The sequence below is a fragment of the Triturus cristatus genome, chromosome 10 (genome assembly GCF_964204655.1).
Source record: "Triturus cristatus chromosome 10, aTriCri1.1, whole genome shotgun sequence".
NCBI lineage: Eukaryota > Metazoa > Chordata > Amphibia > Caudata > Salamandridae > Triturus > Triturus cristatus.
In genome coordinates this window covers 119,392,979-120,448,136 of record NC_140593.1, presented here as the reverse complement: position 1 = coordinate 120,448,136, position 1,055,158 = coordinate 119,392,979, and the positions used below count along the sequence as shown (strand labels likewise).

Sequence of the window (1,055,158 nt, the reverse complement as noted above, 5' to 3'; positions counted from 1 at the left end):
GAGTTCTTGCCTGACATGGACGAGACTCCTGTTCCTCTGGGCGACTGCTTTGGGAAACATGGTTTAGTTTCCAGGCAAAACACTAATTTTTCAACATTGACTGATCACACCTCCCAGCCCTTTCCAAACAGAGGCACAAACAGGTGCTGGAGCTGTGCTTTTGCAGCCCTGGCTGTGGCTGCAACAGAAGTGCAGGACCTGACTTGGATCAATGCCAAAAGCAGTTATTTAATTTTAAATTAAAAAAAAGTATTTACTTTGTTTAAAACATATCAATTAAGGGGGCACAATTAAACCCTTTGCAAGGTGTTTAAGTACATTTTGTTAAAAAAAATAAAAAAAAGCCAACTGACTTATTAATGGGAATGAGACTAGGCAAATCATTAAAAAGCAGCACTATCAAACATTGAGCTTATGGTATACATGGTATGTCTCCACGCTGAGCAGGACACTACTTCCATAGCGCCTGCGGTGGTGCGCATGCAACAATCTTTTTTAGCGATCCCCAAATGGCCTCCTTCTCCATGGATTCCCTCACTACCACCCTCCAGCAGTGTACTTCATCTCTCAAGTGACCCCTCTCACCCACTATTAATTTGTTGTATAGCACAGCTCATACCAGTGTTGGGTGTCAGAGCACTTTACGTCACACATGTACATTACACACAGACAATGATTCATATGTGTGTAAATCAGTCTATATCAAATGTTACATAAGACAATGAGAATTAAAAAATTTTGTAATCGCATGTCATTGATACTAGTAGGCAGTATATTTTAAGAGTATTTAGTTTGGAGAAGCATAAACTCAGGATTTAAAACATACCCCTGTGGTTGGGATTGGCCCCAGTGGTTGCGGTTAGCATTAATAATAAGACTCTATTTCTTCCCAAACAAACCCCTTTTAGCAACATTAGGATTATGAAAGCCTGGGAAAAGAGCATAAAGTTCTAACCTATGCCATGCAGTTTGCAAGCAGCTCTTTGATAACAATTCATAGGTCACTGTGCTATCTTAGGATTGTAACTTATGAATTGCAAGTAACAAAAGGATCTCTGTGACAAAAGCAGTAACTGCTTGAGCCATCCACATAAATACAGTTCTGTGATTTGCATGGTACACTGTCTTTGCAGCAGGCATATTAACCCTCTACTCTATTTTATGAAAAGTCAAAACTGCCACTGGACAAAGATCCATCTCTCTCTGATAGGAACATTAATCACCGGAGTCATTTTGACATTTTACTGTTGCTTGAAAACTGCTGAACACACAGCACAACCCTAAAACCAGACTTGCTCAACAGGCATACTGATGTCACATATTTGAAGGAGCTCTCGTATGCAATGAGGAATAAACAAGGGGCGTGGTGAAAAAGTATTTGCCAAATCTTTAAACAAAATAATCCAGTTCAAAGCATTCATTTCAAACTGCCCCGATTGGCCTCCTGAAATGCTCCATTCTGAGTTGAAGTAGCAGCCCCTTTGTCTTCAGTGCATGTCCTGGGCCTACCGCGCAAGAAAGAGTTTTCACACCTGCCGAAAGGGACAATAAAAGTACATTTCCTTGATGCCATGCAGCAGGTGTGAAAACACTTGTTGCGTGGCAATCGCAAAATGTCCTTTTATTGTCCCTTTTGCTCCTGGAAGTGGCCAGGGTGCTCCCAGTGACAGTCGGGGTGCAGGAAGAGCCAAGGATGTGCACGCGCACAGCCTAAGGGGAACATAGACAGTAACACAGTGGAAACCCTACAAATGGACACCACACCAGTTTAGAAAAATAAGCAATCTTTATCCTAACCATACAAGACCAAAATGACAAAAATCCAACATACAGAAGTCAAGATATAGCTTTTTAAAGGTTTAAGCATTTCTGTCAATAGAACTCTGTGGATGCAGTGATCTTACACAAAGTAACTGTGATGTGTCAAAATTCAACACGAAAAACAGCCGCAAGGGAGGATGCATCGAAAAAACACAGGTGAGGCGTCGATTTCTTAGTCCCATGGGAGGCGATGCAGCATTTCTGGAAACATAGCAGAAGGGGTGCGTCAAATCCTTACTGCAAGGGGAAGTGATGAGTCGAGTGCACTGTCTTGCTTTGTGGGTGCTGGCTCATTTGATGACAACTTGGCACAAAGATGTGATGCGTGAGAAAATCCAGGCACTACGAGTCGATGCAACAGCGATCCAGGCGCAGCATTTCCACAGGCGCAGACAGGTGATGTGTCGATTTCTTCAGCTGCACAGCAGGGGCTGCGTCAGAGTCGGATGGGGGGTCTCGGACATCGGATACTCAGTGTTCTGGACTCGGACTGCGGTGGTTCTTCGAGCGGCGAACAGGCGCTGTGTCAATTGTTTTGGCTGCACCATGGCAGACAACCTCCATGGGCTCAGAAATGGTGGTGACACCACTTGGCAGGTCAGAGCTCCCAGCAGAGGAGGTCAGGCAAGCTGCAATTAAAGTCTTTGATGGCGCTGAGACCTCCAACAGGAAGCAAGCACACACAATCCCTTGGAGAATCTTGATAAGCAGGATACAAGAAAGCAAAGCCAAGTTCTTTCACTGCCCACAGACAAAAGGAGCAACTGCAGGTCAACCCAGCAGAGTTAGTTAGTTAGTTAGTTAATGACATTTGTTAAGCGCTTGGTTGCACAGAGAACAGTGCGTCCCCGCGCTGACATTCCTACCAACATCTCTTCAGCTTAGCTCACAGAGGGTGAGCACTAGGGCCAGGGACATACTATGCTGAATTTGTCTTGGGGAAAAGATGGGTTTTCAGCCTCTGTCTGAACCTGGTTTCAGACGGCTCCATCCTCAATTCGATGGGTAGGTCATTCCAGTCTTTGCTGGCATGGTGTCTAAAGGAACGTCCTCCCATCCTTGCTCTGTGTATCCGTGGCACCACTAATAGCATGCTGCCCATCGACCTCAGAGGGCGTGAGGGGCGATAGACTGGAAGCAAGTCCTGGAGATATGGAGGTGCTTTTTTGTGAGCTATACGGTGGGTGATGCACATAGTTTTAAATTTGATTCGTTCCTTTATTGGGAGCCAGTGCAGGGAACGTAATGCATGTTTCCCAGAGGCTCTCCTAGGGAGGTTAAGGACCAGCCTGGCAGCTGCATTCTGGACGCGTTGTAGCTGTGTTAGGCCTTTTTTGCTGAGTCCACATAGGAGGGAGTTCCCATAGTCTAAATGGGAGGTGACCAAGGCATGTACCATAGTTTTTCTGGAACTGGGGGGCAATAGGTCCAGGATTTTCCTCAGGACCTTCAAGAGGCCATAGCATTTTCCGGCAACCTTACTAACATGATTGGTAAAGGCTAGATTAGAGTCCAGAAGAAAGCCAAGGTTTTTAACTGTGTCTACCGGGGCCGGGACAGGGCCCAGTTCAATGGGCCACCAGGCAGAAGTCCAGATGGAAGGACAGGGACCTTCGATAAGAACTTCCGTCTTATTACCATTAAGGCGGAGATAGTTCTGTTTCATCCAGCCGTCAAGTGCCACCAAACAGGCCGAGAAAGTCTCAGCATCCACAACTGGATCACGGGACAGATTGATCACCAGTTGTGTATCGTCTGCATAGGAGACTATTGCGGCACCATATGACTCCACCAATTTGGCAAGGGGTTCCATGTACAGGTTAAATAATGTGGGGCTCAAAATCGAGCCCTGTGGAACCCCTTGCCTGAGACATCTTACACTGGATTTACATGGTGGACAATTCACTTGAAATCTCCTGTTCTTAAGGAAGGAAACCAACCACTCATGTGCAGGTCCGGTTATTCCCTTTTCATTCAGGCGGTCCAGTAATACGGGGTGTGATACGGTGTCAAACGCCGCACTTAAGTCCAGTAGGATCAGTGCGGCCGTGTGACCCTCATCCGCCTTACCCCGCAGCAGCAACACACAGCAAAGGGGCAGTACAACTCCCGACAGCTCTCCAGCTCTTCTTCTTGGCAAAGCCCTCGTAGTCCACAAGTGTTCTAAAAATGTGGGGTTACAGGTCCAATACTTATACCTTCTTGGCCTTTGAAGTAGGCATACTTCAAAAGAAAGTCTTTGTTGTCCACAAGATCCTGCCTTGCCCTGCCTTGGCTCCAGACACACTCCAAGGGGGTGGAGACGGCATTGTGAGAGGACAGCCACAGCCCTAGTCAGGTGTCAGTGACAACTTCTCCCACCTCTCTAGCTCAGGAAGGCCCATCAGCCTGTTGATGGGCCATAATAATATACGGAGCACACCTCAGCTCCCTTTGTGTGACTCTCTGGAGTGAATGTACAAACAGTCCCTGTCAGTGTAAACAAGACGTTGGTTCCACAGGCAGGCAGAGACACAGAATGGTAAAGCAAGAAAATGCCCAATTTCTAAAAGTGGCATTTTCAAACACACAATCTAAAAACCAACTTCACTAAGAGATGTATTTTTAAATTCTGAGTTCAAGGAACACAAACTCCAAATCTCAATCTCTTCCCAATTGAAAGTTACACTTGTAAGATGTTACAAGGCAGCTGCAATGATAATCTATGGGAGAGATAGGCCTTGCAATAGTGAAAAACAAAATTAGCAGTATTTCACTATCAGGACATGTAAAACACATCAGTACATGTCCTACATTTCATAAACACTTTACCCTGCACATGGGGCTACATTGGGCCTACCTTAGGGGGTGCCTCATGTGTAGTAAAATAGAAGGTTAGTGCCTGGCAAGTGGGTGCACTTGCTAGGTCAACATGGCAGTTTAAAACTGCATTCACAGACACTGAAGTGTCATGCCTCAGCATGTTTGAAGGGCTACTCATGCGGGTAGCACAATGAGTGCTGCAAGGCCACTAATAGCATTTGGTTTATAGGCCCTGAGGACACTGAGTGCACTTTACTAGGGGCTTACCACTAAATCAAATATGTCAATCATAGAGAACCAATCATAATCAAAATTTACACAGGGAGCACTTGCAGTTCTGCATCAGCAGCGGTAAAGTCAGCAGTTGTAAAGTGCCCAGAGTACCAAAACCAGCAAAACGAAGTCCAGCATACAGTCACAAATACAGGAGGTAGAGGTAAAAAGACATGGGAAACCATGCCAAGGATGCCAGGCCCAACAATCAGAGACTCAAAGCCAGTACTGGATAGCATTAGACAGACTCAAGCCAGCATTAGACATTTTTCCTTCGATACTCCATGTTACTGACAGAGTACAATTAGCCAAGGTCGAGGCTGGTGATGGAGTGGAGACACTTGAACTCTAACCACTAAGAGTGATAAGTAGGTGACACAGAGAGGTCACCACTGAAGGCCTACAAACCCAAGTGATTAAGAAAAGGTATAGGTGAGACTTTACTTCAGTGTTTAGGAGGGTGCCTGATGTAGTGACCTGGGGTCAAGGGCACTAGGACCCTGCACACGGACGACCTAAGGGAGGGGACAGAGACCGGACACCACTTCCGGTCAGGGAATGGGGCGGGACTTCGAGGGGACTAGGGGAAAGGGATAAGACGTGCGTGTGGGCACGGGGCAGAAGAATAAGAAATAAAGAACAAAGAGATCACCTACCAGCCCATGTGTGGTCATTGGCAGAACACGACAACTGGCGACGAGCAGGTGGGATCAGGAGCCACCATCGAAGAGTGTTTTGCCCATCCACCATGACCACGCGGAGCCAGGAGCTCACCCTGGTCCGCTGAGCGAAGGAGACGACGTCGGGAGTACGCCCAACAAAGAGAAGACGGAGCCAGAAGCTCACCCTGGTCCATGTGCAGCATCTACAGCGACATCAGGAGCCCACCCCGGCCGCATCCAGGAATGCGAGGTGAGGGAAATAGCAATAAAGGCACCCAATAGTGGAGAAACTGCCCGCTGACCCAAAGAAAGTCCGAGCCTCCCGCGTTAAGATTTGACCCGAAATCTCGCGAGACCTGGCGGCCATCTTAGAGTCAAGAGGGACAGCCAATGAAGAGCTGAGGAAGGTCCGGCGGACATTTTTAAGTCAGGCAATTCAATATATAGCAAATCTCGCCCACTGAAGTCTCGGCGGCCATCTTAAAGTCAGGCATCAACTAACAGCAATAGGAAAAGGGCAAAATAGAGGTCTAAAGGGACTTTACAACAGAAAAAGGAAATAAGAGCCGAGAAATAACAAAAGAAGACAGAAAAGAACAAAGATACAAGGAAGATGAACGTCGAAAGTGACAAAAACGGCGCACAGGCAATATTTCGCAGACCACTACCATTCAGCCTATCGGAACCACAGACAGGCATCAGGTGGGAATGCTGGATTCGGAAATTTGAACGATACATGCGCGCCACAGATGTCGTAGAGGCGAAACACGTTGACCTCTTCTTAAATCTCGTAGGTGATGACGTGGAAAATCTGCTCGCCACATTCCCCAGCGAAAAAACGGCGACGTACAAGGGACTGATACAGTGCCTCACGGAGAAGTTCGACCCGCAAAGAAACATCAACTTCGAGAGGTACACATTCAACACCGCATTTCAACGAAAGGAGGAGTCCCTTGACGATTTCGCGACAAGGCTACGTGAGCTAGTAACGTATTGCGAGTTAGAAAAGTTCGACAATGAACAAACGATACGACTGTGCATCATTGAAGGCTGCCAGTCCGTGGAGTTCCGCATGCGCATCCTAAAGGAACCTTTGACGCTGGAGAAGATACTGGCACTGGCCCGAGCAGAAGCAAGAGCGACGGCACATGCCAAAGAAATGGAGCTAGGCAAAGACAGAAGGGCGGAACAAGCAAACCGCGTAATGGAAAGCAACAAAAAGACAGGAAAAAACATGCTACCGGTGCGGCTTTGACTTCCCACACGTCGGTGCGTGCCCTGCAATGGGCCAGAAGTGCAGGAAGTGTAACAGGGACAATCATGTTTAGAGCGCTTGCATGAGCAGACAGTTCAAAAGTGAGCGAGGAAGACCGGCAAGAACACGAGCAGCAACGAGCAGGTATGCCAGCCAAATAGAGACGGCAAATCGCAGCTCATCAGATGAATCTGATGGAACAGTCACATCGGAAAAAGCAGAATGACTGTATCTGATGTCAGATGCACCAACAGAAGAACACAGGGCAGAGCACATTAACTGTGTGGAGAAGCATCAGATCAAAAAAACAGCGACAGTAGAGATTGAGGTAGGAAGCCACAGTACACGGTTCGTGATTGATAGTGGGGCTACGTGCAACATCATGTGCACGTCGGAGTACGAGAAGATGAAGATAAGACCGCCACTGTCACCATCTACTGTCGATGTGTTCACCAGGGGATCAAAGAAGCCGGTGGAAAACATGGGGAAATTCATGGAAACACTGACATACAAGGACAGATCCTGCAGAGAAGAGATACATGTGCTACGGGAAGACATCCCAGCACCATGCCTGCTGAGCAATGTCACGGCGCAGATAATGGGCCTACTGGCAATGGCATACCACATACCAGAGAAACGGAACATGCTACAAGAGCATCCAGCCGTACAACAAGGCCTAGGGAAACTAAAAGGGAAACAAATAACATTACACATTAACGAGGCAGTCAAACCGGTGGCGCAGCATCACCGATGAGTGCCTATACATCTGCAGCCTCAGGTCGAAGAAGAGATACAGAGTCTTTTGGCACAAGACGTCATTGAGCCCGCGGAAGGACCGACACCCTGGGTGTCTCCAATAGTGGCAGTTCCGAAAAAGAACATGTCAAAGATCCGCATAAGCGTGGACATGCGGATACCGAACACAGCCATTGAGAGAGAACGACACCCTGGGCCACACCTGAATGACATGATAAGCTGTCTCACTTGGAGCATGCGATTCACGAAGTTGGACCTGTGCAAAGGGTACCACCAACTGGAGCTCGACGAGCAGTCAAGGTACATTACCACGTTCTCCACGCACATGGACCTCTTCCGCTACAAGCGTTTGAGTTTCGGCATCTCATCTGCCACGGAGATATTTCAGGAAACGATAAGACAAGTGATAAGGCCGGTGAAAAACAGTCTAAACTACAGCGGTGATATCCTGGTATTTGGTCGGTCTGATGAAGCACATGACAGTGCCCTACATGAGGTAGGAGCAAGCAGGTCTAACACTGAACGCCGACAAATGCGAGCTAGGAAGCGAGATAGGAAGGAGTGAACTGGTGATACCAAAAGAGCTGCGTCGACGGACTGTTAGCCTAGCACATGAGTCACACAGAGGCATGGTTGCAACAAAGAAGATGCTACGGGAAAAGTTGTGGTTCCCTGGCCTAGACCGAATGGTGGAAGACACCATCCTGAGTTGCCACATCTGTCAAACAACAGGCAAACCAGCAAGACCAGAATCATTGCAAATGTCAGAACTTCCAAACGTGGTATGGACAACGTTAGCGGCAGACTTCTATGGGCCGCTAGACACAGGCAACTATCTGCTCGTGATCATAGATGAATATTCAAGGTTTCCCATCGTACGCCACATCTCCTCCACATCAGCAACTGCGACGCTACCAATATTGGACGACGTATTTGCAGCCTGGGGATCACCAGAGACACTAAAGACAGACAACGGTCCTCCGTTTTCAGGGGAGGAGTTCAAAAAGTTTTTAAAATTAAAAAAAAAAAAGTTTTATTAAACCATATACAGCATACAAAGTTTAACATTCCTGTTTTCCGGTTAATACAATGGATTCATATCAGCAGTTAATAGCATAGTAAACAAAGTACAGCTCATGTGAACATTCTGCTTATTTTCTGGATTAATCCGACACATCTCCTGCACAGCATAATAGTATAGCAATGACAACATATATACATAAATTAAAGATTTGACTTGAATAGGTCAGGATTGTCTTGGAAATAGATAGGGCTTAGCAGTAGTTGGCAATTCCTCAGCGTATATCAGAAAGTTACCTCTACAATAAAGAGTGTCCGTTATCCATCGTTCTACCGTAGGTGTTTGTTTACTATCCCAGTGCATGGCGACTCTTCGCTTTGCCATTAACAGCATTATGCGGATTTCGTAGATAGTTGGTGGCTCAGGAGGCATAGTTGTGGTGTGCAAATTATCGTACATAGCATTATTTTACCCAGTAAACAGACCACTTGTTCCCAGTACAGTCTAACCTTGTCGCAATACCATGCCAAGTGAATGAAGTCAGCCTGATCTAGACCACATCGTTTGCAGTGTTCACTGTCCCTTAATCCATATTTATAGAGCTTAAGTGGGGTATGGTAGGTTTGATGCAGGTATTTAAAATGAATAATTTGGAGATTTCCGTTAGGTGTAAGTAGGTCAGTCAGGGAACAACACATTTTCCGGTCATCGTCAGTTAGTGGAGTCTCCAATAGGGCATTCCACTTATCTCGTGCTTTATGTGTTTGCATTAATTTCCATTTGTATTTGATTGTAAAGCTGCGTCACCATGTGAGTATGGTGTGTGGTTGTGATCAGCTTTTGTAGCGAGTGTAATGTGGGAGGTTCAACCAGGTATGTAGGATATAAGACCTTAATAGCTGCCCGTAATCTGTGATATGTGAATTTGAATAATATTGACTGGTTGGTGATGTATGCAAGGTCATCAGGAGTAATAAATGCACCATTGGGGTAAAGGTCCCCCATTGTTGTTATGCCCACTTGCGTCAGGAGTGCCATGCTGCTTTTTTCTTGCGTGACTGACAAATCTGGGTGTTGTGCGAGAGGCATGCTCGGTGCATAAATGGGGGTTTTCTGAGCAAGTTGACCTATTCGTTGCCGGCCGTAGAGTTTGCCCGTATTGTGTTTATCTCGTTTTTGGATAAATATGGTCGGTGGTGCAATAATATGCTGGTTAGGGCGATAGGGTTGGCATCGCCATCTTCCACGGCAGGATGTGGCATGAACTGTACTGGGTGGTACCAGTAGTATGCATATTGTGCTTGAGCACATAAATATTATAAATACAAATCGGGTAGTGCGAATCCGCCTGACGCATATGGGAGTGTCAGTGTATCAATATTAATCCTTGCCTGTTTTCCCGCCCAGATTAATTTATTGAGATTGTTGCGCAATCTTTTAAAAATCGGGGTTTGGGGGGTGTATTGGAATAATTGTGAACAGATAGAGCAATTTAGGCAGTATCACCATTTTTACTAGGGATATTCTATCTGCCATGGATAAGGGTAGTGTTATCCACCTGGTAATTTGCGTTTCTATCTTATCAATCGCAGTTCCATAGTTACATCTAATAACCAACTCGGTGTCTCGGTGGATCCATATTCCCAGGTATTTTATTGGGTCTGTGTACCAAATTAATGGGAATTCTGTTTGTGGTGATTTGGTGTTTTCTGTTAGTGGTATTATCGCCGATTTCCTCCAGTTTATTTGAAGGCCGGATTGCCGTCCAAACTTTATATATTCTCTCAATAGCGGGGCGAGATTCGTGTCAGGGTCCCTGAGATATAGCACCATATCGTCCGCATACAACGAAATACAAATGGGTCGCAACGGGAAATTTAGTGCTGTGTGATTGTGGTTTTGGCGTATCTCACATGCTAAGGGTTCCAGTGCAATTGAGAATAACAGAGGGGATAGTGGGCATCCCTCTCGAGTACCTCTTTGTATCGATATGGGCTCTGAAATGTGTCTATTAACTGCTGTGGGTGTATTATTAAGTAATTGAATCCAATTAATAAACATGGGTGGTAACCCTATTTTCTGTAGTATTGTGAACATATGTCCATTCCACGGAATCAAACGTGTTTGCAGCGTCAAGTAGCACTGCTACTGCCTGCATGTTCGGATTGAGTTGATGTAATAAAGCAAATATAGTGCGTAGGTTGTGTGCCGTCGAACGGGCAGGGATGAAACCGGATTGGTCTGGTAAAACTATAGTTGACATTAAGGGTTGTAGTCTTGTGACAATGATTTTTGCTAAAATCTTAACATCCGTGTTTATTAAAGATAAGGGTCTATATGATTCAGCTTTTCCGGGATTCTTATCCGGTTTCAGCAAAGCAACTATTAGCGCCTCACGTAGAGTAGGAGGGAGAATGCCATTATTATAGGCTTCGTCATACATTTTGATCAAATAAGGGCTTAGCAATTCAGAGTATGCTTTATAGAATTCCCCCGGGTAGCCATCTGGGCCCGGTGATTTACCGTTAGGACTGAATAGCTAATTGTATTTCTTCAACAGTGACGGGTTGTGCCAGGTATTCGCGCTGTGCATCTGAGAGCCAGACCAATGCTATGCCTTCAAGATAGTGCAAGATTTCAGACGTAAGCGCTGTGTTTTTTGACGTATATAAAGCACCATAAGTGTCCATGAAGGTACGCAATATACCGTCTGTGTCGTAGTGAATTGTTCCATTATCATCCTCCATTTGTAGCACTGTATAATGTTTGTGTTTTGTGCGAACATTTAGGGATAAAGTCCTGCCTGGTCTGCCACCTTCGCCCACCCGTCTCCATGTATGGCGCTTTGAAATGTACTTTATTTCTTCATCCGCCAGAGTGTTATAATTGCTTACTTCCTTCCTAATCTCACTGAGGGCCTCATGTAGGTAAATAAATTTTACCGGTTCTTAAATACCGAGCCGTACCGAATCGGTAAATTAGAATCGGTAAGTTACATGTAGGTAAAAATTCGGTAACAGTTACCGATTCGGTAACAGTCGGTAAATACGAATCGGAATTCACCGATTCGGTAAATACCGAGGTGATAATTACCGAATCGGAAAATACCGAGGTGGTATCTACCGATTCGGAAAATACCGAGGTGGTATCTACCGAATCGGAAAATACCGAATCGGTACGTACGGATTCGGTAAATAACATCACATGACTTGACGAAACAGCTAATCCTGTGCAACGACAGCCCACCCAACCAGGAACTGCCCACACCCAGGCAGGTGTACACAATTAGCCGAAGTGGCCACACCCAGGCAGGTGTACATAATTAGCCGACCCTGGAGAGGCTCGGAGTGCAGAGGAGAGGCAGGGAGCAGTTGCATGTGCGAGCGGGAAACGAACAGCATGTCCAGCCAGAGCACACAGAAAGACGGAGGGGAAAGGAGGAGGAAGCTCAAATTCAGCCCCAAGGAACTCCAGGTGCTGGTGGAGGAGGTGGTGAAGCAGCACCAGAAGCTGTTTGGGAGGCAATCCCTGCAAGTGCCTGAGGCCGAAAAGCGCAACATATGGCTGGCCATCCAGGCGCAGGTCAATGCTGTGGGAGTGACCCACAGGGACATTGAGGTCCTCAAAAAGCGCTGGTATGACCTGAGGATTGTGACCAAGAGGAAGATGGGCGACATCCAGAAGGAGGCCAGCCAGACCGGAGGTGGAACCAACAGGGCACCTGCCCTCACCGAACTGGAGGAGCTGGTGGCGGCCACACTCGAGCAAGAGAGCGTCGTGGGTCTTGGGGACGCCGACAGCTCTGCCAGAGCCGCAACACACCAAGGTAAGACGAAAGCACAGCAATGTAGCCGCCCCTACCCCTATCCCACATCCCCCATTGTGACACGAGAATCACACTGCAGTCCACACGTGTCAGTGCAGACAGGCAATGCATTCCGGGAGATGTAGTCAGGGCAACACTAACCATGACGTAAATGTCACAGGGCAACAAGGCATGTCACGCACTCGAGGCACAAGGAGACAGAGGACAGATTGGAATGTGAAATGATTTATTGTGACGCTTGCAATGCAGCCCTTCGGGGACACTGAGCCAATGTTGTTTTTCTGTCCACAGATGTGACATCATGCAGTACAGGGCATGCTGCAGGGGAGACGGCACACCGGCCACAAAAATCACCTCTAGCCAGCACGAGTGCAGACCAGGGAGCAGGCCCACTTGCAGCCGCACCACCTACGCAGCCAGCCTCGCCGCACACAGAGCCAGCATCACCTCACCGAGAGCCAGCATCACCACCACCAGAGCCAGCATCGCCACTCATGTTCGATTCACCGGCCACATCTCCGCTTGCAGGTGTGAGAATGAGGAGGCGTCCAGCAGCCAGTCTACGAGCCTTAGACACCTCGTCAGACGACAGCATGGGCCCAGAAGACCGCACCGGGCCCCAGGAAGGGAGCCATCCCACTGTGCCCCAAACATCACAGGCAGCACAGACGGGAGCAAGAGGGCGCCGCAGGTCGCGTATCCAGAGTCCACCAGCACCCACTGACGGCCATGGTGTCTTCTTGGGGCTCGAGGGCCAAATGTTGAAGCAACAGCGCCTGCAATCAAAGGCAGTAATGTCAGTCCAGAGGCACATGCGGGTGATGAGGACAAGCTTAGTCAACATGGACACAAACATTGGCGGCATGGCTGCGGGCATTCGGGACATGTCCCAGTCAATCCAGCAGTTGTGCAGCAAATTAGATGCTGACATCGAAGCACGGCGCCGGGAACGCCAGAGAAGGGACACTACCAGCAGGGCACTCAACCGTCTGGCAACTGCGACTTCCCTACTTTGCCGGCGCTCTGTGACGATGCAGGAGGGCCTAACACAGTGCTGCAGCGACCTGTCACGGGGGATGGTGCAGGTGACAAGTGCACTAGGGGTGCTATTGACAAGTCAGGCGTCGACAACTGCTGCAGGGGATGCTGCGGAGAGCATCGACACCAGCAGCAGCATCACACCCCCCGTCCCCGAAGCACGCAGGAGCAGCAGGCGGCTTGGGGTTGGCTCTAGTGAGGATGCACAGGCCGTGCAATCCACCACTGCAGCGCGTATGCGCAAACATTGATGTGGCCCTGCTTATCCACTTGCCATTGGGTGACGTAACCCTGGACATACTCATTGTATAGATGGCATATTGCCAGATTGGCCTGTTCATGTGTTCATGGCGTGGTGCCACATTAAACTACGTCATGACTTCTCACGACTCGCTGTGTCCCCTCACTTACTCAGAAATAGTTGCATGTGATCTCTGCCCGTCTCTCTCTCCCATCGATTGCAGTTGGCACTCTAGCTGCGCTGCCCTCTGGCTGGCCTGACTCATCCTCTTTGTCCTCAAAATATGTTAGTTCCACATCTGTACCTTTTTTCGTGGCAAGGTTGTGCAGCATTGCACAAGTGGCAATTATCTTGCAGCAGGTGATGGGTTTGTACTGGCGTGCGCCTCCGCTCTTGTGGAGGCAGCGGAACCTGCTCTTCAGCAGTCCAAACGTGCGCTCCACCACATTGCGTGTAGATTTGTGGGCCACGTTGTATCGTCTCTCACTCTGGGTTGCTGGGTGTAGGTAGGGAGTGAGGATGAATGAACGGCATGCATATGCACTGTCGCCTGGATGAGTAAAAGGGAACCATCAGTTACATGCCTCTATACACTCTGATTTGCAGGTTTCAAGGGGCGTCACTGTTACTTACCCAGCAGGTATCCCTCTCCGAATTCTCCGGCTCTCAGTCGTGTGTAGATCCCACTATTCTGGAAGATGTAAGAGTCGTGGGTGCTCCCAGGAAACTTTGCAACAATATCTGTGATGATGTTCCCTGCATCACAGATCACCTGCACATTGATGGAGTGGGTGGACTTCCTGTTCCTGTAGATGTGCTCTGTGTCAGCTGGAGGACAGATTGGGATGTGTGTACCATCAATACAGCCGATGACATGGGGGAACTGTGCCATGTGATAAAAGTCTGTTTTTGTTTTCTGCAGTGCAGCCTGTGTGTTTGGGAAGCTGATGTAGTGGTGCATTCTCTGCATCATGGCATCCAGGAACTTCCTGAAGAAACGGGACAGGCAACTCTGGGATACCCCACCCACCGCAGCTATCACCACCTGATAACTGCCGGATGCCAACAGATGTAGGCTGCAGAGCACCTGCACATGTGGGGGTATGGCGTGCGCCCTTCTTATTGGCTGGTCCAGGAGTGGGTGAAGGTCCCTGATTAAGTCCATGATGGTTTCGGGGTGTAGCCTGTACCTCTCATGTATCTCTGCATCAGTCAGCTGGAATAGTGTGATGCGCTGTCTGTAGATTTGTTCCTCCCGTCGCCACACCCTCAGTCCTGCTGCCTGTAGACGTAGGCGCCTTGCAATGACGTACATGGCGGCCATGTTGTCCACGCTGTTGCATTTTGGGATTGCTTATATGCATTGTTGATGGTTACCACCTGCTTTCCATCCGTGTTAATTACCGACTCTTATTTACCGATTTTCCTGGATTTCTTAATTACCGACTGCTCCTACATGTCATTTTCAATTTTTACCACTTCATATTTACCACTTCATATTTACCGATTCGTTAATAATGTATTCGGTAAATATGAATCGGTATTTTAGAATTCGGTAACTATGAATCGGTATTTACCGCCTCATATTTACCGAAAAGTGGTTTTTGGACTCCTACATCTCACTTGTCTGATTACCGGTCGGTAACGGCATATTTACCGAAAATCGGCCGTTACCGACCGGTATTTGGCTACCTACATGAGGCCCTGAGTGTCTGCGCATTATGGTTAGCATCATATTCAGCTTCAAGTTGCGTAATATGTATCTCACTTTGATGTAGTTGTGTACGGAGATCTTTCAGTATACCGGCAGTGGTACTAATGCATATGCCTCTTAATGTCATTTTAAACGCTTCCCATAGGGTTCCTGCGTTGTCCACTGTACCTTTATTCAGGGTGAAGAAGTCTATTATGGCAGAGTGAATTGTGTCTGTATATAGTTGGTCCAACAGGGCCATGGCATTAAAACGCCACACAAATGGGGGAGGGACGTACGTGGGTACCTGCAGTGATAATAGTACGGGCTTGTGGTCTGAAAGAGTCTTGGGCAGATGGTAAATTTTCTGGGCCCAAGTACAAGCTTGTTCAGTAAGAAGCCAATAGTCGAGTCTCGCCCAGCTATGATGCACTGTTGATGAATGAGCGCTTTCTTGTAAAGTGGGATTCCGCACTCTCCAGACATTATACACTCGAAACTCAGACATACAATTCAACATAGCTGCTACAGCTTGGGGGTGATGTTCCACCGTATGTTGAGATCTATCTTGTGTTTTGTCCAGTGCCATATTTAAGTCCCCGCCCTATATTAGATCCATGACGGTGAAGTCCTGGATTTTGGATCTCAAGTGCTCTATACAATCAGGGTCATCTATGTTTGGTGCATAGACATTGATGAGACCTACTTTCGTGCCTCTTAGTATCCCTGTAACAATGACATATCTCCCCTGAGGGTCAGTAAATGTGTGATCCAGTATGAATTGCTTCCCTTTTTTTTATGAGAATCATCACCTCACGGGCATATGATGAATAGGATGATGATACCACCAGTTCGGCCCACCTTGCACCGAATATGTCCGCTTTCTGGTGTAGTAGGTGCGTCTCTTGAAGAAATTTTACATCTGTGTGGTGTCTATCCTGGGATGCGAACACCTGTCTAATTTTCCGGGGATTATTCAATTCCCTCACATTCCAGGTCATTAATGTCAGAGGTGGGACTTTAATTATGGTTGTCAATTACATATCTATAAGTGAACCAGATATAAAACAAGATGTCATAATTGTTCTTAATTGGCAGAGCAACTGCGTGTGCTATAATCCAGAATACATTACACATGCACATACAAGCATAGGAATCCAATTTGCATAAAACAGTCATCTTCCGTTTCTCCCTTCCCCCCACCCACTTCATCATCCTAATAATGGTGAAGACAATCCTCAGTCAACTAAAGTAAAAAAAAGGAAAGAATAGAAAATAAACAAATAAACAATCCTTCTCAAACCCAAAGTATCCCCTAGTAAGGGAGATGAAGTTGTGGTATACACAAAGGTGGCGGAAACTGCCAGACATGAACCCCAATGACAAGCACTGGGTGATCAAGTCTACCGTCATAGGGTATCCTATGTGGTGATTGTGTGAACTATAACCAAATATCTACAACATATCATTCATTTGAGATACAGTCTAGCCAACAGCAGAAATAACAGAATCATCCCTGTCTTATCTTTGTATAACAGTACACTCAAAGATACAAATCATGGTACATTCTTAGCAGTAACTTATCTGCGTTCCTAGGTGAGTTCTGAGAGAGTCTTTAAGTCCGTGGCAGATAAAACAGCACATAACCGTTCATGGCGAAGAAGTCTTATTCCACATCTGAAGTGTTCTCCTGCTCGGCTTGTGTCCCTCTCAGGGATTTCCGTAGAATAGATTGTGGGTGTGTGAGCTGCAGATATTTAATCACTTCCTTGGGTTCATTAAAGATCTTGCTTTTCCCATTGTCTGTGATTCTTAAGCAGGCTGCGTATATCATAGCATATGGAAAATTATGTTCGTGGAGTCTCTTTTTTTGTGACCAGAAATGTCTTCCTTGTTTCTTGGACCTGGGAGGTGAAGTCTGGATAAATAGAGATTGTCATTCCTTCATGGTTCAGCATTCCCAGCTCCCTGGCTTTGCGCAGCGCCGCATCTCTGTCTCTATAGTTGAGTATTTTGGCAATGATAGGGCGTGGCCTTTCTCCCGCCGGCGGCTGCGGCTGCGGCGCCAGAGATCTGTGTGCTCTTTCCACAATAAATATTTCTGAAAAAGTGTCTCTTCCAAGAACAACTGTTAAAAGTGTCTCAACATAGCGTTCCATATTTCCAGTTCGTGTTGACTCCGCTATTCCCATCAGGCGCAAATTATTACGGCACGAGCGCGCCTCCAAATCTTCTGTCTTTGCGGTTAGAGCAGTTATTATTTTGTCCATTTTGGCTTGTTTGAGATCTAATTTATTTTGAGCATCTTCCGCATCTGATATACGGGGTTCTGCCATTTTAATTCGCTCAGTGTGTTTATCCAGTCGTTCTGACATACGATCAACTCGGTATGTCAGTGTGTCTATTTTGCCATCAATATTGGACAATGTTGACTGGATCGCGGTGAACATCGCCTGGAATTCCCCTGGCACATCTGTACCTGATGTAGTGGGATTAGTTTGATTTCTTGGGAGATTATCAGTGCTACTTTCTGGCGTTTTTCTGGAGTTTTCAAATTGTAATTTGGGCTGATTTTTATCAGGTTGCCCCATGGCTGTGGAGAGCAGGGAGGGACTCTTTGGGTCGTTGTGCCTCAGCTGGGGTCTCAGTAGGATGACTGATCGGGTTGCGTGGTCCTTGTTGTCGTAGAAGTACACCGGCATTGCAGTACATTGATGCGGTATCACTTTAAGTAGCTCCAGTCACCTATGGAGGCCTTTTGAGCAATGGAAAGGATCGCAGCAGATGGACACAATCCACGAGAAATTAGAGAGGTAGGACCAGCAGCCGACCCAACACAGTGCACTCTGATGTCACTGCCCTGGCGCACGTGCTTCTACGTTTGGTATGCTCCTCTGTAGTTGTTGCGGCAAGCACGCCACTACCCACACCAGCGAAGCGTAGACTAGGCAATAGCTGTGGTGGGGCGGTTTGTTGTAAGTCGTGTTCCCTTATGTGCTCAACAGATATGAACGCTCGCCACAGCACTTTCTGAAGGAGTTTGTAATTATGGCGCAGTAACGGTTAGCATGCTGTGCCTCTCTGCCTCTGTCACTCTCATCGACCCCTCCCCCAGATCCAGGACCACGCATCGTGCCTCATAAACGGCGTGCAGCTTAATGCCAGATATGGTTCACCGCAATCTCGGGGGTATCGCCTGTCGCTGACGGAGATGGTAGTAATGCGTTAGTTTTAAATATGTCCCATTGTGGTGGGAAATATCCACCTTAGTATACTGTATGTAAGTGAGGCAGACAAGCCGCGCTAGACCAGCGCGGTACCCATGCAATGCAGACAGTGGGCGTCACGTCGCTTTTTAGCTGCAGCCCCGTGCAGTAGAATGCTTCCAGCTGGTGCGGAGCAGATCGTTATCCCGGTTACCGCTATCTGCAGCGGGCGAGGGCCGGCAGAGGGAGAGCAGTACGTGTCAATCTCAGGAGAAGCGCTTTGTAGCACAATACGTGGTATGGGACAGGGACCCGGCAAACAGGTCTAATAAATAAAGCACCGACGGTGCCCCCAGGTGTTTGCGGAGCTATTATTGGAGCGTCGCTCACCTCACAGTGGGGCATTCACAGCAAGCTCCAGTACAGAGGTGCTTGGCTGCGGCAGGGTCGCTCGCTGTGTGTAGGCCTCCCTCTCTGCTGTTACTCCCGGAGCTTGCGTAGATGTTGCGTCCCCCGTGCGTGCTTCTGCAGCTGCAGGGCCGTACCTCGGTCATCCGGTCGTGAGTATTATTGACGATTTTTGGGCTATTTCTGGCCGCAAAGTCACCGTCTGAGGGGGGACGCTATCACCAGCTAAACAGGCGATCCTAGATGTAAATGATTGGTTGGTTATAGTTGCAGGATTAACGCAGGATAGGGACTTGATCGGAGGAGCACGATCACAGCGCAGCCATCTCCTGGCGTGGCTAGCTCCGCCCCCCGAGGAGTTGAAAAAGTTCATGGCGTATCTAGGCATTCATCACAGGAAGATAACGCCTCTGTGGCCACAGGCAAATGGTATGGTGGAACGGTTCATGGGCAACATAAAGAAGGCAGTACAACGAGCAAAGATAATGCAGATTTCCATAGGACAGGTGCTCTGTCAAGTGCTACAGGACTACAGAAACCTCCCCACAGCTCCACAGGATGATCGCTATCAGAGACCATGAGGCCAAGGAGAAGATGAAAGCATACGCGAACGCCAGGCGACATGCCACTCCGGGTCTCCTGAGGCAAGTAGACCAAGTAGTGGTGCGTCAGCGGAGAAAGTCTGACAGCCCATTCTCAAAGGACCAAATGACAATAGCAGAGGTCAAGGGGCCAATGATCATGGCGGAATTGGGCCCCTATCAAATATCACGGAACAGTTCTCACTTCAAAGGAGTGAAGACAATTGATGAAAAAGGAGAGGACACTGCAGCAGAGAACATCGGCGCCCAGGAGAGAAGCAAAGCAGTAGACAATGGAGGAAAAAGCACGGACAACTGCGAAGGACAAGACAAGGAGTCAGAAGAAGGGAAAAGAGTGAAAAAAAGCACAAAAAGACTGATTGAAGAAATGCAATGATGAGGAGGAGGGCATGCCTCTCCACTTTTCCATTTTCTCTCTCTCTCTCTCTCTCTCTCTCTCTCTCTCTCTCTCTCTCTCTCTCTCGCTCCCTTTCTCTTTTTCTCTCCCTCTATCACTAGTTCTTTCTGGACACACAATGGGATCTATCACCATCTCCCTGCATTCTTTTCGTGCCAAATGGGAAGATGTAGTGACCTGGGGTCAGGGGCACTAGGACCCTGCACTCGGACGACCTAAGGGAGGGGACAGAGACCGGACACCACTTACGGTCAGGGAGTGGGGCGGGACTTCGAGGGGACTAGGGGAAAGGGATAAGATGTGTGTGTGGGCACAGGGCAGAAGGATAAGAAATAAAGAACAAAGAGATCACCTACCGGTCCATGCGTGGTCATTGGCAGAACACAACACCTTAGTCCTCAGACACAGCCCAGCAAGGAGTGACAGGTCTGACTGAATGATTACAGGGTCCCCAACCATTTGACGGACCTATGATGGGCACAGGAGGATCATCAGGACCCGATTGATGGGACCACACTATCTTCTCTCTCTTATCTTATAGTCAGGGCAGCCAAGAAAGGTAATACGGTAAGGAGGTAAAATGTGGGTGCTTTTATTGAACAAAAATGCAGCTTTATAAAAATCCATATTTAACAGGTACTGTAACACTTGAACAACGGCATGTAGGGAGATCCTAGCCCATATTTACTAATGGTTTGCTCCAGGTTTGCATCAAAAAAGTGACACAAATCTGGCACAAAGTGCTGGGATGGGATATACTATCCAAAGTAAACAAAGATTTGAATTGGAAAGTTCCTTAAAGTAACGAAAGTTGATCTGTTTTTTTTAATTTTTGTCAAGGGTCATTCAATGGGTAGTACATGGGCATTCCTATGCAACCACCCATGGATTTTAACGCAAACCCTATCTACTGACATTCATAGACCAGGATATGCAGCAAAAAAGTATGCCTTCTCGAGGCAGGTGTAACAATGAGAAATGTATTAATTTCTCCTTATTTTCCCAACTTTACATGTGTGCGGTATTGTACAGCACACATACAAAGAGGGAAAAGTCTTTAAAGGACAGTTTTTGAACTGGAATGATTGCCTTCCAGTAGAGTACCTGTGCTTTAGAGAACACAAACATCCTGGCATTATGACATAATATTGTGTGAGTTAGCATGGGGCAGCCAACAGTGTGCCAGCACTGAGGGAGAGAAAAAAATGCACCGTATTATAGTGGGTATGGCACATTGGTTTCTCTGTCGCTTTGATGCAAGGCAGTGCAGCAACTTTGTTGGACTGTGTGATGTCAAATATTAGTAACTCTGGACCCCGGCATCTGACTCCACAGATCCAGGTACCCATACGCTCACATGCCGACTGCTCTCCATCCTAATACTAACAGTGAGCCAGAACACAGGACTGAATGTGGAAAGCCAAAAAATGTCTTGCTGGAAAATGTGCTTCTCCTAACACTTCAGGTGAAGATAATAACAGATCCTATTCCTTTATGTTGCGAATGGTAAGGGTGCTAGTCTGGTAAATCACAGGTTAGGTAAAAAAGTACGTAGTGATCAGCCACAATCCACATGCTCGCTGTTAACGCTCACACACTGACATACACCCTCACAGACACAAACTCAGACACGTGCCTCGGAGGACCCTCATTTGAGGCTACCCACTACCCACAATCCAACTAATCTAAGTTATACCGATACTCATGTGGAGCTCCTATCATTAGAAATCCCCAAATTCTGCTAATGACCATCCTTGCCACAGCGCCATGGGTTCAGGAATCGATGAACCTGTGATATACTAAAACTATGTAACATAAGGAATGTATCAAGACAGAGAAACATCCTAAGCCAGTTCTTGAGTTACTACCTACTCACAACACAGATTACATCAGTTATGATGTTAGTGCGTGCTTTGCCTTCAGGAAAATGTATTTACCCACCTACAATAAACAAGATAGTATTGCAGTGTAAGGGCCTACGATGTGACCACAGGAAGCAGATCATTTAAAATCCTTTCCTCTGCTATGGGGGAGGAGCGTCGCCCCCCCTGCCAGCAGCCTAGAGAAAAATCAAACGATAATTAACCCGTTTATTTGGGGGGGGGTGGCGGGGCAAGGGGGAAGACAGCCACTGAGGGTTGTGGTTGCACACACTGCCTTCAGTGTGCATGTGGCCAGCTGTCTCAGGACGGCCAAATCAACATGCGCACTGAAGCTGTCTCCAACCGGAGCTGCATTGCCGGGTTGGAGACAGCAGGCACAGGCTCCCAGTCTCACTGTGAGCACAAATTGAGGGCGCTCAGGACAATGTTGCGGCAGCATGAGAGCAGCGTCAGGATTGGCCGCAGGGGAGCCTGGGAGCCTGTGCCTGCAGTGGTCTGGAGCCAGAGACGAGCGAAAGACTGGTGATGCGCCAGATACGTTTTTTACTTGTTTTTGTCTGTCTGTCGTCCCGGGTCCCCGGTACTGATAATAAAAAATTAGCTTTCTACTCTGACAAGTAGTTTCAAAAACCTTCAGAATTAAACCAAGTACAGGCTCACAGATGGCACATGACACAGTTATTCACAGAATAGCTTTTGGAAAATAAAGGTGATTTTCAAAATGGAACACACTAGGCTTCTCTAGGCCCATTTTTCCATCGGCCTGATCCTGAAGTCATCAACTATTTTTCTAGCGCTAAGGTACACAATGGTTTGTGTGCTATAAAAGGCCTCATATATATTAACAAGCATGTGAGGAAGAAGTTAAATTAATAAATGCACTTTAAATTACTGCATTCAGTCACTAATGCCTGACGAATAAAAAACTGTCAAGAGTTTTTTTAAGTAGCCAGTTTAAAAATAGTTTAACAGAATAATTGTCTCTTGGAGGAAGGCAGAAAGGCTCTGTCCACACTGATAAAGGGGCCTTGCAGGCTCTTGAATGAAAACGAAACAAATAAGTTAGTTAGTTTGTTTCTCTTTAGCCTTGGGTCTTTGCAGTACCAGCTTGGGGCATGTTGTGCACTGAACTGCAGCTGCCTGAGAGAGGCACACACATTTACCCGGCAGACTATTTATAGAAGACTGCCCCCCCTGCATCGCTGGGGTTACGGGGTGCTCATTACACCCCTCTCTGTGTGTGTAAGAGAGAACAGGGACAGGCTCATATACAAGATCTCTACACCCCTTATTAGATACATCAGGAAACAGCGTTTACAACGATGTTAACACAACGCGCTTCCATTACAACGCTGTCATTACAACGACAGCGTTGTTTCTACGCGCTCCATTACAACGCAAGTCGTTTCAACGACTTGTTGTAGGGGGCACGCTAACCTAAAGAATAGTATAATTTACTATTCCAACACCTTCCACACAGTTGCACACACTGGAGTTGGAATAGTAAATTATACTATTCCTAAGTCCAGCGCGCCCCCTACAGCAAGTCGTTGAAACGACTTACGATGTAATGGATCGGTTAGAAAAAACACGGTCGTTGCAACAACCGCTTTGTAATGGAATGCGTTGCGAAAGCATTCGTTGTAGAGGGCCATATTCAATACATCACTCTCCAGCTGAAATAAAAAAGTAATTACATAAGTAAAACAGTGTGTATGCCGTGTACTCTGACTCACAGCACTAGTTCAGCATAGCTCATAGCAACTAAGGGCCTGATTACGAGTTCCGCGGTCCATGGGATAACCAAACCGTGGACTGCCAGACTACCAGTCCACCCACCGTATTATGATTACAGCGGTTGGACCTCCACTGGACTACTGCTACAGCCGGGGATTCGTGATCCAGGTGCAGTGGCGCAGCGGTCAGAAGCATCGCCAAGCATATAACGAGTTTCCTCACCACCCTCCTTGAAAAGGGTGGTGGTGAGAAAATTAAGGGGGCCCTACAGGCTGCAGCGGGCACCGGGCATTTCCCCGGTGGGCGGTCAGGGTGGTGGCCGGTTTTGGGCACCTGGGGGCCGGGAATATCGGCCCCCGTTAACAAAATCCACTGAAACCGGCCCTAGAAAACAGCTTGGCCGCACCTTCTCCCACCTGTAGTGGGAGCAGGCTGGGCAGTTTGCCAGGGCCGGTTTCAGTTCCCAGTCTGGCCCTGACAGAGCCTCCTGTTTCCTCTGGGCCTTGGGGTGCAATTAGGGTGGCACATGGTGTGCCTCCCGTAGGTATGCACCCCTTGTTCCTGCATGGCATAGACTACATGGTCAATGCACGTGATTTGGCCCTCTCACAGCTCTGCCTTTTTAAGCTTTACATATGAGCCTTTAAAGGGCACCGCCATGGGACCGCCAAAGCATGACCACCCGACTTGGATTCCAGTCAGTCTGACTATAGGTTTGGTGATGTTGCAGCGCGGTGCTGGCATGGCAGCCCGCTGCAACACAGGCGAACCCATAATCAGGCTCTAAGTCTCTTTGTACCATACCATGTACTTATTCATTTGCTCGCTACTGAATATGCTGTTTATTGAAAAATGGAAAAATAACAAAATGTCAATAAAGATATTTAAAAAAAAAAAAAAAAATCAGGCTCTAAGTCTCTGAGATTGTTGTGGTCGGGGTCTCAGTCTGTATCTGCTATGGTGTCTCTCTGTCTTTAACTCTTCTGCCTCCTGAAGATTGTCCTCCTCAGGATTCACTGCTATTGATGTGTAGAGTATGCAATGGCTGGATCCCCAAGGAGAATTGTCGTTTGATGCTCCTGCAAGTGGTGGTCACCCAATGGTGCAAAAGCTGATCCTTTACATTATTAATGTTTATATCTATTTTCTACGTAGTTAGTTATATACGTTTCTTCAGTTGACACATATAGTTTGACCATATAATTTGACAAATAACCTTATTAAGACCGATCGCAAGTAACCGCTTTAAGATGGCCGCCGTGATTTTTTAACATGCCGCACTCGAACACTATGCACATAGGGCTATATATTGGGTTTCCAATATGACGCATGTGGTCAACGCTACCCGAACACGGGGAGTACTCTCCTTGTTGGCAAGTTCATTCGAATAACTGTAAGTGATGTTGCTCTGATATTTTCATTTCAGCTTGTACAACTAGTATTCCAATTGTTTTACACATGAGGAGTACCCTCCTTGCTGGAACGTGTCCATGAATTACTCTAAGTGATGTTATGTTGATAATATTAGTTCCGTTTATAGAAATGTATTCAATGGACGGTTGTATTTAGATGTCCAGGCATTGCTATATGCATAGTTTCTTTATTTGTTTTAATGACCTGTGATGGTTTTTAGCTATTTTATGGAAACCGGACTCATGGTATACTATTATGCTGTTTGATTCATACTACTTGTTATGGACAATATAGATTCACTATCCAATATTAATAATGATTTATGTTGGGATTAATAATGGATTATTCGGTTTTTTTTGTGTGTTTGTATTTCTCCTGCTTCTTTCCACTTCCTTTATGGCACTTTATATGTTCATTTCTTTGTGCTCTAACTTCTCGTTATTTTTGATCCAGGACTCTGGCGATTTTGATCTCTACTGGACTTTAGCATTATTGTGCTTAATATACTTGATATTAATTATGTGGATGAATTCCCACACACCGATGTACCAGGTTATTATGACTGGGAGATGTGAGTCTCAGCACTTGTGTTCTAAGGTTTCTATGTGCTTTGTGGTGCATGGTTCTATCTTTGGGCTAAATCACAGTGGCTCCAATTTTTAGGCCACACACAATGGTTGTTCTTTTTCTTATGCACCATTGGTATTGGGCTTTTCTTCATAAAATAATGTTATGCTTGGTTCTAATTACATATAACCCAATTTGTAATACTAAGTTTATGCACTTAGATGTGAATGCTACTCTTTCCCTTCCCTTTCTTTTTGACACCAATGGTTGGTGATGGAGAGTGATGGCTTCATGCACCATGAATATACATATCTTTATGATTGATTACTTACTGTCCGCAGCCTTGAAGAAGTCGAGGTGTTACTGACCCATCAACGAAACACGTGTTAGCTGATTGGCTTTAAGCTGAGTGTATCATCTGCCCCTCGCTTTGGAAATTGTATTGGATTGTTTCTCTTTCGGAATAAAAACTGGCAGCGATATATACTATAAGCCTAATGTGAAGACGTGGATTGTACCTCTTGGGCCTGAACTGAAAACTTGGATCAAAGTGGACTATTACTACGAGATTGCATGTTTGTATTTCTTGCTCTTCATTTGGAGTGCATTATAGGGTTGTGGATGGTAACCGACCCTCTTTTCCTAGGAGCACCTCTCATTTATTGCATTTGCTGTTTACTCCCCCTTAAATCAGATTGCAGTGCGCCCTCTTGTGCTTGGTACCTGGTTACCATGTTTTCTTACACAAAAGCTGATCCTCCCCAGCAGGGTCACCACCTGCCTCACCAGACAGTGATTAGAGGTCAAACCGGGTGCAACATCTGACAATGGCACCGCATAGTTGGCCGGTGCTTTGTCATGCTGGTGTGCCACTCCAATGGTAGAGCGGCTAGCACCTCACCTGACACCATCTTCTGCATTGCAATAGCATTTTTCACTCTCAGCTGCTGCACAGGAGGGAGGAGTCCAGTCTTGCACCGTTGCTGCTGTCTCCCACAGGAACCAGCTCAAAAGCATTTATGCTTGAGTGGACCTTGTGGCACAGTACGGTGCTCAGAACTTATATATGGTCCGTTCGACATTAAAGTTGTGGTCCTGACAGATCCTCATCACTTTCTTTCTTTTCTTATAAAGGTGGTTTAAATGTGAAATGCACAACTGTACATATTTTATTGGATTGCCAATTTTATAAAGTAGGAAGGTGTAGAATTTTGAAAGCAATCTGTAGTAGGATGAACAAAATGGGGTTAAACGAAGTAAGCTCATTATAATAATTTATTTAAAGTGACATAAAACACATCCTTCTAGCTCCGCAGTTCCCCAGTCGGTTTTAACTGTCGCCCTCAGGATTCCTGCCATCGCCTTCCACCTCCAAGATTGCATTCAGAGGTCCAGGTTCCATACATATAATACATAAATGCTATCCATATACAACAATTAAAAAATATACTAAACAACAAGGTATAGGATAAAAACACGAACTGTAAATATCAAATAATATGTAAGGGATATCTATAAGAACATAATAAAGTTTCTAAACATATAAGTAATCAGCAATTACAGTAACTATTCCTAAATCCAAAATAGAAATAACATTACGTTACATACTCTCTATATTTTTCAGGCATTTTTCTGTCTCTTACATGTCTATTCTGCCCAACAAAACACATCAGTCTTAAAATCATAACCTTCCCCATTCAGATCTTCCAATCTTCTAGATATTCCAACTCCATTAGTCGTAACGTCACTCTTTAAATCCAAAAACACATTGCTCCCATCTGGTATGGATTTTTCACTACTCTCCTTCTTCCCTTTGAATAGGTTCCAAATTGTACCTCCTTCTGCGCACTCAGTTTGCCTGAAAACCTCAATCACTCTTACAGGATTTGACTACTTGGCAAAAGCCTTACCCACTAACGTAGGAATCTTTATTCTCACCAGATCACTGATTTTCAAATTAGAACATGCTCAACCACCTCTTTTAGAAAAACACATCATGGTCCTTGGGTGCGCCTCCACTCTCTCTTTATCTTGCAAAAGTCGACAGTAAGATCATAACCATTTTTTCCCCTAAACCACTATGAAACAAGCTTAATTCCAGGCTTTCTACCCCTTAACACTTCAAAGGTAGATAACCAGCAAATGAATTAGAAGAAGTTCTGTGGGACAACAATGGGGCTTGCAATGCCAAGGTAATCCACTTTTAGTTGCTAGCTGAATAGACTCCTTAACCACTCTGTTAAACCTTTCCACTTGCCCATTTGCCTGGGGAGGATAGCTGGACACCCTCTTGCGGACCACCTAGCACGTAGCCAAAATACTCTCAGAGTCCTTACTGTTGAAATGGGAACCTTTGTATGAAAACTAATCCTTCAGGCAATCCTTCTCAACAAAAGATTTCATCCAAAAAATTCAATGACACAACTCAAATCCACTTTCTCATACATACTTACCTCTGGCCATTTTGAGAAATAATCTATCAACGAAAGCAGATTTCTTGGGAAATATCGCAAACAGACCAAGAATATCGATTCCCAACTTTCTCCATGGACCAACGGCACACTCCATGGATTCCATTTCAACAACATAAGGTTTAGCTCACTTTTCACTGCCAGCACATGGAACACAATCCCTCACCCAACCATCAAACATTCCATCAATACTTGGCCACCAATAAAACTCACAAACTCTCCTATTACTAACAGACATACCCGGATGACCCTCATGTGCCAAAGAAGATATCTTCCTCCACAAATTCTGAGGAGAGCCTATATTGTCACACATCACCACGATACCATCACAAATTATAAATTCATTTCTTATTTTGTAAAATGAAGCAAAATCCCTGCTTAACTTGTGATCTTTGGACCAAAAAATTCTTGAACCCGTTTCAAATCTTGGTCACTCAAAAAGGACCTTGTCGACTCTTCTTCTGAAATCACATTTTGTACACCCATACTTATACAGCAGCCCTCTCTCACATCGTCAATAGTGTAAGCTACATCACACTCTTGTTCTTCAACAATTATGGATCATTTAAAAGGGGTAACTGGGACATGCAGTCTGCATGAACATTGTCATATCCAGGAATATATTTCACAATACATTGATACTCTTGCAGTTTGGTTGCCAAACGCGCTGTCAAGGTTCTGCCCCCAACTGCAGAACACATGCTCACCAAAGGCTTTCGGTCAGTCCTTAAAACAAATTGCATTCCCCATAGGAAGTGTCTAAAATGTTGTACAGCCGAGGTGCACGCTAATAACTCTTTCTCAATTACTCCATAATTTCTTTCAGGGGGCCTTAGCGTACATGACACATGTGAAACAACCCATTCCTTTCCATTAGCTCTTTGCATCAAAACTGCACCTAATCCCACACTGCTCGCATCCACATCCACCACACATTCCTTTTCTGCCTCATATGGTCTCAAACAGGCTGTTCCCACCATTTCATTTTTTAATAACTCTCTGTTGATTTTCTCCCCATTCAAATTTCACATTATTCCTTAATAAACACCTCAAGGGATCAACTTTTTTGGCATAACATGGTACAAATTAAGCATAGAACTCCGTTAGCCCCATGAATGATAATAATTGGCCCTTTGAAATCGGTGCAGCAGCATATACTGTATTTAGAAACACATACAGGCAATCCCTTCAATGGGATCTTCTTCAGTACCACACACAAATTTATATTGTGTTCGTCATAAATCTTTCCAAACACTAAACTGTCATCTTAAATTAGATCTCTTGACTGGGGAAGAATGTTTGAATCTTTCAGCATTCCATCCATCATTTGTTGCAGTTACACTTTGTGCCCTAAGTGGGACGGGTATGCCCAGACATGGGTCCCTTGCTCACTGTGCCACTGGGTTTAAGCTAGCCTGGCTGATGAAGGGTAACATACCCCGAAACCGGTCCCAGGATTCTTGTTTCCGGTCCAGGGAGGACCTGGCTTGCCAGTTCGGTCTGGACTGTTCCCATGAGGCACAGGGTCAAGAATGATTTGCATATGGCTGGGTCCAAACTGGGGTGGCGTAGTGGGCAAAAAAACAATGGAATTAACCCTGATCGCTTGACTGTTGGCGGTCTGAATGATCTTAAGAAAAGGCAAATGGTTGCGATTGGGTTACAAAACTGGGGAGCTAATGTCGTATGTATGCAGGAGACGCATATTGAAGGGTCTCAGAGCCTGCTGTTAAATACACTAGGGTATAAATTGGTGTGTGCTACCTCACAAGGTGCTAAAAATCGGGGGGTTGCTATCCTGGCTAAAGGGAGAGGATTGATGTTCAAGAATTCCAAAACTGATAAACATGGCCGGTGGGCTATCACCGATTGTTGCCATGAAACTGGACAAAATATAACAATTTGTGCTATTTATGGGAGCAATAAAGATGACCCCGGGGTCTTCGATGAGGTCTCTAACGAATTATCACACTGGCCTCTTCCGGCTTTGATCTGTGGGGACTTCAATATAAACCTTCCGATCAACTGGTCCTTAAAAGATGACTGGGTCTATAAAGGACGTAAGCCTAAAGTATATCGCTCTCTTAAAGATATGTGTCTTGTACATGGACTTGTGGATAGCTGGCAGACTTCTAATATCAACACTGGCGACCTTGGCTATACCTTTTATTCAAACCCACATCGCACGCATACCAGAATCGACTATATCTTACTTTCTAACTCATTAATCAAGAACTCTAAAACTGTTAAATTGCCCCGGGTATTATCTGATCACAACCCTCTTTTCTGTACTATTAGCTTAGCTAAATCAGAGCCTACTTCATGGTCATTCGAAAAAGCATTACTGAATGACCTTCAGTATCGTATTCATATGAAAGATTGGATACCCAAGTTCTTAGCAGAAAACATCAATAGCACATCAATAGAGGTTGTTTGGGATACATTGAAAGCAGGGGTCCGGGGTGAAAGTATCTCTTATTCATTCAGAGTAAACAGACGAGAGAAAGAGGAGCTACGGAGGTTACAGGATGAACTTAAGGTAGCAGAAGTAGGACTGATTAGTGCTACTAGCAACATAGACATATCTGGGGATATTTCTAGTACCTTAGCTCAAGTAGCAGTCGCCAAGGCAGCAATTACTAATATATTTTCAGACAAGGCAATTCGGAAAGCCACGGCCCGAAAAGAATTAATTTATGAAGTTAATGAGCAAGTGGGACATCAATTGGCAATGCGATTACGACAACAGGCCAATGTTAATCTAATAAGGGAGATTGTAGATCCAGTAGAAGGCCAGTTAAAAGACTCAGAACAGATTAAACAAGCATTTTGGCGGTTCTATAAAGAACTATATACTGATAATGGTAATGGAGATATCATAGAAATAGAAAGATACCTAGAGAATTGTGAAACCGTAAAGCTCGAGGTAAATACACAGCTGGCTCTAGAGGAAAATCCAAACATGGAAGAGATTTTGATTGCAGTCAAGAGTCTTCCTAAAGGAAAGGCAACAGGATTAGACTGTATTCCATCAGAATTCTATAGTATTTTTATAGAAGAAATTAAATATATACTCAGGGACTTAATTATACATATCTTCTCTTGGGGAGAACCTCCAGGCTCTTGGTCTAAAGCCAAAATTGTCATCTTTGCCAAAAAGGGGAAACCACCAGAACAGCTAGGATCATACCGTCCAATAACCCTTATAAATGCTGATTCAAAAATATATTCCAAAATCTTGGCAAATCGAATAGCACCTATAATACATAAAGTCATCGCTAAAAGTCAGCATGGTTTTGTTCCTGGAAGATCAACGATAAATCATACTCAGAGGGTCATTACACTTTTTGATAGAACAGAAACTACCGGAGACCCTATGGCCCTGATACTTCTGGATGCAGAGAAGGCCTTTGATAGGGTCTCCTGGCAGTTTCTCTGGAAAGCTATGGCGACGGTGGGATTTCAAACTAAAATCATACAGGCATTACAAAAAATGTATAATAATCCTAGTGCTGTTGTATCTGTAAATGGAAGTTTAACCAAGGAAATTGCAGTTTCCAGGGGAACTCGGCAGGGATGTCCTTGTTCGCCATTGCTTTTTGCAATATATATTGATTCCTTCATTCGTTATTTGCAGAAAAATAATCGTATAACCTCTATTATATCACAGGGATATGCAACAAAAACATTAGCATATGCTGACGATATTGCTATAGTTACTGCCGACCCTGGAGTAGCAATGCTGACCATAGAGGCTGAAGCCAAGAAATTCGGGTTGGTCTCTGGCTATGCATTAAATCAAGGAAAGACACAAATTGTGCTGAATCAAAAAATCTCTTTAGATGATCCTAGGGTGGTGAAGGGAGCGACATATCTGGGTGTTACAATTTCCTCCAATTTAGAGGAAGTTGTGGACTTAAATTTTAGGTTTAAAGCATTTTTATTAAGACAAAACAAAACATGGGGGAGGGGGATAGGAGGTTAGGGTTACATACAATACAGTAAAAGAAAAAGGTGCAACTCAGGAGGGTTGGCGAAGGGTAGTTCGGTGGTCCAGAGGAAAAGCACAGTAAATGAAGGCAAAAAATACAATCTATTGAATCCCCGCGTGCATATCCAACACCCCAAATCTGAGCAATGAAAGCCAATAGCAACTCAACAAAGCACAATCCAACCCCCCCATCCCCCATCCCCCAATAAAGGGAAAAGAAAAGAAACAATACCCCAACTCCCCCGTCCAATGGCTCCGCACTAGGTTTATCCGCCCCAAAAAGCCCGCACCCCCCCCCCGGAGGATCCCGTCTTACATTTAGTCTAGTCCGCCGGGATCACCGGTGGCGTCAGCCTAAGAAGCCTAAGATACCTCGGGCAGGTGAGCTCCCGGAATTCGGTGGACAGCAGCGCTAGGAAGGGTTGCCACAGCTCTTCAAATTGGTCTATCTCCCCCGCCACCGTAAGCGACAACTTCTCCATTCCCAGCACATGCCAGAGCCTATGCAACCAACCCGTAATGGAGGGAACAGTGGTGGTGCGCCAGTGGATAAGGATGTTCTGGACCGCAGACCCCAGCGCAATCGCGATCTGCCTACCCCTGCGGGACTTCAGTGGGTACATTAGGTCATTGGGGAGGCCCAGCAAGACATACGCCGGAAAGCGCGGCAGCTCTATCTCAAAGTGCTTATCCACCTCGTCCAAAACTTCCTTCCAGTAAGCGGTCAGCACGGGGCAATCCCAAAGAATGAGTGAGAGGGTACCCTCCTGCCCGCAGCCCCGCCAGCACCCCTTGTCAGTGTGTCTATGCATTTCATACAGTCTCTCCGGGGTGTAGTACCAATAAGTGGACACCTTAGTAAAGGTCTCCGTAAGGCCCGTATGATAAGCAGAGTGCCGCGCCCGATACGCAATTTTGTCCCATTCCTTGTGGCTGAGTGTCCTACCCAATTCTCTGTGCCAGCGCTCCCTCCCTGGGTTATAATAGTGAAATGGCGGGGGTTGTAGGAACTTGTACAAATCGGTAATTAGCTTAGCATCGGAGGTCCGGGTCACCAACCACCTCTCATACGGTGTAATTTGACGAGCAGCGGTGTCACGCACCTGGGGCTGGAGGGCCCAATGCCGAACCTGCATGTAGCGCAATCTGTCCAGCTCCGTCAGGCCGAATTCCCGCCGAAGTTGCTGAAAAGGAATCGCGCCCTCCGGTCCATAGATCTGGAAGAGCACCCTGCAGCCCGCGTGCACCCAATGGGAAAAAGCTCCCGGCTCCATCCCTGGGGAGAAGTCCGGGTTACCCACTATGGGTGTGAACGGCGAAGGGAAGGTGGTAAGGCCCCGAACCTCGCAGACTGCATTCCACACCCTCAGGGGGACCCGCGTAACAAAAGAGGCGTAAAGGTTAGGGGGGCGATGCGCGCGGCGCAAGAATGGAACCTCTTGTAAGGTGCGGCCCGCCACTGCCTGGTCTTGAAAAAGCCAGTGTTTGTCGGACTCCCACCTGCTCCACTCCACCAGATATCGCAGCTGCGCCGCCTGAAAGTACTTACGGAGGTCCGGGATACCGAGACCCCCCTCCTCCGGGGCAAGCGTGGAGAGGACCCTCTTCATCCGCGGCTTTCGGCCCTGCCAGACAAAGCGGGAGATGTCAGCCTGAGTTTGTCGTATCCAGCCCACCGGGGGCTGGAGAGGTAGGGCCCGAAAAAGATACAGTATCTGGGGCAACACCGTCATCTTAACCGCCGCGATTCGCCCCAACCAGGACAGTAGGCCCTTGCTCCAGCGGCCAAGCTCCTCCTTGATCTTCCTGCTGAGGGAGGTATAATTGGCCGCAACCATCTCCGGTAATGTGGGCGCCAGCAGAATCCCCAGGTATGGCACCGTGGACGAGGACCACTGCATGGGGAAGAGCCGCTGAAGGTCCCTCCTGGTATCCGCAACCAGGGACACATCCAACGCCACCGACTTGCTCATATTCATTTTGAAGCCGGCCACACGTGCAAAGGCGTCCAGTTCCTGGATGCAAGCAGGCAGCGACCTCCTAGGGTCGTCCAAGGTCAACAGGACATCGTCCGCATAGAGGCTAACCGTGTGGACATACTGGCCCATCTGGACCCCAATAGCATCCGGGTTGTTGCGAATCGTCTGAGCAAACGGCTCCATGTAGATGGCAAACAGAAGCGGCGAGAGGGGGCAGCCCTGCCTCGTGCCGCGTTCGATAGCAAATCCACCGGAGCTACACCCATTGACCCGCACCGACGCTGAAGGATGCTTATAACAGTTGAATACCATGGTGCGGAACTTATCACCGATTCCCAGTTTCCTGAGAACCAGCTCGAGATATGGCCAATGAACTCTGTCGAAGGCCTTCTCCGCATCAACGGACAGCAGCATCCGCTCCCCCGGGATCCGCGAGGCCTTCTCCAGAACATGCGTCACCCGCTTGGTATTGTCAACCGTCTGTCTGCCGGGTACAAAGCCAGCCTGGTCCGCCTCCACCAGTCCGGGGAGGTGCGGGCCCAGCCTGGACGCTAGAATCCCCGTATACAACTTGAGGTCGACATTTAAAAGCGAAATGGGTCGATACGAACCGCAGAAGGCCCGGTCTTTCCCAGGTTTCGGGATTACGGAGACCGTCGCATTCAGGAGATCCGGTGGGATGGCTCCCGGTTCGGAGAAGGAATTAAATAGCCGAGCAAGGACAGGGGCCACAGCCGTGCAAAAAACCTTATAAAACAGAGACGTGTACCCGTCTGGACCCGGGGCCTTACCATGCTTCAGCCGCGCTATAGCGGAAATCACTTCCTCAACATGGATATCCCGCTCCAGATGGTCCGCCTGAGCAGGATCCAGCACCGGCAGGGCCACTGACTCCAAATAGTCTTCGGCGTCCCGCGGCGAGGAGGGCTCCTCAGCATACAGCGCCTCGTAGAAGCTGCGGAAAGATTCCGCTACCTCTGCGTCCCCAGAAACGACCACCCCGTCCGTACCCACCAGTTCCTTCACGACGCTACGCTGCCGCGTGACCCGGAGCCGGTGCGCCAGGAGCTTACCACATTTGTCCCCCCCAGTGTAGAAGGCATGCTTCAAGCGCAAGGCGGCATACTCCGCCCTATCAAGATCCAGTGCCGACAGGAGTTTCCTCGCCGCCTTCAACTGCCTCCACACCCTTGGAGCCCCCGTACGACGGTGGACCTGCTCAAGCTCCCGGACCTGAACGGTCAGCTCGTCCCTTTTCCGTTGCCGCTCCCTATTTTCGGCTGAGGAGATGGAAATAAATTCCCCCCGGAGGACTGCCTTCAATGCCGCCCACTGTGTCGCTTGTGAAGTGTCGGTGTTGCTATTGTGAGTTAAGTAATCCTGTATGACCTCCCCAATGCGTTTCACTACAGACTTTTTGTGTAAAAGGGTATCTCGAAGGCGCCACACCCCCCTAGCGGGAGAGGCCGCCGGCCACTTGAAAACGCCGGCGACTGGTGCATGGTCAGACAGGGTCAGGACCCCAATGTCCGCCGCTGTAGCGGCGGCGCACATCGGTCCACTCACCAGAAGATAGTCCAGCCGTGAGTAGGTTCGGTGTGCGTGTGAAAAGTAAGAGTAGTCCCTATCAGTGGGGTGCATGGAGCGCCAAAGGTCGTGTAAGTCCATTTCCGCAATCTGGGCCTTCACAGCCTGGGACAGTTCCCCCGTCTGCGGGGAGCGCTGCGCCGACCTGTCCATCACAGAATCGAAGACAATATTAAGATCTCCCCCCAAGATGACATGGCGGTCGGGAGAAGCAGTGACATCCACCAACACGGAGTCCAAGAAACGCTCTTGGTGGTCATTTGGGCTATAAACGGAGCCGACCGTGAACGTTATGCCTCCTAAGCGCTTGCGATACGCAAGAAGCCTCCCCTTCTGTTCAGCATACTTATACAAAACCTCCCCCCTAAAGGAGCTCGCTAGAAGAATGGCTACCCCCGCAGTCTTGTTCGCTGCCGAGGAGAAGAACTGGGTGGGGAACTTAGTAGAGCGCAGCCTATGGCAATCCCGGGACAGTAAGTGGGTCTCCTGCAAAAGGCAAATGTCCGCCTGCGTCCCCTCCAGCAAAGATAAGATCGCTCTGCGCTTCACAGGGTTATTCAGACCCTTAACATTAAGGGTCACTACCTTTAGGGCCGACATTCCTCCCGGGGATCAGGAACGCTGTGCAATGGGCAAGGGATCAGCGGGTGGGGCACGCGGGGCAGTTGCGCGGGACAAGCCAAAACAGACCAAGCGAGGGCACGGACGACATCGGACGGGACTTCCCCAACCCCAGAACAACCCCTACACCCACCCAAAACACAACCATGGCAACTAGCCAAATGCAAACTTAAACACCCCATTGTCCCAGTCAAGCCCCAAACGGGCAAGTCCGTGGAAAAAAGCAAAGTGGACGTTCAGCCACTCACCTCCATCCGCTCCCTCCCGACCCCCCCGCCCCATACCCAGCATTAAAGAAGCTGAGAGCATCTCCCCCCGGAGTGAGTGTTAGGCCGTCATGGCCACGCCGGTGGAGCCGGCCGAGTCCCTGGCCGCCGCCCTCAAAGCGTCGGCCATGTCCGCCCTGATAGTAGGGGAATCGGGACGCCCTGCGCTGGCCGCCGATTGTCTCTTCGTCGACCTCCGCCGGCTCCGTCTCTCTGAGCGCCTCCACGACGGTGTAGCCCCTTCCTCCTCCGCCGCCGTAAGCCCCAGGACCCCACAAATGTCCTGCAAGGAGCGTAGCTGATGCAGCACCCCATTCCACCGGAAAATCAGGCGGAAGGGATGTCCCCAAGAGTACGGCGTCTCATGTTCGCGCAGAAAGTCAGTGGCAATCCTGAAGGACCTGCGTTTCTGCAGCGTGATGGCGGATAGGTCCTGATAAAGCGCTACAGGCCGCTCCCGGAAAGTCAGGGGCTGTTTCCTGCGGGCCTCAGTCATGATGCGTTCCTTCAGCGGGAAGTCGGGCAGGAAAGCCAAAATGTCCGGTGGGGGTGCCGATGACTGGCGCTGCCGGCCAACCCTGTGTGCCCTATCAATGCGAATAGGGAAGTCTGCAGCTTCCCCCAGGATCTCCCGGAACAGGTCTTACAGATAGCCCTCCAAGTCGGTCCCTTCGTCCGTGGACGGCACACCACGCACTCGGATGTTGTTCCTCCGTGACCTGTTCTCAAGGTCCTCAGAGTGGGCCTGGAGCTCAACACACTGCTCCCGGAGGCGGAGAACGTCCTGTTGAAGATGGACCATCTCCTCGTCCCGACGTTGGGACTCCGTCTCCACCGTCTCAACTCGCTCGCCAAGGCCCTCCACTTCTCTACGCACTTCCCGGACCTCGCTGGCCACTTCCCGCTTCAGCGTCTGGAAGTCCTCTTTGAGGGAGCTAAACAGTTCTTCCATAAAGGACCTCGTGACCGGTGGCTCCCCCCCAGTCACATCCGCCGAGGCCCGGGAAGACCCCGGCGAGGGTTGTGTTCTGTCCCTCAGTTGCTGGGCCCTGCCAAGCATGTCCGGCAGGGTGCGGTCCCCCTTCCTCGAGCCGCCTCTTCCATTCATCGCAAACGCTGCAGTCGATGAGTGGGCACAGGTCCAGCCGCCTCAGGAATGCCCAGCCGCTGGCAAGCGCTCGACGTGGGGATCCCCCTGCAAGCAGAGTCGCTGCGTCGCAGGCGACAAGATGGCGGTGCAGTCCGAGCACCGCCAGCCGCGGGCGCCCATCCGAGACAGCAATGGAAAGCTATAGTAGGGGGCTCCTTATCAGCACGTCCCTCAGAGAGTCAGCCCAGCAGCGGTGGCGGGCACATACATCCGCCAGCAAAGGCTCCGGTGAAGGCCAACAACATCGATCCCTCGGGGACAAAATGGCGGCAGGGCGGGGCAGGGCAGAACGGCCAGGCCCGGCGACACCACCGGGGCCCCCTAGAAACACAGCAATCTGAGAAGTTCCACAGCCGGTTTCACTCTGTCACACACAAGGGCCCAGATGGTCCGACCCCAACAGTGAGTCCGCCGTACTTCGGCCAAGGGGCCGGGGCCCACACAGTGCGGGGCGTCGCCGACACAAGTCTGAGCGCCAAAGCACACGTCCAAAGTCCTCCACGCCGCCGGGTCCCAGCCCGCAAAGCTCCTTTATCCTCCGTCGAGCGACGGGTCAGACTTCCTCCAGATCGTCAGCTTTCAGCACCAGGCCCAGCCGAGGCGCCCGGACAGCACTCCGATGCGTTCCACCACCCAGGCCCTCCGTCGCTCCTCGAACTTTGATCGGACTTTTGGGGCACTTTCCCCGGGGCGATCAGGGCCAAAGCGACATCAACGTGCGCGCCAGGTGCTCCGCCGCACTCCTCTCACACGCTGAGCATCAGCGGGGGGAGAAAAGCGTACGAAAAGGGCTCGAGCTGAGTCGGGCCGGAGGAGCTACGGGAGGAAGCGTCCGCTCACCCCGCCATCTTGGCCACGCCCCCTGGACTTAAATTTTAAGCCATTACTAAATACAATACAAAAAGATTTACGACGGTTAGACAATCTCCACCTGTCTATTATTGGAAGAGCTAATGCAATTAAAATGGTGTACTTTCCAAAGATATTATATTTATTTAGGGCAGTTTGCCTAGAAATCTCTAATCAGTGGTTTACAGTAATGGAACGTACCTTTTCTAGATTTGTATGGTCTTATGCTCAACCCCGACGGGCATATAAATATCTTACTCTTTCTAAAGATAGAGGAGGGCTCGCACTCCCCAACTTAAGGAGATACTATTGGTCATGTGTATTATTATACAGCAAGGAATTATTACAAAGTCCAAATAACACAGAGGAACATACCGTTTCAATTTTTCAGCTATTGGTGGGGAATTCCTGCTATGGCTATTTTTGGAAATACATACATGACAGCTACCATAAAAAAGTCAAATTTAAGACTCTCTACAGTTGTTTTAAGGTATGGCTGTCAAAAAAGTATTAGGAATCGGACGATTTTCATACTACACCCCAGTATTAAATAACCCAATACTTCCAGCAACTATCTTTAAAGATAACTGCATTAATAAATGGTCTAATTTGGGAATAATACAACTAGGTGATTTTTATACTAACCAGGGTATTAAATCTTTTGAAGTTTTGAAGGGAGAATATGGCTTAGATTGGCGGGACTTTTTTAAATATCTTCAGATTAGGGCCTTCCTAACTCATAAATCTGGACTAAAAACATTATGGGAAGAATCTACTGTAGTAGAGACAGTTATACATTCCAGGAAACAGTCGATTGGTGGAGTTTACGAGTTATTGTTGGACAAGCTCCCTGACGATCTAGACAAAACGGCAATAAGGTGGCAAAGTAAACTTGATATATCTAAAGAAGGATTTCTTGGCTCTTACCAATTAGCACAAACGCTTCTTATTTCTACCAAACTTGTGGCACAATTTTATAAAACCTGTTTTTTTCTCTATTATACACCTAACAAGATTTCAAAATGGGGAACTGGTATTGGGACTTGCTGTCCGAGATGCAATCTATTTAAAGCAAATTCTATCCATATCTTCGCCTCTTGCCCAGTGCTAATGCCTCTGGTACAAGATATAGAGAGGTTTTTAACCGCTGTTCTACATAGAAAAGTTGTCTTGTCACCAGAGGTAATGGTACTTGGGGTGGAAGACTTAGATAAACCTGAAAATGGTTATGATTTTATTTTTGTTGCCATGGCCGTCTGGCGTTTATGTCTAGCCTCGGCTTGGCTAGACCCGTTACCACCCACTTTTCAACAGTGGCTAGCTAGACTTTTAGCGGTGCACAACATCGAGATAGCTATATACAAGCGGAAAGGGAAAAGGCGACGTGAAAGGGGCATGAACATCTGGTCTCCTCTCACATCCTGGCGAGAGCAACAAATCTGATTTATTATCAATGTTACAATGTATTTATGTTATTGGTTGGATTGGGGGGTTTTTCTTTCCCTGTGAAGCATTGAATATGTTATGTCTCGCAAAAATTCCTATAATGCTTATTTAAGTTTGACATACATAAAGTATATGATATTAATGTACAGAATGCTTACCTGTCCGGGGGGGGGGGGGGGGGGGGGAATAAATATGTTAAAACCAAAAAAAAAAAAACGAAAAAAGAACTCCGTTAGCCCCATGAATGATAATAATTGGCCCTTTGAAATCGGTGCAGCAGCATATACTGTATTTAGAAACACATACAGGCAATCCCTTCAATGGGAGCTTCTTCAGTACCACACACAAATTTATATTGTGTTCGTCATAAATCTTTCCAAACACTAAACTGTCATCTTAAATTAGATCTCTTGACTGGGGAAGAATGTTTGAATCTTTCAGCATTCCATCCATCATTTGTTGCAGTTACACTTTGTGCCCTAAGTGGGACGGGTATGCCCAGACATGGGTCCCTTGCTCACTGTGCCACTGGGTTTAAGCTAGCCTGGCTGATGAAGGGTAACATACCCCGAAACCGGTCCCAGGATTCTTGTTTCCGGTCCAGGGAGGACCTGGCTTGCCAGTTCGGTCTGGACTGTTCCCATGAGGCACAGGGTCAAGAATGATTTGCATATGGCTGGGTCCAAACTGGGGTGGCGTAGTGGGCAAAAAAACAATGGAATTAACCCTGATCGCTTGACTGTTGGAGAGTGTTTGAATCATTCAGCATTCCGTCCATCATTTGTTTCAGTTACACACTTCACCCTAAGTGGGACGGGTATGCCCAAATGTGGGTCCCCTGCTCACTGTGCCACTGGATTCAAGCTAGCCTGGCGGATGAAGGGTGACATACCCCGAAACCAGTCCCAGGATGCTTGCTTCAGGCATGGCAGTTCGGTCTGGATTGTTCCCATGAGCCACAGGGTCAAGCCTGATTTGCATATGGCTGGGTCCAAACTGGGGTGGCATAGTGGGCAAAAGAACGATGGATTTAACCCAGATCTCTTGACTGGGGGAGAATGTTTTAATCATTCAGCATTCCATTCATCATTTGTTGCAGTTATCTTAAACTACTACAACCTCAATCGTTTGTTTCATTAATAGCTGAAATACTGATGCAGCACTTGCTAATCCAAAAAGGAATTCATTCACAAATACTGAAACATGCCTTCTGGAGTAACAGATGCTGTAAGGTATTTAGATTCCTCATGCAATTCAACCTGGTGGAAAGCATCTTCATGATCAATAGTTGAAAACACAGTTGCACCAGACAGAGTAGACACCATTTCATGCACATTCAGCAAAGGATGTCTAGCAATCCAAATGTAATCATTTAAACTACGTAAATCCACACATAGGCATAACTCCCTGACCCTTTCACTGAAATTACTACTGGAGACACCCATGAGATCCTTTAATCAGTTCAATAATTTGTTTTTACACAAATCATCCAGCATTACTTTCAGTTTCTAAAGGCACTTTTATCACCTTAACCCTTACCGGAACAGCTCCATCTTTGAAGATTATTTTGTGTTTCAACCCTCCTGGTGTAATGACTTTAACCGAGCTGCAAAATTAGGACCGTGCATCTCCAATATTACTACATACACAGGCAGAGATGCATTCGGCTCAAGTTTCATGCCCAATTCCTGCTGATGCCGCCAACTCAAAACAGAATCCCCTTTTTTGCCACATACATATTTGCTGTTGTTCTCCTTCCATTAAACTCCAAACCAGCCCCAAAATATCCTTCTAACTCAATCTTATGTTCTGAGTAACCACCCGGTTGAACATCAAAAGTTAACAATTTTCTCCCATCCCATAATTCATGAAATACAAATTTACCAATAATGCTGTACTATGCATATGAGTCTTCCATCACAGAAATTCTGTTTCCATCCATTTGTAAAATACACTTTGGAAGCCCTCTACCTGCTTTGCTAGTCACACAAAGAATTACATTGATGTTTCCTAATTCTTCCCCACACTTCTCGCTTGTTACACAACTCACTTTATTGGACATACTGGCTTTACATACTCTTCCAAAGTGTTGCTTTTTTTGCATTTCATACATATTTTATCCATTGCTGGACATTTCCTAGATGGAATTAACTTTCACATCTGAAACATACTGGACCAGTTTCTTTTCTTTTTTTTTTTTATTTTAAACTTTTTATTAAAAGAGGGAAAGAAAAGAGAAGAGTAGAGAATTTGATCATTTGCAAACTTTGGAAAACGAATAATAGTTTTGAATAGACATGAATCGAAAAAAGTCAACAATTATTGTTTAAATCGTAGTTTGCAGTACGTTCATGGTTCATCCAATTGCTCCAGCCAGGTTGTAAGAGGGCCCCAGATATCAAGGCCCTTTTTCTTCCCTTTACGTCCCTTTTTGGCATATATGGCTTTTTCTAGATGGTAAGTGGCCATGAGTCTGGCAAACCACTGTGGAAAGGACGGAGATTCGGGATCAAGCCAGAGGGATGCAACACATATCCTCCATACAGTCATGGCAATGAAAATAAGGGCTCCCCCCTTAGCCCTGTTGATCTCCTCTTGAATGCCAAGCATTATAGTGGTGGAATTTAATAATATGTCTAGGGAGATAACCTTGCCTAGAAAGGCCTGATTTTAATAAGCGTAGGGAGGATTTTTGGGCAAGTGGCAAACATATGAATTGAGTCAGCTCCAAAACAATTACATCGAGAACAAAGAGTCCCTTTTACTGACCCCCATTTAGTGATTTTACTAGGCGTAATGTACAAAAAAAAGATAGTTTTAAAATGCTGCGCCTGTAGTTTGGATGAAAGCAGATCGCTGTGAAGCATTTTCAGTGAATTGTAGACTATGTCATTTGGTACCTCTAGTTTTGCATGCCATTTGTCCGCTATCCTTTCTAAGTCATCTGGTGTCTGCAAATTTAATATAGAGTAGATGAACCCTATTGTAGGGGGTTTTGGGAGCCTAAGTTTATTCAATAAGTCTATTTCTATGAACCCTGGAGATCCACCAATCTTACGAGCTATAAAATCATGAACAGCTAGGTATTTAAAAGCCCTTTGTGGTAATAAACCATATCTGACTTGTAAATCGTTGAAAGAGTAAACTCCCTCAGAGCATATAATATCCCCGAGTTTTAAGATGCCTGCCCTATACCAGCCTGAGAGGTAGGAATTTTCAAAGAGGGTGGGTAGATTGCTGTTTGCCTCTAAAGGTGTATAATAGTTGTATCTGCCCAACCCCAACATTCGGCGAATGTAGGTGAAAACTTTGAACGAGTTTATCAGTGTCTTAAATCGTACACGTTTGTAGCAGCCAAATGAGGTCTGTCTGAATAGACAGCCGGTAGCTTCCTTTCCTAGCAGCAACTGAAATGTGGACGGAAGGGTGTGAGAGAGCAGAGGAGAGTTCTCCTTTAAAAGTTCGGTACTATATTGTAGAACCGAGGCCCAATAGTAAAGTGTTATATTAGGGAATGCCAAACCTCCTTTCTCCCTAGATTGGGAAAGTTGTTTCAATGCCCGCCTAGGTTGTAAATATGACCAGATAAAGTGTGAAAAGATTTGTTGAAATGTTTGAACTTGTGTCTTACTAAATTCAAGGGGAATAGACCGGAAAAAGTAGAGTATTTTAGGAAAGTATGTCATTTTAATGACATTGCATCTACCTACTAAGGTTAGGTGTAAATTGTCGATGAGTTTAAGGGCTTTTTTTGTTTCGATGGCCAGAGGATTAAGGTTCAGCTGAACGATTTCTTCCAGTTTAGCAGATATAGTCACCCCTAAGTATTTGGCACAAGAGGTAACTCGACTATCCGTCCAAATAATTCTGCTATTAATTATGATTTGTGTTTTATTTTGATTTAGCGAGTATCCAGAGATTTTTCCGAATTTTTTAGCCTCACTTTCAAAGACCTTAATGGCGTTTTTTGGGTCAGGGGTGGTGATGGCTAAATCATCTGCATATGCCAGGATTTTTGTCGAAATTCCTTGGATGGTCATAGGGATAATTGATAAATTACTGTCGATTTTTTTAATATAGGGATCTATGTATAGGGCAAAAAGTAAAGGCGAGCAAGGGCAGCCCTGCCTAGTACCCCGCATGATATTCAGCCGGTGAGTGAGTCCCCCATTTATTGAAATATAAGCCGTAGGTTTTAAATAAAGGGATTGAACAGCCTGGATTATTCTAGGCCCAAAACCCATAGTTTTCAAGGTGTGCCACAAAAACGGCCAGGAGACCCGATCAAAAGCTTTTTCAGCGTCCAGCAGTATTAAGGACATCGGGTCTCCTGCCACCTGCGCCGCATCGAACAAGGTGATAGTTCTCCTGATATGCTCGGTGGTGTTTTTTTGGGGAATAAAACCATGCTGCCAGGGGGAGACTAGCGGCCCGATAATTGATGAAATCCGAATAGCTAGGATTTTGGAATAAATTTTGGAGTCGCAGTTAATAAGAGTAATAGGTCTGTAAGATCCCATATCTAGGGGAGACTTATCCTTTTTAAGAAAAATCGATGTTTTAGCATTTGACCAAGACGCTGGTGGTGCAGTCCCGTTAAATATAGCAATTATTACAGCTTGAAGGGCGGGTTTTATTTCTGAGGCAAATGTTTTATAGAAATCTAGTGGGATGCCATCTATACCAGCGGCTTTGCCGCTCGGAAGCTTAGTAAGGGCATCTAAGATCTCATCCCAGGTTGGAGAGACTTCCAGCCGTTCGGAGATGCCCCGGTCCAGTGGTCTTATAGGAATATCTTTGTAGTAGTTGTTTATTTCTTGCTGGAGTAATTCAGCCGAGATATTGTTTTCTTCATGATATAGCTGTGAGTAATATTCTTTGAAGGCATTCCTTATTGTACAAGGGTCGTTGGTCTCTGTCCCAGATAGAAGTCGTATTGACAGGATTTCGTTGCTTTTAGCTTTCTGCCTAGTTTTAACTGCAAGATAGTGCCCTATGGTATCACTGCACTCATAGTTAACTTCGCAGGAAGCTGCGCATTTTGCGGCGGTTTTTTCTAGAAGAAAGGTCCCAATTTCAGCTTTAATAAATATAACTGTATTCAGGGTGTTCTCTATGTCCTGGTTTGTTAAAATTTGATGGGTTAACTTAAACTCTGCTGTTTTTAGTTTATCTAAGACAGTGGTCATGATTATTTTTTATTTTTTATTTTTCCTAGCGGAGAAGCTTAAGGTTTCTCCGCGTATGCCCGCCTTTAACGCATCCCAGACCATCATAATTGAGGCAGAGCCTGTGTTATGTTCCAGGAATTTCCGGATCCAGGTTTGCATATGTATCCGATATCCAGTGTCGTGTAAAAGGGCTTTTTCAAAGCTCCACATAGAATTGTTGTTACTATCCCCCAGCCCACCAATAGTTAGTATTAGAGGATTATGATCAGATAAAAAGCGGGGGGCCAAGTCTATGGTACATTTATTAAGTAGGGAAGAGGAAATCAAAAAGTAATCTAACCTAGCAAAAGAGTGATGTGGGGAGAGAAATAAGTATAGCCTGGTTGATGTGGGTTGAGTTTGGACCAAACATCACTCAGCCCGTGTGTAAGCATTAGGTTATATATTGCTTGGAAAACTGCAGGTTTCCTACCTTTATATTTCCATGTACTATCCGATGCCCAATTGCAGGGCAAGTTAACATTTAAATCCCCACATACAATAATCGGGATAGGCCAGTGAGCGAGCTCCCCGAGAGTAGATTGAAGACCGCAGGATCGTCCATATTGCTATCATAAATAGAGCAAAGCGTGAAGGGAGAGCTAGAAGGAAGATGGCACTCTGAAATGACCCATCTACCTAGTACGTCGTTTTTAACTCGCGGAGTTTTTATAGGGAGTCTCCTTTCCACCATGATGCTTACACCTTTAACTTTAGCTCCCTGCGTGGTGGCCCCAATGACTTTAAGCCCCAAAGAATTCAGTAGATTCCTTTGACTATTTTCAATATGTGTCTCTTGGAGGCATATGATATTCCCTTTTAACGAGTGCAGGCCCTGCGTTACTTTTTGCCTTTTAGAGGGTTCATTCAGCCCGCAAATATTGATAGATATAAGTCTAAGGGTTCTTAGGCTTGCCATATATGTTTAATGAAAAGTTTACTATGAGTTTCTAATTTCCTGATTACTATTTTTCCCTTTTTTTGAAAAATTTCACGAGTCTTATCTAAATTTCCTTTGAATCTAAACTGAGTCAGTTCGTCATGTATGTGTGCAAATGTCAATGCTGATGCATCCGATCCCCTTGTGTAGAAGTAGTGTCCTTGAGAGTAGTAAAAGTGTTCTGGTGTGCGGGGTATTTGTACACCGGCTGTAGCTTCCAGGTTTAATATGTAGTCACAGTTGCCTGCTATCGACCTTGTAGCCTCTGGGTTAACCAACTGTACGGCCCGGGGGGTGCCAACTTCCAAACTTGGAGTCTCTGACCTGACTTCTGTTTCTTCCCTGGACTCGAGGTGGTTGTGCGTGATATTCCTACTATTCGTTTTATTCAGGGGGGTAGCTGATGGTTGGGGTGTACCTACTGAGCCTAAGCCCATACCCGCGCTCTGAGAATTTGGAGGCTCTGATAGGTGTAAGTTGACTAACGAGTCTGTAGTAGGGCAAACGACAGGTGGCTGTGTCTCTTGTGGGGATGGGTGTATAGGTGGTGGTTGGCTATCGGCTGTAGCCTGCCCCTTGTTATTTAAAAACATTTTCGCAAGGGGTCCCAGCACGCCTGTGGCAGAGTCTTTGATTACACCCAGGTCAGCCCCCCCGCCTTGGAGTGCAGCTTTTTTCCCGCACTGACCTCTTGTTTTAGTAGATGGCTCCCTCCCGTAGTTGATGAGTCTCGAGGGATGTTTCTGGGCTTGGATAGGGTGACCAGATTCTCAAAACAAAAAACGGGGACAGGTCATAGACATAGTAGTAGGACTATGGTTTGCAATAACAATCGACATAAAATTAGGACTATTTGACAGCTGTCATAGACATAGAAAAAGGACTACAATTACAGCTCCCTCCACAGACCGAGATGAAGCATTACAGACAACAAATCTGCGGTCTTTTATTGGCAACCCTCTCCTTCACACAGCAGCATTAGTACTTTTTATTACATTTACACTTTAAGGACTATAGCATATATGCCAAAAATCAATAAAACATCACAGGCTAGCAAACGCCAGATTTACTAGCTTTATCAATGCTTGTTTCTATAGCTGCACGTCAGCACCACATAAAGTACAACTCACCAATGTTGCTTAGTTGCTCATGACAGAAAAGCATGGGAGGTAAACTGCGGAATGCTAAATTGCCAAATGGCAGCCATGGACCAATGTACACAAAAAAACTTCTCTCCAGGTATTACTGCCTTAGGGTCTTAAGGGTGGCAAAGGTTGGCCGACCACACTGTCCTCCCACATTTGCGTAGTTACTGCTGAGATGTCATGTTACCTTACTGGGGTATGTATAGTGCACTCTAGCCATTGGTATCATCTCATAGTGCAAAAGTGTGAAGACCTGAGCAAAAAGCTCGAGCAGCGCTGCTCGCCTCTCCCACAGGCGTTAACCCTGCTCTTTTAAGTCCTTTCCAGCTAAACAGTTTGCCGTGATCTGAAAGGTCAGTCAAAAGGTCAAGTCATAGCTTTGATATGGAGAACACAAAGCATGCATCAATTGGTTATGAATAAAACGTGCAATGAGCAATGCATTAATCCTTGCACGGTATGCATAAGGGCTACTGAAAAGTTTGTATGACTATGAATACAAGCTACAGGATGAAGAAATATTGTTTTATCCAAAGAAGAAACTTTGGCTGGCACAATGACGTAGGTGGCGCTGCGTGTAAAATGTCTCTCTTCAAAGGATTTCCCTTCTTGCTACAGCGCTCACCTCAGTGACGACACATGCCGTAAACAGTGCAAAGAGAGCATGCGCGCGCATGCTCAACCGGAACAATGAAAAACAGGGACATTTCTGTGTTTAACGGGGACACTGTTTGAAAACAGGGACATTTGAGTCACTTTGAGAAAAGTGTCGGGACACGGGGACACTTCCCCAAAAACGGGGACCGTCCTGGGAAAACGGGGACGTCTGGTCACCCTAGGCTTGGAGCCTCTCTTGGCGCCCTTCTGATTCATCGCAGCAAGTGCTGCAGTTCTCAACAATAACCACAATATCGCCTGGTGATCAGCAGCTGTGAACAACAAAGAAGGAGCCCCAACCGCGCTTAACCTTAAAGTCCAGGTCGATTTTGAAACAGAGTAATATGAGGCCGTAGGAAGAAACCGAAGGTTGGTGTTTCTCTCGGGCTCCAAGGTGAATTTTACGATCCGAGCCTCCCGTGCGAGAGACGACCGTCGGCTCAGCTGCAGCCTCAGTCCTCGTGGTGTAGGTCTGATCGCCGATCTGGACATCGCAGGACGCCTAGCCGATCCTTACGTGGCTAACGTGAGCAGCCGATTAGCGTCCGAGCTCACGCCAATCCCGATTCCATCATCGCTCACCAGTTTCTTTTCAAATGCTCTTTTCCAAATCTTTCCTGTATTTGACATTAGAATTGTTCCTTGTAACATTAATTCTGTTGCTTATGTCATTTGATTTGATAGAATACCAGCTAATCTCAAATCTCTCATATTGTTCTATCCCCTTTGCAATACCAATTACAGCATTTAAAGTAGTTTCAGCACTTGTCCGTAGCCTTTCTTTAATCTTTCTGGTTTTTGTCTTCATCATTATTAGGTCCCTTAGAACCTGATAAAAAGTATTTTTTTCAAATTCACAAAACCTGGCTAATACATGTAAAGCTGAGACGTAATCCTCAATGGATTCATCCTCCTTTTGAGCATGCGAATAAAACTTGAATCTTTCCATCACCGTATTCATTTTCTTTCCAAATCTAATGCTCTATTCCTTTATTGCCTGCTTATAAACATCCAAATCACCCATGACTTCCAAAGAGGGTAGATTGTTGACCTCTTTTAAACCAATACCCCCTAAGCAATGTTTTAGTGATTCAAATTTCCTCTGTGCTGAGCATTCCTCCTCTTCTAAGACATCTATGTATGCTAAAAAATCAGGGTACCAAAGCTCCCATTCCATAGGAGGTTTACCTGTTGTTTGTAAGAAGACAGGAGGAGCCGCAATATTGGGCATAATGAAAGAAATAAAATTGCATGAAGTTAAAAAAATTATAAATACAAGCAGTAAATTTCACCAGGCAAAGTGAAATTATTTAAATATTGTTCAAATCTAGCTGAAGAATCCCGGAAATTTCCTTCAAAATATTTCATTGCTGTATGAATCAAAGTTGCTGATCTGAAGTTTCCCAATTCAAAATGGCCACCATCGATAAGCTAAAAGAAAAAATAGTCTGCATCACAGAAAACAATCAATCAATCAATCAATCACTGCATTTGTAAAGCGCGCTACATACCCGAGAGGGTCTCAAGGGCTGGGGGGGGCGGGGCGGGGGGTGCTACTGGTCGAAGAGCCAGGTCTTGAGGAGTCTTCTGGAGGCCAGCAGGTCCTGGGTCTGTCGTAGGATGGTGGGGAGAGTGTTCCAGGTCTTGGCGGCGAGGTAGGAAAAGGATCAATAGCTGGTCCAGCTGATATTCCAAACCCAAAATGTCCGCCAATAAATGAGTTTAGGGGGTAGGAAAGGACTGCCAAATTTTAAACTAACCCAATTTAAAATGGGTGCCTAGATCCTAAATGTGTGTCGCCGGTTGGCAATCAACAATGGCTGAACTCAATTGAAAAGCTATCCAGAAACTTAAAATGGCCACTCTAATAAGTGCATGCATCGAACGTCACCTGTTTTGTGTAGGCAGTGGGACATGCAATGCTTCCCTTGACTGTGCTTACATCGGTGATACCTCACTGCTCACCAGAGGGCATGACAGTTCTTCAATGCACTGCAACTCTTCAAAAGTACAGTGGCTCAAAGGAAACACTGAATCGGCAGAACGCTGATGTTCCAGCAAAGCACCAGTATTCCATTTAAAAAAAACACTGCAGGTTTGCATCATGCAGTGGGATGAACAAAACTGCATCAAACAAAGTAAGCTGATTAAAATACTTAATTTCCCCGCCTCGAGGTCCGTCCAATACCGCATGGGTCGCTGTGCATCAGCACAGTGTGCTAGGGGATGCAGTGAGACGGGCACATTTTTCAACGTACTGTGGGCTTGCCCCAAGATTCAGAGATTCTGGAAGGGTTTGACTTGGGTGATGACAACGGTGGTAGAGGCGAGATGGCATATCCTCGGGGTGACAGTCGAAATAGTATGGCCCAAATGGGCTACACCATGGCTTGCCCTGGCAGGAGTGGTGGCAAAGCGGAATATCGCCCGATCATGGGGCGCCAGTAAAGCCCCGACAGTGGAGTCCTGGGAAAATGATCTGGACTGGTACGAGCGGGCTGAGCGGGCAGTGTATCAGAGCAGAGGATGCCCACGCAAATGGGAAAAGATATGGGGGGGCTGGGCGAACTACAGAACCAGACAATTCCCAGCATAACAGGGGGCTACAGGCACTTTCGGGAACATGTTAATTGGTTGTACCTTACGTCAGGTTGGTTGGGTAGGCGGGCCACTGGGAGACTTGAAACTGCTGAAACGGATATGTATTTGTATATGTCAATCCACATACTATGTATACTGTAATGTTTTGCTGAAGCATGTGTTTAAGGGTTAATAAAAAGACACTTCTTGAAGGTGTGTTCTTGAACCCATATGCAAGGCATGCTGCAGACACCCGTATGAAAAGTAGCTTCTTTGACAGGGCACAGATCAATTCTTCACAAGGTGGGCATGTTGCTCTGTATTTAAAACCACCCTTTTTATTGTCTTCAAAGATGATGAGTCAAGAATTACAGGAGATATAATTTGCAGAGTTGTTTATCCCTGGCCTGTACTGGAGATCAGAGATCTACCTTTGCACAACCCACTTCTCAATGAGAGGACGTACAGTGGGGCTTTGTGCTGAAACAGCACCAGGAGCTTCCATAGTCAGTTACCACTTGGAAAAGATGCCAAATAAATACAGCTGAAAGTGATGACATCATCACTTAAGGATCATGACTTCACGCTCAACTTGGGAAAAGTTTGACTCAGTGAGTGTGATGGCTTGACTGTTTCTGAAGGAGGACCACATGGACTGCAAAGCTATGAGGACGAACATCTACAATTAATTTGAATTTATTCTTGGAATCTAAGTATTTCATAGTTATGTTCTGAAGTTATGGCATACTTTCTTTCATGGCTTGAAAGGCATGTGTGTTGCACTAAGGCACTAAGGCATGTGTGTTGCACTAAGGCACTAAGGCAATTAAGCCTGGGTCTGCAGGAGTTTTTGGAGGGGTTCTGTGATATTCGTCACGTTGAGAATGAATCGCTCATAGTATGTTACCATACAGAGGAAGGTCATGCATTCTGTGGAGGTGCAGTCATCTTGGAGTTTTGCAAGAGATGATGTACCCAAAAAGTGGAGTCTTCCTGTTCTTGAATCCCGATTTGCTTCAGAGTAGGGTGAGGCTACTCCCGAGATACACTCCAGGGTGGCACGGATACATTGGTAATGCTTAGGGATGGGCATGGCACAAATCAGGATACTTTTGCAGTCATAACCCCGTCCAGACACAAAAGTGTTCCCAGCTGGCACTCAGAAACACTTCACCCACCACCGATGAGAGCCCACATTTGAGACACTTACAGCTGCAAAGTGCCACATGCATTGGGAATGGGAATGTTGTGATGCAGCAGCTGCTCTTAACTAGTTGTAGCTGGTGATAGTATGCAATAAGATCGAGTCTCAATTGCCATTTTGTGTCATTTAACTCAGCCAGTGGGTCAACTATGGAGTGTGTTAGATGATGTTCTATCTGAATGGCTGGGTTGATGAGGCAAATATCAATACATACACAAATGAGCCTGGGTTCTTTTGGTTTGCTGGTCACCACCATCGGGGATAACCATGGAGTGGGACCCATTACTTTCTCAGTGACTCCCAGGTCTTTTTTGTTGCTCTTCTTCCACTTGGGGTCTCACATGGAATGTCACGCTGTGACATCGAAGGGATATTGGCTTCGTATATTGGTCTAAATGTAATTAGATTGGTCTCACTTTTAGACAGCCATGCCCAGTAAATAAGCGCTCTTACCACTAAAGGATATCTAATTATCTTATAGTTCACAAGTACTGACAGTCATAACAAAAGGATGAGTTTGAGAGCTTTGATGGCCTGGCTGCTTAAAAAGGTCCCAGTGACGCATTGTCACAAAGAATTTGATATTGATTGATTTTTATTTATATTGTACTATTGTGGTAAACTGCCCTGCTCGTCCCAGCAGGACAGTCCTTCCAAATGCATTTACTCTGGTGGCTTTGTATATTAGCTTTGGACAGCTGGTTTCAGATGTGCATACTGTGGTTTTTCCATGACAATTACAGATGATCCGATGTTAACGAGAGCTTGCAAATCCAGACCAAGGATGGTTACTAAACACTACGATGGGTGGAGCTCATAGAAGTGTGTTGATCCTCCTCAGAGAACAGGACAATACCTTTTTTCCATTATCTCAACAGCAAAATGTAGCTGTAGTGTTTTTGGTGTTGTCTCTACCATTGTTGATGGCTCACACTGAATTGCAGTATTGAGCAACCTATGAGGATGCCTGTCTGACCGCACTCTTCAACTTAAAATTGAAAAGGGTTTTTGTTTTTTTGCATGCCAAGGCCAATTAGGTCTTGCAAAGGGGGAGGGCACTCATCCCATTGAGGGGTGTGTTTCTACAGAGCCTGCACATTCTGGTCAGCGTTTCTCTCCTATATGGTTCTGGCTCGGCTTCAACCATGCTGCTTGAGAGAGTGTGTCTGGGCACCTAACCTGAGTGGCCACGGTCCATTGTAGGTTGGACCTTGCAAACCTGCGGGCCAAGGCTGATTCTAGTTTTGCGGCACGTGCATTAGAGTGTTCATGTGGCCTCACCCAGTCAAAATCACATTGAGGCTCATGTATGGAGTATTAATCTACTTAAGAAGTAAGACTTGAACCTGCATCTTTGATGGAGTCTTTGCATCTGTCAACGCATGTGCTGGCTGATTCCCTCAACGAGGTTTTGGTGTTGACAATGCCTTAGCACACTCTAGTTTTGTTGTCTTCGTATGGTGTGTAGTGAATGATAGAATTTTCATGGGAAGGATTCATTTGTGAGTTGAAGAGATTCTCTGGCGCTTACACTGCATGCTGTAGATCATTGTGTCACTCCCCACTTCTTCCTGACTCATTTCCCATTCTGGTAGCCTTTCACTTTGTGGGTTTTCTATGTAGATTTTGTATCCCATTGCTTGTCACTAGGTTTTTGCTGTGGTAATGCATCAAGGTGTGCACAAGACTAAACCAGTGTGGGTGGCTAATGCAGCAGAGCTGGTGCACAAAGTTTATACAGTGAATTACTGGCTTCAACCGCAGCTCCAGTTCGTTCAACCCAGTGCTTAATTTGAGCAGGTGGTTTTCTGTGCTCGGCATCATCACTTAATTAGTTTCCGGTGCTCGGCACCAGCACTTAATTGTCATCACCACACTCATGACACTTTGCCACATGGTGGTGCTGCTCATATAATTTAGAGATTAGCAAAACAATAGTTGTTCATGAATACAACATACATTCAAAAATAGTAATACCTGCTCCCCAGCCATTCCTTTAGCTTTGGGGACCTGGAATAATCTGAACTGTCGCACTTGCAGGCGAAAGAGATGGTTAGTAGTTGTTTTGATACCGTCACTGGCAGCGATGACGGGGCAATGCGTGGTGCAAGCTGCAGTGGCCTCCTGGTCAGAGCCCTGGCAGGAATAGCACTCGTTACAATGCATGCCTTTACACATGCAAGTCGTTACAATGACGCGTTGTTACATCGCATGCCATTACAACACAAGTCGTTACAACGACTTGTTGTAGGGGGGGCGCTGGAGTTTGGAATAGTATAATTTACTATTCCAACACCGGTGTGTGCAACAGTAGGGAAGGTGTTGGATTGAAAATCCAACAAATCCAACACCTTCTGCCCCCTACAGCAAGTCGTTGTAACAACTAGCGTTGTAATGGCATGAGATGTAACAGGGCGTCGTTGTTACAACTTGCGTTCTAATGGCATGTGTTGTATACGATGCGTTGTAAACGTTGTTTACCCCAGGCACGTTATATTTGACAAATTAAGCACTGGCTCAGACGTGAGCTGAAACTTGGCTTTTCAGCCAATCAGACTTTTGGCAAGAGACTGGTTCTATTGTCCGATCACTGGTTAGCGCCAGGACACCATTTGGTAACAGTGCGCTTTACAAATCTCATGACGTTGACATTGGCTCAGTCAGTTTATTGGTCCATCACAGGCATGATGGTCACAGACGTGTGTATGAGTACATCTAGAGACTTGGTCTCAGTCCTAAATCAAACCTCAGCATCAGTCACTGGATGCAGCATAATGTTGGGTCTTTAAACGGACCGTGTACAGGAAGCGTAACTACAGTTAATGAGAGCGATGGCTGATGCAAATGAGGACGTGGCCTAAGTCTTGTCACTCGAAACCTGTGCTTGATAAATTCCTTTAAAGAACCATTTACAACAGTAAGATTTACTGACTGTGGGGTTTCATGTCTGTCAACATTTCTGTGAACTGAACAGGTAGATTTATGTTTCAATGAAAAATCTAATTAACAAATTAGGAATGCATATGACATAGTTTTGCAGTTCTTACATAGTAGGCCTTAAGCGTGCTCGACAAATAAATGCGAAGGCCAGGGGCGGCTTCTCCACTAAGGAAAAATAAATTGAAAATAACATTCTTATTATCATTTTATTTTTCGTAGGTTTGGGGCTGAGTCAGGGCAGGGCTGGTGGCACAGGGGGACGAGTGGTTCATGCACTTAAGTGCGCATGACAGTTTGGCCAGCTGTCTCGGGCAAGCCAAACAGCCATGCGCACTTGGCATGTTCCTTACCAGGCTGTAATGCACAGCCTGGTGGGTAACATGAACAGGTTCATAGTCCCCATCTGAGAACCGAACAACAGCGCTCAGACCAATAACAACGCTGCATTGCAGCATTGTGTTTGGCTTAGGGGAGCCTGTGTACTTCCTGCTTCATGGACTCACCGGAGAAGTGGAGAGACGATGATGGAGAGACGGCGGCTGTGAGGAGGTAAGTGGGTTTTTTTTGTATTTTGTTCCCCGCCACCCCCGTTCCCTGCCAGCCGCTACTGGTGAAGGCGTTTCATTGTAGAATAGAAAAATCTAGTGAATTAGTTGAAACTGCCTGGCCCGCTGATCTTTTGTGTCTTTCCACAACTTACAGATGTAACATTACAAGGGCGAAATCTGCAGCGCGCTTTGGCAGCAGTGAAAATGTTCCCACATTGGTATATGTTATGGTGCTCTTCCTTGCAGCCTGAAGTACATGCAAGGAAATGTTGTGCAAAGAAATGAATGCATGACATATATCTCAGAGCTGCTATTTTCCTTCTGGTGGAAAGTTAAGGGTATGTAATGAATCCCGCACAGAAAATCATAGTGTAGTGTATTATTTGTGTTTTAAAGATACAAGTGTGTGGACAGAAGCAATAGAGCATGCTTTTATTATCTTTCATGAAACAATTTGGTTCCTGCGCCTTTTGTTTACAGAATTCTAGGTATTAAATGTTTCAGAATCATTTTTAGCTCTGTATAAATAAATTGCTTGTTTGGTTCGAAACCCTATACGAAGACACAAAGTTATTGGTAAGTGGCTCATTTTACAAACACACTTCAGGGGCACAAGCTCAAGGCATGGGCTAAGTGGGCTGTGGCCCAGGGCCCCAGCCTTTCAGGGGGGCCCTTATAGAGCCAGCTCTGTTCTGCAGTGTCTTGCCCTGGTGACCTTGGATAATTGTTAAACAGATTGTTGCAAATAGCATTTTCCTTTAATTTATTTTTCATGTGATTAATGTGTGAGAGTCTATTACATACACTTTGCAACAAATGTTGTGTTTATGTTTCATGCAACATCCATAAAGAAATTATTTTAGATCCAAACAGGATCTCACATATGAGAAACAGGATGGTATTACAGAGATTATTTGTAGTAATATTAGTGAAAACATATCAGTATTCCTGAATATTAGATGTAGACATATTTAGAATTTGGAGGAGTGTGCCTGTGACCGTCAGTGACCTGACCAAAGAGGGCTTGAAAGAGCAGAAACTGGATCGGAAATGTAAAGCTGATACGAACAGGGCCCCCAAATACGTTTGGCCTAGGGCCCCCAAAATCCTTAAGATGTCCCTGGTCTTATCATGCAGAGCACTCTTTTGTTGGGTCTAGTGATTTGGGTGTTCGCTCTAATGCTATTTTTCTCAGCTAAAACCAGGAAACATTTTCATAAAGTCACTTTTGTTTAATGCAATAATTCTTTAGTATTAAGAGCAAACCAAAGTATGGGAGCAGGGACAAAAAATGCAAGCAAACGTAGCACGTGAGAGAAAACATTGAGCAAAAATGAAGTGAGTGAGTCACAGAATTGCCAGTGAACCTTTAGGGAGACCCTAAAAACTGTTGCATGTGACTGCAGTAAGTCAGACAAAAACTGGACAGGATCAAATCAATATAATCAAAGTTCTCAGATTTACCAGACCTAAGTTCAAGCAGCTCACAGGGCGGGTTTTTCCTTAGCCTTCTAGGACTTGTAGTCCTCTTCCGCCATTATAAAATAAGGACTACAAATCCCAGACTGCAAATCAAAAACCTGGAATAGATTAACCACTCGTGCCTGGTTCTGGGAAGGCAGGTCCGTTTCGTAGGCAGGGCAGATAAAGACAGTTGCAAACTGCAGGGGAGGCCGTACGTACACGTGGCGAGATAACTTCCTCTCCTGTCACCTTCAGACGGACAGGTATTACGTTTCCCGGTTGCATGCGCAAGCAGCTCACCCGCTCCTGGTTTTTATTTGCATTTTTTGAGAAACAGTCCTGAGTTTTCAATCCACCTGAGCTCTGTAAAATAAACAAAGTTCCTTGCCGCTGACAGCCAAGACCCAACATGTGTTTTTTCCTCTTTACACAGATAAAAGCAAAAAAATCCGAACTGTCCCAGATAAACAGGACAGGTGGTGACCTTGGCAAAGCAGCAGGCACGTTCAAGAGTGCAGTGAGGACAAAATAAGGCACAAAGACACAGGGCCGTGTTGTGTCCTGCTGGACACAGTCTAGTGTTTCTGCCAGCCACTCCCCCGAGGGCTGGCCCACACACACACCCCCTCACCCATCCAACACGGACGTCACCAGTCAGGTGACCCCGCTAATAAAAGGGCCCGAGTGCACGTGCTCGTGGCTAGTTCCTAGTACAGCATTCCAGTGTCTGTGTCTTCATCCATACACTATGTGGGCCTAGGGCCCAGTACATAACACTGGCGACGAGCGGGATTTTGCCTGCGTGTGCTGCCGCCTTGTTGAAGGTGGTAGAGGGGAGGAGGCTAGCCCATGGAGAGGGCAACCCCCACCAGTGGCGAGAACGCGGCTGCAGACCGGACATTATCCCCCAGAGTTAAACTGGAACGAGCGAGCTGAGTCCTGCCGGCCGAGAGACCGTCGAGGATAAGGAGAAGTGTAGCCCATGACAAGGGCACCCTGCACCTTCTGCCCGGCAAAGAGCGGTGACAAAAATGGGAAGCGTTGTAGGTAGCGCCACGCTCAGCCTCAAGGCGCCTCACTGCTGCCGACTTTTTTCTGCATGAAGCCTCACCTGCCCCCGCAGTGCCTAAGTGAGCAGAAAAAGGAGGAGAGGATAAACACCCCAAACAGCATCCCCGAGGCAAGTTGCAGCAGCTGCCTAACACCGGTGAGATCGAGAGCCCCCGTTATGCCTGTAACAAGCGTGTGCCGCTGTTAGGCCCAGGCGGTCTCTATCGCAAGCAGAGAGTGCCCGGATGCCCCACACGGAGTGTGCGAGTTAGCCTACAGCCCTGCATCAGTATATACGGAAGCCCTGTGCCGGCGTCCCCTGTGAGCGTAGAAGGTCCACACTTAAAGCCTTTGCCGTGGCCTGTGAGGAGTGGACCCGCATGGCTATAAATAAATGCACCGATCTACGGCCCCGAATGTGACTGTAAAGGAGGGCGGCCAGGCATTTTTGAAGCCAGAATTAGGCGTCCCTCACACCTCTCTATTGATGCCTAATCAGCGCGGGCACAAGGTGAATGCTCCGCAGCATAAAATAAACCTTCCACGACCTTAGTGAAATGCCCCCTGGTAACTGGTGCGAAATTGCTGGACGGAGCCTCGCATATTGGATTTAAAGAAAACTGACTGCCACTGCCCCTGCGATTTTGACCCTACACAGCGGATCAGGTTGAACGCATAACATGATGGTCCTGTCCCTCCCTGAAAGGACTGCCTTAGGAATCAGAACATGAATGGCCGGCCCGCTGTACATAGAAAGACTGCTCTGAGCAAACCACGCTCAGTAAAAAAGAACAGAGGCATCGCAAACAGGAGCTGCTCACTGGACGTGATATGCTGGAAACTGACAAGCGGCGTCCTGATCACCCGCTGGCAGGAGAGAAGGTCGTGGCTGCACCCTAATCTGCACCCATCTTTACAACACGGCCGCCAGCGTTAGAAAAGCTGCCTCGGCACTGGTGAGTGACTGTAGCGCCACCTAGTGGCCATTTAGCGGTATCGCACCCGCGAAAGGAGTAGAATCTCAGTACTTGATTAGTACTTGATTAGGACATTGAAAGCCAAACATGGCAGCAGGCCTGTGGTACACCAGCGCTGCATAGGTGCCTGTAGCGACGCGTCTGCTGCCACGCAAGGAGAGATGAAGAGAGGACTGCCTGAGTCACAAGCTTGCCAGAAGATACTGTCTATGGTAATTGCACCAAGCGCTGCACTGCAACCCTGCCAAGAGCAAAGGCACCATGTAGGAGGAAGATAAAGATTGCAGTTTGTCCCCAAGAGGGGAAGAGCCTGTTTTTGACAAAGAGAGTCCAGACTGTGATAAGAGGCAGTGCAAATGAGCTCACTTATAGTGCCCACAGAGACTGCTAACTCTCACGAAGGACTCCTGAGGCTAAAGCTGCACCAGCCAAGAACTCTATCCTGGCAGTGAAGAGAAAACGTACGAAATTTTCTCCTAAAAGAGGAAAAGAGAGCATTCACGCTCCTGGTAGCAGGACGTCATCCCTACAAGACAGTGCAAACACACAGGGCACAAGCAGACAGCTCCCATGAGGACTAGCTACCAGCCCCATTACTGCTTGAGCTGAGAAACAATAAAGCCCATGAAGACACGGCACACAGGAAAAGACCCCCAGGCCGGTGGAGAGAAGAAGAGACCCCCAGGCCGGTGGAGAGAGAGGGAGACCCTCCCAGGCCGGTGGAGAGAAGAAGAGACCCCCAGGCTGGTGGAGAGAGTGAGAGACCCCCCAGGCTGGTGGAGGGAGAAGAAGAGACCCCCCAGGCCGGTGGAGAGAGTGAGAGACCCCCCAGGCCGGTGGAGAGAGTGAGAGACCCCCCAGGCCAGTGGAGTGAGTGAGAGACCCCCCAGGCCAGTGGAGTGAGTGAGAGACCCCCCAGGCTGGTGGAGAGAGAAGAAGAGACCCCCCAGGCTGGTGGAGAGAGACGAAGAGACCCCCAGGCCGGTGGAGAGAGAAGAGACCCCCAGGCCGGTGGAGAGAGAAGAGTCCCCAGGCCGGTGGAGAGAGAGAGACCCCTGACCAAGAGAGAGAGACACCCTGCTGCCATGCACACAGAGCCACCCTGATGCCACTACCAATGTCTTCAGTCAGAGAATTACCTTCCCTGGAAAGCTGAAAGTGTAGTGAACCGAGAGAAGAAGCCACGCAACAGTGACAAGCTCTAATGAGAAATGCGAGCATTTGCACACCAACTTGCGGTGAATGGTCCCATCGCAGTAAAGAGAACCTGGCTGATATTTCTCAGAAAAAGGGATAGACAAGTATATACACTATTTATGGCAAGTGACCACCACAGCAAGAAAAGCAAGTATACAGCGCCACTGCTGCCAGAGCAGAGGCGAGGAAAAGAGGAGACAGAAGGGCGATTACCCGCCATCTGCAAAGCACCAAGGAAATTCCCAGAAGGGAGAGGGGCCCTGTGTGGCCCGAAAGCAGGAGGAAGAGAGATCGTAATCACCCCACCTGCACCAACGTCGCCCAGCAGTGGGCCAGAGATTATTCAGGGAGTGCCCCCAATACTGCCTTAAGACTGCGGTGTGCAACAGTCCAGTGCAGGCAGGAGGAGAGTCCAGCACTCCGAGTGGTGCGTCACCACTACTGACGCAAGAAAAGGGAGATACTTACCTCCCATAGCAACCCTAAATTGCAGCCATAATATACGGATCCCTCAAAGCACGCCTACTTTCACTACCGTCCCTGAAAGTGGCGGACGCACCTGAGAAGACGCCCCGTCCTCTCTGACAGGACTGGATCGGTGAGAGGTTGGTGGCGGGAGCAAATGCAAAGCTCAGAGAACACGACGGAGTGAACAGGAGATCTGTACAAGTTTGCCTGGACTTCTCGCCACATTTTTCAGAAAAGATACGGAGTGGAGAAATATAGGACGGTAACAGTCCTAGGACAAGAAAGCAGACGACAACTGGTGCGCAGTGGAAGTCAACAAAGGGACGCCGTTCACAAGAGTGCACCTTCTAACACACGCCAGCCACTGGGGTGCGGGGACGTCATTTTTCTCAGTGACCGTCAGCCACCTGTCGCCGGCTGCGTAAAGAAAAGGGCATCCCTGTTCTACTTACACAAATGCCAAATCAGAAGAGCTGCACCAAGTGTCCGACGAGTATCATGACTGCAAAGATTCGCCAGTCATCCCTACTCACTGCCAGCTGTCACCAGATGTGGTGCAAGTAGTCTCATGGCATCCACTCCATCATCTGTCATGTGCATCACTGCCATCCTTGGAGCATCAAGAACAATAACTGGAGTCCCACACCATTTGCCAGAACCAGCGACGATCCGAAAATACAGTGACCATCTGTTGAACCAGCGCATGTCCTGATCCTGGTAGCGAGAGCATGTTTCTGGCCAAGACACATCCACCCCTGAAGTTTGCACGAGTGACGAGGCAGTGGCTCCAGAGTCAGAGCCCATATGCAGTCCCGGGGCAACTCATCCAAGGGGCCTCCCAGAGCATGAGAGATGGCTTGTACTGTGCCCCACCAATGGATTCCAGGAAGTACCCAGGCATCCAACCGAGAATTTCAACAGGTCACAGAAGGCCAAGACTGTTGTCAAAGGATCAAGCGACACAATTGTCTGGTGTGTTACAGTGGACTCATCTATACGCTCCTGATGCACCCATGTTGAACAATAAGACACTGATTGCCTCACAGCAAGAGTACGCTGGACCGATCAACATCACGTAGGTGGACCATCCCTCAACTGAAGCGAAGCTGAAAGGTCCGGATTTCAGCAGCATCGTGTTCATCCCCAGATATACCTGGTTAAAGTATGGACATGTGCAAAGACGTCCGGGTGCTCCCAGCTGCACCTGTCCACCGCTGTCCTGCGAACTACATCTCTGAACTGTGGGACTTCCATTATTTTAGTTGTTTTTCTCATTCCTTCCCGTAGGTTGGACTTTTGTTTGTTGTTTTTCGTTTTATTAAAATTTGGGAGGAATGTTGTGTCCTGCTGGACACAGTCTAGTGTTTCTGCCAGCCACTCCCCCGAGGGCTGGCCCACACACACACCCCCTCACCCATCCAACACGGACGTCACCAGTCAGGTGACCCCGCTAATAAAAGGGCCCGAGTGCACGTGCTCGTGGCTAGTTCCTAGTACAGCATTCCAGTGTCTGTGTCTTCATCCATACACTATGTGGGCCTAGGGCCCAGTACATAACAGGCCGCATCGCTAAGCCCCATTACCCGGGCACACAGCCAGGTGTACCAACTTGCTGCAGCGTCCCCTGGCGCGAGCGGCTCACACATACAGAGGCTGAACTCAAATGGCGGAAGCACGGAATTATGGGTACCATATTTTTATAAGGCAAATATGGGACGCCCTGGGCGGGACTCCAAGTCACAGAGTGTGTGAATGCAGGGTTCTGTGTGAGCCTCCCCCTTTCACGTGGTGAATGCGGACAGGGAAGGGTTCTCCTACGTGAATGCAGGGTTCTGTGTGAGCCTCCCCCTTTCACGTGGTGAATGCGGACAGGGAAGGGTTCTCCTACGTGAATGCAGGGTTCCGTGTGAGCCTCCCCCTTTCACGGGGTGAATGGGGACAGGGAAGGGTTCTCCTACGTGAATGCAGGGTTCTGTGTGAGCCTCCCCCTTTCACGTGGTGAATGCGGACAGGGAAGGGTTCTCCTACGTGAATGCAGGGTTCCGTGTGAGCCTCCCCCTTTCACGGGGTGAATGCGGACAGGGAAGGGTTCTCCTACGTGAATGCAGGGTTCTGTGTGAGCCTCCCCCGTTCAAGGGGTGAATGCGGACAGGGAAGGGTTCTCCTACGTGAATGCAGGGTTCCGTGTGAGCCTCCCCCTTTCACGGGGTGAATGCGGACAGGGAAGGGTTCTCCTACGTGAATGCAGGGTTCCGTGTGAGCCTCCCCCTTTCACGGGGTGAATGCGGACAGGGAAGGGTTCTCCTACGTGAATGCAGGGTTCCGTGTGAGCCTCCCCCGTTCACGGGGTGAATGCGGACAGGGAAGGGTTCTCCTACGTGAATGCAGGGTTCTGTGTGAGCCTCCCCCTTTCACGGGGTGAATGCGGACAGGGAAGGGTTCTCCTACAATAGTCTTTATTTTAAAATAGGGTCAGACTCGAATGGTTCATTCTTAAGCACATTTGACAACTACAATGGTAAATAAAACATAGTTTTTATAATTATTTAGGTGACAAAAAAAGACATTATGTTACTAACGAAAACAATTGGGTTATATATTAAAGAAGCTTTGCAGACATAAACATTGTTGTAAGAAAAACAGTGCCTAGAGATCTGGAAGGTCTAAAGATAATGATGCAAACTTTAGCATCTGGAAATTTGAATACCAGCTTCACCATGTGACTGATTGTGTTATCTGGACGAATCATCCTATCTCCCTTTGCCTTACTTCCCGAACTTAATTGAAAACACTCAAAGGTGGATCAGTTGCTTACTTGAGACTTTTAAGTTCCATATGGCTTCACATGTAATGGGGAGAGAGGGAGAGGTGGAATTATGATATTTTTTTCAGCTTATATGGATGCTAAAATAATACTAGCGATATAATTTTATTACAGCTCTTTAAGACGCAATGTCGATTTATCTCTCCAGGACAAATGTTTCTATTTTTTCTGAGTTTGCAAAGAGAATCCTGTCTTATAAGGTGAAGTGGATAAGTGACTAGCTGACAGTTTTAGGCCACTTAAGTGACCTTTGCTGCCCATATGCAAATTTCACAGTGCAACCTGCTAGTGGCAGGCAGGCTTCCACGGTAGATGTCATCATCTCATGGACTTCATTTGAATTCTATATCAGGGCCGGAGGCTCAGAGTATGCCTCTCTAACTTTCCTGCAAGGTTTTTCAGTAGCCAATTAAAACAGTAAAAACACAAAACTACATTTCCCGTAAACCCATTATCCAATGAGGGCACACTAGTCCATATACCAGAGCCAACCCAGAATGACTCTTCCTCTGTCTTTGCTGCTGCAGCCAAAGCCACGTACCCTTTCTCGATGTTCTGATTTTATGGAGCCATATTAATGTATTTTTTTGCTAGGTTTACATTGCCTAATTGTGTTTACATGTCAATTCTGCCAGTGTTCCTGCTTACAGTACTCTCTCCCCGATCCAACGTGCCTTTGCTCCACGGTCGGCTCTCGAGGCCGCAGTCCGCTCTCTACTCCACCTTCGACAGGCACATCTTGTCCCCCATGCAGCCTTGTAACATTCGGGACAGCAGCGGCTCTTCCGCTAAGGCTTAGGAGCGTCGCCCCACTGCTTTCTGAGCAGTGCGAAGGAAAAATAAAATGATAATAGCAGAACGTTAATATCATTTTATTTTTAGAATGGAGCCAGGTTAGGGCGGGACGGGGCTGGGTTCTCGTCAGAGGGAGGAGGAGTGGTTGGTGCACCATAAGTGTGCATGAAGGTATGGCTGGCCGTCTTGGGCCGACCAAATCGTCATTCGCACTTAGCATGTTCTCCACCCAGCTGTATTGCACAGCCTGGGTGGAGAACATGCACAGTCTCCCACTCCCTGTCTGAGTACCGACCCAGACCACTTGGACCAATTACAACACTGCTGTCATGCTGGTGACAACCGCGTCATGATTGGTTAGGGGAGTCTGTGACCTGGGTACTGCTGGGAGCCAGGCAAACAGGGAGGACGCAGGAGAGGCGGCAGCTGGCGACCAGCAACCAGCGGCCAGCAGGTAAGTCTGTTTTTTTGGGTGTTTTTTTCTAACCCGCCACCGTTCCCTACCAGCCGCCACTGATTCTGGAGCCCCTTAGAAGCCTGTACATGCATCGCTAGACGTTGGACCTCGCGCCCAGCCTCATTGTGTCCTGTTGTCGTCAGTCCTGCAGATGTTAGGCCCCATTTAGGCTGCAGGAATATCAGCCCAATTATTATTATAATAATTGTTCCCTTGGTGTCCATATCACGTGGCCCACTTAATGGACACAGCCATTGTTACTGGCATCATTTTTGGAACCCACAAGATCCTTGTGGTAGAGGAGGTGATGACCTCTAGAGCAATCCATAAACTGCTTAGCCTGGGACCTGTTTCTCTCTCCATCTTGGTTGTACTTTGTACAATCCCCCTCTCCTCTACCCCTTAAATTGCATGGAGTATCTCTGAACACCTACTACAGCTAGGAATCAATCTGGCTCAGCCCAAGACCAATATGAGCCCTATGCTTCAGAGGAGTAGGGAAAGGAATTAGCTGAGGCCCTTGAAACCTCTTTCCAACACTCAGTTAACAGGGCCCTCGCCGAGCACTGGATCCCTTCACCTGCAAATTGCGGCTTATTGCCGAACGAATCTGTTTCTCCTCCACCCATCCCTGTTGATGTCTTTGCCCCATCTTCAGACCCCTCCAAGGAACGCCTCAAACCACAAGAGGGCAAGTGGCCCCAGTCTGACACCTATGCCCACCTCACACATTTATTAACAGTGGACCATATTTACAGCACTCCAACCGGGCCTGAGCTTCCTTCAACCTCTTCAGCCCACGCTCTGACCAGCGGGACGTTGACTCCTCACCCTCTAACTCATCAGTCTCTCCCCTCTCTGGCTCCAGCCCTGGTTCCTTCAAGAGATGACGAGTCACTTTAACCCCCTTCCACCGAATGACAACTCTCAGGCAGACCTACTAGCGTTTGCCTCTGACGAGATCATACATCCCAGATTCAATGACTGGACCCGTCGACCAGAAGTGGCTGAATACATGCAAGCCCGCCTGCATCAAAGGTCTCGACAATGATGCTGGTGAGGCTATGGACAGAATGCTCCCGTCCTACCCCAGAAGGCAAGGTGGGTGACACCTCGGAGGTGGATCCAAACATGACCACTTACCTGAAAAAATTCTCAAAGAACACAAGGAATGGCATTGATAGGGCCTGGTGGTCATGCCAAGACCATTTGGTAGATATTACTGTGCCACTTATAAAAATACTAGAACTCTTGGAATACACCAAAGAACCTGTCCTTCTCATTGACCCAGAGTTCCTTGTGGATTGGCCACAACGTGCCATTGACCAGGTTGGCAATACCAACTGCTCTCTCTCTACTGAATGCAGAAAATCCATTCTGATGCACATTGACTCAAAGTTATCAGAGTTGTCCTCAGCTCAGGCTGGTCCTGTGGCTAATAGATTGCTGTTTGGTGACCCATTTATAAAATACTTGAGTAAATTTATTATAACCTTCATCGTCCTCAAAAAGATCCAGTCATCAATAAAAATCGTATTCCAGATGGGCCTTTTTGTGGGGCCGGGCGATACCAAGGTTGTTCCACTGACCGTGCCTTCCTCCTAGGTCTCCATCGAGGTTTAGATGACTGACTCCAATCCTCCTGGCAAGATGAAAACAGAGGCTCCTCCTTCTGCCCCACGGGCTCTTGCTTGCACAGAGCCAGTCACGGCAGGGCAGGCAACCACACTGGCACCTACAGAGTTCCTACCTGCCCTCAGTTTTTTTCCCTTCCAGATCAAGCAGTGACAGATGGTAAAACTCAGTAACTTCTAAAGACAGGAGCCATAACCCCTTCTCACTTCCATCCGAAAGGTTTTTGCAGTACTATATTTCTGTTCCCCAAATGGGAAGCTGGTCACAGGTTGGTTCTGAACCTAAGGGAATTTATCAGCTGGGTGTGTTACGTTCATTTTAAGATTGATGGTATTTATTTCCTCAGGGACTTGCTCAGAGAAGGCAACTGGATAGTCTGGACTTGAAGGATGCTTACTTAAGGGTGACAATCTATCCCCCTCACCGGTGCTTCCTTCAATTTCAATGGTAGAACCGATATTTCAAATATTCTGTTCTTCCCTTTGGGCTGTCATCTACCCCTTGGTGCATCACCAAGTTGATTAAACCCATTGTAGAATTTCTGAGAGCGCACATGGTTTGCCTCCTTATTCTCTGTAACAGTTCTGTCTGGGTTTCTAAATAGAGTCAACGACGGCGCAATTATTATTGCCGGCACAAAAGATCCTTGAAGCCAAACAAGAGTTGAGGATCTTCTCCAAGAAACATATCTCGCAGCGACAGATTACGCAAAATTGTGGGTCTCCTGACCTTTTCAAGTTAAGCCATCTTTCTGGGTCTTCTTCATTAGAGTGCCTTCCAACGCCTAAAGATTAATCACCTCTGGAATGGTTTGTCCTTCTTTGACCTGGTTCACCTGACCCATGAGACCATGGGTGAGATGGAATGGTGGTTGCATACCATGGAGGCATGGAACGGCAGCGGGATCTTTGGTTCCCAGCCAGACATCATCATTGAATCGGATGCGAGCAGATGGGGCTGGGGAGCCCATTGCAGGTCAATCTTCACAATGGTGCTGTTGGTCAGAGGAGGTTGACTCCACATCAACTGTCTAGAGCTGTTGGCCGTGTCTTTTTTCCATCAGAGTTCTTTCCCTTAAGAAATCTTCATGTTGCATCCTCCTGAGGATGGACAATGTACTGGCCGTTCGTTATGTCAACAAACTGGGGGGCACCAGATCTCACCTGTTGGTGGAGCTCGCCAAGGACTTTTTCTTCTTTTGCTTGCAGCAGATTTCAGTAATCGTGGAACGTCTTCTTGATTGCTCCAAAGCGATCACAGATTGGAACTCTGGGCTCTTGAGAGATGCCAGCGATTGGAAGCTTCATCCTCCTCTGTTTCAGTGGCTTCAAAATCTGTGGGGCCCCTCTCAAATCGATCTTTTCATGTCTTGGCTCAACAGTCAAGGTCCATGGTTTTTTCAGTTGGAGGACGTTTTCCCAGTGACAGATGCTTTCTTACAGTATTGTCGTCAAGCCCTACTGTGCGCCTCCTCTCTCATTTCTGATGATTCCTCGAGTGTTAGCTCAGGTGAAATTTCAGAGCGTGAACATAGTCCTGGTAACCCATCTCTGGAGAGCTCAGACCTGGTTCCCAAATCTGATGGATCTCGTGCAATTTCCCGTCCAACTTCCGTCCTTCCCGGAACTTCTGAAGGACCCGGCAGGAGGCTTTCATTCCTCTAGTTCTGCAGGGTTTATTCCACCTCATGGCGTGGTGTCTATCAGGGGTCGCTGGTGATTGCCTGACCTTTTGCAGCAAGCTGGATTCTTTGTCTCCCATACCTGGTCTTCGAATACCCACAAGCGAAAAGTGTCTGTGTGGCATTGATGGGTCGGTTGGTGTGATTCACGTGTTGATCCCGTGGGTGCAGACTTTCTGCGTGTAGTGAAGTTTCTTTTGGCCTTACCAGCAGATGGGCTGACTTATGGATCGTTTAACAATTTTCGCTCTGCCATCGCTGCCGGCATCTTCCTCTTGAAGGTAAGCCTATTGGTGAGCATCCTTCAGTTTGTGAGGTCATGCGGTGCATTCACATTTCAAATGCCCCTCTTCCTTGCTAATCTCATCTGTAGGATGTGGATGTGGTGCTTAAATTTATCCAGAACTGGCAGGAAAATTCTGTCCTGTCCCATAAACAATTGTCAGCAAAATCGACTCAGCTACTATGCCTCATTTCTTGCTGCAGAGTTTCGGATGTAAAGGTTCTAGATGTTGCAGGTATAGTTTTTTCTCCAGGAGTTTCTTTTCAAATTTCCATGCATACACAAATCTTTTCCAGGTGCATTTCATCTCCGAATTTTCCAGATAACCTTCAGTTGTGTGTTGTTCATTGTCTTAAAGCTTACAAATTGGTTAGTCAACATGTTAGATATGATCCTGCTGGACAGTTTTGATGGCTCAACAAAAGTCCTATGGTCCAATGGCTTCTGCCACCTTAGCACGCTGGGTCAGATAACCATTGATTGGCCGGAGTGGATTTGAGTGTGTTGGGAGCTCACTCTGTCAGGGGGGGCTATGGCTTCAAAATCATTTTCTTTGGGTTCTCATTTAGAGGAAATCATGAGAGCTGCAGACCGGTCATCAGATTCCACAGCAACTGTTGCAGGTGGGTGGCCCATCCTCTCACCTCTGGACAACTGGTCTAGCTGCTCAGTTGACAACGTAGGAGGTTGAGTTTTGTTTCATCTCCCTCTTTGCTCTGCCAAGACTTTAACACTAATTGTACATCTAGCTGGTCCTGAATCCTTAGAATTATTGTGAAACCAACCATAATGCCAGTCCACATTCTGCCTCTTTAATAGGCTACCACCTCAATTGATACTATGGCTACAGGGCAAGGGAAAAGGACCGCATATTAAAAGAAATGTTGATTAAGCCCGGGGGACTTTGAAGTGGTGAACAACACTCACTTAAAGGACAGACTCTACCTCTAATAATGGGGAAGTGGAGATAGACGCTTCAGTGACACGTCATTTTCTAGAAGCACTAATTTCCTCCCTCAGAGAAGATCTTCAAACCCTCTGGAGAGATCTTTCGATACAACTGTAGGACATCTACCAAACAGTGGACAGTTTAGGAGATAGAGTATCATTCTTGGAAGGCCATGAAACTACTTAGGAAGAGGAAATCAAACAGTTGTAACAAGAACTCCTTCGCCTCCAAGACCAAACCCTAGACCTCCAAGCCTACACCGAAAGTCATGAAAACCGATCTAGACATAACAATATACAAATTAAAGGAGTAGCTTCTAGTGCTGAGAGATTGGCTATCATCTTCTTTGTCGCTGACCTTTTCCGCATGATCCTACAGGTCCTCCCTGAGACAGACATTAAGCCAGATTACGTTCATAGAGTAGGACCTCGGAGACCTGCTCCCTCCCAACCTCCAGACATACTGGCAAGTGTCCATGACTATACTTTGAAGGAGAATATACTACGTGCGGCGAGAGAACAACATTCAATACAATTCAAAGAACATCGCCCAACACTATACCAGGATCTGGCAGCTTCCACCCTCCAAAAGCGCAGATTCCTTCACCCAGTCGCAACCCATCTCCGCAACCAAGACATTTCCTATACTTGGGGCCATCCTTTTCGCTTAGTGTTACAAATATAGGGGAAACTACATCAAACCCACTCCCTTGAGGAAGCTTGTAACCTACTTGACATAGAACACACCAATGCAGACAATTCTGGGACCCAGCCCAGAGCAGGGAAACATGCCAGATGTCACCGGAGACAGAATACAGGAACCTAAGTTGAAATGTTTTGCCCAGATTCTGGGACTATAGCAAAGGAGAGATGGGTGGTCTTGGACTCCCTGTCCAGAGACTCAGCAGCTTTAGAACAAACTTGACTCAGACTATCATGTATCCCTTTGCCTAGTGAGGTGGACGGCCTTGCCTGGGGATGGGGATACCATATCCTTAGGCCACAGTGTACATCCCTAACTTCTTTTTCATCCCCCGGTGTTCTAAGGTTGGATCCCTGAAGTGGAAAATTTTGTTCAGTTGCATATTTTATTATAATGTTCTTTCTCTTTATTTGGGTTTATGGAACCAGCAGTTGATGATCTTTTATAGATAATTCTTAAGAGCTTTATAGGACATTTCACAATTTCAATGACAACTTGGTTTCCATGCTTCGACATATCTGGTAAGCGACCAATAGCCTTTTACTCTGTTTTTCCCTCATGACCCAGACCTGACAAGTTCTCTACTTTAACGTTAAGGGGCTAAAAAAAAACCAGTGAAACGAAAGGCCATACTATCATAGTTAGAGCTCTTAGAGACTCACTTATGTTTACTCCAAGAAACACACCTGGTGACGGCAGATCTCCCTCATTTGTACTCCCATGCATTTCCCCTTCAATTTTTCTCTGCGGGCCCTTCCAAAACAGCAGGAGCCGCTTGTCGCCAGGCCTCGGGAGAAGAGGAGGGGTACGAGGCAACCCTCATTGATGACAGCTTTCCACCTCTCCTGCAGGGTGCTGGCGGCCCCTTTAACGCCGGCTGGCTCATCGCGGACGAGGTAACACCCCCTGTGACGTCAGCGGCAGGGAACCAATCAGCCGCGTCCATCCCCCGTAAGACGGAAGCCCGCGAGGAAGCCAGCGCGAAAGCCCATGGAGGAGAGACAGGAGTAGCGGAGAAGGCGAGCGAGGAGAAGAGCGGAGAACGAGAGGCGGTGGTCGGTAGCGGAGCAGAGCGAAGTGCGAGTACGACGGAGGAGGTGGAGCAGTCCGGAAGAGGCGACTCGGAGGTCCATACCAGCCGGGACGGAAGAGGTGCAGAGCCAGGAGGCCAACGTCACGGCATCTCGCCCCGCCACACGCCCGGAGGAGTGTGGCTGGGAAAGGTACGGGGCCGGATCCTGGGACTACTGTCCACAAGGGGAGGGAGTTAAAGAGGGAGGATTTTTGCTTTTGTGTGGGGAGCTCACGGGGTGTCTTGAGGGAGAGGTTTGGGGTTTTTTTTCTTCCTCTCTTTTCTTTTCTCTGTGTGTTCCTAGTACCCGAAACACTCACAGAGCTTCCCCCCTGATCACGTGTGTACAGTACGGTGACGGACCCCCGGTGAACCTCCACTTCCCTTTCCCCCTCAAATCCCTGGCATATCCGGATAATCACCTAACCCCTGGTCTTACCTTCCCTTTCGCTGAGGCAAACCCCCACCAGAAACGGGACCCCGCCGAGGTGAAGAGAACCGAGACGGACAAGACATCATCCTGACCGGGACACCTACTTGGGGGACTGCAACCTCCGCCTTCCACCATCTTGCGAGGGAGAAAGAAAAGAGCATATCCGGACACTGTGTTTCTAATAAAACCTCAACCCTATCAATTCGTCTAGTGGCGTTCTTCTCAGAGACCCGGAGGGGAGAGCGCCTAGGTGACAAGTGGCGAGCCAGATAGGAGCTGTTGGATCGCGAACCACCACCCGATACAGGATGGACGCCTTCATACACCAAATGAAGGAAAGCCAGACGAAGATGGAGTGGGCAATAGAGCGGAGTTCCTCCCAGGCCGAAGCAGATCGGGCTGTGTTCACTTCGGCCATCCAAACACAAGCCGATAACCTGGTGAAACTGGCCGAAGGACAAAACCTTCTCGTGGCCTCCCTGGGTCAGGTCAGAGCGGCCGCGCCTCCGGGAACGGTGGTCCCCCTTCAGAAGCTCACCCCTGGAGAAGATCCGTTGGCCTTCTTTCTAAATTTCGAAAGGGCCGCCCGTGCTAGTGCTTGGGCAGGAGAGAGGTGGCCCTTTTACCTTGCCCCTTTGTTGGTTGGAGAAGCACAAGCGGCCTATCAGGCCATAAATAAAGATGGGACCGCTACCTATGCACTTGTGAAACAATATATCCTGGACCGACGTGGAGTAGACGAAGAGACTCACCGCTTACGGTTCAGGCAGGAACGCGGGGCTCCTGGGGACATCCCCAAGACTCTTTTTTTTAAGTTGAAGGAGGCGGCTGATCTGTGGCTAAAACCCCAAGAGGCCAACATGGAGGACGTGATGAATAAGATTTATCTTGAACAGTTCCTTGAAGCCCTCCCATACTCGAGTCAGCGCTGGTTAAAACAACACGCTGGGTTATCCTTGGAACAGGCCGTAGAGATGGCCACATCGTACGCTAGAGCTCAAGGCCGACCCAACCCCAAAGAACCAGAACGGCCCCTAAAGCATGTGTCCCAAGGAAGGGGTGACCGAAAGCCGGCTAAACCCGTCCCAGAGCCCGTACGGTCCCGAGGAGCCCGGCCAGACCCTATCCCTTTCTCGGGGCCCCAATGTTATGACTGTGGGGAATGGGGACACATAGCTCGCTTTTGCAGAAAGAAGAGGGAGAAAGAGGAGGAACCCATGGATGTGAGCTATGCACCCCACTCCCTCCTGTTTGCTCAAGAAACGGGTCCCGTCTTTTATGTGAGTGTAAAGATACAGGGAAAAGGGGTACGAGCCCTATTGGATTCAGGCTGTAAGCACTCAGTAGCCAGGCAAGAGCTCATTCACCACTCCTGGGTCCTACCGGGTAAAAGGGTGGGTATCAGGTGCGTCCACGGGGAGGTTAGAGACTACCCTCTGGCTACCATCCAGCTCCAAACACCCACAGGGGCCCGCATGGATGCAATAGTAGGGGTCCTTCCACACCTTCCTGAACCTGTCATAATAGGGACCGATAACCCCTGTTTTTCCGCTATGATGCAGGAGGTGCTCAGTTCCCCGGCCTGTCGTCAGGTCTCGGTGTTGACCCCAGAACCGTGGGCGAAGGATACTCACTTCCGTACTGCCCAATTGAACGACGCCAGTCTTGTCAATGCCTGGAACAAAGCCCGGGCAGATCAGGACCAAATGGCTAGAGTCTACCCCACTTTTGTTGAACGTAATGGCCTCCTCTATCGGTTAGCTAAGGAAGACGCCCCTCTTCAGTTAATAGTTCCCTCAGACTTTAGGGATCAAATACTTTTTTTCGCCCATGCCCACCTTTTGGCGGGGCATGTTGGGGCAGAAAAAACAGGACAAGCCATTCTGCAACACTTCTTCTGGCCTGGGATATATGCTCAGATCCAAAGGTATTGTCAGGAATGTCACATCTGCCAACGGCGCAATCCATATGTACCGCCTGCCGTCCCCTTGCAGCCTCTCCCCATCATAGGGAAACCGTTCGACAGGCTAGGAATGGACTTGATAGGTCCCTTGCCCAAATCCAGTAGAGGACATCAATACGCCCTAGTCTTGGTGGACTATGCGACTCGCTATCCCGAGGCCTTCCCCCTTAGAGCAGCTACGTCCACGGCTATAGCTCAACGCCTGGTGGAAGTATTTTCGAGGATGGGTTTCCCAAGGGAGGTAGTCACTGATCAGGGCACCCCGTTTGTCTCCAAACTTATGAAGCAGGTCTGTCTCCAGCTCAACATCCGACACATAAAAACATCGGTGTACCATCCCCAGACAGATGGGTTAGTTGAGCGCTATAATGGAAGCCTTAAACTAACCCTGAAAAAACTTCTGTCTGGGGACGGAAGAAACTGGGACCAACTGTTGCCTTTGGCCCTGTTTGTGTTAAGGAGCCAGACCCAGTCCAGCTTGGGGGCTTCCCCATTCGAGCTCCTCTTTGGTCGGAAACCCCGAACTCTACTGGAGATAACAAAAGACAGCTGGGAGCAAGAAGGGAAACAAGAAGCAGAGGCTCTGCTTGATTACACCCGCCAATTGCAGTCCCGACTCCATAAACTGAGGACCCTTTCCCATGAACACCTAGCCATCGCCCAAACTAAACAAAAGCACTTTTATGATAGGGGAAAAAAATGGAGGACGCTCAATGTAGGGGACTGGGTCCTGGTGTTGTTACCCATTTCTGCTCAGAAAATGAAGAAGGAGTGGCAAGGTCCCTTTCAGGTCATTAAGAAGGTGGGTAGGACCTCTTACGTTCTACAGGTATCGCGCACAAAGACCCAATTGTACCACATAAACATACTAAAAAAATGGTTAGGAAAGCCTCCGAGTACACCCCTAAGTGTCTCCTTTACCGCACCCCTGGCGCATACCGTCAGGGACCTTCCTGTCAATCCCGATTTGCACCCTCATCAAAGGGAGGCTATGGACTCTCTCCTCCTTCGGTTTTCAAGTGTATTCTCCGATCTACCGGGGAGAACCCACTTAGCTGAACACACTATCCCCACCCCCGTAGGAGTTACCGTCAAACAAAAACCCTATCGGATACCAGAGGCACGGCGGGCGGCCTTCGAGACAGAAGTACAACAGATGCTAAAAACCGGAGTGATCATTCCCTCTCATAGCAACTGGTGTTCCCCCGTAGTCTTGGTGCCGAAACCGGACGGAAGTATCCGGTTTTGCATAGACTTCCGTGCCGTCAATAGGGTATCCAAGCAAGATGCTTACCCACTTCCTAGGGTCGACGAACTAGTTGAGCGCCTTGGTGAGGCCAAATACATAACCACTATCGACCTCACCAAGGGGTATTGGCAGATTCCCCTAGCTCCTGCCGACCAAGAGAAAACAGCCTTCTCGACTCCCTCAGGTCACTTCCAGTTTACCGTCCTCCCTTTTGGCCTACATGGGGCTCCGGCCACCTTTCAACGGGCCATGGATACCCTACTAAAACAACATCTTCCTTATGCTTCTGCCTACCTGGACGACATAGTTGTCTTCAGCAAAACGTGGCCAGAGCACCTCCGACATCTGGGCGGTATACTGGAAAGTATAAAAGAAGCAGGCTTCCACATTAACGCAAGGAAATCCCGGGTGGCATTCCAACAAGTGAAATACCTGGGTTTTCTGCTTGGGGACGGTAACATTAAACCTCAGTCAGACAAGGTTGCGGCGGTTCAGGCTTTGCTGTACCCCAGAACCAAAAGGGATCTTAGGGCATTTTTGGGGTTGGTAGGTTATTACAGGAGATTTATTCCCCAATTCGCCAATCTGGCTGGTCCCCTCACTGATCTCCTCCGCAAGACCCAGACTTCTCCCCGTCTACGGGCGCCTACGGCCCTGGAGTCTACTGCTTTCCAGGCTCTCAAAGATGCTCTCACCTCCTCCCCAGTGTTAGTGACCCCTGACTTTCAGAAACCCTTTATCCTGCAGACGGATGCATCTGGGGTTGGGATAGGGGCAGTGCTCTCCCAAGAGGATTCGGAGGGTTGCGAGCGTCCTATTTTATACATTAGTAGGAAGCTTTTCCCCCGAGAGCAGGCTTACTCCACAGTGGAGAAGGAGTGTTTGGCCGTACGTTGGGGGGTGGAGAAATTGCGCTACTACTTGGAAGGCAGATCCTTTATCCTCTTTACGGACCATGCCCCTTTGACCTGGCTTCAGCGTAACAAAGGCCACAACGAGCGCATCCTCCGCTGGTTCTTGGCCTTACAGCCTTATCGCTTTGAGGTGCGACATCGGAAAGGGCTGGATCAGGGGAATGCGGACTTTCTCTCCCGATACCCCATTTCCCCCGATCGGGAAAATCCGGGGTTGGGGATGTGTCGCCAGGCCTCGGGAGAAGAGGAGGGGTACGAGGCAACCCTCATTGATGACAGCTTTCCACCTCTCCTGCAGGGTGCTGGCGGCCCCTTTAACGCCGGCTGGCTCATCGCGGACGAGGTAACACCCCCTGTGACGTCAGCGGCAGGGAACCAATCAGCCGCGTCCATCCCCCGTAAGACGGAAGCCCGCGAGGAAGCCAGCGCGAAAGCCCATGGAGGAGAGACAGGAGTAGCGGAGAAGGCGAGCGAGGAGAAGAGCGGAGAACGAGAGGCGGTGGTCGGTAGCGGAGCAGAGCGAAGTGCGAGTACGACGGAGGAGGTGGAGCAGTCCGGAAGAGGCGACTCGGAGGTCCATACCAGCCGGGACGGAAGAGGTGCAGAGCCAGGAGGCCAACGTCACGGCATCTCGCCCCGCCACACGCCCGGAGGAGTGTGGCTGGGAAAGGTACGGGGCCGGATCCTGGGACTACTGTCCACAAGGGGAGGGAGTTAAAGAGGGAGGATTTTTGCTTTTGTGTGGGGAGCTCACGGGGTGTCTTGAGGGAGAGGTTTGGGTTTTTTTTTCTTCCTCTCTTTTCTTTTCTCTGTGTGTTCCTAGTACCCGAAACACTCACAGAGCTTCCCCCCTGATCACGTGTGTACAGTACGGTGACGGACCCCCGGTGAACCTCCACTTCCCTTTCCCCCTCAAATCCCTGGCATATCCGGATAATCACCTAACCCCTGGTCTTACCTTCCCTTTCGCTGAGGCAAACCCCCACCAGAAACGGGACCCCGCCGAGGTGAAGAGAACCGAGACGGACAAGACATCATCCTGACCGGGACACCTACTTGGGGGACTGCAACCTCCGCCTTCCACCATCTTGCGAGGGAGAAAGAAAAGAGCCTATCCGGACACTGTGTTTCTAATAAAACCTCAACCCTATCAATTCGTCTAGTGGCGTTCTTCTCAGAGACCCGGAGGGGAGAGCGCCTAGGTGACACCGCTATTTTGGTATCGAGCTCTTTCCGAGGTACAATAGGACCTAAGGTAGCTGAGATAAGGGGATGACTCCTAGCTCACTCTGTTACTCTTAGTCCCACACCTTCATCCTGGGAACCATGTACACCCCCAATGAAAGCCAGGAACCATTTTTAACATGTGTAATTGCAGCGGTGCTAGATACGCAAGACCGGCAGGTGCACATAGGAGGCGACTTTAACTTGATATTTAATGATGACCTAGAAAGGTCTGCACATCGCCACGCCCTGTCCGGTGCACTTACCAAAGGATTTGTTTTAGGTACGCCTGCCATACAAACTATGGTGGCAGATGTTGAAATAGAACCTCGCTCACTCTCTCACCATGCAGCGATATCTCCTACTCTAAAATTCCCCCAGACGTCACCCCCCTCACGGCAATAACGGCTATGGGATACACTCCTAACTTGCCCAGAAGTTGTACAACAGATTAGCAAAGCAATAGTTGATTTCCTTGTCATAAATGATACCCACAGATTCTATTTTACCATTATGGGAAACTCTCAAAGTGGTGATTATAGGATAATTCATCACTATTTCAGCAGCAGTTAATAAGGTTTGTTGAGACAAAAGAGAGCAATTGACTCTCCAGGAACTTGAATGCATCCATAAGAGAACTGGCGCACCCCGGGTGTGGCGACAAGTAGAAGCTGTCCGCACATAACTCTCTGGTATTGATAGGGCGTAATATGCTGCACTTCGACTCCAGCATGCTTACTAAGTAGGGGGTGACAGATGTGGCCAATTATTAGCTAACAGATTAAGGGCACAGCGACAATCAAGTTCGATACAGGCCGTTTTGGGGTCAAATGGTACTGAATATACAACTGATGCCCAGACTGCATCTACCTTTTGAGAATTCTATAGTGAACTGTATCAATTCCAAGGTCTGCCCCCTGAAAACCCAGGGCTATACCTTAGTGAAAACTCACACAAGCCCAGGTCGCCGAATTAGACAACCTCATCCGGATTGACGAGGTGATCTCTATCATCGCCTGACAGAAACTGAGTAAGTCACTGTTAGACTTGGGGGTCTCTAGTTGGCACAGGTATGCACTTGTGACAAATAGGGACCCTCGCCTCTAGTCAGGGTAAAGGGGTACACTCCTAAAATAACCCCTGCTCACCCCCTTGGTAGCTTGGCATGAGCAGACGGCTTATCTCAGAGGCAGTGTGTAAAGCATTTGTGAACACATACAGTAATCAAGTGACAACACTACAGATGGACACCACACATGTTTTATATCAAAAATAAGTATTCTTTATATAGATTTACCACAAGACCATAAACGACAAAAATCCACAATACTGTTACTTTAAGATGGTAGAATTTAGCTTAGTTCTCTTTAGTTCTTAAATGCGACACTTTAAGTCAATGTACCTGTAGATGCGACACGCAGGGCAACGAAAGTGTTGCAACGATGTTGAGGCGATGAAAGTTTGGTGCAAAGAAATAAAGACGTGACGATCTTCCAGATGCGGCACGCTTCTCCGATGTTGCGAGAAGACTCGATTCGATACGTCAGCTGCAGTAGTGGCACCACTCTATGCGATGCGACGACAACAGCTCCGATGGCGGCATGCTTCTCCGTGGATGCGAGGCGCTTTTCTTGATGCGGTGCAATGTGTCAGCTACGATGGCTGCGATGGTGACACGCTTCTTCCTCAATGCAAGACTCTTCTCTAGATGCGGTGCAATGCGTCAGCTACCATGGCGACACGCTTCTTCGCCGTTGCGAGACACTTCTTCGATGATGCGAGACGCTTCCGCTCAATGCGACAGCTGCAGCGGCGACACACTTTACGAGATGCGACGACAACAGCTCCGACGGCGGCACGCTTCTCCTTCTTGAGTCGCGCTTCCAGCTCCTTGCGACACGCAGTCCCTCAGAAGGCCCAAAACAGCAGCAGGCACTTCCAAAGAACTCTGGGGAGCTGGGGGGTGAAGTCTGTTGTTCCTGAGACTTCAGCAGGAGGCAATCTCTTTTCCAAGCCCTTGGAGATCCTTCACAAGTTGAGCAAAAGTATACACAAAGTTCCTTTCTCTTCTCTTTGGAAGTAGGCATCCCCTGCAGGCCAATCCCCCAGTTTCAGGGATAGTCTCTCCTCAGTTTCTTTTTAGTTCCTCACCTCAGCAGAGGTTTCTTCTTGTTTTCCCAAATTGATCTAAATTCTTGGGATCAGGGTCCCAACACTTATACCCCCAACTCCTTTGTCCTCAGGGCAGAGGGGCCTTTGCCTTGTTCAAACCAGTTCTGGTCAGTCCTGGAGCACTTTGTTGACATGACTCCTTCTTTCCTTTCACAGTGCAGGGCAGAGACATCAGACACACCACAGGGGGTGGAGCCAGCATTGTGGAGGGAAAGCACAGCCCTATTCAGGTCCCAGGTGAAACTCCTCCCACCCATCTACATGGAGATCTCTCTATTCAGCCCTGTGCTCACTCACCCTGTCTCCGGGAATTCCCCAGCCCCTGTCACTCAAACTCCAGACAAGGAATACACAGCATAGCAGAGGCAGGTTTGAATTGTTAGATAAGAAAATACCTACTTTCTAAAAGTGGTATTTTTAAACACAGAATGTTAAAACCAACTTCACCAAAAGATGTATTTTATCATTCAGGCATACTAAATTCGAATTTCTACCATGTTCCATGAGTCAGTTAGGATTGTAAGATGTAATAATCAAACTGCCCATTCTGGCCTATGGAAAACAGGTAGCCTTGCAATAGTGAAAAACGAAAATGGTTGTAATTCACTATTAGAACATGCTACACACACCAGGGCATGTCCTACCTTATACTTACAATGCACCCTGCCCTTGAGCCTACCATAGGGGTGTCCGATATGAAGAAAAGGGAAGGTTTAGGGACTGGCAAGTGGGTGCACTTGCCCAGTCAGCATGACAGTACCAGACTGCACGCAGGCTCTGCAATGGCAGGCCTTAGATACACTTTTACAGGCTGCTTCTGTGGGTGGCACAACCAGTGCTGCAAGCCCACCAGCAGTATTTTTATTACCAGCCCTGGGCACTCCTGGTGCACTGTACTAGGGTCTGACAGGTAACCCAAACCAACCAATCATGGAATCACTAATTCATACATCAATTTACCATAGGGAGAGCATATGCACTTTAGCACTGATAAGCAGTGGTAAAGTGCCCAGAGTCATAAAACAGCCAACAACAGGTCAGGAAAAATATAGGAGGAAGGCAAAAAGTTCAGGGATGACCCTGCAAAAAGGGCCAAGTCCAACAGTCACCAGGACCAGATGGCTTTTCAGCAGCCTTTTATAAAACATTCTTCTCCTCCCTGGCCCCAATATTAACCTGATTGTTTAACTCGATCCACAGCCCGGACTCAATGCCCACATCTATGCTTCGAGCGTCCATAGTGGTCATACCGAAACTTGGCAAAGATAAACGCCAATGCATTTCATATCGACCAATTTCTCTTCTCTATGTCAATTATAAATTCTTCTCTGGGATTTTAGCAGCCAGATTGAGACCACTTCTTCCTACTACTATTGCCCCAGACCAGGCAGGCTTTCTTCCTCACCATCAATGCAGTGATAACATGGAAAGGATCCTTCATATTATCAATAACGCTCGGTGCTGTGATCAAGAGTGAATGTTATTAGCCGTAGATGCTGAAAAAGCGTTTGATGGTGTACATTGGTCCTACATGAAAGAAAGACTACACCATTTTGTACTTGGTACACGGTTCACCTCTTGGATCCTCAGTAATCACGGCTCCCCCATGGCTACAGTTAAAGTCAACGGTCATACATCTATGCCCTTTTCTATCTCTAGAGGCACCCGCCGAGGCTGCCCACTCTCGCCTCTACTTTTTGCGATGTATATGGAGCACCTAGCCCAGCGGATCAGAGAGCTCTCTTCCCTTTTTTCTTGAGGAGCTGGAGACCTGAGCAAAAGAACGATGGATTAAACCCATATCTTTGTGACTGGGGGTGATTGTTTGCATTGTTTAGCATTCCGTCCATCATTTGTTTCTTTTGACCTTTGGATAGGTGGCAGGCCTCCAGATAAATGTGCATAAATCTCAAGCTCTAGACCTCACACCTGGCTTAGCCACTCAACTGGCCCTTGTGACCAAATACGCTTTACAATGGGCAAACAATTGGCATCCTTGATGCAAGCCACAGCGACCCTTAACTATAATCTTTTACAACAGCAGATTAAGATGGTTCTGATGAGGTGGAGCTCGCTCTGCCTTTCTTGGCTCGAACGCGTAGCAGCGCTCAATCCTGCCCAAAATATTTTTTTTATTTCAAGCTCTTCTAGCAGAACCACCTAAGGGTATGCTTCAGCTTATGCAGCGCACTATAAGTAACTTTGTATGGGCAAATGGCTGACCCCGCATGCAAGAGGAAGTGAAAGAAGGGAGCCTTAGAATACTGTGCCTACTAACTTATTACCAAGCAGCGCAACTCTGGTTAATTCTTGAATGAACCTGAGAAGAATCAGAAAATCATTGGCTTTCCATGGACAGGGCAGTATCAGGACAACACCTCTGGAAGGTCCCCTGTCATCCTAAATATTCCAGAGCCCGCAGCTTTTATGTATCACCCATAACTAAATCCTTTCTGGAGACGTGGGACCGAGTAAGCACGCGTAGGGGCCTGACTTCATTCCTCACCCCCTTAACTCCGATAGTGGGTAACGCAGACTTTACCCCAGGTTTAAATGTGACAGAATTTCACCACTGGCAGCGAAGCAGTTGTCGCTCTATAGGTCATCTACTTCTTTGCTAGCTGTCGCTCCGAACTTGGAATGCCCGAAACGTAACAGCTTCACTACCTTTAAATTCGGCACTGGATAATGCACCCCACAGTATGCCCCAAAGCCCAGCATGCTATCACTGAGTTTGAGAAATGGTTAGTTTCCAAGTACACTGATAAGCGTTTGATCACTGAGCTTTATAAAATCTTACTGCAATCCCTCCCACAGACTAAACATACAAGTCTGAGACGTTGGGAGATAGAGCTAGGCCGCTCCCTAATGCCCAGGGAATAGGAAGACATATACTATGGGGCCCGCCATACTGCTAGCAATGTGGCCGGTATTGAAAAAGCTACTAAAGTTGCCAGGTACTGGTACCTTATCCCTGAATGCCTACACCATGGTAACTCTACATGTACACTGGACTGTTGGCGACAATGCAGTTGCCGAGGAACATTGTTACTCATACTATGGGAATGCCCTACGATAACCACCTACTGGTCCCAGATTGTAGACGACGTTGATTCTCACATACATACTCAACTTCCTCGATTCCTGGCCTACGTAATCTTGGGTCTTCCCAATCCACCCACTTTCCCCCTAAAGTCTTGCAGGGGACGACAGATAGGACTAGCCCTAGGAGCGGCAATACAGAACATTCAGACACATTGGGGTACTGATCGCCTCCCCAGATATCAAGGGTGGCCACACCGTATCTGGATTATACTGGGGATGGGAAGGATCACTCTCACACTTTCATCTCAGGCTACGACCTATGCAGAGCTATGGCACCCCTTTATCAATCAATTGTCGTCAGAATTTCGAGAACTCACCTGCCTTATATATCTACGTCTCCCTTGCCTAACAGTTGTCACGACTATGGCACCTTCAGGAAATTCCCATTAGAGAGCAGCATATATTGCATAAGATCACATCACTCCGAACACGTGTTACAAACTATGTTCATTTAACTGTTGACTTGTCAACAATAAAAATATTAACACCAAATATATATATTGTTTAGCGGTAAATACACAATTTTCCATATACTTTCAAATATGGGTACCTCTGCCACAGTTACTGAGGTTTCCACCAACATGTGAAAAGTTATGACATGCACGTTTACCTCTAGGAGCAACTTTACACTTGGAAATCACATTCTTCTTGGTGAGTCTTGATGATGTAAGATTGAGTAAGATGACAAGCTTGATAGTTATTGTGTGAGATGACCATGTGATAATGAGAGTTCCAAACCTACTACCACAGCCTGAATTACACATTGACTTGCTACCCTTGTGGAGTCAGGTGAACAAAGGGACTAAACTGGTTTTCCAGATGGAGTGCAATAGAGCCCGAGACCCAAGGACATCCTCCACCAAGATACTGCCAGGGACCGCCGACTGCCCCCACAGAAAAGGCCAGCAGTTATCAGTGGATGTTGCTACATTTGGGACCGTCCATACACGGAAGACACCTTTTCTTCAGAAGAGCAGAGATCAGATTTTGTTGATGGAATGCGGCTTCCCTAACTCAATGCTAATGAGACCGTGTATTTAGGACAAACCTTTACAAGGGAATAATTAGAACTTGCCCTTAGATTTTGCTCATGAAGAAAATCTGATGGGATTTTGCTACAGTTGTTTAAGATGTTTGAAGGTTGCTTATTAATACTATTGCTACAAGACTATTTAAACATGTTTAACATGCACAGCATTGTCAGCATCATTGCAGGAGCCTTCTGTGACATTGCAGCAGTGAAGCAATCCTGAGCATTATCAATCATATTGCCTTATTTCTATTATTCATACTGAGGGGAAAGTTTTAGACTCAATGGAGTGATCACCGAAATGCTGAAATAAGAACAGCAATGTTTTATTGTCGACAGGACTTTGCACAATAAGACCTGTGGTTCATCCCACCAGGTGTCTGTGGTTTGGTAGTAAGCAATGTAGTGACGCCTATAAAAAGTGCCATGACATCAGAGCTGTAAGGAGAAGACCCTGTGCAGACTAAAATGAGCACACACCAATAACCTTTAAAAGTTGCATAGTTTGAGATGGCAAAAGAAGATAATGAAAATTATTCAACCAACATCTTCAGTTTGACTAGATGAAAATATGAATCCTGGGAAAGCACAATGTTGCTGAAACCCCTCCTATAGGCAAAAATAAAATTGAAGGAAAGTACAAATAATAATTCTCACGGAGTGTGAGTGGGACCCACGATAAAAAAAGATGATAAATAAATGTAAATAGCCACAGAAACGCACACTTTATTCATAAAAAGAAATAACATAAAAACCTTATATTATACGTGTGTTAGTTCACAATCAAATTTCCACCAACTAAATATGGGGTTTCAGGCTACCCTAATTTCAAATACTCTCTTCGTGAAATCGAACACTGGGAGGGAGATCACAGGAAATAAAAATTGATTTGCTATTCAGAAGTTTGATAGGTAAGAGATCATTGCGAGTACAACACATCAACAATCTAAAGCAGAGGGACACACACTCACCCTTCTGAAATCTATTTCTAACTACAAAGTGCCCCTTTACTATTATTTAATAGTATGTGTGATAATGGGTTCAAATGTGTTCCCTAAAGAGTATCAGAGAACAATTGTTCGCAAAAGCCTCAACAAAGCTATTAAATTGACAAACTTTTTTTTAAATAGTCAAGTTCCTTGCATAAGCATAGTATTAGCTAAAGCATTTGTTCCAATGAACGTATAACTATTATAACTATTCTTCTCACACAGGCTAATGAGTTGGTGTAATTTCCAAAGGATTTTAGAGCCTTTTAAAATGGCTTAGCGGCCGCCCACATCATTCCCCAAAAAGTGATGGTAACCATACCAAAATAGGTGAAGATAAATATTATATTCTCATAAAGTTAAAAGATAGCCCTCGCATTACTGAAATCAAATTAGCTATGAGAAAAGAAAGGCGCTTTATTTGTTAAAGAAAGTTTTTACAGTTACTGAACAATTACACACACCATCAATGTTAGCCACAGTGAGGATAAAACAGCCCTTTTGGATGCACCTGGTTCACAGAATCCAGGGACGGGCCAAGGGTCTTTGCAAATTACCATGGGATACAAAACAATGCACCACAATTTCTGGGACAGAAAATGTAGTGGTATGAGGGCAGAGTTAATAATGTTTGACATCATTTAACTGCAGTAGTGCAGATTAGCAGCAGGAACGCCTGGGTCTGATTAATTGAGGCCTCCATGGATTTCACAGATGCGAAGAAAGTTTTAAAATCCAATAAGATGAGAACATAATTCCAGGGAACATGAGGTAATTTCTGCTTATTCAACTGTTTAGGAGTGGACAAACGTATGAAACCAATGCTTTGGTTTGGCTAGTTGACAAAAATAACAATTGGGGGTATCTGTAACAAAAACACTATTTGAGCAAAGTTAAAACTTCACCTTTGCCAACTCTAGTAAACAACATAAATCTGTATATCTCTTTAGGGTGGGATACATGCATTCAGCGTAACCATTATTAACCAATATTTGACCTCTGACCGGACAAAGCAGACGTCACTGAGGTGCGCTCTAAGCATGAAGGGTTACCTGTAGATGCCCTCTCCAAATCCCCAGATGACGCATTCACCACCCCAGTGTATTGCCCTTTGCGAAGCAAGAAATTCCCTTTGACGTGAACAAAGATGAAATTATATTACAGGCTCATTGAGTCTCTGAATGTGAACCAACCCCACTAAAATCCAGTCACTTTTAGGGCAGTTGCTAAACTCTGGTGTAGGTTGGAACTTCAGACATTTTTAGGCTGTGAAAGATGTGAGAAGGCTCTGAGGAGTGAGAAAATGTATATAGTCTCATAAAAACACCCAGGGCCTCATTTATGAAAAGTGACGCATCGCTGCGAGAAAAAAGTGATGCGTCACTTTCCATTGCACCCTCTTTGTGACACCAATGATGCGTCATATTTACAGTATGACGCATCATGTCTCAAGGAGTTACAGATACGTCAGTATTTCTGACGTATCTGCAGGTGTAAAAATGACGCATTGCTGGAGTGTGTCACAAAAGTGACACAACTCCAGCAATGGGTCATTACACATGGCCAAGTCCCATGTTAAATGATCCTGCATCAGTCTTACGCCTGCCATGAGGCAGGCGTAAGATATTGACGCATTTGCGTCCTAGAAGTGAAGCAGTGAAATCTCATAGATTTCACTGCGTCACTTCTACGAGGATTACTTGCGTCAAAACGCCCACCCTGCATACATTATACCTAGTGCAGGTATAATGTGGACCAGGGGTTTACAAAGTGACGCATCTACCTAGATGCGTCACTTTGTAAATATGACGCAACATGGTGCATTTTTACGCCGCTGGTGAGTCACAAAAAGTGACGCACCTGCGGCGCAAAAGTGACACAAGGGCACATAAATAAGCCCCCCAGATTTCTTTTTTTTTTATATGTGGGACTTTTGACTTGAATTTCTCGTGTGGTTTGAGGGCTGCTAAACAGGCTTGGCTCCTGCGTGCTCTGTGTTACAAACATAACCCCCCATATATAATGCATCTCTTGGTCTGCAGCCCGGCACTGACAGGGGGGTCAGAACACTGGAGTGACACCTATAGGCCTGCCAAAAGTGTGTTTAGTGTGCCCAGTTATGGAACTATGAAACAGAATATGTTACTCTCCTTACTGTTACTTACTTAAATTGTCTCTGTGGTGTACTAGATCACAAACGTAGCAGTCAACATACTGTACTGTGGGTCTCAGCAAATTAAATAAAACTCTAAACTAATTTTTTATTAGTTGTAGCTATTGATTTCTTACTTAAATCCAAAAAGCAGGCTTTTCTGAAATCCTCACATATTCAAAAGTTTTTTTTAAGCATTTTTTTTTTATAAACAATATAAACTTCCTACTTTTCCAATTACTGAATTCAGTGCACTAATTCCTTTCCCAATCTGACAGTAGGGCCCATTAGCAAATGCTGAAATGTCTCAGGCATAATGTTTGTAGGAAATCTGCATTTTGTGTTTGGTCAACCCAAACTTTTAACCTTTTTCCAGACCCTACATTATGGTTGGCTTTAAAACTCTGAGCACTTTACCCCTACTAGCCACTAGTAAAGTGCCTGTTCTTCCCCTTTAACATGCTCATTTAACTTACCTATAAGTCCATAGTATATGTGTACCCAGGGTCAGGACCTGGAAGCTAAATGCCACTAATGGACTGCTAAGTATCCCAAAAGTGTGGATGGAATGCTTGACTATGGCAGTGCTACGCTCTGTGGCTTCCCCAAATATACCTTGGCCCCACTAAGGGCTTCTCTGAATGCGGTGGCCAGATTGGTCACGGGTACCAAAGGAAACAAGCACATCTCCCCAGTCTTAAAATCCCTAAAATGTTTGGCCTATGAAGCAAGAATTCAGCTAAAGATTGCCTGTCTGTCTCACAAAGCCCTTCATTTCAAAACCCCCAGCTATCTAGCGCAAAAGCTAGAATTATCCAGAGGGGGTACACCTTCTAGGAGTGCTAACTCTCTCCTCCTGAAACCACAGATCTTTCGCAAAAAGAGAACGTGTCAACGAGCTTTCTCCGGCTCTACGCCGAAGATCTGGAACTCTCTCCCACCGGAAATACGCAGAATCTCCTCCAAGGTGGCCTTCAAATTGGAAGTAAAAAGATTCCTCATGAACAGGTTCCTACCTTAAAAGGGTCTCGGATTGTCTGCTCTAATGCTCTGGACTTACACCCTAAGTCCTGCCTTTGGTGTTATTCTGCTTTACTAGTCACTTGCTCCCCTCCCAGTTCTCTATGGTCCAATTATTATCTTACCCTTTGTTGTCCCTTTTGTTCGAAACCTTTTGTTTGATATGCATATTTGATTTGTTTGGGTTGGTATTCCTTTTGATGACTGTACTGCAACTATTACCTTCCTCTTCCTCAAATTGTAAAGCGCTCTGATATCTTTTGGGATCATGTTTGCGCTATATAAAACTTTATAAATAAAAATAAAAAAAATCTCAGCCACTGGTAATTACACGGGTCCACATCCAGGTCCATCGTTATTTTGCACACCATGCCATCTCAGTTTGGACCCAGCTATATGCAAATCAGCTTTAACCCTGCTCCAATGGGAAGGTTGTCAGGAGCTCACCTGTATTTCTGCAGAAACGCCCAGGAACTGTAGACAAGATCCGCAACTTCCCTCAATCACCTATTGCGCCTATCAGACTCTACGCCACAATGGTGATTAGGGGAAGAAGGGAGACAAAACAAGGAAAAAAGGGGAAGAATCCCTTGCGTGATTCAGCATCCGGGAGACCCTCTTCAAAAGAAACTAAAAGAAAGAAGGGGTGGGTTAGATGACAGTGTCAGTAATCATTCGTTGCTCGCCACGCAGGGGCTCAGAGGAGCGGTTAGCGCTCTAGTGGACAGACTGCCCGGGCATAAAAGCCCAATCACTTCCGGCCGCGTAGCCGAGTAGAATGCACTCTTGTTTAGACGCTGCAGAAGGGAATTGTATTTTTTTTAAATTTGCGATACAACTGCTCATCCATTGCTAGATTGTTATTGATTTTTATACCCAGATTCTTCGCCCAGCCTGTGGGGGAGGGAGCATCTCCTAATTCAGATGGCCATGGAAATCTCCCCTATGGTCAGGGAGTGACCATCTTGCTAACGCAAGCACCAACCAGCTATTGAACGTCTGCTTTGCCGCCGCCTCCTGCCGGGGCCCGAGCCCAGAGCCCGACAAGACCTGGACCTCCAGACCTCTCACCGCCCGATCCACAGTCCCTGAGAAGAAGGAACCCGTGGAGGCACCGAGACCCGTGGAGCCAGCCATCTTGGAAGACCGACGACAAGCTGCAAGCGCAACAACAGAGGCTCCCTCCGAGTTGTGCTTTGGGTCCTGAGAAGCCCAACCACCGAGCAGCATCTGCACCAAAGGTGAGCCCTCCAGCATCTCCACGATCTGCGTGGGGCCCCTCTGCACTTTGCATCTCGACGCGCCTGCCCGGTCCCTGGCCCGTTGGCTAGTGGCCATTTTGGCGACAAAACTTGAAATCAACGATGCTGGCTGGTTGCTCCAGACTGGCCCTAGCTGCTCTCCAAAAGAGCAGGCCCTCTGACCTTGCTGGTCAGAACAATCAGCTTTCCTCTCTTTCCACGACTCCTGCCTTTGCCAAGGCTTGTTTGCTTCTTTCGAGTCGCACGACACTGCCGACAGCGAGAGCCTGCGTGGGACAGCTCGTGACTCGACTCCTGGACGTCGTCGACCTTCAGGGACCACGTGGCTGCGGAGACAAGCTACACCTCTTTGCCTGTTTGCACCCGACATCGCCTGGTACCTACCTGGTGCCACGCAGGTCACTGGCTAGTGGCTGTGAACACTGTCCCCTCTGCTTTCAGGTCTTCTACAACTCCGATCCACTCTTGGATCCACCGCATCTCTTCTGGACCGACCGCCTGCAGCATCTTTGTCATCAGGCTCCATTGAATCGATAGAAGAAACCCGACGCACTTCGAGACCTATGCACCCGCTTCCTGTGGGTGAGGTAAAGCTGGCACTCCGGTGCCCAAGTGTAGAGAAACATCTCTAGTGTCTGTGTTTTGAATCTAAAGATCGTAGTCCATCCAGAAGACCCTTTCTGCAGTAACTTTTAAACTTTTACGCACCCATTGAAAACCTATGGGAGCCCGCGTGTAACTTTTCTCACTGCACACGCGACCCGAGGACCTCCTGGTCACTAACTGAAGTTAGCTCCTTGTAGGCCCAGCGATTCTAGAGGCCCTAGGCCTTTTCACTTTCCTGTTCGTGGTACTTATACCACTATTTTAGTATATGGTTTGAGTGGCCACAAGGGCCCATCCATATAAAGTGCAACTTCTGTATATTATAACGTTGTCTTGTTTAACGATTTGTGCTCCTGTGCTCATAAAGAGTCTAGGGGATACTTTGAGAAATAAATACATATATATTTTCAATATATATCTGTGTGGTGTCCTTTCATTAGTATAAAGGGGGGTTACATTTGGTAAAACAGCCTGCTTAACACGCTTTAACGAGTTTAGCCTCAAAGACTGCTTAGCCTACACTACCACTAGGGCAGCTAGTCCGAAAAGGTTGACTTACAACCACACCATAAGGGTTGCTTGGCATGGTACAAGGTGGTCACTTTAACTAGTGAACATCATATACCAGGCCAACTTCTCACAAAACCCTTCTTGAAGAAGGCGCTAGCCTATCCTAGCGACCTTCAGAACTTCAGACCTATCTCTTTTCTGCCGTGCTGTGCAAAAATTATGGAGACCTTGGTCAATCAGCACCTCTACCAATATCTAGAGCAGAACAATATACTGGATGCCTCCCAGTCGGGCTTTCATGTCTCACATAGCACCGAGGCGGCACTGTTGGAGGTAACAGACACCATAAGAATGTCCCTGGACAGGGACTTAGCTGTGATACTGATGTTATTGGATCTGTCGGCCGTCTTCAACACCATCTCCCATCGAATCCTCTTAGACCGGCTGCGAGAGATTGGTGTCGGAGGTAGGGCCCTTAAATGGCTCCAGAACTTCTTGGCTGACCGATCTCAATGTGTCCAACTTGGGCCGTTTAGCTCCCGGACCACCACTATCGATAAAGGGGTCCCCCAGGGCTCAGTCCTGAGCCCCACTTTGTTCAACATATACGTGGCCCCTTTGGCCTCCATCATCCGTGAGTGTGGGTTTGAAACCATATCTTATGCAGATGATACCCAGGTGATAGTCCCTATTGAGGAAGTTCCTGCGGTAACTAGGCCCAAATTTCGCCAATGTATGATCAGTATAGCGGAGTGGATGAGGAAGAACTTTCTTCAGGTCAACTCCTCAAAGACTGAGATTATCCTATATGGTAAGGCAAAGGAGATGTGGACTCCGGAATGGTGGCCATCTGAATAAGGAGATGCTCCCTCCCCCACAGGCTGGGTGAAGAATCTGGGTATAAAAATCGATAACAATCTAGCAATGGATGAGCAGGTAAAATCAGTGGCTGGGGCCTGCTTTGGAACCATGCGAATGCTCAGTAGGATCTTTCCATGGATTCCGTTCACGGCTAGACAGACCCTTATCCAGTCACTACTGATTAGTCGACTGGATTATGGTAACTCATTGCTGGTTGGGATGAGGGAGGACCTGGCCGCCAGGTTACAGGTGGTCCAAAACACTGCGGCTCGTCTTATTCTCAACAAGCCGGCCCGGACCCCTCGTTACCCCTCCTGCGTCAACTTCACTGGCTTTCTACAAAAAAGAGGTCCATCTTCAAACTGCTATGCCTTGTTTATAAGTCCCTCCATGGGCGACACACTAAAGTATCCAAAAGAACAGCAGCACCTATTGCGCCATCCACTACAGTAGTGCAATATTGGCTTCAGGCCTACTCTGTGTCGCCTAGCTATAGCTGTGTAAATACTGCCATGCGGCCTGTCAAAATAAACACTATTGACAAGTCTAAACCTCCCTTTTAAATATTAACTCACCGCCATGTAGGCCTTGTGGTCCATCAGGCAGGGTGCATGGTATTTAAAAGTAAGACATGTAGAAGTTGATTGCTAAAATCTCCTTACAGTGATTAGCAACCAAAAGCTATTTTTCACTGAGGCAGGCTTAGTTGTCCTATGTAGGAATTCAGAGTACAGATTAAAATCCTAATACTATATCTCCGGAATGGGACTAGTTAGAAAAGAACAGAGGAGGATTAGACCGGCTGTCTGTGACTTGAAAAACCTGCCTGAGGCACCTGCTCCCTCTGGTGCCCAGGACAAAGAAGTGGACACCAAGGTCAGTTGGCTGACTTCCTGTGTGACTACAGTGAGACAACAAGCTGCAAGAGGCCTTTTCCTTAAAGTACACCGCTGACCAGTGGCAACTGGACCTGGACTGGATCCTGCTGTGGCCTCTATGCGACACCATGTGAGTATCTAAGTGTCTTTCCTGAGGTCCAAGGGGACTTTAGGAGAGTACTCCCATGGTGGATTGAGACTTTAAAAGGTAAGAAGATAAAGGGCCTGATTATTACTACAGCGGTTTGATGGACCGCCATAGCTACGGTAGCGGTGCATAGCTGGTGGTCCGGCCGCCCTATTACGAGTTGGGTAGTCGGATTGCCATGAGACCACTGATGCCTTCAGGGAACCGTGATCCCTGGCGGTCTTGCAGAGGTCTGAGGCCCGTAAAATGCTGGCAGTGCCGCTGCAGCACCACTAAGCATATTACGAGTTTCCTCACTGCCACAGTGTTCATGGCGGTGAGCCCGCCTTGAAAACTATGGCGGTGAGGAAACTAATGTGGCCCCACAGGACCCCCTGGTGCCTCAGGGCCATAGGGATGCATGCAGGGTGGCACATGGTGTGCCCCCCTGTCTGCATGCACGCACAGTTCCTTCCAACATGGACTTAACAGGGAGGACCTGGCTTAGCAGTTTGAGTGGACTGTTCCCAGGAGGAACAGGGTTAAAACTGATTTGCATATGGCTGGGTCTAAACTGGGGTGGCTTGGTGAGCAAAAGAACAATGGATTTAGCCCAGTTTTCTTGACGGGGTGAATGTTTGATTTGTTCCACATTCCGTCCATCATTTGTGTGTCTTTTACTTTGGCGTAACTATAGCATTGCCTTTCTAAGGCTCATCGCATCGGACCGCCAAAGCAGGATGATTAAGATGCATATGCTTTCAGACCAGGAGAAAATCTGGCGGGCGTTGTCAGTACAGCTTTGGCAGTGTGGCAGCGGGGCACTGGCATGGTAGCCTACTGCCACACTGCCAAAGTCTGAATACAGCCCATAATCTTTGACCAGGGTGAACCTGGTTTGTGTATCTAACCCACGCTCCATCCCGATCAGCTTCAAATTGCTCCTAGATCCTGGTCTACTGTCACAATTGACTGTCATTGGTGCTTTGAGCTTTTTGGCGCTATATCTACTTAAAACTTAAAAAAAAAATCATATCTCTGGTCCCCCTAATTGGATTTTTGTAATTTTTGGGTAATGTTGTTTATTATATTGTACTCTGCTTTCCTAATTTGGTTTAGGATTTTTATTATTTTTCATTTGCCTTAATTATTCTTTTGGTACTACAAAAATACACTACTGACTGGCCTAAGTTAAGCCTGCCTGTTCAGTGCTATAGCTGCCAGTGGGTTAGTTCAAAACCCTGCCCTTCATTTTCTGAACTCATTGATTTAGTATCGTTTATTAAACATGAATTATAGGAAGGCTAAAAAGGAAGAAAGAAGTCCCGTAGATTTTCTTAATTTAGTCTATCGGCTGTGCTTCTGGACAAATCTATGCAAGCTGGTGTGGTAAGGATCTCTGCGCCAGATAATGAAAAGCAATGGTGGTTTAAAAGATTGACTGCTCCAACAGCTTTAAGTCTGTCACTTTCTCTCAAGGAAATCCATAGATGGATGACAAATATGAACCCTAAACTAAACCACAAAATACCTCCTGCTTTCCCCCAACAAAGGAGCCAGGAGAAGCTCACTAAATGGACCAACAAACTCAAACATATGAGACACACTCCCAATGTTATCACCTCTGTGAAATCTATTGGTTTCTAACCTGAACAATTTCGCCTCCTTGAAGTTTTGTATGTCAAAATTGATGGTTAGAACTACTTAATTCCAAATTAAACTGCTCTAAAACCACCAGTCCTTCTGCCACAAACAGGACTAGGGCTGTTGAAGCCCAACTCACATCGTGCATCGACTATTGTAATGCACTTTTGACCTGCCTACCCAAATTATGTATTGTATATTTCTCATTAACAAAAAGAGTTTAGGAGTTAAGTGCATAATATCTGCCCCTTTAGCCCCACACCTCCTACAGAATGGCATGCATCACATAAAAAGCATTTCATCTCAACACCCCTGAATATCTCTCCAGGGTCGGACTGGGATAAAAAGAAAGCCCCAGGTGCCAAAAACAAATGTAGTCCCATTAGCAAACTAGATAGCTAAATAAATGGCCCTCATTTTCAAATCAGACCAGTTTTGAACTAGTGAAGTGACTCTGTATGGGTATTTTGCAAGGTTTGGGAAACTATTCATTTGTGTTTGCTGCAGGCAATGTATGTGGTAGTATCAGAGAAATCAACAGTGAAAACCTTTCCCACCTTGCCACAAACTGCTAAACAAACGGCCCACACCTCTGATCCATCTGACCAGCCTATCGGATACTGCCTGATTGCCTATAGGCCAGTCCGACTGTGTATCTCCTAATATGTCCAGACTTCCAGCAGAAGCAGAATCCCCAGAGGCTGTTGATGTGCAAGGATTACACATGCACACTCCTTCTCTAGAATGCTTTTCCTAGGCACATCAGAAGGGCTCCCTTGATTTGGTTTTGTTCAAGGGCTCTCTCAAACAACATTTTCTTAGAACTCTTCTGCAGCCCACCTAAGACCCTCCTCTCAAGCCACTGATTGTCTGCTCTCCTTGTTTTAGTCTTTGGCCACACTTGTTTCTCATTCTAAACTCCTGTGTTTCTCGGTCCAACCTCATGCATTACTTTGTTAAATATCTGTCAGCTTTCATCTGTAATCTGTTGATTGCCAGAAGTCAAGGTTTCCTTGCTCAGTATATATCTAGAAATTGTGCTAAATCTAATTGTGAACATGAAAGATGCTATTATGCGTGTGGCACTCTGCTGCATGTTGTAATATATGCCACACTGAAGAGTTATATATGTTGCTCCTGTTTTCATGTACAAGCAAACCCTTGTACTCTCACCTAGCACAACAGAGGCATGGTTTTGATTGTGCCATAACAGGAAGTACATATATAAAGCATAACATCGATACATACAGTGTGCAATGTTGGCACTCCTGTGTAACGTGAGAGTCTTACACAGATCTACGCCTATCTTGATTTGGCTTCTGATTGCTATTGAATGTCAGTTTTACAATATAATCACAATATTCTTACTTTGACTTTTAGCAAACAACAATATGCATAGACGTGAACTCTTTCCAGAATTGGCTTTGGAAAAGAGTTCAATATCTTCCTTTCCAGAAAGCATGCTAGATTCTGCCGAATTGCGAAATATCGCCTTTTTGGACGATGTGCTGATCAAATCTTGTACGATAGCTGAACACCTTGAGGAGATCCACAGTCGCTCACCCAACTATGCGAAGCATGTGGTTTAGTTGCCTGAAGAAAAAAGCAGAGGCATTGTTTAATTAAAGTAGTACTTCTAGTTAAACAACTAAGGAAAAGATAAAAATTGGACACATGCGTCTATCAGAGGCTCCTCTGTGCTTTTACACAGAGGAGTAAGTATGCTTTCTCACTAACAAGACTGTTGACTCGAAGATTCCTCGGGAGCGGATCGATGCCAAAAGGGGTCCACCTCTCGACAGCCCCAACCCTGATGCTATTAAAGCACAGGTGAGTGGGATGGTCAAGCGGGGGAAGCAAAGGATGGGGACAGCAGGGAGGGAGATCTGAAAAGGAAAAGACACTCAACACATTAGCTCTACCAGAATACTGCAGGGTTAACTCAAGTCTGTGGGGGTATCGAACCTGTCGCACCTGTAAATCAATAAAACTCGTGTTCTCCAGGTGTACTCATCCTGGACTTCACACAAGCAATACTTAGTTCTGATCGCTATTTTTGGCTTCTATGAATAAAAGGAAGGCATCATAAAAAACACGCTCCCTTCCCACAGTAATCATGCGGCAAAACACACTGCCTCACAAACGTAACCATACACACCAGAATTGTAGTCGTGCTTCACTTCACAGGGGAAGAGCAGAATGCCGCCTCTTAAACCCCCTGTTAATATACAAAGGAAAAGGAGTTAAAATGCCTCTTTTAACTCCGTGAAACGTAGTAAATGTCAACAGTTGAATACCACAAGAATTAGGACCCTAAACACCTAATCGCTCATGGCTTGCGTTGTATCTCAGACAGGAATACACAGGAATACACAGTTCAGCATTTGTAAGTATTTACAAGCAGGACATCGCTTGATGCGTATGATTCGTTTTCAGAACAAGCGTGGACTCTGCGTCCACCACAACGGTAGCTGAACGGCACTCTAGGTTCCCAGTGGTGCAAGTGCACCCTTACCCTACACGGGCTGATTGCTGGAATCGGAATCGTCGGTTGCCTCGAAATCCTCGGCTGCCTTGAAGAATAACCAGCAGCGAGTGGGACGCTGAGCGGTGTTTTAACCTGAAGCTGTTTCCGGGTTACCCACGTGATCGGCGTCAGTAGCGGAGGTGCAGGGAAACATGGGAGATGTGGTTTTGGTTCCGAGGCGCCCATCCGCTTCCGTGCTTTCTGCCTCCGTGGTTTCGTTGTTGTGCCCCCACCACCCGATCAACCATTCCCACAGGGCCTGCGCTTTCATTGTCTCTCGAATGCCCCCACCACCGCGAGGTACGTTCATGGGGCTATTTGGTTCGTGCAATGTTTGGAGGGAGAGGAGCGTGACAGCACATCCTCCTTTCGGGGTCCCTTTCTGTGGACCGGGTTTACTTGGGTGGTTTTTATGGAAGAGCGACACCAGACGAGGGCCGTGTACATTAGTTGCTGGCTCCCATGAGTTTTCTTCAGGTCCATAATTCTTCCAAGCCAAAAGATACCATAAGGACTTGCTTCTCCATTTGGAATCAAGTATTTTCCTTACCTCATACTCGGGTTCTCCGTCAAGTAAGATAGGGGATGGCAGTCGTCTTGTTGGTCTAGCAGAGGGTTTCAGAAGGGAAACATGAAAGATGGGTGAACCTTCATGTGCGAGGGCAAGGCAAGTTTGAATGCTACGGGGTTTATCTCTTTCAATATGCGATACGGCCCGATGTATCGCGGATTAAAAATGCTGTACTTGTGAAATCGTTGATTCTTTGTAGACAGCCACACGAAATCACCCCGCCTATAGGTTTGGCCTTGTCTACGCCGCTTGTCAGCTTGTTTCTTGTATTGTTCTTTGGTTTTCTGTAGGTTCTCCCTGGCGGTCTTCAAGTTCTCTTGTATTACCGTGACTCTTTCTTGTACATTAGGTATTTTCTCATCATAGTGAGGTTTTACCATGGGGAGAAAACGAGGATGGAATCCATAGGTACAATAAAAAGGTGTCATTTTACTGGAACTATGCTGGGCGTCGTTGTATGCAACTTCGGCCAACCAGAGTAGATCCACCCATTCGTCCGTTGCTTGATCTACGTAACAGCGTAGGTATTTCTTTAGGGTTTGGTTAAGACGTTCAGTCTGACCGTCGGTTTGAGGGTGGAAGGCTGTGGACGTGTTGTTCGATATACGCAGAGTTGCGCACCAGGTTTTCCAAAACTTGCTGGTGAATTGAGGGCCCCTGTCTGTAATAATGACCTTGGGTAGTCCATGAAAACGAACGATATGCGTGAGTAGTAATGTAGTCAACTGAGATGATGACGGGAGACCGGCACAAGCAATGAAGTGGCCCAACTTTGTGAGGCTATCCACTACCACTAAAATGGCTGTATATCCCTTGTCCTTAGGTAAACTTACAATAAAGTCCATTGACACATTTTCCCATGGTATTTCGGGAGTGGGTAAAGGTTGCAGTAATCCTGCGGGATTCCTATGGTCTGCCTTGGCCTGACAGCACACCACACACTGTCGGATTCTTTTAATGATGTCTTGCCTGATATTGGGCCACCAAAAGTGACGTAGAATTTTTTCCAGAGTTTTTTCTGTTCCTGTGTGTCCAGCACTTGGATCTTCATGGCACCAATTGAAGACAGTTCGTCGTAACCCAGTGGTCGGGATTAACAACTGTTGGTGTCGCACGGGGAGGCCGTCCTTTAAGCGCCATTCGGTATTCTCCTTCATCCAGTTCTTCCACGATGAGCCTTTTATGGCTTGTTTTACTTGGTTCAAGAATTCATCCGTTTGAAGTACACAAACGATTTTCTCGGGGGGTATGATAGCGTGTACTTCTGGCTTGTGCATAGCAAGGGGATTGTCACGGCGAGATAGAGCGTCTGCTTTCCTGTTTTCTGTCCCTGGTCTATATGTGACAATGAAGTCGAACTCGGAAAAGAATAGCATCCACCGCAGTTGGCGTGGTGTAAGCAAGAGAGCAGACTTCATAAACTGCAGGTTTCTATGGTCTGTATATTCCGTTACAGTATGTCTTGCCCCCATTAGATAATGCCTCCATTCCTTAAAGGCATCCTTGATGGCTAGGAGCTCCTTTTCCGCTATCGTGTAGTGGGTTTCTGCCGTGTTTAATTTGCGGGACATGTAGGCCACCGGGTGTAGTTGCCCGGTATCCTTGTTTCTTTGCGATAAGATGGCTCCTATCGCCACATCCGATGCATCCGCCTCAACAATGTAGGGCTCGTCACTGTCAGGGTGAGCCAGAATAGGTGCAGTGGTGAAGGCAGTTTTCAACACATCAAATGCCTTCTGGGCATCTTCCGTCCATGTATAGGAAACATCTTTCTTCAGTAGTTTGGTCAAGGGAGCTGTCACTTGTGAAAATTGCTGAATAAAGCGCCTATAAAAGTTGGCAAATCCCAAGAAGCATTGCAATTCTTTCACAGTAGTGGGAGGTAACCAATCTAACACTGCTTGTATTTTGCGTGCTGCCATTTCTTGACCGTTAGCTGATAGTAGTATTCCCAAGAACTCCACCTTTCTTACATGAAACTCGCATTTGCTTATCTTACAATATAGGCGATGACTTCGAAGGGTAACCAAAACTGCACGAACATGTTCTATGTGATCTTCTTCTCTTTCTGAATATATCAGGATGTCATCGATGTAAATGATGACTGTGATATCAAGGAATTCCCGAAGTACGTCTGTCAAAAAGAACTGAAAGGCGGCTGGGGCGTTGCATAGTCCATATGGCATTACGCAGTACTCAAATAGGCCATATCTGGTACGGAAAGCAGTCTTCCATTCATCGCCTTTGCGCATTCGTACCAAATGGTATGCTCCTTTCAGATCCAAGCGGGTATATATCACTGCTTGACGTACTTGATCCAGTAATACGGGAATGAGTGGCAAGGGGTAATGATTTTTAATGGTGATGCTGTTTAGCGCTCTAAAGTCCACACAGGCTCTAAGTTCACGATTGGCCTTAGGTATAAAGAAGAGTGGCGAAGCTGCAGGTGATTTGGACGGTCTTATGAATCCGTTGTCCAAGTAAGTGTCCAGGTATTGGCGCAGATGCTTGTTTTCCGGCTCGGTGAGGGCGTACACCCTTCCACAGGGTACGACCGCTCCTGGGATCAGGTCTATTTGGCAGTCATAACTGCGATGCGGTGGTAAAATATTAGCTTGGTCCTCGTCGAACACATCCCTGAGATCGTGGTATGGTGCAGGTAAGAGAACTTTCTTTTCTTCAGCTGTGGCTATGACATGTGTCGGGGAGGATTCCTTCACAGGGTTATGGCTTTTAATACTGCAATGTTCCTTACAATAAGGGGAGGTAAATTCAATCACTTCTTTCTCCCAATCAATTGCTGGATTATGTTTTCTAAGCCATGGGAGACCCAAGATAACCCCATACTGGGGTGCATGAATTACATTGAAACTGAGCATTTCCCAGTGTTGTTCTTCCCAAGAGATGTCAAGGTTTTCGGTACAGTACCGAATAGGGCCAGAAATCAATTGCCGCCCATCCACAGTCATCACGATCTCTGGTTCGGTTTTAGGTATTAACGGTATTTGTAGCGCGGTAGCTAGTCCCTTATCCATAAAAAGGCCTGTTGCTCCGGAATCTACCATGGCCTTAAAGGGACGCTTCCGTCCTTCAAGATGTACTTGTAGCATTACATGAAGGTGGGATGTTGGGCCTTCAACGGCGTTTTGAACCGAAGGGATTGTATTCATGCCCAAGAACCTCCCTTCCTGTCTTCTTGAGCCCTGGGGTTTTCCGTCTTCGTGGTGTCCCCACTTATGCGAGATAATACCTCCCTATCCCGTCCCTTAGGCTTGGCTAGGCAATCCTTCACGTAATGCCCCTTCTTACCGCAGTATAAACATAATCCATTCCGGCGTCTTTGTTCCTTTTCTTCTGTGGTAAGAGAGGCCCGAACTGAACCTATTTCCATAGGTTCGGGTGCTGTGTTATAACCTCCTGGAACCGTTCTAACCCGGTCTATTCTGAGAGGTAATTTATCTCCTCGTCGTTTATCCACACGACGTTCTGCTAATCGGTGGTCCAATCTCTGGGTCAGACTAATAAGAGCCTTACAGGAGGTGGGCTGAGGGTCGATAGTCGCTAGAACGTCCTTAAGTTCATCTTTAAGGCCCTGATAAAACAATGCACTTTGTTTACTCTCGGGCCAATCAGTCTCAGTAACTAATCGTTGGAAGGTGTTTACGTATGCTACTAGGTCCCTATTCCCTTGCTTTAATTCCAGTAACTCCCGGTCAGCTGTATAGGTGGCTGCTCTACGATCAAACACACGCTCAAATTCCTCACGGAACGCATCCCAGTCATACAGTAGCGGATCGTCGCGCCTCACTAATGGAACAGCCCACTGGGCGGCGTCACCATTTAAATAAGAAATGGTAAAGGCTACTCGAGACTGGTTAGAAGGAAACGCCTTCGGTTTACATGAAAAGTGTAGGAGTATTTGGGTGATGAACACCTGCACTTCATGAGCTTCCCCTGAAAACCTTTCGCGTGCGGCTAGAGGAATAGGCGTTGGTAATTCTACGCTAAATGGTGTGGCGGAGGATGAAAAACTCCCTGAGGGAATCCTTCCTGTACCCACATCAAAGGGATTGCGCTGCATTCCTTCAATTCTCAGTTTTAAGGCTGCTGTCTCTTCTCGAGAGGTGGCTAACTCTTGCTGCACTAGTGATAAGGCACCTAAGACGTCCTCTAACGTGGCCATGTTTTGTATCGACCCGCCCAGGAGGAAGTCAATTCGTGGGCTGGTTATTCTGTTGACTCGAAGATTCCTCGGGAGCGGATCGATGCCAAAAGGGGTCCACCTCTCGACAGCCCCAACCCTGATGCTATTAAAGCACAGGTGAGTGGGATGGTCAAGCAGGAAGCAAAGGATGGGGATAGGAGGGAGGGAGATCTGAAAAGGAAAAGACACTCAACACATTAGCTCTACCAGAATACTGCGGGGTTAACTCAAGTCTGTGGGGGTATCGAACCTGTCGCACCTGTAAATCAATAAAACTCGTGTTCTCCAGGTGTACTCATCCTGGACTTCACACAAGCAATACTTAGTTCTGAGCGCTATTTTTGGCTTCTATGAATAAAAGGAAGGCATCATAAAAAACACGCTCCCTTCCCACAATAATCATGCGACAAAACACACTGCCTCACAAACGTAACCATACACACCAGAATTGTAGTTGTGCTTCACTTCACAGGGGAAGAGCAGAATGCCGCCTCTTAAACCCCCTGTTAATACACAAAGGAAAAGGAGTTAAAATGCCTCTTTTAACTCCGTGAAACGTAGTAAATGTCAACAGTTGAATACCACAAGAATTAGGACCCTAAACACCTAATCGCTCATGGCTTGCGTTGTATCTCAGACAGGAATACACAGGAATACACAGTTCAGCATTCGTAAGTATTTACAAGCAGGACATCGCTTGATGCGTATGATTCGTTTTCAGAACAAGCGTGGACTCTGCGTCCACCACAACGGTAGCTGAACTGCACTCTAGGTTCCCAGTGGTGCAAGTGCACCCTTACCCTACACGGGCTGATTGCTGGAATCGGAATCGTCGGTTGCCTCGAAATCCTCGGCTGCCTTGAAGAATAACCAGCAGCGAGTGGGACGCTGAGCGGCGTTGTAACCTGAAGCTGTTTCCGGGTTACCCACGTGATCGGCGTCAGTAGCGGAGGTGCAGGGAAACATGGGAGATGTGGTTTTGGTTCCGAGGCGCCCATCCGCTTCCGTGCTTTCTGCCTCCGTGGTTTCGTTGTTGTGCCCCCACCACCCGATCAACCATTCCCACAGGGCCTGAGCTTTCATTGTCTCTCGAATGCCCCCACCACCGCGAGGTACGTTCATGGGGCTATTTGGTTCGTGCAATGTTTGGAGGGGGAGGAGCGTGACAAAGACACACTAATACAGTGGTTCTGTACCACAAACGTGACCACATTAATACAAATATTTCCCAAAATTGCAAGAAACTATTCTATGTTGAAGAGTGTTTAGGTCCATGAGATAATGTCTTGTCGGTTACTCTTGTGGCAATTCTCTGTTTTATACAGGGTGAAATTATTATAGAAACACCTCAAAACCTCTGTCAGTCCTTGGAAAGTTATCATATTATTCATTGTAATCTTTCCAATTCATGTGTTAGCAATTGGCTAATTGCCACATCAACATTTATGCATGGGAAATCCATAAGAAATCTGGATTTTTAGGGATTATCCAACCTTCACTACATGTCAAAATATCGCTAGCAAAATATGGCCTGACACAAATATTATGTTGTAAATATAGTCTACTAAAATTTTGTCCAACTGGTTGTAGAGCGTCTATTACTAACTCCAATGGAACAATATTTTTGTAAAGTGGATTAACAACCTAATATTTCTCTCAGAAGCTATTTTACTAACAATATTCGGGTGCCATACCGCCAACCCCAATGCCACCAATCACTATTTAAAGATGGATCTAGTAGCTGTTGGTAATATTTTGTACACAAAGCAAACATGGTGGGCACTTATAGATAAATGTTCAAAATATCTGGATGGATGCTTTTTTACCTTCTATAAAGACGCTGAGCAGGTAGTATTGAAAATGTGTGGCCAAGTTGCAGAGTTGATGCTACGGAGCAGGATGTTCTTATGGCTGCACGTTATAACTGCAAAAACATAATCACCGTCACCAATTGTAGATCTGTGAACAATGATGTTATCCAGCAAAAGCCCAGAGCTATGAGTTGTAACTGAAAGAGGCTCAGGCACCATGACACTTTGATCCAAATCAGCAACAAGCTGTTGAATCTAGCCATCTCAACATCTACTGGACAAAGGATAGTTACATGTACAGATGACAGATATTATCTCTGCCTTTGCACAAGAAGGCGCTTTATTATTGTTGATGATCTGAAGAGGTTCTTTAAGATAAGAAAATAGATCTTTTCAGTCAATAAATTATGTTATTTAAAATTATAATTTTTAACGTTTTAACAGCTTAAAATATTCTCATCGGGAATCTGAATTACTTTTTTCCTCTAAAATATAAATCACTGGGCACTTTCTTGGAGAAGTATAATTTATGTAGTCCAATATTGTACAAATTAAAGATTAAACATCTCTTTGTTATGGGCAAGTTTTCCTTATTTCCATTCCAAAATTATGCTTCAAGCGCCTTTGATTCCATTCCAATAGTGAACTCATACAGTCAACACGTTTCGTTCAAGCAGACTTCTTCAGGGTTGCAGACAATAGTACAGACATAAAGATGTGTATACATAATTTCATTATTTAAAAAGATAACAGATTAAATGTCAATTCATCATAAGGAAACTCTTCAAGAACACTACAAGTTAAATAGATCCCAATATAAAACGTAATTTAAATAAAATTCCAGAAAGCCAGATTATTACCCAACCCCAAGTGCATAGTAAACTTAAACAGATCTTGCCAAGATGTACACACAAATATCTGAAATATCACCATGGTTAAAGAATACCATAACCGTGATTTATAGATAAAGAAAGGCTCAGAAACCAATACATGAGATAACTAAATTTCTTATAACCCCATACCACTATATATCCAAAAACTGGTGGCAGTATAATCAGCCTCAACCTCATAAGATGGGCACAGTGCATACCAAAGCAATATAGCGTGGGTCAGATCCTACTAAATCTGGCTAATTGCGATTATTAGTACAATTCGCTTCATAGGTCATCCACATCCATGGTAAAATGAACGGTAATCAACATCTAGTGAGAATTAAAATCAACCATGAATTCATAACTCTAAGTACTTCTGGAAAAAACACCATAACATAACCACCCATAAGGAATTTACTCTCTAGCATGGGGTAGACAAGGAGGAGGGTGCATAACAACTCAAGAAGACTTCAATTGTGTAATATTGTGAAGGAACTTTTTACTCAAGCCAACAAAGGTGCTGAGAGGACCATGGGAAGATAAATTGTTCAATTATATTTTCATCTGAAACACAGGATACTGTTTTAGTTTTAGTTTCCAGAAACATAACCACAAAATAAAGTAAGCACCAAATCTGTTCCAATGTATAATCGTATACAAACTGGGGCGCCGTCTTGAATTTCAAGACGTAATAGCATATTGAGGTAATCACCATAAACACCATTTTAAAGTGAGTCAACATGTATAAATAAATACATCAACATCTGTAACACAGGGTGGTGTTTCAGTTTGCAAAACCAAAACCGTATAATAAGGTAAGCACCATATTGGTTTCGATGTACTATCAAGTATGAATCAGACCCGAACCACCAACAAAGTTGTAGGGAGGGAACTTGACCCAGGGATGGAGACGTTGGCCTTCACTAACTTGCTGTACATGGCTAGGACCCTTGCACACATTTTATAGGTTAACCCTGAAATTTAAATTTAAATATAGGTTGTGTGACTAAACAAGTAATGGCAGACACCTTGATAATTGACTGCGTCTCAGTTAATAAACAAATTCCAAGTACTGCCAATGTTTTTGATGGTGATTTGAAGAGGAATCTGGAGAGTTTTCACTGACATACGGCATTTGTTCTTGTGCTGGAAGCCAGACATCACTGCTAGATAGTTTAATAGTAGAGTGTATAAGTGTATACACTTTACACTTGAAGCACTATGAAAAATGTAATAGCATGCTTATACAGACCGGGAAATGTGTAATGTCATAAAGAAGTATCCTTAAGATTAGCATGGCAGCAAAAAGTAGACTATTTAACATCAATAAAATGTCCTGACTACTGGTTAAAGTGGTTCAAAGGATCTCAAGGAAGTGGAGTCAACCACTAACCTGTGATGCTACGTGCCTCTGTGTCAACGAAGAGAGTAACCAACAAAAACGCAGTTGTTCCAAGGGAGAGCTGAATGCTCCAAGCCAAAAAGCCATCTGGACTCCAAGATGTGATCTGTGCTGACAGCATATGTTTCTTAATCATCCTATGATCCGCTCAAATGGTACTGGGGAAATAGGGGCAAGAAAAAACTAGCACCAGTCCTATCAGTATGAAGCTACTTGAACTGATAAATGTAAATGATACGAGGGAGGATATTTTACAAACTGGGAGGAAATACTATATTTGGGCCTTTCTGAAAAGCAGCAGAGGCATTAGTGGAAAAGGACAGCTATGGGGAAAATTAGCAATCTAAAAGAATACGGAAAATACCTCCTGTTTCCATATGACTTCTCTATAAATGAAAACCCCAAATTCAGGTGCATATATCTAGGTATCTAACTTGTGACACATAGCACCAACATGCTGAATATTATGGTTCGGTGTAGTAGGACCCAGTAGACCCCCATATTGGAGTCTACCACATTGGAGTCTACCAATATACTGCTGATAAATTATTAGTGGGGGAAACCGGCTGTAGCCAAGGTGACATGCATAAAGGTATTATTTCCTAATGTATATTTTAACCAATAAGAAATGTTTTTACTAGAGAGTAAATTAAATTGTGTTGTTATCTGATGGGGGTTGCACAAGGCTAAATAAATTGTGTGGAACTCTTGACACCCAGTGACTACGGCACTTGCCCATTCAGTTAAAAACTAGAGGCATTTTTTGTGCAGCACTGAACCTTTCCCATCATCAATTAGCACAGGAAGTGTCTTCACTGAATGTCCCATCATCCACCAACACGATGTGTGACATCACTGCACTTCCCACCATCCATCTGGACAGGAAGTGACATTACTGGTTTTCCCGCCAAAATCATCTTTAAACGAAGAAGCCAAGCAAGATGACTTTATTTTCCATCACCTATCAGCACAGAAAGTGACATCACTGGATCTCCCATCATCCATCTACACAGGAAGTGACATCACTGCAATTCCCGTCACCCATCAGCACACTAAATGACATCAAAGCACCCTGCACTACTCCCCACTCCAAGGACCTACTTAATGGCAGAAGCAACATGGACGTGCAGAGGACAATCCGGTGGCACGCCAAAGCGAAGGCCATCTGTGCCTGTCTGTGCCTGGACTGCACCCAGCACCAGAAACCCTGATTCGATCACCGTCACCAAGGGATACTCTGCAGCACTACTTAGGTCGCTAGACCCTGGGCGCCCTTCCCCCAACTGCTGCTGTGCCATGCCTCAGATCACAGTACAAGCTTTCACGTGCTCCCACTGCCAGTTCTCAAAGCAGCCACACAGCCACACCCTCACGCAAATAATAACAACGCCCTCAACGCCCACTCCCATCACACATGCCACACAAGCACCAACAATGCCTACACCCCCACCCTACACCCATGCCACAGCAAACCCATATGTCAACACCCACTTGCATGCACGCTTCTCAACACACGTTCACTCAGCAAACACACTTACGAAAGATGGGACCTGCTGAGTTGCGAGACTGAAACCTAGCCCAACCCCTCATTATCTCCCAACATCGCCACGGCAATCCCAGTCGTTTGCAAGATTGCTCTACAGGACCACGTTCACAAGCCAGTAGACGGACTCGTTATCATCTACAAGGAATCCATCAAATGCACAACATCCACAGAGAGTGCTGCCCCATTCATGGAACACTTGCACTTGAGACTGCAAATCTCTGAAAACTTCACCCTGAACGGAACCCTTGCCTACCGACCACATGGACCACGAGCCACCTTTACCAACCTCATCACCAACTTTGTTGCTCCGCTTACCATCGACCCCAGAGCCTACATTCTCTTCGTAGACCTCAACTTTCATCTGAAGGACTGAAACAACATTTGCTCCACAGCACTCCTAGAAAGCTTAAGCAACATCTGAATCACCAACACACACCGCAGAACATACACTGGAACCCATCTTCACCACAAGCGCAGCATCAAACACAACTCCACCATATCTCTCACATGGACTGACCACTCCATCATCCACTTCCAAATCAACACAACTCAAGTCAACACCCCTACCAGGTTCAGCATTCCAAGCACAGATCACCCTAGCACCACAGACAACCTTGACAAGGACATCAACAACTTCAACAACTGGATCAAGAACTGCGCAAACTCCCTCGCACCTATCAAACCCAACAAGCATAGTAGATCATACAGGCTATCTAGTACGGAGAAGACCTCTGAGACACCAAACAACACTGTCAACAGCTACAAAGGAAATGGAGAGCCAGCCACAACACTACCGACAGCACTCAGATGCTATCACCAGCAAATAAGAGACACTGAGTAAAAAGTACTAGTGGACTGCATCAAAGGAAGCTCCAACAGCTGCAAGATCTTCTCAATCGTTAAGGATTTCACCTCGTCCTCAGCCACTGTCACCAACATTGCAGCCTCCCAACAGCTTTGCGACAACCTATTCAACATCTTTCACAGCAAAATTGCATACATATACAGCAACTTTGCACACCAACCCAAACCCTGAGAATCCATTGCTAACCTACCCACCACCAACCAAGACCTCCACCTGACCAAATAGACAACCCTCATCAGAAACAAAACAGCGGCAGTCATGCAGACCATCCATCCAGCGGCCTCAACAGACCAATGCCCCCAGCACACCTGCAACCTAAAAACATCACCAATCAGCACCATCCTGACTGCTATGATCAACACCTCAATCATGTCCGCCACTTTCCCAGATGAACGGAAACTTGCAGAAATCAACGCCCTTCTCAAGCAGCCCATAGCGGACCGGAATCAACTGGGCAACTTCTGACCCATCTCCCTGCTTTCCTACCCAGCCAAAGTGATTGAGAAGGCCGTCAACAAGCAACTCACAACCCACCTCGAATCTCACCATCCTCAAGACAACACTCACTCAGGATTCAGAAAGAACCACAACACTGAAACACTCATTGGTGGCACTCATCGTTGCCACCAATGACATTTGTATCATCCTGGACTGAGGAGAAACAGTGGCCATCATCCTGCTTGACCTCTCTGTGGCCTTCAACACTGTCTTCTATAACACCCTAACCAAAAGAATCAACAAGATTGGCATACAAGGATCCACTCTTAAATGGTTGTGTTCCTTCCTCACGGGAAGAACCCAAAGGGCCAGGCTGCCACCCTTCACATTAGAGACCAAGAAATGTATATGCCCCATCCTTTTCAACATATACATGACACGGCTCACCAACATCATCCGATCACAAGACGTCAACATCATCTCCTATCCCAATGACCCCCAACTCATCCTCTCCCTGATGTGCAAAACAACCACCACCAGAACCAACTTCACCAACTGCATGACCATGGCAGCAGACTGGATGCGAACCAGCTGCCTGCAGCTCATCTCCGACAAAGACAGAAGTATGTTATGTTAATAAATTTATAAAGAGCTTGAATACCCAGGGGTGTTTTGGCACTGCCTCAGCATAACATAAGTAGAAAAGGGAAGAAACCTAGTTGTTAAAAAGCCACAAGTACTGGTCTTTAGCAACAAGACTTCCCCATGGGATTTCACCTGGTGGCCGTTGGAGTTAGAACCAACACCACACCCACAGACCACACAATAAATTTAGGGATCATCCTAGATGACAAGCTCAACATGACGAGTTAAGTCAACGTGGTGTGCACCTCCTCCTTTCACATCCTGCATATGCTGTGAAAAATCTTCAAATGGCAGCATCGGAACACTAGACGGACCATCACGCAAGCACTCATCACAAGCAGGCTGGACTACTGCAAAACTCCACTCTGGAATCTCCAAACAACTCCTACACAGACTCAAGACCATCCAGAACACCACTGCAAGACTCATGCTCGACCTCTCATGCCTCACCCACATTACACCACACCTCAGGAAGCTTCACAGGCTCCCCATCTACAAGTGCAGCCAATTCAAACGTCTCACACACACATACAAAGCTCTACACAACACAGGACCACAATACCTGAAAAGCCGCATACACTTTCACAAACCCACCAGCCACCTACGCTCTGCCTCACTCTTACTCGCACATGTTCCCCGCATTCACCAAAGCAAAACTGGAGGTCGTTCATTCTCCTACATGGCACCCAAGACATGGAATGAGCTCCCCTAACACATCAGAGCTGCCTCCTCACTTCTTGAGTTCCGCAAGAAGCTGAAGACCTGGCTCTTCATACAAGCACCTTGGGGACAACACACCTACACACCTTGCCCAAGTGCCTGGATACTCTCTCGGGTGATTAATGCGCTATACAAATCAATATAACATGACATGACATGACATAACATAACAGAACTTCAATACATACAGTTATTGTGGTATAAAAAACATATTTGGGAGAATAGTTTTAGGGCACACTCTAGACCTTCAGGGAGAACATCTCTGAAAATGTTTTACACAAAACAGAAACATTGTATATCTGATAGTTATAGACAGTAATCGCTTACTGAAGGGACATCCGTGGACTTATTCATAGCCTAGGACATGTGATCGACTAGAAAGTAAGAGAACTTACCTCCAGCCCTTAAGGCAAGAGAGTGCACAGAGCCACGTTAGCGAGTAACCAGCTAGTTCTCTGAAAGACTGCCCTCAACTAATAATGCTTCCGGATCATACAGTGAACAAATAAATGATCGTAAGTGTTTCATTTGTAACTTTTAACTTTGAATCGAGCTTTTAAGAACCGTGAATGCTAAGTTTCCATCAATATTTATGAATATATGTGTTGCTTAAGGCATAATATCTTTCTGGGTGAGTTCAGTGGAATAACAGAACAGTTTGAAACAAAACAAACTATTACATCAATTTGTCGCTGTGAAATTCACACAGTTTGCTCATGGAAAGTGCATTGCTTCACATTACAGAAATAATTCCTGTCATCTTCCAAGCCGCGCTCAGGTAGATGTCTTGTATTGCAGAGTTGGCATCTGTTCATTCGAAAGCCCTTTAAGGACTGTGGGAAAACGCCTGATTAGTAGAAAGTGTTTAAAGTGCTCCAGAAGTGATTTTAAAGGTTGGCATCGTAACGCCATATTTCAGACATTAAATGCAGCAGGCTTTCCTTGTGGAGAGGTTCTATTGTGAATAAAGTCAGGGAGCCACAACGAGGCGTAATTTAAAGTGACATTGAATGACTTCCATTCATTAACCCATTAACTCTTGAGGGTCCCGAACTCCCATGTGCTGAGCCTTTTCTTACGTTTCTCTTAAGCCATGATAGCATTTATTTTCCCACAAAAGGCATCCTTTTCCCCCGCGTGTTGACTATTCACAAGGTATCTGGGGTTTCTAAAGTCCCCTGGGGGAAAAGGAGAGCCAGATTATAGTAACATCGTGTTTTTTAAAAGAAAAATTGGAAAAGGGGCTGTGCAATAAAGGGTATGCCTTCTTTTCTAAACATAGCATCAACAAAAGGCTTGTGGGTAGCTGCAGTATTTGTACCCAGGCTTGGTGGCCACCCAGCGAAACCTACCAAACCCAGGCATCTCTGAAAACTAGACACCAGCGGGAGTTCACAGGGGGTGTACCTTGCGTTGATCTGCAGTAAGCCACCCAGTCTGCTCCGGTAGAGGTAGTACTAATGCCCAAAGCCTTGGTGGGCTAGTCCCACACCATACTTTAAATAAAAATCCTGGCACTATGGAACTTTTTTCCGCCACCTTCTCCCCGCAGAGGGCAGATTGGAGTAAGGCCGCCAGTCTGCAACCCAGAGGTGCTGAAAGGCTGTAGGCCCTTTAAGTGGTGTGGCTAAAGCCAGAAGCCCGGATAGGCCACACCCAGCCAATAATTTTTTTTAATTTGTTTTTTTTTTAAACAATCCCTGGTATTTGTTAGCTTACTGTCACACCCAGCTTCCCCTGGAATGGGGCAGATTGTAGGTAACACCCCAAGTATGCCACAAATAGGGCAGTGGTATAACAAAACTTGAGGGTCCCCCTACAAAGTACATGCATGGGGGACCACCATGCTATGGACCCAGTCAGGAGCTCTCAGACCAGGGGCAGCCACCTGTGCACAGTGCCAGTAGGGTTCCCCTGGAGTCCAGGGCCCAACACAGGGGCTATTGGTCTGCCACTGAAATAGGGGTCAGAAATATTGTTGGGGCCCTGTAGAGGTAGGGGTAAGACCTGGGTGGGCCTGCCAACCCATTCTTTGAAAAAAAAAACAATCCCTCATGCTGGTGGGGTATGTGTGCCCTTGGGGTGGGGCAGATTGGAGTTTATTCTCACAATCACCCTCCCCAGCGAGCTGAAAGGCAAACGTTTATTTTGGGGTTGGAGGGGGTGTTGCACTTGCTCATGCCTCCTCTCTCCCTCCTGTGGCCGGGATGCTCTAGGGAGTGCTGCTGTTTGAAAGGGCACATTCCTCCCTTTGAATTGTGCCACTCCTACATTGGTCGGTGCCCAGTGGGCTGAGATATGCCCTCGAGGACTGATCAAACTGAAAGTATTCAGTGGCAAAAGGTGCTGACTGCTTGCAGTTTTATTGTGTGACGTTAGCATGGTGCGCGCGCTGATCTTTACTCAATTAAAAAACAATAATGCCCACAGGCTGCAAGGGAAGCCCTTCCCTCGCGTGCCGGTGTTATGCAACAAAAAGAACATCATTCTGGTGCAAGCAGTAGAGGAGCTGCTGCTCCTGAGTGGGGGGTGAGACGTCCAAGTCCTCTGCTCTGTGCAAGTAAGATGAAGGCTGTGAATATCTCATCTTCCTATGCAAAAGGTTAAAGTGTGTGTATTTATTTATACATTTTGTATAGCGCACACTGCATAATTGAATGGCTTTTAGATGCTGGCGAGAGAGCGAGGGGTAAATTACACCAAAAGAGGTCAGAGAATAAAATACAAAGGTTTTCAGTTGGTTGTTGAAGTTACATAGGCATTGAAGAATTTTGTGGTGTTTCGACAAAATACCGGGAAAAAATATTTTGATACAAAAACTTTGGGGTCTATTATGATGTAGGGTGGATCGCCACTGCCCGCATGGCGGTGGCGATCCGCCCTACATCCTACCCCGCCCGCCACCCATTTACCCCGCCATATTAGTATGGCGGGGGGGACCCCGGCGGACGGAAAGACCGTCCACATCGTTTTCTGCCGGTCAACCAGTCGGAAAAGGGGCTGCATATGGTGGCGGTGTCTGATAGAAACAGCCATCCATATTAGCATGGGCAGCTGTGCAGGGCTTTCTATGGCGGAGACCCCGCCATGGAAAGCCAGGTGGAGTTTGCTTTTGGGGACCCGTTGCGGCCCCCAGGGTATTGGGGGGTTGGGGGTACACATGGGGGGTACCTATGGTATCCCCCTACATTGTCACGGACAAGGTGGCAGGCACCGTGCGGTGCCTGTCACTTTGTGCATGACAATGCACAACGTGCATTCCCAGCTTTGTGGCGGGCGGTGCTGTGAGCACCGCCCGCCACAATGCTGGGAATAGAGGATGCCACAGCCACGGTGGTGGTGGCATCCTAATTACTGGTCCGGGCCCGCCGCACCACTGGCAGCCGGTCCCAGCACCGCTAGGGTGGTGGGCGGACGAAAGTCCACCCGCCATTCTAATACGCCCCCTAGTGTCAGAAATATTGAAATATCAAAAATATTGCCAACAAGAATATCGAAGGCAAAAATACAGGGCCAGCAGTAGTAGTGGTGGCGTTCCGACAACTGCCACACTGTGTGACCACCTGCAGTATTATAAGTGAGGCGGTCAGACCGCCACTGAACTGCTGCTACCACCGCTGATCAAGGATGCCGCAGTAGTCTGGCAGCAGTTTGAGGCCAAAATATGCTGGCGGTGACGCAGCAGCAGTGTATATTTTGAGATGCCTCATCACCAGCCTTTTCATGGCCATTCCACCGCCATGAAAAGGGTGGCAGTGAGGTAACAAAAGGGGCCCATCAAGGCCCACTTGGGCCTCTGTGCCAGGGGGTGTATACAGTGGGGGCATATGCAGTACCCCCCCTGTAAATTTGCACCCCTGCACAGTGTGGCATGTATTCCATTCCGTGCAGGAAGGTGAAGGTAATGCCCTGAGAGCGGCGGTCTTCCTATTTGGCTATTTGATGAGCATGACAGACCACCACTTTCAGACCGCCGCTGGACCACCCGCCAGACCAGGAGAAAACTTCTGATCTGGCATTCGCTCCAACCAAGGGTTGGGCTGTCCCACAGCAGATGATGCATTGCACTGTTCGCTGTGGGACCGTCAAACTCCTAGTAAGGCCCACATTTTTTAGTGTTGATGTACAAAATATCGTTGTATGTAATATTGTTTGTAAGTGTTATTTGATATGTCATTTATTGTAGTGTTTTTATTGTACATGTGTATTAATTTTTTTATTTGTATTTTTAGTTAGATAATTTTTTTAGGTTACATTTTTTATTTTTGTTGTAATAATGTATATATTTGTTGAATACTTTATTTAGTAGCGTGACATTGGATTTTAAGGTAAAATATATGTTTTTAAACTTCAATTTTAAGTAAATAATTTAAGAGATTTGCAAATTAATAAATTAGAATTTTCAATTACATTTTGTTAAATTAATATTTGCAATATATTTTAATTTGATGTTAAATTATATATTAATTGTATTTTTACAAAAGAATATCAAAGATAAAAAATTAAATAATTTAAAATAAAGTAGAATATTTAGACAATATTGTTGTTAACATTTAAAATGTAAACTTTTTTTAATATTTAAAATTGTATACAATTTTATTTAGCTTAGCAGTTTTAATTCTAATTAAAACATTTTTGTGATTTTAATTTACATTAAAAAATGTATTTAATATTTGTTTAATGTATGACTTAGTTTTGAATTTCAGGTTAATCTTTAAAGTTTATGGACGGTAGTAAACATTTTCAACAATATATTATTTTTTAATAGTTATAAAAATATTAATTTTATATATTAAAATGTAAACATGTATATAAAGGTTTGTAGTTTAGATTAGTGTGTTTTAGATAACATTTTAGTTAATTTTATATAAAACAAAATATGTGTGAATATGGAGTATTAATTGTGTATGTAAATAATGTTATCTTTATCTTTATATAAGCTTTATTTCATCAGCTTGTGTCATAAAAGCAAGAGAACAGTCAGGCATATAAAATAGTTAAAAGATATTCAAAAATAATAAACAGTTCATAAACCACATGCCACGGGGTTCACACAAATTCACTCTTATGGTGAAACATGAACTTTACAACATGGGGACTGTTAAATGTTTGTCAGAATTTAGCTTCTTGTGCAGAGTCTGCAAAAGTTGCCTGGTGCCAGTGTTAAAGCTAGTAAAGAATAAAATTGGATCCAAAAAAGCCCACCTGTCCTAGTAAAATTTAAAAACAGTTCATCAAACTAAAGATTGTTGAAGTCGAAAGATTAGTTCATAAGGGTTACTATTATACCAGTAAAAAGGAGATTAAAAAGACAACAATCAAGATATTACAGTGGTTAAAAAAAAGTGTTGCAATAGTAAGGTGCCCAGTGAACATATATCAGGTAATTGCCCTATATACCCTTGTGTTTCGTGGCTGCGAGATAGGTTGGCTTTGCTGCAATGGACAGAAAAGTACTTGTGCATCTGCTCAGCTAGTGGGGATGATTTCATGGGGAGTGATACTTGATGTCTGGGGCCAGTGGCATGCTAGGGGCCGACCCGCTACGTTCTGCATTTCTATTCTCTTGGGCCTTCCTCCTGGTGACCCATATGTGACTTAAAAACATAGCTACTGGACAGACAAAATGGACTCTGATATCCGATTTGAGGGTTAGCTCCGTGTACCCATTTGCTAGCAAATGGATTTTATCCATTTAGATCTTGGACGCGCGTAAGCTGGGTATGCAAACAGCACATGGGCAACAGACTCCACTGGTACCTTGCATCCTCGGCAACTGCTGGGGTTCGCTTCGCTGTTGTGCCACTTAGCTGTTACCTCGTTTACAGGGAGGGTGTTGATCGTAAATTATATATAAAGTTTCCTATGCTGGGGAACCTGGATTAGGTCGAGATAAGGTTCCAAGAGTCTGACATGTTTGTGCGATAGACATTCTGTGGTGAGTTTCCCCTGCTTGGACCTGGTGGAGTCCCGTTGTGCAACTCATTCCCAGTAATATCTCTTTACTGCGTCCTTTGGGAGCAGGGGTGAGTCTGATTTTCCCCACGCTTCTCGGAGCCCTTCGTTGGACACAAGCTTTCTTACGTTTCCTATCCACCCCACCTTGTTACCTGTGTCCAAACGGATTACCTCTGCGAGGGCTTGGGCATAAGGGAGAAGCTCTGGGGTCCTCCAGTTTATGGCCCAAAACAGCAACGGACGGAGCTTGACAATGTCACTTATGGGGCATTGTCCCATGTCTAGCATTAGGGGGGAAAGTGGGGTATTTGTGGCAACATCGCTAAATTCCTTAGGAATTTGTGTTCTGATCTGCTGAGTTCTGATAAGTTCTCAAAACCCCATAGCTTTGCTCCATTCAAGGCAGAGCTGACTGCTTTAAGGTTGTAGACCTGCAGGACAGCAGCAACAGGTCTACTGTGAAAGGAGTGATGTTCCCTCCCTAGTGCCCCTGTGTAACGTCCTGGCTTTCTCGGGGTTGGGACCAACAGACGACGGACCAGAGAAATGGAGTTTAAGGATGATTTAATAAACAGATAAACAACCACAGACAACAAAGAATACCGGTACTGGAATCACCAGTTAAATTACGATACCCATTCACAGCTCTTCTAACCGTCCTCCGCATGCACACCGGACCCGGTATGCTCCAACGGAAGGCACAGTGCTAAGCAGTGGCCGACAATGCCACTCGACCGCTGTGAAGGGTAGTTCCAAGGTTGTGGAATCTTCGGGGGGGGGTGGGGGGCGGGCACGTGGGAGTCACCCGGCCGGGCTCTCTACCACCTGGGAACAGCCGCTCTACCAGAATCCCCCAGAGTACTGCCACAACACAAAGACGCTGGGAACACTTCCTAGTGTGCGTCTCTTGTATCCAGGTTTAAGTGATGATACCCAAGGTGGTGCAGAGAATGGATGGGAGCAGCCGCTCTACCTATCCCAGTTCTCCTACGAGTGTCGATGGCTAAGACGCGGAAACACCTCCTGGATAGCGTCTTAGCTCTAGGCGTGTGTTTACCCAAGTAACGAGGGTGGGGAGCTTCGGCTCGCACCCACCTCATTTTCTCCAATTGTCAGGCCGTTGGGAGCTTCGGCTCTACCAACGGTACCTGTGCCCAATGACGTTGAATACGGCTCTCAGAACGGGACAGGACACGGGCAGGAAGCACACGCAGCACCTCTCCTCCGCTCCTTAGAATGTTCCTTCCGCCGCTCAACTCTCCAACGGGTCCGTTACCTCAACCAGGTACTCCGGTAAAGATCAGAATATCCGACACCGAGTCCCAGTGATCTTCTCCTTAAGTAGTACTCTCGGCGTTGTATAACCATGACTCTTGAGTTGCATAACACGAAAACTAGGCGTTACCCTTGGTGTTATGTAACCAGAACTCTTGAGTTGCATAAGGCACTGTTGCCGGAGGGCATTCTGGGAGTTGTAGTCCGCTCTCCTCCAAGCGCACCAGGTTCACGGCAGTGGCATCGTGGGAGGGAATCCATGTGCGGGAGGGGATTCCTGACACCCTGTGACGCGCTTGTGGTTCAATACCATCTTTGTAAGGATGGGCTTCAGGACATTTTCTCAGACAGTCTAAGTAATCGAAGGTGCTAACTCATTCCAGGGGCACCCCTCCTAAAGATGGTTTACCTTGGTATGACTTGTGGGGGTTAAAAGCCATATATTTGTTTTTTTAGGTGTTTATTGCCAAGCCCCTGGAGTCACAAAAAAGATTGAATCTGTTTAGTAGTAACTAAAGCCCCATCTGAGTTTTGAACTCCAGCAGGGTGTCATCTGCAAATAAAAGGGTTACTACCTTTTCCCCAACTAAGGATGGAGCATCAGCAGGCTCTTGTGATAAGAAGCTTACCACTCCGTTCATGTACAGGGAGAAGAGCATGTCGCAGACTCCCCTGCTGACTGGAATGCGGTCTGTGAGTTGCCCTACAAACCCTCTCTTCTCCGTGTAAAGTTATCTTCATGCAGACGGACGACCAGATTAAGAATAGGTGGTGGAATACCCATAATAGGTGGCGGAATATCCATTTTTATCTGCATTACCTTGCGTAAAATGGTTGATTTTGGAGTGTGTATTGTAAATGACATCTCTTTAGCATCCAACACCTTCTTCAAATAGCCTTAGATTGGAGTGAGAATAGTAGATGTCACCCCGTTAGTTTCCAACACTTTCCACCAGAATGTTTATATTGGAGTGGGAATAGTAAATGTCACATGTTTAGCGTCACCAGTTCAGTGTCCAATACCTTCTTCAAAATTGTTTATAATGGTGTGGGAATAGTAAACATCACCTGTTTAGTGTCCAATGCCTGCCCCAGATGTGTTTATATTAAAGTGGAAATAGAAAATGTCACTTCTTTAGTGTCCAAAACATTCTCCAATTCGGTTTAGATTGGAGTGGGAATAGTAAAGGTCACCTGTTTAGTGTCTAACACCTTCCCCCAGTATGGTTAGATTGGAGTGGGAATAGTATATGTCACCCCTTTAGTGTCCAACACCTCCCCCAAATTGGTTTAGACTGGAATGGGAATAATAAGTTTCTCCCCTTAAGTGTCCAACACCTTCCTCCAATATTGTTAAATTAGAGTATGAATAGTAAATTGTACAGCTTTAGTATCCAATGAATTTTCCCAAATTGGTTTAGATTGGAGTGGGAATAGTAAATGTCACCCATTTAGTGTCCAACGCCTTCCCTAAATTGTTTAAGATTGTAGTTGGATTTATAAATATCATTCTTTTCATGTCCAACACCTTCTCCCAGTATGGTTAGATTGGAGTGGGAATAGTAGATATCACCTGTTTAATGTCCAACATCTTCCACTAATATGGTTAGATTGGTTTTGGAATGGTAAATGTCACCCCTTTAGAGTCTGACAATTTGTTTAAATGATTTATGTTAGAGTGTGATAATCTAATTATACAATTTTATTAAAAAATAAATTATTTTACTTGTATTTATCTGTAGTAGAAATGCTTTGTGTTATTTTATTATTATGGTTGGTGATTAGCAATTTAACCCCTTCGCTGCTAGGCCTTTTCCCCTCCTGTGCTAAGCCTTTTTTGGGCTATTTGGGGTAGAGCGCGCTTAGGCCCCTGTAACTTTTTGACCACATTAGGTATCCACGCCAAATTTGCGTCCTTTTCTTCCAACATCATGGGGATTCTAAAGGTACCCAGGGTTTGTGGATTCTCCTAGAGAGTTCCCAGAAATTAGTCAAAATACAGCAACATTTTGGTTTTTTTGTGAAAAATGGGGAAAAGTGGCTGCAAATGAAAGCATCTGGGTTTTTCTCTGCAAATGATATCAAAAAAGGGTTTGTGGGGCTGAAATCACAATTTCTCCAGCTTTTAGGGAATGACAGATTTTTGTCAGAAATCCAACATTTTTTACACAGTTTTGACATTTTTCTGGGACATACCCTATTTTTGCTATTTTTTGTGCTTTGAACCTCCTTCCAGATAATGGTAAAAATGGGTAGAAAAGCAATAATGGATCCTAGAAAGCTATACATTTTTGAAAAGTAGACAAAATTCTGAATTCAGCAAGGGGTCATTTGTGTAGATCCATTAAGGTTTCTTTATAGAAACTAACAGGTAAATATAGGAAAAATTAAAAATTTGTTGAAAAAAGCAGCCTTTTGAGTCAACATTTTCACCTGTAACTTCTTCGAATTATGATATCTCTTTGAAAGCAATGTACCGTTACATCCGGTGGACCTTCCTGGTTGTGGGGATATATAGGACTTGTAGGTTCACCAAGAGCCCAACGAACCCAGAGTAAAAAACTGAGCAGCATTTTGTAATGTTTTTTTTTTTTGTTCCGGGTATATAGCAATTATTGTGGGAAAATGTATACATGGAAAAATCGATATGAAAGACACCTATGTATTTCTGAAATGGGAACAAATGACAGAGTTTAGAAACAGTGCATATTTGGACATTTTCGAAATTGGGAATACTCATACTTGCATGACAATTATTGGTCATTTTTCAAAAGGACTTTTTTTTTACACAATGTCTTTCATTTGGAAGGGAGAAATGAATCAAACATCAATAGGTAATAACAGTTGCTTTACAAATCTGAACTACCCTAAGTCTCCCGATAAAAATGGTACCTCACTTGTGTGGGTAGGCATAGTGCCCACGACAGGAAGTGGCTCAAAACCTAAGGTGAACACACCACATTTTCACAGTGAAAATTTACACTTTTTTTCCGAAGAGTCTAGCTGTAGTTTTTGAACCCTAGCCCTGCCGGCACCTAGGGAAACCTAGCAAACCTATACATTTTTGAAAACTAGACACCCAGGGAATCCAGGATGGGGTGACTTGAGTGCCTCCCACCATGGTCTGTTACCCAGAATCCCTTGCAAAGGTAAAAAATTGACAAAAAAAACACATTTTCTCCACATTTCTGTGATGGAAAGTTCTGGAATCTGCGTGGATCCACAAATTTCCACCCACCCCGCGTTCCCCAAAGTCCTACGAGAAAAATGGTACCTCACTTGTGCGGGTCGGCATAGTGCCCGCAACAGGAAATGGCGCAAAACGCAACGTGGTCACACCTCAAGTTTGCAGTGAAAAATGACCCCTTTTTGGCAAAGTGACTAGCTGTAGTTTTTGAACCCTAGCCCTGCCGGCACCTAGGGAAACCTAGCAAACCTATACATTTTTGAAAACTAGACACCCAGGGGAATCCAGGATGGGGTGACTTGACTGCCTCCCACCATGGTCTGCTACCCAGAATCCCTTGCAAACGTAAAAAATTGACAAAAATAACACATTTTCCCCATATTTCTGTGATGGAAAGTTCTGGAATCTGCGTGGATCCACAAATTTCCACCCACCCCGCGTTTCCCAAAGTCCTACGAGAAAAATGGTACCTCACTTGTGCGGGTCGGCATAGTGCCCGCAACAGGAAATGGCACAAAACGCAACGTGGTCACACCTCAATTTTGCTGTGAAAAATGACCCTTTTTTGGCAAAGTGACTAGCTGTAGTTTTTGAACCCTAGCCCTGCCGGCACCTAGGGAAACCTAGCAAACCTATACATTTTTGAAAACTAGACACCCAGGGGAATCCAGGATGGGGTGACTTGAGTCCCTCCCACCATGGTCTGTTACCCAGAATCCCTTGCAAACGTAAAAAATTGACAAAAAAAACACATTTTCTCCACATTTCTGTGATGGAAAGTTCTGGAATCTGCGTGGATCCACAAATTTCCACCCACCGGCGTTCCCCAAAGTCCTACGAGAAAAATGGTACCTCACTTGTGCGGGTCGGCATAGTGCCCGCGACAGGAAACGGCGCAAAACGCAACGTGGTCACACCTCAATTTTGCAGTGAAAAATGACCCTTTTTTGGCAAAGTGACAAGCTGTAGTTTTTTAACCCTAGCCCTGCCGGCACCTAGGGAAACCTAGCAAACCTATACATTTTTGAAAACTAGACACCCAGGGGAATCCAGGATGGGGTGACTTGACTGCCTCCCACCATGGTCTGTTACCCAGAATCCCTTGCAAACATAAAAAATTGACAAAAAAACCACATTTTCCCCATATTTCTGTGATGGAAAGTTCTTGAATCTGCGTGTATCCACAAATTTCCACCCACCCCGCATTCCCCAAAGTCCTACGAGAAAAATGGTACCTCACTTGTGCGGGTCGGCATAGTGCCCGCAACAGGAAACGGCGCAAAACGCAACGTGGTCACACCTCAATTTTGCTGTGAAAAATTACCCTTTTTTGGCAAAGTGACTAGCTGTAGTTTTTGAATCCTAGCCCTGCCGGCACCTAGGGAAACCTAGCAAACCTATACATTTTTGAAAACTAGACACCCAGGGGAATCCAGGATGGGGTGACTTGAGTCCCTCCCACCATGGTCTGTTACCCAGAATCCCTTGCAAACGTAAAAAATTGACAAAAAAAACACATTTTCTCCACATTTCTGTGATGGAAAGTTCTGGAATCTGCGTGGATCCACAAATTTCCACCCACCCCGCGTTCCCCAAAGTCCTAAGATAAAAATGGTACCTCACTTGTGCGGGTCGGCATAGTGCCCGCGACAGGAAACGGCGCAAAACGCAACGTGGTCACACCTCAATTTTGCAGTGAAAAATGACCCTTTTTTGGCAAAGTGACAAGCTGTAGTTTTTGAACCCTAGCCCTGCCGGCACCTAGGGAAACCTAGCAAACCTATACATTTTTGAAAACTAGACACCCAGGGGAATCCAGGATGGGGTGACTTGACTGCCTCCCACCATGGTCTGTTACCCAGAATCCCTTGCAAACGTAAAAAATTGACAAAAAAAACACATTTTCACCACATTTCTGTGATGGAAAGTTCTGGAATCTGCGTGGATCCACAAATTTCCACCCACCCAACGTTCCCCAAAGTCTTACGAGAAAAATGGTACCTCACTTGTGCGGGTCGGCATAGTGGCTGCGACAGGAAACGGTGCAAAATGCAACGTGGTCACACCTCAATTTTGCAGTGAAATATGACCCTTTTTTGGCAAAGTGACTAGCTGTAGTTTTTGAACCCTAGCCCTGCCGGCACCTAGGGAAACCTAGCAAACCTATACATTTTTGAAAACTAGACACCCAGGGGAATCCAGGATGGGGTGACTTGAGTCCCTCCCACCATGGTCTGTTACCCAGAATCCCTTGCAAACGTATAAAATTGACAAAAAAAACACATTTTCTCCACATTTCTGTGATGGAAAGTTCTGGAATCTGCGTGGATCCACAAATTTCCACCCACCCCGCGTTCCCCAAAGTCCTACGACAAAAATGGTACCTCACTTGTGCGGGTCGGCATAGTGCCCGTGACAGGAAACGGAGCAAAACGCAACGTGGTCACACCTCAATTTTGCAGTGAAAAATGACCCTTTTTTGGCAAAGTGACTAGCTGTAGTTTTTAAACTCTAGCCCTGCCGGCACCTAGGGAAACCTACCAAACCCATGCATTTCTTAAAACTAGACACCCGGCGGCTTCCAGGGAGGTATGGCTTGCGTGGATCCCCCAACGTTTCCTTACCCAGAATCCCCTGCAAACCTCAATTTTTGCTGAAAAAATCACTTTTTTCACACATTTTGGGGTGGGAAAGTTGTGGCATCACCGGGCTCACACAAATTTACCACCACCCAGCGTTCCCCCAGGTCTCCCGGTAAAAATGGTGCCTCACTTGTGTGGGAGGCCCAAGTACCCGCGGCAGGCAAGGGCCCAAAACGTAGTGAGGCGACATCAAAATGGCCTATCGCAAAACCACCTGGTTTTGCAAGGGGGGTCACTTGGGTTTTTGGCCCGGTGCTCGGCGGCCATCTAGGGAAACCTACCAAACCCAAGCATTTCTGAAAACTAGACACCCGGCGGCTTCCAGGGAGGTATGGCTTGCGTGGATCCCCCAACGTTTCCTTACCCAGAATCCCCTGCAAACCTAAATTTTAGCTGAAAAAAATCACTTTTTTCACACATTTTGGGGTGGGAAAGTTGTGGCATCACCGGGCTCACACAAATTTACCACCACCCGCGCGTACTTGGGCTTCCCACACAAGTGAGGCACCATTTTTACCGGGAACCTGGGGGAACGCTGGGTGGTGGTAAATTTGTGTGAGCCCGGTGATGCCACAACTTTCCAACACCAAAATGTGTGAAAAAAGTGATTTTTTCTGGTAAAATTTAGGTTTGCAGGGGATTCTGGGTAAGGAAACGTTGGGGGATCCACGCAAGCCATACCTCCCTGGAAGCCGCCGGGTGTCTAGTTTTCAGAAATGTGTGGGTTTGGTAGGTTTCCCTAGATGGCCGCCGAGCACCGGGCCAAAAACCAAAGTGACCCACCAGGCAAAACCAGGTGGTTTTGCGATAGGCCATTTTGATGTCGCCTCACTACGTTTTGGGCCCTTGCCTGCCGCGGGTACTTGGGCCTCCCACACAAGTGAGGCACCATTTTTACTGGGAGACCTGGGGGAACGCTGGGTGGTGGTAAATTTGTGTGAGCCCGGTGATGCAACAACTTTCCCACCCCAAAATGTGTGAAAAAGGTGATTTTTTCTGCTAAAATTGAGGTTTGCAGGGGATTCTGGGTAAGGAAACGTTGGGGGATCCACGCAAGCCATACCTCCCTGAAAGCCGCCGGGTGTCTAGTTTTCAGAAATGTGTGGGTTTGGTAGGTTTCCCTAGATGGCCGCCGAGCACCGGGCCAAAAACCAAAGTGACCCACCAGGCAAAACCAGGTGGTTTTGCGCTAGGCCATTTTGATGTTGCCTCACTATGTTTTGGGCCCTTTCCTGCCGCGGGTACTTGGGCCTCCCACACAAGTGAGACACCATTTTTACCGGGAGACCTGGGGAAACGCTGGGTGGTGGTAAATTTGTGTGAGCCCGGTGATGCCACAACTTTCCCACCCCAAAATGTGTGAAAAAAGTGATTTTTTCTGCTAAAATTGAGGTTTGCAGGGGATTCTGGGTAAGGAAACGTTGGGGGATCCACGCAAGCCATACCTCCCTGGAAGCCGCCGGGTGTCTAGTTTTCAGAAATGCGTGGGTTTGGTAGGTTTCCCTAGATGGCCGCCGAGCACCGGGTCAAAAACCAAAGTGACCCCCCTTGCAAAACCAGGTGGTTTTGCGATAGGCCATTTTGACGTCACCTCACTACGTTTTGGGCCCTTGCCTGCCGCGGGCACTTGGGCCTCCCAGACAAGTGAGGCACCATTTTTACCGGGAAACCTGGGGGAATGCTGGGTGGTGGTAAATTTGTGTGAGCCCGGTGATGCCACAACTTTCCCACCCCAAAATGTGTGAAAAAAGTGATTTTTTTCTGCTAAAATTGAGGTTTGCAGGGGATTCTGGGTAAGGAAACGTTGGGGGATCCACGCAAGCCATACCTCCCTGGAAGCCGCCGGGTGTCTAGTTTTCAGAAATGCATGGGTTTGGTAAGTTTCCCTAGATGGCCGCCGAGCACCGGGTCAAAAACCAAAGTGACCCCCCTTGCAAAACCAGGTGGTTTTGCGATAGGCCATTTTGATGTCACCTCACTACGTTTTGGGCCCTAGCCTGCCGCGGGTACTTGGGCCTCCCACACAAGTGAGGCACCATTTTTACCGGGAGACCTGGGGGAACGCTGGGTGGTGGTAAATTTGTGTGAGCCCAGTGATGCCACAACTTTCCCACCCCAAAATGTGTGAAAAAAGTGATTTTTTCAGCTAAAATTTAGGTTTGCAGGGGATTCTGGGTAAGGAAACGTTGGGGGATCCACGCAAGCCATACCTCCCTGGAAGCCGCCGGGTGTCTAGTTTTCAGAAATGTGTGGGTTTAGTAGGTTTCCCTAGATGGCCGCCGAGCACCGGGTCAAAAACCAAAGTGACCCCCCTTGCAAAACCAGATTAACTATTGTTCCTACAGCGTGAGAATTTTGGAGTAAAATTGCAAAGAAAATGTGGCATACATTTTGAGGTTTGCAGGACATTGGGGATAAAAAAAATTTTTTGAATTCACAAGAGAGACATCACCATGAACTCCCATGGGTTTTCAACAATATCTACAGTTGGTTCTTACATGGAAAGTGTACCTTGGCAGAGACCCTAAAGACAAACATTGCTGCACAACCATCTATTACTCAAACACACACACATACTGGTTGGATTTGGCACGAGGGCGAGTCATGGTTCAGTGTATTAAATTTTATTAACTAGAGATTTCACAAAAATGAAATGCACTGTCAATAATTAAATTCACAAAAAACCAAACCAATGACTCGCAGCTCGTGAGCTGTAAAGCCACGTCAAGGCACCAACCACTTTACAGGCCATTCACACACCTTTCATACGTGATACAAACAAGACCATTCGCACCACCAGGTACAAAAGCAACACAGTACAAAATTCACCAAAAAGGGACAAGGTACACCCTGCTTCCGAAAGACAAATATTACTGCACAGCCATCTAATCCGCAAGCACACACACATACTGGTTGGATTTGGCACGAGGGTGAGTGATGGTTCAGTAGATACAATTGTATTAGCAAGTGATTTCACAAAACATGAAATGCACTGGTAATAATTGAAAGGGCGAGAAACTGAACCATTGACTCACAGCTCGTGAGCTGTAAAGCCACGACAAGGCACCAACCTCTTTACAGGCCATTCATACACCTTTCATACGTGTGAGACATACAAAACCATTCACACCGCCAGCCGCGGGCCCATCACATAACAAAACTCACACCAGCACACAGCGCCATTCAAGGGCCCATCACTTTCACACGCCCACAATCCAGACACAGCAACTACACATGCTGATGGATTGCGTGGAGTGGCACTCAGCTAGCAGTGTGTGTAGTGACCAGCAGAAAGTCACTACTCACACACAGCCAGCCGAGCTCCAGTCCACACACACCGCTAGCAGAGCGCCAGTCCACACACACCGCTAGCAGAGCGCCAGTCCACGCACACCGCTAGCCAAGCGCCAGTCCAGGCACACCACCAGCCAAGCGCCAGTCCAGGCACACCGCTAGCCAATCGCCAGTCCAGGCACACCGGCAGCCAATCGCCAATCCACGCACACCGCCAGCCAAGCTCCAGTCCACTGACACCTCCAGCCAAGCACCAGTCCGCACACACCACCAGTCCACGCACACCGCCAGCCAAGTACCAGTCCACGCACACCGCCAGCCAAGCACCATTCCACGCACACCGTCTGCCAAGCTCCAGTCCACGCACACCACCAGCCAAGCTCCAGTCCACGGACACCTCCAGCCAAGCACCAGTCCGCACACACCACCAGTCCACGCACACCGCCAGCCAAGTACCAGTCCACGCACACCGCCAGCCAAGCACCATTCCACGCACACCGCCTGCCAAGCTCCAGTCCACACACACCACCAGCCAAGCTCCAGTCCACGGACACCACCAGTCAAGCACCAGTCCGCACACACCACCAGCCAAAAACCAGTCCGCACACACCACCAGTCCACGCACACCACCAGCCAAGTACCAGTCCACGCACACCGCCAGCCAAGCACCATTCCACGCACACCGCCAGCCTAGCTCCAGTCCACGCACACCACCAGCCACGCACCAGTCCACGCACACCGCCAGTCCATGCACACCGCCAGTCCACGCTCACCGCCAGCCAAGCACCATTCCACGCACACCACCAACCAAGTGCCAGTCCACACACACCAACAGCCAAGCGCAAGCCTACACACACCGCCATCACATTTAGGATTTTTTTAGAAAAAAATAAAAACACAAACAAATCGCAAATAGATACAAATCTTCTAACAGAAAATCAGCAACTAAATACATTGCACTAACACCAACCTTGAAACAGAATCAAATTATCCAAAGAATACAGACCAGGCAGTTCACTTTACCACTCATGAATGCTCCCAATAATTATTTCGCGTGTGGTATGCTCTAAAACAAGCAGGAAGACACAGTGCAGGATGAGAAGGACAGTCGGGCAGTACATACGACTCTCCTTCTGCGTACCTCTTCGCCAACAGACTCTACATCTCCTACTGGGAAAATCTTTTGAGGGTGTGGGAGGAATGTGATCTGGAAAGTGGCGATCTTTCAATCTAGCAACATCCTCCACCACTCCAACTCTAGGAACACTTGCCTGTTCCACTACAACAAGGCTGCCTATTACAGACTCCTGAAACTTAGCAAAAGTCATCTTTGACTCAGGGCAAGAATCCTGGAACACAACAAAAGCATTAAACATTGCCAAGTGGAAAAGATGGATAGCCAACTTCTTGTACCAAATGTAAGCCTTACGAAGAGCAGTGTAAGGTTCCAACCTCTGATCTACTCTGTCAACACCACCCATGTGCCTATTATAGTCTAAAATGCACACAGGTTTGCGCGCTTCAGCGACCTGACCCCAAACAGTCACAGGTGCAGTGCTTTCATCATGGATGGTAGTCAGCATGTAGACATCTCTCCTGTCTGAAAACTTCACAGCAAGAAGCTCCTGGCAACGCAACGCACTGCACTGTCCCCGCACAAGCTTTTGACAAACAAGTTCTTTCGGGAAACCTTTACGGTTAGAGCGGATTGTGCCACAAGCAAAAGTGTCCACTTTGGCCAATTCCCTGAACAACCGCACACCAGTGTAGAAGTTATCTACATATAAATGGTGGCCTTTGTTGAAAAATCCTCTACCAAGTTCCCAAACAAGTTTCTCAGTCACTCCAAAAGTGGACGGACAACCAGGGAGGTCAATCCTAGATTCCTTACCGGTGTACACCCTGAAATTAGACACATATCCAGTCCTACTGTCACACAGCATATACAGCTTTATTCCATAGCGTGCCCTCTTACTAGGAATGTATTGCCTAAAAACCAAGCGGCCCTTGAACAACACCAAAGACTCATCCACTGCAATTTCTTTCCCAGGGGCATAAATCTCAGAAAATCGATCAACAAAGTGATCAAGGACAGGCCTAATCTTAAAAAGACGGTCACAATCAGGGTGATCTCGTGGCAACGCTAAACCATTATCAACAAAATGCATCATCCGAAGCAGAAGCAAATACCTGTCACGACTCATGACTGCCGGAAAAATAGACGTTGCCATCAAGGGACTGCTAGACCAATATGAAGACATTGATGGCTTCCTTAGCAAGCCCATCAAAAAAGTTAAAACCAAGAACTTCTTCATCTCTTCAACATTTGTGGGAGTCCACCGGGTAGCTCTAGAGTAGGGCCTAAGTCTGGCACTGTTGTCCCTCAAAAACTGTTCGGCATACAAATTAGTCTGCTCAACAATCTCTGCCAAAAACACATCGTCCATAAACAACTGAAAAACATTTACCGGCAAAAAGTTTTCAGTATTCACTCTAGACCCTGGAACACCAGTAAACTCTGGCAATGCCGGCTGCACCATGCCAGGGGCAACCCAGAGGTCATCACTTTCAAAGGGAAGCCTTGCAGCCCCAGCCTGCAGCCCAGATGCCTCTTGCCGCACTACACCAACGGGAAGCCTTGCAGCCCCAGGCTGCAGCCCAGATGCCTCTTGCCGCACCATCGGCACATCAGTCTCCTCCTCTAACACAGGCACTTCATCCGCACTAAGAGTATCTTCATCATCCGATGACTCCATACGGAGAGACAACTCACTGCCAGAATCGTCCCCTGCCTCCTCTCCCTCAGATGCAGAGTCAGTCTCTGAACCATGGTCAGAGGAAGACTCAAACAGCAAACCAACAACCTGCTGAGAAGTAATCCTGCGGCTAGCCATTATACTTACTAAGATAGAAGACTGCAAGTCAACAACAACCAACAATGTGCAAACCAAGTAAGTAAAGAAATGTGTACCTTTATCACAAAGATCAATGTACTCAAAAACTATACAATCCAATTACAAGAGACAGCTGCACTCACCAGAAACCAACTCTGCAGTGACACAGCAAAAACCAACGATATCAAACTAGAAAGAAGAAAAAAAAACAAATTACTCACAAGACAACAAAATACACATCGAGCACCAATGCAAAACGTTTTTGACACTCAAAAAACAAACATACTGCTATTATTACACCATTTGCAAAAAAAATTCATGCAGAGAAATCAAACACATTTACATTGTACAAAAAAGAGTCTCTTACCAAACTACACCAACAGCAGAACCACCAGTAACAACACGGCAAACTGAAAAGAGCAAAAGCCTTCACCTAGAACAAAAACGTAAAAAAAAAAACATTACTATTGCAATTCACAAAAAATATAACAATAAACATTATAACATGCTATGTTACTACCCAAATGATCAATCTGGTTATGTGCCAGGTGGGGCAGAAAACAGCAGGAAAAAAAAGGCTACTCTGTCCCGGGGCGGGTGGGCCAAATACATATTATAATAATTGCCCCCTGGAAGCGACACTTGCCAAAGGGGTCACTTCCATTTTTATTTACACTAATTCCCTGGTGTCTAGTGGGCTTTTCTGCCCCCCCCCCCCCCAGGGCCAGAAACGGACCGAAAGTCGACCGATCTGCCCCCAGGGGGGGCAGAAAAGTCTGAGCATAAATGATTCCCCCAGGGAAGCGACCCTTGCCCAAGGGGTCGCTTCCCAAATGAATAAAACGACATCCCTGGTACCTAGTGGGCTTTTCTGCCCCCCCCTGGGGGCAGAAACGGACCGAAAGTGGACCGATCTGCCCCCAGGGGGGGCAGAAAAGTCTGAGCATAAATGATTCCCCCAGGGAAGTGACCCTTGCCCAAGGGGTCGCTTCCCAAATGAATAAAACGACACCCCTGGTGTCTAGTGGGCTTTTCTGCCCCCCCTGGGGGCAGAAACGGACCGAAAGTGGACCGATCTGGCAGAAAAGTCTGAGCATAAATGATTCCCCCAGGGAAGCGACCCTTGCCCAAGGCGGCCGCTTCCCAAATCAATAAAACGACATCCCTGGTGTGTAGTGGGCTTTTAAACTGACCGAAAGTGGACCGATCTGCCCCCAGGGGGGGCAGAAAAGTCTGAGCATAAATGTTTCCCCCTGGGAAGCGACCCTTGCCCAAGGGGTCGCTTCCCATATCAATAAAACGACATCCCTGGTGTCTAGTGGGCTTTTCTGCCCCCCCTGGGGGCAGAAACGGACCGAAAGTGGACTGATCTGCCCCCACGGGGGGCAGAAAAGTCTGTGCAATAATTATTCCCCCTGGGAAGCGACCCTTGCCCAAGGGGTCGCTTCCCATATCAGTAAAACGACATCCCAGGTGTCTAGTGGGCTTTTCTGCCCCCCATGGGGGCAGAAACTGACCGAAAGTGGACCGATCTGCCCCCAGGGGGGGCAGAAAAGTCTGTGCAACAATTATCCGCCCTGGGAAGCGACCCTTGCCCAAGGGGTCACTTCCCAAATGACGAAATGGACATCCCTGGTGTCTAGTGGGGCATCTCTGCTCCACGATCGCGACGCTGTGCGCGATCGTGGGACAGGAATGCCCAGCATTGAGACATCTGATGACGCCAGTGCGCGCTGTGCGCGCTGATGTCATCAGGAAGCGTGGGGGGGCTCGGGGGTGGCAGCAGAAACTCTTCCGCTGCCATCCCCCTCTGTGGGGGCACGATCGATGCCCCAGGGGGGGAGCGCCAGCGCTTCCCCCAGGGGATGTGCTCATGACGGAGCGGTTCCGTCATGAGCACAGCCCAACCGATGCTCATGACGGAACCGCTCCGTCATGAGCATCGAAGGGGTTAAAGAAAATAGCTGTATGTTTGTAAACAATAATAATATTAATGACATTTTGTGTAAAATAAAGATGTTGCACATTTTTCCATTTTTATTTATGTTTTCAATTTTTATTTAGTACATATTTTTACATCTATAATCATATATATACTTCACGTAAAAAGAGAATTATAAAAGTTAAGTAAATAACATATTTTTTCATTATTTCTTAAAAATAAAGACACATGTAAAATATATTTATATACATTAGTATGTTGTACATTTTCAACTTTTATTTTCCATTGTTTAAGTAATATTTTACGTTTCAGAACTATTTTAATATACATGTTTTCAACATTATTTTGGCATATTTTTATAAGTATTTATTAAATAATGGTATATATTAGACATTATTATTTAATTTATACATTACAATTTTTCCATTTTTTTATAACATTGTTTGATATGTTGTACATGTTTATATATTTTTTTACATTTTTTAAACATTTAATCAACATTATTACAATATTTCACTTTCATTTCTAGGGGCAGATATTCAGTTTTTTAAGTCTCATGTAGCGGCCATTTTATTGTACCGCTTCCTTTTACTTTGCAATCTATTTGTGTAATTTTTTATTTATTTTCCTGGAATAAGTTTGCGGTAAGGCACTACTGTTGGTTGGAACAGGTAAGTCCTTTTAAAAGCTGTTTTAAGGGTTTTTAAGGTAGTGTTCAGGAGGGATGGTTAGAAGTTAGTTATAGTATTATTTGTGGGTTTTTCACATATTTAGATGTATTACTGTTAGTGTTTTTCACTAGTTTGTAGTTTTGCATTTTTTAACACTCTTTTACTATGTTATGGTAAATTGTGTGATGTTCGTTATATTTTGATGATTGACTGTTATGTATATGTATTTTTGGGAATGTAATGTGTTTTGCGGTGGGGTTTCTTTATTTACTTTACATGTTTTTGTATACGAATGTGTCCTATGGGCATTTGGGGATTATGTTTTATTTAAAGGAAATCAGTTTTGGTTTATATTAAACCAATGGTTTTTACGTTGATTTCCTTTTTGGGGGGGGTTTCTTGGAGCTTTTCTTTTTTTTTTAACTCTTTTTCAGTTTTTTTATGAATCCTAGATACATTGGATGGCTTTAAGGGATTTCTTTTGGATTTGTTCTACTTTTGCATTTTGGGGGGGGTTGATAATATTTACCTAATTTTTGGTGATATCCTGGTTTTTATTACGTGGATACAAAGAACGATCTTCAGCTGCAGAGCAGTACGTTTTCTTTCTTTCTTGTCCTCTGGGTGAGAAATGTGACATTATGGCCCTGATTACGATGTCGGTCGGAGTTGCCTCTGACCAACATCGCTGCAGATTGGGAACTTCAGATCAGCAGTTCCGACACCGCAATTAGAGTAAGAACACACATTTCAATGGGAGCTTGTGTGGCGGGCCAACCGCCCGCAGAAGAAGCTCCCATTGAAAAATGAAAGATTTTCAACATTCCTGCACCGTGTGGCAGGCACCATGGTGCCTGCCACACGGTGCAGGAATGTGAAGAGCCACATGCGGAGGGCCAGGGGGGAAGGAGGCCCTGCTAGGGGCCCTCAAAGACACTTTTCAACAGCAGTTCCATGTCCGAAATGCTGAATCATAATCCTGATGGCGGTAACGCCATCCTTAAGGGATTATGAGGCCTTTCTGACTGGCCGATGGGCTCCTTGAGCCCACCGGATCTGAGTGGGATTTCTTGGCTGGGTTAAACTCCAACCGCCGTCAACATAATACGGTGGCCTGACTTTAAACTTACTATGTCGGTCAGAAAGCCTCCGACCAGCGGTCAGAGGCTTTCCGACCGACATTGTAATTAGGCCCCATATTGTTTATCTCAAAATTTTGAGATTGTTATGTAGAATTGTTTGGTTTATGTGTTGGAAGTATTTTATTTGATGGGTTGAGTTTGTTTTCAACTATCTGGTTGGTGATGGTTACATGTTTTTTTAAATAATTTATATGGAGTTTTATTATATTAGTCTTTATTAACATTGGAATTTTAAATAATTGTTTGATTTTATAAAAACAAATTTAAAAATAAGGTTGGTATGTTGATTTATAGTTTGTCATAGTTTTTGAGTAGTTTGGTAGGTTACTGTTTTTTTATAATATGATTTTGACTATGAATTCTAATTAATCTATTCCTTTGTTATTTATGAACAGATTGACTTTAAATTGTAGCATGTCGTATATTCTTTTGGTTTGTTTCCTAAGTTTCTGGGCAATTTGGCTAACAGATTGATCCATTTGTAGTTGTTGGTAGCTTTTCTCTTTTGGGGGCTTTTCTGTCCCTGCATCTATTTTGCCCACATTTCCTGCTGTTGCTGAGGCCCTGCTAGGGTGGTACTTGGTACCCCAGCATTCCCCTGGGTAAAGGGGGGAGTCTTACTATCACCGACAGACGCACTTGAAAAGCACTACTCGACTCAACGCGGGTTTCAAACTTTGGCAGTTCTCCTGCCCGCATCCATTTCACCCGCATTAATGCTGCTGGTGAGGCCCTGCTGGAGTGGGACTTTGTCCCCCAACATCCCCCTGAGAGAAGGAGGGGACTCTTACTGTCTCCGACAGAAGCGCTAGAAAAGCGCTGTTCGACTCCTTCAACATGGGATTCAAACTTTGGCTGTTTCCCTGCCCACATCCATGCTGCATGCATTTCCTGCTGCTGGTGAGGCCCTGCTGGGTGAGACTATTTCCCCCAGCATTCCCCTGAGAGAAGGGGAGCCTCTACTGCCACTGGCGGTCACGATTGAAAAGTGATGCTCGACTCCCGCAGCGTCGGACGTACCGGGCAAAGCCAGAGCCTGTTAAAGAAAGATGGACATACTGTGGTGTGTAGAAGGTACATATAAACAATCTCCCCCCTAGAATTTAGGCTAGTATTGACATGATAAAAGAGCTTGGGGGGTGAGAAGCAATAGGTGCAGCCCACTCGATTACCAAGGGCATATTTTCTAAGCCACCATCAAACATTGGGCCCTCACAGATAGTCTCTGAATACAAAAGAGCAATGGACACATACTGTTTGCCCCCTCAATTTGATTTTAAATGTTTATTCTGGAGCGTGGCAGGCCTCACTAACAAGGAGAAAAATGAATATTGGCTTGACCTGGTAAAAGGTTATAATATTGTCTGTCTGCAAGAAACATGTAGATGGGTTTTTTGCTATCCATTCTACAGCAGACCACTCAATGGGGGGGGCACAAAGGTGGTCTGCTAACCCTACTATTCACTACCCTGGATAAAAAGATCAGCAAAACGCATCTTTATACACTACCCTTCCAATTTATTAATATCATGTATGATGGTAATGCTGGTCATTGTCAATTTCTATCATAATATAATTTTACTCCTGGCAATATTGATGTAGCTCCCTCTCTTGGATGGTCCCTTAGCAAACACCTGAGTAAACTTAACCTGGAGTTTATCATACTGTGGGGGGTGATTTCAACTGCAGATTATGCACATTGTCCAATACAGCCGCCTGCAGGCTGACGGGTCATGATACTGAGGAACAATGCTATAGCCCCTGTGGGGACATTTTTAATTCCATACTGAGTAAATTTTCCCTTTTTCTTACCATTGATTTTACATCGCATTCCAGATTAGATCAGGTAACATATAAGGGGAGAAGACAGGGTAGCCTTATTGATTTCATCGCTCTTTCCCAGCACTATCACCAAGGCAGTTGCCTTCTGAATCTTGCAAAACTGTATCAGTGAGCAATTTTTCCTGGCTATTTTTTGAGAAACAAAATTGGAAACAACTGATAACACCCTGTATTTTGCCAGTTGCCTTTAATAAAACAAGGGTATCCTGCAAAATGGGCAACTGTGAACCATTAAAAGTTGTTCTAAGGAACCTAATAAAGAAAAACAGGGGGCACATTATAGTTTGTCTAGAAAACAAACTAAACCCCAAGTGGATGCTGGAGGCATTTGATGAAATAAGCCAGTCAATCAATGGCATATTGTGGTATGACAGAAAAGACAGAGGGCCCGATTTTGATGTTGGGTGGAAAGCATTCTGACAGCTTGTCAGAGGTTTTCTGCCCCGACATCAATGGTCTCCTTCCAACCGCCAAATTACACTGGCGGTAATCAGAGGAAAACCAGCTGAGGGATTCCTCTACGCATCTAACGGGCTCAAGAAGCCTGTTGGAGCGCTGGAAGCCCTCATATTCCCATAATGACGGCCGATCCAGCCTCGGCTCTGCCGTCGGGATTATGATGACTCCTTCCCACCGCCTTTCCATGTTGGCCTTTCCGACATCAAAAGGCTGTCGGAAAAGGGACTTTGTGGGCCAATGGCAGGGGCCATGTCCCTCCACGGCCTCCGCTATGAGGACTGGGGGGCATTGACATTCCTGAACTGTGTGGCAGGCACCTCATGGTGCAGGGATGTGTAAAAACATCAATTTTACAATGGCAGCTTGTGCTGCGGGCCTTTTCCACCCACTGCACAAGCTGCCATTGTAAAATGGATGTTTCCTACCACCCCAAATTGTGCGGTCAGAACTGCTGACCTATGGTCAAGCGGTTCTAGTCCGTAATGATGACCGAAGTGTCTAGGCCTCAAAAATGGTTTCATAGTGACTGCTCCCTAACCCATAAAAACCTCAACCACGCCCTGAAACAGATGCCCAGGATTAAGGAGTTGTTGAGATTATGTAGGCAACAATACAAACAAGCAATTATACATTGAACGGCGTCTATCACGCAAGAAGCATGGGAAAAATTAAATGAAGCCAGTGCAAGGAAGGACTCTTGTCTGTTTTGGAGAACCATTCATGCCCCTTATTTTGTAGATAGCCACAATACATGCATTGATGCCACAGTTCCACCAGATAAATGGTTTGAGCATTTCACAGGGGTATATGGGAGTAATACAGAAAATAACAGCCATTCTGAGATAACAGATAGCTCCCAAGAAGGGGCTAGTTCGGAGCTAGCACTGCCCACTTACCAGGAGGTCAAACGAGCATTACAATAGACTGTTAAGAACAAAGCCCCTAACCCTGACGGAGTTCCTACCGACCTCTTCTTGGAGAACCCCGACCTATGGGCACTATTACTCACAAACATCATGAGGTGTGTGGCTATCGCAGGTCTCCTAAAATCGTGGTCTAACATGATCAAAGTTCCTATCTTTAAAATGGGTGAAAGGACAAATCCTAAATGCTACCACACGATGTCCTTGATTGGCACTACAAGTAAACTCATGGGCAGAATACTACTCGAATGATTGGAGGCATGGGTAGCAGAAAGAGGGAATTTCTCTGATGTACAGTACAGCTTCAGAAGAGGTCCAGCTACAGTCGAACAATGTCTCAACTCCCACTTGGTCATAAGTAAATACACAGTGGCAAAGAATGGAACGTCCAGTTAGGATTTATGGACCTATCATCGGCTTTTGACTGGGTGGATTGAAGGAAATTGTGGCAAAACATGCTGGGAATGGGTACAGATACATCTCCAGCCTATTTTTATGTTTAGATGGATAAAGACGTGACAGGGAGTATAAGATATGGGGCAGACGTAGAACTCAGTGCTCCAATTAAAATGAAGATCGGAGTGAGGCAAGGGTGCGTGTAGGCCCTTTTTTATTCTGCCTATATATATATATAAATGATCTTGAGAGCTACCTCAGTCAGGGGGAGGCAGACACACCAAGGGTGGGTTCAAGGAACATATCAGCTCTGCTTTACGTAGATGACTGTGTTCTGATATCAAGAATCGTGTCAGTCTGCAAAAACTCCTAAGCAGATTTGCCTCTTTCATGAACAATTCAGGTTTAACCTCTTCTGTGCCCATGACGAGATAGTCTCGTCATGGAGCACGGTTGCGCTGTGCCCATGACGAGACTATCTCGTCAGGAACCCCACCCACTAATACAACGCCCGGCACAGGAGGGGGAAAGGGCGTGGCACTGAAGGGGTTAAAAGCAAACACTGCCAAATTGCATGTCATGGTAGTGGGGAAAACCAGCCACCCCTCGAAACCTTGTTACATCAATAGCGATAAGTTGATCCATGTCCCAACCTTCACCTATCTAGGTGTGCCATTTGATCGAAAAGGTACCTGGTTCCACCTCATAAAGGTTAGGAAGCTGCGATTTGGTCAAACAATTGAGGCCCTCTTCAGATTTGCAAGGAACTAGGCTCCAAACCACTTGATGCAATGATTAACATTTATGTTGCATGCTGTTGCTCTGTCATTATATACGGGGCAGGAGTCAGGGGATTTTACGAAGTCTCATCTTTACGAACAGATGAAAACGTATTTCTGAGCAGACTCCTGCTAGTGATTAACAGTCCCCTGATACTTTTATGTCATACAGAATTAGGCTTGGTCACCCTAAAAGATTTTATCAAAAGTGCACCCTTAACGTTATGGCTTGCTATTTGGAATAAGGACGAAATCGCAAAAATTCATGATTGTCTGAGCCTCGACCACGCACATACAATCCCATGGTTAAGATATGTAAGGAAGCAGCTTGAAATTCTATGGAAAGCTGACTGCTTTCATAACCCGCAACTTATTACTGCAATCTCAAAGCATGATCTTTTAACTGCATGTAAAGACCAAAGAAAGTGAAGAGCCGGGCAAGAAGAGAGTTCCAGAATACCTTTCTCGAGTAACTACTAAGTGCATGGAACTATACCTTCTGTTCCCCTTACGCCACTCGCAGAAGGCATAGTAAACCTGATAAGGTTCAGGTTTACTATGGCCCACTTCCTGGTTTCCAATCCCAGTAACATACATCATGACTCCCTTCTTGAACCTTTCCCATGTGACTCAATTTCCACCCAGAATATGGTGCACTTTTTCTTTTTCAGTCGATTATACATCGAACCACAGAAATAATTTATAATACTGTTATTAAAGACGTTAAAACATCAGAAGATGTAGGCCGACATTGCACTAGCTTCAGCTTTTACAATCAGACTACTTTTGTCTAATGATTTGTAAATTTATTTCTGCAGCAGTATGCATAAGAAATCAAGTAGGGAAATGATTATTTCAGTACACTATGGGGTCGATTCCGATCTCGGTCGGACAGCTCACCGAGAGCTGTCCGTAGCCTTACCTTACGACCGAATCGTCCCAGGAGCCGGACCGTCCGTCCGGTCGAAGAAGTACGATACGGAAATGTGCCAAATTCCCAACCGACACGTACGCTCCGACTCCATCCACAATTTCTGTACGGGCCGGATCCATAAAGACCCAATCGAGTTGCACGGAACCATTTTCACTGCATTTACCGGGCGGTCAAGTACGATGTGTACTTCCTACATGCCGAACTGGTCGCCACGTACAGCACGTCACAGCATCCAGGAAAGCAGCATATCAGGTACGATTCGCGCCAGAACACAATCTACCTCACTCATAGGGGGTATATTGCCCATCACTACTGCCACCCCCACTCTTAGGGGGTAGGTTGCCTATCACTACTGCCACCCCCACTCTTAGGGGGTAGGTTGCCTATCACTATTGCCACCCCCACTCATAGGGGGTAGGTTGCCTATCACTACTGTCACCCCCACTCATAGGGGGGAGGTTGCCTATCACTACTGCCACCCCCACTCATAGGGGTATGTTGCCTATCACTAATGCCACCCCCACTCATAGGGGGTATGTTGCTCATCACTACTTCCCCCCCACTCATAGGGAGTATGTTGCCTATCACTACTGTCACCCCCACTCATAGGGGGTAGGTTGCCTATCACTACTGCCACCCCCACTCATAGGGGGTATGTTGCCCATCACTACTGCCACCCCCACTCATAGGGGGTATGTTGCCTATCACTACTGCCACCCCACTCATAGGGGGTATGTTGCCCATCACTACTGCCTCCTCCACTCATAGGGGGTATGTTGTCCATCACTACTGCCACCCCCACTCATAGGGGGGAGGTTGCCCAGCACTACTGCCACCCCCACTCATGGGGGTATGTTGCCCATCACTACTGCCACCCCCACTCATACGGGGTATGTTGCCCATCACTACTGCCACCCCCACTCATAGGGGTATGTTGTCTATCACTACTGCCACCCCCACTCATAGGGGGTATGTTGCTCATCACTACTGCCACCCCCACTCATAGTGGACCTGTTGCCCATCACTACTGCCACCCCCACCCATAGGGCTTATGTTGACCATCACTACTGGCACCCCCACCCATAGGGGACCTGTTGCCCATCACTACTGCCACCCCCACTCATAAGGGGTATGTTGCCCATCACTACTGCCACCCCCACTCATAGGGGGTATGTTGCCCATTGCTTCTGCCACCCCCACTCATAGGGGTATGTTACCTATCACTACTGCCACCCCCACTCATAGGGTGCTGTGTGACTATCAATATCAACACCCACACCCATAGGATGGGTGATGCGCCACACATCCATCATACACCAACATTAGGTATGTCAGCAAAATATATCCCCCCTAACATCATGACAAGAGTGTGTAGTCTGCGACAAATGCCCACAACAGTGAATATGACTTCGAACATACAATGTAACTCCCATCACATGTGTGATCAAAAACTGAGTGTGGCCTACACAAGTCAAGCATCACAATAGCACTGTGTCAATGTGCACTAACCCCCCCTCACTGTGTAGAACAAAAGTTAAGTGTGGGGTTCCAAACTGCAGCAAATGTTGAGCATTGTGGTAATGGGGTCTAAACCCCCCATCATCACAGTGACCAAAAGGTGAGTGTCATCATGGTAAAAGCTGCAAATGCCAAACAGCATGTATGATTCCTGGTCCCAACACATGAAACACTTTTGTGTCAAAGTAGGGGTTGTGTTCCATACCCACAGTGATGTGGTGCGGCTAACAGTGCTGTGAAAATCAAACATACTCTCAGCCATGTGCAGACAAGCACCACCCATGGGGGCTGGCATTGCATACAGTGTACAATGACACAAAAGCAGAAGTGACCATCATAATGAATACACACATCTAGAAAATAGACACACAAATCAATACATCCTGTGTAGACTGTAGGTGTCAGGTCACAAACTCCCATTCCATGGCAGCAATGGGACCTAACAACCAGGATGAATGTGCAGAATGATGAGATATGACTCACAGGGACAGCAGGGAAAATCACCCAAACAACATCCAGCCAATGGCCCACAACAGCAATACCAATGCACTGGTGCAGATGCACAAACACAAACAGGCAACCTCACACTGCACATCTGACAGGGAACACAGCCTGTGTAGAAAAAGGGATGGGGACACACACACATATGCTCACACAACACACACCATGGGCCCAGGCAATGTCACGGAACAGCACACTTACTTGAGGGGACTCAACTCCTGTGGAAGCTCAGCTGTGACAAACATAGTTCCAGCAGGTCTCAGTCATGTCAGCAGAACACTTGGTCAGTCAGCCATCAGTTACCACCCAATGAAGGCTCTGGTCACATCAGCCTGGGTACGGGTGTGTCCCTTAAGTCATCTGCACATACTCAATACATATGTCTAGCAGGTTGCACAGAGGACACAGTTGCTCCTACACCAATGATGCCCACACCTGCATGTCTAGTGGAGATGGGCCCACAGTCAGGGAAATAGACAAATTGGACAATGGGAAGCACATCATATGTGTATGGGTGCAAGCCACAGATGTGACCATGCAAATGAAATGTTGACATCCATGTGCAAAAATTGTTGATCATGACACACCCAGTTTACTGCAAAGGATGACATGGAAACCGACCATAATAGGATACATATCTCATGGACCACATGGAGTACATCACATCAACACCTCAGTATTCAACATTGAAAATCCAGCATTATAACAGCAAGGTCATGGTAAACATTATCAACATAATATACAGCTAAATCAAATTCACAAGGATAACAACAAATGCTTTATTCAGCAAATTGGAAAATCAAATGTAAAGTCCATAAAAACAAAGGCCAATGGCCAGTCCATAGCTAAAGTCCAAATAGGGTGTGAGTGACAACTGTCACACGTTGCTTGCCTGCACTGCTAAGGACAGGGGACATCCACTCGGAGGGGCATACATGGGGGCAGGCCAGGCACCGCTTGGGCAGGATCAGGGCTCTGCAGAAGGAGGCAGTGAAGGGGTGGTGGGTGCAGGAGAGTCACTGGCAATTGCAGTGGAGGTGTCTGACATAGTGGGTGCAGTCACAACTGTGGGGCACAAGTCAGATAGGGTGGGTGCCGGCACAACTGCAGTGGGCAGGTCAGATGGAGTGGACTGGGTCCCCACTAGAGTGCCCAAGTCAGACGGGGTGGTCGTGGACTCCACTGCAGTGCCTAACTCCATGGGAGCGGAATGGGGTTCAGGTGAGTTCGGCAGGACAGAGGGGGTGGAAGAGCAAGTGTTAGGGGGGGAGGGTCTGAGCATTTTGGGGATGGTGTATCTGTGGGTGGGGCAACCTGGGGCAGGGTGTGGTGGGGGAACCTGTGGAGTGGTGGCCTGGGGGATGGAAGACGGAGACTGTGTCGTGGAGCTGCGGTGCGAGGCCTTGCTCTTCCAGGTCCAGGGGGACTTGCTGGTGGGGGCCTCAGTCTGCCTGCGCCTGGGGGAGGGTGTCCGGGTGTGAGGGGCACTCCCCTCTGTGTCTGGGGACTTCCTCTTCCCCATGTACGCTGGATCTGCTGGATCGGTGGGGAAGAGGCCATGGTCACAGAGGAAGAGCTTCTTGGGAGATGAGGTTGCAGGTGAGGCAAGGAAAGGGGTCTTGGAGGGAAAGGTATCGGAGGACTGCGGAGTGGTTGTGGATGCCTGTGTGTGTGTTTGCAAACCATCCCCTGTGAGTGTGGTATCAGTCCCCTGAGGTTGCTTGCGTGTATGTTTAGACATTGGTTTGGGTGTTTGTGTGCTGCTCGTGTCTGTGGGTTTGGGTGAATGTGCTGGTGTGTGTATGCTTGGGACAGGTAGGGTGTTAGGAATTGTGGATGGGGCAGAGGTAGGAGGGGTGAGGGACTGTTGGTGGAGGGACACTGCTGCTGTCAGGGAGGAGGCCATGGACTGATTGGTCCTCTGTAGGGCTGACATGCCGATGACATGCCCTCCATGAACGACACCAGTTGTGTCAACAGACTGGTGTGTGCATGGAGGACACTCAGCATTGATGTCTGCCCTACATGGTTCTGTTGAAGCAAGTCCACATACTCCACACTCAGGGCAGCAGGGGACACAGGGGCAGGGGGAGCGGTGCCTGGCACAAAGGAGACATGCTCCCGAACACAGGGGCCTCCACGGACCTCTGGGATGGGAGCCGATGGGAGGGTGGTGATCGTGGTGGTGTTGGTGGTGGTGGGGACAGCCTCACTAGCTGGGGATGGTGGCTGCTGACACCCGCCTCCACAAGGGAGTCATCCTCCGAGCTGCTGTGGTCCTCAGCTGAGGTGGATGGCGTTGAGGACTCCTCGGTGTGGCTCCATTTGCCCTCCGTGCCACTGGGTCCCTCCAACTCCTCGCTTGCTGTCCCAGTCTGGCTCTGCGGCTCCTCCTGGTCCATGGTGCTGTCCCCTCCTGTGGCCGTGGATCTATCTAGATAGAATTAGGAAATTAGGAATTAGGAAATTAGGAATTAGGAAAACCAGACCAACATTAGTCACCTGCACTGACCGCACACACCACAGTGAGTACAGCACATCACGGGGCAAGCCCTGGCATCATCAGCTGAACACTGCTCAAAGTTCTCACACTGTTTTGAATAAGCCAATTGTCAGTCTGACCATCAACCATGGCACTCATATCCCTCCTGGACTTGCACCCACATGTCTGTTGCATGTTGGATGCTAATACCCCAATGTGCAGACATGCACCACCTACACAGTTGTTGGACATGCAAGTGAACATGTAGAAGTTTGTCACTATACACACATCACATCTCTTGCCACTGACTCAGTACAGGTGTCAGGGAGAAGGGATGGCCAGAGTCTCATTTCACATGCTTGTGATGCATACCAGCACCACACACAATGATCTTCTCATGTCCTGATAGTCAATGCCACAATGGGGTGCATGGAGCACATTTGACTCCACTGCAGGATCAATGCCATGGCACAGGCATGTCTGGAAAGTCAGTCATCACTGTCTCCTGTCACAGGGGCAGGGCATCCAGACAACAACAGTCTGCACTGTGTCACAATCATAGGTCATGGGTAAAGCAAACTCTGCAGCTGACAAGTGCACTTGTCCATCCCCTGCAAACAACATATTCCGGATTCTTATGACCCCACATCACACAAATCAGACATATGAGTGACTGCGAACACAACTCCCTGAACATGAGCACCTCACAGTCTGCTGTGAATGAAACACAGCTGCCTGAACTTCACAATTGCATACACCATTGTGCACTGTCAAGTGATCACACACCTATATGTCACACAGGTCTCGTCTCCTATAGTCACATCTCAGATGTCCTGCTGACCCTCAAAATCATGAACACCCCAGTTGTCCTAAAAAGGAAGCCACACCACAATTACACAGAGGCAGACACCTGAGGGCACATTTCACTAAGCACAATCTGTAAGTTGATACACAGGAGTGGGAGTACAGAGTGTTTTAATGCCCTGGAGTAGGCATGACTGCCCAGGTCGACGTGAAACAGTGTATAGCCCTGGACAGTAGGCAGGTGGCTAAGCAAATGTGACGCACTTGATATACATACTCCTGAGGCCTCCAAATTGGAGTCACCTGCTGCATGGGTGTGTTTTAAATAACCCAGTCACATGTGGCGAGTCAGACCAGCAATTGGAACACATATCAAAGGCACACACAGATCACATGTCAGATCACAGGCATTGTGTAAACAATTGACCCACCCACGGAGCACATAACAGAGTCCCGGTAACAAATGCTGTCCGGAACCTTAAGCATAGCTGACTGCAGGGACACAGTGCCCAAGTGAAACAAGTCACAGACTGTAGGGGCCACACCTGTGGATCAGATGAGGAGGGTGCATTACACAATTGAGGGACATGAGTCCTGGACTACAAGACCGATGTACTGTGGAAGTGTAACCAGGCCAAAAGACTGCAAATAGCATGTCAGACATAGTTCACAGATTAGGCATGGACTTACCCCCTCCTTGCTGCTGTCTGGCCTTCAGCTGCCCATCTAGGTCCGGGAAGACCACCGTCAGAATCCTGAGCATGTGGGGGGTCCGGTGTCTGCCCCTCCTGCGAGGAGGCAACAGCTTCAGCTGGACCCTTGTGATCCTTCGGGTCCAGCCCCGAAGGTCATGCCACCTTTTCTGGCAGTTGCGGATCCGGCGCTTGTAGACTCCCACTGATTTAACTGCCCGGGCGATGGTCAGCCAGATCTTGTGCTTCTGGTGGGCTTCAACATGTAAGGAAGACAAAGTGAAAAGGCCATTACCACACATGCCACATATTTGTGCAGCACACAGTTGGATATACATGTAGTCATCACAAAGGTAAATGAGGTACACAGTTAGTGCACCCATGGAAATGGACAATGGTCCTGCATGTCTGACATGGTAACATTGCCTGGGAAGTTAAAGCTTGCACAAATGCACTTTTGCTGCAGAACACCTGTTCATCACATGTACCTACACACTTTGGGGATTGAAAGTACTCAGTGAGTACGCTTGCCACTGGTGTACACACTGCTAGTACTGCTAGTTAGACAACATGCACAATGAGGAAGGCAGTGGACTGCACACTCACCTGCTCCCCTGGTTTCCCATACAGCTTGCAGTACAGTGGAAGGAACCCGTCCAGCAGGGCCTGGTTCTCCTCCTCAGTGAAGGCTGGGGCTCTCTCCAGAGTACGTGCCATAGCAGTAGCCAGAGGATGCAGATACAGCAGCAGTGGTAGCAGAGATGGGGTCCTATAACATGTAGTGCGGGCAAGTGAGCTCTCTGGGGGCCAACCAGCCTTCTATCTGTGCTGCAGAGGCAGAATCTGTGCCATGTGTCCTAAGTGATAGGTCCAACACGGTTGCATCCTATGAATCTGGCCAATCCATGGGATTGTACGACTCGTACACGTCTTCCGCATTGTTCAAAATTTCACCTTCATGACACCCTAGGAATTGCAACATTGTTGTAGGCAGCCGACTGAATTTCCAGCGCACGACTTGTACAAGTTTTGAATCTGCGTCCGTCTCCAAGACAGTCCATAGCCAAGGAGTGCGCACGGCTCGGTCAACTAACTGTACAACGAGTAGTTTGAAAATCCACACGCACCCGTCTCCATACGATTCAATGGGCTATGCATGCGCATGGCTCGGTCCATGCCTGCACGACGTGTATGCATAAAAGTCACCCGCGTCGGTTGACATTGCAGTCACTGGCCAAAGCGTGCGCACGGCTCGGTCCACAACTGTGCGATGCGTATGCATGAAAGTCACCTGCGTCGGTTAACATTGCAGTCACTGGCCAAGGCGTGCGCACGGCTCGGTCCACAACTGTGCGATGCATCTCTGTAGAAGTCACCCGCGTCAGTTGACATTGGTGTGACTTGTTAACGGATTCCACAAACAATTACTTGCCAGGGACTCAGGTGTACACCTACCACACCACAGCATGTGCCACACTGTATCCCATGGCATGTAAGTCTGCATTACCTGTGTGTGTAGGGGAGGCAACATTTGGTTTGTTGTGTGGCACTTTGGTGCAGCTACTCCCAGGCTGTGCACGGGTTCATGGGGACAGAATTCTTTGTGTGTTGTGCACATTACCACTGTGATGTGCAACTGTACAGTTATGGGCATGAGTCATGGACACAGTTGCAGGTTGGATATGTGTATGACATGTCACATACACCCTGAGACCTGGGTGGGATGGTATGTACGTCACAGCGAGACCCATAGCCACAATTCTGATGTACACCCACTGTCTGTGTGCATGTTGTGTCTCAGATGTGTCTGATTCCATGTGCCCAATGGGAGACAGTCTCCACATCCATGTGGTTTGTGCATCAACATTGATGTTGTGTGTGTCTCTCAGAGACGTCCATGTATGGCCTGCAGAGACAACAGGGGCCACTACCTGTGGGACTCATGGTTGTTTTGTGGCGTGTACATGATACGCCATGTCATGCCAGTGTCCATGTGGCAATACAGGGACCCTGGGTATCTGCCTGTCAAAGAGCTGTGATGCCTGGGAGACATCAGTCCTCACTTGTCACTGTGGTGTATGTTTGGAACGTGACAGCAGTACATAGGACTGTGACACAGCCTAATGATTTGCCATTGTACTACATGGAACTTATGTAGGCATGTTGACTTGAGATGTGAGATGATGGGCATGTAGGTGACATATGTCTCCATACCCAACAGCACACACCTCAGTTCATTGTGTATTGTCATGATGTATCATGTGATATTTTGCTTGGTCATAGCCACATGGGTGGATGAATGGACAATCTTCCTTTGTTCATCTCTGTACTGCAGGGCACCAGCTGTCCATAGACCATTCCCAGACCTTAAAACCATGCTGGAACGCGACTGCATCCGACGGTACCGCTTCACCAGGCCACTGATTGAGGAGTTGGCGGAGCAGTTGGCGCCACATCTGCTACCTGGCCGGACATACCCTAAAGCACTGACCCCAAAGGTGAAGGTGATGGCAGCCCTGCACTTCTTTGCTACCGGCACCTTCCAGTACAATGTGGCTACTGCTGGTGGTATGTCGCAAACTATGTTCAGTCGTGTGCTTCGCAATGTCTTGGAGGGGATGTTGCATTTCCTTGACCTGTACATCAAGTTTCCTAGCCCAGGTCAACTCACTGACATAAAGGCTGCTTTTTATACACTGGGGAGGATGCCAAACGTCATTGAATCTATTGATGGTACACATGTGGCACTGGTACCACCATGGGCACATGAGCAGACATACCGGAACAGGAAACATTTCCACTCCATCAATGCTCTGGTAGTATGTCTAGCGGACATGTGTATCACACATGTGTGTGCACGTTTCCCCCATTCGGGGCACGATGCCTACATCATGAGGAGTTATCGCATTGCATCGATGATGTCACAGATGCCAAACCAGCGTGCCTGGCTTGTCGGTGTGTACTGACTGTTTACCATTGTGTGTGTTTGGCAATGTTGTATTCCACCCTCTTTCAAAACTCAGCTAATGTCCAATTGTTTGTATGTAGGTGACTCCGGATACCCAAACATGCCGTGGTTGCTGACACCCCTCAGGAACCCTGTGACACCAGTCGAGATGCGCTACAATGAGGCACATGGTCGGACCAGGAGGGTGATCGAGCGGACATTTGGTCTCCTGAAAAGTTGTTTCCGTGACTGGACAAGACCGGAGGGGCCCTCCCATATGACCCTTCAAAGGTGTGCAAAATGTTCTTTGTATGCTGCATGCTACACAACATGGCAGTGCGGAAGAAGTTGCCTCTCATCCAGGATGACGATGACCTACATCCGCACACAGCTCATCAACAACTTCTTCACCTGAATGTGAGTTTACAGGGTTGTTATGTCAATGTATTGAGTTAGCCTGAAATGTGTTGGTGCTGCTCTGTTGCCGTTTGAGTGTGTCTGTGTGCTACTTGACTGGATGCATGCAGTGATGTGTCCTTTCAGGTAGTCTGTACTCCGCAATAGTGTCGACATGCTAACTTGTTTCTGTGTAGGTTTCTTGTGACATCTTTTGTGCATGCGTATTGCATTTCTATCCTGTTCTGCTGCGCTTTTGACTGTGTCTTATGTCTGTCCTTCCCAGGGTACTTTGCCTGTTGTTTGGTCAACTCTGACCCCAACACCCAGAATCCAATCCCAGGGTGGAAGTTGTCGATTCCCATCAAGTGATGTACCACACACCCCTGGACTTCAATTCTTTGACACTTGGTGACCGTGTGTCCACTGTCACGTAGAATTACCTTGCAACTGTTGTGGAATAAACATTTTGCTGATGTGTAATGAACCTGTGCTTCACTTTGTTATGTGCGTTGTCTGTCTTCAGACATCTGACTGACATTTGCTTACCTCACCTGTGGGCTTGTTACCACTGACTGTGGATAGGTGTGGTGTCTGTGCATTTCACTGTATTTCTGGTCAACATCATTGTGTGGGATGAGTTACATGGCCATGGTGAGTATGTGTTGTGTGCCCTAGTGGTGTGTCTCCCTCACATGTGTCACATCACCATGACTCACATAACGGTGGTCACATTGTTGTAGTATTTGGCATGCACTGTGTTCTTTAGCAGATCATCATCTCCATGACACATACCAAGTTGGAATCACAACAGAGGCAAGTATAGTGTAATAGTGAGTATATTTACAAACATGTGTGAGGATAGTGCACAGGATGGTGGGTGCTGTACATTGGGTTTGGAATCCAAAGTTCACAGATGAGTTGGAAGTGTTGGTAGCTGAAAGGTCCAGAGTAAAGTTCACAGTCATCTGCTACATTAGACCAACATAAACCCTCCATGTCATGTTGGCGAGTTGGGTTATAGACAACAAGGTGAATGGTTTGCACACAAAGAACATTTTCCAGAACAGGTTTTGTGTCCCTGGGGGATGTGCATGGCCCTCTGCGTCTCACTTGTCCTTCTTCGGACGACCCCTCTTCTTCTTCCGTGGGGGATCCTCAGGTGCAGGCATCTGCGGTGCAGAGGACTCTCCACCAGAATCATCTTCCCTCCTTGTGGCATTTGCAGATCTAGCGGCAACAGATGTTGTGGGCACACAGGAAGGTGTGGACATGTTGGTGCTTATCTGGCGGAGGCATGTCAGTATGTCCCTATGCACCGCAGTAAGTTCATCCCACTTGGACTCCATGCGAGCATGATGGGCAGCCTGCTCCTGTTGAATGTCCTTGAGGATCTCCACTACCTGGCCGAATCCTCCGGTGCTATCCTGGTACGCATCTAAGATGCGTGCCAGTTGGGGGTCATCATGGAGTCCAGACCCCTCTGCAAGCCGTGACCTCTGCCTACCACCCCTCCCACCACCCCTAGCCACACGGGCAGGACCTGCGGTGGCACGCGCAGGTGACCCTGGGCCCCCTTGGGTGTTGTTACTGGTGGTGTTGTCCATACCTTCCTGGGTGGCCTGTGTCCCTGTGCTGGTGGAATTCTGTGTCCTTGGTCTGTTCGTGTTGGCGGGGGTGCTCTGTCTGTTGCCAGATGTTGGAGGCGTGGGTGCAGGGGGTGCAGTTGTTTGTACTGCTGGTGCTGCATGATGACTCACACCAGAGGTGCCAGGTTGTTCTTCGTCATCCGAAGAGGACAGAGACTGATCCACACCAGAGAGCTCAGGGTCCACCGGAGTCTGGGACAGGAACTCCTCTTCGTTTGCTGCTGTGTCCCCAGCACCACCTATGTTTGGAAGAGACACACAATGTAAGTTATGATTCTACAGGCATCAATGGTTCACATACATGACATTTGCAACTGTACGTCAGGATGCGTGCCTGTACTCTGCATTGTCCAAAGTTGTCACGGACAGAGATTGATATTGTTGTAGCACGTTGTCCAGCCAACATGAAGCAATTCAATGTACATGTCGAAGTGTGTGCATGACCAGCTCATGTATAGATTTGACTGTACATGGCCATTGCTACTCAAGGGCCATCACGTGGCTGACACAGGTGTGTCATCCCTGTACACATTTGACCATTAACGAGGACATACGTGCAATTCCACTTAGGATATATTGCAAGATTGGGGCATGTGTGGTAGCAGTTTTTGCTAGTCTTTGTGCGTCACATTGGTGTGTTGGTACAACATGGTCACAGTCCGGTATGCCTGTGATCTCTTGGGATAATCTGTTTTTTTTTCTGTGTTCCTAGTTCCCATCTCATTTCATACAAGTGATGATGTCACCGTAGCTAATGAGGCTGGTGCTGAGTTTTGTACGTGCTGAAGTGATTTATCTTGTCAATGTTCTCCATGGTGATATGGATTGAGCACGGCAGTTCTCTGGCTTTCCATGCTCATGACAGTGATAGCCAGTTTTGTGTGTGTTGGGGTTTTGCTGCTGTGAGTAGCATGTCTCCTCCAATGCAGTCCAGGTTAGACCTTGTGTCTACAGTGTCTATGACAGTGAGTGGTGTGTTGTGTGAAGGATGCATATGTTGCAGAACGACGTAGGAGTGGAATGCAGTTCACAACAGCACCTAGTGTGAATGAGACCATGCTACAGTGTCAGCTATATTGGTGTGTCCATTCCATTTACTGTCAGGTGTACCCTGTCAATGATGTATATGTGAGTTCCTGTGCGTTTTGTGCTATGTACTATATATGGATCTCCACACGTCTGTAAGACACACCTTCACAGCCAGGCCAGGGGGCACCCCTGGACACTGCATCCCCAGACAGTGAGTTTGAACATACGGTTGCAATGGCTGTGAATGCGGACGTGTTTGGGTTGGCCAGTGCATATGTGTGATTTGCAGCCACATCATAATCAGGCCCATGTGTGAGCCATCTTGCCCGGGCATTTACTTTGTGAGTGACTGGTACCATGTGTGCAATGTGTTTTAGCAGAGAAGGTGTGTGTATGGCCAGCATCGGTGGTATTTGTTTTTAAGTCAGGACGTCCTTCTCCCCCAGGCCAGTTATCCCATCATGAAGCGTGCCACCATTGCAGTGGGTGCGGGTTAACTTTCAGGATGTCAGTCAGTGTTGTCCTGGTGTTTGTTGGTGCCCAGTTCCCAGCAGGGCCTTGTGCTCCCCACAACAGAGCCCAGTGTCAGACATATTGTCAGTCCATTTCCACTCCCTGTGAGGTGAGCATGGTTCAGTGTGAGCTTGTTGAGCCATGTAGGTGGGTGAGGTTGTCTGTGACTGCAACTCCCATCATGCTCTTGGCTACAGCCCCCTCCCCAGCATGCCCATAGTTCCTTCCTTTTGACTCTGCTTCCCTGTGAGGGAGTGTGACAGCAATGGCAAGATGGCTGACATTGCAGTCCTGGTGTTTGTTTGGCTACAAGCCTAAAAAGAGCCCCTGTGCTTCACACAGCAGAACCCAGTATGGTGTATCTTTGGGTGATATTTCAATAGAGTGTGAGGCAATGCATTATCCCAGGTGAGTTGTGTGGAGTTTGTGTTGAGGGGTATGTGTGACGAAACATGCTAGTAAGTATGGTCAGAGCTGTCAGTCCTCCTTCCCACCCGACCAGACATCCCACCATGGAATGTGCTTCCGTTGCAGGGCATGCAAGTTGGCTTTCAGGATGTCAGGCAGTGGTGTCCTGCTTCTGATTTGAGCACAACCCTTACCGGGGCCGTGTGCTTCCCACAGCAGAACCCAGTGTCAGCCATCTTGTCAGTTATTTTCCACTCCTGTGATGTGAGCATGGTTCAGAGAGGTCTTGATGGGCCAATTGGGAGGGGGAGCATTATCTGTGACTGCAAACCCCATCATGCTTTTGGATACACTCACTTCACCAGCAAAACCACTATTCCTTCCTGTCAGTCAGCTTCACTGTGAGGTAGTGTGTTTGTGGTGGCAAAATGTCTGACAGTGTTTATTTAGATTTGTGCCACTGCCTTGCTCTATTTGTTGGTAGGTTTGTACATGTCATGACACAGTTACATGTCACTATGAGATGGCAGATATTGTGTTTGTCTGACTAGCATACACATCTTGGGATGATTATCTATTGGTTACTGTGGCTTTGCTAACGGTGCATGCTTTCACTGTCCCCTTGACAGTGATGTGTGTTTATTGCCACACAATATTGAGTATATTGGTTGTGTACTCACCAGGCTCTGGTATGTCTGCTAGACCATGGACACTCTCTAGTGGTAGGATGTCCCGCACCTTCTCCTCCCAGGACCTGAAGTATACTGGTTTGGCAGGAGGGCCACCACCAGTGCGCTGACTCAAGGCGTGATCCTTCTCGAGGAGCTTTTTGACCCTCCTGCGCACATCATACTACCTGTTCTGGATGTTATCCTTTGTGCGCAACATTAGTGCTTGTGCGTTGACCTTGTCCACAATCTTCACCCACATCTTTGTTTTCTGTGACATGGGGATCCTTTGGACCCATGTACCAAACAAATGTGGTTCTACTCTGAGGACTTCATCTACCAGGACTTCTAACTCACTATCTGTGAACTTTGGTTTCTTCTTTGGGGGCATGGTGATGGGTGGTGGTGGGGAGTGATGTGTGTGTGAGTGTGCAAGTGAGGGTGGGTGAGTGTCAGTTTTGCTGGGTATATGTGTGAATGCTTTTGGAGAGGTGCTAATGGTGTGAAGGTTGTGTGATGGGTGAGTTGTGAGTGTGTCTGTGGTTTCTGTCTGATGGTGTTCTCTGCTGGCTGATCTCTTGAATTTGCAAAGGATCATGGTAGTGATTTGTGGCCTTTATCTAGGTGGAGTTGTGGGTGTGTCTTTGTTCCAAGTTTTTTTTTAATTATTATTTATTGACTTTGTCATTGCTTGTTTGGTCCTTTTTTTTGTATCTTTTCGGCATGAAGGAGACGTTCTTCTGACCGAGACAGATGCCGATGTTGGCTCGTGCAGACTTCTCCGAGTCTTTCACGCTGACTTTCTTCTGTGTTTCATACGCATCGGTCGCGGAGATCTCTATTGCTTCAGGTCCCTGTTTTCTGTGCTTGTCGGTCATGTGGCTTGAGCTCCGTGCGAGTCGGTCTGGTTTACATGCATTGCATTGTACTGCGCGGGTCGGACATCGCGGGTACGTGTCGGTCGGGTTCATTCCTGGTGCTTGTCGGTCAGTGCGAATCGCGTCCCGTTTCCGGGCGAATCACTGGTTTCCGTACGGGTCGGTCGTACGGCTTGTATTCCATACGAGTCGGTTGTACGTCATGGGCGTTGCATCGTACTACATGGGTCGTACGGCGCCTGTACGTGTCGGTCGGACTCCGTTCCCGGTCCGTGACAGTCGGTTCGATTTCCAAACGGAATCGGAATCGACCCCAAAGTAGTGTTTTAACATTAAATTGAAATGTTTACATTTACGAATGGCACTTCATGGTTTTAACTAAATCATTGGTTTAATTGCCAGATGTAACATGCACAGTCAGTGGTAATCTTTGAATTTGAAGGGACAGCGAAGTAAAAGACTTTGCCTAAATCACTTTCATATAGCACTCTATAGCATCTGGTTCATCTGATTTTGATCACTTTGTGCGCTTTAGACATGCTTTTCTTTGAGAGTATTATGCGGCTGAAAATGAAGTATTATTTGCCAATTTGAATTGTAAAATGCCAGCACATGTTATCCTACAATGTTATTTTATGATTATAAACTCTGGAAATAGTCATCAAAAGGATCACTGTGAATATCAGCCCATATGTGAAATAACTCCTAAATTCTTAACCTTTTTATGATGTAAATACGCACTTTATATTTTAATATGGAGGCTTGGGGTCTGTGGTTACTGTTAAGCTAAGAAATAATGTGAAATGTGTAACAACGTTATTTGATAATATAACATAGCACAATGTTGTTTTTACTGTTTTTTAACTTTTATATTTTATGACTGTTTTTATAATGTATAAATATATTTTATGGTTGCATAAACCGAAAGAAGAAAGATTTGATGATGCTCATTTTGCAATGCTTCTATAAATGTATACAGTGTAGGGTGAGTTCTGCTTAATGTAGATTGGAAGGTGTTGTGCCATCCTTCCACTGCATTGCTTGTTTTCGCTTCCTGTACCAAGGTGCTATCATAGACATTCCACCTTGGTATTTTGAATTTGGGTTGGAGTCTGTTTCTGGAGCCATGCAGTCTGCCAACCCAAAGGTCTTTGAAATGGTCCATTAGGGGACTAAGTGTGTCTTTATTTTGTTGGTAGAAAGGGCTTTCTATAAGTAAATTGTAATGGCTGACTATTTTTGTGATGGTTCAGTGTGAGCTTGCTGGGCCATGTAGGTGGGTGGTAGCACATTTCGGGGATGTTTGTGCTCTCTTACATGAATTACAACATCATATTTTGTAGCATGCATTAGAATAATATTTAGCAAATTTCCAGTTTATATTTTCTGAGGATGCACGTTCTTGGCTGTAGGTGTAGCCCATGTGATTTGGTAAATGCTTTCCTTTCTGTGAAGTGATAAATTTGGCCGCCTCTGTCATTGTATCTGAAAGTAGTGTAATAGTATAAATATAAATCATATATTAATTTTAGCACATTTGTTATTAACATGTAAAAAAAATGCAACTACTTCTATTCAGTACACTTATGTGTATGTCCTGTTTAGATGTTTTACGCAGTTTTGCAGCTTTTCGGTTGGGGTACTCTAATATAGAGCAGGTGCATTCTTTTCTGTTGGATGAAAATAAATGTAAGTTTCATTTTAAATGTAAATTTGTTGGTAGCTTGTAGATGTTGAGGTTGTTAGATTTATTTTTGATTGTTATTTCGGTGAATTTATACTTTTTTAACATTTCATGTATACTGACTTTTTTATATTTTTTTCTGGTTTGTTATAGTTGTAATATTCTGACAGTTTATCGATTTTCTCACCATAGATTTTTTCTTCTAGGAAGTCTATGTAAAGAGATAGAAGTTGGAGAGTGTTAATATTTTACATTTTAAGATCAATAACAGTTACGTTTTAGTTTAAGTATACGTTTCACCTACGTAATTAGGTAGCTGTTGAGATTATATAATTTTCTTTAATGGTCTGGTGAGAGTAACTGGTAGAGTTTCCTCGTCTTGCAGCATTTGTCATTTTTTAAATATTTTGTTGTTTAAATTAGTGTGACTTTTACATTGTATGTTTGTTTGTTTGATTTTATTGGCTAAAGTTCATCATTTTATTTTATTGGTTTGTTTAGTTTAGTTTAAATGTTGTTTTATTGGTTTAGTCCTTCTATGGTAAATGCTCATTTAGGTTTTATATTTGAAGTATGGTATATAGTTTTATATTTTGGGATATACACATATTTTAATATTTAGGTTGCTGTTGAAATGTTTGTAGTTAATTCCAATTTCTAGGGGTTGTATTGTTTTTTTTTAATATTCTTTTTATTTGCATTTTCAACAACAAAACGAATACAATCCTCTGCAGTATGAATAAAATATTTTAGTGACAACACAGTCCCCCACCAATACAACAATAGCAATAGGAGGACTAAGGGCCAACCCGTCATTGCTCGGTAAGTCCTGCATGGCCCCTCCATCTCTGCCCTCCCACCCCGCAAACCACTCCCACCACATTCAATGACCTCAACACCCCATGATCTACCCGGCTCCCGTCCCTCCCCGGCTATCATCAGTGTACATCACTGTTTTACAATGCTTGAATCGTAGTTTGAGCCAACCAGTGTGTGAATGGTTCCTGTTGGACCCGGCCTCGTAACATGGCTCTACTGGTCCCCACACCCCCTAACCTGGTGCCGGCGGCCCCAATCCCCCGGCCTCACCAAGCCTTTCCCCCAGAACACACACACTCAACCCGGACACCCTCGTCCATGGCCTCTCTCCTTTCGGCCACCCCGGGCCCGCGTGCCCACCTCATGCACCAAGATGGCCGCCCGGCCCCAGCGCGACCCGGGCCTAGAGGCGCCACTCCGGCTGGAGGACATCACGCTTCCAGGGGTTGAGAGAGGGGGGAGCAGTTTCTATCGCACCTCTGAACTCCCCTGGGACGATGGGTTTCGATCGGCCCTCCGGCCTCCCTGAAGGCTGGCTCCACGCCTGCTGGGTGTCTGGGACTCCTCCCGACCCGGCCCTGAAAGGATCAAAAGACAATGGCAGGAAATCCCCGACAAGCGACCCCCAGGTGACAAGACCCCTGCCTGCACAGACCCCGGACATCAAAGAGGGGTCGACCTATAACAAGGGGTGCTCTGGGACTGTCCGGCAGATTCGACGCTGGAACAACGAGAGCCTGCTGACGCGGTCGCAGCTCCTGGAACTTAGAACTACCTGAGCCCTGCTGAGTGACTCGCGGCTCCCTGAAGATCGTAAGGCCTCCGAACTTGTACCTGAGCCCTGCTGAGTGACTCGCGGCTCCCTGAAGATCGTAAGACCTCCGAACTTGTACCTGAGCCCTGCTGAGTGACTCGCGGCTCCCTGAAGATCGTAAGACCTCCGAACTTGTACCTGAGCCCTGCTGAGTGACTCGCGGCTCCCTGAAGATCGTAAGACTTCCGAACTTGTACCTGAGCCCGCTGAGTGACTCGCGGCTTCCACAGACTCCACTGGTCCCGCCGGACCCTACGACAACCAGCCTACCCCCCAGCTCGAGGATTGTGAGCTGTGCGCCGGGTACGTCCATACCTTGAACTTTTGTACCAAAGACTGTCCCGCTACCCCCTATCCCTTCCGAGACTCATTGAGCCCGTGCTCTCCTTGTACATATTTGCAGTGCTAACCTACTTGATAAAGATTGGTTCCTAAGAACGCACGGTGTGTTGTTTCTGTGTCGTGTGGTGCCCGAAGTACGATCCTCGATACGAGACTTCTCCTCCTGAGGAGTCTCCCGCCAGTGCCCGGCTACGATACTAGAGGGGGGGTCTCAGGGTAGTCAGGACTCCCTTCCCGGGCGCCTCTGAGGTCGCCGTCTAACATTGGTGGCAAGCAACGGGATTCGGGCCCATCACCGAGAGATCGTACTGTGAACGACGGACGCACTACCAACAAAGATGGCAGAAGGAAATACCGGGATCCCCGCAGAAATCAACGCCAACAGGGTGTTCCAGGTGGAACAACTAGAAGAATACACACACAAAGAACTAAAGCAATTCTGCAAAGAACTTAGAATCGCTACCACCGGTCTAAACACCAAGGAAGATTTGCAGAAAGCACTGAAAGCCTGGGTGGATACCGGGGCCTCCCGCCCGGAAAACACGGGGGAGCGCCCCGACGAGGCCGAACCTCCCCAAGGCGAAAGCAGCAACAATCAAGTGCGAAACATCGTACCAGACGGGGGCCTATCCCCGGAGGAACGCGCGGACAGAGAGAGAAGCCGCAATCACGAACTCGAGTTAGCTAAGCTCAAAATCGAAGGCGAATTCAAGTTAGCAGAGAAAAAGCTAGCAGTAGAGCAAATGCGCGTGCAAGGCGAGCTAGAAGAGAAGAAGCTCCAACGGGAACACGAAGGAAGGAAGCTCCAACTGGAGCACGAGCGCAGCTTGAAGGAAATCAAACTCAAGGCCAGAAGTGAGGAAGGGAGGCCCCCGGGAAACCGAGAGGCGACCTCCCCAGCGGAGCAGAAGGTCCACATCCCCAAAGATGTGGTCAAGGAATATTATAAAAACGATGACATTCAGCAATGGTTCAGGGCCTACGAGGTCGCCATGACCTCCCATCGGGTCCCGCAGAAGGACTGGGGGGCAGGGTTGTGGGGACGATTTCTGAGCGAAGGAAGAGACACCCTGCTCGACCTACCCCTCTCTCTGCAGACCTCCTACAGCCACATGAAAGAGGCTCTACTCACAAGGTACGGTCTCACCCCCGAGATGTACCATCAACGATTCCGGGACTGCAGGAAAATCCCGGGCACCACCTGGGTAGAATATGTAAACTTTTTTAGTCGGGCCTTCGACGGGTGGGTCAAGGGCAGCAAAGTCACCACTCTTGAGGAGCTCACCGACCTCCTATTGTGGGAACACCTGGCTGCGAACTGCTTTGTGGAACTACGCCAGCATCTGCTCGACAGCAAACTCACCGATCCCAGGAAGCTGGCAGTGGAAGCAGACCGCTGGACCAACACCCGGGTCACCCGGGGCATGATAGGAGAATACCCCCGAGCCAGTCAGGGACCGCCCCGCCAGAGAGGGGGGGGGAACCAGGGAGGCCAGAGAGAGTCCCAGCCTAGTCCTCCGAAGACCCAATCTCCACCTTTCCCAGCGCCCCCCCCACCAGTAACCGGGCCCCCCGGGAGACGGGGACACCGGGTAACCGTCACTTGTTTCCGTTGCCAGAAGCCCGGGCACTACGCCAATGACCCAGAGTGCCCCATGGCCACCCAAAACACCCCTGCAAGACAGATAGCCAACATAGCTCTGGGGGAGGAGGTTGAGGAAGCCGGGGAATGGGAACCCGCAGCCATGGCCCTAGTATCCCTGGGAGATAGGGAGATGGTCCCTGGTAGCCTCCTGGCCTCCAACACGAAGAAATACGGGCAGCTCGTTAAGATCAATGGCCACCAAATAGAGGCCCTGCGGGACACCGGGGCCAGCATCACCGGTGTCCTCAGGCACTTAGTCCCTGAGGAGCAGATCCTCCCCAACGTCTTTTGCCCAGTCATTTCCGCCGATAATAGAGAGAGTATGGGTCAGGTAGCTCTGGTGCCGTTTGAGTGGGGTGGAGTAATAGGTAAACTGAGGGTGGCCGTAAGAACCTCCCAGCCGGTCGACTGCCTCCTAGGGAACGACCTGGAGAGTTCGCCCTGGAAGCACGTCGAACGCAAGGCCCACCTAGGGATGATGGGGCTCCCCGAGTGGGTGTGCGCCACCACCCGATCTATGTCAGCCCGACTCACCCCCCTGGGAGAAGTCGAAGACGCCCCGACCGAAGAAGTCAGAGCAGTAACCCCCGAGGGTCCTCCCGTCCCCCCATCGGAGGGGCCCGTCGCCAGCGACGAGCCCTCCCTGTCCGATACCGCCCCGGTCCCTGAGTTAGGAGATCTACCCGAGTTGGCCCAATGGCGCCACGAGGGTGGACCCACCCGGGAGGAGTTTTGCCGGGAGCAAGCCACCTGTCCTTCCCTGGTCGGACTGCGGCGCCAGGCCGAGGGCCAAGCCGCAGGCGACCAAACTGGCACGCACCGAATTTATTGGGAAAATAGCATTTTGTATAGTGAGCAGAAGTCGGTGGAGCTGGGATCTGGGCGGGTGCTGGTGGTACCCCTCCGCTTCCGAGACTTCCTCCTGGGCTTAGCCCACGACGTCCCCCTTGCCGGCCACCTGGGTCAAGACAAGACCTACAGCCGTCTCGTGACCCATTTTTACTGGCCTAAGATGAGAGCAGCCGTAGAAGCCCACTGCAAGTCCTGTCCCACGTGCCAAGCTAGCGGGAAGAGTGGAGGGAAGCGCAAGGCTCCCCTCCAACCCTTCCCGGTCGTCAGTACCCCCTTTGAACGAGTCGGGATCGACATCGTGGGGCCCCTGGACCCCCCCACCTCCCAAGGTCACCGTTTCATCCTGGTCCTGGTGGATCACGCCACCCGATACCCTGATGCGATCCCCCTATGCACCGTCACGGCCCCCGTAGTGGGCCGGGCCCTGATGGGGATCTTTTCCCGGGTAGGGTTCCCCCGCGAGGTCGTGAGCGATCGCGGAACTAATTTTATCTCGAGGTACATGACGTCCCTGTGGCAACAATGTGGAGTGTCCTACAAATTCACGACCCCGTACCATCCCCAGGGGAACGGCCTAGTAGAGAGGTTTAACCGGACTCTGAAAGGGATGATCACCGGCCTAGAAGAGCCCCTCCGGCGTAAGTGGGACGTCCTGCTCCCCTGCCTCTTGTTCGCTTACCGAGAGGTCCCCCAGAAGTCCCTAGGGTTCAGCCCATTTGAGTTGCTCTATGGACACCCCGTCCGAGGTCCCCTCAGCTTGGATAAGGAAGGGTGGGAGGCGGCACCCCAGACCACCCCACGAGATGTGTTCCACTACGTTCTGACCCTCCGGAACCAGACCAGGAAGTTCCGAGCACTGGCCGAGGCCAACCTAGAGACAAGCCAAGAAGAGATGAAGCGCTGGTACGACCAGAATGCCACTCTGGTCGAGTTCCAGCCGGGCCAACAAGTATGGGTCATGGCTCCCGTGAAGCCAGGCGCCCTCCAGGACAGGTGGACCGGGCCCTACAAAGTGATTGAGCGGAAGAGCCCAGTCACCTACTTGGTGGACGTCCAGTCGCCTCGGGATCCCCTCCGGGTCCTTCACGTGAACCGCCTCAAGCCTCACTTCGTGCGGACAGAACTCAGCCTCCTGCTGGCCACCGATGACGGGGCCGAAGATGAGTCCGATCCCCTCCGGACCTCCTGTGTGTCAAGGAGCAGGATGGCTCCGTGGAGGGAGTGAATCTCTCCCCAGCTCTCACTGCCCAGCAGCAGGAGGACTGCCGCCAGCTACTAGGACAATTTGCCGACCTCTTCTCCCTGATCCCCCGAGTCACCGACTGGTGTGTCCACGACGTGGACACCGGGGACAGCCCGCCGGTGAGACACCGAGCCTACCGGGTCCCCGACCGGGTCCGGTCCTGCATTCAAGCTGAAGTCTCAAAGATGTTGACCATGGGGGTGATCGAGCCATCTGACAGTCCCTGGGCCAGCCCCGTGGTCCTGGTCCCGAAGGCAGCGGCCCCCGGTGTCGCCCCCGAGCTCCGGTTTTGTGTGGACTACCGGGGGCTCAATGACGTCACCCGAGCCGATGCCCACCCCATTCCACGAGCCGACGAGCTCATTGACCGACTCGGGGCAGCACGGTTCCTCAGCACCTTCGACCTCACCTGCGGATACTGGCAGATTGCGCTCACCGAGAGGGCCAAGGAGCGGTCTGCCTTCTCCACCCCAGATGGGCATTACCGCTTCCGCGTAATGCCCTTCGGAATGAAAAATGCCCCGGCCACCTTCCAGCGACTGGTAAATAGAGTCCTGGCCGGGCTAGAACAGTTCAGTGCGGCCTATCTGGACGACATAGCCGTTTTTAGTTCCGGATGGAGTGAGCACCTCCAGCACCTCTGGAGAGTGCTAACCGCCCTGCGCCAGGCAGGCCTGACAGTAAAAGCCAGCAAGTGCCAAATTGGACAAGGATCAGTAGTCTACCTGGGGCACCAGGTCGGGAGTGGCCAGGTCGCCCCTCTACAACCAAAGATCGACGCCATCGTGGCCTGGGATCCCCCCACCACCCAAACGGAGGTCCGAGCCTTTCTGGGCCTCACTGGCTACTACCGCAGATTCATCAAGGGGTATGGCAGCCTTGTCGGCCCCCTCACAGAACTCACATCCAAAAAACAGCCAAAAAAGGTTCAGTGGACACCCGCCTGCCAGGAGGCGTTCGATGCCCTAAAGAAGGCCATGTGCACGGCCCCCGTCCTCCAGGCTCCCGACTACTCCAAGGAGTTTGTAGTCCAGACCGATGCCTCCGAGCATGGCATTGGGGCCGTCCTGTCCCAGATGAATGACCAAGGCCTGGACCAGCCCGTCGCCTTCCTCAGTCGGCGGCTGTTACCCAGAGAACAGCGATGGAGTACCATTGAGCGCGAAGCCTTTGCCGTGGTCTGGGCACTCAAGAAACTACGCCCTTACCTGTTCGGCACCCATTTCAAAGTCCAAACCGATCATCGGCCCTTGCGATGGCTTATGCAGATGCGGGGAGAAAACCCCAAGCTACTGCGGTGGTCAATCTCCCTTCAGGGGATGGATTTCACCGTGGAACACCGTCCTGGGACGGACCACGCCAACGCCGATGGCCTCTCCCGGTTCTTCCGCCTCAGCGAAGAGAACCCCCCAAGATGATGGGCAGTTCTCTCCGGCTTTCAGCTGGGGGGGACGCGTGTTGGACCCGGCCTCGTAACATGGCTCTACTGGTCCCCACACCCCCTAACCTGGTGCCGGCGGCCCCAATCCCCCGGCCTCACCAAGCCTTTCCCCCAGAACACACACACTCAACCCGGACACCCTCGTCCATGGCCTCTCTCCTTTCGGCCACCCCGGGCCCGCGTGCCCACCTCATGCACCAAGATGGCCGCCCGGCCCCAGCGCGACCCGGGCCTAGAGGCGCCACTCCGGCTGGAGGACATCACGCTTCCAGGGGTTGAGAGAGGGGGGAGCAGTTTCTATCGCACCTCTGAACTCCCCTGGGACGATGGGTTTCGATCGGCCCTCCGGCCTCCCTGAAGGCTGGCTCCACGCCTGCTGGGTGTCTGGGACTCCTCCCGATCCGGCCCTGAAAGGATCAAAAGACAATGGCAGGAAATCCCCGACAAGCGACCCCCAGGTGACAAGACCCCTGCCTGCACAGACCCCGGACATCAAAGAGGGGTCGACCTATAACAAGGGGTGCTCTGGGACTGTCCGGCAGATTCGACGCTGGAACAACGAGAGCCTGCTGACGCGGTCGCGGCTCCTGGAACTTAGAACTACCTGAGCCCTGCTGAGTGACTCGCGGCTCCCTGAAGATCGTAAGACCTCCGAACTTGTACCTGAGCCACGCTGAGTGACTCGCGGCTCCCTGAAGATCGTAAGACCTCCGAACTTGTACCTGAGCCCTGCTGAGTGACTCGCGGCTCCCTGAAGATCGTAAGACCTCCGAACTTGTACCTGAGCCCTGCTGAGTGACTCGCGGCTCCCTGAAGATCGTAAGACCTCCGAACTTGTACCTGAGCCCGCTGAGTGACTCGCGGCTTCCACTGACTCCACTGGTCCCGCCGGACCCTACGACAACCAGCCTACCCCCAGCTCGAGGATTGTGAGCTGTGCGCCGGGTACGTCCATACCTTGAACTTTTGTGCCAAAGACTGTCCCGCTACCCCCTATCCCTTCCGAGACTCATTGAGCCCGTGCTCTCCTTGTACATATTTGCAGTGCTAACCTACTTGATAATGATTGGTTCCTAAGAACGCACGGTGTGTTGTTTCTGTGTCGTGTGGTGCCCTAAGTACAATCCTCGATACGAGACTTCTCCTCCTGAGGAGTCTCCCGCCAGTGCCCGGCTACGATACTAGAGGGTGGGTCTCAGGGTAGTCAGGACTCCCTTCCCGGGCGCCTCTGAGGTCGCCGTCTAACAGTTCCCATATGTCCTTTGGCCGTGATCGCATTGGCAAGAGCTCCCAATATAAAGCAAGTTGTGTCTGGCAGTATACCACGCTTTTAATCCATTCCCTAACAGTAGGTGATGTATGCACTCCCCAGTGCATCGCAACCTGCCTTTTGGCATGCAAAATTAGTATGGCCGGCAGTTTACGGTGTTTAGGCTTGACCATGTGCAAGATCCCCAGTAGTGTAGTCTGCGGAGTGCATGGGATCAGTAGGCCAGTGATTGCACACACCAGCTCCATTACCCTGGCCCAGAATGAGGCCAACGTGGGACACTCCCACGCCATATGTAAGAATGCGGTGCCAGGCGCACTACAACGCCAGCAATTGTCTGTGTCCCTCAAGCCCATGCGATGGAGGCGGCTCGGAGTACGGTACACCATATGTATGTATTTAAAATGTATCAGCCGGAGTCTATAGTTAGGGGACAGGGTCTCAAGCAGTCTACAGCACATATCCCAATGATCGTCAGCGAGTTCGGCGCCCAGTTCCGCCCCCCACAGACATCTCGCCGTTGGGACAACTATTGGGTGATTACTCTGCCTGCTACTGTACAATCGGGACACTAGTTTACGCCCCGATTCCACTCGGAGCACATTTTCAAGGGCCAACAGGTCCGGTGGCGGCGCCGGAAAAGTAGGAAACAACTTTTGACATGTGTGGCGAAGCTGATAATAGTGTGTCGAGCATCGTCGGAGCCTCCGCACCACACATCTGTTCCAGCGTGATGAAGGTATCGCCCGGGAAGAGGGCCCCCCCAGTATTAAGGCCGTGTGTCGTTGCGCGTTCCCCGGGTTTCATGGTTTGCAGCGGGGGCCACATGGGATTCCCGCGCAGTGGCACCGACTTGGTATAAAGAAGGTCCAACTTGGCTCGGCGACGCAGCCCGTCCCAGGCCCACTTAATTGCGTGTACAGTGTCAATGTCTTTGCATCTCCTCTTGTGTGGTGCGTACAGGGCCGTGTTTAGCGGTAGCGGGGCAACCCTATCCATCTCTATCGCCACATGCGGCTGAAATGGCGTGGGGTGTACCCAGTAGTGTAAAAACTGCGCCTGTGCGCAGTAGGCATATAGCGTGAAGTCCGGCACCGCCATTCCACCCTGTCGCTGTGGGAGAGTAAGGGTCTCCCAGGCCACCCTCAGCTGCCCCCCGCCCCACGCCAGTTCTATCATCTGCGAGCGCACTTGGTTCAGAAAGTGTGCGGTCAGGGGCAGCAGGATATTGGCAAATAGATACAGTAGCTTGGGCAGTATGACCATTTTGGCCACAGCTATTCGCCCAGCTAGAGAAAGGGGCAATTGCTTCCAGCGGCTCACCTTTTCCTCAACCCATCTCAGCGCTCGCCCATAGTTTTCGGTCCACAATTCCTGCATGTCAGTGCTAACCCATATCCCTAGGTAGCGCACTGGACCGTTCGCCCACTCCAGCGGGCAGTCCGGAGTAAAGCGGTGCGTCCCAGTCGTCAGGGGCAAAATGACCGATTTCTCCCAGTTGATAGTTACCCCCGATAGCAGGCCATAGCGCATCAACTCTCTCGTCATGGGGGAGAGATTTTCATGTGGATCAACCACATAGAGTGTGATGTCATCAGCATACATAGAGACGGTCAGCGCCCGGGACGAGAACCCGATACCCCTGGCCGCGTGGTGCTGTCTGCTCCGTGCCGCCAGTGGCTCAGTGGCGATCGCAAAGAGCAGGGGTGACAGGGGGCAACCCTTCCGCGTGCCTCTGCCAATGGCAAAGGGCTCAGAGATAAGCCTGTTTACCCATACTCGGGCAGAAATTGTGGTGTAGAGTAATCTGATATAGCGAATAAAGGATTCACTTATCCCCATGCGTTGCAGTAGCGGGAACAGGAATCCCCATTCCAGGGAATCGAACGCTTTCATGGCGTCCAGTAGCACCGCAGCGGCTTTTACATGCGGGGCCAAATAGTGCAGTACCCCAAACAGGGTTCGGAGGTTGTGGCACGTGGAGCGGCCCGGCACGAATCCCGACTGATCTGGGCGTATCATGAATGGCAGCACCGGCTGCAACCGCGTGGTGAGCATTTTGGCGAATATTTTCGCATCCGTGTTGATTAGGGACAGTGGCCTATAGGAGTCTCATTTTTGGGCATTCTTGTCTGGCTTTAAAAGAGTAATGGCGATTGCCTCTCTCATTGTCGCTGGGAGCAATCCCGCCTCCACTGCCTCCGCGTACACGGCCAACAGCCTGGGTGCCAGGAGGTCAGCGTATTCCTTATAGAATTGCGCTGGTAGGCCATCTGGTCCTGGCGCTTTTCCGGCTGCCAAGGACCGTATTGCTTGCTTGACATCTTCTACCGTAAAAGGGAGATCGAAATATCCTTTTTGGTGCGCATCAAACCAGATCAATTGTACCGTGTCCAGGTAGTCGGACAGGTCCTCCGATGTAGGAACTCCCTGAGATCTGTACAGGTCTTTATAGAATGTTCGAAACGTTCCCAAAATTTCTGGGGGGGTGTGTGCAAGGCTGCCTTGCGCTGTTTCGACTGAGGAGATATAGGAGGAATTTCTTTGCGATCGTAACAAATTGGCGAGTGTTCTGCCCGGGCGATCTCCCTCACCATACCGGCGGGCCGCCGCAGGTTTATGTAAAAATTTAAGCTCCCTATCCGCCTCTGTTTGGTATTCCGTCAGCTTGGTACGCGTCTCTGCTAGCGTGGCCGCCGAGGGGTCAGAGCAATATTGCACTTCCAGGGTGTGTAGGCGTTTCTCCAGCCCCTGGAGCGTGTTCCTAATATCCTTCAGTACTCGGGCTTGCCCCGCAATACAGTGGCCCCTGATAACCACCTTGAACGCGTCCCACAAGGTGCCCAGCGATGGCACCGAGTTCATGTTAATTTCGAAATAATCAAGGATGTGCTGGTGTATATCCTCGCGAAACACCTGATCTAACAAGGCTTGCGCCGGCAGTCTCCATGTGAAGGGTGGAATGTACGGTTTGGGGACCTGCAGCACCAACTCAACCGGGGAGTGGTCTGAGAGGGTGCGCGCCCGGTGATGAACCTCAGACACCCAGGCATGCACATATGGGGTCAAGAGCCAAAAGTCCAATCTGGACAAGGCTCCTCTGTGCGGTGTGAAACAGGTGCCCTCCCTCACCGCGGGGTGCAATATCCACCACAAATCCAGCAGATTATATTCCTCCATCAGGCCTCGAAGAAGACCTGCCGTTTGTGGGTGGTGTGTGCGGGCAGCCCCCTCCCTGTCTAATTCCAGCGAAAGCACAGCATTGAAATCTCCGCCCCAGATGTATGCCCCCTCGCCCAATGACTGTGCTTTAAGCCAAACACTCCGGGAAAAACCTGGGTCGTCCGTGTTAGGGCCATAAGTGTTGATAATTATCACCTGCGTGTGAAATAAGCGCCCCAACAATAATATAAATCGCCCCTCGGGGTCGTCGTGCACCTTCAATGTTTGCCATGGTAGGCCCTTACGAATCAATATGGCCACTCCCCGGGAATAGCTGGAGTAGCCAGAAGTGTGGATTTCACCCCATCGGGCATGTCTGAGGCTCTCCCCCGCCCTCCGCAGCAGGTGGGTCTCCTGTAAGAGACATATGTCAATGTGGTGTCTGGTCAAGTGTGCGTGGGTCAGCCGGATCTTGCGGTGGTCATTTAAACCGCGAATATTCCATGTCAGGCAGCGCAGCGCGGTCAGAGAGACGTGTGAAGATGTGTCCTACGCGGCTGTATGTCTACCTTTAGCTCAGCAGGTGGGGCATGTGGTGGGAGCCCTATTGCAGCATGGCCCGCCCCCAGCAGCAGCATATAGACGGTCGGGGACAGTGATGTCCTATCAATGAGTTGTGTGATAGAGTGCCGCAGTACATAAATACAAAACAACAAAAAACTTACCCCCCCTCCTCCCACTCCAACCCCCCAATCAGGTTGAGATCCATCACCCCCCCCCAACAAAACAAACAACAATCCTCCTTAAACAATATCGTGGGAATCATCCCTTCGAGGGCGTGGTGTCACCGGCACCCTCCCCTGTCTTAAAGTGACAGGGTGGCCGAACATTACCTGCCTCCTGTAGTTGCAAAATGCCTGAATGCAGCAGGACATGCCCAGCTTGGTATGGGTAGTCAGCAACAAGTCAAAAATAGTCTCTGCCCCGTGGCTAACCTCCTCCATTGGCCCAGCTTTGTGCCCCCTACCCATCTCAGGCCCCAAGACATTATCAAGAATGAGATGGTGTATACTTAACAACAAAGCCGTAGGGCGTCTTTTGGGCGTCGCAGACAGTCATAGCCCTCAGAATGGTTTACTGTTCTACTCATTGTCACTCAGCTGGCTAGCCGGGGGGGTACCTCGGCCATCACGCGGCTCCCGGTGCGACCGCTCTGCCTGTCTTGCGAATTTCAGCGCCTCTTTCGCCTCTGTGAAGATCATCGGCTTCCCCTTAACCTGAATCATCAACTTGGCAGGGTATAACATGGCGTACTTGGTTCCCACTTTTTGAAAGATCTTTTTGGCCGGCATAAATTCACGTCTTGCAGATTGCACAGCTTGTGTAAAGTCAGGGTATAAGGAGATAGCCATGTTTTGGAAGGTGAGTTCGCCTTTTTTGCCCGGATAGCCTCAGTATAGTGTCTCGGTCCCTATAATTTAGAACTCGGGCAAGTATCGGGTGCGGCGACGCCCCCGGCACCGGGCGCGGGCCCAGCGTACGGTGTGCGCGCTCGACCAAAAACATGGCCGGAACATGCCCTCCTCGAACTGCTCCATATTACCAATATTTGTGAACTCCGCAATTCCAATAATACGTATGTTATTTCTGCGGGAGCGGGCTTCCAAATCTTCGTTACGTCCACGTATTACTTCCAGGACCTTATCCATGCGCAACAGTTTTTCCCGGGTGTCACTGTTGCCCTCCTCACACTCAGCAATCCGCGTCTCCGCTGCCGCCAGCCGCTCCTCATGTTGGTCAACTTTGTGGGAGATGCCGTCTATGCGCAGAGCCATGGAATCCAGTTTGTTGTCTATTTCCTTGAGGCAGCCTTTTAGATCGCGAAACATACTCTTTATGTTGTCCTCTTGCGTGGGGTCCATCTGTGTTTCGGGGACCACCGTCTGGGACGTCGTCTCCACCTCCATGTTCCGGGCACTGCGTCACTCGAAATGCAGCTTCGGCTGCTTGGCATCCGGCTTCCCCATTGTTCTATGGGGGAGACACGGCGGGGGCCCCAGGGGGGGCACCGATGAGACAATTTAATATCTGGCCCGCGTTTGGATCCGCAGGACTGGCAGGTTCCTGAGCCCCCCCCCGCTCCGGGCCGCCACCGCAGCCCCCGCCGTGGGTACAGGCCGCTCCGAGACGGCCAGGCCCACCAGGACACCAGCGCGCTCCGCCTGCAGGCAGGGGCCGGCTCCGTCGACCTAGGCAGGTACGCGTTGATTCTGCGGCATCTGGGCACTTTCCACGGGCACGTCTCTCCGACCCCTCGTTGCAGCCACCTCGCCTTCACCGCCTCACTCAGTCCGACACTCCCCAGGAGGGCCACAATCGTTTACTTGCAATCTGGCGCCACACACCATCAGGAGTTGTCCGGCTCTCACCTTAGGGGCTCAGCATGCACCACTCCCCGTGCTGGTCAGCGAGTCAGCCAGTGCAGCAGGTCAGGGCGCGTCTCCGCTCTCCAGGCCTCAACAGCCCGCAGCGCTCTCCGCCACTCTTCTCCGCCACCGGTGCGAGTTGGCCAGTTCACAGTCCGCCACGGGTCCCGCCGCACCACTCCGGCAGTTCACGGCGGCACAGTCCTTCCCCCGCCACGCTCCGCAGCAGCGCCTCCTCGCCAACCCAGATCTGCGGCCCGCGACCGGGGACTCGCGTAGTGTGTGCGGCCGCCCAGCGCGACGTGCGCAGGTCGCCGATACGACGAGGGCCGCAGTCTCGGAACGCCGCCGCCGATTGCGGCCGTGAAAGCTGTCGCCGGGTCCTCAGCACTCAGGCAGTTCCCGCCGCAGCTCTGCCACACAGGAAAGGAAGCAGCAGACGGATGGGTTTACGGATGATTAGTTCGGCCGGCAGAGCCCCGTTACACGGCGGCCATCTTGCGGCTCGGCTCGGCCACCCCCCCCCTAGGGGTTGTATTGTTAATTTTTTAGATATAGAATTTTTTGGGGTGAATGGTAGGTATTTTATTGATGTAAGATATTTTTATTTAATTTAAATATGTGTACAACATGTTTTGGGTTTATTTGAAGTAATTGTTTTATGTTTAAAAAAGTGTTTTTTCTGTATTTATTAATGATTTATTTTGGCAATAATATTGTAGTTGATATTGTTTTAATTAATATTTTTATATAGTATATGTTTATTTAAAGGTAACAATATTTTTTTTATATTTTTGCTTTTAATATAGGAGAAAATTGATATTCTTGACAATGATATTTGTGTTCTTGATATTTGAAACTTAGTTAAGTATAGGAAGTCGACATTTTTGTAATCAATATTTAATTTCCCAGTATCTTTGTGTTTCGATATTATATGCATCAATATTATGTCAGTGCTCCAAATGTTGTAACACATACAAGGTCCAAATACTAGGGAGACCTCTCTGTGCAAATATTGCAGCTCATTTTAGGGATCACACGGAGTTGAGGTTGTTAGAGTGTTGTCTGGGCTGGGTGTATTTCTTAATTTTGGTCTGTAAGCATGTAGGTGCTGAGCCATTGTTTTTGAAGGTGTGTCCTGTACAGCCACTCATTGTAGGTTTCTATGATACTAGGTGATGTTTTGTGATTTGCCCAGGCCATTGATAAAGCATATGGCAGTATTTTGAACCTTTTTAAGTCAGATAATTTGGTGGGAAGGCAGGCTAATGCCAATGAAGAGGGGGTTGCAGTATTCTAAACATCAGTTTACTAGAGCTCCAACTACCAAGGTGTGGTGTTCCTTGTTAGTTGGAGAAATAAGGATTTGACCACTACTCTGATTTGTGAGTTGAGGTTAAGGTCAATGTCCAGTATGATCCATCGATTTTTTTAGCGTTAGTTTTGAGAGGCACAATTTTTATCAAGAGTGCTGGAGGCAGCAGATGGTCTCTTCTCTTTCTGAGGTGTGGAGAAACTAGTGCTAGGATTTTCATTATAGCCCAGTTAAGTTTTAGGTTGTTTTGATTCATCCAGGTTCTAAGTCGCCAGCCCAGTTCGGACATCTCTGAATTGATTCACAGAGTCTCTGACTCACAGTTATATTTTTGTGTCATCAGCGTAGGAGTGGAGTATGTTGTGAGGGCAAAAGAGCTCGATTAGAGGTTTTACACAAATGTTGAAGAATAAACGTGACAGTGGGGAACCATGTGTACTCCGCAGATAACTGGGAGTGCAGGGGAGGTAATCTCCCCAAGTCTGATTTGTTGTGGCCTGAATTTGAGGAACGAATTGAACCATTGAAGTAATCTGTCTACAACATGGTCGTCTAACTGAACTCTTTGCAGAACAGTATGTGACTCAAAAGCAGTAGACAGGCTAAGAAGGATCAGCATGCAAAGTGATCTTTGGTCATTGACTTGTATATTGTTTGTATTTGTATTTTTTGTATTTAATGAGTTTTATATAGCGCTGGCTAGACCCGTAGGTATCAGAGCGCTTTACATTGGGTTACACACTGTTACAGAAAATAATAACAATTACACATTACATCAAAAATAAGCAACACATTGAGAAAGGAAAGAAAGGTGAGACAAATAGAGAGGAAGGGGGAAAGGGGAAGTGTGATGGGGAGGTTGAGGGAAAGGACGGCAGGAGAGACGAAAGGAAGTCTGCCCAAGGACCGACTGGGTAGGTGACGTCCGAGGAGGGAATCCACAGCCCGTCTCCCCTGTAGCTAAACAAGGTAGCTCCATCGGGCATCAGTCAAATAGCTAGGTCTCAACTGACGAGGGAAAGTTCACAGAAGAAAGTCCAGTGGATAAACAGGGTGGGAACTATGAGCAAGGACGGGTGAGGTCAAAGGTCAATTAGTTGGAAAGCGGAGAAGAGTAGAGCAGAAAGAGGTAGGGTGAAGGGGGAGGAGGGAGCTAAGGTCAGGAGAGACGCAGGAGAGTTTGTCCAAAGACCGGCTGGGTAGGTGATGTCCACGGTGGGAATCCATAGTCCATCTCCCCTTTAGCTCGCGAGGTAGCTCCACCAAGCAGCAGTCAAAATGGCTAGGTCTCAACTGTCTAGGGACAGTTGAGACCTTATTGTTGTCCAAGGTATTTAAAAGTCGTGCTTAGGTCTCATTTTTTGGGTGGAAGCCAGATTGGATGGAGTCCAGTATGCTGTTAGTATTGAGGTGAGACTAAAGCTGAGAGGTGACCGCTTACTCCATAGTTTTAAAAATCCATGGGAGGTCTGCAATTGGGTAGTAGTTTTTTCATATCAGCAGGGATTAGACTGTCTTTTAAGAGTGGGGTGACAACAGAGTATATTGAAATGGGGGGAGTTTGTGGCCTTAGAGGCATCTGTTTATGCATGTGGTTATGGTGGGAGCAAATGATTCTGGATGTTTGGAGGCGGTGTCACCAGGGTAAGGGTCACCTGGGTTCTGGCTGGGGGTTGGAGACATTGGAGCAAGGAGGTGTTGTAGGTCTTACATGTTTCTGTGAAGCTGAATCTTTCTGGTGTTGTTTATTTCTTTGCTGTCTGAGAATCTGTGGGTGTCGGTACACTGGAGGCAGAGGTAGACCTAATATGTTGTGCTTTTTCCATGAAGAGTGACATTACAAAGCTTTGGGAAAATCGACTGTGGTGCATTTTGGGACACTTTGAAGAATTCACATTGGCTGTTGCTTGCTTCAAGTACTTACCCTGAGTAATGGTCATTTTTGCCACTAACATTAGCTCTGTGGAAGGTGGGTCTGCCATGTTTAAATGCAGAGATGAAATTTATAAAGGTGGTCTGCGACAGGAAGATTGTAGTTTGTGGCATTGCTATTTCAGTAGTGTAATGGTTTCTGAGAACCAAGGATTGCGTCTGTTCCTGTTTATAACTTTTTGTAGGTGTGCATGCGACCCTGCTAACCAGTAATATAGTGCCCTTGATCCCCCTTTAAACGTGGTTGAATTGCCATACTTCTAGTTCACATATTTAACATGCTTGTAAGTCCCTAATATATGGTACAAGGCATACGTTGGGCCTGTAAGCTGAATGTCACTAGTGGACTGAGGTTCCTATTGTGCCATCCACTAAAGTGGCTGTGCAAACATGGCTTCAGGCCTACCATTGTAGTCGGCTGCAGCAGCGTAAAAACTGCAGTTCGACCTGTCAAACATAACTTTTTTGATTGGTCAAAACCTCCTTTTTAAATATTAATAAATTACCCCTATGTAGGACTTGTTGCCCTTAAAGAAGTGTGCATGGTAATTACAATTAGGAAATTATGAAATTTTATGTAAACATGTCCTTAAAGTGACTAGCACCCCAAAGCTATTTTCACTGTAGGAATGCTGGCTGGCCCATAGAAAAACACTGGAAAGCTATATTAAATTCTAATACTGTTTCTCGAAAATGGGACCAGTTAGAAATATAATTAAACAAATATTTTTAATAGTTATTAAAAATCTAATTCAATTATGGCATCAGATTTTTGATAAATATTATAGAAAAGTAACCTTTAGAAAGTTACCGTTACCCTGTCTGAATTTGCTTGGGGCTAATTTGCATTTGGCTTTCCAGCTTCTCCTGTTGTAAGGTTCATACTTTCTCAGTAAGTCTGTGCGTTTTGAACAACATAAACGTCAAAACTGTGCGAGACTGAGTCCACGCACACCATCAGGATATGTTGGCCTTAGTCCTGGCTAGGTCACAGTTCACCATCTGACCTCTAACCTTGCAAAGTAACAGGTGGTATGTACAACCTCAGAACATGACAACCCTGACTCCCCAAGGTAATCGTGGAAACAGATCTAAACCATTTTGTTAAGTAACTCATACATGCCCAAAGGGAGAGACAAGTTAAAATATGTGTGTTGCAATGATTAATGGAAGGAAACAAAACAGAGTAATCTGCATTATGAGAATGGTAAAGAAAATTACCAGGTCAACCATTGTGCTGTTACTTTGATTACATGCTTGCATATAATTGTAGCTACGCTCCTACCTACCGGTCCCTATCCTAGTATGCTTAGGGTGGGTGAATCTACCAGAGTCCCTTAGGGTGATATAACTCCCCAGTTACCTATGGGTATGTTTCATTTGGGAGCTCGTCTTTGTGTGGAGCTGGGCACCATCCTTCTCAGGAGGTAAACAGGATTCAGCTGGGCTGGAAATCCAGTATGGGGTGACCGCAACAGTGTCAGCAAAATGGTCCTCTGTCTAAACAAAGGAGTGATGTTGTTTATATAATAAACTTCACCCATATTACCATGTCGAAGCTCCAGTCAAAAGCCATTACTGATTTTATCCTTATAGACCTGTCAACGAGCAGACAACAGGCATCAGCATTTTGTGCACTGCACTTGGCCCTCATACAGAATATTCAAGTCTCTGATAATATGCCTACAATGAAATGTAAGTGTAAGCAAATCCATTTCAGAGAAAATTATCCCATACGGGAACGCAAGCAAATGTGTGTCAAGTGTCAACGTTCAAGAAAGATGCCAACTTTAAACGTGTTGCAGCAAACAAATGATGGACGGAATGTGGACAATGCAAACATTATCCCCCAGTCAAAAGATCTGAGTTAAATCCATTGTTCATTTTCCCACTACGCCACCCCAGTTTGGATCCAGCCATATGCAAATCAGTCTTGACCCTGTGCTGGGAACAGTCCAGACCGAACTGCCAGGCCAGGTCCTCCCTGGACCAGAAACAAGCATCCTGGGACCGGTTTCAGGGTATGTCACCCTTCTTCAGCCAGACTAGCTTGAATCCAGTGGCACAGAGAGCAAGAGACCCACGTCTGGGCATACCATTCCCACTTAGGGCGAAAGTGTTACAGCAAACAAATGATGGACGGAATGCTGACAATGCAAACATTCTCCCCCAGTCAAAAGATCTGGGTTAAATCCATTGTTCTTTTGCCCACTACGCCACCCCAGTTTGGATCCAGCCATATGCAAATCAGTCTTGACCCTGTGCCCCATGGGAACAGTCCAGACTGAACTGCCAGGCCAGATCCTCCCTGGACCGGAAACAGGCATCCTGGGACCGGTTTCAGGGTATGTCACCCTTCTTCAGCCAGGCTAGCTTGAATCCAGCGGCACAGTGAGCAAGGGACCCACGTCTGGGCATACCCATCCCACTTAGGGGGAAAAGTGTTACAGCAAACAAATGATGGACGTAATGCTGACAATGCAAACATTCTCCCCCAGTGAAATTGTGTGTCTTTTGCTTTCTCGTCCTAAGTGCGCCAGGTATGCCCAGACGTGGGTCCTGGGCTCACTGTGCCACTGGAATCAAGCTATCCTGGCTGAAGAGGGGTGACACCCCGAAACCAGTCCTTGGATGCTTGTTTCCGGTCCAGGGAGGACCTTGCTTGGCATTTCGGGCTGGACTGTTCCCATGAGGCAGAGAGTCAAGACTGATTTGCATATGGCCAGGTCTATACTTGGGTGGCATGGTGAGCAAAAGAATGATGGATTTAACCCAGGTCTCTTGACTGGGGGGTGAATGTTTAGATTTGTACTGCATTCCGTCCATCAATTGTGTGTCTTTTGCTAACTTTAAACGTGAGCATGAAAAATGGTGGTGTTTTTCCCCGTGCCCTAGGTAACCACATAACACTCCCAGGCACGGATTTCTCTTGAATAGGAGAAAGGTGTGAAATGCTTTCCAGGAGCAAAGAATAGACTGACATGAATGGGCAGAGATGACTCCTTTGAGTTCAGCAGAATATGCAGGGTGGGGGCTGTGGGCTTCTTTTGGCAGCACAGTGTCAAATCCTGCTTGACAGGTCTGCTAAGCCACATGTAACACTGGAAGCGCTCTTGAAAGGGCTAGAAAAGGATGAGAAATCAATGCTTGTGTGTCGCATGTCTGCTTGTTGAAGGACCCTGCTTTTGTCCTGCCAGACTTCTGTGTCTGAATTTGTTGTGGGAACTGTGCCTGTTGCAAACTGGATTTTAGTGTTAGATATTGGAGGACACAAGGATTAACATTCCCGCTCATATCTCCCGGTCCTGAAGGTTCGGACCTGCTCCCTCTTGTATCCTGGACAAAGAAGTGGGCTCCGAGTGTCAGGTGTCTGACCTGCTGTGTGGCAACAGGAATACAGCAAGCAGTAAGAAGCCTTTTCCTGTGAGGAGCCGGCTGACCATTGGCAACTAGACTGAACCTTGCTTTTAGCCCCAGGCTAACAACCTGTGAGTTCCTCTCCTGGAGTTGTGGGGGCTGTAGACGTGTACTCCAGTGCTGGACTGAGATGTAAAACACTAAGCTACTAGGTACAATCTATGACCAGGACGAGCCTGGTTGGTGTATCCGACCTGTGCTCCATCGCGGAAACCCTCTAATTGCACCTATGTTAGGGTCAGACTCAAACCACTGACTATCATTGTCACCCAGTGCTTTTTGGCACTATTTCTGCTTAAAACTTTTAAAATTCATATCTCTGATTCCCCTTATTGAATGTTTCTAATGCTGTTTATAGGGTTTAGTCCGGTGTTCTCATCCAGCTCTGGACTTGTATTGTTCTGCACTTTGGCTTTAATACTGTTCGGGTTCTGCAGAAATACTTTACACATTGCTCTACTGTTAAACCAGCCTGCTGTGCGCCATAGCGGTGTGAGTGGGGGAGACTTGGGGGGGGGGGGATTGAGCTCAGGATAATTTAGTGACTTTGAGGGTTCACCCAGACAAGGGTCCTGATTATTCCTTGAGGTGGGTAGTCCCCCCCCCCCCCAATAATAATCAGGTTCTTACAGAAAATCTTACAGATACAGAATAAAGGGATGAAATAGGGGGAAATCGACCAAGAGGTGATAAACAATGGATCTTGGATAACACCAGGAGGAGAGGAAGCCATGGGAAAGCCTGGGGAAATAGGAGGGGGTGGGAGAGAGGAGGCTAAAGCCCGCCATGATGCCATATAGACATGAAGAGAGGGGTGGGTGATGTGGGACATGTGGGGCGACAAAGGATGAAAGATGGAGGCGCAGGGTAGAGGCAGAGGGCGAGCCGACTGGTGCCACGGGTAGAGGAGGCAACACAGAGGTACATGGGGGGCTTGGATGGGGACAGTGAGGGGTCACGGGGTTGGAGACGGAGGTAGGAAAGCAGGCAGTGATGTTATATTTGTGTGTGTATCGATTGGCGCTGGAGATGGGGAAGCTCACGGTGGCAGGGAGGCGTGAGAGGTGTAGGAGGGGATTGGATGAGGGCGCGCTGTGACTCTCGCCGTGGAGAAGGGGAGGCGGGGCTGCGTGGGTGGTGACGGAGAGGCACCTGATTTTCAGACCAGGGGGAGGAACGGTGCGTGAGTGACAGCACAGAGATTTCCTCCTCACCAGCAGAAGCTCCGCGCCAAGTGGGCTGGGAAGAGGCAGGCATGAGAGAGCGAAAGGGGAGGGCTGCGGAGAGCTCCCTCCCAGGGAGCTTCCAGCAGCATGCCTCGGCGCTCAGCCACTCACAGGCGCCAGAGAGTGAAAGTGCGTCTCGGTGTGAGTGGGTGTGCGTGCTCGGGCGAGGGACGGCCCCAGAAGCGGCCTCCCTCGGCGCTACAGGAAGAGTCATCATACACACAAACACTCCCCCCGCAGGAGAAAGTACAACTGGGCACGCAGCGGAGGCTGGTGAACCACAGCTGGGGAGTGAACCGGGGAGGGAGGCCGGAGCTGGGAGCCGAGTCAGGGACTGGAAAGGACCGGGGGACTAACTAAGCCTGTGAGAGAAGAGGCGCTAGGAGCCAAGCCTGTAAGTGAAGAGGCGCTAGGACAACGCCTGTGAGTGAAGAGGCGCTAGGCGCCAAGCCTGGGACTGAGAGCAACTTGGAGCCTGTGAGTGAAGAGGCATTAGGAGCCAAGCTTGTGAGTGAAGAAGAGGCGCTTGGAGCCAAGCATGTGGGTGAAGAGGCGCTAGGAGGAGCCAACCCTGGACTGAACGGAGCTAGAAGCCAAGTTGCGAGTGTTCGGAATCAGGCTGCAGGGGCAGGTCCTGGGGTGGCCCCAGCACACAGGGACTTTGAGGTATCATCAAAGCGACCCAGGGGTGCACGGAAGGCTCGGGGGTGCCCGCGGCACACGAGAGGGTGTGTAAAGTCACAGGAGTGCCCGCAGGACACCGTAGATGGTGCAGACTCACGGCACCCACGAGGGACAGCGGGGGCTGTCTTTCCTTTGATGGGCTGCACATCCGAGACCCGCAGGAACCGCCTCTGATTAGTCTGGCCGTCCTGGGCGCAGGGGGCTGCAGGGTCTGAAGCTCCAGGGTGCCCGGCGCGGGTCAAGGCGGCAGGAACTGTGCCTGACTTGGCGACTGTCAACTCGGATAAGTTTCAGGGGAGACATTGGGGCTTCCTAGAAGCAGGGAGGTGGCGTTAAGAACCGAGCTTCAGGAACGGATGTCAGTGGCTCGGCAGGGACAGGCGAAAGCAGAGCTACAGGAACTACTGTCCAGCTCACAGATCTGCAGGAGCGAGCCGCGGCGGCGCTGCACGCCTGAACCTGAAAACATCGAGTAGCAGGAACAGCCGCCTGGACTAGGGCTCAGCTGCTGTGACTGCTGCTCAACACGGAGACCTGCCTGAGGGGGCGGGAGCAGACCTGCAGGAACTGGCCAGAGCAGAGCGTCCGCACCTGGCTCTGAATATCTCAAGCAGTTACGGTGGATTGCTGCAGGAGCTGCTGTCGGGGATCGGAGCGCAACGGCAGGAACGGCTGCAGGTGATCCGAGTACAGCCGCAGGAACCGCTGTCAGGGATCCGAGCACAGCTGCAGGAGCTGCTGTCAGGGATCCGAGCACAGCTGCAGGAGCTGCTGTCAGGGATCCGAGTACAGCCGCAGGAACCGCTGTCAGGGATCCGAGTACAACTGCAGGAACCGCTGTCAGGGATCCGAGCACAGCTGCAGGAACCGCTGTCAGGAATCCGAGCACAGCTGCAGGAACTGCTGTCAGGGATCCAAGCACAGCTGCAGGAACCGCTGTCAGTCATCGGAGCACAGCTGCAGGAACTGCTGTCAGGGATCGGAGCACAGCTGCAGGAACCGCTGTCAGGGATCGGAGCACAGCTGCAGGAACCGCTGTCAGGGATCCGAGCACAGCTGCAGGAACCGCTGTCAGGGATCCGAGCACAGCTGCAGGAGCCGCTGTCAGGGATCCAAGCACAGCTGCAGGAACCGCTGTCGGGGAATCCGAGCACAGCTGCAGGAACTGCTGTCCGGGATCGGAGCACAGCTGCAGGAACCGCTTGCAGTGATCGGAGCACAGCTGCAGGAACTGCTGTCAGGGATCGCAGGAACTGCTGCCCGGCTCAAATATCATCAGGAACTGACCAGGGCTGACCTGCGGACCTGACGAATATACCTAAAAGCACGAAGGCCGTGGTGCAGGGACCATCACCCAGCCCTGGCACAGAGGCAGGAAGTGGAGCCCAACAGGGAGGCGATCTGCAGGAAGTGGCCAGGACAGAGCTGCAGGAACCCACTTTGAATGTTTCTTGCAGTGCGAAGGGAGTGCTGCAGGAACGGAAGAGCTGGGAGTTGCATGTGAACCAGGACCTGCTCTGAAGCCTTCTGGGGAGTGGAGAGGGGCGACAGGGGCATTTCTCATTTGAAAGCCCCAGGGCCGGCAGCGACGGAGCCTTGGTCTCCGCGGCCCCCATCTATGCGTTCTTCAGCCACAGAGAGCCCCCTGCAGCTGCCGCCTCCCTAGGAGGAGGCCGGGAGCCCCCCATGGAGAAGCCCCAGTCCAGCCCGGGCAGCGGCAGCAGCAGCCGGAGCAGCAGCAGGGCCACGTCGGCCGGCTCGTCGCCCTCCTCCGGCGGCGGGAGCCGCAGGGTGTCCGGCGCCGGCCGGCTGCAGGCCGTGGTGGGGAGGCTGAACGCAGCCGGGACTGGAGATGGCGCCCCGGGGACCGGAGGTGGCAGCACCGGGGCCAGGGAGAACCAGCAGGCGCTGGAGGGAGTGCTCAGCAAGTACACCAACCTCCTGCAGGGCTGGCAGAACAGGTAAGAGGGGACTCCGCCCTCGACACTTGCAGGGGGGGGGGGGGGGGGAGTGTAAGAGCCTGAGACCCTTGTAATGCAGTGCTGGCCAGGTGACGCAAGAGCCCCCCCCCCCCCCCAACCACACACACTTCACAATCCAGAAACTGGAACATTTCTGTGAATTTTAGAACTTGTGTAGATCTAATAAATCCTGATTCATATATACCGATATATTAAGACTCGCTAAGATGTGTCAGCATTGTAGCAACTGGCAGTCAGTCTGGGCAGCATTACTTCTTTTAACGAAATTAAAAGGATGAAATGCTGAGTTTATCTGCTGGAATGTGTTTGCACGCAGCTCTCTGCAGGAGGCGCATTACCCGTCAGAGTTGTCCATTTCGCTTCCCACCAGCACGTTTGAACTTACAGCAGCGCCAGTCGCCACCATCGGCTGGCTCAAGGCAGGGGACGCGTCAGAGCTCGTAGTGGTGAGGGGGGTGTTTATGAAGCTGGTACCGTCCGGATGCTGCAGCGCGGACATGCACCGCTGCAGCAGGGACCGGGCCTCGGTCACATCTGTAAGGCGCCTCTGGGTGGTCGCTGTCTGTACACACAAATTCAAGGTAATGCCAGGGTCAGAGTCACCTAAATACAGTGATACCCACAGTGCGGGGGTGGGGGTGATGCGCTACACCTGACTTGATCCCCCCCCCCCCCCTCTTCTGCACACAGAGACACACACAGGCCGTCACAGTATTCTGCATTGGGCACTCTGGTTGTGCTGTTTGACTATTCTATGGATTGTAGGCATGTTTGTGTGTATAACCAGCACTCTTGAAACTCCTCACGCACACTTTAAAGCCTGACACAACACTGGCAAAGGCGTGGCTCAACCCCTGTGGTGCAGGTGGGTCCCCTAACCTTTCAGGGCCCCCCCCATTCAGCCCCAACCAATGAATATCTCTAGTCTAAGGTATTCAAGACTCGAGGACCCTCATCCCATTCTGCGGGGGGGGGGGGGGGGCATAATTTTATGTTCAGACATTGAACACTGGCCCCACGTACCTCAAGAACCACATCAGATTCCACAGACCACTCCGCTCCGCTGGACTCTAACTTGAGCAGCGTCGGATTGGTAAGGGCACTCGGGCAATGCGAGGTGCCCGTGTCCTAGTTCCAGCTGTAAACTGCTATTTTTAGCAGTCTAGGGGGTGATTTGGGTGGTTTCTGCATAGTATCGCCATTGGCACCCCTCAGTCCCCCCTCCCCCAGAATACATACCCAAATAACACACACACAGACTGTTAGGTTGGGTAAAATTTTGCTGCAGGTTTATTACATATTCCAATATGTAATGGGTGGGTTATCTTACGGGCGATCCAAGGGCAGGCAACCAACTGGGCCGCCTGCCCGCCTGATGAGCCGGGCAGCACCGGGGCGAACCCCGCCTTTGCTGCCGTCCAGGTGATTCTCTTACAGGATCACATGCCGTTGGTAACTTCTACTCGCGCCCCTTCCGGGGCGGAGCGTCGCATAGCAAACCCCCGGTTGTTCAGGCCCACAACCGCCCGCAGGACTAGCGGGGCGCCGACACAGCTTCCAGGACCCTCCCCTGAGACTCCTCGGATTTGGCTCAGGCACCCCCTATGGTGCCGCGCAGAGGTACCCTTGGTACCGGCCTGCTTCCAGATCGCCCTGTAACTCCGCCTGCAACGAAAAAAGAAACATTACAACGCTCTTACCCCCACCTGACCCTCACGCTGGGTAAGCGGTAGGGAGGGATGCGGCGTGCAAGGCGAACAAAGAGGTCGCCAGCAGGGTGGGGGAAGGCTAAATAGCCTCCCCCTCGCCACGGAGGCCCGTAAGTGACACGCCTTCGCGTCACTTCCTGGTGAGAGAGAGAGGAGGGAGACACTGGCCGGCGTCCCCGCCCCCTGGAGGGGGGGCGGGGAGGGGTGACCGGTGCCCAGGCGACACTAGGGCGCCGACCGCTCTAGTGGCCGGCGGCATTGTCGGATACCGCCGGCGGCCCAGTGGGTGCCTGAGTGGCCTTTTTGGATGTAGATAGGCATCCATTACCTCCCATTTAGGAACTGGCAGAGGTGTCACTCCCTTTCTCTCGCTGGGCGGACCCATTAATATATGCATATTGAGCGGGTGCAGGGGGCCTGAGCAGAAGTGGCCTCACTTGTTTTCAGGTGTGTTTCACCAGTGTAAACTAATAGGTGCATTTTTTTAGTTAAATAACATTTCTCCGAAGCAGTGTTTTGAGGAAAGGCAATATGCAAATGTGGGCCACTTTTTTTTAGCGTGCCCGGGCCGATTTATTAATCCTAATCCAACCCTGAATTTGAGCACATCTCCCGCATACGCAGAATCGGGGGTCGTGCCTTTTCCTACTTCTCTCCTAAAGCCTCCGCGGCCAGCCCATCCGAGCCGCGTTCTCTGTTCCGGAATTCTGGGAAAAGCTGAAGATACAGCTCCTGAGGCAGGCCCGGCACAGGCTTGGCGCTCACTGCTCCTGCACCGGCGCCAGGATACCCTCCCGGGTGATAGCACACTACAAATACATGGCATGTCATGATAACACAATTATAAAGTACACTTTCACCCCTGGGTATCTTGGCACAAAATAACTGATGTCCGCCTGCTCGGTTTTGGCCGTCAAGTACTGGAACGAGCTCCCCCATCCACTCAGATGCCTTCCAGAAAAAAAAACAATTTCGAAAACAACTGAAAACACATTTATTCAAACTGTAGGGTGGTTGATGTTCTGTTTTCGGCAGTTGGCCTAGCGCCTGGCACTCTTGTGGTAGCTGCGCGCTTTATAAATGTACTCATTCATTCACTCATTCATGTTTATCATTGCCCAACCCGATCATACTCATTTTCTTCGCAATGGGAGGATGAAAGTACAAGTAGACCCGGTGGGATCAGAACACTGATACTCAAAGAAGGGTAACTCAGGTTTTCCAGCCATGCCGAGGGGTAACCAGTCTCAGAGTCTACAGATGGGCCGCAGACCTTTACCGTGAGCTACGACCACAGCAGGTTCTTGACACTGCAGGTCCAGTGACCACACAACCTTCAGTGACCACAGGCTGCACAGGGACCAAGGTTCATTCAAAGACTGGCGTCTCTTTGGAGTCTGACTCTTCTGAGTTCACTGCACAACGCCGGCTGTAGGGCAGTGCGACTGGTGCAGCTGCACCGGGCACTGACTTGTGGAAGGGGATGCCGACCTCATGGGGGGGCATTGTGTTTAGCAATAACTTATGATTGAAGAGATGAGGGGTACTTATGCTCGGAGGTAGTGAGAGAATCTGAGGCGGCGGACATGGGGTGTGGGGGCGCCAAAAACGATTGTTGCACCGGGTGCCACCAGCGCTAAAGCCCGCCCTGTCACTGCACTCTCAGTTCCCTGGGGGCCAGAGGTCATCTAATCGGAGTCACGTGCAACAGCCAATGCACCCAGAACATAAGCGGCGCACAAGTAGCTGGAGTAGTCCTTTACAATAGGTGGCTTAATAGAAGACTCCGTGACATACAACAAACACTAGTAACTAACTCTGGGCTACATGGAGTTCCGTGCTTTCCATCTGCAAAGCGCCTCGTCGCCTCATCAGGGTAGTAACGCTAGATAGTCACAATATAACCCACCCATGTAATGTGAAATAGAGATACTTGGATTTGAACATGAACTACTCATCTAGGGTGGGGAATCCATGGGTGCTTGGCATCCACCTGCAGGAGCATCACCCCCCTCCCCCCCCCCCCCAGCTTCCTGTGTAAAGCATGTAGAGGGGGCCAAAATTACCCTCTAGAGCATGGGTACTCACAAAGATTTGCCTTGGGTCCACAAAGTATTGTCTGTGTAGTGTCCGAAGGCCGCACGGATGCCAATGTTAAATAAATGGGCAAGCATTTATTTGCAGGTTAATAAATGCTTGCCTGTTTAGTCAACATTTTTTTCCTGAATATTAGTGCTCAGCAACAAAACAGCTGCTCTTGCTGCTGTTCACCAGGGGTGGGCGCATATAAAGGTGAAGAGGGCCGCAGGCAGCCCCCGGGCCGTACTTTGAGTATCACTGCTCTAGAGAGTTCATCGTCACAAGGTGTTGATGTAGCGTGACCAGACTTCCTGGATTTGCCCGGACAGTCCCAGTTTTTAAGGACTATCCCCGCGCTTTTTGCTAAAATAAAAGATATGTCCCTGCTTTTGAGAGAGGGTTGGGTGAGTGCATGCATTAATCAGTGTGGTGCAGGCTCACATATCCTCCGACCCTCTCTTAACACCAGGAACAGAAGCTGAGCGGTTTAAAGAGCTCTCTTCATGCCACTAAAGAAGTTTAGTTGTTTAAAAAGCCACCTGCTGTGCTGCCTCGCCTCACTCGTGCGGCACAGCAGGATTAAATGATGAGGTGAATAGGTGTTCGATCACCCCAAGCCGGATTATTAGCAGCACCATCCTGGGTCTCATCACAAGAAGAAAAAAAAAATAATAATAAAAAAAAAATCTGGTCACTCTATGTTGATGTCAGAATGTAAGATGACCCCAGATCGGTCTTCATGTCTGTTGCAGCCCCATAGACAGGTCTCCAGCTCTGTCTTTGCTCTTACTCTGTGACGATCCCGCGGTATCCTTCCGGGACTTTGTTTTCTGAATTCTGTGACTGATTTTGCTCCTGTCGCCCATGCACGTATCACCCACTCCGACAGCATCTCTCCACAATTGCGCCTTCTCATGTGGATACAAATGACCTTCTTCTGGAAAGACCCACTTTCCATGATGTTATTTTGCACCTTGAGTATGTGGTGCATGTTTGAGCGGTCATGGTGCATCTTCTAGTAGTTGTGGGGTATGTTTAGTTGTGGGGTGTGTCATCCTAGTCATGGTACATCTTCTAGTAGTTGTGGGGTATGTTTAGTTGTGGGGCGTGTCATCCTAGTCATGATACATCTTCTAGTAGTTGTGGGGTATGTTTAGTTGTGGTGCGTGTCATTCTAGTCATGATGCATCTTCTAGTAGTTGTGGAGTATGTTTAGTTGTGGTGCGTGTCATCCTAGTCATGATACATCTTCTAGTAGTTGTGGAGTATGTTTAGTTGTGGTGCGTGTCATCCTAATCATGGTGCATCTTCTAGTAGTTGTGGGGTATGTTTAGTCGTGGTGCATGTCAGAGCAGGAGTGGTGCATCTTCTAGTAGTTGTGGGGTATGTTTAGTCGTGGTGCATGTCGGAGCAGGAGTGGTGCATCTTCTAGTAGTTATGGGGTATGTTTAGTCGTGGTGCGTGTCGAAGCAGGAGTGGTGCATCTTCTAGTAGGTGTGGGGTATGTTTAGTCATGGTGCATCTTCTTGTAGTTGTGGGGTATGTTTAGTCGTGGTACATCTTATAGTAGTTGTGGGATATGTTTAGTCGTAATGCGTGTCAGAGCGGTTGTGGCACTGTTTTAGTAGTTGTGGGGTATGTTTACTCGTTACGTGTCAGAGCGGTCATGGTGCATCTTCTACTAGTTGTGGGGTATGTTTACTCCTGGTGCATGTCAGAGCACGAGTAGTGCATCTTATACTAGTTGTGGGGCATGTTTACTCGTAAATGTCAGAATGGTCATGGTGCATCTTCTAGTTGTGGGGTATGTTTAGTCGTGGTGCGTGTCAGCGCAGTCATGGTGCATCTTCTAGTAGTTGTGGGGTATGTTTACTCGTGGTGCGTGTCAGAGCGGTCATGGTGCATCCTCTAGTAATTGGGGGGTATGTTTAGTTGTGGTGCGTGTCATCCTAGCCATGGTGCATCTTCTAGTAGTTGTGGGGTAGGTTTACTCGTGGTGCGTGTCAGAGTGTTCATGGTGCATCTTCTAGTAGTTGTGGGGTGTGTTTAGTTGTGGTCCGTCTCTTAGTAGTATGTTCACTTAGGGATGAGGGTCCTCGGAAGGCTTACAGGATTAGAGTCGTGATAATAGAGATAGACTGGTTTAGGGTGATGCAACTGAGATGGGATCTGCCCGAGTGGTTTTGGCGATGACAACACATACTGCCGGGCATGTATGTTTGGTATTGGGGAGATGCCTGGTTTGGCTTCACGAGTGACGTGGGGATACTGGGGCAAGTTGACATGGGTTCTGCCTGGCTGCCCAACATGAATTTCGGGCATTAATAGGTTTGTTTCTGCTTGCTGGGAAAAGGGGTATTTAGTGAAGGTGATGGAGATGTGGATGGCTGATGGGGAGAGAGGGATGTTGAGATGCTGGGGGTAACAAAAATACCTGAGGGAAGGGTTTTTCTGGTGTTTGAAAGACATCTGAAGGTAAGGCAGGGGGAGTCCTGCGAAGGTTAAGAGAAGAGATGTTTGGGAAACTAAATAGACGAGGAGGAAACAGGAGGCAGCCTGGGAATAGCACAGACAGGCTGGAAAGAAGGTGATGGGGAATTCAGAAGTAGGGAACATGAGCTGAGAAGTTAATAAATAAACGTGTTGAAAGGGTTGGACATTAAAAGGGGCTGTGGGTGTTAGAGACTTAATGGGTTGGTAATGTTTAGGGGGGGTTATGGGTTTACATTTATTGTTAGACCTTTGTTTAGTGCTTGTGGCTAAGCTGATGGACTGTCAGTAATTGTGAGCTCTGCTTGCTTCCATTAAAGCCTTTAGCACAAAAGCAGAAATGTCTAGAGTGGTCCAGAGTTGTCCTTCTCCCAAAGAGTTCACAGCACCTCAGTGACCCTGCCATGGGGAATGTTTTTCATAGTATGTGATCCTTTCATGCAGCATAGAACTCTGTGCCTGTCAACATCATTAGCAGCACTTTTATGTTGCACTTCAAAATCAACAGGGCATTAAAGCCCTCACTCAGAAGAACCACCATTAAAAGTAATGGAAAACACGAGCTTTTGCAAGGGACGTCTGACAATGGTGATGCGCAAGAGCTGAATTGGTCCTCCGGTGTACCAACGAAGCATTATCGGCCCTATTGGCTTGTCTCTTGGCACCGTTCCTCTTGAAGGCGGGTGGGTCTTACTTCTCATGGCGGTGGCTGAAGGACTGTTTGAAAATGCAATATCGGGTAGTTTCTGACCTTCTGGTAGTTTATGCCTCAGCGATGATGTATTGTTGTGTCGGAACCATGCACCCGGGTGCTTTTGTTGTCCTGCAGCAGTGGTTCTTGTGTAGAACTGTCATTGTGAGTTCACTGCTGGTCAGTAATATTCCAGTGGCAGCCTGGCAGTCTCCGTGACAGTTGCAAAACTGTGGAACGTCTTGTTTTTTAATCTCAGGAATGTTATATGGCACCCACTCACAGGAGTTCGGCAGAGCACGTAAACCCTGTCTTGTGTAGGATTGGTTTTCTCCCTATCAGCACTGCTAGGATCTGGTTCATGAGCGCTCTGATTGAGGCCGGTCTCTTGTATGCAGTCCTTTACCAAAACTATATCCACCTAACTGCATCTCCCAGTTTTATCTGTAAGCTCAGTATGTCGGACAACTTCCTCCTTGTTTATATGTGATGACTTTCCACTCTTCTTACTGGGCAAATTCATCTGGAGACTTCATACTTACCACACATCCTTCCGCTTACCTTACAGAAACAATGTTCTTGACACACGCAACACCGTTCCTATTTTAATAGGGTACATGCATCCAAAAAACTGGTGTCCGCTGACTTTTACTTTGCACAGGAATACCAAGTAGCTACCCTACAGAAGCCATATTAATGTTCAGCTTGAAGCCTTGTGACATCTTTCTGCGTGTATTTTCTTACTCTTTAAACAGTTCCCCCAGGCACCCTTTTCACATGCAACAATCCCCACAAGATTTGCAAACTGCCCACATAACTAGAAAAAAAAGACCTCAGTTCACTTTTCTCTTTGGAATGGAGAGCTTGTTCTATTGCTTCTACTGAGTCTCTCTTTGGTTTTATAAATTTTTTAGAAAACTCCCACTTCTGAAATACTCCACTTCATCATATGGAAATTAGCATTTTTCTTTCCTCTACATTAAATCCCTCCAAAACACAACACCAATTCCACAATATGATTTAGATTATTCCTTTCTTTCCCATGAATCAAAATGTCATCTTAAAAAAACCCACAGCTTGAGTCCACCTTTTAAACATTACAAAAGGGGGTGGTGATGGACGGAGTATGCTCAGACGTGAGTCCCTTGCTCACTTTGCCACTGGATTCAAGCAAGCCTGGCTGAAGACGGCTGAAATGCCAGAAACCGGTCCTAGGAAGCTTGTTTCCGGTCCAGGGAAGGCATATCTTGGCAATTCGGGCTGGACTGTTCCCATGAGGCACAGGGTCAGACTGATTTGCATATGGCCATGTCTGAACTGGGGTGGCAGAGTGGGCTAAAGAACGGTGATGGATCAAACCCAGATCTGTTGACTGGGTGTGAGTGTTTGATTGGTTCTGATGCTCCGTCCATCACCACCCCCTTTGGTACCGCTTTGTTCGCCATATGTTGGCAGGGTATGCTCAGACGTGAGTCCCTTGCTCACTTTGCCACTGGATTCAAGCAAGCCTGGCTGAAGACGGCTGAAATGCCAGAAACCGGTCCTAGGAAGCTTGTTTCCGGTCCAGGGAAGGCATATCTTGGCAGTTCGGGCTGGACTGTTCCCATGAGGCACAGGGTCAGACTGATTTGCATATGGCCATGTCTGAACTGGGGTGGCAGAGTGGGCTAAAGAATGGTGATGGATCAAACCCAGATCTGTTGACTGGGTGTGAGTGTTTGATTGGTTCTGATGCTCCGTCCATCACCACCCCCTTTGGTACCACCTTTTAAACATGGCATGGATCAACCTTTGAGAGATATACTTGCCGGGGTCAAATCAAAGTCTTAACTCGTGAGCAAAGGCTCCTTCTGGTATAACAAAAACAGTCAGTCAGATGCCTGCAATCAGGATGTAGTCCACCTGATGGCATTCAATGTTAAATTCAACTCAGTGAACCACTTCGCCTTCCTCACTATATGTACAATATCATACATGTTAACAACATAAACAATCAACATTGGTGTTACTGCTTATGTTACACAAATCAACGCGTAATCATATGCCCTTTTGTTTTGCTCAGGACTTTCAGAGACAGCCTCTCCAGGGAATAAATGGATCCAATCATCTTATTCACACTATTTCCTTTTATATCCTCCTCACATTTTCCGGCAGAACTGTTGGCACCTGTCTTACCATTATGCACAACCTGAATGACCTCATTCTTTAGCTTAAAAGCTGGAGGAAGGCCTTCAAATCAACGTAAGGATTCCTTAAAAAAAGCTTGCATTTCTCCAAACCCACGTTCCATCCTTGTTCGCCAACTTTTAAAATGTGCTCTGTTCTTTAGTAATCCGATTAATTGATTCTGCTGTGCATACCCCAAATAAAGCACACACACAATTAACTCTGGCACATAATTTCTTTCAAACTTATCTTTGCATAAAAATAGTCTCTTAGCCATTTTCAATGCTCCATTGGGCTCTCTCACTGGCAAAAGTGCTCTCCAGATTATTATTCTCACCAATTTCAAAGACCCTTCTTCAGACAATCTGGTATAATTGAGTATTGTGACATTTAGCCTTGAGAGATCTTCAAGGCTAGGCCATTTCCTGAAATTTCTCAAACACATTATCCGAACAATACTTCTTCTCTTTATTCATCAAACAACAAAAGCAAATTATAGCCTGCCTCTTATCAGTCTTCACATTATGTGTACTACTGTTCGATGTATCCCTTGCAGCCTTTGACAAATGGGTCTCCGTTTGTCGATTCCATTCTATGTGTTATTATGCATTTTAACCTCTCAGTAAAACATGCACAATAAAACACCATTTCTTTTAGCTAGCACAGTTATGCTATGGAAATATCCAAAGAAGGAGGTCACAATGGCAAGGTCTCTTTGTACCTTACAGGGAGGTAATTGACCAGACAATCCTTTAAAGTTAGGCCTCTTTATCATCGGTTACCATATAGTCTAAGTCCCCCTATATTTGCTGTTTGCCGGACTCGGGTGTCTTAAAGTGTGGAGGATTTACTGCAAAAGGGGTCATGAGTAAGTTTAGCTGAAGTTGTTAACTTGAGAAGTTCTAGTTTCTTCTTGATGTGTGCAGGACCACACCCCCTATCCTGCCAAAATTGATACTTTTGATTGGCATGGACTCCTCCTATCCAGTGAAATGTCTTTTGCTAATTTTGTCCTTTCCTGGTTTGTTACAACTGGGTTCACTGGGTGAGATTTTGCCAGTTTCCACATGATATGCCTACCCTTTCAGCCCCTCCCTAGAGTGTGCGATTCTCTGCTCCGGGCCTTGGTTGAGTTCCTGAATTAGCAATATTTACTCTCTTCCCCCCCCCCCCGCCCCCCCCCCATCGCTTTTTCACCTAATCTCCAATCAATGTCACAAATGTGAACATATTTTAAAATAATGGACACTACTACCGTGGAACTCAACCTTAACTGTAAGGTGTAAGGCAGCAGTACTTATTTTAACGAAATTAAAAGGATGAAATGAAAGGAGTTTCTCCGCTGGAATGTGTTTGCACGCAGCTCTCTGCAGGAGGCGCATTACCCGTCATAGTTGTCCATTTCGCTTCCCAGCAGCACATTTGAACTTACAGCAGCGCCACCATCGGCTGGCTCGAGGCAGGGGACGCGTCAGAGCTCATAGTGGTGAGGGGGGTGTTTATGAAGCTGGTACCGTCCGGATGCTGCAGCGCGGACATGCACCGCTGCAGCAGAGACCGTGCCTCGGTCACATCTGTAAGGCGCCTCTGGGTGGTCGCTGTCTGTACACACAAATTCAAGGTAATGCCAGGCTCAGAGTCACCTAAATACAGTGATACCCACAGTGCGGGGGTGGGGGTGATGCGCTACACCTGACTTGACCCCCCCCCCGCTTCTGCACACAGAGACACACACAGGCCGTCACAGTATTCTGCATTGGGCACTCTGGTTGTGCTGTTTGACTATTCTATGGATTGTAGGCGTGTTTGTGTGTATAACCAGCACTCTTGAAACTCCTCAGGCACACTTTGAAGCCTGACACAACACTGGCAAAGGCGTGGCTCAGCCCCTGTGGTGCAGGTGGATCCCCTAACCTTTCAGGGGCCCTCATTCAGCCCCAACCAATGAATATCTCTAAGGTATTCAAGACTCGAGGACCCTCATCACATTCTGCAGGGGAGGGTGGCATAATTTTGTGTTCAGACATTGAACACTGGCCCCACGTACCTCAAGAACCACATCAGATTCCACAGACCTACCAGACCCCTCCGCTCCGCTGGACTCTAACTTGAGCAGCGTCGGATTGGTAAGGGCACTCGGGCAATGCGAGGTGCCCGTGTCCTAGTTCTAGCTGTAAACTGCTATTTTTAGCAGTCAGAGGGGTGATTTGGGTGGTTTCTGCATTGTCGGATACCGCCAGCGGCCCAGTGGGTGCCTGAGTGGCCTTTTTGGAACTAGATAGGCATCCATTACCTCCCATTTAGGAACTGGCAGAGGTGTCACTCCCTCCCTCTCGCTGGGCGGACCCATTAATGTATGCATATTGAGCGGGGGTGAGGGGCCTGAGCAGAAGTGGCCTCACTTGTTTTCAGGTGTGTTTCACCAGTGTAACCTAATAGGTGCATTTTTTTTTACCCCCCCTCCCCCTCCCCTTTTTTTATGTTGAATAACATTTCCCCGAAACAGTGTTTTGAGGAAAGGCAATATGCAAATGTGGGCCACTATTTTTAGCATGGCGGGGCCGATTATTAATCCCAATCCAACCCTGAATTTGAGCACATCTCCCGCATACGCAGAATCGGCGGTGGTGCCTTTTCCTACTTCTCTCCTAAAGCCTCCGCGGCCAGCCCAGCCCAGCCGCGTTCTCTGTACCGGAATTCTGGGAAAAGCTGAAGATACAGCTCCTGAGGCAGGCCCGGCACAGGCTTGGCGCTCACTGCTCCTGCACCGGCGCCAGGATACCCTCCCGGGTGATAGCACACTACAAATACATGGCATGTCATGATAACACAATTATAAAGTACACTTTCACCCCTGGGTATCTTGGCACAAAATAACTGATGTCCGCCTGCTCGGTTTTGGCCGTCAAGTACTGGAACGAGCTCCCCCATCCACTCAGATGCCTTCCAGAAAAAAAAACAATTTCGAAAACAACTGAAAACACATTTATTCAAACTGTAGGGTGGTTGATGTTTTGTTTTCGGCAGTTGGCCTAGCGCCTGGCACTCTTGTGGTAGCTGCGCACTTTATAAATGTACTCATTCATTCACTCATTTATGTTTATCATTGCCCAACCCGATCATACTCATTTTCTTGACAATGGGAGGATGAAAGTACAAGTAGACCCGGTGGGATCAGAACACTGATACTCAAAGAAGGGTAACTTAGGTTTTCCAGCCTTGCTGAGGGGTAACCAGTCTGAGTCTACAGATGGGCCGCAGACCTTTACCGTGAGCTACGACCACAGCAGGTTCTTGACACTGCAGGTCCAGTGACCACACAACTTTCAGTGACCACAGGCTGCACAGGGACCAAGGTTCATTCAAATACTGGCGTCTCTTTGGAGTCTGACTCTTCTGAGTTCACTGCACAACGCCGGCTTTAGGGCAGTGCGACTGGTGCAGCCGCACCGGGCGCTGACTTGTGGAAGGGGATGCCGACCTCATGGGGGGCATTGTGTTTAGCAATAACTTATGATTGAAGAGATGAGGTGTCAGGTCCCGCGAAGGCCTCTCAGGATCGGTTTGTTGCTCAATGGGGGCCCCCCTATTGACAACCCTAATTCCGAGTTGCCGTAAAGGCACGGAAGCTTAAGGGGGTCAATCGGGGGGAAGGAAAGGAAGGGAACAGCGGGGAGGGAGATCTGTAAATGAAACACAGGGTTTGTTTGCACTATCGCATATACCTTAAACAATAATATCACCCACTTGTCTCTCATAAACGATTAGGTCTACCTGTAAAGGAAAAGAACCAAATCTAGCTTTAGCAGAAGAAGGGCGATTAAGGTTTGTCAAAGCCTCTTCAAGGCCAGCTAGATGCAGGGTGCTCAGGGATGCCTCGGTTCTGTATACGCTACTCAAATGGCATGACTGTTGATAAACAAACAACACATAAACCCCCCCAGTTCACACAGCAGTTGAATATACCTTTTTATAGGACGTAACACATGTACCAACCAGAAAGGGTGTGCTGGTAGGCCTCACTGGGGAAAGAAGGTCTTATGCTGCAGCCTAGCGGCCACTCTATAAACACCCAGCTAGAAGACGAAACAAACACACACACATATCATCGGTACATGGTAGGCATCACGTATAACAGTAGGCGTTGAGCTTTGACATCTGATAAGGCAGAACAAGGTTGGACAATGAAATCCACAGCGTGGTATTATAGTCATACCACCTGGTAATGTCAATCGTTTCCGTGCGCTCCACGCACTCAATCAGGTAGGATAAGTATTTCCCAAATAAGGTCTCACGAATAAGCAGTTTGATTAGCAGTTACCGGTTGAAGAATGCAAGAACGTGTGCACGAAAGGACTCTTGGCGGTGTCACTGACACCCTTACCGCACCCGGGAAACACCACAACAGGATTCTTCACTGCAACAAGGTCAAGGTCAGGCTCCAGGATAATCTGCGAGCGTATCTCCTCGCTCTCCGGGCTAAATGGCTTCCCGGCTCTCGCGCCGCGTCACTTCCTGTGCGCGCGCGTCGCCGGCACACCGGCTGATGGGAGCTGTAGTTCCGTTGCTACTTTGGTGTCCCCCATTTGCCCCGCATCTCGCGGAACTGGTTCGCGGCCCGATCCCAACGGGCTGCGTCTTCCTTGAGGGATGTCAAGGGGGCAGAGGTCCGGTGAGTAATCGTGACATGAGGGGTACTTATGCTCGGAGGTAGTGAGAGAATCTAAGGCGGCGGACATGGGGTGTGGGGGCGCCAGAATCGATTGTTGCACCGGGTGCCACCAGCGCTAAAGCCAGCCCTGTCACTGCACTCTCAGTTCCCTGGGGGCCAGAGGTCATCTAATCGGAGTCACATGCAACAGCCAATGCACCCAGAACATAAGCGGCGCACAAGTAGCTGGGGTATTGATTTACAATAGGTGGCTTAATAGAAGACTCCATGACATACAACAAACACTAGTAACTAACTCTGGGCTACATGGAGTTCCGTGCTTTCCATCTGCCAAGCGCCTCGTCGCCTCATCAGGGTAGTAACGCTAGATAGTCACAATATAACCCACCCATGTAATGTGAAATAGAGATACTTGGATTTGAACATGAAATACTCATCTCTGGAGGGGAATCCATGGGTGCTGGGCATCCACCTGCAGGAGCATCACCCATACCCCCCCCCCCAACTTCCTGTGTAAAGCATGTAGAGGGGGCCAAAATTACCCTTTAGAGCATGGGTACTTACCAAGATTTGTCATGGGGTCACAAAGTATTGTCTGTGTAGTGTCCGAAGGCCGCACGGATGCCAATGTTAAATAAATGGGCAAGCATTTATTTGCAGGTTAATAAATGCTTGCCTGTTTAGTCAACATTTTTTTCCTGAATATTAGTGCTCAGCAACAAAACAGCTGCTCTTGCTGCTGTTCACCAGGGGTGGGCGCATATAAAGGTGAAGAGGGCCGCAGGCAGCCCCCGGGCCGTACTTTGAGTATCACTGCTCTAGAGAGTTCATCGTCACAAGGTGTTGATGTAGCGTGACCAGACTTCCTGGATTTGCCCGGACAGTCCCAGTTTTTAAGGACTATCCCCGCGCTTATTGCTAAAATAAAAGATATGTCCCTGCTTTTGAGAGAGGGTTGGGTGAGTGCATGCATTAATCAGTGTGGTGCAGGCTCACATATCCTCCGACCCTCTCTTAACACCAGGAACAGAAGCTGAGCGGTTTAAAGAGCACTCTTCATGCCACTAAAGAAGTTTAGTTGTTTAAAAAGCCACCTGCTGTGCTGCCTCGCCTCACTCGTGCGGCACAGCAGGATTAAATGATGAGGTGAATAGGTGTTTGATCACCCCAAGCCCGGATTATTAGCAGCACCATCCTGGGTCTCATCACAAGAAGAAAAAAATAAGAATAATAAAAAAAAAAAAATATATATATATATATATATATATATATATATTCACTGAAAAAACCATAGGTTTCACACATGTTATAGTTAGCGGAAATTTTACTGATAAAAAACCAATGAAATTCCCCCGTTATAGTTAGTGCAGGCAACTATAACTCACGCGACCGCAATCCTCTGCTGATGCTAATACTGTATTTAGACACTTATTTGCCCATGTCTTCTTCCATACATTTTTAGCTATACATATATTACAAATATTTTTTTTTCATAAAGACACATATGTCATCAGCAGAAGATTGCGGTCGCGTGAGTTATAGTTGCCTGCACTAACTATAACGGGGGAATTTCATTGGTTTTTTATCAGTAAAATTTCCGCTAACTATAACATGTGTGAAACCTATGGTTTTTTCAGTGAATTTGCAAGGTTTTTTAAATGCTAATTCCTAACTATAACGTGTGTGAAACCTATGGTTTTTTCAGTGAATTTGTACGGTTTTTTAAATGCTAAGTTACTTTACGCCATTCGTGGCGTGCGCGCCCACTTAACGCAGTTCGTTCCGTGCGCGCACAGTGAGCACGCGGAGCGCTTCGCGCACCGCGCGCCCACTTTACGCAGTTAGTGCCGTGCACGCACGGTGGGCACGCGGTGCGATGACAAAGCAAGAAAGCACGTCAACAAATCTGTTTCTGCTTTCCTCCGTGACTATGGTATGGGTGCCATTTACCACAACAACTTGCGTTATGACATGCAAGACATTTATAGAGGAGATGGTGTGCACTTCAATGATGAAGGGAACAGAGTCTTCCTCTTGAACCTTAGACTCTGCATCGGTACTTACTTGTAGGTACCACTAAAAAATCATTTCATAAACACAACGGCTCTTTTTAGAGCCCCCTAATATCTAAACACTTAAATCTGATTTTCATTTTTTTTTTTTTTTTTTCTACCGTACGCTTACCGTAAGCTTACCGTACGCGTACCCCGTGATTTTTTTTAAAATCAATAAATGTTTTTTTTGTACTTTTCTGTCCTTCTTTGACCCCCTTACAAATGTTAGGGGGTCTGTAACTCTCCTCATTGCCCCCTTTCCTTGTTTTCACTCTTTTTTTTCAGAGTGAAATACACAAAATGGCGGCCGCCGCTTCCTGGTTTCGGCCGATTCGAATGTTTACTAAGATCTAAGAGCCAATCAGAATCGCGCACGCCACCGTACGCTTACCGTAAGCGTACGGTAAGCGTACCGTAAGCGGGCTCAGATATATATATTGATTTAAAGGCTATTTTCTCAGAATCTACTGAACAGATTTACACCAAACCTACAAAAGGCACTTCCTTGACCTAGGGACTACCTCTCTGCCAAATTTTGAGTAATTCTGTTCAGCCGTTCGGGCTGTAGCTCGTTCTAAAGGTCCTATGGAAAAATGCATGGGAAAAACGCGTTTTGGGACCCCCCTTTTATCTCAGCCCCCGCTTGACGGATCCCCCCGAGACTTTCAGGGTAAGAGCGGAGCGTAGCGCCCCACCTATTTTGAGAAATTCGCGAGGATTCGTCGACCGGCGCCAAAGTTATTCAAAATAGAATGTTGCGGTTTTCCTATGGAAACGTGGTCCTAACTATAACTACCTACTGGCGACCGCCAGTAGGTAATATATATATATATATATATATATATATATATATTCTATAATTTCCCTCCATCATCATAATCCGGCCGTAGCCAAAACATAGTCCTATTTCTATGGCTGTGTCCCGGTTTTTCATTCTGAAAATCTGGTCACTCTGTTGATGTCAGAATGTAGGATGACCCCAGATCGGTCTTCATGTCTGTTGCAGCCCCATAGACCGGTCTCCAGCTCTGTCTTTGCTCTTACTCTGTGACGATCCCGCGGTGTCCTTTCCGGACCTTGTTTTCTGAATTCTGTGACTGATTTTGCTCCTGTCACCCATGCACGTATCACCCACTCCGACAGCATCTCTCCACAATTGCGCCTTCTCATGTGGATACAAATGACATTCTTCTGGAAAGTCCCACTTTCCATGACGTTATTTTGCACCTCGAGTATGTGGTGCATGTTTGAGCAGCCATGGTGCATATTCTAGTAGTTGTGGGGTATGTTTAGTTGTGGTGCGTGCCATTCTAGTCATGATACATCTTCTAGTAATTGTGGGGTATGTTTTGTTGTGGTGCATGTCAGAGCGGTCGTGGTGAATCCTCTAGTAATTGGTGGAAATGTTTAGTCGTGGTGCGTGTCATCCTAATCATGGTGCATCTTCTAGTAGTTGTGGGGTATGTTTAGTCGTAGTGCATGTCAGAGCAGGAGGGGTGCATGTTCTAGTAGGTGTGGGGTATGTTTAGTCGTGGTGCATGTCAGAGCATGAGTGGTGCATCTTCTAGTAGGTGTGGGGTATGTTTAGTCGTGGTGCATCTTCTTGTAGTTGTAGGGTATATTTAGTCGTAATGCGTGTCAGAGCGGTTGTAGCACTGTTCTAGTAGTTGTGGGGTATGTTTACTCATACATGTCAGAACGGTCATGGTGCTTCTTCTACTAGTTTTGGGGTATGTTTATTCGTGGTGCATGTCAGAGCACGAGTGGTGCATCTTCTAGTAGTTGTGGGGTATGTTTAGTCATGGCGCATGTCAGAGCAGGAGTGGTGCATCCTCTAGGAGGTGTGGGGTATGTTTAGTCGTGGTGCATCTTCTTGTAGTTGTAGGGTATATTTAGTCGTAATGCGTGTCAGAGCGGTTGTAGCACTGTTCTAGTAGTTGTGGGGTAGGATTACTCGTACGTGTCAGAACGGTCATGGTGCATCTTCTACTAGTTGTGGGGTATGTTTACTCGTGGTGCATGTTTGAGCGGTCATGGTGCATCTTCTAGTAGTTATGGGGTATGTTTAGTCGTGGCGCGTGTCAGAGTGGTCATGGTGCATCTTCTAGCAGTTGTGGGGTGTGTTTCGTCGTGGCACGTGTCAGAGTGGTTGTGGTGCATCTCCTAGGAGTTGTGGCGTACGTTTAGTCATAATGCGTGTCAGAGCGGTCATGGCGCTGCTTATAGTAGTTGTGGGGTATGTTTACTCGTGGTATGCTTGTTTCCAGTTCGGGGAAGACCTAGCTTGGCAGTTTGGGCTGGACTATTCCCATGAGGTACAGGGTCAAGACTGATTTGCATATAGTTGGGTCTGAACTGAGGTGGCGAAGTGAACTAAAGAACGATGATGGATTCAACCCAGATCTGTGACTGGGGCTGAGTGTTTGAAAAGTTTCAGCGCTCCCTCCATCATCTCTTTGTGTTTGTGCTATTCATGGTGCGTGTCAGAGCGGTCATGGTGCATCTTTTAGTAGTTGTGTGGTATGTTTACTCGTGGTATGTGTCAGTCGTCACCGTACATCCTCTAGTAATTGTGAGGTATGTTTAGTCGTTGTGCGTGTCAGCTCAGTCATGGTGCATCTTCTAGTACTTGTGGGGTATGTTTAGCCGTGGTGCGTGTCAGAGCATGAGTGGTGCATCTTCTAGTAGGTGTGGGGTATGTTTAGTCGTAATGCGTGTCAGAGAGGTCGAGGTACTGCTTCTGGTAGTTGTGGGGTATGTTTAGTTGTGGGGCATGTCAGAGTAGTCATGGTGCATCTTCTAGTAGTTGTGGGGTATGTTTAGTTGTGTGGTATGTTTAGTTGTGGGGCATGTCAGAGCAGTCATGGTGCATCTTCTAGTACTTGTGGGTTATGTTCACTCGTGGTGCGTGTCAGAGCAGTCATGGTGCATCGTCTAGTAGTTTTGGGGTATGTTTAGTTGTGGTGCATGTCAGAGCAGTTATGGTGCATCTTATAGTAATTGTGGGGTATGTTTAGTCGTGGTGCTGCTACTAGTAGTTATGGGGTATGTTTCATTGTAGTGCATGTCAAAGAGGTCGTGGTGCATATTCTACTAGTTGTGGGTATGTTTACTTGTGGTCCGTGCCAGAGCAGTCGTGGTGCATCTTATAGTAGTTGTGGGGTATGTTTAGTCGTAATGCGTGTCAGAGCGGTCGTAGCAATGTTCTAGTAGTTGTGGGGTATGTTTACTCGTGGTGCGTGGTGCATCTTCTAGTAGTTGTGGGATATGTTTAGTTGTGGTGCGTGTCAGAGCGGTCATGGTGCATCCTCTAGTAATTGGGGGGTATGTTTAGTTATGGTGCCTTTCAGCGCAGCTATGGTGCATCTTCTAGTAGTTGTGGGTATGTTTAGTGGTGGATCTGTCAGAGAGGTCGTGGTGCATCTTCTAGTAGTTGTGGGGTATGTTTACTCGTGGTGTGTGTCAGCGCAGTCATGATGCATCTTCTAGTAGTTGTGGAGTATGTTTTCTAGTGTTGCGTGTCAGAGCGGTCATGGTGCATCTTCTAGTAGTTGTGGGGTATGTTTACTCGTGGTGTGTGTCAGCGCAGTCATGATGCATCTTCTAGTAGTTGTGGAGTATGTTTTCTAGTGTTGCGTGTCAGAGCGGTCATGGTGCATCTTCTAGTAGTTGTGGGGTATGTTTACTCGTGGTGCGTGTCAGAGCGGTCATGGTGCATCCTCTAGTAATTGGGTGGTATGTTTAGTCGTGGTGCGTGTCCTCCTAGTCATGGTGCATCTTCCAGTAGTTATGGGGTATGTTTAGTTGTGGTGCATGTCAGCGCAGTCATGGTGCATCTTCTAGTAGTTATGGGGTATGTTTAGTTGTGGTGCGTGTCAGCGCAGTCGTAGTGCTGCTACTAGTAGTTATGGGGTAGGTTTCGTTGTAGTGCATGTCAAAGCGGTCGAGGTGCATACTCTACTAGTTGTGGGTATGTTTACTTGTGGTCCGTGCCAGAGCAGTCGTGGTGCATCTTATAGTAGTTGTGGGGTATGTTTAGTCGTAATGCGTGTCAGAGCGGACGTAGCAATGTTCTAGTAGTTGTGGGGTATGTTTACTCATGGTGCGTGTCAGCGCAGTAATTGTGCTTCTTCTAGTATTTGTGGGGTATGTTTAGTCGTGGTGCATGTCAGAGCAGGAGTGGTGCATCTTCTAGTAGTTGTGGGGTATGTTTAGTTGTGGTGCGTGTCAGAGCGGTCATGGTGTATCCTCTAGTAATTGGGGGGTATGTTTAGTCATGGTGCCTTTCAGCGCAGCTATGGTGCATCTTCTAGTAGTTGTGGGTATATTTAGTGGTGGATCTGTCAGAGAGGTCGTGGTGCATCTCCTAGTAGTTGTGGGTATGTTTACTTGTGGTGGTTGTCAGCGCAGTCATGGTGCATCTTCAAGTAGTTGTGGGGTATGTTTAGTCATGGTGCCTTTCAGCGCAACTATGGTGCATCTTCTAGTAGTTGTGGGTATGTTTAGTGGTGGATCTGTCAGAGAGGTCGTGGTGCATCTCCTAGTAGTTGTGGGTATGTTTACTTGTGGTGGTTGTCAGAGCAGTCACAGTGCATCTTCTAGTAGTTGTGGGGTATGTTTACTAGTGTTGCGTGTCAGAGCGGTCATGGTGCATCTTCTAGTAGTTGTGGGGTATGTTTAGTTGTGGTGCATGTCAGCGCAGTCATGGTGCTTCTTCTAGTAGTTGTGGGGTATGTTTACTAGTGGTGTGTGTCAGAGCGGTCATGGTGCATCTTCTAGTAGTTGTGGGGTATGTTTACTCATGGTGCGTGTCAGAGCGGTCATGGTGCATCCTCTAGTAATTGGGGGTATGTTTATTCGTGGTGCGTGTCAGCGCAGTCATGGTGCATCTTCTAGTAGTTGTGGGGTATGTTTACTCGTGGTGCGTGTCAGAGCGGTCATGGTGCATCCTCTAGTAATTGGGGGGTATGTTTAGTTGTGATGCGTGTCAGAGCGGTCATGGTGCATCTTCTGGTAGCTGTGGGGTATGTTTACTAGTGGTGCGTGTCAGAGCGGTCATGGTGCATCTTCTAGTAGCTGTGGGGTATGTTTACTAGTGGTGCGTGTCAGAGCGGTCATGGTGCATCTTCTAGTAGTTGTGGGGTATGTTTAGTTGTGGTGCGTGTCAGCGCAGTCATGGTGCATCTTCTAGTAGTTGTGGGGTATGTTTAGTCGTGGTGCGTGTCAGCGCAGTCATGGTGCATCTTCTAGTAGTTGTGGGGTATGTTTAGTCATGGTGCGTGTCAGCGCAGTCATGGTGCATCTTCTAGTAGTTGTGGGGTATGTTTAGTTGTGGTGCATGTCAGCGCAGTCATGGTGCTTCTTCGAGTAGTTGTGGGGTATGTTTACTAGTGGTGTGTGTCAGAGCGGTCATGGTGCATCTTCTAGTAGTCATGGTGCATCTTCTAGTAGTTGTGGGGTATGTTTACTTGTGGTGCGTGTCAGAGCGGTCATGGTGCATCCTCTAGTAATTGGGGGGTATGTTTAGTCGTGATGCATGTCAGAGCGGTCATGGTGCATCTTCTAGTATCTGTGGGGTATGTTTACTAGTGGTGCGTGTCAGAGCAGTCATGGTGCATTGTCTAGTAGCTGTAGAGTATGTTTACTAGTGGTGTGTGTCAGAGCGGTCATGGTGCATCTTCTAGTAGTTGTGGGGTATGTTTACTCGTGGTGCGTGTCAGAGCGGTCATGGTGCATCCTCTAGTAATTGGGGGGGGTATGTTTAGTTGTGGTGCGTGTCAGCGCAGTCATGGTGCATCTTCTAGTAGCTGTGTGGTATGTTTAGTCGTGGTGCGTGTCAGCGCAGTCATGGTGCATCTTCTAGTAGTTGTGGGGTATGTTTACTCGTGGTGCGTGTCAGAGCGGTCATGGTGCATCTTCTAGTAGTTGTGGGGCATGTTTACTCGTGGTGCGTGTCAGAGCAGGAGTGGTGCATCTTCCAGTAGTTGTGGGGTATGTTTAGTCGTGTTGCGTTTCAGCGCAGTCATGGTGCATCTTCTAGTAGTTGTGGGGATGTTTAGTCGTGGTGCGTGTCAGAGCGGTCATGGTGCATCCTCTAGTAATTGTGGGGTATGTTTACTCATGGTGCGTGTCAGAGCGGTCATGGTGCATCCTCTAGTAATTGGGGGGTATGTTTAGTTGTGGTGCGTGTCATCCTAGCCATGGTGCATCTTCTAGTAGTTGTGGGCTATGTTTAGTCGTGGTGCGTGTCAGCGCGGTCATGGTGCATCTTCTAGTAGTTATGGGGTATGTTTAGTTGTTGTCCGTCTCTTAGTAGTATGTTCACTTAGGGATGAGGGTCCTCGAAAGGCTTACAGGATTAGAGTCGTGATAATAGAGATAGACTGGTTTAGGGTGATGCAACTGAGATGGGATCTGCCCGAGTGGTTTTGGCGATGACAACACATACTGCCGGGCATGTATGTTTGGTATTGGGGAGATGCCTGGTTTGGCTTCACGAGTGACGTGGGGATACTGGGGCAAGTTGACATGGGTTCTGCCCGGCTGCCCAACATGAATTTCGGGCATTAATAGGTTTGTTTCTGCTTGCTGGGAAAAGGGGTATTTAGTGAAGGTGATGGAGATGTGGATGACTGATGGGGTGAGAGGGATGTTGAGATGCTGGGGGGTAACAAAAATACCTGAGGGAAGGGTTTTTCTGGTGTTTGAAAGACATCTGAAGGTAAGGTAGGGGGAGTCCTGCGAAGGTTAAGAGAAGAGATGTTTGGGAAACTAAATAGACGAGGAGGAAACAGGAGGCAGCCTGGGAATAGCACAGACAGGCTGGAAAGAAGGTGATGGGGAATTCAGAAGTAGGGAACATGAGCTAAGAAGTTAATAAATAAACGTGTTGAAAGGGTTGGACATTAAAAGGGGCTGTGGGTGTTAGAGACTTAATGGGTTGGTAATGTTTAGGGGGGGTTATGGGTTTACATTTATTGTTAGACCTTTGTTTAGTGCTTGTGGCTAAGCTGATGGACTGTCAGTAATTGTGAGCTCTGCTTGCTTCCATTAAAGCCTTTAGCACAAAAGCAGAAATGTCTAGAGTTGTCCAGAGTTGTCCTTCTCCCAAAGAGTTCACAGCGCCTCAGTGACCCTGCCATGGGGAATGTTTTTCATAGTATGTGATCCTTTCATGCAGCATAGAACTCTGTGCCTGTCAACATCATTAGCAGCACTTTTATGTTGCACTTCAAAATCAACAGGGCATTAAAGTCCTCACTCAGAAGAACCACCATTAAAAGTAATGGAAAACACGAGCTTTTGCAAGGGACGTCTGACAATGGTGATGCGCAAGAGCTGAATTGGTCCTCCGGTGTACCAACGAAGCATTATCGGCCCTATTGGCTTGTCTCTTGGCACCGTTCCTCTTGAAGGCGGGTGGGTCTTACTTCTCATGGCGGTGGCTGAAGGACTGTTTGAAAATGCAATATTGGGTAGTTTCTGACCTTTTGGTAGTTTATGCCTCAGGGATGATGTATTGCTGTGTCGGAACCATGCACCCGGGGGATTTTGTTGTTCTGCAGCAGTGGTTCTTGTGTAGAACTGTCATTGTGAGTTCACTGCTGGTCAGTAATATTCCAGTGGCAGCCTGGCAGTCTCTGTGACAGTTGCAAAACTGTGGAACGTCTTGTTTTTTAATCTCAGGAATGTGATATGGCACCCACTCACAGGAGTTCGGCAGAGCACGTAAACCCGGTCTTGTGTAGGATTGGTTTTCTCCCTACCAGCACTGCTAGGATCTGGTTCATGAGCGCTCTGATTGAGGCCGGTCTCTTGTATGCAGTCCTTTACCAAAACTATATCCACCTAACTGCATCTCCCAGTTTTATCTGTAAACTCAGTATGTAGGACAACTTCCTCCTTGTTGATATGTGATGACTTTCCACTTTCATACTGGGCAAATTCATCTGGAGACTTCATGCTTACCACACATCTGGGGACTTCATGCTTACCACACATCTGGAGACTTAACTTAAGCTTACCACAAATCTAGAGACTTAATGCTTACCACAAATCTAGATACTTCATGCTTACCACAAACCTGTAGACTTCATGCTTACCACAAACCTGGAGACTTTATGCTTACCACAAATCTAGAGACTTCATGCTTACCTTATTTCTGTTTGAATACCAATTAAGGCCAAGTCCAAAGCACTCACAATTTAATACTTGCAAGCTGCAACAGCATACGTGGTTCTCCGTCACCATCCGTCCACCAAAGTCCTTACTAGAGTGCTTTGGACTTGCCCATTATTGGTATTCAAACAGAAATAATAGTTTCTATGATGGGAATTTGTGTCAGGATCCCACAAAGATTTTACTGGATGGGAGAACCCTCTTTATACATATCCCACTAGGCTTTTCAAGAACTGTAACACTCTGCTCACCATCAATAATTAGCGCCCTGAAGAAGTCCTGTATCAGGACGAAACGCGTCGGCTGTTTTGTGGGTTGCTTAACCAGAACCGAAGTTTGTTTTCTCAACATTCTATGAAAATGGAATAAATGAAAATATTCTGAAGAATCTGCATTGTTGGAGACAAAAAATTTCTTTTCATATGTGAACTTTACTCTGCAATCGTGGTGCACCTGTGCTTTGTTGTTAGATTGCTGGATTCCCAAGGGAATAGGCACTGTGACAGTGCGTGCCATTCAGTGTGCACGCGAGTTCCCATTATAATATAAGGGGAGAATATCGAGAGAGTGATATTAGGTTAGGTGCTGGCTATCAGAAGGTTCCACTGTTTATAGCCTTTTTCTCTATATATATTTAGCAACTTTGTGGACAGGGATCATCTAAATGCAAATGATAGCAACAAAAATATCCAGGAGATACTGTGAATAACTCACAGATCACCCATTTCAGAGGATGATGCCTGGGCAATCGGAAGGCGATGAGGGAGGGGGGTGGGAAGCATTATTCTCAAAGCCTCACACTTTTCACACCCGGCTCTCACGCTGCAACATTTATTTATAGATGGTAAATTATGACTGTCCTGTTTAATAATGCCATGGCAGCTAATATCACTAGATGGTACCAAATGATAAGTCAGCTGAGCCTTTCCCTGCAGGGCATGTTTTGTTAAACTTGGAAACACATGCTTGTCCAATCGGAGGCCCTGGTGCAGTTGTGGACTCAGACCCTGCAAAAACTTCTGGCACCCCAGACTATCGCACTATTAAACTTTGAAGAATAGGTGGGCAACAGTCTGGAGCTGATAAAAAAGCATTACTGAGGAGAGTGCACTGGGTATAAAATAAAATGAAAGCAAAGAAATAAAGGGAGGACAATGGGTTTCAAATCAAAACGGGAAGCCTCCCCTCTTATTCTTCCTTACTTTGTAGTTCCCATCTTTTTCCCCTTTTTGTCTCTATCCTTCTTTACTTCCTCTCTTTACTTTCTTCCTTCTAAAGCTTATTCTCATATCCCTCATTTCCTTTTTCCATCCCAAGTATTGTTTGCTAATTATTCATTTATCACAATCAACATTTGTATTTCTAGATGGGTATAAGCTGGACTTGCATGTCATTGTATTTACTGTTATTTCCTAATTTTAGCAATAACATCGTTGATACACAAAGAAAACTGGAAGCAGATGTTAAGGCTGAGTTCCAAGGTAATAGTGTCCATTATTTAATTTTTTTTTAAGGATATCCACATTTGTGGCATTGATTGGAGATTAGGTGAACAAGCAATCTCCCACTTGAGAGATGGCGGGGAGCAAAAATTGCTAATTAAGGAACTCAACCAAGGCCCGGAGCAGAGAATCGCACACTCTAGGGAGGGGCTGAAAGAGTAGGTATATCATGTGAAAACTGGCAAAATCTCACCCAGTGAACCCAATTGTAACAAACCAGGAAAGGACAAAATTAGCAAAAGACATTTCACTGGATAGGAGGAGTCAATGGCAATCAAAAGTATCAATTTTGGTAGGATAGGGGGTGTGGTCCTGCACACATCAAGAAGAAACTAAAACATCTCAAGTTAACAACTTCAGCTAAACTTACTCATGACCCCTTTTGCAGTAAATCCTCCACACTTTAAGACACCCGAGTCAGGCAAACAGCAAATATAGGGGGACTTAGACTATATGGTAACCGATAATAAAGAGGCCTAACTTTAAAGGATTGTCTGGTCAATTACCTCCCTGTAAGGCACAAAGAGACCTTGCCATTGTGACCTCCTTCCTTGGATATTTCCATAGCATAACTGTGCTAGCTAAAAGAAATGGTGTTTTATTGTGCATGTTTTACTGAGAGGTTAAAATGCATAATAACACATAGAATGGAATCGACAAACGGAGACCCATTTGTCAAAGGCTGCAAGGGATACATCGAACAGTAGTACACATAATGTGAAGACTGATAAGAGGCAGGCTATAATTTGCTTTTGTTGTTTGATGAATAAAGAGAAGAAGTATTGTTCGGATAATCTGTTTGAGAAATTTCAGGAAATGGCCTAGCCTTGAAGATCTCTCAAGGCTAAATGTCACAATACTCAATTATACCAGATTGTCTGAAGAAGGGTCTTTGAAATTGGTGAGAATAATAATCTGGAGAGCACTTTTGCTAGTGAGAGAGCCCAACGGAGCATTGAAAATGGCTAAGAGACTATTTTTATGCAAAGATAAGTGTGAAAGAAATTATGTGCCAGAGTTACTTGTGTGTGTGTGCTTTATTTGGGGTAAGCACAGCAGAATCAATGAATCGGATTACTAAAGAACAGAGCACATTTTGAAAGTTGGCGAACAAAGATGGAACGTGGGTTTGGAGAAATGCAAGCTTTTTTTAAGGAATCCTTACGTTAATTTGAAGGCTTACCTCCGGCATTTAAGCTAAAGAATGAGGCCATTCAGGTTGTGCATAATGGTAAGACAGGTGCTAACAGTTCTGCCGGAAAATGGGAGGAGGATATAAAAGGAAATAGTGTGAATAAGATGATTGGATCCATTTAATCCCTGGAGAGGCTGTCTCTGAAAGTCCTGAGCAAAACAAAAGGGCATATGATTACGCGTTGATTTGTGTAACAGAAGCAGTAATAGCAATGTTGATTGTTTATGCTGTTAACATGTATGATATTGTATATATAGTGAGGAAGGCGAAGTGGTTCACTGAGTTGAATTTAACATTGAATGCCACCAGGTTGACTACCTCCTGATTGCAGGCATCTGACTGACTGTTTTGTTATACCAGAAGGAGCCTTTGCTCATAAGGCAAGACTTTGATTTGACCCTGGCAAGTCTATCTCTCAAAGGTTGATCCATGCCATGTTTAAAAGGTGGACTCAAGCTGTGTTTTTTTTTTTAAGATGACATTTTGGTTCATGGGAAAGAAAATGATCTAAATCATATTGTGGAATTGGTGTTGTGTTTTGGAGGGATTTAATGTAGAGGAAAGAAAAATGCAAATTTCCATATGATGAAGTGGAGTATTTCAGATGTAGGAGTTTTCTAAAAAATTATAAAACCAAAGATAGACTCAGTAGAAGCGATAGAACAAGCTCTCCATTCCAAAGAGAAAAGTGAACTGAGGTCTTTTTTTTCTAGTTATGTGGGCAGTTTGTAAATCTTGTGGGAATTCTTGCATGTGAAAAGTGTTCCTGGGGGACTGTTTAAAGAGTAAGAAGATACACTCAGAAAGATGTCACAAGGCTTCAAGCTGAACATTAATATGGCTTCTGTAGGGTAGCTACTTGGTATTCCTGTGCAAAGTAAAAGTCAGCGGACACCAGTTTTTTGGATGTATGTACCCTATTAAAATAGGAACGGTGTTGCGTGTGTCAAGAACATTGTTTCTGTAAGGTGCAAGAGGGACTCGTCTAAATTTGACCAATCTATTGCAGTTAAAGAAGTTGTTTTTTTTATTTTTGGAGACGCATTAGCAGCCAGCACTACAAGAAATGCTGCACACTGTAAATGACCAATACCGATAGACACTATTGGCTGGGAAGGAAATGCTTGTGGTTTGCAGGATTAAATGGCATGACATGCAAATGAGTGGCTTTGTAGCAGAGGAAAGGAGACCTTCGTTAAAGAGGATTGTGGTAGAGCGCTGCCAGGGTGGACGGATGTGAGCTTGGGAGTGAAGTTAGAGCAGAGGGCGACACTAGACTGCTGGAAGAGGCTCAGGAGCCCTCGGAGAAGGAGTTTGGAGAAACATTCAGGAGTAGAACATCCACATTTGATAAATATGGCTTTCAGTGTTTAAACATTAAATATTCTGAAAACAAATCACTAAACAGCTGCACTGCAAGAAATATACTCTGCTGAAAAAGATACTTTGAGAGCTTGGTGAGTGCTGTTTTGGAATGTGTATATTCAAAGAGGAACCCCCCAGTCAGCCAGCACCCTATTCTTTTCTTGAATGCCTTATGTCTTTTAAGGTTATGGATCGTATTGTACATTGCACGTCAAGCCAGACCATGGCATAGGCGTAAACCATTCAAAGTAAAACACTGCAGCTTTTCGGGTAGTAAAATACCATCCAAGCAATCCTAGACGAAGTAAACCAACTCCTGACACGTCGTGATGTCATTAGAGCTCAGCAAATTGACATGACCAATGTATTCATGTTAATGTCAACGTTCATGACACCATGCTTGGTAGACCCACTGCATACAATAGGCAGAACAGAAAGGGGCACCTTAGGAGTTCTGGGGGGGAGGTCTCTTAATGTAGGTGGAGAGCATGTCATTTGGACGGTATTACTTTACAAGGTTCATCCCGGGCAGAGACAAAAAAACAGTTCTCTTTACCCATCCTGCATGGCTAACAATCACCAACAATTGGCATTCTAGAATGTTTCTTTATTTGATGACGCTAGCTTAAGCTTTGTGAACTAGTGTGACATCATTCATCTGGGTGGCCCCTTTAAAACGTCATCCAACATACAGAAAAAAACAGTTTTCTGTACCCAGTCCTGCTTTGCTAACAATCGCCAACTATGGGCGTATTAGAGTATTGCTTTGTTTGATGACGTCGTTGGGGTTGTATGACGTATTATGACATTATTCATAAATAAATTTAGGTAAATGGAGAAGCGTCTTGCTAGCTATACAGAGCAAGCAAATGATATAACCATACAGCAATCCAGGTCAAGTTTGTATAGTACTGGAAGCGTCCACAAGCCTCGGCAAAACCCCAAATTCTGAGGGGGTAAAGTAGGGTGATGCAGGCGGAGTCATTGCAATTGTTTGTTGCAATCGGAACGCTTTATGACAAAAAAACGGAGTCTTTAAGGGCACTTTTTAAATGATAAAATATAGTAGCAATTGAATGTGCAGCCCTTCTGCAAGCTCTCAAAATATGAACTATGGTCATTTAATATACTTTGTTTTTATTGTGTGGGTTTTAGAATCTGCATTGAATAATATACATTTGCTGGAGTAAAGGAAGATGCGTTGTATCTTGGGAACAGAGCGGACTCGGCAGAGGGGGTTGAGGTGGCCAGTGCAGGTGTATCAGTGAAGGGCTGGAGGGGAGACAGCGATATAGGGCCAGGCTGAGAGGGTCTGGAGCTCCATACTAATTAATGATGTGCAAAGTTTTGTTATGTTATTTTGTGTTTCTGCTATGTTATAGTACCATGTGCTGTGTTGCTATGTTGGATTCTGGCATGTTATGTTCGTTTGTTTTATGATGTGTGATCCTGTAATGTTTTTCTGACATGTTACATTATGCTGTTTGGTTTGCTATGCTATGCTGTGCTGTGCTGAATTCCATCATCCTGTAGCCTTCTCCCTAAACCTTTGCATTCTGGATTTACGGGAAAAGGGGTCAAGAAGAGGAAAGTTAACTGAGGTCGTTAGCTTGAGATGTTCCAGTTTCTTCTTGATGTGTGCAGGGTCACTTCCCCTATCCTGCCAAAGTTGAAACTTTTGATTGCCCTTGTCTCCTCCCATCCAGTGAAATCTCTTTGTCATTTTCCCCTTACCTAGTTTGTTACAATTGTGCTCACTGGGTGAGGTTTTCTAAAGCCTGGTGGAGTTGAATGCTTCTGGAATCCGTGACCCAAAGACAGGCCTCGGTCCTGTGCCTTCTGTGAAAAGCATAAGCGGTCCCTTCACTTCTCACCAGGCCTTCAGCCAAGCCACTAAAAACGGACACCGCAGCATCTCAGTTTGCACCTGAGTACAGCATAGGTTGGCTATGGGCTTACAGGAGCCCACAGGGTCACCTATACAGCCCTGTGTTATGCTGAGCAGCACTGGTGAGGACTCTTGCCCCGCTGGCACTCTCTGGGGTCTGTACCACTCTGGAATGGACTTGTTGAAAGTGAATATGTTCCCATGAACTTAGAATAGTATTGCGGAAGAGGTGATTATATCTGCTTTGTGTGGTTGGGCAGATCGAAGCACAAATCATAAACAAGGAACTTTTATTAAAATGGGTAGAAGGAGAGACTGTCAAGAGGCAGGGGCTGTTCTTTTCAGATGCAGCTAGAAAGGTTCTAGGTTGTGTTTCCACCTTTGCACTTGAGAGCAGAAGTTAATTAATGTCTGCAGATGGTTTCCCTCAAAACATTTGCCTTTCCCCCGCTCAAGAGGAAGCCTCCACAATCGGACAAGAGGTGGGTGCAGATGGCCTGGGATTTCCCGAAGTCTTAGGAGTGTCTGCACTTCCAAGCATGTCCTCTGAAAGACCAATGGATGGGACGCGCCGTCTCTGTCCACGGGGGCTGCACCTCAGAATATCCATAACAAATCTGACATCAATATCATGGCCTCCATTGGGTGGAGATTGTCTATTATTAGCTATGGGGGACAGTTTAGAAAACAACTGAATACAGTATTTACTGCTCAGTTAAAAAGCACCATTTCAAAACATCATAAACGCATTCTGTAATTATTAATAAGTGGCTAAAACGACAGTGTAGACAATTTAAATTCTGTAAGTTAAGAATTCTATTATCAAACTTTCGTAATTATTATACTAGTTTAATGTATTTTAAAAATAAAAATATCAAGATATTCATGTTAAAAATAGAGGCCTCATTAAACAAATTCATACCTCTTATGGCGGCATAGATGGTAAAACTCACCGAGGACAGACTAGTGCTGCTGCCCTGTATACAGAATAGAAGAACGTGTTATTCAGGCAAACAACTACTCACACACATTAGATTTATGCTGATGGCTGTCTCATCTGGGACCTCTTTGATACATTTCACAAGGCCGCTCACCAATTGCAAACATGTGCTGCTAAAACTTTGACCCCAAACATTAGCAGACTTTGTAACTCCCAAGGGACGGAATGGTGTTTAGGAGACAGTATTTTTGCCAGATGATATTTGGGCCACTATATTCTGATCCAATACCCACATACCCCAGGACCTGAGGACTTCTGGCATGGAGGTCCCTTTCAGTTGGAGTGGGCCAGGAAGGTGGGGAGTGGAGGTGGCTGGCTCTGCCCTCTAAAGAAGGCCTGCACTGACGCAGAAACACGTCTGGCTGCTCTTCGGGGCTGTGTTTTAGCTGCTCTTCTGGGCTGTGTTTTAGTTGCTGTTCTGGGCTGTGTTTTAGCTGCTCTTCTGGGCTGTGTTTTAGTTGCTCTTCTGGCCTGTGTTTTAGTTGCTCTTCTGGGCTGTGTTTTAGCTGCTCTTCTGGGCTGTGTTTTAGTTGCTCTTCTGGGCTGTGTTTTAGTGGCTGTTCTGGGCTGTGTTTTAGCTGCTCCTCTGGGCTGTGTTTTAGTTGCTCTTCTGGGCTGTGTTTTAGTTGCTGTTCTGGGCTGTGTTTTAGTTGCTGTTCTGGGCTGTGTTTTAGTTGCTGTTCTGGGCAGTGCTTTAGTTGCTCTTCTGGGCAGTGTTTTAGTTGCTGTTCTGGGCTGTGTTTTAGTTGCTGTTCTGGGCTGTGTTTTAGTTGCTCTTCTGGGCTGTGTTTTAGCTGCTCTTCTGGGCTGTGTTTTAGTTGCTCTTCTGGGCTGTGTTTTAGTTGCTGTTCTGGGCTGTGTTTTAGTTGCTGTTCTGGCCTGTGTTTTAGTTGCTCTTCTGGGCTGTGTTTTAGCTGCTCTTCTGGGCTGTGTTTTAGTTGCTCTTCTGGGCTGTGTTTTAGTGGCTGTTCTGGGCTGTGTTTTAGCTGCTCTTCTGGGCTGTGTTTTAGTTGCTCTTCTGGGCTGTGTTTTAGTTGCTGTTCTGGGCTGTGTTTTAGTTGCTGTTCTGGGCTGTGTTTTAGTTGCTGTTCTGGGCTGTGTTTTAGTTGCTGTTCTGGGCAGTGCTTTAGTTGCTCTTCTGTATTAAAGCTTGACAAGGGGAAACCCGTAAGGTAGGAAGGACCCAGGGTGCTTACTATTTTGAAAAACAAGAGGTCCTTCAAAAACGATGCATCATGCGATAAATATAGACCAGAATCGGCTCTATATCACTTATACAATGCCCAGCCGGACATTGAAGTTTTAATGATCAAATAGAATTAATTTCTGACATACAATTAGAATGTAGAGTGGGACACAGTCCTGTGTCCTTACAAACTAAACAGAAAGTGCAGACAATCAAACACAAAAAACAAAAAACATACATCAGGCTGAAGAATGAAGCTTATAGCCAGTACGAAATACAAGGGCAAGCTTTCTTAAAGGTACAGTAACATGCACAATTTTTAACAAATGCGTTTAAAATGCATGTTTGTACATGGGGTCGACGACGTTTCGATCTATTCAACCAATACATAGATCATCATCAGGACTAGAAAGAGTAAAAGCCTGAATTTACAATTCCTGTACGAATAGAAAGGGAAAAAATAAGAGAGAAGGGAGAGGTACATTAAAACCTAACAATACTGTGAGAAAAATATTGTCAGTAACCATGCACGGCATGCCATACGTGAGAAACACACCTGGCGGCTGGTTGTTGATGCGAAGGTATTGGTATGACCGGTGAAGTGAACCGAATGAACGAGGCTAGCACACACGCTCAGAAGCTGAGTTGGCAAAGTGCAAGGGACTAGGATGGTACGTAGTGGAGTGTGTGGTGAAACGCCAGATAGTGTTCGGTGAAGTAGTACATGATCACGCTAGCGAAAAGTAAAGAGGACGTGAGGACTAACGGTGAGCCGGTAGCGTCGTGACTGGGAACGTAATTAAGGCAGGAAACTAACCCAATTCAGAACCGAATCACTCCTAGAGTAGTTTGCACAAGGGTCCAAGTAAGGAGTTGCTTGCGTGGATCAGCCAGGATATTACCAGGGGTTCAGCTGAAAACTAAGGACGGAAACCAATTACAACCAGAAAAACCAGGGAAGGGAAGGGCGGAATGAAGGAATATGGGCTCACCAATAGTTCGCTGCAACAAGTTGCGGGAATTTGAGGGAACGACCAACTTCCCAGCAAGGCGGCCTGAGAATCCAAGGTCCGCCTGTGGAGAACCATAGCGCGGGAGTTAGGGGTGAGGGGAGCAGGGTCGTGGAGAGAGAACACACTAGCGCGCCGATATAGCACTTACCAGCATCAAAGGGAACTGCACGATCGCCAGTTGGTAGTGACTGGCTAAGCTGGAAGGTAAAAGAAGGCCTCCGGAGTCATGTGATAACGGACCAGGGTCATGTGACAGGAAGTACCGGCTGTGCTGGGACGTGATTACGTGAGTGAATGGATGGCGGCCATGTTGGGTCAGTGTTAGGTGAAAAGGTGAATTGGGAACCAGAACGAGGTTGAGTAAAACAATACGAGGATTAGTTAAAACAGTATCGTAATTTCTACAATTGTCACAGGCAGGGAAAAAAGTTACAGAATTTCCAAAAATTGCAGAAGGGTCTAAATAAGAGAAAGCCAATCTTCATTTCTGTTTAGACCATTGCGAATTGTGTCAAGTTGAATGATAAGTTTCAGCTCTTCTTTGTTCAGGATTTGTGCCAGATCACCACCTCTTGGTGGTAGCTTGATGATTCGCAGAACAGTCCATTTGATCTCATTGTCCTGGTGATTAGCCTGTTTAAAATGTTCGACCAGTGGTGCGTTGGGGACATTACAACGAATCCTGCTGCGGTGTTGACCAATCCTTGTTTTAATCTTCTGGGTAGTCTGCCCAATATAGTTTTTCTTGCATGGGCACTGGATCAAATAAATCACATTACATGTGTTGCAATTTGAAAAACCATTAGAATTAATGACAATGTCACCAAACGAAAAGGATTTACCTTCTAACGTCAGATCACATAAATTGCAGTTGCCACATTTTGCATGCCCCACCAGTGGCGTGAGACCCCAATATGAATTAAGAGTTGTGGAAGGTGTTTTTTTGGGGATTACTGCACGCACTAGGTGGTCTTTTAAATTGCGGTTTTTGCGGAAGGCAAATAATGGTCTTTCCAGATTAAGGCTGCCCGCATTCAATATGGGCCAGTGTTTCAGGACAGATTTGCGCACCTGGTTTGAGATGACAGAGAAGGTGGTGACACATACAATTCTTTTGGTTTCTTTTTTGGGGTTGGGTGTGAGCAGTGTTTCCCTAGGGCAATACCAAGCCCGTTTCTGGGCGTTGCGAACAAGACGTTTGGGGTAACCTCGAGCTTTAAGTTTTTCAGAAAGGACTGAGGCCTCGGTGAAATAATTTTCTTTAGTTTTCAGCTGAACCCCTGGTAATATCCTGGCTGATCCACGCAAGCAACTCCTTACTTGGACCCTTGTGCAAACTACTCTAGGAGTGATTCGGTTCTGAATTGGGTTAGTTTCCCGCCTTAATTACGTTCCCAGTCACGACGCTACCGGCTCACCGTTAGTCCTCACGTCCTCTTTACTTTTCGCTAGCGTGATCATGTACTACTTCACCGAACACTATCTGGCGTTTCACCACACACTCCACTACGTACCATCCTAGTCCCTTGCACTTTGCCAACTCAGCTTCTGAGCGTGTGTGCTAGCCTCGTTCATTCGGTTCACTTCACCGGTCATACCAATACCTTCGCATCAACAACCAGCCGCCAGGTGTGTTTCTCACGTATGGCATGCCGTGCATGGTTACTGACAATATTTTTCTCACAGTATTGTTAGGTTTTAATGTACCTCTCCCTTCTCTCTTATTTTTTCCCTTTCTATTCGTACAGGAATTGTAAATTCAGGCTTTTACTCTTTCTAGTCCTGATGATGATCTATGTATTGGTTGAATAGATCGAAACGTCGTCGACCCCATGTACAAACATGCATTTTAAACGCATTTGTTAAAAATTGTGCATGTTACTGTACCTTTAAGAAAGCTTGCCCTTGTATTTCGTACTGGCTATAAGCTTCATTCTTCAGCCTGATGTATGTTTTTTGTTTTTTGTGTTTGATTGTCTGCACTTTCTGTTTAGTTTGTAAGGACACAGGACTGTGTCCCACTCTACATTCTAATTGTATGTCAGAAATTAATTCTATTTGATCATTAAAACTTCAATGTCCGGCTGGGCATTGTATAAGTGATATAGAGCCGATTCTGGTCTATATTTATCGCATGATGCATCGTTTTTGAAGGACCTCTTGTTTTTCAAAATACAAATTAGTTGCTCTTCTGGGCAGTGATTTAGTTGCTGTTCCTGCTGCTTTCCTCTCTCCCTGGACAGTGTTCCCCAGGGGTGGATTTGCCTCCCCACCTTGACACCAGAACTCGTAGGCCTGAAGCCTGGGTGAAAGGGCTGGCTTGTCTGGGGAGATCTCTTCTCAGGGGTTGTTTGTGGTGTGACCCCCCCACCCCTTTCCAAGTGTGAATTCTCTGAAGCACGAGGGATTTGTTTGGCACCAAACTGTCGAAATTTCTTGAAAGTGGGTTACAACATGTTCCTTTCATTTTACAAATTTTCATTTGGGGTTTCCGCCTTAGTAGGGGTACATGGGGGCCCTACTATAAAAACCCTAAGTACATTAAGTGGCCAGAACCAAAGTTACAGAAAAGACCAAGCCAGCAACCCCCTGTCCCCACCCACACGCCAACTGAGAGGATGCCTGCAGCACCCCGATGACTGGCTCTAGCCAGCAGCACCCTTGAAGACCTCGACTGGCCGAGATTCTGCTCTGCATTTTTGTAGTTTTCTTGGACTATAATTTGCTGGCGCCTAGAAAACATTATTCACGTTTTCCAATAGTTTCCAATGGGATTTTTTTTAACCTTTTAACAACTATTTACCCATAAGTCAGATTTTGAAGTTTGTTTGCATTTGTATTACTATATCTTGTCTTAACAGCTCCCTCCTTTAGGACAGTTTGGTTCTTCACCGTCACTCTTACTGCCCTATGTATTGGTTAATCGCTGCACTAGACGAAATTTTGTTGGGGCCCACCCTGACTCATGGTGTCACCAATAGCTTAACCCCAGATAATGCCCCTGCAGAATGTAGTGAAGGGCCCCTGGGAGTCCCATAACTCATGCTACCAGTGGCTGAACTGAGGATGATGCTCCCTCCCACCCCCCGCAGAATGTGGTGAAGGGCCCCTGGGAGTCCTATAACTCATGCTAACGGAGACTTAACTCAGGGTGATGCTCCCTCCCACCCCCCGCAGAATATGAAGAAAGGCCCATAAGAGTCCTTTAACTCATGCTAACGGAGACTTAACTCAGGGTGATGCCCCCCACCCCCCGGAGAATAAAGTGAAGGGCCCCTAAGTGTCCTGTAACTCATGCTAACAGAGACTTAACTCGGGGTGATGCCCCCCACCCCCCACCCCCCACCCCCCGGAGAATAAAGTGAAGGGCCCCTAAGAGTCCTATGACTCATGCTACCAGAGACTTCACTCAGGATGATGCCCCCACCCCCCGGAGAATAAAGTGAAGGGCCCCTAAGAGTCCCATAACTCATGCTAACAGAGACTTAACTCAGGGTGATGGTCCCTCCCACCCCCCGCAGAATGCAGTGAAGGGCCCCTGAGAGTCATATAACTCATGCCACCAGAGACTTCACTCAGGATGATGCCTCCCAAACCCCGCAGAATGTGGTGAAGGGCCCCTGGGAGTCATATAACTCATGCTACCAGAGACTTAACTCAGGGTGATGCCCCCACCCCCGGAGAATAAAGTGAAGGGCCCCTAAGAGTCCCATAACTCATGCTAACAGAGACTTAACTCAGGGTGATGGTCCCTCCCACCCCCGCAGAATAAAGTGAAGGGCCCCTAAGTGTCCTGTAACTCATGCTAACAGAGACTTAACTCAGGGTGATGCCCCCCACCCGATGCCGAATGCAGTGAAGGGCCCCTAAGAGTCCCATAATTCATGCTAACCGAGACTTAACTCAGGGTGAGGCTCCCTCCCACTCCCCGAAGAATGCAGTGAAGGGCCCCTAAGAGTCCCATAACTCATGCTACCAGAGACTTCACTCAGGATGATCCCTCCCAAACCCCGCAGAATGCAGTGAAGGGCCCCTGGGAGTCGTATAACTCATGCTACCAGAGACTTAACTCAGGGTGATGCTCCCTCCCACCCCCCGCAGAATGCAGTGAAGGGCCCATAAGAGTCCTTTAACTCATGCTAACGGAGACTTAACTCAGGGTGATGCCCCCCACCCCCCGGAGAATAAAGTGAAGGGCCCCTAAGTGTCCTGTAACTCATGCTAACAGAGACTTAACTCGGGGTGATGCCCCCCACCCCCCACCCCCCGGAAAATAAAGTGAAGGGCCCCTAAGAGTCCTATGACTCATGCTACCAGAGACTTCACTCAGGATGATGCCCCCACCCCCCGGAGAATAAAGTGAAGGGCCCCTAAGAGTCCCATAACTCATGCTAACAGAGACTTAACTCAGGGTGATGGTCCCTCCCACCCCCCGCAGAATGCAGTGAAGGGCCCCTGAGAGTCATATAACTCATGCTACCAGAGACTTCACTCAGGATGATGCCTCCCAAACCCCGCAGAATGCAGTGAAGCGCCCCTGGGAGTCGTATAACTCATGCTACCAGAGACTTAACTCAGGGTGATGCAACCTCCCACCCCCCGCAGAATGCAGTGAAGGGCCCCTAAGAGTCCCATAACTCATGCTAACAGAGACTTAACTCAGGGTGATGCCCCCCACCCCCCGGAGAATAAAGTGAAGGGCCCCTAAGTGTCCTGTAACTCATGCTAACAGAGACTTAACTCAGGGTGATGCCTCCCACCCGATGCCGAATGCAGTGAAGGGCCCCTAAGAGTCCTGTAACAGAGACTTAACTCAGGATGATGCCCCCGCAGAATATGAAGAAAGGCCCATAAGAGTCCTTTAACTCATGCAAACAGAGACTTAACTCAGGGTGATGCAACCTCCCACCCCCCGCAGAATGCAGTGAAGGGCCCCTAAGAGTCCCATAACTCATGCTAACAGAGACTTAACTCAGGGTGATGCCCCCCACCCCCCGGAGAATAAAGTGAAGGGCCCCTAAGTGTCCTGTAACTCATGCTAACAGAGACTTAACTCAGGGTGATGCCCCCCACCCGATGCCGAATGCAGTGAAGGGCCCCTAAGAGTCCTGTAACAGAGACTTAACTCAGGATGATGCCCCCGCAGAATATGAAGAAAGGCCCATAAGAGTCCTTTAACTCATGCAAACAGAGACTTAACTCAGGGTGATGCCCCCCACCCCCCGGAGAATAAAGTGAAGGGCCCCTAACTGTCCTGTAACTCATGCTAACAGAGACTTAACTCAGGGTGATGCCCCCCACCCCCGGAGAATAAAGTGAAGGGCCCCTAAGAGTCCTGTAACTCATGCTAACAGAGACTTAACTCGGGGTGATGCCCCCCACCCCCCGGAGAATAAAGTGAAGGGCCCCTAAGTGTCCTGTAACTCATGCTAACAGAGACTTAACTCAGGGTGATGCCCCCCACCCCCGGAGAATAAAGTGAAGGGCCCCTAACTGTCCTGTAACTCATGCTAACAGAGACTTAACTCAGGGTGATGCCCCCCACCCCCGGAGAATAAAGTGAAGGGCCCCTAAGAGTCCTGTAACTCATGCTAACAGAGACTTAACTCAGGGTGATGCCCCCCACCCCCCGGAGAATAAAGTGAAGGGCCCCTAAGTGTCCTGTAACTCATGCTACCAGAGACTTAACTCAGGGTGATGCCCCCGCCGAACATGAAGAAGGGTCCCTAAGAGTCCCATGACTCAGATATTTGTTGGCTCTTGGCTGAATGGGGTCCCACCCACCACAGGTGCTGCAGGGCCCTGCATTACGACTCTGCACACCACCAGACCGGGGTGAGAGAGAGCGTGAAACCTTTGTATGGGTGGAAAGTTCTGGACTTACGGCGCTACAGTTGTCAGGGCCCAAATTTACATGTGGCACAATCCTCATGAATGGCTACACCCAAGAGCCATTGAAAGGGTAAGGTTGAGAAATGGTGGAGGGTAGTGCCTTCTTAATTGGTCCACGTCAGTGGAGAATCAACGTCATAAACTTAGTTCAAAATGAAAATGCTTGTGATGTTTTTATTACTAGTGGACAATGCAGATATAAATTGCGAAAGAAAAAGCAAACAAGCCGACACGTGTTTCGTCCTAGTGGCCCATTGGCCTTGGGCTTTTTCAAGGCGGTTTTCAGTAAAGAGCAAGGTCTGCCTGCTAGTGGGTAAAACAGTCTCTGCGGTCTCGGAGAACAAAGCTGTCAGAAGGGGCCCTCCTGTGGGTCATGTCGGCAACCATTCCATTCCCTACACTTGTGTTTTGTTGCACTTTGTTGTGTTATATAGTGCTGTACCATGCTATGGTTTGTTGTATTGTCTTGTATTATGGTACGCAATATATTGCAATATATTGTTTTGTGCATGAATGTGTTAAATTTGTGTTATGATGCACAATGTTGTTCAGTGTTGTGTTCTGTTATGATGCATAATGTTCTGATGCTGCGCTGTGTTCTATTACATTGTGATATGCATGGAAAGTTGTGCATTGTGTCATTTTGTAATGTGATGTGTTGTGCTATGCAGTCATTTTGTGCCTTGGACAGCGTGCTAAATTGTGTTGCCATATTTTATTATGTTGTCATATATTTTTGTTCGTTAAATTCTTTTTTTGTGTTGATCTATGCACCGTGCTTTTTTTGCAACTTTCATCATTGTTTGACGACAGGAATATTGACCTAGGAAACAATGGAGGATTCATAGAGAAATAAAGAAACTGCTTTTAAATTCGCACCTGTGACTGGCCTGGGTGGGCTCCCTGCTTCCGCCAGTGTTGCTCTCGGCGCACACACCCTGAAATGATGGTGTTGTTTCCGCTGGTTATTGTGCGTTTTGTGCAATGCTTTGCAATGGCTGTGCTGTCTTGTGTTGTATTCGTACACCGCGGTGCACGTGGACGATGACCTGCCACGCGCGTCTGTGGAAGCGCAGCAGCCGCGCCGCGCATCACTCCCAGAGAGAGATGTGCAGTCCTGAGTGAAGCAGCGCGTGCACTCGGCAGGCGGCGCGCGCGCCCGCAGCCTCGCTCTGCCCAGCTTGACGGATATTCATGTCGACAATGTTATACACTAATGCAGTTGTTTGTCAGAGGGGATTGTCTCTCAGGAAACCTTTATCCGCGAGTAAAAGCCAGCAAGCAGCCTCCGACATCTTGTTCTGCTTCCACCTCGGCAGAAAAATTGCCATTTTACCCACTTTCACATTAATAGGGTGTTTTAAATCCTGATATTGTTCGCTCGTTGAAGCAATCGGTGCGCACCACAAACTAAATTATGTCGTTGCACCTTAATAGCACTGTTCCACCTGAAAACATCCACAGCTTTTGTAAAAACATAGGGCCCGGTTCACAAACAGCCTTTGTCAGTGCTGCAGTGGTACAGCTTACGAACGACAACAGTGCTTTAAATGGGAAAAAATAAGTGCAGGTACTCATTAAAATGAGCTAAAGGTGTAGTGAGTGAGTGGGGCTAGGGGTGGGGCTAGGGGCGGGGCTAAGGGCAAGACATAATGATACTTAACAACTTCCATAATAGTTGCAGCACACACCAAAACACATGATAAATGTGTTTATATAAACAAAGCAGGTTAACTCATTACACAAAATTCAAGAGAAATGCGATAATATGTTAACATTTCCTTTTTTGCAATAGTTGCACCTTCTTAATGCCATACTGTTAATTGATGTTGTTTGGCACAATACTTTATATTTTTGAGCACGTGAGTAGGAAGAAACTGAAAATACCCGCACTTCAAACCAAAGCTCTTGTGGCACCAAGCAAATGAAGCAAATCATCATTACCCTCCCCTGAAGATATCTCTTCCATCGATCTATCTATTCATGCTTTCATCCTACCATTTACCTGCTGATGTCCACCATTTACCCTTTACATTCTGTCGACTTTTCAGTTTTTCATCCATCATTCAGTTTTTCACTATTCCGTCTGTCCACCCTTCAAACCTGTCCATCCATCTTTGAACCTATCCATTCATCCTTTCACTCATCCATCTCTTTATCCACCCTTTCACTCATCCATCAATCCTTTTGCTCATCTATCCATCAACCCTATCACTCCTTTACACCATCCACCCTTTCATTCCATCCACCCTTTCACTCAGTCCCTCCTTTCACTCATCCATCCTCCCTCCCTTTCATTCATCCATCCAATCTTTCACTTATCCACCCATCATCTGCCCTTTTATCCAATCGTCCACCCTCTTTCACCCATACATCCATTCATTCATCCATCCAGTCACTCATCCATCCATCTATATATCCACCCTTTCTCACTCATCCATCCACTAACTCACCCACCAATCCTCCCTACTACGTTATTCATGAACCTTTGTCGCCGCAGACATGTACACACAAAGTGCCACCCATTTTCTTTAAAATACCTCCTGAGAGTGTCTTGATTCTCTGCCTTGCTTTTTTCTTACAAAAAACAGGCATACAAATGCAGGCAAACACACAAACACAAGCAGACACACAAAAGACTCTGATATGTTAAAAGCCATGTTATAGTCTTCACCATGGCTTTTTTAATTGCCACTGCCAGGGGACTGCCATGATTCCTGTGTTTGCGCAAATGCAGAGGATAGTGTGAATGTGGCTGACAGCAGAGGGCCTGAATGGACCCCAGAACTGCCCAGGTTTCAGATTGCTATGTGTGACATTTTCATGTTTTCATTGTAATTATGAGTGACATTTCAGCGACTATGATTGACACTTTCCTGCGGGCAAAATTAAGCAATGAAGACGAGGGAATCATATAAATATCAGAAATGGCACTCATTTGAGTTTAGCTGCTAATGTTTCAGATTGCTAAAGTGTGACATTTTCATAGATTCAGTGAATTTACGAGAGTCAGGCAACAAGTAGATGTGTAACACTTAGAGTGGCACTTTCTTGCTACCAAAATCATGGAATGAAGTCAATGGAAATAGACAAATATCAGAAATCACACTCATTTGAGCAACAAGGAAGTCAAACTCTGCAGCAGGTGCCTTTGAAGCTATTATTTAATTTTTTGTAAAAATCAGCACCCTCCACCCCAACCTCAGCTTCAGGTGCGGCCAAACCACACGTAACCAAGGGATCTCTGTGACAAAAACAGCAACTCACTGAGCTATCCACATACAATACAGTACAATACAATATGCTTTTTTGAAGGAGGCATATTAACCCACTACCCTACTTAATGATGAGAGTGAAAACTGCCAGGAGAGAAAATTCTGACCTCTCTCCAGCGGGAACAATAATCACATGACTTATCTCTGACTTAGAAAGTCTAACTGTGCTGAGAAAATTAAGGGTGCTGCTTCGTAGTGTCACTGTCGAGCAGGGATGTTAAAGACTTTGCGCTACTAATAAATCAGCAGAACTGCTAGTTTAGACAGAACATAGCGCATTTTCAACACAGACAGACCACTCTAGTGTGCCCATTTGCAAGGCTCTCTGCCGTGCCGGAGCCCCCTAATCAGTTCCGTAACAAACATTTTAAATGTCATTAGCAGGAAATTATTCAATTAATATCTGACTTAGCTGAATCTCTTTACAGCTGTCAGAACGATCCACCGAGGAGCTGCTGGCCGGCACCGCGGGGCTCTGTAGCCTGTCTCTTCTTCAGAGTCAGACAGCGAGCCCTGCTGCAGTGTCTCATCAAGAAAGCCTATGTACAGACAGAGCCATTGAGGCTTTTGGCGTTAGGAAGGTAGGTGCCAGTGCAGAAAGCACTTGGATTAGCGCTCCAGGGGCCTCTTCGATCGCATTGTCTGGGTATTAACCCTCTGATCGAGAGAAAGTACGGGAAGTGTGAGAATCCGCCGCCCTTGCCCCTGATAACATTTCTATGATTAAAGTATTACCCTGCACCGACTTTTCACTACCTGAAGTGCTGCGCTTTGAAAATCACACACGCACACTAGCAGGTAAAATGAATTTCGACCCTGCTCTGTCAAACACAGGGTGACGGTGAGCACCGCACATTATTCAAATGAGCCCTGCTGAATGGCTCAGCAGGGGCTCAGATCGGGGCTATAGAAGAGGCGCCTTGGCTGCCAGACAGTTCCACTCCTGCTCATTAGCACTCTCAGCCAGTGAGCCTACCTCTCATGAGTACCGGTACTCTCCTGGGCAGTAGAGAAGTGCCGGTACTGAGAGTGACAAATCTAAGAAGTGCCGGTACTCAGTACCGGTGAGTACCGGCCCATTTAAAGTACTGAACGACAAAAAGCAATTCACAAACTCTGATGTGTGTGTCTGCACTTCTCCATATCTTTTCTACACATGTAAGTTTAGTACTTAGTGCAAATGTGGGCGTGGCCTGGGAAAATGGGGAAGATCTGTTACAAAATGGGAGGAGTTTAGTAAGGAGTCATGAGGGCTTTAGAGAGGGGTAATAAGGAGTATGGGGGGACATGCTAATACAAACACCTGCCCACAAAAGAGAAAGCTGAATGGATGAATACGTTTTTTAGTGTGATTACTTAACATCATTATAAACAAGCATTTGCAATGCAATAGGTCTCGCATTATTAAAAGTTGGAGTTTCTGGCACTGTAAATGACACTGTTTTTTAATTATATTTATTGTTTGCAGTGGAGTGCTAATTTGACATATATGCAATTACACCACTGCAGGAGACAATCGGAAGAGCACATATGGAAGAACTACCTGAATATTATATGCACGCTAAAGTTGAGAGCATTGTGTTACAAGCAGTTAGCTAGACAGGGTGCTGCGAAAGAGGCTTGATATGCAGCAGTCAGCCAACTGAGAGCTCTTGCACTCAAAACACCAGGCCAACACGTCACCGTGTGAGACGCAGCGGAAGCGGCCTTTCAGCGATGTGAGCATCTGCAGCCATAGACATGAGACTTGTGTGACCCTTAGGAAGGAGGTTTGTCCTGTCGAAGGCTTGCTGTAGTTCAGCTGAACCGAGGCCAACACAAAGAGAAACGCCCAAGCTTAACCCAAGTAGTTGTCTAAAAGTTAGTCACAATAAGGATTCTGCATATAATGCGCACAAAAGGTTAACACACTTATGGGACCGAATGACATGCAGATCACTTTGCTATTAAAGGTTATAATTAGTGCAATATGGGGAAATTCAAAATATACACTTATGCTGCATCTATAAAATAAAGCATTAGCAAAATAAAAAAAAGTCGGTGTGTTGCCTTAATGACTGTATAAACGAGAGAACTGCATAAACATCACAAGACGCAGTTCCTAGAACACTTACAGGGGGAGTGTTGAGTCTGATAAATTCAAGCTGCATAGGTTTTTATACAGCTTGTGATCAGATCAGTGTTTTTTTCCTAGTTGCCCATATCAGTATATCATAGCAGAAGCACTGACTACAATCCACTGTTCATTTGAGTCCATACAGCAACTTAGTACTGTTCGGAAACTGAAAACTACAAATTTTTTTCTCTCTTTGTATGGCACAAAAATGATTGTGGGTGGAAACCCTTGATCCACATTGGGTGGTATTGATATCCTGTGAAGCAGTGAATATTCGTTTTTCTTTTAATGATGCTGTAAAGAGGTGGTATTGCTCTTGCAGGTCCATTGCTTAAAAACATCAGTGGAGACGTTTAGCCCATATAATGTTTTCTTTACAGTACAACATTAGGTGGTGTTGTCCCACTGAACTCCATATTTGGATACATACACCCATTCATGCAGTTCACACATGCACATATAACAACGCCCCACTGGACAGCAGTACATTTAGTCAGCATCTGGACAGGATCGCTTTTTGGACACGCAATGATAAATATTTCATGAGAACCTCGACCCGCCACAGAAGGATGTGGCAAAAAGGGTTGTCTTTTTGAAAGAGTTGCGAAAAATCAAATCTAATGTGCTTTGTATTGAAATCTGTAGAAGCTGCATCTGGGTTGTCATTGCACCCAAACCCTTTTTAAAGATTACTGCCAATTGCCTGTAAAGTATCAAATCCATAAAACGTGTTACTTCCAATCGTATTGGGGCTTTCAAATACAATTAAAATTCACTATTTGACATTACATTTTCTCATACTGACTCTAAATATGGCTCCACCCCACTGCTTGAAGTATTAGCCCCTTCCCACTTTATTAAAGTGATAACCCCCTCCCGAAGTTCAGGTCCAGTTCCCCTGACTGCTGTGAATGGCCGACACAGTTCCCTCCTTTTATTTTCAAGTGCCGCACTACGAATAGCTTTCAAAGATTTAAAAAAGTTACTTTAAGTTGTGAGATGGCAGTTTTTGCCACTGTGCACATCCCTTACAGTGGCAGGTAGGTGATGGTTCGAACTCGCGTTATCAGGGGGCTGCTTCTCACTTCCACACTGCTTGGCACCTATTTCGTTCCAACTATACGATAAACAACACTTTATAGTCGCAGTATTGCCAAGGCCTAATTCGTAAGGCGATGGGATGGCGGGCGGGGGGGATTTACCCCATTACATGGGACGATCATACCCGAATTGTTACAGGCGAACTTTCATATCCACACTACTAGTAATGTGTTCATTTACCAATTATAGCATGGAGCGTCTCTGACCTACATCACGGCGAGGAGCAGCAGAGAGTGTTGTACGTGAGTTACAACGAAACGCTTCGTGACCTGACGTTTTATGTTTACGGATCCCGTTTTCTCCCTCGGTTATCACAGAGGACATTTCATTCCCATACCCAGAGCTTAAAACATAAAAATAGAAGTGCAGGTACTCTGTACCAGAGAACCTGCTTGTTTCTGAGAAGTGCCAGTGCTCTCCAACTAAAAGTATTACGTCTCTCTTGAGTAGTGTCGGTACTCTGTCTCTCAAAATAAAAAAGTACCGATAATCCGCACCGGACAGTACCGGCCCATTTAAAGCACTGCCCATACCCACATCTATATGGGGTGTTCCGTGCCCGCACTGCCAGGGGCGGACTATACAAACGGAGATTCGTTTGCTGCCCACATTGCGACAGGTGATACTTTGTACCCTAATGATCACGGAGGGCGTATCGTACCCACATTAGGATGGACGGTAATTCGTATCTTTATAGTAAGAGTCACAGTTTCGTGCCAGCACTAAAGTTGCTGCGCATATTCAGAGTAGGGACGGGGTTTCTCTGAATAATTCAGCAAACTATGCTGCTCCTGTAAGAGGGGTACAGTCGGCACAGACCCGAGCCTGTTGTATTTCTAATGTACTAAATTCAAGCCCTCTTTACATTACAAGCCATGCCTGGGTGCTGTAGCGATCCTCGCAGCAATAACATTATTTTCAACAATGGAGGAATGTGATATAACATTCTGGCACAGAAAATGGCACAGCACACCGAAAGACAAACATTGGGGACACAGAGGTACAAACAGCCAGCCACCCACGCAAGCAGACACAAACACACATAGACAGAAGTACAGACTCACAGAACCACACACAAGACAAACACACAGAGGGACAAATGTACATACACACAGATAAACACATGGGGCAAACACACACTAGGACAAAAACTTACACAAATAAAGGGTCAAACAAAGACACAGTCACACAGATTTATACACACATGCAGACACATAGACACTCCCAGCGTCATAATGCAAAAAGATGCCTCCCTTGCAGAATGTGATGAGGGGCCACCAAATCTACCATATCTCACAAATATTCATTGGTAGCTGAATTGAGAACTCCTGGAGGTCTTGGGGCCCCAGAGGGGTTGGGGAGGGGACGCAGGGGCCTGCGTTACGTTCCTGCACATTCCCAGAGACACGTATACTGGCGACACGCGTTCACTCACATACACTCAGACACAAAGACGCACACAGGGACAAACGCACAGGGAGGAACACACAGATATGCGCCCAAAAAAAGATACATCCATCAATACGCACTCAGATACACGTGGAGAAAAAGACAGACGCCTAAATAGAGACACAGAAATACATACCACACAAATATAGATACAATCAAGCAAACATGCACGCATATGAAAATACACACATAAAAGCACACACAGAGCATTTTAAAGCCTGTCCTTCCTACTCTTGGGCAAACTCCAGAGTACAGATCGCCAAAATGGCATGTGGTGCAGGCACATACTTCTCTCCCAGGCTCCAGACGGGCTAGCGCTGGGGTGGAAAGGACTCTCGGCAGTCAGGCCTCGCGCGCTGGAGTCGGTGGTGACGGCGGCACAGGAGGAGGAGGAGGAGGGGGGCACATGGCACCCTGGAGGTCTTCCTGCACGCGCTGCTTCGCCGCAGGCCTGAGAGTGGTGCGCGCGCGCCACAGCGAAACATGTGTTTTCAATTATCGCACCCGTGTCTGGGCACGATAATTGAAACCACATGGCCTTTGGTGCGTGTAATAGACACCAATAGGCCATGGGCGGAGCAATGCGTCCGCCTTTGGCCTATTGCGTGCCGTCTTTGAGAAAAACACGCACGCAAAGGCCAATCGCGGAAGCCAAAAGGAAAAGCACTCGCACATGCGTGTGCGATTCCAGGCTCTGTTTTAAAACCCTGTACAAAAGGGCTCTCGCCTGCGCGAGCACTGCTGCGCACTGCAACGCTATGGTGCGAGCCCTAAAAAGCATTAAAAACTGGAAGACAATCCAATTTAAAATCAAGTTTGAATGCGAAAGTTCTTTATAAAATCTTGTCCACCATTTCATGCATGGTACGTTGGTGCTTAGTCAAGTTTCTTGTGATGGAATTGAAATGGAGCAGTGGCTGTTGTCGTTAGCAGGTCTTCGAATAAAGTGCCAGTGCTCTTTGTCTCCAAGTGTCTGGTGTGTATTCCGGCGTGCATTGGTAGTGCGGGAGCTGAAGCGCCCATAGTGGCTTTGGGCCCTGCCGGTGGTGAGCTAATCGTGTAGGACGAGAACCCCCAATGGCTTGCGCCTCATCTGGCTGTTGATCACTCCCTACTACAGCCATTGTGTCTTTCAGAAGGGAGCGTGCGTGTCGAACAAATTTGCCAAGGGTGGCCATGTCTTTGACAGTCTCCAAGGTGTAGAGCTGACAAACATGTTCATTTGCTGTGTGAGTGCCCTGTTTGAGGCGATCCGCCTTCGATGGATTTGGCGGACCTGTTGCAGTGCTGGGCAGCATAAGAGGATGTGAACCAGTTGTTCCCTTTTGAAGTTCAACTGCGTGCAATCTATGAAGCGACCAAGCGGCATTCAAATTGGATACAGTTCTCTTAGGGGAAGCGTGTGCAGCCTTGCTGCTAAGATCCGATTGAGGGCTCGTATCCTCACGGTCTGGTTTGGGTGATGCTTTGTTGTGGAAAAGTTGCGGAAATTTCATGGTTTTATGGAAAATCCTTGCCTGAAGAGATTCAAAATCTAGAGAACGAGACAGAAGGTTCAGTTGTTTTTTTTATTGTTGTTTTGATGATTGTATAATCAGGGATGTTTGGGTCCCAGTACTCTGTGGCCAGTTGTAGGGATTCCTTTGCTGTCGTGAGTTGTGCAGACCAGGGATTATTTGGTCTGTTGAAAATGATTTTTATGAGAGCCTTCATGGAGTTATCTGGGGCCGCGGTTGACCGGTAGGAATATTTGGCCAAACTAGCCAGCCCTTTGTTGGGTGAGGTCCATTTCTAGGCAGATCAGTAAGCCCATTGCTGGTCACACACTCTGCTTCTAAACTTACAACAGCTCAAAAAGCCACAAAACAGTTGTAAATGTACTCCAAGTCAGCCTTGGAGTAAGTCCAGCAACCCACATGGCCATTCACAGATACTACGACACACTCCCTTGGAAAATAATGGAGGCTGGAACTTACAATAAATCCTCAGAAGAAATAATGTTAAAAGAAATTAATTTATTTACACTTTTAAAAATATATATGCATTTAATTTCAACTTTAAAATTAAATAAAAAGTAAATATTTCATTGTAAAATATTTTAGGAACCTTTTTTAGGGTAAAAATGAATGTTACTTTGTTTTAAAAATTAAGTATATTCAAATTAATTCTACACATTATGTTTAGTCATTATTTTTCTACCTAGGATTTTTTTTAAATCCATCTTTAATAAAATTATAATTAATTATATTTAAATTCATAGTGCCTCAGCATTTTTAGGTCGAAGCCTTCCAAACAGCACAGCTGTCTGGTTTTCTAAAGCCATCATGGGGACATTCATTAAGCTTCCCTGCCACTGCATTCTGCCCATTGCGTACCATTGGCTTTGTGGTTTGTAACTCACATTTGCTTGCTTTCTACCTGCTGGTTTTATTTGTTTTAGGCTATCCAGCTTGAGTTTGTCCCTAGCGAAGAGCATTTCTTATTTGCTGGATTCTTCTGAGTGTTCCCTTTTTGAAACCGGGCCTTTAAATCTTGTTCTTATCTTGTTACATTTGCTATACATTCCAAGATAGGGGTCAAATGTCAGGCTCTGCCTTCCGAGGGAGCTTGGTGTTTACTTTTTTTTCTCTGACTTCAAAGTGAGAAGACTTTAGTGAGTCTAACTGTGAAAGGCTATTTTTTTCTAGCACACAGCAAAGTTTAAATGTCTGTAATGAACTGTGCAGACATTTAAGAATATACCAGAATTAGGAAAGCGCAAATAAAGCAAATTTTTTGTAATTCTGAAGTGTGGTGGAAACAGAGGTGCAACTAGATCTGAACTTCCGGGTGGGAGGTTGGGGGGAGGCGGTGGTTGAAGACTCCAGACAGGGCCAGCTCGAGTTCTGGTAGCGGCTGTTCCAGTAGTCTGTTTTGGTGCTTAACTCCCCCAGAAACTCCTTCTCCATGAATTCCCTCAGTACCACTCTCCAACACTGCACCTCATCTCTCCATAGCCTATCTCTGACGTACCTTTCATTTTTTTTTATAGTGCTACTCGTAGTTCACTCACATTCAGTTCTATGATCTGCATGGTACATGTTCTTTGCAGCAGACACATTAACCCTCTGCGCTACTTTACGATGAGCCAAAACTGCCACTAGACAAAATTCCTAACTGTCCACAGTAGGAACATTAATCACCAGAGTTATCTTGACATTTTTACTGTTGCCTGAAAGCTGCCTGATGCACATGGAGGTTCATGTGCTTTTAAACCAAACATTTTTTTTTAAACACAGCGCCCCCCACCAAAGTCACAACCAGGTGCGGTTGCAATGGTCGCACCGCCTTAAAGCCAGTTTTGATCCCAGCAATGGGGCAGGACAATAATTTCCAGGAATGGGGTCAAAGCTAACCTCATAGCCAGTGTGAGAGGAAAAAGATCTATGTGAGTGATGGGGTGTGATACGGCCCACAAATTCCATTAAGCAAAACAAGTTAACAGATTTCTATTAGATGATTTAAGGGAGAGTGGACTTATCTCCTAAACATTTTTTAAACTTTTGGGATCAAATTTGCTAAAACACCACAGACCCTTATAGGGCATTCATGAAATATTCCAGTATTTTCATGGTGCACCAGGGAAGCCTGTCCTTTCCTAGGAGTAGATCTAATATTTTTCAAATGTCTCATGCCAGAAATTACTTCCACTATACCAAGGTCCTAATTTTTTAATGGGTGAGCCCCTTATGCCAAGGAGTACATTCAGTATGACCGTGCCATAAATTTACCATGGATACTTAGCCACGTTCATGGGTGCCTCGAAATATACCTTCCGGTTTTCAAGGGTCAGCATTTTGATATTGACACCCCCTATAAAATGAGTACTGGAACTCTTATGACGAGAGTTACCTTAAATATCAGTTCCAACATTTTGCTATGGATCCACCCAATATGTTAAGAATTAAGTGCATTATGTCAGGGCCTTCGGCCAGGTGTGGTGACGCTTGTTCTGTGTCCCTGCCACTAGGTATGACTGGGCTAGTGGGTTTCTCAGTTAGACAGTTCCAGTTCACACAGACCATTATAGTGTCTTCATAGGAGCATGTCAGGACCTGCAGTTTGCCATAGGTAACACCTCCCATCCATATGCTATTATTGTTCTTGTCCATTAGGCAAGAATAACCTCCAGTATGCCAGACCAGCAGCACATTTGCACGCATAACACATATACACTCACACATACACATTCTCTCAAACACACTATATCTCTTGAACTCTTATGTACATTTGTACTATGTCACACTGACACAGAGACACACTGCCACTCACACTTCCATTAGTCAATCTGCCTTTTTTGTGTTAGAAAAGCTGGCCCCGTTACTTCTGCTGTACATGCCTTGCCTTTTAGTGAAGCTTAATAAAAACATATTCTCTATACGCTATTCAAAAATAATATATCGCCTTGTCAATGTTTGTTACAAGAATGATGAGAATGAAAAGTGCACTTCGTTAAAATATCTGTACGGGGCCTAAATTTGGTTTCACGTGTGGATTAAGCAATTACAGTATTGGATATGAACTAATCCACATTATAACATGTAATATCACAGCATCAAACTGATCTTAAGAAATGCTCGACTTCTTCAGCAACCATGGATTTTATCCAGTAAATCTTTGCATTTTGGGGTTTTTGAGACCCAGTGTGCAATGTAAAAAAAAAACCTTATGTCTCAGAATGAAACATTGTGGTGAGTGGAAAGACCGGAATGGCTGAAGGTGTCACACGATCCTCAGTCCAGCTCCATACCCCAAAGGCTCAGCCCTAGCCTCCCTCCTTGTACCATCCCACATTCTCAGTCCACTCCCCCCTCTAGCCCCAGCCCCAATGTTTCAGATGGAATTAAGTAGGAATATAGTTCTACGAAAAGAGCAAATATTCTGGGGGGGACTTTGTAGAAATATGTGTATATTTATGAGAGTTGTGTAATTTTTATTTGTGCAAGTAAGATGTGTGCTTATGTAAGTGCTGGGTGATGGTGAATAGTCTGAGTGAGTGCAGCATGAGTGGTTCGCATGTAGGGTGAAAAATGTGCCGATGTGAGTATCGGGTGAGCTCAATGAATTCAATTTGAGAGGTGGGCCCATGTGAGTGTCAAGTGAGAGGAGTGTGTGCAGAGTGAGAGGAGACGGTGCAGGGTGGTGTGAGCGGTGTTAATGCAGGGTGAATGATGTGCTTGTGTGTGGTGCAGGGTGAGTGGAAAGAGTGAAGAGTGATCTGTCAGAGTGACTGGTGAGAGCATGGTGAGAGGAGTTAGTGCAGAGTGAGTAGTGTGTCCCTATAAGTTCCGTCAGACCATTGTCTCAGCGTGCAGGCAGGATAAACAGAGTGCCTGTATGAATGCAGACTGAGAGGTTTGTCCGTGTGAGTGCAGGGTGAAAGGAGGAAGTGCACGGTGAGTGGTGTGACTTCTGAGTGAGTGCTGTGCTTGTTTGCGTGGTGTGAGTGCTGTGCCCATGTGAGTGAAAGGTGAGCTGTGTGAGTGAATTGAGTGTCTATGTGAATGCAAAGTGAGTGATGTGAGACTGTGAGAGTAGGGCGATAGGTGTGAGTGATGTGACATGAGTTTGGGTGCAGGTGAAAGAGCAGGCCAGGAGGAATGAATGCATGGTGAGTGATGTGCTTGTTTGAGTGAGATTGCAGAGTGACAAGTGAGAGTGGCAGGTGAGTGAAGTGTCATATGAGTGCAGTGTGAGTACTGTGCTCGTGTAAGTGCAGGGTTAAAAAAAGCGAGAGTCCATGGTGAGTGGTGTGAGTGCAATGTGATCACTGTGAGTACAGGGTGAGCGGTGGTCTCATGTGACCGCAGGGTAAGTGGAGGAAGAACGGCATGAGTTCATGGCAAAGGAGCATGAGTGGAATGCAGTCGCTTTGAGTGCAGGATGATAAGTGTACTCATGTGAGTGCAGGGTAACAGTGTGAATTCCCTGTGATCGCTGTGAGTGTAGGGTGAGTGGTAAAAGTGACAAGTGAGTGGAGTGTAATGGGCATGCAGGGTCAGCAGTGTGCTATGAGTGCAGGGTAGGAGAAGAGCGAATGGCATGAGTGCATGGTGAGCAGCGGGAGTGCAGTGTGATGGCTGTGAGTGCAGGGTGAGTGGTGAAAGTGAGTGGAGTGTAATGGGCATGCAGGGTCAGCGGTGTGCTATGAGTGCAGGGTAGGAGAAGAGCTAATGGCATGAGTGCATGGTGAGCAGCGGGAGTGCAGTGTGATGGCTGTGAGTGTAGGGTGAGTGGTGAAAGTGAGTGGAGTGTAATGGGCATGCAGGGTCAGCGGTGTGCTATGAGTGCAGGGTAGGAGAAGAGCGAAAGGCATAAGTGCATGGTGAGCAGCGGGAGTGCAGTGTGATGGCTGTGAGTGCAGGGTGGAGCGTGAAAGTGAAGGGTGAGCAGTGAGAATGAGGCGTGATTTGTAGGGCTTCAGATATAACCTAAACTTGCTATTACGGCGTCATTCAGGATGGAGGGTGCAGGAAATAAATAATGTGCTTATGCTGCAACAAACTTTCAGTCTCATGACTAAGGTTTCCAGCTGATCAAATTTCTATGAGCACCACTGGTATTTTGATTTCCCAACCAGTATAAAGATAAGCTAAATCACCGTTTTTTTTTAAAGAACTTATCTGTGCATACTTCAAACAGCAAATCTAAATAGAAAGCACTTTTAAATGTGTTCCAGGGCTGCATTAATGATCCGTGACTAATAATTAACTGAAACAAAGACAGAAAAGGCATGTTGCAAATTAATACATACCATTTTATTTACAGCCCAATATAGTATGAGGCAAGGCCTTTGCAGGCTCTTTAAACAACACATTGGTGGTATTTTTCTCTTGGAAAGGTGGCATCCCTACTCCTGAGATGCCTTTTCACTAAATGCATTCTCCCACTGTGGCAGTAAAAATAAAATAGGAATGTAAGGAATAGACAGAGTGGGGATCCAAGGGGTACAGGAAGGAGTGAAACAAACAAAACAAAAGGCATGTAAATGGTCTTTTAAAGACCTGTGAAAAAACTCAGGCTGGCTGAGATAAGACTCCAGACACTGCAAAGCCGATGCCACAGCAGCTCAAGCTGCAGCAACCCGGGCTGAGAGGCACGATGTTGGGCGCCTGGGTAGAAACAAATATTTTAATACGATCGAAACAAATCGATACACTAGCTGAGGACATTTTCACAAATTATCATTTGTGTGCTGCGTACTTTTATTAGTAAAATTGTATGTCTGTGCAAATGTAATGGTCATTCAAATTGAAAAACAGTGTTGTCTCAAATGGCAGTGCACTACCATACCATGCATACTCCACTCTACCCAACTCCAGTCTGCACTACTCTACGCCACTCCACATCACTGCCTTCTACTCTGCACTGCTCCGCTCTATGCCACGTCACTCTACGCCTCTCTACTGTACTGTGCACCACTCTTCTTTATGCCAATGCATTCTACGCCAGTCTAGGCTACTCCATTCTACTGTGAACCACTCCATGCCACGCCACTCTACTCTTTTCCACTGCATGCCACACTGCTCTCACTGCCCGCAACAATGCACTCTATGCCACTGCACCTTACGCCAATAAACTGAGGCAATGCTCTCTATGGCAATACACCCCATGTACCACTCCGCACCACTGCACTCTACACCAGCTCACGCTAATCTGCAGTGGCATAGAGTGCGGTGGTGCAGAGTAGTCTACCCTACACCACTCCACTCTATACCACTTCACTCTTCTCTGAAACAATCAACTCTATGCCACTGCGCTCTGTCACTCTGCTCCACTCCACTGTACGCACTGCTCTCTACTCTGCACTACTTTACTCGATGCCACTGTACTATACGCAACTGTACTCTAAACTACTGCACTTTATGCCAATCTACTCTACGTCACTGCACTCCGTCACTCTGCTCCACTCCACTGTACACACTGCTCTCTACTCTGCACTTCTTTATTCCGTGCCACTGTACTATACACGACTGTACTCTAATCTACTGCACTTTATGCCAGTCTACTCTACGCCACTGCACTCTACACCACTGCACACTACTCTACTCTAATATGCTCTACTGCATTCTACAACCCTACAACACTCCACATACGACACTCCAATATACCACAATACCACACTATATGCCACTCCCTCTATGCCACAAACTTTTAGCCATGCTGAACAGCAACCATGCCAGTGTACAACATGGCTAAAACACATTGGCAAAGCAAAGAGCAACTGCATAGGCGAGACCTATTTGCTTTGACAATGCTTGTTTTTATCGTTTCTACATTTAAAATACACATATAAAATTCATTTACATTAATATTTAACATGAATATTTTTTTTTAATCTAATGAACTTTTAAAAATGTCTCCATACTTTACCATAGGAAGATCTCTGCCTTGGTGGGAGAGACTGGGGCCCACATATGAAAAGTTACTACTAGTAACTCTACACTGGTCATTTCTTCTCCACTCCCTGTTTCATGGGGTGGAGACAGGTAATTTACACTTTGCAATACCTTTACACCCTGAAAAGCTGAATAACCAAAAGTAGTGAATTTACTACAAAGCATCAGAGTTAATTTGCCTTTGTAGATTTACTCGTGTGAATTTACCCTTGTGACTCGATCCCTTGTACGCCAAAATATAGATTGTTAAATCTTGATCTTACATAAATAGGTCCATACAAAGAAACATCAACCTGGGCCTTGTCTGGGTTGGAACATGTAACCCGCTGGCTTTGCACAAATCTCAGCAGCGGGGGCTCAACTCACTGAACTACAGATCACTGGTGCTGCCCTCCGCCTGATCAGCCACACACTCTTTAAGTTGCGACATTTGTGCCACGCCACCTCCTCCCTCTCTTTGTCTCTTGGTTGCAGAGAGATATGATCTGAGTGTTTCCGGGTACAGAGTGCACGTGAGTAATGCAGGTGGGTAAATACACTGCAAGACCTGCTCCAAACACCCTGAAAGATTCTGTTTTTCCGATCCCAGTGCACTATCACCTAACGTTTATTATGTAAATAAAGTATATTCTGCTGCTGTTGAAACTTTCTCTTTTTATACTTCTCATTAGCAGCAGGCGTGTAAAGCAGGAGCTAGACAGATGCAAACAAAATCGCACAAAGCAGCTCAGTCAGTTAAAGCGCCTGCTGCAGAGATCTTTGTGGAACTCGTATGTGGCATGTTCTAATTCTGGAGAGATTGCTCGGTGGGCGAATGCATCTGTTGTAGAGACCAACTTTCAACTTGGATTTTCATCTGAAGGCCCTAAGTGCTTGTCTTGTTTTGGGGCGGGGTAGACAGTGGGAAGAGTAGCACGCACTGAGGAGCAGTCGAGGCGCTTGAACGACAAGACATCAGAACATTAAAAGGAAATCCTGGTCCAGGTGTAACATTGTCATTGCGGAACCGGGTCGCTAGAGTTTGAATCCCGGCGCTACGATATGCTGAAATCGTGTCACCTTGGCCTCGCCAATCCATTACTCTGGAGCTCCTTTGCTGCATTTGGTAATATTTGAAATTGTCTAAAACCTGCCCAATGACAGGATTAAACAACGAGTAAACTCAAATTCCAATTGGCCAGTGCATTATATAGACGTTTAGTATTTAATCATTCATAGAGGCCCGGGGAGGAGAATGAACTGCCGTCTGGATTTAATTATGCCCGGTTATGTGCCAGAGGCGGCAGTTCGTCCAACAGGAAACACAAGCAACAATTTGACCCATCCCAAGTATTTCCGGTGTGACTCCATTCCTGAGTCACCTTATATGTGCCGCCAAACTCCAGCCCGAGGCCTCACAAGAAGCAGGTGACGGTGTACAATATGTAAAGTGTGTGGTTTGTCGTTAAAACATGAGAATTCGGCGCATTCATGTGTCTTTGCACGCACACAGTATTTTTGTGGCTGCATGTTACAATTTCGACCCTCATAATTTCGGATGATCTTTTATCCACTCTTTGCACGCGCACAGTATTTTAGTGGCTGTCTTCTACAATTTCGACCCCCATAATGTCGGACTATCTCTTATCCGAGCTCTAGTTTCGGAATACTTTAATTTTGACCAGGCAAGAACCTATGCAATTATTTCGCCTACATTTATTTAGGTTTCTTTTTTTTTATTTTTTTTACAATTTATAGTTTTTGTTGTTTCTTTTTCTGTTTGTTTTAATAATTAAATATTGAATTGGTTTATTGTTTTAATAATATGCCAAAACCCCTTTTGCCCTTTATATTTTGGGGTGTGGACTTCAAGGAAAAATTTAAAAAACAAAGTCCAGAGCTCTTCACAAATATCCAAATGGTGCAGAAAGGTAGCTTGTGCTTTGCAAAAACTGATAGAAGAAAACAAACTCACTGAGCATGTAGCATGAAATTATTTCGATCAGGTGGGCATTAGGAGCACAAAAGTCCGTAACTTGAGTAAACCTTACTTTTTACAGCTAGTTACCTGAGCGAAAGCCATAAAAGGATGTGGTTAAAAAAAGACACTCCATGGAAGTAAGGATCAAATGTTAACCTCCGGCCTTGGTGTTATGATTGGTGTCTGGAGAGCGCTGTTGCATACCCATCTGAGAGACCGGATGAACTCACATCTTAATATATGTCACTTATTTATCACTGATAAAATGAGATGACACTGGTGCCCTCCAAAGATGGCTTCTACATGTTAGCCGTGGCACTAAATATTGGTCTATTGCTTGACTGACTAGTGCAGCAGTCTTATGCTTTCATAATTGAAAGACAGATTAAAATGGAATCCAGACTGGAATTTCTTTCTTTGTACGTATAGCGTACAAAAACAGGTATGGATTTTAGGGAATCATAGCGCTCCAATGAGGTGTCTAGGCACATTTTTAATTAATATCCAAGGCCAGAATACTCTTGTAAATAAGGCTTTTGAATTGCCTGTTAATGAGCAGTTGACAAGATTCCCTCTAATAGTCCTGCCTACAGCTTTTTCAAGGCTGGTGTGGTTGTGTTGTTTCCACATGGTTGATTGATTCTTGCTATCGCACAAGGCATGACCGCACTTTCTCTACTTTTAGACATCCTCTCCACACTACAACCCTGTGAGAAGTTGGCCTGATATATGATGTCACTAGTTCTAGTGTACACCTTGTATCAGTCCAAACAACCCTTATGGTGATTGGTTGTAAAGTCAACCTTATAGACCAGCTATCCTAGTGGTAGCATGGACAAGAGCAGTCTTAGGCTAAACTCTGAATGGCATGTGAAGCCAGCTGTTATACCATATGTAATCCCTTGAATACCAAATGAAAGGACACCACAACAGATATATATATATATAAAATAAAGTGTATTTATTCTAGTCAAACCCTCAGCACTCTTTATGAGATTCGAGGTAAGTACAACACAGTCTTATTCAAGCATACATTAAGTCACACAGGTAAGTAATACAGTTTGGCCCTAGGGGCCACGCAAACCATATACTAAATAAGTGGTATAAGGACCACTGTCACGGAAATAAGATAGGCCTAGGGAATCGCTGGGGCTACACTATACTACCCAAGGTTAGGAAGTGGGAGGCCCACGGGATTCAGGTGCAGAGTGGAAACACTCACGCGTAATGCGTATAATCGATAGAAATAGTACAGTTCAGAAATAAGCAGTTTTAGGACACTTCTGGTATAGCTAGAAAGTCGAGACTCGGAAACTAGACCCTAGGATAGTCAATACCCTTGTGAGCACCGGAGTACCCAAGTTACCTAGCCCACGGGCTGCGGGTGCATAGGTGTGAACTTGCGTCGGGTTTCGTCGTGGACTTCTATGGATACCTGAAGGAAAGTTGCTGACAGGCAGTCAGTGAAGAGTGTCCGGTGGATCCCAAGGCGAGGATCAAGAAGGAAGGATACCTGCAAGCAGAAGGGATAGAGTCTGGGTCACTAGCCAGTGACCACGTGGAACCAGGAAGGAACCAGGCGATGTCGGGAGATTGCAGGTGAAGAGGTGAAGCTTGTCGCAGCAGCCACGGGTTCCAGGAGACGTCGAGGATGACCAGGGCCAGGAGGCGAGCTGTCCCACGAAGGCTCGTGCTGTCGGCGGTGTCGAACTCGAACTAGGACTCACCAAGCCTTGGCAAGCGGAACCCACAAAGAATGGAGGACTTGCTTCTGGTGCAGACCAGGAAGGTCTGGGGTGCTTCTCTTTTACAGAGGAGCAGGAGCCAGTCTGGAGGAGCCAAACCAGCGGTGGAAAATCGTAGGTGTGTCGTCACAAAGGTTACTAGCCAACGGGCAAGCAACCGGACAAACGCGGCAAGCAGGAAAATGCAGAAGGGCCCCACGCAGGACTCGTGGAGTGTGGGGGGCTGATCTTCGGTGCAGATAGTGCTTGGGGTTGGGGCTTCTCAATCCCCGGTGCACAACTTCGAGGGTGCCTCAAAAGCTGCGCTGGAAGATACTCGCCGTTTTTCCCAGGTAGCCGGTCCCACGTGTCTCGTCGCCTCCACGGATCTCAGCTCGGCTGTGGATATGGATCAGGGTCGGAGAAGTCTGGAAGTCAAGGCTCTGGTCAGGCTCTGCAGTCGGTCCCTCGTAGAACTTCAGCAAAGCAAAGGGTTAGTCTCTTGATGGTGCCTGTTCGCACAGGGTGACCACTCCTTGGCCACAAGGGAGATTCTTCAGTCTTCTTCTTTCGCCGACTGTCGAAGGTCCAGAGTTTCTGTTCAAGTTGCAGGTTCAGGATAATCTACTTTAGCAGGGCCCAACTAGCTACTAATATACTGGGCTAGTGGGCTGGGCTACCTGCAAGGTCCCTCCTATGGGTGGGACCAGGAAGGGGAGTGGCTACACCCCCTTTCCTTTGTCCAGTTTCGCGCCAGAGCTGGGGCTGGAGTGCCCCAGCACCGGTTTGGACTGGACTATGCATGGAGCACCTTGTGTGCCCCAGGCATGTCTCATTCCTTTCAGCCCTCCCTGCCCCAATACACTAACGTCTGTCTGGGGAGGTGCTAGCACCTCCCCAAGCAGGAAACCTATTGTCCAGGCCTCCCTGGCTGGGAGGGCTCCCAGCAGCAGGAGGTCAGACTCGTGTCTGTGGCAGCAGCATCCATTTTGTGATGCTGAGGCTTTGGTGAGAGTTAAACAGCAAAGTAGGATTTTAACATGTCTTTCCCTCTAGAAGGGAGGAATAATATCCTCATCACCAGAAATGGTATGGGGGTATTATTCCAAAGTGTTAGACACCTTACACGACATGTTTTGATAAAGCCAAACCATAGTTACCATAACCGTTTAAGATTATAAGGTACTTTAAGAGTATATGGTAGGCTATATCATAGAACAGCTATAAGGACATGGTTCCAAAAGCTGCAGACAGCTCATGCTAGAGCACCATTTCACATGTTACCAAGCACTCTGCCTCCAGGATTGTTAAGGCCTGCCATAGGAGTGGCTGATAGGTACACATGTGTCTATATTAAGGGTAGATATAGGTATACTATATCTAAGCAAGGGGTGATTACACGACCTTGCCCCAGCTGAGTGATCAGACAGTTGTGTCTGATTGGAAGGCCAGACCAGGGGTGGCATAATACATGCTGCAGCCCCTGGGAGGCCTAGGGTACACCTATGCCCTGGGTACCTGGGGTACACTGTACAGGGTCTAATAAGGTGATCCTTACCAATTGGGTATGTACCTAGGGTACATGGAGTCCATTTTAAAGAGAGAGCAGACCGCCTGAGACCCTGAATGGCAGGAACTCAGGCCAACTAAGTCGAAAAACCAGCTAGACACTAGTCAAAAAGTTCGGGGTAACCATAGTCGGATATCCACCTTCCTACAAACCCCATACTCAAATTCATGTGTGGGACTTCAGTAACGCAATGTCCCCGTCATGTGCAGCCATCCCTCACCCTTCACTCTCATCCAAGGATTTTGCATCATACTTTTCCTCCAAGATCATTACCAGCTGAAAAGTCTCACAACTTTACCTACCGCTCCACCTCCCACCTTCATCTCAACACCCCAACCACAGTTTCCTACTCCATCTGACTTGTGTGTATTTCATTTATGGGGTGTCTCATTAGTCTCAAATTTTCTACTCAGTCATTCCTTGAATAGATTTGCGGACCTCTTCCAGGGGAATACAGACACAATTCTTGAAAGTAGTTAATAAAGGGAAAGATGGGGCCAGATTCTCCAGAGATATACAAATCCTGGCAGGAAGAGGGGGTTCAGGGAGGGTGGGTGGTAATAACGCGCTGACAGAAGTACTGTGGACATTTCACAGCTTCAATAGTACTAGGGGACATGCAGGAAAGGACTGTAAGAGTGTGGGCTCCCAAGCGAGCAGGGACTTGGGCCGCCCTCACACAAAGCCATCACCAATCTGAATAGGAAAATCTGGTGGAGTCAAATTGATGCCACCGTGCGCTCAGCTAGACATGCACAATGGCCTCCCACTCACCCGCCGACAAAAAACGCATCTTCTGACGAATGCTCACTAGAAGGATGAACTTTCCAGTGGATCAGAAATTGAAGATGACATCAAATCCTACATCTCTTGAACCTCCTATTCTGGTTGCTCATTTACTGCAACTGCAAGAGGTTCAGACCTAAGCCGATGATACGATCAGAAACATATGGATTCAGTTTTGATGATTGAAAGACAAAAAATTGTGGTTGAAATGTAACTGGCAGTGTATTAACAGGGAGCGAACAAGAAGACATTTAAACTTTCCCTCTGAGAGCCAAAGGAAAATGACTTCATCTAGACTTATCAGCATATTACTATATTATTACATAAGAACAGTGTACACTTTCAAAACAAGTAGAATATTCTTCTGTAACTGATTCAAATAATCATTAACTGTTGGAGCCGAAGGATCACGGTGAGAAGAAGTACGAAAAACTCTTGGATGAGTTCCTTGCATATATTGAAACATGGTGAAACTTTGCAAGCAGTATGAGTGCATTACCATAAGAAAACTCAGCAGTTGGTTAATAGTAAGCCCACGTTCTTGACTTGCATCACAGCAAGCCATGCTCTCTCTTATGTTCTCTTTAGACTGGGATAAAATAAGACCGCTAGTATTAAAGTCCACAATGCGTGACAGTATAGTCCTAGTCAGCAATATCAAACCAAAGGAGATGGTGATCAATGCTAATCCAATACACAAACCTGTCAATAAAGTGCTAGATATTTATACAAGTTGAACATTGTAACATTTGATTCAAATCCAATGAAATTTTCATTAAAATGTAACTACTGTTATTCAGACGGCTACACCTTCTATCGTAAGTCAATTTACGACTTAGGTTGTCATAAAACTGGTGCGTGAGTAAAAATCTAATTGAGTTTACTCTTTTAGCTTGATCGCCCCATCAAAAGCCTCTTTTTATATTTCATTTTTTCAAAAATGGGTGATGCTACTGGTTATCTCTTCAAAATTTGTGATAATTTGACAGTAAAAATGCGCAAATCCAAGGAAACATTAGTAGGTGACCATCAATCAAAAATAGCTGAAACCTTCTGTGGGTCCATAGTCAGGCCAGAGACCTCTAAATCCAACATACTCCCCTTCTTCCTTCTCAAGCTCACACTTTTGGAGTTGTGAGACAAATGATGTTGCTGAGTCTTGATACCACCACGCCCACATATTATGGATGTTCCACAAGTGTCTTTGAAAATATCTAAATTTCATGTAGAAAGAGCAATGTAAGGTGATTCAAGACCACAGGAAATATTGAATGTATGAAACACTGAAAAATGTCAGGAGCTTTGCACAACTCAAATTACATTTCATGGGGACAAAAAGCTGTTTTACCCTTGCCACCTTCCTATATACATAGCGGATCATAAATAATCTATATATGAAATCTAGTTAAGTAAGACTTGTGCTCCATGGATACACTCCAAGATGTCTTTTATTAGAGGTACACAATCTGTCCTAATCTAAGGTCATGTCTGTCTTTATCGTAATCGGATGTTTAAAAGAAGTAAAATGTCTTGATCTTTCTTTGAAATAAAAATGAAAGGTGCCCCGGCAGATCATCAGGATGGTACAATTAATCAGTTTTGCAAATTGTTCTGAAAGTAAACCTTCACTGTCGCCTTCTCTTTCTCAGTTAAGGATTAAATATGTCCAAAATGAACAATAATGCCAGGTTTGATTGTCAGGGTGCAATCATATTCCCAATGAGGGGGAAGTGAACAGACTTAACTTGAACAAAGCGTAGTACTCCAGCGGCACTGAGGAAGGAGTAACCCACTAATAAGGTGGAGGTGAAGTTCTTTGTCTCGTCAATAGGTAACCAATAATTTCCTGAGGTATAACAGTATCCACAACAAAACTGTGATGTCAAAAATATTCCTTCGAGTAGACCAAATGACATGGATTATGACTCTATACCCAAAGAATTCTAAAAATCACAGCATAATTGCGAGAGGCAGAAATGTAAAAAATAACATTTCAATTTGATGTCCAAGCGAAACTTGCAACTGATATTCTTCTTAGTGGACCAGTCCTGACCAGTGAACGTTCCAGAGGCCTCCCTGTCCAGCAGTGCAGGGATATGAACCGCTTTCTCAGAGCAGTTGGTAGAACCAACACATGAGCTTCTTGAAGTTGCAACTTCAACAAGCAAACATGAGGGACACAACTAGTAGCAAGCGAGTGAAGAATGCTACAAAAAATAAGGGAACAAATGCATTGAGATGCATCCATCACTTCTAAATGCCTTCTTATATATGATTCAGGAACTGACATCACAGCAAAATACTCAAATTCATCTTGAATTTGGAGCCTCAGATCGAATTATCTGGATGGACCACTTCCTTGGAAAAAGCAGTTTATACGGCTTGTGCACTTTCCTTCACAGAAACTCATGGGGTCAGTTTGGCACACGCAGAAGCAGCCCAAGACATTCCTTGCCCAACGCTGAATTCCAGTCTCGATGCCACTTTTCACACCGGACGCTCTGTATGTCTCTCGGAACAGCCCATCGGATGCCCATGAGTGCAGCAATGGTAGTGCAGGCTAAGCCTCAGAGGGCACTGACTCATGCACTGAGGGTGACATCCAGCAGCATGCTGCCTGGTTATGCGTGGAGCACATCGTATTCTCCTGATTTTTCACCCTTTTGGTGAGCTCTCCGCACAGATGTAACACCTCCAAACTATTGATATTAAGGTCTCTCTAATGGTTCTGTAAGACTCTGTAATGCTTCTCTCATGTCCACCTGGCCACTACTTCTCAGGTGCTTGGGATTCTAAAAGATCCACCCTGATCTCTCTACCAGTTGGGGTCTCAAGGGCCAGAAGCGCACTCCCGTTCTCTTTCTGCACTAGCTCGCCTGAGGACATCATCTCCTCTCTTGGTTTCTCCTACCATCTACATTCTAATGAGACACATACCTTCTCCTTTCATACCTTCACTCCTTTGACCACCTTGCTGCTCATTAACATTGCGTGGCTCTCTGGTCTCTTATGTTGTACTGTGTCATAACTCTGTGTTTCCTCCTCTTCTGCATCCATTCTCCCACATAGGTCTACCAGCTTACCACCTCATATTTTGACTTTCACCTTTTTGGCTAGAAAGTGTTGATGTCTTTGGAAATGTTTACTGCTACCACAACCTCTGCAGCATGGAACCAAGTACTAGACGTAAGAAAAAACGACAAATGTTTCCCGTTGCATACCTCTAGTGCCCTATTCACTTCAATATTACTTAATAAATTTGACTGCCCTAACAGCCTGCTCTTATGCCTTCCTCAATTTCCCTTCTCCCCATTGGACAAGGGTTTTAACTTTGCTATAAGAACTATATTCATCATACCTGTGCCCACATCCATCACTTCACTTCTTCAACAAGCTTGTGGGTCTCAGCTAAAATCAGACGCCTGGTTCAGAGTTTGGTGGATGGATAGACCTTCACAAATATGACGGACATTCCACCCACCTAATAAAATCAGTTATATCCCAGTGCACTTGCAATAAGGTGGACGGGGATCTTTTATGTTTGTGACAGAGTATCTGTGCGCCAAACCCTAAATCCGGCCCAGAGTCGTCTACTAGCTGCTGACAATCGTATTCATTGTGATTCACATCATCTCTCTGCTCTACTTTACCAACATTCTGAGCCATTTCACACCTGTGTGGAATTTGCAAGCCACCAACCTTAGCTTGCCAGTCACATTTAAATTAGGCCTGGGCAGAGTTCGCAGAGTTCTGCTACCTGGAACTCCGTGAAGTGCAAAAAAAACTCTCTCACATTACACAGAGCTCAACAAGCGGGGGAGTGCGCTTGAAAAAATCAGTTAGCGGTAATTTTCAGCACTGGGTGTTTGTCCGTGCTGTGAAATTATCACGAATGGCACAATGCACAGTGCAAGCGGGCGCTGCTTCCTTTCTGCTGCTCGAGTAGATTTTCTATTCGAGCAGCAGCTTTCTCAACTCGAACGGATTGTTTCTCAACGCAAGTGGTCACAAGGATACGCGGCCACTCACATTGAGAAATCCGACCACCCACCTTGAGAAATCTCGCCGGGAGGTGGATTTTCCTCGATCGCACTAGCGAACTTGATGTTGCCGAGCGGTAGCGAGGAAAAAACTCATTTTCGGTACTCCGTGAGCTCCGCGTAACGCTGAGTGTAGAAAACTCTGCAAACTCCGCGAGCAGAGTTTACCGCCCAGGCTTAATTTAAATCACCTGTGCCCAGGTTGCAATTTCCCTACTTCTTAGGCCCTCATTACAGGACACACTACTTCTTGACTTGCATGCTTGCCCCTCACTCAGTGGATGTAAGATTACATCAAACAACTATTTTATGAGACCAGAATGTAAAAGAAACTAATGAAGTACTATAAGTTTATTTTGAAACTATCATCTAACTTATCTTAATTGTTTTGGTGTTTCCCTGTGTAGTCATCACAAAATAGTATCTTTGTACAATACCTAAATAAGAAACTGAGGTTTGTGTTACTCACCCCCTCTGCCTCTCATACTATTCATGCTATTGTCATTTTGCAACATTTTGTTTATTAGTTTATACAGCACACTGACACTCTACGGCTTCCAGGCACTAAGGAAAGACGAGTCATTGAAAGACAACTCAGAGATGCCACACAATTTTAAACATGATATAGTCACACCCACCTGTGTATGGTCTTTCTTGTAGAAACAATTAGATGTTAGCCCCCTAAGGGAACAGTAGCTGCTTTTTCTGTGCTCTTAGCCCCAAAGGATGAGTGTTCCAGAGGCTGGGATCCAGAAAGTTGAAAGAGTGGTCTGCTGTGCTTTCCTTCTTGGCACAGTTGACCATCAACAGGGCTATGTGTTTACAATGCAAGTAATGGGTTGGGCTGTAGGGTGTTCATACTTTGTAGATTTCTGCTTGTCGTAAAAGATTGTATGGCTAATGTACAGGGCCCTAAACTATACTCTTTGTGTGATTAGTAATCATTGCAGAGTTAGCCAAGTACCAGAAATGAGATCACATTTTTAAAGATTATTAACTATTCTAACTTGCAGGCTAGCTTTTGTATATGTGTGGAAACCTAAGTAAGGCTGCTAGAATAGTCCAGGCACATTTAATCAGCGCATTCCCCTGGTTGATCACACAGATTGGACTTTCCTAAGTCTACAAGCCTGTGTTCGCTCCCACACTTTGATTATATTACGTAAAGTTAGAGAAACGGTGTTAAAAGGCAATAACGGCAATAACTCAATGAGCGGTTGACTGAAAGGTACAGAGATCTGGGTATTTGTATTTATTTACCATATGGTTTAAAATATTCAAATCATTTGAAAACCTCATACTTGTCATATGACAGAGAGGAATAAATACCCTGAAAGCCTTAGAATGAACATACACATTTTTATAAGCACATCTGTGATGTGGACAAGAGGGTAAAATAACAATTTAATAGATTCAAAATCCATTTTATTCATTATATATTGATCAAAAATAGAATACATTTCACAAATACATTACCTTACCACAAGATCCCACAGCAAAACATAATCTGTCCTGTGTTATTATGGAAATAAGACAAAAGAAAAGAAAGTTACAGTCGCTCTTAGCCTCACCCGCTCATGTGGCAATAAACAGGATTTTGACATCCTATTTCATGGTCCAGTTGGTGACCCCACTTAAAACATACAAAGGTTGTACAATATTTTACGAAAAGGAAAGCTGTTTGAGTATCTCTTTATACCCGCCATCTTTAAGAGGAACCAAGTATCCAAGAACCAGATAGACATGGTCCATCTGATGCTTTTAATAGAGCGGGTTCAATAAAAACATCAGTGCAGGGGCACAAGTTGGTCACCTGCAAATGAAATGGAAGAAACACTCCCATGATGTTACCTCCCAAGGGATCACTGGAAAATGGACAAACCATTCTACACATTGGGCAATCAAAGGTACTGTGACTCATGTTGTCTAACATCACAATTGATTCACAAAAACATCTTTAAAATACAGAAACCAACTTCCTCCATATGGTTGCATAGCAAAAATAACCAATTATCACACTCAGAACAAATATGTTTCTTATTTGCCTCCTTAAATCTTAACACAGCTAAACATCAAACAAGTACATGATCAACTCAAGAGCGCCTGACACTACAAACATCCAGTGTTTGTTCGTTTGGACATTTACATCGCCACTTTCTCACAACAAAGCATCCTCAGTTGTTTGAATTCTCTTACTTTTCGTTTTTCCTGCATCTCTTTCATTTATTTTCCTCCTCTGCTCAGGAGGACCCAGTAAGCTCTGTTGTGTGACCCACTTATTGATATGACGCAACTCCATCGTATTAAACCTCGAATCTAGTGCAACGTAATAAATAATGCAATCCTTAATGTATTCATGGAGAAAGCAAACATTAGCAAACAAACCACTTCCATACAGAAGATAACAGCACTTTCACCTTTTACAGGCAAGGTCCTAGTGCAAAGCCCGAGTTATAAATGTAACAATTGTGCTTCATCACGGTAATGACATCTATAAACGCCAGAATATTTATTATGTCTCAGTCAGTGGTACCTCTCCCTTTGGAAAAAAAAGTGATGCAGAACAGCGGACCTTGGCTCCTGATTCAGAAAGACTTTCTCTGAGGAGTTGTTGCTTACTTGAGTCTTGTATGTGAATTAAACCTAAGAAATCCAAGCCTAATACACAAGGCACTTCTGCGAGAAGTTGTGTCTTACTCCAGACCTGAGGCAAGGTCAGACCTAGAGAACATCTTTGCAAAGTGACAGTGTATTTAACATCAGTCAGAATCTAACTCATTGCATTTTTCAAGTCATCTTGTCCACAGACTTAAAAGCCAATACATTGAGGTAGAAACTTAAACTAAAGCAGAACCTATATTGATTTTATTGATGCATTTTAATTGTGGCTGTTGATTTGTTGATCACATGGGACAAATGTACGGTCACAGCAGTCGGTATACATATGGTTCTCGGGTGAACTCATCATTAAGGGAACTGCATAAGGTTTCTAAGCTGTAGTCATAGCTAACATTTTCTAAGCAATTTAAAAAGGATATGTTTTAAACTGGTACTTTTTGAACAAGAAGAAGGGAACCTTAGACTCGGCTGCAGCCTGTTCTTTTAACCTGCGCAGTGGATGGAATGGTGTCCCTTTACCCACTGCCTTCTTAGCATGTGAAGTGTGAGTGCTGCCGCGAGGTTGACTATAGCCTGTGATTAAAACTACAAATATTTTTTTGCCTAAAAAAAGAGTTCACTAGTAGCGTTTGAAGGATTTTTTGAAAAGTGTGAGCAGAAGCCAGAGAGGCTGTACACCTTATAGATTTTGCTTAATTTGTAGTGGTGTTTGCAGATGGGGGCATTGGTACTCCTTTTTAGGTCTCGCCTGACCCAGCGCATGCGCTGGTCTGGGGAGACTTATTGAGAGGGTTCCAAAAAGTGCTGCCAGGCCAGCCTAGAGCTACAGTGCATGTGTGCGGGCGCACGCGCCGCGCTTTACCGCGATTACTTTCACTTTCGCGGCCGCCATAGCCAATAGGTCTCGCTTTTGGGACCTTATAAGTATTTAGTTATGCAGTTATAAGGTCCCAAAGGCGAGACCTATTGGCTATGCCAATGCTTGTTGGGAAGGGGCTCTAAGTTTTCTTCATCAGACTTAGACCCAGAGTAAGATGGAGAAAGGCAAAAAGGGAAAGGGGAAGAGAAAGGTAGGGAAACAGCGATGCAAGGAAAGCGCGGATGAAAAAGAACCTGCAAGAGTGAGGTAAGCAGACAGGATGCGCGGGGTGGTGACAGAAAGTGGAATGAGATGGAGTCAAGTCAAGACCAGGTACCTTCGGTGCTTGGCAGACCTGGCATTTGGCAGCGCCTGCTGTGGGTTCCTATGAGAAGCGTCGGGCCCATGCAATTAATATTTTTATTTATTTATTTTACACATGAAGTGTCGGTTATTCAGCTTACAAAGTCACACATGTGGTATACACCTTTCAATAGGTATATCTTTGAAATTGTAAGTTATGGTGTTTCACACTGAACTGGAAATCCCAGCAGCAAGATATTATTTTTGCAGGAAGTGAAAGGAGATACAGATGAGCCAGTTCTTTTCTTCAAATCCTATAAGTGGGGATTGGTGTGTGTGTGACCATTGCAGGATTCCAGGCTCTATTATAACTCAGATGTGCTTTTCTGGTGGAATTAGGAGTTTGGAAATGGGTTTAGAAGCTTTGCCATTCCACCATCTCCACTTGTTTGTCACTTCCTGTGATGTCACTGGGAGGTCAGAGGGCATGGGAAGCAATTTCTGCAATCCCTGACAATTTGGTGAATTAATACCCAGATGTAAAAGGTTCAGCTTAGATGTTCAGCTTTGCATGTCTCATTTCATTCTTTGAGCATACTCTCGAAAATGTCTTCCTCAGACTCTGGATTGGAGCTTTCAGCAGGAACCACAATACAAAACTGAATGCATTGGAAGCTTTGTAACAGTGTAATACACGCGTGTCATTATCCAGCAATCTAATTGACTTGCTTGCTGTTAGAACATGAATCTGTTGCATTCTGCCCAGTTCTGAAGACCACTGCTGGAGTAGTTGGCCAGATATAGAGATGATGCAAGGTACTCCACTGGAAATCAAATGAAGAGGGAAGGACTTAATAATGGAAATACAGCGCCAAGAGGCAAACTAATTGTTCAGGCTGCACAATACAACCACACAACGCAGAGCATAGAGTGGAGGAGAGGCAGGATTTCGGTCATATTCAGGAAAAACGTAATTATCTCCGAAGCATGAACATAGCATAGGAGGCAAACAGATTTCTGTACATGTGCCATGGTTAGCGTGGTGCCTCGCGGCAGGAAGTGCTGAAAGGTGATCTTTCAAACACCAGGAAGTCCTTGGATGGAGCACTCCTCCTGGTCTGTTTGTCGCCTGCACCAAGCACATGATATCAATTCTAACTCATTTGCAGATGACCGCACTGAGAATGCCTGGCCATGAGTTTGAAAAATCAACAATACAAGATCTATTGGGAATGTCAATTTCTTTTTGCATCAGTCCTTTTAAATTCGCAGTCTCTTTGGTGTGGAGGAGCAGGCGAATGCTCTGTTTGTAAATGGAGACTCTGCATGATACCTCTGTGGGTTCAGGCGTGGGCGTAAAAGCCAGCCTCACCGCTCACATCCTACAGAAGCCCTGAGGCATTCTGTGCTCTACTAAAGATTCTCCTGAGGCCATTCCTGTGGCACCTGCTGCACTAGAAAAGACTCTCAAACCCGCCTCAGTCATAACTAGTATTCTAACAAAATAATGATAATCTCAGATGCTGTGGCTTATTTGACGGCCAAAAGCAGTGAACGCTTCCTACTGTAATTCCAGGCCTCAAACTTTGCAGAGGCGGCTCACTGGTATGAGAAAGCCTGGCTGCAACTCTAAGACCTTACTGGCTCAATTTGATTCGCAGTGGAGCGAATAAACATAGGCTGTTAGTGATGCGACCGTTAATGGCTCCAGTGTCAATGTTAAGGTGGGATCTCAATGCGCAAAAGAGGTTGAATTGGAGTAACAAAGAGAACAGAAGGATATGAAGACATACTTGTTAGTGGGACTTTTGAATCATCCTCTAACCTTCTCCCTACCACCTACCAGTTCCCACAGCCATTGCTTTCCCATCACCTGCTCGTGGCCCATAACCAACGAAAGCAGGGCTGGTATGTCTGCGTTTCCTAATGGGCATTCCTGATTGTTTAATAGGTACAGAGGTGGGATAAATGAGGGAGGATTAGGAGTTATGTTTGGAGATGAAAGATAGAATGATAACATATGCCTGTGACTGTTGTGTGACCGTCATTTCTTGAGTAAAAAGATCCTATTGCAGTGCGTTAACAAGAAAGTAAGATAATTTAAAAGGAAACTCCATATATATCCTTGCTCTGCCAAATAGCATTTTCTTTGTTGTGCATGAGGATGCACTGTACAATGGCGTCAATATTGTGTTGAGATTGCTTTTTCGATATATAAATTAAATATATTGTTATGTAATTTCTCTACCATAAATAATCTTTCAGGAGCAAAACTGAATGCATGAGGAAAATTAAAATTGGCTTTGTGATATCCCCAGTTCTTTCAGATTAGATAGCAAGCATGAACAATAAAATGATGAGAACAATATTGAACTTATAGTAAAATTTAAGAAAATAATACAAAGACAGGAAATCGCTTGAAACCCCTACAGTAACTACTTTATAAAATAGTAATATTACCTAAATATTCACTCAATATAATCAATTTACTGTAAGAAGTAATTTACGGTTAAAAATATTTATCAAAGATGAATTAACTAAGAATGACAGTGCATTAATAGTCTTATAGATCTAGATAATCACCCTAAATTACATTTGAATAATAGCTACTATCCTTTAAGTTTGAGTTAATCTTTTTCTATTTCTGGTAGGCTTCAAGTTTTACAAAATAACAGTTTTTGCCACCCAGAGCTCCTTGTAGCCGAAGTTGTTTGCTCTTTCCGAGGAACAACCATTTGGTTAAGATCAGAGTTGCATCACTGGCAGAGTTATATCACTTCTTAAAATCAAATTTATTTGAATGCTAATTTCTTTCTAAATAATAGGCAGTAGAGAAACATATGAGTAATAGTTGCTTTAAGGGTTTGCCAACATTTCCTAGAGTTTAGCAAATAAGGTTTTCCTATTTGTCCTTTAATCCACTGTACTTGTACTATTTTGTTTTATTAACACAGCTGTTGGCAAATTAACACTTGAGTTTGAAATGCTATTTGAATATGTTAGCCTGTCTTTCTCCAAGATGTTATAGCTCAATTAAATGTTTCTATCCTGCTTCTTTTTGCAAGCAGCCATATATCTTCCTTTATGAGAAGTTTGAACTCAATGTAGCTTTAATGGCCTCATATTCTTGTAGCGCTAAAGCTGTCCGTGTAGAAGTACCTCTAACATCAAGTTGGTAAACATCCACAGTCCACATCATGAAACATTGCAGACATTCAGAGAGTTCAAAAACTCTTCAAGTAAAAGACTGTGTTTAGATCTCCGTTCTTGGAATCAAATCATTTTTGTTACCTCTGGACAGTATTTGCTGCATTGTGATTGTATGTCCATCTATCTACTGATCCAATAAAGGGGTTTGCCTTCCACAATGGTGTAAGAAAGCCCTAAACTTGTAATCCAGATCTAACAGGAACAATGTATTTTCCAACTCTTCTATGAATTCACTGTTAACCATACATGCAATCTTTGTCAGGAACTATGTCGGGAGACCGGGCTCATAGCCTAAGACTCGGTATGCACATACTCCGGTCCTGAGGAAGGCCAAGATCACATTCGATCATAATGGCTGAAACATGTAGACCTTGATTTGGACTCGTGCAGTTATTATTTTAAACTGCAGTTGCACTGCTTTTAATTTGGTGAACAATAGATAACAAATAAAGGTTTTTTCTATTGTCAACCAATTTTAATTTTGCACATCACTATTTACACTCTTGCACTGCACCCACCACTCTCAGAATTCTTTATTCTTCACATATGTGGGATTGTAGCAAATCCTATATACATTTACTGTATTTGAAAACATCCCTGTGCTCCTCCCTCTCAGTGAGGGAATTGTCGCCCTTGGTTGCGCTAGGCTGCAACTAAGAGGAGATCCCAGATGATGAAGCATGTCACTACGGTGAGTGATGGGATTCCGTACTTTTAAAAGGATTTCCACTCGACTACACCAGCAGGTCTTTTTTTGTGCCATTTGCTTTTAGAGTTCTTCCTTTTGTAGGCTCACAGGCCCATGGATTTCTTGTTGTTTGCTATTTTTAGGAAACGCCTACTTATGGCGCCCACAGCGCGGACACGTGCAGCGGGCGCGCCAAAGGCACACCTAAGGCAAACCTGTCTGCGCCCGTCCGTGTCCGGACACGGCCAAGGGCCAGGAATCCTGCCTGTTCTGCTTCAGAAAATCAGAAAACCATCACATACTCTGTGAAAGAGTTTCTAGCACTGAGGTATACAGGGAGCACCCGATGCGATCACACCCTCCCGCCAGCAAGCCTGATAGGTAAGGAAACTACCTGTCCCCATTGCTTGACCAAGGATAGCACAGGGAACACTGACAAGAACCAACAATCAGATATGACCGCTAAGAAGGCCCAGTGGAAAATGAGACTTATTAACAGCAGATCATTACCAGCACACACTACAGAAATTAGGCTGCTCATTGAGGATGAGGAACTTGACATCCTATTTCTGACAGAGACAGAGACATGGCTGAAAGAATGTTCTACTTTGGATATAGTCCAAGTACTCCCTCCAGGGTTCTCAATTATAAGACAAGATAGAAGGGAGAAAACAGAAGTGGGGGTGGATATCATATACAAAAATGAATATGGATGCATGACAACACCTCTGACTATCACTAACTGTGACACATCACAATTTAGCATTAACCCCCCCCCCCCCCCATACCACCTTCTCAGGCACACTAATCTAGACCCCCTGGCTCCTCTAACTCCTTCCTAGAGGAGTTTCCTGGAACAGTATCAACAATGGTGGCCAGTAAGGGGTTCACCACCCTACTTGGGGATTTCAACTTTCATTTAGATAAACCTGACAGTACCACTTCGATCAGACTGATCCAAGACATGGAAGCCATGCAACTTAAACAAATTGTAAGGGAGGGCACACATGAAAAAGGGCACCTATTAGATGCCATCTTCTCTAATGAACCCAAGCTAGCGGTAGGGAACCCCGTGCCAGTTCCGCGGACTGATCACCATTTTATTCCTTTTACATTAGATAACCCCCAGGCTCTACCTATAGGTGATAAACTCACCAAGACTAGGAATAAATGGCCAAGAACCCTACAGGATAGCATGGTGAATGAACTGGAAGCCCAGGCCCCATGCTTAACAGACAACATAGATGAGGAGGCTGATAAGATGTGGACAGAATGGATCAATAAAGCCGCAGCTCAGTACCCTCAGAAAACCAGACCAAGTAATCAACCATCTAGGAACAAAGCGGCTTGGTTTTACGCAAACCTAATCCTGATGAAAAAGTCCTGTAAAAAAAAATAGAAAGACCATGTAGGAAAAACTATGACCCCGTTATCAAAAGCCAATACAAGATAGCTATCAGAAAATATCATAATGAGATGCTCCGAGCCCAAGCCAAATATTTTGAAGGAAAAATCAACTCAGCAGGTAACTCGTCTAGGGAACTTTTTAAGGTAGTGCGCATCCTTACCTCCACTGATCTGGAAACAATCACGCCTCATCAAAACAGAGAGGTAATAAGATGGCGAACGTTTTCAAATATAAGGTTGAAATAATATATAACTCCTTGAAAGGAAACAGTAGTTCAAATCAAGTTGACGCCCAGCCAAGTAACAATGATAACTTGAGAATTAAAACAGGGGTAAGATTAGACCACTTTACAGACCTAAGTGAAGAAGCCGTGACCTCTATCCTGCTAAAGATTAAATCCGGTTCCCCACAAGACCCGATTCTACCAGACATCTTGATGCAGGGAGGTAAAAAAAACAGGTCTACTGCAGCACTTGTATCACTCTCCCTTACACAAGGGATTTTACCCAAAACCTGGAAACACGCCATAATCCGCTCACTGCTGAAAAAGCCCCAGCTAGATCCGTCAGAACCAGGGAACTACCGACCAATCTCACTTTTGCCACTGTAAGGCAAAATAAGCGAAAAACACGTCAATCGGATCCTGTCCCAATATCTAGAGGCGAATCAGGTACTGCATGCCACTCAAATGGGCTTCCGTTCCCAACACAGCACAGAGTCAGCCCTGTTGGGGGCATACTAGACCAGGGAGGCACAGCAGCTATCCTGCTCCTGAATCTTGGCGCCGCTTTTGATACGGTGGATCATAAGACCATGATCCGTAGGCTAAAGGAAGCCGGTATCACAGGCTCTGCGCTAAAGTGGATAACCTCATTTCTAGAAGACAGATCCTTACAAATAATGGAAGGTGAGCATCTATCTGATACCCTCTAAATCTCATGCGGAGTGCCACAGGGTTCTGCACTAAGCCCGACACTATTTAACTGTACATGCAACCATTGGCAGAAATAGTGCAACAATTTGGACTATCCACGGTGTCATACGCGGACGCTACCCAGTTGATGCTATCAGTGACGGAGGGCCCCCAATCCATGCACAGCAAGATGGCACCATGCATGATGCAAGTAGCAGAATGGATGAATAATGGTTGCCTAAAGCTCAACGGAGGAAAAACAGAGCTCATGTTCCTGGGTAATAAGGTGGTCCCAAGAAACATGATTAGTTGGCCTCCAGAATTGGGAGAACCCCCTGTCCCAAAGACAGAGGTAAACAATCTGGGAATATGGCTAGACGAAAGTCTGTCCATGGAGACCCAAGCTAGAAAAATATCAGGAACATTCTTTGGAGTACTGCGGATGCTACGGAAGATCTTACCTCTCATTCCTGAATACACTCGCAGAACCGTGGTACAGGCCCTAGTATTGTCGCAGCTGGATTACGGCAACTCATTGTATCTTGGCGCTCCCAAATACGTTATAAACAGACTATAAGTGATTCAGAATGCCGCAGCTTGGATACTGCTGCGCATTCCCAGACAACAGTCAGCCAGGGCAACCTAGAAGACACTACACTGGCTCCCTATCCAGGCCAGGATGAAGTTCAAGCCACTATGCTTCGCCCATAGACCTATGAATGATAAAGGCTCAGCCTTAATCAAAAAGCTTGTCACACATTACATCCCAGGCAGACCCCTAAGATCCTCTGCAGCTCTACTTATGAAACAGACCAGGATAAAGAGAACTAGAGGGGGAGGTAGATCCTTTCCGCATCTTCTCCTAGCCTATGGAACTCCCTGCCCAGGTAAATGCGTATGCTGACTGACAAATTGGTATTCAGGAAATAGCTAAAAACTTGGCTCTTCCCTTATTCTCCTATGCACCCTCTGCCATCTTCTCCTAGCGCTGGGAAGCCCTCGGGCAGCTATGCGCTTTATAAACCCATAAACATCAGGTTTGATCTGCTAAAACGTCTTAGGGTAAAACTGCTCCAGTGCAGTGTTAGCCACCAAACTCCTTACTGCGATATGTGTGGTAACCGGAGTTACTGTACATATCAGAATTAATCGGACCACTTGCAAGGAGGGCCTGCATCTCTTTTAAGCCTTGTTGCAGCAGCTAATATCTTAGATCACACTTACTACACCTTCACAAAATCTCTGTTTATGACTCTAACTTTTAAAAACTTCAGAGTTTTCCTAGCGCTGAAACACAAGTATCATCTATGACACTGGTGTCTACAGTATGCAGTACTGTTATGTTTCTATCACTACAGGCAACTACCTTCTGTCTTTTAATTGCACGCTCTCTAATTCAAAATACAATGGGGATGGTTTTATAAACTGCAATTTAATAACACAGTAGACTCATACTGTTCACCTGGTAACAATAAATCAGTTTATCTATCTATAGAAAAAATATATCCAAGTCTTTGAAGGAATGAGGATCATGTTATTATTCATTTATTTAAAAATCACAGACTGACACCCCGAGGATTCCTCCTGCTTAGGAAATAAAACCACGAGCACAAATGGCGCTGGATAGGATTGGCAATTTTCTGAGGCCATATAATACCCTGTGGGTAATGTAGAGGGTCTTAATCTGCATATGGCTCTCTATGGGAGCCAGTTCAGGGAACAGCAAGCCTCTATGATGTGATCAAATTTGCAGAGTTTACAATCCGTACAGTTTTGGATACGCTACAGTTTTGCCAGGTGATACCCCTGGCGACCCAGGTATATCCTTTTACAATAGTCTAAACGTGATAGATAAAGGCAATTGTTGAGTGTTTGTTACCAGGTAAAAAACTGAAAATTCTAAGTATCAGAAAACAGAAATATCTAACCCTATTAATTTGTGCAGAAAGGGAAGAGTCAGAATTGATCGTAACTACAAGGAACTCTGGCTTTCTTCTGATCAGTAGATAGTGTTCGCTGGCTGAGGGCTACAGGATCCAGTCCTATATTAGAGATAGTTTGGTTTTGTTTGCATTTAGTTTAAAAAGTTGATGTCCATCAACTTCTGGAAGCTCAGCAATCCATCCCTTACTCGTAGAATCGAATTGGGGGCCTACTTCATTGAGTCTGATGGCTCACGGTACAAGTGTTGTGTTCAGGGCGACATGGGGAGGAGCGAATTGACAAACCCAATGACATCTAAAGTAAAGAGGGAGCTATCCACGACCTTCGTCCACAGCCACGGGATTTCCAGAAGACGGATTTTCCCCATGGCGAGCTTAGCGAAACCCACGAAATCTGCGCTCTTCCTGTCAGCCTGTACCGGAGTCGGGGTAGTGCTATGGGTGGTTGTGGTGCCAAGCGAGGAGCGCAAGCAGGAACTAAAGAAGAACTATCCAGAAGCAAAACCCTAAGCAGATGTCAGAAATTCTGGGAGCGCAACACCCTGGTGATGCAGGCTCTCAAAGAGGCTGCCGAGACCAACGAGAACGTGGCCAGGAGGACACCGTGGCGAAAGTGAAGTGGAATGGAATACCCTGCTTCCTGTGGACCTGTGTCCGCTTACGATGGAAGTAGCGGGGGTTGGGGAGGTCCTCCAGACCAGGCATTAGACCGCAACATAATACCCTGTGCCCCTTCTTAAAAGACTGGGCCAAGAATAGTCCTTTCAACCAAAGCACTTGATTTACAGCTGGTCTGCCTTACTTGGCACTTCTAGTCAGTATATAGGAGTGCTAGCTTCTCAAGATTTTAGGAGGGCTTGGGTGCTGGGACTACAGCTGGCCTACGTGTTTCTTTCTCTGAACATAATACAGTCTATGCCCCCTCATTGTATTGTTGCCGCGTTATGTCAAACATTTATTGACTCTAGAGTCAATTTTTAACCATATTAATTCAATATATGAATTTCTGCTGGGATTCGTCATACCAAGTTCCGCTTTTCAAGAACCGATCTTTCAAGCTGTTCTTTTTATGAAAGATCTACCAGCAGTTGGGCGAGGACCTGCAATCTCTGCATCATGAACATGAAGCTGTATCACTCTGGCCATAGCCTCCCAAAATACTTATGCATTTACTTTTTTCTGTTTATGAAAATGCATGGCCTGTGTACGTTGATATAGTTTTTTCAGGGTTATTTATGTGTATATATTTCCCGGTGTGTATTTTCATTCTCACCACTTCCAGACCATGTGTATGGAACGCTAATAAAAAACCGGACAGTCACCTTCGAGTCTGATATGTGTATCGTTGACATATGATAGTGACTTCAGCCCGAACTATCTTATATATCCTTCGTAAGGGAGCGCACATAGATGTTTACAAGCAGTGGTGATACCAATGATCCCCGTGAAGCTCAGCAGTTGATAGGTACTCTGAAAAGAAGGCACGTTCAATAACAAGGTGTGCGACAACATGAGTTCCTAATCTTTTATGGATACTTCTTCAAACAATGCTAAGTGATAGCAATGACATCACAAACACAAATGGATTCCTGAGAATACTTCCCAGAATCCTGTTCAAACGTCCATTGAATCTAAGACAATCACACACAGCCTTCAAGGTGTACTTAGCTCTGGTAACAGGGTCCTGGCTGCAGCAACTTTGTATCTTGTTTGCCTTGCAAAGATGGTTTGGACCATGAGGAACAAATTCTCTGTGGCTGCAAAAGGGCTGCTGGCCATTTAAATCTTGTGACAGTCCTCAGAGCTTCATGGGACATATAGTTCTTTTGGCTTCTCGTGCAGTGTGTCCATTGAAGACAGAAAGCTGATCTGCAAGCGGTGCTAACCCTCCATGCGCACAGCCGGCATTATCCATGAGTAAAACTTGATATCTGTCTGGGTTTGTAAAATCTAAATTCCTAACAGAGGTATTTAATAGCCCATTATTCAGTTTGAACGCATTCTGATATATTAAGTTTAAACCAATGTATCGTCTGAAAAAATGAGAAGGTGAAATGGTCCTGTCTTTAATGAGAAAAAACAAAGTATTCTGTTTTTAATGGAATTTCAATCCTGGGTAAAGAAATGGAAGAAAAATGTATTAGACTCCCAATCAAATGAGCCATTAGAAGTTCGACTATAAGGTACAAAGTGGTTTTGCTAATGCAGCAATATTTTGAAATATTACGAGAATCACTGTAACAACATTTATTTAGATAATGTTGATTTTACCAAAAAAACCTAAGTTTGTGTCCTTGTTTGAAAACTGATTTTAAGGCTGGTAATAGTTGTTCAGTGCAGTTTAGATGTGGATTTGTAAAGTACCTCTTAGTGTATAAGCGCACCCTGATATGAGATGACATCACTTGCCCTCATGATGCTTAGGACCAGGGTTTGGTTAATGCCAAATTCAATACTTGCGGTGGTCGTGGGTGGCCGTGTTTGTGTCCTTTGTGTAGTGTTTACCCTGGATAGCGATGGACTTGCTCACAGGTCTTGTCTGTGTCTAAACCCATCCGCATCTGATGGAGGCGTTCACCTGCGTCTGGTACCTGTCCAGTGTTGCTGCAGCCAAAGCCCTTTGTATGAAACCAGCCTCCTCGACGCCACTTAAGTTACTCATTATTTTGTTTAGTTTACTGGCCCAAATCCCGGTTAAAGAGTCGGCCCTAAGGTTTATTCATAACACAGGCTTTTAACTGGCTCAGTTTTCGTTACTCTTTTTTAGTTTTGATTGTTGATGTCATCTAATATTTCTTGCTGATATAAGTCTGGGAACTTGCTGCTTTTTTTTTTTTTTTTTGCAATAACTGGAGAAAACCAATAACGGATCTATTTCTAATTTGCTTTACAATAATTATTTGTCCGTGGAAGAACTTGCGAAGGGGTGAACACCTCACACTGGTCATCTGTGCCAGTTACTCACTGCCTACTAGTACTCAGTTAATTCTTTATTGTATGATTACCTAAACTCATTTACAAATACAGTACATGTTACCTTCATAAATAAAAACGTTTGATTGGTTAAAAAAGTCTAAAATGATTATAAGAACAACTGATGACTTTTACATCCTAGACAGTGCAATGTTATTAGTACATCTAAAAGATAAGACGTAATACAGAGTGATTGATGGGCGAGCTGTACAGTAAAGATAGTAGAGTGATAGTGCACAGCGGTAGGCTGCAGCCACGATTGCTGGCATGTGCCTACCAGTACCTACTGTTCGCTGGCCATCACTACGAGCTCACACTTTGTCCCACCAGTAAAAGCATCTTATAGTCCACAAGGGCCATTTCCTCACTCCACTCCAGTGTCAGCCCATCACACTGCCCATTAGTGACCGCTTTTCACACTACCACCATTGTCAGTTCATCGCACTGTCCATTAGTGGCAGCATCTCACACTACCACCAGTGCCAGCTCCACACACTGTCCATTAGTGACCGCTTCTCACACTACCACCATTGTCAGTTCATAGCACTGTCCATTAGTGACCGCTTTTCACACTACCACCATTGTCAGTTCATAGCACTGTTAATTAGTGGCAGCGTCTCACACTACCACCAGTGCCAGCTCCACACACTGTCCATTAGTGACCACTTTTCACACTACCACCATTGTCAGTTCATAGCACTGTCCATTAGTGGCAGCGTCTCAAACTACCACCATTGTCAGTTCATAGCACTGTCCATTAGTGTCAGCGTCTTACACTACCACCAGTGCCAGCTCCACATACTGTCCATTAGTGACCGCTTCTCACACTACCCCCAGTGCCAGTTCATAGCACTGTCCATTGGTGGCAGCGTCTCACACTACCCCCGGTGCCAGCTCCCAGCACTGTCCATTAGTGACCGCTTTTCACACTACCACCATTGTCAGTTCATAGCACTGTCCACTAGTGGCAGCGTCTCACACTACCACCAGTGCCAGCTCCACACACTGTCCATTAGTGACCGCTTCTCACACTACCCCCAGTGCTAGCTCCACACACTGTCCATTAGTGGCAGCGTCTCACACTACCACCAGTGCCAGCTCCACACACTGTCCATTAGTGGCAGCGTCTCACACTACCACCAGTGCCAGCTCCACACACTGTCCATTAGTGACATCTTTTCACACTACCACCATTGTCACTTCATAGCACTGTCCATTAGTGACTGCTTTTCACACTACCACCATTGTCAGTTTGTAGCACTGTCCATTAGTGGCAGCGTCTCACACTACCACCGGTGCCAGCTCCACACACTGTCCATCAGTGACTGCTTCTCACACTACCCCAGTGCCAGCTCCACACACTGTCCATTAGTGACTGTTTCTCACACTACCCCCGGTGCCAGCTACACACACACAAACACACACACTTGTCAGTAGCTGCCAGTGCCAGCTATTCATGATGCTCTGTGGTGCCTGCCCCATACTGCTCACCTCTGCAGACTGCTCTTTGTCCACCTGTGTCAGTTTCCACACACTGACCACAACAGCCAGCACTCCCACTGCCACCAGAGACACAGCCTTACGGAAGCCATAAGTGCCTGTTTCTCCAACATCGCATCGCACTGCCCAGCACCGGTAGTGTGATTCCTCATACTGCCCACCATTTCCAGCTCATGCTACCCACCAGTGTGCACTAATCACACTGCCCTCATATGTGCACTATATCCACTCTACATGCTGAGCGCAGAGATTAGCTTCCCCGTCCAGGCAGTCCTTGGCCTCTCTGCTGAGGTGGCAGCCATCGTGTTCGCTATAAGTTCCTGCATAAGGTGAATCTTATCTGCATTCCTGCTCCCTCTTTCGCTCTTCCTCCTCCTTTCCTTCGTCCCGCTTTATCCCTTTCACCCCCTCTTTGACAGCAGATAAAGAGGCCGGTAGCTGGCACAGTTCTGTTTAGAATATCTAGGTTACTTTTAGCTTTTGGCTAAATAACTTACTTCCCCCACTGGCATATTTTCATCAGTTGCCTTTTTACTTTCGCATCAGAGAAGCAACAAATACTTGATTAGAATTTCTTTTCGAACACTGCACACCACGAGAACGGATGGCTTTTTTTTAGGTCTCGCCTAGGCAGCGCTTGCGCTGTCTTTTCGTGACATGCTGTATTTAGTTAGGCACTCGAAGGCCCGCCCACTCTCCACCCATATTTTTAGTTGGCTTGTGTCATTGCCCTTTTGTAAATGTTGGCTTCTGATTTGTTAATAGGCTTATTAGTCCCTCCTTAGTACCTCCCTTTACTCTGTTGTTACGTCCCATGAGGATTGGCCTTCTTACATGTGTCTTTACTTGGGAGCTCTCATTAGCAGTTCGGAGAACTATTTACTTAATTAATGTACACAACACCCGCAGGACGCCAGCTTCAGCAATGGCAGGCCACTTCCACCTAACAGACTTGGCATTTGCATTTCTTGGTTTCTACTCATCAGATGGGTTCCAAGGGCGTCTGTTCGTGCACTTCCCCCTACTGTGCTATGTTAACTTCGTGGCCGGCTTGTTTTAGATTCACCACTGTTTTAATTTATTTGTTAGAAGTTTAAATTTATTTATTTGGATTGCTATGTTTTATTGTAGAGCTGACGCCGAGACTTGAAACCTGTTACCCAAGCAGAAGGTCGACCGCTCTGTAAGCTATTCCACATCAGTAGCTTCAAAAGGAAACTTGTTTTAGTACTTATCAGGAGCCCAGCAGCTCACCAGAGGATCCAGTGTGTGCATAAGCCACGCTATTGCGTTATGCAGGCAGGACCTACTTCCCACAGTGGTATCTGGTTTCTGCCTCACTGCGGTGCAGGAGGGGCAGCGCCTGGCCTTCCGCACCTGTCAGATTTACAACAACAGCTCATGTTTTTTTCCCCCACCCTGGAGGAAACCTTCACTTCAGTGGTGGGGGGCAGCTGGCTGCGTGGACTTCTTTTCAGAAGTGTCTGGTAGCTGGATGGCTAGGGCTGCCTCGTCTGGCTCCATAACCCCTGCTGTGTAGCAGCCTCGTTTCTCATCACTCACCCCTCTAAAGTGGTATTTTATACTAAAATAAAGTGTGTGCGTGTTTAAATACATACCACAACAAAAATGTGCATGTTTAAAATACATACGACTATGAAGCAGAGCAACTGCGTTTTTCTTTTAGTTGCTCTGCTTCGTTGTGGTATGTATTTTAAATATGCACACTTTTGTTGCGGTATGTATTTTAAACACGCACACATTTTTTATTTTATTTTGTTGTGTTTACGATGTTTCTAACCGGTCTAAGATGGCGATATATGCATTTTACTTTTCACTTGGGTAGTCCCATTTCTATCGCCACATGATTCCACTGTTTAAAACACATCATGGCGATCTCCCGGCGAAGGTGCTTGGGGTGCAGTTAGTATATATAAACAAAGTCCCTCTGAAACCATAAATCAGACTATTACTTTTGCCTCATTAGTCCTTTTTATTAACTATGGGCCTTGAGTAATTTCTCATATCTTTTTTTTTTTAATGTTTTTCGGTTCCTTAGACCAATATATTTTGAACATACCCTTTGAATAACATTGCAGTTGTATCAATAATTACATTACTTACATATGTACAATACAAACAGTGCAGGAAACAACACAAAACATTTTAACATAAAAAACCATGTAGACTAATTCCCTTTTTGTTTTTTTTCTCGCAAACAATGTATGTCCTACTCATTGTTAATCATTGTTGGAACCTTTCCTGTTAGGTCCTCAACTGAAGCTTAACTCGAGGTCCTCTTGGGGTGCAGTTAGTGGCGTCACACGGCAGCGCTGTTTCTCCCGGATGATACAGCAGGCTCTGCAGGAGGCTGGCAACCAGCTTTGGGTGGGAAGTGGGTGTTATTTGCTCACTGAATGGAGATTTCCCTGAGGGTGCAGTTTTAAATGACAGAAGGAAAGCTGTTGTATTTGAGGGTGAATTGGGCTGCTATTGTGTCACATCCTCCCTCACACTCCACGCACATGTACTCACAGTGGCACTGAGTGCACCAAACATGCTTTTTTTATAGTTCGTTCAAACAGTGCAACCAGGCGCATTCTACGTCTGCTTTATTTAAGACCAAAGGAAATGACGGGTTCCAGCAGTTTTCTTTATTCCTGTTTATAGGCCCAATTCGCATTCAAATGAAAAGAAAAGAAAAGAAAGTATAATGCACAATCTATCCGCCCACTCCCATTATAATTTTCACTGCACACCGAGCTCCAGAAATTTTCCATCAGTAAGAACATAAAACGGATCTTCACTTTTCAGTAGTTTTCGTCCTTCTGAAGGATTGGTTTGGTATGAATAACAATGTAAAAGTAGCTTGTAAGAAATGCCATACGATCCTAAATGCAGCCCCTACAGGTGGGTGCCTACAAGCTTTCCCCTCCGTAATGTGCACCAAAGAATAAATTCCTAACAAGCAATACACATCAACGTATGCTCCACAAAATATGACACAAAAGGAAGAGGCTTTTTAGAACCTACAAGAATAAATATGCACTTTTTCCACACTTTAGATTCTCCGCAAAGAAAGATTTAATACTCCAAAGAAGATTATTTGTCTAAGTTAAATGTACTGGAAAACTACAGTTATGTCAATGAAAACTGACCAATAATTATTAATTTATCTGCACTGGACTAGCTTTTATTAAAGATCAAATTCATAGACAATTTTTAGATCAAGCCTAGGCTGCGTTCATGCGCTGTCTGCAAGACCTGTTATCTCCACTATCGACTTTTGGCATACCCATAAATTGCCATTTGTTCATTGTTGTGCCATTTAGAACTACAGGGTTTTTATTGGTGCATTGATTCTCCGCCTTTGCGTGCTTGGGTCACGCCCAGGCGTTTTCACTCATTGTTTGCTTGCATTGGCCATCCCAATACGTCCACGGTTCCTCCTGATCTGCCTTTTTATTTTGTAGGCTATCGTCATCGTTTTAGGCCATTTCATGGAGCAATGCTCTGTTCGGCACCTGCAAAGTGGCAATTTCTGTCTGGTAGCTGTTGAGCTATGCCAATAGCTCTAACTCAAAAAAATGCAAGACATATTGCATTTCTAATTCTTGTTTTACTGAAGGTTCATACCACTAGTATCCACACTGCTTATATGTACGAAAACCTCCTGCAGAATCTATGTGGAACCAGAGGGTGATTGATGCCTGTGAATTCCAACAGGTCTGACTCAGCATCCTAGGTTTCTATTTGTGAAAAAGAAAGTAACATTGAGTTATAAATACCCTTTTTCTACTGCACTAAGTAAAGGGCAATCACAGACACAGTGACTGTACAAACATAAGGTAAATTGTATATTTGCTCTGTGCAAACAAAATCTTTCTCTCCGTAGCTCATGGGCAGAGTGAACACCAATCACGAGGGCATGTCAACTGTGCACGGTGCCCTGAAAGCAGTGCTGAGTTCCAAGCTGTTACAACACTTTATTGATCTATACTATGCATATTAAGTCCAGTGCTGGCCGTACTTATCTGACCATTACAAGGGTTTCCTGTGTCAAGAAACTCTGCCTTACAGTTTTTTAGAGGCACTGCTCTAAGATGGGATACACCCTCATTGCTTCAGCCTAGTCATATGTTGCATGTAATAGCCTAGGGCGTACTGGACACTTATCTGACCTTTACACAGGTTTCCTGCGTCAAGGCCTCTCAAGCTTACAGATTTTTACATGTCTTGCTCTAAACTGGGTTACACCCTTCTTGCTCCATTCTGGTAATTTGGTGCATGAAACCCCCTCGGGTACGCTGGTCAATTATATATGCCCTTTACAAAAGGTTCCCTCCACAATACCTCTATGACTGAGCCCGTAGTCTAAGGAGGGACACACCCGAGCTGTTCCACGCTGTCGAGGGGCTGCATGAAGATTTCCTTTTTTTTTTTTTAAACCAACATTTCACCAACTCTGCGTGTCAGGCAGCCACAAGTCTGAGGGCTGGGGACTTGGACTGACTGCTCATTCTCAACTCCTCTTGCTGAGACCCCCGTTCTGTCACCTATCTGCAGACAAGTTTTTGAAAATACCAATGCAGGCCCTCTTAGGCTCAGACACTTTTGAGCACACACAGCTAGGGCCACAATTTTACACAACGCTAAACACTTGGTGCTAGGAAAATAATACAGCCCTCTAAATGTGCGCACATGCTCTCACAGCACACATGACATATCCCACACAACCCTCAGTTCCAGGGAGGGCTCTCACACACCCATCTACGACAGTTTTGTCTAATTTCCGGGGCCTGGGACCTGTCACTTTTAAAGTGATGAGTAAAGGTATCCCTTTATACTACTCAAGAGGATGACCGGTAATGTTGGAAGTGCTGTGCAGCAGCTTTGTTTTTAAAGAGATTCTGTCTACACAGCCATGCTGGTTTGTGATATAGTGTAGGGCAGAGGGGAATGGTAGCATTTTCTCACCATAGTAATGCACAGGTTCCCCTACGCTTGTTCTCAAAACAGGGACTTATATTTTATATGCAAAAAAAAGTGTCAGGACCACTTCCAAAAGATAAAATGGCCAAGTAGATTTGGAAATCTACAATCCTAGTACAATTTATCATACAAAAGACGCTGTTACCGATACCCATTATGTTAGGTAGCTGCCGACAAACAACATATGGACCCCAGGTGTACTTAGTATCTGTAATGGGGCAAGAGGTCTCACCACAGCTCAGGGTTGTAAGCACAGTCTCCTGGTGATAGATTTGCCACCTTCCCCAGAATAAAATACCAGACATTTGTACACGGTTTGCTTTTCTGGAAGGTTCAAGAGCTGGTTAGGGGAATGAGCGTTGGAGAAAGCATTCCACATTTAGGTCTGACTTGTTTGTTACCTATTCTTTAAATATTTACATAGAGTGGGCTTTGTCTCTGCCAGAGCAACATCTCTCTCTCACCACCTGCTATTGGCCATTTGATTAGCCTTTTCACCTCCTAGGGAATGCTCGCTTTGTAAAGCCTGGGCACTATTTTACATCCCAAACATACACTGAATGATCACACATTCAGTTCTTCATCTCATAACTGCATTAGTTAAAAACAACTGTTTGCTTTTTGTTTTTTTCCTGCTGCAAGTTTTTTATTGTGTTATTTCTGCAAGCCAGACCGATTGGTCTTGTCATGGTAGTTATCCCTCTGTTTGCTTTTATAATCATTTAGAAATAATTTAGACAACACTCAAATTGTTGCGCTACGGGTATTCTGGCCCATCTATGTCTTGATGATGGCTTTCCTGCCTTGAAGGATCAATGTGTAGATGGTTGCTGGCGGGGGAGACCCCCACGTAGAGCTGCATACCATCTGTGCAGGAGCGGAAGCATAGGTGATGTTGAATAGGGACAGGGTTGGCCAACATTGGGCCAAAATAAACTCGATTTTCATGAGAACACTGTTTATAATGGCCGAGTCCACTCCGGTTCCCTGGTCAGACCACTTTTTACTTTCATTTATCTGGACTCCTCAAGATTCTCCACTGCCTGTCACCAGAACTAATAAATGTAGTCGTATTTGGTCGAAACTCTCTGTTGATAGTTGGGCAACCAAGTTAAAAAACTCTATCCCCTTACCACATTCCAATCCTACAGTCGCTAATGACAATTTTAATAGTTGGCTGGACTCCTCCTTGGATTCAGTCCTCCCGAGGGTTAAATCTTGTCATTGAGGGGGACCTAACAAAAAACCTTGGTATTCCCTGAAACTTAGGCAACTCAAACAAGCGTGAAAACCATATGAAAGGAAATGGAGGAAAGATTTTACAGATAGTAGCAAACTCAATTATAGAGCAGCACTTAAACTTTATAAAAATGAAATAAAAGCCGCTCAAATAAGTTTTTATCATGAAAAGATGGTGGTCTCGTCTAACTCCCCTCGGGAATTTTTTAATATTGCAAAAACTCTTACTACACCTCCAAGCCCCCATGGACCCGGATAGTGCCCAACGGCGATGTGATGAAATAGCGAATTTCTTCTCCATCAAAGTCCATAATATTTACAGGACCTTTTTTGCAAACTAATTCTGTTACTGATCTTCCCCCCTGTAAACAGAAAGCCGTGCTGGAAGAGTTCCCCCCCCTTGACTCTACCCTTTCTGCAGGGACTGCTTGGACAAATAGAATCTGGCTCTCCTGTTGATCCTGCCCCACCGGCTGTCCTAAATCTGTTTTCAGAAATAGTCTCTCCAGTCATTCAGGACATGATAAACGCTTCCCTTATAATGGGGCAGGTTCCCCCTTTATGGAAACAGGCAAGAGTCAAAGCTCTTTTGAAATAGGCTAATCTTGACAATGAGGAATGGGCTAATTACCTGCCCATCTCCTTGCTGCCTGGAATAAGCAAACTTGCTGAAAAGTACGTTAACTCCGTATTGGCAGCTTTTCTGGAGGAAAACAATTGTCTCCATCCCGCTCAGACAGGTTGTAGGTGCCAACAGGGTACAGAGACTGCTCTACTTACTGTGATTGAACAGTCTAGAAAAATCTTGGACAATGGAGGCTGCGCTGCTCTCATCTTGATAGATCTCAGCGCAGCCTTTGATACCGTTAACCGGCAACTTACGGTCCAAAGACTCAGTGAGGTGGGGGTGACAGGAATCGCCCTGAAATGGCTACAGTCATTTCTTGAAGACAGGTTTTTTTCCGTTTACGGGGAAGATGCTTCATCAGAGCAGATCCCTTTGCAGTGTGGCGTCCCCCAGGGATCTTCTTTAAGTCCCACCATGTTTAACATCTACATGAGATCTCTGGCAGATGTGGTGCTTCCTTGGGGGATCCACATTGTCACCTACGCGGACAATACCCAGTTGGTGGTCTCCCTCAGTCAGCAAGATAAATCTGTGCCTGGTTTAACATCATGCCTTGCGAAGGTATCTGAATGGATGGACGAGTCATTCCTAAAGCTGAATGGAGCAAAGACAGAACTTATGCTCCTGGGCCATTCTGCCCCCGTGAACATAGATCTTGTGTGGCCCAGTTGCTTGGGTTCCCCTCCTGTATCTAAGAAACAAATTAAGAGTTTGGGAATTTGGTTTGACTGCAATTTGGATTTTAAAATACAGGCTCGTAAAGTCGCAGCAAATTGCCATGGACTTCTTAGGATGTTACGGAAGATTCTCCCCCTTCTTCCTTTTGATGCCAGACGTATATTGATCCAGGCACTTATATTATCTCGTCTCAACTATGCGAATGCAGTCTATTTGGGTGCTCCATTAGGAACCACTAAGATACTGCAAATTGTTCAGAACTGTGCAGCCCGCCTGCTAATGAATATCCCCAAACGTTTTTCAGCCAGACCTGCCCTTGGTTTGTTACACTGGCTTCCTATCCAGGAAAGAACTAGGTTTAAGGCTATGTGTATTGTTCATAAATCGATTTCCGGAAAGGGTCCTCCGCTGTTTCAGTCAATGCTGCAATTATACTGCCCTAACAGAACTCTGAGCTCCAATAACAAACGACTACTCGCAGTTCCTATGATCAAGCGGTCACTTACTGGAGGTCGGCGGTTTTCTTATAATGCAGCCAAGTTCTGGAACCAGCTTCCAGAATATCTACGACAGGAATCTCGCTACCTTAAATTTAGAAAGCAGCTTAAAACCTTCCTCTTTCCATAATCAGTTTATGTTTACAAGGTGTCCCGATAAGCGCTGGGATGCCCTTTTGTAGCCATGCGCTATACAAGTGTATATTCAATTCAATTCAATTCAATTAAAGGACTCCAATTTACATTAATTGCATGCAGATGTATCTAATTCGAATATCTGGAAATTATGGCATCGATCACCCCCCAAAGACCAAACCTTGGAGAGCAGTCTCTTTGGAGGTTCACAAACGGCCTTATTTAAATATCGAAGAGTGGGGGGAAATAGCCGGGATCTTTGTTGTAGATGCATTAGGAAGAGAGACAGGAAGTAATGTGCATCCTCAACATGAGGTTATCATTACACTACAGGTGTTGTCTGGCAACAAATTCTGCAACTGTGCATCAAAGGACTAAAGAAATTACCTGGATCCAGCACTCTGCTTATGAATATGTGGAATCATTGGACGTTTCTTGTCTCCAATGAGCTTAAAGCGTGGCTTGGTAGGCATGGAAAGAGTGTAGCCATGAGTAAACGAGCATTGGAAAAATCAGAAGGTCGCGCTTTCTGGGTCCATGGAATTTGTCAATGCGTTTTAGCCCCACTGTACAGTATCCCTGATGCTGTGCAACCGACTAAATGAAAAAAATGCCTATTCCATCATTTGGTAGGCACATCCACCATCTTGCATGTGCCTACAAGATGACGCAGCCAAATTCTTTTTTTGTCGCTGATTCAAATTAGAGTAGAAGAAACCTCTGGAAGTGTTTTCTTTTGCAAAGCGGATGGGGGAAAAGCAACAGGGGCATTTAGTGTTGCGCGCTTTAAATAAAGGCGCCGTCACGAGTGGTATTTTACAAGCTGTCTTTATTTTTCCTTACTCGGCTTACAACTGGCGCGCACACTCGCGCCGCCCCTTTTCTCTTGTCGACACAACATCTCCACCCTTTTGTAAATTGTCCTTTACCTTAGATCGTTGTTCTTTAAAATTCTTCAATGAGTCGGACCGGCCTTCGAGTGGTCCTCTGCGGCCGGCGTGGAGGCTGTTGTTCTCCGGGCTCATCCATGTTGATTATGCAAGGGCGTTCTTCGAGACTGTCTGCTCCTGGATCTGAGGTGTCTGTGTCTCTGTCCGCTTCATCTTCTCGGCTGTAGATTGCTGGATTACACTTCTTGAAGTGCGATGCGTTTCTCGTGGTCCTCTTTGTTGTGGAGGCTGCTGTGATCATGGTTCCTTTCTTCTTCACCACTTGTAGCAGGTGAGCATGATATCGGCTGTCGGCTTTAGCTCTCTGTTCCTGTTTCACTAGTACCCAATCTCCTTCTTGGATGCTGGATGTCTTTGCATTGCGCCGATTATCAGCGTAGTTCTTCATCTTCGCTTTCTTGTCTCTATCCAGGTTCGTTAGTGTTTCATGATCTGTGGTCGGGAGTCTGGAGTGAATGACTGCATCCGACGTCGGAATCCTGGTGCGCGGGGTTCTCCCGTGCATCAGGGTAGCAGGGCACCTGTTGATGGTGCTGTGTGGTGTTGTTCTGTAGGCTCTCAGTACTTCATTGAGTGCTGGTTGAATGTCGCGCTGGGACAGTTCAGCTTGTTGTATTGTTTTCTTCAAGGTGGCCATGAAGCGTTTAACCATCCCATTGGCTTGGGGCCATAAGGGGGTGATTTTCCGGTGTCTAAAGTTCAGATGGTCTGCAAATTCTGTGAACTCATGTCCATTGAAAGGTGGTCCATTGTCCGTTTTTATGGTCTGTGGAATCCCCCATGCTGCGAATATTTCGTCAAAGATTGGTATGACTGCAGATGCTATTGTGGATGATAGTTGTTGTGCAATGGGAAAGCGAGAATATTCGTCCATGATGACGATGACATATTTCCCAGATTTTAGTGGGCCGAAGAAATCAACAGCTACTTGTTGCCATACACCATCCGGGAGATCAGACATCTGCAGTGGGGCATGTGGGTCTTCTCACCCCACTAGTTAGCATTGTGGGCAGTCTTGAAGTGTGGCTTCTGCCATCTGGTCAAGAGACGGGAACCAGACCCTCTCACGCAGTGCTTTCTTCGTGGCTACTATGCCCCCGTGGTCTTCATGAGCTAGATTGGTCCCTTGTCATAGTTGTTGAGGAATGACAATTCGCCTGTCACTCAGTAACAACCCATCTGCACGGATTGTGAGGTCATCCTTGACATGTCTGAAAGATGAAAGTTCTTGCATGTTGATGCCAGTTATAGTTTGGGAGGTCTCTAGATGTCTCCATGAGTCCGCTCAGATGTGCTGCATAACGTCTTGGAGTGTGGCATCCTTGGCAGTGACTTCTGTAATGGCGTCTAGTGGGACGGCAGGTGTGCGTGCTTGATCAATCACGAAGTGAAGGTATTCTTCAGCTAGCGAAGTGCGTGTCTGTGTCAATGTTTGAGGATGGCGTGAGATGTAATTCGTCGGGTTTTCAGCCTTTCCCGGTTTGTGAATAATTGTGTAGGTGTAGTCCTGCAGGCGGATCCCCCACCTCTCGATCCTTGGAGGCATCTTCGGTCGTGGATTGCCGAAGATAGTGATTAAGGCCTGATGGTCCGTAATAAGTCTGAAATGCTTCCCATAGACAAATAGGTGGAAGTGCTTGCATGCCCATACGACGGCCAAGCTCTCCTTCTCCGGTTGCGAGTATGTTTTCTCCGTGTCGGTGAGGCTGCGGCTGGCATAGGCTATGATGTGACACTGGTCTCTTTCATCATCATACTGGGCAAGAATGGCACCAAGGCCCACGGGGCTGGCGTCAACGGTGACTTCTGTTTTCCGTTTGGGGTTGAAGTAAGCCAAATGGGCGGCAGAGCTTACAGCATCTTTGATTTTGTTGAAAGCATGTTCACATGCCTTGGACCAGTGAAATGGTTGGCCTTGTCTCGTTAGCTCTCTCAGTGGTTAGCTGATAGTGGCGTAGTCTTTGATGTATCTGGCACAATAGCTGGCCATGCCCAGGAATGACCGAATGTCACTGACATCGCGAGGTTGCGGGGTGTCAGCTAGCGCTGAGACTTTATCGGGATCTGGCCTCATGCCATCTTTGGAGAAAATATAGCCGTAGAATTTGAGGGTTGATTTGTGGAATTCACACTTGTCTCTGTTGAGGGTGAGGTTGGCATTTAGAAGGGCATGGCACACGCGGTCTAAGGCTTTGTCATGTTCTTCACGTGTCGTACCAAATACAAGTATATCGTCACTGTAATTAAATGAGTTGAGAATGTGGTGGATCACCCGCCAAACGGCTTCTTGAAAGATTTCCACTGCTGACGAGATGCCAAAGTTGAGGCGTTTATATCTGAAGAGTCCTTGAAGAGTGGTAAAAGTAGTGATATATCTCGATTTCTGGTGGTACCCTTTGTTGAGATCCAATTTTGAAAAAACCGTCGCTCCATTCAGGTGGGTAATCATGTCACTAATTTGGGGTCCGGGATGTCTGTCTCGTTCTATGGCTGTGTTTGGGGCATGCATGTCCACGCACAGGCGTACTTTATTTTCATGCCCTCGTTTAGGGACGACTACCACCGGTGACACCCAGGGAGTGGGTCCGGATGATCGTTCTATGATATCCGCTCTCAGCAGATCTTGCAGCTCATCATCGACCGCTTGCTGGAGATTAAATGGTACTTTCCTGTGGTGTTGGGCCACTGGCGTGACGTGCTCGTTGATGTGCAGTTTAACTTTAACGTTGGCTAGTTTTCTTAGGCCTGAAAACAGCTTCGGGAATTTGTTGATCATGTCAGGCGAGTCATCTACTTTGAATAGGATCTCTACCAGCCTCAACCGTTCTGCTGTGGGTAGGTTAAGTAGGCAGTCGGCAGCTTCAGGAACTCGCCTCACAGGAGGTCCTTATGTCCGTGTGGGGGCTGCAACATCGAGCCGATCGGCGGCGCTCATCTGCATAGTTAGCGCCGCTTCTCCTCTTATTCTGGACGCTCTCTAGACGCTGTATGGAGGGGGGTGTCCTTGCATCCCACCCTCGTCACCAGATTTAGTGTCGCGCACTTTAAATAAAGGTGCCGACACGAGTGGTATTTTACAAGCCGTCTTTATTTTTCCTTACTCAGGTTACAACTGGCGCGTGCACTCGCGCTGCCCCTTTTCTCCTCATCCGGCCATGCCTGACCCGGAAGTCTGGGACCTATTCAGGCATGGCAACACGACAGGGCAGGGGTCTCGGAAGCAACATGTGGGCAAAGCGGGTGGGGAACAAACCAGGCAAAGTGCATGGGGCATGTATGCATCACGGGTGGAAAGTAGGGGCTGAAGCAACACAGGGGTCCGGAAGTAACAATGGGGGAGTTGGTGGGGGGGGACAATGCAGGCAGGGAGCATGTAAGCTACACGAGGGGCAAGTAGTGGCTATAGTAACACATGAGTCCAGTAGCAACATTGGGGGTGTTGGTGAAGGAGATGTAACATGAAGGGCGTGGAAAGGGGGGGATACAAACAGGCTGTCATGAATATTATGTCTTTTTTCTTCTGTGTATTCCCCTTCTTGGGGTACATGTGCTGATCAATCAATCAGTCAATATGTGTGATTAATGAAATACACATTTATTTGATAATATTATGTTCTGCAACATGATAATCAGTTATTGCTTGAATATATTCTCAGTATTTAATTTGAACGCTGACTTTTCTGTTTTCCATTATTTGGTATTGGTTTCTGAAGACGTTTCTAGAATGTTGATAACTATGTACCTCTTTTATTGTTGTTGTTCAAAGGATACCACCTCGCAAAATGAAAATAAGTGAATGGGCATCAGGCCACTCTCTGCTAATTGTTTATCCTGGGAGTTTCCGCAACAATGAAATTATGTTATAAAAGCTGAGCACAAAGAGTTAGGAGTTTGAGGGGAATCTTCACTCCAGGGGACTTCAGGATAAGCTGCGCAGAGTCATATCATCGATTCTAAAGCCTTCGCTTGCTGAACTCATCAGTGCGGCTGGCCCGCACAACAAGAATCATAGGCCTTGCTATTTTATACAATACAAACTGTATTGCTCAAACAAGTATGCAGGTGTGAACCATCTCTGAAACTTGAAATAGGTTTTAATTTCTGCTGTGCTAGCATTAGCTTAGTGCTTAGAAGAAGCAGAATGAAGGATAGATTTGCTATAAATGTATAGCTGCATTCATGTTGGAGTTCTCCCTTTTATTTACTGTTTAGGTAAACATGCTGCTGACATTTTATTTGTCTTTATTGTGGTTACAATTCAGATGTTATACACTAGATTAGATTATGTGTATATATATATATGTATATAGATAGATAGATAGATAGATAGATAGATAGAGAGGTACCAGAACAAAATATGGTGGTGAGAGCTTCAGAACAAGAATTAGTCTGGAGGCGAGATAGAGAAAGAGAAAAAGTGCAGGAGATAGAGAGGGGCCAACAAGCAATACTGCAGGAGTAAAATGACATCAGATGATAGAGGGTGGACAGAAGAGGAGATGACAAGGACAGAGTGATAGGAATGGGAAGAGGCAGTATAAGAGAGCAGAGAGAAAGTGGAGCACAGAGAAGGGCAAAGTGCGACAGCTAAAAATACAAGAGAGAAGGACAAAACCATAACTAATTTAGGGAAGGGCAGAAACAGAGCAAATAGCAGAATAAATATACTGCTGCTGCTGGTGCTGCTGCTGGGCTGCTCCAGGGGCAGCACCGGTTCCTGGTCTCCCTCTTTTGGCCTTCCCCAGCAGCCCAGAGCAGGGGGAGGGGTGAGGCAGAGAGGCAGGCAGCGAGTGCCGTTCAGTACAACTGAGAGAGGAGTGGGGTGCGCACGCACTCGCATACACACTCACTTACACCCATACATTCACATGCAGACACTCTCACACCCACCTCCCCCTTTCACAACACTCACACACAAATACACATACACTCATACATACAAACCTGCATGAACCAAATAGTCAATAAACAAGCTGGGATTTCTGTGAGAGAAATGGAAACAAGCATTGGCATAGCCAAGAGGTCTCGCCTTTGGGACCTTATGTGTTTAGCCATGCAACAGTTGCATAACTAAATACTTATAAGGTCCCAGAAGTGAGACCTATTGGCTATTCCAATGCTTGTTTCTGTTTATTACTGCTCTGTAGTAATGGCGGCATCCGTGCTTTAGCTTAAACATCTTAAGCTAAAGTTGGGGGCCGAGATTGCTTCAAATGTAAAGAATTGTCTATTTCTTTACTTTCGAAGCAATCTCAGCACCCGGCTTTAGCCTAAGATGTTTAAGCTAAAGCATGGGTGCCACCATTACTACATAGAAGTAATAAACTGAATGGCTCATGGAGAACATCAAAGCGGCCGCACGGCCGCGAAAGTGAAAGTGATCGCGTTCAAACATCAAAGCGTCCGTGCGGCCGTGAAAGTAATAGCGATCAAGCGCGGCACGCGCGCCCAGGCACATGCACTGTAGCTCTAGGCTGGCCATGGTAGCACTTTTTGGAGCCCTCACAAAAAGTCTCGCAAGACCAGCACATGCGCTGGGTCAGGCGAGACCTAAAAAGGACAATGGCCACGGCTGGTCTTTCCGTGCTAAGACGAGAAGGAAATGCAATTTTCCAATTCAGTTAAAGAATAAGCATATGTATATGCTAATATGTTGTGCACACATCGCATGTGTGTGCACATACATGAAGTTAACAAGAAGCATTAGCAAAGTACAATACTCAATGTTTTCTGCTTGGGTCTTTCCATTTTATAAACCTCGTTATTCCATCATGCCTCATCTTGGTGATTGTTTTCATATGGTCACTTTGCACAAAATGAATGTGTGTTTTTAAACTTCAATGTCTTATCAAACACTGCCATAACAAATGTTTGATATCACAGACAAGGGGTTAGAATGTCTGTGCTAAACATATTTACTGAGGTGATGGTCCCAGTTATTCTGCAATAGGCCCTTGTCATACACAAAAAAATGACGAGCAGGAAGCAGTGTTCCGCTTACACTGTAAAGGATGTTTACATTTCGATGGGTACATGAAATCAGAAATATGACTACATTTAAACACTGAAAATGCGATGTTACATATAATACCAAACCCTACGCTGAAAACTACATCGGACGGTGGAGCAAGACCTTTTTAAGGAGCTTAGTCCGTGTCCAGCCTAATTCATGTTGAAACTTTTCGGGCTAGTTAAAAAAAAAATAAGTGTCTGGAAACTAGGCCAGGATACAGCAAGATGCTTCCATCTGCGCGGAGAAACCACCTGTTCTCGGAAGGTCGGTCTATGAGAAAATGTATGGATTGTGGTAGCAGTTTATAAACATAAGTACCCGCTATATTTTAAAAAGATGGGGATGGGGGTGCCACAAGTGATTCCCACGCTTCACAGGGGACAACACTACAGTGGCTGAAGGCCTTTTACAAATCCCACAAGGGTAGCAGTCAGGCAAACTAATATATCGATTCTCACTATTTAGAAGGAATACTCCCTCCTTTGAGTAAGCCATGCTGACAGTTTTAAACTTTCTTCCTCCTTAAACCTCTCTCACTCAAATCAACGTGAAACACAACCTCACCGTTTTACGTTGTAAAACATATTTCAGCCACAACACCCCCGCCCCTCATCTGCGTCCTTGGTCCCTACCGTGTCCTCCGCCGGTGCCGCAGGGGGTCTCATTCCGGGGAGAGGGGGGTCAGAACGTAGGCAGGCCGGGCAGTTCTTTACCCTGGGAGCGGCTATGCCCCCGCCTGCAATGGCGGATCCACATCACATCCCCGTGACGGCCGACGAGAGGCGACTGTAACTCTGACCCGGTCCTGGAGCCGCCCACACTCACAGAAGACTGGAGCCACCCACAGCCTGCGCAGGAGTTCGGTAAACACAGCCACAGTCCAAAGGTGCCCGGACCACTGAGCCAACAGCCAGTGAAGTGAGCTGGAGCAGAGAAGGCGCCAGCAAGCAACACTGCCTAGAGCCAGCGGGAGGAGGGTGCTCGTGGGAGGGGGCACACCAGCAAGTGCAACAAGGGGGTCGGGAGTGGCGACGGCAGCAAGCACGTGAGTGGTGCATGTGCGCCACAGAGAGCCATGTGTTTTACATTATCGTGCACGCGTCTGTGCACGATATTGCAAACCAGATGTTATCCTGTGCGGGTAACAGACACCTATAGGCCATGGGCGGAGCAATGCGTCCGCCTTTGGCCAATTGCGTGCTGTCTTTAATAAAAAGACGCACGCAAAGGCCAATAGCGTGGCCCAAAAGGAAAAGCACACGCACAAGCGTGTGCGATTCCTAGCTCGATTTTGAAACCCTGTACAAGAGGTCTCTCGCTGTGCGAGCAGTGCTGCGCACTGCAACGCTAGGCGTGAGACCTAAAAAAGAAAACAAGTAGCACTGGAAAAACTAAGCAGTGTAAGTACACAGTAATCGTCCATGCGCCAGGGGAGAGGCAAACACAAACAGAAGAAGCAAATACTACAAGCTAACAATTAAGAAGCTAGAAAATAAGAGTTACAAGGAAGCAAACCAACGGCAAGCTCTAAGCTCAAGCTCTAAGCTCAAGGCCTGGCTCTTCGAGCACTGACCCCCCCTCCCAGCGCCTTGAGACCCTTGATGGGTGAGTAGCGCGCTTTATAAATGCGATTGATTGATTGATTGATTGACTGTAAACTAACAATATGTCTTGCACCAGGCACAGCATACACTATCTAGTCGGCGAGATCCAGAAAGGAGGGGTCTTAAAAGTGGTAAGCCCTGTGGATAATTCACAAGGCATTCAGACTGAATCGCTTAGCAGCTGGAGCCAATGGTAGTCCAACATAGCATTATATAGATTCTCTTACTGGCTGACCCTCATTACGATGGGAGCCCTTGGGTTCTGAACTCACTTGTAAATGGCTCATCAGGACTTTGGAGGCACCTGGTAAACAATTCTGTAATCCAGGTTTGCAGGCATGATTCCAGTGAGTATCAGTAAGAGGAAGGTCCCATGAAGGACATTCAGATGGGAAAACTGATCACTGAAATCAACTATGGGTTGAGATTCTTGTTCTATCTTTATGGACACCAAGGCACGGTTCAGCCACTTGTAATACTCCCTGAGCCGCCACCTCAGATCTCTCCCAAACCTCCTCGTCTTTAGGAAGACTCTCAACATGGAGCTGATCAAGGAAGCCTGTGCCCTCCATCCACTTTAGGTGGGAACATTCCCTAAACCTCTGTTAAGGAACCATGGATTATAGAGCAAGGGACCAGGCCCCGGTAAGGAGAGTAGAAGCAGCTGACGCTTCCTTATTCTGTGTCTAGACAACATAGTCATCGACTGACCAACAGACACTTGACATTGGAGCAACATAGTGATCCGCACTGCATCACCGCAATATCTCCTTGAATGACAAGTACACAAGGTAACTTGTGATGCTCAACAAAACACGTAAACATATGGATTCATAACTGGGCTGTGCATCCATGTCGGTTGGCCAGAGCTTAGACATGCACATTTTTTGAAGGTGCCCACCTCTCACTGACTTGCTCTCGTTGATTAATCTAAATCAGCTGCCATTTATCCACGGGTTCACGATGGCTTGGGGACAACTTTCTCTGGATCGGTGCTACCTTCTCAACTAAAGTGGGGAGAGTGGCGGTACGGGTGGCATATATATTCTTATAAGTGGCTAGTTTTAGGCAGAGCCGCCCACCCCAAATATGAAGGCCACACTGGCCCTGCACAGTATAGTTGGCAACCTAGGACCCTTTTCTGAATTGCTGATTGTACTTGTAATCGTAAATTGTATTGACTTAGTGCTTACTATACCCTGATGAGGCATTGAAGCGCTTGTCGCTGGAGAGGTGAAGCTTCAGTCCTTGTGTACCACAGGCAGCATCTTCATGCCTTGAAATATGAATCACCCTTTGATAGACTTGACAAAGAACAGAAGTTGCAGTGAACTTCGTTGAGCCTACAATTGTTATCCTGGCGGCTTATGCAGCTATCAGCTTTGTTCCCTCAGAGAAGCTTTCCATTTCCTTCATCTTATCCATGCCATTGGGTCAACAAAGTGCTTTATCTGCACGCAGTAAAGCGCTGTAAGACTATTCCTTCACGGCTTTGAAATTAATACTTCGCAATTTTAACCTTCTAAGTTTTTTCTTTTCAACAAACTAAATGGATATATTCAACATCCTAAAAATAAAACTGAAAAATACTAGTGGAACGGATCAGGAAAGTAGAAAATAATAGAGATAGAGAAAGAGAGGAGAAGAAAAAGTAGCAAAAACAACCTGAAGAAAACTAGTATAGTTGGTGAAAAAGAAAAGAGAAAAGATAAAAGGGCATTGCGGAGTTTCTTCCCATTAGGGTTAAAAAAAAGGGGGAGTTAGAAGTGGCCAAACCTCCTCCTCGTTGTTGTGGAACTCAAAGCAAGCAGAGGAACACAGTGTCCAGGGGTTGGAGGGGCTGCTCCTTCCAATATCCCCTTTAGGCCGGATCTTGCTCTGGACAACCAGTGCAATAGAGTTATATCGCCACCAGGGCCGGACAGGGAATGCAAACCGGCCCTGGCAATTGAGTCGGAAGGGCTGCAAGAGGGGGAGGTGGGGGATTGGGTGCGCACGTGGTGGAAAAAACTGCAGCTGCTTTTGTTACAGGGGCCGATATTGCAGCTATGCTGCAAAACCGCCCTATGTCACAACAAGCATTTGCATAGCCAATAGGTCTCGCCGTTGGGACCTTATAAGTGTTTAGCCATGCAACAGTTGCATAACTAAATACTTATAAGGTCCCAAAAGCGAGACCTATTGGCTATGCAAAGCGGCCGTGCGACAGTGAATGTGAAAGTAATCGCGGTAAAGCACGGCGCGCGCGCCCCCGCACATGCACTATAGCTCTAGGCTTGCCTGGTAGCACTGTTTGGAGCCCTCTCAATAAGTCTCGCCAGACCAGCGCATGCGCTGGGTCAGGCGAGACCTAAAAAGGGCACCCCAGGGGTTCAAAACTGGCCCCCACCTTGGCGGCCCACTGGGGAAACGCCTGGTGCCTGCTAAGGCCAGTCCGCCACATATGGAGGAGATGTCACCATGAAGCTTTGTAATCCAGTGAGCGTATAATGCGAGTAATAGAGACAAAGGACAGATCCAGGGTCACCCGCACTGATAACAAGGCACCATCTCAGGACCGTACATATTTAAGGGAGCACATATAGGAGCCGATTCACGAAGAAAACTCTAAAACTGAGGGCGGAGTTCTGTGACACCACCTGAATGTACTTTTACAGTCACACTGCCATTCACAAAAACACGTGTAATAATATGCATGAAAAAGTGTACCAGGCGTAGGTTTCCTGACACAGTTGCGTCAGTGAGGTGTCTTTTCTAAGGCCCCTTAAGAGAGCCCTTTCCCCAGACCCCCTTCCCCCAGACCCCCTTCCTCCACATCAGGGAATGATCCATTCACCTTCCCATCCTGGAAGGGGAGTAGAGTTTGAGGGTTAAACCCATGGTTGGGCTGGCGTAAATCTTCAGCTATTTTCAAAGAGGCAAAGGGTGGGATTTCAATGAGTTAATACCCAGAAATGTATGCGTTTTTGGCCATTCACAAACTTTCAAGGCAAACTGCTCTGTGTAAGGCCAATTTCGAGCCCCTTGAGTGGAATTTACTACTAATGCGGTGAAAACAGCAGTAGAGAATCCACTGGCTCCCTCCAGGAATCTGTTTGCGAATCCCTGACCGGTGTAAATAGAGGTAAAAATAAATTACGAATGAAAACCCCTCTTTTGAACCGGACCCACGGTGTTTCCTATAGTTCTCAATGCTGTACTTTCTTCACAGCAGCTCTGATTGTGGTAAAAAGGGAATGATGTTCCGGGAGTTGAATCAACTTTTCGCGACGACCCAATCCGGGCTGACTGCAGAGCTTTGGGTTGGAAGGAGGGCGTGTCTCGAGGGCGTGTCCTGAGGGCGTGTCTCGAGGGCACGGTTTGCTGTTTCACCACAAAAGCCGGTCTCCACCCGGCCCTGTCAATTATTACTTAAGGATGTGAGGTGAAGAGTTTAAGATTTCTATCTTGCCACGCCTTCCAGGATGTGACATCGTTCTGTGCAACTTGGCAACATTCCGTTGTTGGTCTGTGTCACACCATGGCACTGCGCTGTTGATCTGTGTCACACCAATGCACTGCGCTGTTGGTCTCTGCGGCAAGGCGACATTTGATCTGTGCAATAATTCGGTATTGTGTTGTGCGTGCAACAAAGAAACATTATGTTGTTGTTTTGTGCAACACAGTGGCGGTGTGTCATTGGTCCCTGGACCACAGAGGCATTGTGCTGATGGTTTGGGCTACATAGTGACGTTACCCAGGGGCGCGTAACTTGGTCAATAGGATTGGGCGGTGAAAGGGGGGGTGGGGGGTGCTTCAGATTTTCCAACAATCACGCTGAGATATCTTATTAAGACGCATTAGATGAGAATCAAGACATAAAAGGGGGGGGGGGGGCTTAAAGGGATAGAGAGAGGAGGTCTTATTGTGAGGGGCAACACAACATTTTCTAAACGAATTAAAAAAAAATGTAAAGCCTTCAAAACAGAAGCGAGAGAGGTGTGTGTCTGTCTGTCAAAATCCCAGGTGAAATCCGACAGACACTTCACCTGTACCCAAATAAAACCATCTGTACACAACAATTTACAACATAATTTAAAGTTATTTAGGAATGAGGCAGCATTAAACACGTTTGAACTGATTTTTTCTTTTATATACCTTTTTATATTTCAAAGAGGATGAAATGCAGCTTTTCAAATATGTGTACCACATTTGACATAAAACTACTGGACGTATTGGTAAAATATGAACCATGTTGGAATCCTGTTCAGAGAGTGTCCCCTTCTGAATGAGTTATCTCTGTGCCATCTGTGAGTAGTGCCCCTGTGCTGCTCTAGAAGGATGGGGGGGTTCAGCCTGTGGAGCCCACTGTGATTAAGTAATGGTTCGGTCCCTGCATCTCATCCGTTGACATTGCTGCCATTGCTGAATACACTTTTTAGGGGAGTAACACCCCAAAACACCCCCAAGAAGCCACGCTCCTGGAATTACCTCCCTGGTCTGTGCAGCATAGTGACATGTTGCCTTTGATCTGTGGCACGTGGTATTTCTGCATTTGTGGTCTGTGCAGCACAGTGGCGTTGCATTGTTGGTCTGTGCAGCATAGCTCGAGTACTCTGTTTCTGCAGCAGTAACACTTCTTAGACCAGCCAGACCTCAGATCCGCGCTCTTTACCTTTCACACTTCACCCCCCTCCAATAAACGAGCGCCCGGGCACAGACATAGACTCGCCCATCGCCCTGCACGCCTTCCAGTTCCAGACGGTCTCTTTCGGTTCAGGCCTCATTTTCTTTCCGCCTCAAGCGGATCCGCTCAAAGTCAGCCCGCCCTTCCCTGACAGCTCTCTGCCTCTTCACTTTCCTCACTTTAACCCACTGATTTCTCAATTCCCGCTCGGATTCTCTGCCTGTATCTCTGCCTGGCCGGCAGAGAGAACTCCGTGGGAGGCATGATGTACAGAGCTGTGTCTTGTAGCCCACAGCCTTATATTTATTGTGTTCAAGCTGAGAGAACATAGTTTAAAGGGCACCTCCAGCCCTGCATTTATTGTTAAACACCGGGGTATACTACATGAATATCATTTTTCAATTGAGTTTAAGTTCATTAAGACAATAGTCTATTAAACAATTATTTCCTTACATTTATATCGTGCATAATCACAAGCAACGTATACAATCATATAAGAAAACGTTTTTTACAGATGTTAAAGAGCCTGGGCATCCACCCGCCACATCCTTTATAGCATGTCGACTAAAAGTGTAATTTCAGCCGACCGCGACTTCACGCCATGTGCTATTGAGAAGGGTTTTAAAATCAAGAGACGCGATAGGAACATAAAACAATCCAACATAATGTGAGAACCTGTACATGTATAACTTAAAGTACAGAAACATTTGCCACCACAGAGAGAACTGAAAGCAACGGACTCAGACCAAGTCTGAATAAGAAATATTTTAAAAAAACTCATGTTCTCATTCCAAAGTCACACAGCCGAGTGATGTGAGGGGGAACTTTCTCATCACACAATTAGTATGTTTTAAGGGTGATGGAAGGTTTCTTCTCTAATTGCTCCAGATCTCTTTGATTTAAGATCTCTATTACGGATTGTTTCAACATCTGCTTAGATAGAAAAAGGTTCCTTCTCCGACGTCAACCTAGGGAGATGAAGAAAACCTTTACTCTAGTTCATCTGTTTTAAAACTAATCTGCTCTATTTAATTTTGTTATTTGGTATCTCCTTTCAGTGCAACTGAGCTATTTTACTATGATCTCCAGAGGACTAAGAATAGATCAACATTATTATAGAATTTGTCATCACTTAAACTTTGTATTGAGTAAAAGAAATCCTGTCCCACCTTGTCACCATCCCTCACTTCCGCAGCAGACTATTAAGGGGAGATCTGATGAACCTTCCGCTAACTAAGGCAATCCACTCCATGTTGACATCCACTGAGCAATCTTTTGTGTTACTAGTTAATCGACATGTTTGTTTCTCTTTACTTGGCAAGAGTTGACGACATGGAGTATTATATGTCAATATAGATTTATTCTGAAGTAGTGGACACATGAACGTTGTCAGGTTCGTAACTTCTCTTTCTGACTCCAGTGCGCAGAGATGTTTCCCGGTTCCGGGTCTTGAAGGTTCTAGTCTGTTCGAGGTACAGGTAACCCTTTCTGGTAGCCACGGAGCTGCTGACAATGTACCGTTCGGGCAAACGGTGCCTTCCAGAAGGTGTCCCAAAGAGGAAAAACCAAGAAGGGAAAAAACAGGGAGCGGAACCAGGCAAGGAAAAATAACCAACAAGGAGAGGTCAGATCAGGAAACCAAGAAGAGTCCAACAGGAACAAAGGTCCAAAAGGAAATCTAAAATAGGAACAAGAGGAGCCAACAGGAACGGACATACATCAACAGAGTGAGGATAAACAGGCAGGAGCGAGGAGTGTTGCAATGCAAGGAAATGAAAGATTCAGCCCCTTATATACTCATAGACAGGAAGTGATGCGACTGGAAGTGAGCAGTCGCCATCTTGTATGGGGAAGTAGTGTTGAAAAAGATAAGAAAGGCCGTCATCTTAGAATGGTATAAGAAAAACCTTCCCACGGTAAACAAGGCTGCGGAATCATGGGAAGAAGACCTGCAGGAAAATGGCCCTGCGCAGGAGAATGGTGGCTGGAGAGAGGTTATTATATCTGCCCCCCAAGTGAGGTAAGAAGATTGGGGCCCAAACAGAGTTGTGCAGGGAGCTGCGGTTCCAAAACTAGAACCTCCGCGTATCTGAGATGCTACAGAAATAATAGCGTGCCTGAGAGGAGGAGGGAGGTGTCTTGGGTTGAACCGCTGCGGTGTAGAAGTGGCTGTCACAGGGCACACCAGAGATACTTTGAAAACTACAGCTGGCCACCGTGAGGAACCGCGGCATGTCCGAGAGAAGGCAGGCTGTAAGTGTGGACTCAAAAAAACACCCTTGTACAGTGAAGTTGGATAAGAAGCCAGGACTGGCTGAAGGAGTCATGCCGCGGAACAACTTGGCAGCAATGTCAATGGATGAGGTGCAGAGACCTGAAGTACAACCCAAGCCATTACTGAGTCACAGTGGGCTCCACAGGCTGAACCCCCATCCCCTAGAGCAGTACAGGGGCACTAGTCACAGATGGCACAGAGATAACTCATTCAGAAGGGGACACTCTCTGAACAGGATTCCAACATGGTTCATATTTTACCAATACGTCCAGTAGTTTTATGTCAAATGTGGTACAAATATTTGAAAAGCTGTATTTCATCCTCTTTGCAATATAAAACAGTATATAAAATAATAAAATCTGTTCAAACGTTTTTAGAGCGGTCTCATTCCTAAATTATTTTAAAGCAAACAGGCGCAGCATTGCCCTGTTAAAAATAGAATCCAAATGATTTTACAAACATTCTCATTTAAATAGTCTCTTCTGGCCCTTCTAAAATCCCAAAAAATGAAAATATGGCGGCATTTTTACTCTGGCAAAGTAGCAGCCAGGTGTCTGAACGCCAGTGTAACGCAACCAGCAAATGTGTATGACAAGTATATGTGAACCCAGGTGCTGTGCATTTTTATCCAAAAATGGCAATCCCTAAGCAATCGGTCTGCACGTAGTGGCTCCATGTTGTTCAGATGCACAGTCGTGCAGATCTTTGTCACTGACTTGTCAGAGCAATTTGCTGCAGTATAGCACTACAGTGTGTGACATTAGTGAAACCATTCAAAAGTTATTTCCTGTATGATACCAATGTTTCCAACAGCTTCATTTCTTAAAAAAATATTTGATGATAAAAATGAGAAACATACGAAACTGGGTTAATAGCTACATTTGAATATATATACTTTGCTGGGTCATGATCAGAGCCACGCAGTGGTTGATTTGTAAAATAACAAGCATTGAAAATGCAATAGGTCTCGCCTTTAATTAAGTTAAAGCCATTTGCTTTGCTAATGGTATTGTATAGCAAAGCAAATGGCTTTAACTTAATGAAAGGCGAGACCTATTGCATTCTGCTGACAGAATGGGACATGGGTGCTGGTTGACTTACCTGCTGTTGCTTGCTGCAGTGTTCTCTGGATGAAGTCGGGCTACTGGGCTGTCCTCAGCGTCCTGCTGCGCAGTCTCCTGGCCTGCTGGGCTTGCTGGGAGCCGCGTTTGTTGGCAGACGACCCCTTGTGGCTGGGGCACCGGACGTCCCGGCGCATCTTCCTGTGGCTGAGCCGATCAGGAGGACGTGTTATTGATGCTGTGAGGTGACTCGGGCCGGTCTTGGTGGTGCCCCTGGAGTTCCTGGCTGACCAGTGTGGTCTTTCCTGCATTGTGGCCATTCCACCCTGGTGGCACATGCTCTTGTCTGATCTCCAGTGTTAAGCAGGGTCGGGCTTGGTTTCTACCTGGATGTGGGACCGTCTGGGGATGCAATGTGCTGCTGGCTTTTCATGTTTGCCTGGCACTGGTCTAATGGAGGGTCCTTGGCTGTAAGAAGGCACCAAGGGCAGAAGAGGCACAGGGGTGTCAGGACGCAGGGTGTACAGGCATGGGGCACCAAGGGCAGAAGGGAGGCATGGGGTGTCAGGATGCAAAGGGTACAGGCACCAAGGGCAGCAGGGAGGCACAGGGGTGAAGGATGCATGGGGTGCGGGAAGAAGGCCCCAATGGCACCAGGGGTGCACAGGGTAAAAGGATGCACATGGTGTCGGAAGGAGGCCCTAAGGGCAGTAGGCAGGTACAGGGGTGTCGAGATGCAGGGGCTGCAGGAAGGAGTCCCCAAGGGCAGCAGGGAGGTACAGGGGTGTCAGGATGCAGGGGGTACAAGGAGAAGGCAACAAGGGCAGAAGAGAGGCACAGGGAGGCACCACGGGCAGAAGAGAAGCACAGGAGTGCCAGGATGCAGGGGGTACAGGAAGAAGGCACCAAGGGCAGAAGAGAGGCACAGGTGCGTCAGGATGCAGGGATACAGGCATGAAGCACCAAGGGCAGAAAAGAGGCATAGTGGTGTCAGGATGCAGGGGGTACAGGAAGGAGGCACCAAGGGCAGCAGGGGGGCACATGGTGAAGGGATGCACAGGGTGCAGGAAGGGGGCACCAAGGGCAGCAGGGAGGTACCGGGGTTTCAGGATGCAGGAAGTAGGCACCAAGGCCGTAAGGAGTCAGACGGGTGTCAGGATGCAGGGGGTACAGGAAAGCGACATCAAGTGCATCAGGGACAGGGTGAAAGGATGAAAGGGGGACAGGAAGGAGGTGCCAAGGGCAGCAGGGAGGGACAGGCCAGAAAGGGCGCACTTGGTACAGGAAGGAGGCATCAAGGGCAGCATGGAGGCACAAGGGTGAAAGCATGCAGGGGGTACAGTAAGGAGGCATTAAGGGCAGCAGGGAGGCACAGGGGTGAACAAGTGCACTGCGTACAGGAATGAGGAACCAAGGGCAGCAGGGAGAAACTGGGTGAAACGATGCAGGAAGGAGGCATCGAGGGCCGCAGGGATGCATGGAGATGAAGGATGCACCAGGAACAGGAAAGAGGCATCAATGGCAGCAGGGAGGCACAAGGGTGCAAGGATGCACTGGGTACAAGGAAGGACTCATCAAGGGCTGTAGAGGCGCACAGGATGAAAGGATGTAAGTGTTGCAAGGAAGGAGGCTTCAAGAGCAGCAAGGAAGCATTAGAGTACAGGGATGCACGGGGTACAGGAATGAAGAAGGGCAGCAGGGAGGCAAAGGGGTGAAGGATCTACGAGGTATAAGAAGGCGACATCATGGACAGGGAGGAACAGGGGTGAGGGATGCACGGGATTCAGGTAGGAGGCATCAATGGCAGCAGGGAGGCAGGGGAGTGAGGGATGCACAGGGTTCAGGTAGGAGGCATCAATGGCAGCAGGGAGGCAGGGGGTGAGGGATGCACGGGATTCAGGTAGGAGGCATCAATGGCAGCAGGGAGGCAGGGGAGTGAGGGAGGCACAGGGTTCAGGTAGGAGGCATCAATGGCAGCAGGGAGGCAGGGGAGTGAGGGAGGCACAGGGTTCAGGTAGGAGGCATCAATGGCAGCAGGGAGGCAGGGGAGTGAGGGATGCACAGGGTTCAGGTAGGAGGCATCAATGGCAGCAGGGAGGCAGGGGAGTGAGGGATGCACAGGGTTCAGGTAGGAGGCATCAAGGGCAGCAGGGAGGCAGGGGGGTGAGGGATGCACGGGATTCAGGTAGGAGGCATCAATGGCAGCAGGGAGGCAGGGGAGTGAGGGAGGCACAGGGTTCAGGTAGGAGGCATCAATGGCAGCAGGGAGGCAGGGGGGTGAGGGATGCACGGGATTCAGGTAGGAGGCATCAATGGCAGCAGGGAGGCAGGGGAGTGAGGGATGCACAGGGTTCAGGTAGGAGGCATCCATGGCAGCAGGGAGGCAGGGGGGTGAGGGAGGCACAGGGTTCAGGTAGGAGGCATCAATGGAAGCAGGGAGGCAGGGGAGTGAGGGATGCACAGGGTTCAGGTAGGAGGCATCAATGGCAGCAGGGAGGCAGGGGGGTGAGGGATGCACGGGATTCAGGTAGGAGGCATCAATGGCAGCAGGGAGGCAGGGGAGTGAGGGAGGCACAGGGTTCAGGTAGGAGGCATCAATGGCAGCAGGGAGGCAGGGGAGTGAGGGAGGCACAGGGTTCAGGTAGGAGGCATCAATGGCAGCAGGGAGGCAGGGGGTGAGGGATGCACGGGATTCAGGTAGGAGGCATCAATGGCAGCAGGGAGGCAGGGGAGTGAGGGAGGCACAGGGTTCAGGTAGGAGGCATCAATGGCAGCAGGGAGGCAGGGGAGTGAGGGAGGCACAGGGTTCAGGTAGGAGGCATCAATGGCAGCAGGGAGGCAGGGGAGTGAGGGAGGCACAGGGTTCAGGTAGGAGGCATCAATGTCAGCAGGGAGGCAGGGGGGTGAGGGATGCACGGGATTCAGGTAGGAGGCATCAATGGCAGCAGGGAGGCAGGGGAGTGAGGGATGCACGGGATTCAGGTAGGAGGCATCAATGGCAGCAGGGAGGCAGGTGAGTGAGGGATGCACAGGGTTCAGGTAGGTTGCTGACAGCAGCGAGCTGTCTACTGCTATTAGTTACTGTTCTGCTAGTGGCTGGTTGTGCGGCCGGCAGTCTAGAGTGCTGCTAGTTGCTGAAAGCCGTGGTAGGGCTGTTGCTGTTAGTTGAGGCCTTGCTAGTGGCTTTTTTTGTGCAGTGGATGGCTCGGGTGCCACTAAGAGCCCTGACAGCTGCCGTCAGCAAGGTATCCTCACTCTGGGGCCTCCCCCGCTTTTCGCACCTCAGCTCTAGTGAGGAGAAGACGGGAGCGGGTGAACACGCTCTCTTTCTGCCTTGAGAGTGAATAAGTGCCCTCCATGGGATGTGCTACGGGGCTGCTCCCCGGGGTCACATCACTTGTGATGAAGTGGTCTTTTAACTGGCCTGTTACCAGAGGTAATACCCCTTTCAGAGACGCCCCTCCCCCCCTTTTCATCCCACTTAAAGCTCGGACAGCAGAGGCAGCAAGTGAGGCCAGCCTCTGCAATTAACGTGACAGACAGAACCCCTGAGAGGCAATGTCAGCAGTCACGACAGCATAAAGAGGCGCAGGCGTGAGCTGTGACTGGCAGTGGAATATCCGGGGATGGCAGCACAAACTCATCAGCTGCCACTCAGGAGCACTCAGAACTCTGAAGGCGCTAGAACCAGGGGGGGCGGCAGCGTTAAAGTTGCCCCTTAGCTTCACACATCTTACAAGCTATTACTATTGACTGAAATCATATCAGTTTAAATACTCGTATAAAATACTCGGAAAATGAGTCCAGCACCAATGCGTTTGTGGGGGCAGGGGGTGTAGTTATGGCTCACCATAGCACTCAGACGCTAAGAATCAGACAGAATGAGACTTTACGTCAGAGCGTAGGCAACAGGCTTGCCTGCTGCTCACAGCTAATGCCCCTATATTCCACCCCCTCTATCAAGTGGGGACTAATTGAAGAAAAATGTCTCCGCTTGCAAGGGAGGAAACGCAGAACCGCAGCTAAATATAGCGCATTGTGCAAGCCGACTTCCATGCACGTCCCCACCCCTCCCCCGTGCCAGAGTGGAGGGACGTCCTTGGCTCTGTACACGGCATTCCGTTTATAAGCGTAGGGCCCACTAGCTGCAGGGCTGGGGTGGCTGCCCCATCATTGGATGTGGTGCTCGCCATCTGCCCTCTCGGCCCTACTAGTCAGGCATCTTATTAGAACCACAACCAGGATTTGGGCTACAAGGCCCTCCCACCGCATGCCAGGGCAGCGGCCTGTGCAACATGCATCTCAACCATTCCCTAGAATTTTTGTAAAGCGCCCACTCCAGCTTTTCAGGAGCTTCAAGGTCTTACAGAAAACAGATCAAAAAAGTTTTTTTTAAAAAGCGCAAACGACCCGGTGCTTCCAGTGTGATCGGGTCGAGTCTCCGGTCACTAACAGCGCGACTTCATGGCGGGTGATTCTTTGACTTCGAGAGCTTAGCAGGGACTTAACCACAAAATGTACCACTGACTGACATGACAGATGTAATCTCCGCGTGACATGCACCTACCCTGAAACGTCCAAGTCAACAATACTGCTTTAACAACAAGGAAAAAACGCACGCAAAAAAAAGCGCTCGCCAGTCAGCCACTGTTTATTTTTGCATCGCACTGTCACTTTAAGCGCGATGCAAAAATAAACATGCGGCCTGCTTTCCTTCTGCCATGAAAGCTTTCTTGGCTTTATGGGGCCATATGTTTGAAACACATGGCCCCATAAAGATAAGAAAAGCTTTTACCACAGACGTAAAGCAACCGAGCCAGTCCAACTGGGACGGCTCTAAAAGAGAAAAGTGTACATCACTAGACGCTCTTTTCCAATGGCTGGCCACCGTTTAGCATAAACGGTGACGCCAGCCAATGGAAAAGAGGGGCGGGGCTTAAAGCCCACTACAGAAATCTACCCTAACTCATTAAATCTCGCCAGCGAGACTGCGCATGTCTGCGCAGTCTACGCCAGGCGAGACCTAAAAAGTGGCGGGGCTCTCCTCAGGAGGCAGCACTAACAGGAGAAATGTGCTGGTGCAATCTGCCTCCTGACTAGAGCCCCAGCACTTATTATCTTGGAGAGGACTTGGCCTAATGGGTAGAGCTGCCAATTTCAGGGCTGGGGAACCCGGTTCGAGTCTCAGCATGGCTCAACATCCTGTGAGTCTGGGGACAATCATGTCCCTTCTAAAGAAGTGTATCCTTAACTGGTGCTATAAGCACCGGCTCTGAGGATTAGGTCCCGGAGCACCAGAAAGCAAGGCTCAAATTAAGCTCTGGAGTCACGGAATTGTACAATTATACGGCTGCTGTATTTACAGCTTAGTTATGGGTTTCAAACCCTTTCCGCTTAATTTGTAGAGTTCAACAAAACAAATGTTTCTAGCTGAAATGTTATTCAAACAAAAACCCACATGTGGTGCCACTCAGTGGCAGACCCTTTGCGCTGGTGAACCGGTCACTGTCCAGTTGCTGACTGCGGTATTCCAGGGTTCAACTGGTAGTTATGAAATTAAACTTGCACATAGAGTGTTAATGTGTTAAAATGACAAAATAGAAGAATAACACTGCCCCAGAAAAAGCAGCTTTATGCCTCAAAGTTTGCCTTTTTCTGCTGATTTGCACAGTTCAGTTTGTATCAGTGTACTTTCACTCCGCTTATAGGCCTATGGAACTGACTGTAACTGAGTCTTAATAAACCTACACTACGGCTACTGGACTTCCTTCCATTACCACACTAATGCGCTGGCTGGCACTGGGACCCAGGGCATTACTGATGCTCCCCTACTGGGTCTCTGCCAAACATAAGTGCCCGGATGCTCTCTAGAGCTGCACTTTCTCAGAATGCTTATGCAATCAGAGCCAGCCTTTGCAATCAATCAATCTAGTGTTTTAGCGATGACGTTGAGCACCAGTGATTATATTTAGGTCACTGCTCTGTTTTGCTTCTAGACACAACCCTGCAGATGCTGTTGTTGGCCAGAACCACACCTTTTGCCACAGCTTGGTTCTTTTATGGGGAGCATTACTTCAATATTATGTGGAGTTCCTGACAGTGAGACCACTTTGTCCGGTTAAGAAGGGGCAGGACCAGTTTGCAGTGGCCTGGTTAATGGGTGATGCAAGCATAGCTCAATGTAGTTTCTCCCTGCGTCCTCCCCTTTACTCCGCACAAATACCTCATCCAGCTTCCTTGCTCTTTATTCTTCCTTCCTGCAGGGCATTTAATCTAAGTTTAGAAAGATGAATCATTTTTAATTCTGCCACATGTAAATGCTACAAGTATTTACGTGTAATGACTGTGATGTCACTCAGAACCTAGAGGTAAAAAAACATCCCATCTATAATGTGCTATGTATGGCCCCTAAACATCCTCCTTTGCTTGTAACTGCTAGGCTGCGGCGATGGAGTGATGGGGAAGCCATACACAACATGCCCTCTCCTCCCTGTCCCATATGTGAAAAAATACCGTACCTGCCATCCTTAACCCCCCATCACCTTCCCTGCTTCCCTTCCCCTTCCTGTACAAGTGTTTTGTGCTTTCAGTCAATGCAGACAGGCAGAGCTGCACTGACAGGCTCTCGGAGAGCCATGTCAACTGGCCCGGAAGGCATTCATACTGTGGCAACTGTGGGCAACGAGTTTGGCTATCAACTGCTGCGGCGTCATAGCAGTGAATTAGCAGATTTAGAATCTGGTGTAAATGATGGAGGCTTCCTCTGGAAGCCAAGTATAAAAGAATCGATTAACCAAGAGCGAAAGATGGCATTGAGACAATGAAAATTGGAAAAGCCAGGTGTGAAGATGTGGAGAAAGAGGTCAGTAAATGCAACTTCTACGAGAGTAGGAGGAACAGAATGTGAACGGAAGCAATGCTTGAATTAATACCTTGTAGGTAAAAAGCATCAGCAAAGCCAGTAGGTCTGGGTTTAATGTGCTAACACCATCTGTACTAGCATATTAGACTGAGACATACAGAAGAGAGCCACACGAGCTCATATAGAGGGAAATGGTTGAAAAGTAGTTCCTCATGCAGTTGAGTAAAAACACTTGAGTGCAGGCGACAGGATACATCCAAATATCCAGTACCCTTTGGCACCAGATGAATACTCCACTGGGCTGAGCTAAGGCATGATTAACAAAGTCTCAAGCCAATGGATGAAAGAGGTTTGTCAAGGAAAGGCAATGGTTTAACGAGAGGGACCTAGAGCCCACCCACTGTACATTGCTAGCAATAAGTTTGGTTGGCAGCTGTGCTGTCAAAACCTTGTCCTAAAAAAAAGGGATGCTCACCCTGTATTCCTTGGAAGTACTGCTAATGCAGAGGAAGTGGGGGTTCCCTAGGAATTTTTGATCACTTCAACAAAGCACTTGGTTAGCTGTGTATCCAAAAAGTGTGAGCAAAATCAGCAAGATCGGGAAGTGGATGAATTAATTTCCTCTGAGATTCCAATCAATAATATCATTTGATCAAGTTAAATCACTGTTTATTTATTTATTTTGAGGGTTTTATATAGCGCGAACAAGACCCTTGCGAGTATCAGAGCGCTTTACAAGTCAAATGTAGAAAACAAGATGTAGCAAACAAAGATATAGGTGAATCAGCTATACACGGTTTGTTTCTCCAATCTAGTTTCCAACTTCTCATCCAGACCAAATATCAAACTATATAAAAAAAGAGTACTCATCAGTATCGTGATAGGTCAGGCAAGGTATCGTGATAGGTCAGGCAAGGATGCTGGGAGCGGGTGTTGGTGTAAACAGATGCCTCACCTCTCTACAGAGCATAAATGCAACATATGTTCCAGAGGCAATCTTTCAGAGATTGTTTTACACGTTCGCAGGGAAAACAATTCAAATGATCCTGCTATCACATCAAAAAGTATTGAAATTGTTTCTATTTAATGTTAAGATAAATCACATCAGTAAAAAGACAATTCCAGTCAGCGAAAAGGTGCTACATGTGATGGCGCAGGGAAAGTGAAAAGATAAGGTGACAAAGTGAAAAAATGTACAAAGAACAGCATAAATGATCTAGGACACTTGCGTAGCATTCCAGTGTCATATGTATGCCCCTGAAAGTTCAAGCTTAGGCAGCTGTATAAATGAAATGATCACAGTTGCATGGAGGGCAAGCACTTTTTATGGAATTACACAACTTCTGCCCAGACAAAATATGGACCACTGGCTCCCAACGTGTGGGCAGAGCTAATTCTCTTCTCTAGTGATGCCCACATAATTTTCTGGAGACAGCTGTGATGTCAAGCCAGACCATAATTTAAACAAGCATTGGCATAGCCAATAGGTCTCGCTTTTGGGACCTTATAAGTATTTAGTTATGCAGCACAATATCCTTGGTGCAACAACAACTGTTGCATGGCAAAACACTTTTAAGGTCCCAAAGGCGAGACCTATTGGCTATGCCAATGCTTGTTATTAGTGTATCAGTGCCTGGGTGTGTGAGTGACTGTGTGGGTGAGTGAGTGGCTATATCGGTGTGTGAGTGGCTGTGTGCGTGGTTTTGTTAGTGGATGTGTGAGTAGATGTATGGGTTTGTGAGTGGGTGTGAGTGGTTGTGTGGGTGTATAAGTTGGTGTGTGTGTGTGGGTGGGTCTGTGAGTAAGGTGTGTGGTTCTGTGCGTGGGTGTGTGCGCAAGTGTGTGAATGGGTGTGAGTGATTTTGTGGGTCTAGGAGTGGGTGTGAGTGGTTTTGTGGGTCTAGGAGTGGGTGTGAGTGGTTTTGTGGGTGTGAGTGGCTGTGTGGTTACGTGAGTGGTTGGTAAGTAGTTTTCCAGTCAACTATTTTCCTTTCAGGGAGAATTATGCACTGCAAACAGAACATGGGGTTGAAAATATGCTCAGGTTCTGAGGAAACATTTAGTTAGAACTCAAAATTAAGTTCTAGTAAACTCCTGGGCCGTTTAGTGAGATCAGTTTCCTTGTTCTAAGCGAAACTTTGACCCTTTGGTATGGCAGCAAACCATTCTCTTGATTCCATGTAGTCTGTTGCTTTCCACCTTCACAGCCAAGCCTTAAAGACCCAGGAGAGTGAATTGTCAATTCAGACATAATTGCAGTAATGCACTCTTCGCTGTGCTCCAAAGAACACGATGCTGGTGGCCTGTTTTTTCCAACTTTTTGATTAGGGAACAGAATCATCTTCCCCCGATGACTGCCTCGGTGCATGATTAGTTTCAAGGAGGCTTGCAGAGGAATTGAACTAATACCTCCCGTAATACCTGTAAAATCAAGAGGTCAAGTAGAGAGCAATAGGTGGGCAAGCGATCATGCACAATCTCCACTGGAGGACAACTACATTGCAGAAAGCGGATAAACTTGGCCGGGTCGGAGGTGAATGGACTCAGAAGATGGGGAGAACCAATGCCTGTGAGCAGCAGCAAACATGCTTGGACACGTGGGAAGGGGGGAGGTTTAGTTTAAGGAGTGGCCACTGCTAAAAGCAAAAAGATTATACAAATTTACAGGGGTTAAGAAATGAGAGCGGGGAGGGAGCTTAACTGACACACAGACATTTTGTACACCCCTGCTATGTACTTTAGAACAAGTTTGCCCACTACAGAAAGCAAGGCAAAGTATAACATGGTAGTTACATTTGTTCAAAGCATAAAAAACAAGCGGCCAAAAGTGATCGCGATCAAACATCAAAGCGGCCGTGCGGCCGCGAAAGTGAAAGTAATCGCGGTCAAGTGCGGCGCGCGCGCCAGCGCACATGCACTGTAGCTCTAGGCTGGCCTGGTAGCACTTTTTGGGGCAAACAATGTGTCGAAAGTGGTTAATGGGGTACTGTATTTTGGCCATGAGTAGGTAGCCCATGAAGTGTCGTGATTGGACGTGAACGATATGTCTGTCCGAGTAGGTAGCCATGATCTGTATTTAATGAATAGGCCATGAGATACTGTCTGTCGGTCACGTGGTGGCACGCGAATACACTGACGATAAGCATCTAGAATGGAGGTGGAGTCCATAACTTTCAGGGGGTTCTACCTATTTAAAGATGTTTAACCTGATTCAGGAATAATAAAAATACTTGCTTGAAATTTGACATTGTGTAATTTTGATCTCAACAAATGTGCCCTCGCAGACCTACCCAAAGGGACAGCTGTGCCAATGAATGGAAAAAGGCTTTCAGCTTAGTTTTTTCTTAAGGTCTGAAATCTGTTTCTATTGACAGCTTTGCCACGCCAGCTTGGGAAGATATTCTGGGATGATGTATGTATGATCAGGCCTGTTATGAAGACATCTGCTGTGCAGTCACCGCAGGCAGACTCTCCCTGCATGGATGAGTTTTATTTAACTTATCAAAGCACAGGAAGACATAAACAGTACATTTATATAAAATAGTAAAGGTGCTTTATATATATCCAGTGAAAGATGTAGGAAGATAAACTGAACAGGAGATTTTGTTACGGAGCCGACTACTATTGAATGAACAATGACTGATGACGCAAGGATCTGGCTCTTCCAGCTGAGAGGTCCCTTACTGATTTTGAAAATTTGATGTTGAGCGCTCCATTGACGATAGTGGAGTGCTCCTGCCTTCTAATGGCCGATAGAAGCCCGGAGGAGAAACATTCCAATGTTTGTTCACAGCTGTAGCTGTGAACAAAGGCCTCATGGAGCCCGAGGGATTTGAACCCCCTCAGACTCCGTGAGGCCTTTTTTTTGCAGATTAGAACATTATGAACTCTAGGGGAGGAATCTTCTAATCACCTTTGATCCCTCTGTAGTGGGCTCTTCCGGCCATTAAAGGCCCGCTCCCTTGTTAACCCCTTCGATGCTGCGCAGATTCCGCCGCTGTGCTGACGGAATCTTGCGCGGGCGTGGTCATGACGGAATGGTTCCGTCATGAGCACAGCTCAACCGTGGGTCATGACGGAACCATTCCGTCATGAGCACCGAAGGGGTTAAAGTTCCTGTCATTTGGGATGGGCCTTTAATGGCTGTTAGAGCCCGCTATGTTGGGCTCCTAGGCAATAGTAGTGCTTAAGAGGGACTCACAGTCTGAATTCTCTTATTAGGAGGACGTTTTGCTGTGTGTATGTTTGAGTGCTATGTAGGTTTGTTATCTGTGTGCCTCAGTGTTTAGCTGTGATGTTGTACATTCCTTGAAGGATAGAAGGCAGTGCTTAATTTTGGGGGAAAAAGTGTCATTGCCCAAGGTTTTTTGTAGGATCCCCCACTAGGGCTGCCAAAAAATAAGAACGCCTAATCTAGATTCCACCTTTTGTCTCTTTCTTCCTCCACCCTACACATCCAGTCTCTTTATTTCAGTCATGCTGTTCATTTTCATCCCTTTCTCTCTATTCACTGTTTTCTCATCTTTATCCCTTTCTACTCTTGCTCTGGGTCAAAGTCTGATGATGACAAATAAGTCTCAGTCCCCAAAATGAGCGCTGCTGCCAACCATCTGCAACCATCTTCCGTGGGTGGAGGGTTCCAGTGCCGTGCTTAGAAATTGCTACCAGGGACTGAGCACAGGCGACCAACGCTCCTTCTGGGGTTTGTTCTTTGTTCACTGAACCTGCTAAAATGCAACTGAGGTGAATGGTACCCAGAGCTACCAGCAGGGGGCAGTCATCATTGCGCTTCTCGCATTCTTCTGAGATCACAAAGAGTTTTGAGGATATCAATCATAACCTGGGCGAAGTCTTGAAGATCATTATTTATTTATTTGTTTATATTTTGTTTTCTATAGGACAAACTCCAGCCTTTCAGATTTCTACCCTAACTCTTCTTGTATTATATGCAGTAAATTAATAAAAAATGTGTGAAAGCGCAAGAAAGAGAAAGGAGTGGGTAAGTAGGAAATTGCAGCTGCCAGGGCCTCCAAAAGTAGAAAAACATATATATTTTTTAAAAGAATCAAACTAGGAGGGAAAGGTGCACAACAGAGGAGTGGGTGGGGAATGGGCATGAGAAAGTCAACACCACTAAATAGCGGGAACAGGGGGAGGGGCAGAAAAGCAACAGAGAAGGTGGATGTGAAGTGGCGGAGAAAGCAGTGGAACAGTCGTGGGTTAGAGGAGCATGATGGTGAGCAGGAGGGGTTTCATGGAGGAAGCAGCACATGAGGGAGAGAGCAAGAAAACACATGCACTCCCAGGGAGTGATAAAAACAAAAGGAAAAAGTAGAGGACGGAATGCCGTTAAATCAAGCAAATGAGATTGACCTTAAACCCAACAATAAATAAGCAATAGGCTGACACAAACCCCACTTTATGTATATATTTTAACGTACTGGAGACAATAGGTCTTCAACAACAGAGAGCTAGACCTATAGAAGCAAGGGGGAGCAGGGGATATTCCGCCTTTGAAAGAAAAGCCACACAGTTCTAAGAAAACAACATAGAAATTCACCTACAAGTTAAAAATGCTAGAATTTTTTAATAAAAATTAATACTTTTGACGTCATAAAACCACGCAGAAACCCCTAAGAACAGAATAATCAGCAAAGCAGTAACTTAAAGTAATCTTCACTGCTCCTAAAAAGATAAGGAATAAAGTTTGTAACACAAGCTAAAATGATGGGATTGGCATCTAACAGGGAGTTGAGCATTTAGTTCAGTGAACCTTGTATATTGGTGCTGTTGTCTTATAGCACTTGATCTTTGATGTGTTCAGGTGCTCCTCAAAGATCATGTTGTGGTCAAGAAGGTCTTGCCTATTTGTCATCCCTTCTCTCCTTGATATACTTGTGGTACAGGTGCTGTTGTGAAGGTCCTGTATTTATCCACTCCAATCAGCGGCAGCCCTAGGAAAGGCGATATTGAGGACAAGTCCCCTGCCATCTCTTACCTTATCCACACTACTTCTCACTGGAAGAAAAGCTGGTCTCCCAGGCACATATTTCTCTCCATTATAGTGGATATTGCGTCATCCAGAGTGACCTCTCTTTAGCAGTTAGCTGCCCAATTCAACAGCCTACATCTACATCAGATGCTCTCAAAATGGTTCACCCCCTTGTGCTGGAGGTTGTGGGTAGAGGGCACTGGCACCCTGTTGTGCCGTTGGTTGCTGGCAGTGGGCACTGGCCCATCCTTGTGCCATGGTTCCTGGCAGTGGGTGCTGGCACCCCCTTGTGCCAGTGGTTGCTGGTGGTGAGTGATGGTACCTCCTTGTGCTGGTGGTTGCTGGTAGTGGGTGCTGGAACCCCCTTGTGCCAGTGGTTGCTGGCAGTGGGCGCTGGCACCCCCTTGTGGCAGTGGTTGCTGGCAGTGGGCGCTGGTCCACCCTTGTGCCTGAGGTTGTTTGCAGTGGGCACTGGCCCCTCTTGTGCCAGTGGTTGCTGGCAGTGGGCCCTGGCACCCCCTTGAGTGGGAGGTTGAAGGTAGTAGGCAGTGGAACCCCCTTATGCAGGTGGTTGCTGATAGTGGATGCTGGCACCCCTTTGTACCGGAGTTGTTGGCAGTGCACGCTGGCACCTCCTTGTGCAGGTGGTTGCTGGTAGTGGGCACTGGAACCCCCTTGCACCGGTAGTTGCTGGCAGTGGGCGCTTGCCCCACTTGTGCTGGTGGTTGCTGGCAGTGGGCACTGACACCCCCTTGTGCCAGTGGTTGCTGGCAGTGGGCGCTGACACCCCCTTGTACTGGAAGTTGCTGGCAGTGCACGTTGGCACCTCCTTGCACCAGTGGTTGCTGGCATTGGGTGCTGGCCACCACTTCTGCCGGTGGTTGCAGGCAGTGGGAGCTGGCACCCGCTTGTGCCGGTGGTTGCTGGCAGTGGGCACTGCCCCCCCTTGTGCCCGAGGTTGCTGCCAGTGGGTGCTGGCCATTCCTTGTGCCGGAGGTTGCTTGCAGTGGGCACTGGCACCCCCTTGTACCCGAGGTTGCTGGTAGTGGCTCTTTGACCCAGAGCAAGAGAGAGGAAGATGAAAGAGGTAGAAATAGAAAGAGAGAAACAGTGAGAAGGGAGGAAAGCATGGATGAAAAATAATGTGCACTAGTGAGTGTAAGTTGGTGGTTGAAAGAAGCGTGACATGGAATCAAGACTACTTAGTCTCAGTATTCAGCAACCCCGACATATGGTAGCGGCAGTAATGGGATCTTTATAAAGAATTTACCCCCTGCACTTAATTGTTTACAAATTAAGCCCTGCTATTAGGGTGCCGAGTTGGGTAGACGGGAAGGGTAGGAATTGGAACTTCTATAAAGTCTTTGCATTCTTGATGGGCGTGTGATGTAATAACCCATGGGTCTGGCACCTGCCGCGTGCTGGAGCCCTCGTTTCTCACGGTGTCGAAAGCTCCTCCTCCTGTCATCGCCAGGAGCTAGCACTGATGGTTAGTGTGCCCAATATGGGCGCCATTTTGAGCACCATAGCTGTGATCAAAACCTCTCCACTAAATCTGGTAACAATATTTTTTTGTTACCATAGTATGCTATATAAAGATACGTTTTTTAGTGCAAGGAAAAACTGCCCTGAGTCATAACCAATGGCTGAGATTAATTTAAGCACTCCATCCGTCCCTTTCCCCTTGATTGATGAGTTGCAGTCCCAGTAGACATTCGGTGGTTGGGGTGCCAGGCAGTGTGATAATTTCAGTATGCGACCAGCGCAGCTCTCTCAGGTGTCCAGAGACGGAAGATCTGGGCAATTTTAGCAAAAGACTTGCTCTGCATTTTCGACCAGTTGAAGATGGGGTGGTGGAAGCCCTAAGACCAGATGAGAGACAACAACATCATGCAAGATCTTAAAGTGAGAATGCTCCTGAAGAAAAGGAACTACCCTTTTCAGAAAGAAACAAGACAAGGCGAATAGATGTTGCCACTGACAAAGCAAAAGCGCTTAACTTATAAAATGACCAGACCTATTGCCTTTGCCATGGCTTGCCTAGTTGATAAATGAGTCGTGTGTGAACTGCTGGTCAAGTGCTTGACCTTTTATTGGGGGGCGGAGCCTCTGTCACAACAGCCTTGGGGGCAACATTGGATAGAATGGTGAATGCAAGGCCAGCTAAACAGCTTTTCAAAGAGCAACGAACAGACCAACCCTGATGCGAATGTCAGAACAGAGTAAAATGAAAAGTCAAAAACAACCAGGATGTCTGTAAAATACCAACAAAAAGAGCAAGGAAGTGAACACAGACAGCGATTAGTTAAAGAAATAAAAGGCGCACTTTATGATGCTGACAGATTTCACGGACTCAATCATCCAGCTGTTTGCAGCTGTAGCGGGCCCATAGTATCCTAGAAAGGGGCTGTTGTCAGCAGCTGCAGAGGGAACCAAAACCAGCTCTGATAAAAAGAGGAGAGGTTAGGTCATGGCATGCTCTGCTGCTTTGACAGCGGTGCCCCTAGCCCAACAAGCATTGGCAAAGACCATAGCTATTGGCTTTGTTAATGTCTTTTAGGCATGTAGCCCAAAAGCACACAATTTATGCAGGGAAGCTGTGATTTATCCTCGTTTTCTGGGTTTTCCCCTTTATTTTTGCCTATTTACTGTTTTGTACAAACCGCGTTAAGGCAGCTGTAAAGGCACAAGCCGCTGCCCAAATTTCTTTTGATGTTCAAATGTATTGCCCAACTACCCTACAGTGACTCTGTGTAAGGGCTGCTGGTGTGTGAGTGGTGGCCCTACCCTACGCAATCTGTATCCTGGAATCTGGGCAGTGCAACAAATGCTGACGCTCGACTGCTTCGGAGCAACTTTATCTTTGTACCATGAGACGCAACATAGCTCGGTGGGTTGATGCACCTACTGGAGAAAAATATATGCAGCCTGAAGGACGCCATGGGGACGGTTCTGTTACTTGTTCCTGCTGTGCACAGTAACTTTAAGGGCAAATAAAGGTCTGAGTATGTGGGGGTGTGACATAGCTATTTTCATTCCAGCGCCTCCCCTCAAACACATTGATTCGGACCTAATTACATAATCTCAATATCTTCTGTTTCCTGCTTCTTTTAAAAGCTGAGAGCATGAACAGAGACGTTTAATGGAACCAGTTTAGCTGCCTGATTGATTACATCTGAATGTATTTTTGTGTTGATTGTCCCATGGGGTGAGCGCCGGCTGCAGAGACCCGCTTGTAAGAATCATCACCGTCCTGCCTCGGTTGACATTCATACCCTAGTTGTGTTCGACCCTAATAAACCTTGTTGTAAGCTCGGCGTAACTGCATGATATTGCAGATGTTCTTTGTGCGGTGACTGGGAGAGCTGTCTACCTCCCACCTCCGGTCCACCTCCGATCTGTGCAGGGTGTCTTTTTATGGGAGGTCTTCCTCATCTTGAATGGGGTATGGTCTGAAGTGGGGGGAAGGATTTGCTTCTGTTCTGTAATGCCCTAGTCACTAGGCATGGCTAATCAATATGTGTGTATGGAAACAGATCAATAAACCAGGGTGGGTTCTATGTATCCCTTCGGCCACAAAGAGCATGTGTAAGTCTGAAAGTGAGCTGTATGGGCACTTTATAAATATGACTTCCTGCTCTGATACAACAACCGTATGTGTCCTTACGGTCTTGGAAAGGTGCTTCGCAGGTGTGTATCGCACGTGTTGTCAGAGGTTCAAGCCACTTCTAGACAACATAAGGAGAGGATGTGGCACTGCGGCCAGACTATGGAGCTGGGAAACCAGGTTCAAGTCTCAGTGTAAGCTCAACATCCTGTTATTCTCGGCAAATCACTTAATTACCTGTGCCTACAAAAATGAATGTGTCCTTGGGTAAAGCAACTGGAAGCGCTGTAATAATACCTTTTGGGTGATGTTCGTGCTATATAAAACTGCATTTAAAAAAAATAAAAACAAGAGATGGTAGATGGCGTGAGTAAAAACGCAAGCACTCGTGTGGAGTGCTCCAAGACAAACAAAAAGCTAGCTCCCAAAACGGGAGCAGGAATGGACACAAGTACTTGGTCCATGCTCTAGGGGAGGGAAGAGGCATGTCGCATTCATGCCATGGACAAAAGTGGACAAAGAATTTGAGAGCGACAGTGGAACAAGAAAGTGGAAATCGTATGGGCAGGCTGAAGCCCACAGATTGAACACAACATGTCTCTTTGAGACAGCGAATGCGCTGTCTAGCAGAGAACTAAAAAAATGGTATAACATGGCCAGTGCTATTTTCATAGTGCAGTGCAGCAATATTTTTTCATAACTTGTATCCATGCTTTACAGTAGCCATACTACTGTACAAAATTACTAAAATACATTGACAAAGCCAATAGCTCTCCCATAGGTGAGACTATTGACTTTGGCAATGCTTGTTTTAAAGTTTATGGCCAAGTGGGCAAGTTTTTTCTGTTTTCAAAGGACTTTCAGGAATGTATGTCCATGAAGTGCTATGTAAGCTTTATTCACTGATAATCGGTGTGTGTGTTGCACCTATTAAAACGTGAAACCTGCGTACACTTCTTCTCACATTTGTAGCAGTGCTGGACTTCTTGTGCATAGAATTCACTCCAGCTGAATAGCGATACTTTTTATTCTTAATTAAACAGATTTAAAATATGGCAACGAAACTAAAAGTGCTAAAATGTAACGAAGTGCAAAACTTAGGAATTAGGGTTCCGGTGATTCTGTAGCACATTAATCAAGGGAAATAGCCTAGGTGGTGAGAAGTGGCCATGCGGGATGACCTGCATGTGGGCAGACAGTCCACGTTATAACAAGGAGTAGTTGTGACTCCTATTTCTTTGCCCATACTCACACTTCAAGCACATGGTGGCAGAAAGTGGCATGGAAATGCCAAGATATAGAAACATCACAGGTATCACTAACGGGACACACAGAGGCACACTCACTCACAGCTTGTCTCTCGGTTTTGCAGTCACACAGACAGGCGCACTCACTCAGAGGAATTACCACATATATAGAAAGGAAAAGTTGTACATGTGTGCCTGCACACTTAAAAGAATGCTCAAGAAAGTTACTTAGGCAAATGCACTGCCACACACAATACAAAGTAAATACATTTACACACATGCACACAAGAACAAACAAAAACAAATTCATGTGCACATACGTTAACAACCAAAACCAGGCCTATGTGCACAGAGAGAGACTAACACAAACTGAGGCATTATCAAAAAAATAGCCCTAGTCATGTTGACAGTTTTATATCAGAGCAAACAATTCCACTCCGCTTATTAAACAAGCAGCAACTAAGGCGGGCGATACGGGACAAGCAATGATGGAGGGAGAAGGCAAGCAAGGAGGGGAGAAGCAGCGATGAGGGAGGGAGTGGGGGACCGATCAAGCGAAGAAACGGGAGAAGGTTGCTTTCCTTCATTGTTGCTTCCTCCCTCATTGCTTGCCCGGAATGAGTGTGGAAGCAACAATGAAGGGGAAGCAAAATAAAAGGAAGTACCTCAATCTGTGCAGGGTCAGCAGAACCAAACTGAATTAATCAGTACTTGGTCCACGCACCAGAGAAGAGAGAAATGCACTAAGAGGAAGTGAAGCATGAATACACCCACCAATAAGAAGCAAGGAAATGATAGTGGCTATTAATCCAACAAATGGGAAGCAGTGGATGGGCTGCAAGCCCCTTGATTGTATACAATATCACTCCCAAGCGGCAGCGCATGCACTGTCTCAGGCGAGACCTAAAAAACAATGTGGAAAATGCCCAGCTGGTAGAATGGCCAGTCTGGCCCCTGGATGGGAGTCTCAATGTTATAACCAAACTGAGTAAACAAGATAATGAGATTAAAGTACATGCTAAGGCCTCTACTAACATTAAGTCTTGCCATAATAATCTGGAAGGAACCAAGACCTTGAAGTTTGACTAACTGCAAGAAGTCCTGGCTCCCATTAAAACTGAGCCAAAAAAATCTGCGAAAGCTATAGAGAAACTCTGGAAATCATGAACAGACTGCCTGCAGAAATTAAGAACTAAAACTGTGAAGAAAGGAAAGCAAGCACAAAACAACACCAACACAGAAAGAAATCACCCCCAGCATAGGAACTACACACGAAGTTGCGCCTCCTGCGCAAAGGCAAAGGAGCGTCGCCCCACTGCCTTTAAGCATGGCAAAAAAGGAAAAATAAAATAATAATGCGATGTTATTATCATTTTATTTTGCTGTGCTGGGCAGTTTTGTGGGTGGGGCTAGGCCGCGCTGGGGAAAGGAGTGTTGGTACCCTCCTAAGTGCGCATGAATGTTTGACTGGTCCTCTGGGGCCGACCAAATATTAAATTTTGGACTGCAGCCTTCAGTCAGGGAAGGCAGCATTCCCAAGCCTCCTGGAACCTCCGAGGCAGAGCTAGCTGCAGGTAAGTGTTTTTTTTCTTTTAAATTGATGTTTGGTGTGAGCTTGCATGTATGTATGAATATTTGGTAAAGGGTGTTGTAAATGGATGTGTTTGTGTGTGTGTGTGCGCGCCTGTGAATGCATGGCTGTGAGTGTTATGTGTAGGTGTGCGTGTATGTGTTCCGTCCGCCCCTTCCCTCCAAAACTTACCGGCTGCCACTGTTCAATGCTTACATAAACGAGAGTAGACTTTCAATCAGGCCGCTGGTCATGATTGGATGGCTTCGTTGTCTATCTCGGGTGCCTTCTCTTGATTCAAAGGCAGTTCTTCCTAATCTTGTGGTTGTCCCACCCAGAAACTTTTCATGCTCCAAGACTGGATGGCTTTGTTGTCTCTCTCAGGTGCCTGCTCTTGATTAGTTGGCCTTTCACCCTAATCTTGTAGTTGTCCAGCCTAGAAGCGGTTCAGTCTCCAAGTGTTCTGAATGGACGAGTTGGACCCTTCTACTGCTGCTCTGAGGGTACTGCAGTGGTGGCCGCCGCATACAAAAAGTGGTTAGGCGGGGAGGAGGTTGAGCAGGGGAGTGTGGGAGGGGGCTCTTGGGTTGAGGGACTTTAATAATAAATAAAAATATTTTTAAAAAGTTGAACTTACCTGCTGTCAGCAGCCTCCCGCGTCGCAACTCTGTGCTGGGTCTTTCGTGTCCCAGCAGACACTGGGACTACGTCACAGACTCCCTGTCCAATCACTACGCTGCAGAGCAGCACAGAGATTGGCCTGAGCGGGCTGAAAAGACGCTCCGCTCCGCTCAGGTCAGAGAGTCTGTGGGGTTTCTCTAAGCCGACTGTTCAATAAAGTCGGGTTAAAGAAACCTAAGTGCGCATGTGTGTTTTGGTTGACCTGAGACGGCCGGCCAAACACACATTCGCACTTAGAGAGTGCGCATAGCATTCCTCTTCTCCCCCCCCCCCCCCCCCCCTCCCATGCCCCGGCTCCGCCCCTCCCTGTACACACTGGCTGAGCCAGCTGCTTAAAAATAAAACGATAATGAAATATTGTTTGTTTTTTTGGCTGCTGGCTCTGAGCCAGCGGGGCGACGCTCCTCCCCCATCGCGGAGGAGCTGGCGCTGGTTGATTGTCCCATGGGGTGAGCGCCCGCTGCAGAGACCCGCTTGTAAGAATCATCACCGTCCTGCCTCGGTTGACATTCATACCCTGGTTGTGAGTTTTTCTTTACCTAACAGCACTCAGTCACAGTGCATGTGTGTCTTTGCTCTTTTCTCCACGTACTTTCTATAAGCCTTTGCGCGCTTGCTTTTAGGTTACTATTTAAAGTTTTAGATTATTTTTTTTAAACAGGGGTCTGGCACCTGTAAACTGCTACCATACCCAGGTACTTTTTTTTTTACTCACCCATTCCCTGTACAACTTTCAGTTTTTTTATTTATTAATATTATTTTCTAATTATCCTTAGCAGCTGTAACGTGCTACCAAGATTCCCGTTTCTTTTTTTCTACTGGTGTGCACAGTTGTTTGTCTTCACTTTATTTTGCTTTTAATTTACTATTAAAATACGGCAGTATGCCAAGTTTGAGCAGAAAATGAAATACGTTCTCCGTACCCTAAGTTGGACAAGTGCGCACAGTTAATGAGACATGTTTACAAACCTGCGGGACTCTTGGAATGGGATTTCTTTAAGAGAAAAAAACACTCCAAGATTCCCTGCCAATATATGCGCCTGCGTCATGACGCATTTCATAGGTAATTAATCTTTGACAGAGCTAATAACTCAGCCTATTATAGCCGAAACCTAATGCCTTTGTCGTTGCTTGTTAGAATTTACATTTACCCATTTCTCTGGGTCGGCTAGAGTGTGGTGGACACCAATTAAACAAGGACATAATCCTGTTTTTGGTAAAGTGTCTGGAATTAAATCATTTACTTAAATGTTCCCCGCAGCCCGCACCAGTAAACGGCTGAGATTGAAGGCGGAAGGGAGGGCGCTGCCACAGGCCGCAAACACCACTCAATGCGGCTCGTTAAAAGCCTTTTGTGTGGAGCCGTGGGCCAGGCCACGCGGCACGTCCATCGCGTCATGGCGGACAATCGTGAGCAGAGGGGGCAGAATTCTATTCAGTGCGCTTTGAAGCCAGTTTAAGGCTCAAGGCCTGGTTTCCACGCCCCATCCACCTGGGGCAGCATTTATTAGCGCTGATGGGCTCTGAGCGCTCTCGTCCATCTCAGCTCTCAATTAGCCTGATGAGGGAGTGCTGCTCGCGCCCGCTGCTTCATCAAGTGCTAACCCTTCATCATCCATGCAGTGGCCGCAAGCAGCGCTTAACGAACGCGAATGCGCGCCTCTCACTCATCTCGGGGGGGGGGGGGGGAGCACCGCGCGGACACGAGGACTAGGTGAAGGTGCGCAAGTCAGCAACTTCATCGGTGAGCCGAGCCAGAGCCGGGCCTGGCCGGGACCTAAGAGTCCAAGTATCAGCGGAACCAGTGGTCTGACAGAAACCTAAAATTTCAGAGCACGAGCCGAGCCAGATGTCTTGCTTGACTCTAAAGTCTGAGCACATGTCGAGCCAGAATCAGAGCCGAGCCAGATTCAGAGCCGAGCCTGAATCGGAGCCGAGCCAGAAGTCTCTCTAGACCCTAAAAGTCAGAGCACGAGCTGGACCAGCGCTGAGCCTGGGGTCTGGCTTGAATTTAAGAGCCAGAGCTCAGCCAGAGGTTTGGCTTTAACCAAAGAGTCAGAGCCCAGGACGAGCCAGAGCTGAGCCCTAGTCTTGGTTGATCCTTAAAGTCAAAGCACGACGAGCCGCGACAGAGTCGAGACAGGGGTCTTGTTTGACCCTAAGAATCCAAGCACGAGCCGGGTCAGAGCCGAGCTAGGCGTCTTGGTTTCAACCTACGAGTCAGAGCACAAGCCAGAACTGAGTCAGAGTTGAGCCAGGGGTCTGCCTTTGCTTTACAAATCCGAGCACCAGCTGAGCCATCGCAAGATTTGACATTTAAGTAACACAAGAAACACCATGGAAAATATGAGAAAAGCTCTTTAAAATTTAAATATGGAAGTATTCTTTTTAATATTTGTGGTTTGATGTAATACATTAGAGTATATCCGGATACTGAGAGATATATTGAAAATAATAATTTCAAAACATAAACTTGGAAATGCCCAAGGATAACTCTGTGTCCTGGTAAGGTTGCGCCTCGAGGAAGGCATGATAGATATGTTGGCCACGTGCACTGTGCTGTTGCAAACTGCAAAGCAACACTGTGTATTAAACTATGCAGGAGTGACTGTGCAGTGCACACCCTGAACGAGACGACTTCAAGGGGCTCTCGCATTATTCGCCCAGGGGCAACGTGGCGCTCACTCTGAGTTAAAGCGATTTGTAAACATGAGGCAAAAAATGTTAGAGAGGTAATAGTGACTAACTGAAAGAACTAGAAAAGAGCCATTCTGTCCTGTTAGCTAAAAAGTCAGGACTCAATGATGACGACAGACATCCTATAGGGTCACTCGACAACTGTGAATGTGTTGTCCTTGTTCGTTGGTCTACCTGCCACGCTTCTCCACAAGCCTAAATGGCAAGTGGAGGCGGTCCAGAGACCACTACCAGCGCAGGGCTACTAGGCCTACTAGTAAAGTTATCAAATTACTCCAGGTCCTCGTTCCTGGGCGGGCTTTCATTTACCTACTCAATGCAAACAGAGTAGTTGGTGTTACAAAAGGTGACCTCAAATTGAATATTTGGATTAAAATTCAAGATTTGAGTAGGTGGGAAATTTGTTCCGGAATATGGTGTCCAAGATGACCTAGATGGAGCCTGTAAACAAATTCATAAAAAGGGGTCAAAAATTCAAAAAGTGGAGAAATAAGGTGAACTATACCTTCAATTGAAGTTCAAAAATGGGACAAACATGGTTACAAACTAATCCTGAAACTGGAGGTCACGATGTTAAGGTAAGAGGTTCAGGAGTAGCATTTCTAAGTAACTTGTTAACAAATAGTATATCTAGACCATATCTATGAAACAATTTAGATTCTAAGAAATTCGTGTACACTTTTGTAAGTATTGTTTGCTTGCACAAATAATACTGAACAAGTAAAATTTGCGTCCGCCATTAAGTGTTATTTGTGTCTGGCCCGACATGAATAAGGATGTGAAAACGGGGTTTGGCCTTTGTTTTAAAGAGGGTATAAATCTTACCTGCACGTGTTGTACCGTTTAACAAATGCTTTTAAATGGCCTTTTGAGACATATTTGTTTAAATATTTTACAGAATGTATAAAAGACCTGACCAACAGAATGTAAATTGATATTTTGTCCTTTAAAATAGGCAGAACTTATTCTGATGGTGTCGTTTTTTTTTATTTCCTGTCTTATTTTCCCTTTCTCAGTTATCCTTAAGGTGCCCTTTCCATTACTTAATTATCACAGATTCAATTATTAGTCACTGAACGCCATGGATAGAAAAGCCTTCTCTTTGTAGGTTAAATTAGGAATCAATTTATTAAGTGAAGCTGCTTATCAACAAAGAGACCTGTCCCCCTGTGACAGAAAATCAAGATGGTGACGCGAGCACTCGGCAACCAGCCACCTGCATGACAACAGGCGGGATGATTCACACACAGCCCTTTGCTCTTGATGTTATTTGTGGGCTATTCCTTCTTCCTATTTTTATGAACATACGCTTAGTTGTCCAACATCAGATGGTTGTGAGCGTGTGCAGAACGTTCATGAAGGGCTTTCTTTCAGACTAAAACATCTGAAGTTGCTGGTCAATGTCCCGAAGAAGACGTGGAGATGCCACAAAGAAAAATTGAGCCCCAGCGGATAAGAAGCTTTTGGAAAATGAACTTCTGCCTGAGCTGGAGGATATTAGATTGGCGACCGAGGGCAAGCACAAGATGGTCCCGGAGCCTGGAGTTTGTATCATCAAATCTCCCATCCCAGTGGTGGATCATTTTTACAGTGAGTCAAGACACAGACCTGAGGGTCGTTCCGGGGGAGTATTCAGCACCCAGATGGTCTTGATGATGCTCTGTCTGACCTACAATTGTTCAGAAATGTGATCAGTTCCATGTCACGTAATCAATGGTGGGACTTGCTCAGATCAGGGGATTGATCCCTCTTTCTCAGCACAACTGCAGATGTGTAATCAAGGCTTTAAATGACCACTAAAGAGGTTGTTGCAGTGATGCAGACCAGGGTCGAACTGGGATAGAAAATTGGCCTGGGCACCAAAATAAAAGTGCCCCCAATAGTGAATTACCAAACCAAAAACGTGGCCCATCTTTGCAGATTGGAGCTGTTTTGAACGTGTAAAGACGCGCTGTGCCGGTGTTTTGCAAGGTATGGAAGACTTCATAGATTTGAGCTGGCTGCTGGCTATTTATATTTTATTATCAGGGAAATCAACAGTACAAACCAATCCAGCAGACCATACAGCAGGCCCACAAACAGCCAAAAAACTGGCCCACACACTGACCTGTCAGACCAGCCCGTCAGGCACTGCCTGATTTCCCACAGGTCAGTCCGACCCTGATTAAAACGAGAGTTCACAATGGCTTCAAGACTGATTCTTGGAGGTCCTTTGTTTTACTGTGTCTTTGACCTTTTACCTTAATTGAATTCATACATAGAACTGAAAGGAACTGGATTAATATTGCCACCTGACAAACCCTGAGGTACATTTGTGATTTGACTTGTGTTAATCTCACCCAGATTGCACGGTGCACGAAGGTTGACCAACCTTCAGTAGCCTTACAAAAGACTTAGTGGGCTTCAAAATGCCTCCTTCCCTTACGCCGGGATACAAAACCACACACGCTTTTGGGTCCAAATGACCCACTTAGGCCCCAAGAATTGACACAAAGAAGATTTGGGACCTCAAATAGCCATCTATGTAGTGGAAGAAATGAAACTAAAGGTTTCTACAACCCAGATATGAGTTCACACAATGTGCTGTCATAAGAAGATTTAGGTTCAAGAGGAACTTAATGCACGTAACAACAAGGAAGACTCGGGGACTATCAGGACAAGTGATCTTTTAAAAACTCTTTGCAAACTCTCCTAAACAGACTCCAAGTGCAGACTAGCCAGACTAAGAGGAAAGCGCAAGTCAGATGTCAGTCTGCGCTCCACTGTGGCCTTCTTAATGGAGGTAAGTAACTAACAATGCCCATCACATGTGAATTGGAATTACATAGGGATCTGAAGTGGTGGTTCCTCACAGAGACATGGATGCAAGATAACCATGTTTTCCAAATCTCCTGCCAGCTACTGTCAGCAGCCATTAAGGAAGACTGACCAGACCTGCAAAGGGCCTACTTACACTGCCAATCCCGGTCCACCTTAAGAATCACTCGATGACCCAAATGTTCATTTGCTACAGATCCCAAGACGGCGGGCTGATCTCTTTGCTACGTAGGGACTCTGGGCTTCCAATCCCCGTAGCGATACGAGGGTTCGGCTCTGGAACTCTCCTTGGATTATTCTTCCTCAAAAGACTAAAGAGCACTTGTCGCTGACTGGAAACTATATAGAAAAAGGTGAAGCCCACTGAGGATTGATTACATGCTGCCATTATGTCTTTATGCCTAACAAAATATGCACTGCTACTAAGCGATGGTAAATGCAAAAAGAACTATTCATGGACAGAATGCAGAACAATGTCACACATTCACCTCAGTAGAGCGATCAGTGCTTAAATCGTTTTTTTGCTCACCATGCCATTCCAGTTTGGACCCAGCCATATGCAAATCGGTCTTGACCCTGTGCCCAATGGGAACAGTCCAGCCCGAACTGCCAGGCCAGGTCCTCCCCTGGACTGCAAACAAGCACCCTAGAACCGGTTTCGGGGTTTCGCCCCTCTTCAGCCAGGATAGCTTGATTCCAGTGGCATGGAGAGCACGGGACTCACGTCTGAGCATACCCGTCCCACTCGGGGTGACAAATGCAAAAAGAACTTTATCTATATTTATAAGCGGTTTCTACCTCAAAAAAGTATCAGCTACTGATCCTAAAGCCTTCATATATAATATGTGAACCACATAACTACTGCTATGCAAGCACGGTGTAGTGCTTGGAGGCCTTCGGTTCAAGTTCGTGCTAAATAAAACTCTACAAATAAATAAATTGTCCTAGAAATCTTAGAAACACTGTTTTATCCCAAAAAAGGACTCTCTATTTGGTAAAATTTACATGGCATTGAAACAACTAAGATAATTGTTCACTTAATTTGCCCAGTGACCTAAAGTCTGCTTTTTTTACCTGCCAAACTAAACCCTATGCTAGGGCTATATGTTGCATTAACTAATTTGTTTATCAAAAATGATATTCAAATGTGTAGCACAAAGATAATCCCTGATCCAGAGGACGGGGACTTTGTGCAAGAAGTATTCAAGGCTGTAGACAACACTCCTATTTCGTGGTTGTTACAAAGTGTATGCCCCGCTGGCATGCTGGCATATTCTTGCTGTCAACAATGTTAAAAATTGTTGCAATCACCATTGTAGAGGAAAAATCACAGCTTGACACAGAAATCTGGGGTTCGTCCTAGACAAGGGGTCTGAAACCCCTCCAGTGGCCGTGAGAGGATGTCATTGCTGTGACCAGTCATGATCTCCCTGGCTTTATCTGCGGCTGGATCATCTCCTTCTGCTCAACTCTTCTGCAGCGTTGGATGAGGATCTGGAGTGTCCCTGAGGCTGCACCAGTTCATCCAGCCGGAGCGGTAAGGATGTGATCCCCCATGTTGGCCTTTGAAACAGTCAACTATGGTGTCCATCAGGGTACTACATGCTTCAGCTACTGTATAATATATTCCTAAAGCTCCTTATGGACCTACTCTGAACCCAAGCGCTTTGCTTATTTGGATGAAGCCCAGATCTCTCTTTGGGCAGTGATTCATTGAGTGTTTTCCACAGAGTCTGAAACTCCGCCGTCTTTGGCCTGTGGACGGCCTTTAGCAGCTTTCAAATTTGGATTCATTCTAAAGACTTTATTCTTTAATTAAATGTTTGTGATTGTGGACACAGTCCTGTTATAAAAGCATAACAATGATTTGGCCTATGTATATGATGGTGTTTGATAAGTGAAGGAATATCTAGCATGAGATGCAGAGGAACGGGGCGTATTTAGAGAGTAACAGATGTGGCGCGTCCACCAAAAGGCGCCATATGTTCCGTCCACTCTGTTTAAAGTGTATTGATGTCTGTACACTCTAAAGAGGGCAGGCAGGACATCCGCCACTGTTCGAGGACGTCCTGCTTCTGCCAAACTCTAAATCAATGCCAAGTGTGTAAACAGAGGCCTCATTTATTAGGTCTCACCTGAGCTAGCGCATGCGTTGCGCTGCGAGACATTTAGTAAGCGGGTTTTTAATGTGCTACAAAAGGCTTTTGCCGGCCTCCAGTTTGTGGTTACGCACGCGTGCACGCGCGCAGCCGCCATCTGGCATTCCTCTCGCTCTCCCATGCCTCAACGTACGCCCCTCCCCCACCGCAGAGTGCGTCTCACGCACGCTTTTCACCCCTCTCACTCTCACGTGCACAGCCGCCATCTGGCATTGCATGGATTATGCTCCTCAACCCCCTTGCAGTCTGCTCTTCGTAACCCCTCCCTTCTCCCTCTACCTCCTCGTAAGCTTTATGGCTGCGCGTGCTCAACCCCCTTCCTGTCCGCTCTTCGTACCCCCTCCCTTCTCCCTCTCCCTCCTCGTAAGCTTTATGGCTGCGCGTGCTCAACCGCCTTGCTGTCTGCTCTTCGTACCCCCTCTCTTCTCCCTCTCTCTCCTTGTAAGCTTTATGGCTGCACGTGAATGGTGCTTCTCCAGCTCCTTTCTCTCTGCAATCACTACCCCCCTCCTTTGTCCTCTTTATTTCTTGTTAGGAACTGGTGACAGGGCGGGTCAATGTATTGTTGTATATACACCAGGAAAAGGACCGAGCTGTATAACTCAACTCATATTTAAACCAATGTTCTGAATTTCAGGGAACGAAGAGCACAATATACAATTTAATGATATTGTTTACGTGGGACGTGTCTGACCCCCTGCTGCTAGATGCCACAGCTAGGAAGCTGAATAATTATGACGTAGTGCTGCTCCCTGTCATACATCACATGCAGAAACGGGCCAGCAGTGACGTAATAACTCAATCACAACAACCTGTTCCATTCTCTAAACATACAACCAAGTCCCTGCACCAAACTGTAAAAAAGGCCAACGGGACATACCATTTCCTTGGGAGGGCGATCCTGTTTTTTCCCGAACAGCCCCATGGCCGTGACACCAAAGTGTTTAAATCTCCTCCAGTTACAACAAAACAGCTTCCTGGGGCTGAGTGAAACCACCGGTTTGACCCGCAAGTCCTTTGCACTTCTGCTATGGGTACATCAGCTGGTCTGGTCAGACACCTGACAGGCCATGGTGGCAGCCATCATGAAGTGGATTAACTCCCGCGAGGCAGAACAAACACGCAAACAATGGGAAACTGCCATGGCGAATCATTATTAAAAAATACATAACAGCACTTAAGGGTGTTTTGCAAAAACTATGAAAATTCGCGCATTTATATATGCGTGCCAATGTTACGGATTAAGACCTAATTTATGTTCTAATCTAAACAAATCGCGCGTTGCAGATAAAACATAGTTTAATAAACTATTACTAATTCTTCAGTTGTTTAATAATATCAAAGAGATGTGTTAGTAGGCTTTACATTTCAATATGGCTGCCTCTTTTCATTCACTGTTACCTGTGAGCTCATCTTGCTATGGGAGAAGAGGAAGGACTAAGTCCAATATCATGCTCAATGTCCGTGAGGCAGACGGCCCCATAGAAAAAAATGCATTTCCTTCTTAAAAATAAATCTGTTTTAGTTATAGCCATTCTGAAAAACATATTATTTTTATTTAGTTTTTATTGTTCTCGTAAAAATGAGTCACTTTGCACTTTGTTGAAATAAGTGTTTTGCAATATGTGCATCTGCAAGCAGGCTTTTCCTGCTTTACAATAATTTAAGAGAAATGAGACTGCTCATTTACTGCTTGAATGAAACATACATTTTTAAGATGGCCGCCTGATTTACGATTTTGTCCTTCAATATCTTTCTTACAGTTCAGCGTGCACTCGTGGCGTAACAAATACCAAGCTCACTGTATTGTATGGATGATGTGCTGTGTGTTCACCATGGGGGAAGCAGATGCTCATAGCCAGTGGTCCGAAGTGCGTTAAAAAAAGGATGGTAACTGTGAAGTTGCGTGCAATGGGGTCGGGGTGAGTGAGCGTGGGGGCGCGGTGGAAGGCAGGCTAAAACTAAATAAAACAAGCATTGGCATAGCCAATAGGTCTCGCCTTTGGGGCCTTATAAGTGTTTAGCCAAGCAACAGTTGATGCTGTTGTACCAATGATATTGTGCTGCATAACTAAATACTTATAAGGTTCCAAAAGCGAGACCTATTGGCTATGCCAATGCTCAATGTATCACACTGCTTAAAATTCTAGAATACTGTAAAAATGATGTAAATATCAAAGGTGAAAATACATCACCGTTAATGTCAAAGGACCGAGCCTAGAGGACTATGGGGCCAAGAAAGCACACAGCATTTCTGTCCCTCCCATGGTTTGCTCTTCAATCTACTGCCCTTTACTGTTAGTAACCTTGAAACCTGTGAAAACAAGCATTGGCAAAGCCAAATGGTCCAGCCTCTGCAAAACTGCAATTTTTTTAATATATATTTATTCTTTTACAGACATGCAACAGACATTAAAAGTGTATATGTAATAACAAGTGAAAACACTGCCATCTAAAAGTGGCATTCATATATTTTCAAAATAAGTAACAATTGCCATATGAAAAACAGGACAGGAATCAAAAAGCAACAATGTCTAGGCCGTATAAAAAACAGGACAGGAATCAAAAAGCATCAGTGTGTTTGCAAATCCCAGCACATTAGGTTACCCCACGTGCTCTAATATTGCTAATGGTTTGGGTACTTGATGCTTTCTTTCAGGTCTGATCTTGTGGCTGAGAGTTTTGCTCTGCACTATCTTATGTTCCTTGATCCTACCATTTCAATTTTTTACATCACAGCATTGTCTGTTTTGCCCTTTAACCTTGAACATTTTGTGTTTGCCAAGCTGTGCTCTCTGTTGACAAAACTATGGTCTCAAGCTGAACCCCATGAGGAATATGTGGGCTGCCTGGGCACATAGTCTTTGTGGGGGGCTGCCACAGGATAAACATGTCATTCACGACCCCGGCGTAGACTGCAGACCTGGCTCTTCTTATTAAGCAATATGCCTCCATGTGGCCCTTTTAGCCATCTGAAGGAGCTGATGCCTAGAAGCTTTGGCGGTCACCTATTACAAGCCATGTTTGGCATTATGTGGCTATAGGTGCAAACATGGGCATATGTATTGACCTTTGCGATGCACAAACAGTTGGATAAGCTTTCTTCTCTTAAACGTTATTTACCAGAATCCCACCCTCACAGCTCCAGTGTTCCCAGGCCTTCGTGAATGTAAGCCATGTCAATGTGCTTCCCTGTTCAGAGAGTAGAGATAGGGTGTTTAGGTTTCATTTGGGTTCGTACTGGAGAGCCTTCTTGGATGAGGTGCAATAAACATTCAGGGGTGTAACGCAGGCCTCTGCAGCTTATGTGGTGCAGGGGGACCCCTACCCCCCAACCCTCGAAGGCCCCCAAAGCTTCGGGGGGGGGGGGCATTCAGCCAAAGGTCAAAGAATATCTGTGAAATATGGGTAGTTTAGGGGCCCTCTCTTCACATTCTGTTGGGGGGCCCTTTCATTTTGCATTACACCACTGTAAACGTCATGCCTTCTTTAAAGGGGTTAATCAATGAATTAGATATATTCAACTACGTGAGAACATAACCGGATCTTAGTACTAGTGATAGATCGTACTCTACTCTAGAACTAGGTGAAGTTATTGTTCTGCCTGAAGTTCTATGAGGCCATTGCAATGGCAGAATGTTCTCTGCGCTTACCAATGCTGATCACATAAGATAGCACAAAGTAACACAATGAGGGGGTGCCCTTTAAACGTGTTACGCTCACAGGCAGGTGCAGGAATAGCATCACTCCGTCTCTGCCCATTGAGGGTTCGAGCCACGAGGGCAGACAGCACTCACCATCATACAGGTCATAGTTTTGTACGAGCCAGGCCTGTTGCCCCCTGTGGGTCTGTTTCTGATCTCATGGCCACAGGTTTGAATGCTGGTGGGTTCACTCAGCCTTTTAGCCTTTACAAGTCCATAAAACGAGTACCATAGTGCTGGGTAACGACACATTTCTGCTATTCAGTGGTAAAATTCGCTGTGGGTTGAACGTGTGCTTTACAAATACACGTTGTGTTAAGAACTCGTGTTCCCTCTGACCACAGAAGCCTCTTGCTCTGGGACCCCTGTCAGAGCCTATGGCTGGCAGGAAAAGCTTGGGTGAGGTCCCAGCAGAAGAGCACCTGTGTTTGAGATGGCGCGGACCAGCACCGCTTCCAATTTTTAAATGCTGATTCATTTCTCAGATCAAGCAAGACCTGGGAAGAGGAGGCCCAATGTTGGTCCAATGGACTTGAGTGAAAGGGGACTTGAAAGCGGCAACCCCTGCTCGGGAGTCGTCTTGGAATTGATCAATGGGTTGCGTTTGCATTTGTGGTCACAAACCATTGATCAAATAATGACCTCTCTAAAGGAGTGGTATCGGATTCGCAAAGGGGAAGCTGTCTCCATGGAAACCGTTCCTTTCAGGAGATGAATAGGGCAGCTGCACAGACCAGACGATGGTCCAGGAGCCCACTGGCTCCACCCTCACACCCAGTGTGTTCCCAAATGGGAACCATGCTTTTTTAACCCCGTACCTGGAGTTTATAGTTTATTGTGAATTCAAAGGATAATGCTTTGCAGACCTTCATCCCTGCGTTTGCAGCCATTCACAGGGGGCCTCAAACTGTGACCGACCGATTTAATATTCATCAGGCAGGTCCCTTTGCGACTCCTGCGAATGTACAGTGTGTGATGTGAGCTATTAGTATATCGGTTGCATTCATAGGGTGCATTACAAATTGCACACCCATTTGCAAACCAATTGATGTGCGTGCACACTACACATCTTGTATTGCAATCAGGTTTGTTTACATTGGGCCCCCGGGGCTTTAGTGCAGTATCCCCTATGGAAGGATGTGGGTGTTCCTGCACAGGATGGAGCGTGAACACATGGGGGCCGATTCACGAAAGCATTCATGTGTATGGGAACTAGTGCCACTGGAGTACTTTAGTATGTACTCTTGCGTGCCTTCTTGAATCTGTCGGAAACGTTCACCTTCCTATTGGTAAAAGTGCAAAGAAGGCCCCCTCCTATCTGTTTGCACTCATTGTCTATGAATATTCCCTGAGTATATCCATTGTCCATGAATATTCCCTGAGTATATCCATTGTCCATGAATATTCCCTGAGTATATCCATTGTCCATGAATATTCCCTGAGTATATCCATTGTCCATGAATATTCCCTGAGTATATCCATTGTCCATGAATATTCCCTGAGTATATCCATTGTCCATGAATATTCCCTGAGTATATCCATTGTCCATGAATATTCCCTGAGTATATCCATTGCCTATGAATATTCCCTGAGTATATCCATTGTCCATGAATATTCCCTGAGTATATCCATTGTCTAAGAATATTCCACTGAGCATATCCATTGTCTATGAATATTCCCTGAGCATATCCATTGCCTATGAATATTCCCTGAGTATATCCATTGTCCATGAATATTCCCTGAGTATATCCATTGTCCATGAATATTCCCTGAGTATATCCAATGTCTATGAATATTCCCTGAGTATATCCATTGTCCATGAATATTCCCTGAGTATATCCATTGTCCATGAATATTCCCTGAGTATATCCATTGTCCATGAATATTCCCTGAGTATATCCATTGTCCATGAATATTCCCTGAGTATATCCATTGTCCATGAATATTCCCTGAGTATATCCATTGTCCATGAATATTCCCTGAGTATATCCATTGTCCATGAATATTCCCTGAGTATATCCAATGTCTATGAATATTCCCTGAGTATATCCATTGTCCATGAATATTCCCTGAGTATATCCAATGTCTATGAATATTCCCTGAGTATATCCAATGTCTATGAATATTCCCTGAGTATATCCATTGTCTATGAATATTCCCTGAGTATATCCATTGTCTATGAATATTCCCTGAGTATATCCATTGTCTATGAATATTCCCTGAGTATATCCATTGTCTATGAATATTCCCTGAGTATATCCATTGTCTATGAATATTTCCTGAGTATAGCCATTGTCTTTGAATTTTAGATGTTTTGTAGCCAATAGAAGTAGGTAAAAGAATACTACAGGAGTCCTACTTCACGCGCTCCAACATGCCTTTGTGAACAGGCCTCTTGGATTCTACTTCCTGTTTTGACAGCGCAGTTACAGAAACCTCTGCGATCCTGCTACCCTGAAGTGGGAGCCTCCCTGGGAATAGTTTATCATGCAGAGAACCATTGTCACAGGACACTTTCCTGAAACCAGTCTGATAGTAAGTTTATGTTTTTCATTCAACCAATCACTTGTCAGTGTTCTGTGGTAATTCTTTATTATGAGGCCTGGGTGTGAAAATCAGCTCCGCTCGCGGAGTTTGCGGAGTTGATCTCACTCCGTGTAGCGCGTGGAGGTCAGAAAAAAGTTTTTTCCTAGCTCGTGCTCACCAATGTTACGTTGGCGGATACTGCGAGCATCTTACTCCAGACCAACTCCTACCCAGATTTCTCAATGTGGGCGGTCACGGATGGTCGCTACCGCTCGCGTTGAGAAACATTCTGTTCGCGATAAGGAAGCTGCTGCTCGAATAGAACATCTACTTGAACGGCAGAAAGAAACAGCGCCCTCCTGCGCTGCGCATGGGGCTGTTCGTACTGGTTTTCTGTCGCAGCATTAACACCCGGTGCTAAAAATCAGCACAACCGGCGTGATCTAAAGCACTCCGCCACTTGCAGAACTCTGCGTAGCACAGTGGAGGTTTTTGGTCACTCTGCGAACTCCACTCAGGCCTATTTATTATGGACTGAGTGCATTCACTGGAGCCTCTGCACCTAGACTTCAAAAAGAGCAAATATGAAGTTAAAAATAGCTGCTTTTCTCCATTAAAATATTGTACTGCTTCTTTTTCATTTTGTGTTGCATTATTTTATGAAAGTGACACATGGAGTGCTTTGTACACGGAAGAGGCAAGAGCACGGGCCAGGCTCGGGTTCGTTGAGCTGAAAGCCTGCCATGATACCGTGGACTATCTGCGCCTCGGCCTGCCAGGACTTTCCTTGCTCGCGAGTGCAGGTTGTTTGTTCAGTGTCACGCCGTTCGTTTACTTCCGCTAGTGACTGCCGCGTGCACAAACCGGAAGGGGAGCATGGACTTTGTCCGGCACTTCTCGGGTGAGGTTTGTTATGGTCGGCCGATTCCAGCAGAGTAAATGCCGCTGCCCGCGTCCCACGTAGTGGGACATCAGCAGGGCAGCTCTCTAGTGGCCGCCCGTCGCAGCCTTCCCCCTTCTTCTGCCTCGCGCGTGAGGCCGCGCCCAGGGAGGAGTTCTCCCAATGAGTGTGGAGGTGGGCTGTTAGGGGGGCGAGGCTAGCCCCCCCCTACATAGGCGTCCCTCTCGCCCAGTTCCTCCTCTGCTTCCTGCGCGCTGCTCCTGCCCACACACGCGTACACGTGACCCAGTTGATGATCTGAAAATAAATATGTGCCGCACTGCCGGGCATCGACCCACCGTGCGTGCCGGCTCACCAGGCGGGCGGAGCAGCGAGGGGCTGCTTGCCCTGGATCGCCCGTAAAATAACCCATTTATCGTCATACTTATGTTGTATGAAATAAACCTGCAGCAGTTCTTCACCCACAATGAAATTGTCAGTGTAATTCTTGGGTGACGTCTGTGCATGCGTGTTGAATGAAGCGGATGACGGTGTGGTCACTATGGAGACTCACGCGGCAACACAGATTGTCAGCAGTGGAGCCGGGAATAGGGTTCCGGAATCCAATAATCTTGAGACCTTTTCAGCTCCCAGTTACACATCTCTCATCATTATATTCACCACAGGGGTCAATGTCAGCACAGCACGACTCCAGTCCCAGGCTTTCCCTATCGGGTGCATTAGTTCACATGACGCAAGCAAAGACTACAACACCCAGAGCCCCTTGGTGTGTTACATGGACGCCTTGGGCGTGACGTCAAGGTGTGATCTGTCAGCCCTGCAGTGCTCAGGCTGATATCTTGGTTTACATTTTAAAATGGAAGAGTCTGGGGTGTGGGACAAGGGTCTGGTGAGTTAGCTTGGTGGTCTAATGCACCCACTGCGTAAATCTTGCTTCTCCTGAAGGTCGAGGCTGGAATCTCCTGTGGGGTAACTCAGTCTCCAGACACATCTATGTGGCAAAATGAAAACCTTAACATGTGCGGCTCCTGAAGCACCTGCGCAATATCAAATATATGTGTCTTTAGAGTGCAGATGGTTTCAGGCACTGTTACAATACCGAACACATATTAATCAGCAGAGAGGCCAGTGATGGAATGGGCATAGATTGTGCAGTGGCAGTTCTGCCACAATACGGTTAAGGGGATATTGTAGGCAGTGCGAAGGAGCTGACACGACCACACCATGGCGTGAAATGGGGGATAGCAGGTACACAACCTTCGCTTGCTCTAGTGTACTTGTGGCCTCAGGTGTGGTGAAAGCAGTGGCACGAACAGGAAGTAGTTACCATTTCTTATAATTCGCCTGACCTCTCAGCAGCCAATAGGGGAAAAGGGTGGTGCAAGGGGACAACCCTGTTAAGTCATCGGGGTCAAAGGGTGCGTGGCGCCGATTCAGCACACCCTGGCATTTTGATGGGGTAGAGGGGCTTGCTTTTCCAGACTCTCACACGGAGCTTCCCGGTCCCAAATAACACAAAAATAAAACTTGGGCCCTGATCCCAGCAGGTCCCGTCACAGCAGGGAGCACACCGGAACGCACTCCCACAACCAACCGAGATGTAGACTCATAAAGAGCTGCCGTTCTTCCAAGCCTGAAATGAGATAAACAGATTTATCGCCTATCATGATTACAGCAGATTGGAACTGAAATAACAAGATGAGGCCATGTTGTTAAATCGCCGATGCGGCCTCGTCTGCCCACCCGCCGCCTTTCTGGCTGACTGCAGAAAATGGGCGCGCGGCACGTAAACTCAGGAGGCGCGTCTGCTGATTTTACACAAAGCGCTATTCTGATTGCATTTACACAGCACTTACTACTCTCAACAAGGCGTTCAAGCGCTTTACGGCGAGAACCAGGGCCGACGTTTGGCATGGGCGAGCGGGGTCCAGGCCCATGGCGCCAATTTCTAGGGGCGTAAGGCGCTCCCTGTATTAAGGTCATACAGACTGCAGAGTCCATGTCACCGGTCTCCAGTGCTGCAGGTGCAGTTTTTAACTCCCCTTCAGCCTGCTTTCCTGCACTCCCTTCTCCTTTCACCCCTCCTGCCACACACTACTAACCCCACTCTCTCCAACATATAATCTGGCCCAGCGTAAAATGCTAATCTGTACATAATTCAGTAGAGTGGGGGGAGTAGAGATGTGTTCAGAGGCCAGTCACTACTCTTTAAGCAGTCAGCTAAGGGCTGACCTGGGTTCCCCGCGGCATTATCTTATTCACCAGCAGCGAGGGTGCCAAATTTCTTTCCGCCCAGGGCGCTACCCTGGCAAAGGCCGACTCTGCTCAGAACTCAAGGTTAAGGATTATTCCAGTGTTTATTGGTTATTTTTGGTTGCTGGGATTCATCTTGTGCCGTCAAGGTAACCATTCCATGTATTTATACCTGGTCAGCAGGTCTGGTAAATGTTTGCACGTGACCCCAACTTTGGTGCAGATATCCCATCCATTCATGGCAGTCTCGTGCCATATTCTGAAAGGTCTAGTTAAACAATGTCCCTATTGCAGCAGGGCCAATATACCTGTGACCTAGGACCACCTGTAAAGAAGGTATTACTATCTCCTACCCTAGGCTGTGGCCTCTCCACCCTCCCTGTAGGAGTATTTCCGGAAATGTCCCACACCTAGACTGCAGCTGTGTAAGACTAGTGCACATCAATGGATGACGTGACGATGGATGCAGGAGACTGCTGACATCAGCTAGCCCCAATTACCATGCCCATGAACTCCTGGGACTCTACATTACTGACCTGTGGTCCAGTGCTTAATCTGTAAAAAAGAAAATAAGTGTCAGGGCTCTCATCAGGATGCCACTGAACTGCCTGTTGCCCCTGCCAGCGCCGCGATGAATGTACCAATACAGCTTCTAACCATCACACTCCTAGAAGAATGACAATTGGACTATTCCAGGCCCGTAAAGCTATAAGAATAGCTTGGCTGGCAAGCATTAGTCATTTTTTAATGTATATTGAATTAAATAACTACTGTTGTTGTACTCATCTCATGTTGGAAAATGAGGCAGCATCTGTGAGGCCTGCACAAATAGCATGACTACATTTGTCCTTCACTGGGAACCAAACACCCAATTGTAGCGCCTGACTCTCAGAGGGTAGCGTTGCAGAGCAGTCTGAGGCTTACTCAAGGGAGGGGGTGTGGGCTAGTAATCGCTATTTGCAGGTGCGCAAAAATAACACTCAATAATTGATTGTCCAGTCTGTACTTTGCTTTATAAAAGTAAGAGTACATTTATTAAACACACACACTACTCAATACTATGCACCAATTTACAAATATACATAAGCTGTTGGAATTACTTTGTGACATTGCATAACATCTCCACCCCTCCCGCAGGGGGGGTGGGGTCTAGTACCACCACTCCCATGTATGCACATCAACTTGCCCCCAATGCAGTTAGTTGAACATAACCTGGAGCGAGGGCCCTGCGCACTGGCACCATCCCAGTGGCGACCCACCCCATTACCTCAACCAGCATTAAAAAGGGGTAAACCTGCCTTGGTGACACATGACCCTGACTGAGCATCTCCTACTGACCATAAAGTATGCACCTCTATATCTTAAGGGCTAGCAGTCTGGGGTCTTCACCTAAGCGCAGCAGCAATAATCCATGTATACGCACACTTTAGAATGACAGTACTCATCACCTTGGTTGATCATTTGAATGCATTGCAATTACAGCCCCTAAAGGCATCACAGATGAAATCACAGGATTGCGCATATACAGCCAGACACCCTAGCAGGACTGTCTGGCAACATAACCCCACTTGGCTTACAACATCTCCTTACACATGTGACTTACAGTCCCTTCAAAAGAAGTACTCCTGGCAACTACACTTCTCCTGCAGGGCACCTCTTCACTGTAAAAGGAATCACAGGTAAAAGCATGGGATTATGTAAATACAGCCAGACTCCTAGCAGGAAGGTCGAGCAACATAACTCCATTTAGCTTAACATCACCTTAAACAGGTACTTCACTTTACACATGTGACTTTCAGTCCACCTAAAAAGAAATAACCACTAGTAAATGCATTTCGGTGCAATTACACCACTTCATCTCCAGGGGATGCACTTCTTCACACATCCCCAACTCAGCCCGTCACTTCATGATGCACTGCTCCACACACCCTCAGCTGTAGAACAAAAGTTCCAGCCTAGTATGTGTTTAAATGCTAGCTGAACCCTTGAGGGGTAGTTTCCTTTAGGTCCCCATGACACTGAGGGTGGGACTTTTCTTCGTGCTGGGGGGGAAGACTGCGCTTCTCCAGCAGCTCCCCAGCACCTTTTCACAAGTGAGCGTGACCCCCCTCCTCTGGGGGTCACAAAGCACCAAAACAGCAGATTTCCAAATGCCTGGCGAGGCATTATGGGGCGCTTCATGCTCCTCTTTACCAGCCCCAGCCACTGGGAACACTCTCCTCTGCCCTCTGAGTCTCTGAGAGGGTAGATTCAGCAGGGAGCTGTCTTCACTGGCTCCCTGTGCCAGCCTTTCGCCTGGCTCTCCTCCTTGGCCTCTCTTCTCCCTGCGCAGAGGCCACTGCTCCTGCGCACCGGTCCTGGGCTCTTCTTCTGGTGCTGTTAGGGTCCTGGGGGCAATCAGGGGGTCTCTCCTTCCAACTGCCCATTGCGCCAGGCTCCAGCACCTTCAGCCTCAGCAGACCACACCCCAGAGAGAGCTTCTCTTCCTGTGCAAGCACTTTTTAAAAGTTGAGTAGGGGGCTGGCAGGAAGTCCCTGTTGGTCCTATCAAACAGCGACACATCACTTTCCTGCCCCTGCTCCCTCCTTCTTGTCCAGCCTCTGGGTTTGTTCAAAATGGCGGCGTCCAGGGTCTCGGCCACATGTCTCGGAAGCACCTTCCCTCCTTGGTGCAGCCTGGTGCCTGGCACCCAGCGACAGCGTTTGATGGATTGGCCTGTAGCCCCACCCATCTTCTCTTCGTGGAGAGGAGGCCCTCGCTTGTGGAAGAAAGGTTATCAATCCATCCAGCTGAGGTCAGCCATCAGCCTGGGTCTGGTCATGGCTGGCTCAGAGAAATATGACAGTTCTGGATGACCCAAAAGCAGTACAAATATGACTTTGGACTCTGCAGAATACTTATTTTCAAATTCTCTACATTGGACTTAAGTGCGTGTCTGGAATCTGTAGGCCTAATGGAAGTTCATCTAACCATGGGCCCCACTTTCCCATAGGGGAATAATGAAGTGAAAACACAGTAAAACACACTGACTTTCCCTGGCATGTTTCTTTCCAGTGTATAAAGCCTATTCCATGTCACCACCCAATACTGCATAAGTCCTGCCACACCATTAACTTTGTAGCTGCTCCTGGACGGCGCACGCTAGGAATCTCCCCTGCGCAGCCCGTACACGTGTGCACACGCATGTACACATGTGTCTGCATGTAACCAGCCAGGTGTCGCTTACTCCAGCTGCTGTGCAGTGGCCTGGTCAAGCCAGGGTAACACCAGTAAAATCCCCATGCAGTCTCTTACATCCTGAGTTCACTGTGGGTGAGTCCCAACTTATGAGGCTCCCCCACAGTAAAAGCTCAACAATTAGGTGCTCCAAAAGCGAAAAATCCGTGCGGCCCATAGTGTCAGAACCACCTTCTAACATCTCAATAGTAGGCAAACAGTGCCACCATGTGGCAGATTGCCAGAAGTGCTGGTGTTGACAATTAAGTGCCAAGCGCCGGATACCACCGGCTCAAATTAAGCACTGCAGTGGTCACTACAGCTTAGGCATGGCTAGGCTGGAAAAGCGAAAGCAGAATCCACACACAGTCCCCATCCCTGATCGTGAATTGAAGCTGTGGACCTTGTGGTAATTCATTTGCAAGGAGCAAAATGTGCCCCCTAATATATAGGCACAGCTCTGTACATCTAAACCCAGAGCCCTAATTCATCCATGATGTCCTGATTGTAGCTATTAATTATATGCATATCTCGAAGGTTTTCAGGCTGTGTTCGAAGGACAAATCTTAATGTATTTTCAATGATATGTGTCGACTATTCCAGAGGAGAGCAGCCAGCACTGAAACAGCCCTACTCCCAGCTATGCAATGACAGAATCTTGGGACAGAGAGTTGACCCACGTAGACTGATATTGCCTCGTAGGTTGGAAGACCATGAACTGATGGGGCCAAAAAATCAGCCCAAGCGATGGAGGATGCTCACAGCCCATGATTTCTGAGGACCTGATCTTGTTTCTCTTCTTCTGACTGTGGTGCAGCTGAACTCCTGTCAGCATTAATGTTATTATTGGTGACACTGTCAGAGTGTGTGTGAGGATGTTCACTTCTGCAGCACCCTTTACCAGGAGGAGTTGCAATTCAGTTCATTGGCTCTTGTATGGTGCATGGCTATCCAGAGCCCCCCCCCCCCCCCGAGCTCAGTGTATATTCAGTGCTCATTAAGTCCCAATTACACAAACAACCAGCTTTTCAGTAGTTTCCTGAAGCAGCTCTCATCTGCAATGCAGATGCACGGTTGTTGTTGGGATTGAACAGGCCGCGGCAGATGCTGTGAATATTCAGTCTTAGCCATTTTCTTTAACACTTATTCAGTTTTGAGCGGCTTCGTGAAGGTTTGGGGGTTTTTGAAGACAAATTAAGAAAATTAAAAAGAGTTGTTTCTGCTCTTCATGTTTGCAAGCACAGGCGTCCCTGAACGACCCTGTGTTGCAGTCAGACTCAGACTGCAGGCCCCAGTGAACTCACGACGGGTTCATTATTAGGTGTGAGGGAATAGACCAGGCAAATGCAAGACCCTTTGCTTACAATACACAGAGTGGGCTTTGGGCCAGCCCCTTCAATCGTTGGCTTATTTGCATCAGCCTCTTTCAGCCACTGGCTTGAGACATTGTCAATCACGTTAGGACAGCCCATAGGAACACTTGGCTTTCACCGTCATGCGGTTGGCTACTTTGAGTATCATTCCCACGGAGTGGTCTGCATTGCAATGCACAAGCGACCATTCCACATATAACAAGCATTGGCATAGCCAATAGGTCTCGCCTTTGGGACCTTATAAGTGTTTAGCCATGCAACAGTTAATGTTACTTCACCAAGGATATTGTGCTGGATAACTAAACACTTAAACGGTCCCAAAGGCGAGACCTATTGGCTATGCCAATGCTTGTTAGCATTTGAGTGTGATTATAGAGGTATGGGCGAAACCGTTTAGGGCCGTTGCGTCCAGAATTTGATGGCCTGTGGTGTTGAAAGCACTGCTAGATAACAAGGGTATAAGAAGTCGGGAATAGGCACAAGTGAAGGGTATGACATGAAATTCCAAATGTCAAAATCATAAAATGTGTGATTTAGGATATGGATGTCGTTTAAGAACAAATGTGTTATTTTCTTGAAAGTTAAAAACAACCAATAACTGCATTGTAAATAGAGACACAAGTTTTCCATTTTTACTATAAATGCTTCCCTCTCTTTATTTTAAAAATCACAAAGAAGTAGAGGTTAAGGGTCTGATTTGCAAAGGGACTTACGTGTAGTAAAGGTACAAGTGTGGAGTCTCTGCACTCTGGGCAGCCTCTCTGTCCAGCGCACTGCAGTGAGTGCAGTGCGGAGATTCTGCCATGAGTGAAGAGACACGTAACTTTATTGCATATTAGTCCCTTTGTGATTTGAGCCCTAAGCCTTCATTTAAGGGTCTCACCATATGTTCAATCATGTCTGCTAGATCAAACGTTATGCATATAATCAGAAGCCCTAGTATTAAAACATGCCATCTTGTAATGTGCCATACATTGTCATTACCTTTTCTGTTTGCGAAAGGCACCAGTTATCGAAAGTAGTAAAATAAACTTTTACTAAACTCACCTTGGTGAAACTGCAACGATTGCTGCTGCTAATTGAGGAGCATAATGGCTGGTACCCAGCTAATGCCCCGTGCGCTCATTGAGAAAAGTGTGGGGTGACCAGCAATATCTAAGGAGAAGCAGAACGATCTAAGAGTATGAGCATAGACAAGAACAGAGGAGAGGATAGGATAGTGGAATGAAGGGTCCCGAACACAGGAGAGGGTTGAGTAGTCGGTTACAGGACAGGCAGTCAGTGCGAAGGGAAACGCAGGGGAAACTGTTGGATGAAAGAGGCAAAGATTTGATGAAGGGAGGACGAAATGGTTACAGGGGGGCACAGGGTGGATTAGCTACTTTCATAAGAGGAAACGTTTGTTAGGAGGATGTTGTGTTAAATCGTAATAATGTAACTGCGCAGGGTTGAGGCGAGTGAGGACTTGAGCACTGTGGACTAATTATAGTGTTAATCTTGGAGCAGATGTAGCAGGGTGAAGTCATGAGCAGGTAAGGATGAACAATAGAATACTGATAATTGAAGATGATGGAGAGAGTAAAGAGCTGAAGGTTTGCACAGAGCGCTTGTGGATGGTGAGGTAATGAGGTCCTGGAAATAGATAGATTTGACACCTCCTAGATCATTATGCAGTGTATGAAGGGCTTGCTTATTAACCAAGAAAAGAAGTTAGCAGTGAATATGTGCTTTCGCCATTTATGTACTGCTGCCCTCATTTACTGTTATGCACTCTTATTTCAAGTATAATTCATGGCTGAGGCCTATCTTTGGTACAAGGTGGATAATGAAGCAGTTGTATGAGCTGTAGTGCAAGACTGAAGTGAGGTCTTTATGAAGATCACGTGGAAAGCAGTGAGAGCAGTGGGGTCCTGTTTTCTACAGCAAATGGGTACATGAGAGAGCGATCTACAAGGAGGCGAACTGATTTGCATGTGAAATGTGTGATGTCAGATGGAGCGATGATGGGTTTAGATTTGGATAAAGTGTTTGAAATTAGCATAAAATTGAGTGGCTTACCTTGCTTGTGGGTGGGATTAAGGAAGGTGTAATTTGAGGAGTGATCAGACAGAAGTGGAGACACTGCCGAAAGCATCAGTAAAATATTTTGGCAAGTTATGGTCACACCAGTGAAAGCAGAATTGTTTGGTGAAGGCAATTAATAGGTGTGTAGCATAATTTCCGCCAGCTGTAACTGAAAGCCATTACTATATAGTTACAGAGACGAATGCGTTTCCAGATGTCTGGAATGAAAGAGGCTTATGGTGCGAGTCCTAATGAGAAAACATCTTGTCATCCATAATAAAACACTGACCAAGGAGAGTAAGATCACATAGGTATGCTTTACTAAGGTAATACCTAAAACAAAACAAATGTTAGATTGGTTTTGAAATAACAGTAAAATCATGAGTCTGAGTCTTAGGACCTGGAAGGCCAGTGCAATCAGGAGTGAAATACGGACAGTATTGGAGCATGCTAGTATAAACTATGTTCAGGATCCTTTGAGACACCTTTAAAAATACATTTTAATACAAGTAAAAGGGATACCGCCTTTCCGCTCCTAAAGCGTCTTTTTTTTAAACGCAGAACAAAATGCTGTATGGTGCTCTGTAAAACACGTTAGCGCCACCTGGTGTATTTCATGCAATACGGCCCCAGAAATGTTCTGCCAAATGCAATGGATCTCCGTCACATAAACAAAGGCAATAAAAATAAAACATCAAAGCGGCGAAAGTGAAAGTAATCGAGCAGAGCATCAAAGGGCTGGGTGAGAAGGGAGGGGGGAATGCAAGGGTCAAAGCGGCTAAAGTGAAAGAAAGCTATAGAGAAGGGAGGGGGGAGTGGGAGCAGCTGTGCACGTGCATGTGATCGTGCACTCAAGGTTTAGGCCAGCCAAAAGACTGTGGGTAGCACTTTGAAAATCCCACATACAAAATGTCTCTTCGAGCCTTTGGATCAGCGAGACCTAAAAAGTACACTAAGCCATCAGACTTTATCTTACATTCACTTCTTTATCTCGTGCATATATTGTACGCAGCAAGCAATCCGTTGTTCCTGCAGCAGGTATAATATTTTAATGTTTTTGTCAGGACTTCAGTGCGAGCCTGGCCCTAACATGGCCTCCCAATTATCTGTTCTTGTTTATTCCACCATCAATACGACGGCTACCAATACCGCACCACCACCAATATCATGCCACCAGCAATACCAGATAATCACCAATATCAATACTGCACTACTACCAATGCCACCACTGATGCCAACTACAGCAGTTCTACTATGGCCTATACCACCCATCCCCTGTACACATATACGTCCTCATGTTTTTTTTCCCCGGTGCAGTTCAACATCCGCAATTACCGTACTTTTTCTGCCAATGCTGAACAGCAGCAGTAAAAAAACGTTGACAAAGTCAGTAGGTCTCCATTGGTAAAGCCAACAGGCAAGAGCTACTGGCTTAGCAAATGGTTCATAAATATTTCACTGTCTCCAAAACACTTCTAAAATAGTCCTAGGGTAGTTAAATAGAAAATTTGTTTGTGATCTTACACCCAATTAATCAATACTGTGTTTCAGTGCATCAGCGCTTGTTCTCCAATTTTTAAAATGGAGGATTCCATTTTTTCCATTCACTGGTGCTCCATCCTTGGCATGTTCAGAAGGGGAAAAGATTTCCTTGTTTGCAGTCTGCTAATCCATGATGTGAGATATATATATATATATATCTCTCAAATGTGAGGGGGAAAAGGCCTGAACAACGCGGGCAGAGCCAGGCGTGCCTTTCCGACGCAAGCACAACCCCACTTGCCTGAACCACGCATATGCGTTGTTACGGCAGATAGCGCGGTCTAGTGTCCGGATGGGAGAGGAAGAGAAAGCATCGGAACAGGAAGCTCCGGACGCTGACAGGCAAGTGGGACTGGTGCTGGGTTTGGGGGGGGGGCATTTTTAAGGATTTGGGTTCGAATTTAGGGTTCAGGTCAGGGGAGGTTGGGGTAGTCTTAGGAAAAGAGGACAGGGTTTTAGGCCTCAGGTCGGGGGGAGAAAAGGGGTAGTTTTAAGGGCAGGACGTGGTAGGTTTTAGGCCTCAGGACAATGAGCAATGGGGGTGAGTTATGGGGATAGAATTTTGGGGCTTGGGGAAAGGGGTCGGGTAGAGGCAATCTTAACCATGCATACCCCTTGATATCATGCATTTACAATGAAATTGCATGGTAAAGGCATGCGTGATTAAGGCGTGGTTCGGGTTGCCTTAGCAATGCGTGCCTCTGTCATACATCCCGTGTGAGGATTTTAAAACATTTTGCAGTCCTCTATCCGAACAGATGCTCGACATGCTGAGCTCTTGAACGGTTAAAAAGCTTTATGTTCTAATGCAGCTCACAACTATTGTACCTTTTTTGTGTTTGCCATCTATCTACATTTACAACAGTTTCACTGGTTTAAGCTAGATAGCTAGAGAGGAACCAAGGGTGGGATATAATGGGTGACGTCTTTTATGGCCAGAGATTCAAGGAGGGAGGAATGGAGGAGACCGTGTGAGAAGATATGAGCAGTTTAATCAATCAATCAATCAATCATGACATTTGTATAGCGCACTACTCACCCGGGGGGTCTCAAGGCGCTGGGGGAGGGGGGGCCGTCACTGCTCGAAAAGCCAGGTCTTGAGTTGCTTCCTGAAGGAGAGATGGTCCTGGGTTAGCCGGAGGTGGATGGGGAGGGAGTTCCATGTCTTGGCTGCCAGGTAGGAGAAGGATCTTCCACCGGCGGTGGCTCGGCGGATGCGTGGAACGGCGGCGAGGGCGTGGCTGGTCGACCGTAGATGGCGGGTGGGCATGTAGAAGGTCAGGCGGTCGTTGAGGTACTTGGGGCCCAGGTCGTGGAGAGCCTTGTGTGCGTGGGTGAGGAGTCTGAAGGTGATCTTCTTGCTGACGGGGAGCCAGTGCAGGCCTCTCAGGTGGCCGGAGATGTGGCTGTGTCGGGGGATGTCCAGGACGAGTCGTGCGGAGGCGTTCTGGATGCGTTGGAGTCTTTTCTGAAGTTTGGCCGTGGTTCCAGCGTAGAGGGTGTTCCCGTAGTCCAGTCGGCTGGTGACGAGTGCCTGGGTGACCGTCTTCCTGGTTTCATTGGGGATCCAACGGAAGATCTTTCGGAGCATGCGCAGGGTGTTGAAGCATGATGACGATACGGCGTTGACTTGTCTGGTCATCGAGAGGGAGTAGTCCAGGATGAAGCCTAGGTTACGTGCGTGGTCCGTTGGTTTGGGAGTGGAGCCCAGGGCGGCGGTCCACCAGGAGTCGTCCCAGGCGGAGGGAGATGGTCCCAGGATGAGGACTTCCGTCTTGTCTGAGTTCAGTTTCAGGCGGCTGTTCTTCATCCATTCGGCGATGTCTTTCATCCCCTCATGTAGGCTGGTTCTGGGGGAGGCTGGGTCGTTGGTGAGGGAGAAGATCAGCTGGGTGTCGTCTGCGTAGGAGATGATGTTGAGGTTGTGTTGGCGTGCGATGGCTGCGAGGGGGCTCATGTATACGTTGAAGAGGGTGGGGCTGAGTGAAGATCCTTGTGGTACGCCGCAGATGACTTCGGTGGCCTCGGATCTGAACGGGGGGAGGCGGACTCTCTGGGTTCTTCCGGCGAGAAACGAGATGATCCACTCCAGCGCCTTCTCTTGGATACCGGTGTTGCTGAGACGCTGCACTAGGGTGCGGTGGCAGACGGTGTTGAACGCTGCGGAGAGGTCCAGGAGGATGAGGGACGCTGTTTCCCCGTTGTCAAGCAAGGGATCTGATGTCGTCCGTGGCTGCAATGAGGGCGGTCTCAGTGCTGTGGTTGGCTCGGAAGCCGGACTGCGAGTGGTCGAGGGATCCGTTCGTCTCGAGGAAGGCGGCAAGCTGTCTGTTGACACGTGTTCTCGATGACTTTGGCAGGAAAAGGGAGGAGCGAGATGGGTCGGAGGTTCTTGAGCTCGGTGGGGTCGGCTGTTGGTTTCTTCAGGAGGGCGCTGAGCTCGGCGTGCTTCCAGCTTTCCGGGAAGGTGGCGGTGTTGAAGGAGGCACTGATGATGTCTCTGAGTTGGGGTGCGATGATGGAGTCGGCCTTATTGAAGACGTGGTGGGGGCAGGGGTCGGTTGGGGATCCGGAGTGGATGGTGTTCATCGTGCGGATGGTGTCTTCGGTGCTGACCGGGGTCCAGGTTCTGAGGGTGGTGGTGGAGGGCGATGGTTTGGTGGTAGGGTGCGTGGTCGGAGCACCGAAGCTTTTGTGTATTTCGGCGATCTTGCGGTGGAAGAATGAGGTGAGTGAGTCGCAGAGGTCTTGCGAGGGAGTGATGTCATTGTTTCCGGCGTTGGGGTTGGAGAGCTCTTTGACGATGCTGAAGAGTTCCTTGCTGTTGTGGGCGTTGTTGTCCAGTCGTTCTTTGAATGCTGTCTTCTTGGTGGTGCGGATCAGCTGGTGGTGTTTGCGGGTGGCGTGCTTGAGGGCAGTCCAGTTGACTGTGGTCTGGTCGTTGCGCCAGGCTTTCTCGAGGGGGTGGCAGTTCTTCTTGGAGTTCATGAGTTCGTCGGTGAACCAAGAGGCTTTCTTGCTGCCGTGTCTTCTGTGGTGCGAGGACGTCTGCGCAGTTGGTGATCCATTGCGTGAGGTTGTTGGCTGCTTCGGTGGGGTCCGTTGTGCTGGCAGGTGGGTTCTGGCTGAGGGAGGTGGTGAGCTGGTCGGCGGTGATCTTGTTCCAGTTCCTGCGGGGAACCTGTTGCGGGTGGTGGTGGGTCGTGGTTCTTCTGAAGCTGAAGTGGACGCAGCTGTGGTCAGTCCAATGAAGTCCGGTGGAGTGGCTGAAGGAGATGTGCTTGCTGGAGGAGAAGACTGGGTCGAGCGTGTGGCCGGCGTAGTGGGTGGGGGTGTTCACCAGTTGTTTGAGGCCGAGGTTGGCGAGGTTGTCCAGCAGGGTGGTGGTGTTGCTGTCTTTGTTGTTCTCCAGGTGGAAGTTGAGGTCCCCTAGGAGGATGTAGTCAGCGGAGGAGAGGGCGTGCGGGCTGATGAAGTCTGTGATGTCTTCGCTGAAATGTGTGCGTGGTCCTGGGGGTCTGTAGATGAGGGTGCCTCTGAGTGTGGTCTTGGGGTCGGTGTGTATCTGGAAGTGGAGGTGTTCGGCGGCGGTGAAAGTGTCGTCGGAGCTGGTCGTGATGCGGATGGTGTTCTTGTGCATGATGGCGATGCCTCCTCCAGTCTGGTTGACGCGGTCCCTCCGGGTGATCTTGTATCCGTCCGGGATGGCGATGGCGATGTCGGGCGCTGAGGAGGCGTTCATCCAGGTTTCCGTGAGGAAGGCGACGTCTGGTGATGTAGTGTCTAGCAGGTTCCAGAGTTCGATGGCGTGTCTGTGGACGGAGCGTGTGTTGAGCAGGATGCACTTGAGGTGGTTGCTGTTGGTGTTGGGCTTGGCGTGTGCGGTGCAGGTCCGGAGGCAGGTGAATTTGCAGGCTTGGCAGGTGAAGGGTCCGTGGGTGCGTTTCGGGGTGGCTCGGTAGCATGCTGGCGGTCGGCCGGTGTTGAGTGCGTTGAGGGTGGCGGCGTTGTAGGTCCGTTGTGTGGTCTGGCGATGGCAGGGGTCAGGGGTCCTGGCGCTGGGCGCGGGCCAGGCGCGGACGGGCGCAGACGGGCTTGCCTTTGGCGCGCCTTCGGCGCACAATCGGCGCACCTGCTGCGCATGAACGCTGCGCATACGCGCGGACTCTGCCATAAATGGAGAGTGGGCGGGCGGAGCGAGGGAGGAGCAGCTGGGAGGCGGGAGCGGGGTGGCGAGTGGGGAGGGGAGCGGTGCGGTGATGCTGGAGGGAACGGGGGTGGGGCTGCGGGGGAGCAGCGGCAGGGAGCAGGGTGGAGCAGCGGGGGAAAAACGGCGGTATAGGCACAAAAACAATCAGGGGCACAACAGTTGAGAAAGAAAACAATTACTGGCACAACGGCGAGATCAGGGGCACAGCAGTAGAAAGAAAAACAATTACTGGCACAACAGCGAGATCAGGGGCACAACAGTAGAAAAAAAACAATTACTGACACAACAGCGAGATCAGGGGCACAACAGTGGATACAATACGGGCAGCGGTGGCGGCAATGGAGACCGGGCACACGAAGATGGGCCACGCGGCGGGTGGAGCGACCGGCTCTGACACTCCTACAGACCCATATGAAGTTGTAAATGTCCTAAGTGCAAGGATGGAGCATCGATTTCACTGGTGTTTGTACTGTGAATTTCATTAAAATACAAAAACCTACTCATCACAGATAGTGGCGCCTCCACCAATCTAAATTTGAGGGGAGGCGCAGGAGTGGGGGTTTAGGGGAATAATAATAATTTAGGAAATACTTACCTGCCACTGACGCTGCCGGCCGCCTCGGTGCCACTTTCCAGCTCCCCTCTGGACAGATCATGGGTCACAGCACAGGCTCCCCACCCAATCCAGACACTGCTCTCATACTATACATAGCATGAGAGAAGTGCCTGGATTGGCCTGAACGCGCTGGTCTGACACTTGCTCAGGCACAGGGAGCCTGTGGCTTCCCTCCAACCGAGCTGTGCAACACAGCTGGGTTGGAGAAATATAAGTGTGCATGTCAGTTTGGCCTGAGACAGCCGGTCAAACTGACATGCACACATATAAGTGCCTCCCACTCCTCCTCCCCCCTGTCATGGCCCAGCCCCACCTTGCCCAAGACTCAATGGCTTCATCAGGATGCAGTGATAACTAAAATGATAATAAAATTGTTTTATTATCATTTTGATTTTCATCTGCTGGCAATGGGGCAACGCTCCTCTGCTATTCACAGATTCTCTTTTACTCACTTAGCATTTTCTTCTGTATGGCCAGGTATGCTTTAATGGTAATTCCCGATCTGCATGCATGCAAACACCATAGATTCGGAATCATGGTGTAATGGAGGTGGGCGAACAAGACAACCTTGAGGAGGTACAACTCATCATCAACGCTAAATTTAATACTGCCCTACATCATCAGCGCAGTGCTGGAGTCAACCATTGACCTCATGTTACACACTCGATCAACCGCAAAAGAGGTTAGATTACATCTTGTGACCCTATCAATGCTCAGCGTAGAGCTCCTACATACATAGAAAACAAAGCAGGACTACTCATATGATTGGTGATTATTGGCACATCTAAAAATTAAAATGACTGTTTGTTTTTTTCTGAATCCTAATGCTCGCTTTGAAGATAATGGCAATGTCCACTTTTGAGAAACAGACCCATTTTGCATATCCATTAGATCCATGAGGAAGGGAACACAATCAGGAAAAACTTCATTTGTAATTGTATTTATATAGCGCTTACTACCCCTGATGATGTGATTATATGTATCTAGATATGAGTATTTCTTTGTATAAATATATATAATAATTATGTTTTAAAATATAAAGAAGGTAGTATATCAAGATTTAAGTTGTATTTTATAAACTCAGACTTTCAAGTGTTGGTGTACTGTGAGCTAATGTAGTTTTTTATTTATTTTTCGATATTTCAATAGAGTAGCAATTGTAGATAGTTATGATAATATTTACATGTTGTGATAGATAAGTGGAGAACCATAAGCATCTAATCAAATAACGTTTATGAAAACTATGCAGTGACCTATACACCTATATACATGTTAAGCATAGAAATATATATATATATATATATATATATGTATATATATTATATATATATCCATAAATAATATGTACATTTGTTAAGCAGACCTAAAGAATATCTATATATATTAAAACATCATTATTATATATATTTATACAAAGAAATACACATATCTAGATACATATAATCACATTAAATGTTTATCTACACAGGGGTGTGCTGTACATTTGTGTTTGAGTATGGTGGTTATGTAAGGAAGAGCCAACTCTTGAGTAGTCCTCTGAAGATAAGATAGCTCTCTGTGGATCTTCTGTTTGGGCTTAATGAGTTCCATAGTGTGGCTGCTTGAACAGAGAAGGATCGGCCACCTGTGTTTTTTTTCTTGTATGGTAGGATTTTCAGGCGAGGTTCTAATCTGGAGCGGGTGTTCTTTTCTTGAATATATTTGGTGATTTTATTCCTGATGAAAAGCGGTCCTGTTCCAAGTATCGCTCTGTGGATGATACTAACCCACTTGAATGTGGATCTTCTGGCAACCGGTAACCAATGTAGGGCTCTCGAGGCAGGGGTGATGTGGGCTAGTGGCTTTACATGTAGTAGTAATCTGGCAGCAGAGATCTGAAGCTGGTGTAGTTTTTTCATATTTAATAAAGATGATCCATGGCAGAGGCCATTGGCGTGATCAATTTTAGACAGTACAAGAGAGAAAGCAGCCTGGACCTTGTGTGGAAATCCCAGGTGGAGGAAGATGCATCACAGAGTTTTCATAGTAATAAAATGTGATTTTGGTAGTTTGTCCACTTGGGCATTCATTGTTAGCTTAGTGTCCATGGTAATTTCAAAGTTTCGTACTTCCTTAGGTACTTTAGGAGGTGGTCACAGATCATCAGACCAGGAATGGGTCCTAATTTTACCAGTTGCCACATGTGAGTATTTCCCTTTTGGAAGCATTCAATTGGAGATGGCTTCATGATCAACGGCTCTGAAGCAAAGGAAGATTTGTGAATTTCCAATGTCTATGGGGCTTTCCAGTTTAAGGAGTATTTGTGTGCATTCTGCATCTTCATGTAGATGGTGAAAAGCATGGGTGAGATGACAGAGCCTTGAGGGACCTCTGCTTCTGTGAAGTATGGTTTGGACGAGGACGGGGGAGAATGCATGACTTTTGTTCTGTTTTAAAGGTAGGATGTGATCCAGTTGAGAGCAGTCCCCTCTGTCCCGGCTTCGTAGAGTCTTTGTATTCGAGTGTTCTGGTCAACTGTGTGAAAGGCAGCTGAGAGGTCCAAGAGAAGTGGTGCAGCAACCCTGTTCTGGTCTTCGGTGTTTTTAAGGTCATTCCAGATGGCAATGAGGGCAGATTCTGTGCCTCTTCCTGGACGGAATCCTGTTTGGAAGCCGGAAACTATGGAGTTATCTTCATTGAATTTGACATCTGGGTGAATGCTGCTCTTTCTGTCAGTTTGCCCAGGAAAGTTCTATTTGTAATGTGTCTGTAGTTGTCGGGGTCAAGTGGGTCCAGGTTAATGTTCTTTAATAATGGGCGTATGTATGACTTTTTTAGGTCTTCTAAAAAGATTGGCGTACTTAAAAATTCATTGATGATTCTTCCTACTGCTGTGGCAGCAGAGGTAGTTAAAAGAATGTTTTGAAGATTTGTGGTGGACAAGGGTCAGAAGGGCTACCGGCTGGCATTCTTGCTTTGGCCAGATCCATAAATTCACTTTGTGATATTTGTTTGAAGGAATGCAAAGGCTGGGTTAGCCTACTCTTGGAGGGGATGTTTGGAAATGAGTTGGTGCTGGTAGTTTTCCTTTGTTTTAAATAGGAGTCCAACGTGTCTGCATTGGTTGTGTAATGATTTCCAGTTTGTCGTGAATTTTTGAGTAATGGGATGAGTTCTTGCTGTTCATTTAGGTTTACAAAATTCAGTGAGAATTTTATTAAATTCTTCATTGGCACATTTAGTATTTTGAATTCTGTCTAAATAGTACCTTTTTTTTTTTAGCTTTTTTGATTGTTGACAAGTATAATCTGTAAAGTTTATGTAGGTGAAGTTTGCCCTGGTTGCTGTTTTGAGCCATGTGCGTTGCAGCTTTCTAATTTGCTGTTTTATCTCTTTGAGTTATGTATTTCTCCAAGGTGCCTGTTTTTCTTTTGTCCTTTTTTGTTGTTCTGGGTGATATTTGTTCTGTTACGAGCCACCACTGTTGGAGTGTAGGGTTTGAAACTGTGTCCAGAAATGTGTCTGGGACATTTCCTTCCTGAAGGTTCCATCTCCTTTCTCTAGTGTAGGGAAATTTAAGTCTAATGCAGTCAATGGTGACTTGACTTAAGGATTTGGGATTGAAGGATCTCACGTCTGTTTGTACATCTTCTCTTTCCATGAAGGTCATGCCCGAGACCTGAATACTGGTCGCCCATTGTTATTTATCGACCTGCCCAACCCTCTTTCTCATTATGGACTGAGTGGGGCTGTTTTGGAACATAGCGACCTCTCATCGCCTTTTCAGTTTACTGATTATGCCACTTGTCACCTCGTTCTTCTCCTCCAACGTCTTCATCTTTCCCCCACCTCCAAGTTTGTGACCTTTATTCCCCGGCCTCCAGTTTTACTTGCACACAAGCCATCTTGCCCCTCCAGATAATTACTATTTTATTGCGGACTTAATGGTTTTGTCCTGTAGGATGGCTCCTCATTGAAAGTATTTTTAGATCTCTGAGAAGATGCACATGAGCTTGTTTTACGACAAGTGCAGCATGGGTTAAAAAACACATCTGCACCGTTGCTGGGAGAATCAGGATTTTCCCTGCCCATCTTCAAACCGTTGCACAATATTTCACAGTCCCAATCTACTCAAGGGAATTTAATAAGTTTTCCTTATATTATTATTAAGAAGCCTTACATTTTGGTCTTCAGCAATGGTGCCTGTTTAAATGGGCACGTTTTTTAAACCCCGCGGGCAAAACAAAGTCCAGTTGACCTGTTGTAGCCCATAGAAGTGCTGCCTCTTTGGAGCTCCACTTTTATCTCTATCGATCCCCTCTTTGAATGCCCTTCATTGACGGGGCTCACCCTTTTGTTGGTGACGTCACGTTTATCTTCATCTGCCCCTCCAGTAGGGTATACTCACTGGCTTCCTAGGGCTCATTGTGATTGGGGACTCTAGTATAATTGAGGCGAACTTGAACTGCAATTCCCAAAATGCATTGGATTGTTAAATGAATGGAACATGGAGTCTTTGATGACATGTAGTCATCTGGCAACCTTATTCAAACTTACTCGAGCAGCTAACAGTGACCTAAAGATAACTGTACTATATTTTGTAATCGACATTTACAAATATCAACCCTACGTAAATGCCATCTACGTATATACACTTACATCGGTTTCCCAGAAATAAAAAAAATGGTGTTTTTTTTTTTATGAATCAGCAACACAGCTAATATATTGCGAGGTGGGGATATAGGAAGGCGAAAGCAAAGCAATAAATTTGTTAGATCTGTGTCTAGAGGCAATGAATCTGTAATTAATGCACATTTCTCGAGCTTTTTGCTGCTTCAGTCCAGTTGTAGTGCTTGCACATCCACCCACGCTTGGTGTACCCATGTGAAATGCTATATATCTCTTTTTCTTGCTTGGTACTGTTTTCTAGATTTTTTACCGGTGAAATATTTATAAATCTGGAAGTCAGTGGTTCAGACAAGCAAGGCGGGGTTACGCAAAAAGCGCAGGAAAAGAGCGCAAACCTTGGATCTGTTTCTCGCCCAATGATTCCGAAGGTTGCACATGGCGGCCAATCAAGCATCTGTTTTATCAAAAAACTCATACTGTTTCTCTTCAGATATTATGCACTGATTAATACTAAACAGAGCAAGAAATGTACCACAGATGGAGATGGGCGAGCCGACAAATTCCCAGGGAGAGCAGCGCCAGAGCCGAGCCAGCAGTCTGGCTTGACTCTAACATCTGAAGCAAAAGTCAAGCTATTGAAGTAGAAGGCACTAGAGATGTACAAAGAGTTAGTTTGCTAAAAGTGGCTGCAAATTGCACACCAATGTTTTAAAACCGATTCTGAGTTTGCAAAAAGATCTATGTAGTGGTAGGTCGGTTCACCAGATCACCATTTGCAAGGGTTCTCAGGACGACCTGTTTAATGAATATTAATTAGGAAGGGGACTGTTTATGGCCAGCTGGGATTGGCTACAAACACAGGGATGGTGGCCTGGAAGTGACAGCAGATCACTAACCTTTGTTTGCATATCCAAATGGAAAATGCTTTTTTAAAGCCACTGAGGTTGCTTAAAAGGACTGGTGCTTATTTTTTTTTTAAGGGTTTTGTTTGAAAATCAACAGCGGAGTAGGCCCTTTGATGCTGCCAACTCGATCCTGAAAGGGGAAGGGATCCCAGGAGGTCTTGCGTAAACCGAGCAGTGCCAGGGCTAAAGAAAGATTCGTGTCACAGTTTTGGGCTGCCTCATGTCTTAAATGGTTCAAGAGCTGGAGCAGTGTCTCATTTATCGCTTTAGATAATGAGTGGTAAATTGTGGTCACTGGATCTTGAAAGGATTGTGGTGCATTTGACACCAAATGTAGCAGCATTCCCCCCTCCTCCTCTTCTTCGTTCAAGTTGCCACCCTCACGAGGAGGGCCCGCGCCTCAAACAGACAAACTGTTGTCCTACTTACCTTTTTCTGAAAGAAAAATACTCCTCCCCAGCAAACCATAAGTGACCCAAAGAACCACCGAGCTGAAGATATCCAGTACTGTCCCCGAGCTTCCCTCCTCAACATGGCCCACTCTGGCAAAGCTAAAGCGAGAACAGGTGGGTCCTACAAACTGGGACAGGTAAGTGATTAAAACCGTACTTCCGCGTCCACTTCCTCATGCCAGGCATGACTCTCACGAGGAATGCCAATGCAGGACAATCTGTGCCAAATGAATCATAATTTACGCCAAAAAACACACAAATGATGCAACACCTGTGAAAGAGTTGAACCCAGTAATGTGCAAAGACGTGACAGAACTAAAAGTATTCTGCACCTTTATCGTCATAGAATACCATCATGGTTTATCAAAAGTGGGAGAGGATGCCCAAGAGGCGGCCTGACGGATCTCTGCCATAGACGCCACCTCTGGCAAAGAAGCAGACCTGCTCCCAGCCGATGTGCCTGAAGCCCACCAGGGCCGGGAATGTGGTCTCAGCTTAGGCTGTTGAAATAGTGGAAGTATACACAGAGCCACACTGGGGCTGGGAGGCTTACGCATGGTTCTGGCTCGACCAAAGTTTAGAAACAACGAACCCACCTTTCTAAAAAAAACAGGCAATGCAAGAAAACTTGGACAAAGTAGTATCTGTCTGTGGAGGTGACCCCTCCTACTAAGAGTAATGACAGCAACGATGAAGAATGGGCTCTGAGTAATGGAACATTTATTTAATCTCTAAAGTAATTACAGAACAGAACACAGCAAATTAACAACAAAGTATAACATAAAATGGCACAGCACAACCAAACAGTCAGAAGGAAACACAACACAGCAACCACAATACAGCAGAACACGAACACAATAAAGTAATGCAACGACACAGCAGCACAAAAGACAATGCATGACCACCAAACATTAAACATTACATTTGGTGTTTGAGTAATGGTTTGCATGGCTTTTGTGTGAGTTTTGAATTGCGTGGCTAACCGTAACTTGAGAATGTTAGTGTTTTTTCCAGTTTTACTTCGCCCCCGTTGCTTGACCTGTGGCACAGCTAGGGTGCCAAGGGCCCTAGGGCGATCAAGGCTGATAGGAGCCACTGCACACCTTCCTGGTAGTAAAAGACAGACGCACTAGAGTGTGACCCTCAGACCATTGGGCACAGGTGCCACTGTACCTGCTGCACACTTGACATCTACGCCTCTGTGCATGACCTGTGGCACAGCTAGGGTGCCAAGGGCCCTAGTGCGATCAAGGCTGATAGGAGCCCCTGCACACCTTCCTGGTAGTAAAAGACAGACACACTAGAGTGGGACCCTCAGATCATTGGGCAGAGGTGCCACTGTACCTGCTGCACACTTGACATCTACGCCTCTGTGCATGACCTGTGGCACAGCTAGGGTGCCAAGGGCCCTAGTGCGATCAAGGCTGATAGGAGCCCCTGCACACCTTCCTGGTAGTAAAAGACAGACACACTAGAGTGGGACCCTCAGACCATTGGGCACAGGTGCCACTGTACCTGCTGCACATTTGACATCTACACCTCTGTGCATGACCTGTGGCACAGCTAGGGTGTCAAGGTTTCCTAGTGTGATCAAAGGAGTCCCTGTCCACCTACTAGGTAGTAAAAAGACACACTAGGGGTGTACTGGACCCTCAGTGCCACTGCACCTGCTGCACCACTGACAGATACACGCATGTGTGTGAGAGTGAGATTCTAAGTCAGTCACCCTCATTCCTAAAAGCTGAACACTGCACTGCTAGGGTGCAAATATAGTTTATTCACTTGTCCCTTATTTTCACCACAAAGAACTCTATGATCAATAATGACTTAAGGAACCTGGTGGCACGTCATCAAACCTCGCTCTCATCTTCCAAGCAGTAGATCACAGTCCTTAAACAATACTAGAACCACCTGTCGTAGAGCACATCCATCCTTTCAGAGTGTAGATCAACATGCATTGGCAAAGCCAATAGGTCTGGGGTTAGCCACCGGCCTTTAGGCTTTGCCAATGATTGTTTTGTTTAGTCATAGTTTTTGCAAAACGTTATTGTTGGGGACGCTTCTGGGTCCTTCTCGATCTAAAAAAAAAATCATTGGTTAAAAGCAAAAATATTTTTTTTTGTCTCAAAAAGCACACATCGTCATAGTAGTCCCTGGCACTAAAGGGAACTATTTTGTGGATGGATATGCTGATTGTGAAAGGGCAGACTGCCGTCACTCACAGAGAGGTTAGCAAATGGTTACATTGGGCTGACCCACAGCCCCACTGCCACAATGTGAATGACATAATAACAGAACAGATGAAGTGAGCTGCCCAAAAGCCCCTACAAGTATGTACGTTATTCATATACTTTTAGTGAAATCAAAATGTCTTGGCTGACATCATAACTAATAATACGCATTCCCAAAATCTGGATCTACCTCCACATCAGTCCCATGCAACTTTCCAGTTCTAAATCGGGATCCAGGGATCCCTTAATGGCTCAAGATTCCTGCACCTGTTGGCAACATGTAGTCACATGTTTGGGCCTCAGCTTCATGTGTCTGAAGCTGATAAAATGAATACCTTAGAGTTGGGGGTAAGCCTCACCTGTCATTTGCAGCGCTGCTAAACTGCAAACGTTGTATAAAATGTCTGTTTTTGTATTGTTCCTGCATACTCCACCACATTTCTGGTTCCTTGGGAAAGTGTGTCGAACAGCAGAGAATGAAGTTGCCAGGAGCGTCAGTGAATACTACAGCCATCTGTTCAGTTTTGGCATAGTGATGCATAGAGTTACTGTAGCCTTGGCATACAAGGCAACGAGCCCTGAGCAATAAGTGACAGACCACACACATCTCATCCCAAGCAGACACAGACACACACACTTGGCTCTCCTCTGCAAATAGTCTTCCCATTGTTGTGCATTATGCCACAGCATAGGGCTTCTCTGGCTGATGAGCCTCCTTGTTGGAACTGGAGCCAGAGTTCTGCCATTTACTTCTCTTTTAGCATCTGGCTACAGACCGCTTTAGAGGTCTTTTGTGAGCGCTAATGTGATCAACAGAGTGTCCTTGCACTTCGCGAATGGTTACACTCTGCTATTGACTTTACATTATGGCTTTGGTGATGTGAAAAAGTAGTTCCCTGTAGCAAACACAGCCAACGCGTGTCTGTCACCAGCAGGATCACCTTCTCCAGCTCCGACTGCGGCTCCCACCGAATCTCACAGCCCTACTGGCTGCGCTCAACTAGCCCACTCCAGCTGAATGTACTCTTCACACAGGCACAGTCCAAGACAGAAGCCTTGGCTGTGCAAGTGTTTGTTCATAACATTGATACAACTGCACGGAAAAAAGGATCCTTCTGTTAATTAAAGTTTTTGCCCTATAGGATAATAACAGACCTCAAAGCAGATTTAGTTTATGTGCCACCTACTCTGGCAGGTCTGGAGCTTCCTCACAGGGCCAGGTCTCACCTGCACCAGCGTACCTCCACATCCATGTTTACTGGCGTGGTCTCTCAGTCTGTCCATTCAGCAATAAAACCTCAACCCACTTAATCCCCATCCAGACAGGGCTTGCTATTTCAATGCATGTTTAAAACGTTGCCTGCCATCTTCCCTATGCAGTCTAGGCTATACTGCTTCTCTCCCTGGTGCAGCAAAGGTGCTATGGACCCTGATGTGAGCTTTGAAATACGCCTTGTTGAGTAGTAAAAGACAGCCATGTTTGGGGTGCAGTGAGTCCAGGACATCCCTGGGCACTGTATTTTCTGCACATTTTGACTTCTTAAATCCTCTTCTATTTCATAAAAAAATTCTGACATGCAGACTGAAACATGCACTTTGAATACCAGCAGCAGACTTGCCTGGTGAGCAGTAGTTTTACTACAGTGATCTAATGAGCAACTAGGGTGCTAACATTCAGAATTTATGGCAAATGTGTGACACATGTGAATGCCTTCTTGGTGGAACCAAAATAAAAAACAGAAAGTATTCCCACTGAGGAGACTGCAGTAAATGAGGAAATTAGGAAACTTCATAACAAATAAATCTCCCAAGATGGCCACCAGAGACAAAAGAGCCCAAATGTAGCCCAAATATCACCCAGATGTAGCCCAAGTATAGCCCGATGACAGAATGTCCCAGAGTGTTCTTAAGAACAACTAGAGCGCTTACTGTCTTACTTATGACAAAAGTATGGCACACCTGAAGCCATCTTGATTGGAATAAACTGGTAACACTTAAAACATTTAATTTAAAAAGGAAAACAATGAGGGGGTTCATTTTGCCATAGAAATTATGATTAGTGCTGAAGAAAGAAAAATTAGGGTACATTTTAAGTGACTTCTCAAATCCTCTTCTATTTCATTAAAAAATTCTGATATGCAGACTGAAACTTGCACTTTTAATACCAGCAGCAGACTTCCGTGGTGATCAGTAGCTTTACTACAGTGATCTAGTGAGCAACTGGAGTGCTAACATTCAGAATTTATGGCAAATGTGTGACATATCTGAATGCCTTCTTGATGGAATCAAAGTAAAAAACTGAAAGCATTTCCTACTGAGGAGACTGCAGTAAATGAGGAAATTGGGAAACTTCATAACAAATAAATCTCCCAAGATGGCCACCAGAGACAAAAGAGCCCAAATGCAGCACAAATATCACTCAGATGTAACCCACATGTAGCCCAATGACAGAAGTGTGCAAAACACTTAGTTTTTGTGTATTTGCAGTTTTATATAGTGCAGACTTGTCAGGTATTGGAGTGCTTTACATGAGCATTGGTTACATCACACAAGATCAAATTCATTTTGATTGTAGACATGGGGAGATTAAGTGATTTGACCAGAATCACAGAATGTTGACGTGAAGCTGAAACTCCAACCTGGTTCCCCAGTTGCAAAGTCTGCAGCTCTGGAAGTAACACCACATTCTCTCCCCTAGGTGCAACATTTAATCAAGTGGTCAACTGGATAAAAAAACATAAAGATTACAAATAATTTAAAAGTTCTTTGTCGCTAATTGAAAACTCAGAAAATATGTCCTCATTTTAGTTTTTTAGAGCACTAACCATAATTTTGATGCAAATAAGACCCTCTCATTTATGTAATTTCTAAAGGAAATGCTCTAGGTAGTACAGTTTTGATTACATCAAGATGACGTTAGGAGTTCCTCACTTTTGTAATAAATATAGAATGTTAGCAATCTAGTTGTTCATTGGGATACTGTTGAGAGACAGAGGCCAGGGGCACGGACTCTGAAAATTGAAGGCAGGTAGGAGAGTGCAGAGGCAACAATTTGACCACACTGTGCAGGCAGGAAGGGCGGTGGCAGCACAACAGACTATGGAGGGCAGTGGAAAGGGGGGCAGGGGCAACAAACCAACAATACAGGACTGGCAAGAGAGGCTGTGGCAATATAATAGACCATTATGGGCAGAAGGAAGAGGCAGTGGTAGTACAACCATACATGCCAACAGACCTGTTTCAGCCAGGAAACGTCCAATGTTTTTAAGCTCAAATGGGCTTTATTTGATCTGTCTCCTATCTACAATCTCCCCTTTTTCAATGTAACTCAAAGGAGAAAATCAATACCCCAGTTTTTTTTCAAAATCTCCCTCTTACCAAGTTCAAAATGTTCGCAAGTATGGTACATTGGATCATGGTAGGCAGGAAGAATTGGGGTAGGGACATGGACTCGGATAACAGAGGACAGGAGGGACATGGAGAGGTGCACCAAACTGACCCTACAGGGCAGGCATGAGGGTTTGCAGCAGCACAATACACCACACAGCGCATGCGGGACGGGAGTGCAGCACAACAATCCATAGAAAGGAATAGGGAGGGGACACGACCATGCACATGGACAACAGAGAACAGAGGGGAAAGAGGCAATGGTAGCTAGCTGACCATAATGGACAGACAGGAGAGAAAGCTGCAGCATAACAGACCATAAAGGGCAGGAAGGACGGATCAGGGGCATTACAATGGAACAGACAAGCAAGGAGGGAGGGAATAGAGGTCTGCACATGGAAACAGAGGGCTGGGGGCAAGGTGGCAGGGCAGGAGCAGCAAGATGACCATGGAGGTCAGGCAGGATGGGCACTAGAAACAAGACACACCATGGAGAGCAACAATGAGACTATGATGGCATACACACAGACCATGGAGGGGAGGTGGGAGGGGGTCAGGGGCAGCTAGCTGACCACACAGGGAAGGTGGGAGGTGCCATGGCAGCACAGAAGACCATGCATGGCAAGCGGGAGGGTTAGTGGCAGCACAATGGCTATGATGGGCAAGAAGGAGGGTGCAGGGGCATGCACAAAGGACCATGGAGGATAGAAGGGAGGGTCAGGACCTGGGCACAGACAAGAGAGTTCAGGGGAAGGGGCCTCACAACAGACCGCGCGGGGCAGGCAGGAGGAGCAATTGCAGCACAACAGACCAGGGAGGGCAGAAGGGTGTGGCAGTAAAATGGACCATGGAGGACAGGAGGAAGGGGATAGGGGCATGGCATGTGGACAGGCAGGGTGGAGGTGGCAGGGACAGGTTACAGTCATCTGACAATGCTAGGCAGGTGGGAGGGGAGTGGCAACTCAACAGAACACTCAGAGTAGATAGGAGTGGCAGGTCCATGGTACATGGTGGGCAAAAAGGATGGAGCAGGGGCATGCACAAAGACATCGCAGGGCAAGGGGAAGGAGAATAGGGGCAGCAAGCTAAGCACAGAGGCTAAGCAGGAGGTCAATGATGGGCCATAGAATTGGGCAATGGAGGGCAGGAGGAGTAGACTGGTACATCATGCTAAATGGAGGGCAGTGGCAGCACATCAGACCATGCATGGCAGGAGGGAGGAGGCTAGTCCATGGATTCAGACAACAGAGGATAGGGAGGAGGTGGATGGGGCAGCAAGCTAACTGTTCAGAGAAGGTGGGTATTAGGAACTTTATTGTTTTTAAAATCTGTGTCTGTGCGAACTACTTAAAATATGAACAAGTATGCAGCATAATCTCACTTTTATTCTGGAAGAAGAGGACGTTTGTGACTGTGACTCCGGGATCACTTGGCAGAAACACCCCCTGACCCTCCACCCCATCGCAAAATGTAATGCCTGTGAAAAAGGTAGGTGGACGCAGTGTTATATAGAACATAGTCCTGAGAGCACGATTTATAAATGAAAACTAGATCTAGTATATGGTATAAACTATGCACCAAAAAGTGTGATATAAGATGAACCGGGGCGTGAAATATAATATGCAATACATTGTGCGCAATGACAGATTCATTGGAGAGTACGAGATAGCACAGGCACTAGCGCGTGCTATGCGCCTTCGAGTGTAATATGCACAGGGCAGTGTTGGGTAAGCTAACTAGTCTCTAAAGTTGTAATATAAAATATGTGCTGGGGAGTGTAATGTTGCATATGCACTGTGACAAAGATATGGATCCCAGATTGTAATATGTATGGCATAGTGCTGTGCATTATAACATTGGCATCGAGGAAGTCACGTTAGATGGGGCAATATAACCCGTGCGAAGGCAAGTGTGGCATGACATATTCACGGGGTGGTGTTACAGTGCACATGGGCCAGAGAGTGTCATAGCATACGCACTAGCTGGTGGAATACAACAACAGAGGTGTGAGGCACTCGGCGGGCACTGGTGGGTGTAACACAGCATTGGGCTCAGCCAGGAGCACGCTGTAACTCTCAAGTGAGGTTCGTCTCCTTTCCAGAGAGTAAAATAAAAAGTTTTACACATCCGGCGGTGGATGTGTGTTTTATTAACCGTGAGGGGGGTTTCTTGCATAGTCTGGTCGAATTTTTGTCGAATCCCCTTTGAATGGCTTGGTGTGCGTGTATATTAAATGTGCCCGTCAATAGCTACCCATGTTTGTATAAATAAACGACAAGGGTGTCTACTTGGAGAGTACCCACCGGCGGGGGCGCCGGGATTAGGCACGGTAGGGCGTCAGACACGTCAGAGCTTCACTAGTGGTGTAAATACATTCCATGTGGATTCATTCTATGCATAGTCGCCTTTTAATGAATATCACGCAAATCGTCATGGTGATAGGTACCTACGGTTTGTCCAGCATGTCCTAGGTTTTTCTATAAATACATAAATTTTTTAAATAATAAAAAACAAAGGCCGGCCCCGGGGAATGGGGTCCTCGGGGCTTTAAGTGGCCTGAGGAGGGGGGCAACGCAGCCCCCTCCTAAAGAATAATAAAAAAAAAAAGCCATGACCCCGGGTTTGGGGTCCCCGGGGCCGATTAAGGCCTTGGTAGGGCCAAACAGCCCTCCTTCTTAAAAAAATAAAATAAATAAAAGACCGGCATCGCGCCGTTGTAAGTTGGGGAATTAATTCCCCTTCAATACTGAGGGTCCCTGAGGGCCAACTAGCCCAACAGGTATCTCCAGTATGCGCCAGGGAGCTGCGTTGCAGACAGGTGTTCTGAGGCCACGCCCCTTTTTACACCTTTATGCAACGCAGCTCTGTGGCGCTTACTGGAGGTACCTAGTGGGCTAGTTTGACCCTAGGGACCCTTAGGATTCAAGGGGACTTAATCTCTTAACTTAGAACGGCCACACGGCGCGTTTACACAGTGGTGAAGGGAGGGGACGGGGCCTGAGGTAACGTGTGCAAACACGCCCTGTGGCACGTTTTAAGTTGGGGAAATAATTCCCTTTCAATCCTGAAGGACCCTGGGGGCCAACTAGCCCACCAGGTGCTTAACCCCTTCGCTGCTGCGGACATTCCGCTGCAGCGCTGGGGGGGGCAGGGGGGCAGCGCGGCGGGCCTGTGCTCATGACGGAGCCGCTCCGTCATGAGCCACAGTTGAGCTGTGCTCATGACGGAACGGTTCCGTCATGACTCCGCCCATTTGCGTTGTCGCCCCGCACAGGCGGGGAAACAGCGCCGCGCAGGCGGAGCGGCCGCCGGCAGGATTGTCATGACGGAACCGTTCCGTCATGAGCACACGACAACCGTGGCTCATGACGGAACGGTTCCGTCATGAGCAGGGAAGGGGTTAAAGTAAATGCCACTGCTCTGCGTTGCAGAGAGTTGGTGCAGGCCGTGCCCCTTTTTACACCTCTCTGCAATGGCGCTTACTGGACGTACCTAGTGGGCTATTTTGCCCCTAGGGATCCTCAGGATTCAAGGGGACTTAATTTCCCAACTTAAAAAACGGCCACAGGGCGTGTTTACACAGTGGGGAAGGGAGGGGATGGGGCCTGAGGTGACGTGTGCAAACACGCCCTATGGCGCGTTTTAAGTTGGGGAAATAATTCCCCTTCAATCCTGAGGGCCCTTGGGGGCTAACTAGCCCACCAGGTGCTTCCAGTAAGCGCCACTAAGCTGCGTTGCAGAGAGGTGGTCCAGGCCGTGCCACTTTTTACACCTCTCTGCAACGCAGCTCTGTGGCGCTTACTGGAGTTACCTAGTGGGCTAGTTGGACCCTAGGGACCCTCAGGATTCAAGGGGACTTAATCTCCCAACTTAAAACGGCCACAGGGCGTGTTTACACAATGGGGACGTGAGGGGACGGGGCCTGAGGTGACGTGTGCAAACACGCCCTGTGGCGCGTTTTAAGAGGTAGTTTTAATCCCCTGTCCTATTATATACTAGGGGCTTACAGAGGAGGTCATGCTGATCACAGGGGGACCCCAAGGCATAGTGTTCCCTAGTGTATGTAGGTGTTTTCACTGTATTCTGAGTGTCTTTTAACATAGCACTGGCTCTAGGACTGGTTAGTCAGACTCAGTTACCACCAGTATCCGTCTAATAAAGTTGAGGGTACAGGATGATTTTGCAACAAGGATTCTTTCTGCTCTTCTTTTTGTTCTTTCTGCACGTTATCCTTCTTCCTGCACTTTTCTTCGTCTTTGAGGACTTCTGTTGCTTCTTTCTGCATTTCTTTTTTTGCTTTCTGTGCGTTTTTTCTTCTTTCTTCACATGTCCTATCTCTGTAGGCATAGTTAGAAATTAGCATTTAAAAAACCTTTGAAATTCACTGAAAAAACCATAGGTTTCAGGCACGTTATAGTTAGGAATTAGCATTTAAAAAACCTTAGAAATTCACTGAAAAAACCACAGGTTTCAGGGGCGTTATAGTTAGCTGGACTTTTCACTCGTGCAAAACCATTGAAATTCCCCCGTTATAGTTAGTTCAGCTAACTATAACTTGCGCGCCCGCAATGCACTGCTGATGACATCACATATTACATCACTCATGACATGGTCAGTGACATCACTCATGACATCACTGATGACATCTCAAATGACATCACTGATGACATCATCCTTGTGATAGAGTGGCAGACCTCCTCGCCCCCTAATATAACCTTTGATACACACATTCAAAAATAGAAACTAAAATTTTCAAAACAATGGACATACCAATATCAATTACAACAACCTATTCAGTAATTCTAAGATCCACATAGACATCCACTCAATCACCAACAGTCCTATACAGTCACTCATACATGTACTCGCTCATCATATGTACTCATACACCTATACATCCTGTTACACAATGCCACTCATCCATAGAGTTATTCACACACACAGTCACTCATGCTAATAAAGAATCAAACATCCATTTACTTGCCTATACAGTTATACACACACCACCACACTTACTTCTACAGAAACTTACACATACTTAGTCTTTTAAACAATCACTTTTAGAAACACATACTTATTCATACAGGAACTCTTTCAATCTCTCACTCTCACATATACTCACTTATATACACCAATAGTCACATATACTAGTTTAAAACATATGTAGTTACTCATAAAGACACTATTGAGACAGTCATTCACTCACTAACACACCCATGCACAACACTCATCCACCCATACAGTCCTGCACACATGCTGTCTTCAACACATACAAACAGTGAGTCACTCATTCATGCACCTATGCACTACGCAATACCCCCCACTGAACCATACAGACACTCAGACACTCATACTGATACTCAAAAAACCAGCTAATAACCTATATAGACACTCATCTAGCTACTCACCAACCCATGCAGCCACTTATACACAAAGTGAGAGACTGATGCAGATATTTACATATTTAAACATTACTCACTAAGCCATGTATACACTAAGATACACTTAGTCAGTTATACAATCAATTTTTCAAAAACAAATCATCCATTTAGACACTTATATACACATTTATTCTTCCATCGACCTTGAGATATACATATATAAATCATATGTAATTTTCAGAAAAACACACATTCACTGGATTATGTCATCAGTGATGTCATCAGTGATGTCATTTGAGATGTCATCAGTGATGTCATGAGTGATGTCACTGACCATGTCATGAGTGATATAATATGTGACGTCATCAGCAGTGCATTGCGGGAGCGCGAGTTATAGTTAGCTGAACTAACTATAACGGAGGAATTTCATTGGTTTTGCACGAGTGAAAAGTCCAGCTAACTATGACGCCCCTGAAACCTATGGTTTTTTCTGTGAATTTCTAAGGTTTTTAAATGCTAATTCCTAACTATAAAATGCCTGAAACCTATGGTTTTTTCAGTGAATATATATATATATATTTATTTATTTTTTTTTTTTTTTTCTCCAAATGCCCAAAAGCTTTGAACTCGCACTCCCAGCACATGTCACCTTCCGGCATTAATCATGGAAACGAACCTCGGCATGTCAGGAAACATTTATTTCATTTGCCTACGCGTTTCGAGGCAGCAGCCTCTTCTTCCTGGGCACCTGCTGAAAACTGGCTTGTGGATTTTTCCCTCATTGCTTGCATCTTTTCATTCTGCGCAACATTGAACTTTGCCCCGTTGCGATCAGCACAGCAGATGCGGATTCAGTCAACTTACCTGACATCGTGGAGCCCACTAAAGGTGTCTTAAATCAATTTAATGCTGCAGAAATTTAAAACTGGCACGGAACCCACTGTGGGTGTTTTAACTGCATTTCCCAGGACCACAAGTCCCTGCATGCACCAGACAGAGATAGCGTAACGAACGTGACCCACTAAAGGCAACAGGTGCAAGCAATGAGGGAAAAATCCACAAGCCAGTTTTCAGCAGGTGCCCAGGAAGAAGAGGCTGCTGCCTCGAAACGCGTAGGCAAATGAAATAAATGTTTCCTGACATGCCGAGGTTCGTTTCCATGATTAATGCCGGAAGGTGACATGTGCTGGGAGTGCGAGTTCAAAGCTTTTGGGCATTTGGAGAAAAAAAAAAAAAATATATATATATATATATATAAAGTTCCATAAGTTGCCTTTGATTAGAGAGCACTCACGGCAAGTAAAATTACCAGGAACAACCTCGGTGAGATTCAAATATCGGCATGCTATTGCCTGACGCGTTTCAGATTAATTATCTTTCTTCAGAGGCAGCATGCAGAGCACTGTTCTTCCCGTAATGCCTCCAACTTAATAGCCCATTTAAATCACATTCAGCCCAGGTGGGCCTCTCAATGCAAAGCATCTCGGGAGTTGGAGTCCAGTTTGCAACACTGTCTGCTTTCTTTTGGATAGCCCACTAATGGCTGGATTTATGAGAAATATATTTGAGTGACTTTGTTGTTTATCATGAACTACGAGGCTAATCACAGAACTGCTGTACCCAGAATGCTATTCTACTTTGATTGCAAGGCTCCACCTGTGGCTAATAAAAGGTATTTGTTTTACTCAACAGCATTCTGTGCCTTACATGTGAGGTTGCTCTGCCTATGAATAAGGACGATTGATGTCCTAAAAGCGTTGGCAAATGTGAAACTTTATATATGTGTGTGTATATATATATATATATATATATATATATATATATATATATATATATATATATATATATATATATATATATATATATTACCTACTGGCGGTCGCCAGTAGGTAGTTATAGTTAGGACCACGTTTCCATAGGAAATCCGCAACATTCTATTTTGAATAACTTTGGCGCCGGTCGACGAATCCTCGCGAATTTTTCAAAATAGGGGGGGGCGCTACGCTCCGCTCCTACCCTGAAAGTCTCGGGGGGATTCGTCAAGCGGGGGCTGAGATAAAAGGGGGGTCCCAAAACGCGTTTTTCCCATGCATTTTTCCATAGGACCTTTAGACAGGGCTACAGCCCGAACGGCTGAACAGAATTACTAGAAATTTGGCAGAGAGGTAGTCCTCAGGTCAAGGAAGTGCCTTTTGTAGGTTTGGTGTAAATCTGTTCAGTAGATTCTGAGAAAATAGCCTTTAAATCAATATATATATCTGAGCCAGCTTACGGTGCGCTTACGGTACGCTTACCGTACGCGTACGGTGGCGTGCGAGAGCGCGATTCTGATTGGCTCTTAGATCTTAGTAAACATTCGAATCGGCCGAAACCAGGAAGCGGCGGCCGCCATTTTCTCTCTCGCACTGAGAGTGATTTCTAAAATATAAAGCCCAAAAACATGTAAAGGGGCTGTTTAGACAGCTCCCACACACATAGCCATGTTGAGGGAGTCCCCAAAGATCCCCCAAGGCCAAAAACGGAATTTTTATTTTTTCGGTAATTTCGCCGATTACGCTTACCGTACGCGTACGGTAAAAATAAAAAAAAATAAAAAATTATCCACACTCTCTCCACCCCGTGTGCAATTGTGCATGGCTTATTAGAGATGAGATAAACTAAAATATTTTTAAAAAAAATAATAAAAAAAAAAATTATCCACACTCTCACCACCCCGTGTGCAAATGGTGCCCGAAGGGCACCATTTGTGCATGGCTTATAAAATATACGAAAAATTAAAATATTACCTTTCAAAACGAAGTGCATCATATGTCCTCCATGTGCGCACGAAGCGCATCGTGCGTACATGGCCCATCTAGCGTAACGTGGGCACCGTGCGTGCACGGCACTAACTGCGTAAAGTGGGCGCGCGGTGCGCGAAGCGCACCGCGTGCTCACTGTGCGCGCACGGTGCGCGAAGCGCTTCGTGCGCGCACGGAACGAACTGCGTTAAGTGGGCGCGCACGCCACGAATGGCGTAAAGTAACTTAGCATTTAAAAAACCGTACAAATTCACTGAAAAAACCATAGGTTTCACACACGTTATAGTTAGGAATTAGCATTTAAAAAACCTTGCAAATTCACTGAAAAAACCATAGGTTTCACACGTTATAGTTAGCGGAAATTTTACTGATAAAAAACCAATGAAATTCCCCCGTTATAGTTAGTGCAGGCAACTATAACTCACGCGACCGCAATCTTCTGCTGATGACATATGTGTCTTTATGAAAAAAAAAATATTTGTAATATATGTATAGCTAAAAATGTATGGAAGAAGACATGGGCAAATAAGTGTCTAAATACAGTATTAGCATCAGCAGAAGATTGCGGTCGCGTGAGTTATAGTTGCCTGCACTAACTATAACGGGGAATATATATATATATATATATATATATATATATATATATTCACTGAAAAAAACATAGGTTTCACACATGTTATAGTTAGGTGGATATTTCACTCGTAAAAAACCAATGAAATTCCCCCGTTATAGTTAGTTCAGATAACTATAACTCGCGCGCCCGCAATGCACTGCTGATGACGTCACATATTACATCACTCATGACATGGTCAGTGGCATCACTCATGACATCACTGATGACATCATCCTTGTGATAGAGTGGCGGTCGCACGAGTTATAGTAATCTGAACTAACTATAACGGGGGAATTTCATTGGTTTTTTACGAGTGAAATATCCACCTAACTATAACATGTGTGAAACCTATGGTTTTTTTTAAGTGAATTTGCAAGGTTTTTTAAATGCTAATTCGTAACTATAACGTGTATGAAACCTATGGTTTTTTCAGTGAATTTGTACGATTTTTTAAATGCTAAGTTATGTATGTATTATTATTTTTTTTATATATTCATTTTACAATAAACTACGTATTAAATTATTTATTTTTTTTTGTTTTTGGTGCGCGCACCCCCGCGATTTAAAAAAAAAAAATCTGCCTTTTGGGTCCTTCAGGGACCCCTTGACAAAGGCTAGGGGGTCAGGAACTCTCTACCCTGCCCCCTTTTCATGTTCGCCACCTTCCTTTTTCACTCTCGCACTGAAAACAAACAAAATGGTGGCTGACACTTCCTGATTTCGACCGATTCGAACGTTGACTAACATGTAACCACCAATCAGAATTACGCTCGCGCACGTTAGGGTGCTCGCACGCTGCGCGCACGGTACGCGCTTATAGATATTTATATGCTTTTAAATGCTATTTTCTCAGGAACTACTGAACAGATTGACACCAGACCTGCAAAAAGCACTTCCCTGACCTGAGGACTACCTCTCTGCAAGTAATTCTGTTTAGCCGTTCGGGCTGTACCTTCGACTAAAGGTCCTATGGGAAAATGCATGGGGAAATCGCGTTTTGGGACCCCCCTTTTTTCTCAGCCCTCACTTGACGAATCGCCCCGAGACTTTCAGGGTAGGAGCTGAGCGGAGCGCCCCATTCGTTTTGAAAAGTTCGCGAGGATTCGTCAACCGGCGCCAAAGTAATTCAAAATAGAATTTTCAGATTTCCTATGGAAACACGGTCCTAACTATAACTATCTACTGGCGACCGCCAGTAGATAATATATATATATATATATACATATACATATACACAAAACTGCTTTCTGCTATCAGAGCTCTGATATTTTAGCCTTGAAACAAGAGTTCCGCATCTGTTTTTATTCAAACGGGTAGTTCTTGCTCAACAGCCAAAGTACAACGCCACAGATATTTGTCATTCCTTGATGTAAAACATGAGTTTCAAAGTATTGAGTAATAGTTTAACCAGTTAACTTAATGCAATCATGTTTGCGTGTAGCAGTTGATTTTTGTGGCATAAATTGTTTCTGCAGGAAGAGATTGTTTTCATTTGTAGTGCAATACAGACTTACACCAGGTCCAAAAGACATGACTAATAACCACATGTTTCACAGAGAAAAAATGAGAGGGGTTGTTGGCTTAATTTACTCTGAGGCCTCTAGGCTGCTTTCCAGTTCATCTATATTTTCTGCCCCCTGCCCCATTAAAGAGTAGGTCCAAACATATGCAAATCAGCTTTGGCCCTGATCCAATAGGAATAGCTGTGCTCTGCTAGGCAAAACCCTACACAAATACAGAGGAACATAAGTAACCACAGATTGGCCTCGGCTTTGGGTGTAATCGGTGAGGTGTAGCCTGATCATGTGTAGGAACCCACGTATCGGCATACCCTTCAGACATATGTTGTCTCACTTAGGAAAACACAAGGGTGATTGGTGGATTGCTTGAATTAATTTCAGCCACTGGTATTTACTCTGGGCCACAATTCCGTCCATCTATATTTTGCTTGCTGTAGCAATATAGACCAACCATATGCAAATCAGCCTTTTAGTGGAAGTAGTCCATCCGGGATTGCCAGGCCATGTCCCTTCTGGAGATGTTTGCAGCTGCTTTTCTTCACAAACATGGCATGCATGTGTGGCTGACTCAAAAGCAAAAGTAATAGTTGAAGATTGCCATTTGCTGCTAGCTAAAAATATGGCACTGGGTAAATGTGCCACATTTGGCATGGGGACAAGGGACAGCCACATGCCTGTGCTCAAGGGCTGACTTTTCTATTTTCTGATTAAAAGGTCTGCAGTTAAGGATCAATTCTACTAAAAGCCAGCAGAAGCAGAACCTAGTCACAGCTCATTGTGTTTGTTTGGGCACGCCGCATGGATCATCGTAGAGAATTGCCACCTAGAACACTGCCTGTCCATAGTACACGATAAACCCACGGATGCGCTTTGTTGAATGGGACTTTGTGTTGTTTTTAGAGTGTTCCTCCCACAATTGGTCTCATGTGCAACATTTTGTTTTTTACTGCTACTAAAGTTTTCCTTCTAATTAGTGTTGGATTACTCCTGTGCTATTCATGCATGAGAATTACTGCTATTGCAAGTCTGCAAATAGGATTTACATGGTATTCCAAGTCGAACCCTGAATATTGACTGAGAAATTGGAATGACGGTGGGAATTGGTGTTCCGCACCAGTTTTGCCGTGGTGCAGTGCTTAATTTGAGCCGGTGGTTTCCAGTGCTCAGCACCGGCACTTAATTATCAATACTGGGGCATGAACATCAGTTAGGGACACATTCATTTTGGTGGGCACAGGGAGATTAGATGATTCACCCAGAATCACAGGACGTTGATCCAACGTGAGATCCAAACCTGGTTCCCCAGCTTCAAGGTCGGCAGCTTTGGTCATTACTCCACATCCCCTCATCACCTGCAGAGTTTGTTGGTTCTGTGTTAGGTAGTGTTAACAGGAAAAACGGTCTGGTTGAAGCTGCCTCCTGACGAGAGCCCCGGCCCTGTTGTTTTTTTATTTATTAACACTGCCGTGGTGCTTCCTAATTTTGAGTACATCTGAACATTTCAAAAGCATTTTCCTTGGTTGCGTATGGTTGCTATTGGTAGGAGTAACTCCTGAGGTGCTAAGAAGATTGAAAATCTGTAAAAAAAAAAAAAAAAAAAACCTTCAGTCTAATTGTACCCATACCTGTCCACTCACCCACATTCAGCGGGTGTCATTCACTCTTTTACTTTTATTCACCTGCCTGACAAACAAAATACCTTGTGAAAATGAACACCCCTTCAAAATAGGCAAGACCTGGCTTGGCCCATAGGGTCAATATGTAGGGGTCCAGGCCAGCAGAAAGCGAACCCCTGAATTCACCTTAAATGTTTCGATGCCCCCTGCGCTCCAACAACCAGTCCTGGAGGCCCTGGGATGGAGTGATAGGCTGTTATGGACCACCCCCTACTGGATGAAGGACCACTTGGGAAAGGTGAGGAAATTAGCGGGATATACGAAATGAGATCTAATAGGCACACTCAGGCAGTGGCGTAGCTTGACCCGAGACAGCCCGGGGCATTAGATGCGTTTGCCGCCCTGTGGCCGGACTCCTTGAAAGGGGAGGGGGGTGCTGGCGAATCCACAGATTGTCGCCCCGCAACGGTGCCACACTGAAGACGGCAGGTGAGAGCTGGAGGAACGGAATTTTGCCATTTTGTCACCCCCCCCAGGGATGACCCCTGGGGTGGCCCGCACCCACCACACCCCCCTTCCTACGCCACTGCACTAAGGAGTTTCACTTCCTCCAAATATGGTATGCTCTAAGAGCAGAATCCATAGCCTCTGAGACCCTAGAAGACAGTAATCCTGTTGAGAGTAGGATACTAGGGGAAGAGATAGCATAAAAGGTGACCTCGCTCACGTACCGCACACTTATAAACAACAGGCCAGGCAACTTACAGTCCGTGCGCGCATGCTGAGATATAGGGGGCTTGGAGGATATAGATTGGGAGGCCGCTTTGATCCAACATTCGAAGTCGAGATGAAAGCAAGCCTGCAGCTTATCCATCTGAAAATATTGCATAGGGTGTATTATAACAGAAGTATGTTGTACAAAATCGGATGGGCCCCTCCCACAATTAGCTGAGGTGTGTCGGCTGTGAGGGCACGGTATCGAGCATAACTGACATGAGATTATTGCCGAACTGTCAGAAATCCTGGGAGTTCCCATTCTAGTAGCCCCACAATGTGTACTGCTGGGTACCCGCAGTGACGTTGACTCAGGAAGCAATTACTTTCCTGCACACTAGGGTTTGCTGTAGCAAAAAGCGACATAAGCATAGCAAAGTACTGCGGAAAACTCCTGCCCCCCACCAAAAACATGTGGATAAATGGGATGACCCACTATAGGGTAGTCAAAAGGGTGGTGTATGCAGCAAGGGGTTGCCCCAAATTGTTTGAGCAAATATGGGAGGGGGGGGGGGTGGAGGAGGGGAGGGGTTGGAAGGGGGGGAGTGACCTGAAGAGAATACTATGGTGCGGGATGAGAAACCAGTGTGAACTAGAGATTCTCCCCGACAAGCATTGGTGGCAGCTCCTAACCCTGAACATATGGTGTCTGCTGCTGTCCCCCCCGAATCCCACCCCGTTGCGAGTGCGGGCCAACGGTCCTGATACTAATAGAACTATGGTTGGAGGGTAGCAGATGCTTGTAGACCGCCCACACTCCAGTCGGAACCAAATGATGTATTAAATGGCATGTTACTGCACGGTTACTGATGGTGTTTTTAATGTTGTACTATAAAACAATAAAATAAAGTTCTTAAAAAATATATATATGTCACCCTCCCAAAAGGTGTGCATTCCTTATGGACCTTAAAGGGATCACCTTCTTATATGCCTGATTTCATCCACATTTTTAAGGCATGAGGTTGACAGGTATGTGTACCTTATGATTATGTATGAAGATTATTCCTTTTGTATTGCATACTGCATATTGCATACCTTGAAAATAACAAAAAGAGGCAAATAATAATTCATGGATTAAGATCCACATTCATGTCTTGCTGGAAGTGCTGGTGATCACTGATGTGGGTGCTGCCATCTTTGAGTGGTAGGAATTCCTGCAGGATGTGATAGTCAGTGAGATGGCTCGCCTAAGGCCTCTGGTGATGACTGATGTGGGTGCAGTCCTCTTTGAGTGTAGGACTTCCAGCAGGATGTGATAGTGAGGGAGATGGCCTGTCTAAGGCCTCTGGTGATCACTGATGTGGGTGCCGCCATCTTTGAGTGTAGGACTTCCTGCAGGATGTGATAGTGAGTGAGATGGCTCGTCTAAGGCCTCTGGTGATGACTGATGTGGGTGCCGCCATCTTTGAGTGGTAGGACTTCCTGCAGGATATGATAGTGAGTGAGATTTATTATTTATTTATTTAAGAGCTGTATATAGCGCTAGGTAGACCCGGAGGTATCAGCGCGCTTTAAAACATATATAGTGAAGCAAATATTTATATAGTGTTACGATAGACAGCATTGTCTTGTGTCGAATCTTGTTCGGGCGGTCTTGGGAACAGGGCTAAAAGGGTAGGGGAACAAGGGATGGAAAGTCTTCTTGTTGAGGAGTCTAGGTTCTGTGCTTATCAGGATTCATTTGGTGCAGGGGCTCTGTCACAATGCGCGGCATCTCTCCCTTCTGGTGTGATCTGTTGAGGAAGAGGTCTTTGAGCTGGTTTTTGAAGTTTATGAAGGAGGGGTTGGTCCTGATGTGAACTGGTATGGAGTTCCAGATTTTGGGTGCATTTCCTGAGGAGCGAGAAAGGTTTTTTGTTTGTGGCTTTCGGTGGAATAAGAAGAAGGGTATTGGTGCTCCTGAGATTCCTCGTTTGTCCTGCCTTTTTGAGTTTGGAACCCAGGTAGGCCGGTTTTCCGGTGTGAAGAGCTTTGTGTGTGAGGCAGGCAGTTCTGAAGTTGGCACGCATTTCTATTGGTAACCATTTTAGTTCTCTTAGGGAGGGAGACATGTGGTCGTATTTCTTTGCAAAGAAACCGGTTTCCACTAGGAGATCTCCGCTAGTGGGGTCTCCCCAAGGCGGGAGGAAGGAGCAGCCGCAGGTGGACAGATCCCCATCTTGCTGCCGTCTGGTATTAGTGCCTCTGATCCGGCATTGTAGATGGCTCATCTAAGGCCCTGGTGATCACTGATGTGGGTGCCGCCATCTTTGAGTGGTAGGACACCCTGCAGGATCTGATAGTGAAGGAGGTGGCTCGTCTACGGCCTCTGGTGCTACGTCACAATCAGGCTGGAAAGGTTTTGTGTTAGGATCTCGATGTGACAAATATCGAAGTGCTTAACATTAGTGCTGTTATTTTGATTTCAATAAATTTTGTTAATGGAGAGGGAGTATGTGGAATGTTGAGCTTTGTTTTTAATGTTTAAAACAGTCTAACACATCTGACCTCTTTTTGGCTCTACTTTTGTACCATTAGTGCTACATTATCCTGTTGTCTCTATTCTGATGGAGTGTGGTGGGAGCAACGTTGTGTTGTTTTTGTGATTGCCTTAAGCTACAGAACAAAACTGCCTCATTTGTGTCGGTGGTTGCAGGTAGTGCAGCACACAGTACTTATTTTTGGGGTACCTGACTATTTTTTATACTCAGGCTTTTGACTCCGCAAGAGAGAGAAAGTCAGTAAACGGGGTAAAAAAGGTGGAAGAAGATGATAGGAAAACAGTAACAATGGAGAAAGAAGGATTGAAAAGAAACCTATGAGAATGAGATACAGAAACAGGAAGTGTAGGACAGTGAAATAAGGAGGCATGAGGTGGGCCCCTTAATACAATTTTGAGCACCTGCAATTTTTTTTAAACTAAATTAATCCATTGCTGGAGGGCATGGTTTTCTCCACTGAATGTGCATTTGCAGAAAGACAGGCTGAACCACTTTTAGGCGACAGCCTACCAGGCAGCGCAGCTGTCTGGTTTGCTAAAGACATCTTGGGGACATTCAGAAAGTTGACCTGGGAATGAATTCCGCCTGTTGCTTACCATAGGCTTTGTGGTTTGTTACTCATATTTTCTGGCTTTCTATTTATTTGCTTTACGCTCTCCAGCTCGAGTTCATCCCTCCCATTGCCCAAACCTTGTTTACTGTATTCTTCCACAAACTCGCTCTTTTTAAATAGGCCTTTAAATCTTGTTCTTACCCTTTCACATTTGCTGTGCATTCAAAGACAGAGGTCAAATGTCAGGCTGTGTCTTCCAGTGAGCTTGATGATTAATTTTCTTCTTAGTCTGACTTCAAAGTGAGAGGATCTATGTGACAATCATTCTGGCTAGTATGGGCTTGCTTGAGGAAGGCTGTACAAATATTATTTTTTCTAGTTCTCAGTAACATTTGAATGTCTATAAATGGACTGTGCGGACAATCAAATCAATACATTGGGTGAATATTTCCACACATTATCGTTTGCACGCTATATACTTTTATCAGTAAAACTGTATATTTGAGTGCAAATGTAATGGTCATTTCAATTGAAGATGTGTTGCCTGTAATGGTATACGCTACCATACCATGTATACTCCACGTTACCCCGCTTCACTCTACTCAGCACCACTCCACGGCACTCTACTCTGTACCTCTCCACACTGCGCCACTCCATTCCACACTGTTTATGCACCCTTCTCTTCACGACTCCACTCTACACTTCTCTACTCCACACGACTCCACTCTATGCCAATGCACTCTACCCCACACTACTATGCACCACTGCACTCTTCGCCACTGCACTCTACGCTACGCCACTCTACTCTAAAGCACTGCACTCTAAGCCAATTCACTATACACAACTTTACTTAAAACCAATGCACCCTACGTCAGTGTACCTATGGCAATTACTTTGCACCACTGCACTTTACGTCACTATACTCTACACCATTCCACTCTATGCCACTGCACTCTACACCACTGCACGCTATGTCATTCTACACCACTGCACTCTAGATCACTGCTCTCTGTGACACTCTACTCTGTACCACTTTACACTGCAACACTCTACTCTGTAACACTCTACAGCCCTGCACTCAAATACTCTACTCTGCATGACAGCACTCTATCCCACTAGACTCTACTTCGCACCACTGTACTCTACGCCACTGCACTCTAAACCACTCTACTCCTCTGCACTCCATCCTGCAGTACTTTACTCTATGCCACTCTACTCCACTCTGCGCTACTTCACTGTACGACACGGCAATCTACTCTGCAGGGCTCTCTACACAACTCTGTCACTGCATTCTATGCCAATGCACTCTACATTACTTTACTCAAAACCAATGCACTCTGCACCCCTGCACTCTACGCCAATCTACTCTACACCACTGTACTTCCACGATATTCGACTCTATGCTCCTTTAAACTCTGCTCCACTGACACTCTTCTCGACTCAATGCCACTCCACTCTACAGCACTATACTCCACTCTATGCCATTTTACGACACTGCTCCACTCTACGACGCTTTACACAAGTCCCTCTATGCGATTCCATGCCACTTTACTCCACTCTATTCTATGACACACTACTCCACGCCACTCTATGCCACTCCAATCTATGAAAGTGTATGCCGCTGTACATCGCTCCATTCTACAACACTCTACTCCACTCGATGCAACACCCTCTACGCCACTCCACTCTGCTCTACACCACTCCACGACAGTCTATGCGACTCCACTCTGACACTCTACTCAACTCTGACACGGTGCTCCACTTTATGCCACTCAACTCTATGCTCTGACATTCTACTCCCTCCACGACACACCACAACACTGTACGCTACTCCATGACGCTCCACTTTACTCCTCCCCACTCCACTCAACTCTATTATACGCCACTCTGCACCATTCCATAGCACTCCACTCTACTCCACTTTACGACACTCCACGCCACTCTCCTTTACCCTACTAACTTCTAGCCATGCTGAACAGCCGCCACTCTGGTATACAACATTGCTAAAACATATTTGTAAAGCCAATAGCTCTTGCACAGATAAGACCTATTGGCTTTGCCAATGCTTGTTTCGAATTTGTTGTTTCTGCTCTCTAATGACTCTAACATCAAACCATTTGCGAACACCTGGGCTCAACCATGTCAAATACCTTTATGTTTTTTATGAACAACCGAGAAAGGTTCAGATCTGAGACTAGCCCTTTTTGGCAGAGTGACCCTTGACCTCTCTTGTCCATCTCACATCCTCGCTTCCAGGACTGAGATGGGCCAACAGTCAGGCTTACGCCTGGCAATGACTGGACCAGCTGTGTGCAAACATCAGTCCAATTCCTGCAGTAGTGATGTATTCCCCTCCACTACCTTTGCACAGGCATGCACTTGTAACCCTGGAGAACTCATACAGAAAGAGGAGAAGCCCTCATCGGTACTTGTTTAGAGAACCCTACATCTTCTGAGCGCGTGGCCTTCTGCCTTCGATGTACTCTCTGTACCCGCTGAAGGCGTAAATATGGTTTCTTCTGTGTCTGGCCTGAAAAGCAGCATGACTTGGCAGATGTGCTAACAGCTTGTTGGCACATGTCATGAGTGGTGGCGGTTGGTTGTGGTTGGCCACGGATGCCCGTCTTCGCCGTGCTCTTCTGCAGCGTACCAAGGATGAGGTCTGTTGGCGTAAGACTGGGGACAGAAGGAAGGAGACCCTCAGGTCTGATCCTCTAGCGATTCTGAGACTGATCCGGTACAAGTGATCAACATATCACCAGGATTCAGCTTTCCTTCTTGAAAATGCTAAATGCAGCACATTCATGAATGCTCTAATGCAGAGGGTTTTAACCTCTTGACTTCTGTGGAGCTTCACTGAATCTCTATCAGAAGTCGAGGGCCCTGGCCTAAGCAATTTCTGTTAATAGTAACACAAAAAATGCAGATTAAAAGTATACATCAAACAAATACTCATATTATGAAATATTTTAATTCACAAACAAAAAAATATACAAAAAAGAAATCTTTATTTTCATGGGAATGTTGGAGCTTTTCAAAATGTGTTTTATTTCTAAAAGATGAAGTGATATGCTGGACAGTGGTTTATCACTTTGTAATTTTGCTCCTAATGTATTCTATCTTTTCGCCAGTGCCTGCCAGTACTTCAACTGGGGCCACCAATGTTCCATATTGGGTTCTGTTTGTTGTGCTTGCACTGCTCCCAGAAACTAAGCTAATGAGACCAAGTTAATTTTTACACTCCAATTTCAAATTCCTTCGCATTTATACAATGTTTTAAAATGTTCAATTTTGCATTTCATTATCTATCTATCTATCTATCTATCTATCTATCTATCTATCTATCTATCTATCTATCTATCTATCTATCTATCTATCTATCTATCTATCTATCTATCTATCTGAAATCTTTATTAATTTGCCAATATTATTAAAGTTTCTAAGAAGTTTTGGACTCCATGAGCAGGGTTGGATTGGGATTAAAAATCTGCCGGGGCAAGTTTAAAAAAAAGTTGCCCACATATGCATATTGCCTTTCCACAAACACTGCTTTGGTGCAATTTTATTTAAAAAAGGGGTGGGGTGTAAAAAAAAATGCACAGATTATTTTACACTGGTGAAACACACCTGAAAACAAGTGAGGCCACTTCTGCTCAGGCCCTCGCTCAATCTGTATACAGTAATGTGAGTGATACCTCTGCCTGTTAATAAAAGGGAGGTAATGGACGCCCATCTGCCTCCAGAAATGCCACTCGGGCACCCACTAGGCCGCTGGCTGCATCCGAACACAGACACCGCCCAAATCGGCCCCCCAGACTGCTCAAAAAAGCAGCCCACAGCTGGAACTGGACACCGGCCCCTCGGGCATTGCCCGAGTGCCCGCGTTACCTATCCTACCCTGTCCATGTGTAGGTGTTGCGGCCTCCAAAGTCCCTGGAACCCAGGTTAAGAAACAGGAGAGAGGTGAAAGGGGCTCTGTACTTAAGACACTTTAGATTCCCAGAGCACGCATTTCAACCACTGAATCTTGGGCTGGTGGTGACAGTTAAGCCCAGTTATTTTTTCAAACTTTTTTTTCCTAATCCCACTCTCGCCTTCTTAGCAGATAAGGGAACAGAGGTTGGCGATGAGATAGGGACTTGACCAGGATCACACAGTTTTGGGAGCTGGGATTAGTCTTCATGTCTCACACTTTTCTTGAGATCTATATCTGGGAATCTTTTTTCCTGCTCATCCACTTCCTTATTTTTGTGCTTCTTCTATGTTTATTTGAGACGTCTGGACAGAATCTATTTTGGCGCGCCGCAGGCATTCTAGCAGCACAATGTGCAGTGGCCAAACATGTTCAGAAAGTATGAAATATGTGCAGAAAACTCTAGAAGGATTCTTTTTTGGGAAAACCAAGTGCTAAGTGCATTGCAAAGTTATTTGGGAATCATAATGGTTAATCTGAAGTATTTAATGATTTAAAATTTTCCATTGATGAGGAGGATTAATGGTTTCTATTACCATCTAAGCCTTCTCTGAATCACATAGGTTATGGCGCGTGAAAATTAGCAAATGAGCCCTTGTAGAATAAAATTAGCAAATGAGCCCTTGTAGAATATCGGTTCATTTACATTTTTGTGTTAATTAACTTATTGGACATGCTCCTCTTGAGCAGAGCAAATGAAGCAGGGAGGCTAACTTGAGTGTTAATGTACTACGGATATACAGTACTTCTTTTATGGAGATATTTTGCTGCTGTTTTCAGTGTATTAGATATTTCCGGTTCCATGCTTGAGAGATGCCGCTTCTAAGCCTTTTGACTCTCCGGGTAGCCGTAGACGAGCAGTCAAGGCCTCACTCGACTGTGGTGGCATGGGGCAAGTCAAGCTACGGTACAATGCACTCACCACAGTTACTGTAGTGTATGAATGCCCTGCCAAAGATTATCTGTTGTACCAACCTTCGAATAATATCCCCGCTTCATTGGCATGTTCTTGTTTCTGTAGACCGACATGACTAATACGTGATTGATTTATGTAATGTTACATATTTATTGATATATGATCATTTTTCATTATATATCGTTTTTATGACTGAATGGCACAATAATCAATAAATTGAATTGATTTTAATAATATCCTACGCATATCAAAATTATTTACAGCATAAAGTGCAATCCCAAAATAAAAAGTGCACAATATAAAAATGTAACACAATAATCACACAATAAAACCGGTAATCTCATAATGAGACAGATTCCCTCTGAAAGAACCCAGTTTTAGTGTGAAATCAGGCTGCACAGTCATGGAATCAGGGCCCCTGGTTACTGCTGTATGTAATATTTGTAAAGCTCTAATGTTCTCGAAGATCTGAAGTTTGCAGAGCGCGCAACGCATGTGGAATGGGAGATCCCGCAATCCGTGCAATGAAGCAGGGAAGCGGCGTTACAGCGATAACCGCATCGCAAATGGCTACTTCGCGCCAAGCGTGTAAATAGTACTGTCGCTAAAAGAAGGATCCCACTCTTCCCACCAAAGCAATGACCCTATATACTCTCTCCTTTTGATTAAAGGTTGTGATCCTCAAGTTTTATGAGCACCTAAAACAGTGTGGAGCCAAGCTATAGAGATGGAAGTTCAGCCACAGCTTCAGGGGCACCTGCAAAGGAAGGATACGTTGTCTCCGAGTTTGTGGCGGGCGGGCACAAACTGACCCATAGTGACCAGTGTGAGTAACAAGCATATGGGGCTTGCGGTAGACTACGCGGCCCTATACATCTGACTAGGGGGCTGCCCAAACAGGTCCTGGACCAAAGAACAAGGGTGAAGGGTAAGTTCACCAGGGAGAGTCCCCACCGGTCTGACCTGCACTTATGGCCGTTCATCTCTCCGTCAGTCCACCTCTGTCTCCTGCTAAGGAGTTGGAAGGGTTCTCCAGGTGTTCGTGAACATCAGTTGTCTCCCTGCTCATTTCTTGAGGAGTCCTCCTTCAATGTCCTCATGAGATGCTAGCAGGGCAGTCCGCAGAACCTTCAAGCTTGGTTCTAGGCAGGAGGGAGGATGCAGCACACATCCAGGGGGTCCTTGAAGGTCACAGCCCAGAAGATGGTCAGTGAGCTGGAGGGCAGCTCCAGCTTACATTTCTCAATGCAGGCAGCTGGGCAGAGATCCAGCTACTAATCGGTGCGTCTCACAAAATCAGATAATCGGCCTATCAGATTGAGTAATCCTTCCCCTCCCCCAAGAGGACTCTTCAAAGGTCATCTACCCAGAATGCACTGCAGGGACCTTTGCCCACATCCAGAGGCACAGCGGTACAGTATCTCAGCGACTTTTGGCCTTACAGATCTAGATGTGGGCTGGCTGGCACTGATGGGGCACAGCACTGCACCATAAAATAGCATGTGTCATCGCTAAGCGCACCCTCTTTGGTGGTGAATAACTTTATTGGTACTCAACTCAATGGTACTAATATTATTGACCTCGGAAGGGTAAAAGGCTAAACGGACCTGCCAGGAGTAAAACCATTAGGTCAAACAGAAGTCCCTGGAGTAGATGCATTAATCCCCTTACTCATCTGATCGGGTGAATTTAAGTCGCTAAAATTAAAGAATATAAGTACTGGAACGAGGCACTGTATCTTATTACATTTTGTAGCATTTGGCAAAATAAATGAATAAAAAGTAGTGCGTCGGTACTGCTCTTTTTTTTAGTTAGTTTAGCAGGACTAGGTTAAATAACCAAAATGCTACTCCTTTGTGAATCAAATTTACAGGTGATCAATTTTCAATTCATTGAACATTCCTCCTCCATCTTTAACAAGGGTTTTTAGAAAAGTACAGTTTGTGCAACGAACTTCACATGACCCATCTTTTATTGTTAATAGCACAGGATGTGTTATGTTTTGTACAAAGAGTTGGTATAACACCAGCTCTTAGAAGGTTTGTTAGCGTTGCCATAGCTGCCCCTTGGATGGCGGTTGGCGTACCTCCAGGCAGGAGAGCAGCGGTGCCGCGCATTTGTGCACTTGAGCAATAAACCTACATATCGTCTCCTTACCTTCCGTGCACACAACAGGAAGACTGTTGAGATGTATTTTGCTGCTTAGTTGTTGTGTGATTTTCCAATTCTCCGGATCCTTCTTCTAAAATACATCAACAACGCATGCAATGCTACAAGCAAAAGCGTGTTCATGGGTTATTACACACCACACACAACCGTTCTTCCTATGTGGTCCCCCACCAGGCCTATAACTCAGTGTTTGATTAAAAATATTGCTTTAGCATAACTGTATCCATGGCAGTCACCTTAATGCTCAAGGCTACCCAATGCGGCCAAGTTTGTTTCTGTCACTGACATGCAAAGCCTCGCTCCTGTGCCTGGCGGTGTATGTGCGAAATGATGTCATAACTAGCCCGGCGCTGAAAGGGTAAATTCCTCTATAATTTGAAGGATATTCTGTACGCTTTCCCTTGGGTTTCAGATCTTGTAGGTGTGTACCATCTTTGTTTCAGTCTCATCACATGATCTCCATTGCAGCCCTTTTTGTGAACATATACATGTATGTCTTGTCTCATCTTGGATAGCTTTTGTGGTCATGGGGCGCTGTGGAACCCCTTGCTGGCTTACTCTGTGATTCTCAGACTCACTTTTATTCTGTGGATAAACACTCACAGGCTCGGAATTGTCGCGTGCACAGATTTTCTTTGAAAATCACTAGAAGCCAAACCTAACCAACATATATGGGAAACAACCTTTACAACGCAGTCATTACATTGCACTACCTTTACATCGCAAGTCATTACATCTCAACATCCTTTACATCGCATTTCATTACAACGCAGGCATTACATCGCACTACCTTTAAATTGCAGTCATTACATCGCAACATCCTTTACATTGCATGTCATTACACTGCAGCCATCACATTGCATGTCACTACAACTCATGTCATTACAACGCATGTCACTACAACTGCAGGCATTACATCGCACTACCTTTAAATTGCAGTCATTACATCGCAACATCCTTTACATCGCATGTCATTACATCTCAACATCCTTTACATTGCATGTCATTACAACGCAGTCATTACATCGCACTACCTTTACATAGCAGCCATTACATCGCAACATCCTTTACATCGCATGTCACTACAACTCATGTCACTACAACTCATCTCATTACAACGCATGTCACTACAACGCAGGCATTACATCGCAAGTCCTTACAATGCATACCATTACAACGCATAGTACCCTTACACTATCCAACACTTACCCTACTATTGCACTCACTGGAGTTAGAATAGTAATTATTACCCCTGCTTTATCCGACACTTACCCTACTGTTGCACTCACTCGAGTTAGAATAGTAATTATTACCCCTGCACTATCCAACACTTATCCTACTGTTGCACTCACTGGAGTTAGAATAGCAATTATTACCCCTGCACTATCCAACACTTACCCTACTATTGCACTCACTGGAGTTAGAATAGTAATTATTACCCCTGCTTTATCCGACACTTACCCTACTGTTGCACTCACTGGAGTTAGAATAGTAATTATTACCCCTGCACTATCCAACACTTACCTAAAATCCGATGTAATGGTATGCATTGTAATGGTATGCGTTGTAAAGAATGTGTGGTAATGGAATGCGTTGTGAAGGTAGTTTCTGAAAAGACGATGTAATGGCATGCGATGTAAAAGAATGCATTGTAAAGGATGTTGCAATGTAAAAACTGCGTTGTAAAGCCATGCATTGTAAATGTATGCGTTGTAACGTCATTCATTCACCATATATCCTCCACGGTGTTCAAAGGATTACAAATTTATGATATATCATGATAGTTTCTATGCCCTCTTCTGACAATTTCTCCGATGTGACTCGGGGCAATTTTCGTTCCAATTGGTTCACGTTAGATATCACAGCCTGACCTCCGTGGAGTGCTCTGTGTGGAATATTCAAGAATTCTAAATTCTCCTCAATTCAGTAAAGCACCTTTTAACCCTGGCGAGTACATCCTTAGCTGTCCTAATATCATCAGAAACAGTCCAGCACTTGTTCAGGGCTGGTGCCCCATAGAGACCACCGTCTCCACAAATGGCCAGTGTGCTCATCTTACCTAGGCGAGGTTTCCCGGATCCAACATCATGGGGAACCAATCCCCCCACTTCCTTGGCTCTGGTTCTTATTGTTGCAAATTGTATCTTCCACTCTGAGTAGCTATTGACTTTTCTTGATGCCAGGTCCATTAACATCCCGAAGGGTCCTACAATTGTTGGCTGGAAGCCCAACACGCTATTTTGATTGCTCCTGCCCGGTTGAACTGCTTGCACTTTCTTTGACTCGGCATTGGCTTCCGACGATGTGTTCTGGTGAGGTTAATTCCTGGCTGGCATCCTTCTTTATTTTATATATAGACTTAATTGTAAAGTCGGCAGCTATCTTAACCTACACCTCAAAGTGAAATCCCCTACATTCATTTTTAAAAAGGATAAAAGTCCCTACCTATGTGATGCCGTCCTGCGGCTTAAATGAAAAAGAAGCTAATGGAACTAAGAGCCTTATATATTTGTGAGCGGCTACCTTGGAACCTCAGTGACGTGGTCTGCTTACGTTATCTTCGGTATTTATTCCTGGTAAAAGACAAAAGCCCTTTAAAAGTAGGTCCTTTGCCGGAGTGCACTACTGTGGTCATTTGGTAACCTTTAATGCAGCATTTTTGCAGTATGGTCTTTGGTGCTCAGTAAATAAATAAATGAAGACCACATGCATAAGTAGGGATCTCCCTGGCTGTTACGTGTGGGTGGGGGTTGGTGAGGTGGGTTTTTATCAGTGATATCAGAGCACCTTATTTTGTTTACCTGTGTTGCATAAACAATCAGCCCTTGGACACAGTGTTGACTACATGTTTTCCATCCATGTTCAGCATAGTAATAGGATATGCCTATCATTGCCTTCATCTGGCTAGACATGAAAGAGGAGGGCTTCTAGCTCCCGCTTACTTCACATCTTTGGGAGCAGTCAAAGTTTCCCTCCGGATATGAAATGTGCCAACCATCGCACCATGTTTTCCCAGACCCAGCTCTTACCTTCTCATTGACCTGATGGTTCTGGTGACCCATTATACTCATCGGGCCCTTTTCCTCACTCGAGTCTTATCCACACTTTCCAAAGTGGAGAGAAAGATGGAGGAAGCAGTTGGAGAACTTTGTGCTCTTCAGTCAGATCACACGGACTCAGCATCATCTCCTATGCGGATGACACACAGCTCATCCTCTCGCTGTGAGAAGACCCCTCCACCACCAGAGCCCGCTTCCACAGATGTATGATGAATGTCGCTGACTGGATGAAGGACAACTGTCTAAAGCTCAAGCTTCTGCCCTGTTCGTGCTGCCAACTAGCCCCCAAGCAGTAGCCGAGGCTAAAGGTTCCCAGAAGAGAACTGAAGAATATGTAGCAATGGCTGGCAGGTGAATGTAATTTGTAATCAGGGCCGGCTGTAAACAAATACACGCCAACTGACCCAATTCAGGCCGGAGAATCACAATTTTTAAAACCAAAAATTGCTTTATTTTAGCCGTCTCCTGTCTAAAATTGCCTCTGCTTCAATAGAAAATAGATTCCCCCAGATTTTTTTTCTGAAATCTCCCACTTTCCTATGTAAAAATGTTGGTATGTATGTAAACGTAACACAATTTATGAACACAGGCCTGCGTTTCAAATCACTCTTGTATAAAAGGCATGCTCTCTGCCTGCCTCCCTCTCCGCCAAGATGCAGCTAAACTGTAAAAGGCATTATTTATTAACCAACACCACCCGTGGGAATGGCGTGGGCTAATGGAGGCTGCGGCGTAGCCGCCACCACTGAGCTAAAGAGGGGATTGCACCAACAGGCGTGCATTGGTGCCCCTGATAGACTTCTGATGACTCACTCCCCCATCCCTTCACATCAGTAGGAATCGCTGAGCCGGACAAAATCTGTGGCAAGCAAGCGTATACTCCCTGGATCTACTTTAGTCTGACAAATTCCAACAAGCATTGGCAAATACAGCAGGTTTCACCTATGGAACCTATTGGCTATGTCAATGAATTTTAGCCATGCTGTACAGTATTTCTGATGCTGTCCAACATGGTTAAAAAAAAAAAAAAAAATGAAGTGGACGGTCGTGTAATTTTCAGTAACTAAAAAAAAAAAAAAATATGCTGAGGATGAATGCGGAAGCAAAACGGGGTAGATGAGCGAAAACAGCTCTTTACTTGCGCAGACTTTGTATCCTCTACAGAAAGACAAACAACGGAAACAAGCATTGGCATAGTCAATAGGTCTCACCTTTGGGACATTTAGTCATGCAGCACATTATCCTGGATGGAACAGTATCTACTGTTCATTAACGTCAAAACTTTGACACCAGTAGGCACATTATAGCATGGCACTGGTAGTCTGATCTCAAACATCTGGAAGTGCTTTGATATGCGATAATGAAGAAAAAAAAGAGTTTTAGTAAAATAAATAATTTGCCTTAAAACACAATTTAAGCAAGGAAGCCACTGTGCTTCCAGGTTTTCTGGTTTCACTTCGTATGAATCAGCCAATGAATGGGTGTCAATGTGTCTTTCTTTACGCTAAGGTTTTGTTTTTTATCTTGGTGCCCAGAATTACCAGATGTTGAGCCGACGCCGAGACTCCAACCCGGTTCCCAAATTAGCAGTTCTCACTGTATTTTTTTTTATTTTTTTTATAAAACTTTTTATTGGCATTTGTAGTAAACACATAGCAAATATATGCACTTATGGACTTACAGTAAACATATACCCTTGGATCATCGTATACAGATGTGACTAGTATAGTCCGCGGATCGCACAGGCTTAGAGGGTCCAGGGCCCTGCCCTATCCTGTATCCGGGCCCACCCCCGCTGACGCGCACTGTGGATGCCGCATCATATGAGGGCTGCTGTGTGGATCCATCTTCCCTGAGTGAGTTGCCCCTCAGGTCGTTGAAGCGCGGCCAACTAATTACTATTAATGAACTGGGGACATGTAAACTGGGGAGTGCACCATATCTGGGATTATAGATCTTGTGAGACTAACGTCGGAGAGCAATGTCCCAACTTATCGTCGTGCTAAGTTTTCGCTGACGCGGGGAAGAGTAGGGGGAGGAGAGGTGTAGGGGTTGATGGCGGGAGTATAGATCCCTGTTTGTGTAGGGGCCGACCAGGGTACCAATTACAGTTTCAGGGTATCCGAGCCTCCTGGTCACCACCCTCCGGAGTCGCGGAGGCTTCCTGAGAGCCAGCTATGCGCGGGCCCGCCGCCGGTGGTGCTTCTTGTGTGAAGGAGTGCATCAGCATCGCCCAGGATAGGGAAATCGGGTGCTTACGGTGTCCCCGGGCTTCCTCCGTCCGAAGCAGCGTTTCCTCCGCCATCCCCCATTTCTTAACTGCCCCACCCAGGCCGCCAAGGGAGGTCCCTCCGGTGCCTTCCAGTGCATAGTGATGCATCTTTTAGCCAGGATAAGTCCCAAGAAAGCAAAACGCCGCTCCACCTTCTTATTTTTGTGTCGCCCATGTATGCCTAAGGCGCTGGCCTCCCATGTGTATAGGTCCTGCAACCCCGTAACTGCACGAATCGTAGTATGCACTGTTTCCCAATAATTATAAAGTGTCGGACAATCCCATAGCATGTGCATGAAAGAGGCAGCCGGCTCGAGACACCTAGGGCAGGCGAACGGTGTATCAGGAAAGTATTTCTGCAGTTTTTCAGGAGTGAGGTACGCTCTGTGTAGAATATGTAACTGTATGTTCTTGAAGCGGTAATTACGGGACACCTTTTTTGTGTATTCCAGGGCCCTGACCCATTCCCTGTCGTGTAATGGCCTGCGAAAGTCCTGTTCCCATTGTTCCCTGAGGGGTGCAAGTGTGGGCTGCCTTAGGGTTCGTACGGCCTTGTATATCCAAGTAACTAAATGTCGTCCGGGCCCCATCTGCAATATCGCGTGGATGACCGGGTGCATGCGGGGTTCCGTATCAATCACTCGCCACTGTGTGCGACAGTCTGTCAGAAGCTGTCTATGTCTTAGGAACTGACCCCTAGGGAGCTCGAAATCCTCCACCATCTCTTCAAATGTCCGTGGGCGCCCCTCAAAATATAACATCCCCACCTCCGTCACGGCGTGGTCCGTCCAAATTTGCAACATGCTCTCTGTATACTGTGCTCTGCCCCTGGGGAGCCCCACCAACGGCAGAAGCGGAGAGTACGGAAGCACCGCTCGGTCCAGACGGTGGACGCGAGCCAGGCAGGTCCGCGCCGTGCTGACCTGGAGAGGTCCACCCGGAATTGGCGCTGCTCTTGGCAGCAACATACGGTGTATCGTGGAGGTGCAGTTCTCACTGTAATGCCACATCCTGGGTAGAGAAAGGCAGCACTTCAAATTTGGGGTGGGTTCAGACAGCACACATTCCTGCCTCTCTGCAAAGACTACATCTGGGGGTACGGACAGACACCTTTTTAACACGGTAATGCTGATATTCAGCTACTACAAGTCTCAATAGGTATGAAGGCCAAAGCATTAACGTTTGATGTCAGAACGAGATACTCGTCTAGTGGCTGAAATAGATCGTGTAAAATGGAAAATCTGGGAACAATCCTAGCTTCCTTGATTGACCAAATAGTGTGATTCTAGCCAAATACTTTTTTCACCAAGCCTCCAGTTTGCTCATTATCATATACGAGAAAAACCTCAAATATAGAACTTCAGGATGTGCACTGTACAATTATGTCTTTTGTTTGATTTAATAGCCTTTAATGATTTGTTTTTTATTTTGTTAAACTTTATTCAGCTGATACTACAACTATTAAATTATGCATACATACAAGTAAAAGATATAAAATGCAGAGTGATAAGATACGCCTGCAATTTACACTCATTAAAAAATTAAAACACACAATAAAATCCAGATTAAACAATTATCACAATTTAAATAAAGTGCCTAGTGCCAAGTGATCGTACAGTAGCATGAAGAAATCAGTTTACAGCAATATAAGTTTCTTCGTCTGGGAGTCGCTGGAGAAAACGGTAAACTGGAACAAAATGTCTTAAATTCCTTAGTCTCATAAAAGGGACCAGACAACGTTTAGTATACAGTTCATAAAATTTACAGAAGAAAAGAAAATGAAACATTGATTGATTAGCACCATTATAACATGGGCAGGCTCTAATATCTAATTTCGTAGGGTACCCTATAGGAAAACAGAGTAGATATGTTACTGTATGAGCTCTAAAACCGAAACCTAAGAAATCACTGCCACTTCCTTCTTTGTTTCCACAGATGACTGTCTGAGCTACCCCCAGGTTTATCATCAAATAGTTTGCAATGGTTGTTTTCTGTGATTTATCCCTAACACTCTTTTCATGCGATTGGGCTAACAACAATGCAGACACTTGTTTTCTTGTCAACAGCAGTATATGAGGCTGTGTCAGAAAACGTGTGAGAAACACCGACCCCATCGAATGAATCTTTCACATATGTCAAACTTGGAATTGAGCCTTTAATGTTGATCCATCTGTAAGAATCTAGGCTAGATGTATGGCACACATATCAACAGGCTTGCCTTAGTCCACCACTAGAATTGTCATAAGGGTGGGAGTAGGAATGTTTCTCAGTTCATGTTTAAAATCTCTCACTGTTCATAAATACTTCTCAAAGCAGAGATATAATCCCATGTACTAAGGAAAAACCCTTTCACGTGCTAAATACATTTCCTTTTCTAAATTTTGAAGACACCATATTCCAACAGGTTTGTTGCCTAATGTACATGCCAAATAGTTTCACGGCTCAGCTCATGCGCGAGCTTGAAGACCTAGAGCCGACCCTTGGCTCGGCTCTCCGTGTTCATTTGTTGGCTCACCCACCTTAAGGAGAACAAACCACCACTAACTTCACAGTAATATTTTTTTAAGGATTTGAAATAGCACCACATTTTAAATATGGCACCATTTTGACTATATTGTTTAATGTTCGCATCTCGCTGAAAGGCATCCAGTGCCCCAAAGCTCCTGCAGAAATAGCATATTGTGTAAACAGCGAATTACTTCTTTGAAGGCTGTGTAGACATGAATGCTGCAATACGACGTGCGCTCGGCAATCCCTTAGGTGCTTAATAAAAAACAACCATTCACGAAATGAATCTGACATAACTAATTTGTTTAAAGATATTGGGCAACATGGCATAACATATAGGGCTGTCGACTTTGGGACTGGTGAACCAGGTTCGAGTCTTGGCGTTGGCTCTCCCCAGGCCGACAAAAAACATGCTGTTCGGAACAAGTACAATTAAACAATGGTGAAACCAAACAAAATTACAAATGCCATAAAAATGGCGATCATATTAAAGCAATGGTTGAACTCCCTCCCAGTGAAAGTGTGTATAGGAACAAAAGCGGAAGCGAGTGGCCAGCTGAAAGCACGAAGAAGAATAAAGACTTTTGTGTAAATGACATTTGGGGCTGTTAGCCTCCAAATCTTGGTACGTTGGGTGGCCGTTCTTTCCTTTATCCTTTGAACACTGTGGGAACTAGTATTGTGTTCATTTGTAAATGACCCTGCGCAGAGTTGGTCCCTGCCACCTTTACCTTTATTAGCGTGAAGAAGTAGTAGTGCACCAAAACTAAACATATGGCCAATAGTGAAAGAATCCATGTAGCAGGGGCAGTCTCCAGGGCGGAACAAAACAGCCAAAAGGCGGGACAAATGTATACTATTCACCAACGAAAAAAAGGAATTTCTAAAATCAGAGGGAAGAACCAATGGTAAGCGCTGGGCTTCTCATTGGAAGTTGGTGGTTACTTTTTTTCCACTTTTGACAGTATTAGGATTTCACAGTGAGATCTTAGTTCACTTTAGTTTGGAACTGTAACACTTAAACAGCAGTAAAAACAGCTATGTACGTTAATCCTTTGCTGGGGGCATGTGGTGTGATCTGCTGGTCAAGAGTTTTAATCTCAGCCGGACCAACTCACCCTTTCATTCTCTCAGGTCGATATATTGCTTATACTAATTATTTATATTTTTATATAATAACAATTTGTTTATTAGCGGCACCTTTCCTTAAGCAGGGTTGAGTCAGTGTATCTCTACAAAGATGAACATATTCAGAGTCTGGCCTTTCCCTTTTATAGCACACCCACCCCTCAGATGAGATAGCTCGACATTACACACAGACCCAGTACCTGCATTATAGTGTCAAGCAGTACTACAACACAAAGACCACTATATTTTTGGCAGCTTGAAACAACTTCAACCATACATAGTATGTAAGGTAAGGTATACTATAGTTTTCTCTTAATACCCTGTGCGAACCCAAAATGCTTTTCAGCATATATCACCGAGACAAATGGGCGTTTAGATAATGTTAAAAACATATTCTGGGCGACTCCAGAAAAACATTAATTAGAAGATTTGAATGTTTGCTGTACATTAAGTAACCTTAAACGTGAGATACCAGGACATTATTGAAGCGTTTTAGTGCTGCATTTATGGGTATTAATCTGGGCCTTAATTCTGGCAATTTACACCATGACATACATGATCAAGTTACACCTGTTTATTTCTTTATTGCAGTTTTATAGAGCCCAAACTCTACCCCAAGGTATTGGAGCGCTTTACATGAGCCCCAGTTGCATTACACAAGGACATTTTCTGTGCGAGGTTAAGTGATTTGCCCAGAATCACAGTATATTGAGTCAATCCCGAGACTCAAACCTGGTTTGCCAGCACCAAAGTCGGCAGCTCTGGGCGTTACGCCACATCCTCTCCCCAGTTCTCCTCTGTTTATTTTGTACGAATAAGACCTAAGAATAACTGACACATGGTGTAAGTAATAGGGGCACTTGCAGGGTACTTACGAAAAATCTGAATTATATACAAAAGGAGAAATAATACCTCAATCAAAGCGCGAGCAGCGGAGGGACATAAATCAGACTAATTAATCTGTACTTGGTCGTGTGCCACTGTTGGAAATGGAAGTGTCACATGGGTAGCGTTGACTAATGAGAAGGCGGCATAGAAGAGCGACAATAATGCCACTGAATGGTAAGCTTTGGGCGGGTTCCAAGCCCATTATCAGAGACAAGAGTCTCGCAAGCAAGTGTGCATGCTCTTGCAGGCTCGACCTAAAAATGGAGAACATAAGCCCAAGACTTGTAGTCCTGATTTTATAATGGGAAAACAAGACTACAAGTTACAGAATGCAAAATAAAAACCTGGACTGGATGAGCTACTCACGCATGGATGGACCTGGGAAACCGGAGAGCTTGCAATCCTGACAAAACAAGGCTGGTGAATTGCCATTATGCGGGAAAACAATGTACAAAACAAATATGAAGACTTTTTTCTCTCTTCCTCATCCACCCTTCACAGTTTCCTAGCAGGAAGTACTGTGAAGCAGCCTCTCTGCCTGTGAGATCTGCACAGAGTCAGATTTTCACAGGTCCCTTACAGGCCAATCTCCCTTGCTTGCCACTAAAACATCTCAGTGGGTTGAGCGTCCGCCGTGGAGTTATGAGTAAACCCTGCAGCCTACACTTACTTTCAGTCCCAAAATATATGACGCTGCCTTTCAGCCTTTGAAGGTTCTTTAAATGAGTTCCATTGAGCTGCTGTCATTTACATGCCAAGAGAAATAGTTAGTAGTGCGAGGTGTAAATGTTGAGTATATGCACCAAAGTGGATAAAAGTAAAATAAAGGAATTCAAAAAGCTGTCAAAAAACCCATCTATTCAAGTCTGCAAATAATTGTACAATGTTAGAACTCAACCTTTGTGCAGGGTGGCCACCTCCCTCCAGGTCAGAATCAGTAGCGGCCGGCACTGCTCACGGGTAGGGGTTGGGCACGAGGGGTCACGGGGGGAAGATTCGCGGGGGTGTCAAGTGGGGGGTCGGGGAAATTATAAAAATTAAAATAAACGTACCTTTCCGCTGGGTACCTCATCTTCTAGGCTCCTGCTCTCCTGCCTCTGACAGGAACAGGAAGCAGGCAGTCAGGCTTCCTCTCCTAAGCCAATCACAACACTGGTTGTGATTGGACGCCGCCCAGATAGGGGTCAATGCGGTGGCTATGTTCTCCATGCAGGCTGTGCATGACTGGTTTGGGCGGCCAAAGAGGACCGACCAAACAGTCTTTGCACACTCAGGAGTGGGCAAACCACTCCTCCCCTGCCCTGCTCAAAGAGCAGAGCAGCCCCGCCCACCCACCTGCCTGCAATGCGCAAAGCAAACATAAAATGGTAACAACTTTTAGTTCTTTCCATTTTATGTTTTGGCTTTCTAGCACTGCGAGACAAAGCTGTGGTACGACGCTCCTCCACCCTAGTGGGGGAGCCGCCCCTTATCAGAATGGACAGTATTTCCAGTCCTGACTAAAGTTTTGTGTGATAGCCAAATGGATTCTGGGTCTTGTAGTTTTGAATTGCTTCCTTTGAACTATTTAGACTACCACATCCGAAATCAGTGATTTGTAGGTGAACATTTCAGCACTGGAGGTGGTCACCCTAAGCTAGTGGTAAGAGTGGGTGCAAGAAGAGAGCACAGCTTGCCCTCGGCTACTAATCGGTGATACGCCATTGTGCACACAAATAAAATTTAAAAACAGTTGTTCACCGTATAAAGGAATATTAGGACATAATGTGCTCATGTCCCTAGGATTTACTAATACAGTCAGATTCAAAATATGCAAAATAAGGGAGACCAGTAATATATTAATCTGCATTATCGACCAATATAGGAACTGATGAATCATAACCCAAATATGTACTTCAATCCAGCGCCACAGAATTTCAATACTGTTGGGAAAGAACAAACGACAGCAGCACAACATAGTGTGGCCCAGGCTAATGGCATCGTCATCATCAGACCGAAGCACTACCGCTTAATTTATACCAGCGCAACCATACTGTATATGCAGAAGCACTGATCACTGTATGGATTCGCATTTTGTAGAGACTGGAGAAAGAAGGGATACATTTATACTAATTAACATACTGGAAAACGGGAAAAAAGTAATGGGGAATGGATTACTCCATACATTTTATGTGGCGCGACAAGGGAGAATAATGAGTTGGTGTAAAGATGGAGGGAAGAATAGAGAAAGAACATAAAGGCCAACAGAATGCAGAAAAGATTCATAGAGATCAAAAGAGGACAGCAGAGAGCAAAAGAGGACTATAAGGCACATGTCCAAAGGAAGAAAAAGACAATAGAGAGCAAAAGAGGACAATAAACATCGTATAACACAATAGGACAATAGACAGCAAAACCGACCAATAGAAAGCAAGGACGCTAAAGACAAACGCAAACAATGGAAAGCAATAGAGGACAAGACGTAGCAAAAGAGGACAACATGCAGCAAAAGAAAGCAATGTAAAATAAAAGTGCACCTTATAGCAAAAAGGACATTTGAAAGCAAAAGATTGTAGTAGAAAGTGAAAAGGGACAATAACGAATACATGAGGATATTAGATAAATATGAACCGTGCATAACAACACAAGCAAATAAGGACAACAGAGCTGTAACTAACCAGGACAATACTTTCTGAGTGAGGGCAATTAGTAGAAAATGAAACCAATTGATAGCTAAAGAGATAATGGCAGAGCTGGAGAGGGGGCACAACATCCATTTGCTGCTATGTTGTACGTTTCCATGACAGCAGAACATTTAACTTAGAGGCTTTTGAGATGGTTCCTTTGTTTGGGTTTGTCTCCCAATCACCCCCATCAATACAAGCAGTGATATCTCCAGTGCTTTATGCAAGGGCTTCTTTCTACCAACACACAAGTGGTGAGAGGACTCTGTTCAATTAGCAAGTTGTTGGCTACAGGACCAAAAGACCTGACTTCCACTTCTGGATTACCCGCTTGACCTATCCTGGTAAAATAATTTTACCTCCATTTGCCTCCGTTTTCTCACCGACTAAACCAGGAAGTGGTGCTCAGGAGGCTCTAGACAAGAACCTGGCAGGTCTCTCTTGCTGATAAGTTGCATAAAGCACTGTAAAGCGAAATAGGTGATGTTGCGGTCATTGGGACTATTGATCCAACCTGGGGAGCATACGACGAAACTTCCAGAGAGCAGTGGCGGATGGTGACATTTGAAAGTGGTGGGGCGTAAACTTTTCTGTCGGAGTGCACCGTGTCGAGCGAGCGCAGCGAGCGAGCTCGACCACCTTAGAGGGGGTTCGGTGGGGGTTTTTCCCCCCGAGAAAATTTTGAAAAAAAAGTGGGTAAAGGGTGCATTTTCAAGCAAATTTGAGAAGCACAGAGACTAGAGCTGCAAACACACATAGAGCCCACTGCAGAGGGTATGTTCTTAGGTGAAGTCCTGCTGAAACTAAAATGCATTAACATTATAATCTCAGTTTCCCCACTTAACAAAGAGAGTCATCCCCAGAAAATGAGTTCCCCATCCTGTTTCTTTATTACATTTTCAGACAAAATTAGGAACATTCATACCCTTCGGAGTGTACTAATGCCCTAGGCACACACCCATGCACTAATGCACCAATGCTCCTAGAACACACCTGTGCAATAATGCTCCACGCACACACCTGTGCACTAGCGCTCCAGGTAAACACCTGTACACTAATGGTCCAGCCACACCCTATGCGTTAATGCTCTTGGAACACACCTGTGCACTAATGTCCCAAGCACACACCCAAGCACTAATCCTCCAAGTAACACACCCATTCTTTGCTCAAACAAGACAGGCATCAAAGTATGAATGCATGTTAAATAAATGTTAAAAACACAATTTTATGACTTCGTGTGTTTTCCAAACACAAAATAAATATGAATAAATACAGATAAGATGGCAAACATTGAATACGGATAAATACAGACGAAAACATAAATCAATAGCATACAACCGGCCCCCCTAATTATAATCCACCCCTAAACACTACACTGGTCTCCTCCATGCAGCCTGAGCAGCCACTCTCCAAAAGGACTCACCTACAAACAGCACAAAGTACAACTTAATACTGGAGTAACCTGGCTCTGTAAAAGATGCCCAAACCAATCCGCAACTTGTGCCCGGGTTATAGGGCAAGGGGTGAACCCTAACCCCCAAGCCACCACATATTTATTATTATATGATATTTCGTTAAATTATAATCTTATTTATTATAAATCACATTAAAACAGAATCATAACAACATATTTTAGAATGAAAATACTAAGCTTCCATTGAAACGCAATGGAGTGAGAGAACAAGGAGCCGAATTTAAGAGTGTAATTAAATACTGCTTACGGGAGGGGGGGAAGAGGGGAGAGGGAGTACAGCGCCTCGATGGCCTTGTCTGAATGCAGTGCCTGCCATACCAACAGCCAGAACTCTGTGTCCTGACCCTGCCTTGCACACGCCTGCACCCAAACGCAGTTAAACTACCGCCGCGCCGGCTCTCAACAAATTGGCAAGAAACTAAATAAATATACCGAAGGTGATCACAGGACACCACTGCAAGACACGGAGACAGGAACAGGAGGCTAGTTCTAAGACGACCAATTTTTTAGATCTGACAATCATGAATACAGGAAATAATAATCGCAGTGTAATTATTTTCGCAGCCAAAACGTCACCTATAAAAGTACAGGCTGATAGAATACATATTCTAGATATGGGTTCACAGCAGTGGTTTTTGAATAGTCTTTGATGAGGGCACTGTTTATCCCATGCATTCAGTACATAGCATGAGTGTGGAGTCGCAGCCGGCATGACGGGTGGTGGGGGAGGGAGAGTAGCATGGGTTCATGGGGGGGAGCGGCCCGGTAATAAAATAAAATAAAACTTATCTCTAACTTTCCACGTTTTTGTAGAACGTTCTCTATGTGTAGACCGGGTCCATGCTTTTGGTCCATCGTACCGGGTCTGTGATCCAGTAATATGCCAGCTTCAACATACATGGTATTTTTGGCTTCTACAAATAATCTACTTACTCCACGACTTCTACAAATATTCAGCACAAAACACACAAAAAATCAACTCTTTATGCTGCGACTGCGAGGAAATATGCTGACACCCTGATCCAACCTTGCCTCATGTGAATATTGAAAGCAAAATCGCTGGCGTGACTGCTAACGTGCTCTTGATCAACGAGCGTCTGTGTCCCTAAATCTGAATCATGATTCCATCAGAGCAGCCACTCTCATGTCCGACTGCTTCCCTGTTCTGTTATCGACCTGTAAACATTCAATTCAATACACGTAAGGGCCACTGCAGAAACCTACGGAAGAGGCAATTAACACATATCTAAGGCACTGTAGCATATTAGTGTGTTAAAAATGTTAATCATTTGCTTAATTCAGGATTGCATTTCTAGGTGAACTTTTCTCAACTTATTTTCTCAGTTTTGTAAAACACACAAAGGGAGGAAATACCAAATATACAGAATTGTATGCTTTTAGTAGATTTCAGAAGAAAGCATACATTTGTTGTTTTCAATCTTACTCTGCATCTATGGTTGCCTCCTCCCCACCCACCTTCCCACATCAATGAAACCCTCGGTCTAACCCTAAAACGGTACCTGTAATGGACTCTCCGCAGCAGACTATCTGCTGTACACTTACACCACTAATAGCAAAAGTTTAAAACGTTGTATTAAACAATAAATATTTTGGCTCACTCTCAGAGAAAACAAAAAATAGGACAAGATGATGAAGTGCTTCTGTTTTTATGAACTTAGTGGAAGTGGCATAGAGTGGAAGCCAACCTAAATGGAAATAAGTAACTTTGCCTTGGGGAAAGTTTCTGTCAGCAAAAGACTCAATCTGTAAACCAGAGTAGCTTGGAATTTTCAGAAGAGCAATCATTTTGCAATCAAGTTTGAACTGCTCATTTGTGATTAATACACTATTCCTAATGTCTCCAATGAAAAGGGTTATCATTTCCTGAAACACGAGTTTCCAGAGTCCTGGAAGTGCCACCGTAGATATTTTTCTACATGATGTGGTGAAAAAATGCTGAAGATATTGATCATTTAAAAAAAGTTGTTTAGACCACACTTTTGAGTTACATTTTATTTAGAAAGACAATGGGCCACACCTATTCTAGAATCCACGATATACGCAGAAATACTTCCTAATGACAAGTTTTGCATCTACATACACACATTGAAACATAAACCTACCTCGTAAGCTTGACATAACTGAAATGTGTCACTCCCGATTCCACAAGCAGGGCTCTGCAGCAGGGGCCTACCCCCTTGAGCTATCTGCATACACAGGCGCACGTGCGCACTGCTTTTTCACAAACAGACTATCACATGCACACAATAGTAATATGTAATATCACAAACAAGTTAGACACTGAAGCAATTGTATTGTGAGAGGTATCTTTATAACCCCCACCTGCCCTCTCGCAATCAGCAGTTTGTGAGGCATTGCTGGGAAATAGAGGTCGACAGGGGAGGAGGCACGGTGACTTATTGTAATTGGCGTCGCAAATTACAGGCAGCGACACCCAGAGAAAACAGACCGGGCAAGTTCAAGGCCCTGCAGGTTCAGGCAGAGCAGGAGTGAAGACTGTGATCCTCAGAGAGGTCTCCCGCCCCCTAGTGGCGATTCCTACACAGAGAGGCCACGAAGTGAATGGGAGAGAGAGGGGCTCCAATTAATCAAGCCTCCTCTATAGCAGTGAAACCAAGTGTGCATATAGTAAAAAAAAAACAAAAAAAGAGCATTTCCTCCAGACAGAGGTAGACAAAGTATTGAAGGGACAGAGATGAGGTTTTTGAGTGAACGGGTTGTTCTATTAGGTAATTGTAGATTTCGGACCCTTCCTCTGCATAATTCTCATAATTGTGCCACAGACAGTGCTTCCCGCTCCTTGCGATGTTACGCACACTCCAGTAATAAGCATAGAAAATTCAATGTTGTGCTCTATAGCTGCCAAGTTTTCAGTTGACGCATGCATGAGGTTTCCCATTTTCAAATCTGTTTGTGTGACATTTCATTATTTTATGAGTCACATTTTGAATAACATTTTACCACAGGCTGAATAAAGCAGCTATTCCCATGTCATGGGATTAATTTAAGAACTTAGCCCCTTTTGAACAACATAATAGCCTTAGCCTGAAAGGGGTCAAATATAGCTTTCGCACTCCTGAACTGCTTGGTCCAGATCTCTAATCGAATTCACTTTTCTAGTATAGTTGCACTCGAAACGTTTGTCGTGCCACAGAAAATAACAAACATGTCATTTTTAGGCATCGTGGAAAATGTACAGAGGACCCCTTGGAACATCTGCACTGCCCTCTACCACGCAGCAGGGTCTCTTGTGACACAATTTTTTCAACGATCGCCTGAAACTTCCTATGTCCTTTTCACAGAGACTCTCTGCCTGTTCCACACACTTATTTTGGTAGTGCCTGTCGCCCTTCTCATGACATAGAAACATCTACTTTGCAATGTAGACTCCTCTAGACCGAAATCCCTGTCATGGTGTTTGCGTCTTGTCTACCATACTCACAGAGACATGACCCACCTCTTTGGATGCAGACATCCCTGACAAGCCTTCTACCCAAACGCACACCCTTCACACATCTCTATTCTCCATGCATCCGTAGAGACACGCGGCTCGTGTCGTGTGGGGGGGGTCGTGCGGGAGTGTTTTTTTAAAAAATAAAATCCTACCTGTCCTGAGCAGGTCCGGGTCCGCGCTGCCTCGCCTCAGGTCCGTTACTTCTGGCACCGCCGCCTACACACTCACTCACTGGAACAGGCGCAGCCCATCTGACCCCTCTCAGCCAATCCTGGTGCTGGAGCAGCACCAGGATTGGCTTAGAGCAGGCTTACGCTCCGCCCGCCTACCGGTTACGAGACCGAGGTTTGAGCCTTGGCTCAACCTCGCTCTCCTAATGGGCATGCACCAGATTCGGGAAACACTAGTGCGCATGACTGGGCACGGTGCAAAAATCGCCCTCCATCCCCACTCATGCGCACTTGTGTGCTGCTGGCTGCCTGTCAGTCAACATGACGCCAGACCGCCCACCCCCTTCAGACTCTGAAGGGGGTGGGCGGTCCAACGTCATACTGACTGACAGTTCTCCCTCACCGAGGAAGCTGCGGGCGCGAGGCGCGGAGGCGCGGGCGGGGGGGCAACGCCCCAACGCCCCCAATGGACGGACCGCCACTGCTTAATGTTTGGAAGTTTGTCCATGTACATGTCTAAGTAAGGAAGATAATGGGGGAAAAAACTTTTAAATCAATCAGATTTGTAGACCACGAACAGAGTCACCCCTGAGGGTCTAGAGGTGCTGGGAGAATTATCTGCCGGTTCTCCTATTGGTTGAACACCCAGGTCTTGAGGTCCTTCCTGAACTGCTGGTGCAAAGGTGACACTCTGTAGTGCAGGGGAAAGTTGTTCCAGGTCTAAGCCGCCAGGTGGGAGAAGGAGCGGCCTCCACTGTTCGTCCGGTGGATGTGACGTGTGACTGCTAGGAAGAGGGATTCACAGCAGAGTTTCCTAGTAGGTTGGTGGAAGTTCATTTGAGTGTTGAGGTACGCTGGTTCTTTGTTGTGTAGTGCTTTGCAAGCATGGGCAAGCAGCTTGAACTGGCATCTCTTCGTGACCTGTAGCCAGTGAAGTTTCCTGAGGTGGGGGATGATGTGAGTCCGCCTGGGGAGGTTGAGAATGAGTCTGATTGACGTGTTCTGGATTGTCTGTAGTTTTGTTATGAGTTGGGCAGTTGTTCAAATGTAGATGGAGTTGCCGTAGTCTAGTCTACTGGTGACAAGAGCTTGTGTGACTGTTCGCCTTGTGTTGGGTGAGAGCCATCTGAAGACCTTCCTGAGCATTCGGAGGGTGAGGAAGCAAGCGGAGGAGACGGTGCTGACCTGCTTCTTCATGGACAGGTGGCTGTTGAGGATGATGCCTAGGTTGCGGGCGTATTCGGTGGGTTTGGGGGTTGGGCCTAGTTCAGGTGGCCACCACTCATTGTTCCAGAGTGTGTCCTTACCTTTCCCAAAGATTAGTACTTCTGTCTTGTCTGTGTTGAGTTTGGGACAGTTGTTCAGCCAGGCGGCCACATCTTTCAAGCATCTTTGGAACTTGTCCTTGGTGATCGTTGGGTCGTTAGTCTGGGAGAGGATGAGTTGGGTGTCGTCCGCGTAGGAGAGGATGTTGAGTCCGTGGCTCCTGATGATATTTGTTAGGGGTGTCATGTATACTGCTCCTCGGATGCCGATCTGATGGAGTCTTGAACAGTGTGTTGTGGCATACGGTGTCAAAGGCTGCTGAGATGTTGAGTAGGAAAGGGACTGCTGTTTCTCTGTGGTCCAACAGCATTCTGATGTTGTCCGTGGATGCGATTAGAGTTGTTTCTGTGCTGTGGTTAACTCTGAAGCCTGATTGGGAGGGATCCAGAAGGTTATGGTTCTCCACATGTCTGGTGAGATGGTTGTTGTTGGCTTTCTCAATGACCTTAGCAGGAAAAGGGAGCAGGGCGGTAGTTCTTAAGTTCCCCTGGGTCTGCGGATGACTTCTTCAGCAGTGGCATCACATCAGCATTTTTCCATTTCTGGGTGATGTTGTGGGCTGTGGTGATTGAGGAGTTGAGGACCTTGGTGAGTTCTTTGATGGCTTGATTGCCAAGGTTGAAAGTATGATGCGGGTAGGGGTCAGCTGGGGCTCCGGTGTTGGTGAATCTCCTGATGGATGCTCCACGAGGTGAGATGGTGAGGGTGTATGTCGGTCGGTGTGAGGTAGTTGATGCTGTCCTCGGCAGGGGGGTTGGGTTGCGAAGTCTTGGCAGATGGTCTTGATTTTGTTGTGAAAAAGTCAGCATCCCTTTTAGTAGTAGCTGAAAACATTTTCTCACAGACATTAATACATTGCATAGGAATATTTATAAAGTATGTAGCATAATCACCTATGGTGGAATGAATGATGATGGGTAGACAGAGTCTGACTCAAAGCTAAAGGGAGCTGACCAGAAACAACCAATGGCCGAAGGGGACTGAACCCAAACCCCCTGTCTGTCTTCACTTTTATGTTCATAACATGAGCTGTTGCACATGGCTAAACTATATTTACACCAGACCTAGACCCGATCTAAACCCCTGCAGGAAAATTAGCAAGCAAGGGCCTGTAGGAACTGTGAACTATAATCCTGTGCATAACACAACATGTATTTGTAAAGAACACTTTCACTCCAAGGGGTATCTATTTATTGAATAACAGACATTTATCATAATCTAGTTTATTGTTACTTATTTGTATTGCCCTCTGGGGACTGAAAGGCTTCACTGATTCAAGGACAGCCACAGTGCCACCATGTGGCCAAGCCAGGTTCCTGCAGTGGATTCGTTAGTCCGCTGGGCCATCAGATCCTAGACGCCGCCGCGTTCACTGATGCCCACGGCTTCCTTTGCTGGTGTGAGTTCGATTTGGGCATTTCAGACCTGTTCGTGCTGTCACAACCTACAGGTACACATTTCATGGCTGTGTTGTTTCCTGGGAGTCTGGTCATGACGGAGTCAGCACGGTCAGCAAGACGTATAGGGTGCTATGGCCACGTTTATCAGGCGTGAATGAGCTGACAGTCACTACACCTAGTGAGTTCTGTCAGAAACAGACTTTCAGGATAGGGTTTATCCCTGACTTTTGAAACATGTCAAGTAAACTGTTTTCATTAATTACAAGCACCTTTGAGCCATGCATATGAGGAATCTCCCCACAACGTCTGGTGTTGTGAGTTGCAATTTGAAGGTATCAGGGCTTGAATAGTCGATTCTTTATTTATTATTAGATGTGCTGTATGTTTGCTAAGTATTACAGCACTCCTCTCGTATCATTGTCCACCCCATGCTCTGCGCCCTGGGGCCTTTCCCCTTTCAAATGTCACTGTTTGGTAAAACGCGACGCAGGATCTCAGCCTCGCATTATGGCTGAGGCTATGTTGGCCTGAGCCTTTATATACTTGCAAGGAGCTTATAACATGGGTTCTGTATCCTAAGAAGTTATATCGCACATCCCATGCTTTATTTCTTCCCTCAGTGCTTGCAGGTGGCTCGAAAATAAACTTTTACGATGGGAATCATGATACCAAGCGCTGTTTCATTTTCTTAATAATAAAATACTGTCCACATATAATATGCGTGAAAGCCATTTAATTGTTTTATTAACTTCTAAGTCATCATGTTAGGGCAACATAAATTAAAAATCTGCTTGGCCTGGTTTGACAACTTCGGCTTATAAAGCAGATATCTCAGCTCTGGACAAGCCTATGACCCGGGTCTTCGACTTTGACATTACTCTGCTGTTGGCCATTGCTCTACTAGAGAACCGTGCTATTTGAACTTTTAACTGCTATGCAAACAAATGATGGATGGAAGACTGAATAAATCATTCACCCCCAGTCAAGAGATCTGGGTTACATCCGTTGTTCTTTTGCTCACTAAGCTACCCCAGGTTGGACCCGGCCATATGCAAATCAGTCTTGACCCTGTGCCTCATGGGACAGTCCAGCCCGAACTGCTGAGCCAGATCCTCCTTGGACTGGAAACAAGCATCCTAGGACCGGTTTCGGGGTTTCACCCCTCTTCAGCCAGGGTAGCTTGAATCCAATGGCATAGTGAGCAATGGGCATAGCCATCCCACTTAGGAAAAAAGTGGGACATTTTCTGTAATAGGAGCCTCGTATGTTCAATGAAAATCATCTCTTTTAATAGTAAGCACATCCAACAAGATGACATTAGTAGCCGCCGCATACAAGATTGTTAGCATCGTTCACCTCAGTGCATCAGTCAGGACTGCAAGTAAAAATGTAAAAGAAGCATTGGCATAGCCAATAGGTCTCGCCTTTGGGACCTTATAAGTGTTTCGCCATGCAACAGTTGATGCTGTTGCAGTAAGGATATTGTGCTAAATACTTATAAGGTCCCAAAGACGAGACCTATTGGCCATGCCAATGCTTGTTTAAACATACCGACTAGAGGTTAAGTTAAGGGACACCTACTAGCCAGGTATTTTTAACTACACACCATCAATCCCCACTCCCTTTTGAGAACAATTTCTTTATCATTGTATATAACAACAGAAAGTGCTCTGTCGTATGTCGTAGCACGCCCCAATCCGCAGCAGAACGGGATGGACCCGATGATGAAGCATGCCACCAAGGGGTAACCCTGGTGGATGAGGGTTTCAGTAGAAAACATATTGTTTTTCTTCAGTGGAGAGTTACTTGAACATAACTGAACTGGGTTTTTCTTTTTAGAATTAGTTAAGACAAAATATTACATGAGTACTCTTTTAAGACGTCCAACCCCCAATAGACAAAAGTGCTAAGGAGGCCCCGTGTTTTAGGTCAAGCCTTGGCAGCGCGCATGCGCTGTCTGCAAGACCTGCTATTATCGATAAAACCACTATTCCCTGCTTACGATTGGTTCATTCCAGCATCAGTCTTCTTTGCTGGCTCCTATTTTTGTTATCTCCTGTGTGTGAGAACTTTTTTATCTTTATTGATGCCATCGCTGCTTCTGCCAGTTTTGATTCCCCTTCTGCTTCGCTGTTGTATACCCCTCCTCCGAGCACACACAGCCCCTGCAGCAGTCGTCTTTTGGCCAGTCGCTGCTTGTTTTCAGTGTTGCCCTCCCACACAAATACAGGCTTCTGTGGTTGCTTTCCGCCATTGCTCCTTTCGCCCGCCCAAATGCTGTGTTGTAGTCCGCTGAACTCTCAGTGCACAACCATTCCTCCTACACCTACTGATACAAACACTCCCCTCGCCACACTACGCAGAGACTGGAACAGCATCAGCATGGTCCTTGTTTTTTTTGTTCTCCATATTCTCTTAGCATTAGAAAATGGACTACCTTTTGCTCGAAAGTGAATATCTCATTATTCAAGCAGCTATGTAACAAAAACTTGGGATTCTCCAAGATTACCTGCTTTAATATGGAACGGAATAACTTTACCCAATTTAAAAGATCATATTTCTTACAAGAAATGAAAAAATACAAACATTAAATTACATATTTATTTTTGATTATTAGTTATTTTTGCCTGTACCATAAAGGAAAAACTCTACCATGTTGCCCTATATCTTGTGTTATCTATACAAGCTTTCCAGGCTCACCGGGAGCGTGGGGTGGTGTAATGTGTATGAGTCGTGATTGGACTGCTGTTTATGCCTGGCTTCCATTGGTGGCAGCTTCCTGTTGCCCCTTGAGGTAGGCTGCACCGTAAGATCCAGCAGTGGGAGTGGAAGAGACCCGTGTGTGTGTCAGGCTAGGCACTTGCACCCATGGACGACGCTATTCTGAAAAACGCGACACAAGTAGCGGGCCAAGACTCGCAGGTCCTTTTTCAGTAGTAAGTTCATTGTGTAGTCAGTTGATTCATCACAAGTCAGGGTTCGAGATGGATGCTCTCAACGTCCTGGTTGGACCTCATCGGTGGTACAACCTGCCTCAATATGAGCGATCTGTTGGACAGGGCAAGTAAATGATACTTGATGCGTTCTTTGAAAAAGTGAATCTTGCTTTCCTGCTGCCAAGCTGTACATGTTCTGCGAGGAAGCAAAGCTTGCGCTATTGCTGGACAATTTGTGACACGTGACTCTGTGTCGTGTATAACAACTTTGACCAATTCTGACTTTTTATCCAACTGCACTTTGCATGCCTTTTTAGCTTATAATAGCAGCGTTAAAAGCAAAGCCACAAGTCCCATAATGCAACATGCTGCTGGCTGAAATACCAGTATTGGCTGAAGGTATTGTGTCATCGTGCCACTGGCAGACTTGCAAAAATGCAAATTAAAATGAAGCTCTTGACCTTCGGCTTTTTTCCCAGTAGGCACTCAAAAATGAAACAGATCAGTGTGAGAGAGCATAGAGACCGCCTTTCAAATGCAGATGAGAGCATATACTTGCTAATGTGATAACATTAACACTCCTTCAAAAAACAAATCCGAATGCAAAAAAGATATTATTTACCGAATCAATGCAAGCAGCAGCCTCTGGGCTTATATGAAGAATACCGTAAAGGGATGGATTGCTTGAATTGCTTGATGCCGCATCCCAGTCCATCGATATTTTGCACACCGTGCCATCACATTAAAGGCACAGTCATATGCAAATCAGTCTTGCCCTTGCTCCAATGGGAACAGTCCAGCCCCAATTGCAATGTCGGGTCTTCCCTGAACCATAACACAAGCATCCCAGGACCGATTTTGCCCTGTTGATGGGTCCTCAGCCATGTGTCCCTTTGACATGCATGCTGTCCTCCCCAGGCGACTCCTCCAATTGGCCACTGCCTGCGCCATTAAATACTCCTAACTTACATCCTGCTGCAAACACCACCCACAGCACATACCGCAGTGGCTTTTCTGCATTTTCAACACCAAGAGCTCTAAATTTCACAAATGCAAGACCTATTACATTGCAAATGCTTGCTCTATTCGTACTAAGTCTATATGAATATTTCCTCAATATTTCCATTTTAGATGTTTTAGGGCTAATTCACAAAGGCGTGTGAGAGTATTTGAAATAGGGCTACAGGAGTAATACCTTGTACTCCAAAATGCCTTTGTAAATAGGGCCCAATGTGTGAGTGGCTAGAAATGGAGGGATTTATCGGAGCTCCCTGGTATGGGGTGTGGGGCGTGCATTCCTGCTTGACAGTAGTGAGACATGGACAAGTGAGCGCAATCTACACCTTTAAAAAGTTTGACAGACTATATACTCTGCCAGAAACATGGCAGAGTACCCTGTTCTCTAAATTGAAGCTCCCCTCCTTTAGTATTTAGAGTCAGACAGTCTGCCATGTTTTTACTGATAGTGCTCCCATTGGCTCTACTAGTGGAAACCTTACGCCGACGGCCCAACGGACTTTGGGCTCTCAGTGTAGGTACATCAGACTACCTACCATATTTAGAGCGTACGGTCAATGTACCTTTTTTCTCTTCTGGACTGCCTGGAAAACCCTGTCCATCCCAAACAACAACAACAAGAAAAATCACCCAACACTGTGGTTGAGAACTCCTAGGGTGTCAGGTCCATTAGGATTTTATTTTACTAAAACAAACTCCAGCTCTGGGAGTTTGTGTTTGTAGAACAAACATGTTTGCTAAGCAGCTGCCCGAAACATACAAGCTGCTCAGACAAATGTAAGCACTTTCAGATGAGCCGTTGTGGCTGCAACTCCCCTGAAGTTACAGGGATCTTCACCAGGTCAGTGGGGATCTCTAAGGACCACATGTACAAAGGTAAGTGTTTGTGATTACCATGTGATTACCAACAAGCACATTTGTGGGATTCGCTATTTGGTGATCCCAAACAGCAATGTACAAATGCATGTTTGACACATTGCAATTCCCAGTGGGACGGAAATAGACCTACCTCATTCATATTCATCAGGTATGTCTTGGTTTGCGATCCATTGGGAATCGCAAAAATCATAGGGATGGTGGCCTGCTGGGGTCAGCAGACCACCATGTATGTGACAGTTTTCAATAAAGCAACTTTATCTTTTTGAAACTCATCCAGTTTTCCTTAAATTAAAATTGGATGTGTTTCGAAACAAAAATAACAAGTTTTCTTTTCATTTTTTAAGAGTAAGCAGTGGTCCGTGAGACCACTGCCTGCTCTGAAAAAATGTTTTCACAAACATTCACAAAGGGGAAGGGGTCACCTAGGTTCCACTTCCCATTTGCGGATGGGTCCCACCTACTTGAAGTAGGTGGTAAAATGTGAATGTTTTGCTTCTGCATTTCAGTCGAAAAACATTTACACATACCACTGCGATTCGGTTTTAGGAAGGGACGCCCTAAACACGCCTCTTCCTAATACCAAACCCAATTTGTGATTTGGTAATAGGTTACCGAATCGCAAATTGGGCCTTGGTACATTGCAAAATGCCTTTTTTGTCCGCAAACGTCCTAATTCTGCAAATCTGGCCATTTGCGAACAAACAAAAGCTTTGCTCATCTGGCCCTAAATACGGCCTGGGGTAGTCTGCTGGGGTGGTGGGGGTAATGGCCTCCGCCACCCTGGCAGATGCCCATGAGGACCATAGTTTCCATCCTTGTTACCATCTGTTATACAGGACAAACTGCTCTTAGTCTCAGTGGTGGTTGCTCAGGGTCAGTAGTGGTGGGCAGAGGGTTAAAATAAAATATGAAAATATCACTTTCCTGCCTCTCCTCCATCCTCTTCTGTCAACCGGAAGCACACAGGCTCACAGACTCCCCAGCCAATCTTGACGCTGTTGTCACCAGCATGACCGCAGTGTGGTGATTGGTCTGAGCAGTCTCGTTCGGCGCTCAGACTGGGAGTGGGAGCCTGTGAATGTTCTCCACACAGGCTGTGCAATACAGCTAGGTGGAGAACATGCAAAGTGCGATGACTGTTTGGCTGCTCCAACCACTCCTCCCCCTACTTGCCCGGCTCCAAAACTGGCTTCAGCGTCGAAAAATGTATTAATAATATTGTGTTATTATCATTTTATTTTCCTTTATTGCACTGCTAAAAAACACAGTGGGGCACGCTCCTCCGCCTTAGCAGAGGAGCCACTGCTGAATAGTTTGTTTTGCTGCCAATGCCCTTGTGACTGGTGTGCAAATAAATTGCGCTAATAAACACATGCAGATAAATATCAACTGCAATATATGTGGCAGCACAGTAATCCTTGGCTGAAGTCCAACAGTAGAGAAGGACACAGTCTGCTTGCGACACTTCTCTGGCTTTTATGCCACTCTGTTACCGTTTGCGTCTCTGCAGGCTTGGAGCACTTCAAAGCACTCTGAAACAGGCAAATGGCAGCAGGGAAGCATAAATCAATGTATTTAATGAAAAGGAACAAGAAGGTGGGCAGCTCTGCCCACTCATGGACAAAGAGCCAGAGTGTGGGCAGTTGTGACCCCTAATTGTCCCTACAAGGCAGGTTCTAGGCAAGGCAGCGCTGTTGGCTAGGCTGCGCCAGCAGGGGGTGCTAGATTACTGATGCATTAGCGATGCTACACACATCATTCAGAGACTGGCCTGGCTTAAATTATCTGAATGTCCTTTAAAGAGCTGTCTCAGTGCAGGAAATCTACTGGTTACCAAAGGGATAGTCACACACTAAGGCATTCAAATGTGGTCCCGAACACTTATTTCACTAGTATGTGAATGTATTTTTATTCATTGATAAAGTTCTTATTATGGACACTGGTGAAGACAACATACAGTACAGAACCGTGTAGACAGCTTCTGATACTTCTGTACAGTTGTAGAGGTCTGCGTGTTACTTGAAGGTCGCAGGCTAAACGCGTAGAGATAAGTATCAAAATCACCACGGGCAATTGTCAATTTAATGATTATCTAGTCCAGACAGTGCATGCAGATATACTGGCTTGTAAAGTACCTCTTTATTGTGAATCAGGGGCGGGTTTTTAGGTCAAGCCTGCTAAACAGCACATGCACTGCACTGTCTGTTGCAGGGCATATTGTGGCTTACCAAGATCATAGTGGGGCATGGAGTGCCTCCATCGCTTACTATTGGTTGGCTGTCCTTGTCACTCTCATTTGCCTGTTTCTTATTTGTGTACCAGTTTGTCAATCTAGTGTCCATCCCGTGGAGCATTGCCTCTTTACATTCTTTTGATTGGCTGGCATTGCTTCCACATCTTGATTGTCAAGCACTACTTTTTAGGGCTCGCGCCTATCAGCGATGAGAGCCCTTTTGTGGCGGGTTCCAAAACGGACCCTGGAATCGCACACGCTCGTGCGTGTGTGATTCCTTTTAGGCAACGGTATTGGCATTTGCGGTCGTCTTTTTTAGAAAGACAGCACGCAATAGGCCAAAGGCGATCGCGTTGCTCTGCCCATGTCCTATTGGTGTCTGTTACCCGCACGCCGACATCTGTTTTCAATTATCGTGTCCAGACACGGGCGCGATAATTGCTGTGGCGTGCGCGCACCACTCGTTAAATACATAGTGGGCTTTGGGTCCATCTAAAGCAGAATTTCTCGCTCAGCTGCTGGCTGGCTGTGTGGTGCATCTCCACCTTCTCCAGACCCACAAGCACATCATGCAACACAATAAATTGAAGTGCTGTGGCACACTATTGCATTTTGCAACGTGGTGTTTTATTTATATTCATTACTTTTTAGCACCATTAGTTTAGCTCCTTTGCTAGTTTCATTGGTACTGATAAGTCACTCCTTTGCACCTCGTCCGGGCTTGTTGGCCTGGTGGGCACTGGTTAGCGTCTCCCCGGGGGACGCTGGCACTGGCTGACACTAGTGTAGCGCCTGGATGCCTCTAGATGACACACAGTTCAGGTCAGCTGGCTCCTCCCTGCACAGGGGGGAGTTCCCACTCTAACATGCGCCACGAAACCCCAGAATGCATGGGCGGCACCAGGTGAGAGTTCAAAGCAGGCTGGAGGATGGTGCCCTCGGAGGAGACTGTGATGCAATGTGTGATGTAAGGCAGAGGCTGGGCTCCCCGTCCCTCCTGGCCACCTGGTCACCGCATGTTAACATGGGGGCTGCACTGCTGAGGCCCCTCCCCCTGGCCCAGCTGTATGCGCTGCTGGGGCCCCCAGCTCCTCCTCAACCCCCACCCAGAACCTGGCTGTATGCAAGGTGCCCCCCCGCACAGCCCCTCCTCCAGCTAGCTCTCCCAGGAAGCTGCCGGCAGGGCAGGGAGAATGCAGATTAGGCGCTACAAAGGCCAGCCTGTCCACTAGAGCGGGTCACAGCCCCGTGGGGGGGGGGGGGGAGTAGACGGATGCACACGCTCAAGGACCGTGAGTCAATGGTCACACCCACCCACGGCAGTCACCAGACTCTGCATCTTCAGGTGGTGTGGTGTACCACATCTGCCATTGTCATGTGTGTATTTATTTAAGCGTTTTTATATAGTGCGGACATTACCCAGAGGTGTCAGAGCGCTTTACAATAGAGCGAAGAACGTTATATGAGAAATTGAGAACAAGCATTTGCAATGCTATAGGTCCCGCATTTACACGAGTTTGAGCTATTCACATTTCCAATAACAATGCCTTTTATTTTTGCTTTAGTTTTTAAAACTTAATAAAAGGCATTGTCATTTACAATGCCAATATATTATACTCGCGTAAATGCGAGACCTATTGCATTGCAAATGTTTGTTTCATTTGCGTGAAGCATTCCATTAGAGTCTATTCACGCCAACTCCCTCATGTACTTCTCTCCCCCTGCACCTCGTGTTGCCTTCTGTGGCCTGACTGCTTCATCCCACCTCCTTCCCTCTTGCATTTGCTTGTGTGCTTCTCCTCATTGCTTCTCCTATCTGTGCCCTCCTTATTGCTTTCTCCCAACTCCAGTGTTGTTTGCGCCTTCTTCGCCTCCATTGCTTTCGTGTCCACCTCCGCTCTCTACCCCGTGGATTTTGCATATGCTTCCATGTTGCTTCAGTATTACCCCTTCCCCATTTTGTCACTGATGCAACTGCATGGTGCAAGTGCCTAAAAAGTGACGGGGCAGTCACATCAAAGGCTTTTTTGTTTGTTTTACTTTAGGCACGCACAGCATTGCAGATGCTGTCCAGCATAGCTAAAAACATTGGCAAAGTCAATGGGTTGCAAATTCTATACCTACGGGAGGATGTGGCTTAACGACAACAGCAGCCAACTTTGAAGGCTGGCGGGAGGCTCAAACATCCTGTGATTCTGAGCATAGAATATCCCCCTGCCTGAAAATGAATGTGTCCATCCGTAATGCAACTGGTGCTCATGTAAAGTGCGCTGATACTTTCTGGTCGAGTTCATGCTATATAAAACTGCAAGAGAAATATACCTATTGGCTTTGCCAATGCTTGTTCTGAATGCCCCTTAAGTTTATTTGTAAATATCAGTGGCATGAGGCAGATGCAGCTGGGAAGCTGTGGGGGGTAGGGGGTGGGACATGCTTTTGCACAGCTGCCAGCCAGGTGTGCCTCTGTTGCAGCTCTGCTCTCACAGCTTGTTGCTCAGAAAGGCCTATGCAGGCTGGCCCTTCTGTAAGCTGTGCTAATGTGGGGGCTTTTGGTGTCTGGGCCTTCAGAGTACTCTTAAGGATTTTTGGGGACATAAATATTTTGGTTTATGCTGTTTGGAAAACTTTGCATTTATTACCCTTTTTCTGCTAATTCAAGCCCATGTAATGCCAATCAATATTGAATTGTATGTTAAGCTTTCAGAAAAGGGGAGCACAAACTAGCCGAATGTTAGAGGTGCCCAGAGTCCGCCATCAAATAGTTACATAGGATGAATTGACAAGAACGCCTTTATTTTTGCACTTCTGTAAAAATTGCTTTATTTTGCAACCATGTTTTATCAGGAATTCAGTTTCTAACTATTGTGTTCCTCCCATTTTTCAAGGAACACGAGTATGGGTTACTGGGATGATGTTTAATGGACTTGTGCATAATAGCACAAGAGAGCTTGAAATTATCACTTTCATTGACAGATGAACAGTCGCAAATAAATCTCCCTTAACAACTGGCCTTCGGCTGCAACACCAAGTGGGTCATTACGGTGGCGGTCAGAGGAGCGTATGACCGCCATCATTGCAGGATTGGGTCCGTCCGACAGGTAGTCGGCGGTCCCACCCGCCAGATTAGGATGTGACGGTCGTGTAGGCGGTCAGAAACATCACTTTTTCAATTGTGGCTTGTGCTGCAACCCTGAAAAGGGCTGTAGCACAAGCCACAATAGAAAAAGATGTTTTTAAACATCAATGCACCGTGTCCCAGGCACCATGTGGTGCATGGATGTTTAGGGGGGCACCACATGTGCCCGCTCGGTCACTTAGCTGAGGCCGAGGGGTGACGGGGCCCTGCTAGGGACCCCCAAAGTCCCTTCCGGCTGCCTGTTCATGGTGCTAGGACCGCCATGAGCAGGCAGTCAGAAATGGAAATCCTAATCCCTTTAGCAGTGCCTGGCAGAAACTGCCCCTTTTGTAGGGATTAGGAATCCGACCACCATACCGACTAGATTTTTAATCCTGGAGGAGGCGGCGGTTCTACCTTGTTGATGCATTGTAGTGCAGTGGTTGGACCGATGACCTTGATGACGGCCAGAGCGCCACCGACAGCCTGTCGGAGACGGTTTGCCCACCATTATAATGAGGGCCTTAAAGTCAAAGCAACACTCTGGGGGTTTTCAGGACACTTGGATGAAATCGGATTTTTTTTCTTTAATTCTCTTCCTGTCTTGCCCCACCTCTTCTCTTTCTATAGTACACGTTGGTGACTAGACAGGAACTTCTGCTAAGTAAGCGAAATGGGAAGAGGCATGAAAAGGGAGGATAGAAAGACAATGAAAATGACACAGTGAGAGAGGTGAAGGAGAGGTAGAGAGAGAAATGATGAATGGAGAGAGCAAAGATAAAGGGAAAAAGGAGGGGTAGCAAGCATGAAAGACACCGAGAGGTAGGAAAAGCAGGGGATAGATGAAGAGAGTTAGAGAGGAAGGGAAGGTTTTATATTGAGGTAGAGAGTGAGATAGTTTAAGGTAGAGTGAGAGGTTAGTTTGAGAAGCTGGAGACCGAGAGAGGTAGAGATGAGGTAGTGCTGGAAGTGCAGAGAGATGCAAGGTACAGAAAGAGAGGAGAGGTAAGGAGAGAGGTGCAAAATGAAAAGGTATAGAGAGACCTGTCCAGTAAAGAGTCGCAAAGCAGAAGGGTAGAGCGAGAGGGGTAACGTATAAAGGTTGAGGTGAACTATACAAAGAAAACATGTGAAGGAGAGGGCAGAGTTAGATAAGAGAGTGAGGTTGTTAGAGAGGTAGAGTGAAAGAGTGTGCTGTAGAGAAAGAGGTTCAGATGAAAGACGTATAAAAAGAGGTGGTGTGTAGAGGATGACTTGAAATCTAGAAGGAGGTACAGAGAGAGTTAAGAGAGGAGGTAATCGAAAAAGGGAGTAAAGATAGAGAAAATGGTAGCGCAGAAGGAGCAACTTAGTGAACGAGTAAGGTAGAAGCAACGTAGGTAGAAATTGAGGGAAGGTGGGAAGGTTAGGTAGCGAACAACAAATGGTGAGGGCAGTTGAAAGGTTAGGTGGGGAGAAGTAGCACTAGACAGTGGGCTTGTGGGAGAGGTTAGGAAGGGAGAAGTACCTATCGAGTGAGCGTGTCGGAGAGATTAGGTATGGAGAAGTAGCAATAGAGAGTGAGCGTGTGGAAGAGGTTAGGTATGGAGAAGTAGCAATAGAGAGTGAGCGTGTGGAAGAGGCTAGGTATGGAGAAGTAGCAATAGAGAGTGAGCGTGTGGAAGAGGTTATATATGGAGAAGTAGCAATAGAGAGTGAGTGTGTGGAAGAGGTTAGGTATGGAGAAGTAGCAATAGAGAGTGAGCGTGTGGAAGAGGCTAGGTATGGAGAAGTAGTAATAGAGAGTGAGCGTGTGGAAGAGGTTAGGTATGGAGAAGTAGCAATAGAGAGTGAGTGTGTGGAAGAGGTTAGGTATGGAGAAGTAGCATTAGAGAGTGAGCGTGTGGAAGAGGTTGGTTATGGAGAAGTAGCAATAGAGAGTGAGCGTGTGGAAGAGGCTAGGTATGGTGAAGTAGCATTAGAGAGTGAGCGTGTGGAAGAGGTTGGTTATGGAGAAGTAGCAATAGAGAGTGAGCGTGTGGAAGAGGCTAGGTATGGTGAAGTAGCATTAGAGAGTGAGCGTGTGGAAGAGGTTGGTTATGGAGAAGTAGCAATAGAGAGTGAGCGTGTGGAAGAGGCTAGGTATGGTGAAGTAGCATTAGAGAGTGAGCGTGTGGAAGAGGTTGGTTATGGAGAAGTAGCAATAGAGAGTGAGTGTGTGGAAGAGGTTAGGTATAGTGAAGTAGCATTAGAGAGTGAGCGTGTGGAAGAGGCTAGGTATGGAGAAGTAGCAATAGAGAGTGAGCGTGTGGAAGAGGTTGGTTATGGAGAAGTAGCAATAGAGAGTGAGTGTGTGGAAGAGGTTATATATGGAGAAGTAGCAATAGAGAGTGAGCGTGTGGAAGAGGTTAGGTATGGAGAAGTAGCAATAGAGAGTGAGTGTGTGGAAGAGGTTAGGTATGGAGAAGTAGCAATAGAGAGTGAGCGTGTGGAAGAGGCTAGGTATGGAGAAGTAGTAATAGAGAGTGAGTGTGTGGAAGAGGTTATATATGGAGAAGTAGCAATAGAGAGTGAGCGTGTGGAAGAGGTTAGGTATGGAGAAGTAGCAATAGAGAGTGAGCGCGTGGAAGAGGTTAGGTATGGAGAAGTAGCAATAGAGAGTGAGCGCGTGGAAGAGGTTAGGTATGGAGAAGTAGCAATAGAGAGTGAGCGTGTGGAAGAGGTTAGGTATGGAGAAGTAGCAATAGAGAGTGAGCGTGTGGAAGAGGTTAGGTAGGGTGAAGTAGCAATAGAGAGTGAGAGTGTGGAAGAGGTTAGGTATGGAGAAGTAGCAATAGACAGTGAGCGTGTGGAAGAGGCTAGGTATGGAGAAGTAGTAATAGAGAGTGAGTGTGTGGAAGAGGTTATATATGGAGAAGTAGCAATAGAGAGTGAGCGTGTGGAAGAGGTTAGGTATGGAGAAGTAGCAATAGAGAGTGAGCGTGTGGAAGAGGCTAGGTATGGAGAAGTAGTAATAGAGAGTGAGTGTGTGGAAGAGGTTATATATGGAGAAGTAGCAATAGAGAGTGAGCGTGTGGAAGAGGTTAGGTATGGAGAAGTAGCAATAGAGAGTGAGAGTGTGGAAGAGGTTAGGTATGGAGAAGTAGCAATAGAGAGTGAGCGTGTGGAAGAGGTTAGATATGGTGGGAAAATATATGATAAACTAAGAGACAGGTGAGAAATTAAGGTATATAGAAAAGATAGTGCTGATGCCAAGATAGGCTGGTAGAGGAAGAAAGATTGAGATCGGGGTAATATAGAATCAAAAAGTTAACTGGAGGAGTGGTAGGGGTTCAGGGCAAATGTCCATTTTGCCGATGCACTAAAATGGTATTTGCTTCATCATCCTCAATAGGATAAACGGCTAAATCGGTCCTGCCTGTCTGTGGTTTTCAGGCAGATTAATTCAGCAGCTTCGGGGTGCAGAGTGCTGCTCAAAATAGCTATAAGTACATAAAAGTATTTTCTTGCTAGGTTCCTGTCCTCTCCTCGGCGTGTTCCTCTCTCCATCACCGGTGTAGTAGCTCTTCTTTAACTCATCCTGCCTCAATGTGGGTTTCTGATTCTTTAGAGAGAATGGACTGTGGGGTGCAGTGATTAAGGCACTGACATGTACGGCATGGCTAGTAGAGTGAATGCGCTTGGTACATGCCCCTGTTTGTCGCACTGCAATCAAAAACATGCTACAAAAGATGAATTGCAGAAGCAAAGTTTGCGGAAATTTGACATCACGGGGGCAAGGACTTGAGATGCAAGAAAATAAAAGATATCTAATATGTTAGCTTATCATGTTTGTGAAACAATGGTAATTATTGTATTGATGGAATGGACCATTTGAAGAGAGAGTTTAAACACATGAAACCCGTTGCCCTCCTTTAATCCTAACCTCATGTGAAACCCTGATGAAGGCAGAATATTGTTACCGAAACATGTCATGTTGGAATGAGGCTCCAATAGTAAAAGGATGCAGTGTTTGCTGAAAGTAACATTTTCTGGCTCACATAAACAATCGTGAGTATGCAACTTATGCTTGATAAGGCTAGAAGTGGTTATTTATAAAAACTCCTATCTACATACAAAGGTATACTTTTTCAGCTTATGAAGCATGCATGATTGCATGTGATTTGATATGTTTTCGATTTTGTACTTAGGACCAGCATGAATTCTCGTATGTTATCTGAAGCGCGCCTGCTTAAGACTTGCGGCTCTGCAGGGAGGTCGATATATATGACATATTTCAACCTAAGGGCCTGAGGCGCAGTTAAAACTTAAGCTAGATCTATGCTGTTTTAAAACATTCTGATTTTATAATATTATGCTTTTAAAAATTGCAATGGATTTTTATTAACTGTGCAATCCACTATATTCATTCATTCCTTCATTCATTTTCCATTTGGCTAATTGTGCATTTCAATGAAGTGAGTGTAATAGAGACTAACAAAGGGTCGGCAAAGTGAAAAGAATAAATTTTATGTCATATATACATATGTATGTGGTATTCCTATATTGCGAACCTAGCCCAAAGGCCGCAGAGTCGATGCTTAATTTCAGCCGGCTGTTGAAGGTGGGCCCGGAACAAGAGAGAGAACAAGCATTTACAATGCAATGGTCTCGGCAATATTATAGGTAGAGCTATTGGTATTGCTCATTATTTTTTTATCATTTTTGTATCCCTAAATAAATGGCATTGTCATTTCTATTGGCATTAGCTTTTTTTTTTGCATATGTGATACCTATTGCATTAGCAGAGAGAGAGTGAGGTAGTGAGATAGAGAGAGAGAGGGAGGTATTGAAATAGAGAGTGAGGTAGTGAGAGAGAGTGGGGTAGATAGAGAGTGAGGTAGTGAGATAGAGAGAGTGAGGTATTGAGGTAGTGAGGGATGTTGTGAGGTAGTGATATATAAGCATAGAGTGATGTTGTGATGTAGTGAGATAGAGAGAGGGGTAGTGAAAGAGAGAGTGAAAGTGAGTTAGTGAGATAGAAAGGGTGAGGTAGTGAGATAGAGAGTGATTGAGGTAGTGAGTGAGAGTGAAGTTGTGAGTTTGTGAGCTAGAGAGTGAGGTAGTGATGTTTTGAGAGAGAGAAGTTGTGAGATAGTGAGGTAGTGAGATAGTGAGGTAGTGAGATAGAGTGGAGTAGTGAGGTAGAGAGAGTTATGTAGTGAGAGAGAGTGAGGTAGTGAAACAGTAATGTAGTGAGGGAGATGGATGTTGTGAGGTAGTGAGATGTAAGCAGAGTGGTGTTGTGATGTAGTGAGATAGAGAGAGGTAGTGAAAGAGACAGTGAAAGTGAGTTAGTGAGATAAAAAGAGTGAGGTAGAGAGAGAGAGAGAGAGAGAGTGAGTGATGTAGTGAGTTAGAGAGAGAGAGAAGTTGTGATATAGAGAGTGAGGTAGTGATCTTTTTAGAGAGAGAAGTAAGAAGTAGTTGGAAGTGCATTTGCTCTGAGCTCATTCACGAATACAAATAAGTGTTACAGTACTTACATTTACTTTTTAATTGTCTTCTAAAGTGGAGAACGTGCAGTCTGGGTCAAAATAACACGTGGCAGGAAAGTAGCAAGAGGGGTCGAGAGAGGAGCGCAATGTGGAGAAAGAGAAATGGAGAAGTGAGAGAGCAGAGGGGGGAGAATGACTAAAATATTGGAAGAGGAAAGGAAATGAAGGGAGGAAGAAAGGAAAGGAAAGGAAAGGAAATGAAGGGAGGAAGAAAGGAAAGGTGGAGGAGCGAGGAGGGTCGAGGGTGACGCGGAGGATGCGCGTGTCTCTCTGACTCATGCCTGATACAATGCAGGACATACAGGGGTCTGCAGTGGGGGCGGCACAGGCTAAGGGGCCAACAGGTGACTCATACAGTCAGGCACCTGACGTGAGGAAATGTTCAGGCCTAACGAGCTCGGAGATTCATTATCAGAGATTTCTCACACGATGACCCCCGATCCCTAGCAGCGTTTTATGAGGCCCTTATCCGCGAGTGTGGCCCCCTGTTCTTTCAGTGCCCGGGCCTCATGTAGTCTCCAGTCCGGCCCTGCACATATAGGCCTTGGTGCCAAAGTCTTTTTTAATAAAAGTGGAAGTGGTCTGTCAGCCTCTGCGTTCCAAGCCCCGACCCTCGTGACTGCACCCCCTGCCCCCATTGCATGGGTTCGCGGAGTACATGGTTTCCAGTTTCAGCGCTGGATAGAGGTGGGTCGTGGGGGGGGGGGGGGGGGGGAATCAAGTGACCCCCGCCCCTCGTGGCTTCACGCCCTGCCCCCAATGCATAGGTTCCTGGAGTACATGTGTTCCAGTTTCAGCGCTGGATAGAGGTGGTCCGTGGGAAGGGGGGGAGGTGAATCAAGTGACCCCCGCCCCCTCCCTCTCACAGATACGTTGTAAAGTAATTAAGGAGGATGTGCAGTTTTATCACCAGCTCAGCTCAGGGTGTCTGGCGCTGGGTGTGTCTTATCAGCAGTGTCCAGGAAAGGGCGTCCGATGCCAGGTGAGCCGGGCCCATCTCTACCTGGCGGCCGAGGGCAACGGGCGGAGGGTGCTCTAAACACACCTGTGACGTCAGGAGAGAGACGTTTACAGCGGGAAAGATCAGCCGCTTGACTTCTACCAGAGACTGAGAGGATGGAGGGTCCGGGCTGTCAGAAAAAGAGCGCTGTGCAGAAGATTGTGGATGCGATAGAGAACAAAAAAGCCCAGCCCACCCCCGAGACCCCAGGACCGGCTGAGAGTGAGGCAGACTGCGAGACAGGGATCCCCCCCCCCCTCCCTTACAAAGAGGCCAGCCCCAGGAGAGACCGGAGAGACTCCTCACCGTGCACCCCAGCAAGGGTACACCCTCCAATGCCCGACCCCCCCCCCTGTCCCTGCCGGAGCCCAGGGGCCAGGATAGCTCAGGACCGAGGCCAGGGGGTGTGGATGGAGCTGGCTCAGAGGGGCAGAGAGGGGATGGAGACAGGAGGGATTCAGAGCTGGGGCTTCACGAAGACACAGAGCGAGGAGGAGAAGATGCGGAGTGAGGGGGTGAGAAGCTGCTGGGGAGGGTGAGTCCGGAAAGGAGAGACGCTCTGAAGGAGGGGTCTGGGTCAGAGGGACAGGGAGAAGAGGGCCTCATGCAGGGTAAGGGAGACAGGAGGGAGAACGGTGGCTCAGGGCTTCACGAAGACACAGAGAGAGGAAGAGAAGATGCGGAGTCAGGGGGTAAGATTAAGAAGCTGCTGGGGAGGGAGAGCCCGGACAGGAGAGACGCTCTGAAGGAGGGGTCTGGGTCAGAGGGACAGGGAGAAGAGGGGCTCATGCAGGGTAAGGGAGACAGGAGGGAGAACGGTGGCTCAGGGCTTCACGAAGACACAGAGAGAGGAGGAGAAGATGCGGAGTCAGGGGGTGAGAAGCTGCTGGGGAGGGTGAGACCGGAAAGGAGAGACGCTCTGAAGGAGGGGTCTGGGTCAGAGGGACAGGGAGAAGAGGGGCTCATGCAGGGTAAGGGAGACAGGAGGGAGAACGGTGGCTCAGGGCTTCACGAAGACACAGAGAGAGGAGGAGAAGATGCGGAGTCAGGGGGTAAGATTAAGAAGCTGCTGGGGTGGGAGAGCCCGGACAGGAGAGACGCTCTGAAGGAGGGGTCTGGGTCAGAGGGACAGGGAGAAGAGGGGCTCATGCAGGGTAAGGGAGACAGGAGGGAGAAAGGGGGCTCAGGGCTTCACAAAGAGAGGAGGAGAAGATGCGGAGGCAGGGGGATTGAAGCTGCTGGGGAGGGAGAGCCCGGACAGGAGAGAGGCCCTGAAGGAGAGGCCTGGGACAGAGCGGCAGAGCCTGATACAGAGGACAGGAGCTGAGAGGATGGAGGGTCCGGGCTGTCAGGAGGTGAGAGGTGTGAAGGAGCGTGTGAGAGCGATGGGGCAGGGAAAGGCCCACAGCACCCCAGGACCGCCTGCGAGTGATGCAGACTGTGAGACAGGGACCCCCCCACCCCCAAACCGTTTCTTCGACATTTGAAACGGCAGCACTTTTGTGGAGTGGCGAGGGAAGGAGCCCTCTGCGATCAAAGGACAAGAAGAATCACTCGATACAGCAGGCTCTAGCAACATATTATTTTGAACATTTATCGTACGCAAAGTAATTTAGTTTGGCGCTAACTTCGAAAGAAGTCATCTCGCAGAGATTTGTATCGGGAGGAGGCTGTCGGTCTGTGATGCGCACAGGGCAGCTGGCATGGAGCAGGCTGCACCTGGGAGCTGTGCACAGGATTCCCGAGCCCGGCGCCGCCCGCAACGCCCTCGGAGCTTCTTGATTGCTAAAAAAATGGCGGATGGAAGCTTCCAAACTTTTTCGGAATCGAGGGCGTGTTCCTGCTGTTCTAAAAGGGCGTGGCTAAAAAGTGGAAAGAACAGCAAGGAACACGCCCCCGAATCTGAAAAAGACGGAGCCTATTTGGAGGGATGGCTCTCTCCTCCAATGGCTGGCCTCCGTTTAGGAAGCCAGCCAATGGAGGAGAAGCAAAAAGAGAGGCGGGCTAAATAGCCACTCTAGGAAACATTAAATCTTCCGACTTCCGGTTCTGCCTTCGGCAGACCGGTAGTCCTCGACCTAAAAACACAAAACAGGGAAAAGACAGACGGAATCCAGTGACGAACAGCAAAAGAAGGGATGAAAACGAAACAGCAAGAGTGGGAGAAAGGGGCAGGGTGGGTTTAGTGGTAAATTAAACATGCATGAGGTGGTGGTATTTGGCGCCCTCGACACTCTGTAGCACCAACCGTGGGCTTCGAAGCACAATGTTGGGTCCCAGCACTTATGCTTTTACAAATGTATCACTGCGCAGAGGGCAAGAGTGGCGGTGGTTTCTGAGAGTGAAAGTGAACTGTTACTCCGTCGCGATGCAGTGATCCTTGCATTGGAAACTGCCTCGGAATGTGCAAAAAATTCTTACATGGAGATGGGAAATTGGGACGCGTTGGAAATGCTAAAAATGGCAGTGAACAGGAACTTTGAAAATCTTCAATGGTGTAAAGTTGTTTGCATGCCACAACTATTAATAATAAATAATAATAATTCATATTTGTAAAGCACGAACATATGACCCCTCAAGGGTTTCAAAGGCGCTGGGGGCCGTCTGGGAGATTAAACTATTGCCCAGAGTCACATGGTGCTGAGCTGCAGCCGGCGCCGGGGATCGAACCGCGGGCCTGCACTGCAGAGTCATCCGCTCTGGCCGCTGCGGCACACCCATAGTATGCCCTGTCTAAGCATTAGGACCCAAGGGTGAACTTGAGCATAGGACAAGTCCCCACTGGGTCTCAGGTGGGGCCTGGGAGTACGACAGGTGGGCACGAAGGCTAGAGGTGGGCGAGCCAAGATATTAACAGGGCTAGCCAAGCTGGTGCCGCGCCAAGGGTCGGTCGCAACTCTAAGAGCTAGGGTGACCAACCGTCCGTAAATTTCACGGACAGTCCGTAATTTCGGCCGTCTGTCCGTTGTCCGTGAAGGATTCTTTAACGGACGCCATTTGTCCGTAATTTTAACCGGCACCGGTCGCACCACCCTAAAGCCGGCACAGCTTCCACCCACCTCCCTGCTTGACTCCGATGCTGCTGAGGTCGGGTGTAACAGACTCCGATGCAGCACCAAAGCTCAGATACCCAGCAGCACTGGAGAGCCACAGCGGGATGTCAACCCTCACACCTTCCGCCCTTGATGAGCTGTTAAGAGGTGCTTGGAGGTGACTGAGAGGGAGGGGCTGCAGCGTCAGGAGCGGGGCATCTATTCAGATGCAAACAACCCTGAATGCGTCATGTCTGCAATTTAGAGGGGCCTCACACATTCTTTTTCTGCCCAGGGCCCCAAACATCCTAGAACCGGCCCTGATTACCCCGAGGCACCACCTGGTTCTCTTCACAGAGCTTAATTACTGTCACTAAATTTGTAAACAAGCCTTGGTTCTTCAAACATGCAGTCTATAATGTAATAAAATAAAGAAATGGCACAATCGCACCCACGCTGATTAACAAAGTATGGAGGCCAATCAGTTAAATCAGTTCTCTTGGAGAATCTCCTTTAAGTACTGTACATCACAGTGGGGGATGGCAAAACTAACATTTTAGAAAGAGGGCCTGTCCTCTCCTTGTCTTGTCTTGTCCAGGAGGGGGTGAGGAGCCCTACCCCACCCTGGAAGAGACCAAAATGATACTAGAATACTGCATGCCCACCCTGGTGGATCCTGTTCCCCCTCATGTGATGGCTCCTTCCCCCCCCAGCCCCCCCCCGTGATGGCTCCTGTCCCCCCATGTGGTGGCTCCTGTGCCCCCCTTCCCCCCGCCTGTGATGGCTCCTGTCCCCCCCCTATGGTGGATCCTGTCTCCGCCCTGGCTGGCTTCTGTCCCAGTCCTGGCATGGCTCCGGCAGCGAGGGTGAAGTTCTTGATGGGCCTCTTCTCAAAAAGGCTCAGCTCAAAAATAATATGAAAAGGTGAGCGAGTGAGTAAGTGAAGGGATGGCTGGATGAATTAGTGAAAAGGTGAATGGATGAATGAAAGATTGAATAGATGGATAATGAGAGAGGATGGATGGATTGATGAGTGAGTGGAAGGATGGATGAGACAAAAGGTAAATAGCTGGATGTATGGGTGGAAGGGTAGCTGGATGGGTAAAAGGGTGGATGGATGAGTAAAAAGGATGGATGAGTAAAAAGGTGGATGATGAGTGAGTGGGTGGATGGATGGATGAGTGAAATGATGGATGGATTGATAAGTGCAAGGGTAAATGGATGGACGGATGAGTGAAAGGGTGGATGCAAGGATGGATGAGTGAGTGAAAGGGAGGGTAGGTGGACAGAAGGATGAATAGATAAGTGAAGGAGTGAAAGGATAAATGGATGAGAGAAAGGATGAATGAGTGATAGGGTCAATGGATGGATTCATGAGTGGATGAGTAGATGGATGGGTGGGTGGATGGATGGAAGGATGGCTAAGTGAAAGGGTCGATGGAGAGAGACAGGAAGGATGGATGGATGACTGAAAGGGTGGATGGCTGGAAGGATGAGTGACTGGGTTGATGGATGAGTAAGTGAAAGGATGGCTGGATGGGTGAAACGGTAAATGGCTGGATGGATGAGTGAATGGATGGATGGGTGGAAGAGTGGATGGATGAGTGTACAGATGGATAGGGTGAAAGGAAGGATGGATAATAGATGGATGAGTGAAGGGATGGATGAGTGAAATGATAGATGGAAGGATACACGATGGATAGGTTTGCAAATGGTTGAATATGTTTGGATATGGCTGGGCTTACTTATATACTATTGCGCCACCTCCTCTGATGTGTCTGTAAAACTTACCTATTGTCCTGAAGTTTTGTCCTGAATTTTGACCTCCTGTCCTGAATTTGTGTCCTGAATTTTGACCCTTTGTCCTGAATTTTTACACTCACCGTCCTGAATTTGCACCAATGCCAGTTGGTCACCCTACTAAGAGCCCGTGCACGTCCGAACCCTGAAAATGTGGAAGAGCTTTACCTTCGGTCATCAAATGATGTCCCTGCATTGTGAGTGAGTCATTTATTAAAAGTGATTGTTTTCAAATGTGAATCTTCATGCCACCCCCGCCCTATGGACAATGCAGCGAGCGCACTAAGAGGAATGTCAGCTGGCCTGTGCGCCCTTTAAGGAGCCTTGATTCTTACAAAACTTGAATGTATTAAATCAAACACAGGAGCTTTTTGTATACTGTCCATACAGGACTCGTATGGTTGAAAGTGCTCTCATATGTGATATTGAAGAAAAAAGAGGCTCAGTGAAATAACATATTTGTCAAGGATCACACAATTTGGTGAATAGAAGAAGCCGGGATTTATCCTAGGTTTTCTGGTTCAAATGTGTGCAGTTCAGCCTCTACAGGTAGCGCGTTCTCTTGACCGTTTTTCCATCAAAGGTTACTGCTTTGTTTTCCTCGGGCATGAGTTTTGACTGAGGGTGGCAGGCAGAAGCCACATGAAAGCTCGGCTCGTTTTGGGTTTGAGGATCCGAGAGGACCCCGAGCTGAGCCAGAGCCAGGTTTCCAGCTCAAGCTTTCAGTGGTTCACCGATCTCCAATGAGGAACCAGAGGTAAACCAAGGGGATAGGGGGGCACTAGGCCCACTTAACCAGGGGCGGCGACTCCTTAATGGCGGAGGAGCATCGCCCCACTACCCGCAGATGATCAATAAAACGATAATAAAAGATTGTTATTCTTTTATTTTTCTCTGTCTGAGCTGCTTGCGTCCAATGCAGATGGAGTGGGCGGGCCGGGCCACGGCAGGGAGCAGTACTGTGCACTTATAAGTGCGCATATAAGTTTGGTTGGCCCTCTTCGGCCGGCAAAACAGACATGCACACTTATGTTTCTCCAACACAGCTGAGTTACAGAAACACCACAGGCTCCCAGGCACTGTCTGACCTGCAATCCATGCTAGAGAGCAGCGTCTGAATTGGGTGGGGATCCTGTGCCGTCGGGCCCATCCTCTTTCGGGACGAGAGGAACGGGAGCAACGAGGCGGCCGGCAGCGGGAGCGCAGCAGGTTAGCGACTTTTATGCATTGCTTTTATGTCCCGGCCCTGTATGGAATGCAGAGATTGCCTCTGCCAATCTGAGTGCTCCGAATGCTGCACTGACTTCAACTTTGCCTTCTTTTTCATTTGAGGGAGTGTGTGCAGCCGGGGCATAGATCCGTTATGGACTCTTGGTCTATTTGTGAGTGTTTCATGAGAATAGGAAGATATTTCCTATCAGGAAAAAAGCTAAAAATAAGTCTGGGGTTTATTGTGCACATGCTTCTTGACGTTAACAGCTAGAAATTGCCTTTCCCCTCATTATATTCCCTCTACTTTGGCTTGGGTCCATAATTGTAGGGCAAGCAATTAACAGCAGTGAATGCATTGTGGGGCAGTCAATTAACATTGCTGAATGCCCTCCTAAGATGTAGTTGACCACTGGTAATGCCTTGAGCAGAGGGCAATAATGCAGATTTGGCATATTCTATCATTGGAATGCCTCCGACCCCACGTTTATAGCCTTCTTTTAACAGTACGTTTAGGACTCAGCAAAGGATTCAGCCATTTTCTTGCCACAATATCGGTTCTGGGATCCACCCTGAATCCAACATGGCGGTGATTGTGACACTAGCATATGGACCCTTAACGCCAGGAAGTTCATAATGGGACAGATTGGCCTTTTCTCCCTCGGGTGGCTAAGAGAAGCATGCCTATTTCATTAAGGGGCACATGATGTGCCATAAGTGCACCTCACACTCGGCCTGCCTATATTTGCAATGATTTCTGATACACCTCCCAAAATGGCAGAGGAGTTATAGAATGCTTTTCACCAGAAGGCTTCTACCGCCCTTGGGTTCCCACCTCATGTCCTTTGGGCACCTTGTTTCCAGGCATTATCAGGGTCATTTGGTTCAATGGAAGCAAAACCAGACTACAACACCCAGAATGCATTACTGGACAGGAAACAAACTTACTCTTGCTTTTGTCCTGTGTTATGCTGTTGGGAAGCGGGGCTAAAGAGCTATGCTCTTGGGTTGGAAACTGTGCTTGTGCAAGCATTCAAAGTACAACTCCACACTAAACACTCCAAGAAGGGGCAGAGGAGGTGATTTAGTTGTGTGGGGGTGCATACGCTTGCATGTATATTCGTAACAGCGGCTGTATGCTTTTTATTCGGAAGCAAAACTATAGAATTAGGACATATAATTTGTTAAATTATATTTTAACAACATGAATCCAAATTATGAGAATCAGAAATTAATGTGGTACCAAAATTAGGACCAAAAGCAGGATGGAGGACATCTGCTACTAGTAATTACATCAATCAATCAATCAATCAATCAAACTGCATTTGTAAAGCACAACACTCTCACCCCAAAGGGTATCTGGATACTGTGTCTCCCTCAAAGAGCCAGGTCTTGAGTCTCTTTCTGAAGTCTGCCAGCGAGAGGGCTGTACGGAGCCGGAGGGGAAGGTTTTTCCGGGTCTTGGCCGTGATATCGGAGAAGAAGCGGCCGCTGCTGCGACGAATGCGGGGAGTGCGCGCGATGACGAGTGAAGAGGAGTGCAGGTGTCTAGGGGGTGGGTGGAAGTTCAGTCAGTGGTTGAGGTAGGCAGGTCCTAGGTCGTTAAGGGCTTTGTAGGCATGTGTGAGGATCTTAAACTGGCATCTTTTCTGGATGGGGAGCGAGTGTAGGTCTCTCAGGTGGGAGATGATTTGGGTTCTCTCATCCATTTGGCTACGTTGGTCATGACGTTGCAGACGTTGGTGTTGGAGGGTTCCTCTGTGAGTGAGAGGATCATTTGAGTGTCATCTGCGTAGGAGATTATGTTGATCCCGTGGGTTCTGATGACGTCTGCGAGGAGGGTCATGTAGATGTTGAACAGGGTGGGGCTGAGGGATGATCCTTGTGATACGCTGCATATGATGTCTTTGGGTGCAGAGATGAAGGGAGGCAGTCAGAGGCTCTGTGTGCGTCCCGTAAGGAAGGAGGCGATCCATTTGAGGGTGTCTTGCTGTATGCCTATGTTGTGGAATCTGTTGATGAGGGTGTTGTGTGAGACTGTGTCAAATGCCGTGAAGAGGTTGAGGAGGATCAGGGCCACGGTTTCTCCGTGGTCAAGGAGTGTTCTGATGATGTCAGTAACGGTGATCTGCATGGTCTCGGTGCTGTGTTTGGCACGGAATCCTGATTGAGAGGTATCCAGTAAGTGGTTTAGTTCCAGGAATTGGGTGAGCTGCTGGTTGATGGCTTTCTCAAGAACTTTGGCCGGGTAGCAGAGCATGGTTTGGTAAGGCTTGTTCTGCTGATGTAGCTTAATCTATGAACATGCATTTAGCGCCAGAATCTCCAAAGCACATACAGATATCAAATTGCCCATGTCAGGAGCAAGCAGCTCACTGAGACAGGTTCTCCTTTTAATTGGGTTTAGTAGCCCTGTATGTATAATGTGCAAGCAAACTACAAGTTGCAGAATGCTAGAAAACAATCAGGACTGGACCCAGACTTTTCCAAAGTTAGGGTGAGGCCTGGGGTCAGAGCTTAATCTTGGGCCCTTTGGATGCTTCTTTTGCTGTGGCAGGTGAGGTTCAGGGAAGGAGAAACATGTGGTAGTTGGCACCGCCCAGCAGTGTGGCTGCACAAGCTGCCTAATTATTAATGTAGATGGCAGCTTTGATTGTAATAAAATGTACATATATAAATGTTTCTGAAGGAAAGCAGGACTCTGGAAAGCATGAGGCCTGAGCATAATGGCCTCCTCGCCTCCCTGCCCCCTCCCCCCAGAGCCTTGTGACCGCCCTCCAGGAACTTTATGTTTTAATCTTCAATATATGTGGGAACAAGTACCCTCTTCTGTATATTATAAGGATATTGTAAGTCACTGAGGAGCTCTGTGAGGAATGAGGCCAAAGACTGAGTTCCTTTATAAGGTCATGGAACTCCGAGGTGACTTTCTGTATCCTTTTACCAGATGGTACTTTATTCCTTATAATACATGGTCAGACCAGTTATCCCTTCCAACAGCTGCTTCAATCCTTGGTACCTTGCTCTTCATATGAAACAGGCAGTATAACGATATATATGAAGAATGAAAGCAGGATTGTAATGTGAAATTAAACACACTAAAAAACATTTAGTAATTTGTTTAAAAAATATTAGAATCAGTTTACTGTAAACCGGATTAAAAATACTGGTGGTCAGAATTTGTAGAAACATGCAGAGATTCAGCCTTTCCTATCATGACCTATGGTGTGCCAAAAATAAACATGCTGCAATTAATATGTCCTTTCTGCTGATCACTGTTCAGTTTAGAAAACCAGATCAGACGAAGGAAAGAAAAGTCAGTTCTTATTTTCATTGTTAAAACTGCAGCTGAAATTATACTGTGTGACTTGCCTTTCACCTTGGCCTCTGACTCTGGCAGGAGGCATTATAATATTACAAGTCAACTGTAATAATTTATAACAGTTGACTCTGGCAGGAGGCTTTATGATATTACAAGTCACCTGTAATAATTTATAACAGTTGAGCAGCTACATTATTTAATTACAGGCGACAAAAGACATCACTACCGACAGTGATAGAGAATTCAGAGACTGGCTTTTATACAGGGATTGAAGGTATACATCTATTAAAACTAAAAATATTTTTTTTTTAAAAAACGAACTCCTGAGATGAGGCAAAGTGAACATGTCAGTAGTTCTATAAAAAGAGATGGCTGGTCTGCTTACCGCCGTGCTGTTTGTGAAACCGTCTAAGGCAGTCATTAATAATTCATAGAATATAATTATACTTCAAGTACATTTTTTTCGGTGCGTTTGTTTTGACAAATCTCTATACATACACCTGCGCTCTGTACCTGTCTGACAGAAATCGGGCAGCTCGCCAGCTGCTCCCTCGCCAAACTATCCGCTAAGAATACGGATCTATCTGCGTGTATTTCCTGTTTATTTCACTGCCACGTCCTGCTTGTTTTCCTTGTCTTTTCTGGTACAGAAGCGGAACGTGTTGACATTTTCAGCATGAGAAGTTAGTGCCAATATCGGCCACACTCACCAGCCCTCCCGCAGCAACATACAGGTAGCATAAATAAGCAGACAAGACAACTTTTTGGTGGAGAAAATTGCTGCAGGTTTATTAGCATACCAAATATGCCAACATGGTGGGTTATCTTACAGGCGATCCAAAGGCAAGCCGCCCCTCGCGGCCTACCACCTGATGGGCCAACTTGCATCGTGGTCTTAGCCAATCGGTGCTCAGTGGTTGTGGTGAGGGGATAGCCCCTCCCACTTCCGGTGAAACATTGGTCCACCATATAACTCACACCCCCCCCGCCCCCTTACGAGGGGCAGAGCGTTCAAGCGACCTCCGGTTGTACAGGTTTCCAACCGCCCGTAGGACAGATGGGGCGCCGTCGCACCCCAGGGTCCACCGCACAGACTTCCTGGGGATATTCGGCCTCAGCACCCTTTGTGCTCCTGAAGAGGGTACCCCTGAGTACCTTTCCACCTCTGGACCGCCATGTAACTCCGCCTGCAACACAAATAAAAAAATTAGAACATCCTTCCTCCCCTCACCCTGATCGCCGGGTAAGCGGATGGGAGGGAGTCGGCGTCAGGGTGAGGGGACAAAGAGGCCGCCAGGGGGGCGGGGGAGGACTATATACCTCTCCCTGAACACCCCACGGCCGGAAATGACGCGCTGGACCCCAGTAGGGGTCTCTGGCCAAAAGACTAGGCTACCCAGTGTGCCATCTTGTGGCACTAAAGGGGCCGCCCTCTTATGAGGGTCCCCTGCGGGGACTGTGTCGGTTAGCCCGCATACTGCCAATATCGGCCACACTCACCAGCCCTCCCGCAGCAACAAACAGGTAGCATAAATAAGCAGACAAGACAACTTTTTGGTGGAGAAACTTGCTGCAGGTTTATTAGCATACCAAATATGCCTTCATGGTGGGTTATCTTACAGACGATCCAAAGACAAGCCGCCCCTTGTGGCCTACCACCTGATGGGCCAACTTGCATCGTGGTCTTAGCCAATCGGTGCTTAGCGGTTGTGGTGAGGGGATAGCCCCTCCCACTTCCGGTGAAACATTGGTCCACCATATAACTCAGGGCCCCCCCCTACGAGGGGCGGAGCGTTCAAGCGACCCCCGGTTGTACAGGTTTCCAACCGTCCGTAGGACAAATGGGGTGCCGTCGCACCCCAGGGTCCACCGCACAGACTTCCTGGGGATATTCGGCCTCAGCACCCTTTGTGCTCCTGAAGAGGGTACCCCGGAGTACCTTTCTGCCTCTGGATCGCCATGTAACTCCGCCTGCAACACAAATAAAAAGATTAGAACATCCTTCCTCCCCTCACCCTGATCGCCGGGTAAGCGGATGGGAGGGAGTCGGCGTCAGGGCGAGGGGACAAAGAGGCCGCTAGGGGGGCAGGAGAGGACTATATACCTCTCCCTGAACACCCCACGGCCGGAAGTGACGCGCGGGACCCCAGCAGGGGTCTCTGGCCAAAAGACTAGGCTGCCCAGTGTGCCATATTGTGGCACTAAAGGGGCTGCCCTCTTATGAGGGTCCCCTGCGGGGACTGTGTCGGTCAGCCCGCATATGCCCATTTCTATAGCGCTTGGCACAATTATTTTGTCTTCCCAGCGCATTCTCAGTCTGGGTTCACTTTAAAGCCTAAAAATCAATCGTGTCAGTAGTTTGTTGCTGTTTAACCTTTTGAAGTCCGTAGAGAGTTTGTTCAGTTATCAGTTTGGAAGTGGTTTGTGGTTAGTGTAACAGCAGAATGCGCATGCGCAGGTCTTTCGCAGCAGTCCCAAGGTAAACTCAGCCCTCAGGTTTTCAACACTCACCTGTTGCTGAGTCACGTCCGCTGCACCAGACGCAGTGACGTAGTATTATGACGTGGGCCCTGTTATCACTATACCACAATGTGATAAAGAGAATGACAGGGCGCCATTACAGTCCTTACCTGCCGCCAGATCTGTCAGCACAGGACGAATGTTTGCAATTTAAGGGATACAATGATGTCCGCAAAGACGGGAATTGAAGGCGCGAGGCTCGCTTGGGAAATAAATGTGTCTTTTGATGATAAGCTGCCTTATCAGGGATGTCTCCGGCCCGGGTCCATTATGGCTCCATAGTGAGGCATTAATGCCCTGCGCCGCTTTAGCCACGGGAAGCGCTGCATTGTTGACCGCAGCGCGGCACCTTCAGCTCAAAGAACGTCACTTCCTGTTAAAAGTGGAAAATGATCCAAACTGTAGCCAAATACCAGGGGGCATGACGCATGCAACCAGCGAGGGCCTCTTTGTCCCATCTGCTTATGAGCAGAATTTGCCATCACGACCGCCTGAGGGGTTCATTCGTTTTCTCTGCGAGGACACAGCATTGAATTAATTGTCCTTCATGCAGAGGTCTGCTGTAACATCTGTCTCGTGAGGTAACACCTTATCTGGGTCAGAATTATAAAATGTTTCACTGAACCACACACCATGTGCCAATTCAGATGCCCTCGGGGGTCACCTGTTGTAGGGCATCTGATATCCGAGGGAGAAGCGCCGGTCTGAGGAGACGGCGGCAAAGACTGACTGGCGGGAAGCATCAGTTGACCTTGAGAGCAAAGGTCACGAGCTCAGGATCCTGGCTCTACCACAATCTGTGTCACCCAAGACCATTCGCTTTACTGTATCGTACGCAAGTCGTCTCCAAACCCACAAGCTGACGTCATAATCAATTATGTCACAATCTTTCATTATTTCAGATAATTCGTGAGAATTATCTCTTTGGGATTTCAGTCGATGGAAAGGCTAAAATTATTTTCTTCACATCCCAAGTTCAGAATAATTGCAAAAGCAGCGATTGTTCTGTCTCTGCCACATTAGTTAAGGAGTGGTCTGAGCTGTCCGTTACTAGTGGGCTAACCTGTCATTCCGTGTGCAAACTTGCATACCAACAGGCGTTTATCAAAACTCTACAGGAGGCATTTGAAGTCAGCCAGTTGCCACGAAAACCTCTGCAAATCCAACGTATTAGTAGAATGCCAACCCACCTGTTTGAGAAAGGACCAGATTGCCACCCTAGAGGGGGGACAAGAGAAAAGACCACCTACATCTCATGCGAGCAAGAGTATGCGGCCCCCTCCCCCGCCCCCCCCCCCGGCCGGCTATTAGGCGGCCAGCGGAAATGACAATATGTGAATGCTGATCTAGAAATATTCTTCCGTTTCTTCAAGTTGAATGGGCAGAAAGTTGGTCACAAACTAGACAAGCATTGGCATAGCCAATAAGTCTCGCCTTTGGGACCTTATAAGTGTTTAGTTATCCAGCACAATATCCTTGGTGCAACAACATCAACTGTTGCATGGCTAAACACTTATAAGGTCCCAAAGGCGAGACCTATTGGCTATGCCAATGCTTGTTTTCTCCTGCTGTTGACTTCATGTCCCTTACAAAGGAAAGGCAAGGACACCATCTACTTTCCTTGGCTATAACTATTTCACAACTGTGGTTTTAGACAGCTTTGTGCTGGGATGTGCTGAATAGCCAATTTCACATCAAGGCCCAAGAGTGTTTGACATAAATACACCGGTAGTAGTGTTCCCTTGCAGAGAACTGTCCGCACATCCACTAAGCACAAAGTAATCTAGCACTGATTTAGCGTGAAAAAAATGTATAATAGTATTCTACTATATTTCTGTAAGCGTGTCCTAAGTCAGCCCCAAACACCTACTACCTAAAGGTGTTGTTAGCACAAATCAATGTGCAACCAATTTAAACACAAAAACCGAGGCTCTTACAGCACACCATTTATCCTTATCTTGTACTGATTAGGTTTGTCAAACCCTTGGATGTATATAACCCTAAATTCAGAGCGGAGAAGATACAACAGTATTAATCAGAAACAGAAATCCAGAAAGGTCATTCTTCATGCTGTTTAGCAGTCTTTATTCTTGTTGTACAAATATTAAAATTCCCAGCACACGATTAGCCGACACGTGTTTCGTCTTTGCTTAGACTTTTTCAAGGCATAAACGTCGGAATCAACAAGCCACAGTCAGAAATGCGCCGCATCTATACTTGCGTTACTGTATGTACACGCGAGCCCCAGGCCGGATATTTTTGTATGTACAACTCAGCTCAAAGTGTCCCACACAAGACCACGAACACGATCCTGATATCCGTCCCTTGATCAGGAAAATCCAATATATTTCAGAGCTGGATGTTAGCAATCATTTGGCCACTAAAATCGTTCGCATCTGGGCCTCTATAAATTATTTTACAAAGTCCAATCCTGTAACAATCAAACGGCTCCACGTTGGAGAGTCCAAATTACCCGTTGGTTACAAATTGTCAGTGGACCCTCATTTATGTCCCTGTTGCAATACGAGCGGTCACCTCATAGTCAGCCAACCCGTCCTTCTATAGTTTCATGTGAGTCACTGCACCGAGGTTTTTCTCTCGGGACTGTGGGGATATGCGGATCGGCTAAAGACATTGAAGATTCGAAGCTCTGGGTTACAACGTATCATGGTTGTGCCGCATGAGTCGCGATAGGAGTGTTACTTGGTTGGTTATATTTACAAGAGCACTATTACAAGCCTTTTGATTGGACGTCAGTGTAGTGACTCACATGAAACTATAGAAGGACGGGTTGGCTGACTATGAGGTGACAGCTCGTATTGCAACAGTGAAGTACATCTGGTGGTCATCGCGGAGTGCTCGTGCTGACTGGATTCAGGCTCCGCGTGCCTGCTGGAGGTGATGTGCAGCAGTGAACTGCAGTTCGCAGCAGCTCACAAACTGTCGCTGGTCCAGAGAGTCTTGGATTCTCAGGTATAAGGTTCTTCGTGGTTCAAGTCGTCCTATTCTTGGAAATTGTGCTACAATGTTTCTGCTGCCGGGCTAGTTCTACCTATCGGATTTTAGTGTCCAAAGCACATTGCTTCCCAAATGATTGTTCTCTGAAGTCACGTGTTGTCAAAAACAAACTTGTGAATTATTCCTTGTACACTTATTTGGACTTTTAAGAGTGGGTTACAATTACCTGCACTTTTAAGAATGGCATTGTGTGTTCCAACAGTACGGATATTTAAGAGGACAATTACATGTGTCATGTATTCTGGTACACAGCTTAACACACCTAGAGTTGGGGATTGGCCAGCCATTTTTGTACATTCGTTTTGGTGTTAATGCCGGTCTCCTTGTAAGCCACCCACTGGACAGCCAGAGTTTGACTGAAGTTGAGTGATGTCACTTTTCTTGTGCAGTGTATCCCTGTATTGGACTGCACAAGGCTTGTGTTTGAGGGACTATTTTCTGATCCTTTTTTGCAAGACTTCCAGAGGAAGGCTTTCTTTCTGCAGCTGTTCTCATGTAAGGGGTGTATGCACAGTGCTCCATTGAGTACCTCTTGCTGCAGCTGGATGTACAGCTGTGCATTCATGAGCTGGTCCGCTTGCAGTTCCAAGGAGGCCTGCAAAGCTCACGTTTTTAATCTCATTCCAGTCTCTGCGGGAAAGAACTTTGATCATAGTGCTTTATGAGAGATATCAAAACAAGAGGAGACCAGGAGTTTACAATGCACAAGTCTGCATTCAATCCTGTCTCTAATGTAGTTGTAAAAATATACCTTTCTTGGGTTTATTTCTTTGTTGTTAAGCCCTGTGTTGTAAGAGTTATAGGTAGAAATAGAATCGAGGACTTCCTTGGCTTTTCAATGCCCCCCCCCCCCTCCGTCTCCAGGCAATTAAACACAAATAAATGAAGCCTTCACACGGTTGTGAGCATTGGCTAATTGTATGCAACAAACTCTTGGTAGTTTTTGCTATATTGCTGTGCATCGGCCAGGAGGTGAATGCTGTTTGTACTAATGTTCTTGCAGTTGAACATGTGCTTTCCAAAGGACATATTCATATAGCAATGGCTGACACCTCCTTGTATGTCATTAGTACATCTATGTCTGTCCTGGGCAATCTTTGCACTTGGCTTTCATGGATCTCAGCTCAGCCTTCGACTGTGTTAATAGGTCTATGGTTAGGAGCAGGCTACCGAAGCATTGTACCTCCCCCTCTTCTCCCCTCTACCACACGCTCAAGCCCTATGACGGATGACACTGTAAAGGTACCACTCTGGTCATCACACACGGAAACCAGAACCATTCCCGCATCAGCCGGATGACTAACTAAACCCTTCCAGGCAAATTGACCTATGTAGTGCCTTGCTGCCCATCCATCCAAATACTTTGGCACCTCAAGAGAGGTATGAAGCGCTATATAAATGCAACTACAACAAAAAAGTGCAATCCATAGGGTAGAAAGTCCTGGTGGAAGGGGAAAGTAACCAATAGGAAATGTACACCCGAGAAGCTGGAAGTCACTGGCTCAGCAGCACCCCAAATGCTTGCTTTAGGGTGAAAGAACAGAATCGCGTGGCAGCACTCAGTTGTACACGTGACATGAGATCGCTCAAGGACTTTTGTGTTCACCTACAGTTAGTATAAGGGCAGAAACCCACTGAATCCACTTCGTGTTAAGCTAGAGCAGTGGTTAATTTGTGGAATAAAAAAATAAGTGCCGGGGCTCTCGTCAGGAGGCAGCTTACACCACTGCCTAAAATAGAACCAACTACTAACCATGAAAATGGGGAGAGGGTGTGGTATAATTGCCTGAGCTGCAGACTTCAGAGCTGGGGAACCAGGTTTGAGTCTTTGTGGCTCCACATCCTCTGATTCTGGGCAAATCACTTAATCTCCTTGTAAATAAATATTATTAACATTAAACTGTTGTTCACTTGTGGAAATATGGATTTTTATGATCAGTTATGTCCCCTATCTTGGACCCCAACGGTTTCATGTATAAATCACAAGTACATGTATGTTCCCTCCAGTTCCAGTTATGAAGACGCAAGTACATGTGCGTCCACCGTTAACATGTCCTCTTTCAGATCCGCCATGAATGGGCCGGATATTCCATTCCTAAGTACGAAAGGCCACCGGCTTTATATGGTTCACTTATGCTATTTTTCAGTCCAGGCGAGTAGGCCCTGATTCTGTCATCAAGCCTTTTCCTGCCTTCTGCCTCTGAGAGCTCCAGTCTGAGCCTGCATCTGTATCCATGAACTTTGTCCTCATTCTCTGCGCAGCTAACGGTGCCTGACGTCAGCTTGTTGCCTGCCAAAGAACTGTATTTCACCTTGTGATTATCTGCTCCGCTCCCTATCCAATGCATTCCTGTCTAGTAGTTTAAGTAAACATTCTTCCAGCTACCGAGCAAAAGGCCCGGCTTCTCTGTCCTCATGCAAGTAATTCATAGCCCTGTTACCATGGAATATTCCTACCCCCTCGCATTTAGTGTAGACACTTAGACGCTTGTACACGCACTCACAGTCAGTATAGAATAGATTTTGTTCGAGAGACCTTTCTTTTTGGATAACACAGTTCTTTAAACATAGGATATTAGATATGATTTGGGATTAGGTTGACATAACCCCAGACTTTTGTATCCACATGTAGAGCTAAATGTCAAGTCCCTTTCTCCCTCTAGTTGCACGTCTATCACACGTCATGCGACTGCGCACGCATCTCTGCCAAATATTTCTGCTGACATTGCAGGATTCTCCAGGTATCCACCCACACATGACAAATTACCCATTATCATCAAGTGGACGCCCACATGGACGCCCACCTTCACGCCTACTTACACGCCCACATGCTCTTATCTCATTCTCTCTTGCTCTTTTGCTTACGTACAATTGAGAAATGTATATATACTGTACTCTGTGAATAATGTTTGGAGAATATTGAGAATACTTTTGAGCCCCTTTCCAGATCCAATTTTGGTGATGGAAATATTCTCCCTTTGACTCGAGTTATTGGAATAAATCCCTTTTAGAACCTGATACCACAGACTCAGCCTCTTGCTTTATGCATGATCTTATTGATATTCTGAAATTCTGAGAGCGTAATATTTTATTTACCACATAATGGCGCCCGAACAGTTTAATCTCTTTCCCCACACGCCGGAGATGAAGGTCCAGTTTTGCCCCCTTCCACAGCCGTGATGGACTTCAAGCGCGCACGTCGCGGGTCTTCCCGCCAACTCCCTCAGGCCAACGAAGGGGACAGACTGCGACCAGGCATCCATACGAGGCGGTGAGGAACGCAGATTGTCCTACCCAGAGCCCACCTGCGAGAGAGCTGTGTCCGAGGTATACAGAGGCCCACCAGATTCCGAAGTTCCGAAGTATCCAGGTCACGAGTCGAGTCCAGTCCAGTCCAGTCCGGTCCAGTCCAGTCCAGTTCAGTTCCGAGGCCTTCCGTTCCGAGCTACCCGGTGAGTACCATTGCCGGGGAGGCGTTCTGACGTGCACATAGGTTGTGCCGGTCAAGACGGGTTTGGGTACACAAATCCGGTCTGCACTGTTTCAGCAGTGTATCTGTACTGTTTAGCAGTATATCTAGTATGTCTAGTATATAATTCAGAATAATATAATTAGTGTCGAGTATTATGCTAAGTGATTAGTTCACTAATGATCATTGTTGTTCGTTAAATGTTAAATGTTAAATGTTTTAAATACGTTCTGTATATTGTGGTGTGAATGACTGTTCATTATTGTGTTTTATGGTATTAAACGTGTTCAAAATTAGGTATCAGATCAGATCAGTTCTCAATATGCCGCTCTTTTCGAAATTAAGACAGATCACAACTAGAAAAGGGGTACTCGAAGAAGCTGTTCCCATTCCTCCTAGGGACACTCCAGGGTACTTCATGTATCATAAACATGGCCTAGACGCCATATTATTTCTTGATCTATGGGTAGACTACACCAAGGAATTTCCAGAAAGTCAGAGGTGGCCCGCAGCTGGGACCTGGGATGCAGATTGCATTGTGAAAGTAGAAGAAGAATTATGGAAAAAGATAGCCAGACAGTAACATAATGATGCCATTGAATTATGGCGTAAAGAATAGCATAGACGCACAGAGTAAGCGCTCAGAAAAGAAGAGAAAAGTAGGGAGGATTCAGACAAAGCCCGAGAAAACGTGTTAGTTGAGGAAGGTATCCGAGTAAAAGCAGAACAAGTAGATGGACAACGAGACACTCTTATGAAAGAGAAAATGTAGACCAGCTTGGAAGGATGCCATTGAGTTTTGGCGCAAGGAGTCACATAGAAGGTCAGAGTAAGTGTTTCACGAAGCAGAGAGAAGTAGACTGGAGTCTGGAAAAGCCAAGGAACAGATGTTACAGGAGTAATTGGAGTAGGTAAAATGAGCGCAGGCTGACAGAGAAAGAAATACTGACGTTGCTGGTATTTATCCCGTCCTTTCAGAGGACCTAGCAAGAGTGGCCCCAGTAGAAAGACCAGTTACAGTGCCACCGCAAGTACCACGATACATATAATAATGATATAGTAGCCCAAAGGTTCTTGAGCCACCCACCAAATGAACAGCGCATAGCTGATGTTTACTTGGTCCAACATTTGACTACGTTGTCAATAGGAAATTGAGAGGGGTGTAGCTAGAGAAGGAGCAACACCTGTGATTTGATGACACCCCTAATGTACAAAGCGTTAATGAAAAATAATTAGTGAAAAGTTTAGCTTGAGAAAAATTGTGGGTATTTCGAATTTACAAAATTGTTCCAAAATCCAGGTTTGTGTTCTTGGTGGTCCAGTGAGCCAATGTGCTGGGTCAAGTCGGTGAGATTATGACCCCCTGAGTGCAAATTGTATGTAAAAATAATTTTTCAATTGAGCGAATTATTGCAGTTTTTATGGAATTGAGTAGTCTTTTTGTCTTTGACAGCTTCAGAGTGAGGAGAAGGTGGGGGCTGTGTAGAGCAGTATGTGATACAGAAATCGGAGACAGATTCTGACCTTGTAGCCAGTGTAGGTGGGGGCCGGTGAGAGGAGCAGAACAGAGGCACTGCTTAGAAAGCTTCTCTGACATCGCATCTGTGTAATGCCTGCAGCCGGAACAACGAAAAAAAGTTGGCTGGCAGCCCAGGCTCAGGCCGCGCTGAGGGGCTATTTTTAACTTCTCTGATAAGACAGGGCAGCTGAGAAATGTAAGTCGAGAAAGATTCCCTTGTTCTATTCTGTGCAAAACGAGTGCCCCGAGGAAATGTCTATGGAGAAGATTTGTTTTATTTTTTAGAAAATGCTATATTGCTTCTGGCCAGAAAGTAAAATGTTGCTCTTGCTTGGAATTTTAAGGGCTATGTGCCTATATAAAAACGATTTTCAAATTCAGACATTTTTGAATTGTGGCCACAAGCTGCCACCAGTTGCATTGGATAAATGATCCAGTGGTTAAAAGTCTGTGAGGAGAGATGAGAGGTGCGTCTTCGTCTGGGACATTAGGGTACATTGTGTTGACGAAGATGCATAGCTCATTTTTATAAAAGAAAACAAACAGGTTCGTGTGTTCTTCGTTTTTGATTATTATTGCTGATTCTGTGTGTCAGACTTGACACGGTGATTTCAGATGGGGGTGTATAGGGCAGGTAAATGAATTATTGATTATAAGCCTGACAAATTAAGCAGGCCAGAATGTTCGCCTCTGAGCTGTAGGTACTGTAATTGCGCATCGCTGCTCATTTATATATGTTAGTGCAATTGTCTATGCTTTCTGTGCTTGGTATACTGATGGCTTGGCATATGTATTTTATATATGTTTTGTTTTTGTGTTGTATTGACCAGTCTGTTTAGCGTTTAATACCAAGTTCTCCTGTGCAAGTACAGAGATAGTCGTGACGACGGCGATCTTTGCACAGCGCTTGGCTGGAACTTGTTCACAATTACTAAATTTCACAGACGTGATATTACCTTTATCATGCTGTCAAAATAGCAGACAACACGTTATCAGTGTATGTCTAATTGGTGTTGGAGATGAATGAAACAAAAGAAAGAGGCTATGCAAGACTAAAATATTTTTCACATAACTGCCTTTCTCTTATAGACAGGCAGCCTCGGTCATATGTTTCCAGATTGGACATTGAGGAACCATTATGATCTGTGCACTCGCATCTTACCTCTTGAAAGGCCTGTTTTAAATAAGGACTGCCACCACAGAGTGACAAATGAGGCTCGGTATTTAGGGTAATGAGAAAATATCTGACAGGATTTCCTTTTTAAAGTTTGCTTTAGTAAGCTCATTCTTGTAAATGGTGGCCCCAAAAGTTGACTTGTTTTTAAATTAGGCTATTTATTGTATAGGTGGAAATTATTGCAAAATGACTGATTTCTTTAGCAGATAAATTATTAATTATCAACATTAACAACTGTTCTTAAACTTGGTTTTCCGAATATTTAGGTAATTTAGCATTCCTATTAGGGCCTACTAGCATTAATATTGACTTCAGGTTGGTGTAGGTTCATGTAATAGGGACATTTGCATATGAGATGTCATTTGGCTAGCTTATGAGCTAACACAATGAGGTTTGTACATTAATTTGAAGGATTTCTCGCCGTTTCAAATACGCTGTGTATCTCCTATAATTTTGCTTACGCCCAGTAGCTACACACAGGGATTAATAGTGTTGACAAGACACAGGGTTTGATAGTGTTTGACAGCAGTGAAATCTGTTTCAGATTTCCTCCTGTCAAAAAGGGGGGGAAGGAGGAGAATATTGGCTTTCTGCTGGCCCCTGAGGAGGTTCGCTTCCCGCTAGCCCCTTAAGAAATTAAGCCCCTTAGAAATTAGCCCCCTTAGAAATTAAGTCGAGGAAATAGGTATGGTGCTTTCCCCTTTTTCTCATGTTTTATTGTGATCTTTCAGGGGAATTAGTTGTGGGCACCGGAACGTATTCAATTGATTTCTGGTTTTTCCCAGCCCAAGACACAAAAAGACTAAAGTCCTCAAGAACACACTGTGGCATTTGAAGAATTAAAGAGAGCTTTATGTCAAGCACCAGTTTTAGCAAACCCTGATTACAACAAATCGTTTATGCTTTTTGTGACAGAGCGGGATGGAACAGCACTATCTGTCCTAACACAAGATCATGCAGGAAAACACGAGCCCTGTGCTTATTTTTCTAGTACATTAGACCCAGTAGCACAGGCTTTGCCTGCGTGCCTAAAATCAGTTGCAGCAACGGCCTTAGCCATAAGACAAAGTGACTCGATAGTGCTGGGCCACCCTCTGACAGTACAAGTACCACACGCAGTAGAGGTTCTCTTGAACCGGACACAAACACAACACCTGACTGTAGCTAGACTGACAGGCTATGAGCCAACGTTATTTCAACCACACATAGAGATCAGACGATGCAACATACTGAATCCTGCTACCCTTTTGCCCTCCAGTACAGAAAGCGTTTCACCACACGACTGTGTTGAAGTAATACATACCGTGACTAAACCAAGACAAGACTTGACAGACGTTGCACTCCCAGACCCCGACCTAACACTATATGTTGACGGCTCATGCATGAGGACAGGGGCGGGAGAATTAGTGGCAGCATATGCAGTGACTACTGATACTGTAATAATAGAGACTAAAAGAATAGACATATTGTCAGCACAAGCAGCAGAGCTCATCGCCCTGACACAAGCGTGCATAAGAGCTAAGCACCTGAGAGTAAACATTTACACCGATTCTCTGGCGAGAAAGAGGTTTTTTTGACCTCTCATGGAGCCAAGATACAGCATGGCCCCCATATTCAAGCCCTACTGGAAGCAATACATTTACCAACAGCCATAGCTATCCTAAAATGTAAAGCACATACTAGAGCCACAGATACCATTTCCCAAGGCAATGATCTGGCAGACCGAACAGCTAAACAGACAGCTCAGACCCCACTAGACATGACAAAGTTACAGGTTCAATAAGTGTCCAAAGCCATGACAGTTAGGGATCCTTCCAAGGATGTACAAGACATACAGACACATGCTACGATGGACGAATTAAAGAAATGGTCGGAACAAGGAGGGGTACTGACTGATCAGGGTTGGATGACAAGGGCAAATCCACATGGCTTCTTCCTGATTCGATGGTACAAGTGATTATAAATACCGCACATAGTCCTGCACACTTAGGAGAGAAAGCAATGATAGATAGCTTACAGAATATATGGTTCAACAAGCACCTGCGTGCAGCAGCGAAACAAAAGGTCAGAACATGTATGATCTGTTGCCAATTCAATCCAGGTAAAGGCATTCCGATGGAACAAGGTGGATTCCATCCACCTGACCACCCTTTTGAAGTGCTCCAAATGGATTATATCCAAATAAACAGATGTAGAGGTTACAAATATGTCCTGGTACTAATGAAGCAGGTGTCCCTTCTGTTAGGGTATACCTGGAAATTCCATTGTGTGCGACATCCTGAAGCAGCAGGCCTTGTAGAAAGACATAAACAGACATTAAAAATTTGCGCAGACAAAGGTGTAGATTGGATGGTAGCCCTGCCGGTTGCCCTCTTTTACATGCGAATGGTAGCTCATTCTAGAACAGGCTTATCTCCCTATGAAGTGGTCTTTGGTAGACCACTAAATATGTGGGGCACTCCAATGCCTAAAAGATTATTGATGTTGATAATAACATGCTGACAGATTACCTGGCTTCCTTGATGTCTGCACTACTCTCTTGTTGTTCGCAGGTTGCTGCCGCCTTCCCTGACAACACCCAGGTCAAAGAATACTCCATCGCTCCTGGATGGAAGGCGCCAAAGTCAGTGCTCTGGACCACGGGGACGGCCGTTAAAGTCAAAGTGCACCTTCACCACTCTTTTACAAAGGAAAAAGACTTTAAACTTGGATTTTGGATTTTGAACACCATTTTCTAGAGGAGACTCCCCAGAAGTTTCCACAAAGCTAAACTTTGATCTAAGAAGTCAGAACCCGTTTGATCAATTAAGTCCACTAGGTGGTGAAGCGGTTGAACATGTATTCTGGCTCGCATAAGATCTTGGACAATAACATAAAGCAAAAATAAGAGAGCAAGATAAGAAGCAAATAGATGTATAGTGACTGTAATTTTTCAATCTCTTCTGTGCATCACGATAATATGTATCAGCTTAATACTACATGCTATTTTTTCCTCCTATTGCCTCACTCTTATACTCCTCCACTAATGATACCATAAAGCACACATTTAGTGATCTGCCATCCTATGAGCTATCATATCGACTTGCCTTACGCAACAATACCTTTATTCAGATGCTGCACCATTCACATCAGACTAGCAATGCTACAGACTGCTGGGTCTGTGGCCGACTCCCCCCCTATCAGAACTATAAGGGAGTTTTGCCCCTCTTTCTCTATCCGTTCACACACAATGGCTCCTGTGGAGCATGGTTTAGTTTGATTAATTCCCTAGATTCGAATTCCGCAGTTTATCAAGACAACTGAGTATGGGGAAACCTGAACTTAGTTTTGCTTAAAGTCTGCTACCCTAACAAGGAGGGACTTCCCAAAAGAACAGGAACTGATCTAGAAAATGAAGTATATGGATTAGGTAATTTTACACTTAACCTCATGATCCTGAACGTTGAATCTGAAGCTACACCAATCTTGCCCGCCATGTCCGTATTCCCAGTAAAAGGGGAATTATGTATAAGAAAGAATGGCTCCATACACATGGGCCATAGTAAATGCACCACTGTAATAAAATTCAGTGATCAAGGCAAGTCTACATTTAGAGCTTCTCGTCATTCCTACTTTATATGTGGCCAGACCGCATATATACGCCTACCTCTAGATTGGGATGGTACCTGTTACATAGCATTCCTCCTACCACCTGTTTTCCTAGCTCCTCCTGATTATCATAGAAATACTCATTTAGTACACAATAGAGAAAGGAGAGATCTCCCAATAGTCGATTACACTGAAACAGCATGGGAAAAATACACAGATTTCAATAAAGGTTTCTTTCCCTATATAGGTACAGTTACCAATAGTAAGCTGATACGTAGATTAACCAGAACCCTTGAAGCAGTAGTGAATGAAACTATTTCCGCCTTAGGCAATTTAACAGAAGAGCAGTCTGCTATGCGGATTGTTGTGCTTCAAAATCGTCTTGTCCTTGACGTCATCCTGGCCGATAGGGGCGGAGCTTGTAGGGTCATCGGATCAAGCTATTGCATTTTCATACAAGAAAATTCGCCATCTGTATATAAAGCCATAACTCGCCTTCATAAGATTGTAAGCCAGATACACCAGAATCCAGGCACCTGGACTTGGTCCGGTTGGTTTTGGAGTGTATTATCTACCTTTGGACGGAGGGTCCTATCCTTCCTAGGTATTGGCTTTCTCATACTATTCAGTTGCTGCTTATACCTACAATGTGGACCAGCGATTTGTGGTCTGTGTGCCACATCGTGTATTCCACCACCAAGATTTCGTTCGTCCCAGAAGAAAAAAGAAGAACAAATGATGCTATATGAACAGATCAATGGATTGATGAAGATTGATATCTCTTGACGGGCAAGTAGGGGACAAGGAGGGAATGTGGAAATATGGATTTTTATGATCAGTTATGTCCCCTATCTTGGACCCCAACGGTTTCATGTATAAATCACAAGTACATGTATGTTCCCTCCAGTTCCAGTTATGAAGACGCAAATACATGTGCGTCCACCGTTAACATGTCCTCTTTCAGATCCGCCATGAATGGGCCGGATATTCCATTCCTAAGTACGAAAGGCCACCGGCTTTATATGGTTCACTTATGCTATTTTTCAGTCCAGGCGAGTAGGCCCTGATTCTGTCATCAAGCCTTTTCCTGCCTTCTGCCTCTGAGAGCTCCAGTCTGAGCCTGCATCTGTATCCATGAACTTTGTCCTCATTCTCTGCGCAGCTAACGGTGCCTGACGTCAGCTTGTTGCCTGCCAAAGAACTGTATTTCACCTTGTGATTATCTGCTCCGCTCCCTATCCAATGCATTCCTGTCTAGTAGTTTAAGTAAACATTCTTCCAGCTACCGAGCAAAAGGCCCGGCTTCTCTGTCCTCATGCAAGTAATTCATAGCCCTGTTACCATGGAATATTCCTACCCCCTCGCATTTAGTGTAGACACTTAGACGCTTGTACACGCACTCACAGTCAGTATAGAATAGATTTTGTTCGAGAGACCTTTCTTTTTGGATAACACAGTTCTTTAAACATAGGATATTAGATATGATTTGGGATTAGGTTGACATAACCCCAGACTTTTGTCTCCACATGTAGAGCTAAATGTCAAGTCCCTTTCTCCCTCTAGTTGCACGTCTATCACACGTCATGCGACTGCGCACGCATCTCTGCCAAATATTTCTGCTGACATTGCAGGATTCTCCAGGTATCCACCCACACATGACAAATTACCCATTATCATCAAGTGGACGCCCACATGGACGCCCACCTTCACGCCTACTTACACGCCCACATGCTCTTATCTCATTCTCTCTTGCTCTTTTGCTTACGTACAATTGAGAAATGTATATATACTGTACTCTGTGAATAATGTTTGGAGAATATTGAGAATACTTTTGAGCCCCTTTCCAGATCCAATTTTGGTGATGGAAATATTCTCCCTTTGACTCGAGTTATTGGAATAAATCCCTTTTAGAACCTGATACCACAGACTCAGCCTCTTGCTTTATGCATGATCTTATTGATATTCTGAAATTCTGAGAGCGTAATATTTTATTTACCACACACTGGTGATCATGAAAAGCGCTGGTGTTGATGATTAAGTACTCGTGCTGAGCACTGGAAACCACCAGCTCAAATTAAGCACTGAACTAAAGCGACGACAATACTGGAAGCTCTTTGCTTTGTTCTGCCCGCAAAAGACAAAGATGTTAATTATGGCGCAGCGAGCTACACGTTTGGTGCTTTTAACGAGATCTCTAGGGAAATAACGTAGCGGAGTTACCACAAAACAACGCTGATCAATAGCAAATGAATTGTTTTAATATTGATAGTCATTGGAAACGTGGAGAATAATGTTTTAATGTAGAAAGCGGACTATGAAGAAACGATGCACTTTGAAGAAGCATTAGCAGGTGTCTCAAAGATGGCTTCCAAACGAGGGGTGCGGATAAACGAACCAGGGACTGGAGTGCGTCCGCATCCTGACAGGAAGTGAATTCTGTCCTATATTGACAAGTCTTTCTGAGTTTTGTGTTGTTCCACTTTTGAGTTACTATATACCACTGTTAGAATGCCATAGGGTTGAGTTTTAAGACTGTTTGCACCACTGAATATCAACCCCAGAATATTGCGGTGCAGGAAAATTGAGGACAGCAAATCGAGGGAGAAAATATCAAAGGTAGGTGCATATAGGTGTATAGATTTACTATTCTCAACTACACACATACCATGAAGAAATATATGTGGAGTTAGGTATAGAAAATGTGGACTTTACCTACCTGTCAATATTATTTGTCAATATTTTGTCTTTGGAAATGTCTCCCGTCTTTATTTGTGGCCATATTCAAGGTAAACACTTTTAATACTTGGCCTTGATGTTTTAGTTTGTGTTTTGAAACTTGGTTTTATTGCTATTACAGTCTGGGTACTGAACTTTTAATACATTGTGAAATTCACTAGCCAGAAAAAATACCTTCTGCAGGTTTTCCATTTCAGTTGTGCACCTTCCCATCACTTGCAGCCGGGCTGATGCTCCATGCATCAGGCTGTACTATGGAGTATTGATAATGGCCAGTTAGCCACAGGCTGTCAATCTCAGAAAATCTCTCTAGGTTTTAGAAAACAAAATGTAAAATCTTTGACCAAGAGAGAGAAAAACACAAAAGGGGAAAGAAGGAAGAGCAATAATGAAAAACAGTGACGTAGGGTGAAAGCAGGCATGAAAAAGAACCAGCAGGAGCGAGATAAATGGGAAATAAGTGTGTGGAGGTGGATTAAAGAGACATGAGGTGGATAATGGTAGCTGCCAGATTCTGAACATTTTTTTGCATGTTTTCCAATAGGTACTACCAGTGAATCCACCACAATTGGATAACTTGTTTTGTATCTATGACTCTGTTCAAGAAATGTTCTTTACATCTTCTGGTTCACACTTCATTCTCATTTGCAATAGCATTAATTAGATCCCGATGAAGGCCATGACACCAACTGGGTCACAGGCCGAAATATTTTGATCTCTAAGCAACACAAGCGGGTCTACCATTTCCCGCTATGCTTGTCTGCCTTTGTTTTTAATCCTAGCACAGAGTTGCCCTAATAAAGCTATGTGGCGATCCCTGTAGCTAGTTTTATACTCACTCACTTGCTGCACTACACCTCTCACCATGCCCTCAAGCTCACATTGGGTACTTTGCAGATACCCTCCTAGCAATTAAAACATCCCTGAACTCCTCCCTCTCAGTGAGGGGGGGACGCAGCCCGCACCATGACTAAGCTCCATGGTGCGTGGAGGTTCCCCAGTGATGAAGCATGCCACCTTTGGTGGGTGAGGGCTACTGTCCTTAAAAGGGACACCTCTTAAGGTCTTGTTATTGTATCTTGTAGCTTTACCTTTCTATCTAGACCCGAGGGCTCTTGTGTTTTCGATTAATTGAGTAAGGGGAGCATACCCTCGCTGGTCTCTAAACCTCTTCTAGCCCCCATCTTGTGTTTCTATCGCCTTATCATTGTTTACAGTACATGTGTTTTGTATCTCCAAATTGTTTAAATCACACCGGCATGGCTGGGGCTGTAACAGGGATCTTTTGCCCTGAGCTACACATAGGTGTAGAAAAGATGACTGACCAAATCTACCTTCAGTTGATGGGCCCTTAGATCCCACAAGGGGACCCACTGGCAGCTCTTGGGCTAGAGGGTCTGGAATGCCCACAGACCACCTTCTTGGATGGTAGCACAGGCAAAGCCTGTGCGTTGCTCCCTCGAAGGGAAGGAATCAGACTTCCCCAAACCCCGTCGGAGCATGCCTCCTGGTAGTGTCGTCTTGCAGGACTACTAGTGTACTGTACAACTACCCACTTCACAGACAACCATAGGTTGTGGCTGCAGATCAGAGGGGCAGTGTTTCCAGTGCTTCATTCAAGCCTATGATTTATGGTGCTTGGCACCAGCAATTAATTCTCAGCACCGTCTCTGATGACAGTCAGCCACATGGTGGTGCTGTTGTATAATTTTGAGCTGAGCAGTTGTTCAATCATTTAATAGACATTATAAAATAATACCCCCTGCCACCCACACCATTCCTATACCTTTTTGTGGCTGGATTAGTCTGAACTGTCAAATTGGTAGGAGTGCTGTGGCTAGTAGTTCCGTTGGTACTGTCATTGGCAGAGCTGGCTGGGGCATTGGTGGTACAAGATGCAGTGGCCTTCTGAGAAGGGCCCTGATACATCTGTTTGTACAAATTAAGCACTGGATGTATCATTTGGACTGGTGCGCCAACTCAACCCCACATGTGCTCACATTGACGCTGTTGGCCTTAGCTATCTTTATCCTCTACAGAAACAACACCTGCTCAGCTTGACATCCTTCATATATGCTGGTTGGTTGCACCCAACCACTCCTTGCGGGCACAGCCCAACAAGAATTTAAGAACTTTACTGTGATGAGGCACAGCCAGGAAGACTAACACAAGGGCTCAACATGGTATATGACACTGTGGATGGCCTGTTGTGTGGAAGCATCTGGACTGCCTGTTTCTCCATAGGTCGGCCAGGCTTGTGATGTTCTTGCTTAAATATACTTCACAGTCTGTGTGGTCTTTGGCATAGTAGCCCACTTCCACAAGATTTGTCTGTCTCCTTTCGTGGAGTAGAGATTCTGTTGCCCTAGGTAGCAGGTGTACTTCCATGTATACCAGTTATAAATAGGGGTGGGTGAAGAATTCCGCTCCGCAGGCAGAGTTCAAGGAGTTTGGCCCACTCCGCGCCCCGTGCGTAGTTCTGAAAAAACTCTGCAAAGTGATGCGTAGCGGAGTTTTCTTTTTCTTGAGCAGCTCGCCAACAGTACGTTAGTGAGCGTTTGTGATAAATAATAATGTGCTACACCTCCTCCTGGCGAGATTTCTTATGAGGGACGGCCGCGGCAGGTCACGACCATTCGTGTTGAGAAATCTGCCATTCGCGTTGATGAAGCTGCCTCTCGAGTAGAATGTCTACTCAAGCAGCAGAAAGCAGCAGTACCCTCTGGCACAATGCGTAGTGCCGTTCGTGCTGATTCTACAGTGCGGGACAAACTCCTGGTGCTAAAAATCAGTGCGAGCAGCACAACTTAACAGACTCCACTGCTGGCGGATCTCCGCGGAGCGTGGTGGAGTTTTTTCAGCACTTCGCGGAGTTCTGTGGATTAAAACTTTGCAAACTCTGCCCAGGCTGAGTTTTAACATCCTACAAAAGCCTTTTAATTCAGATGTTGCTAAACCCAGTCTAGCAGTGGCAGCCATCTTTTCACTCCATCTGCTCATGGCACGAGTGCCAACCAGAGCATCCATCCTCTGGAGTTACTATCGTAGGTGCCTTGATCTGTATATTTGGTATCTAGGGGACACCAGACAGAAGAAGTGATCTTCAGCATGAACACCCCGCCATGGGAATCCAACTGGTGGCCAGCCGTATTCTGACCTACACTCAGCACCCTCTCCAAGAACCTCTTAATCATCATGGACAGCAAACTGGGCATGACCGCACAAGTCATCATTGTCACTGCATATTACTTCCACACCCTGAAGATGAATACAAAAAAAACTGTCACTCACGCCCTAGTCACGAGCAAGTTGGACTATTTTTTTTTTTTTTTTGGAAAATTCTTTTTATTGGCATTTTGAGGTTTAAACGTACATACAGCGTGTGTCGCAGAGAGAGTTGTGGTACATAGGTATTAGAGTAGACCTCCGTCAACATAAGGAGTACATCAATATCTTGTTCAGTGAGGATGTGGTCTGTGTTGTAGCAGAGCATTGCCATAGAGGGGAACTGGGGAAGAACTGAACTGGGGTATGCCATGGGGTGTGTAGTGTTAGAGTGGGCGTACGCAACGGGTCCATTATTGCCTACTCGACAGTGCAGTTGCTGCTCGCTCAGGGGGAGGCGGGTGTGTAGAGTGATGTGGGGGGCCGTTGAGTGTGATAGAGTGACGAAGACGGACCCGACTGGTCCGGTGATGGCACAGGGGGTAGTGGTGGAAGATCCACTGTCTCAGGGGCCTGTATAGCAGAAGGCTGTACCGTGTTGGGGGTCCGGATGGCAGTGGCTGTGGCTTCCGGGGTCTGGGATTGTCTGAATTGGTACAATAGGAGCGCCCATTCCAGGGAAATAGGGGTTTTGCGGATACCTTTGGCTTCTTCCGCACGGATTACCTCTTCCTCAGCAGCTGCCCATTTAAGAACCGCTCCTGCCCATGCCGCCAGCGGGGGGCCCGATGGATCACGCCAGTGCATGGCTATACAGCGCTTGGCCAGCAAGTGAGCTAGGGATACAAAGCGCATTGGTATTTTGTGTCGTTTCCTCCGTCCCAGTATGCCCAATGCACAGCCCTCCCAGGTGGTCAGGTGGGTCAACCCGGTAAGCTCCTTGAGTGTTGAGTGGATAGATGACCAATAGGTCTGAATGCCCGGACACGTCCAGAACATGTGATAAAAGTCAGCGTCTCCAGCTGGGCAACGAGGGCAGAGGAAGATCGTGTCGGGGTAAAAGCGTTGGAGGCGTGCTGGTGTTAGGTAGGCCCTGTGTAGGATATGGTACTGTATGTTCTTGAACCGGGCATTCCTGGAGACTTTTTTGGGGAATTCTATTGCTCTTTCCCATTCGCTATCGTGGAAAGGTCGACCAATTTCCTCCTCCCAGAGGGTCCGTAGGGGTCCTAGGAGCGGGGGTTGCAGTTCCCTGATCGACTTGTATAACCATGTAGTGTGGTGGCGCCCCGGCCCCATTCGGAGTATGGCGTGGAGAACCGGGTGTGTGGGGGGTTCACCCAGGGTGAGGTCGGCGTATGGCCGGTAGTGGCTGAGGAGTTGGCGATGACGCAAGAATTGGCCGGGGGGCAGGTCACACTCATCTATGAGTTGCCGGTACGACCGCAGCTGTCCGTCGTCGAACAGTACTTCCGCTTCGGTGATGTCCCTTGCCGTCCATTCCCACAGCATGGCGGAAGTAAAGAACCCTCCCTGTCTGGGCCAGCCGACCAGCGGTAGCAATGGTGTGTACGGAGGGCAATCTGGCGCCATGCGGTGTATACGTTGTACGCACTTCCGGGCTATGTCTACTTGTAGGGGGTATGTCCGTGTGGGGCGAGACCCCGGTATAAGTAGGCGGCGTAACTCCGGTATGGGTATGTTACCTGCGGCAGTACATGTTTCGAGTGTGCATCTGTCCGCAGTCCAATAGGAGAGCCACTGGAGCTGTGATGCCAGGAAGTAGGCTTCGAATGATGGTGCGCCGAGCCCCCCTTGTGTCGTGGGTAATTGCAGTTTGGCTAGCGCGATTCTATGCCGTCCCTTGCCCCATATGAGAGATCTGAGGAGCGTGTCTAAGTCCTTGAAGAAGGAGTCGGGCGGGATTACTGGGAGGTTGGTGAAATGGTATAAGAGCCGCGGGACCAGGATCATCTTAGCCAAGGCGACCCGGCCTATCGGGGCCAATGGGAGGTTCCGCCAAAACCCGATGGAGGATCGTATCCCTGCGAGTACCCTGCGGTGGTTGCCCTCATAGAGGTCGGCTGGGGAGTGGTATAACCTGATTCCGAGGAATCGGGGACCCTCTGCCGCCCAGTGTAGTTTCTGGCCACCGATCCGTACATCCTGGGGAAATACGTCTGGGTGGAGGGGGTACACCATCGATTTGTCCCAATTCACTTTCAGGCCCGAGGCCTCTGTGAATTCCGCCAGGGCGGTCTCTAATGTGGTGAGATCCGCTGTCACATCACGTATGTATATGAGGAGGTCGTCGGCGTACATGGACACGCAGTGCGTTGCGTCCGCTAGTGGAATGCCCCAGTCTTGCCCGTCCCGACGAAGTCGGATAGCCAAGGGTTCCACCGCGAGCGCAAATAATAAAGGCGAGAGGGGGCATCCTTGGCGTGTGCCTCGATGTATTTTAAATTCCGGGGAGATGTAGCGACCAAGACGAACCCGAGACGTGAGGTTAGTATATAACAGGCGCGTGTAGGCGAACAAGCAAGTTGGACTATGGGAACACCATGTACGCTGTAATCACCAAGCAACCCACTAGAAGGCTACAACCCATCCAAGACTTGGCACCCAGGCTCACCCTCAACCTCCCACACAGAAATCACATCACACCACACCAATAGCTTCCAATACACAAACTAGCTTATTTCAAATTTCTCACACACACATTCAAGGTACTACCCAACTTGGGTCCCATCTTCTTGAACAGTTACATCTCCTTCCAGCAACCACCCAGATATCTCCGATCCGCAGGACTCCTACTTGCAAAGATCCCATGCACACATAGAACCAGATCAGAGGTAAGGGTGTTCTCTTAGATCACTCGTAAAGCATGGACCAATGTCCTGCTCCACATCAGAGCCTCTTTCTCTCTTCTTGAATTCCACAAGAAGCTGAAGACCTGCCTTTTCAGTTAACCAACCTGTCCTAGGCAGGGCCATGCACACACCTGCTCAGCGACTTGATACCCTCGCGGGTCATAGGGCACGCTATAAATACACAGAACAAATACACATAACATTGCAGTGGGGCTCCATGGGACCTCTTTCTCTGCATTACCATCTTCAAGGAAGCCACTCCATGATGGCTTCAGTAAACGTGGTAAAGCGAGTGGGCATATCCTTAAGGCAGCCAAGGTCCCAGAAGTGTCAGTTTGATCGGAAATGCATTGTTTTAATTAGGGGGTCTAATTTGTCTTCAAGACCTGTTCCTGTCCAGTGGTATTTATCTTTATAACTCGGTTTTTATCCAAGCTCAGTTGTAAGAAGATGTTAATATTTTTGGTTAAGGTTCTAGGTTGCTAATTGTTGAACCTAAGACTATGGTTCTAATCCTAGTTTAGGCACTTGACAAAAAAGGTATGAATCTAGGTAAACCACTTAAACTGCCTGTATTTAAAACTATAAATATGTGTAAAGTAATGTGTTAGTGTAATATAAAAGCAGTGTAATGCAATAAAGTAAAGCTGCACTTGATGACGCAATCTCAAGCCATCTCCCGTGCCCCAGTGGTTGATGTACAGCTCTCCCCTTCTCTCAAGCTAGATTTGCCCTCATACAAATACAAACACATACATTTATACATGGAATGCTATGTGTAGTGTCTCCAATTGAATTCCCATTGAAGTGAAATCCAAGTGTCGATCTCACTAAGGCCCTGATTACGGCTTGTGCAGAGTGGAATTCCCGCGTGTACTTCTGCTCATTTATAAATGGGACCGATGTTTACCGTCCTGAAATTGCAGCCAGTAAAATTGCTTTTGGAAAGGACTGTAGTGCACCCTGCCAGACCCCCCTTTCTGTGTTCATTCTCCCGAACCCTTCCCTTCACCTGACAGACATTACCACCTGCTTATGGAACAGTTGGTAAATGTATGCAGTAAACCCCACGGAATTGGGAATTCCATATGGACATCTGCACAGTATATCTGGGTCTATAGTATTCCCCTCCTTTTTCTTCAGTATCACATATAAGAGCCCCTTGAAATACATAAGCTCAGGATCTGCGCTCCTGTGTTTGATTTTGAAATAAATTATGATTTTGTCTGTGTATAATACCAACCCAGGCCACCCATAGGGGCCTCATGACAACTGGCTTGCCCAGTGGCGTAACGATAATTGAGGGGGCCCCCCTGCAAGGTACGTGGAGGGGACCCCTCAGGACTCTATCAGGAGCTCTCCGGCCGAAGTGCAGTGCCTGTGTTACGCCCCTGGGCTTGCCTCTTAGTGCACTATTGGCATTGTTGTCAGGGTGAGGTGGCGGAGGGGGAGGGGTGGAGGGGCATGAATGTTTCTATCTTCATTTTTTTAAACTATCACTTTAAAAAAAATACTTCTCAATGCACTGATGTCATCTGATGTTCCAAGGTGAAACACTTCTCCAGGTTAAAGAAATGCTCTTTTTTTAATTTTGAAAAGGCTTTATTTTATTTTTACACATTTGCTGCAAGATGCCTTTAAAAATGAAAGTTTTCCTAAAGGTAAGTGGTGCTGCAAGCGGCCCCAGGCTGTACTTTGAGTATCACTACACACGGTGTAACATACTATTTTGTATTCTTACTGAATGTGAGTAGGGGCCATGACTCACCTGCGGTGTAGAGTGAGTCAGGATGCCCCTCCCTGTAACAACGATAAGTGTTAGCTGCAATCAACGGCAATAAAAAGTGTTTTTTAGGTCTCGGCTGAGCCAGCGCTTTAGCGCTGCTCTGGCGAGAGCTACAGAAAACGGGGATCTGGAAGTGCAAACGAGTACTTTTCAGGCCCCCAACTACAGTGCATGTGCGCCGGGCGCGCGCACCATTTGGCAGCCTGTGTGTACATTTCGCGGGCGCTTTGATGTTCTCAGTGAGCCGCGCGGCCACTGCGCACTTCAAAGCGCCCGCAAAATGATTACTTTCACTTTAGTGGTAACGTTCGCACCTACTTGTTTCTGGAGCAAACCATGCGGCAGGCATGAACACTGCCTCGGCTGTGGGAGAGCGCTCACTTTATTGCGCACTTATTATTCACATTGAACACTTTTTACAAATGCCTGCACCGTTAAATCCTGGCTGGAAGCTTTGGTTGTGTGCACGCGCACACGTCGGCTAGAGGTTTGCGGTGGTATGGACAACGTATATTATCGCATTTTCCCAAGGCAGTCCAATCCACCACAGTTTGCTCGTTGTTTACTTCAGTCACTAGTCCCTCTGTCTCTCACGTGCTTTTAACTCCCTCCCTGTCTCCGTTGTGTTGCTGCTCACTAACGTTCCCAACCGCAAATACCCCGCCCATGTTGTTTGATGCACTCCATTTATTCTCAAACAGTACTGAATCCCTGAACACGTCCTAACTTCCTCCATTTACGGCCTCTCTTCTACATTGTATCTGCATGGATTGAAATTAACTTTTGGATCTTGTTTTATTTCCAGTATTCAAAAAAGTAGAAAGGAGAGTGAGGAAACGGTGATGTGGATTTGCGTACGGGTTTGCATCAATGCTCGCCCCAGTGATAAAATTTACTCTGATATTGCTACTTTGCACTGCAGTCTGTGCCCGCTTAGCAACTGATCGTTTATCCCTCGCCTGTTTTCATTCCGTGCCAGTAACTTCCTGATTGTCTTCAGGATATCTACCATCATACCTGCACAGGGTCAGTTTTACAGCCTACGTTTTAATCTGGTTTGTGGTTGCAGTTTCTGCCTGTGCAGAGCTGTTCCCAGAAAGGTCCCTTCCTCAATGAGCATGTATAGAGAGAGCATCCAATAATATTTCCAACACAGTGCTGTGATAGCCTTTATATGTTTTATTTTTTTGTTTCTGACGTGTTTTAAGATTGTCGGCGTCTTTGATGTTTCTCATCCTGTCATGTTCCCTCCTCCTCCCTCCAGCTACAGGGCTATCTATCACTATCAGCTGCTTTCCGCCAGTGTCTTTTTGTTTCTGTGCTCCGCAAGTTTGTTTGTTGTTGGCTGAAGCAATACTCTGTTTTCATTCCACTCCACGTTATGTTTAAAACCAATTGGTGAGTGCACTTTAGTTTTGTTTTGTTCGGCTTTGTCTCTTTTTTTATGTGCAAATTACAGTGTGTGTTAGCCGCGCCATGGAGGCCCACTCGGAGACATTGGCACCCTTTGTTTATCTAACTCGGCCTCAACCCCTCTTCCTCTTTTTCGCTTGTTTAATGGTTGTACTTTTTTATATAGATTGATCTCCCTAGCTGAAGAGTCCACCACTCCCTGTTCCAAAACCCTGCCACACCCTTCCATTCCCCTGCCATGGCAGCTGATGATAATCACCCTTAATGATGGGGAAGCCGAGCCAAGGTGGGAGAAAGGGGACAACTGAAGACAGAAGAAGACCTCTTTAAGTATATAACATGCAGTTATGCACAGTGCTCCACAACAGGCACATTAACCAGAAGTATTATCTTACCGCTTTAGACCAGCTGCATACACACAGATGTCAGCACTCGGCGCCTTAACCCAGTAAGCTACATTACCACCCAATATCCTGCCCACCAGATATTGCCATTAAAATAACTCACAAATTAATGCTGTTACTGAGAAAATCGATGGGCAATTTCAATGTTCCAGTTTGAGCTGTCTAGTGGCCACGTCAGCTTTTTATTCTTCCATTTACAACAAGCATTTGCAATGCAATAGGTCTCGCAGTTACACGAGTTAAAGCTATTGGCATTGTAAATGACAATGCCAATAGGCATTGTTATTTGCAATGTCAATAGCTCAAACTCGCGTAAATGCGAGACCTAATGCATTGCAAATGCTTGTTTTTCGTGTCACTTTTTCTGTACTGTGGCAATAAACTCGAATTTGACCTTTGGCTATAGCAATAAATGCGTGTTTTTAGTATGAATGCACTAAGTTACATGTGTTAGTGGGCCACATTTATTTTCACTGCCATGACATAAACACAATTGCTATATTCAAAGGTTGGCACTTTTAGCACAGTGGTGTCTCCGGAAAGAAGTTAGTGGGACATATAAAATATTTATGTGCGGGCTCAATTCCCACCGCATCTAGCAGCGCGCGCTCATTCTCCGCTGCACGCGCTTCATCCATCTGGAAGTGAATTCATCCCTCCATCGCCATGGCGTGATTTATGCAGCTGCCCAAAGAGCCCGGATGATCCGCGTCCTATGGCGCCGTGACATTTATGCAAAGATGCACGTGCAGGCGGCGCGTGGCACGGCTTTAAATCATTCACGTTGAGCACGAGCTTCATTGCGTCAGCCCGTTTCGGAGAACGATGGCGGCAATTAAGGGGGCTGCCAGCCTGCCGGTAAATCTGTGGAATGTGATGTAATGTGGCAACTGGGTTGGTCTACGGTTACAAATTTGCATCTTCTCGACAAATTAACCATTCGTTTTGGAACCAAGTTCATGAAAAATCACATCTAAAAGACAGGATGACATTTGTATTAAATGGGTCATCCCTTGAAGAGGAAAAAAGCTATTCTCTTTACCCGGCCTTGCGTCACGAGCATTCTCCGACAATGAGTATTCTGGAATGCTGCTTTGTCTGATGACGCACGCTGGGGTTTTGGGACTTCTTGTGACGTCATTGACCGGTTGGTCTCTTTAACATTAATGCCCGTTACTGACAGGCTGTGCCTGAGTGTCCACATGCGAGTCGACAATGGACTCGATTTGTTTTTTCACTTGGCTATGTGTATGTGATGCGTATAATAACCACAGATCCGCCTGCTGCTTTGGGTTTCAGGTCTAATAAAACGGTAAATGGTTTAATTTATTTAGGTGGGTTATGTAGTGCTGGCTTTTGGTGCATTAGGCTGAAGCAGAGCAAAGGAAGCAAATTCGCATGCGAAAATCATGAAACACAGATCCTGGAGTCAGAGGGCACGCGTTACCTATTGTTTTTCAGCAATCTGTTAAATGACTAATACCTTCTTATGATGTGCATGTCAAGCTGCATGTTAAGTAATGTCTGTAGTAAAGATATTAAAATAGCACTGACCCAGCTACAGGAAAAATTAGCAAAACTAATTTACGACAAAAGAGAGTTCTAGTACCAGATGTGGCGAAACACGTGTCAGAAAATGGTGCGAGGCAGTGGCATGGAGAGGCCACTTTTGGGCTGGCTCTAGTATGACCCTCTTATGTTTCTGGGTCAATAAGGCCTTAAAAGCTTCCAGAGTCGGCAGCATTCTTGGCAAATGTTAAATACTCCCTCCTCATCTGCTCATAAAAATTTGCAGTCAATGAGAGTCTGCCACAGCTGCAAACTCAAGCAGCGAGGCTATGCTGGAATCTTTGCAAACATAACCACATTAAATTAGCACTGAAAGCGCCCCACTGGCCCCGGTGGAGCAAGGATTACATTCAAGGGCATCTGTACTGTCCACAAAGCCTCCTCGGGGAAAGTAAGAACCTTCACACCGTACTGCCCAACAATCTTAAAAGGACTCTAAGAGACTGACCCACAGGAGTCCAGGGTCCTACCTAGGCTATGACCACTCTCAACCCAGACCTGAGAGTTGAATCAAATTGCACGCGGTTTAGAAGTCAGCAGAATCCAGAACGCTTCAAACCCAGACCTGAATCAAACTACACGTGGTTCTGAAGTCAGCTGAATCCAGAACTCTCCAAACCCAGACCTAAATCAAACTACACGTGGTTCTGAAGTCAGCTGAATCCAGAACTCTCCAAACCCAGACCTGAATCAAACTACACGTAGTTCTGAAGTCAGCAGAATCCAGAACTCTCCAAACCCAGACCTGAATCAAACTACACGTGGTTCTGAAGTCAGCAGAATCCAGAACTCTCCAAAGCCAGACCTGAATCAAACTACACGTGGTTCTGAAGTCAGCAGAATCCAGAACTCTCCAAACCCAGACCTGAATCAAACTACACATGGTTCTGAAGTCAGCTGAATCCAGAACGCTTCAAACCCAGACCTGAATCAAACTGCATGTGGTTCTGAAGTCAGCTGAATCCAGAACTCTTCAAACCCAGACCTGAATCAAACTACACGTGGTTCTGAAGTCAGCAGAATCCAGAACTCTGCAAAACCAGACCTGAGGACTGAATCGAACTACATGTGGTAGAAAATACAGATGAATCAAAAGTCTTCACAAACTTACCTGCAACTGAACTTTGAGGCAATGGGAGTCACAACAGAATCCCATTGGAAACATCTGACAGATAAAACAGCCATGATCTCACCAAGATCACCTTTTCATTCTCATCTTTATCACTGTGCAGTGACTGAAAGGAGGCACGTGGCCAGATGAGTCCTGTCGACGTAATGCCAGGCTCAAGCTAGACTGGCACTCTCCAAGTGCCAAGGTCAGACTGGAACCAGTGACTTTGGCCACTCAGCTGACACACCGGATTCAATCACTGTGTGATTTATTGTGTCAGCAGAACTGAAAGGCCTTGCTGGTCCCCCCTCAATTCATCATCTCAAGGTCAGTTACCCATATCATTGTTTGCTCTTGGTTGAGATTTGAATTGGTAGTTAGTGGTTCACTTCTTTCAGGGCTTGTCTCATTTAATTGTCCGCTGCGAGTGAGATCTCCTCGAGAACTTGTGCTTAGCCTGCAGCACAAGGACCAATGGGCCCAGCACAGAATAGCATTTGGAACGGTGAAGTAGGATGCAAAGCAGTGGGGGTGAGGAGGATGATGACAACAGGGATGAGGTCTCCAGGCATAGCGCGATTAGTAAGAGCCATGAGCCAAAGTATTGACCAACCCATAACTGTAACCAGTGATAGATTTGTAAAAATAAATTTAAAAAAATAAGTGCCAGGACCCTCTTCAGGAGCCTGCACCACACATTGACCCTGTCAGCGCTGCCAATGATAGTACAAACACAACTACTAATCATCACACTCCCACTAGTGTGATAATTCAGGCTATTCCAGGCGTCCAACACTATAAGAATAGCTTGGGTAGCAGGAATTATTCATTTTTGATGTATATTGAATTAATAAGCAACTGTTGTTGTGCACATTTCTAAATTAGACAAACATCACCACCATGTGGCAGACTGTTATAAGTGCCAGCGTTCACAATTAAGTGGCAGTGCTGAGCACCGGAAACCACCGGCTCAATTTAAGCACTTGCTGTATGCAACAAAAAACAAAACTACATGTCCCAGAATGCACACTGTTATAAGAACAATACCAGACAAGGATAAAGTGTCAGACATGACCTGGGGTTTTCTGTACTTTACATTGAGTCAAGTCAAGAAAGCTTTATTCGACGATTGTCAAAAAAGCATACAAAATTTGTATATATACAGAATAGACAAACCATGTTAAAATAATTTAAAACAATAAATAAGGGTATTTGCAGAAAGATTGACATTTCAGGGTCTAGGAAAATTTACCCAGCCAACATTTTGCTCCTAATCACCCATGCCCTTCCAAGGAACTTAGCAACAGAAATATAAACAAGTGGGATTTCAGCAGAACGCAAAATACGTACTGCCACCTTGGCATTTCTAGTACCCAACTGTCGGCACATTGATTTTAGCCAGGTCCGGCGGGGAATTGCATAGGATGGACATTGAAACAGGAAATGGTTAACAGATCCAATAGGTGCAGTACAACCAGGACAGTTAAGCACGTTAGTCCCGGCCCATCTAGATGAAAACTCTCTTACTGGGAGACTGCCAACTCTGAATTGAAAATAAAACTTCCTGTCCAAAGGATTAGTAATGTCATCCCAAAAGGGTGCCAAAGAAATGGTATCCTTGAAATCAAAAAAAATACCTGACAATGAGAGCGGAGCTGTAGATCTGAAGACTCGGGTAGCTACCATTTCCCAGTACAAAGCCTTCAGTACTTGCTTAGACGGGAAGCTAGCATTTAGTGGATCCTCCCACAGGATTTTTAAGCCCAAATCCTGAAGCGACTCATATAACCTACGGAGCCACTTGACCTTACGAAAGGTATCCAATTTAATAATATCCATGAGGCCAAGAGCAAAGAGCCTAAGTTCAGGAGTGACCCATAAGCGCCGCCAGTATAGTATGGGGCGAAATAAGGCGATTAATGCTATTGGTCTCATACCTAGGTCATAAAACAGGGGGCAAAGGGGAGTACTCTGAGGTAGTTTAGTAAGATTTCGTAAAAATCTATTTTCAGAGGTAGATAATTTGTGTACATTATCAAATCCCCACAACTCAACTCCATAGAGCGCGGCACCAACCACTTTGCCATCATACACCCGAAGTGCAGGGTCAATGGGTTTAGTCAGGGATTTGGTATGTTCTTTGCTTAGCGCGCCAGAGAGTTGAGAGTGTTTAAGGGATGCCAGATCTACTTGCTTTTTCCATCCCAGATCATGTTGAATGCAAATACCTAAGTAAGTAAAATCTTGAACCTGGTCCAATGGCATATTATTCATATATATTTTGCTTTTAAAAGATTTGGACTGGTTGAAAGACATAAATTTAGATTTTAAAACATTGATTTCAAGCCCGCGGGCTAAGCAGAAGTCCTCAAAGATACCTAAGGAGTTCTGTAAACCACTCGGGGGTTTTAGAGATAATAAGACAATCGCCGGCAAACATTAAAATAGGAATTTTTGCACCTGCCAATGAGGGGGCATCAATATTTGCATCTGTTAATAATTTGGCCACGTCATTAATATACAAAGAAAATAAAGTTGGCGCAAGAACGCAGCCTTGCCTGACCCCCTTCTGGATAGGGAACTGCCTAGTCACTTGGCCAACACCACCCCATATAATCTGCGCAAAATTATCAACATGGAGTCTGGCGATTAGGGAAATTAGAACAGCTGGCATCCCCATTTTATCTAAAACAGCCCATAGGGATGCCCGAGGGACAAGATCAAAGGCTGCCCTAAGATCAATGAAGGCAGCATATAGGCTGCCACCCCCCAGGTAAACCACCTTCCAGTAGAGCATAGCAAAATGCAGCACCTGATCAATGGTGCTTATTCTAGCTCTAAAACCAGCTTGTAAGTGGGAGAGAATTGCATTATCTAAAGCCCAATCCAGCACTTTGTTCAGGATCAGCCTGCCTAGAATTTTTTGCGTGGTATCAATCAGGCTGATTGGACGATAATTTGCAGGGAGGGACTTATCCCCTTTCTTGAACACCGGAATGATTTCGGCACCTTTCCAGGAAGTGGGAATCGGGGCACCTCTAGCAATCAAGTTGGCTAAAATTAAAATATAGTTTCCCCAAGATTCGCTGTTACTCAAAAAAATATCAGCAGGGACTCCATCCTTCCCAGGGGCCCTTCCGGGAACCTGCGACTTAAGGGCATTAACAACGTCACCCAGGGTAAAAGCGTCTTCCTTATAAAAGGTAAGTTGGTATTTGCAGGGGGGACACATGTCTTCTTCAACGGCATATAGGGACTCAAAATGCTTGACCCAAGCATCTTGCGAAACCCAATTTTGGGGTTTATCAGGATTACCCCCAGTCCCCCATCTAAAGACAGACCAGAAACGTCTCATATCCTTTTGGGCACCTGCTTCCCTAAGATCCTGCCATCTTTGAAAATCCCACGCTCTCTTGGATTTAAAGATAGCTTGCTTGTAAGCATATCTAGCAGAGCGAACTTTAAGACTATCGCCAGATTTCAGAGCGATGCCCAGGTTCGCGCGAGCATCTCTACACTCAGTAGTATACCATCGTGGTGAAGGGTCATACTTGGGCATAGATGACTTGCAGGGCCTTACGAAAATATCTTAAAGTTCGAAAAAGAAGGAATCATGGATCGACATTCCAGGTATACAATGTGATTCCAAAGGACACTGGTTATACGCAACCCCTAAATCCTGAGTGGCAAGCTCTAAGCTATTAAAAATACGGGTTAAACATTCTTGACTTTGAACAACCTTGGCCCACTTAACATGGTGCAGATCGTTAGCAATGACTACATCTTGGTGGTGCTGTGGAGAAGAATCACTAGGGGCAATGGGGGTCGCCCAAAACAAGGTAGATAGAGAGAGAGGATTATGATCACTCTCCTGTCTGTCTATAACCACCATGCCCCTCAGGGCATCCAATAGATCTAGTGATAGCAGAATGTAATCAATCCTGCTAGTACGGGAACCACTCTTAAAAGTAATGGACCCTAATTTATCTTGTTCAGACCTGCCATTTGTTGCACGAAGCCCCTTGTTCAAACGAAGGGCGTTGATCTGGATTGCCAATTCTGACCAACGAGTGACAGGTTCAAGATCTAATCTTGGAACACCCCATAAGCCATCCTCTACCTCCGAAATGCTCCAATCAACACCAAGAAGGGGTTCAAAGGTTGTATTAAAATCTCCACCTAAAATTACATGGGAGTGCTGGGAGTAAAGAAGCAAAAGTTCATCCAGGCGAGCTATAGTGTCAGACTTCTTTCCACCAGTACTTCTGGCATAGACATTATAGATATCCAGCAATTTTCCATTTTTGAACTTAAGGTTAAGAAGCTGGATATCTGGGTGCGAAGTAGGAAGCTCCTTGACAACAATACCAAGGTCCTGTCTAATCCAAATGGTAAGACCACCGGAGGGGCGCCCCTTTTTGCCCTTAACTGCCAGAACGTTAAAGTTAAAAAATCCCAATAAAAACTGAGCCTCAAGTATCCAGGTCTCCTGGAATAAGCAGATATCATAAGAATTGATAAACAATGCCCAGTTTGGATCTTTCAATTTAGATTTTAATCCTGCAATATTCCAGGACAAGAGCGTCCCATACTCTGGGTGGGTTGCACTATCATCCTGATGGATCTCCGGAATACTACTCAGTTGATTTATCCTTGCCGGATCTACTGAAAGACCTCGCATTTCTGCACTGGCCAGAATACCTACCTCGGCATTAGGAATTTTATTGAACAGGAAAGAACAAACAGGAGAAACAGCTGGACTAGACTCTTTACACAGTCAGTCATTTTGTTCTAAGCATGACTCTCCCAGAGGCAGACTGGAAGAACCATCTGGGCGAGAAGACCAGATAGGAGTGGACCTCATTTGGATTGCAGAATAATCCGGGGCACAGCTTCTGAACTCGAGATTAATTAAGTTCTCTGCTATGATAGGATCGATAAGAGTGACCTCAATATAATCCATCGCACTACCAACCTGAGCAATCCTACATGCTCCAGCTATATCAGCTCTAATTACAGAGCGGCAACCCCTTACGTATCTAATCCAGTAAATAACCTTGTTAATCAGGGATTCACTGGTTTCATGGTCAGACCCAAAGGACAAACTAGGGACATTCACCATATAAATTTTTCGTGAGTGGAGAGTACGAGTGTGTGACCCATAGGTTTGGACTTGATGATAAAGATTACCTCTAGGGTTAATACCAAATCTCTCATTTACAAGAGAAGGGCCTCCAGCACACGTGATAGCCTGACACATAACAGGGGGGGGCTCTAGTAGGACGTCTAACAATAGATGGGGTACAGACAGGGGGACGATCAACCCTTGATGAAGCTAGGAAACGAGACTGATTACTCAGGGAGTGAGAATCTTGGGGCAAAATCTTATCACATACATTAGACGGCACACATAACCTGTCTACCACTTCTAAAGGGGCCTTAGTCGGAACCCCCTAGACGCGGAAGGATTAGGTTTGGAATGGGTGTCAGAGCCCAACTTAGATTCTTCTAGTTGTCTGACAGTAACCGTTAGAATTTCAATCTTAGTTTGCATAGATTCAATCAAGGAGCAAAGATTTTTCACTACCACCAATAGAGATTGCATATCATGATTGCTAGATTCAATCCCAGGAAGACCCTCGGGTAAATTAGTGGTAGAGCTATCCTCAGATGCAGAGGCACCCAAATTAGTGTCCAAAGATACAGTGGAAGGCAGGGCGGGACTACAAGTATCGATGTCAATTTCACTCAATAGAGAAAACCTATTACTACAAACAATGTCCGGTGATTGGTTGAAGGCGGGAAGAGGCTTAAGAGAAAGAGCTTGCCCCTCAGCCAACGATACTATAGGGGTAATAGAAACCGGTGCTTTATCCCTCGCCCCGTTTGTTTGTTCCTCCCCACCCTTTTTCGAGAGAAACATATCCGGAACCGTAACAGCACCTCTAGTGATCTCCGTCCTCCCACCTGTAGCAGACGAAGGGGTGGCATTAAGTAGTTCCCCCCCATTCATCAATAATAACATCGATGCGATCCATTACACAATTACCACCCGCATGCTGGCGACTTTTCTTTGATTTAGTCTTCCTCTGCTTGGATTTAACAGGCAAAGAGCTAAAAGAGTCAGACTCGCCCTCCGGGTTTTTCCTCTTGCCCATGGCTCAAGGAGTTAGTCAACATTAGACAGTACCTTATAGTTCCGGGCGCACGTTGTCAGAGGGTAGGCCGACCCGACCCAGGTCGACCCCGGACGGCCACAGACGGCCCGCCCTCTGCCCGGGCTCAGCCCGGCACCGCCCGCGCGCCTCCCGCGAGGCGGTAGGTCTGGCTTCCTTAAGTACCCCACCTGGCGCGGTCTCGCTGATTGGCTCCTGCCCCAGGGCACCTGGTTGCTGTAGTCCTCGCTGCTCCTGCAGAGATGGAAAACGGCAGGGGCAGCGGACAGATTGCGGGCAGGTCGCAGGTCAGCAGGTAGCAGGATGCAGCAGCGGAAAACTTGCGGGATTGTCGCGGGTCAGCAGGCAGCAGGTACTGATGGCCAAATGTACTTTACATTGAAAAGGAGAGACCGCATTCTTGGAGGTAATGGATGGTGATCTAGAATATCTTGGAAGAAGCAGAAATGGCCTTTCGGGTACAGATGTGGCCATCAAAATGCTAATGGTCAAACATTTACACTCCTCTGGAACAAAGAGGCTCAGCACAATAAGAGCCTCCAAGACTTGGATCCTAGAATAAGAACTCCTTGCAGACCCACCCTCCTGTGAAAAGTCTACAGCAGAAGAAATGTTTTTACGAAAAGGCAGGCTAGGAAGAGTAAAGAATTTCCAGTTCAACACAGCTTCCTGGGTGAGCATCGCTTCCCATGCCATTGCATTGGAACCTGCAGCCATAACCTGTCCATAGCGTTGAAGAAAATGTTGGGAGCGAATAATGAGAAGAGACCACATGAAGTTGGAGGATATATGGCCTATTAGTACATTGGAATGTTGGGAGCTCCATTGAAAACAATGGAGAGCTCCGGGCTTATAATGGCTTTGTTAAAGTCCCTCGCCTTCGGCTCGGGCCTTTAACAGCCGGTATAGCCCGCTGTGGCGGGCTATAAGGCTATATTAGAACATTGGAATGTTGGAAGTTCCATTGAAAACAATGGAGTGCTCCGGGCTTATAATGGCTGGTATAAGCCCGGAGCTCCAACATTTCAATGCTTCTTTGTTCACAGCTCTGGCTGTGAACAAAGGCTTCAGGGAGCCTGTGAGGATTTCAATCCCCTCGCGCTCTCTGAAGGCTTCGTTTTATTTGTTAGAACATTCTGCCCTCTAGTGGCAGAATGTTCTAATAGCCTTATAGCCCTTTGTAGCAGGGCTATACCGGCTTTTAAAGTCCCTTTGCTTTGGTAAAGTCCCTCGCCTTCGGCTCGGGCGTTTAACGCTGCAGCGGGCCTTTAATAGCCTATATAGCCCGCTACGCCGGGCTATAAGGCTATAATAGCCAATTGGATGAACGTCACACTAGAAGACAATTCTAATCCTGGCTTCCCACTGTTCCAGCAGGAGTGATTATCAGGTTCGTTTCCTGAGTTTCCTCTCCTTTATGTGCTTGATTTGGAAAACCTAGAAACAGGCCCACTCTCAGTATCAAGAGCCACATATAAAACTGGCCATCAGTGAGCTTGAATGGCCTGTCTAGAGAATCACTGTTCCTGAAACAGGTGCAAAATTGATGTTAAGTACCCAAGCGCACATAGGAAGCACCTGTTCCATTAACATTGTCTGGCATCTATGTTTTCAAAGCGAGGAGAGTGCATCTATGTATAATGACAGCACTCTGTATCTTTTAATGCACCAGGGATGCAGTGCTTTGTATTTTCTATAATGGATGCTCACAGATGTACCAAAGATTGATCAGCAGTAATAAAGGGAGATACCATGAATAAGTAAAACCTATATATTTCCTGCTGCAGATAGCTTGGTATGCTGTATGTACACAGTTGTGTCTGTGTTTTCCTTAATGGAGATCAATGAGTGATTTATCTATGTGTGGGTGTTTAACTGTCTGCATGCCTACAAACACACATGAATAAATAAACCCTTCAAATAACTAACAGACAACTGTGCTTTGAGGAGGCAGGGAAACGGTGATCGCACCACTGTAATTATGGTCATCTGTGCATTTTACAGAGGCAGCAGTAGCGTCTCTTCAATTATGGCTTGTTATTTATACATATATATGGGATAAAGTACCCCTCTGCTCTACTTTTTAGGGATATTGCAAGTCACCAAGGAGTTCGATAACCATATAAAGGAACACGACCGAAGGCTGAGATTCTTTATATGGTCCTGTAACTCTGAAGTGGCTTGCAATATCCTTTTAATGTACAGCAGAAGCAGAGGGTATTTCATTCCTTTTAATACATGGTCATGCAGCACCCTACCCACAAACCTCTTAAATCTTTGGTGCCTTACTCTTTCATGTTCATCGCAGTCAAGAAGAATAAAAGCAGAATCTGTACTGGGAAATTAAACACACAAAAAAGCAGTTAGTAATTTTTGTCACAACTCAAGTGTAATGACTTGTTACAGTTGAGCAGTTACGCCATTTGACTGTAATAATGAAATTAGAGACAATCTCTTGTATAGACACTGCAAGCTCCCGTGTATGTGTGTGGGTGTGTATATGTGTGTATATGTATGTGTGTATATATATATATACACACACACACATACCCACACACGTGTTTGTGTTTATATATAAATATGAAATCAATGATGTAATTTCAGATCTCCTTAAGGATGTTATCAATGCCATTTTGAACTTATCATGAGTGGTGTAATATGTGAAGGTACAAGCAGTGCATGGTGAGGGTATGAGTTATAGTTACTTTAGAACACACATTGTAGTTAGTTGAGAGAACTATTACTGGTGAATTTCAGTGGTTTTATTAGTTTTAAATGTTCTGTTTTAACTCACCTGTTTCACCTAACTATAACATCCCTTTAAGCTTTTTGCATGAATTTCTAAGATTTCTTTTTTTAATGTAAAGTAAGATATTATTACAATTACTGACAATAACATCACTTTGACCTTTCATTTTTTCAGTTAATTTCTATGTGTTTATTAGCATAAAGTAAGATGTCTATTGCCATGCACAGCTTGGAGTTGGCCGTCCAACCCCTGCAAACACCCAGTCACCTTTTTTTTAAAAATTTTGCACCACGGATTCACAATACCCATTCACAGACCCATACAACTAATGATACACACCCACTCGCTCACCTATACAACCACTTATCTGCCCACACAGCTACTAACGATGCTACTCACCCATACAACCGCTCACACATACATTCACTCTTTCACAAAACCACTTAAAAACCCATTTACATGTCGAAACAAGCACTAACATGCCCAGTCACTCACCTATACAGCCACTCATACAGACACTGACTGTACAGTATAGCTACTCACATACCCACTAACATACCCATACACCCTTTCAATCAGCCACTCACTTAGCCATACACCCACATACACACCCATTGAGCTAGTCAGACAGCCCCTCAGTTACCGATACAGCCACTCACACAGCCACTCACCCAGCCACTCACCCACCCATACAGCCACTCACACATCCACTCTCTCACAAATACAGCCACTCAAACACCCACTCGCTCACCCATACAACAACTCAGACAGACACTCACCACAGATTCAGACAGTCTCACAGCTGCTCAGATGACATATGTTGAAAAAAATATCAACCAGTAGTAGTACAGAAAGAATTGTAAATTAACGTACACATATTATAAGATTATTTCTTATAAAAAAGGGGGGTATGGGAAACAGTTAGAACTAAATCTGTGTATGGTCACTCAGACCCAATATGTGTGGCTAATTTCTCTCCACTGTTCACGCCATTGGGATCCTAGTATTTAGATGAATTATGTGTAGTGATTCGAGAGTGCAAAGTTGTTTCTCTCTTCCTGGTGTTTGCCATAGTTCTATCAATACCCCAAAATTGTATCAGATTGCAATTACTGATGTGTTCGTCGTAAAAGTTTCTGGCCACAGGATAACTAAAATCCTGGTTAGTTATCTCTTGTAGATGTTGAAGCCCCCTTGTTTTGAATTGTAGCTTGGTGCTACCTACATATCTTGGGCTACAAGGACACTCCAATATGTATACGTCAAAATCTTTGGTGCATGTAATGAATTTGCAGATTTGTTTCATCTTGCCATTGTAAGTAACATAGCTATTATGACTTTTGCTGTTTTTTACATGCCTTACAAGAATTGCACTTGAAAAAAGCCAGGATGCAGTAATGGGCTTTTCTTGATAGCTATGGACTAACCTGTCCCTTATTGATCTTGATTTTTGATAAGTAACCAAGGGTGAATTCCCTATGTCTTTGCATTTCACTGGATGAGTTTCTAGAAGGCCCCAATGGTGCTTCAAAATTCTCTTGTAGTTGTTGGATCTCTTAATATATGATGTTATCAGTTTTGGAGTGTTGGCCCCATGTTTGTTTTTTCTAATTTGATTTTTACCAAACAGGCCTTCATTCTGTTTAATGTTTTGGATTTTCTTTGTAGCCTTTGACAATATTTTGGTGTTACAGCCTCGTCGTCTGACTCTATTTTCCATATTACTCTTTTCTTAGGCAAAAATGGAATCGGTACTGCAGTTTTGGCAAGCTCTTAAAAGTTCACCGTAAAGGATGCTGTGGATTAACAGAATAGGATGGTTACTGTGGGCATGTAGATGGTATTACCAGCGGTTTCTTTTCTAAACAGGCTGGTAGTCAATTTGTTGTCATCAATGAAAATTGCCACATCTAGGAATTTGCAGTATGTATTGCTGATTTTATGTGTAAAGCTTAAATTTAGGGCATGGACTCCTAGAATATTGATGAATTCCAATGCCAGACTCACCGTTCCATCCCAAATCAAAAAGAGATCATCAATATCTGATCCAAATTGGTATATGTTCGGTTTACCTGTCATTTTTCTCCACCCATACCACCTCTTCCTCCCACCAGCCTAGAAATAAATTGGCTAGGCTGGAGGTGAAACAGGTGCCCATAGCTGTCCCTGATTTCTGACGGTATAAAGTGTTACCGGAAACAAAGATTTTCTGTTCAAGGCAATATAGCATCATACAATGTAGAATTGTGGTATGATCTAATAGGAATATGTGATAGCCATAGAAAAAGTACATACAGGCCTCCTCTCCCTTCCTCTGATCAATATACGTTTATAAGGAGCAGACATCTGGTACTATCATCATATAATTGTCTTCCCATTTAACATCATGAATTCTCCTCAATAAATGGGCACTCTCTCTACAATAAGATCTCATATTGGTCATAAAGGGTGCTAGAAAAAAAATCAAGAAAAATAGAAGTATTTTCCAAAAGCCCACCATTTGAAGATACGATGGACTGTCCTGGAGTTCTAGTAGAATGCTTATGAATCTTGGGTAATAGATACAGGCATGGTATTCAGTGATTATCCATTTTGAGGAAACAACATTCCTACTGATCCAATAGGCCTAAACACCACTACCCTTTCAGTAGATCATGGTATTTGGTAAATCAAGTTATATAAACTTGCCACCCAATTTCTTCATAACAATAAGAATCTCACAGTTGCCTCAATGCTTCCCTTCTGGAGTTGTCGACATCCATTATAACTATATTTCCTCCTTTATCAGAGGGTTTTATAATGATATTGGGGTCCTTCTCTAGAATGGTAAGCGCCTTCCTTTGTTCCGTTGTCAGATTATCTCTGCCAGTGTTATCATATTGTTTACGCAATTTTACAAGTTGCTGAATCATCACAGTCCTAAAGGCTTCAATGTTGTCATGGGGAACATTAGGATTAAACCTAGAACTTGGTTTGAAACCACTGCAGTTTGATCTGTTTAGAATGAAGCCCAATTGTGCTAAGGTCCCACCTATATTATCATGAGTAGTTAAGTTACTTCCTTATTTTGTTCTAAATCATGCAACATAAGAATAGAATCAATGTCCTCAAGCAAAAAATCAGAGCGATCAGTTGGCAATAGTCTCATAGTTGAATCTTTTCTTTGGCTAATTGTCAATTTATACAGTTTCATAAATTTTAACTTCTTATGTACAAAAAAAGGCTAATTCGCATATCCACATAGTTCATGTCACTCGTGGGACAAAAGGGCAGACCAAGCTTTAGCAGTGATTCCTCATCTGCAGTTAGTGTCCATGATGATAAATTCACAATTGATCTATCCTCAATGATGCTTGTTGTGGATTATGTAGTTGGTTTTGTTCGTCCACCTCTCCTTCTGGTTAATCTGAGTCTTTTTTGTTCCTTTGCCTTTGCCTTTTCCTCTTCCCTTTGCTGGAGCTTTCTCGTGAGGCACCTGCTCCTTCTTTTGTTTTAGAAGCTGGAATTGATGAAGGGAGGTTAAAGGACGTACTCCTAAAGGGACACCAGTATTTAGTTGTTCAGTGTTTGAGCTTAGGTCGGAACTGAAGCCAGTTGACAAGATATCTTGTTGTCTTTGTTTATGAGTGACTTGGAAATCTCTTTGTGCCCAATCAAACCGTTTAGCATATGTTAATATTCGACCTTCAGCATAGTCTTTTTTATTACGCAAAAAAAATTGCGTTGCTTCTTTGCTTTTATTGTGTCCTCATACGTCTTTAGTCGACCTTCCAAAGCTTTCAAAAGATCTGCAACTATGCTGTCACCTTTGAGTTTCTCCAGGTCTTGTCTGACCAGTTGCAAATCAATGTTGGCGTATTTGACTAACATTTCTATTTTCTAGCATACCTTTGCATGTTTTTGCCATGTAAGCTGCCCATTTCTTTAGCAATTTGGGATTGGAGTTTTCATATGTGGGTATGATCGATATTCTTAGGCCTCTAGGGACCCAGCCTACTTCCATATAATTAGTAAGAGAGGTTCCCTCCCACCATTTGTTGAGTTCACGTTTCGCAAATTTTTCCAAGAGTACTGGTTTCTGTCCTCTAGTTTCTTGAGGCAGTAGTGCGCATTGTACCACTTGACAAAGCCTTTCTGCCGAAACGCGTAGTTTGTTTGCACAATAAACTATTGTGCTATCCACTGGTGTGCCGTATCGCTTATTTCATATTTGAAATTGGATTTGTGTTTAATCAGACCTTTACGTTGAGTAGCCCCTACAGTAGCATCAAATATTTTCTGTAAGTAATTTCTATGGAACTGTTCCCTCATGTCTTTCATTACCTTAGTTCAATGGGAACAGAGGGTGCCCCTTAATTTGCTTTCATCCCAAATTGATAGATCATCCCAAAATTTTCCAGGAAGGAGCTGAAGTGTACGAATCTTTTTTTAGAAGGTTTTGTGAAGATCCATCAAATGGTGCCAAAGTTTTTAGCAAAACAACTTTCTTCCTGTCAATCAAATTGCTTGGCCATGCTCATTTTGAACCTTAATTTCTCAAAAACTACTGAATGGATTAATATCAAATCACAAAACACACGCTTTCAAGTATAGATCTAGCTTTCTGCCAAATTCGGTGCAATTTTGGCTGTCGCTGTGTCTAAAGTTCCTATGAAAAATTGCATGGTTAAAACTTGTTTTGGGGCACTCGGCTTTTCTCAGCCCTCACTTGATAAATCACCCCATAACTTTCCAGAAAAGAGTTGAGGTGGATGAGACTTTTTCTAAAAAAAAGTTTCCTGAAGATTCTTCAAACGGCCCCAAAGTTATTAGCAGCCAAAAAAATCAATTTTCTATGGAAATGTGATCCTAACTATAACTACCCAGTATAGTTTATCTACAGTATGTCACATTTCCGTATATACTGCAAAAGAAACCCATGATCAGTTTAATTGGATTTATGTCTAGATGAATATATATAGTGAGCTCTCAAAACACCATAAAATGCCAACAACCTACACATCCCCTAAATCTTGAGTGAGTTAGATCTTAGTACATTTTGGAGTTGAAGCAAGTTATGTGTAATTAAATTAGCTTCACATGGGTGTTCATCAACAGGTTTAACATGTACATGAAGAAAGTCTCTCAATAAACCAATTAACTAGTTAAGGATGCAGTATTTCGAACTATCATCACTCTGAGCTTGGGAGATTGAGCATCATTAAATAGGGTAGTAGTAACACTTGTGATTTACAGCTCTTAGAAACAGCAGAAGTGCAGTGTGTAGTAGTAGTAATTCTATTGGTGCCATTGGCTGTTGACTGATACACACCCACTTGCTCACCCATACAGCCACACATACAACCACTCACTCATCCATACAGCCACTCATCTACCCATACAGTTACTAACAAGGCTACTTACTAACCCATACAGTCACTCACGCATGCATTCAGTCTTTAACAAAACCACTTACAAACCCATTTGTATGTCAAAACAAGCACTAACATGCGGGGCGTGGCTTGACGCGCAACCAAGATGGCCGCGAGCCTGTAAAGCTCCGACCGGCCGGCACCCCCTTTTCCTGAAGTTTATCCTGCAAGGGACCCCTGCTGAGTGCCGCGAACCAGGGGAGGTAAAGCCAGTTCACCCCCCAACACAGCGGTGTAAAACTCAGCGCGCACGATTACTGTGCGGGTAAGCGCTGCCGGCTGGCAGCAGTGACCGGCGGTTGCGGAGCGGAGCTGGAGCTTTGCAGACGGCCGTGCGCCCTGCTGCACGCCGAGGCTCATTGATTGGTCCCAGGGCCTCGGCGGCTGAGGCGCTGAGAGCCGGGATATCACGGTGCGGCCTCCTCGCCGCTGTGTGGAGTGGAGGACGGCGACGAGTGAGCCCCTGAGGAGGTGCCATGGACCCGAGGCGGGCTGAATCCCGTGAGTACGCTGGGACGTGGCTGACTCAGGTTGCATGAGCGAAGCGCGCGGCGACCTGAGCCGTGCGCGCTGGAGGCAGTCGGCCCCGGAGGAAAGGCTCACCGGTGCATAGAGCGCGAGATACGTCTGCTTCTCCCGCCGGAACTACCCAGGGGTGCGGGGGCGGCCGGGCCGCTGTCCCCTGGTGATGGAGGGTAGAGCGTCGCACACCTTGCTGCGACCCCAGATTGACAACGCGACGGAAGGTGTGCCCTCAGGAACTCGACTTGCTAACTGCTGTGCTGAGGAAGAGGCTGGGGGGCCCACGCGCGGTGTGGACTGCGAAGTCTGCACCCGGCGGCCATTTTGCTGGACGTCCTGCTGCAACTGACTCTTACACGGTACTCTGCTGAGGATCGCTGCTGGGGGTCAACTGGCGGCGGGTGGCACGGCTCGGCAGCCCATGAGGTGGTGGCACTGGCTGTGGACCGCAGCATTGTGGGGAGTGAGCAGCGCCTGATTTTGTGGAGGCGCAGGAGCCTGTGCAGAGGCGCGGCATCGTGGCAGGGTGCAGAGGCATGCTGATGGGGTCACTATGAAGCTGCTGTGTCCTATTGACCTGGGAGTGATACAGGGGGTTTTTCCCCAGTGAGGGCCAATCTATCATCCGGGCTGACCCTGGGCGACCGCTTCGAGTACTTCGGACCTGAGGGACTAACTAAGGGCCTGGGGCGACTGCGCGTTGGAGGGCGGAGACCTACTGCTCCGAATTACGATTATCTGCCCGCCGCTCTGCCCACGGGTAAATGCCCACAGCGCAGCAACTAGTCATGGGCCGGCTGCGTAACGCAATGAGAGACGGTCAGGCGCCAGTCGCCAACCCGGGCCACGTGCCAGAGACTAGAGAAACAGGCGTTGAACCGCAAACGTAGTTGTTGGCGGCCAAACTTGATTCGGTGCTAGCCGAGGTGGAGCGGATTGGTTCCACGCTAGAACAGACGAAATCATCATTGGAGGCCCGCATCGATAAGGTCACGGTGGACTTCACCTTGCTGCACGCAGATCACCGCAAGCTGGTGGATAAGGTGGCCCTCCAGGAAGTTCAGCCTGTGGTGAACACCCACACTGCCACCCTACAAGACCTAATAGACCACGTCCATGCCTTAGAAGATCGTGCGGAGGACGCAGAAGGACGATCTCGGCGCAGTAATGTGCGAGCGGTGGGCCTGCCGGAAGGCGAAGAAGGGCGCCAGCCGGAGCAGTATGTAGAGGAGTGGCTGGGAGCCCTACTAGGACCCGAGAAGCTCTCCCCGCAATTTGTAGTGGAACGGGCCCACAGGGTTCCGGCGCAGCGACCCAGCCCGGGGGCTCGACCCCGCCCCTTCCTGTTCAAGCTACTTAACTATCGGGACAGAGACGTGGTGCTTCGTGAGACCAGGAAGATGGGGGACATCGCAGTGGGCAACGGGCAGGTGCCATTTTTCCTGGACTATATCGCACTGGTGCAGAAGCGCCGCAGCAACTATCTAGCGGTAAAACGCCGACTGCGTGAACTGGAGATCCCATATGCGCTATTGTTTCCCTCACGTCTACGTGTGGCTACAAGTGATGGCACTCGCTTCTTTGATGCCCCTTCAGAGGTATGGGACTGGTTGGAAGAGACCGGGCGCAGCAATGGTCAGCGACCACAGGACTCGGAGCCAGCCACACAGCGAAGCAGGAGATCGTGGCGGCGGAGGAGTAGAGGGCCCCGGCGAGAGGAGGGACCGGGGCTGGGGGTGGCTCCCAGCCTGGAGAGGATTAGACAGGAACGCCAGGAAGCGCTGGCGGCGGTGGCCACGCTTGGATCTCCTGAGGGCCGGGGAGGGGAGCTGGCCCAGGATCGGGGCGGCCCGGGGACCAGCGGCTCGTCTTCCCTGTCCACCATGATTTCGGATGATCATCTGATGCCACTGGTGACCCCCCAGACCTCGGAGCATATCATGTAGTGCATGGACAAGAGTGAGACTATGTTCACTGAGGGGCATAACCCCCGGAGGCAGTCCCTGGACACTGAAGGCTGACGCCTAAATGACTCTAGCCGGTGTGGACAGTGGTGTGGTAAGATGAGGAGAGAGGGGGCTTTGCAGGGGGGCCTCTGGGGGGCACGGCTGGGAGGGGCAACTGGGAGGATGGCATGGTGGGATCTGTCTGGGGTGGCACAGGTGTCCTGGCTGGCGTAAGTTCTCACCCACAGGTTAATGTAACGAGGACCGGATGCTCTCCTGGTCTACGCTGGGCTACGGTTAAGGGGTCCCTTACACTGCAGGCGCCTGGTAGGGGAGCACCCACACGCGGCTAATACCACACGCTTACCCATCCAACCGCCATTGGGCTTAGTTGCAGTTTGTGAGCACGGATTCATGGTTTGGACGAATCCCCACAATGGGATTTGCCCTGGTAGTTACTTAGGCCTTGTTGGCTCGTTCATACGCACGGTTTTATGTGTGTGCGCTGTTGTTTTGTTGGTTCATACTGCAGCTCTCTGGATTGACTCGCGAATGCCCTCTGCTCTCCTCCCTAGATGGGTGTCCCTAGGCGCTGCCGCGGATCGACAATATACGATTTTAGCATGGCCACCACAACTGTAATTACGTGGAATGTCCGAGGCATGCACACACCAGCGCGTAGATACTCCGTATTTGCATACTTACAGCGACATGCAGTGGCCGTAGCTCTCTTGCAAGAGACACACATGACGTCACGGGAGCTGGATCGGTTGCGCATGCACTGGAGGGGACAGGTGTATGGCACTACATGTTCGGCACACGCCAGGGGCACATTGATATGGGTAATGGCGGGAACCCCGTTTGTTTGTCTGGAGGCGCTGGTGGACCCGGGCGGGAGATATACTCTGGTGCACGGGCGGATTGATGGACGGCAGGTGTTGTTGGGCTCCCTCTATGCGCCAAATGTTGAGCAATCCTGCTACCTGACTAGCTTGTCTGCGTTGCTGGTGCCGTATGCAGGTCTTCCCTGGCTCTTGGGGGGGGACTTTAACTCAGTCCTAGACGTACACATGGACCGGTCCTTCCCACCGCTACGGGGCACACAAGTGGGATCGAATGCACAAGCTCTGAACACCTGGTTGACGCACTGGGCTCTGATGGACTTGTGGCGTACGGTACACCCCGAAGACCGTGTATATTCATACTATTCGGCAGTACATGGCCTCCATGTCCGGTTGGACAGAGTGGTGGGCACCCGCTCGGTGCTCCCGTGGGTGGTCCGAGCAGAACACATGGGCCGAACACACTCGGACCACAACCCCCTTGTACTGGGGCTCCGGTGGCGGCCTGACAGGCCTCCAGTCCCTACGTGGCGCCTTCAAACGGCGGCCTTGGAAGATGTGGAGTTTCGAGCCTCCTTGGGCACGGCGATAGAACAATACTTCGACCTCAACAAGGGCTCAACAGATAGCGAATTGATAGAATGGGACGCCCATAAGGTGTGCATTAGGGGGCATTGCTTGGGCGCGACATGGAACATTCGAAAACAGCTGGCGAGTGCTCTTGCTGCCCTGGAGTCCCGACTACTCTCTTGTGAATTGCACGGGGAAGGTGGTGGCACCGACTCGGGCCGCCTGCTGGAGCTTCGGGCGCGCAATGCTGACTTGCTGGACCGGTTGCGCTGTCACAATTATGCGGCCCACTCGGCCCGGGTACATGCTGCATCAGATAGGGCTGGGAGATTGCTGGCCTGGCTGATTCGGCGGGAAGCTGCTCATGACCCAATCAGCGCCATACGTGGGCCTGACGGAGTACTGGTGCATACGCAGTGGGAAATCCACCAGGCGTTAACGGCTCACTACACCTCGTTGTACCGGTCAACGGGAAGGAGGCGAGCTTGTGACCTGGACGAGTTCTTAGAAGCCGTGGAGCTCCCCGTGGTCCCGGCGGCGCACCACGCGTCTTTGGAGGGTCCCCCCACTAAGGATGAGATAGGGGATGCGATTTCCTCCCTGGCTACGGGGAAGGCGACGGGCCCGGATGGGCTCCCGGCAGAGTACTATAAATCGTACAGGGAGTCATTGATACTTAAGCTCCATACCCTTTACTTGGCTGCCCTCGAGGAGGGAGCTTTGCCCGGGTCGATGCGTGAGGCCTATCTGATTTCCCTGCTTAAGCCTGGACGGGACGCCACTCAGTTGGGGTCTTATCGACCGCTTGCCCTGCTCAATACGGACTATAAAATTCTGGCGGAGAGGCTGGCGCCAGTGGTGCCAGCGTTGGTGCACAGCGACAAAAACGGCTTCGTGCCTAAGCGCAGTACCTCTCTTAACTTGCGGAGGTTTTTCCGCGTAGCGACTGACGGTGTCCAGGCTTGGCCCAGGGCGGGCTGTCTGGTCTTGGATCTGGAAAAAGCGTTCGACTGTTTGGAATGGGGGTATCTGGTGACGACATTGTCGCACTTTGGACTGGGACTGGGCTTCCTCCAACTTGCGGCACTTCTTTATAAGGGTCCTATGGTGCGGGTGAGAACTGGCCCGTATGTATCTGACCCCATCCCGGTTGGCCGTGGCACCAGGCAGGGATGTCCGCTGTCGCCCTTACTATTTGCGCTCGCGATGGAGCCACTGGCGGCGACACTTCGTAGGGAGCTGGCGGATGGCATCCCGCTGGGAGACGAGACGCACCAGGTGTCTCTCTATGCAGATGACCTTCTGGTGTTTGTCAGGGACGTGACTTGCGTTCCTATAGGGCTGGAACGTATCCTGTCCGACTTCGCAAAGCTCTCAGGGCTTCGGGTAAATGCAGCTAAATCCTGCTTATACGTGTTCGGGGCTGACGCTCGAGACCCCGGCTACCACCTAGGAGGAGTACGAGTACAGTGGCAGCCTGACACCTTTCGCTACTTAGGAATCCAGATTTATCGCCGGCCGGCGGACCTGATAGAGGGTAATCTGGGAAGAGCTGTGGCTGCAATAAGGTCCCAGGTGAAATTTTGGAGTACACTTGCCCTTTCGGTCACTGGCCGAATAGCACTAGTTAAGATGGTAGTATTACCTCGATTGCTGTACTATTTCGCTAACCTACCACTATACGTCCCGGTGCCCTTCTTCACAGGCCTCATGCGCTCTCTCCGAGACTTTATATGGGGAACGGCACAGGGTCGCACTGCCCAAACTCTATCTCCCCGTAGACCAGGGAGGGCTTGCAATGCCATGTTTTGAGCATTACTATTTGGCGGCACAACTGCAGTGGGTAGTACGCTGGCTGGCAGACAGAAGTCGTGATGACACGGCGACGGCAGTGGACCCCCCGCTGTCGTTGGCTGAGCTACTCAGGATCTTTCACCCAACGGTGGGCGCGTTGAAACCCGCGCCGATGCTGCTAGTAGTGGCTTGTAAATGTTATCGTAGAAGTCTCCGGCTTACCAGCTCTAAGATCCCCTACGCACCAGCCATACCCTTGGAGGGTTCTCCCGGTGGGCGGGGTGTACTTGGGGCCGTGGAACTGAGGGAATGGCATAAAGTGGATATTTACACCTTGGAGGATCTTTACCGTGATGGAGCCCTTCTACCATTCGAGACCCTTGCAGAAGAGACGGGACTGCCCGTGGCCAGTTTCTCCGACATCGGGCTCTGGTAGAGACACTGGCAGGCCGCTGGGGAGACTTGCGGGAGGAGCCAGAGCAGCACCTAGTGGTGCAGTATCTACATGTCATGGGACGAGGGAGACGCCTGATTAAATGGTTCGCCGCAGCTTTACGAACGCACACGGCGCTGAATTTAGGGACGCTGCGTGAGAAATGGGAGGTAGATCTTACACGCCCTATGACTGATAAAGAATGGGGGTGGGTGTTACGGGGACCAAGGAGGGTGCCCAGGAACACGAGATTCCGTCAGATACAGTTCTTCATCTTGCACAGGGCTTACCTCACGCCGGCCGCCATTAACAGATATTTCCATCGCGCGGACGCAGGCTGCCCCCGCTGCATGGAAACGGATGCAGACCTAATCCACATGGTGTGGGGTAGCCCGGCATTGGGTGCGATACAGGAGGCACTCCACGGGTGCACGGGTGGGAGCTCCCCTCCGAGTCGGCTGTCTACCTCTTACACCTTTTCCATAGGCATCCCTCAGCTAAGGTTGCTGCTCGTTTTATAGACCTGGGGATTATAGTGGCTAAGCGACTTCTCACTAAGCGTTGGAAGGCAGACACCGCACCGCATGTGCAGGCATGGCGTAGCTCTTTCTCAGTCTGGGCAAAGGCAGAGGAGGTGGCACTTCGGCGTGAGGAAACACTGGGCCTCAGGAAGACGCCCATTGCGTCACAATGGGGAGAGATGCTACAGGCTCTGCTGCAACCAACTGTGGTAAATCCGGCGGCTGATAGGGGAGAATTGCGAGGACTGCATTAGTGGCTGAGGGGCCGACCAGCCTGGTGGGGCATCGCGACGCTGGGCACTGCTGCTCGGACATAAGTGATGAGACGTGGCGGCGCGCAGAGCATGGTGGTCAGGATATTTTTTATTTTATTTTTTCGTGGCGCGGGCTGAAGCGGAGAACCCACTGGGAGGGGGGTTGAGAGGGGAGGGGCACCTGGACGCATGTTGAGAGCTGCTGTTGGTTGTTATTTTGGTTATGGAGCTGTGGAGGAGCAGCTCCCTAGTTGCAAAGTGGGGCTACTGGCCATGTTTGGTTACCTGTTTGATGGAACAAATAGAGAGATCGCATTTAGCAATCAAAATGGCTGACTATAATTACTGCATGTGGCAAGACCTCAAAACACACGCCGCAGAGGTAGTTTAACTTGTCGCCTCAAGCATACCACTTCAAATTACTGCAAGCTGCCTACTTGGTATAAATTGTCATGATTGTCTGTATCTTCTCAAAAGTTCATACCCTGTGATACTTCTAACTATGCGATATGATACTGTATGATATACTATGTGTTAACAGGTGTACCTTCAACAAACAATAAACAGATTTCTAAAAAAAAAAAAAAAAACAAGCACTAACATGCAAAGTCACTCACCTATTCAGCCACTCGTACAGACACTGACTGTACAATACAACTACTCACACACCCACTCAGACACTCACACGCCTACTTACATACCCACTTATGCACCCATAGAGCTACTCACACAGCCCCTCAGTCACCAATACAGTCACTCACAGAGCCACTCACCCACCCATACAGCCACTCACACACCCATATAGCTACTTACACATGCACACATCTACCCGTACATCCACTCACACACCCATAGAGCCACTCACACAACCAACCACTCACTCACCAATACAACAACTCAGACGGGCACTCACACACAGATTCAGTCTTACAGCTGCTCAGATGACATATGTTAGAAATAGTATCACTCAGTAATAGTACAGAAAGAATAGTAATTTAACTTACACAGTATCTTACTATATATCTTTAAGTCTCCGAAACGTTTACGAAACACTTTCACTCACTGGATGATGTCATCAGTGATGTCATGAGTGATGTAATATATGAGGCCATAAGCAGTGCATTGTGGGGGTGTAGTTATATTTAGCTCAGGTAAATATGTACTTTATGAGTAGTGTACAGTTTAAAATACAAAGTATCCAATACAGAGGATGACAGCGGGTTTTCCTTAATTTCTAAGTCCTGATAATTGCCTCCGAGGTGACCAACTTTCTGGGTGGCTTCCGTATTGGAAGGAGACCCTTTCAGAGGTCTGAATGTTAGTAATGTTTGCACATGCCAAGTGGCTTGTAGCACATCCTCTTGTTTGTAGGACTGGAGATTGGTCTGTTTTAGACGATCATGGTCTTTCCTCTAACTGGGGGCAGTAGGTGCAAGAACCTATGTTGTGACTATCTATACGACCATGCAGTCCTAGAAGATACTGAATGCAGAATGATTCTTTAGGTGGGAGGACACATATGTAGGAGCCTCTGCTTAGAAAAGTGGCCTCGGTTGATTCATCTCAGTCATAGGAATCCAGGGGGTGATGGTTGGATTGGGCAGTGGGTTTGTCCTAGCATCGGGGTAAGTTATAGGTAACCGGCCTTCAGTTTACGGCGCATGCCATAGCTGTACAACCCATAATTAAAGTACAATATCAGGAGGCAGAGCAAGGGCGCTGGTGTATTTTTCTGCTGCACCTAAACATATGTCTGTGTTTTAAAGTTCTATCTTCAAATTTAATTTACCTTACGTTCTTTCCTTTGGTTTTATTCACTTACCACTTAAAAGTGTTTAATCACTATTTCCCTTATACACCCTGATAAGAGACAATTAATGTATCTTTCTGGAAGGACATTCGAAGGTACCATAACTCTGACTGGGCAACGAGGCCATGCTAATGTCAATATGGTGCTGCTGAGATCTGGACAATAACATAACACACATTAAGTTGAACATCTGCGCGCATGTCAATATTGTTTTCCTGTTTTTGAAGTGCCGTTTGAAGCTTAGAGTCGGTGCTTAGCTCGCGACACTGAATCACCCATACGCTAAGAAAGCTTTAGATTAGGCGGTACCTGGCGGTGACAGCACTGTTTGTCAACATTGATAGCTAGACGCAGTGATCTCGTCAGCATTTGCGTACCAGGCATATCTTTAATGTTAAGCTAGGAGATTACCAGTGCAAGTGCGTCATTGTGTCAAAATAGGATTTGAAACAGATGCAAAGTCATGCAAAGCAGCATTTAGTGCCAGGAAGTGCAAGGTGAGTATCTCACTTTCCTTTCACGTGTATCGGGTGCACCAGAGAGAAAGACTTGCAAACAAACAGCTGAAGAGGAAACAGACCTCCCTTGTGCAAATGCACCAGAAGCACAGTGAGAGCCTGAGGCCCCACACCCTCGCGAGATTTCAACCCTCACCCCGGCTCCGCAATCTTGGTGGCAGGTGGAGCTATTGAGCAACCAATGATGAACGAGAGAAGGCACCTTGAAGTGGCCAATAGGTGACTGCTATACAGAACCAGCAACAAAAAAATACTAGACAATACTGCAAAATCTGCTGTTAGCTAGAACAGCAAATTCCTGCTGGAACATACATTAAAATAAAATCAATTGGTGGAAGGACCTTCACTGTACAAGGCTCAGCCCTCTGGGAATCACTACCCTTTTCCTAGACCCTAAGGTTAATGCAAATACTTAAAAATCATCACCTTGTAGACTAGCCAGTGGTCCTTCAATACTAAAGATTTGATGGGATATGTCAGGATCATTGATATATGATCATATCATTGTCTCCTGCTCGTTGCAGTCCTCACAGGGAAATTGGTGAGTGAGATGCCTTACGACAGTTTAGTGCCTTCTGAGCCTGCTTCGAAGTTTTCTGTCTCCCTTACAACAGCAGCGTTACATTCTTTGTTGTGGGATTGAAACACAAGGCCTCATGTGACCACAGGCTACGGATTCGCATCAGGAACTATGCAGGCACTGATCCAATCCTTAAACATTGCCTTTGCATTATTTATCAGGGGATTAGTGTTGCATGACATAAAGCCATTGGGAGTTGCAATCACTCTAAACACAAAGTATATTTTGCATTGGAAAGTGGATTGAGGCTGCCAGTTACATAGATTTGCGTTGGACATAGTAAACATGGATTTGTGTCTTTTGAGGCCAACACTGACAGTCCATCTAGTCCAGGTGTCACTGATGTGCTATGTAGGGCTATTAGAAAAACATCCAAAAATATGTCCTATGAATATGGTTTTGAAAGGGTGTTCTGGTCACAAACAGCAGATGGAGGTATGCTTACCGTTTACTTCCCTACTCCATAAGAATCCTACAAAGCAATAGTATGTCCGTACGGTGATGTGTACATAATGTTTAAACAAAATCCTCTGTTACCTGTGTATGTGATTTCGGAAGGGACAGTTCTGTATTGTTGACTTTTCCTCCTCCCAAGAATCGCGTCCTTTAACCCCTTCAGTGCCCATGACGAGCTGGACTCGTCATGGGCTGCGGTGGCGCTGTGCCCATGACGAGTCCAGCTCGTCATGAACTCCGCCCGCTAATGGAAGGCGCGGCACTGGGCGGGGAAAGGGGCGGGCATGCAAGGGGTTAAGATGATAAAATAATTCTCATCAATTTTTAACACCAACAAAAGCCATCATTTTCTTTTTCCAGGGTGGGGGGCTAAAACTAGGCAGCCCTATTGACATTAGTTACAAAACCTATTACCAACCTAAGTTCAGTTTGGTGCGTAATGTACACACTTGAAAATGCAAATGCGCGTTTCCTTCGCATTCACTTATGCAGAATTTTCCTGCTGTTTAAAATCCTGCATTAAGGAGACCAACGGGCATGGGTGAAAATTCAGGACAAAGGGTCAACATTCAGGACAAAAATTTGGGACAAAACATACGTTTGACAGACATATCAGAGGAGATCGCACAAAATATATAAGTAAGTAAATAACAACCTAAATAAGTACAAGTCAAAATAAGTTTATATAAGGTTTAGACAATCGTACACGTCACAGATTTTCAGTATGTGCGCAGCTTTGCAAAGCAACATCAGACCCTTTCTGCCATCAAGATTTGCGCTAATGTAACAATAAACATTAAATAGTATTTTTTTATTTGTATGTTGAAATCTGACTTTTAAATGTACAGTAAAAACGCTGTTAGTTATTTTAATTTTATTTTCTCCAGCATGGTGCCAAGACAAAAGCAGAATGCCTTGCCCTAGTCTGATGCAGAAGGCACACCACATGCTGCCACTACAATAGGGCCCATTGTCATTCTACAAGTGCTAATCAGCTGCAGTCTCCGAATGACAATAGGCCACTCCACAGTCTGCGCGAGGTCCGGGAGGGGCCGCTGCAGGCAGGCAGCCTCAGTCTGCGCGAGGTCCGGGAGGGGCCGCTGCAGGCAGGCAGCCTCAGTCTGCAGTCTGCGCGAGGTCCGGGAGGGGCTGCTGCAGGCAGGCAGCCTCAGTCCGTAGTCTGCGCGAGGTCCGGGAGGGGCCGCTGCAGGCAGGCAGCCTCAGTCCGTAGTCTGCGCGAGGTCCGGGAGGGGCCGCTGCAGGCAGGCAGCCTCAGTCCGTAGTCTGCGCGAGGTCCGGGAGGGGCCGCTGCAGGCAGGCAGCCTCAGTCCGTAGTCTGCGCGAGGTCCGGGAGGGGCCGCTGCAGGCAGGCAGCCTCAGTCTGCGCGAGGTCCGGGAGGGGCTGCTGCAGGCAGCCTCTTCAGTTTAAAAGAGAAGTGAGAAGTGCGAGAGGCCCTGAGTGAAAACTTTTAAACTCATGGGGACTCTCTCAGGCAAACAGCATACCTTACTCAAATTTCCAAATTTGAGTTCACTACGATGTCTGTAAGGCATCTGTAGTTTGGGGACCCCAAATTGTGGACATCATACTAAAATAACGGACGGTCCGTGAAATTTACGGATGGTTGGTCACCCTATCCTGCATGCACAAGTTTGACACTTTAGCGTATTCCACAAAATCTAGTCTGGCCGTGTTAGGAGATACACTCCAAACTTAAAACTTATGTCCCTGTTTTCATTTTAGTGTGGATCCAGTAAGAGCAAATCTCTACCAAAGCCACAATGTGGTTGATCTTAAAGTCACTTATCCTCTCCAACAGCTCCATGTACTCCGAGAATGTTTACGAGCCTCGAAAAAGCACCACCAATTCTTCAGATGGTGTATTTCCTTTTGCGTCATCATGAAGCCAGTCTTCGCTGACTCTCTCCCTCACATGCAAAGGTTGAAGGAAAGGTCCGCGAACCAATTTCCTCCCTTTGCCCCAGGGCCGCGAGCTTTCATACACTTCATATGAGTGTTGTTGTGTTCTGGCATCAAATGATCCTGCACAGAACTTCGAAATAAACAACCTCAACGCAGAAGAAACGCCTGCTGTGGGCAAGGACAGTAATGCAAGTTTGATTAAACTTTGACTTCAGTAGATAAAATAGTGCTTTGGAACAAGAACAACGTGGAGTCATAGGTCATGGAATGTAATAAAAATGTAAATGTGTTTAAAAAATTGGGTTATGTCAGGGACGTACTTTTGTGATATGTCTGTATGTGGAATAGAAGCTGATGATATTCTTGGGGGCATCTGACCATGTTGAAGTCTCGGTGGACAGATGTGCTGCACACGATATGAGCTCAGCATTCAAATCCTAGGGCTGCGTGACACAACTTATCTCTAAAGGAGAAGTCTCTGAGGTTGTTTCAATGGTCAAATTCAATACGATTTGTCCACAAGCCAAAGAGGTGACAGTATACTAAACCCACACCCCCTCCAACCCACGCGGACGGACAAACCTGGGTTGAATTACTTTGGTTGCTTATTTCAGAAAAGCACTTGGTACTAAGTTAGGAATAATTGATGAGCCAAATCACCAAACCAAAGTGTAAAAGAGACCCCAGAAAACCTGGAGTCCATGTGCAGAAGGTAGTAAAATAAGAGAGAGGGTCCCACAACCTGCAGGACAGGGCACCGTTATCAAGCTGCTAAATTAAATCTCTCTGTATCGATTTAGAACTTTGCTAGCAATACATCAGTCACCAATCAATCACTGCCTGTCAAGAACCTTCATCTGAGCAACACCAGGCTTCAGACAACCCGTACCTCAACAAATATGGGAAAACTCTTAGTTTTAAATGAAATATTTTATATACATTGTAGTTTCATAGTTTAAAATCCATACAGAAAATCTGTGAATCATCTATTTATCATCCACATTTATACAATATTCAGCAATAACAAGTTTAAAATAAGGTGCAAAACACATAAATATTACAAAAAAGTCTAAACATAAAGGGAGAAAGATATGTTAGACCACACACTTGTCTATTAGACAATTACCAATCTACTTTAAACATTGAACTCGATATTTGATCTACTGCACAAATACACATCTACTATATGTAGAAATTGTAGCAGCTTTGGTAATTTAGAGGCGTCAATGTGTTTCGGCGGCCTTCCCAAATTCAAGCCACCTTCAGGACAAAAAAAAATTCCCACACATTATAATCACAATTCAAAAGAACGTAGTCTATCAAAAGCAAGTCCTTCCTGGGGCCTAAGTACAATCCAATAAAATCCCCCACTGTTCTTCTTCTGGGGTCGTCTGCTGTTAAGTCGTCAGGTTTGCACTTTTCTCAGAATTAGCCAGCTATTTTTTACTTCAATGGTATAATTAGGGTTTTAATGTGTCCAAAACTGTTTAATAGAAAGCCTGTGGCACTTGATCCGACATGGTTACAGACCACCTTATTAATCCGTTGTGGCTTATGTTTCCACAACCTATGCAGGGCTTATATCTCCTCTGCATTTTTTCTACTTCTGGCTTAATTCTACAGACTTTAAAAAAAAAAAAAAAAAAAAAAACTTCTGAAGGAACCTGTACATCATGGTTCGTCTTCTTGCTTGCAGATATGAGTTTTGTTTAACAAACCCTAATTATACCATTGAAGTAAAAAATATCTGGCTAATTCTGAGGAACGTGCAAACCTGATGACACCTTCTTCTTCAGAAAAAGGAGTACCAATATGTAATTGTTACTGCTTTTTATGAAGAATGTTTGTGGAGAAAAAACTTTGTCCCTGCAGCTTAGTCACTGAGCTTTAGCGAAGTCTTCTCCAGTGGAAAAGAGGATAGAAAAGTTATTCAGAGGTCCTTACATTATTGCAATAATCAAAGGTGCAAACTACCAACAGAATGAGCTCATGGTGGTGCATCTGCTACTGCACTCCAGCTACCAATGAAGCAAGCAGGAGCAGTGACCTTCTTTTCTATTGCACCATAATCTTCCAGGACCCAGGGCCAAGAGATGGGATGGGCCCATCTAGTCAACTAGAGGAAAGCCTACTTCCTCCTCCCCCCAGCATTAGACTAGCCTCAACCAACTTCCTACAGACTTAAATGATGTGCTCCTTCATCCTATGAGTAAATTGAGATGTCATCTTGGAAACACCTGACAAAGTTTTCCACATCTTTAAAAATGTGATGCATCAGGGAGACGCTCGACCATGGGGGAAAGGCTATGCTAGTTATGTTGGACCTATCGGCGGCATTCGACACCGTCCCACACGCAGGTCTCCTCTCAAGACTCAGGGAGATTGGTCTGCGAGGGACGGTGCTGGACTGGTTTCAATCCTTTCTTGCCGACCGCCGACAGGTGATCTGGGCTCCGCCGTTCTCGGCCGAAATGCTTTCGCTGGAGGTGGGGGTGCCTCAGGGTTCTATCCTGAGCCCCACCATCTTCAACATATACATGGCCCCTCTAGCGGAGGTAGCGGAGGCGTTTGGGGCCCGGGTCATCTCATACGCTGATGACACCCAGCTCTTGTTCACCTGCAGGAAGGGAGAGGCCTTTAACGGCGGCAGAATCAAGGACTGTCTGAGCGCAGTCTTTGCGTGGTTTCAGCGGCACAGCCTGAAATGCAACTCAGACAAATCTGAGCTGCTCTTTTTCGGCTGTGCCCCTGATCCGGGCTGGAAGACATGGTGGCCCCAGGACATGTCCCCCCCAGAGAAACCATCTTCTCAGGTAAAAAATCTCGGAGTGGTGTTTGACGATGATCTATCTTTCCGTCCACACATCCTGGGATTAGCAGGGAAATGTTTCAGCATCCTCAAGATGCTCAGGAAATTTCTTCCTCTACTCTAACTGCAGTACCGTAGGAATGTAGTCCAGGCGCTGGTGGGCTCCCGCCTGGACTATGCGAATGCACTCTTTGCAGGCCTACCTAAGTATCTGTTATCCAGACTGCAGATTGTTCAGAATTCGGCGGCCAGAGCTATCTATGGGCTGCCCAGGAGAGCTAGTGCCTCTGCGCTCCTGGCTAGGCTGCACTGGCTCCCAATTTCGGGGAGAATTAGATTTAAGCTCCTCACTCTGGCATTTAAAGTCCTCCATGCGATTGGCCCTAACTATCTGAGGAAGCGTATTGTTCTCTATGTGCCGCGGAGGTTGCTGAGGTCGGCGGACCTGGCTAAAATGGAGGTGCCTGTGGTCAAACGTGTTCGGATGGGAGGTCGTTCCTTCCAATACGTGACAGCCTGCTTGTGGAACGAGCTCCCACTCTCCCTTCGGAAAGCGAACAACCTCCTGGCTTTCAGGAAGGAGTTGAAGACTCTGTTCTTCACCAAGTAACCCGCTGTGACTGTAGTAGGTTTGCCTTTGGTTTCTTGTTTCTCTGGGCCTCTTTGCCAAAGCGCCGGGACACCCTTTTGGGGTAGCCGTGCGCTCAGAAAGTGCGGCTTAACATAACATAACAAGTTGCCAAAGCCAACTCAAAGGCAGCCAGAGGTTTGCAGTCCATCTAAAGCACAATTCGATGAAACCGGGACAACAGACCTAATATAGTAAACACAGTAGCACCCTCCAGAATGGCCACAAGTGCATTAACGTTCTGTAACAGGTGACTATCCACCACTACATTACAACTGAGTTCCCTCAAATCCATACAGAGTCTTTAACTGTTATATTCCTTCCTGGATACAACTAGTGGTGACATATTTTCTGATGACTCCGCTTCTTGATGAAACCCTCTTTAACCAATGTCTCTAGCATTTCCTTCAGCTTTATCTTCACATTTATTGGCCCCACTCTCAATTTGCATCTGACAGGAATGGCTCTATTCCTCAACTTGATCTTATGAGTAAAAACCTTCAGCAATCCTGATTTTCCTGAAAAATCTTCTGAGAATTTACTAACAATCCACTCAACACATACGGACTCTTAAGCCACCAACACTTATCTCTACTAGGAGGGTTTAGTATTGAAGCTAACTTTCACTGATCCTTCCAACCCATGACATTCACTCCTTTGACTGCTATATACAATTTAATGCAGTAATTCCTATGCTTGAATGCAAGGTTCACTATACAAGAACCAATCATGCTGATGCTGCAGCCATCAAAAATGTCAGCATCAATATCTGATTTATTTTAATTCTTCTATTCCTATAAAATTCCCACATTTCTCCTGAAACAATTCATAGTGATGAAAGTCTATATGGACTCAGGGTCAGACATTAATGTTTTGTGCTTACCCAGCACTGATGCTAGACACATAGGTGGTCATTTCACTACTTACTGTCATTCCCTTTAAGGACCCTAATGGGATGACACCCTTAGATTGACGGGACTCAAACTAACACTCACTCTTGTAACATCAATCTACCTCAGCTTCAGACACATGCTAATCTTTCGTTTTCTCATCTCCCTATAAACCATAGTGAAATGTCATTTTTGCTGCTATTTTTGCAATCTTTGCCAATTGCAGGGCATGGCCTAGGCGCTACTAAATGACTATCACTAAAACAGTTTTATCAGCAATCTTGGTACAGGAATTATCTTTATTACTACGATTACTTATCTTTAAGATTTTATTTTCCATTTTTTTTATGTATCCTCAAAAAAATCCCTAGCATCTTTATATTGAAAAGCTAGAAGGCGATGACCGCCGGTGAAGAAGCGATTTTAATGCATATCATAACATTATTAAAGTTGCTGGTGTTAAAATTAATTTTGCAATCCTCAAGAGCAAATTCTGGTCGAAATATTTTTGGACACAGCTTACAAAATTATGTCTCTATAATTCTGACTGCGGGACCCTGCACACAGTATATTTCATGTCAAGGAGAAGAAGGTGGGTCCCATGTAAGACAGTTACTTGCACCCAGCAATGCTGCTTTGTCCAGGAAGAGCTACTGAGTAGTTTAATAAACCTATTCAGACTTTCCCTGGACTTTTGATTTAAAAAACTTAAGGCCCTTGGCCAATCCCAAAGATAAATGCAGCCCTTCCAAACAAGCATTGGCAAAGCCAATAGAGCTGAATTTGTATGCGGTTTTATGAGCACAGTTATGCAGTTAATGCTTAAAATAGCTGAACCCAGATACAGAGTAAACCCAGCACTGTTTGAATCAAAGGTTTTGTGCAAGCAGGCACAGAGATTGAATACTACACTACTTGCAGAATGCATTTAATGTAGGCAATCACACACTGTGAATCAAGCTCCGTCATAGGGTATTTTACCACATTTCTGACATCTTTGAGCAAGGAGTTAATCATTGACACAGCCCTCCCCAGCAGTAGGGTGCCTTAGGTGACCACTTTTGTGTCCTAGACATTCAAATAGCCATGTTTGTATCATGCACATTGTGCTACAGATGTAGGGATGCTAAGATGCACCACATCTGTCGATGTCAAGTTATGTGAAATGATACCACTGTGATCTTTCGCCATGTGTGACTGAATGCCCTCCTGGTCAGTGCCATCTAGTTATCAGCTTCTGTAAAGAAACTAACACTCCTTCTAGCCAGACCCATAAATGAGTGGTGGCATTCCCCTTTAAGGGCATTCTCTTCAGCAATTAAGATGGCAGATCCCTCAACAAATGCACAGACTAGGAGTGTTCTGGCGGTAGAGAATTAACGCTTCTTATGATTCCGGGAAGTGAAATTCACCTCACGTTATAAGAGATAAGTGTCTGCAGAGGGTGAAGCTGAGAGGTTCAATGTCAATAGCACTTAGCAGATATTGGATGCCTGCAGGGGCAGGAAGCTGCTCTTCCTCCTGGAGGTGGGTATGATGAGTCAGTGTGTTTCTGGATATTAAAAATATCCACGGAGCAATACACAATATCTAATCTTCTTTCAAGGTGATGAATGCATTTCAGAAACTCTCCCTGTTTTGGAATTTCCCACCAGTATAACAGCCTATGTGATGGTTTCTCAAAGCCTCATTTGGCTGGCATATTGTCATCTTTTCATTGGAAGCCAGCCTGTTCTGTAGCTGACTTCTATATAGCTAATGCCCTTTATAAGTAGCTTCCTGGGAGGTAACCCTTTGGAGAAGACCAACACATGAACAGCGATCAAGTTATCCAAGAGGCTTGTCCTTTTGCGCACAGGATACCGCCTCTGCGGTCAGAGTTCGCAGTGGTCCTGAAGGCAGCAACAAAAAAGGAAGCAAACAGAGGTCTTGGACCAAAGATACTGTCTATCCATTTCTTGCCCTTCCCCTGGTTCTTCTGCAGTAAATAGCTGAGGCTGATGAGAGATTAGGGGTGGGACATCGTCTCAACCCTGCAGAATCATTGGGGGAAGGAGGGGTCAAACGGTGACTGATGCTCTCACTTCTGTTACTCCTTGGATTTTAGGTGAACTCACATCTATGGGCTAAGTACGGCCTTTCAAAGCCAGGGGGAATTTAGCATGGTTATGGGTCAGCTGGAATAACTTACATTTCTTAGGAATGTTCTCATCAGGACCAGACTGGCCCATTATCTCAAGGGGGGCTGGACCTATGGGTGGCTGGTTCTGAAGGCCCAGCGACGTTCTGGAGCATCTGTCATTCTCTGCAGCTCTCCCGAGTTTATTGTAACTGGCATAGCGAGGGCAGAAGCAAAGAGAGGAGTTAAGTTGAGAGGGAGGATGGTGTGAGAGCAGAGAGAGGGAGAAGAGAGAGTAGAGAAGTAGAGACAGAATGGATAGACAGAGAGAGAGTGAAAGTGTGTGGGGAGGCAAAAAGGACACAAGCTGCATGAACATTTTTGCCTGGGCTGCTTTTGGCACCCAGTCCAGCCCTGGTCTTCAATGTTCCCAGTCCAGCCACGGGTCTCACTATTCCCAGTTCAGCCACGGGTCTCACTATTCCCAGTTCAGCCACGGGTCTCACTATTCCCAGTTCAGCCACGGGCCTCACTATTCCCAGCTCAGCCACGGGTCTCACTATTCCCAGTTCAGCCAAGGGTCTCACTATTCCCTGTCCAGCCACGGGTCTCACTATTCCCAGTCCAGCCACGGGTCTCACTATTCCCAGTCCAGCCACGTTTCTCACTATTCCCAATCCGGCCACGTTTCTCACTATTCCCAATCCGGACACAGTTCTCACTATTCCCAGTCCGGACACGGTTCTCACTATTCCCATTCCGGGCACGTGTCTCACTATTCCCGGTCCGGAAACGGTTCTCAATATTTCCAGTCAGGACACGATTCTCACTATTCCCATTCCGGACACGGCTCTCACTATTCCCATTCTGGACATGGTTCTCACTATTCCCATTCCAGACACCGTTGTCACTATTCCCAGTCCGGACATGGTTCTCACTATTCCCATTCCAGACACGGGTCTCACTATTTGCAGTCCAGACATGGGTCTCACTGTTCGCAGTCCAGACACGGGTCTCACTTTTCCCACTCAGACACGGGTCTCACTTTTCCCACTCAGACACGGGTCTCACTTTTCCCAGTCAGACAGGGGTCTCACTTTTCCCAGTCAGACAGGGGTCTCACTTTTCCCAGTCAGACACGGGTCTCACTTTTCCCAGTCAGACACGTGTCTCACTTATCCCAGTCAGACACGGGTCTCACTTTTCCCAGTCAGACACGGGTCTCACTATTCACAGTCTATACATGGGTCTCACTATTCGCAGTCCAGCCACGGGTCTCACTATTCCCAGTCCAGCCACAGGTCTCACTATTCCCAGTCCAGCCATGCTTCTCACTATTCTCAGTCCAGCCATGGTTCTCACTATTCCCAGACCGCACACAGTTCTCACTATTCCCAGTCTAGACACGGCTCTCACTATTCCTAGCCTGGACACGGTTCTCACTATTCCTAGCCTGGACACGGTTCTCACTATTTCTAGTCTGGACACAGTTCTCACTATTCCCAGTCCAGACACGGTTCTCACTATTCCCAGTCCAGCCACGGGTCTCACTATTCCCAGTCCAGCCACGGGTCTCACTATTCCCAGTCCGGCCACAGTTCTCACAATTCCCAGTTCGGACACGGTTCTCACTATTCCCATTCCGGACACGTGTCTCACTATTTCTGGTCGGACACAGTTCTCAATATTTCCAGTCCAGACACGATTCTCACTATTCCCATTCCGGACACGGTTCTCACTATTCCCATTCTGGATACGGTTCTCACTATTCCCATTCTGGACACAGTTCTCACTATTCGCAGTCCAGACATGGGTCTCACTATTCGCAGTCCAGACACGGGTCTCACTATTCCCTGTCCAGCCACGGGTCTCACTATTCCCTGTCCCGCCACGGGTCTCACTTGTCCCAGTCCAGCCACGGTTCCCACTTGTATCCAGTCCAGCCATGTTTCTCACTATTCCTGATGCAGACATGATTCTTACTATTCCCAGTCCAGCCATGGTTCTCACAATTCCAGATACAGACATGGTTGTCACTTTTCCCAGTCCAGCCAAGGTTCTCACTATTCCCGATCCAGACATCGTTCTCACTTGTCCCAGTCCAGCCATGGTTCTCACTATTCCCGATCCAAGACATGGTTCTCACTATTCCCGATCCAGCCATGGTTGTCACTAGTCCCAGTCCAGCCATGGTTATCACTATTCCCAGTCCAGACACGGGTCTCACTATTCCCAGTCCAGACACGGGTCTCACTATTCCCAGTCCGGACACGGGTCTCCCTATTCTCAGTCCGGCCATGGGTCTCCCTATTCTCAGTCCGGCCATGGGTCTCCCTATTCCCAGTCCAAGCATGGTTCTCACTATTCCCGATCCAGACATGGTTCTCACTATTCCCGATCCAGACATGGTTCTCACTATTCCCAGTCCAAACATGGGTCTCACTATTCTCAGTCCGGACATGGGTCTCACTATTCCCAGTCCAGCCATGGTTCTCACTATTCCCGATCCAGACATGGTTCTCACTATTCCCAGTCCAAGCATGGTTCTCACTATTCCCGATCAGACATGGTTCTCACTATTCCCAGTCCAGTCATGGTTTTCACTATTCTCAGTCCGGACATGGGTCTCACTATTCCCAGTCCAGCCATGGTTCTCACTATTCCCAGTCCAGCCATGGTTCTTACTATTCCCGATCCAGACATGGTTCTCAGTATTCCCAGTCCAGCCATTGTTCTTACTATTCCCAGGCTTATGTGACCTTTTCAAACACTGCCTCTAAAAGGACTGCATCTATTGTTCATAGAGAGCCATCTGTGCAGGTGGCACTTTGAGAGCATTGCCATTCTAGGATTGTTCTTTCTGGACAGTACCTCATTTCTTTTCAAAAAGTGCACGTGCCGAAAGGATTTTTAAAGAGCCACTGCTGGTACTGCTGAAAGCCAGAACTGCTCAATACCAATGCTTCCTTTTTGTTGCAAGTTCTTCCTTTGTTACTGTTTAGCTATATTTACCTCCCTTCCCCTCCTGCCTTTCTCGCTCTTGCTCAGGGTCAAAGTCAGATGATGAAAATAAATAAGTTGTGGTCTCTAAAAAAAAAAAAAATGAGTGCTTCCGCCCACCCTCTGGTACCAGTGGCACGAATGAAGATCTGAGCGAACAAGGGGGTGTCATATCCTACAGCAGCATCACACATGACCCCTCTGGAAGGGATAGTTTTGTAAAGGCGAAATAAATCATTGTACCAGACTTGAATCTCCTGCTGGTTTTCATGTCTGAATTGTGAAGATACTCTACATGGGAAGCGATAGGTCACACATTTTTTCACACTTGTGAGGCTTTGCAAAATTGTATATTTGCAAGAGTTTATAAAGATGTTGCAAACGTTTTGTACGTGTAATTTTTACATGGTGTCCACACATTTTATGGTATGTACATTATGTCTGTAAGAGGTTTGCACCGATCGAAGCTACATCCAAAGCTGGTTTTCATGACATTTTGCAACTTTGTAAATCCCATCAAGACTTAGGCAGGGCTTGAAAAGGCTGCTAAAGTTTTGTAAAGAATAATAACAACGTGCACCGCAGTTTACAAGAGCGTTGCAAACGATTTGCAAACAAGTTGACATTAATTTCAATGCAAAAGGTTGCACACATTAAGCAAAGGTATGGTTTCATTGGTGTGCCCCAGTGGTCCAAGCCTAAAAAAACACAAATACAGAGTCGTGCATTGTTTAAGTGATTAGGTTTGCAACATTGAAATCCTCAAGTTTACAAAAGTTAGCAACTTAAGGTCCAAATAGACTTACATAACTATGATTTATTTTCCATGAAAACCTAATGTAAACTACATGCAGCGTAAGGTGTTTTTAACTCTCTTGTGGCTTTCGCTTTGTTTTCGTGATTTATTAGTTGCTTCAAATTTTAGTATGTAAGCCAGCAGTAACAAAGTTGCTTTTCTGCTCTACATTGTGAAATTCCGTTCAAGATATGGCTCATTGGAGTACATTTTGGGCAGGACAAATGTGTGTGTTACATGCAGTGGTTAATTTGTTAAAAATTAAAAAACAGAAAAGTGCTGGGTCAGTTTTACTTCTGATCCTGCTGTCAGTACCTGAATGCTGAGGGCACTGAATACCAAGGCTGCCTAGTTTTGATTCCACCTCTCGACTCAGTCTTCCACCTTCTTACACTTTCTGTCTCTTCATCTGATGAATACCAAGGCTGCCTAGTTTTGATTCCACCTCTCGACTCAGTCTTCCACCCTCTTACACTTTCTGTCTCTTCATCTGATGAATACCAAGGCTGCCTAGTTTTGATTCCACCTCTCGACTCAGTCTTCCACCCTCTTACACTTTCTGTCTCTTCATCTGATGAATACCAAGGCTGCCTAGTTTTGATTCCACCTCTCGACTCAGTCTTCCACCCTCTTACACTTTCTGTCTCTTCATATGATGAATACCAAGGCTGCCTAGTTTTGATTCCACCTCTTGACTCAGTCTTCCACCCTCCTACTCTTCCTGTCTCTTCATCTCACTGATGCATGCTCGTTTTCAGCCACCCTTACTTGTTTTGCTTCTGTTCTCCTATCTTTCTTTCTCCCTTTACTTCTTTATTGTCTCTCTCAAAGTCTTAGGTCGAAAAATAAGTCCCGGTTCCTAAAAAAGAGTGCCTGATGCTGACCTGCAACTACTGGCACAATGTATGCACTGGACCTGGGATTTAAAACACAGCATCACATGTGCAAGTTCTATATTCACAAAAATAAATTGTCCATTTTGAGAACTTCATGTGGTAGGCCATGAGCTACAGGGCATGCTTAGAAAAACCAGCCGAGAAGCCCATAGGAGGGAATATTCTGCTGCATGGCTTCAGTGGCGTAACAAAACTTGAGGCCCCCCCCTGCAAAGTACAGGGAGGGCCCCCCTCCAGACTCACTCAGGAGGTCTCTGCTCAGATAGGGTGCTTAGGGGGCCCCCTGGAGCTCTGGGACCGACCTGCACTGCGGGGGCTGTGGGGGCCTTTGTCACTGCATAGCTGTTTGTCGTTCTTTGTCTAGGGTTAACTTCTCACTTGTATTTTTGTAAATGTTCCTGTGTAGCAGTGCTTGATTTGTAAAAATATAAGTGCCGGGGCCCTCGTCAGTGGGTCTCTGCCACTTGGACCATCATTTGCACTGCCAATGACAGTACCAACACAAATCCTAACAATCGTTTTACCACTTTCTCAAGGCTTGAACGTCTCAAGAGTCAGTCCGCTCCAATAACGTCTGGTACCAAAAAAGTTGAGAAATCCTCAGAGCCCCAAGGAAGACGGATGAATGGTTCAAGTAATTTTTAATCAAGAAAACCAATTCTAAAGTGCTCTCAATAAAGTAAAACAATTACTTGATCCATTCATCCATCGTGTTTGGGGCTCCAAGGATTTCTTAACTTTTTTGGTACCAGACGTTATTGGAGCCCTGGCGTCAGTGATCTCAGTACCGTCAGGCCTCATCAGTTTGGTCACGTAGGTAGCCTGGTAGGGGTGTCTGAGCAATTGTGCCAATGTTTTGCCAGGACGTTCACCCTCACTGTACTTGCGTGCCTTGGCATATTTCCAAAGGTATTTAACTTCTCGTATTGCGAGTTCGTGGAACTCATGTAGGAGTTTCGACCTGTCTCAAAGATGGCCAGGAAGTGTAGTATTAGTTACAGTAGAATCTAAAGAGCAAACTGCCTTCTCTACCTTAGTGAGGGCCTGTCATATGCTACGGAGAATGCCTGCATGTTTAGAAATGCAAATTCCCCTAAAGTAGGCCTTGAAGGCCTCCCAGAGGACAGAGTGCTTATCAACTGTGCCAGAGCTAGTAGAGAAGTATTCGATGATGGATTTACGCACTTCGGACCGGAAGTCTGTGTCGTTCAGTGTGTCTGTAGGGAGGCACCACTGACAGACTGAAGGTGTGTGTGAAGGTATCGCTAGTGAAAGAACCACTGGAGCATGGTCAGAGAATGTGCGGGGTAAGTGTGTAATCGTGTGCAGCCACAGGAGAGAAGTGTGAGACAATTACCAATGGTTTTTGCGAGTCCAGACATTGTGCGGGGCTGAGTAAAAGGTATATTCACGTTGGCAAGGACACTTATGGCACCAAGCATCACTGAGGTGAAACAAATCAAGCAGGTCCAATAGTGTCTGGTGCGATCCAGGCTTAGTAATGAGTGGAGAGCCAGTAGAGTCAAGGGTAGGGTCACAAGTTAAATTAAAGTCACCGCCCATCAATATGTGATCAGCCCGATAGGAGTTTACCTTGACAGATAGTTCCAAGAAGAGATCAGTGGAGTCAGTGTTTGGGACATAAACATTGATGATTAGGTTTGGCCAGCCCAGTAATTCTCCGAACACAAAAAGATAGCTCCCAGCTAGGTCAGCGTTGTGGTTGAGAAGGCGAAAGGGGACCAATCTATGTATCGGAATGCACACCCCATGTGAATAAGAGCTACAGAACGAGAAATATCGGTGGGGGGCCCAAGTGGCAGCATAAGCACAATCAGACCGTGGGGCCAGGTGTGTCTCCTCGAGGAAGGTGACTTGGATAGCATGACGATGCAGGTAAACTATAACTTGTCTACCCTTTCTCAATATTCCATGACATTCATGAAAGGTGGAACGACAAGGGTCGAATATGTTATAAAAAAAGGAAATCGGCTCTGTCACATCCCCTCCAAATCTCCAACTGTAGCACCATAATACATGAGCAATGCTGATCAAACAAACAAAAAAACCCAATAAACCTTTCCCCCCAGGCACTCCAGCCATATAGAGAACTGAAGAACCCACAAACCCTTGCAAACAACATCAACCCAGATGTGTTGATGTACACCAAGGGAGGGTGACACCGCCATGGAGAGCATGCCCAGTTGTGCCATAAATGATGTAGCGAAATACCAGATACAAATCGGAATGGGCCCATTACAACATAATAGGGCAGCAAATAAACAGAATTAGAGGAGCAGTGCAACCTCTTCAATAAGAGAGAAAAACAAGAGACATTTATGAAAGAATTACATAGAGGCCAAATATGGAAATGTAAAACATTATACACCGCAAAGCACACACAGTGTTTCAGGTTCCTGGCCTCTGGGAGAGGCCGGAGGTGAGTTAGTGGGTGACACAGCACTGGAATTAGCAGCCGTAGAGTACCTTCTGGAGGTATAAGTTTTGCAGAAGCACATAACTTCGTCAGGAGTGTTAAAGATATGATGTCGGTCATTTGCTTCGACACAGACGTGCCGGGTACAGCATACCATATTTTAGGACTAACTTCTGAAGAGCGCGCTTGGCATCCGTAAACTTTTGCCTGGCCTCTTGAACCATAGGTGTGTATTCCGGGTACAGCGATATTGTAGAACCTTGATACTGTAATTGACCTTTGTCTCTTGCCAGCTGCTGTGCGGTGTCATCGTTGTGAAAGTTAAAAAGCTGAGTGATAATCTGCCTTGGGGGCGCACCCAGTTTCGGGCGAGGACCAGGCGTGCGATGAGCTTGTTCTACTACGAAAGTGTCTGTGAATGACTGCTTGTCAAAGAGGTCAGACAGCAAGTGTTCCACAAAAGTGTCCATATGGCCAGTATTTGTGGACTCTGGAATGCCCTCTATGCAAATGTTGTTGTGGCAGGTCCTGGCTTCCAAGTCCTCATTATTTAGCAGCGATGGTTTTCAGGATGCGTTCAACGTGTTCAAGGTGCTTCGTTGTAGTGGCGTGGTCGTCTTCCACCTGTGAGATACTGTGCTCCGTAGCCTCTATTCTGGCACCGTGGCGCTCCAGTCGCTCATTTATGGTAACCATATGATGTGTTAGGGGGTCGTACCTGGAGTCAATAGCCCTGAACCCGGCACTATGTTCAGACATGATGGTCGCTGTACCATCCAGAAGTGGATCAGCAGTTGCCTGGTCAGGGGCATCCTTCGAACCCAAAAGTGAACGCTGGCATTGCCGTGTCTTGGTGGTTTCAAAATTAAGCTGCTTGGGATCATCATCATTAGGGGAGGAGGGTACGGCACAGCCGGACAGTCCAGACAACAGCGGAGAAGAGAGGTTCAGTAAGAGTCAGGATGTGACCTCAGGCAAGAGTTAGGCGCTGTAGCTGGAATCAACTGTCGTAAGGGAGGGATCCATCCGCCACCAAAATGTGACTCAAAACACTGTGCGTATGTCCCAGGCACCAGCTTCCGCAGTCAGCCTCACAGCTCAGAACTGACTGTCAGGTCGTCTCCAGCAGGTAAGTAGTGCCAGAGGATGAAGGGGGAGAAAACCCTGTCAAAGCACCTGTGCAACAGGTATTGGAGAGCAGTGGGTCCGCACTAGGGAGAGGACTGGGCCAGCAGCAACAAAGGGGGAGAGAAGCGAGAAGGCCTGCACCCGTGCAGGCCACTCACAGCAATGCAAGTGGAGGCAGGAGAGGCCCGTGTGCAGACAGCGATTCGATTTCCATTGCGGGTCGTGATGTGCAGTGTTCGCTCCGGACCCAAGCCGCAGATGCGTACTCACCAGGCCGAGGGCCGGAGGGAGCAGGCGCTGCAGCTCCAAAGGTCATTCCTCCCATTCTGACACACCAGCGTGGCATAGAGCATAGGAGCAGTGATCCGGCCTTCAAGTCACTGCTCACGGCGCCGCCCTGCCCTCAGGCTCATCCGCTGGCCATGTCCCTGCAGGACCTCTGAGGACCACATCAGGCTGCACCCGGCAGCGAACTCAGAAAAGGTAGAGAAGGGTCAGCGGGTGGCGATCCTGGAGGCATGCACAATGGGCCTGAAGGTAGTAAAGCCATGGCAGGAGGGTTGGTACAACTGCCTTAGAGAAGGCAGCAGTCTGAAGCCTTGAAGGTCCCAGGAGGGTTGGTCTGCTGTCTTCCCTCACAGGCTCACCTTAGGTCAGCCAATGAGGGAAGGCAGCAGTTCCAATCTCTCACAGAGTGTGATGGGCTCATTGAGACTGCTGACCCCCCGCCCCACTCTATGACGAGGTGTCACTGAATGATACTTAGCCCTGGGCACTTCGAGATTTAAAACTGAAGCGCCCAGGTGCGATTCAATTGGTGATACTTCCGGTCGTCACAAGGTTGGAGGGCTTTATGGCACTTTTGCCAAGCAGAGGAGGTCACGTCCACAGGGCTATGAAATCCTCAGCGTTGCAAAGATAAGCTCAGGCAGCCGGAAGTCTGCTCTTTTAGCGATGTCTTGCTCCTGGCTGCCTGACCTGATTAAGAAAAGTGTCTGTCAGGCTAACCTTTGTTCAGCATGACATACTCTTCTGGCCTGGAAAAAGGTGGGGGTGTGGCCCCCTGAGCCCATACGGATGGGCTGCTGCTAACATGGACCCCAATAGAATCAAGGAAAATGGGTCCACTTAATCCTAAGTAGGTAGTGAAAGATAGAATTGGGGGAAGGAGTCTGATAGCCAGTTGTGTAATGAAAAATGATGGGGCTCCTCTACAGAATGTGAAGAGGGGCCCCTGAGTATCCCATATCTCATAGGTTCTTTAGTGTTGGCAGAATACAGCCCTTCTGAAGGATTTGGGGGCCCCAAAAGTTTTGGGGACCTCCCTGCACTGCAGGGGCCTGTGATACGCCCCTGGCAGTGGGTCACCTACATCAATAGGCCCTCGTTTCCTAGCTGTACTTTTTCGTTAGGTCTAAGCTCTCACTTCCGTCAAGCCATCTTTGTGTCAAGAGCCTGGCAAGGAATGGCTGGGTAGTATTATTAGAACAGCAGCCAGCCCGCTCACATCACTTATTTGTGCTCATTTTTGCTGAGCTCAGCATGGATCATGTCTGCACCAGCAGCAAACAGCCCCATGTTCGCATCTCCAGCACTGACTTAGTTGTTGTTGTGCGGGTCCACTGCTCTTCTTCCCCAGGAAACTAAGCTCTTTATCAGCAAAACTCAAAATGTCTGCCAGCGCGCGAGTCACGCTCCGTACGTCACCTGCGTACGGAATCCTGGCAGCCGCCTTATTTGTATTCCTGATTTCCGGTATCCCGTTATTACTTTAATAAATATACAGCACTAAACCGCAACTGTAAAACAAAGATCGGAATCAGTCACTGAGATAACAAAAAATGAAATGTTATATGTGAGAGGAGCCTCATAAACATAGCCGAGATATGATTGAAGATGAGTCATCTCGGCACAGGGAGAAAAGAGGATTCTATTTCTTTCCGTGTATTTATGTTTGCCTTGCTGTGATGAGCATTTGCGCCTGCATGTCACCTGCCAGCTGCTGGTGAGGTAGCTTCTGCTTTGTACACCCGCTGCACAGAATGAGTGTACTCGGGCCAGCTCAGACGTTCATCCCTGTGAGGTTACAAAACAAGAAGCTAAGTAAGTACTTATTGAAATGACCTCATTTAGAAGACATGGTCCCTTTTGAGTGAGATTCCTCGTAGAAGAGCTTCGGCCAAGGAGATCTGGAGCTTGACTACTTTTTAATTTTTATTTGATACGAAGGCTGTTGCTTAATTTGTAAAACAAATAAGTGCAGGGTTCCAAAGATTAGGAACCTGCAACCCAGGGGTGTAAGGAAACTTGAGTGGGTCCCCTGCAGAGTACATGGAGAGGGCCCCCCATGCACCAGACCCAATCAGACGCTCTCAGCCACTGCCCCTGCAGAGTGCCGAAGAGGGCCCACTGGAGCTCAGGGGGCCCACCGCTGGGGCTAATGTTCAGCCACTGATGCAACCAGATGCCGGGGTTGCAAAGTAAACAAGCATTTGCAATGCAATCAGTCTTGCCTTTGGGACCTTATATGTATTTAGCTATGCAGCACATTAGCCTGGGTGCCGAAACATCTACTGTTCTTTAACATGGAGGGAAAGTAAGCCCCAAACTGCGTGACACGCCAGGTATGGGAACACATGGAGAGAAATATTGCCTTTCAGCGGGAAATGGTATAGTCCAAAGCTCTGTTTTTAATATAAAAGCAGGGACTTCGGTGGTCCTATTTCTGAAAATACAGGATTTGAAAAATATATTATTGTCTACGGGTGCTCGAGGAAGACAATTTCTATGGACTGGAATCCAGAGAATGCTAAAGTGATTCTGGTATTTTACTGTTCTCTGCTGGTCGTTTTCTATCAAGACAGTTAAATAGAGGCAGTGAACAGAAAAAAAGTCCCTAAGCGGAAGCAGACAAGTCCTAGGGCCCACAAACTACATACACATTTAAGTACATACTAAAGTATATATACTAAAGTATATAAAGTATATACAAGAGGTCTCGAATGCTCGACCTAAAAAGCTGCCAAGTCTTGATTCCATTTCATGACTCTCTTCCACCACTAAACAGTTGCTGTCTCTTTCGCACATGCAGGTTCTTTTCCATCCCTATTTTCTCGTTTTGTGTCTGATTTTCTTTTGTTTCCTCCTTTCTCTGATTTCTGTCTTTCTTTCTTTGTATCTGGGCCAGAGACTGATGATGAAAATTAAGGGGGTGATTTAGAGCTTGGCGGACAAGGTACTGCATTGCAAATGCAATTGATTACCCTGTCCATCAAAGTAATGGTCCAGCTGCCCAATTTAGTTTCGTCGGGCCATCAACGTTCTGTTGGTGGAGCCGTCCAGTACACTGGAGATGTCATTGTCACCATCGATGGAAAGTTTCCACTGATGGCGTCAGAGGAACGACATTACACTGGGTGGACTGTGTGATGTCCTGTTTAGGTCAAGCATTCGAGACCTGTTGTAATTTATCATGTTGGCTTAAAGCCATTCCCCTATTTTTGATTTGCTTGTTTCAGTGTCCTTTAGAAATCCTTGCTTGCTAATGGTCAGCCCTGCTTCTTTGTTCCTTCTTTTTCCCTTCTGTTCCTCTCATGCAGCAGGGATTAAGTGCTGTCTCATTCCGCTATGGCTCTTTATCTGTTCTTGGGGGGGGGGGGACTATTTTTTTCTTTGTTTCCTGGTCTGTTACTGTTTGCCTGTGTTCAGCTTTGGAGACAAAGCTGCTTACATGTTAATATATAATTCCTCCCTCCCATCTCCTCTTAATGCCACAATTGTGTCAGTACTGCCTTCCTCTCTGTTCCCCCCGCTCTGTTGATAGTATTAATTCAGCCTTTTTCCACTTTTCAATTTGTTTGGCAGTTGGGCTCGTTTTTGGTAGGATATTTGGTTCATTTTTGGGCTTCCTTTTACGGGGGATTGGGCTTCTTGAACTCTTGATTTATTTGTAATTATTTCCTTAGTGCACTTTTCACGAGTGCTGCTTATGTCGCGCTGCCATATGCACATCCCAGAACGCAATGCTAATCCTCCTTTGTTTTTACCACGGCCGCTTTTGCACACACTGTAACTATTATATAGATTTGAAGAACCTCTCGCGATTTCTTAACAATGCCAAAAAGTTTTATCTACACGCGAACATTCAAGTTTTCAGATTTTAAAAATTAAATAAAACGTCTCCAACCCGCATTTAAACATTAACGATTGAAAAATGCAATGTACAATGTAGTTAAACTTCGTCTTTGCTATTTCAGTATGGCGACTGGAACTTATACTTGCTGCAGCAGAGCCGTTTTCTATGTCCATTATCATCCTCTCCGCTCTACTTTCGATTATCTTTGGTAGTTTAAGTGCGGCATGCCGGATACTGGAGGAAGCGATTAATAGATGCATTTGCTGTTGTCTTGTTGTTTCTAGTTGCTTTCTGATCAGTGTATAGATCAGACACAGCGCCATCATGTCCTCCATTACAAGTTATGTCCCTGACCTTGCCAGCACAGCTGGCGTGATGTCCGAAAATAAAATAGAGAGTTACGTGTGGACCTGGTGCCAGGATTGGTATCACGTGACAAAAGTACCTGTGTGCGTGCCGTTTGGATGTTCGACTCCCAGCGGTGACAAGAGCTCGTAGTAGGTTTTCACTCCTCCCAGTGGCGGATATGATGGAGTTCTATACTGCAAGGAACGAAATGGACTCACTAAGCACAGGTGGGTAGTAAAACGTAGGAACGAGGTGTACCGGGCTACGTATCCCTGCACCTTGGTTGTTTCGCCACTAGTTACTCTTTTAATCAATCACTCTCCCGACCCCTCCTAAATCTGTTCTACATCATTGGCACCACTCTGCGGTATTCAGGAACATAACTTCTGGGTTGAATCTTGCTAAGTGAAGAGTGGTCTCCAAGTGCTAAATTAAGTAAGAGGTGTACTTTGGAACGGGTGGTGCGTCTCGTGTGACAAGAAAATATTTCCACACGAGCAGTTTCCAGCATCAATTTAACCGATTACAAACCCTGCCCTAAACTTGCCTCAAAGACTCTCCCAGTCCAATTTTTAGGTCTCGGCTAGCGAAGGCTGCGCTTGCGCAGTCTCGTTCGCGAGATTTAATGACTTGTGGTAGTGGGGCTTTAACCCGCCCCTCTTCTCTCCTCTTCTCCATTGGCTGGCCTCTGAAATGCTGGTCAGCCATTGGAGAAGAGGATTGTCTCTCCAAACAAGCTCCGTCCTTTTGCGATTCGGGGCGTGTTTTTTCCGATTCTTTCTCTGGGCGTGTTTGAGAAAGAAAAACACCCCCGAATCCCAAAACGCCGCTGCATTTCTCCGAGGCATTTCTGCTTCACCTCGGAGAAAGGCGGTGGTGTGCTCATCCTCTCCCCCTGCTCTCGGGCAATCCATGTGCTGTTTGCCACACGTCGGACCCTGCGTGCAACCCTGCTCACCTCTGGTGCTGATCTTGCTGAAGATGTCCCTATCGAGTGGTAAGACTGTTCTTATCTTCTTCACCCCACCGACATCTTCACTCGGCACTGATCACACCACGCTTCCCGCACCTCTAGCATGCTTTTCAACCCTCAGCATTAGTGCGTGCCTCTACTTTTTGTGAACTCGCTTCCTATGCCTCACGCAGTGCTCTGCCACTGTTTACGACTGTTGTTGTGGTTTCCGCTGACATATACGCTACTTTGAGGCGCTTGTTTTCCACAAACAAAGACGTTTAAAGCTGTCTCGCGCAAGCTCGTGCATGTGCAGCACCAGGCCTCAATCTGCCTAACCTGCCTGACTTAATATGTCACCCCTCGACGTTCTATTCTCTATTGGCGCAGCTAGCTGGCATTTCGAAGCTGCTACTTAGCAACAACACGGCTTTGTGTTCACAACCTGCTTGGTGTCTCGTAGCACCGCCTCGTTTTGCTCCTGCGACCTATCCTTCATTGCTGATCACGCTGCCGATCGCGCTGCCCATATTCAGCTACAGCGTCATTGGGGGTGGGATGAAGCGGGGTTTCCTCCATGTAAAAGTCATTCGAGAGGCAATAACCTACAGTTACCTCTTTAAAAATGTAGTTCATGACTCACGCATGTACGGTCCCCGCATTCGAAGACACGCAGTTGTAAATCTAATCTCACCGAATAATAACTGCTCTGTAATTATGACCACGTGTAAAATCACCACAGTGCAAGTCAGAAACTAAATACCTTTCTTTCCACCCGCCGCGTGAAAGACTGGGATGTCGCATCACCGAGGTGAAGTATCAGAAGGTAACTGCGTCATTGGGTGTGGGTGGGTGGGATGAAGCGGGGTGGGGGTTGGTAGGCTCACGAGCAGGCGCCATGATTTCTCGCAATGTGAAGCGACTCCTTTACCGATTTCTTTTTATTATGTACAACAATTCTAATGAGTTTATTTTAAAGAAGAGCTCGCTTCCATCAACCACCCCTCTTCCGTGCAAAGCAACCGCCTTCCTTCAGATCCCAAGTACCCCATTTTTTAAATTATTATTTTCAAATACCTCGTTACTGGACTTAAAGGAAAATATATGTATCTGCTAGCACCGTTTTACCGGTTGATGCATATTGTTTCATCAGTTATGACTGGCCATTCAATGGAAAATGCAGTATCGAGGGGATACTGTGAATGATCTCTAATATTTTTCTGTTTGTTTTATGTTTTCAGTATGCAGCACACATCATTCTGCCATTCGTTTCTTAGTATTGTCTGGATTACCTATATTGCAGAGTTTTATTTTATATAACGCGAACTTGACCCGAATCCAATCAGGTATCAGAACGCTGTTCAGTGTCATTACCGAGACTCAAACCCAGTTCCCTGGGCTCCTTGATGGTGGAAGGTTTCTCTTAATCTAGAGCCTGTTGAGGGGTTTGTCAGTTGATCCTGCAAAAAGTAAATATGTGGCTCTGTGTGTGTGGCTCTGTGTGTGTGTGTGTGGCTCTGTGTGTGTGGGGGTGGCTCTGTGTGGGGGTGGCTCTGTGTGTGTGGGGGTGGCTCTGTGTGTGTGGGGGTGGCTCTGTGTGTGTGGCTCTGTGTTTGTGGGTGGCTTTTTTGTAGGTGGCTCTATGCGTGGTGGGTCTGTCTGTGTGTGGGTAACTCTGTGTGTGTGTAGGTGGCTCTATTTGTGTGTGGGTTGCTCTATGTGAGTGGCTCTGTGTGGGTGGCTCTGTGTGTGTGGTTGGCTTTGGGTGTGTGGCTCTGTGTGTGGGTGCAAATGCAATAGGTCTCGCATTTGAGAGTGATTAAGCTATTGACATTGTAAATAACAATGCTGTTTCTTTAAATGTTTTAAAAACAAAGACATAAACAAAAATAATGTCATGAGCAATGCCAATAGCTTTAACTTTAACAATGCCGAGACCATTGCATTGTAAATGCTGGTTGGGTTTAGTTTTCATGGCAAGTTCTTTCCCGTGTCTGAGGCGCTGCCCAGAATAGCAAAATAGCGATGGGCCATGGCCTAATGGCTCCCCCCTCCTGGTGCTCCAGACTGCAGGTGCCGCTTCTGTGCAGCACTGGGTATCAGAATGTGAGGCAGAGACTCTGCTCTGCCAAATCCCAGTCCTCGCTCCACCCAGGGAGTAGCTTGCTAAAATAATTATCTCTTAAATCCAGTGCTTTAAATGGGCCGGTACTCGCCGGTACTGAGTACCGGCACTTCCAAATTTTCTAGCCGTTCGTACCGGCACTTTTCTTTTGTCAGGGAGAGTACCGGTACCCTGATTGATGGCACGGCAGGCTCAGGTTCGGTATGTCCTCCAACACAGAGAATCTCGCAATCGCACTGAGGGTCTGAAGTAGACATTTGCAGGGACGCTGCTAAAGTCTAGAGGCGCCCCTTCGAATTTACCCACACTGCAGGGGTTTGAGAGGGCTTGCATCACGCTGTGATTAACAGTGCAGGGTCGACTCTAGGCAGAGCCTGCACTGTTAATTAGGCGTGCAACGAGCATTCAGGTGAAAGTGCTTTAGCCATCCCCGTCAGGTGCGTGAAATGGCCTAGGCTGGGACTGCGGTCAGTAATCCAGTCCCATTAAGAGGTATTGAACTGACCTTACAAAAGCGAGTGGCAGTGCAGCACAATCCTACACCTTCCTCAAAGCCGGTTTTCTTTTCATGTTAGTTTTTTTTCAGCCCAGGAGCTGCTTCCCTTTGTGTGCGCCTCTAACACGAATGGCTGCATTTACATAACAGAGAGAGATCCATGGGTGTAAAGATAGCCCTGCCCAAAGAGCAATGAATAGCAGGGAACGCTGCATCTCCAGGAATGAGCTCACATTACTACTGACAATGGTTCTGGTTGGGGGAAACCGAGAAGAACATACAAAGAAGGGGGAGGGAGGAATGTAAAAAGTGATGTGACAGGTTAGGATTGACACTTTTGCAGATTAAAAATACCAGATATGTGTTCAGTTCTGAAATCGGAGCTTAGAAATGGCATTTTAAAACAAATTTGTGTAAAGTTAAAAATCTGCTGTATTTCTTGTTAACTTTAATAAAAAATAAAATGTGTATATATATATATATATATGTGTAAATGTTAAAATATCATCCTGTTTGGCTTTCATTTTGTGTAATGATTAAGCCTGTTTTGTTTACATAAACACATTTCTTGTGTTTTAATATGTGCTGCAACTTGCATAGAAGTCATTATGTATAATCATGTCTTGCCCTTAGCCCCGCCCCTATCCCCGCCCACTTGCTACACCTCTAGCTCATTTTAATGAGTACCTGCACTTATTTTTACCCATTTAAAGCACTGCTTAAATCCCCCACAAAAAAGAGAAAGTAAACTAAAAACTCTTACACAGGACAATAACTCAGCAAGGGAAACAATGGTTTCATTAATGTGTTGCCATAGCTTTAACATGCACGCTGAATATTTGTTTTTTTTCTGGTCAGTTTCATATTAGACTGTTCTCTGATTGTCCAGGTTACACTCTGTTTATTATCCCATTGGTGGTAATCGTTTCTAGCTTCATCTTTTGGGGTTTTTGCAAACCCAAACTGATCCTGTTTTTGGATCACTAAATTGTGCTAGTATGAGGAGTTGTTGCTCAGAACCTTCTTATATTTCTTTTCAAGGTAGAACTTGCATGTAAAATACTTGCGAGGTACCAGGGCAACGCTGGTGTCACTTTCAGGAAATGTGCGTGTAATGTTGTAGAATATATGCAGGGACATTAGGACCGGCGCACCAAGCAAAGGTGGGAGGGGAGAAAGGAAGCAGAACAGGAGGAGCTAGGAAAGGGAGTTAGAAAGAGGGAAAGGAAGGAGGCAGACACATGTGGAATAAAGCTTCACTAATACTATGTACCTGGAGTAAGTGTCATTTGTTTCAGTGCCACCACAACACTACAGCTGGCGACAAAGGTGGTCGTTGGACCTGGCTGCACACCGTGGTGCCACGTCGAGCGCTCCGTTGCCTTGGAGCTGCCTTGCTGTACCGAGACCCGGGAGCCTACCCCGGTAGCGTGTTCCTCCTGCTGCCATGATTGATTGCTGTGGTGCCGCACTGTCATCCTGTGCATGCGTACTTGTGTGCCGATTGCTGCAATTTCAGAGGCGACCCGGGAGCCCACCCTGGTTACACAGGGTCCCTGCTGCGCTGCTCTCACGTTTACTGTCCTGTCCTCCGGTATCCATCTGGGCGTGCTGGTGTCTGTCCAGGCCCCGGTGGCTGTATCTGCCTACAAGTAGTGCCTGCGTGCCTGTTCTGCCTGCTGTGCGTGCTCACTGGGCTGTTTCCACACTGCTGATGACTTCTGCCTTAGTTTCTGGCCTGAACTCTCGCGAGGAGTGAGACTGGCCTCGTGGCCATCTTGAGGTCAGGCGCCTCATCCAATCATCTGTCATAATTCTTAGGCGGCCATTTTTAAGTCAGGCACCTGCATGGAAGTTCATCCAAACTGCTAATAAACACACAAAAAAGAAAAAGCCCATACAAGAAAGAGTGGAAAACACATTTTCATCCATTGTATCCATGAAGACTATCTCTAATAGTGGTAGTGGGCGTTCGTATACTAGCTGTTGTGCCCGTTGCATTCCTGAGTCCCTCGTTGCTGCTCCTGGACCCTGCCACACGTGCTGTCATTATCTACTTTGCTGCATCTGCGCCAGGTGATAGTCTACCTACCTGCCGCTCATTTGCATAACACTACACCATGTCTTGTTCTCCAACATCAAGACAGCGCCATGCCTCCCTTGGCACCAGCACCAGGCCAGAGTCCCCTGCATCATCGTCCCAGACAGGAGGCCACAGACTTGCCATGTTGGGAGTCCCTTTTCTATGCCCGCCGGAACCCCTGGTTCTCATATCTGGGGGAGGGATGGGCCTTCGCTGGCAGGAATGGATAGAAGACTTTAAGGACTTCATGAAAGGTTCGCATGTGACTGAGGATCAACAACTTATTGCACTACGCAATCTAATTGGGAAAGATGTTGGGCAGATTATAATGGAACTTCTGGCTGATTCTGCATCATCCTATGCGGATGTGCGTGAAGCACTGAACAGAAAATGTCTTCACAAAAGAAATATTGATATTGAACGTTACACCTTCAATCTGTCTTCACAAGAAAAAGATGAGTCTATGGGAGAATTCATCACGAGCCTCAAATGTTTGGCTCGTTACTGCACGTTCGACTCTTTCACGACGGAAGACGCTCTTCGCTTTCGAATCATTGAAGGATGTGAGTCTGAGTCTTTAAGTAGACGCCTTTTAAAGAAAAGTTACTCCCTTGATGACATTGAAAAAATTACGTTAGTCAATGATCAGTCAGAAGAACACGTCAAACGAATGGAAGCAGGAAGAGGTGAAAAACTAGAACAAGCATTCCGGCTCCAATCTCGTAACACAGACAGACATTCTTCTGCAAATCAACGATCATCGAGGTCCAAGGTTCATTCTCACCATCCAAGGCATCGTCGCAATCCCAGTCGGACTGATAAAAGACAGGAGCGCCAACTTAAATGTTATCGCTGTGGATATGATTTCCCTCACACTGAGACATGCCCTGCATTAGGTCAAAGATGTAGGAAGTGTGGAAAGGACAATCACTTTGAGAACGTTTGCAGAGCATCCTGCAACGACACTCACAGACAATCAAGACAACCCAATACTCGTCATCATGCCAAGGCAGTGTGGGACTGCAGAGATCCTTCCACCAGCTCATCACGGTCCAGCCTTCGCTCTCATGTCACGTACAAATTGCGACAATCAGAATCTCGAGAGTCAAGGTCACTTTCACCAGTATCGCAAGACAGTGACGAATATGTCTGCATGGTCGCGGATCCCGACAGGCTGAAGAAATATCCGCGACTCCATCTTCAAATGGGCAAACACATGGCCAAGTTTGTACTGGACAGTGGGGCATCCCTCAACTACATTTCAGTTGCAGAATAGAATAATATGAATCCACAACCGCACCTGCCCAAAGCGGCCGTGCGAGTATATACATGGATGTCGAAGGTACCTCTCCCTTGTCTAGGACAATTTCAGACTGATCTCACATACAAAGGTAGGACCATTCCAGCTCGCATTCATGTTATTGAAGATCCTGAAGCAGATTGTCTTCTTAGCTTGCCCACGGTGGAACGATTTAAACTAGTGGAAATAGCGCGTTGATGACGAACCTGACATTGTTCACAAGTTTTCAAAATTATTCACCGGGCTCAGGAAGATGGTTTATTTTCAAGTTCGACTGCACATAAATAACGTGTGACACCCATAGCACAACATCACAGGAAAATTCCATTTAATCTTCAGCAGTCCGTGGAGGAGAAATTGCTGACATCATTGAGAGAACGTCAGGATACACCCCTTGGGTCTCTTCAGTGGTTGTAGTACTGAAGAAGGGATCACATGGCAAAGTACGTCTCTGTGTTGATATGAGAGCACCCAATACCGCCATTGAAAGGGAGAGACAACCGGAACCTCATATCAGTAATATGATCACGTCGCTAAATGGGGCGCAAATCTTTTCCAAACTAGATCTCAATAAGGGCTATCACCTGCTTGAACTTCATGAAAAATCGAGATATATCACAACGTTCTCAACTCACCAAGGCCTGTTCAGATACAAACAGCTCAGTTTTGGGGTTTCGTCTGCAGCTGAGATCTTTCAAGAAGCAATCAGAAGGGTCATTCACCACATTCCCAACACACTCAACTACAGTGATGACATTCTCGTGTATGGAGCGACGATACAAGAACATAACAAGGCGCTGGACCGGGTATGTCATGCTCTCTTGGACGCCAACCTTACATTAAATAAAGACAAATGCGAATTTCACAAATCCACACTGAAGTTTTTTGGACACGTCTTCTCGGGTGCAGGCATTAGACCTGATCCTGAAAAGATTGCAGCGTTGAACGATACCCCTCGACCCCAAGATGCTGGGGATGTGCGTTCATTTCTAGGCATGGCAAGCTACTGTGCACGTTACATCAAGGATTATGCCACTTCACTTTCAGTTACCCTCTGAGAAAATTGACCAAACAAGGCCACCCATTCCAATGGACTACTAGATGTGATCAAGCCTTTCACTCGATTAAAGCTTCTGTTGAGTCAGCCAATAATCTAGCTTGTTTCAACCCTCAGCAGAAAACTGAATCACTGTGGATGCCAGTCCCGTGGGACTTGGAGCTTTATTGGCTCAGTATGATAAAGATGGTGATCGATATATCGTAGATTATGCCAGTCGGAGCCTAACAGACACAGAGAGAGCATACGCCCAGCCTGAAAAGGAAAGCTTGGCGGTAGTTTGGGCCAGTGAGCATTTCCACATTTTCATCTATGGAAAACACTTTACGCTCATCACGGACCATCAGGCCCTACTAACCATTTTCGGAAACCCCCGAGCCAAAACGCCACCCAGAATAGAGCGCTGGGGTATCCGTCTTCAAGAGTATACTTATACTATTGTCCACAAACCCGGAAAAGCTGTAAATCCAGCTGATTATACGTCGTGACATCCTAAATCAACTTCCAAATCAAATCCGTCATTAGCGGAGGAATACATTCACTTTGTGGTGGCTCAAGCAAAACTACCAACAGTTCCTTTGGAGGCCATCCTTGAAGCCACCATTGAGGATGTCACTGTAGAAAATGTGAAACACTGCATTCAGACAAACAGCTGGAGACCTCTGGAAGAGGCTGGACAGAGTAAACAAGTTGACAGTCATGAACTGATCTCTTTTCGACATGTGAAGGATGAATTGTCCATCACCTCAGATGGTCTTCTGCTAAGAGATAAAAGAATCTTCATTCCAAAACAGCTGCGCCAAGGAGTTATCAACTTAGCACATGAAGGGCATAGAGGTATTGTAGCCACGAAGAGAGCACTGCGCAAGCGGGTCTTGTTCCCCTCCCTTGATCAGATGATTGAACTAACACTGAAAGACTGCCTGCAGTGTCAGCTAGTAAGTTGAGAGTAGCCACCTGCACCCCTACAAATGTCAGACCTGCTGGAAGGCGTTTGGCAACATGTCACAGTAGACTTTTTTGGCCCGTTACAATCTGGCAAATACATTCTGGTCGTAATGGATGAATATTCACGCTTTCCAATTGCGCACCTTATATCATCAACCAAAGCTGCCACCACCATGCCTGTGTTGGATGAAGTCTTTGCAGCGTGGGGTATACCGAAGGTGGTGAAAACAGACAATGGCCCGCCATTCAATGGGCAAGAGTTTGTTGCATTTGCCAATCACCTCAATTTCAGACACAGGAAGATCACTCCCCTGTAGCCACAGGCCAATGGGATGGTAGAAAGATTTATGGCCACTCTGAAAAAGACCATCCAGCAAGCTGAACTTTCAAAGTGTGATGTTCAAGTGGCATTAAATGAGGTGTTACGAGCATATCGAACCACACCGTACAATACCACAGACAGATGTCCAGCAACTTTGATGTTGGGTCGCACGGTGCGCACAAGAATACCGGCCTGGGAAGAAATAACTGTTGGACTCGTCAAGACTCTGATCATGAAGAATTAGCAGTAAGAGACAGACTAATAAAAGGATAAGATGAAAGAATACGCGGACAGTCGGCGTAAAGCTAAACCGTCATCCATTCAGGAAGGAGACTGGGTTCTGGTACGGCAAGAACAACAAAGAAAATCAGACAGTCGATATCATGCTTACCCACCGTTGGTGACAAAGCAAAAGGGGACTATGGCCACGGCTGGATGATTAGAGAATCACAAGGAATGTGGCGCATTTTCAGAGATGCACACCCACCATCAGAGAAGCGTTGGCTGTGCCTGACAGTGCATTGAAGGAGGACGCACCTGTGATGGGAAGTGTGCATCGGACCCTCATCTCTCCTGGCGAGAGAGAGCAGTCGACTCAGGAGGTAGCCCACCGGCCGCAGCGTCTCCATCGAAGACCCATCCGCCTCATTGAAGAACTGTAATTAAGTTGTTTATTTTTTTGTGTTTATCCTGTTATAAAGAAGACATATCTCAGGTAACTCAAGTTGTTTCAGAAGGGGGGAGATGTAATGTTGTAAAATATATGCCGGGACATTAGGACCGGCGCACCAGGCAAAGGTGGGAGGGGAGAAAGGACACGGAACAGGAGGAGCTAGGAAGGGGATTTAGAAAGAGGGAAAGGAAGGAGGCAGACGCATGTGGAATAAAGCTCCACTAATACTACGTACCTGGAGTCAGTGTCGTTTGTGTCAGTGCCTCGACACTACAGTGCGCATCTTTTTTCAGCACTAACTAGCATTACCTGGGATAATGTACCATAGGGTGAAGGGAAAAGCTCACCAATCAACAACTAAGTGAGTGTGCTTGTATCATAAAAACAATGCACACCCCGGATCTCAGTGGGAGGTGGTCATTACCGCCTAGAGAGTGGTTACTGTGTGTGGAAAGGATCCTCCCAGGGAATGTCCGGGGCGTTCTAACTATAGAACATTCATCTACCATCCCTTGGAGCTCAGACATCGATCATGCTGCTTTAAACTTTGCAGTGATTCAGGGTTACAAATGCAAGGCTGTTGTCCTCTTTACATGCATGGCCAAAGGTTGTCTGTGGTCATCTCCTACTTAGTGATAAATGCTGCTACAACAAACTCTTCTGACTTCTTGGTTCTTGATGGCAAGTTTGGTTATATATATATATAAACTCAGGTGTCCCAGGGTCTCAGCTAGTATTGCTCTCCAAGTGGATGATAAACTTGCTGCATTTGTTCATTTGTCACTCGAACTATGGCTCGCTAGATCATCAGGGGTCACTACAGGAGGTGCCACAGGACACAATGATGACAAGAATATGTCATTATTAACATTGGAAATGTAGGACAGGTAAAAGAATGAGCAACAGAAAAAAGTCATAGCGCCTTCTGGTACCGAAGTACCAGCGAAACTATTCATAGCACCAAGCAGTGCATCTCTGCAATCATAGCAAATGCCTTTGTGTAGACAATGTCAACATATTCCAGTTGCTAAGCTGTCCTCTGAAACATTTGGCAGGCATACATGATGGGGACACCTTACTGTGTTCGAATCAAGATAGCTGAGAATCTGCAAAAATGTCACAAAGCATACAAATGCTTGATTCACACCAAAAACACCACCTAAACGTGAATCGGTATTCCCAGCCTCATAATGATGTTGTTTAAGGGGAACACAGAGGCTAGACCAAATTCAGAGCTCTAGCTTCCAGTTAACAGGGCGCCTGAATCTTTGATGAAAGATTGCGAGAAGCCCCTGATATTTTTTTACAGCTGGTGGTCATGGCCTATCTTTGCAGGTCTGGGGTAACGTACTACCATACGTTGATGACTGGCTGTTGAACATGAGCTCGTCACAGTTGGTCAAGGACTGCCTGCAGCTGACCATATTGCTCCTACCTTCCCTGGGGTTCCCCATCAACAAGCTGAAATCCTGCCTTCAGCCTGTGCAGACCTGTGCCTGGGTACACCTTGGCATTCAGTGCTTTTCTACCCCCCACAGAAAACCTGGGACTTCCAGGATATGACCCAATGTTCCGGGCTCGGTCCAGTCTTCCGTCCAGGACATTGTCTGTATGCCTTCTAGGCTGCACAGTTGAGCCCTCTAAGATAACTGACACCATTGACACAAATAAAAGCATATAGATACTTTACATACTTGATAAAGTGAGTTTGTTGTAACCATTGTGGAGACTGCTTGATATTGATGTCAAATGACAATGCCATTTATTTATATGTTCTAAAAACCAAAACATAAATAAAAGGCTTGTCATTCACAATGCAAATAGCTCCAACTCTCGCAAATGCGAGACCTATTGCATTGCAGATGCTTGTTTTCTGTCTGACAACGCCTGGCAATGAGGGACAGGGATGTTGCTAAATATATTAGAATCGGTTTAATCTCAGATTTAAAAAAAAGGCTATAGCTCAGAATGAGTAGATACAGGAAGAGACATTATTTATTTCATAACATCAACTATAGTGATCAACAAATATACTCATGCTGCCATAAATATCTCCTTTCTGCTGATCACTGTTTATTTTAGAAAAAGAGAGCATAAGAATTACAAGCTAGTTCACGTTCTCATTGTTTAAATTGCAGCTGTAATGATGCGCCATGCCCGATCTTGCACCTGGCTGCTGGCTGTGTCAGACGGCATTATTACGTTGCAATTCAACTGTAATAAGTTATTACGGTTGAGCAGCTGCTTCATTCTAGACACGTCACATCTCTAATGGAATAAGGAAATTAAAGACCGGTTTTGATACAGGTATTAAATATTTCTATGTATTATAACATAATTTTCCCAGTGTTAGCAATCTCCTCTGCCCGAGGTACCTATCCATATTACTACTTTTTGAACCACTGGATTTAGAGCTTCGGGAGAGCTCAGTGCCCACCAAGCATGCCTCATATGTGTACAGTGTGAATTGAATGTCCATGTGCAAAGTCACCCTCATGTCCTTATACTGCCTCTGTACATTACTTTTTTCCAGTCATGGTTCTGTGGAGTTCACAGCTGAACGTCTGAAGACATACGCTTACTAAATTCTAATTTTTGAAACAATGCAGCCGCAGACGTCATTGTTGGAGGCAATATTGGTTTGGGATTAAATAAAACACGAACTCCAAATTATAATAATTATATTGGAAATGGAGTTTTAGGAGGCTAAAAGTTTTACACTTAATCCAGTCACAATTGTCAGGTCAGAGTCTGAAAGGAAAATCTAATTATAAAATGCAAATGAATTCCTATGGTTGGTAAGACTTTGCTTCACTGCTCACTAAAGCTTCGCAGCACGCGGGGGAGAGCCTGGGGGGTGGCGTGATTAAGGGAAGTGCGGTCTTGGTAAGCTCGCTGGATATGACAATGTGGGAGACCTATTCTGATAGTGTGTTTCCTTGTGTTTCTGTGGCTCAGCTGAACTCATCATGGTATCAGCCACACTTATATTTTCTAATATTTTTTTGTGGCATCTGATTAATACACTTTTTACTATTTTTATCATAACTTAATTTGTTCCTTTACCTCATTTTTTTGGTCTGACCTTTAAGACAACTTAAGCGGTCCAGCCAGACTCTTTATTTTTTTCCCAAACAAATTCATACATAATATACATACAGAGAGTGGCTTTTGGTCAGCGGAATGCGTCCATTGGTTGGTCGAGCTGTCATTCACATTTTGCGTCTGCCCACGGCAGCGTTCAGCATGTGGCAATGGAGAAGCACACTTCACCCATTGGCTCCCTTCGCTTTGTATAATTGTACAAAGCCTGTCCACGATTGAAGGATGAAAGGAGTATCAAAATTACATATACACAGTTGCCATATTTTAGCATTCAGATCTTAGGTACAGTAATCAAATCGAGCAGGGATAATTTTAGGATATCCAAATTCCCATACAGCTTTTCCCTTTTGGTTCACCAATCTGTCCAGTGGATTCCAGTAGCAGCTCTGTCTCTACCATTTATCCATTCAGCAAAGACAACATTGATGACCTATTGATCGCTCCATTCAGCAAAGACAACATTTCATGGCAATCTCTAAGGTGTTCCTGGAGTCCATCATCTTTTCTCACCTGTTTCCATAGAGTCAAGGAGAAGTACCATACCAGTAACCCCCTAAACGGCAGCAACGAAAGGGCAACAAATTTAAATCGAATATCTTGGGCTCGGAGTGGAGCCCCAAGATTCAATGCTTAAGATCCTGAGTAGCGATGGTTCCTACTGCGCTCCTCAGAGGGTTCAGTACCTGTTTCCAATTTACTGCGAGTGTTGGATGTTCTTATGTCACCTGGGGAGAGTCAGCCCTCTCCCATTGGCATCTGGGGCAGTTCTGCAACCTTGCTGGATAGTATTACCGAGTATTGCTGAGGTAAGGTATGGTCTATTAATTTTCTTGACTTGGGTGAAAGGGAACTTTGCATTATTATAAGTGTGCTTTTCATTAGTTTTACTCCTTGAGTCTTTTTACCATTTCGCAATAGCGATGCCGCTGGCAGGTGGATATCGATGCTGCTGGCAGGTGGATATCGATGCTGCTGGCAGGTGGCTATCGATGCTGCTGGCAGGTGGATATCGATTCCGCTGGCAGGTGGATATCGATTCCGCTGGCAGGTGGATAGCGATTCCGCTGGCAGGTGGATAGCGATTCCGCTGGCAGGTGGATTGCGATCCAGCTGGCAGGTGGATAGCGATGCCGTTGGCAGGTGGATAGCGATGCCGCTGGGAGAGGATAGCGATGCCACTGGCAGGTGGATAGCGATGCTGCTGGCAGGTGGATAGCGATGCCGCTGGCAGGTGGATAGCGATGCTGCTGGCAGGTGGATAGCGATGCCGCTGGCAGGTGGATATCGATGCCGCTGGCAGGTGGATATCGATGCTGTTGGCTGGTGGATAGCGATGCCGTTGGCAGGTGGATAGCGATGCCGTTGGCAGGTGGATAGTGATGCCGCTGGGCAGTCTTGAAAGATTGATTGTTATAGTGTAGATGTAGGTTTATCACCCATTGTAGGTACACTCTTGACTGCCAGTGTGAGCGGCAGGCAGTCTAGACAGTAATCCTTCCCAAGCTAGGTGGCAGCCTCCGTAATTCTGTCAGAGGTCAAGAACTAGCCCTTTTTTTATCCCAAACTGATGTCTAGCTTCCTCAAATGTCGGGATCCTGTTCCCTTTATACAGGTCCCCCGTTACACGACATCCCTTCTATTCATCCAGCTGCACCTGCTTCGTGAGGACATTAAGGTAGTGGTGGAGACCCCGAGCCGTTGCACCTGCCAGGAACAGGCTCTGTATTCAGGACTGGCTTTAATGCCCAATCCTTATTAAGAACATTAAACCTTTCTCTTCCAGGGGTTTGCACAGCTCTGTGCTGGAGCCTTTTAGAAAATAATGGGCATTACGTTGTTCTGGCTAATGTAACTCTTTGGTGTCTATGTGCACCCCACGAATTATTATTTTGACACATTCAGGGTTATCTAATGGTGAAAACCTGCTTCAATATCTCACTGCAGCCTGAAGATATAATGAAAGACGTGGAGATAGTTTCATTAGTTTCATTTTTAAACATATTTTCTTAGTTTTTTTGTTGCATCTCTTAAATGCACAATCCTGAAATGCTGACCAAGGCATGTTGTCGTGGAGTCCGGCAATACCAGATGTGTGTAGGGTTTCCTAGTAAAAGATATCTGTACAATCAATTATGCAGCATTATCACTGATCACAAAATTGAAGCCTCCCCCCCCTGAATTGTTTCACAATTATTCTGCTAAATTGGCAATGTTTAAATATGTCTGAACATATTTAAACATTGCAGTTAAGCTTTGTTAACCCTTTTTAAGGTCTCGCACCTAGCGTTGCAGTGCGTAGCACTGCTCGCGCAGCGAGAGACCTCTTGTAGGGGGTTTCGAAACTTACCTAGAAATCGCACACGCTCGTGCGTGTGCTTTTCCTTTTGTGTTACGCGATTGGCCTTTCCGTTCGTGTTTTTATTTAAGACATCACGCAATTGGCCAAAGGCGGACGCACTGCTCCACCCATGGCCTATTGGTGTCTATTACGTGCACCAAAGGCCTTGTGGTTTCAATTATCGTGCCCAGACACGGGCGCGATAATGGAAACCAGATGGGTAGCTGTGGCTCGTGCGCGCACCACTCGCGGGCGTGTTTTTCTTTTCTACAATAGCGATCGCAAAGCTTTCACTGCCGCTTGTTGTTTATAGTTTAGAATCCCACAACTAAAAGACCCAAGCTGCAATTAGAGAGGCAAGACGCTGTGCAGACAGTTACAGTGGAGCTCCTGGGAGCAGGGCTCCTGCGGAGGGGGAGGCGCTCCTCACCCCTGCTCACTCTGTAGCATGTCTGAGCAGACAGCGCAGGCAGGAGCGCTCTCTCCTGGCGGCTGGGCTTCTGGGAGCAGCAAAAGTACAACCACGTGCGCTCCACGGGCATCTATGACATGGCGGCCTCAATCGGCGCACTCTCTGACTGCACTTGCAGAGCTCGGACCGTCTCACCTACAGCTCGGACAGTCACAACCTCTGCTCAGTGTCATTCTATGCACTCTGTACTCTCGGTGCTCTGACAGCCTTACTGACAGCTCGGACAGTCACACTCTGCACAGTGCCATTCCGTGGACTCTGCCAGTCTCACCCGCAGCTCTAACAGTCACATTAACTGCAGAGCAGCATTCTGTGCACACTCTGCACCCGCATGGATGTGGAGGGCTGAAGCCCGGTGAACATGCACGCAAACATTCAAGGCTCGCTTGTTTTAAAAGGCAGAGCACGGTCACACCGGTGGCTAGTTTAACGATGCCGATAAGCCTCAGGATGCCTCCCCCCCCCCCCCCCCCCCCCAGGGTACCCCCTGCCGAGCAGCGCCCCTGCGGATCCTTGGTTTCGGTGTACCTCTGGTGAGCAGCAGAGTGTGTCCTAAGGCTGGAGCTAAAACCCCTCCACCCACACCTTTACATCTCCAGGCCACATGCTCTGTGATCCGGACAGGGACGCAGATAAGGGAAAAAACATGCTTTGATATCAATAGCGTTTAAATGTATAGTATGCTGTTGCTGAGCCTTGTCACACAAAGTTGAGCTGTGTTAATATGAAAAAAATGGATGTGTCAGTCTGTTATGCAACTGGTGCTCCTGTAAAGCGCTCTGCTACCTTCGGGTCGAGTTCGCTCTATGTAAAACTAATTTATTTTTCATTTTTTACTAGCCTTTAGATAGCACATTGATGGCAATTTTAGGGCTCGAAGCGCCTTGTTATAAAGTTATGGTACCAGAATCCATCTAGTCTGAGTAACAGAGATATGAGAATTATTAGACCCCACAGGGCTGACAGTCTTTCATCCTATCAATGCACATTCAATTCATATCTTTGCGTTTGATAATAGTTGGGTAAAATCGAGCCACTTACAGCAGCAGCACTTGGCGGTCAAAACTTGTCAGTACAATATAAAAAATATTGCCGTTTTGGGAGCTAATATGCCAGTTAAGGTCACACCGAAGTCTTGGGAGTCAGTGAAATCTTCGAAGCGGGAGGGGGGCTCTCTGTGATGCTGGATTTGAACTGCGCCAAAATGGCACGAGGCAACTTCGGACCACTGCAGGGAGTAGAGTTCGGAGTAGCAGCGCTGATGTATTTATTAATAGCGAGTATTAAAATGCACATTTTGGGCGTCTTTGGAGCTCGGGAACCAGGTTCGAGTGTCGGCGTCGGCTTAACATTCAGTAAATATAGGCAAATCCCTTAATCTCCCTGTGCCTACCAAAACATTCATATATCCTTGTGTAATGTAACTGGTGCTTATGTAAAGCGCTCCATACCTTCGGTTCGAGTTCGAGCAATGGGGGGCGCAAAGTCCGCAATCACTTAAATGGACACTATAGGTGGGCGAGCCAAAACATTTACAGGGTGAGCCGAGCCAGATCCAAGCCAAGGGTGTGGCTTGGATCTAACGGCCAGTGCATGAGGTGGCATGTACATTATACAACAAACATTGTATAAAAATATGATAAAGTCAATCCAAAACTCAAACAGCTATATTTCATTAACATGCAGAAGCGTTTCACCTTAGTACATTGGATTATATCAATACATTGACAGGCACTTAATAAAAGTGATAGTTTTCATGTCTCCCCACCCTAACGTCAATGGCACTGGTGCACTAAGAGACAACTCAATTGCCATTTGAACCTTATATGTGGGCTAGATTCTGTTTGTCCTGCACCAACACTATAGTGTATTAAATCAAACACACACAAGAGGTATTTGTAGGCTGCAGAACCCTAACTCATGTATTTGAAGGTGTTCTCATAAGTGACAATGAAGAACAAGCATTTGCAATGCAATAAGTCTCGCACTTACGCGAGTTTGAGCTATTGACATTGCAAATAACAATGCCTTTTATTTTTGTTTTCGTTTTTAAAACATAAATAAAAGGCAGTGTTATTTACGATGGCAATAGCTTACACTTGTTATATATCCATACACGTACCCTTTGAAACTTTTTTTGGGTTCCCATATCATTTTATCGCAATGCCACACAAGAGTGCTTTCCCAACACACACGTTCTGCTCACTTGCCCACTTGCTCCCTCCCTCCCTCTTTTTAACACCCCTTCTACTTTAATTCCATACCACTACTATTTGCTTTTTGCCTTACGTTCTACTAACTCACTGTCTCCATCAAGCCCCTCTTATTCTTTATTATACAACCTCACATTTGCATTATTACATGCCCACACGCATACCCTTTAATATATTTTTCCTTGTGCATACGCGCATTTATCTCTTTTCAATATAACGTCCTGCCTTACTCTCTTACACACTCAAACACATACCCTTTCACACTTTTTTTATTCTTGCTTATATAGTTATAACCCCAATACCACACAATAGCGCCTTACTATACTACACCTACTCTTGCTCGCTTCCTTCCTCCCTGTCTCTAAGGCCCCGTCTGCTTTGCCTACATCACACTATTTGCTTTCCGTCTGGCGTGCTCCTCTCTCCCTGTGTCCTACAAGTTTCTCCTCTTTTTGTAATTCAATACCAGACCATTTGCTTTATAAAATACCCACCCAACTGCCCTTTCGTTTTATTCCCTCTTCCATACACTTATTTTTACTTTTATAACATGCAATACCGCTTTCCTCCACTTTACTCAACTCAACACCACTCCACGCTAAACTACTCAACTCCACTACACTCTATAATAATTTCCTCTACTCTATACTACACCACTTCACTGTACCACACTACACTCTATAGGTCTACATTACCAAAATTCGAGCTAGTAATGTTGCATTAATATTTGCTACGCCAGAAACTCAAACATTTACTAATGCGAGGCCTATTGCATTGCAAATGCTTGTTAAACATACTCCCAGTCAGAATAGAAATGACAAAAGTTGTTAGTGACGGCCCATTACAAAGTGGCTTACTGCTGTTCATATTTTTAACACTGAAAACAAAGCCTGATGCATCTCTTGGCCAGAGAGTGGCACTCCCCTGAGATCATTTAAGGACCCCCTCCCCGCCCCCCCCCCCCCCAGTTTGAAGACATCTGGTTTATGGTGTACTGTTCATTTGATGACAAATATCAAACTAAGAGCTTCCAGGAAAGCATAAAAACTATATATTTTCTAATTCTGTATGCTTAAATGAATATTTAGATACAAGTCAGACCTCCCTTGCCTTGACTGCTGGCCAATAGAGCACTCTGAACATGATATTTGTTAGATTTGTAGCAATTTGTTTTCCAAAACATGATAATTCCCCTCAGTCTTCCTCACACAGGAATATATTCTTGCCAAGACTTGACCGAAAGCTTTGCTTCTGTGGGCCTGCTCAGCAGTAGTACAATATGTGTTTTTGGAGTGTTCAGGGTGCCAACATGCACTCAACTGGAAGGAATATGACGGTTCAGGGCACTTGTCTTTTGGTCACGGATATAACACCTGGCTTCAAATGTGCACTTTTAACATATGTGCATCCTAAGGTTTCAATCGCTGTCCCTCATCTTGATTGGCTGGCCATGCGATCACACTTATTTATAAAACAATAATGTTTCCTCTAGTTTCCCTTGAGGAACATTTTGCTATCAAGACTTGCCCCCAGCCTTCTTTCTCTGAGCCTCCTGAGGGTCCAGGTACCAGGCATGAAGGGGTTTCTATCCGCTCAAGGTGCCCACAGAAGAGAAACTGGGTGCCATTGGCATGCATTTTGGTACTTTATAAAGCATCTGCAGGCAAAATGTCGGTTTAGGGTTCCTATCATTTGGCCACAGGTATCTCCCCTGGGCTGCAAAGAACAAACCACAACCATATATTTTTAACATCGATACTTCTTAATGTTTCTGTTGTTGGGTGCCAGACCACCATTGCCCTAATTAGAGAGCTCTGACAATAAGCTGAACAAGAAGTGTGTTGAATTGTCTACATTTATTACATAAGATTGTTCCCTTTAGTCTTCCGCTCACAGGAACATATCCCTCCCATGGCTTGACCAAATCTGTGTTCAAGCCTAGGACTTCCGAGTGTAGGGGTATCAGATTTAAGCAGGTTTTCCATGGGTTTGAGCAAGGAGAACCACACTAGACACTAGGGAATATTTTTGAAGGGGGAAGAGTCCAGTGGGGATGTCTAAAAATTGGGTGCAGGGTCAATCGCCTCCCGACCCCAGACATTTCTGAAAACTAGAGTCTCAGGAGATTCAATGGTGATGTGGGCTTCATGAATTTCAAGAGGTTTTATTACCCAGACTCCCTTGTAAAAGTATGTAAAAGAATCACAAATTATTTAATTCCTGTGACAGAAATTGCAGATCTTCAGGCAAACAGTAAATATCCTACCATCCAGTATTCCCACACTCCGCCCAGTTTAAATAATGCTCCAGATGTGCGAGAGGTCCTATTGCACGGCACAGGAAGATGTCAAAATTACGACCAAGTGAAGACCATGTTGACACTATATTGGCTTAATGCTGTCCCATATTTGGCCTGTGTTTGTCAGTTACAGGAGGCCCACACACACGTGAGGTACTGTTTTTATTGGCACATGTGTGGGAACACTGAGCGTTGGAAGGTTTTTTGTGACCCACCCATTTTGGACCTTTCCATCATAGAAATTTGAGAAAATCCTATTTGTAACAAAAAGCTAGACCTCTACAGTGAATTCTGGTTATGAAAAAGCAAAGCACACCACCCATGATGTTATGTGAATATGTAGCAACACTAAAAGATGATGGACGGAATGCTGACCATTGTCAAACATTCACCTCCAGTCACACATCTGGGTTAAATCCATCGATCTTTTGCTCACCATGCCATCCCAATTTGGACGCAGCCATATATCAAATCAGTCGTAACCCTGCTCCCCATGAGAACAGTCCAGCCCGAACTGCCAGGCCAGGTCCTACCTTTACCATACAACAAGCATCCTCGGACCGGTTTTGGTGTATCACCCCATATCAGCCAAGCTAGCTTGAATCCAGTGGCATAGAGAGCAAGGGACCCACGTCTGGGCATACCCGTCCCACTAACGGGGACTTATAGCAACACAAAAAGATGATGGATGGAATGCTGAACATTGTCAAGCATTCACCCACAGTCACAGATCTGGGTTTAATCCATTGTTCATTTGCTCGCCACACCACCCCAGTTTTTACTCAGCCATATGCAAATCAGTCTTTACTCTGCTCACCATGGGAACAGTCCAGCCCAAACTGCTAGGCTGACGTATTTAGGGACAGATCTCTGTACTGGGGGTAAATGTTTGACGTTGTCCAGCATTCGGTCCATTAATTGTTCTTTTTCATTTGTCACCAAGAGTGGGATGGGTATGCCTAGATGTGGGTCCCATGCTCACCATGCCACTGGAGTCAAGCTAGCCTGGCTAATGAGGGCTCGTACCCCGAACAGGGCCCAGGATGCTTGTTTCTGGTCCACAGAGGACCTGACCTAAGAGTTTGGGCTGGACTATTCCCACGAGGAGCTAGGTCAAGACTGATTTGAATATGTCCAAACTGGAATGTTTTGATGAGCTAAGAAATGAAGGTTTTAGGCCCAGATCTCTGTAGTAGGGGTGAATGTTTGACACTGTTCCGCATTCCGGCCATCAATTGTTCTTTCTGCATGTGAATTTGTAGAGCGCTGCTAATCACCCGTGAGAATATCCAGGCGCTTAAGATACCTTAAGGTGTCTAGTATTCAGAAATGTCTAGGGTTGATGGGTTCCCTGGGTGCCGGATGACCTCATATGTGTGTTTCTCTGCCCCACGAAGGAGCTGAGTGCTGTTTGGATTTTTTCGCGGTCTAAGGAAATACCCAAACAGCATTTAGGCTCCTCACTGGGACACAGACATGCATGTATCTGCAAACCAGCAAGATGCGGGTAGCTGTTTGGATTTTTTGAGCTTAAGAAAAATGGAAACTACATCTGGGCACTTCACCGGTGCAGAGTGTCTACATTCCAGCAAGGCGCTGTTTGGATTTATTCTGAGGTTAAGGAAAAAACCAAATAGCTACTCGGCTCATCTCTGGGCCACATGTGTGTCTGCACCAGCCTCAATGAGCAAGGCGCTGTTTTCTTTTTCTTAGGATGAGAACATTTCCAAACAGCCTCTGACTCCTTTCTAGGGTGCAAAACTGGATGTCTGTGCCCCATAATGGAGTCAGACCCTGTTTGCATGCTTGGATTTGTATTAGGATAAACAGGATCCAAACAGAGTCTGATTCCTTCTTGGCTCCCAGGCATGCAGCTCATTCCTATCCCAGTGCTGCTCTTGGAGATGAAGGAACTGTCTGGAAGAGAATCAGGGAGTGGGAATTGGAAAGGAAGGAGCGAGGGACAACCCCAGTCCATTCCCTTCTAGACCTCACCTCCTGGTCGTCTGTGGGTGGGGTTGTAGTGGCGGCGGCAGGGAGAGCGGGAGTTGCTGTAATGCTTTTCCACCTGCCTCCCTTTCACGCTCAGGAAAAAGTGACTTGAGCTGGTGGCATGGCTAGGGTACTGAGGGCAGTAATAGCTGCAGTAAAGGGCAGTAATAGCTGCCCTTAGCCCCTCGCATTGGGAGATTACTGGCACCCAGAAAGGATCATACACCAGCAAAGTCCTTTTGCACAAACCTAGGAGCAGGAGGAGTTTGGCCCCCATTGGGTGGTGGGTGGGGGTCAATTTAAAGCACACAAAAAAACAGCTGTTGAGGGTGGGGACTCCTTCTCACTATCCCTGATGTATGCGTCATAAGGGCGTCCTAGGGACACCCTTTCATGATGTGTATTTTCATCAGTGGAGCAGCCAAGGGGTTAATACAATAAAGCAGGCAGACTTTCTTCTGTTCGTTTTAGAAGCATAAAGGAAGGGTCCAAATCAATGTTTGGGTGGCAAACTGCAAATTGTAATTGTGCCCAGTAAAGTATTTCCTATGGCCATCTTGGTATATGCTGCTGCTGGGATGCCAGGTAGTAGCATTTAGATTTTTATAGGGTGAACCCCCTTAGCTCATATGGGAGCTTTCCAGCATTACTTTCGATTCTATGGAGGGTACTGGCCCATCCATGTCAGAGTGCTCATCATACTGTCGAGTTTTTGAAATATTTATTTATGTAATAAGCACATCATTCATGAATGCCGTTCATGCATCTGGAGAGTTCAATCATTTCTAGGCCTCACCCAAGATAGTGCGCGCTCTGTTTGTCAAGAGCTGTATTGTTAGCTTACAGTGGGCTTAGATCCTGCCCATTGCTTACCATTGGTTGGCTTCATTGTCAATCTCATTTGCTTGCTTCTTATTCATTGCTTGTATGGCTTTTCCTCCTTCTTTTGTGTGTCTCCTTCCCCAGGGAGCATGGATGCACCACTGTGCTTCCACTGCTCACTTTTTCAGGTGCTACTTTTTTCTTTTTGTTTAAGCACTCTTCAAGAGTGCATGTGTTTTCCAGCTAGCTACCTTGGGTAGTTCTCTTCCACGCCTTCTGCCACATCCATGTTCTCTCCCGCTTGGTTGCTTTCTTGCCCGTGTATAGTTCCCACCAGCTACACATTGCTCTTTCACCTTTTTGGCCCCCTTCCAGTGCGGCACAGTATCGAGGATGCTATGCATCATGGCTAAAAACAATTGACAGTAGGTCCTAACGGCGAGACCTATTGACTTTGCCAATGCACGTTATAAATGCAGTGGGGCAGACTAAGAAGAAAATTATAGCTAATTAGTGTGATTAAAAACTTTGCAATCCCTAGTATTAGTCACACTAATTATTTAGTGCACCGTAATTATCTTTATTATAGAATGCTAGAAAAAGGCATCCTTGAGAGCACATACATGTTATATTAAGGTATGAAAAGTGACGCGCACTCAGCCAGGGACTGCAGATGCACTTGCCGTGTCCTTTCTCCGGGCTGTGCTTCTGCAGCTACAGAAAGAGCTGATTTGTATTATTAATGAGAGCTCGGGAGAGTTGATCTCTGCAGAATAGCTCGAGTGATTAAAGTGAATCATGCGGTCAGCAGTGGATGAATATAGGGCAGCGCTTAATATGTGCTGGTGTTTGCCTGTGATGGCACCAGCACTTACTTCTAAATACTGGCACTTATTTAAGACATCCTACCACATGATGGTGCTGTTTTTCTATGTTTGAAAAGTGCTCATCCATAAAGATTGTAATGCACTAAAAAAAACTTTGGGTCCAGGCCATCCTTCCAGCTTGTCGTGACCTGGGATAGTCCAAAACAACATAATCTGATCATGTGATATCATGTGGCCTCCTGAGAAATACCTTGGACCCTGGTACTTATATTTTCACAAAACATGCACTGGTATGGGAGCTTCTTTGTCGATGCCTAGTGCTCTGGACAGACCGTAGAATCATGCACACAGCATGCTGCCGAGTTCAGACCTGATGAAGAACACCACTACTTCGAGCTTTTGTTCCCCAAAACTCTCTCTGAATAGCTGGAGTGATCAAAGGCAGATACCGGATCCAAAACCCATCCAACATGCTCATTCCCCTGCTTGATGAAACAATGGACATAACTTAGCCCTGATTTAGATCTTGGTGGTCCCGTGACAGAGTGCGCTTTTTTGGCAGGCTTCCCGCCCGCCTACCTGGCGGTCCACTCACCCGATTTAGATGCTGGAGTGCAATGGGTGAGAAGACCGCCGCGGTCCCGACGAGTCCACGAGGGCTTCGCTCCCCGCCCCTTTGGTGGGGTGGGCTGCAGCAGGCGGCAGCGGGACTCCAGCCAGGATTCCCAACATTGGTATTTGGTTCTGGCTTATTTCAAAGGGAATTCAGATATGAATCCCTCCTACTTTGAGTCGGCGTAAAGAGACAAAAAGGGGTGAATACTCACCTTTTTTATGGAGACAGGCTTCCGTTTCCACCTCATCACCTTCGACCAGGTCCCCCTGTCCCAGGAGCACCATGACCACGATGGACCGGCACTCTGTTTTGATGGACTGGAAGGTGTGTGTACGTGGTGTGTGCAGGTATACAGTGCATGCTGCGTGTATGTTGGCGGGGTGCAGTGTAGAATATACAACATGGGGGTCACTGTGATGTTCTGGAGCTCTGCTGTGCAGCATGGGGGGCATGGGGGTGCGCCACGTGCGTGGGGCCTAGTGCGAGCAGCGCGCAATAAATACAAGGACCCAGAGTGATAGTCGGGCGCGAACTCTCTCCTGTTCGCCCACCCCTTTATTTTATACTCACGCGCTCACGTCCGCCGACGTGAGCGCAAACTACGCTTTCTCACATTGCGCTCTAGCCGAAGGCTGGAGCGCTAACTGTAACATCCCTCTCCAAGTTAGTCCTTGACAACAGTTCAAACTTTAATTCGCGGCGCCACTTACTTGACATGCAAAGTCTCACAATCGGCTGCTGGGCCAGGGGTTTTCTCTTAGCCCATACCTTGCGGTTCCCCGAGGAGTCGGGGCTTGGGTCGTTGGTGTGGCCTCTTGCTCTGGGCCGCTGTCTGGGCGTTCGGCATCGCCTGGACCGGCCCCTGGGTTGCCCTGCGAGATGGGGCTTGGCACACTCGCTGGGAGGACCCCTGGGTCAGGCTCTGCACCAACAACTGTAGCTTCATGGTCGACCGCGGGCCTCGTCACCACTTTGAACCATGATATATTTCGGGTGACCAGCTCGCCTCCCCGGCGTGCTGTCACCATGGCCCTTGCCGGTCGACTACTCTCCAGTAACCCTGTTCATACAGGGTCTTGAACATTCCTCTGGGTCGCCGCTCTCGTAGAACCACCACATCCCCGGCGTGAATCTCCCTGGGCACCGCCATCCGCGCTTTGCTGACTTTGTTGTTGCGCTCCTGGCGCCTCCGGAACGCACTCTCCGCTTCGAACGTCGGGGCTGTCCTGCCTGGGGCGACTGGTAGCCCGTCTCGGCGAGCTCCTTTGAACATCAGGTCCCAAGGTGCTTGACGAGTGGAGCAGTGGGGGGTGCTGCGGTATTCCCCCAGAAACCGCTGCAGTTCTTGTTCTGGGTCTGACTGTTCAGATACGGCGATGCGCAGTATTTTGTTGATGGTGCGCATAAGCCTCTCTACCTCCCCATTGGCTTGTGGCCACTGCGGGGTGATGCGCCGATGGCGGATGCCATGTGACTTCAGGAGCTCTCCGAACTCGTGCCCTTGGAATGGGGGCCCGTTGTCGCTCCGTAGCTCCTCGGGGCACCCAAACATCCCGAATACTTTCTCCAGGGCGGGGCTCACGTGCACGAAGGCTGTGGACGGCAACGCCTTGGCTAGTGGGTACTTCGAGTAACTGTCAATGATTACTAGCGTGACTCGTCCGTCAGGTAAGCTCCCGAAGTCCACACTGATTTTCTCCCATGGGCCTCTCCCATGCTCCTCGGTGATGATGGGAGCTGGCGGTTGAGCTCCGCTGGTCAACTGGCATGACTGGCAGCTGCGAACCGCGTCATCTACGTAGGTGTCCATGCTCGGGAACCATACTTTCTCCCTCATCCGAGCCTTCATTCTCTCGGTTCCCTGGTGTCCTTTGTGCGCTAGTTGCGTGGCTCTGGCAGCCGGGATGACTATTCTGGATCCTCGGATGACAAGCCCACCTCTAGTCACGCTTAGCTCGTGGCGTACTCTCCACATGTGTTGGAGGTCGTCTCTCCCTTCATTAGACCATGAGTTCGCTGCCTGGAGAAAATGCTGCCAGGTTTCCGCGAGTATGGTGTCCTTGACCTTGATTAACACCGGGACTTGTTCGGCCGCCTCCACGATTTCTTCTAGCGTTAAGGCCCGGGGGCACGCCAGGGCAGCTACCATGTCTAGATGACCTTCAGCCTCCTCTTCCCCATCCATCGGTATCGGGTTGCTATGGGTCTCGGGATGTCGGGATAGAAAGTCTGCTAGGTTTTTGGCCCCTGGCCTGTATACCACAGTGAGGTGGTACTGTTGAAGGTTGATAGCCCATCGTTCTATTCGTGGGGGTGGATGTAGCGCCGTTCCTCGGAATAGTGGCACTAGCGGCCGGTGGTCTGTCACCACCGTGAATGGGTGTCCGCACACGTACAGATGAAAGTGACGGCAGCTCCAACCAATCGCTAGGGCCTCGCGCTCGATTTGGGAATAGCGCTTCTCCGTGTCCGTGAGGGCCTTGCTGGCGTAGGCCAGGGCTGCCCACTGCCCCGGTTCCTGCTCTTGCATTAGGACCGCCCCTAGTCCTACCGGACTTGCGTCTACTAGGACTTCAGTCTTCTTGCTCGGGTCAAAATAGACCAGTGTGGTCTGATCCAAGAGGGCTTTCTTGATTGCCTCAAACGCTTCCTCTTCTGTATCTGTCCATCGCCACATTACATCGGTTTTGGTGAGGTGTCTGAGAGGTTCGGCTAGAGTGGCCAAATTCTGGATGAACCGCCCACAGTAAGTGGCCATCCCCAGGAAGCTGCGGACCTCCACCACCGACGCCGGAGCTGCGGCCGCTTTGATAGCATCGGACTTCCGGGGATCCACTTGGATGCCTTCTTTGGTGAAGACGTAGCCGAAAAATTCGATGGTTTGTCGAAATAGTTGGCACTTCTCTCGGTGCAGGGTGACACCATGTTCTTGCAGCCATGATAGTGTTGCTCGGACGTGCCGGTAGTGTTCTTCCACCGTTTTGGAGTAGATGAGGATGTCGTCACTCACGTTTAAAACACCAGGGAGCCCGAGCAGGATATCCTTGATGGTATTTTGGAAGATCTCTGCTGCCGAGGAGATCCCGAAAGTCAGGCGTTTGTACCGCCTCATCCCTAGGTGCGTGCTGAATGTAGTAATGTATCGGCTTTCCTTTGCCAGAGTGAGCTGGTGGTATCCCGCGTTCAAGTCTAGTTTGGAGAACCACCGAGCTCCGTTTAGATCAGACACAATGCCATCCATAGTTGGTGTGATGTGTCTCTCGCGCTTGATAGATTTGTTCGGAAACCGCATGTCTATGCACAAACGGATTTTCCCCGGCTGATGCGGTTTCTCCGCGATCACCATGGGTGATACCCACGGTGTGGGTCCGGTCACCTTCTCGATCACTCCTTGCTCTTCCAACCTTTGGAGTTCTTCCTCCACCAGCGGCCGTAGGTGGAACGGTATCCGCCTGTGCCGGAGGGCTGTCGGTGCCACCGCGGGGTCAATGTGAAGGTGTATCGGTGGCCTCTTAATCTTCCCTAGCCCAGAGAAGAGGCCTTTAAATGTATCCAGCAGATCTTCGGCTTGCTTGTCCTGGATCTTCCTGAGGAATGCGATCAGTCCGAGGTCTTCGGCTGCGTGTCCGCTGAGTAAGGTGTCTACCTCCTGGTCAATGACGTGAATGTCAATGACTATTTCTGACTTTTCTGCACTCACAGCTACCGTCATCTTCCCTTTCAGCGGTAATGGCGTGTCGCTCCCATAGGCGTAGATCTTGGCCTTGGACTGCCGGAGCTCCGGTCTCGGCCTAAGACGGTTGTACTGCTGTACGCCCATTACTGTCACGGACGCACCCGTGTCTATCACAGTGCTGACTTCTGTTCCTGCTATTAGTAGGTCGCATCGCGGCTGCGGTCGCCTGGTACTTTTCAGGGCTTTTGTGAATGATATGAAATACGTTTCGTCTCCATCCCCCGACTCAGTGCTCGAGTCCTTGTGGCGTCTGGCTTTCTCGTACCTGGGCGGCGGTTGGGATGACAGCGACGTGTGCGAGAGCTGTCTTACTAGCTTCCTCTGCGGCTTGTCCCACTTGTTTCCGCCTTTTTGTGTCTTCCTCCGGCAGACCGACGCAAAATGGTTTTCGATTCCACAGTTTGTGCACACTTTCCCTCTGGCTGGGCATGTCTTGAGCGGGTGGTCTTCGTACCCGCAGTATCCACACAGCCGGGCTTGGGCTGGGGGTCGCCGGTCTCGGGGCCTCTGTGGTCTTTCCCGCGCTCGCACCGCATCCGCCTTTTCTGTTTTCACTTGCACCTGTTTGTCTATCCCTTTCACTAGGGCCTGGTCCATTTCCTCTGCTCGCGCCGCTGACAGATCATGCGTCCTGGCCAGGACTAGGATGTCGTTCATCGGGATGTTGGGTCTGCGAAGTATCAGTCCCCGAAGCGTCTTGCTCTGGATCCCTAGTAACAATTGCGCCCTAATTTCATCTTTGGCCCTGTCACCTACGAGGTGCGTGTCCGCGAGGGCTCTTAACCGTGCATGGAAGTTATCCACTGATTCCCCTTCGCGCTGCCTGGCTTGGTGGAGTTTAAAGTGTTCATAGTCCGGATTGACCTGCGGGTCGAAGTGCGCATATAGAGCTGCCACCGCCGCGCGTAGTCATCCTGGTTCCCCGTGTTAGGCAGGTGTTTGAAAAGGAGGTATACTTCTTCCCCTGCGTAGTGGAGTAGGAGGGACCTCTTCACCGCCCCGTCCGTCTCCCTCGAAGCAATGAAATAGTTCTCCAGTCTGCCCAGCTAGGTCTGCCATCGCGGGGCAGCTGTCGTGGGGTCAGCGGCTTCGCTGAATGGGGGCAGGACCCCTGTCGGGGGGTGATGGGGCAGCGCTCTGGCTTGGTCCTGTTGTTCCGTGTCACTCATCACGGCGCAGGAACCACGTGCTCGGTGTACCAGGACAATGGCCACTGACCTCCTCAACAAACTTGTCCACTTTTATGCTGGCGCGCGCCGCGCCGCCTTGCTGGGCGATGCACCTCTCAGGCCTGCAGGCCTTCTGCTGCTCTGTTGGCTGGTGGCGTGGCCTCGTGACCTCCAGGCAGGTCGTGTGTGCGTCTCCGGTGACAGCAGCTGTTCTTTGGAGGAGCTACTTGGCTGCCTGTAGCCTTGGAGATCAGTGCAGGAAGGGGGTGGGGTGGGGGCCCACCTCGTCGCCAGTGTGATGTTCTGGAGTTCTGCTGTGCAGCATGGGCTGGGGCATGAATGAAGCGGATTTGTATAGCGCAGCTAAGCCCAATGGGCGTCAAGGCGCCTAACCACACAGTACTGACTCGCAAATAAGCGGAACTTACTGGTAAGCCTTCATAAAATACCAGGTCTTAAGTGCTTTCCTGAAAAGGACCAAGGAGGGTTGGGACTTAATCTCTAAAGGGAGAGAATTCCAAAGTCGCGGAGCAACGATGGAAAACGCTCTGCTACCCCATCTCACCTTCTTGCTTCGGGGGACTACCAATTGATTAGCCTCTGAAGAGCGGAGACATCTACTGGGAATATAACGTGTCAGAAGAGACCCCAGAGCATCCGAAGGGCCAGCAGAGAGGGCTCTGTATGTGAGACAAAGAAGTTTAAAAGAAATCCTGAAATGGATGGGGAGCCAATGTAGGTGCTTCCTAGCAGCTGTTGCGGAGGAGTCTTTTGGGAGAGCCAGAACGAATTTAGCAGCAGCATTCTGCACCACCTGAAGGCGCTGGATGAGATGTTTATTGGTCTCCGCATAAAGTGCATTACAGTAATCCAACCTCGAGCCAACAAGAGCAGTCACAGTTTGCTTGCGTGCCAGTGGTGAGAGATAATGAAGAATTTTTTTTAGGGTCATAATGACTCCCCAACATGTGGATACCGTCCTGCTGACCTGGAGATTCATAGTCAATGAAGTGTCAAAGATGACTCCAAGGTTCCTAGCAGACTTGACAGGGGAAGGGCAAGTTCCTAAGGATGTAGGCCACCAATCACTAGACCAAATATCCTGGTCTTTACCGAAGACAAGGACCTTAGTTTTGTCGGCATTCAGTTTTAAGGAGTTTAATACCATCCAGTCCGCAACCAACTGCATACAGGACCTAAAACTGGACGCCGAGACACTGACAGGGTGGGCTAGGGACACCATGATTTGTGTGTCGTCGGCATACGAGACTACCTCCATCCCCTGAGATCTTACTAACCTAGCAAGGGGGGCAACATAGAAGTTGAATAAAGTTGGGCTTAAAGCAGACCCTTGAGGCACCCCACATTGCAAAGATTTAACAGGGGAGAGAAAGTCTCCAAGCATGACTCTTTGCTCTCTAAGATGTAAAAAAGAGTCAAGGAGACCTAGAGCCGACCCAGCCACCCCTGCCTCCCTTAACCGAGAGGTTAAGATAGAGGGAGACAGGGTATCAAACGCTGCGGTAAGGTCCAAAAGAACTAAAATAGTTGTCTGACCCCCATCAACCTTGCAGCGAATGTTATTTACCACCATCGTCAGAGCAGATGTTGGGGGCGCGCCACTTGCGTGGGGCCTAGCGCGATAAATACACGGACCCAGAGTGATAGTCGGGCGCGAACTCCCTCCTGTTCTCCCGCCTCTTTATTTTATACTCACGTGCTCACGTCCGCCGACGTGAGCGCAAACTACGCTTTCTCACATTGCGCTCTAGCCAGAGGCTAGAGCGCTAACTGTAACAGTCACTACACATAACCTACATACACATATGGAAACATGCACAACATACAGCGCTGGGATGCCCAAGGGTAGCCATGCGCTATATAAGAAAGTATTCATTCACTCATATGTGTTATAGGTAAAAAATAAAATGTTACGTACCTGTCTCCCCATCACCACGGTTGCCCCGTCGTCACTCCGCCGACAGAACACCGCCAGACCTACGGGAATATCCAAATTGGCTCAGCGGGACCCCACCGTCAGGATGGCGATGGAGGGCAGGTTGCCAGCACAGAAGACCGCCGCAGTGGCAAACTTTTGTGTATTACACATACATCTAAATACGGCTGGTGGGACTCCGTGAACCCAACGGAGTACTGAAGCCCGCCGCCGCGGGCTGGCGCTCGTACCACCAAGATCTAAAGCAGTTCCTTAGTTTCCAGCTCTGTCTTTCCTTCTGCTCTGTCTTCAAACTTCTCTGGCTGTGCCATGCCCTTTTGAAGTCTTTTACTTATTTTGCTTCCTGAGCCTCCCTCTTTTCTCTTGACCTCTTGGTTTAGAGTAACACCTTTATTTCCAGGCTCTGCTCCTTTATATTTGTAATCTTGAGGTATTTAAATGTCCCTCTGGTTCCTCCCATTATCCTCCTCCTAGAATGCTGAAAGCATTTGCAGTAAAGCAGGCAAAATATAATTTTGCCTCTTGGAGCCCTCCCCATATATGAAATAAATGTTGTTTTCGGCCTTATGTACTATAATTTCATACCACCAGTAGGTGGCGCCCCAAGCCTTACCTCACCTTATGAAAGCACTCCTTCATCTACCTCAACACCCGTCAACATGCGGATGTCTGAGTTTTCCTGAACTCGAGGCAGTCTCACAAGTTGATTCCAGTCTCGATGATGGTGCTGCTTCTACAGAGGGCCACGGTGCTTGGCTGCCGCCTATGGTGCACCAGTAGGAAGGCTACAGAAATGTATTTATTTATTGTTGGGCTGTCAAAATTGCTTTTTGAACAGAAACCTATCTGAAAGGACCTATGGATTCCACTGGCTACGTTTTGCTTCAGTGAGTAAGTGTGCCTTACTCCTGGGAATTCAGGTGTAAGTCAGACCCTAGTCAGGTACTCAGAGAATCTACACAAATACTCAGAAAGAAGGTTTGTGACTTGTGCCAAATATTGGCCACTTTCGTGATTGATAGTTGGCATGTGCCGAGCGCACAATCTTTGGTGCGTGAGGTGGATACACTTGTCAAGCATTGAACATTTCTCTCTGCAGACATTTTCTACTTAAACCAGTCTCCCCAGGTACGTTTTTGACTTGTGCGTAGTACCATTTTCCTAATTTCGTGTGGTATAAACAGTGCTTTAAATGGCCAGTACTGTCTGGTACGGCGTACCAGCACTTTTTTCATTTTAGGAGAGTACCGGCACTTCTCAAGGGAAATGCTATACTTTTAATTGGAGAGTACAGGCACTTCTCAGAAACAAGCAGGTACTCTGGTACAGAGTACCTGCACTTACATTTTTCCATTTCAAGCACTGGGTATACATTTGAGGCACTACGAGGGATTATGGCAGTATTGTAACAAAAAGTGTGCAGAAGCCTAGTTATGATATGGCCAGGCATGGAAACAACCTCAGGAAGCTTTAGGGGGCTTCATAGTCAAGGCCACTAGAGTTTTCTGATTCGGCGCGGCCCCTGCAAATTCAGCATAGGTATAGATTTGCCTCATTTGCTACATAATCCATCATCCGATGGATTACCTTCTGCTTTTTACATAAAATGTTGTTTCCAGCTCAAACCGATCAAAAGTTGCTAAACCGCTGCGACACGTGTTGCAGCGCAATGGAAGGCTCTTTGCAAAGGTCACTTATTGCTATATTTGTGTACTGAACTAGAATTAATTAAGTTAAACCTTGGCACAGACGGTGTTAACGTGTCAAAGTGACAAAATAGTGAAGTAATACTATTACAAAATGTGCAGCTTTACGCCACATAATTTTCCTCTTGCCGCATAATTTAATCAACTATGCCGCATAATTTGGCCCAGACCTGCCGCATAATTCCAGTGGCCCTCTTCATGGCGCTGGCACAATACTGCCGCACAGAGGCGGTAAAATAGCTTGTATTCAGTCTACGGGGTGTGCTATTTTGCTTGGAGAGCTGCAAACCCTCACAGTATTTCTGAGTTGCTGGTGGTTTTCAAGGAGAGGGGCAGACAACCAGTAGGGGAGGGACTTTGAGTGCAGCACTGCATGCTGGGAGGGCAGACGTCACTTGCAGCTTGACGGGCGGGAAATACCTGTGTAAGGGACCGGTAGGAGGAAGCCGGTTCGGAGCAGGGTGGTTTAGGGGCTGTGTGTTTGGAGGTGGTCATTTTCTGAGTGCAGTTTCGTACACTTGCATTGGTTAAACAAGTTCGACAATCTGAGGGTGTTGCTGAGGTTCATGGACTGATTACAAGAGAAAGGAGCTCAGTGCTCAGCTAACACTCATCCGGCATGTAGGCGCTTTTGGAATGTGCGATGCAGTGTGCAAGACTGAATATGGTCGGGTTGAAATCGTTATAACTTTGACAACCCACCGTACAACAGCAGGAGCTCAAATGAACTTATGAGAACTTTCGCCTGCCAAAAATAGAACACATTCCAGAAAAGTCCTCAATTCTGGCATCTGTTTCCAAGGCTACAAGAACTGTGAGGATAACATTCAGAAGTGAGAACATCACAGATCGTCCCTCTTTCGCACAAACTTACAAATTAAAAGAAAAAAACAAAAACAAGCATGGGCAGCGAGCACCTCAAATAACCTTTACACCCCTCCCCTTAATTACTTTAAAAAAAGCTAAACAAGCATTAAAAATGCAATAGGTCTCGCCTTTCATTAAGTTTAAGTATTAGCAAAGCAAATGGCTTTAACTTATTCAAAGGCGAGACCTATTGCATTTCCAATGCTTGTTAACTATGCCAGACTTTATTTCTCTCGCAAACTCTTCTTGCTTGCTTTCTTTTCTGAAGATAATGAAGGTTCAACGTTATCTTGAAGGCGATCTGACGTTGTAACTTCAATTCCCTGAACCGGAAATTACCTCACAAATACGTGATAAAGAAAGGAAGCAGTGGAGGAAAATATAAGCTTTGCATATTTTTTAAACGAGCACTAATGCGATTAAAAAACAAAATAAAAGTCAATAAGTAAAGGAACCAAATCAAACGAACTCAGACTACTCTGTAAAAAACTAAAAGACCCAATATACTTCACACAAAAAAACCAGAAATGAAAACCCGAAATTCAACCAGATGTTACCTGGAAAAAAAGTTACGCTCAGAATTTGTGTGTGGTCATTGTGCAAAACGTCTGTTTTGAAGGCATCTGGGGCTGGTTCAAATTTGTGCATTATTTGGCGGCAGACGTGTGCTGTGTCGCCTGCCACTAGAACCAACCGTTTCCTGTTGAACGAACCGCCTGCCTCTACGGCCCTCCCCAGTCACTCCTACCTCACCTTCTGCAGCCAGAGAGCCCCGAAGTGAGCCCAGCAAGCAGCTGACGCAGGGGATCTCTGCACTCTGTCATCCAGCGCAAGTATTTGACATTCACAATTAGCTATAAATATGTCTATGGGTTTTGTATACGAGATACCGGCTCGCCTTTGCCTTAAGCGTAAAATCTGGCAAGTTTCACGCAGCGGGGAACTGTAAACACTATCGAAACCTTATTGTGAGGGATTTTGTTCAAATTAAGTCTGCCGCTCCAAGTGAGTCATTAATAATAACACTGCACGGATAAACAGTGCTCGCAATCATCTCTGCTTCTCGTACTTGAGGCTGACTGAATGGCACAGCTGTTTCTACGCCGGGTCTGTGTTTTGTTTCAACGAGGAGGAAGCAGCAGTGACCAGAAGCACGGTTCGGCTGTTAGAACAAGCGCTCGCTGTGACGTTTTTTTCCCCTTTTTCTGCCGTCCCAGGCCTCGCCTGCTAAAAGGTTTCTTATCTTTATAGGGCCATGTGTTTGGCCCCATAAAGATAAGAAATTTTTTCCACCAGCAGTAAGTCGGGGCAGCCAGTCCAACTGGGACGGCTCTAAAAGAGAAAAGTGTACGTCACTGGAAGCTCTTTTCCAATGGCTGGTCACCGTTTACCATAAACGGTGAAGCCAGCCAATGGAAAAGAGGAGCAAGGCTTAAACCCCGCTAGTGAAAGCTACCCTAAATCATTAAATCTCGCCAGCGAGACTGCGCATGTCTGCGCAGCCTACGCCAGGCGAGACCTAAAAAGTATCCCGTAACTAAAGCCAGACAAACACATGGCCATAACGAAACCTGTTAGAAAGTGGCCCACTTCTATTGCGTCACAACTCACCTTGATTGCTAACCACCACTTGCTTCTGTAGACCCATCACTCACTGCTCACAAGGGCCATCTTGCTGAAACTTGCCCGCAGTGGTGGTCCTGAAGCGGACGTCTGTTGGGATGGGGAAGGTCTGGAGGGGAGATGATGGGACCAGGCAGGGAGGTGTGGGCGTGTGAAGCAGGAAGATGGCTTTTTATGAAGCAGTGACTCATGATGGATCTCAGGGTCATCCAATGTCCAATGACAGCCAAGCAGTCACTGGACAGCCTGGAAATGTGAAGAGAAAGTTGAGAAAGAGAAGACAATGTGGGTCTTGATGATGGAGAGGTGATTGAAAAACCTAGGGAAGAGTGGCTGCTACTGACGGAGATGGTGTGAAGTATGAAAGGGAGGCACCCAAGACTTAGCCTTGGGGAGACCAAAATGTGCCTGGAATGAGGTGTCAAAATGTTATCTTGCCTAGGGTGCTAATAACTTCACACTAGCCCTGTTCCCTTGACGTTCTTCTCCAGTGGTGTGTCCTGATTAAAGAGCCAAGTCTGAACTTCTCCCAGGCTACAGTAGTTCTAAACAGAATTTTTTACATCTTAAGTTAGCAGAAAGAGCCCATGGGTAAAACACAGGTACTGGAGGGCGAGGGTCTGACATACAGCCGCCCCTCCCCTTCTCCACTCCATGAGTCAGTAATAACCAACCCACTGTTAAGGATGGAAGGGACAGGTTAGCTGTTTAGGCTAATTACTACCGGAAGGGACAGACTGGTCAATACTGGCTTTTACACAATGGGGACTTAGGGTTGCGGCCTCCTTGCGGGGTGCTTTTGGGGTGGGGAGGAGCACAAAGTGAGCAGAGAGACAAAGTGAAGGGACAGGGAGGGCTTGTGGGGCAAGGAAAGTGTCACCCAGGCCTCTCATTTTTAGGTCTCGCCTGACCCAGCGCATGCGCTGGTCTGGCGAGACATTTTGTGAGGGCTCCAAAAAGTGGTACCAGGCCAGCCTAGAGCTACAGTGCATGTGCGCGGGCACGCGCGCCGCGCTTGACCGAGCTTACTTTCACTTTCGCGGCCGCTTTGATGTTTGATCATGATCACTTTCATAGCCAATAGGTCTCGCTTTTGGGACCTCATAAGTATTTAGTTATGCAACTGTTGCATGGCTAAACACTTATAAGGTCCCAAAGGCGAGACCATTAGTCGGTAATAAAGCAGTCAATAGCATTACACGGATGATCCTGCACTTACAAGCCACTTCCATCAATTAGCCATTTATATCCATACACAATAAGTCACCCAGGCCTCTCATGTTTCACTTCCCAGACACACCAACACCGGGGCTTATGTGTAGTCGCAAGAGTTGTGGAAGCCACACGTGTTCGACGTTGAAGCAGCTATAAGGGCAAATTGAGACGTCCAAATGTACATGATCTAAATTATTTTGTGAAGTGGAACCAGAACCTCACACAGGCATCTTGCACTGTGCACTGTGCAACCTTCGTATTCACGTTCATCACGGGGAGGCTGGTGAGCCTATGTCCATGTACTGACGTCAGCGCGCAAGTATTCTATGTGGCGTTTTTTGAAATGCTGGAAGCACTGGCGACCTTCTCCAGTGTGGGTCATTATGTGGAGCAGTAGGGTGAAACTATGCCTCAAGGCTGCACGCAATCAGTGATTGAGATGGCTGTGCCTCCTGAACAGGCATTGGCCACTGTATTATAAATGTGCACAGTGATGACATTGAGCCGACAGCATCTTTCACTCCACTGCAGTCTGTGCAATCTCATAAATTGATATCAGAGACCTGATCTCAAATTTGGAGAGGATGATGGGGTTGGAGAGCAGAAATGGCAAAAAGTATGAGTAGTCATGAAATTAAACCTAGCACAATGCCCTCGGGAATTAATTCACAGTATGCTAAAAGTCAGCCAATATATGTTTTTACTCGTGCCATGCCCTGGAAATGAGATTCTGAGATGTATGTGGTGGTGACGAAAAACAATCTAAAAGTAAGGGCTCTAGTTTTATGAACCAAGTGAGCCACTGACCTACAATTTCTGCGCGCACCAATGTGCAAGAATGATCACAACTAAATGTTTGCCAAAATACATTATTCACCAAAGGGAACGTTATGCTGACCATATCAAACTTTTGATGATGCCCTAAAAAATATGAAAAGACAATGTATGTTCTTGAAAGGGACTTTGCGGGAGCCCTAAATTCTAGGTAGAAGTTCTGGTTCATATATATTTTGCTGTGATACTTATAACCCAGGTTATACATTTTAAATTGTTGATTTTTTGATTTGCTGATTTTAACCTCTGGTCTCTCTTGGCAGGTACTTCTTGCTGGATTTCGAATCTGGGGTGCTGCAGTACTTTGTAACGGAAGCAAGTAAAAGCCAGAAGCCACGCGGAAGCCTGCCCCTAGCCGGATCTTTAATCGCCACTGGCGATGAAGTACCAAACATGCTGGTGGTGTCGTCTCCCAATGGAGAGATGTACAAGCTCAGAGGTATGGTCTGCCACCAGATACTTTATTACACTTTTATTGTATTCTGGTTCTAATGTCAGGCAAATGCTATTGAGCTACTTGGGACCAGTGGTGGCTGCTACGGAACGGGGGTGGTGGGGCATGGCGGTTTAAAAAATTAAACAAAATCACTTACCTGTGAACGGCCGCCGCCTCACCTCTGTCCTCTTCTCTTTCTGATTCCCAGCAGCATGTAAGGACACAGGCTCCCAGACTCCCCTAAGCCAATTACGGCGCTGCTGTCACCAGCATGACAGCAGCGTAGTGATTGGTCTGAGCCGCCTGTTTGGCCGCTCAGGCAGTGACTGGGACAGTTCTCCACCCTGCTGTGGAACACAGCCCGGTGGAGAAACGCTAAGTGTGCGTGTCTCTTTGGCTGGCCCAAGATGGCCGGCCGAACTCTCATGCGCACTTATGGTGTACTAACCACTCCTCCTCCCTGCAACCCCAGCCCCGCCCACCCTATCCTGGCTCCGTAACCCTTACTAAACATAAAATGCTAATAACATTGTGTTATCATTTTATTTTTCCTTTTTTATACTGCTCAGAGAGGAGCCGCCACTGCTTTGGACAGCGGAACTGCCCAGTGGTATCGCATGCAGGTTAATTATTATGAAAGACTAGCCAGTAATAACATGCATCAGGCTGCCTCTGACGCCACTGCGCCTCTGACAGCTGCAGAAGTTGTGCTGAGAATTAACACCTCCCTGAAAAACTTTAGTCATAGATATTTTAAAATTTAATAACTCTATTTCCTTCTCGCGTTCCTTTAATGTAAACTTCATCTGACAGGTTGCTTATTAACCGATAATCAGGGCCACTGAAATTATGTGACATGGATGGACCACACTATGTGGCAGAGTTGACTAAATCATGTGGTTAGAAAAGGCAAATTATGCAGCACAATGTGCCACATTTTACGATAGTGTTACTTCATTATTTTGACATTTTTACATATGTTAACACTGTCTGGACAAATGTTTCACCTCTTTGGTTCTAGCTAAACACCGTGATGCAGTAATAAATGACTGGAGGGTGACCAGTCAACCAAGGGCCTTCTACTGCACAGAACACGTCACATGATGTTTAGTAACTTTGGATCCATTTGGGCTATAAACAATTAATTTTAGTAAAATCTGCAAATTAGGCAGCAGATGATGGAGTAGTAGAATTGGTGGCAAATATAGCAAATCCATATTTATGCATAAAACTCTGCAGCCACAGAATCACAAAATTCCAGTGGGCCTGCTTATAAGTAAACATTGCATTAGATAACTGCTTTTTTAAGACACAAGATGGCGGCTAAGGAACGCTCCATGATCCCTCAATATTTTTCAGAGATGTGTCAGCCGACAATTAAATGGGGTCTACATTAGACACGTGCTGCACCCCATCTATGCTTGTTTGTATGTTTTAAGATACTTTGTCAGAAATCTAGTAAGCCACCAGTATAAGTCTTCCATCTTGTCTTAGAACTTTGCTGGTCCTCTGTTTTCTTGGAGTAAGCGTGGAGCCAAAGCTTTTTCCTGGGACTATGTTTGGTCTCATCCGCCTAAAAGCAGATTGGCTCTCCATCACAGAGCGAGCTTGAGACCTGAGGTCTGATTTGAGGATGCAGACTCAGCTTTGTTCGAGCACTGTAATGCCAATGGTGGAGCAGCATCTTAGACCACCAACCCTGGCTACTGGCTGTGTTCGTCTGTGTGTCCACTGGCTCCCAAAACTGCCTCTTTCATGTGATTAAAAAGGTGGATCTTCTGAGTTCACATGAGGTTCTCTTCACCTCATCTTGACATCGGCATTGCAGGACCTGCTCCTGTGCAATCCACCTTTCCGCAGAGGCGATCCAAGAGCTGTTGCAATTCATCCTTCCTGCACGGGCAACGCTCTTCCCCAGGCGATGGAGGAGAAAAGCAAGACATGCTGACCCTGACACACTACTAGGTGCCGGTGAGCTTGAGGTGAACCATGACCAAAACTTCTCCAGTTCCCTTCTAACTTTAGTCAATCCAGGTGACTCTTCAGGCCCCATAAAGTGAGCATCAAATCTCTCTTAGCGGTGACTCAATTTAGTGCAGGTCTTTCCCCTTGTAGTTGACTACAGTGGAATCTGATCTCAGCAAACTTCCTGTATGGGTTAATGATATATTGGATTGGATTGGATTGGATTGGATTGGATTGGATGTGCATTTATAGAGCGCGAATTGCTGCCCGGAGGCGTCCAAGCGCTAAGAATACCGTAAGACCAGACTGAGACACACGTGGGGAGAAGGGGGGGTAGGTTAGATTGGGTGAAATAAAAAGGTTTTCAGCTGTTTACGAAAGGCTAGAAGGTTAGGGTTGGCTCTAAGATGCAGAGGAAGGGCGTTCCAGGCCCTCGCGGCGTTGTGTGAAAAAGACCTGCCTCCGGATCTGGATCTCTTTATCCTGGGAACTATTGCCCGGAAGGTTTGACTCGAGCGTAGACTTCTGTTGGGTGTGTAGTGGGTTATTAGATCTTGAGTGATGCTGGGGCCAGTGTTCCAGAAGGACTGATGAGCTATGCACATGGCCTTGAACATAACTCTCTGGCGCACTGGAAGCCAGTGAAGGGTTATCAGTCCGGCCCTAGCTGACTGTCTGCGAGGAATGTTGAGTAGGATGCGGGCTGCGCAGTTCTGGGCCATCTGAAGCCTGCTCAGAGTGTATTCCGGGGCCCCGAGGTAAAGTACATTATTAAAGTCGAGGCGCGACTGGATTAGACCTTGGACAGCTGTTTGTCTGGCCTCCATAGGAAGGAGAGGGAGGATTCTCCTCAGCATCCTCATGATGCCGAAGCAAGTTGCTGAGAGTTTTGTGGCCTGCGTGCTAAAGGACAGAGATCTGTCAAGCCAGACTCCGAGGCTCTTGATGCTATTTTTTGGGGTAGGTGGAGGGCCCAGACTAGGTGGCCACATGGAGGTGGGGAGACTGAGGTCTGGGGGCCCGAGGAGCATCAGCTCGGTTTTGTCTCCATTTAATTTTAAAGATGAGCGGGACATCCAGGTTTTCACTTCCTCCAGGCACTCTCTAAGCCTGCCCTGTGTTGAAAGATTGGCAACCTGCGTCAGGGAGACCACTAGCTGTGTGTCGTCCGCGTAGGAGATGATCTTAATCCCAAAAGGACGGACGACATCTGCCAGTGGCCTCATGTATATGTTAAAGAGTGCAGGGCTTAGAGAGGAACCCTGGGGGACTCCACATTTCAGGGGCCTGCTGGTGGAGACAGACTCACCGTCAAACACGCGGAAGGACCTATCCTCCAAGAATGACTGGAACCAGGACCAGGCTTTGTCTTTGATGCCGACCTGGGACATACGATACAGCAGGGTGTTGTGGCTGACCGTATCAAAGGCCGCGCTGAGGTCAAGGAGGATCACTGCCACTGATCCTCCCTGATCCAGAATATGTCTAGCTTCTTCGGTGACCATGAGGAGAGCGGTCTCGGTCCCGTGTTTCGGTCTAAAGCCTGTTTGAGTTGGGTCCAGTAGATGATGAACTTCTAGGAAGTTTATTAGTTGTTGGTTTATATGTTTCTCCAGGATCTTGCTTAGCCATGGGAGCAGTGATATGGGGCGATAATTGCTCAGGTCGGCGGAGTCCAGGTTAGGCTTTTTCAGCAGGGCTCTGACCATAGCCCGCTTCCACGCTATTGGGACCGTACCGGAGGAGATGGAGGTATTTAAGACCTCCCTTATGATGGGGAGAGTCGTGTGTGCGGCAGCCATTATTATATCTGGAGGGGCTGGGTCATTCGGGGACCCGGATTTTACTTTCCGTGCTAAGGGCTCGAGAGATGCTAAGTCCAGAAGAGGGAAGTGGTTTAGCATAGGTAGGTGTGGGCTGGGCGGGGAGACTGTGGGGAGAGGGGGAGTGACTGAAAGGGTGGAATTTTCCGGGGAGAAAGCAGAGTAGATGGAGCTGATTTTCAGATGAAAGAATTCAGCAACATTGTTACAATGGGAGGATGTCTTATCCGCCTGCAGACGTGGTGATTGTTTGGATAGTTGTTTAATGATCTGGAAGATTTCTTTTGATCTAGATTTGGCATGCAGGATTTTCTCTGAGAAATATGTGGCCTGTGCTGTTTTTATGAGTGATTTGTATTCACTGATGCTTTTGCGATATAGGGTTCTTTTGACTGCGGAGTAGTCAGAGCGCCAGTGCCTTTCTGATTTCCTGCAGAGACGCTTCTTCTCTCTGAGAACATCTGTATACCATGGAGCTGTTTTATGCGAGCGCTTGAACGTAATTTCCTTTTTAGGGAGAACGACGTCAAGCGAATTAGTAATCCAGTTGGTATATGCTTGGTTTGCTATGCCAGGGTTATCTTCAATCAGGGGTGGATTCTCTGTGAGTATACTAGTCCAGTTGTCGACTGCTAAGCGAGACCAAGCTCTCATGATTCTCGTAGTGGGAAGGGGTTCGGGGGGTTTGGGCGCGGACCAATTAATGGGAATAAGGAAGTGATCCGTCCAGGGCAAGGGAATAGGAGAGCTGGTTAGAAGGTCATGACAGTTGCTGAAGACCGGGTCCAGCAAATGGCCTTTTTCATGAGTGGGAGATGTGACTCGTTGAGTGAGTCGTAGGGCCGCAAGGTCATCTGTTAAGATTGCCGCCGTGGGATCTGCTGTTGACTCGAAATGAAAATTAAAGTCTCCTAGCAGGATGAAGTTGGACGTGGCACATAAGCGCTCGGCCACGCTTGAAAGGAGGCTGACATGAAACTGCTTAGGGGGACCTGGGGGGCGGTAAATAAGGGAGCCAGAAAGGCACTTGTTAGGTGTTAGTTCAATATTAAAAGAGAGACTTTCACAGTCCAGAATGGTTTCAGGAACCATTCGACAGTGGAGTTGCTGTTTGTGGATTATCGCTAGGCCTCCTCCTCTACCTTCTGGGCGGTCTAGCCGTGTAATTAGGAAACCAGGTGGGAGGGCGTCTATAACCGCTGGCTCCGCGCCAGGGGAAAGCCAGGTTTCTGTTAAAAATAGTATATCTGGCGTGTGTTCTTCGAGAAGAAGCGCAATCTCCTCTTTGTGTTTTGGGAGGGAGCGGCAGTTCAGTAGGAACATGCGGAAGTCATATAGCAATTCAGATGACACTTTCGGTTTGAGGCGTGAGTGGCATTTGGGGCAGACAGAAGGTAAATTGTCTGCTTGGTAGCTATGCTGACACAATCTGTTGGTGGTGCCCCTGAGGCTATGGAGGGTGTCTACGCTAAGGAGAGTGGGGGCCGAGAGCCTTGAAGCAGGGGTGCTGGCCCTGGGCACGGACTCGGCGCGGACGAGCGCAGACGAGCTTGCCTTATGCGCGCCTTCGGCGCGCAATCGTCGCGCCCGCTGCGCTCGTCCGCTGCGCTTCCGGTAAATGCACATTGTTATGGGGAGGCAAGGGGGCGTGGCCTTCGCCTCCGCGAGGGTAATGGCGCCTGACAAGCCTCCTGCTCTCTCTCCCTCTCAGCGCTGACCAGCTGCTGGGGACGCTTTCAGGCAGGGGTTAGTCAGGTAGGTGCAAGTGTTATTAAAAACAATTACAACAGTTTTAAAATCAATGTGCAAATGAGCAGACAAAGTCTAAATCTATCTCCCGGCTGAGCCTCAGGAGGGTGGGGGTATTCTAGTGCGCTCGTGAATCAGCGCTCTATTTGTACACCGGGAAGGGGGTGTGGCCTCGGGAGGGGGCGTGGCCTTCGCCTCCGCGAGGGTAATGGCGCCTGACAAGCCTCCTGCTCTCTCTCCCTCTCAGCGCTGACCAGCTGCTGGGGACGCTTTTAGGCAGGGGTTAGTCAGGTAGGTGCAAGTGTTATTAAAGACAATTACAACAGTTTTAAAATCAATGTGCAAATGAGCAGACAAAGTCTAAATCTATCTCCCGGCTGAGCCTCAGGAGGGTGGGGGTATTCTAGTGCGCTCGTGAATCAGCGCTCTATTTGTACACCGGGAAGGGGGCGTGGCCTCGGGAGGGGGCGTGGCCTTCGCCTCCGCGAGGGTAATGGCGCCTGACAAGCCTCCTGCTCTCTCTCCCTCTCAGCGCTGACCAGCTGCTGGGGACGCTTTCAGGCAGGGGTTAGTCAGGTAGGTGCAAGTGTTATTAAAAACAATTACAACAGTTTTAAAATCAATGTGCAAATGAGCAGACAAAGTCTAAATCTATCTCCCGGCTGAGCCTCAGGAGGGTGGGGGTATTCTGATAGTGCCTATCATGAACCAGACAAAGGCTCACGTACTGTCTTTTATGTATGGTTTCTTCTGTGAAATGGCATGCTGAGGCCCCTCGGTGTGTGCAAGAAATGACTGAATATGTGCCTCCTTAGTCTCCCCTTCAGTATCTCTCACTCACACTGAGTCCTCCGCTGGTGATGGATTCTCTATCTTGTCTGCTTCCGTAGGACGTTGGATGGACCAGAAAGGCCCCAGAAATCATAAATTGATGCTACATCAAGAGCACATCAAAATGTATGAAAATAAAAATCAAATAATATCAGGGTTTTCATGGACCCCAAACGTCTGCTAAAGGCCTATCTCCCTTCACTCCATATAATCATTCTTTACACATCTTAGTGCACTCCGTGGAGGTTCTCCTAAAGCCAAGATGGAGGAAGCGATTGCTAGCTCTTTTCACCTTGGGTTGAGGGAACAGCCCTAGAAGGCACGTCTCAGGAATACAGCAGAGATCCCTCTAAAGTACTCCCTTTAGTACATCCACGGTCATTTCCTGAACTCTGATGTAACCCCACAACTCCATACAACATGTGGGGAGAGGAGTAGGCCTAACGGATAGGGTGGTCGATCTCGAATCTGGGGAACTGGGTTCGAGTCTCGGCAATGACGCTGAACATCCTGTGATTCTGGGCAAATCACTTAATTTCCCCGTGCCTATCAAAAATGAATGTGCCCTCATGTAATGCAACTGGTGCTATGTAAGGCGCTCTGATACCTGATTCGGGTCAAGTTTGCGCTATAAAACTCTTAAATAAAAATTTTAAAAAATCAGCGCATGGACACATCATCTCGGACATTGTAAAGTATTCATACCTAGCATACTAAGCAGGCACCTTAGTGTTAAGTACATAGCGTGAAGGTAGATAAATTGAATATATTTCAGTCTCACATTTGTCGAAACAGTCTAAGTGTATTCCTTTGCATCCTCCCTTTCTCTATCCACTAATTTTCTAGAAATGTATCTCTCCCGTGAAGTCTTCACCTCATGCATGCCCTTCTTTGTCATGTAAATTAACGATTTTAAAAACCAAGATATGAGTTTGTTTCCATTCCTCATGGTGAAGAGTAGCTGAAGAGCTTCCGGTGTCTCTGGTTCCTCCAGCCCGCAGTCCCAAGCTTCCTGCACTACACCTTGGAGGTTACCATATGTAAGGAGGTTCACGGCCGCAAACCCAAGCTCTTCCATCATCCCCTAAAGGTTAAGCAATGTACCCTCTTTATAACAATCCCCTATAGTCAAGTAAGCCGCCTCAGCCCTACCACAGAGGCAATCCACCAAAGTTGAGGTTCACTCTCATACAACTTGCAGGCCTCCACTCTTTCGCCTCATAGGGGCCATGGGGCAAGTCTTTGTGAATCCTTGTGCTCGCTATGTGGGTAAAGTTTTATTTGGTCTCCTAAAGTATCCCAGGACATTCATATCTTGACATTAGGAGCATATATGTAGCTCAAACGAAGCAGTACTAAACCTCTGTGATCTCTAAATAGGAAACTTTTCTTGAAATAAAAATCATTTTTGTTTGCACTGGTTGAGGAGAGACTTTTTACACAGCCTGACTCAAGGATTTTGGGCACCATTTTTACTAGTCCGAGATACTTCCCCACAGTTCCAGACAAAAGGCCTCACAGAAATACATCAATAAGATCCCGGAAAAATGCAAAAACAAAGATATCCCAAAATAACCTCATTAATGTTGAAGAAAGGGTAAGTAAAGTTTTTATATTAATAAAAAGAACCTATACTGATATTACAAAATGGTAGGTCTAATTTTGGCACCTTATCTCAAGTACTGCAGACCTGATTCCTGTGCACAGTAGCCACTGCTGTTGCTAATTTCAGCTTATCATATAATACTGTTCAACAACATTAACCCAAACATTTTGCTGGTCAAACCACAATATTCATTTTAATATTCACAATATTTGAAGTTTTCATGTTAAACATCAACGATAAACAATAAATGTCAATACAGTCTTAACATGATGCCCAATGCCTTTCGGGTTTTTCGCCCTTCCTCAGGGGATTTTTTCTGAAATTAATCAAAAGCATAATTTGAAACAGACGTGCAACACTTTATCTACAAGGATACTTAGCATTTACATCATTAATACATGTTCATAGTCAATTGGTCATCGTCTACACGCATCAAAAAGTATGACTCTATCTTAAAACCATGCCATCGGAAAAATCATTAATCAAAAAAAGGAAAAGAAAGAGAAAAGGAGTTTAGTGTCCAGACAGAACCACAAAGCTTCTATAACAGGCGCCCTTGTTAATAAACTGAACCACCGCTCGTGTCAAACGTGCTCACCAATGACCCAACCTCAGAAAACGAACAAACACTTACTTGTGTGTTCAACTCAAATAATGCTAAACAAAGTGAAAAAAACAACAAACTCTGCATTGAGCCATTCAACTTCCACTAGTCGACAACTCCGGTGATGCCACTGAAAAAAATCGCACCTGTAGATACGTGGGACCCCTACGTTTTCTTTTCTTCAGTCACCGCAACCAATAACTCCTTAAGCAAGCCGTTAGACACAGACAGTATTTCAACTCTCTAATGTCTGATATCTACAATCAAAATCTTAAGCCCACGTTTCTCAAGTTCTCCACTTACCGTTAATCAGTTTCAATGGCTCCGATAATCAACCCAGTCTACTGAATGCGTTCAAGCTAGCACACTTCGGGCGAACCGTCTTTCAACGTTCTAAGACGTTAGTATCTGTGTGAACGTGGTGTTCATAGCCATAGAAAGAGGACAGCGTCACTTCCCATTAGGGAGTATCGCGGGTCTACAATTCTTATTGATGAGGTCCACTGTAAACTAATGTGAAATGTTCACCTAAAATCCAATCATCATTAAAATCATCCCTATGAATTACCGAAGTAAGTGAAGGCGCACCTCGGGTGACCTTGATACTATATTCCTCTTCAGAACAACATTACGGTGATGTTGTGTAGTGAAATAGATGTAAATTAAAAAAGAGAGACAAATGAAAATATAGAATAGTGTGAGAAAATGAATAAAAAACAGCTATATCGATAAACCTACTTGGATTATTGACTAGATGGCAGGAGTCATTAAGGCATGGTACTATTGTAAATACAGTCCAATGCTTCGTTGCATGTATTATCATTGTACAGAACATCCTCTACTGATCATAGAACACAACCATAGTCAATTTTTTACTGATCATAGAAAACAACCATAGTCAATTTTTTCATTGAGACCCCTGGGGTCTTGTGTATCCAAATGCCTGATCCAATAAATCTCTCTTTGGAGTAGAACCCTTGTAAGGTCTTTCCCCAACTGAGGCTCTACTTTCTCAATGACCTGAAATTTAAATTGAGCTATGCTATGTCTAGCTTTATCCCAATGGGTGGAAAGACTACTAGTAAGGTTCTGGGTTCAAATCGTGCTCTTATGTTCAGACATTCGAATTTTAGCTTTCCTTTCTGTTTTGCCCACGTACAAAAGTCCACATGGACATTTAATGCAATAAACAATATTCTTAGAATTGCAATCTGTGGTGTGAAATAATTTAATAGACTCACCTGTATGTGGGTGTGGCAACGTATTTCCCAAAATAACGTTGTTACAATGTACACAATTCATGCATCTCTTAGTTCCACGAAATCCCTCGTGATTGCTTGATCTTGGACTTATCATTAGTAACTCTTTTAAATTTCTTGATCTTTGATATGCATGTAATGGTTTGTGAACAAAAATTCCATTGAAATCTGTTTCCTGTTGTAATAACTCCCAGTGACGATTAATGATGGTTTTAATTTTCTTCGAGCTGGTTGAAAATTTAGATACAGATACGTGACGGGTGTCTAAAGTTTTTTCTTTCTTCTGCAGAAGTTTGCTGCGTGTAACTCTAGATGCTTTCTCTGTAGCGCGATCCAAAACATCTTCTGGGTAACCTCTTGCTTTATATTTGTGTCTTTGAATAGTAAGATGTTGTTTTGCAGTTTCGTCATCAGAACAAATCCGTTTGATACACAAAAATTGTGAAACTGGAAGATTTGGTATCAAGTTTTGTGGATGGAAGCTGTGAAACGATAGAGTATTATTCCTATCGGTCTCTTTTCTGAAAATCTCTGTTTGAATTACGCCATCTTTAAATGAAACCTGAACGTCTCAAAATGTAATAGAAGTTCCACTAATGTTGTGGGTAAACTGGATGTGTTCATTATGAGAATTCAGTTCACATAATCTATTTACAAGGTCTTCTTCGCCGCCAGTCCACATTATAAAGATGTCATCGATAAATCTACAATACAATAGAAGAATTTTGGGTCAGCTTTTACATTTTCATGTTATCTGAAAGCTTAATGTTTTTGCGGGGGGGGGTTGTTTTACAGGAGGGTCTCTCCATTACTTTATAGACTACTTCTCTTTTTTATTCTATGAATGGTTGGACCGGGCCATCGCTCCGTATTCTCTCCTATTGTCTGATAACATTATTTCACTACTACTGATGTAATGGGAACGTTGGAACCATTGGTTATTTCAAGTTTCTTTCACAACGTATTAGGTCTTTTTTACTTTTACCTTTTGCATATAAATGTGTTCATTTTCTTATCATTCAAAAGCTATTCCTGTTTCTTTTGTACCTCTTCATATTGCTGGTATAATTTGACATAGAACCACCCTAAGTCCCATTTCTTTGACGCTGTATTAAAGAACATCCTCTGTTCTTCTCCAGGCTCGATTTTGTTAAAGGAATAGTCCAAGCGCATCACCTGGTTGTGGAGGGTGGGAAGGGGGGGTTAGCTTTGCTGTGCTCAGGTCTTGGGTAGCTCCAGCTCATGGGACTGGATTGTATCCCCCAGACTGACTTATGTATCTGTCCCCATCTGAGAAGAGCCCAAATCGAGGAAAACAAGGGGAATTGCAAAATAACCAAGTGCAAACTGCAGGATAAAACTAGAACAACCATCTATCATAGGTGCTGATCAAATGAAGTAAACATACAATGAGGAGTTGATAACCTAGTAATTACCAAATGAAAATAGAGGCCAGTGGTCGGATTTGGAGAAGACAGTCACAAAGTATCTGTCAAAAAATGTCTAACAGCCATATTGTGAGTAGAATTAATTATGTACTTTCACCCAGTGGAGACACCCCTTCCTCTGCCATTGGGTTCCCTGTGGTGCTGCATAGGTCTGTTAAAGATCGTGTGGGAAATTCCACCCCATTTACAGTGTCATGATTCATGTTTTCTATCATTTTTGGCAGAGGTAACTCTGGCCCTATGCACGCTCTTTAAGAGCGCAAATATTAAGAACTAACATTCAGCTCTGCCCACTTTAATGAGAGCTGGCAGCCATGACATGGTACACACACTGGTGCCATGATCTTGCCTCGTGGCACTCAGCACCTATATTCTCTTGAGTCTGATCTCCTGAACTGGAGATATCGAATTCCATCGTCATCAGGGTGTGCATCATGTTGAAATCTGACTTGGAAAGTCCTGCAGTCCACGTTCTCCCAGTGACACTCATCATCACACAGCTTAGACATCACACTAACACCCAAATCTACACTCTTCATGTCACCCTCTACATGAAAGTACTTCTTGAACCTTCTGAGGGTCCATTGATGCCTACTCCCTTTCATCATCAGATGGTGTCTCAATCTTGCCCGAGTCCTCTTGCCATCAGTCCTGAGTGTCTCTGCTACCCAAAAGTGATCTCTTGTTCTGGCGTTTGGAGAGACAGATGGACATTGTCACACAATGGTCAGACAGTGATGAAGACTGACAGGATTTTGTTATTTTGATTTGTATAGCACACTAATCACCCGAGAGGGTATCCAGGCGCTTGGGCAGGAGTGTAGGTTTGTAGTCCCTGAGGTGCTTATACAAAGAGCCAGGCCTTCAGCTTATTGCAGAACTCAAGAAGTGAGGAGGAGGCTCTGATCTGTTGAGGGGAGGTTGTTCCATTTCTTGGGTGCGATGTAGGAGAAAGAGCGACCTCCAGTTTTGCTTTTGTGGATGCGAGTAATGTGTGTGAGTGAGAGTGAGGCAGAGCATAGGTGTCTGGTGGGTTGGTGAAAGTGTATGTTTCTGTTCAGGTATTCTGGTCCTGTGTTGTGTAGGATTTTGTTATGTCTGCATGAGAAGTTTGAATTGGCTGCGCATGTGAATGGGATTAGACTAGGACAGAAAATTGGCCTGGGCACCGAAAAAGTTGTCCGCATTAGTAAATCAGGACAGTTCTGAATTTGTAAAGACACGCTGTTTAGATGTTTTGCAAGGTATGGGAGACTGCATGCATTTGTGTTTGATGCAGGCACTCTTTCTGGTAATATCAAGGAAATTGCGATTCTCATATTAACATGACTAGAGAATCTAGATTTCATTAAAGACACGGAGGCTATCATTATGCATTAATCCTTTAATGCAGATCACAAGCAGCCGCACTACATCATAAAGACAAAACAGTTCTAGAATGCAGTGAGCAGAAGCAATAAAAGGCATGAGAGACAGACAGACTGCCTCTTTTAAATGAAGCGAAGCAACGGGAGTCCAAAGAAGAAATCCACCTTGAACGTGAGACTGAAGATGGAGAGAAGTCTGAAGCTGGATAAGGAATGTAGCAGGACGTCAGGTGGAGCTGCTTGAAAAGAAAGATGAGAATGTAAAATACGCTAAGAGGTAGCTGTAAAATATACAAGCATATGAATATAGTAATAAGGCAAATTCTAGTAAGACAGTTCAAAAGCTACTCCGTCCAAGGGAGGGACGGGTGGGATAATGATAGCCTTCGTGTCTTTAATGAAATCTAGATTCTCTAGTCATGTTAATATGAGAATCGCAATTTCATTACAAGACCGGAGGCTACATTATGCATGTTGGTAGCCCTGAAGGACAACATCAGACATATGCTCGATAAGTTTACAGTAGTGGTTAGCGAAGGTAGAAGCATTTGACCAATCAGCCACTTTAAGGATATCATTCAACTTACCGCCAGATCAGAATGATTTGCTTGCCATAGCACCTCTGAGAGAGTGTGCTTGGAATTTAGAAAGGTCAATACCAGCTAGCTTCATAACTGACTTGACCCATCTAGCAATGGACGAGGAAGTAACTGGTTTAAAAGGCTTAACAAAAGAGATAAGGAGTTGATTAGCATCTAAAGGGCGAAGGTCTTTAAATCTCAAATCATACTTTTTCATACAGTCTACGACACACAGCCTTTTGCAGAGATTGAAACGAGGGTAGAAAATAGAGTCTGACATGGTTTTAGTCCTTCTAAATATATCAAATTTAACTCCAAACATATCATATTGTCTATAAGAAATATCTAGGCATTTGACATCTGAAACTCTACGACAAGAAATCAAACATAAAAGAGTAGCAAGTTTGAGCGAGAGGCATTTCCTGTTAAGATAAGCATTATCAGGCCAAGCAGAGAAAAGGTCAAAGATAGCTTTAACATCCCAAATGGTCTGGTATTTAGGTCTAGGTGGTCTTTTGAGTCTAATGCTTTTCATAACTCTACAAATAATAAAGTTTTTACCTACCGTCTTATTGTTGACAAGGGAATGTCCAGCGGAGATTGCTGATCTGTAGCAATTGATAGATCTATAAGATAACCCTCTGTCGAATTGTTCGACAAGAAAATTAACTATATTGACGATAGGAGCTTCCATGGGATCCAGGTTCCTCTCCAAGCACCAACAAACCCATTTTTTCCAGATGTTATTGTATCTATAGTGCGTTCCGGGTGCCCATGATTCATCGAGGAGAGTGAGAGCTGATGACGAAAGGCCAGACAATTCGTTGGATTGCCTGACACTTTCCAAGCAAGAAGGTTCAAAATCCCTGAAGTGACTAGGTGATGATCTTCTCCGTCTGCGTTGGAAACCAGTCCCTTGCTCGCTGGAATGAGAAAGGGGACGTCGCAGGACAGTTCCGGAGCAGTCGGGAACCATGCTTGAGACGGCCAAAAGGGAGTTATCAGCACCAAAGAACATTGGTCTTTTCTGACCTTCTGTAGGACCCTTTGGATCATAGCAAAGGGAGGGAAGGCATAGCCCTGAAGATTCGTCCAGCATTGGAGGCAGGCGTTCACAGCCAGAGCGCCGGGGTCCGGCATCCAGCTGATATATTGAGGAAGTTGGAAAGTTAGTCTGCTGGCAAACAAGTCCACGTCCAGTGGAACCCAAAAATGAAATAGAAGATTGAAAACATTCAAGTTGAGTTTCCAATCGGTGAGGTCTGAAAGGAATCTTGAGTTCCAATCCGCAGAAAGGTTCAACTTTCCGGAAAGGTACTCTGCCTTCAGAGAGATCTTGTGTTCTAAGCAAAACATCCAGAGTTTCTTGGCTAAACAGGAAAGGTCTGCAGATTTGGTACCTCCAAGGCGGTTGATATAAGAGACTGCGGAGATGTTGTCCATCTTCAGAAGAACAGATCTCCTTTGGAGTGAGTGTTTGAAGCTCAGAAGTGCGTACCTGCTGTCAGTTCTAAGAAATTTATATGATTGGAAGATTCCGCGAGAGACCATGCGCCACCAGTGTTCTGGTCAAGAAGGCGAGCACCCCAACCGTGGAGGCTGGCGTCTGATTCCAGAATAAATTCCGGAGCAGATTCGAAGATGGCTTTCCCATTCCAGGCATCCAAGTTCTCCAGCCACCATGAAAGTTCTGACCTGGCTTCCTGGTCTAAGGTCACCAAATCTCCATACCTGAGACCAGACCTGAGAGCCTTCCCTTTTATTCTTTGAGGTGCACGGTAATTCAGAGCACCGGGAAAGATAGCTTGGATGGAGGAGGAAAGTAGGCCTAGTAGTCTGGCTAATTCTCGGAGGGTTAGAGATTCTTTCCATAACACATACCTGATCTCTTTTAGAATTTTCGCAATTTTGTTGGAAGGAAGAAGGAGAAGGCAGTTCGAGGTATCTACAGTAAAGCCCAGAAATTCTAGAGATTTGGAGGTGGTTAAGATAGATTTTTCCCTGTTTATAATGAAGCCAAGACTCTCGATAAGCTCCATCGTAGAATTGAGGTCCTCCAAAATTTGAGAGTAGAGTTGAGACATGATAAGAATGTCGTCTAGATAAATAATGAGACGAATGCCCCTCTCTCTTAAAAGAGAGACGATAGTTCTCATGATCTTGGTAAAGAACCAAGGGGCAGAGGATAGACCGAAAGGGAGAGCTTTGAATTGGAAAAGACGATTCTTCCAAGTAAACTGGAGAAAGGGTTGGTGTTCTTATGCCATAGGGATGGTAAAGTAAGCGTTATTTAAATCTAATTTCACCAACCAATCTCCTTTCAAAAGAAGGTCCCTGAGAAGGTGAATCCCTTCCATTTTGAAGTGTCTGTAAACTAGGTATTTGTTTACCTCCCGAAGGTTTATGACTGGTCTCCACCCTTTTTCCTTTTTTTGAACTAGGAAAAGGGTGCTGACAAAGGTTTTTAGTGACCATGGGACTTGTACGATAGCTCCTTTTTGAAGCATTGAAGAGATTTCCTCTTCGACAATTTTCTGATGTTCTTCCGAAAGAGTTAGTGGTTCTGGGGTTCGTGATTGAAAAGGAATGTCTATAAACTCTATTTTGAAACCCTGGACGGTTTCTAGAACCCATGGGTCTTGAGTTAGAGATTCCCAGATATGGTAGAAGTATTTTAGTCTGCCCCCTACTTGGGAAGAAGAGGAAGACTTACTTTGAGGGTTGGAGGTGTTGGGATTTCCTCTGGATCTGAAGCCTCTGTTTCGTGGACCTCTGCCTCGTTGAGGATAATATTGCTGGTTGGATGGGTAGAATCCTCTACCGCTCCCTCTGAAGGTTGAGAATGGCCGTTGGCTGCCACGGCCGGAAGAGCGGCCTCTTCTTCCAGCCTGTCCAAAAAGGTTGGAGTTGAAAACTCTTTTCATGTTAGATTGAGCCCTATCCAGGGCAGTAAATGTTGCGACATATTTCCCGATACATTTAATCATGTCTTCACCGAAAAGGAGCCCTTTAGGGTTATCGGAGGGTTCTTTTTCTGCCAAATCACCCAATTTGGGTTTGATCTTAGTGAGAATAGTTCTCCTTCTCTCGATGTTGAGGCTCAAATTGGCATTACCGAGGAGAACTATTGCCCTTTGGCTCCATCCTCGAATGAGGTTAACATCAAGGGGGGTGTTGGAAATGTGGGATTCTTCAGCTAGGTCTAGAATCCTTGTGAGTGGACCAAGGATGTCAAGCAGGCGGTCTTGACAACCTTTGAGAGCTCTTTCTAGCCCTTTTCTAGGGTCCTTACCCAATTTGAATAGGAATTTGATAAGGTCGGGTCAAGGTTGGGGGTTTGCGAAACCTTATCTGGGATGGAGGGTCTTGGACACTCTGATCTCAGGGTGTTTCTGGTCTCTCTCTCGAGATAGTTTCTTAGCCACCTAGTAATAAATTTAGAGACATGATCTTGAGGAAACCATTTTGAGCTATTTGGGTGTGAAAGATTGAGGGGAGAGAACATTTCCTCACCTAGTGGGTTGAGGATAATATGTTTAGAGCAAGAAGGTATTTCGAGGTCAACGGGGTTATTGAACTCGAGGTCTTGGTCGTCTAGGTCCAGTACAGATTCATCGTAAGGGTTATTAAAATTTTCTTCCTCCGTTTCGGAGTCGGAGACTGCATCAAACTGAGTTGAATTTGTGCCGCTGGAGACACCCATCAAATTTGTGCCGCGAGGGTACACATTTGTCATTTGAGGCGCGAAGGCCTCCCATCGTAAGTGAGGTGCTACGACCTCCCAGGTTGCAGTCGTGAGGGTAATCGCAGTTTTTTGATTTTTTGCTTTTTTTATGCTGATTACCGAGTTAATCAGGGAGATCACCATGGGGAATGGAAAGGGATCTCTTAGAAGACATTACTTTAGGAAAAGTTGAAAAGAGTTATCATCATGGATGGGAGAGCTGACAGTAGCTTCGTCGGAATCTACGTCTGACATAATGGAGAAGGGTTCAGAAATGGTTAAAAGGTAAGTAATTATGTTCTCCCCCTTTTTTTTTTTTTTAACAGGTTACTTTCAAATGGGAAGGTAAAAGATAATATTTCTCTATGTATTAACATTTTTTTTTTGGTTAAAGGATAATATAAGGTGGCAAGAAACAAAATTGAGAGCTGAAATAAGCTAAGCAAATTAACCTAAGGGAGTATCCCCTTTGTTTTTATCTCTCTTTGTTGTTTTTTTTTTTTAGGTGCAGCGTTAAGACTTCTCCGGCAGCAGCTGATGAGCGAAGTAACTGAAACCTTCGCTCGAGCTCAGCTGCTGCCGTGGAGAAGATTAGAGGAAGGGCCCTAGGGGAAGGGCTCACGCTACGGCACCGTTGCTAAGGTGCTTTCATCTTCGATCAACTAAGACGTGCTCGCGAGGACGGTGCGAGCGCGTCGGGGAGATCGAGATAAATCATCAAATATCAAGCGAAATTAAAGGCAAATGTCCGGTAGGAGGGCAGAGAGGCGGCGCGAGAAGGGGAAGAGCCCGCATAATAAAGAGAATGAGGTACGGGCGAGGGAAGCGAGCTCACAACATAGTGTGAGTCGAAGCAATTGAGGTAGTACCTCGGGGGTAGGGGAGATTGGGGAGAAAAAGCGACAACCTGAATAGGAGGTCGTGGGAGGGGGTGAGGGGGAAAGAGACCCGGGTTCACCCAGAGACGCGAGGGAACAGGAGAGCAGAGAGCACCTGAAATAGAGTTAGAGTTTTGATAAGGCAAAATCTGTCATAAAATCGAAAAAGCAGTAGAATGGCATAAATAGACGATAACCAAGAGGAGATGTACTATCTGCTTGTGAGCCGCATTTAAAAGAGGCAGTCTGTTTGTCCCTCATGCCTTTTATTGCTTCTGCTCACTGCATTCTAGAACTGTTTTGTCTTTATGATGTAGTGCAGCTGCTTGTGATCTGCATTAAAGGATTAATGGATAATGAAGCCTTCGGTCTTGTAATGAAATCAAAAGTAAAAACCGGCCAAAAAGACCATAAAGTAGGGCCCACAAGCAGAAAATGAAACGACCGTCACACTGACCTGTTAGAGGCCTTACTGGTACTACCTGATTACGCTGTAGACTGGTCCGACCCTGAAAACTGAGTCTTAACATGTCCACTGATGAGAGTATCTATAAAATTCAATCATATGCAGCCTGGATCTGCCTGCCCATGTCATCTATAGTGACACCAGGCATAGTTAGGAGCAGTGGTGGCTCCTCCGATAAGGCGGAGGAGCGTCGCCCCACTGTCTTCAGGCAGGAAAAGAAAGGAAAAAATAAAATGATAATAGTGTAATGTTATAATTTAATTTGTTCCTTCTGCTGCGGCAGCTTGTGTGAGGGGCGGGGCTGAACAGCAGGGAAGGAGGGTACAACTCTCCTAAGCCCGCAATGACTTTGGTCAACCCTCTCGGGCCACCCAAAACAGTCATGCACACTTTCCCTGTTCTCCATGAAGGCTATATTGCAGCCCGCATGGAGAACATGCCCACCCCTACAGCCCCTGGCGCCTTGTCACAGCGCGCAGACCAATCACAATGCTGCATTGCAACGTTGTGATTGGTTAGGGGAGCTTGTGTGCTGGGTGTTTCCTGTTCCTGGAAGAGGAGAGCAGGAGCAGAGACGCTCGGGTCCCGGCAGGAAGGTAAGTTTAAAAAAAAAAAATAGTTGTGTCCCTCAACTCCTACACCCTCCCTCCACCGACCACTTGAGATTCAGGTAAAATTTACGGAACAGTAAAAAGTGCATTGTGCTTTGTTTGCTTTTCCTCACATTAATTGCGTTCAAAATAAAAAGGCAACATTAAAAATCACAGAAGGTTCGCTTAATGTCAAAATAAATGTCATAGTTGCTTTATGTAATGTAATAATCTGAGCAATAAACATAGGTTTAAGATTAAAAAAGAACTGAGATTCTGGTAAAATTTCTAGAACAATAAAAAGTGCAATGTGCTTTGCTTACTTTGGTCATCGCAGAAAACCATGTCTGAAGGGCAAGACTTCCTGTTTAGAAAGGCAACTAGATTATGCACAATGCGACATCTCAGTCTTACCAGCACAAAACGATGCTGCATATTTGTCACATGTAGTAAGTATTTATTCCCCCTCCCTCCAGTTCCAAGGACTTATTAAATACTACGCTTGCTTATCCAGTCTATTCTGTAAAAAGGTGTCCTTAATCCTGCTCTTGGTTAATGATATTACCTGGGTGGGATCTGACCAAATAGATAGATTAAACAGCCTACCAAGGGAAGAATTAACATAAGAAAGCCAAGGAATGCTCAAGACATTATCCAAGGCTAGCCAGTCTGAATTAATAGTTCTTCTTTTGCCCATAAAGAAACCCATAATATCAAAGGTCTAACCAGAAGGAAATCCTCTAGAAACTGCAGGCCAAGCTCATGATGTAAAATCGTATTTGAAACAGAAGAAGGGTAACATAAAAGTCATCTTAAAAAACTATTTTCTTCTATTTGCAGAGCAGTACCATTAGCATAACCCCAAAAGCTTGCCCCATATGAGGCAGTGGTCATTCCTTTTGCTTTGTATATTGCAACCATTTCCTTAATAGGTCGACTACCCAATTTGGAGGAAAACTTAAAAATCCCAGATTAGACCCTACTCATTTTGGCTCTGATATTCAATACGTGTTGTGTCCATGAACCATTACCCGCAAATAAAATACCCAGATAAAAAAGAATTCACCAAAACAATTGGGGTGTTGACAATCAAAAAATTCTGCATGGTTTCCACTTTAGGCCACAGACCATGGTAAATGCTTTAGGTTTATTAATTACCATTTTCTTAGAGGCCATGAATTCTCCAAAGGCACTCATCAATCTCTGCCGGCCCACCGGTGTTCTCAATAGAAGTACAGTATCATCAGCTTACAACAATACTGGTATAAGGCCTCCCGCAGCCTAAGGAACGTCGACCTGCAGAGACTGTAGGTGGCTATCCACTCCATTAATATAAAGAGAAAATAACAATGGGGCTAGCAATCAGCCTTCACGAATTCCATGCCCCACTTTGAATTTGGTTGTACATGTGCCATGGGGGCCAAAGCGAACTTGGCTAGTTAAATTCTCATAGAGGCGGAAAGAAACCCAATAATTGGCCTGGGTTCGCCTAGGGAGATCAATGGTGACCAAAGTAAATTATGGTCAATAAATCCAAGGCGCTACTTAAATTGGCAAAACATAGATATAGGGCGCCCGCCTTAGCACTAGTGTATTTCCAGATGAATAGCTCCAAATGAACACATTGTCTGACAGTTCCAGCTGTTTCCTAAAACCAAACTGTACCGAGGACAGAATAGATTGCTTGAGTGCCCATTCCTCCAACCTTGTCAATAGGACTCTATTCATTAGATTTATTGACGAGTCCAGTAGAGAAATAGGGCAATAGTTTTTAGGATCTGCTTTAGCCCCCTTTTTATATATGGGTATGATAGTAGATGTTCCCCAAGAAGGTGGAATCGTATCTACCGCAGCTGCATTAAAACCCTAGTTAGGATAGGCCCCCAGAGTTCCGAAGCAGATTTAAAAACATCTAGCCGTACCCCATTTGGTCCAAAATTCAAAATTCAAATTCAAATAGACTTTATTCGGATTTCAAAAACCATCCATAAAAGCACAAAATACATTTTAAAATACACATATAATACTACAGTTTTGGGCCACAACTTATCATTTACAAATATAATTTATAAAAACAACAATGAAAACTCAAATGACCTTTATACTATACAGTGCACAAAACCACCTTAGATACAATATATGGAGGTATATAGAAAAAGGATAACTATGCCGTACCCCATTTGGTCCAAGGGCCCGTTCCCTAGCACTGTCCTGTATAGCCAGCATGACTTCTTCATTAGTGATATCCTGTGGAATGGGCCCCCAATCATACAACAACCCCCCAAACCCCCTGTGACATTCCCATTGCTCTGTTTAAAAATTCCAGACAAAATGGGTCACCCATCCGTCTCGGGGAACAAAAGAACAGAGCTCAGGACTATCATCATTTTTTAAAAAGGGTGCATTCACTGTGTCCCTGAACTACTTGGTGCTCTTGTTCTCTGCGGCAAAAGCAAGATTTTCCCATGCTTCTGTCTGGAAAGTTTTTTCCTTGTGGCAGGGCCTGTTTACAATGAATGGGTTGGAACTGAATAACCAAGGTGTCCCATGGGGAACTACACAGAACATACTTAAGGGACCAAAAAGCTTTAGTGCAGACATTATCAAACCCTCCCCTTCTGTTATTCCCTGGTGTAGTTGGGTAATGGGTCAGAAGTGATTTTATGGAACTGATAATGTGATTCAAATTTTGACCAACATATTTGGTACGACAACTTCCTTGAGACAATAATTAATTTCCATGAATTTAGTCGCTACTGTTTTCCATAACATGTCCTAGGATCAATGCCCGCCCACTTAATTCTTACACCATTGGTCCTATCTGGACAACTTTGACTCGTCATCATACTTGTAGGTAATCACCCGCGCCCCATCTCTCAATGATGTCATCTTACACTGTAAGATCCCAGGTGTATGCAGTAAAGCAGGGCCTAGTGTAGAATCATGTTGGAAACCAAGACTATTCAGAATAAGTTGGATAAAAGAGCTCAGTGATTTTACTTTACAAGCAACCTATGTGTGACAAGATAAATGTGTTCTTGAGAAAAATTTGTTGCACACAAATACCCATCAAACTCTCTAAAACAGTATTTGGCAATTAAGATGGGAGCTCATTGTATATAGATCAAATGTATGGGTATTGAAAAGTAGCACCCATTACCCAGTGAGAACTTTTAATTCAAATGATGTGGTGTTTCCAAAGTGAGAGGTCTGACTCTGCATTGCACCTCTAACACTCTGAATGCTAATTTAATCTCAAATGGACATGTCCTCTGCTAAGGTGGACCCCACAGATGGTAAGTCTTGGACTTGACTTAATTGCTGTTAAAATGAGAGCCTACGCATTTGCTCAATTTTGAATTAAATTAAGTGTTACTTATGATGGGGCTGTGTGGGAAATGTCCTATTTGGTACAAATCTTTCTGTGTGATGCAGCATACCTGCCCCCACCTTGAAAGGACCCCTGTGCTAGCAGCTGACCACTGGACCAGTCCCTCTCTCCTCTCTCACGTGTTACAGGTAATGGACAGTCATTAGTCGAGTAAAGTACAGCTCCAGTGTATGGAGACTGGAGAGGCGCATTCTTAAGCTGTCTGCCTCAGCCTAGGTGCTGTCTGGTGATGGATATAGATTGTTACACACATATCCTTAATTTCCCCTCTGACCTTCTAGATGCCTCTCAGGTTCTGTCGAAATGAGGCAAATGAAACTCCTACAGTGTTGTTGGCACTGTCCTCCGCACATGCTCTTTAGAATAGGTTTCTTAGCCCTTTTCGTATGATGGATGGATGTCAGCCAATGATGTAAAATCCTTCTTCCCTGAGGATAAAACCCAACAAAGGCAAGCAGCCGCTTAGGTGCTAAATTCAAAATACATACTCCTTTAATTTTGCTCACCTGATGTCACCTCTCCTAACACTATCTCATGCTTTACCAAATTAAAACAATTCTATCACTTTCAAATCTGGTAATCAGAATTCTAATTTCTTACTGAATAAAACAGTGAGCGCAGAGTTGTGATATGACATTAAGTTCCATGTGTACCGCTAACTCCAAATTGACAATAAGCAAAATGGCAGTGTGGCTCTACACAGCAGACTCTGAGCTCTACCTGCAGTTCCCCTGGCCTAACACTGCTTAGTAGAATTTTTGAAAGACTGAGAAGGGGTCAAACAGTGAAGTGAATGAGTCCGTTTTAAGTGTAAAAACGCCCTGTTTTTATTCTTGACATAATCACATTTTACCATAAATTATACTTGGATAATAATTGCGGGCTTATAAACTTCCAATGATTTCCATATCCAAAATTACTTTGTCAAGAAGAAAGAAGCCGGCGTGATCAAAGGAACAATAACTGATTTAATGAGCCATTTACAGTTTGACTGTACCGGCTGTGTGTACCTGGGTGAGCTTGCCAGGAGCATATGCTTGTTTCAAAGATTAAGCCATGTCATGTAAGTACACTCGGCGAAGTGGTATCAGACTGTAGGCTTGTGGATTGCACTTCGTATTAATTGGGTATTACTGGTGATGTACTAGTTTATATTCTACAAAATGCATATGTACTTTTTTGCATCTACTATAGACTGTTATGTTTGTTGCCTTGTATATTCAATGCAGTTTTTTTGAGGTAAACACCACAATATTTACTCCAGAAATATTAGTGCAAAACAGTGGCGGCTGCTAACAAAAAAAACTGGTGGGGTGATTATTTGACCCACTGACAGGCACTGATGAAAACCAGCAGTGCCATTAGGCTCAACGTCAAGGGCCTCAATTGTGGTTTGTTTTAAACAGTATTTATAACGGGCCACGATGGAGAGCTCTGGCGTTGAGGCTGAAGGCGCTGGGTGAGTTTCTCACAGTGCCTGTCAGTGATATAAATTAACTTTAAATAAAAAAAAAGAGTTTACTTACCAACGGCCGATGGTGCTCCTCTCAGTCTCGACAGTGCATGGCTCCAGCACAGGCCCCCAGAGCCTCAGCCAACTCCACTCTACCAATCCAGACGCTGCTTGCATGCTGCTGACAATGTTAGACAGCATGAGAGAAGGACCAGGATTGGCAGGAGCGGGCTGGCTCGACTCTCACTCAGGCACTGGGGGCCTGTGCCTGCTTTCCTCCGCTATGGCAGAGGAGTGTCGCCCCACAGCTTTTGAGCAGTGTAAAGGTAAGGAAATAGAAAATTATAATAACTTTGTATTATTCTCATTTTATGTTTCCTTTGCATGCGGGTGTGTGGGAAGGGCAGTTGAGTAGTAATTTGCCCACTCCTAGGTGCCCAATAACTGTTTGATCGGCCCTCTCGGCCGGCCCAAATCAGTCATGCGCACTTTCCCCGTTCTCCATGCAGGCTGCATTACAGCCTGCTTGGAGAACAAGCCCAGGCCCCCATTCCCTGGTTGAGCGTTGAACCAGGACGCTCAAAATCAACCACAATGATGCATTGTAGCGTTGTGATTGGTCAGGGGAGCCTGGCCGTTCTTCCTGGCTTCCTGTCCCACAAGAGCAGGAGCAAGGAGCAGAGACAGGGGACCTGGCGGCAAGGTAGGTGTATAGTCTTTGGGTTTTTTTTGCTCTACATTGCACAACCTTGCCCCTCCCCCTGTGCTCCCCTCACCCCCGCTCCACGAGTCATGCCTGCCGCCGATGTGTCTAAGACCGCTCAGGGTATAGAGGTTTCAATGCGCATGCCACTTTGGTCTTCGCAAGACAGACCGCCTAAGAGACATGCACGCTTTAAATTGAAGTGCACACCAATCCTCTCTGCTGCCGATCAGCAGCAATGGCCCCGCATCAGGCTTGACTGCCAGCATGAAAAATAAAATTGTGATAAATGTGTTTTATTACCATTTTATTTTTTATGTTTGCTGCACTCGCAGATGAGGGGCGACGCTCCTCCACCCTAATGGAGGAACCGCCTCTGGTGCAAAATTCAAGTGAAATGTCAATGCAAGACATTTGGAACTCTCAAAATGGATATATGGCTGCTAATGAGCATTGGGCTGAAATATGGTTATCAGATGACTTCTTGTAACCAAGGACGCCAGTCTGGGCTTTTATTTAACCTAATGCATTCTGGTAGTTGTAGTTTTAATTTCAAACAAACCAATTAGACTGAAGAAACAGTAAGTAAGATGCCACATTACACCCAGGTATCAAGGAAACACTTTTTTACCTTCTTGTGTTTAACAACATAATTGTAGTCTTGGGGAATTTGAGATGAAACAATTGTATTAAAACACCCAAAAGCGATGGTTTGTAAAATGTAAGCCCAGGACTAGAACATGGAGTCACTGGTGACATGGAGTCATCGGATAACCTAAAATGGTTTGCGAAAGGAAAGGCCAAGACTGGAAAAGTGCATTGTTGGTGAGATGGAGTCATCTGCTAACCTGTCTCCTAATTCCCTGCTTCTGTATTGTTCCCAAACCTCGAAAAACTCTGAGAACTTCAAAGCTGACTTCCCAGGTACCAAGCAGGGAGCTTTCCCTTTCTATCGCAAGCCTAAACCTCATGTTCAAGGTAGAACTGTTGCTCCAGATTGTTCTCCTTCGGCAGCCACTGAGGCGACAATAACATCGTTATCATAGCTGTTGCCACATCTGGACGCCCCTTTGCCTTCTTGTGCTGTAAGCTTTGTTAATTTTCTTAGCCCGGTGCAATACATTTAATTGAAACATGGCTCTAGAATAATGTTCCTGTTTTTGTGTGCCACCAGCTCTTGGGCAATGGCCTGTTCCAGTAGACAGGGTTGTGCAAAGGTTTGATGTAGCCATATTTAAATATATTCCATGGCAAACTCCAGCCTTGCCAGATCGTTTACTAGATATGTGGTTTGTGTAAACGCTTTGCACTGTAGTCAGTACTTAAATTGAGCCGGTGGGGACTGGTACTTCTTTTTCATTCATCACAGTTTGACCAAGAACAATGGCAAAAAAAGGGTGAAAGGAGGAGGGAGAGAAAGACGGAAAAGCAGTGGGAAAGGGAGAAAGCAGGGATTAAAAAACCTGCAAGAGTTGGATAAATAGGCAGGGGGTGCAGGGGGTGATCGAAAGAGGCACGAGCTAGAAGCGACACCAGACAGAAAACTTTGGGCATTGGAACCTAATATTTCACAAATTAAGCACTGTAATACAGGTTTATTTTGGACCTGACATATTGCCCTTTATATTTAAAAAAAGATGAAAGTAATTGATAGATTGCCACATATTTATCTAACGTCGTCATTCTAGATTTGTAGCCTCTGTCAACCCATCCTCTGTGCCATCTTGTGCTTCAAAGATTTTAACATCTCTTTTTAGGGGTCTTTTTTGGAGTTAAAGGACTGCCTTTTTTAGTTTTATATTTTTTGCATTGCATTTGCAGAGCAATGCTCTGTAAAATAAGGTGACCGCATCACTTGGTTATTCAGTTGTCCAACCCAGGGGCTAAGAAATAGGTGACTGAGAATGAATGAATGAATATTAGACTTCTAAAGCGCAAACTTAGCCCAGGGGTGTCAAGGAGAAGAAAATGTTTCATAACAGATGCTGTTGTTCTTTTCAGGCACATCATTTTCTCTTGAGCGCGCCCGTGATTTGATGCTGTGCAGAAAGAGTGCTCCTAGCTATTGAGGCAGACTCTGATGCATTGCATAATTTCATTTTTCTGTTTTTTTTTTATCCTATCGACCTGTGTCCAAAATCCCATAAACTCAGTGGCGGCATCACCTGGGCTGCAGGAGTGAGGTGTTTCAAAAAAAAAAAAAACACTCGCCGGTCGGCGCTTCTCCTCCGTCCTCTTTCTTCTGGGGGAACGGACGCAGGAAGCACCCAGGCTCCCCTAAGCTAATCATAATGCTGCAAAGCAGTGTTGTGATTGGTCTGAGAGCTGTGGTTTGGTGCTCAGACAGGGAGTGGGAGCCTGGGCATGTTTTCCATTCAGGCTGTACAATATTACCGATGGAGAACATGCAAAGTGCACATGACTGTTTGGTCGGCCCAAGACGGCCGGCCAAACAGTCATGTGCACTTAGAGAGTGCCACCACTACTCCCCCCTGCTCTCCCCAGCCCAGCTCCACCCCGCCCCACAAAACCGCCTCAGCACGGAAAAATAAAATGATAATAACATTGTTTTATTATCATTTTATTTTTTATTTTTTGCAGTGCTGAAAAGCAGTGGGGCGACGCTCCTCCGCCTTATCGGTGGAGCTTCCCCTGCATAAACTTTAAAATGGCTTGTAGGAAAGTACTCCTTTTGGCATGGCTACCCCCACTTTATGCTTGACTCTGAATGCAACTTTGACTGAATGTGCAGTGGATTTCTGCTAATCAGGTGTCTGTGTTATTTCCCAAAACTGCACCTTTGTTTCCACAATTGGCAGACCTCTGGCCCCCATGTAAGTCCCTTGTGAAAGGTACCAGGGGCACCAAGGGCCTTTTGACCAGCGAGAGTCTCTAAGGGCTGCAGCATACTTTATGCCACCTTAAGAGACCTCTTACCAAATACATGCACACTGCCACAGCAGCCTGCGTATTTTGGTGCAGATAAAAGTTAAGAGTCGACCTCACACACATCCCTGTGTGCCAGGCCTACCAGCGCTGCAAGAGGTATAGGTAAGCCGCCCCTAAAGCAGGCCTTATAGCCCTAAGGCAGGGTGCACTATACCTCTTGTAAGGGCATAATTGCCTATATAGTGTCTTAAGTCCATTCTTAGACATAAATGCACAATGAAACTATACTCAGTACATGGGATGGGAGCTTGTCAATAAGAGTTCCACAGCTCCATGATGGCTTCACTGAATTCTAAGATGTTTGGTATCCAACATCTCAGATGAATGAGCCCACACTGTTGCCAGTGTTTGATTAATTAATCCATGTACTCAGAGGGCACCTCAAAGGTGTCCCTTGAAAACCTACCGACCACCTAGTGTGTGCTTGACTGGTTTCACCAGCCTGCCATTTCTAGACATGTTTCCGACCCCCTGTGGAGGGGGCCTTTTCATCTTGTGGGTCAGAAACGAAGCCTGCTCTGGGTGGAGGTGCTTCACACCTGCCCCCAGGCAGGAACAGCATTGAAGGGCAATGAGCCTCAAAGGCTTCCTGCCCTTTGTTATGCTGACCAAGGCCTCTCCAGCTAGTGGAGATACCCGCCCCCGACCAAGCCTCACGTTTTGGCGGCAGGCTCGGCTAGAAAATTTGTAAGCAGGAGAGGTGGTTCCCCTCTCTGCCAGGACCACCTCTAAGTTGTCTTGAGCCAAAGTGACCCCCTCCTTTGAGAATCCTCTATATTGTTTTGGAGCATTCTGCCCAATAGAATTAAGGGTATGCCCACTCCCCAAAGGTAGTGGACATTCAAAGGGTGTAGTCACCCTAAAGGTAAGTAGCCCATTTGCTACTACCTTCCAGTCCCTGTAACACCCCCACATTGAGTATTTCGGGGCACCCCAGAACCCTAATTTTCAGATTCCTGGCAACCTAAAGAAGAAGAAAAACCGAAGATCCATACCACTACTGAAGACACTAGACAACAACTGACTTGGCCCCAGCCCTACCGGCCTGTCTACAGCCCTTGAAGAAACCTGCTCCAAAAAGCACAGTCCCACCTGTGTACCCGATACCTCCGGCGCGAGTTGATGTGGCCCACCGGTCCCAAGAAGGTTCTCCAGCTGTCCCGAGCTCGAGTTCATCCCAGAGTGACCACTCCTGGAGTCCACGACAACGCCTGCAGCCTCAACATGAAGGGTCCCTCAACTGCGCAACCGGCTCCGGTAAGACGTTTCCGATGTCCAAAGATACCCCTGCACCTGCAGCCCCCAGGCTGTGTGGAGCTAAACCGATGCTGTCCCTGAGTCCTTCAGCATGCCAACTTACCCCTAGGGCCACCAGTTCCCTTAGTCCAGCTTCCTGGTCCAAGTCTGCAGCCTTTGTTTGAAACTGTTGTTCTCCATTGATTTGTATTGGGTGCCCAATGCTGTTTTGCCCCTCTGCACCAGACTGCCTCTGTACCCATGTGTGTATGTTTTGGTGCTGTGTCATGGCCCCCCCAGTGCTGATGAAACCACTGGAGGTTGACCACCAACTCTGATTTTACCTACCTCCAACTAGCACCTCTTTGCGTACCCCAGTCCCCATCGATTAACATTGGACCGCCGATATCGAATTTGACTACAGCACCCGAACGCCCCAGTGCCGGTGGTGCAGTCTCTGTCCTTACTTGACCCTTGCCCAGTGTTAATCCTTAAACCCGAAGACTGAAATTGTATGTTGTATACTTACCTGTGAAAATGCAGTTTTCCTTCCATAGGTTAGCATTGAACTTTTTGAAAAATACAGTGTCCACTTTTAGTACTGAAAAATTGTGATATTGCAAAACATATTTTACTGCAACAAAGCATATTTGGTTCTAAGTAATAAACATACAAAAAATAATATTTTTACAAACCATTGGTTTGAGATTTAGTCATTGAGTGTGTGTAATCATTCATTGCCTGTGTGTGTGCAACAAATGCTTAGCTCTGCCCTCTGATAAGCCTAACTGCTGCCCACACTACCACAAACGAGAGCATTAGTATTATCTACTCTAGCCTCTGTAAAGCCTCTGGGGATCCTCTGGACTCTGTTCACACTATACCTTACTTTGGTATAGTAGATACAGAGCCAGCTTCCTACATGGTTTTTTTGGCCAGTAGAAACCTTTTGTAACTGGTCAACTGTTGATCTGTTTTTTTTTAAATCTATAGTCCAGTGTCCAAAATCCCAAACGCCCTAAAATGCTTCATTGACAAGTAGATACTTTTTGTAACTGGTCAACTGGAACTTCCACCGGGGTGACTTGCAATATTGATTATGTTTTTTAATCTCTGCACAACCTGCACTTTGTACTGTCGGCGTTGCCTCCATTTACAGGGCAGAGAGACATTTATCCACAATATTTCCAGAACATGAACTGGCATGCCAGTCCCTCGTGGCTGGCAGCGCTGAGTGATGTGCCTGCTAATATTGCTGTAAATTTCCTGTGTGCTCCATTTCAACCTGATATCAGACTGAGAGCAGGGAAGTGATTCTCTGTCCCCTGGTGACATAAAATGATAGCTTTTTAAATGGGTGCTTATCTCTCTTTCAGCTGCTGATGCCAAGGAGAGGCAGTTCTGGATGACCCAGCTGCAGGCCTGTGCCAAGTTTCACACTGAGAACTCCAAGGTAAGTGCCCTGGGGAAGCCAGGGATGCTGACCTTGGTGGAAGGTAAGGGACACAGGGTGGGGGGTGTACAGTAGTCTATTCATCCAATCACCTTCGAAATATCAAGTGTTTGGTTTGTAGGCATCAGTTAATGTTGATTTCCTATAGGGCACTGCCAACTCTCACAGTTTCACTATGTGTCACACAATATCAGCTCTCTTCACACGGCTACTCTGTGAGGAGGAAATATCACATGGTGGCAGAGAAAACCAGTTGGGACCCACTGTCTAGACTGGATTCCCAGCTCGCCTTTTAAGGCATTGAACAGCTCATGCCAATAGGGGTGGGAAAACACCCCAGCACATTGGCAGCAGCCTCAGCAAGATTTTCTTTTTTGTAGGAGGGGATTTGTTGGGGCGAGGGACCAAAAGTACCTCTTGGGTACTTATCGGCATGAGGCGTCACTATCTCTCTAGACCCTGCCCTCTTCTCACTTCATGAAATTTTGTTTTAGTTCTTAAGGTCTGCTCTGCAGCATGCATCATTGAATAAAAGGCGGACACCTTTTTTCTATAAACTCTTTGTCTCTTTCACACATCTTTGCTTGGCAAACCTAGTTTCCTCCTCACCTCATATGTGTTTATTAATTGAATACAGTGGTGTAACCAGTGTTCAGAACTTGGATGAGACGTTGAGCCAGTATAATATGACCCAGAGACAGGGCCAGACTGGCAATTTACCCCATTGGAGGTAGAACCTTTGAAGGCTTGTTTTGAATATCTATGGCTCCTGCCTCAGTCCCCAGCTTCATGGAGCTTCCTTGAGCTTAAGTAGAGGTATGTGAGTCAGTGAAGGCTCCCGCCAGATGCCTGTTTCTGGCTTAGCGAGAGGTTCTCTGAGACCCCAGAACCCAAAATGAATTGATCTTTGCAGCTGATCCTGCCTGACACCAATGCTCTAACTTTATGCACCAAGAATTGAAGACCAAAGCATTAACCTTTGATGAAAACAAGAGAGTGTGAAAGATCTCATCAGGTGGCAGGATTACACAAAGGGAAACCTGGTAACCTGGCATCAATGCTGGCTTCATCGCTTGTCCAAACTGTTTGATCCTAGGTAAATATTTTATTTCACTGAACTGCCTGTATCTTTATTATTAGAAAATTAAAGTACCTTAAGGCTTCGCTGACCAACATGGTTGGCCACGTAATTATCGAGCTCCGTGCCTGCCCAGTGTGATCCTGTCCATTGCCTACCTAGGGGTGCCATCGGTATCAGAAATTCCTGGGGGAAGATGGCTAACACCCCCTGGGTGCTTCAATTTGGGCCGCTGTGCCCCTGAGGAGTAAACATTGGCGCTCAAGATTGGCCGGAACTGTCAAGTAGCCTGCTGCTGTGCTTCTCTCATGTCCGGTCCTGTGCTGCCTAGGGACCCGGAGGCTCTTGTCGCACGCTCACCCACGCTGCATGGCTGAGACTTGGGCCAGAGGAGGCCCCTGGTGTAGTGGTGCTCTGAGACGTCCCTACTGCAAGCTGAAGTGATTGCGAGCCCCAGCGCCGCTATGCTGCGTGAACAGGGCCAAAACCATTGGCAAACTGCTGGGCCTCGGTGAGAGGCTAGCTCGGCCCCCACTTCTCCTGAGTGCCTGAGACCGAGCTCCAGTAGCCTGCTTTGACTCTGTCACCCTGCTGGCATCTGGGGGCAGCGGCGGGCCCCGGCACCATCTGCATGGGCTCTCCAGAAGGTGCCTGAAGACGCGCCTCCGCTGGGGGCCTTGGACTGCAGACCCGCCGTCGGGTGCTTCCATACTCTGCGTTGCCCACCCAGATGCTCCTGTGACCCTGCCTCCTGGGCCTGAGTTGGAAGGCCTGGCTGTCTCGGCGCACTGCTGGCCCTCGTAGGGACCCTATGGGACTGTAACTCTTGCCTGACACTGCAGGCGAGCATAGCAGCGGTGCTTCAGCTTCACCCATACTCTGGAGCACATTCATTGAGGCCCCCAGTCATGGTTTTCATCAAGGATGGCCTACCGCATAATACCATGACTCACTGTGGACTCTGAGGGCCCTACTTTGCGCAGATGCCCCCTGGAGACATGTGTAGTGCCCCAGGAGAACCTTAACACACTTAACTAAACAATCCTTTTCTCTGGAGGTGGAGGACTGTGCCTATATTCCTTGCAGCAAGGATTCGCAATGATATGGGGGTGTGCGCCAATAAACCCTGATCTAGGCCCCATGGGGTAACACTCCCTCTTGAGTGAACCTTGGAGGGGCTTGCTGGTTGGACCTGGGGACCCTCCTGGGGCGTTCTGCATGAAGCTACTGTTTCTGCTCTTCGACTGCTGCAACAGATGCTCTGCGAGATCCAGCCTCACTCTAGTGCTGCACCTCTCCCCGCTGAGTCGGGGACCCCCAACATGTTTACCTCCGACTCCTTTGCACTCTGAGGGCCAACAGCAGCTTATGTGGGTTATGGGCAGTTGATGCTGCCTGCATGACAGGCTTTGTACAGTAACAGAGTGCGCCTCTGCCTGGTCCGTTGGTGTTTTGCCAACCTCCCTGACTGCGGAGCTGGCGAGCCTAAGTGGGACTTGAATGCTTTGGCTGGTGCCATTTCCCTGGATTGGTGGTGGGCGCGGGGCTTGCCTGGCTGCTGGCCTTGGGACAGGGTGTAAGCCTAGGCTTTGCAATGGGTAAACCCAAGGTCAAGACCACCGGTATTCAACAAGCTATGGCTGAGGAACATCTTGAAATGCAGGACGCAGAGGCTCTTCTTGACCTGTTCCAGCACTTACTGCAACTGACACTCAACAGCATCCTTGGGGCCATCGAGGGCTCCATAACTAACCTCCAAAAGGATATTGGCATTGTGTCAGTGGAGCTTGGCCTACTGCGGGATGATCACCATAAACTGTTAGACATGGTCAAGAAATATGAAGTGGCTATACAGGTCCTGCAACCGGAGCAGCGGGCCCTGACAGTACAAGTGACAGTCTTATCAGACCGCATGAGCAGACGAGAGCGCTGTGTGGAAGATGCAGAGGGGTGCAATCAGCCCAACAATGTCCGGATAGTTTGACTCCCTGAATGTGCTGAGGGACCTGATATGGTAGCCTATCTTGAGAACTGGTTGGGTACTGAGGTGGCCCCCTCCCAGCTCACTTAATTCTTCTTCCTGGAGTGTGCCCATACTCAGCTCCCGGCCCGGGGCGCCAACCCAGATCAGTTGTTGCTAAATTGTTACATTATAAGGACAGAGACACCTTATTGCAATGAGCATGGATGGACGGTCTATTCTGAGTGGCAGCAGTTAAGTGTCACAGCTCCCTGACTTCACCGCTGATGCACAGGCGAAATGGGCCTCCTTCTTGGAGGTAAAAAGGGTTCTCGGGGAAGAAGGGCTCACTCCTTTTATCAGCAAAACTTAAAAACAAGTTGGTTGGAAACTCACACTTCTGCCTTACTCTGGTTGAAGCTTGGACATTCCTGGAACCCTATCGTCGGTCAGTGCCCTGCACCCAGAGCACCAGGCACTGACCGACAAAGGGGACGCAACCGCTGTGCTTGGCACGCCTCCCAACGCAGTTCTTTGCAGAAACCATCCAAGACTCGGGCAGATAGTGACAGGGCAGCGACTCTACAGGCGACGGCGGAGATTAGTTACCCACCCATCTGACTCTGAGTTCAGCTTGGCCTCAGGTCACCACTCAGGGGAATCTGGTGATAACGTCCAGGATCATGAAGGAGACTTCCCCCGAAGAGTGACTCCTCGATCTGCTGATGACCTCCTCGATATGACTCGCGCCTGCTGCTGGGTTGTATTTGATGGAAGCCGCTGGGGGCACTGGACACAGTCCCTTCTTTAACATTTGTAATGGCTTCCCTTGGGCGCGATGACCCTCCACATTGGGGCCGGTGATGTCCGGCGACTTTAGAGCTTGAACTTTTTCCTCATAGCGTACCCCACACCCCCATTCCACTGGTGTGAGACTGACAGAGATGCGTGCTACTTGCTCTTTAGTTTCATTACGTTTTGGTCAGCAGTCATTGCTGCACTGCTCTGGGACTGGGGAGTTGGGTCCACTGTTGAAATGTTATGCTGTCTCTGGCGGTATATGTATGACAAATGATGGTTGTGTGGTTGGAGGCCTTGGATTACGCTGCTCGTGGACGCCTGGTCATGTTACCTGAATTTTCTTGCCTGCTACACAACATAACATCACTTTCATGACATGGAACTTTAGGGGGATGGGGTCAGTGATGAAACGCCACAAGTCCACGCATATCTTAGGAGTTATTTTTTTTTTTACAGAGTTTTATATAGCGCGAACTTGACCCGAGGGTACCGGGTATCAGAGCGCTTTACACAAGCACCAGTTGCGTTACATGAGGTTACATTCATTTTTTTGTTAGGCACGGGGAAATAAAGTGATTTGCCCAGAATCACAGGATGCTGCGCGTCCTTGCCGAGACTCGAACCTGGTTCCCCAGATTTGAGGTCGACCGCCCTAGTCTTTAGGCCAACTCCTCTCCCAGGTATTGGGTGCAAATAGCCATGCTTCAAGAGATGCATCTAACTAGTGCAGAAGCGTACCAGTTGCGGCACCGTTTGCTCGGCCAAGTGCACGCCTTGACATACTCCGCCTTTGCCGGGGCACGCTCATTTGGGTTTGACCAGGGGTTTCATTTGAAGCCACAACTGTTAGAATTGATAAGGAAGGGCAATATGTATTCATGGAGGGGATACTGTGGGGACGTCAGGTGGTCCTGGGTAGCATTTATGCGCCTAATCAAGACTATGCACCTTTCTTGGAGTCGCTTTCGACCCAACAGGGGCAGTTGGCTGGGTGTGCATTGCTGCTTGGGGGAGACATCAACAGTGTGTTGGATGTCACTCTTGACCGTTCTACCCGCCTCCCTGTTGAAGGCCTAAGGGACTGGTTGACACATTGGGAATTGGAGGATGTTTGTCACACCCAACACATGCAGTTAGTGACTACTCCTTCTATTCGAATGTATACATAGTGCATTCTAGGTTTGATCTTTGTCTGCTCCCGAGTATTGTGCCAATATGTCACACATTCATAATATCTTGGACGTACTCTTTCTGACCGTAGCCCACTTTTGCTATTCTTCCACCCGTCTGATGTGCACGCCACGATGTGGTACTTTCACACATCTGCTCTCTCTGAGGTCCCCTTTCGGGAGACCCTGCGGGAAGCACTCTGGCAAAATTGGGTACAGCCTTGTGTCACCGGGAGGACTGGGAGGTGTTGAAGGTTGTGGCCCGGGGGGTACTTTTTAACCCAGACAGTAGGTGTTAGACCTGTCAGCCCTTTGGGTGGTCCCTCCTCATCATTATTTATTTTGTCCCACTTTTGCCTCAAACCCTGTTTGAATTTTTCCTTTTTGGGAACCACCAGATTTTTTTCGTGTTGCTGCAGATTCAGGGAGCCATTTTAGCTACCCCTGAAACTTCTGTCTGAGGGCCTGGAGCACAAAATGGTGGCCACCTGTGACATCACCAGCATCCACTGGAACCTACCAGCACCTTCCAGAACTCTGTGACAGTTGGAGACCGTTTAGAATGTTGGGAGGATAAGAGAGGCAGTTGGCAGTTGGAGCTGGCAGTTGGCACCTGACTGGTGAAGAGAGAGGAGCACAACAGTGAAGGAGGAAGGAGTGAAGCAGCAGGGGTGGAAACTTGTGCCTGGAGTGGGGTCCATAAACCCACCCTTGATACTTGTCCCTACTGATGGATCCCAGCCTATAGCCCTGTGTGGGAAGAAGACAGAAGAAACTTATCCTAAGGACCTGGACAGCAGGAACAGGCCTTAGAACCAAGAAAACAGCAAGATTCTGACCTGAGAACTGGTTTCCCTGGAGTCCGGCGTCGAGTGGCCTGAGACCTGGAGCCCGAGGTGGAGAAGCGGCGCTGACTGAAGTAGCAGACGTCGTACCCGGAGCCGCCTGAGGTCGTGAGAGGGCGCCGACGGAGGTCGTGAGGAATACCAGAGGTCGAGGAGGGAGTGAACCGAGGTCGAGCGAGCGGCGTCATCGGAGGAGTGAAGTCCGCCCTCCGGAGTCGTCGGAGACCGAGGTAGAGGAGCACCGGAGGTCGGGAGTGAGGATCGCACTCCGGAGTCGCCCGGAACCTGTGTGGAGGAGCACCGGAGGTCGGGGGTGAGGATCGCACCCCGGAGTCGCCGGAAGTCGACATCGAGGCCAGGCCGGCCGACGTCATCGGAGCCGAGAGCGCCATCGGACCGGAGCCGCCCGAAGTCGACATCGTGAAGAGACTGCCCGACGCCGTCGAATCGGAGGTCGAGATCGAACCGAGGCCACCGACATCGGACCGGAACCGCCTGCCGGCGTCGTCAAAGAACTGACATTGTGCCGAGGCCGCCGAGACCGAACCGGAACCGCCTCACGGCGTCGACACGACTCCAGCGGCGTCGGAACATCAGAAAAAGGGCAGTAAGTGGAGTAGAGGGCGCCTAAGGCCCTGTGGAGACCTGAGAGACTGCTCTAAGGGGCTAGGGAGGTGCTGAAACCAACCTGACTGTGCAAGGGGTGAACTGGGACTAACCTAGAGAGGTTGCGTGGAGAGAGAAAGCCAGGGCACTGGTATTCCCCCCTTTGATCTACCTCAGATTAGGCCTCAGCCTTGTCCCAGCCAGGGAGTAGCCCCCCTCAAGCCTTCCACAACCCTACAAGCTGTGCCGGGGCCAAATCAGCCCTTAAGAATTGAAGTGTCATCTGATTACATGAGTGTTGCTGTATACTTTTAATTATTTATTGGGGATACTGTATTTATTGAGTTTTTACCTATTTATTGCTGCACTATATTTATAGGTCCACAGGACTTGTTGGTGTACAATATTTATTGGTACAGTATTTATTGCCTCAAAGTATTTAATTGTCTGTATATATTGCACTTGTATTTATGCCCTGTTATTTATGATCACCCCTATTTATTTCATCAAACAGCCAATATTTATTTGACCTGCTCTATTTAAGAATCTGTATATTGTGATTGACCTATTTATTTTTCCAATCAGCAACTAAGAGAAAAAGATAAAGAAAGAATATTTTCATAATTTTTACGGTGTAGAGTCGTTTTTGGAACGGATGCACGCATGGTTATTGTATGGGTATATTGTATGCTTAGCACTGCGCCTGTTTCCTGACCACTCGAGCCAAGCTACCACAGTGTGTTCGGGGAGTCCACCACCACCCTGCGGAGTGGGAGTGGGCTGTTTCCAACATAAATTGGTGTTCAGTGGTGGGATAGAGCTGTGCCTACATATACTCAACAATAACTGTGGGTAGTCCATAGGCCTACACCGGGAGTTTTCTCACAGCGGCCTTCCTAATTGTGGGTTTTTGTTTTTTCCAAATTTACTCTGGTGGTGGGAGGAGGTATTATTAAAGGTACCCCCCTACATTGCTACTGCACAAAACCTGTCCTCTAACCTGAGTGGGCAAGATGGAGTTTGTACTAGAAGATTTAGAAACGTACACTGTGGCCCAACTCAGGGAGTTTTGCCAGCGGGAGGGGGTGTACTGTCCCCCAGGAGCAAAGAAGGGTGCACTCCAAACCAGCTTAAGGGCTTGGGGGGAGGCACGCCGAGAAAGCAAGGCTGAGGAGGAAGACAGGGATGGAGAGCCTGACCCCGAGGGGGCTGAGATGTACCAACCTGAGGTGGGGAACCTGTCAGCAGGGCCCAGGACACTTTCTAGGAAGGGCAGCACTGTCTCTAGCGGGGGCTTATCCAGCGTGGAGTTAGCAGATCGGAGAGAGAAAAGACAGCTCACATGGGATTTAGCAAAGCTGGAGAAGGAGAAGGAGGAACAGAGGTTGGCTCATGAGACGGAGAAAGAGAGGATGGCTCATGAGATAAGACTGAAAGAGATAGAGCTTCAGATCTTAAGAATTGGGGCACCAACTGTTCCTAATGGTGGCAGCAAAGACCAAGAAATCACCAGGGAATCCAAACCTTACCTGCCAAAGGACATAGTAGCTAGCTATGGGGCGGGTGACGACATCGCCAAGTGGCTAGCAGCCTATGAGGTCTCGTTGAGGGCCCATGGGGTTCCAGTGAAGTATTGGGGAGGAGGATTGTATAGGTACATGCCTCCAGCTGGTAGGGATGCTTTATTGGGCCTCGAAGAGGATGAGCAGACCCACTACCCCACCATGAAACTGGCGCTCATCAGAAAGTTTGGACTAACACCTGAAAAGTACAGACAGAAGTTCAGGGGTAGTCACAAACTGGGCACACAGAATTGGGTGGACTTCCTGGACTATGCAAAGAAGGCACTGGAAGGTTGGATTCAGGGCAGTGAAGTAAGGAACTACGAGGAGCTGTTTGACCTAGTACTGAAGGAACACCTACTCGAGAAATGTTTCCCTGAACTGCGGCAACACCTGGTGGATAGCAAGCTGACCAGTCCCCGGAAGCTTGCTGAGGAGGCGGACATTTGGGCTAGTACCCGGGTGTCCACAAGGGGGACTGGAGGGGATACTCAAAAGGCCGGACAGGGCGTCCCCCAGAAGAAAGAAGGAGGGGAAAAGAAAAAGGAGTTCTCCAAAGGCCCCCAAAATAACTTCCAAGGGAAGGGAACAGGATTCACCTCTAAGGCTAACCCACCCAGAAACCCTAATCCTGGCCAGAGTCAGCAGCCAAGGGTTGTCCATTGCTATGAGTGCGGTGGCGTTGGACACTATAAAGGAGATCCGAAGTGTCAGAAACGATCACCCCCTCCCACTGGAGGAAAGACCCCCGGAGTAGCTAGTGTAGTGCTCGGGGAGGAGATGCCCTTAACTAAGGGAAGGGAGTGGGCGGGTGTCACTTTAGTGTCCCTGGGAGAACGGGAGATGGTTCCCAAGATCCAGGTGCCCGCAAATACCGCAAAGTATGGGCAGTGGATCACCATCAACGGCCAAAGAGGGGAGGCTCTGAGAGACACAGGAGCCAGTATGACTATGGTGCGTAGCCAACTGGTGTCTCCAGAGCAGGTAATTCCCGATGTACTCCACCCAGCCGCGATGGCTGACGGCAGAACAGGTCACTATCCAGTGGCCGAGGTTCCCTTTGAATGGGGGGGGGTTGCAGGTTCACTTCGAGTTGCCGTAAGCCCTGCCGTGCCAGTCGATTGTCTGCTGGGCAATGACATGGAGCACAACGCTTGGAAGGAGGTGGAATACCGGACTCACACCGAGATGCTGGGTACACCTGACTGGGCCTGTGTTAGCACAAGGTCCGAGACTACCCGAAGAGGGAGTTCATTCCGGCTGGAGCCTGGAACAAAGGCCCAGCCAGCTGCCAGTCAAGGGAAGAACCGAGGACAGGAGGAGCCTGCCTCGGCGTCTCCACCCCGTAGGACGGATAGGCCACCGGAGGTGGTGGGCCAGGAGTCTGCGGAGGGGGACGTTACCAACCTGGAGGACTTACCCATCCCGGCCGAGTGGCACGTGGAGGGAGGCCCGTCCAGGGAGGAATTCTGCCAGGGCCAGAGGGAGTGCCCTACCCTTGAGGGGCTGAGGCGACAGGCCGAAGCCCAGGCAGCAGGGAACGTTGAAGGGAACTACAGTGTTTACTGGGAGGATGGCCTCCTCTACAGGGAACCCAAGGCACCCCTACATGGATCGTCACGAGCCTTGGTAGTTCCTCAACGTTATCGAGCCTTCCTTTTGGAGTTGGCTCACGAGATACCATTGGCAGGACACCTGAGGCAAGACAAGACCTTCGCCCGTCTTGTCCCACACTTTTATTGGCCTCAGATGAAAGTGTCGTCCGATACCTACTGCCGGACATGTGTGTCTTGCCAAGCCAGTGGGAAAACAGGGGTGAAGCTGAAAGCTCCCCTGGAACCACTTCCTGTCGTTAGCACCCCCTTTGAAAGGGTGGGCATCGACATTGTGGGTCCATTAGATCCACCAACTACAGCTGGTCACAGGTTTATCCTGGTTCTGGTGGATCATGCCACACGGTACCCAGAGGCAATACCTCTGAGGACCATAACAGCACCTGTTGTGGCTAGGGCCCTGATGGGAATCTTTACCCGAGTGGGTTTTCCCAAGGAAGTTGTGTCCGACAGGGGGACCAACTTCATGTCAGCATATATGCGGGCAATGTGGAAGGAGTGTGGAGTGACCTACCGGTTCACAACTCCTTACCACCCCCAGACCAATGGTCTGGTGGAAAGGTTTAACAAAACCTTAAAAGGCATGATCCGAAGTCTGCCTGAAAGCCTGCGGAGGAAATGGGACGTCCTCCTACCCTGTTTACTTTTTTCCTACAGGGAAGTGCCACAGAAGGGAGTGGGCTTCAGCCCCTTCGAGCTTCTGTATGGGCACCCTGTACGTGGACCTCTTAACCTGGTGAGAGACGGATGGGAAAGAACTCCCAGAAAGCTCCCCCAGGATGTGGTGAGCTACATGCTGGCCTTCCGGAGCCAAATGGCTAAGTTGTGGAAGCAAGCTTCTGACAACTTGGAAGCCAGCCAAGCAGTGATGAAGGCGTGGTATGACCACAACGCTCACCCGGTGGAGTTGGAGCCTGGCCAGAAGGTGTGGGTGATCGAACCAGGAGAGCTTAGTGCCCTCCAGGATCGCTGGTCAGGACCCTTTGAGGTGTTGGAGAAGAAGGGTAAGGCTACCTACTTGGTGGACCTGAAGACCCCTCGTCAGCCCCTGCGGGTGCTGCATGCCAACCGCCTCAAACCCCACCACGAGAGGCCCGAAGTCATCTTGATGATGGTGACTGACGGAGGAGAGGACGTGGAAAGCGAGCCTCTCCCTGATCTGTTTGCGTCTCAAGAAAAGGATGGGTCGGTGGAGGGAGTGATTCTCTCCCCATCTCTAACTCCTGAACAGCAGGAGGACTGTCGCCAGGTCCTGGGGCAGTACTCTTCGTTGTTCTCCCTTGACCCGGGTAGGACTCACCTGTGCGTCCATGACGTGGACACAGGAGACAGCCCACCTGTGAAGTCCAGGATCTACCGGATGTCAGACAAGGTGAAGGCCAGCATTCATAGTGAGGTCACTAAGATGCTGGAGCTAGGAGTGATTGAACCTTCTAGCAGCCCCTGGTCCAGTCCGGTGGTGTTAGTACCAAAAGCTGCACCACCGGGTGCCCAACCAGAACTGAGGTTCTGTGTGGACTACCGGGGACTGAATTCAGTGACAAAGACTGATGCACATCCGATCCCTAGGGCGGATGAATTAATTGACCGGCTGGGAGCTGCCCAATATCTAAGTACCTTTGACCTTACTTCGGGGTACTGGCAGATCTCTTTGACTGATGGAGCAAGGGAAAGGTCAGCCTTCTCCACGCCCAATGGCCACTACCAGTTCTGTGTGATGCCCTTTGGGCTCAAGAACGCACCTGCCACGTTTCAGCGCCTGGTAAACCAGATCCTCACCGGAATGGAGAGTTTCTCTGCTGCTTATCTGGATGACATAGCCGTCTTCAGTAACAGCTGGGAGGATCACTTGCGTCACCTGCAAGCTGTTCTCCAGGCCCTGAGACAAGCTGGATTGACGATCAAGGCCAGCAAGTGCCAGATCGGGCAGGGGTCGGTAGTGTACCTTGGACACTTGGTGGGTAGGGGAGCGGTGCAACCCCTCCAGGCGAAGATCGAGGCCATCATGGCCTGGGAACCCCCCAAGACACAGACTGAGGTCCGAGCATTTTTGGGCCTCACGGGATACTACCGCCGCTTCGTGAAGGGGTACGGTACCATCGTAGCCCCTCTCACGGAGCTCACGTCCAAGAAACAACCTCGACGGGTAGTCTGGACGGAGGCTTGTCAGCAAGCCTTTGAGAAATTGAAGAAAGCCATGTGCGAGGCCCCGGTCTTAAGGGCCCCAGACTTTTCCAAGAAGTTCATTGTCCAGACAGATGCATCAGAACATGGCATTGGGGCAGTGTTATCGCAACTCAACGAAGAGGGTCTGGATCAACCCGTGGTCTTCCTATCCAGGAGACTACTTCCCAGGGAACAGAAGTGGAGTGCAATAGAGCGTGAAGCCTTTGCAGTGGTATGGGCTCTGAAGAAGTTGCGGCCATACCTGTTTGGCTCGCACTTCCTAGTTCAGACCGACCACCGACCCCTTCGTTGGCTGATGCAAATGAAGGGGGAGAATCCCAAGTTGTTGAGGTGGTCTATTTCCCTACAGGGGATGGACTTTCAGGTGGAACATCGGCCTGGAGTGGACCACGCCAATGCAGACGGTCTCTCAAGGTATTTCCGCCTTAGTGATGAGAACTCCCAAGGGGTTGGGTAGCTCTCCCCACTTTCAGCTGGGGGGGACGCGTGTTAGACCTGTCAGCCCTTTGGGTGGTCCCTCCTCATCATTATTTATTTTGTCCCACTTTTGCCTCAAACCCTGTTTGAATTTTTCCTTTTTGGGAACCACCAGATTTTTTTCGTGTTGCTGCAGATTCAGGGAGCCATTTTAGCTACCCCTGAAACTTCTGTCTGAGGGCCTGGAGCACAAAATGGTGGCCACCTGTGACATCACCAGCATCCACTGGAACCTACCAGCACCTTCCAGAACTCTGTGACAGTTGGAGACCGTTTAGAATGTTGGGAGGATAAGAGAGGCAGTTGGCAGTTGGAGCTGGCAGTTGGCACCTGACTGGTGAAGAGAGAGGAGCACAACAGTGAAGGAGGAAGGAGTGAAGCAGCAGGGGTGGAAACTTGTGCCTGGAGTGGGGTCCATAAACCCACCCTTGATACTTGTCCCTACTGATGGATCCCAGCCTATAGCCCTGTGTGGGAAGAAGACAGAAGAAACTTATCCTAAGGACCTGGACAGCAGGAACAGGCCTTAGAACCAAGAAAACAGCAAGATTCTGACCTGAGAACTGGTTTCCCTGGAGTCCGGCGTCGAGTGGCCTGAGACCTGGAGCCCGAGGTGGAGAAGCGGCGCTGACTGAAGTAGCAGACGTCGTACCCGGAGCCGCCTGAGGTCGTGAGAGGGCGCCGACGGAGGTCGTGAGGAATACCAGAGGTCGAGGAGGGAGTGAACCGAGGTCGAGCGAGCGGCGTCATCGGAGGAGTGAAGTCCGCCCTCCGGAGTCGTCGGAGACCGAGGTAGAGGAGCACCGGAGGTCGGGAGTGAGGATCGCACTCCGGAGTCGCCCGGAACCTGTGTGGAGGAGCACCGGAGGTCGGGGGTGAGGATCGCACCCCGGAGTCGCCGGAAGTCGACATCGAGGCCAGGCCGGCCGACGTCATCGGAGCCGAGAGCGCCATCGGACCGGAGCCGCCCGAAGTCGACATCGTGAAGAGACTGCCCGACGCCGTCGAATCGGAGGTCGAGATCGAACCGAGGCCACCGACATCGGACCGGAACCGCCTGCCGGCGTCGTCAAAGAACTGACATTGTGCCGAGGCCGCCGAGACTGAACCGGAACCGCCTCACGGCGTCGACACGACTCCAGCGGCGTCGGAACATCAGAAAAAGGGCAGTAAGTGGAGTAGAGGGCGCCTAAGGCCCTGTGGAGACCTGAGAGACTGCTCTAAGGGGCTAGGGAGGTGCTGAAACCAACCTGACTGTGCAAGGGGTGAACTGGGACTAACCTAGAGAGGTTGTGTGGAGAGAGAAAGCCAGGGCACTGGTATTCCCCCCTTTGATCTACCTCAGATTAGGCCTCAGCCTTGTCCCAGCCAGGGAGTAGCCCCCCTCAAGCCTTCCACAACCCTACAAGCTGTGCCGGGGCCAAATCAGCCCTTAAGAATTGAAGTGTCATCTGATTACATGAGTGTTGCTGTATACTTTTAATTATTTATTGGGGATACTGTATTTATTGAGTTTTTACCTATTTATTGCTGCACTATATTTATAGGTCCACAGGACTTGTTGGTGTACAATATTTATTGGTACAGTATTTATTGCCTCAAAGTATTTAATTGTCTGTATATATTGCACTTGTATTTATGCCCTGTTATTTATGATCACCCCTATTTATTTCATCAAACAGCCAATATTTATTTGACCTGCTCTATTTAAGAATCTGTATATTGTGATTGACCTATTTATTTTTCCAATCAGCAACTAAGAGAAAAAGATAAAGAAAGAATATTTTCATAATTTTTACGGTGTAGAGTCGTTTTTGGAACGGATGCACGCATGGTTATTGTATGGGTATATTGTATGCTTAGCACTGCGCCTGTTTCCTGACCACTCGAGCCAAGCTACCACAGTGTGTTCGGGGAGTCCACCACCACCCTGCGGAGTGGGAGTGGGCTGTTTCCAACAGTAGGAATTTGATGTAACCTTGAAGCAAACTCACTCGCCTTGATGGTATTCTCCATGTATTGGATAATGCACTGGGGGCTGATACTACCACTAACCAGAGGTTGCTTGAAGCTCAGGAGCAATATAATGTTGCTCTGGAGTGTCTTCACTGCCATAGATACATCGAGTATGTCAGTCTAGCCCATGAAGAAGAGGGTAGACCGAAGAGATTGTTGGACTATCAAGTCCGACCGAAATGTAGAGGCACTCCCATCACAATACTGATGTCTCATGATGGTACCTCTCTTTTTATGCCTGCGGACATTAAAGCTGCGTTTCAGGACTATTATGTCTCCCTTTATGGCCCCCTGGAGGTGACCCCCTCCTGTACACCTGATGACTTGCTGGATAGCCTTGACCTTCGGCGCCTCCCTTCGGATGCGTTAGAAGAACTGAGAGGACCAATTACAGTGCAGGAAATTGCTAGCGCAATCAAAAGTATGGCCACTGATAAGTCACCAGGACTGGACATGCTCCCAGTAGAGTTCTATGCGATGTACACTGGGATATTAGCACCTTGACTTGAGGCGCTCCTTCGGAGGTGTTGTATGTGGAGTTGCTCTCGGACTCCACCAGGGAAGCTCTGGTTGTCCTGTTACCTAAATTGTCCCCACTAGGTACGTCAACTGCTGCCTTCCGCCCATTGTCAATATGGACTTCAAAATTCTTAGCAAAGCACTGGCTACCAGGCTCCTACCACATATACAGGACTTGATACATACAGCAGGAAATGGATTTATCCCATGGTGGAACACCTCCATGAATCTCCGGCGACTTTATAACATTTACCACAGATGGTCCAGAGCAACCCACGGGCCATGGTCATGTCGATGTACTTTGAAAATGTATGGTGGGACTTCCTGGAAGCACTTATGCTTCATATGGGGTTGGGAGTGGGCTGAGTCCGTTGGGTGAGATTGCTATACATGAGGCCCATGGCTGGCATCTAGACATGCCGCACAATATCAGGCCACTATGACATTTATTGGGGAATGAGACGCGCTCATAGTAAAACTGCAGGCGGAGTGGTTCCCGATGCAGGGCCATGGCAAAGGAATTCTGGTGGAAGAGAGGAAACACATCATATCTCTCTATGCTGACCATCGTTTATATGCATACCAGGGAGGAGGATACTGCTACTATTTTGCGTCTCCTTGAGGATTTTGGGTCATACTCTGGTCTTTGAGTTTATTGTGCCAGAACCTGATTATTCCCTGTGGTCCGAGACACCCCCAGACCAGCTGGGTGCCCGCTAAATATTGCCGGGGCATCGCATACCTTTAAATATCTGGGCATACAGATTTCCCATGACCTGGATAATCTGCGATAAGGCAACCTGGGGGTGGTGATGCGCTCACTCAAGTCCTGTGTCCCCTTTTGGAGATCACTTCAATTACCACTTATGGTGCGTATAGCGCTTTCTAAGATGGTCATGCGCCCTCATTTGCTTTATAATTTTGCAGTCAAGAGGAACTTGGCCCAATTGGTTCTAAACCGAACAAGGGGGTCTTGTTGGCCAAGCTACTTAATTCTAAACTGCGGATTCCTCAGCCGGGGGTTCTCCTCTTAGTGACATTGCATTGCTGGCAAGGCTGTAATAAACGGCTGATGGCCAACTTTCTATATGCCCTGGAACTCCTGTTAGTGGGGTTACCACATGGGGAACAACTGACCGTCTTCTCAGTCGGTCAACTGGCTGTGTGGACTGAGGCGGGGGGAGTTACTACCAGCAACTGCTTCCAGACGGGCGCCCTTATCCCCTTGGCGGATTTGACTGCTCCTCACGGGGACTGCCTCCTGGCCAGTTCCTCACATTTGAGGCGCTCACACTAACATTTCATGACTTATGGGGGACGAACCCCTCGGAATCCACGACTCATTTTATCCTTCATTTATTATTGACAATGGGGTCGGAAAGCCACCTCATCACCTGGTTTTATGAGGCGGTTAATGCACAACATCTGAAAACACTGGCTGCCCTTCGTACACAATGGAATACTGAGTTGGGCCAGGATCTGGCGGACTGTGAATGGGGCCGAGTGTTAGCATATCCACATAAGGTTTCCTGTAGCACACATCTCAAATGCATACAGTTCAATTACACACATAGAACGTACCTAACACCACATAAAATAAGAGTTCTATATGGGGGAGATCCTGGGAAGTGCCTCCTTTGCCAACTCTTAGATGCAGATTTCAGACACATGACTTGGCACTGCCCCTGCTTACAGCCATTCTGGAGACTAGTTTTACTGAAATGTAACTCTACTTGTAAGAGGACACTTGACCATGCCATTGAGGTGTGCTTATTCGGGGGTATTTCCTAGACCAGTGCCCAAGAAAGTTAGGAATAGATTTCTTGACCTCGCCGTTATCCTAAATGGCAGATAGCCATGGCATGTAAAGCAGCTGTGGGGCTCAATGTTGAGATGTGGTTCAGGGATGTTGCACTGTGGGCCAGGGCAGAAGAGAGCTCTGCAAAGGAGTAGCCCCGGGGTATTAGCAGGAGACCCATATCTGACCTCTGGTCTGAAGTGGTTGATGAATGGTGAGCACGCATCGGAATCACTGTCCGCCAATGCAGACTGATTGAGACACGGAGCCAGTTGGGCCTGTGGTGCCATGAGAAGTTGGGTTGACTTGTGCTTGAACATATTATGAATATATGTTAGTGATACATTCCAATAAAACAAAATTAGAAAAAAAAAGAAATGAAAGCACCTTAAAATACCCGAGTTCAGGATGTGCACTGTACAAAAACCTTTTGTGTTTGATTTAATAAACTGTAAGGTTGCACCATCTGTGATAATAACCTAAGCCCCATAAAGGGTACTCTGGACACTCTAACTTGCCTCTTAGTTTGCTACTGACTTTGTCCTCATTGCGGGGGTGGGTGGGGTGAATGTTTCTAAGTTCAAGTTTAAAAACTATCACTTTTAAGAAATGCCTCTCAAAGCAGTAATATAATCTGATGTACGAAGGTGAAACTCTTTTGTGTGTTAAAGAAATACTTTTGTTTTAGTTGATAAGACTTTATGACATTTTTGCATGTTTTTTGCATGATTTACATACCCGATTTTCCCTTGGCTCCGCTCATGCCCAGGCTCTTAGAGCCACGACAGGCCCATTGGCTCGGCTCTGACTCGGTTTTCCCTGTTAATTTCTGGCTCTTCCACCTCTGGAAGCATGGCAGCAGTCACAGTGGGGGTGAATTAATAGAAAGAAAGAAGAGGAGATAGGAGAACAGCTAGTCTAAACGTTTCTGCCACGGCTGCTTGTTGTTCCCAGCCCGGCTCTGGCCAGGAAAGAAGCAGGGACATTGCGGGAGGTGCAGTAGAGGTGAGTAAAGATGGTGTGGCACAAATACACCTCGTTGGAAATGACGTAAAGCACATTGGCTGCGTACGATGCTCCTTTGGGAAAAGATCCCCAAGAAGTACAGTATTATGCATTGGCTTTCCATGGTGTCTCTTGTGAAATACCGCTTTTTCACATGCCCTGTCTCTTCTGGGGAGACGCAGAGACATTCGTTGCTGCCCTTTGCCTCAAGAATGAGGCTGTGCAGCGTCAGCGGCCATCTTGGTTATTTCCATCTCCTCTCTGTGCCTACGGCATTCCTTAGTAACCCTGGTCATGAGCGACTTCTTTATTTTATTTATTTATTTCATGTTTGCAATTTTAAACGGTGCGGAAATGGCCCGAAGGAATAAGCGTGCTTTACAACAGTAGCATGGTACAAGGGTACGCAAGTTACAGTTACAATAATTACGTTCAGACATATTGACTCAGTAGCTGCGACCTGGACAAATGCAGCCGTTGGCCAAGGGACGCAAACGGTTCAAGCATTGATTAAGATGGTGGAGACCCACAATGAAGGCAGTTCGTCTCCTGGATGGAGTACTTGGGTATGAGCCAGGGTGATTAACCCAGGGTCTGTTAAACAGGAGGCGATTGAGGTCCTTTTTGAAGAGGAATATGCAGGTTGTTGGGTGAAGGGAGGGAGGTAAGGAGTTCCAGATTCTTGTGGCACTATCAGAAAAGGACTGGCACATGTACCGTGCTCGACTGAAGGTGGGGGTTCCAGAAGCCGGGACTGGGTATTTCTGGAACCCCTATTTGCTCCAGAGATTTCCAGTTTCTCACTTAGATAGGAAGAGTGCAGCGCTCTGTGGGTAATGCAGGCGGTTTACAATTGTGCCCGAGCTTCAATGGGAAGCCATTGGAGGGTTGGCAGGGCCAGGGAAATGTGGTCACATTTCTTGAGACCTAACGCGAAGTGCGCTGCTGCATGTAGAGTTGCTCTCAGTGGGCCTAGGTGAACTTTGTGAATGCCAGAGAGAAGGGCAGTTCCGTAATCTAGTCTGGAGAGAACGAAAGTCTGCACCACTGTTTTGAGGTCTTGTTCCGGGATCAGTTCTCTGAATCCCCACAGCTGCCTGAGCTGGTATCGTGCACTTTCGGCCGTGGCTGTGATGTGGCTGTGGAGGTTTAGATGAATTTCAAGGGTGATACCAAGGGATCTAGCAATCTGGACAATGCCAGGGCAGCCATCCAGGGCAGGAAGTTGGCCATCCTGGCATGGTATGGGACATGAGCTGCAGAGTTTTTCCTTTCTGGGCAGAGTGTGCTGCTATGGACTTAAACAGGTGCAACAACCATCTGCACTTTTTATTCCCTTTCTTTTTTCCAAAAATCCGTAACACTGGAATAAATACTCACAGGACTTCCTGTGCAGGTGTTAGTGCACCTGTGTATTTTTGGGCAGAATTAGCCAAAGTGCCAAAAGTCTAAATGACCGCACTAATATGGTTATGGTCACCCGATGAATCCGTGCCACCAAGGCCACAATGCGCCTCTGCTTTTTTTTAAAAGCAATTATTTACAGGTGTGTTCGTTGAATTGATCATTTGGTGTAAACCGGGACTACAAGTTCCAAATGCAATGGGTGTTAAACGATAATACACAACTTGAGTTTGACGTCATCTGGTAAAGGGAAAAATAAAACTGCAGGTCCCTGGAGGTATAGTGTGGGAAGCTGAAAAACCGGGATGAACTTAAGGCAGCAGTCTTTAATCTGTGGAGCACAACCCCCAGGGGGGCCGGTGAGCCCTGAGAAGGGGGTGGTGCATTTCCAGGCCTAAATTCTGTCTGGAATGCAAAATGTGCTTTTCCTTTTGGATAAAGGCCAGGACTCTTTATTCCGATCGTTAAATTGCGTTAGCTGAAGTTAATTGAAACAAAGAGGCCTGGTAAAACAATCCTTCAAGTAAGTGTTCATGCCAGGGTGCCTGCTTGCCTGAATGACATGCAAATATGTGCTAGGAGTTAATCTGCAAATGTAAAGGGTGCTTGGGAGTGGTTCTGGCTTTAATTGCTTGAATCACTCCAAGCATTTTGATGGCAAAGATGTTTTTTTTGTTTTTTGCAAGGTGGTGCAAAGAGTTAACAACTGGGCTGTGATGAAGTGCATGCTTTTAACCATACCTGCATTTACACAGTGCTTAGTACCCCTGGGGAGGTGCTGAAGGGACGGGTATGCAAAAAAAAACAAAAAAAACATTACTTATGGTCTTATATTTCTCAAATCTACATTTTGGAAGCTCCATTTTATTTTAAAGCTATTTGCACAGTTTGTAGCAGTCTATATTATAATGTGTGTAATGCAAGTATAAAATAATGACTTACAGCCTGTGACAGAAAGCACAGTGAACGTGTGACTTCATAGCACTAAAAATACACAAGTCACTATTCTCCACTGCGCCAACCAAATTTAATTCTGTGTCTATCTGGTTACACACAGACCTCTGCAGAGTATTAAATAATAAAGGTTTCATAATGCAGTACAGTGCATTTCCCATTGAGTAAATGTAGTTTTCATTTAAGCTGCCCATTGTTTTATATGTAGCTACCTGATGGTGAAAGACCTAAAAACACTAAGAAAATATTTTGGGGCTGATTTATGAGAGGCTTGCACTGCTGGAGCGTCACTTTTTAAAACGTTTTGACGGCACAAGCGTCTCAGTCATATCAATGAGGCGACGCAAAGTCACCCTGCGTGGCGTTGCATGGCCTCACAGATATGGAGTAAGACAAAGCAGCGCAAGTCGCTTCGTTGCCTTACACTATGTCAAGTAGGCGTTCCATGGGCGTTGCAGTGGGTGTTCTCACGCAACACCCATGGATTTCAATGCTGTCCCAGACTTGTAAAACCGTGTAAACCTGGCGCAGCGCCAAAACCTTACGCCACCCCGCAGCAGGCGTAACGAGGAGAAATGTTTTCATTTCCCCTTCTTACTCCTCTTTCTATGTGTGTTCCTCTTTCTATGTGTGCTCCAGCATGTGTGCTCCTCTTTTTATGTGTGCTCCAGCATGTGTGCTCCTCTTTTTATGTGTGCTGCATTCTGCAGCACACATAGAAAGAGGAAAACCCCTCTCAGGATTATTTTTTTGCAGGAAGGCCCTTCCTGCACAAAAACAATCCTGTTGGCGTTAGGCAGTGTTGGAAACAGCCCACTCCCACTCTGAAAGGGTGGTGGTGGACTCCCCGAACACACTGTGGTAGCTTGGCTCGAGTGGTCAGGAAACAGGCGCAGTGCTAAGCATACAATATACCCATACAATAACCATGCGTGCATCCGTTCCAAAAACGACTCTACACCGTAAAAATTATGAAAATATTCTTTCTTTATCTTTTTCTCTTAGTTGCTGATTGGAAAAATAAATAGGTCAATCACAATATACAGATTCTTAAATAGAGCAGGTCAAATAAATATTGGCTGTTTGATGAAATAAATAGGGGTGATCATAAATAACAGGGCATAAATACAAGTGCAATATATACAGACAATTAAATACTTTGAGGCAATAAATACTGTACCAATAAATATTGTACACCATCCAGTCCTGTGGACCTATAAATATAGTGCAGCAATAAATAGGTAAAAACTCAATAAATACAGTACCCCCAATAAATAATTAAAAGTATACAGCAACACTCATGTAATCAGATGACACTTCAATTCTTAAGGGCTGATTTGGCCCAGGCACAGCTTGTAGGGTTGTGGAAGGCTTGAGGGGGGCTACTCCCTGGCTGGGACAAGGCTGAGGCCTAAGCTGAGGTAGATCAAAGGGGGGAATACCAGTGCCCTGGCTTTCTCTCTCCACACAACCTCTCTAGGTTAGTCCCAGTTCACCCCTTGCACAGTCAGGTTGGTTTCAGCACCTCCCTAGCCCCTTAGAGTAGTCTCTCAGGTCTCCACAGGGCCTTAGGCGCCCTCTACTCCACTTACTACCCTTTTTCTGATGTTCCGACGCCGCTGGAGTCGTGTCGACGCCGTGAGGCGGTTCCGGTTCGGTCTCGGCGGCCTCGGCACAATGTCAGTTCTTTGACGACGCCGGAAGGCGGTTCCGGTCCGATGTCGGTGGCCTCGGTTCGATCTCGACCTCCGATTCGACGGCGTCGGGCAGTCTCTTCACGATGTCGACTTCGGGCGGCTCCGGTCCGATGGCGCTCTCGGCTCCGATGACGTCAGCCGGCCTGGCCTCGATGTCGACTTCCGGCGACTCCGGGGTGCGATCCTCACCCCCGACCTCCGGTGCTCCTCCACACAGGTTCCGGGCGACTCCGGAGTGCGATCCTCACTCCCGACCTCCGGTGCTCCTCTACCTCGGTCTCCGACGACTCCGGAGGGCGGACTTCACTCCTCCGATGACGCCGCTCGCTCGACCTCGGTTCACTTCCTCCTCGACCTCTGGTATTCCTCACGACCTCCGTCGGCGCCCTCTCACGACCTCAGGCGGCTCCGGGTACGACGTCTGCTACTTCAGTCAGCGCCGCTTCTCCACCTCGGGCTCCAGGTCTTCAGGCTACTCGACGCCGGACTCCAGGGAAACCAGTCTCCAGGTCAGGATCTTGCTGCTTTCTTGGTTCTAAGGCCTGTTCCTGATGTCCAGGTCCTTAGGATAAGTTTCTTCTGTCTTCTTCCCACACAGGGCTATAGGCTGGGATCCATCAGTAGGGACAAGTATCAAGGGTGGGTTTATGGACCCCACTCCAGGCACAAGTTTCCACCCCTGCTGCTTCACTCCTTCCTCCTTCACTGTTGTGCTGCTCTCCCTTCACCAGTCAGGTGCCAACTGCCAGCTCCAACTGCCAACTGCCTCTCTTATCCTCCCAACATTCTAAACGGTCTCCAACTGTCACAGAGTTCTGGAATCTCCTGGAATGTTCTGGAAGGTGCTGGTAGGTTCCAGTGGATGCTGGTGATGTCACAGGTGGCCACCATCTTGTGCTCCAGGCCCTCAGACAGAAGTTTCAGGGGTAGCTAAAATGGCTCCCTGAATCTGCAGCAACACTAAAAAGTCTGGTGGTTCCCAAAAAGGAAAAATTCAAACAGGGGTTGAGGCAAAAGTGGGACAAAATAAATAATGATGAGGAGGGACCACCCAAAGGGCTGACAGGTCTAACACGCGTCCCCCCCAGCTGAAAGTGGGGAGAGCTACCCAACCCCTTGGGAGTTCTCATCACTAAGGCGGAAATACCTTGAGAGACCGTCTGCATTGGCGTGGTCCACTCCAGGCCGATGTTCCACCTGAAAGTCCATCCCCTGTAGGGAAATAGACCACCTCAACAACTTGGGATTCTCCCCCTTCATTTGCATCAGCCAACGAAGGGGTCTGTGGTCGGTCTGAACTAGGAAGTGCGAGCCAAACAGGTATGGCCGCAACTTCTTCAGAGCCCATACCACTGCAAAGGCTTCACGCTCTATTGCACTCCACTTCTGTTCCCTGGGAAGTAGTCTCCGGGATAGGAAGACCACGGGTTGATCCAGACCCTCTTCGTTGAGTTGCGATAACACTGCCCCAATGCCATGTTCTGATGCATCTGTCTGGACAATGAACTTCTTGGAAAAGTCTGGGGCCCTTAAGACCGGGGCCTCGCACATGGCTTTCTTCAATTTCTCAAAGGCTTGCTGACAAGCCTCCGTCCAGACTACCCGTCGAGGTTGTTTCTTGGACGTGAGCTCCGTGAGGGGGGCTACGATGGTACCGTACCCCTTCACGAAGCGGCGGTAATATCCCGTGAGGCCCAAAAATGCTCGGACCTCAGTCTGTGTCTTGGGGGGTTCCCAGGCCATGATGGCCTCGATCTTCGCCTGGAGGGGTTGCACCGTTCCCCTACCCACCAAGTGTCCAAGGTACACTACCGACCCCTGCCCGATCTGGCACTTGCTGGCCTTGATCGTCAATCCAGCTTGTCTCAGGGCCTGGAGAACAGCTTGCAGGTGACGCAAGTGATCCTCCCAGCTGTTACTGAAGACGGCTATGTCATCCAGGTAAGCAGCAGAGAAACTCTCCATCCCGGTGAGGATCTGGTTTACCAGGCGCTGAAACGTGGCAGGTGCGTTCTTGAGCCCAAAGGGCATCACACAGAACTGGTAGTGGCCATTGGGCGTGGAGAAGGCTGACCTTTCCCTTGCTCCATCAGTCAAAGAGATCTGCCAGTACCCCGAAGTAAGGTCAAAGGTACTTAGATATTGGGCAGCTCCCAGCCGGTCAATTAATTCATCCGCCCTAGGGATCGGATGAGCATCAGTTTTTGTCACTGAATTCAGTCCCCGGTAGTCCACACAGAACCTCAGTTCTGGTTGGGCACCCGGTGGTGCAGCTTTTGGTACTAACACCACCGGACTGGACCAGGGGCTGCTAGAAGGTTCAATCACTCCTAGCTCCAGCATCTTAGTGACCTCACTATGAATGCTGGCCTTCACCTTGTCTGACATCCGGTAGATCTTGGACTTCACAGGTGGGCTGTCTCCTGTGTCCACGTCATGGACGCACAGGTGAGTCCTACCCGGGTCAAGGGAGAACAACGAAGAGTACTGCCCCAGGACCTGGCGACAGTCCTCCTGCTGTTCAGGAGTTAGAGATGGGGAGAGAATCACTCCCTCCACCGACCCATCCTTTTCTTGAGACGCAAACAGATCAGGGAGAGGCTCGCTTTCCACGTCCTCTCCTCCGTCAGTCACCATCATCAAGATGACTTCGGGCCTCTCGTGGTGGGGTTTGAGGCGGTTGGCATGCAGCACCCGCAGGGGCTGACGAGGGGTCTTCAGGTCCACCAAGTAGGTAGCCTTACCCTTCTTCTCCAACACCTCAAAGGGTCCTGACCAGCGATCCTGGAGGGCACTAAGCTCTCCTGGTTCGATCACCCACACCTTCTGGCCAGGCTCCAACTCCACCGGGTGAGCGTTGTGGTCATACCACGCCTTCATCACTGCTTGGCTGGCTTCCAAGTTGTCAGAAGCTTGCTTCCACAACTTAGCCATTTGGCTCCGGAAGGCCAGCATGTAGCTCACCACATCCTGGGGGAGCTTTCTGGGAGTTCTTTCCCATCCGTCTCTCACCAGGTTAAGAGGTCCACGTACAGGGTGCCCATACAGAAGCTCGAAGGGGCTGAAGCCCACTCCCTTCTGTGGCACTTCCCTGTAGGAAAAAAGTAAACAGGGTAGGAGGACGTCCCATTTCCTCCGCAGGCTTTCAGGCAGACTTCGGATCATGCCTTTTAAGGTTTTGTTAAACCTTTCCACCAGACCATTGGTCTGGGGGTGGTAAGGAGTTGTGAACCGGTAGGTCACTCCACACTCCTTCCACATTGCCCGCATATATGCTGACATGAAGTTGGTCCCCCTGTCGGACACAACTTCCTTGGGAAAACCCACTCGGGTAAAGATTCCCATCCGGGCCCTAGCCACAACAGGTGCTGTTATGGTCCTCAGAGGTATTGCCTCTGGGTACCGTGTGGCATGATCCACCAGAACCAGGATAAACCTGTGACCAGCTGTAGTTGGTGGATCTAATGGACCCACAATGTCGATGCCCACCCTTTCAAAGGGGGTGCTAACGACAGGAAGTGGTTCCAGGGGAGCTTTCAGCTTCACCCCTGTTTTCCCACTGGCTTGGCAAGACACACATGTCCGGCAGTAGGTATCGGACGACACTTTCATCTGAGGCCAATAAAAGTGTGGGACAAGACGGGCGAAGGTCTTGTCTTGCCCCAGGTGTCCTGCCAATGGTATCTCGTGAGCCAACTCCAAAAGGAAGGCTCGATAACGTTGAGGAACTACCAAGGCTCGTGACGATCCATGTAGGGGTGCCTTGGGTTCACTGTAGAGGAGGCCATCCTCCCAGTAAACACTGTAGTTCCCTTCAACGTTCCCTGCTGCCTGGGCTTCGGCCTGTCGCCTCAGCCCCTCAAGGGTAGGGCACTCCCTCTGGCCCTGGCAGAATTCCTCCCTGGACGGGCCTCCCTCCACGTGCCACTCGGCCGGGTTGGGTAAGTCCTCCAGGTTGGTAACGTCCCCCTCCGCAGACTCCTGGCCCACCACCTCCGGTGGCCTATCCGTCCTACGGGGTGGAGACGCCGAGGCAGGCTCCTCCTGTCCTCGGTTCTTCCCTTGACTGGCAGCTGGCTGGGCCTTTGTTCCAGGCTCCAGCTGGAATGAACTCCCTCTTCGGGTAGTCTCGGACCTTGTGCTAACACAGGCCCAGTCAGGTGTACCCAGCATCTCGGTGTGAGTCCGGTATTCCACCTCCTTCCAAGCGTTGTGCTCCATGTCATTGCCCAGCAGACAATCGACTGGCACGGCAGGGCTTACGGCAACTCGAAGTGAACCTGCAACCCCCCCCCATTCAAAGGGAACCTCGGCCACGGGATAGTGACCTGTTCTGCCGTCAGCCATCGCGGCTGGGTGGAGTACATCGGGAATTACCTGCTCTGGAGACACCAGCTGGCTACGCACCATAGTCATACTGGCTCCTGTGTCTCTCAGAGCCTCCCCTCTTTGGCCGTTGATGGTGATCCACTGCCCATACTTTGCGGTATTTGCGGGCACCTGGATCTTAGGAACCATCTCCCGTTCTCCCAGGGACACTAAAGTGACACCCGCCCACTCCCTTCCCTTAGTTAAGGGCATCTCCTCCCCGAGCACTACACTAGCTACTCCGGGGGTCTTTCCTCCAGTGGGAGGGGGTGATCGTTTCTGACACTTCGGATCTCCTTTATAGTGTCCAACGCCACCGCACTCATAGCAATGGACAACCCTTGGCTGCTGACTCTGGCCAGGATTAGGGTTTCTGGGTGGGTTAGCCTTAGAGGTGAATCCTGTTCCCTTCCCTTGGAAGTTATTTTGGGGGCCTTTGGAGAACTCCTTTTTCTTTTCCCCTCCCTCTTTCTTCTGGGGGGCGCCCTGTCCGGCCTTTTGAGTATCCCCTCCAGTCCCCCTTGTGGACACCCGGGTACTAGCCCAAATGTCCGCCTCCTCAGCAAGCTTCCGGGGACTGGTCAGCTTGCTATCCACCAGGTGTTGCCGCAGTTCAGGGAAACATTTCTCGAGTAGGTGTTCCTTCAGTACTAGGTCAAACAGCTCCTCGTAGTTCCTTACTTCACTGCCCTGAATCCAACCTTCCAGTGCCTTCTTTGCATAGTCCAGGAAGTCCACCCAATTCTGTGTGCCCAGTTTGTGACTACCCCTGAACTTCTGTCTGTACTTTTCAGGTGTTAGTCCAAACTTTCTGATGAGCGCCAGTTTCATGGTGGGGTAGTGGGTCTGCTCATCCTCTTCGAGGGCCAATAAAGCATCCCTACCAGCTGGAGGCATGTACTTATACAATCCCCCTCCCCAGTACTTCACTGGAACCCCATGGGCCCTCAACGAGACCTCATAGGCTGCTAGCCACTTGGCGATGTCGTCACCCGCCCCATAGCTAGCTACTATGTCCTTTGGCAGGTAAGGTTTGGGTTCCCTGGTGGACTCTTGGATTTGGCTGCCACCATTAGGAACAGTTGGTGCTCCAATTCTTAGGATCTGAAGCTCTATCTCTTTCAGTCTTATCTCATGAGCCATCCTCTCTTTCTCCGTCTCATGAGCCAACCTCTGTTCCTCCTTCTCCTTCTCCAGCTTCGCTAAATCCCATGTGAGCTGTCTTTTCTCTCTCCGATCTGCTAACTCCACGCTGGATAAGCCCCCGCTAGAGACAGTGCTGCCCTTCCTAGAAAGTGTCCTGGGCCCTGCTGACAGGTTCCCCACCTCAGGTTGGTACATCTCAGCCCCCTCGGGGTCAGGCTCTCCATCCCTGTCTTCCTCCTCAGCCTTGCTTTCTCGGCGTGCCTCCCCCCAAGCCCTTAAGCTGGTTTGGAGTGCACCCTTCTTTGCTCCTGGGGGACAGTACACCCCCTCCCGCTGGCAAAACTCCCTGAGTTGGGCCACAGTGTACGTTTCTAGATTCTCTAGTACAAACTCCATCTTGCCCACTCAGGTTAGAGGACAGGTTTTGTGCAGTAGCAATGTAGGGGGGTACCTTTAGTAATACCTCCTCCCACCACCAGAGTAAATTTGGAAAAAACAAAAACCCACAATTAGGAAGGCCGCTGTGAGAAAACTCCCGGTGTAGGCCTATGGACTACCCACAGTTATTGTTGAGTATATGTAGGCACAGCTCTATCCCACCACTGAACACCAATTTATGTTGGAAACAGCCCACTCCCACTCTGAAAGGGTGGTGGTGGACTCCCCGAACACACTGTGGTAGCTTGGCTCGAGTGGTCAGGAAACAGGCGCAGTGCTAAGCATACAATATACCCATACAATAACCATGCGTGCATCCGTTCCAAAAACGACTCTACACCGTAAAAATTATGAAAATATTCTTTCTTTATCTTTTTCTCTTAGTTGCTGATTGGAAAAATAAATAGGTCAATCACAATATACAGATTCTTAAATAGAGCAGGTCAAATAAATATTGGCTGTTTGATGAAATAAATAGGGGTGATCATAAATAACAGGGCATAAATACAAGTGCAATATATACAGACAATTAAATACTTTGAGGCAATAAATACTGTACCAATAAATATTGTACACCATCCAGTCCTGTGGACCTATAAATATAGTGCAGCAATAAATAGGTAAAAACTCAATAAATACAGTACCCCCAATAAATAATTAAAAGTATACAGCAACACTCATGTAATCAGATGACACTTCAATTCTTAAGGGCTGATTTGGCCCAGGCACAGCTTGTAGGGTTGTGGAAGGCTTGAGGGGGGCTACTCCCTGGCTGGGACAAGGCTGAGGCCTAAGCTGAGGTAGATCAAAGGGGGGAATACCAGTGCCCTGGCTTTCTCTCTCCACACAACCTCTCTAGGTTAGTCCCAGTTCACCCCTTGCACAGTCAGGTTGGTTTCAGCACCTCCCTAGCCCCTTAGAGTAGTCTCTCAGGTCTCCACAGGGCCTTAGGCGCCCTCTACTCCACTTACTGCCCTTTTTCTGATGTTCCGACGCCGCTGGAGTCGTGTCGACGCCGTGAGGCGGTTCCGGTTCGGTCTCGGCGGCCTCGGCACAATGTCAGTTCTTTGACGACGCCGGAAGGCGGTTCCGGTCCGATGTCGGTGGCCTCGGTTCGATCTCGACCTCCGATTCGACGGCGTCGGGCAGTCTCTTCACGATGTCGACTTCGGGCGGCTCCGGTCCGATGGCGCTCTCGGCTCCGATGACGTCAGCCGGCCTGGCCTCGATGTCGACTTCCGGCGACTCCGGGGTGCGATCCTCACCCCCGACCTCCGGTGCTCCTCCACACAGGTTCCGGGCGACTCCGGAGTGCGATCCTCACTCCCGACCTCCGGTGCTCCTCTACCTCGGTCTCCGACGACTCCGGAGGGCGGACTTCACTCCTCCGATGACGCCGCTCGCTCGACCTCGGTTCACTTCCTCCTCGACCTCTGGTATTCCTCACGACCTCCGTCGGCGCCCTCTCACGACCTCAGGCGGCTCCGGGTACGACGTCTGCTACTTCAGTCAGCGCCGCTTCTCCACCTCGGGCTCCAGGTCTTCAGGCTACTCGACGCCGGACTCCAGGGAAACCAGTCTCCAGGTCAGGATCTTGCTGCTTTCTTGGTTCTAAGGCCTGTTCCTGCTGTCCAGGTCCTTAGGATAAGTTTCTTCTGTCTTCTTCCCACACAGGGCTATAGGCTGGGATCCATCAGTAGGGACAAGTATCAAGGGTGGGTTTATGGACCCCACTCCAGGCACAAGTTTCCACCCCTGCTGCTTCACTCCTTCCTCCTTCACTGTTGTGCTGCTCTCCCTTCACCAGTCAGGTGCCAACTGCCAGCTCCAACTGCCAACTGCCTCTCTTATCCTCCCAACATTCTAAACGGTCTCCAACTGTCACAGAGTTCTGGAATCTCCTGGAATGTTCTGGAAGGTGCTGGTAGGTTCCAGTGGATGCTGGTGATGTCACAGGTGGCCACCATCTTGTGCTCCAGGCCCTCAGACAGAAGTTTCAGGGGTAGCTAAAATGGCTCCCTGAATCTGCAGCAACACTAAAAAGTCTGGTGGTTCCCAAAAAGGAAAAATTCAAACAGGGGTTGAGGCAAAAGGGGACAAAATAAATAATGATGAGGAGGGACCACCCAAAGGGCTGACAGGTCTAACACGCAGCAATTTGTGCACCAACGCAGGGTGAAAGGACAGGACTGCACCATATTTCATAAATAAGGTGCATTCCTGCCCTGTCACATTGGTGTAGGCCAGCGCAGCAAGAAGACTTGCGGCGCTGCCCTACGCCAATGCCTCATAAATAAGGCTCTTTGTTTTAGCCACACCTTTGACCACGCCCCAAGCTCTCATACTGACCTTTGGTTTGCTAAACACTGTTTAATTTATTTCCCAGATGTAAAAGTGATTTGCTGTGGGAATTGCGGGCGTTTATGGTTGTCGATAGTTGGCAATGATGAGGAGGACCAGGTTCTAGAAATGTTTGTCAGGAGGGGGTCCTTACGCTGAAAATTGTTTGACAGGGGGTCCCCGCATCAAAAAGTTTGAAGACCTCTGACTTAAGGTCATACTCTTGACAGGTAGCCATGTGTCAGGTATGCCACTGCATCAGAGTAACCTGGGGAAGACTGCTGTGGCTGTGATTGGTCGCCAACTAGCCTGTCATATCTGCCACCTTGACCCTGGCATTTTTAGTCAACAGGCCCTTGAATGCTGGGATTTTTGAAGTTATACTTAGAGTTTTAAAATAGGAGCCACTAGAATCAGAATGCAAAATTATGTTTAAAAACCAAGGACTCTCTGACAGGATCTTACGTCATCACATGGAACCCGTTGACCGCTAAGGCCATGTTCTAGCTTTGAGACAGATGATAGGTCACTTGGACGCTACTTTCAGGATGTTGATGCAGTGATTGGGCGTGTTGTGTTTCACTCAGGAAAGCGTTTGTTCAGGGTCACACAACCTCTGATGCCAGGGATCAGAAGGCGGGCCTGAGCGCGACAGCGCGCGCCGGGGGACTTCCTGATCTGTGCGTGAATATTAATGACAAACCAGGACAAGATACAGCACGAAAGCAAACAAACTGAGGAAACACTTGGGGCTGTCCTCGGGGAAGAGATTCGTCTTTCAGGGAGCATGCCACTGACTCGCGTGCGCCTTTGACGCAGGAAGCTGGAGACAGACTTCCGTGTTTTTTAAAATGATGAGTAGGATGGCGCCACAGGCTAAATCCTACGGTATCCTATCAATACGGAAAACACTATTTTTTCCTGTCCCATTTTCCGCCGAAGAGCATATTCTGCCCTCATTTTTCGAGAGACCGATTGTAAAAGAAATTGTTTTTATTTAGTGCTTAAAGCTGCAGTTATTCCCGTTTCTTAGTGCAGATATTACTTGAATCAATCTCGGGAGACTCAAAAACTGCGGTACCCATGATGTGAGCTTGTGACCTGAGGGTCACACCATGTGTCAGCAGTGAGCTGCTTAGCTCGCTGAGCCACCCCGCCCTCTCTAGCCTGGGTTCAATCTGCGTGTTCGTTCTGATTTATCGGTGTAGTGGTTCTGCACTAGTTGATCCCAGTGCAATGATTTTTGGAGACTACGCCAAAAGGATGGGTTGCCATTTGTCCAGCCTTTTATTTAGCCATATGTTGTGGTGTGGTGGGTTCCTGTAGTGGTGATTACTTTGGCCTTATTGTGTGTGTGAAGCGGTGCTTTGGAACCAAGCTGGGCAAGAACAGAGTGCAGAATCTGAACGTTCACGGATGTAGGCAACAGCCAAGGTGAGGGGCGGGAGATACTGCTTCAAGACACGTGTCTTCATTTTCTTTCTCAATTACTAGAGGCTCGGACCAGTTCTGACGTCAGTGGGCTAATTGTTCCAGATCCTGGGTTCTTCGACGGGGGACGCCTGGCTTATGATTTTTTTTTCTGCTTTGCACCTCTTTGTCTCCTGTCGGTGATGTCAGGGCTCCAGGTGTGGCATTGTAGCCTGGTGGTAGATTGGTTGTTTGGCCAGTCACCCCATTGGTGTCCTTTTTGATAGCCTTGTAAGTGATATCGCTGTTCTTGAAGGTGATACAGTCATGGAGGGGAAGTCAGTGTAGTTCCTTCATTGTAGGGTGATAATGTTGAACTTCTTCAAGGCATTGACAAGATAGTCTGCAGTATGCTGGGTGCATTTCAGTGGTGCCAAGATCATGCTGGCCATTAAGCAGTGTTGCCTCTTTCGGGAGTGAATCTGAGGGATTTTGCATGGTCTGCCGGCTGGGCAGGGCACGGTCATGGAGGTTTATGTTGGGGAGCCTGGTTTGAATCTGTGGTTCATCGAAGCTTTTGGCAAAGAAGAGGAATTCATACTTTGTCTGGTTGAGTGTTTGGTACCTTTTATGGAATAGAATGAGGAAGGTTTTGCGTAATTGAATGTTGTTGGTTGTGTGTCGTCTGCATATTGATGGATGTTGATGGTTCTTGATGTAATACCGGCACTAGCTTTACATGCTTCAAGCAGAAATGCAAGTTTGGTACATGACAACCAATTCTGAATTGGCATGAGTACAGTTTTGAGTAGAGGTGGGCGGAACTCGTGGAGTTTCACTCTGCGGAGTTATATGAAAAATCCGTGACATTCTGCAGAGTTGTGCCAACAGGCGGAAATCAGTATGTCACGCTGCTTGCACTGGTTTGTAGCGCCAGGAGCTTATTCCACGCTGCAAAATCAGTGCGTACAGTGCGCTGCTTTTTTGCTGTCACTCGAGTAGATTTTCTACTCAGGTGGCAGTTTTCTCACCGCAAACGGTTACGACCACCCACGTCGAGAAAATCTCACTGGGTGCCTTCCTAGGCAAATACAAATTGAATTGTAAAATTGTGCTGCTGCCGCATTTTAAGTGATTACAACTTAAAAAAACCTCACCTCGCACGCATCGCTCGGCTCCCTTGCTCCCTCCTAGCACACCCCTCGGCGTTAGCCAATCACGCCGGGTGGGGGAGGAGTTAGAGGTGGGGAAGGGCTTTAACTGTCCCACACAGCGTGGGAGCAGGCACTCTAGCTTCAGTGCCGCTACCCGGAGAAGCGCTGAAACGATGCGCCCAGATTCTGTTTAGAACTGTTTTTAAAATTGTATTGTAAAATTGTGCTGCTGCCGCATTTTAAGTGATTACAACTTAAAAAAACCTCACCTCGCACGCATCGCTCGGCTCCCTCGCTCCCTCCTAGCACACCCCTCGGCCTTAGCCAATCACGCCGGGTGGGGGAGGAGTTAGAGGCGGGGAAGGGCTTTAAATGTCCCACACAGCGCGGGAGCGCAGCGGCGGCGCGCCCGTCTGCGCCCGTCCGTGCCAGGACAGGCCCAGGGGCCAGCACCTCTGCTCAAATTATCACCTACTCCTCGGAGGAACTAAGAATCTTACATCAGGGGGACTTTGCACTCTGCCCTGCCATCCACGCACGCCTCAAACATACAGAAATCCTCCAAAGGCAGAGCAAACCCCAAGGGCTCCCGCACGCCACCCATTGCCAGGGCCACACATCTACCCCCACGCAGGTGAAGAATACCACTCTACGGATACACTATCTTAACACCCGCTCCCTCGTCAAACACCAGACAGATATCTTCCTGCTCCTTTTATCGGATAAGCCTGATAACCTTTTTATCACCAAGACATGGTTAAACCTTGACTCTACACCCGACATTCTGGCTGCTCTTCCCGACGATTATTACATCTTACATGTCAATCGGTCCCCAGGAAAAGCGGGTGGTGGAGTAGCTGCCATCATCCATAAAGACTATACGTTCACTTCTATGTCTCCCCTTAATCTCCCCGCCGCGGATAACATGATTATCAAACTTGACTCCAGTGCAGGGCCACTAATCTGTGTCCTGATATACAGACCTCCACAGCACATGCCATCATTCACCCTCTCACTGAGTGAGCAGATGGCCAACCCGGTCATGGGCTATGCAAATATACTTCTATTAGGTGACCTTAACTACTGGTGCAACGATGAATCCGGCGGACCCCATGCCACCGAACTGATGGAACTCCTCTCTAACCTTAATTTCATCCATCATATCACCTCAGCCACACACATTAAAGGTCACACTCTAGACTAGGTGTGGACAACCCATCTCACGGTCTCCACCCCCTCAATATCACCATGTATTTGGTCTGATCACCACTTAATTAAATTCACCGTCTCCATTCCCATCTGTAACAAGGCCCCTGCCACTGATGGAGGCATGACTAGGAAATGGAGCTCTGTTAATAAACAGGTTTTTTTAGACAGCCTAGCTAGCTCCACCCCCGTAGCCGTCCCAGATGTTGATATTGCAGAAGCTAACATCTCTGCCTGGCTACTGGTAGCCAGCAATAAACACGTCCCACTCAAAAAACTCAAAATTGCTTGCCACTCTGAAGCCCAGAAATGGTTTTCGCCTGAGCTCAGGGCCCAAAAACTAGACCTCCGCCAAAAAGAGAGGAAATGGAGACTAACGTACACTCCGAAAGGAAAACTTTTTTACTCTACCACCTGCAAAAACTATAAAAACGCCATTCTCTCAGCCAAAGCCGCCTACTTCTCTGCAAAAATCACTGAGTCGAATAATAAATCCAAGGACATTTTCACCATAGTGAACGAGTTATCTAACACTGAGAGAATCCTCCCCAAGCCCGTGGCCACCCAAGACCTGTGTGACTCCTTGAACAAATACTTCCTGGAAAAAATTGTTAATATCAAAGCCAGTATCTCTACCTCCTGCTCCAAGGAGGACCCCCCAGTCACTATATCCAACTCTCGCACCCTTGACCACTTCCCACTCATAGATGCTCAGTCCTTGCAGGTTCTATTGGCAAGGGTGAAATCTGGCTCACCTAAAGACTGCTGTCCCCCACACATTCTGAAGGACGCATTTTTGGCCCTTTCTCCCCCTATCCTGACCTTCCTAAACAAATCCTTATCCCAGGGCAGGGTCCCCAAAGCTTTCAAGGATGCTGTCGTAGTCCCCCTCCTAAAAAAAACCAGGGGCTGACCCCCAAAATCTCTCCAACTACAGGCCCATCTCTCTGCTTCCCTATCTGGCAAAGGTCCTTGAAGCTCATGTAGCAACGTGTCTATCTAACTTTGTTGAGCAGTCTGACTACTTAGACCCCCATCAGACAGGGTTTCACCCTGCTCACTCCACTGAGACAGTAATCCTTGCAGAAAATGCTGATAAAAGAATCCCTCAGGCCCTGGTCCTTCTAGACCTCTCGGCCGCGTTTGACACGGGCGTTTGACACGGTCGACCATGCCATACTAATGGACCGTGTCAAACAGGCCGGCATCCGCGACTCAGGTCACAGTTGGATCAGGTCCTTCCTCAGCAACCGCACCCAAGCAGTACGTTTAGCCCCTTTCACTGCCCCTAAGCTTCCCATAACATGTGGGGTCCCTCAGGGTTCCTCGCTATCCCCTTTACTGTTCAACTTATATCTGATACCCCTGATTCAGTCCTTGAAGGAACGTAATACTATCACCAGAACTTGGCGCTCCTCCCATCCCTTCTTCCTCGGTCAAAAGCCTAGGGGTTATCATCAATAATGATCTATCTCTAAAGACCCAGGTAGGCGCGGTTGTGTCCTCCTGTTTCTTCCAGCTCCGCAGGATCAGGAAGATCAGGCGCATGTTCACCCACTCGGCCCTGATCCAGGTCGTAATAGCCCTGGTACTGTCACGCCTGGACTATGCCAACTCAATATACCTGGGCCTCCCGCTCTTCCTCAGCAATCGCCTCCAACTGGTCCAGAACCAGGCGGCCAGATTGATCCATCAGCAACTGCAATGGCAATCTGCCAGGCCTCTGCTAAAAATCCTCCACTGGCTCCCCATTCCACTGCGTTTAAGACGGCCTGCATCATCTTCAAGTCCCTTCATGGCCGCAGCCCTAAATTCATCCATTGCCTTCTTCCGAGGTACATCCCCTCCCGCAACCTCCGCTCTGCCAACCTTCAACTCCTAGCCGTCCCGTCTTTTAAGCTTCACCGTCAGGGCAGACGTAGGTTTGCAACTCTGGCTCCCAGATTATGGAATTCCCTTCCGTTGGAAATCCGCTCCTGTAATAACCTCCCAAGCTTCAGGAAAATGCTTACAACATGGCTACTCATTCAGTCCCATAACTAATCGCCTGCCTGGTCCCGGCACACGCTAGAGCTAGAGCCATGAAACCTTCCGGTGAACGTGCGCTCTATAAGAAATTATTAACATAACATAACATAACTAGTGCCCGAAAATTGCAATTGGGGACTCCAATTCTTGCTCATGCTCACCAACTTAACATTGGCATGCCGCGCCTGAGGAAAAATCCTGCCATTTGCCCAGAACTCTGTGTTACATGCAGAACTAGGAGTGGCCAAAACTCCGCCAACTCCTCCAGCGAAGCGGAATTTATCACCCTCCCCTAGCTTTTAGTCATTGAAGGTTGTTGGTTGTGTGTCGTCTGCACATCGATGGATTTTGATGGTTCTTGGTGTAATAATACCAGCCTTAACTTTACTTGCTTCAAGGGGTATTTGCAGAAATGCATGATTGCATTATAACTACTCTTTGGCCCTGTATCAGAGTCTCTGTTCAGGTGGTGATAGCCTTGGTGGTGGACAATCAAAATCTTCTGTTAACATCCGTCAAGACTAGTGAGTGCTTGCCATGGATGTGTTTTGTTTCTGTTGCTCATGACCCTGTGATGGATGCTCTGAGCAGTAACCATCCTGAAGTCAATAATTCAGTAAGGGCGGTTCAGAGGTTCCAACACAGCCCAGGCTCTGTGCTTTTCCAAAGATTATTACATTACCCACTTTGCTCACTCTTGTTCATTGGCTCTCTTTCTTTAATGTTTCATAGTAATTAACAAGCGAAGGTCGCAGTCCTTGGATATATTATTAATGGATACAGTCCAGCGAGTATTATCATGGGATATTTGCCCAACATTTTTCAAGGTTAATAGGCAATTATCTGCCCGTTAATTACAGCTGCACCGGTCTCTAATGCTAATGGAGCCAGCCCAGAGGGTCCCCACAAGGATGTTGTGTCCTCACCTCCTGTCCTCTTGGCTGCTATCGCTGAATGACTGGTGGAATCAGAGCCACACAGAGGCTTCTGTAGCTGTCAATCACCTGTAGCTGGTTCAGCCTTCAACGGCAGCTACAGTGGGTGTATTACATCCCTGTGTTCTCAGTGCATGGTCCTTATCCGCTCTCACCACCGCTGCTGAAAGTGAATGATATCACACGTGTGGGTCCGGCTTGTGCCGTCACTTCGTGAGAGCAGGCACAATGGGAGGTAGACGCAGACTCGCCCTTAAAAGGAGGCACCAGGGGTGCTGCAAGACATGCCTATACCCCCTGCGGAGTCTACTGCTGGTACTAACTAACTAACTAACTACAGCAATAGCAGTTTGGAAGGAAGGAACTGAGTGGAAATTGATGGCATCGGTCTAAGGAGACATTAGCGGTTTGTGTTTGGCATTCTACCGACCCTAGGTAGCTCATATCATTGGTGGATTTGTTCGCAAAGGTCATAGTGTAAAGTCCATAAATGGAAAGCACATGTACGCATTCCAAGTCAATTACAAATAATGCTTTTTTACCAAAGTTATGGAAAGGAGGGCCTGTTTGTTTCCTGCACTTTGGGGAAAGGCCTAACAATTTCTGTAGCAAACTATTAAGAATCACTGTAGAATGGCCCAGCGCGCCAAAGTTTAGCGTATTGTGGTTCCAACATGTATATCAATGTTCTCAATGGTTATATGCCATCACTGAGCAGGTCCTTCCATAGGAACCTAGCCTTTTTACTCATTACTTTACAACAACCCACTTGTTCGCCCTAATCCTATAATTTCTCCTCAACACCTTTCCAGAGTCAAATATGAAAGACTAGAGTGGGGGCAGCAAAAGAGAGTACATATATCTGTCCGACAGAAAACAGTCTGAGAGTGAGGTGGCATTTCTGCCTCTGGCATGTGTCTGCCATTGTACGTTTGTGCCGCGTAATATTGAGCATAGAAATATTGTGGTATCATAATACCGTAACAATATCACGGGACGATGTATCGAAAGGTAAGTGCATATAGAGGAAATATATATTTACCACTCTTAACTCCAAATCTACGTACCTTGAAATATATATATTGTCAAGGAACACATATGTGGAGATAAGTTTACAAAATCTATACATATTTACCTTTCAATATTTTGTCCCTCAATATTCTGTCTACCATGGTAAGGACCCACAGTATCTCTACTTGATGTTTAGCTGACACATTTCCTTGTACATTGCTTTGCTTCAATTTAGGGCCATATCTACCATTAGTGCTGCAGGTGCAGTGGCACCGGTCTCAAGAGATGTGAGGAGGCCACTGAATCCCTGTTATGGCTGCCTTTGACAACATAATGGGGGCAGGGCAACACATTTCTCTTGCTTGAATTAAGGGCCCAGGCCACCCTTGCAACATTATTGTTTTCACACAGACTTTTGTCGATGAGATGGACAATGTCAAAACATTTTTTTCCATTTATTTATTAAAGTGACATCTAGGAATGCAAGTCCTAATGTGAAGGCAGACTAATGAATATTGTCAGCTGAATGGACTCGGGGATAAGGTTCTTCAAGCTCCTTCCTCTTGGTTTGATCATTAATATTATGATGGAGAGTGACACCAGTGCAATGCCAGGCAGCTACAGCTACTGCTTACTTTCCTGATATAATCAAATGATGAAGGAATGTTCCGCAGGCAAACCATCAGTAGCGGCTGCTAAGGGCCAGTAGTGGTGAGGCGGGGAGGGCTGGGGGCTTAAAAAATAAAATAAAAAACAAAAAGGAAAAAAATAAAATTTCACTTACCTGCCAGCGGTCCCCTCTCCTCCGTCCTCTTCGGTCGATGTAGGAAGCATACAAGCTCCCAGACTACCCTAAGCCAATTATGACGCTGCGGTCATCTGCATAACAGCAGCGTCGTGATTGGTCTGAGCGGCCTGGTTCGGTGTTCAGACAGGTAGTGGGAGTCTGTGCATGCTAAGTGCGCATGTCTGATTGGTGGGCCCAAGACACAGGCCAAACGTGTCTTGCGCACTTAGAAAGTGCCCACCACTCCTCCCCCTGCTCTGTCGGCAGCCCAGTCCACCCCACACCTAAAAGAAACAAAACAGAGCCAGTACTGAGAAGTAAAATGATAATTACATGGTGGTGTATCATTTTATTTTTCCTGTGGAGCGATGCTCCTCTGCGTTAGTGGAAGAGCCGCTGCTGCAAACCAGTCCATCTTTGATTTCCGTACCCCAAGGATGATTGGTGCTTTCAGCCCTAGGGGCAGTTGTACGTAGGTAATCGTTTGCGCTTATCAAATAACACATTTTTGCAATTTGATATTTGGTAATCTCAAACACCCATGTACAAATGTGTGGTTGACAAATTCTACATTTCCCAGTGGCTTGCAAATAGACCTACCTAATGAATATTAATGAGGTAGGTCTCAGTTTGCGACCCATTGGAAATCGCAAGTTTCAAAGGGATGGTGGCCTGCTGGGTCACCACACCACCATGTCTATGATTGCTTTTAAATAAAGCAATCTTTTTTTTTTTTAAATACAGCCCATTTTCAAAAAAGAAAAATGAACAGTTTTCTTTTCATTTTTTAAGAGTAGGAAGTGGTCAGTGGGACCACTGCCTACTTTAAAAAATGTTTTAACAAGCATTTACAAAGGGGAAGGGGTCCTTCAAGGACTCCTTCCTATTTGCGAATGGTTACCACATACTTGAAGTAGGCAATAAAATGCAAATGTTTTGTAACCCCAATTCGGTCGCCAAACATTCACTCATACCACTGTGATTATGTATTAGACAGGGATGCCCTAAACACGCAACTTCCTCATACTGAATCGTAAACTCAAATTGTGATTCAGTAATAGGTTACCGAATCGAAATTGGGCCTTTGTACATTTAAGAATGCCTTTTTGTGTTCCCAAAATACCTGATTGTGTCAATCAGACCATTTATGAACGTAAAAAAGCGTTGTACATCTGGCCCCATATCTTCCATTGCTGTGAATAGGTGCTGAGGGTGGATGATATAAAAAAACATGTTGATGGCTAGGGTTGCTGAATGTTTTGCTTGTTGACATAACCCACCAACATGGCTCCAGTCATACCTGCTTGCATGCTCGCATTTGTACTCACCTGGGTAAATACAATCATGCTCAGTAAATGCACATACTTCTACTCCGTGTGGTACGTGTGTGTATGTATGTGACGTCTGTAGAGTACTGCCAGTTACATATTGGCATAGCTCTATTTACCCACCAACAACTAAGGGGAAGTGTGTGACACTATGATGGGTGTTTGTCTGTCACAGAAAGGGGACGAGTGGCCCCTTTCTGAGGGTGACTTAGGGGGAGGATCGGAAAGAGGTGCTCATGGGAGTTCTGGACACCAAATGTTTACACTGATGATATGTTGTTGAAGAGATTGGTTTTCAGTTCCTTGAAGAAGAGGAGAAAATATAAATACTGCTCAATCTGTTATATGTAGTACTCTACACCAGGGTTCTCCTATGTCGGTCCTGGATGGCCGAATTCAGGCTAGATTTTTAAGATAACTACATTTATCTAAGTGTGGATATGCTAAAAACATGGCATGGATCCGGCCCTCCAGGACTGACATTCAAGAACCCTGCTCTAGACCATGGAAGTAATTTAGGAGAATGCCTGGTGTGTTGTCTCTTTCCAGTATTGTCTGGGTTCAAGTCTGGCGATGCTGCACCTGTGTGCCATGTGCACTCCACTGTATGGCTTTACCGTGGTCGCCAGGTGTGGCAGGAGCTAACCTTATCATGTTAGTTAGCCACCCTTCCTAATTTTGCTGGTCGTCATGTCAATCCAAACCCATTCACCCCGGACAGGAATGAGCGAGGTAAACTTCCAAGGCGTTTGGAAGTTCTGGTCACTTGGCTTCTTGTGCTGTCTCACATTCCCTAGGGTGGCTAGCCCTCTGAGTTACATTCCTAGGGTGTGTGATATGCTAGTCTCAGAGCCTGATGGCAGAGAGAGCTCCACGTCACCCTATATGTGCTATATGACCCTTCTATATTACGCTTAATAAAAGGTGCATTTGGGTCGTGAGTGAGTTCTGTTAGAGATGCACCCTATGTGATTGTGGGGGACACTGTGTTCCCCAGTAGGAAGCCATGACCTGTCCATAGGATCTTGACTGGGTATCATTTGCCTGGGATTCTGAGTGTCATGCCTGTTGCGAGTCTTCTTGGCGCTCTTGTAGACAGCGGTCTGAGCTTTATTGGCTCCTTAGTTATTTGTTCTACTCTAAAGAAGGTGGATGTGCCGAAATATTCACAACAGCATTGATCAAGACAAAAGATTATTTAGAGAACCAGGACCTACAAGAGGGCGCTCTGCACTGTCCTGCTCCGGCACACACTCCCAGTGCTCTGTACATGTATGTACTAGTGTGCACTCTCCAGTGTCCTCGCACAGGTGCTCTCTCTCTGTCAGTTCACCCTAGTTGGAAAGCATCTGTGCTCATCTCTGTGGTCCACAGTGGTCATGTTTGGGAAAGAAATGTCGCACCGTGGACCTCACACCCTTTAGTCCGCATCCTAGACCTACTGGTCTACCATAACATCGTGTTCCTACTGGACCGCCTCACCATGCTGGACCCGCTGGACCATCTACTCCTTCCAGACCTATCTACTCACTGCTTGTGTAACTAAAGCCAGCCCTCCTGTGTCACCCAAAACTAACACATTGTTCAAGTGTCTCCTTGGGTAACATACCTTCCGGATGCCTCACACAACTGTTAAGGAAAACATATTTTGGAATGAAAAATATTCCAGTTTCTCTTGGGGAGACAGGACTGCCCCACTCTCCCTGGGCCTTCATTGGACAAATGGGTCTATTGACAACAGATGCAAGGGTGGTAGGTAAAAGGCTGCTTTAATATGACAGGTCTGAGCTCGCTCAATTGCGGCCACCTGGCTGCCTTCCCTTGCAAATCTGAACTAAGCAACATCTTATGCTACCACTTCTGAGGGATTCCAGGCTCTACATTCGAGCTACACACATGGGCATCATTTCACCAAAATGATATGGGTAGGGGCATTGACATCACAAGCGACATCACGCACCATTTGACCTTTACTTTCACACGCTCACACACTTACACATACATTTACTCAAACACACGCTCTCTCTCATATAAACACACTCTCGCCCACAGACACGCACACAATATACATTTAAAATATTTCTTTACTCCCCTCCGTTGCCATGAAGGGTCTCATTCCAGCTAACTGTTCATTTTGAATTACATTTATAGTGAATAGTATATTATTATTCACTATTACTGTAATAAAAAATGTACTGAAAACAAAGAAAGTGGATCTCCAACCAACGTCCGTAAGGGTGAGTTGCCCCTGTATTCCTGGCATTGTTTTTGCCATCTTTGGGGTCAGGGGCCGCAAGGGGAAAGACTGGGGCCTCACCAGTGACCCCTAAATGACGTCCAGGGCTACCTATCCCATTAACCGTGACCTTCTGACCATCTTTCGTCTCCCAGCCCCCTACGCATCAGTCCTCATGCAATCCTGCACCTACTGATTCATTTTTTGTTTTTTTCCGCTCAAGGAGTCAAGGTGAACCTTTTGAGCAGACATGTTGTACAATAGAGCAATTTCTGTGCAAAGCATGAGAGTCAAATATGATTAGTGACCTGAACTCGGAATGGAAAACAAGTATATTGGACAAATGAGCTTTATTGTGATGAGCGGACAGCAAATTACAAAACCGTACACAAAAGCACAGACGATGAACAGCCTGCATACCATTATGGAATTAGTTGTTGTTCTTTTCAAACCACATTAGGTGCACTGTCCGGACCCATTTAAACTCACTCAGTGGGGAGCAGGGGTACGTGTCAGGAGACATGGAGCTCCAACGAAGGGGACCCCGGAGATGGAGGGATCAGAACCTGGTTGGTGCATAGGGAGGGTTGGATGTTGCTAGGGGACCCAGACTGGGAGATCCAAGATTCTTGGCGAGGGGTGTGGGGGGGGGGCTGCTTTGTCAAAATGGCAGCCAGGTCTCTTTAAATGCAAGTGTCTTCAGTTTGTGTGACCATCCAGTGGTTGGCACGTGTTATGGAAGGTTGAGTAAAGATTAAGTGGTAGAAGCAACAAGCTTCTCCAATGGAGTAGCCATTGAGGGAGGCCACCAAGCAGGCTGTTACGATTTTCGAGTTTGGGGAGTACCTGTGTTGATAAAAGTTGTGATGGTGTGGGATGGGACAGAAACCTATTTTCCTAATTTACGTGTTTCATGCTGAGCTTGCACGGCAGTGCTGGTGATAAATTCAGGATTACCTGTCCTCCAGATCCTAAGGGCTCAGCACGGTTACCCTCTACCAGCTATCCCACCTGTCAAGAAACAGGGCTAACCCTTTTGTACTCAAAACAATAACCATTTACAAGAAAGCTCTGTAGCATCCTCCTTAATTAATGTTCATGCACATATGGAAAGCCCACCTCTGGCTATAATGTTCTGCCTTACATCGGTAACCCCCACCCTTCTCCCTTCCATGAAACTCTCTACAATTCCATCATTTTTCAAAGTTAAAACGCGTGCTCCATAAATGACAGATAAATTCCATGATTACCTAAATAGTTTTCCTTTCTTTCCTCCTGTGTGTTTTGTTTGTCCAGATGTTTCTGCATTAATCTTATTATCATTAATGGGCCTCCTCTTAAAAGGTTACATTGCAATACTAAGGCCATCCAGGGTCTCAGTCCAGAATCATAGTCCATATTCACACCTACAATACAAGCACAGCCGGGCATGCTTTTCCCCAATACCTGTGTGTTAAATAACCCGCAGGGCTTTCTTTACACACCCGCTTTTTGGTTGCATAAAAACATTCTGGAAGCGATAATGCCTGATATCCATTAATATTTTGCCATTACTTTTTATCGAACATTGTTTTATGATGAAGACCTTGGAATCAAGTGACAAGGTTTCAGGTAACTTCGAGTTCCCTTACTCTATGAATATTTGATATTTTGGCCACTGCAGAAATGTAGGAAAATTCACCTTTTCTCATGTTCTCCACAGATTATGAATTTGATTTCTGAACAGATTTGCTACCTTATTTGGAACTCTGAGCCCTGTGACGCTGCTAAACCCACCCCAGTGAATGTGATCTGACCCCTAAAACACACAGAGTGATTAGTAAAGTAGTTAACCTGAGGTTTTGGCAAGGCCACAGTACAAATGCGCAAAGCTGTACAAGTGGCATAAAAGCCAAATGTTGCTCATGGGATGCAGTGTTGTTTTGCATCACCAGCATCTTTGATTACAAACCATGGAATCATGGCTGCCCTAGGAGCTCTACACTGCTGTACACCAAGCCGTGGCAAGCGTGTGTAATTCTTTTAATATGTTTAGGAGTCTACTAGTAGTAAGCTAAATTCATTCTCCTAGAATGTTTCTAGGTATTATCAAATTGATTGATGAACTGTACTATAAATGCACCAAAATATGAGGTTTTTTTTTATCAGTGTCTAAACCCTGGCAACCCCCAAACTGGATTTGTCAAGCTTTGACTCTGCAGCGACTGCAAGTATGTGTCTCCCACTTAAGAAAATGTGTGAACCGCTCTCTTCAGGCTTTCTTGGCCACAAAGGGGCTTCTGGGACCGCTGTCCTGCTAGGCAATACCTATCAGTAGAACAAGGCAAAGAGCATTACTGGTCCTCATGCACCCAATAAATATCTGTTTGCTGTTGTCTGAAGAATGTAACATGAAGATAGGAAGCTGAGTCAAACTGGCACACACAAAGGACAGTCAGAAACAGTGTGGGCGTATCTTTGAAGCCGACTCTTTCCCAGACACTGTGGCACTTTGAAGGGAGGGATCCAGTGTGAATAGGTTTCCACTAGTAGGCAGAGGGAGGTGCCTCATTTAATAGACACATCTGTGAGTGGGATCTGGGAGCTACAGCAGGTGAGGCAGCTTCCACCATCTTCATCTTAGAAAACACCAGAATTAGTGCTTTTTGGGGCTGATTTACCCACCACTCAGGGAAGTTGCCACAGAGCTCAGAAGGGCCAAGTGTGCAAACTTTGAGGACAAGTTTAGAGGCCTCAACCAAGCACTGTGGATCTTGAAGTTCTGATCACATGAAATCAGAATATTACTAAACTTGGTGAAAACAAAAAGAAGGAGTAAATAGTGTACTTTTTGATGCTGGCTTATTCCATTGAGGGTGTAGACTGGGGGAGGGAGGCGAGGGATTTCAAACATTGGTGTGTGATAGCTCAAACGAGCTGAGTTAGTGAGGTCACCCAACTGAGATATATTTACATACAATTAATCTACATATAACTTGTTGTGTGTTACTGTGGTTGTACTGTTGTCAGCACTCACTGACCAATCATGCTCAACCCTGGTAGTAGAAGATCCTTTTTATGCCCATATTTTGTTTGTGTGATACGGTATATATTTATAGTGCACATCAGAACCCCTTTATGCACGTCAATTGCTTTTCGGTTTCCTGTTGTGACCTGGGCTTATTTACTCGTTCAGAAATTGTGCATCTGTATTGATGTAAGTCCATTTGGGTGCGAGTACTTCCTAGCTGAAGCCCTTGTTTCAGCTTCTGCAGCGATAGGCTACTTTGTAAAATTCAGATAATGTGTGCAGAGCATGAGCCATGTAAAACCTTCTTTTACCACTCTTGCATTTTAATGAAGTAAGATTATACAAATTCCCTGGTGGGAGAAGTGTGATCTAATTACTTTGAATATTCCCCAATGTCTGGCACCTTTTCCTGAGTATCTGTCCTTGGATTGAAGATGCTTTCTTCCCAACTTCAAACAAAGAATGAGGATATTCCTGTGGGGTAGAAGCAGCAAAATCTAATTAGCACCAGAGTAGCTCTGACAGTGGTCTCAGGAGTGAGCATTAGGCATTCCAGACTTTAAATATCACAATGCTGCACTTGCTGTGACTCAGTCAACATGCTTGTCAGCAGCGTGCAAGGGAATCTTGATTGGGTTATTATAGAAGAAAATGCTGTGCCCCTGTCCCTACTACCTTCATTGCAGCCATACCTTTCAAAATGAATAAATAAAATACTCCTCTTGCTGTACAATAAACTCAAAAGACCAGAAATCTAACACTGGAAAGAGTAAAATCAAATCAAACTTTTTTGGGATTTTAGCAAGAAATCCATAAAGGCACAGCAAACCAAATGCATACATTAAAGAGTCATTTGAAGTCCTGGAATTATAAGCAAATGATACATCTGGGCAGCTGCTTATTTAAGTGTATAAGCTAAGTCATATGGACAGGAACTGTCAGCTATATCTTCACCCAGTACAATTCAACATATTGATCTAGGATATAAGATTTAATTCTTGAGCCTTGGGTGATAAATAAATGAGGAAACCAAGACATTCACTACAATATCATCTAAAATGCATGTTAATATTAAGGAGTTAAAAGCACTGACATCTGAAAAATAGAGCCCTCCATATCTAAAAGACCTTTGTGGATGTGTAATATCTGTAGGTTGATAATAATATGTACTGCCAAAAAGACATGCAATCACCCTTTAACTCTGAATTGGGTGTAAATGTAATTTTACCTACCATCATGTAGTATTCTGTGACTATACTTTTGATAATCTGATTTTAAAATTCCAAAATCCTTTCATGTAATTGTCCTTTAGTAGATCCCACAAAAATATGACCCCATAAATCCCTCTTCCCTTGTTTCACCCCTCTTAACAGAGCTTTCAAATATCATGTTAGAGAGGGCAGATGACAGGATGAGACTCTGCACCTATTTGATAATTATATTCAATTCTCAAAGGAAAGGTATTTATAGGATATTTTAATTAGTATTTAAAGATATTAAAAATGTGAACTGTTTTTATTGTTTGAGGCAAATTGAAAATATATTTAAAACCATTTTAAACTACACGGTTTTACCTAAACGCCCATACTGCAATTTTACCCAGTTGTTCAGACCGGTGCAACCTCTTTTGCCCATCTGTTGTAACAGTGTGACAAAGACTGCCTTCTCCAACTTCTAAGTCACCCACACTGCATTCAGTTAAACATTATTCTGCTTTTCTCAAAAGCTTTGGTCATTGCAGAATATTTTTGGTTTTATTTTTACTTAGTTTCTACCATTCCAGTCACTGATTCATCATTTGTGAGGTTCCCTGTTTCCTCCAGTAGGACAACATGACATAGGTCTGGCTTAGATTAACTTAACTGAGCGAAAGGGTCCTCAAAAGGTCACCCAACTGTTTGCTTTTCTTAGCAGTGGGGCCAAGCATATCTCCTCTTTAAGAGATTTAAAGATACAGATGATAAGGCAAGTGCAATTCAGTTAAAAGTAAATGAAAAATGGCTCATTAGATATTGTAATTTAATAAAATAAATCTGCAACGCACACAGATGAATAGGTGGATGGGGGCCTGCTTTAGAGCAGAAAGGCGAAAAAAAAATGAGTAGGAGACAATTTAAGATACCATAAAAACAGTAACTTGTTGGGAACAACTAAGAATTGAAGTTTACCAGAATCAGGCTTGCAGGGTGTGGGTGCAAATAAAACCAATTCAAACTATAACCAGTTAAAAGAACCAATATTTCTAGTTCTTTACTTCCATAGCTGGGTAAGCCTCTAATTTAGAATTGTATTATGCACTCAACATATTTAATTACATTTGATAGATTTCTATCGTTCGTACATTAATTCTTATTGTATCAAATTGTATCTACCAAAGTTAAGGTCATTGACTCACTGTGTGCTTCTTGCAAGTAAGTTTCAGGAGTGTCAATATTAGCCTAAATTGTTAATTTAGTATTTAGATACACAAGTAATTTAAAAGATCAATGCTATTTTCATTTCTCAAATTTCTTGCAGTTATATCTTTTTCACTTTATACATCTATATCTATTACTCTTTCTCTCTATAAATATATATGTGTGTGTGTGTGTGTATATATACACACACACACACATATATGTGTGTATATATATATATATATATATCACTGAAGATCGTGTTCAGTGGAGGTTTAATGGTTGCGGAGAGTTGGGTCTTCTGGAGTTTAGACATTAAGTCCAAGTGCTGATGCGGATTGGAAGCAGGGTCTGGCCAGAGACTATGACTGAGATGTCATCAATGATGTAGTTTAATGTGTTATGTGTAATGTAATGTGTGAAGTCATAAAAAGTGCGTGATGAGGGCAAACATAGTAAATTCACTAAACTATAATTGGCATATGTTAGTGTTTTTTGTGTCTTTTAATGTTAGTTTGTGTCTCCTTCCAACATATAACTATAACCTTAATTGTTTTCAGTGTTTTATTTTTACAAAAGGTCTTAGCACCTAGCCTAACTATAGCACAATGTTAACCTTTCAGCACCACTTTAACCTCTTCAAGAAGGGTTTTAAATTCAACTGTTCCTATTCCAAGAAAATAGTGTTTAAATGTTCCTTGTTTTTGTCTTGAAAAAAATGTCAATGCTCCAGTGGTTCATTGGACCTCCATGGTGGAGCTACAATTGATTACTAGGGATTTAACCAAAAGACTGCTGCTGGTGTTTGAAGTACATGTTTCTATCCTCATTTCAGAATGTTTGACTGAAATTGATGAGGAAGATATTTGAGAACTAATAGAAATGTGTCCTCAGTTTAGCTTTGTAGATCACTAACCATCATTTTATACGACAAAAAGAACACCCCCATTTTGTTCATTTCTAAGGCTTATATTCTACTGCTTAATTCCATCAAGATGGCTTTGGGTGTGCCACACATTGCTCATCGAGACAGAATGTTAGCACTCTAGTTGTTCATTAGAACACTGTTTGAAGCTTTTAACTTTTAAAGAAACAGCAATAAGATTCCAACAGAGAGGATACTGTGACAAAGACATAAAACAGGGTCAGGAAAGAGCGAGAGCCACTCCACGAGCACAGACTTTGAAATACCAAAAAGAACAAACAGAGGAGGATGCAACTATTCGAGTAATTCTGACATACAGTAAAGAAAACTATCAAATCATAGATATCCTAAAAAACCACTGGGACATCTTGAAGAAGGATCCAGATATCGGACAAAAAATTGGCAATCAACCTAACATTTCATATCGCAAAGCACCTTCCTTAAAGGATAAGTTGGTAAAGAGCCATATGAAAACCACCAAGAAATCGAGAAATTGGTTGGAGACCAAGCAGACAGGTTTTATACGATGCAACACATGCAAAGCATGTAAACATGGCATGAATATGAAACAAACAGTGGATTTCATGGGCAATACATTTAACATCACAGAAAGTATTACCTGTGAATCTACATATGTTGTTTGTTATTGTGTGTGGATGTGGACTCTGGTACATAGGTAGTACCATTTGCCCGCTGAAAAAGAGAATCCTGGAACATCTACGAGCTGTACAGAATGAAGACACCAATTATGCAATTGCGAAACATCTTAAAACCCACAAAGAGAACATGAAACAGAACATCAGATATTTTGGCCTGACAAATGTGCCGAAACATGAGCGGGGAGGAAACAGGACACTGAAACTACGGAGATTGGAATCCAAAATGATTATACGGTTCAAGACGAAGGCCCCGTTTGGTCTCAATGGTGATGAGGAGTTACACAGCCACCTATGAGCCTGTGGCACGGCATGAACTTAGAATGGATCAACAATTAAGGGCAATCTCTTAAGAACTTATATCCGTATTTATCTGAAGAAACCATACAGTGTTCCCTCATATGCACTAAGCCAAAAATCACTGGGAATCATTCACTGAGCAATATACTCCATCATTCCAAGATTGTGACAAACAATAATTCAGTTACACTACACACTAAGTGTTATTACTGCATCGTTCACAATCTCGTGTATCATCGTCATAAATACTGTATGTAAATAACTGAAATACACGGATAAAATAATCTCCCTTATTGCAATAATGACACCATATCCACTAAGTAATACATTTCAAACATGCTGAAAAATTGTAAAATTTGAGTAAAACGACATCTCCCATAATTCCTCCTAAATGGTTAATATGGGCAAACTATAAATAAAGAACATGGAAAACGGACTCACACACCACCAAGCAAGACCGATTGTGGTTGAAACGCGTTGGTGGTGGAGGTTGGTGACTAATTGCACGGAAAGAATAAACCCTTGAATCATACAACTTCCTTGGTGTGCAGTGTTTCCTTTCTGAGGAAATTGGTGTAAAATTGATTACGAGGACTGGCCCGTTCTCGACACTAGCACCCGCTATGAGATAGAGCGCTCTCCTTTTGGGCCATTTGACGAAGGAAAAAAAAAAATATATATATATTATCTACTGGCGGTCGCCAGTAGATAGTTATAGTTAGGACCGTGTTTCCATAGGAAATCTCAAAATTCTATTTTGAATAACTTTGGCGCCGGTTGACGAATCTTCGCGAAATTTTCAAAACTAATGGGGCGCTCCGCTCAGCTCCTACCCTGAAAGTCTCGGGGGGATTCGTCAAGCAGGGGCCGAGAAAAAAGGGGGTCCCAAAACGCGTTTTCCCCATGCATTTTCCCATAGGACCTTTAGTCGAAGGTACAGCCCGAACGGCTGAACAGAATTACTTGAAATTTGGCAGAGAGGTAGACCTCAGGTCAGGGATGTGCCTTTTGCATATATGGAGTCAATCTGTTCAGTAGTTCCTGAGAAAATTGCAGTTAAAAGCACATGCATATCTATAGCCGCGCACCGTGCGCGCACCGTGCGCGCACCTTAACGTGCGCGAGCGTAATTCTGATTGGTTGTTACATGTCAGTCAACGTTCGAATCGGTCGAAATCAGGAAGTGTCGGCCGCCATTTTGTTTGTTTTCAGTGCGAGAGTGGAAAAGGAAGGTGGCGAACGTGAAAAGGGGGCAGGGTAGAGAGTTCCTGAACCCCTAGCCTTTGTCAGGGGGTCCCTGAAGGACCCCGAAGGCAGAAAAAAACATTAAAATGTTCTTTTTAAAAAATCGCGGGGGTGCACGCACCGTGCGCGCACGGTGAAAAACCATTAAAAAAAAAAAATGTTATACGTAGTTTATTGAAAAATAAATATATAAAAAAAATAATAATACATACATAACTTAGCATTTAAAAAAACGTACAAATTCACTGAAAAAACCATAGGTTTCACACACGTTATAGTTAGGAATTAGCATTTAAAAAACCTTGCAAATTCACTTAAAAAACCATAGGTTTCACACATGTTATAGTTAGGTGGATATTTCACTCGTAAAAAACCAATGAAATTCCACCGTTATAGTTGGTTCAGATAACTATAACTCGCGCGACGTCCACTCTAACACATGGATGATGTCATGAGTGATGTCAAGAGTGATGCCACTGACCATGTCATGAGTGATGTAATATGTGACGTCATGAGCAGAGGATTGCGGGCGCGCGAGTTATAGTTATCTGAACTAGCTATAACGGTGGAATTTCATTGGTTTTTTACGAGTGAAATATCCACCTAACTATAACATGTGTGAAACCTATGGTTTTTTAAGTGAATTTGCAAGGTTTTTTAAATGCTAATTCCTAACTATAACGTGTGTGAAACCTATGGTTTTTTCAGTGAATATATATATATATATATATATATTATCTACTGGCGGTCGCCAGTAGATAGTTATAGTTAGGACCGTGTTTCCATAGGAAATCCGCAACATTCTATTTGGAATAACTTTGGCGCCGGTTGACGAATCCTCGCGAAATTTTCAAAATAGGTGGGGCGCTCCGCTCCGCTCCTACCCTGAAAGTCTCGGGGGGATTCGTCAAGCGGGGGCTGAGAAAAAAGGGGGGTCCCAAAACACGTTTTCCCCATGCATTTTCCCATAGGACCTTTAGTCCGAGCTACAGCCCGAACGGCTGAACAGAATTACTTGAAATTTGTCAGAGAGGTAGTCCTCAGGTCAGAGATGTGCCTTTTGCAGGTCTGGTGTAAATCTGTTCAGTAGGTCCTGAGAAAATAGCATTTAAATCAATATATATATCTGTAAGCGCGCTCCGTGCGCTTACGGTAAGCTTACCGTACGCGTACGGTGCCGTGCGCGAGCTCAATTCTGATTGGTGGTTACATGACTGTAAACATTCGAATCGGTCGAAATCAGAAAGTGTCGGCCGCCATTTTCTGTCTCTCGCACTGAAAAACAAAGGTGGATAACGTGAAAAGGGGGCAACGAAGAGAGTTGCAGACCCCCTAGCATTTGTCAGGGGGTCCACGAAGGACCAAAAAGTACGAAAAATACATGTAATAATTTTTTTTAAAAATCGCGGAGTGCGCGTACGGTAAGCTTACCGTACGCGCACTCCGCGTTTTTTTTTTTAAATTACGGCAAAAAAAATAAAAAATAAAAAAAAACGAAATAACAATCACATTTATTAAATAAATTGAAGGACCCGCAAGGGAGAAAAAAAAATTGTTACTGTGTTAAAAAAGGCGAGGCGCGCACGGTATGAACTGCGCACCGAGTGCCCACAGCGCGCGCACGGTGCGCGAAGTGCACCGTGCGCGCAGGGTGTGCGCACGGTGAAAAATCAGAAAAAAAAATAAAAAATAAATACATAACTTAGCATTTAAAAACCGTACAAATTCACTGAAAAAACCATAGGTTTCACACACGTTATAGTTAGGAATTAGCATTTAAAAAACCTTGCAAATTCACTTAAAAAACCATAGGTTTCACACATGTTATAGTTAGCTGTACATTTCACTCGTAAAAAACCAATGAAATTCCACGTTATAGTTAGATCAGGTAACTATAACTTGCGCGACCGCAATCCACAATGTGTCATTTCAGATGTCATCATTGATGTGATGAGTGATGTCACTGACCATGTCATGAGTGATGTAATATGTGACGTCATCAGCAGTTTATTGTGGGCGCGCAAGTTATAGTTACCTGATCTAACTATAACGTGGAATTTCATTGGTTTTTTACGAGTGAAATGTACAGCTAACTATAACATGTGTGAAACCTATGGTTTTTTAAGTGAATATATATATATATATATATATATATATATATATATATATATATATATATATATATAGATAGATAGATAGATAGATAGATAGATAGATATATCCATCAACAAGAGTTGCCCCTCGAAAGAGCCTCACACAGGTAGGTATTCTTCACGTTTTATTAGGTGAAAGCTGCAGCACAGTTTCAGGACATCTCACTACAATGTCAGTAAGCCGACGCGTTTAGTGCTCACTCGCACTTTATCACAGGCTTGATTACTTCAACAACGTAGAGCAAACCGAGCACCTGATATAGTTGATGATACTCGCCCCAGTGGGCGTGGACAGTAGCAGTGCCTGCTGGTCTCCCTAGTGCTCGGACATCCTTCTTCAGTGAGCTGCTTCTGCGTTGCACATTTTGAAAAATAAAATACACCAGTGGGTTGTGGAAATGTCCTGTTCACCCTGGGCTGCTCCTTAGGACTTTCACCACGTTCCTCCTGTTCAACACTGCTGACAACCGATTGACATCAGCATTGATCCGCTGTTATGCGGCGGGGCTGCTTTCACTGCTGGGCTCCTTCGAGGGGGCAACTTTTGTTGATGGATTTATAACGGCTAAAGATCTAGGCAAATCTAAAACAGCTTTTCCTATGGAAAATGGTCCTAACTATTTCATTTATACATATATAAATATATAAGTATATATATATATATATATATATATATATATATAAAAATATTCATTCATCTAATTAGTATGATTCATTATAAATATGAGAGGAGAGACATTTCCTTGGATCCCCCTGCTATTCACCAAAAATTCACCCAAAAATTGATTGAGGTATCTATAATTATCTCACTAAACATAATGTAAATTATTTTTATTTATTACATCAACTTTGTAAAGTTTTGTCAGGATTGATGTTCTAGCCTTCATCAGGATGTTTGGTAATAACTGGCTATCTTAAAAAGTCATTTTTTATTTATTTCAAGTAGTCTCATGAAATATGGCGTGTCTGCAGAGAAAAATGAAAAAAGATATAGTGACTCTCCCAAAACCTATAGTTATCAAAAATGAATCTATTTGTCTCATTAATTTGTAAATAAAAGATTTAAATAATGAATATTCTCTGGTTGAATAAATCTTTTGTTGCCATATTGACTTAATTCAGCAGTGCTCTTATTTTGATGACACCCCCACTTTCAAGTTTGAACATATTAGTGACTCCACTATGGAAATTGGTGACAAAAAGATTTATGCCGACACAACCTCTTGCTATGGCTGCCCCTTCTCTGAGGACTGTCTAAATTCAAAGCTGCAGCTACAAATATAGACTTCACTAGAAGGAAAGGAGGAACTGCAAAGTAATTTTAGACTCCTTTATGAATGGAAAACTCCGCCAACCACCAAATGGCAGTGCTCAGGAAGAACTAATGATCCGCTTCTTGAATCTCTAAAGGGGCCCTTCCTCCAAGCTCCTCACTTATGTGTCTGGATCTCCACTTTCTAGCAACAGGAATGCAGGTAATACACTTCCTCTGACTAGGGAAGCCGTCTTTAATCACATTGTGTGGCATGCTAAACCAGGGACGTGTGAAGGAATCCTCCTTTGCTCTTCTCATTAATACTCTGAGCCAAACTTTAAGGGTGAACATCAGAAGACATTCACGCTAGCATTTGCAGAATCTCCTTTTCAGTGGTTGCATTATTTATTATAAATATTCTCTCATGTTTCTTTGATGGTGAGGTTACCGATTCCTTTGAGCACAGCCTACATCTCTCAATATTTTGCTATATATGTGTCCGGCAATTACTTCATGCTTCCAACCTCTGAGCTGAATAGCTGTCCTTGCTGAAGTAGTGGTCTAGCAATACCAGCGGATAGGCTGTTTGCCTATTCTAGGGCCTCTTGAAGTCCCTAATATAGCATTATCTCACATGCCAATAATGTTACTTCTGTCTAACAATTTGCACCCACAGATTGCATGTAATTTCAAAAAGTCTGCTCTGTATTTCCAAAAGGTTGCACAAAAAACTCTCCTCTCCCTTTCATTTGAATGACCCGCTCCTTATTTTCCATCCTCCGCATGTATCCTCTCTCTGACCACAGCCCACTTTGTTACATACATGTGTATCTTAAACTTTATTATTGTATTTCTGTAAATTGTCCTCATTGTATTCCAATTTTCTTTTTTGAAACCTAACCTCTCCTCTGAAAGTCGAAAGTCATACCTTCAACAAATCAGTACCTTCGTCTCATCTGTTAATCCCACCAAGCATCTGCATGAACACACATATCCCCTTACTAATGAGTACACCGAACTCCTATTGATTTAATCCACCACAAAAAAACTGAAGGAAATGCATGGGATAGTTCTCTTGAAAGCATAAACTAATCCCAATAACCCATAACCACTGGATTAACCATTAACCTTGGGCTGTGTGCAGTGTGCTGCCTGGTGTAAAGCACTTCAATGCCTTGTTCGAGGTAGTAAGCACTATATAAATATGATTACAAAACAATAACACTTAGAGAGGCTCCAGTTTCTGCAACATAGGAAGGATAAGTAGGATTAGTTTCCAAAGGAGTCCATTATGTCCAGTAAAATAAAAAAGCATACTAGATCTAGTAGAGGGTGGGCCAACCCATACCTACCTTACAGGTGCTTTTCTTTGAAATAGATGCAACAACTATGGAGGCCAAGCCACTTTTGGAAATCGACTGTGTCAGGATGCTTATGGAAGCATAATTGTGAAAAGCTTTCCTACTTGTAAAGAAGTACTTCTTGTGCTTACTGTGGGAACAGCCGAAAGTTACTGGATTTTGGGAATCGTTTGCTGATACGTTGAGGAATAATGAATCCAAACAATAGTTCAAGAACATATACAATAAATTCACACTTTATAAACAAATAAAATATTGATAGTCATCACACAAATAAAGGGGAAAAGAAAGAAAAAGAAACTGAAGCACACATAACCCTTATGTATACAATGATCAATGATTACATATTTATTAAAAACAATGGAGCTCTATATAATGTGTTGGTAAAATTAATAAATGCTTTACAGACCATAAACAGTGGCAGACAAAAATACGTCACAATAACAAGGAACAAACATATAAACCAATAATGTGTCCTCTATCAATTCACAGGCCACAAGTGCGTCGACGACGTTTCAACCGCTTTTTCAGTATGCGGTCATCATCAGGACAAAAATACGTTGACAGAGCATCCAAATTCTAAATTGAGCAAACACTCCAGCGTCATTTCATGAAGCATCCAGTAAACGATGAATGAAGTATATGTAAAACCAAGAGAGATAAATGATGCCTACACATGGTATAATTAGTCCATGTAGGGAAGACTCCTAGGACGTGTTATAACAAGGGTACAACAGTTCCAAATCACTTAATCAGGTCAGTCCTTTAAATTGCCGATTACTCAATGTTGCCCAATAGCAATGCAGAGCTGCGGAAATTCTCGGCCCACTGTCTATTACAGGGTGCTTACTTGCCACCAAGCTGTTCTCCCCTTCTAGACTGCTTCCACGGCTGGGCCCCTCCCGGTCCCAGAGTCGAGTCTTCTCAGCACAATCTTTGGTCACCAGCAACTTAGTCTCTGCTCACCAGGACAGTGTCTCCTCGCCGTCTCCAATACCTTGTCCAGTCTCTGCTTCCAAAGTCGTACTCTACTGGCAGCCTGTGCTTTCCAGGCAGATTTTGGCCCACCGTTTGACTCAAAACTCACTTTGCTCACAGACTGTTTCCCGGTGTATTCGCTGCCCATGAGTCTGGTTCTTTATCACCAGGTAGATTTCAGTTCTGTAGATCACACATGGTAAAAATGTATTCAGAATGTACCTGAACAGTCACTGGTTTAAGAATATGGGCTCGTTCTCCGTTATTTTTTCTCTCGTAACCTATCGTTTGCTGATACGTTGAGGAAGACACTGAAAGTGGAACTCTCACTTAATCCCAAAACCTGATTACCTGAGATCGTCCCTTGTTGGAAAGGGGAAAAATAGAAAAACGATGATGGCATTGGGCAAGTGTTGGTATCAGATGGCTGCACATGGACACGCTGGGGTTAAATGCATTGCTAAGGGCTGTCATGGAGTGGTCCGAGGCTGAAGCCAGTTGCATGAGTATAACTAGGAGGGATGATAAGCTGGAGGAGGATTTAACTAGATGATGTTCATCGATGAACTGAACAGGTCCTCTTGCCAGCTCCTCCTGCGACAGTTCCCCTGTCCAGCTTGCCCTCAGTCTGCCACCCTCTGCTGCCTGTTTACCTGCTGCCCTCTGTTTCTGCCTCCTCTGCTCGTTTCTTGCTCGGTTTTGCCTTTTCTGCTCCTCTTTCTGCCCTCTGTTTGCCCTTTTCTGCTTGTTTTTCTGCCCTATGTTTGGCATTTTCTGCTCATTTGTCTGTCCTCTGTTTTGCATTTTTCTACTTGTTTCTTCCCGCTGTTTCCTCAAGACCTGGCTTTTCAACTGAGACTTTGCACCCCAGCACCCATATACGTCCAGGGGGGGAAAGTGCTGTGCTCTACAAACGCAGATTGATATGGTCCACATAAAGCATGTGCAATCGAGAAGAACCCTGTGTGGATGGATATATACATATATATATATATATATATATATATATATATATATATATATATATATATATTACACTCGCCGTTGTCTCGTCAAATCCACTCTGAAATGCACGGACACGGACCACATGAAGGTGAAGGTTTAGTGCTTTGTTCTGCCGCCATTATGCGCTTCGGCTCCTCAAGAGCCTTGATTACATGACATATATACATACATATATATAATATAATATATATATATATATTACCTACTAGCGGTCGCCAGTAGGTAGATATAGTTAGGACCTATTTTCCATATATATATACACACACACACACATGTATGTACATATGTATGTACATATGTGTGTGTGTGTGTATCTATCTATCTATATTTCTTCAAACGTAACACAGCTCCTGCTGTGGAACCCTTGACCTGTGAGGGGTGGAGCGACGAGCTGGCATGTGCAACAAAGGATGACATTCACGCTGAAGAACGTTGCTGTGAAGAAGTTTACTCCGGCACCATGAAACATATATATCCACTTGCCAGCCGAAATGTTTCATGGTGCTGGTGTATGTATGTATATATATATATATATATATATATATATATATATATATATATATATGTATTACAATGGCCCATTGTCACGTGTCCGATATAGACACTGGGATGGCAGTAACCTAGACACATGTGTAGCATCTATATGTCTTATACTATATTTTCTCATATGCGCAGTCACCTTGGGATTGTACTGTTAAGAACATTTTTTTTTTAAATGGTTAATAGTAATACATACTATTCACGATGCTTCGAAATGGGACTAGCATTAAGCAATATTTTTTTTAAACTAAGTGTTGTTATCAGTATTACTCTTAGCATTATTACTACTAGTGGTACTACTACTGCTAATAACAATTAAAATAAGAGGAAGGAAAATATGACGAATGAAAATAATAGTGAGAATGATGAGATTTGTGCTCTATGGTTCATCATTTCATTCATCCTGCTTTCTTTTGACTTAAAACTGAATTTGCATCCAATTGACTTAAATTGATGTCAATGACCTGCCGAGTCAGAATTTTAACTCTCACTTCAGCGGAGTAGCGCAGTGGAGTAGCGTGAGGAGGTACACAGGGCCGGCTGCACTGGGCGCAAAATTCTTAGGGGCGCCAAATCTTTAAAAAAACTGTTTGCTTAACATACCATAGTGGATGAGGGTCCTAATGTCGCCGGTGCCGTTATGTGGTGGGTGAATGAATGAAAGGAGGTATAGAGCACACTTTCACCCAATAGGGCATCCTGACCCTAATACACTTGAACCACCCAAGAATACTTGGTTCCTGGGTGGATCACCTGGGAACAGAATGATTACTGCTGTTCTCTGCTGTCATCGCTGCTTGAGTTCACGTCTATTCTCTTGCTCTCTCTCCATTCATTTTGTTTATTTACTGGTTTTATATAAATCAACAACCTTGTTTCGCTGATGATCATAAAAAATAGTCAGACAGTGGAAACAGTCAATATCTGGGCAGATCCGTTTGCCCCAGTTAAGACTGACACACGGCAGAGGAGGAACTAGGGGAAGATTTGGGGTCACACCCAAAAAGTACATTCTTTCAAAAAGCGAACTCATCTTTATACCTAAACTTGGATGTTGCGATGCGAAATGGGGGAAAGTTGAAACAAGAAAAGCCCTGGTGACCAGCAGGGAAAAATGGTTGGTCATGAAGCCCCGGTAAGAGCGATGGCCATTGACAAGCGGACACTCAAGGTCACAACAGGACTGGCCATACTCTGTTAGTCCCTGATGAAAAGTGTTACTTGCCAGGCACCATACACCAGGCTGACCGCCCAGACCACCCTCAATATTTTGAGCTTTACCTTGCCGGGTGTTAGGTTGCACTCCACGTCAAGGCTTTCGAGAAGAGACTCCCAGCTAGCAGCGTATTTTAACTCTGGCCCATGTTTTGGAAGCTTCTCACTTCATGTTAAATCCACATGCAATGTAGTGCTGCAGCGTGTTCATTAAATAGTACAACCTGAGCAGACAAATTTACTTTTGTGTAACAAGTAAACATCTCAGCACGCAATGATACCTTTTGCACCTTAAAATAGATTCTGCTTTAACCATTTCCAGCTGAACATAACAAAAGCACATTTTAATGTCTTCCCAATCAATTCACTTAACCATTGAAGGCTGCACCTTTTAAATAATCCATGAGTTCGAGAATTCCTTCAATTTACAAGTGATAGAATCTGCTTTAACTAAATTGCTTTCTGTCAGGCTCTTATTTAATTCTGCACTGCAACACATGAAACCCTTATTCCCTCTGTATTGCCGACTGTCTGAATACTGGGATGTGTGCTAATTTTACTAAAGTTTGCTGGGGCAGAAGGTAAAAAGCGGGATTGTGCAGGATGCCTGGTTACCCAAGATACACAGCAGATCACAGTGCTACTTAATGAATACCTTCACTTCCAGAGCCTTTGAGATATTGCAGTTTAAGATGGGCCTTAGTACAGATCCTTGTAGCCCTCACCCATCATCAGATGCTCTGCGGTTGAACTTCAACCCCTGCATTGCAATTCTATCTCTATAGTGCTTACAACCCCAGGCAGGGCATTGAAGTGCCTTATGGTAAGTGCCAAGCCTGGTGGTAATTGTTGGTTATCGGGATTAATCATGCGTTATCAATTTGTGCGTTTACTGGACATCAGGACCACTCAGCTGACCAGGCTCTCCATAGACCAGAGCCAGTGAATTTGCTGCAGCGCGTCCAGCCTTGTTTAGAGTTTGTTGGAAGGGATCAAAATGTGATGGATGTCCCGTCCGCTGTATTACAGGCGCTATAGGCTATATTGTACTTGTAATAAGGCAGACGGTACAACTGCCACAATTGTGACAGAGTATCCCATCCTCCAAACTCTAAGTAAGGCTCTTATATATAAAAGCTGTGGCGGGTGCGACCTGGAATCCTCTTGCCAAAGCATCACTGTGGATCATTATTTTCTATGAGTTCTAAGGTTTGATTGGGTCCCAGAAAATTGACAATTGATTAGGCATATTGGTAATGAGTCTTCATTTCCAGAAGTCCCGCCTTCCTTACCTTGTCAGGGTTTTTCTCTCTTATTAGAGCAGTATTAAACTGCAAGTCCAGCTTTCAGTACTGTTTGACTATGCATGACCTCAGTATGTAGTTTTATTTTAAATGACCTGACTCTGTTTTAGAGAGCGTTTTCAATGTGACAACACTCCCAAGAGGGACTGAACAGTCAAGCCTGCTACCCAACCTCTGGCCATGCCATTCTCTTCCCCTTTTATGCTGTGAGGTAATGAACCTGTCTCTCGCCAGCCTTCTCAATTTATGGAAGGTTAACCGGCCTGACGGGCTTCCCTGTCAAGTTTGATAAGCATGTTAAGAAAGAATATATAAGGTTTTTAAAGGTATGAGCTTTTAAAACTTTACAAAGAAAAGTAGACCAGACCAAATAATCCGTGCTGGATAGGTGATCCAGATAGTGCAACAACATTACCACGGTGTAGACCTAAAAGAATCTCTTTACTTAGAACGTACTTGGCAGGACGGATGAGCGAGACATGATATCTTCAGGCCCATGCACTTGAATTTTTAATCCTGCCCGGTGTACCCTATAAATAAAGAGGTATCTTTTGCGTCTACAGCAAGGTAGTTTTATTGCACTGTCTGGATCCCTCACCTATCCAACACAGATTATTTGGTTCTCCCTCATCTTGCGGTCGAGACCATCTTGGTGGTAACATCCTACCAAGGTGGAACGCAATCGCCTATGATGAAGCATGCCACAATAATGTGTGTGCAACTTTTCCATCCACTTTTCTCAAAATAGTCTGATTGGCATCAATTCTAGTTGATTCAGTGCTATTTCTACTGCCATAAGTTTGGTGTGTATTGTTGTGTTCTTGGAGGACGTTTGTTGGAATGTGAGTTGCTCTGGCTCTCTTATTCTGATAGTGTGGTGTTGTATAGCTGACTATATGTTTCAGCTCTCATTACAAATACAATTTGTGTGTCTGTCTCTCCCGTACCAAATGCCCCTCCCACCACCCAGGCGTGTCAACCCATTCATGAAAAAACTTCTCACATACTCTCGAAAACAACACCCTTCCAACCACAACCCTTCACGGTCTAGCTTCCTATCCATGTGGGTAAGCGCTTCAGTGCCCCGCACAGGGGTGGTAACCCCTAGAGTAGACAAATGGGACAATACCATACACAAGCACGATTCGGACTAAAGGGAAGGCCGAGGTTCCCTTTCACACTGTAATCCAATGATGTTCACCGCAGTTGGTTTACTGGAATGGTACGAGTTAAAGTAACTTGACAGCAACATATATTTCTGGTTCCCTTGCCAGCCTTTAATTATGTGAGTCCTCTCTGCTAATTGTAAATTACAGTTGCCAGCCTGGGACGGGCTGCCCTTTAATTAAAGTGACAGCCATTACTCAGTGATTGCGGAGCGTGGCATTGATCAGACCCGGAAGAGCGCGCGCATGCGCAGAGGCGGCCCCTGGGGACCTGCTGATTGGGAGACTAATACACTAGATGTGTTCACAAACACCAGGCCTGCAGGCATGCCTCGAGCTGCCACCGGCCTGCATTCCAGTAAATGAAGCTCGGATCTGACAGCAGTGCTCTGTGTTACGTGTCTCTCCCTTTTTCCGTAGAAGGGTTGTGGGTTGTATTAGAAACCGTTCCATTATGATGATCTTTAAGACATATAATAGCTTTGATTTTTTTTTTTAACCCTTTCATGGTTTGCAGGTGTTCTAGCCAGGATGTCTTCAAACTTGGGAAGTGGGCTACCCTGGGTGGGGTTGGGGGGCTGAATTGATCTCGAGGGGGTGAGGGTGGGGGCGCCAGGCACCCTCCTAGCAGAGTATCATACTGAAAGCAATGCTGTGTTTTGGTGAAAAAGTCGAGTGGTTGTACTTGCTAGCCATTCTGTAATGGGCTATCCGAAGCATCTGTGGCACTCAGGTCCTGGCTGGCAGTGGGAGTCAGAGGGGGGGGGGGGGGGGGTGCAAAACATCCTCCACCCCTCCTCTTTTTTTCTGATTAATGATCACACTATGGATGCTTTCACATTTTATGGGGACCAGCCTCTCCATACACGTTATCAGTGGTATTTGTATTTTATATGTTTAGAGCTGGCAATTGTGTAGAATAACAATGTCATTCTGGGAAGAGGGCTACACATCTTCCTATACACGAGGCTGGAGGTGCGGCATTACAAAGTTTGAAGACCACTGTTCTAACCATCTAAGCCTACCAAGCCTTCCCTCCTTTAAACAGACGGGGTGGGTGGAGTTTAAAAAAAAAAAACTTTAATATTTGACGATTAGATAATTTATTAGTTTAACTCCAGAGTAGAAATATGGATACCTTAGCACCAGTGCTTTAAATGGGCCGGTACTCACCGGTACTGAGTACCGGCGCTTCTTACTTTTATCCCTTCAAGTACCGGCACTTCTCCCCCCGCCAAGGAGAGTACCGGTACTCATGTCTGACATACTGTTTATTGCTAATTCTGCAGAGGCAGGGTGGAGTCTGCCTCCCGGATACCCTGACAGGTAAAGTGCCCCTGGAGCCCTGTGCTGAGCCCCTGCTGAACCGTTCAACAGCAGCTCAGTTGCATTATGTCTTCTTGGACGTGTGGGTGTTGAAAATGTCACCTTCACGCCTTGCTTGGCAGAGCAGTGTCCATACCATTCAGACACTGCTCTGTGAATCACATTTACACAATGGTGTGCGTTTGTGCTCACCCTGGAATCCAGGCGACCCACTGAGAGCGGCAATGAAGGAAGCCACGGGAGGGAAGGAATTGAAAGTGTCCTTTGCCTGCCTGAGACTTTTGTGTGAGCGTTTAACGACTTGTGTGCGCATTTACGTGTAAAGGAAAGAGGAAGAGAGAGAGTGTGGAACTCTACAAAGGTGTTTTAAAGAAAGCGTGCGGACTGCTTTGAATGTGCCTGTGTGCTCGGGCCTGTGTGAGTGTGTGCGCACTCGAGAATACGAGTATTGACTTGAGCCCTATGCAAATCAATGATAATATTCAGGGCCACTGTAATTATGCGGCAGTTTTGAAAAAATTATGCAGCAACAAAAAGCAAAGTTTGCGGTGTAATGCAGAACATTTGCTGAATGTATTAATTATTTTGTCATTTTTATACTTGTTAATACTGTCAGGGCATAGGTTGCATTTCAGTTTAACACCCAAACACAGCAATAACACAACAGATGGAAGTAGTCATTGGATCATGTCCGACCTCTAGCCCCGCCCATAGCCCCACCCATAGCCCCACCTCTAGCTCAGTTTGATGAGTACCTGCACTTATTTTTTTCCATTTAAAGCACAGCTTAGCACGCCTGCAATATGTGCTCAGAAGAGGCGGTAGTGCCTTGAAAGACAGGGAGGTTCCACATATGGAACAGCTGCTTTCTCCTGATGAGTTTTATTTGCAGATGTTGGACTGAAGATTCCAATGAGATTGATGCTGCTTTCGGCTGGTCTCCTTGTGTCGGTGAAGACAGGAGGGTGGGATTGGACACAACTGGCCAAGCACATAAGCTTTCCTCTGTTGATTTGACATGATTTTTCTTGTACTTTGTTCACATCATGTTTCTTGTAAACTAGACGTATCAAAGAACAACCTGAGCTAGTCAAGTCAAAAGAACCTAACCTAGGGGAAAGGGAGGTGTCAGAAATCAACTTGATTCTGAAATTCACCAATTTGAAAGAAAGGTAAAGATTATCTCTTTCTTGAGTCCCCTCACTCACCAGGGTTTCCCCACGGTGACATGCTTCATCATTGGGGTCCTCCCAGTCCTCTACGAACTGGGGTGTGCTGCGACTTACGGAATACGTAGGAGCACTAAAAGTCAGAATATGTGTTGTGCAAGTGAAAAAGTGGAGTGGGATAAGGAAAATTAAAATAACCAGCTAGTGGGCCAAATAAACTTTATTGTTGCTCTTAGCTGATAGGTTTAAAAACGGGGTAATATGCTAAAAGGCCCTAACTATAATGGATAGGTGTGCCTAGCATATAATCTGGTCAACTAGTTTCGACCTTCCCCAGCTCTTCTTCAGGACTACCGGACAGCGAATGCGGTCCGGTAGGTTTTGGCTCCAGTAGGTGTTATTGAGTGTGGCAGTCCACGTACAAATGTACGAGATCGCCACACCCCCTCCGTTGACCATGAGGCACATTGTTGCTTTTTAAAAAATATTGCCTGACGTACATTACGTATGTATTAATTGTAACGCATGCCTTATAGTTGCAGCGTCTCACATTTTGCACCTGATTTAGGTTAACTAGGAGTGGCACTTTTACACTGGGCTGGTCCCGGTGTAGTCCTGAAGAAGAGCTGGGGAAGCTCGAAACTAGTTGACCAGATTATATGCTAGGCACACCTATCCATTATAGTTAGGGCCTTTTAGCATATTACCCCGTTTTTAAACCTATCAGCTAAGAGCATCAATAAAGTTTATTTGGCCCACTAGCTGGTTATTTTAATTTTCCTTATCCCACTCCACTTTTTCACTTGCACTACACATATTCTGACTTTTAGTGCTCCTACGTATTCCGTAAGTCGCAGCACGCCCCAGTTCGTAGAGGACTGGGAGGACCCCAATGATGAAGCATGTCACCGTGGGGAAACCCTGGTGAGTGAGGGGACTCAAGAAAGAGATAATCTTTTCCTTTCTTTCAAATTGGTGAATTTCAGAATCGAGTTGATTTCTGACACCTCCCATTCCCCTAGGTTAGGTTCTTTTAACTTGACTAGCTCAGGTTGTTCTTTGATACATGTACTGCTGGAGGGTGAACCTAACCGTGAACCTCTATTTCCCCCCATTTTTTGATAACATCTTGTAAACTAGATCCCAGGGGGCACATGAATAAAAGGGGCTTGTCCTAGTAATATTATTGCCGACCTGCCAATTCGCAGTGTCACTGTGTGTCTCACAATATCGACTCTCTTCACACAATTTGAATAGCGAAGAGCCAATATCACACAGTGAGCACAGTGTAAACTGGAATCCTCTACACATAGTAGGTTTGGAGCTCTACAGGTGTAAATCAACTGATCGGGCATTCTTGCAGCATCCCTGAGACATGGCAGACTGCTTCAGATACCTTTTGTTTGTTGTTTGGGCAGGATATTAGTGTTTGCTTGGACAAGGATAGGCATGAAACCCCACCCCCCTTACCAGGTCCCGCCTCCTTCAATGTCACTCTATAGCTGTGACTATCCACATGCCCTGTCCTATTTAAGACATCATCGCCTAGGCGACCCCGTCTCTTCACTCACCACGTGGTAACCGTTTCAAAGTTATCAGGTCTATTATTGGAAAGGATGGGGTGGACAAGAAGTTTCCTGGCACTTACGGTGGTGTGCCAGACTTTAAAAAAAAAAGATGGTGTTAGTAAGTGAGTAAGTTAGTAACTTTATTTGCTTGGTTAATTAAACCCATTGCAGTGATGCACATACACAATATGTAGTCCAGGGTAGAGATTGTACAATCGGCGATAGTTCAATAACTCATGTTTCCTTGCATACATTACATATTAAAAGTGACAACTAAAAAGGTAGTTTGGTTATCTACAAGGGATATTTTCCTCCCCCCTATGCAGAGGTTAAACCCCAGCCTTTGTTTTATGGTAAAGTAGAATAAATTAACTATGCCCCAACCGACTGCCCCGCCCGGTCAGCTGAGATTATTGAGACTGTGCAAGTTCTGCAGTTATGTGCAAAGCTGCTGCAATAAAAATTATGAATTACTTGATGTCAGTGCAAATGTAAACAATTCAAGTACAGATTAAAACACTCCGAAGAGTTATAGATGACATTGAGTCTGCAGCAAAATCAATGAGTGGGCTTTTGAGTTCTGTAGGGCCGGTGCTTATCAGCGGCTGCTGGATTGTTGCGGGTTATTCCTGTGTGGCCTCTGGTAGTTCAATCTCACAATTGCTGAGACCTTCCACTATATCTCTAGTTTTTAGTCTTTGTTCGACTATTCTCAGGAACTCTACCATGCGGCAGCTCAGTTGCACATCCTCCCCAGAGAAGCCCGCAGTCACCGCATGCCTACATGGCCGTATTCTTTTGAAGGTAAAGACTGGCGTCAGCAATACTCTCCTTATATATACATAGCTGGTGCACAGAAGATGGTGTAACTGCATTAGTGGGTTATTGTTGAGGATGACCGTCACAACAAAGGGATGTTGAGATTCTGAAAAGTATTATTGTTGAAGCCCTTCAGATCTAGCCAAGCATTAAGGCATCTATGGGTTGCATCAAAGACACGTGCCAAAGGATGGAAGTAGCTATGTAAGTTCAGCACACGCCACGGAAGCAATGATACCACCAAGAGAAGCATGAGTGAGCCGCATAGACATGGTTTCCAGCTCGGTATTCATCTGAGCCAATGGATGGATGGACTTTGATCACAGCTATCCCCACCAGGCAGCTGGGAATGTCTCCATAGGGCATACAGCCTCCTTAGTCCTTGCATAATGCAAGTTGTTTTCATTGTACTTATTAACAATTTGATTCACAAGGAGATATATTGATTTGCTCAAAATCGCAGGATTTTTTTGGCCACATGACCCTATAATTAGAACCAAGATATTAATTAGCACATTTAAATATGGCAGTAATTAAATCTGTTCCTCGAGCTGTGAGGTAAAAAGCCGTAGCCAAATATAGAAGATTGTTTTGCCAAAGATGGACATTTGAAGAATGCACAGATATCTAGGAACCTCTTAGTTGATTCCTTATTCCCTCTTATAAAAACATGAAAATGCAAGGAAAGATGTTGTGTACTCTTGTCCTGTTCTCCCACGCCGCCTCCTTCTCAAGGAGCAGATGAGTTGGCAAGCAGCGCAATGCTGGTATTAATCCAACCCTCCTGCTCCCGTCTCAGCAAAGATATTTTGACATTTTGTGTCTGCGAGCTTCAAAATAGCTGATCAAAAAATAAACAAGTAAAAACTTCTCTTTCAACAGACTTCATGATAAACATAGGGTTTCCCCACAGCAGCTGATTGCAGAACCACCCAGCTTAAATGATGCTAATCAATGGCTTCCTTTCCCTTCCCCTTGGGGTGTGAGAGTGAGTGAATGTTCAAACAAGCACTTTAGTGGTCGAGTGGGACATGCACAGGCACCCCCAGCTGCTCCTGGATGAACCCCAAGCATGGGCACTGCAACACTTCAACCTGAACACTTTGATGCAACTAATAATGGGGAATACCTTTCTTAGGGGATGTGACACCCCACAAACACCTCTGTGGAGAAAGGCCCCTCCTGAGCCTCCTGCAGTCAACCTGATGATGATGTGATTGCACCGCATAATTTTAATCCATTCCCAGAATTGTAGCAGGACATTTTTTTCATGGATAAGCAGAGGGCTGGAGCATCCTCCTGATATAGCCTTGTTGTTTCCAGGCCCTTCCAGAAACATGCTTTTTAAGTGAAGATTGCACAACTGGTCATTGTATTCACTTTGTTGACCCACTAAGCCATCCATGGATGCAGGAAGTGCATCTCTTTGTGCAATTTGTGTCGGCACTTTCGAGCGTAAATTGAATAACGTATTTGCTTGGTTTTATAGATCACCGATGATTTTAAGCAACCTAACGGATGATTGGCATAAAAGACGCCAAAAGGCAGGATTGGTATCACAATAATAATTGGAATATAAGTGGTCCAATGCTCCTCATCAGTAGATCAATCAGAGGTAATGAGCTTGGTCCAAGCAGGATCTTAGCTTTGAGGGCTGTAGAGTTACCAACCCTCAAGCAAAGGTACCAAGTGGAAATGAAGCAAGAATGCAGTGTCGTCTAAAGCATCTGCTCAGTTGGGGCCAGGCGGAACAGTGCAGGGAGCAAGGGAGAGGAAGTGGTGGGACAAAGGATGGTGAACACGTGCCCTGACACTGGAGTGCATTACAATAGAAGTCTGATACTTTCCTGCTTTGTCCTCTAAAATATTCATATCTAGATTTAAAAAATGAGCAGCTATGAGGCATGACAGGAGGATGATAGTTTTAGAATACAGTAATGTAACTTTTACATCAGTGTCTTGCTGCCTTCTGGGTTTTGTTATTTTCTCTAAAAGGGAGAATATGTTTAGGTCTTTATCAATCACAGGATTGTACGGTACGTGTATTGTGTCATGTCCTTCTTTACTCAGACCACTCCTCTTATAAAGGATCTGTTGTGGGATGATAGGTGGTTCCAGAAGTGACGGGCACCCACGTGTCCCATCCACTTTACCGGTAATTAGCCGAGAAAGGACTAATTGGCTGATTTATCTTCTGGTTGTTGACCTCATCCTTCCACATCAGCAGAGGTCCAGGCTTCCACCTCTCTGTTGGAGGACCGCCCGCTAGATTTCGAGACCTTTGTGCCTAGAGTGGATCAGCGGGTGGGGTTAATGAACCATATGCACAGCTGAAACACCAACCCAGCACCATGTTTTTTCTACCTGGTCAACATTTAATTTTGCTTTTTCAAAACTATCCCCCAAATGAGAGTTTGTCTCTGTAAAACAAAATAAAAATGGCCAAGATGCCCAGGATATTTAATTCAAGAGGGTGTCAGGGTCATTGCTTGTTTTCTCTGCCTTCGTCCTCTTTGCTTTGAGTGGTGGACTTGACAGGGAAAATCACTTCCCATCGCTTGACGGTCCTGCGATGGATGAACCATTGTGTCAAGAGTTTCTGAGGGAAGAAGCAGCCGAGCCTTCCCACTGGAAACTCAGTGATTCCCATCTCTAAATGGGCAGGAGAACTACAAGTTTAGTGAAGCGGGAGCTCTGCCAAACTCTAAATGACTCGAATGGGTTTAGAATTGGGATTCCCCACCTCTAATGTTTCTAGGTGAATGTATTTGCCCCACCCATAGATCACCCTGAGAGAAGATAAGACCGTAAGGTAGAGCTCTCAACAGGTTTTCCTGTAAAAAATCACTCCCACCAGTAAATATAAGAAGCCACCATTTATTACTCGGGTTGGAGGACTGAGTTGGGTAGCATATGTACAGATTTATAAAAGTACCTTGTCTGCCAGTCAACATGGAGCTTGGGCCATGAATCGCTACTGTTGTTAAGTTTTACGCGCCCCAACGGATAAAGGGTGCTGTGGAAATACCAAAAATGCTGAGTCCTGTTCGCAAGCATCATATTGTTTAATGGTGCAGCACGCGCAGGCTGGTAATGAAGATAAGTGAGACTAAAAGTATAAGGGTGCAACACTGAAGAGGCAAAGAGGGTGGTCCCTGTTCCATATGGGACCATGTGGCAAGATGGTCTGTCATCGGCTGGTCTGTCGGGCCGTACATCCACAGAAGTTAATGATCTGAAGTGAAAGAGAAACTTGAGGTCTCTTGATTTCAGTTACTGTCGGTGTAAAGGAAGATTACGCAGAGGGATTTACAAGGATTGGGTTCTAGTGTAGATGAATTAGATCACGGATGGGACACGCTTGGTGGTTTCACTAAAAGTTGCTTCGGGGCTGCATGGCTGGATTGAAGTTATTAATGATAGACCCAAAGACATAGCGATAGCATATTACTATTGGCCAAACCAGGGCATTTAACAGTTCGAATAGCAACAAACCGCGATCATCCAAAGCGGAAACCCACTGAAAATAATCAACGTAATAATTCATACTGAGCACTAACATCTTCTGTAGTCCCAGAATGCCCAATAGCCCTGACGCAGCACACCCAGCACCCTCCCAGCAGACAGGATCTCACTTGTAGAGGCGCAAATGGGTTTTATAAGCACACAGTTTGTCTAAGTTGTTGGCAAGTTGGTAACCACTGGACCAGCAGGCAGTGGTCTTGGAGAAGGGAGGCAGCCCAGTCAGTGACCCCCGAGCTGGAGAGTCTACAGTGGCAGAAGCATCACTTCAGGCTGGTAAGGATCTTGTCACTCTGGTCGGTCTAGAAAAACACCAGCAGCAAGTCTTCCCTCTCAGCATATCTTCTCAGAAAATCCCAGACCCCTGATAGAAGGCTTATGTATTCCATTCCTCCCTAACCAGTCCCCGAAGGGGAAGAATGCTCCATCTAATGCACAGTGTAGTTACCTTAGGGATACCATCTTCTTCCCTGGACTGTCACAGTGATGTCACCTAGATCATATGACCATAGGAACCAATGGGACCCCAGTACCTGTACTCTATTCATAAACATTAAGGTTGCACTGCTGTACAGCAAGGCCTCTCTGAGGTCTAGCCGTGAAGCAGCCCTGGCAGAAGCCTAACCTGGTGGGCTGTGGGGTTACCCATCACAGAGGAGGTTCTCCATCCTGCCATAGAGAGGGAAGAGCTTCTTAGCTTCAGATGGTGTTCTTGACTGGACAGAACAAACCTCAAACCGTGTAAGTTCTGGAGGCGCCAGTTCTAATGGTTGAAGGATCATACAGCAATCCAATTTCATTCTAGGCATGTGTATTTGGTGGTTGAGTCCAAACAAACAGACTCATCCCTATTTCATGAAATGCGCACTTTACTCATAGACAGACGATAACTGAAAGATGACCAGTGTGTTTGTTGGGACTAGGAGGGTTTAAAGAGACAGCTTCAGGCATTCTTACAGCGTTTGTGCTAACTGCCTGTGGTGTGTGAGATGGCTGATAACATTAGAGGTTGCCTCCTCTTTTAAAAAAAAAAAAACATTTTGAGAGACCGATTCTGGAGCTTGGCAGTACTTGACGTAACCTAAATAGAAATTAAAAAACGTTCTTTTCTTCTGCTCCTGGAAGGCACCGGCCACTTAACTTTGACCTCACTGACTCATGTGCATAATCTGATTCGGAGCATGGGATCCTGTAAGAATTTGGATAATTAGTTGAGGGGTCTAAGTACCCACCTTAAGTAATAATCACAGTCCTTATCAGGGTGAACCACTAAAGTCACTTAATAAAACCCTAGTAGCTTGGCACAGAGCAGACAGGCTTAACTTAACGCCAATTGGTAAAGTATTTCTGCAGGATTAAAATAAAGTTAAAATGCAAAACGGTAAAAATCCCACGTGACCTAGAACAATAGAGTACAAATTAATAGACAAAATAACAAAAACCCAATAAGGAGAACCGGAGATATTCATTTTGAAAGTTTTAAATCGAAAGAACATCAAGAAGCACAAAGTGCCAATGACAGTCAATGATCACAGTAGATGGGGACCTAGGTGAAGTTTGACTCTGACCGTGATGTGTGGGTCGGATACACTATCGAGGTTCAACCTGGTCAAAGATTTTACCCTGTAACTTTAGTTCTCTATGTCCCAATCCACCACATGAATACACGTCAAAAGTCCCCCAGGACCTCAATGGAGGCACTTAGAGACTCGTAGGGTAGCAAGCAGAGTCAAGTCCACGTCCAGTTGCCACTCATCAGTTGGGCTGTTGGAGAAAAAGCCTCTTGTATTTTGTTGTATCACTGTAGCTTGAACAGGAGGTCAGCCTTATGACCCTTGGGATCTACTTTGCCCTGGGTAGAAGATGGTGAGCAGGTCCAGTCTTCTAGGCCCTTCTCAGGTCTCAGATAGCAGGTTCAGTCCTCTTCTGATCTTCCACAGGTCTAGGAGTGTTCTGCATTGGCTGCCTCGAGAGGCCATATTTACGCCTGGCATGAAGTAGTGGGTGGGAATGACCCCTGGGACTGCCCTAACCTAACCAATGGGTTGGGCATCCCAGTGGGGCTAACCTTGCCCACTTTGGTCATTTTCAAGCTGGCTGAAGGCTTCGGCCACATTCAACTTGGGCTGAGTGTATTATGGTAATCCCAGTGTCCGCCCACATCTAACATTAAAATCCAGTTTTAGGCAGTCAATCCACCCCAAACAAACTCAAAGACAGATGTTTGGTAGAACAAAAGATGAACTTTCAGTAACCAGACAGTGGATACACACAAATTATTTTGCCAGTCTGGTTCCCTCAATTGAAGTACACCCCAAGTATGATATGAAAAACCCAAGGTGATCTGTCACACAGGTCTTGATACTCCAGTAGGGTCTGATGCTGAAATGTGAACAAGAAGTCCACTGTGATGGAGTCCGATCTCGCAAAGGGGTTAAAAGAAACGTGCAGGCATGGGTGCTAGGCACATCTGCTTGTGGCAGAGTAGGTCTCTTTGAAGTTAATCAAGTCCTTGCACCCAACCCACAGTCCATCCTGTCAAGGGCACAATAACATGGCCCACACCTAAAGCCTTTTGTCCCTGTCCTGCAAGTGGGCTTACACCTCATTCACCTATTTGATTTGCTATTTTACTGGCTGGCAGAGAGAGAGGGAGCAACATGCAGAGTTTGCTTCCAGGGACTCCAAGCAGGGCAAAAGTAACTTTCTAAAATTCATGTTTCCAAAATATTTATTACAAATCTGACTTCACCATTGGATTAGGGTTGTAAAAACTATTTCAAACAGTCCAAAAATTTAATTTGTAGCTGTTCCCTAGGCAGAGATAACATTTATTAAACCTAATATTAAATCTCAATGATTTCCTATGGAACAGCTTTAGGGTGCTAGTCACTAAAAGGAAATGTTTAACATAAAACGTTTACAAGTCCTTCTTTTAAATACCATGCGTTCTGCACCATGCATCATGGGCAATACGGGCTACTTAGATGGGACTTACAAATATTTAAAAGGAAAGTTTAGGCCTGTCAAAAGAGGTTATTTTGACAAGTCAAACCTTTCAGTTAAAACCTTCACATCCAGGCTACTGGTGGCAGGCCTACAGTCATGTTTACATTGTCACTGTACTGGATGGCACAATGGGTGCTTTGGTACACTTGTGCCATTTAACTTACAGGTCCTAGGTACACCTTGGTACCACTAGGGACTTATAGGTAAGTTAAATATGTCAATCAGGTGAATACCGGTTTCATTAGGTTGAAGGGGGAGCACAAGCACTTTACCTCCGTTTAGCAGAGGTAAAGCACACAGTTCTTTAACTAGCAAAAATAGGGTCCAGCAATGAGACACAATATTTGGGGTGACCCTGTAGAAAGGGTAAATTTCCAACAGCTCCCAACCTCACTTTGAGGAGCACGTGTTTGCTTAATCTTCCTTTTGTCTACTTATGTGTCTTTTTGTTAAGTTCTCTATCGAGTTACAGACTAACATAGGCTAATGGAATCAATGCATATTGGGCAGTGCGGGTAGGTTAGAGTGGTTATAGTGAAGGTAGACTTCCCAAAGTGCTAGGTGCTCCCTCAACTCCACGAAGGAAGGGAACTGTGAGAGGACTGAATGGTAATACACTCACTCTATCCTCCGTTTTTCTTTACAAAAGGATTCCATGGAAGTGGCAGTAAATATTTTCCTTTGTGTACCAGAACTTCAAGTTCATGCTTCTGAACCATATCACCAATCTTCCTACTTTAAATTTTGTGATATGTGACTCAATAGGCAGTCAAACTTACACCAATCTTGCAACCATACATCCATACGAGCCTCTGGCTCTGATCCTTCTATGTCGTCTCCCATAGGTCACCTTCCGGACTAACTAGATTTCTCTATCATAACTACTTCTAGAAACAGACTAGCCAGTGCCCCATGTGTGTTTATCTCTTCCAAACTCTGCTCTGTCTCTTAGATGCTTATATGTTCTAATGCAGGCTACAAAGTACTAAATATGAAAACAGAAGAAATGATGGACACTACAATTAATATAATTGTTTTAGCAGCAGCAAGCTGTAGCCTGTAGTATAAAATGCAGCAGAATTTGCACTAAGCATGGCTGCAGGTTTTTGGGTGAGGGAGATTAGGCCCCTATTAGAAGAAGAGGTGTTAATCATACCCATGTAGCCCAGGGGTAGACGGTAATACTTTGTTGCTTGTTCTAGAGCTCGACGTCCTCAAGACCCAGAAGTTTCTCTTTGCTTCCACACGGGACGCCCATATCTGCATCTCCCGGTAGCCAGAGACAGCAGGCTCCCAGCGGGGCGACCGTTGTCACCATCACCCACCATAAGTCACCCGCTGCTGCCCGGAGAGCCAAGAGCCCGTATCCTGACCGACTCCATCAAGTCAAAGAGGTAGGAGACTCATCTCTCTTCGCTTCGGGCACCCTGTCCCCAGTTAAATCAGCAATACAATCAAAAGTCTTCCTAAAACGCAAATGCCTCTTTCTTGGCCTCCTTCAGCATCTGTCTTCTTGACCCAAGCTGTGCTTCTTTTTCTTATAAATTGCTTCTCTATTCTTTTTAAATTGATTTCACTGGTAAGTCCCCTTTATCATGTGCCCTCTTCCTGTGTATAAAACTGTCCTTCTGGGAACTCTGCCCTCACTTGATAATTTGGATGCTTCATGGGGTTTTCTGATGGCTACTCTTATTAGAAATAGAAGGAAGAATTGCTGCTCTCTTGATTCTTGCAGAAAACTGGACAGACCTTAGAGACAGGGCACCAGTGAAAAGAAGCAGAGTTTCATTCTCAGGCTATGAGCGAAAAGTAAACTCTCACCTTCACAAACACATAGTGACAGCATATAGTCAGTAAGTGCAGGTAGAACTGACCTTTATTTAGAGATTGGCGTGCTTTGTAGTTCGGAGCCTGGTTGCAACTTCAGACCGCTAGTTTACGCTTGAGTTGATGTTTGGCCTATCATTTTGTTGTTTTCCTATGTGTATATTCTCTATCGTTCTCATTGAGTGAATTTAGAAAACTTTAGGAACTCAATTCAATTCCGCTTTATTCGGTGTAAATAATACCACTATAAAAGCATACTATTCAGAGAAAACAGTTACAGTTGCAATCTTAAAAAAAAAAACTAAATATACACAATCAAGAGATAAAATCAGCATTTCAATAACATGCGATATAACAAATTACAGTTCGAATTTTTTAGGTACAAGAATGGAATCTTACCAATAGCAAGAAGATAAACAATCAGAGGGTGCAATCCGCGATTCTTATACGTTCAGGTACATAAATTTCAAAGTGTTCAGGTGTATAAAAACAATTCTTCATACAAAATGGGACACAGGCACGATAGCCTTTACCATACAAGTATATACAAATTCAATAACAACATAACATAATGCAATTGTGTATACTACAACTACGTTCGTGCATAATAGGCAACAAACAAAGATGGCCTTTGTCTTACAACATAAAGTGCTAAAGGCCATGGTATGTATCACGACTATGTATAGTCATCTGGTTTTTCATACAATAGTGCGTCCAAATGTGCATAAACCTTTCTTCTCCTTATTGCCAGTTGTATATACAGAATAACTGCATTCGTGATTAATTTTCCAGACTACATACAAAATTAAAAGCATGTTTATAATAAAAAAGGATTTTGGATAAAAACAAAGGTTCTAAAATGGATTTCCGGATGTCTATATAAAAACTACAAAAAAGTAAAAAGTGCAATGTAGATTGGGGAGACTTTCCGTCACATGGGCAATTCGGAGGTTTATGGCACCACTTTTCCTGTTTGGGGAATGCTATTAAATAATGAAGGGTACCAAACCTAAGCCTTGTCAGATAGAATGTATGTTGTATATTTTGCACCTGTATTAGGTGCGTTTGTGTGCCCCTTACAGAGGGAATTTCACAGTAGGAATTAACGCTATGTTTTTGACTGGCTTCGGCCTCTCTAGCAAATTCCATAGCATTCATGTACCTTGTCTTCAGGTCTCTTTTACTAAAGTCTAAAATTGCTTCTGGGTTCTCTTTATCAATTTGTACCTTACAGCGTGCCAGGAGGGTGTGTATATGCTCAAGCCAGGGGATTTTGCTACTGTAATCAAGGGATAAACAGTCTAAAATTACATCCTTTGTAAATTTAGTCTCATCTTTAGCCCATATTTCAGTTAAGATGGTGCAAATAGTTCTTTGTGTATTATATAGTTTGGTGAGGAACTAGGGACTGCCAACAATCTTTTTAAGAATTTGTTTTCATAAGTTTGTAGGGGGCAGTATTGGCTCTCCTCCATAATGCAGCACTGTAACAAACACCTGTAACACACTTACTACGGTGCAAGGTGAGAATTTCCCATATGGGTGTGTTTCCTATCTTGGCAGAAAACCTTAAAATGCTCTCAGTAGTTCTTAACAATTTCAGTTTACACAGTTCCGTATGTGTTTCCATGTACCATTCTTATTAAAAGTCAGGCCCAGATATGAAAAGGTTGAGACTCTGTTGATGGCTACCCCTCCCACGTGATGTTGTCTGTTCTTTAATTTAGAGCTCCTGCATGTCATGACAAAAGTCTTTTTTAAGTTAATCTGAAGGTCTTTTTCAGACATGAACAGGGCAAAATTATCTATTAAACATTGCAGACCATAACTTTAAGGGCTCTTTTTTACAGCAGTACAGAAATATGAATCTGGGAAAAAGTTGAAAACGTATATTTTGCTAATTATACCAAACCAATTTGGGCCCACGTGTTTGAATAATGAATAAAGTTGATGATTTGTTTGTGAATTTTTAATATACCATTTACCAACATGTATTGCATGCTAGATCATGTGTGATTTTTCATGGGTAATGATACAAGGAACTGGTATGAAATGATGATGTGTGTGCAGATTAACAACTTTAGGACTCTGAAATGCTAAACCAAATTCCTATTCTATGTATGGAATTCTAAGTAGGGTCTTTTACTTTCTCTAAAAAGCTCATAAAGAAATGGTTTGTTGACCATAAGGATTTGTAAACTAATATTCTGTCTAAATTTCATTGCAATGAGAGGAGGCAACACCTTAATGTAGCAAAGTATTACACCACCATTTTCAATTAACAACAAAGTTCCCCAGGCACACAGATTAAAATTGAGGTCGTGGTTTCAATAGTTCTTTTATTTTCTTGTAGTTATGTATGCCCCTTGCCAACACGTGTTTCGTCTCAGGCTGTTCCTGTTACAGCAAACTTCATCAGGGCTTAACATTCAGTCTCTTATGCTTATTTCTGAGTTGTAAAGATGAAGCATTTGCAAATATATTCTATTGAAACCACAACCTCAATTGTACTCTCTGTGTGCCTGGAGAACTTTGTTGTTGATTCCTGGACTTCTCCAGTTGAGGAAGAATGGCTGGCTCTTCCTTCTCCTGAGAGCCAGAAAATACTTGGACACGGAATGAATAAGACTTTTGGACTTTATAAGACTTATGTGGTAGAGTGCGCCAACTATCCCAGCCATCGCACCTGCTTTGACCATTTTCAATTAGACCACGACAAGATAGAAAGCTATCTCTAATACTTTTGTACGCATACACAGAAATGCTATGGTTTTGAATAAACGACTAGGAGCTAGAACAAGAACTCCTGTCGTTATAGGGTAATGCGTGTTCTTTTTTGAAGAAACATAGAGAACAAACCCAGTAATTTGACTAACCACCTTCTCGCCCTATAAATAACAATCTCTGAGTTACAGATAGTAGGACTGCAAACAAATCCTTCAAACTATGATCTGGTTAATGAAGTAAATAAACTTCTAGGCAAATGTCCAATATTTGATCTTTATGTGTTGATTTGCATGAATAAGAACTGACATCTTTAAAAATATATATGAAGATTTAGCCCTGTGTCCTAGGGCAGACACTATCAGAGCTATCCGTATACGCCACTTTAAATACTCAGAGACTTTGACTGATGATTGTTCTCTTTTGTAGTTAGACCAGAAATTTTACAATGTACCTAAATCAGTCCACGCCCAATATATCAAAATGTGATGCCATTCATTTATGTTATGAAACAATTAAAAAGGCTTTCAAATACTTGAAACAAAAGAGAGTGAGCATAAATCACGCCGAAATCCCTGGTGGGTATGAAATAAGGCCTTCCATACAAAAAGCACCACTCTACGAATATTTTATGAAAGTGTAAAACATGGAACAGGGCTGTAGTGATGAATATGCAATATTATTTAATTAAATCACCAAATAAGTAAATGACCCAAAATGCTATCATAACAGATTGAACTGCCTTTTATGTTATTGGTATTGCTAATTAGCATTTGTATAAATGACATTAAAATGGATTGATAGACACAGACAAACTTAAGCACTGTACCACACTATATCCAAAATATATCTGCGCCTGAAAATCCACAAACTGGACAGCTTTCCTCCAACTGGACCAATTGTTTTTGCCATCAACTCAGTCACTATAATTGTTTTTGATGCTTTGATCTTATGGAGAGGCATAGTTTGTCACCATGACTCTTGGGTAAAAAGCTTAGTGCATGCTAAGTAAGCTAGACCAAGCCTACTGAAATATTGATAGGCGTAATATATTTGTGACTTGTAAACTGCCTTTTGAATTGTGAGTGTTATCTTCGTATGCAGAAATGTTGTACTATAATGGGTGCTCTGTTTGCTTTCTTTTATGCTTACCTAGTCAGTACTTTCAGAGGGAACATGGTGGATGGTTACTAAGGAGGAACCATAAAATGAAATTGTTTTGTGAACCAGATTTATAAACAATATAATTACCACTTGGAAAGGGCTCCACATCTTTACATTTACTTCTTTAATACAAACAAGTAGAACAAATCCTTAACATTGATTTGTACAGAGAACATATTGGTTTCCTAAACATGAAAGTATAAGTAAAAATTAGAACATTGGGCAGTGCGGCTTGTTGAAAAACAACTTTGTGCAACACCAACCACATTACATATAAATAGCCCTTATCAGGACTATGGCTATGATAATAATATACATAATATATATGTAAGACTCCATTGTTGTAAAGTATTTTCATGCAAGCTGAATTAAAGCTTTGAGATCTCGAATTAATGACCTACTAAAATATAATTGCTAAAATATTATCTACCACTCAATTGTGAAAGTCAGTTTTTAGATAAGTATAGATTCACTATTCTTAACTCCACATATATGTACCTTGAGTAGAGCAAATTTATATATATTAACCTTCATAATTTTTTGGCAGTCAATATTTTGGCAAGAGGATTCTAAAACCTCAGTTCTCCAGTAGAAACTCCTACATTTACATTGAGTGTTAGATAAGCAATATATGAAATAATTTTCGATATCTCAATGTCATGACCATGTTTATCTGCCCAAATATCATTTCAAAATAGAAACTTTTTTTGTACCCATTTTTCTGCATTTTAGCCTTGAAAAACCATACATACTCAATAATTTTTTAAGCAGTTGCATTTACTTTTGTAATATTATGCAGCCCTAGATTAGTGAACGTCATCTTTAATGACTCATTTTGAAACTATCTTGGGAGAGAAGTCTAATTGCTTCTGGCCATGCCTTTGATATTTATTTGTGTATTATTGTGCTAAGCCTGCTATTCATATCCTGGCTAATAATGCAGCTTCTACTATCAGAAAAGGGTAATTGTAGTTTGAATGCGGATACCTTACTGCGAACAAAATGCAAAAATTTAGTGTTTGGATTGCACCGGCAAAATTCTGACAAGTCCTGCAGAAGCATTTCCAGCACCATTGCTGTTCATGAACAAAGCCTAATTGTTGGTGAGTGTGATAAAAATGCCGTTCATGAACTTCGTGAACCACATCTTCTTCGGCCCATTGTTCATAAACTGTTTTTGACTCACTAGGACATTGGTCTCCAACCTTTTCAGAAATAAGAACTACTTATGTTCAATGAATATCACCCAGGGCTACTAACATTATTAGTGTCGTAATAGTGACCACTTCAGACAAGATAGCAGTTGTGGCCACCCATGCAAGATCACCAGCAGTGACCACCTCTGTGCTTCAGGCACCTCTGCCAACAGTAATTTAGCAATGGTTTGGTCAGTTTTGAATGCCCTCTTATATGGGTAATATTTAAGAGATCCGTTTATATTGTCTATGGCTTCTAGATATTGATACTAAGTGTTAAGTCTCCCCACTGCCACACGATTTGTCACACAATTGTCGGCCTTAAATAAAGTTTGGAAATTCAGCTGTTTTTCTCCAAACATCTTATGAGTTTAAAAATACATACATTTTTGTCTTGCATACATTATCAGGTTATTTTTTAAATTATTTTTTAACAATTGTACATGCACACCATTTCGACACTGCGACACAGTGGCAATCGTATAAGTCTCTACCCTCCTCTCCACTCCTTCAACCCACTATAATCCATTAAACCACAGATGCAAATGTCTAAAACAGACTACATAAGTGTGGTCCTTCTTGTGTATGGAGTCACAACCCTCTCGTAATCCTCACCCTCCTGTGACCAAAAAGCAGCTAGCCAGGTCAAACTTTTTTTCGCAACTTATGCCCTTGTATATCTCTAATTCTAGGATTTTACAGCATTCCGTCCTCTGAGTAACGGGGGTGGGGCTGTAGGGGGGTATGGGGTCTCGCATCCCCATTTCTGGGCAATGTCCCTTTTTGCCACCATAAATCCCACATTGACCAGAATATTCTGGTTTCGCATGAGGTCCGATGGTTCCCACACTCCCAGTAGAGCCTTTTTAGGTATCAACCCAATGGCATCTCCAGCTGCCCCCTTCAGGGATCTTGCTACCTGCTCCCAAAAATGGCCGGCCCGAGGTCAATGCCACCAGGTATGAATGAATGTACCGTCTATACCACACTTCCTTAGACAATGGGCGTCCTTTGCCCTCCCAATTTTGCGAAGCAATGTTCGGGTGTAATATGTCCTGTGGAGGAGTTTTAGCTGAATTAGCTGGTAGTTGGCCTTAATTACAACTTCCGTTGGGAAACTCAATGCCTCCTTCCAGTCCTCGTCATAAATCGCCCCTATGTGCTGTTCCCTCCTATCTTTGAGCTGTGTTAATGCCCCCTGTTTTTTCCACAATAACGTGCCATTTGGCAGAGATATCAGTTTGTGTCGTACTCGCCCATCCAGCAGCCTCCTCTCCAACGGAGAGTCCTTCTGTGTCTCTCCATCTTTATCTATCTCCCCGATAAGCGCATGCCTTAATTGTCTGTACTTCAGCCACTGAGTAGTCTGCATTTGATATTCCCCTTGGAGGTGTTCAAAGGCAACCACTCCATAAGCATCCCACATGTCAGCGTGTGAGTATATACCTATTGTTTACCAGCCCTGAAAGCCCTAGGGGGCTTGACTCAGTTGTGTGCCTGTCCAGAGCGGGTGTGAGTCTCTATTTCATCTTCCGAAGCAGTCTTCTCCACACTGCTGGAACTGTGATACATTATCAGTTTTGGTATAAGCATGTTAATTCAATCAAGCAAATCAAATTTAGTATGATGGGCTGCACAAAGAAGAGCTACTAAACGGGTATATGGAGAGCTACCATTAGCTCATGAGCTACTCGTTGGAGAAGTCTGCTCTAGGACATCATCAGCTCTGGTTCATGAACTCTACACTGGTGCCTACTTTCCTTTTCCTGGAAAACTCCACAACTATGGTTTGTGTCCTCCTCTTCTTGGGCTCAATGGGTGATCAGCTTGCCCCTACCTAGAGAGTTTTGAAAAGTGTTTGTAGCACAGGCTTTTGGTAGAGCAGGATTTGTAAACAGCAGTTTCTTAATCGCCAACCGGGTGATGGCGGAGAGAGACAAAAATGTAGTTCCTCTTTATCCTGTCAGATGAGGTCTAATTGTTCATGAACCAGAAACTTTCTTAATCATTCCTGTTAAACTTTTTTCCCCACACAGTTTTATGAACTGGCTCAGGAACCTACGTATACAGATATACTTGATATCAACCTGTTAAAGAATGGTTTACGTTTTTTAATGCAAATGTCTCTAAACCCACTGTACAGATCTACATCAAATGTCCTGTTCTGGCATGAGCTCTGTCTGCATGCCAGTGGTTTGAGTTGTAGTAGAGAAAGGACAAATTAAAATTGTGATTTCATATGCGTGCCGCAAAAGGGATTTTCCTTAAAAAGCCCTTGTGCTAAATTGGACATGGAGAACCAGAGATAGATGGACCAATCTTCTGGATTTTTGCTGATTCCGTTAAATAGCTAGAAAGTAAAATCTGAAACAAAAAAGTCTTATCTGACCTATAACTCTGCAATTTATTGATAAGTGTCCTTGTGGTGCAATGTATGTATCATTTGTCACATTATAGTCACGTTTATTTCACTGTGAGGTCAAGCATCACAAGTAAGCCGTGCCGCCCAACCATGTAGCTTGAGCATTGAATTGAACATAGCATTAAACTGTCTGCTGATATGTTGTTTATACGAAACCGAAAACACCATAGCGCGAGGTTCATTACGGAAGTTTTTAAATAAAATATGATTTATTTGCGCTTCATCTATTCTATTCACATGCTATAGTGTTTTGCTAAATACGTAACTGTGCAAATGTCATGTGAGAATTATTTTTTAAATGTTTAGTTTCACTGGTGCTGTACCCAATGAACTGGCACCTGAATTGAGTTATCTAGGTCATTTAGAAGTGTAAATAATGTTATGAATAGTTATGCCACAGTTCTGTGCAGTACGTCATTAATTATAGAAAGGATGCAGTTGTCTTGTGTTCTGATCAGTGTCTCCTGCTTATCCCTGCTCCCAATCAGTGTCCTGCTGAAAAGCCATCTCTCCCCTTGTTTCCTGGAGCATCAAGCCAATGAGTTCCATATACTAGCGGTGTACAACAGCTTGTTAGAAAGTATGTATTGTACATGAAGCTTCCATGACATACCCAAAGTAATACTTTTAAGGACTCCTGCTGCATGTTCCGCTGAAGCCGTGCTAGTTCTATGAGCCAATGTTAAGTAAATGTTTCATTTAGTGCAGTTTCTGTGGAAGCCAGTGGAAGATTCCTCTTGCCGTAAGAAATGGGTTAGTGCTAAATAATTAAGTAGTTTTAATTATGTTGTTGTTCCTGATTTGCCAAATGCGACCCTAACCATGATCATACTGTGCTGAATTTGCAGAATCTATTAATAGCTTGCGTGATTTGTCTGTAACACCTCTGGGATTTTGTGTTACGTAGGATTGCGTCGTTTTCCTCGCAGGTGCCATGTTATGCTGTTGGTGCTCTTCGTGAATCTGACACTTAAAGTTTTGCTTAGAACATGCCTAACTAGGGTTTTATGGTTTTCCATTTATTCTGTACTTCTGTATTGGGCCTTCATAGCAGTTCATGCATTTCCCCCTTTGTACTGCCCTTTGATTATTTTTTAATGAAAAACCCTTTTAGCTCTATTTTTGATCTAGAAATCAGTCCTGTATGCATATATTTTTATTCTGGTCAACTCTGCTAAATTGTATTTTTCCTGATGAGTTATGTAGTCTCTAGGTCAGCTGGAAATTCAGGAGCCGAATTATCTCGGTAAATATTGGGCTGATCAAATTCTGGGGTTCAGGTAATTATTAGGTTTTGCTCCCATACATAGTAGCTCTTGAAGACCCGGCCAGACATCTTGCAGGGACTTTGCAGAGCACACCATGCCCTTCTTGTTGCATATTTTGAGCAGGGAGGATGAGTGTTCATTGCGCTGCCGTACCTTAGTGAAGTATGCAACTCATGAGCCACATGTCAGTGAGGCGTTGTAGTACTTTAGTGAAGTATGTAACTCAAGAGCCACACGTCAGGGAGGCGTTGTAGTACTTTAGTGAAGTGTGTAACTCATGATCCACACGTCAGGGAGGCGTTGTAGTACTTTAGTGAAGTGTGTAACTCATGATCCACACGTCAGTGAGGCGTTGCAGTACTTTAGTGAAGTATGTAACTCATGATCCACACGTCAGTGAGGTGTTGCAGTACTTTAGTGAAGTATGTAACGCAGGAACCACTCGTCAGTGAGGCGTTGCAGTACTTTAGTAAAGTAAGTAACTCATGAACCACACGTCAGTGAAGCGTTGTGGTACTTTAGTGAAGTATGTAACTCATGAACACACGTCAGTGAGGCGTTGTAGTACTTAAGTGAAGTAAGTAACTCATGAACCACACGTCAGTGAGGCGTTGCAGTACTTTAGTGAAGTATGTAACTCATGAACCACACGTGAGTGAGGCGTTGTGGTACTTTAGTGAAGTATGTAACTCATGAACCACACGTCAGTGAGGCGTTGTAGTACTTTAGTGAAGTATGTAACTCATGAACACACGTCAGTGAGGCGTTGTAGTACTTAAGTGAAGTATGTAACTCATGAACCACACGTCTGTGAGGCGCTCTAGTACTTTAGTGAAGTATGTAACTCATGAACCACACGTCAGTGAAGCGTTGTGGTACTTTAGTGAAGTATGTAACTCATGAACCACACGTCAGTGAGGCGTTGTAGTACTTAAGTGAAGTATGTAACTCATGAACCACACGTCTGTGAGGCGCTCTAGTACTTTAGTGAAGTATGTAACTCATGAACCACACGTCAGTGAGGCGTTGCAGTTACTTACATTCCTCCTGGGAATTACCTACTCTTGCTTCTTTGGTACCAGGAACAAATTCAGAATAATATCATAATCTGAAAACCGTTTCACTTTGAAGATGACTCTGTCAGTCAAGGGACAGGCAAGTCGGAAAGACTTTTAATAATCACAGACATGTTTTGCCTTGTTTGGAGTCCATCCTTGTAATTTGGTTGCCAGGCTTTAGGAACAAAGACAAGTAAGGCTGTCAAGATTCCCAATAGTCTGGAGAGGAAATATAGTGCGGAGAAAGGTCTCCTTGTGAAAAGTGTGTTATGATTTGTGGAAAATTTCATCCAATCACGGGTTATAGTGTCAAGAACCAAGTATTGCATCACCTCAATTGTCTGATTTTACTTCCAGTCTGATGAAATTAGCAGGTAATAGCACGAGATTGAGGTGGGGCATTTTTCAAAGACCCAATGATAAGCTTCATTATGGTACTGGAGAAAACACATTTCCAACAAAAATCGAAGTGCATGCAAACATATTCGAAAATATTGAAAAGACGAGTTTTAGAGGTTTATTAAAATTAGCCCTAGTTAGTCGGTAGGGGAGGAAAGCCCTGGCATGGCCAGGCCAGCTCCGCCACCTGCCCCAGTCCCACATTGTCTGGCATCTACTAAGTTTTTCCACCAGTGGACTTGACAATTTTAACCTACTGGAGATGCTGCAGGAATTTATTATTTCCAGACACGGGGGCTCCGCCACCCAAACCCCCTCTTACCGGACTGTGGGAAACAATGGTTGGTGACCGGGATTATAACGCAGGGTATATGTCTTTTTGTCTGAATCCTTCGAGGTTAGAGACTGCACGGATCGTACCTGGTAACGTGCGCAGTCCATGATCATTGGATCCTTGCCTTTTTCTATACATATGTGTGTCTACTGTGTGTGCATAGCATCTTTCATGTGTTCTTTGGGAAACACGCAGGGTGGTTTCTCACCGATCTCAGCATAGGTACGTGCACCAAGTGTGTCTTCGTCCTGTGTTGCCACCATGACACTCTGCATGCTACCGTCACCACAGGATCTGCTGCAAGGACCCTGTGTTTGTATGTTTTTGGGAGAGAACATACATCTCCTTTCCTGCCAGCCAGAAAGCCTCCACCTCAACTGGGATCCGAGCTCTGATCCCCCTTTGTGCTGCGTTGAGCATTCCCTAGCAACAAGGAAAGTATGGTTAGAAAAGTATGGTTGAGAAAGTATAGTTGGGAAAGTATGGTTGGGAAAGTATGGTTGGGAAAGTATGGTTGGGAAAGTATGGTTGGGAAAGTATGGTTGGGAAAGCATGGTTGGGAAAGTATGGTTAGGAAAGTAAGGTTTGTAAAGTGTGGTTTTGGTCAAAGCTTGACCAGTTGCCTGGCGTCTCCTTGCTGGCCTTTGCAGAAAGCCTGTGAAACGGGTAAACATTGCAGGAGGAGATACCCACTGTCTTGAAATGTTAGGAAGGGCCAGACTTTGGCTGGCTCTGGCATCCCACTAGGGTCTTCAGAGCTGGATAAATGCTAGCCCCATCTAGGCTGGAATTGCACCTTAACTAGACTTCGGAAGGAGACTGCGTGCTCCAGCCCAACCTGGGGCAAGGCTCCACTTGCTGCCGCACCCCCTCAAGGCCAGAAGCAGGCCTAGGACCTAGAGAAGCCCTGCCGCTGTGACATGCCTTGGAAGAAGAGGAGGAGGAACTGCCTGGGAATATCCTGGTCCTTAAGCAGTGGGCTGGAGAGCAGATCCCAGCTGGCTGCAGTCTGCGTGGAGGTCATCTCAAGGGCAAAAGCCACTCAGGAGGGGTGAGGACCATGCAGCCCAGACTGCAGTGATTGGCCAGAGAGCATCTGGCGTGATGAGAGCATCCCAGGGCCAGGTCTGCAGGTATGGAGAACCTTCTTCATCCACGACCCACAGATCTCACAGGTGTCTGTTTCTAGACAGCAAGTGACGTTTATCCTCCTCAGCCTTCCGATTCTCCTTCGGTTATTTTTCTTCGGTGGTGGTTATCCCAAGCGGAGGAGAGCTGAAGGTGGCATTGGCCCTTTATTGTCTGGGCACAGAGTCCCGGCTACTTCATCTGTGCTCCTAGATTGCCTCCTGTCAGCCCCTTAGACAGTCCCCTTCTGAAAGCCCTGTTGTTGCTGATGTTGTTTGTCATCAATGCTCCCTTCGGCCTGTAAACCCATGAACCCATCACTGCCCACTCACGCGGTCCCAGGGCACCCTCACCAGGCCTGGCTGCTGTCTGTGTTCGCGAGGCCCCCGCTGTGCTACAGCCCGTGTGGCGCCCGCCACCTTCGTGAAATGGGAATTCTGCTGCAAAGTCTGGTCCCATCATCCCTCAAACACCTCATGTGTGTTTAATTTAGTCACTTGTGATTTTACATTTCGTTCTGTTTTTCTTTCCTCGCTCTTCATCATGTACATTATTACAATTAATTAATTGTGCAGACTGTATGGAATTAGTGCTGGCATTCTGTTAATTTCAGTTACTAATTACTTTGATTAATCAAAGATCCAGGCTTTAACAGTCCTTTATCCACCAGCAGCCAATCCTACCGCTATGATCCTACAGCCCCAGCCCCAGCCGTCTGTTCCACTGCAACCATCACCACAGCAACAGTCCAACCCCTGCGCGCCTCAGCATCCTTGGAGGCGCTATGCTTACATGTCAGATTACATCCTGTCACTTAAGTAGGGACTGTGGGGAGCTGTGATCTTTATCTGACAACCCTGAATGTTACCCGGCTCAGTTGGAGGCACTGCTGAGAAACTGACAAAACGTGACCTTTAATACAGAGAGGCCTCGAGGCCCCTGCATCTGTTGTGAAGCATCTAGAACCTGCTAACCCACACGATTAACAAGGTTCCTTTAACTAGTGGGTGCAGGGACAAAACAAGTCTCTCTCCAGAATCGCTTCATTGCTGGAGATGTCCTCACCCAACTCTGATATAACTTAATTCAAATGATGTTCAGCATCTGTGTCACGGGGGTTCAGCCATGACTAAAATGTCAGGGCCCAGTTAACCGGTCTCAAGTCTGAGAGCATGAAGCGGTCTGCTGACCCGCCACCTATATTACCTGTGCCTGGAGACACCAGTCAGGAGATTGTTGTCCAATAAAGTAGATGGCAGCACAGCCTCGGATGTCACAGCAAATGTGGATGAAACACAGTCCACGTTAAAAGCAAGAGGAGATGCACTTTGGGTCTGCCTTTTCCCACTGGTAACAGAGACTCTGCCTTTTATCACTGGTACCCGAGACTCTGCCTTTTCTCACTGGCACCTGAGATTCTGCCTTTTCTCACTGGCACCTGAGACTCAGCCTTTTATCATTGGTACCTGAGACTCTGCCTTTTCCCACTGGTACCTGAGACTCTGCCTTTTCCCACTGGTACCTGAGACTCTGCCTTTTCCCACTGGCACCTGAGATTCTGCCTTTTCTCACTGGCATCCACTGGTACATGAGACTCAGCCTTTTCTCACTGGTTCCCGAGACTCTGCCTTTTCCCACTGGTACCTGAGACTCAGCCTTTTCTCACTGGTACCTGAGACTCAGCCTTTTCTCACTGGCACCTGCGATTTGAGGTGAGTCTGCTACCGGTAGGTCAGGTGATGGAGCACCTGGAAAGATATGCAGTGTGATCTGAGGAGCCCGGAGGAGGCGCGGGTCCACAGAGCCGTGTGTGCTTCTAACATTCGTCAGAAGTAGTGCTGGGATGCTGCACAACCAGACTGGTGTGAAAACCGCCTCACCAATGGACACCTGGAACCACAGGTTTGAAGGGTCCCTATGAGCCTGCGGAGGAGGTAAACAGGGTGTGTCGCCCCGAATGGGGGATAGCGGGCTTAGTCTTGTCTCGCAGATGGATGCAAGGGGTTGGGATATTCAGCAGAGCAGGGGACCAAACCCTTATATGGCGAGGGTTAGGTGCTAACTTTTGTCTAACAGCAAAGCCTTATTTGAGACTACTTGTTACGATTTGGCACCCTCCTCTGGTCATTTGTGGTGACGCTGGAAGGCCGCTGACTTTAGTGGCCTTAATGTTTCACCGGCCCGTTGGGAGGACGAGAGCAGATGTGATGCGTCTTCATTCAAGAAGTGAGCATGGCCTATTTCCCCTAAAAATGAATAAGCCTCCATTCTTGAAACCTGGACTCCGCTGGATTCTTGGGCCTTTGCTCTGGTATGTGCTGACTCTGCGGCTGTTCTTATTTCTAAATATTCTGTTTGGTGGTCCTTAAATGCCTGGTGAACCCTCATTTGAACCTCTGTGACAGTTTAACATTTGTATGAACCAGTGCCTAGAATGCCTCCGTGCGAGTTGGCAGTCCACCGATGGGTGATCCAGGCTATCATCACTGCTTCTTTTGTTGTTGAAGACCTGCTGTGGATTATGCCAACACTTACAGTAGGATTGGGGTCTGCCAATTGCTTACCATGGGTTGGCTTTCTTGACACTCATTCGCTTGCTTCTTATTGAATGTTTTTTCTTTGTCTTCTTGTGTTTGTCCCGCCCCTGGAGCATAGCTTTTTTACCATCCTTTTGATGGAATGACTTGTGTCCTTCCAGGGCTCACATTAGGGAACTACTTTTTTTATTTTCCTTTGAGCACTTCATAGGAGTGTGTGTGTTTTCTTGCTCTTCCTCCCATGTGCTCCTTCCACAATCTCAACGTTGCTTCTTGTGCTTTCTGTGTTGCTCCCCATCCCTCTCAGGTCATCCCTACAGGCAGATCATCTTTCCAGCTTTGAATAAGAAGCACTCTTTATGGCTTGGTGTTCTTTCTTCTCCTGCCTTCCACAGGTTGCATGAAAGTCTTGGTTTTGGCATACAAAGGCAGTAATTATAGCAGGTGAATAGGGTGGGCTGCTGCACTCATTCAACCTAAAACTGTTTACTTAGAATGACTCCATGGGAGAAGTCTCTTCTCGTGAAGAGCCGCAACGCTGCTCCCTGGGCTGCTGCGGAGAGCACATGGCCTGAGTGTCTGCTCTAGTTCAGACTGGTGGAAAGTAAATGGCACACAGATTCCTTCAAATTCTGACACCTTCTTGGACAAATGTAATGTTTTTTTAAGTAGTCTCTGTTACCTTTAATGTGGCAACAGCCTTTTTTAAATTTAGAGTTTCTATAAGGAATTACAAATATTGAATTTAATGTCCACTTTCAAGATGCCTTAAGATATGTTTGCTTTCCTCTAGTATTTCCAAATTGTTTTATTTTACTTTAATTTTTATTTTTTATAAGCAATGCTATACACACAAGCATTGGTAAAGCCAGTAGCTTAGCACTCACACTATAAAGACAAGACCTATTGGCTTTGCCAATCCTTTTTAGGTCTCGCCTGAGCCAGCGCTTTAGCGCTGCTCTCGCGAGAGCTTTTGTAAATGGGGGATCTGGAAGTGCAAACGAGTGCTTTCAGGCCTCCAAATACAGTGCATGGGCGCCGGGCGCGCGCACCATTTGGCAGCCTGCACACCATTTGCTTTCACTTTCGCGGCTGCACGGCCGCTTTGATGTTTGATCGCGATCACTTTCACTTTTGCGGCCGCTTGTTTTGTCTTCCTTACTTATTTTCCTTCCTCCAAGCCTTTACCCATGTCTTGCTTACTTTCCACCCTCATTCCCTCTATCTCACCTGCATTTCATTTACTTCCTCTATGTCTCTGACCCCCTTGCTTTCCTTCCTCACCCATGAATGTCTCTCTTCTTTACTTTATCTCCTTCTCCATGGCTCTTTCTCTCTTTTGCTTCCTTTCCTTCCTCATGACTCTATCCCTCCCTTGCTACCCTTCCTCCCTCCATGAATGCCTCACCTTTACTTTCTTTCCTTCCTCCATGCCTCTATCCTGTCCTATCATGTCCTAATCTGCTGCCCAGTAACGTCCTGCCTACGCTTCCCTTACCCCCACCCTTTCCAGCAGCTCGGGTTCTGCTCCCGGGGGGGGCTGGCCTCCACTAAGGCCCCCGGTCCAGCCACAATCCCCTCCCTTTGAGGTGAGGGGGCCAAACCAAGGGGCAAAGTACTTATATTCATTCTGCCTGTCTTCGCCATCCCGGTGTCACCTCCTGCCAGAGTGGGTCAGGCTGTTGCCTGTCCCCTGCCCTTATTTGCAGTGATATTGCAAGCACCCATTACTCTACTGCTCTGCATCTTCTCTAAAATAGACGCACTGAGTATTATTATTATTTCAGGGAAACTTATATTACACATTGCTTTCCTTGATGCAGCTACAGACGTTAGGTCAGGATGGGCTTTAGAGTCAGAAGCGCCTGGTGCGACAATTTTGTTTCTCGCTTTCTTTAAGGATGTTGTTGTTATTGTCATATCCCAAATCACATGTGCCGATAACTCCTTCAGTGCTATTTGTAGATATTTCTAAAATTGGGAACTTTGATTCAGCTGTATTTCTATATATTGACCCATCCTCTGCAAACCAGTGACCTTTAGAACTAGCGATTAGAGCGGGGAATTTGATGCAGGGTCGTTCATAGAACTCAAAGATAACACTTAGAAATATAGTGCATATATTATTTAACGAAAAGTTAAGCAAGTGAAGGCATACAGTAAACACCCCCTAGGCTCGCAGAAGTGCCGATCACAAAAACAGGAAAGACTGCAGGGTACGCAGCACCAAGGCACACAGGCTGTACCCTTTGCTTGTCCTGTAATGTTGCCCCGTCTCTGCGTGGGCGCTGCGTCCAATGGGTACACGGGTCTGGAGAATTCATTCAAATGAGAAGGAGCCATTTATGTAGTTGGTGGTTCTAAAAATGTGGCATCGATTGAGTCTTCTTAGGCAAATGCGGCACACCCCTGCTCTAGGTCACACCTCAGACCTCTGCGTTCTTGTCCAGCTGAATCGGGTCTTTAAACAAACACGCTGCGTGATAACCTCACCACACGGCTGCTTTGATGCACTCGAGGGAGATGAATCAAATTCAACCACTCATCTAACCAATCAGAACACCCAGTCACTAAACCACCCGCTCATCTATCTACACATGCACCTACCAATCTCTCATTCATCCACCCATCTGCCCACTCGACCATTCCTCCACCCGCTCTTCCAGCCACCCACTCATCTATCAAAGCAGGCGCCCGCTGATCTCGTCATCCATCTGCTCACTTGTCCCTCCCTCTAGCCGCTCACCTACTCATCCACCCACTCATCCATCATCTCATCCTTCCCGCCACTCATCCATCCACTTATCCTTCCTGCCAGTCATCTATCAAAGCATGCACCCACCGTTCATCCATCCATTCATTCATCAGCTCACGTGTCCATCCCTCCGCCCGCCCATGTTGCGTGCCTGTGGGAAGAGTCCAAGAACGAGCATGTTCCCCGTTCCTCGTGCGCAGCTCCCCCTCTGTTTTTGCTCTTCATGCGCGGTGGGTGGCTCCAGGCCCTCTCACTAATTTGCTGTTTGGGCTGAGAGCGCCAGGAGTAATGAGGGTTTTCAACATACATTTTGCCTCTGACACCATTAATTACAACAATTATTTTATCAACTAGCCTGTTTAATGACTGTGATCTACAAAGCCCTTTTTTTTGCTTTTTGATTTTTTGATTCGATGAACACTACTGGTTTGACACACACTTATTATATACAAAATATGGTGACATATATATTTACATTTGTACAGTGACTTCAAAATGTGACAAAAAACGGAAAAAAATATATATATACAACATACAGTCTTATCAAAATAGAATTGTTTTTCAAAAGCTGAAGTCAAATGTCCGAAACTAATTGATTTATGGAACGTGAGCAGTTGGCTCCTATAGTTCTCGCTATTATTGCGGTCCTAAGCAGAGTCGGGTACTTGTGTCTGTATATAATTTCAATGAGCAATGCAAGTTGCAGTCTGTCTTTGCAGGACCATAACACCCGCCCTGAAGACGACCTCATAAACATCACACAGGTCCCCAACTACACAGGTCGAAACGCGTTGGCGCGAAAGCAGAGATCGCAGAGGATTTTGTAGAAGATCAAGCTAGAACCAGCTTCTCTACATAAGCAAATGCAAATGCAAAGACAGACTGCAACTTGCATTGCTCATTGAAATTATATACAGACACAAGTACCCGACTCTGCTTAGGACCGCAATAATAGCGAGAACTATAGGAGCCAACTGCTCACGTTCCATAAATCAATTAGTTTCGGACATTTGACTTCAGCTTTTGAAAAACAATTCTATTTTGATAAGACTGTATGTTGTATATATATATTTTTTTCCGTTTTTTGTCACATTTTGAAGTCACTGTACAAATGTAAATATATATGTCACCATATTTTGTATATAATAAGTGTGTGTCAAACCAGTAGTGTTCATCGAATCAAAAAATCAAAAAGCAAAAAAAAGGGCTTTGTAGATCACAGTCATTAAACAGGCTAGTTGATAAAATAATTGTTGTAATTAATGGTGTCAGAGGCAAAATGTATGTTGAAAACAGTTAGTCTAGATTCCAGCCTCTGTTACACCCTATTGAATCTCCCCCCATTTTCTTATCTAGGAGTAATGAGGGGGCGTGAGAGGCAGCGGCGGCATGGCCCCTTCATTACTGGGAGTCCCTTGTGTACTACAGCAGTGCCCTGGGGGCACGCACGTAGACCCCCACCCAGCACTGTGTGCAAGACGGCCCCTGGTGTGAGCAGCATCTAGGCACAGTCATCACAGACATGTCAAACTGTGGGAGATCATGTGCTTTATCTGCCTATAAATACAGTTCTCATATTTCCATGGAATTAGCCATTTATTAGAGTTTTTTTGCTCAACAACATGTCCGAGACGTTTCGCACAGACCATCAGTATGTCTTTAAGGTTGTGTGAATGCACGTTCTGTAACTTTTGAAAGTTTACTGTGCATACGGAAACATCCCTGAGCTCCCTGACCTCGGCAGGGTGGTGGATTTCCCCTCCTGGACAGTGGCGTTCCTGTGTGGCCTTCTGGCACGCATCTGTAGAATGGCTGGACCCCCAATGTACAGGGTTTGAAGATGACCACTGTGTCTGTGTGTGTAGACATCGACTGCATTAAATACCCCTCTCAATAGCCCCCCGTGTAACTCTAGATTGGGTCTGGCTGTTGGGGGCCATTGGTGAACCCCTCTCACCAACAGCTTCAGAAGACATTGTAATTTACAATGCGAATAGCTCAAACTCCTGTAAATGCGAGGCCTATTGCATTGCAAATGCTTGTTTACAGAAGCAGATTAGAAGCTTCACCTTGCATGTATATGATTGAAGTCTCTCATCAGCAGTAGAGGGTCGGTGCCTCCATGAGGCTGGGTGAGGCCTCATGGCGCCACCAGCAGGGGGCAGAAAAGAGAGCAGTTTTACAGCTGAAAGATTGATATCCAGCTCTTTTTTGCGTAGACAAGGCTCTAATCACGTGACCAATCATGGAATTAACGTATTGCCTCTGGGCTTCTTTTACTCTCCAATAAACTACACTCCCTATGTAACACAGCAGAGCCTTTCTTACCCTTCAAACCATCCCCAATTTAGTTTACCTTTGTGTAATAGATTTGAAATGCTTTCTTCCCTGGAGGATATTGATTGACTTGTAAGTGGAAGTAGCCATGTGGCTCTAACACAATTTCCCAGAATCAATTTGCCTGGTCAAATGTTACAACTTATAGCGCCCCTGGTTGATGCTCAACAAGCTGATGCTGAGGTCGGAGATACCCTTGTAGACCCTAACACTGAGAATGGGGAATCCCAACAAATTCTAAACACCTCCTATGTATGTTCGTCTAACAGTCACGGTCATCATTTTAATGTCTCCACTGTCGTCTCTCCCCACAATGATTGTGTATCTCAGTGTGTGCCTAGGACCAATAAAATGGAAATTCTCTTTTGGAATGTGGCGGGCCTTAAGACTAAATTGACTAACACGATCTGGTTTGAATTTACCCAAAAATTTGACATCATCTGTATTCAAGAAACCTGGGTAGATCAAACACAACATATCAATGGGTATAAAACTTTTTTTTACCCACGGCAGTTCCATCTAGCCAGGGAAGGAAAAAAGGCGGTTTATGTACATATATCTCCTATAGGCTGAATGCATGTAAGATAGATTTTGTGGAGTCCAAAACCTACTACCCGGTGCTTTAAACGTGCATAGACAATTCTCATTGCACAGTATTAATACATTTCTATAATAATATACCTGTTTCAGACATTGAACAAACTATGAAGCATTTACAGAAAGATCTGGATAACATCCAAAAGCTTAGTACTAAAGATCTTTGTATCATATGGGGAGGGGATTTTAACACTGGACCTTGTCTATACGATGCAGGAGATATCTGTGGAATAGTGCTTGATGATGATAATGATTTGTCTCATTTCCTGCATTCTGCTCCTAGCGACTACCTAAATCTGCTCAAATATACTCTGGATTTGGGTTTTTTAAATGATCTTTGTATGCCACCAATTCCGTTCAGCAGTACTTGTAATGGTCGTGGTCTGTCTTCAGTTATAGATCATATATTAGTATCAAATAAATATGTAGACAGAATACATAATTTTAAAATGCATCCTGTTGCTTTCAGTGACCATTATCCTATTAGTGTCTTCATAGATTCTTCCTGCTAAGGTATTAACCAGTAAAAGTCTGGCTATTCAACCTGCGGATGATATCGTTATCAATAGACTGAACGGTTATACAGTTAAGTGGGCGGGCGTTGTCTCGCTACAACGATGTAAGTCACTTTTAAGTAGCTGTAAAGATGACTTCTTGGTTTGTCTTAATGAAAGTGCCAGCAAGTCTGACGTTCTTATTTCTTTTAGAAATGTATCCCAGTCCATACATAACAAATTACTATCAGAAGGCAAAGATCGGACAGACAGTAAGAAAGGTTGGTTCGACTCCAAATGCTCAAAAGCACATGCAGCCTTGCATAAGCCCACGAGAGACCCAGGAGTAATAAAAAGGGCTAGAGTAGCATATAAGCTATCCCTTAAAGAACGCAAAATTGCCATAAGATCTGAATTATGGAAAAATCTTAAGCAAGCCTCAGATCTGAAAGATACAAAAGGCTTTTGGAGGGCGGTGAATGCACCATTTCTTGCCTCTATGAAATTACCTAGTATTGAAATCACATCGGGGGAGGATCAATGGGTGACTAATTTCTCCAGTCTCTATTGTAACCCGATAGATCCCCAAAATAAAGAGATTTTGAGAATAAACCCCCCAAGCTATCTACCAATTGATATTGACTTCAATGTTAATGAGGTGATTTTAGCCATAAACGAGAGTAAGGGAGGCAAAGCCCCGGGCCCGGATAGTATACCTGTGGAATCTGTTTAAATCTTGCCCCGCGCTTTGGGACCCACTGTTAACTTGGGTCCTGAGGGCTTGTTGTACTCGGGGATTTACAGCAACCTGGACGGAGTCCATACTCGTCCCCATTTATAAGAAAGGCAACTGTAATGACCCGGCCTGTTACAGACCCATATCACTCTTGGATCCTCTTGTAAAGGTGGCCGGGCGTGTTGTCTTAAATTGATTGCAACTTTGGGTGGAGGAAAACTACATAATTTCAGAATTACAGTATGGATTTCGTCAAGGCCTGGGTACTGTCGAACAGAGCCTGAATTTGAATCTCCTGATGGGAAAATATATACATGCCAAAAGGGAGAGTTTATATTTGTGATTGGTTGATTTGAGTTCTGCTTTTGACTGCGTCAATCACCAGAAACTATGGAGTATTTTAGAGACCATGGGGGTGGATTTGCCAATTCGAATTTTTTAAAGCAGTCTTACTTAGACTCTAGGGCCCGGGTTCGATACGGGAGAAGGGGCGAAATCAGCCAGAGTTTCCCCGTTAAGAAGGGGGTGTGGCAGGGGTGTGTGCTAGCCCCCTTTCTGTTCACACTTTACATCAACAGTTTGGGAGCGACTCTGAGAAGTGAATGCCAGGATCTGCCAGTCATTGGTAAGCGGCCAATTGGAGCATTGCTGTATGCGGACGATGCTGTTCTCTTGGCACGTACCCCCTTTGACCTACAGAAAATTGTCTCTAGCTTTTCTGCCTATATGTTTGATCTTGACCTTAAAGTAAACATTAATAAAACATTCACAATTAAATTTTGTAAGCCCAATGTTAAGTGCAGTGATTTGCATATTAATAACAGGAAACTTGACTTTACTAATCACTTTTCTTACTTGGGCATTGTATTTGAGAGAAGGGGTCTATGGGCAAAAGTTATTGATTCTAGAAAATTGTTATTCTGTAAAGCCATAGATGCATTGATACATTTTACTAGAAAGTTAGGGAAGCGTCCAATTGCTGACCTATTAACAATCTACAAAGCCAAATGCATACCTATTGCCATGTATGGAGCGGGCATCTGGGGCTATGCCAATGTTGCGTCTTTACATTCGGTGGAAAATAGATTCCTAAAATATCTTTTAGCGGTACCCAGTAGCACTGCTATTTTTATTTGTCATGCTGAGTTGGGGCTGCCATATCTGTCCGACTTGATTGAAATGCTGCCTATTTTATTATGGCACAAGGTTTGGACAGGCATTTCAACTACCTTAAACCGGGACGTGATTAACGACTGTCTGTCTCTCCATGGGGTAGACCGTATTCCCTGGATCACATATGTTAAGAAATTCGTAAACGATCTAGGACACCCGGAGTATTTTGATAATCCCGACAGTTTGAATCAGGTCACCAGGAATGAATTAAAGTCGTTATGCATTGATCATATGGAGAATACTTGATTGTCCACAAATATAATGAAGCCTTCAGTTAGAGCAAATCAATGGCTTCTGACCCATTCAGGAACGCAGCCCTGTCTGATAAACACCTTCGGAATTTATGATAGGTTGCTATTGACCTGTTTACGCCTAGGAAATTTTCACATTAGGGTCACTTTTCCAAATTTAAACGACTGGTCTCGTTTCTTATGTTTATGCCCCTGTGATAATACGTCTGTACAGTCTAGAATTCATGTTATGTTTTTTTGTAAATGTTATACCCTGCTCAGGAAACGTTGGATTTTACCTATTTTAAAAATGTATGGCTTGAGACAATGCCGACCTGCTTTTTTAAAGTTGCAGCTTTTAAATGATGAAACTGTGATTGATCATATAGCTAAATATGTCAAAGGGGTGGTTAGACATAGGAAGTCAATGGAAAGGCCCGTCTACCCTCTAAAACGCTTGTGATTTTTCTGCATCTTATTTAAATTGTTTATGATGTATTTTATGTTATATGTGTATTGTGCTTTTATGGTTTAATATATCTTAAATCGAATAAAGCTTTTTCTGTCTGTCTGTCTGTCTGAGTTAACAATTAACTGTTGTTGTGGTCATCTCTGAATTAGCTACACAGCGCCACCTTGCGGCAGACTGTCACAAGCAATTAATTAAATTAAGCACTGACGGAGTGCCAAATCAGCTTATGGGGTGGCATTGAGAATACTCGTTAGTTCTAGCAAGAGAGCGTCCATCGCTCCTATAATCCTTCCAGGGAAGGACATTGTTCATATAAAGGTATGCTGTGCATTTTTTAAGCTTTATGATTGGTGCTTTTGGAAGGAATGCGAGAATGAATGACATGTGGACCATTTGCATCTACTTCTTTCATTGGTGGAGAACAGTCGTCACTGCTGTAACTTGCGTCCTATGCAAAAAACACAGTGCCTGACTAAAACATGGGGCTGCTAAAAAGCAGATGGCTAATGGCCAAGAAATTTTCAGGAACATTGCCTGTTCTAAACAAAGTCTTGCTAAGGCCTCTGTGGCAGTCTCTGGTGACCGTGCATTGGTGTAAATGTTCCACTCTTTCTGGAAATACCCTTGTTAGGTCCTGACAGGGCTTTAAGTGGAGCTGGTCTCTCCGGGCGCCTGGACTGTCAGTAATTAAAACATTGAATTGGGTCCCTATTGGACCCTATTTTAATGTTCTTAATTTTATAAGCAAAGCTTTGATTGATTTCTAAAAAAAAAGGGGTGTAAAAACCATTAAGGTAATCCCTGTCAGCGATCCAGTCTCTGTTTACATTTCAAGTTTGCTTTCCTTAAGAGTGATGGCTTTTTCCAGGATGCTGTCCTTCTGTATTTTTTTTTCGTGCACCGTTTTATTCGAGTATTGTGAACTGAGTCGCCTCTAGGTGTCTGAATGAGAGCAGGTTGCCGGTGGATGTTTATAAGGGCCCAAAACTGAGACCTCTGGAGTTGAGGCTGATGGCAGTGTGAGTTTCTCAAAGTGTCTGTCACTGTGTCATAAACAGTTTAGAGTTCATGCTCATCCAATCCTTGGCCTCTCTGTATCTCACACAAAGCAAGGGTCACATGTGCCAATTGCAACTGTGAAAGTGTGTCAAGGAGGTGTTCAGCTGTCGAAATATTGATAGGGCAAAAGTAAAGGAAACAGCAGCACTTATTGGTAAGAGGGTGTGTTCCCTTACTTAGAGCGGACTTCTCGAACAAGTAGCTTGTGAGATACTGGCAGTTCGACAACTCTCTGTAAGTAGTTCTCATGTGTGCAGCCAACCCTACTAAATTAGAAGGTTTTGCGTGGTTGAATTAATATAGGAAACCCAGTATTGAGTGTGACCGTTTCTAAAGCTAAAGGTCTGTCAGTGGCTACCCACGGCTGCGGCTTCTCGGAGAGAGTTTAAATAGCTGCCTGGAACGGCTGTTGGGGGTTCCATGCTTTACTGCCACGTACATTAGCCATGCAGAACCCGGCCTTGACTAGGTTATCGATCTCATTAGCAATCATCCACTTTCTGTGGCTGGCAATCTGGACACAGCCTGAAGCCAACTTCAGCCCTAATGTGATTAGGGATTGCATGAAATTAGATAAAGTTACCTGCATCCCTTGGTTAATATATTTTAAAATTATCTGTAATATTATTAGTTTCCCTGATTTTTATTGCAGCCTAAGGCCTTTACTTCGACTTTTAGTCAAACTATTAAACATTATTTCTGGAGCTTGACTAGCAGTAATAGAGGTCACACTGAGATGATTAAAACTCGTTGCGCCTGTACAGCGCCTTGAAATCTGGACCCGCTATGGAACCATATGTCTCATGGATATTTAACAACTACCAGCGAGTCGTGTTAACCGGACTGGGATTCAGTCCCCTGCATTATATGGTGGCGTTTCCTGATCCGGTTAGGCACCCTACGACTCTCCATCCATGCCCATGCGATAACTCCTCGATCCATGCCCATGCGATAACTCCTCGATCCATGCCCATGCGATAACTCCTCGATCCATGCGATAACTCCTCGATCCATGCCCATGCGATAACTCCTCGATCCATGCCCATGCGATAACTCCTCGATCCATGCCCATGCGATAACTCCTCGATCCATGCGATAACTCCTCGATCCATGCCCATGCGATAACTCCTCGATCCATGCGATAACTCCTCGATCCATGCCCATGCGATAACTCCTCGATTCATGCCCATGCGATAACTCCTCGATCCATGCGATAACTCCTCGATCCATGCCCATGCGATAACTCCTCGATCCATGCCCATGCGATAACTCCTCCGCACAAACCAAGCTGCATCTAATGCTGTTTTGTACATTTTACAGAAGTTTTAGGAAAACTATTTGAATTCCACTTTTAAAGGATATTAATATTACAGCATTTAAGACCGCGGTCAGCTAGGCATTATTTACTTTCCCTTCCATCCCTAAGGGTGTGTTTGACCATAGTGTGTTATATACAGCACGTTTTCACGACAGGAAATTTGGTCTGGAAAGTAATGAACATGTCTGATGCTGACACGAAGGATCTTTTAATGTTTATTAGATTCCGAATGTGTGCCTATTTCTGAATTTGTCCTTTTCCTGATTATTATTGCATGTGGCATGCTGACATCGTTTTGTGCGCCATGCACACAACACTTTGACACTTTTATAGCTTCTGTCATATTGGAATACTGTTTTTTAATGCAATTAATTCTTTATGATATGATTGATAACTGTTTGTTATCCTGATTATTGTATTACTTGTCTTTTATGGCCCTTGGCCGAATAAAGTTATTTTTCAGTGAGTGTATTCAAGACACAAATGTGTGAATTTCAGAACTCAAGAGCAAAGTTTGGAGAAAAATTGATAAAATTCCGAAATGTATTAAAAGCTGTTATTTGAAGAATAAATCGTGTTACATTGGGGAGACTTACGATTACCTTTATTATCTTGGTACCTGGGGCATTGCAGCCATAGCTGTTATATATCACTCAAACAGCGACATTCAAAATTAACCCAGCCTCTTCTACATTACTGCTGGCAACCCGGCCCGATGCGTCAGGATGATCGCAGCTGGTAATCTTGTGTATGGTGGCCAGTGACGCAATCATGTCTGCCGTGGTCACTAATACAACGCTAATAATGTTAGTAGCTCGGGGTGATTTTCATTGAATATAAGTAGGTCTTTTACTTAAAAGGTTAAAGAACCTTGGGTTTTGGGGGATGGGGAAGTGAAGGAGATGCAAGGAAGTACATGCTAGAGAGAAGAGGGCGCTGAAGGGGAGGGAGCTGAGAAGGTAGATATGCAGATGGAGGATTTCGGATCAGTGGTGGCTCCTGCGCTAAGGCGGAGGAGTGCCGCCCCACTGCTCAAACGGAAACATAAAATGATAATAACGTGCCGTTATCATTTTATTATTCCTATTGAAGTCAGTGGCTCGCGGGGCTGGGCCGGCCAGAGCAGGGACAGGAGTGGTTTGCACTCCTTAAGTGCGCATGATTGCTTGGCTGGCCCTCTCGGGCCGGCCAAACAGTCCTGCCCACTTTGCATCTTCCCCACCATGCTTGCTTTACACAGCCTGGTGAGGAACATGCAAAGTCTCCCAGTCCCCATCTCAGACCAATCACACTGCTGCATTGCAGCGTTGTGATTGGCTATGGGGAGCCGGGGAGCCTGGGAGCCCAGGTGCTTCCTGCTGCCGGCGGAGACAGGAAGAACAGGATGGAGGAGAGGCCACAGCTGGCCGGCCCAGGTAAGTGTTTTTTTTAAATTTCCTTCCCAACCCTGCTGCCCCGACCGGAAGTAGCCGCTACTGTTTCAAAAAGAGGTGGGGAGAAAAAGGATGTATGTGTCTAACAGAGAGACTTCAGAGGACACTGATGTGAAGATAAGAACGCAGATGATTGAGGCACTCTGAAGATCTCCATCCCTTCCACAGACCTTAGTAATAAATAATTCTGTCTCATATTTTCAGAATTGAAGCAATTTCAATTCTTATTATACACAAACAGATCACTTTTGTTACTCATTCATCTTATACAACTGAATTAGGACTGGCAGAGCCAATAGATTTGGCTTGTTTTAGGCGCATATCCGTTACTGTGTGATATGTCTAGATGCAGTACCAGAACGTTCACAGGGGGGCGCCAAAATGCTGGTCAGGTGGTACACTATGGGAAGCGCAGGATTTACACCACACCCTTAATTATATAGGCCGTGCCTCTTGGAAAGTATTCCCAGATATGCGACCCTGGCCACACCCTGTTGGAGAACCCTCCCCCCACCGTCACACATTTCTTTCGACCCACGTAAAGCCCTGCCTCCTGTGTTTAACATTTGATGGGTCAGGTGCCGAGTACCTCCCCGGATGGCTTTAAAGCGATTTCGGAAACCCTTGCTCCCCGCCATCCCTAACTAAAAGGAAAGAGGGAGGTGCCCTACCCTTGTGCATTGCTCCTCTCTGGCATCACCAGCTCTTTGGGGGGCCTCCCTGTGTGCTGACATCCAGCCCGGTCGAGAAGAAGCAGAGGCCATCTTCCTGGTGCAGCTCAGTGACATAACACAGGCCCCCACAGTGCGGGGGCCTCTGAGCTCCAGGTTCCCCCCTCACCAAAATTGGTAGGTGGTAGGCCGGTGGATAATAGGGGGGGGGGCTACATGTTCTTTGCAGGGGGGCCCCCTCAAGTTTAGTTGCGCCACTGGTTCAGCTAGGAGAGGAAGCAGTGTTCATCCTGAGGGTTGGTTTTGATGAACATTACAACTCCCTTCAGTAGGAGTCCCTACCCAGCACTAATCGGCCTCACTGTAAGCGATCCCGAATCCTTCTGTGGTTACGGCCCTTGTTAAGCACTCATTTGCACTCTAGCTAGGTTTGTGCTGTATTAATACCCATATAGACATACATATGTACCACATTACCGACTTACCCAGCAGTGAGGACTCGTTGTCACTGCGTTGCTGATTAATCAGCATCCAGGGTTTGTGTAAGGATCCCTTCATGGAGAGTGAGTCAGCAAGGGAACTTTCAGAACTATGGGCATGCGTAACATTGAATGGCCTTCAGAGAGGGGGGTGAGATGGTGCATTTTAACTATGCTTGTTGATTGTTTTGTTTTTAATACTACGCTGTGTAAAGCACTTTGTTTACTAGAGGTGATAGAATTAGATTGAACAGCATCTAATTTAATGGCTTTCATAAGCCTGAGATCCAGATAAATATTAGCATTTTTATAAATTTTTATAGTCTTTTTTTATCATTTATTTCATTTTTTTATTTATAAAAGTTCTATATAGCGCGAACATGACCCTAGAAGGGTATCAGAGCGCTTTACAAGAGGTCACGGAAAGAAACAGTAAAACAAATAAGAAAATCAGAAGAGAAATAGGGTGAGAGGGACCAAGGTTGGATTGGGATTAAAAATCGGCCCGGGCACACACAAAAAAAAAGTGGCCCACATTTGCATATTGCCTTTCTGCAAAACACTGCTTCTGCGAAATGTTATTAAAAAAGGGGGTGGGAGGGGTAAAAAAAATGCACGGATTAGTTTACACTGGTGAAACACACCTGAAAACAAGTGAGGCCGGTTCTGCTCAGGCCCCCTGCCCGAGCTCAATATGCATATATTAATGGGCTGGCCCAGCGAGAGAAAGGGAGTGACACCTCTGCCCGTTGATAAAAAGGAGGTAATGAACGCCCATCTGCCTCCAGAAAGGCCCCTCATGCACCCGCTGGCTGTATCAGAACAACACAGAAACCACCCAAATCAGCACCCAGACTGGTCAAAAAAGCAGCTTACAGCTGGAACTGGACACCGGCACCTCAGGTATCGCCCAAGTTCCTGCGTCACCAATCCGACCCTGGGCGGGACCCAAAAGAATCAGGTGATCAAACCCCAAGCATACGCTACATATACATGATCATAGCAGTCCAATAATTTACAACGTTGTACCAGAAGTGGACACAGTGGCCAGCTGGTAGAGTACATGAGCCTTGAGCATAAAGTGTTCATGAGTAGTATTTTGACTTTCTTTTTAAATGATGCGGTGGAAAGGATCAGTCTGATTTCAGGGGGAAGGGAGTTTTAATTTCTCGGGCCAATGAGGGGCGGGGTTTCTTTAGGTCACAGCCCACATGTGATCTGATGTACACTGGCGAGTACCGAGCATGTATCAATCCAGACACACACTGAAAGAAAACCTTAGTGGCTTTCTGGTGTCCAGAGGAAAGAGGAAACACCCCCAAGACCACTCTCTCTTCTCAACAACACCTCCCACACATAAGTACTTTCGAAGGAGCTCTCTGTGTACTGGTCACACCCTGTCAATCCCTCCAGACTCTTTGGAACTCTCATAGCTTCTGTAAGAATCACTGACCTCAGACACATAGGTACTCTCACCCGGCCCTTGAACATTACCACAGGCCCCCAGGACAACTAGAGGTCTTCTACGTGAACCTCTCACCTTACCAGTCCTTTATGTGTAAAACATAAATAAAAATTAAAAATAAGTGCAGGGGCTCAAAGTTTTTCTTTGGAACCACTGCATGTGCTGCTGAGACCCCGGGTGCCTAATACCGAGGGTATCTGTACTTGATTCGATTCCACTTCATACCTCTTTCTTCCACTACCTTAGGCATCCTGTCTCTTTACCTAACTCTTGCTTGTGGGTTTTTTTTTTTTCCAAAACTGTATTTAAGAGTTTACATATAACATAACACAGGTGTGCATTCCGCAACCTGCAAAAACGATCATGTAATTGTCATGACCAGACCAGGGGCACTAGGACCTTGGGGCAAAGGGCAGAGGCCAGAGGACGCTGGACACCAGGTCCGGTGAGGGGAGGGGACAAGGGGGACAGGAAACAGTCGAGGGCAGAACCTCAGAGCGTGAGGCCAGGGACGAGAAGCGGAACAAGCCTATGCGAAATAAAGAGTACCTGAACGATCCTGTGTCTCTCGTGTCTTCTGTGGGATCGGGAACACGACAACTGGCGACGAAGGTGCGTGATCGTGTGCCCAGCAGAAGAAAGAAGAGTGGCGGTCCGTCGCGTTGAAGGACACCGTCATCGAGACCAGGAGCCCACCCTGGCTCGTTTGTGCAGCCACGCAAGGAGACACGGCGCGGGAGCCCACCCCGACCGTCGCTGAGCAAAAAAAAAGACTGTCCTGCACCACACGGTAAGGAGACTAGAAAGCCGAGTGAACTCGCGCTGTGAGCAGTTTGAAGCGCGAAATATCGCGAGAAGAGCGGCAGCCACTTTGGAGTCAGGCGGAAGGAGGGACATTAAGCATTAGAAACAGCGGGCAGCCATTTTTAAGTCAGGCAGCGCCCCGATTGGTGAAAAGTACCACGAGACCACCGGCGGCCATTTTGAGGTCAGGCAAAACGGACAAATCAGAAGACAGAACAGCACGACGGCCATTTTGAGGTCAGGAAAAGGAAAAAGTGCCAAATAGAACACTGAAAGGAGAAAACAAGCATTGGCAAAGACAAATAAAAGGGCCAGAAGTGAAAAAACAAGCATTGGCAAAGACAAAAAATAAATAAATAAATAAAATAAAGTAAAGAGGGCCAGAAGTGACAAAACAAGCGTTGGCAAAGGCAAATAAAAAGGCCAGAAGTGAAAGAAAAAAACAAGCATTGGCAAAGAAAAAAAAAATAATACAAAAAAAAATAAAGAGGACCAGAAGTGAAAAAACAAGCGTTGGCAAAGGCAAATAAAGAGGCAGCAATAAAAGAAAAGGATGGCAGAAAGACAAAGTGCGCAATATCGTAGACCATTACCATTTAACCTATAAGAGCCACAAGCAGGAATACGGTGGGAGAAATGGATCAGGCGTTTTGAAAGGTACACAGAAGCGACCGATGTGACAGCAGAGAAGCAACTAGGCCCATTCCTAAACCTAGTAGGGGATGAGGTTGAAGACCTACTAGTGACACTGCCAAAAGAAGAGACTACCACCTACGACAAACTAAAGGCGTGCCTGACAAATAAATTTGACCCGCAAAGAAATGTCGATTTTGAGCGATACACCTTCACGATTGCTTTCCAACAACAAGATGAAACGCTGGATGACTTCGCAACGAGACTGCGAAAGCTCGTAACACACTGTGAGTTTGACAAATTCGATAACGAACAAGCCATCAGACTGCGCATCATTGAGGGCTGCCGTGACACGGAATTTCGCGCAAGAATTCTAAAGGAACCAACGTCGTTAGAAAACATCCTATCACTAGCAAGAGCAGAAGCAAGAGCGACAGCACAAGCAAAGGAAATGGAACGAGGAAAGGAACTATCAGTGGACCAAGTGCACCGAATGACAAACAATAACCGCACAAGTGGATGGAAAAAAGACAGAAATGACCAGACAGTGAAGAAACGACCAGAAGGAATGTGCTACAGGTGCGGACTTGAATTTCCACATCGAGGTCCGTGCCCGGCGTTTGGTCAGACATGTCGGAAATGCAATGGGAGAAATCACTATGCCAGTGTGTGTTAAGGAATGCAATTCAGGAACGATAGAGGAAGAACAGGAAGACCACGAGCATCAGCCAGCAGACATGTCTGACACATTGAAACAGGAATAAGGAGCTCCTCAATAGAATCTGAAGAAGAAGAAGAAAAAGAAGAGGCACCGACGGGACGACTATATCTCATGTCGGATGTCACTACCGAACATGCTGAGGAGGGTGAAAGCGGAGAAAGCATATGTCTGGAAGACAAAAGCAAGATAAAAAGGACAGAATCGGTGACAATAGGTGTAGGGTCGCACAAAGCAAAGTTTGTCCTGGACAGTGGCGCAACATGTAACATCATGTGTGTGTCGGAATACGAAAAAATGGAAATAAAGCCAAGCTTAAGGCCGTCCCGAGTTGAAGTATTCACCTGGGGGTCCCGGACGCCAGTAACGAACATGGGGAAGTTTACAGAAGAACTGACATACAAAGACCAAAAGACAATGGAAGAAATTCATGTGCTAAAGGGTGACATCCCAGCGCCATGCCTATTGAGCAACATCACGGCTCAGGTGATGGGTCTCTTTGAAATGACTTACAATGTATCAGATAAAGGAAGCATCCTGAATGAATACCCCAAACTACTGCAAGGACTGGGAAGCTAATGGGGCGGCAAATAACACTACACATTGATGAAACAGTAAGACCGGTAGCGCAACATCATCGGAGGGTACCAATACACCTGCAGCCGCAGGTGGAAGAGGAATTGGATGCATTACTAAAGCAAGACATCATAGAACCAGCAGAAGGACCAACGCCGTGGGTGTCACCGATCGTGGCCGTACCAAAGAAAGATACGTCAAAAATAAGAATCTGTGTTGACATGAGGATACCAAACAAAGCAATTGAACGTGAAAGACATCCCGGACCGCACCTTGATGATATGATCAGCTGTCTAACAGGCATGAGGCGGTTCTCTAAACTAGACCTGCTCAAGGGATACCACCAGCTAGAACTAGATCCTCAGTCTCGATACATCACGACGTTTTCCACACACTTAGGCCTGTTCAGATACAAACGTTTGAGCTTTGGTGTATCGTCGGCTGCAGAAATATTTCAAGAGACAATACGACAAGTAATAAGGCCGGTAAAAAACAGCCTGAATTACAGCGATGACATCCTGGTGTTTGGAAAGTCAAACGAGGAGCACGACAAAGCGCTAAGAGAGGTATGCTCTCACTTAGTGCAGGCGGGTCTGACACTAAATAAAGAGAAATGTGAGCTGGAGCGAGACAAACTACTATTCTTTGGCCACATCTTCTCCAAGAAAGGAATGCGGCCGGATCGCAACAAGGTAAAAACGCTGGAAAGAGCACAACAACCAAGCGATGTGGCAGAAGTGAGGTCATTTCTTGGCCAGCTACTGTGCAAGGTACATTCAAGACTTCGCTACTGTAAGTGCACCGCTGAGGGAATTAACAAAACAAGGACAAAGTTTCGCATGGACTGGAAAATGCAGCAAAGCTTTTTAGGAGATAAGAAACGCCGTAACGGCAGTAGACCACCTAGCATACTTTGACCCGAGGCTGTGCACTGAACTGAGAGTAGATGCTAGCCCAGTGGGGCTAGGGGCAATACTGGCGCAACATCAACCAGGAAAAGACTCCCCAAGACATGTAGTAGCCTTTGGAAGCAAAAGCCTATCGGATGTCGAAAAAGGATACTCCCAGCCAGAAAAAGAGAGCTTGGCGGTAGTATGGGCATGTGAACACTACCACATGTTCATTTACGGAAAACCTTTCACAATAATAACAGATCACCAAGCACTGATAATATACGGAAATCCAAACGCAAAAATACCACCCAGGATAGAGAGGTGGGGGATACGGCTAAAGGAATACAACTTCAAAATAATACACAAACCAGGGAAGGAACACAATCCGGCTGATTATGTGTCAAGGCACCCCCTGCCACAAGCATCTCAAGTAACAACCATGGCGGAGGAATACCTAAACTTCGCACTCAAACATAACACACCGGCAACGATATCAATGGAAGAACTGGAACAGGAGACCAGGAAAGACCTCACCATGCAGGCAATACTGAAAGTGACGAAACAGCAAAGGTGGAGGCACGTCAACAACAACAACAGCTGGGAAGAAGGAGTGTGAAAAGAAGAACTGCTTGCATTCAAAAAGATCAGCGAAGAACTCTCAGAAAGCGAAAATGGAGTAATAATGAGAGGCACCTGAATTGTAATTCCCCGAACTCTGAGGAGAAAGACAGTAGAAATAGCACATGAGTCACATCGAGGGATTGTGGCAACAAAAAAAATGCTACGAGAGAAAATGTGGTTCCCGGGACTAGACAACATGGTGGAAGACACCGTGATGCACTGCCACATCTGCCAAGTAACAGGGCCCCCATCAAAGCCGGAGCCACTGCAAATGTCCAAACTACCTAAGGCAGTGTGGACAGAACTGGCGGCTGACTTCTAAGGACCTCTGGAGACAGGAAACTACTTGCTGGTAATAATAGATGAATTCTCCAGATTCCCAATAGTGAGGCAGGTAGCGTCAACGTCAGCAAACGCAACACTGCCAGTCCTGGATGACGTATTCGCAGCATGGGGCTCACCACCGACACTGAAGACGGACAATGGGCCCCCATTTTCAGGCGAGGAATTCAAAAGGTTCATGGAATACCTCGGGATCAATCATCGACGAATAACTCCCCTATGGCCACAAGCAAATGGGATGGCAGAACGGTTCATGGGGACAATCAAAAAGGCAATACAAAGAGCAAAGTTGACGCAGATCTCAATAGGACAAGCTCTGTGCCAGGTCCTAAGGGACTATCGAAACACCCCTCACAGCTCCACAGGAAGGTGCCCCGCAGAACTGGTGTTGGGGCGATCGAGCAGGACGAGGTTGCCACAGGTGAAAGAAGAGGAAAGCATAGAGCGACAAGACATAGCAACGAGAGACACCAAAGCGAAAGAAAAGATGAAGGCATATGCTGATCGGAGAGACACGCGGCAAGCTCAAAGATAGAAGAAGGGGACACCGTGGTAGTACGGCAGAAACAAGTGCAAAAATCAGACAGTGTTTTCTCAAGGGACCCATTGACAGTGACAGGAGTGAAAGGGCCAATGATAACGGCTTCAGCAGGGCCATACCACATTACTTGCAACAGCTCGCACTTCAGAGAATTGAAATCAAAAGAAGAGGAGCTGCCAATACATGGGCTGAAGGAAGAGACACACGAGGAGACAGCTCCAGCAGATATCAGAACGCAACGACCAAGAAGAGAATGCAAGAAAACAAAAAGACTAATTGAAGAAATGTGAGGAGACAGAAGACTGTAGAAACTATCTCTTTCTCTCTCTCTCTCTCTCTCTCTCTCTCTCTCTAAATACAAAAATAAAAATAAAAAAAATGTTTGTTTGCAACAAGGGGGGAGATGTCATGACCAGACCAGGGGCACTAGGACCCTGGGGCAAAGGGCAGAGGCCAGAGGACACTGGACACCAGGTCCGGTGAGGGGAGGGGACAAGGGGGACAGGAAACAGTCGAGGGCAGGACCTCAGGGCGTGAGGTCAGGGACGAGGAACGGAACAAGCCTATGCGAAATAAAGAGTACCTGAACGATCCTGTGTCTCTCGTGTCTTTTGTGGGATCGGGAACACGACAGTAATCATGCATTATCTTATGGTGGTTACAGCTCAAGACATTGGCCTATTCATGGTTCCCCCCCCCCCCTTCTCCATTGTGTATAGCCGAGTGTTGAAGGCATTTAATCCCCCTCCCCTTCAGCACCCATGGCACTTCCCCCAGCTGATACACACGGGGAACGTGCCCGAGGGCGGTCGGCCAAGAGGGCTCTTTTTCATCCCTTATTTTCTCCCTTTCTTGCTGTTTTCCTAACTTTCTCTTCCTCCTTCTTTTACCCTTTTCTGTCTTTCTCTATCTAACTTAGTCTCAATGTCTGATGGTGAAAAAAACGTTCTGGTTCTCCAAAAATGAGTGCCTCTGCTTACCACCTGCAACCACCAGCTCAAATTAAGCTCTGCAGTACTCCTGGCGATCAGGGCATGGCCTCTCGCCCTGGCCCTGAGACTTGCCTCATAAACTTGGGGCATGCTCTTGACTCCGCACACCATTCCCCCACACTATCATGGCCTCCCTGTTCCTTCCTTTTGAAGCTCCTGGAAGGGTGCTCTGGGCCTTCTAGGCCCTTCGCGCCTCACTTTCCAGGCACTCATTCTTCCTTGACCTCTGGTCAAGCCTTCATTTTCCTTTAAATATATTGTGGCTAGGAGAGCGCTTTTATAACTTCACAGCAGGGATGGCCAATGTCTGTGCCTGGCCTGTGAAAAGATCTGTGGACAGTTTCGAGATATTTGATGCTCGCCTGATCGGGGCCAGTGTTATTTTTTGGAATTACAAAAGTCCCTCCTTGGGCGGCAGTTTCCGTGGTTTACTGCGAGTCTCTTGTCCTCGCTGACGTCACTTCTTCAGAGCTGTGTTGGTGCTTGTGAAGGCCAGGCCTGTTCCTCCTTTAGGCATCTGACAGAGTGGAGGGGAGAAGACGGTGTGGTGTGCTGTGTGCACTGCTGAGCTCTCCTTACACTGGCACATGCGGATCTGTTTTGTCAATATAATGGGGGTCTAGTTGATACATATGTACAGTGCGTGGCTAGTGACGTAATTGTCTGTACCGACTAATGCACAGCACCATTCCTGCCTGATGAGGACAGTACTGGGCAGCCTGCCTGCAGGTGGACGGATCTGTACTGCTTATGGGGGTCGGCGTGGGCCTTTGTAGCTGTCGCCTGTGTCTGTATGAGTGCTCGTTTGTGTGTGTTGCCCTTATCCAGACCGGCGCCTGTGTGTGTCGTCAATGTCTGCAAGATTGCCTGTTATCGCAATGGGTGTTGCCTATGTTGGCATCGGCTCCTGCATGGACGTGTTGCCTGTGTCTGCATGGCTGCCTGGATATGTGGGTTCATTGTGCGTATGTGTGCCTGTATGCGTGTTTCCTGTGTGTGCACTTGTGTTGCCTATGTCTGCATGGGTGCATGTGTGTTTTCACTGTGTATGTACACCTGCCTGCATGTGTGTCCTCAGTGTACACTGGTATCTGTTTTGGTTGCCTGTGTCTCTATGCATGCTTGTATGTGTGTGCTGTCATGTGCATGGCACCTGTCAGTGTGTGTGGCTCTCGTGTGCATGGCAGCTGTGTGTGTGCTTTCATGTGCATGGCATCTGTATGTGTGTACACTTTTGTGAGCATGGCACCTGTATGTATATGTACTCGTGCGCATGGCACCTGCATGTATGTGTACTTTCATGTGTGAGTGTACGTTCGAGTGCATTGGCACTTGAATGTGTGTGTATTCTCATGTGCATGCCACATGTATGTGTGTACATTTGTGCATGAGTGTACTCTTGTGTGCATTACACCTGTATGTGTGTGTGCTCTTGTGTGCATGGCATGTGGGTGTGTGCTCCCATGTGCATGGCACCTGTATTTGTGTATGCTCTTGTGTGCATGGCAGCTGCATGTGTGTGTACTCTCGGGTGCATTCCACCTGAATGTGTGCGTACTCTCGTGTGCATGGCCCCTGTATGTGTATGTACTCTCTGGTGCATGGCCCCTGTATGTGTATATAATCTCAGATGCATGGCCCCTTTATGTATATGTACTCTCGGATGCATGGCCCTTGTATGTGTATGTACTCTCGGGTGCATGGCCCATGTAAGTGTATGTACTCTCGGGTGCATGGCCCCTGTATGTCTATGTACTCTCGGGTGCATGGCCCCTGTATGTGTATGTACTCTCGGGTGCATGGCCCCTGTTTGTGTATATACTCTCAGGTGCATGGCCCCTGTATGTGTATGTACTCTCGGGTGCATGGCCCCTGTAAGTGTATGTACTCTTGGGTGCATGGCCCCTGTATGTCTATGTACTCTCGGGTGCATGGCCCCTGTATGTCTATGTACTCTCGGATACATGGCCCCTGTATGTGTATGTACTCTCGGGTGCTTGGCCCCTGTATGTGTATATACTCTTGTGCATGGCCCCTGTATGTGTATGTACTCTCGGGTGCATGGCCCCTGTATGTGTATGTACTCTCCGGTGCATGGCCCCTGTATGTGTATGTACTCTTGTGTGCATGTGGCCTCTATGTGTGTGTAGTCTCGTGTGTATGGCACCTGTATGTGTGTGTTTTTTCTTGTCTGTATGGATGCTATATGTGTGTGTACTGTCATGTGCATGGCACCTGTTAGTGTGTGTGGCTCTCATGTGCATGGCAGCTGCGTGTGTGTGCTTTCATGTGCATGGCACCTGTATGTATGTGTATTCTTGTGTGCCTGGCAACTGTATGTGTGTGTACTTTCATGTGCATGGTACCTATATGTGTGTGTACTCTCGTGTGCATGCCACTTGTATGTGTGTGTACATTCGTGTGTGTACTCTTGTGTGCATGACACCTGTATGTGTGTGTACTCTTATGTGCATGATACTTGTGTGTGCTTTCATGTGCATGGCACCTGTATATGTGTGTACTCCTGTGTGCCTGGCATCTGCGTGTGTGTGTACACTTTCGTGTGCATGGTACCTGTATGTGTGTGTACTCTTGTGTGCATGGCACCTGTATATGTGTGTACTCTCGTGTACATGGCTCCTGTATGTGTTTGTACTCTAGTGTTCATGGCCCCTATATGTGTATGTACTCTCGTGTGCATGGCCCCGCCCCTGTATGTGTATGTACTCTCGGGTGCATGTGGCCTATATGTGTGTGTAGTCTCGTGTGTATTGCAGCTGTATGTGTGTGTGCTTTTGTCTGTATGGGTGCTGTATGTGTGAGTACTGTCATGTGCATGGCACCTGTTAGTGTGTGTGGCTCTTGTGTGCATGGCAGCTGTGTGTGTGTACTTTCATGTGCATGGCACCTGCATATGTGTGTACTCTTGTGTGCCTGGCATCTGCGTGTGTGTGTACACTTTCGTGTGCATGGTACCTGTATGTGTGTGTACTCTCGTGTGCATGGCCCCTGTATGTGTGTGCACTCTTGTTTGCATGGCCCCTCTGTGTGTGTGTACTCTCGTGTGCATGGCCCCTGTATGTGTGTGCACTCTTGAGTGCATGGCCCCTGTATGTGTGTGCACTTGTGTGTGCATGGCCCCTGTATGTGTGTGCACTCTCGTGTGCATGGCCCCTGTATGTGTGTGCACTCTCATGTGCATGGCCCCTGTATGTGTGTGTACTGTCATGTGCATGGCCCCTGCATGTGTGTGTACTCTCATGTGCATGACCCCTGTATGTGTATGTACTCTTGGATGCATGGCCCCTGTATCTGTGTGCACTCTCGTGTGCATGGCCCCTGTATGTGTGTGTACTGTCATGTGCATGGCCCCTGTATGTGTGTGCACTCTTGTGTGCATGGCCCCTGTATGTGTGTGCACTCTCGTGTGCATGACCCTTGTATGTGTGTGTACTCTTGTGTGCATGGCCCCTGTATGTGTGTGCACTCTTGTTTGCATGGCCCCTCTGTGTGTGTGTACTCTCGTGTGCATGGCCCCTGTATGTGTGTGCACTCTTGAGTGCATGGCCCCTGTATGTGTGTGCACTTGTGTGTGCATGGCCCCTGTATGTGTGTGCACTCTCGTGTGCATGGCCCCTGTATGTGTGTGCACTCTCATGTGCATGGCCCCTGTATGTGTGTGTACTGTCATGTGCATGGCCCCTGCATGTGTGTGTACTCTCATGTGCATGACCCCTGTATGTGTATGTACTCTTGGATGCATGGCCCCTGTATCTGTGTGCACTCTCGTGTGCATGGCCCCTGTATGTGTGTGTACTGTCATGTGCATGGCCCCTGTATGTGTGTGCACTCTTGTGTGCATGGCCCCTGTATGTGTGTGCACTCTCGTGTGCATGACCCTTGTATGTGTGTGTACTCTTGTGTGCATGGCCCCTGTATGTGTGTGCACTGTTGTATGCATGGCCCTTGTATGTGTGTGCACTCTCGTGTGCATGGCCCCTGTATGTGTGTGTACTCTCGTGTGCATGGCCCCTGTATGTGTGTGCACTCTTGTGTGCATGGCCCCTGTATGTGTGTGCACTCTCGTGTGCATGGACCCTGTATGTGTGTGCACTCTTGTGTGCATGGCCCCTGTATGTGTGTGTACTGTCATGTGCATGGCCCCTGTATGTGTGTGCACTCTCGTGTGCATGGCCCCTGTATGTGTGTGCACTCTTGTGTGCATGGCCCCTGTATGTGTGTGCACTCTCGTGTGCATGGCCCCTGTATGTGTGTGTACTGTCATGTGCATGGCCCCTGTATGTGTGTGCACTCTCGTGTGCATGGCCCCTGTATGTACGCTTGAATGCATGGCCCCTGTATGTGTGTGCACTCTCGTGTGCATGGCCCCTGTATGTGTATGTACGCTCGTGTGCATGGCCCCTGTATGTGTGTGCACTCTCGTGTGCATGGCCCCTTGTTAGACGGACCGGGAGGGTCGGCCGAGGACAAGGGGAGAGGTCTCCGGGGAGGGCCGTCTCCAGCGATCGTACAGACGAGTAACTTCCCCCCCACAGAGGTACACCACACAAGGATAGGATTTAACGTTCTTTATAAGTGATTTCTTAAGGTACGATGGAATGGTACAAGGAGGTCTGGACTCAGGGGTCCCCTCGATTCTAGTCTCTTGGTTTGGGGGGGAGGGTAGCGGGACAGTCTGGTTACCAATCTGGTAGATGCGATGATGGATAGCTCACAATCCTCGAGCTCGGTGTTCGGGCTTGGACGGGCCGCGGCAGCGCCAGCAGGTCCCGGTGAAGGTGGTCGTTCCAACGGGCCGCGGCAGCGCCAGCAGGTCCCAACGAAGGTGGTAGTTCCAACGGGCCGCGGCAGCGCCAGCAGGTCCCAACGAAGGTGGTAGTTCCAACGGGCCGTGGCAGCGCCAGCAGGTCCCAACGAAGGTGGTAGTCACAACGGTCCACGGCAGCGCCAGCAGGTCCCGACGAGGATGGAGGTTGCAGAAGGCCGCGGCAGCGCCAGCAGGCAGGACGATAGTTCACAAGGCAGGGCTACGGCAGCGCCGGTAGTCCGTCAAGGATGAGTTCTTCTCGGTGTCTCTCGACTCCAGGATACAACTGCCTTCCTGCTCTGGAGCTGCCCTAGTTATAGGTCCGGCGTCCTTTGATGTCCGGACCCTCGCACTTGGAGGTCGGAAGGTCCGGGATGAGGGAGTCCAGACACCCAGCAGGGGGGTGGAGCCAGCGCCCGGGGGAGCTGGAGGGCGATCGGCACCTGGCGGGGGAGAACCATCGGCACTTCTTTTTCCCATTGACCTGCCAAGTGGTCCGTTCACCTCCTGTGTGGATGGTGGTGCCGGGATGTCGGGGCCTGGCCAGGCCCAGGGTTAGGGTCGAGCTGAGGCCAGGCGGCCTCGTGGTACAGTGTCCAAGATGGCGGATGGTCCGGCCGGGGGAGCCGGCAGTGGTTCGGCCCCATGATACCTGGATGTCCGGGGGCAGGAGTTCCGTCGGGAGACGGGGTGCGGGTTGTTTTCTGTGGGTACACCTGGAGGGCCGGGGCTTGGGCCCTGTCATGCGGGGAGGGAGCAAGCCCTTCATGTGGCCTGTCCAACACCCCTGTATGTGTGTGCACTCTCGTGTGCATGGCCCCTGTATGTGTGTGCACTCTCGTGTGCATGGCCCCTGTATGTGTGTGCACTCGTGTGCATGGCCCCTGTATGTGTGTGTATTGTCATGTGCATGGCCCCTGTATGTGTGTGCACTCTCGTGTGCATGGCCCCTGTATGGTTATGGTTGCATCTTGTATCTGGATTGGCGTTTGCATATTTGTTGTCTGTGGCTGGATTTGTGCCAGTGAAAGCTTTTGTCATTGTGTGTTTTATTGGATTGGCTTCAAGCAGCCGTAGACTGCTGTGATCTGCACGAGCGTGTGTCCGTGCGCGCGTGTGAGCACGTGGCCTCAAGGCCTGCTGCAGGTGCTTTGCTTGAAAAGCTGAGGACAGGGATGGCAAACTGGTCGTTTGACACAGTATCTTTTTCAGCACCTCTTTTCAGCAGAGAGCATAGTTGAGTCAAGCACAGGTGATGAGATGGGAGAGCATAGCACACACACACCTCAACCTGGCTGTGTCAAGGCGCTGGTGTCTTATGCTTTACCAGGACTGTCCAGAACTGAGCCACGGGGTCCGTAGCCAGGCCGGATGTGAAAGGCATCGACATGATGTACATAATATAATCTACTTGGAAATCATTTACATAATCAGTGCTTATCCCTAACGTGTAGCTGGCTCAGACCTGCGCACCATCGTTGGACACCCCTCCAGTACCTCGAAGACGCTGCACGTGTTTGTCACGTGTCCGCGCGCTCCCCGGCTCCTCCCCAGCCTCGCTCCGGGCGCCCTTGGCCTGGTCCACACTTTCAGTTCAGATGCAGAACAAGTTACATCTGTGGCTCACTTGTCCCCCGAGACACTTCTCTGCTCAGAGCAACAAACAACATCCCGAATCTGTTTCATTTCATGCTAGCTCGTTGTTATTTTTTTTACCCACATATTTTCCAGCTTGCCTCTGTCAGCAGAGTCTTCATTACATAACTCGGTTGATGACCTCGGTGCACCTGATCCCTAACGTCTTTTTTACAATGCAATGTACATGTTGCCATTTTTACACATTTGAAAAACTAAAGCAAGCCATAATGTGCGGGTTCTGCCCGAGCACCATTTACTGATTGTGTACCCGAAAACTGTGCACAGAAATACCTCCTGACACAGCGTTTACAAACCATCGTCTCCACTGAGCGCTGTTTCTGTTTGTAACATGGTGTTTATGTCAGAATGTATCTGACAAAGATATTCTGGTAACAACACAATCAATTGCGTCAGCAGGGCCGGATAATGCCATCACCTCTTGTCACTTGATGGTACTCGGTGCCCTCTTACCTTTGGGATCAAAGACGCCCCTAACTCAGCATCCGTCCAGTCTGCCCAATAAGAATTCTTCTCCTTCCAGAATGAATAGGTCGAATACTATAAAACTGTGTTCGGTAAGCAGTTTAAATTTAATTTAAATAAATAAGATGGTAACACATGGGAAAATAAAAAATGAATGTGAGGGTTTAAGCGACATAATATGCTTAATGTGCATTTAAAATCTGATGAATGTAAGAGAAAATGGCGAAGAAGGAACCAAAAAGGGGCACTTTTATTATAAACAAAAAAAGGGCAAGTGCTGGCAAAAACATGAAAAATAACACATTATATTATGATGTTAATTGGATATTGATATAGGGCAACAACTCGACCCAGTAGGGACATCTTGGTGCTCTGTCAGGCAGGCGATGAAAGAGAACAGACACGTTTTAAGATGTTTATTAAAACCAGAAAGACTGGGTCATGCACAAATAAACAGAGGGAGCTTATACCAGTGGTGCGGGGCGAGATAGGAAAATGCCTGGTCACCATATTTTGGCGTATGATTTTTAGAATTTAGGCTGCTATCAGGACGGTATAGAGTAAGCCTTTCCTGAAGATATTTTATACCTAAGCCTGACAGATTTGAAGGTCAGGCAGAGGAGTTTAAACAGTGTTTTCTTTTTAATGCGGAGCCAGTGGAGGGCTCTCAGCGTAGGAGCTGACGGTATCAGTGGAGACAAGTTGTTGACGATGCGGGCAGCTGTGTTTTGAACTACCTTCATTTTGGCTACAAGGGATTCATTCATAGCGAGGAACAGGGCATTGCCATAATTCAAGTTACAGATGATGAATCCCTGGATAAGTATCTTCCGAGAGTTCAAATGAAGCCACTGAAAGATTTTTCTAAGGCGGCGAAGTAGGCCAAAGCAAGTGCATCAGGTGGAAGTGATCTGGTCTTTCATAGATAGAGTGTCGACCAGAAGCATTCCCAGATTATTGGCTGTTCTACTTGGCACAGGGGCAGGGCCAAGTTGAGTTGGCCACCAGTCACTCGACCAGTAGAGTTGAGCTTTACCCAACTGAAGAATCTCTGTATTGTCCCCGTTGAATTGAAGACAATTGTGGGACATCCAGATGGCAATTTTCGTCATGCATGTGACAAACACTGTATGACTTGCTTAATGTCGTGCCAAACGAGATAACCGATTGGGTGTCGTCTGCACAGGAAAGTATTTAAAACCCACAGGACTTGACCAACTGGGCTGGGGGAGCTCATAGATGTTAAAAAGCGTGGGGCTCAAGGAGGAGCCCTGAGGAACCCCATTGTCCAAAAGGACGGTTTTAGAGTGATAGGTGCCAGGAGAAACAGTCTGAACTCGGTCTTTAAGAACGTCTTTTAACCGGTCAAGGGCAACACCCTGGATACCTATCTGATGGAGCTGTTGTATCAGAATGGAATGAGAGATGGTACCAAACACAGCTGACGGGTCGAGCAGCATGGAAGGATTGCCAACGTCAAGGGATAGCCAGATAGTATCTGCGACTGCAAGAAGGGCCGTCTCTGTTCTCTGGGAAGATCTGATGCCTGATAGAGAGGCATCCAACAAACTATAGGTCTCCAAATAAGAGAAGAGCTGTTTGTTGATGTTGGTCTCCAGAACTTTGCCCAACAGAGGGAGGAGAGACATGGGGCGAGAGTTTGTGGACCGCATGGATCTGCATTCGTTTTTTTCAAGATTGATTTAACGTGCTGCTTTTTAAAGCCATGGGATAGAAGCTATGGTCAGAACCTGGTTTCACAAAGATGTGATAACTGGTGCAAGAAGGGAGGAGAGAGTGGCAATGATATGTGGGGGTCAAAGATCAGAGGGAGATCCAGATTTTGCTTCAGCCAGCAAGTCGAGGATTTGAGATTGAGAGAGCGGCTCGATTCTTTCCGATAATACTGGAGCAGTATTTTGGGGCAATTCAATGGTGTGGAGGTGAGCTAAAGTATTAGCCACAGAATTAAAACCACAGTAGATATTCTCTATTTTGGTTTGAAAGTGGGTAGCTAAAGTGTCACAAAGTAATTGCGAGGCAGGAATGACTGAGGGACAGGCCTGGGGATTGGCAAAGTCATTTAGGATTTTAAATATTTACTTCAATGAATTTCCTGCTTGCTCTATCTGGTTGACAATAAAATGCCTACATGCTGATCTTATTTCTCAGTGGTAGGCACGTAGTGCTGATTTGTATATTTGATTAATTGGTTTATTATTAAAGCCCTCCATTTGCGCTCTAATCTTTTGCAACTTGTTTTGCAGATTTTCAATTCGGCGGTATGCCATGGAGCATTATGTCTATATAATTTGATGGGAAGTTGCTTCTGAGGGACAACAATGTTAAGACCGTGGAAGAAGGTGTCATGAAACTGTGTTAGAGCCGAGTTCATGTCCTGAGAGTGATCTAAAATAGGGTCAAGGAAAATGGATTGAAAATATAAGCAGTATTTTTTTTCTTGCGCTCGTTGGTCATTATTTTGTATTGTTATTTAGAGACAGATATGGAAACAAATGTGATTCTAGAGTCATGGTGCTTGACTTCTAGGTGTTGGTATTTAATCTTTTCAGATTGGTGTAGCTGACTGCTCTTAGTAAGGGTGGTAGCTGCTGTAGCCGCACAAGAGAACAAAGCACTTACAAGCAAACAAACGCAGCAGATAGGTCGAGTTACCAATACATGCATTCAAGGGCTTTTCCCAAATACCCCTTGAGATGTGTTTTTTTTTATAACATCTTGAGTGAAAGAGTCACTGATATTTCTGCAGTTAGAGATTTCTTTCTACAAAATTGAGCATTTGCAAGAAGGAAAGAACACCTTCCACAAAAGGCACAGTTGCATGGAGATGGATTGCTGGACTGGTCACCTCTTGTTAGGTTTCCTTGCCAACAGCACATCCGCTTGCTCTGTGTGACCTTTAGCTCTGTGCCTGCTGGCGGTTTCCTGTCAGCGTTGTATTAGCCTCAGCCTGAGTGGGAGTGGGTTTATCATCACCACCTTTCTCTCCTTTTTTCTAGAACATACATTTCCCTCACGCCTTGGGAGCGATGTGTTAGATGCTGGGCCTTGGAAGCGGTGTGTTAGATGCTGCGGTGTGTTAGATGCTGGCCCTTGGGAGCGGCGGGTTAGATGCTGGTGTCATGCTCCGCGGTCCGGCCCCTGTGTGCAGTGTGTATTTAAACGGCGAAGGGCGTGCAGACGCCGCTTCGCGTTCTAGCTCTGAGCCCCAGTTCCGTTTTGATTGTTGTTGCCTGACTTCCGGTTACGCGTACTTCCTGTTTTCCAGCGCGAAGCCGCGGACGCGTCGAAGCAGACGCGTCCCGGCTCCGGGGTTGTTACCGCAGTTCCCTCTGGTGAAGCGTAGAGGCGCTTCTTTCATCCGAGCGGCCGAGCGTGTTGGCGCTCCTTCCATCAGAGAGGCCGAGCATATTGCGCCTTGCCAAGTAAGGTCTAAGTGTTATTTAGCAGTGCGGGGGTCGCCCGTCACTCGTCTCTCCTTACATCGGTGATTGAGGTTGGCTGACGGTTAGTGATTCCCATTGCCTACACTGTCCCTTTTCTGATATCCCTCTCCAGAATCAACCCCTCTGGCTAGAGTTGTGTTGTGTTATATGTAAGCCTGTTACATCCTACTTCCGCATATCAGGCTAGAGTTGTGTGGTGTTATATGTAAGCCTGCTACATCCTACTTCCGCATATCAGGCTTGAGTTGTGTTGTGTTATATGTAAGCCTGTTAAATCCTACTTCTGCATATCAGGCTTGAGTTGTGTCGTGTTATATGTCAGCCTGCTACTTCCAGAATCAGGCTTGTATGGTGTTGTGCTTACGCCTCCTGTTAAAGCGACTCCAAGTCTGGTGAATTAGTTGGAGTCAGACTTGGTGCTCTTACCCCAGTTCAAGCATCAGAGGCCTCTTTGGCGCATCCACTACCTGTCCCTACCCTATGTTCTCTTGAAAACGCATCAGGCATCCTAGGGTGATTATTGCGAGGACCATTGAGCAGTGGATTAGGTTTTTCACCTTCCTACATAAGAATCACGGTACTTGACCTTCCTACACATCATATAAGCATATGGGGAATCATATCCTTACATCCTTTATGAAACTTGTCTTTGTTGTTCTCAGCCTGTAAAGTGACTTACACATTGTGAAACTGAGTCCTCCTCTGGGAACCGATCATAAGTGGGTCGTGCAGAGGTATTCCTACTTATTCCTGCAGGCCATAATCCAGGAGGCTGGCGTTGATCCCGGTAGGTGTCTGGAGGGGAATGAAGTGAAGAAAGCTCCAGGGTAGTGCTGTAGTAATATTCATGTACCTACCTTTGTGTTACAGCTGAGGGGCGCGATCATTCCTTCCTGTAAAGAACCATCACCTTCCTGCTATTTCGGCTGCCAGAATCATCCTTCAAGACCTGCCTGTGTTCCCCCACCTATCCTTGTTTTGTTTCCCTGTTTTCCCCAGCGGATCCTTCGTACTCTAGAGTTTGATAGAGTCGGAGGAACGTGGGGGACGACTGTGGACTTTTCTCCAACGTTCCGGACGCTCCTGCAGAACATCCGCGATCATTACAGAACGCGAAGCCTTATAGAATATTCTGCCCGAGCGTCATGGAACTAGGGGTGGTTACGCTTGCCGATGTTGCCGGCATGCTCAGCAACTTGCAAGCAGAAACCCAGGCTCTGTCCGCTAGACTAGATACCCTCCAGCTAAGACAAGGCATGGGGGCCGCGGGAGGGAGAGTAGACGCCACCAACCCTGTGATACAGGTCACCACCCCTACTTCCATCCCATTGGCTCCGCCAGAAAGATTCTCAGGGGATACTTCTCGGTGCGCAGCCTTTCTCAGTCACTGCCAGTTACATTTCTCCTGTAAAGCCACCTGCTTCCCTACCGATCAGGCCAGGGTCGCGTTCATGATTTCCTATCTAAGTGGGGCGGCCGCAGACTGGGCCATACCTTTAGTAGACCGTGATGACCCTTTATTGTATGATTACCCAGCCTTTAAGAGGGAGTTCCGCAAACTATTTGATAAACACACATATACACACTCCGCAGACTCTGAGTTACTGGCTTTGAAACAAGGTAGTCAAGACCTGGTGTCCTACATCACTACTTTTCAAAGACTGGTGGTGGAGTCTAACTGGCCTGAGGAAAAGCGAGGAACCCTATTTTACAGAGGGCTGCGTGATGATTTAAAGGATGCCCTTTCGCAAATAGTGGACCTCCCCACAGCCTGTCCTGAGCTGATAGATCTTGTGGTAAAAATAGACCATCGTATTCAGGAGCGGAAGCAAGAAAAGGGGAAGGGAGAGTCACGATATGTTACCACCAGGACCAAAGTAGTAGAGGCGGTTAAAGGGCTTGATGAGAGCGAACCTATGCAAATAGGGATAGTGAGAGGGCCGTTAACAGTAGAGGAAAGACAAAGAAGACGAATCAACAGACTTTGTCTCTACTGCGGGAAGGCCGGTCACTTTTTGCGGTCCTGCCCTGTTAAACCAGCGTCTACCAAGAGTTCGGGAAACTAGAAAGCCTGGGATGCATGGAGACAGGAATCCTGGGCAAATCTGAATTGACAGTCTCCACCTCCGAACTTGAACCCAGACCTGTTAATCATTTATATGTGTCAGCTTACCTCTCGGTAGCACAGCTAGGGTTACATGTAGCCATTATGATAGATTCTGGGGCCTCTGGTAATTTTATGGATGAGAAATGGGCAAGAGACAATTTAGTTCCCTGCATCAAGAAAGAGGTGCCCACTACGGTCATTACTATAGATGGACGTTCTCTTGTTTCAGGCCCGGTAACCCACAGGACAGTCTGTCTCCGCATGCATATAGACCCCGACCATCAGGAAACTCTCGAATTTGACTTGATCCGTTCCCCTCAAATACCAGTGCTCCTAGGCATCCCCTGGTTGCAGACACATAACCCCATCATTGACTGGCAGACCGCCACTCTCACGTTTCGGCGAATCGCACATACTGATTCTCGGATAGCGGCAGCTCATGCGCACCCGACCGTAGAGGAAGATCAGACAGAACCCGTATCTGTGTTACCTCTCTGCTACAGTGATCTGAGCGCAGTTTTTGATGCCAAGGAGGCGGACGTTCTTCCACCGCATAGGGTATATGACTGCCGAATAGATCTGGAGGCAGGAGCCCGTATCCCGAGCAGTAGAGTGTACGCCCTCACTGAGAAGGAAAATGTATATCTCCGAGAATATTTAGAGATGATGTTGGAGAAAGGGTTTATCAGGCCTTCCAGATCTCCTGCCTCCTCTTCACTGTTTTTTATTCCTAAGCGTGAGGGGGGTCTTAGGTGTTGCATTGATTATAGGAGATTGAACGAGGTCACTATTAAGAACAGATACCCTTTGCCTCTGATTGCCTCCCTCCTTGACAGACTACGCAATGCCAAATATTTCACCAAACTGGACTTGCGAGGCGCCTACCATCTAGTGCGTGTCAAGGAGGGAGATGAATGGAAGACTGCCTTCTGTACTAAATACGGGCTATTTGAGTATTTAGTAATGCCCTTTGGGCTTTGTAACGCGCCGGCTGCGTTCCAGTTCTTCATAAATGAAGTACTCTGGGATATGCTGGATCGCCATGTCATCGCCTATATAGACGATTTATTGATATTCTCCGCGTCCATGGACGAACATGTTGACCACGTCAGACAAGTACTGGAACGGTTGCAGGCACATAACCTATATTGCAAGCTAGAAAAATGTTCCTTCCATACAAATGAAGTGCCTTTTTTGGGTTTTCTTGTCTCCCCACAGGGACTTCGCATGGATCCCGTTAAGGTCGAGGCTGTCCTTTCCTGGCCAGCACCGGGTACCGTTAAAGACCTGCAGAAATTCTTGGGTTTTGCCAATTTTTATCGGCGTTTTATTCAAGGGTACTCAGAGTTGGCACATCCTCTTACTACCTTGTTGCGAAAGGGGGTTCCGTATGTCTGGTCGGCTGCTGCTGACTCGTCCTTTCAGAGCTTGAAGGAGGCCTTCACGCGCGCTCCAATCTTACGTCATCCGGATCCGGCCTTGCCCTATGTAGTCGAGGTGGACGCTTCCCAAGTGGCAGTGGGAGGGGTCCTGAGTCAAACTGATCCGGAGACGGGGGTATGCCATCCCGTAGCCTATATTTCTCACAAGTTCACTCCTGCAGAATATAACTATGCGGTGGGAGATAAGGAACTCCTGGCAATCAAGAAAGCCTTTGATGAGTGGCGGCAGTACCTATTAGGTGCTCGTTTCCCTGTTGTAGTGTACACGGACCATCGCAACCTCCAATATCTAAAGGCAACCAGAGCCCTGTCCATGAGGCAACTCCGATGGACCCAGTTCTTTTGCGAGTATGACTTCACTATCAGCTTCCGCCCTGGGAGGAGGAATGGTAAGGCCGGTGCCCTGTCCCGGTTGGGTTTTCAGCTTCCCGACGCGCCCACTGACGTGCCCCTGGTCATCCCTGAGAGGTGCTTCGTAGGGGGGGTGTTCAAGGAGAATGTCTTCAGGGATCGGCTTCGTCAATGTCAGCTCTCTGTGAATATGCGTGATTTTGTGGGGGCTGAGGAGTGGGTTCATACAGATGGTTTTGTGTGTGTCCGGGGAGGGGTGGTGTTGCCCACTTCTGACTTGCAAACTCAGGTATTGGAGTGGTATCACTCACACCCTTTGTCGGGACATCCAGGCATTAAGAAAACCACCAGGGTTATACGAGAGCGTTTTTGGTGGCCCACTATGTTGAGGGACATAGAACAGTATGTGAAGTCATGTCATGTCTGTGCACAATCCAAGGTTTCTCGCCTGCACCCAGTGGGCCTGCTGCTCCCTCTCGCCTCTCCTCCCGGCCCGTGGCACACGGTTTCCCTTGACTTCATCGTGGAACTACCGCTTACCAAAAAGCTTAATAACACCTTGCTGGTGGTGGTGGATCATTTCACAAAGACCGCTCATTTTATCCCCTTGACGGGGTTACCCACAGCAGCAGCCTTAGCCTCGGTATTCTTGCAACATATTGTCCGTCTCCATGGTCTTCCCTCGGTCTTGATTTCTGATAGGGGGGCCCAATTTGTGTCTCGGTTTTGGAGGAACCTCTGTGGGATGTTACAGATCGATGTTAGACTCTCTTCCAGTCATCATCCTCAGTCGGATGGCCAAACCGAGAGGGTCAATCAGTGCTTCGAACAATATGTGAGAATTCAAGCTTTGCAATCTGCAGCTGAGTGGGATGAGTGGGTATGGATGGCAGAAATGTCGTATAACAACAGCCCTCATTCTTCCACCCAACTGACCCCTTTTTCCTGCTCTCAAGGGTTTCATCCCAAGTTATTACCTCTAGGGATTCCTGTTGACAGCCCGACTCCCGCTGCCACTGACTTGGTACAAAAATTACACGACATACATAAGCAGTCGTTGGCAGATCTAGAGTTGGCCAAGGTGAGATACAAGGAGGGGGCTGATTTACACAGGAGGTTGGAACCTATATACGCTCCAGGGGATAAGGTGTGGCTTTCCACGAAACACATTAAACTCAGTGGTCCTCGCAAGTTCAATCCCAAGTACATCGGACCCTACAAGGTGGTGAAGCTGGTCAATCCGGTGGCAGTGAAAATAGAACTACCTACGACCCTTAAGATCCATCCTGTATTTCACGTGTCATTGCTCAAACCTGTTGAACCTGGTACGCGTGTCCCCAAGAGGCCCGCTCCTCTCACCGTTCAAGATACTGACGAGTATGAGGTTGAGGAGGTCATTGACTCTCGCTTAGCGGGTAGGACCCTCCAGTATCTGTTGCATTGGAAAGGATACGGTGTGGAGGAACGCTCTTGGGTATCAGCTTGTGACGTGCATGCTCCCCGGTTGGTGCGGCTGTTTCACCTTAGGTACCCTCATAAACCCAAACCAGGGGGAGAGCGTTGTGGGGGGAGTGTGCTGTCATGCCCCGCGGTCCGGCCCCTGTGTGCAGTGTGTATTTAAACGGCGAAGGGCGTGCAGACGCCGCTTCGCGTTCTAGCTCTGAGCCCCAGTTCCGTCTTGATTGTTGTTGCCTGACTTCCGGTTACGCGTACTTCCTGTTTTCCAGCGCGAAGCCGCGGACGAGTCGAAGCAGACGCGTCCCGGCTCCGGGGTTGTTACCGCAGTTCCCTCTGGTGAAGCGTAGAGGCGCTCCTTTCATCCGAGCGGCCGAGCGTGTTGGCGCTCCTTCCATCAGAGCGGCCGAGCGTATTGCGCCTTGCCAAGTAAGGTCTAAGTGTTATTTAGCAGTGCGGGGGTCGCCCGTCACTCGTCTCTCCTTACATCGGTGATTGAGGTTGGCTGACGGTTAGTGATTCCCATTGCCTACACTGTCCCTTTTCTGATATCCCTCTCCAGAATCAACCCCTCTGGCTAGAGTTGTGTTGTGTTATATGTAAGCCTGTTACATCCTACTTCCGCATATCAGGCTAGAGTTGTGTGGTGTTATATGTAAGCCTGTTACATCCTACTTCCGCATATCAGGCTTGAGTTGTGTTGTGTTATATGTAAGCCTGTTAAATCCTACTTCTGCATATCAGGCTTGAGTTGTGTCGTGTTATATGTCAGCCTGCTACTTCCAGAATCAGGCTTGTATGGTGTTGTGCTTACGCCTCCTGTTAAAGCGACTCCAAGTCTGGTGAATTAGTTGGAGTCAGACTTGGTGCTCTTACCCCAGTTTAAGCATCAGAGGCCTCTTTGGCGCATCCACTACCTGTCCCTACCCTATGTTCTCTTGAAAACGCATCAGGCATCCTAGGGTGATTATTGCGAGGACCATTGAGCAGTGGATTAGGTTTTTCACCTTCCTACATAAGAATCACGGTACTTGACCTTCCTACACATCATATAAGCATATGGGGAATCATATCCTTACATCCTTTATGAAACTTGTCTTTGTTGTTCTCAGCCTGTAAAGTGACTTACACATTGTGAAACTGAGTCCTCCTCTGGGAACCGATCATAAGTGGGTCGTGCAGAGGTATTCCTACTTATTCCTGCAGGCCATAATCCAGGAGGCTGGCGTTGATCCCGGTAGGTGTCTGGAGGGGAATGAAGTGAAGAAAGCTCCAGGGTAGTGCTGTAGTAATATTCATGTACCTACCTTTGTGTTACAGCTGAGGGGCGCGATCATTCCTTCCTGTAAAGAACCATCACCTTCCTGCTATTTCGGCTGCCAGAATCATCCTTCAAGACCTGCCTGTGTTCCCCCACCTATCCTTGTTTTGTTTCCCTGTTTTCCCCAGCGGATCCTTCGTACTCTAGAGTTTGATAGAGTCGGAGGAACGTGGGGGACGACTGTGGACTTTTCTCCAACGTTCCGGACGCTCCTGCAGAACATCCGCGATCATTACAGCTGGCCCTTGGGAGCGGCGTGTTAGATGCTAGCCCTTGGGAGCGGCGTGTTAGATGCTGGCCCTTGGGAGCGGTGTGTTAGATGCTGGCCCTTAGGAGCGGTGTGTTAGATGCTGGCCCTTGGGAGCAGTGTGTTAGATGCTGGCCCTTGGGAGCGGTGTGTTAGATGCTGGCCCTTGGAAGCGGTGTGTTAGATGCTGCGGTGTGTTAGATGCTGGCCCTTGGGAGCGGTGTGTTAGATGCTGGCCCTTGGGAGCGGTGTGTTAGATGCTGGCCCTGGGAGCGGTGTGTTAGATGCTGGCCCTTGGGAACGGTTTGTTGGATGCTGGCTCTTGGGAGCGGTGTGTTGGATGCTGGCCCTTGGGAACGGTTTGTTGGATGCTGGCTCTTGGGAGCGGTGTGTTGGATGCTGGCCCTTGGGAGCGGGGTGTTAGATGCTGGCCCTTGGGAGCGGCGTGTTAGATGCTGGCCCTTGGGAGTGGCGTGTTAGATGCTGGCTCTTGGTGGCGGTGTGTTGGATGCTGGCTTTTTGGAGCGGTGTGTTAGATGCTGGCCCTTGGGAGCGGTGTGTTGGATGCTGGCCCTTGGGAGCGGGGTGTTAGATGCTGGCCCTTGGGAGCGGCGGGTTAGATGCTGCGGTGTGGTAGATGCTGGCCCTTGGGAGCGGTTTGTTGGATGCTGGCTCTTGGGAGCGGTGTGTTGGATGCTGGCCCTTGGGTGCGGCGTGTTAGATGCTGGCCCTTGGGAGCGCCGTGTTAGATGCTGGCCCTTGGTGGCGGTGTGTTGGATGCTGGCTTTTTGGAGCGGTGTGTTAGATGCTGGCCCTTTAGCGGTGTGTTGAATACTGGCCCTTGTGAGCGGGGTGTTACATGCTGACCCTTGGGAGCCGCGTGTTAGATGCTGACCCTTGGGAGCCGCGGGTTAGATGCTGGCCCTTGGGAGCCGCGGGTTAGATGCTGACCCTTGGGAGCGGTGTGTTAGATGCTGGCCCTTGGGAGCGGCGGGTTAGATGCTGGCCCTTGGGAGCAGTGTGTTAGATGCTGGCCGTTGGGAACGGTGTGTTAGATGCTGGCCCTTGGGAGCAGTGTGTTGGATGCTGGCTCTTGGGAGCGGCGTGTTAGATGCTGGCCCTTGGGAGCATCATGTTAGATACTGGCCCTTGGGAGCGGTGTGTTAGATGCTGGCCCTTGGGAACGGTGTGTTAGATGCTGTCCCTTGGGAGCGGTGTGTTAGATGCTGGCCCTTGGGAATGGTGTGTTAGATGCTGTCCCTTGGGAGCGGTGTGTTAGATGCTGGCCCTGGGAGCGGCGGGTTAGATGCTGCGGTGTGTTACATGCTGGCCCTTGGGAGCGGTGTGTTAGATGCTGGCCTTTGGGAGCGGTGTGTTACATGCTAGCCCTGGGAGCGGTGTGTTAGATGCTGGCCCCTGGGAGCGGTTTGTTGGATGCTGGCTCTTGGGAGCGGTGTGTTGGATGCTGGCCCTTGGGAGCGGGGTGTTGGATGCTGGCCCTTGGGAGCGGGGTGTTAGATGCTGGCCCTTGGGAGCGGCGTGTTAGATGCTGGCCCTTGGGAGCGGCGTGTTAGATGCTGGCTCTTGGTGGCGGTGTGTTGGATGCTGGCTTTTTGGAGCAGTGTGTTAGATGCTGGCCCTTAGGAGCGGTGTGTTGGATGCTGGCCCTTGGGAGTGGGGTGTTAGATGCTGGCCCTTGGGAGCCGCGTGTTAGATGCTGGCCCTTGGGAGCGGCGGGTTAGATGCTGGCCCTTGGGAGCGGCGGGTTAGATGCTGGCCCTTGGGAGCGGCGGGTTAGATGCTGGCCCTTGGGAGCGGCGGGTTAGATGCTGGCCCTTGGGAGCGGTGTGTTAGATGCTGGCCTTTGGGAGCGACGGGTTAGATGCTGGCCCCTGGGAGCGGCGGGTTAGATGCTGGCCCTTGGGAGCGGCGGGTTAGATGCTGGCCCTTGCGAGCAGTGTGTTAGATGCTGGCCCTTGCGAGCGGTGTGTTAGATGCTGGCCCTTGGGAGCGGCGTGTTAGATGCTGGCCCTTGGGAGCGGCGTGTTGGATGCTGGCTCTTGGGAGCGGCGTGTTAGATGCTGGCCTTTGGGAGCGGCGTGTTAGATGCTGGCCCTTGGGAGCGGCGTGTTAGATGCTGGCCCTTGGGAGCGGCGTGTTAGATGCTGGCCCTTGGGAGCGGCGTGTTAGATGCTGGCCCTTGGGAGCGGCGTGTTAGATGCTGGCCCTTGGGAGCGGCGTGTTAGATGCTGGCCCTTGGGAGCGGCGTGTTAGATGCTGGCCCTTGGGAGCGGCGTGTTAGATGCTGGCCCTTGGGAGCGGCGTGTTAGATGCTGGCCCTTGGGAGCGGTGTGTTAGATGCCGGCCCTTGGGAGCGGCGTGTTAGATGCCGGCCCTTGGGAGCGGCGTGTTAGATGCCGGCCCTTGGGAACGGTGTGTTAGATGCTCGCCCTTGGGAACGGTGTGTTAGATGCTGGTCCTGTGAGCTCCTAATATCATGGCTTCAGGAACCGCTTTCAGCCTCAGCACCAGGCACCCAAACAGGAGCCTTGGCCCTCCCAGTGAGGGCTTGAAGGCAGGCGCGCAAAGCACCCGTCGTGTGTGTCAGCCCGGGCCGAGACAGCTTCCACACAGACAGTTTTAGAGATTATCGCAGCCGCACCGAGTACTTCACAGTTCTTTAAAAGACCATTTACATGTTAACGAGGCTTTGTTTAATTTTTCACCCCTTCATCTCCACATGGCAAAGGCGACAATGTTCTGCTGCGTGGATATTTCTTTTTCTATACAGCGCAGGAGAAAATAAGTTTGTTTATTCCTATTCACCTTTCCTAACCCGTGCAGCTGCTTATCACATCAGCCTGTGACACAAAGATTGACTAATGGAGTAGGTAAGAGAATGTGTTACTATTTCTTTTTCTTTTTAAAATCTGCACAGGCCCAGCAGGACACATACTTCGTGTGTGCTTCATTTAAACAGTTTTTATCATTATCATGGCCGATGCAGGACAACAATAAGACAATACAAAATTCCCAGATAACGCTGGTGATAAATGATCCTGCTGGAGAGCAATCATTTGTCTGTTAGTAGTTTTTAAATGCAGATGAACTGTATTTTCTGTGGAAGCTCAGTGGGTTACTGCCTTTGTCACAGAGATCCTTGTGCTACTGGCAGTTCAGAAGGTACAATCCTAACATAGGACAGTGACCAATGAACTGTCATCAAAGAGCTGCATACAAACATGAATGCTATAGTTAGAACTTCGCTTTCTTTTTTTGTGATATAGTTTTAACTTCCCCAGTCTTTCATTATTCTAATGTTGCTAAAATGAGTATGTTTGGGCAGATATACATTTTTATCAGTAAAGCTGACCCCCATGGAATACTCTTTAAATCCTAAGGTTGTGTTTCCCCAGACCAACCCATCTTAAAATATACTGCCCACCAGTATGGATGACATGCGATTCATACACCTTGTAATCCTCATTGGCTTATGTGACATCCCCTGTAGACTGATTTACAAACTTGTATGATTCATTCTCTCTGTTTAATGTGTGCGTGGTGTAAAGTACTGACACGCTACACTGATATGAGTAGCGCTGTACAACAAATGAAATGCATATGAGAGAGGGGCTATGTAAAGATGAGGGGCACTGTTGGAGGGTGGCAGTGAGGGAATCCGAGGAAGAGGTCATGGGGTGGAAGGGGTAGCTAGGGAGAGATGAGGGGCACTGCTGGAGGGTGGCAGTGAGGGAGTCTGAGCAGGAGGTCATGAGGGGGATGGGCTACAGAGAGATGAGTGGCACTAGTGGAGGGTGGCAGTGAGGGAATCCGAGGGAGGAGGTCCATAGGGGGGTCCATGGAGGGATGTGGGGCACTGTTGGAAGGTGGTAGTAAAGGTTATGGCCTGTCATGGCCTTTCTGTTTTTGTTTATTTAATTAGCAGTCTGGTCATAAGGGCTTCTGTGGAACATACTTTAAAGTGTGTGCTAATTATATTTACCACTATATTCTATGTTTTAAGTTTGAAGGTGATTTTACTAATATTTTTACTAGGAAAAATGAAAGTGGAGCCCGATGGTGCCTGATATTGGGCTGGGGCCCCAAGGTCAGCTGTGAGATAAGGTGCACTGGAGAGGAGTAGTGGATAATCAAGCCTGTAAGGGAGTTCGTTGCAGAGTCCAGGGTCAGGTGTAGGTAGTAATCAAGAGGGATTCTCCCTGAAGACTCGCTCAGAGGGAGCCTGAGTAGTGTCACTTGCCTGATACTTCCACCTCAGATACCTTCTCTTCCCATCAAAGGAACATTACATGGAAAAAAACACTTTTTGAGAGTGATAATATTTAGAAAGAGATTTGGAAAAGAGTGTGTTTTACTGGGCCTTGTAAGACTAAGAAGAGATAAAGGAGGGCCCTGAAGCAGGCCTGCCTAGACATGTATGTGACAAATCGAGCCCGCAGTGGCCCACCCAAATGCACCCTTGGCCCACCCAAATAAAAATTCCTGGAGCCGGGCCTGCTCAGCCTCATGTTCTTCAAATGGCATCTGCTGTTCTTTTCAATCTGAAGGGAATGGAAACAGAGTACATCCTCCTTCGGTGTTGCAGTTCACTTGCAGGAGCGGCTGGTAACATGTATTAGCGGTGGGGCGAGAGAAGTGCCTCCTTTCGTCCCAAAACACATTTACATTAAAAAAGAATACAAAATAAAAAGACTTGAATATATTACAATTACGTTAAAAATTAAATAAATCCATTTACCTGTGCTGCTGCGTCTGTGACCTTGTAGTCTGTGGCTCTGACAGGCTCCAGTAGAAGCCAAAACTTCCCTAACTGTTGGAAGTTGGATGAAGCACCCTGACTGGACGCTCCTTTAGGCCCTGTAGGCCTTTGCTTGGTCTCCACACAGCTTGGTGGAGACCTGTAAAGTGTGCATGTCACTTTGGCCGGCTCAAGACAGCCGGCCAAACTGACTTGCGTACTTTTGCAGTGTCAGGGCAACCACGTCACCGGTCCTCCGAACAGCCGAGGACACGCCCCTCTTTCATCCCGGCTCCTGGGCAGGCTGACAGCTGCGGGGCTCTTTGTGAATAATAAAATGGAAATGAAATCATTTCATTGCTATTTTATTTTTGTCATTGCTTTAGCTCGGCTAGCAGCAGGTGGTGCTGGGGGTGAGCGTGATGCTCCCTCGCCCTCATGAAGAAACCGCCACTGCTGCTTTCCTGATCATGACAGAGAGAAGTTCATTTCAAATAGGTCTTCTAACCTTCATTATGAAGATTGATTGTATGTGACCCATTGTTCCTGTGTAATGTAAACTAACACAGGCTAGTGAAAATGTGTCACTAAAGTACTTTCATTCTTTCATATCATCCAAATGGTCCGTCTCCCTTCTTTGTTCTCTTGACATACAGATGTGAAGACACTTCACAAACTAGACATCAGGAAGGACCTTCATGGACCAGTCAGTGCATAACGGGGGAAACCATCCAGGCCCTGTGTCGCGGTTTGCCGGACAAATGTGCCACTTATCCGTCCTCAGGCCCGGATGTAGTACTTTCATCATGCTTAGAAATGGATGGATGCGAAGGGAGGTTCAACGTTTTGTTCTAGAGTCGTAGGGACTAGGGCTGAGCGAGAGGAGTGTGACTCTCTCGTTCAAAAGACAGGGGCCAGGAAACCCTGGGTGACTCCCCTTCTAACTTTGAAACACCTTCTAGCAGGGGATGAGGCTCACCACTGCTCCCTAGAAGCATCAAGGTGGCAGGAGTGAGGTACTCCTGCCACAGGGTTGCAAAGATGCCAGTCTGGTAAGATTCATTCACTTCCCTCTGAATGGGTCACTGCTGCCTGTTTAGGAGGTTGACAAGCTTGGGGTGGGGCGAACGGCGAGCCACTAGCAGCAGCTTCCCATAGTTTTTCAGCAGTCCACCTAAAAAATGTTGGGGGAGAAGACCTTGGTTGGTAGAACTAGTGTCATTCACCCCCTAACATTTCAGTCTGAGCCATATAGTAATGTTCATAGGAGGAAGGCTTTAAAGGCATTCATTGACCATTCAATATTCTGCAGGACTTCCAAAGGGTACTCTACTGAACAACCTGGCTCCTGACGAGCATGTGGGGCTAGTTCATCAATCACAAGGCAGATGTAGTCTTTCTTCAGTGTCAAGAGCCCGTTAATGTCATGTGTCGGGCAGCCACTTGGGCTACCAAACATACTTTATGAAAAAAACATAATTTCTACTTTGACAATATTGTCAGATTATGCTCGGAACATGTTTTTTCTGATCCAGTCGCACTGCCCATGATGCCTTCCAATCTGTTTCCTGCTTTGGGTCCTTTGATCAGCCTACAATGGTCATGGTTGAATGCAAGAGTGTGAATCATCTAGGCATGTTTTATACAAACTCTGTACCTAAAACCCTAAACTCCCTCCGTTCCATCGCCACCACCTAGGCCCACTTGGGATGACACCCTTCGGGTTGGACATTAAGTAACTCTGGGGCAAGGGAAGAGCGGGGTCCTGAGGAATGGGAAGGGCGGCGCAGGCGAGAGCTGTGCATGCATCCTTGGCCTTTCACAGCACATTAGCTTTGATACTCTTTCTGTCCACAAGGTGGCATCGTTCCCACTCATGACTGAATAATACACAATACAGAAATTACTTCATCAGGTGAGTAATTTATTATTTTTTCTTAATACATATCTTTCTACGCGTAGTAAATCTTTTCTGCTAATGTCTTGCCAGAAACAGACAGTAATGCTATTGTGCATAAACTGCTTAATCCAGTCTCTCGGTTGTTGGTGATAAAGGAGTAATATCACCAAAGACAATATTTCAATTCATAGTACATGTTCCGCATTTCACGTCACCTTAGAAAGTTAAATTAAAAACATATTTCTCTCAGACAGACTTCCACAGAACCTAAATATAGGGAAGCTGCATTGAAGTTCCGAATTTAAAAGAATTGCGGTCTCACTTCTTGTGCGTGCACCTATGGCCTTTTTACTGTGTAACACAAAGAAGCTAAGGTTCTTACCATGAAAATAATGCAGAAACAGTATCCCACCGAGATAATCCATAAATCTGAGAAGGGGCCAGAAATACCCACAGGGAAAAGCTCCTTATGGAACTTAGCAAACTGGACAAAGGAGATATTATCTGTGTAAGCACAGACAGTACTATTTCCAATCAAGTCAAGAAATTCATTATGAAGAATATTCTTACATGCAACAAAACCACTCTCTTCTTTCAAACTCAGCAGCAGTCTTGGAGACCTGTTAGTTCACACCAGGCCAAGATAAAATGCCATAGAGCACCAAGATACCCTATGGGGCCTCCCTAAGGCCATGGGGCATCACCCATGTGGACAATGTTCAGTATGCCCCTTGACAAAACACACCACTTCCCTTGATTTGAGTTTACAAACACCATGGCAACAGAGGACACACACTAACTACAATTCTAGTAATGTACTTTACCTGATAGAGTGCCCATATAAACTATGGTATGTAGACATGACATCAAGAAAACTCAGAATTTGAATCCGTGAACAATGCAGCAACATTCGCAGCAAAAGGGTTTTTCGCTAAACTAGCTAAACACTTTCGAGACAAAGGATTTCAAGACACTGACCTTTTCTGGACCGTGATTGACAAAGTGAAAATACGCATTGAAATGCAAAAACTTTATTAAAACATAAACAGAGATGGGTTTATAGGCTTCAAAAATGGTCTGCAAGATGATATACCATGGAATCCGTTGAATTCCTTATGATTATGTAAAGTTATTAGACCCACAGTAATATCAATGTCAAGTCAATAATTTCCCACGGTTTATGCAATTTTATGAAGAATGAGGGTAAAATCATATATTAAAAAAATAAATATATATATATATATATATATACACACATGATCCATCAAAATATGAATAATGCTGCACTCTGGAAAGGTACGTTTCTTTAATGTATTCAATTAGTACAAATATCGCCATATTACCAGTGATACGCCGTACGTGGTGGTGATATTGCAATATTTGTACTGACTGAATACATTGAAAGAAACTTCCCTTTCGAGAGTGTGGCATTATTCATATTTTGATGGATCATTGGTTTCGAGGGCAGTCCACCCTCGACATCGGCACCAGCTGTGGATAGTACGCACTGCTGAGTGACTGACTTGGTAATGGTGTGTGTGTGTGTATATATATATATATATATATATATATATATATATATATATATCCACTCTCCGGCTTGTTCCTGTTGTGAGAGGCACTCGAACACCAACACGAGCTGCAAGCTTCAACTCCTTTATTAGGTATGGGAGACGCCAGCCCCCTGATCTCTTTTACAGCCATGTCACCATTGCTGCCGACGCATTTCGAAGTCCATCTTCTTTGTCAAGGTTGGTGGTGAGATGGAAGCATAGTCCGGTCACATCCCCTAAGAGATCAGGGGGCTGGCATCTTCTGTACCTAATTAAGGAGTTGAAGCTTGCAGCTCGTGTTGGTGTTCGAGTGCCACCTTGTATCTGTGGTTAGATCCATGTGCAAAATTGGCAAATAAATTCATGTTTCATTGAGTTTATAAAACAATATTCAATTCAAAAATTATTTCATAATCTAAGAATAAAATCCTAAAAAACAATGAATAAATTTATCAATATGTACAAACTTATCTGTGTCATTTTGTTGCTACCACAATTGTGCCCTGAATGAGCTTTGAACTAATGTCAAGTCTTGCTGGAGATGGGATATGTTCAACTGTGTCTAGAGCAAAAGTTTCGATGTAGATGAATTATTATTTTTCTTTATCCTATTACTCTAGGGGCACCCACATCTCTTCATCATTGTTCAATCCTATCAGAGCTTTGGTTTGAAGGTCTATGATATATTTAGACTCTAAAACCCGAAGCTTACGCACCCTATCCCCTCCTCTTTCTTGTTTGTCCATCTGGTCTATACAGTTCCCTGTTGCTCTGATGGAATTTCTCAATATGACGAGCAACAGGGTAAGTCGCATCCTTGTTTGCAATTGCTCGCATATGCTCAAGGATGCGCTTTTTTGCTGGATGAATGGTGCTACCGATATAGCGTTTTTTGGCATGGGCATATCAGACAGTATACAATATATTCTGAGTTGCAATTCAAGAATCTTTTAATCGTACGTATAGGCCTAGGATCCCCTGGTCTGCCCTGAAATTTACAGACTTTGCAACGTTTACATCGAAAAAATCCAGCAATACTCAAGCGATTTTGCATTCTTAGGGTTACATTGAAATGACTGTGGATGAGATAATTCCCCACTGAGGGACATCATTTGTATGTTATTATCGGGCGTTTTGGAAGTTTGGTTTTTAGTATGTTGGTTGTTTGCAGAATTTCCAATTTTTTCAGAAAATGTGTACAATGCTACTTGATCTCTCATTGTAGCTTGTTATCATTCTCGTCGTGCCATTTTCCATAGATTTCTTTTGGCCCTTTGCTACCAGTAGATCTGTTCTATTTATTTTCTCCACCTTGTTTTCTGCTTGCACTAGATCTACCCTGGTATAACCCCTCTCTTTGAACCTTTGTAGAGCTTCCCCTTTTGCATTATTGTAGCTCTGAGTCATAGTACAATTACGTTTTAAATGTAATAGTTCTCCGAAGGGTATATTTTTTATTAGGTTCAGTGGGTGATGACTACCTGCATGTAACACTCCATTCCCCGCTGTTGGTTTCCTATATAGTCGGGTTAATATGGTGTCATTTTCTATGTAAACTTCAAGTCTAGGTAATTAACTGATCTATTACTGAACTGATATTACTAGTGAATTTAAGATTCAGTTAATTGTTGTTGAGCGATGCAACATACTCCTCAGCCGAGGAGCGGCTGCCACGCCAAACCACAAAGAGGTTGTCAATATACCTAGCCCACAAAGTAATTTGGCCCAACCACAAGTCATTAGTCTCTCCCCAGGCCACGTGCTTCTCCCACCAGCCTACGAATAAATTTGCGTATCTGGGGGCGAAGCACGTGCCCATCGCAGTTCCACGTTGTTGCTGATAAAGATGGCCTGCGAAAGTAAAAATGTTGTTATTCAGACAAAAGGTGATCATGCTTAGGAGCATCTCGTTATGCTTTCAGAATTTTAGTTCTCTTTTCTTAAGAAACCAGTCAACAGCCTCAAGCCCATCCCCATGATTAATACACGTGTACAGGCTTGTTATGTCCAAAGTTATAAGAAGCATATTTTTGTCCCATGTGATACCTTCAATTTGTCTCAGGAAGTCCTGAGTATCCCGAACATAGGAAGCCAGGTTCCTGACTAGAGGTGCCAAGAAGGTGTCGCTATATACTGCTGTATTTTCTATAAGACTGCCAATGGAGGCCACTATAGGCCTTCCAGGTGGATATTTTGGGTCTTTATGTACTTTGGGCAGATAGTAAAATGTGGGCAGAACTGGTGTTTCACAGAGTAAAAATAGGTACTCATCTTGTCCCAACATGCCCTCATCCCGCGAGTCTTAGTTGTTGATGGCATTCGTTAATACATCTTATATATTCCTTTCGCTGTATTGGAATATAGCACTCTTTATCTTCCAGTTGTCTCATGGCCTCTTTATGATAGTCCTCTTTGTTAAAAACGACCATGAAGGGGTACTATACCCAAATGATAAGATGGCAGCATCTTGTGCATTTTGAAACATCGCTTAAAAAGCAATGCATCCAAAACAAATGAAAATCAAATGTTTGAAATTTAATATCATGACTTAAGCGCAATTTTTGTTGTTGTAAATATGTATAAAGTATATTTAAAAATGTGCACTACAAATCCCATAATGCCCCATCATGGCAGAGATGGGTATAAATAGCGCAATTGAAGAAGGACTCACTAACTGTGAAGAAAAGCCATGCGAGTGCTGAAACACATGGTTGAGTGGTGTTGTATTAAAATAAATTAAGCTAATCCAGCTTTGCAGTGCTGCGTCCTTTGTTTAATGAATCTATCTATCTATCTATCTATCTATCTATCTATCTATCTATCTATCTATCTATCTATCTATCTATCTATCTATCTATCTATCTATCTATCTATCTATCTATCTATCTATCTATCTATCTATCTATCACGCTGCACACTTCTCCAGGACACATTCTTTCAAGGATAACAGCACTCACCGGGGCAGGTTCAAAGATTTAAGAACCTAAGGCACAACAGATGCGTTTCGGCAACAGCCCCCATGAGTGCTGTTATCCTTGGAAGAGAGTATCCTGGAGGAGTGTGCAGCGCGATGGATTTGCGGGAGCACCCCCGCATGATTGGCATCCGTCCACGAGTGCACTGAGCTGGTGCGTGAGTGGAATATATAATTATCCATCCATCCATCCATCCATCCATCCATCCATCCATCCATCTCCCTTTCCCTTTCCCTTTCCCTTTTCCTCCCCAGTAGGTAGTTATAGTTGGGACCTATTTTCCATAGGAAATCCGCAACATTCTATTCCCAATAAGTCTGGTGCCGGTTGACAAATCTTCGCGAAATTTTCCAAACTTTTGGCCAGCTCTGGTCTGCTCCTATCCTGAAAGTTTTGGGGTGATTCGTCAAGTGGGGGCCGTGAAAAAAGGGGGGTCCCTAAACGCATTTTCCCATAGGACCTTTAGTCGCAGCTACAGCCCGAACTGCTGAACGGAATTACACCAAATTTGGCAAAAAGGTAGTCCTCAGTTCACACTTGTGCCTTTTGCTTAAATGGTGTAAATCTGTTCAGTAGTTCCTGAGAAAATTAGAGTTAAAAGTACATATATATCTATGGCCTCGGAGGATCCACGCACCCTATGCGCACCCTAAGCGCACCCTCCCGATCACGCGCTGAATGGTAATTGGCTGTCAAGTGTCTGTGAACATTCGAAACCAGGAACTGTTGGCAGCCTTTTTGTGCCTCGGTAGAAGCGAGGCTGAAGAAGTAAGGGAAATAAGTGTGTGAAAGATATAAAGGGGGCAGGGTAGAAATACTCTGACCCTCTAGAGTTGCTTAGGGGGTCCCAGAAGGACTCTCAGGGCCCCTTTTTTTTTAAACGGCAAAATGCACGCAGGGCGCGCGGATCCGGCCGTAAAAAAATAAAAACGAAGCACGGGCTTCCGCGCTTCCTTAATAATTAGCTCAAAATGCATAAAAATTAATATGGGTGCCCAGGGGGGCCCCACAGCCCCGGGGACCGCTACCCCCCCGGGGCTAGAAAATACCACCACCCCCTGGGGCTTTATTGATTGAGGGAGGGGGGCTGTGTGGCCCCCCTCCTGGAGTCCTCTAGGGCCCTGGGGACCGCCACCCCCCAGGGCCGGCTCCTACAGTGTCCTGGGGTGCCCACCCCAGGACACTGTTGTTTGCTATGAGAGGGCGGTAGTCTCGCGCCCTCCCATAGCAAACTTCGTTTGGATTTTGAAAGAGAGAGCAGGGAAACCTGCTCTCTCTTTCAAAATCCAAACCATATTGCTTTTCCACATGGGGAGCTGCATGCCAGCAGCTCCCCATGTGGAAAAGCAATGCCGGCTCCCAAAGGACGCGGGGAGCCGGCTGGGACCATGGGGGCGTTGGGGCTCCCCCCACGGTCCCCAACAGTTTTTTATAACCCCAGGGGATGGGGTCCCCAGGGATAATAAAAATTTGTGATAGGGGCTATTTTGTTTTTTACGGTAAAATTAGGAGCCGCGCATCCTAACGCGTTGGGTGCACGATTTCTTTTGCGTAGGGTGCGTGGTTCCTAACGCGTTGGGTGCACGACTCCAAGCAAAAAAACCTGATTTTTTTTGGAGATAAACATCAAGCTTATGTGTTTCGTATATTAATTTTATGAGTAGCTTAGATTATGTCTTCATTTAATATTGACATGAAATACATATATATATGTTTTTTGACATTTAAAATATTTCGCGGGATGCGCGCACCCACCGCGTCAAACACGCACATGAGGTTTCGCAGAGGCACGCGAGCGTCGCGTATTGTACTTCGTACGTGTCGCATATGGGTTTGGAGTTGCGTACCGGTCGCATAGCATTCGCGCACGAAAATACATACCTAACGCATACCGTACGCGGATCCTACACTACATTCGTAAAATGGCGACTATGTTCCGCACAGGGATCGAGAAAGGTGCGCATAGGGTGCGCGAATCCAAAAAAAACTTGTAAAAAAAAATCATAACAAAGAATTAAAAATATAGTTTAAAAAATAGTTTTAAAAATATTTACAAATATTTTTTTTACGAAATTCATTAAAAACTAATATTTTTTAATTTTTAAAAGAAATAAGTGGAAACAAAATTTTAAAAAATGGTGGAAAACAATATAAAAAAATTTAAGTAATTGATACATTGTAAAATAAAGATTTAGAAATCCTATGAAAATCATTAAAAATCATAGGTTTTAAGATAAGTTATAGATCGGAATTATCATTTAAAAAACCTTTGAAATTTACTTAAAAAACCATAGGTTTCAGGTATGTTATAGTTAGGAATTAGCATTTAAAAAACCTTTGAAATTCACTGAAAAAAACATAGGTTTCAGGCACGTTATAGTTAGGAATTAGCATTTAAAAAACCTTAGAGATTCACTGAAAAAACCATAGGTTTCAGGGGCGTTATAGTTAGCTGGACATTTCCCTCGTACAAAACCATTGAAATTCCCCCGTTATAGTTAGTTCAGCTAACTATAACTCGCGCCCCCGCAATGCACTGCTGATGTCACATATTACATCACTCATGACATAGTCAGTGACATCACTGATGACATCACTCATGACATCTCAAATGACATCACTGATGACATCACTGATGACGTCATTCATGTGATCATTTGATGCATCTTCTCACAATCTAATATAACCTTTGATACACCCACTCTAAATTACATACTGCCACTCTCAAAACCATAGACACTCCAACACCAATAAGTACATACCCCATCACAGAGTCTTAGGTCTAAACACCCATCCACTCACTCACCCGTACAGTCACTCATACTTATGGTCACTCAGTACAGGACTATCATATGCACTCATACACCTATATAGACACTCACACACTGCTACTCATCCATAGAGGTACTCACACACATACTCAGGCATGCAAATAATTAATCACACTGCCATTTACTCACCTATACAGTTACACACACAAGCTCAATGACTCATACAAATACTAGCACATTCTTATAGTCTTATACAATCAATGATACAAGCACACACTCATCCATACAGCCACTCACAGTATCACACACTCTCAGTTATAGTCATTTCTGTACTCCAACATACATATATACTGCCGTTCACATATGTAGTAAATTACACATGTACTAATAAAATATATATTCACACACTAACACAACCATACACATATTCACCCACCCATACAGTCCATTACAGACCTAGTGTTGAAACCATGCACCCAGTGAATCACCCACTGACACATCTATGCACAGTCACACACATCCCACCCACACAAACACTCAGGCACCCATACAGATACTCAGACATCCAATCAATACCTTATATAGACATTCATGTACCTATTCACAAAACCATGCATCCGCTTACACACCAACAGACAGACGCATACAGACATTCACACAGTTTAGTCACTAACCCATGCATTCAGTAAGATACGTTTAATCATTCACTTATACAGTCAGTCACGCACCTACTAAATCCTCTATACAGACACTTATACACCCACCCATTCCCCAATACAGCTTGGCATATATATGAAACAAAATTTAACTTTACAGAAACAGACAGACACTGAATGATGTCATCAGTGATGCCATCAGTGATGTCATTTGAGATGTCATCAGTGATGTCACTGACCATGTCATGAGTGATGTAATATGCAACGTCATCAGCAGTGCATTGCGAGGGCACGAGTTATAGTTAGCTGAACTAACTATAACGGGGGAATTTCAATGGTTTTGTACGAGGGAAATGTCCAGCTAACTATAACGCCCCTGAAACCTATGGTTTTTTCAGTGAATATATATATATATATATCTATATACTGAACTCTGTTGTCTGCCTGGATTACTCCCACACACGGACCTATATGTTGCCCTCGGCGAGAATGCACTCACAAACAGGTTTATTTCCTCATAATTCCACAGCAAAGCCAGCAATTGTAATCAGATTCATGCATCAGGCCGGACACATTTCGAACTTCAGCAGTTCTTGTTCACAGGCCATTTTGAGTGAGGCAATGAAAACACAGCTGACATCCATCTGCCAATAAATACCATACCGCCCCCAGTGGGCCTCAAGGTGAGTATCCCAGATGTATTATGGTGCCGGTAGTTCTGCTGCATAAATCAATCCCAAGTAGGTTTGCCCACAATTCGACAATTAAAAAACAAAGGGGCATATTAGCAAGGGCGACATCGCCGCTTTAGCAGCATTTTCATTGCACTATCAGCAAGCTGTCGCTAACAGCTGTTAGCGATATCTTCCTGGCTAAAGCAACCGGTTTAGGTGCCGCTTTGCATGTCAGCGATATTTATCGCTAATGACATGCAAAGTAGGCGTTCCCAACTTCAAGGCAACTGAAAGCAGTCGCTAACTCACCTTCCCCCTATTACCAATGGCCGTGAAGCGATGAAATACCTCGCGCTAACCGCGATTATCGCTGCTTCCTAACGCCTTATAGAAACCTGACTTAGCCATATTTCCAATGGGAGATGGATTGTCAGACTGAGACTACCATGGCTTATTACCAAGGACTCCCCTATCGCAGGAATTTCATCGCTGGATTTCCAGCGATAGTCAGGCATTTCGCCGCTATTGCTGGATTTCTTATCGCCTTGGAGATATGCGTCGCTGATAACACGCTATCTCTGCGATGAAAACCAGCGATAGCCGGCGTTAAGAAAATGAGTGCTAAGCGCGCTTTGCGAGATTTATCACAAAGCGTTGCTCATATTCCCCTAAGTGGCCAAACCCCAGTGGGTGAATCTGAGAGCACATTCCTGATATCGCTGGGTATTTCAAAAGGCCTGTTGTCCTTTTAAGTGGCTGAAAATCAAAGCCACTCAAGGCCTGCATCGGACACCTTGTTTTGTAATTGAAACAGGATGCATCCGAAATATTAAACATCAAGTAACATTTGAATACTCACCATGACACAGAATGAAAGTAATATCCACACTGATGCATCCTAGGATGTGTATGCTGCTATAGGGTCACGTGGCAAAGTGTATAAAACACACCTAGGGTTGGACATTGCTGAACTTCAATCCTATGATTAAGGCAAGACTGCCGAAACGCGTCAGGAAAAAAGGAAAAGAAAAAATGAAAATAAGAAAAGGAAAATACTTTTTTCAACCTGCGGCCACTCTTCACTTGAAGAATAAAATATTGCAGTGATGAGAGAGGAGAGAGAGAGAGAGAGAGGGAGATAGATATACTCTCTCTCACTCGTAACATATGTTCTGTTTGGGTATAAACTTTTGTTCCACAGAGGTTGAAAACAAGGTATTATCGGCACACCGGCTAATGTTATTGCCAGGGCTGGACTGGCTGCATTGGGCGTTTCCCCGGGCGGGGGGGGGGCATTTTTTTGTTACTGGGGGTCGGCAATATCAGCACCCTGCAACAAAATCGGCCGAAACTGGCCCCAGCAAACAGCTCGGCTGCACCCCCCTTCACCCCAGGGGGACCCGGCTGAGCAGTTTGCCAGGGCCGGTTTCAGTTCCCAGTCCGGCCCTGGTTGTTGCCCATTTTCTTATTTTTTTTTTTTTTTTTGATCAATCGATTTTTACTCTAATGTCCTCTGTTTTGAGATCAACCCTTGATTACAATTCTGCCATTGATCTGGCCAACTGACTATAATATTTACAATCTTTAATTTCCAAATTTCAGGATGTAAAAGGTTTTCAAAACATTTTTCTTCTTACATAGGAAGGGCAATAGCCTAAAAGTGTACTTTTTTCCCCGTATAACTTAAAGAACTATGTTTAATAAATCACAGTTCCACTCTTTTAATTTGAATGGACTGCATTTCCGAGAACCCTTGGAGGCACGTTCCACTGTGATGATGAAATCACGTGAGGTCACCACCCGTGATGACATAATCACATGGAGTCACTGCCAGCATCCACTGCGGGTGGCAGCTGAAAAAACAGGAGACGCACGGCTTGCTATCGTGTCTAAGCCGATAGGTGGGAGTGCCAAGAGAAGTATCGAATGACACCGCACCCTTGAAGACGCAAGCCTAGTGGTCAAAGACCTGCACATTCTGCTTGTTCTTGTGTTATTTTTTCTTTCTCATTTACACTTTTTTACTCTCCATATACCATGGCTATTCTCTCCCGGTATGTGACTATAAGGCTGTGTGTATCAATCAATCAAAAAGTAGTTATAGAGCGCTGATGGTCACCCGAGAGTGTATCTAGGAGCTTGTTGTAAGTCTCATTCGAAGAGCCAGGTCTTGAGCCCCTTCCTGAAGTCGGTCACAGAGGGCGAGGTGCAGAGGGGGAGAGTGTTCAAGGCTTTGAAAGCAAGATGAGTGGAGGCACGTACTCCGGTGCGACGCAAGCGAGGGATCTGTGTGAGGTATGCGTAGTGGGCGATCCTGGGGGGGGTGGTGGAAGTGCAGCTGGTGGTTCAAGTAGGTGGGTCCTTGGTCATTAAGGGCATTGTAGGCATGGGTCAGGAGCCTGGTGACATCTCTTGTGGACCGAGAGCCAGTGGAAGTCTTTCAGGTGCTGGATGATGTGGGTTCACTTGGGCATGTTGAGGATCAGTCTAGTGGCTGCGTTGTGGATCGTCTGGAGTCTATGCATGAGTTCGGTGGTGGTGCCTGCATAGAGTGTGTTGCCGTAGTCCAGTCGGCTGGTAATGAGGGCATGCGTTACCGTCTTCCTGGTGCTGTTGAGGAGCCATTTAAAGATTTTGCAGAGCGTGTGGAAGCAGGCTGAGAAGCCGGCTTTGACCTGACGTTTCATGGAGAGTTAGCTGTCTAGGCTGTTGCTGAGGATGCGGGGGTGGTCTTTCAGAGTGGGTCTGAGTTCCGCCGGCCACCAGGAGTCATTCCAGAGGGCGGTGTGTTTACTGAAGATGAGGACTTCTTTCTCGTCCATGTTGAGCCTTAGGTAGTTGTCATTTATCCATACTGAGACATTCTTCATGCAGTTGTGGAAGTTTGTTTTTGCTGAGGTGTGGTTGGTGGAGAGCAATAGGACAAGCTATGTGTCGGCGTAGGAGATTATGTTGATGTCGTGCGATCTGACAATATCTGCTAGAGGGGTCATACAGACGTTGAAGAATGTTGGACAGAGGGATGAGCCTTGGGAAACACTGCAGATATTGTGCTTGTCTTGCGATGTGAAGGGAGGGAAGCAAAGTTTCTGGGTGCCGCCCGTGAGAATGGATATCATCCATCTGAGCGTGTTGTCTGTGATACCGATAGTAGGCGATCGATGAGTGTGTGGTGGGAGACCATGTCGAAGGCAGTGGAGAGGTCAAGCAGGATCAGGGTGGCTGATTCTCCTCTGTTGAGTAGGGTGCGAATGTCGTCTACAGCGGCAATCAGAGCTGTCTAGGTGCTGTGGTTGGTTCTGAATCAGGATTGGGAGGGGTCCAGCAGGTTATTTCTCTCCAGGTGTTTGGTGAATTGGAGGTTGATGGCCTTCTCCAGGAGTTCGGCGGGGAACGGGAGCAATGAGATGGGACAGTAGTTCTTGAGTTCTTTGGGGTCTACCAAGGGTTTTTTGAGGAGGTGTCCGACCTCAGCGTGTTTCCAGGCATTGGGAAAGGTGAGCCCCTTTAGTGTTGAGTTGGTGGCCGATCCCTTCTCTTCTGAGTTTAAATAGTCAGTGGGGGCAGGCGTCGGTGGGTGCTCCAGAGTGGATGTAGTTCATAAGGGTGGTTGTGTTCAGAGTGCTGGGTTGTTTCCATCCATTGAGCTGGATGTTGGTGGTGGTGGTCGATCGGAGGCTGCAGGAGGCTGGTGGAATGCTGATCGAAGTTCTTAAAGATGGTTGCTATCTTGTGGAAATGGTCGGCAAGAGCATTGCAGAATTCCTGTGATGTGGGGATTGAGTTTTCGGTGGCGTACAGGCAGGTGAGTTCTCTGATGATGGTGAAGAATTCCTTGGTTTTGTTGGTGCTGGTGTCGATTCAGTGGGTCAGAGCCTCTTTCTTTGCCATTTTGATCTGTCAATGGTAGTCATCAAGGGCTGATTTGAAGATGACTCTGTCGGTGCAGTTCTTGCTAATGCGCCATCTTCCATCAAGTTGTTTGCACTTGCTTTTTGGTGTGTGGAGTTCTAGGGTGTACCAACTGGCTTATTTATGGGGTCTGTGTGTATTTGCTGGTTTAGTGGGAGTGATTTGGTCAGCGGTGCTGGTGATCCAGTCGTTGAAGTTCTGAACTGCGTGGTCCAAGTTGGTGGTGTCTATGGTCTGTGTGGTGGTGAGAGTGCCTGTCCATTGTTTCTGAGTGACCGTGGACCAGCTGCAGCAGGGGGCATTGTGGATTTTGGGGATGGTGCGGACATGTCCGGTGGTGGTAAAGTGTACAATGGAGTGGTCCGACCAGGTGAGTCCCAAGATGTGGTTGTACCGAATTCTGTTGCTGGACATGAAGATGGGGTCCAACGTGTGTCCCGCTTTGTGCGTGCGGTAAGTGACTAGCTGCTTGAGGCTGATGTTGTCTAGTCTTACTAGGAGTTCAGTGGAGTTGGAGTCGGTGGCGTCGTCTGGTAGTTGAGGTCTCCCAGGAAGATGTAGTGTTCGGATTCTATTGCGAGCGAGGTGATGAATTCAGCAATGGCGTTGCTGAGTCTGGTCCGTGGTCTTGTCGGTCAGTATGCAAGTGTGCCTTTGATGGTGGTGGTGTTGCAGCGGAGGTGGAAGTTCATGTGGGCCATAGTTGGCGTGGTTTGGTCATTGGTGATGGTGCAGGTGACTGACTCCTTGTGTATGATGGTGATGACGCCTCCGTGTCTATTAGTGCGGTTGCAGTGTTTGACCTGGTAGTCGATGGGTGTTGTCTTGGTGATGTCCGGGCGTGATGCTGAGGTGATCCACATCTCTGTGATGAAGGTTACATCCGAGTGATGGTGGAGATGTTGTCCCAGATTTCAGTGACGTGTTTCCTGAGCGATCTGGTGTTGAGCAGGAGGCATCTGAGTTGGTTCGATTGAGTCCTGGCCGGTGCAGATGGCTTTGTGCGGGCTCCTGCAGCAGTGGTCAGTCCTGGAGTGAAGGTTGAGCGGCCTACGACAATGAATGTGTCACTGTGTAATGTAACTGTTGAGCACTTAAAGTGCACCCATACCATTGGCTTATGTTAGCACTATGGCAAGATGGAGGATGGAACAAGCGCTCCAATACCATCGAATCTTGCAAAAAATAAATAAAAGCAGCAGCGACGAGGTAGGTAGTGGGGGGACGGGTCAAGCAGGGAAGCAGGAGAGGATGGGGAGATGGTCAGGCAATGATGGGAGAGGGCGAGAGGAAGCAGGAGGATGGAGCAAGCTCTCCAATACCATGAGATCCTGCAAAACAAAATAGACAAGCGCTGCTTGTGTTTTAACAACTTTTAAAAAAATGTATTCATTTAGGTACACGCACATGCATTTTAGTACTATGTACGTATGCGTACAAAGGAGACGGCCTGAAAACATAAGTGTTCCTATGGAGTGTTTGAAAACTAAGAAAAAAATAGCTCTGCAAACCGGGAGCAGTGCAAGGAGACATGGACTTCATCCTTGCGCTATGGAAGGGCCAAACACAAGAAGAGGGTGTGACAAATGGAATCAAAGAAAATGAGAGAGCCGCTGAAGTGTACCAATGGCAGGAGGTGGGCAGCCTGTAAGACCACAGATATAACACAACACGCCTCTTTGAGACAGCGCTGAGATCTAAAAAAGGATTAGTTGCAATCCCCGCCTCCCCCAGGACAGGAGAGACCACAGAATCCTATCAGTAGAGGCCTGGCCTCCTCTCCCAGAAGGCAGGATTTTACCCATGGTGTTCTGCTGCTCTACTGGGGGCTCCTACTGCACACCTCAACCAATCTCTATGCAATTTTGCAAACAACTGATTATGTTCTCTATCTATTATCATTTGAAAAGCAGCTAATAGCTCTCCATTGTTCCCAGAAGTGGCTGAAAAGATGATCATAGATATCCAGATAGGAACCGGGCTAAAAATATCAACTTTTTTGTTTTAATGACTGTGTGAGATGCTGAAAGAGACTGAAAAATGGTGGAAAGTGTTGGACGTACTCCTTCCTGTGTTTATTATTTTTAATTCAATATCTTCATAGACTCTATTGATCTCCTGAGTAGCAAGGGATGAAAAAAAGCCTGGCGCACATCTTCCTTATGAGAAACTCATTGTCTGATACTGGGTCCGCCTTCGTACACCGCGCAGTGACTCATTTTCTCTGCACAAATATCATCTTCAGAAGATCAAAGTGTGACCAAGAGGGGAGAGACTGACCGCATTGCTCACCGCACTCTGTAATAACATTCTTTCATCTTCTTTCAGATAGAAGCATGGCTTTGTGCCCCGCGTCGGATCCAATTCAAAGCAGTACTTTTTAGCAATTTGTGGCATGAAAGCATCGCTTCACATCGCCGCTTCCATGGCCCCCTCGTGAGAAGCTGCTGCGCATACTCCCTGCTACCACATTCTTTTGTGAACTAGTTATGTCTTTTGCCATTTTTTATTTTCTCTGTTCATAGTGTTGCTCAGTCTTGTGAGGAAGACTGGGCTGCCATTTTGTATTGCTTAAAAACCGTGAAATCACCTCTGGATTCATTGTGTTGTCTACTATTTGTGAAGTAAAAGACATAAAATTGGTTAAATGAACACAAGTTAGTGACTTGAGGGCAGCAACAGCTTCATCCATTGTTTCTGAACAAATTGGGCGGGAACAGGAAGAAAAATATTGGCAAATAAATGAGATAATTGTGCACGGTCTAAGACTGTGTCCAGGGGTGTCCTACAGTGATCCATGGCTCTCAGATACCTGCCAGAATACCAGGATACCCACCTCAGATACGTTTACACACTTGTAACCAAACTAAGTATCTTGTACATAGTTTGAGGCTATCCTTATAATTTGGCATGGATCCAGCCCTTCTGAATAGGGTTAGCAGGTGTTGTGGAGTTGCCCAGACAGTTCCAGTTTTTAGGTCTCGCCTGGCGATAGCAGCGCATGCGCTGCCCTCGCCATTCAAGTGCCTTTTGCAATCAATTCTCTCAAAGGCTTACATGCACTCGTAGGGATGGTCAAAGATGGCTGCTCTCGCCATTTGTCCAAAGCTAACAGCATTCGCGTGGACAGTCCGACGCCATCTTGTGAAGCTTTCATTGTCATGGCAAAGAAAATGCCGCTTTGCGTATGCAGCTTGCCGTGTATGGGTGGGCAAAATGCGCATGCGTGCGCGCATGGCGGCGTGCTTTCACTTTCCCTCCCTCTCCCCCCGTCGATCCCCTCCTTCTTCCATTGTTTGCGTGCTTTCGCTTGGCGGCATGCATCCATGCACCGGCAGTTCGTGCGTCGCCCATCCCTTGGCACTGATGCACACCACCGCACAGGGGAGCACGCCTCTCGCCGCCGGGGTCACAGCTTTAGCCACATGGCCGGTGCGGAGATTCAGATGGTCATCCTGCTCATTGCCACCTCGGTGGTCGTCGCACATCCCTGGGCGCTGATGCCCACCACCACACTGGGGAGCCCGCCTCTCGCTGCCGGGGTCGCAGCTAAGTAAAAGTACCAGCTATCTTTTTTCACCATAGGCCTACACTATTAATCTCCATACTATAATATTAAGCATACTTGCATAAATATATGTATATAAAAAGATAACTGTTGTCTATTAGAAAATACATTTCCCCGTCACTTGTTGAGAGGAAAGTTTGTGGAATATTACCAACTTCAAATTCTGTCTCATTTTTTTCAAATTTTTAATCAACTTGCATTTCCTAAAGCATTCTCGTTGCACTGAAATCAGAACTGTTTGATACTGTAGCTACTCCTTCAGCTCGTCCTTCTTTTGTTGTTATAATCGTGGTTCCTGTGATTGGCTCGTTAACAGTGAGCTTTTCTTCAGTCCTTCTTCAATGTCAGTCCTTGTCCACAGCACGACTGGCGTGCGCAGTAAGAGTAGAATGGCGATGAGCTGGTCTCATGCAGCACTGTGAATGGGGGGGGCGTCACCTCCTGTAGTCGCAGATGCCTGCATCTTTTCCCAGTCCTGAATTCCAAAAAGAAGACCCTGCTGATGAAGTTCGCTTCCAAGACCAAGTAATCATTGTTCTGTTTGTCCCATCTCTGCTGCTACCTCTTTTTGTTATCCGCTGCCTACCTTTCACTTTCGTATTTTGTATGTATATCCAACTTAGCGAGCCTTCCAAACCGAGATGACTATCCTAATTTGTGTTACTTGCCCTCATTTTCAGAGCTCCCCAGGTTCCCCTCAGCTAGACCCCTATTTTTGTTGTGCATTTTGGGACGGGTTGTAGTATTTCTCTCATTTTAAACAAGCATTAAAAATGCAATAGGTCTCGCCTTTAATTAAGTTAAAGCCATTTGCTTTGCTATACAATACCATTACCAAAGCAAATGGCTTTAACTTAATCAAAGGCGCGACCTATTGCATTTTCAATGCTTCTTATCCACCTGTTGCAGCAGATTTCAGCAACTTCTGAACACGACTCGATTTTCAGAGAGTCGATTAAACAGGTGGCAAGTTTTTGTGTGTCCCAGTGCAGGATTGGTTAGCAGCCCTCATCAGAAAGCAAATGAATTAGCACTGATAAAACTGTGGGTAAAAGTTGAATGACATTTTTCCCAAGTGCCTCAGTTTAATGTGTCTTCTGTGTTGGTGAACACTGTCAGTTAAGTCATTCTGTACCCCTCAGTCAATGCAAAATTGTAGTCCTGCTTCTATATTTGTGGAATGTTCTGGGTTTTTTTATTTAAAAAATCTGGTCACCCTACTCCGGGACCAAAGTTTGAAGCTCCTGATGTAAATTATCGGATGTAAACTTTGGTATGTCTGAGAGAGGAACACTGTTTATAGAAAGGTGGCATCATAGTACCCACCACGAGTATGGTAGCCTACCGCAGACCCATCTCCTTACATGTCATTAGAGCCACAGGTTTAACATCAAGCCCGAGCTATATGATTAGAAAACATCCCACATCAGGGCCGGACTGGTAATTATGGGCACCGGGCAATCCCCCGGTAGGCTGGATGGGGTGGCGGACGGTTTTCTGACAGGGGGGTGCGGTTTTGTTGATGGGGCCGATTTTTGGTCCGTGACGTCACGTGAGTCACTCATCGGCGGCTGTATTCACTTGACATGGTTTCACATGTTGTTGCAACAATATACATTTTATTTGCCGATAGTGGAGAGTCTGGAGACAGGAAGTAGTCACTCGTGAGGCGGGCCACGGCGCAAAAGAGCGGCAGTTGTGCTTCTTTAGTTTGTGTGCGTGCATGACGGCGTGCACTGCTCACATTGCTGCCTGTGCCGCCCGTTAATTGGTGCCTCATTATGCTGCAGGCAGCGACTGGACCGAAGTTAGAGCCGTCGCACAGTCTTCATCTCAGAGAGACTGCACACACACAATCTTCATTACAAAGAGAGGGCCGGAGACTCGTCATGGCAGTGACTCAGTCACTCAGGTCTGTATTACTGATAAAATATCACATAAATCAGATGTACAGCCTGACAGAGCCTGTAGAAACTTTGCTACTGGCTGCTCACGTCAGGCTGGTGCCGCGGCGGGCCGAACTCTGCCATTTAAATAGCACTGGACGTGAAATGATAATTTATTTTACAGCCCTGACTGAGCCTGCATAACAGCTCGCTGTTCTGGGCTCCTAAGGCTGTTAAGGAAATCTAAAATGTCATCTTTTAAAGGTGAAAACCCAAATGTAAATTGTATTGATAATGGTTATGCATCAGAGGGGGCACAGCGGAAAGAGTCACACTGGAGCTGGCGTGTTAAAGCCCTGGTATGATCAGGTGAGGTGTAGCCGGGTGGGGTTGTATGTTGTTTCGCCTTCTAAGGTAGGAACCGTTTTTGTTTAAATTAAATAATGGAATACTGTGTGTTACAGCTGTTTGGGTGCAGGGGTCAATGCAATGCATTACAGGCCAGGTTTCCCTCTCCTAAAGGTGTTTCGGTTGGCTTTTACTTTACGCCATGCAGTGCAGAGGCCCGTGTGTTCTGTGTATTTATAAGCTGTTGCAGCCGGTGCTGGGACCGCTTACTTTTGATTTGCTGGTTCCGCTTGCGCGTGAATATGACATGGGAATCGGCCATTTTAACTACAACGATGTGGGGCCGCCTCTCTCCTTACGGTGCTGTGTTTTCACAAATAAAAAACACATTCTGCCGATTCTTGTGTGTCAAGGAGTTTTCTGCCAACAATTAAAATCATGCCAACATAACTCTGTGAATAATGTTCCTGCTGGAACAAGATCGGCGTTTTGTATAGTGGCAGTTTTCACCCATCTTGAAGCAGCACAGAGGGTTAATATTCCTGCTGCAAAGAACGTGTACATGTAGATCACTAAAGTGCATTTTATGTGGGTAGCTCAGTGGGTTACTGAGTTTGTCTCTTAATCACACTTTATAAATTACAATCCTAAATTACAATCCTAATATAGCAAAATTACTTATGAACTACACCGAAGGGTCTGTATTCAAACTGCGTGTTATAGTTTAGAGCCAAGCGCTATGTCTTTCCTCAGACTTTCATTATCCTAATGTTGCTAAAAGGGTTAGTTTGGGTAGAAATATATAGTTTTAAGTAAAACCAACCACGGTGGTGCCTTTTAAATTATGTGTTTGTGCTTCTCCAGACCAAATACTCTTAAAATATATTGCATACCATTCTAGCTCGCTTACCGCTCCATAGGAATTTTTAAGTAAGGGCGTCGATCACATGAAAGAAAGATGAAGACAACTTGATAAGGAGCATTGAAGACACAAAATTAGCAATGGGAGTTATCATCATCTTCAAAGTTTGAAGACGTCCCCACCAAGATACATATTTAGGTGACCATGTATCCAACAACTGTTTAACCTTAGCTGTAGTTTGAGATTCATTATATAAGACAGTCTCTGTTAAATTGTTACAGAACCAAATCCCTAGGTACTTAATGCGCTTTGATTGCCATTTAAAGCCAACATCCCCCATGTGGGAAGGAAAGCAAAACGCGTTGAGAGGATACATTTCCATCTTATCCTTATTCAGAGTATACCCTGAACTACGAGAAAATTCTTTAATATTATCGGAAATGGCAGGAATTGCATTACCTATATCTTCAGAAAAGATGAGCACATCGTCCGCATAGACGGCTGTTTTGATATTCTTCGAGCCAAATTGAAAGCCTTTAATATCTTGATTTAGATTAAGTTGCCGAAGGAGAGGGTCAATAGATAACAGAAAAAGAAGAAGTTACAATCCTAAATTACAGTCCTAATATAGCACAATTACCTCTGAACTACATCGAAGGGTCTGTATTCAAACTGCGTGTTATAGGTTAGAGCCGAGCGCTATGTTTTCCCTCAGACTTTCATTATCCTAATGTTGCCAAAAGGGTTAGTTTGGGTAGAAATATATTGTTTTAAGTAAAACTAACCACGGTGGTACCTTTTAAATTATGTGTTTGTGCTTCTCCAGACCAAACACTCTTAAAATATATTGCATACTAGTATGGATGAAATGTGATTCTAAAACTTGTAATCCTCACTGTTTTATGTAACATATGCATCTATCTACAAAGCCTTCAAAGTGATGCATGAGTGCTGGCTGCCTGCTGCTGCCACGCTAGTGCTCCAACGTGAGGATGAAGTACACGGTAACCTCTCCATCTGACTCCCAACACGTTCTGTGGAGCTGAGGCTAGAAGGAAAATTTTTCTTCCTGGCATTAAGACCCAAACAGAGATGGTTTAGACAAGACACCAGCTGGTGGTAACAGGCATTTGCTCCCAGCTATCCTGAATTTACCACTCCCAGGAGCGTTTACCGATTACTGCTGGTTACTACATAACACATGGTCTGTAGAAGCCTAGACATAGCTGCATGAATAAAGAAGGTGTTCGTGTCTCAATCCCGTGTACACTCGAATTCTGCCGTTATGTGAATGTCCACCTATCAAATAGCTGCATCCAAAAACTATAAATAACTCCAAGTGCATTATTTTGAGTTGCACGTGGACAAAATGGCTTTTGCCACTCAGCCTCACAATCCCACCTTTTTATAGCAGGCAAGTCATCCAATTTGTCTTCCTGCCCCTCTTTCAGACTTTACCTAAACTTAGCATGCAAACAAAAGTAATAAGAGGCAGCATTTCAAACCTTTTGATTGGCTGACTGCTATTGTAATCATGACAAGCAAGGCCATGTAAGGCTAGACAGGCAAGAGAAGGTTATCTGTGGACAACAAGACTGGAGAAGGTATTGTCTGAGGGTCAAAAGACGCAATTCATGTTCGAGACCCACCTTGAAAAGCAACAAAGACCTACGTTATCCTTTTCCCACCTGCTCATCTAGGGTTCCCAGCATGGATCTCCTTCCAGAGTTAGCAACCTTCAGCGGACGTTGTTTTTGCGAATGTTTAACCACTTTGTAAAGGTACCATCTCCTAAACATCCGACGAGATTTAAGAGTGGGCTTATACACGCAGTCCATCATCTTGGTCATAAGATATTCACTGTTAAAGCGTCTACAGAAATACCCATGGAAAAGTAGCAGACAACAGAGGTGGCCTTCTCGGGCAGTCACCTCGCGGGCAAGGTTCTCCTCGAATGCACATGTTCCTCCTCCCACAAGAGCCTGGAGCTCAACCCTCACCAAATTGGTGTGTCCTGATGTGAGCTGCAACTGATACAGATCTCACTCCGGGATTCAACATAGAAATTTACACACCTGTTACTTCATAATGCGACGTGAACTGCAACCTGCCAGAATGGCTCGATCTCAATCGACAGGTATTTCTTGATGTAATTAAAACTACAACATTGAGCCAATGGGGCCTTCTGCGTAACTTCTGTCCACATGCTTGCATGACTGGTGCTCCTACAATCCAGCCTAATGCACTAGTGTTTCCTGGTGTAAGAGCGCCTACAGCCTTCCGCAGCGGAATCTTCCTGAAGGTGCCATAACTTCAATGCTGTGTGCCTGACATCTGGAAATACTGCTAAAGCTACAACCTCTTTAGCCAATGAAACTTCTCTTTCACTCTGTCACCACAGTCATTATCCTGGTTAAATCCCAGAGGCTGGGAAAGATCACAGAGCTCTGGCCGTGCTGGTAATCCCTACATTGATCAAGTGGAGCGTGGTGGTGTAAGAAGTACCTTCTCCATCTTGAGATCCTCTGCGAAATTCATAAATGGCAGACAATCTCTGTGCCTGTGCGGGATCCTGACACTTTAAGACCTCTGGAAGGTGCCCTATCCTTCCATACTTCTAGGGAGTAACTTTTCATGTCTCCATTGAAGTTTACAGCATCCTTCACAATTTCAGAAATCAACACCAGGAAGATAGATATGGCTGTTAGTTTGGATGTGCAGTGGGACAGCAGCTTGCAGGGCTGGTCCTGGGGCTCAGTTTAGGATACTGGGGGTCAAGGGTGAAGCATATGGCACAGTGTGAGTGAGGGTGGAGACGGAACGCACCCGACATCTTCACTTTGCATGAATTGGTTCTGTGTAGCTCCGTTCTTAATTTGTAAAAGTAAATATAGGTGACAGAGCCCTCGTCAGGAGGCCACAGCAGCTTGTACAACCCACTGCCCCTACCAATGCCGCCAGTTACAGTACTACGACAACTACTGAACATCACACATCTACAAGTGTGACAATTCAGACTATTCCAGGCTCCCAAAGCTATAAAAATGGCTTGAGTGGCAGCTATTAGTTCTTTTTCATGTGTCCCGACTTGATAAACAACTATGGTATTTCTTAATTCTAAATTAGACAGACAGCGCCACCATGTGCAAGACTGTCATAAGTGCCGTGTTGACAATTAAGGGCCGGTGCAGGGCACCGGAAACCACCGGCTCAAATTAAGCTCTGGTTAGCTTCCTTTCGCCACCTCTGCTCCCATCCAAACATCAGTGACGTAATGCGAGGAGCAGCAGACAGGGCTTATGGTGGGTCTGATCTGAGAGAAGTGGAGAATCCACTTCAAGGAGCTGTACTAACCTCAACTACAGAGTTGCAAGATCAGAGGCAAAAAGTGCGAGAAGAGAGACATCAACCTTTAGAAAAGGAAGTGCTGGCAGCGCCCAATGAACTCTAGGGAACAGTGCAGCAATAAATGCTTCCTTTCTTGCATCTTTGCTTGATTTCCTGTGGTCGTGTCATTTGGGTGACACCTTAAACAAGTATTTAGCGACCACTGGCACCTACACGCCATGCCAGACCATGCCAGTGGGCCTTATTCTTTTTTAGGCCTGGGCGAAATGTAATTTATGCAAGCACAGTTTGTGTAGGTTTGGGCATTTCGTTACTCCTCTATGCCATTTCACATAATTATGGGCCATTCCAAGTAAAAATTTACAGCGAAATGCGTCATTCGCAAACGCATGGCAACAGCAGAATGCGAACATAAGTTCTTCATGAAGATTTTGTTAAATGCCTCTTGTGTCAAATATTACAAGGATGCATGTCACGCTAAAATACAGCCAAAAACAATGGATTTGCATTTCATGTAATTTTGCTGGAAATATGAGTATCTACACCAAAGGAAATTACGTGAATTTCACACACCCCTAGTTCTCTGTCCTTGGCCGTGGAACAGGAGACATTTGGAATGAAATCCTCATATTTTTCCCTCAGTGATGAATCCGCACTCGAAGACCTAAATACGAGTGCCCTGATATTAGCTGATTGATTTGTGTACACCTGTTTAATTACAAGTTGTGTAGACTTTGTTACTCATTCATTATCAGATGCGGTAAAGTCCATAGACCCTGTTAACCCTTTCCATGTGTCGGACGCGCGGGAGCCGCCAAACGCAAAAATGCTCATGTGCGTCGGATGGCTCCTGCTCGTCCGAGCCATGGCACAGGAAATTCCTTTGGTGCGGGCACCAGGGGATTTCCTTTCCCCTAAACAGCCTCTGGAGCTGGGGAAGAGCTTCCCCAGCTCTGTGGCTGTTTAGTTGGGTTCTCTGAAATGACGAATATCGCGCTGACGTAATTTCAGTGAAACCAAAACTGAAATGAGCAGATAGGCTCATTTCAGTTTCACTTTCTATGTGCTCATGGGGTTATCTCAGCCCCCCGAGCACGTAGAATGACGGAAGGGGTATCATTGGAAAGGGGAGAATCACTCCTTTCCAATGGTACCCCTCCCTAGTGGATCCCTGCTTGAGGATCGCCTCAGGAGGGCGATCCCCAAGTAGGGATCCACCCACTGGACACCAGGAAGGGGGGAGAGGCCCCTTGGGCAAAGGACTTTGCTGCCCTTAATTGTTTTGAGGCATATTGAGTCTTTCTGCCCCACCTCGGGGTCATATAGGGGCAGTAGCCCCCAAACTTCCCCCCCGGGGGAATCAAAAAGCACACCCTAGTGGATCCCTGCTTGAGGATCACCTCAGGAGGGCGATCCCCAAGTACGGATCCACCCACTGGACACCAGGAAGGGGGAGAGGCCCCTTGGGCAAGGGCCTTTTCTCCCCTTAGAGGCATATTGAGTCTTTCGGCCCCACCTCAGGGTCATATAGGGGCAGTAGCCCCCAATCCCCCCCCCCCGGGGGGAAAATCAAAAAGCGCACTAGGGATTTATTTTTACGGCATATTTATGGGTGGGGCTACCAGAGATGGGCATGCCAATGTGCCCACCCCTGCAAAATTCCAGTCTTTCTGTCCCACCTGGGAAGCAGATGGAGGCAGTAGCCTCCGATCTTCCCCCCAGGTGGGCCGAAAGCACACTAGGCACCAGGGATTGTTTTGTTTTTATATATAGGGGGGCTGCCCAAAATGGGCATGCCAATGCCCCCATCCCCTCAATAAGAAATTGCCACAGTCTTTCTTTCCCCCCCCAGGAGGCAGATGGGGGCAATAACCCCTGATCTGCCCCTCAGGGGCAGAAAGTCCACTGGGCACCAGGGATTGTTTTGTTTTATATGTAGGGTTGGGGGCTGCCCAAAATGGTTAGTCCAATGCCCCCACCCCCAATAAAAATTTACAACAGTCTTTCTGCCTTCCCTGGGAGGCAGAGGGGGTCAATAGCCACCGAACTGCCCCTTTGGGGGGGCGGGGCGGAAAGTACACTAGGCCCCAGGGATTTTTTTTTATGTATATAGGGAAGGGTCTGCCCAAAATGAGCATGCCAAAGCCCCCACCCCCCAAACAAAAACCATAGATCCCCCCTCCCCGAGGCAGATTGGGGCAATAGCTCCTGGCTTGCCACCGAGAGGGGGCAGAAAGCCCACTAGGCACCGGGGATTGTTTTTTTTGCCCCTACCCCCAAAATAATTTAACAGAGTCTTTCTGCCTCCCTTGGAGGCAGATGGGGGCAATAGTCCCTTATCTGCCCCCCGTGGCAGGGGCAGAAAGCCCACTAGGTACCAGGGACTTTGCTTTTTATTATATGCAGAGTGGCGGCCGCCCAGAATGGGCATGCCAATGCCCCCACCCCCCAAAAAATATTGCCATAGTCTTTCTGCCCTGCCCGGGAGGCAGATGGTGGCAGTAGTTCCTGATCTGCCCCCGGGATGGTCAGAAAGACCACTAGGCACCAGGGATTTTTTTTCTTAATATATGTAGGGGTGGCGGCTGTCGAGAATGGGCATGCTAATGCCCCCACCCCCAAAAAAGTCTTTCTGCCCCCCCTAGAAGGCATATCAGGGCAATAGCCCCATATCTGCCCACCCCCGAGGGGCAGAAAGCCCTCTAGGCACCAGGGATATGTCTATGGGCATGCCAGTGAGAAGCCCCATAGGCAAGGTGATATTTTTAGTCTCATCTACACCCAAGAAACCACTGGAAACCAGGGAGAGTTTGTGTGTGTGTAAACTGGAGTTTGGCTGAATGTACTGGCCTTTGGCTGGCATTTTGGTGGCAGTGTGTGTGGACTTGCACTTGATGACGGTGTGTGTAGATTGGTACTTAACTGGTGGTGTGTGTGGAGTGGTGCTTGGCTGGCGGTGTACGTGGACTGGTGCTTAGCTGCTGTGTGCATGGATGGTGCTTGGCTACAGGGGTAAACTGGCCGTAGTCGGCACTGGGAATGTCCCCGGTGGGACGGAAGGGTGGGGTTCTGTTTTCTGGCTATGGGGGCTGGTTATGTCACTGGGGGCTGGTTTTGCAGCAGTGCAGCAGCTGAAAAAGTCACATTTTAATCACGTTTCTGTGTAGGAAAGTTGTGGGATCACCGGGCTGACACAAATTTCCTACCACCCAGCGTTCCCTCAGGTCTCCCGACAAAAATTGTACCTCACTTGTGTGGGTGGGCTAAGTGCCCGCCGCAGGGAAGAGCCCAAAACGTATTATAGAGACATCAAAATTACCTATCACAAAATGACCTGGTTTTGCAAGGGGGGGGGGGGGGTCAATAGGGTTTTTGGCCCCAGGCTTGGCGGCCATCTAGGGAAACCTACCAAACCTAGTCATTTCTGAAAATTAGACACCCGGGGGAGTCCAGGGAGGTATGGCTTGCATGGATCCCCCAACGTTTTGGATCTTTTCGTGATAGATAATTTTGATGTCTCCACAATACGTTTTGGGCCATTGCCTGTCGGGGGTACGTGGCCCACCCACGCAAGTGAGGTACCATTTTTATTAGGAGACCTGGGGGAATGCTGGGTGATAGGAAATTTGTGTCAGCACAGTGATCCCCCAACTTTCCCACACAGAAACATGAGAAAAATGTGATTTTTTTTTTTCAGCTAAATTTGGGCTTTTCAGGGGATTCTTGGTAGGAAAATGTTGGGGGGATCTATGCAAACCATACCTCCCTGGACTCCCCCGGGTGTCTAGATTTCAGAAATGTCTGGGTTTGGTAGGTTTCCCTAGATGGCCGCCGAGCCCGGTGTCAAAAACCCAGGTGACCCCCTTTTAAAACCAGGTTGTTTTGTGATAGGTAATGTTGATGTCTCCACAATACGTTTTGGGCCCTTCCCTGCTGCGGATGTTGGCACAATGATCTACACAGAAGCTTTAATTATTTGCTGGAAGCAGGTACTGCTCAGGCTGTCGGGGAGAGGATTCACACACTAGGAGCTGGGCAGCTGGCTGCCAACATTGTGCTGCACCTGTACACAACTAGTGTACATCCGGTAAGAGGCCATTAGATGGAGGGTTATCTAAGCCCATATGGGGAAACTGGCTCCCTGCATTTGATAGTTTCAGGGTGCTCTGGTTGACAGTCCGTTCATGCAACAAAAATGAATATTTTATTTTTATGTCAAGATGCCTCACAGGGAAGAAATTGTTCTTGAAGTGAAGCAGCTACTTTAATTGCCCGCGGCTGTTATTGACGAAACACTTGGAATTTATTGATAATGTAACTTTTACCATCTAATAGGGCTACGTGAGCTGCCGCCCTCAAAACAGCCCGCCACCTAATGGCGTCTCATACAAAGAGACCTTCACAGGAGCTCTGCAAAGGCTCTTCGATCCGAAAGTCAATACCTTATCCGCCTGCGTGGGTAACTGCTTGGAATTTAGTATCACATATTACTAATAGTGCCCGCCTTAAAGGTACAAAAAGCCAATATCCCTGCGCTTTAGCCATAATGGAGGTCAAGTTGTTTGCTTTCGGCTTTGTGGGGTGGTAACTAGGATGCTAAAATGTGTGGTGCCCAGAGTCGTAAATCCTATTGGTGCAAGAGATGCAGTGGCACTGGGGCCTAGAATCCCAAGGGGTCCATTGAACCTTGATAATTCCTATATTTTACTATCCCAACAGTCGTCATTGGGAGCATTTTGCTTGCTAGCACCAATCCCACGGGATTCTTGCTATGCTACTAGCATCTAGGATACACCAGCACAGCTGTGAATGGCCAACACTGTGCTAAGTCCATGGCCAATGTCTAGCATCAGCAGTGGATAGTCCATTAGGTTATTGGACGAGCACAGCAATGCTTATGTAGCATGCCTGCAAAGAGAGTGTAGAACCATAAATGCTATTGTTCACATATACATATATGTATATATAAATATATATATATCTATATCGAAAGAGAGAGAGAGAGAGCGGGGGGCGAGCTTCAAGGTATGCTGATGGAGTTAAGAATAGTAAATAAATACTTCCCAATATGCACTTAGCTTTCGATAGTTTAGCCCTCGATATTCAGATTATGATATTTATAACAATATTCCCTACTAAATATTCAAGACAACCAGAAATGATCTCACATAGAATATTCATTGCTCCTGCTGTGTGACTTCCTCCACACTCTCTTTTGCCAGGGTCGTGGGATGTCCAAGCCACCAGTCAGTGGAGATAAAACCTTTCTGCCCAGCCCAAACTGGGCCAATTGAAATGGGTTCCTCTGCAACCCGAACACTTCGTGGCCCTTCCTTTTCAAGCATCTGGACTGCTGGCTGCCCACTCGCACTCTCCATGTGATTGCTTGCAGAAATCCTGAATGAAGTGCCCAATTTAGCAGTCCTCGGTGTCTTACCGTGATGACCTTGAGACCCTTACACCAAGTTTCACCCAAGTTACTATAATGTCTCTTGACATTGTCTGCTGTTCTTCCCCTCAGAGGCTTGCCCTACCTTCAGTATCACAGGCGCCTTGGACTCATCTGTTCCCCCCCCCCCCCCCCCATAATGTCCTGCCCTTTAGTGGGACCTTTAGTAGACACGGTACAGACGTGACCGTCCCGTCTTAGAATGCCCTTTTTAGTTTTTGGCAGCAGCTCACATCAGAGCGGTTGACAACAGCAATGCATGTTTGCTTGGATAGAGATCTCTTTTTAACCTCAGAACCAGAAGGAAGAACAGCCAATCCTCATCTTGTAAACTGCTTTTATTACTGGTCTCAACTGCTTTAGAGGAATTATCTTTCCTAAATGACTGCAACTTCGTTAAGTACCAACAAAGATGGCCATGGGTCGCCTTGCTAAACAATGAAGCTGAGTGAAAAGACAAGGTCATACGCACATGAAGCACATAGTGTCAGGGACTGTGGGAATTCTGCTGATTGTGATTGCCCACATCATGGAAAGCATGTCATTTTGGTACTTATGTCTTTTGATGGGGAAGCGCCTTAGAAAAGAGTCTTGCAATTCAAAGAGGGCAGGTTTCATAGAGCAGCCTTCGAAACATTAGGGACCTCAGAAAAACAAGCTGTCCTAGAAGCTAATAAAAGAGCAGCAATTGGTGATCTATCATGGAGAAAAGCTGGACTTTTAGGATAGGCTACCTGGGAAAGTCAACAAGGATACAGAAGACGCAAACCAATACTGCTTGGTTGGAAACCAAATAATCAAGAATTCAGCACATGCCACCAACTCTTAAAAGACTCATTTGGAAGTCAATACATGATAGACTACAATTGTAAATAGCAAAGAAAGTCAATAAAGCCATTTATCCAATACCCTCTACCCAGGTGAAAGCCACACTGTTGACCAGAGCACCGATGGACATGTGGCACTTTATGCCTGGTCTGCTCGCAGTGCCATATTCAAGAATGCCCAAAGCATAGACTTTGGTTTGCACTCCAGGAATCTGATATTTAGAGCCCCATCCCTCAGGAGCTCAAGGAAGTCTCTTTCATTTGCAACACAATTTAAATCTTCCTGTTGACATTGTCCAATATTCTGCGTGCTTAGTGCTTTGGCAACCTCATGTAGCCCTGGCACCCCACAACCTTTACTCCTGGTGCTCCTGTTTCCTACAGCCTTGATGCCCCTGCACCAGGCAGTCCTGGGACTTTCCCCATCTTCATGCTCCCATGCCCTTCAGCCTTGACACCCCTATGCCATGTAGTCCTGGCACTATCCCTACCATGATGCTTCTGTGCCCTATAGCTTTGACAACTTTCACAATGGAATCTTGTCACTTCCCTCACCCTGTTGCTCTTGTGGCGTATAGAACTGACACCCCTGCACCATGCAGTCCTGGCACTTCCCCCTCCCTGAGCCCCTGTGCCTCAGCATTCCATAAACCAGGTGTCCCTGCTTACACTATGTTTTTCCTGCGTCTTGCAACACCAGGCATTGGCTCACCCTATTGGTCCTAATCTGCCTCTCACAGACTTGCAACATGTCTACCTTTGTTTTGGTTTCTCCCTGGCAAAGAAGGCTGCCTCCAGTTCCTCTTGCTGCCGGTGTCACACAGGATCTCCGTGCCTACCTTCAGGGGGACACAGCAAACCATCCTAGGTCTTCAGAGATGCAACACACATGGGCAGTAGGTGTAATCTAACCTGAGCATTGTCCGTGTCTGTATTGAAAATGAAAATGGCATACAGATCTTATATCTCTTTTCACCTCAAACAGAGAAAGGAGGAGTCATGGCAAGTCCTATACTCCCCCTTGTCCAATCATTATCACTGACATTTGAGGGATGAAGTGGAGGGGTGTAGAGTGGCATAGCATGGAGTGGAGTAAAGTGGAGTGGCATAGAGTGGAGTAGAGTGTCATAGAAGGGAGTGGTATAGACTGGAGTGTCTCAGAGTGTCCTAGAGTGTTGGGGAGGGTTGTAGAGGGGATTGTTGTAGAGTAAAGGGCCGTAGAGTGTTGTGGAGTGGCGTAGAATGGAGCAGATTGGCATACAGTAGAGGGGAGAAGCATAGAGTGGTGAGTGGAGTATAGTGTTGTGTCGTAGAGTGGAGGGTGGTAGACTGAAGTGTTATAGAATCTCGTGGAGTGGTGTAGAGTGGCATGTAGTGCCATAGAGTGGCGTTGAGTGGAGGGGCATAGAGTGGCGTAGGATAGAGTGGAGTAAAGTGGAGTGCCATAGAATGGAGTAGAGTGGAGTGGAGTAGAGTGGAATAGAGTGGAGTTGCGTAACGTAGAGTGGAGTCAAGTGTCATAGTCAAGTGTCGTGGAGTGGCATAGAGTGTTGTGGCGTAGAGAGGCCTAGAGTGAAGTGGCTTAGTGTCTCGTGAAGTGGAATGGCATCAACTAGATTGGCATAGAGTGTCGTAGAGTGGAATGGAGTAGTGTGTCATAGAGTGGGGTGTTGTAGAGTGGATTAGAGTAGCCGAGACTAAAGTAACATACAGTGTCAGAAAATGGCGTAGTGTAGAGTGTCATAGAGTGGAATCTTGTTGAGTGGAGTACCGTAGAGTGGGGTGGAGTGCCATAGAGTGGAGTAGAGTGGAATGGCATAGCTTAGAGTGCAGAATGTGTCATAGAGAGGAGTAGTGTAGAGTGCAGTTGTGAAGGGTGGAGTAGAGTGCCCTAGAGTGAAGTGGCATATTGTTTCGTAGAGTGCAGTGGCATAAAGTGTCATAGAGTGGAATGAATGAGTGTGTCATAGCATGGAGTATTGTGGAGTGTTGTAGAGTAAAGTGTTGTAGAGTGGATTAGAGTGGTCTAGGCTGAAGTGGCATAGAGTGGCAGAGTGTGTCATAAAGTGGTATAGAATGGAGTGACGTGTCGTAGAGTGGCTTGACGTAGAGTGGCGTGTCATAGAGTGGAGTAACATAGAGGGGAATGACGTAGAGTGGAGAGCCAAAGAGTGGCGTAGATTGGCGTAGAGTGCAGTGCCGTAGCGTAGAGTGGAGTAAAGTGTCATAGAGTGGAGTGACATAGTGTGGAGTAGTATAGAGTGGAGTGTCATAGAGTGGTTTAAAGTGAAGTGACAGTGTCTTCTAGAGTGTCGTAGAGTGGAATGGCGTAGAGTGTCGTAGAGTGGAATGGAGTAGTGTGTCATAGAGTGGAGTATTGTGGAATGTCGTAGAGTGGATTAGTGTTGCCTAGACTGAAGTGGCATAGAGTGGCTTAAAGTGTCATAAGATGGGGTGGAGTGTCGTAAAGTGGAGTTTCAGAGTGGAGTAGGGTGGCATAGAGTGTTGTGTTGTAGATTGGAGGGGCATAAAGGGCTGTGAAGTACAGTGACATAGAGTAAAGTGGAATACAGTGCAGTAGAGTGTCATGGAGTGGAGTGATGTAGAGGGAGGGGCGCAGAGTGGCATAGCATAAAGTGAAGTAAAGTGTCTTAGAGTGGAGTACTGTAGAATGGAGTGGAGTGTTGTCGGGTAGAGTAGCGTAGTGTAGAATGGATTTAAGTAGCATGTGAAGTAGTATAGTGTGGAGTGGTGTAGACTTGAATAAAGTGGCATAGAGTGTCGCAGAGAGAATTTGAATCAAGTTTTGAGGAGTGGAGTGGCCGAGGGTGAAATGGCTTAGAATGTCATAGAGTGTTGTAGAGTGGAGTGGAGTATAATGGAATAGAGTAGAGGACCATTGAGTGCAGTATTGTTGAGTAGAGTGTTGTAGAGTGGCCCAGAGTGAAGTGGTATAGAGTGGGGTAGAGTGTCACAGTGGTGTAGAGTGGAATGGCATAGAGTGTTGTATAGTGGAGTATCGTAGAGGGTAGTGCAGTAGAGTGGAGTGCCAAAGTGTGGCGAAGAGTGGAGTAGCATAGCATAGAGTGGAGTAAAGTGCCATAAATTGGAGTGACGTCGCATGGAGTGGCATAGAGTGGAGTTGTTTTGAGTGATCTAGATTGAAGTGGCATAGTGTCTCCTAAAATGTCGTAGAGTGGAATGGTGTAGTGTGTCATAGAGTGGATTATCGTAGACTGGAGTCTCATAGAGTGCTATGTTGTAGATTGGAGATGCATAGAGTGGCATAGAGGGGAGTAGAGTGTCATGGAGTGAAGTTATATAGAGGGAGGGGCATAGAGTGGCGTATCATAGAGTGGAGTAAAGTATTGTAAAGTGCAGTGCTATGGAGTGGAGCGCTGTAGAGTGCAGTGGCATAGTGTAGAATGGATTTAAGTAGCATAAAGTAGAGTGGCATAATGTGGAGTGTTGTAAAGTGGCATAGAACGGAGTGGCATAAAGTTTTGAACATTGGTGGACCGAGGGTGGAGGGGCCTAGTGTGAAATGACGTACAATGTTGTAGAGTAGAGTAGAGTAGAGTGGAGTAGAGGGGATAGAGTAAAGGGTCATAGAGTGCAGTATCGTGGAGTGAAGTGTCCTAGAGTGAAGTGGTATACTGTGTCGTAAAGTGTCAGAGTGGCGTAGAGTGTAGTGGCATAGAATGTGTGTAGAGTGGCACAGAGTTGAGTAGATTGTTGTAGAGTGTCATAGTGTGGAGTGCAGTGAAGTACATTGGACTAGAGAGAAGTGGCATAGAGTGGAGTGGTGTAGAGTGGAGTAGAGTGTCTTAGAGTTGATTATAACAGAGCTGAGTGGAACAAAGTGGAGTAGTGTGTCACGGATTAGAGTATGAGAGAGTTGAGTAAAGTGGCATAGAGTAGTGTAAAGTGTCACAGTTGCATAGTGTGGAGTGGCATAGATTCGAGTGGAGTGTTGTGGCACAGAGTGGAGTGGCATAAAGTGGAGTAGAGTGGATTGGCATAGAGTAGAGTACAATGTTGTAGAGTGGAGTGGCGTACACTGTAGTGGCGTAGCATAGAGGGGAGCAGAATGTCATAGTATGGCATGGAGTAGACTGGCATAGAGTAGAGTAGAGTGGAGTTGCCTAGAGTGGATTATGAATGGTGTGGTAGCACGCTGCCATTACGGACAACACATTTTCACTTGAAATGACCATTACATTTGCACACACAGTTTTACTGATAAAACTATACAATGTAAAAACAATACTGTGTGGAAATTGCATCACCTAGCGATGATTTTTTTATGGTATTAAAATATTTATTTTCTCTACACTTTGGAAAAGGGTTCTCCAGTCTTTTCTGTAGTGAGAGCTACTTCTAATCAGTAAAAATCATTGTGAGTTACTAAAAGTTATACAACTCACATTTTTGCCTGACATTCCTACGCCAAGCTTCATTGACTTTAAGCCTAAGGTCCATAGATCCAGATACTACGGTTTGAACAAAATACTTTGAGTAGGGGCACTAAGACAGGGCTGCCATGTGTGTAAAAGAGAATGTGGTCTTTGGGGATGTATGAACATGTGTGTGTATGAATGGAATATATGTGTATGGGTGACTGAGTCAGTCAGTGCCATATATACATGTGGCACAGGACATACCGTTCACCTTATGGGGCACCGTTACATGTGAAACACAAACGTTCAACCATTGTCTTTAAATGGGAGAAATTTAAAGAGCAGAAAAATGCTCTGCAAAAATGTTTCTGCACTTTCAATTTCTCCCATTTAAAAACAATTACTATATTTTTCAATTATACATATAGCAGTGTCTACTGGCCAGTGGGAGCAAGAAGCATGCTGTTTGTAATTGTGGCATTTTGAAATCGGTGAAAATTAAAATGAGGAGTTAACCTAATCATTAAAGTAACATTTTAGTTTTCTCCCATTTAAAGCATTCAGAAACATTATTTTGTTCTCATGCTCCAATATGGAGTTGACAGGGACTTTTATTTAAGAGTTAAATATCTAAGTGCTTTAGTTGTTCACTTCTGTGCCCCAGTCTGGGTCATAAAAATGACTGAGCACAGCTCATTTTCAGGTCCTGTTATCTGCAGCTGATAATAATATAATATTAAACACAGCCTTCCCTTAACTTTAAAAAGAAAATGTGACCCTGTGCTTATTTTAAAAATAACTCAAGGCTGCAAGCTCACCTGCTTTAGAATGATGACAAAAATTGTGCTTCGTTTGTGCTTTCCTAATTCTCATATATTTGCCCAGTTCATTTACAGACATTGAAATTTTGTTCTGTGTTAGAAAAAGTAACATCCTACAGCCTTTCCTCTCACCTAGGTAGCCAGCTCGATTGTAACATGAATCTTTTTAATTTGAAGTCAGAGAAAGAAAAGGAAACACCAAGCTCCCTTGGGAGACAAAACATGACATTTTTCATCTGTCTTTGAATGCACAGCAAATGTGACAAGAGAAGAACAAGATGTAATGGCCTGTTTACAGAAATCGAGCTCTACTACAGTAAATAGGCTAATCTCCACAGAGGGACAAACTCAAGCTGGTCAGCCTAAACCAATTAAAGCCGGCAAATAAAAGGCACGCAAATGTGAGCTGCAAACCACAAAGCCAATGAAATGGTAAGTAAGGGGCAGGATGCATTTCCAGGGAAGCTTTCAGCATGTCCACAAGGCTCCGACCTAAAAATCGGCCTCTACCTTCATTGGGCTGCTCTTGCAGTTTCTGTGGATTAGCATCCGTCCTTCTCTGAGAACAGTTCCCAGTGGAACTTGCACGATGACAGCATTCAGCAGTATCCCTTAAAGGCCCCTTTCTTGAAGGCAAACATCTCCCTGAAGTCCCCATACACGCTTCTGGGTATTTAAATGAATGAATGCATGGTAGCCCGCGCCCTAGGAGCAGGTGTCTGCTCATCCGTAGATCGCTCACAGTGCATCTGTGTTTACACTGGGAGTCAGGAGAGGGCTGGACTACAGAGGGTGTGGATGTTACACCTGGACTACAAGGGCAAAGCAAGATTAGCATAGCAAGATTAGCAAAGCACGGTTACCTCCCTGTACCGGAGGTGACTTCAACTACCAGTAGATGCTTCTACGGGTCTCAGTAGGTCAAAAAGCAGCTGATGTGTATTATTGTGGTATACACATTTCTTTTGTCATTGGCCCATACAGAAGCTGAAATTACTGTTTTGACCTTTAGCTATTATACCGAGTTGTTTTCTCCTTCCAGGCATTGACATACAGGGCCACATTCTCAATGCTATTGAAGCACACAGAAGCGGATGTGCATTTATGGTCAGGGGTGGGAGGAGCGGGAGAGTGGGCCTTACAAGAAAGGAATGATCTGTGGATTTGTGAACTTCCACAAACATACCTGTATGTTGGTATTAAAGTCTTCTCCTGCTATTCTCTACCATGGAAAAAGTCGGACATTTACCCTTATGAAGGAGAAGTCTAAGGGCTTGATGTAGACTTCGGCGGACAGGTCACTCCATCACAAACGGGACGGATATCCCGTCCTCTGTATTACAAGTGCCATTGGATATAATGCAGTCGTAATACAGCGGACGGCATATCTGCCACGTTTGGAATGGAGTAACCAGTTTGGCGAACTCTAAATCAGGCCCTTAAACCAAGGCTGGGCTGGAGCACATTTAAGGCTGTTTTGGTACTATTAGGGCTGTAGTATAATTAGAAGGGCACAGTGGGTATTAAAATCGTCTCCTGCGTCTTTCCACCCTGGCAAAGATCAGACATTTACTCTTGTGAATGAGAAGTGCAAGGGCCTGATTTAGACTTCAGCGGACGGGTCACTCCAACACAAACGAGACGAATATACCATCCACCGTAGTACAAGTGCCATTGGATATAATGCACTTGTAATGAGGCGAACGGTATATGCATCACGTTTGTGATGGAGTAACCCTCCCACCGAACTCTAAATCAGGCCCAATATCTCTTTCCAGTATGGGAAGCGGAAGGAAACGTGCCAAAAATTAGTGGGGGTGTAGGATACCGGATTTCTCCACTGAAAAATATCCTGCAGAGAAAAAAGTTATTGACCGCGCTTCCTTTACGTTTTTCTCATGTGAAAATATGTAGTTGTGTGTACTTGTATAATTTTGCATGTGAAAATTTAATTCAGAAATGTGTTCCAGGTGTAAGAATAAAATGGCAAAATCTGGCCACTTTTTGTGAATTTTGAAAATGAGTAAATCTACACCAAAGCGGAGCTGTAGTTTATGTTTGTTTATGTTTATGTTTATGAGATTTTTATTGCGCACGAATACCCTGGGGTGTCTAGGCGCATGCAGGACTTCCCAATAACAAAAGACAACTGAGGAGATTACTGGTTGAATAGCCAAGTCTTCAGGAGCTTACGGAACATCATGAGGGTGGGGGAGGTTTTTATGGCCAATGGGAGGGAATTCCACAGCCTGGGAGTTGCTACCAAAAAGCGTCTGTCTCCCCATGTAGAAGTTCTGGTGCGTGGCACCGGAAGCAAATGCGTGAAGGCTGATCGTAGAGTTCTGTTGGGAACATAGATTTGGAAAGCGTCCTTCAGGAACTTAGGTCCTGAGTCATGAATGGCTTTATAGGCAATGCATAGAGCCTTAAACTTTATCCGACTCTTTACTCTCAGCCAGTGCAGATGGTGTATGGCCATGGAGGTTGGGTGACGAAATGGAATGTCGAGCAGCAACCTGGCTGCCGCATTCTGTACTGATTGCAGCTTGGTTAGCACCTGCTCCTGAGCATTGAGAAAAAGGCCATTGCCATAGTCCATTTTTGAAAAAACCAGGGTGGTAATTAAGGTTTTTCCTGCGGTTGAGGGAAGATATGGCAATAGCTTCTTGATTTTTCTCAGCATATAGAAGGAGGATGCCGCCACAGAGTTAACGTGATGCTTAAAAGACAGTTTATTATCGAACATGATGCCGAGATTCCTGACCTTGGTTACTGGAGTGGGGGGGGGACCCATATCGATGGGCCACCAGGTCGAAGACCACTCAGGAGAGAGCCTGCCAAAGGTCAGCACCTCGGTCTTATCCGAGTTCAATTTTAAACTGTTGTCCGCCATCCATAAGCTAATGGCCATCATCCCTTCTTGGAATTTAGCGGCAACTGCGGGACCATCTTTTTGAACAGACAGCACCAGTTGGGTGTCGTCAGCGTAGGTGGTTAGCCGCAGCCTGTGAGCTTTTATAACCCTTGCCAGATCCGCAACATATATATTAAATAGTGTGGGGCTTAGCGAGGACCCCTGAGGGACCCCGCAGGGGAGCGTGAAAGTGGGTGAGTAGAAATTACCCAGTTTCACTGCTTGAGTTCGATTGGCCAGAAACGAAGTAATAAGATCTTTTGCGCGATGAGTTAGCCCCATGGATGTGACACGGTCGACCAAGATGGAGTGGTCGACCGTGTCGGAGGCGGCGGACAGATCAAGGAGCACCAAGATCGCAGCCCCCCCTGATCCATGATGGTCCTAATCTCATCGGAGGCCTTTATCAAGGCCGTTTCTGTACCATGATATTTCCTGAACCCGAACTGAGTGTCATCTAGAAGATTGTGATTGTCAATAAACTCGGATAATTGCAGGTTCATAACTGACTCAAATATTTTGGCCGGGAAAGGTAGGCAAGCAATAGGCCTATAGCTAGCTGAGTCAGTAGGGTCTAGAGATGGTTTTTTCAATAATGGTTTGATTACTGCCTTTTTCCAGACTTCCGGATAGATGCCTGATTGGAAAATGGAATTACAAAGATCCGTTAGGGGAGGTGTTATGACCTCGGTGAGAGTATTCAATATCGCGGGGGGACATGGGTCAAAAGGAGAGCCGGACTTGATAGAGGTAACCAACCTACTGATGTGTTCAGTTGAGACTGGAAGAAAGCTGGTGAACTTGGACGTGTGAGAAAGGGAATCTTGAGCAGCGAGACGTATAGGGAGGGAAAATGAGGAGTAGATCCTGGAGACCTTAGTAGAAAAAAAACTGGCCAGAGCATTACACAAAGCTTGAGAGGGTTCCGTCGGAGGGCCTGTAGGGGGGTTGGACAGGGTATCAACTACCTGAAACAGCTTTTTGGCTGAGTTTTGAGCTGATTCAATTTGGGCCAGAAAGAAGATACTTTTGCATTTCACAATAGATTTTTTGTAAAGTGCTAGGGCATCTTTATAGGTCTGCCTATCGACAGAATTATAGTGCTTTCTCCACCGCCTTTCCAGGTTCCTGCAGTGTTGACGCTGTAGGCGGAGATCGTCTGTGAACCATGGAGCAGAAGGTGAAGCCCTATTCGAGATAAAAGATTTGGCTGGGACCACATGGTTCACTGCGTCAGAAATCCATTCCTGGTATCTGCTGGATGTTACGCTAGGGTTAGGGGAAGCCTCGTACCGGGAGTCTACCAGAGTCTGGGAAAAAAGTGAGTGGTCCAAGTTTTTCCAGGCTCTAGAGCTGATGGGGACGCGGGGCATGGGTTTAGAAAGGTTGTGGTTATTAGCCTGGATGGTGAAGATTAAAGCGGAATGATCCGACCATACCACAGGACTGACTGAAGAGAGGGAGAGCTTGGGGTTGTTGGTGAACAGCCCATCCAGCGTATGTCCAGCTTGATGTGTGGGGACATCCACCAGTTGCGATAAGCCGGCCACATGTAAGTCTGCTGTTAATTGGGAAGTATCTTTATCCTCAAGGTCCTCTAAATGGAAATTAAAGTCACCTAGGATGGTAAAATCCGGATGACTTATTGAGAGTTCTACAAATTCTTCCAAGGCCAGAAGGAAGCGCGCGTGAGGGCCAGGGGGATGATATAACAAAATCCCTTTAAAGGCCTGATTGTGGTTGAGTGAAATAGCGAAAAAAAATGCTTCACAATCTGGTCGACTTAGAGGGTCAGTTATAACTCTCAGGGTAGCTTTATGAATTATGGCTAAGCCACCTCCTCTCCCCGTAGCCCTGTCCTGTCTTACCACACAGAAACCCTCTGGGGTGGCTGAACAGAAATCCGGGCCCGAGGAGGCATCTCCCCAAGATTCAGTGATAAACAAGATATCAAGCTCCTGAGTTGTGATAAATTCCCTTATTTCCCAACAATGCCTCGGGAGAGAGCGGGCATTGATGAGTGCTACTTGGATATGGCGAGTAGGTCGTGGGCCGGTGGTGTGCTTTACAGGTGAGGGACGGGGGAGAGCAAAATTGCAGCCTGGACATATGGCGGGTACAGATATTAGACAGATAGCGGGGGGCCTACGTAAGCACCGATCACTAAGGGTCCCTGAGTTAAGATTCATCAGCTGGGAATGGGAGTAATGTAACCTAGTGCTCTGGTAAGCCAGGTCTACACCGCCAGGGGGAGTGGCCCTTGGCCCGGAGCTGGCGCGGACGGGCGCAGACGGGCTCGCCTTTGGCGAGCCTTCGGCGCGCCCGTGGCGCGCCCGCTGCACGAGTCCACTGCGCCCACGCGTCATCGGCTCCTGATATTGCCGAGGCTGCGAGTCACGTGAGGGGGGTGTGTCAGCAAGGAGCTGAGGCCAGTGACCTGCCCTACAAAAATGGTCCTAGAGGAGCATTGAACACAGCTCCGAGTACACAGGTAAAAACAATGCGACGATAATTTAAAACAAAATTACACTTTCCACAGTTTCCCCACAGCAAATAGCAGTATTTCCCAAGGACTTTTGATAAAGGAACGTCCGCTGCGCGCTCGCGTCTCGGCTCCTGATATTGCCGAGGCTGCGAGTCACGTGAGGGGGGTGTGTCAGCAAGGAGCTGAGGCCAGTGACCTGCCCTACAAAAATGGTCCTAGAGGAGCATTGAACACAGCTCCGAGTACACAGGTAAAAACAATGCGATGATAATTTAAAACAAAATTACACTTTCCACAGTTTCCCCAAAGCAAATAGCAGTATTTCCCAAGGACTTTTGATAAAGGAACGTCCTCTGGACTTAGGCTTACTCATTTGTTGCAAAACGAACCCATGAGGTGGATCGGAAATGGGGGGAAGGAAGAGGGAGGGAGGGAGGAATACAGTCATTGATGATGGCCTTGTTACTTATCGTGGCCTTTTCAACAAAGATGCCCCACTTGCTGGTTGTGAGAAATATGGACTGGAGGGTCCTCGGGGAATCAGTCACTGCGCCCCAATAGTGACAACTGGGATCTATCACTTCTAGGGTCCTAGGGCTTGCATCTCAGAATGGAGGCACTTCGATGTGCACTTAGCATGCTACTTTCTTACTCCTAAGATATAGACTAGGGAGTGTGCCCACCTTTATACCAAAAATGCTTAAATGGTTGCCCAACGAAGCTCAAATTCAGTTCTGGTGCACAAAGCCCTCCGTTTCAAACCTCCCAGGTAGCTAGCGCAAAAGCTTGAATTATCCTGTGGTGGTAGAGCCTCAAGAAGCGCTAACTCTTTCCTCTTGAAACCACTCATCTTTAGCAAAAAGAGAACCTGCCACCGAGCCTTCTTCGGTGCTGTCCCGAAGATATGGAACTCTCTTCCACTGGAAGTACGCGGGATCTCCTCTATGATTGCTTTCAAACTGGAAGCCAAAAGATTCCTAATGAACAAGTTGTTACCGTAATTGGGTTAGGATCATCTGCTCTAAGTCATTGATCCTACAACCATTAGACCCTCAGTTGATGCTGCTCTTCTTTACCTCATCGTGTGCCCCCCTCGTAGCCTGCTATGTACATGATGATTGTATTACTCGCCTTTGACCCCATTGTCTTGTAATCATGTGATTATTCTTGTTTGTTATTCCTTCTTTATGTCGATATTGCATTTATTACCTTCCTTCCATCCTTTTGTAAAGCACTCTGATATCCTTCAGGATCTTGTTCGCGCTATATAAAACTTTATAAATAAAATAAATAAATAAAGTGGCAAACAGGCCCACATGAAGGGGAGCCGCCCACAGAGGATTCACAGGGCACAGGTGGAGGATCAGAGGTTCCACTAACTTGCTGGAGAAGATAGTGACTCATTTATCAATCGCGATGACGCTTCGCTGCTAGGCTCACGTTAGTGAGGGTTCTACCGCCATCTTACAGAAGCTAGCATGATGGATATCCAGATATAATGGACATCTGAGGCAGGCTTTGAAGGCAGGAGGTAAGGGCCATTCATTTATGACGTCACTCTTGGACCTCATTCCCAGGGACCACAACACTGTGCCATTGAGGCTCTTTGTTGTAATGTTCTGTTCTTTACTTGAAATTGGGACCTTCTCTACCTCCTTCCACCAACTTCACATGATGCTTCAAGGCCCCAAATGTTTCCAAGTTCATTTCTCATTTCTTGCTTGTAATTTTTTGGGGGGGTTTAAGAGGGAAGGAACTCACATTTCAGTCACTGATGTAAGTCTCCCAGATCAGTGGCGTAACATATAAGTAAGCCACAGCTGTGACATTTGATGAGATGCCCCTAAAATACTCTATCTCAAGCCACTTCCTAGATTTAAACAGGCTGCAATGCAAGCAGGAGCCCCCCCCCCACCCACCTCCTTCCCAGCCAAGAAGCCTTTGTGAGCCTGCCTTTCCCTCTGCCCAGATGACTCTGGAGGCTTGCTTCTTTAGATGCTTCTGTGAGTTTACTTTCTTGCTTGGATGCAAATCTAGATTGGGACATGTTTGTTTTAAATCAGAGAAGTGTCCCAGACTACTCTAGGAATCCTGTGATAGGCACAGATTCCCAGGAGCCCTCCTGTGAAAGGTTTGTAAATTCCAGATTACTTCCTCGTGAAGGCAGTGTGGCTCGCCTAATTCTGCCTAGTATGTAAAAGCACATACGAAAACGCCTTCGCGCTAGAGCCATTATACTTGTCTGATTAATTTGTATATTTTTATAGTCGCCTGTTCATTTTCAATAGCAGGATTCTTATTATTAGCGCGTGCTGGCGTCAAAATAGCTGGATAGTAATACCACACAATGTTTCGCATGAATTGTCTTTGATTTCATAATATGCAGAACAGATTGCTTTTCTGTTCAGCACAATTAGTCATTCCTTAACACTCAGTTTATTCAATACACTTATTGTTACACATGGCCTTCACTTATGGGTAAAAATAAATGCGTCTCTTCTTTTAAGATGGAAATACTGATTTCCAGAATCTTGATTTTCTGAACACAACCACTTACTCCAAGTGAAAATGCTGACGACCAGGGGGGCGGGCTTTCCAATTGAATAACTATATGAAAGGGGAGACAAAAAAGGAAAACTGGTGGAAAACGTCGAAGTGGGATCACCTCAATTTCACTGGGGCCTAGAGGAAGCAGAAATAAAAATGCAGTACTTTTTCAGTAAAATGCATTTATAGATTTTTAATTGTAATGTCATCTTCATTAAGCAGGCAGCTTTCATGACCCCACCACTAGATGGCACCGAATGTCATATTTTCTCTTTACTAACACTTAAAAACAAGTGCTGATCACACCTGCCAAAAAAGAGAAGCATCCAGAGGGCCCCACATAGCTTTGGCCCCAGGCAACACAGTAACATGTGAGAAACATGGTTGTGAGTATACTTGTGCCTGCGTTTGTGTGTGTTCACATGTGGTTGGTGCACATGTGTGTGATATGAGAGATGGTACAAGCTCCTGTTTTAAAGATGGCAGTATGGTGGTTATTTGTGGAATATTGAATGCCCCCATGGCAAAATGACATCCTCCCTTCAAATAACCCTGGCCTCAGCATAAAAATGGTCATTCTTAGCACATCGAGGGCACCACTGACATCTTGATGCCCATTATTGAAATGTTGCTCTCCCTGGACTCCAACCCCTGTTTTCATTCCGTTGGAAAAACACCCTTTGGATAATGCTGGTAATCCTTGGCATATTGAGGACATCTGTGGGGTGATGGTGCCACCCCGGTATAATGCTGGCCTTTGCACACTGCCATGACATTATTTCATCAGTACTATAAAAAAAAACTATTTGGTCTAATTCTGCAGCAATGTTTTGGAGAAAAATGTCCTGAAAGCCAACGCCCCGCCCATTGCAAAGATCAGTTGCTGCAAATCTTTATGGCCTTCCCACCTTAAAAGCTGAACTTGAGTCCAAACTGTGACCCATGAGTTCCCGGGTGGATCGCTGGGCCCACTGCTCTACTATACCAAGTGAATCTTGTGCAGCGAAGCGCCCTGAAGACCAGAGTATGCCACTTTTCAAGAGTCCTCATCCTACCTTTCTTTTTTCAAACAAATGCCAACATCTGGGGCCATCATTTTAAAAGTCCCACAGTAGGCGTGGGTGTCTGCTTTTTATGCCCCTGGACACTTTGGTATTACAGAAATGGCCGTAGGTGCATAATACAGATTGCAGCGGCACTTCAGATGAACCACGGTGAGCTCAAGGGAGCAGTCCCTCACTTTGCCCCTGGGCTTGTGGTGCTTTACAAACACACCACGTGCGGGGGCAAAGGAGCTGTAAGGTGGGCTCGCTGACTGTGCCCAACAATGAGGTGTGGTGCAGTTAGTGCTCCCCCTGAGTGTGGCCGCTAAAAGCGTGTGCAGTGAGTGGCTCCACCCTCCTGCCAGACCTCCCCTTGCAAGTGGGTGAAGCCACTCACTGCACCCGCCTGCAGGATGGTTTCGGTCCCCTTTTGAGAGCGGGCCACACTGTGGCCTGCGCTTTGATAGTTGGACTGAGGCTTCAAACAGCCAGCCCACCTTTCAATAAATCTACTGCCTGGGGGCGGGAGTTTGCAGCTGCGCTGGGGGCATTGCATTCAATGTGCTCATGCACACTTACTTGGTCTGTGCCCAGAGGACCAAGGGAAAGGCGACAGCACAGACCAGGGCACTGGAGGGCAAACACACCACATTTCTAAAAACTGTCCTAAAAGGGCAGGACACATTTGGTAGGGAAGGATGCTGAGCCCTGCGCAAGAGTTCCTTGCAGATGTGTTTACCATGCATGCGCTGTACAGTGCTGTGGCACCTCGGCCTATGTGTGATACGAACTTTTAACAAACTTTTAGCTAAACATTTAAATAAATAAGATATTCAGGTTCTAGACACTGGAGCACATCAGTATGTGTTTCATTCAGTTAGAAACTGAGCTCTGAAAGGAATTTGGATGGACCCCAGAGATTGTTTCATTTCAACAAACCGTAAGCTCTTTTTAATTAAAGTGTTATTTAAGTACCGAGTCTAAAGTAACACGAGTGAAGAAAATGAACTAATCTGTGACTCGGGCAGCAATCCGTGACCGATGGATCGTGTTCGTCATTCTATCTGCAAACCTTCTTGACAGAACTTTCTTTATCATGCAAACAATGTAGGTTTTTAAAAGAAATGTGGGTTAGAAGTTAAGTTCTTGTAAAAAAAATAGTCCTATGCACACAGTCAGGCCAGAGATTTAACTCGGGAGAGCAGCACCTGTGATACACCAGTTAGTTTGACATCTTGGTATCTGTTCCTTACTGCGCTTAGAAACAGCAGAAGTTTTGTATTTAGAGCTATGTAAAAATAAGCTATTATTGTCATTGTAATCCTCTTTATTGAAAACCCTTTTTTTAATTTACAGATCTTAGAAACTTCAGTGGTACCATATTTAGCGCTATATAAAAAACAGTTAATATCAACATCTTTATTGTTAACATTCTTTTTAGGTCTCGTGTCTCACCTGAGCCAGCGCACATGCGCTGCACTGGGAGGCTTCCAGTAAGGACTTCCAACCCGGACCACACGCGATTGGCTTTGCGTGCGTCTTTCTAAGAAAGACAGCACGCAATTGGCCAAAGGCGTGTGCATGTCCACCTTCTCTCTCACCTGGCCTAGGGAGCTCCGGAGCGAGCAGCGGCCCCGCACTGTGCCTGCTGCATTCCTTAAATTCTTTGCAGAGTGTGCGCGCGCACCACTCGTTTTTCTCAGACTGACGCACATACAAACAGACTGGCAAACAGTGGCACTCGGCTCGTTCTAAGCCCATACATAGAAATGCACAGAGCCACAAAAACACAGACATACCGTTCAAGAACACCATATCAAATCGTTTCATAAAAGCAAGACCGTGTTTTTCACACTCCAGCGCGCCGTGCGTGCACCAGGCCTGAGCTCTCTCACCGGCAGAAGCGCAGCTGCAGACACAGAGTGAGTCAGTGGTGGGCTGTCGTGCTTTCCTTGCCTGACAGCAGAGTTATGTATAACAAGCCGAGCTACACAGATATTTTGCTTTTTAAGTCTCGGTATCTGCGATGAAGAAAGGAGGGATGCCGCTGAAGGGATGAAAACTAAGTATATGGTGCCTTGGGGGGATTCGCAGGCGGGGGAGTGCAGATTGTTGCCAGCAAAGTTTCGCACTCTTCCCGTTTTTTTTATTTTCAAAAGTTTTACCTTTTTCCTACTTTACCATCACCTTAGCTCGTGCATACATTTTGTTTTAAAGAAAATCTTCACCATAGAAAAATGCATGCTGACTTTTTCACTACAGGGTTAACTTTGACGTTAACTTTATGTAAACATTGCACTGTGTAGGAGAACAACTCACAGATCCTACGTACGAGCTCCCCCGTGAGGCTGTGGCAATTACGGCACCACGTAAAATTCGACCATTGATGTCATTTAGGGGTCATCAGGGGTCACTGCTGCGACCCCTGGCATGCCCCTTGTGACCCCATAGCACTGCCTTTGCGACCCCTGTCGTCGGAAGTGGTAAATTCAGTGCCAGGCACAGAAGCAGCTCACCCTAATAGAAGTAGGTAGTGGTTTCACTCTTCTTGCTTTTTGAAAAAAAAATTATTATAATATTAGTGAATAATAATACATAATTCGCTATTAGTTTAATACAAAATGGATTACAAATAGCTGGAATATGACTTTCCCTGGCAGCTGAGGTAAGAGAAATGCTTTTCATTGTATGAATGTGATGTGTGATTGCAGCTTTGAGTGTGTTTATGTAAGAGAGAGTGTATGTATACGTGATTGTGCGTGTATGTGTAGTCAGTGTGTGTGCATCTGGAAGTGTGTGTGTATATCTGTAAGTGTGTGTTTGTGTGTATGCGTGTTTGTGTGTAAGCATGCATAGGTGTGAGTGAAAGTGAAGTTCAAGGTGCATGTGAAGTCACTTCTGCTACACCTGGTATTTTGGTGAATTGACGTCCATGGCTTTGAACCTGTGGTCAATCTACCACAGGTCTGTGGTTTACAGTGGTGGTCACAACATCCTATGCAGGGTACATGATCATCACTAATTTCTGCTGCCCATGTCTCCCATTCATGACATGGTGGTCCCAGACAGGGAAAAAACACAATGGCCGGGGATTGGTCCTCTGCCGTAGTAACACCAGATAGGGCAGTAAGAAACACCGGTGAGACTCATGCGGCCTAGTCCTGGCTAGAAGCTGCTACTCCTGGGTTTCTGCTACTAGCGCAGGCCTCAGGAGTCACAAAGTGAACAAAAGGAAAAGAAAACAAACAGGGGTGTAAATAACAGGTTTGCTCTCTGCAGTTTTAAGTCAACACTAAAAAAAAAGCTCGGTGTGAGGCACAGAGGCAACCCTGTAATATCATTGGCGGTGACACAATTTGTGATGTCACTTACGCGCCGCCTAGCCTTTGGTTGAAATGGCATCCATGCCTGTCTTCCTAAAGAGACCGATACTAATGATTTAGTGATAGTGACACAAGATATTTATACTCCTGTAAAATGGCAGAATCCATGGTACCAACAACTGCAGAAACCTTTTTATAGGTCGAGCATTCAAGACCTCTTGTATATACTTTAGTATATACTTATATGTGTATGTACTTTGTGGGCTCTGGAGATCAACCCTAGGACTTCTCTGCTTCTGCTTAGGGGCTTTTTTTTTGGGATCAACTACCTCGATTTAGATATCTTGATAAAAAATGACCAGTAGAGGTCAGTAAAATACCAGATTTGCTTTCTGCTGAGGGACTTTCGTTTTTTTTATTTTTCTGGCAACTGCCTCTATTTAACTTTCTAGATAGAAAACGACCAGCAGAGGTCAGTAAAATACCCAAATAACTTTAGCATTCTCTAGATTCCAGTCCATAGAAGTTGTCTTCCACGAGCACCAGACGACACTAATATTTTTTTCAAATCTTGTATTTTCAGTGATATGACCACCGAAGGCCCTGATTATATATAAAAAACAGAGCTTTGGACTATACCATTTCCCGCTGAAAGACAATATTTCTCTCCATGTGTTCCCATACCTGGCGTGTCACGCAGTTTGATGCTTACTTTCCACCATGTTAAAGAACAGTAGATGTTTCAGCACCCAGGCTAATGTGCTGCATAGCTAAATACATATAAGGTCCCAAAGGCGAGACCGATTGCGTTGCAAATGCTTGTTTTATTTTCCCAGAATCCCTACAATACACCCCCTTCCCCCCGTCCATTACACAGACTAGAGTTCTGTTTCCTTAGAGCGCCTAGAGGCCTGCCAATGGGCAATATTTAATCAAAGCGAACTGGAGTGTACTTGTACAACGTTCCAATCAGAATTATCGAATCACTGCGAACTTTTTTCTATAGATAAAAACAGTCAAGACGTAGTGAGTGTTGTTGGCCTAGGACAGCTTAGGAGAGAAGAGGTGGGAATGTTTGACATCATGTTGTATTACATTTTATCAGATTTAGATGTTAAAGGCATTCAATTGGCAAGTAAAAAAGCTTGACTTAATACATTAAAAGTCCCACAAATTCAAAACATCACACTGCACGTTCATTTGGTTCTGCTAAGCATCAGACCACCCACTTCTCCCTGCACCACAGTGCGGCTTTTAGTAAAATTGCAATTTCCCTCTCTTTGCATTTCTGCCTTATTACTTAGACCCGATTAGTCCTGTTCTGTCTTGCAGAGAAGGTGACCAGATTCACCAGGTGGGAGGCATTAAATGAAGGCATCAATTGTGGCCCCTAAGATGCTGTTCACAGCCTCTGAGAGCTGCCTTGAAACCAGCATGGTTTAAGCGCAGTTAATCTTTCAAAAGAAAATGTGGCATTTGCTGTTGCTAATTTGTTTGCGTCTGTCCCCAAGCACTGTTTATTAACAAGCAACATTTCAAAATGAATTTATCATTCTTTGAAAATACAAGTTCAAAGAAAATCAGATTAGATAACCAAGCATGAATCTCCTTAGCTTTTCATCATTAAAAATATATATATATATCTTGGAATGAGCATAGGGCAAGAAACATGAGGAGAAAGATAACAATAATATTATTCTAAAATAAAAAAAACGATGACAGCATACTTCTTATGGAGGACTAACTATTTGAACATAAAAATATGACCAGGGGTGAAACTAGTCATGGACTACAAAAACATCCTCTGATTTCATCGTACACCTTCAAGCTTCTCACCCACGCCCACAAAGCTCTCCACAACACCAGCCCCGCCTACGTAAACCACCGCCGCTCGTTCCATGCACCCCAAAGATCCATCCGCTCAGCTCAGCTCTCCCTTGCGACGGTACAGCGCATCAAGAAGACCAGAACAGGAGGCCGCTCCTGCTCCTTCCTCGCGGCCAAGGCATGAAACACCCTCCCTCTCCATCTCCGCCAGACGCCAACTCTCCCCAAGTGCCTGAAGGACATTAAGACCTGGCTCTTCGACGAATCACCATGAGCGTCCAGCCCTGCACGTACCCTGAAAGGCCAGGGAAGTCCTCTTGGCCTCCGACGATACTCCGTGAATGCCTAGGAACTGAGCGCAGTCCCCCTCCCACAGCGCCTTGAGACCTATCCATGTGAGTAGCTGCGCTCAACAAACCTTGATTGATTGATACACTTCTGCTTGTCAGCCATAAGATTTGAAAGTTGTCTCTGTTAGGGCCAGTGGTGACATTGGCATCAGGCTGCTATGGACTGAAAGATTGAAGAAGACATCCCGTTTCCAGCAGTTGAGATTTCGACGCCATGAAGACTTTAGCAACCGTTGTTTCTGAACTGTAAATAAAGATTTGAGACAGGATACTCCTTTGAAATAATCATGGTGGGTCAAGAGAAATGCTCTGCTCCAAGAGGATGGAAAGATATGAGTTGTAATATGGTTGTGTGACGTCACTTCCGCCAGCTCTGTCATCTTGGTGAAATGATGCCACTGTATCATCGCACAATAATCAAGCATGTGGTCATCAGAAGTAATGCCCCTCACTGTACACTAGCAAAAGAAATACTGGGTTAAGGGTAAGATGCCCTTAGCCATGTGAAATTATGTGGTATACGAATAGGGCCATCGTTATGAGGCAGGAGATGCCCTGGAATGTGGGACACATTGCTCGTGGTTTTAGGGGAATTAGACCATTATAATAGACAATGCACTAGATAAGTTCATTATTGTGCGGCATAATCAGAATACTTGAATATTTTATCATTGTGCCAGACGGTATGTTCATCATTCTGCCAGAGAATGGAGTCATCGGTATGTGGCAAAATCACTGTTCCACATAATAGGAAGTGTGAAGGGATGCAAATAGTTTTAGTTGCAGTTAGAGGTTTAATTACGTTGGACATACGCTTGAAATGGAGTGTGGCCTTCAGTGGGAAGTGATGTTGGCCTCTCAGCTGGAACTGGCAGTGTGCTTCCCAGCTGGTAAGAGAGTGGGGCCTCTCGGCAGGAATCAAACTAGGATAACAAACAATTCGCGACCCCTCGGCCGGGGGGTAGAGATAGCACAGGGTGGGGATATTAGGTTAATAAGTAAAATTCTACTTTGAACAGTGAAGATTCAAAAATGACACAAAAAAAGTATATGCTCTGTCACAGGGTTGGTGAGTACATAACGTGCTTAAGGGCGCCACCTAGTGTAGATTTGAATTACTGTATGATTCCAGAAAAAAATGTTGTTTTATTTTCAATGGAGAGGCGCCATCTCGGAGGCAAAATTCTGTTTTCCCTGGACCAGTGCGTGAAATGGAAATGTAGAAGTGCTGACACTAAATATCCTGGAGTACTTGTTTTAAACTCACAAGTGGCTGCACTCTCCCATTAAATGCATTGCACTCCTGCTGAGAACTCCTGGTAACCTCCCTTTTAAATCACCTGACAGTACGTGCCCATTTAAAGCACTGGCTTAGACCACAAAAACACCTCTCTTTTTTGCTGTCTCTTGAGAAAGTTCTTCTCCATTTTATATTTGTGGTAAGCGAGGGATAGGAAGAGAAATACTGCCCACTGAGAGCAACTCTGGACCTGGGACTTAGGGTTGAATTTACTGAGGTTAGAAAACGCATTTGTTTGGGTGCATTATAAAGTGCAAACACCTTGCCATAAGCATTTGATTTGCTTTGGATTTATAAAGCACAAAATGTACCCATAGGCATCAGGGCGCTGTAGTCACGGTCATCCGATAATGATCAGTGTCAGCCAAACCATCCATCTGATTCTGAAGGATGCCTAGACAGTATAAAGCCAAGTCTTAAGTGACTTTCTAAAAGGCAGATGCACCTTAATCGTCGTCAGAGCATGTTGATGAGGCTTTCCAACCTCTGGGAAGAATGCTAAGTGGGACACCTTCATTATTTTCTTTACATCTCGCGGAATACTGTGCACATGCTCTGCCCTGGTCATCACAGAAGACGGCCGAGCAGGCCTGCGGGAATGCGCAAGTGCTGATTTTGGCAACCTCCCCGATAACCCACCCATGCTCATCATCATAGATGTCTTCTCAAATTACTCCAAAGTGGAAATCGTGGACTCCACCTCTGCATCTGAAGTTACACCGTAGGTAGAAAAAGTCATGGCTACTCATGGACCTATTGGAGAAATTCGCACAATGGATCACCTTTCAGCAGCCGAGAGCAGGCCGAGTAGCTTCAGTCCCGCAAGTGGCCAGGAGTACGCCCAGACATGGGTCCCTTTTTTGCTGTGCCACTGGATTCAAGCTAGCCTGGCCGATGAGGGTTCGTACCACAAAACCAGTCACCGGATGCTTGTTTTCGGTGGAGGGAGTGTGTTGTACATTATCTCTTCTCTCAACATGGCTCTCTGCCATGTTCAAGCCTTTCTCTGTGTTTCTTTCCTTTACTCTCATTCCAGAACACCTGCGAGTATTCTAGCCTGTAAGTGGATGGAGATTCACTGTTTGACCAGTTACTCTTCTGGTCAGCGGTTGAGGTGTTCGCTCAGCTGTTCTTCCCAATAAACCTGCAGTTCTTACCTCTTCAAGTCTCCAGCTTACATCTTCTTTACAACAATTCATGGCAACGAGGATTAGATGAATTGTCTATGTGTGGTGATAACGTTCTTATGAGAGGGGACAGATTTATTCCTCCTTCTGATCTAAGACCCAAACTTCTTAGATTGGTTCATGAAGGCCATTTGGGTCAAACCCTGACTCATCGCAGATTGAAAGTTGAGTTTTGGTGGCCAGGCATAGATCAACAGGTGTCTTCTTGGATGGAATAGCCTTTGGTCTGCAAAGAGGGAGAGAAAAGACTTAAAGTTGGTGTCGAGTCAGCCATGGATCATATTACCAATCCCAACAGTCCTTGGCACAGTGTTTGCTTGGATTTGATAGGGCCCATGGATGAACTCTCTTATACGCCACGCTTTTCCATTGTGGTCATTGATGTCTCTTCTAAATGGCTAGTTGTGGATTTTGTTAAAGATGTCACCACTGACAGCACCATTTCTTTCTTGAATGGTTTGTTTCAAGAGGAAGGCTATCCCTCGGTGTTAATTACCGATAATGGTACCCAGCTCATGTCTCACAACATGTCTTCTTTTCTTTCTGAGTGTGTTGTACTGCATCGTCACACATCATTGTACAATGCACGTGGCAACAGCATGTGTGAGAGAGCCAACCGTGTTGTTAAAGGCATAATTCAGATGGCTTGTTCCAGTGTCAGAGTAGCCCATAGAATGGTGCGAGAAATGATGTGGGCTTATCGTACCACTAAACACAATCAACGTGACAAGTCTCCTTTTGAAATTATGCGTGGTAGACTTCCTGGTACTAAACTAACTCCTTCTTGGATTAAAGATTGGGTTAGTAAAGATGGCCATCCAGATGCTGCACCCACTCTCTCTTCGCAAGGTATTTCTAGTCGCATTTCCAAGATCTTGTCAAGGTCAAACCGGGTAGAGTGGCGAAGGCCCTTACAAAATTTAGGGGCCCATTTACTGTCAAAGATGTTTTTCCTTACCATGTTGTCTTAACTAATGGTGAAAAATGGAATCTTCGCTGTGTGGCTCTATATCAAAAGACCTCAATTTCTCGTTCTTTTGATGTGCTTGAGCCCACCGTGGGAGTTTCTCAAACCAACAGTGGTGACATGCTATCTGAACTGGAGGATGTCGTCCACCATACTGTTGGTGACAGTAGAAGGGTGGTAGGAGGTGGTGATGCTTGTGATCTGGGTGACAGTGCCCTTGTACCTGTAGGGACCAGGAGTTTGAGGTGTCGCAGACCTCCTGCCTATCTAAATGATTATTGCTGTCAGTAATACCTGTACCACTGTATTTTTGCTTATTACTGTTACTAGCATTACATGTACCATTGTGTTCTACTCTTTCTTTCTTTTGGGTGTTAAGGGGGAAGATGTATTGTACATTATCTCTTCTCTCAACATGGCTCTCTGCCATGTTCAAGCCTTTCTCTGTGTTTCTTTCCTTTACTCTCTTTCCAGAATACCTGCGCGTATTCTAGCATGTGAGTGCATGGAGATTCGCTGTTGTCAGTTACTCTTGTGGTCAGCCGGCAAGGTGTTCGCTCAGCTGTTCTTCCCAATAAACCTGCATTTCTTACCTCTTCAAGTCTCCAGCTTACATCTTCTTTACAAGAGAGGACCTGGCCTGGTAGTTCGGACTGGATTGTTCCCATGAGGAGGAGGGTCAAGACTGATTTGCATATGGCTGGGTCCAAACTGGAGTGGCATAGTGAGCACAAGAAGGATGGATTAAACCCAGTTCTCTTGACTGGGGGTGAGTTTTTGAAAAGTTTTAGCACTCCGTCCATCATCTTGTTGTGTTTGCTATGTTTGCCTTAAGTGGCCAAGGATATACCCAGACATGGGTCCAGTGCTCACTGTGCCACTGGATTCAAGCCAGCCTGGCCGATGAGGGGTGAGATCCCGAAACCGATCCTAGGATGCTTGGTTCCGGTCCAGGGAGGACCTGGTCTGGCAGTTTGAGCTGGGCTGTTCCCATGGGGAGCAGCTCAAGACTGATTTGCATAAGGCTGGGTCCAAGTGATGCAGGGCCTCTCGGCTGGAGTACCTAACTGGAATATCAAGTGAAGCAGGGTATCTCGGCTGAAGTATATAGACCTCTAACAAGAAGTGATTCAGATCAGGAATCTGAAGTTATGCAGGGCTTCTTGGCTGTACATTGGTCTGGAATATCATGTATTGGAGGACTTCTAAGAAAGGGTCATGCTGAAATGGGAACCTACATGAGGCCTCTCAGCTTGGAAGTTCCCGTATTCACTGAAACTGACAGGGAGTGCGTCTTCTCTTGTTGTTTCTCTTTGTACACTGCCACAGCGCCATCATTTCTGTCCTTTCATCATGTCCCTTTACACACTTCATGCTCCCCTTTCATCTTTCCTCACGCTTTTTATCTGTAAAATTTAGTTCGACGTGCTTGCTTGATGTGGCACATCAGACGCGTGCTGCCAAAGTGTCATCCATATGGAGCAGCACTGACCTGTGCTCTTTCCCACTTTCTTCCTACTTCTTTCTCCATCTTTCACCTAAACTCCTGCTTCTCGCTTTTTATTGCCCACTATCTTACAACCAGTCGAGTATCAATTATTTAAGCAAGCACTGACAAAGCCAATAAGCCTGGTCTTTTTAAGAACAATGTGTGCTTTGGTGTTAGCAGTATTGGTTGCTTGGGGTAGGGTTGAATTTGGCAGTGTACGATCTACAATTAAGAGTCAGTCTGTGTTTATTGCAGAAAGGTTTCTTTGCGTAAGCGAGCAGGTTTCTTTGGACATCCTGACCAAGGTATTGGATGTTCAAGTTCAGGGCCGGACTGGCCATAGCAGGCATTGTTTTTTCCGAGGGAGGCCGGAAGGGTGATGGCTGGTTTTGCGGTGTTGGGGGGCAGTTTTGTTACTGGGGGACGATTTTGCAGCGGCGCTGCAATATCGGTCCCCAGTAACAAAAGCTGTAGTGCTTCACACTTGCACCCGACTCCCCCCGGGGAGCTGGTTCAACAAAATTGCCAGGGCTGGTTTGGGTTCCCAGTCCAGCCCTGTTCAAGCTTGCCAAGTAAAAAGGATGAATAGTCTTCAATTTGGTTTGTCCAGGGAGAGGGGGAAGTGTGACAGGTCAGGAGGGTTAAAGCTTTTCTTGTCAATTGGCCTTTGACTACGTTATGAAGCTTTTCAGTTTTGTTAGAGATGTATTTCCAGTCATGCTCTTGTAGACTGTCATGAGAGGCTGGATCAACATCTAACCGTTTTTAAATAGTTTGATGGAGAATGGTGGAAATGAGTGATCTTTTTCTGATTGTAGGGAATCTACAAGTTGCTGGTGGACTTGAACTGGTTGGAAAAGTTTCCATGCCAAACTTCGATGTCTTGAATTTAGAAAAACAAATTACATTTAGTCTTATCTTCCAGCTGTGATGGAATGGACGTCTTCTGTAAGAGTTTCTGGAAAGTTTTTTTAGTGTGGAATGTGTGAAATTGAAAATCTGCACTAAAGTACAGGGGCCTAGTTGTCAAAACTTTGAAAAGAAAATTCAGAAATTTGTTTGCACAATTTCTCTTTTGGGCAATTTACAAAGAATTCCAAAAGTGCTCCAGAACTTCTGCAGTAACACTTTAGTATTTCCAGACATAGACTTGGCCCCAGATTTACTAAGATTTCGCATTAACGCTGCACCACTTTCATGGCGCAGGTCCAATGCAAAATCATATTCAGAATTTACGAAGCCACACAAAGCCACTTTGCATTGTTTAGTAAATACAGAGTAACACAAGGCAGCACATAGCACTGCCTTGCATTAGTATGCATCAGGTGTGCGTCACATGGATGGAGCATGGGGGGTCCCATGCATCCACCTATGTATTTTGATGCAAACCCAGATTTACAAAGACTTGTAAACCTGATTTGAGCCAAATGTTGCGCATACCCAACAGAGGCATAACAAGGAGAAATAGCTTAATTTCTCCTTGTTATTTCCTCGTTCAACATGAATTGCATTCTGCAGCACACAAAAACAGAGGAAATTTCCTCTTTGGATTTTTTTGTGCAAGAAGGTATCCCTTCCTGCACAAAAACTATCCTATGTATTGTGCAAGGGTGCCTGCGCTGGTGCTAGGCAGCAAGCAGTACGCCAGCGCTAGGAAGGAGCAGAAAAGTTCCCTTTCTGCACCACGTTGCATGAATCAAAAGTGAATGTGCCTCCAAGTGTATAGTCTTGCATGTAGAAATGTAATGCAAATGTTCTTAAGCACAACTAATATTTTTTTCTTTTTGGTTTTCCCACAGTAAAAATATGTTTCTCCTTTGGGGAACACACACACCATCAATTTTGAGTTCCCTCATCTCCACCGTAAAAACAAAATGATCCCTTCTATTGACGGGAGTAATTTGCGTACTCTTCCAGAGTGAAAAGCTACCTACAGACAGTTTATGAATACTTAGAAGCCGACACGTTTCTGCACGTTCACTAACTTTTTTCAGGTGGCCTGACTCAGAAACGTCCACTCTGCCCCTAACCCAGGACTGGCAAATGTGAAATGTCTGCATTAACAGAGTTTATTGGTAAAAATACCATTGCTGATTTTGTACTTGAGTAATGAAGCTTTGCCCTTTCAAATCTTGGTGTCCCTAAATTATACTTAGGAGCACAAAAGGTTTTAATAATCAGTCCTTTTATCTTAAGAAACAGCATGTTGATAATCTAATGTGGGGAGACTGTTTTAAATGAGGTTAAAACTTAACCAGAGATTTGAGATTCCTATAGCCCAACATCCACGACCATCTTTTGTGTCCACACATGTTCATGTTTATTTCTTTCAATAGACAAGTTTGCCCAGGCCCCTGCAGCGTGCATCTTTTGGCTGCCTACTTATAATATATATAATTCCACATTGTGGTTGTGGGAAAGAAGAGTGTCTGCTGCTACATAAAGATATGCAGCATAGCGATAATATGTTCAAAGGTGTATACATGGCTCACGAATGCAAAGGCTTTACTATTAGAATGGACCCTCTGAGGAAAAATGCCTGGTAAACTGTAAGACCAGCGTGCATTACAGACTAAAATTCCAAACCAAAAACACGTATATATATTTCTAAACTCTACCAATGTTTGGCTGTTTGTAGTGGTGCCAAAAGGCCTCCTCACTGTATGCAAATACTTTCAGAAGAAAGAAGGCAGGAATGGTGATCGTTTTCAATATAAAAGTCCCTAAATGATATTTACAGTTTGAACGAAAAACAGATGAAAGTCACAGGCAGCTCATGCAAATTTAAAGGACTTCAAACACCATTTGTCTAGGGCATGAATTAGTAAAATATGTTTGAGGCAAGTGAGCATTAAAAAAATGATACTGGATAATCAGTGAAAAACAGTAAGGGGTAAATCATGGGCAACATGTTATAAAAAGTTCTATGACATATCATTTTTGCAGATTTATTACTTTCAGGAATTCAAAAGTTCATATATGTAGGCCTGGAAACTATGCTCCTAGCAAGCTGTTGTGAATTTCATTTTGTCATAAAAGAATAGACACAAAGGACCTCGGCTCTTGTGAAAACCTTTTTATCTCCAGTAGGAAAATGTTTGCCCCATGGAGAAACCCCTTTCCATGCACCTACACCTTAATGTTTTAATATGGGTGCCCCTTCCTACCCTAGAAAAGGTTTTGTCCCCTGTACATATCAGGAATACATTCCAAACCTTTTCAGTGGTGGGAAGAGGTACTAGAGTGGTTTGTGAATGACCATAACATTTACGTTTGTGGGCATTGACAAAGTCACAGGACATTCCAGCTCTGCAATCATCACTTCCCATCTGCTTCCAGCTCTTATGAGTAGATATGCTCACACAAACATCTCCATGTGCGTAAATCCATTCATGAGTTCAAGAACAACCTCTTTGCATGTGTTAGCTTTCTATCCATGCATAGATAGCTTCAAGAACTAGGTCCATAGGACAAGGCCTGCCACATTTATCTACTTTCAAAATGTGAACCAGTCATTGATCTTGTGCATGGGAGATGCTCGTGATTATATCAAATCCAGTAACTGAGGCACAGGGAAGTGAAGTGATTTTCCTGAGAATTACAGACTGCTCGAGTGGAGAAGATCCGACCGTGAGTGGTTTAATTGATTCCCGGATGTCAATCTAGACCCTGGACCGCAAATATAACCAGGTTTTATTTTCAGTAACGTTCTGTTAGACCGAAAGCTCAAAAGTATATATTTCAAAGGATTTCACTAGATGCTTCCTCAGACTCCAAATATATAATTCTGCTATAATCATAAATTCTGCCTAGCAAAAGTATTTCATATTCAGAGTTAAGGAGTCCATTCATAAACAGAGCCTGTCAATGTTCACAAATGAAACCCTGATATGGTCAGTGTTTGGTAACATTGGAAATGTGGCTTATCAAAGCCTTGATAGATTCCAAACCCTAACATAGCACACACCCGGGCGATGATCAAAAGAGATAATTTGAGATCTTTGATGTGAGGATGTTGGCATGATTTGTTACCTCAGTGCATGGCATCGAATGGGACAAGTAGATATTTTACAAAATTGCACACCCCTGACACCAGTGGTAACTATCTTCACACTCATTCCAAAAATGTACCAACAATGGCTTCGAGTCCCACTTGTTATAAGAGAAATGCTGTTTTAATTAAGGGTGGATTCTCCACAATAAAGGAAAATTCATGTAGGAAAAGGAAATCTGTGACTGAAGGGGACTCCCTCCTAAATGTATATTTTTCAAAGCATGGAGTTAAAATTCATGTAATCTCAAACACAGACATGTATTTAAAAACTGCTTCTTTCTTCAGGCAGAAAATATGCACCATATGGTTTGTGAATTTTTTTTTCAAAGTGCTCTGGAATTACCACTATGCTCCTAGACAGTTATGTTTTGGAATATTGTCTAAGCCTGAAAATCCTTGGCCCAGTTTCAGGTTTTATAGAGTGCATAACCTGGACTGTTTTGTGAGGCAGAATGGCAACCTCTACAAGGCTCCCTTTGTCTGACAGTATCTTTCCAGCAACGACTTTGACAGCACCTATTCTTTGGCTGCATATAAACAGTGCTTAATGTGTGCCAGTGTTTGCCGGTGCTTTGCACCGGCACTTAATTCTTGGCAGTGGCACTTTATATGACAGCCCACCTCATGGTGGTGCTACCTGCCTATTTTCAGCAGAGCACATCGGTTTAGCAATGAATTAGGCACTAAAAATAGAAATACCAGTGCTTCTCCCGTCCATTAATAGTGGCATTTTGCAGATCTGGCAGGGGCAGTGGGTGGTGCCAGCAGCAATTTCATATTTTGCAATGCCAGACACTCTGGTACCTATTTTGTTTTTTTAGAAATTAGGCACTGCACATACGCCTTCATTTTGCCTAAAGCATCAGGAAAACAACCTGTAAAGTAAGTATATGTTATTTATTGGATTAAAAAATCGACAAGTTATTAGTAAATAATTTATAAGTACTTTTGTATAATTCAGAGCTATGGCTAGTATGAGAGGAATCAATTGAAACTTAATTGAATTTAAACCAATTAAGGATCAGAGCCGCTGTCTGAATAACATTACTTAGTAGTTTAATGATACTTAATTTAGCATGACTCAATAACATTTACTGCTAGGATTAGGGTTTGTATTAAATTAATTGGAAACAAATTGATTAGAAATAAGTGTATTTACTAAAATACAAGGTATGGGTAAGGATTAGGTTTACAATAATGTTATTTAATTTAGGGTTTGTGTGAGAATTAATATAATGCAATCAAAGTTAATTTAATTTGATTTATATTATTTGAATTGAATTAAATATAGTGTCATGATTTGTATTAGGACTATTTCAAGTTTATGAAATGTTTCACTTTAATTGAACAGATTAAAATATGGTTAGGCTTAGAGATAATATTAATTTATTACAAATAAATATTTAAATTAATGTAATGTCATGTAGGGTTAGGGTTGTTAGTGCTAGTATAAGATAACCTATTTAAACTAATAAAATGCACTTCAATTCAGTTTGGAGCTAGCAGCAGTGAAATGTATATAATTACATTGCAATAAATGTAAAATCAAGGAAAAGGTTACATTTATGATAAAGTTTAGGGTTAATGACAGGGATGAGTTAAAGGTCATTGTAATGTTCTATATTGGTGGATAAATTAAAGTAACAACAAAGTAAAGGTAATAAAGTATGGTGAAGTAGAGATAGTACACATAACGACACACCACCATCATCATTCTCGAGAGCTCCTTATATATGTATTTTATTCACAATAAATTTAGCATGAATGGAGATAGAGCTTCTATAAAACCAGACCTATTGACGACCTCTGCTGGTATGGGATTGAGCTCTGTATCATGTCCATTATTTCAGGAAGCTGGAATATGAAACTGTTAATGTTTTCTTTACAAATGTTGGTTAAATAGTGCATTTTCGTTATCATTGCAACACAACAAACTAAATAATCCACAGCTGAACTTTCCAGGTGTATTTTACCCATACATATAGTGTACATACACCTCAGTTGGAGTCACTCCGTGATAACAATAAGAGGGCACACCAGATCTTCCAGAGTGAAAGGTTCTTTGTAGGTTTCATCTACAGACAGTTTTATCTGTCCATAAGCAGACCTTTTGTTTCCAATGGAAAGCATCTACCTAGAATGTGCTTTGGGTCAGCCCCTTGCTCACGATTGGATGGCTTTGTTGTCTATCTCAGTTGTCTGCTCTTGATTCAGCGGCTCTGCTCCCTTTCCTTCTGTTTTCCTACCCAGGAGCATTTCCGTCACAGAGTGTTCTGATTGGATGAGCTGTATCCTTCCACTGCATGCTACGGGGGTCTTTTAGTTAATGTGTATTGAGCGTTCTATGGGAGTGCATATGTTTCTTTGCTCCCTCCCCCTCTTTTCGTATGCCTGACACGCCTCTCATACTTTGTTTTCACTTGACCGCCCGCCAGTGGTACCTGCCCTGCTTTACTTCCTGCTCTCTGTCCCGCTCTCCTTCCCACTCCACATGTCCCATTTTCTTATGTATTTCTGTGAAGGCCCAGCTGCAGCAAAGTCCTGCCAGGTCACTTGGCTTCTTCTTTCGCACCTCATGTGCACTTTATTTTCACTTTTTAAACATCTTAACATTAAAGTAAAAATGCCTGTTACCCCGGTACCTAGATATCCCTTCAACCTTTCATTTTATCTCGGCTTTTACCTCTGGTACCCAATATCTCTTTCCAAGTTGATTCGTTCTCTGTTGTGTATCCTCGTTACCCCTGTGACTCATCAGCAGTTGCGTCTGGGTCTTCCCTTGTAAAATCCCACTTCATCCATATCTGGCCACAGTCCTACTGCATTTGCCCTGCCTGACTCTCTTCCCACCTGTGGCGTAGCCAGTGTGTCATGAGCCCTGGTACAAAACAGAAAATGGTCCCCCTGGCTGCTGTTTGAACTGTGAAATAAAGCAATATTCAAGGCTCAGTGGCCCCCTCAGGCCTCTGGGCCCTGGTACCACTGCACATGCTGCAATAATCAAAGCTGTGCCCCTGGTTCCCACAGCTCATGCCCTCCCCAAAGTTTCATGGTACTTCTCCTCAGCATGTTCTCCTTCTGTAGAATTTCCCATGCTGCATTTTCCCACTTTTCAGCAGTTCCTTCTGTACCTGCTTCATGCCTGCCTGGCTCCTTTAACCTAAGCAGATTCTGCTCTTTCCCTGTCCTCCTCTCTTTCTTTCTGCTCTTTCCCTGTCCTCCTCACTCACTTTCTTTCTGCTCTTTCCCTGTCCTCCTCACTTTCTTTCTGCTCTTTCCCTGTCCTCCTCACGTTCTTTCTGCTCTTTCTCTGTCCTCCACGCTTGCTAATCAGTTTTTCAGACCCTCCAGGATTTCGCGATTTCGGGATTTGCAAAAAAATCGCGAAATCGGCAGCCTTTTTGCATTGGGTCCTGGTCCCTGGTGCTGCATGGCGGAAGTTGACAGCAGGTTGAAAACTTTGGGCTACCAACTTGCCCCAGCATGCTTCTCAGCTATTGTGTCCGTGTGCTGTGAACAGGTGGCCAGCTTACTGAGTCTTGGCGTCTCTTGGCTTTGACTGTGCTCTGGAGATGACTTCTCCCTCAGCAAGACACAGCAGGCAGAGTCCCTCTCCTTTTCTAGCCCCCAGGTTCAGCAGTTGCGGTCCATGCCATGCAGCGTCTCTTTGCTGGTTCCACAGTGCAGCAGGGCAGTCTTTCCATGTTCCTCTTCCATTCCAGTCAAGATCGGAGTCCGGTGTGCCAGGGGTGCCCTACTAATGCTCAGAAAATGCCCTCAGGGTGCAATGCGGTTAGAAGCCAATGGGCTACCAGGTTTTTTCCAACCTAATGACCACTTCTGGGGATGTGGGGCATCTGGGCATCCCAGTATGCACCATTCTACCCACTTCCATAATGGTAGGTCTCCTCTCCTGGCGTATGGAGCTCCACAGCTCAACCCAGAGGTGTGGCTACCAAGGGAGCTACACGCCCCTGGAAAAATTGGTTTGACAGCTGGTTTCCCCTCTCCTGTCCCAAGTGCCAGCCTTTCTGGATGTACAATGGAGCGGCCCCTCTTCCTCATGTTACCCATTTGCACTTCAAAGACGGCTTCTCCTTTGAAGCTCACCTTTTGGGCCAACACTTGTGTGGCAGGAGGGAGATGACACCTCCTTCCAGAGCATACCTATTGTATACTTTTCTGGAAGTCCATCCCACACCTCCCCAGGAGGGCAGAAAGCTGTCTCGGCTACAGGACCCCGTGTGCAACCAGTATAGACACAGGGAACTGAAGGCAACAAAGTGGCAACTTTGCTAAAGTTACACACTGCAACTTGTTACATTAATTTCGACCTGAAAATCAAGTCAGGTTTATTGTAATGAGTTGTTTGATACCTTGGATGACCCACTTTGGTTCTACCGTTCCAGAGCTAGCATAGCTGAGGGGTCAACGTGTGACTCTGCACTTGCCAAATGGGCGACCAAGCTTTTCCACAGTAAAGACAACAGTTCCGCATTTTCACTGTCAAAACATATACCGTTGCATGTCCTGTCCATGGGATATGTTGCACCCTGTCTTGGGTCCCGATAGACCTGCCTAGGGGCGGCTTACACATATACCCGGGGAAAGTCTTGTTTTGTCATTGCTTTAAATGCAAAAGTCGAGCCGGCAGTTGAATTGCTCTTTCAGCCTGCAGATGGTGGGCTGGGAATCTCGTTTTACTCATGTCCCACCCAAGGTGGCACAGCTAGTGCTTCAACCCAGGGAGGGTGGGGGGGTGGGCTCCCATTTACGTGCCCTTTGTACCATTTACTAGGGACTTGCAGGTAAGATAACTCAGCCAATTGGGTAAAAGGCAATTTAACATATCAGTTTGAGGGTAAGGGCACAGGCACTGAGGTCTGGTTAGCAGTCCCCAGTGCACTCTGAGTCGAAACACCAGCCGCATCAGTCCAAAAACTTGTGGGTGACTATACAAAAAGGGGCATTTCCTTACACCATACTATAGAACAGCACAGACCACCCGACATAACATACCCTAACATACCAAACATCAGATAGCGTGTCTCAACATAACACACCCAAACATAACACAGCATGATACAATGTAACAGCACAGCATAGTGCTACATGACACATTGTAACAGACCACCCCATAACACACTATAGCTCACAAAGTATATCAGCCACAAAATGAATTGTTCTCTTTTTGTGTTTAATTTGGCCACTTTAGATGACTAATGTGAGCTTTGTGTCTAGATGGAGCTTCTTCAGGGGAGGCACCGTACAGTGCCAGGCAGCAGGGGAGCACTTAAGAAGACCAAATTGTAGCGTTCCAGTAGTGTAAAAATTAGAGCACCATTTAGTCGCAAGTGACAAATGTATTTTTTCAGCCAATTCAAATATATTGTGTGTATTTCTAAAATTAAAAATCTGTATTCTTTGATTCACCAACTTTATATACAGTTTTTTTTATTTTCCAGTTTGAGTATATTATTAGAATTGAGGCATAAAAACATATGATGCATTCTAATGATACATAATATGCATATAAAAATAAATAAATAAAATAAATAAGCATGGAATGATTTCCCTAGTATGAACGGTTTCAGTGCAACAGCATGAAAAGTGAAATCTGAAATCTGCTCCAGGCATCTAAGGGATCCTTTATGGAGACAATATTTCCCAACGTGGGATAGGTAGGTATGTGTATACTGGGAAGAAGAAGAAGAAGGGAGGAACGTACTAGAGAAAGTACAACTGTATACAGAAGTATGTTGTCCTTTGGCAAGATCAAAAGTTGTGTAACGCAGAACTGTTCACATAGGGCGATGAACTCTTCTCCACCAAGGTTTGGACCAAAAGAGATGGCAAAGCTGGCAGAGACCCTAGGCAGGTCCTGTTCATAACCTGAGAAAAGGATCCCCAATAACCTGAAATATATAAAGGTCTTACAGTTAATCCAAACAACCTTTATTTAGTTAGACAATGGATGTGACATGATGTGTAGCTTGTAATTGGGAACCAATGGGGTTTCTTTGATGTATTCACTTTGCTGACAAGATGACACTTTAATTGCTGATTCATGGCTTTTTTTGTTGATGAAGTGGATGCCCTACTCTGTCTTAAGGACACAGTGCTATTCAGAAATCGCCCTTGTGCATTCATTTGTCTTACTTTGCTGTCAGGGTAAAATGATGTATTTTCTGCTTTTTTTCTTCGCAAATTAAAGATGTACGCGCATAGGCTTTCTTAAAGATGCAGTGAACGTACTTGCCAAGTTCATCGCGTACAAACTTCACTTCCTCTGTCTCTCTCTGGCAGTCCCATTTTTTTCTTTGACCTCCCACCCCCATTTCTTTCTTTTAACCCCCAATAATTCCTACTGCCTCTCCCTGCCTGTCCTTATCCTCTCTCTCACACATTTCGTTCTGCTTTGTTCTCTTTCTCTTAGACTCTGTCTTTCCTTCCTTTTTTCTACCTCACTCAACCTTCCTCTCACCTTGTTTCTCTTATTGTAACACATATAAACTCCTCTCTGTCTTAATGTCTGGGTTAGCCTAATTCCCATATTTACTCCTTTTGTGTTCTGGCTCTTTCCGTTTGTCTCTGCCGTATACATTACCCTAGATTTTGACAGCATTTATCTGGATTAATTGAAAATAATAGACCGCAATGGTGCAATGATTTACCCTTTAGAGTCCCATGGTTCCCATCTTGAGATAGCAATGATACAAATTGACTTCCTTACACACTTATAGCCACACATTCATGCACACACAATCACATCTTTACTTTTGTCGCAATTGAGCTCTTTCCGAGAAACCAATAACACACTAACTCTTTATTTTTTTTACCGTTTTTGTCGTTTTTGCCTCTGTTTGGCCACAAAAACGTTGTCAACTTTTCCTTCTTTCGTTTTTCCTCTTTTTCTTTGTCCTCACTCTTTATCTAGCTCTCTCTTCTTCCCTTTCTATTGGCCAACTCTCCCCACATATCTACACACCCTGGATACGACATTCTTTCCTGGTTTGCCAAACTGAACTTAGTGTCCCAATAATGTTGCTTTCTGTGGCTTAATTAAAAAATAATGTCTGTAGTTATTTTTGTCAGTGCATGTAAAGGGCTAATATCACAGCTTGTGGTGCTCAGTTTGGCCACAAAGTGCATTTTCTTGATTTATTATTTCCCATCCTGTAATTTTAAAGAGATTCTCTACTTACACTGTCTTTGGTCTCTCTGTTGCTTTCTGTTTTAATTACCATTATTTCGAAACATTTCAACATTAGAAGTTAGAAATAAGGTATTTCATTTAGTCAATCTTAGCCAATTAACAACACTTCAGATTAATATGATCATATGAATTATACACGACTTGTGGGATAGTCCCTCTTAATGGGTATGGGAAAGTGATTTGTGCTTAGACATTTCTAAGATTGCATCTCTTTTTCTTTGGCAGTGATTATGAATCATGGAAAACAATCTCTTGGGTCATTGTTCTGTTCTTGTAAGATAGCGTAAATGCTGAAAAGTAGGAAAACATTCCTATATGACAATTCAGCATTGTAAAATACAGTAGAGTGATGTTTTTGGTAGGATCAGCACTGTAAAATACAGTAGAGTGATGTTTTTGGTAGGATACTAACACACGGAACACCAGCTAATTCTTGTAAGCCATGATGAATGTCATAATTTGAGCATCATTGAAGTATGTGATATGATTTCATAAATATATAGGCGGGTTTATGAGGCCACTTAACAATACTCATCGATGGAGGATCACTACACCCTTCTAAAATATTGTGAATTATGTAATCTAGGGAATTTGAACTATGGGAGATCAGTTTGTGATTATAAATTGGGTGAATGATGCCACTGAGGAAAAATCTTCTCTATGGCATCAATTTAACATGAAAACATTAGTTGTATGATCTCTGGTAGGGAAATCCACCCATGATATTAAGCTCAATGGTGTCCCTTAGGAAAACTGATTGTGGTATAGTCATTAAATATTTATAAGGTCGAGTGGATGGTGTAATTTTGTGAATGTGACCCTTTGGCACCCCTTTAGCATCTTACAATGGGTGGGTGATACAATTAAAGTAAAGTGACCTACGACACCACTCCAAATCCAAAGGTGTGACTGGCTCATGCAAATAAAATAAACTGACCTTTGATCTCATTTCCTCACTTCAGCATCATACGGCAAGGAGGATAATGCAGTTGAGGGAAACTGACCCATGGCCTCACTTCAGCATCATATGTTAGAGCAAATTAGGCAATTGAAGGGAAGTGACCTACCACCTCTTTTCAACATCTTCTGTTGGGGTGGATATTACATTTGAGGGACACTAACCTGTGAGACTGCTCCAGCTTCATACTGTACTGGATAATGTTATGAGTGAAGCTGCCCTGTGACCTCACAATAGCATCATACAGGAGGGTGGATAATTCAAATGTTGTACTCTGACCATTAACGACACTTAAATATTATAGAATAGGTGGCTAAAGTGACTTATAACTTCACTTGAGCATCACATGGCCTGCTGACTGATGTCCTGTAGGGCGCCACCCTTTGAGACACAACCCGAGGTTTGAAGGTTCGGGTGTAATTGAACCCCACCTGTATCGAGGCCCCGCAGTATGAGATCTTATTTTTGTTAAACCTCGCATTAATGCTGATGCCACACTCACTAACCTTGTGTCTTTCTGTTTTCTTATCTTCCCTTTGTAGGTCATGAGCCAAGTGGAAGGACAGCAGAAAACCCTTGCGCATGCCATTGAATCTCTCCCCAGCTCTGGCCCCCTCTCTGCCCTGGACCAGGACTTGCTGCTCCTCAAAGCTACCTCTGCTGCCACCCTCAGCTGCCTGGGAGAATGCCTCAACCTGCTACAGCAGAGCATGTACCAGGTGGGACAACAGAACAAGAATGCAGCGTCAGGTAAGGTCCACGCCTCCTGGCAAAGCTGCCTCGAGTGTTGGAAAAGTGTCGACGCTTATTTTAGTCAAATTAACTATATCTGGTTTCAAAGCAAGAAACCATTATTAACAGAATTTTATTTGATGTGGTAAAACCTTATCTAACCAATGCACAGAATACACCGAAATGTATGCGGAATATAAAGCATCAGCTAAAATATTTTTTTCATCAAAAAGACACAGCACCTTTTGCATGGCAAACATGAAGATACTTTCATCCAACAAATCATTGTTAAATCATCAACATAGAGAGTTTATTGGCATCTCTGATAGTTTATTAAGAGCTTAATCTCAATTCCATAAACTATATGAATTAATTCTAGATTTCTAACAAAAAGGCCCAAGAATATATGACCACACCTACAAAAACCTTAGAAATCTGCCCCAAGGAGGATGTTCATAACTTCTTACCGTGTAGAAGCCTTTCACCTTTTAACATAAGTGTTGAAAATGCCATAACCAGCTAAGACTTCCAAGAACAGCCTTTGCTGATGTTTGAGTGAACTGCACATTCTAGTTTTGTGAATGTGTGCTGTATATCCATACCACGTCTCAAATCAAGCAGTGTACTTTCAATCTCAGCAGCTAGCATGATATTTACTTCAGAAAAACCTCATATCACCAGCTTAAAACACACTAGTTTGCACTGATTGTTTTGTAGCAGAGATGGGGATTTGTCTGTGTTTTGTACTGTGTGATGCTCTAGGTCCCCAATGTGTCTGAGAGTGAGGGTAACGTGATATTCTTCCTGTGCCACCTAAGACAGGAACGTCCACCCTACAATTTTCGAATCATGACAAAGTAAGATTCCAATACAAGAATCTCTTCTCCATAGCTGAAACCCACCTTTTTAGATCTGGCTTAACAGGACAGCTGTCATTTACGAATATAGCTGGTTACCTCGCATGCGTTTACAACACATGCGATTACAAGGCGGTTGTTACAACGACCGCGTTGTTACATCACAGTACCATTACAACTCAAGTTGTTACAACGACTTGCTCTAGGGGGCGCGCTGGATTTAGGAATAGTATAATTTACTATTCCAACTCCAGTGTGTGCTACAGTAGGGAAGGTGTTGGAATAGTAAATTATACTATTCCTTAGTTTAGAGCGCCCCCTAGAGCAAGTCGTTGTAATGGTACTGTAATGTAACAACGCGGTCTTTGTAACAACCGCGTTGTAATCGCATGCGTTGTAACGCATGCGATGTGATGACTGTTGCCCGTCATTTACCTCATGTGATTAATAGAACAACAAGCTTTCAGTAGTTCTACAGAGAGATGGACTGTGGCTGCATCTAGATGTTGGTTCACTTGAGTAAAGGTTTTGATTTGGCGTTCGCCTCCACGGAAATGATGCTTGCTCTCCAAGCAGCTGTGATTATTTATTTATTAAGCTCGCCGTATATCACTCATATCACTATATTAAGCTCACATATATCACTATGGCTGGCTAGAGAAGGCTCATTAATACTCACAAAGTATCAAGTCAAGCTATTGTGTTATTGTGGAATGGAGTTTGGCCTTTAGGTCACACACTTGCCACTGTGATGCTGTTAATCAAGTCTCTTAGATAATTAAAATATTTGTTCTTCTCTGGCAGCAGCCCAGGTGGGAGTAGGGAAGTGGCAAGGAGCATAGTGCTGTTTTCTAGTTCCAGCACCCACTTTCCTGTTCCATAATTAATTTCAGAGTATAGTTGTGTGTTTGCAGTCTTTTATGGGATGCCCAGTGCTAAGCTAATTTACATGCATTTTAACATACCTTATCATGGAATTCCTTGATCGAAAGGTGTTTTTCCTTTCAATTCCTTGAATGCATTTATTTGATTGATGACACTAAATGCAACTTGTGTTGTCTAACATGCTCTGATAACTATCCAAAAAGTAACTTCACACTCATTGTAACATCTTGTCTGGTTGGTGAGCTCGTATGATGAAAAAACAAATGTTCTTCTCCTGGACATTTATTATGTGGCAGCTGACATGGGCCAATAGCAGTCCAGCAAACCTTTCTGTGATTGATCCACGTACCTGACCCCCACATGTGCAAAGTGCTTCCTGGGATGAGTACTGCGGGCACGGGCCCACAGCAGTTCTTGCAAGCCAAAAAATTACTTCAACAGAACGGCTATGGATTGATCAATTGGAGACAGTGTTAAATTTCACTTTAATGAGGCAATGTGTTCCTTAGGCAGTATACCTCCCAGCACATCAAGATATCAGAAATTAGTCAATTAAGTACATGGTTCACTTAACTGAGTACTGTATCAGTGGAATACAACTCAAGGTTTTATTACAAAATGTGAAACTTGTGGCACAGAATAAATGCTATGTAGGTTCTCAGTCAATATAGCATTACAGAGCATCCCTAGTAGAATCCAAAAGTCTTCTGGCTCACTCCCAGAACCAAGGGTTTAAAAAACAAATGTTCCAATAGAATAGAAACTGCAAATAATCATGGTCTGAACAAATGTATCAGCTTATTAGCAAATCAGAACACAGTTTTACTACACATCATATTGTGTTAGCACCATCTCACTACATGTATAGTAATTCTGCCCACTCAATTTTAATGTCATCCGTAGGTGGTAAATTTACGTAGATAAATCAATCAATCAAGATTTATAAAGCATGGCTAATCACCCGATAGGGTATCCAGGCTCTTGCAGGCCCAGGAGGTTCATTCGAACAGCCAGGTCTGAGGGCCCTTTGGAATTCCAGAAGTGAGGTGATGGTTTGGAGTTGAGTGGGGGGTCAGTTCCAGGTCCCAGGATGCTTGTTTCCAGTCCAGGGAAGACCTGGCTTAGCAGTTCAGGCTGGACTGTTCCCATGAGGAACAGGGTCAAGACTGATTTGCATATGGCTGGGTCTGAACTGGGGTGGCAGAGTGAGCTAAAGAATGATGCTGGATTCAACCCAGATCTGTGACTGTCTGAAAAGTTTCAGCGCTCCGTCCATCATCCCCTTGTGTTTGCTTTATAGCCCTATAAACCAGACCTACTGGCATTGCCAATGCTGCTGGACATTTCATCATTTGCCCCACAGTTTACAAGTGAAGCACTGGTGAGACTAAGATCCCTCAAAAACGGTTTCTCCTATCCACTCTACAGGCTGTCTTTTGAGGTCTGCGAGTCAGTGGTATGCCACAAGATTCCTCATGCTCTTTTTGGCTTGCAGAGGAAAGCTGTGTTAACTGCACTGGGAGTGCAAACATGGTTTCTAAATCCTCCAGCCTGGCTGCACCACTTCAGTTTATCCTCAGACCAACTTTTTGCATAAATCAGTTCTACGCTATCCAGTTAGCACGGCTGCTTCACTTGTGAGGATGTTAAGGCACTGTGGGGTCCTGCTGCGGGTTCACACTCCCTTTTCCTATTGGTTGAACATCCAAGTCTTTAGATCCTTCCTGAACTGTTGGAGCGACGGTGAGGCTCTGAGGTGCAGGGGGAGGGTGTTCCAGGTCTTAGCCACCTGATGGGAGAAGCGGCCTCCTCCGTTTGTCAGGCGGATGCACTGGGCAGCAGCTGGGGCGAGTGATCTGGAATGGAGTTCCATGGTAGGTTGGTGGAAATTAACTTGTTTGCTGAGGTATGCCGGTCTTTCATTGGGCAGTGCCTTGTAAGCATGGGTGAGCAGCTTGAACTGGTATCTCTTCGAGTCTGGTCGCCAATGAAGTTTCCTGAGGTGATGGGTGATGTGCGTCAGTCTCAGGAGGTGGAGAATGAGTCTGCCGACTGTGTTCTGGATTGTCTGGAGTTTTGGCATGAGTTGGGCAGTGATTCCTACGTAGAGAGAGTTGCCATAGTCGAGTCTGGTGGTGAAGAGAGCTTGTGTAATAGTTCACCAGGTGTTGGGTGGGAGCCATTGGAAGACCTTCCTGAGCATTCGGAGGGTGAGGAAGCAAGTGGAGGAGTTGGTGCTGACCTGCTTTTTCATGGATAGATGGCTGTTGAGGATGATGCTGGGGTTGCAGGCAGGTTCGGGGGTAGGGCCCAGGTCAGGTGGCCACCTTTCATTCTTCCACAGAGTGTCCTTGCCTTTCCCAAAGATGAGAACTTCTGTCTTGTGCTCCCTCCTTCGTTCACTGAGTTACTAGGTTCCTATGAAAATTTCTCTTTTGACACCAGTTTGCAAGACTATTCCAATATAGTCTCATTGCTAGGATTTCACACTAACTACCTAGCTTCAGCCGTGGAATGAAACTCTACATCTCAGTTGCCCTGCCTCTGGCTAGGAACAGAATTGTCAACCTTCAGTCATGTCTCTGAATCGAGGAAGGAATATTTTTCTCAACTTGAAGCCCTATTTTCTGGAGAATAAGCTGTCATAAACAGGACATTTGACTGTTCCAAACAGAGGCACTGGAGGAAGCCAGAAGTCTTTAGTAAATCACCTTGTAAGCGCCAAATGGCTTCTGTTCTAGACTAGAGAAGAAAGGAAAGTCTCTTAGCTCTTGGGTTGACTCTGCCATCTCAGTAAATCTTCACCTGGCTCTTATTGGTGTGAAAGTGGACCATTGCCTAGCGTCCCTTGCAACTATTGAGGTATATTCTTATATGTCATCTTTCTGCTTTAAAAAAGGAGTTAGATAGCATTGGAGAACCTCTCGGTATATCTTTTTTAATCTTAGAAGGAACTCGCCCACATAGAGATCTGAACATTTTCCTGACATGTTGTTCAGCTTCATTCAGATCTATGTCATCCTATGAACTGAAGTTCCATACTAGAGATGAAGTTTCCCTTACAGCTATGGTGCAGGCCAGTGCAAGCTGTTTGCTCAAGCACAGATTCAAGAAGGTACTTTGTACCTCTCAAACCTCCACCGCAGAGAGAGTAATTTTAAACTCTCATATCCCACAAGAATTCCTTTCTGTGTCTCTTTAAAGAAGTCATTCTCCCACCACTGAAAAATGGAGGCTCCAAATAGCAAAGTGACTAAAATGAGCCGTTCATCGGCACTTGTTTGTTGTTGGAAATGTATGGTGGAAAACCCTTATGTGAGAGTTGCTCAAGATCCGGGGGGGTCCCCCCCTTTTGTCCTTATTTGATGATGGCTACTGTTAATTCTTATACCATGGTTTCGTGGAATGTGCGAGGCATGGGTTCCATATCTAAGCGTCATAGAATAGCTGCGCAACTGCATCACTGTAAAGCCCAAATCATTTGCTTTCAAGAGACACATTTGCTTCCCACTGAAACCGCGAAGCTGCAACGGAGATGGCGTGGTCAATTGTACGCGACGGCGTACTCCGCCTTTTCCCAAGGAACAGCCATTTGGATTTGGGCGGGTATCCCCTTTTCTCTTACTGAAAGTAGAATAGACGACCAGGGCCGGTTTGTCCTTATATTGGGTACATTGGACAGGAGACAGGTAGTGCTGGGGTCCCTCTATGCCCCAAACACGGACCAAGAACTGTTCTTAGCTCGGGTATCCCGGGCGCTTGCGGGCTGGTCCCATGTCCCGTGGCTTCTGGGTGGTGATTTAAATGCAGTATTTGACACCGGTTTGGATCGCTCCCATCCTCCCTTACTCAACACGGCAGCGAGGGCGCAGGCGGCAGCCTTAACCTGCTGGGCGCAGGGTTGGGGTCTCATAGATATCTGGAGGGCAATACATGTGAATATGAGGGAATATTCTTTTTATTCTTACCCCCATAAACTACACACGCGGTTGGATCTTTTTCTTTGCTCTCCTGAGCTCTCCACTGCGGTAACGCATTGTGAGTTTCGGGGCAAGACAATACCTGACCACAATCCTATTGAGATGCGATTGTCCTGGGGCCCTTCCCTGACTCCAATTCCAGCATGGAGGATGCAGCCGCTACAACTCAAGGACCAGGTATATCGGGCGGCATTGTCTACAGCTGTGGGCACATTTTTTGTGAAAAATGACGGCTCAGCCTCGTCTAGAGCTCTTGAATGGGAAGCCTTCAAGGTGATGATCCGTGGGGTTGCTATGGGGACACTGGCGGGGTCACGGAGGGAGGCGCTCAGGGACCTTACTGACCTGGAGGAGAGGCTGCAGGCTCTAGAAGTTGTGGCCCAGGGAGGCATAGCTGGTGCGGAGCCATTACAGTCTGCTAGGATTAAACATGCAGAGTTGTTAGAGCGCCTACGTCTGTTGGACTTTGCTGCTTATACACAGCGTACGCACTCTAAGGCGGACAGGGCAGGCACCCTATTAGCACGGTTGATTCAGCCGATGTAGAGTCCTACTCCGGTTCTGGCAGTGAACACGGTTAACAATGTTTTGGTTACATCCCAGGGGGAGATTAATATGGCATTTCAGGAACATTATGCTTGCTTATATACGGCCCCTAGTGTGGATAGCCTAGCTCCCACGCATGCCTTTCCTGCTGAGGTTCAGCTTCCTAAGGTCACTGATACAGTGGCCGAAGAGATGGCTGCTCCAATCACAGCAGCGGAAATCCGGATGGCAATAAAAGCACTGGCCCGCAACAAGACTCCGGGTTCAGATGGCCTTCCTGTGGAGTTTTACTCCACTTTTGTGGATAAATTGGTCCCGCGATTGTTACAACTCTATAATACTTCTCTCGAAACTGGGATTGTGCCACCTACTACCAAGGAGGCGATTGTTACGTCCTTATTGAAACCGGACAAGGTACCGACTGTCCTACAGACCCCTTTCTATTCTGAACACCGACTATAAGATACTCAGTAAGGTCTTGGCATCGCGGCTACTGCACTGTCTGCCCCGCTTAATCCACATTGACCAATGTGGATTCATACCCCACCGCAGCACCTCCTTGAATATTCGCCGGCTGCATACTCTGATGCATGCGGTATCAGCCTCCTTCCCGCTTGCTGGCTGCTTGTCCTCAGACGTGCGCCAAGCTTTTGATGCCCTAAGCTGGGAATCTATGTTGGCGGTTTTATCTAAATTTGGCCTGCCCCAGCCCTATTGTGCATGGATTAAACTGTTGTATACTGGGCCCACGGCGCGTGCTAAGACGGGTAAGGCTATCTCCCCCTTGTATTCGATATCCCGGGGCACTCATCAGGGTTGCCCCTTATCCCCCATGTTATTTGTGCTGGCCCTTGAGCCTTTAGAACAGCATCTGCGACAGATTATGGCCCCTTATGGCATTCCGCTCCGTGGGGAGGTGCATTCGGTATCTTTATACGGGGATGACATGTTATATTTTCGCGACCTGGGGGCCGATAAACACCTACTAGCTGCTGCTTTCTCCAGGTTTGGGGACATATCGGGCCTGGGTCTTAATGCTACAAAATCAGTGGCCTTCGCCTTTTATAATACTCCGGTGGCCCCTACCCTACAATTTGGTGACCTGCAGTTTAGGATTGAGCCTATCACTTTTAAATACCTGGGGATTCATATTTATAGATCGGACGCTGACACAATAGATGGTAATGTAGTTCGCACCGTTAACTCGTTGCGCTCCCAGATCGCCTTCTGGACTTCATTGCCATTGACGGTAGCGGGCCGCGTGGCAGTGTACAAATAGTTATGCTACCCCGCCTCCTTTATTACTTTGTGAATATACCATTGGTACTGCCGGCCTGGATTTTTAAATTGCTTGATACATTATTAATATCATTGGTGTGGGGGGCGGGCAGGCGTCGATTGGCGCTGGCTAAGTGTCAGGCCTCTGGAGTATGAAGTAACAACTGTGGGGGCAACACTAACTAAGGCTTGTAGTCCAAAAACGAAAAGACTGATTGAAAAGAATCTTTGGACAGAGTTAATTAGGCAACGGAATTCCAAGATGGCCGCCGCTGCAGAGGGCGCACAGCGGTCTAGTCTTTCTCTCCACAGATGTCCAGAACCTAGGTGAAGCACGCGCTCCGTGAAGAGCGCGCACTTCACTGAAGTAATTTTCGAGTGCGCAGCTAGAATTAGAGTTCCAGAGTATTTCGTCGGGTTTTCGTCCGGTATCGTTTCGCTTCCGTCGGAAGTAGCACAGAGCAGAGTTTGATACTTGGTTTTAGTTTTAACAGAGGAAAACAGAGTAAATCCGAAAAAAGACGAATTTCTCATCTTCAGTCACCTGTACAGCCTTCAGAAACCAGACAGCAGCTTCGTTCGAAGTTACTTCAGCGCCACCTAAGAATCGAAGAACAGAAGTCCGAAGCTAAGTATAAATAATTACAGAAAGGTCGTGAGTAAAACTAATGAAATCAAAAGAGTATAAATAGTATATTATAAGTATACTTACCAGAGTAGGAGTTGAGGCAGACCCTATAGAAAAGAAACAAAGAAGAAGTTATTATTTCAAGGCCATTGGTAACCATCAAAATTACGTAGAGAAAAAATAGTACTTACTGGAGAGTAGCAGAAGAGAGATAACCAATGCTTACCAGAGAGCAGTAGAACCTGTACCCTGGTAGGAAGATAACCAATGCTTACCAGAGAGCAGTAGAATCTGTACCTAGGTAGGAAGATAACCAGAACACTCGAACTAATAAACTTTGATAAAGACATTTTCCAAGACACGAGTTAAGGACTATAGAGTTATGGAACAGCCTTGAGTGACGTCATACCTATACCGAAGCTACCTCAAAAAGTAAGTGAAGAAGCAGGAATAAAACACTATATATACAGTTAAGGTAAATTTAGCCGTAGTAGTGACTAAGATTCATCTTATAGGTGAAGACACTGAGAGGCAGCTACAAGAAAGAAAAAAGAATTGTACTAATTACAAATACATACAGAAGAGAGGCGCAGTACTTGAAAACTTAGGGTAGGTAAGATAATAGATAATATAGAGAGAATAGAATTTAGAGTAGAGTAGGTATTCATATTGATGTGTTATTTCTTTAAGGTTCTCTAGAAGAAGTCTGCAGAATCATAGACGAGCGAGAGTGAACCAAGTTTTCAAGACCAGTCTCTTCTTAATTTGTTATTTTATCCACTTTGAGGGTAATATTGAAGTCAAGGTACAAATTAATTGATCTCCGGTTTATCTTTGAGAGGGAGTTGGGAATCAGCGTCTCTGTTCCTGTGCAAGCTCTGAGACAGTTAAGTATTGAATCCTGACAGAGTGAAGTGCCCAAGTGGTACACTTGCACCCGGACAGAAATGACTGAAGGAATCAATTTACAGACCTTGGGACCGGTCTTAGAGACCATTCAGAAAGAGTTAGTGGCTGTAATAGAGGAAAACCAAAACCTTAGACAGGAAGTATTAAACTCAAGAAAGGAGACAGCAGAATTAGCTCTGAGATTGAGACAGCCATTGGGTTCAGGAAGAGACACATTAAATCAATCTGCTGAAGAGCCAAATAGAGTAACCACAAATGTAATCCATTCCTTGTCCCCAGTTATCCCGTTGGCCCCTCCAGAGCGATTTAGTGGGGATCCACAAAAGGCACAGATATTCATTACTCAGTGTTCCTTACACTTCATGTGTCGGCCTTCCATTTTCCCAGATGCGCAGTCAAAGGTGGCCTTTGTCTTATCGTACTTGAGTGGTGATGCTGCGTCCTGGTCCATGCCTTTGGTTTCCTGTGACGATCCTCTATTGCAAAATTATGAAAATTTCAAGCAAGAATTTCTCCGAATATTTGACAGGCAGAGAATCTCCCAAGCAGTTGATAATGAATTACTCGACTTAAGGCAAGGAAACCGAGATCTAGTGGCGTATTTAGCGCAGTTTAACAAACTAGTAGTCGAGACTGACTGGCCAGAGAGCAAAAGAGTTGCAGTATTCTATAGAGGACTAAGAGATGAACTCAAGGATATGCTGGCACAGATACCAAATCGACCCACGGAAATCTCTGAGCTAGTAGACCTGGTCTTAGAAATAGATTTCCGTCAAGGGGAGAGAAGAGGAGAAAAAAGAAGAGAGTTACGACCAATAGTTCCAAGATTTGATCGGGCCCGATCAGACTGAGCTAAAATTGCTGAAGGACAGATGAGTTCGGAACCCATGCAGATAGGAACTATAAGAGGTCCCTTGACGAAGGAAGAAAAAGAGAAAAGAAGGACAGGCAATCTATGCATGTACTGTGGTTCCAGTGGACATTTCGTTAGAGGGTGCCCAAAGAAACCAAAAACTTCTTTAAGACCGAAGGAAAACTCGCAGCACCACATGTAGCCGGAGTTGGACCGGTGGATGCTAATCAAAAATCAACTCCAGAAGAACATCGAGTGGCTAACACCTTGCAATCATCTGCCCCACATTTAATCCTATCTATGATACTTAAGTTTCGGCAGATAACATTGACAGAAGTATCGATAATGATAGATTCCGGAGCAACTGGAAATTTTTGCGATTTGAAATTTGCTGCAAAGGTTGGATTACGAGCTCTACTGAAGTCAAAAAGTGAACCAGTTCGAGCAGTCGACGGAACGAACTTATCCTCCGGGCCCATAGTAAGCCACACAGAACAGGTGCAATTGATTTCCAGTGATGGACACGAAGAAGTCATCCAAATTAACCGAATTGATGCGCCTCAATTTCAGCTCATTTTAGGTCTCCCATGGCTCACAGAACACAACCCAACGGTGAATTGGAGTTCTAGGACGATAGTGATGGATTCCGAGTACTGTACAAAGAACTGTTTTGGGACAAAGGAAAAGACCAGAGAGTGCAATCCTGCCCAGGCCTTGTGTATGACCGGAACATCTGTGTATGTCATAGATTCCCAGGAAATACCCACTGAGTACGAAGATTTTGCTGATGTTTTTAATGAAACGGATGCAGAGCAATTGCTACCCCCATTGGGTGTACGATTGCAAAATAGATCTGGAACCAGGTTCTAATTTACCTTGCAGCCGATTCTATGCTCTAACCGAAAAAGAACATCATCATTTGAAGGAATACTTGGACAAATATCTGGCAAATGGGTTTATCCGCCCATCCCAGTCTCCGGTATCTTCCCCCCTCTTCTTTGTGCCTAAGAAGGAGGGAGATCTTAGGACCTGTATCGACTATCGTGCAATCAATAACATCACCAAGAAAAACCGATACCCACTTCCTCCTATTTCTGTCCTACTAGATCAGGTGAAAGGAGCGCATATATATACAAAATTGGATCTCAGAGGAGCCTACCATCTCGTGAGGATGCGCGAGGGGGATGAGTGGAAGACAGCCTTCAGGACAAGATTTTGACTATTTGAATACCAAGTTATGCCATATGGCTTGTGCAAAGCCCCGGCTGGCTTTCAGCACTTCATTAATGATGTTTTCAGTGAATACATCGATCAGTGTGTGATAGTATACATTGACGATATATTGATCTATTCGTCTGACACCAACCAACATCAACAACAAGTAAGAGGAGTCTTACAAAAGCTCAGAGAAAATAAGTTGTTTGTAAAACTCGAGAAATGTGCGTTCAATGTTACACAAGTGGAGTTTTTAGGTTTCGTCCTATCCCCAACAGGAATAAACATGGATGAGCGAAAAATCAGGGCTGTGGTTGATTGGAAATCCCCAGAATGTGTCAAGGAAATTCAGAGCTTTATCGGATTTGCAAACTTTTATAGAGGATTCCTAAGTGTGTTTTCACGAAAGATACTTCCATTGACACATCTACTTAGAAAAGGTGTTTGCTTCGAGTGGACAGAAGAATCAAAAAGAGCCTTTTATCTTTAAAAAAAGACTTTACCACAGCTCCAATACTCTTGCATGCAGACCCTACAGAGCCTTTCTACGTTGAGACGGATGCCTCTGATTTCGCAGTAGGAGGGGTGTTGTCCCAACGACACAAGATAATGGGCCAATTACATCCAGTTGCCTACAGATCACGAAAATTAACGCCAGCGGAAGTGAATTATACCATAACGGAAAAAGAGTTACTGGCTATTAAAGATGCATTTAAAGAGTGGCGGCATTATCTCATGGGTGCACAACATCAAGTAACGGTATTCACAGATCATAGAAACTTAAAATTTCTGAAGTCAGCTAGGACTCTAACCCCAAGACAACTGCGATGGTCATTGTATTTTGCTGACTACGACTTTGTAATCACTTACCGACCCGGCGCCCAGAATGGGAAGGCTGACGCTCTATCTAGACTAGGAACGAATGAACAAAAGAATCAAACAGAAAATCATACTATAATTCCAAGTACAAAAATAATTGGAGCTACGATCTCTTCAGATCTCAAAGAACAAATAATTAAAATCATGAGTCCCGAAGAAATGCAGAATTGGATAAGAGAAGAAGCAGAGAGAGAAATTCAACATCAATTACCTTATTATAAAGGGGCTTTATACTTTCCTACCAAGGAGTTACAAAATCAAGTAATGGCGGAGTGTCATGATAATCTGTTGGCAGGACATAAAGGAGAAGCAAAAACCGAAGAATTAATCAAAAGACATTATTGGTGACCACACATGACCAGAGACATTGAAAAGTACGTTAAGACCTGTGAAATTTGTGCTCGGGGAAAATCGGAACGACAAGCACCTAAAGGGCTACTCCAACCCTTACCCACACCACCTTATCCATGGCACACAGTCACATTAGACCTTATAGTAGACTTACCCTTAAGTCAAGGTTACAATACCATTCTAGTATTTGTGGATGCATTTTCAAAGATGGCGCATTTCATGGCCTTAAAAGGGGTTCCCACTGCTAAACAGCTAGCTAACCACTTTAGTACGCAAATAGTAAAGATTCATGGGGTACCCAAGGTGGTTATTTCGGACAGGGGAACACAGTTAGTGTCTCATTTTTGGAAGGCATTTGTGGAAGGTCTAGGAATTGAGGCTAGATATTTGACTAGTTACCATCATGAGACTGATGGGCAGACAGAGAGGGTGAACCAGGAATTGGAGCAATACTTAAGGTTGTTCCTTTTTGAAACAAGAAGGTGAATGGTCAGAATATCTATGGGCTGCAGAATTTGCACACAATAACGCCAGAAACGCCTCTACAGGCTATTCCCCATTTTATCTGAATTATGGTAGACACCCAAATTCCACTCTCAGACAAACAGATATTTCAGTTCCAGCAGTAAAAGATCTGGTGACTCATTTAGAACGAGTCCATCAGACTGCTATACAGAATTTAGAACAAGCCAAAAGGAAATATAAGATTTATGCAGATAAAAAGAGACGAGAGGGCCCTTCCCTAAAGACAGGGGATAGTGTCTGGTTGAGCACAAAGAACCTTAGGTTAAAGGGGAACCGAAAGTTCCAGCCCAGGTTTATAGGGCCCTACCAGATAGAAGAAAAAACCACTCCAGTTAACTACCGATTGAGATTACCCACTAAGTTAAAAATTCACCCAGTCTTTCACGTCTCCTTATTAAAAAAAGCATCACCAGAACTGCGAAAAAATTTGGCACCAAGACCTATCCATTTAGAGTTCGGGGTGGAATTTGAAGTAAAGGAAAACCTAGATTCAAAGTTAGTCAAGGGAAATTTGTACTACTTAGTAGATTGGAAAGGTTATGGACCAGAGGAACGATCTTGGGAATTGGAGTCAGATGTTCATGCACCCAGATTAGTGAAATTGTTTCATAAAAGATTCCCTACGAAACCGAGACTGAGAGGACCTCCTGTGTTGAGGGGTACTGTCAGGCCTCTGGAGTATGAAGTAACAACTGTGGGGGCAACACTTTTTGTAGTCCAAAAACGAAAAGACTGATTGAAAAGAATCTTTGGACAGAGTTAATTAGGCAACGGAATTCCAAGATGGCCGCCGCTGCAGAGGGCGCGACAGCGGTCTAGTCAATCTCTCCACAGATGTCCAGAACCTAGGTGAAGCACGCGCTCCGTGAAGAGCGCGCACTTCACTGAAGTAATTTTCGAGTGCGCAGCTAGAATTAGAGTTCCAGAGTATTTCGTCGGGTTTTCGTCCGGTATCGTTTCGCTTCCGTCAGAAGTAGCACAGAGTAGAGTTTGATACTTGGTTATAGTTTTAACAGAGGAAAACAGAGTAAATCCGAAAAAGACAAATTTCTCATCTTCAGTCACCTGTACAGCCTTCAGAAACCAGACAGCAGCTTTGTGCGAAGTTACTACAGCGCCACCTAAGAATCGAAGAACAGAAGTCCGAAGCTAAGTATAATTAATTACAGAAAGGTCGTGAGTAAAACTAATGAAATCAAAAGAGTATAAATAGTGTATTATAAGTATACTTACCAGAGTAGGAGTTGAGGCAGACCCTATAGAAAAGAAACAAAGAAGAGGTTAATATTTCAAGGGCATTGGTAACCATCAAAATTACGTAGAGAAAAAATAGTACTTACTCGAGAGTAGCAGAAGAGAGATAACCAATGCTTACCAGAGAGCAGTAGAACCTGTACCTAGGTAGGAAGATAACCAATGCTTACCAGAGCGCAGTAGAATCTGTACCTAGGTAGGAAGATAACCAGAACACTCAAACTAATAAACTTTGATAAAGACATTTTCCAAGACACGAGTTAAGGACTATAGAGTTATGGAACAGCCTTGAGTGACGTCATACCTATACCGAAGCTACCTCAAAAAGTAAGTGAAGAAGCAGGAATAAAACACTATATATACAGTTAAGGTAAATTTAGCCGTAGTAGTGACTAAGATTCATCTTATAGGTGAAGACACTGAGAGGCGGCTACAAGAAAGAAAAAAGAATTGTACTAATTATAAATACATACAGAAGAGAGGCGCAGTACTTGAAAACTTAGGGTAGGTAAGATAATAGATAATATAGAGAGAATAGAATTTAGAGTAGAGTAGGTATTCATATTGATGTGTTATTTCTTTAAGGTTCTCTAGAAGAAGTCTGCAGAATCGTAGACGAGCGAGAGTGAACCAAGTTTTCAAGACCAGTCTCTTCTTAATTTGTTATTTTATCCACTCCCCCTTCCCCCTTCAGGGTAATATTGGAGTCAAGGTACAAATTAATTGATCTCCGGTTTATCTTTGAGAGGGAGTTGGGAATCAGCGTCTCTGTTCCTGTGCAAGCTCTGAGACAGTTAAGTATTGAATCCTGACACTAAGCTAAACTGCCCACCTCTGTGGGAGGCATGGGGGTGCCAGATTTTAGGTCATATTGTGTCAGTTACAATGGCTGGCGTATTAGTTGGCAGGTAAGAACTTATTCGAAATTGGATATAGCCCGGAATTGTTACAACGGGGGCCACTTCAGTCACAATTGTGTCCAGGTGCACGGAAGTTGCGTGATCCTCCTTACCTGTTGAGAGTTGCATTACAGTATTGGACACAGGCAAAGAAGATGGCGAGGTCACCGTCTCCGTATGCCCCCTTATGTGGGCTACCGACTAGGAGAGGGATCTTGACTCGGAATCAACTGCGGGGATGGACTCGGGAGGGAGTGGAGTCAGTCGGGGATTTCTTTCTCGAGGGCCAGCTGATGCAGCATGACGAGTTCACGCATGCCAATTCGGTGCCTGGCACCTTATTCCTCACGCATGCGACCATAGTACATTTCATTCGAACTTACTGGCACACGGATCGCGTGGTGGCCCCAACTTTCCAATTGCTGAGGTCCTTACACATTATGGGTCATGGCCGATAGTTGGTGCGATGGCTCTATCGTGGCTTGAGAGAGCATTTGTCTGTTCCATTGCTGCATCTTAGACAGAAGTGGGACGGAATTTAGACGATATGGAATGGGCACAGGTGATGGAGCATCCCCGAAGAGTTTCCCGGAATTGCCGTTTAAAAACGATACAGTTGTTTATCCTCCATACAGCGTATCTTGCCCCAGCAACGATACGGAGGATGTTCCCCACGGCATCTGCGGCGTGTCCGAGATGCCAGGCACCAGACGCTGATTTCATACATATGATATGGAATTGTCCTAAGCTGCGGGGGTTTTGGTCAGAGGTAACTCGTGGGCTTGCGGTGGTGACTGGGCGTACTCCTTGGGACACCATTGAGGCCTGTCTGCTGGGGCTGCTCCCCCTCCCTAAAAAAAGCAAAGCTGCAACGCAGATTTGCTGGGCTGGCCCTGATATTGGCGAAGCGCATGATAACGAAACGCTGGAAGGCTACCCGGGCACCGCGAATTGACGCCTGGCGTGAGGATGCGGGCAGATGGGCGGTGGCGGAGAGGGAAGCCTTATAACAGGAGGAGTATAGGGGTCTGAGGAAACGACCGATGTCGCTGGATTGGGCTCAACTAGTGGAACGAGTCAAGGCAATAGAAGTCTTGGACCCCGAGATATCGCAATATGACCTGCGAGAGAGTAGGGCAGACATAGAACAGCGGGTGGACGTATGTTAGTCGATGTCCCTGCGTGGGTGCCTTCCTTGTACTCCCCCCTTTCCCGGGTGGGACTTAAATTCTTTCCCTTCCTCTCTACCTCCTATGATCCTTTCTTTTTCTTGTTTTCCCCCCCTCTGTGTTTGTTTCCTTTCTTTCCCCCCCTCCCCCCTTTTAGCCCCCCCCATCCTCCGTTTCCCCCCTCCCCCCCTCGGAATAGACCCCTAGTCGGGGTTCTTGGGCTTGGCGCGCACCTGACGCAAGTACAATGGCGGGGTGTTTCTGCCACTCAGCGGCATTTAGGTACTTTGTTTTGTTAGGGTATGGTGGAGGGAGGGTTGTTGTGGGAGGGGGTTGAAATGGGTGTTGCACTAAACTGCATTTATCAAAATAGTCATTAACTGCCTGGTTTGGTTACCTCTGATGTAAAAATATTGCAATCGCTGGGAACTGCTGTTATTCTCTGAATGTGGAGCTATAATCAGGGAACGTGATATCGTAACACTGAACTTCTAGTAATGTCTCCAGCAAGATTACCAATTGCATTATGTGCATGTAATTTCAATGTGAGACTCAATAAAAATATTTTTCCCCCCAAAAAAATTTGAGAGTTGCTCAAGTCTCCCATTTGTTTTTGCAAATTCAATCAGAGCAAATGATGCTTCCTTGGCCTTTCAAATGCATGCCCTATGCTGAAAACTGCAGAGATTGTAGGTCACAAATTACAACTCCAAATATTGTAGAACACAAGATCTTTAATTCATTAACATTTACGTTTCCCCAATGAGGGTAATTTATGTATATTTTTTTCATACTGTTTTTACTGAGCGAGTGGGTGCTTCCTCACTCTGAACAACCTGTGGCTTCATCCCATTTCTCGTCAGAGAGTCAAGGACTTTGTGCAATGAATATCCTTTTCCTCCAAAAAGCCCTGCCCTCTTTATATCTGGTAGGGGAGGAATATCATGTCCATAACATGTTTTTGTCTGAGGAAGCACCCATACCCTATTCCTTTTACCCTTCTGGTTTAATGTTAAGTGATATTCCTTGTGTTGAGTAAAAGAAGCACTCTGGCAATGATGAGCCTGCATACTTGTTCATTCAGTGTAAACCCCCTTGCTTCCTCCACCCAGAGACAGTAAAAGTTCTGGTGGTCAGGTACTGTAGTAAGGCGGAGCAATACACAGTGGACTTGGAGGTTAACCCTACCCCCCCTTACCACCAACTATAAGCCCATTGGAGTAAGGACAGTCACCTTCCTAGCAGACACATTCAGCTCAAATGGGCACCTACATCTCTCTGACTGTCCTGGCACCGTCTTCTTCATCTACACTCTAAGCCTATGTTGGGTTCTGGCAGTAAAGGGAGTTGGGTGTTATAAGCAATAGGGTTACTGGTTCAGGCATACTCGAGCAGCAACCACAATCCATTGTCAGGGTGAAGTCACAAGCAAGCCCCAAATTAACCTGTGCTCAACCCTCTGGTAGCTTGGCACAGAGCAGTCAGGCTTAACTTAGATGCAATGTGTAAAGTATTTATGCAGCAATTCAAACAGTAATAAAGTGAAAACACAACAAAAGAAAATCCCCAAAGCAGTACAATTTAATAAGTAAAAAGCAAAATGACATAATCCAATGAAGAGAGCTGGAGGTATGCAATTTTAAATATTTTTAAGTGATAATGCCACAAAGCCCAATGCAATCCTCGTGGCTGGTATTTAGACAGAATATTGGGGGGAAAAATCCCCATACCAAAATATCGGGCCTAAAATATCGTTATATTTATAAAGAAACTAGGCTAAGAGGGATCAATCTCTTGTTTATTTTTACCCAAGAAACAGTCAATTTTCTCGGTCAATACTTATTTCTTATAAGCAAATGCATTCATCATTATTTATCAGTAACGAATATCTCTTGGAAGACACCAGGACACTAAACACATGGTATATACCAATTTAACAGACATAGAGATAAAGCAAAAACACTTCTATTTACAATTTCATTAGATCCTATATATACACACACCTTATATATACAACAAATTATCAAAAGTGGATTCCCCTAATCATGATTCCGAACAGATGTATACTTATTATTAAGAGTAATACATTTGGAGGTAATCCTTTTGGCATCCGAGGTATTACTCCTCTCCTATTAATTTATGTATCTGCCAAACAAAATATTTCTTAAATCAACACGATCTGTGGACTCCTCCTACGTCAATGTGTCGACGCGTTCGCGTTTCAGCCTCCAAACATTTGGCCTCTTCAGGACGGGGATAACAAACTATCTGGTTTAGGTCCAGGCGGGTCTCTCATATATGGAGCTACGTGAATTCAATGTCTTCTCAGCATCTTAGCGTGTGGACGTCACCGGGCATCTGGTTGGAATTGCTTGGGGGGACGTGTAATAATTCTTCCACTCAGTCCCCACTTTTTTATCCAATGAAAGGAATCGTAACGTTCTCGCTCATGGTTCCGCTACTACTGATCCACGGTCGGTAACCGACGCTAAGATGCTAAGATGCTAAGATGCTGAGAAGACATTGAATTCACGTAGCTCCATATATGAGAGACCCGCCTGGACCTAAACCAGATAGTTTGTTATCCCCGTCCTGAAGAGGCCAAATGTTTGGAGGCTGAAACGCGAACGCGTCGACACATTGACGTAGGAGGAGTCCACAGATCGTGTTGATTTAAGAAATATTTTGTTTGGCAGATACATAAATTAATAGGAGAGGAGTAATACCTCGGATGCCAAAAGGATTACCTCCAAATGTATTACTCTTAATAATAAGTATACATCTGTTCGGAATCATGATTAGGGGAATCCACTTTTGATAATTTGTTGTATATATAAGGTGTGTGTATATATAGGATCTAATGAAATTGTAAATAGAAGTGTTTTTGCTTTATCTCTATGTCTGTTAAATTGGTATATACCATGTGTTTAGTGTCCTGGTGTCTTCCAAGAGATATTCGTTACTGATAAATAATGATGAATGCATTTGCTTATAAGAAATAAGTATTGACTGAGAAAATTGACTGTTTCTTGGGTAAAAATAAACAAGAGATTGATCCCTCTTAGCCTAGTTTCTTTATAAATATTAGATGTTCCGTACCCAGGCGTGGGAGGGTTATTTGGGTATACCCCATATTTTTTATTGATAAAATATCGTTATATGCAAAAATATCAATGTCCAGAATATCGATGTTAAGATAATATTGATTTTTAAAAGATAGAAGTCATTAATATAGTTTGCAAAAATATAGTTGTTTAAAATATTGTTTTTTAATTAGTGTTATGTATTTTAGTATATATTTTAAATGTATGTGATATAACTTTTTGGTGTAAGTATTGTTTATGTTTTTAATATATTACATTTTTAGTAGTTATTACATTTAATGCAATAAAAGTTTGTGTTTTTTAGTTCCATAGTGTGTTGTGGGTTTATAGTGGTATAGGTTGGGAAGTAATTTAATTATAATCAATTAATGATTTGTTTATTTAATATATTATATTTAATGGATATGTACTTGTGTTAATTGCGATTTTTAATTTGTTTTTTGGTACATTTTATGTGTGGTTTGTGATGTTTGTAGGGGTAAAGGGAGGAAAGTAATTTATTTTTAATTACTTAAAAATTAGTTGTTAATTAATACTAATTATGTATTTACTTTGTTTTCCAAATAAATTTTATTTTTTTTGAGATATTTTGTTTGGTTTTAATGTTGAACTGACTGGAGTGGGAATAGTAAATTTTACTCCTCTGCCATCCAACACTTTCCCTACTGTTGCATTTATTGGAGTGGGAATAGTAAATTTTACCCCCTCTGCATTCCAACACTTTCCCTACTTTTGTACTGACTGGAGTGGGAATTGTAAATTTTACCCCCTTTGCTATTCAACACTTTCCCTACTGTTGTACTTATTGGAGTGGTAATAGTAATTTTACCCCTCCGCTATCCAACGCTTTCCCCTCTGTTGCACTTATTGGAGTGGGAATAGTAAATGTTACCCCTCCGCAATCCAACACTTACCCTACTGTTGAACTTATTGGAATGGGGATAGTAATTTTACTCCTCCACTATCCAACACTTTCCCTACTGTTGTAGTGATTAGAGTGGGAATAGTAAATTTTACCCCTCCACTATCCAGCAGTTTCCTTACTTTTGTACTGACTGGAGTGGGAATAGTAAATGTTACCTCTCCGCAACACTTTCCTTACTTTTACACTCATTAGAGTGGGAATTGTACATTTTACCTTTCCTCAATCTATGGGCATCATTAGGATGGCGGGCGGACAAAGTCCGCCCGCCATCCTGATGTAAAAAGGGACCGCCCGCCATAAGTGCGGCGGTCCCATGGCGGTGATTAGGATGCTCCCGCCACACTGGCGGGCGCATCCTGCATTTTTAACATTGCGGCGGGCGATGCTTTCAGCTTCACCCGCCGCAATGCCAAAAATGCATGTTGTGCATTTGCATGCACAACGTGGCAGGCACCACGCGGTGCCTGCCATGTTGTGCATGCAGGGGGGTACCATAGGTACTCCCCATGTGCTCTCCCACCACCCCAACATCCTGGGTGCCAACAACGGGCCCCCAACTTCAAAATCCGCATGCCTTTCCGTGGCGGCAGTCCCGCCACGGAAAGACTGCCTCCCGCCTGCATCTTGATATGGATGGCGGTGTCTAGCAGACACCGCCACCATATTAAACCCTTTTCCGCCCGGTCGACTTGTCGACCGGGCATAAAAGCGGGGACGGTCTTCCCGTCCGCCGCGGTATCTCCCACCATACTGATATGTCTGGGGTAATGTGCATGCAGGTGGTGTTTTATGGCGGGCGGACTGCCACCGCCGGTTGGGCGGTGGTGATCCGCCTGCCATACTAAAAGGCCCCATGTTGTTTTAATCTTAAAAGGCACACAGCTACCCAAGGGTTTCCCGGCGACACCTATCAGGAACAGAAAAGAAAAAGGAAAATGTTCTACATATTAAACAACCAGGTTTTTAAACACTTACGAAAATTCTCACGTATAGTTTCGGTCCGAAGTGACATAGGAAGGGAGTTCCACAAGGAGGGACCTAGACAGGAGAAGGACCGACTGCCCATTCGTGACAGTCTGGTCATAGGCACCGTAAATTTAGCCAGAGTGGCAGAACGTAAAGAACATGAAGAGAGGTAGGGGCGAACTAAGGCATTCAAGTATTGGGGTGCCTTACCAAATTTGATTTTAAACATATAGTTCAGGGCTTTGAATTTAATACGATTCTCAACCCTGAGCCAATGAAGATCCAGAAGAGAGCCTGAGATGGAGACTGTTTTTGGATCCTTTTAAAGTAACCTAGCCGCCGCGTTCTGCACCAACTGTAGTTTACGTAACACGTCCTTGTTGACTCCTAGATACAAAATGTTGCTGTAATCCAGTCTTGAGGTAACAAGAGCTTGGACCACGGTTCGTTGTGTGGACAAAGGCAACATCCAAAGGATTTTCCTGAGCCACTTGAGAATAGTATAGCAGATCAAGGACACTTTCACCGCTTGTTGCCTCATTGATAGCTGGACATCGATTTTAACGCCTAGGTTCCGAACCTGATGATTAGGCTGTGGCAAAGCACCCATTTCAGGCGGCCAGTGTTGAGGTCCCCACAGGTCTTTATTTTTGCCCAGTATCATCACCTCCATCTTTGCACCATTGAGTTTTAGCAGGTTGGCTTGCATCCAGCCTGCTATATCCCTCAGCCCAGACTGAAGAGAAGATGATTTTGACGCCCTTTCGGCAGATAGGGAGAAAACAATCTGGGTGTCATCAGCATAGGAAAAGAGAGGCAACCCAGAATCTTCAGCAATCGTCGCCAGAGGCCTGACATAGATGTTGAATAAAAGAGAGCTAAGGATCGAACCTTGAGAAACCCCATAAGGTGAAGAATGAATATTGGAACTGGACTTGGGAGAAAAGACTTGGAACGTGCGATCAGACACAAAATCGTCGAGCCAGTTAAGTGCTAAGCCAGTCACTCCAAAAGATTGCAAAGCTCGCAATAACACAGTATGAGAAACCGTGTCAAACACAGCACTTAAATCCAAGAGTATAAAAGCCACAATATCCCCGGTATCAACACTGTTACGTATCATTTCTGTGACTCCGAGCAGAGTAGTCTCGATTAAAAAACCTGGTCTAAAGCCTGATTGTGAGCCATGTAAAAAATTTGGGTATTCCACAAATGACGTCAGTTGGATATTGATATGTTTTTCCAAAATTTTGGAGAAGGCCGGAAGCAAAGAAATGGGCCAGAAGTTAGACAATTGCGCGGAGTCTGCATTAGCTTTTTTTTAAAGTGGGAGAACCATCGCGTGCTTCCACGCAAGTGGAACCCTTGCTTCCTTTAACCCCTTGCGTGCCCATGACGGAACCACTCCGTCATGAGCCACGGGCGGCGTGTGCTCATGACGGGCCGGTTCCGTCATGCTGCGGCCGCTCCGCCCACGCGTCGCTGATTCCCCGCCTGTGCGGGTGAATTAACGAGTGGGCGGAGTCGTGACGGAACCACTCCGTCATGAGCACAGCTCGCCCGTGACTCATGACGGAGTGGTTTGTCACGAGCATGGCGGCGCCGCGCTCACCCCGCACCCCCCCAGCGCCGCGGCAGAATCCGTGCCGCGACGAAGGTGTTAAGGAAGCATTGAGCAACTCCATAAATAACAACAGGGAGGACTGTTCGAGTTTCTGGAGCACAGTGATGGGGATAGGGTGCCTAGGGTAACCGGATCTAAGGCTGTCTAAAATCCGCCTAAAAGAGTTTTTATCCAGAGGCACCCAAGTTTCTAAATTGCGAATAGGTGCCGAGGATGCACAGACCTGCGGTTCCTTACTCCTAATTGACTGGGGAAGATTCTTAATTAGCTGTATATCATTGGCCGATTGAGACTCATTAAGTGCGGAATATATACTTTCATCTTTATTGAGAAAGAACATAGCAAGATCTTCACATTGCAATTCAGTGAGATCCAGGGATTTGGGTTGACATGCCGCGCCTGACAGTTCTTTGAAAAGCTTGAACAACGTCTTGGCAATTATTCTGTGCCTTAGAAAGGGTAGAGGTCACATGCCCTGCACGTGCAGCTTTTCCGAGTCAATGGTAGTCTCTTTTTGCCTTTTTATAGGCTAGTTTCGTGTCTGGAGCATAGTTCTTTCTCCAGCATCTCTCTGATGCTTTACATTTACTTTTCTCCACTTTTAAACTCTCTGAAAACCAAGGGGCACATGGCCGATGATTTTTCACCTTCTTGACAGACAGCGGAAGACAAGCATCAATGGAATTAAGGATCCAGTTATGTATGGCATCCGCGTCTGCTATAGAAATAGGGCTAGAGATGGGGGCACTCTTAGATAGGAGCTTATTAAAAGCTTCAATATCCAGTTTACCCCAATTTCTTGAGTTGGACTTGTAACCATTACATCATAAATAAAAGTGGAGTCTGAAAAGGAAAAGAATACTGGTAGAACAATTTTTCACATATGTTAAAACAAGTACAAAAAAGAATAATCAAAGAACATTAGATCCACCAGGGAGTGGTGGGAGGGATAATGTCAGCCTCCGTTGTCTTTAATGAAATCAAAATTCTCTCTGTGTGATAATTGGAGAATCGTCATTTCATTACAAGACCGGAGGCTACATTATGCAAGTTTAAAGCTTTGCAATGCTACATTGCTTACATGTTCTACAGGCTTAAGATAAAATTTAACAAAAGTGGAAGCATTAGACCAGTCTGCTGCTTTAAGGATATCCGAAAGTGAACCTCCACCCCAGAAAACCTTGCTGGCCATAGCCCCACGGGAAGAATGAGCACCAAATTTGGATAGGTCTATCCCTGCTTCCAGCATCAACATTCTTACCCATCTGGAGATAGTAGCAGAATAGACTGCCTTGTAGGGTTTAACAAAGGAAATCAATAACTGGTTTTCAGTCATGGGTCTAAAAACACTCATTTTTTGCTCATATACCTTCATGCAACTTACCACACAAAGTTTAGGAAAGTCAAAAAAGAAAGGGTAGAAAATATTCTCAGACATGGTTTTGGTTCTTTTCCAAATTTCAAATAATACACCATCAGGAGGAAACATTCTATTAGATATTTCCAAGGCTTTAACATCAGACACCCTTCTGAACGAAATAAGACAAAGTAAGTTTGCTAACTTAATGGAAAGTTGTTTTCTTGAAAGAGAAGAATTATCGGGCCAGGAAGAAAAAAGTTCAAAGACAAGATTCACGTTCCATAATGAATCATATTTGGCCTTAGGTGGACGTTCGAGTCTTATTCCTTTCATCACTCTACGTATTAAGGGGTTAGTACCGATAGAGAATTCATTTAACAAGGAATGCCCTGCAGAAATTGCAGATCTGTAACAATTAACAGTTCTATAGCAAAGACCTGATTTAAAAAGATCTTCTAAGTAGTTTGCTACTTCAACTACAGGTGCGTCCACGGGATCCATATTCCGTTCCAGGCACCAACTACACCATTTTTTCCGTGCCCGGTGTATCTTCTCCATGTTCCTGGAGCCCAAGATTCGTCCAAAAGGTTTTTAGCCTCTCCCGAAAGGCCATAGTATCTTCTTGAACCCCTGAAATCTTCCAGGCAAGAAGGTTAATTTTTTCTAATAAGAGAAGAGTGTGTAACTCTCCCTCTGGGCCAGGAAGGTGGTCTAAATTCCCTGGGATAAAGCGTGGAATTTCTATTGCTAACTCCATCACGCTTGAGAACCATATCTGAGAGCTCCAAAAGGGAGTAATTAGAACAGTGCGGCAACGCTCCATTCGAACTTTCAAGAGAACTCTCTGGATTAGTGCGGAAGGAGGGAAGGCATAACAATTTTGAATGTCCCATTGTTGGAGAAGAGCATCCACTGCAATTGCTAGAGGGTCTGGTCTCCAGCTGAAAAAGTGATCTATTTGGAAAGTCAGCCTGCTGGCAAAAAGATCTATCTCGAAAAGGCCCCAAAGATTTTGAATTCTCTGGAAGACTAAAGGGTTCAGTTTCCAGTCGCTCGAGTCTTTTAGGAACCTTGAGTTCCAATCTGCTATTGTGTTTAGATGACCTGGGATGAATTCTGCTCTCAGGATTATTTTTTGATTCCAGCAGAAATACCAAATCTTCGTGGCTAGATCTGCTAGAAGCTTTGACTTTGCTCCCCCCAAGCAGTTGATGTAGGATACGGCTGTAAAGTTGTCTAATTTGATAAGAACTACACTGTTTTTCAGGACTGACTTGAAGCTCATTAGGGCGTTCAGGCTGGCTAACATTTCCAGGCAATTTATATGTAAGGAGAGTTCCTTTTGGGACCATTTCCCCCCCGGTTTCTAACTTCCCTAGTCTGGCACCCCAGCCTAGGTTGCTCGCATCAGATTCCATTGTGTGGTCTGGCGTGTTCCCGGAAATTGCTGTTCCATTCCAACTGCCTAAGTTGTTGCGCCACCATAGGAGGTCCTCTCGAGCTTCCAGGGACAGGGGAACAACGTCTGAATACCAAAGACCTTTCTTCAGACCCGAAGATTTTAGTCTCTGTAAGGCCCTGTAGTGTAAGGGTCCCGGTGAAATTGCCTGAATGGATGAAGATAAAAGACCTACTATTCTTGCAAGTTCTCTCAGGCTGGCTGACTGAGTCCTTGGATAGGACATAAGAAACTTCCTTCTTTATCTTTGATAATTTCTTCTGGGGAAGTTGTAACTGAGCTAAAGGTATGTTCACCTGGAAACCTAGGAACTCCAGGTTCTGAGAAGGGGTCATAATTGATTTCTCTACATTGATGATGAAACCCAGGCTCTCTAGGAGATCTACAGTCCATTTCATGTGAATCAGTACTTCCTCCTTGCTTTGGGACATCAGTAAGATGTTGTCTAAGTAAATAATAAGCCAAACTCCTCTTCTCAGGGAGGAGACCACTGGTCTCAGGATCTTGGTGAAAAACCAAGGAGCTGAGGATAGTCCGAAGGGAAAACATCGAAATTGATAGGTTATATTTCTCCATACAAATCTTAGGTATTTCTGAGAGTCTGGATCCATGGGAATTGTAAAGTAAGCATCCTTCAGGTCTAGTTTTATGAGCCAGTCCTTCTCTTGGAGGATATCTCTCAGAAGATGAATCCCTTCCATTTTGAATTGTCTGTATACGAGGAAGGAATTCAAATCCTTTAGATTTATAACGGGACGCCAACCCTTCTCTTTCTTTTTCAAGAGAAAGATTGTGCTCACAAACCCTGGACCGGTGTTGGAGACGATAAGAATCGCTCCTTTGGCTAGCATTTGGTTCACCTCCGCGTCTACCAATTCGGATTGTTCTTGATCTAGGGTAAGTTCCCTGGGTTGTTTGGTCTGGTATGGAGTAGTAATAAACTCTATTCTGAAACCTTTTACCGTCTGTAGGACCCATGCATCGTTTGTTATGGATTACCAATTGTATCTGAAAAGAGAAAGTCTTCCCCCTACCTTTGGGGGGGAAGAACCAGGAAGAGAAGATCTTACCTTGTTGTCCTTGTCCTTAATCTTCCTCCTCGGCTATTTCCGCCTCGTGTTCGATTGTTGCGGCTTCTCTGGGGGTAGAAATTATTGTTTCCCCAATAGAATCTTGAATAACCGCGTTGATTTTGGTATGAGGACCTGTTGAAACCACGGCTGGCTGCCGGTCCTCCCCTGTCAGCCCTTCCAAAAATTCTTCCTCCGAACATTCTCCTCATGTTGTATTGTGCCTTGTTAAAGGCTGAGAATGTCGAGACGTATTTACCTAGAGATTTTATAAAGGTCTCTCCAAAGAGAAGGCCATTTGGGTCTCCTTGGATGTCTTTGTTTGCTAGATCCCCCAATTTGGGATTCATGCGCATAAGGATGGCTCTACGTGTCTTGGAGGTCAGGTTGGCATTTGCGTTCCCGAGGAGGCAGATTGCTCGAGAATCTCGTTCGAGTGGTTTTCTCATCGAAGCTGTAATAACTTTTGCCACATGATCTAAAGGCCACCAGTCGGAATCTCTAGGATGGGTAATCTTGGAGGGATGAAACATCTCAGACCCTGATGGGTCTTTAATAGAGTTTGAATTGTTAGAAGATTGTGCTAAATCCACATCAAGGAGGTCATCATTGAATGTTTCTTTGGGGTCGAAGATATATTCATCGGCCTCATCGTCCATATCAATTGGGGACAGGTAATCATCTTCGATGAGGTCTAATGTGCCGCGAAGGGCACCCGGTCTCTTTGTGCTGTGAAGGACACCCATGCTTTTTGCGCCATTAGGGTCGCTCGTTCTTTTTGTGCCGCTCGGGGCACCCAGGTCATTTGTAGCGCACAGGCTACCAATCGATAAAATCCTGTCCTTTGTAGCACGTAGGCTACACTGAGGTTCAATATGTTTTGTCTTTTTTAGGGCCTTACCGCGTTTACTGGGGAGTGGATCCTCCTCACCAGAAGAAAGTGATGCGTCATCCTCAGGAATAATTATCTTTCTTTTAATGAGTGCTGCCTCCACAGCTTCCTTTAAAGAAGTTTTTAATTGCCTCTCAAAGAGGTTCATTAGTGAATTTTCTGGTCTGAGACTCACTTTGAGACATCTTTAAGTATAAATAAATTAATCCCTTCTTTTTTTCTTTTTTTTTTTAAAGGGACTTGTTAATGGTATTTAGTAATGAGAAGCCGGTGATCCGAGGGAAAACAGCTGACTTGGTCCGTTGGGTTCGCGCAGTGCGTCTTCATGGAAACGCAACAGCGCGAGTCGGGATCGGGTCCTCAGAGCGTGTATTGTGCTCTGAGGGTCACATTTTTTTCCCAATTTTTGTCACGCGGGTCTTCTGTAGAGGTCCCGATCCGGGAGGGAAAGGACCGACAATGCTCTTACTTCGAGCGAAGGAGACTTATATCCTGCGTCCCGCGTTTGAAGCTAAACAGCTAGGAAAGGACCGGCAATGTTCTTGCCTCGAGCGAAGGAGGCATATATCCAGCTTCCCGCGTTTGAAGTTAAACGGCGGGGATTCCGACTGGCAGAAGCTTCGGGTATGTCTGAGCTTCACTTCGGTATATATTAATCATGTTCTTTGTAAAGCGAGTCATAACTTACTTGTTTGATAAAGAAAACGTTACATGTGTGAATTTATGTGCGCAAGAGCTAAAAAAAGGGAACTAGCACAAAAGGGCCCAACCATAAATTGGAAGGGGATCCTAAGGAGGTAGAAAGACTTACCTGTAAGGGACTCGATCTAATTAAGCCAAATAAGTGAATTAAAACCAAGAAACTGTCATAAAAATTGAAACACATACAACTAAAAAACGACTCTAAGATTGTTACGTTATCATATAAATAGAGATATAAATGCCAAAAGCATTTAAAAAAGCCATAGATAGAGTCTATAACATGAAAATCATAGGAGCTAAGAAGAAGTTGTACTTATCTGTCCATGAGCAGCAAATAAAAGAGGAAGAATGCTGGTTGCTATGGTGCTTTGTTATGTTACTTGGAATGTTTTTATTTATGATGTAATGGTTACACTTTAAAGGGCTGCATGTCTAGGCAGCAAATAAAAGTTACTGCCTAATGTAGCCTCAGGTCTTGTAATGAAATGACGATTCTCCAATTACATACAGAGAGAATCTTGATTTCATTACAAGACCGGAGGCTGACATTATGCAGTAACTTTTATGCAAGACTGGGAGAAAGTCACAAGTTCAGGCCAACTGCGATGGACCGCAGGTCAAATACAGGGGCCAGGTTGGTCCTGCTTAAAGAGTTACCTCAGTCCAGCACCAAGTGTTCTGATCGCAGTGGAAGAGGCTGCAAGGAGCAGGGAGAGTGTCGTGGGTGTCAGTCGAAGTTGTGCGAAGAGCTGGCCGGTTGTCGTGGATGGACGCTACTGTAGTGTGATGATCCTGTTGGCATCCCAGACGGCCGAGGCTGGAGCTTTACATTGGCGGTCATTGCTATAGTCGATGCAGTGTGAAGAGGTGGTTCAGCGGACCTTCATGTTGGAGGCTGGCGTGGGTGGCAACATGTTGCCATGATCGCCAGAACTTCACGTTAGAGGCTGCTGTGGGGGCAACGTCTTGCCACGAATGGGCCCCTTTGCACTCATGAGGAGCACAAAAGCTGAAGGGAAGCTCAACTGAGGCTGCACTAAGAGTCTAGGACCTGAGGGCAGCACTTGGGGGGTGAAGAACTCTCTTAGCAGAGGCCAGCAGGGCTCAGGCAGGTTCAGTTGTAGGACCAGGCAGCAGGTCATCTGGACAGTTGTTGTAGGGAGCCTCTTGAGCTTGTTTTGTTATGTTAAATGTATTTGTAAAGTGCTCAGTTACCCCAATGTGTCCTGGCGCCAGCTCAGATTTGTACAAGAACAGTCCAGGGGCCAGGTCCTAGATGTTAAATAGCCGTGTTTTCAATCCCTTTCTGAAAGTAAGCAGATTAGGGGAGAATCTAATATGGAAAGGCATTGAGTTCCATGCCTTGGCAGTGCCAATGATGAAACTTCTATCACCACACCACAGTTGGTTCTCTTGAATTTGGAAACTACAAGGGTTTTAGCTCCCAAGGAGCGAAGTGTTCTGTTCGGTTCATCCATTTAAGATTCTGTCTAAGGTGGTGGGGACCTGTATTGTAGAGGGCCCTGAAGGCTGTAGAAAGTGCCTTAGATTTGATGCGATGCTTCACTGGGACCCAGTGCACTTTGCAAATTTTAGATGTGACTGACTTGAATTTAGTTAGGTATGCCGATTAGAAGTCTAGCCACAGCATTTTGCAGCATTTGTAATTTTTTAAGGTGTTGCTGCTGTATATTTGAGTAAAGTCTGTTGCAGTAATCCAGTTTTGAAAGGACCAGTGAAGTTACTACTGTTGTTTGTGATTCATACGAAATCAACCAGAGAATCTTTGTTATCATCCTTAGGGTGAGAAAGGTGGATGCAGGGATTGAGTTTACCTGGTCTCCAAAGGAGAGTTTATCATCCATTTGGACATCCAGGTTTTTGGCTTTCTTCACCAGCAAGAGCAGAGGGCCTAATTCATCTGGCCACCATGATGGCAACCAGAAGAAAGTTTTATTTTCAAATAGAATGAGTTCAATTTTAGGCAGTGATTGCTTGTCCTAGTGCCGATGGCCCACATACAGTTACACAATCTGTTGACTGTGTCTCTGTCCTGGTTGGAAAGTGATGCAACAATTTATGTGTCATCGGCATATGAAGTGAGTGAGAAGCCAAATGATCTTATCAGGGGAGCAAGGGAAGACACATACACATTAAGGAGTGCAGTTATGTTAGTTAAGTCATGTCCCAGCAGCTCAGAACAGGTGGTCAGCTGGTTGACCCATGTGGTCACTGCAGCCTGAGTTGAAGGGTGTAGGTCCAATCTTCCTTCTCAGCAAACAGGGCAGCAGAATGGCAGTCGTTCTGGCAGTCAACCAGCTCAGAAGTCCTTCTTCTGGAGCATCTATTGTTCCAGGAATGTACTGAAGAGTTGGTGTCTTAGGTCCATTATTTATTCACAGTGCCTCCTTTGAAATGGTAGAAGCTATTAGGGGCTTCCCTTTGAAGTGTACATGTTTCCTGCCTGCCTTGGCTCCAGACTAACTACAGGGGGTATGCAATCCTATGTGTGAAAGAAGGCCACAGCCTATTCAGGTGTGAGTGGGGCTGTGCCTAACCCAGCTCTCCCATCATGCCAGTAACGGCCCATTCAGGCACACTGAGGCTCTCGATTGTATGTGACTGCCTAGGGAAAAAGCACAAAGACCAACTGCCAACTTCACCCAGTCATGTGACCCAGAGACAGACTGCAATCACTAAGTGGCTAGTGCAGGAAAATGCCAACTTTACAAAAGTGCCATTTTTAAAATTGTAATTCAAAATCCGAATTTACCATAAAAGAGGATTTTTAATTACAATTCCAAAGATACCAATCAAGAACTGCTTACCTGCTCCCATTTGAAAGTTGCACATTCTTAAATGTAATAAGTTAACTCCAATGTTTTCCTATGTGAGAAGCAGGCATTGCAGAAGGGGAAAACAAATGTAAGAGTTTTTTACTACTAGGAGATGTAAAACGTAAAATGTTATGTCCTACTTTTTAAATACATTGCACCCTGCCGGCCCTGCGGGCTTTTTAGGGCCTAACCTATGGGTAACTTGTATATATTAAAAATGCAGTTTTGAGCCTGGAAAGAGATTTATGTTCCCAAGTCAAATTGGCAGTTTAAAACTGCACACACAGGCTACAATGGCAGATCTGAGAAATGCTTTAAAGGACTACTTAAGTGGGTGGCACAATCAGTGCTGCAGGCCCACTAGTAGCATTCAATTTACAGGCCCTGGGTACATCTAGTACCACTTTACTAGGGACTTATACATAAATTAAATAACCTAATTGGGGATAAGCCACTGTTACCATGTTTAAAGTAGAGAGCTCAAACACTTTGGCACTGAGTGGCAGTGGTAAAATGCTCAGAGGCCCAAGGCCAACAAAAAAGAGATCGGAAATAGATGGAGGAGTAAGGCAAAAACTTTTAGGGGAAACCATCCTAAGGTTGAGAGGTCTAACAGGAGTGGAGAGGTGGGGCAGTATTGGGTGGCAGGGCACACACTTTCTGGTTCTTTGAAGGTCTCTCTCTCTCTCTCTCTTACACTGCTAATATGAGATCTTAAAGTGGGATGAAAAGGGCAGTATTATGGGAAATATTCCCAATAGTGCTAACCTTTGTCTTATCTTGCAAAGGTTGACTGCTTTCATATAGTCAGCCTGCCTGTGACCTGGCGCCATGCCTGCTTCCACTGGGCACGAGCAGTGAACTCTTATTTTGTTGCCCGGTCTGGAGGCTCTCTCGATGGAGACCCTCATAAGTGACTGGCGCTAAAATGTGGATTAATTGAGAGTCCCCAGGGTTTAGGGCCTTGCCCTTTCTAGCCTGTCCTAATGGGAGATGGCTAAACTTCCCAGGCCCGTTTCTGTCATTGCCAGATCGCTCTAAACATCATGTTTCTTGTCCTCTGCTATAATTCACTGAGGAGTTGTATTGCTTTATTTGCTTGTATTGAACTATTCAAACTAGCACGCCTGTTAAGAATGATTTTAAAAAAGTAAACCCTGATCTGGATGCATGGCGTTTGGCATCCATGGAACTATCTGTCATCTCAATCTCTCACGTCTAGTGTTACCACCTCATCCCATAACATCACGGACAACAGTTTACAGTACTGGTCTCTGTCATAACACCGTGCCTTCTGCGTATATGTATTCTTGGCTTGCTTCCATTCAACTAATGAGACTAGCGCAAATGATTACAAGGACATGAAAGGGAAAACCATGTTTGTGATAGCATAGAGTGAGGTGGCCATGGTTCACGTGAGCGCATGAGGTTACACCATAGAGGAGAGTTTAGCCCGGGCTTCGTAATTCCAGCTTCTCAATGGTGTGGGGGCTACAACCTCCTGTGTGAGGAACATGTCTGCAGTGTTGAGTGGCTCACCTATCCCTACATTACCTAGGAGCAGGGAGGGATGCTTTCCCATAACACTAGTGGTGACTTTACTGTAAGGGGATTCCACAGTGCCTAAACTGAGACCGCATATTGGTTCAGACCACTTTGGCATTATTTTTGATGAAGGTGAAAGTGGGAAAATTAGCCATTCTCTATTTACAGAACTAACAGATCCCCTAGTGAATCTAATATTGGTCTGATCTAGAGCGGATGCAGCTTCTTTCCATACTATTAGAAGTCAGTAGAGGACAATTATCCTAATTTTGATTTCTCTACTTAAGTCCTTATCATGGCTGGTGGTTAAACCCAAATCTCTGTGCAAACAAGAGTTTGCAGAGGCATCACAATGATGACTTTGAATTGTGCCATAGTTATAAGATACCTGGTCTTTGTTAGATATTTTTGTGGGTCAAACCTTCCAAAATGTATTAGGAGAAAAGACCCAGAAAAAAAAGCAAACGACAGAATTTGTCAAGTTAAATACCGATTTCACATGTTATGCCACATTTCCAAGTGAAACACTTGAAAAAGGTGGTATTCACCACTCCAGGTAAATACCTCACCCTGGGGTAATGGTATTTAGCTGATGCAGAAAAATATTTCACCCCATTGGGGCCCACTCATATACAGGAAAAAAGGTACATAGGTTTCTCTACCAAATTGCCTTCATTCGCCCTGAAAGTAGTTACATGAAAGGGGGAAACTTGGTATATATACTGCCTGCCGCTGTCTTGGAAAGTGGAATGTCTGCCACCAAATGTGGGCCCTGAAGTGTACCTCTGCGGTAGTGCCTTTATATCTTGTCTCTTTAACTTGTTGGAGGGTGTTTCCCTGTATGTCACAGACGCGACATTTACCTTTTACTGAAAGTTTTGCGCACATTTCGAAGGTGGACTTTCACGGACATGACTCCTATATACATAGTGGTAGATAAGATCACGGGGGCAGAACCTCCACCATTAAGTGTATAGTATTGTATTGCCGTTTATGTAGCACCTTCCTACCCCTTGAAAGGCCAAAGCAAGGAATACGTTACCTCCAACCTTTTGCTGAGCCATTGGCAGAGCCACAGAATCCCCGCTGATGTATGTAGGGCGATCAGAGCAGTGACGTCAGGGTGGCCCGCGGGCAGTGCAGGTATACCAGCCTAACATTTGGATAGATGACGCATGAATGTCGCCCAAACTTACCTGGAAAAGGATATATTCTAGGGTTTGATGAAACTGTCAATGGCAAACGGTAAATCTTTGTCTGGTTCCCTTACAATTTCCCTAGAACTGGCTTACACAATAAACATCTGAGCTAGTAAAGGCCCTTAGTAGGCGCCAAGCTTGTGCAAAATGTATGCCAAATTATAGTGACACATATCACAGCTGCAGTGTCATCAGAGAAATCAAGTGCAGAACCTAAACATTATAAAATTAGATAAAATGAGTTTTGTGATAATTCCATGTGCTACTGAGTCTCTGATAGCACAAATAAGCACTGAAAATGCCAGCTATTGTGAAGGTGGAATACAGCATAACATTGTGTTTTGGTAAGGGCAGACAACCCTCAGCTCACACTGCCAGGTCCTGTCTTTGAGAGCCTATCTAGGCCATCAGCCAGTGTGCTTGGAAAAAATAACTGTTGGTTCAAGCACATGCACCTCTCTGTCTCAGAGAGCTTAAGGCCCCTTTTGTATTTTTTTTAAGGAGAGCTGTGAGTGCAGGAGAACCGTGAGGTGTCCTGGTCATATGTGAAGCAGCATGTGAAGAAAGTCATGTGAATGTTTACAGTCTTACATGAGAATAATCAGAATATACATATGAAAGTAAATGAAAACACAACACTGTTATACACAAAAAATGAATGAAACATAAGCAGTACATTATGATATAGTTATGTGTGTAATTTCATAAGAGCTCTCAGCAATAGCAATGAGTAGTGAAGCCATTATGTCAAAGGTGCACATTTAAAATAATGTGAAAACACAACAATAGAGAAAATCTTACTACCTAGAGCTGAAGTTCCAATAAAGCGAAAAATCCATGTGTTTCTTGCAGAAAACATCCTGGGATGGCCAAAGTCGCAGTCAACTGAGCATGTGAGGAACGGAGGACTCACCACCCTGCCAACAGCCACCAGTGCCAGCATGACATGGGCCGCCGCCATGCCGACTGCGCTCCATGATGACCAAGATCTGCGGGACGTTTTAGTGGTAAGTTCACGGGGAAATAGTACATATATTTCACCATAGCCAATAGGTGTTTTTTTCCACAGTGTGGAAGTCCCTCTCACTGAAAGGCTCACTCACTCACACCGACTCATTCATTCACCTATTCACCACATCACCTAACTTGTTCTCTACTATTACGTATTAACTGGTGACAAGGATTTTCTCATTTCTCCTCCACTGTATCGTCGAGGAACCAGGTTTGGTAAACCCACCTCCCACGCGTCACATACATGTCACAAACAAATTACTTTTTGTTTTGTGCCTTTCCTTATTCGTGTACAGCATGTTTACTATGATTACTCTACTCCGTGATCATCATAACATGGCCTGTTGAGCCCACAAGTAGGAAAGTGTCTTACAGTGTCCATCAGGGCTCAGTCTTTTATCTTTTGGTCTTCAACATAAACATGTGCCTACTGGCTTAACTTGATGAAAGACACCAGGTAGTGCTTAATTTCAACTGGTAATTTCTGGTACTCAGCACCTGCACTTAATAATCAACACCAGCACTTCTGACAGTCTGCCACATGGTGTCACTTGTCTGTCAAATTTAGAGATGAGCACAACAAGTTTTTAATTCAATATACATTAAAAATTAGTAAGACGTGCCACCCAAGCCATTTGTATAGCTTTGTGGACCTAGGATATTCTGAATTGTCAAACTTGTTGGAGTGTGATGGTTATTTGTTGCGTTGGCACCGTCGTTGGCAGCACTGGCAGGGGAAATGGGTGGTGCAAACTGCAGTGGCCTCCTGAAGAGTGCCCTGGCACTTTGTTTTTTTTTGTTTTTTTTTAACAAATTAGGCACTGAAACCATCTGCAAAGACAGCAGCGGCGGTGCGTCCATTAGGGCGCTGGGGCGTTGCCCTACCAGACGCCCGCAGCTCCCTCAGCGTCTCTGAACTTAAGTAATCTCTCAGTTTACTTACGTTCAGAGACGCCGAGGGAGAACTGACAATGCATGTCAGTCAGCGTGATGGTTGACCGCCCACCCCCTTCAGAGTCTGAAGGGGTGGGCGGTCCGGCGTCATGTTGACTGACAGGCATTGTCAGGGGCAGGCAGCAGCACAAGTGTGCATGAGTGGGTCAGGTGTGGAAATTTTTCGCCCGTGCCCAGTCATGCGCTCTGGTGTCTGCTCAGGCTGACGCATGCCCATTAGGAGAGCGAGGGTTGAGCAAGGCTCAAACCTCGGTGTCCTAATGGGCAGGCGGGCAAGTAGTAACCGTGCCCTAAGCCAATCCTGGTGCTGCTCCAGCACCAGGATTGGCTGAGAGGGGTTGCCAATCACTTGCCAGCACTGCGCAGTGATGCAGCTGTTGATGGCGCCAACGGACCCGAGGCGGTGCGGACCAGGTAAGATTATTTTTATTTTATTTAAACCCCCCCGGCTCCCACCCCCCTGTGACACCCCCACACCCCACGAGCCACGACTGTCCTTTTCATCTGCCTACCCCAAGAACTTATACAAACCGCTATGGGGTTGTGGTTGTAAGGAGCTTGAAACTTTAAATCTTATTCAAGGATTTCACCTGTTGGGTTGTACCAGGCAGTTTATTATAATTCAATTATATACCAGGGAGTTGAACCCATGCCCTATGAAGCTGCCAGAGTTGAGTATCAAAGGGGTGACCCGATCGACCACTGGACTCTGGTTAATAGTGGTTCACAAAGAAATAGTCACAGTGGAAATTGTTCACAAGATAACAACATCAAATTCATGATTCAAATACCAGAAAGGATTAGGACAACACCAAATCTTGTCATACAATCAAAGAGAATAATTTTAATCGATTGATTGTCAATAGATCAAAGATTCACAGATACATCTCTATTACGCATTTTGCAACTTTCAAATGTAGGTGCAATTGAGGTGACAAGTGCTAAAGGTGGGATCAGTGCAAGTGGTAGTGCAAGGGAAAGGTTGTGCATATATATACATCAATATACAATAGTAAAAAACCTAACCAGCCAAATAATTGGCACAGACAATAAATGAAAAATCATAAACAACTGCCGCAGTTAATTAATCACTGTCATCCAGGTATTGATACATAATGAAAGAAAAGTCAACGTTTCGACCCCTTGGTGGTCCAACCAACTGAGAGTCTTGGAAGTGGGATCTTCTTCAGGACCGGTGAGTAAGTGTAGGGGTGGGGGAGCACCAGCAGCAGCAAGTCAGATTTTTCAACGCTTCCCCGAGAGGTATAGGTTACTACTGAACCTATTGCCTTAATACTGCTAGATTCAGTTCCGCATAGTGTACTCAGACTCTATGTGCCACATCTTTAATCCTACTTTGAGCCCATCAGGCCCACAGTTCTAATCTCCGGCAGGAGTGACCCCTGCTGTTGCTGGTGCTCCCCCTCCCCTACACTTACTCACCCGTCCTTAAGAAGACCCCACCTCCAAGACTCTCAGTTGGCTGGACCACCAAGGGGTCGAAACGTTGACTTTTCTAAAATGTGCTTAAAAATGCAAGATATGGCCACTCTTTTTTCAAAAGTTTCTCCCCCCTTAGGTTGTTAGGGCTCGCTCGCGACACTCGCTCGCCGCGGTACACACCAACGAAAAGTTTACGCCTCACCACTTTCAAATGTCACCAGTCGCCACTGAAAGACAGATGAGTGCAATGACACTCAGACCCATCTCTGTCCATGGAATTAACCAAGAAATCACGTTTACAACGCAGACAGTTCATACTTGCGCTATCATTTTATGAAAGCATATTTATATATCTATATGCTTGAGAGCCACTAAACTTCTCCTAGTAGATGATGAGGCATAAACATGATTAAGTTGTTTGTCCCTGACTGACAGGACCCCTCCCCAGTGCATTTTAAAAATAACTGTATCAGTCAAATCGCTCTGAGCTCAGGTGAGGTTTTGACGCTATGCCACCTAGAATAAACATGTTTGTACGATAGCAAAGACGGATGCCACATTCTGTTTACAATGTACAGCGCTTCTCGCTGACAGGAACGTTTGGAGAGATTGACATCTAATCAATCACATTCAGCTTCTTTTTTCCCACTTCGCTGATACTGCGACTCACTGAGAGCGCCCAGCAGAGTTTGAACACTGCCGGCTGTCTTGATGAGTTTGCATGGTCTGTAAATCTACACAGGTGAATTGATTTTGTTGTCTGGAGCAAATGATGACAGCTTCGATGCCAGAAAAAACCCTAGGTAAAATGAAATGTCTTTCAGGCCATTTGTTGGCTTCTGGCACTTTCTTCCGGATAAGGCGGTTGTATTCAGTCACCAACCGTAATAAAGCGCTAGACCACCCTGACTAAAAGAAAATGAAGTGAAACGTTATTATTTACTGGGATCTCATCTGCAGCGTTTCCTGTAATCAGCAAAAGTTGTAGTTTTCCATTTGCTTTGCCTTCTGTCTTGGCCCCTTTAAGCTGCCTATTCTGGATGAGCTTTTGCAGTCTCCAGCTCTCTGTTCTAGTTTCAGCCTGTAGCCTCCTTTGCAGTCTCCAGCTCTCTGTTCTGGTTTCAGCCTGTAGCTTCTTTTTCAGTCTCCAGCTCTCTGTTCTGGTTTCAGCCTGTAGCCTATTTTGCAGTCTCCAGCTCTCTGTTCTGGTTTCAGCCTGTAGCTTCTTTTGCAGTCTCCAGCTCTCTGTTCTGGTTTCAGCCTGTAGCCTCTTTTGCAGTCTCCAGCTCTCTGTTCTGGTTTCGGCCTGTAGCCTCTTTTGCAGTGTCCAGCTCTCTGTTCTGGTTTCAGCCTGAAGCCTATTTTGCAGTGTCCAGCTCTATGTTCTGGTTTCAGCCTGTAGCCTCTTTTGCAGTGTCCAGCTCTCTATTCTGGTTTCAGCCTGAAGCCTCTTTTGCAGTGTCCAGCTCTATGTTCTGGTTTCAGCCTGTAGCCTCTTTTGCAGTCTCCAGCTCTCTGTTCTGGTTTCAGCCTGTAGCCTCTTTTGCAGTCTCCAGCTCTCTGTTCTGGTTTCAGCCTGTAGCCTCTTATGCAGTGTCCTAGCTGCTGCTCCCTCTTCTGGAGACTCCAGCTCAACTGTAGGCTCAGTTCCTGCAGCTTCCAGTTGTTTTTCCCTTTCTTCTCTTCTCTGTACATCTTTTCCTGTTATATGGTGTGCGTTTTCGGAGGCTTTACCGCACAGTCTTCATACAGTTGTTTAGGTCTCGCCTACAGGAAGCTTTTGCTGTCTGTTGTCAAAGACCTATTGGCTGCAATACAACATACATCGTGGTCTTTGGCTCACCCCCTTGCTCATGGCTGGATGGCTTTCGTGCCTTTCTCAGTTCCCTAGTCCTTATTAGATGGCTTTCCTCCCTCTTCAGGTGTCCAACTGCTGGAGCATTTTATTTTTTTGACATTGTTTCTGACTGGATATATTGGACTCTTCCACTGCTGACATAAGGGGAACTCTTTTTTTTTAATTTGTCTTTCAGTATTTCATGGGAGTGCATTGATTTCCTTGTTCTCTTCCCCCGCTTTATTGATCATGTATTTAAAATTCTATTTACAAGGGTTCAGCAGCTGCACACTGATAATGCACTGTTCGCTCCTTCAGTGTCATTGACCCCCTTGCCCCTCCCTCCATGTTATTTCTTTTTTTCTTCTTATATGAGTGCCAAACAGCTGCACACTGCTGCTGGGCAACTCACTGATGCTCATTTACACAGCCACCGGCATCCTGCTCATACTTTGTTTATTCACTCTTTTTTATTTTTTTAAATGACCACCGACCCTCTTGGAATGAAAAATGAAGTTTAAAGTATAGCACAAAATAATCACAAAAAGACCACTATTCGTAAGCATGTGTGCATGTACCCCGCCGGCTGTCTTGCAATGGTTTTGGTTATAGTTTGATTTTTTTAAAAAAAACAAATCAAGAAGGCTGCCTATGCTTGCCCATGCATGTGGACACATGGACGTCCGTCTTGACATGTTCCTTTAAAATAGCAATTAAAAAAATCATTACAAGATGGATACAAGTTCGTGTGCATGAATAGGCATGGTGGCTGCTTTGCAATTGTATCTTTTCATACTTGGATAACCAGTGTGTCCACACTTACGGATGGCTACCCTGAAATGCATTTGGCCCTACATTAGGCCAAAGCAAATAAGCATTGAAGAAGCTGATTCACCTGCTTCGGCAAATAAAAAGTGAGACCAATTGGCTTTACCAATGCCTGTTATGTACTTCTGTCTCTATGTTCTTATCCGCACCCATAGTTAGCTTGTTTAGCTCTTGGCTACAGTTTGATATGGTTTGTCTACCTCCAGTTCTTTGCAGTTTGCTACAATGTGCCCCAACTCTATAACTTTGCTACAGTTTGCTACAGTTTGACCTGCCTCCATCCCTTTTCTTAAATTGTTACAATTTTTCTCTGCCTTCAGTTATTTGCATAGGTACCTTCCGTCCTTTGCTACTGTCTACTACAGTTGTTCTTGTATCCAGTCCTTTGCTATAGTTCAACACAATTTTCACAGGACTTTGCTACAGTTTGTTACAATATGCGTTGCCTGCAGTCCCTTGCTACAATTTGCCACAAAGTAGCATGCCACCATATGTTTGCTTGTTCCCTGCAATTTTCCCTTCCATCAGTTTTTTTGATAGGTTTTTCTACATTTTTCCCTGCATCTAGATTCTTGCCAAAATATATAACTTTCCCTGCCTGCTACAATTCGACCTCCTTCTAGTCCTTTGCTATAATGTGCCATATCTTTATCCGTTTACCACAGTAGATAAAATGGTGGCCAGGCATATTGCCGAAACAACATGCTGTGTCAGCAATTTGATTGGCTCTCCTTTCAAACAATAAGAAGAGGTTGCGGTGCTAGTATCACTATGATTGGCTACTTTCAGATAGCTAGAATGCCTGCGGATAGACAGGCATCCCTGGACCCCGTTTAGTGTCTCAGAGAGGCGAAGGCTGCCCAAAATTGTAGGTTTCCGAATTATGGCAAGGAATCCAGCCTTTTCTCCAATCCCAACATCTCAGGAGCAGATGTTGTCCATTTTCAAAACAAATTTCACTCCTCTGGCAGATTAAAAAAGTGAGTGGATTTTGCTCTGATTGTATTTAATCGAAAAATATTCACTACATGACAAACTGTAGCTGTAACTGTAACTTTTTTTTTTTACTTCATAGATTAAACCTTCTCTAGTTTACGCATCCCCTTGGTTTTACTGTCAAAGAACATCTTCTCGCATGCCAATCAGAGTCTGAAAGGGTTTGTTTATAAAATAAACATTAATAGCCAGTGAGTCCCAGATTTAGCTGGTCAGAATTTTCCTTCACACAACTAGATGGAACAAGCGCCTATAGAAATGGCAGAGCACACACGTATACACCAGCACTCTTGGGTTTCCAATATGGTCAGGTGACTGATTCTTAAAATAAATACAAGATGGTACTCGAGCTGTGTTCATGAAAGCAGGTGAAAGGACCTTCAATTAGTAAAATAGTAACAATAATATGAAAACATTTTAGGTGAACTAACGAGTCTTCTGTTTTCTCGCCTCGTGGCCAGGACGTGGGCACACCGCAGCCTCAGGAACGGGCACTTCCTGTGGGCATCATTAGCATGAGCCCAAGAACACGGCTGAAGCAAGCTATGGTTACATGAATCCAATGATTTCTAGTGCACAACCCCCCATCTTGCTGTTTATTTGCACCTTATGAGGGCATTACAAAACTGATTAATAAATTCACTTCCAGTTCCATATTTCCATTGTACATTCCCAAGAATAGTACTCCGGCTCCCCATCGTGATTATCATCTTTATCATTCTTAAAGGGTGATAAGTTGGGGATGAACCCTTTTCTCTACTAAGACTTGGGATGGAGGAAGTACACTTAAAAAATGCTTTTTAACTATGACCAATCTCCTTCAAAGACAGTGCAATCCCCTTAAACGTTCATGTCTACGATCAATTTGGTCATGTGTGCCTAAAGAAACATTCAGATAAAAATACAACATTCTCTGCCTACACTTGAAAGAACTCCATCATTGGGAGTCAGGAATGAATCAAGAGACATTTGGTTTTGCAAAATCACTGTCTTTGGGCCTCTAAGTGCTCGGGGTTTAAGCCGAAGGCCATTGTAGTTGACTTTGCTTCCTCGTCTAGTACTTTGGCATCTCACGGACGGATAGTCCCATTCAGGAACTAGAAAATAGAATGGCATATAATCATCCAATCTCAGAAATGTTTCTGCTCCAACTTGTACATAAAGGAGTTTTTTCCGATTAAGATTGTCTAATAGTGGGCACAACAGAAGTAGAACAGGATTTGGACCAGTCTTTGAGTAGCCAGATGCAGGCTCAATTCCAGCAGACATAAAAGGTTGTGGGTTGATAAGTTGCGCCACTATGGTTGACCAGTTCTCCAGAAGAAAGTTCAATATTGGAGAAGGGGAAGGCAAATGCAGTTATTGCAGGAAGCGGCACTTTGTACTCGTTATAACGAAATGTATAGATCAGTTTCTGATTTCACATGCCAGCTCACAAGCAGTACAGGTGGTAACTTTTTCTCGAAAGCGTGAAAAGGGTGGTGGCTTTATCACATTCAGAAATGAAATGACCGTGTGCGTGTATTCATTGGCGTTGTTCTTCATCTTCGGAGGAGATTGGGACCATGGGCACCCCACAGTTAGTCAGTGCACAGGGTAACTATGGTTCATTTCTTCACAACTGCTGTCCATCCCCTTCAGTTACTGTCCCATGATAAGCCATTCAGAAAGGCCAGTCGCAAAGAGCTCCAGCCAGATCTACTCGGGGTAGGGCTGCTGTTAGGTGTCCTACTATTGGGTTCACAGGCCACAGTGAGCAGCAGGAGGGAGTGCAATGTTTGTAGAGTACAATAGCAAACGCACCCTGGGGTCCAGATGCAAGGCTGGCTTTCGGGCAGCGGTGTTGACTTTATTAAGAATGTATTTCTACAAAAAAAAAACTTTTTAGCAACATTAGGATAATGAAAGACTGGGGAGAAACAAAGTTCTAACCTAAACCATACAGTTTCAATGCACCTTACTGATGTCAGTTCATAGGTTACTGTGCTATATTAGGATTGCAATTTATGAGCTGCTAGTAACAAAAGGGTCTCAGTGGCAAAAGCAGTAACCCACTGAGCTATACACATAAAAACATTCTGTGTTCTGCATGGTACACTTTGTTTCCAGCAGGAATATTGACCCTCTGCGCTCTGTTACCCTGTGTAACGCCCTGAACGTCTCGGGATCGTTTAACAGACACGATAATGAGGACGCAACCACTTGTGAAGGGTTAGTTATTTTAATGAAGGCAAAAATAATACAAAGAACAAACAAAAGTTATAGTCACTGGAATCCTCCAGGCTAAGTACGTTACCAGCCCACCGCACGGATGGTCCTAACCGTCCTCTGCATATACGCCGATCCCGGCGTATGCCAACAGAGGGCAGAAATGAAATGGCCGACAATGCCAATCGGTAGGCTTTGAGGGGCACGAAGAGTGTTGGGGAGAATCGAGGAGTCCGGGAAACACCCAGCCGGGGTCTCTACCTGAAGGGAGCAGCCGCTCAACCTCTTCCTCAGACTGCACCGGGACGCGGAGTCACCTCCTGGTGATGCGTCACCGATACCCCAATCAAAAAGCAAGAAGACTGAACCGAGAGCAGCCGCTCGATCGATCCTGTGGACTTCCGAGTCTGTAACGCGGCAAACACCTCCTGGTGTGCGTTACAGCTGGCAGTCCCTGTATCTCTGGTCTGGCTGGGAGTTACGACTCCAACCAGCAAAAGCGCCACTGCGCTTTGACTCAGCCGAGTCAAAAAGCGAAGCTCAATGGTTGACCGGTAGAGCTTCCGGGTCCTTCACAGGTGACGATGGGGCAAGACACGGCCCAGGGAGTAACAACTCGACCTACCTCCGTTCTTGCCTTACTGGAGCACCACTCCGGAACACTGCTCTTCACGAAGCAGGTACGTCGGTGTAAACACAATATCCGACAGCGTTGTACCTCCCGGTTCCTCCCTTTATAGGGCGTGTTTTCCTTGAGTTATGTAACAGCTCTCCTGTTTACATAAGGGCGTGTTTTCCTTGAGTTATGTAACTGCTCTCCTATTTACATAAGGGCGTGTTTTCCTTGAGTTATGTAACAGCTCTCCTGTTTACCTAACCTCTCAACCGCTAAGCATCCTGGGAGATGTAGTCCGTTTTCGCTGGTTACCGTTTTCTTCCCCTCGCATGACAGGAATTCTTGACAGTACATCCTCCCTCTCAACGGCTCCCCACGGGTCCAGCGCTGGCAGGAAAACGCCGATGGAACAAGGAGACCAAGCGCGGAGCATGAACCCCTTCAGCCGGTTCCCATGATTGCTCCTCCGGGCCATAGCCTTTCCACGCAACCAGGTACCACAGCTTCCCCCTGCGCCATTTGGACGCCCGTATGCCCGATACTTCATACTCCACCTCCGACTCCACGCATACCGGCCTAGGTGTCCCAGACGGCTTGGAGGGTGCAGGTTTGAGCAATGATACATGAAAGACAGGGTGTATCCGCAATGACTGGGGCAAGCACACCTTCACGTTCACGGGACCCATACACTTGGCAATTCGATAGGGGCCCATGTACTTGGGATGGAACACACTGTTCTTTCGAAACCTCATGTTTCTTGTGGATATCCAGACGTAGTCTCCAGTGCGGTACAGTGGCACGGGCCTTCTCTTCCTGTCTGCCGCAGCCTTGTATTTTCTCTTGGCCTCTATTAGGACAGCCCTTGAGCGCATCAACGTGTCTTTTATGTGTGCCACCCTGTCCGCTGTGGCGGGAATCCTGTCCTCTCTGAACGGATGTAGAAATGGCAAGAACCTGGGATGTTGGCCATAGTTGCTATAGAACGGAGATGACTGTGTGGAGCTGTGAGTGGCGTTGTTATAGGCTATCTCTGCAACCCATAGCAAGTCGACCCATTCTTCCCTGCCCTGGTCCACAAAACATCGCAGATACTGTTTGAGCGTTTGGTTCAGGCGCTCGGTTTGGCCGTCCGTTTGAGGGTGGTAGCTGGTGGACAGGGCGGTCTTAACATGCAGCGCAGTGCACCAAGTCTTCCAGAATTGCGCAGTAAACTGCGACCCCCGGTCCGACACGATCACCCCAGGTAATCCATGCAGTCGTACCACATTCTTTAGAAGTAGTGACGCCAATTCCCCGGCCGTAGGGACTCACTTGCAGGGGATGAAGTGCCCCATTTTCGTCAAGTAATCCACTACGACCAGTATTGCCGTCATCCCCTGGTCTACCGGTAGGCCCACCACGAAGTCCAGTGATATGCTATCCCATGGTCTATCCGGGGTCGGAAGTGGATGTAAGAGCCCTTGGGTTCGGCCATGGTCGGCCTTCATGGTAGCACACGTAGGACACTCCTGTCCCCACCTCCTGACATCCACTCTCATGGTTGGCCACCAGAAATGTCGTCCCATGCTAGCCACCGTTTTTTCAAAGCCCAAATGACCTGCGCATGGAGAGTCATGGCACCAGATGAATGCTTGTTTCCTTAGCCTAGGCGTGGGTATCAATAGGCACCTGCCCTTCAGGGGTATCCCATCCTTCAGCTGCCATTCTCTGTGACTGAGGAGCCACCTCTGCCATGCGAACGACCTGATCCCTCTCTTTATTCCCCTCAGGAAAGTATCTGGTTGGATAACCCCCAATACCAACCTCGGGGAAATGATGGAACGCTCGGTCGCAGGCAATGGTTCCTTAACTGCAGATTGACAGGACAGGGCGTCCGCCTTCCGGTTTTCCGTCCCCGGCCGATATGTGATGCGGAAGTTGAACCCCGCAAAGAAGATCATCCACCGCACCTGCCTGGGAGAAAGGTGTCTTGTGGCCGTCATGAACTGTAGATTCCGATGGTCCGTGTACACCGATACCACATGTCTTGCCCCCATCAACCAATGCCTCCATTCGGTGAAGGCGTCCTTGATTGCGAGAAGCTCCTTCTCCGCAATATGGTAGTTGCGTTCGGCGTCGTTGAGTTTGCGGGACATGTACGACAACGGGATGAAGCACCCCTGTGTCGTGGTTGCGTTGGGACAAGATAGCCCCCAGCGCCACATCCGAAGCGTCCGCTTCCACCACGTAGGGGAGATCCGGATCGGGGTGAGCCAACACCGGCGCCTTACCAAAGGCGCTTTTCAGGGCCTCAAAGGCTGTGTTCGCTTCAGGGGACCAGACAAACTCCTTGGACTTCCTCAGTAGCTGTGTGATGGGGGCCACCACTCCTGAAAATCCATCTATAAACCGCCTGTAAAAGTTGGCGAAGCCAATGAAACTTTGGACGTCCTTCACGCTTTGGGGCACCGGCCATTCTTTCACAGCCTTGATCTTTCGTTCTGCCATCTCCTGTCCCTCTGGACTCAGCATCACTCCGAGGAATTCCACGGACGTGACGTGGAAGTCACACTTGCTGAGTTTACAAAACAGCTTGTTTTCCCTCAGCTTTTGGAGCACAGCTTTGACGTGGTGTACGTGCTCCTCCACACTGGACGAGTAGATGAGGATGTCGTCGATATATACCACCACGTAGATATCCAACTCCTCTCTGAATACCTCATTCAAAAAGTACTGAAAGGCTGCCGGGGCGTTGCACAGACCGAACGGCATGACGAGGTACTCAAAAAGGCCGAACCTGGTCTTAAAGGCGGTCTTCCACTCGTCTCCATCCCTCATGCGCACCAGATGGTATGTTCCTTTCAAATCCAACTTGGTGTAGATACGAGCTTTCTTGACCTGTTCCAGAAGTACACTGATGAGAGGCAAGGGGTACCGATTCTTTATGGTTATCGCATTCAATGCCCTAAAGTCCACACAGGCTCTCAGCTCCCCATTAGCTTTCGGGATGAAGAAGAGTGGCGAGGCGGCCGGAGACTTGGACGGGCGGATGAATCCTAGCTTGAGGAGTTTATCCAGGTACCCCCGGAGATGCACGTTTTCAGGCTCCGTCAGGGCATACAGCCTGCCGCTGGGAACGCTGGCCCCTGGCACCAGGTCGATCTGGCAGTCAAACTGTCTATGTGGTGGTAGCACTTCTGCCTTTACCTCATCAAATACATCCTCAAAACTGTGATAAGCCTGGGGGAGAGCCACATCTTTTTCTGCCGCTGTAGCCACCGTCTGACTCCCGCTCTCATCTGCGTCAAGGGATTCCGTTCTTTTTCCACAATGCAGGATGCAATACGGTGACGTCATTTCGACGCGATGTGTTGGCCAATCCACAGAGGGGTTGTGTTTCTGTAGCCACGGCAATCCCAATATGACGCCATATTGGAGCGCTCGGATGATGTTAAAATCGATTTGTTCCAAATGGTTCCTCCCATATCTCATCGGAAGGACCCCCGTGTGCTGCCCGATGGGCCCAGTCACCAATCGCCTTCCGTCTACAGCATAGACGTCTTCGGGTACAGCTTTGGGAAGAAGCACTAGCCCTAGCCTGCATGCCTCGTTGTGGTCCATAAACATGCCAGTGGCCCCTGAATCCACCATGGCCAAAACGGGTATCCACTGGTCATGCACTCCCACGTGCACCGTGAGAAACAGGTGTCGGTGTCCCTTAGTGACCGAGTTGGAAAGTGAAGGGATGGATGAGTGACTCCGAGATGCCCCTTCTTTGGTCTGGGAGTCCTCTAGTTTTCCGCCGGTATGTCCACCACGGCTGTTACCGACCGGTTGGCCCGATAACGTGACGTCTTCGGTTTGGCAGGGCATTCACGTACGTAGTGGCCTTTTTTGCCACAATATAGGCACAATCCTTGTTTACGGCGTGACTCTTTCTCCGTGGCTGTGAGGCTCGCTCGTATTGCGCCGATGTCCATGGGTTCTCCCTTGGATGCGGTGGAAGTTTCAGGACTTCCCACCGTCACATAGGATGGAAGGGATTTTCCTTTTCTCCCATGATCCCCTTTTCTTTCACTTAGCCTATGTTCCAGCCGTAATACCAGATTGATAAGGCCCTCACATGTCTTGGGTTGAGGGTCAATATGAGCCACGGCGTCTTTGAGCTCATCGCACAGCCCGTGATGGAAGAGCGCCGTCTGTTTAGCAACAGGCCACTTGGTTTCCGCAACCAGCCGTCGGAACGCGTTGAGATACTGCACCAGGTCGTTGGATCCCTGTCTCAACTCAAGCATTTCACGGTCCGCCGTGTACGAGTCAGCCCTTCTGTCGAATACCTTCAGGAAGTCCTCGCGAAAATCACCCCAATCACATAAGATGGGGTCGTCCCTGCTCACCAGAGGTACGGCCCATTGTGCCGCGTTTCCAGCCAAATAGGAAATAAGGAAAGCCACACGAGCCTGACTCGTGGGGAACGCCTTTGGTTTGCACGATAAATGTAGCGCCACTTGTGTGAGGAATACCTGCACTGTGTTAGGATCCCCACTGTACCTCTCTGGTGTTGCCAAGGGGATGGCTACCGGTATTTCCACTACTACAGCAGGGGTCTGGTCCGTGAGGGAGGTGCTGGGCGGGAGCGGGTCCAAGTGGATAGCATCCAGTCTGGCTTTTACATCGGCTGTTTCTTGCCTAGAGGCAGCCAATTCAACTTGCACGGTCGCTAAAGCAGCCAGCACATCATCAAGTGTTGCCATGTCTGTTATCGACCGGGAGACAGTTAGTGTATTAAGGTCGGATATTTTGTAACGCCCTGAACGTCTCGGGATCGTTTAACAGACACGATAATGAGGACGCAACCACTTGTGAAGGGTTAGTTATTTTAATGAAGGCAAAAATAATACAAAGAACAAACAAAAGTTATAGTCACTGGAATCCTCCAGGCTAAGTACGTTACCAGCCCACCGCACGGATGGTCCTAACCGTCCTCTGCATATACGCCGATCCCGGCGTATGCCAACAGAGGGCAGAAATGAAATGGCCGACAATGCCAATCGGTAGGCAGTGAGGGGCACGAAGAGTGTTGGGGAGAATCGAGGAGTCCGGGAAACACCCAGCCGGGGTCTCTACCTGAAGGGAGCAGCCGCTCAACCTCTTCCTCAGACTGCACCGGGACGCGGAGTCACCTCCTGGTGATGCGTCACCGATACCCCAATCAAAAAGCAAGAAGACTGAACCGAGAGCAGCCGCTCGATCGATCCTGTGGACTTCCGAGTCTGTAACGCGGCAAACACCTCCTGGTGTGCGTTACAGCTGGCAGTCCCTGTATCTCTGGTCTGGCTGGGAGTTACGACTCCAACCAGCAAAAGCGCCACTGCGCTTTGACTCAGCCGAGTCAAAAAGCGAAGCTCAATGGTTGACCGGTAGAGCTTCCGGGTCCTTCACAGGTGACGATGGGGCAAGACACGGCCCAGGGAGTAACGACTCGACCTACCTCCGTTCTTGCCTTACTGGAGCACCACTCCGGAACACTGCTCTTCACGAAGCAGGTACGTCGGTGTAAACACAATATCCGACAGCGTTGTACCTCCCGGTTCCTCCCTTTATAGGGCGTGTTTTCCTTGAGTTATGTAACAGCTCTCCTGTTTACATAAGGGCGTGTTTTCCTTGAGTTATGTAACTGCTCTCCTGTTTACATAAGGGCGTGTTTTCCTTGAGTTATGTAACAGCTCTCCTGTTTACCTAACCTCTCAACCGCTAAGCATCCTGGGAGATGTAGTCCGTTTTCGCTGGTTACCGTTTTCTTCCCCTCGCATGACAGGAATTCTTGACACCCTGAAACCGGCCCCAGGATGCTTGTTTCCATTCCAAGGAGGACCCGTCTTGGCAGTTCAGGCTGGACTATTCCCACAAGGAACAGGGTCAAGCCTGATTTGCATATGCTTGGGTCCAAACTGGGTTGGTGTACTGAGCAAAAAAACAATGGATTTAAACCAGATCGCTTGAATGGGGGTGAATGTTTGATTCATTCAGCATTCCGTCCATCGTTTGTTGCTGCAACACATATGGTGTACCCAAGGCTTGATCCTCACATCTAATCTTTTCAAGTTGTACAAGGAACCCCTATGTTTTATACTAGAGAAGGTGGGTGTGTCCTTCAATGAGTGTGCTGATGACACGTAAATGTACCCGAAAACATTGACTAATCTGGACCGTTTGATCCAATTTCAGATGGCCAAAAACATCTTGCTGCTCCACTTCTTCTCTCTTTCGCAAAAATACAAGCTAAATGGAGCCTCTGGTAGTTGATGATTTCTCACCCACTCCAGGGGTCATGCCCCTCATTTCACCCTAGACTGCTCTGTGGCACCCATATCACATATCAACAGTGTAGCAAAATCTGCAAAATTCTTCCTTTACTCCCTCAAAAAACACACCTTTTCAAATGAGCATTTAAAAATAGTGCTTTATGACTTGGTGAGGTTTTTTTTTCTTCTTTTTTTGCAGAGTTTTATATAGCGCAAACTTGACCCGAATCCAATCAGGTATCAGAGCGCTTTATATAGCACCAGTTACGTTACATGAGGACACACATTAATTTTTGTTAGGCACAGGGAGATTAAGTGATTTGCCCAGAATCACAGGATGTTTAGCGTCATTACCGAGACTCGAACCCAGTTCCCCAGGTCCGTGGTCGAGCGCCCAAGCCGTTAGGCCAACTTCTCTCCCTCAGGCTGTATTTTGGCAGATCTCTTCTTTCAGGTAGTCCTCAAGCATCCATCACAATGTTCAAAGTCATTCCTCATTCTGCAGCAAGAATGGGACATTTTGAAAAATATTCAACTATATCTCCCCCATTTCCTGGGAGCGTCTCTGGCTTCTTTAAAAAAGATCGCATTCAAATTCTTCGTTGCCTGTAAAGCAATACATCCAGATAACCCAATCATCTTCTCTGTTCGGCTAGCAGTCTCTGGAGTCCCAAGAAATTCAGAATTCTCTCTGGATCGAAGATTCTAGGTTCAGAACTTAATTTGTCCAAAATCGCTCTTTTTCTGGGGCAGCAACTTCAGCTCTGAAGTCTTCTGTTCAGCATTAGAACGTCGCCTCCTTCATCACTGTGAAGAAGGCACTAATAGCCCGTTCCTCCTACTACTCAAAAGCGTCTCCTTCTCTATTTTTTCCATCCCCCCAATGCCCTCCACTATATCCAGGTTAGGGTTGGCCTGATCATGTACATTTAGGAATATTGCACTCAAAATTATTTTCTGTCCTGGTTGTTAATCTTGCTTCCCAAAGTAAAGTGCCATAAAGACCACTGCTAGTGCACTATCTAAGAATGTTATGAAACTAAATAAGTAAATGAATAAATGAAATAAAGAATATTTGTGCACTCCCCAGCACCTGCAGGGGTGGCAACGGCTGAGGACCTGGGTTCTTGCTTACCTCAGTCCCCAACAATGGAGGGAGCAGGCATGATCCAACCTTACCTCAATTAAGGGTTTGTTGAGCACAACTACTCACCCGTAAGGGTCTCAAGGTGCTGGGGGAGGGGTGGGAGGCACAAGGCCCTGTCCATCAAGGAGGAGGTCTATCGAAGACCCATGATTTGAGGTCCCTCGTGATGTTGGGGAGTGATGCCGTCTGTCTGAGGTGGAGTGGGAGGGAGTTCCATGCTCTGGCCGCGAGGAAGGAGAAAGAGCGGCCTCCCGGTCTGGACTTTGTGGTGCGAGGGACCACAGCACAGGAGAGCTGGGCTGATTGTAGGGTCCTTTGGGGTGCGTGGAATGTGAGTTGGCTATTCAGGCATGCTGGTCTGGTGTTGTGGAGGGCTTTGTATGCGTGGGTGAGAATATTGAAGGTGATTCTTGCCTTGATGGGGAGCCAGCGGAGTGTGCGCAAGTGCTGGGTGATGTGGCAGTGTCGTGGCAGGTTTAGGATTAGTCTGGTGGCGGCGTTCTGGATGTTTTAAAGTTTTTGGGTGAGGTTTTTGTTGATTCCGGCGTAGAGTGCGTTGCCGTAGTCAAGTCTGCTGGCGATGAGGGCTTGTGTGACAGTCTTTCTGTGTTCAAGGGGGATCCATTTGAAGGTCTTGCATAGGAGGCGCAGGGTGTGGAAGCACGAGGATGCGACGAAGTTGATCTGGCGGTCCATTTTGAGTTCGAAGTCCAGGATGATTCCGAGGTTGCGTACCTGGTCCATGGGGGTGGGCGGGCTTCCGAGGGCGGGGGGCCACCAGGTGTCGTTCCAGGCATCGGGGTGTGGGCTCTTGATGAGTACTTCTGTTTTGTCCGTGTTGAGTTGTAGACAGCTGCTTTTCATCCATTTGGCGACTGCTTCCATGCCTTCTTGAAAGTTGTGCTTGGCTGTGTTGGGTTCGTTGGATAGGGAGAGGATGAGTTGGGTGTCGTCTGCGTATGAAACAATGTTGAGTCCGTGGGTTCTGACGATGGGGCAGAGCGGAGCCATGTAGATGTCGAACAATGTGGGGCTGAGGGAGGATCCTTGGGGGACTCTGCAGGTGGTCGTTGTGGTGTCTGAGAGGAAGGGAAGGAGTCTGACCCACTGTGTTCTGCTGGAGAGGAATGAGCGGATCCAGTCGAGGCCCTTGTCCCGGATTCCTGCGTCGTGAAGTCTGCTTGTTAGGGTGTGGTGAGAGACTGTGTCGAAGGCCGCTGAAAGGTCGAGGAGGATGAGGGCTACTGTCTTACCTCTGTCCAGGAAGGAGCGGATGTCGTCTGTTGCGGCGAGGAGGGTGGTTTCCGTGCTGTGGCTATTTCTGAAGCCAGATTGGGAGGAGTCCAGGAAGTTGTGCTCTTCAATGAAGGTGGCGAGTTAGCTGTTGATGGCTTTCTCTATGACTTTCGCTGGGAATGGGAGCAGGAAGATGGGTCGTTAGTTTTTGAGGTCGGTGGGGTCCGCTGAGGGTTTCTTCAGGAGGGGGTTGATCTCAGCATGCTTCCAGTCGTAGGGGAAGGAGGCATTTGCGAAGGAGCAGGTGATGGTGTGGCGGAGCATGGGGGCGATCGTGTCGGCGGCTCTGTTGAAGATGTGGTGGGGGCAGGGGTCCGTGGGGGCCCGTAGTGGATTGACTTCATCGTCTTCAGTGTGTCTTCGGTGGTGAGGGCTGTCCAGCTGTCGATCATTGGCTTCAAGGTGTCGGGGTGGTTGGTGAGGGTTCTGTGTATTGGCTATCTTCATCGAAAGTGTCGTAAATATTCTTGATTTTGTGGTGGAAGAAGGTGCTGAGTTTGTCTCAGAGGTCTTGTGAGGGAGGGATGTCTGTCGACTCGCTGATGGGTAGAGCGAACTCCTTGATGATGCTGAAGAGTTCTTTGCTGTTGTGCGCATGGGTGGAGATTCTGTCTTTGATCACTTTCTTTCTTGTATTTCTAATGAGTTGGTGGCGGCTCTGAAGTTGTTGTGGGCTTCTGTAGATTTGGAGTTCCTCCAGGCCTTTTCGAGGAGGCAGCATGTGTGTCTGGACTCTCGGAGTTCGGTGGTGAACCAGCTGGCTTTCCTGGTGTGTGTGTTGTTCTTCTTGAGGGGGGCTATGGTGTTGGCGCAGTAGGAGATCCATCTGTGCAAGGTTCGGACTTCGGTGTTGGGGTCGTCGTCGTCTGCAATGGTTGGGGTGGAGTTGCTGAGTGAGGCGGTGAGCTGGTCGTCGGGGATATTAGTCCAATTTTGGCATGGGAGTAGGTGCTGGGTTCTGTGGATGGTGGGTGTTCTGAAGGTGAAATGGACGCAGTGATGGTCTCTCCATGGGATCTCGGTGGTGTGGATGAAAGTGATAGAGTTTCCTGTGGTGAAGATGGGATCAAGGGTGTGTCCTGCTGAGTGCATGGGCTCAGTCACAATTTGGCGGTGTCCTATGTTGTGGAGGTTGTCCAGGAGGGATGTGGTGTTAGGGTCTTGTTGGTTGTCGAGGTGGAAGTTGAGGTCTCCCAGCAAGGTGTAGTTGGTGGACGCAATGGCCTGTGGGGCGATGTTGTCCGTGATGGAGTTGGTGAATGGTCCGCGGGGTTCAGGGGAGTCGGTAGATGATGGTTCCCCGGAGGGTGGTGGTAGGGCTGGCCTGTATCTTGAAATGTAGGTCTTCCATCAGGTCTGTAGGCTCGTCAGGGAGTGTGCTCAGTCGGAGGTTGGATTTGTGGATGATGGCAATTTCCCTCCCCCAGGGCGGGTGTGACGGTCCTTCCAGGAGATCTTGTGTCCTTGTGGAATGGCCAAAGCAATTTCAGTTTCCCAGGTGGTGTTGGTCCAGGTTTCAGTGAAGAAAGCGACGTCCGGGGTGGTTCTGTGGAGGAAGTCCCAGATTTCGGTGGCGTGTTTGTGGAGGGATCGGACGTTGAGAAGGATGCATTGCAGGGTCTTTGGTGCAGTTGCTTTGTTGCCGGCGGGTTGTGCTGGATCCTTGGTCTTGACGGTGCTGCAGGAGTAGCGGCAGCGCTGACAGCTGAAGGGTCCGTTGGTGTCGCCTGGTGAAGCTAGCTTGCAGTAGTTGTTTCGACCTAGATTGAGTGCGTAGAGTCCAGCTGGGTTGTAGTGTTGGCTGTTCGGAGGTCCAGGATTCCTTTCACTGGTCGCAGACGGGCCCAGATGGGCTTGCCTTGGTGCACCAAAGGCGCGCCAGCAGCGCGACCGCGCAACGGCCGATATTAAGTTGGGGTCGGGGAGGGCTGACAGCTGGAAGGCGGGAGTGGGGGGGGGGGAAACTGGCTTGGGCTGGTTGCGCTGGGGGGGGAGTGGCCGCCTTGGGGCAGCAGCGTCAGGAAAAGAAACGGGAGAGAGGTGCGCAGAAAGAAGTGAAAAGTGAAAGGAGGATGGAAAGTGATAGAAAGAGAGTGACAGTAAAAGGGTGAAAAAATGAAGGTGAAAGGAAAAGGAAAAGGAAAAAGCAGCAGAGAAACGAAGGAAGAGAGAGAGTGAGAGGTCCACTGGACCACCAGGGATGAGGCGCAGGTATAGCCTGCGGGTGGAGGAGGGCCGCGAACACCAACACTGAGTGCAGGGGCTCAGGAGGGGCTCACGTGAGGGTGGAGCTGCAAGGGTGGGAGAGCAGTTTCACTGACAATATGTCCCAATACTTTCAGCTTGCATCTAGCTTTCCCAAAAATGTAAAAAAGTTTTGTGAATATGTAGAAGTGGAGAGAGCGGGGACAGAAGAACCGCCTGCAGCGATGGCAAGTGGAGATAATGTGGCCTAACAGAGGGACATGGTGCCCCTCTTCCCCCGCCAACTGTGCTATGATCTCTCATCTAATATATATAGTAGTGTGCAGCCCTTTACGCTTATGCTTAGGATGCACTGTTCACCTTCCACTTATTGTTTTCTGTCTGGATTACTACTAAGGGAGTTTATACTACAAACATTGCCTCCAAATCAACAGGTTCAATAAGGTTCCAACCAGAAAAGACTGGTTGCCAAGAATCCCCTCATGGAAAACGCCTTGAGGCACCTTAAAAATAGAAACTGACTATACATTATCCACATCTTTTGAATTCAGGAGTAAAGGGACAACAGCATCATTTTCTAAGACATCTTAGTGCATCAGTGTGGGCCACATTCCATATAGCTCCTAAAATAAACTAAATTAGAAGTAAAATGCTAATCAGGATAGCAATTCTGAAGGTTGAAATTCAGTCTGAAAGTGGTTTTGCCTAGGAAGACATGGGAGTGAGGTCGGGGGGGTGTACATTACCTGTGATTGGCCACTCTGAAGTATTGTTTTCTGCCAGTGTTCATTGGTAGCACTTCTGTACCTCTTTCCTGGTCCTATGTTCTGATGTACTGACGCGTCACCAAGCAGCCATGCTTTGTGCATTTCTTTAGTGGCTCTAATACATGGAAGCCTCTCTGAGAATCAGGTGCAGCAGTGACCGGCTGTCAATGGCCCAGATGTCATAGACCTGATGGAATGTCCAGAGCTGCAGGATTCCAGTTGGGCCCGAATGGGATAAAGTTGACTAACTCATTGACAGGCACCCGGATCAAAGGTCAGTTTGAGATTGGAAACTTCGAGGGGATCTGTACAGAAACACATATACAGCTTTTGACAAGGCAGTGAGGTGAGGAGACAGCAGAGGGAGGGGAGCGAAAAACAAGGGAGAGGGCAGCCATGCGGACGGCTGCAGGGTTTTAAGTTCATGTTGTAGACATAATGAGTCATTTTACCGAACATATGATATAGATCGGATATTGTTTGGTGAATTCATATTGGCCTCTGTCCAGCGGTCTGGTACTTGCCAGATAGCTTTAGAAATATAAAAAAAAGTCAAAAAATATACAAAACAGGCAAGTTAAAACACCTTGTGTGGCAATGATGACTCTTACTGAAGAAAGTCAAAAAATAGAGGTAGACCTAGGCACCTCCACCAGCGCTGCTACATTTATTAATAGATTCTAGAACAAAACTGACCTATTTATTTATGAGAAGCAGCAAATACCACTAGATGGCGCCAGATGCTGTATCTGTCATGTTTCACTTTGAAAGGGACATTTTTAAAAACCTACAAAGTCGTCCATATCTTATAAAGCGCCCGCTTCTGTTTTTTGACCCAGATCCTCAAAAACATTTAGCATGTATGCTTGGAAGCTTTGATATGTGTTATGTGATACGTGTAAATTGCCCAGTAGAGACATCAGACGAGGACATTTAAAGGGGCTGGCTTTGGGAGGAAGGGTCATATTGATGGGCTGGGAGATCAAGGGAAAAGTGCAGTCAATAAGTTGAAATCAAAAACAACCATCAAGCTTGCAACGGATTTTCAATAGTTAGGATCACTGGCCAGAAAACCAGTTGCACGATAGTCAGCGCGAGCTGGAGCACTTTGGTTGTTCTGTAAACTAACAGATCATTAATTTTATAAATTTGAATTTTAACAGCAGTCGTGAAGAGCAAGTTGGGGAGCATTAATGAGGGTTGCGGGCAGTGCTTAATTTGTAAACAAGTAAGTCCCGGGGCCCTCGTCGGGAGACCACTGCAGCATGCACTACCCATTGGCTGTGTGTGATAAATTCCTCAGGAGGCGTTGTGAAGTATAAGGTATCTCTTATTGTAAGTCTTCAGCCCCACAACGCTCCGTGTGCGGCCAGCTCGGATCCCAACAGGTCACTGGGGAGCAACGGGAAACGAGCTAACTGCAGTGGAAACGCTTGTGGGTACATCCAAAGTCAACACTTTCAAATATATCAAAGCTCCGGTTCCCAAAAGAAACACACCGCACTCACGGGGCCCAGGTTGAAGATGCTTTATTCACAAGGACGCATTTCGGCGTTCTGCCTTCATCTGCTTGTGTTTGAAAAGCGGCACAACCTATCATGATGGTTTTTAACAGGTGAGTCCTATTGGATATGGCACACAAACATCGAAAGAGGACTCGGACCCAGCATTCTTCTTCCCTGATGTATTCTGGGATTCGAAGTCCGTTAAAGAAAAAGATTTTTCTTAATTGTGGCACAATTGCTGTCCTTTCAAATATATACCCATGGCGCTCGGGCAAAGTACCAGCGCAAACAAGAGCTTGCACTCGCTGAGAACATCGAGCGTGCAAACACATTCTTAACATCTCAATAAAGTAATATCACACCATCTTCCCCTTTTTACCCTGAAACAAAACACATGCACAAAAGCACAAGGTGAGATTTAGGAAAGTACAAAATCCTCAAACCTCCTAGGAACCTTCTTAATGCGGGAACCCACAGAGCTCATACCCGCGTAAGTGCTGGATGAGCTAACATTGTCAGAAAACCTTCCCATATCCTGTCCACCCCTACCATCCACGCTTGAAGCTGGCACCGGAAGCTGGATCCACTGTGCCCAATCAGCACTCGCCACGCAATCCCTCTTTGTAGACATAATGTCATCTTGTTCAGGGGTCACCTTGACCAGTTTCCTTTTATTCCACCAACCTTTTCCTACTATCAGAACAGCCCCCTAAGACACTCTATTCACTTGCATTGGCAAAGAAAATTTGGAAACTCCTCTCTTGGTTCTTATGAGACTTTTAATCATGACCCAATCAACAGGACCCACTTCCAAGGACATCTCCACATGTTTTCCATCACACCTCAATTTCATGTTAGTCTGTTGCAATGAAACTGTAGCAGCAACCTCATCCCTTGGTGGTACATTACCGTCACCCTTATGAGTCCTCTCAGGCAACCAAAATGGGCATAATGGTGTGTGTACCAGCCTACCCTTGAGCAATGAAAACAGGGCTAAACCAGTCGTACAATGTGGGGCGGTGTTATAACTCCAGATCTTTTGATTCATAAAGGATTCAACATCCAGTTCTGAAGAAATAGCAATTTGTACGCCTTCTTTAATGATTTTGTTGGCTTGTTCAACCAGGCCATTAGAAGAAGGAAAGTATAATGCATCCTTAAGTTGTGGATGACATCCATGCTGGTTACAAATTTGCACATGCGTTCAGAAAACAAATGCGTACCACTATCAGTGACCAAGAGTTTGGGAGCTCCTTCCAACACAAAAATCATTTCTAAAAACTGATTCAGTATCAGGCGAACTCACAAAAGCACAATACATCCACTTTGAGTAGTAGTCAATGAGTACGATGGTGTACATCATGTTACATGAAAGACTAGAATATGGGTCAGAAAACTCCGATCCTATCTTCTTCCAATCTTTCTCAGGAAAGGTTTGGGATGCAGGGGAACATGCAAGCATTTCCGATGTTTGTCAGATAGCATGCCGTCTGTCACTCATAGTTTTGACCTGGCTATCAAGGGAATGCCACCAGTAGTGCCGTTTAATCTTCAAACTATAATAGATTCGCACACTCCTGCAGGCATCACAAATCTTTTACCCCTCAGGATAATGTTATTCTCAACTGATAACTCATCAGCAATTTGAGCAAAAATCCTCAACCCCATGCAAGATTTCTAGCATCAGGCCAACCGCACACAATGTATTTAGCAACCTTCTCTAAAATGCGGTCCTCAGACAAAGCTTTAGACCATACGGTTTCATCTACAGCTGACTGATAATCAGTAAGGGCCTCAACAAGGGCAACACACTCCACATCATCAAGGGCATCATCCTCATCACCTTCAATGGGCATGCGCGATAAGCAATCTGCTCTACAATTACCTCCTGGGATATTACTAATGCTAAAGCAAGACTCCTGAAACTTTGTGGTAAGTCTGGAGGACATATTGCAGCGTAAACAATTAGAGAAGACCTGCACCAAAGGTTTAAGATCCGTGATCAACTCAAATCTTGTTCCCCAAATGTACGTCCTAAACTTGTGCACGGCCCGAACGCAAGCTACCGCTTCTCTCTCAATCATGCTGTACTGTCGCTCATAAGGTCTCAAGGTTTGGGAGGCAAATCCTATAGTTCTGCCACCATCAGTAGCCTTTTGAGTAAGTATCGCCCCCAACCCTCGAGCACTGGCATCCGCAGTTATAACAGAGGTGCGCTCAGAGCATTAACAATCAATTCCTTTACCCTTTCAAACGCTTCATTGTGTTCATCCACTCAGGCAAATGTATGTCCCTTTCTGAACAACAAGCGTAAGGGTACAACACTTTGAGCATATCTAGACACAAACTAAACATAATACTCTGCAAAATGAACGTAAAGAATCTTTGTCTACGGGGGCTTTAGCTTCTCGAACGGCTTTAACGAGTGATATCTTGGGACTGATACCTGTGGTAGAGATAGTACGACCTAAGTAGTCCAATCCAATTACAGCAAACTTGCATTTATCCATACTGACAGTCATTCCTCTATCCAACAAGATGTTTAGTACCTTCCTCAATATTTTGTTATGCTCTGCCAAATCCTTGGCGTGAACTAGAATGTCATCTTGATACGCTTGCACACCAGTCATGTCCCCAAATAAGCTCTCCGTAAGCTTTTGGAACACGCTGGCAGCAGACGCCAGTTCAAATGGTGAAAACAAATACTTGTATGCACCAAATGGTGTCACAAACATAGTAAGCTCTTGAGAATCAACAGTAAGGGTAATCTGGTGATGTGCAGATCTGAGATCAATGGTAGGAACATTATGCACCTCCAAGTTTAGCTAATAACTCCTGAATTTTAGGGAGGTAAGCTATCGAAAATACGTTGAGCAGCAGGACCCATGCTACCAAATAATACGAAATAAGTTTTGGTGTTGACAATTAAGTGCCTGTGCCGCGCACCGGCTCAAGTTAAGCACTGGATACAGGTTTGGTTAGGAGAAGTAAGCACTTACAGTAAAACAAAATCACTGATTCCTTACAGCAGGGTTTCAGAATCACATAGAAACTATGAATTATAGTAATTACTATATGTATTGGACACACTGAATTATCAGTAGGTGTTGAATGATATATTTTGATATAACATACCCCAACCGTACTAATTGTATCAGAAATCCAGACGACAAAAACACAAACAAGTGTAAATCATTTCCACTGTTGTTCTTCTTTAATTGTATAATGTTCTTCTATTTTAAAAAAAATTGATGACAGTTGGCACATATTTACTAGATTATCATTTATTCCATAAGCAATATGCAAAGTTTAATACAGCTGGCAGATGATCTTTCCACTGTGTCTTGAAAGCTCTGAAAACACAGTAAAAGATGCAAAACACAAGTAAACTGTTTTCACAGGAAGCTGTAATCAAAAACTAAAATGCAATTAAACATGAAGATTAGACGAGGTTTAACACACATCTTTTGAATATGATGCACCTGGTATAAGGCTGGGATAAGACATTACACTGTTAAAGATTGCACACTTAAACGTTTGTGTGAATATTAGATTTATGACTTTTGGTGTATGAGGATTAGGATTTTTAGTTTCATCATCCTGGGAAGGATGAAAGTCTCGAGTCAGCCATGCTGGGATTTAGAGCCTGATGTATCAGTGTTTTTTCTCATCCTGTGTCTATGGGAAAATATATTCTTACATGTGTCCCTTACAAACCTGTGTATCTCTCCGCTGGCACTTTGGTGCCTGTTTTAGTGGCTCATTTCCTCCATTCTTTCTTCTACTTCCCCTGTGGCAAATGTAATTTAGCAGCACCTAATTTTTCTCTTAAATGCCTGTGAAGCTGATGCAATTATATTTAGAGAAAGAAGTTATATTGAACGTCTCTGGCTGACATGTTCGGTTCTCTTCCCTACGCTTTCCTGTGTGATCTTGGATCCGACAAACACCTTTCACTCGTTGGCTATGTAAATACAGTGGCTAAATAACACTTTTTGCAACTTAAAATCTGAGGAAAATACTGTCTTTTTCAAAACCCTCCAATCTGGGCTGACACATGCACTGGGTGGAATCACATGAACACACTATGCTTGGCCACTCCAACTTTAAAGGGTCCGCAGACTGCAGAGCCATGGACGTCAATGCACCAAAGTGCCAGCGGAAGCAGAAGTGATATCACATGCCATTTAACCTTTACTTCCACTCACACAGGCATGCATGCTTACACATACACACGCACTAACACATACACACACACTTTGTCACTTAATCCCTTCCATGCGCATGACGGAACCACGCCGTCATGAGCCACGGGCGGCGTGTGCTCATGATGGCATGTTTCCGTCATGCTGCGGCCGCTCCGCCCATGCGGCACTAATTTCCCGCCTGTGCGGGCGAAATAACGAGTGGGCAGAGTCGTGACGGAACCACGCCGTCATGAGCACAGCTCGCCCGTGACTCATGACGGCGTGGTTCCGTCACGAGCATGGCGGCGCCACGCTCACCCCACACACCCCATCGCTGCGGCGGAATTCGCGCCGTGGCGAAGGGGTTAAACACGCTCTGATCGGCAAGCACACACAGAACATATATTTAAAAGCATTTTTTATTTACCTTAACTGCCATAGAGGGTCAAATTCCAGCTAATCCATCTGTATTACAGTAATGGTGAATAATAAAATAATATTAACAATTACTGTAATGAAAAATGACAGAAAGCAAGTAAAGTCGAGCTGCAACCGACGTCCATAGGGACGAGTTGCCCCTGTGTTATGGGCACTGATTTTGCCACCTATGAGGGCAGGGGTCACAAAGGCAGTGCCAGGAGTTGCAAGGGGCAAGCCAGTGGTCACAGCTGCGACCCCTGGCAACACCTAAATGACGTCCATGTATACAGCAATGCACAGGTCTTATCAGGTGTGAGTAGAAGGTGGCGGTGCACTGGTCACTATCATGAAACTGAATACATTGGAATCCTACAGCACAATTCACACAGCTGTGCCTCGTTTGGGTGCATGCTTCCAGACAGCTCGGTACAGTCCTATCCCACATCGGGCATCTGAGCAGTGCTTATAGAGCTAGAACTTCCCCGGTTTCCTTTCTCAAAACAGATACAGTTGAAATCCCTATGTTTAGTTACAGACCTTTACATTATCTTAGTACATGCTTTCTGACTTCCGGAAGTGTTCTCTACGCCAGCAGCGGACGGCAACATTTAAATATGGACGGGCACGATGCCCAAAAAACTCACCATATGCATGTCGCCTTTGCTGGAGTGTCCGGCTGCCGTCTCTTTCTCCTCCATTGGCAGTGACTAGGGAGGTATGGGAAGGACTTCCTCTCTTGTACAGAGTGAAATGAGCCAATAGATTGGCTGGAGTAGGCTAACCCAGTGCTCATTTTGAGGCTTGGGGCCTGCGGCTGCAATCCCTCCGCTGTTTTTCCGCCTTGGAATTGCAGGCTCTGAAGTTCGCAGGTGAGATTGCCCGGCTGTAAACCGCCGACCAATCTCACATGCGGACTGGCAGGGGCTGAGCAATAGTGCAATTGCACTAATCAGCCCCGACCCTTGCCCTCACGATGTAATGTGTGTGCCTGCTCCCTCGCAGCAGGCGGGGCGACGCTCCTCCGCCATAATAGAGGAGCCGCCACTACTCTATGCTGCATGTCGGTATCACTGACACTTCCAGTTCTGCGTTTTAACTGGGGGCCAGGAGAAAGCTGTGTTATGCTGGTGTAAATAGCTTAAAGATTGCTCAATTACTGGCTGTTCGATGAAAAACAATTACCACAGATGCTCTGTTCGCGGCAAGAATTGACCACTAATGAATGCGCAAGCAACTGTTGTTCACGGTGCTTTTGTTTCTGTGCACTGTGCAAAACGCTTCCAAAGTCGAATGAGGATGCATTTAATCCTAAAATACAAAGGTAGCTTTGCATTTCACATCATTTTGTAATATCACTTAATTGTGCAGAAATATTTCCATAATTACGCTAAAAGCAAATTAATTTTGCAGAGTCGGGAACATCGCCGATTCTTCATATTTCACATAGGTAATGTGTGGACCGTACTATGTGGACATTTAGTTCACACATCGGACTGTAGAAACACCTACGGACTCAATAAAACCAGTCTTGGTTGTCCCCGATGTATGCGGAGAGCATTGACTATGATATACAAGCGTCACTCGACCAAGCCTTGACCAGTGTTTCTTTTCTGGCTGAGTCTTTGGTAAAATAATACTCCGACTGATCATGAAAGTGAATTCAGCAAACACCATGCCAAGAACAATACTTTGAAGTGTATGAACTAGTAAAATATCCTCCTTCTCCTCCTGGAATAGAACAAATTATGACTCATGTTTTGCTCTTCCAGGAACTCAGTATAGGTTACCCAACTCCTCGAAAGCGAATGGTGCCACAGAAATTGTGAAAAATATAAGATATTCCTCATTTACATAAGATTGTTCACAATAAAACGCATCCATAGTCCACTGGTAACCCTCTAAATTCTCTCCTCAAATGTCTGAATTGCATTTGGGTCTGTGGCAAATTGTTGAGTAAAACAGGTCCAAATAAAATAGGAACTTGATTTATCCAGGAAAAAATATTTTCAGCATAATGACCTGTAAAGGTTTTCTTACACATGATTTCAGGCATTTAAGGAACGAATCATGGAGGGTAGCTTCAAGCAGATCTTCCACTTGCAATGTTTTTGGACTCAGTCCAGTCAGGCTCCGACTTCCACCATTGGTTTAATTATTTTATGGGCTGAAGCACTTTAATTTTGCAGATGAACACTTGCAGGCACAGAATATATAGAAGAGGTATGATGTGTTCTACTTGGTCACCAGTTTAAGCTGTGCAGATCTCATGTGCTGCCTTGAAATGTTGCTTGCTCGTGCCCAGCCATACATTGCTGATGGGTCTGTGCACTTCTAATTACAAGGATGAGGCTTCTGAGAGAAAATGCTGTTTGACTGATAGAGCTCTGCATGGAATGATGAGTCCCGCTTTACCCTTGTTCCCCTCTCCACGCTGCGTCAAAGAGTCGTTCCCCATTCTGAGGGGAAGGGGTTCAACTCATAATTGCACAGCAATGATGGGGTGTTACTGCATGGTAATGGCAGTTGTGTGTACAGAGTTTGCACTCTGCCAGTACCCTTCAACTCATAATCAGAGCCAGTGCTGGCCACAGCTTGTACGAAGGAACGTTGAGCAACTTGTCAGCCTCAGCCCTGTAAGTAGCAGTGATGGAACATGCATGTGCCTGTGTGTCATTCTGTAGACGAGATCTCTGACTGCCTATATGACAGCAGTAACAGACTACAGGAGGTAGCCCATAAACCCTAAAGAGACCAGGGCAATAATCTGTAACAAACAACAATGTCTCAAGTGTATTATTCAAAGGACAAATAAACATATATGTGTGGTGAGACAGTTACTTGCACAGGATTGAATCCATAGGGGAAAAAAACAGGGAAACATTTTATGTAAATGTAGAGTATATTTCATATAGTAGGCATGTTGGACATATTAAACTTCATATGTTCAAGCACATGGGACTGTAGCACTTTGTTACATTAAATGACATGTAACCAACCAAATGCTGTGCACAAGTGCTCGTGAAGTATAGTGACAGCACTAGTGACACGTGACGCGGTATAGACAGCGAGAATGGTGGGCGCAACAACAGGCAAGTGAGATAAAACCACGATTTACATGTTTGGGATACCACGACAATTAATGATATGAGATTTCAAATTTCTCAAATGAGTAGGGTATCCGTGGGTAGGGGCGCCAAGAGTTCCGCTGTGGGAGTAGACGGCGTTTCGGCCTACAGAACTCTTAGGCCATCATCAGGACCAGGTTACATTAATTAAATTGCAGAGTTGAGAAAAACCAATGGGGATTATTCCAAGAAGTGTTTAGTCATCCCTGGATTTTGTAATCCCAGAGATGGGATGATGAGAATGCTATTGAAGAGCTGCAATGGATGGATACTGAATATCCGTACACTTCACAGGAATCAATCCCTATGGATTCAATCCTGTGCAAGTAACTGTGTCACCACACATATATGTATATTTGTCCTTTGAATAATACCCTTGAGACATTGTTGTTTGTTACTGCCTATATGACAGAGCTGTCTGTCAGATGTGTAGTATTCTAGAGGCATGGAATGCTCATATAGGAGCATTACATACATTTGTGAAATGTTTGGAATGTTATATTTTGTAAATTACAGTTGAGATTGAGGCTGGGCTGGTGCAGTTGTGCAGCTCGTTATATCTTGGATTTGCAATCAATCTTTCCTCCAGTCTTAACTTTGCTTCTGTACTACAATATTTGTGGCAATGAGGTATCTCAAGCTGCCTACCTGTGGTCTGACGAGTCTTCTGTGGATTGTCTGCAAAGGAGCCTGCTGCCTCCAGGAACCGATCCCCCAAGAAGTCTTTATCCAAGACCCGTTCCAGTTCCGAGGGCTCCTCATAGTGCAGCTGGAGCCAATCTCGGGGCAGGAGTCTCTTTCCCTGCAAACACCAGTCCCGTGGGCCATTTCCTGTTGGCAGGCCTGCTCTTCACAAATGTGGAATGCAGGGGCCTGCTAAACTTGATAATACAGAGGCTTGGTGATCCGCAGTGCAACATGCGTTGTACGCACGCACACCACACATTGTCTGACATCTGGCGCACGCATTGTGGCTGTGGCGGCCATCTTGCTTTGGGCGGTTCTCAGTGCGGATAAATTATGTTCCTGTTTCTTGCTTGTCTCAGTGCATCACAGTGATGCACGCACCGTTCCACTAATGTCTTCTTTCTTACTTTCCGCAGTGCATCATGGTGATGTGCACACCGCTCCATTGACGTCTTAGAGCAATATATATTTTTCAGCCTGTGGATGCTCTTCAGCACAGTTTGTGGTATTTAGTGCCTAGTTTTCATTCTTGCTGTGATACACACACCATGTTTCTAGTAAATCAAAGTTTCACAGTACTGTAATTGTGCGGTGATACACAAACCTTTTCTAACTACATCCTATTTGTTTTCAGGTAGTTCTATGCTAGTGTATTTGGGTTTTAAGCACAGGAATTTTTACCTGCTTAAATGGATGCTACTGTAATATGTTTGAAGGGAGGCACTGAGTGTTTTCTCTGAAATTGTATAATCTTGTTTGCACAACATTTTTTGATTGATTGACTAAATGAACCTCCAACTCCATGCACTGAATCATATGATGCTTTTAAAACTTACTTGGGACCTATAAGAGATTTATGTTTTGGTCGGGAGAGGAAGAAATAGATTTTGCTCCTTTCATTGTTCTTTGAAGAAAAAGACATTTTGAAGCATCTTCCTGATTCAATGGTGGTGCAGGATGATGAGATGGATGTTAATCAAGAAATTGTCAAGAAACTTGAGGACAGGTTTTATGTTCAACCCAGTTTAGTAGTCCTCAGGCACGAGTTCCTAAAAAGGGTTCAACATTCAGGGGAAACTGTGGCTCATACATTTCTTCTCTTAGACAGTTATCGGCTCATTGTTAGTTTGAAAATCTTGTGAATCAGTTAGTGAGGGACCAGTTCAGCAGTCATTGTAATGATACAAGTACATGTCAGAAATTGTTGAGCATGGGTAACCCATCGTTGGAAGGCACTATTAAAACTGCTAAAAGCATTGAACTTTTGCAGATTTCAATAAAGGAGTTGGACAACAAGCTGGATGACCCAGTTGGGGCAATCAATGAATCTCAGGAAAGACAATGGAAATAAAGTAAGAATAACATGGGAAAATTGATGTGATAATGATGCTCATGGTAAGAGTGGTGGAATTTGTCCTGCTAGACATGTGTTATGTAGAATTTGTAACAAACGTGGGCATTTCACAAAAGTAGGTCAAAGTAAAAAAAATTTAACAGTTCAACTAAAGTTGCTTGTGTGCAGGATGAAAATAATCAAGTGTCTAATGAGAAGTTGGAGAACGATTTGCGAGAGATGGTATTGGTCGTCAAGTACCAGAAAGTGAAAGAAGGTGACCCAAACAAATGCGTGGATCTATATATTGACATTCAAGTGTTGAACTCTTTGGTTGACTCAGGTGCTCATATCACTATGATCACTCAGGAGTATTATGAGAAACTGGGGGGTGCAAGGCCTTTGCTTCCACCTGATCATTCACCAATTTCGTACCAGGGGCAGGAAATTGACTTGGTGGGTTTCATTGTAGAAATTATAGAATTCAAAGGGAGGAAAATTGCTGGGAAAATCAATTGCTGTGAAACATTTTAGTATAGTTTCACCAGCGGTTGTTTGATATTATTTTAAAACCAGGCCCAAAGGAACAGGTATTGGTTGTGATGTGTAATGAAGATTTGGAAAATAGTGTGAATGTGTTTCCTCATGTTTTCCTGGATGAACTAGGAAAAAGTAAACATTTCATACACAGAATCAGAGTAAAGGAAGGAGCTCAACTGGCCAAACACAATTTGAGAGGAGTTCCTTTCAGTATTCGCAAGGATTTGGAACAAATTTTTCTATGTTCTAAAGGGATTATTGAACATATTGAGTCATCTCTTTGGCTATCACCTTTGGTGGTGGCCCGAAAACAGAATGGTGAATTATGAACTTGAACAAGGAAATCTGGTCAGATTCCCATCCGTTGCCCAATGTAATCAAAATGCTATATAGTTTGAGGAAATTTAGTTGGCTCATAAAGTTAGATCTTGCATCAGCCTATCACCAGGTTGAACTAGATCCTGAGCCACGTCCCCTTACTGCATTTGTTTGACCATTTGGTACATACCAGTGCTGTTGGATGCCTTTTGGGCCGGCATTCACAGCGTCTTTATTCCCAAGGCTGATGCGTCTAATTCAGAAGGAAATTTCAGGGATTTCTTTCTTCCAAGATGATCTTATTTTAGCTGACAGTCTTGAGACCCATAATAAAGTATTGGATGAAGTGTTGACCAGATTTCAGCAATATGGTGTGGTGTTGAAAAGTGGGAATTGCGTTTTTCTTTTTAACAAAGTGGAGCTCTTAGAACATTTGGTTTCTTGAGAGGGAGTTCGACCTAAAGCTAGTTTTACAACAGTATTGTAAAGGTTAGTCCTCCACATGATAAGGGTGAGTTGAAGTTGTTGTTTAGGTCTCTGTGAGTTTTATTCATGCTTTATACCTAATTTTGCATCAAGATTAAAACTGTTAATTAAGTTGCTCAAAAAAGGGGTGGTATTCAACTGGGATGTTGAGTGTCAAAACACTTTTGAATGGATTAAAGGGCAGTTAACAAGAACAAACACTTTGAAGCACTATGATCCTGAGTTTGCTTGTGTCGTTATGGTGGATACAAGCAATATTGGGTTAGGTGCAGTTCTGAACCAGAGATCTAGAAATGAAACACTGACAATTGCCTATGCCTCTTGTGTGTTGTCTAATGCAGAAATGCATTATTTGGTGATTGAAAAGAGGTTGTTGGCCTGTTGTTGGGCCGTAACAAAATTTAAGAATTACCTTTGCGGTAGGAGGCTTGTCGTACAGACTGATCACAAACCTTTGATTTTCATACTTAGGGGAAGGAATGTATCTGGAATGACCCCAAGGATAGCGAGATTATCAACCAAACTATTACAGTTCAATTTTGAAATGGAGTACATTCCTGGTATGAAGAATGTGTGTGTAGATTTTTTACCCAGATATCAAATGGAAGAAGTAAATAATTTTGTTTCAGGAAAGGAGGGAGATGAGGATGAGGAAGATTGTATTGTGGCAGCAGCTGAACTTGGTAGTGTGGACGAATATTCAGCAGAGGTTTGGATAGCTGTGTTGAGTGATCTAGTTCTTAACAAGATAATGAAATATGTTGTATCAGGGTGGCCTAGTGAAAGGAATTTAGACAGTAATTTACAACCTTTTAGCAAAGTTTATAATGAGTTAACGGTGGAAGATGGTTTGTTATTTAGGGATGACAAGTATGTTCTTCCATCGAGCTTGCAAGACAAAATTGTGGCCAAGGCTCATGAGGGACATTTGGGTTGTACACTGACTAATTGATGTGTTAGAATGTTTTTCTGGTGTTCTTCTATGGATAAGGAAGTATATCAGATTATAAAAGATTGTGTTGTATGTGGTAGTGCAGGTAAATCTTTCAAGCTTAGATCGCCAACTCTTCAACCCATTGTAGTGCCATTTGCTCTGTGGCAGAAGGTAGTCATTGATATTTTGGCCCATTTAATTTGCTTCCTAATACATCTAGGTTTGCTGTGATTCTGACAGTCTATTTTCAAAAAAAATGTCAGAGGTGAGGTTTGTTGGAGAAGTTGCAACTAAGAATGTTATTGAGTTTTGGAAGGATACATTTTTAGAAGGACGGGTTCCCAGCCAAGTTGGTTTCGGATAATGGGGTACAGTTTGTATCCAATGAGATGTCAGAATTTCTTAAGATAAGTGGTATTGTTCATTGTAGAACTGCTCTGTATCATCCCCAAACTAACGGTCTCGTAGAAAGAATGACTAGAGTTCATGGTGAGTGCATACATTTGGCTGTTGCCAATAACTATATTCTGTTTAATGCTATTAGAGCAATGTTGTGGTTTTAACATACACCGCCACATTCTTTTACAGATGTTTCACCTTTCAAGTTCTTGAGTGGAAGGAAGCCTACTACTAGTTATGCTCCCACTTGGATGTTGAAATGTTTAAGAAAAGTCAAGTCCTTCAAGGATCTTGATACTGATGTTAGGAGGAAGGTTATCAGTTCACAAGAAAAACAAAAGAACTATGATGAGAAAATTAGAGCAGAGCAGTGCATTCTCTTTGTGGGTGTTGTACATGTGAAACAAATGGAGCATGTTCACAAAGGAGAGTCGAAATTTGGTGGTCCAGTTAAAATTTTAAAAGTGTGTGATTTTCAGGAGGACTTTGAACCTGTAAATAGCGGGGGTAAGGAAGCTGATGAAATTGATTTGAGGGAAAGTTTGCACACTATTGTTGAACCAGAGAGATTTAAAGTAGTGTATATTCTCCTTCATGGGTGTTAAGAGAACAATCAATTATTCTGTTACTCAAAGTTCAATTTAATGAGTTTTAGTTTGTGTGTTTTCTCTTTATACAAAGGTACAATCTTGTGTTCAGGGATTCAGAATCTTTTAATTCTTATAATTCTTATTATTCATTAGGAATTTTATTTTATATATGTTTGTTCATTTACAATTAGGTTTTTGTGTTGCACAGTATTGTGTTTGTTTTGTTTGTCAAACAAAAAAACTATGTACTATTCTTAAGGGATGGAGCGCTATGCTGATGTTGTAGCATTCCATGCATCTATGAAATATTTGGAATGCTGTTGTTTGAAAATAACAATTTGTTTTGTGGCTGGACCGGTGCAGTTGTGCAGCTTGTTATGCAGTGGCGGCTCCTCCATAGGGGAGTTGGGGCGTCGCCCCACTGTTTTCTCGCAGTGTGAGAAGCAGAAACATAAAATGGTAAAACTGCGCACTGCGAGAAAGCAGAAGTGCCTGGAGTGCTTGGTTGTGGGAGGGCAGGTGGGCGGTCCTGCTCGAGGGCAGGGGGGTAATGGATTTCCTAATGTTGTGGGCCCTTACTACTTTTCTCTATGTAGGCTGCATGCAGCAAAGGGCCTTCGATTAGGCTCCCGGCTGGGGCACTCTCCACTGCACCTCACCAATCACAACACTGCCATTGCAGCATTGTGATTGGCTTGGGGCCCAAGGAGGGAGGCTGCCTGTGGCTGCTTCCTGTAGTGGGAAAATTTTAACGCCGGAGTCGGGACCCGACCACTGCCAGGAACTGAGGCACCGCGGGACTCAGGACCCGGTAAGGTAAGTTTTTTTAATTTGTCATTTTAACCGATTCCCCCCTCCCACCCCTCGTGAGTCATGCCGCCAGCCGCGACTGCTCTCCATGCTCCCATGCACTGGTGCGATGACCACAGAAGGTACTCTGCTGGCAGCGGGGAACGTGCAGTTGCAGGCGATCATCCAGCCAGTGCCTCTACATTTTGCCATTCCCCACCTCCCTTGGGGTCTCAGGGGAGTGATTGCCACTGATTCAGCGCTACTTGCCTGACTGCCTGTAGTAGGGGCTCACTGTTGGCCCAGAGCTTACCGGCACTACCGTGTGCTAGTGCGGAGTCGGCGCTCTGGGTTATGTCAGCCCCGGGGCACATGTAGTGCTGGAAGGCCTCATGGCCTGTGACTCTGGGCCCCTTTCTCCTTCAGCTGTGTTGGCTCTGAGGGACAGTTAATAGTGGAAAGACTGCTGGCCAGTGCCTCCAGACATTTGAAATGAAAAAAACATTTATAAAGCGCATGGCTACCAGGGAGCATCCCAGCGCTAGGTCTGACATGGGGGAGGCAGAAAGAACTAAGGAAACAGAAAGGTCTTCAGTTGTTTACGAAAGGCAAGATGATTGGGAACCAAGCGGAGATGTAGTGGCAGGGAGTTCCAAAGTTTGGCAGCGTTATAAGAGAAGATCCGTCCACCACTTCTGGCCTTCTTGATCCTAGGAATCTCAGCCAGATGCAACTCATCTGACCGAAGTTTTCTATTAGCCTTGTAGGGACGGATCATGGCTGAGTTGATAACAGGCCCGTTCCCCTGCATGGATTTCTGCACTAGGCACAGGGCCTTGAATCTTCATTCGTTCCTGCACTGGGAGCCAATGAAGGGAGTGAAGTGCTGGTTTCGCCGATTGTCTATTGGAAGCTCCAGTCTAAAGTCTAGCTGTGCTGTTTTGAACGGACTGTAGATTGGAAACTACTGTAGTGGGGGCACCCAGGTATAGGGCATTACCATAGTCCAGTCTGGAAAGTATAAGTGATTGGACCAGTACTTTTTTAGCTTGGAAGGGGAGGAGGGGGAGGACGTTGCTTGCCATTTTAAGCAGGCCATAGCAAATGGCTGCCGTCTTCCTGGCCTGCACCCTAAAGTTCATATCCTGGTCCAACCAGATGCCCAGGCTCTTGATTTCTGACTTAGGAACCGGTGAAGGACCCATACAGGCTGGCCACATGGAACTGGATTTAAAGCTAAGGTGGTTGCCTAGTATCATGAGCTCGGTTTTCCCACCATTAAGCTTGAGATGAGACGCATCCCTCCAGTTCGAGACGTCCTCAAGACACGAATAGAGGCCATTCGTTTTTTGATCTACTTGGTTTAACGCTACCACCAATTGCGTATCATCGGCATAGGTCACCATGCGGATCCCAGAGGGGGCTACGATAGCTGCCAGAGGGGCCATATGCACATTAAAAAGAGTCGGGCTAAGCGATGAGCCCAGAGGGACTCCGCTCGGTAAAGAGGTTGGTTTAGACGCGATGTTCTCCTCGAATACAGCGATGAGCCCAGAGGGGCTCCGCTCGGTAAAGAGGTAGGTTTAGACGCGATGTTCTCCTCGAATACCTGAAAAGATCTTCCCTCCAGAAAGGAACACAGCCATTGCAGCACCGTGCCTGTTACTCCTTTTTTCCTGAGACGGTGAGCCAGGATCCCATGGTTCACCATGTCGAACGCTGCGCTCAGGTCAAGGAGTATAATGGCTGACTATCCTCCTGAATCTATGATTTTTCTACTTTCCTCCACCACTGCTAACAGGGCCGTTTCAGTGCTCTGTCGCGGTCGGAATCCTGTTTGAGAGGAGTGAAGCAGGTTGTATGTTTCAGGAAGCAGGATAGGGTTTGATTAACATATTCCTCTGCGATCTTGCCTATTCCTGGCAGAAGGGAGATGGGGCGGTAGTTGCCCATGTCCGCCGGATCCAGATTAGGTTTCTTAAGTAGGGCTTTCACCATAGCCCCTTTCCAGTTGGTGAGAACTATTCCTGTGGACAATGAGGCGATAATCAGGTCCTTAACATGATTACTTTAGCAGGGGGGTGGTGGTGTTTTGCTGAAGGGTTGGAGCCTGTATACTAGTGAGGTGGCTGCAATCTATACTGAGCCAGCTCTGGGGTGACACAATGTTCTTGAAGGCTTCCCCTTTACTCTCTGACTGCCCTGAAGGACTGAGGGTGTGATCTGTGGTAGGGCCCCTTGCTGCCAGTGGCCCCGGAGGAATTTTGTGGGGGGAGCACATGCTATTTACTCTCCGCACTGTGGATCCTTACTGTGTACTTGTTATTGGAGTATGCATTCATGGGTCCTTTGTACAGCACCCTTATTCTCTCTGTGGTGCACAAGCACTGTATTGTTAATAGCAAACGCAGAGGGTGGGGATTCGTCAGCTGGTGGCCTCCTCCGCATTTAAGCTCACAGAGATACTCTGCAGCGAGACAGGTTTAATACATCAGTACTAACACCTCTTATAATTTATTCATTTATTAATACACTCATACAGCGCTACACGCCATGATGACAGAGCTGTCAAAATATTCACTTTGCACGCCCTCACCATTTGTGTATGTCACCAACCGCCGCTGTTGTTATGATGTGGATTTGCAGTAAATCTTTTCTCCAGTCTTAACAACGTTGCTTCTTTACTACTAGATGTGCCTGATTGACTGAGAGAAATGTGGTCATTAAAAGAAGCCACAAACCCCCGACCAAGTATCTCTGGGGCAATGACCTAACATGTATGATGGGGCCCACATTGCAGATTGGGGTGAGGGCCACCCACAACTACCATATCTAACAAAAATGAACAGAACTTAGGTTAAATAGGGGTCCCCGGGGCTGTGGGGGACGGAGGCTCATTGCACACCTGGGGCTGTAGGGGTCTGCATTATGCCCCTGCACTGGGTGACTACCATCTAGGGCCCTGTAAGTGTGTGCAAGATCTAGGAATGTTCGACAGCTTCACAAAATGCACTAAGCTACTGGTGCTGGATCTCCGAGGTTTAGGGTGGAAAAGCATTCTGGAATTGCCAGGATAGTCCTGTTTTTTCATCATCGGCCCCACTAGATTTCAGTAAATTTGGCTTATGTCCTTGTTGTCAGAGCATCAACTAACATTAAAAAAACACAAAATGGCCACTATGTTATGATGTATGCATGCAAATACATCACCATACTTTTTTTTACTGATGTTGGTCAACAATTATAACTTTCTTCCTTTTTTACCGATGCGATGCAGCATAGTCAAAAAACTGTAACAAATAGGTCTGCATTGGCAAAGCCAACAGGCAATACCACTTGACTTTGCCAATGGTTGCTCCATGTTCTAGTGCAGGATTAGTTAGCAGCTCTTATCAGGAAGCACTTTAGTTAGCAGAGATGATACTATGTTTAAAGTTGCATTTAAATACCCTCACTGCCTCATTGTCTCTTTTTTCTTTTCTGATGAATGCTGTCAATGAAGTCTTTCTTTGTGCTGCAGTTGCTGCAAAATGATAGTCTTGTTTTTATGTTTATAGACTGTCTGGGGTTTTGTTTTTCAAAATGTGGTCACTATACGAAGGTTCACATTCTGGCCCCGACACTTTTCAGGAGTAGAGTGGTCCAGCTGCCTGGCTGATGCTGCAAAATAGGGTTACAGATCTGATTAGTAAGTTCAGTGCTGTGTCTGGTCCACCCTGGTCTGTTGCAAACCTGTGGAAAGGTAGTGCAGAGGGATGGGCCCTTGAGTAGATCACTCACATAGTGCAATTCATGTATCTGATTTATATTGAACCACTTTGAAATGTCACAAGTCCTTACTTACCGAGGACAAGTCTGATGTTTATGTAAACTTTATTTGTTTTTCACCGAACACCCCTGATGACAGTCATACTGTTTGTCAAGGATGTAGGACAAGTTCTTACCAAAATTGGAGGTAGTGATAGCACACACTTCTTATTCACTTTCTTCTGCGGAAAAGCAGTGCTTAATTTGAGCCGGTGGATTCCGGTGCTCAGCACCTGCACTTAATTGTCAACACCGACACTTATGACAATCTGCCACATGGTGGCACTGATTGCCTTATTTAGAGTTAAGCATAACAATAGTTGTTTATTAATTCACTATACATTACAAATGACCAATACCTGCCTCCCAAGCCATTCTTATAGCTTTGGGGTGTGAAATAGGCCGAATTGTCACACTTGTATGAGTGTAATGGTCAGTAGTTGTGTTTGTATTGTCGTTGGCAACGGTGGGAGGGGCAATGGGTGGTGCGAGCTTAAGTGCCCTCCTGAGGGTGGCCCTGGCAATTATTTCTTTACAAATGAAGCACTGCGGAGAAGAATTCAGTAGTTGAAAGAGAGACATTGGCTTGCCTGTAGGGCCTTGAACATTTTGTTCCGCAAATATGAGTGGGAAATTCAGTCTTCGAAGTGATCATAAGCCATTAACAAAATTATTGACCACTGATGGTTGCTCAGAGCTTTGGTAAGAATCACTAGGTTATCTATGCATCTACAAGACTTCATGTATGATGTGCAGAACATTCCTTAAGTGAAATATGTCAATGTACATTTTCTTAGTAGGATGGCCACATCCTTGAAAGAAAATGATGGTGGTACAAGGAACAAGTTTAGTATTTCTTGGGAGTCAAGCAATTATGTAATTATGAAGGGTCAATTAACTGCTCCCGATGAGCAGGATGCTGTTATTAAGAAGGTGAAAGAGATTAACAGAAGGGGTGAGGTAGAACCTGCGATGAGGTCTATCTTAGAAATTGTTGGGAAGGAAGGGATGAACTGTGTGAGGATGGCCAATTCTTGATAAGAAGTGACAGAGTAATTCTGCAAAAGGCATTGCAGGAGAAGATTATTGAGTAATATCATGAAGAGCACATAGGAAGTTCAAGAACGAAAAGAGGGTCAAAGAAATATACTGGTACCCTGAGACTGATTTGCATATGGGAGGAGCTGCTAGGAATTGTATTGATTGTGAAAGGCTAATTACAATGATTCATTTGTAAAAGGATAAGTATTAAGCCCAAATATTTGCTCAGAAGCCCACCGCCGGTACTATCAAAGGTTCGGGTACCAAATACCAATGTTGTGTAGTCGCCTCTTTAGTTCACCACCAGACACTCGCTGCCCCTTTATCTCACTTTTACAGGTTATTTTTAATTTCTGCTTTCTCCCTTTGTCACTGTCTTTCGCTTTTTCTCTTCCTCCTTCTTTCCCACATTTGTGTTCTTCCTCTTGCTTTGGATAAAAGTCTATTGGGGAAAAGTAAGAGCAGGTCCCCATAGAAGAGTGCCAGCGGGCCCAACCTGCAACCACCGGCTCAAATTAAGCTTTGGCTGGCCAGTCATAGAAAACATTGAGACCACCATTGGTCCTCTAGAATACCCTAACTTACCTTAGCAGAATGTTGCACTGTATAAATGGGCCATATTGTGTGGGAAGAAGTGTAAGGCAACCAGATTATAATTTTGTTGGATTTTTTTTACAAGTTGATTTAATTGAAGTTTGTGAGCAGGATAGACACTGAACATGAGGTCAAGTTTCAGGATTTCAAAGAGAGTTTTTCCAGCTTCAGTTCTAATGGATAAACATTATTTTACTTGAATTCTTGAAATGCTCTGGAATTACGCACAAGTGTGCAGCTTTGTATCATCCCATTTATGGCCATAGAATCATTAAGTGAACCCCACAGCTGGGCAATGGTGGCAACAATAGATGCTGGAATGAAGTAATGAGGACAGTGTGGGCATATCATAGCATAACGCGTGATTCTACCGGAGAGAGTCGTTTTGAAATCTTGAAGGGACGTGTACCGTATCCTGGGTGGATGGATGAAAGCAGAGCTGTCCACTGGGATCCCATGGAAGACAAAACTTAAATTGGTGCATTCCAAAATAAATATAAAATCTACTATTATACCAAGCATGGTGTAAAGAATAAGAAACTCATTGTGGGGCAATGGGTGCAAGTTAAAAAAAAAAAAAAGGTGTGAGAAGTTCCAAGGAGGAAATTGTGTTCAGTGATCCAAACAGTGGTAAGGTTTTGAAGAATATGGTGTTACTGGAGGACGGAAGTGTGCAGCACATAAGTAGGATTGCAGTTATGAGGGGTGAAGCTTCTTGTGCCGATGGTAATCAACCAAAGTGTGAGGAGCTATTACTGGTGGCTGATGGATAGAGATATGTATTCTGGGTGAAGAAGGACATGTGGATGATAATTTGGTACCGTCTTCGGTTACATCCATGAGTGGTTGTTTGACTAGTAATGTGGACTTGGGTATTAATGCGAACGGTGAAAGTAGTGTTGTCTTGGGTCAGTCATGTGGTCTCGCAGAGAGCTCGGATGTGAGTGAGAACAGATATGGTTTTTCCTTTTGGAAAATGGGAGAGTGAGTGTTTTGGTATTAAGGTGCCAAAGAATTTTGAAATGTATGATTGTACATAAAGCCAATTTGACCAATTTACCAATTTTAATAACTCAAATTACTGAAGAAATTGAGACTGTTTTTGCTGCCTCACGACTTCAAACAAGCAGTACAATCATTAGTGATCTCCAGACTAGAATAGGGATCTGCGACCCTGTCAGGAATTCCCACGGCGAAAGAAAGCTCCACTCAAAGCGGCCCTTAACACAGCAGTGAGACTGGCAATAGGCACTAGACTTTTTGACCACATCACCCCATCACTTGGGTATCTCGACTGGCTCCCCCTCGAGGCCAGAACTCATCTGCCTCACACACAGAGTGTTACATTTTACAAATCAAGGTACCTGGCAGAAAAGATTCAAATCTCTGGAGTCAGCCGTTCCCTTGAAGCACAAAATCTGTCAGGCTTGAACCCCCTAGATTTAGAAAACAAAAAACCTGCATAGCTCCTTTTCTGAATCGGCACCAAGGATCTGGAACTTCTTACCACCCTAAGTGCCTTCAAACCCATCAACCCACTCTTTCAAACAAGAGGTGAAAAAGATCCAAATTAATATATTCCCCTCATAATCTCTCGGGGAGCCTATCCCCGGGCCCAGCGGATTCCACAATGTCAGCAATTTCTATATCGGTTGGAAGCACATACTTCAAACATTGCTCCCCCAAGTACCTGGAACTGAATAGTTTCAAAGCACCATCAAAAAATCCACCATGAAGAATCTAGAACAGTGAATAATAATTGAATGCCGAACGTTTATTTTGGTATCTGTTTCAACCGTCCATTGTGTCTTTTACTCTTGATGTATGGGTCTGATGACTTAGTGGACTAATGCGTCCACTGCAGTGTCCTGTGTTCGACCTCATGGACACAGGGTAAAATCCCAGAGGGTCCACTCAGCCTTTCATCCATCTGAGGTCGATAAAATGAGTACCATTGAGTTGGGTAACAATAAACATCTGGTATTCAGTGCCAAGACACCTATGGGTGAACGTGCGCTTTACAAATAAATATGTTATGTTATGTTACTTGTCTATATTTTATTTAATTTATTCACTCATATGCACAGCGCTTTGATACCCTTGGGTCATGTTGCGCTTTATAAAACACTCTAAATAAATAAAATAAATAACTATCCGTTCCTTGTATTTGTTCCCTGGATTATCCTTTTGCGTTTTTTGCAGTTTTTATTTCTTTGATTCGATTTAATTGAAAAGGGGGTTGTGTGCAGTGGGCGTTAGTTCGGTTGTGTGTGTTTTCTTTGTCCTTTATGGATTCTTTCATGCTCTGGGTTCTATGGCTGTGATGTATCTTGTGAGGTATTATCGGGGGGTTACAGAAAGGTGGTTGGTCGCGAGTGGTGTTGCATTAGGGTTAGGAGAATACATGCTCGTCTGATCCTTTACTGTTCAGGATAATAAAGGCACTGTTTTAACCACGGGATGTAACCATTTGTATAATGCAAACTTATGACCACCTGATCCGAGGGAAGGTGCTGTAAATGCTCTTGGTAACATATTTTGTCATTTTGTTGAATTTACTCTTTCAGTTTAGAAATGAAGGTTCTAGTTAGATATATGTCAGACAAGATACATTAAGCCACTCTGTTTGTTGCTTAGGCCGGATCCTCTGAGCTAGTTACGCTTTTTAGTTCACACCCCCATACACATATTGTTCGGGAAGCCTCTAATGTGAATCCCCAAGACATTTACCATTCATCGGAGGGTAATAGCCTGTATTTCAAAAGTGGCTTGCATCTGCCTGCGGGCATCTCCAGTGTACTTGGTGATTCCTATACTGAAGCTGTTCTCTGTACCAAACAATGTCCAGCAGGGGGCAGAGTGCGGTATATTCAAAATATACATTTCCTGACATCCGTTGACTGAACCATCAGTGTTTTGGAGGCCCCATGCCTTCTGGGAAATCTCCAGATTTACCTACGGATGAGTAGGCCTGATAATGAGCAGCAAAGAAAGACTAAGAGGGTGAGCACGTGAGTGCAAACTTGACTGATCCTGTCCTGAAAGGCTTTTTGTTCCACCCACTTGTGCTGCAAATACAGAGAACATTTCTTAATGCATCCGGTGTTTGCTATTGTGCTTCATTAAGCTTTTAGTGTTTTTTGGATCTATGCACTTCATGAAAAGCATTTGCCCTTGGTTCATTTCTATGACTACACGAAGCCAAAAGACGGAAAATGAAGCTCTCTAGTATTTTTTATAGGAAAATCAGCAAATTAATTCTTTGTAAAATTTTAAGTTAAATAAATTCAAGGTACTACTACCCATATACTTATGTCAGTGTGGTAGTAGGCTCCTTCAATAAATTGTGATAGGAAAAGCCGGCATGGTAGATTAGTGGCATAATGTGCATGCTGCATGGAACTGTATGCAGACCACAGTTCGCAGGTCTGATGTTGGCATTTGATAAAATTAGTGGCCTTGGTTAGGGTAAATGTAACAATTGCTATCAGCACTTTTAAACTTATTGAGCTGGCACTATAGCTTGTTTTTTATATACAGATTCATGCCACATTTCTTCCCTTTCTAAGTGTTAATACTTTTTTGTGTTGGTCTGCTACTGCTTTCAAAGCACTCGTGAAATGAAGCTGCAGATATGCCTTAGACGTTCCTGAGCCCCATCCATTGTGGAATTTAATAGGTTATCCTAACTAGAATTCACTGGGGAAAAAAACAAAGGTTAAGGTGAAGTTCTAGATAGGTAATAATATCTTACTCTCCTTTAGAAAAATCTTATAAATTCACTGAAAAAAACAAAAAGTGAAACGTATTGATATAGTTAGGTAAAGTACTAAGATTTTAGCTTACAATTATTGTGACACCATCCTATGCGATTTGTGGCATTGAAGTAGCTCAGCACACCATTCACCGTGATGGAATTACCCACTTAAATGTTTCAAATGACCTGCAATTTTAAGTCAAGAGGATGACCGGTATACATTTGCCACTGTAAGAACACTTTATTTCAGGCTCTATGGACTACACTCTGTAGTGTAGCAAGATACACTATACACGTTAATGAGTGGACACAGTGACAAACAACCTTAGAGCCATGCTTACAACAGCTATGTTGAGGACCCCTACATTCTATATTATTCAACAGTCTCCAAAGGCTCAAGATCTTTACAAAGATCTGGAAATCTAGAGCCACACTTTATAAACGTCCTTGCTAAATAGAATTTGAGATTTCATCAGTGATGTCATTTAAAATGTCATCAGTGTTGTAATATGTGTGGTTGTAAGCAGTGCATGGTTGGGGCGCAGGTTTTAGTTAGCGTAGTAACTGGCGAAGTTCAGTTTTTTTTTTCATTTTAAAGCAATAGTTTTTTTTATTTCAAAAGTTTTTATTGGTTGTATCTAGTAATCAATACACATATATGAAACAAACAGTAAGGACGTAATACACTTCCAGTTGGCAAAATGACAATCTATACATTATAGATCGTGTTACAATTTGTCCGCTATGAAATCTTAATTGAAGGGCTACAGGAGCCACCATAGGTTCGCCTTTGTTGTGCAATAAAGTAAAGTAAGATAAAGGAAGTAAAATAAGTCAAATAAGTAAGGTACAGTACAAAGATACAAAAGTACAAAATACAGCAACTACAGCAAATATCCTGAAAAGGAGAAAGATAAGAATATCGTGACATCAGAAATGCAATTACAGGTATGCATCGATTGGGCTATAGTGTAAAGTGACGTTATTGCTAACTAGTGTAGTGTATTGAACTAGTGTGACAGACATCCCTTTAAGGCGGTTTATGTGAATTAAATTACAAGTCAAGGCTGTTCCACATGTGTCTGATGGGAGGCTTACACGGTGAGTTCTGGAGAGTAGTGTTATCAGCGCTCCTTAGGTTTGAGATCCAGTTTAACCAGCCCTTGAAGGACGCCTTTTGCGGGTCTTTTCAGTTAATCAGTACGATCTTGACTGCTGCTGTTAGGAATAGGTCTAGGAGTGCCCTGTCCTTGTCGTTTAGCGAGTCTACCTTGAGGAAACCAAATGTTAGTGTAGATAGTTCCCTTTTGAGGTTGCATGAGATAAAATTGAAAACACTGTCCCAAAACGGTTTTACACATTTGCAAAATAGTAAAAGGTGGGCTAGGTCACCTTTCTCTTCCTTGCAATTCCAGCAATTAGGGTCATCCTGAATCTTGTGTGTGTGTAATCGGGCTGGTGTCCAGTAAGCTTTATTTAGGAGCCAACATTTTGTCTGTGAAAGGGCTGCAGAAATTTTGTCCCTCGAGACAGAGCACCATGTTTTGGACCAGTCGTCTTCTGTTAACAGGGAAGAGGAGTGTGATTCCCAAAATGATATGAGATTCTTATTGAGGGCAGTTTGTTTGGGCCGGATTAGTTTGTAGATACAAGAGACCTGGTGTCCTACCCTATTAATCCTTGTGATGTATTGTGGTAGGGAGGGAGGTAAGGACTGTATCTTGGCTTTTATTAGTGGTGTCTTTATTTTTAAGAAGTTGTAAAACTCCAAGGGGTCCAATTTGTGTTTAGTCTGTATTTCTTTAAAGCTTCATGGGTATGCTGTGTCGAACAATTGGTATGGGAAACAAATACCCCTATCGATCCAGGACTTAAAATGTAAAGAATTCCCTTTATATACAATATTATGGTTATCCCAAAGGGATTCGAGATTGGATCGGCGGATGCTGGTTACCAGTTTTTTATCCACTTTTAATAGTTCAGACTATGTGTTTTTAAAAGTGGGTTTCGAACATGTGACTTTGATCAAATTTGAGGTGAGGAGGGCTTCTGGGGCAAGGTTATTGAGTAGTATTTTTTCAATTGTAAGCCAGACTGGGGTGTACTCCTCTGGAGGCACGAGCCAATATGATCCTTGTTTAGCTAGGAATGCTGTTTGATAATGTTTGAAGTCCGCTACATTGACTTCCCCCATAGATTTATCCAATCTGAGTTTTTTCAGGCCTATTCTAGCTCTTTTACCTTGCCATAAGAAGTTTGATATTAGGGTGTCTAACTTGCGGTGGAAATCCTCAGATAATATTAAGGGGAGCATGGTGATTAGGTAGTTTACTAATGGCGTGATCATCATCTTGATGGACTCAATTCTGCCCCACCATGTAAAGAACCTTGGGGACCATGCTTCGAGCAGGCCTTTTATTTTCCCCAGGGTGCTAGATTCATTCTGTTGTAGTGACTCTAAAATATCGCTACCGAATTCCATTCCGAGATATTTGATAAATCCCGGTTGCCATGTCAGGCCTGAGTCACCTAATACCTCTTGGGTGCAGTGGGTGTTCAAGGGTTTAACTTCGGATTTGTCTCCGTTTAACTTGTAACCTGAGTGGGATGAGTAAAATTCTATTGTACTCATCAGGGCCTTAATGGAAGAGCACGGATCCTCTGTGACAATGAGGATATCATCCGCATATGCGGCTAATTTTACCTGAGACTCATAAAATTTTACTCCCTTAATGTCTTTGTTACATTTAATATCTTGTATTAGTGGTTCCAGTGCCAGGAGAAACAGGGCGGGGGAGAGTTGACACCCCTGTCTTGTTCCTTGCTTCAGTGTGAAGGCATCTGATAGGGTTCCGTTGATCGCTATACAGGCTGTAGGGTCTGTGTACATAGCCATTACCATGTTAGTATATGTATTACCTAGATTGAAGGACTCCATGTACTGTCTCACAAATGACCATGATACCCTGTCAAGCGCTTTTTCTGCGTCCAGGGTGATGGCTATGGTTGGGTCAGGTTTTAACTTTGCTTGCTCAGGTATGTGGCATAGCAGCCGCGTATTGTCATTAGACATTCGATATTTGAGGAAGCCAACCTGGAAATTGCTAATTAGTTTAGGGAGCACCTCATTCAGCCTCGTGGCTAGTATTTTAGCATATAATTTGAAGTCTATGTTGATCAATGAGATTGGCCTGTAATTTTTTGGCAAGAGCGGGTCTTTTCCTTCCTTCGGTATGACTATAATGTTGGCTTCCCTCATTGATTTCGCAGTACGTCCCTCTCTGGCTATGGCATTGAATACTTTTAATAATATAGGTTGAAGGGAACCATCGAATGCCTTATAAAATGAAGCGGAGAAGCCGTCTGGGCCCCGGGCTTTATTACTTTTAAGGGATTTAATGGAGGTAGTTAGTTCTTTGTCAGAGATGGGTTTCCCTAGCGTTGCATTGTCTGTTTCTGATAATCTTGGTAGGTTCAGCGATTCTAAGTATCTGGTGCATTCTTCTGAATATAATGACTTATTACTTTTATACAGATTCTCATAGAAGGATTGGAAGGCTCGCAGGATCTCTTTTTGTTTAGTTTGGATATTATTATAGGAATCCTTTATCGAGCAGATAGTGAACTGTCTCTGTTTATGTTTGAGGTAAGAGGCTAGTAACTTGCCCGCTCTGTTTCCCTCACAAAGTTTGAGTGCCTTGAATTTGTTGATCCACACTCCCGTGCTCTTGCTTACTATGTTGTTGTATTGATATTTTTTCTTAACCAGTTGATCTAAGATATCTTTGTTATCAATCACCTCGGCATGTGAGGACTCTAGGAGTTTAATTTCTTTTTCGAGTGCATCTAGTTCTAAATTTAGGTTTTTATTTATTTTCGCCTTGATACCAATGAGTATCCCCCTGATAGTCGCCTTTAGTGCGTCCGACAATGTGAAGATGTCTGTGTCTGGCAGATCGTTGTGTTTGATGTAGTCCTGAATTGCTTTAACAATCGCTTCTTTGTCTGCTGGGTTAGAGAGAACCTCGTCATTAAACCACCATCTTTTCGGAGAGATTATTATTAGCTGCTAGTTTGGTGTTAATGCAGGAATGGTCTGAAACTACTTTAGGGGCTATATCCGTTTGGTCTGTGAGGTGTGTAAATGCACCGGAAATTAAAATGTAGTCAATCCTTGTGTAGGAATTGTGTGGGGCTGAGTAGAATGTATAGTTCCTTGTGTCCTGGTGTTGAAGGCGCCATGAATTCTTCAGATTGAACTTTGAGCAAAGTTTATGGAGCACTTCATGTGAACGTGTGGACTGGTATCTACATTTTGACTGACGGTCAACAAGGGGGTCTAAAGGTAGGTTAAAGTCACCGCCTACTATGATGAGGTCCTCTTGGGGAAAGCTCCCTATTGTAGTTGAGACCCTTTCCCAGAATTCAGGTTCATCAGAGTTAGGGCCATATACGTTGAGGACATGTATTGAGTCATCTCCTTTTTTCAAGTGTGTTATTAACATCCTCCCTCCGTTATCATGTGTGTGTGAGACAGTGGTAATGTTGGATTTTCTGGCTATAAGGGTAATAACACCTCTTTTCTTGTGGTCTGCAGGCGAGCAAGAGATATGGGATATCCAGTTGTGTTTAATGAAACCTGTATCTTCCTCTGATAGTTTTGTTTCCTGAAGGAGTATAATGCCCCCTTTGGTTTTTGCCAAGTAATCAAATATTTTCCTACGTTTAACAGGATGGTTAAGTCCCTTCACATTCAGGGAGACAATATTCAGGTCTTCTGCAATAAATTTAGCTTGCGACATCAGACAAACTCATTATCGTTAAATGAAACAATCAGTCTGAGTAGTCTAGTGAGTGGATGTATAGAACCGCCCTCGAACCCTGCATAATGGTTCCTTAGGATAGTGTTGAGATTTAACTGGTAAGACTGTTTTAGTTTATTATTCATAATGGCCCTGTCACTAAACACGTATCGGGAGTAGAGCAAATCTGCTGAAGCAACATAATGTAAAAAATATAGTTTGTATATTATTACAAGGCCTAACTATAATGTCACTTTAGCATTTGTTCTTTTCGGTGAATTCCTGAAACTTTTGTACCATGCGTTGTATGGGGTCGACCTCAGTTCTTTGGCTGCGGCCAAGCCCTTGACCCAACCCCCTCCTACTCACACTCAAGACCCTCCCCACATGGACCCCAACCTTACATTTACCTTTTTTGTCATTGTGCCTCTGAACTCCTGCAGTGCTGCCACTGCGTAATAACACTGTCTGTACATACTACACACATGGATACCCAGAGCTCATACCACTAATTGAACTGTATTAAATACTCCTCTATTGCTCTTCATACACAAGAAAGACTGAGTCAGCCACTTTGGACAGTGAATCCTTGGCACAAACATTGCAGCATTTCCCATCTGTAGTCTAACTGGACTATTCGATGCCCCCACATTAACACCTAATGGCAACTCAAATGGGTCAATTTAAGTGGCTATAAAATGTCACAACCTTGAAGGACAATATAGTTAAGTAATGACAAATCATTAAAAACACCTGGAAGTAAGTGGGCGAAGAGCTGGTCTCAAAGCCCATGCTTTCTTTGTAGTTCTTACTGTACTATTTTACAGATTGGATTAGAAGACATGTGGTCTTCAAACATCTAAAGCATTCTATAGCTATACCAGAAAAATGAATGAAAAAGCATCTAAATGAACGGAATACAAGTTTATTGAAAGGATCCAGGAAGGAGAGAGGATGAGGAGATGCCAATGGAATAGAAATGCCCTCATATTTTTTCAGAAAGCAAAATAGTTTTCAATCTTGCAATATACCGAAGTTTAGAAACAAAGGACCCTGTAAGAAATTGGGTTATCAGTTGAAGGGGTATGTACCCACCTCGAATAACAATCACAATCCTGGTCAGGTTCAACCACTAAAGCCACTAAATAAACCTGAACTAAATCTTGTGGTAGCACTGACACCGAGCAGACGGTCTTAACTTAGAGGCAATCTGTAAAGTACTTATGCACCGTTGAGGTAGTTAGATTGTAATAAAAGGGATGTTTAAACTGTTGATCACTAAAATTGGTAGTATCTGTGCAATTTTTTATGTACCTCTGTAAGCCATAATGTTGTAACAGTACGGTCAAGCAGTTATATTGTGGGTGACACAAACCCACTGCATTTATGTACACTACTGTCGTTGGAACCTTGTATTGCCATTTTTATGAAATGCCAATAAAAAAATAAAAAAGTTCTTATGCACCACTAAAAAAGTAATAAAGTCAAAATGCAAAAACAAAATCCCAAAATGAATTCTAAAAATAGAGATAAACTTAATAAGCAAAATGAGAACAATCCAATAAGAGGCACCAGCGAGATGAATTTTGTAAATTTGTAAATAAAGATAGGGCCATTATAGTTTCTATGTGAGGTAAAACAAGATCCTGGTGCAGTGTGTTGCTGAACGTGATGGAGCCCAGATTCCATACTCTAACCAAATTTACCCTGGTCAAAGTTTTTACCTATTGACGTTAGTCTGTTACCTCCCAATCCACTACATGAGTACACTTCTAAGACGCTTACAACCTCAGTGGAGGCACTTATGGCCAGATGTATCAAGCCTTTTTGCACACATGGTAACTGGAAAAAGGTTTTATCTTTATGTATGAAATCCAAATTATAATTTAGTAACATGTTACTGAATCGCAAATTGGGTTTGTGACCAAATAATGATCCAGTGTTTGGAATGAGCGTGTTTGGGGCATAGCTTTCAAATATGAATCGGATTGGTATATATTAATGTTTTGCAAAAGAAATCTGATTGCAGAACATTAGCACTTTACTGACTACTGAAAGGTAGTAAGGCATTCACAAATGGGAAGCCCTCCCCAAGAGAACAAAATGTATTTAAAAAAATTAAGAATAAGTAATCATAGACGTAGTGGTTCAGCTGATCTCTGTGATTCCTGTTGGGTCACAATTTTCAACTTACCTCGCTAATATTCATAAGGTGGGTCTAATTGCGAAGCACTAGACATCCGCATTTTGCAAAATACACACTGGTTGCAAATAATACGGGTCAAAAACTGCGACCATAGTTTTGCAACCAATGCTTTGTACATCTGGCTCTAAGAGACTCACAGGGTATCAGGCAGAGACAACAGGAGGGTCCAGTCACAGGTCAGCTGGACAGTTGCAAGAAAATACCTCTTGTAGCTTGTTGTGTCCCTGTAGCTTTAACTGGAGGTCAGCCTTATGACCCTTGGAGTCCCCTACTTTAAGGGAGAGCAGGTACCATTTTCTAGGCTTCTCTCAGGTCTCTTTCAGCATGTTCAGTCCTCTTCGGATATTCCACAGGTCCAGGAGTTTTATGAAGATGCCACATTTATGCCTGGCATGAGCTAATGGGTAGGGATGATCCCTGGGGACTCCCTAACCAATGTGGTAAAGGTTCCTGGGGCTAACCCTAGCCTGTTGCACCTCCGGGGAATTTTCTGTAATACACCACCGGTAGGACAAAAGTGACGTTTTTAAAAGTTGTATTTCTAAACTATTTATTACAAATTAAACTTCACTGGTGAATTGAGCTTCTAATAAGTGTTTCAAAAAGTCAAAAAATTAAATTTGTAGTAGTTTCCTTAGTGATGATAACATGTATTAAACTTAATATTGTATCTCAGTGCTTTCCTATGCAGTAGCCAACCCTTCTACTGTGAAAATAGCTTTGAGGGGCCAGTCACTGTAAGCACGTTTATATGTCCTACTTTTAAATACCGTGCACCCTGCCTTACTAGGCAGTAATGCTTACTGAGTGGTGACTCATCATGCTGAAAGAAGGAATGCAAGTACATTACCTCTGGTTAGCAGGATAAAGTGTTCAACAAGCAAAAATAGGGTTCAGCATAAATGCAAAATAATATTGGGGTGACCCTGCAGAAAGCGCAAAACTCCCAACAGACCCCTAAGCCCAACCTCTTTATATATGGTCATTGGAGAAAAAGATGGTTCTCAGAGAGGAGAGACCTGGAGGGCCTGTAATGAGCTAAGCACTCAGATGGACAGGGAACATTACTCCTATAAAAAGGCTTACGCAGCAGGTAGAGACCATTAAACAAAACTCTAGGTTTCATTGCATGGCAACACAAACCTCACTAGAGACATGCTGCCCTCGATTTTCGAATGTAATTGCAAAGCAGTCTGTGTGTGTTTTTTACTGCGCTTCCTTTAAAACACCACTTTCTTTTTGTGCTGCAACTGTACTAATCATTTGCAGCACAAAATGGCCAATCATCAAATATTTACAACTCCCTGTGAATGTAGGCATGAAGGTCTGTGAATTAAAGGGCTAGACATTGCCATTCAGCCAGTGGTTTGGGGGGCCGCGTGCAGCAGTTCCCTGGCCCAGTGCCTGCTCTCTGCAATGCCAATTGCCTACATTCACAATTTGGAAACCTTTCCACGGGGCGCCAAAAGGATACTATCCCCTTTTGCTTGTCAATTACTCATCAGTGGTTATGACAATAATTACAGTTGGAATCATTGATTAATTTATTATAAGTTCTTATAAGGAAGTTTAAACCCCTTCCGCACTTACCCAATGTGCTGATTCACAAATTGTACTTCGTGACTCGGAGACATATCTCTGATATGCAAAGAATTCTTTGTGCATTTCAGCACCCTGATTTGCAGTCACGAAGTCTGTGGTTTTGTGAATGTAAGGCCTTGCAACGGCAAAACAGTTTTGTACATCAGACCCATGGTCCGATAGGCACAGATGCGTAAGAATCCCGACTGCAATATAAAATTACATCGACTAAAGTGACATCTCTGTTACATAAAATGTTTTATGAAAGCTGTAACAAAGGAATGCTCCCAAGAGACCAGCGAACAGCGAATATCGCAGTGATCCCAAAACCAGGTAAGACTCCAAATGACTGTGGATCATATAGACCGATTTCGCTATTGAATGCCGAACCTAAAATCCTGGCCAAGCTTTTGGCTAACCGTCTACTCCCGGTGATAGATTCTTTGGTCCACCCTGACCAATCAGGCTTTATTCCAAAACGTAACAATGCTCTTAATCTTAGACGATTGCACGGGGTGATCGGCAGAGCAGCGACCTTTGAGGAGGATGCGTTGGTGGTGTCACTGGACGCACGCATGGCGTTCGACACGTTGGAATGGCACTTTTTGTTCGTGGTACTGGAGAGACTGGATTTCAGACCCAAATTTTTAAGCTGGATCATTCTCTTGTATGCGGAGCCCCTGGCACAGGTCTCGGTAAATGCGAGTGGGTCTAGAGTGCTTGAACTTCGGAGGGGGACTTGACAGGGGTGGCCACTTTCCCCCCTGTTGTTTGCATTGGTCCTGCAACCCTTGGTGGCCTGGATTTGGGAAGATCCCATGATCCGTGGGTTACGATGGACCCCGGAGTGGGAGGATACAATCTCTCTGTATGCAGATGATGTCCTTCTGTTTGTAGCAAACCCAAGGGTCACAATCCACAGGATGCTCAATATATTCGAACTATTCTGAAAATATTCAGGGTACACAATAAATTGGGACAAGTCAGTGATTTACATATTAGCAGGAGGCGAGCCTGTACTCCCCAGGAGATGTCAACTCCGAATAGATACAAGGGGGTTTCGATACTTGGGCATATATATCACTAAAGATCATAGGAGCTTCTATGAGCAAAATGTGGCCCCTCTGTTGCACTGTCTGCAATGTGACATCCAACAATGGCGATCGTTACCACTCTCCCTCCTGGGTAGAGCAGCACTTTTTAAAATGATGTTTTTGCCCAGATTCCTCTATGTGCTCCATAACAAGCCCTATCCTGTGCCCGCTGTATTTTCAGCAAATAGATACAGCAATACGACAGCTGGTGTGGGATGGGGAAGCAGCCCAAATCTCGTTAATAAAATTGACCAGGGGATGGTATGATGGGGGTATTTCACTTCCTTCGCTTAGACACTACTACTGGGCGGTCCATCTCACAGTCATTAAATACTGGGTATATAAATCCCAGAGTGAGCCCGCATATTGGATGGACCTTCACAACATGCAACCGGGAGGATACCTTCGGGCACTGTATGGGGAAGGTGCTGTGGATTCCTTTTACCCCCCCCCCCCCGACCTCTACTACTCTCCGAATTTGGTGGGAAGGTTCAAAGGCACTGGGTTGGCGGGGTAGAATTACTTTGATGATTCCCATGTGGGATTCAAGGAGGCCTGCTGGGGCTTAAGGCGAGCTTTACTGGATGGGACATGATTGGGATTTCGAAAATGGGCGACCTTTGGGAGGGAGGGGACATTAAGACCTTTCCGGCTCTGCAGAAGGAATATCAGATGCCACAATCTGAAACTTTTAAATATCTCCAAATCACACATATGCTAAGTGCGGCAATACCCAAGGGAACTGTACTGCCGGAGGCCTCCCCACTGGAGGACAGGTTATTAGATGGATATCTCGACACAAAAGCGATATCATTGGTTTATCGGAAACATATAAATAATCTGACAGACCACTTGACATCGCTGCGGAGTAGGTGGGAGAAAGACCTGGGTGTGTTGGATGATGATGAGGAGTGAGTGGAAGCCATGGCCTCGCCCAGGGAAGTGGCCATAAGACTGCACTTTAGATTAATACAACTTAAGATTCTTCTCTCTCTCTCTCTCTCTCTCTCTCTCTCTCTCTCTCTCTCTCTCACTCTTGCCCCCGCCTCCCCAACCAACTTGTGCCAAACTCACAACGGGTGCAGCTACAGACTTGAGGGTAGGCTCACAAATACTTGCCTTGCAAAAAGAAATTGCAACACACTCAAGGGGGCAATTGAAACGTATTTAATCAAAGCATACACGTTTCAGCTACATTGCCTTCCTCAGTACAATTTGATTAAAAAGACACTTGGCACAGAAACCGTCCCGATCTTTAAAAATATCCAATCATCACTCCAATTGGAGGTTCACATTTCATGAATATTGGCAAAGGACTACAGTTATCTCCCATTCTTTGTAGTTACCTACAGGAGCCATGACAGCAAAATGTTATCTATTCATTTTCCAGATGGCAGTCCCTGTGTTTTTCATGTTGACATTAGTTCTCACTGGAAGGCCACAATACTCCTCCATAGGTAAAAAACACAAACGAGGGCTCTGAAATGGCAACACTCTGCAATATTTGAGCAGCACTAATGTATGTTTAACTGTTGGCATTACCCTTGCCTATGATAGTGGTATTGTGGCATATGATAGCAGTGATTCTAATGGTATGTTATTGTCTGGCACCAAAATGCTGATGGGGCGTTCCCTTGTACCACCAGTGCGATGAGATTATATCTCGTAACAAAATAATATAGAATTGGGTTTAGTTTTCTACAATCCACTTTATGTATGCTCAATTTTCAATTATTGTATATATCATATATATTTCATTCTCAATAAATTTGTCAAGCATACGTTCACGATACCTTCCTTTGCCCAATGTCAGTATGCAAGAACTACTAGTGAAGGATAACCGTACTTCGGTGCCCAAGGAGGCAAATACTTGGTACCATCTATTGTCAATAGTGTCTGTATTCTGTGGCTCTGTTCTTCAAACACCAATTTCAAAATAAACATTGTGAGGCATTTTTCTGTGTGGCCCAACTAAAACATCCTCCTTTTGAACTAATGATTCTTCAAGTCCTCTTAGTTTATTCTTAATATGGATGGACTGTCACGCACATTTCATTTTCAACATGACTTTCATAATTAAACATTCAAAAGATTCTATCATCTTTATGCCAATTGCCAGTCATGTATAATCCTCAGTGCATTTCAGATTAATCAAACCTTTTCTTCAGGGTGTTTACATGACCTGTAATCACATAATTTAACTAATCAAATATGATATTCGTCCTGTGCAGAAATTATCTCATATATAATTATCCTTTTGCTACACAACTCTAAATTTTTACTACCTTTATTTACAATAATTTCCAGGGAATTAACTTGCACTCATGACCCCCTATAGGCATGGTCCTTTCCTTCTTCAGCTAGGATTTCACATTTTCTGCAAGTCCGCCTCATATTCAGGTCATACGCTAGCTTCCCTCTTGAATGTTCCTATGGTCTTAAAGTCCATATAGTCTTGCACAGCTTCTCTTCTGATTTCCGCATGCTCGCAGGACATGGTTTTCACGCAATGCATTTTCAACCTTTCTTCATCCATCTTGTAATGTCTCGCAGTTTATCCTGACTTTGTATCTTTCAGACAAAAGGTTAATTTTTATTATCAAACAGATCATTAAGTTAAATTTCTATTCATGTTATACCAGCAATATATATGTTCCCTAATTCGTATTAAAGTCACTTTTTTTAAGATTGATTGCCTCAACAAATTCTGCGTGTAATTTATTCCTTTCTGTTAAATAACTCTCCATGCCAGTGGAAGCAAGCTATCCTGGCTGAAGAGGGTTGAAACCCCGAAACCGGTCCTAGGAAGCTTGTTCCCGGTCCAGGGAAGGCATGGCTTGGCAGTTTAGGTTGGACTGTTCCCATGAGACACAGGGTCAAGAATGATTTGCATATGGCTGGGTTCAAAGTGGAATGGCATGGTGAGCAAAAAAACGAACGATTTAGGCCCAGATCTCTGTACTGGGGTGAATGTATGACATTGTTCTGCATTCTGTCCATCAACTGTTGTGTTTGCATTTCTGTTAAATAACAGTAAATCTTTAGGGTTAACTACATTTGCAAACTTGACCTCCACTGTGCTTTACAGGTAACATGTCTAGTTTTCATATTCATTCCTCTGAGCCATAGATTTTAAACAAAAATAATGTAAAAGGTCTCTTTCATCTAAAAGACATTTGAATTCCCTCCTCAGCTCAGCGGTGGAACCTGCTTCAGAATTTGTAATTTCGTTTGCCATACAATATGCTCTTTTCTCCAAAAAGTCTTGCCCCTGATGATTTTTGATTATGTAACTGTATGTTACATCTGTGTTCACTCACCTGTGTTTTGCCTTTTGTGATGTATCCATGCCCTATGTAAATATGTCCTAGAAGACATTTGATACTGTGTGTTATAAAAGTAGTGTTAGAAATGAAAAATCCTATTCGTTTTATCATTTTTCCTGAGTTTGAGTGGATTACCACATGTCTCTTAATTATGTTGTTGCAATTTGTACAAGGCACATAGGGATATGCAACTTCTTGTTGCTGGCCTAACCCCCATTGGATTGTTACACTCCGTGTTTTCTGCCCGAATTAAAATACTCCTTATGTTTTTGATAAACAAATAAAGGTTAGTGTGAAAAAAATATTTTTTAAAGAAATCGTAGTTATTTATTATCTCCCAAGGTTGTCTTCTACAGCCATTTTCAGGCTGGTTCTGAACCACTTTTGACCTTGCATGAAAGGTGTTTTTCTTTTTATTAACGTAACAATGCATTAGGCACCATTTCTCCAGTGTCCAAGTTATCGTCTGTTCTTCCTCCACTGTTTTCAGTGGGCACATAATATTTTTTAATATCTCTTTAATGTTGTATCTTTAAAGGCAGATCATCAGTTGCGACTCCACTACCTCCCCACCCTGCCCCTCCCCCGCCCCGCAGCACTCCCACCGAGAGCCGCCACTGCAGATCACTGGTAATGGAGATGTTTAAGGCCATGCTTTAGAAGAAAAATTGTCACTTTTGTAGTTTACTGATGGAGAGCATGGGTGTCCATTGCAGGGCCAGGAGGGCCAAAGGCATGACAGAGTTTTGTAAATGAGTTCCAGTTTGGTTCATTCCTTCTAAATATATCTCCTATGGAAATTCTGAAAATCTAGAAAAGTCTGGCCTTTCTGGATTTACATTGTGCATCCGTGTTGAAAGCCTCTTGACCCAGCCTTTGCATTTAAGTGGCATTTGTATAGAGTGAACCTAGACAAAGGCAGCACGGTGCTGTACAGGGTCAGAGGCAAATATACAATCAACAAGTGATTTGAAAGATGGCTGGTTTGTGGACGGCTACTGCATCATAATGTAGTGTTCTTTGAAGAGGCGCGTCTTCAACTGTTTCCTGAGTTGCAACAGGGCTGGGACAGTCCTGGCGGGTACAGGTACATTGTTTCAGATCCTGGGTGCATAGATGGAGACGTATGTTGCCTTGTTTTTTTCTTTTTTGTTTTTACACTTCTTTGTCTACAGTCTGATAGTGTCTTGGCTTTGGGTTTGTCAAGAGCCACCAGAGATGGCGAGCTTGTCAGCCAGGAAGGAGGAAGTGCAGGTCATGATGTCTTTGTAAAGGGTGCAGCTGGATTTGAAAAAGGTGCAGTATAGCAAGATGAATCTGCGCCACTCCTTCAGATGTGTTAATGTTATCTTATATCTTCAGGTCCTGGATGAGAAGTGCTCCATCATCCAAGATGCCCTTAAGGAGGGCCAATGGGAGTTTGGGAGGTCAAAGAGCAGGCATTTCCAACATCCAGATGAGAGAGTGCAAGGGTTGATTGTCTTCACTCTCTTTAGATAAGAGAGCTGGTAGGAGGTTGTTAGGTTGAGCCTGGGCAGCGCATGTGCTGCTCTGCGAGGCATGCTGTATTCAGGTATGGGCTTGAAGCTCCGCCCACTCTCCGCCCATCTTTTCAATTGGCGGGTGTGACTGTCCTATGTAAATGTTGGCTTTTGATGTGTTAATAGGCGTATTAATCGCTCCTTAGTACCTCCCTGTCTTCCTTTGTAACCTCCCATCAGGACTGGATCTTTTATTTATTATTTATTTATTTATTTATTCATTTGTAAAGCGCATGGTTATACCTATCGGTGTGTCCCCGCGCTGAGACATCAAAAAGAGAAAGAACTAAAGAGGCTGGACGCTCGCTTAGAGGTTTTTATTCAGAAATAACCATGTCTTCAGTTGACTGTGAAAAACATATTCGCTAGATTCAGTTCTCATGGTTATAGGTAGCGTGTTCCATAGTTTTGCCGCCAGGTATCTAAAGGACCGAGCTCCCATTCTGGCTCTGAAAATTCTCAGGATCATCAGTAAGGCCATGTCCCTAGATCGTAGATCCCGACCAGGGGTGTATCTAGACACCAATGACTTGAGGTAAAGGGGGCTTTTGCCTGTCAGAATGCGGTGTACATAACACATAGCCTTAAACAGAATTCTCTTTTCTATGGGTAGCCAGTGTAGAGTGGCCAGAGCTTTTCTAGTATTCGTTCTCCTCGGGAGGCTGAGAACTAAGCGGGCTGCCGCATTTTGTATTCTCTGTAGTTTCATGAGTCCTCTCTTGGAGGCTCCTAGATACAATACATTGCCATAGTCTAATTGGGATGTGATTACGGCATGAACTACCGTTCTCCTGGCTTTTACAGGGAGCAGGTCAATGACTTTCCTCAATGTTTTCATTGCTCCATAGCACTTTCCAGCAATTTTCCGTATCTGGCTGTCGAACGATAGATTGGAGTCGACCCAGATACCGAGATTCTTCACTTCTTCCTTAGGGAGAGGGACCTGTCCTAATGTGTCTGGCCACCAAGCCGAGGACCAGATGTTCGGTGTTTTACCTACCACTAAAACCTCAGTTTTGTTTCCATTCAATTTGAGGCAGTGGTCATTCATCCAGACTGCCACTTCTTCCAGGCATTCGGAAAACCGGATAGCAGCTTGATCTTTATTTTGAGATAGTAGCACAATTAGTTGGGTATCATCGGCGTAGGATACAATCGATACCTCATATTTTTGTACACATTCAGCCAGCGGTCCCACATATATGTTAAACAGGGTTGGGCTAAGAGTAGAGCCCTGAGGGACTCTCTGTCTTAAAGGATTGCTGTCCGATATGTGTGAGAGTTGTGCTACTTGAAAACTCCGTTGGGCTAAGAAAGAGGTTAGCCACTGGAGGGCACATCTCCGTATGCCACAAATCTCTAATCTTTGTAATAGTATGGGATGTGAGACCATGTCAAAAGCTGCGCTCAAATCCAACAGGATGAGCGCAGCTGTCTTCCCCTCATCCGCCAGTTTTCTTAGGGTCTCGGTAGCCATCAGCAAGGCTGATTCTGTGGAGTGTGCCTTTCTGAAGCCTGACTGTGAGGGATGAAGGATCGCGTTAGCATCCAAGTGATCCACTGTGTCCTTACTGTATAGCTCACATTAGCCCTTCAGCAGAACTCTTTGCTTAATTACTCTAAAGAGCACTGGTGGGACACCAGCTTTAGCGATGGCCGTCACTTTTTTTTGTTAGTATTTTCAGCATGCTTTGTGCGCTTTCACTTTCACAATGGAGCCACATGCACCACTCACGGCAGAGGCCGTGCATGGCATGCCTTATGTTTTACCTCTTCCAGTGCGCAAAAGTAGCAGCATGACACGAGGGGCCATTGTGTATCTAATACATTTTTTTTCCTCGTCGCACACCATGCTTATCTTAAACCCGGCGCCTGGTTTTTTTTACACATTTTTTTTCTCCAGAAGGCATGGCTCACAGCCCGTCATCCCCATCCAGCCCCCAGCCACTGCGCTTCAAGTTTCAGCTCGGTGCCCGCTTTTACTTTCACAATAGCCTCTGCGCAAAGCAGCTGTGCTTTAATGTGACATATGACTGCGCATCCTTAACGTTTGAGTATAAACTTGCAAGGTGTGTTCACAGATTCCATGTGTGCAGGTGAGAGGGAAGCAAATGGTGTCTGTTGGTGGCTCCTGGTGCCGGAGCAGCTTTACAGATTTAATTTATATTTTAATACTTCTCGCGTATCTAAAGTGGGAGCATTGCCTGAGCAAGCCGTATTGGGGTAAGTAATGGCGCTTGTTGACTCAAATGTAAAACTAAGAGGCAGGCGAACTCTCGGGTGAAGTGGAGGCACACGAGAAAGGGCAGTCACACTTTCAGCTTCCATTTAGCCTTAAGTTCTGTGTACTCTCAAGCACAATTAATTATATAACATTGTCACATCATCTTTTTCTGACAGATGGTATGCTACCCGCAGAAGTCCGGTTCTGTAATTGAGTTATGCTTTGGCTATGTGGGTAGATCCTTACTGACCATTCTGCCGCCCTGTTATTTAATCCGCAAGCTGCAGGCTAGTTTGTTGCTTTCAGAGGAGGAAGGCCTCACGAGAACCATGGCCTCATTTTAGCAGCCACCTCCTGCAGGGTTGGGCTAGCGTGATAGGTTTTCTCAAGGTTGTTCATGGTTGCTAGCCAGACACTGATAATGGGGTCCGTCTTTTTAATCTGTTGGACTTTTGCAGAACATGATATATCTTTGTAAATGAGGTACCCTCCCTCCGCCAAAGATTACAACATAATGTACGAACAATATGTGACCCCAAAAAAATAGCATTAATTATTCAGGTTTCGCAATTATAGGAACAGGTCCGGCTTTAAGGCTAATGGAGCTTCTTTATTGGTGACCCCCCCCCCCTACATATCATCCACCCCGCTAATTCCCTCACTACCACTCTCCACCAGTGCCCCTCATCTCTCAATAACCACTCTCTCACACGCATTCCATTTGTTTTATAGCGTTACTCAGACCAGCGTAAGGTGTTAGAGCACTTTATATCTCTCACAAAGAACAAATGAATCATACGTGTGTAAATCAGTCTATAGGAAATATTTCATAAGACAATGAGGATTACAAGGCGTAGGAGTCGGGTGTCACTGATACTAGGAGCTAAGAATGTATTTCGACCCAGCAAAGCCATTTTTAGCGACATTAAGCTAATGAAAGGCTGGAGGAAACATAACATTCTAACCTGTACCATGCAGTTTGCATGCAGCTCTTGGATGATAGCTCATATCTCACTGTGCTTTATTAGTGTTATTACTTATGAACTGCAAGTACCAAAAGGATCTCTGTGACAAAAGCAGTAACTGAGTGATCCACATAAAATACAGTTTTTCGATCTGCTAAGCATTTTCAATGCAATAGGTCTCGCATTTGCGAGAGTTGGAGCTATTGGCATTGTAAATGATAATGCCTTTTACTTATGTATTTTGAAAACCTACAAGCGGTGCGTAAACATGCACTTTGTTCTTATAGACGTTGCTTACCAGAAGCCAGGCTGGCAGTAACTGTCCCTTAGATTTATAGCGCGCATGGCTACCCAAGGGCTTCCCAGCGCTGCAAGACTACTGCTCCACGAAGGCTAGAGATAGATTAGTGATACTGCTTGAATATCCATGTTTTGATCGACCTCTGGAATGCTGCTTCCGTTGTCCGTAATCGAAATTCGCGTGGTATTGAATTCCACAACTTGGGTGCAAGGAGGGAGAATGACCTACCTCCCCATCTGGCTCTCCTGATTCTTATGGTTTTTATCAGTCGTTCGGAGCCGGATCTCAGGCTTCTATTTGGGACTTAAGGGGTCAACCGGTTTCTAACTTTACTTGGGCCCTTGTTGTGTAAAGCTCTGTGGGTCATGACGAGTGCCTTGAATTTGATTCTGGCCTTCACTGGAAGCCAGTGTAGTGCTTTGAGATGCTTCCTATCTGACTCCTGGGTTGGGTCCTTGCACAGTAGCCTTGCTGCAGCGTTCTGGACCCCCTGGAGTCGGTTGATCACAAATTTGAGTGCCCCTAGGAAAAGTGAATTTCCGTAGTCCAGGCGTGATGTGACCAAGGAATGGACTACTGTTTTTGAGCTTTATGGGAATACGCTCCAGGATTTTGCGGAGCATACCAAGTAGTCCGAAACATCTACCTTTCAAATTCTTGGCTTGGGTCACCATTGTTAGGTCCTTATCGAGCCAGAAACCCAATTTTTTTATAGATTCCTTTGGAGTGGGTGGGTTACCTAGGCATTTGGGCCAGCTGATTACCAGCCTGGGGACTGCCTTGTTGCTGAGAACCATTAGTTCTGTTATATCCCCATTCAATTTTAAACAGCTGTTTGTCATCCAACCCATCACTCTTTCCATACAGGGAGCTAAGCTGCCGGAGCCTCCGTTGGTTCTGGGATCTAAGGACATCACCAACTGGGTGTCATCAGCATAGGCTGTCATGAAGACATTAAACTCTTGGACTATCTGTGATAATGGCTTCATATAGACATTAAATAGTGTAGGACTCCGTGAGGAGCCCTGAGGCACCCCACAAGTCAAAACAAATAAATAAAAGTCATTGTCATTTACAATGCAAGAGATCAAACTCTCGCAAATGCGAGAACTATTGCATTGCATTGCTTGTTTTTGTTTTCTTGATGGGTGAGAATCTTTTAGGTTGAGGATTGTGTACACAGTGAATACAAGTGAATTGGTTCTGGGTGAAAGTTGGGGTTCGGGGCTGTCAAGGTTCATATCATTGAACTAGGTTTGTACTATAGCCTGCTGCCGACGGCTATGCCAGTTGTTAAAGGCCATTAACCCGAGTTCTAGGCCCGAGCCATAGGCAAAGGCCTATAACCAGAGTATTTAACAAACGGTTCAGCCCGAGGCAGAAGCGCCATAAGGCTATTAGAACATTCCACCCACTAAGAGTAGAACATTCTAAATTAAAAAGGGAGAAACATAAGGACAACATTAGAATGTAGGAGCTCCAGGTTTATACCAGCCGCTATAAGCCATATTTCACTTGAATGCGCTGTCCTTAGGGCAGCATGACTTTGTGGCTGCTGTGGGGGCTGCGCATACAAAATAATACGGTGCACACTCCTTGTTTGTGCAGGGCACGCCTTTTGAAAGGTACACCCGGCACAAACAAAGAGCACGCCATATTCTGTAATAGGGCCCCTTTGAATCCTATTTAGTCTCTTCCGCTTGTGTATGGTATCCGGTGCTGGATCAGACAATAGTCAGACTTTATTTGCATTGGAAGTCAGAACCTTTCTCTTTCTCTTATTCTTTTCAAAGCTTTTCCTTGTCCTTGGTGTATTTTTGGTTGGGCACTTGTTTCCTTAAATCATAGAAATTTTCCAATCAAAATCATCTTCATTGTCAACGACAAACATAGCTATGCTGTAGCATGGATCTACACTTTCTGCCCCAGGACCGACACAAGCTGCTCTAACATTTACCACAGTCTCACTTAATTTTCTAGAACCTGAGCCTTGTAAACCACTGCTTTATTCTCTGCTTTATTCTCCCCCTCCCAATTCTCTCTCATTAAAGTCCTTGTTGTTTGTTACTTAAACCATCATTGCCTGCGTCAACTCTTTCTGTCCCTTCTCTGGCTCTGCTACGTTTCCACTAAGATAGCTATTGCCCTCTCCAACTTCTGCAGAGCTTTTCTGTCTTCCTGTCCTACAGTCCATCATCATACCTTACCCTCCACTTTTTACTCCATTCTGGATAGAACTTTCATCAATCCATGAGTCGTCTTATGTGCTCTTTGTTTAAAACAATGGATACAATACCCTATCCTTTTTTAACTATTTTAACTTTGTCTGACCACGTGTTCATCTTTGGAGTTTCTGCGGGCGCTTTGAAACCTGCGGGTGATTTACGCACCTTATAAAGGCCAATACAAATACAAATACTAATACAAATGCAAATACCCTTGCACTTTTTATTCCTTTAATTTCAAAAGAAATGCTACTTAGAAAGGGCTCATCTTCTTTTCTTCCACCTATTTCTCAGGCAGTAAATATTCCTCCCTCATTTGATCTTCTTCCCTCTGCTGTTCTACTACAACCGATGGAAAAGGACTGCGGTGCTCGGGTCCTCATTTCCATGCCTGGTTGTGGAACGCTACCCAACACTTTGAATCCTAGCTAGTCTAGGGTAGGGTCTTGATGCCACCTTTCAACCTTTTGTTTACCTCTTGCAATTGGAGCCCGCCATGAACATCCTGCCACTCAACCTGCTCAGCCAGATGTGTGTTTGCATCAGGGGAAGGTTTGGGGTCACTCTCTGCCCATTCCAACACAATTTCAGGTACACAATGGCTGGGAAGTGGAATCTCCACTTGTTCTCACTCTTTCTGCTCTTCTGACAGTCTAAATGTATTTGTTAACAATGCTTTCTGAGCAGGTGGAGGCAGAGATGTCTTGACTTCTGGTCACTAGAAATCCCCCCCCCCCCATGTCCTGATGTATGCTAAATGGATTTGCTCCTGTAGAATAATAATGCTCTTTTCTACTTGAGCAACTCTTGCTTACACCAGTTCTTTTTAGTCAGTATGTTTGGAAATAAAGTGCACATTTTTGCCAATTTTTCCAGTGTCTTCACAAACATTTGGGATGGGGAGACATGATACAACCTGGCCAGAACTGGCCTGAAAAGGTTGCGCTTCGTCAGTCCCTTCTTCGCTCAGTGAAGCTATATGTCAGAACATCGACTACAGAAATATTGTGCTACCAAGATAACCGTAACATGAATGTCCGCAGCCAAAATGTTGTGGAGTGCAGTATGGATCTTTGAGAATAGATTTACCATTGCTAACTCCACATCTGCCTACCTTGAAGCTATATATCCCATCAAGATACATATATGTGGAAGATACATCTGGAGTGAGGTATAGTGAACCTATACATATCGTGTTGCAGTTTTTTCGTTTGGTTTAATATTTTTGCATCACGGTATTGAAATTCGATATTCCAGTTCCATATCCTCACTGCATCATGGAATTGGTGCTTGAAAGTTTTCAGGGCTGTTTTTAGTTGCCGTTATGCCCCTGCCAAAGGTCCTACTACAAAGAGTACATTCTTCTATGTTCCCATGGAGACAAAAATACAGAGAATCACAAAAGTACATGAAAATATGAAGACAAATCACACACCGGGGGTTCCCAACTGACAGTATTACACATGCGAATCCAACAAAAACTGATTTGAGTTTATTTATAAGCGGCTACATGTGCAAAGAAGGGCATCAGGGTGGCAGATACAGATGAAAACAGCAGGATTGAAGTCCAGGTTGGGATAGCTCTCAGAGGCATCAGTGCCACTGCTGCAAGGCGCTATCCCAGAATCTGGTTGGACAAAAGTTGTCGTGAGACTAGTAAGTCTCAAAGAGATGTCCTTTTAAATAACACCGCCCTGTCTATGTCCTGGACTGATATACATTGTGTGAACATATGCAATTTTGCTCTCAGAAGAAAATAAGCCTATCTATTTATGTACACGACTTATCTTAAAAAAATTTACCTCCCATGGCTTATTTGTGTCTGAAATGAAGCCGCAGGCTCTTCCAGAAAATGGATGTTCAGAAAACCCCCGCCTGCGTGCTGCTGCTGCTATTGGTTCATAAATGTGTGGGGTTTTTTTCTCTTCTGTATGCTCCTGGTACAGCACGAGTCATAAAGAGATAGTCAAGCTCGCTCTGATATTGAAGTTAATGTCTCTTTGCTGTTTACAAATCCCCACCATGCGAGATGGTACCTCATGCCCTGGTCCTTTCCCTTCCTACTGTTTATAAAGCACAATCCTGGGAGATGTTCCCATGGGCCTTCATATCATATCATTCAGACGTCTGTGGTAACTTCTATTACCGCAAATATTGGAATTATGAATTGTGGAGGTTGTATTGCACCCGGTAAATAGCGGGTGCGATCAAATCTGCGTCTTAGGGATACATTTCAGGTGGTCAACCCTCAGGAAAGTTACTGGTGGAAACATACATGGAAAATACCAGAGCCTGCACATTGTTGTGCTGTAAACCCCAAAAATGTACATGTTATACCCCATTTTGCAGGCAAAACTTGTAATAGATGATAATTCTCAGACATAATAATTACCATACACTTCAGTGTCGAATTATATGTGTGCGTTAATTATCGCGCTGGACTTCGAAACACTAAATGTCCAGTTTCTTTTTGACCTCCTTGCCCATTCCTGGAATGCGAAACCATACCCCAGGTTCCCTTGTAGGATACCTGGGGTATGGGTAAAATAATGAGTTTATTAGGGTTGTTCTTGATCAAATTGTTCAGTCAACCCTAGTATGTATGCGCCAACATGCTTCAGCCCACACCGTGAGCCCCTTCTGTGTCTGGAGCCTTCGTCAGATCTAGGTGCCATGTAAAACTCCGAAAATAAATAATTAAGTATTTCAGTCTTCCCGCCAGGTCACGTTCATAAATTCTTTAATTTCCTCCCACTACTGAAACACTACCCTCCCTCCCCAGCCTCAGAGAAACTGGAATTCCTAGGCCAGCTGGCGGAGAATGCTGCAGCCAGACTTTATTTTGGTCTTTCTGTTATTGTCACAGTATACCGGCTCTGAAATGAATGAATGAATGAATGAAGGATATTTATAAAGTGCACTGTTGCCCCAACAAGCTCTAAGATCTTGATCATTCCAGTGGAGCAGTTCGAGGTGACCGAAAATCCAGGTTTTAAGAGCCTCTCGGAAGGACGGTCAATCAGCACAGTGTCTTAAAGTAGAAGACAACGAGTTCCACATCTTCATGGAGTGACAGAAGAAAGACCCGCCCCCAAAACAGGAGCTCCAACATATGGGCACTTGTAAAAACATGGTTCCAGAATAGCAGAGAGTCCATGAAAGAGAGTCAAGACACTGTTTCTGGATCTGTACACTGGCCCAATATCTTTGATGGCTTAATAGGCCAGGCAGAGGGTTTTAAAACCACATCTTTGAGCACCAGATGGAAGAGTTGGACCCAAATAGCAGAATTTTGGTCTTGCCAAAGTTAAGCTTTAGGAAGCTGCAGTACATCCACTTATCTAAGGTAAGCCTAAATGCAATAAGCGACCCTGGGTTTCACTCGGATTGTGTGAGATAGAAACGACAATCGGAGTGTCAGTCGCATAAGCACCCCAAATAACTCGCACCTGACCACGCACATGGATACCCAATCAGGTCATTAGTGCTCTATACACATCAATGTAACATGACATGGCATGTCATGCAGGAGAAAGTACAGTGATCCGTCCTCACTATCAAACGGGTGAGATTAGGATGCAGAAATATTTAAGCATCCACCGCCTATATCCGGAATCAGCTCCCCCACCACTATAGATTCAGGAAACCCCTGGCTCTTCCTTCTGCTTTTTTATTCCACTGTTCAGCTATCTGCAATCCCTTTTATTCTGGCGCATTTGCTCTATAGCTCCTTGAAGCAAGTGCACGATTGCCATGTTTTACAAACCACTAGATATTATAGTACATAATAAAATTTCATATGTTCAGGGTTTTTTGGTTTTTTTTTTTTACAGAGCACAAGTTGCTACAAGTGGAAAGGTCTGTAAAAGGGCAGTGGCCGTGGTAAGTGGCTCTGTACGTTTAGTTATCTCCCACTCGTCGCTGTTGTCAGAATCCTAGACTCAGATGTTGCCTGGAATTATCATCGCCCGAGCTTTACATGTGTTTTTTTTTGTTTCTAGACAGATGAAGCCTTTGACATAGGGCAGCATCTGCCTGGAGTCCCAACCCAGTAATGGCTTCTATGCCTGATTAAAATGTAATCACTGTGCCAGTTAACACCTCGTAAAGTGCTCGGCAGTAGACCGATAGCTCGCCTAATTACCCTAAAATTGCATTTAACATGCATTGATGATGTCCTTAGCAGCCATTACTGAGACGCAGCTTCCAGAGTGCAATCACCAGAAGTGCTGTCAAGGTGGGCTTGTCTCCTGCAGAGAGTCTTTTTTCAGTTTCTGAAATTCGCTGCTTGTTTATTTGGCCAGGTGCAGCGCATCGCAACAGATTTTATGGACTTTTAACCAGATTTTTAGTCACACATTTGCAGGTTCATGGTAGGGTGCTGTTACTGGTAGGTCTCCAACAGTCCAAATCCATTCACCTGTTATGGCTTTGGTACCCATGCCATCGCTCATCCTAACTTGGTTTCAAGGGTCATGAAGGCAGCCACAGACACAAAAAGTAAACCGGGCTCCAAGAGCCGTCTTCCCTTTTTAGGTCGAGCCTGGGCAACGCATGCGCTGCTCTGCGAGGCATGCAGTATTGGAGTATGGACTTGACGCCCCGCCCACTCTCCGCCCATATTTGTCATTGGCTTGTGTCATTGTCCTTCGTAAATGATTGCTGGTGATTCTTTAATAGGCTTGTTAGTCCCTCCTTAGTACCACCTTGTCTCCATTTGTAACCTCCCATGAGAACTGGCCCTTTTACTTTGGTTGTTACACGGTATGTCTTATTTAGTCGGTAAGCACTATTTTCTGTAATGAGTTTCTCCTACTGCAGGCACGACAATCTTTCCTGCAACATTCAGCACGCCCTGCGCGCTTTCACTTTCCAAGCAGCCCGGGACAATGGCGGCCGCTTCTTTGAAGTGAAATAGGTATCGCATTTACAAGAGTTTGAGATATTGTAAATGACAATGCCTTTTATTTATGTGTTAATTATCAAAACAGATTTTAAAAAAAGGCATTGTCATTTACAATGCCAATAGCTTAAACTCTCACAAATTCGAGACCTATTGCATTGCAAATGCTTGTTTGTAGTACCCACCCCTAGCTTCTCAGCAATAAATATGAAGCTATTGAGTGCTTAGGAATACTCGTCTGTAAGCATGAGCAAATATCAGAGATACACATCTGCTATCATCTGCCAGTGTTTAGGAACACTTGTCTGTAAGCATGAGTACATTTAGGAATACTTGTCTGTGAACATGAGTAGATGTCAGAGATACTTGTCTGCTGTTTTGTCATGCCATGTTTTCTGTAGCTCAGTGTTCACTATTTCCATGGTTTCTTGGCAGTGTTGGGTGTCCTCAATGCAGAATGTTATCTGCTGGTTTGGGTTCATTCATAATTTGTTTTTTTTTGGGGGGGGGGGGTTCTCATTGGGATAATCCGTGGGCATTGTGTTTCATTTTCCTGTTTGTGTCATTGTCTTCTATTCCCAATATATGTTTGTATGGTGCCTTTCCCAGGATTGGTGTGCACCTAGTGTGCGAGAAATGTGTCTGCTGTGTGTCACTGTCACTGGAGGATGTGAGACATGTCCTCTTTCTCAGTGTCCGAGAAGGGTGTGGAACACTTGTCTTCTCTCTTTGCGCCACTATAGTGTGTGAAATTAGATTGCTCTGTTAGGGACCCAGTGTTTGTGTCCCAGTGGGTGGGACAAGTGTCTTTTCTTTCTCAGTGTCAGTGTAGGGTGTCGGATGTGTGTCTTCTCTGTTCCAGTGTCAGTGTAGGGTTTGGGACGTGTTTCTTCTGTGTTCTAGTGTCAGTGTTGGGCGTGGGACGTGCGTCTTCTATCTTCTAGTGTCAGTGTTGGGTGTGGGACTTGTCTTCTCTCTTTCAGTGGAGAGTGTGGGACGTGCGTCTTCTCTCTTCCAGTGTCAGTGTTGGGTATGAGACGTGCGTCTTCTCTCTTCCAGTGTCAATGTATGGTGTGGGACGTGTGTCTTCTCTCTTTCAGTGTCAGTGTTGGGTGTGGGACGTGTGTCTTCTCTCTTCCAGTTTCAGTGTAGGGCGTGGGACATGTGTCTTCTCTCTTCCAGTGTCAGTGTTGGGTGTGGGACGTGTGTCATCTCTGTTCCAGTGTCAGTGTAGAGTGTGGGACATGTGTCTTCTCTCTTCCAGTGTCAGTGTTGGGTGTGGAACGTGTGTATTCTCTGTTCCAGTGTCCGTGTTGTGTGTGGGACGTGTGTCTTCTCTCTTCCAGTGTCAATGCATGGTGTGGGACGTGTGTCATCTCTGTTCCAGTGTCAGTGTTGGGTGTGGAACGTGTGTCTTCTCTCTTCCAGTGTCAGTGTTGGGTGTGGAACGTGTGTCTTCTCTGTTCCAGTGTCCGTGTTGTGTGTGGGACGTGTGTCTTCTCTCTTCCAGTGTCAGTGTAGGGTGTGGGACGTGTGTCTTCTCTCTTCCAGTGTCAATGTTGGGTGTGAGATATATGTCTTGTCTGGCTCAGTGTCACAGTAGCATAAGAGACCTTGCTTTTCTAACAGTGAACTCTTCATGAGAGCTCCGGACTTGTGGAAGGATGACTGTGAAATGCTTCCCATGGGAGCTGAGGACCCTGGCACTGACGACCACCAGGTGCTCTAGACAGGACTCTAAGCTGCAAAGGCTATCCCTCTTGCAAAAGTGGGTAAAGGTTCCTGACTTCGCCCGAGGAGGAGTTCAGGTCGCCCAACACCACTGCAGGTGATTGTTTATTGCTGCAGGTTGCTGCACGCGCAGGACATCCTAAGGCGAGAAGCTGACAAAGGTTAACGGTTGCAGGGTCAGCATTCCGCGACTGTAATGGAAGTCACAGCAGAGTTGACAAGCTACGTCATTCCCGGGTGTGAGTCTAACTATGGGTTCAAAACCAGTAAGGAAACTGTAGCCTTGGAACTTTACCAAGTAGAAGTGGTCGGGGCTCACTTCTGGCTACCTTTTTCTCTACAGTTCTTAAAAATGTGTTCTCTGGGTGTTCTGCTGTCCCACAAAATGAACACTAACTTGAACTTACAGCCCCCTGTGGTCTTGTTGAATTTGGATTGTGGCAGGCCCAGCATGACCTTTTATGGTCTCCGCCCACCACGGCTGCAGGCGGGTGCCCATGAAAACCACTTTTCCTTTATCATCATACAGCACAACCATGAATTAATCTCAGTTTGGTCCCCAAACACATTGTGATTGGTACCTTTCATTAGCCGGAAGGCTTTGTCATAGTCCTTCCTCACCCTCCTGTACTGTGATGACCTCATCCTGGGGAGGTAGGTGATGCCCCGGCTTGAGGGTATGGGGTATAGATGTGCAGGCACTTGCCACCCTCACTCCCACGGATTCTCTCTTCTTTGCCCGCATAGAAACATGTGGAAATGCCTCCTCTGGACCTCCTGTGGTGGAGGGTGCCTGTTCTAGGCTAGTTACTGGCTGTGGGTTAGACTAGGGTTTGCTGGGTCCCGGGATCCACGATCTGGTAACAAGTACGAGGCTCCAACGCACGTAACAAAGCAATTAAAGAACTTCCTCAAACACAAAGGGTTTTAACTATGGTCATTGGACATATGGATCGATGAATTCCATTTTAAGCAGTTCTCCAACTCAACTGAATTTAAAAGATATCCATCCTTCAACACAATGTCCTTGATATCCCAGGATTATATGTGGGCAGATTGACTGGCCAGTTCTTAAATACGGCCCTATTGAGTGACCCCCGCCCTCTGACACGATTGTGCAAGGGTTTGTAGCCTCTACAGAAGTGGGTGTGCTCCTCATTATAACAGATTGAAAGCACACTCTATGGGAGATTTTAACACTTGTCCTAAGGAAGGTGGTCTTTTTATTCTTGACTTCCACCGAAACGCGTCGACGCATGATTAAGAAGGCAGACTGTAGATTGTGGAGACATTTGTTATCCGAATAATTAAGCATTTGAATATAAACTTCAAGGAGAACACTTGATCCGGATCTAATGTCTTTTTGTCTTTCTCTGTTGATAAGAAAGAATTTTTCTTACATGTTCTCCCTAGCTTGTAACTTGTGTACATAATGAAAGTTTGGTTTTTAGCTTTTTGATTTATGTTTTTATCCTTGTAAGTGTATGTGACTATTCATTGTAAGTATGAAGAAATTATTTTTAAATTGAAATAAATATCTTCTTTTTGATAACACTTGACACTGTCCCGGTGTTGGTGTCTTGTTCTGGTGACTGAGCATTGTTGAGGAGAGCCACTGTGTGGAATTAAACATTTGCCGAAAGGGGGAATTTTTGTTTGACTACTGTCTATTTGGTGCTCTACCCCCTTTGTGGTATAGGGCCCCTCTCTTCGATTTTGTGATTGAATAAGCCAGACACGGGTAATGAAATTGATATCTGTTCTGTACAGGGGACCCCAAAGTATGTCTTGCCCGAGGCGCCCTAAATCCTTAAAATGACACTGCAATCAACTGGGTGAACGTTTGATGCTCTTAGACTTGTAAACTACGTAAATGTTCGAGGATACTAGTCCGATTGTGGCAAAAATGTGGGAAGGTTTAAGGTTACCTAGGAGAATGTTCCAGGATACTAGTCAGTCAAGCAAAGTGCAAGTTAAGGGTTACTAGTCAGTCAAGGGAGGTGAATGTTAAAGGCTGCTAGTAAGTCAAGGGAGGTAAATGGTAAAGGTTGCAAGTCAGTCAAGGGAGGTGAATGTTAAAGACTGCTAGTCAGTCAAGGAAGGTGCATGTTAAAGACTGCTAGTCAGTCAAGGAAGGTGCATGTTAAAGACTGCTAGTCAGTCGAGGGAGGAAAATGTTAAAGGATGCTAGTAAGTCAAGGGAGATAAATGTTAGACTGCTAGTCTGTCAACCTAGGTGAATGTTAAAGACTGCTAGTCAGTCAAGGGAGGAAAATGTTAAAGGATGCTAGTCAGTCAAGGGAGGAAAATGTAAAAGGATGCTAGTAAGTCAAGGGAAGTAAATGTTAAAGACTGCTAGTCTGTCAAGCTAGGTGAATGTTAAAGGCTGCTAGTCAGTCAAGCAAGGTGCATGCTCGCGGGCCCCTGTCTGTCACACTGGGTGAATGTTTGAGGATAACTTCATGTTATTTTAGGTGAATATTCCCGGCTTAGTTCTTTGCTAGCCAGAGTGAGCAGCAAAACTCACTCATGAATGGCATGAAATAGTGGTAAAAAACAATGCGTGGAGGGAACCGAGAGCGCGTGCGTTGCTGCCGGGCTCACTTCTTCACGGCATAATACAGCAAAGAACAGGTAACAATGGCGGGCCCCTCGTGATGGGCACGGGGCCAGTGCCTGCCCGGAACTACAAGCCCAAGCATGAACCTGCCCCGCAGGAGGCCCGATCCGCGCGTTGGCCCACTTTCCTGCCCGCCCGCGGGGCTCGCCATCTTTCCGTGCTCTGCAGCCAGTCCGTGCCCACGACGGCTGAAAGCCGCTTGACTGACTGACGGCAACAGAAGCTCTTAATTGCTGCTAAGCCGGCTGATCCCAAGTCACGAGCCCCACAAACATGCAGGCGGCGGCTTTTCCGAGGCACTGACGGCGCACCTCACTTTCTCCACTTCACCAATTAATAGACGGGGAAGAGAGAGGGGAGTGGTGGCGAGGGGAGGGCGCGCTGCCTCCTCCATGGCACCGCTAATTCCATCTCCCGCGCGCCGGCCGCCGCTACCCAGCGTCCGCAGCAGCGACCACCGAGGCAGAGCCCCCCGCACCACTCCCGGGGTAGCGCCCTGCTCCTGAATGAGGGCTTTCCGGAGGAAGCTGAGGCCCCCCCGACAGACGCCGCCTACCGTGAGTGCTCTGTGCATCCCCCTCTGTCCGGTACACAGGCTGCCCTCTGCCTCCGTTAACTTCATATGTAAAATAGCGCCTGGCGTTTCTGCGCCCTGTGTCTCTGCGCTATAGAGTTTCTGTGGTTGATGCGCGCGAGAGTCGGGTCTTTGTGGTCCTTCATGTTGTGATCCTAACTGCGGGCAGTATTTGGGTTTGTAGAGTGGGACTGGCATATAGGGCCAACCAGACTGTGCTTGGTGGGCTGGTTTGACAGGCCAGTGTATGGGCTACTTTTTAGGTCTTTGCGGTCCTGTCTTGTGGTCTGGTGGGTGGTTTTTTTTACCGTTGATTTCACTGTTAATTAAAACAAACGCCTGTAGCAAGCACAGCTGCATGCAGTCTTCCGTACTTTGCAAAACACCTATAAAGGCAGCTTTCTTTACAAGTTCAGAACTGCCCAGATTTCCAAACATGCGCCACTTTTATAGCTTTCTAATTTACTAATAGGAGACAATTTTATTTTGGTGATCGGCCCTGTTTGTATACTCTCCCAACCCTGCATATGAGATATGAGTCAAGGGCTGTTCAGAGCGTCGGGGCCACACTATTGGTCGATACCTGCTATGCAAACGCTGCTGCACACTTTGATGGGGCACTTATGCTTGATAGATATACCTCGGTGCGGTTCTTTGGCGCCATGCTGTAGAGAGCTCCTTTTTGAGGCAGGGCAGAAGCTTTGGTGGAGCCAGGGGTCAGTTCTTTTGCAGGGCCTCTCTTAGGTTTCTGTTCCGGAAAACAGCTGGTAATTACTAACAGAGGTTCTCTTGGGAAAACACCATATTTGCTGCCATCTGGTGGTGTTGCTGCATTCGCTGATTTAGGCAATAATAAGTCCGGTTTCTGTTTTACTGATTAAAAATATGTTGCAACAGGAGAACGGGGCCTCAAAATGTGTGAGGTCTGGGAGGGAAAAAACCCCATTTGGCCGGGTCTGGTGGCTGAATGGAATAATGCGTCTAGTGTAGGGTTTGTGTTTGACCTCTTGGTCACAGGTTCAAATCCCGGTGGGTCCACCCAGCCTTTAATCCTTCTGAGGTCGATAAAATGAGTATCATTGCGTAGGGTAACATTAAACATCTGTTATTCAGCGCCAAGATACCCTTCCGAGTGAACATGCACTATAAAAATACACATGTTATGTTGTGTTATCTGCCCTCTCCTTGTGAATGTCCTGATTTAGTTACACTGTCAGTTGCCTCCAAGTGAGGGATAATAGAGGCTGAAATGCTACCAAGCCCCAAAAATCCACAGGGTCCAGAAGGTAAAAAGTTGGGGGGGGGGGAGCAGGAGAGGAGATGTGTGTAGTTTTAAGAGTGGGTAATGGCTCGCCGGGCCTCCTGGTCGGTAACTGCTGTCGGAGCCTGCGTTTCTATGCACTGTTTCCTTGGCAGCCGACACGTGTCTATTTTAAGCGGTTGGTTGCTCCATGAAGGGCCCTCGCCATCTGCCCTGCCATCAGAAAAAAGACAGGCCTATGTTTTTACGTCTGTCTGTTTTTATGTTTTTATTATAAAGAATGCGCTCAAAATGAATGTTACTGCACTAAAGTCTTGGTATAAATCTGACAGTTACCTTTAAAGAGTTTTCAATCACTCTCATATAAAAGATGTATGCACCAGCAGAGAAGCAAGGCACTGACAGGTTTGTTTTATGCCTTAAGGCTTCTCTGTGCAGGTACTGCTGACTTCAGCCCTCTCTGTGCTTGTGCTGTCTCTGCCAATGTATTGGGACTTTAAAGGATAGAAATAAGCCAAAAGGGTGCATTGCGGGAGTGCACTGAACACGACTGACAAGGTCTTGGCCCACTCAAATACAGCTGCTCAGCAACATTGATTAGTAAAGGAGGGGCTAGAAGGGCAATGTGACATGACGCAGCACATTTATCATACGAAGATCCAAGTACATATACTCTGACTACCCGGACACTCCCAAATCACAACATTTGGGTGTGAATGTGTATTATATTCAGGACCTCTGATATTATGCGGCAGGGAAGGGGCACATTTTGTGGCATGGTTGAGTAAATTATGTGGCAAGGAAAGGAAAATTATGTGGTGTAATATAACACAGTTTGTGATAGTATTACTCAAAGCTTAATTTGTATAATAATAAAAAAAAAAGTGCCAGGACCCTTGTCAGGAGGTGACTGCAGCTTGCATCACCCATTGCCCCTGACCGCGCTGGCAATGATGACTGCTAACCCTGACACTTATATACAAGGATGACAATTTGAACTAATCTAGCCTGCCCAAAGCTATAATCATGGCTTGAGTGGCTAGTATTAGTCAGTTCTAAGGCATAAAGGAGAGGAGTTGGCTAGGGCGCTCGACCTCAGACCTGGGGAACTGGGTTCGAGTCTCGGTGCTGAACATCCTGTGATTCTGGGCAAATCACTTAATCTCCCTGTGCCTAACAAAGAATGAATGTGTGTCCTCATGTAACGTAACTGGTGCTATGTAAAGCGCTCTGATACCTGATTGGATTTGGGTCAAGTTTGCGCTATATAAAACTCTGCAAAAAAAAAAAATATTATTAAACAACTGTTGTTGTGCTCATTTCAAAATTAGACAGACAGCTCCACCATGTGGGGGACTGCCATGAGTACTGGTGCTGACAATTAAGTGCAGGTTCCGAGCACCGGACACCACCTGCTCAAATTAAGCACTGGTATTACTTCATTAGTTTCTCATTTTTAAACGTGTTAACACTGTCTGGGCATTGATTGCACCTGATTAGTACCAGTTTAACACCCCAAAAAAGTAATAAGCAACCAACAAGCAACAGAAAGGTGCCCAGTCAGCCTTTGCAAAGGACCCCTTCCCCTTTGTGTATGTTAACAAAAATATTTTTTAAGACTAGGCAGTGTTCCAATGGGCCACTAACTACTATAAAAAAAAATGTTACCTAAACTTTTCCTTTTTTTATAACACATCCCATATTCGTTCAAGGAAAATAGCCAGCACCTAAAAAAAAAAATTGTTTGCTTTATTCAAAGACATGGTGGTCTGCTGACATTAGCAGACTACCATCTCTGTGATGGGTTAGAATTTTAGTGGGGCTCAATTTGGGACCTACCTAGTCAATATTAATGAGGTAGGTCAAATTGCCAGCCACTACAATTTGATATTTTGTGAACTGACCTATTAGTGCTTAGGTTGGCTCACAAAATGCCACACTGGCCGCAAATTGCCTACAGTATTTTGGAACTAGTGCCTCATGCGTCTAGCCCATAAAGTGATGCACAGATTCCTTTTACATTTCTTCACTGTACATTATCTGGTTTGTGTAGTCCTACCCTTGGAATCATTTTCTAATCCAGTGTTTATTACCAGCATCATTTGGTAAAGTGGCAAAGCTGGGATTAGATGTTAGGTCATAGAGGGACAGATGTTCTGAGTGCTTTAGTGGTCGTAAATCTCTAAACTACAGGGTTTGTAATTGCTTTTTCTTATGTTTCAAACCTGTTTTGCAATTTAGAAATATGTTTCCGAGTTTTAAAATATATTTAGAGGTGATTCCCCATTTGCAATTTGGAAGGAGTGTGTTTTGGGACTTGCAAATTGGTAATGTGTGTATCAATGGTTTTCAACCATAATTCCGTTCACAAACCATTGATCTGTTACCGACTCACAAGTTGGGTTGGTAACTGATTTGCAAAGGCGAAGGCATAACCTTTCAACTCTCTCCCCTTGGAAATCGAGGTGGCAACATCGAGGGGGATTCGGCAGTGGTCCAGGGAACCACTGCCATTTTTCACTGAAGTTTTTCAAAATAGAAAGTTTTTCTTTATTTTTTGAAAGCAGCCGTGTTTGCTTTAAGGAAATCGTGCTAGGTAAGAAAAAATGTTTGCCATTTTGAAATGCAGTGAAAGGGATGGTGTCCGCCTATCCTTTGCCGAGCATCATCCTTGTCATTGCAGCCAATGACGGGGGCCACAAATTGCGACCTGCCTTGTGAATATTAATTACGCAGTTCATTCTGCATCCTTCCATGATTTCTTATTTTACTAACTGTTCCTTAACCCATCCCCTGCTCATGACGGAGCCATTCCGTCATGAGCCACGGTTGCCGAGTGCTCATGGCGGAGTAGTTCCGTCATGCCGCGACCGTTGGCGGCCGCTCCGCCCACGCGGCGCTGTTTCCCCGCCTGTGCTGGGGGACAATGCAACTGGGCGGAGTCATGACGGAACCACTCCGTCATGAGCACAGCTCAACCGTGGCTCATGACGGAGTGTCTCCGTCATGAGCACAGCGCCACCGCGCTGCCCCCCAACCCCCTCCAGCGCTGCGGCGGAATTCCCGCCGCAGTGAAAGGGTTAAAGAACTATTTAAGCAGAAAGGCATCCGCACCAGAAGGCAAGCGGTGCTGGCCTGCTTAAACCCATCAAATATCAAACTAAATTGCAGATTTCTGATGGTGGCTGAACGGAGAATGCCAAAAATATTGAAAAATGCTCTACAAAACCCGCCGACCCAAGCTGACCAGTAGACGGGCAAAAGGACTTAGCGGTACATTATCAAGGATGAATGCCAGCAGCAGAGGGACACATTTTGCAACAAGCAGAGTCCATGTGGAAGACGCGACAAATGGTTTTGCTGGGTGAGAGTAAGGCATATCTGAGATACGCTTTCCAGCATCCAGCGAATTAATGTTGATCTCTAATTAGCGCAATTGAACTATCATTTTAAACTGTAATTAATTTTTCACTCTTTGGTTTTTATTGGTTTTAAACATAAATGTTTTATCAATTTTGGAATAATTTATTGCAATGGTTTTAATTAACTATGCAAAAATAAAATAAACTAAACTTATTTTACTAACTGACCTACAGGTACATAGGTTGGTTCACAAAATAAAAAATTAGTTGCAAACAGTCAAGTGCGGAATTTATGACCGCTTTTTGCAACCAGTACGCTAGAATATCTCGCACCTTATTCCTTGGCTGAGACGTTCCCACTAGAGCACATCTGACACAGTGTGTTTTAGGATTTTGGGGGCCCCGGGCAATAATTATTTGGGGAACCCTATTGAAAACAACTTTGAATTTTCGTACTCATTTTTTGCTAATTCAAGTCACATGATGCCAAATAATCCTCAATTATATATTAATCATTGAGAAAGATGGACGGAAGTGAGAGCGAGGAAAAAGTTCACTTTCCCTGGGGCCCTTGAGAGGTGCAGGCCCAGGGTAACTGTTCACTTTCCCCATGCCTTAAAACTCTTCTGATCGAGTGGTGATTAGGGATGGGCGTAATGTGCGTAAGGGACCTACGCGGAGACGCACGGAGATGAAACCAATCTCCGCACTCTCCGCATAGTTCCCTTACGCACATTCCGCCTCCCTCCCGCCCGCAATCTTAAATACTTTCAAAAACAATTGTTAAGTAACCTTACCTTATCGGCGGCGTCCCCAGGCTTCGATCATTCTCCAGCGCGTTTTCTTCTGGGAACTGCGCATGCGCGGGAGCCCGTGCATGCGCATTCCTGCCGAGTTTCCAGAAGACGACGCGCTGGAGAAGGTAAGGTTACTTAACAATTGTTTTTGTAATGTATTTAAGGTGGGAGGCGGGCCGGAGGCGGGCAGCCAACTACCGTTATGCGGAGCGGTGCGGAGATTTGCCCTGTTTCTCCGCCTATTGCGGAAGGGCAAATCTCCGCACATTCCGTGGGCGGAACGGAGTTGTCCGCCCACCCTTAGTGATGATGTCTGCCCGACCCTGTGAATTACCCAACTTTTTGGCCATTATGGAAGATGTCTTTTTTAAATGACAAAGTGCCTGCAATATGCCTGTTTCTGAGCTCCCCCATTGTCTGCAGTCAAGGGAATAAAGGCAGAAGCCGATTGTAAGTCATTTGCTCTCTGTCCAGGAGCAGTAGGTGGTGTCTCTGCAGCATCCCTGGTGGACACTGTTGATTCTCATTACTGTCCCATGGCCTAAAGATGCTATTACATTCCGATTTCAAAATCAAGCTGCCTTCTTTGTTCTTTTGAATCTGCAAGGGTTAGTGATAGGGAGCGGTCGCAGCTAACTCCAGGAGGTGGTAGAGGGAGTGGAACACAGATGAAGCGTAGCATGGCAACTACGCGTAATCAGTTCACTATAGGATCAGAGCTATATGTTTTAAAAAGACTTGGGCCCTGATTTAGAGGAGTGAGCTATGGAATGAAACCCCAAAAATCACCATGCTGACCTGTAGCCCCTCCAAAATAAACAGCTTCTGACGTCTCTGCGAGAAACACCTCTACTTTAGAAAATAGTTTTGTAGTGTCAATTGGGTGGGGGTCCTATACAGGACATAAATCCTCTTTTTTTTTTTTTTTACAATTTAAGCATTAGTAGATGAGTATTGTTTGAAAGAGTTATTTGCAGAAGGAATCGGTGCCCACAGATAGGTTTGAAACACAAAGCGGGCAATTATTGGCCGCTCTGGCAGTTCTGCATCTCCAACACGTGTTGCACCTGTTCAAGGCAGGGTGCATACTATAGAACTGCTGCAGGTGCAGTGTGTTAGAGGGCACCACAGCCTGGCAGTTCTGCATCTTCAACAGTGTTGCACCTGTTCAAGGCAGGGCGCATACTGTAGAACTGCTGCAGGTGCAGTGTGTTAGAGGGCACCACAGCCTGGTCCCAGCTTGAGAAAAGAGGCACCACCATGGACCTTACCAATCCCCCATGCTCTTCATGTACTTCCAGTTGCTCTTGTGGTACAGATGGACTGCAGGAGAGGTGTGGAGGCTGCAGGTGTCACAGGACACAGCTTTTACCAAACCACATTGTTCTGCAGGAGTATGAATGACCACCCGTGGACAGTCTGCACTTGAAATGCAATCTCCTTAACCTTCGATTTCCTCCAACAAAAACCAAACAATGAGAAAGCCAATAGGTTGCAGCAGTGAAAACTGTTAGCTTTGCCAATGCTTTTTTTGTGTGAGATAGCTGCTGCCACTGCACACACATCCAGTGTGGCTATTTTTCAATCGATATGTAAAGATATTACCACCTCATTCAAAGAGGAACACCATGGATGCTCGCACATCCACGGCGGCCATCTTTGAATTCATTATTGCTCTTTGAAAAAACCCATTTAAAGATGGCCACGGTGGATGTATGCACATCTGTGATGGCCGTCTTTGAATGCGTCTGTTTAAATATGCCATAGTGTCATTGGTGCCAATTATGGGGGCTTTCCCAGATTGGGATATTATTAATTAATATTCTTATAATTTGAGGTATAATTTACATTGAAAAGATAGTTAAATTGTAATCTAGGACTTTAGGTATCCGAAGGTAGCATTGGCACCTCATCATAAGGTGTAAAAGTGTATTTTTAAGACTTTTTTAAAATTGGTTTTCCTATTTTCATAATATCAACTAATAAACAAGAACAGTTGTACAGCACTAGACCGCTTCTTCACATGTCACATAGCAAAGTAATATCACATTCTTATTGTAACTTATGATCTTGGAATAAAGTTGGTCTAACTTTGCCTTCTGAGCGTCATATGTAGTTTTCCAAAACAAACCTTGGTGGCAGAAACCAGTGTCGTGGGCCAGCCTAGTGCCGCGCTGCAATATTCTTGTTTCTCAATGTAAATTATGAAACTTCTACCATGATGCCAACACCTTATCAATTTTCCTTCGGCCCGTCTCTGCTGATGTATTTTTACCTTTTCCACTTCCATGCTTCAATCCTTATTTCTACACCATTCCCTAATCGTAAGGGTTTGGTGACATCCGCATGGCTGGGCTGTTTAGTAACCACAAGGCCAGTGTTTATAGTGCCCACAGCATCTGATGCTAGTGTCCCTTCATCTATTCCCAAATCTGAGGAGATGTCCTGCCGTGTAATTTATCCTATTGAGCATCCCTAATTGTACAAATCAAAAACCTGTCTCGGGTGAGGCACTGTTTCTTCCCATTGCCTGTCCTATCTGCTCTATATTATTCTTCTCATCCAGTTTTTAGATTCTCATCCTCTGGATTGTTTTCTAAAGTGGTACGTTATGTATCAAAGATATTGCGTTTCTTGACAATCATTTATCAAGTATCCAAGTCAACAATCAAAATCCAGTCGTACGTGTTGGTCCACTGTGTGTTTTAGTTGCAGATTGGTAAATATTTGTGTGGTGCCTAGTTCAAATTTCAGTAGTAGCTGTTCAACGGGTTTGATTTTATGTCATCCAGAGTCGAGATTCCATTTTCATCCCACTTCCGAAGTCCTGTAAGACCATGGCAAGTACCTAGTCTGGCCACCACCCATAGTGGCTTCAATTGTGGTAATTTATTTTTCCAGCTAATTTGATTAGAAGCAGCTTGCCATGACTTTATCACTGTGTGTGTTGCTGTGGGTAATGGTGAGTGTCACTTGTCTGCGTATAGTGCATTTGGGTTACCCTTCATTGATGGTGCATAATGGCCTATTGTCAGGTGAAGGTCTTTCTGTGAAGCAAATGTCCCATCATTTACCACTGATAGTTGTGTTGCCTTGTAATACTTGTAATACAGCCAAACATAAAGTAGTGCTATCCCAGAATTGCAGCTATTGTTTGAATAATAATTCCTTATTTGCTGTCTTAAATGAGATATATGGATGCTATGGAGGGAAGCTATTCCAGATTTTGGGTGCTGCCACCGAGATGGATTGATTGAATAGTCTTTTCTTTGTTGAGTTTTCGGATTTCCAGCATTCATCTTACTTTATTTCCTGAGTTTTAATTTTACTCCAGAGTTTTCTGCTTCTGTGCTGGATAGTTCAGGCGGTTAAAGTGAAACGCTTTACAAGTTATGCCTTCCTGAGATGTATACCAGACTCTTGGGAAGAGGGCAGACATTAAGTGAGGCACATGGGGCCCATCTATGTGTAAGACAAGCTCCCTCAAGGGTAGAGAATAAGTGTTAAGCACTACTGCATGAATGGCCTAGGGGGCTTATGTGTACCAGCATCCCTAGTACATTTCACGTGTAGTGTAATATTTCTCAGCCCTATAAAAATGCCTCCTCATCGAGCAGTATCTCCAATCAGAGTAATGTGTCTTACCAAGCGTCATGGTGCACTCACAGTCGAAGATGACCCGGGTGGACTCAGGCTAGCACAAGAAGCTTCATAATGTTGTGAAGTCCCCTTGTTGGGGTGGGCACATTCAATAGATTTCCTCAGCCCCCAAAGGGGTACATCCTCTGTTCTGTTGTGTTATGCAGGTAAATAGCTTGCCATATCACCCATGAGGGTATCCGGGTTGCATTGCGGGTCTGTGGGCAGTCCTTACTACAAGAGCCAGGTCTTCAGCTTCTTGTGGATTTCAAGAAGCAACAGCTTCAGTGTAGTGTGGGAGGTCGTTCCATGCTTCAGGAGCGATGTAGGAGAAGGGACAACCTCCTGATCTGCTTTTGCTTATGTGTGGCACATGTGCTAGTGATAGATCGGCTGAGCAGTGGTGCCTGGTTGGTTGGTAGAATGGGACACAATTGTTCAGGTAGGCTAGAACTGGGTTCTGTAGTGCTTTGTGTGTGTGGTTCAAGAGCTTGAACTATGCACGCTTATGTATAGGGAACTAGCATAATTCCGTCTGGTGTGGTATGAAGTGAGACTGTTGTGGGAGGTTGAGGACGAGTTTGGCTGCTGCATTCTGGACAGTGTGGAGCACTGTTATACCTTTTTCAGCATCCTCGTGTGTGGAAGCAGGCCGCAGCGATGGTGTTGACCTGGACAAACATGTTTAGCTTGCTGCCGATAATGATCCAGAGGTTTCCTTCTAGAGTGCTGGGGATGAGAGTGAATGTGGGTCTGATTTCCATAGGCCATCAGCCAGAGTACCATTGCAAGGCCTCTTTTCTGAAGACCCGAACTTAGGTTGTGTCTGTGCTGAGTTTAAGGCAGTTGGACTTCACCTAGGTGGCCACTTTGTTCATGCACGAGTTGTACCCTGTATTGGGGGGTTGTGTCGAGAGAAACAATATCACTTGTGTGTCATCGGCTTAGGTGAGTTTATTGATGTTCTGTGTGTTGTTGAAGTCTGCCAGCTGCATTGTATAGATGTGGAAGACAGTCAGACTGAGTGAGGAGCCCTGCAGGACTCCGCAAATTAGTTTACGGGCTTCTGAGGAGTACGGTGGCATGTTGACTGTTTGAGTCCTTCTGGCAAGAAAGGTGCACATCCATTGGAGGGTGGTTCCTTGGATGCCCACCTTGTGAAGTCGTCAGATTAAGATGGGATGGGAGACTGTGTCAAAGGCTGTAGAAAGGTCAAGTAGGGTGTGGGCTGCGGTTCTCATCTATTGATGACCATCCAGATGTCATCTGTTCCTGTGTGCGATGAAGGCTGTCTCTGTTCTGTGGCTTGGTCTGAAGCCTGATTGTGTGGCCTCAGGGAACTGATGGTTGGCTAGGTGGTCAGCGAGGCGTCTGTTGATGCTTTTTCTAGGGCCTTGGCTGAGTAAGGTAGGAGGAGGATTGGTTGGTAATTTCTGAGTTGCAGAAGAAGTCTGAGGTGTTGTTGCACAGTTCTTGAGTTGGGGGGATGTTGCTGATGGTTGCTGCTGGTGTGGTGAAGTCCTTGTGAAAATTATTTTGACACTGTTCGAGTTGTTGTCAATAGATTCGGCTAGGGCCTTCCCTTTGGTTTTGCCTATTTACTGGTGGTAGCATCTCTGGCTGGATTTGAATACTTCCTTGTCTGGTTTTTCTTGGCTCCATCTCCACCTCCATTCCAGTTGCTTGCATTGCTGTTTGGTCATCCTAAGTTCCTCCATGTACCATCTGGCTTGCATTCGACTTCTTGCTTCATTTCCAATCAGTTAAGGACTTTGTGCAGGTGGTGATCTCGTTAAAGTTGTTGATGTTTCTGCATAGGTGACCTGGGAGCTCTGGCTGTTTTTTTGTGGAGGACAGAAGGCCATGGGTAGGGGCTGAGATATATTGAGTGAGTCCAAGGCTTTCAAAGAGTATGATTGAGGCTGGGCCAGTCAGGTCTTCTAGGTGAAAGTTGAGGTGTCCTAGAGGGATCTAGGAGCTTGAATTGATGATTAGTGGGTGACGAATTCTGGGAAGTTACTGGTGAAGTTGGCTTGTGGCCCTGGAGGTCGGTAAACTAGGGTTTCACCCAGGGTGAAGTTGGCTGTGATTTACAGTTTGAAGTTGAGGTGTTCATGTAGTCCATTCCGGTTTCTGTGTTGGTGGTGCAGCTGATGGAGTCTGTGAATACTATGGTAATTTCTCTTCTGGTCTGGTCTTGCTTGCCGATCTTGGAACTGGTGGGATGGCTGCAGCGATGTCTGAGGTTGATACTGTGGTTAGTCATGTTTCAATGAAAAAAAGAGGTCCAGTATGGCATAGTCGAGCAGGCCCCAGATGTCCGTGGTGTGTTTTCTGAGTGAGCAAGTGTTTGAAGAGCATGCATGATATCGACAACTGGAAGGCTGGTGGGTATTGATGTCTGGGGGGTGTTTGAGTATGTTGGGTTTTGTTGGTGTGGCTGTGGTGGGTGTAGGAGTCATGTGTGTGGTGGTGCGGTTTAAGTGGCAGGAGGTACAGGCAAAAGCTCCTAAAATCTAAATCTAAATTCCATATTTGTAGAGCGTGACTTATCACCCCTATGAGTACCCAGGCGTTGGGGGCCGTCAGGGAGAGTAACTGAGCTATTGCCCAGAGTCACATGGTGCTGAGCTGAGCGGCTGCTGGGGATCGGACTGCGAGCCCCGTGCTCTGGAGTAAGCCACTGTGGGTGCTGCGCCACACCCCTCCCACTGTCTTGTGTGGTATGGCATGGCAGAAGTGGGGTAAGCGGAGACCAGAGTTCAGGGTGTGGAGGAGCATGGAGGGTTAGCGTTGGATCAGTGGAGGACCAGGGTTTCTGGCACTGGGCACGGATGGTCGCAGATGGGCTCTCCTTCAGCGCACCTTTAGCATGTCAGCGGCGCATAATAACAACCAAATCAGTGATTATGTAAGTTACCAAGCTGAATAAAATATAACCCTCAAACATTATCCATCACACATCCCGCATCAATCCGTCTCCTATGAGCCTTTTAGCATCAGGTTGTCATTCGGGCTACCGTTGAGTCGTGTAGTTCACCTGCTGCAGTCCAAAGGGCCTCAGTTAAACGTCCTGGTAGACTGCACGGCCCACCGCTCCCGGTTACTGCTCCCCAGTCAGTAAGAGCTGATATATCGAGTTCCTCAAAGCATTCCTCTTCAGGTGCTGTGGGCCATTTCACTTGCAACCCCACGTTGCAGCATCTATCCGAGTAAGATGCTTCCATTCAAAGTATATAGATTCAATATTTATAAAGGCATCTTGGCGCTGTAGCAATGTCCGCTTTTACAGAAGGTTTTACTTGCAGCAAAGGTAACGGGTAGGATGGCTGCATTATGTCTCGCTTGTTTGGGGAGCAGCCACGTTTTCAGACTCTTTCTGAAACTTAGCAAGTTTGAATGCAGCCTTGGAGAATTTGGAAGTTTGTTCTAAATTTTTGCTGCTTTCACTTGATAGGATTTCCCTCCATATCTTAGCTTTTTAAATCTAGGTACACAGACCAGGTTAGCTTAGGGTGATCTTGAAGGTTTTTGGTGGCAACATTTTTCTTGTAAGAGCCTAGGTCCGGTACCATTGAGGGCTTCATAAATGAGCCCCTTGGCATTAATGATGCTTCTCCGCTCATCTGGGAACCAGTGAAGTCCTATCACAGTTTGGGTGGCCGCGTCACACCTGGTTCTGTTCAGTGCTGGTTTTCCAGCCAGCACTTGCACCCTATAGAGCATTAGTACATGTTACTTTCAGAACCCTGTCAGAGCCTTGCCAAGGTCATAGTGCAGGAAACGTTTGACTCTCACCTGAAGGCATTTGATGCACAAAATAAAACATTATTCTGCTTGCTTTGTGTGAATGAAGAAAGAAACACACTTTCATTATAAGGTCCAATGCTAAGAGAACATGCTCATGTCAGTTCCGGTTCGAGAGATCCCTGGGCAATCAGAAGTTAGTGGGAACCTATTTTGGGTCGTTTGCGGTCTCTCAGACTTGCGACTAAGTACCCCTTTTAGGACTGGAGTCTTAGGGTAGTGACGCAGAATAGCGCGAGACTGAATCAGGGAGGCACTGTGAGCTACAAACTTAGAAGTGGGCAATACATCAGATAACACTCAATTAGCAATTGCCCAGTGAGTGTCCTTTAAAAAAGGAAAGTACTTTAAAACACACACACCTTCATAATATGTAAACAATTACAAATATCTTTAAAATGGCAGGTGGAAAAACCAATTGCAGCCCCTCCTAAAGGGACCTTGCAAACTAAACTAAGTGCAAAATACATCCCATAGAAAAAGATGACATTCGACAACTAATTGCCTAAACCCAGAGTAGACCACGGTGTTCTGAGGCACCTTGAACCGTTTTGGGTGCTAGCAGACCCTAACTCCTACAACCACTTTACCCCACATGACCCGAAACCGAGGGCCCGATTCACAAAGGACCTCCACATTCGTGGCGCATGCCCCGCAGTTGTGGCGGCGGTCCCGCACGCGTGGCAGCACCTCCGCACTGCACTTACCCATTGTAGAGGTCCTACCACGAGTATGGAGGTTCTGCACTGGTGATTGAGGTCCTGCAATCGTGGCAGAACCTCCGTACTGCAGTTACCCATTGTGGAGGTCCTGCCACGAGTATGGAGGTTCTGCACTCGTGACGGAGATCCTGCACTTGTGGCAGGGCCTCTATACTGCAGTTACCCATTGTGGAGGTCCTGCCACGAGTATGGAGGTTCTGCACTCGTGACGGAGATCCTGCACTTGTGGCAGGACCTCTGTACTGCAGTTACCCACTGTGGAGGTCCTGCCATGAGTATGGAGGTTCTGCACTCGTGACGGAGATCCTGCACTTGTGGCAGGACCTCCGTACTGCAGTTACCCATTGTGGAGGTCCTGCCACGAGTATGGAGGTCTGCACTCGTGACGGAGATCCCACACTCGTGGCAGGACCTCCACACTGCACTTACCCATTGTGAAGGTCCTGCCATGAGTATGGAGGTCCTGCACTCGTGACGGAGATCCTGCACTTGTGGCAGGACCTCTGTACTGCTGTTACACAATGCGAGGTCCCGCCACTAGTGCGAGACCCCCACCACGACTGCGGGGCCTCCTCCACAAGTGCGGAGGCCCTTTGTGAATCAGCCCCAATGTCTCAACTTCTCCTGGGGTTGCTAATTCCTCCCTTGAGGAGGCGTAGGAGGGCACCTTTCTCTCTAACAACGCACAGCTGGGAACCCACCACTGCCCTAGGTGGTCCAAGGAACACCCTGCTTCCTGCTGGGCATCTGCAATATTTAAATACCTACACACTCCTCTCCAAAGGTATTGCAGTACGGCTAGTACGGCACATCCTTGCTGGCTCTCCCCACTGCCTGGCAGGCTTCTGCCTTAGACTAGCAGGTACAGGGGCTCCTTCCGCTCTCCTGCCCGTCTGTCACTCAGGCGCGAGGAGCTGGATGCACGCGCAGATGGCCCGTTTGAGGCCCTGGGCCCCCCATCTCACTGGGCCACTGCACAGGCTAGGTGGTTTGCCAGAAACACAAGGTAGTGTTACTGGTGGGTGCCTCATATCTTTGGCGGATGCTATATATAATGGCGTACGATCATACTGAAATCCTCCAGAAGGAGCCAACGCCTCCCATGGGGACAACCACTGATCTCACTAGGAACCTCTTGATGGCAGTGGGTGCCCCACGCATTAGTGGTTGCAACGTTTAACGTTATCTCAGGCCTCTTGGGCCACTTTCAATGAGGTTTACTGATTTCTGCTCATAGTGATGGGCTGCAGCTGCCAGAGGCATGCTTCTGGGGCCACAGGCGCCTTCGTTTCAAGATTTTTCTGTAGAGGATTCCTGGTAAATGTCCGCAAACACTGGCATTGCTGTTTTCTAATACTTCACAGCAGATTGGCTGTAGGAGCCTGGACCTGCCATCCTTTCCATTCATTCTGGTCTCTTGATCTGGGATCTTCCTGGCAGCAGCACCCCGATGTCCCCCATGGCAGACCAACACCCCTGCCTGCTTCCACAGACATCCATGCTTTCTGCCACTTGCAGGTCAGAGTGTTCAGCAAGAGCTTGTAATGTCCTCTCTGGGGGCATCCAAAACAGGACCAGCCTACAGAATTCCAGAGATCCACTTCTTTCAGAATTTCCATCAAGTCCACCCTTTGCTGGCCCTGACAGAGCCAGCAGAGAGTCTCCATAGCTAGGACAACTAGCCATGAAGAGCATTCACACAAGGGCAGAGTATAAGCGAGGGATCTTCATCGTGGCAGGGTGGAGCCAGCTCAGACTGGCCATTCCTCAGTCTTTGCAGTCCTCTCTTCAGCCCTCTGGTGCTGTGCTAGTGTTTACAAAGGGAAGTAGAGTTTCATTGGTGGTGCAACCACCCAACCTGGTGGTGCCACCTGAATCCTTCACCCCTTTATGTTATTAACAGGACCCTGCACACTGGCTGTACCACCCCTGTGTTGAACTCGGGAAGATTACTAGAGATTTCAAAATGGTGACACCGTTCTCAGCCTTAGCACAGCACTCACCTGAGCCAGCTTCTGTCCACCTAAGCCTGGTTTCTTCTCTTTCAACCTACAAAGACTGAGGGCAAAGGTCTGCCTTTCAGACTTTTGGCTCACATCCACCCAGTCATTTAAGAAGGAGGTGCTGCTAACAGCTCCAAAAATTCCACCCACAACCTTTCCTCTACCAGGGGAAACCTAATCTCCCTCTAATCTCCCTAGGATGTGCTTATTGTGTTCAGACCGTTTGATCTGCCAGAAGGGGCAGCAGAGAGTTTAACTCTCCCAGTAGGGCATCACAAGACCTGTTGTGGCCTCCCAGATGTACCTGGAGGTACTCAAGGTGTCACAAGAATTCTCATGGTGCAAACTCACGTGAGCTAAGATGCACTTATTTTACCACAGTACACTTCACAGTGCAGACTCTAAACTATACCAGGGTGAACTCATGACAGACTCCCGGGTGCACCTTGGCAGGACAAGAAGCTTCCTGTTGTGGCCTACCAGGTGTACCTGGAGGTACTCAAGGTGTCACAAGAATTCTCATGGTGCAAACTCCCACGTGTGCTAAAATGCACTTATCTTACTACAGTACATTTCACGGTGCGGACTCTGGGGCTTACCAGGATGGACTCATCACAGACTCCCGGGTGCGCATGGAAGCCCTCGTGGCTGGACAAGCAGCTTCCTGTTGTGGCCTCCCAGGTGTACCTGGAGGTACTCAAGGTGTCACAATTATTCTCATGGTGCAAACTCCAACGTGCTCGTGGTGCAGACTGGTGCATGCCAGCATGCACCTGTGGTAGCACACCAAGATTGTGTTTAGAAGTATCGAAGGGAGGAGATGGGACGTCCCCATTTCATATCCACGGATAGAACTAATATTGCATGAGCGATCTTTCTTGTTCAGTGTCTAATAGGCAAACTGGTCCAAAAACATCATAGTGCCATGAAGCCTCTTTCACAGGCGTCAAAAGGACCCTGAAGCACAGCGGTGTCTGTAAATCCATTAGCCAGGCTGAAAGGACAAATGTGTTAAAAAAAGATCCCAGTCAAACCATTTTTTGTTTTTCAAAATATGATTGTTTGTAGGGACTTTTTATTTTCAGGCTCCCCTGTAAGCAAAAGCGGCACAAAATATAATTTATACATGCAAATCTATATCTACATAAACACAGGCATGCATTAATTTATGCATTTACCTATTTGTTTATTAATATTTTTCATTTTTAAATGTTTTCATATTAATAACGTATATTAGTTTGACATTAAAAGCATTCACACCGATGGTTTGCAATATTCCCTTTTTTGCTTTTCTAGCAAACATTCTGCACCTCCGTGTGTATCACGCATGCAGACGTGGCACTTAACCCCTTGCGTGCCCATGACGCAACCACTCCGTCATGAGCCACGGGCGGCGTGTGCTCATGACGGAGTGGTTCCGTCATGCTGCGGCCGCTCCGCCCACGCGTCGCTGATTCCCCGCCTGTGCGGGCGAATTAACGAGTGGGCGGAGTCGTGACGGAACCACTCCGTCATGAGCACAGCTCACCCGTGACTCATGACGGAGTGGTTCCGTCGCAAGCATGGTGGCGCCGCGCTCACCCCGCACCCCCCCCCAGCGCCGCGGCAGAATTCGCGCCGCTGCCAAGGGGTTAATGCTTAAAAATAACATTATTTACAAATGTTACTGTGGAATACACAAATGCCCAGATTTACTGGGGCCTGGCACCAGCGTGCAAGGAAGCAAAGTGATTCAAGTTGGGCTTTAGGGCATATTTACAAGTCCACTCACGTCGCATTAGCACTACGCAACATGTTGCAAGAACGACACAAATTAAAAATGAGATTTATGAAGCCACGTAAGGCCACCTTGCGTGGCCCTGTTTGGCTTCTTAAATCTTGAGTAATGCAAAGCAGCGCAAATCGCTGAGTTATATTACTCTGCACCAGGGAGATGTTTCCATTGGAGTTGCGTGGGTGTTTCCATGCAACTTCCATGGATTTTGATGACTTTCCGGATTTACCAAAAGCGATAGACCTGGGAATGCTTCCCCAGATGAGGCGTGATGGGAAATATATCTTTATTTCTCCTTGCTACTTCTTCTTGCTAGGTGTGCTGTACTCTGTAGCACACATAAAACAAGCATTGGCATAGCCAATAGGTCTAGCCTTTGGGACCTTATAAGTGTTTAGCCATGCAACAGTTGATGTTGTTGCTCCAAGGATATTGTGCTGGATAACTAAACACTTCTAAGGTCCGAAAGGCGAGACCTATTGGCTATGCCAATGCTTGTTTTCTTACACTTTGTAAAGGGTCATTTTACCACCCCCACCTCAGTGCCCATCTGACTTCTGAAACTGGAGGAAGAAGCAGAGGGTTGGGGTGCGGACACTGGGTGTGGTCTGCTCTGCTCCCGCCCTGGCACATCCCTTGATATAAGGTGGCTGGACCCATGTCTGGCCTGCGCTTAGGGTGGTTGAGTCCTGCTCTGACCTCTGCTCCCCTGCTTGCCCCAAGTTCCACACTCCATATAGCGCCTTGAGGATCCTGTCACCATGATGGTGAGCTCGTGGCTGCGAGTCTCTGTTCTTCTGTGGCTGGCGCAGCACAGCCTGCAAGGAGGTAAGGGGCGTCGAACCGTGGGGTCTGCCAGCTGGTGTGTCCTGTCAGGGTAGGTGGAGAGTGGGACCCGGACCTCTCATCTCCAATGGGTCTCACAGTCTGTGGGACACTTCCTTGTGAATAGATTTCTCTGTCCCAGGGCTTCTCCCTGCCCGTGTTGTACCTGGCGTGTCAGGTGTTGTATATGGCCTGTTAACTAAGAGCACTACTATAGAGCATCATCAGGCTGGTCACACGTTGGACCTTTTGTTTACAAATTCAGCTACGTTTGCAGTTGGACAACCTCTACAGCTTCTCTGGACGGATCATTATTTGATAAACTTTAAGTTCCTCATGGATGACCCAATAGTCAGCCATGATAAAAGGAGTGCTGTTATCAGACCCTGGTGTAAAGTCAATTCAATGTTGAAGCTGTATCTCATATGGATAATATAGATCAAGCCACTATGGCTTTTGAGCAGACTATAACATCTACCCTGAACATAATAGCGCCTATGTCCAGGGTTAAGACCAAAAATAAACCATCTCCTTGGTTTACAGCAGCACTAAAAGCTGAGAAACTGTCCAATAGAGCGGCTGAACGTCTCTGGAGGAAAACTAAAACCGCTATCGATCGAACTAAATATAAGGAAAGTAATCGTTCATATTTAAATAATGTTAAACAGGCCAAAAAGCTGTATTTAACAGGGAGGATTGAGAATGCGGCTAATTCCAGCAAAGAGCTACATAAAATTTTGAAAGAGTTTACAACTCCTGAAGCTAGTCAACCTACTGTTGTCCCTACAAAAGACTGGGTTGATAAAATGTCTTTCTTTTTTGATGATAAAGTGAAAGCTATTTATAGATCCTTCCCCCACGAAAACAACATTGATATGTATCCAGCTATGGAGGGCCAACCATCGGTACCCCTGCTGACTAACAGTTATTAGAAGTCATTGTCAAGATCAAATCTGGTTCTCCAGCTGACCCCCTTCCTCCCCGCATCTTCAGGCAATTGGCACCTTGCCTGATAACGACATTAACAGAGATCTTTAATATGTCTTTGGACCAAGCGGGGGTACCAGAAAGCAGGGAAGGCAGTGCAAGTTAGACCCATTCTGAAGAAGCCTAGCCTAGATGCCAGTGAACCAGGCAACTACCGCCCTATTTCGCTGCTGCCATATTTCGGGAAAGCGCTTGAATCCCTGGTAAACAAACAACTTACCAGTCATCTAGAAAGCCATGGGCTCCTCGATCCCACTCAATCAGGGTTCCGAGCGGCGCACAGCACCAAAACGGCAGTAGTTGAAACGGTTGATAACATCAGGCTGGCGTTGGATAAAAGAGAATCAGCTATACTGGTTCTCTTAGACCTGTCAGCCACTTTTGACACCATCTCCCATGACATTTTGGTACAGCAGCTCTGGGAGAAGGGGGTTCGTGGGAAGGCCTTGGACTGGTTTAAAAAATATCTAAAAGACCGCTCCACCACTGTGCATCTAGGTTCTCTGGCAGCGCGCAGCAGACCAGTATGTATTGTAGTGCCCCAGGGGTCTATTCTGAGCCCCATGCTTTTCAACCTTTATGTAACCCCTTTAGCCAGGATAATTAGGTCTTATGGGTTCGAGGCAGTATCGTATGCAGACGATACCCAGCTGCTGGTTACCTTTGGTCCTGACCCCACAGATACAATGATCCGGTTTAAAAACTGTATGACCCATATTGACAGCTTGATGGACCAAAATAAACTACAACTAAACAACAGTAAAACCGAGATCATTCTGTTCGGCAGGGCAGAAGATCATTGGTCCAGCAGCTGGTGGCCTCCGGCACTGGGCTCATGCCCGTCTCCAAAACAAACAGTCTGCAACCTTGGAATTACAATCGATAATAAACTTTCCATGAAAGCCCATGTCAATCGTACACTGGGTACCTGTTATGGCATTTTGTGGAATTTACGAAAAATCTTCAAGTGGCTACCACTTGAAATCCGGAAGCCACTGGTACAGGGCCTAATTGTAAGCTGCATGGACTATGGAAATGCTTTATTGGCCTCCATAAATGAGGACCTTCTCTCCAGACTGCAGATTCTGCAGAACACTGCGGCCAGACTGATTTTAGATCTTCCTCCTAGGTCACCTTCATGCCCCAATCTAAAACTTCTTCATTGGCTTCCTATTAGGAAAAGAGGGCATTTTAAAATCTTGTGCCGAACACATAGAAGCATCTATGGCACGGGTCCTGGCTATTTAGAAAAAAAACTCAAAAGATATCAGCCCGTTAGAACCTTGAGGTCCAGCTCTTAAACTTCTCCTCACCTCTCTGCGAGTCTGCACTGTGCGTATTGGAGGCCGCTCCTTTTCACATCTTGCTCCTCATCTTTGGAATAAGCTTCCACTCGATCTCTCGTCCATCTCAGATAACCTGCGCTTTCGCAGAGAATTGAAGACATGACTGTTATGAATGAAATCTGACCTAATTTCACAGCTAGTGGAATCTTCCACGAGCGCCATGAGACCTAACGGTGATTTGTGCGCTATATAAGATTCTTTGACTTTGACTTTTGACTTTATCATTTGCAGTAAAAATTCACAATATACGGCCTGTTCCCAGTCACTCGAGTCGAATGACGCAGTTTGAAGAGCGACGAGAGCTGTTTTTAACTTCAAGGTCTGCCTCTTGGTAATATAGGCCCCATTGCTAGGCGTTGTTGGGTTACAACTGAAGATAATTTCCCACACTGCAATACGAGCTTTGTATTGCTGTCGAATTCAGCTTTGAATCTTTTGTGTTGTCGAATACACATTTGAGCATCTGAAAGACTGGCAACACATGTTCAGAGTGTGCCTCTTTGCTGGTGTCTCTGTTTAAAAGCCTTGAAGGACTTGAGGCTGGGGAGTCTGACTGTTGTCAGGCCAGGGTATCTGACAGGCCTGGAGGGGGTTGGGGCAGTCAGTCAGTTCAGACTGCAGTATTTGCAAGGTTTGTGGTGGCGTGGAAGCGTGTGTCTCTTGTCAGGCATTAGTATCTAGAAACCTTGAAGGGTTTGGGAAAAGTCTGTCAAATGCCTGTCCGGTACATCTGACAGACCTGGGGGGACAGGGCAGAGTCAGTCGTGTCATGCCGTGTGTCTGAAAGGCTGGCGTCACAAGTGCAGAGTTTGTCTGTTGTGAGGCATCATCTGTGCCTGAAAGGCTTGGAGGACATGGGAAGAGCCTGTCACATGGCGGACCGGTACACCTGATGGGCCGAGGGGGTGGGGGGGCAAGGGGGTGGCGTCAGTCGGGCCATGCACATGTCTGCAAGGCTGATGTCACTAGTGCAGAGTTTGACTCTCCGGAGGTATCTGTGTATGAAGGGCTTGGCGAAGACTGTCGTATGTCGGGCCGGGACACCTGACAGGCGCGCGGAGGGGTGCGGCTGAGTCAGTCAGGTCATGCCGTGTGTCTGGAAGGCTGGCATCACAAGTGCAGAGTTTGTCTCTTGTCAGGCATCCGTACGTACCTAAAAGGCTTGGAAGTCATGGGGGAGCCTGTCGCGTCAGGCCGGTACATCTAAAAGTTTGTTGGTACTGGGACAGAGTGTCTTTTTTATACGGACCGGTGCACGTGGCAGAACTGGAGGGGTGAGGCAGAGCTAGTCAAGCTGTGCATCTGAAGGACTGGTGAAACTATTGCAGGGTCTTTATCATTTCTCGGTATATTTTTGGGAAAGGCCTGGGGAGTAAGACTAGTCTGTCACATGTTAGACCGGTGCATCTGAAAGGCTGAGGACTGGAAGGGGGAGGGGTGGCGGGTAGGACGGGGGAGGGCATTGAGGTGGAAGAACCATAAGAGTATACTGTCAAGAGGCCACCAGGAAAGTTTTTTCGATTGCACCAAATTGCAATTTTTTTCTCGTAAGGGTTGCAAAGAGACATTTAGAGAGGGTTAAAGACGTGAAAAAGTGTGTAAACAAGGCTGCAAGTGGTGCGCGTGCCACAGCGAGCGATCTGTTTTCAGTTATCGCGCACGCATCTGTGCACGATAATTGAAAACAGATGTGGCCTGTGCGGGTAACCGCAAGCAATAGGCCGTGGGCGGAGCAAAGGTGGGACATGCACCCGCCTTTGCCCAATTGTGTGCTGTCTTTCTCAGAAAGACGTACGCAAAGGCGAATAGCCTCTGAACGAAAACAAACCACACGCACGAGCCCTTTTACTGTTTACATAAAGTCTCGCCAGAGCAACGCATGCGCGCTGCTACAGGCTCGACCTAAAAAGGAAAAGGCCTCAGGGGGTTGTTTTTATATAGGAATGTGCCACTTTCTACACAAAACAATCCTCCTCACAACGCAGGCACCCTTGCACCATGGTGTAAGGGGGCCTGCGTTGGCGTTAGGCAGACAAAAGAGCCCCAGCGCAGGGGAAAAGGCAGGAATACACCATATTGAATTACATACAGCACATTCCTGCCCTTTCCCTGTCACACAGAACAGAGCAGCAAGATGAATCGCTGCGCTGCGCTGCGTGACTTGGCCATAGATAGGGCCCTTGGAATTTACTTTTCAGTGCAAAGGTCTTGTGCGCTGGATGCTTCTTGGGTGGATCAGCGTCAGCACTCATACATTTTGTCACAGAATGGTCTTTGCATCAAAAATGTAATGCCTCCTTGAATCAGGTTATATCAAGGAGAAATGTTTCAATTTCTCCTAAAAACCCTTGTATTCCAAGTGTGTGGTAGTGTACAGTCTGCATCTTCTGCGTGGGATATTGCTATGTCTGTCTAGACATAGGAATTGTTACTGTAAGGGAATGCTTCCAGTACAAATGCTATGCTACATGGAGCACACTGACCTTTGCGAGATGATGCGCCATGTCAGGTAGCCTTATTTAGCATGACTGCGGCAGCAGGCCGATGCTAATAGATCTGACTCTGCACTCTTTTTACCCTTGCGCAATGCAGCCTACAATTCTGTTATCGTGCAGCGTTATGTAAAAAATAAAGTAAATCTGCCCCTTAGTATTTGCAAATGTAGTGTATTTGCAACTGTATTGCATTTGCCGCTGTACCCAACGATAATCCCATAGAACGTTAGCTATTCTGTATGTTTGAACATCACTCGATGTCAACCAGCTCGTATTGCACTCCCAGACGCCACCGTGCACATTCTGATGGTGAGGCCACAATACTTTTCTTTTTCAGCTGTCGCAGTCCGGCCCACCAGAGCAGATCAATGCTGGAGATGAGATGACAGATCATGAAGACAACGAAGAGGATGACATAGGCGTCATGGACGACCAACGCAGCGTGATTCTTCATCTCATTTCACAGCTGAAACTAGGAATGGACCTTACGCGGGTATGTTCAGTGTCTACGTATGTATGTGTGTATGCACATCTGGATATGGTATTTGTATAGCACAAACCTTGCCATTGGCAGCAGAGAGCTGTACCACGTCAAGTGCAAAGACAGAGTTAACAGGTAATTTTAGAGGTAGCTGGTTTGCGGACTCTTACTGCATCATGATATAGTGTTGTTTACGTCTTCAAATGTTTCCAGAAGTGAAGCACGCTTGTGGTGGCCCTGATGGCTATGGTGATGTTGCTCAACTCATCGATTTGTCAGCTTTTGTAGATGAGTTCGTAAGACGTGCCTACAACATAGTGGGCATTAGCAATAGATTAAAATGGTAATCAACAGCTCACGAAATGGCCTGTTTGTGTCTAAACGTGTGCAAACGTACAAACAATAATTAAATCCTACCCAGCATAAATTTTAGGCGTAGAACATATGAGGCCGGGATAGCCACCCCTTCTGCCCCCCCCCCCCCCCTTGGATTCTCACAGTGGCCAACAGGTAAGGGGTCTGCCCATTGGAAAGCCCACTTGGCCCTATTCTGGTGGCAAATTCCTGTAGAGCAAGGCTGGTTGGAATATTTTATTTCATGTCTCATTTTGGTTTCCAGTCTAGACCTGAGTTTACTCTGACATCTGAATCTGTCGCCTGATCCACCATTCTTTTTGCCCTTTTAAAAACACAAAGATCTCTTTTTTTTAACCTACTCTTGATCTGTTAAACAAAATGAGATTTTACTGATTTTTGTTTCTCCAATACTTTGTTTCCCCTTTTTTGACCATGTGTCTTTGAAAATGATCCTGTTGGGTTCCAACCTGCTTAAATAGTGCTTATTGAAGTTCTCAAGTAACTGAGCATCAAAGCCATCCCTTCTGGTTGCATCCTAAGCCGTTTCCATATATGGCTGCTCTCCTCCTATTCAAATGCATTCCACATAATATACAATATGGAACTCAGTCATTAGAATTGTTTTTTTGCAAATCTATACATTTTAATAGTTTTCCAATCAGTCACAGACATTTCCAGTTTTTCCAGTTTTTTGGAAATTCAGAAAAATCCCTAAGAGTAATTAGGAAAATACACCCAAAACATACAAGGTGTGTGCATACTCCTCCTGCATTGAGCGTGTTCCAGGAGTTGAAAGAATATAGGTGTATATATTTCAGCACGTATAACTTTTTCACCTTTTTTTCAAAGAGAAAGAGAGAAACTTGTTTCATTAACCTCTGTAAAGTATTGGGGCAATGCATTCCTTTTCCCTCTCCGGAAAGACACCTTCACCGTTTTAGGAGGAAATTTACTGGTGGTCTGAGGTTGGGAATCGTTTTAAAGATGTAGGGGCACCCCAATACTCCCTAAAACGGGGTGGTACATATTCTATAAGATGTATGTCAATCACATAGTGAGCTTAAATCTAATCATAGAATTGATTATTCCTCTGGGAATATTTTGGCTAGCTAGCCTCTAATACCATTGTAATATTATAAGCCTTTGAGGTGATGTATCAATTTGTCTATCCGAGGGCTGGCTTTGATTGGCCTTCTTAGTCTTCCTATATGGTCCTCCAGGGGCCGCATTACAGACAAGGTGTATTTTCATTGTTTGCCCCGGGCGCACCTTTTAAAATGTCCCCCGGGCATTTTCTGTAATACAGCCCCAGTGGTGTCACTTGAGGTCTGAAAAATCCACAAATCATGAATCTATGAGACACAATGTGTGACTGCAAATTAAACTTTGCACATCATTTGCTCAAAGTGATACTTCGATGTTCAAAATGCTGCGTGACCAGGCCCATAAATTGTACCGAAGAGCGACTTCCAACAAATCCATTCTGGTTAGCATGAATCAAAGGATGCTTTATTGATAGGGTAGCCGATACTTAAAAAAGGAACATTTCACTTAGTATTTGTAAAGCAATGGGTTCAGTAGGACACAGCTCCATATGTCAGGGAAATTCTAGAGACCCAGGGCATCGATAGGGCCACACTTTGAGTCATTATTAGGATTGGGCGATTTTTTGTTTTGTTTTGACAAATGCGGCCATGAAACAGGTAGGATTTGTGTAAATATTGCTGAATGGCTTAATACATGAAGCTTCATGAATATTCGGCAATACCACAAAGTGCCAAAACATTCACAAATGTTCACCCAAATAGCCAAACCGTGAATGCCCGTGGACTTTCACAAGGCAGAAAACCTTAGGAACACAAACATGAAATTCACCCCATAAGTGAAATGTCTCTGATTTTGGTTGTTTTGGAAAAATTTCTTTTAAATTGTATAACAGAATTAAAAAAAAAATGTTGATTTAGCATAAAGGAATTTGGGTAGTAGCTCCATTGGGGTTGAAATCCTGCGTAATCGATACTCGCGTCCTTCAATCTGATATTTCTCACCAGAATTAGGTGTTTGTACAAGTCCTGTTCACTTCATTTAGTAGTAGTGTGGAATATCGAGCAGCAAATATAATTACACCTTCTTATCGTAGCCAAAATATTGAGGAAAATTATATCCAAATGTATGTGCATGTAGCAAAGTATAGATTTACTTTTCTTAACTCCACATCTATGCACCTATGTATATATATCATAAAGGTACCTAGGTATGCGTATCATCAAGGTACGTAGATGTGGAGTCAAGTATAGAAGATCCTTACATACTCACCTGTTGGTATTTTTGTCTTCGATATTACGCCTATGAAATTGAGGTCACTGATATTGCCTACTGGATATTCATAACCCACACCCTTAAGTCTGGCTTACAGGAGCTACAGTGCAGTTCTCGTTCAGGACAGGTGTTTATGTGGAGCTATGTGATACTTGTTAAGTGTTATTATCTGCTTCTTTGCTTGGTCCAGAATTATTGTTTTTGCTTTTCCATCCTACTTCTTGCTTGTTAACACACCACTCTAGAACTTCCTCCCCGTACCCTAAAAACTGCCTGACCCAACTCTCATGGTATGCTACCTGATCAAAAAATACTCGGTCCTTTGTAATTGCACCCCTAAAGTACCTTTATGAATTGGAGGATACTGTCTACCATGGTGCTGTGATCTAAATTTAAAGTTATAGACATGCTTTGGAGGAGTTGGTGGCTTCAGATTTCAGAAGACGTTCTGAATTTGCTTTCAGAAAGTGAAGGGGTTAGTCTCTGTTTGTGTCACATTTGGTGCAATTTGTTTTGGAAAGTTGTGAGCTTTTCTACTCCTTTGAGTTTGGTGTTGGCCAAACTTGTGCTAAGAACTCATCGCAAACCTGATTTTAATTTGTAAAGTCCTTAATATTTGGATGCACCTGTAAGTTTCAGGAAGCTAGTCTAAATTTAATGGACTATATAACAACCCATTCGTTTTAAAATCCCAAAGGAAAGTGCCCCCTAACCTTCACAAGTATAAACATTCATGTTGGAAAACGAGACAGTACTTGAGGCCTGCACAAATAACAGGACTACATTTGTCCTTTACTGGGAACCAAACACCCCATCGTAGCGCTTGACTCTCAGAGGGTAGCGTTTGCAGAGCAGTCTAAGGCTTACTCAAGGGAGGTGGTGTGGGCGAGTAATCGCCATTTACCAGTACGCAGAAATAACACTCAATAATGGATTGTCCAGTCTGTACTTTGCTTTATAAAAGGAAGAGTACATTTATTAAACACACACTACTCAATACTATGCAACAATTTACAAATATACATAAGCTGTTGGAATTACTTTGTGACATTGCATAACATTTCCACCCCTCCCGCAGGGGCGGTGGGGTCTAGTACCACCACTCCCATGTATGCACATTATCTTGCCCCCTAATGCAGTCGGTTGAACATAACCTGGAGCGAGGGCCTTGCCCACTGGCACCATCCGAGTGGCGACCCACCCCATTATGTAAATGTAAATGTAAATGTATGGATACTCTCAACAAGCATTTAAAATAGGCACACCTGCCCTGGTGACACATAACCCTGACTGTGCATCTCATACTAGTCATACAGTATACACCTCTGCATCCTAGTGGCTAACAGTCTGGGTTGTTCTTCACCTTACGCAGTAGCAAGAATACATGTTTGGGCATCACTTAGAATTACAGTACTCATCGTAGTTGATCACAGTTATAATGCATTGCAATTTAAGCCCCTAAAAGACATCATAGTTAAAATCACAGGATTTAGCATATACAGCCAGACACCCTAGCCGGAATGTCCAGCAACATAAGTCCACTTTGCTCATGACTTCACATTACACATGTACTTCACATTACACATGTGACTTTCAGTCCCTCAATAGAAATAACATTGGTAAATGCACTTCTCGTGCAATTGCACCTCTTCACCTCCAGGGGATGCACTTCTCCAGACATCCCCAGCACAGCCCTCTAAACCTTGATGTAATCCTTAATGCACCCCCAACTATAGAGCAAAAGATCCAGCCCCAGGATACTGTTGACTGCTGGCTGAGCCCTTGAGGGGTTACTTCTATGGAGTCCCCAAAGACTTAGGGGGGGACTTTACCTCTTTGTGCTGGGGGAGACTGCATTGCTCCTGCAGCTCCCCCTGCACCTTGGCACACATGTCACCATGACCCCATCCTCCTGGGGCCACCACAAGCCGAGCAAAAGCTGCTTTCCCTTGCAGGCCGATCCAGGCCTGCAAGGCATTATCGGGCGCTCTTACCTCATCGGGTGAATTCTTGATGAGCGGCTCTCCCACTGCTCCGGGGAGAGCCGCACTGCCCATGATGGTGGCCCTGTGCCGCATCAGCTCCTCGTAAGGGGGGCCCGGTCCCACCCGGACCCCTCCTGTGCAAGGTGAGTGCTTTACGCGGCTCGGGGAGCCCACCCCCACCGGGGCTCTTCTCTTCGTGGGGGCCCGGTCCCATCCGGGCACCCCGCATTGCAGGATTGGTGGGGAGCTGCTCGGGAAGCCCACCTCCTACGGCTCCCACTGGCTCCCCGTCTGGCCAGCACCCTCCTGTGCGGCCAGCAGTCCATTACAGGTCTGCCCGCTCAGACACGAGGCTGCCTCTAGTCTGGTGGGTCCACGGGAGGGGGGTACGACGGCACTCCCCCCCCCCCCCCTCATCTGCCTTCAATTCGGGGGCCGGATATTGGGTCCTGGGCCCCAGGGCAATCCTTAACTAGGAGCGCAACGGCGCTCCCAGACTTCCACTCTCTTTGGGGCCCGGAGTTGGGGGTCCCAGGCCCCTTTCACGTTACCCAGGGGGGCCCAACGGCCCTCCCCTGCCTCCGTTCTCATCGGGAGCCAGGGTGAGCTGCTGGCACCCCGTGTGGCCAGTTTCACGGGGAGTGCGACGGCACTCCACGGCTTAGCTTCTTTCCAGGGGGCGTGACGGCGCTCCCCTCTCTTCCAGATCCACCGGGGGCCAGGGTGGGCTCCTGGCACCCCTTTTTCGGCCTCTTCACAGGGAGCGCAACGGTGCTCCCCGACTTTGCTTCTGATGGGGGCAGCCTCTGGGACCTGACCCACCCCAGGGGCCCATTCAAGACTGGCTTCGGAGCCCCATGTGCTCCGTCGTCGGTCAGGCCAGAGGTCAAAGGTCGCCTACCTTCTGGGGGGCATAACTCAGCCCTCAGGGGACCGATCTGCACCATTTTGGCTTCCTCTGGCTCCTGGTGGCGCGCCCCAGCCACTGGGAGCACTTTCCTTCGCCCTCCTGGTCTCAAGGAGGGTGAACTCAGCAGGGAGCTGTCTTCACTGGCTTCCTGCGCCAGCCTGTCTATTGGCTCTCCTCCTAGGCCTCTCTTCTCCTTGCGCAGGCTGACTTTCCCTTACATGTTTCTTCCCATAGTATGAGGCCTATTCCATGTCACAACGCAGTTCTGCATAATTCCTGCCACACCATTCAATCTGTACCTGCTCCTGCGCTGCGCATGCCAGGAATCTCCCCTGCGCAGCCCTTACACGTGTGCACACGCATGTACACACGTGTCAGCATGTAACCAGCCAGGTGCCCCTTCCGGCTGCAGCGCAGCGGCCTACTCTCACCAGGGGGACACCAATAAAATCAACATGCAGTCTCTTTCATCATGAGTTCACTGTGGGTGAGTCCCAACTTATGAAGCTCTCCCACAGTAAAAGCTCAACAATTAAGTGTTTAAAAAGCAAAAACTCCGGGCGGCACAGATGGTCAGAACCGCCTTCTAACAATACAGATATAAACATGTATGTCATGACAGTGAAAATAAACATGTTATTTAGAGCAGCTTTACTAATAAACACACGTTCACAGATGTATTACTACAGGGTGAAGGTCATATTCGAGTGTAGTATCACAGTAGAGAGACACTGACATGAGTCCAAGGATGTTTATTGCCTCACAGATGGCATGTTCCAGTTACTCCACCCATGGAAGCCAGGCTCATATGAAGCCAAGAGGGGGCACTGTGGTGTATCCACTGCACAATCTGAACACCTGGTGTCCTAGTTTTAGTTAAAAATGTATCATGGCATAATTCATAACAACCGTATATGTAGAAGCAAAGAAGATAATATGCTTCAGCTCTTGCGGATCATGGACCCTCCCCGCACTCAACAATAGAAATAATTAGCATATTACACTCCGGGCATACGCTATTTATGCCACGCCAGTGAAAACAAATGTGGCCAAATAAAACATTCTGGAAAACAGTACTAATAAAGGTTTACTCACCCATATATTTCTACAGTGTTAAGATACATTTGTATTTTACTTCGAGAGCGCGCCCTAATGTGAGAGAGCACTTCCTAGTAGACATTATCTTACTTCAGGGATGGAACCCTTGTGTCCTGGTTCTAGTTAAATAATGTCTGTTTGAACAGAAAGCTTGGTGTACGCCTTTAATGCAGATTTTCAAAGATTGATATGTTATTTATTACCATTATTGAGGGAATGGAGGCGCCTCGTGACACAGTATAGGATTTGCATTTCAGGAGCTGTGGCCCCCTCAACAATGGGAATAATTTGCATAATTATCTGTGCATCTGCAAAGACCTGTGTGGCCAGAAGGTTACAGACTGAGTCACATTAGGCCCACATCTACTTATCCTTTTGAGATTGGTGAAAATAAGTTCAATGAAATTGAGTAAAACTAAGACTTATGTACAGTGCTATGAAAATGTATGAGCATGACAGCATTGTACAAGTATGACTACAGTACATAATCAAGGCCCTGATTCCAAGTTGGTTACAACTGGTAAATACCTCTACCCTGGGGTAAACAATATAGAGAAAAAAATCAATTATTGGGATTTACCACACCAAATTCCACAGGTTTTTCCGGGCGGCTGCTCGCAGAGCAGAAGAAATAGAAATAAAATGATAATAACTTTGTTATTATCATTTTATATATTTTTGCAACGGGGCTCGGTTGGGGCGTGCGGGGCTGGGGTCACAGTGGGATGAGTGGCTTGCACACTCCAAGTGTGCATAACTGCTTGGCCGGCCGTCTTGGCCTGGCCAAACAGTCATGTGTACTTTGCATGTTCCCCAGCAAGCAGTAATGCACAGCCTGGTGAGGAACATGCAAAGGCCCCCAGTCCCTGTCTGAGCACCGAACCACAGTGCACAGTCCAATCACAATGCTGCATTGCAGCTTTGTGATTGGCTATGGAGAGCCTGGCTGCTTCCTGGTTTGCACGTCGCCTGGAAGAGAAGCAGCGACACGGCGGCTGTTTTAAAGGTAATTTAAAAAATATATATATTCATTCCCCTCTACCCCAATCTCACCACCTCTGTGCCCTGCCAGCCGCCACTGCAGGTTTTGCATTTTTTTCCAGGTCTTTTCTCCGAGACATTCTGAGTGTGACCTGCCAGAAATTATCAGGGGAATTCATCAGTTGAGGTGGGCAAGCAAAGTAGAGCTTGTGGGTCCTTCGAGCTGAATGTCTGGCTCTGGCTCAGCCCTTCCCTCTTATAGACTAGGGAGCCGATGCAGAACCGAGCCGAGCATCCCAGTCATTGCCATTTTCTCTACCTAACATGGGGCCCGATTTAGATATTGACGTTTGGCCCGCTGTCCTGACACAGGGACAGAATAAATGACTCCATCCCCATGATGGAGGGACCGTCCGCCAAATTTATAAATGGCCGGCAAGCAAGCGGTCATTCATAAAGCATTGGCAGGAACCGCCTCATGATGGGTCCTGTCTATGATCTCGCTGTTTGGTGCAGGGCTGTGTCAGCATGAAGGAACCCTCTCAAAAAGAAAATCCCAAAACATGATCTTCTCACTGAGGAAAAAAAAAAAGTTATGCTCCCCAGCCATGGGAGTCATCGCCCATGGGGGGGAGCATTATTTCGTTTTTACTGTCCCTCACTGCCAGGGTTTGCCTGGTGGTGATGGAGAGCAAAATAATGGGTACATGTCTGCCCATCCTAATTGAGTGGGTGTACATGTAGCCGTCTCTCCGACGGGTCGTCGGAGAGGTTTGCCTATGACTGAGTAGTCAAACCGAAGTTCTTCCTGCATTTAAATAAGGCGGGCGGGCCTTCATGTTGCTTGTATGTATACTCTCACCTTTGCGACGCAGTATATGTTCCACCAACATTTAAATCGGGCCCATAGTTTTAAAAGACAAAATCCGCAAAACTCAGGACAGATAAGGACCTGACATCTAAAAGAGGCTTTTCTGCTGCCTGTGTGTCTGTTAGCAGATGAGCAGCAAGTTAGATGTATGTCATTGAAGACCTGTAATTGACAACAAACTCTGAGGGATGCCAGAGCCCCCCCACCCCCTTTTGTTTTACTAATCAATGTTAGCTCTCAAGGGGTGAGCCCCCTTTGTTTTGTTAATCCATGTAATGCAGTCATTGGGGTGCTCACCATCTCCCTCTGCACTGCTTGTTAAGACAGGGGATGGCAAGGATATTAGAATAAATATAGTTTCCTGCCTGAATTATACTCTTTATTTTGTACTTTTATCAAGAAAACATTTTGATCATTTTGTAAATCTTTGATCTCAATTGAATTTTTTTAATTAGATGTGGAACGTGTATTTACTGAACATGGTGCACTGATCTAGGTCCTGAAATAATTAAACAGAAATATTTCCCTTTGATGCTGAAAGAGAGAGAGAGACACTGAGTTATTCATCCAGTGGCTGAATTGCACAAAGTGTCAAAAGGAAACCTATGTTCAGATTCCGGTTACATCACTAGAACAAATTGTGTGATCCGTGGCAAATCACTTTAATGAATAGTGCTTCAGTTTGACTGTCAGATGTGAATGCAGCTTGAAGAAATGACGTGTGCTATATTAAAACCTCACTTGTGTGTGAGTTACTAGAAACTAACGTTGTTCCACATATAGGGCCACATGTATCAAATAAGCATTTGGCGATTACCAAATAGTGATTTTTACCGAATCGCTATTTTGTAATTGCACAATGGTATGTATGTACGGAATTGCAAAGCTTTTGCAATTCCTTAATATTACCTAATAGCGAGTCGGTAAATAGCAAATCGCTATTAGGTAATATTATTCCAATCGCAAATTAGGTAATGCCAAGGGTTCCCAGGGGCCTAAGACCACCTTGAAGCCCCCCAAAAAAATTAATTTGCACATGTACAGCACACACATGCACTAAGGGCATGTGTGCGCTAAATAGCACTTTGAAAAATGCTGTTTTGTGCATGTTTCAAAGTTTGCATCAACTTGAAGTCGATGGTAATTGCATTTTTCTAAATGCACAGTTTGCATTTGGAAAATGCTTCATACATGTGCTAAGGGAATCACAATTTGCAATTTCCTATTTGTAGTTGCAATTTTAGGCAATACCAGTTTTTGCGATTAACAAAAATTGCGACTACAACGCCTTTCATACCTCATGAAAGGTGATTTTCCATTCTCAAATGGACTATTTTACCGAATCGCACTGTTTGCGAATGCAAAAAACTTTCATACATTTAGCCCATAGCAACACTGTACGTCATATGCTGAAGGTACTCATAGTACACCTATAGAGCAAGGAACAAATGTGTGTGTGTGTGTGTGTGTGTGTATATATATATATATTCACTGAAAAAACCATAGGTTTCACACATGTTATAGTTAGCGGAAATTTTACTGATAAAAAACCAATGAAATTCCCCCGTTATAGTTAGTGCAGGCAACTATAACTCACGCGACCGCAATCCTCTGCTGATGCTAATACTGTATTTAGACACTTATTTGCCCATTTCTTCTTCCATACATTTTTAGCTATACATATATTACAAATATTTTTTTTTCATAAAGACACATATGTCATCAGCAGAAGATTGCGGTCGCGTGAGTTATAGTTGCCTGCACTAACTATAACGGGGGAATTTCATTGGTTTTTTATCAGTAAAATTTCCGCTAACTATAACATGTGTGAAACCTATGGTTTTTTCAGTGAATTTGCAAGGTTTTTTAAATGCTAATTCCTAACTATAACGTGTGTGAAACCTATGGTTTTTTCAGTGAATTTGTACGGTTTTTTAAATGCTAAGTTACTTTACGCCATTCGTGGCGTGCGCGCCCACTTAACGCAGTTCGTTCCGTGCGCGCACGGTGCGCTTCGCGCACCGTGCGCGCACAGTGAGCACGCGGTGCGCTTCGCGCACCGCGTGCCCACTTTACGCAGTTAGTGCCGTGCACGCACGGTGGGCACGAGGTGCGATGACAAAGCAAGAAAGCACGTCAACAAATCTGTACTTACTTGTAGGTACCACTAAAAAATCATTTCATAAACACAACGGCTCTTTTTAGAGCCCCCTAATATCTAAACACTTAAATCTGATTTTCATTTTTTTTTTTTTTTTTTTCTACCGTACGCTTACCGTAAGCTTACCGTACGCGTACCCCGTGATTTTTTTTAAAATCAATAAATGTTTTCTTTGTACTTTACAGTCCTTCTTTGACCCCCTCACAAATGTAAGGGGGTCTGTAACTCTCCTTATTGCCCCCTTTCCTTGTTTTCACTCTTTTTTTTCAGAGTGAAATACACAAAATGGCGGCCGCCGCTTCCTGGTTTCGGCCGATTCGAATGTTTACTAAGATCTAAGAGCCAATCAGAATTGCGCTCGCGCACGCCACCGTACGCTTACCGTAAGCGTACGGTAAGCGTACCGTAAGCGGGCTCAGATATATATATTGATTTAAAGGCTATTTTCTCAGAATCTACTGAACAGATTTACACCAAACCTACAAAAGGCACTTCCTTGACCTAGGGACTACCTCTCTGCCAAATTTTGAGTAATTCTGTTCAGCCGTTCGGGCTGTAGCTCGTTCTAAAGGTCCTATGGAAAAATGCATGGGAAAAACGCGTTTTGGGACCCCCCTTTTATCTCAGCCCCCGCTTGACGGATCCCCCCGAGACTTTCAGGGTAGGAGCGGAGCATAGCGCCCCACCTATTTTGAGAAATTCGCGAGGATTCGTCGACCGGCGCCAAAGTTATTCAAAATAGAATGTTGAGGTTTTCCTATGGAAACGTGGTCCTAACTATAACTACCTACTGGCGACCGCCAGTAGGTAATATATACAGGCGCGCAACACCCATTGGACTCACAGGGCTTCAGCCCTCCCCCCCGCCCCCCCCCCCCCCCCGTCGTGTGTGGCAGCCCGGGATGAGACACCTTCCCGGGCAAAAAAGCAGCCGCACCCGAGCACTTCACAGGTCTTTAAAAGACCATTTGCATGTTAATGAGGCCTTGCTGTTGTTTCACCCCTTCTAAGAGCCCCTGCAGCTCCACTCTGCCTATTGCTTAAAGTTCAGCCCCCCCCGAAATTTTTGCTCAGCCCCCCCCCCGAAATGTTTGCTCAGCCCCCCCCCCCGAAATTTGGCTCTAGTTGCGCCTCTGCATATATATATATATATATATATATGTATATGTATGTATATATATATATATATATATATATATATATATATATATATACAATCATTTAGATGTCAAATGTTTGGGTGACTTCTTGTGCCTTGAGTCTTAGCAGGCTCTGCCTCAGCTCTCCCTATGAACTTGCTGCTTACCCACCTCTAAACTACTGGATTCCTAACTTCTGTTTGCACTCCCTGGGAATGTAACCCCTAGCTTGCAGCGGTGTAGCCAGTGGGCCCTAGTGCAAGGAAGGAAGCGGCCCCCCCGACTGCTGTTTCAATTATGAAACAGAGAATGCATCAGTTTTCAGTGGGCCCCTACCTCTGGGCCCGGTGCACTGCACCTGCTGCACCAATGCAAGCTGTGCCCCTGCTGGCTTGCAGCCAGAGCTTCTATGGTGTGTGTCTCGGGAGCAGCTGCTCACATCACTATATTTCGCATCTTGGCCGGCAGCAGTGCTGCGCCTGCACCCGGGCCTGGCGTTCTGCTGAGCGCTGCGTGCAGCGTCTTGATTCATGGACTCCACGCGCTGGGCCTGCGCGTGCAGAAGGCGCTGAGGCGCGCGCTCCTTCCATCACTCACTGACATCTGCTTCCTGCTGTTTAGCTCGAGGCGCATCTGCCATGTCCACTACAGCAAAACAGCTAATCGCCCTCATTTTCCACGGAAAGATTTACTGCGCTCGCGCTGCCCTGGATAGTATTTAAGCCTGTCGAGCAGCTGTAGCGGGTGGTGTGTTTATTGTGGCTGCTTGGCGCATGCTCCGAGGTGGAGGTGTTTACTGTGGGGGCTTGCTACCTACTTTGAAGTGCCCCGTTTGTTTACTGCAGATGCGTGCTGCCAACTCGGAGGTGCACAGTGTGTTTACAGTGGGTGCTTGGTGTCTGCTCTGAGGTGGACGTGTTTACTGCGGGGGCTTGGTGTCTGATCTGACGTGTGCGTTGTGTTTAATGGGAGATGTAGCATGTGTTTGCTGAAGTGCTTGGCGCATTGTATTTGTACTGCAGGTGCTTTGTATCTGCTCTTTCCTGCTCTGAGGTTCTTGGTAAGTTTGCCTCAAATGCTTGGGGCTGGGTGTGCTTAGTGAAGTGCTTTGTGTCTGCCATGAGGTGCAAGTTGTATTTACTGCTGTTGATTGTTGTTTGCTCTGAGCTGTGAGATACGTTTACTGGAACGTGCTGTGTGGTGTCTCATCTGAGGCGCAGGGTGGGTGCTTGTTGTCTACTCTGTCGTGTGCATTGTGTTTACTACAGATTCTTGGCTTGCTGCCTGTGGTAAGGTGCACGATGTTTTAACTGCAGATGCTGGTGTCCGTTCTGAGATGCAAATTGTATTTACTGCGAGTGCTTGGTGCCTGCTTAGAGATAGACTTTTTGTTTGTGGCAGGTGCTTGCTGTCTGCTCTGCGGTGCATATTATGGTTAAACCGGTGGTTAGTACCTGCTCAGAGATGTAGGATGTGTTTACTGAAGGTGTTTAGTGCCCCCTCTGATGTGCATGGTATGTTACTGCAACCGTTTAGCATATGGTCTGAGATGCAGGACAGATCTGACTGAAGGTGCTTGGTGTCTCCTCTGAGGTGCATGGTCTGTTCACTGCAGTTGCTTGGTATCTTCTCTGAGGTTCATGGTATGTTTACTGCAGGTGCTTGGTGTCTCCTCTGAGGTGCATGGTATCTTCACTGAGGTGCTTGGTGTCTGCTTTCAAGTGCCGGATGTGTTTACTGAAGGTGCTTGGTATCTCCTCTGGGGTGCATGGTATGTTCAATGCAGGTGCTTGGTGTCTGCTTTCAAGTGCCAGATGTGTTTACTGAAGGTGCTCGGTGCCTCCTCTGAGGTGCATGGTATGTCACTGCAGGTGCTTGGTGACTGCTGTCCTATTACTTACCGGTAATCTTCATTACTCCGGGTCCCGTTGTCCTCGTCCCCTTCATACTGAACTAGTGAGATAACCTATCTCCTTGACAGAAACAAGAAAAGCAGGAATGCTGGTACACCCCACTGGGAGTACATAAGTGTACCCTACCCAGCATTCCTCCTGAACCACCAAGCCCCAGATGAGGGCCGGAAAGCCAGGGAGGGATGGTATGAAGGGGACGAGGACAACGGGACCCGGAGTAATGAAGATTACCGGGAAGTAATAGGACATTGCCCCCAGGTCCCTCCTGTCCTCGTCCCCTTCATACTGAACTAGTGAGAATATCCAAGCAGCAACCGGCCATCATCACATAACAAACCACCAAGACACAGAACCATAGCAAACCCAGTCATTTACGGAAAACAGCACAGCACCAAAGAAAAAAAGGGGAATCAGGAGCAGACAGCCCGAAGCACCCCCAAACCAAAGTTAGCGTCATCCCCCAGAACATTCTGAATCCGGTAATGCCTAACAAAGGTATTAGCAGAGGCCCAAGTAGCGGCCCTACAAATCTCAGAAACGGACACACCACGAATCTCCGCCCAGGAAGCAGCCACGTAGAACGCCCTGAACCCCAGCCGGAGGAGGGGAGCCCGAAAGGGAATAGGCCAACATAATAACCTGCTTCAACCAACGACCAATGGAGGAAGTGGAAGCCCGGCAACCCCTGGAGACCACCCCAAAGGAAACAAACAGGGAGTCAGAACGCCTAAAGGAACGAGTACGGTCAACATAGACCCTCAATGCTCGGCAAACATCCAGCAAGGACCAGGGAAGGTCGTCCTCATCCACCTCAACAGAACACAGAGCAGGCAAGACCAGCTCCTGGGAGCGATGGAATTGGGAGGAAACCTTAGGAACAAAAGAGGAATCGAAACGTAGAACAACCCCGTCCGCAGAAAAAGAAAGAAAAGGCTCCCGAGCCATCAAAGCCCCCAGCTCCCCCAGGCGACAAGCAGAAGTAATAGGCACCAAAGAAACAACCTTAAAAGTGACAAACTTCAAATCAACCTCCTCCAAAGGCTCAAATGGCGCAGCCAACAAGGCCCATAAAACCAAAGGGTGGTCCCAAAGAGGAAAAGAAGGCCGAACCACAGGTCACGAAATCGTAAAACTGCGCAACAAACGAGAAACCAGGTCATCCACATCAGGCAGATTCCCCCAAGGGGCACGGAAAGCCCGAATAGCAGCCCACTGGGCCCGCAGAGTCAAGACAGACAAACCTTTCTCGAACCCAACCCAAAGAAACTGAAGAACATCAGGCAAGGGACAAACCAAAGGAGACAATGCCAGACCGAGACACCAACGCTCGAAGTAGTTCCCCCAATGCCTGCCATAGGACCGAAGAATAGAAGGTTTCCGGGACCGCTGAATAGCCAAAGCTAAATGCTCGGGGAGACCCCTATCCCTCCGCCCCTGCCTCTCAACCTTCAAACCAACAGCAGAAGCCGCCGGAGGGACAACATCGGAGAGGACCGCAAAGGAGACTGAGGGAAGGAGAAGAACCAAGGACCCTGAACCGCCAACAACTTCAGAGTGGGAAACCACGACCGGTGGGGCCAGAAGGGCACCACCACCTCCCAATCCTCCATCACCAGCCGAGACAGAAACCAAGAGATCAGAGCAAGGGAAGGAAAGGCATACAGCAGGCGAGAAGGCCAAGTGAGGGTCAGGGCATCCACCCCCCAAGACCCCTCCTGATGAACCCGGGAGTAGAAGCGGGAAATCAGAGCATTGAGCCGGGAAGCAAATAGGTCCAGAAAGGGAAGACCAAACCTCACGCACACCAGACGAAAGGCCACCGGAGTCAAAGCCAACTCCAGGGAGGCGGGAAAAAAACGACTGAGGGCATCCGCCACCCCATTGTCCACCCCCGGACATGCACAGTCACCAGAGACAAGAGATGGCCCTCCGCCCAGCAAAACAACGGAGACACCACCGCGTTCAGGGACTGGGACCGGATACCCCTCTGGTGATTCAAGTAGGCCACGGTCACAGTGTTGTCCGACCGAACCAACACATGGCGGTGCAACAGCAGGCTCCGAAACCCCATGACCACCCGAGACACAGCAGACATCTCCCGCCAGTTCAAAGACCGCCGACCCTCCAGCAGTGACCAACGACCCTGAAGGAACTCCGACCCCAAAGTCGCCCTCCAACCCAATGCACTGGCGTCCGTCGTAAGGACCACCAGAGGAGGAGACTGCAGAGGTAAGCCCCTGGCCAGATTGTCCGACAAAGTCCACCAGCGCAGAGAAGGAAGGATCGACAGAGACACCGGAACCAAAAGAGACAAATCCCGAGACAAAGGATCCCACAGAGCCAACAGGTAAGACCACAGAGGCCGAAGATGGAAACGCGCCCAAGGCACAGTGAACACCGTAGCCGCCATCAGACCCAGAAGGCGCAACCAAAGACGGACCGGGTAGGACCGACCCACCAGAAACCGATGAGCCAGGGAACGCAAGGTCACCGCACGAGCAACTGGCAGGAAGACCCGATTCAGATCCGTGCATAAATGAGCCCCTGTGAAAGTCATGTCCACAGACGGCAGAAGCTGACACTTGGGGAGATTCAACAGGAACCCATGGGCCTCCAAGGCCGAACACACCAACCCCTGATCCCTCAACAACTGAACCTCGGAGGGAGCATGAAGGAGCCAATCGTCCAGATAAGGGTAAACCATCACCCCCTGAAGATGCAAGTAAGCCACCAAGGGAGCCACCACCTTGGTAAACACCCTGGGGGCTGACCTCAGGCCGAAAGGAAGGACCTGGAACTGATAATGGACACCCTGAAGACAAAACCTCGGGAAACTAGAGAGGGGGTGGACCGGAACGTGATAATAGGCATCCTGAAGGTCCAGAGTGCACATGAAATGACCCCGGAGAACCAGGGGAATCACCCGCTGAAGAGTCTCCATCTTGAACAGGACCAGTAGCACAAACTTGTTCAGGGCTTTCAGATCCAGGACAAGACGAAACCCCCCTGTCACCGTGGGAACCAGAAAAATTATGGAATAAAATCCCTGACCCCTCTCCCTGGGAGGAACCACCTGCACCACCCCTTTGTCCAGCAGAGACCTGACCCCCAGAGACAGTTCCACCTGCTTGGACGGACAAGATGGCCAGGGAGTCAGACGGACCCCCGAGTCCGGAGGAGGGGCTGAAAACTCCAAGAGGTACCCCAACCGGAAAACGTCCAGCACTCACAAGTCTAAACAGGAGGACATCCAGGCTGGAAGAAAGAACCAAAGCCGACCTCCGACCAAGGATCCGGCGCCGGCCGCTCCCAGATAGTCAGGAACGAGGCTTCGCAGGAGGAGACTTCGCCTTCTTGTCATGACCCTTCCCAGACTGAAAACGACCCCTGCCCCTGGGAAATTGTCTGCGAGAGGAAGGATGGAAGAACGGCTTAGGCTTAGAGGAAGCCGCCACCGCGGAAGACTGTTTGAAAGAGGAAGAATGCTTACTCTCCTTAAACAGCCGATGTAACTTGCCTCCAATTCCTCACCAAACAACATAGAACCCTGAAAGGGCAACCGCAGAGCAGCAGACTTCTGGGCCGAATCCGTCTTCCAGTCTTTCAGAACCAAGTTACGACGAGCAGCCACACAAGCACCCCCAGAGAGGGCTGGGGCACGCACCACGTCGAAGGAAATGTCAGACAGAAATTCAACCTGCCGCTCCACATGAGCCAGAAGTTCCGAACAATCAGTGGCATCATCCATAGACCCATACAAAGACTTCAAGTCCGAAAGCAGAGACTGAGCCACATAAGTCCCGTACATGCAAGCCCGGAGCGTCAGATGTGAACCAGAACAAACCTTCCGCATGGAAGCGTCCACATTCTTGTCCACCGGATCCCGCACAACCGCATTCTCAGCCAAAGAAGTGCACCCAACGAGACTGGCCACAAAAGAATCCACAGAACAGTGTCTGGCAAGTCCCTGGCCATATCCTGAATAGGATAGAGTTTAGCCATGAAGCGAGGGAGCAGAATGCGATCCGGATCCTTCCATTCCTGGTCAAGCACCTCCTTGACACATGGATGAACCGGCATAACCACAGGAGCAGACCACCGGAACCGGCGAAGCAGGGAACTCTCAGAAGTACTAGGGGCATCATCATCAGGAAACCCCATATTAGCCTTTACATGACCCAATAAGTCCGGCAACATGTCCTTGTCGATATATTTGCCCTCAGTACATCGCCCCCCAACCATTCATCCTCAGACTCGGAGAAGAAGAAGGAGGAGGCGTAGCCCGACCAGTGGACTTGGACCGGGGAGCACTCCCATTTCCAACAAAGTCTCCTTAATGAGCCTCCTCATCCTGGCATCACCACCCCGGGAACGACACCTGGAACGTGCAGGAGAAGGAGAAGAGGAAGACGAAGCCGAGGAAGAGGAGGAGGAAGCATCCACATGCCTGCTCTTCTTGGCATGTTTACCTATGGATGCAGGAACCCAGGCCAACGAGGCACAGCAAGCCACCACAGGAGCAGTACCGCAGGCCACCGAAGCACAGCAAGCCACCACAGGAGCAGGAACGCAGGCCACCCAAGCACAGAAAGCCAGGCAGCCCTCCTGCAGTCCAGGACCACAGGAAAAGATGAAGACCTATAGTGGAGGCAGCCCAAACAAGGAAAAAGCAGGAAGCACAGCAGAACCCGGCCCAAAACACAGCAGCACTACACACCAACCGGCCCAAAAAGAAATGCAGCGAAAAGCAACAAGGGCAACATAAATAGTGAAAAACCGCTACGCGAGTGGCAAGCACCCCAGGCCACCGCCGCCAGCCGCCATCAAAGAAACGCCTGACTTCCTGCCCCAAACAAAGGAAGTTAGGCAATCCCCGGAAGGAAGCGCCCTAGCCACACGGAGGCCGCCGCACTCCCGGAGAAGACACAGGAACCGCCCTGTCCCCGACATGCCCAGCAGCACGGAAGACGTGGCCAAGACACCACCAGCGGGAGGAGAGATGTCCCCAGGAACAGAGGAACCGCCAGGAAGCGCCAACATGGCTCCCCCAAGCCCGGCAGGGGGGAAACCAAGAAGACCAGGACAAACCCGGAGCCCAGCAACAGGTAAGCCCCAGGAACCTCCAGTCTCCTGGTCAACTTCTTACTGTCGGAAGACAGAAAAAAGAACAGGAGGAATGCTGGGTAGGGTACGCTTATGTACTCCCAGTGGGGAGGGGGAGGGGTGTACCAGCTTTCCTGCTTTTCTTTTTTATGTCAAGGAGATAGGTTATGTCACTAGTTCAGTATGAAGGGGACGAGGACAGGAGGGACCTGGGGGTAATTTGAAGTTCCGGATGCATTTAGTGCAGGTGCTGGCATGCAGGATGCGCTTACTGAAGGTGGTTGGTGCCTACTCTGAGATGCATGTTAGGTTAGCTGCAGGTACTTGGTGACTGCTTTGAAGTGCCGGATGCATCTAGTGCAGGTGCTGAATGCAGACTGCTCTTACTGAAGGTGCTTGGTGTCTCCTATAAGGTCACCTCTGAAGTGCATGGTATGTCCACTGCAGGTGCTTTGTGACTGCTTTGAAGTGCCGGATGCCTTTAGTGCAGGTGCTGGCATGCAGGATGCGCTTACTGAAGGTGCTTGGTGCCTCCTCCGAGATGCATGTTAGGTTAACTGCAGGTGCTTGGTGACTGCTTTGAAGTGCCGGGTGTGTTTAGTGCAGGTGCTGAAATGCAGGATGCACTCACTGAAGATGCTTGGTGTGTCCTATGAGGTCACCTCTGAAGTGCTTGGTATGTTCACTGCATGTGGTTGGTACTCGCACTGAGATGCAGGCTGTGGTTACAGCAGGCGCTGTGTGCCTGCTAGGAGGTGCATGTTGGGTTTACTCCTGGTTCTTGTTGTCTGCTCTGTACCCGCAAATCACTGGCAGATTTAGAAAGGTTCCTAATAAATATGATTTACATATGTCATGTATTTCTATGCATTCATATAAGTTATTATTTTTCTTTCTATTCATATGCATACCGTGCAATCACTATGGCTGATTCGTAAAGCCTTATGCCCTCTAAGGTTCAAATATAGTGAAAATACAGCTACATGATTTGCAAGTGCAAAATCGTATTTGTCATTCGCAAAAATGAATTTATAGCCATAAATGACTTTATTTATGCATAATATTTCTCCAGAATCATGTAATTATATATCTAGAGGGTGTTGTATGGAGGGAATGCCACGCAAAGTTGGCGAGAACCCACAAACATGTCATTTTGTATGTATAAATACAAGTTTACAAGGCACCTTCCCACCCTGGATATAATAAGAGGAGAGGAGTTGGCCTAACGGCTAGAGCGGTCGACCTCGAATCTGGTGAACTGAGTTCGAGTATCAGCAATGACGCTGAACATCCTGTGGTTCTGGGCAAATCACTTGGGGCCAGATGTAGGTAAATCTGAAATACCGATTTCTTAATAGCGAAGTTTACCGATTCGCTATTAAGAAATCGGTATTTCCTATGTAGGTAAAGATTCGTTAAAAAAAATACTGAATCCTTAATATTCCTTATTACCGAATCGGTAATTGAGATTTGTTAATAAGGAATACCTACCCATTCATTTCTATGAGCTTGGGGGCCCATAGGAATGAATGTGAAGACATTCATTATTAGCGATTCGGTATTACCGAATCGCTAATCGCGGGAGCACTTTCAAGGGTGCCAGGGTGTCAAAAGGACACCGTGTTGCACCCCTGAAATGTGCATGTGTGCGCATGTGACGCACATACATGCCCTAAGGGCATGAATGTGTGCCACATGGCACTTAACAAAAAAGTGTTTTTTTAAAGGAAATCGGTAATTACCACCAACCTAAAGTTGGTGGTAATTACCGATTTCTTAAGGCTCAAAAGCACTCTTTAATGTGCTTCCTACATTGCATCTAAGGAATCGGTATTTACCGATTCTTTATTTACCGATTCCTTACCTACATTAGGAATGGCTAAATACCGGTCGGTAATGCTGAAATTTTCCGAATTTCGGCGTTACCGACCGGTATTTAGCCACCTACATCTGGCCCTTAATCTCCCCGTGCCTAACAAAAATGAATGTGTCCTCATGTAATGCAACTGGCGCTATGTAAGGCGCTATGATACCCAATTCGGGTCAAGTTCACGCTATATAAAACTGTCAATTTAAAGAATTTTTTTTTTTAAAGAGATTAACTCCTAGCACGGACGGGTACATTTTGAAGTTGGGGATGAAATGGAGCCTCTCAAAATTGGTGGGTGCATAGAGGAATTTCTCTGCAGTGATAGTGTTTTCCAAATGGTGGAAAAGCAGACGTTGGCATACTTAAATGCACTTTTACAAATCATATATATGTGCACAAATGTAAACCTTTATAAATACGCATGTGAGTTCCACTGACAATTCCCATAAATGTGTAATTCTTACAAGGATGCATTAAAACCCAGGATTGTAGCTTTACACATGTTTAAGATCAGGCTGTATATGTTTAACCTTTATCTCACCTACCTGCAGATGAGGACTTGCAACCCTAGTTTTGGAAGGATCCCCACCTACATCCATAGTGGACACCACTCTCTGCCTTCCCTGTGCTAGTACCCAAACTCGGTGGGAAAAATTGGGTTGTTTGACTGAGGTGTGAGCCTTGGTCAAGTAGCAACCAAAATCCTGGTCATGGTGAGGCGCAAACAGTCAGGCTTAACTTGGGGGCAATGTTTAAAGTATTTGTGCAGCCCTTCAAACTGTAATAAAGTGAAATACACCACACAAGAAGGATCCCATATCAATTTAGAAAAATAGTGTGAGAGTGATTTGTACTAAATAAAACAAGATAAAAATGACAAAAATCCATTCAGTAAAACCGGAGATATGCATTTTAAAAGGTTTTAGGGAAATAGTGGCAACAAGCACAAAGAGGCAACTGTGGATATCTGATTGCGCCAGACTGGGACAAAATCACAGTTTAGGTCGACCATGATGGAGCATGGGCCAGCTACAGGGACACAGTTAGGCTTGATGAACAGAGTACCTTTAGTCCTGACTTGTGGAACTTTGGGAGTGTCTGCGTCGAGGATGCATCACGCAGCCAAAGTAATGTGTCAGTTCCAGATGCGGCAAACCTGCGATGTGAGGGCCTGCATCGTCGTCGAAGATACTGTTGATAGTGCGTGTGATGAGAAGTCTGGCATCAAGGATGCAGCGTGCAGTCAGTGCAATGCGTCAGTTCCGAGAAGCTGTGAGGCTGCGATGCAGAGTCCGGTCTTGTCAAGTCTGCCATCGACGGGCTGCAAGGCATGCACCAAGAATGTGTCATGCAGCGGCAGTTCTGATGAGTCTACGGAGGCGGAGTGGGTTTTTTGGATGGATCTAATCCATGCAGGAGCATCGGTGCTGCTCGGGTGTGCTCTGCAGTTTTGCTTGGTCCACAGAGGATGGCAGAGCACCTTAAGTTCACCTTCAAGGGTCGAGGACTGGGTTAGCACCACTTGACATGGTAGAATTACAGATGGCAGAGTCCAGGTGCAAGATTGTTGGAAGCCTGTTTCCCTGAGGCATCGGATCAAGAGGCCAGCCAACTAGCCCTTGGAGTCACTCTGGGTTCTGGGTCAAGAGATACTGGTCCAGTCCTTCTCACCCAGAGGAGAGAGCAGCGGGACAGCAGTCCATCAGAGTGGCATCCTTTCATCAGCACAGCAGTCCTTACTGGCAGAGTATCCACAGGTCCAGAAGTGTACTGAAGTGATGATTTTTGAGGCCCAGTATTTATATCTAGTGTGCCTTTGAAGTAGGGAGAAGCTTCTAGAGGCATGCCTTTGAAGTTGACAGGTGGTCTACCTTTCTGGCCCTGGCTCCAGACTAACTAACTACAGATGGTATGCAGTCCTTTGTGTGGAGGCAGGACACAGCCTATTCAAGTTTAAGTGGGGCTGTACCCAGCTCCTCCCTCCCACCCAGTGATGGCCCATTCAGGCACCCCTAAGCTCCTTGTTGTGTGTGGCTGCCTAGGAGGAAAACACAAAGCCCAACTGTCACCCACACCTAGTCAAATTGACCCAGAGACAGGCTGCAGGCACCAAAAGGCTAAGGCAATACAATGGCAACTTTCTAAAAGTGGAATTTAAAGCCCGACTTCAAATAAGTTACAATTCTTCATTGCAATGCCAAAGATACCAAACATGAATCAGTTACCTGTTCCCATTTTGAAACTACACTACTAAAATATAATAAGATACCACAAATGTTATCCTTTGGGAGGGGTATGCCTTGCAGTAGTGTAAAATGACTTTGAGAGTTTTTTTTGACTACCAGGACATGTAAAACTTAAAAGTACATGCCCAACGTTTTAAATACACTGCACACTGCCCTTTGGCTGTCCATGGCCTACACTAGGGGTGACGTATGTGTATTAAAAAAGGGAGGTTTGGGCCTGGCAAAATGTTTATTTTGCCAGGTCAAAATGGCAGATTAAAACTACACACACACACACACTCTGTAATACCAGGCCTAAGTAATGCTTAATGTGCTGCTTAAGTGGGAGGCAAAATCAGTACTGCAGTCCCATTAGTAGCATTTAATTTACAGGTTCTGGGCACAGGTATTGCCACTTTACTAGGGGTTTACAAGTAAATTCAATTTGCCAAATGGGTATAAGCCAATCTTTACCATGTCTTAAGGAGAGAGAGCACACGCACTATAGCACTGGTTAGCAGTGGTAAAGTGTGCAGAGTCCTAAGGCCAGTAAAAACGAAGTCCGCAAACCAGACAGCCTAAAGGCAAAAAGTCAGGAGGTGGGAACCACACCAAGGATACCAGGTCTAACACTCAGCAACATACACATAACAGCCCTGGGAAAGAGATGGGTGACATTATAAAAGACTATTTTTTGGCACTAACCCTCATGTTGACACCCTCAACTGGTGGACCTCGGAGCTTGCTCCCCAACCCCCACCTGCAACGGTAGTAAGAAGCCTTGAGCTCAAATTTGACACCAACTTATCCTTTGTGCCTCAGATCAGTGTCTACCAGCTGTGTTCATATGTGCCCTGGTAACATCAAAACTAGACTATGCGAATAGCCTGTTATTAGGGTTACCATCCTATCTGCTTTACCACCTGCAGATTATTCAGAATGCAGCAGCCCGTCTGATCTTGAAGTTACCGGCATGTGCTTATGTCACGGTTTCCTGAGCAGTCTTCATTGGCTGCCTATTGCTAGCCGGGTCACATTTAAAACCCTAATACTGCTTTAACTAGAGCGGCAGCGCTCCTTTCTTTATTTACGTTGGCAGCTCGGTCCGCTTTCACCATAGCGGCCACGCTCCTTTCTTTCTTTATTTTGCGACAGCGGTCCACTTTAAGTATAGCAGCCGCCATCTTTTCTTTTTATCTGAGTACTAGCCAATGGCGGCCGCACGTCTGTAGTGGGGAGGTACGCATTCTGCACATAAGGGCGTGCGGCTGCCATTGGCTACTGCTCGGTACTCCCTTATCTCCCGGATCTCCCATGCTGTGCCCATCACCATCTCACCCCTCCCACTCGGAGGTCGAGAGTTTAAGCTATTGGCATTGTAAATGGCAATACCTTTTATTTATGTGTTAGTTTTCTAAAGAGATGAATAAAAGGCATTGCCATTTACAATGCCAATAGCTTAAACTCTCGCCAATGTGAGACCTATTGTATTGCAAATGCTTGTTTATTTAGCTATTTGAGTCGCTAATGGGGACCGCTTTTAATTTGGTGCGTTGACCTATACCCTGTCCCAGTCCGACCCTGCATGTAATGTGCTCTTTAAGGAGGTCTGTCTTCACCCGGGCTTGGAAATGATTCTTTCTTCCTCCCCACTCTGCACCACCAACACTTCAAGGCAGATTGCTTGCACAGCAAATGTACTGGTGGAGAAATAAGAATGCAAGTGCCAGTGTGCAGGCACTTCTAAGCTTTCAACATGTTTGTGAATTAGGCCATATACACGTAACTTTTTTGGGCTCTTTATTTTCGCACACTAAAGGATGGAAGAATTCTTGTGCTTCCGGTAAGGGTTGAGGTTAACCTGTTGGCGCCCAAAAGCGGGGTCAAAGGTTGCTTGTCAGCAGCAGATCCCTGCTGCTGTGCAACGAGCAGTACTGCTTCCAGCACATGTCCTTCCTATTATCTGCGCGTGCAGTAGGAAAGTTTAGTTTGACAGTCCATCGTCGCAATGCTGCTTTTTCCACTTTTAATTAGGTTTCATTGCCAGGAAAGGAATAAAAAAAAGCCAGAAAGCCAGACACCTAAAGCGTTGGGGTTAAATGCGTGGGCAGCATGTGGGAGGCCAGAGCCGTGTTTTTCTAAGAAATCTATATTTGCTTCCTCTGCTTTGCTGTTGTGACTCACAGTCAAATCCCACATATAGGTCTGGGTCCATATTTCCTATCTGTTTGCCAGGAGAAGATACCACAACGTGGCGCAAACTGCAGCACCAATCAACAGAACTTTTTCCATCGAAGTTTGATGCAAGTGCTGCGCTGTGTGCAGCATCAGCCCCCTTTATAGTGTATGCAGGCAGGAACCACGCAAACACCCATAGGTCACAAGCACAGATCAACTAAATGAGCTTGTGGAATTCTACCACAAAGGGAAACCAGGTGTAAGCAAGAGTCAAACAGTACAGCGCCGGGACACTCCTGGGAGTAAGTAAGTAAGTAAATCTTTATTCGGTTATAATCAATGATAACCATAAAAGTAAACATACATAAGATAACAACTTACAACTACAATAAGACAATTTCCAAAATAGAAGCTATATCAAAAACATAGCAGCATAATCATATACCAATCTGTACACTTTGAGGTTAAATTCATCCAAGATTTGGTCTATGTTTAAAAATACATTTTAAGAAGGTGCTAACAGTTTTTGTAACTAGGGGATTATTCAAAAATTGCAGATATAGCATTGCAGGGCGACATCTATTAAAACCAAGCGCTCTAAGCAAGGGTACTAACCATAGTTTACGGTGTGGAGTGTAGTACTTGCAAAAAAGGACTGTGTGCAGTGTTGATTGTTGTGATATTTCATCACACGGGCACAAAGTTAACGAGTCATCTCAGTTGTTTCTTGTAGGGAAGGCTACCAACCTATGGAAAGAGTTAAGTCTAAAGCGTACTAGAAGGAACCGCTCAAATTGAAAGTCGACATAAGTCAGATATGGTTCCATCTCCAAAGTGGTCATGACTGCCAGGGAGTGTTGAACGGATGGTTTGTTTATCTCCCTACTCAGCCGGAGTTCTTCCATATGCGACAAGGCCTTTATTTTAAGGTCTTTCTTTGGGATTTCGGCAATAGATTCGGGATTTGTGTAGTATTTGTCTAGGCCTAGATCTGTAAGGAGGTTTTTTACGTACAGCAGCCATTCTATTTTTTTCACTTGCTCCAGAGACATACAATCAGCCACTATCTCTTTAGTGAGTGTATTTTTTGTTGCTGTCCAAATACGTCGCCACAGCATTAGGGGTTGGATTTTTGCCAGATCCTCAATGTGAGGGATTCCAAGCTCAACGTGGCAGGCATAGGTCGAGGCCCGCTTAGGGGCCATCAGAAGAAATCTCATAAACTTATTTTCTGCTCTCTGTAGTGGGGTTGTGTTTTTGTGCCCCCACAACCCTGCTCCATAAAGTGCGGTAGATTGACACTTTGCCTTGTAAATGCGAAGGAGCTCTGCTGGTGGTCTCTTTCCCAGTTGTTGCTCGCAGTAGTTGATGTTTACAGGCCTCAATTGCCGCTTTCCAGTTGAGTTTGTCATCAATCATTACCCCTAGATAAGGATATTGGGAAGTCTGTTCTAGCCTCTCTTTATCAAGGGATATAGTCCTCCCCCCTTTCTGTCTCTTGCCTGCTCTCATTACGTAAGTTTTTTTAATATTAATTTTCAGATCCAAACTACCCATAAACCTGGCATATCTGTCCAGTGCTTTTTGTAGTTCCCGCGGGGTGCGTGCCAAGATCACTGCGTCATCCGCGTAGAGGAGTGCGGGGACTGGACGATTATTTACTCGAGGGAGGTCCTGGCAGCCTCTCAGCATCTCTGCCTCGAGGCCATTAGTATAGAGTGAAAACAGAAAGGGGGCCAGGACACAACCCTGTCTAACGCCCCGCTCCACCTTAAATGATTCTGATACTTCTCCCCGTGTTCCAAAACGAACCCTAGAGGAAGCATCAGAATACAATGCACGGAGGAGGTTTACAAGGGTTGGATCGAAACCTATATCCGTGAGAACTGCCCAGAGTTTTTGATGGGAGACGCAGTCAAAAGCTGCCGAAAGGTCGACATAGACCATATATAGTCTTCCTTGCTTTGCCGACACGTATTTTCCCAATATGAGGGCAAGGTTCAAGGCCTGTTCCGTGGTTCCGAAACCCTCCCTGAAGCCATATTGAATATCAGATAGTATTTTTTGGTCATCCGCCCATTCCTGTAAGCGTTGGAGAAGGACTCTCCCCAGTACCTTTCCAAGCGAGTCCAGTAATGAAATTGGGCGGTAGCAAGTGACCTCCTCCCTGTTTCCCTTCTTAAAAATAGGGACCATAATGGAGTGAGTCCAAGTTTCCATTAGTCCACATTTCATAGCCGCATCAAAGACCCTCTTTAAAATTGGAGCCCATAAATCTAGGTTAAATTTAAAAAAGTCCACTGGGACACCATCCGGTCCTGGAGCTTTTCCGCCTTTACTCATTTTAACAGCGTTTACCACTTCGGTGATTTCAAAATTTATAGGTATGGGAAATAAATTATCTTGTGAATTCTGATTAGTCTCCTCTGATTGTTCAACTCCTGGTAGCCTACCAAAGACTTTAGAGAAATGATTGACCCATGCAGAGCCCTCTATTGTTACTTCTATTGTTGGCTGATCATTTAGATTTGCCAGAAAGGGTGTTTTCACTACCTTCCAAAACTCTGCACTATTTTTATTCCTGGCGGACTCATATAATTGATCCCAAAGTGTTTTTTTAATCTCCTGTTGTCTTATTTTACAGGCTAGTCTATATGACCTTCTTAGGGCGCGGATCTCCTCTTTGTCTCTGACAGAGTTCGTCAGGGCTTTTTTTAGGGCTTTATGGGCCAAAGTACAGTCTCTATTAAACCATCCTTTCTTCCCTCCCTTGCTCCCTTTCTTCTTATGTTTTAGACACTCATTTACTTTAGCCAGGATTTTACTGAAGTTTTCCAGGACTTCCTCCTCATCTATCTCCTCCTCTAGGCACTTCATTACGGCGGGAAATACCGCGTGTACCACCTTCTTTGTCAGATCTGCTGGATCTATCTTGCCCCAACCTATGGCATAGCCATTAATTTTAGTTAAGGTTAAGTTATTTTGTGCAAGTGCAGTCAACAACAGATGGGGGGTTCGTTTTCCCAAATCCATCACTAAATCAAAGGCCAAGGCAACATGGTCACTTAATGTGTTAGCAACTAATCTAAATTCCTGCGCTTTGCTCACGGAGGCAGCTGAGACAAGTATATAATCAATAGTTGACTCCCATCCCCTACCCACGTAAGTTGGCTGTAATTGTCCGGTACTAATATCCGTTTTATTTAAAATGACTAATCCTAATTCTGAAAGTAGGTCGTTTAAAAAATCCCCTACCCTGGAATGGCTAAAATGGGTGATGTGAGTTTCTGTTTCGTCCACTATGCCGCAGATCTTAGTATTTTCCACGGCACAGGGGTGATGGTTAAAATCACCTCCCCAAACAATAGTTGGGGCGTTTGAGCCTTGTGTTTTCTTTTGGAGGGAGGAAAGTTTATTCCGAAGGGCCCCAAGAGTGTTTATTCTCTCGGAGACAGGCAGATTATCATAGGTATTAACCAGGAAGATCGTGTTTTTATTTGGGAACAATAGCCTCAGAATTTGATAATTAGGCTGTAGGGTAAGTTCCTTGACTTCTAATCCTGGTATGGTGTTTTTTATATATAGCGTTAGGCCTCCCTTGGCCCTACCATATGAGCCTGCAACTGCTGGAGAGAAATATGTTTTATACCCTATCATGTGCAGTTCATTAGTGGTCCACGTCTCCTGCAAGGCTATAACGTGGTATTCCTGCAGAAAGTCCATTGCACTTCCGTCCATTATTTTCGAACGTAAACCCGCTATATTCCAGGACACGATTTGTAATGTTAGGGCGTCCTTACTGGAGGCGCTAATGTTTTTAACACTGCCTATCTCTTTTACAGGTAAAATCTCCTGGATTTCCAGAGAGCAATTTCCCGGATCTAAGGATCCACTACGGGAACTATTGCCGTCAGTCATTATATCGGCTCCTCCAATAAAGGGCGAGCTAGGAGATTGTAGGTGATTGCCTTTTTCAGGTTCTTGCCTATCTGTGTCGGCACTTATTTTGACTGACTCTTTGGGCATGACAGGTGCAGGAAAAGTGGATTTTTGGGTCGAGGACTCAACATCAATAAGTCAATCAACACTTTCCAGATCGTAAAGTGGGAGAAAATAATTAGAGGTAGGGACGCTATATTCCTGGTAGGGATAAAGGTTCGCTTTGTGAGGTGGTGCAAGGGGCCTTTGATGGTAATGGGCGTTATTCTGTGGACCCCTGAAAAGAGGTGGGTTAGGAATAAAATTACAAGGATGAGAGAAAACGGGTTGATAGTTGGGTTCCTTCCAGCCTACAAAATGGTCTTTTACGGTATTCGGTTTCAGGTGAGAGATCAATTCTTGTGGGTAAAAATAGTTAACATAATGGGTAAGAATGCCATCCCCCCCTCTAGCTTCATACCAGTCACCAACATATCTGACGGCTCTATGATCCCTAAAATTTATGATTATAACATCCCCCTTCTTGTCTTTTGGTCTTGAACCCACCCAAGACGTGCGTCTTACCATTAAAATTTCTCCGTTTATGTGCGCTGGTAGGGGTCTGTTTTGTTTTAACCAATATATTGTTTTGTTTCTTAGGGCGTAATAGTCCTCCCTTATTCCTTCTGGCAGTTGTGGTACTCCCGTCATTATGATGGTATATGGTGCTGATTCTGGGGGTAGATCCACTCTTCTACTCGGGGGGGTGGAAGGTAGCTGATTGGGATCCTCACTAATTACCTTCTCTTGTCTATTATTTGGAGGGATGTTATTAATAGTTGTAGGGGTTTTGTTCCCTGCTACTTTTTCAGCATTTCCTGTTTCATCGTTTTTAGTGATATCAGCCCTCTCTGTTTGTCTTCTTGATACATTACCACGGGGATTGGTGGGACCTTTGCCTTTATTGTCTTTAACTGACTTTCCCAATGATTTTTTACCCAAAACGTTGTGCCTGTTTGCCACGGTACCACTAGTTGATGGTTGTTGTAAGGGCCTGATGGGAGAGACCTCTGAGTCAGGCAAGATGTTTTTTGTCTGCACTCTAGCTAGTTCGGTTAGAGCTATGCTATTCTCTTGCTGTTTTTTGCCCAGGTTATCAAGGTGCAGGGTCATTAATCTAGTTCTCTCTAGGAGAGGGAGTAAAAGAGACTTAAACATGATCTCAATTTTATTAAGTAATTCGCCCACGATATCCTGACCAGATGCGAACCCAGTGATAGTGGTGGTTGTAGGTGGATTGGTCAGATCCGTGGGCCCTAGGGATGTTAGCTTTTTGGATTGTGATTTTGCTTTCTCCTTTTTTGTCCTAGATGAGCCTCGCCTCTTTCTTGCGTTAGGCCTAGGATCAGGAGGGCCTACACTCGATGGGGACGATATGTCCAAATTTGGAGAGTCAGATAACCCAGACAAGGTTGAACTCAGTATATGGACAGGGTTAACAATCACAGGAGAGCAATTAATTTCAGTGTTCAATTCCTCCCGTTCAAACATGGAGAGGGAACCAGGTACACTTATCTCCTTTGCTACCGCCCCGGGGGAAGGAACATTCCCAATTCTCCCCAGGGAAGATCGTTTACCCGTTAACAAGTCTAGTGATAGTCTCTTCTCCGTGTCCGCAATTTCCTTTTCCAAAACAGTAGTCACACGTTTAAAAAAATGATCGATAGTACCTGTCACCACACCTTTAGAGGTATTTACCACTAGGGTTCGCAGTTTCCCAGGGCATGTAGACATTTTCAGAGACCGTAGTAGAAATATTAGGGGGGTAGCCCGGCCCGTCCTCAATCGTCCTCGGACGGCCTCAGACGGCCCGCCCTTTGCCCGGCCTTAGCCCCGGTCTGCGCCCCGCTCGCGTCCCGCGTACGCGGGAATGGGTGTCAGATATATCACCTGAGGGGGAGGGGCCGGGAAGAGGCACCAGGTGCGCTGTGGATTTGCGTTGCAGGGCAGCCTGGGCCTCGCAGTCCCGGGACGGATATGTAGTTCCAGAGTGTGTTGCGCTAGGGAAGCGCTTCTTCCAGTCCTTTTAAAAAGCTCCAATAAAACTGCAATTTAAAAAGGGGATTTCAGTCACTCCTCCGCGGTGTCCTCAGCATTTGCCAGCATCCACAGTTCCCGACTACGAACGGCGCCCGCGAAGCGGGGGGCGTGAGTCGTTTTGAAGAGCCAGGTAACGAGGGGAGGGGCCGGGAAGAAGCACCAGGTGCGCTGTGGATTTGCGTTGCAGGGCAGCCTGGGCCTCGCAGTCCCGGGACGGATATGTAGTTCCAGAGTGTGTTGCGCTAGGTAAGCGCTTCTTCCAGTCCTTTTAAAAAGCTCCAATAAAACTGCAATTTAAAAAGGGGATTTCAGTCACTCCTCCGCGGTGTCCTCAGCATTTGCCAGCATCCACAGTTCCCGACTACGAACGGCGCCCGCGAAGCGGGGGCCGTGAGTCGTTTTGAAGAGCCAGGTAACGAGGGGAGGGGCCGGGAAGAGGCACCAGGTGCGCTGTGGATTTGCGTTGCAGGGCAGCCTGGGCCTCGCAGTCCCGGGACGGATATGTAGTTCCAGAGTGTGTTGCGCTAGGGAAGCGCTTCTTCCAGTCCTTTTAAAAAGCTCCAATAAAACTGCAATTTAAAAAGGGGATTTCAGTCACTCCTCCGCGGTGTCCTCAGCATTTGCCAGCATCCACAGTTCCCGACTACGAACGGCGCCCGGGAGTAGCCGCGCGCTTTATAAATACCAAATAACATAACAACAATATCACGTAATATACGCCTGATATTACTACATGTAAGATGTAGGATTTCTGCAAAATTGCACATCTTGATTGCAATACCCCTGGGTGTTTGTCCTTGTGTTGAAGTTTGTACTGGAGATACTTGAGTACACACCTCATGCTAGGCACGAGCTGCTCTGGTGCCGTGATGCTTAGCTTCACGCTAGCTTGCCTTTTGTTGGGCAAGTATCTGCTATGACTGTGGATTCGGTGCTGTGCACATTTTCCTCAATTGCCCTGTGCACTGCTGCAGCCATGGCTTCCGATTGGGCCATGTTGGTTCTTCTGGAAGAAACTTGCTAATACCATAGGGCTCGTTGGAGCGCGGGCCGGGGCAGGCAAAGCCGGACTTAATGGGGGCCCGGGAAAAACGCTGCCCAGAGGCGGGAAGCCTCTCCCCCCGTGGGGCGAAAGCCCGTGAAAAAGGACCATCCGCGATTGGTCGCTCCAGGTTGGACTCGGTCTCCCCCAATCAGGGGGACAGGTCACAAGCCACGGCGGGGGTTAAGAAGGGGGCGAGAGGCCTCCTTGAGCATACAATCCCCTCCAGCCCAAAGAGAAAGGAATGAATGACGCACGTCGAGGCTGAGGAGGAGACTTGCATCGGAGCAGCAGATTATCAGCGGACTAACCTGCGGCATTTAGTTTCCGGGGTCCGGCTTTGTGAGCCCTGCATCCAATGTCAAAAACTTGCATGGAACCGGATCCAGCCAGGAGCAGCCGTAGGTGACCGGACTGACGCCATCGAGGCGATCGGGCTGCGAGGAGCCGAGGGGGTCAGATCTACCATAACCTGTCTTAAAGGGGCAGGACCCTTGAGGCGGGTTGGGAATTAAAGGGGCATCAGGTCCAGGGTATTCCCAGGAAAGACGGCATGCACACTGGGGGTTTTTCAACAGGAAACCTCCTTTAACTCGGCAAATCTGGGCAAAAGTCGGCAGAGCGGTCCTGAGAGGGCTATGAACGGCAGCCGCGAAAAGGAGGGAGCACGCCGGCAGAGGATTGAGGGTGAATGAGAGCTTGGTCCAAACAGACCACTAAGCACAGAATCAGAGCCAGTGACCTTGACAGAAAGGCTCCGAATACAAGCCTGGAAAACTTGCGCAGCTCAAGTGGATTTGAATGGTAGGAGAACAGCAGCGATGAGGACATTTGGTAATAGCTGCAGGGTTTTTTTTCACTACAGGGCTGAGAAGAGGCTTCCCTCCCCACATCCACCACACACCCACAACAAAAGGGTGCTATTTGATCAGAACTGCAGGATGGCCAGCAAGCGTGTAGTAGCCGGGAGGGCCATACGGCCCCCGGCTCGCCTCAGGGACGCGGATGGGGCTGCAGAAGCCCCACAGAAGGTGCAAAAAAGGCGATGAGGGGGCAATGGCCCGGACCTTTATGATGACCTACAGGCAATGCTGGACAGGGCCAGGGCGTGGGTAGCCCTGAAAGGGAAAACCTTGCTGGACCAAAAAATCAAAGACCGAACCCACGAAAAACGACAGAGACGGCAGCAGGCAGCTTCTCCAGCGCCGCCCACCAGGAAACCTGGCGTGATGGGGCATGTAGCCAGAATGGCGGCCTCAGGAAGAACCCCAAACTCAATGGCAAAGAACCCGGTGGCCAGGAAGAACGGACAGGGGTTGACCCCTGAGCTGGTGTCCAGCTCCGAGACCGAAGGGAGCAGCGAGGATTAGGGGTCTGTAGCCAGCACGGTGGCCCCTCAAGAGTCACGCGGATGTCGACCCAATGTGATCGACAAGGGTAAGGGATGCACGCAAAATGACCAAGGGGGGCATGGAAGGGTGCAGCGCGATGCACCGGCTGAAGGGAGGCCAGGGCAAATAGTGAACCTGGGTACGCAGCAAGGAGTGAGCAATTTAGCGTGGCAAGGGCCCTGGCCCAGCCAACCCCCTTAGCAAGAACGACAAGGGAGGGACCAACAGTTTTTCCAGGGGGAGGCATGGGGGCAACCACCTTGGATGCCCTGATGGCAGTGGCCTGGGTCAGGGTCCCCCTTTGGAGCAGGCCCACAGTGGGGCACAGGCAAACCAGGGGGCAGCCAGGAACCAGAACAAGGCTTAGACCAACGGGGGGGTACAAAGAGGGCAGCAGACAAGGGTAAGTAGAGCCCCCACATAACGATAACAGGCGGGACGGATAACCAGGAAGCAATAGGACAAGGGGGGACAACAAACCCCGGGGTGACCAAGGCAGGCGAGAAGGGGGCAATCGGGGAAGGCCAAGCTTCCAATGGGAAGCCGGCCAGCGATTACCTGCGCCCTTCCCCAGGCGATCCACCCACAATCACGAAACTCCTGGGGTTGGCCAATCTCATCCCGCTGGCAGTCAAGGAAATGATATGGAGGAAAGAGTTCATAGACATCTTTTTCCTGCTAGAGGTACGTCAAGCAGGCCTAGACCTGACAACCCAGGACAAGAAAGAACACTATAGGAGGGAAAGGCGCAAACCCAGGCTAGAGAGAATTAGCTAAAAGCATTCAGAATCCTGGGTTGTGTTTTTGTTTTGTGGAGAAATTCCCCCAGAGCGCAGCGGCACTCATCTTGTGCGAACAGAAGGTGCATGAAGCACAGCTGAAGTATCAAGGGGAGGCCTGGTTAAATTAAGATGAGGGTTTCAGGGAGAAGATGCAAACCTGGTCGGTGATGGAGCGGGACTGGCAGGACATGGAGGGTTTTTCAATGCACATGGTGGCCGCCAGGGAAGGGGTCAGCTCAAGGGACAACAATTTTCGCCCCTATGGGAGTAAGGGCAAATACGAGGGACCAGGTCAAGGGTTCAAGGCCAAGAACCGGGACTGTACCAAATCTGGGAAGTCATGCTGGAAATTGGACACGGACGACTGTAAATGGGGGGCAGCATGCAGGTTCAAACACGCTTGTGGGTCCTGCTGTGGTGGGAACCACCCCGTAGTCTGCTGCAGGCAGGGTCAAGGAGCAGGAGCCGGCAAAGAGAAAAATAGCACACAGAAGTGAGGAGCAGGCCCCCGCGGGCGGGGGGCAAGGACAGGGGACAGCTGCTACCAACCCCTATTAAAACCAGCAGGCTGGTATATTAATTGGGCCAATATCCAAAGGCCACAGACAGACAAAACGCTGGCAGAAGGTTTAACACAAGGGTTCATAATACCCTACAAAGGACCCAGGGGCGCACGGGAAAGCCGGAACCTAAAATCAGTTAGAGATAACCGGGGCGTAGCACGAGAAAAGGTGGGCAAGGAAGTCCAGCTGGGTGGGTAGTTGGCCCTTTCAAATCCTCCCCTTCCCCCCCCCCCCGCTGGAGGACCTGGTGGTCTCACCACTGGGTGTGGTACCCAAGAAGGAGGAAGGAGAATTCAGGTTGATACACCATTTGTCCCACCCTCAAGGGAATTCCATCAACGACTGGCTGGAACAGGACGCTTGCACAGTAGCTTATGCATCAGTGGACGACGCAGTGGACCTGATAAGACAGGAAGGAGGGGGGCACTGTTAGCAAAAACAGACATAGAATCGGCTTTCTGCCTCTTGCCAGTCCACCCAGACAGCTTCCATTTGCTAGGTTTCCACCTGGATGGAAAATACTACTATGAAAAATGCTTGCCAATGGATTGCTCAATATCATGTGCATATTTCAAGGCATTCAGCAGTTTCCTAGAGTGGGAGCAAGGGACGCGTGCCCCAAAGGGGGCACAGGTCCATTTCTTAGACGACTTCCTCTTTATCGGCAAGGCAGGAACAGGAGAGTACACCCACCTCCTGCAGAGTTTCATAGTGCTGGCCCGGGAGCTAGGAATACCGCTAGCGCAAGACAAAACAGAGGGCCTGACCACGAACCTGTCCTTCCTAGGAATAGAGCTAGAGGCAGGTACATGCAAACTTCCACCCAATAAGGTAGCGGAGCTTAAGGAGATCATGGGTAGGCTAAGGATACAAAAGAAGGCCACGCTGGGAGAGGTGCAGGAGCTGCTGGGTAAATTGAATTGCGCCACAAGGGTGATCCCTGTGGGGCGCGCGTTTGCAAGAAGACTGGCATGGTTGACCAGGGGCATGACGGCGAGGCCCCACAGGGTCCTCCTAACACAAGGAATAAAAGCGGACTTAGAACAATGGGAATCCTTCCTGTCTAATTTCAATGGAACCCTCATGTAGCATGAGCCATGGGTACCGGCGGCTCAGCTCGAACTGTACACTGATGCCACAGAGGGCTTCGCCACCATCCTAAGGACAGCATGGACGTCAGGGTCATGGCCGGAGGCCTGGAGACAAGCAGGGGCCACAGCGAACATTTCCCTGTTGGAACTGTTTACCATAGTAGTGGCATTTCACATTTGGGCAGAACGGCTAGCAAACAGGCAGATAATTCTGTGGTCCGACAACCACGCAGTAGTGCAGGCAGTCAAAACTGGGATGGCGAAATGCGAGTCAGTGGTCAGCCTGCTGCGCAAATTGGTTCAATGCCAGCTGAGGGCAAATATAGCGCTTAGGGCACGGCACGTTCCAGGAATAGAGAGCTCAGTTGCGAATGCCATTTCTCGTTTTCAGTGGGCAAGATTCCGAGACCTCGCTCCAGATGTGGACCAAGGAATGACCCCAGTGCCGGCGGAATCATGGGCATGGGTAGATCTGGTTTAGAAGAGATGCTGGACAACGCACTGGCCCCAAAAACAATGCACCTCTACCGTAAGTGCTGGGCGATAGTAACAAGGCGAGCAAGAGGCCAGCCAGCGGGACAGAGCGAGGTCCTGAACTTCATAGAATGGGCATTCCTATTGGGTAGGTCAAAATCATGGGCCCAGGCCCATTTGAGTGTAGCAGCTTACTACACAAATATGGCGGCAGGGGAGGACCCTACCAAGGGTTTTCAATGTGCGAATGGCATTGAAAGGTGGGGTAGGATGCTAAAAGCAAGACCGGACGCGAGACGGCCCATACACTTCAGCATACTGCAACAAATGATAGGGGACCTTGGGTGTGTATGCTCATCAGAGAGGGAAGCTATAATCTTCAGGGCAGCATTCGCATTAGCATTTTTCGGGGCATGCAGCGTAAGTGAGCTGGTGGTCCCAGCAGTAAAGGACCCAGGGACAGCGTGCATACACCAGACCGACCTCAAGCTCGCGGAGGGGCACATGGACATTCTGCTGCGGCGGTCAAAGATGGACCAAGCAGGCAAAGGTAGGTGGACCAGACTAAATTGCATGAAGGGGGAACCCTGCTGCCCGGTATGCCTAGGTTCGGAGTTACATTGCAACCGTAGAACACAAACATGGGCCGCACTTCAGACATGAGGATGGGTTGTTCCTCAGCCGCATCCAATTTATAGCAATAATGAGGAGGGCTTTGGGGCCAGTGAAGCTCCCGGCCATGGCTTTTGGATCCCATTCATTTAGGATCGGGGCCGCAACTACGGCGGCTGGGCTGGGCACGGGCAGCAAGCAAATCAAGGGGATTGGGTGGTGGGCGTCTGGCACGTTTAAACGTTATATACGCCTCACCTTGTACTGAGCCCGGTTTCTCCTCCCCCCGCATAGGTCCGACCGAGCGGCACAGGATGGTGTGGATCATGTGGCATTCCTATGTTACACGAGCACAGCACTGGGTGGCGGCCAGATGCAAATTTGGCGGAATTTGGCTGCAGGACACCGACATAGTTTGGCTGGGTCGCTCGGGAATGAAGTGGGACCAACTGCTACCCGCAGTGCGAGAATGCTGGGGAGAGGGGGCAAACTGGACGCGGTGGTGATCCATCTGGGAGGCAACGACCTGGCAGCAATGGGTAGTAGGGGCCTGCTAGTGAAAATGCAGGAAGGCCTAGCTACCTTGGCAAAACTGGTGTGCCCGGCTGAGATAACCTTTTATTAAAATAATAGTACGGAAGACCCGAAAGGGGGCCATAGATCTGGGGGCGGTAGAGAAATCCAGACAAAAACTGAATATTACTATGACAAAGATATGTAGGGCCAACAGCTGGGGCTTTGTAAGGCATGGCTTCATAAACCTGAGTTCGCTAGGCTACCACCTAGAGGACGGCGTGCACCTGGCGGGAGTGGGGATGGATATGTTCCTGCTGAACATTGTGGAGGTGCTGGAACAACTGGGGTTCGAGTAAACGGTAGGCGAGCATAGCGGAGCAAGGGGGGGATCCCTCCGATCGTTACAACTGTAGGTAGCATGGCGGAAGAAAACCTAGAAGGATAGAAAAAGGAGAAAAATTGCTAGAAGTAGATGATAGGCTCACGAAGTGTCCTTGGGATGCCTCACGGCAGGGGCACTGAGGGAGTCAATAGCCACAGATAGAGTAGATGGGAGGCTCCCGCAGGGCCCTTGGGATGCCTCACAGCAGGGGTACCAAAGGAGCGAGAGGTTAGAACGCAACCGCAGACTGGATAGATGAAGTGCTCACATGGGGTCCTTGGGATGCCAAATGGCAGGGACCCGGAGGAGCAGGGAGGGCCCAAGATCAAGTCAAAGGCAAGCAAGGCGGCACTTGCGGCCCGGGCGAAACCGGACGGACACCCACCAAGTCGGTAGCAAGTTGAAGCCTAGCACCATTGCAACAGTGGCCTTGTTATGTGGGCCCCTCCTCAGAAAGTGATCTGTATGAGAGCAGATCATGAACAAGATTGGACTAAATGAGCTATGATGGCAAAGTTGTTAAATGAGTCAACGGAATGTTATGCATGACCTTGAAGAGGCAAATGTATAATGTTTATGTATTAATAAACTGCAACCTTTTTTGGCACCAAACAAGTTGTCCCTGGTGTGTTTGAAGGTTCAATGGGTGCACTTTGGAAAATGGCGAAGGGAGGAGGAGGTGACTCGCCTCTTGGGAGGGGTTAGTTTGTAAACTCTCCCAAATTGTGGCCATGTCATACTCCAATACTAAACACGCCTCCATGACCCCTATCTTCAACCTCTAAAAGTACACCCTTCCTGGATCTGAGACCTTAGTATCATCCAAAGGTCTCTCCTTTGTCCCTCCAACCAAACTTAATGGCTTTAATATCAAATGGGAATTGCAACACATTTTTCACAAAGTTCGATTATGATACTATTACAGCAAACACCCACTTGAGATGAAAATCACTGCCACTGAGTTTAGGCTACTATCTTCACTTACTCCTCCCACACAAACTGTGGCAACCAAGATGTAAGCTTCTGAACAAGTTGCTCTCAAAGATGTAAAGAAAATTATTGAATGGAAACAATACATCAAGCATATCATCTCTGGAATCCCTCAACCCCTTCCAGAATAATGGCAATATTTTTAACAAACCAGCTTGTATGGCTGGCGGAATGATTTTTGGACTATAAGCGATAGCAGAACATTACATTAAACAAAGACATTTTAAACCTAATGTGTGCAGTCACTCATGCCCTTCCTAGGACCACGCTTTAAATTAGACCCAACGCGCTTGCGTGCGTGGGGCTAGCTCCAGTCTTCAATTGATGGGATAGTGAGTGATGGTTAGTGCTTTTGATTACCAAATTAAGGCACTTTTTGCATAGAAATAGAATCAGATATGTTTTACAATTAATCTGCGTTTCTCCATTCTCCACATAGCCTTTTCAAACCCTTCTAATGCAAACTATTCAGAAGATTGTGGTCTTCTTGAACCAATATTCTTTATATCTGGTGAGCCTTTCCTGTGGGCTTTACGTTGGTAACCTCCACATTGTTTGGTACCTTCAAATACTTCTTATTCATTTTTCAGTTACCCTGGGTAAGCCACTAGATTGAATTATTTACCTTGAGCACACGTTTCTACTCACCACAGTCAAAACATGTTGTCCCTCTTTTTGTTAGGTTTCGCCTGCTCCATGCTTCTGCTTGCAAAATCTCTTGTAAATAAAATACATCTTAAAACAGGTTTAGAGCCCTCCATTACTTACCATTACTTACCATTGGGTGGTTCCAACATCAATCTAATTCCCTTGCTTCTTGCTGGGCAGTCCATCCTCCTTCCACTTTCTCTTTGGTTCTTCCAGTCTTCCATGGAGCTTGGACCAAGTACAGTTTCCTCTCTGCGGCCGGTGTCCTTCCACTGGCCACCCACTGGCAGAGGTACTTTTTTGTTAATTTTAAAACTAGCACTCCATAAGAGTGCATGTGCTTTCAGGGCCTCTCCATCCCTCCCATCCCCTCCGGCCTCGTCCTTGCATACCCTGCCCCTGCCACCCCCTCTCATGTTCTTCTTCTCCCCCCAGCCAGAGCTGGACTCCTCTTAGCAGACAAACATTGGTTCTTCTTAAACTTTTGTTTGTTAAAACAAACTGCTTTTCCTCCTACTTCAAGGGGGTTATTGGAAAGCCACTGGAGATTGCACTCTAAAGGTGTTCGTGTACAGAATAAGAACTGTTGGGCTCTGGATGTTTTTTTTGATTTGTCAAATTGCTTTATGTCCTCAGGACCCCTTTCCAGCTCTGGTGTTCCCTTTAAAAAACCTCTGTTATCAGGAGTGTAAGACGACGAACGTGTAAACTACAAATCCCAGAATGGGCAAGTCATTTCTTACTTTGCCCCGAATCAGGAAAACTCACTCCTGGGGCAGAGCTTTCGCCAACTTGGCCCCCTGCTCTGGATTAAACGTCCTACTCACATACGGAAGTGCACAGATCACCTCCTTTTTCAGAAAACTTCTCAAGACCGAGCTATCCCAACACTAATGCTGCCTTGCTCCTTGGTCTCTGCTGCACTGAGATACCCCTCTCGGGGTGATTCATGCTCATTATAAGTTAAATTAACAACATAAGATAACAATTAACATTATTTTTTTATACTGTGAAATTTCACTTTCAGGTCTCTAATATTGTTTGCATTTGCTAAAATGAGTTTGAAAGATTGAAAGTACCATTATTCTCATGCAACTTCTCCCTTACTGTATACATTACCCAGTTTCGTAGTGTGACTAGGTTGCCCAGTGACCCCTTTGAGGAGTATAGCCCATCCATCGGTTTGCATGCATGCCATCTCTTGCGATTAGCCAAGACGCACACATTACATGGTTCGTCAGGTGGTGCAAGTTTTATGAAGTTGTTCCAAATGGAAACCATATTTTAGCCGTATTCCCAGGCTTCGCGTTATAACATGAACATTAACTAATGTAATATGTCCAGTTTGGCTAATCTAAAAAAAATTAAACTTATGATTAGGCTCAGAAACATGGCTGCACATTATCAACTGAGTACCTGTTAGCTAACCCTGCATATTGTCAAGTGGCCATTATGGCGCTATGGGAAATAATTTATTTATCCACCAACTCATGTCCCTCTTCTTCTCCCTTGAATACAATTTGTTTCTTCTAAAATGATATTCCTCTTCCTATCAAAGTGCCCATGCAATAAACTCAGCTTTAGCGACACACCTTCGCTTGTTTTCCCCACTATCATTGCCCTCTGGAATCAATCTGTGTTGTATTTATATATGTATTTGTTGGGTGCTTTACAACAGGTACTTACATATCAAAAGAACATGAAGGAACATCTTAGGAAGAAGCAAAAGGGCACATTGTGATTTAAGTTGAGGGTCATAGGATGTCCTGTTTTAAGGTGATCATATTTGAACCCTCATCCCCCAAACAATGAGGTAGCATTGAGTATCTCCCTTTCTACACAAGCCTTTCAGCACTGAGTGCCGTATGGCGCGCCCTCAGCCCCCGCCCCCCCTTGCCCCCTCTCCTTCCCACCCCACTGCTCCAGTGCATCGAAGATCTCCTGAACTGGAACCAAAGTAGGTGGTCATGCACAATACCGCATCTTCTTCAGTTACCACAGGATACAAAACACAACCACTGTACTTGTCTTGGCCTAATAAAATAAAAATACTCCCATTATCTGCACCCCACTCCACCTCAACAACTGGAACCACAAAGAAATGAGGCTTCTCCCACTCTCTAAACGCAGCCTGTGCAAACGTTGCTCACTAGGAGTCCATACGCAACACACAAGCTTACACATACTCCATTTCCACAGTGCATATTTCTGGATTTGTTGCAAATGGGAATGCATCTTAGGACCTGAATATGAGTGGCCCACAGGGACGGCTCCTCCTCAGGAGCGGAGGAGCGGCGCCCCGCCGGCTGCAGTGCAGCAGGCCCACACAAATAAATAAAATGGCATGGCAACGCGACTTTATTACCGTGCCATTTTCATTTCTACCTGCTCACTCGAATGTGAGGGTGGGGCTGAATCCTGCATTGGGGGATTACAGCTGCCCCTGCAGTGCGCATGTCAGGTGGGCTGGCTCTCTTGATACGGCCAGCTCGACATTCGCACTTTAGACCCAGCAATCCCCTGGCTGTGTAGCGGACAGGGGATTGCTGGCTCAGGCCCCCAGCCACAAAGTGAGCGCATGAGAGCAGCTCCAGAATTGGTTGGATTTGCGGTCCACAAGCACGAACGCTTGTGAACGTGATCGGGGATAGAAGTGCCGCACCGGCAGGAGCAGTACTGGTGAATTTGGGGTCATCGTGCTCCACCACATCTTTTTATTAGTGACCACCCCTGGTGGCCCAGTAAATTGCACCTATTTGTGCAGGGATCACAATTATAAGTGCTGTGATGGTTATCGTCCCGGTAGCTGTGACTTATTACGAACCGTAAGCTGGAGGGGGCGTGAAAGGGGTGTCACTCTCCTTTCTCTGATTTGCTGTACAATGTAGCAGTGCTTTGTGACCTCACTTCCGGCGCAAACCATTGACCGGTCATCTTCCTGTTACACCAGGTGGGACTGGTTCACAAAGTAGAAGCAACCCGCGATGCACACCTTCCACGTGGTGAATCACGGGTGGGCGCTGCTTGCACCAGCCAGTGATGCCGTTCACTGAATGTCCATTTTATGTTTTTGATTTTAGCCCCTGTTCCGTTACGGGGCAGCGAATGGAGTAACAAAAGTGTCATTTTGCGAAGGCAGGTAAGGTCCCCCGGCCCTCGCAGTCACTCACCCCTGTATTCGCAGCCATATGCAATGGGCCACAAAGGGAAGCAAGCCTTAGACATGCTAATGACGCAGCTCTTTGAGAATGCGGATTTCCCACTGAGACTTCTTAGTACATCAGTTGCACTGCAACATTAGGGCTGGGAACCAACGCAATGCGGGGAAACAGCGGCTGCTTCGTGACCCAACCTTTGTACATTGCACCTTTGGCTATCGAAGAGGAGTGGCTAACTCGCTGTTTAGTTTCTGTAGTGCTATAATGACCCATGAGGGTGGTAGTGTATTTTATAAGTGTTATACTGTGAGGTAACTGCCACATGTCCAGCAGTCTCCTGCCTGCAGATCTGCAGCAAATGCTGAACAAAGGAGGATGTAAAAGTCCTGTTTTGGACCCTGCCCCTCCCCCCTGTCCGGTTCCTTGTCTGCGGCATGGGACTCATGCCTTACTGGGTCCTATGTCCAGCACAGGATTCCTGTCCTGCTGCAGCCATGGTCGAGCTGCGGTCTGTGAGAATGAGTGTGTGCGTTTGAGAGAGAGTAATCAAGAATAAGTAAATATGTGAGTATCTTTGTGCACAACTGAGAGAGTGAGTGTGAACGAGTATGAAAGAGTGAGCGCGAGAGAGTGGGTGAGTATGTGGGAGGGAGTTGAGGGTGAGTGAGCTGGTGTGAGTGAGGTAGAATGAGTAAAGGAGGGTGAGAGCATGTGAGTCGGAAACAGTGAGTGTGTGTGACTGTCTTGTGAGTGTGTAAAAATGTGTAAGTGAGTGAGAAACGGTGAGAATGAGTGAGCGAGCATGACTGTGCATGGATGAGAGTCTTTGTGAGTAAAGTGTGTATAGTTAAGAGAGTGAGTGAAAATTAGTATGAGTGCGAATAAAAGAGTAAGAGAGTGAGGATAAGTGAGGTAGTAAAGTAATAATAAGTAATAAGTGAGTGTAAATAAGTTTGAGTGAGTGATGGGTAGCGAGACAGAGTGTGAAAGAGTCAGAATGAGTGTCAGTGGCTCAGGGATTGTGTGCGAGTATCCATGAGAGAATGAGTGGGTGTGAAAGAGTGGGGGAGTGAGAAAGAGTGTATGTGTGAGTGTATAAGTACGTTTGTTTGAATGATTGGGAGTATGTGTGAAAATGAGTGAATGAGCGCGCGAGTTAGAATAAGTGAGTAAAGAGGAGCATGTGTATGAACGTGTATGTGTGTTTGTGTGGGGCGTGCCTACCAGTGTGTCGCTGGCAATTGCATACTTAGTGATTCTTGGCCTATGGAGGCACCCACAGCACCATGCTCTCACTGGCATATTGGAGGTAATTCCTGGCATAAAGGAGGGTACAAATGACATGCTTCAGGGAAGATAAAAATAAGGCAAAATGCATGCACTGGCATACTGGAGGTAATTTTGGGAATATGGGGGCACCCATGTCAAATGCTGGTGTTGGTATATGAGAGAGCCGAAGGAAGGACAACCATTTCATATATGTGGAAAGTCATATATGTGGGAAGGAAAATCACAGATGAGAGAATTCCGACCCGGACAGAGTGAAATTATTTTAACATATGGAGCATCCATGGTATAGGGGAGGCATCCAAGTCAGAATTCTGGTTCTGACATATTGTATGTAATTCTTGGCATATGGGCGTACTCCTGGCATATTCATAGCACCCGTGACAAAAGGCTGGCAGTGTCACACATGAGGTCATTCCTAGCTCTGTTTGTCTTGGGGTGTTGGGTGAGTGTAGACTGCTTCCAGCTGGTTACTCTTGCGAGCAACCCTGAATGGAATTGTGTCCAGTTTTACAGGTACCTTTGCCCATAGTAGCGTTTATAGTCTGTGGACTGATAATGCTTGGACTCTTGACGCAACAAATATACTGTATTGTGAATGACTGTCAATGACTTATGATGCTGTAAAGCGCTCTGGCACCCCCGGGTCTTGCCAGTGCTAGATACAACTCAAATAAAATAAATAAACATGTGGGCAGGCCCCATAGTGAATTCTGTAAAAGGGGTCAACTCTTGGGAAAGGTTAAGTTTCTTTGTCACACCATGAAAGTACTTGATCGTCTCATGAGTGTCCTGTCTAAACCTAAGGCTTATTTGCAAAATGACAGTGAAAATTGTGCTTTAAAATCTACAATTTGACCGTGGAGGGGTTGGGGTGTGGGGAGAGGAATTCCACCCAAACCGTTTATAAAAGGGGGTGTGCTTGCTTCACTCACTTGCTGGAATTCTAGGTAAGTGTCACTCACTACAACTTTCGAAGATCACCAACCACCACCCCACCCTCACCGCCTCTCTGTCTGCTATTCTAAAAGTGTGACTATGGGCTTAATTTAAAGTTCGACGGATGGTTGCCCTGTCTCAAATATGATGGATATCCCATATACCGCAGTAGAAGCGCCATTGGATATAATGCACTTATAATACGTCAGACCGAATGGCTATCCGTCACGGTTGCGATGGAGTCACCTGTCCTCCAAACTCTAAATGAGGACTATGTCTGAATACCTTTTTCCTTCTGTATCTGCTCCAGAAGGATGCCACCTGGTTCTGACATTAGGCAGAACTTCAACAACACTCCGTCTTGTGCTGAACTTGTATTAGACATGGTGGTCATCCGGTAAGGCTTGGCTTTCTGTACAAAAGTACTTAGTACTGTATTTCATCCTATTAAATAGCATATATATTGTTTTAAAGTCGTATCCCTTTTATGTGATTAGTTTAGTGCAGGGTTCTCCAAAGCCGCATCCATGACAGATTTTTAAGATAACTACATGCATGTAAATGGGAATATGCTAAAAATCTGGCATGGATCCGGGCCTCCAGGACTGACTTTGGAGAACCCTGGTTTAGTGCAATACATGGCTGCCAGTCGCACTTTGTAAGCAGGGTATGTTGGGTGTAGTACTCTCCGACTCCGCCTCGGATCTGGGAGTTGCATCTGTGCAGTGTTGGCATAAAACCTATGACAGCCGGCGTTGGAGTAGACGCACTTCTCAGTGATGTCAATCAAATACCAACTCAGTCAGCTAAAAGCAAGGCTTGCGTTCTCCTGCACCTGGATGCCCCCACGGGGACAAGTAGCGCTCTACAAATCGACTGATTGATTGATCGACTGTGCCCTCGAAGTGGAGGGACAAGAGTCTGCTTGAAATATGCTTGTGACTTCATACAATAAAGAAAACTATTTACTACCTTCTCTTTTTCATTTGTGAGTGGAGAATGGCCACTAAATCTTTATGAAACATAGAATACCGATCTATTCAAACTCTCAATTCCATCACTGGGATAGCGGATAGTCCCTTTCTTAACTGGTTGTCTGGAAGGCGTTGCTTCAAATTGGGCTGGAGACACTGAGATTTGTAAAAGGTCCCATGTCATTTGGGGTTCAGCAGGCACTGGAAGGAATAGGATGCTTTTTAGGAAAATACACTTCACAGAATACCGGGGTGTACACTGGTGCTAAAATAAGCGGCTGCCAAACCAGCTTATTCTTGATGAATGACTTGCCAAACACATAGCTGACGTTTTTCTAGCTCTACATAGATTCATACAGCCTCTGTACATTAATGGACACTTTGAACGAGCACTGGTAAAGCCAATAGTACTGGGAGCGGTGAAAAAATCAAAACAAAAACTGTTGCTTTTGTATAGGCCTGGGCGGTAAATTTCGTTCCGCTTGCAGGATTTGCGATATTTTGAAATTTTCGCGTTCCGCGGAGAGCGCGAAAATGTCAAAGCTTTCGCAATCTGCCGCGAAACTGAAGTATTTTTCTTGTTCGCGCTTTAAAAATGCATTCTCGCACTCGCGACTTACCGGGTCCCTGCGTTCGCCGCCGAGTTTTCCTATCCGTTCGCGTGCGCCACAAGATGTTGGATTGTTGGTAGCCGGTCGCGCTATCCCACGAGAGTTTGCGATCGCGAACACGTCATTCGACCCGGAACAGGAAATAAGCATCGCAAGCAAGATGGCCGCGCCCATCAGCGACCGCATGGGCAAGTTGGAGATATATTTCCCCGCGAGTACGCAAAAACACATCGCGAACGGGCGGGAAAAGCAATCTCCGCATCTTCGCGAAAGTTCCGCGTGCTCGTGGAGATTTTGAGCAATTTCGCGATAATTTGCAAAAGGCAATTTCGCAAATTCCGCCCACCGCAACTTTTGTATACAATCCATATACAAGATATGGCATTTATTGTGTGATATTACATGTACTTTTAATTTGTGAAATAGTCACACATTACAGTGCAAGGAATATTTAGGAGATGGGTGTATACAGCAACAGCCAATAGTATAATGTAAGAGGCATACTCCCCTGGACGGAGCCAGAGCCCACCCTGTGTGAACTTTAATGAACTAGTAGCAATAGGTGCAGCAGACAAGTGAGCCCTCAAGCCACACCTGAAAGCTCAACTTGCATACTACAAAATGTGAGAGTGGTTTGTCGTAAAGCATTTTGGTGCCGATCCACAAAGGGTGTTCGCAGTCGTGGCTGAGGCACCGCAGTCATGAGGGTGCCCCACAGTCATGAGGGTGCCCCACAGTCGTGGAGGTGCCCCGCACTCATGGCTGGACCTTCGGCCTGGGTAAGTGCTGTATGGAGGTCCCGCCACGAGTACGGGCCCCCACCATGGCTGCGGGGCATCCACCGTGAGTGTGGGGTCCTTTTGTGAATGGTGCCCTCTGTAAGCACTCTGTGACTGAAGGAACGGACCCCTTCAAAGGAGTCACAGACTCCACGGAAACGGAGTGCTATTTGCTCGAAGTGTCCAATGATGTGCTAAATAATACCTGAGAATACTTTCCCTCAAAGTCACTCACTACTAACTCACCCGCACACCTTCACTTGTATGTGCTCCTCTGATTAAAAAGGCATGTATACCACCACCACACATCCTGCTGTTGAGCCCTCACTGATCCCCCTTACCAATCTACTGTCTCCGCTTCCCCAACTTTACACCCGCTTACCGGTACATTCACTATTTGTTTTATGTGCCACACTTTTTCTTTCTGACTGCAGTTTATAAACTTTCGCAGCTCTCCAGAAATATTACAAAAGATGTCTCAAAGATATAAAATTAGATAACGTCCCAGTGGCAGATTTTAACATAAGTGATAGTCTAACTTGCTGGTTTCATCAGACAATAGTCAGCCTTTGGCTGGATCCAGAATGTTTCCTCTGGCTAGAGCAAGCAGTTTCCGTCTCGCCTTTTGGTTCCTCCATCATGAAAGTCACCCGTAAGGCTTCACTGAGTCTGCACTTTGGGTAGTTCACAAACAATAATCCATTTTTAGAACTATGAATTTTGGCAGAGAGTAAAGAATGCTTATCCAACCTAAAATTATTTAGATTTTACTATTTGTGGTTTCCTCAGCTCATGAAACAGCCGCTTTATTGTGATTTATTTATATGGTGATTCATATCCTGACATAGGTTTCTAACCACTTAAGGTAGGCATAGTAGTTGCTTCCTAAATAAACTGGTACTCATTTTATTGACAGAGGAATGATGAAAGACTGAAAAGGCCCCCACAAAGTATGACACTGGTATCCTGAACTGAAACACAAGCAACCCAGACTTATTGCAAGCAGCCTCCTATCACCTTTTGTGTATTTCATGTACGGCCCCAAGTGGCATGGGTATGCTCAGACGTGGGTCTCGTGCTCACTGTGTCACTAGAACTAAGCTGTACCCGGCTGATGAGCCCATAACTAGGGTGAAACCGATCCTGGATTGCTTGTGTTCCAGTTCAGGGAGGACCTGGCTTGGCAGTTTGGGCTGGACTGTCCCATGAGGGACAGAGGCGAGACTAATTTGCATATGAGTGGATCCAAACAGAGGTGGCATAGTGAGCACAAGAATGATGGGTGGAAGGGCTACCCCAAGCTATTGCCAGTAGTTCGAATTGTTGTAAGCAGCTTCCCTTCACCTTTTGTATTTCTTTTAACTCAAGGGGCCATCTCGTTGGACTTCTCTATTTAAATGATGTGTTTATGCATATACTTTATTACAATGCATGCTGAGAATAGCAATTGTAAATATGTCTAAGGTTTGTCTCTTCATAAACATTTCATCATGTGATGCAAAAACCCATTATATATCATGTACATAATGTACATTTTTATTGTTCATGCCTTCTTCAATTGCGAAGGGACTGAGAATGATGTTGTCCACTTTGACCATAGGTGGTGCTTCCAACTTTCATCTTGGAGAAGAGATCCCTGCTGGAGATGTATGCAAATTTCATGGCCCATCCAGACCTCTTTCTGTCCATTGCAGCAGGGGTGACGCCGGAAGACAGAATCATCCGATTCGTGGAATACTACTTGACGGCCTTCCACGAGGGTCGTAAAGGTGCCATTGCCAAGAAGCCGTACAACCCTCTCATCGGAGAGACATTTCATTGCTCCTGGGACGTGCCTAAGGCCAAAGTGAAATCATTTAGGACTACTAGCGGCTCTGCAGCCACCTCGGACCAAGCCATGCCCCAGGCCACGGGGTCAGGGTTGGAGGAACCCGAGAACTACAAGCTGAGGTTCGTGGCTGAGCAGGTGTCCCATCACCCACCTGTGTCGTGCTTTTACTGCGAGTGCAAGGAGAAGCGAATGTGTGTGAATGCTCACATCTGGACCAAGAGCAAGTTCCTAGGAATGTCCATTGGTGTTTCCATGGTGGGTGAAGGTAAGAAACTACTTTTTGTTACTTGTAATATTTATGCTTTTTGAAGAACAGCAGTTGGCATGGGCAATCGTACAGTGCATACTTAGATTGATTCGTGTACAGCACCTGTGAAAGGTGTCCTCCCTTGGTCCTGAGTATATTGGTTTATGCAAGCTGCGCGGTTTTTCGAATCTTGCTTTTTCATCCCAGTGGAGAGAAGGGCAACTCTGATAGTTTTATTATTTTTCAATATAATGCCACACACCTGCCTCTAGCCGGACCCACATTTCTTTAGCACGGATAGGTACTGGTGGTCAAAATATCTTCTGTTTTTGGCCAAATATGGCTGCAGAAACTGAGAGAGGATAGGAGAGGAGGGAGAATGGAGGATAGTGGTGTGTGGTGAGTGATGCCCGACTCAAAAGGGCATGTTGGCTCATGCCCATGAAACAGCAAGAACGTTTTTAGCAGGGCTTAAGAATCTGCCACCTTATTTAAGGTCATCCACATAATGAAGAATTAATTTAGGAATCTGAAATATTACTTTGATGTCTTACACAAATTTATAGTGATAAACAATTAATTATTTGATAACAGAAAAATATTCCATTCATTGCAATCTTGAACACAAGCAATGTTAACAGTTCTTCATCAGTGAGACTTGGATTAATGAATACAGCACCTGAACTGGTCCCTGCAGTTTTCGAGATCTGCCAGCTTGCCCGGGTCACAGAGAGATGTTGTGGGCTTGTGGCTGGCAATAAAGAAAGAGTACAGTTCTCACCTCGGGCCTATGAAAAGTCTGATATTAAAAACAACAGTTTAAATCTGAAGAGCCCTCCTGGCATCTGAGACTTGGTTATTTCTCTTGTCTCCTGTTGCCGTCTGACTCCCATGTTTTTCAAATTTTGTAACTTTACCAGATTTTAGGAGAGACCTATCTAACAATCTTGCATGCACAATCACTCGTATGTGGAAACATTCACTGAAGTGGAGCTATATTTATGATTTGTCTGAGACATCCAAGATTAAATATATGGGTCTGAACCCCCCATGGTACTTAGACCTACATTGACAACTGGTAATCGACCAAATTCTTATGTTTTTACTGTTCCTTTAGGAGTTACAGGTGGCTAAGTAGTCTCAGAATCATTACTACAGGATCATCATTTTTTAACCTCCATCTAGTTTCTACAGAGGGTTTTTCAGTAGAGAGCGTTATTTTTTATCCAGATTGTGATTTCAAGGGGGCATTTTGTTATGGTATGTAAATGTATGTATTTTTTTGATGTTTTTGTAATGCACGGGAATGCCTGAACTAATTTTAGCTACTTGTAGTTATTCGGGCTGCATGGAGCAGGGTCAAGACTAATTTGCAAATGGCTGTTTCCAAACTGAGGTGGCAAGGTGTGAAAAATCCAGAAGGACCTCGATGTGGCCCCAAGTAATCGCCAGCGGCTGAGATGAACTCAAGCATTCCAACCATCACACTTTTTGTATACTTTAGCCCGTTATCTGATCAGAGGTTGCTACCCAGTTCAGTGCAACTGGTGAGGACATGTTGGAGGCAAATGTTGGTGACATGTTGGAGACGAATGGTGCAACTGGTGGTGACATGTTGGAGGTGAATGGTGCAACTGGTGTTGACATGTTGGATACGAATGGTGCAACTGGTGGTGACATGTTGGAAACGAATGGTGCAACTGGTGGTGACACGTTGGAGGGGAATGCTAGTAGTTTCAGGGACATGGTCCTTGTGGTCCTGTCCGTGATTGTTAACACAGTTGAACACACAACACTCAAAGTGCAAGTGTATTAAATTGATATCGGGGGTTCTTGTTATTACATGATGCTCGCCTTTCCTGTGTTCCCATATTCCCATATGTCCGTAGAAGAGCTTTATAACCTACGGTGCGCTCAGCATTTTTGTTTGTGTGCTACACAAGAAGTGCTTCACAAGCTAAGGTGCGCTCAGTATGATTGTCTGTCTGTACACAAGAAGTGCTTTAGAAGCTAAGGGGTACTCAGAATTATTGTCTCTTTGGTATACAAGAAGTACTTTAGAAACTAAGGTGAGCTTTGCATTATTCTCTGTTTGGTATACAAGAAGTGCTTTACAAGCTAAGGTGCTCTGTATTATTGTATTTTGGGTGTACAAGAAGTGCTTTACAAGCTACAGTGCGCTCAGTATTATTGTCTGTCTGTATACAAGAAGTGTTTTACAAGCTAAGGTGCGCTCAGTATTATTGTGTGTTTGGTTTACAAGAAGTGCTTTACAAGCTAAGTGAGCTTAGTATTATTGTTTGTTTGGTATACAAGAAGTGCTTCACAAGCTAAGATGCGTTCTGTATTATTGTTTTTTGGTTATACAAGAAGTGCTTTACAAGCTACTGTGCGCTCAGTTTTATTGTCTGTTTGTATACAAGAAGTGCTTTACAAGCTAAGGTGCACTCAGTATTATTGTTTGTTTGGTTCTGTGGAAGAGCTTTACAACCTACAGTGGACTCCGTATTTTTGTTTGTTTGGTGTATAAGAAGTTGTTTACAAGCTAAAGTGCACTCAATATTATTGTTTGTTTAGTTCTGCAGAAGAGATTTACAACCTACGGTGTGCTCATTATTATTGTTTGTTTGGTATACAAGAAGTGCTTTACAAGCTAAGTTCCGCTCAGCATTTTTGTCTGTTTGGTATACAAGAAGCGCTTTACAAGCTAAGGTGCGCTCAGCATTATTGTCTGTTTGGTTTTGAAGAAGTGCTTTACAACCTATGGTGCGCTCAGCATTATTCTTTGTTTGCTATACAAGAAGTGCTTCACAAGCTAAGGGGCGTTGTGTAGTATTGTCTTTTGGTTGTACAAGAAGTGCTTTACAAGCCATGGTGCGCTCAGTATTATTGTTTGTTTGGTTCTGTAGAAGAGCTTTACAACCTACGGCGTGCTCAGTATTATTGTTTGTTTGGTGTACAAGAATTTCTTTACAAGCTAATGACCACTCAGTAATATTGTCTGTTTAGTATGCAAGAAGTTATTTACATGCTAAAGTGCGCCTAGTATTATTGTCTGTTTGGTATACAAGAAGTACTTTAGAAGCTAAGGTGAGCTTAGCATTATTGTTTGTTCGGTATACAATAAGTGCTTCACAAGCTAACGTGTATTCTGTTTTATTGTCTTTTGGTTGTACAAGAAGTGCTTTACAAGCTACGGTGCGCTCCTTATTATGGTCTGTTTGTATACAAGAAGTGCTTTACAAGCTAAGGTGCACTCAGTATTATTGTTTGTTTGGTGTACAAGAAGTTATTTACAAGCTAAAGTGTGCTCAGTATTATTGTTTGTTTGGTTCTGTAGAAGAGCTTTACAACCTACGGTGCGCTGGTAATATTGTCTATTTGGTATACAAGAAGTGCTTTGCAAGCTAAGGTGCGCTCAGCATTATTGTCTGTTTGGTATACAAGAAGTGCTTTGCAAGTTAAGGCGCGCTCAGCATTATTGTTTCTTCGTATTGTAGAAGAGCTTTACAAGCTTTAGGTGCGCTCAGTGTTTCTGTGTATTCAGCATTGTTCAATAGCTTTACATGGTTAGATGTACTCCGTATTAGTGTTTCTTTAGTACTGTAGAAGAGTTTTAAAAGCTATGGTTCGCTTAGTGTTTCTGTGCGTTCACCATTGCACAGGAGCTTTGCAAGCTATGGTTCTCTCAGTAATATTGTTTCTGCATATTATAAAAGAGCTTTGCAAGCTTAGGTTCTCTCAGGATTATTGTTAGTTCATATTGTAGAAAAGCTTTACAAACAATTTTCCTCTTAGTAATATTTTTTGTGCATTTATAAAAGAGCTTTACAAGCTTGGGTCTCTCAGGAATATTGTTTGTTCAAATTATAGAAAAGCTTTACAAGCTATGGTTCTCTCAATATTATTGTTTGTTCAGTACTGTAGAAGTGCTGTGAAAGCGAAGGTGCGCTCAGTATTATTGTCTGCTTGATATACAAGAATTGCTTAACAGGCTAAGGTGCGCTCAGTATTATTGTGTGTTTGGTTTACAAGAAGTGCTTTACAAGCAAGGTGCACTCAGTATTATTGTTTGTTTGGTTCTGTAGAAGAGCTTTACAAACTACAGTGTGCTCCGTATTTTTGTTTGTTTGGTGTATAAGAAGTTGTTTACAAGCTAAAGTGCTCTCAATATTATTGTTTGTTTAGTTCTGTAGAAGATCTTTACAACCTACGGTGTGCTCATTATTATTGTTTGTTTGGTGTACAAGAAGTTCTTCACAAGCCAAAGTGGGCTTAGTATTATTGACTGTTTGGTGTACAAGAAGTGCTTTACAACCTATGGTGCGCTCAGCATTATTGTTTGTTTGTTTTGTAGAAGAGCTTTAGAAGCTAAGCTGCACTCAGCATTATTGTCTGTTTGGTATACAAGAAGTGCTTTTACAAGCTAAGGTGCGCTCAGCATTATTGTCTGTTTGGGATACAAGAAGTGCTTTACAAGCTAAGTTGCGCTCAGCATTGTCTGTTTGGAATACAAGAAGTGCTTTACAATCTAAGGTGCGCTCAGCATTATTGTCTGTTTGGTATACAAGAAGCGCTTTACAAGCTAAGGTGCCCTCAGCATTATTGTCTGTTTGGTATACAAGAAGTGCTCTACAAGCTAAGGTGCGCTCAGCATTATTGGCTGTTTGGTATACAAGAAGTGCTTTACAAGCTAAGCTGCACTCAGCATTATTGTCTGTTTGGTATACAAGAAGTGCTTTTACAAGCTAAGGTGCGCTCAGCATTATTGTCTGTTTGGGATACAAGAAGTGCTTTACAAGCTAAGTTGCGCTCAGCATTGTCTGTTTGGAATACAAGAAGTGCTTTACAATCTAAGGTGCGCTCAGCATTATTGTCTGTTTGGTATACAAGAAGCGCTTTACAAGCTAAGGTGCCCTCAGCATTATTGGCTGTTTGGTATACAAGAAGTGCTTTACAAGCTAAGCTGCACTCAGCATTATTGTCTGTTTGGTATACAAGAAGTACTTTTACAAGCTAAGGTGCGCTCAGCATTATTGTCTGTTTGGGATACAAGACGTGCTTTACAAGCTAAGGTGAGCTCAGCATTATGGTTTGTTTGTATTGTAGAAGTGCTTTACAAGCTAAGGTGCGCTCAGCATTTTTGTTCGTTCGTACTGTAAAAGAGCTTACAAGCTTTAGGTGCGCTCAGTGTTTCTGTTTATTCAGCATTGTTTAATAGCTTAACAAGTTAAGATGTACTCAGTATTAGTGTTTATTCAGTACTACAGAAGAGTTTTAAAAGCTATGGCTCGCTAAGTGTTTCTGTGCATTCAGCATTGTACAAGAACTTTGAAAGCTATGGTTCTCTCAGTAATATTGTTTGTTCATATTATACAAAAGCTTTACAAGGTATGGTTTCTCTCAATATTATTGTGTTCTTGCAGCTTTCAGTACTGTAGAAGAGCGGTGAAAGTGAAGGTGAGCGCAGTTTTGATTTTGGTCAGTACTGTAGACAAGTTTACAACCTACGGTGTGCTCAATAGTATTGTTTGTTTGGTATTGAAGGAGAGCTTTGCAAGCTATGGTACTCTGCTTCTCACAGTATTATTGTTTGTTTGTATTAAAGAAGAGCTTTAGAAGCTAAGGTTCGCTCAAGGTTCCTGTATATTCAGCATTGTGCAAGTGCATTAATGTTTGTTCAGTATTGTGCAAGAATGCAATCAATGGGGTTCTTCAGTCTGTGGGTCCTAAATATGTCAACTTATGCCTACAACTGATCAACTGTAGTCCACCTGCATTAAGCAGGTGCCCAGGCCCCTGTCCCCTGACTTACCTGGACCAGTCCTCCTACCGGTCGCACTCCTCATGGACCAGGCTCCAGTGCCTTGAAGCTCCTGCCTCTTCTCCCGTACATGCTCCCTCTCATGCTTGTGCCACCTCTTGCTCTCTCTGCCTTCACACTCAACCACTCTTTGACTTCCATCTTTTGCCTTTCTTGCTCACCCTTCTGTTACATTTTGCTCTGTTCTCACACTTTTTCACCCTTCTGCTGTCTGCTTGCATTTCCGCTCGCTTGCGCTCTTTCACACCCTTCTGTTGCCTTTTGCTCTTTTCTCCTTCTTTTTCTCATCTTATTGTTACCATCTTGAACTTTTCCTGCTCTCTTTTGTACCTCTTTGCTCTTGTCTCACACTTTCTTTTGTGTCTTTTTGCTCTTTTCTTGCACTTCCCCACCCTTCTATTGCCTTTCTCCGCTCCTTTCTCGTGCTTTGTCACCCTTTTTCTGTGTTTTGCACTTTTTTCAGCATCCTGCTGCCTTTCTCTGCCTCACCCATTCTCCTTATTCCCACCTCCACCTCCTGCACATCCTGCCTCCCACTGCTCCCTGTACTCCTCCCCTGTCCCAGAGCCTACTTAAGAGTGGCCACAGCAGGAGCACCGAAGACAAACCTGTCTGCACCTATCCGCGCCTGGATTGTGCCCAGCTTAACAAACCCTTGTCTTTCCACCGCCGTAGACTACTCTGCAGTGCTCCTCCGGTGTCTGAACCTGGGGCGCCCATCCACGCGCACCTACTATGCCGCACACCGGCACATGGAAGGAGCATTCACCTGATCTCACCGCCACTTAACCTGCAACACAACACCCACCATGCCCTCACCACCCACTACCAGCGCACCTTCCGCACCAACCCACAAACATGCACCCCGAGCCAAGCTTTACTGCATGCCCCTCAACACCACCTCGCTCAGAAAACACTCCTTGGAAATCTGGGACATCCTACACAACAATGCTCGGGATCTACTCTTCCTTACGGAAACATGGCTGACCTTCGAGTCCGCACGTAACATCGCCATGGCTATCCCAGCGGCATACCGACACACACACAGAGATCGCCAACGCAGACCAAGAAGAGGAATCACAATCATATTCAAGGACTCCTACACTGCACTACTATAACATAAGCCACACACCCTACATGGAGCACCTGTACTTCAAGCTACATATGTCAGCAACATACACTCTAAGCGGAACCCTTGTATACTGATCTCCGAGACTTATAGCCTTTTTCGCCAACAACATCGCAAACTTTATCGTCTCCTTCACCATCGACTCTAGCAACTACATCCTACTAGGAGACTTTAACTTTCACCTTGAAGAAAAGAGCAACTCCAACACGACTAGATTCCTTAAGAGCCTTGAGAACCTGAGACTGTCACAATACCACGTCACCAGACCCACACACTATGGCGGATAAGCCCTCAACCCTGTCTTCACGTGGACTGACCACGCCATCATCCATTCATTGTCAGCGTCCCCTGCCTAATGAGACCCACCACAAACATGGCCAAATGAATCTGGAGCAACATCGAGGACTCCAACTCGCTGGACCCCTGTGCCGGAATCAGTCTACCTCCACCTATGACCTAAACAGCGACATCAAAAACTCGATGAATTGATCACAAAATGCGTCAGCTCCCTGGCACCCCATAAACACAATGCACAGAGAAGAATATGGATGCAAGCCTGCGGGTATACTGAGGAACTCGGTGCAACAAAACAACACTGCAAACACCTGGAAAGAAAATGGAGAGCAAACCACCTAGAACCCAACAAAGCCCTGACATGCCCTGACAAGCCCTGAGATATTACCACCAACAAATCAAAGAAACAAAAAAGAGGGCCCTACTAGAGCGCATAGACAACAGTGGAAAATAAATCTTCACAGTCATCAAAGACGTCACTTTACCAGCCACCAACTGCATCACCCCCTTGGAAGAAGTATGTGACAATCTCTCATAATTTTTCAGAGACTAAATCAAAGTCATAAACAACAACTTTGAGCCTCAACCTAATTCCTGCATCCTCACTGCCAGCCTAACCTCAAACATCCACGCTTGGGTAACACTCACCATGAAAAAAACATCCAGCATCATAACAACCATCCACTCCGGGGCACCTACAGACCCCTGCCCTCACCACATCTACCACATGGGAGCCCCCTTTATTAGTGAAGTCCTCACTCACATCATGAACAGCTTCATCACTTTTGATATGTTCCTGGATGCCTGGAAACATGTGATGGTCAAAGCACTGCTGAAGAAACCCTTGACAGACTGCACACAATTAGCAAACAACTGACAAATCTCCCTTCTGCTCCACTTACGGCCAAAGTGATGGAAAAAGACATAAACTACCACCTCAAAGCACACCAGTTTCTAGACAACACACAATCAGGACGGGCCAAACAACTGCACCGAGCCTGATCCGAGACCATGGAGGCACAGCAAATCTTCCACTACCTAACCTCTACCACCCTAATCAGAAGACTACACGAGACAGACATACAAAGACCCGCTCTCTACTGGATTTTTTCCTTCCTCTCAGGAATAACACAAAGAGTCAACCCACCACCCTACACACCGAAGGCCGAAAACCTCACATGTGAAGTAACCTAAGAATAAACACTCAGCCCAAAACGATTCGCCATTATTGTGACTTTGCTGACTGATCATACAACATCAACAAACTCTGCTACGCAGACAATACCCAACTGATATTCTCCCTGTTCGACAGGAACCCTATTGCTAAAAACAACTTTGCCCCATCCATGACTGCAGTAAGGTCAAGGATGAAAACTAACTGCCTCAAACTAAACACAGACAAAACTGAGGTAGTGATCTTCGAAGAAAGGCCTCTGCCTGGGACGCCCCCTGGTGGCCAACTAACCTCGGACCCTCACCCACCCCCACCACCAATGCATGAAATCTTGGAATCATCCTTGACTACAAGCTCGACATGACAGTCCCAGTAAATGCAGTGATCTCCACCTGCTTCCACATCAGTAGGATGCTTCAAAAGATCTTGAAATGGATAACTGGAAACAGCAGGGAAATGGGTACACAGGCCTTGATCACCAGCAGAATCGATTATGGTAACACACTCTATGCAGGAATCATTAAGAAGCTTCTGAACTGGCTCCAGACCATTCTAAACACCGCAAGTCCCATACTCCTCCTTTCTTGTCACATCCACACCACCCCGCACCTCAGAGAACTGCAATGGCTCCCAATCCACAAACGTATCGCTTTCAAACTGCTCACCCACACATACAAAGCACTACACAGCTCCGGCCCTGCATACCTTAATGGCCGCATCCACTTCTACCCAGCTGCCAGGCACCTCCCCTTAGCCGGACTCTCACTGGCATGCATAGCCCGTATCCCCAAAGCCACAGCCGGAGGCCACGCCTTCTCAAATCTCTTGCCCAAAGAATGGAACCACCCCCCTCCCCACATCAGAGCCTCTTTATTACTTCTTGAGTTCAGTAAGAAGCTGAAAACCTGCCCCTTCGATTAACTTCACCAGGCGACAGCGGCCTGCCCACCTGCAAAGCACCTGGATATCTTCACAGGTGATTAGCGCACTATAAACATGACATAACAAATTATAAACATCTGACTGTTCGAAAAATGCCCTGTTGTGTTGGTCTGGTTGGTGACATCCCAGCAGTAGTAACCAGGCTTTGCTACAGCTATATCGCTGCTTTCAACCCCCTCTGGACTGCTTTACAACCCCTGTGATGTACCGAATGAGGCTACGGATCTCTAAGAATTAAATACACAGAAGCTGTGCTTGTTTTACAGTTGGCTGCGTGTTCCTGAAATCAATCAATATTTATTAACATGCTGCAGCCTCACTTTTCAGAAAAATACTGTGTTGGACCTGTCAGCCCTAGGGTGGTCTCCCCGTCTATTTTTGATCGTGCCTCTTTTTTTCCACCCTCATTTTTATGTTGGACTAGGTCTCCGGGCGCCTTTTCATTGCCAATCAGTGTTAAGGTGCAGGTGCTCCCTTCTCCCAAGATGGCTGCCACAGGCCCCTGCTACTGCAAAGTGGTCTTTCATAGTAGCACCCTAGCTGCCAGGAGCTGGCTGGAACCCCACAACAATGTTGTGACTCCAGCCTGCCTTTTTGTCCCATAGGTAGAGTGGGGAAGCTCCTGGAATGTGCTGGAACCTTCTAGAAGGGAGGTGTGGTTTTTCTTTTGCCGCCTTGGCCAGAGGTCACCTGACCTAGGGCTACTTAAGTGAGGGAGGGAACTTTTTGAGTTGAATTGGCCAGTGGGGTGAAGCAGAGCTGGAAGAATCCACCAGGAGTGTAGGCGGTAGGGCCTAGCCAGGGACTTATGCCTCTGAGAGTGACAGGATTTAGGTGCTGCCTCTTAAGTGAGTGAGGGACCCTGTGAAACCCACTGATCTTGCCCAGCAGTAGGAGGACCCAGAGAACCTCTGCCTAGCCTGACTAGGAAGGACCTAGTCGCCTTCTCCATCCCTACCCCCCTGTAACAGAACCTCTTAAGGGCGCCAGATACATCTGCGCCAACAAGACTTCATCTAACATCTGAGAACAGAGACTTGTATGCCAAGCACTGAGACTGCGTGTCCAGATTGAACTCTAAAACTTATATGCCAAGCACTGAGACTGCGTGTCCAGATTGAACTCTAAAACTTATATGCCCAGCACTGAGACTGCGTGTCCAGACTGACCCATGAAGCCGTATGCAAAGCAGATTGAAGAGCCACCGGGGATCGACCAGGTATTAGCGCTGTGACCCCTGCGCTCCCTGACCTGGCCTGGGACCCCCGGCAGCGTGCTCCGCTGAGCGCGGAACCCCCATCCTTAACTTGAGCCCCCCCTGTGACGTGGAAGCCAGCGCGCTCACCGCCGCGGCCCGGAGGCCGGAAGAAGTGCCCTGCAGAGTCGCGAGGCCCGTGAGAAGCCCGGGGCCCCGCCGCTGCCGTCGCAGCTGTGTGAGAAGGTGCGCGAGGCCTGGGGCCGAGTTCCCCATCGTCGCTGGAGCGGACGCCGTCGGACGCCGAGAATGAGGTAAGCCCGGAGGCTGGGATTGTCCCCGGTGCGCCCCCTACTGGTCGGGAGCCACACCGCACCCTCAGCCTGGGTCCCCTCTCCGTGGGAGTTCCCCCCTTGTCATCGCGACGGAGAGACCCCACCGAGGGATCCTCTCCTTGTGCCCCCGTGACTGCTCTGAAGCGCGGTGCCCTACGAACTGCACCGGAGCCGAGAGACTCGCTCCTCCTGTCCCGGGCGCTCCCCGCTAAAAGCTCCGTGAGGCGCATTGACTGTCCTACCCCGTATTGAAGTACTCGGTGCCTGTAATTACGAGTAGCGCTCTGTTGCTCCTGTGCCGGATTGAAGTGCTCAATGTCAATAATTACGAGTAGCGCTCTGCTATTCCTGTGCCGGATTGAAGTGCTAAATGTCAGTAATTACGAGTAGCGCTCTGTTATTCATGTGCCCTATTGAAGTGCTACATGCTAGTGATTACGAGTAGCGCTCTGTTATTCATGTGCCATATTGAAGTGCTACATGCTAGTGATTACGAGTAGCGCTCTGTTATTCATGTGCCATATTGAAGTGCTACATGCTAGTGATTACGAGTAGCGCTCTGTTATTCATGTGCCATATTGAAGTGCTACGTGTTAGTGATTACGAGTAGCGCTCTGTTATTCATGTTCCATATTGAAGTACTACGTGCTATTGATTACGAGTAGCGCACTGTTATTCACGCCCATGTTGAAGTGCTACGTGCTATTGATTACGAGTAGCGCGCTGTTATTCATGTTCCATAATGAAATGCTAAATGACATCTATTACGAGTAGCTCTCTGTGCTAGATGCCCCGTTCTGAGGTCGTCACCAGTTAGCGCGCATAGCGCCATAATCACCCCCCTAAGGCGCTACGGGAAAGTGAAGCGCGCGTGTACCTCTAGGTGAAGGGTAGTTGTACCTCAGGCAGTACTGATATGTTATGAATGTCATTTATGGTATTACCAGCTTATGAAATGTACTGCTACCTCATGAACTGCATCTAACGTGATCTGCTTGGATAAACTTGAGTATTTACTTAACTCCTACCGTGTGGCGTCACTTATTGTGTGTGTTCCTTGTCCCATGTGAGGTGCGTGTTGTATGGTTGCTTTACACACAGACCTTCGGTGGCCCGACCGCTCATGCCACGTTACCGCCCCATAGGGCCTGGAGACCCCAGGTCCTACATTGTTGGCGAGTGGTGGGATCCTTAGGACCTGTGACCATACAGCACCCTTCCGTGAGGCGGAGGGCGCCACAATTAAACGCCTAATTGTTCCAGAGCTCTGAAACCATTGATTGCTGCATTGTTATTTCCACTGTCCAGGTTGAGAGTACAGGAAGCCTGGTTAGCTGAGAACTGTTGCCTATCCCCTAGGAACTTTTCTCCTTAGTGTCTAGGTCCCCACCTGCCAGAATGGAATTCCGGTTAGCTGACCTCGAGGGGTACTCAGTGAAGCAACTAAGGGAGTTCGGGCAGGGGATGGGGGTGCCTGGGGTACGGAGGGCCAAAGGACCTGAACTCCGCACCGCCATTAGGGCATGGGTAGAGGCCCACACAGAAGGGAACGAGGATGAGGGACAGGAGGCGCCAGATGCACCTCAGGAGGAGAGCGCCCAGGAAGTACTAGACATCTTAAATGTAGATATGTCGGAAAATGTGCCCCCAGGGAGACGTTCTGGGGCCAGTAGTAGGACAGGGTCTAGTAGGAGCGCGTCTCCAAAGGAGTATGAGGACAGAAGGGAAGAGAGGCAGTTAAAGTGGGAGCTACCCAAATTGGAACAGGAAAGAGAAAACAAGAGATGGGCAATGGAGGAAAAGAAGCTTGCGCACGAGCTTCAGCTAAAAGAGCTGGAGTTACGCGGCCTCCAATTGAACGCGTCCAATAAGGACAATGGTGGCAGCATACCTAAGGAACCTCAAGAGTCAAAGTTCTACCTACCTAAAGAGGTAATTGCCAATTACACAGTGGGGGACGACATCATGAAATGGTTGGAGGCATACAAGGTAGCCTTGATGGCCCATGGGGTACCCGAGAGTAATTGGGGAGGTGGTTTATATCGGTATATACCTTCCAATGTTAGGGACACCCTGCTATATTTGGCCAAGGCGGATCAGGTAAGGTATGCCCCCATGAAAGAGGCCTTGTTAAAAAAGTTTGGTCTTAACCCCGAGAGGTACAGGCAAAAGTTTCGTGGCAGCCATAAGCTGTCCACCCAGACATGGGTAGATTTTTTTGATTATGCGAGGAAGGCACTAGATGGTTGGGTACGTGGCAGCGAGGTGCAGGACTACCAAGGGTTGTACGATCTTTTTTTAAGGGAGCACCTCTTGGATAAGAGCTTTCCGGAGCTGCGCCAACATCTGGTGGACCGCAAGTTGATGGATCCCCGTGAGCTTGCGGAGGAGGCAGATATTTGGGTGAGCACCCGGGTGTCTCACAAGGGCCCCGGGGGAGATGGCTCGAAAGGCGGACAGGGTTTCCCCCAGAAGAAAGAGGGGGGAGATAAAAAAAAGGTGAGTTCTCGAAAGGTCCCCAAAATGAGTTTGGGAAGGGAGTAGGAACCCCACCCCCGTCCAATTCCACAAGACCCACTTACCCTGACAGGAGTCAGCAGCCTAGGATTGTGCGGTGCTACGAGTGTGGGGAGATTGGACACTACAGGGGAGATCCCAAGTGTCGCAAGCGACCACCAGCCCCAACGGGCGGGAAAAGTCCCGGGGTGAGTAGTATAGCGCTTGGGGTGGAGCTGCCCTTAGATAGGGAAGGGGAGTGGACAGGCCTGACGCTGGTTTCACTCGGGGATAGAGAGGTGGTTCCGTAGTGTCCCTGCCCCCGAACACTGCTAAATATCAGCAGAGGGTGAGAATTAATGGGGAGGAGGTGGAAGCTCTGAGGGACACAGGGGCCAGCATGACCACTGTCGTGCGGCGGCTGGTGTCCCCAGACCAAGTAGTCCCCGAGGAGTTCCATCCGGCCGTATTGGCTGACGGCAGTATGAGTCACTATCCAGTGGCTCGTGTTCCATTTGAGTGGGGAGGAGTCAGAGGCCTACTGAGAGTTGCTGTGAGCTCTACCTTGCCTGTGGGGTGTTTGCTAGGGAACGACCTGGAGCACACCAAGTGGAAAGACGTCGAGTTTCACGCTCACACCGAGATGCTGGGATTACCAGGGTGGACTTGCGTGAGCACGCGGTCCATGGCTGCCCGGCATGGAACTCACCCTGGGTTGGAGCGTGGAATCATGGCCCAACCCAAAGCCAAACATGGATAGAAGAAGGTGGTAGAGGACATGCCCCGTGAGATGGGTGGGGAGGCCGCAGAGGTGCCCCCAGAGTCCGCGGAGGTAGATGTCGTTCCTGTGGAGGACTTGCCGACCCTTGCTGACTGGCATGTGGAAGGAGGGCCTACCCGGGAGGAATTTTGTCAGGCACAAAGGGTGTGCCCCACGCTTGAAGGCATGCGGCGGCAGGCCGAAGCCCAAGTGGCCAGTCAGGAACTGGGAGGTTATCACGTGTATTGGGAGGATGGTCTCCTATACAGTGAGCCCAGGGTGCCGGTACATGGATCTTCGAGGGCCATAGTGGTCCCCCAATGTTACCGGGCCTTCCTGCTGGAGTTAGCGCACGAGATACCCTTAGCCGGACACCTGGGTCAGGACAAAACCTTTGCACGGTTGGTCCCCCATTTCTATTGGCCCGGGATGAGGATTGCCTCAGACACCTTTTGTAAGACCTGCAAGTCTTGTCAGGCCAGTGGCAAGACTGGGACTAAGTTGAAGGTCCCGTTGGAACCGCTCCCCGTGGTCGGGACCCCTTTTGAGAGGGTCGGTATCGATATTGTTGGGCCATTGGACCCTCCGACCGCAGCGGGACACCGGTTCATCTTGGTTTTGGTGGACCACGCCACAAGGTACCCAGAGGCTATTCCTCTGAGGACCATCACTGCACCGGTGGTGGCGCGGGCACTGTTGGGGATTTTTACCCGAGTGGGATTCCCCAAGGTCGTGGTGTCGGACAGGGGCACCAATTTCATGTCGGCCTACATGCAGGCCATGTGGAAGGAGTGTGGGGTGACCTACCGGTTCTCCACTCCTTACCATCCCCAGACTAACGGACTTGTAGAGCGCTTCAATAAGACATTGAAGGGGATGATCTGAAGCCTACCAGAGGGCTTGAGGCGTAAATGGGACGTCCTCCTCCCCTGCTTGTTATTCTCCTATCGGGAGGAACCGCAGAAGGGAGTCGGGTTCAGCCCGTTTGAATTGCTCTATGGCCATCCCGTTAGGGGTCCCCTCAGTTTAGTGAAAGAGGGGTGGGAGAAGACTTCACAGAAGCTTCCCCGTGACATTGTCAGCTACATGCTGGCGTTCCGCAGCCAGATGGCCAAGCTGTGGAAGGCAGCCACAGAGAACCTGGAGGCTAGCCAGACCGTAATGAAGGAGTGGTATGACCGCAACGCTCGGACGGTCGAGTTAGACGTTGGACAGAAGGTGTGGGTTATGGAACCTGGGGAGCTTTGTGCCCTCCAGGACCGGTGGACTGGCCCGTTCGACATTGTGGAGCGGCGAGGCCAGACCACGTACGTTGTAGATGTGAAATCCCCCCGTCAGCCCCTCAGGGTGCTCCACGTCAACCGCCTGAAGCCGCACCATGAGCGATCAGAGCTTGCTCTCCTTATGGTGACGGACGGGAGCGAAGAGGAAGAGAGTGAGGCTCTTCCTGACCTTCTAGCGGTACAAGAGAAGGATGGTTCGGTGGAAGGTGTAGTCCTCTCCCCATCCTTGACCCCAGAGCAACAGAGGGACTGTCGCCATGTCCTGGGACAGTTCGCCTCGTTGTTCTCCCTCACGCCTGGAATCACTCATTTGTGTACCCATGATGTGGACACAGGGGACAGCCCCCCGGTGAAGAACAAGTCTTACCGGCTCTCTGACCGAGTGAAGGATAGCATCCAGCGTGAGGTGGCAAAGATGCTGGAGCTGGGGGTGATGGAACCTTCCAGCAGCCCGTGGGCTAGTCCAGTGGTGTTGGTGCCGAAAGCGGCCCCACCGGGTACGACGCCAGAACTTCGGTTCTGTGTGGACTACCGGGGGTTGAACTCTGTCACGAAGACAGATGCTCACCCCATCCCACGTGCAGACGAGCTGGTGGACCGGCTGGGAGCAGCCCGGTACCTCAGCACCATTGATCTGACATCCGGATATTGGCAGATTGCCATGGCCGACGGAGCAAGGGAGAAAACAGCGTTCTCCACCCCCGAGGGCCACTACCAGTTTCGAGTGATGCCCTTTGGGCTCAAAAATGCCCCGGCCACATTCCAGCGGTTAGTGAATCAGGTACTATCTGGCCTGGAGTCCTTCTCAGCAGCCTACCTGGATGACATAGCTGTCTTCTGTAGCACCTGGGCGGACCATCTGCAACACCTCCAGGAGGTATTGCAGGCGCTGCAACGCGCTGGCTTAACCATTAAAGCCAGCAAGTGCCAGATTGGACAGGGATCTGTCGTGTACCTGGGACACCTGGTGGGCGGAGGTAAGGTGCAACCCCTCCAGGCCAAAATAGAGACCATCTTGGCTTGGGAGACCCCAAGACCCAAACAGAGGTCCGAGATTTCCTCGGCCTCACTGGGTATTACCGCCGGTTCGTCAAGGGATATGGTACCATCGTAGCCCCCTTGACGGGATTGACCTCAAAGAAGCAGCCTCGCAAGGTCATATGGACAGCTGCATGCCAAGAAGCCTTTGACACGCTGAAACATGCGATGTGTACCGCTCCAGTACTAGCAACACCAGATTTCAGCAAGGAATTTATTGTACAGACCGATGCTTCAGAGCACGGCATAGGTGCGGTGCTCTCGCAACTCAATACCGAGGGCCAAGATCAACCAGTGGCCTTCATATCCAGAAGACTCCGCCCTCGGGAACGGCGATGGAGCACCATTGAGAGAGAAGCCTTCGCGGTGGTCTGGGCGCTGAAGAAGTTGAGGCCATATCTCTTTGGCACTCACTTCCTTATTCAGACCGACCACCGGCCCCTTCGCTGGCTCATGCAGATGAGAGGCGAAAACCCCAAGTTGTTGAGGTGGTCCATTTCCCTACAGGGGATGGATTTTCGGGTGGAACATCGGCCCGGAGTTGACCACGCCAATGCTGACGGTCTCTCCAGGTTTTTCCGCCTTAGTGATGAGAACTCCCTAGAGGTTGGGTAGCTCTCCCCTCTTTCGGCTGGGGGGGACGCATGTTGGACCTGTCAGCCCTAGGGTGGTCTCCCCGTCTATTTTTGATCGTGCCTCATTTTTTCCACCCTCATTTTTATGTTGGACTAGGTCTCCGGGCGCCTTTTCATTGCCAATCAGTGTTAAGGTGCAGGTGCTCCCTCTCCCAAGATGGCTGCCACAGGCCCCTGCTACTGCAGAGTGGTCTTTCATAGTAGCACCCTAGCTGCCAGGAGCTGGCTGGAACCCCACAACAATGTTGCGACTCCAGCCCGCCTTTTTGTCCCATAGGTAGAGTGGGGAAGCTCCTGGAATGTGCTGGAACCTTCTAGAAGGGAGGTGTGGTTTTTCTTTTGCCGCCGCGGCCAGAGGTCACCTGACCTAGGGCTACTTAAGTGAGGGAATGGAACTTTTTGAGTTGAGTTGGCCAGTGGGGTGAAGCAGAGCTGGAAGAATCCACCAGGAGTGTAGGCGGTAGGGCCTAGCCAGGGACTTATGCCTCTGAGAGTGACAAGATTTAGGTGCTGCCTCTTAAGTGAGTGAGGGACCCTGTGAAACCCACTGATCTTGCCCAGCAGTAGGAGGACCCAGAGAACCTCTGCCCAGCCTGACTAGGAAGGACCTAGTCGCCTTCTCCATCCCTACCCCCCTGTAACAGAACCCCTTAAGGGCGCCAGATACATCTGCGCCAACAAGACTTCATCTAACATCTGAGAACAGAGACTTATATGCCAAGCACTGGGACTGCGTGTCCAGATTGAACTCTAAAATGTATATGCCCAGCACTGAGACTGCGTGTCCAGACTGACCCCTGAAGCCGTATGCAAAGCAGATTGAAGAGCCACCAGGGATCGACCAGGTATTAGCGCTGTGACCCCTGCACTCCCTGACCTGGCCTGGGACCCCCGGCAGCGTGCTCCGCTGAGCGCGGAACCCCCATCCTTAACTTGAGCCCCCCCTGTGACGTGGAAGCCAGCGCGCTCACCGCCGCGGCCCGGAGGCCGTGAAGAAGTGCCCTGCAGAGTCGCGAGGCCCGTGAGAAGCCCGGGGCCCCGCCGCTGCCGTCACAGCTGTGTGAGAAGGTGCGCGAGGCCTGGGGCCGAGTTCCCCATCGTCGCTGGAGCGGACGCCGTCGGACGCCGAGAACGAGGTAAGCCCGGAGGCTGGGATTGTCTCCGGTGCGCCCCCTACTGGTCGGGAGCCACACCGCACCCTCAGCCTGGGTCCCCTCTCCGTGGGAGTTCCCCCCTTGTCATCGCGACGGAGAGACCCCGCCGAGGGATCCTCTCCTTGTGCCCCCGTGACTGCTCTGAAGCGCGGTGCCCTACGAACTGCACCGGAGCCGAGAGACTCGCTCCTCCCGTCCTGGGCGCTCCCCACTAAAAGCTCCGTGAGGCGCATTGACTGTCCTACCCCGTATTGAAGTACTCAGTGCCCGTAATTACGAGTAGCGCTCTGTTGCTCCTGTGCCGGATTGAAGTGCTAAATGTCAGTAATTACGAGTAGCGCTCTGTTATTCATGTGCCCTATTGAAGTGCTACATGCTAGTGATTACGAGTAGCGCTCTGTTATTCATGTGCCATATTGAAGTGCTACATGCTAGTGATTACGAGTAGCGCTCTGTTATTCATGTGCCATATTGAAGTGCTACGTGTTAGTGATTACGAGTAGCGCTCTGTTATTCATGTTCCATATTGAAGTACTACGTGCTATTGATTACGAGTAGCGCGCTGTTATTCACGCCCATGTTGAAGTGCTACGTGCTATTGATTACGAGTAGCGCGCTGTTATTCATGTTCCATAATGAAATGCTAAATGACATCTATTACGATTAGCTCTCTGTGCTAGATGCCCCGTTCTGAGGTCGTCACCAGTTAGCGCGCATAGCGCCATAATCACCCCCCTAAGGCGCTACGGGAAAGTGAAGCGCGCGTGTACCTCTAGGTGAAGGGTAGTTGTACCTCAGGCAGTACTGATATGTTATGAATGTCATTTATGGTATTACCAGCTTATGAAATGTACTGCTACCTCATGAACTGCATCTAACGTGATCTGCTTGGATAAACTTGAGTATTTACTTAACTCCTACCGTGTGGCGTCACTTATTGTGTGTGTTCCTTGTCCCATGTGAGGTGCGTGTTGTATGGTTGCTTTACACACAGACCTTCGGTGGCCCGACCTCTCGTGCCACGTTACCGCCCCATAGGGCCTGGAGACCCCAGGTCCTACATACTGTATAAAAAAGCACCCTCCCCTTTAATCTGGATGAGAGGTCACGTGATATCATTGAGACAATGGACCTGTGATGTCACTTTCCTCTTCTCTAATTTGGAGAAAATGAGGGCGCGCTGACCATCTTTAAAGTTTCTGTGCTCCACTGAAGGAGAACTTTTGACTTTTCTTTATAGGAGTGGGTTGGAAAGCTTAAAACAAGAAAGAAGGTGAAGATGTTGATTCAAGACGAAAATAGCTTAATATCGTTTCCAAACTCTTCAAATAAATAATTCCCAAGCTGTTAGACCCTCAGGGAATCCCAGGGGCTATTTTGGCAGGCAGCAGCATAAGAAGTGAACATCTATTACACAGAGACCTTCTTTAGCTGGGTAAAGCAGCCTGAGGGAGGCAAGCGCGCTTTAATATATCATTTTGAAAAGGGGAGTTGATGGGCTATTCTTGATCCCACTGAAGTGATAAATCTTACGGCAGCACCATGCCAGCACGGTTTGAGGCTCACCCGCTTATATTTGGCTTTCTTGAGAGCACCAAAGTATTAGAATCCAACAGGGGCAAAGCACATCTTTGTGCGGAAGGGGTGTCTAACGAAGGTCCAAGCGACCCGAATCCGAGAGTTCCAAAATATCCACATTAGATAAATATATGTACACCTAATCTAAGTAGAACCAGTTTTTGTAGCTTGTTGTTAGTCTGAAGTATGGCAGGGGTCCGGTCCTTTCTGACCTAGGTAGCACATACTCCAAAGAAGTACACAAACATTTACAACATAAAGATGCATCCCTGATCTCCCATCAAAGGAAATGAGTGGGATGGGAAACTGCCCTAACAACGCGTGTTGAGCCACGCGTGCCATTTCCCCACAAGCAAAACCATGCTTGCCTTAACCACTCATATGCCTCAACCAATTATATGCGTGGTTAAGGCAGTTCGCGGTCTAGATGCTGAGATGGGCGGGCACAGGACGAGGATCGGGAGAGGACGTGGTCTGGTAAGTGGTGCTGGTGCCAGGTTTTGGGATTTGTTTTTAAGGGTTGAGGTCGTTTTTAGGGCCAGGGGTCGGTAGTTTTAAGGACTCAAGGGGGGTTGGGGTACTTTTTAGGGCTCATGGTTGCTTTTAGGGCTTGGGGGGTTCTGGGTAGTTTATAGGGCTGGGGGGGGGGGAATCGGGGTAGTTTTAAGGTCTCGGGGGGGATCGAGCACTTTTTAGGAGCCGGGGGTTCAAAGTAGTTTTTAGAGCTCGGCGGGTCAGGGAAGTTTTTAGGGCTCAGGGGGTTGGGTAGTTTTCCAGGACTCAGGGTGGGACAAGGGCAGTTTTTAGTGCCAGGGGGGTTCAGGGTAGTTTTTAGGGCTAAGGGCTGGTGGCCTCGGGTGTGATCTTTGCCAGACATCCCTTTATCAGTCAAGCCTTTACCACAAAATTGCGTGGTAAAGGCATGTGTGGTAAAGGAATGTGGTTTTCTGCTGGTTGACATTAGTACCCTGACAACACGTCTTTGTCCTTGTTGGTTTGGTTCTTGTATGATCCAGAAGTTTTATGATTGCGCTGATGGTATTGGTGATGATCCAAACAGAATCCCTTGTGTAGAATGTCTTATAAAGTCCTCTAAAATGTGCAATGTGTTGGAGTTCCTGCAATAGTTCATTTTATGATTGAGACGCTTGTATTTAAATGACCCTATGTGCTAGTCTAAGCCTTCTCAATCTATAACACCTACTTCAATGAGTGGAGAGATCCCTAATAGGGCTTAGGAAATTATTCCTCAGAAAAAAGGGATTCCCTTTGTATGCTGTCCCATTGTATTAGTTTGTTCAGAGGAACCAGTTCAGCTCAGCCAAAGGTGGTGGTGACGCATGGTCCCATATTTTAAGTCTACCTGGCATTGAACAGCTGTGTTTAAAGACATCGAAGGTGGGGGAGTAGGTTGTCTGTAGTTGCACTGGAAACCCTGTTTGTGTTGTATTCATTTCTTGATATAACAAGTGTTGCCTGCACCCTGTGAGAGTGTTAGGTGAAGGGAAACTTCTATTCTCTCGAAGATGGTAGTACCCTACTTTTACTACCCTCACGCAGCACAGATCTCATAGGAAGATTCCAACACCCGTGCACCCACCAGAATGATTTCCGACTTTGATGGTTTGAGTTTAAGGCTGTAAACTCTCACTCACTGACCAACACTTTGTAAACGTTATTACATTTAACCTGATCTGGTGACTTCAACTTGAAAATAAATTATGCATCATTGTTGTAGACAGTGATGCCAAAAGAATTACAGAAGTCGATCATAGGGAGCAGAGACCCATAGATTCAGGGTTGTCCAAGAACGCTGGATCCATGCCAGATTTTCATGCTGACCACTGTCAATACATAGGGATCCTGTTTAAATACATTGTATGTAAGTATATCATATTAGGTAACTTACAAATATGCCATACGTTCGTCCTACTACATCTACAATGGAAGCGCCTACAATAAATAATAATGGAGGTAGGAATGAACCCTGCAGGGAGTTGCTACAGACAGAAAGGAAAAGAGAGAATGATCAGAGACCATTCCTGTAGAAAAGAGGTAAGTTGTTTAAATACTGTAGCCCTTACTCCTAAATCCCCTAGTCTAGTAATCAAGATATCATGGTTGACGGTGTTGAAGGCAGCCCACAGATTAGCAGTGGATTTTCATCATTGTGGCCTACACGATAACTCTTTCAAGATAATCTAGAAGCTGACATCTTTTCTGGTACCCGAGGGCCTATGTTACCCATTGAAGTGTAACTATCGCTCCTCATACCCCCTCCCCAGAGTAGATCACAATGTCCCAGATGCCTTCTGGGACTTGGCTTATCCTATTCACGATCTGATCAGCAAATCTAAGGAGATCTCTTCTGCAACGATCTCCTAGAACTGAAGGGGACATGCAGCTCAGGGATGGATCAAGGTTTGTGGCCCACAGCTGCCATTCGTAGCCGGTCTCGCTCATCCTCTAAGCTGCTAGAGGAACCAATTAATGACTACTCTGGCTTGGACCAAACTGAGACTGATAAAATCAATCCTTAGCACACGTTATAATTATGAACAACAGGTATGTACAGTGTGTTAACACAAATAGACAATATATAAGTCAGAAATTAGTCTTTTCTTCTTGTCAGTAGTTCTTTAATTATATGCACTTCTCCTTAGTCAATCTGTTTCTGTCACCATCCAACACATGTTTCGTTGCGTGAGGGAATAGTTGTCCCGCAACTTTGTCAAGGCTGTTTTATGGAAAACAAAGTAATATATATTTGTAATGTTCCACGTTGTGTACTTAAGGCAAATTGGTTCACATTAGCCCAAGTGATGCAAGTACAACCTTTAAACCAGATGCAGAATTAAAAATTATGACTCTTCAAGTTGCACATAGAATTCAGAAAAAGGGTTAGTAAAATAAACACATCTTAAAAGGTCATGTACATGACATAGCGGTCTATGATCCTAATAAAGATGGAGAGAAATGGTAGTAGTGACTGTGAGGTGGGATATTAAGTTCTAAGCGTCAGAATGAAGAAGTGGATAGTGAAACATTAGAGGTAACGCTACCGGGTGAGGTGCCACACTTTGTGTGTGTGAATAACCCGAAGTGATATATTCCATATATAAGTAGTCCAATAAGACTATCTTTTTCATTGTTCGTGCAACATAAGAAAAAAAGGCATATCTACCTATTTTCAGATTGAATGCAAAATCTGAAAGTATAAGAAGCATACATGGACATATTGTAAGTAAGCGATTCCTATAAGTGTCATCCGTTTCAGTATTAGCTATTGAAGATATATAAAGTTACATACTTATTCGGCGGTGATATTTCCAAACCGCGGATGGTTTCAGTGTTCTAGGCGTTTCCTTAGTAAGGTACGTCGTCTTCATTATGACTACCTTCTCTAATGAAATAGGAAAGAGAGATAGAGAGGCAGAGGACCTTTTCAACAATATAACAAATCATGGTCCCAAGACTACATCATCACACAATGGTCAACCTTCCAAAAAGGAAGGTATGAAAGAAAAGTTCATGAAATTAGAAAGGTTGAGACTCAACGAAATGTCCAGGTGGTGGGATGCAGCAACCTTAAAATATCTTCAATAGTTAATACTGAAACGGATGACACTTATAGGAATCGCTTACTTACAATATGTCCATGTATGCTTCTTATACTTTCAGATTTTGCATTCAATCTGAAAATAGGTAGATATGCCTTTTTTTCTTATGTTGCACGAACAATGAAAAAGATAGTCTTATTGGACTACTTATATATGGAATATATCACTTTGGGTTATTCACACACACAAAGTGTGGCACCTCACCCGGTAGCGTTACCTCTAATGTTTCACTATCCACTTCTTCATTCTGATGCTTAGAACTTAATATCCCACCTCACAGTCACTACTACCATTTCTCTCCATCTTTATTAGGATCATAGACCGCTATGTCATGTACATGACCTTTTAAGATGTGTTTATTTTACTAACCCTTTTTCTGAATTCTATGTGCAACTTGAAGAGTCATAATTTTTAATTTTGCATCTGGTTTAAAGGTTGTACTTGTATCACTTGGGCTAATGTGAACCAATTTGCCTTAAGTACACAACGTGGAACATTACAAATATATATTACTTTGTTTTCCATAAAACAGCCTTGACAAAGTTGCGGGACAACTATTCCCTCACGCAACGAAACATGTGTTGGATGGTGACAGAAACAGATTGACTAAGGAGAAGTGCATATAATTAAAGAACTACTGACAAGAAGAAAAGACTAATTTCTGATTTGTATATTGTCTATTTGTGTTAACACACTGTACATACCTACATAGTCACAGTTCTGCTTGTCCGCCTTATTGGCGAAGAGCGCCCTTCCTGCATCCAAGGCTTTGAGTGGGGCTGGCCCCTCCAGATGTCAAACCTAAGTAGTAATTAAAACGGACATTCAAATGGGTCCCAATTGGCTCCTATATTAATGTCCTTAACCTTAAAGCCAAAAACACTGATCGATTTCTGAGCAATGACTGCAGAAACTAGTAAGGTAATACATGGCAGCGATGTAGTTCCTGTTTACGGCTCACATATTTTACGTAACCTTGTATTCCCTAAAAGCGTTAGCTTTTTTCTGGATGTTATGTTTCTGTATTTTTGTGTGCAGGATATTACGTTGGTATGGTGCATACTGTGAAATGTGCCTCCTCTAGGTGTCTGCGTGAGTTGAAGTTGTGGGTCATTGTTTATAATAAGTCATGATAAAAAGCTCTATAGATGAATTGGAGGCAGTGCGAGTTTCTCACAGTGGATCATAAGGGTGTTCAGAACAGTTGCTCATCCAATCCTTGGCCTCTCTGCAGATCGCACAGCACTGGTTACGTGTACCAATTGTGATTCTGCACTAAAGAAGTGTGTGAAGGTTACAGAAACCCAACGCTGTCGGGGTGCCATTAAAGGGAGTTCAGTTCCTTAACTGCAGTTGCGGCCGGCATGACTCGTGGGTGGGGGGGGCGAGTGGAGGGATCGCGTGGTGGGGGAATTTAAAAATGAAATAAAAATACTTACCTTACAGGTTCTGTGCTGCCTCTGCTCCTGGCCGGGCCCGGCTGCTGGAACAGGAAGAAGGCAGCCTCCCTCCTCTCCCCTAAGCCAATTACAACGCTTCAATGGCAGCGTTGTGACTGGTGAGGACAGCGCCCAGCCAGGCGTCTTGGGGAGGCCATTTTCTCTATGTAGGCAGCCTACATAGAGAAAATCCTGAGTGCGCATGACGGGTTTGGTCGGCCCCAGAGGGCCGACCAAACAGTCAAGGCCCACAGCATTGGGCAAGCCACTCCTCCCTGACCTGCCCACCCGCCCGCCCCCAACCAGGCATACTCTTCTGCTTTGTTACAGCACGAGAAGCAGAAACATAAAATGGTACTTAGAATACCATTTTATGTTTCTGCTTCTCGCACTGCGAGAAAGCAGTGGCCTATGCTCCTCCGCCCTAATGGTAGAGCCGCCCCTGCTTAGCTGTTTGTCTGCAAATTTCTCCACACAAAGCTGGTGTCTGTGTGCTTTACTATGCAGTACGTGATGAAAGTGGTGTTGCACATCTCATCATGCACTACAAATGTTGAATCGACTGGAACCTTCATGCTTTATGGGTGACCGCAAACGAAACACCAGTGTAGCTCTCCCCTGTGTAGCTGTCATTGATCGGTTTGAGCGCGTGACACGTGGGTCACACGTGTCCAAGGGGCTTTTTCCAACTGCAGCTCACCCGCCTCACTCAGCACAGAGCGCGGGTGACGCGCACCCCTCAGGGCTGGTGAGCTTCCGGGTCAGTGAACACAGGCCCAGACCTGGGTGAATTACTGCACTCACGGCTGTCTGTCTCAGCGCCATTATTGTGTAAAAAATAGACAGAATTCTGACCTGCGGTGCTTAATTTGAGCTGGTGGTTGCCTGTGGGGCCCATTGCTCGGGGACAGCCACTTTTATTTTTCGCATCAGACTTTTCCGGAGATCAAGAGATGGACAAACAAACCTGAAAGAGGGTGGAGGAAAAAAAGAACCGTCACAAAGGGAGAAAGCAGGAACCTACAGGGGTGAGATAACGGGGCAGGGGGTATGTGGTAGTGGATTAGAGGGCCGGGGTGTATTTAGGACTACAAGGTTAAGAATTCAGGACCCGACATTTAGTTGTGCCTGTTGTTAAATGAGAGACCTTGAATACAGAGGTAGCGTAAGTGACGTCATGCACCCATTGACCCCCTCAATTACATCACATTTCTTGCTGAGGGGCTGGTGGAAGAGTTTGAACAGAGGTGGTTCTCCCTCATTATTTGGTGCCATTTGTTCAAAATCTCCGACATGCCACAACGGCAAGAATTAATACCTTCATGGATTTCATCTTTCTTATTAGTCAGTGATGTTGGGAAAAGAAAGTTCTATCAGTCTGTAAACAAAGAATTATCACTTGCATTTTGCCATGTCTCTTTAATGTCATATCTATCATATCTCAAACAGCATGCACAAAATTAACATGCTAAAGTTAAAGGTAAACACACAAAAGATAAGGGGAGGATGCTTATGATTAGTCTAACCAATGGCATTCGCTTGGGGTAGCATTCAAACCCACCGTTCTTTTGCCCACCAGACCTAGGCACATGCAAATCAGTCTTAGCCCTGCTCCAGTCGGAACAGTCTAGCCCAAACTGCCAAGCAATGTCTTCTCTGAACCTAAACACAAGCAACTCAATTCCAGTATTACCCTGCTTCAGTGCCCGTCAGTCGAGAGCAGCTCGGTTCCAGTGGCACAGCGAACAATGGATCCGCATCTGGGCACAGCCTTGGCTACTTAGAGCATTACATCGGACACACAACAGGAGGAATGCTTGCAATAAGTATAACCACTGACAATCACTTACGGAAGCATTCCAATCCATGGGTCATTGCCCACCACGCCACCTCAGATTAGACCCAGCCATATGCAAATCAGTCTTTGCCCTGCTCCAATAGAAGCAGTCCAGCCAAAACTGCTGAGTCAGATCCTCTCTGAATTGGAACACAAGCAATACAAGACTGGTTTTGCCCTGCTTGTAGCTTGTCATTCGGGTGCTGCTTGGTTCCCGTGGGCGCTGAGCAAAGGACCCATGTCTGCGAATACCTTTGGCCAGTTGGCAAGTGTTTCACCAGATACTTTACGGTCTATGGCTGATGTAATCAAATAAGCTACGGAGATTTATACTTACAGGTGGAAAAGTCGCAAAAGGTTCTAGCCAGATGGCTGTCTCTGGCTATATTGAGGTCTCTTGGACTCTTACACCAAAAAGAGCAGAATTTTCATGTGGTTTCTGCCTTCCACCCACACCATAACCAAATGCTCCAAGAACTAAAGGTAAACATTAATCTGTGATTTGAAAAATGATAGAGAAGGAGATAGTGATGTAATGGCTGAAATGCACAAATGCCGAAAATCTGGGATGAATTCAGTTTTCTCCACTTAGCCAACTTCTGTTATCTTAGGCAAATATTTTATATCACCATGCCTCTTTTTTACTTCATTATTGCATATGAGTTCAGATGTGTGCTGTTCAATATCTTTTGCGTTTAATTTAATGGGCCATAACGTTGCTCCTTGTATAATAAGAAAGTAGTACAACAAATACAGAGAGTGGGGAGTTTTTTGGGAGCTCGTTCTTCCTCCCTGATTAATACAAATCACCAATTGGAACAGGCTCACAATTTCAAGTACATACAAAAAAGCATTATGAAAAAAACAGACCAATACGTTTCTAAAAAGAACCCTCACCCAAAAACCTGGTTGGTGACATGCTTCATCATAGGGTTCCCACCAGTTATCCCGAGTGCATCCTGGGTGTGCTACGACGCCTGATTACAAGATAACTTTGATCCTAGCACGGGATACCGGATATGTGCTCGTGGCTGTTTCTCGTCTCTGAATGCTGCTTTACTAACCGGGTCCCGGGCCTGGCGCCGCATGCTTGCGTTAGCGTCCTGACGTCGGGGGTTTGCCCAGGGTTTGTTAACCCTTTCAGTGCCAGTGACTTCAATTGGTGCTTTATAGACTTAACTGTGTCACTTGGTGTCCGTTATAATGAACTCTTGGTTCCTTCGATCGTCAGGTGCTAGCTGACTGAGTTTTTTAACTGCCCGGGAGAGATTCTTTTACCAACTGCATCTAAGTGACGCAATTCTATTGTATATTAAAGGAGTCACGCCCCAACGCGGTACGCTGACTTCCAAATACATGTAAATGGATATAACGAATGCCCAAAATGTAGTTGATATTGTGAACCCGTTCCAAATGTTGATTTGTAATAAGAATCTAGACCACATATAGGGTAGACCTGAAAACTAAGTTGATTTTTACTTCTCTAAAAGCATTATCGCCAGGATTGGGGAGTAACATAAATGTTTCTGAGTTCCTTTTATTAAAGCAAGCATTGACAAATCCAATATGTTTTGCCTATGTGGGATCTATGAGCTTGTTCAATGTTATTTAGCCATGTTGTACAGCAGCACTGCTGCTGTGCAACATGTCTGAAAGTAAAAATAAAAGCGATATTTCGCAGTCCACGCTGGCCGCGTCAGAGTTTTATTTTCAACCATGCTGCACAGCTGGCTAAAAAAAGACATTAACAATGCCACATATCTTTTTTCAATGCTTATTTTTGTAGCGGTAGAGGCAAACAACGCAGGATTTAATGGGTTGGTTAGAGGGGGCAAGCAACAACACAAGACTGGGTAGGCCGCAGATTATGTAAAAAAAAAGTTAGACAAAATCCCACTGTGACGCTGTAGCGGTGACCGCGTCATATAATTTTTTCTTGGTTATGACGGTTTAGGGCGGACCAAAATAGACAGCAGAAGGAGCACAGGAGAGATAAGCAACATGAGGGACTACGGAAGGAAGACAAGAGGGGGCCAGAGTCACGTCTTAACAGCAGGAGGGGACAGCAAGAAGATAGATGATAGCAGATAGACAGCAGGAGGAGCACAGGAGAGATAAGCAACATGAGGGACTGGGGAAGGAAGGCAGGAGGGGGCCAGAGTCACATCTCAACAGCGGGAGGTGGCAGCAAGAAGATAGATGATAGATGATAGCAGCAGTAGCGCAGGAGGGGCAAGCAACACGAGGCACAGTGGGAGGAGGGCAAGAGAGGGCAAGCAAGACCATGGATAGTAGGAGGGGGCAAGCAAAATGATGGACAGTGGGAGGAGTATGAGAAGGGGCAAGCAAAAAGACAGACAGTGGGAGGAGGGTGGGAGGGGGCAAGCAACACGATGAAGGGTCTGAAGAACAAGTGACATGATGTACAGTAGGAGAAAATCTATGCAATTTTATGGAATATTTCCACAAGAATTAAAAAGTAGCTCTGAAAGGACAATGGACAATTAGTGCAAGGGCACTGGGCAAGGAAGTAGTACTCCCGGGTGCGGGACATGAAGAGGATGTCAAGCTAGCACCTACTGACCAAAGACTAGGAAGCAAATGAGAATGACATTGAAGCCAACCAATGGTAAGCCGTGGGTGGGTTTTAAGCTCCATGTAAGTAAACAATATGACACGCAAAGGACAGCATGTGCACTGTCTCAGGCGAGACCTAACAAGCGAAGCTATTCACAAAGGTAAATTACACTTTTGAGTAATTTACACCTGTAATTTACTTACACTTTTTAGTAACTTTACTACTTTTGGGCATTCACCAAATACGAGTGTTAAGATACTCAAAAGTGTGGACTTACTGGTTTCCACTACCTGAAAAACGGGTGGAGCCAAACTTATGAGTGTAGTTAAGTCCAGCATCACACATGGCCAACCACCGGTACTGCAACACCCTCCCATAGAAAATAATGGAGGTCGGGGCATACATTAAATTAATTAATTTAATGTGATGAGGCCATGGAGGTTCATGGATGGCTACATTGTCTCTTCTGTGTCCCCTATGGGTTTTGAGTTAGACAGAAGTAGTCCTTTTGTTAGACCGCAAAGCACCATGACCTGTTGCTAGCCATTTGGTCAGTGTTTGGTTTGCTGGATTTACTTTACAGACATGATGATAATTTAATTGCTGTTCTATGGCTCGTTTGTTTAGAAAGTGTCGTGGGAAGTGTCTCTAAGCTAGTCTAGGGGTATTCACTCATCACCCTTGTACGTTCATTTGTTTTACTTTGCCCTCATAATGACATGTTGTATTGACAATTTTTCGCCAATTTAAAAATGTGCACACACATCGGCTGTCTTTTAGATGCAGTAAAAAGCGGTCTCATTGCAAAAGTTCCTACTGTGCAATATTGTGTTGTTTATCTCTTACAGTGCAACATGAATGTCCTTATTCGATTTATAATGCTCTTTTTTGGAGTGTACGGCTTAACTCTGCTAATGCAGTCAGTCCAGCGGTGGTGTCCTACTGTCAGCTTCCATATTGCTGCTGTCCAGGAGGTCACTTTACTGTGTCTTTTTCTTTCTAGGACAGTTGGGAATAACACACACAAAGTCACTCAACTCTTACCAAACATTTCCCCTAAAAAGCAAGGCTTATTGGATTTGCTACTGCTTTTTTAAAAAGAAAAGTGAGGCCCACTGGCCTTGATAGTATTTCATCTATTGAGTCATTTAATGTGAGGAGTGTCATTTAGAACAGCAGAACCAGTTTCCACCCTGCATCGTTGTAAAATCATGAACCTGTGCACTAGGTGATCCACCGGCATCCTTACCTGCATCAGGGACGTACCATAAGGCCCTGCAGCCTCACCCGTTCTGGGGCCCCCAACCCTTCAAGTGGCTCCAGTTAGGCCACGGTCAATGAATATCTGTGAGATATGAAGACTCAGGGGCTACTCATCACAGTCTGCATGGGGGACCAATCATGTTGCCTTAATCCACAGCCCTGCTTCCATTCCATTGGTCAAACCTATTACAAATAACCTGTTATAAAACAATTCCAACTGTTTACCAAACTCCAAAATTAAATGTGAGCACTTTTAAACAAACAAACCAGTCCACCCTAGAAGGAGCTTTACAAATGTGTCATTTTCAATAAAAAGGGATACAAGTATTTAGGATTCTAACATGCCCTGTGACAAGGAAAATACCTTCTTTCATCATAAAAAATAGCATTATGTAAGAAAGAAAACACACAATTCTTGCTATAGGGGCATGCATGTTTTCAGCAAAAACACCCTTTTTGCGGCAAACTAAACAAGCATTTGCAATGCAATAGGTCTCACATTTGCGAGAGTTTAAGCTATTGGCATTGTAAATGACAATGCCTTTTATTTATGTTTTGAAAACCAACAGGTAAATAAAAGGCATTGCCATTTACAATTCCAATAGCTCAGACTCTCACAACTGCGAGACCTATTGCATTGCAAATGCTTGTTTAAATAAAGTTTTTCAGTCCAGATAAAAACACGTCAACCAGTTAAAACTGGCCTCTAATACCGGATGTTTTTAGCGCATATGTGGACACCTAAACACATATTCACGTGAAAAAAATAACTATCGGTGTGATGGTTAAATACAAATATCTATAACTATTAGACACTACTTTACCAGGTTCAAGATGCAAATAAAAGCGAGTGGAAATCATCCAATAACAGCATAGTACGATTTCAAGATACTCTCATGTCATCAAGTGGGTCAAGAATAAACAATTTCAGCTATCAAGCGACAATTGGTAGCAGGAAGTGTAAATAATACACCAGTTGTCCTCCAGATGGGAGGGGTGAAAGGTCAAAACGTGATGCCAAAAAACGAGACTCGCAAAAATAGACAAGCAATAACACATTTAAACAAGAGTTGCAAATTAGATACTTTTAGTTAAAAGTGAAACACTGCTCATATGTAGGGCAATATCTTAGATTAAGAACAGACAGCACAAAGAGTGACTTTATTGAAAAAAAAGGATCAAATGAAGGATTAGAAGTAAAACAAGCGCGCGCTGAAAGTTAAAAAAAAAAAAAAAAAAGGTGTGCAAGCTGCAGCGGGAGAGATAGGCGGAGGGGTGCACCCGCAAGTGGTGCACGCGCGCTGGGGAGAGTAGTCTGCTCTTTTTCAAAGCACATACTTGTGCTTGTTGCACGCCGCTGCGCACTCCTGCAAGGCTTATGCCGCCACAAGCACGAGTTTTGTGCTATGAAAAAGAGCTGCACGACGGCTAAAGGTCTCCTATGCAGCGCATGCGCGCTGCGTAGGCGAGACCTGAAAAGGGCCAAAATGTGCTGTTTTTATTTCTGAGCTGGAAACGTTGCCCGGAGCAGTGGCAGTTTTACCAGTGTCAGTGGCCAGCAGCCCTGTTAAGTTATGTGAGTAACAGTAACCAGTTTAGTGGACTGTGCTCATAAGAAATGCCTTCCACACGTCTTCACTCATCACACTGCTAAGAGCTGCGTCCTATAACATGATAATCGCACCTCGGTGGACACTACGCATGCCACGAAAACACTTTCCACATAGGATCAAAACAAAGCTAACACCCTTCCAATCACATCCTACATGGTCTAGCATGCTACCCATGTAGGCAAGCGCTTCAGAGCCACACATGGGGGTAGTCAGCACTAGACACATGTTACAATACAATACAGTGTGTGGGCATTGAAGGAGCAGCGTTCACCCTTTCTTGTTGTGTCCTCAAGAACTCACTACTAGTCTAGAAAAAAAAACACGTTCTAGCTCACAGCTGTGCTTGCCTACAGCTGTTGAGTCTGCTTTTAGAGAATAGTTCATCATTTTTCCTGTAAAGTGCTTGATCTGTTCAAGAACTGTACATGCGCTCTGTCGAAAAACAGAAGAGGTGTGATCCGGGGGCTATGCTGCCGATGCTGTGCTCAGTATACGTCCCTTGTGATCTTGACTCGCGTGCTTGATTAAACTGTTTGATCCTTGGCAAAGCACGTTGTCTAAGATTGCTTAAATTCATTTACCTGCTAAAAATGTGAATTGTTTTATAACTACAGTTACCACCCAGTAACATTCAGCACTAAGCACTTTATAACATGTTTTCAATCGCATCTACTTAACGGAATGTTGTATGTTTAACATTCAAAGATCCCCACAAAAGTGATAACCACCACTTTGTAACAGAAAAGATCCTCAAGGTTCTTTCATGGGCTGGATTGGTAACAATATTATTTTTTATATAAAGACTTTCAAGTAATCCAAAATGTTTTTTTATGATAGTAGTTTGCTTTTATATAGCGCTTCTGCCGTTTCTAAGTGCTGTAAACAAGAGGTGTTGCAATTGCCCTAGTTGGTGGTCCTCAATTGTACTGCAGAAGTAACGAGGGCTACGTCATCCTTGCCAGGATGCATCATATATGTCAGCTGCAAACATTTAACTCACTGAGACATGCAGCTGACTTTTTTATATCAAATATTTTGTAAATGTGGGGTCTTTGATTCACCAAAATGCCAACGGCTACAGGAGTGATGTTACACACACTTTGCCCCCTCAAGGAGCCAGAGATGTGGAGACCCATGGCCCACACTTGTTCCTTGGCATTTCCTGCTGGGGGACTCTGGGAAGCACGAGGAATGGACTCAGAGTCCTGGTTACTTCCTGTTCCTGCTGTTGACGTCATGGCCCATGAGACCGCAGGTCGGCTGCTACCCCAGGCTCCCTGGAACTCATGTACATCTGATCTCTTTTTGTGCTGAAAACATTCCCAAACTCACGTAGCGCTGGATGATCAGGCGTGCATGGTTGTGTGAGCTGGGATTTATTTTATTTTGCTCACAGCTACAGAAATGTACAGTGTCATCCAGCCGGAATGCTGCCAGCTGTTGCAGACTTCCTACACAAAGGACCATACTTTAAATAAAGGTGTGCACGCGCCGAGGCTGTGTCCTGCGCATGCCTGCTGCCTTTTGCGACTTCCCACTTTTTCCAAATCCTTTTGTGGGGGAGGGTGTAGTGCCTGGTTACCCACTTGTAACTGTAATCCTTAACCCTTCTTGCTAAATGAGGCATATTTAAGGAGCTCGCCTTCTGCAATGAATCCAGTCTTCAGTGCTTCTGATGGCACATTAAGCTTGGTATGGCATTATGATGGAGACAAATCATGAAGGGCAGAGTTGTGGAAGCAATTCAAAATTCTGAAGGAAACCTTGATGAACAACGAGCTTGTTCTGTGTGTGCACAGTAACGGGGGAAGTTAAGGTTGTTTGAGCACAGTAGAGTATTCGTATAATCTGGAAATATTCCATTGAGGCTGGAGTTAAATGAGAAATACATTATGAGCAGCATTATGAAGATTAATAAAATATGAACATAATATTCAAGACCTCCAAAGCTGCTAATATTACACAATCCCTGTACTTTATTTATAATAGAATTGTCATTACTCCCCTTTTGTTAAATAAGTTTAACCACGCTGCATCATCATTGTGTTGGTCTTGTCTTAATGCTGAAGGTTCTTTATTGCATTTATTGTTCTATTGTCCTAAGTTTTATGCATTCTGGACTGATATATGGGCAAAATGTATCCTGATTTTCTCTTATAAAAATCAACTTAGTATTAGTAATATTTTCTTAGGCACCATGTCATCTGATTTGGCTCAAGGTAATCCCATATCTCCTTTATTAGATTTATTTCTTGCGGTGGCTTTTAAAGTCATATTGTCCTGCTGGAAAGACAATTCTAAATTATCCTTTCTACATTGGTGGAATTATATATGTGATGAACATAGAATTGCTTCTATTCCTCAGTCTTCTTTACACCTCCAAATTAAATCTGATTTACTGTGGCTGCCTTTTACGACTTATCTTTCATTATCATTATAATCTCTTTATATTCTTATTACTGAGTTCTCCTTCTCTTCCTTTCTTTCTTCTCTTTTCTGCACTCGTTTCCTTCTCTCTTTCTTTCGTTTTCTTTCTTTTTCTTTTTTCTTGTCTCTCTCCTTTACAAAAATTACTCTTTCCCCTTTAAATATTATATTCATTTTAACATCCACACAGGTTATTTGTATACCACTGTAATATCCTTGTTTTTTATCTTTTTCTTCTTAGGTATACTCTCTTTTTCCCTGTTTTTTAATTCAGTTTCATTTTAAGCAAGTTACTATAAATGTTTGATATACTCTGTAACTTTATATGTACAATTATCCTATTATGTAGTTACTATTTTTTTAGAACGTTTGTATGCTTATATTCTGAACATTATTGTTTTAGTTTATATTTGTATTCCTGTGTTTTCTTTTATTCAATAAAAAATATTTAACTAAAAAAATAAAATATGAACATAATTATGAAAGTAATTCAGAACAAAGCAGAATGGTTGGTAGTGTAAAGCAGCACTAAACTGGTGTAACAATAGCCCCTGTGTTTAATTTGAGCCAGTGGTTTCCGGTGCTCAGTACCAGCACTTAACTGTCAACACCGGGTCTTGTGACAGCCTGCCACAAGGTGGCACTGTCTGGCAAATTTAGAGATGACCACAACAGCAATCCATTATTATTTCAATATACATTACAAGTGACTATTACCTGCTGCTCAAGCCATTCTCACAGTTTTGGGGGCCTGGAATAGTCCTAATCGTCACACTTGTAGGAATGTGATGGTTAGTAGTTGTGTTGCAATCATTGGCAGCATGGCTGGGGCAATCTGTGGTACAAGCTGCAGTGGCCTCCTGACGAGAGCCCTGGCACTTGGTTTTTTACAAATAAAGCACTTAATAGCACCCGCAGCCCCCGAGTTCCAGCGGGCCCCCTCCGGCACTGGGCACGGCCCCTTGCCTGAGAGCTCCTGACTGGGTCCGGAGCGTGGGGGGCCCCCTACGGCACTGTGCATGAGCCCTGGCCTGAGAGCTTCTGACGGGGTCTGGAGCATAGGGGGCCCCCTCTAGCAATGTGCACGGGCCCTGGCCTGAGAGCTTCTGACGGGGTCCGGAGCGTAGGGGGCTCCCTCTGGCACTGTGCGCGGCACCTAGCCTGAGAGCTCCTGCCTGGGTCTGGAGAGTGGGGGGCCTCCTACGGCACTGTGCATTAGCCCTGGCCTGAGAGTTTCTGACGGGGTCTGGAGCATAGGTGACCCCCTCCAGCAATGTGCACGGGCCCTGGCCTGAGAGCTTCTGACGGGGTCCGGAGCGTAGGGGACTCCCTCCAGCACTGTGCACAGCACCTGGTTTGAGAGCCTCTGACTGGGTCCGGAGCGTGGGGGGGCCCCCTCAACGTTCGTTACGACACTGAGAACTAACCTTGTACTCAGGCTCCAGAAGGGATGATGTTCTCTTCCACCCCTCACTGCAAACCCTACTGACCACACAGTACATGATATGCAAAGCAAATAGATCAAATAAGTGAAGGGGCGAAGGGAGAGAATAGAGAAAATACAGCTCACTCCCTGCCTCGCTGCTCTGCTTGGCACGGACTCATTCAGATTGGAAAGGATGTCTACAGGCCAATAAGGACGCGTGTAGTAATCTGTCTAAACCATTCTGATCCCACTTCAACAGAGAAAGGATAAACCTTTCGACTATCTCTGTGTAACCAACTCTGTCTTTGTGTGAAGCAGATTTTCCTGAAACTAAAATAAAAGAATTTATAAGTGGTCAATAAAATGCTGATTTTGTTCCCTCGTTTTTGGGGGAAGATAATTGTCCATAATGTCTTTTGTGCACCTTCAGACATTGATTGACTAGTTTCGGATTTGATATAACTCCCTAAAGTGCCACGGGTAGGCCCAGGCGGGGGTCTCTTGCTCACTATTGCACTGGACCCAGCTGCATCCGACGGAGAGGCCAAAATAGGCAATAACTGGTCTGGGGTTGCTTGTGTTCTTGTTCAGAGAGCAACTGGCCTTGCCTTTCAGGCTGCGCTGTTGCTGTTGGAGCAGGACCAAGGCTGATTTGCATATGGCTGGGTCCAAACTGAGGTGGCAAAGTGGGCAAAAAACAATGGGCTGGAATGCTGCCCGAGTGATTGCAAGTGGTGAGATTATTTGAAAGCATTCCTCCCATACATTTTTTGTGTGTGATGTATATCCATAAGTGGCATAGGGTATACCCAAGCGTGGGTCCCGTACTTACTGTGTCCCTGAAGCCAAGCTGCACCCAACAGATGAAGTCCAAATAGGCTTTCACCGATCTTTGGTTGCTTGTGCTCCGGTTCATTGAGACTCTTGCTTGGATGTTCGGGCTGAACTGTTCTTAAAGGAGGACCAAGGCAGATTTTTCACATCTTTGTCTGGTCAGCCCCACAGAGGGCTGGAATGCAACAACTTGGCCTTTGGTCAGACTCAGCACAAAACCCTATGTGGAGGCCAAGCCCCTCTTCACAGAAACTTTGTCCATGCACAGAGGTTTGACCTAATGTGGTCAGGCTCGCACTCATCCCACAGCGTATGGCCAACCCCACTGTACAAGGCATTTTGCTGTGCACAGCAGGGTTTGGCATGCATGGCCCATTCTTCCCTGGACAGTCAACCCCCTCTGTGCAGGGGCTTGGGCCATGGATATCGGGGGTTGGCAGCAGAAACTGTGGCCTAGTCCTGCCCCCAACCTGCTGTGTGCAGCCATCTCCCATTTGTGGTTGCTAGCTAAGTGCAGCCGTATTGCACTAAACACTTTTTTCAATTTTTTTCAGGATTCAATAATCTTGCATAGGATTCGCAAGTCCTGTGATAAAAATCTATTTTTTTAAAAATTTATTTTTGCAAGATGGAGCTCTCCATATGGGCCTCAGCCAATGGCGTTTAATGCTATTTTTAAAGTATTTTCCCCAACAAGCTTCTCGGTGCACTGTGTTGGGGAATAGTGTCCGCAACAGAAATATTTCTTTGACAGCCAGGCAGATCTATGAGGATTTGCAAATCCTCAACTGGATTCACAAATCTGCAAGGGGCAGTTAGAAAAGCCCCCTGGTCCAATGAGGCGCCTTTATGTTTTTTTATTGGATTTGTAAATCCTCTGTGTATTTGTGAATCCGTGAGGGATTTGTGGATTAATGGTCCAAATAGCTATAAAAATTTACATCTTTATTCTCAGAGCAGAACAACATTTAAATGCTAATTTCTCAAAAACTACTGAAAGGATTAACACAAAATCCAGTCAAGGCACTTCTTTGAATAACATTTGATTTGTATGTCAAATTTGGTATAAATCTGTTCAGCTGTTTTTTTTTCTGTTATTAGTAATCCTATGGGAATTAAAATGCGACATGCCACTTTTGTCCCCCCCCCCCCTCACCCATTTATAGGTTCTTGCTGTATGGATCAACATGATACGTACCATGAAGAACCCGATAGGGTTTAGCTTTCAAGGAAGGATTCCTTCAGAGTTGTCAAATGGCACCAAAGTTATTAGGAGAAAAAAAAATCTCTTTTCATTGAGGAAGCTCTGAGATAACCACAACACTGCTGGCATCCATATTTCACAAATCTATGCATGTAATCTATAGTTGCCACTATGTAGTTAAAGTAAAGACCTAGTTATCATAGGAAGAGACTTTTTAGGTTTGCTAATAACTTTGACGCTATTGACAAATCGTCACACAACTTCTGAAAAAAAGGTTTATGCGTCTCAGCTGCTTCTTGCAAAGTTTAGGGGTGATTCATCCACTGGTGGCCGAGAAAAAAGGGGGTTCCCAAAACACAATTTCCCCATGCAATTTTTCATAGGAAAATTGAACAGTGATACTGTGAAAATGGCAGAATAGAATTACACCAAACCTGGCAGAAAACTAGATCTTGGCCCAGAAAATGTGTGTTTTGTGATTTGATGTAAATCTGTTCCGTAGTTCTTGAGAAATTAAGGTTTATATATCTGGGTACTTGGCGTTTGTTGGAGGCTTGCAAGAGTCCTGCAGTCGTGCAACTTCAAATAATAGAGTGAGCTGCTCTGCAGAGGCAGCTTATTTTCCTGTTGGCCACCAGAGGTGGCCCCTCCGTTATGACGGAGGAGCGTTGTCCCCTGACAGCCTCAAATTCTGAAAAATAAAATGATAATAAAACTTGTTTATTAGTGTTTTATTTTTATTTTTTTTAATGGGGCCAACGTGGGGAATATCAGTAGGGGGAGTGGTGAGCACTGCTTTTAGTGCGCATATGGGTTTGACCGGCCGCCTCAGTTCAGCCAAACCCATATGGGCAGAGAAGCTGTCTCCAACCCAGCTGCATTGCTGGGTTGGAGAGAGAGCAGGCAGAAGCTCCCAGTCTCCCTGGGAGGGCAAATCCTCGACACTCAAGCAAATCCACATGCTGCTCTCTCTTTTTTACTGTTTTCTTTGCCCCACAACATGTCCCCCCCCGCCCTCCATTCTGACTGCACACTAGCTGCTACTGTTTACCACCTTGCTGCCATTGGAGGGAAAAGCTCCAGCGAACTCCAGCGGAAGCTCATGCTCTGATTGGCTGACAGCAACATCAAGAGTAGTAATGCGACCGCCATTTCAGGACACGGTGACTGGAAAAGGTCTTTGTTGTGTCCAGTTACAGTTTTGACTCCTAAAATAGCATTGAGAGTTAATTTGCCTGCTACGAAGCACAGGGCACGGATTTGTATTTTATGTAGATAAGTGGGCTACTGCTTTTGATACTGAAATAATGTTGTTACTTCCAGTTCATAAGTTGCAATCCTTCTAATATACCACAGTGATCTATTTACCTGCATGCTAACTGTAAGTCATGGATTTAGATCCTTTTTGTGTTTTTTCTCAATCTGTTGTTATTCTAAGATTGAAAAGAAGCGTTCCTTTAGTGAGCAATAAAGTCTTGTTAGTACCGACAACCACAATGACTGTGTTATGTTTTATATCCTGACTTTGTTTCTCCTGACCATTCTCTCAAAACAAGTCTACAGGTATGGATGATATGTGACTCCTACACCTTATAACCCTCATTGTCTTGTGTAACATTTCCTATACATTGATTTACACATCTGTATGACTTTTTGTGCCTCTGTGTGACATGAAGTGCCCTGACACCCTACATTGGGATCAGTTGCGCTGTAAAAGAATTAAATAACAACAATTTGTAGGTGAAATATAAATCTCTAGTTGCCAAGTAAGGACCCGTCTTCCTAGTCAGGATAAGGGAGATAAACTTTTAAAATAACCCTGCTCACCCCCTTGTAGCTTAGCACAAGCAGTCAGGCTGATCTCTGAGGCAGTGTGTAAAGCATTTGTACATAACCAACAGTAATATAGTGAAAACACTACAAAAGGACACAACCCCAGTTTTAGAAAAATAGTCAATATTTAACTGTGTAAAACAAGATCAAAACGATAAAAATCCAACATACGGTGATTCAAAATACTCCTAAAGGAAAAATAGACTTTAAAAACAGTTAATTGAAGTTGATAGCTCCGGGGGCTATCACGGCTTCGTGAACATACACATCCAACTGTACTAGCTGACCACGGCGTCGCAGGCCAGCTACAGTGTCGGGAAGACCCGCAAAACAGTACCCTCAGAAAAGCAGGAGGAGTCAAACCCTTGAAGTCAAAAGAGTTGCAAGTTGAACTCGGTGCGGTTGAAGACGGGAGCGCCGGAGGGTGTCAGGGTTGCGGTGCAGCGTGCAATGCCCTCAGGTCGCGGTGCAGGCAGCGGCTTGGCAACGGTATCCAGGTGCGTCAGTGAGACCAGGGCTGTGGTGCGAAGTGGGGCGGTGATTGTTGCGGTGCTAGCAGGTCACGGTGCAGGTTGTGGCGCCATCATTGCTGAAGCGCTGTCGTCGGCTGACGAACTGGAGTTGATGGCGCCGGTGTCGGTGGGCCAAAGCTGCCGTGTGAGACAGGGTGATGCATTGTGTAAGTTATGAGCGGTGCCCCCAAACCACGGTGCAGGCAGCAGCGTCAATGTCAGCTTGGAGCAGTGTCAGTGAGACCAAGGCTGCGGTGCGGGCGGTGCTCTGTGTTCCCCACGAGCGGTGTCCACAGGTCACTGTGCAGGCAGCACTGTCTGTGGCAGCATCATGCTTCAGTGGATACTAGGGCGGCAGTGTGAAGCAAGGCATTGCTGAGTGCCGTGCCCATAGGTCACATTGCAAGCAGCGGCTCGGTGGCGTCGTCGTCGTCGGTGAGAGCAGGGTTGTGGTTAGATGTGAGGCTGGGCCCTCTGTGGTGCCTTCAGGTCACAGAGCCTGCAACGACATCATTGATGGCGTCAGGTTGCGTAACTTCTGTTGTAGCACACAACACATAGTTCCCAGTGCTGGTAATAGATGAACTTGAAGTCTTTGTTGTTCCTGAGACTTCTTGAACAGGGGGGAAGCCCTACCTCAAGCCCTTGGATAAACTCAGGGAAAACAAATGCTGAAAATCCAGTCCAGTCCTTTCACTGCCCAAGACAGAAGCAGCCACTGCAGGCCAACACAGTGAAGCACACAGCAAAGTGGTAGTCTCTTCTCACAGCTTCTCAAGCTCTTCTTCTTGGCAGGTTTCGTGATCCAAAAGAGTTCTAAAGTTCTGGGGTCAGGGCCCCAATACTTATACCACATTTCCCTTTGAAGTTAGCACACACAAAGTTTCACTGGCATACATAAATCAGTTCTGCCTGGTTCCGGCTACGTTCACTCCATGAGGAGGAGACAGTTTTGTGGAAGGCAGCCAAAGTCCATTCAGGTGCAGGTGACAACTCCTCCCACTACTCTAAATGCTGCCAGGTCTATTTAGCCTGGCTATAAGTCACCCAGGAAAGTCAGAGCACACTTCAGCCACATCCTTGTGTCTGACTAGTGTGAATGCGCATCCCTGCTCCTGTCACTCCGAACCCAGAGGGTTAATACACAAATGGCAGAGGCACACAGGATGGTTAAGCAAGGAAATTCTGACTTTCTAAAATTGTATTTTCAAACACACAACATAAAAATCATCTTTAGTAAAAGATGTATCTTTAAATTCTGAGTTCAGGAAGCCTAAACTCTACTTCTCTATCTTGTCCCAATGGAAAGTTATGCTTGTAAAGCAACTCCCATGTTAGCTCATGGGACAGATGGCCTTTCAATAGTGAAAACAAAATTGGCAGCATTGTATTATCAGGACATGTCACACACACCAGTACATGTCCTACCTTTCACATATACTGCACCTTGTCAGGGGGTACCGTGGCTCTACCTGAGGGGTGCCTTACATGTAAGAAAAGGGAAGGTTTGGGCCTGACAAATGTGTGCACTTGCCAGGTCAACAGGGCAGTGAAACCTGCATGCAGACACTGCAATGGCGGGTCTGAGACACCTTTGAAAGGCTACTTGTGTGGGTGGCACAACTAGTGCTGCAAGCCCACTAGTAGCATTTGATATACAGGCCTGAGGCCCACACAATGCACTGTACTAGGGACTTACTAGAAAATCAAATATCCCAATCATGGAAACACTAATCCATCAACACAATTTACAGTAGGAGCACTTGCACGTTAGTACTGATCAGCAGTATTAAAGTGCACAGAAACATTAAACTAGCAAAAACAATATCTAGGGTACCACAAAAACCAGGAGGTCAGAAGGAAAAAGACAGGGGAAACACACCAAAAGATGCCAGGTCAAACACTATGTGCCTTTGTTTCCTTTCCCTGCATTGGCATCTAGGCAATAGGTTCCTGATAGCTCCTAGCCAGAGTGATGTTTGAACAAAAGAAGAGCTAATGGCCATTTAACTAAGGCCTTTGCTTTGGGTCAGGCTGGCAGTGAAAATAATAATGCCTTCTGCAGCCTGCAGGTTGCTGCTCCGAATGAAATGTAGAAAACGTGCGTGCACTGCTTAATTATGTCCTGGAGTTGGAAAATAACACCAGGAGAAATTTAGCATGCTTCCCTGGGTCGGTCGGATCCCAGATCCAGCCTAGAAATAGCTGTTGGAATCGGTGCAGTCCCCCTACTTCCCAGCACTGCCCAGCTGACACTTCAAATTTAAGCACTATGAGACTGGGAGTTTTCATTACAGTTTCTCACTTCAGAGTGGTCCAAATAGCAACTACGCTAGTTCAATAAACTTAAAATTCAGGGCAAAAGTGTAAAGCATATGGATCTCCTTATAGTACTCAATCTACCAACCTCAGAAGGATGAAAAGCTGAGTTTGCCTCGCTGGGGTTAAAACGTACGTCCTGGAGATCACAACAGATCCACTGTGTGTGCTATAGGAGTGATTTGTAGGGATTGTGCTTCTTTTCTGCAGAATAGTCAAGGGCCGTTTCATATTTTGGCATGTTTATATAGTTTCAAAGGCTTTTATGTTACACTACTTACGAGTAACACCTTTTAGAAAACAACACTGACGCGAGGTATGCCAATATTCAAAAGATTTTGCCTCTAGCCAAGATTCTTTTTCTCAAATGTTGTAATGTCCACAAACTCATGCTTGTTAAGTTACAACAAAGCAAACCGCAGAAAAAACCTTCGATGAAGAGTGTGTTTACAGGAGACAACCATGTGCAAAAACACCTTTATTGGCATAATGTTCTTGAAAACGTATATTTTTAGCAACATGTCTTGGAAAAACTCTGCAGGCAAAATTGGAAAACTCTGAGGACTTTTCTAAGAGCAGAAAGTGTGATGTTTGTGACTGTGCCCTACTTTCAGTTGTTGCCAGAGTGGACCGAGGGGTCCGGGTGATTGTACAGACACCCCAGGGCACCCAGTTTAAAGCGAGGGGCTGCACAGCCAGGACTGCCAGCAATCTGGGTGCCGTGGCGAACTTCCGAGCTCCTGCTAAATTCTGTGGGGCAGGAGAGTAGGGCTATTTCACCAGCTGTCGAGGTAAATCAGGCCAAAGGCCAAACATCTGTTCTGTATGGGGTGGGAATCTGGGGTATACTACAGCAACCCATCTAACAGTACAAGAAAATAATTTTATAAGATGGCTAAGTAATCCCACCCAGAGAACCCCATTAATTCCCTTATTCCTGGACATCCCCATTAAACGTATTGAGTTTTGTGCCGCTCTGCGACCGCTTTTTTTCTGAATAAGATTTCGGGCCACTGAGGAACGGTATTTGTACAGGGGCGCCTTCAAGGAGTTATTACCTCTCTCCGGTGCCATAAGTTTTCCCCTCCCACTCTCTCCTCCCCTCCCTCGAGAACCCCAGGTCGTCAAATATTGCCGTCTTCCTGCTCCGTTTAGCGGGATGCCTTGTTTATTTATTTAAGCTGTTTGGGGATGCGTAGCGCCCGCATTATGCAGTTAGTTTCAGAACACAAAAGATTTTCACTAATGCGTGCACCATCAGCAACTATGCTCCAGTAATAAAGCAGGATTGGAAATGTTTTGCTTTTACTAAGGTATTTTATTTATTTCACAACGTAGTTGAAGTCTGTTTCAAAACTCTTACAAATATCACAATAGTGGAACAGCAGGTACAGAAGTGTACGTACAATGCTTGAGATAGCACCTCTGCAATGGCTACCACATAGTGCCAGTATATGGAGCCCTTTCCCGGTTTCTAGTTATATTAGGTACTATACTGTTTGAAAGGCAGGTCAGAACAACTATTAAAGAAATGCACACACATTGTGTGCCTTCATCCAGCCATAGTTGTTATTCAAACACCGATGCCTTTGAAAGTATGAAATGATTAGCAAAGAGAGTGCGGGAAAAAGAGTGCCTGTGTGACAGAGGGACCCACCAGTCAGGGCTATTTAGAATTATGCGATTCTGTTATCACAGCGTTTTCCTGATAATTATGGATTTGCAGCATCTACCACATAATCCATCACCTGCGTTTAACTTTCTAATCCCTTCCCCCTGGCACCCCTGCACCCGCCGTCCTTGCTATTCGGCACCCGGTGCCCGCCCGTCTTGCCTGGTTCTTGCAGGAGATACCTTCACTTTGCCTCCCCATCTTACTAATTCTTTGGGTAAAGTATGCGCTATTTAAAAACACATGTATAAATAAATAAGATCACGCGAGTCTGAAACTCAACACGTGTTACTGGGGCCATCTTGGCTCTGCCTGTTTTACCTCGTACTGGAACAAAACACAGCAGAAAAAAAGATCTCGACTTACTCATGCCGTTACAATACTCTTCTCACTCAACCTCCATATTAATATCAGTGTACAAGAGTGAGCGTGGTTTAGGCGGGCGGAAAGGGAGGTCTTCTTGATCATTAAAGAGTAGCTTTTCATCTAATTTTTGACTGGTACCTGTTGGACAGTTTGTAAGTGCCCCCGGGTCTTTAGCTTTTACGAGGGCCCCCGGGGTGCTGGAAAGAGTTTCAAACAGTTAATTCTCATGCGGAATTTCACCTGTCAGACAAAGTACCCTAAACTTGTTTATTGAGACTGAACACTGCATTAGATGTCTGCTCGCCCCTCATGGGGGCGTTTCTGGGTAGAGACTGAATCAGATTAAGTCCTGTCTTCTCTGAGTGGTCCATTACCAGCAGTTCTTAATTTGTAACCGAACAGCCCTCCTACATCTGCCCCTCTTCTAGAGCCTGCTGCCTGCGTAAGCCTCAAGCCCGGAGCCTAAGACGCCTTCACGCTCAGAGCCTGCTGCCTGCTGCCTGCGGAGCCCTCTCAACCTCACGCCCTGTATTTTGCACTTGCCCAAGCTCACACGTGCTTATGTTGCTCGCCCGCCCCAAAGGCGAGACCTATTGGCTATGCCAATGCTTGTTAAACTTGTTAGCACTATCTTGGCATTGCTTGCACCTCATTAGTACCAATTGGGCACCCAAATATAGCAATTTGCTGCAGAGAGGTGACTAACCAGCCATTCCAAAGGACCATGTATTGTATTGTATTGTAATTGTATTATATAACACTTACTACCCCCTGATGAGGTGTCAAAGCACTTTTTCAGCGAGTAGCACACTACTCCAGAACCCATAAAGAGTTAGTGGTGAATTAGTATAGTGGAAATATGAAAGTAATTTGAGTGGTGGATATGTTAGTCAGTTATTTGGATTTAGAAGGATAGTGCAGGGATAGAAGAGGAAAAATGGTTTACATTTATATAGCGCTTGCTACCTTTGATGGGGTTTTAAAGTGCTTTTCTGGCGAGGAGCACGCTACTTCAGAACCCAGAAAGGATTAGTGGTGAACTAGTATAGTGAAAATATGAAAGTAATTTGAGTGGTGGATATGTTAGTCAGTTGTTTAGATTGAGAAGGATAGTGAAGGGATAGAGAAGGGAAAAAGGTTTGCATTTATATAGCGCTTACTACCCCTGATGGAGGGTTGAAGTGCTTTTTCGGTGAGTAGCACTCTACTCCAGAAACCATTCTTTGAAGGGTAGGAACTGAGATTAAACCTACTTTTGGGGTTTTCTCGGGGGCCATCCAGCTATCGGCTTAGTAGATGCATTAACTCGAGGCCGGTTTTGTCATTAGCAAGGCCCAGTGGGATGCGCACGCCTGGCCCCGTGGCTAGTCGTCCATCGCCGACCGGTGCGTCTGTGTGCGTGTGGTTATAGCGCCTGCTCACCCCTCCCCTTTCTTTTCCTGCAGGGGTTCTGAAATTGATGGAGCACGGGGAGGATTACGTCTTCACGCTGCCCAGCGCCTACGCACGCTCCATCCTCACCATACCTTGGGTTGAACTCGGAGGCAAAGTGAACATCGTCTGTGCCAAGAGCGGCTACTCGGCCGCCGTCACCTTCCACACCAAGCCTTTCTATGGAGGGAAGATCCACAGGTACTGACTGCTCCCGGCTCCACCGCACACTGCATGTGTTCTCTGCCGCAAGTAACATGTGGCTTCAGTGCCCCGCAGCCTCTTACAAGCATCTTGATACTTAAGACTGATTTTGAACTGAAATAGGATGTGAGAATTTACGTTTGTAAAGTCCTCTTTTGTGCAGTTAAGGGACACTAGGCGGTCCAAAGCCCTTGTGAATCAAGCTCAATGTGTGTTGTGTGTTCCTAAGCCACTTTCATTAGGAGAATTCAAAGGGGACAAATCACCCAATGACCCCTCCACTCTGACACTGACTTTAGAAGGTTGCAGAGGAGAGAGGTCACATGGTGGCCTGTTTTCTCTAGTACTTGCCTAAAAATGGTTCAAAGTGGCAGGTCACACGATGACCCCTCATTTCTGACACTTGTCTTCGAAAGCGACCCAATGACGAACCCAAATAGTCTTTGACCGATCTTGCCCTTTTTAGGTCTCGCCTGGCGAAAGCAGCGCATGCACTGCCCTCGCCATGGGGAGCACCTTTTGTAATCGATTCAGCCAAAGCTGAATGCACGCGAGTCCAAATGGACAAAGATGGACAAAGATGGCTACTCTCGCCATCGGCAAAGCTAAACATGCACGTGTAGGGACAAAAAAATGCACGCGCATGTGGACAGCCCGATGTCATCTTTGTGCACACGCGCGCGCATTTTTTTGTCCCTACGCGTGCATGGCGGCGTGATTTCATTTTGAGCGTATTGCCTTTTCGGAACTCATCTTCATGTTACAATGAAGCAATATCGCCCAAAGACTTCTTTTGACTAACCCAGCATGCAAACCTTTTCCAAGAAAACGTAATCTTCTTTGGGATCAGTTTTCGATCATTCCTTATGTCACCCTCTTTGCGGACTCAAACGGTTGAGAAAAAAAAGGCATTTAGCTCCCAGCATCGGTCCTGGCTGCATGTGGAACAAGCATTGCATAGCCAATAGGTCTCGCCTTTGGGACCTTATAAGTATTTAGTTATGCAGCAAAATATCATTGGTACAACAGCATCAACTGTTGCATGGCTAAACACTTATAAGGTCCCAAAGGCGAGACCTATTGGCTATGCCAATGCTTGTTAGTTCCGCTTTTGTGTTGAAATATTTGGGGTGATCCGTCAAGCAGGGGCTGGGGAAAAAGAGGCGTCCCAAAACGTATTTTTCCCATGTATGTACATAGGGATTTTTCATTTTTTAAATACAACTACAGCCCGAACCACTGAGCGAAATGACAACAAATTTGGCAGAAAGCTAAGTATAGGTCCAGAAAGCTTTCTTTTTGTGATTTGGTGTAAATTCGTTCAGTAGTTTCAGTGATATTAAAGTTTAAAAAGTATAGATATCTAGGGATGTGAGTCCTTGCAGTGGACTTGCTCATCCTACTAAAATTTGATTGGCTTCTAATACTTCAACCAGGAAGTGTTGGCAGCCAACTTGGGACTTGGCTTGAAGCTGAGTCCTGCAAAAAACTTAAGAATGAAAAGGGGGCAGGGAAGGAATACCCTGCCACCTACCCCCAGATATGGAGGGAGGCCCATCGGGACTCCGCTGGGGGAGGGGGTTAAAAGTGTTTTTAATTACATTTCCAGCGGATCCGCTGTAAAAAAATAAAAAAAAGAGATGCATGGGCTCCCGCTTGTCTTTTATATGAAGCCCGCTGGGTGGGCCAAATCCTGGCAGCATGCAGCACCCCTGAGCTCAGGGACTGCCACCTCCACAGGGCTATGTGAAACATTAGCACGGTGGAGGCAGCCCTGCGGACTGCCACCTCCCTGTGGCTTTAAGCAGTATTGAAATGGGGAAGCCATGCGGACCCTTCCCCCCGCAGCCCCAGGGATTACCACCTCCCCAAGCCATTCCTTACAATTTATGCGGGGTTGCCCTGGGCAACCACCGTGCCCAGGGGACCGCCCCAGGGTAAATGTATTAATTCAGAGGGGCCTGTTAGGCCCCCCTGCAGCCCCAGAGACCACCACCTCCCCGGAACATATGTGAACAATTAAAGACGGGGAGACGTGCATCATCAGTGATGTCACTGATCATGTCATGAGTGAAACCTCAGTTACCTATAACTGCTAAATTTCACTGGCTTTGTACGAGTGAAACCTCAGTCTAACTATAACATTCCTGTAACCAATTTCGACTTTTTTTTAAAAGTCCATTTCCGAACTATAACATCCCTGTAACTTTGGTTTTTTCAGTTAATTCCAAAGGTTTTTTAAATGCTAATTCCTAATTATAACGTCCCTGCAAACTTTGGTTTTTCAATGAAGACATATATGTATCCAGCCCTAAGTTGTAAATTATTTTTGTGTGAGGGAAAATGGTGCATTAACTCCATCCCTAAAATTAATGTTTTTTCTATTTAGAGTTACTGCAGAGGTGAAACACAATCCCACCAGCACCATCGTGTGCAAGGCACAAGGGGAGTGGAACGGAACACTGGAGTTCACCTACAGCAATGGAGAAACCAAAGTGATTGACACCACCAAGCTTCCGGTAATCAGGAAGAAGATACGGCCGCTTGAGAAACAAGGACCGTTTGAATCCAGGTGAGAGAGCGCATGAAACAGTAGACTGCCCGTAAATGAAGGCGGTTCCAAGCTTTTAAAGTGCTTGTGGTCCTGGGCATCAACTATGGGTATTCAGCCGTAGCATCTGCCGTGCTACCCTAGCCTGCTCTCTGGCACCCCCGACACTACTTCTGCTTCCACTAGTTTCAGAAATCAAGCTGGCAGCAACAGGAACCGGAAGTACAAAGAACTTAATGAGCCCTTTTCAGGGCTAGTCAGCGGCAGCTTTCTTTGGTTAGGAGACCTCATGCTAACATTATTTTTTTAAAGTACATTTAGGAGGTAATAGAAAGAGTGTGTTGGCTTTGGGTCAGCCCTCTTCAGCCCTTGGCTTTCATGTGATTTTCATGGTTTGCCATTGTTTGGATGGCTTTGCATTTAGGCCGCAGCATTTCCTGGATGGTTGCATTGTCCTCTTTATGTACCTTTGAATTTTACTGATGAACTCGAGTAGCCTTTTTGTTGCATTGCTGGTTCACGTGATTTTTAGGTCTCGCCTGACCCAGCGCATGCGCTGGTCTGGCGAGACTTTTTGAGAGGGCTCCAAAAAGTGCTACCAGGCCAACCTAGAGCTACAGTGCATGTGCGCGCGCGCGCGCTTGACCGCGATTACTTTCACTTTGATGTTTGATCGCAATCACTTTCGCGGCCAGAGTCCTTGTGTTTTCTTTGATGTATTTACTTTATTTACATGGAGGCACTTTATTGTATATTGTTTAGAAAGTGCAACATGTTTGACAATCAAAGGCTATTCACTAACTGCCCCGTGTATGTGTTTGTTATGACATGTTGTATTTACAGCTTTTTTTTTTTACATGTACATAGAGTTTCTTACAGATGCCGGAAAACATGGGCCTATTGTCAAAAGTACAGACCATGCGATATTCTACTGTTAAAGCCTTTTAATGTCACCACCGGCAATTCAAACTTCATCGCGAGGCTCCTTGTTATAACACTCGGCTGTGAGGGTTCAGTTTAGCTTTGCTTATGGAGTCTACGGGGATCCTCGGGTGTCTGCCCTGGGGCTGGTGTCTGCCCTGGGGCTGGTGTCTGCCCTCTGGCTGGTGTCTGTAACATCAAATAGGTGTAGAGCCCGTGGGAGAGAATTAGTGTTAATTTCACTCTGGGGAATCACAGTAGTGATGAAAGCGTGGGTAATTCCAATTAGGGGAAGGTGAACACTCATGGAGATATCAGCGGGACGGGACTTTTATTCATTTTACTGTGATTTTCTTTTTTTTCTATTGCAGAACTTCTTTTAGGTCTGGGTTTGAACAGCACATCTGTCAAACAAACCTATTATTAACAGCGTACATCGAGGCAGAATTATCAAGACTTTGCGCTGGCTCGAAGTCATGCAAACTGAGGGAAAGTGACGCAAAGTCTTTGAAGCTATATACTTTCCAGCACAGAAGGCTTTTTTCACTGGAAAGGTTCCCAATTCTCAGCACCAACTGCACTTAGCCCTGCTTGTGCCACTTTGTGTCAATGGGCCATTACAGGTGTGTAACTTGGACGGATCGGCGCCAACACCCATCGGTTTTGATGCAAAGTCCGATCTACTAAGAGTGGTAGTTTGGGCTTTGTGTAAATAAAATAAAAAAATAGCTCCTTGAAGCAGGTGTTAACTTAGAGAAATGCTCTAATTTCTCCAAACAGTCCACTTACGGCATGTGTGCTGCACTGTACTTTACACATCCAGTGTGTGGGATGCATTAGAACTTTCCAGACATTTGTTTTATTGGAAGGATATGCTTCTAGGACAAATTCCATCCCAGAAGTCACACTCTCAGATCTGCACCATGTTGCAGTGGTTGTGCGTGGTGCAAGCAGTTGGTGTGCTAGAGTAGGGGATGAGAGCAGCAGCCCATTTATTTTAGAAATCTGGCTCAGCGCACATTTCTCCCCCTGCGCAATGCCACTCAGCAAGTTTGACTGTTGCAATTCACAAAAACAAGCATTTGCAATGCAGTAGCTCTCGCAATTACGCAAGTTTGAGCCATTGGCCTTGAAAGCAACAATGCCTTTTTTTTGTTTTGCTTTTTAACACAGAAATTAACGGCATTGTAATTTACAATGCCAATAGCTTAAACTTGCTTAAATGCAAGATCTGTTGCATTGAAAATGCTCGAGGATCGGAGACGGGCCACTGAGATTAGTGCGTTGCGTCACAGCCAATGGGACCGCCGGAGACAGCCTGCAGGAATGCTGCAGCTGGGTGAGCACTGGGGCGAGGATCTTGCTGCGGGTGCCTGTAGCGATCGCAGAGAAGGGACTGCTCCGCTGCTGGGTCTGGACCAGCTGGTAGCCCCTGGCTGGTTTAGGTCAGTGTGGCGACTGTCAGACTGGCTGCCAGCGGCGTGGCGGGGCACCGTGGGTGCGATTGGGGGCTGCTTCTCCTTACTGCCAGTGAAGCTCAGCAGATGAGAGTGGTGTGGGGGCAATTGCCAGTTGATGTCCCGGCCCCACCTGTTGTTGGTGGCTGCCCCTGGGGCACCGTTCGCCTGATCTCATATAGCAGTGGTGGCTACCTCGTTGGCGCCGTGTGGGGGATGCACTCCTGGAGTTAGCAGGGGGAGAAGTTAGCGAGCAGGCCGGTCCGGCGCAGGCGAGTTCAGCGCACTCACGTCCCCTGGCTCCTGCATGGCGGCAGTGTCAAGAAAGAAACCTTTTAACAGAGCGCGCTCCTCCCCCGGCGTCTGCGGATATGGGCATGCAAACAGCTGGACAAGGTAAGCGCATTCAAAAGGGCCAGCTGAAAAAACAAGATGGAAGAGATGCCGTGCACAACAGACGCCGTGCGTGTGCACATCATCACGCGTGTCTGCAGCTTAAATAAACACGCGTGTCTGATGAGACGCTGTGCGCGTGACCCAAATCTCCAGTCCAGGTGGGCGGGGCCTAAGGGCAACAGGCCGGACACCAACCCCGCTTCCAGAGAAGCCAGACACAAAAGCAACAACAATAGTTCTCGCCAAGGCGAAGCAGCGCATGCGATGCAACGCAGGCGAGACCTAATAATACATCTGCCCACAGAGCAGGCTTTGGGTCTGCTCCTTCTAAATATTGGCTTTCTTTGACCAGCCTTTCTTTGACCAGCCTCTTTCACCCAATGGCTTAGCCTTAAGGAGTTGTCAAGCATGGCTTAGCTCAGCCCAGTGAATCTTTCATGTTTATGTCCCACTGAATGCTTTATGGTAGGGGACGCATCATGGTCCTCAGTGTACCTAAGCATAATGCAGAAGAAAGACAGCCTCAGACCACAGACTGCTTTTGTGAGAGATATTACAATCTCAGGCTGTATTTATTTACAAACACAAAATAGTAAAAATTCAATACATTCTAAAGCACACATAGAAAGAGGAAAAAGCCTCATAGGATTGTTTTGTGCGGGAAGGTGCCCCTTCTTTTGTGCAGGATGGTGCCCCTTCCTGCACAAAAACAATCCTGTCAGCAGCGCAGTTACTCCTGCAACATGGTGCAAGAGTGCCTGCTTTGGCGCAAGGCAGCATATTGTATACCAGCGCAAGGAAAGGACTGGAATGCACAATAAAATGTTAAATATGGTGCATTCCTGCCCTCTCCTTTTCACGCAGCGCAGCAAGGTGTCTTGCTGCGTTGTCTGAAATTTTGATAAATCTGGCCCCCAGTGTTTACCATGCCTAGACATCGAATCACCTATCCCGCTACCTCCATATGCAGGACATTTTGCAAGCTCATGGCTTATAGTTGTTTGAGTGTATCCTTTTGCCTCTACTTGAGTACTTGCAGAAATGCATGAGGGACTACTTTACAACTATAGTCCCCTTGGTCCACTCCTGCTGGTTCCTGCTCCAGTGCCATTTCTAATGAGTGGAAGCACATTAAACCCAAACCTATTGTGTTTGCAAATGGTTGTCTTTTTTTTCTAGGAATAAAAACTTGAGGTTACACTAAAAGGAACCGGATTCGGAATAAATAGAGATTCCAGTTTTGATGTAATGGGATCTGTTTGTCACACAAGATCTGAACAGCTCAAGAAAAATGGCAGTATATTTATTTTATTGGCAGATCTCTCCAAAAGGTTATCGATAAATGCAAGGCTTGTGAAAGGTCAGTAATTTTCATGCTGTTCGGGATCCGCGTTGTGCGTCTTAAGAGGAGTTGGAACACCATCCCAGAGAGAACCATGATTGAAGGAGACATTACTGATGTCTAGCTTGAAGGACGAACTTGAGAGAGAAGCTTAATTTTGCAGTCTAGATACTGTTCGGGCACCATATGAAGTTGTATTTTTTGAGTCTCTAGGTACACAAGTAAATTTGAGAGGAAATATGTTGCGGTGTGGCAAAAGGCACTGTTCTCTGGTCTGAAGAGCGGGGGTAATTTTAGACAGAAAACTAGACATGAGCAGCCCAAATTCAGAAACAAAAAACCAGTGAGGTTTTAGTAGCATTTACAGAGGTAAAGCAGATATGAGTATCATATTGAATATTTATGATCACAAAGTAAATGTTTTTGGGACGTAATTACTGTGCGTTAGTGTTACCCCGCTCAGTGGTCTCTGTTTTATGTGCCACGGGAAGAGAAAAGACCACCATGCGACTTCTAGGTTACTCAGGTGGCCACCACACTCATTGTTATTGGAGCACCATACTCCTCGGCTTGACTTCCTACTGTCACTGGGGGTTGTTGTCAAGATATTCTTCCATTGAACTGACACTCCTAGTAACTCGGTGGGCAATTGTTTTTAATCTGTAGTAAGTGGGTGCCAAACGTTTGGCAATTTCGACCATTTTCAATGGTTTGCTTTCACGTCTGATTTAAAAAACTGGCAGAGTTTCATTTAGCACCAAAGAGCCCTCACTCCACATAGTAAGGAATACGTGACACCAACATTTAAATAAATACCAGCATTTGTAAAGCGCACAGCTACCTCTGGAAAGGTGTCCCAACACTGGGGGGCCCTCGGGAAGATTAAGCGAGCTATTGCCCAGAGTCACATGGTGATGGGCTAACCTGCCGTCGGCCCCGGGAATTGAACCGTGAACCCCGTGGTCTAGAGTCAGGCACCCTGGCCGCTGCGCCACACCTCTTCCCTGCTACGCCACACCTCTTCCACCCGCTGCGCCACACCTCTTCCAGGACACGAAAAATACTTGTGTGGTCCAGCTCTGTCCAGGGCCAGGCAATATAATTACCTTAATGACAATTATATAAAGTTTATTAGAACATTGGAATGTTGAGCGCTCCATTGAAAACAATGGAGTGCTCCGGGCTTCTAATGGGCGGTAGAAGCCCGTAGCATCAACATTCCAATTTTTGTTCACAGCTGTTGCTGTGAACAAAGGCCTCATGGATTTCAAACCCCTCGGGCTCTGTGAGGCCTTTGTTTACAAATCAGAACATTCTGCCCTCTAGAGGTGGAATGTTCTAATAGCCCTAGAGCCCTCTGTAGCAGGCTGTACCGACCATTCAAGGCCCGCTCCCTTTTTGGAGCGGGCCTTTAATGGCAGGTAGAGCCCGCTACATCGGGCTCAAAGGCTATATTAAACTGCCCAACCCCCAACAAGGCTTGAAAGCAACTTCCACAGCAGAAGAACCCTGGTGCCTGCATGCCAAGGTGTTAGGACGACCCTGCAAGATGGGCCACACATAGGCTTTCCTACTGGGGAAGTTGTTTTCAAACCTACATAAGATGTAACATCTGGTAAAATCCACCCTACACCATTGTATCTCTACGAATAAACACCAATTCTCTGCCTCTTTTATGATGGGTTAAAATAACCAGGCCCTCTCCTGCCTTTGCAAGTGGCGAACTCCCAGGGCTGCAGTTCACTGCACAGATCTGTAGGCTGATATTTTGAAATTATATGGAAAGGGTTTTCAACCATATACTATTATAAATGCCCAGGGAAACAGAGCCTTGTACATGCAGGGAAAAATGTGGCTCCTCCAATGTCATTGAAAAAGGTGGGGGGGGGGGAGGGGGGTGAGGACGTGCCTAAGGAAGAGATTCTGACTCTGATTTCACCAGGAAGTGTTTTCTGGTTGTTAATAGACCCTCAGGAAATGGGTGGGTGGGGTAGCTTTTTACGTCTCGCCTGCAGATAGCTTTTTCTGTCTTGTTTGCATCGACCTCTTGTGGCCCATACTAAAAACGTATAGTGGACTTAGAGTCCACACATTGCTTTTCAATGATTGACTTTCTTGTCACTCACTCATTGGCTTGTTTCTCATTCCATGACTTTAGTTCCTCTTCTTTTATTTGTCTATCTCCTTGAGCATAGCCTCTTTCCCATCATTTTAATTCGATGACTTGTATCCTTCTACAGTTCACATTCAGGCAACTACTTTTTTCTTTCAGCACTCCATGTGAGTGTATGTGCTTTCTAGCCCACTCCCTTATGTGCTGTTACCCCTCTGATGTCCACAGTGCTGCTCTCACATCCCCCCCAGCCCAAGCTCATCCATTTCTTTCCCCATAAAAAATTATAATAAATGAAATTTATAAAGTACATGGTTACTAAGCCTGGGCGTTGAACTCCGCTTGCGGAGTTTGCAGAGTTTTCCTCACTCTGCGTTACGCGGAGCTTGCGGAGTTTCAGAAAACTCAGCCGAGCTGAGTTTTTTTCCTTGCTAGCACTCATCAACATCAAGTTGGCAAGCGATGAAAATCCAACCCCCCGCCAGATTTTTCCTTATTCACGATCGTCAACGTCAAATTGGCGAGTTCCAGCACGGAAAATCAAACTCCCGGCTAGATTTCTCAGCGCGGGCAGTCGGATTTCACATTGCGAGTGAACGCATATGCTCACGACCACTCACGTTGAGAAACCGTCGTTAGGGTTGAGAAAGCTGCTGCTCAAGTAAAAGATCTACTCAAGCGGCAGAAAGGAAGCAGCACCCGCTTGTGCTGTACATGGTGCCGTTCGCGATGATTGCACAGTGCGGACAAACACTCGGCGCTGAAAATCAGAGCGAACAGCATTTATCTAATGCAGTCCGCTGCTTCCTTAGCTCTGCGTAGCGCAGCAGAGGTTTTTTCTGCACGAACTCCGCCCAGGCTTAATGGTTACTCCAAATGGGGCATTCCCGCGCTAGGATTGCAACTGAAAAGGAGGCCAAACGGGGAAGCAGATTACTCACTAACCATACAAGGAGAGAAAACTAAAGAGTAAGCTCAAGGAAAACTAATCTGGAGAACACAGCGCTCACTGCCAGATTCTAATTCTGTCTAAAAAGCCATGTCTTGAGTTTCTTTCGAAAAAAGAATCCTGTGCATTCCTGTCTCAGATACAGGGGCAGAGTGTTCCACAGTTTTGGGGCTAGGTAGATGAAAGATCAGCCACCCATGCAAACTCTTTTAACGTAGGGACCGTAGCAAGCACCATTTCGGTCGACCTGAGACTTCTACTAGGCTGGTACGGTTTCCCTAGTGGAAATAAGTAGTGGAGTCCTTCCTCATTTAGAATTTTATGGCACAGACACAAAGCTTTGAAATAAACTTTTTCTCACCGGAAGCCAGAGCAGCTTGGCAAGAGCAGGGCCCCTAGAAGATGGCCTCGGGAGATGTAACAATAGCCAAGCAGCCACCTTCTATACTCTTTGAAGTTTTTGCAGTGTACTTTGCATAGCCTCCATGTTTAAAACATTACAATAGTCCAGCCTGGACATAACCAGGGCCTGAATTATTGTTTACCTGGCTGCCTCAGGGAGGAAGCCGATGATTTTACTCAAAGTATTAGGAATACCAAAATACTTCCCCAACAGACAGACCAATTAACTGTTTGAAAGTCAATTTAGCATCGAATTAAATTCCCACGTTCTTCACTTTAGGCTTGGGATCTGGTGCGGGTCCCAGTACATCTAGCCACCAAGCGGAGGACCAGATTGAGGGTTACTTACCAAGGATGAGAACTTCGGTTTTGCTGGCATTAAGCTTAAGGCAGCCTTGATCCATCCATTCGGCAAGTTTATCCAAACAAGATCTGAACCAGGCTGTGGCAGCTCCCTCATCCTGAGATAGCATGATGATCAACTGCATGTCGTCCCCACCCCTTCTTGGCTTTTGTTTTTTTTAAAACATTTTTTTCCTCCTCCTCATTCAGCCTCAGGCTCCTCAATTGCTCCTTTGCACCCTGCCCACTCCCCCTTGCTTCCCTCTCTACCCACTCTTCCGATGTTCCCCTACCCCTCTAGATCTTTATAATAACATGTTTTCTTGTTCGTTTTTTTGGCCCTGTGGCTGCCATTTTAAAAAGTTCGGAAAGGGGGGGAGGAGCCAAGCGTGGGACCAAGATGGCCGCTTGAGCGTCGAGCTCCATGGCCGCCGCCCCGGGGACCCACCATCCTGACACAAATCCTGTTGCCCCGGTCCGTGAATCAACGCCGTGGTGGAAGCGGTGCCCGGTCCCGCAACTGCGGTCCTTCTAGCCCCCGGAGCGGCCGAGCTACCTGCGCTGTTCGTGTGGGCCTACACGAGCCCTCAAGCCGGGGGCTCGCTTGTGGAGGAGGCGGAGTGGAGAGGCGAGGAAGGCGGGGGCGCTGCCCGGAGGGCCCGGCCGGAGAGCAAAACCAATTTTTCTGCCCGTTCTTGGCTGGGGAGAGCGGCTGGAGGTCCCGCGCCTCTCGCCTGCAGCGGGTGCTGGCCTCGCCCCCCTCCCCCCGGCGGCAGTGGAGAGGCAGGCCGGTGGACTTCAGGCACCGTGGCGGAACTCGCGAGGTGCCCGTGACGGAGGCGCCTCGAGGAAGAGTTCTCGGGCCACGCTGAATGGAGGCGCCGTGCTGCCGGCGGGAAATATAGCGGACGGTTCCTGTTGCTGGCGGGGGCCCGGTGAGAAGACCTGCAGAGCTGCCCGGGGGGTCGTAAGGTACCTGAGGGAGCGTGCCACGTGGGCATGCCGGCATAATCATTGCTTAAATAACAATAGGTACCTTGAGGATTTATTCAGCAAAAATTAATTAGTTGATTAGGTAGTCACAACAGTGATCTTAATTTCCTTGAACTCAAAACAAAAGAAGGAAAAACTCATACAGTGCAATAATACAAAAAATGACCCAAGTTCATTTTTAGTTTTTTAACAAAAATAAATTTGTATTTTCAATTTCTGAAGTAGTGAAACAATACACTTTACATTTCATGTACGGCAACATAAAACTACTGTCTTCTTTGCAATCTTATTAGCAGTAGTTAATGACATTTCTTACAAACAAAACAGAGCCCACCACAAGTTTGGCTATATATTGAACTTAATTCATATAAACTAGAAGAATTTTTTAGGCCACCAATGCCTCTTAGTTATGTAAGAAAATGTCGCAGCGTCGACGTTTCGGTCTCACTCTTGAAGAACAATCACAGAGACCATCCTCAGGACCGAAGTTGCACCATGAATCTATTAAAATATATACATACATTCTATTAATATACTTGAGTTCACAAATTTGTAGTGAATATACACGAAAGGAAAACAGGTGTGATCTGTTCCAACCACCCAAAGTGTGGTTGCTTATTTAAAATTCAGAAGTGGTAACTTGACAGAACCCAACACCTATGCACCACACCAAACTAGTCTCCCATGAATAGTGCAAAACATAACCACCAAATGTCTGGTAGCGACAAACTCAAAATCAAAACTCATAAACTCACCAGGTAGACTAATTGTAGCAGGTTGCCAATCCATTCTACAACCACTAGCAGAATATGTGGATTTCTTTATAAAACCATTTGTGCCTTTGACCAAATCGTACACCAGAGATAGTACCCATGTGATAATTGGATTGGAGGGACAGCCATTTAATAAGGAACAGAATATCCTTGTTACAATGGATATAGAGAGCTTGTATACAAGCATACCCCAAGGGGAGGCATTATCTGTGATCAACGATATACTAGAGCAAAGGTCACGCCCCCATCAGGTACCATCGGACTTTATCACAAAGTGCGCAAGAATTGCACTTGAACAGAACTATTTCCTTTTTAATGGCGATTTCTATGGACAAACGAAAGGAGTCGCAATGGGGGCAATTTTTGCCCCAGATATAGCGAACCTTTATGTAGCAGCATTCGAGGAAGAGGTGATATACAACAACAATCCCTTCCAAGATCAGATAAAGAAGTATCTCAGGTATATAGACGATGTATTTCTTGTCTGGGAGGGTTCTATCACAAGTTTACAAGAATTCCATCTCTGGTTAAACCAAAGAAATAGTCATTACAATTCACCATGGAGCATGATGTCCAATCAATTAATTTTCTAGACCTTCGGATCTGGAATGATGAGGGCAAGCTTTCATTAAGTCTCTTTACAAAACCAACCGCAAGGAACACGCTACTCAAATACACAAGCCATCATCCACGTAACTTACGGGATAATCTCCCGTTTGGTCAGTTTTTACGCATCAAACGTAACTGTACCAGACGGGAGGATTATTTTAAAGAGGCAAAGATCTTACAGACTAAATTAGTCATGAGAGGTTACCCATACAGGTTGGTCAAACGCTCCTTAAAAAGAGCTTGGTACTACGACCGTGAGGCATTGTTACAGACCAAAGACAAGCAAACACTAGAACAAGAGTTGATCACTTGTGTCACGACATTTGGAAGTGAATCTAACTCTATTAAAAAGATAGTGACAAAGAATTGGCACCTGATTCAGAAAGCTGAACCACAAATGTCACTACCTCGTTTTGCTTTTAAAAGGGCGAGAAATCTAAGAGATTATCTCGTAAAAACATATAAAGAATCTACCCCGAGCACTTTGACAAACCTTTGGGGTCTACCACCGATCATTGGCCACTATCCTTGCGGTCATTGTTCTGCTTGCCCTACCACATCAGTAGTCAAATCATGTGTACTGAATGGAAGAGAGTGGACAATACGACAACATTCAAATTGCCTTACTAGAAATGTCATCTACTGTATAGAGTGCCCCTGTGGGTTATTTTATATTGGCAAAACTACACAAGAGGTGAAAAAACGAATTATCCAACACCAATCACGAATTAGATGTAGGATAGAAACAGCGCCAATGGTTGAACCCTATTTAACAAAGGAACATTTACCCTCTGAAATGAAATGGTTTGTATTGGAAACTGTAAAAATGAACAAACGTAGGCTGAATGTAGATCGTTTGCTCACATTAAAGGAAAACAGGTGGATTTGGTCAGCTAAAACTGTGGAAAGGGGACTAAATTCCCTTGTGGAATGGCAAACCTTGTCAACCCTCTAATGTGACACCTTTTCGTGCCTTTTATTAATGACTTCCATTACCCTGTGTTAACAATGTATACTGTTCCAATATGGCCGACACAATTCTTCATGTTGGTTTCTTACTTACGTTTTAGTTTTGGAACTACAATACCATACAAATATAACATACATTGTAATTAGATTAGTCTTTTCCAATAGTATTGTACTGCCTGTTTGGCCCTGTTTGTGACTTGAGTATGAATGGGAGAGCTTCGGTCTATTGATAGTATCACTCCAAGATGGCCGATTCGTTTCGTATTTATACCAACATGCCGCGGGAGTTAATATATCGCGTAGCCAGCATATTAGTATAACACTTGCTGTTACAAGATTGGGTACTTCCCATGGTTTTGTACTGTCTGTTTAACTTCATTTTTGACTGGATTTGAATTGGGAAGACTTCTACCTATTAGAAGTAATATCATTCTAAGATGGCCGACTTATGTGTGTTTCGTCATACTGAGACCAGCATGCCGCTGGAGTTAAAATTCCATAGCCAGCGTGCATCCGGTGCTCGACTGACCTGGGGAGTGAGAGGCAGAATTCAGAGCTGCCAGAATCAGACGTTGAATAGTAAGTGAATTCCGCCTCGGTTTGGGACATTGATTTATTTTTAGACGGGAATATTGGAATCTGTTACTGATTGGTCTTTAATTGTTACTTTCTTAGACTATTACGGAGGAGACGAGTATTGCCGTCTTGTCGGCGAGTAACTGCCGGTATGTTTCAATAGCATGTTCCAATAGTAGTTTTTTCCACTACATGTTACTCACACAGTATTTGAAGGTGTGTTTAGTAACTATGTTCTCTGTTGATTGTTTGACACCAGGATTGTGTTTCTCAAGGAACGCTGTATATACGCTGATAAAAACTTCTAGAACAGGCTGAATTTCTCATTGCAGTGAGTTTATGAGTTTTGATTTTGAGTTTGTCGCTACCAGACATTTGGTGGTTATGTTTTGCACTATTCATGGGAGACTAGTTTGGTGTGGTGCATAGGTGTTGGGTTCTGTCAAGTTACCACTTCTGAATTTTAAATAAGCAACCACACTTTGGGTGGTTGGAACAGATCACACCTGTTTTCCTTTCGTGTATATTCACTACAAATTTGTGAACTCAAGTATATTAATAGAATGTATGTATATATTTTAATAGATTCATGGTGCAACTTCGGTCCTGAGGATGGTCTCTGTGATTGTTCTTCAAGAGTGAGACCGAAACGTCGACGCTGCGACATTTTCTTACATAACTAAGAGGCATTGGTGGCCTAAAAAATTCTTCTAGTTTATATGAATTAAGTTCAATATATAGCCAAACTTGTGGTGGGCTCTGTTTTGTTTGTAAGAAATGTCATTAACTACTGCTAATAAGATTGCAAAGAAGACAGTAGTTTTATGTTGCCGTACATGAAATGTAAAGTGTATTATTTCACTACTTCAGAAATTGAAAATACAAATTTATTTTTGTTAAAAAACTAAAAATGAACTTGGGTCATTTTTTGTATTATTGCACTGTATGAGTTTTTCCTTCTTTTGTTTTGAGTTCAAGGAAATTAAGATCACTGTTGTGACTACCTAATCAACTAATTAATTTTTGCTGAATAAATCCTCAAGGTACCTATTGTTATTTAACTGATCTACCCAATTCCTTGGGGAATAGTGGGTTGCCCTATTGTGATTACTTGGCATAATCATTGCTGCGGTAAGGGGGCGAATTGGAGGTGAACCCCTGGTGGTGCCGGCGGCGTACCCCTGACGAGGTGGTCGGCGGTCGGGGGCGCCGAAGGGGTGGCCCGGCTGGCTGGTCTCCCGACCCCCGGTCCTGGTATATACTGAGACGTGGCGCGGCGGAGCTGCGGGGGTGCTGGACGTGGTCATCCTTGGTGGATCTTCAAGTGGCATCGTAGCCCTGAGTGGTGCAGTGCCGGGCTCGGCGGGAAGTGAGGGCAGACGGGCGTTGTGGCGGTGTTGGAGCCGCGATTCGGAGTAAGACGCACCCCGGCGCAGGAGAGGAGTCGCAGTAACCGGCCGGTGTCATGGGGAGCAGAGTGGAGCCCGACAAGTCCCAGCCCAGAAGTAGCAAAGGTGCTAAACAGGTCCAGACAAACAAGTTTGATCGCTACACGCAGCCCAGGGACCCACCGGTGGACCAGGGCCAGCCTTTGAGGGGCGGGGGGGTCGGGGGGTCCCCCCCGGAGCTGACCCTACAGGACGTGATTACCGCCATAGGTGGGGTCAAATCCTCCCTTGAATGTAAGATGGAGACCCTGGAACATAAACTGGATACGGTCTCCATTGAAGTCAACCTGATCAGGGCGGATCTCACCAAAGTCAATGAGAAGGTCAAGACCTTGGACGTTAAAACGGCCGGCCTGACAGAAGATGTGGCGGATCTCCAGCGGGAGGTCCGCGACCTCAAGGGGTTCTGTGTACTGGCGGAGCGCAAGTTGGACGAGTATGAAGGGAGGTCTAGACGGAATAACATTCGAATTTTGGGGGTTCCCGAGAAATCGGAGGGGCCAGCGCCGGATCTCTTCATAGAAGACTTGATTCTTAACCACCTCAAGCCCGGGGGCCTTGGGAAGTTTTTCACCATCGAGCGAGCGCATAGGGTCCCGGGTGGACGCCCCAGGCCGGGGACGCCCCCCCCGCCCTCTTATTGCACGTGTGCTTAACTTTAGAGACAGAGACGCTATCCTGCAGTCAGCCCGGAAATCGCCCCCTCTCCGTTATGAGAATGCCACCCTCTCCTTCTTCCCGGATTTCACCCAACTGGTGCAGAAGCAGCGGAAGACTTTCCTGGGGGTCAAGAAACAGCTCCGGGATAAAGGGATTAAGTATGCCATGATGCTCCTGGCCCGATTGCGAGTGGAGAGTGAGGGGAGGATATGGTTTTTCGACACCCCTGAGGGGGCTGCGGATTGGATCGAGGGGCGGCGTGATCGTGGGCCCGGTGGCAGGCGCGGAGGTGAGGAAGAGGAAATATCGGGGCAGGCTTGAAGCTGCCGGACTGCCCTCTGTGACGCTACCCTGGTGATCAGGTATGGGGGTCGCGGACCCCAGGAGGGACTCGAACAGTGGGAGCTGGGCAGCGCAGCAATGGACTCCTGATGGACGCGGAGGGCAGACCCCCTTTAGACGATGGGGACCTGGGGGTGGTGAGTGGGCTACCTCCTCCTTTCTACGTTTAGTTGTGTTCGGGATAGGGTTTAGGGCGACAGGCACTCTGCCAGTTTCTATGGGTGGTCCCAGTCAGCAGGGGTGCAAGGTGGGGGGGAGTTGTGGGGGGGGGTCAGGGATTGGTTTTGCATTTAAGTTTGTTGTTGTTTTGTGTTTTTCGGCAATGTCAGAATGGTGGGCGGAATGTGAGGGACATCGGACACACCGGAGAAATGGGGACTGAGCGAGACCTGGGGATCAAAGTCCTCAGTTGGAATGTGAACGGGTTGGGGGATAAACTGAAAAGAGGGATGGTAAGCCAGTTTGTTAAGAGACACGCTCTGGATGTGGTCCTTCTTCAGGAGACGCATTTAATTGGGAATAACTGCCGCGCCCTGCATAGGGGTGGGTACAAAATGGTGGCGCACTCGGGGTTCACATCTGGGTCTCGAGGGGTGGGAATCCTTGTGAAGAACTCCGTCCCCTTCGCGATAACGGCAACATGGACTGATGTCCGTGGTAGATATGTTGGAATCTGGGGTCAGTGGGAAGGGAGAACGGCGACGTTTCTTTCCGTATATGTCCCGCCCGGTTTGTAGGCAGACGCCTTTAAGGATCTGGGCTCCGTTTTTCCGACACTCCCATTGGGGATCCTAGTCCTAGGTGGGGATTTTAACGCAGTGGTGGCCGGGGAAATGGACAGGCACCCGCCGAGAGGTTTGCAGCCCGCCCAGAAGTGGCTGTCCGGATTTCTGGAAACAACGGGAATGGTAGATGGGTGGCGTACCTTCAACCCCAATGGGACGCAGTACACACATGTTTCGAGCGTACACCGTAGTATGTCTCGTATTGACTATATCCTGGTTCCGGCGTCACAGGCTCATACCGTCCAGGAGATCCGTCACTTGGGGCGTAGTATCTCTCATCACTCCCCCGTGTGGCTCCAAATGCGAATAGGAACCTTCGCAGCCGGTAAGATAGCCCCGATAAACCCTTGGCACCTGACTGATCCCATTGTCCGCAAGATTGCCATTAAAGCCACGGACGCCTACTTCCGAGAGAACGAAGGCACGGTGGACTCTGCGCAGACTCTGTGGGAGGCATATAAAACGGTCATAAGGGGGAGATGGTTTCTGCCGTAGCCGGGAAGAAGAGAGACGGGCAGTCCGAGCTGATGAGAGCGGAGGAAGAGGTGCTGAGGGCAGAGGAGGAGATGGCCCGGGGAGTGACCCCTGAAGGCCTCCACCGGTTGAGACTGCGGCAGGAAGAGTTAAGTGCTGTTGCTAAAAATAGGGCGCAGGCTCAGAGCGGAAGGATCCAGAGCAGGGTGTATGAACTAGGGGATAAAGCTGGGAAGCTGATATCGTGGCTCGACAAGAGGGAGTGGGCCTCACATCTGGTGCCTGAACTGCAGGGTGATGATGAGCAGCCTATCACCGAGCCACAGGCCATAGCCGACGCATTCTCTGACTACTACCGCACGATCTATAGTGCCTCCGGGGCGTACACAGAAGAAGATAATAGTGAGATGTTGAGGGATGTAAAGCTCCCCATAGTCTCGGACGAAAACGGGGCCTATATGGAGTCCCCATTGACGGATGAGGAGGTGGCGCAGGCGATTCGTGAGGTGCGCTCCGGGAAGGCCACGGGTCCTAACGGCATCCCGGTCGAACTGTACAAGCTGGCGGCGACTAAACTCGCCCCACACGTCCGTGCAATGTTTGAGTGCAGCAGAGAGGCGGGACGGCTTCCATATGATCAGCGGGTCGCCAATATAGTCGTCATACACAAAGAGGGTAAACCAGCGACACACCGCGGATCCTATAGGCCTATATCGCTCCTTAACGCGGAGCCTAAAATACTGGCGAAATTGTTGGCCACAAGGCTAAGGAAGGTAATCACTACGCTCGTGCACCGGGATCAATCGGGGTTTATGCCACATCGTAGTACGGCCCTTAACCTGCGCCGCCTGCATGGGGTGTTGAGTAGGGTGCCGATGATACGGGAAGCGGCGGCCCTGGTCTCGTTGGATGCCACCATGGCTTTCGACATGGTAGAGTGGCCCTATCTATTTGCGGTGCTGCGCAGATTCGGTTTTGGGCTGGTGTTCCAGGGCTGGATCCGTCTCTTGTACTCTGAACTGATGGCCCGGGTAGTGGTGAACAATCAGAAGTCCGCAGACTTCAAGCTAGGCAGAGGCACGCGTCAGGGTTGCCCCCTGTCGCCGCTGCTTTTTGCATTGGCACTCGAACCGCTGGCGGCCTGGGTTCGGCAAGACCAATCTATTCGAGGACTGCGGTGGACTGCGGTGGACCGCGGACTGGGAAGACAAGATCTCCCTATACACGGACGACGTCCTGCTCTACCTTGCCTCCCCAGGGGCGTCGCTGATTTGCTTGTTGGACGTCTTGGCCATTTTTGGCAGATATACCGGATACACGGTTAATTGGTCTAAGTCGGTCATTTATGTGCTGGCAGGTGATCCGCCAGCGATACCGCCGGGTTGCCCAATTACGATCGCTGCGGATGGCTTCCGTTACCTCGGGATTTATGTGTCCCTGGAGCCGGGGCGGCGTTTTGCTTCCAATCTGGATCCGCCCTTGCGGCTACTCAGGACGGATGTCGCGCGTTGGAGGTCCCTTCCTCTCTCTATGTTGGGGAGGGCCATCCTCTTCAAGATGATGGCACTCCCGCGTTTCTTGTACGTGCTCCACAACACAATGGATCCGTTCCCAGGGTCCTACTTTAAGGAGGTTGAGGGCCTCCAAAGGCAGCTTCTTTGGGATGGTAGACCGCGGATTGCATTCACCAAAATGACCCTGAACTGGTATGACGGGGGGATTAGTCTCCCAGACATTCGGAAGTACTATTGGGCGGCGATTAATCATGGGATACATGGCGGCCCTGGTGATCCCGGGTATGCCATGGATAGGTGGCAGATGCCGGGGGGAGACTATACTAGGGCGCTGTACGCTAGGCCGGGTAGATTCCCGTTGACAGGCCCTACTGCCCATGCAGTCCAGGTATGGCATGTGGTCAACAAGCATTTGGGATGGGACGGTAAGCTAACACAGGCCACACCTCTGTGGAGTTCCGAAAAACTGGGTAGTCTTTGGAAATCCAAGGGCTTTGACAAGTGGGATCTTATAGGGATTGCGCACATCAAGGACATGTGGGGTCAGGGTACGGTTCTATCGTTCCCAGCCCTCAAGGAGCAGTATGGCATGGCGGACAGCGAGCACTTCCGGTATCTGCAGATCAGGCATGCGTTGTTGGCAAGGATCCCAGAGGGTGGGTCGCTGCCAGAGGCGTCTCCATTGGAGGCTAGGGTCCTAGACGGACATATCCCAGAGAAAACCATCTCCCTTATTTATAAGAAGCTAATCAATAACATGGAAGATCCGCTGGTGCGCCTTAGGGAAAGATGGAATGCCGAAGGCCTGGAATTAGATGATGAAGATTGGCAGGAGGCGGTCTCCTCCCCCAGGGTGGTAGCAACACAGGCCCGACTTAGGCTGGTCCAGCTCAATATTTTGCACATGACATACATAACGGGTCCAGGACTGGTTCGTATGGGAAGGGCGGAAAGCAGGGAGTGTAGACGGGGGTGCGGGGATATAGGGACCTTTTTCCATACCCTTTGGGAGTGCCGGCGGATAACGGAGTATTGGAGAGGTGTGCACCACATTATGCGGGCCGTGCTAGGGATTGACATCCACCCAGAGGCACGTAGGTGCCTGCTCAATGTCTGGGAGCCTACGAACCTCAATGTGTGCACTACACAGTGGGCTACGCTGGCGTTCATGATTGCGAAGCGGAACATTGCGCAATTGTGGGGGGGCGGTACAGCCACCCGATCTGGGGAAATGGAAGGAAGATTTAGACTGGTGCATGTGGAGGGAGAAGGCGGTGTATGTGGCTAGGGGTTGTCCCAGAAAGTGGAGTAAAGTGTGGGGAGCTTGGAACCACTACAGAGGAGATGTGTGTCCCCCACCAAGCAGACTAGCTGCGGATGAGGCTCATGTAACCCCCTGATCAACAGGATACTCCGTTGGACACATGTATTGAGATGTATAGTTTGTGTACCGCTTGTAACTGACTACGCCTGCCAATGTCTATATGCTGTTTGACTGTCGAATTGGTTTAAATAAAAAGATCTCTAAAAAAAAAAAAAAAAATGATTTGCCAATCCATGTGGCACCCAGCATTTTAGATTGGTAAATTAAAAAAATAGAAAGTGGTGACTTAATCATTCCATAGGCAAGCATACATGTGGTGATGCATGCGTGTGCATAAGCATCATGTTTGCTCGCGCCCATGTAATAACGTGAAAGTCACACAATTGATGGACAGAATGCAGAACAAATCAAACATTCACCCCCAGTCAAAAGATATGGGTTAAATCCATCATTCTTTTGCTCACCATGCCACCCCAGTTTAGACCTGGCCATATGCAAATCAGTCTTGACCCTGTGCCTCATGGGAACAGTCCAGCCCGAACTGCCAAGCCAGGTCCTCCCTGGTCTGGAAACAAGCATCTTAGGACCTGGTTCGGGGTTTCACCCCTCTTCAGCCAGGATAGCTTGATTCCATTGGTACAGTGAGCCCAGGACCCACGTCTGGGCATACCTGGCGCACTTAGGGCGAGAAAGCAAAAGACACACAATTGATGGACGGAATGCAGAACAAATCAAAACATTCACCCCCAGTCAAGAGATCTGGGTTAAATCCATCATTCTTTTGCTCACCATGCCACCTCAGTTTAGACCTGGCCATATGCAAATCATTCTTGACCCTGTAATAACGTGGCCACCAGCAGTGGGTGCATCATTGCATATTTTTTCCTCCTTTAATAAGCAGCAACAAAAGGCATTTTGCCTCACATCTGCAAAAGCATTAGCAAAGACTACAGGTCAAAAAGGCTAAACTATTGGTTTGGCCAATGCTTGTTTTCAAAGTTCCCCTTGATCTGATGACTTTTGCTATGTAGACTTTGTGTTTAAGTGAACAAAAATATCCAGATGCCCTTCACTGCAGAACTGCCCCACTCTGTCTGTAACCTCTTCCCTTCTTCCTGGTAACCATCTTGCTGCAGGGGTCTGCTACCCTGTAACTCTACATTTAATGTTATTCGAGACCGCAGACAAAATAAGGGACCTCTTTTTCCTTTTCTGTACTCTTCAGGAATCTGTGGCAGCACGTCACCAACTCCTTGAAATCCGGCGACCATGATCTGGCCACGGAGCACAAGCAGCGGCTGGAGGAGCGGCAGCGAAGGGAGGCGAAGCAGAGAGCAGCGCTCAACGCAGCCTGGAAACCTAAATACTTTTCAAAGGAGGTGAGTGATATGCTATCACTGCATCATGGGGGTTTAGATTTAGCATGGGCTGTGCTAATGTATATGAAATGCATCTTCAGGTCAGGAGCTGTCAAAACACAACCCTGCTCTGCTGGGTGTTGTCTCTCCCTGTGTCCTTGCACCTCTGCCACCTCTGAGCCCTGTACTTGCAGAATGCCTGCAGGAAGATGCTGTCATTGGCAATGTATCAGGAATACCCTGTCCATTATGATTCTTCAGCCACCTTATTTAGCCATCAACCCACAACCATCCGTCTGTGACTGCGATGAGGGTCTGACATGATAATGAGCAGGAGACGGTGGTTGGGGTGCAGAGGAAATAGGGATGGCTGTCAGTGTGGACCTGGGAGAGACACCTGCGCTGTGGGAAGCTGGGGGCGGAGATGGCAAATTTCTGAAGAGGAGCCGATAATCAAGTCTTCAGATGATGCATCTACTGCATGCCTGTCCTCCAGGACATTATCATCTTCTTAGAACACAAGGATTTCCATTAACATGCAGAATTATAATGAATTTCCACCAAAGCAGGAATACTTCAACAAAAGCAGTCGTATAAAGTTGAGGGTGAAATGGACAGCCATTTTTATGCAAGCCATTCGATGTGGCTCACAGGATGTCCCCTTGGCGGAGGTGCAGCGGCTTGTCTCTCTGCCTCCTGTTCTATTCTTTCATGTGATTCTTCGTGTGCATGCTCCTGTGGAGTGCCCCATCTATTGTGTTAGAACGTGTAAGGTTTGTATTTTCCTCCAAAAGAGCAGCTCCGGAGGAGAGTTTCCTGTGGTGCTCTGGTCGCAGGGACATGACTCAGCTTGGTAAAACTGCAGAGTCACCATGAAAAGTAACTCTGCACTGAGGTTACAATGGAGTGTTTTTGGAGCTGGGAACATCAATGTACTCACAACTCTTTGGAATCTTTACCACTGAAAAGGGGTCCATTGTCTGTGTGACAACTTGAAGTATGCCATACATAAGGAATATCATGTCTAGAGGAAGAATGACCACCTCAACAAGTTTTCTTGTTTCAGGGACTATGTCAGGAAACCAGAAAAATAGAACCATAGATATTCCCATGCAACTGAGGGTTATAACAAGCTGGGCATCCAAGGGAAGCCAGAGAAAATAGCCAGATTTTGATATTTCCCTGGCAATTGAACAATGCAGACCCAATAGCCCTGAAGGCACAGACCCTATCTTTTAGCCCTTGGCTGTAGCTGTACTGTAGGATTTCAAAATATCATTTGGAGGGTTTGGTGATCATTAAAAACTGTGAGTGATTTGCCATATATAAGCAAGTGGAAATGTCTGTACTGGACACCCTTGTTGGTGCACTCTTGTTGTTTTCTGTTAGCTGAGGCTTCTGCTCATGTAGGTATGTTTGAATGGAGTTTTGTGACCACTGCCATGTTAGGTGAGACCAGGACTCAACCCAACAGAGCTAACATCCACCACGGTTTTATTGCAAACGGAAAGGTTAAAAATTAAGACATGTTGTCAGCTTCTGCAGTTCTCAAGCAAAAAAAAAAAACCTCAAACCTGGCTTGACATTCTCGAGGGCAACTGAAATCAATGTCCCTTTTTTTGAAATATCGAACAACAGAGCACTCTTGGATGACAATTCTTTTATGTACTGTAACTGACCATGCCCATGGACGAATGAGGTCATGAAACATTTCAGGGTAGGGACACCAGTGTGATGTCTTCTCTCTTGTCTGGATCAGGTTTCATTTCCTCAGCGATATGTACTAATAAAACTTGAGTAGAAGACGACAATCACATTTGTCCTTATCGAAGATATATGCTTTTGCTAAATCGTTGTAGACTTTCATGAGGGCATCATCATTATCCTGCTGAGACGTGCCAAGTTCTAGAATGTTGCCACCCTGATTGAGACAGTTAGGAATCCCTTAGATCACCTTTCAGATCTGTGAGAAATTGGCAACAGCCCTGTCAGGGTGATCCACAAAAATCACTAAATTACCCAGTGCTTACCCCTTTGGTACCTTCGCATAAAAGCTGTCAGGCTTAATATAGTACAGTATTTATGCAGCACTCGAACAGTAAAATCCCACACCAATATAGAAAATAGAGAAAGTTTTAAATAACTGTTTGATATCAAAACGACAAAAATACAAACAGTAGAACAGAGTTATGATTTTTTTAAGTTTAAGGTAAAAAATAGCATCCTAAAAGATCCAACCGTGGACATCTAGTTGGGCGAGACCGTATAAAAGTCGGAAAATGTGACTGGCCGCTATGGAACGCAAGTCGGGTAAAAAAAAATTGGATTTGGCCCGGTCCGCGCTTACCTTCAGACTTGGAAGAAATTTGAAGAAAAAGTCTCTCAGAAGCTAGAAGTTCAGCGGGGCAAGGTTGTAGGTGGTGTCCAAAGAGGAGGTATCATCACTGGGGAGCTGCTAGACAAAATCACAGTGAAGATCTACATTCGGACTTAGTCTCTTTTTGGAACTTGAAAAACGCCAGCAGAATGAAGCTGGAGTGGAGGCAGGAGCCAACATGACTTCCACGTGGTTGGATACCCCTTTGGCAAAGGAACGCTGAACAGGATGTGCTGCTGAGGTTGAAGAACATAGCAGGAACTGCATTTCTCTTGGTTCCAGGGCTTTTTTTTTCTTTTAGCCAAACATGTTCTGCGTCCCATGTCTTGGATGTTTTGCTATCTGGGCTCCTTTATTACCACCACCAAAGGTCCATGATTGGAGGTGCACCACTTGGGGAGTTTAGGACTCACTCAGGCTGACACCAGGTGCAGGTTCAAGATGGTTAGAGCATTTTCTGTCCCTACGACTTTGATCAGGATGCCAGCCAGCTAGTCTTTGGAGTCACTCTGCTAGTACTGGGTTCAAAAAGTGTGACACGGCAAAAGCAGAAGGGCAGGCATCTGAGGGTTCAAGGCAGGCTTCAGGCAGTAGAGTAGTCCTTCCAAGTGCAGCAAAGCAGTTCCCTGAAGTACACAGCAGGCATTCCTCTGAGAGTCCTTCCGCACGTCCAGAAAGTGTACGGAGTAATGACCCTGAGGGTCCTATTTTTATACCTGGTGCCTTCTTTGAAGTAGGAGACATTTCTAGATAATTCCCTTTTTAGTGCTGGAAGTTTACTGCTTCCCCTAAACTGGATCCTGGCTGTCTGCATGAACAACGCAGGGGTGACAATTCCTTTGTGTGAAGGTAGAGTACTTCATATATAGTTGCCCTGCTTCCACCTATCTCATTCTGCCAGTGATGCCCATTCAGGTACACCTAATCCCTCTATTGTGTGGCTGTTCGGAGGAATTAAAAAAGTTGAACTACACCCAATCATGTGACCCAGAAATAGGCTGCAGGCACCAAATAATTATGGCAGGGGTATGCCAACTTTCTAAAAGTAAAAACAGCAGTTGATGGACAGAACAATGTCATACATTCACCCCAGTACAGAGATCTGGGCCTAAATCCATCGTTTTTTTGCTCACCATGCCATTCCAGTTTGAACCCAGCCATATGCAAATCAGTCTTGACCCTGTGCCTCATGAGAACAGTCCAGCCTGAACTGCCAAGCCAGGTCCTCCCTGGACTGGAAACAAGCAATCTAGGACCGGTTTCGGGGTTTCACCCCTCTTCAGCCAGGATAACTTGATTCCAGTGGCATGGTTAGCACGGGACCCACGTCTGGGCATACCTGTCCCACTCGGGGTGACAAATGCAAAAACAACAGTTGATGGACAGAATGCAGAACAATGTCATACATTCACCCCAGTACAGAGATCTGGGCATACCCGTCCCACTTGGGGTGACAAATGCAAAAACAACAGTTGATGGACAGAATGCAGAATATGCATCCTAGGACCGGTTTCGGGGTTTCACCCCTCTTCAGCCAGGATAGCTTGATTCCAGTGGCACAGTGAGCCGAGGACCCACGTCTGGACATACCTGGCGCACTTAGGGTGAGAAAGCAAAAGACACACAATTGATGGACGGAATGCAGAACAAATCAAAACATTCACCCCCAGTCAAGAGATCTGGGTTAAATCCATAATTCTTTTGCTCACCATGCCACCCCAGTTTAGACATGGCCATATGCAAATCAGTCTTCACCCTGTGCCTCATGGGAACAGTCCAGCCCGAACTGCCAAGCCAGGTCCTCCCTGGACCGGAAACAAGCGTCCTAGGACCGGTTTCGGGGTTTCACCCCTCTTCATCCAGGATAGCATGACCCCAGTGGCATGGATCGCACGGGGCCCACGTCTGGGCATACTCATCCCACTCGGGGTGACAAATGCAAAAACAATAGTTGATGGATAGAATGCAGAACAATGTCATACATTCACCCCAGTACAGAGATCTGGGCCTAAATCCATCGTTTTTTTGCTCACCATGCCATTCCAGTTTGAACCCAGCCATGTGCAAAAGAATGATGGATTTAACCCAGATCTCTTGACTGTGGGTGAATGTTTTGATTTGTTCTGCATTCCGTCCATCAATTGTGTGTCTTTTGCTTTCTCGCCCTAAGTGCGCCAGGTATGCCCAGACGTAGGTCCTGGGCTCACTGTGCCACTGGAATCAAGCTATCCTGGCAGAAGAGGGGTGAAACCCCAAAACCAGTCCTAGGATGCTTGTTTCCGGTCCAGGGAGGACCTGGCTTGGCAGTTCGGGCTGGACTGTTCCCATGAGGCACAGGGTGAAGACTGATTTGCATATGGCCATGTCTAAACTGGGGTGGCATGGTGACCAAAAGAATTATGGATTTAACCCAGATCTCTTGACTGGGGGTGAATGTTTTGATTTGTTCTGCATTCCATCCATCAATTGTGTGTCTTTTGCTTTCTCGCCCAAAGTGCGCCAGGTATGCCCAGACGTGGGTCCTGGGCTCACTGTGCCACTGGAATCAAGCTATCCTGGCTGAAGAGGGGTGAAACCCCAAAACCGGTCCTAGGATGCTTGTTTCCGGTCCAGGGAGGACCTGGCTTGGCAGTTCGGGCTGGACTGTTCCCATGAGGCACAGGGTCAAGACTGATTTGCATATGGCCAGGTCTAAACTGGGGTGGCATGGTGAGCAAAAGAATGATGGATTTAACCCAGATCTCTTGACTGGGGGTGAATGTTTTGATTTGTTCTGCATTCCGTCCATCAATTGTGTATCTTTAACTTTCTAAAAGTGTAATTTTCAAAATTGTAACTTAAAATCCAACTGTACCATTAAAAGGGTTTTAAATTACAATTTCTAAGACACCAAGCACAACATGTTTACCTGTTCTCAATCAAAGGTTAGCACTTAATAAATGTAATAAGGTAACCTAATGTTATCCTATAGGAAAGGTAGGCCTAACAATAGTGAAAAACTAATTTGGCAGTGTTTCTCTACCTGGACATGTAAAATCTAAAAGTACATGTCCAGCCTTTTAATTATTTATTTATTTAGGACATTTATTGAGCGTCAACGAATACCCGTAGGCGTCTCGGCGCTAGACTGTAACAGCTGTCTTTCCCCAAGATATGGATAGCCTCGGAGGATCTTTGTCAATGTTACTGGTTAAACAGCCAAGTTTTCAGTTTCTTCCGAAACAGGGAGAGTGAGGGGCTGGTTCTAATATGTTGTGGCAGGGTGTTCCACATCTTGGGAGCCGCAACTGAGAAACGGCGGTCGCCCCAAGAGACTGTTTTGGAACGGGGAACCACTAATTGGTTGAGAGTTGTGGATCGAAGCTGTCTAGCCGGTCTATAGAGTACAAGCTGATCCTTAAGAGGGCGTGGCCCTTGATCATGAAGTGCCTTGTAAACTATACAAAGTGATTTAAACTTGATCCTGTTTTGGATCGTCAACCAATGGTATGTTCTGATAGTGTCAGAAATGGGTGAAAACTTAGGTGCTCGAGATAGCAGACGTGCAGCTGCATTCTGTATTGTCTGCAATTTTTTGGTTACTCTAATTTGGGCATTTAGAAAGAGTGCATTGCAGTAATCTAAGGATGAAAGTACTAAGGAACTGACCAAAGTTTTAGCAGCAGCATCTGGTAGAAAAGGAATGATTTTCCTTATCATTCTGAGTTTATGATGGGCTGTAGCTGCTACTTTGTTTGCCTGTGCCATGAAATTAAGATGATCATCAAAGATTACTCCCAGATTCCTGACCTTAAGGGTCAGGCTAGGAGGGTTACCGAAGGCTGGTGGCCACCAGGATACAGGCCAAATCGGGGAGAGGGATCCAAAGATGACCACCTCCATTTTATCGGAGTTTAGTTTCAGGCAATTACTTGTCATCCACTCTCCAATCGCTCTCATTCCAGTTTGGATGCGCTCTGCCACTTCCAGCCCATCACCTTTAATGGCCATCACCAGTTGCGTGTCATCTGCATATGAGGTTAGGCTCATCCCGTATGCTTTGATGACCCGTGCAAGGTCCGACACATAGATGTTAAATAGTGTCGGACTCAGGGAGGAGCCTTGAGGAACGCCACAGGGAAGTGACATCTTGGCCGATTGATATGGCCCCAGTGTGACCACCTGCGTTCTATCGGCCAGGAAGGAAGAGAGCAAGTCTCTCGCAGTGTAGTGGATGCCCATCCTTCCGACACGGTCCATCAGTATCTTGTGATCGACCGTGTCGAAAGCTGCCGAGAGATCCAACAATACAAGTAGTGCTGTCCCTCCTTGGTCACGGATAATTCTGATGTCGTCTGCTGCCTTGATAAGGGCAGTTTCCGTGCCGTGGTATTTACGGAAGCCAAACTGTGTGTCGTCCAGTAGCTGATGTTTCTCTATATGCTCTGATAGCTGCTGGTTCATGGCTTTTTCGGCCACTTTAGCTAGGAAAGGGAGACTTGCTATGGGCCTATAGTTCTTGAGTTCCTCCTTGTCTAAACTGAGTTTTTTCAGCAGGGGTTTAACCAGTGTGTTTTTTAGGGAATCTGGATAAGTCCCAGAACTCAATATTGTATTGCAGACATGAGTGATGATCGGAACAATAGTGTCCATCACCATAGAGAGAACTGAGGAAAGGCAAGGGTCCAGAGCCGATCCCGTTTTATTTGACGTGATAATGTTTTTTGTTTGATCAATAGTAAGAGCCCTAAAACTGGACAGGGTGTTTCCTGAGGAAGTGTAAGAGGGAGAGGCTCTGGTGATGGTAATTTTTGAAGTAAAGGCTTGGTATATATCATTAACCTTGGAGAAAAATAATTCTGACAATGCATCACAGAATGATTGTGACGGGGATGGATTTAGATCTGGTGCATTGCCAGATAAGGTGTTAGTAATGTCATAAAGTTGCCTACTTGAGTTTTTGGCGTTTTCAATTTGTTCCGAATAAAATGTTTTTTTGGCTGCAACAATCATGGTTTTATAGGTAGCCAAAGATTCTTTATACTTGATCTTGCTCTCGATGTCATAGGTTCTACGCCATTGCCTTTCCCTATTCCTACTTAATTGTTTTTGGGTTCTTAATTCCTCTGTGTACCACGGAGCGGTCAGTGTGCTTCTATTCCTAGAGTAGTGTTTAGTAGGTACCAAGCCATTCATGAAATTGACGAGTGGCGGTATTGGGTTCGTCGGATAGATCTGGGCAAGTTTTGTCCAGTAATATTTTTAATTCAGTATGGTTTAAATTCTTCCATACTTTAAAAAAACCTGGCTTAGTAGTTGTAACCGTCTTCCTCAGTGATTCCTTGATAGTCAGTCCGCTAAATATGGCAAAATGATTCGTCCATGGCATGGGTAAAATGTTTAATATACGCAGGCCCTGTACGTTTGAAAAAATGCCATCCAGCGTATGTCCTGCCTGGTGAGTGGAAGAGGTAACCAGTTGTCGGAGGCCCATTATTTCTAAGTCTGATGTAAGGGCGGCGGTATCCCTATCATTAGCTTGTTCTAAGTAGAAATTCATGTCACCCATAATTGTCGTGGACTCTTCCATGGCTATCGATTCGGTAATCACGTTTAAATTGGTCAAAAAAGCTGCTCTTGTCCCAGGGGGACGGTATAGGAGAACTCCCTTAAAATTAAAAATTACAATTACAAAGAACCCTGCTCTATAGGCTACCTAGGGCAAACCGAGGGGTGACTTATATGCAATAAAAGGGGAGTTTAAAGCGTGGTAATGGGGTTGTATTGCTGAGTCGAACTGTCAGTTTAAAACTGCATTCAGTCTGCAGTGCCAGGCATGGGAAGTGTTTTAAGGGGCTACTTAAGTGAGTGGCACAATAAGCGCTGCTGGCCCACTAATAGCATTTAATTTACTGGCCCTGGGTATATGGTATACTACTTTACTAGGGACTTATAATTAAATTAAATATGCCAATCAGATGTACGCCACTTTTACCATGGTTTAGGGAATGAACAGGTTTGTGGGTGACCAAGCAGAGTGGGCCAGGTCCAACAAGATCTCTTCCTGAAAAGTGTCTGCTGCAGAAGATATGCAGAATTTTATTTTTGTGTTTTTTTTTTTTAAATCAAAACGGGCTAACATGCATTTCAGTCGTGGTGATATATCTTGAAGACTCTTCCTGCTGGTAATATCCTTTATTGAGGGCTAGTTTTGAATACACTTGTGAACTATTTAGTTGATGTATAATGTCCTGACATTTTGTACCCCTATATGGGCCACTAAATAGTTTACCCATACAGATAGCAAGCTACAAGTTACACATGCAGGATGTGTTTGGGAGAGTGTTGTATTGTTTTTGAGCCTATATGGGAAGTTTTTTCATATTGTGCTAAATAACCACCAAAGTGTGGTTATTGTGTCATCGGATGCAGGGTGATGGGTCAGGATATGTTAGATAGACGCGCAAGATGCAAATCTGACCACCACACTGCTCCTTGGTTAGGGTATCTGTAGGGGAGCCCCATGCTGTCAGCCCTGAGTAGGTTTCCATGACATCCTTCTGCAAGAGAATCCTGCCTCAGCTTGCACCTGTATGTTGCCATTTGTGCTTCAGTTTCATCAGTCTGGTATGCCACTCCTTCTACTAGTCTGCTTTAGAAAGCCCTGGGAAACACTTGACGTCACAGTGCATGCGATTAGTTGACAGAGAACCTGAAGCAAACCCAGCTTAACCACAGAACAAAAGCCTTATTCTTGGAGCAGAGGCCTCAAGACCAAATATCACAATGCCTCAGTGATGTACAAAAACTCCCTTTGTGTCTCAATGGGTTCTTAGAGACATATGCTTATGTTTCCATATTAAAGGTTATAGTGAAATATGACCTGCTAGCTTCGTTATTTCACAGTCCGTCATTACATTTATTTGAACTCCTGCACCGACCAGAATATACATTTTTTGCCCCAATATGTTGTAGTGCTGTCTAGCACCGTTCAGCGATGTTATGTTCAGTCATTGCAATATGAGGATTCAGTCGCATGTGAAACCCGATAGCCACATTGAGAACTATCTTTGCTTGCTTTTGGCAACTCCCAATCTGCTTTCACACAACAGTTTTCTGCACACTACACCACCACCTTTCTATGGTAATCCTTGGGCTCTGCATGAATGGTTGCAGAGTGAGTATGTGCCATGGCCAGAATGTCCCCTATTATGAAGACCTGTGCAATGATTGCCTTGGTCATCCTTGACACTCAGAGCCACCATACAAATATCCTAACACCGGCTCCAGCTGGGACCCAGGTTCCTTGAGTGGGTGACATCGCAGGGTAGCTGGACACCAAGTGGTCAAAAGAAGAGCCGCCATGTTTCTTACATAGACAGGGCTAACCAGCATGCAGGCCACCAGTGGAAGCACCCTGCCCACCTCGTGTGTACAGCCTGTGTAACACCTGAATGGGGATGAAGATGAACAAAAGGAACTTTATCCATTACTTTTTACAGATTCAGTGGGGGCTTTAGTGATGTGTGTGAAATATGTCTTGATGCCAGGAATTACTGAGACATCTGTCTGCTCTGCCAAGTGGTACTTCTGTGTGTGCCTTTGCTCAAGACCTTCCACTTCTGATGCATAGTACGCGTCCTGGAAATCACCATCCTTGTCAGTGCAACAGGAATGTACTCATAAGGCTGTAGAGGAGCTGGGTCTGAGAACCTTCTGAGCGTTGTCAGTGCAACAGGAATGTACTCATAATGCTGTAGAGGAGCTGGGTCTGAGAACCTTCCGAGCCTTGTCAGTGCAACAGGAATGTACTCATAAGGCTGTAGAGGAGCTGGGTCTGAGAACCTTCCGAGCCTTGTCAGTGCAACAGGAATGTGCTCATAAGGCTGTAGAGGAGCTGGGTCTGAGAACCTTCTGAGCCTTGTCAGTGCAACAGGAATGTGCTCGTAAGGCTGTAGAGGAGCTGGGTCTGAGAACCTTCTGAGCCTTGTCAGTGCAACAGGAATGTGCTCATAATGCTGTAGAGGAGCTGGGTCTGAGAACCTTCTGAGCCTTGTCAGTGCAACAGGAATGTACTCATAAGGCTGTAGAGGAGCTGGGTCTGAGAACCTTCCGAGCCTTGTCAGTGCAACAGGAATGTGCTCATAAGGCTGTAGAGGAGCTGGGTCTGAGAACCTTCCGAGCCTTGTCAGTGCAACAGGAATGTACTCATAATGCTGTAGAGGAGCTGGGTCTGAGAACCTTCTGAGCGTTGTCAGTGCAACAGGAATGTACTCATAATGCTGTAGAGGAGCTGGGTCTGAGAACCTTCTGAGCGTTGTCAGTGCCACAGGAATGTACTCATAATGCTGTAGAGGAGCTGGGTCTGAGAACCTTCTGAGCCTTGTCAGTGCAACAGGAATGTACTCATAAGGCTGTAGAGGAGCTGGGTCCGAGAACCTTCTGAGCCTTTTCAGTGCAACAGGAATGTACTCATAAGGCTGTAGTGGAGCTGGGTCCGAGAACCTTCTGAGCCTTGTCAGTGCAACAGGAATGTACTCATAAGGCTGTAGTGGAGCTGGGTCTGAGAACCTTCTGAGCCTTGTCAGTGCAACAGGAATGTGCTCATAAGGCTGTAGAGGAGCTGGGTCTGAGAACCTTCTGAGCCTTGTCAGTGCAACAGGAATGTGCTCATAAGGCTGCAGAGGAGCTGGGTCTGAGAACCTTCTGAGCCTTGTCAGTGGAACAGGAATGTACTCATAAGGCTGTAGAGGGGCTGGGTCCGAGAACCTTCTGAGCCTTGTCAGTGCAACAGGAATGTACTCATAATGCTGTAGAGGAGCTGGGTCTGAGAACCTTCTGAGCCTTGTCAGTGGAACAGGAATGTACTCATAAGGCTGTAGAGGAGCTGGGTCTGAGAACCTTCTGAGCCTTGTCAGTGCAACAGGAATGAACTCATAAGGCTGTAGAGGAGCTGGGTCTGAGAACCTTCTGAGCCTTGTCAGTGCAACAGGAATGTACTCATTAGGATGTAGAGGAGCTGGGTCTGAGAACCTTCCGAGTCTTGTCAGTGCAACAGGAATGTACTCATAAGGCTGTAGAGGAGCTGGGTCCGAGAACCTTCTGAGCAGGCTGTTGGGATCGGAACAATGCGCTGGTCCAATGAGCGCCTCCCACGGCTCACTCAGGTGGCACGTGGCTCAGTATTCTTACAAATACATATCTCAGGTGCTGAATCCACCTAGATCTAGTTTTTCTGTTTACATTCTTTATGGTGTACTATCTCCTCAAGGGAGCACTTGAATGTGGTTGTGTGCAGTGTTTATGGGAGCTACACAAATAAGTAAACGTTTTCTTGTATATTCTTTCTATGTAGCCATTGATGTTCATGAGAAAGGTCTGAAGCGCTTTATATTCAGCGAGCGCTCTTTAGAAAATGGCGCTGCCGCTTATCTCTTTGTAGGCAGCCATTTTTAGGTTTACATTTTCTGGATGGGTAATTTGAGTTTATAGAAGTGAATATATTGTAAGACAGATGGGCTCTGTTGTACTACTATCATATCGCTTTTGGGGGCAGAGTATTGGGGTGGCATGGTCATAGCATCTGTTCAGGATGAGCAGTTTAGCGGGCACAAGAGGCATGTTTTGGGGTGGGAAAAAGCTGGTTAATACTGTTTTTCTCTACATTAATCCCTGACCTCACCACACAATCAACCACTGGATTTGTCTCACTGGTCATCCATTTTATAGTAATAAAATCTGTTTTCAAACTATTTGTGTGAGGTTGTGAAGTTGGCTGGTAAAGTGTCGCTGTATGAAGCTCAGGGGTTTAAAGGATGTTGACTATGGTTATAGAGTCCAGGAGCTTACCCAACCATTTACGTCATTTTGTGTTTGTTTTTCAGGGTGAAGGCTGGATTTATTATAATCCTCTGTGGAAGACGCAATGACACAACCCTCCTCACGTCACGCCTAATTTAAGGCCTTATTTCAATTTATTCTATGAACTTCCGGTGCTGTTTGGAAAATCCTGCCATCCTATTAAAAATGAAATATTCCCTACAAACTGTGAATGATGTATCTCCAAACAGCTGCCCGCTACTGGAGTCTTTACCACAGCCATGTTGATTATACATTTATCTACACATACAAATGATGACACCGTACGTAGGAACACACAATATCAGTGGATATGTTGGTAATGGTTGTTTTTTTGTTTTTTTAAAGAACAACTGTAACTATCCATGATTCTTCTATTTTTCACTTTGCCAAAACCTCTTTGCACTTAGCCAATGTGACCTTCTATGGCCACTTCCTGCTCAAATCACTCCATTGTACATTTGAATGACCGAGAAGCTCCATTCCTTCTAGATACCGGTTCGGTAGCATGATTCCGATTTACCTAACTCTGGGTTTTTATTTCCTATTTTCTGGAACTTTTTTTGATTATCACTTTCTCCATTTATTAATGTTTTCAACTATTAATTATATTCAGTTCATGTATATCATATGCCTAGATATAGATTTAAATATTTAGATGGTTATTCGGTCATGTGAGGAGTTTCATTGACCTGTGGTTATGTCGCACGGCACCAGGAGCGCTCAATTACCAGAGCAAGACATCTTTTATCCGCCAACCACAATCATTGGAGGCTGGGTATGGTGCGTATATGAGCCGGCTATTGACAGTTCATGGTGAGGAGCCTTCACCAAAACAAGACAAGCCATTTACCATCTTTCCAAATATCTCCTCGCTTTATGTACCAAGGTGCACTTTAACTTACTAGCAATCAACGCTCTTACAAAAAAAAGAAATTGGTTACATGCGACTTGGAATAAGGGCTTCAGCGCATCACACAAAAACTACAACTCAATGTGAAATTATTTTTTAATGTTGGTATGTAAGTAATTATTCAACATGAATTTGTTAAAAAAACAAACACTGTGACGTAAAAGAGGGTATTTCTAAATCACACTAAAATGTTATAAATTAACTGCACAGCTATCCAGCAACTACTGATTTTCAGAATGGTACCCTGAGCATTACATTTTTTTTTTTTAAACATTCCTGAAAAATCTCAAAGCATTGTTTTTTTTGTCACAATGTCAGTCCAAGAGAGATATTTGTACGTTTTATGTTTATGGAATCATATTTCCTATTTGACAGAAAAAAATGAACACAAATAAGGTAAATTAGTATTTGGGACCACTCAGAATCGGTCTATAAATGTCAAAAAATATAAAGTGATTGCATGGAAATGCTTGAATTAATCTCAATAATTGGTGTGTAATGTCCTTTCGCTCGCATGTGCTAGCACAGAGACTGTCAACCCTATGCAAATTGTCCTTGGCTCCCTCCCTAAAAGAGGAAGTTTAACCTGAACTGCTAGACCATCTTCCTGTGCAAAAGCAAGCGAGCACTGACAAAAATAAGGCAGTAGATCTAAACACAGGTTTACGCAAGTATACATTTGTGTATGCCTGTTCACATTAGCATTTAAAAATCACAGCCAAACCTGGCAAAGTGCACTTTGGATCTTCGGTTCACATAGATACAAAGATATATTTTTTTTGAATGAGAAATGGAGGTTGGAAGGGAGCCTTCATTAGGGTCCAGCTTTTGTTTCTATGACATTGAAAGGAAAACCAGACTATAATGAAGGTTATCTTGCCATCCGACATTCTTTTCGCACAGTAACAAATATAGAAGTATAATAAAGGAGAGGGATCCTTCAATATGGTCCTGCTTTTGTTTCAGTGCAAAACAAACATCACCTGGTAAAGAAGGCTCCATTATAGTCCTGCATTTGTTTCTGCAGAATAGAAACAAATACTGCAATATCGTAAAGGTGTCCATGCCATCCACTTACATAAAAGAAAAGAAAAAAAAATATCTGGGAGTTAGTGATGAAAAGCTGCTGTGAAATTAATTTATCAAAAAATATAAACTTCAACCAATTAGCAGTGAGGAAAAATCACTGGGAGGTGTAAGATTAACAGAAAAAAAATACTGCAAAGCAATGATGGGAAGCTGCAGGGAGCCGGAAAAAAACATACACATCATCGTTGTTATATGCACCTAAAAGCATGACTGCTATCCCAACCTGAGGAAAAAAAAAATATATAAGTGGCCATATGAAGGTCAAGCTAACACACGAGTCCTGACATGCAGATAACAATAGGAAAAGCTAATTTAAGGAAGAAAAAAGATTTGCTTTATGAATGTAATGCACATATGATGTAAATTACTGAATGCGTAATGATCGACTGCACTTTTTAGATGTAAAATAGTCCCAAATGTAATGCATAGGAAGGCAGAAATATACGTCTATATATATATTCACTGAAAAAACCATAGGTTTCACACATGTTATAGTTAGCTGGACATTTTACTGATAAAAAACCAATGAAATTCCCCCGTTATAGTTACTGTAGGCAACTATAACTCACGCGACCGCAATCCTCTGCTGATGCTAATACTGTATTTAGACACTTATTTGCCCATGTCTTCTTCCATTAAATTTTAGCTATACATATATTACAAATATTTTTTTTTCATAAAGACACATATGTCATCAGCAGAGGATTACGGTCGCGTGAGTTATAGTTGCCTGCACTAACTATAACGGGGGAATTTCATTGGTTTTTTATCAGTAAAATGTCCAGCTAACTATAACATGTGTGAAACCTATGGTTTTTTCAGTGAATTTGTACGGTTTTTTAAATGCTAAGTTACTTTACGCCATTCGTGGCGTGCGCGCCCACTTAACGCAGTTCGTTCCGTGCGCGCACGGTGCGCTTCGCGCGCCCACTTTACGCAGTTAGTGCTGTGCACGCACGGTGGGCACGCGGTGCGCTACGCGCACCGCGTGCCCACGTTACGCTAGATGGGCCATGTATGCACGATGCGCTTCGCGCACCGTGCGCACATGGAGGACATATGATGCACTTTGTTTTGAAAGGTAATATTTTAATTTTTCGTATATTTTATAAGCCATGCACAAATGGTGCCCTTCGGGCACCATTTGCACACGGGGTGGAGAGAGTGTGGATACTTTTTTTTTATATATATTTTTTTACTGTACGCGTACGGTAAGCGTAATCGGCGAAATTACCGAAAAAATAAAAATTCCGTTTTTGGCCTTGGGGGATCTTTGGGGACTCCCTCGACATGGCTATGTGTGTGGGAGTTGTCTAAACAGCCCCTTTACATGTTTTTGGGCTTTATATTTTAAAAATCACTCTCAGTGCGAGAGAGAAAATGGCGGCCGCCGCTTCCTGGTTTCGGCCGATTCGAATGTTATCTAAGAGCCAATCAGAATCGCGCTCGCGCACGCCACCGTACGCGTACGGTAAGCGTACCGTAAGCGCACCGTAAGCTGGCTCAGATATATATATTGATTTAAAGGCTATTTTCTCAGAATCTACTGAACAGATTTACACCAAACCTACAAAAGGCACTTCCTTGACCTGAGGACTACCTCTCTGCCAAATTTCTAGTAATTCTGTTCAGCCGTTCGGGCTGTAGCCCTGTCTAAAGGTCCTATGGAAAAATGCATGGGAAAAACGCGTTTTGGGACCCCCCTTTTATCTCAGCCCCTGCTTGAAGAAACCCCCCGAGACTTTCAGGGTAGGAGCGGAGCGTTGCGCCCCACCTATTTTGAAAAATTCGCGAGGATTCGTCGACCGGCGCCAAAGTTATTCAAAGTTATTCAAGTTATTCAAAATAGAATGTTGCGGATTTCCTATGGAAACGTGGTCCTAACTATAACTACCTACTGGCGACCGCCAGTAGGTAATATATATATATATATATTACCTACTGGCGGTCCATAGGAAATCTGCAACATTCTATTTGGAATAACTTTGGCGCCGGTCGACGAATCCTCGCGAAATTTTCAAAACTAATGGGGCGCTACGCTCCGCTACGCTCCGCTCCTACCCTGAAAGTCTCGGGGGGATTCATCAAGCGGGGGCTGAGAAAAAAGGGGGGTCCCAAAACGCATTTTCCCCATGCATTTTTCCATAGGACCTTTAGACACAGCTACAGCCCGAACGGCTGAACAGAGTTACTTGAAATTTGGCAGAGAGGTAGTCTACAGGTCAAGGAAGTGCCTTTTGTAGGTCCTGTTCAGTAGTTCCTGAGAAAATAGCATTTAAATCAATATATATATCTGTGGCAGCTTACCGTGCGCTTACCGTGCGCTTACGGTAAGCTTACCGTACGCGTACGGTGCCGTGCGCGAGCGCGATTCTGATTGGCTGTTAGATCTTAGTAAACATTCGAATCGGTCGAAACCAGGAAGTGTCGTCCGCCATTTTCTCTCTCGCACTCACTCTGAGGGGGGGAGGAAAAACAAAGTTGGATAACAAGAAAAGGGGCAGGCTAGACAGCTCCTAACCACCTAGCCTTGGCTAGGGTGTCCCAAAAGGACCCCCAAGGGCAAAAATTCAAAATTTTTTTTTTCGAAAAAACGCCGAATGCGCTTACCGTAAATAATTAAAAAAAAAAAAACACTATCCACCTTTCCCCCCCCCCCCCCCCCCCCCCCCCCCGTGTGCAAAAGGTCCTCGCAGGGCACCTTTTGTGCATGGCATATGAAATTATAGAACATATAATAGTTAACCTTTCACAACGAAGCGCATAATATGTCCTCCGTGTGCGGACGGTGCGCGAAGCGCATCGTCCGTACATGGCCCATCCAGCGTAACGTGGCCACGCGGTGCGCGTAGCGCACCGCGTGCCCACCGTGCGTGCACGGCACTAACTGCGTAAAGTGGGCGCGCGGTGCGCACCGTGCGCGCACGGAACGAACTGCGTGAAGTGGGCGCGCACGCCACGAACGGCGTAAAGTAACTTAGCATTTAAAAAACCGTACAAATTCACTGAAAAAAACCATAGGTTCCACACACGTTATAGTTAGGAATTAGCATTTAAAAAACCTTGCAAATTCACTGAAAAAAACCATAGGTTTCACACATGTTATAGTTAGCTGGACATTTCACTCGTAAAAAACCATTGAAATTCCCCCGTTATAGTTAGTGCAGGCAACTATAACTCACGCGACCGCAATCCTCTGCTGATGACATATGTGTCTTTATGAAAAAAAAATATTTGCAATATATGTATAGCTAAAATTTAATGGAAGAAGACATGGGAAATAAGTGTCTAAATACAGTATTAGCATCAGCAGAGGATTGCGGTCGCGTGAGTTATAGTTGCCTGCACTAACTATAACGGGGGAATTTCAATGGTTTTTTACGAGTGAAATGTCCAGCTAACTATAACATGTGTGAAACCTATGGTTTTTTTCAGTGAATTTGCAAGGTTTTTTAAATGCTAATTCCTAACTATAACGTGTGTGAAACCTATGGTTTTTTCAGTGAATATATATATATATATATATTTTTTATGTAAAATCTCGCAAACAGCTGTGCTGTCAAGCAGAACAACCTAAAATGGAATGTTACCAAAAGTAATGGCCAGTGGTCAAGGGTGATTTAGGTAGTTCCATCTGTCACCATGTATGTTTTTTAGAAGGGTCGCTTAACGTCGCATAGGTGTGCCAAGACACAAATCTAATAGTGTGTCTAGGAACTCAACCTGCAACTCACTGGGGAGGCCGACATGCATCTGAGGGTGCTTGTGTTTGCCTGTAGATGGATTGTGGTCTCGCACTTTTGATTTGTTGACCCTTTTTTGGGAGTGGGTCAATGCCGATTTTCATAAGGTTGATGCCTGTTTGTAATGGCACAGAATAGTAAAAAAAAAAAAAAGAATGGAATGGAAAAATCCCCAGACTAATTAACAATATATTGACTATGATTTAAGCATTTCCACCTATCACATGTATTTACCTCTTCTACAGATGTGAACAGATTGTAACTGAAGAATAAAGTTTAAAAGAGTGGATTCCAAAACTCTGCACTAATAAGACACCCCAGCAAACACTAGTTTATGTGTCAAGTCTGTCCAAGCGTTGCTGCTTAAAGTCTGAGTTATGACAATTGCAGGCACTGCCCTCAAGTTAATTCCTTATCATTATTATAATTCTCTAGAATTTTCAGTACTAATACGGTTCTTGAAGACCTTGAAACTATACTCAATTGATGATGTTATTGGGTTTTTGTACTAGGGGAATGTCATTGCATTTTCAGCTGCCTTTGGAGCGTGCACCGCCAGTCCCAATGGTGACGAAACTTGGTAGTCAAGAGGAATTTGGGAGAGCACAATTGTAAAAGGCAAGAAGGAGATGGAGTTGGCGCCTTTGGTTTAAACTTCTCATCTTTGGGTAGGCTGGACAGGCTCAAGTTCGACTCAGAACATTGACAACTGGTCATGTTATTTCAAAGGAAAACTTAAAAAAAAAAAAAAAGACCTTGTTTGAATTGTGCGACAAATGGAATGATCAACGCTTGCAACTACAGCAATGTGTGATGTCGACAAATGCATTTATGATGAGAAAATATATGTCTGCTCAAAAATTCCAGATTCAAGTTCTCTGTGTGGTGCTGGACAAAGACCGTGCCTGTGGTCCTATTTCAAGCATGATGATCTGTTTTTCCAATGAGTAACTGTGCCTTTCCTCCTTGCTCCTCAGATTGCTTTCGGACATGTGGTTGGGTCAATAGCAAAATGATGATCACCATTTAGCTCAGTTGTACCTGAATGGTACTGAAGGTGTTGCCATGGTTATAACCAATACTGTCAATACAGTACCAGAGTATTCCTGGAATTATGGTTGTTAATTCAACTTTCAGATGCCACGCTTGGCCTAACCAGTGCCTGATTGGTTGAGTGCTGTCATCTACATCTTCGTGTCCAATATTATTCAAGCACCTGGTGTTTCAAGAGGGTGCAGTTGGATGCGGACACAAAGAAGGCACGGGCATGCTAGCCCATCCCTGTATGCCTTCTCTGTTATTGTCTGACGATAAATGCAGATGGCGGTTCAACCTCCAACCAAAGGTATTAAAGAAGAGCTCAGCCATCTTTTTATCTGAATATATGTTGGTTTATTTGTCTCTGAATGATTGTGAAATTGCATGTACAACTTGTTAACAAAGATATTAACCCCCCACGCCCCCTCACATCTCAATAAGCCTTCCCCACAAGTTGGGTGTGCTGATGGCCATTGTGTTTTGGGTGCCCATAGCTACTGCTCTACCTCTGGTTTCAGATGGTCATCCCCCTAACTCTCATCATCCATAGCAGGACAAATACCGCCATTGTTTGCCCTCTACAATGCCATGGCAAGGAATGGACAGACAGATGTTCTGTGGTACAATACCTGATGGTAGAGCCTTCATGCTGCAGTTGCACCACTCAGCAATGGGTGGTGTCCCTCTTATAGCACAGCCGTTGAATGGGCGACAATGTCGCAATTAATCAAAAAGATTCCAAGAAGTTGAACGTAAAGTTTATTGAGAGGTAATCTTCATTGTAGTCATGAGATTCTCAATGGTGTAAACATTTCAGCAATTCAAATTGTTGTTTAAAGCAACTGAAGGATAATCCCCAATGCATTTCGGGTATGAGATACCCTTCGTCAGGAGGAATCCTTGATCAAGCCAAAGTGAGCGTGTGGCGTGCTCCCGTTGGAAAGTGAAATGTGTGCACCATTGAGAATCTCATGACTACAATGAAGATTACCTCTCAATAAACTTTACGTTCAACTTCTTGGAAACTTTTTGATTAATTGCGACATTGTCGCCCATTCAACGGCTGTGCTATAAGAGGGACACCACACATTGCTGAGTGGTGCAACTGCAGCCTGTATTTTTCGTCTTGGTTTAGAGGACGACTCCTCTCAGCACGCCTAGAACTTTTCAGCTTTCAATTTCACAGTGTTTAACAAAAAAGGTGTGCGTGGTATATTATACATGTGAGATCCTTCATGCTGACATCATCAGAGGTTGCAATTGTGACCTCCATATGTTCCTCGCTGCGACTCTTATGCCTGCTCTCATCTGTTTTCGTGGTACCTTAACGTTATTTATTATCTTTACACATATAGTGAGATTTTGTGCAGATCTGTGTTGGCCATTCTGGCATTTCCCCAATAGGATCACATATAGGGGCTGCTTTCAGAACAAAGAGGGGCTTCCTTGCCCCCGAGGTCCCATCCTTGTCATGGCTTTCTGCAGAGTGGGGCTTATGTGAACATTTTGGCTAGGGCTGATTTTGTTTTCCTTTCCAGTCTTGCTTTTATGCGCTTCCTATGATATCCCCCGGCTCGAAAGCCTTGTGATGTTATTTCTTCAAAAATGTTGTGGAGGGGGTCAGAGGTGGTATTATGTCCCTTCCTGTGGATTTTTCAAAGGCTGTGTGATGGCATTTCTACTACCCCCTGTAATTTTGGTGAAGTAATGCTGGGCATGCTTTTGTAGAGGGTATATAAGACCCATCAGCCCCATCATCATCTCCGGTAAGGACAACATTTCGATACGCAACTAGTTTCATGCCTTTACTACATACAGTTTGAGCTCTTGGCTGCTGCTACCTCTGGTTTTCAACACTGAAAGTCAAATATTACTTTACAGGTATCTCCCAAACAGCACTTACAACAAATAACGGGAGTGAATGGTCAAGTTTACATGCATAGAAGGGATTAAACGTAAAAAGAGTCAATTATATTACATCCACTTCTCAGAGAGAAGTGAAGGAAGAGAGGCAGAATCAGATTATTGACGTTTAATGTTTGTATGTAAGGAAATACTTTTACCAGCACTCAAATTTCCCCCGTCCCCATATTACTCAACCCCACTCACTTCCCCATGCCATTACTTGCACCCAACTTTATAGTCCATTAATTAAATATGACGATTACTTTTTCCTACCATCACACCCATATGTTTGGAGTATCATACAGGTAAAGAAGAGTCAGAGACGTATTGTGTATTGTTGATTATTCCGGTGAAGAGCAGGATGCTTGTTTGACTTGACGAGCCTATCAGATAATAAGACAGCGGACCATTGGAGGACACTTCTGCCATTAATGCAGGATGCAAGGAGCTGGTCTAGGAGTGTCTGATGCCACTGAGAGGCAGGTTCAGATCAATATGAAGTCCCGGCCATGGTCCACACAGCGAGCAGTTCTTCTCTGATGTTCGTCAGAGTGGCCTCTGCTTCTTGACATGGGTAGAGTTTGGGCTCAAAACTACTGAAAACGTTATTCTGCTCATACAAGACATGACATAGTAATGAAACACTATCAAGATCAATGCAAATGGAGAAAAAATAAATGAATAGAGATTAGAATCGAGCTATCCGTGATTGATCCGGACAAAACCATTTCTGAAGGTGAATAAAGCTAGTCCTCCTCGATGACCCCACACCGTTCCCTGTGTACAGGGAACACATGGTGAGTCCCAGAGGAAAAGTGGAAAAGACACTCCGGATAACCTTGGAGAAGGATGAGAAGCATCTCAAAAGCATGACTATCAAAGGAGAATCAACACTAAAAATCTGGATTCGTTCTATTAATCCGCTCGCATCTGTCGGGCCAGTACTGTGGGCAGGTGAACCAGTGTTGTGAATATCTTGAATAGGAGGCAGTAGCATGCAGCATTGTGCTGGTCATGGTAGGTTGCACTGTGCATTTAAAGCACAGCAGGGTGGGGGGGTTGTCTCTCACTTGGACATGTCCTATCTGGTGTGCCGTAGCAGGCAGTGCTATTCTAATTTCAAAATGCATTAACTGCCGCCATCCCCACCATGCATGCTGCACACATACCTTCCCCAAGCCTTACACACTTCATTCCTTTCCTGCCCTTATTTGCATGGGTGCTGAATGCACCAATCAATGCCCATTGCCAAATACAGCCGGAAGCTCCAGCTGATTGGTTGGATGTGGATGGGTGTGGCTGGAGAGCAAGTGGGCTGTGATCACTTGTTTGAGCAGTGTAATCTCTGCAGAGATATGATGTAACGCCTGCGGACTGCTTGGCGAGATCTGCCATGGAGGGTGCTATGGGGCTCCTGACACGGGTGCCGGTGTTGCTGAGCCAGACCAACAAGATATTGTTTGATATACTGTTTCTTTTTCCTAGACAAAGGGTTTAAATGTTGTGAAAAAAACACCCTTTACTATTTGGTGTTTAGTGGAAGAGCCACATTCCACAGCTCTTAAGCAAGCATGTTGTCATCTTTACTATTGTAACAGCTGGACACTGGATAATGATTTATTAGGGTGGAGAGGTGTGGTGCAGCGGCCAGGGCAGCTGACTTCGGAGCACAGGGATCACGGTTCGATCCCCGGCTCCGGTGGCAGCTCAGCACCATGTGACTCTGGGCAATAGCTCACTTAATTTCCACGACGGCCCCCAGCGCCTTGAGACCCGTAAGGGTGAGTAGTTTGCGCTTTACAGATACGGATTTTAGGGCCTGCAAATAGTCACTCCTGTGGTGCTTGGTCTTGTACCAACATGAACACATCACACCTACCCTGAAGACTCTACATTGCATCCTATACAAGAAAGGAAGTTTCAGAATTCATCTGCCTCATCCACAAAGTCTTACAGGGCCAAGATCCACATTACCTGTCAAACATGTTTGTCCTTTATCTTCACTCCTAGGGGCTTATTTATTAAAGACTTGCGCTGCCAGATGGTCCAGAGACGCAGGCCTTTCAATCATATATCTAAGAGGCAACGCAAAGCCACTCTGCATGGCTTTGGATGGCCTCATAGATATGGAACAAGACAAAGCGGCGCAAGTCACTGCCTTGTCTTAGTCTGCATCAACGATGTGTAGCTTGGGCGTTCAAGGTGGGTTTTTCCACGCAGTACCCATAGATTTTGATGCTGCCCCAGATTTACATAATCGTGTATACCTGGGGCAGGACAAAAACCTTACACCTCCCCAGAGCAGGTGTAATAAGGAGAATTATTTTTATTGCTCGTCATTTTTTCCTCGTTCTGTGGGCTACATTCTGCAGCACACATTGAAAGAAGTAAACGTCTCTCTGGATTGTTTTTGTGCAGGAAGCTCCACCTTCCTGCACAAAAACAATCAGGCCTGCAACAGAGGCACCATAGTGAAAAAGGTGCATACGTTGGCGATAGGCAGCAAATTGTGTGTTGGCACTGGCAGAAAAGCCAGGAATGCACCGTATTTACTAAATACAGTGCATTCCTGCCCCCTCACATTTGGCTAGGGAAGCGCAGCAAGAAGACTTGTGCCGGTGCCCAACACCAATTCCGTATAAATGAGGCCCCTAACTTCTTCCAACTTTAATCTGAAATCTGTCTGTCCAACTGTTACAAGGCATTGAAGGGAATAACCAACCACATGCAAGGCTCATCTCTGTGGCATTCTCCACCTCTACACATGGTCTAGCACTTCCTCAAATTCCAGTCTTTAAAAACCCATTCTTCAAGCAGCTAATGGCAAGCCCTACCTCTGCCTGTCTCTATTCTTTCATGAGCTCTTTTGGTCAGATGCTTTATATCAGTTTAAATCCCTGCATTTTGCAGACTCCTTAATAATACTTTAACACTTTTAAGTGTCTAAGGGCTTATGTGGTAGTTGGACTCTTTCAGGTGATACCACCACGCTGGGGGATAGTCATTTCATAATCTATTCCTCCTCAAGTCTTCTGTGTATCGGATTCACTGCAGTCTGAGGTTACAGCAAGCCATTTAGCACTACTTTACAATTCACTAAGATAGCACTACAACACCAATGCCAGCCAAACGAGGCAGGCTCTCCATGAGTGAACCCCTTGTGGTTGATGGTGCTAAAATGAGACAGAGGTGGAATTATAATGACAAGTCGCGTTGGTCTTGGGAACAGAATGTTTAGCAGCTTTCACCCTGTGTCCCTGAGCTGAGGGGACCAAACTGAAGGTCAATTCGAAGGCTGTTGGATCTGAGTGTATTGAAAGTTGATGGACAACTACTTTTCAAGTGCATTTGAAACAGATGCCAGTGTCTTTCCAGTGCTCTCCCTTGAGGTTTCAATTGACTGAAGTTGTCTGTGAACCATTAACTGGTCTTCATGGGACTAGGCCTGCGGATGAACACGCGGGTCAGAGTAGCTAATGCTCCAGAAGAAAAGTTAGGTTATTTATAGAACTAAGGGGCATATCAGCAACAACCGGCGATAATTATCGCTAAGCGCACTTAGCGCTAGGATAATTATCGCCAGCTAACGTGGATTTTTATCGCTGCGATAGCGTGTTATTAGCAACGCTTATCTCAAAAGCGATAAAAATCCTAGCGCTAACTGCCAAATGTGAGATTATCGCTGGAAACCCAGCGATAATCTCACGAAGTTTGGCGTTAACTTGAGGATAGGGCCTCACATACTTAGCCATGATATCCACCTTCCATAGGATATCATGGCTAAGTCAGTCCTGAAGCAGGCGTAAGGAAAGTAGCGATAACAGGGGTTATCGCTACTTTTCTTGCCGCTATGCTTCATAGCGTGGGGCTTGATGATAGGAGAAATGTCACTTAGCGACATTTCTCATGTCAGGTCAGGAACACCCAGTTTGCATCTCATTAGAGATACAAAGCTGGGCGTTAAGAATCCGCGCGCTAATGCAAGGTTTCACGCGAGGCGATAAAATTATCGCCGCTTTTCGCCCAAAAAACGGACGCAAAAGCGGCGATAATTTTATATCGCCTCGTTGCTGATATGCCCCTAACTTTCATTGGAACAGTTCCTTAAACTGTGGCCTGGCCAGGATAGTTGCTGGAGGTGATAAGTGGAAGGCAAGAAATCACAGGGCAATGCCCTTGTGAATGAGTTGGGACATTGATGAGATGGGGAAGCCCAGGTCGTCAATGATGTGTTCGCTGTACACAGTGGGAGGATCATCTAACCAGATATTCAGTAACGGGCACACTAAGCTAGCGTTCAGCTGTAATGGCACAGTTCACTGGAATCTCTCAGTTTCTCCCCACTGGTAGTTCACAGTGCAAGGATACTCCTTGGAGTAACAGTGAGCTTTAGACATGCCTTTTGCATTACATTTACATAATGAAATGAAAAGTGGCATAACAAGGGTGCCTAGGGACCCAGCGAAAATAAGAAATTCATTCCCAAAAGCCAATGACTAAACCTATCATAAGACCACCAATCAATTTGATACCTTGAGTTACCCTCTTCTTTGCATCCCCACATCTATTAGGTTTCATTTTCCCTCTATCCCATGTTCTCTCCCTAAATTCCTGTTTCTTCCTCTCCTTCCAAATGGCCATAGGCCCCCTACAGCCTGCACAATATTGTCTAAACAAAACACCCCAATTCTATGCCATCCAGTTTCCGGCCAGGCTTGTGTCTCGACTCGTGGCCCCAGACTGCATCACCCACCTGCTATGTTACAAGGGCCCTCAGCACTGATTTCTGTCCTGCGTTGAGCAGCCAGCACCTGGGCCATAGGCAGCCAGCGCAAAGAAGTATTTCATAAAATTACATCAGGTACAAATGCTGCTATTTTTTAATTCCCCCTCCCACCCCCCCCCCTCCCCCCCTCCCCCCCTCCCCCTCCCCCCCTCCCCCCCTCCCCCCCTCCCCCCCTCCCCCTCCCCCCCTCCACCGAGTTTATTTTTTCATATTAAGTTAGGTGAGACAGGATTGGTCTAATTCTAGGAGATACGTAAAGAGAAGGTATGGCCCGTGACATCCACCCATGTGCTCTGCCTCTCTTTTCTATCTAAAAATGGCCGTCATCAGCAGCAGCCACCATTTAAAGGGATAGGAAAGCCGCTGTCTGGATTCCAGGGCCATGAGGTCTAGAGATCATGACATGAAAACAACAATTGGGCAGTGGGTGACATCTTTATACACTCAATGTAGACCGGAAAAGTGGGTCCGCTGTCTGTACTGTCACAACTGCTTTTGGGTGGTTCCATTTCCAGTGGTCACCATCCCGTACCACCCCACAGGCATGAGTTTCTTCACTGAAGTGTGATCAAGGGAAACCTGAAGGCTAGCTTCATCTAAGGGGCCCCTTTCACCTTGAACAACAGAGACTGCAATCCCAACCTGCACCTCACCATCCTCCACATGACAGTGCTGCAGGGAGACAAATCAGCAGCGTTGCTCAACAAAAGGCCTAACTGAAATTCTGCAGCAGCCTTGTCTCCTCAATTCATTGTCCAAGTCTCTTTCTTCTAACTTCAGGAATGTCTGCAGTACACATTCAACACCTAGGAAAATAATTGACCTCCATCTTGTGCACATGGCCAGGGGAATCCAAAATGGATATTTCCTGGACTCCATTACTCGAGTTCACTCATAATGCATGTACCATGCAGGCCACTTGGATGTCAGCACTAGGATCTGGGTTAGGGCATAGAATCTGTACTTGACACAAATGGGTCAGTGGACCTCCTCTCCAGTGACAGATGGTCTGGCCGATGGATTAATGAAACTGGGTATGCTGCCACCACCAACCTCTGTACTAAACCTGTAGTCTGCTGTCAGTGCAGTGAGTGTGTGCTTGGTGTGCCCCTCCAGGTCACAGGACAGGCCCAGGACCTCGCTCATTTAAGTACAGGCCTAGGCCTCTGCGCACACACTAAAACCAGGAAACCAGATACATACATCAGGAACTCAGTACAGGCGTAACACGACAATAAGTAAAACCTATTTCTAATTTAAAAAAATAAAGTAACAAATAATATTTGTAACATTATTTTTGAAATAACATTATTCCATTGAATGATGACTATTGCCCTTTTCAGTGGGCATGTCGGGTTGGATGGCAGTCTTGCTACAGCCAGACTGACATGCGCACTGTAGACCCAGCAATAACAGGGCTGTGAAACAGCTGGGGGATTGCTGGCACAGGCTCACAGCCTAAGAATGAACCCTGGGCTAGCCTGTTCCCACCAATCCTGGAGCTGCTGTCGTGCTGAAAACGGCATGAGAGCAGCTCCAGGATTGGTTACATTTGCATTCCAGTGAGAAGGAAGGAAGTCCTTTAATTCCTGCTAGTGGACGCCAGGAGAAAAGTGTTGCAACAGGGGTGCAACTTATATGGTGAGTTTGGCGCCATCACGCCCCACCATATCTTAGTCTTGCTAGGCGCCACTGATTCCTTCAACAAATTACAGCCAGTCCAAACCTGGCTCATCAACATGGGGATGGATAGGTAGTCCAATTTCCACCCAATGCCAAGTTACTTAGGAGCATATTATCAAGAAACGGAGTTAAAATTATCGCCGCTTTAGCAGCAGAAAACTGCCGCTAAAGCGGCGAGAATGGGCTTGATAATATGCCTTTGAGAATTCCAATAGAAGCCCATGTTCTGGTGTCAACCTTGGCTTCTATTGGAATTCTCTGCTGCATATTATCAAGCCCATTATCGCCGCTTTAGCAGCAGTTTTCTGCCGCTAAAGCGGCGATAATTTTAACGCCGTGCTTGATAATATGCCCCCTAGTTTCACCCTGGACACCAAACTCTCCCTCAAGGAACACATTGTGAAAAATTAATAAGATAGCCGTGTGCCATCTCTTTGCTGAAGAAAGTGAAACCATTCCTTCTAGAAAGTGACTTCTGAACTGCTATTAAAGCCCTTGTACTCTTCAATCTGGCAGATGGCAGCCCTCGGATAAAAGGCTTTGAAGAAATACGACCACACCGCATCCACCTTCATGAAACTCCACTGGTTCCTCATGCAAGTCCTCACCATCTTCACAACCAGGTGCATCATTGACACAGACATCACAACCGGCACTCCACCCTTTTGTACCGACATGCTTACCGCCTCTGACTATACCCTCAGTCAGAACAACATTAGGCTGCAGAGGAAGAAATGCAGAAATGTACAAACAAGAAACATGCTTTCTCCATTTTTGCACCAAGAACCTAGAGCATCTCTCTATGCATCAGACTGCTCCAAATCTACTGGAAGTTTGGAAAGAACTAAAGACACATTTCCTTAAAGAGCACTAAATAACAATAAAACAAGTCAACTCCCACTGTCAACCCAGCTTCTGCTCCAATCACCGATTGACTGTATCGGCCTTTGTTCCTCAACAGCACTTCGCGAACTTTTGCAGTTTACAAATAGAGCATATACATCCTTTTACAAAACTCAGCAGCACTAAAACATTAACCTTAAAAGGATAAGCAATGGTAGATGCACAAGGAGTCAGCCTCGTGACCTTCATGTGAAACAAAGATCTCTGCAGAGGATGCATTAGCCTACTGTGTTACCTTGAAGCATTTGGAATCATCCTTTGTTTCATCCTTTGTTTGATAGAAAGGATGGATAAGTGTTTTACTCTGATGGGAGCCTGTTCCCTAATTGGCTGATTGCACAAAGATCCCCTGCATAGATGGCCTTCTCGCTGAAATGTAACCTTACCTTGAGATGGATTTGGTTTTTGGTTTTAAGGAGAAAACCTATCTAAACAGAAACATACTACCTACACATTCCCAAATGTCAATTATATAATCAAACCTACGTATGATAATTTACACTTTTCCCAACACAGAACCACAATCATCCATAATTATCAAATGCAAATTAATTCAAAAGAAAGGCAGGGAAGGTCCTGTAACACATTACACCCAGGTATTTGTCTGGGGAGATAGGCGGCAAAATCTTTGCATACGGGGACATGTGAAGTTGAACAGTGCTATCGAGGGGAATACATATTAAAGAGCAATGGGCTGCCACTGGGGGCACTTTTACTAAACTTTCACACAACACAGGGCAGCAAATAAAGTTGCTGCATTGTTTGAAAGAGAGAAATGCTACATATTTACAAAAATGTGGCGCATTTCTGCTCTCTCCTTGCACTGGTGCGCAATGTGTGCTGCCTAACGCCAATGCAGACACCCTTGCATCATAGTGCAACAGTGTCTACATTACAGGCAGGATTGATTTTCTGCAGGAAAGGATATCTTTCCTACACAAGCACGCCATAGAAATCTGGGACCTTCTCATCACCTACTCGTCTGATATCGCCTTCCTCACAGAACCTGGACCAAAGCCAACTCTGCACTCAACTTTGCCAATGCCACCGCCATCCCCGACGGATACAAGATCCTGCACAGGGACCGGCTCATCCGTCCAGGAGGAGGCATCGCCATAGTCTACAAAAGCACCCTCCAAATGACCACCATCCCGGACGACGCAAAGACCCTCATGGAGCACCTCCACTTCCAGATCCAGACCAACCCTAAAACGACTCTCAGCGGAACCCTCATCTACAGGCCGCCCGGCCCCCTGCTCCCCTCACCGATGCCATCACCCACCTCATCGCACCCCACAGCCTCGCCTCCACAGATTACATCCTACTCGGAGACCTAAACTTCCACCTTGACAACCTTCTTAGAGAATCTCACCAACATAGGACTGAAACAACTAGTCACTGCCCCCATGCACACTGCAGGACACACGCTCAATGCTTCGCCGAAGGAAACAGCATCTCCTACAGCCACACCATGGAACTCCTCTGGACAGATCACCACTGCATCCACTTCTTCAAAAAAAACACCATACACAAACACGCCCACCGCCTCCCCCACAGAAGCTGGAACAAAGTCGCCTAAGACCAGCTCACCTCCACCCTCATCAGCACCCCACAACTGACTATGCCAGACGCAAACACTGCAACATGCAACCTCCACTGCTGGATCGCAAACTGCACCGACACACTCTCCCCCTTCATGAAAACCACAGGAAGACACATTAAGAAAGAAGGCTGGTTCACCCCTGCACTCCAAGAATGCAGACGCCTCTGCAGACTACTCAAAAAGACATGGAGGAACAACCAAACCCCGGAAACATGCGCCGCCTACAAAGCAGCCACCACTGCACAGCACCATCTCATCAATTCCACAAGGAAGATATCCCTCCAAGACAGAATCCTCACCAACGCCCACAATACCAAAGAACTCTTCACCATCATCAAGGAATTCGTCAAACCCTGCAACAAAACAACAAGCGTCCCACCCTCCCAATACCTCTGCAACAGACTCTGCACATTCTTCCACCTTAAGATTAAGATGATCTACAACAACTTCAAAAACCAAGACCTCCTCACCACTCCAGCTCCCCCTCCATACAACGCCACCCAACAGACCCTGCTCAAATGGACCCCACTCACGACACAAGACACCTTGAAGACCATGAAAAACATCCAGTCTGGAGCACCCTCAGACTCCTGCCCACACTGCATCTTCCACACAGCCGCCTCAGCCATCGCACCCGAACTACGTTGGACAATCAACTACTCCTTCAAGACCGCCACCTTCCCCGATTGGAAACACGGCATAATCAACCCCCTCCTGAAGAAACACTCCACAGACCCGACGGACCTCAAGAACTTAAGGTCAATCTCCTTGCTTCCATTCGCAGCCAAGATCTTCGAAAAGGCCGTCTACACCCAGCTAGCAAACTTCATCAAAGCTAACAACGTCCTGGACATCTCTCAATTGGGATTCCACAGCACCGAGATTGCACTACTCGCCGCCACCGACGACATCTGCTCCCTTCCCGACCTTGGCAAAACAGCAGCCCATATCCTACTGGACCTCTCGGCTGTCTTCAACACGGTCTCTCACCGCACCCTAGCCACCAGACTCCATGACGCCAGCATTCGCGGCAAGGCCCTTGACTGTATTTGCTCCTTCCTCATGACAGAACTCAGTGGGTCAGACTCCCCCCCCCCACATCTCGGAACCGACAGAGACCTACTGTTGAGTGCCCCAGGGCTCCTCCCTCAGCCACCCTCTTCAACGTCTACATGGCCCCCCTCACAACAATTGTCAGGAACCACGGGCTCAACACAGTCTCCTGTGCAGCTTATCCTCTTCCTCACCAATGAACCCAATATCACCAAACACAACTTCCAAGAAGGGATGAAAGTCGTCGCCACCTGCATGAAGAACAGCTGCCTGAAACTCAACTCCAATAAAACAGAAGTCCTCATCCTCCACCCCCCGCGCATGGGACAACTCCTGGTGGCATCCTGCCCTTGGAAATCGCCCCACCGCGACAGACCACACACAAAACCTCGGTATCACACTAAACTCATCGCTCACAATGAACTGCCAGATCAACGCGGTATTCTCGACCTGCTTCAACATCCTCTGCATGCTTCGAAAGACATTCAGATGGCCCCCATCTGAATCCAGAAAAACTGTCACATACGCTCTCATCAGCAGCAGACTGGACTACGGCAATGCTCTCTATGCCGGAATCAACAAGAAACTCCTTTGCAAATTCCAGACCATCCAGAACACCTTGACATCCCCCGTTGCAGTCACATCACCCGACACCTCTGTGATCTCCACTGGCTCCCAGTCAAAAGAAGAATAACCTTTAAACTCCTCACCCACACATACAAGGCCATTCACAACGCTGGACCCACATGCCTGTACAACCGCCTCTCCTACCACGCACCCGAAAGAACCTCTAATCAGCTGATCTCTCTCTGGCCACCATCTCACGTTTCTACAAGACCAGAACAGGAGGAAGGTCCTTCTCCTACCTCGCAGACAAAGCTTGGAATGACCTTACCCTCCACTTCGCTCCCACATTGCCTCAGTTCAGGATGGACCTCAAGACCTGGCTCTTCGGATGACCCCAGCACTCAACTGTGCCGCCCCCAGTCCCCCTCCCCGGCGCCTTGAGACCTTCACTGGTGAGTAGTTCTGCTTTACCAAACCTGATTGATTGATTCCTGTGCAAAAATAATCCTTAGAGGCATTTTGCTCTTTCAATGTGTGCTACAGAATACCACTATCAGGTTGGCACGCCATTTTGGCGCAAACCCAGATTTACAAGTCTTTGTAAATCTGGATTTGTCTCAAAATACATGGGTGGGTCATGGGAACGCCCATGTAATGTCTACCCAATGCAAAGAAGTCGTATGTGCTGTTGCGATATTTGTATTTACTAAACTAAAATTCCAGAAAAGGACTTGCTTCTCCTTGCGATGACTTGTGCCACACAGGATAACACCAGTTGTTAGTAAATCTGCCCCAAAATGTAAAGCTAGCAGTGGCCCATCCTGCTTGTTCACCAGTAGGACGTCCATTAAACTTGATACAACCCAGTGCTTTAAATGGGCCGGTACTGCCCGGTACGGAGTACCAGCACTCTTTAGGTCTCGCTGAGCCAGCGCATGCGCTGCGCTGCGAGACATTTAGTGTATGGGTTTCCAAAGTGCTGCCACAGGCTTGTGGTGGCCTAGCGCTTGCGTTCACGCGAGCGTGCACGCGTGCAGCCGCCATCTGTCTCCCTTCCAGCGTGATCGCTTTCATGTGCTGCTACGCGCATCACGAGCGTGTTTTTTTATTTTTAACATTACTACAAGCTTCCCGCGTCGCACGGCCAATGCTTGTTGTCTCTGCTGCCAATCTCGCCAACAGGCCGAGCTGGCTGTAAGAAACTGAAAATAAATTAACTGTACCAGAAACTTGCACTGACGTAACTGTGGAGGTCACTGAAAATGCCAAAATGATCTGCACTGAAGCTTTAAATCACTGAAAGAAATACTTGCCGTCCTCCTTTTATTTTGCCAGTCGTAGTAAAAAACTGCCACAACCGCAACATTTGTCAGCGTTCCAATCGCTGTTGGCACTTCTTTAAAAAAAAAAATCCATTCTGACCAGTAGATGATGCTGTCTTCCTCAATAAATAAACAAGAGACAGTCGATCTTCATTCAGAAGCTTTTCGATGCAGAGCTGTGCAGAATATCAAAAGCCGGGTTACCTTACACTAAGGTAAGCACTGACAATCGCCAAGCTGTAACGGGAAGACAATCAGCTGTTGAAATGCATGAGGAATCAATGCACAGTTCCTCCGATGCCTCAGCTGTTCTCAGTGCGTGCAGACTGTCAACATGCAGCTTTCCAGTCGGTAGCTATGCTTGTTTCTTATATTATTGCTTGCATTTCAAGGCATGATCAATGGGAGTTTTAGCTGGAAATGGATCATAAATCCAAAGTTGCTCGGAACAGGGGCCCCAAAATAGGTTTGGCTCAGTGTCCCCAAATTTCTTAAGATGTCCCTGCCTTGTCTTCAAGTTTCTAAGCAGGACATGCTTATAAAAGAGGATTTGTGTCCCTGTGTTCAGTAAGCCTCCATAAACGAGCTTTAAAAAAGGGCCTTGCACATGTAAAAGGTTTCATGGGTGGGTCTAGGTGTCCAATGTGCCTTCACACCCATGCATAAGAGGGTGCGAGGAAGGAACGTGCATGACCAAGTGGACAGTCTCCTTGGAGAACCCTTCAAGGATTTTTTGTCTTGATACTCATTATGCTTTGTAAGCAGCTGAGGGATGTTATCTTAATGCTGATTACTGTACCCTGAGCAGAGACTAAAGATTTTTTTTTTCTTACGATCAGAGTTCGATCCTGTCGCTGAGTTTGCATAGCAACATTTAACTATTACCCTTCTGAGACTATATCTCCTATATGTAATGTAATCTAAGTAGACACAGGAACAGATTGCTGTTAATCCTCGGAGATGATAAATGAACAGGTTCATTTTCTCCTAATTGATGTGCTATTCCCAGCTCCTGTTCGGCTGATAAAGACCCAATTGTAGCAGAGGAAGCCTGTCTCTTTCCAGCAAATTGTATGTAGAAGCAGTTTTTTTTTTATTGTCTCAATTTCATTATAGCATTAATGTACAGCTACTATACAAGCATCTGGAGCCATAATTTTAGGTTGAGTCTGGGCAGCGCATGCGCTGCTCTGCGAGGCATGCTATATTGACATTGACATCGACAATTGAGCATGTTAAAAGCATAAATAGCAAAGAGCAAACAGTGTGACTCCCTGTAGAAATCTACTGGGAGCAAACTTCAAAGGTATACGTGAATCCAGTTGCCAAGAGCGCAGGGGGTCCCCAAATCACTACAATTTAGGAGGTGCACGTCCCAATCAGCCCTAGCCCTGTGAATTTCTGTGATATATGGGAGATTCTGGTCCCCTCATCGCACTCTGCAGGCGTGCTCATCATTTTGTGTTGTGCACTGCCAGGGCTCTCTTCGTGTGTCTAGGGAGGGGCTGTTGGCCTTGCACAGTACTATAATTAGATCCCTTTCAAGTAAGGGCAATTCTAAACCGATGCCAGAGTGCAGGTTTTTTTAAAATCAGTTTCATATAGCGCAAAATCGACCCGAAGGTATCATCGCGCTTTACATGAGCACCAGTTGCATTACAGGCGGACACATTAATTTCTAGGCACCGGGAGGATACATGATTTGCCTAGAATCACAGGATGTCTGAGCCTCCTGCCAGATTCAAACCTGGTTCCTCCGCTTCAAAGTTGGCCGCTCTAGCCATTCATCTGTAAGGATAACACAGCCCCGTTGCTTTACATGAGCCCCAGTTGCATTACAGGCGGGCACATTCATTTTTAGGCATGGGGAGATTAAATGATTTGCACAGAATCACAAGATGTTTGAGTCTCCCGCCAATTTCGTACCTGGTTCCTCAGCTTCAAAGTTGGCCGCTCTAGCCGTTCAACTGTGAGGATCACACAGCCCTGTTACGTTGCAGTTTCCACAGTGAGAGCAAGTACCAGGCTCCAGCTTTTAATGCAAATGTTGCGGTACTCGCAATCTGCTGCATTGCTAAATTCTTAGGTCCCAAAGGCGAGACCTATTGCATTGCAAATGCTTGTTTATTTTGAGATGGAGAGTACAGGCACTTCTCAAGAGCAACGTAATACTTTTAATTGGAGAGTACCGGAACTTCCTAGAAACACGCAGCCACTCCTCTACAGAGAATCTGCACTTCTATTCTTCCATTTCAAGCACTGATACAATCAATGAAATTGCAGCTCAGAGACGTTTTAAGGCATGGTCAAAGTGGGCAATTGCCCAGGGTCCCCAGCTTTAAAGGGCACCCTGGGAAGGTGCTCGCTCTCTGTGTTACCTCTGTCTTTCTCTAGCACAACGTCTCCCCCTTCATAGTGAAATCTGAAGGATTTTTGTGGCCGCCTCGGGCAAGACGTTTTTGCGTGTCCGTTTCTAAAATGTTAATATTGTTTAATATTTTTGGGCATTCTGCTGGCTTCAATTAGCATAGAATGGATGATAAAATTCAAAACTGTTCCGAACAAGGGGCTTCAAAATGTGTCTTGCCCAGGGCCCCAAAAATCCTTGAGATAACACTACAAATCGCTGCGGCTCAGGGGGCCAGCCTAACCACGAAAGAATAAAGCCGCAAGAAGCCATAGGAGCGGCTGCAGTATCAAAGATGGTCTTATGCTGGCATCTAGTGGTCAGCATTGAATATTCCAAGAGCTTTCTAGTAAACAGCATGGATATTTTGAATGATGCTCAGGTGGTGGGGAAACTTCCCTCACCTACCTCTAATGTAATCACCGGTGCATCCCTCACCTACCTCTAGGTATCACTGGTGCAGGAAAGCTAACATATGTTTTCGAAAACCGCTAGTTTGCCGTAGAAATCCTCCGGGTAAGCAAACTCAATTTTCCTGGACGAGCGGCTCATGCTTAAGAATTGCACCGTTTGGCTGTTAGACTAAATACAGGGTTGTGGGTCGACCCTCCCACCCACAGCCATTTTATTTGTCGTTTTGTAGGCGTTCATTCAATGGGAAATGGTGACTTCACAGTGGCTCTTCACTAAAGGCTGTAAAAATCCCTAATACATTTTATTTCATTTTAAAGGTTCTTCTATTTCGCCGATTTCTCCAAGAGGGGATGTGGGGCGCTTTAGAATGGGATGATGCACACCCATAGAGCAATGCATGCATTTCGGCTAGCTTCGTGCTATACAAATACTATATATATATATATATATATATATATATATATATATATATATATATATATATACATACATACATATATATACATACATATGAAGTGACTGAAGAATAAGCGAGTCAAAGTTAATACAAACATTTTGACATTGCGTTTGATACAGAAGTTCCGAGTTTTCTAACTGCTATAAATAACAGCTGGAACTTTTACTTATTGTAATTGCACTTGGGTCTATTTACTAAGAAATAAACATAATTACCCATATTCAAGACTCCTTCAAGAGGCGTTAGTATTTGATGCAAACCCTGGCATGACTTTCCTAGTAGCTCGGGCTTTTTGTCAAAACCTATGGATATTTTCACTTATTCGCATGATTAACTTCTCCTTGATACAAAGTGATGCAAGGCAACACATAGGTGTTTTACGCTGAGCAAAGTGCACAGTTCCAGGGCAAATAAATCCCCAGTGAGCCTCTGCTTCACTTTGCTTTGGGCCTGGGAGTCTTGTGTGAGAGAAGTAGACAGTCCTCAGCCCGAGACAGAAGATGGTGCCCCTTCTCCCATCTGAACCCCCAAGCCCTTGTAAGCTATGAATATCAGCCAATCAGCAATGACTGCACATCAGTTGCAACACGAATCGCAGCCCAAGAATCAGGACCGCCCATGAGGCATTAGGTCAGGTCTCTGCTGTTTATCTCCCCCTGAGAGTTGGTCCTCTATGGTGTTGAAACCTACAACCTGCCATGTGATTTTGATTAATTTTTGTTTTATCTTCCAGAATGACCAATTCCATCCTCTTCTCTATCCACTCCTAGTGTGTGTGTGTGTATGTTTTCCTCTCTTTTCTTGCTTTCTTCCTCCATACATACCAGTTCTCGCATGTCCTTTCCAATTTTGTATCCTTTTCTCTCCACTGTTTCTTTCTCACTTTCTCATCACTCCATTCTTCAAATGATCAGACTCCTCATAATAATCCTGCATAGGGCAACATTTTATATTAACCATGACCATTGTCATTCCTTTCCAAACGTCTCACATTAGGCTGATGGAGATTCAGGGTTTGCGAGACAAGCCATCACTTAATCCCTACACTAAACCCAGGAACATTCCAGGTCATAAATGTGCAGGTTGAGACGACTGTCAATCGATCTTAAACCCCAGCTATTGTATAGTCGTGTAACTCTCATCCACTCCAAATAAACATCCATCCAGGATCACCATGACTAAAGGACAAGTTATTTACGTTCAGTAAAGCCTTATCGGGTAGAGACACAGTCAAGCCGCAGATTCCTTAACATAGAATTCTCCACAGGCACCAGACTGGATCCGTCAACATTTTCCAGCAGGACCTCTTAGAGTCTGTTGAGGGCATCGTGCGACTCCATAGCAGCGTCGTCCACCAGATGTGACGTCAACGGAGAACATATAACCCTTTCCGATGCGCTGACGTCAGTTTCTTCTGTGGCTCATTTCTGCGCCAAAATGCAGAGCCACCATAGAAATTGGCTATGGAAACAGTGTGCCAAAAAGATAGATCCATTCTTTAAATTAACCATTAGAAGTGGTAACAAACTATATAATGAATCAATGACCACAAATGGTAATTTACTAAAAAAAAAATGTATGTTGTAGGTAAGAAGAAAACAGTTCACAGAACCGGGAGGATGTCAGTAAGGAATCTGTGGCTTGACTATATCTCTACTAGGTAAGGCGTTACCGAAGGTAAGTAACTTGTCCATCTGTTAGAGAAATCTACCTGCAAATTTCTTACCCTAGCATTAGATACCAAAGCAACACCATCCCTGAAGTGGGTCTGCAAATGGTCTATAAAAAAAAAAATCAGAATATAGAACTAACTGGCCTAAAGAAAGACAGTGAGAACCAGTGGAAGAACCACAGATAATAACAGTAAAAATAGACACAGAAAGGCATGGGTAAGCAGAACCAATGGCAATGGAAAACCACGTCTCAAAGTACACCAATCAATATGACTCTATATTACATAGACCCAAGGTGGGAATTGGAACCATAAAGAACTAAAGCCCACAAAAAACTGTTTCAGAGTAAAGCTTCACATACCCACAGCAACTGATACTATCTGGGGTGAAAAAAAACAAGAAGAATTCTCGAACACACATTCAATTAGGGAAGCAGGAGGCATGCTTCCACTACAAACCCACAGGAACCAAACATAAACTAGTCGCATCCTGGAAGAACTTAAGGCAGTGGAGCCCCACTAGAAACACCCAACAGGGAGGACCCACAGCGAGGTGGAGAAGAAAAGCAATGCATCTAAATATAGCTCAAAAAGGGGCTACGGAGCCCGTTACCCCAAAAAAACATAGACGTATAAATAGCGAGAAACAGATACAATATTTGTTTGTATATGTTATGTATGATATACATAAACCTTTGTCTAAGACATACTCAGGTCTATAGAACATTGCCAAACCAATAGATACCTATAAATCTAGTTACACACAAAACTATTATATATCAATTATAAACACAAAGATGCATATATACACACACATCCATAGATAATACAGTAATACATATAATATATTAACGAAAGAAAGCATCTACACTCTGACATTCATAAACATTAGTATGAGGCTGAGCAATTAGCAACATAGTATAAAGAAATAGAGAAGATAGTGAGAGGAAATCATACCCCTCAACAAAAGAAAAACCAGCGAAGCATAAGAAAGATATGCTAGCCGATTAGAAGCCTGAACAAGCATTGGCATAGCCAATAGGTCTCGCCTTTGGGACCTTATAAGTGTTTAGCCATGCAACAGTTGATGTTGTTGCACCAAGGATATTGTACTGCATAACTAAATACTTATAAGGTTCCAAAGGCGAGACCTATTGGCTATGCCAATGCTTGCTGTTTCTAGGCACGCCATGTTATTATTGTTACACTGCAGAGGAACCTCGCCCTTAAACTTATGTAAGTTTATCTAATTCCCTCTATTTTTACTGCTTTAAGTTAACATCTTTCCATAGGCGCTAGAGACAGAGGTGCGGGGGTGCTGCAGCACCCTAAAAAATGACTGCATTGGTGTTCAGAAGATGAATGCTGAACAGACCTGCCTTTACATTTTTTTTCTTTATCTTGTCGCGTTTTGCTGTGTGTTCAAAAAGGAGGTCAAAGTCAGGCTGTCAAATTGCTGCTTATTCGTTTTATGTGGAGATTGGTGTTTACTTTTCACCCTCCGACTACAAAGAGAGGATTTTGTAAATAGTTCTGTATGCGGCTATCTTGCTGGAGTGCAGGGATTGTGACGTGAAAGATGGTGGGATGTTTTGTTTCTAACGCCACAACCATTAAAAACATGTAAATGGACTGTACAAATATTTGACAATATATCTGCAGTTAGAAAACCCAAATGAAGCATTTGTAATTTTGAAGTGTGATGGGACTTTTTTATTATAGGATTAAAACAAATCGAGGCACTTTAGTTAAGTGATGTGCAAGCAAGAATTATTCACTGAAACCAGATTTCCACACATTACAGTTTATCATTAAAACGGTAGATAGACTCGGTAAACTGCATGTCTGCAAATGTAGTGGGCATTTCAGTGAAGACGTGCTCTCTGTAAATGACAGTGCACTACCAGAATATATTTGTGACCCTGTGCTCCAAAGTGCACCCCAGCTACTTACCACATCCTTATTACTCGCCTGCTTAATGGGCGTGGCACATTTGCTACCCTGGTTCTTTGTGTGATGCTTAGATTTTCACAATCCCTAGGACTCTGGCGATGTAACGTCGATGGCAGCACCCCCACTCTGAACACTGCTCCTGCACCAGGGCAGCCCTCTCTCTCCCAAGGCATTACCTTCTTAAATGCGAACATACAGTTTGCCAGAGCAGAGGGCAGTGCGTATGCCAGGCAATATACATTGCACAAATACATTTTTCAGATAGCAGGTACCTGACATTGTAACAACAAAAACAAAAAAAACTCGGCCTCCACACTTATACAACCGAGATTGAACACAAAAGCCACCTTTTAACCGCACCCTGCCTACTGACTGTGCCCTACTGAAACAATCGGAAATGCACTTCAGTCTGTGACGCGTCTCAAGACCATGGATGAAAATATCAGAACTCTGATAGCGCTTCGAGGCCATTGTATTGGCAGTAATGCGCTACACAGACCCTGTAGCATAAGGGGGTGGCCAGGAGTTCCTAGAGTGTTGAAAGTTCTCAGTGCGGCCCTGCAGCCACACACTGGATCATTCCAGAAGGGTGACGCCACGACCCCAAGAGAATGAGGTTTGTCTTAATAGGACTGGGAAGCCCCGGAAGGCATGTCTGCCTTGTGTGGTGCGGAAGTGCTGTGAATAGAAACTCTTCTGTCTGACGGGCTGCTGATCAGCCCTGTGTGGGATTTTTTTCCTCGCCTCATGTGGCGCTATACAGATCTCTGTGAAAGGGCCCTTACCTTAGGAGTGACTGGAAATAGTGTGCAGACAATATTTTGCCTCTCGTGAAAAATAAAAAAACATATTGCCGGCCCCATTCGAGTAAAACAAGCAAGAGCGGGAATAGAGAGAGAACTGCTCATTATCAAGCCATGCTGCAACACGAAAAGGGATTGTCTGCCTCGCTACCTTCTGTCTGTGATCTAGGACTGCATCTTCCTTATGTCAATGCCCCACAGCACAACCAACTAGCTAAATAAAAGAAAGTGCATCGGAATTCTAAATAAGCGGTCTTCACTTTCTTCGCTTTTCAAGCACTCGCACTCGTGCTTGTGGCGGCATCCACCTTGCGGGATCGAGCAGCGGCCATATGTTTGTAATTAACGTGGCCGTGCCGCTGCTTGCTCCCGCAAGGTGGATGCCGCCACTAGCACTAGTGCAGTGCTTGAAAAGTGAAGACCGATGGCTAAAGGCCTTCCTAGAGCAGGGCATGCGCGCTGCCTAGGCGAGACCTAAAAAGGGACTAGTAAAAGCCACATCCTGCAGAAAGCAACAGAAAAGGAAACCTTCCCATAAATAATACAAAGGTGAACTGGACGTAAAACAGGCCAAGGAGAGTAAAGGTCAATTATTGGAAGGCAGAGACTGTCAAAACAGTGAAGGCTACCCAACAATGCAGGAACTAATAAAAAAAAAGTCAAAAAAACATAGTCCCGAAACGAAATTAAACTACATAAAGCAAAATCATGGACCAACAATGAAAAAGCCAATCAGAAGGAGAGGCAAATGAAATAAACACAATATATATTCATGCGAGGAACAGCAGTTCCACAAAAAGCAGGATTCAACAAAATTGGAGGAACAAGAAGGGTAACACTTGTAAGCCCTGAATGAAAGAAAAAACAAGTGTCATGACAGAGTCCTGTGCATGGTATGCCAAACACAGTATGTCGAAGAATTGAGGCAACTGCAGTAAAAAGACAATGAAATCATCTAATGAAGAAAGGAACTCCAAAAGGGGCTCCCATAGCAATAATAGAATCCTGAAGACCAGGCTATACGAAATCATATAGCACAAACTAACATAACCGTCTATGAAAGACCACCAAAGGTGGGCCCATTGGTTAGAAACCAATCGTAAGACCTAGAATCCACATGCAGATGGAAGACGCTATTAAGTTGCTGAAGGAGCATGGCGAAAGAAGAGAAATATAAACATCTTGATGCCATGCAACAAGAGGTATCAAGTTAAATACATCGCATATATGCAACAATAGTACTCAGTACCTGACCGAAAGAATTAGACCAAGGACAAGAGGCTGGTTGTAAAAATAAAAAGAGAATCTGAGACTCTCATGCATGACCACACAGATAAAGAATGTAGAATAGGCCACCAATAAAGAAAATCAGCAGGACGAAAACAGAATGGAGGAAAGAACACTATGTAACCTGCCGAAGAAAAGTGAGAAAGGTCACTGAAAAAAAATGGGGGCACAAGATAAAAAAGATGTCTCAAAGGAAATCACTGGTCAGGCCCAGAACGAGGATTGCCGACATTCTTTAACATGAAGGGTGTTCCCTAAGAGAATCTTGAGAGACCAACGATGCACTTGTAGTGGCATATCACAAACTGTACACCATTTTCCACAAGGAAAAAACAAGCCACAGGATCCCATAAGGGACAGCAAATTAGTAAAAAAGAATCGCAATATGCCTACAGCAAGAGACCCTAGGGGCAGATAATACAGGTAAACGATTGTGATCGAGAAAGAAATACCATCCAAGAAAGATCTCTTGGGCGAGGAGCCCTTCAGCAGAGATACCAGAAAACCCTAATGAATAGGTAGTAGACTCACATAATGTAAAAACTCACATAAGGTCACTAAGAAAGACAACCTGTCGTCGACAGTGTAAATACAAAGAAGAATATGACCTGCAGGAACACCCTCCGGGTGACATGCTATACGGAGCCGACCCACATAGCGGCCCTTCAGAAGGTGTAACAGAACACAGATATGAGTCAGTGACACAACACAGAATAACAAGTTGAACATGAACAACCCAGCTGGAGAATAACAAGGAAGGTTTAGAGAAGGGCAACAGAGCTGTCTGCACTACCCCGACTGTCTCTAAAACAGCACAAAGCAGCATCAACATGTGTGCCAAATACATGGAGGCTATCACAATGCATGACAACTAAAGTGGATTGGACTGCCTCCGAAAACCCAGTGGCATGAAGCCAAACCCACTGGTGCAATGCCACAGAAGAAGCCATGGCACGGCCAACCAAACCGGTGGTGTCCATCCCATAGCCAATTATTAATTTAGCAGCCTGCTGCCCATCCGAAATCAACTGCACCAGCGCGTTCTGATTAGCATCCAGGAGCAACGGCAACAGACGCGCCAACGAATCTCATCAGGCATGAGAAATACATCCGAGGACACAAGATGTGTTAATGAAACGTCAAGCAGCACTGGTGGAAGAGAATATATACTTTCCACAAGAGTCCTGCCTCCAGGAATCTCTGTCAAGGGGAGTACGAGGCTAACAATCCAAATCATGAGAAGCCGTAGCAAACTGCACTACAAAACTGCGGTGTATCGGGTGGCGGAGAAGACAGTCTGAGTCAGTGGGAGCAGGGCAGTGCTTGTGGGTAATAAAACAGTCCACAGGAGCACCAGCG

General features: G+C 46.2%; 1 protein-coding gene and 1 pseudogene across 3 annotated transcripts; both read left to right on the top strand.

Annotated features, from left to right (window-relative positions):
* Window positions 1-175,102: 175,102 nt before the first annotated feature.
* On the top strand, window positions 175,103-1,025,599 carry OSBPL10 (oxysterol binding protein like 10). Of its 3 annotated transcripts, none has more exons than XM_085630573.1 (12): window positions 175,103-177,535; window positions 529,138-529,313; window positions 559,310-559,386; window positions 633,589-633,780; window positions 760,033-760,240; window positions 794,986-795,140; window positions 893,686-893,841; window positions 942,797-943,292; window positions 989,500-989,686; window positions 992,079-992,261; window positions 1,011,855-1,012,008; window positions 1,024,228-1,025,599. In XM_085630573.1, exons 1-12 carry the CDS (start codon window positions 177,261-177,263, stop codon window positions 1,024,270-1,024,272), a joined length of 2,304 nt encoding a protein of 767 aa, XP_085486699.1. In that variant the 5' UTR covers window positions 175,103-177,260; the 3' UTR covers window positions 1,024,273-1,025,599. The 3 variants fall into 3 exon arrangements, with proteins under 3 accessions (XP_085486699.1, XP_085486700.1, XP_085486701.1); XM_085630575.1 differs by lacking the exon at window positions 175,103-177,535 and adding an exon at window positions 488,587-488,747; XM_085630574.1 differs by lacking the exon at window positions 633,589-633,780 and having other exon boundaries at window positions 175,772-177,535.
* LOC146788989 (ubiquinol-cytochrome-c reductase complex assembly factor 3 pseudogene) lies at window positions 255,405-255,655 on the top strand (annotated as a pseudogene).
* Window positions 1,025,600-1,055,158: the final 29,559 nt, after the last annotated feature.

What these genes read in the sequence shown, in the direction of transcription:
- OSBPL10 (XM_085630573.1), top strand. Translation starts at nt 177,261, where the DNA reads ATGGAGAAGCCCCAGTCCAGCCCGGGCAGCGGCAGCAGCAGCCGGAGC. An exon ending in CTGCAGGGCTGGCAGAACAG is followed by an intron (nt 177,536 to 529,137) that starts GTAAGAGGGGAC and finishes CTCTCTTGGCAG; the next exon opens with GTACTTCTTGCTGGATTTCG. An exon ending in TGTTTCCATGGTGGGTGAAG is followed by an intron (nt 943,293 to 989,499) that starts GTAAGAAACTAC and finishes CTTTTCCTGCAG; the next exon opens with GGGTTCTGAAATTGATGGAG.